The 1,134,157-nt window shown below is 31.9% G+C and overlaps 39 protein-coding genes and 2 long non-coding RNA genes across 92 annotated transcripts; 22 read left to right on the top strand and 19 right to left on the bottom strand.

The window, feature by feature from the left end:
* Positions 1–8,863: 8,863 nt before the first annotated feature.
* On the top strand, positions 8,864–12,546 carry LOC139517735 (uncharacterized). The gene is made up of 3 exons (XM_071309110.1): positions 8,864–9,143; positions 10,255–10,343; positions 12,144–12,546. Exons 1-3 carry the CDS (start codon positions 9,006–9,008, stop codon positions 12,334–12,336), a joined length of 420 nt encoding a protein of 139 aa, XP_071165211.1. The 5' UTR covers positions 8,864–9,005; the 3' UTR covers positions 12,337–12,546.
* Positions 12,547–15,006: 2,460 nt separating this feature from the next.
* LOC139517734 (calmodulin-4-like) lies at positions 15,007–19,746 on the top strand. Its single transcript, XM_071309109.1, has 3 exons — positions 15,007–15,532; positions 16,500–16,588; positions 19,102–19,746. Exons 1-3 carry the CDS (start codon positions 15,395–15,397, stop codon positions 19,283–19,285), a joined length of 411 nt encoding a protein of 136 aa, XP_071165210.1. The 5' UTR covers positions 15,007–15,394; the 3' UTR covers positions 19,286–19,746.
* Positions 19,747–52,900: 33,154 nt separating this feature from the next.
* LOC139514670 (xylosyltransferase oxt-like) lies at positions 52,901–69,222 on the bottom strand. The gene is made up of 4 exons (XM_071304127.1): positions 69,168–69,222; positions 63,477–63,569; positions 54,573–54,697; positions 52,901–53,155 (listed from the first exon to the last, which is right to left on the bottom strand). The coding sequence occupies exons 1-4, from the start codon at positions 69,193–69,195 to the stop codon at positions 53,015–53,017; spliced, it is 387 nt and encodes a 128-aa protein (XP_071160228.1). The 5' UTR covers positions 69,196–69,222; the 3' UTR covers positions 52,901–53,014.
* A 47,784-nt stretch (positions 69,223–117,006) lies between these two features.
* Positions 117,007–133,450, bottom strand: LOC139514667 (tetratricopeptide repeat protein 38-like). The gene is made up of 14 exons (XM_071304120.1): positions 133,248–133,450; positions 130,386–130,463; positions 129,794–129,875; positions 128,677–128,848; positions 127,821–127,994; positions 127,128–127,203; positions 125,283–125,402; positions 124,328–124,387; positions 121,655–121,693; positions 121,213–121,294; positions 120,614–120,779; positions 118,946–119,102; positions 118,293–118,366; positions 117,007–117,162 (listed from the first exon to the last, which is right to left on the bottom strand). The coding sequence occupies exons 1-14, from the start codon at positions 133,278–133,280 to the stop codon at positions 117,075–117,077; spliced, it is 1,401 nt and encodes a 466-aa protein (XP_071160221.1). The 5' UTR covers positions 133,281–133,450; the 3' UTR covers positions 117,007–117,074.
* LOC139514669 (histidine N-alpha-methyltransferase-like) lies at positions 133,400–139,611 on the top strand. Of its 4 annotated transcripts, none has more exons than XM_071304125.1 (8): positions 133,400–133,582; positions 134,989–135,221; positions 135,646–135,784; positions 136,562–136,664; positions 137,211–137,314; positions 137,872–137,949; positions 138,484–138,660; positions 139,200–139,611. In XM_071304125.1, the coding sequence occupies exons 2-8, from the start codon at positions 135,051–135,053 to the stop codon at positions 139,382–139,384; spliced, it is 957 nt and encodes a 318-aa protein (XP_071160226.1). In that variant the 5' UTR covers positions 133,400–133,582; positions 134,989–135,050; the 3' UTR covers positions 139,385–139,611. The 4 variants fall into 4 exon arrangements, with proteins under 4 accessions (XP_071160226.1, XP_071160227.1, XP_071160225.1 ...); XM_071304126.1 differs by having other exon boundaries at positions 133,471–133,582; positions 135,013–135,221; XM_071304124.1 differs by having other exon boundaries at positions 133,473–133,605.
* Positions 139,612–151,192: 11,581 nt separating this feature from the next.
* LOC139514668 (monocarboxylate transporter 13-like) lies at positions 151,193–157,843 on the bottom strand. Its single transcript, XM_071304121.1, has 6 exons — positions 157,606–157,843; positions 156,352–156,495; positions 155,358–155,620; positions 152,848–153,226; positions 151,865–151,990; positions 151,193–151,527 (listed from the first exon to the last, which is right to left on the bottom strand). Exons 1-6 carry the CDS (start codon positions 157,817–157,819, stop codon positions 151,295–151,297), a joined length of 1,359 nt encoding a protein of 452 aa, XP_071160222.1. The 5' UTR covers positions 157,820–157,843; the 3' UTR covers positions 151,193–151,294.
* A 6,944-nt stretch (positions 157,844–164,787) lies between these two features.
* On the bottom strand, positions 164,788–178,102 carry LOC139514666 (monocarboxylate transporter 13-like). Its single transcript, XM_071304119.1, has 7 exons — positions 177,897–178,102; positions 171,760–171,990; positions 169,023–169,166; positions 167,539–167,801; positions 166,493–166,871; positions 166,188–166,313; positions 164,788–165,017 (listed from the first exon to the last, which is right to left on the bottom strand). Exons 1-7 carry the CDS (start codon positions 177,994–177,996, stop codon positions 164,839–164,841), a joined length of 1,422 nt encoding a protein of 473 aa, XP_071160220.1. The 5' UTR covers positions 177,997–178,102; the 3' UTR covers positions 164,788–164,838.
* Positions 178,103–182,713: 4,611 nt separating this feature from the next.
* On the bottom strand, positions 182,714–234,874 carry LOC139514663 (uncharacterized). Its single transcript, XM_071304118.1, has 9 exons — positions 234,605–234,874; positions 194,861–195,021; positions 193,834–193,979; positions 192,202–192,329; positions 190,523–190,579; positions 190,001–190,057; positions 188,686–188,961; positions 185,613–185,921; positions 182,714–183,487 (listed from the first exon to the last, which is right to left on the bottom strand). The coding sequence occupies exons 1-9, from the start codon at positions 234,669–234,671 to the stop codon at positions 183,159–183,161; spliced, it is 1,530 nt and encodes a 509-aa protein (XP_071160219.1). The 5' UTR covers positions 234,672–234,874; the 3' UTR covers positions 182,714–183,158.
* Positions 234,875–294,235: 59,361 nt separating this feature from the next.
* On the top strand, positions 294,236–312,741 carry LOC139517733 (transmembrane 9 superfamily member 2-like). Its single transcript, XM_071309108.1, has 18 exons — positions 294,236–294,452; positions 296,926–296,993; positions 297,461–297,554; positions 297,852–297,979; positions 298,824–298,953; positions 299,842–299,987; positions 300,564–300,672; positions 301,153–301,232; positions 301,912–302,020; positions 302,789–302,921; positions 303,671–303,732; positions 304,538–304,595; positions 304,812–304,869; positions 306,055–306,214; positions 308,249–308,400; positions 308,856–308,967; positions 309,636–309,807; positions 310,300–312,741. The coding sequence occupies exons 1-18, from the start codon at positions 294,321–294,323 to the stop codon at positions 310,365–310,367; spliced, it is 1,971 nt and encodes a 656-aa protein (XP_071165209.1). The 5' UTR covers positions 294,236–294,320; the 3' UTR covers positions 310,368–312,741.
* A 7,196-nt stretch (positions 312,742–319,937) lies between these two features.
* Positions 319,938–322,935, top strand: LOC139517732 (extracellular tyrosine-protein kinase PKDCC-like). Its single transcript, XM_071309106.1, has one exon. The coding sequence runs from the start codon at positions 321,061–321,063 to the stop codon at positions 322,318–322,320; it is 1,260 nt and encodes a 419-aa protein (XP_071165207.1). The 5' UTR covers positions 319,938–321,060; the 3' UTR covers positions 322,321–322,935.
* Positions 322,936–345,004: 22,069 nt separating this feature from the next.
* Positions 345,005–363,547, top strand: LOC139517731 (coiled-coil domain-containing protein 39-like). The gene is made up of 21 exons (XM_071309105.1): positions 345,005–345,191; positions 346,804–346,923; positions 347,591–347,737; positions 348,117–348,275; positions 348,759–348,980; positions 349,338–349,529; positions 349,874–349,977; positions 350,925–351,162; positions 351,548–351,802; positions 352,134–352,271; positions 352,811–352,927; positions 355,554–355,693; positions 356,337–356,412; positions 357,979–358,138; positions 358,406–358,512; positions 358,883–358,954; positions 359,564–359,632; positions 360,093–360,155; positions 360,680–360,796; positions 361,433–361,583; positions 362,749–363,547. The coding sequence occupies exons 1-21, from the start codon at positions 345,093–345,095 to the stop codon at positions 362,829–362,831; spliced, it is 2,829 nt and encodes a 942-aa protein (XP_071165206.1). The 5' UTR covers positions 345,005–345,092; the 3' UTR covers positions 362,832–363,547.
* A 7,552-nt stretch (positions 363,548–371,099) lies between these two features.
* LOC139515489 (putative uncharacterized protein DDB_G0282129) lies at positions 371,100–372,455 on the top strand. The gene is made up of 2 exons (XM_071305064.1): positions 371,100–371,495; positions 371,898–372,455. Exons 1-2 carry the CDS (start codon positions 371,100–371,102, stop codon positions 372,453–372,455), a joined length of 954 nt encoding a protein of 317 aa, XP_071161165.1.
* A 13,827-nt stretch (positions 372,456–386,282) lies between these two features.
* On the top strand, positions 386,283–464,319 carry LOC139517728 (protocadherin alpha-10-like). 11 transcript variants are annotated; one of them, XR_011663192.1, is made up of 22 exons: positions 386,660–386,798; positions 391,364–391,908; positions 408,517–408,592; positions 415,073–415,105; positions 417,405–417,476; positions 418,351–418,544; positions 420,681–420,770; positions 421,554–421,664; positions 421,955–422,056; positions 422,407–422,538; positions 422,844–422,928; positions 423,205–423,299; positions 424,323–424,511; positions 424,842–424,900; positions 425,987–426,071; positions 426,512–426,634; positions 427,010–427,065; positions 427,555–427,833; positions 430,021–430,513; positions 430,990–431,528; positions 463,690–463,830; positions 464,123–464,319. XR_011663192.1 is itself a non-coding variant. In XM_071309094.1 (20 exons), the coding sequence occupies exons 3-20, from the start codon at positions 408,523–408,525 to the stop codon at positions 431,056–431,058; spliced, it is 2,337 nt and encodes a 778-aa protein (XP_071165195.1). In that variant the 5' UTR covers positions 386,631–386,798; positions 391,364–391,908; positions 408,517–408,522; the 3' UTR covers positions 431,059–432,295. The 11 variants fall into 11 exon arrangements, 8 of the variants coding, with proteins under 8 accessions (XP_071165199.1, XP_071165201.1, XP_071165195.1 ...); XR_011663194.1 differs by lacking the exon at positions 415,073–415,105 and having other exon boundaries at positions 386,548–386,798; positions 391,364–391,547; XR_011663193.1 differs by lacking the exon at positions 415,073–415,105 and having other exon boundaries at positions 386,566–386,798.
* Positions 432,517–437,901, bottom strand: LOC139517729 (uncharacterized). The gene is made up of 2 exons (XM_071309103.1): positions 437,797–437,901; positions 432,517–435,853 (listed from the first exon to the last, which is right to left on the bottom strand). The coding sequence occupies exons 1-2, from the start codon at positions 437,797–437,799 to the stop codon at positions 434,939–434,941; spliced, it is 918 nt and encodes a 305-aa protein (XP_071165204.1). The 5' UTR covers positions 437,800–437,901; the 3' UTR covers positions 432,517–434,938.
* LOC139517730 (TATA-binding protein-associated factor 2N-like) lies at positions 446,440–454,876 on the top strand. Its single transcript, XM_071309104.1, has 6 exons — positions 446,440–446,548; positions 447,626–447,708; positions 448,349–448,474; positions 449,027–449,119; positions 450,844–450,951; positions 454,611–454,876. Exons 2-6 carry the CDS (start codon positions 447,636–447,638, stop codon positions 454,760–454,762), a joined length of 552 nt encoding a protein of 183 aa, XP_071165205.1. The 5' UTR covers positions 446,440–446,548; positions 447,626–447,635; the 3' UTR covers positions 454,763–454,876.
* A 17,806-nt stretch (positions 464,320–482,125) lies between the features above and the next one.
* On the top strand, positions 482,126–518,804 carry LOC139517727 (protein timeless-like). 2 transcript variants are annotated; one of them, XM_071309093.1, is made up of 26 exons: positions 482,126–482,238; positions 488,533–488,606; positions 489,037–489,074; positions 489,637–489,787; positions 492,206–492,300; positions 492,581–492,642; positions 493,501–493,675; positions 500,785–500,906; positions 501,617–501,677; positions 502,546–502,599; positions 502,950–503,266; positions 503,750–503,819; positions 505,079–505,191; positions 506,041–506,154; positions 506,578–506,687; positions 509,277–509,469; positions 510,498–510,696; positions 511,048–511,160; positions 512,517–512,658; positions 513,935–513,994; positions 514,575–514,734; positions 515,076–515,132; positions 516,538–516,738; positions 517,216–517,324; positions 517,840–517,945; positions 518,501–518,804. In XM_071309093.1, the coding sequence occupies exons 4-25, from the start codon at positions 489,673–489,675 to the stop codon at positions 517,940–517,942; spliced, it is 2,745 nt and encodes a 914-aa protein (XP_071165194.1). In that variant the 5' UTR covers positions 482,126–482,238; positions 488,533–488,606; positions 489,037–489,074; positions 489,637–489,672; the 3' UTR covers positions 517,943–517,945; positions 518,501–518,804. The 2 variants fall into 2 exon arrangements, with proteins under 2 accessions (XP_071165194.1, XP_071165193.1); XM_071309092.1 differs by lacking the exon at positions 489,037–489,074.
* A 21,228-nt stretch (positions 518,805–540,032) lies between these two features.
* Positions 540,033–562,755, bottom strand: LOC139517726 (tetratricopeptide repeat protein 14 homolog). Of its 3 annotated transcripts, none has more exons than XM_071309088.1 (15): positions 562,634–562,755; positions 553,305–553,448; positions 552,673–552,785; positions 552,383–552,459; positions 551,906–552,028; positions 551,524–551,608; positions 550,721–550,812; positions 550,397–550,434; positions 548,530–548,670; positions 546,262–546,333; positions 545,752–545,871; positions 545,353–545,475; positions 544,948–545,062; positions 544,480–544,613; positions 540,033–543,234 (listed from the first exon to the last, which is right to left on the bottom strand). In XM_071309088.1, the coding sequence occupies exons 2-15, from the start codon at positions 553,442–553,444 to the stop codon at positions 540,123–540,125; spliced, it is 4,485 nt and encodes a 1,494-aa protein (XP_071165189.1). In that variant the 5' UTR covers positions 553,445–553,448; positions 562,634–562,755; the 3' UTR covers positions 540,033–540,122. The 3 variants fall into 3 exon arrangements, with proteins under 3 accessions (XP_071165189.1, XP_071165190.1, XP_071165192.1); XM_071309089.1 differs by lacking the exon at positions 562,634–562,755 and adding an exon at positions 556,244–557,532 and having other exon boundaries at positions 553,305–555,341; XM_071309091.1 differs by lacking the exons at positions 550,397–550,434; positions 550,721–550,812; positions 551,524–551,608; ... (3 more) ...; positions 553,305–553,448; positions 562,634–562,755 and adding an exon at positions 549,334–549,469.
* Positions 562,756–565,031: 2,276 nt separating this feature from the next.
* Positions 565,032–566,499, top strand: LOC139517725 (rhodopsin, GQ-coupled-like). Its single transcript, XM_071309087.1, has one exon. The coding sequence runs from the start codon at positions 565,337–565,339 to the stop codon at positions 566,438–566,440; it is 1,104 nt and encodes a 367-aa protein (XP_071165188.1). The 5' UTR covers positions 565,032–565,336; the 3' UTR covers positions 566,441–566,499.
* Positions 566,500–575,466: 8,967 nt separating this feature from the next.
* Positions 575,467–588,788, bottom strand: LOC139514661 (uncharacterized). Its single transcript, XM_071304116.1, has 7 exons — positions 588,287–588,788; positions 585,996–586,313; positions 583,037–583,238; positions 581,257–581,396; positions 579,852–580,019; positions 577,803–577,931; positions 575,467–576,352 (listed from the first exon to the last, which is right to left on the bottom strand). The coding sequence occupies exons 1-7, from the start codon at positions 588,366–588,368 to the stop codon at positions 575,916–575,918; spliced, it is 1,476 nt and encodes a 491-aa protein (XP_071160217.1). The 5' UTR covers positions 588,369–588,788; the 3' UTR covers positions 575,467–575,915.
* Positions 588,789–599,868: 11,080 nt separating this feature from the next.
* LOC139514636 (uncharacterized) lies at positions 599,869–621,667 on the bottom strand. The gene is made up of 7 exons (XM_071304087.1): positions 621,506–621,667; positions 619,375–619,665; positions 609,415–609,625; positions 605,532–605,671; positions 603,662–603,829; positions 602,428–602,556; positions 599,869–600,634 (listed from the first exon to the last, which is right to left on the bottom strand). Exons 1-7 carry the CDS (start codon positions 621,588–621,590, stop codon positions 600,201–600,203), a joined length of 1,458 nt encoding a protein of 485 aa, XP_071160188.1. The 5' UTR covers positions 621,591–621,667; the 3' UTR covers positions 599,869–600,200.
* Positions 616,870–986,158, top strand: LOC139514647 (uncharacterized). The gene is made up of 2 exons (XM_071304099.1): positions 616,870–617,391; positions 984,897–986,158. The coding sequence occupies exon 2, from the start codon at positions 985,001–985,003 to the stop codon at positions 985,961–985,963; it is 963 nt and encodes a 320-aa protein (XP_071160200.1). The 5' UTR covers positions 616,870–617,391; positions 984,897–985,000; the 3' UTR covers positions 985,964–986,158.
* Positions 625,587–638,456, bottom strand: LOC139514638 (uncharacterized). Its single transcript, XM_071304090.1, has 8 exons — positions 638,274–638,456; positions 637,895–638,009; positions 634,087–634,401; positions 632,966–633,155; positions 632,427–632,560; positions 628,291–628,473; positions 626,601–626,735; positions 625,587–626,299 (listed from the first exon to the last, which is right to left on the bottom strand). Exons 2-8 carry the CDS (start codon positions 637,983–637,985, stop codon positions 625,920–625,922), a joined length of 1,428 nt encoding a protein of 475 aa, XP_071160191.1. The 5' UTR covers positions 637,986–638,009; positions 638,274–638,456; the 3' UTR covers positions 625,587–625,919.
* LOC139514653 (dynactin subunit 1-like) lies at positions 650,841–664,648 on the top strand. 2 transcript variants are annotated; one of them, XM_071304107.1, is made up of 7 exons: positions 650,841–650,916; positions 652,315–652,464; positions 654,820–654,840; positions 656,310–656,418; positions 657,086–657,156; positions 658,905–658,973; positions 661,557–664,648. In XM_071304107.1, exons 2-7 carry the CDS (start codon positions 652,323–652,325, stop codon positions 661,856–661,858), a joined length of 714 nt encoding a protein of 237 aa, XP_071160208.1. In that variant the 5' UTR covers positions 650,841–650,916; positions 652,315–652,322; the 3' UTR covers positions 661,859–664,648. The 2 variants fall into 2 exon arrangements, with proteins under 2 accessions (XP_071160208.1, XP_071160209.1); XM_071304108.1 differs by lacking the exon at positions 654,820–654,840.
* Positions 667,205–675,629, top strand: LOC139514640 (hatching enzyme 1.2-like). Its single transcript, XM_071304092.1, has 12 exons — positions 667,205–667,352; positions 667,778–667,796; positions 668,063–668,095; positions 668,544–668,578; positions 669,086–669,170; positions 669,861–669,999; positions 670,146–670,321; positions 670,594–670,818; positions 671,373–671,405; positions 672,415–672,567; positions 673,055–673,299; positions 675,474–675,629. The coding sequence occupies exons 1-12, from the start codon at positions 667,281–667,283 to the stop codon at positions 675,558–675,560; spliced, it is 1,302 nt and encodes a 433-aa protein (XP_071160193.1). The 5' UTR covers positions 667,205–667,280; the 3' UTR covers positions 675,561–675,629.
* On the bottom strand, positions 684,649–713,316 carry LOC139514633 (uncharacterized). Of its 2 annotated transcripts, none has more exons than XM_071304082.1 (14): positions 713,219–713,316; positions 705,558–705,713; positions 704,840–704,945; positions 702,435–702,525; positions 701,886–702,031; positions 699,404–699,542; positions 698,175–698,360; positions 697,265–697,465; positions 695,500–695,589; positions 695,087–695,194; positions 694,499–694,615; positions 693,847–693,960; positions 689,141–689,239; positions 684,649–684,934 (listed from the first exon to the last, which is right to left on the bottom strand). In XM_071304082.1, the coding sequence occupies exons 2-14, from the start codon at positions 705,667–705,669 to the stop codon at positions 684,713–684,715; spliced, it is 1,731 nt and encodes a 576-aa protein (XP_071160183.1). In that variant the 5' UTR covers positions 705,670–705,713; positions 713,219–713,316; the 3' UTR covers positions 684,649–684,712. The 2 variants fall into 2 exon arrangements, with proteins under 2 accessions (XP_071160183.1, XP_071160184.1); XM_071304083.1 differs by lacking the exon at positions 713,219–713,316 and adding an exon at positions 711,791–711,897.
* LOC139514628 (uncharacterized) lies at positions 747,087–774,456 on the top strand. The gene is made up of 9 exons (XM_071304077.1): positions 747,087–747,581; positions 757,337–757,498; positions 757,725–757,844; positions 758,261–758,453; positions 760,153–760,415; positions 761,027–761,362; positions 766,453–766,575; positions 767,625–767,862; positions 773,685–774,456. The coding sequence occupies exons 1-9, from the start codon at positions 747,410–747,412 to the stop codon at positions 774,115–774,117; spliced, it is 2,040 nt and encodes a 679-aa protein (XP_071160178.1). The 5' UTR covers positions 747,087–747,409; the 3' UTR covers positions 774,118–774,456.
* LOC139517724 (uncharacterized) lies at positions 788,804–791,339 on the top strand. Its single transcript, XR_011663191.1, has 3 exons — positions 788,804–789,903; positions 790,463–790,531; positions 791,073–791,339. It is a non-coding gene; the product is annotated as an uncharacterized lncRNA (long non-coding RNA).
* On the top strand, positions 800,795–809,291 carry LOC139515488 (uncharacterized). Its single transcript, XM_071305063.1, has 8 exons — positions 800,795–800,807; positions 801,276–801,437; positions 804,901–805,040; positions 806,102–806,354; positions 806,801–806,992; positions 807,815–807,937; positions 808,125–808,362; positions 808,753–809,291. The coding sequence occupies exons 1-8, from the start codon at positions 800,795–800,797 to the stop codon at positions 809,183–809,185; spliced, it is 1,554 nt and encodes a 517-aa protein (XP_071161164.1). The 3' UTR covers positions 809,186–809,291.
* On the bottom strand, positions 814,261–817,170 carry LOC139514650 (uncharacterized). Its single transcript, XM_071304104.1, has 4 exons — positions 816,941–817,170; positions 816,414–816,536; positions 815,431–815,668; positions 814,261–814,756 (listed from the first exon to the last, which is right to left on the bottom strand). The coding sequence occupies exons 1-4, from the start codon at positions 817,026–817,028 to the stop codon at positions 814,450–814,452; spliced, it is 756 nt and encodes a 251-aa protein (XP_071160205.1). The 5' UTR covers positions 817,029–817,170; the 3' UTR covers positions 814,261–814,449.
* LOC139515487 (uncharacterized) lies at positions 817,700–835,562 on the bottom strand. The gene is made up of 7 exons (XM_071305062.1): positions 835,526–835,562; positions 834,704–834,730; positions 833,892–833,927; positions 831,666–831,812; positions 829,243–829,359; positions 818,075–818,267; positions 817,700–817,951 (listed from the first exon to the last, which is right to left on the bottom strand). Exons 1-7 carry the CDS (start codon positions 835,560–835,562, stop codon positions 817,837–817,839), a joined length of 672 nt encoding a protein of 223 aa, XP_071161163.1. The 3' UTR covers positions 817,700–817,836.
* LOC139514978 (uncharacterized) lies at positions 835,701–839,256 on the bottom strand. The gene is made up of 3 exons (XR_011662780.1): positions 839,044–839,256; positions 836,140–836,265; positions 835,701–835,789 (listed from the first exon to the last, which is right to left on the bottom strand). It is a non-coding gene; the product is annotated as an uncharacterized lncRNA (long non-coding RNA).
* Positions 841,680–868,349, bottom strand: LOC139514639 (lysosomal dipeptide transporter MFSD1-like). Its single transcript, XM_071304091.1, has 14 exons — positions 868,041–868,349; positions 861,530–861,738; positions 860,703–860,770; positions 859,670–859,778; positions 858,288–858,387; positions 857,702–857,800; positions 856,916–857,027; positions 856,004–856,060; positions 855,537–855,693; positions 854,847–854,944; positions 850,609–850,721; positions 848,587–848,634; positions 847,731–847,806; positions 841,680–843,765 (listed from the first exon to the last, which is right to left on the bottom strand). Exons 1-14 carry the CDS (start codon positions 868,186–868,188, stop codon positions 843,750–843,752), a joined length of 1,410 nt encoding a protein of 469 aa, XP_071160192.1. The 5' UTR covers positions 868,189–868,349; the 3' UTR covers positions 841,680–843,749.
* On the top strand, positions 868,374–881,820 carry LOC139514656 (BPTF-associated chromatin complex component 1-like). Of its 3 annotated transcripts, none has more exons than XR_011662656.1 (7): positions 868,374–868,486; positions 870,478–870,572; positions 874,151–874,252; positions 877,160–877,320; positions 878,519–878,546; positions 880,578–880,667; positions 881,145–881,276. XR_011662656.1 is itself a non-coding variant. In XM_071304110.1 (7 exons), the coding sequence occupies exons 1-7, from the start codon at positions 868,469–868,471 to the stop codon at positions 881,165–881,167; spliced, it is 513 nt and encodes a 170-aa protein (XP_071160211.1). In that variant the 5' UTR covers positions 868,374–868,468; the 3' UTR covers positions 881,168–881,820. The 3 variants fall into 3 exon arrangements, 2 of the variants coding, with proteins under 2 accessions (XP_071160211.1, XP_071160212.1); XM_071304110.1 differs by having other exon boundaries at positions 878,523–878,546; positions 881,145–881,820; XM_071304111.1 differs by lacking the exon at positions 878,519–878,546 and having other exon boundaries at positions 881,145–881,820.
* Positions 889,753–895,700, bottom strand: LOC139514648 (tropomyosin alpha-1 chain-like). The gene is made up of 3 exons (XM_071304101.1): positions 895,572–895,700; positions 892,007–892,275; positions 889,753–890,560 (listed from the first exon to the last, which is right to left on the bottom strand). Exons 2-3 carry the CDS (start codon positions 892,266–892,268, stop codon positions 889,863–889,865), a joined length of 960 nt encoding a protein of 319 aa, XP_071160202.1. The 5' UTR covers positions 892,269–892,275; positions 895,572–895,700; the 3' UTR covers positions 889,753–889,862.
* LOC139514634 (glycogenin-1-like) lies at positions 895,667–923,447 on the top strand. Of its 3 annotated transcripts, XM_071304084.1 has the most exons (11): positions 895,667–895,773; positions 897,639–897,780; positions 902,916–903,090; positions 907,299–907,461; positions 908,034–908,160; positions 908,784–908,964; positions 909,679–909,705; positions 912,186–912,206; positions 915,502–916,002; positions 918,594–918,872; positions 920,896–923,447. In XM_071304084.1, exons 1-11 carry the CDS (start codon positions 895,761–895,763, stop codon positions 920,902–920,904), a joined length of 1,638 nt encoding a protein of 545 aa, XP_071160185.1. In that variant the 5' UTR covers positions 895,667–895,760; the 3' UTR covers positions 920,905–923,447. The 3 variants fall into 3 exon arrangements, with proteins under 3 accessions (XP_071160185.1, XP_071160186.1, XP_071160187.1); XM_071304085.1 differs by lacking the exon at positions 909,679–909,705; XM_071304086.1 differs by lacking the exon at positions 915,502–916,002.
* On the top strand, positions 918,890–919,934 carry LOC139514652 (proteoglycan 4-like). The gene is made up of 2 exons (XM_071304106.1): positions 918,890–919,326; positions 919,363–919,934. Exons 1-2 carry the CDS (start codon positions 919,035–919,037, stop codon positions 919,797–919,799), a joined length of 729 nt encoding a protein of 242 aa, XP_071160207.1. The 5' UTR covers positions 918,890–919,034; the 3' UTR covers positions 919,800–919,934.
* Positions 931,861–971,213, bottom strand: LOC139514626 (gamma-tubulin complex component 3 homolog). Its single transcript, XM_071304072.1, has 26 exons — positions 971,059–971,213; positions 966,832–966,877; positions 963,160–963,221; positions 962,961–963,028; positions 962,243–962,329; positions 961,370–961,593; positions 960,185–960,264; positions 959,534–959,611; positions 957,884–958,002; positions 957,057–957,182; positions 956,262–956,330; positions 955,572–955,701; positions 954,716–954,810; positions 951,681–951,752; positions 951,188–951,298; positions 949,588–949,690; positions 948,734–948,861; positions 948,158–948,222; positions 947,445–947,580; positions 942,735–942,803; positions 941,975–942,110; positions 939,393–939,481; positions 938,556–938,687; positions 937,622–937,762; positions 937,228–937,347; positions 931,861–933,675 (listed from the first exon to the last, which is right to left on the bottom strand). Exons 1-26 carry the CDS (start codon positions 971,204–971,206, stop codon positions 933,520–933,522), a joined length of 2,790 nt encoding a protein of 929 aa, XP_071160173.1. The 5' UTR covers positions 971,207–971,213; the 3' UTR covers positions 931,861–933,519.
* On the top strand, positions 973,882–1,030,526 carry LOC139514621 (phospholipid-transporting ATPase IF-like). Of its 30 annotated transcripts, none has more exons than XR_011662645.1 (31): positions 975,089–975,247; positions 978,103–978,231; positions 983,213–983,302; positions 984,102–984,182; positions 987,697–987,804; positions 995,115–995,243; positions 995,781–995,997; positions 996,374–996,455; positions 997,111–997,258; positions 999,441–999,522; positions 999,953–1,000,068; positions 1,001,231–1,001,389; positions 1,001,737–1,001,754; positions 1,002,791–1,002,960; positions 1,003,776–1,003,918; positions 1,004,487–1,004,590; positions 1,005,519–1,005,755; positions 1,005,995–1,006,143; positions 1,006,303–1,006,462; positions 1,007,492–1,007,594; positions 1,007,912–1,008,057; positions 1,008,879–1,008,938; positions 1,009,684–1,009,811; positions 1,010,467–1,010,525; positions 1,012,907–1,012,986; positions 1,014,025–1,014,090; positions 1,014,693–1,014,799; positions 1,015,993–1,016,158; positions 1,016,801–1,016,841; positions 1,018,297–1,018,327; positions 1,027,530–1,030,526. XR_011662645.1 is itself a non-coding variant. In XM_071304053.1 (31 exons), exons 1-29 carry the CDS (start codon positions 975,233–975,235, stop codon positions 1,016,821–1,016,823), a joined length of 3,279 nt encoding a protein of 1,092 aa, XP_071160154.1. In that variant the 5' UTR covers positions 975,089–975,232; the 3' UTR covers positions 1,016,824–1,016,841; positions 1,018,297–1,018,327; positions 1,027,530–1,030,526. The 30 variants fall into 30 exon arrangements, 22 of the variants coding, with proteins under 22 accessions (XP_071160150.1, XP_071160146.1, XP_071160152.1 ...); XR_011662647.1 differs by having other exon boundaries at positions 1,016,785–1,016,841; XR_011662646.1 differs by lacking the exon at positions 1,016,801–1,016,841 and adding an exon at positions 1,016,488–1,016,549 and having other exon boundaries at positions 1,027,530–1,029,483.
* A 7,088-nt stretch (positions 1,030,527–1,037,614) lies between these two features.
* Positions 1,037,615–1,042,546, bottom strand: LOC139517723 (protein toll-like). The gene has a single exon (XM_071309086.1). It carries the CDS (start codon positions 1,042,226–1,042,228, stop codon positions 1,038,317–1,038,319), a length of 3,912 nt encoding a protein of 1,303 aa, XP_071165187.1. The 5' UTR covers positions 1,042,229–1,042,546; the 3' UTR covers positions 1,037,615–1,038,316.
* A 31,273-nt stretch (positions 1,042,547–1,073,819) lies between these two features.
* Positions 1,073,820–1,083,973, top strand: LOC139517722 (uncharacterized). The gene is made up of 4 exons (XM_071309085.1): positions 1,073,820–1,073,968; positions 1,076,446–1,076,629; positions 1,080,889–1,080,975; positions 1,083,132–1,083,973. The coding sequence occupies exons 2-4, from the start codon at positions 1,076,464–1,076,466 to the stop codon at positions 1,083,758–1,083,760; spliced, it is 882 nt and encodes a 293-aa protein (XP_071165186.1). The 5' UTR covers positions 1,073,820–1,073,968; positions 1,076,446–1,076,463; the 3' UTR covers positions 1,083,761–1,083,973.
* Positions 1,083,974–1,090,154: 6,181 nt separating this feature from the next.
* LOC139517721 (uncharacterized) lies at positions 1,090,155–1,113,542 on the bottom strand. Its single transcript, XM_071309084.1, has 5 exons — positions 1,113,332–1,113,542; positions 1,102,845–1,103,014; positions 1,095,501–1,095,600; positions 1,092,115–1,092,238; positions 1,090,155–1,090,442 (listed from the first exon to the last, which is right to left on the bottom strand). Exons 1-5 carry the CDS (start codon positions 1,113,404–1,113,406, stop codon positions 1,090,378–1,090,380), a joined length of 534 nt encoding a protein of 177 aa, XP_071165185.1. The 5' UTR covers positions 1,113,407–1,113,542; the 3' UTR covers positions 1,090,155–1,090,377.
* Between the last annotated feature and the right edge of the window lie 20,615 nt (positions 1,113,543–1,134,157).

The following is a 1,134,157-nucleotide window of genomic DNA, read 5'->3' as shown; positions in this document are numbered from 1 at the left end:
GCCAGAGTCCTATAATTGAATTTCATATAACATTGTAATACTTTATTGTTGCAATGTTTCATTAATAATTACTTTTTGAACTTGAACGGTCCTCCAAATTATTAAAGTTTTATATAAAGTAAAACAGTAAAAAAAAAAACTCAAAGAAAAACGGGAAGTCCTTTATCGAATAACAAAATCAAAAGCACAAGTACAGCAAACGAATAGAAAACAAAAGACAATACATAGATAGTGCGAGACAAAACATGGGCTCGGTAATTTGATTCAATTATAACAATTGGTAACTCAATTGCCATGAAAATTGAATTATTTATTACGATTCTGTTTTCTTTGCTATTCAAATTACAATTTGTTATATAAAAAAAACCTATTCATTCAACACGTTTCATGAAATTGCTTAGTATATGCGCACTACTAGTATTTTCTCAACAGCATTTTTTTTTCTTTCTTTCGAAATTCGTGATATTTCCCTTGTAAATCGGTTGCTGTTTAGAGGCAACAACACGTTCTGCTGGAACTGTTATCACATGTTAAAATAAATACATTATTAAATGGAACCATTTTTCTCGGTTTGATTTTATAAATTTACAAAGGAGACGAGAAAATGTGCTTCGAATTTTTTTTTTTGAAATTTAGGATCCTCGATGCACTTCAACTTCGTATGTTATTTGATGTTATTAACGTTTTAAGCATCACTTATGACTAATTTGTAGACGAAACACGCAGCTGGAGCACACAATTTTAACCTTGATATCTATATGAAAAAAGTAGAATCACAAAAATCCTGAACTCAGAGGAAAATTCAAATCGAAAAGTCAATAATCACTTGGCAAAATATTAGCCTCAAACACCTCAAAAGAATGGATAACAACTGACATATTCCTGACTTGGTATGGCATTTTCCTAATATAGAAAATAGTGGATGGGACCTGGTTTTATAACTAGCTAAACCTCTTACTTGTATGACAGTCACATCAAATTTCATTATTATGCTGACAACGATGCGTTAACAAAACAAACAGATACTATAGGTAAAAGTGAAAAAAAAGGGTAAAGCAGTCAACATTGTGTTATTTTCTTAATAACAATAAAAACAAACAAATATTTTACAAAAGAAGCACACAAAGGCATATATCAAATTTAATAACCTCCTTCATTGCTTTCTTATTTTTGTATCTTATTTATGTATGTTAAATCCACACATAAAGAATTGAAAGATTTAAGTACTGGGACCGCATGGTTAGCTTAACATTACCTCTGAAGTTAATTCGCGCGTTCGACGTCAGAATGTAAACGTCACACAGGTAAAGATATAAAATAATTTTGTCGTTCAAACTATGAAAAGAATATAGTCTATAGTATTCCTAGGCATAAAAAATCCTCTGCAGAATGAATATTAAAACCTTAACTTGTCCTTTTTGAAGATAGTCTATATGCTTATTATATATATTTGAAATAAGAGACACCTCGTATGTATCAAAGAAACACAAAACACATTAGCAAATATGATAGACAAGAATACACAAATAATAATAGAACAATAACACAATGGCGGATTTTTTTTAGTACAGATCCACGTCATATGAATAAAATTGAGAATGGAAATGAGGAATGTGTTAGTTGGCCTTTTTAACATTTTTTTTATTCGAGCGTGACTGATGAGTCTTTTGTAGACGGAACGTGCGTCTGGAGTAAATATAAATTTTCAATCCTGGTATCTTTGATGAGTTTATTTACAATCACTGGGTCGATGCTACTGCTGGTGGAGTTTAAATTCTCCGAGGGAATCACCATCCAAGTAGTCAACACTTCTGTGTTGATTAGAGTTATCATTGATATGTTCAAAATTTAAAAATTAACTGTAAACAAAACTTTGAATTTTTGAAATACAAAGTCTTTTCTACCTCAGGAATAGATAACCTTAGTTATATTTGGCAAAATTTTAATGAACTGTTGGTCCTCAATGCTCTTCAACTTCGTACTTTATTTTGCCTATTTAAATTTTTTTTATTCGAGCGTCACTTTTGTAGACGAAACGCGCGTCTTGTGTAAATATAAAATTCCAATCCTGGTATATATGAAAGTGACAGCAACTCGATCGACCGAAGAGCTGAGTTTATTTATCATCGGTACAAGGACATTTTTGCGTAAATATAAATCAACATGTAGACATCTTATACGTTCAGATTTTTCACATCCAATCATTCTTTGTAATATTCTTTAGAGAAAACAAAAATGTCGGCATTCACCTCAAAAGCAAACAAAACTTTTATGCAGACTTATTCGGAAGGGATATAGTTACGATACTATTGTCAGGTCATTAAGGATGGCATAGTTTGGCTTTGATATTGATTCACCAATTGGGTCTTTCCATCGAACATAAAACATTTATTCTAAAACATATTGTTGATATGATACGGGTTATGATCTTCTCATACATTTTATGATGGTAGGATACTAATCCTCTAACGGTCGAGTTTGTACTTAATTTTCATATGATGAAGACATAATCTTGCTATAAGTTAAATTAAGGTCTGTAGCTGTCATGTCAGCAAATGCTAGTTTCCTTTGTTATTTCGTGTATCATTGTCATTTTATTTTGTTTCTTGTGTTACCTATCCTGACATTGGACTCAGACTTTTTTTAAACTGAGTTTTACTGTGCGTATTTCTATGTGTTTCTTTATTCTGCTAGAAGTATAGGAGAATTGGTGAGATCTCACAAAATATTTTTAATCTACCGCATCTTTAGGCCTGTTCAAAGTCAGGAGCCTCTATCCTTTGTTAGTTTTGTATTTTTTTTAAATTTTAGTTTGTTTATATGTTTTGGAGTTTAGTGTGACGTCTGTTTTGACTTAAATAGTACACACTTTTATCTAGGGGCCAGCTGAGGACCACTTCAAGGTGTGGATTTTCTCGCTTCGTTGGAAACCCATTGGTGGCATCGGCAGTCATCTGCTCTTTGCATGGTCGGGTGTTTTCTCTTTGGCTCTTTTCCTCATTACCATTCTCAGTTTTAATTAATGATGGCGTAAATAGTACCTGTAGGTACTCCTTTCTAGATGTCATCTGAAATGCTCAGATTTGTTGTTTTCTGTTAGAAAGATATGAATGTAAGATATATACTGAATGTGCAGATAAACCATAAGCTCGTCATTTGTGCAGTAAAATATCCTTAGGATAACAGTCATAAGCCTTTGAAAGGTCCATATGTACAATTCAGCTACAATGAAAAAGCTTTTATCTAAAGCATGACGTCAGTCTTCTAGTAATCTGGACAGTGTAGTCCGACATCTTCTGCAAGCACATAAATATGGATTAAATATCGAAAAAGGACGGGTTTAATCAGAAAGATTTTGAAAGCAGAGAAAACAGTGCACCTTATGATCAACATGTCTAAACTATATCATAATATGAATACTAACATACCAAGCTAAAAATAAGGTGTACATGTAGGTACTTTAATTCTGTCACAGACTTGCGATGTCGCGGGTTTGGTCTAGTTGACAGTATTTAATTTGTGTGCTCTATAAACAACATCGCTGTAAAATGTACAATTTGTTATACGATTTCTACAAGGAAATAAACTCATCAAAGATACCAGGATTTAATTTTGTATTTACGACAGACGCGTTTCGTCTACAAAAGACTCATCAGTGACGCTCGAATCCAAAAAAAGTTAAAAAGGCCAAATTAAGTACGAAGTTGAAGAGCATTGATAAGCCAACTTTCAAACTTATCTTTGTATCTAACAAAGAACTGGATATAGTCAGGTTTTAATTGTTTCAATATGCTCTACTTGACTTAACTTTGCATTAACCAATTTTTTTAAGCGTATAGATGACGTGAAACGTTAACATACTAGTTGTCATGCGTCTTGCTTATTGTGCTGTTTTCGTTTTGTATGAGAATTTACCACACATGATATTTATGGTCTTCAACACGAAGCTTTGGCTCACACCGAACAGCAAGATACAAAGGGGCCCAAAAAAAAATCGTTCAAACTGGAAAACTTACGGTCTAATCTATATAAAAAACGAGGAACAAGAAACACTTCTGAACCATATAAAAAAAGACAACTTCTGAACATCCGATTGCTTACATGTGCAAACAAATGCAGCGGGTTTAAATACATGTGTGCATTCCTATCTACCCTGTGAGATACTATTTTGACTTAGTATATATTATAACAGCTTGTGTGATCTTTCTCATTTAACAATTTTAAAAATATTCTTTACTTTAGGGGTATAATAGTATACGGATATGGATAGCATACTGTACATTAATAATAAACGTAAATTTTAGCAGGTGCGATAATGTAAAAATAATAAATTAAAAAAGTGCGATGGTTGAAAATCTTTTACAGTAACCCCCGTAATCATATTTGTTAGCGCTCCAGGAAAACTTGTTTTTGAACCGTTGGACATTTTACGCCAAGGTAATTAGACAAATAAATCAATTCGACCATATGTCAACTTTTCTTATGTCAAAGCAAGTTTAAGAAAAACAAAAGAACACTGTATAGATATTAAAATAAAGAATTAGAATTAAGTTTAAACTGTCAAAGCAAGAAGGTTTATAGTGAACATATAACAAAATTGTACATACTTTAGTAAAAATGGTATGGCAGGAAAAATATGGAAGACATGCAAAGAAAGTGTCTTTTTGGTGTTTGGATATACAAGTACCCGGCCACGTCCACTCTGTGTTTTTGTAAGATATGTTTCTATTTGTATCCATCTGATGAGTTGAACCTTTTTCCACTGTGTTTTATAGTTCGTTCTTATGTTGTACTGTTACATCACTGTCCCAGGTTATGGGGGAGTTGCCTGGAATCCCGCTAATATGTTTAACCCTGCAACATTCTGTATGTAGGTGCCTGTCCTAAGTCAGGAGCCTGTAATTTAGTAGTTGTAGTTTGTGGATGTGATACATATTTGTTTTTCGTTCATTTTTTGTACATAAATTACGCCGTCAGTTTTTTTCGTTTGAATTCACGGTTTAACATTTGTCATTTCGGGGCCTTTTATAGCTGACGATGACTTTGCTCAATGTTGAAGGCCGTTGACCTATAGTTGTTAATTTCTGTGTCATTTGGTCTCTTGTAGAGAGTTGTCTGATTGGTTATCATAACACATCTTATTTTGTATATGCAAAGAAAGCTTATTATTATGTTTAGGAACAATAAAAATTATAAACAACATAAGTAAAAACGATTGTTCACACTATCGAGATGTGGTATAATAGGGAATGAGACAGCTTTCCACCATAGTTCAAATGATGTGGATACAAGTATTTATACTTCACTGTACGGCTTCAACTTGAAAAAACCCATGCCGTATATATTAAGATCCCTACAAATATCAAACAAACTAAACAGCCTAATTTATAACAATACTTTGTAAGACAAACAACATAAATGACAGACACAAACCAACGACAATCAATGATGGACAGACTCTTGACAAGCACATAAAAAATTGGCGGTAATTATTTAATTTTAAAGATTAACCAAAATTTCAAAAAACATGATGTAAAAAGAAGTAGTTACTGGCTTATATCAAAATAACTGTCCGCAAAAAGAATTTGTCACAAAATCTATTGGAACATTTGAAAATAGTCCAAACATCGAGACATTAGACTGATCATTTCTGATGACTCAGATTCACAGAAAATGTAAAAATAAATCGAGCTTAAATAAACAAGAAGAAAAAGGAATCAAGGCAGAAAATTAAGTTCAAATTTAAGTCACATTAAACGTGAAGATGGACATTTTTTTTTATTAATTAATCACATAGTCGATGTTCGAACAGGAATGTTTCAAAGTTTCATTTACTGCTGTAAGGGGACAACCACTTGATATTCTGGTGGTGGTTGGGGGGGGGGGGGGGGGCAGGAGGATTTGTTTTTGGTTATTAATTTAATTTTTGTAAACGAAGAGGACAGATTATTCATTTTCTGCACTATTGAAGCAAGATTTTTCATTTTCATTAAAGCAAGGGACTGATTATTCATTTTCAAACTATATTTATGATATTCGAAAACATAAATTTTTTAAATGATTTGTTTATTATAAATAATACATGTATAATCAAGTCATTGTGTACCATTTAATCAAAATTAATCATCATCCTCTGCAGAAATTAATCTTTTATGTTCCCAACTGCATGTACATGTATTGCATACCTATTTAGTATTAAAGTTTGGTTGTAACTAGCTTCTTTAAAAGTATTGGCAAACATATTTCGCCCAGCAGAGCGAGGCAAAATTTTTTTTGAAGGATTTTTGATCCACTGAAGGCCCAAGAAGCTATAGAACAATTGATGCAAAATCATGCACTTTTAATAGGTGTTTCCCATACCCTTTCTGAATCTGAAAATGCAAGTTTTGTTTTAATAATTTTAACTTAAGTTTCTAGGGACAACATCAAAAGACCAATGTGCATGATAAAGCAAATATGGATTTCACATAGTTAAGTCTGTGGCTGCTGGTTTTTTTAACTCATGATCAAGTTCATAACAAAATTACTAGATCACAAAAGTAATGCAACACTAACAGAACACAGAAGGGCAATCAATGAACAAAAGACAAATAATGAAGAAACATTGATCCCAAAAATCAGGCCTACGTCTGAGGCAAAACAGAACTTGCTTCTAGCAAGGCGCTCGCCGTGAACACAATTTGATATGGAGACAAGCGTTTGGTCTTTTCCTACATTAGGCCTCAATGTAGTCACGGCCCTGTTAAAAATAAAAGTGAGGTAAGGTTTCCCGAGAAAATATACCTCAAGTTAAATGAAACGAATTTTCATACATTTCAAGTATATTTAAATAATATCTATACTTTAATTATTAAAAAAATTTGGGAAGTGTTTCCTGATTTTTTTTTGGGGAAAAAGATGAATTTATGAAGAAATCTGGTGCCATCTCATCCTTTCGATTAGACCTGCTGAGTTATTTATGTTCAATACATTGCAAGTCAGGTAATTTATTTTCAAACTACCACAGAACAAACCATTTATTTTTGTGATTATCAAGGCCGAGTTTATTTTCAAAATCCTCCTGAACGGTTAAAAGTGAGTTTGGTTCCACAAAAATGAGTTCAGTTTAACATTTGTAGCATACTACAAATTTAAAATTTTGTCATACAAAATTATCTTTCAGTGGATAAAAGCTACTTTTGTCATGACAAAATTCATTTTTGTAACACAGACTTTACTTTTTTTTACCCAATTTGAAAATTGGGCGACAAAAGTCAATTTTGTATGCAAATTAGTTTAGTTTGGATTCTGTGAACTAATTTGCATACAAAATCGACTTTTGTAAGACAAAATTGACTTTTGTAACAAAAGTAAATTTTGTTTCACAAAAGTAAATTTTGTCTCACAAAAGTAAATTTTGTCTCACAAAAGTAAATTTTGTCTCACAAAAGTAAATTTTGTCTCACTAAAGTCAATTTTGTGTGACTTTTGTGTTTTATTTTCCATATCAGGTAACAAAAGTAAATTTTGTATGCAAATAAGTTTATATTTGCATACCTTTTTGACAAAATTGACTTTTGTCATGTCAAAAATGAATTTTGTCTACAATAATGAATTTTATCATCACAGAACTGGAGTTCTCATAAAAGAAGTGTGTATCACATAGTTGTGTAAGACAAAAATGATTTTGTTATGACAGAATTGAATTTTGTACAAAACCACAAGAGTCCCATTCGGCGACCCCGTACATTATAATTGTTCATGGTATTATCTTTCTTATAATAAGGTCATCTCAATTTTCTTTTTACTTTTTTCAAGGCTTGACATACACGTATCTGTTAACTTAAGTTTAATAAATTCGTGGGTTGAAAGATGAATTAAAATGGAAGTCTGACTTGTAACATGGATGAATGCGGGTGGGATAAAATTAACGTGAATGTATAAAATCTTATGAACATAATATTTTCTTTACAAAATTACTATGCGTTTAGATTAATACTAATCGTACATATTCATGCAAGACCGGGACATTTTAGAACATAACATCTACCTTTAGTTTAATGATGAATTCATTATGTTGTATTTGTTACAGTGAATCATTATAATAATCAAGAGGATACACCAATTTACAATTACTCATAATAATTTATCTTTTTTTTATTAAGAAAGATTTAATGCATATACGCCCATAAGATATCAACCAAACGATAAAACACTCATACATCAACCCCCCTGCACCTCCCTTAAAAAAAAAAAAAAACACAAAAAAACAAACCGATAGAAAAATGTAATAAAAACCCAAGAAACATACATACAAAAGACATCCATATGACAATTAACAGTATTCAACAATTGACAATTTTCTCGACAATACATGATATCAAGCTTGTAAATTTACCAAAGATTATTCAAAACCAGCCAATAACCGGAACTTGATGTTATAGCCCATGCTATTATCTTATAGAAAAAGTTTGCTTCTGTTGCTTAAGTTATTTTCGGTATTTTTTTTGTGAATTATCATTTTTTTCAAACTTTCGTCCCTTTGTCAAGATGTTCCCTAACTCCTTCTTTTATCTTTGCCTTTCCATACTTTTTACCTCCATTTGTAACTTCTCAATTTATTCACAATGATCATTCGTCAGTATGTTCAAATATCCACTATGACAGTAAATATTTTTTCGTCTATTAACTCCTATCCGCCATCGCTGTCTCATAGTGGCATCATCGTCTCGTGCGTTTGATTCCCGACCAAGTCAACCAGTCATCGATCAATCCAGCCATCCAAAACTGTTTTGTGACTAATAAACTGAGTTTTATCTAGGCATGAATTAATAAATTTGTATGTTTGAACTTGTTGCGTAGGAAAAGGTAAACACTTTTATTCATTCGTAATTTACCTATAAATAGTGCACACCTGTATAAGCGTAGGAAGAACGCTAATTTATAATATTAAAAACCCGAGTATCGTTCGAAATTTATCAGTCGCATAATTTTTTAGAGTAAAGATTACATAAACTATTGCAAACATGTCTCACGGAAAGGAAGATATGAGACAATTTTTCCAAAGACTTGATACTAGTGGCGAAGGCCAGGTCCAGGTGACAGAACTTAAGGCGGGAATAAAAAGAGAATTTTGTCAGGACCTAAATGATGCAGCAGTTGTCGTAAGTTCATTATATACATATTTCATTTGGTATAATTCTTATCTACATTCATTGTGTAAGCTTATGTTGATTGGTTAGTTAGTGTTTAACGCCAGTGCCACTCTCAGCAATACGAGCTTATCGTGGCCGTAAGTTTTAATTGGTGGAGTAAGTCGAAGTGTGTCCGGAGAGAACCACCAACCTTTACCTACATGGCAATTCCTGTCAATAAACATTTAAGTGGAACGCATTTGCCACGTATGAGTTTCGAACTCACAACCTCGGTGTTGACAAGCTTGTGATTTAAAAGATGAACGATTTTTTTTAAAATTCTGTATTTACGTAAAATAAACAACTTAGAGCAACCGGCCGGCAAGTCCCCACCTTTCCTTCCAATTTTATGTATCATGTCTCCGCGTAAGCTGTATAAAGGTCAAATCACATGGTAATTGTTTTAAAGTAAATGAAAAAGAAATGTCAAATACAAGGAAGGTAACTTGACAGACATTAAATCATCGTCAAACATTCAATAAATACACAGGAACAAACTGTAAAAATGAGATGAAGTGTAAGATAAACAAGTCATACTATTGATATCGTCATTCGGAGATATAGTCAATATAACAGAAATCTTCAAAATAAGTTTTCGTGCCCATGCACACATGACAATGTAAACCTTTTCTATATTGTATACCCTTTCCTTAACTCTAGTGTGGGGACTATATTGCATTCATCTTGTCAATCTATCATGGATCCGTAGGGGGGTAGTAGTTATCCGTATAACGAATTTATCGGACGCTGGACTTTTTTTATGCGTTTTGTTGAAAAATAAACAATGAAACACAACAACATTAATAGATGATGTCACCATTAACGCGTGATGAACCCCCTATGAAACTTACTAACCCCCTACGGTCTCATAGGGGGTCACCACGTGACGGCGTTCAACCAATCACAACGTGATAATTTATCTGTGGTCCGATAAGAGCTGATAAGATGGCAATAGCATTGCTTCAGCAAAACCGGACAGCCATCCAATGAATGAAGAGAACATGCAAACGATAGTTTTTTAAATGATTTAAACGAAGATAATTGAATATACTTAATTATGATATTATTTTACTTTTTTCAGAATATGTTCATGGGTCTTGATATGGACGGTGACAATATGATTTCAGAAGACGAATTTCTTACACAGATGTGTGATAAAATTGATAGAAAGTAAGCATCTAAATGGTTAACTAATTTATACGTAGGATATGTACACTTGCTACGGTGTATTAACGACATCCTTTTAGATATACATGAAGTGTCATTTGTTGATATGTTCACATTCTGATTCATGGAAGATAACATGTAGATAAATTAAGCCTATGGCGTTCACGCTGAAGCAGACTTGCATGTAAATAAAATTAACTTAAGAAGTTCACTGTAAATTAAGATAGTGGGCTGATTCTAGAAAGTAGACACACGTAAGCCTATGGCGTTCACGCTGATGCAGATTTGTATGTAGATAAAATTAACTTAAGAATTCATTGTAAATTAAGACAGTGAGCTGATTCTAGAAAGTAGACACACGTAAGACTACGGCGTTCGCGCTGAAGCAGATTTGTAAATAAGTTTCAGAAGTTCACACTTAAACGGTTGGCTGATGATAGACAGTAGATATGCGTAATAAGTATGAAACATTACATGACATTAAATGAAATATTGGTTGATCTGGAGAAATTGTAGTTAATTTTTTGGCTTTCGTAAAACAAGAAAATGGATTTATAAATCCAGCTTTAACTGAAGTCTCCTATATAGAATGAAATTCAAAACAGTGTAGCTGTGGCCATTGATTGACACATTAAAATCATCCATTGACTGGGACAATTTACGTGAACGTTTGTCTGTAACGACCACTGTTCACGACGTACCTACGATAGACATTTAAACTGTGGGGTCACCAAAGGTTTCTTAACGCCTTTAATTATAAAATAATTCGAAAAATTAATCAGGAATATTAACCTTTGTGTTTTGATTTATATAATTGATATAAATCAAAATATCGTGTTATTTCTGATTAATTTTTCGAATTACTTTATTTAGGTGTTGAGAACCTTTGGTGACCCCATAGTTTAAGTGTCTTTAAAAAGTACATAGTGAGCATTGGTCGTTACATACAAACGTTCACCTAAATTGTTCCAGTCAATGGATGATTTCAATGTGTCAATCAATGGCCACAGCTACACTGTTTTGAATTTCATTCTAAAACTTCCCGAGATTGATTTTGGATGCAAGCAATTTCCTCAATAAGTTAAGTTTTAACTATGTACATATACAGCCTATAGTCGTCCCTAAAGTAATTGTCTTGCTGTCGGATGGTCATGTACATAAAATCGAAACAGTGTTTTGTTCTAGTATTCCTCGCACGAGGTTTATACATCGACAGTAGTTTGTTGTGCTTATACTAAACGTGTAAATACATGGTTTACATTTATTTCTTTAGTTTGCTCATTGGTCGGGTTGTTGTCTCTTTGACATTTTCCCTATTTCCATTCTCAATTTTATTTGTATTATTTTTTTCCAATGTTACGACGACGACTTACTGTTCCCATCCTAATGCAATCGTTTATTGGATTGTTTGTGTATATCTTTCAGACTTGCCTTCAGTTTATTGGATTCTGTATGTATATCTTTTAGACTTGCCTTCAGTTTATTGGATTATTTATGTATATCTTTTAGACTTGCCTTCATTTTATTGGATTCTGTATGTATATCTTTTAGACTTGCCTTCAGTTTATTGGATTATTTATGTATATCTTTTAGACTTGCCTTCAGTTTATTGGATTCTGTATGTATATCTTTTAGACTTGCCTTCAGTTTATTGGATTATTTATGTATATCTTTTAGACTTGCCTTCAGTTTATTGGATTCTGTATGTATATCTTTCAGACTTGCCTTCAGTTTATTGGATTATTTATGTATATCTTTTAGACTTGCCTTCAGTTTATTGGATTCTGTATTTATATCTTTCAGACTTGCCTTCACAGAGAAATTTAAACAGATGGATGCTGATGGTAGTGGATTTTTATCAAAGGACGAAATAAAGACAGCTTTACAAGAAATATACCAAGGTGACGAAGATGGTATTGATTCAATGTGTAACGATTGTGACAGTAACAATGATGGAAAAATATCATGTGAAGAATTCCTCAGACATATGAAGTAAACACCACTCGTTTCGTTAAAGCTGAACTGTGTATGGAAAATTCACCTTGCTACATGGCAAATCACGCCACTGAAAGCACAAAGGAAAATTCCATATGCAGTCAGATCGTTCTAAATAGTTAACTATAACTTTTATATGTTTTATAGACAAGGACTATTAAAAACAATGCAAGGCATTTTAATTATTAAAAATAAAATATATATTTCTATAGTCTATGAGTTTCGTTTTGTTTTGTAAAATTGTTAGAAATCCAGAATCGACCAATAGAAAATATGGTTGCTACACTTAGCCTTGATGAAAACTTAAGGTTACGGCGAGAGACCGAGTGGACATTTGTTGCTAATTGAGTCAATAAGTCTTACAAGATGACCTGATATGGTAGAGAAGCTGTCAAAGAGCAACCGTCATTGATTATCTTGTAAAAAGTTTCATACACAAAGATTTAAGAATATATCATTTTCAATTGTAAGTAACTTTAAAATAGTATATCAACAGCAAATAAAGCCATCTTTTATTTACAGTAATGAAATATCAAACTAATACGATATATTTCTTTACCCGTGTTCATTCTTTAAAGTTCCGTCTGTATACATGTATGTTATTGGGGGAAAACAAAATATAATGATAAAAGCAACCTAAATGCGGAATAATCAGACAGTTGGTTGGTATGTTGATGTGTTGTCTAGTCGTTTCTTATATGCAAGTTTTTTTCATGAAGTTATTCTTCCGTTTGCTTTTCCTGTGACGTTTTATATTCTGTTTATTTGTTCTGTCAATTTCCAAGGTAAAAAGGGAATGTTGAGTGCTCTTAAAACCCAAGCAACATGTATTGTGCATATGTTGCAAGTCATACGCGTTTTTAATTGTTTTATTATTATTTTTATCCATTTACCGCTCTTTTGAATTGTTTAATAACTTGTCAAACTAGGCGCGTTGTTGATTTATTTTCAAGGTTGTATATATACATGTAGGACTCAAATCTATGACGTGTTCCCAATCTATGGCAGATTCCTAATCTATGGCAAATATGACGTTACAAACGTCAAATCTATGGTAGGTTTTTGTTTTCTCCTAATCTATGGCAGATTTATGAATTACGTAATTTTCCGGGAAAAAGAGTAAAATATAACGTCACATTAAAATAACGCCATTTATAAGTCGTCGCCGACTTCAGCAAGTCCTGTGTTTAAAAATTTCCCTCTAAAACAATTTTCCGATAATTTAAAGAAATATGTGATCTTTTATCTATAGGACTGGTAATAATTATTTGATATACAGTCCGAATCCCGCGATAAAGAAAGGCACAGCTGTTTTAGTAGTGGATATTTTGGGAATAGAGTTATAGTTAATATTTTAGCGTCTACGGCTAGCAAAGTATTTAAAGTGAGAAAATGAAATTACAGGATACCACCAAGATGAATCAAATCGTCACCAATTAAAAAACATTGATTAACGCTAAAATAAATATTATGTGAAAAGTCAAACTGTTTAATTTTTTTTTTAATAAAAACTGCTTTCTTGTTTGTTAATGGACTTTTTTTTCTAGTTGTTTCAATTAATGGATTAAACTGGTACAATGCACAGATTAAGAAATGCTTATTTTTCCAGATCATTTAATCCTAATTTCGGTATTATGGCATATCACTTTTACACTTTTTTATGTTTGACATCACGATTTGGTTGACCATTATGGAATTTTTATTTCACAAATGATTTAGACATGATCCCGTTGTCGTACATGTCAACTTATTTAAGACAAGTTAGTGATCGTATATGTACTGCCTTGTTCTACATTTGCACAAAATCTGCCATAGATTTGGAAACAACAAAAAAACGCAATAGATTAGGAAATTACAAAACTTGCCATAGATTATAATTGTAAAAAGTCTGCCATAGATTTGGGATGACATGACGTCACATTTACCATAGATTAGGAATCTGCCATAGATTTGGAACCCACCATAGATTTGAGTCCTACATATGTATATATATAGCTTTTCATCCTTTTAATAAGCTTTCGATTTTCAAATGTTTTGGCCTGGAGCGTCACTAAGAGACATTAGTTGTCGAAATGCGCATCTGGTGCAGAAAAAATGGTACCGTTTATGTTATAACCACCTAACTTCTATGTTTTTTCATATGCATAATAAGATGTGGTATGAGTGCCAATGAGACAACTCTCCATCCAAGTCTTAATGTATAAAAAGTGAACAATTATATGTCAAAGTACAGCCTTCTACATGGAGTCTTCAAAGTTGGCTCACACCGAACAGCAAACTATAAAGGGCCCCAAAATGACTATATATTGTAGAACAATTTTAAACAGGAAAAGCAACGGTCTAATCTGTATTAAAAAAAGAGAAACGTTAAGATAATATTAGAGATTCCTTATTCCGTGTGTATTAGGTAATGAAATCGAAAGGAATCGACATTCTCTATCTTTTATATAGTCATCAGAGGTTTATGACTATCCAATAAAAAGTATATCTCGCCATCACACGAATTAGTATTTTCCTATCTGTTGAGTTAACAATACTTATGTATAATTTGTGTGCAAATCAATATATTGAATGATGTATATAGTAGTAATTCCCACCAGCAATTACTTGTCTGCTTATGTTTTTATATTATAACCTTTTACAATTGTAATGAGGAGGATACAATAAGGGAGTCGTTAGAGTTTAGACCTTCATTAAAAGTTTTAGAAGTGTTACATGTGATTCAATTTACCGCTTGACTTGATGACTTGCCCTCATTACTTATTTCTACAAGTTATTGTTAGATAATGTAGGGTATGGTAAACTTTCTCTTTATAGCTGAAGGTTGGATATTTTATGAATGAATGGTCTAAATACGTTTTACACCTATAGTAAAATCATTGTTAAAATATTTATCACGTGACGTGAACAATAGCCCCAGGACACAGTAAAAGTTAAATCATTTATCGTGGGATAAGTATTTGAATATATTAAAGAAACCGGTTGTCATCAGCTAACGCAGTCAGACAATATATTTATTTCATACAAGTTGGAAGGGGACGTCTGCTAAAGTTAACAAAATGTCTCACAGCGTAGAAGATATGACCGCACTCTATGATGAATACGACAAAAATGGAGATGGAAAAGTTTCTGTTCACGAATTGAAAGCTGGAATAAAAGCCAAATTTTGCGCAGATGTTGACGACAAGAAAGTAGTGGTAAGTTTTTTGGCCTATTTACTTTTATCTTAAAAAACGTGGAAATAAAAAAAAAAACACATTGTTTTCTGTTTCATTCGTGTAAGAATGAATTTTGATCGCGCTAGGTAAACTTGTTTTCTGGATGAATAATTATGCTAAACGTTCACAAATGACTTAGAACTGTAATCATATATTCAAACAAAATTGGGGCAATACAGATTTTATTTTGGCAAATTATAATTTAAGTCCATTGAATATAAGAAAGTTTTTTTAAGAACAAGAGCAAAACAATGCCTTAAACTTAAAAAACAAATGACAGAAATTAGTTTCAGACCCTTTTGGGAATCACATTATGTGTTTTGTGTACCATTGTTTGTCTGTTGTAACAAACTGCTATGCGTTTGTATCACGCAGTTACTGCGGCTGAGCTCAATTTTGACATCTAAATGTAACCGATATTTTGTGACTTTTGTCTTGAGCAATCTTTACTTCATATTAAGTTGTTAAATAGAGCATTACGAATATGTGGGTGTTTAAAAGGTTACATATACCATTGAATAACTCCGATGGTCAATAGAAATTACATTGTTTATTTTGGACAGGAGTTTAAACCCCTTTGAACCTGGTGATATGAAATCTAGTACTAAATTCGCAATGTAAAAAGTCCTATAAACATCTTAATTTTGAAATAATTGAATTTATAAATGAAGAAGAAACGTTTAATCTTTGTCAAAGGATTTAAGAAGATTTGTATCGTTTATTTAGGAAAAGAGTAACACGTCTTGCGAAATGAATGTTAATCCATATTTTTAGATATGAAAAAGATATTAAGAAAAAAACAATGGACATCCATTTCACATTTTTCTGTAAAAACAAAAATAGTTGTAAGCCGTTGACGATTTGTATCTTGTATATTGATGCTTTTGATTTTTGGAGATGTTTCTGTTTATTGGTTTATATTTAGATATTGCCAATCTATTTGTAGGCTATATTTCAAGGATTAGACATGGATGGTGACAACTGTATAACAAAAAATGAATTCCTTGATCAGATGTGTAGTAAAATTTCCCGGAGGTAAGACCGACATGTCCAACATTAAGATTTTATCTTTATCATTAATCTTGACAAATTTTCGTGATTCAAAATAGCATCTTTCCTTTGTAGTTTGACAACGATTTACGTGTCGAAAATATGTATCTTTCATCGGGTAAATTGTTGCAAAGGTTTTTTGAATAAGAGTCACTGTAAAGGTAGAAAAGCATTACAAATTAAAAAAACAAACCCAAACAATCAAACAAAACAGGAACAGAACAGAAAAAAACCCCACCAAATGCACCAGGGATTATCAACCCCCAGTTTTAGAACAGTTATACAATTTAATGTTTAAATAAAGAGAAAAAATTAAGCCAGTACCAGATTTCACATATTATTTTTCGTTATTTCCTTTCACATTATTTGTTTTACCTGACCAGAGTGAAGCTGCGTTCGATGCTCTGCTGATGTGGTAATTTACAAAAAAAAAAACAAAAAAAAAAAAAACGCCGAAAGTTGTGCTAAAATAATTTCTAGTGGTTTGTTACGTGTATAAGACGATTTGTATCCATTTAAGGGTTCATTTCTTTCTAACACAAACGGTACAAACAAACGGCTTAGCGCGCACATGTTTTGATCATTTCTTTCAAACATACGTTTGCGAAACTTACATAAGCTTTGACAAACTATGTGCACACGCTAAAAATGCGTACTGCAGTTTGTCGTTTGTACTACATTTGTTTCTAACTTCAACCTGATAAAACGATGTATTTGTTTCTACGTTTGTAAAAAGTCTGTTCACCAACAACATCTGTCTGCATTATTGAAAATTCAAACACGGTCAGTAAAGACTTATTAAATTTGTAGCGTTTAGAAAACAACAAACTCGACACAACGTTTACAAAATTTTGGTTAGAAAGAAATGCACTCTAAATGTCAACACTTCTCTCTATACGTATAGAAAGATCAAAGATAAAGTAATGAGTGTTCAAACAGGATATCGAAAACTCGCCGTTGTAACTTTGTATAACAGGAAATCTAAAAAGCTACACTGGTTTTAAACCGTTCAAATGATACTGGCAATATGTGCAATGCAATCATTTAACTTAATTGGCGATGAACGGATAAGAAAAAATGTCATTACTTTTTATAAGTACTACATATAGATACCAAATATAGAATGATCCTATTAAGAAACTAGTTGAGATAAAAAAAAATTAAAGTGAAAGGAATTGCCATTTATTTTAGCCCTTGTAAAATTAACCTGGGTAATCAATGTTAGTAACCAAGAATGAGAAGACAATAGAATTATTTATTAACCAACTTACTACAATATGTATAGAAATGCCCATGCTTTATAAAAGGAAAATTTCGACATCTGGTCATTATGAACGGAGAAATTGCTACAGCCAGTCATTACGAGATCTCAGTCATGCATTACGAAATCTCAGTCATGCATTACGAAACCACACCCGTGCATTACGAAATCACAGTCATGCAGTATGAACAGTTGAAACGGGATATCGATTAAAACAAAATGTCGTTTATTTCTGTAAATAAGTGTGACATTTTTTTATTCTTTTTTAAACTTAATATCATAAAAATAAGTTTAATAAATGATGTTCATTTACATTGTTTTGTAACGACTTGAAACGGAAATATTTCACAGCCTTTTTCGAGAACGATTTTCGATTATTATCACTGTTTCATTTCCGTTGTTCAATCCTCAGAATGCATTATGCAGACTTTACTGTCTGATTAATTCTTCCCAGCTACTTTTTATTTGCTAGATGAAATGAATTTTAATAGCATAAAATTAAGTACTTGGATGAGAAATCAGAAATTACATCTGACAGTCACAATGTTGACTAAAATTCCATGCGAAATTGAATGCGAAAAGACAAGTTGAAGTTCAGCTATGAAATTCCTGTATCTTCTTCACGGTAAGTTTTTTACTCTTTGTTTAATCGAAGAATAAAACCATTTAATAAAAATTTTATGAAACGGGCTTTTCTGTATTGGTCCTGTTGTAGTTTGTGGATAGCTGTATAATTTTGGATCCGAGACTCGAAGACTGTTCTTGAATGAAGTTGCCTTTATAGTTGGTTAATAAAAGTATCAATATATGGACTTTTTCATATTGGCCCTGTAACATGCCCTTGATATTAATAATGGCCTCGGACAGTTGTAATGGCCCTCGGCGTTGCCTCAGGGCCATTACAACCATCCTTGGCCATTATTAACACCTTGGGCATGTTACAGGGCCAATATGAAAAAGTCCATACATTAATACTATAGTAATAATCATTCATAAACTTTTGGTTTTAACATTTATCTACTAAGAACTCACAGTCGGTGCCGTAATTTTACGTTATATGCACTCGAGGTTTATCGATCCGCCCTAATTGGGATTTATATATTAAAAGAAAACAAATGACTAAAAGTATAAGTTTCTGATTAGTATATATCTGATTTGATGCAATCTTGTAAAACCCAAAATATATCCTTTTACGTGCAACAATCTTTCAGTATAACAATTCGACCTGTTATTTCAGAGTTGGATTCAGCAAGCAGTTTAAACAGCTAGATACAGACAACAGCGGATACCTCACAGTTCAGGAGGTTAAACCATTGTTACAAAATGATTACGACGATGGACAAATTGACCAAATGTTCAAAGATGTTGATGCTGATAGCAATGGCAAAGTCTCATGTGAAGAATTCCTTAAACTTATGTAAACTTTTGATTGAACAATATGACTTTTTTTTTACACATATATGTATTTCATCTTGCCATGTTAGATGTCATTTTTACTTTTCGAAATGTTTTTTTTCTTCATTTTCTTAGTATTATCGAAAGATTATCCTTTGTAGACAACACTGGATGATTAATTTAGACTCTTTTTTTTTATAGACTTTTGTAATCTTTATAATATCTTTAACTTTAAGGTGGCTTGCTGAAATAAGCTTAACTTTTATATGTGATGAATTTACCTGTTAATTTTGAGAAAACATAGACATATGCGGTTAAATTGTTTTGAAAAATTAATTTCAACTACAAATAAATACTAAGAATCTTTCATTGTGATAAATACTCTAAAATACTTTCTACATCAATGCAATATGAGCTTTTATAGTATTCACAATTTATATTATATTATATTATATATTACATTTTATTAAACTAACAAAATATGAAACATTTCTAGTTTGCTGAGTGTATACAAATAAATGGCACGTTCTAAGTGGAAATAATAGAATTGTTAAAAAAAAGAGTCCAGCTTTAAAACAACTGGTAAAGTCTATAATGTTTCAGGAGAATAAATCATGAAAATTATTAGTTAGAAGATAATTATGTTTACAAGGTCGAATAGTAACCCAACAACAGAAAGCGAGATGAGTATACCTAATGAGCTTTAATCTGTTGGTCGCATGAAAAGGTGTCCACACAAATTGTAATTGTTAGATATAAGATGATGTGGTAAGAATCCCAATGAGACAACTCCCCGTCCAAGTCACAATTTGTAAACGTAAACTATTATAGGTCAAATATTTAAAATAAGATGTGGTATGATTGCTAATGAGACAACTCTCCACAAGAGACCAAATGACACAGAAATTAACAACCATAGGTCACCGTACGGCCTTCAACAATGAGCAAAGCCCATACCGCATAGTAAGTTATAAAAAGCCCCGAAATGACAATTGTAAAACAATTCAAACGTGAAAACTAACGACCTTATTTATGTACATTTTTTTTTAACGAAAAACCTACAACCTCCTGACTCGGGAAAGGCACATACAAATGTACATACATATAGTATTTTTTAATAAAACTGAGAAAAAAATGAAATATTTTACAAAATTGTAAATTAATTGTGCGTAATATGCAGTATATTTAAAACAATTACACAAACATTATAAAAATTTCTTAACATAATTCATGAACTTGCAGTTTACAGACCAACGCCTTCATAAAAAACGAACTAGATTATAGTTTTACATTTTGCTATTCAACGTGAATATGAGAACTTTAATATAGAGATGAAACACGAAGTTTAAATTCATATCTTCCCACGATCATAGCCTGTACCGTCAAAGAACAGGAATTGTTATTTGAAAACGACATATAATAATATCCATCAAGGTTTAAAAATAAATTAGGTATGACTTTGTACTCCTTGATTAAACAAGCGTGGTGTTTTCCAGTTTATACCAAATGACACTGAATATATTGAAGTTAATACGACAGTGAACACATTTTCAGTCAGTGACCTTCATATTCATATTGAATGGTAGAATGAATTTCAAATCAAATTATAAAATGTAGTTCGTTCATGAACTTATTTGTACGAAGATAAAGAGAAAAGCATCCGCCTAATATGAAAACGTTTCTTTTCAGCTAAAGTCCCAAATTGTAAGTTGACGAAGAAAAATCATTCTATAGGCACTTCAGCTTTATTCTTAATCTGTAATAAAATCAAATCTAAAGCTTTAAAATAAAAATAATATTTTAGTTCTATCTTCCTCTAGGTTATTATCATTAAAAAAACCTTACCCGATTCATCCAATCGTTTCTTAATCAGATGGTGGATTCAAGTATTGAGGTTAGTGATAGTGACCCTACAAATTTCGCCGAACGCCATGTATGCTTCGAAAAAAAGCACAAAAGTAAAATTACCGAACTCCCAAAGAAAATTCAAAACGAAAAGTCCTTAAAAGGTTATTTAAAGGCAAAATCAAATGATCAAACAAATCAAACGAATGGAAAACAACAGTCGTATTCCTGAATTTGTACAGGCATTTCCATGTGTAGAAAATGGTGGATTGAACCTGGTTTTATAGCTATCTAAACTTCTCATTTGTATGACAGTCGCATTATATTGACAACAATGTGTGAGCAAAATAAACGGACATAATAGGCAAAAGTGTAAAAAAAAATCTCATGTGCATTCACCAATTCCCGTCCCCAAATATATGAACTGATTCGTTATCATGTTAAAAGAAACAAAGAAATAACGCGCAATTAGTTTGGAAGTATATGTTTTCCATGTGATTGGAAGTTATGGGATATTTATCCAGGATAAAGTGATTCATAGTTCTGTTGCATTTCCGACAGACCATATGCTCTATACTTATTGAATCCGTCTGCCCTTTTAATCACCCAATTCAACTCTAATGTGCATTGACAAGTTATTGTACTTCAATTATGTCGATTATGTCCTTCGAATTAATTTCCCTTGTTGCTATAAGTAATGTGTTTATAATAACAAATGCCATTGTCAGTATTTGTAGGAACGTCTCACGATGTATGTGTAGGAACATCTCACAATGTATTTATGTTGTTCATAGATAAATTCTTATGTTAACCTTCAGGATTATGTAAAGTTGTTGTAGGTTAATACGAAATAACCATGATAAGTTCAATCACTAAAATAAAGAACTCCGAGGAAAATTCAAAACGGAAAGTCCCTAACCAAATGACAAAATTAAAAGCTCAAACACATTAAACGAATTGAAAACAACTTTCATATTTGCATAACAATGTGTTCCCCAAGATAAGGAAAAGCGACAAAACACAAACCCTTCCATCAATTGCTTACAGTGTTTTTTTATATTTTGTTCCTTTCCCATCCATCACATTTCCCTCATCCCAAACAGGTAGATTCAGTTTCGGAACCACTTTATTAGCTTTGTTACATCCGATCATTAAAATAGAATAGCGAATAGAAACGGGGAAATGTGTCAAAGAAGAAACAACCCGATAAACAGCTCAATGCCACCCAATAGGTCTCCAACGCAGCGAAAAGATCAGAAAATTTCAGCTGGTCCCAAAACAGATATGTATTATAGTTCAGCGAAATGGACGCCATACTCACTCCGAAACATACCAATGAAGCACATATTTAAAAATCCACAATGCTAAGAAAGGCTAGAGGTTCTAACGTTGGACAGGCGCAATCATGCAAATATGTTTTGTGATATCTCAAGCCCTATACACTCAGCAAAATTCAGTTCAGTTGTAAAATGAAAACCACAGAAGAGGATGTTAGTTATTCTTAAAGATAAAAGAGGGGCGAAAGATACCAGAGGTACAGTCAAACTCATAAATCGAAAATAAACTGACAACGTCATAGCTAAGAATGAAAAGGACAAACAGACAAACAATAGTAAACATGACACAACATAGAAAACTAAAGAATAAACAACACGAACCCCACCAAAAAACTAGGGGTGATCTCAGGTGCTCCGGATATAAAATGGATTATAATTCTAAGTAGATGTCAGTTTATAATCTTTTTTATATAGTTAGATATACTTGTCATTGCTCTACATTTGTCGTTGGACACTATGCATTGTGGAAGGCCGTACGGTGGTCTATAGTTGTTAATGTCTGTGTCATTTTGGTCTCCTGTGGACAGTTGTCTCATTGGCAATCATACCACATCTTCTTTTTTATATTATCAATTTGTTATGAGAAAAGTCCTAACTTTGTTTAAAATCTCATTTTGTACAGATCAGCTGAAGTACATGATGAGATAAAGCAATTAGATTATACAAAATCAACTCTTTTGGAGCTACAATGCAAAAAAAATTGACTCTAAGAAAGATTTAGGAGTTAAAGTTCCTTCTAAATCGTGTTGAAACCCAATATAAATTCCTTCTCGTCATCTTCTCTCTAAAACTATATGGCTACCAAACTAGGTACGAATGATCTATGGGAGTCCGTCTACAAATGATCTTCGTTTTTATTCCCATCGGAAGAAAAACAAAAACGTCCACCAAATGCAGAATAAGTAGGATCGGTCATTTTAAAAAAAAGTGTATGCTGTAAAACAATTTGTTTTAACTTAAATGGGATTCTGATTTTGATACCATTTACAAACAAACTTAAGCTAAAGATAATTGATAATTATGGAAAAGGCAACCATTAACCACTTTTTATACATCTAATAAGTATCGAAAGATGAAACATGTTTAATAACATGGTGTCCACAATTATATTTATAAAATATTCATAAAGTATGACATATTCTTTTACAAGTATTTATCAAATATGCGTTTTATAATTGCAATTTACACTATGTATCCTTTCCTTGGAATGCACTTAGGGTCTGTTAGTTAATCAATTAAATCAGTGTTTCATTTCTCTTAAGTGATAACAAAAGCGAATGGACTTTCCTGCACTAAATAGACACGTCTATGAAAAAACAAGACAACATGTCAAGGACATGCCTGCGGCTAAGCAAAAAGATTTTCGATTTTTTCGTATAATTTATAAATATAACACTCAGCTGTTGAACATTTAAATTTTCGAGAATGCAGGTTGAACAACTAGTTATACAAATGTTACGTCTTTACCCAAACCCTAAAGTTTCTTTTTTATATTGATAGTTATAGAGTTGCATGTCAATAGTTTGTCATATTTGCAACTGATTTCAGAACAAAGAAGTGTGGTTAATTTTCCTAATTTCATTTCGCACTTTGAAACATTTTTCAACACGTGTATGCACATGTACTTTAATTCAAAGTATCACAGACCGTTTGTGTGAACTTTAAGGTTCTAACGACTTGATGGCTACCAAAATCATAAGCTCCTAAGGTTAGCAAAGATTTTGTCAATTTATGGAATTTAGAGTATTTATAAAAAATGTTCTCTAATGGCTTCACTTATCAAAACCTAAATTAGAAGTAAAGCTGTACATTGTCTTTGGATTTATATACACTTATTTATTTTGATTAGTGACGTATGGACGATTCACTTTTCAGTCATGTTAGAGTCTTCAACAATAATAATATAGACTATCACGCTAAGACTTATACTAAATTGACTGAAAGATAAAAATGGATACTTTTCATTTGGGGCAAACTCGACCCCAAATTAAATTTATTTAGAATTTTCATCACATGTGAAATATCTGTTGAACCGTTGTATTTTAAAGATATCTATTACAAAGATGTACATTGACAGTAAAGTGATAAAATTACACAAACTATTGACAACTTGATTCACATTGGCGGATAAATTATACACATAACAATTATGTTCACTTTCGAAAGATTTATCTGACAATCTATCCTAAAGCATAGGATTTATAATAGTATGTGCTAAGGTATTTTCACGACTTTTTAGTTTTTATATGATAATGTTTTTTTCGAAGAATTTATTTTAGTAAACATTTAATAAACGATAGTGGGAAATGTAACATACAGTTTATATCATTTGAGGCATGCATATGTATTTATAAGATTTTTCGAAATGTAACAAAGGGAAATTGAATATAAAAAATTGGATATTGTGGTTCATGAAACGTATCTAACAAAACATACTTAAAACTAGTATCTCAATTGTTTGTAAAACAATTGAAAGGTCTTTCCAGTAAAAGTGATGTTTTTGTTATGTACTTTGAACGACCTTTCGTTTGATATACGACAAGCATACCTTCTGAAACTTTTCGCTTTTTACACTTAATGACCTCATCAGCCTACATTTTTGAGACCGGAAGTATGATATATGTAACACAGGGTAGATGAGCTTTCATTTGATATGCGACAACGCCATGTTCTAGAAAGTTTGATTTTTGCACTTAATAACCCCATCCAACTAATTTTTGGAGGTCGGGAATTTGATATTTCAAGCGACACATTTCATTTGATACACAACAACCCTATCGTAAAAGAAAATTTATTTTTTGCACTCAATGACCCCATCCAACCAATTTTTGGGGAACGTCAATTTGAAATTTGAAATGTACGCTTTATGTTCTTTCATTTGATATGCGACAACCTTACCATCTGAGAAATTTGAATTTTTGCACTAAATGACCCCACCCTTCCACCTGGGATGAAAAAGAGGTTTTAATTTTTCATTTTTTAAGTAGAATTTATTGAGACCTACAATTTGATATATCAGATGACCCCATTTGACAAAGTGCCAAAAATGATGCAATATCAACGATATAAATAGAAGTTATGAAACTTACAAAGTCAATGCAAAACATGAAAATTTCAAAATGATTTTTTGGTGTTTTTTTCAATGGAATGTTTTTGGTATTTGGTCAAACATATAACTATAATAACCTCTTCAATTTCTTAAACATTTTAAGTGGTAAGCTGTTGTTGATTCAGAAATACATGCCGCTGCTCGCAAAATTTCAAACTGCATTATCTCTTAAACGACAATTAATATCTCAAATCTGTTAAATGGTAAATGATCTACAGTTAAAAGACAACATTATAGAAAAAGAATTGGGACAATTTCAAAGTTCACCAAGGTCACAATTAATCATCAAATATATGATGCAATACCAAACTTGAGAACCGGAAGTCGTAGAGACATGGGACTATCACCATTCAACACAAGACCACTTGACCTTTCAAATATCACAAGGTCAAGGTCATAGTATTATGTGAAGGTCAAGGTGAAATTTCATCATGACCTGACATTGACCTCAAATTGAAGGTCTTGACTTACTGATCATCTTTGCAGTTTATAGTAGGTTGATATCTGTTACCTTTAAAAAGATATACGCAAAATACTATACTTTTAAGAATCATCCCGTAGTAACTTTTGAACAGACGGTCGGACATTTTTGGGCTTATTATATAAAATGTAGAGCTCGTCGAGAGGAACATTTTATACGCTGTATGTATGCAGCAAAGTCTTATCGTTTTCCTAATATGTAAGCTTGAAATTGCAGCGTAAATTTTTTTTTGCACTCGGTGACCTTTGACCTTGGTGCAAATTGAAGGTCACATGAACTTAAGACTATTAGAGTAGGTCCCAAGTCTTTACGACTTCCGGTTCTCGAGATACAATTTTTCAAAAATTGTGTTTATTTTTTCAAGGGAAATAACTCATTATAAGGGTTAACAACAAAATGATTGTATATGTTTATGAGCAATGCCTTCTCGTCTTGTACATGCTGCCGTTTTCAAATCGATTCTATCTTTAATACTTTTTGAGAAAAATACAAAAGAAAAAAATTGCTTCAAGGGGACATAACTCTCATATTGGATGATGAAATCCTTAGCAGCCTCATATGGTAACACATCATGATGAGATCTACCTATTGTCAAAATAAAGTCATGATATCTTTTAAAATATTTATGGGGGGCAATGTTGAAAAAAATCAATATAAGGGAGATAACTTCTAAAGGGGATGATGAAATCCTACAAAAGTTCATCTGGTATAAGTTCATGATGAGGTCTATCGATGGTTAAAATTTGGTATTGATAACTCTTATAGACGCGGTAGGAGGGTGTGCCAAAACAATGCTGGAAGAAAAAAAAGAAAAAAATATACAACAACCCTACCTTAAAAGAACATTTATTTTTTGCACTCAATGACCCCATCCAACCCATTTTTGGGAGACGTCAATTTGAAATTTGAAATGTACGCTTTATGTTCTTTCATTTGATATGCGACAACCTTACCATCTGAGAAATTTGAATGTTTGCACTAAATGACCCCACCCGTCCCCCTGGGATGAAAAGGGGGTTTAAAATTTTCATTTTTAAGTAGAGTTTATTAAGACCTTCAATTTGATATATCAGATGACCCCATTTGACAAAGTGCAAATAATGATGCAATATCAATTATATAAATAGAAGTTATGAAACTTACAAAGTCAATGCAAAACTTGAAAATTTCAAATTGATTTTTTGGTGTTTTTTTCCATGGAATGTTTTTGGTATTTGGTCAAACATATAACTATGTCAACCTCTTCAATTTCTAAAACATTTTAAGTGGTAAACTCTTGATAATTCAGAAATACATGCCTCCGCTCGAAAAACTTCAAACTGCATTATCTCTAAAACGACAATAGATATCTCAAATCTGTTAAATGATAAATGATCTACAGTTGAAGGACAACATTATAGAAAAAGAATTGGGACAATTTCAAAGTTCACCAAGGTCACAATTAATCATCAAATATATGATGCAATACAAAACTTGAGAACCGGAAGTCGTAGAGACATGGGACTATCACCATTCAACTCAGGACCACTTGACCTTTCAAATATCACAAGGTAAAGGTCATAGTAAAATGTGAAGGTCAAGGTGAAATTTCATCATGACCTGACATTGACTTCAAATTGAAGGTCTTGAACTACTGATCATCTTTGCAGTTTATAGTAGGTTGATATCTGTTACCTTTAAAAAGATATACACACAATACTATACTTTTAAGAATCATCCCGTCGTAACTTTTGAACAGACAGTCGGACTCTTTTGAGGTCAGTGTATAAAATGTAGAGCTCGTCGAGAGGAACATTTTATACGCTGTAAGTATGCAGCAAACTCTTATCGTTTTCTTAATATGAAAGCTTGAAATTGCAGCGTAATTTTTTTTTGCACTCGGTGACCTTTGACCTTGGGTGCAAATTAAAGGTCACATGAACTTAAGATTATTGGTGTAAGTCCCAAGTCTTTACGACTTCCGGTTCTTGAGATACAATTTTTCAAAAATTGTTTATATTTTTTCAAGGGAAATAACGCCTTATAAGGGTTAACAACAAAATGATTGTATATGTTAATTAACATTGCCATCTGGTCTTGTACATGTTGCCGTTTTCAAATGGATTCTATCTTGAATACTTTTTGAGAAAAAAGTAAAAGAAAGAAATTGCTTCAAGGGAACATAACTCTCATAGGGAATGATGAAATCCTTAGCAGCCTCATATGGTAACACATCATGATGAGATCTAACTATTGTCCAAATAAGGTCATGATATCTTCAAAAACAACGAGGGGGGGCCATGTCGAAAAAAAACAATAAAAGGGAGATAACTTCTAAAGGGGATGATGAAATCCTACACAGCCTCATCTGGTAATACTTCATGATGAGGTCTACTGATGGTCCATATTTGGTCTTGATAACTCCAATAGAAACAAGGGGAGGCCATGTTAAACAAATGCTGGATGAAAAAAAAAAAAAAAAACAGGAGAAAAACAATAAGGTCTTTCCTCGCGGAGAGGAAAGACCTTAAAAACATTAGAAAAACAATAAGGTCTTTCCTCGCGGAGAGGAAAGACCTTAAATACAGATTTAAAAATGAAATAGTAAAGCTGTCTTAATTATTGAAAAAACTAATTAAACGAAATTGCTGCAACACAGATCAGAATTTGTCCGATTATTGTTTATCATATTATACATATTATATATTTTGAAGTTTTAATCTTCTCTTTTATGTCTCTCTTTTGTTCTGTTAGAAAAGAAAGATAAACAACTATTTGCGATAAACATTTCAAGTATTTACAAGACATAAAATATTGATCATTAAAATCCGTCAAGTTTTTCATCCTGTCTAAAGGTGTGGCAAGGAATCCATAGGTAAAAATTCGATGGCTGATTAATCTCTTAAAATGAAATACATTTCTTATCTTGATACATATATTTCACCTGAGGTTAGATGAAATATTTCTACTTGTTTGTCATGCAACTCTGTATTACCTGTATTTGTGGTAACTGCCAAAACAGGGATGCAGTACGCCTACTGTCTGGTGACTTGTATGTTTGATTTCTTTATTGACGTTGGAGGACATATATAAATTGTTATCTTGTCATTCATAAGTTGTAATATTCAACCTCGGTTTACCAAATTTCCTTTATAAAAACTCAATAAATTAAACCCATTACCTGTACACATATAATGTATTATACAAAGTAGTATGTAAAGTTTAAAGTCATATACAAAGTGTATGAATCAGATTTGGTTTATTTATCAGTATGATCAGATTTATTCATCTTCTTAAAAACAGTTCAACTCTATTTTGATCTTAAATCTAACTTGCAAATTTGAAATCAGGATGATTGTTTGATTGTTTACTTAATACTCAATATTCATATGCATATTCTTGAAAAAAATTAACCACAATACAGAAATAAAGAACAAGATCTACGATAGACCCTATAAAAATTCCACTGTCAAGAAAGTGACTTTTGCTGCTACAGCACTCTCCAATTTTAGGGGACAATTGAGCTTATCAAAAATGTTTAGCACCTCCACACTCTTCATGTGCCTGTCCCATAATACGAATTTGTAATAGTCAGTTGCTTAAAATAAATTCATTCGGTGTATGGTGTATAGACCGGTGTATAGTTGCCTCGTGAGCAATTATTCCACACCTTTAATTTTAATATTTGTGTCTCTGTTGTGTCGTACTTCTCTTATATTTGATTCGTTTCCCTCAGTTTTAGTTTGTAACCCGGATTTGTTTTTTTCTCTATCAATTTATGAATTTTGAACAGCGGTATACTACTGTTGCCTTAATTCATATCAATACTTCATTACGAAAACTGGAATTTATATGTTATGATTTGATAAAGATTTTTACTAGATATGTTATCACAAATATAGAATATTCTATAAATTGTCAAAAAGTGATAGTTCAAAACCAGATTTTTTACAATTATAACATTTATGAAGAAAGCACGATTATAAGTATTATTAATCTTTTTTTCTTATTTGCTTGATTAACTTTTAATTATCTTATTTTGGATGTAACGCGTCTTCTGATTAACTGACAGCATTTTGTTTATCATAGACATAATTTTGTCAAGTGACCATGACGTCATCCACGTTTTATCATGATTTATTCCGGCTGAAAATGGAATTTAGAAATATAAGAAATGTCTGAAATATATTTTCTGCCTATTCGAATAACATTTCGATTGATTGAAAAACCAATACAAGCTAATATACCTATTCCATACAAGAATCGAGGTCATTGGATGGCTTTGTAACTCGGATCCATGATGAATGTAACGATTTCAGCTCTCCCATTTCAACCGTCTATTTTCCAGCTTTAACAAACCCAAACAGTAAAACAACAAAAATAAAGAACTCTACGTAAAACTTAAAACAGAAATTCTATTACCAAATGTTGAAATTAAAAACTCCAACACACCAAGCGAATAGAAAACAACTGTATATTCCTTATATACGCGTTTGCATGTTCACATCAATTTGAATTGCTTCAGTAGGATAACAATGCATAATGATTGAAATCGACAATTTAAAATAATCATCATCACCATCAAGAATAATTGGTTGACCATTACGATGTGTCTGTGTATCAACTCAAGACATGCAGGTTTTCGCGTGTTGTGTTTATAGATACTATACCAAAAATTATATTATAAATTGATTAAGTTTGAAATATCATGGTGGGTGTTACATGCATGTTAGGAGACGCTTACTGTCGAAGTACCCGGTCTCTTTGATTCCTTGAAAGTGAAATTATAATTTGGTGGTTTTTTTTTTATCTTGATCTGTGTATTTTTGTTTTATTCACGAGAGTTCAACCTCAGTTGAATATCGGCAAAATACTACTGCATATAGTTTAACTTTATTTGCTAGTCCATGTGTCAAATAGTTCACAGTTTCCAAATTAACTGTTGGCAAACCAATATGTCAACATAGTACTACTTACAGAAAAGCTTTAGTAAATTTAATGTTATATAATACTGATTAGATTTGACCAAAGCAGCTATTTTTGACTACTTTATATAGGTGTGCAGAAAATATTTTCCAATCATTGAGGCACAAATTAATATGTCAACAACATAGTCTTGTTGTCAATGAAATCATTATATAATCGAGAAAAACAAGGAATCTATTTAAACTTTCAGTGTATGTTTGTACAACACAATTGGATTTACATGTACATGTACATGAGTATTCAACTAAGGATAAACTCATCATAGATACCAAACAATTGTACGCCAGATGCGCGTTTCGTCTACAAAAGACTAATTTCTGTGTTATTCTGTGGTTTACATGTTATATACGGTCTGTTTCTATGTATTGTGGCGTTTGTTTTTATGTAGTTCAGTGATTCTAAAAGTTGATGTGTTTCCCTCGGTTTCAGTTTGTTACCATGATTGTTTTTGCTTAATCGAATTATGACTATTGAACAGTTGTGTACGACTGCTGCCTTTCTCTATCAGTGACGCTCGATCAAAAAAGTAAAGAGGCCAAATAAAGTACGAAGTTAAAGAGCTTTGAGGACCTTAAATCTCGAACAGTTTTGCCAAAAATAGCTAATTAAAAGTATTTTATTCCTGGGGTAGAAAGTGCCGACTATTTCGAAAAACTCAATGTTTTGTAATTAATTGAGGATGTTAATGCTTTGCAAGTATTTACATATTATTCAGGTGTTAGTAGGAAATATTTCAAATACCATTGATATTGTTATTCATGTTGACAAGCTATGACAAGCATGTAAAAACTAAATTTACATACCATCTTTGGTAGATAATACTGTATCTGTATTATATGACACTCTGTATTCAACATATTAACGTGGTTTTATTATGTAAATGTTTTATCAATGATCGTTTAGCTTGATTGTCAAACGTCTTTTGTATACGGCATTTATGAATTTTTATATACGTAAATCTTTCAGACTTATTTCAAGAGCCCGGATAGTTTAACAAACTCACGATCATTTGCCTCAACGCCTAGCAGTCCGAGAGGTATAAGACATTGGACGGAGTGCACTCGAAAATGCGACGTTGTCACAGCAGAATATGGTTCAAAACTAGATAGGAGAAGACATCACTTTGATGTGTTTTATGCACTAGTGTTTGTTTGTCTTTTTTTTCTATAGCGTTGTTATTTTATTTTCGAATTAAGAGACTTGATGCCCTTCTGGTATGTTTCGCTTCTCATTTCTTCCGAAAAGTTACAGATCTAAAGTTGCTCGGATAAATTTCTTTCAAAACAAAATGTGGGATGGTTTTCGCAGTCAAACCTTCGATTGTCAAAGAAAAAAAGGAGGGCAAGTATGAATTTCCTCCTGCTAGATCTTATGTTGAGATGTCCTTCCTTTATAAAGACCGTATGTTGAGATTCCCTTTCTCATTAACGACCGTATGTTGAGATTCCCTTTCTCATTAACGACCGTATGTTGAGATACGTTTCTTCATTTAAGATCATAAATTGAGATGCCTTTCCTCCTTAAAGACCGTATGTTGAAATGCCTTTCCTCCTTATAGTCTGGCGTGCTAAATTATAATCCTGGTACCTTTAATAACTATTATAAGATTCCCTTCCTCATTAAAGCAAGTATGCTGAGATGCCTTTCCTCCTTAATTATATACCTTATGCTGAGATACCTTTCCTCATTATAGGCCGTATGTTGAGATGCCTTTCCTCCTTATAAGCCGTATGCTGAGATGCCTTTCCTCCTTTAAAAACCTATGTTTAGATCCCTTCCTCCTTATAGTCTGGCGTACTTAATTATAACCCTGATACCTTTGATAACTATTATAGACCGAATGATAAGATACCTTTCCTCCTTATAGACCGTATGTTGAAATGCCTTTCCTCCTTATAAACCGTATGCTGAGATATCTTTCCTTCTTATAGACCGTATATTGAGATGCCCTTCATCATTAAAGACCTATGTTGAGATGCCTTTCCTCCTTATAGACCGTATGCTGAGATGCCCTTCCTCATTAACGACCGTATGTTGAGATTCATTTCCTCCTTAAAGATCATATGCTGAGATACCTTTCCTCATTATAGACCGTATGTTGAGATGCCTTTCCTCCTTATAGACCGTATGCTGAGATACCTTTCCTCCTTATAGACCGTATGCTGAGATACCTTTCCTCCTTATAGACCGTATGTTGAGATACCCTTCCTCATTAAAGACCGTATGTTGAGAGTCTTTCCTCCTTATAGACCGTATGCTGAGATAGTCTTCCTCATCAAAGACCGTATGTTGATATGCCTTTCCTCCTTATAGACCGTATGGTGAGATTCATTTCCTCCTTTTATACCTTATGTTGAGATTCCCTTCCTCATTAAAGACCGTATATTTAGATACCTTTCATCATTAAAAATCATATGTTGAGACGCCTTTCCTCCTTAAAGACCGTATGTTTAAATGCCCTTTCTCCTTAAAGACCGTATGCTGCGATGTCTTTCCTCCTTATAGTCTGGCGTACTAAATTATAATCCTGGTACCTTTGATAACTATTATAAACCTTATGTTTAGATGCCTTTCCTCCTTAAATACCGTATGTTGAGATGTCATTTCTCCTTAAAGACCGTTTGGTGAGATGCCATTCCTCCTTATAGACCGTATTTTGAGATGTGTTTTGTATATTTTTTTATATCCTTTGAGTTTTATTTGTGTCTTACGAGAAGCTGTCTTGCATATCTTTACAAAATTTGAATTTTCTTATTTATTTTAAATATATAAAGTCGTACGATCTTTACTGTATTTATATTAAGTTGAGATTTTTTTCACCGATAAAGATCTTACTGTGCATTCCTGTCTTTATTTTCCATAGTTATTACTTTATTGTACTATTGTGAGAGGTTTTCAATTTTTTATATTGATCGCCATAGCTCCACGAACAGCGTATAAAAGAATTTGTAATACCTCGCACAAAAAGTATGATTAAAACTCGATATACTTCTATCATTCTTGTAATGAAAAACCAAGTATGTATCAACAGATTGATCCACAGCTTAACGAGGAATAATTGCGTTCACACTTAATGAAAGATTAAAAAAACATGTGACATTGTCTTTTTGAAGAATTATATTCAGAAAAACATTCCTCTGGATGAGTAAATTGTAATCTAGTTTTAGCGCAGGCCCCTGCATAATGATGTATACTTATACAGTTATTGTGTATTTGCGTGAACAACTTCTTCTCTCTTATAATACTACAAATATTTAATTTTCATTTAAAATTTCCTTTTACGTTATTTAAAATGTATCTCTATGTATTGGTATCGATAAGGGGCTAAAATTGTCAATTATTAGTAACTGTTAATTAATTGCTTTTCTTTAGTTTTCTATGTTATGTCTTGTGTACTATTATTTGACTGTTTTTATTTTTATTTTTTAGCCATGGCATTGTCAGTTTATTTTCAATCTATGAGTTTGACTGTCCCTCTGGTATCTTTCGACCCCCTTGTACACGAAATCTTGAAAGGCGAAATCGCAGACTTCAAATTGTCCTACACACTATGTGTATAATATATGAATTTATAATATGTATGTTGTCAATGTAACGTGATGGTAACCAAAAAAATGATCTTCGTTATTTGAGTATCACAAATATTGCATAAAATATAGAAAAAGGATACAGACATAAGTTTTTGAACACAACAAGTGATATCTGTTTTCTTGGATTTTTTAAAAGAAAGTATTGCCTTGAAAACGGAGGGAAGGAGTCATATTTCTGTATTGTGACATGTAATGTAATTACGTTACCAATTTTTTTTCTGTTTAATATCTTATTACCACTCACATAAGTAATAAAACACATTTATTTATTAGCTATGTCGTTTCTCATTATAACCTTTCATCTCACGCTCAGGAGTTTTGACTTTAAATATTAAAATATGTAAATAATATGCAACACATTTTACTGTAGTTGGTCATATGTAGATGATAGTGAATTTTAACTGCTATTAAATAAGTCATAAAAATAATAGTACTTCCACCTTAAAATTTACACTCAAATGAGTATTTATCAAGTTTTTCTATACATAAAAAAAGTTTTAAAAAGGTATTACAGGGAAATATCGTATCTTATCATATGCCTCTGTTATAAATCACATTGTCATTGCTGTTATTTTTACATTTGAGTGCTTCTCCTCGTCGTGGTTTACTAGTAAGTCAAAGCAGGAACTATAAACCAAAACATTTGGCCCCTTAGAAATTTGGCATCAAAAATCCAAAGTCGAAAAAGGAAAAAATAATACCATTGCCAACAAGGAGAAAATCAGAAAAAAATGACCAACCACATTTCACGAAATGCCGCTCAGAAAATGAGAAATTAAACATGATTTACGTGAAGGTACATCGAGATAGAGCGTATCACCTTGTGTGCATGAGTCACGTATGTCATCAGAATGAACAAAGTTCACCTTAGATTGATTTGGTTAATTTGTTAAGTCCTATTTGGTAATAAAGCTATAAACGTGTTTATGTCTGTACATTTGTGATAAATAGTTTTGTTTGAGCGTTACTGATAACGAAAATGCAATTTAAGGGGGCTCGCGGGTCTAAATATTTTTTTTTATTTAATATAGGATTTCTCTATATTTTTCTATAAATGAACTTCATCTAAAAATATACTTAATAGAAAAATGAAATAAAAAAAAAATGGGGTCACCGTTCAGTGACGCTCACAATCTTCCTTCGAAAGAAGCATCCATTTTTGTTAATGTCCTTTTTTTCTGTTGAACTAATAGGAGAAATAGCGGTAATATCGAAATAAAAAAGAACTAAATTACAGAAATCGCTTAAATTTTACAATTATTTAGTTGATGTACAGCTTTTTCGAAAACAACAATAAAACATATAGGTCACCGATGAGTTAAAATAGATATTTCAATTTTAATGCAAAAAAATGGCATTTTTGCACCAAAGGGAGATAATTTGGAGCTTTTTCAATGATATCTACATTTTAAAAGTCACCTGGGGCCAACACGAATTGATTTTTTGGAATGATTTTTGTACCATATGATAAAGTAACAACTACTAAAGAAAATAAATAAAATTTGTAATGAAAAACTAATGTTTATTTTTTTTTCTGAAAATCTTATACCCGCGGGCCTCCTTAATTCTTAAAATGGGTTGTACCAAGACAGAAAAATTTAAGTTGTTATCTGATAGTTCGTTTCTGTATGTGTTACACTGTTGTTTAGTTTTTGTTGCACTTAGTTTTTTTGCTGTTTTTTTTTTGTTTTCCTCTTATAGGTGATGTGTTTCCCTCGATTTAAGTTTGTAATCCGGATTTGTTTTTATCGCAATCGATTTATGACTTTTCAAACATCGGTATACTACTGTTGCCTTTATTTCGGACAACAACACAAATAAAAGTGATATTTACATTTTGTAAAACGCAAACAATGATGATAACAACAAACCCAGTGGAACATATATCTACATTATAAATTTTTGACCGCGGGACTAAAATAATATAAGAAAAACACAAAGTTTATATATTCCCTATTAAAGATGTACTTGAAGACACAAAAGACGCCGATTAATTCACTGCTAAAATAATTGTTACATCTTTTGTTAATTGTCTGTCATTATGAATTATGAATAGAGTATCATAGAATTGAATGATTGATTGAAAACACTATAGCCCATTTTATTAAATTTTTGTTGATGGGTGGAAGAACCATCGACATTCGGCAACAAATTCCCTACACTCCACGATGATCATCTTACATGTGCATGAACTCCAAAGTTACATTCTAATAAAGAATTTCTTATAAAAGTTATAAATACAATATTTAATATGACCACGTTTAAGATGTTAACAGATCTGCGGTATTCAATTATTTATCGTCCAAAGCGCGATAACAAAAACAAAATAGGTAATATTTTTTTGACACAGAGTTACTACTCTTGGATAATATTTTATAATAGCAATACAAGTGTGTCAAATGCATATTATAACTTATGATAAATAAAATAAAAATAATGAAATTAACATGAATAACAGTGGCTTCATTTCTGTATCCCGTAATATATGTTTCAGACTATATGGTATGAAAACATATACATTGCTTCCCTATATTTATAAGCACCATCTCCATTACGGGTTGTGTTACATGGAAATGTCGGAACTGCACTATTTATACTGCTTTCCAAGAAACGTCAATTATTACGATTGTAAAACAGTCAGGTATAATACATATTGTCTATAGGTATCATAATAAGATATGTTAGTTAATTAGCTTTTGATTTTCAAATAATTTGACTTAAAAATCTCTAAAGAGTTATTTATTTTCTAAATGCGCATCTGATGCATGAAAAATTGGTTCCATCAATGGTCTTGATTAAGAGTAAACTCTTTTTTTTTTTATATCCTGAATTAGAAATGATTTTAAATCGTATCATTGCAAATATTTTATAAAAGCGACTCATTTAGATATGTTGAATACTTGTTTGAACGTTACATACTTCAGATAATGTATCAATGGTATATAAGTATATGGACAGTAAACGACTTTATTATCATATTGTAGTATCGTGATACATATATATGTCCCGGGACGTTAAGCAAAAGACAATTATCAATAACTCCTGATTTTAGTTTTATTTACGAATATTAGTACAAGCATTAATTAGGATGACATTTGTTAGTCAATGCGTATAATATTTGCAACGTTTCATTCAAATATTTATAACAGTAAAGTAATAACCAACTACTATGCATTTTTCAGATCTACAGAAATAGAAACCACGTTAAATGCCTAAATAATCCGATGAAAATGTGTTTTTACGAAGAATATTTTAAATAAACTCATTAATGCTCACTCTGACAATAACATCCAGTATAGTTTAGGGTACTTTTAAATATATCGTTGACACAGTTACCATTGATTCTACATAAATTGTACTGTACATTTCATTGCTGGATATAAAACTGAAATGATGACTAACAATGTAATTGTCCAATAGTTTTTAACTTTAAAACAAAACCAAATTGAAATATAAACGGAAGTTTTGTGTGTTTGTTTTAAGCTTACAGTCGATATGTATAAATAATAGAAAATACCAAAAACATTATTTTTGCTACTATCCTGGTGCAGTAAAAAACAAAACCAACAAATCTTGGTAAAATTTACATTTGTCTGACACTACAACGGTATTGTTAAAATGAAATTTGAAGGACTCAGTTACCATGGTCATTCGACAAAAGATACAACAGAAACATGTTTGTGTGTAGTATGCCTTGACTCATATCTTGAAATTGAAAATAAAGGTCAGCTGAAAATTGTTCTTTAAAATGAAGTCGAGATGAATTTAGCTTCCCAACTGTGAACTTTCAATTTCGGCATGTATGTAGTGACGTTGAGACGCTTGTACGGATTATATAGTTAAAAGTTCTACGATGTTCCATAACTTGTTTTTCGTGTCTTGATTTCCTTGTGAGAGAGTTTCTGCTTACCAGGAAGCTTTCACACCAAGAATTCACAGTGACGAAGTTTAAATCATATTTTCAAAAACTTTACAGTCGAAATCAACGACTGGTTGACTGTTATAGAATATATGTTTTGAAGAAGACGAAGGAAATGTTCCAATTGTCGTACATTACCGTCCTCTTTTTATATTCTTTCCGAAAAGTCACTGTAGGGAAAACGGTAGTATTTAATTTTCCCAGCATTAGGTTGGCCTTTTGTGTACCCAAGGCAGGCGAAGGAAGTCAAATTAGGAGCGCTGTGATTGGATGTAAGGGTACAATATATTTTTTATTTATCTATGAATAACTGCAGTGTGTATATTTACAATATAAATTTTAAAAACTATTGAAATATTTTCTAGAGAATTATTCGAAAAGACTTGCAAAATTTCATAAATTTGGTGCAAAATGACGGTGGGCATGGATAACATAAACAAGCTCCGTTGGAAGTTGGTCATGATACTATTCGGCTTTAATTTTCAAAACAGAATAATAAAGTACTAACACAACATATAACTGTTTTATCCAGGTTTTTATCTTAAAAAGTGGTAAATTTAGAAAATGTTAACATTGTCGCCTATGGCAGAATACATAGTACCGTTTTCCCTATACTGAAGATAGCAAGGGAAATCAAAGTCACTCAAACTTCAATTCTTTTATACTATTTTGAAGCTTTTGATTAGTACATTTGATTTGTATCACAAAGAATAGAAATTTTTCACTGAGAACAATACTGTGTTGAGAAAAGTGCTGAGTCATCATGATAGGTCAAATTGATTGGTAATGATATAAAACTTTATTCTAGGATGTCAATATTAACTATATTGTGTAAAATGCACCATATTATTGTTCTTTTGTATTTGATTTCACCTTTCGCAATGATTTTTTCAATTGGAAACACCAGAATTCAAGTCGCGACAAATATGTTTTACTGAAATGTTTGCCTTTTTTGCTGCGTAATTCCCTAAATGTATAACTTGGGTATTTCTGTAAACATAATCTATTAAAATGGGAAATTATCTGGTTTAGTTTGTACTGTTTATGGAATTAGGCAATATTTGGTCGCATTGAAAGCATTTTCAGTGTTAGAATTGTTCATCTAAGAAAAAAAGAGGCCCACTTGAGGCTAAATTTACATAGAATTTATACTCTCCTGTGTAAAGAATTGTTCACATTCTTGATAATTCATGCAGCAAATATTTCAAAAGTGCTTCATTTTGTAGTTTCTTTCTTTTATTATATCAGACATAAATAATTTTTCATTTCCTACTGTTTGAAAGGACTTTTGTTGGAAATTAATACTCCCAAGGGACATAATTCAGCTTATTCATTGATTAATACAGGCACCAAAGGCAACTTTACAGCTGAGTAGTTTGCATATTTAATGTTTAAAGTGTCTAATATCTTTGTTTTCATCATCTCAAGACAGAATAATAGATTTTATAACAAGCTCTGAAATTTTTAACCACAATATGGCATATACTAAAGCATGGAATGGAGATTAGTATAAAAAATCTTGAATTTGTGCATTTGTTGTAAATTTTTGATAAAATGAATACAAATTGAATGGAACTGTCCATTTTATCTGTTTAAATGGAACTATTTATCATTCTTTTTTAAATAAGATAAGATATGATTGAATACATGTTGTTTATTAAGGCTTTTCTGAAAGAAGTAGAGAATGAGATAAACCAGCATGTGGGGGTGGGGACATAAACTGATCTATGTTTCTTTAAGTAATGGGGACATACAAGTATTTATTATAGCCAAGGTTTATCACAATAGCCCAGTATTGCATTAATAATGTCATAAGAATTCTTTATATCTTTATGTCACAGTATAGGGAAAACGGTAGTATTTAATTTTCCCAGCATTAGGTTGGCCTTTTGTGTACCCAAGGCAGGTGAAGGAAGTCAAATTAGGAGCGCTGTGATTGGATGTAAGGGTACAATATATTTTTTTATTTATCTATGAATAACTGCAGTGTGTATATTTACAATATAAATTTTAAAAACTATTGAAATATTTTCTAGAGAATTATTCGAAAGCTCCGTTGGAAGTTGGTCATGATACTATTTGGCTTTAATTTTCAAAACAGAATAATAAAGTACTAACAAAACATATCACTGTTTTATCCAGGTTTTTATCTTAAAAAGTGGTAAATTTAGAAAATGTTAACATTGTCGCCTATGGCAGAATAAATAGTACCGTTTTCCCTATTGTACATACATGAGAAACACGACGGATGCCACATCCGGAGAAAGATCTTTCTATGTTGTGTTTGTTTGCTGTTTGTCTTTTGATCATGTTTTGGTTTTGCCAAGTTATTGCCAGCTCGTTTTCGATTTATGATTATGCCTTTGGTTATTTTCGCTTTTCGTTCAAAGAAATGGAGCAATCTTATCCTGATTGATATCAAATTTAGGTTTACCATTACCATCGGAGAAAGAATTCAATCAGTTCAGAAAACAAAAGATGATATGAATATGCAACCCTCTTTGACCTGGACCGACACACAGAACATGTTAGTTTATAGAATGTTTTGACTTCAAGATGTCTGCCCAATCTTTTGTGTGTATTCTTGTTAATAAAGTCAATGAAATAGATCAAGATCGTGTCTGTAGGATAAATGTATTTTAAAAGACATGTATATACGTTTGTAAAAGCCGTACACCATTTATATCATACATGTATATACTACATCGGGGATATCGACTAAAACAGAGAGATTATATATGCAGACAGATAGTGTCAATGTTCAACTTATTATGTCTTATTTTACATTTGGGTTGGCAAGCACCCACTCTACCACCCTTACAATTTAATGATTCAATCCGTTTTTGTACTTTACTTATCGTACACATGTCCTGATTCTTTCTGTATTAATCTTTTAAAAGAAGGAAACAGTTGGAACCTACGATAGATGACATGATGTCAAAGCAGTATGAATACAATTTTCATTTTTTTGTATTGGATCCTACAACTTGACAATATCAGCGTTGTTGTTTATCATAACTCTTCATCGTATTCATTATGTCTTACTAACTGTTCTGATTTCAAAGCCATGGATGTATCTCATGAAGACGCATTGCACGTCTGGTATATATATCAATGTTTCGCGTTCTTTGTTTGACGAGTTCAATGCTAGGATTGTGAAATCAAACTAAGGCTAGAAATAAAAAAGAAACCTGAAACAAAATTGATGATTTGATAATATGCTGACTCATCATCCTGCTGTAATACCGATTGTGAAAGGGAGTGTAACGGACTTTTGCAGACCTTAACCTTATGTTATTTGAGTATATTTAATTTTTAGGGTCCAAGTGGAAATATTTAAGAAGGTGATAAAAACAATCATTTAATCATTTATACAAACATTGTGTTTCTTGTATTTTTATCTCAATTTCCAGCAACCTTGGTGACCAGTTTTATTTATGGATGTAGACAGGGTAACAAGAAAGAACCGCTAAAAATTAGCAGTTAAAAATTGACGTGTTTGACAATTAAGACAGAAGTCGTATGAACCTCGCTACGATCAGGGTCCGAACACACAGCTTCAGAAATGAAAGACTAGTTATCACTGTAAATACTAATACATACACTATTCCGCCAAACAAAACGTAGACGATGGACGAGATAGCGAAAGGTTTTTTGAGAAATATGGCAACATTTGAAGACTAAATTAAATAAAAACTCATCAAAGACACCAGGCCTTGCGGTAATAAATCTTTGCTCAGTATTCGGAGTACAAAATATGTTCTCCAAATTCAAATTCGTGCTCGAAAATTGTGTACTCCAAATTTCATGCGGTCATAAAACTTTGGAGTACGAGAATCGTGCTCTAGACTGTTTAGTTTACTCAAAAAAAATATGAATGGCAGGCACCTGTCTCGAATCTTTTGTATTTGCGCAAGACGCGCGTTTCCTTGTAGAGCATTGAGGGTGAAAAATTCATAAAGATTCTGTCAATCACACAAATGACCATATCAATGATAAATCGTGTCAACACAGAAGTGCTGACTACTGGGCTGGTTATACCATCGGGGAATAAATACACCACCAGCAGTGGTATCGACACAGTGGTTGAAGATAAACTCTTCATAAATACAAGGATTGAAATTTTATATTAACTCACACTTATCTTTTCAACCTACTAATAACTATTCACAATGTGAAAGGAGGGCGGTGCTCTTTCTTCAGGTGACTGTTTATAAAATTGACACACACACACACTATTACGGTTCTTATTAAAGTGAGGACGAGGTATGCATACTTCTACATCTAATTGACCAGCCACAGGGAACCCTTTTTTGTTTACTCCAGTGTTAAGAATTGGACTGAATCGAAACCAATGCTTAAATTTAGTATCCTAATAATGCAGTATTCTATGGCCTTGAAAAGTTATATTTTACTAACAATTTTACTCTTGATTCAAAAGATTCCTTTGACGTTACATTTATCTGTTTTGTTAAAACACAGGCCTTTATATATTGTCACAAAGGATTGCTTTCGATATGATCAATCTTCCAACAGTTTAGATGATAACCTCTACGAATAACCAACTTGTCTAATCAAAGTGCTGTAAGCACTGTAGGCAGTTAACCAAAAACCAAGGCAAACATAATTATGAAAACTGTGGCAATGTTGCTTCAATTTTTTTTTAAGATTTAAAAGAACAAACATTAAACATTCATATATAATTGTACATTTATGTTCATTTAATGAATTAATCATTAAGGCAAATAATTCATATTTTATCAAGGTTTTCAATAGCAACATATAAATCAAGGATATTTTTTTCATGGTCTCGAGTCGGCAGTGGTACAAATTCGCAATGATTGCAGTTCTTCTAGTTGATCGTAATTGTTCGTATTAGTTGACTGTTAGTATTTCAAGTTGACTTTAGTACGAGCTTGTAAAAGTATGAATGGACTTGCTTCCCTGGAAAGAAAACTGAGTTTGTGTTCTACAGTACAAAAGTTATGAGACACAAATCAGACAAATGTTTACTACTACAGGGATCAATAGTGAGGTCTGACTGACCTGTCCATAGTAAATGTAAATGACTCCCACTTTCAACCCAAGTCCATGATGTCTAAGTTTGGAATAAAATGACAGGTGTTAGGTCTAGCAAAGTGATATGCATATGTGACGCCTATGAGATTGACCTTGTATGTCATTCAATCTTTTTGAAATGACAAACAGGAATGAATATGGTTTAGGAGTTGGTATCTCAATCTTTTACAAGTTCTCAAAACACACACAAGAGGGTGTGAGTGACCCTAGGGACTACCCTATTTTTCATTTGATTTTTTATATTGTCCCATACATGAATATATATGGTTTAGGGTTGGGGGACCCCAGTGACTTCCCCTATATTTCATTTGATTTGTTATATTGTCCAATACATGAATATATATATGGTTGAGGGGTGGGGATTTCATCTGTTTCCAAGTTATCAAACAGGATTGGGTATGTTGACCCTTAGGACTCTCCCTTTATTTCATTTGATTTGTTCTTTTGTCCCATACATGAAAATATATGGTTTAATTTAAGGTTAGGATCTCGACTGTTTCCAAGTTCTCAAACAACAGGAGGGGGGGGATGACCGCATGGACTTCCCCTATACTTTATTTGATTTGTTATTTAGTCCCATACATGAGTATATATGGTTACGTGGTGAGGATCTCGACTGTTTCCAAGTTCTCAAACATGAGGGTGCAGTGACCCTAGGGACTTCCCCTATAATTCATTTGATTTGTTATATTGTCCAATACATGAATATATATGGTTTATGGAGGGGATCTCAACCGTTTTCAAATTCTCAAACAGGAAAAAGTAAAATCACAAAAATACTGAACTCAGAGGAAAATCAATTAATCACATGGCAAAATCAAATAACAAAACGCATCAAAAATGAATGGACAAGAACTGTCATATTCCTGACTTGGTACAGGCATTTTCAAATGTAGAAAATGGGTAGAGTGGCCCCACGAGCTCCACCTATATTTCATATGATTTGTTATATTGTCCCATACATGAATATATATGGTTTAGGGGTGGGGATCTCGACCGTTTCCGAGTTCTCAAACAGGAGGGGTGGGATGACCCACAGGGACTCCCCCTATATTTCATTTGATTTATTATATTGTCCCATACATGAATATATATGGTTTAGGGGTGGGGATCTCGACTGTTTCAAAGTTCCCAAACAGGAGTGGTGGGTGGCCCCAGGGACTCCCCCTGTATTTCATTTGATTGGTTATATTGTCCCATACATGAATAAATATGGTTGAGGGGTGAGGATCTCGACTGTTTCCAAGTTCTGAAGCAGGAGGTGGTGGATGACCATAGGGACTTCACCTATATTTCATTTGATTAGTTATATAGTCCCATAAATGAATGTATATAGTTGAGAGGTGGGGATCTCATCCGTTTAAAAGTTATCAAACAGGAGGGGGTAGAGTGCCCCAAAAGACTCCACATACATATAATTTGCTTACATTCAGGTATCATATAATCTAGTTGCACTATATGTGTAAAATAAGAAACTTCCAGCTATTTTAACTGACCCATCAAAATTGAGAAAAAAAATACCCATTTAGTAATATGTTTACACTTTAAAAGCATCTAACTTGCTTTACCAACATTTATTACTGATAAAGAAAATTTATACTGTCACCAGGACCATATATATTGTTAGATATACTGTTCCCAGCTGTCACAAAGACTCACATTGTATTGGATTTTGACATTATAATTTGTCAAAAAGTAATTTGTTATATTGTCCAATACATGAATATATATGGTTTATGGAGGGGATCTCAACCGTTTTCAAATTCTCAAACAGGAAGGGGTAGAGTGGCCCCACGAGCTGCACCTATATTACTTTTTGACAAATTTTAATGTCAAAATCCAATACAATGTGAGTCTTTGTGACAGCTGGGAACAGTATATCTAACAATATATATGGTCCTGGTGACAGTATAAATTTTCTTTATCAGTAATAAATGTTGGTAAAGCAAGTTAGATGACAAAAAGATGATTGAGTTTCCTAGGGATACCTATAGATCTTCAGAACGGTGGCACTGTTGCACCATTATATTCTGCTCTTCTTCATCATCATTGTATTTAATTGTACGTTTCTCACATTTTCAGTACAAAATATTTTCTTTTTTTTTCATTCTTTTACATATATCTTTTGGTTTTCAATTCTAGTGTTTATATTTATTTACTATGCAAAGATGTATTTTGTCATTTGTCTGATTTTTTTAAAAGTTGAAAGATCGCCAAAACCCGGAATTACCCATATCCGCTTCCGGAATCGGATCCGATATTAGAATTTTCTTCTCATGTCAGCCATTTTGTTTTCAATGTTGTTTTTGTCAGATACGATTTTACTCGAATTTACACATTATTTGTCGGCGATTTTCTGTATAAAGCTAGCGGTTGAAAAAATGAACATCGCTGTCATGAATAATAATGCTAAAAACAAGTTTTGTGATCGTTTATTAGGAGACTTTGGTAAAAAGGTTTGCAAAATTATTTTTGTATTTCCTCTCAAGTCGTGCATGTCGAGCGTGGAAGTGGAAGTTCGCAGACCTCAGACAACCGCTAATTGAACCCCTGCCTCCAAATTGAAAAAAATACAAAAATTTCGTCTTATAATTTAAAATTGCCGCATAAACAGCATAAACAGTGGAATTTATTTTAAGACTACTGACGTAGTTGACTACGTATTGACGACAAATAATATTCCTACGACTTTTGCCATTTGGGAAATCTAAACTTCTTGTCTTTAGAAATTTTCGGCGATTAAACATTTCATACATTTGTTCTTTGACAGCTTAGCCAAAATCTCAGGGGATAATAAACTACTTCAAGATTCCTAATGTACCCTACTTCCTATGTGCAACTTCAAAACTTTTGGATAAATCGACGATCATTTAAGGTTTTTCTGATCATATTTTTTGTAATCAAGAATTAAAAGTATGAAGAAAAAAAACTGTCCAATTAGTTATGAATAACACAACATCCAGCTAGATAATAACAATGGCACATATTTCAACATTTATTGGGTAGAACACAAATCTAGGGTGCTCGCATAAGGCAGCTTAACTGCCTAAAAATACTCTTGACTTGACCCAATTGAGACCTTGAGTTCTCGTATAGAGAATTGTCTGTTGGTGAAAGCCTTGTCCTGACCTCATGAGTTCATGTAACTCAAAGTTGATGCGGTTTTATTAGAACTGTGTTTCTTAACATGATAGAATGCTCCTGCGTATCATGAGACTATGGAATCGATTATGATGATGTACACAGTCCCCTCCCCTCGGTGTCTCTATTATACTGATGAATTGTTTGTCATACCGACTTGCGTAAAACGATCGTAGAGAGAACATAAAATTATTCATGAAGACCTCTGGTTTTGTAGTTTCTTTGTAGAGCTACAACATCTGATTTGTCAATGTCATTGATTAGAATGAGTGTTGGAAACATAACTTCATAAGAGTACCCGGAAAAACAAAGTATCTTACATATGTGTATATAGACTAATGTTTCACAAAGACTAAAATTAAGTCCGTGTGTTTATGAAAGGATCTAACAGATTGCAGGATATTTCCTTAGTATTCAATTTTGAAATATAAGGTCATGGTACCACATTTTAGTCTATATCTGATATCTTGGAGAGATCAGATGTCAGTACTTTAAATTTGTGTTGTGATAAAGTATGACTGATTTGTTTGTTTTCTTTAAATTTACTGTTGATAAAATGTTGAATTATTTGAAAATCTGATTGTTTTCTACTCTCAAATTTTTTAGTCGCATTTTGTAAAAGTTCGGTTTTTAATGCTGTTGGTTTTTTTTCTAGGCGCCACTGATGATTCTTGTGTGACCGAAATTCGGGCCAAAAGTACCAAATGTTAGCACGGTATCTTGATAAGGTTTAACGTTAAAAAAATCAATTTAAAATTTAGTGTTTAAACGAAGTAATAAGAGAACAAGAAATGATCATCTTTCTTTTGAAACAAAACAAAACAAAAAAAAAAAAAAACAACGAAAAAGAATTTTGTTTTACCTTGAATTGTTTATTTTAATGTGATTTTCGAGATTTGAATATCGGTAAAGTGAAATTGCCTCTAATGGAGTTATATGATTTTTCTAGGGAAATCAAAGTTGACTGGCAGATTATTCTCAGATTATTCCTTGATAGATATTTTCACAACAGTTGAAATCTCAGAGATTTTAACCTTGAAAATGAAAGTTGAATTATCGAATTAGACTTTAGATTTTTGTGTTGTTGGGCTGATGTCTCTTTGACATAAAATATGCCACACCATGTATGTCTTGTTATCATACGTGTTGTGCGATCTGAAGTCTTTAAGTTTCATTTTATTTGCTGATGCATTATATATCTCTTTTCATTCGTAAAAACATTGCCAAATCGAAGAAAAAAGAAGCAGATGCAAGTTTAGACAGTATTATCTATTGATTTGGATTGCTTTAAAAGTTGTGTCTAAAAAATCAAGAGCATTTCAGTATAAAGTTATTCTTGTTGTCATAATGTTATAAAAAAATGTGTTTCGTTTAATATCTTCTTGCAATACACATGGGCATTAAAAGTATTTAACTTAGTGAAAATGTCGTTTTTATTTTTTTTCTCTCTCTCATTAAAGACTTTATATACTGAAATAAATGGAATCAGATGGGTATATAACATATATTTTGACTGTATGTAGATGCATATAATAGGGAAATTTTACAGCTTTTCAATAAGTAATGAAACTAATATTACTCCTACTTCGAACTTCCTCACCTCGATGAGTATTATATCAAGAGGGGCGAAAGACACAAGAGGAACAGTCAAACTCATAAATCGAAAATAAACTGACAACGCCATAGCTAAAAATGAAAAAAAGACAAATAATAGTACACAAAAATTTACATAGAAAACTAAACAATGAGCAACACGAACCCCACCAAAAACTGGGGTTGATGTCAGATGCTCCGGAAGGGTAAGAATATCCTGCTCCACATGTGGCACCCGTCTATTACAAACCCGGTAAATAGTATAATTCGGTAGGTCACATTCATGAAAAGGCAAGGGGTTGTAGTTACGACGTAAGGAACATATCCGATATCATCTGTGAAACGGTTATTCTATAACGGTCAACCAACTCGTGATGTCATCCGTAAAATGTACGAAGGGATGATTTCAACTTTACCATTTAGAACTCTTGGGTCACATTCATGAAAAGTGAAGGGGATTGTAATTACAACGTAAGATAACCTTCTATTATGTTTTTCGTTGAGTAACATTGACAAAGCACGCATCTCCTTAAACTAATGAAACCCAATAAAAGGATATACATCTTCAAAGGACTGTCCATTAGTTGACAATCAGTCTCGATAACTCTCCACTAATTAGTAGATAAGGTTGTTGATATTACATGAATGATTTTATTATAAAATTAATCAAAAACTAGGTTTGAAAGCATAAAAACATTAATGCTGACTGCACCTATATTTTTTTCTACAGGATTGAAAAGTAGTGAGGTCAGCGTATGAATTGAGTGCGTTAGTAAACAACGCCATTTGGGTTTTGTTTTTATTGTTGAGTTGTTTGTTTTTGTTGACAAATCTGGAGCGACATGTACTAAAAAGTTTAACATAAGAAAGTTTATGTTTCTTATTGTAAAGTAGGTATAAATTTAGTTAAAAAAAGTTTTTTATTGAAGTCAATTGGAGATTTTGACTGAATTTGCTACAGCAAATGAACAAACGTGTGCATGAATTGTACACCGTGGAATACTTTGCCTCTGGTATTGAAAGGCATACACATAGTTAGATCAATTCACTAACAGGTGTTACCCGTAAAACAAATAAATCATCTGATGTTAACAACAACCTAACGGAACATATAACCATCTTATGGTAACCAAAACACAAGTAGGAATAGACAGATATCAAAACACATAAAAACAATTCACAATTTGTTTATTAATTTGTTTAAAGACAAAAATATGTTGCACCTGCATTTAAAGTAAATACGAAATAAATGTGTAAAAATTGCATAACTGATAGTTATCAAAGGTACCAGGGTTATAATTTAATACGCCAGACGCGCGTTTCGTCAACATGAGACTTATCAGTGACGCTAATATCAAAATAGTTATAAAGCCAAACAAGTACAAAGTTGAAGAGCATTAAGGACCCAAAATTCGAAAAAAGTTGTGCCGAATACGGCTAAGGTAATCTATTCCTGGGATAAGAAAATCCTTAGTTTTTCGATAAGTTCAAAGTTTTATAACAGGAAATTTATAAAAATGACCATATGATTAATATTCATGTCAACACCGAAGTGCTGACTATTGGGCTGGTGATACCGTCGGGGACGAAACGTCTACCAGCTGTGGCATCGACCCAATGGTGTAAATAGTTATCAAAGGTACCAGGATTATAATTTAATACGCCAGACGCGCGTTTCGTCTATATAAGACCCATCAGTGACGCTCATATCAAAATAGTTATAAAGCCAAACAAGTACAAAGTTGAAGAGCATTGAGGACCCAAAATTCGAAAAAGTCATAAGTTGTGCCAAATACGGCTACGGTAATCTATTCCTGGGATAAGAAAATCCTTAATTTTTCGATAAGGTCAAAGTTTTGTAACAGGAAGTTTATAAAAATGACCATATAATTGATATTCATGTCAACACCGAAGTGCTGACTACTGGGCTGGTGATACCCGCGGGGACGAAACGTCCACCAGCAGTTTTATCGACCCAGCGGTATAAATAGTTATCAAAGGTACCAGGATTATAATTTAATACTCCAGACTTCGAGATCTAGAATTTTGATGAGTCTTTTGAAGACGAAACACGCGTCTAAATGTTAGACGTGGTATTTATTATGTATTCATTAATAACCACTTATAACCACTGGGTCGATAAAACTGCTGGTGGAGGCCTCCTCCCATAGAAAATCATCGACCCAGCAGCCAGGACATTCATATGACATGCATTATCAGATATGTTGATATTACTAAACTTTGAACTATTTAAAATTCTATGGATTTTCTTCCCCAGTTATATATAATCTTAGCTGTATTTGGCACACCTTCTGGAACTTTTGGTTTCCATTGCTTGCGAAATTTGTACTTTATTTGCCCGTTTTAACTTTTATGATTTAAATATCACTGATAAGTCTCTTGTTTTCGAATCGCGCCTCTGTTGCACAAAGTTTTAAGTCTGCTATCTATAATGAATTTATTTCGTAGAAATACAACTTAAAAAACTACAGTGTTATTTCGATAAATAACTAGGGATCTCAGTATCCAGTCATCTATCGTCCAAAGCAAGATAACAAAAAATGTGTTATTATTGACACTGATATACTAATGACATCAATCAATCATACAAGCGGCTTACTTTTAACATATTTTATTTAAAAAATCATGAACATGAGTACATGGAACATACATATAAATACAGTAATACATTAATACTAAGGGGGTAACAAGGATTCCCTTATATTAATCCGTTTTCATGTCAAACAAGATAAAGGGAAATAACTGCGATTGATTTTTGTCTGATCTTTCCTATATATATATATATATATGTATCAATGACGGTGCGTGTTCCAGGACTTTGTCAAGACTGTCTACTCAAATCATGATCCTAAACATGAAAAACGCTTTATGCAAAATCGCTTTGAATCTTCTTAAAATTGTCGTTTAAACACGAGTAGATTTTCCTCTTGACTGAGTTATTGGTGCCAAACAGGAGAGTGTTTATATTGTATGGGAACGAAATTGTTTCTATTGTACGTTTTCGAACAAGGGAGTAATTTATACACTCGAGAAGAAAATGATAACTGCTCTTGATTCTACCGTAAGTACAGTTTTTACTTTCTACATGACTTCTCTTAAATAAAAGTTCGTTTAGATTACTGCAATCCATCCGGAGTCTGGCATGAAGTATTTGTCCCTTCCTGTCTCCATAGAAATAATTTTTTTTTTACTTACATTTTGATTAAGGGAACGTTAACTGATATCGTCGGGAATAACATTCCAGGATCGAATAACTGATGGAAAAAATGATTTCTGGTAAAATTCTGTTCTACACTTTATATATTGCATTGTCATTCGTTCGTCTTGTGTTATAGTTATGAATATTAAACAATTATTGAGGGACAATATCGCTTAAATAATCAGGGGTCTTATTGTGAAACATTTCATGACTTTTTGGATTTTGTGTTTTTCACGTCTTTCTGATAGTAACTTCCATCCTGTTTAGTCGTATACTATGTTGATGGATGATAACTTAGTACCATTAGTAACTATCCTAGCCGCTTCCACCTGCATATTTTCTAGTTTATTACTTTTAAAAATAAGTTAGGAGTATTGCCCAACATAATATTTGGATATTCAAATAAAGGTAGGATAAAACTTGAATATATAGCTTGTAAACACTTTCTTTTCAGTTTGAATTTTAAAGCACGACATAAAATTTTATCTGGGTGTTATCTTTTGAATTATTCTATTGACATGAGAATGCCACGAACCATACTCATGAAAAATTAAACCGAGGTGAAATTATATCATGATTTAAAATATAAACAGGGTGTGCTTGGATTTTACTGATTTCTTGGAAATTGTCATAGCTTCAGTCTTGTTTGCATCAAAGTTTACTACCCATCGGACTGACCAATTTTTGATGGGCTCTATATCAGAATTAAGTTTGATCGCTGCTGCATTTTCATCTTCACCTACTTTGAAAAGGGAAGTATCGTCAGCATCAAATTTTATATTAGAGTCTATGTCGCTTACAATGTCATTTATATACTAAGAAAAGTAAGGGGCCTAGTATTGATCCTCGATGGACGCCAGCATATAATCAAAAAGTATCCGAGGATTTACCAGAGATAACAACTTTTTGTTTCCGGTTTGATAAATAGCTCATAAAACATTTTAATAGGTTTCATCTTATACCAATATTTCTAAGTTCATAAATTTAGTCCTTTATACCAGACTCAATCGAAAGCACGAGAAAAAAAGAAAAAAAACACATATCTCTTTTCCTGCGTCAAGAGCTTTGCCAAATAAATCTGTTATGTGTAAAAGTTGGTTAATTGTGAATTTCCAGGCATGAAACCTGACTTGGCACTTGTTATTATATTATGTTTTTGTCAAAATGGTTAAAAAAAAATGCTTTAAAACACAACGTTCCATACCCTTACCAATGATAGACAAAAGTGATATAGGCCTATAGTTTGACACCCATTCTCTATCACCACTTTTGAAAACTGGTATACAAGCGGCTTACTATTAATATACTATGAAGTCAATATATAACTTCGATCAAAATTCTAATCTATTCAATACTCTATAATACAGGTATCATTTTATTCAAGTCTAGCTAAATCTTTATATTCATCAATATGTGTTCAAACTATATGGTATACAGACATTGCTATTGATCCTCCACATTTTTACATGTATGTGTTTATACTATATGGTAAATAGACATTGCCTGTGCTCCTCCACATTTATAAGCACTATCTCCATTACAGTCGACGTCACATGCAGACATTGCAGCCTGAAATGGGTCAGATATATTGGTTCCACACTTACACCTATAACCAATCTAAAATATTAAAAATCGAAATATCAAAATAGCATACATTTTCAGTATGTGGCAGTATTGGATTTAATTATGTACAAATTAAAAGTAGATATTATGTTTTATTCCCTAATTAATAACTTATTCTAAATTAATTCGATTAGAATACTTGATGATATCTTTGAATTATTCGACTACTATTTCAATCAATAATTTCCAATTTTTTAAATTATGAAAAGTAAGGAAATAGTCAGTTCTCCTCATAGGTATCTAAGCACTATGTTTTGATTTGGCACGCAGTAATCTAAATCAGTTATTTCAGATCATTTTTTCACGGTACCTTGGAAATACAAGAACATAAAATCACTCAACTATGCATTTGCTTTGACCCCAACCAAACACAAAAATAAATTAGATAAAAAAAAAAGAGTACAGATGAATTATTTGGCTGTTATGACGTGTGCAGGTATAAATGGATTAATACAATCGTCCAACTGGGCATGAAAGACTTTTGTCGTTATCATCGGGCATGCAAAATTTTGTTTAAATAAACCCAAAGCATTTGTGCTGACACCAATTGGCAAATTGCTGCATACATCTTATTACATGATTTATTGAAAAAAAATCATTGAAATTCTAGTGAACAGTTTTAAAATTTCTTGCATTATTATGCACATATTTAACTATTTGCATAATTATACAATCATTTAGTTCAAGTGCACAGTTATACAATACTTTCATTATTCTGCTATTAATTAATCCAAGTACACAGTTTTATAATTATTTTCATAATTCTGCCAAGATGTTTTTCACGTTTACAGTTTTACAATTATTTGTATAATTTTATGATGAATATTTCTGCAATAACTAAAATCAAGTTCAAAGTTTTGCGAGTATTGGCATATTCATGCAACAATTTTATTCAAGTGCACAGTTATGTAATTATTATTCATATAATTCTGAAAGTTTTCTGAAATTTTAAATATTGAAGCACAATTTTACAGAATCATCTTTTTTTTTTTAAATTCAAACACCATTGTCATGTGTGGAAATTTCAATGATTTATATTAAACCTACAAACTGATCAAAAATTTTACATCAAATTGAGGACTAAAAATTGTGCATCCATATAGTAAAAAAAAATGGATTATTTTTTTTTCATCACGGAACAAACCTATATTATCAGAAGGAGACACAAATGCCTGATTAACCAAGCAATTTCAATCGATATTTAAGTTGGTAACGTATCCAAATCATACAGAAACCTTAGGAACAGTACTATATTAATATATGCAGGCATGTTTTTCTGTAATGGTTTACTTTTATAAATTGTTACTTGGATGGAGAGTTGTCTCATTGGTACTCATACCACATCTTCCTATATCTATGTATAATGTATAATATACATAATGTATGTATTTTAAATCACAGTACTCATTACCCTAAGTCCAGCGTATTCATAAGACCCTTTGATGCATGCGTCCACACAAATCTGTGGAGTGATAAGAGGGATGATGAGTTCAACAGGTAAATCATTCCAGTAACATCCACTGAGTGAATACGCTTCTGTAAACAATAAATGTACATATTTTTGATAAATCTAGTAACATTTATAATGATGTATTAATATGTTTTTTTTTAAATGTACAAATGTCTATTGTTACCACTATACGTATAAACAACGGCATTGGAATGTTTGTCCTGATATTTTGTAGAATGATGTAAGGTGTATATAGACAATGGGATGCTCTTCGTCATGGTGCTTTGGTAAAGAAATATTATATTTTGTTTTCCTGCATTTCGTTAGAACCTAAAATTGATCGCAAACATTAAAACTGAGTATTCCCTGGCCAAAATTATATTCGTTAAGAAAGCGTTGTGAGTCGTTTACCACGCATTCCTTAATTATTCCTTCAGATTTGAAATAAGATCGACGCATATTTAGTGCTGAACTTGTCAAACCATCAATATTATAATCGTATCAATATGCATGTCCAAATTGTCGGATTATACCAAAGTTTAGGACGGTATCGAATTCGGAAAAAAATAAATATCCCGGTTCCTGCTACTAGTTGTATGCCAATGATTGACTAAAATCACGACCGACCGACCCTTTTTCATAATGGACGATGAAAGAAAGCAATAAAATGATTTTTCAATTTGCCCAAAGGATACCTTTAGTTTTTGAAATGAGGTGGCGCAGAAGTAGCATTGCCGCAAATGAGTCCATTTTTGGCGCAAAAAGATATCGCCCGTAAAACGCATATTATATATAAATTATATATAAATATACTAAATAAATAAATGATTTGGAAAATACATTGAAGGTATAAAAAGTCATGAGAATTCCGAATGCAATTAGGTTATATCCGGGCACTCTGGTTTTAAACCTTGGTTCCATCTGGGTTTTCTGGTTCTGAACCTTACATGGTTCTTTGGTTCGAAACCATGGTAACTGGTTCAACATCCGGGTTGTTTGGTTAAGGCAACCCAACTTCTTGGTTCCATCTGGGTTATATTCTAGATCATTCTAATGTTCCCGTTGAATATAACAGAAGATAACCGCAAGTCTCCGAATAACAAGGTAAAGTAGGTCAAAAACGCTAAAATTATTTTATAACATTTAACATTTTAGCATCGACGGTAAAGGAAGCTATAAGGTATTTATCTTTTCATTTTAATTATTTTGATAAGGAAACTACATAAAAATAAAGCATCGTATAGATTTTTAAAACAAACCGAAGTATACAGCTAGTACATCGAACATCCTTTTATTTATTTCAGTCGTTTTGTTTCATTTTTGTTCCTTTACTCATGCATCCCTTATTTACGTAAATATGTCTAGACAGTGGTGGATCCAGAGGTTTTCCTAAGGGGGCCCGCTCCAGTCATGCTTCAATGATTCCCTATATAATCAACCAATTCCCCCCCCCCCCCACGAAACGGGAGGGGGGGCACTGGATCCGCCTATGCTAGCAGTTTTAAAACCACCCAATTCAATTAGGACATGTTGTTTATATGGCTAACGATATGTGCATCTAGTTACTTGACCAGTTGACGACTTGCATATATATTTGATTGCACATTTATTTTCAAGTTCGACTGAATTTTATTTAATGGCTTTTTAATAATGTCAGATTTGAAAGAAATACATGTGAAGTATATGTAACAAATCTTTTTGTTCAAAACAAAATGTTAAACGACATAATAAAGGAAAGTGATGATCAATAAGTTGGTAAGCTTTAATTAGTTGGAAAAAAAGTTATAAAATATAATTAAATGTATAATTATGTACAATAAATTTGTCAAATTTGATACTCATTCAGTCATTGTGATGGGCATGCAAATAATCATTCGGCCAAAAATAAAGAAATCAAAATTAAGATTGAATATTTTTATAATAAAATTATGTGTACATGAATTAATGTCAGTGCTAGTGGGATGTGTATCACCAGCATAATAGTCAGAACTTCTGTGTTGGCGCCATGATTTAGGGGCATAAAGACCGAACGTCCCATAAAAAGTGTTCCGCTCTCTTACTTTAGTTTGCCTCAACCAAATACTACAAAAAATTATACACAATATATAAAAGAAGCTGGTGCATGAGTGCCAATGAGAACTCTCCACAAGAGACTAAATGACACAGAAATTAACAACTATACAATGTATCCTAGGTCACAACACGGTCTTCAACAATGAGCAAGGTTCATATCGCAAAGTCAGCTATTAAAGGCACCAACATGACAATGTAAAACAATTCAAACGAGAAAACAAACGGTCTTATTTATGTACAAAAAATAAACGAAAAACAAGATAGGCACGTACATATAAAATAAGGCGGGGTTAAACATGTTAGCGGGATCCCAACCCTCCACCTTATGTGGCATGAGTGCCAATGAGAACTCTCCACAAAAGACCAAATGACACAAACACTCACAACTATAGGTCATATACAGCTTTCAACAATGAGCAAAGTCAATACCGCATATAGTCAGCAATAAAAATCACTGAAATGACATTGTAAAACAATATTAAACGAGAAAATAAACGAACAAATTCATGTATAAAAAATGAACGAAAAACAAATATGTAACACATAAAAAACGACAACCATTGAATTACAGGCTCCTGACTTACCACAGGCACATACATACCGAATAAGGCGGGGTTGAACATGTAAGCGGGATCCCCACATCAACACAAAATTAAATTTGAAATTTTTAAGTGTCACTTTTACCGTTCAAGAGTTATCATGTCCCTTTAAAAACATAAGAAGTGCTGACTCTTTCGTTTCCTTTCTCTTAAATAAGTCTGACTCAATCAAATGTGCGATTCACATTACCCCATGACACAGATCTATTAAGTTCGATATTGGGTCCCGATGGCATCACTGTTCATGAGTTTTTAGATGTAAAAAGTTGTGGTACGAGTACCAATGGTACAAATGTCAACCGGAGCTTTGAGATAGGAAAACTGCTAAATCTGTTGTTTCCGTTCTTTAACTTTAATTTGCCTCAACCAAATGTTTTGAAACTTATTTACAATGCTTATGGTCACAAAACGGTCAAAATTACGCGAATCCTGCATCTATATGTGTTTACTCATTTTTTCAACAAGCAGGGGCATCTGTGGTTAATAGACATATTCTTCATTTATTTCAGTAATCAGCTTATTTACTTCCAATGAATTCTTCTTTTAATAGACTTAACTTAAACATTTGTTTTCAGGATCTCGGTGCAGTTTGGTATTAACAAACAGTGATATTTCAAGTTAAATGTGACCACCTTAACAAAGTGTTTCACTAGATTGAGCTCTCTGTCTAAGTGTACTTTAAAGGTTCTTAGCATTGAGTTCAGTTTATTGATATGCGTATACCTTCTGTGTGAATTTTTAAGATGTAAAAGCAGACTATCCATACCTACATGTCAATGAAATGAAATCTAAGGTAAAATGATTGAAACATTTTGCATTATCTATCACAACTGGCTGCACATGATGCTACTGAAGCAGTAAATTCTCTTACTTGATATTCACGGAAATTAAAGGATTAAGTTTCATTTGAACCAAACGTTCTTAAAAATTGAGAATGGAAATATGGAATGTGTAAAAGAGACAGTAACCATGTCAAAAGAGCAGAAAGCAGTCAAAGGCCACTAATGGGTCTTCAACAAAGCGAGAAAATCCCTCGCCCAGAGGCGGGCTTCAGATGGCCCTTAACAAAATGTGTACCAGTTCAAACTTCAAATTATAAAATAAACTTACAACTAAAAACATACAAGACTAACAAAAACCAGAGACTCCTGACTTGACGTCAAGGTAATCATACCAAGAGACACATCCAATATGCAAAGGTCAAGAGTCAAAAAGTCATAGTCTGGTCAAGAGATTCTTGTGAATAAAAAGGGATTTTGATAAAAGGGTCATTGTGGTACACAAAACTAACAATATATCTTATGTATCTAATATATCTTAGAAGATTTGGTACGAATGCCAATCATACAGTTAATTCTCCATTTAATTCAAACAAAATATACAAGTTTTACATTGAGGGCAAAGGTCAAGCTCACATGAAGTTTCTCGTGCCAATAGACTCATCATCTTATGACAATACATCTACATGCCACAAATTCAGAAGCAAGGTCAATTGAAAATTATATTTTGAGGTCAAGGTAATATACCGAAGAACACAATGCAACATGATAACACACCCATTGTGCATACATGTAGGTCAGGAGTCAAAAAGTCAAAGTCTGATCAAATGTTCCATGTAAAAAATACACTTGTAGCAGTCTTGCACGAAAGCTCATCATGGTACACGTAACGTCTTATGTCATGATGCACTAAACATGCAAAATATAGAAAACCTAGGGCAGAGACAGAAACACAAGACATATAACTAAACTCAATTGAATGGGACTTGTATTGCAGGTCACTACAATTGCCTTCAACAAAGAATATAAACTCTCGCAACAAAGCAAGATTAACCCCGTCTTTCACTAAATTTTGAGCAGCATTCTTTGTAACGAGTATCTTAAGGTAACACGATACCGAATGGCATATCTCCCGATTTCCAAATTTTTTGGCATACGTGTACTTTGAATCGAGTTACATCGGAATATGTAATAAAAAATGGGGGTCACCATTTTTGTTTTTTTTGTAATTATCATAGGAAAACGTCAATTTTTGCGACAAATTTACTTAGGTATATAGGGGAAATGCCTTTTTTTCGGCTTACCTTTTTAGATTTTCGAATGGATGGCTATTTTCTTATATACGGAGAAAAACAAAAAACTAACATAATATCCAGGATTGCATAGTGAATCCATACACGTATAGAAACTCATATGTCACCATCCTTGTTTTTGAAATAAATGGCTTCAAAGTTGGTCGATAGGCCTAGAATTTGACCAAATACGTGTGACGTTATGGTGTACGGAATATAACGTTATATTCCTTCTCAGAGAAATGGAGAAAAAAATATGTGTCGGGATCTGAATGAGTATTATTTTATTTTCATTTCCCCTGTCGACTGTCGTAAAGTTCCTAGTAATGCAATATAAAATTCTACTGAATCAGATATAATTTTATTTCGTCCTGCACATGGAATTTCACTCATATGAATTAATATTAATATCGTCTGATTTTCACATCTAACGAGCACATACTTGAAACTTGCGTGAACAGGTTCCATGTGAATCTTATGATAATAGTTCATGCATAAATCATCGGAATTGTGTACACTTTAAATTCACGTAATTTTTGAAATAAAATTATTTAAATAATATCTTTGTTCTAAAATTTGATTAAAACCATAAAAAATACCTTCAGATTTTTGTTAAGTTTACGTGAAAATTAAATGAAACATTTCACGTGAGATTCATCCGAATTACTGATTTTTAACTGCATCATATTAGACAATGGTGGTATCATCACTGCATCCCGTGATGCAGAAATATAGTATTTTAAGAAATTTGATTCATTTAACAGTTTTTTAATTGCTCGGTTTGATGGTTGTTTAACGTTCAGTGGCAAATAGTTCATGCATGATCGGGACGATACAATACAATGCTTATATAAGACACATTTGATGCATCAGTCAAAAAAGATTAAACATTCTGTTATTTGTGAAAATTATGAGGAAAAATAATGATCCTGATAAAATACACATTCCAAAAAATAAAATAACAAAACTCCAAGAAAAATTCAAAACGAAAAAATCCCTTATCAGATGACGAAATCAAACGCTGAAAAACACCAAAAGAATGATAAACAGCTGTCATGTTCTTGACTTTGTACATACAATACATGTAGTATAGTGTACTCTGCGTGGTGTAAATTTAATGTGTTACTTGTTTGCTCAGCAAGTCGGACAAACCTTGCAAATTGTTAACCCGAATAATTCAGTCGTTATATTCCGCTTACTACATTAAGTAAGTAGGAGAGATTGATTACGGGGAGGGACTGAATTATTCGGGTTAGGAAACTGTATGCAAAATTTCACAAATTTCAACATTCTGTCATTTGTGAAAAATTATTTACATAACAAAGCTTGAGATCATATATGCATTCTTTATATAAGTAAAACAACTTCGAAATTTAAAAGTTCCAGCTTGAAATTCAACCTGTATCAGATGTAAGCCAGAGTCTGTACTCCGTGTGCCTTTGTATTTTATCAAAATGCCTAATCCAGCAACCTGTCGTGAAACAAAAAATAAAATCCAGACGATATGCGCACCTATAATATGAGTAGTAACACCAGGTACATAGTTTTAAAGCTGAAGCAAAACAACTGTAGTCCTAAATAATTAGCCGAATTAACCCTATATATACTAAGTGTGGGATTAACGGTCGAACGGACAAATGTTAAACAATATGATGACGCGTGCTCTATAAGTAATTTGGTGACAATGCATATTTTTGAATATGCAGTTCAAATAATGGAATGATAATTTGGAGATCTGAAATGTAGTAGCAATGTAAGAAGGCTAGCATTTCCGTCATTTCGTCTTTGGTGGAAAGTTGATTAATTGGAAATTTTACCGCATCTCCTTATATTTCATTATGGTTTGAATTTTCCAGAGAAGAGCAAAGTTTTAAGACTTAAACTAATATTTACCAAGAGACTGAAATGTTACTGTGACAATTATACTACACATACTCAAAATTTTCCAACGTTTACTAAAACTACAAATAAGAAGTGTAAAGATGCTATTCCAATTAGCATTAGTCACGATTTTCTTGATGTCTTCAAGGTGTTGATGTTGTTTAATTAATGCCCAGCTGCAAAACCCTGAATTTTTTTAAAGGCATTATACAAAATGACTGAAAATATAAATAATAATGAAATGTACACACAAAATAGAACAACTGGAAATATCACACAGATCAGTTTATTTGATAAGGGAATAGCATGCAAATTTTAACAGTTAAAGTTATTAAAATTGAATTTACGAGTTAACACAAGCACTGAGATAAAAGTGAGTGCAAAAAAAATCAAAAAAATCGTGTTAATGCATTGTCGATTGATTGTGTCACGCTAAACGCCAAGTCACAAATATTTCATGAATATTCAGTACGGTCTATGCAGGGACATACCAAGAGATTCGCTATGCAAGATTATACAAAAGTTGTAAACGAATTCGTTATGTGTAATATGATTTATAATTATTTGACTTGACCTTTTTCTTAAAAATACTTCTCGAGTGCATCTGATTTTTATTTTGCATATTTTGCCAGGTGAGCGATTCAGTGTGCCCTTCTGTCATTGAAAAGAGAAGGTAATTAAGATACGGAGTTCTAGGTAGTTATAGACAATAAAACTATCAAAACCTCAATATTTACATTTATCAAAAGAATAATCTGTATTTTACCCAAACTTTCTTTGCATTACAAACTATTTTAATCATCTAGTTTTGTATTTCATATCTACACAATTTGCTTACTGAAAAAGGCAATTTGTTGTATTTCATGACTTTACGAAAACGACTAGATTTTTTTAGGCATTTGATAAAACGCTCTTAATATTAAGCATCTTTTGAGAAATGCCTAAAATTCAGTTATTTTACACAATGATTAAATTTAGAAAATAACTGTAACATTTATAACAACACACAAATATGTAAAGGTATATAATCTTTGTAACATCAAATTTCTAGCAGTAAAATATTGACCTTTGTTATACATTTCTCAGATCTATAACAAACATATGTCACTATGTGAAACATTAACCGAATAGGAATCCTCTATACAGAAATGTACATTGACTCTTGATTATACTTTTATACTTACTCTGAAAATAATCTCCAGCATAGTTCGGTGTACATTGACATGTGTCGTTAACACAGTCGCCATGATACTTACTCTGACACTAATCGTTTGGCATTGACATATCGTTAAAACAGTCGCCATGATATTTACTCTGACAATAATCGTTTGGCATTGACATGTATCGTTAACACAATCGCCATGATACTTACTCTGACAATAATCGTTTGGCATTGACATGTATCGTTAACACAATCGCCATGATACTTACTCTGACAATAATCGTTTGGCATTGACATATCGTTAAAACAGTCGCCATGATACTTACTCTGACAATAATCGTTTGGCATTGACATGTATCGTTAACACAATCGCCATGATACTTACTCTGACAATAATCGTTTGGCATTGACATGTATCGTTAACACAATCGCCATGATACTTACTCTGACAATAATCGTTTGGCATTGACATGTATCGTTAACACAATCGCCATGATACTTACTCTGACAATAATCACCAACATAGTTCGGTGTACATTGACATATATCGTAAACACAGTCGCTATGATACTTACTCTGACAATAATCACCAGCATGGTTCGGTTTACATTGACGTGTGTCGTTAACACAGTCGCTATGATACTTACTCTGACAATAATCTCCAGCATAGTTCGGTTTACATTGACATATATCGTTAACACAGTTTCCATGATACTTACTCTGACAATAATCACCAGCATAGTTCGGTTAATATTGACATGTATCGTTAACACAATCGCCATGATACTTACTCTGACAATAATCACCAGCATAGTTCGGTGTACATTGACATATATCGAAAACACAGTCGCTATGATACTTACTCTGACAATAATCACCAGCATAGTTCGGTTAACATTGACATGTGTCGTTAACACCGTCGCCATGATACTTACTCTGACAATAATCTCCAGCATAGTTCGTTTGACATTGACATGTATCGTTAACACCGTCGCCATGATATTTACTCTGACAATAATCTCCAACATAGTTCGGTGTACATTGACATGTATAGTTAACACAGTCACCATGATACTTACTCTGACAATAATCACCAGCATAGTTCGGTGTACATTGACATGAATCGTTAACACAGTTTCCATTTTGGCATGTCTTGATAAGACACGACACTGCTGAAAATAAAACAGATATAATGACTAACGACGTACAATGGTAAAACTTTATTCTTCAACAAAACCTAATTGAACAGGGTTAGTAAGTTTTGTAAACTCTCAAACAATATGTATAAACAGTAGAGAGTAACAAGTTACTAAAACAATTATAGTCAGGAGTTTGCTGTTCATTGGTTATCACTTTAGGATAAATCCTACCATGCAACAATGATATACAATAGGATTAAGGCCCTGCAGGGTCCGTATGCATAAAACATCTTAACTTAAGTATTCCTTAAACTTAGATTTAAGTCAAATTCTTAAATGGTATGCATAAACTTACTTAAGTCTTCACTTAACTAAGGAATACTTGAATCAGAACCTTTCTCTAGTTACCGTATGATAAATATTATAGTCCATCACATGTACTCATCAGTGTAAAAGTTTGTTATGATTATCTAAATTTATTGACCAATGCATGCTTTTATTTTAAAGAACTGGGGTTAAATTGATATAGGTATGTAAAACAATTCAATAGAACATAACATAGTTTAATGATGAACAATTGGCGCATATAAGACAACGTTTTTTATGGTTGATGTTTTGACGGATGAGCATTGAAAGATTTATATTATGGTGATCCAAAACTTTCCATGCTACTTAATCTTTAAATATCTTTCATGGGTGTAATATTTTTAGGAGACAGCAATATGTTTTAAACCCTAACAAAACATGATCAAGGTTAAATCAATGGCGTAGCACAAGACTGAGAACAGCATTGTAAGCATGCATGTGCTAACAAATAATTTTACAAAACACTTTTTTTCAATAAAGTGTTTACTAATCGTTAAGCTTATTATGCGCTGCCATCTCCCTTTCTAGACACATTGCTTACATTTGCTCATTTGCTTATGGTTTAAAAAATTTATTTTGATGTGAAATTAACATTTTTATCACTTCCCTTTTACACCAAAAAAGGGGGAGGTTAGATTTTTTTCCAGAAATCCATATACAAACTAGCGTATTTTTCCAAAGTCCTACAATCTTTACTAAAACAAATTATTACAGTAAGTATATTCTCCACATCTTAACGTACTTAGCAATATTTTCGAAACCGCAATATGTATCACTGAATATATAAGGTAATATGAAACAAATAATTTAATACTAGTAAGGTATCATAAATACCTTATATATCCGACGAATTCCATGGGTACTCCTGACTGCCGTAACAGTGAACCAAAATGGAGGTCCATGCTTCCCCCTTATGAAAGAAATCCAGCTCTGGGCAGGTCTTAAAACTTTTCGATTTTTCCCTGTAAGCGATTTTTTTTAGGGTATGCCCTACATCTTAAAAATAAAACTGAATTGAAAATTCAAATGACGCAACGCCCCCCCCCCCCCACCCCACACACACACACATATATAAAATGTGGTTTTGCATGTTTTCTTCATTCCTTGATTCGGTTTTAACTAACGGTTATCAATTGATTACGCGCGGTGTACTTTAACAATTTAAAAAAACGTGTACGTACAGAGAAAACAAATGTGTTTAAAAACTGAGTACTTTTCGGTAAACATGACAACGAGATCAAGAAGTAGTATATATAGCTACCCACTGTTATCTCTTGATATGTTGATTATACGTGATTTGAAGAGAATAACGATGATCTTTAATATAATATACTTATTATTTAGCAATAAATAAACGAATAATTAGTTCTTTATTACTGATATATATATTAGTCAATCAAATTGTAGGTAACATATTAATGTTCTACCAAAAACGCAAACTTTCTACTGATTTTTAACTATTTTTGAAAATTTAAGGTAGCTTTATAGGTACCTTAGACTTAAGTGTTATCTTAGTCGTTTCCTTAGTATAAAGAGTTTTATGCATACCACTTAAGTTTTGTGGGCGTGACTTAAAACAACTAAGATTTTACTTAAGCCCCAGTCCCACTAGACCTAGATCGCACCACGCTCACCGCGATCTAAAATAAGTTTAGATCGTGGTGAGGTCGCGGTATGAGCGGCATGAAAATGTTAATTTTCGTTGCTTTCACGATGCTACTACGTCCTAATTACGCTTCTACAACGATCCCGCTACGAGTAAACCACGTTCTCACCGCGCTTATTCTGCGACCTCACTACGCTTATAAAGATCTTTCTACGCTCTTCACGTTCTCACTACGACCTTACCACGAGTTATCCGATTGCAACACGATCTTACTGCGATTATAGCACGTTCTTACCACGATAATACTACGTTCATACCACGATCTTACTACGTTCTCAGCAATACCGTCAATATCGTGTTTCATATCAATATAGTTCCATTCCTTCTATTTCTGATTAAAACGGAGATTTCTCGGAAACAATACAGTCATGCCACCAAAATATACTAGAACACGTGGGCGTGGTGATAGGGGTTGATGTAGAGGCAGAGGGAGCAAAGTATGAACGCCATACTAAACTCCAAATAGTACACAAGAAACTAAAATTAAAAATAGTACAAGACTAACAAAGGCCAGAGGCTCCTGACTTGGGACAGGCGCAAAAACAGTGGGGTTAAACATGTTTGTGATATCTCAACCCTCCCCCTATACCTCTAGCCAATGAAGAAAAGTAAACGCATAACAATACGCACATTAAAATTCAGTTCAAGAGAAGTCCGAGTCTGATGACAGAAAATGTGACTAAAGAAAATAAACAAAATGACAATAATACTTCAATAACAACAGACTACTAGCAGTTAACTGACATGCTAGCTCCAGACTTAAATTAAACTGATACTATACACATAAGTAGTATAATACTTGTCATCAAGAGATGTCGGATCGACCAATCAAACCATCTAAATTACAACCTATTGCTGGTCCATAAAGCTCAAATGACGATATTTTAGTGAACGATAGCAGAGATGACACAGATGTGTCAATATATATAGGAAGATGTGGTATGAGTGCCAATGAGACAACTCTCCATCAACGTAAAAATCTATAAAAGTAAACCATTATAGGCCAAGGTACGGCCTTCAATACGGAGCCTCGGATCACACCGAACAGCACGCTATAAAGGGCCCAAAAAATAATAATGTTAAACCATTTAAACGGGAAAAACCAACGGTCTAATCTATATAAAAACGAGAAGCATGGTTGAGCCGTTAGAGCAAATGGGTAAATACATTCAGATAAACAAAATCTAGGGAGTTTTTCTTATATATTTTATGTGAAAATGACAATAAAAATGTTGGTCGTAGTGTGAACGTAGTAAGGTCGTGAAAAGAGCGTGATGAGGACGGCAAGGGCGTGCTAGAATCGTACTATGGTCGTGAACAGCGTGGTAAAGTCGTAATGGAAGCGTAGTTGGGTCGCGGTGAGAACGTGATGATCGTAGTAAGGTCGTGATAACGTCGCTGTGAGATCGTAGAGCAATCTCTCCGAATAGAATCACGCTTTCGCTACGCTCTCGCTACGATTGTACAGCGACCTTTGCGATCTTACTACGATCTTAGTGCGCTCTCACTACGCTTCTACTACGACCTAATTTCGCCACGACCGCACCACGATTGTTTTGAACATGTTCAAAGTTGGCCACGCTCTTCACGATCTTGAAGACCTCAGCACGACCGTGGTACGACCTTACTGCGACCTACACGATCGTACCACGATCATCAAAATTTGCATTTTTTTCACAGATCGTAGTGCGATCGTGGCCTAGTGGGACTGGGGTATTAGGAAATACTTAGTTTAAGATTTTTTTATGCATACCACTTAGATAAAAAGGGCGGAGTTTCCTTAACTTAAGTGTTTATTAAGGAAAATCTTAACTTAAGTAGCTTTATGCACACGGGTCCTGATGGCTTATTTAAAGATCCTGTCTATCTCTTCGGTTTTACTTGTTTAAAGTTTCAATCTTTTACATTTTTCAAGATCATAAACAACTCAAGAATGCAAAATATTGGGGAAAATCTAAGGGCAATAACTTTGATATGAGTTGACTAGTGATTGGTTGTGTCGACTAATTTGAAAATCTTGTCTTTTTGATCAATTTTGGTCATTAATTAAGTACCTCTATTTTACTTTTTTCTATATAATGTTTAAAACTAAAATAACGAGGAGAATCAACACCACAGGGCAATGCCTTCAATAAGAGATCGACTATTCTAATATGACGACCTATTATCGTCAACCAGTATAATCACAATATATCTACATTCAGCTCAAACGCAGTAATACACAAAAAACGGCTGTTCCGCGTTACGACCAACTTATCAAAACTGCCAGATATTCACAATTTTCGACATTAAAATCCCAAGTTTACGAAGGCCAAGATTCATATACAACATATTTAACTCTATTCTACAGCAAAATAAACAAATCAGTCCATTTCAATTTATTTTTCATGGTAATTGTCTTGGCAGGGCAACGAAACAAGGTGACGTCACAAATATGTTTCCATAAGTACCAGGCGAGCTTCTTGTTAGCCTCATAACGAATCAAATTACATTGGAAGAAAAAGTAAAAAATGCGATTAAAAAAAAATTTGAATTATATAATATTACTTATATTATCAAAATTGGGTAAAATGGAACAGCCAAAACAGTATCGTATGTATAGGGCTTTCACGGTTAACAAAATAACCGAATTGTCCCATTAGTATCGAAATAGTTCATGGCAGCCGTAGATTTATCTTCATTTAACCATGGATTGGGCATTTGTATTCGATTATTTTACCCTTAAACGATTTGGGGCATTTGTTCTATTTTTAACCATGTCGGCCATGTTTGTTGGTAGATGAGGTCATCAGTCACATTTTTAGATTGTATTCTGTATTGATGATTGTATCCAAATTAGTATTAAAGTATGACAAAACTACGTTCAAACCTCTTGGTAAATTAAAAAAAGTCAATAAAGACTGACAAAAAACACACATCATCAACAAATGGAACGAGTAAAACAACAGTTATTTCTTGACTTGTACAGTTGAGTGCAAAACAAGCATTACACACATTAAACGAACTTTAACTACGAATGCACATATTTCGTTAGTTAAATTAAATATTAACGTTTATTAGAGAACGAGCGTATACTGTAATTACGTTAACACGGTATAACTGGAAATTTATAATGCGCGTTTACTCTGTGCCCGTTTAGTCAGCAATAAAACGATTGTTTACTTCAAATTACACAAGTGTATTTTTACGTGCATTTGAAAATAAACGCGCGTTTACTTTTTATGAAAATAGAAGACGCTCCCTTTTTTCACGGTAACGTGGAAGTAAACGCGAAAGCAAACGCCCGTTTACTCTTAACAAAATAAGAAGACATGCCATGCCGTTTTCGCATTGACGAGGAAGTGAACGCGGAAGTAGACGCCTGTTTACTTTTTATGTCCACTAACATTTTAGATTTAATGCACGGTTTACATAAATCACACGAGTAAACATCGCATTAACTTTGTTCATCCGTCTTCATGTAATTCTAGGTCTGCACCCAACTGTAGTGGTAAATGTTAAAGGACGACACGAACAACAACAACGGCAATAATAGCCATTCTGGCCATGAGAACCAAAAAAAAAAAACTGTACACAAAGTACAAATTATACTTCAGTACCTGCAGTAGGGGATACGTCAGGGTTCATTGTTGTTATTTGGTTTGTGATTGTTGGTCCTGAAAGTAAATAAAATAAATCTTCAAAGTACATGTGTTATATATCACACCCGGTCAATTGTGAAAAGGACAATATTTGATTTTTGTTGTTGTTGAATCTGTATGATTAAGCATATACAACTATGTCTTGCTGTACACTATATTTCATTATCTCATTGTTCGATACTCCTCCAGATATAAATATGTTCATAGTATGAGTGTTTTTGTTTTTTATCCTGTGAATTGGTTCTCAATATTATGATAAGTGTAGGTTTTGAATTAAAAAAAGCAGTGTATTTTATTGCAAATGATTTTAAAACTTTTAAAATGATAATCCTGACAAAATGCACATCAAACGAAAGTTTTAAAACACTCAATTGTGATTATAGGTCCTGAAACAAAAAAAAATTCTTCGGGAATGTATACTATCTTAATAAAGGCAACAGAATTATGTGAGATTAAAAAAAACCAGACATATTAGGCAAAATGCCAAAAAAGTGGATACAGTAGCCAAATTTTTTTTTAAATCTCACCCACATAAAGTATTTCAACTTAGAAAAAAGAAATGGCATATAGATTAAACATATAAGCAAACATAAAAGACGAAAATACAAAAAAAATACAATAGCACAATAAGGTAATGACAAGGTTTACAACTGAACCACGCCATAAAACATGATACAAAATGGAGTACACAGTAAAGGTTTAAGAAACGTCGCACGATACTGGTTATCAATAATCAACGACAAATAAATGAAAGCTACATAACAAACAATGCCAGTACCTATAATATATACATGAACACTAACATGACGACTGTGCTATTTGTCTTTTGTTTCTTTCGATAAACGTTAAAGAAAAAGAAAAAAGAAACCCGATTTTTTACATAACCCTGGATCTTTAACTTTCTGCTAAGACGCTGTTTTGATGAAATAATACACCAGTGTAAAAACCACATTTGGCTGCTATGCTGGTGTAGCAATATTTTTTATATTAAATTTAACATTTGTAATGGAACACAATGCAACCTTTTAAAAATAAATACGAAGGCTTCAGGGACAACCGTTCTTTCAATATGGACATGCACTTAGTCTGCTAAAGCAAGATACTCAAAATGCAAATTCTTAATTTACGTCTACAAAAGTGTCACAAATAGAACAAAACCATGCCTGGTACAATAACCCCGGTTAATTATTTAAAACAACAAATTAAAAACAAGTGGCTCTTAAGAGCTTGAATCGCTCACCTGTTTTGTTTTGCTTAAATCTTTCACCAATGATTATTTTTGCTTTTTAATATATATTAATGAGTGGCTTAAAAATGCCATTTAAATGTTCATTGTATCTGTCATATTTTCTTCAAAAGTAAATAAATGTATTTTACACATATAGTCCATTTTAGCCATAGTGTCTATGTTTCTTAACACACATTGAAATAAAATACAAAATTTATACTAGATTCATTTGAGAAGATTTTTAAAGATAAAAAACATAAACAACTTGTGTAAATTTTTTCTTAAAGTGCAATAACTCCTTAAAGGGCCAATTGACGATTTTGGTCATATAAACTTTTTGGTACATCTTACTTTGTTGAATATTTTGTCTGTTTACAGTTTATCGTTATCTTCAATAATATTTAAGATAATAAAAAAAAACTGCAAAATTTCCTTAAAATAACACATTTGGTGGCAGCAACCCAAAAATGGGTTGTTTGGTTTGTCTGACAATTTCAGGGCTGATAAATTTTGACCTTTTGAACCATTTACCCCATGTCAGATTTGCTCTTCATGCTTTAGTTTCTAAGATATAAGTCAAAAGCTGCCAGAGCGGCCATGTTTGTTGATGGATCAAAAATTCGGATACAATTCATAAACTAAATTCCTAAAGGAACATTCATTTAAAGGTTAGAAGTATTAGGTACAAAAGTTTCAGAAGAGAATATTTTTATATGAATAACAGGAATGGCCAGCTGCATATAATCAATATTTAACATCATTATTATCACTATAAAGAATGATTTTCATTTGTATTTTATACTATGAAATTAGCTAGAACTGTAATTATGCAATACAATACATGTTCCAAAAAAGACCAAGACCATACCCTTCCCGAAAATAGACTGTCCCACCTGATTTTTGAGTTTTATGGAATTGAAAATATTAACATAAACTTAAAAGTGGTTAAATTGCCTAAAACTCCCAACAGAAGACAGATTCAGAGACACATTCTTCTTGTTTGTAGTAAAAACATTAAAAGTGTAAAGTTTGTCAGAGGCTTTCAAAGATACTTTCACCCTCTTATCCTTATATATATATATAGTTTTGTTCATTTGGTTAGATTTTTTCCCTTTAGATTTTCTCCTTTTTAATAATTTTTCCCTTTTCTCTGTTTACTTCAAAGTTATATAAATTACTTTTGTTGCAATACACTTGATACAATGTGATAAGACCACACTATTTATCTTGTGGTCAGTGTCAGATTAAGAGCTGGACACTGGCATCAACAGATGATTAACATATAAGCCCCTCCTTGATGCCTATATATTTAGATTGACTACCATGTGCTTAAAAACTTCCATTTGTTGTGCTTTTATTTACATAAGGCAGCAACCATTTGATTTTCGGGGTGGGGGGGGGGGGGGGGCTTTGGATTTTTTCCCAGGACAAACTTTTTTTTGGCGGCAAGTCGAAAGCAATTTTTTTCTTTCTATTTTAGCATTACATATAGTGGCAGCTGAGGGTGAAACAAACAATTTTTTTTTCTCAGGGTCAAAAACAAATTATTTTTTTCTCCAAAATCTGGAAACAATTTTTTTTTCTCCAAAAAATCCATAGACCCCCCCCCCCCCCCCTCCCCGAAAATCAAATGGTTGCTGCCTAAGTTCATTATCAATTTACTCCCTGTTGTGATATGACAATGATGTTTGGATTTTTACAAACTGTGCAGAATAATACTTACTTCAAAATTATGTGATAAAATAAACATCTTAAAAAATCACTGTTAGACTATAGTGCTACCTTAAGGGGTCAAATGACAATTTTGGTCATATTTTTTTTTTGTGTAGATCTTACTTTGCTGAACATTACTGCTGTTTATCTATAATGATATTCAAGATAATTACAAAAAAACTGCAAAATATCCTTAAACTACCTATTTAGTGGCTACAACCCAACAATGGGTTGTGTAATTCGTCTGAAAATTTCAGGGCTGAAAGATCTTGACCAATTGAACTATTCATGTCAGATTTGTCTTAAAAGCTATAGTTTTTGTGAAATAAGCCACACACTGCATTTTACCCCTTTGTTCTATTTTTAGCCATGGCGGCCATGTTTGTCGATGGATCAAAACGTTGGAAACAATTCATAAACTAGATACCCTATGTATTTTTTGGCGGCCATGTTGGTTCATGGATAAAAACTTCGGATGCAATTTATAAACTATATACAATAAGGAACATTTAGTTAAAGTTTGAAGGTATTTGGCCCAGTAGTTTCAGAGGAGAAGATTTTTTGAATAGTTTACGACGAGAGACGACGACGACAGACGACAAACGACGATAGACGCCGAGTGATGTGATGAACTCACATGGAGCCCTTTGGGTCCAGGTGAGCTAAAAAAGTTTATCAAACAATGAAAATGCTACTCGTGTAAAGCAAGTGTAAATATCAATCCCAAGATAAAAAAAAAATGCCAGGTTTAAAAACAAGCACACAATCTATACAATTTTCTTGAGCATATAAATACATTGTATGATACGAATTAAAGACTCCAAAGAGCTTGTGTCGCTCATCTGCATATTCAAAAACTTCAAATTCTTAATAAAATTAATCATTGACGGGGAATAAATATAGTAACAGTTAACGGGTCATTTTAGTCATAATGACGTTTTTGTAGATCTTATCCTGGTGAACATTTTTTTTCCTTTTTAAAGAAAGTTCTATCATTAATTAATAGTTTTCAAGATAGTAAGTAAAAACGCAAAATTAATATAAATTATCATTATAGGGCAATAATTCCCAGGGGCGTAGCTTACGTTGAGGCAACCAACCGAGGCAGTTGCCTCGAACTGCCTCGGTAAAAAAAACCAAAAAAAATATTTTCCTTCACTGTATTTTCTTTTAAATGATTATTACAGAAAACTGGCTACTAAACAATAATATAGCAACTTGTTATGTCTTGTTGGCGCGGTTATTGATTCATACCCTTAACGAATTATTCAAGACTTATGGGAACATTTGAATTAATTTTTCCTCCTCTACTTGGAAAAACCCTTTACGGTAGTTTTCTGTAATTCAAGTTTGTCAGAGTAAAAGGAAATCGACAACAGCTTTATTTTGTCCTACCCCATTGCAAGCGAAAACAGTGAGTAGAATATATGAGGATCCAACTCACGAGTCACCCGATCAAATCACTTTACCATTGAATTAGGTAAATTATTTAATTTTGTGTCAGAATAATTTCTAGTATATCGTATATGAGTGCCTGGGTGAGGTTTAAAGAAAACAGAAAAATCGGCCCTGAAATTAATTTAAATTTAAAAGAATATGGATTTAAAATGGTGCTTAATTATAAAATAAAGGAAAATCAAATTATGGGCGACAATGATTAAAAAATAAATATTTGATAATCCCATTCTAAGCATTCAAACCCTCATTTATAACCATTGACATGTTTCCCTACGACTATGTTCATTGACTCTGGTACCAAACAAAACAAAATATGCATCTATATATCATAGTGCACAGAAAATAATTCATATGTTGTGGTTCTCAAGTTTTATTCTCGCTATTTTAAATTCATAGTACGTTTTCACAATCAGGGAATTTAAAATATTTAAAGGAATCACTAATTCCAGAGAAATATGTCTGTTAGTTTAATACATAATGTCAGTTTATATATAAAAAAAATCAACCAAATACTGTTCCTTTATAATGAAGACTTCAGAATAAAGTAAATGTTAGTTATTCGGCGGTTGTCATGTTCATCGTGAATGAAAAAAAAGTTAAAAATCATTCAATATATAATTTCAAGACCTTCGAAGGAATACACCACTAAAACAAGTGCCGTGCTACACTTTACATGTAGCATATGTTTTTCTCCTAGTTTATTCTGAAATTCGTTTGTTCAATCCAGCTGTCATGTTTAGTGATTATCTATAATTCGTTGATTCGTGACCTACGACCAAATAAATGATCATCACAAAACTTATTACAAATAAACCAATATTTGCGTTTTTTTCTTTCTGTATTGAACATTTTGTACAGGTTTTTTCTATCCACCGAGCAAGGTCATGATTTTTTGTGATATGACGTTAACCAATGTCACAGTGAGGTACAGCCCACTATATTAGAGTGTACTACGGCATATAAATATATTGGGAGCCATTAGGCATTTGAGCTGGCTTTCTGCTGGGAACAGTATGTCAATATATATGTTCCTGCTTTCTGTAACTGCTAGCAAGTCAGGAAACTGACTTGTCATTGGTTGTCTAATGTGATACCTTCACGTATTTTGTTATTTTTATAGCTTTGAGTATAGATAGTAAGGCATATAATTAACATTATTATGATGAAATAACATTGAACAGCAACTATTTTTAACGATTCTTTCTTGTTCAAATTGTAAGAACCTCGATAGCTTAAGGGGGCTGCGCCCCCCCCCCTGACCCCCTGCCTCGGTATAAACAGAAGGCAAGCTACGCCATTTCCAATAAGGAGATAAATGAGGATTAAGGCCATAATGGCTTATTTAAGGTGGTACATAACACTACAGGGAGCATTATTTAAGAAATGACTGTAATATTTTTTCTGTCTATGAAGAAATAACATAAAAAATTTGGTGCACACTGAATAACGCGCGTAGCGGGTTATTAAACAGTAAGTGTGCACCACATTTTTTATGTTATTTCGAATAGACAGAAAAAATATTACAGTCATTTCTTATAATTTAATGCTAAATTCCATTTTAAACCGTAGAAAACCATGAAAAAACGTAGATGACGTCACGGTCACATGACTAAATTATGTCTATGGGCTGATAACAAAATAACGTCAGCCAATCAGAAGAAGCTTTACATCAAAAACTAAATTATAGGGCAAGAACTTTGAAAAGGAGTCGACTAACGATTTCGGTTGTGTCCACTTATTTGAAAATCTTGTCTTTTTTTATTATATTTGGTTATACATGTTTTATCTCTCTTTTATAGTTACCAATATAATGTGTACAACTGTAAAAGAATGAGGAGAATCAACAACAAAGGGCAATACTTCAATAAGAGGTCGACTAACGGTTTTTAGCATTTAACATGATTGTGGACCGTGTCTTTCTGATGATTTATGTTATCTTAATTTTTAATCTATATTTCAAATTTTCAGCATTAAAGGCAAAAATTAAAAAAAACTGGGGAAAATCGTCATCAAAGGGTCACCACTTAAATAAGGTGCTGATTGAGGATTTCCGTCATCATTACTTATTTGTATCTATAATACTAAAATTACGAGGTCCAATTTGTCAGCCGTCATCACGTAAAAACGACGAATCACAGAATTCAACTTTATATATAACTAATATAGTACAAAGGTGTAGATTAAAAATTACACCACTGCAGGCCCTTTTGTTTTCCACGTAATTAATATTGCCAATAATTAAGAAGTTCCGGGTCGAATTCGCTACCGATACCAATAGTTTATTCACCTGTTACCTTATCTGTACGTTCCGCATCTGACAGGCGCACCACCAAACGTTGTATTCAGGATTAATATGCTATATTACGGGTCATAACCACAGGGTTGACACTACTAAATTGTCAAATTGTTACCTATTGAAGTATTTTGAACAGTAAGACTTTCTAAGATAACAATACGAATACTAAAAATCTGGACTAAAAATAAGGCGTATAGGTACAGTTTTCAATTTGTTAGTGGGCATGACGTAAAACAGCGAAGCAAAGAATTCAACTTTATTTATAACTTATATAGGACAATGCTGTTGATTAAAAAATACTCCATTCCAGGACCTTTTGTTTTCCAAATAATTAATATTATTGTTTCAGTTCGACGGGTTCAAACAGAAAGACTTGAAAGGAGAGAAAAACTGTATCTTATAATGGGCATGACTTTATCAGATGACAATACTAATACTAAAATGAGGCTTGCTCATAGTTATATACTTTAATTCAGTCACGGACCCGTGATATCACGGGTGTGTACCGATACCAATAGTATATTCACCTGTTAGCTATTACCTTATCTGTACGTTCCGCATTTGACAGGCGCACCACCAAACGGTGTATTTAGGATTTTGCTATATACACGGGTCACAATCAAAGGGCTGACACTACTAAATTCAATCATTGTCAAATTGTTCCCTATTGTAGCTTTATTCAGCAATCAGCAAGACTTTCTAAGATAACTAATATAGGACAATGCTGTTGATTAAAAAATACCCCATTCCTGGATAGCCTGGACCTTTTGTTTTCAAAATAATTAATATTTCCAATAATTGATAAGTTCCAGGTCGACGGGTTCAAACAGAAAGATTTGAAAGCAGAGAAAGCTGTGTATCTTATAATCGACATGACTTCATCAGATGACAATACCAATTACTAAAATAAGGCTTAGGCATATACTTTAATTCAGTCACGGACCCGCGATATCACGGGCGTGTACTTGTATCTTATATTACTGACCATTTGTGGTTGATTGTTGGTGTTTAAACCCACTTTTAAGCTCCACTTTTGAGCTTTTTCGTGGCGGCAAGTTTTCATTAGTGAAGGAAGCCGTAGTGACTGGAGAAAACCACCGGACCTTTGATAGGACGCATGACAATCCTATAAGAATTAGATTAAAGTCGAGTGCAACTGCATGAGCGGGGTTTGAACTCACAACCTCAGTGTTGAAAGCAGTAGAACTACTTAGAACACTTGGGCATCGAGGCCCCTGATTGTTTGTGAAAGTTTCCGTTTATCTAATATTTATTTCAAAATATAAAAAAAAATGAAGAAAACACGGTAAAACTCGTCGTTTCAAGGCAATAACTATTATTAAAAAGCAAAATCACAAAAATACCGAACGCTGATAAACTCTAAACTGACACATTTTATGTCAATAATCAAAAGGTAGGATATACTGAGTGCCAATGGAGACGCAACACTATGTTTTTTAAAAATTACATTTTTATACAAACATAAAGTTTTCTTTACAGCAATTGTTTATGACAGTTTATAGGTTTATCTTATTATGATAAAAGTTAAACAAAAGATGTTCAATGCCACGATTCAAATGCAATGCGTTCATGCAACACACCGCTACAATTCACTAACTCACAGTCTCAATAACGAATGTGTCCATCGCGTGCTGCAACGTAATCTCTACAACTACGTGGCGTTGACCTGACAAGACGTCGGATACGGTGTTGTGGAATGTTTGTCCATTCTTCCCGCAATGAAATTTCAAGTTGGCGCAGCGTAACTGGTGGTGGCTGTCTTCGTCCAATTCGATCTCATAAGTGTTCAATTGGACTCAAATCCGGCAAAAAGGCTGGCCATGGTAATGTATGAACATGGTTGTTATTGATGAACGCAGTTGTGAGTCTTGTGGAGTGTGCACGAGCGTTATTTTGTTGCAAATGATTTACATCTTGATGCCTATCCATGTAAAAACAGTATAATGGTCGGCCTTAAAACTTCATTAATGTAGCGTTGGGCGTTTAAATTGCCATTGATAGTGATAGGTGGAGTTTTATGGTTGAACGATATTCCTCCCTATACCAATACACTACCACCATCTCAACGATCTGTCTCTTGGATACCCGAATCTGCATACCGTTCTCCTCTTCGTCTCCACAAACGAGTTTGTCCATCACCCCTGCGAAGATTGAACCTTGATTCGTCCGTCTATTGAAGGTAGCAATACACAGTTAGTAGTTTAGTTTCGCATTTTGGCCCCTGTGGATTTTTCAAATAGGAACGTTATTGGGTAATAAAATTCATTTTTAGACAGATGAGTGTTAATTTAGCCTGCAAAGACGGTTTATAAGAGCATCAAGATTATTTTTTACATGTTTGATGGGCTGTTTTCTGTTTGACAACAGTTAGTAGTTTAGTTTCGCATTTTGGCCCCTGTGGATTTTTCAAATAGGAAAGTTATTGTGTAATAAAATTCATTTTCAGACAGATGAGTGCTAATTTAGCCTGCAAAGATGGTTTAGAAGAGCATCAAGATTATTTTTTACATGTTTTATGGGCTGTTTTCTGTTTGACAATCCGTATTTTCACAGCTAGACCGGCCATCGGTCCAGAAATTAATGTACTGTTTCGGAAGAAGGGATCCCGTAGACCTACTTTGTGGTAAGGTTTACAAACACTTTTTTTCTACACGAAGTTTTTGACGCAATTTTACAAAAAAATGAGATGAAAGACATATGATTTTCATTGGATTTGCTGAATGATATATGTACAAAGTTTCAGAAAAGGTATTACTTCAAGTGATTGAAATTCTACTTTTAGCCAAATTTTGGGGAAACATGTGACATCTCCCCCCCCCCCCCCCCCTTTGCAATATTTTATAACAAATGAATGCAGATTGTTGCCATGGATACACCAAAAAGAAATTATATTTTATCATTTTATATACTGGATATAAAATCTATGGAAGATTCTGATTATAAACATATGCCCATATATGAAACAAACAGTAAGCTTGATATTGCAAGAAAGCAATGAAAAGGGGATGGTAAAATTCATAAGGGCAAATTTTAGTATTTTTTCCTAACTGTTTATTGCTACCTAAGACAGTTGTCCATTGCCTGTATGACCATTTCTGGCGCTATTGTGTTCATCTAAAGCGATTTTGGCGTCGTACTGCTGTCAGCATGTTACCAGTTACGCACTCGACTCTCTCCCTTTTCTTTTATCAAGCACATAACTTTTTTTTCTCAAATTATTCAAGCGTAAAGTTGTCCTAATATAAGAAGTCTGACAAATCATTTCAAACCGATATAGGTAATCATTTTTTTTTTAAATTATTTTTTGGTTTAAATATTTCATATTTACAAGTGTTGCCTTTTCTTTGGCACTCATCTCATCTTTCTTAACATTTTAGCCCCTGTCATATTTTTTCTACATAAAGAGGTTTAAAAATCAATGACAAAAAAACCCAACATTTTACCCCATATGTTCTATTTCTATCCATGTCGGCCATGTTTGTTGGTAGACAAGGTCATCAGACACATTTTTAAATTGGATTCTGTATTGATGATTGTAACCAAATTAGTATTAAAGTATGACAAAAATACGTTCAAACCTCTTGGTAAATTAGAAAAAAGTCAACAAAGACTGACAAAAAAAAACCACATCATCAACAAATGGAACGAGTAAAACAACAGTTATTTCTTGACTTGGTACATGCGTTTTCAGAAGAAAATGACCAAGTACAGTTGGGTGCAAAACGAGCATTACACAAATTAAACGAACTTTAACTACGCGTGCACATATTTCGTTAGTTAAATTCCATTTTCGCGTTTATTAGAAAACGCGCGTGTACTTTAATTACGTTAACGCGGTAAAATGGAAATTTATAATGCGCGCTCAATCTGTGCCCATTTAGTAAGCAATAAACGGTTGTTGACTGCAAATTGCACAAGTGTTTTTACGTGCCCTTGAAAATAAAAGCGCGTTTACTTTTTATAAAAATAAAATACATTCCCTTTTTTCACGGTAACGCGGAATTAAACGCGAAAGGAAACGCCCGTTTACTCTTAACAAGATTAGCAGACGTGCCGTTTTCGTGTTGACGAGGAAGTAAACGCGAAAGTAGACGCCTGTTTACTTTTTCTGTCAACTGAAATTTTAGATTTAACTTATTGTTTACATAAAGTGCACGAGTAAACACCGCTTTAACTTGGTCCGTCCGTCTTCATGAAATGCTAGGTCAGCACCCAATTGTAGTGGTAAGAAAGACGGATTTATATCAGTTTTACCTGTTTCCGAATCCCAGTATTTTTATTATATAATTGTATTTCGTGCACTTTGAAAACAATTATATTGTTTAAACTAACTGAAGTGGTAAATCGTAAAGGACGACGGACGATATTAGACGCCAGCATTAGGCATTCAGGCCATGTGAACCAAACAGAACTGTACACAAAGTACAAATTATATTTCAGTACCTGTAGTAGAGGATCCGTCAACTTTTATTGTTGTTATTCGGTTTGTGATAGTTGGTCCTGAAAGTAAATAAAATAAATCTTCAAGGTATATATCACATTAGGTCAATAGTGAAATAGACAATATTTGATTTTTTTTGTTGTTGAATCTGTATGATTAAGCATATACAACTATGTCTTGCTGTACACTATATTTCATTATCGCATTGTTTGATACTCCTCTAGTTATAGATATGTTTATAGTGTGAGTGTTTGTTTTTTTTTCTTCCCTCGCCGGGACGTGAACTCATGCTACTGAGATAGATATCGTGACACCAAATCGCCTGCAATGTATCCGACGCGCTAGACCACTGGACCACCTTGGCTTCACAAAAATAAAGCTATCGGTGGTCGTGTGTTACCTTTCCTTCTCAGTTTTAATCTAGCGTCGTAATAGAGTATACGATATATAAGGCATGAAGATGGTATTGTTACAGATCAGCTAAAGTATCTACTGTAAAGGATCCTACAAATTAATGCAAGAAACAGTCACAGAAATAATTATATTAATAAGTATGTCTGAACCAGTGACAAGTCTACAACAGATTTATCCATCAGATCACATATATATAGATATATATATGTATATGATTGAGTCATTGTTAGTACCTTATGGGTTTTCGATGTGAAATTTCAGTCCTGCTAAATCAAAATAAAGTTTACTTTTGTGACGATAACAAGTAAGTTTACAAATAAAGGGATAATTATGTTTGAATATGACAGGGAACTTATACATCCCCAAAACAAATAAATTGCAAACTGTTTTTTTTTTTAAATAAAATGCTTGGACGTTTTACTCAAAATCCAAAAACAATAAGTCTGTGTGCATAAATTTCATAAAATGATTAATGTATCTAAGACTAAAACATTAATCAGCACACATCCGACATCCAATAGATTTAATGAAAACGCTATTAACAGTCAGCGAAAAACATGACCGTGCGCAATGTCAAACAACAGGTATCGAAAGATTGTAGAGCCGTGAATGTGTATATAAATATAAGAACAATATTTAAAATTGAGAAAGGAAATGGGGAATGTGTCAAAGCGACAACAACCCGACCATAGAGCATACAACAACCGAAGGCCACCAATAGGTCTTCAATGTAGCGAGAAACTCCCGCACCCGGAGGCGTCCTTCAGGTGGCCCCTTAAAAATGTGTATACTAGTTCAGTGATAATGGACGTCATACTAAAGTTCGAATTATACACAAGAAACTAAAATAAAAATCACACAAGACTAACAAAGTCCAGAGGCTCTTGACCTGGGACATGCGCAAAATTGCGGCAGGGTTAAACATGTTTATAAGATCTCAACCCTCCCGCTATACCTCTAGCTGATGTAGAAAAGTAAACGCATAACAATACGCACATTAAAATTTAGTCCAAGAGAGGTCAAGGTCCGATGTCAGAAGATGTAACAAAGAAAATAAACAAAATGACAATAATACATAGATAACAACAGACTACTAGCAGTTAACTGACATGCCAGCTCCAGACCTCAATTAAACTGATTGAAAGATTATGTCTTCATCATATGAATATCAGGCACAATCACTCCCGTTACGGGTTTAGTATCATATTATCATAAAATATATGAGAAGAACATAACCCGTGTCATGCCAACAACTGTTTTTTTTTTAAATAAATGTGTTTAGTTCCGATGCAAAGACCCTATAAATGAATCATCATTAAAGCCAAAATATGCAATCTTTAATGACCCGACAACAGTATCGTAACTATATCCCTTCTTTTAGTCTGTTTAAAGGTTTTGTAAGCTTTTGATATGAATGCTGACATTGTTGTGCATTGTAAAGAATATTACCATTAAAGAGTAGAGTTTAAAAGTGTTCAACTGAAATATCTAAATCTAGGAAAGGACAGTTATTACCGTTCATATATAGGCCATATTTAGAAATTTCTTGATTATTTAACGATAAGTGTTGTTGCTTTTATCAATTAAGTGCAATGTATACGGGTCTTGACTGAGTTTGGCCATAACAGTGATTAATAACAGTACAAGAACAAGTCTGTTATTAAAAGCAGCTTTGTTTCAATCCATTGTAGGGTCCTGGAGTTTACATGCGGCTGATTTAATTTCGGAATATTTTAGATATAGTAATGACCTTACGCATAATTAAATAATAATAAGTAGTGATCTTCCTCCATATGTGATCATGCATCAAAGAAACCTTGCATTTTTTAAATTAAAGCATTTGCTTCATAGTATGTAAACTTCAAATTACGTACAGCAGGATGTGCACAAGAGTTCCCTAGACGAACATGTATACAAATGATAAATCATAGCGTCTTCGTAGCTGTGGGTACTTTTATGTTTCGCGGTCATCTTCGGTCGGAAGATGTTAATTTCAGAGTGTTTCATCAACTCTCGAACAGTATTCAGTGTTTCAGTTCTGACAAGAGTTTTATGTAATGTTGTCATTTTAATATTATATTTAACCCACCATTTTTTCATAAAAAGTCCTGTACCAAGTCAGGAAACTGGCCATTGTTATATTATAATAGTTCATGTCTGTTGTTTCGTTGTTCTCCTCCTATACTTGATGTGTTTCCCTCGGTTTTAGTTTGTAATCCGGATTTGTTTTATCTCAATCGATTTATGAGTTTCGAACAGCGCTATACTACTGTCGCCTTTATTTATGCTGTTTTGTTAAATTTTTGTTTGTTTTTGTTCTGATTGAAATTGTGACACGGTGATGGTTGATGTATCTCTATTTGGACAATTTTACCTATTATGTCTGTTTTGTTCACGCATTGTCAGAAATATAATGGATTATGATGCGACTTTCATACAAGTGAGAGGTTTAGCGCTATAAAACCAGGTTAAATCCACCATTTTCTACATTTGAAAATGCCTGTACCAAGTCAGGAATATGACAGTTGTTGTCCATTCGTTTGAAGTGTTTTATCGTTTGATAAGGGACTTTCCGTTTTGAATTTTCCTCGGAGTTTTTTTGTGATTTTACTTTTCATTAGATCTATTAAAGACAGTATTAATAAATCAAGGTTCTCACTACATCTGGCAAAGTTAAACTTAGATTAATTTGCCTATTTTCATGTCCCTTTAGCTTAAATAGATTTTCAATTGTTTTTGTCTTAAAAATTCTTCGCTTTCAAAAGGATGTTTAAAAATCTTCTCATAGATACCAGGCTCGTTTCGTCTTCAAAATAATCATCAGTTACTATCGAATCAAAATAGTTAAAAAGGCCAAAACATAAAAAGTACGTAGTTCAAGTCCATCAAGAACTCACAAATTTCCAAAATGTTTTACTAACTACTCTAACAGATGTCCCTCTAGTATCTGTTGTCTCTCTTTTATTATGTAATACTGAACACACCCACGAAATCGCGGGCATTTATAGCTTGGTTAAAAGTATGTAAACAGTTGTAGGATGTTCTGTCTGGAGAAAGTCAGAAAAGGTATTAGAAGCCATATGTACTTGGAGGCAGGATAATTATTTTAAGCCCTCTCCATTTTTCAAAAGTCAGTTATTATTTTGTTTTGTGTTCAATTCCATGTTAATCGCGTTTCTGCATACTATGAACATACGTATATTATAAATAAAGTGTATTTGCTATTTCCTCTCCACGGCGATCACTGTTATATCATATAGAGGCTCTATATATAATAGGAGTATAATTATAGTATTCATGCAGAATACACGAAAATAATTGTCATGTCCCAGAGTAATTATGAAAACTATGTTTAACAGTTTAAAAGCAGACGTTTTGGCTAAGACTTGAAAGTCGGTCTGCTGACGGAAACAATATCCGGATGCCTTTTATTCTGTTTTTCTCTCTAACTAACTCAAACTTAATAATCATAAGAATGGATGATAAATGCTACTGTGCAAGGTACCTGTAGGACACAGAGGCATGATGATTGATGTATTGCGGAAGGAAGAGAAGCGACACACAAAATGAGGTTCTCGTTTGTTAGTATAGATATTCATGGTTTCGAACGTTCCTGGTGTAAGTAGATGGAGGAAGTTGTTTCGGACGCAGTAGTTTATTTACACGAAATTTTCATGTTGTGAGCGTTATTAGAAGACAACTCTATGTGGTTTTTTTATACAATGTATACGTAATGATAATGAAATTTGCTCTTGAAACGGAAGAATTGTGAATATATACTAGGCTATAAGTCAATCTGGCCCTTCCATATCCTTTGATATAGTCACCTCTTACATAATTCCTTTGTCAACTACTGGAAATAAGATCGTGTTAATTATAACTTACCAGCTGACACTGTAGGTAGTGCAGAACTTATTGCTGGAACAGTAGACCCTGCTAAAGTAGAAATATATACAGTGATTATAGTAGTTAGGAGTATGTAACATCTATAGAAGAAGAAATGAGAACAGAGATAATCAAAGTTTTGGAGTACTGAACATCGGCTGACATCAAGTTTTTGTGGATGGTCACAAGCACTGCTTTCAGAAAAAAATCACATCTGTATAACTGAAAGTTAGGTTTAGGTACATAAAAAAAATCTGAGACAAGTTTCTGTTTGGATGATGAATAAATGACAGGGAAGTAAACCTCACGGTAATACATGTAACTATTATATTGTAATGATAGAATAAATTGTTATTAGTTAACTCTGGTTTGTTGTTACATATTATATTAATATTTGTATAACAGTTATATGTTATTTTCATTCATTTGTATATCATTCTGTTTAACCATTCTATTGATAGTGGAATGCAACTGCAGGTTGAACACTCTTCTGTAATAATTCGTTTTTCAATAGATCGGATTCGAGTAGGCATTTTCCCGCGTTTGTTGCAAAACGTTCTTGAGAAATTTTTCATCATGCATTATTACAAATTTTCGAATTATTTGTTATTGATATATATAAATATATTTCTCACGACAAAACTTTTTCATATCATTTCTCTTGATGAAATTACTATATAACAAGGGACAAGGAATGCTATTTTGCACTCGATACTATCCGCGTAATTATACGAAATACGTTCGGTTATCAGTCAAAAACGCAAGTCACGTGGGTAGAAATGGCTTTAGCAACATTACATTTCTTTGGAGGTTCTGGATAACAGAAATAAATAACGTTCAATCAAATCGAAATGATTTGATACATATTTGCACTACGTTTTGACATTTTGGAATCTATAACTGCACATATACGTCAATACTGTAATGAGTTCTGTTTTGTTTTACAAATGTTTTATGAGGTGCATGATTTTAAGAGAGTTTTAAATCATAGTTTATAAAGTGTACCTGTACTAGCGAGTAATTACTACTAACTTATATCAGTATCGTTGGACCGTGTTATATACGATATAATAATACATTTATGAAAAAGGCGTTTTAGACTCTTTTCTGATAACTTTTTCATTTGCTAATGAAATTTTAGTTTTCAACGTTTTGAAGGCGTATATATATATGAATTCGACAAACCAGAGAATACCGGAAGTTCTTTAAATCTGAAAGTGATATGGAGCGTTTTCAGATCCTAGTAAGCAAAGCTAGTATTTTAATCAGATTCGGTTGATGGTAAACATGTCGTCCCAAACAATTTGAAACATGACACTAAATATATTGGAATCTTTACAAAAATAAACAAAGCAAAGATCTCAAGATACTGAAAATTGATTGAATGTACCAGTTTCAATTAGTTAAATGTTTTTAATGCTGGAAGTTATGTCAACACAAATTAAATATTCAGCTAGAATGATCGTGTCCATTGCTATGTATTCAAGATTAGACATATTGATATTATGATCTTTGAAAATAATTATTAACAATTTTTTTTATTAGCGGCAATTTAATTATCTGTTTGAAGACACCTGGCTTTTTTGTAGAATATTTGATTTTCAAATCATGATGTCTTCTACATACTTTTTGTTGCTGGATTGTTGTCTACTCTTTTTCTTTTAATACAGAAAGATTTAAACGAGTGTAATCCAATACTCAAATAAAAATGAACAATCCTTACATATACGACATTCTAATACATGTATTCTTTGCACAAAAAGGGTAAGCGTTTATAAGCATACACCATTGAAAAATCAGGAGCTTATATATTTATATATCATTCAGGTTTTCGTTGGAATTTAGTCATACAAGCGAGAGGTTTAGCTAACTATTAAACCAGGTAAAATTCATCATTTTCTACACACAAAAAAATGCCTGTACAAGGTCAGGAATATGACAGATGTTATCCATTTAATTGATGTGTTTGATCTTGTGATTTTGCTATTTGTCTATGAACTTTCCGTTTAGAATTTTCTTCCGAGTTCCGTATTTTGTTGTTTTACTTTTTTCTTACTGTCTTATTTGTTTTTCGTGTGTGCTTAATTCTCTTATTAACTTCATATTTTAGCATACCGGGGCCTTTTAATCTTATTATCTTACTATACGGTATGGGTTGCTCATCGTACGCTTATAGTTTTTTTATAGTAATTTCCTCGCCCTTGGTATAACATGTCTAGAACATTATGTGGTCATTAACTTACCTTTCTCGTAGTACCTAACTCCCGGTTTACTTATACCTCCCGATGTATATCTAACTGAGTTGAGTAGACAGGATTGATCTGCTGATGAGTAAAACATTGAATGACACGATATGTATTGTGAACATTGTCTGACACAGTCTATTGATGTTAAAGTGTTGACTGAAGCCAATACATTGTCAGTAGAGTAAAAGTCATCAAGCATACTATTCACAGTAAATAATACCGGATCTGAAAATAGAATACAAATAAGGCTTTACAGTTTCTCTATTAATCATTTCTACACAGTAGTATACCGCTGCCGAAATTCACAAATCAATTTAGGAAAAAAAAAATCCGGGCTACAAACTAAAACTGAGGGAAACACATCAAATATAAGAAGAGAACAACGACACAACAGAAAAACACACCACTAAAATGCAACACGCACAGAAACGAACTATATAGCAATGGCCATTTTCCTGACTTAGTAAAGAAAACAATGGTGGCTTGTACCTCGGCTAGCCAAATCATGCATTAGAATTAACCATCTTTGCCACGGTAATTTTTATGTGTGACTCTCTGATACAGAGCAAAACGGACGCAGATATTAACAAGTATATTTCATCGTACGGTCTTCAACAATGGGCAACACATATACCGCTCGTCAGCTTTAAAAGGCTCCTAATGACAAATGTGAAACAATTAAAATGAGAAAAATTAACGGCTAGATTCGTGTTCAAAACAATAAATGAAAACAAATATCATGATCTACAGCAACACACGACAATCACTGATTTTCATGGTCTTGACATGGGTAAAGCACATACAGAATTTGGCGGGATTGAAATATTTGCTAGAGCTAATCCATATTCTTAACCGGGGATAGTGGAGTAACAGTACAACATCAGATGAAAGTTTAACTATCTTGAAAAGGGCTTTACTCGTGATTAAACCACCCGAAACATTTATTCATTCAACAACTATATTTTCGTTTATATTATCTTAAAAGAAATTATAAAACATTTTAGTCTGGTAATCGATATTCCCCCCCCCCCCCTTAAAGAACAGTTATTTCGGCATAAAATATACAAATATATTAAGGAAATCGTAAGCGCCGTATTCCTTATCTAAGCCAGTAATAGTCAGACCAGTCTAACTTGATACCTCCAACTTATTTTGGAGATCGTTTAGATAAAAGGGAAATTAGTCAATTAGACAAGCAACGATTTCGTATGGAAAAACACTAATATCTAATGTTTAGGAATTATACGTAATTTTATATACTTATGTATGTTCTGAATAATTTAACATTTTCTGTGTTTTCTATTATTCGAGTCTTTCTCTCTTTCGTTCAAATTGACTCTCGTAACCACTCTTAGTGATTAAATTGTTTGACCGAAACGACCAATCGACAAACGTTAGCGGCCGTGATAGGTTTATTTAATTGATTGTATGCGTACCTGGGATCCACAATTATCTACCTCTCATGGTATTAAAAAACTCTTTTAAGAAGAAAGATGTTATAAGACTTTTTTTTTACATACACATGTTTTCATCATTTTTAGCAAATAAGTAAGTAGACTATATAATCACACATAGATTTACATACCTGCAAGAATGAAGCCAAAGAGTTTCGCAAAAAATACAATCTGTGATAGGTCCGACATCTTTGAACCACTTTTAAGGAAAAAGGCAATAGCTCACATTTCAAAAGTTTTTATATCGAAATCAACACTCATTTGAGTAAACATAAGAGCATTAAAAGGTCACCTTGTGGTTATTGGAATGTTGGTATAAAAATGTAAAACTTGTTTTATAAAGATGATATTAAAATCAATTGTGATGACAGGAAATTGGAATCTATTGTCAATGATTAATGGATACCATAAAATAAGCAAAAATTGATTGGTGTTAGATAAACATTTGGTAAATATATCGAATGATTTTACTAAAGTAATAATTAACATCAAAATAAATAAGCGGAAATAAATAGAAAGGTAACCATGTATAATCAGGTTATAAAAACAAAGAACAATCAAGCTGAATTTATTTAAGAAAGAGTAATAATTATAGGCCATTAATATGTTATTGTAAAACTACAAAACAAAATCTACAAAAGGTTGAAGAGTGATGCGCAAACAATTGTTTTTAGGGAAGAACCAAATGAATCATGAAGTTGAAGAACATTGTGGACCTTAAAATCCAAAAAGTTTTGCCTCTCACAGCTATGGTAATAAGGAGGGTAGAAAGTTTCTACTGCACCAGTTTCTGTCGCTTCTCGTACGAGGAGAATCTGCTAAAGTTTCTTTCTTCTTCCTGTTTAAAATATCGTTCGGGGTCTTCTGGTATTGTCTTAATATGATAAACATTCTCAGAATTTCAAAAGCTAAACTTTCATTGGCCGATGTAATCCATTCCGAAACAGGGAGAAAACGGAATGTTTTCAGATCCTTGTCAGGTGCTAGACCACCAAATTAAAAATTTTAATCAAATTTTGCAATTTTCACAGCTTTCTAAATATTCTATCTATAGTTTAACTTCATAAAACCCTGGTATACCCTAAATTGTACATGTATCAGCTTTCTACATGCCAATTTTCAACATACCTTCAAGGACGTATAACTAACACATACGTCCTTGAAACCTTTAAAGCCTTCTAGGAAAAAACTGTCCTTCGAGTAAAGGTACTCCAAAAAAAACAACACCTGGTTTTCTGGATATTTTTAATTGTCATACTATGGAGCGCATTAATCCTCATTTTTTAATGCTTACTCATTGATAAGTAAATTTTGGCTAAAATGGTCTAAATATATTTGTCTTTCATCAAAAGTTTCATTTCTGCAAAATTGATGCTTAGTTAAAAAGTGAAAAGGGACATTAAAAGCAATATGTTGTGTCAGTGTAGGGCTACTTTAACATAAGTTCTAAATTGGAGGGAGTAATTGGTAGTGTGGCACCTGTCAGCTTTATTAGAATTATAAATGACAAACTGGATTCTCTCTGATGTTAACCTGTCGGCTATACTAATCATACCGTTGTGAAAAACTCATATTTAATGCTTCCTCAACTAATGTACATATATGCAATGCAATGTAAACTAATGTGTTTTTCTGTATACCTTTGTCCAACGTAGGTGATACCAGAATAAAATGATATATAGCTAATCGTCGACAGAGTAACAGTACTTTAATCAAATCGCTTTTTTTTGTCATTTCAAGCTCCACAATACAAATTTAACTCGTACATAAGTATTTTGATAAATACCTTTTAATGGTTGATACATATTCGAGAATTAAATAAATATATTGTTCATATATAGAGGAAACGACTAAATGTCTCTTTGAAATGAGTCAATTATATAACTGATATCATTATGGAACTACATCGATTTTATACAACCAATGTATTGACACGAGTGAGAATTTTAGAAAGGCATGTATCAACATTGACCAAATTAAACACATTTGTACCATTATCCTTTTCCTTTGTTTTTTTCTTACTGTAGAATTGTATTAAAGTCAATATCCAAATTTTTTCAGGGAAAAACACAGCATACAAAATTGAACATTTTAACAAATTCAGTATTGGCAAAACGTTGATTACGACATATTTTTCAAGTAATGGCATTTAGTTAGACTTCATTCAATATATGCAAAGATCACACGATGTAAAGCTACCTATAATAGAGGTTTATAAGACCAATTGTGATGAGAATGCACAAAGGCTCCATGATCCTCATTGTTAAATACTTTTTATGAACAAAGATATTCATTAACAAGTTTTTTGTTGAGTTTACAATTTCAGTATGGACTTTATTTGTGTATTTACGATTTCTTGTTTCTTATAAATGAATAGTTTGTAATGACAAATAATAGAAAGCTACCAGTTTCCCTATTTTAAAGTAGTGGATCTGATGTATTCCTACAACTCTGCGTTCTCTACAGTTAATATGTTGGGTTAATCTCCTCCAAAGTGTTTGGGTGTTATGGTATATATAGGTCCTTGTTTGGTTGTTATAGTATAAATATGTCCTTATTTGGTTGTTATGATATATATAGGTCCTTGTTTAGTTGTTATGGTATATATAGGGTTAGGGTTAGGTTCTACTTCCGGTTCCTGGTGAAAATGGTATGGCAATTTTTCACGGAGCATGATAAGATCAAATGTATTTACACCACTTACAACCATATTAATATAACATTTTCAAGGCTCACCGCTTGTTTAGTACATAACCGTAGACGTAGGAGAGTTGCAGACGACCATCAACAACATGCCGCCCCCCAGATCAAATATCGAATTTTATAGTGTGGCGAACGGGACAATAACTGGCATATTCACAAAGTGGAGTGCCTGTGAATTGAACATTCATAAATACCCCAATGCCGTTTTTAAAGGCTTTAAAGCAATAGATGAGTCTTTCTATTTCCTCCTCTCGGGCAACGCATATTACTCATGCCAAAATATCCCAGTGTATGAAAAGAATGAAACAAAAACACCTAGTAGCTATAATCTTGTCTTTGAAGGAACATGCACAGAGATGAACAAAATCAATGCAAACACTGAAAACACTGACACTATCAGTACCTTAGATGAGCATGAAGAGTATACATTATGTGAGACTGACAAAGATGAAGATACAAATGTAAAAGAAATTGACTCTATACCAGCACAAGGTGACCCAAATAATTATAAAACTCAAGGTGACCCAAATAATAATAAAACTCAAGGTGACCAAAATAATGATAAAACTCAAACAGTTGACAGTTCACAAGATCAAGTACTCCACGATGACAGCAAAAAACTACACAATAACATTAAAAACAAAATTGACAGTACCAGACAAGAATGGAAACTGCACTGCTATGTGCTCTATTCCTTTTGATAAATTCATGATAATGTGTAACAGTTGCAAATCTTGGACTCATTAAATATGCACAGAATTGCCAATGTATCAGTTGTACAAGCTAACAAGTACAAGCAGAAAGTACACATTCTCTAAATGCACAGTAATCCCAGATGAATTCAGAGAACAGTGGAAGCTAAATTTACTCCCCTCATTAGACAAACAAAAACCTGAAAATATAAATAAAGGCGATGAACACATCAAAACCTAATTACAAACTTGGAGGAAAATTTTACTGCGGCAATAAGTAATGTACACAAGCCAAGCTACGATAAAGATATTCTACATCTTAAAACTGAGTTGAATGAAGAGAAATCTAAATCGGAAAAACTCGGTCATACTAATGCAAATCTCACTGAGAAAAATATTGAATTGCGAAAACAATGCAAAATTTTCTACCTATCTTGAATCCTTAAATCATAAAGTTGATGCTATAAGTAACACAGAGGCAAACACCAAGAAAGTGTTAGGTCTCATTGGTGAACAAAGCAAAGTTCTTGCTGAAGAAGTAAAGGAATCTATAAATATGATTGTGAACACAGTGGGAACAATTAAACAAAACCCTCAAACAACACTGCCACATAATGCAGACTCGATAAAAAATATTGACCTGCAATCGTCACAATTGAACAAGATATACATTCACTTAAGGGCAATTCCTTAAATGATTCTCTTCATTCCATTAAGAACCAATTAGTGACAATATCTGTCAAATTTAAAGAGGCCACCAAGGCAACTTTCCACAAAGACACAACAAGAAACCTATAAATACAATGTACCAACTGCAAATAGATTTGAAGTGCTACAAATAGATAACTCACATGAACAATCATCTCAACTCCGTAATAAGGATAAAAAAGATTTAGTAGCGCCGATTAACCAAGTTCTAATGATAGGAAATTCCTACTTCCAGAGAATTTAAACGCCACATTTAAGTTTTGTTGATAAATGTAAAGGCACAAAAAAGCAGCTCATAACATAGAAGAGGCAACAAAAGTCATTTTAGATTTACAACAGGAGATGCAATTTGCAGTTATTCAGTCATTCTCAAAAGACATCCATGCTGAGACAAAAGTCAACTACATGGATTAATTTACAAGTCTTTTTGACAAAATACGAGCAAAATGGCCGAATTACAAAATAATCATTTCCACAGCACTATTCAGAGGAATGTCTCCATCTTACAATGAGAAAGCTAATGCAGCCAACATTGAAGTTCTGCACACATTTTTCAAGGATCATCATATTTTCGTATGTGACAACTCAGGACTTAGTTCAAGAGGTCAGCCAACACGTCATTTCTTGGCCAGGGACAATGTACATCTTTCATATGCAGGAACAAAATATTTGCTACAAATTTGCGAAGTTCATATCAGGGATTGCTTACAAATCCCATACCAGCCTCCATTCGCAGAAAACCAACAATAATGCACGGAAATTTGACTATCATCAGCAGAAAAAGAACAATAATTCGTGGAACAACGGCCAACATGAGCGGAAAACCAATGATAATTGGTGGAACAACGACTATTATCAACAGAATTCCAACAATAATGCATGGCAAAATGACTTTTATCATCACAGAAACAACCAATACGCAACTTCCTCAAATGATGACTGGGGACATTATGATTATGAATAAAGAAGAATTTAAGATAACAGTTATCTTTTTTTGTATTATTTTGAGAACATATATTGTGTATATTATGGTAAATAAGGTTCAGATAGAACATTTTTCTACTTATTACAAATTGAAATGACTGACAATAAGTTTTCAGTCTTGTAAAGAATCTGATTTTGTATATATAAAAAAAACAAGCAAATATGCAACTCATTCTGCTGTTATATTTCTTTACAGCTTCTCTTTCCTACACAAACAAGTCGTAAAATAAAAAAAAAATAAAAAAATACAACAAGAAAACGATAAAAACATCTTGGCATTTAAATTTTTTTTCAATTCATGTGCAGATGTGTCACACACTTATTTACATTGATCTTTATTTATTTTTTTGTGTGTGTATATGACGAAATACATGCTTGTAAATTGATAACAGTGTCTATTGTTGAAATCAAAGAGCAATTTGAAATTAACTTCGTCTATTAGAATAAAGTGCTTGTAATATTCAAAGAAAGATAACTCTCAACATTTTATATTTTTACTTTTCTTTTTTACAAACCAAATAGGAAGATTTTTAAGTTGTTGTATAATTTTTCTGTCTGATTACCTTAATGTATATTGGTTCTAGGAGCATTTTTATCTGTCAATACTCTTAGAAAAATAATCATCTTTCTGATGGAAAAGAAAAATTTATTAATTTCTAGCTGGAACATTCAAGGACATACCAGCAAGGGACATGATAAGTTCACCGACCTAGAATTTATTAAAAATATTAAAAATAGTGATACTATATGACTTATGGAAACTTATAGTGGGCCTGAAGACAATTTAGAAATTCCAGATTTTAAGCTATCAATTTAGTAAGACCAAAATCTAAAAAGTCTAAGAAAAGATTTGGGGGCAACTCAGTATATGTGAAATCATGTTTACAGAGAGGAATTAAATTCTTGAAACATCAAACAAATAATTACATTTGGTTACAGTTATGCAGGAGTTTTTTTGGCCTAAAAAAAAGATATATTTATCTGCTATATGTACAACCCCCTTTCAGATTCTACTTATACTAAGTCTCTTGATCTAGATTACTTTGATATTCTTGAAAAAGAAATATCCCTTTTTTCAGAACAAGGACAAATTATCCTAGGGGAGATTTAAATGGAAGAACTGGTATAGGCCTTGATTTTATAAAAGAAGAAAATGGGGCCCATCTTCCCCTATTTGATGGATATTGTCCAGACAATAAAATTAGTCAACGTCAAATTCTGGATAAAATAGTTACATCAAGAGGCAGACAATTAAATGATTTATGTATCCAATTTGGGCTACGCATTTTAAATAGCCGTATTTTTGGAGATTCACTGGGTCAGTATACCTCATACCAGTATGCTGATAATAGTGTAATAGACTACTTTATCGTTTCTGAGCAATTGTTAGAATATATCCTTTTTTAAGGTACATACATTTGATGGTCTAATGTCTGATCATTATAAAATGTCATTGATGATAAATGTAAATTGTTTTTTACATGTTGTTAATCCAAAGTTGACTGGTCTACTTAATACATATAAATGGGATGATAACTCTGAAACCAACTTTAAACTGGCATTAGAATCCAATACAGTCAAAGAATTAGTCAAAGAATTTTAAAACTCAATATCTAATAACTTTTCCATAGAGAAAAATAAAATTGAAAATATTGTTATCAATTTCAATAAAATCATCTATGATGCAGCTGATCAATGCCTCAAAAAGAAAGGGGGAGCCCTAAGAACATAAATACTGCATGCCGAAAGGCTAAACCAAGTAACTCCTCTTTTAAGTGGTATGATATGTCATTGATAAACCTAAAAAAACATCTTGACAATACACTCAATAACTTTCTTAAATATGGTAGTGACCCAAATGTTAGATCTTTATATTTTAGTACACTTAAACAATATAGGAAACTTAGAAAACTAAAGTCTCGCAAATACCGCCAAGAGATTATAAATAGACTCGGCACTTTGTACAATACAAATCCAAAATAATACTGGAAACTGCTTGATCAGCTCAAATCAAAACATAAATTTAAAACTGATGAAGAAAGTAATGTATCTGAAACTGGTTGGTATGATTATTTCAGAAAATTGAACAAAGAGACATACTCAAATACAGAAATGGATATCCTTTTAGAAAAGTTAGAGAAAAACAAAATTTTTAAAGAATTAGATTACATTATATCTGAAAATGAAGTACATAAAGCTATAAAAGAGCTAAAGAATAATAAAGCAGCAGGCTTTGATGTAGACAGTGGACAGTTGTCTCATTGACAATCATACCACAACTTCTTTTTATACTTGATGTAATAATAAATGAGATGCTTAAATGTGGCCAGTCAGTTTTTGGTAAAACCACTTAATAAACTATTTAATACTATATTCTCATCAGGGGGTATAAATAAAGGCAACAGTAGTATACCGCTGTTCAAAACTAGTAAATCTATGGACAAAAAACAAAATTGGAGCAACCAACTAAAACTGAGGGAAACGCATCAAACACAAGAGGAGAACAACGACACAACATCAACATTTAACACACACAGAAACGGACCAAGCACCAGACAAAACCCGATAAGATCAACAAACACAACACCAAAACCAAACACATGAACCCGGGATAGAAAAGCACCGCGACACGATCTACAGCAATGCGAATTCACACTCAAATATTAGAGAAAACAAACGATACAACGGAAACACAACGTTAAAATGTCACACACACAGAAACGAACCACAACACAACAACGCCCTCCCCACCCCCCCCCCCCCCCCCCGACTCGGCACAGAACACCCTCAAAGACAAAAACTGTGGGCCGAACCCGGCTTGCGGCACGCCAAACCTCGCACTTTAATGACAATGTTAAATATAACATTGAAATGACAACATAATATTACAGGACTACAATACAAATAAATAGCAGAACGTATTGACAAAGAAACACATGATTAATAGATAACAAAAGGCATCAGGTTTAAAATTCAATACGCAAAAAAACGCGCCTCGTCCACATCCAACCCAATGGAGTCAGGGTACATTTATCCTATTCATAAAAATGGAGTTAAAAATGATCCATCTAATTATAGAGGTATTGTTATTTATAGCTGTGTTGGAAAATTATTGACAAAAGTCCTCAATTTACGATTAGATAAATTTCTTTTAAAAACAATGTTATACCCCATGAACAAATAGGATTTACAAAGAAAAAACGTACTGTGGATCACATGTTTGTTCTAAGATCCCTTATTGAAAAGATACAAAAAAAGGGAGTAAACCTTTGTATGCATGCTTTATTGATTTTAAAAAAGCTTTTGATTCAGTTTGGCTTCAGTGGCTTTTCTATAAACTGAGACAAATAAGTGTAAGTGATAAATGTTATCATATATTGAAAAACATGTATGCCAATACTAAATTATGTGTCAAATCAGTTCATAATTTGACTGATTTTTTCAATCTGATGTTGACCAGGGAGACCAAATATGGGGTGCTGGCAGTCCCTCGAAACTCAAGGATTCATCTTCTTTTTATAAACTATGTAATGATTTTATACTTGAAAAATTGGATGTAAAAAGTTATAAATATATACTTGGTGTGAACAGAAAGAGCACAAATAATGGTGGTATGGCAGAAGTGGGACATTTACCAATACAATTGTCTATTTCATAAGGCATCCTTAAATATTGGATAACTTTAGAAAAATCTGAAGACATTTTACTAAAAGAAGCTCTGGCACTATCTAAAAGCAGACATGAAAAAGGTCACACTTCATGGTATAGTTATATTATTAAAGTTTTGGAGCTTCTGGACTCACTCCCAACAGTTTACTTCATAAGAGTAAATATTGTATTTAAAAAATAGTCATGGGAAAACTTAAAGGATCATATATAAAAAAAAATGGAAAATTTACATTTTTAATGATGTAAGAAGTATTAATAACCAACAAAATAAACTTCGTACATTTCGTTTATTCAAAGCAAATTTCAATTTTGAACCCTATTTAAACCTGCTAAACTCTAAACAAAGGCAACCAGACTCAAGCTGGCAGCCACTTTTATCGGCCAATCAAGATAGCAGCCACTTTTTTCCAGCAGCCAATTTTGACGATATGTCTAAAAACCAAAAAACTGCGTGAGGCTCAAACGTTCCAAAAATCGCTAAATCTTAGTTAAATGCAATCTAACAGCAGAAATCGACAATTTCACGGTTTCTGCTAATTTCTAAAGCATTTCATTCCGTTTTAAATATGTATGTAAGCGGTCTGTCCTTTATTTTACATTCGATAATTGATATTCAATATCCAACCGACTGCTAGCCGTCGGTTCAATATTTAAATTTAGTTGAAAATCACTATAAAGCCTGAGGGAAAATATACCATTTTATGACCCCTTCAAGCTGTTATAAATTTTCGTTGTCCTCGAATATAAACCCTGATACAAGTTGTATATTTGTCTTTGTGTTATATAGATTTTTATCAATAAAACATTACAGAGGATTCACCAAAGATGTAATTTAATATATAAAATATGAAACAAAATCCAATTACTCCAGAAACATATAGAAATATACATAGAAATACTTATTCTCTGAAACCGATATTATCAAGATGCTTGATTTCTTGATTGACAACATATTTGTAACGTTCGGAGGACGTGTTTTTCAACAGACTGTCGGCATCCCAATGGGAACAAACTGTGCCCCTCTACTTGCCGACTTGTTTCTTTATTATTATGAGGCTGACTTCATGCAGGAACTTCTTAGGAAGAAAGATAAGAAGTTAGCAATATCCTTTAACTCTACTTTCCGCTATATAGATGACGTTCTTTCACTAAACAATTCAAAATTTGGTGACTATGTGGAACGCATCTATCCCATCGAATTGGAGATAAAGGATACTACAGATACAGTTAAGTCGGCTTCATATCTTGACTTACATCTAGAAATTGACAATGAGGGTCGGTTGAAAACAAAACTTTACGACAAAAGAGATGATTTCAGCTTTCCAATTGTGAACTTTCCATTTTTAAGTAGCAACATTCCAGCAGCACCTGCATACGGGGTATATATCTCCCAATTGATACGATATTCCCGTGCTTGCGTTTCCTATCATGATTTTCTTGATAGAGGGTTACTGCTCACAAGGAAGCTATTAAACCAAGAGTTCCAAATGGTGAAGTTGAAATCATCCCTTCGTAAATTTTACGGACGCCATCACGAGTTGGTTGACCGTTATGGAATAACCGTTTCACAAATGATATCGGATATGTTCCTTACGTCGTAACTACAATTCCCTTCCCTTTCATGAATGTGACCTACCGAATTAGACTATTTACCGGATTTGTAATCACATAAGCAACACGACGGGTGCCACATGTGGAGCAGGATCTGCTTACCCTTCCGGAGCACCTGAGATCACCCCTAGTTTTTGGTGGGGTTCGTGTTGTTTATTCTTTAGTTTTCTATGTTGTGTCATGTGTACTATTGTTTTTCTGTTTGTCTTTTTCATTTTTAGCCATGGCGTTGTCAGTTTGTTTTAGATTTATGAGTTTGACTGTCCCTTTGGTATCTTTCGTCCCTCTTTTATGGAAAGCCAAAAAAGAAAAGAAATTAATAGTGAACACCTACCAGAGACTGCTTAAATGACGGTGACCACCCAAAGACGAATTTGGACCTCTGTGGTGGCCAGACGGGCCCGGATCCCAGAAAAATATTTAAGTGGGGAATAGCTTGGGTCAATACCTTTAAAATGAGCTAGGTCCGGTTCGGAACTTTGCCGTTGGTATATGCCGAAAAGTACCGAATGTATGCATATGGTTAATACGGAAAATAACGTTAAGGGGCACCTTTGAACCTCTGTGGTGGCCAGACGGGCCCGGATCCCAGAAAAATATTTAAGTGGGGAATAGCTTGGATCAATACCTTTAAAATGAGCTAGGTCCGGTTCGGAACTTTGCCGTTGGTATATGCCGAAAAGTACCGAATGTATGCATATGGTTAATACGGAAAATAACGTTAAGGGGCACCTTTGAACCTCTGTGGTGGCCAGACGGGCCCGGATCCCAGAAAAATATTTAAGTGGGGAATAGCTTGGGTCAATACCTTTAAAATGAGCTAGGTCCGGTTCGGAACTTTGCCGTTGGTATATGCCGAAAAGTACCGAATGTATGCATATGGTTAATACGGAAAAAAACGTTAAGGGGCACCTTTGAACCTCTGTGGTGGCCAGACGGGCCCGGATCCCAGAAAAATATTTAAGTGGGGAATAGCTTGGGTCAATACCTTTAAAATGAGCTAGGTCCGGTTCGGAACTTTGCCGTTGGCATATGCCGAAAAGTACCGAATGTATGCATATGGTTAATACGGAAAATAACGTTAAGGGGCACCTTTGAACCTCTGTGGTGGCCAGACGGGCCCGGATCCCAGAAAAATATTTAAGTGGGGAATAGCTTGGGTCAATACCTTTAAAATGAGCTAGGTCCGGTTCGGAACTTTGCCGTTGGTATATGCCGAAAAGTACCGAATGTATGCATATGGTTAATACGGAAAAAAACGTTAAGGGGCACCTTTGAACCTCTGTGGTGGCTAGACGGGCCCGGATCCCAGAAAAATATTTAAGTGGGGAATAGCTTGGGTCAATACCTTTAAAATGAGCTAGGTCCGGTTCGGAACTTTGCCGTTGGTATATGCCGAAAAGTACCGAATGTATGCATATGGTTAATACGGAAAATAACGTTAAGGGGCACCTTTGAACCTCTGTGGTGGCCAGACGGGCCCGGATCCCAGAAAAATATTTAAGTGGGGAATAGCTTGGGTCAATACCTTTAAAATGAGCTAGGTCCGGTTCGGAACTTTGCCGTTGGTATATGCCGAAAAGTACCGAATGTATGCATATGGTTAATACGGAAAATAACGTTAAGGGGCACCTTTGAACCTCTGTGGTGGCCAGACGGGCCCGGATCCCAGAAAAATATTTAAGTGGGGAATAGCTTGGGTCAATACCTTTAAAATGAGCTAGGTCCGGTTCGGAACTTTGCCGTTGGTATATGCCGAAAAGTACCGAATGTATGCATATGGTTAATACGGAAAATAACGTTAAGGGGCACCTTTGAACCTCTGTGGTGGCCAGACGGGCCCGGATCCCAGAAAAATATTTAAGTGGGGAATAGCTTGGGTCAATACCTTTAAAATGAGCTAGGTCCGGTTCGGAACTTTGCCGTTGGTATATGCCGAAAAGTACCGAATGTATGCATATGGTTAATACGGAAAAACGTTAAGGGGCACCTTTGAACCTCTGTGGTGGCCAGACGGGCCCGGATCCCAGAAAAATATTTATGTGGGGAATAGCTTGGGTCAATACCTTTAAAATGAGCTAGGTCCGGTTCGGAACTTTGCCGTTGGTATATGCCGAAAAGTACCGAATGTATGCATATGGTTAATACGGAAAATAACGTTAAGGGGCACCTTTGAACCTCTGTGGTGGCCAGACGGGCCCGGATCCCAGAAAAATATTTAAGTGGGGAATAGCTTGGGTCAATACCTTTAAAATGAGCTAGGTCCGGTTCGGAACTTTGCCGTTGGTATATGCCGAAAAGTACCGAATGTATGCATATGGTTAATACGGAAAATAACGTTAAGGGGCACCTTTGAACCTCTGTGGTGGCCAGACGGGCCCGGATCCCAGAAAAATATTTAAGTGGGGAATAGCTTGGGTCAATACCTTTAAAATGAGCTAGGTCCGGTTCGGAACTTTGCCGTTGGTATATGCCGAAAAGTACAGAATGTATGCATATGGTTAATACGGAAAATAACGTTAAGGGGCACCTTTGAACCTCTGTGGTGGCCAGACGGGCCCGGATCCCAGAAAAATATTTAAGTGGGGAATAGCTTGGGTCAATACCTTTAAAATGAGCTAGGTCCGGTTCGGAACTTTGCCGTTGGTATATGCCGAAAAGTACCGAATGTATGCATATGGTTAATACGGAAAATAACGTTAAGGGGCACCTTTGAACCTCTGTGGTGGCCAGACGGGCCCGGATCCCAGAAAAATATTTAAGTGGCAAATAGCTTGGATCAATACCTTTGAAATGAGCTAGGTCCGGTTCGGAACTTTGCCGTTGGTATATGTCGAGGAGTACCGAATGTGTGGTTGATATGGAAAATACGTAAATTGGCAACTTTGAACCTCTGTGGTGGCCAGACGGGCCCGGATCCCAGAAAAATATTTTAGTGGGGAATAGCTTGGGTCAATACCTTTAAAATGAGCTAGGTCCGGTTCGGAACTTTGCCGTTGGTATATGCCGAAAAGAACCGAATGTATGCATATGGTTAATACGGAAAATTACGTTAAGGGGCAACTTTGAACCTCTGTGGTGGCCAGACGGGCCCGGATCCCAGAAAATATTTAAGTTGGTAATAGCCTTGGTCAGTACCTTGAAAATCAGCCAGGTCCGGTACGGAACTTTGCCGTAGGGATATGTCGAGGAATACCGAATGTTTTGTTGATATAGAAAATACATGTACGTAAATGGACAATTTTGAACCTCTGTGGTGGCCAGACAGTGCCGGTTCCCAGAAAAATTTTGAAGTGGCGAATAGCTCGGTCAATACCTTTAAAATGAGATAGGTCTGGTTCGGAACTTTGCCGTAGAGATAAGCCTAGGATTTCCGAAAGCATGTGTGGTAAATATGAAAAGTACGTTAAGGCACACCTTTGAATCCCTATAATGGCCAATATCTTTCATTAGTACAACACCTCCAAATATAGATAAATTAAGATGGCTTCTTATAATGCTAGTAAAAAGGAACACGAATATAAAGTGTATGGAACTTGTTTGGTAACCTTTTTTCATTGAAACAGGTTAAATTTAAAGTAGGGGACGGACACAGTTTTAAACTTTAAAGAAAAGAATGTTTAAAAAGGTGGACCGAGAAAAGTCTTAACTGGTGTCCCAAGTGTTAAACACTTAAGCCCAAAGGTATCGCATCAAGGATTTTACTGACGAAAAAGTACAAAGTTCTTTTTATGAACCTTAACTTAAAAGACGGTTCCGGATTTGAACCGCATCGGAAAGGTCTTGCGAAAACAAAACAGGTGTGGGTGAAAGAGATCTTTGTTCCATGAAAAGGGTAACCTAAGTCCTTAAACTCTTGATTCAAACAATAAGATTTGCAGTACCAACCTTTTAGCAAGTATAGGCTTTGACAATTTGCCCAAGATTATAAAGGATACTTTCGTTATGCGAGTATTAATGTGGTGAAGGCTTAAACATCTGGACTACGTCTTTACCAAATAATAAACCACTAACGGATTTTAATCTCCCACCAGCATGTTTCGATAGAATACACATCCTCAGACTCTCTAGATTTTCCTTGTTTTGGTCTTAAGCTTCTATTGACAACTAAAGTTTCAAGAGTTCATCAATGTTTTATGTGTCGAGTTTTTAATCTGATTTACCTCGAGTTCTTGGTGCAGAGTGGTCTTAAACTCATCTACTTTTTTCTCGAGTTCTTTAATGACTGTATCATATCCTTTCTCTAGTCGTTTTATATCTCTCTTTATCTGGTTACACGCGGATTGTAATTTTAATTCTAACGGTTTCGTATAATGTTTCAATTGACGCATGACTCGTCGTTTTGTTGCAGCATCCGTATTATTATTCTAAGATTTAATGTTAGTGATACAATTGTTGTTCATGTTCAATTCTTCAAGCAATTGACTCCTATTTTTTTCTCAATTTCCATAAAGTCCAAATTTGTCTGTCTTGGAAACGCAACTTCATCAAGGTTTTCCTTCAGACAACAATTGTGACAAATACAAACAAAAGTGTCCACAGACCACTGGTGCTCTTATCTGAAGTTCATCGGTGATGTAGTAGATCTTAAGTTTCAAGAATTTACCATTACGTAAGGGGGAATTAAAGTCCGTAAGAATCAAAATACACTTTGCTTGTTGTCGTCGTAAACTAACACGTCCAATGGGTTCCAGGTCTCATAATGGAAGGGTTAAAAGGTCATCAAACACGTCTTGCAATCGTTAAATGTAATGTTCTGTCAATTGACTTGTTTCTTCGTTCCTTTAGCTTTCCTGGTGTGTTGACCATCACCCATTCGATATTATCACATCTTGTAAGAATCCATACAAAGTTAGCCATCATTTGACCACCACATGCATACCAATCATTTTTTTGTTGTTGACGTTGGTCGGAATTCGAAAACGGGTTGTCCATACAATAGTTTGATGTGTCAATCTTGTACTGAATGTGAGATATGTCTTTGTAAAAGTCGTCGGTTTAAATTTAATAGGCTTAACTATCAATGTCGGTAAACAATTGTCGAACTTTGTTCCCGTTGGTTTACGCACAAAGTCCAAATGAATGTCGTACATTTAAAATCTTTGAAATGTCTAAGATAATTGCTCCTTAGTACACAGGCTTGTTAAACTTTAGTTTGGTTTTCTTTATGTTTACTACTACCATGGACTCGTTATACACCACGAATTGGTCACAGTTGGGTGTAGCTATTAGTTTCAACGGTAGCTTATCAGTAGTCATTAATATTATATTCACCCGTTAACGTGTGTTTTCCATGGTATTTTCAAACATTGAGTTGTTCATCAGTTTAAAGGAATACTTTTCAAATACGATGCTGGCTATGATTCTAAGGTTAGTGTTCAGGTCAATGAAAATTTTAAGCTAAATTGATTGTTAAAGTTTTGACACACGATGCACTTTGGTTAATACCAACCATTGGAAACAACACTGTTTCAAATTTAAAAAAAAATATAGTAAACACATGTAGTACATGAACATAGTCAGCCACACTAATGTGTTTATTATTAAGTCGGTCAGCAGATAGTAGTTGTGTTTTCGTCATGTCGTAATGACCCTTCATGAAATCGTAAGATAAACATTTTATTTTTAATCATTTATCATAAATTCATTATTCTACCTAAATCACGACTTTCATACTTTAAATTGGTTCAACTTTAAATTCTAAGCTAAATATATAAGGTGTCGGACGAATTTAACATAAACTTACACGAATCAATGAAAAGCATTTCTTACCGGTAATTGACAGTCTAAGTTACATTTTTTTATGTGCTGCACCACGATACTTACCTGTCGAACGCTCGTGATCACGCACTTTGTCTTCACCTAATTCATCATCGCACATGTGACAATCTTAACTCGCTGTTAAACATTGGGATCTTCTTCAGTCATCACCAGGTCTTTTATCAATGTAGATGTCTGCAATCGCCTTCATTATCTCTTCCATACAAGCCACAAATCTCTGAACAATGTCTTCCAGTGAGTACACTTTTGTTTCTTTATATTCCCTATGAGCATACTGGACACGGTAGTAAAACCAGAAGGTGTATTTTGTTAGTTAACATCCGTGTAAGCTTTTAGTTTGTCAGGTTGGCAAGTGTCTATCTGTTCTGAGCTACATTGAATGTCAGCATAAATAACATAAGGAAATCGCATTTTACGTTGGTACTATGTTGTAAGATATTGTAATGGTATCTTCTGCTGGAATTTCGATTTTCACTCCATTCATCTTATCACAATACATTAAATGTTCGTCTAAATAGTCCTCACTTTAACAATGATTGAAACATCTTCGACAAAAACACTTTACCATTGTGGGATGACACTTGGGGACTTAACAAATGTGATAATAGTTATCAAAGTACCAGGATTATAATTTTGTACGCCAGACGCGCGTTTCGTCTACATAAGACTCATAAGTGAAGCTCATATCAAAATATTTATAAAGCCAAACAAGTACAAACTTTTTATCCAACAGTAATGATGTTTAGTAGCATTGGTTAAATACAACGTGTTTGTGTGAGTTCTATTCTTTCTGATGTTTTTTGAATTTTTAACGGGTACTTTTTTGTATTTTTTGTATTGACTCACTCGTAAAATGTACTTTTCTGATCCACCTATTCATGATGTGATTGTGAGAATACAGCTCACGTTAATAATGGCCTTCTTCTGTGCTAGTTTTACTGAAAGGCGTAGGTAAGACTCAAACTTCAGGGATACAATTTATTCATATGAAGGTGTACTTCTACAATATGACTAACGTTCACTCACTTCCATCACGCATGCAAGTTGCTATGCTTTCTTTTGCCTTTTCTATCATTACTGTTAGTTCAGTGTCTTAGTTGGTTGATTCAGTAATACTAACTTGCCATGCTTGAGTTGACCTTAAAAGTGGAATCACTGTCACCTGTTGCAAGGTTTTTTTACCAACTGTACTATAAGCACCTTCGATGCCTACTTTAAGTTGTCTTCTGAAATTTTACGAATCAAATGTATGTAAAGCACTTCGACTTGCCTTCAAATGAATTAAAAAATGGTTCAATAAACACTGTAGTTCTTTTCTACCATCTTTCATCTTAATAACAGGTTTCTTAGCTATGTCTTGTTGCAGTCCTTTTTCCTTTATCTTGATCTATATATAAGGTATACCACGTTTCTTTGCTTTTAGTATTAATTCATTTTTAGTGAACACTTCTGTATGGGGTAACACTTGATGCGTTTTGTCTTCAATAAGCTTTACCAACACGTCTTTTGGGTTTATACTATATCCTTTTAACCCCAAATCCTTTGCCATTCGATGTAATTAGTTTACCGTTATTTGTAAATGACCCGTTGGTATTGTCTTTATAAATCTAGCGCAACCTCTTTATTATGCATAGCATGTATATTAACTGACAATCTAGGTGTACCCGGTATGTTTTTGTTTGTTAATGCCATTGTTTATTTAATACTTACACACATATGTCTTTTATGATTATTTTTTCTTCAATTTTACACCCCTAACCACCACTTGTAATTTTTTTAATCTAATGTTTACTAGATGTGAAAAGAAAAATAAGGACACGTACTACTACGCGGTTTTCTGTCTAATAAGGGTATAGGCAGTCGTACTTCTGATGAACGGTCTTTCCAACGTTCTTGTTTCGTAATACAACCCACTACAAGCCCACACCTTACTTGTTACCCGTTTTATTGACTTCAAGATTAGTAGGTAAGTATCACAAATAATTTCATCCCCACTTGTAGTGTCAATAATTTGGTTCACCTCACTTGTTGGCAGGTCCTTCCATTTTTGTTTTTCTTTTGTGTCAAAGGTATTCAGATCAATGAAATAATATTGATTATAAGATGCCTTCATAATCCTAATACTTATAAAAATATTCCTATATTCTGTTTTTTTTTTCAATTTAAAAAACACCACCCCGTACTCCTATTCAAATTCTAACCCTAACACCACTTACCGAAACACACCTTACTCTAAAACCTTAAACACCTTAATGACCACTTTTAAATCAGACTACTTTAACTTTTACACCATGATGCTTATTTACCTGTATAATGTTACGTCATAACTTTTACTTACTAATATGACGTCAATTTTTTCACTGTCACCTTCCTACTTTCACGTTCACTGTTAATTACTAAAATTGAAAGTGTTGCAGCATTCTCTATTCTACACCACTGGTATGAACCCAGGCTATTCATTACTTTTTTTTATATAATCCAGAGCCATCTGCATTACAGTGGTTCTGAAATTCTTATAACGTATTTAACTTACAAACCACATATTCGGAACATCTTAGCATATCCTTACGGCAAAGTTCCGATTTAATATTTTTCTGGGATCATGGCAATCCTGACCACAATTGGGGTTAAAAGTTGTGCCTTAACATATTTTCATAATAATCATGTCAGAAAATACACAAATACAAACATTATGCTATGGTAACGTTGTTACCATAACGCTATAGTGAGTGACGTTATTGTATTATTCATTAGCTATCATGACGATTAAACGTATATAGAACACACAACGCATTTATTGAGATTTTTTAACATTTATGGTGCCGTGACGGACGTTAAAGGCAATACGTGTCGGCAACAGAGCAGCAGTGACGAAGCTATGGATCAAATTCGAGGAGCTGAAAGAGAATCCTGAAAACGTCAAAATGGAGGAATTCAAAGCCATAGAGTATGCCGTAACCCAGAAAAGGAAGATTATTCATGATTTAAACGAGAAGATGAAAGAAATCCAACTGAACAAGAAATTACAGACTCGGATGAGTATATGTTTGATTTAGACAGTAAACTAAGGCAAATATGAAAACTGAAGCAAACAATCAAATCCCCCAACAATAATTCTAATTTAAAAGAAAGTAAACAATGAACGCTAACACTGAATGCTATATACCTACATCAAACGCTATTTATACAAACACATCAGCCGTTTACATGCTAAACACTAGAAAACGAATTCCATCGGAGGAAAATCCTACCGGAAATCAATCAATCAACTTTATTGGTCCGATTTTACAATCATACAATACTCAGGAAGATTGTTCGTATATACAACCACCAGCCCAACTACCAAATGTATTTAGTAATGTAAATCATAGATTATTTTAATTAGATTAGCCACATTTTGACGGGTATGTTTTGCAGTTGAGCACATTTTTGGACTTTTACGAATGTACCATACACTAAAATAGTAGCCTTACACCAATACAGAAATTTAGTTATCTGAAAGCCCAGCTTATAAGAACCGCCGCCCAAACCATAGCAGGATTTGCGCTTACGCACACCAATTATGAGACAGCCGTTTGTTTGCTAAGAGAGAGATTTGGAAACTCACACAATTTTTTAATGCTTACATGAAATCACTCATCAGCTTACCCGCACCGACAAATGATGCATTTAGCTTGAGATCTTACGGAGACAAACTTGAATCATATGTGCGAGGATTAGAGTCACTTTGTCAAACACCTGAGATGTATGGTTCGCTTTATTTTTGGACAAGTTACCGATTGACATGAGAAAATCTATTGCAAGAAAACGCGAGAGATATAACTTGATATTGAAAAATCTACGAATAGCAATAACTAAAGAGATTGAAATACTTAAAGCTGGTGAAGGAGTCATGAATTCAGACATATTGTACGCCACTGCACTTTTTTATGGGTACGCAATCACATTCATACAAGAGCGAATTCAAAGACACACGTAAGATGGTAAATACACATACATGTATATTTTGTTTAGCTGAGCACTATCCGGCGGAGTGCCCTGAAGTAACAGACGTAAACATAAGAAATCAAATTGTAAAACAGAAACAGTTATGCTTTAACTGTAAAGGGTCACACTAAGTAGCCGCATGCCACTCTACTGAACGATGCAAAAAGTGTAACGGAATACATCATACTAGCATATGTAAAGGAAAAGAGGTAATTCCAGGTATGACACCGCAGCCTACAATACAATAGTCAGCAATCAACGTGGTTGAAACACCAAACGAGACTACAGTAATGTATCCATCACATCAGAGTCACGACATTCTCCCGAAAACAACAGCTGCACCAGTTGTAAATAACGACCAAGAACTAGAAAGTAACATCTTATTTGACGAGGGGGCACAGCCTTCTTCAATTTTATAACTCAGAAATTAACTGATAAATTAGAAATAAATCCTACAGAAAAAGTAAGCATTCATCCGTCTGTAATTTGAAATTTATCCCAGAAGGTTCGCAACTTAGACACTGCAACAATACAGTTACAGACCGACACAGGAGAAATAGTCCATATCAACACACTCATTGTTCCAGAGATTGCCGTTCCGATTTAAAACAAGATTTCACAGACTACAAGGAACTTTCCACATTTAAACTTAAGTACAGAACGTTTCGAAATTGACTTACTCATAGGCACCGACTACTACTGGTAAATTATCGAGGACAGAGTTATAAGAGGAAAAGGACCAATCGTTGTACAGTCAAAGTTCGGATGTGTGTTATCAGGACTAATCAATAGAAACATCAACCATCCGACAACATCTATAGCTCTGGTAAACGTCATTGAAGACAAGAACACAGCGAAAAAGGAAAGTCCACGGCAAAGTTGCTATGGAAACATGACCGTTCAGATGATATACCTTCAGGCACGACCGTTGCCAAAAGAAGACCAGAAGACACATCACAATGGCTCGTACAAAGTAGATCGCACATGAACCCACTTAAGGAAAATTTCAAAAAAAGTAACTTGCTACCTAGACGAACGAACACACCCTCAACTGGTAGAGTCAAGAAGCCAAATAGATACAAGAAAGGAACTTACAACGCATAAAGAAAATTACCGCTGAGTGATGCTACAGAAGCGGCAGAAGAAAAATCCATGAATGGACTATGAGATAAACTTTAGTTGTGATCAGTTAAGGTTAAGAAACTAGATTATTTTATTTGAGATGGACATAAATTTAAATTTCTTTTATCTATATTGTGAACTTACATTTGCTTACAATTTTTCGTTACATACTTCGGAAAATACGCAAGGTACAAACATAATGCTATGGTAACGTTGTAACTATAACGCTATAGTAAGTGATGTTATTGTATTATTCATTACCTATCACTACATTTAAACGTATATAGAAAACACATCGCATTTATTGAGATTCTTCAACAATCTTACATTCGGAATTCCTAAGAATATCTTTACGGTAATTTTCGAACCTTTCCAAGCTCATTTCAAAGGTATTGACCCAAGCTATTCCCCACTTAAATATTTTTCTGGGATCCGGGCCCGTCTGGCCACCACAGAGGTTCAAAGGTGCCCCTTAACGTTATTTTCCGTATTAACCATATGCATACATTCGGTACTTTTCGGCATATACCAACGGCAAAGTTCCGAACCGGGCCTAGCTCATTTTAAAGGTATTGACCCAAGCTATTCCCCACTTAAATATTTTTCTGGGATCCGGGCCCGTCTGGCCACCTCCTCGACATATCCCTACGGCAAAGTTCCGAACCGGACCTAGCTCATTTCAAAGGTATTGACCCAAGCTATTCCCCACTTAAATATTTTTCTGGGATCCGGGCCCGTCTGGCCACCACAGAGGTTCAAAGGTGCCCCTTAACGTTATTTTCCGTATTAACCACATGCATACATTCGGTACTTTTCGGCATATACCAACGGCAAAGTTCCGAACCGGACCTAGCTCATTTTAAAGGTATTGATCCAAGCTATTCGCCAGTTAAATATTTTTCTGGGATCCGGGCCCGTCTGGCCACCACAGAGGTTCAAAGGTAGCACTCCACAGTTAGAAAATAAAATTAAAAATGAGCCACAAAATGTTTTATCATCTCCTATTCCTGGATTTCTAATACATTAACCTAACTGTTTGTGTTGTACATGTGCATATGTATGTAATCAGTATATTCCATAGATTTGATTTTCAAAAGTTAAAAGAGTGAAAATAAATTCCTTTTATGTGTATCCATGGCAACATTCTGCATTTATTTACCATAAAATATTGCAAAAAGGGGGGTGGACATGTCACATATTCCCCCAAAATTTGGATCAAACTAGAATTTCAATGCCTTTGAGTAATACCTTTTTAGAAACTGTTTTCATAAATCTTCCTAATGATCAAATAAAAAATGGGTGTCTTTCGCCTCATTTTTTTCGTAAAATCCAATCACAAAGTTCGTGCGATAAAAAGTTGGAAAAAAACATTACAATAATTGTCGGACCAATGTATGGTAGGGACATGCAAATACGGACTGTCATACAGAAAACAGCCTATATTACATACATTACATACTCTTGATGTTCATATAAACCCAATACAAAGGCTATTTTAATACTCAGCTATCCAAAAATGAATTTTATTGCACACTAGCTCTCATATTTGAAAAATCCACAGGGTCCAAAATGCGAAACTACACACCTAACTGTGGAGTGCTACCTTAAGGTGAAATTTTTCCCCTCCTGCCTCAATTTTTATTATATTCGGTACTCCTCGACATATCCCTACGGCAAAGTTCCGAACTGGACCTAGCTCATTTTAAAGGTATTGACCCAAGCTATTCCCCACTTAAATATTTTTCTGGGATCCGGGCCCGTCTGGCCACCACAGAGGTTCAAAGGTGCCCCTTAACGTTATTTTCCGTATTAACCACATGCATACATTCGGTCCTTTTCGGCATATACCAACGGCAAAGTTCGGAACCGGACCTAGCTCATTTTAAAGGTATTGATCCAAGCTATTCGCCAGTTAAATATTTTTCTGGGATCCGGGCCCGTCTGGCCACCACAGAGGTTCAAAGTTGCCCATTTTCGTATTTTCCATGTCAACCACACATTCGGTACTCCTCGACATATCCCTACGGCAAAGTTCCGAACCGGACCTAGCTCATTTTAAAGGTATTGACCCAAGCTATTCCCCACTTAAATATTTTTCTGGGATACGGGCCCGTCTGGCCACCACAGAGGTTCAAAGGTGCCCCTTAACGTTATTTTCCGTATTAACCACATGCATACATTCGGTACTTTTCGGCATATACCAACTGCAAAGTTCCGAACCGGACCTAGCTCATTTTAAAGGTATTGATCCAAGCTATTCGCCAGTTAAATATTTTTCTGGGATCCGGGCCCGTCTGGCCACCACAGAGGTTCAAAGTTGCCCATTTTCGTATTTTCCATGTCAACCACACATTCGGTACTCCTCGACATATCCCTACGGCAAAGTTCCGAACCGGACCTAGCTCATTTTAAAGGTATTGACCCAAGCTATTCCCCACTTAAATATTTTTCTGGGATCCGGGCCCGTCTGGCCACCACAGAGGTTCAAAGGTGCCCCTTAACGTTATTTTCCGTATTAACCTCATGCATACATTCGGTACTTTTCGGCATATACCAACGGCAAAGTTCCGAACCGGACCTAGCTCATTTTAAAGGTATTGATCCAAGCTATTCGCCAGTTAAATATTTTTCTGGGATCCGGGCCCGTCTGGCCACCACAGAGGTTCAAAGTTGCCCATTTTCGTATTTTCCATGTCAACCACACATTCGGTACTCCTCGACATATCCCTACGACAAAGTTCCGAACCAGACCTAGCTCATTTTAAAGGTATTGACCCAAGCTATTCCCCACTTAAATATTTTTCTGGGATCCGGGCCCGTCTGGCCACCACAGAGGTTCAAAGGTGCCCCTTAACGTTATTTTCCGTATTAACCACATGCATACATTCGGTACTTTTCGGCATATACCAACGGCAAAGTTCCGAACCGGACCTAGCTCATTTTAAAGGTATTGATCCAAGCTATTCGCCAGTTAAATATTTTTCTGGGATCCGGGCCCGTCTGGCCACCACAGAGGTTCAAAGTTGCCCATTTTCGTATTTTCCATGTCAACCACACATTCGGTACTCCTCGACATATCCCTACGGCAAAGTTCCGAACCGGACCTAGCTCATTTTAAAGGTATTGACCCAAGCTATTCCCCACTTAAATATTTTTCTGGGATCCGCGCCCGTCTGGCCACCACAGAGGTTCAAAGGTGCCCCTTAACGTTATTTTCCGTATTAACCACATGCATACATTCGGTACTTTTCGGCATATACCAACGGCAAAGTTCCGAACCGGACCTAGCTCATTTTAAAGGTATTGATCCAAGCTATTCGCCAGTTAAATATTTTTCTGGGATCCGGGCCCGTCTGGCCACCACAGAGGTTCAAAGTTGCCCATTTTCGTATTTTCCATGTCAACCACACATTCGGTACTCCTCGACATATCCCTACGGCAAAGTTCCGAACCGGACCTAGCTCATTTTAAAGGTATTGACCCAAGCTATTCCCCACTTATATATTTTTCTGGGATCCGGGCCCGTCTGGCCACCACAGAGGTTCAAAGGTGCCCCTTAACGTTATTTTCCGTATTAACCACATGCATACATTCGGTACTTTTCGGCATATACCAACGGCAAAGTTCCGAACCGGACCTAGCTCATTTTAAAGGTATTGATCCAAGCTATTCGCCAGTTAAATATTTTTCTGGGATCCGGGCCCGTCTGGCCACCACAGAGGTTCAAAGTTGCCCATTTTCGTATTTTCCATGTCAACCACACATTCGGTACTCCTCGACATATCCCTACGGCAAAGTTCCGAACCGGACCTAGCTCATTTTAAAGGTATTGACCCAAGCTATTCCCCACTTAAATATTTTTCTGGGATCCGGGCCCGTCTGGCCACCACAGAGGTTCAAAGGTGCCCCTTAACGTTATTTTCCGTATTAACCACATGCATACATTCGGTACTTTTCGGCATATACCAACGGCAAAGTTCCGAACCGGACCTAGCTCATTTTAAAGGTATTGATCCAAGCTATTCGCCAGTTAAATATTTTTCTGGGATCCGGGCCCGTCTGGCCACCACAGAGGTTCAAAGTTGCCCATTTTCGTATTTTCCATGTCAACCACACATTCGGTACTCCTCGACATATCCCTACGGCAAAGTTCCGAACCGGACCTAGCTCATTTTAAAGGTATTGACCCAAGCTATTCCCCACTTAAATATTTTTCTGGGATCCGGGCCCGTCTGGCCACCACAGAGGTTCAAAGGTGCCCCTTAACGTTATTTTCCGTATTAACCACATGCATACATTCGGTACTTTTCGGCATATACCAACGGCAAAGTTCCGAACCGGACCTAGCTCATTTTAAAGGTATTGATCCAAGCTATTCGCCAGTTAAATATTTTTCTGGGATCTGGGCCCGTCTGGCCACCACAGAGGTTCAAAGTTGCCCATTTTCGTATTTTCCATGTCAACCACACATTCGGTACTCCTCGACATATCCCTACGGCAAAGTTCCGAACCGGACCTAGCTCATTTTAAAGGTATTGACCCAAGCTATTCCCCACTTAAATATTTTTCTGGGATCCGGGCCCGTGTGGCCACCACAGAGGTTCAAAGGTGCACCTTAACGTTATTTTCCGTATTAACCACATGCATACATTCGGTACTTTTCGGCATATACCAACGGCAAAGTTCCGAACCGGACCTAGCTCATTTTAAAGGTATTGATCCAAGCTATTCGCCAGTTAAATATTTTTCTGGGATCCGGGCCCGTCTGGCCACCACAGAGGTTCAAAGTTGCCCATTTTCGTATTTTCCATGTCAACCACACATTCGGTACTCCTCGACATATCCCTACGGCAAAGTTCCGAACCGGACCTAGCTCATTTTAAAGGTATTGACCCAAGCTATTCCCCACTTAAATATTTTTCTGGGATCCGGGCCCGTCTGGCCACCATAGAGGTCCAAATTCGTCTTTGGGTGGTCACCGTCATTTAAGCAGTCTCTGGTAGGTGTTCACTATTAATTTCTTTTCTTTTTTGGCTTTCCATAAGTATTTCTATGTATATTTCTATATGTTTCTCGAGTAATTGGATTTTGTTTCATATTTTATATATTAAATCACATCTTTGGTGAATCCTCTGTAATGTTTTATTGATAAAAATCTATATAACATAAAGACAAATATACAACTTGTATCAGGGTTTAAGGGGTCATAAAATGGTATATTTTCCCTCAGGCTTTATAGTGATTTTCAACTAAATTTAAATATTGAACCGACGGCTAGCAGTCGGTTGGATATTGAATATCAATTATCGAATGTAAAATAAAGGACAGACCGCTTACATACATATTTAAAACGGAATGAAATGCTTTAGAAATTAGCAGAAACCGTGAAATTGTCGATTTCCGCTGTTAGATTGCATTTAACTAAGATTTAGCGATTTTTGGAACGTTTGAGCCTCACGCAGTTTTTTGGTTTTTAGACATATCGTCGAAATTGGCTGCTGGAAAAAAAGTGGCTGCTATCTTGATTGGCCGATAAAAGTGGCTGCCAGCTTGAGTCTGGTACAAAGGCAGGCATTAACAAAACTAAGAATTGGGGACCATCAACTTTCAATTGAAACGGGGAGGCACAAAAACATCCCAGCTCATGAGCGTATTTGTAAACTTTGTGAGGAGGCGATGGAAAATGAGATCCACTTTCTCCTACCATGCAAAAAATTAGAAACATACAGAATAAAATTTATTAAAGAACTTTGTATTTCTTATCCTAATCTAAAGCAATGTAAAAATGAAAATATGTTTATTTGGCTAATGGGTTGTGAGAATCTAGAAGTTCTAAAACACCTATGTAATTTAATAATCAGTCTCTGGACTGAGAGGGATAATTTAATAAAAAATGTAAATGATGCCAATTTGCTGACCGAGTGAATCATTTTAAATAGACAACATTTAAATTTCATGGCACTAATGGTATCTATAAACAGTTGAATAACATTTTTATATGTTGAATATATATAAATATCTGCGGTTTTAATTTTGCTGTTGTGTTTATTTTCTCTATACTATATTTTGTCATTGTATAAATTTTTTTATTACGAATTAAGTAATAATCATTGTAATAAATTGTTTGTAATCATACTGCTCACTTAGGGCGTCCTTGATTGACAATAAAAACATTGTATTGTATTATATATGTCCTTGTTTTCTTGTTATGGTATACATAGGTCCTTGTTTGGTTGTTATGGTATATATAGGTCCTTGTTTGGTTGTTATGGTATTTATAGGTCCTTGTTTGGTTGTTATCGTATATATAGGTCCTTGTTTTCTTGTTGACTTTAAACGAGCAACACGACGGGTACCACATATAGAGTTGATCATTATAATCTTTTTAGAGTATATGTGCCTACAAGAGAGCGGATTTGCTAGCTATAAAACCTGGTTTATTCCATCATTTTTTACATAAGAAAATACCTGTATGTAGTCAGGAATATGACAGTTGTTATAATTTGCTTTATGTGTTTGGGCTTTGGATTTTGCCATTTGATTATGGACTTCCCATTTTTTATTTTCCTCGGAGTTCATCATTTTTGTAATTTTACTTTTTACACTCGGTCCTGGTTGTCTGTTTATCTTTGGTCATGGTGATTTCTAAATTTCTTTGACTTACAACTCTTAGTTTTCCGCTTTGTGTCTATTTTTCATTTTCGATATTATTATAGTTTGGTGTTTATAATGTTATACTGAGGGAGGTGTCTGATTTTATGATTCCCCATTTACTTGGTATATGCTCATTTTTTTTTAAATAAAAACTAAGCCTAAGGTTAATGAAATGAAAATATATTAGAATCATGAGGACACATTGTATTAAATTTTGTTTATGTTATGAAATAATTTAAATACCAAATTTCGTCGATGTCAACAATGCGTTTGTTATAACCATTTGTCAAAGTGCTATATCAAAGGTCCAATCGTAACAGTCTATTAATAAATATTTATTAATAGATTTTCGGGAATATAGATTCTATATCGATAATCTTAAAATATTAATAAAATAACTTTCTAAAGGTTCTCTCTTTGTTCTGGCGTTTAGTTTGTTTAAAGTGTTTTTGGTTTTGATTTTTAATTTTAACGGTTTAGCAATTGCTGTCACTGTCACGTTCCATGCATCGTAAGAGTTACTTTTTTTAAAGGAGCTAGAAATTGGCAAATAATCTTTTCGTTTGCATCTTTATTTTTTTATGCAAATTATTAATAATATTTAAATCTGATGTTTCCATAACGTACACCTACCCGTCCTATCATAGTGCTTTTTAAAACGTTTTCTTATTAAATGTTAAACATTTTCTCGAACTTTTTAAAATAATTATATATAAACTAAAAAAATCTCTCAGACTGAATAATATTTTATTTCTAAGTTAAATAATATATCAACCAACAACAGAGTTTTCGAGGACGTCAATATGACGTATTGTACAGTTTTGCCTTCAGCCTAGAGGTTAGGGGTGAATTTGCCTTCAAACAGTCTCTTTCTGATATCAACATTCTGAAAAAGAAAAAATTGTCGGTGCTGTTATTATTTTTCACATGACGCTATTCCCACGTTTATTATACATATACTTTATAATTATATAAGAAGTAAAAGAATAACTTTAACTCATATATATTGACAAAATGATGTTCATTTTAATTTTGATGTTTTGTTATTAGGTATTTATTATAGATTAATATGTGACCTTTCTTTTCCTGTATCTTCTAGGTTATTTTCGCGAGATTTTCATATCTATTATATCAATATATACTGTTGATATGTGTAATTTTTGTTGTTGTCTTTATTCACGGTTGAATATTAAAGATAGAAACGAAGGCTAGACAAGTTCAGTCAATTTGCATATACAAAGTAAATATACTTTAAAAAATAAAACATCACAAATAATTTATAAATCCAGCTACAATGAGTTAAGGAAACATATTTTAACCTGTTTAGTGAATATGTAAACGATAAAAATGACACAGGATGCCATTTATCAGAAGAAATAATACCAAAACTAATGAACGATAGAATATTCTAACGGACTTGTATATAGAAATAACTGTATGTCCACATGTTTCAAATATTTAATATTTCAAAAATAAAATCACAAAAATACTGAACTCCGTGGGAAATTCAAAAAGAAAAGTCCCTAATCGAATGGTAAAATCAAAAGCTCAAACACATCAAACGAATGGATAACAAAATCATATTACTGACTTGGTACATACATTTTCTTATGTAGAAAATGGTGGATTAAACCTGATTTTAAAGTACCTTAACCTCTCACTTGTATGACATGTCGCATTAAATTCCACTATATTAACAACGATGTGTAAACAAAACAAATATGCATAATCGGTAAAAATGTCAAAATAGGGGTACAGCAGTTAACATTGTGTTTTAATCTTAACTATATAAAAACAAACAAATATATATCAAAGAAAGCATAAAATGGCATATAGATCAAGCATAGTGGCAAAGATTAAAGACAAGAATACACAAATTTACTATAGTACAATATAACACAATGATGGGATGTTTAAGTACAGAGTCACGTCATATATGTTTACTCTAAGCACTCCCGTAACCTGCTGTGTTAAAAAAATTGCACTCAATGACAAAAATATGTACTTATATCCTACCTGGCTAAATTTTGATGTTTCTTGTCATCTGATTTAAGTGAAGCATGAATAATAAATAAATTGAAAACATCTCTCTGAAAATAAATATTTGTGAATGTCACAGTCATTTCTTGTTGACTACACATGAACATTTTTCGGTTGTTATTGCTTACATTGCCTTTTAAATGTTTTGTTTAATTATATTATATATTTTGTTTAGTTTCTTGTTGTCTGATAACATCTGATGAAAAAAGAGGTTTTACTGCCTAAGCCTTCTGTGTTTTATAATAAATTAAATTCACCCATCGTCTATCGTTTTTTACAACAAGAAAAAATTAAACACAGAAATGTGTATGCGTGTCAGATACATGTAATTGAAATTTGCATTCTGAATATTCATGTCACATTTTTCATTAGATGTAAATCGTCCCTTATCAAACTACGAATATTCCTCTGTATTTCAATTAAATATAAAGCTGCGGTCACACATTACAAAATGTACCGGATAGGTCGAACGGACGCCGAACGGGTGAAAAAAAGTTTTCCGTTTACAAAATGATTACATACAACGAAATTGATTTCCTGTACTATAAATTAATATACTAGTAGTTAGTTTTGTCTACGAAGATATAAAATGTACTAATGTTTTAGAAAGTATTAATATCCAATTGTACCTGTGCATTACTTCCCCCAAGTTTGACTATTTGGTATCGTTTAGGATAAATGATGTTAACAGCATCACTGAACTGTTGATTCTCGTAAGCTGTAAACGCTTCACACAGTTCTAGACCAACGGTGTTCATGGCATCACGTGTGTCACCCTTCCCGCATCTGTAAACACAAATTGTTTCAAAATTAATCTCCGAAATGATTAGCAATCTGAAACTTTATGTTTCTTATACTTTAATGTCAGTTATATTTTATGTTTCACTCAAAGTTTTTGTCTCTTGTTTAAATTCCAGATGGATTAACTAGTAATGAACATCAGTTAACTGTTAACTATTTTTGCCTCAATTTATGAATGGATTTGAAGGTCATCATTTGAAAGGCAAAGGCTAACGCTAGCTCAGAGCATTTTATTTTGATACATAACTGGCAAAGAACAAAACATAAAAACACATTTCAATACATGTAATACCGGTAAACTTTCAGCAACTTCGTACTCAAATGATGATAATTGTGTTTAGGACACCCCCCCCCCCCCCCCCCCCCCCCCCCCACACACACCATTTTAGGGGCTTTTAGTTTATTATTTTATTTGATAACACAATCTAATGTTTAATACGAACGTCTCAGTTTATAAGAACGATGAGGATAATGATGATAAAGGCTGCTTGAAGTCCAGTCCAGTGGCAAATTAATATGCATATTCCCGAAGAGTAGACTTCAATGCAACATGTTTATTAACCCTTCTTTGTACTATATAAAAAAAAATAGACCATCATGCAGAGCCGGATTTGAATCGTGCTAGTTCAAAAGGTAACAGACTACATGAAGAAATGTCACTATACCCTGACACATTATTTTGACTCCGAGCCGACCAGTCTTTTCTCTGACTCCCTAATGCCGCGTGATTAGAGCAGAAGCAACAACTAAAAGTTTAAAAGTCTCTGGATTGACCCGGTCGAGTTCGAACTCACGACATCTTGCCCCGAAGCAAACACGCTACTTGTATCACAAGAATCCCGAGGTGGTTTATATAAACGACTATTCAACGAATGATTTAAAACAAATAAACACACTTGGTCTAGATGTTTGGTTGTCAACAAAATTGTGCGATGGCTTATCTTTTAAATAGAATATAATTAAACACAGTATTACTCCTTCTTACTCTGTGCATAGTGTAAGATAGGTACGTTTGAGATCTTCAACCCGGTCGCATTTTTATGCCTGTCCCAAGTCAGGAGCATCTAGCCTTTGTTAGTCTTGACTTTTTTTTAAAGTTCTAATTCATTTATATCTTTTGAGTTTAGTATGACATCCATTTTCCTTGAACTAGTACACATTTTCTCTCAGTGTTGAAGACGTTGGCGTTGGACAGTTATCTGTTCTTTAGTCTGGACGTTGTCTCTTCGACATATTCCCCATTTCCATTAATGCTTTTTGATAATATGTATTCAAACAGGTTGAGATATATGAAACTTGGCTCTTTAGGTTCATTTATTGTGTACTAGAATGTTTTGTTCATCATGACATGTACATTTGTGAATAAAAAGAGATGTTGGGTATATTAAATCAATTAGATGAACCATCAAAACAAAATACAAATGACTTGTAGAGGGCAACAAACATATGCAAATGTTCTATCATGGGAAGATTAATCGTCCTTTCTGTTATATTACCTTATAAATTCTTTAATTGAATCTTTAAAATTCCTGGCAGATTTTGCATCATCAACTCCGAGACAAGCCATCATATAATGTACATCGTTGAAACCCAATACGTGGTCATCTAAATGGTTTTTAAAAACTTCATAGAAGTCGTACAGCTTTTCCTTTACTGGTACTCCTGTATAAAATGAATACATTGACTTGGCAACTTTATATTTTTGCATATTATGTCAAAAAAAACATCTCAAACAACAAAGCACTAAAACAGGTTTTAAAAGATATAAAAGATAGGACTATAATACAATTGTTTTTTTAAATAAGCGATAACGAATTCAATGTTTTTTTTGTGTATATTTTTGTTCTAACGGTGATGACCATTTTCCCATATTTAGTATAAATGTCTTCTCCTTAAAACATTTTTTCCTCGTATGACGCATACATTTTGTGTTTACTTTATAAAAATTACAGAAATATAAACTTAGACGGAATCATCTATCTCCCACTCCCTTGTCAAAAATAAAATGATGAAACAAAACTTCAACAAGAAAAGGCAAAGGCAAAGGAAAACTTATGTGTACTAAATATAAAAACTGAAAAAAAAATCATTTTACCTTCGAATCTGATTCTGTACAAAAATGACACGGAATTAACAATTTCCATTGTTGACTTGGACTGGAGGGATCTTTTGCCTATCTGTATAAATTGATAAAATCTTACAGGTTTTTTTTTTAATACTGGTGATATAAATACAATAGATGTTGTATGATTGCTAATGAAACAACTCTCCACCAGAAATCAAAAAGCAAGTTAAAACAATGATCCGCGGTATAATTATCTCAAATTGACTTACATTAACATTTTTGCATGAACTGTTAGTGTTTAAATGTCATCATTATTGTCACCATCATTGTTTTAAATCCTGTAAAAATGTATATCTCTCAGTTACATTAAACCTTACATTAATCTTTTCATGACAATACTATTACTCAGAAAATGTAAACGTTATATAGGCAATGAGAATGCTTTGTTAGCTCGGCTATTTGTAATATTTACCTCATTTTCGAAAAGTCGAAAAGCATCTTCAAAGTTGCCCTAGGAATAAAATAATTTAGCTTTATTGAAACATGAGCATACAACAAAGTAATCAACATAATTACACATGATTATTAACCTTACATTAAATAAGGTTCAAAGGTGATGTTCAGTAGTTGTCGTTTGTTGATGTGGTTCACAAATGTGTCTCGTTTCTCATTTTATATAGATTAGACTGTTGGTTTTCCCGTTTGAATGGTTTTACACTAGTAATATTTTTGGGCCCTTTATAGCTTTCTGTTCGGTGTGAGCCAAGGCTACGTGTTGAAGGCCGTACTTTGACCTTAAATGGTTTACTTTTATGAATTGTGACTTGGATGGAGAGTTGTCTCATTGGCACACATACCTCATCTTCCTATACATGTATCTATAGATATATAGGATAAGTGCTCTAGGGTGTCAAATATAATATTTAATATATTACCGATGAATGATATACAACTTTAATGATTCTTAATTAGAGAAGGTGCTAGGAGTATACTAGTATGTTATTTGAGTGTGCATAACAATCAGAGATAGTGCTAGTGGTATATATTATTTGAGTATGCTTCCAAATCAGAAAAAAGTACTAGGATATATGCGATAGTAATGTGCTTAACAATCAGCAAAAATGCAAGGGGTATATGCTATTGGATGTGCTTTTTGATCAAAAGCAGTGGTAAGAGTACTATATACAACTCAAGGGTGCTTACCAATATAAGAAAGTCTTAATGTATATGTTGTTTGTGTGTACTTCCGAATCAGCAAAAAATGTCAGGGGTTTATATGATTTGAGTATGCTTTCCAATCAGAGAGAGTGCTAGGGGTTACGTATATGTTATTTGAGTATGCTTCACATTCAGCAAAAGTGTGAGGGGTATACGTTATTTGAATATGTTTGTAAGTAATCGGTTCCTCACCCAACTTTGCATTCCGGCATTTAGTCTCCAATGTAACAATAATATTTTTATTATTGTTACATTTCCATGTAACCGTAGCCAGTGCCTATGTTATTTGAGTGCTTCCCAATCAGAGAAAGTGCTAGGGGTATATATTATATGAGTGATACGTGTATCTTTCCTCTGTTGCTTACATGTTACACAGAAAGTGTCCCTTAAATTTGTTTTTCGTGTACAAATAAACCATATCACTTTGTTCCCGATTAATAAAAAATCAAAATAAAAAAGTTGGTAAAATGGATATTTTCGGCAGTCCACGTTGACAAAAAAGTAATGATTTAAAAGCCTGCATTGAAGTTTAAAAAAGAATAATACTAAATTGAGTATATTCAAATATTAAAACATTCACTTGCTTCCTGTAGGAACTGTGACGCCCGTATATGACACGGAAACCAGGCGTAAAAATCATACTTTATCCTGGCGGCATTGCAGTGTTTACTGAATGCATGTCCAGGCGTCAACCAGGCGTAAACCAGGCGTAAATTAGGCGTAACTAAGGCGTAAACCAGGCGTAAAATTAGGCGTAATATTTAAATGAGTACGTCTGGTTCACAAAAAAATAGGCGTAATATGCAAATGAGTACGCCTGGTCAATAAATAAACCAGGCGTAATATCCTTACATAATACTACACTTATTTTAGTTCAGTGTATTAACCCTAAGCTGTGTACTTTTGTCACAATGTGTATTGATACAAACTTCTGTACTGTTGCTTTTATTTCTTATTGTTTGACAAAAAACTTGAAATATTAACCATTGAAGAAGCTAATATAGAAATAAATACATTTTATGCAGACAATGGCTCAAATAAGTTTAAGTTTAAATCAGAATTATAACAACTATTTTTTCTTGAAATAGCATTTTAACTAAGTTGTTTTTGAAAATTATTGTCTTTTGAACTAATTTATAAATGATAATACTGCAATTTAACTTAAAGTAAAAGATTTTAATGTTATTATCCAAGGATAAAGGTTTTGGGATTTCAAAAATTCTGATAGAACATAATACTTTTAAATAACTTAGTTATACTCACATTATTATTATTTACCATGTATAACTACTTTCCTTTTATTTCACAATTTTCATTTATTTATTAGATTCAGTATTTCCAATTTCAGATTCTTCCAAAAAGCACAAAACAAGCAAATTATCCCTGAATATATGAAGCTGCCATGTGTCCAACCTTTACAAACTAAAACCAAAGAGCCAAATTTTGAAAAAAAAATCCCATGATCCTTTAAACAAAGCATTATGGGTATTTCTATTTACGCCATACCAACAGTTTTACGCCCGTAAGAAAATTTACGTCTTGCCTATTTCAATTTACGCCCGTAAGAAAACTTACGCCTTGCTTATTTCAATTTACGCCAGGTTAACTGCTTTTTTCTACGCCCGTAAGGACTACAAATTTACGTTTCCTGCTCCCTTACGCTTGGATCTAGACACGTAACTACCACTTACGCCTGGTTTACGCCTTATTTCCAGGCGTAATACGCCTTATAATTTCGTACGGGTTTGTTGTCCAATAAAAACAGTTTTATTTAAAAAATCTTTTTGACTGATAACAGTAAACAATCAATAGTATAAACTTGCACATTATTATACGTTTCATAAGTTCTCCCTGTATTATAAGTAATGTTTATCGCCTACCAATGTCTCCCCATATTTTTACACTTAGATGTTACAAAACTGCTTACCTGTTCGATATGATAAAGTCCATAGTGCCAGTAGTTATGACAAGCAGTCAATCCACAAACCTGTCAAGTATTGGAAGAATGTTTTGGGTAAACCACAATTTTCACGACTTTGAATCTGCTTATCAAGTTTAATTTATAATTTGGGATAAACTTAGTTTGATATGTGTAACTAGAAGGTCCCTATTCTAATCAATTTTCATATTGGATGATGTTAATCCTTAAGAATTCAATTTGAAAAATTAATAGATTAATGTAAAAACATCATGTTTTTTCATTCTATGTTTTATATGACGATATATCACGGAATCATGTAGAGATATCCTACGTCAAAAAATATCATTGTTAAAGGCTAATTATAGTTAATTGAGACAAGCTATATTAACGTTAATTTTTGTTTCTACGTCTGTTGATTGAGTTAAGCTTTTCCGATTGATATTTTATAGTGTGTCTTTCTATGTTGTGATGTTACACTATTTTTTTAAGATAAGGGTAAAGGTTTGGTACCGTTAAAACGTTTAAACCCACTGCAATTGCACCTATCCTAAGTCTAGAATCAGATGTTCAGTAGCTGTCGTTCGTTGATGTGGTTCATAAGTGTTTCTCGTTTCTCGTTTTTTTTATACTAGATAAGACCGTTGGTTTTCCAGTTTGAATGTTTTTACACTAGTAATTTTTTTAGCCCTTTATAGCTTTCTGTTCAGTGTAAGCCAAAGCTCCGTGTTGAAGACCTTACTCTGACCTACAATGTATAATGGTTTACTTTTATAAATTGTGACTTGGATGGAGAGCTGTCTCATTGGCACTCATACCACATTTTCCTATATCTATATATTTATATATGCGGAAAGGGAACAGAAAATGCCTAACCTTGCATGTTTTTCCTTTTTCCTTTTACATTTGTAACAAACAGCTTGTTTCATAATATAATAGATTTGTTATGTTAAAGAATGCTTACCTTCCAGTCATTTTCAGTACTTGACATGAAGTCTAATCCTTTAACATGCTGTCCTGTCATTTCATACACGTGTGACAAAGCATGAGTAGCCCAACCATCATGTTTATTTATTTCTAAAGCCTATAATAGAAACAATAGGCGATAAGTGTGTTATATAAGTATTTAAAAACATAATGTAACAAATTAAAGCAGAATAACCTTATCCAACTGTCAAATCTTACATACCCAAACCATTGTACAAACCGGATGTTACCAGATCCAATATATTTTCCATAATAGTGTCCTTTTATATTTAAATGGAACACTATTGTCTCAGGTTATGGTGTAGGTAGGTGCCTATTAAAACGTTTAAACCTGTTGCATTTTTATGCATCTGTCCTAAGTCAGGAGCCTGTAATTTGTTTAATGGTTGCCGTTTGTTGGAGTGGTTGATATGTTGTTCTCGTTTCTCCTTTTTGGTATTTTCCCCCTTTTTTAATTATTAACCGTGAGCATGTCTTCCGCCATACAATCTCAAAGTATACTCAGTAACTAGTGTCCAAGTCAGTTGTCAGTATATCTCACAAGCAGAACTTGAAGATTTTCCCCGTGTATACCTCATTTTAGGTTCTATTGATATGTACATTGTAAATAAATCACACAAACATACAGTAACTTGATTTGAAGATTTTCCCCGTGTATACCTCATTTTAGGTACTATTGATATGTAAATAAATCACACAAACAGAACTTGATTTGAAGATTTTCCCCGTGTATACCTCATTTTAGGTACTATTGATATGTAAATAAATCACACAAACAGAACTTGATTTGAAGATTTTTCCCGTGTATACCTCATTTTAGGTACTATTGATATGTAAATAAATCACACAAACAGAACTTGATTTGAAGATTTTCCCCGTGTATACCTCATTTTAGGTACTATTTATTTTCCCCGTGTATACCTCATTTTAGGTACTATTTATTTTCCCCGTGTATACCTCATTTTAGGTACTATTGATATGTTAATAAATCATTGCAGATCAATTATCAAGTGAGAGAGCATCATCCCATTCTCTCAAATTCAGATAAAAGGACTCAAATAAATGTTCTTGTTCGTCGTGTCTGCTTTATTATGCTTTAAGACTTGTTGGTGATCTTCTGCTGTTGTCTGCTCTATGGGCGGGTTGTTGTCTCTTTGGCACATTCCCCATTTCCTTTCTCAATTTTATGTATAGATTCTGTTTTTTTTATTTCCAATATGAAAATTAGGCGACGTGGTATAATTGTCAACGCCACACGTTTCAATAGACCTCATATGGCGTACAACCCTCCAATGACTTTGGAAAGTGGTGTAACATCACAACCCAAGAACAACTATAAGCCTGTCAGTAAAGGCTGCCGGAAAGTCGCACAATTTGAAACTTTGAATTGTTTAACAATAGTGTTTGGATCTTCTTTTTTACTCGTACTATGCGGTATAATTTTGTGATTAATCGTTGCTAATTCAAAAAGAAAAACTATAAGCCTTTTTTGTTGTAAAATACAAGAGACGAAAACAAACGTGGTTAAATATGCTTGCAGGAGCCAAACCCTCATATGACTTTGGAAAGTGGTGTAACATCACAACCCAAGAACAACTATAAGTCTGTCGATAAGTCGCACAATTTGAAGTACTAGTAACAGTTTTTGACAAGACACTAGTCCATCTGATCACGAACCCCAAAGTTATACGTACTTCAACACTGAAGGATTTTCTTTACAATCCTTTTTATTGTGTATCAAAAAATAATTGACACATATAATCTGAATGCTATTTCTTATAATCATATCATGCATTAAACTAAAAGAGAAAACTTGACTTACCTTTTTAGCCTGCTTTTCAGCTTCATTATACAGATGTGTTTCCTCAAGACCGAAAGCATGCATTCCTAAGAGGTATCTAGAATGAATCATTTGTAAATGTTATTTAAATTTCTGTAAAGCACATGTTCTGTGCGATCACATACATTTATTCTTTTAAAACACGCAAATGAGAATGAAAATTTCGTCCTATTTTGATCATTTTCGCGTTCAGTCGGACCAGCAAGTTAATCGTACAGGCATTACTTCTAGTGTAGTATTTACCCGTATAAAGGTAGTGAAGTTTTCCAGAAAGGAAGCAGTATTATTTCTAGTGTAGTATTTACCCGTATACAGGTAATGAAGTTTTCCAGAAAGGAAGCAGTATTATTTCTAGTGTAGTATTTACCCATATAAAGGTAGTGAAGTTTTCCAGAGAGGAAGCAGTATTATTTCTAGTGTAGTATTTACCCGTATAAAGGTAGTGAAGTTTTCCAGAGAGGAAGCAGTATTATTTTAGTGTAGTATTTACCCGTATAAAGGTAGTGAAGTTTTACAGAAAGGTAGCAGTATTATTTCTAGTGTAGTATTTACCCGTATAAAGGTAGTGAAGTTTTACAGAAAGGTAGCAGTATTATTTCTAGTGTAGTATTTACCCGTATAAAGGTAGTAAAGTTTTCCAGAAAGGTAGCAGTATTATTTTAGTGTAGTATTTACCCGTATAAAGGTAGTGACGTTTTCCAGAAAGGTAAGACACGTGCCACAGAGTCTCTCATTTGTTGATGGGACGACAAACAGAAATAACAATCATGAGCAAATTTCAGCGCCAACATATCAGTAGGTGTCTCAATCAATATGTCCTCCCAAATTTCACATGCCTGTGTTAGTTTTCTGAAAATGATTTAGAAAACACATGAATTTGAAAAAAAAGGTATGAATATAGTATGTATATCAAAAACAATTTAAAAAAGTAATCATTATAATAAAAATTCCGTAATGATGTAGATCGGACGCACATAACACTAAAATAATGTGACTATATAAAATAATGAGAAGTTGTATTATTGCCATTGTGACAACTATCCAACAGACTCCAAATGAGCGGAATTAAGCAACTACGTTTTTACTGTTTATTTTGTTGGTCACAAGCACAGATGTAAAAGTTATTCAAAGTTTGAAACTTGCATCAAGGTAATGTTTATTGATATAGTGTTGTTACTGTAAACAACTGGTTGAATTATCTTTGTTTACTTCAATTTCAGTACACGCAATGACTGAGTATAGTCGTAGAGATCCACCACAAAAATATAAATATCATATGCTATTGTTATTGAAAACATTTGAGATAAATTATTGACAAAGAGCCTATCTAACAGTTAAAAGAAATACATGAACAACACCAACTAAATACTTTCCAGGGCAGGAGCTATTTTCTGTACATGAATTCTAAATACACTATTTGATTAATATTTCTAACATGTCTTGCATAATATCTCTATTAGGAGAAATAATACCTATGAGACAATATCGGTTGACTGGTAAAGATACATTTATTAAGTTTATATTTAAATACCCTTCTGCCCATAAAGCTACAGCAGACACGTGTTTCTTTTCCCTGTCTGAAATTGCTTGTTTCTTTGCTATATCCAGCATGTAGTTAATTGTCTCTCTGAATTCCAAATTTACTTCCATATTTGTTGAAAGGCCTGATAATTTAATACCATTTTTCACAACATGACCTAGAACTGCAAATATATACATTTCTTTATAAGAAACAGTTACATATTTGGATATGACTTAATGTCATCAATTATAATTCCTTATATAAGTCAGAAGATGCAAGTGTTTGTGCTTGTATATTGTATACTTTTCCGGAATCATCTGTTTTATTTATATGAAATAGACGTTACAAATCGTTTATCTTTATTTCATAACTAATTCCTTTGATTACATTTCCTTCTAAAAGGAATATAATAGTTTACACGGAATTAACTTTTTTTAATTTATTTTTTTGTTTTCCACAAAGTCAAACAAACTTTTAGGGAAAACTTCTGTCACAGATGACACAATCCAGTCTTCCTCACCCATTGACTCCCAGTAAATGCTCGTAGATTGTAACTTTTTGCCACGTTGCTATTGGCTAGTCTTCGACTTGACAGTCCCTTTTGCATATTCTTTCTTTTGTTCTTTCTTTATGGAATTTTTATTTTGGCTACTACTGGCACTTGTTATGGTGGTGCAGGAATTGCTTACCCTTCCAGAAAATCTGAGTGTTATCTCCGGGTTTTTCTTTTTTTTAAATAGATAGTATTTTTTGTGTTGTTATTATTTGTTTTATTTTATTTTATAGTCTTGTTGTTTTTATCCTTTGGCTACGAATTTGATTGGCTCTTTGTATAATTTTCATTCTTTGTAAAAAAAAAACACAACTATATTTGTGTGGTTCCAAAATGAAGCAAAAGTGATGAAATAGTTTTGAAAAATTATTAGATAAGTCATATAACTTTTATGATAAACACTAGTTGAAAGACATGATTTTATTTCAGTTAAGAATGATTTTTAATAGCAACGCAAATTGAATTCTGATTGAACGAAGAATGCGTTATGGTGTCTATTCTGCACCTTGAACAGGGTTTAGTGTCGTAAGTGCTATATTAAAGCATATTAAACACAATTCTATAATCCTTTACCAAAGTCTTGATCTGCATCAACCATTTTATTTATACTATTTTCTATTCCTCCTAGTGAACTATCTTCGTACCATCCCACGTACTGAAAGTGAACAATGTTACGAATATATATAGAAAACTTATGCTGCTAATAAATATTCGAGTGTTGATGTCATCGTTGATTGATTGTGACATCAATTTACAACAAACACAGTATTTAGTAGCACGTTCATACCAGTTGAGATGGTAGAACAATGTTAATTTATTGGGTTTTTTTTGTTTCCATTCGGGTCCATTTTTAAAAGTAAACTTTGTCATACATGTTTTTGCAGTCAGAATGAATTAATACTTTACTTTGATTAAACGTTCGTTTACTTTTTTCTCCATCAAAGTGTCCCCTTTTGAGCTTGCGATATGCAATTGTCTAATGCAAAACCAAGACGAATGCATAGTCAGCTAAATTAGCCTCGAAATGACAAATGCAAATCAGTTCAAACGAGTAACTTATAACAGTTTTATCTAAACCTGTAATATATTGGAAAGGATTTTAGAGAAAACATGTGTATCCAATAAAAAGAATAAAGATTTTGAAGTTAATGTTAGCTTCTCTTACTTGAGATAAAACTGCATCGTACATTTTACTCGCTTCATTACTTGTCGTCGTAATTGGAACTCCTTCATTGGCCCATTCCTTTGAATAAATTATACACGTAAATTAGTGCATTAAGTAAATTGCAATAAAGATGTCTCCTCACTCAGCTTAAAAGGTATTTAACATACCCATTGATATATGTAAAATGATTCCGTCTTAAAACAAAGCGGCAACTGAAATATTTGATTGTCCACTTGTCTCAGCTCACAGCTTTAATGTAAACATAAGCAACATAACGGGTACCACATGTGCCGCAGGACCTGCTTAACCTTTCGGAGCACATGTCATCTCACCAGGTTTTGTTTGGGTTCGTATTGTTCAGTATTTAGGTTTTCTTTTATCGACAGGTTTAAGTCGAATTCATTTTTGGTCATGGTATTGTCTGTTTTTCTTCAACTTTATAATTTTGATTGTCCCTTTTGTATCTTTGTAATCATAATATAATCTATCACTTTTATAATGTATTTTTAAATTGTCCAAAAAGCAAACTAGATTTCATCAAAATAAATATCACTAAAGGAGCTAGGAAAATTATTTCAAGTGGCAGTCATCCGCATATGCAACCTTCTTTTTTCCCAACAGAATGGTTTTGGATTTTCTAGCAGCATGCAGTTTTACAGAGAATTGTTTAAAAATAGGGCGGGTGAGACTAAAGAAAGAATCAAAACACAGTAGTCGATGAGAATTCACACAATCATGGTAAAAACGAAAAAAAGAAACAAACAAAAAAATTAAGTCTGCCAATAAAATTATATAAGAAAAACCAACGACTACTGCACAAAACAAACCCCACCAAATACAGGGAGCGACATCAACCTTACGATTCTTATCGCTAAATTGTTTTGGTCATCCGCATATGCCACGCCCCTGAAACCACTATTAATTTGGTTAAGTTTTATAGGAAAATCTTCAGGTGCATATGCTTAAAACCAACCTTTTTTCTCGAATGGTTTATTTTCATACCTTTCGCAATAGAATAAATTACACGAATATAAATCGTCGAAAACTACAAAACTGTGTTCTTCCCTGTTACAAATAGTTCACTAGAATATATAGATTCCTAAAATAAATTTGCTGCAAAGTCGGCTACAAAGGGCAAAACGAAAAATAAAGTATAGGCAGAAATAAGTATGTTTACACTCTTGTGCCTAATTATATAGTAAATGAAAGGACGATGTTATAAATGGTATTAGACCATGTATTCCTAAACTGCATCTTCATACGTAATCAAACCGAATGTTATTTTAAACACGTGTTTTCAGATCTTAAAAAATAGGTTACAGCAGAATTTCAATCCTATAAAAAAAAAAAACGTTTTACATTCATAATAATCATATCGTTTTAAAATAGATAAGATAAAATAAATGTTTTAGTATTATTTATGCATGTAATAACTGTTTTAAACTGGAAATGTTTAACGCTGCAGATAATTTAATGAGAACGGAAAGATAACAAAAAAAGGATAACAATTGATTTAATTTCTTAATTTGGAAATGAATAGACTTTGCCATAATTTGCATCATTGAAGAGACATAAATTGTCGAAATGTGCATCTCGTGCAGTTAAACTGATATTGATTATGTTATTGTAGTGGGCCATATATAAACAGGATATCTGATTGTGAAAAGATAACTTGCAATTAACACATTGTTTATATGCTTTCTTAAGGATGGAGAGATATATAAATGGGAAGGTAATAGAAAGATGGGGAAAGATATAGCGGCAAATAAAAAAAATGAGGCGGAAACATATACATGTAGGGTTAAGTTACACTTGGATATTAAAGGAAACGATTGGAACTTGAGCGTTTGTAGATTTTTTAGATACATAATTTGGGAGTTAGATAAATTAAAATGTTAAAATTGAAGAAATGAAAGAGTATATTATACATGGCGAATAACATATCCTGTGTTTTGTGTATTGAAGCAATTTACGAAATCTTTTCAATTAATTAAAAACCTGTCATTTGTGATAACTTTTCCTGTGACAAACATGGAGGAAATAAGATATATGTTTTACTTTCCTGAATATGCAACGGTATGATAGAAAGCCTCAATGAAACAGGAAATCAACAACACTAGTAGCTACGGAGATACAACAACGTGCTTGAACCAACTCGATCTACATCACACATTAGCTTCGATTATCTTGATTCCTCCACTAATAAAAACTGAGCACAATTTTTAAAAAGTGAAAGTGACGTTAAACACCAATCAATTAAAATTATCTTGGTCTAGACACGTTTTGATAACTTATAGACCACAAAATACCTAACAAAACACCAAATTTTGATGAGACACAAATTTAAGATATAGTGACAAGTTCTTCAAATACATCACTCGATTTTTTTTTTATATATTTTTACCTGTAAATCAATCAAATGAAATTATTTTTAATCTGTTTAACATTATAATTGTTGAACGAGGACACTAATTTGGCGGGAAATTGATGATAAATCACGATAAGGAACTAATAAAATAAAAGTAACTGTAAATCCTCAATTGGACTATAAGTTCTAAAAATCTCAACTGCCACCAACAACATGTATTGCTGCTGGTTTGCTTATACTAATGCTTGTTAGCTGAAAAAAGCTAAATTGATCAAGAATAGGTAAACAAGTATAGAAAGAAAAAAAATATTTCAAATTGTTTGCGATTTAGAGTGAACCCACATGCAATTTGTTTCGAATCAATAATCTTGAATTTCATTGATATAAACATAAAAGTGGCAATAACATTAATAAATTTGCCTCTCTAAATTTTGTAGTATTTTGTGTATATCTTTTGGACACACCATATTAATTAATATAACAACAGAACTAACCTGACAGCCACGCCAATTTGTTCTCATCATCATTAATATTTTCAATTATGTTTGACTTGGAAACAATGAGAATTATATTCTTCTACGTTAAAAGTTTTTTTAATATATCTGCTTGATATGTATTTAATCAAACTAAAACCCGCCTAAACGCTGTCTATCAGATATATTATGTTTAACAAATTGTATGCGTCACAAGACGCAATAAACCACAATATGTTAATGCGCATGACAGAAAATTTCATAAGATCATGATCAAAAGTGCAAACCGTAGGAAATTTTGAAGTCATTTTCATGATCCAGGATCTATTCGTGTGTAGGTTGTTCCACGAATTACAGCCTTACTTACATTACAGATTGAGTAAGTACTACATGTTATAATTAAAACGTGTTTTACTATATAAAGTACACAAAATATATGCAAAGATGTGATATAATTAAGAAGAGATTGACTTTTTATGTAGTAATAGTTGCATGTTTGATGATTTTTATTAAAACTGCACACGAGTTATGATCAGCTTTTTTGGTTCATCAACTGATAAACAAAATTCACACAATTAACTGGCTTATATAATCGTAAAAGTTAATGTTGACCACCAAATGTATTGACGTAATTTAATTAATATGTTGTATCATTCGGAAATACTTTCAGATATTAAGTTTTTATCTCAACTAAACATCCTGGTCCCTTTTCAACTAAATTCTATAGGTTTTTTTTTTCATTGTTTAGTACATGAATAAGGCTGTTAGTTTTCTCGTGTTTTAAAGTTTGCTGAAATTGCGTTATGAGTTTTGCTTATTGTTGAAAACGTTGCGGTAACCTATAGTTATTAACTTCTATGTCAGTTTGTCTCTGGTGGAGAGTTGTATGATCATTCACAATCATACTACATCTCACATATGATAACTAATTCTAACATGTACATTTCAGTCAAAATTGCCAAACAAAATTTATAAGCAAACCAAAGAGTAACTATAGTTTGTATTATTAAAGTCCTTAACAGCAATTTGACGATTTTTTACCAGACGACGGTACAGACACAGCTGTAATAAAAACAATATCAACAGTCATATTCATTTTCTTCTACGGATACAAATAGGAACACGTTTTATTTTCTATTTCCGAAATCGATATAGTAGAGCACTAATTTACATCCGAGATCTAGATGTAGTAATTCCGGCTTGGATCTCGATTTGACTTCCGAGATCTCGATTTGTTTGTCATTAATTTTGATTCGTTATCGAGATTTCCGAAAAAGTTAATTGAAGTGTTTCCCTTCAGAGCTTCCGTGAAACTTTATGTTGTTTCTGTAAGTTAATATACTGATTTTTTTATGTCTATCGCACGGAAAGTTAATTTAAAAATAAAAATAATTTTGAAATGATTTATTTGATAGAAATTTAGAATTCTCCAATGACTTTGACAGTATAATGTCCACCCATTCTTTCCTATCACTATTTTCGGAGAGGACACGAGGCCTTGTGGTAGGATTCGCCTCCAGTTATTAATTTCATATCATAGTGTGTAAATAAGAACCGAACACGTAGCAATGCTACAATTATATTAACATTAATTTTATAAAATATATATCAGAATATTCATATATAAGCAGACGACTGCTATGATTGGCGTATCTTTTGCGTTTATCATATATTTGAAAGACAAAAGTTGGTCTCACTTTAAAGTTTTTCTAAATGTTTTTGCAAAGAAAAGGATTTCTAAATAGTACTTGGTATTTTATAGATAAGTATTTATGATTGTTCAAAGGAATCTTCAACGCAGTGTGGTCTGAAAAAAACAACCCGATGGATGTTGTAGAGGAATTAAAACGAGGCTTAAATGGTTCCAAAAAGTTTGTACCTTTTTGGTATAAATTTGACGAAACTGGATGCAATTATTACAATGAAAATATTCAGCATAATGAGTACTACTATCTGCATAAATCTGAAAAACAGCTGATCAGTGAAAATGTTTTGGTAAGTAGTATTTTGTACTATGCAAACTTATCTCAACAATTAAGTCAAATGTATAACGCTATAACTTCGGCCTTGACATTGAAAATCTCAAAAAAACAGAATACATTTCTTGAAATTGACATATTCGTATTAGGGAAGTTCATTTTTAGGTAGAGAAATATTGTCACCAGGTGCCAGTTAAAAAAACTCAATCGTAATGGTGTTTAATTAAACTCCCCTACGTTTCGCTTTAATATAGTCCTGTTTAGAGCTCTATAAAATAGTATTTTTTCATAAATTTATCATGTAATTCATCTTACTCTCCAAAACCTCTATTATTGTATATGCAATGTTGGTTATAACTCCAAATTTTTTAATTTAATCAAAATCTTTTCTTTTTAAATGAATAAAGATGTTGTCTGCATTGTCATCTTACTTATTTTAGGATTTGATGAATACGGTAACACAACCATTTTTACTAGCTGACTTGGGCTGTGGAACTGCAGAGAAAACCAAATACTTCATCGATGAATACTTAACAAAAGAGTCAACACTGACGTACATGCCAGTGGATATATGTAAAGGTTAGTCGTGAAAATTATCGATACAATTGTTTTTATAGTAGCCTACATTTTTTTTGTACATATTGAAATTTTTAGAATTGAAGTGGCATTTCAATTTGAGATAAAGTTCAATTAGAAAGCAATATATTTCTAGATATTTTGTTACTATTCAACTTCTATTTCGTTTTGTAAATGGTACCAACATATTTTTAGGGTAAACACTTTTCATTAGACAATCTAAATGCAATCAACAGTATTTTACCGATGCACCTATATCATATATTGATAAAACAAAATGATGATAATGAAGGATGACAGCAACAGCAGCAAATCAAATGCACATTTAGGACGAGAACATGTTAATCTAATTTTATTAGTATTGCTCTCTACTAGACTGACACGCTGAGTTTTATTTTCAACGTGCTAGTTCACATGGTTATAGTCCGTAGGAAGACTTTTCACTCTTTCACAATTCCGACTCCAAACTGACCAGTCTGTCTCTTACTCCTAAATGATGCGTTCTTAGCGAAGAAGTAGCAACAATCCATTTTAAAGTATTTGTTTTCCTTATAATTGCAAATTACACTCGGAAACTAGACATTCCGCAGTCGTAATATTGAGTAGACTCAGTGGTGTAATACACATGTATTATTTTATTTATTTTAAATCCTATGTTTCACCCTAATGTGCAAGAAAATAAACAATTCATACAACAGGAATCCATATTTACAGTATAGAAGCTTCAGTAACAATAACATAACGTTAACCAATTTAAACAAGCTCCTTGTTTTATTTTAGATTCTGTTGAAACTACAAGCAGAACTCTGTCCGAGACCTATGCCAAACGGTTAATCATTGATGGAATTGTAGGAGATTACCATACAGTCATTCCAAAAGTATTGTGCGTATTAACAAAAATATATGATGCACAAAAACACATACTTTCCACAGGCACTTTTCTCATGTTTTTCTGAGACAAGTGCCTGTGATACCTAAGGAACAACCATTACATTTCAAAGGGGGGAGGGGTGGGTATGTTCTTTTTTTTTTTATATATAAACAAAACATATTCTGGTCCAATAATTGATGAAAACAAATAATCTGGCCAAGCAGAAGACAACAATAATGAATCAATATATCCCCCATAACGTATAGTGTTGAAAAAACTAATTTGATTAATAACGTTGAAAAACTAAACTAAAAACAAACATACCCCTTTGAATTAAATGGCTTCTCCCTAACCCTTATTTTGTTCACATTGTCTTGTTCGTCAGTACACAAGATTGGAGGGGGTAAACATGTTACCATAATAAAAAAAAATAGCCTTGATACAAATATACGTAAAGTTGTTCCATTAAAAAAACAATCATTCTTTAGTTGACTAAAAGATGGATGTAACTACATATTACAACAAACACTAAAATGCTTTAAACTGGTTTTTTTTCAGAAATTACCCCGGACAAAAGTTGATAGTATGGTTGAGTGGTTTATTTAATCTCCCTTATTCAGAGCAAATCGCTCTGCTTGTATTGGCTTCACAGCGTCTTAGTGGTAAGTTTTGTAGATATAAACTGTGAATTTGGTTGTAAACCTGATGACAATGTTCAATAAAGATACATACGAAGTGAAAGTCTTCGAAAGTAGAACCTCGAGGATTTATATATATATATGTATATGTATTTAATTAAATTCATATGCTATGCATTAAAATAGAGATAAGAAGATGTGGTATAAGTGCCAATGAGATAACTCTCCATCCAAGTCACAATTTGTAAAAGTAAACAGTTATAGATCAAAGTAACGTAACGGTTTTCCACACCAAGTCTTGGCTAAAACCGAACAGCAAGCTATAAAGGGACCCACAAATGACTAGCGTAAAACCATTCAAACGGGAAAACCAACGGTCTAATATACATAAAAACGAGAAACATTAATGAACCACAGCAACAAACAACAACTACTGAACATCAGATTCCTGAATTAGGACAGGTGCAAACAAATGCAGAAAGTTTAAACGTTTTTTTCAGCGTATTCTGTATTTTTTATCTTTTCTGGATATTTTTAAATGTTAACTTTTAGGGATGATTTTTGAATATTTTTACCCTTAGATAATGACAGATTATTGGTAACATTTGATATAACACAGGAGAAAGAAACCATAGAAAATGCTTACATTGATCCATCAGGTTTGTAATTTGTTTCAAGAAAACAATAAGACTAGATTCTTAAAAAGGCACATGACGTGTTTATTAAACACCAACGTTACATATACTCATCTATCCAGCTAAATAATATGGTTCATCTAAGGCTGTCGATCGTTTTCCTTTTATTGCAACATTTTTTTTTATGTGGTAAAATAAATGATTTATATTAAGTATTTAATTTTAGAGAGGAGAAAGATATGAGAGGAATATTCAAACTCAAAAACAAATAAAGCCATATTTTCTAGAACTGCCTTATTTTAACCACATTCTAAATGTAACACAAAACTAATCGGTGCAAACATAAAATATTCCTCTGTAAAAGTAAACTGTCAAATAGACATCATTTGGGTTTTTTTCCCATTGACCTAGTCGTAGTTTATGATTAATATGGAGCTCATTGATGTTAGGACTTGTATAATAATAAATAAAAGACATGTATCGAAAGATAAGATTGCGTACCGTTTGTAACTCAATTAAACCAAATGAACTATATTGTATAAATCTTTGCATTTACAGGATTTCTTGCAAAAGTCAATCTGAATGTATTACACAGACTTAACAAGGAGATGGGTGCAAATTTTGACGTTTCGCAATATAAATACGAAGGAGAATTTATACTGGACAAAGACCATACCAAACCAGGAAATATGCATAGATGGTTAAGGTCGCTTTGCAAACAAACATGTTTGATAGGTAAGGATTTATAAGTAAATTTAATATGTAGAATGTTTAAGGCCAATTAAGACATTGACAATTGTGTCTAAACGAAGAAACATGGCTCGAGAAACGTAGTTCACTTGCATATAATAACAAGTTGTATCTAGCTAGATATGCATACTTTAAAAAGAGGTTTACCGTTTATACTATCCTTTACACTTTAATGCCTGAGCCCTCAGTGATGAATGGTGTTTATGGTTATCTTCATCCCTTAACTTTTACCGTGTTAGTAAAAGAATTGACTGTATGGTCTTAAGAATACTATTCTCATTTCCTTCTTTCTTTTATGGTCTTCTGTTGATAGTTAATTACTTGGCGATAAAACAACTCGTACTTTTTAAAAGAAGTAATGTATCACAAATCAAAAATATAGCAGGCATTATGCCTAATCCAGTCTACTTAGTTAACATACCTGTGCAAATTACACATTCAACTGTTTTCATTTACCATATAATAAACAAAAAATATGTTAATGTTAACGTGTTTATTCATTTTAATCTTATGTAATATTATAGATGGTCTAAACATGAAAGTTGAGTTTGAAAAAGGAGAAAAACTTCAGCTGAGTGAGGAAGGTGGAACAAGTTATAAATATACAGAGAATCAATTAAACATTTTATTTCAAAGATCTAATTTGAAAATAGTCAAGCTGTGGAAAAATAAACACTGCGCCATGGTTTTGTTAAAAACCTCATGCTGACCTTTGATGAAAATCGGATTGAATGCTGTACTGCCAATGACAAAATTCATTTATAGTCCGAATTATGGTTGAATCATTAACAGTAATGCATAATGTTTGTCTTCAGTTCACTGCTTCTTTTGTTCGTTGTGTGACATTTTTCAAATAATAATATACCGGTATTTATATTTCCAAATAAAGAAATGACGTACATTGTAGTTCAATGAATAAATGCACAAATGTAAAAATGTTTGTAATGGATCAAGTATTTACTATTATTGCCATATTCTTGATAGTTTGTTTACAACTTATGTGTTTGAAAGTCCCTTTTGGATCTTTCTACTCTATTAAACACTCCGGAGCCTCTTGGTTAATTCTATCATGACAGAGTTTTGTGTATGTCAATATTTTTTTCTATAGTTTTTAGTGAACTAGTGTAGAGTATTGTTTTTCTTTTCATCATTTGTTACACTGTGCTGTTTGTTTTTGTCTTTTAAAGGTAGAGTTTTCCTAAGATAGGTATATTATTCCTTTAAAGTCCGTTTTGGTCATAGAGTTCCTAATGCTTCTAACTTTTCATACATCCCTCGCTTTTATTATATATGTTTGAACGTTACTGTTTTTTTGGAAGGGTTCGTGTTTCTGAAAATTTAATCTCTATGTTGTGTTTGGTGTGCTATTGTTATTTCTGTGGGTCTTTTTCCATTTTAGTTATGACTTTGTCATTTTATTTTCCTCTTATGAGTTTGAATGTCCCTCTGCAAACTCTCGCCTCTCTTTCACTGATGAAGATGAATCCAGAAAAGCGACAAGGACATCGGGAATTTAAAACGTGTCATTCTAATTAATGTGCGGTATACAAAACAACTTTTGTTATTTCCATTATTTCACCATTATTTCAAAGAATACACAATGCATACGATTGTGTTGTATTTTACAGTTGGTAATCGTAATGTCAGTTCAGATATACTATATATAGATGTCAAGTATCGGAATATAATAAGTATTCTATGCTACAATGAATTTATGATAGATTTCTATTATCTGGGAATAAAAACAATAGAAGTTAAAGTAAAAGTACATATCTTAGATTTCTATAAAAAAAAAAAAGCATTTATATACATATTCACTTGCTATAAAAATAAGTAGATGATATAGAGACAACTCTCCACAAGAGACCAAATGACACAGAAATTAACACTTATAGGTCACCGTATGATTTTCAGCAATGAGTAAAACCACTACTGCACAGTCAGCTATATAAGGTCCCGAAATGACAAATGCAAAGCAATTCAAACGAGAAAAATAACAGACTTATTCATGTACAAATAATGAACGAATAACAAATATAGGCTTGATCCACAACATCACCGCAAAATAACGATGCATATTCAGTTTGAAGCCAATTTTTTTCCGGGTACCACACAAGCTTGCAAGCCGAATATTTGTATATATCGAAGAATTTCATAAAGATTAAAGTAACTTGTGGTAAGTAAACCCCTGACTTAAGGATTAAATAGTAATACACAGATTTTAAAACGTCAAGACACGGGCATAGCGAACGAACTGGAATGTATAATCAACGTAAGACGGTATGAAACAGTTAGTCGTTTTCACTATGAGAGTTAACCAAGTATAATTATTTCGACCAATTTCTACATTTTGAATATAAATTTAAAACGCACTTGTCCTACAATCCCCTTTCCCTTTTCACGAATGTGACCTACCGAATTAGACTTTTTACCGAATTTGTAATAATATAAGCAACACGACTGGTGCCACATGTGGAGCAGGATCTGCTTACCCTTTCGGAGCACCTGAGATCACCCCTAGGTTTTGGTGGGGTTCGTGTTGCTTAGTCTTTAGTATTCTATGTTGTGTCTTCTGTACTATTATTTGTCTGTTTTGTCTTTTTATTTTTAGCAATGGTGTTGTCAGTTTATTTTCTATCTATGAGTTTGACTCTCCCTCTGATATATCTCGTCCCTCTTTTTGTCCTACTTTTATTCCAGATATGTAGTTGTCCCCAGGGTAAATCCCCGAACAACCTCGTATTAATTATTCTTTGTAGAACCTACTTTCAAACAAGCAAAATATTCGATAAAATATTTATTACGTTTATTGACTTGTAAATGTTGATCAACAAACAATCAGCATTCCTATGGGAACTAACTATAAACCCCTTCTTGTTCAATTGGTCCTTTATTCATATGAGGGACACCTTATATTGAAGTTTCTCGTCTAGATGAAAAAGAAGTTAGCATTATCCTTTAACTTCCCTTTTCGATACATAGAAGACGTTCCATAACTTAATAATATCAATTTCGTTGACTATGTTGCCCCTTTTTTATAGACCGGTTAGCCTTTTTAATGGTCTCTGGTCTTTGAGTAAGCACATTGCCATGTATTTTCGGTAATGTGAACAATCAGTGTAAACGTATAAATAAATTGAAACACAATTGTTATATCAAAAGTCTTTTATAAAAGTAGATCTCCTTTAGAAGGATTAAGCATTTCAAATACGTACTTCGAATTTAAGTTATCTGTAAATAATTCAAACTGAATAAATCTTTCAAATGAATATATTGAAAAATAGAAAGCATTGGCAAAAGATCCTGATACAAATTTAAAAAAATTAATATTCATAGTGTATTATTTTGTTTTGAAATAAGGAGATGATTTGGAAAATAATTTGAATCAGGAAGTTCGGTTTCGTACTAGACTTGATATATAATCCATTGAATTTTTCGAAAGTAAACATTTTAAATGTAGAAATGATAATTTATAATTTAAAAGTAATAAAAAGCTGAACATTGTTTTCTAGGGTGTTCCCCGTGCTTATCGAAATACAAAACAAAATCAAGGATCCCCATAGTCGAATCATGCAGATATTTCCAAATGTATTATGCATTTACTTGTTTAGTTTAATTATATAGTGATCTATGGCGTCGGGTACAATTCACGGCGATTTGGTGCCACGATATCTCAGTAGCGCGAGTTCGAATCCAGGCAAGGGAAAAACAAAAAATTTGCTTCCGCAAATTTGCAGATCTAACATTGTTGGGCTGATGTCTAGACGAATTATATAAACAGATCACTTGTGATCCGATGGATGACATTTGTCGTAGATTTGTCACTGGTTGAGACGTACTTATAATATAATTATTTCTGTGACGATACTATTAACATGTCGAAATGTCCTATTGTAATGTTTATTTGTGTATGTTTCTGTCCTGAATGTTCTTGCATTTATTTGTACTGTAGTCCTGTCATGTAATGTTGTCATTAAAGTGTTATATTTTACATTCGCACTAAAGTTCGAGGTTTGGCTAGCCGCAAAACCAGGTTCAACCCCCCATTTTTTCTTAAAATGTCCTGTACCAAGTCTGGAAAATGGCAGTTGTCATCTTATAGTTCGTTTCTGTGTGTGTTGCATTGTTGTTTTGGTTTTTAGTTGCACTTCAGTGTTTCTGTTTTTTCTTTGATGTGATGATCTCAGATTTAGTTTGTTACCCGGATATGTTTTCTCTCAATCGATATATGACTTTCGAACAGCTGTATACTACTGTAGCCTTTATTTAATGCATCCTGCATTACTTTGTTATATCCTGTACGCTGGATAATTAAGCTGATCTGTAAGAATTCCATCTTCATATCTTATATATCATGTACTGTATTACTATTCTAGATAAAAACCGACGAGAACTAACAACTACTTCAAAGCCAAAAACAACTAAAATAAAATCATGCATTTTAGACTAAAATAGCAATCAGTACACATCCAACGGATTTAGTGTAAAGACTTCATTACCAGTCATTGAAAAACATGATCTTGTGTAATGCCAAAATATAGGTATCGATAGATTGCAGTACCGTGCAATACGATACTATTAAGTACAGTTTTAATTTACTGATAAAAAAATTAATACTTAAACCAATAAAATCAATATTCTAATATTTTAATTACAGTATTGATTCAGATAACTTTAAGAATAAGTTTATTTAAAAAAAATAAGGAATTAACCCAGTTAGTATCTAGATTTCCGGCTCGGCCAACAACATCACCGTAAAATGTAGGATGTGCTATACCGTTTGAAGTAAGTTTCAACCGAACATAAAGCATTTCTTTTCTATACAAGGCTTAATGACACAAAACACAAATATTCTATGGGATGTAGATTTGCAGCATCCAGTCTTTTAATAATATATTCGGAACATAATAACAACATGTGAACAAAAATTTAGAATGGCAGGTGTTACGCAAAAAACACATTCTCTTCACGAGAAGGATGAACAACAGCCTGAACAATCTACAAAATATAATTTCAAAAATTAGAAACAATTCACAACTGCATGTAAATGAATGAAAAAAAAAATTGAGTAAATACTGTAACTTTGGACAGTGTACATGTGCATCTATTGAATTGTACAATTTTATAAGAATAATCTTATACGTGTGAAAGAAAGTACCTACAGAACAAAAATTGTTTTTAAAACATAACAAAAATAAAAAGTCAAACAGACCTTAACAGCAATTGAATTAAACCTATAGGCTGATTGAATGCAAACCGTCGAATGATTTAATTCCCGCTTAGGTATGCACGGGTGAATCCATCCGTGCAAATTACTACCCATAACGAAATAAACGAAAAGAAATTTATGTATAGACAAACTTGAACACCAAATCTTTGTAACTATGGAAGAATTTAATAAACGTTTGAAGTAAACCATGATAACAAAACCCCTGACTTAATAGTTTAATAGTAATAAATAGATTACGTTCATTCAAAACTAAAACTTCACTGAAAACACACGAGCATAGTGAACGAGCCGGGATATATAATCACCGTGAGATGGTGCCGAAAGACAATAACTTCCAAAAACGGAAAATTAACAACAGAGAAAGAAAAATCATGCCTTTTGTCGAAAATTTCCAAACTTGGGATAGGCACCTGTTGGTGACCTTCTGCTGTTGTTTTTTTTTTCTATGGTCGGGTTGTTGTCTCTTTTGCACATTCCCCATTTCCATTCTCAATTTTACATACATACAGAATGTGGAAGGGATTAAACATGTAAGCGGGGTCTAAATCCTCCCCTAACCTGGTACAGTGGTGTAACAGTACAACATAAGAAGAACTATAAAAAACAGTTGGTTCTTTAACGAGCTTGGGCATACAATGTATTTCAGAATAGTATAGGTAAGTCTGCTATTAAAAGCGGCACACCTGCTGCCCTTAAGAATACATAAAACCTATCGATAAACTATATTACCGAAACGTAAATAAATGATTTCCAGGAGAACAGTTACGGCTTTAATCATTTCTTTGCATCTTCAGTTAGTATATCTAGCATATTTAAGTAAAAGGCTTAATACGAGTTGCAGAAAATAAATTTGCAATCAGATTTATCAAGCGACCAATTAATTAAATAGGAACACGTTTGTTTGATAAGATTGTGTGGAAGTGTGTCCTAAAGAGTGCGAAAGTCGGAACTGTCAACCTATTCAAAAGGATCATGAACAGCATGTTAATATCTAGAAAATTCAAAAGGTTATTTCACTATTTTCATATATTGTTGTACACACGGTAATGATAATAAGTTTTTTCATAAAAGTAAAGGAACTAGTTAGTCGTTTTCACTATGAGTGTTAGCCATTTTGTCTAATATTAATTTAAAAATCACTTTTCCTACTTTCATGACAAATATGTTGTTGTCTACCAGGGCAAATCTTGCTTGTTTCTTTTAAAAGAATGACCCATGTAGAATCAAATATTTAGATTAACGAAATAATAAATCTTATTTTGTAAGAACCTACTTTGAAACAAACAAAAAATATTCCGAGACTGACATTTAATTCATGACGATGCTTGTCTTTTTATTGACAAGATATTTGTTACGTTTGTAAATGTTGATATACAAACAATCAGCATTCCTATGGGAATTAAACAGATTCGTCCTCTTGCCCACTTGTTCAAGATAAGAAAAAAAGGGCTATCTGTTCCGATAAATAGAAGATGTTCCCTAACTAAATAATATTTAGGCCACACCAATTTGATTCCTTGTTCGACGGACCCGCCCGCACCTATTTTTTTCAAAACAGAATTTTTTTATTTTTTTTATATTCCCGCTTCCCGCATCCGGAAATGTAATCATGTCCATTTCCCGCACCGTTTTTTTTGTAAATATTATAAAAAGATATCAACATTTGTTTTAAAATCACAGTCTAGCCTGTATATAACGATTTTAAACATAAAAGCATCCCACCATATAACAGCGAAAACCTGTAAAGAACAAAATATTGGTTACTTACCCCCTTACTTATATTCCCTATCAAAAAATGTTCGTTGTTAGAATAAAGTACAAAGAACTTCTGAAGGATTTGCCTTCAACTGCAGTTATATTGTATGCTGGCGAAACAAAACTATCCATAGCCGCTGCATGTTTATTCACCTGTCCTGATTGATTTAGGGGCCTGTCGTTCAGCAGTTATCGTTTGTTGATGTTGTTCATTGGTATTTTCCCGTTTGGATATACATGATATATAAATTAGATCGTTGGTTTTCCTGTTCGAATTGTGTACGCTAATAATTTTGGGATTCTTTATAGCCTGCTGTTTGATCTGTATCAAAGCCCTGTGTAAAAGGCCGTACTTTGACCTGTGTTTGTTTATATTATCAGGTTGAGAACAACCCTCCCTCAAACAAGGGGTCATTTTACTGATGTAGAAAAGAAAATAGAAATACCAAGAATTTGTATAGTTCTTCTATACAAAACCTTTGAAAACTTAGAATTTTTTACTCAAAAAGAGAAGAGTTGCATCATATTTTAAACGACTTTTTCTAAAAGAGGGGTCCACTTATTTTGAATAATATTAAACTGTTAAAGTAAATGTGTTAACATGGTTAAAGTCCAGGAATATTACAAAATTCTTGGACATGTTTTGACCATTTAATACCAGATAGATATATAGTTCTTTGAGAAAATATGAGCCCTTTTGTACACACAAATCTATTATAACTTATATTGATCCCTCATAAAACATGTAAAAGGGATATTTATAACATAAAGGGGTTGTCCCCAAACTGATTACGACTTGGATGGAGAATTGTCTCATTGTCAGTCACACATACATAGACCAGATTTAATTATTTCTTGGTGAACAGGGGAAAATACTTCAGAAATTAAAGGAATTTCAAAGTATAAGTGATAAATCAAGCTTTAATGTTGTCAAAACCTACTATTTTATGTTTACAAAAAAAAAATTATAATCGCTCGCCTTTACTTTTCAAGCTTCGCCTCAAAAATTTGCAAATTAAATATTTTTTTATTAAAATTTTCAAATCGCTCGCTCGCCCCAAATTTTGGAGTCCAAAAATCCGTAGAACAAGAAATTAAATTGGTGTGGCATAAGTGTGTTAACTATATTGACACTTTGTCTATACATCGGACAGCCTTTGTATGGTTGACGGTATTTAAGTTATCAGATCGCCAGGTATTGTCGGTTTATGCGGACATTCGGATACATGCTCCTTATATTTTGGTAGAAATGAATTTCGTGTACTTGTATAAATAAATAAATTAAAAGTCTTTTAAAAGAGAGTCGAAAGGTACCAGAGGAATATCCAAACTCATATCAGTCGAAATAAACTGACAACGCCATGGCTAAAAATAAAAGGCAAACAGACAAACAATAGTTAACAAAACACAATATAGAAAACTAAAGACTGAGCAACACGAACACCACCAAACCTGTGGTCGATTAAAGTGCTTCATAAGAATGATAAATCACTTCGATTACGTACTTCGAATTTAAGATAAATGTAAATAATTCAAACTGAGTAAATCTTTCAAATGAATATATTGCACAATAGAAAGCAAAACTTCCTGATACACTGTGTCAATTGATAAATTTTGTAAATTTATAATGTTGTATTTTGTTTTGAAGTAGCGAGATTATTCTGAAAATAATTTGAATTAGGAATTTCGGTTACTAACTAAACTTGATATATAATCGATTTAATTTTCGAATGATTTGAAAGTAGCAAAAGGCTGCCCATTTTTTTTCTGGAGCGGGCCTCTTATTTATCTAAAACTCAAGGATCCCCAAAGGCAAATCAAGCAGAAGTTTCCCAATGTATAACTATTCATTTACTTTTAAGTATATATAACAAGTAAATGAATAAGTTTATATATAATTCGCCTAAACATCAGCCCAATAATGTTAGATCTGTTCTTCTGTCGCCGAGATTCGAACTCATGCTACTGAGATGCCGTGGCACCAAATCGCCTGCAACTGTTGCCGACGGGCTAAACCACTGGACCGCCTAGGCTCTTAAAAAAGAGCTTTTTGTGGTCGGGTGTTACCTTATCTCGTCAGTTTTAATCTAGCGTTGTAACACAGTACATGTTATATAAGGCATGACGATGGAATTGTTACAGATAGTTTTCATATACTATGATATAGTAATGACATAAGGTTGTTTGCTATGGTATAACTAGTAATAGCACTTATTCATGGTATGGTATCAATATTTCTGACCTAGAAACAATAGCAACATGTACCTATAATGAGAAAATCGTATAAATATGGTCTAAAGTATACACGTCTTACACATTTCACCCTAACGAAACAGTTAGACTAAGTTAGCATAGATGCATATAGCAACTTCCAAAGAAACCGAAGATTAGAAAACAAATGAATGAAATATTTTTGAATATCCTAACACGGTATTAACAAAATTTTGGTATATAATTCGGAAAGATCCGATTGCCAAAAAAAATAAATAAAAAACTATCTAAATCCAAACCAGATAGTGGTTTAAAAAACAATAAAAGATAGTGGCAACATGATAATTAATCATTAAGCCAAAGGCATTGATTCACAATACCCCACCACATGGCTTTAGTATACAATCATTATACTGTGAAACAGATATAAAAAGACGTGATGCCGTTTTATTTCAAGAGATCACATACATCGGATCCGATTCCGGAAGCAGATATGGGTAATTCCGGATTTTGGCGATCTTTGAACTTTAAAAAAAAATCAGACAGATGACAAAATACATCTTTGCATGGTAAATGGAAAAACGAATGATTCCTGTTATATTCATGTATAGACCCGACATGGTATTTACATAAACCTCTTCAATTGATAAACATGGGGACATTTGTATATTATCAAATAGCTGTTAAAACATACACGACAGTCTACTGTTGAATTCCACAGTATAGCACTGATTACTACTATCTCTGTTAGATCTCGTGTAGATTTATGATAGATTAGATTACGTGAATAAAGACAATAAGTCTTTTCATTATATATATGAATAATTAACCAAAGGTGCTTTTCTACTTGGTCAGTTTCTTTAGTCTGTAAAAAGACTAGCTACAACGTAGACCTATATGCATGTGTAGTAAATTTGAAAAAAACCTGTTAAGAACAAGACACACATCTATCTATGTTACTAATACGAAATAAATATATAAAGGTCGACCTCTGATGAGGATTTACCTGGGATTATTCCCGAAAGAACCCGAAACATTGCATATTAAATTCTAAAGAATTAAGCAATAAAAAGTACGTAGTGTCAGGTCAGAAATATTGATACGATACCATGAATAAGTGGGTTTATGGTCAATTTATAAAACTAAAAGGCTATCTGTTCCGATAAATGGAAGATGTTCCCTTACTAAATAATATTAAGTGTGTTAACTATGTTGACACTTTGTCTATACACCGGACAGCCTTTGTATGGTGGACGGTATTTAAGTTATCAGATCGCCAGGTATTGTCGGTTTATGCGGACATTCGGATACATGCTCCTTATATTTTGGTAGAAATGAATTTCGTGTACTTGTATAAATAAATAAATTAAAAGTCTTTTAAAAGAGAGTCGAAAGGTACCAGAGGAATATCCAAACTCATATCAGTCGAAATAAACTGACAACGCCATGGCTAAAAATAAAAGGCAAACAGACAAACAATAGTACACAAAACACAATATAGAAAACTAAAGACTGAGCAACACGAACACCACCAAACCTGTGGTCGATTAAAGTGCTTCATAAGAATGATAAATCACTTCGATTACGTACTTCGAATTTAAGATAAATGTAAATAATTCAAACTGAGTAAATCTTTCAAGTGAATATATTGCACAATAGAAAGCTTAGACAAAACTTCCTGATACACTGTGTCAATTGATAAATTGTGTAAATTTATAGTGTTGTATTTTGTTTTGAAGTAGCGAGATTATCCTGAAAATAATTTGAATCAGGAAGTTCGGTTACTAACTAAAATTGATATATAATCGATTTAATTTTCGAATGATTTATAATTGAAACAAAAGGCTGCCCATTTTATTTCTGGAGCGTGCCTCGTATTTATCTAAGTACACTAAAACTCAAAGATCCCCAAAGGCGAATCAAGCAGAAGTTTCCCAAAGTATAACTATTCATTTACTTTTAAGTATATATAACAAGTAAATGAATAAGTTTATATATAATTCGTCTAAACATCAGCCCAACAATGTTAGATCTGTTCTGTCGCCGGGATTCGAACTCATGCTACTGAGATGCCGTGGCACCAAATCGCCTGCAACTGTTGCATCGTCATTTTTAATCTAGCGTCGTAACACAGTACATGTTATATAAGGCATGACGATGGAATTGTTACAGATCAGCTCATTTATTTATTGTAAAGGATACTACAAATTAATGTAAGATGCAGTCACAGAAATATTCATATTATAAGTACATCTGAAAAAATTACGACTCTACAGCAGATTTTATCTATAGGACCACCAGAAGTGATACCAGGCTGAAGATACATTCTGTATATATAATTCGTCTAAACGTCAGCTTAACTATGTTAGCTCTGTAAATTTGCTTTCGTATTTTTTTTGTTCTTACCTCGCCAAGAATAAAAAGAAATGAAATACCAAAAACTTTGAGTCAATAATGAAAATTATTTTTAAGTTAAATATGTAAAATTAGTTTAGGAAGACAATATTTGAATATATATCATTCATGTCAACCGTAACAGGTCTTCCCTATAAAGTGAATTTCAAAATTGTCTCAATACTGAAAAGGGACAACAATTGTCATGTTGTTATAAATGTATAAAGAAGACCAATTCAGTTTGGATTTGTGAAAAATAAGTGAATTATGATGCAGTACTTAGAAGTGAATAACATTAAGCTTTATTTGTAATTAACTATAGAAAACAACTTCGTGGTTTTATTCGATAGTTGGACTAATGTTTTAAAAACGCTATTCAATTTAATAATATACAAAATATTTAAGAGCGAGTCTTTATAACGATCAACGATTTTATATGGGGGTGGGGGTGTTTGATTGGGCGTTTATATGTTAGCGTTATCTGCACAGAAAAAACATAACATACACGAAAGGAAGAGACAAATGGAAAAACAAATATGTTGGTAGGATGTGAGTGAAAAAAAGTTCTTTCAACTTATACACATAATTCAAGATATTTGAAAAAATGTCTCCATTACATATATGTCTTAGCTAGCGTGTTACTTCCAGTTATAATTTAATTATAATCAATCTTATCTGGCAACCATTTGAGAAGGTTCTTCAGTACACATACATGTATGATGCAGTGTTCTGGAACAACATGTGCTCGGAATTTTCCTCATGCTTCATGCTATTATAAAATATATTTAAGAACTATAGTTGTTTAATTACTGGATAGCAAATTAAAAAGAACAGTGTAACCATATTAACTGATCATATATTTGCAATAAAAACTACAAAAAACAGTTGTTGATCAAATAAGTCAGAGAAAATATTATTCTTCGAGCATTTATTTAACATGCCATTTAAAATTTACATCAATTATACATGCATGTTTATAATCAAACACGACATTGTTACATTTACATTGCTTCTTACACATTTGTCGTGTTACATGTATGTTGACATTTGCACTTCTGGAAAACATTTAGAACAACCAATTGTACTATCACTCTCAAATACAAACACTTTAGGTTCATTTTGAGTTTTTGACGGCGGAATGAGGCTATCTTTTTTGGGTGATATTGACGCAAATGGAATCATAATGAGAGCACCCAAAACAAACATTCCACATCCAATATAGTATGATATCCCATGTGAACTGAAATGGTCGTTCAGGAACGCTAAAAGTAAAATGTGAACACAATTTTTATTAATTTTCTATAAGATTATATGTTAAAAATAACAGTATAACAGTCGTATACTTCGATTGTCATATGTTCGGAATTGAAAATAAAAGCTTTATACTAATATCAATTATATTTAATACCTGAAGTTAGGAATAAAACAAAATTATCATCGAAGTATCATATATATTTATATATATAAAAATATATATGTGTACAATATCGTTTAAAAGAAACACATTCAAAATGTTATGGTGCTATTTTTAAAATTATATTCTTCCGTAATCCAAATATATCATGATATTGGTGTGAGTGAAATGGTGTATAATTGTACCTGTAAAAGGACTTCCTACTGCCAGTCCAATTCCAGCTACAAAGTAAGCTATACTGATTCCTCTTTCGTAGTATTTAAGGTTGATAAGGTTGAACAGACTAATATTCCATCCAACACTAGATGCTCCTTTAGAAAAGAAAATCAATTAATTGAAAATTATAACCAATACTTGTCGAATTGTTTAAACTTTTCATTAAACTGTGTTCTAAATTACTCTCTCTCTCTCTCTCTCTCTCTCTCTCTCTCTCTCTCTCTCTCTCTCTCGTGATATCCATATGACGTGGCTCTGTACTTATACATCCCTTGATTGTGTTATGGTAATTTTTCGTATTCTTGTCTCCTAACTTTTGCTGGTGTGTTTTGGTATGGTATATATATCTTTTTGTGCTTCTTTGTTAAATATTTGTTTGTTTTTTAATAGTAATTCAGGTTATAAGACAATGTTGACTGCTGTACTTCTATTATTGTCTTTTTTGCCTATTATGTCTGTTTGATTTGTTCACTCATCGTTGTCATTATAATGGAATTGTATGCGACTGTCATACAAGTCAGAGGTTTAGCTAGCTATAAAACCAAGTTTAATTCACCATTTTCTACATAAGTAAATGCCTGTTACAGGTCATACATCTTATAGCTGATATATTATAGTTCGTTTCTCTGTGTGTTACATTTTAATGTTGTGTTTCTGTTATGTCGTAGTTTTCCTCATTCCATTTGATTGATGTGTTAGAGATTTTGATTTTTCCATTTGATTAGGGACTGTTTTAATATTCCTCGGAGTTTGGTATTTTTGTGATATTTTCTTTTCATGATATATATCATTATCATTAAATTGCATCTGAAGAGAAAGTGTATGCAGTAAAACATTCTTATTAATTGTTTGTATCTTTGCTCTACAGTATGATAAAAAGGAATTAGCCCCGAATACATTTCTTTAAAAGTATTTTGTTCACATAACAATTCCTACTTATGAATATATTTACCTTCAAAATATCCATATATAATCATGAAGATCATAAACTCCTCCACTTTTGTTGAAAACGGTACCATTAACATTATTAGTCCACTGCAAGTCAAACAGATTATCCATAACTTAACCACATGGCTCTCATAAAAATGTGACAGAACGCCAAATGAGATTCGACCACACATATTTCCAATTCCACTTACTGCTATTGCAAGTGAAATATCCTTGACACTTATGCCAATTGACACAGCATGTTTTGGAATCTGAGTTGTTGGAATATACAATGCAGCCATGAAGAGAAAATTTGTAAATATATAAGCTATGTAAGGTGGTTGCACACAAAAGGAAAAGTCAACAGTCTGTTTATTACAACATGCTGCCTGTTTATCCCCATCCTATGCAAAAACAATGGAATAGAACATAAAAGATGTTAATACATGACATAACACTACACACACTTGACAAATCCAAACCATAAAGCTATTCTACATCTCAAATTTAAATTTCTTTTTTCTTTTTAAAATATGAATAAATAGTGAGAATGGATATTTATAAAACTCTTGAAATAATGCCTCAGTATCTTTTTCTATTTACCTTGGTTTTTCTACCTCAGGCATAGATAACCTTAGCTGTATTTGGCAAATCTTTTAGGAATTTTGGTCCTCAATGCTCTTCAACTTCGTACTCTATTTGGCCTTTCTAGCTTTTTTGGATTCGAGCGTCACTGATGAATCATTTGTAGACGAAACGCGAATTTGGCGTGTATACAAAATTTAGTCCTGGTATGTATGATGAGTTTATTTATGGCCTGATTTGTTATTTTATTCATAAATAATGTTATTTGAAAAGAAAAAAGGTCCGTAATAAAATCACACGTGAGAGCAATTCTAGATGTTAGATTTATACATCTAATTAGACATCAAAATTAACCACAAAGATAGGCCGAGTGTATTTATTTTTTAAATTCTATCTCTAGGTCGGTTTTTTTTCTGAAAATTTCATTTGTATTGCCTTTACAATAAAAGTAATAGTTGTTCAGATAAACAGTACATAACGTTATCTTTTAACAGCCGTTAATATGTTAGCGTTGTCTGCGCATAACTGCAAGAACTTCGATTTACTCAATGACTGAAAAACACCTACAGCACTATTAATTCTAATGCAACAATGTTTGTAACGTTCATTTTGATTGGATAACGTCACTTTCTTACATGGCATCAATTGACAATTGATGCTATGGGACGTACGCGCAAGCGCAGACGGCATATGACAGATTTTAAATACATGTTTTAACGTTGTTTTCTGTCAGTTTCATTAGAATGCAGATAACAATATTGTATTTTAAGCTCCGACGGCATCAATTTGGGATTTGATGGTCGCAAATACCCGTTTACTGTCTCCGCTAACGCGTCGCCAGTAAACTTAATTTGCGACCATCAAATCCCCAATTGATGCCGTCGGAGCTTAAAATACAATACAGTTATCTCCTAATTCTACATTACCCTAGGTGAAATCTATGTAGAGAAAAAATGCAAAATTGTAAAGACTGAAATCGTGCAAAAAAGCAACATTTGTCTGATCGGTCTATGACTTGGTTTCAAATATTTTGCTGGGTTTTCAACTGATATGATCTCAAGAAAACGAAAATGAACCTGATATTTCTGATTTAATAAAGAAGTAGACCCTTTGTGTCCCCAAAATATAGGAGTTTTATAAAATTGATAAAATGTAAACTTTTAGTTATTCATTGGAAAGTAGAATGCTTCTGCTACATAAATATGGGATGTTTTTGACAATACAATGCACATATATCATTAAATCAATTACTGAAATCTTCACATTTTTAGCATTTTAGTCAAACTTTAGATGGTTTCCGTCTTAATTGAAAGAGGACGCATAATATTGACATGTAAGTTGTATTTGATGTTCATACATAACATATATAAAGGTTGAGGATTTACACGGATGCGGCCACGTTAATTTTTGACAAAAAACATCTAAAAAAAGACATTTTTGGGCATACTTGATAGATTTTTCATATTTAAGCTTGAATCGGAGCGTTTTTAATTACTAAACAGTTGAAATCTTTCACATAAACTAATTGAATCAACTGCAATAGACACTTAAGTTTTTAAAAAGTGTCCAAAGTCTTTCGTCAGATGAACCTGAAATTTGAGGCCAAAATCGGCCCTTACCGTACCTACTCCTTCAAAATAAACCAGATTTGCAGTACCTCAACATCAACATAAATGTGTCAAAGCTTCTAGCAATCTAATTGCATTTTATATGAAATAATTAGTTCTTATATATATATTCCAATCTTATTTAACTTTCGAATTTCGCTAGAATTGCTTGCACTTTATCACATCATTCTTACACAAATTTGAAATTATATCTACTTGATAATAAACGATGGTAAACATATTTACTATTCATATACAACTTAAAATGAAAATGGAAACGCGTAATGTGTCAACAAGATAACAATCCAACCAAATAGTAGATATATTTCAGTTATATACTTACACCCTTTTCTTCAACAAGTTGTTTACTTTGTGTTGGGAATAATGCTGCTCCACACGCTACTAAATTGAAACTCAAACCAGCATGAATAAGCAATGCACCGTTCAATCCATATGATTCTGCTAGAGACCTTATTAAAAGTGGAAACGATAGCATACCAACAGAAGCGCCAACTACTCCAAATGATACGGAAAGCATTTTAGCTTTTTGGAAATATCTGTTAACTGCAATTACTATACTGACCCTTGAAAATGATATTCCAAGACCTGAAATAAATGTTTCTATTTCAGTGGAGACAGAAAGACAGTTTCTTGGACAAAGTTGGGTTGAAACAACATAATTATGACAGCAAATGATGTCTTTTTGACTTTCAATACGGTATGGTTTTATGCATGTTATGTAGCATGTAACATTTTATGACTCCAATGGCAGTTAAATTAAGAGGTGGATCAGAAAAGCCCAATTCCTCCAAATGTCTTCTGACAAAAGTAAAATGCTTCTTCGATCTTACCAAACCTATCTCATTACATGGATATTAGAATGTAAATGATATCACCTAAATTGTTTCCCTGCGCATGAATATAAAACAATATATGGCAAGTGAATTAATGTCAATATACTAGCCTGTTATCACATAGATTTACGGCGCGCCCTTTTTCATGCTTGTATGCCTGTCATTACCATAACTTTGGATCATATTTGGTTGTTTATTTACATATCAAGCAAACTCTAGAAATCCCCTATATCAACAACTAAAACAACAACATAAGACAACTGTTAAACGAACTCAAGACACACTCTTGTGATACTGCAAAGATCTTTAACTTAAAAATAGCTCGCACGATTTGCAGTCTTGTATAATTTATTATATTGAAATTCAATGTAAGGTTTTGATGGTTGAGTGTTTGTGTGTTCTTCAAGTTTTATAGCCATTTCTTTTGTTTTAATCTACTATTTGCCAAATTAAAAAAGGGAATCAGCTTTACTTGATATTTACCTGGAATTATACCCATTGTTGTATATAGTAAAGGGAATGATGTCACAAATATAGACACACTGTAACCAATTAGATTTAAAACTCCTCCAAGGATCATGACCGGTCGCTCGCCAAATTTTTCAACAAATGGCATTGCAATGATGGCTGAAATAGACAATTAATATGTTTATTGACAAATGAAAACATAAAATTCGGTACAAAACCAATATTGCTAGGGAAAGATCGAACGAAAACTTATATTGGCTTTGCATCGCGGTGTGGAGCTGATAGTTCAGTCGACATACTCGCCATCTTGAAATAATTACTTATCACAAAAAGATTCTGATTGGTTGCTATATGATGCGGCTGTAATACAGTAACAGCTATTGGCTTAAATCAGATACAGAATTACAGACCTTTCTCGTCTTAGGATAAAACATTTTAAATGCCGGAAACTAACTATGTGTATTACAATTCCGATCAACTGTCATTGTTTCATGTTCGTTTTACTGTGCATATATTGCACACTGAAATTCAATATTGACATATCAGTTATTAAAACATGTTTATTTGATTTGTTAATCTGCAATATGCACCATTTATTTTTCTAAACATGCATTATCTGTATTTTATAACTTATGTCAATCTAGGCACATCTCCAATCAAATAATTCCAGTTTTAAATTACTATTAACTATGCATTCAATGAATTCGGTAGTTTTACAATATTCGATGGTTTCCTTTATAACAGCATCAATATTTATATACATGTTTGTACGTGAAAATATACAGATCAATCAAACATTCGATCATGTGTAGTTTGTATGTATCGATATCTGGTTACAATCAATCAACTTATTGTTCGACTTATCAAACATTTAATCATTTGACATATTCGTGTATCGATATGTAGCATCGATGATTTTGGCATTCAATCTAACTATAGGTAATCAGTCACAATTATTTTTCTTTTGACGTAAGCTTGTATGTATATCGTTCAATTTGCCACTCGTGCACTAGTGTTTTATGATGATAGTATTAATTGGCCCGAGTTATGATCGTGTTTGAAAAAAACACGTTTTTAACAGAAAAAAACATGAGTTGGCAAGTTCATCTAACATTTTCGGCTTCAATAGCATAAAAAGATATTACAATACTGTCGACACACCTGGTCTTGAATCTGATTTTGACTATTTTAGGATGTACGTTGTTGATTAAAACATTCTACTTTACATCATAATTAATTTTTCAAATCAATAAATATAAAGTAGCTTACCTCCGGAATGTCCTAGTGCTGTATTCAACGCTCCTATAACTGTTGCTGATGTTAGGTTCACTTCAAACTTGTCCATTATATAGATATAATATATTCCCATTGCACTCGTTGAACCCACTGACAGAAATGTTAATACAAAATAGGCACCAACTATAACTAGTCCCCAATGACAACATGATGCTACTTGAATCAATTTCTCAAAATACTTGTTCATTTCGTTTCAATTTCAGTTCAACTGTCTGAAAAATATGATATAGAATAAAGTAATTTTGTAATACCTATAATTCAAATGTAATTTTTTTCTTATTTGCATGCATTTGTTTTTCTTTTCTTCCTTCACCATCTCTTGGATGAAGTGGACAACATAAGTAGTATCGTATCCTTCGTGATAATTATTTTTACAGCAATTTCGTCTGGATTTTATGTCTGTCCTTAACATATTTTTATAAAGTTGTTGCATTCCGTAGTTAAGCATAACGAAAGAGATACACTCTCAAGAGGTCAACACTCGTCTTCGATACTAGATCAAATGTTAAATATGTCAAAATGTTAATAAAGGCAACAGTAGTATACCGCTGTTCAAAACTCATAAATCCATGGACAAAAAACAAAATCGGGATAACAAACTAAAACCGAGGGAAACGCATTAAATATAAGAGGAGAACAACGACATAACACTAAAATTTAACACACATAGACAAAATCCCACGAGAATAACAAATATAACATATATATATAACATCAAAACCAAATACATGAATTTGGGATAGACAAATATAATAACGTGGTCTTGAGAATGGTGTTTATTTTAACACAGACTGTTGAAGATCGGCTACTAGCTTTTTATAAGAATACCAATATTCCAAGCTAGCTCAATACAATAACGCATTAGGTTCCTGATCTTTGTAAGACACTTGAACATGCTTGCTAATAAATAAGGATTGAAATAACATTGCATTAATTAGAAATAACATAAAGAAAATGGGTTTATTCATTTTTTTAATTCTAAAAATTATACAGTACTTTTAAATGCATAGTTTGTATAACAAAGGGTATTAAAACCTCATAAAAAAGAATCCTCATTACAGGGACTTGCACTTAGAAGAAAAAACAGGATATTAATATTGAGAAAGTGTATTTTCAATAAATAACATAAAACATACTAATTATTAGAACAAATGATAATTTTTCTTCCAGTTTCACACTATATAAGTATACATAAATTGATAACACGTTTTTAAGACATTTTTGTCTTGTAATATGAGAAAGTAAATACACGGATCTTCCACGTCCTTATTTAATATGATTAATATTGCTGAACAAAGAACTTAGTTTTTTTTATATCATTCTTAACACTACTTCATTTACTAACCAATTGAATGATACTTGAAATTTACCGGAAACCTATAGCTAAAATCGTAACAAAGATACATGTTTTTAAATTCATAAACGTCAATCACTTTCACATTAAAAATGAATATGTTAAGGATAAATTTCTTGGAATTTATATGAATTGCTCTCCTACGTTACGTTTGCCCGTGTTTGATACGATGTTTATATGATTTAAATTCGTCACCATGAATTAATACACGATTTATAATAATTAAATTTCATCACGGATAATCTTTCATTATAAATTAGGAAGAAAGTGGTGAAACGTAAAACCAGTTTATCGCACATAGGGTATCACTAGGTGACGACGTGACACAATCATAACGTCATAATTAATCTTATGTGCGAAAAAGATCTACTAGACCTCTAGTATTCTTTTGGACTTTTTATTTAGTTGTCCTTTAGTATTTGGTTATAGTTCGTCTTTGATCTGTGTGTCCTTATCTCTTGTGGTTTGAGTTTTTTTTTTTTTGTCTAACTTTTTTTTAATGAAACTGTGTAATGTGACGGTATTTTGAAAATATTTTTTTTGGGGGGACTATATATATAAAAAAAGAAGATGTGGTATGATTGCCATTGAGAAAACTCTCCACAAGAGACCAAATGTCACAGAAATTAACAACTATATGTCACCGTACGGCCTTCCACAATGAGCAAAGCCCATACCACGTAGCGTTGAATCTCACAACTCCTATTATTTATATTATAATCAGTACAATAATAATTTAAAAACTTGAAATTATCAATTATAAAATTTACAAGGTTATTATCCATTACGCTAGTAGCGTCAATCAACTGTGTGAAGCACTGGCTTCTTGTCAGATAGTAGCATATGTTAAGACATCCTGGTTTATCAAAGACTGATTCTAAAACATACTTACTCGAAGGAAAAAAGTCCGCTTAATGCATACACACATTTTAATGTCACTTTCATTAACTTGTTTCATTAATTTATAATCTAGTTATGATACGTTATAAAATATAAATGTGACTGGTGTACCCAAAAATAAACAATACGCGTAACGAATACACTTAATATATAATAAATCCACCTTATGCAAGTAAACGTACTTGTAACATATAACATGTATAAGACTTTTGAAACGTTCAAATACACAAGGAAAGATGAATTTTGATCTATTTAGTAGGATTCCTCAAATCAACACAGTTTTCAAAAAGTAACAGACTTTGCATGGAGATTTTTTCCTCTCGAAATGAGTAAAAAGATGTATTGATATTCATTTGCATATGGTCGATCTCTATCCAACGCAGCTCATATGTAAGATATATAACATTTCTGTAGGATAATTCAATATCTCTCTCCGATATGACTTATGTATTTTATCAACAATAATATATATTACATATTATCCTGTAAGTGTTTACTTAATTATCCTACTTCCTAAAGTTTTACAATGGTATCCGCGCAGATGCAGTGAAAAGTAAAATAACAAAAATACAGAACTACCGAGGAAAATTCGAAACGGAAAGTCCGTAATCAAAATGGCAAAACCAAAAGCTTGATTGATTTAATCGAGTATATTTCTAAATCATTAATCAGTTGAATTATAAACTTGCACTTTCTGTAGTAATAGGTTGACATTAGAGTTGGAAAAGAGAGGAGACGGATACTAAAGGGACATTCAAACTCATTAGCTCAAAATAAACTGAAAATGAACTGTACATAAAACACAACATAGAAAACTATAGATAAAGCAACTTAAATTTGTAGTATTTATCTGTTGATCTGAGAAATAATCTTTTTTTTTAACTTTGAATTAGAACTTGCAGTAATGGTAATATTTTCAGTACCAAACTGATGATTCAAGTACATTTTAACTTATATATTTAGGAGACAAAGCAAATATTGATTGACAAAGTGAAATGTGTTCGATAATGATTTTTAAATTTTTTTATTTAAATGACATTTTAAACTCATGGAAATGACATTTTTATATGGAAGATGTCCTTAATCCCATTTTTTTTTATGTAATGCAATTAGCATTTAACAGTTACTTTTGAACAAAGTTTTCTTTTAGTTTATGTTTGAAATTGCACTCAACTTGAATTCTATTTTTTTCTACAGTTATGATATGGTAGCACTTGGAAAAGTTTGAAATACACAACCCTACAAAATTGGTCATTAACCTAATTTCGGTTTATAACATTTGAAAATAGGTAGAATACTGTTGACTAAAATAATAGAACTCGTACTTTTTTTTATATATAAGTAAGGGGTGACAATAAAATTGTAGATTGAGTAAATAATGTGTATATAAAATATTGTAAAGTCGTGTATATAATTTGTTTAAATCCGGCATCTTTAGCCTTTCATACGACATTGTCATATTAAATATTTTGAATCCGGCATATTTGACCTTTTATACGACATTGTCGTCCGTCAACTTTTGTTGCATGTCCCTTTGTAGTGATTTATTAAAATTTAAAAACAGAAACATTAGAAGGTGTACTGATTGAATTTAATCTGGGAAAACCTAGTTTGCCAAATTGCGGTTAGGATTACTTTTAATCCAGTACTTTTTGATGGGTACTGTGTGAAGTTAGTCTTTTTGCTATACGTTATTTTAATTTTTGCAATTTGTTTTATTAGGTGTTGTAGCTACCTTTTCCGATATTAGCCATCTAACATCTGGTGTAATTCACAATTTTCGGAAAATGCCACAAAAAACACGAAGAATGTGACGATTGTTAAATCAATTAGTTCCGTTCGTTGATTACGTCTGACGTTTAATTTTGTAATTTTTTATGGAGTTCCCACTTTTTTGTGTTTAACCTGTAGTTCGGTATTATTGTTAAAACGTTTATCTCATGATAACGGTGATGGTTGAGCCGTGATGGTTCACAAACCAGTGAAACACAGCCAAGCGTTGGTTATTGTCTTACATATTCATTTGTTGAAATAGTTATGTCTTTTTGCATGTATGCTAGTGTTTTCAGCAACCTTTACTTTGTGATGGCGGTCATATTTCTGTAGTTAGGAAAACATGAGTACAAGGTGAGAACTATTGAATGTATTGACGTTTTGTGGGGACTATTATAGGTAAGGTATGTTTTTTGCTCATCGTTTGGAGATGACGATGACCTTTTCTCATTCATACCTTTTTTAATTGGTGTCATGTTTATTTACTTTATTGGCAATCCTAACAAATCTCCTCATTTTTTATATTTTGAGACATGTTTATAATAAAAGGTTAGCGATAGTTATTTTCTTTACTTTTAAGCGATTCCATTTATTTAATATTAAGTCATCGATCAACCGTAACCAAGGGTGGATTTCAGCAAAGAGTTGGTAATAACATGATAAAATAGTTTGCTTAATAACAGACATAATCGTTGCCTATTGGTCAGATGGAAGTCGATAGCCTAGTAAAGCAATCCGTCTGAGAGAAACAACTGGTTATTGGTCAGATGGGAGTCTATAGCTTAGTAAAGCCATCCGCCTAAGAGAAACAACTCTGATACCAACCAGGGTAGATATGGGCTCGTTAGTTTTAGTTGGCTACTAATAATTTTAGTAAATGCCGTTTATAGCTCGCCAATTTATGAAGGAGTGGCAAACTTTCTTAAACATTTTCTATTTACCAAGTTTGACCTGTGGTGTAATTTAAACAGTGCAAATGACTGATTATATAGTATGAATTAAAGGATATGGTTACACATTGTTTACTTATACTGTTATCTTGTGGTCACCTTTTGGATTTCGATAGACTTAAGGTGAAATATAGTATTACGTGTGGTGGTGTAAAAAAATAAATTGTATAATGTCTGCTGATATAGTTTCACAAAAAGCGTCAAAATCCGGCCTCGCCTTCCATTAATTTTATGTTTATGTCTTTTGAAGTGATTAATTAGAGCAATTATGTTACGTTGGAAAAGTAATATAATCGTTATTATGTCGTTGATAAAAAAAAATATATTCAAGCATATTTTTTCAAATTTGTTGAACTCTTCAAAAATTAAAACTATCTTGATACACGCTGGTAATTGACAAGATATTATAAATAGTAATTACATCTTATTTAACTGATTTTAACAATTAAGATTAGAGAAATCTGGAATAACGTAAAACAAAATGAAAATTCAGTAGCATATTTGTCTTCATGGATCGAAAGGGGTGTAAATTTTCAAGCATTATTCTTTTAACATTCTTGTGATACTAATGCATAGATTCCCGTGCGTTGTTAACGGTCATTGATTCTAGTGTTTGTTATAACCGGTAAGTATTATATGGCAGAATAGAGGGTATATCTTTTAATGATTATTATTCTTAAACTTGTTAAAATCTTTAATGGTGGGTTTATTTTTATTATTCTATAAACATAAACGTGTAGAAAGGTACATTTTACAAGTGTATTGTTGTTTGGTTTTCTACACCTTTGTTACTAAAACATTAACAAAACATGTTTATTTATTTTAGTGATTGGTTTTGCATATTTTTATTGTTTAAATGTTAGATAATGATTTTTATCCGTGTTTGATAAACAAAAAATCAAAAGTTCTTCGACAATACATGTTCATAAATGAACGATGTAATTCATACATTTCTCCTTCAATTATCAACATAACATTAAATTTATCTAGAAATAATCTCCAAATGATTTTCAGAAAAAAAATTAATTTGAAACTGAAATGAAAATAAATCGTCTGTTTAGTATGACGTCCGTTATCACTGAACTAGTATACATATTTGTTTAGGGGCCAGTTAAAGGACGCCTCCTGGTGCAGGAGTTTCTCGCTACATTGGAGACCCAATGGTGGCCTGAGGCTGTTGTCTGCTCTACGGGTTGTTGTCGCGTTAACACATTCTCCATTTCCATTCTCAATTTTATGTTCCTCATTTTAGTAATGTATTCCATTACTTGATGTGTTTTGATGAGTATATGTTACATATGTAGATATCCAAATCTAAAACGATGCGCAACAACGAAGTTTCATATATATTTATAGTGTAGCTTGTTGAATTTAGCTGCCAATTATTCACGATTTGTCTAAATCAACATCTTAACCTTTCTTATTATTCCCTTTTGATCTTAAATGTATGTAAACGTGTCTTTTTCATATGGGTCTATTAAAAAGTGTTGAATTTTCAGTACACTTATGAGCAAATGTGTATTATAGTGTGATAAGCAGATGCAAGTTTAAATGAAAGTTTTAAGGATTTACGAGCCTTAACATCAATAATAGACCCCCCAAATAAACACAATATAGATTTTTTTTAATTGAAACTTATCTAAGTCAGATCTTTGCGTAATATATTGCGAGTACAATGTAAGAGGGGCACATTATTTCCTTATTTTTGTTATTACGATCTGCAAAATGAAATATTGGTGGACTTCAGCTCTTTTGTAGGATTGTTGTCTCTTCGGCACATTCCCAATTTCTATACTTAATTTTATTTTAGAATATATATGATAACTTTAATGAAATGTTATACTTGTAAAGTGCAATCATGTTTTACAAACTAAGTCCACATAAAAACACATTATTCATGCATACAATATAATAGTTATTTCCCAACAGCACTCATAATATTGACATGCTATCAATTTACTAAATAACTATAGAAATTCTTTCTCTTGATAAATCTAAATGGTCATGTCACATAAGCTTCAAGTTGAATCAAGATTTTATTTTAAAGCCGTAATTCCGTTTACACAGGAGAACAAGAGGAGAGACCGAATAAGGCACCACTTCCCAAAAAAATGTTTCCATATATTCTTGTATTCTTAACAAGGCATTGTTTTTTTTATTTAAGTATTAAAAGAGTGGTTTAAATGAGTGACTTTATTTACTTCTGCAATTTCAAAATTCGATATTTATTCAACATGAACCATATACAGTTGAGTTAGATTCATTTTGTATTTTAGGCTGTGTCAACACGTTATCTGTTTTGGCTGATATTGACGCAAATGGAATCATGATGAAGGCACCTACAACAAACATTCCACATCCAATATAGTATGATATCCCATGTGAACTGAACTCCTCGCTCAGGAACGCTACAAAAAATGAGAACACACTTTAAATTAATTTCTTTATAGTTCTTTCTTATGTTGAACTGTAACACCACTGTCCTAGGTTAGGGGATGGTTGAGTGACCAAAAAAATGTTATATCCCGTCACATTCTTTATATTTCTGTCCTAATTCAGAAGCCTGTACTTCAGTGGTTTTCGTTTGTCCATGTCTGTGATTTTTGTCTTTCGTAAATTGTTTTGTTATAAATTAAGCCATTAGTTTTTTTCTCCATTTAATTTTCATTCTTTTCATATCGAGGCATTAATAAGCCGAACATATGGTTTGTCTCATTATTGAACTCTGTATGGTTGCCTATAATTTCTTAAATTAACTTCATTTGAACTTTTTCGGATATTTGTCTAATTGGCAATCATACCACATCTCCTTATTTTCATATACAAATTTGTCTAACAAAAAAGGTGTAGTAAATAGCAATAACTCTTCATATATGCCAAGACATCAATGTTAACGCCTGACCTGCGCATCGTCTACAAAAGACTCACCAGGAATGTGAATTAAACAATGAAGTCACCAACCAGGAATGTCAAATAGTCAAACAAAACGATGACGGGATACAATAATACCTAGTCAATAATATCATAAGACAAAACAACCCATTATAGTTTGAAGACAAATAACAGATAAACTCAGGTAAAATCAAAGGATAAACGGCTTTAGCACCTATTACCTTAACTCGAGACTATGTTGTGTGATTTGTGGAGTTGACACTGACTGATAGGTCTTAGTATTTTCTGGTAAAAAAAGACGAGACGTTCTTCTACAAAACCCTGTTTTTATGACGTTATAAAAGTCTGAGTACAATGTAGTAGCTTCAAGCAGTTGCATATCGTATGAGAAACATATACCCGATGGGCGATTGACGTTGTAATTCAGAAACTCATTATCAGTTAAATAAAGGCAACAGTAGTATACCGCTGTTCAAACTCATAAATCCATGGACAAAAAACAAAATCGGGGTAACAAACTAAAACTGAGGGAAACGCATTAAATATAAGAGGAGAACAACGAAACAACACTACAATGTAACATAAACAGAAACGGACCAAGCAACAGACAAAATCCCACGAGAATAACGAATATAACATCAAAACTAAAAAGACCAAATAAGTTCGAAGTTAGTTTATCATTTTACCTGTAAAAGGACTTCCTACTGCCAGTCCTATTCCAGCTACAAAGTAAGCCATGCTAATTCCTCTTTCGTAGTACTTAAGGTTGATCAAGTTGAACAGACTAATATTCCATCCAACACTAGATGCTCCTTTTGAAAAACAGATCAATTGATTACAGACTAACCATAGAATAGTAAATGTATATAGTACACAATCCCTACTAAGAGTTTGCTTTACGAAAACAAAAAAAAATAATCACAAATCAAAATCTTTTCAATAGCATTTCGTAAACACAGCATTATCCGTTCCTTCTTATGAATATATTTACCTTCAAAATATCCATATATAATCATGAAGATCGTAAACTCTTCCACTTTTGTTGAAAAGGGTACCATTAACATTATAAGCCCACTGCAAGTCAAACAGATTATCCATAACTTTACCACATGGCTCTCATAAAGATGTGACAGAACGCCAAAAGATATTCGGCCAAACATATTTCCAATTCCACTAACTGCTATCGCAAGTGAAATATCCTTGACACTTATTCCGATTGACACAGCATGTTTTGGAATCTGAGTTGTTGGAATATACAATGCAGCCATGAAGAGAAAATTTGTAAACATGTAAGCTATGAAAGGTGGTTGCACACAAAAGGAAAAGCCTACAGTCTCTTTATTACCACATGTTAACGGTTTGTCTTCATCCTTTATGAAAACAATAGAATAGAAAATAAAGAAAATTTAATAATATCGTCAACTTCAATACGCACTTGTCAACAACCAACGCATAAAGCTGTTCTTCGTGTCAAATTGAGGATTGTAAAACGACACAGAAGCTTACACCTCACTGCAAAACATGTACTTTTTTCTTAGATATTAATGGATTTTTACAAGCGATATATATCTAAATGTCTACATACACTCTTTTTCTTTCAAAGGTTAAAAATAGGGTTGTGCAGCAGAATATAAACATTAATATTCCTCGAAGCGCTAGGAGTTTAAATGTATATAAAAATTGTGTACTATTCCTCCCTTTATCTTAAATCTACCTGACATTCCCAATTTATGTCTGTAAGAAATAAAACATGGAGATTATATCTTTGAAGCAGTAATTAAACAACACAAACTATCTATGGATATTTTAGTATCTCCCTAAACGAGGCTTGGTTTGAGAATCAGCTGTATCTACACGATGCAACCTAAAATTCTTCAAATAATACTTCAAGATTGTGATTTCGTTTAACTTTCTAATCTCAATAGAATTGCCTTCACTTTTCCGCATTATTTTTCAACGATCGAAAATATTATGTTTTTATTGTAAACAAACGAAGGTCAACACTTTAACAATGTCTACATCAGCTTACATACTTACACTCTGTCTTTTTTTATGTTGCTTCCGTTTAGATGGAAATATTGTTGCCCCACACGCTACTATATTGAAACACAAACCAGCATGAATAAGCAATGTACCATTCAATCCATATAGTTCTGCAAGGAACCTAATTAAAAGTGGAAACGAGAGCATACCAACAGAAGCGCCAACTACTCCAAATGATACGGAAAGCATTTTAGCTTTTTGGAAATATCTGTTAACTGCTATTACTATACTGACCCTTGAAAATGATATTCCAAGACCTGAAAATACTTGATAATTGAAATGGTGACATGCATTTTATATAGTAATGACGATTTCTAACACAAATGAGTTGAAGCAAATGGATATCGTATGGAATAAATATAAAAGCAGATCGAAACATTTTGCCTTTTGATGGCTTTATATATCATTGTACAAACATTATGAAGGTCGTGGAATCCGGAGCAGAAAAATAAATTTGCTACAGGTTTCTTCACACGAAAGTTATAATTCTTTACCGATCTATTCAACCCTTATGGAAAATATATTCCGCTATTAATGGATGTGTTTCCAGCTGAAATAGATCGTCATTAATAAATTAATTACAGTTGTTATCCATTCGTTTAATGTGTTTGTACTTTTGATTTCGCCATTTGCTTAGTTTTTTTCCGTTTAGATTTTTTTTTCGGAGTTCAGCATTTTTGTTATTTTAAGGTTTACATTAATAATGTGAAAAACTCTGTTCAAATCACATTATCGATAGAGCTATCAAAATGAGGGATCCATCACCGAAGTTTAAATTTTGTTAAACAGGAAATAAAGGTTTTTGTGAGGCATATAAAATTCGAAACAATTTATTGAGCTGATCATTTGTTGTTTATTTTGTATTTAGTAATTCCTAGTATCTCCGTTGTTGCTTACAAATACGTTTATCTGAATCTTACACTTTTGTAGATTTTACATAACAATGCTATGTGCACATATTAATTTTTGGTAAAATAGTATTAGAAAAACTATTAACAAGTCTTAAAACAACAGAAAAATTATATCGTAAGTGCTATTATCTGATGTATATTTTGTTGCATGAATGTGAAATTGGTGTAAAACAATGTTCAAATACTGCAATCAAAAGACTTTACGGAGCAACATGTCTTTTCAATATACGTCTGATCTTGTACGACTGTGTATTAACACGTCAAGCAACCCAGAGAAAGTTTCTATTTACCTACAGACCAAACTTGCAATCTTTTAACGAACCAAAACTGACTAGACGAAAAATAACCTTTAATCTTTTAACTGCAATACGAATCTTTTGTTGAGTTTCCAGCCATGAGAAGAATAGTATTGAAATACGACCTTAAGGCGTGGATAATGAGTATGTTTTTTTTCAATTGTTTAGCCTTTCAAATTTTATTCCGATTCTTGTGTCAATAAACTGCTATTTTCAAAATAAAAACAACATAGATGTCGAACATTTTAAATCAGCTTTACTTGATATGTACCTGGTATAATACCCATTGTTACATATAATAAAGGAAATGACGTCACAAATGTAGACACACTGTATCCAATTAGATTTAAAACTCCTCCAAGGATCATAACAGGTCGCTCTCCAATCCTTTCAACAAAGGGCATTGCAATGATGGCTGGAATAGACAAGTGATGTGTGCAATTTAAAAGAAAACATGAGACTCGAGACATACTGATCTTGATCGTTTGACTGAAATTACTCTTAGTTACATAGTTTACTGTACTAATCAATTGTTAATATATGGCCGTTTTTCAATAAAAAAACGTATTTTCTTGTCCCAGCCACTTTTAAAAAAATGTGTTTGATCTTTACAAGAAATTTTTTGTGCAGCCAGTACATTGAATTAGATTTAACATTTTTAAGCAAAGAAACAGTCTATTATTTAGAGGGATTGATATGATATTGATTCCTGAATGATAAAAAAAAAAACAAAATGGCATGTCCCTAGACCGCCTGTTCAACATTCATACTCTAAAATATCGTAAAAAAATGTAGAAATAAATGTTATTTTTACTTAATATAAGTTCTTTAATAATTCAAAAGTATGTTTAGAGCCAACTTATTTTCATAAACAGCTTTAAACATAGGATTTTTAATTTTAGAAGGTGTGTCCATGACAAAATGTCCACTACGAAACGAAGTCATTAAAATTTGCATTAATAAAATCAATGTAATTTTGTTTGCAAGAGATATAATATTAGGGTCTAACAAAAGAAGTGATGCTTTTGTAACGGCAGTTACATTGTTGGTAAGAAAAATTGAGCACATCAAATGGACCAGAGTGATACCGTATTTTTGTTAATGTCCACTAAGAAACGGGTCAAATCTCCTTCAGTATCTGGTTTTAAAAATATGAAAAAATATCAGTGTACAGCTTAATACATGCTTTGATGAATACAATCAGTCTTGTTACTATTGTACTAAAGGGATTGTGGAGAAAAAATAAAACATGTGAATATGTCCCCTACGAAACGGTCACCTACGAAACTAGTATGGGAGAAAAACGCTCCGTAGTGGACACTACCACTACCATGCAGTCTTTTTTTACTCTTTTTTCAATTATATTCGTGAAAAACAAATAACAAGGGTTAGTTTCATGTAATTTTTAGTATGTTTTTATTAACAAAGAATAGGGTTGATGTCAACTACGAAACTTTTTGTCCACTACGAAATGGTTTTGTCAACTACGAAACGCATCAAAATGTCCACTACGTAACATGAGTTGTACCTTCATATGTGAAGTACTGTCTAATCTTTATCGATAAAAAATGGTTCTTCAATTCAGAAAAAAATGAGATCTTTCTAGTATATATAGTATACAGGAGACGTTTAAAATTGCAATAAGATGTATGTTTAGAAGCAGTTTCGTAGTGGACAAATGTACACAAATTATGAAAATAATATCATTTTAAAGAGTATTTAAGATTGAACTTTTTGTTTACAAACAGGTCTATAATAGAGGTATTCAAAATAACTCTTGAAATAAAATTTTAGGCAAGTTGATTTTCCAATTTTTTAGGTCTGAAAGTCACGCTTTTATTGAAAAACGCCCATATGTGGGAATGTTCCCGTTGTTTGAAGCTATAATTTCCCTCCAGGACAGTGCACTGGAGAATCCTACAATATATTTTTCAACTTATAAGCATTAACTACATTATTCTTATATCGTATCAGAAATAATTGATAAATAAAGGAAACAGTTAAACTCTACAAAACAGATTGTACATAAATTTAGAAAATACATATGTTTTATGTTATCATTGTCTTCCTTGCACATTGGCAAATCATAAGTTACTTGTTATTGATTTAATTCTGATACTGTTTTATTGGTGTATCTCATGATACATGTTTGAACTTGTAGATATACATGCACAGAAATCTCATATTTTGATCTTTTGACGCATATATGTATCGATATATGATATTGATCAATCAACTTATTCTTCAATCAGTTTAATCATCTTTCCATAAATCTTATTATTCGTCGACCAATTAAAAGTGATAATAGTTTGATATATCGATATCTAACATTTCTCAATTAAGCATTCATTCTATACAACTTTGTTTCAATCGAACAGTCGCTGGGTTGGCGTATGCATGTATCTTTACTAGTATTCCATTCGATCAGCCTATCCTAATTTCAATCAATCGAACATTTAATCTTTTGACTATTTTTGTATCGATATCTGATATCGACTATTCTACCATGCAATCTTTTTATCTTTCTATCAATCCAAAAATAGATTTTTTTTTCACGTTACCAATCGAATCGAATCGATTAATATTCAAGACAACTTGCATATACTTAGATCATCTGATTATTTCACGTATACAATGTATCGATATTCGATATAACATGCTCTACCATTCAGTTTATTATATCGTTTGACATATTTACGTATTGACACCTTTTCTTTTTTTTTTCTTATTGTGGAAGGAAACTGTAACTTCTCTCATAGTGATTTTGTATTAACACCTAAATAGACAGCAACCAATCTACGCAAAAATAAGCAGTTTACACTAAACGATCGTCAACGTCAAAGTTCCAAAATCTTCATATTTTTATGGTTTTTAACAGACAGAAAACAAATAAACAATATCATACGACATTCCCGACCTTAGATGAATATTGCCTGACATGATGGCAATCCTGTTAACACAACTGGTCTTAATTCCGATTTCAATTCACTAATAACACGGTACCTTACCCCCTGAGTGTCCTACTGCCGTATTCAATGCTCCTATAACTGTTGCTGATGTTAGGTTAACTTTAAACTTCTCCATTATATAGATATAATATATTCCCATCGCACATGTTGATCCCACTGACAAAAACGTAAGTACAAAATAGGCACCAACTATAACTAATCCCCAATGACAACATGCTGCTACGTTGGTCAATTTCTCAAAATACTTATTCATTTTGTAAGTTAAACTGTCTGAAAAAAAAGATATAGAATCAAGTGATTTTGTTATAGTTATAATTCATGTTGATATCCTTTCTTCCATGTATATCAAAAATAAAAAACTCCACGGGAAATTATAACGGAAAGATTGTTTATAAAATGACAAAATCAAATACTTTAATACATCTAACGAATGGAAAACAAATGTCATATTCCTGAATTGGGACCGGCATCTCCTTATGTAGAAAATGGTGATTGAAATCATGTTTTTATAGCTATCTAAATCTTTCACTTCTATGACAGTTGCACCGAATTCCATTACATTGACAACAATGTGTAAGTGTAAGCCAGACAAAACAAAATAATAGGACATAATGTCGATAAGGTTACAGCAGATTGGCTATAATTTATCTTAAAACATATTTTAATGTTTAGAAAATGGCATCACAGAAGAAGTCTAAAAAAGCAGTTACGTCTACCTCTTATCTTGTCTAACATCAATAAATAAGTTGACAATGAGTGTCGGTTATAACAAAAGATTGATTATAGCTTCCAAGTTATAAACTTCCCATTTCTATTTAGCAACTATTTAGCAGCGCCTGCATATGGATTATAGACAGAACGCGCGACTGGCGTAAATATTAAATTTTAATACAGGTATCTATAATGAGTTTATTCATATATCCCTTAGTTGATTCGATTTTCTAGAGTTTGCATTTCCTATTATGATTTCCTTTGAAGAAGGTTGCTGCTCGCAAGAAGGCTATTAAAACAAATGTTTAAGTGAAGTTGAAATCATCCCTTTAAAAAAGTTTTGCCAATACGAATTGTTTGACCGCTATGTAATATCTGTTTCATTGATGACGACAAATACGTTCCAATTTTCGTTCCCTCAATTCCGTCTTCCTTTCGTCAAATGTGACCCACGGAAGTAAAAATATCAGCGAGTGTTCACTTAAATGAGAAACGCAACGTGTTCAACACGTGGATCAGAATCTGCTCACACTTCCCGGGCACGCGAGATCAACCTTTTTTCGTGGGGTTCGTGTATCCTGTTATATGTCTATGTTATTATTGGTGTAGTTTTTTTTTTTTTTTTTTTGCCGTGGCATTGTGAGTTTGTCACTCAGGATTTTGATTATCCAATTGGTATCTGTTTTAATACACGACTTACACACGTGTTACAATGGATATAACCACACCAACTACACGGTAGTAATTCCAGTATCAGTTTTGGGATAAATCACTGTACACCATTAACAAGACAACGAGACTGCTAGAAAATATAATGGCAGAAAAGAAAACTGAAATTTATAATGCTTAAACATATAAAGAGTCAACCTTTGAGTGGTCAATTTTATATGTTAAGTTATTTGACCGGTCGTCGCCTTTTGTTGTTGATTGATTGATGCATCTGTCCTTTTGAGTATGCGCCATCACAGAAACAGAGAGGGATAGAAAAGAATAGGTTAAACTCTGGTTACACTTTCTATTGAATTACAAGGATACTCTCGTGTATGAGACGGAGGGGCGAAAGATACCAGAGAGACATTCAGACTCAATTAACGAAAATAAACTGACAACGCCATGGCTAAAAAAGAAAAGTATATTCCAATCTCGCTAAACACTGCATTTTCGATAGGACCAAAATGACACAGAAATTAACAACTATAGGTCACCGTACGGTCTTCAACAATGAGTAAAGCCCGTACCACATAGTCAGCTATAAAAGGCCTCGAAATGACAATTTAAATAATTCAAACGAGAAAACTAACAGCCTAGTTTATGTACAAAAAATGGACGAAAAACAAATGTGTAACGCATAAACAAACGTATGTTATAAATTGAGCTACATTTGTATTATACGCTTTTTCTCGCTGCGTTGAAAACCCATTGGTGGCCTTCGGCTGTTATCCGCTCTTTGGTCGGGTTGTTGTGTCTTTGACATATTCCCTTTTTCCATTCTCAGTTTTATACTTCAAGAATATATCAAAAGTCGGAGGGTTTTTCTTGTTACTTAGCATGACTTGCAATTAAAGTAAAATGACGATTAAGGCAGTGGACGAATCAAATTTTATACAGCTGAAAATTAAGTAAGTCTTTCAAAAAAGACATTGCAAAATTCAAACTATATAGTTATAGGAAGATGTGGTATGAGTGTCAATAAGACAGCTCTCCATACAAGTAACAATTTATAAAAGTAAACCATTATAGGTTAAGATGCGGCCTTCAACACGGAGCCTTGGCTCACACCGAATAGCAAGCTATAAAGGGCCCTAAAAGTGCTAAACCATTCAAACGGGAAAACCAACGGTCTTATCTATATAAAAAAAAAAACGAGAATCATGTATGAACTACATACACAGACGAAAACTAGTCCGTTTTTTGTTTTTTTTTCTTAAATAAACATGAGGCCGTCAATCTATTTTATTTTTTTGGGATTTCAGCGTCACGGTTGAGTCTTGTGTAGACAAAACGCGCGTCTGGCGTAAATATAAAATTCAATCCTGGTTTCTATGATGAGTTTATTTAAAGAGTTCATCTGATGTCTTGAATTCGTGCCAAACTTTGAAATGACATACTGAACGAGGTGTGAGATCAGACATCCTATTGAACTAACTTGAACCCGGCACAAGGACATGACGGTTGTGTTATTTGTTTAAACTGAAGTACGATACATGTTGGTACGGATAACAATCCCCTCGCTACCCATCCTGTAGGATGTAGTTATTGTAAAAGTAACACATCACCTAATTCATTTCATTGTTTAGTTTCAGAGTAGTTGTTGTTAATTACCAATTTCCCCTACTTTAGTAGCATTAAACCAACTTCCCCTGCGTATGGGATATATATATCGGTATTCAAGTGCATGCAATAACTAATCAGATTTTGTGAAACGTCACCAATACCTTTTTGTATTTCTTTCTTAAAAAGACGTGGCTCTGTGCTTATACATCCCGTCGTTGTGTTATTGTGTCATGGTAAATGTTTGTTTATATATTAGTTTGTTTTATAGTGATTAAGATAATAACACAATGTTGACTGCTGTTTCCTTATTTTTGACATTTTTATCTGTTTACACATCGTGGTCAACATAATGGAATTGTATACGACTGTCATACAATTAGAAGTTTAGCTAGCTATAATACCAAGTTTAATCCATTATTTTCTAGATAAGAAAAATGCCTGTACAAAGTCAGGAATTTGACAGTTGTTGTACATTCATTTGATGAGCTTGGGTACAAATACACAGTTAGGAGCTTAGTTTCGCATTTTGGCCCCGGTGGATTTTTCAAATAGGAAAGTTATTGTGTAATAAAATTCAATTTTAGACAGCTGAGTGCTAATTTAGCCTTCAAAGATGGTTTATAAGAGCATCAAGATTATTTTTTACACATTTTATGGGCTGTTTTCCGTTTGACAATCCATGTTTTCATAGGTAGACCGGCCATCGGTCCAGAAATTAATGTAATGTTTACAAACACTACACGAAGTTTTTGACGCAATTTTACAAAAAAAAAAGAGATGAAAGACATATGATTTTCATTGGATTTGCTGAATGATATATGTACACAGTTTCACAAAACATATTAATTCCAGCGATTGAAATTCTACTTTTAGCCAAATTTTGGGGAAATATGTGACATCTTTTCCCCCCTTTATGCAATATTTTATAACAAATAAATGCAGATTGTTGCCATGGATACACCAAAAAGAAATTATATTTTACCATTTTATATACTGGATATAAAATCTATGGAAGATTCTGATTACATACATATGCCCATATATGACACAAACAGTAAGCTTGATATTGCAAGAAAACAATGAAAAGGGGATGGTAAAATTTATAAGGGCAAATTATAATATTTTTTACTAACTGTTTATTGCTAGCTTGAGCTTTTAATTTTGCATTTTGGTTGGGGACTTTTCGTTTTGAATTTTCCTCGGAGGTCAGTATTTTCGTGATTTTATTATTTTCTATGACATGATGACATCTTGTGACTATCCCTGTGTCATGTATCAGACTCATACTCCCCTTTATGACCGTAAACATACATTCCGTACGAACGCTGCTGCTTTAATATTGACCGTTTGATAGCAACAGATGAGAACTTTTTATCAGAAATATTGTAAATACGCATATTGCCTTTTGTCATTATTTTTTCTCACTCAATAGAACCATATTACGCTTTGAACTCACATTCCAAAAGCTTCAAAAATAAATTGTAATTTTTTAGTTTACAAACAAAACAAGTTGAAAAGTACTTCTATATTTATAGCCATTATTGAGATATGTCCATTGGGCTAATTTGTGATCCTCAATGGTAATTTTCTATGATGACCTTCATTTGTTGTTGTTCTCTTTCCATTTTGTCATGGCGTTGTCAGGTTTTCTTCTACGTATGAGATGTAAATGTCTCATTAGTATCTTCCATCCCATTTACTAATTCTAAAGATTATAATAAACTCGTTTGTTTTTGGACAAAAGATAGGTTTACTGCTTCGACTATCCTGTAAGAACGTAGTTATTTTTTTTTTCGTTATGTTTTTCTGCCATTACTCATCTATTGCAAATCTAAATATTTGAAAGCCATGAATTCGACCAGATTGAATATTTTGTCCCATTTTAATGCATTCACTAGAATTGCCCTCAGAATACAATTGAAGGTAAAAATCAACAACCAAAACACATGCCTTCAAAATTAGCATATAGACATTTATTTCTTGGCTTGTAAATTCAGGTTTTAATGTTTCACAGTATAACAGTAAATTTACGAAAGATGTAGCGGAAATATGTCGGATATTTCATATCATCTACGGATATATTAAATTCAAACATATGTAAAAACAATGTAATTTTCAAATCCTTTATTGAGTAACTTTTAAAATACAACTACAAATTTATCTATTGAATATTTAAAAAAGAAAGAAAAAAACATAAACTGATTAATTACTCAACACTTGCCAATTCCAAAAGGAAAGGCTTTAATTGTTCTTCTATTCAAAATGACTGTAAGTTTGTGTTAATATTCTTTGGCAATATTTTCATATATTTCAATTTAAGGTTAATTTAAGTTTTTTGTCATATTTTAACATTTTATTAGCTTTAATTTGACTATTTACTGTATTAAAACAATTAAGATTCCAGTTTGTTAATTTTTAAATTTCTTTGAAATAAATTGAACACCAAACAAAGTCAGTCTTGACTGTTTTTTAAAAGGAATTAATTTATATATTTTTCGAGTTTAGTGTGACGTCCATTTCCAACGAATTAGTACACAATTTTATTTAGAGGCCAACTGAGGACCACCTCCGGGTGCTGGATTTTCTCGCTGCGTTGAAGACCTATTGATAGCCTTCGAATGTTGTCTGCCACTTGTATATGTAAAGTAGTTTGTCAAAGCTTTATGGTCGTTTTGCTATGTGGGTTTGTTGTTCCACATCCGATATGACTGGCCTGAAACCCTTATTGTAACGATATCCCGGCTTGTTCGTGCTGCACGTAACATTATGACTTCAGATCTTAGTGGCATTCAGTTGGAATAAAACTGAAACTACTGTCAATATCATTGTTGATACATTAGTTCACTTTATTACGGTGAGGTATTGTTCCAACCGTATATATAAATACTTAAAAATTTGATTGCAAGCATTTGTTAATGTAATTTTATTCATGTAGAATGATAAACGTTCTTGAAAGCATATTTTATGAATTAATATACTCTTTGAGCTTGGAAAAAGATAGTCCTGTTACATTTGGGGCTTGTCCGTCAAAAACGTTAGAGGATTTTTTTAAACTAGGAGCAAACTGCTTCATTACAAGGGAACAGAAAATCGAAAATCGAAAAGAAATTCGATGAAACAGTAAGGAACGGTAGTCTCTTCCATGTGTCATTCAAGAAAATATTGAAATAAAAATAAACAAATTGACTTACCACAATCTGAATGAAAAATAAAAACACAGATATAAAATCCATGTACAGTAAGTACACACAATCGGGATGTTTGTACACATTTGTAACACGAACAAAACATTGTTCCTCATTTTAGTCGTTCGTCATATTAGTAAAATTAAAATTAATAAATAAGACAGAAATTCTCCTTCTATATGTATTCTTGAATGTTTTACTTCGCGAGATCCAGATATGATTGCAAGTAAGGTAAATTAAATACTTTCTATAAACAATACCAACAGCACACCGTCAATTATGAAATATTTCTCAACACCTTTTTTCGCATAACATTTATAAGGTTCTATGTGAAAGATAAAGAACCCATAGTTTTACTAAATTTTCGTGATTGCAGACAAGTTGTAAATAAATTCTAATGTTGTCAACATAGTGGAATTCTATGTGAATGTTCTTACAAGTGAAATATTTGCTAGCTCTAAAACAAAAATTAAATCCCCATTCTATATCTACATCAGGAAATGCCTGTCCATAGTCAGGAATATGACAGCTGATTACAATTCGTTTGGTGTGCCTTTTTATCAAAGACTTTTCGTTGTGATTTTCCCTTGGCCATCCGTGTTTTTGTTATTTTACGTTTTCTAAGAGGCAATAAGACTAAACAAACTTTACAAAACACAATATAAAGAAACAAAATATTTGAATGATAACGACCACCACTGACAGGTTTTGGGCATTTTCATGTGACCAATATTTGTCACCTTCCGATATTGTATAACAGTACCACAACTAAATAAAAACCAGGAGATTCAAGAAAATTTTTACTAATAATTGAGTTTGTTTTAAAGTTTTTATTTTGATTTGCCATTGTTTAAAATTGTGTCTGATTTCGTTTATGTATTAGAATCCAATTCAAAAATGTTGAATTAAAATTCCGGGCTCATAGTTTTTCAACATTTTGATTAAAACACACCACCAAAACATGTAAATTAAATGCTTGGTATTAGAAACCTCTTATCGGCATCGACTACACCATCCTCCCTTTTATGCTTCTGACTGAATCTCAACCAAGTGGGAAATCAAATGACAAAATATTACGTCCTCAGTAAACGCTGAAAACTCTTTACTATTTGTTCCGTTTTTGTAAGGACTCTCTAAGTTATAAATTCACGACAAATGCTCTGGTAAATATAAATAAAAGTTCAAATAAAACCGAAACTTCAATTTTATGTTTCCCTTCATAAATAGGAAACGATAGGTAAAGCCACCTATAGGAGCTTGATTGTAAATCATTTTTAAATTTTGCTTTGCGAATAAATTCATAAAGTATCAACTTCAATTTGTTTTTCTACTGGTTGTTTACATCTCTGGAATATGCTTGTTATAAGTAAACATATGCAGAAAGATCAGGGAAGATCAGAAAAAAATCCAAACGAATCGATTTATATGCAGCAACGATTAACACTTTTGAAAAAAGTTACTAAACAAACTTAAAAGGGCCTTATCCCGATGTACATGTAAACATTGAATGTGTATACACCAAGATGACTGCCAACAAAGGTACAAAAATCAAGACGACCTATTCTGAAATAGAACCAAAAAAGTCAAATGCCTACTTTATAAAAAAAAAATCTCTAATGTTTTAACCTTCACCGACAGATTTTACACTTGTTACATTCCCGAAAAGAAAATATTCCTATATTAAATGTTTACGTGACCAGAACAGATCGGTTTACTCGAAAATTTAAATGTGGTAATTGTAACATACATTTAACTTTCTGGAACACCCCTGAAAATCGTCGACCGGAATGGACTTAAGATCTCGTAATCTATTTAAATGATGTTTTTCCATTTTCCTTTTTGTTAATATGCAGCAAAGCTTAAATCTTTTTATTTGTTTATGTCACAGTTCTCTATCAACTATCTCGATAAATACTGAATATAGACATCATGTATATGTGTGTATAATTTTTATAGCACTGTTTAAGAAATAATTTGTTTAAATGTTACAAATGTTGTTTAGATATAATTTTTGGTACGTATCGTCACTGGCATTGTTTTATTCTTGATTTTCTCCACTTTTTCAGAAGGAGAGTGAATTTTGCTCCTAACTTTATTCACTATATTTTTAACTGATCCGTCATATTATGTAAAGATACAGCTAAACGATACTTTACAATTTGTAGGATTACTAGACACATAACACATGATTTCAAATTAGCTGTTGTGTGGGCTTTACTCATTGTTTTATATGAGGCCGTATAGTGATACATAGCTGTTGGTTTCTGTATCATTAGTTCTCTTGTTAGAAGAGTTGTCTCATTGGGAATTACACCCCATTTTTTATATTAACTGAAGTTCTTACTCATGACGTTTTCTTTGATAGTACCTGACAATTCCATACGACAAGGTGTTGATAAACTATAAATAAAATCTTATACTTCGAACATACAATAGTTTGATTAATAACTTTTTTTTATATATAAAAAAATTTAAAACAGCAAGGAAGGTATATAATAAAATTAAAAACAAGAAGGTATGATCAACGTCAGTGACTCAGATACCCATTTTCATAACAGTGAGAAGACGGCTTATTATAATCTATATTCAAAATTATGGTTCACTGAATAACTTCCTTGTCAATATGCATTCAAAACATGATTAGATTAAATCAATGTGTTATGCGTGCTCAAATACAAAACTTCCGTGCGCATGTGTGTTTACTAATGACGGTGCTCGAACATTGTAAGGCTTATTAGTGATATCTGTATTTTTGAGTTTATGTAAGTAAAATGACAAAAATAACTAGCTCCAAGGAAAATTCCAAAATAAAAGTCCCGTATCAAATGGTAAAATCAAAAGCTCAAACTCAACAAATGAATGAACAACTGTAATATTCCGGACGTGGTACTGACTATATTACTGTTGCCTTCATTTGGTACAGTCATGTCCCTATGTAGACAACCGGGATATCAATAGTTAACAGATATTGACTTATTCTGCATGATTACTTCATTGTAATAATCACTAAAAATACTTTGTAATTGTATTCCCATCACATAAAATTTGTTTTTTTTTAAATTTGTTCAAATAGTAATCAGATTTCTAGTTGACAGCTATGTGTATGTGTGCATGATATCAGCGATGCTCATTTTGGTTAAACTGAACAAACGTCCACAAAATGACCAACACTAGATATAGACAAACCATAATTCAATTAGAAAGTAGTCAATACTTCGTTCATTTACCACAAAATACTCGAACCTTGATGAAATAGCAAGGTATTTGTATCACACTAATATATTCTGGTCTTCATATGCATGTTGAACTATTAATTATTTTATTTAATCAATGTGTTGTTCATAAGATCGCAGTTTTTGTATGGTCAAAATTTGATTATAACGTCAAATTTTCCTTTTTCTGATAGAAAGATTAAATTTGTTTGCGACTCGTCTAAAACCATTACAGCAGATTCATACAACCAGCTAGCTGCTACGCAAACCATTCACTACGACATGGGAGGTTAAACTGTTGTCCTGGCATTAGTAGTGGACGATATTGTTTTGGTGCGCAATATGAATTCGAGCAACCACACCATTCATGCTGTTAATGCCCGATATTACTATTTTTTTTTGGAATACTAGTTACTAGCTCATAGTAAAAATCATGATGCTTCATAATTAATGTCAATAAATATCTAAAAAAAAAAATCATCGTTATCTGTAAGCAAGAAATTAAAAAGTCGACGTTATTCTGACAGCATTTTATTTCGTTAAAGTATAACTGATAAACAGAATGCACTTTAAATTAAACAACCCCTGTTACCTTTCAAAGGGTGCTTCACATTTTTTCCCCTCCTAGACAGAAAAACATATTACATTCATTCCTGAATTATCAGAGATTACATCAATTCCAATAAACAATAACTTCTATAAAACATAAAACTGCCTATTAACAATTTCACTTTTGTATAATCATTCAAGCTTGTAAAACAACTTAAGTCTTCGACATAAAGAAAAAAGCAGATCTTGGCAAGCATATCATAACAATATGTTGGGGTTTTTTTTTTAAAGAAATATAAACTTGTCATTATCAGATAGAATATGAAAATGTACATTCATTCTTGAAACTTTGCAAATAATAAAGGATAAGGCAAATCTACATATAAAGAACAGTCTAATAAAATATGTTTCTCAGATTCAATTTGAGTACAACATAAATATCAAATTCAACTTTAAGAAGCGTTGTTTCTTTGCCTTTTGTGTGTTTCTTGCTGTGTCGATTTTGTGTCATGGATGGATACCCATATTCTTTGTGGGTTTTTTTATAATTACAGGTAGTTTATTTACAGCGACCTCTTTCTATCCAAAAGTGCGACACCACATCTAAATTAGGCAAATGCACTTGTGTATAGACTTTTTAAAAATGTTCGTACTCAAATTCATCTACTTTGTTTCAAAAACAAATAAAACTCATAAGTCCATAATGCATTTCCAACACTTTGTGACAGAAAAAATAAGCACACGATAAGATTTTGCAACCATATAAAACTCTCAAAAGAATCATTCAATTTCTAAAATTACGGTGTTATATTACAACTATTGAACAAAAAATCAACAACAGCACTAATGGAATCAGTTATAAATGCGACATGCATAATGAATATTTGGGTGCATTTGCTTATAAATCAATCATATTAAAGGATAAAACCACCGATGTAAGTCATTGTCATTCTAGCCTAACATTGATATTTCCGCATGTCATCAGAACATAATGTCTCACATAACTCTTGCATTAGAACCATTAGTAACATATCACTTACATGTAACTTATATCAAAACACATTTGTTGCATCTATTTTATTCATTTCAATACAATACTGTTGGATATATACAGTCTGGAATCGTTTGATGCAGTGTTAATTTGAAATACGAGGCGAAGCCGTTAAAGTTACTATCAAATTCTATAAACACTCATTTCAAACTATGTAATCTGGTGCATAGTTACATTTTTATACATGTAAAATTGTACTATAGTTCATGTGATTGTCGCTAATGATAACTAGTAAGGTAATCATGGAATACAACTAAACGCATGTCTGAAGGCGCAAATTATAAGGTTTTATGAAATAGTCAATATTTTTTGTGGAGCCAATATACATTGTTGGGACGATAAGTACTTTGTGTGAATTGGTGATTAATTTCAAACCCAGTGAGATTAATGAAGTACGACACAATGTAATTGAGCAAGATGGAACCAAAACAATTATGATATACATTAGTCTCATGGTCACTTTTTTACTCCCCATAATCGTTTAATATTTTGTGTATGTCTTGTGATCGATGATACATCGATTGACAATATCAAAACAAAAACAACGGACAATATAACAATCCCGATATATCCGATACTTCTGGCTGATGGACGATCGTCTTTCATACTTATTCGTTTGTTAATTATAGATGATAGGTTGGATTTATCAACTGTCAAAGTCTTCTCCAATTCTTTAATTTTTGGCTGCAACCAGACAACTATTTCATCGTATGTCATATTGGTAACATTGTGTGATGCCCAGTAGTCTACTTTAGATCGGTATTCACACGAACATGGACATAAATCTGTAAATATTTGGAAGCATTTTTTTACAAATGCATTATGACACATTCCCCATTTAATTCTCAATTTTATCTCTATATAATTTTAGTATGTACATTTTGTAAATAGGTCTTATATTTTGACTGTGTTGACACGCTCTAAAATTGTCTGTCCACTCATTATTATTTGTTGATAGCCTTATTAGAACACATGTTTCATTGGTCTATTGTTCGTTTTGCATGACCTGTTTTTCCAACTCTCTTCGGCCTAAATTCATTGTAAGAAACAGACTTCATTATACCATTTTTTCAATTTCTTTCAATACAATTTCTCAGTATTTTACTGTTGCACATCATGCGTAACATTTGAATAAAAAACTAACACTTTTTTAACTGTTTTATCATGACCTTCGAACTGTCACTAACGAAAAACGTGTCCATTTATAAACCTATTTTCTTTTTATTCGCTTGATAGAATGAATTGCATTAGCATATGAAAGGCACATTACCGGAAAATCAGAAATGTCAAGAACATCCACATTTCTTTATCTATTTACAAATAAATAATGTTTTGGTATTAATACGCATCGGACGATACATCGAGTGTACAGTGGTCATTTCTTTTATTTTAATTCATTTATATAAAACGCGACCGCTTCCAGCAAAAATGTCAGGTCAATACGTGATATTGTGATGTGTATTTTTAGGTGGATACATGCAGATATCAAAATAAATAGCCGATGAAGAAAATATAAAACAAGGGTAAAAAATCAAAACATCTATTACACAGACCACGTCAGATGTTAAAATTGCAACAATCAGTTTGAAAAGCAACTGCACTGGTGAAAAAATAAACTTCACCCTAAATCAACTGTCTCAAATTTACATACTTAAAGTTAAGTTAATATGTTTCTCCATTTTGTTTAAATGATGCTTGTTAGATTTCGATGAAACGCATCGCCTCACATTGAATTTTGTACCATTCTTTAGCCCTTCTTTATCATTTCGTCCGTACGTGATTGTTTAAGTCTGTCTTTCAGGGGAAAGACATAAACTAATTTTTTACTCTCTAATCAATGAGGAAAACGTTTTAGTCCCAATGAGAGACACCATTTTGTATAGGTAGACGCGAACAAATAAAGATCAGTCCCTTTATGCTCTTATTTGTGGACATAAATTGAGAAACAAGATCGGTTCCACTAATGATGCATGATCTGCTTTCCCTTCCGGAGCAGCTTATGTCAAACTCCGTTTTTGATAGGGGTTTTAATTGAGTTTTCTTAATAGTATTCTGAAACGTAATGTCTTTTCACCGTTATTCGGTTTTTTTGTGATAACGTTTTCAGCTTCTCTTTGACTTATTAATTTTGAATGTCTCTTTGATAGCACCTTTTTTCACAGAAATCTTCGATTGGTGATGCACAGAACTGCAGGCATAAAAACAAGTTACGCCTTTGACCTTTAAACTATCGTTCATATTATATCGGTTTATTTGAATGACGTACGAAAAGTGTAGCGTCGTAATCCACAAAATCAAAATCTCACCGGAAGTTAAAGAAAGCACTTCTGGTGGTATCTTCGACCGAACGTGATACCGCATTAGTAAAATTAAATAAAGGCAACAGTAGTATACCGCTGTTCAAAACTCATAAATCCATGGGTAACAAACTAAAACCGAGGGAAACGCATTAAATATAAGAGGCGAACAATGACACAACACTAAAATGCAACACACACAGAAACGGACCAAGCATCAGACAAAATCCCACGAGAATAACAAATATAACATCAAAACCAAATACATGAATTTGGGATAGACAAGTACCGTGACACGTCTTATCGCAATGTTATTGCATAATTAAAAATAATTGATGAAAAGAATAAACTGGTCTTTAACTGCGTTTGCTATCCCATCTGTAACTCAATCTTGCATTGTCATATAACGGCAAATTATCGTTTCTTTTAAATCCATTACGATGTTTAAAAAGAGGAATATCCCTCATTCCAACGTTTATAAAATAACTATACTTATTTTTCTTAATTGAAAAGGTATAATGATAATATTTGAATTATTTGCCATCAATGATTCAAATAATATCGTTATCCCTTTACAATTAAGATAATTGAAGCTTTTGAGTCTCATACGAACCTGTATTTTGTGAAATAACAGTTAATGTTATCCCTGTACTTGTACCTTCTCCAATTGCATTTGACGCAACACAAAAATATTCTCCAGCATCAGCTTCTTGTAGATTTGTGACAGTCAAGGAAGGTGCTGTCAATCCTGCTATAGTAAATCTACTGTCTGTTGTTGAAATTACTGAATCTACTCCGCTAACTCGTTTCCTCCAATAAAATTTGGTAACACTAGGCGAAGCTGTGACAGAACAATCGAAGGTAACTGACTCACTTGTATTCCGAGTTGTTGATAATGAAGTCGTGGTCACTTGTGGAATACCTTTTTTGCAAAAGACACAAGAGAACAATCAATGGCTTTATATTATTATGATATGTCGTAGTCTGCTTTTGTAAATTTCTTTCTGAAATGTTTCATAGATTAATATGCGCACGATTAAATAAATGCATCTTGTGGTCATACATATTATATTTTGCTTATTTGAACTAACTAAATATCTTGAAACTTGCTAATCCTAGAAAAAAATATGTCAGTTCTATGTTCATTGGAATTTCAAACAAAGATGAAGAACTGGATCGTCAATCACTGTATTGGATACCTAAACTACGTAAGTGTCCTTGGTGGGTTTTCTTAGTGCACCACGAAACTTCTTTCTAAATTATTTACATCTATTTTAACATCAAGAAAAGCCGTGCTTTGAAGTTATTGTGAAACTGCCTATTCTAGAGGAGGCGTGAATCAGATGTAGATACTAAAATAATACAAAGATCTTTTAGAGCACATACAATCTAAGACTCTTTCATCTTGCAATAGTATTAAAACATTTGACTTTTCTACACTTTACACAAGTATTCCCTATTCCAAAGTAAAAGACAAATTGAAAGCGTTGGTTTTGCTTTGTTTAATAAAAAAGAATGGCCAATGTAGATACAAGTATTTTGTCTTAGGGAGAGAAACATCCTACTTTGTTAAGGATCACACTGATTCAAACAAAAAGTTCTGACATTATCAAGATGCTCAATTTTTTTATTGACAACATATTTGTTACGTTTGGAGGAAGTGTTTTTCAACAGACTGTCGCCATTTAAATGGGAACCAAGTGTGCCCCTCTCCTTGCAGACTTTTTTCTTTATTATTATGAGGCTGACCTCATACAGGTACTTCTTAGGATGAAAAATAAGAAATTAGCAGTATCTTTTAACTTTACTTTCCGCTATATAGATGATGTTCTCTCACTAAATAATTCAAAATCTGGTGACTGGTTGAAAACAAAACTTTACGACAAACGAGATGATTTCAGCTTTCTTATTGTGAACTTTCCATTTCTATGCAGCAAAGATTCAGCAGCGCTTGCATACGGAGTGTATATCTCTAAATTAATACGATACATCCGGGCTTGTATTTCCTATCATTATTTCCTTGATAGAGGGTTGCTGCTCACAAGGATGCTTGTAAACCAAAAGTTCCATATGGTTAAGTTGAAATCATCCGTTCGTAAATTTACGATCGCCTGCACGAGCTGGCTGATGGTTATGGAATAACAGTTTCACAGCTGATATCGGATATGTTTCTTATGACGTAACTACAATCCCCTTCCCTTTTCATGAATGTTACCTACCGAATTAGACTATTTACCAGATTTGTCATAACATGAGCAACACGACGGGTGCCACATTTGGAGCAGGATTTTCTCACCCTTTCGGTGCACCCGAGACCCCCCCCCCCCCAGTTTTTGGTGGGGTTCGTGTTGCTCAGACTTTTTATTTCTATGTTGTTTCATGTGTACTAATATTTGTCTGTTTGTCTTTTTCATTTTTAGCCATGGCGTTGTCAGTTTATTTTCGATTTATGAGTTTGACTGTTCCTTTGGTATCTAAAGCCCACTTGCTACTTAAAATAATTTAGTATTGTTAGCACAGTAACATAATATTGCCTTTTGTACCTTCTTAATCCGATTGGACTTAATGTGCATCCATAGACTAAGTAGGTTTTATTTTAAACATATTTTATTGTTGAATATGACAAATGGAGCAGACACAAGTTTAACCTTAGTAACTTAGTAACGTCTTTTACTAGCAAGTATAACTAGTGACAATCATAATCTTTCTTCTGGTACCCGCCGATAGACACATTAGTGGTGTCACGAACAAATTAACAACTTATTGACTATGGTACTAAAACTTTCTAAAATTTAGAAAGTAGACACCTTCAATTCTTCAATAAAAATCCCAAAGTATATTAATTTTTTTTGAAGAGATCTACCCTCTGTTTCATAATTATACATCGTGTTTTGTTAAATAAGTTTTTGTTAAAATTTATTTCTGGCTAACTTTTGTACGTTCATGTTTGATATTTATTATCATCGTCGTTTTTTTTTTTTTAATAACATATTTAATTATGATCTGTTCATTTTAAAGGGACACTAGCTGTCAAATTCATGGTCACCGATTTGACTCAAAATCTCATATTTGATTTATAACAATGTAAAACATTTATCCAAACTATCAAAAGTCTGAAATAAACGGTTTACAGAGCATGGGGTAGATCATTTATAGGTTCGTTTCGTGTGTATTTTAGTCCAGACGCCATCTAATTAACTATTGATTTGACCTCAGATGACCATATAAGCGATGTACATAAATAAAGATATGAATAGATTAAACCAACACGTGCAATTGGATTTTTATAGGTCTGTTTGATTTTATTCTATAGATTAAAAATAGATGTTTCTCATTGTTTTTAACCGTATAAGAATGATTTTATGTGCATCGCATTAGTAATCAAATGATTTACCGTAGTTTCACTTTCATTATTTACATTCTTGTTCTTTAAATAACCAGTACACGTACAGTGCATACGAGAGGTTGACTCATTCACTTGCAAGTGAATAGCTAATTATCAATGTTTCTTAGTGTAATTTTACAAAATTGAACCTTTTTGGCTGCAAAAAGCGAATTGTTATTTCACTATTTCACTTTCATTATTGATTGAACAGAAAAAAAATCAAACTTTAGATTTTTTATATATCTCGTAGCTAGTGCCCCTTTAATAAAACAAAACGATTTATTTCTCTGTAGCATCCTACCTCCTGTCACGTTTACCAGTATTTGATCGCATTCTTTGAAATGAAGCTTGTTGGCAACACAACATCTGTAAATTCCTGTATGAGCAAATGTTACACTTTCATGATTTGAAGTCATATCCATGGTACTACTGATAACAACATCAATCTGTCCTTGTGTTACAGTGTTCCAGAATGATTCAATAATTGGAATAACACTGTTAACGGTACACTGTAAAGTGATGTTATCATGGTATACGGCTTCAATATAAGATAAACTGGCAGTGACTGTAGGTGGCTCTGAAAGAAAATTATAAGATGTTAATTTTGATAAATTACCATATTGTTTTTTCCATTTACTCTTTCGTTGTCATTATAGGTATATCAATCATAAAATATTTTGAAATAAATGTTCTTGAAGTTGTTTATCAGAAGAGACGATATTGGAGAAAAGCAATCAAATTGGCCAAGAGCAAAATAATATTCACGGAAGCAATCTTCAATGCATTCGCCTTAGGCGAACAATGCTAGGTTAAAATCAAACTTATATGTTAATATTTACGGATATTTTCGTTTAACTGTCCTGGGTCGTTACCAATGCTGGTGAACTGTTTTTCATCGAGATTATCATAAGCATACATTATTGTTCCTTTGATAAATTTATAAAAAAAAAAGATTTCTTATTCCTCCGGAAAAAAAAGACTCCAGATGAGTTTGGCTTTTCTTTTTCGGTTCTTTTTTACCATGTTACTCCTAACGTAATCAAGAACTTATACATCCTTGGCTTTTAAAATTATAGTTTTGAGCGTTCCTGGTGTAGATGTATTTTTCAAAAATTTGACCCGTTCCCCATCTTAAAAGCGGTCTATTTTGTATGTGCCCTAACACATTTGCATATAAATTATAAGAGATCCTAAAACAAATTAGAAAAAACAAATATTTTTGAAGTATGACTTAATAACATCTATTTGGTATACATTTATTGACGGCACTTTGCGGAAGATCACGGATTTTCCAATTCTTGTACTCAGTTTTCATTGACCTTTGATGACGTTAAAATTGTGTTGCATATAAAATATCAGATTTGTTTAAGTTTTTAAATGCTCTACCTAGAGGCATTATGTTTTTTGGTCCGCCCGTTGATTATCTAAAATAAGCAAGCTTTGCGCTTTAAATATTAAAATTTTAAATCTAACTGCTTAGAGTGAAGAAATATCGTAACACACGCGTTTAAGTGGTGGAATCATGCAGTTATGGAGTCTGTTTATCTTAAATTAGTAAGATCCATACCAAGAAAAAGATCGGAAAATACTGATATAATTTCGAAAACAATACTGACCGTTACAGGTGGCGACATCTACTGGTGATTCCAAAGTTACCTCATTACAACTTTCATCTACAATATATAAACAAAATGTCCACTTTTATTATTATCTGAAAACATCTAAACACGTTTAACCCCGTCGCATTTTTGCGACTGTCCCAAGTAAGGAAAATCTGGCCTCCATTAGGCTTTTATGTTTTTGGATAACTCTGGTTCATTTTAATCTTCCGGAGATTAGTGTGACGCACATTATAGCTGAACTTGTATACTTTTTTGTTTAGTTCGAGCTGAATCCCGACTTCAGGTGCAGGATTTCCCCGCTGTGTTGAAGACAAATGTGTGGCTTTGCGCTGTGTTGTCTGCTCTTTGGTCGGGTTGTTTTCAATATATAACATAATAATTTTGCCTTGAATAATGAATAAATTGATGAATGTATGCATGTTGTTAATTTTCAATAATTCATATATAACCCCCAAAAAGTGGTTTTAAATTCCCATGGAGCTCTTTTTCTATAAGCAGTTTATTGGTATTACTAACTCCAAAACGAGGCTATTATTTCCACCTTTACAATGTCCGTAGTCAGTGGCAATCCATCTGTTAAAAAAGAAAATCAAATAGCATTGACTTCATAATTTGACTTTTTTTTAAATCCAATTACAAGTAGGTATTTTATCAAGAATTTATTTGGTTTATATTACTATGCGATACATTTCATGTGTGCTGATGTTTTTAAAATATCGTAGGTTATAAAAAAGAAAAAATATATATATTGAAAAAACTCTGGATTTAGCTCAAAATGACGAGGACAAAATGAGCAGTTAAAAATGTGATTATATCATTCTGGTTTTTTTTATATAGAAAAGAACGTCATTTGGTAACAAGATTTATAATGTAGAATAAGTTCAAAATTTTGCTTTTTGTTACACTGAGTCTACGCATTGTTTTATGAAACAAAGGAAGGGAAATAGTACATCGCATATATATGACGCAAGATAAAAATAATCACCACATCGTCACAAAAATATTAATAGCTTAAATGTGAATTATCAGGAAAATTTACAGCGGAACATGTTTATCTTTAAAGTTCCATAAACTACATGTAGATCGAATTCACTAGCTTGATGGATATGTTCACAACAATTGTGTGCTTAGTTTTTCAAATATGTGATTAGATTATATAATGTGTAAAACTGTTTTTTCTTTCAAGGCTAATGCTAAAACTATTGTATTGAGACGGTTTTCTTTCAGAGTTGTCAAGTTCATACTGTTTAACTTTGAATAAAGTTCTTCGTACAACAATACAAAAATACTTTCAACATGATATTTGATGACATAAATTTGTAACAAAACTATATTATTGGTAAAAAGATCGTATTTAAGAGCAAGCAAGAATTAATTTCTCAAAGAAATTAACAGAAATGATAATGTGAACTGATTCCTGATAATGGCAACAAATCTGACTGACTTATATACGGACAAATAGTTCCGGTTGAATGTAATTGAGATTTTAAAATCCGTCATTACATAATTTATTCATAAACATAAAACATTTTGTTGGTAAAACAGACCAAGTTTACTGGATCGACGAGTAGGCAAGATTGACAGAGTCGATAAGTTGACAGGTTGGCAAAATCATCATGTTATGACTTTTGAACAACAGTTTACTACTGTTGCCTTTATTTATTTGGTGGATAGGTTGTTCTTGTTGGAAGGGTCGTTAAGTTCGACAATCGAAATTAGCACAAAAACTACAGCTGTGATATATGCGCAGTCAAATTGAATAAAACGTTTAGTCATTTGTGATAAACAGTCACTGACCGTACATCGAATTGTTTATGACGTTGACAATCAATTTCGGTAGAGTTTTCTTTATGACGCGGAAGTTGCTCCACATTAAATATTTCATTTCGAACAGTTATAGGAGATGCAGTATATAAAGAATAAATATGATTTTGTACAAGGCTGAGAAACAGTTTTTTTCGAGCATTAGTCTATCCTGATTTGAGCTGACTACAAATAAAATTTATATTTTGAGACCATGTATTGTTATTCTAAATATATGTATATACTACTTGATCGAAACACGCTTTGACATAAGACTTTGTATCTTATAAAACAAACGATGTCGCAACCAAGATCGACTTACGAGTAAAGTTTATTTAAATTACAATTACATAGAACATTTGTCAATCAGTGAAAGTATAAAGTTATCTTACTTGTTAGGTCGTAACCTGTATTATTGGTATAATATACCACTTCAGTATTGTTTGAAGGTTTTAAAATACCAAAATACAAGTATCTGCCAGTAGGATCGGCTAATTTAAATTCAAAACCATCCGCAGTGCTGAAAGAAAACAGGAATTGAAACTACATGTACTGAGTAACTTTGCATTAGAAATTTTGATATTAATATGAAGTATTTTACCTTTCATCACTTTCAAATTATTGGAAGCACTTAGATGTAATTTTTGTTGTAGCAAGTCAAAATAGAATAATCGTGTTTATAAATATTATTTAATGAAATATTTTGGAAATTCGAAAACTATCATACTTACTTAAACAAACAAAAATGTTTCGATTTTAACAAAATACATTGTAATAATGAAACCGCTTTAATTAATATTCCTTGCATATATTAAAACTTATCTGCATAACATTTCCGCGCAAATATCATTTTTGCTTCGCTTTTGATTACACTTTGCTTACATTATTTCACAGGAAAACTCAGGTAAATACAGGTAGATTATATATATATATATTTATTGATATGCATTATTAAAAATATTTATGAAATGAAACAAATATAATGATGCTGAAATGTCCTCTCGAAACGAAATCCTTCAAATGATAACCAATGAAGGGGCTTCCGTGTTTTCTATAGGGTAATCTTAACGCGTCTCTTGACTAGATTTAAAAATCAAGAAATTAAGAGTTTGCATCCATATTAAGAAATTAAAAGTGGATATGGCGAATTTTAGTTACACATATAGATACAATTTTACTTATTTCTAAGGTGATGCTTTACTGCAGCTTTCAATGCATCCTTGGTATGTATTGATTTAATGTTATTTAAAGGCGAATTCCAATCTTTATTTACATTAGAAAGAAAATTGACAATATTTACTTTAAATAAACTTAACTCCTGTTAAAGTTGATGTTCAGTTTGAACTTTTTGGAGTGATTTAACATTATTGGATTATATTCCCAATTCCATGAATTTTCAATGTTCTCTCATATTGTTTTAAATTACGAGTAAGGTGAATAAATTCCATTTACTTCTATCGCTAGTATCAGGGGTTGTAATTCCGAACAATTCGCTTATTTGGGAAATGAACATTCATATAATTAGGAGATAACTGTATTATATTTTAAGCTTGGCCTTCGTAAAACGTAGATTTTACTGTCGCAAATTGAGTTTATATAGTGAAGCAAAAAAAACTGACCAAATTACGGCAAACATGAAATCAGATAAAAAGACGGTCTACATAGACTGTGTAGCACAAACCAACCTTTTTTTCTACGCATAATTTCAATATTAACACATGTGTTTGCATTGAGATCATTAACGCTCAGTTGACATTGATAAAATAGACTGCTGCACACCTGTTTTGAAATGACATAATATAATGCAAAACTGTCTGTATTTAGATCACATACTATACATATGTTTAATTTGGGAATCATATACTGTACACCGGTTTGCATCGAGATCATATTCTGCCCACCTTGTTGCATGGGGATAAGAATATTTGTTTCTACTCATATTTGTTTTGTGTTGGAGTCATATAGTGTACACTTGTTTATATTAAGATATATATTTGTCATGTTTTTTTCAAATAAATACATACTGAACTGATGATACATGCGGAGTTGGAAAGGTCCCTGGTGCGTCGAATATGGAACCACCTTCTAAAGTCTTCTCCAATGTTACATTTGTCAAATATTTTGTCGATTTCTTCCTTGTTCCATCTGCTGTATTCATTGTCAAAAATAACTGAAATAAAACTTTTGTCTGTATTAGCATGTCTTTTAAGTATCACAACCTTCTAGCCAATATCGAATGTTATATTTATGACGAGAAAAGTTTGCATGCATAATTAATCAAGACACATTTCATCCTTTCAAAACCTGTCTGCTCATCTGATTTGATCTAAAATTGTTTAGAAGGGTACTATGGTCGAATTATATTCATTAGGATATGTCTTCTTTTTTACCAATATGCAAAACCATTAGAATAGATTGGCGCTCTATTTATATCTAGAGTGAACAACAGATGTAAAAAGTAAAATCACAAAAATACTGAATTCCGAGGACAATTCAATGAGAAAGTCCCTAATCACCTGGCAAAATCAAATGATAAAACACATCAAAGCAATGGACAACAACTGTCATATTTCTGACTTGGTACAGGCATTTTCAAATGTAGAAAATGGTGGTTTGAACCTGGTTTTAAAGCGCTAAACCTCTCACTTTGACGCCAGTCTCATCAAATTCCGTTATATTTACAACGATGCGTGAACAAAACAGACATACTAAATAAAATAGTCCAAATACGGGTACAGCAGTCATCACTGTGTTCCAATCTTAAAACAAACAATTTTACAAAAAAGCACACAGCATATATCAAATTAAAAACACATCCATTGCTTCGCGAGTCTGACGTCAAAAATTTATATACGTCAAATAGGAAGAAATTTTTTCGTTCAATGTTTACACAAAACAATTTTATAATTTCACATGTGGAATGTTGGCGTACAGGGTTCAAAAATCAAAAATAGGTAAGAATATTGTACTGTATATTATTTAAAGATAGTACTTACATATATTGAATCCAATTGAAGTAAAAAAAAATTCAGTAAATAAAAATATTATTACCTGATAAGGGCAGCTGATATCTGGTCGAAATCTATCAATGATATCACTGCGGAAAAAATCATCATTTACAGTTCCACAAGAAACATTTGACAAATGCCATAGGTTGAATAATCCTATTCCTGTTCCGTTGGAGATTGCTAGTACTATTCTAGTACACTGGACTGAAATGTATATGTGCATATTTTAATGTTGCAAAAAAACATTCACATACGTATTTTAATCTATAGACTGATATTGTTAAGGCATTGGCCATGGTATTGATTAATGTGTATATCATTGGCTCTAGAACCTACAGCTAAGATAAAGTTTAGAAAAAGTCCAGACTCTGATATAATAGCAGTAATAACCATTTGTAGTTTATGCATAAAAAGTGGCGAAAAGTATTAAAGGGATATTCAAACTGACAAAGCCTTAAATATCCAAAAGGATTATGTATGCAAACTAAATCTATATATAAGGATCAACATTTTTTTTTTATATATATCATTTTCTAATTACTGGTCCAAATGTTACAATAATTTACTTAAAAGGGTAAATTCAGTTTTTGTCTTAAATCTCAAAAACTTATCAGAAATTCTTAGTATATCTACAATGACGTTGTTAGAGACAATCCACATTGAACGTATTGCACCTAATATGTCAATTGCTCATATGTTAAACACTAAAACAATCACAGCAAGACTCTTGCTTATGGTTAAAATTATAACCATGTCAAGGTAAATGTCCTTTAGAATTTACCGAAACCCGTTATTGCCTTTGAATTGTATTTATTTCAAATTTGAACTTGTTTTTGGTAATAATCTAAAAAAGTAATACAAATAGAGAGAAAAACTTTGAACATTATATGTCCAGATCATTAAGGTATACAAGTAAGCCTATAGCATAAATCGTGAATTGACCCCTTATATGAGTAATTGCTTTTGAATTATGATGGTTACCCCTTTGCATTTTTTGCGGAAACTATAGTAGTGATGAGAATCTTGCTATTGTCAAATTGAACAAGCATAATAAGATCTACAAATAAGTTAAATCGACGAAATGGTCAATTTACTTCCTTAAGAGATTCATCATAAAATAAAGATATGTCGTATGATTGCGAGTGAGACAAGTATCATCAAAGTTAAAATGAAGTACATGTAAGCAATTGTAGGCAGCCGTACGGTTATAGATGGATTAGATACAAAAAATATAAAAACAATTTTTTTGATGAAAACTAACGTTCTAATTTATAACAAAACCTTTTACGAAAAACGCAAATGAAAAACAAATCCAATAAACTTTAGTGAGAACAGGAAGACCGAAAAACTTTTTTTCTATATTCAATGAATATTCGAATTGTAATGATGTTGAGATATAGCATTTAATGCTTGGATTACATGACTGTGGTTTAATTACTCATACTTAAAATGTTAGATTGTTTATGCCTCGCATTTATTTGAGTAATCCGATTGTATTTGTTTGAGTTACTTGCCCAATTTGGTCAATATAATTGAACCAATAACAATTATTTTGTAGAGGCTTCGTCAGCTATGAAACTATGTTTTACCCATATTTTTGATCTGTAAATTCATGTAACAAGTCAGAAATGTAACAGTTGTTTCCGTCCGTCCCGTTGGGTGATATCACGTGGTTGATATAGTTTAAAATGTTATGATTTTGTCAAGTTTTCTGGACTTTCCTTTTACTTTGATATATGTACACGTGTTAATACAGTTTTGTTTGATGTATACACCCAATTGGATGAATGGCTATACTCTTATATGTTTATTTCACGAGTACCCAACAGACATTCAATGTTTATACTGTTTTTCGTTCCACATGTCTGACAAATCATTCATATGGAATTCGACTTGTTATAACTTTCGTAATCTTTCCTTTAAACAATAGTTAATTACATTGTTTAATAATTTGTTTAAACAACTTCATGTAAATGGCTGAAAATATTTGTTTTTATCTTATGGAGATTTTCTCAAAAAGGAAATATTTGTTTGAATCTTTTCAATCCTAAAAAGGAAGCATCACTCGTAAATATTCCGTTCGTGGTTTATTACATTACATAATGAAGCCGACGTTAATACAAATGACTTTTAAAATTATTTCTATTGTCTCCATTTCTTAACGGACTTTCTTTTTTGATTTTTCATTGGAGCTCGGTATTTTTGTTATTTAACAGCTAATAGATATAAGGAGATGTGGTATGAGTGCAAATGAGACAACTCGCCATCCAAGTCACAAATTGTAAAGTAAACCATTATAGATCATAGTACGGTCTTACATTTTATTAAAATTAAGTATGTCAATAAAGGCTTTGATTTTGTAAATATTGCCGGTATATTTAACGACCATTCTGTTAAAGAACAAATTCCTGGATATTTTGACAATACTGAGCTACCTCTTATTTGTTATATTTACAAGAAATCTACCCGGAAATTTGTGTTTAATTATAGTCAATTGTGTAAAGATGTTAATATCAGTGAAAATACACCTACTTCATGTAATTGCAGTAATTCCGAATATATTTATGGACCAATTTCCCATGTTATAACAGGAGATCTTAACATCGTTCAAGACAGAGAGTTAAAATCATTCCTCAGTAAAGGACCTAAATATCGTCCCCCGTCAATTATTAATTGGAATGAGTGTCGTAATATCATCCACGACTCACTCCATACTTACTGTATGAAATGGATAAAACGGGAAAAAGCTGACAAAAAATCTCTGGACTCTTTTTTTAATTCAGTAATGAAGATAGTTGATATACGTATTCAACATTTTAAAGAACATTTTACTATAAACAATAACAACAATAAACCTATTTCTCGTATCAAACATAAACTAAAAGAACTAGCCAAGGAATTTGTTTTTGTCCCGGCAGATAAAGCTGCTAATAATATTATTATTGTTTGACGTAAATTTTACATTGAGGTTCTGAAAAAGGAAATCACCAATTCACCAACATTCCAACTTACTCCATTTTCAGAAAACGAAATCTGTAACAAACATAAACTTTTAGGCACCGCTTTACAAACAGAGCCAAATACAATGAAAGTCCCAACTATGTATTGGCTTCCGAAGCTACACAAAACCCCTTACAAATATAGATTTATTTCGTCTTCAAGCCATTGTTCAACTACTAAATTGTCTATTCTTCTTACCAGCACACTTGGTACAATTAAAAACCTGATAATAAATTGTTCAAATAAGGCCTTCGAAAATAGTGGAATAAATTACTTTTGGAGTGTCAAGAACTCGTTGAAAGTACTTGATAAATTGCATGCTTATATTGGTGATTTTGAATCTGTTCAAAGTTTTGATTTTTCTACCCTGTATACCACATTGCCTCACATTCTCATTAAGAAAAAATTCACACACCTAATTAAATGGGCATTCAAAAAATCAGAATGTGAATATATATGTTCAAACTCTTTTAGGTCATTTTTTAGTAGCAATAAACAAAAAAAACTATGTTAATTGGACATGCTTTGATACTATATATGCCCTTGAATTTTTACTAGATAACATTTTTGTTCGCTTTGGGGATTCCGTATATCGTCAGATTATCGGAATTCCAATGGGGACTAACTGTGCACCACTTATTGCGGACCTGTTTTTGTATTGTTATGAGTTACAATTTATGACAAAAATAAGCAAAGACCCATCGAAACAACATCTGATAAACAAATTTAATAATACTTTTAGATATTTGGATGATATTTTGGCTCTCAATAATGACGACTTCAGTATGTATATTAATGAAATTTATCCTGTTGAACTTACTTTAAATAAAGCTAATACTAACAATGACCACTGCCCTTTTCTCGATCTTGATATCTATATCACTAATGGAAAGCTGAATACTAAAATTTATGATAAAAGGGATGATTTTTCATTTCCTATCGTTAATTATCCGTTTTTAGATGGTGACGTTCCCTTGTCACCATCTTACGGTGTTTATATATCTCAACTTGTACGATTCGCTCGTGTATGTAACAATGTTTTAGATTTTAACGAGAGAAATTTATGTATTACTGAAAAATTATTACACCAGGGTTTTCGATATCACAAACTAGTCAAAACATTTACTAAATTTTATCATCGGTATAAAGACATCATTCGTAAATATAGCTCAACATGCAGACTTCTAATACGTTCAGGTATTTCATATCCAATTTTTTATGGTAATATTCTTTATAAAGCACAAAGGTGTCAGTATTCACCTCAGAAACTTACAAAACCTTTGAATAGACTTATTAAGAAGGGATATAATTACGATACTGTTGTCAAGTCATTAAAGATTGCATATTTTGGCGTTAATATTGAGTCACTGATAAGGTTTTTGCATCGGAACTAAACACATTTATTCTAAAAACAGTTGTTGGCATAGAACGGGTTATGTTCTTCTCATATATGTTATGATGGTATTATACTAAACCCCTAACGGGAAGGATTGTGCCTGATGTTCATATGATGAAATCATAATCTTTCAGTCAGTTTAGTTGAAGTCTGGAGCTGGCATGTCAGTTAACTGCTAGTAGTCTGTTGTTATTTATGTATTATTGTCATTTTGTTTATTTTCTTTGGTTACATCTTCTGACATCAGACTCGGATTTCTCTTGAACTGAATTTTAATGTGCGTATTGTTATGCGTTTACTTTACTACATTGGTTAGAGGTATAGGGGGAGGGTTGAGATCTCACAAACATGTTTAACCCCGCCGCATTTTTGCGCCTGTCCCAAGTCAGGAGCCTCTGGCCTTTGTTAGTCTTGTATTATTTTAATTTTAGTTTCTTGTGTACAATTTGGAAATTAGTATGGCGTTCATTATCACTGGACTAGTATATATTTGTTTAGGGGCCAGCTGAAGGACGCCTCCGGGTGCGGGAATTTCTCGCTACATTGAAGACCTGTTGGTGACCCTCTGCTGTTGTTTTTTATTTGGGCGGGTTGTTGTCTCTTTGACACATTCCCCATTTCCATTCTCAATTTTATTCAACACAGAGCCTTGGCTCACACCGAACAGCAAGCTATAAAGGGCTCCAAAATATTACTATTGTAAAACCATTTAAACGGGAAACTTTTATATTTATATATGGTTTGTAACTAATTAATACTTCATTAAAGAAAAGTAATCATTTTGTAGCTACTCGAGATTTGGTTTTGTGATTTATTTGCATGGTTGTATTATTTTATGGTTAAAAATTAGTATAGCGGTTCAACTTTCCAAAATAAAATGTGCATGGAATACAAAGGCATTTTACCGACTATTAATCTTCATTTAAATTAGCACTGAATATAATAACTCGTACTAACGAAGCATAGTGCCTTTTGTAACACATAAACACCATGGTATTACAAAGGAACGATGGATAAATATAAGAAATATGACAAGAATGATACATTGTTTTATAAAGGTGGTAACGTATTCATTTATATTTTGTCAGTTTAAGTTTTTCAAATATGTGTGCTAAGTAATACGGTTTCCTACTCTACTAAACTATAAACGTGTCGAGATCGTATGTTTATATACAACAGCTGATTAACCTAAAAAAAAACTAAATAAAATTAATGAAAGGTCTAAAATTTACTGTACTTTCAGCACGTATATAAACCAGTTGCAATTATTAAATCAGATAACAAAATACACAATAAATTTGGTATAGGACACCAACAGGAAATATAAAACGAAACACGTGAGATGGCGAAAAAGACAAAAAAAGTCTACCAAAAAGTACAATCAAAACTAAACAACTGAGCAACAAGAAACCTTGAACAAACTTTTGGTATTAATAGATGTTGCGCAATGGTTAGCAGAACAATGCTCTAGTTGTGGCAGTATACATTCTACGAAAACAGTAAAATCACAAAAATACTGAGCTCAGAGGAAAATTCAATCGGAAAGTCCCTAATCACATGGCAAAATCAAATGACAAATCACATGCAACGAATGGACAACACCTGTCATATTCCTGACTTGGTACAGGCATTTTGAAATGTAGAACATGGTGGTTTGAACCTGGTTTTACAGCGATAAACCTCTCACTTGTACGACAGTCGCGTCAAATTTGATAATATTGATAATGATGCGTGAACAAAACAAACAGACACAACCGGTAAATTTTTTAAAAATAAAGGTAAAAAGTCTAATTCGGTAGCTCAAATTCGTGAAAAGGGAACGGAATTGTAGTTACGAAAAGAGGATTGGATTGTAGTTGCAACAACGAAACATAATCGTTTTTTTATGACACAGCTATTCCATACAAAAGTAAACATTAGGTGTTAAAGCTCATTTTGATCTTAACATCGTTTGAAACGTCTGAATCTCGAAACGTTCAGACTCATTAAGTTACTTTTCAGATATCTTTTTGTGGTAAATTATGACATATGCTTGCTGTCTCATTGACGTTAGCGTTATTACATTTTATTAATTTGATATGATATTGTTCAAATTCCATTTAACATCAGTATGATAGTTACAAGATATGATTACTGACGAAATCAATTGATGCTGTATTCACGAAATACTATTCATTGGTGAATATGTCTCAGACTAGAAATCAATATTGAGATAAGTCAAAGAATCATTATTATTCATGATATCAATTATACTGGTTTTTAAAGTGCTCACCACTGTCTACCATCTTGATATCAATGATTTTTCTGGAAAATGTAAAGTATACACCACAACTATGGCGATGTATTGTTTTAACTTTTGGGGATAATTGTCTCCTATTAATGTGTAGATACTACAGATTAAAAATATCTTTCTCATAAATTAGCAGATGAATAAACTGTTATAATCCAATGGGGTGTAGAAATATAATAGTGTAGGACTGACAAAAACTAAGAGAATTCCGCATAAAAAATGTATTTGTAGATTGACCATTGCACTTGGAATCAAATTGATGTACATCAGTTTGTACATGTGGAGTAACTCTTTGTTTGATAGGTTCTTTTTTAATATACAAGATAATAAAAGCATCCCCAGGAAATAGGAAAGTTCACTCCAAACAATGTTGTATTAGATATTTGTCCCTATATTTCTATATGAGAATCACTATGATTTTATTTAACTCTATACTATCCACAATTATTGACTGTTTGGTTTGATAAGAATGCTCATAGAAAACGTTTAAGAGATGTAAACAATTTAAGCATAATTCACTCCTCTAAACTATATAACCAGATGGATAAGACAATGGAAATGTGGAGATAATACCAAGTAGTTTTGACAAAAACTTATTAGGGGTGTAGAAATCTTGAATTATAATTTTAAAGAGAGATATCAAAAACATCTTCATTTAAGATAAAGTGGACATATATTAATACGGGATTCAGGGGACGAAGTTTAGGGACGAATTGTTTTGTGCATATGAAACAACATGAGGATATGACAACGAATTAGGTATAGACAATTCACTTGGAAACTCAACATATACCCTCACGACACTTACCAAAGAAGAAATCCTGGATAATCATAGGTCTGTTCTTTGTTCCTTTGGTATTTCAACCAAGATGAAGAACTGGATCTTCCATCACTGTATTGGATATCTAAACTACATAAGTGTCCTTACAAACAACGGTATATTGCTGGGTCTTCCAAGTGCTCCACGAAACCTCTTTCTAAATTATTAACATCTATTTTATCAGCAATCAAAGACGGGCTTCAAAGTTATTGTGAAACTGCCTATTCTAGAGGTGGCGTGAATCAGATCGGGATACTTAAAAATTCCAAAGATCTTTTAGAGTACATACAATCTAACTCTCTTTCATCTTGTAACAGTATTAAAACATTTGACTTTTCTACTCTTTACACGAGTATTCCACATTCCAAACTAAAAGACAAATGAAAGAATTGGTATTACTTTGCTTCATAAAAAAGAATGGCCAACGTAGCTACAAGTATCTTGTCTTAAGGAGGGATAAATCATACTTTGTAAAGAATCACTCTGATTCAAACAAAAGATTCTCTGAAACCGATATTATCAAGATGCTTGATTTCTTGATTGACAACATATTTGTAACGCTCGGAGGACGTGTTTTTCAACAGACTGTCGTCATCCCAATGGGAACAAACTTAGCCCCTCTACTTGCTGGCTTGTTTCTTTATTATTATGAGGCTGACTTCATGCAGGAACTTCTTAGGAAAAAAGATAAGAATTTATTCATGTTTTATATTATGTAATATATGTTGTTAATTTTGCCATAGCATGTCTATGCTTCTGCAATAAAGATTCATTCATTCATTCATTCAATTTAGAAATATCCTTTAACTCTACTTTCCGCTATATAGATGACGTTCTTTCACTAAACAATTCCAAATTTGGTGACTATGTGGAACGCACCTATCCCATCGAATTGGAGATAAAGGATACTACAGATACAGTTAAGTCGGCTTCATATCTTGACTTACATCTAGAAATTGACAATGAGGGACGGTTGAAAACAAAACTTTACGACAAAAGAGATTATTTCAGCTTTTCAATTGTGAACTTTCCATTTCTAAGTAGAAACATTCCAGCAGCACCTGCATACGGGGTATTTATCTCCCAATTGATACGATATTCCCGTGCTTGCATTTCCTATCATGATTTTTTTTATAGAGGGTTACTGCTCACAAGGAAGGTATTAAACCAAGAGTTCCAAATGGTGAAGTTGAAATCATCCCTTCGTAAATTTTACGGACGCCATCACGAGTTGGTTGACCGTTATGGAATAACCGTTTCACAAATGATATCGGATATGTTCCTTACGTCGTAACTACAATCCCCTTCCCTTTCATGAATGTGACATACCGAATTAGACTATTTACCGGATTTGTAATCACATAAGCAACACGACGGGTGCCACATGTGGAGCAGGATCTGCTTACCCTTCCGGAGCACCTGAGATCACCCCTAGTTTTTGGTGGGGTTCGTGTTGTTTATTCTTTAGTTTTCTATGTTGTGCCATGTGTACTGTTGTTTTTCTGTTTGTCTTTTTCATTTTAAGCCATGGCGTTGTCAGTTTGTTTTAGATTTATGAGTTTGACTGTCCCTTTGGTATCTTTCGTCCCTCTTTTGTCTATGACACAATTATTCAATCACTACACATCGGTGTACCACCTTCAAAAAATGAATACCCATGTATTATATGCTGACAACTATAGATCAAACAATAATATTTGATGCTGCACGATCAGGTATAACAAATATAGTAGAGGGTTTCCGAAAACCTTACAAACCCTTTCCTAGAAGAAAGGAAAAGTTTAAATAAAGATGAAAAGCAGCATAAATTATATGTTTTTTTTTTATATTTTACGAAATTCTAAGGATTTGTTTATCCTTAAGAATATATATCCTTTTATAATTAGTTGTATTTGGCAAAACTTTTAGGTATTAGGGTCCTCAATCCTCTTCAACTTAATACCTTATATTGCCTTTTTATTTGTATCGATTTGATTGCCACTAACAAATCTTTTGTAGACAAAACACGACAAGTCTGGCGTACTGAATTTAAATCCTGGTTTCTATGATGAGTGCATTTGGACAATTCTCAGCAATAAATACGTTATGCCATAGAGCTTGTTTTTTTTTAAGTTATTTGTTAAGGTTCCCTTTTGATATCATCTTCTACTTTATTGGCCACGAGCATCACTGAAGAGACATGTATTGTCGAAATGCGCATCTGGTGCAAGAAAATTGATACCGTTAATTTTATTATTGAGTTTGGGACAGAACAATATTATGCCTCTTCATTTCAAAATAACAGCTAAGATTTCGATTACGAAATATGACAAGTGCTATTCTCATGGAATCGTTGCAACATCTGAACACTTGCTATTGACACATAGTTGGTATAATCGGTATTATATTAAAAAGATAAATTATCAAAATATACCCCAGATTTATTTTTTTGTTTATTCTACTTAATACCAAACCTATCGAGTAAACTGTAATTATAGAGTGAAATTTGAAACTGGGTTGATGTTTTCCTGTCTATAATGTAAAATATATTCAATAATTGTCAATTATTGTCTATTCCCGTTAGAATTCTTCGATTGAATGATAACTGTTGATATTTACCCATGTTATAGAACAAATATAATAAAGGTATTTTAAAACTATAATACAATAAAAGTGCATCAGCTACTGTTAATTTGCGTATTCAGTAAACAGACAATAAGCAATCATTGTTGTTAATATTGTATTGCCGTGACCTTTAGATCATTATAAAAAAACTTGTAAAGTAAAATCAAATTTATTTAGTTTTTTGGCTAAAACTGAGCTTTTGTTTCCTTAAACCACTTCGTTATCAATATATCAACCGTAGAACAAATATAATCTTCACACTAATCCGACTCTATTATTTAAGAAATAATTCATGAGGGATGAAATATATCTTGATTTTACCACGGGTTTATGACAAAATATTTTATTTTATAAAATATCGGCATAAAGGGACAACCCGTGGTAAAATCACGATATGTTCAAGCCCCCATGAATTATATCGATTCGAATAGGGCAAATACGGCTATTGTTTTGGATCGAAGCGCTCTAGATGGAGGCAAATACTTGCCGTTCCCATAAATAAACGCACTATTAAATTGGCGTAAAAGAACGGAGCAAACAGAATTAGTGACATGCCTTAAGTTTTTACAATAACGAATTTAGATAGTTTTAGGCGAATTTAAATTATAATTTTCTTAAAATGTCTTATATGTTTTAAAAAAATCGGCTTATACCACATTTAGCATCGTTTGTTTACGTTTCCTTGTTGTGGTGATTTTTGTTTTGGCAAGCGTGTATTTTCCCGTAAAATGGTCATATTCTTACGTCATCGTTCTATGACGTCCGGAATATCATTCATAAAAAAGCATATGACGTGGGAATACGATTGGAACAGCCTGACAATATATTCATATTTTACCAAGGGTGTGTACTCAGAGCGTTTGAAGGACGTCATGTTATAATTGGTAATATCCACCCGATTAATACGAAGCACACAAAGAAATAACAAAGGACTGAAGACACTTAGTACCTACTTGTAGCAGTTACTGTTACAAATTCAAACCCAATGACAATTTATTAATTTATCATGTACTCCAGTACTTAAATATCAATCACATCCAATTGGTTTAATCGTTTAATTTCTAATGGACCGTATTGCTTTATGTGACGTTTAAAATGATTTTAAATTATTTCAATAGTTGTATTTGCTAGTTTTTCTATGTGCCTTTTCCATTTTATTGTTGAAAAAGTACCGAAATCATAAAATACCTGAAATTTAACGCGTTTGATAATTACTGTACCAGGAACGGTTCAATCATGAACAATATTACTAAAAGCTATACAATTAATTTCAATAAATGTTTGAATAATATCTGAAATAAATCATTGTCAAATATTTACATTAAATTGAAATGCAGATGTCACCAAACACAATTGTTTACACATATGATCTTGCATGCATTTGTTTCCCAATTTATATACAACCCAGTAGTCAGCACTTGGGTGTTGACATGGATATCAATTATATGGTTATTTTATTTTAATTTACTGTTTACAAAAGTATGAATTATTTGAAATACTAAGGATTTTGCATAGATTACCTTACCCGAATTGGAATATTTATTTTGGATTTTGGGCTCCTTATGCTCTTCAACTTTATATTTGTTTGTCTTTCTAACTATTTTGATCTGATCGTCACTGATAGTTCTTATGTAGACGCAGCGCGCGTCTGATGTATCACATAAAAAGTCAGAAGTCGGTTTCACGAAAAAAAACTTAGGACAAGATGGACGTAAGTATACTGAACTGTTCATGACTTAAGAACAATCTTTTTTACAGCCGTAGTTTTTTGTGTGAAACCGACTCCTGGTACCTTTGATAACTATTATTTGGTTTCGGGAGTCGGTCGTTAAAAAAAACACAAATACACAATGCTTATTTGCAATATCTTCTTGATTAAAAGTACGTGGAAGTAATTTGTAAATTTACTTTCAACAAGGTATTACATAAATCTTGAAATCAACATCAAGTTTAGAAAACCTGCATAACTTCTTATCGCTTAAATTTATGATGTTAGTAGATTATTTTTTTTATTTGATGTAACTATCTTTTTTTCTTCTTCTTAGTTGACTCTTTCATATTCAACCTATTTATTAGGATTCAAAGATACATATAGTGCATTCTAACTTACCTGAAGAAATAAATTGGTAACACTTGATAATATTACTAAACCTTTTCGTATTATGTAAACATGAAAACTTGAATACTAAGCTAATTCAATGCATGCATGGACGAAGACGAAAAAAAAAGTAAAATCACAAAAAATACTGAATAATATAAAGGAATTTTATTCGACTGTCATACAGGTGAGAGATTAAGCTAGGTATAAAACCAGGATTAATCCACCATTTTGTACATAGGGACATGCCTGTACCAAGTCAGGAATAATATGACAGTTGTTTTCCATTCGTTTGATGTGTCTAAGTTTTAGTTTTTGACAATTAATATTATTTTTATTTTCCATGGAGTTTTTTTGCTATCTTACTTTTTGCTATGTTTACGCTTTATTTAAATACCAAATGCTGATCTGAGCGTCACTGATGAATCTTAAGTAGACGAATCGCGTATCAAATAATAAGCCTGGTGCCAGTTATAAAAGAGAGACGAAAGATACCAGAGGGAGAGTCAACTTCATAAATCGAAAAGAAACTAACAACTAAAAATAAAAAGACAAACAGACAAATAATAGTACAAAAGACACAACATAGAAAACAACTAAAGACTAAGCAACACGAACCCCACCAAAAACTGGGGGTGTCTCAGGTGCTCCGGAAGGGTAAGCAGATCCTGCTCCCCATGTGGCACCCGTCGTGTTGCTTATATTATTACAAATCCGGTAAATAGTCTTATTCGATAACTTGCTATTGATAATTAAGTATAAAACAAAACAACGATTAAAATCCTGCATCATTCGATAAACATTGGATAGGTCACATAATATTCGAAAACATTTAGGCAGTAGAAATAAAGTCACAATGCTGTCAAGAACAGTTTTGATAAATTATGGTGTGAGGTTTTGCTAGCTATAAAACAAGGTTAAATACACCATTTTAAACAAAGGGATTCCTTGTACCAAGTCAAGAATATGACAGTTGTTTTGAACATCTTTTTATTATTTTCAACGTGTTTCAGGTAAACTCGCTGAGTCGAGCTAGTTTTCTGTTTTGATTACCTGTTATTCATGTTGTTTAAGGTTGTGAGAGAGTTAAGCGATCGAGAATATGTTTAACACCTAACCATTTATCTGTCCAAGGTCAAGAACCTATTATTAAGAGGTTTTTGTTTGTTGATGTCTGCACAACATCCAGTTAGTGACTTTTGCATTTGAAATGTGTCACATTTTGTCATGTTGGAGCCTTTTATGGTTTTTATAAGCTCATTGTTATCACTTAAATGGTATAGATGTGTGCATCCAAATATTTTTGTCTCTGTTAGATGGTTTGTCTAATTGGCAATTATATCACAACTGCTTATTTCTTTATTAATCTTGGTTTTTTTTTCAAGCTTACTGCTGTGTAAAAATTAAATATATTTTGTTAGACGTCTACAAGGGAAAACAGCTATTGATAGCTGCATTTTTAAACAGTTATAACATATCGTGTACACCTTCATTACCGAGCCTTTATACAAATAATTTACATTTCCGTATTATTTTGATTATTCCAGTCTACTTTTTCTATTGATCATCTGAGTGTCTAATTGCAGTTATAACATGCAACTCACATTTGGTTATTTATACTAATGATTTTTTAAGACAGTTGACTATAACATACATTAAATAGTTAATTAATCAACACATTGGTCGAAATTAAATGTCCAGTCATTCATGAATATTATAGATTAATTAATGTTAAGTAAGATAAGAATCTCTCTTAATTAGTTTAAATTCCCTTTGCAACCTTGGTTCATCAATTATTTGTTAAAGTACTTTCTTCTATTCCAATGACTTTACGAGACTCAAATAAATAGTTTTAATTGTGTTATTTTTTTAAATTCATCAGCAGTTTCATCAATTTGAATTTTCCCCTCGGATTTGAATAATTTCAAAAGCATGTATCAATTGTTATGATAATAATGTTAGTTATATTCTTTGATTTATTTTTATTCGTTCAATACACGAATATTGAATACTTTGAATTATTTATGGTGCTGTAAACAAAGTAAGACACGAAGTCTAGAAAGAGTAATCATTACCAACTATTATACTTCCGGTTTTTTATAAACTTTGAGTTTTTGCACGAATTTGACATTTACATCATTTGCATTGTTACTGTTTTTGATAACCATGCTTTAAAATATAGAGCAACACGATTCCATAGAAACAGGTCATGTATTACAAATTTGAGTAATACGTAACCTGGAAAATTCTTATAAAACAAATTTTACAAGCAAACATAATTATCTTTTAATTAAACCAAACTACCATGTGACGCATACATTTTTTTTTATCGATAAACCACTATCTACATCAATAGTTCTTTTTCAAACTGTTCATTTGGGGAAATACTGAGAGAATTTATGAAAATATCAAGTGGTGTTTTACATTAACTTACAAGGATCATTTATATGTAGATACTTTGAGAAGTACGGACGAGTATTTCTAACATACGCATTCATTTGTGTAAAATATAAGTCTTTGGTAAAAAGTTGATGAGCCATAATTCTGAAACACAATTTAACATGAAATCCAAACTTTTCTGATTGGGTACAGTTAATGTTCTTCGGAACTGGATATAAAAGAAACCACTCAAATAGCTTTCTCTGGTTAATCTTATGACATTTACATCACATTTGACAAGAATCTTTGACAAACGACACGATTTTAATTTTGTAATTATAAGTTTTCCTCACCTTAGCAGTAAAATAATAATTTCATCAGTGTATGGATTATATATTTCTTAATTTATACAATATTCACGAAATTGCAGCTGCTACTTAGACTTTGTTTAAACTCATAAGTGTCTGAGCAAAAAATATGAGACAGGGTTTTGTCAAGGAACGTCTCGTCCTTATTCTCGATAACATTTACGGTACCAATTTTTCTACACCAGATACGCATTTCGACAATACATGTCTCTTCAGTGATGCTCTTGGCCAAAATATTTGAAATCCAAAGCTTATATAAAAGACGAAGAGCTATAATCCAAATGGTGCAAAAAGTATAGCAAAATCCGTGACAGGAATCAGAGCTTTGCATGAGGGAGATACATTCCTTAATTTATATTGATTTCTAACATTTTGTAACAGCAAATTTTAATAACACAAAAAATCCGTATTTTCAAGCCAGTACCGAAGTACTGGCTACTGGGCTGGTGATACCTTCGGGGACTAACAGTCCACCAACAGAGGCATCGACCAAGTGGTAGTAATAACATTAACGGTACCAATTTTCCTGCACCAGATGCGCATTTCGACAATACATGTCTCTTCAGTGATGCTCGTGGCCAAAATAAAGCGTTCATCGGAAAGTACCAAGACTTTACAGTTGAATATTCAGAGTATACTTCACAAATAATACAATAATCATAAGTCCCGAGACAATAGATTGAAGGTGCTGAAGTTGTTAATAATTTATTTACTATAAATTTTCCCTTGATTGTCTTCGTTCCATTATATGTCTTTTCGTAGTATGTCTTTTGAGGTGACTCGGTATTTTTGTATTCCGCTATAGAATATGTTAAATATGGGCGTTCGTTGTGCAAGTGGGGTCTGATGTGAGATTCGTACGCAGGAGTTTTTTTCAGTGATTGTACAAAATGCCTACCTAAAGCCTGGTTTCTGAGGGAAAAAAGAATGGAATTTCATGGGACGTATGGACAGAGTAAACACAGTACACTTCCACTGGTTAATATTTTCTTCCATCAACATGAATAAAAAACAAAATCCGAGGAAAGTTCAAACAAGAAATTCACTAAAAGCTCAATCACACCAAACGAATGGATAACAACTGTCATATTCCTGACTTAAAACAGGCATTTTTTTATGTAGGAAATGGTAGATTGAACCAGTTTTATAGCTAGCTAAACCTCTCACTTGTATGACAGTCGCATTTAATTCCATTATATTGACAACGATGTGTGAACAAAACAAACAGACATAATAGGTGAAAATGTAAAAATAGGGACACAGCAGTCAACACTATGCTATAAATTTAATCTCTTTAAAATCAAACACAAATGTAAGAAAGGTGCACAAAAAGCATATAGACAAAGCACATTAGCTATACTTAAAGACAAGAATATTCAATTTTACAATAGCGAAATAACACAATGACGGGATTTAGAAGTATTGAGTCACGTAATATGTATCAAAGAAACACAAAAAGGCATATAGTCAAAGCACATTAACAAATATAAAAGACGAGAATAAAAAAAATTATCATTGAACAATAACACAATGACGAGATTTATAAGTACAGAGCCACGTCATAACTATTAAAGAAACACAAACAAAGCACATAAGCAAACATGAAAGACAAGAATACACGATCCAGATAGGGATATGACAAAAAAAGACTTAACATTAAAAGTTATATTTATAACGATAAATAAAAGAAAAACCATAACACGTTAATAAGACAATTACCAACACCAGTACCCATAATCTATACTTCACGAACATCGTGTATTATTTGTGAAGTTGAGGTTTTGGTACCTCCGATGAACTTTAAAAAAAAAAAAAAGGACGATATTTTCTCTGACATGCCCCTAGTTCATCGACTTTCTGTTCTGACACTGGTGACTTTAAACAAAGTCTGAGTAGCTGCTGAAAAAATCTGAAATACCGAATAAATTTGGAAATGTATATCCCATATGCAGGTAAAGTTGGTATATGACCTAGTAGTCAGCACTTATGTGTTGACATCAGGGTTTCCGCTGGCGGTCGCCATTTTCGCAATTTGCGAAAAAATAATAATTGTGGCGATAAAAATTCGTCATTTGCGAAAGAATTTGGCGAAAGAAATATATAAACCGATTTATTTTCCTCCATCTTGTTTATTTACTTTTTTCGAGTTTCTCGGACTTTACCCGGTCAGACAATACTCAGAATTCACCTTGACCTCATTAAGATTTAGACAGAAAATCAATAATCAGCTGATTGCATTTCATAGCTATCGACAACAAAGGACTAATTAATAAAGGTGTTGATTGAATTGTTTCACAAAATGATATGGTCAAATGGCTTCCGCTATAAATGTCACATACAGAATTTATTTACATCTTTGCGACGCACGTGTTTGAAGAAAACTTTTGACATCTCTCCCTTTAAAGATAGTTTTGAAAAGAAAACTGTTGTTGTGACGAAAATTGTTCAAAAGCAAGAAAAATCTCCGATTTAAAACTTTAATTCTTTTATCCTTTGACTTTAATAAAGTCGTTTGAGTGACACATGCACGTGTTTCAAGCATAGTTGTACGTCTCAACTTTTTCATTTACGATGGTCAAGAAAAGAAAACTGTCGTTATGAAAAAATCTATCCAAAAGGCTGGGAACAACCCCTCGAATGAGAGTAACCCTTCAATGTAATGACTACACATGAAATGAGGGATCAATTTCATGTGATAAAAGCTTTTGTTTTGTTGTAAAAATTACTTCTTAGTACAAAAGGGCACAACAGGAAAAATATATTTATGTTACTTGGCGAAAAAAATAATAAAGTGGCGAAAAATATATTGTTTTGGCGAAAGAGGTGGCGAAAAAAATAATTGACCCAGGGGAAACCCTGGTTGACATGCACTATCATTAATATAGTTATCATTATAAATTAACTGATAACAAAACTTTGAATTTTTAAAATACTAATGCTGTTTACCTCCGAATAGGTTACCTTAGCTGGAAAAAACTTTAAGGAATCCTAAATGCTCTTCAACTTCGTACTTTATTTGGCCTTTTTTTATTTTTTTATTCGAGCGTCACTGATAAGTCTTTCGTAGACGAAACGAACGTCAGACGCAATTGCAAGCTTTTCTTCTGTGATATAAGTTTATTTGCTACTAAGGTTGGGCAAATTGATCATTTCAAAATTAAATCGTCTCGTTTGTCATACATTCTGGTAAGTGTGAATGTCAAATTTAGTACAAGACTTTGTTTAATCAAAAGAGATGATTTCAGCTTCCCAATAGTGAAGCATTAGGAAGCTGAAATCATCACTTCCTAAATTTTACGGACGCCATCACGAGTTGGTTGACCGTAATGGAATATCTGTTATATAGATGATATGGGATGTGTTCCTTATGTCGTAACAACAATCCCGTTCTGTTTTCACATATGTGACCTACCGAATTAGACTTTTTACCATTATTTGTGACATTTTTACCTATTGTGTAAGTTTTGTTCACGCATCATTATCTATATTATGGAATTTGATGCGACTGTCATAAAAGTGAGAGGTTTAGCGCTATAAAACCAGGTTTAATCCACCATTTTCTACATTTGAAAATGCCTGTACCAAGTCAGGAATATGACAGTTCTTGTCCATTCGTTTTTTATGTGTTTTGTCATTTGATTTTACCATGTGATTATGGACTTTCCGATTGGATTTTACTCTGAGTTCAGTATTTTTGTGATTTTACTTTTTAGATACCTCAATATCTATTTTAGAAATCACGATCAGTTGACGCAAATCGTAGGCTTTTACTATGTAGACATAAACTACCCGCCATGCGAATTCACATTTTTTCAAAATGTCACAATTATTTAAGTCTATGACAGCATGGTGCTAGTGAGTTGAGACAAAAACGCATCAATGGTCAGCTAATTCGTATTGATGTCTACGCATCGTTTGATCGGCTAATTCGTATTGATGACTACGCATCGTTTGGTCGGCTAATTCGTATTGATGACTACGCATCGTTTGGTCGGCTAATTCGTATTGATGACTAAGTATCGTTTGGTCGGCTAATTCGTATTGATGACTACGCATCGTTTGGTCGGCTAATTCGTATTGATGACTACGCATCGTTTGGTCGGCTAATTCGTATTGATGACTACGCATCGTTTGGTCGGCTAATTCGTATTGATGACTACGCATCGTTTGGTCGGCTAATTCGTATTGATGACTACGCATCGTTTGGTCGGCTAATTCGTATTGATGACTACGCATCGTTTGGTCGGCTAATTCGTATTGATGACTACGCATCGTTTGGTCGGCTAATTAGTATTGATGACTACGCATCGTTTGGTCGGCTAATTCGTATTGATGACTGTAATTGTTAATTTTAGTCGTTCTGCTACATAACTCACGTGGAGCAGCTTGTGTGGAAGGAACACATTCCTGTTAACGAAGTCCGAATAGTGAGATTTTTCATAAGCGTTAAGTTTTAATTCAGATATGTAAACGTAATTTGATTGCCAGAGGTCAGGTTACTGCTGAGTCTATTTATCAGTTAAAGTTACAGATATGGAGCAAACCTTCTAAATTGACTCACTCTGATAAATAAGACGAAAGTACTCACTGGATGTGGGTTATTAAGTGACTGGACATCATCAATTATACCTTCAGTTAACATTATGACATTAGCGAGCGGGTTTATTTCTTTTATGTTCTCCTTGATAATGTTTTCTGTCATATTTGTTTCATACCAGTAAAACAAACAAATTGGGTAGTAGTGTTAAACTATTAGTGAACATTAGAATACCGACTGTGATGTCGTATCTTCTAACAAGTTCAACAAAAGATACAGAACTTAGATGGCATCATCTTTGGTGTAATTGTTGTTTGAATCAGTTTGGTTCTCAGCAAAGTAAGAATTTAAATTGCCTCAACTGAGGATGTGTTTCCACAAATTCAATATTTTAGAAAACGCGCTGTTAAATAAGACAGTGCTGTTTATCTTTCAGTTAAAAAATTATGTTTTGTTGGTAGAAATTGCAGCCTGAATATATGCTTGGCCTTAAAATGAATTGAAATAATACAGGGTTTAGAAGTTAAATGAAGGTGCATAATTTAGGACGTTGTGTAACCTATATACTTGTTTAAGATGGTATGGGAGTCTAAAATAAAAATGATAGAATTTGTTCATACTTTGCCAAAACGTAGTATCTATTGATATATGTTGAAAAATGTTATAAAAATGATAGGTCACCACGCATTTTCTGAAGCTACATGGCGTGACAAAATGACACATTTTGTATGGATTATACAGGAAAAAACACAATTTTGTGATTAGAAACTAAACAAAATGATAGAATTGTTAAATACTTGAGGAAAAGATAGCTTTCAGACAATGCTTTGAGAATATCAAAAGAAAAGATAGAGTCACCGTACGTTTTTTCCGGCTAAAATACAAAATAGGAAAATTCTATGTAGAATCCTTCAGAAAATGCCCTGTTTTAGAGTTACCTCCCCTTAAAATGCCAATTTAATTTATTTTTAAGAACAACCAAAAATAATCAGTATTTGCAAAAATATCAATATTTATAAGTTATATTCTTCTAAATTGATTCTTTTAAATGAAAATTCACATTAAATATCTGCATTCCTGCATCAAATTTTGCTAACTTGATAGAAAATCTGGACCTTTGGTTCTCTGTTTTTTACAATCCAAGATGGAGGAAGACACCCATACCACCTTAAACTTAAATCATAGCATGGAACTTTGAAATTTTTGTTAAAATTTAAATTTAAAACACATTTTCACATTGTCACAAAACTGTCGATTATGTATATGGTAGGTGCAAATACATATGGAATCATCAAATCCGACCGGAAAAAAAACACGGAAAGATTATTTTAAGCTTAAGCCTATTTAAATATTTGAACTTTGGTCAGACGAAACAAAGATTCGGAAATATACCTTTTGGTACACTATTAACTGTTATTAAACTATTTCCACTTTCATTTGTAGTTATTACTTAAATCACGCGCAAAGTTGCGTGTTATTTGTTAAAACAAAATTACAGGAAACAGATTACACAACTTAATTTACGAAGTAGGAGATGGTCATCAATATTTGATTGTTTGATGTTGACAATGTAATGATATATATGGTGATTAAAATGTATGATTTGAGATTACTCGATATAATTACGTCAATTTCAAGTTGATTAGCTGTTGTTACTTAATAATTGGTATATTGTATTGACATAAATTCTCAAAAACATTCAGGTCTAATAAACGATAAATATCATTCATGTGTGAAAACAAATATATGAGCTTCATTCTAATAATAGGTTATAAAAAAATTCAAATGTACTAGGATTATAATTTAGTACGCCAGACGCGCATTTCGTCTACATAAGTCTCATTAGTGACGCTCAGATCAAAATACTTATAAAGCCAAACAAGTACAATGAAGAACATTGAGGACCTAAATGCCAATAAGTTGTGCCAAATACAGCTAAAGTAATCTATTTCTGGGATAAGAAAAATAAAAATAATAAAAGATGCACTGGTTGTAGATTTTGTTAAATGACAACATCAGTAACGCGCCTGGTTGCTCGAACAGCTTCATTGTTAAAGGACGTTCCAATGCCTAATTACTGTCGTCTCGATTTGGTACTGACAAGTCGGTCCAAGGGTCATCATACAAAACTCGTTAAACTAGATTATACTCGTGAAATCTCGTATGTCTACTCATTCAATAAACCCCTTACACTTAAAAAAAAATGAAAAACTCAATTAATCGGTACGTGTTCTTCTAAAAACGCATTATGTAGCTATTGTTTCAGAAAATTTATACTGAAAAACAGTTCTCCAAACGTTTCTTGTACAGGTAATGGAATATTGGACAACTAAAGTCGATAGTGTGTGTTTCGTTTGTTTTTTTAATCACAATTGAACCATTTGACCGTTCGCCAATCTACAGTTATCTTTATAGAAATGTGAACCTACAAAAACAACCTAATTTTCTCTCAACTTATTTTTAAAATATCTCGTTTGTTGCAAATCGCAAGTGGTTCCATAATAGATGGCAGCTGCTTGAATAAAAGCTACTGATATGTTGCAGTATCATGATTGTTTGTGCTGTTATGCTGTTAGAAGGTTTTTTTTCTTCTTTTAATTCTACGGGATCTTTTTCGGATTGCTCTAGATTTAATTGTTTTATTCATGATTTCTGTTGTAGTTTTTTTTTTAACTGAAGTTACTATTAACCTTCATATACTAGCTCGTTGATATGTACGAACGTACGACAAGCAGGAACAAAATTAATGTGCTTGATCCTTATTATCAAAGGTAACTTTAAATTATATATCTATATCTATAAATATGTTAAACAATTTATTACAACTTTTAAAAAAGTCGGACAATTATGATCAGTACTAAGTAATTGTAGACAATGACCACTAATTTTCTAATCATGTAGATACAACAGCAGGCGAGTATACTAAAACAAGGTATAATGAATTGAAATCATACTAATTGAAGATTTCGAAGATAACAAAAACAAGTGTATAAATTACACAGGCATTCTATGAAATTTTTGTATTTGTTAGTTTTCATAATTAAAAATTTAGGTTAACATTTAAAATAAATGAATTAAATATCAATATCAAAACAAACGCATCACTGATAACAGTTTTATCAATTGGTTACGCCAAAAATGCGTTTCATTTGCATAAGACTTATCAATGACGCAGGTATCGTAGGCTGAACACTTAAAAAACGCACAATTTCATGTTAAAAACAGATCCCCAATTAAATATAAAATATATTTGGCGTGGTAATAATTAAAGAATTGTGCAAATAGCTGTGTATCAGAAAATAATTCGTCACGTACTAATCTATTTGCCAATTCTGGTTATAAACCATGTTATAAGAAATCCATTTTTAGTTGTCTCCCTCAAAAGAGACATGATTTTTTTAATAACAATGAAGAGCTAGCAGAAAGAACAAATTTAGATGTGAGTAATGTGTGTAACCTTTCAGATTTTCAAATATTTTGATTATATTTAATTTGTTGCTATCTTAAAATTTTGAAACCAGAAGTTACTTTTCGCTAAAAAGAAATAGTTAAACGCCAATATTTCACTTTCAACTTACCATGATTTGCGAGGGTAAAGGCCATTTTTTCCGGTATACAATCTATATATAATTTACAAAGGGAAACAATTTCTATAATAAGTGTGTAATCAAATCAGTAATCGGTAATTGGCAAATGAACTATTGGTTTTCTATTATTCAGACATATGAAAAGGACTTTGATGATCTCATTCTATATTCAAGTTCTATCTCATTGAAGTGTAATTTAAGAATTAATGTCATTAAAAATTATACAATTCAGTAAAATATTGAAATAAAGGTTCAAATAGATTTTGTTTAAAACATCGAGTTTGATTCCTGTTTATTGACATGACTGTCATATTCTTTTTGTACAAATTTCATAATAATGTAAAGCACTTGAAATCGTATCTTTATATTAAAAAAAATACCACATTAACAGTATATAACCTCAACTTGAAAAAAAATCATAATTGACTTTAATCTGAATAATTCTAATGTTTCAACTGATCATCACAAAAGAATAAATGCTATTTCCGAGCATTTTAACTATAGAAAAAATCAATCTATCTACTTTTATATCGTCACCAACTGAAATTATACCTCTAACTATTCACGAATATTTTATTGGCTCTCTTTCTGGTCCCCGGGTTTATCATCAGCTCAGAAGTCAGCGGGATTTTTTTCGACATATTTCATAACATTTTATTTTTTTTATTATCTGTGTTAATGTAAAAATAGATTAAACACTAAGGGTCTAACTATGACAGGCATAGTTGTTCTTAATCGGCTGAAAACTAAATTTCATAACAAAAGAGATGATTTTAGTTACCCAATCGAGAGTTCTATGAAACAATATTCCTTACCGAATTACAATTATCACTTAGTTTGTAATTACATTAGCTACGAACCTGATATTAACCCGAATTTATGGTGAGTTCAGTTTATTAAGTCTTTAGGTTTTTTATGTTTTGTTGTGTAAACTGTTGTTTGTTACTTGGTTTGGGTTTTTACTGTATTAGCAGTGGTGTTGTTAATTTGTCAGTGAAAGTTTATTTATCCCTGTTTTATCTTCTGTTTCTTTTTTCTATAATCTTGTTATGTTGCTTTGATCATATAACTCATTAAGTATCCAGGTATTTTCTAGTTTGATCGTTCTTGGTAAAGGAAAATCTAAAAAAAAACAATTCGGACACTCTTCATTTATAAAGATTTCTAGACCTAGTTCGGTATTGCTGGATATTACTCAAATGAGAAGTCGGTGCTTTATGACACTTTTTATATACATTCTTCTTACTAGTATTTTGAATTTAGAAATTGTTTTTACTCACATTTATGTTCAATTGTTTTAGTGTCGTACATACCACGTGTTCATTTGTGTAAATCATAAAAGGATAACCGGTGTTGTTCTTGGAGTTCATACATTTAAATGAATGTGGCGTGGAACCGGGAAATTCAGATGATTCTCCTACAAACCCATTGTGGGGTTGATTTTTTTGCCAAAATGCTTGTACAAAGTCAGGAACATGACAGTTGTTTTTCACTTGATTTGTTAGTTGATAACGTTTGGTTTTGTCACCTTGTGTTGCATTTGATGTTGAAGTATATAATATCATTCAATGTGGAGTTCATGTGTTTCTAATTGTTTTCCACACATAAATGATTTGTATATTTCTGTTTTCGAAATTGAACTTTTGAAATCAAATACAGTTGTATATTAGATCACTTTTGGTTTTTGTTTTCTAATAAGTGTAATGTGACCAAGCTTGTCGTTTGTTTGTTGTTTTTTAGTTTTTTTGGTTTTTTTTTTTTAATTGGTTGGAGTTTTTTTCTTTGGGGATGGTTCCCGTTCCGTTGTTCATTGTGGTAGACATTTGGGTTTGAATGTTCTTTTTGGTAATTTCCGCTGCTGATTAATACCTCTCCTTGTTAGAAGTTAACTGAACCTCGTATTTCATTTTTTATGATTAAGCTGATGAGAAAATGTGTGTACTATCATTATATTTCTAAATCCATTGTTTTATGCACCATTTAAATTTGTTCTGAGTACATTTATGTCAAAATACAAACCTATACCTGTATCTTCTGAATCTCGAACTCATCAGTTTTTGATTTTATTTAGTTGTATTTTTTTACCTTGACATTTTATTCTAGATATGTCGTTACAAAGCAAACATTTAAATGTTTATTTATGGGAAAATGTTCGTGAAATCTTCTTTCCTAATCATTTATTTTCAGAATGTCATCCTTTGTTGAGTTGGTATTGATTCACCTATATTTTGTGTAATGATTTTTGACTTAAGTTGTTTGTCTTTTCGTAGTAACATTTTTTCTAGTGTCAATTTTTATTAGACTTAAGATTTCTGAATAAATCTTGATATAATCCTTCTATCTCTACAGTTGTATAAATAAGATGTGTAATTTATTCTGAAAAATGGCCTTCTATTGTAGAAATCCAAATATGGTTTACAAATAAAGTAAAATCACAAAAATACTGCATCACAAACTATTTCTTTATTTGAAACAAAGATAAATTCCGCACATTTTTTTTTTAAAGTGCAAATTTAACAAAGACTAATAGGGGAAAATCAATTGTGGTTTACACCTAAAATGATTGTTCAAATAGCTGTTTAAATTTTTTGGTCTTTTCGAAAATGGGCTTTATTTAGACGCCTCTAGCAAGAATTTTGTTTTGCATGCACAAGAATAGAAATTGCGCTTTTAATCCAACGCAATCAAATATTTGGACGTTGTTTTCAATTTAGATTTGTTTATATTAACATACATGGTATTGATATAATGTTATATATTCGTAAATGTAGAGCCTTATTGAACTTTGATATAAAAATGATATAAGCCTAACATTTCATTTCATATACTAATTGAGCTTAGTCAACCTTTCATCGCGGATAGCTACATGGCACCTTGTAAGTTGTAGTTTAATTACACTCGACTTTTATTTGTTTTTTATATCCTCAACTCTATCTTTTGTGATAAAATATTATAGGCAAAACATTCATAGAAACGAATTAATAGTCGATACATTTGTTTGAGTTCCATTAAATTTGTATGAAATAACCACTTGTTCAATATAAAGAAAATAAAGTCAGTATATAATTATATAGAGTAATTCTAAGACGGTGGAAGATTAACATCAAGGCAATAACAACGTAGAGGAAATAACAAATGTAATATAGTCTTACATAGAAATCACCATTTAATTTACTCATAATATTATACTGTACTGTGCGACACATAGAACAAATTAATTTCACTCTATTGACTTTGTAAAGGCATTTTAAAAAGAATTTCACGTAGAAATGAATTTCATTTGAGATCGCATGTAGAAATTCGATCATTCTACACAAATATCTTGAAAAAAGGAATCAATGCAGCCCATGCAATTCAAGGATGGCAGTGTTTTCTCTGAAGCAATGTATCTCTTTACAATGATCTTTCGTGTAGACAGTACTCCGGACTCTATGAAAACTAATGAACTAAAACAAATCTTGTGAAAAATATCATGATGTCTAGCAGCTTATGTCTCTGGTATATGATACAGACAAAAGTTGGTAACATTCTTTGTCAGATTCTTTAAAGGCAAATTCGAAAAAAACCAAATCCTTTTTTTCTCTATACCAAACTCTCTATCTCTCTCTGGTGACTATGATTAACAAATTATGATAACTACTTATTACTGGACTAGATTTCTGCTGTGAATTGAACAGTTAAACAGCATTGACATCTACCTATTAGTTGTATAAGCTCATTAAAGAACCTAGGCTTATATGCTTTAAATTATAATCCTGGTACCTTTGATAACTATTTACAAACGATTTCCGTTTCGAATGCATAACACTCATTAGTTGAATACTAGAATAAAACAAGTTAGGGGCCAAACGAACCACAAACTTTTAGATCCTGACAACATAAAGTTATCAAAAGTTAGGCAAAATACGACTACGACCATCTTTGCCAGTGAGTTGAAACACCTCGTGTAAAATATGTTTGAATCAATACTATACTTGAAAAACTACTTGACTATGTAATAGCTCCTGCGATGAAATGTCCAAAGACATAGATACATTAGTTGTAAAAGATCATCAAAGATACAATGTCAATATTCTTATATGTTTCAATAGGGACAATATTTCTATATTATTCCTTTACAATTGCACCTTTTCTTGCCGTGGTTGTTTATATCTAAATAAGTTATTCTGAAACTGCAATTTTGCAATTAATATTTTTATCGCTAGTGTCTTACGTGGTTTTTTTTTTCTATCTCCACCAATATTGATGCAATTATTATTTACATGTATTGAATACATCTGTATATTTGACTTCTGCTTTGAATTCAGTACTAAGTAAAACGCAAATAAAAAAATAATCCTTAGGATTTCAACCATTTCTTTTTTTTTTCTAGAAAATAAAGCTTGCATGTCAGTCTTATGCATATGTATCCTACTTGCACTGATGGCAAATAAAGGCAACAGTATTATAATGCTGTTCAAAAGTCTTAAATCGATTTAGTGAAACCAAATCCGAGTTACAAACTAAATCCGTAACACATTAAAACAGATACCGACAATAACAACTGAATATCAAAGAAATACTACAAATTGAGTATTTCAAATAAACCACGCTAACTGACCGTGTATTGATGATATAACACGACCACTGACCTACTACTAAATATACACTCGTTCACGTGCTCGCTTTTAGCCAATGCTTTTAGCAGGTAAGATAAAAATGCATGTTTTCAGTTAAGTCCATATATTTGATTTTGAATAGGACATGTTCTGGTAAAAATATTCCTATCGTGTGCATGAATTTCGGCATCATAACTTTATTTTACGTAAATACGGGGAATAACACAATTAGTAAGGAACTTTGGTCTACATTAGAACAGATAATACACAGTTAGAAATGATTTAGCCAATCTTAATAATCTTTCAAACTCATTTTGAAAGTGTTTCATTTTTATGTTCTCACAATATTACTGGTATTACACTTATTTTCACCGTGCTCAATATGCTCAAGTATTGGAACCTTTATAGCAACACATTTCTACAGTTCCTACTGAGTAAAATTTGTGGTGGGAAAAATTGAAAAAACAATTCAGTTACCGTACAGATCAACAAAACGACAAGACCATGATAATTGTAAATAATAATCAAAAAGCTCTGTTAAGTTTTTTTCATTTTTCTCTTTGTAGACTTTTCTTGCTTAAGTTTCAATATTCTTTTTGTATCTGCATTTACGTCGATGACCTACTTTTTACTTTCCAAGAGCAGTCCTGGATCATTCATCATCGCCTAAAACTTATGTTATTAAAATTGCCTTGATTATATGCTATCGCTTGTGTGTTTGTAATTTGTCTGATATTTTGTTTGACAATTATAATTGGTCAATCGTTGTAACAAATGATTCCTCTCAAAAAATAATCGACAGTTATCCCTAAAATATATGTAGAAGAGCTAATTTGGATACCGCGTGTTGCGAATTATGAAATAAATATCACAATAATTCACTTTTAAAATTGATCACAATAGTGATTTATCAAATATTGGCAAATATGCCAACAGAATATAAAATCGTTCTTGATAAATTAATGTTTGAATTTCCTCTTTTATTTTTAATTCACAGTTGGTTCAAAATGAAAGAAGATAAATAATGTCCTGGAAATAGCAACAACATTAGTTTTATCAATATTATAATCTTTGTCCAAGTTCTGTATTCATAATTACTTTGGTTATTGTACAAGACTTTTGCATGACGTAAATATTCATCAAAATATGAAATAACAAAGGCGAACACTGATCGACATAAAAATGGAGAGGATTAAGCGCTCAGAAATGTGTCTAGTTTTATTTTATGTCATCGTTTTACTAGAAATTCTTGTCTTTTTTGACCGTATAATCCATAGAAAAGAAATATTTAGTATAAAAATAATTTATTGAATTGCATTACACATCGATTCTTTCTGTTATTCCACGAATTTGAGAAATTTCGAAATTAATTAGAGATTATGGCCAATTCTAAACACACACAACCGCTTCCCTTTTACGAACCGAACATATAGTACTTACCTAATTTACATTTAGTAGTGATGATATTTATTTTTTATGTATTAGATAGGGTAAATATTCTTTATTAATCTATTTTCAAATACCTGTCATATTCTTTACTTGGTACAGGCATTTTCTTATGTAGAAAATGGTGAATTAAACATGGTTTTATAACTAGCTAAACCTCTCACTTGTAGTACAGTCGCATGCAATTCCATAATATTGACAACAATGCGTGAACAAACAAACATATATCATAGGTAAAAATATCAAATATAAGAGTACAGCATTCAACTTTGTGATATAATCTTAATCACTATAAAAGAAAATGTAACAAAGAAACACAAAAAGCATAACTCTCGATAATCCGTATATATCTGTTTGAATGGAAGCGGACCCTTTTATAGGATTCAGCAAATATTCTTATTCATTCAAAGTTACAACAACAAATCTTAAACTGAAAGTATTATCTATTCAGGCAATATCCGAAATATATAGAATAGTTTTGAAGCAATTTTTGTTTACTCTTTTTATTTTAGTAGATTAATCATTCATGCGTTATTTCATTAGTAAGTGATATACCTGTGTAGATACAAAACAAAACGTTATGCGCATGGACGTGGTATATCTCATGCATTTGAAAATACATAAAAATGCACCCAATAATTATCACGAGCCAAGTCAGTAGTCAACACTTTTGTGCTAACATGAATTATCTTTGATATGGTCATATTTATATATTTAATGTTTGCAAAACTTTTGAATTTTTGAAATACTAAGTGTTTTCTACCTCAGGAAAATATTACCTTAGCTATATTTTGCAAAACATTTAGGAATTTTGGTCCTCAATGCTCTTCAACTTCGTACATTATTTGGCCTTTTTAACTTTTTTACACTTCGAGTGTAACTGATGAGTCTTTTGTAGACAAAACGCGCGTCTGGCGTAAATACAAAATTTAATCTTGGTATCTAAGAGGAATTTATTTAAAGATTGGTCATGGTGTTGCCATAAACATTGAATAACAAAAATAACGTTAAGGAAAAATCCACAACGGAAAGTCCCTTATTAAATAGCAAATTGAAAACCTCAGACTCTTTAAACTAGTGGAAAACAACTGCCATATTTCTGACTTCGTACAGGCATTTCTGCATGTAGAAAACGGTTTATTAGGGTAGCACAATACAAATATTTGTTACTTCCAATCTCATACCTTTAAAATGCTGTAACATTCTTAAGACTGCATATAAATTAATAAAAGAGGTATATATAGATAGATAAAAGATTAATCTTTTTTATGATATAGGCGTCACTGATGAGTCTTATGTAGACGAAACGCGCGTCTGGCGTACCTAATTATAATCCTGGTACCTTTGATAACTATTCAATGAATGCAATTACTTTGTTATGAAGTAATTATGTAATCAATTATTATGCAATTAATGTCAAAATCTTGGTTAGTTCATTTAAATGAATTTAGCTCTATCATCTCTATAACTATACAGTATCTTTTTACGAAATCTTAATCAACACAGCAGGAGCTACAAAAGGGTGTCTCAAATTATCCCTACCGTTTTCCATTCTCTCATAAATTTGTACTTCGTGTAAACAACCTGACCACTTAATGTTTGATTAGGTGTAAAATTTGATCTATTAATTCTATCCAAAATCTGAGACACTTTTTGTATATAATGGCTCTAGGAACAACATATAATAAAATCAACCCTCTCAGGGTATCCATAAAGAAGCTAATTTTAATTGAAAGTGGAAATTTCTTGCAACATTTTGTAGACTCAGTTAAAATTATAATTGATTACAAAGTTGTTGTGTAAAACTAACATTGCATTAATTTGAAATAGTATTCTGTTAGCTATCCATAAATATTCCTTAAAAAAAATTCAAGCATTATAAAGAAAGTTACAGCATTTTAAAACTGGGGAATTGGAGGTATAAAATCTTTGTATTGTGCTACCTTAAATCTGGTGTTTATCTAGCTAAACCTCTCAATTATATGACAGTCGCAACAATTCCATTATATTGACAAAAATGTGTGAACAAAATAAATAGACTTAGGCTCCGTGTTGAAGACCGTGCTTTGACCTATAATGGTTTACTTTTACATATTGTGACTTGGATGTAGAGTTGTCTCGTTGGCACTTATACCACATCCTCGTATACCTATATACTATTTTAAATGGCATTTGTGAGTAAAACTACATTTTGTGTTTCTAAATGTCGCTTTTTATTTTGGATTTACCTTCATCAGGGACGCTTAAACCAAAAAAGTAAAATACAAAGATGTTTAAGTATTTGCTAACGTGAGCAGATCATTGGTGAACTTTACTGAGAAAGTTATAACCATAGTTTCTTAACATTTTCTCAATTTATGAACGAAACATTTGTTAAGAAGAGTACGTTTTAAACCATGTCAGGACCGAATCACTGACTTCTGAAATTATGGTGCCCTTGGAGAGTCATAATTAACCGACAAAGGCATCGAATCATTGCTTGGAAAAAATACAAACGCTTCGTACATGAGTGGCAAATACCAACGTTTTTTTTTTAGATCAAACTGGGACGCTCACAACCAAAAATTAAAAGCCAAGCGTATAAATCTTCCATAAATGTTTTAAAACTTATTCCATAATGATTGGCAGAATGTCATAAATGAAATTATAATTGAATACGGGACCATTGTATTCAGAAAACAAAGCTATTACACTAAATACCAAATTGACGTCCCACAACTTTTTATCAAAGATGTTTTGAGTTCAATTAAATGTTCTTTCCCCAATAAAAAGGTTGATTATACCTTCAAGAAAACACCAATTCTAATTCTTGTATTAAAACAGTTATTGATTGCCATATTGTCAATATATTCCAACAAAAGCCTTGTTCAGCTTGTGTGAAATCATTTATAAACGACTAAATAAACTTTAATTCATTACATAGTTTTTATTAATCATTTCTTTTAAAATTAAAATAAACAAAACGGAAGGAAAATGCATTTGTTTGTATATTAGGTATTTTTTTGTTGGAAATTTGATACTAACAATGATAAACAATTTAATATCTTTAGCTAAAGATTCTGTATTTAATATCTTAGTATAGTAAGTATCAAAATAATGTGATGATATACTAAAATACGATGGGCCGTGCTAATTTCCACAATATTCATGCATTTATTCAAATGACAATTAATTGACCTTATACAATTTCTTCCATTTATATCACTGTTGTGATAGTTGAAAGAGCCTTTAATGAGAGAGAGGCAGACGATACAGAAATGTTTTTCAAACCCATATATTGATGTTTACAAAATATGTTTACAAAACTTTGAATTTTTCGAATAACTAAGGATTTTCTTATCCCAGGCATGGATTACCTTAGCCGTATTTGACACAACTTCTTGGAATTTTGGGTCCTCAATGCTCTTGAACTTTGTACTTGTTTGGCTTTATAAATATTTTGATTTGAGCGTCACTGGTTAGTCTTATGTAGACGAAACGCGCGTCTGGAGTACTAAATTATAATCCTGGTACCTTTGATAACTATTGATGAAAAACTGACAACGCCATCGCAAAAAAATGATAACCGACAGAAGGAAATACAACAGTATAACATATTAAACTTAGACAGATCAACACGAATCCAACAAAAACAAGGGTTTAATAACCTGACGACACTATTTCCAACATATTCCCGATGGAATAAAGATTATAACCTCTATATCATGAACTATGTTGAGTTCCAATGTAATGAAATAGTCGTTTAGATCATATCTAAACTTGTATATTTCAGTTTCGTGTTAAAGGAGCATTATTCTCTATACAGACATTTAATGTAACTTATGTATACTATGAAATTAACCTTCTACTAAGTTTTAAAATGTATTTATCTATTAGAAACGAATCAATATAAGTATGATCAGAACCATTAAAACAATATCAAAAGAATTTACCTAAAAAATATGTAAGAATTCCTTTATTCAAAAGGGTAATATGTTGTTTTCGGTAAAACTATTAGGATTTTTGGTCCTCAATGCTCTTCAACTTCTTACTTTATTTGGAGTTTTTAACTTTTTTAGATTCGAACGTCACTGGTGATTTTTTTGTAGGGTGTTCTGCTATGCATGCATCACAATAAATGTGAATATGCAATCGGTCAAAATGTAACAATCAGAAGTAGGACAAACAGTCTAAAATCAAAAGATATGTTAAATCGTATTTCTTCTCTGTTGGAGCAGTTTTGTGTCAGAAACATCGCTCTTTAAATAGTATTCATTTTCTTTTCAAATGATTCATCTTCATGTGAAATTTAAATATTAACTTGCTGCGAGAAGGTTGACTTCATGCAAACGTGCTCACCCTGTCGCATTCTAATGTTCCTTGTTCCAAGTTAGGAGCCTGTTTTTCAGTAGTTGGTGTTGGTTGTAGTCATGTTTGTTTTTCTTTTAATTATTTAGTACGGATCAAAATGTTAGATATTTTTTATTAATTCAAATCAGATGAGTCCTGGGCCTTTCATAGCTTTCTTAATGTATTGGTTTGCACATTGTAACAGTGACCTATATTGTTTGTATCCACGTCCTTTTGGTCTCTTATTGAGAACATAACACAGTTTTGACATAACTTCACAAGTGTAATGATTGAGATTGGAGATTTTGAAGTAGACCTTGAAAATGATTGTGATTGAAGATTTTGAAGTGGACTTTGGAAATGTTTATGTTTTATGTTTTAAGTACAGCTATTTGTAAAAAAACAGGCACATCTTAAAAAAAGTGATTCATCCGATATTCCAATTCTCAGATTATTGTGTATAAATACCTTCACTATAGTATTAAAGATAAGAATATACAAAAAAATGTCAACAACAAATAGTGATACAAATAAAAATAATGATATTAAATCACTAGTTGTTCCTATCATTCCTTTGTAAATGGCACACTATTCAAAGATGCTTATTTAGATGAACAACTGAGAACCCAGTATAATTATACTCCAAATTGAAGTTTTGTAATTCCTCTATGTTTATCATGTAAAAAAAGGTTTGGGTTTTTATACTAAAAGTGTAGGAAACTAAATTTACAAATTTGTTAGTTTGCCTGAAATTATCTCCCTTTCCCCGTATAGTTATGGAGCTCTCTATCTAGAAAACCATAAAAGGTGTATTGTTTATATTCCATATCAACAACCATGTCAGCAGACGGTGAGATGAAATGTCGTTTTTCATGCTTAGGTACTGTTAAATGTTCCATTTCTAACGTTTCTCCCTCTAAAAATGCTGTGATTTTGATCAAAAAATGTACAAAGGACCCGCGAAATCATTTGAAAATCTAAAAATGTACATGAGTACAATGACGGGCATTTGCCATGCTTTGATTTGTTATCAGGCTGGCATATTTTCTATCATGGGATAATATTATGTGTCCTAATCACTTCTCTTGGTATCAAGTGGAGGAGGAATGGCATTCTATGTGGACATCCTGATCACCTGGTAAAATACTAACCAGAATCCGACCAGACTGTCACACCTCCTTTTTCGGGACCAGAGAAGTTGTGCTACCAAAAGGACCAGGTCATAATCTTATATTTGAAGGTAAACAAGCATGCTGTTTGATAATTTGGTAATATTTCAGCACCCAAGCTTTTAACTTGCAGTGTGTTGGTAAAACATGTTCAGTTAAGGGGGGAGGGGGGTAAATGATTACAGGTTTCAGACATTTACTCAAAATTACAGTATCGTTTATTTGAAACCTTCCATTTTTGTACCGACATCTGTAGAAGTCTATAAATATATGAGAAACTAAGGATGATTTTTTCTGATATTGAATAGGCAACATTTTTTACATTTACATGTACATGTATCAGTTCTCCAGCTGCTAAAAATTGAAAGGGGTAATTGTGCGAGTGGAGGTATTGGCACTTTTAAGGATAGTAAAAGGTACTGACAACCTTTTTACAAAAGAAGTACAACTTTTTTTGTTTAATTATGTTAATTGTAAATTAATATACAGTATACAATTTTTTATGAGTTTTACAATTTTTTGTTGCCATGGTAACAAAAAAGACAAAAAAAACCAGATGGTTTTTTTTAGGTTTTCAATAATTCAATATATAAACTTTAAGCTGCAATCATAGTTTATAATAATTTAAGCTATTTTTAGAAAATGTGAAAATACAGATTTATGAAACTTTTTGAATACAATTTTAGCCTTATTATATATACATATATATAAAAACAATTTACAACCTGAACATCAAAATATAAACTTCAAATAATGTAAAAATATGTGTTGAAATTATTGTTCTCCTGTTATTCTTATTATCATAAAATTGCTGCAACAAAAAAGCAGACATTTTTCGATTTTCATGTCCAATTTCATCATAAATTCCTGAAAAAAATGGCTGCATGTTTCCATAGCAACCGTTCAACTAAATGAAAAAATTTAGCCTGCAACCTTCATTTCTGTCTGAGTTGTCTATTATATAAATGAATAAAGCAATTTTGAGATATACATGAATCACCCCTTCATGGATCTTACAAATAGCTGTACTTAAGAACCATAACTTGTGTACGTAAAGTTTATCCTTGACCTATTTTGTTGTGCGGCATAGATATTTTTTGTGTTTTGTTTCCCCAACATTGGTTTCGAGTGTAAATTTTAACTGATGAAACATCAAAAACACTTGTGATCTGTAATTATTTTTGATTAAAACATATTTGGCAAAAAACATTAAATAAATGTATTTGTAACTGTATTCTCTTTGTAAACAGTAATCATACGACGTTTAATCAGAATTTTCTAAATATTTATTCACTACAAAATAAAAGTTGGTAAAAAAAATAAAATTAACTGTTGTTTTTTTTTGTCTGTGCAACTAAAGATAACAATAACGTAGCTATGATTATGGAATATACATTCCTTATTTAAATTTGATTTTTTTTTTTGTCAAATGAAATTGAAAAGTTGATGTCACTAATATTCTAAAAACTTTTGAAAATGACAACTATGTCTGAACAGATTCAATCAATCTAGCTAACGTTCAATAGTTGAGTCCATGAAAATAGAAATCCATAAACGATGACCAATGATAGTTTATGCGTGTTTGGGTTTGTATTTCATCTTTTGAATTGATTCACATTTTTTCATGTTTTGGACTCTTATAGCTTACTTTACGGTCTCGGATAATCTTATTGTAAAATAACGTACTGTGATATATAGTTCCTTATATCTTCTTCATCTCTAGAGCATTGTTTTCTCATTCGCAATCAAGTTACATCTTTTTATATTAGTATTAAAATCATTATTTAAAATTCAGACTAGAAATGACGACATCCGCCATTACTTAATATGTTAGTTATATTTTAGCAGAGCGGTCAGGTTTCATTTATTGCTCTTTTACGTATTCAAAATTAATGATAATGTGTGTATATATTCAATATTGTTATGGTACATGGTTGTTTTCTCTACTGTTCTTACTTTTCAACCGAATTACATATCCCTAAGTATATTAATTACATACAATGAATCTGAAAATGAAAATTTTCAATGCAAATGAACTATTTCAGAAGTTTCATATATAAATATATTTGATGAAAACCGTTCTGTAATACCACATCTTTGGTACAAGCAGGTCGTCAGAGAATAAAGGTAAAGAAACTTTCTATTTGACACAGACCGTAACTTTTCATAGATACCAGAATCAATTTACAATGATTAAAGACATTTTAATTGAAATCTGCTATCGCAGAAACCTATTCTATTAGTATAAAACGCTGCAATAGATAATGAAAAAGCTAGTTATGCGTATCTGTCTAATCAATTTCAGTGCAAAAAAATGCAACTTATTTAAAAATTGTTTTTTTAATACTAGTCCTTTATTTCTTGATCATTTACACATTCATTTTACATCTTTTATAAAGATAACTTAGTAACTGAATTTGCAAATATTGACTGTTCGTTTATATAGATATAAATCTTTCATTAGCATTAGAAGTACTTAATTATTTGCCATGGGAATTAGTACCACACCATAATACAATTATCATTAAGTGCCGTAGATCTTTTTAATTTAAACGATTGTTTTAAATTAGTAAGCTACATATGTGTTAAAAGTGGGAAGTCTAGTGAAAGAAACTAAATAGACAATTTATTCTTATTCTGGAAATATCGCGAAATATCAATAATAAAACAATGCCGGTGACGATACTGGTCAAAAATTATTTCTAAACAACAATTGTACATTTAGAGGAAATTGTTTGTAAAAATGTGCAATAAGAAAGATACATCCAAAAACACGATGTTTTATGTTCGGTATTTATTGAGATAATTGAATATGAAACTGGAATCTAAAAGACATGTAATTCTTTTCTGCATAATAACTAAACAAATGGGGGGAAATCATGTACATATCAAATGTAAAGATCTTTTAGGTCACAAATTTTCCGAGTGTTCAACAAATTCCTTAGTACGTTACAATTAAAAAAAATAACTCTACTTTTCACATTTAATGTTTCGAGTACATCGGTCTGCGATTGACACGTGAACAAATACGAGACGATTTTTATTTTGAAATTATCTATAATCCCCCACCATAGTTACAATATAACAACTTCACTTGCATAGGGTATATACATTTCCCAACTCATACGGTATTCAAACTTAAATCACAAAATTACTGAACTCAGAGGAAAATCTAATCGGAAAGTCCATAATCACATGGCAAAATCAATTGACAAAACACATCAAAAACTGGACAAGAGCTTGCAGCTGCTACCCAGACATTTAAGCATTGCACCAAAGTCTGAGTAAAAAGTTGATGAACCAGTGTTATGTCAAAGAACGCCTCGTCCTTTTTCAAAATTAGTTCATCGGAAAATATTAAGAACTTCAAATATGATTCACGATGGTCTTGAAGTACATATTCTAGGTACTGCTTTTCATTCCTTCTATGAAGCACCTGTTGTAAGTCTCATATGAATAAATGAACAAGATGGCAAGAAGAGGAACACAGTTGGAACCGTGGAAATGGTGATTGTTTGTTGAAAAATCACGACCTCCAAACTTAACACATATGTTGTCAATAGTGTAATCAAATACTTGATAATGTCAGTCTTAGAATCAGACTGTTTTGTTTAGAAAGAAAGATTTGTCACTCCCTAAGACAACATACTTGACTGTATCAGCGTTGGCTATTCTCTTTGTGGAACAAAGCAGGACCGATTGTTCAGTTTGGTTTTTAATTTGGAATAGGGAATACTTGCATAAAGGGAAGAAAAGTAATACGGTTGAATACTGTTACAAGAGAAAAGAGACTAATGTACTGTAAAAGATGTTCCAAATCTTAAGTATCTACATCTGATTCATGCCGTCATTAGATAATTTGGTTTTACAATACCTCTGAAGCTTGTCTTCAATTTCTAGTACAATTGATGTTAATGATCTAAAAAGAGGTTCCATGGGTCACTTGGAAGACCAGCAATATAACGAATGTATATTGGGTATCCAATAGAGTGAAGGAAGATCCAGTTTTTCATTCCAAAGCAACATAGAACAGATCTATGATTTTTAAAGATTTCCTCCTTGATAAGTGGTGTTAGGTATGTGTTGTGTGCCTATCGTATGTGCTGTGAAAATTTTAAAAAGCAAAAAAAACTCCAAGGAATTCAAAACGGAATGTCCCTTAACAAATATCAAAAGCTAAAATACATTTAATGAATGGGAAACAATATACTCCTGACCTGGTTCAAATATAACCTTATGTAGAAAAGGTGGATTAAACTAACGATTAAAAAAGGACAACGATCACTGACAACAACTGATTTAGTCCAAGTATGATTAGATCAACAGTATTTGTTTTACGTTTGCAATATAGCAGATTCTTACAAATAAAATGTCGTTTATATATTTGCATGAAATGTAAACAATATTTCTAAAATGCAGTCGACTAGGGACTCTGTTACATTTTTGTCATTAACTGCCATTCATAATGGTAAAGAAACAAGTTCCGAAGACGCGATCAAACTACCAATCACTTGTATATGTATAAAAAAAACACATATTACTTGCTTTAATTTTTTCTGTTCATGTCAAACCGACATCGTTACGATTACAATATGTATAATCACGTTTACGGTTTTATCAAAATATTTATTATGATAAGAAATCATCTGTTTTATAATATTATGTGGTACAAATTAATATTTTGATAAAATCTCTATGTCAAATGCTAGTCGCAATACAACAAAGGGCCCATTTAGCAATACAAGTGTTTATAACATTGTCATCGCATCGTTACATTCTTCGATACTCATTACAAAAAAACTTTGATGTTGTTAAAAAAAAGGTTTAGAGTAATGACATAGTATGCTAAATAAGTCTTTTTATTTGTATTTATCTTGATCAACTTCATAAAGTTTCACTCGTACGTAGCGGATGAAAATTAGAAAATGAAAAAAATAAAACCAATTATGGATCACAAAAAAAAACAAAATAACACACACCTCCGCAAAACAGTATAACCCTGCACGCTTGAAGGTTTGAAAATACGTTTTCGCATTATTAAACTTTTTTTTTAAATATGAATTTCTCAATCATTTTTTCAATTATTTTTTTTTAAATTCACAAGTAAAGACAATGTCAAGCTACTAACACAGATATAATAAAATAAAACCAACAAATTTGACTTACCTTCTGTCGGTATGAATACTGATTTTAAGAATATGAGGAAAGCCAGTACTGTTCCAAAATCATTCATAGTCACTTGAAAAGTTTTTCACAACGGAATAATACTTTGTCGAAAAAAAATATTTTTTGAATTTCTTGAAATAAAATTATGACTTCTATGGCTCATGTTACTCCTATAGTCAATGGTATGAACACATTGTCTTTAACTCAGATTTTAAACGATCTATGTTGAGATACGTGGTAATAATCATTCTCATTGATTACCGGTAGACTGTTCCATCTCGGGTTTGAAAGCTGCTTTGGCATTCTGTGTGTACATGTTTAAGTTTTTAATAGATAAATAATTGGTGTGGCCAATCTACCGAATCAATATGTTTAAAAAACAGATTGGAAAACATTTCATTAAATTGAACTTTCATCGTATATGTCATAACTTCTGTTTAAATCCTGGTCATTCACTTCTTCCTGAGTATATATCCATAAATTGTATCAGGAAACTGTATAACTTATATTGGCTGATACTTTAGCCAGATAAAAACAGGCCATTACCTTTAAAAATACTTAATTATCTTTCATGGGAATTGTACCACGAAATATTACAATTACTGATAAATGATCAATTAGTTTTACCAGAATTGAAATGAATAATAAAACAAATATATAGAAAAGCTTCAAAGAGTGAGGTAAATGGAAACCAGTTTCATACGAGCTGTTTTGTTTTAGCATCACTGAAGAGACATTGATTGTCGAAATGCACATCTGGTGCAGAACAATTGGTACCGTTTATGTAATTGCAAACTTTAAAAATTTCAGTGTTCCTTTCAAGGGTAAATTTCAGTAAAAACATATATGCACATGATAAATTGATGATATCAGGGTGACCTTCATTGAGAAAACTATCCGCAAAAGACCAAAGATCAACTATTTAAAACAACGTGTACAGCAATATATAAATACAACCTTTTTACTACTCGTAGTAAACGGACAACACTTTAAGCAGATGGTAAGTAATGAAAGATTCATGACATGGTACAGGCAAAACACATTAGGATAACGTTAACGCAACTTGTTGCTGATGCCTCAACTCCTCGCGTATAAACTTGCAATAGTGGTGTAACGGAACGACATAAGAACAAGGTGTAAAGACGGTTGTCATTGATTGGTTTTATCGACTCGGTACTCAATACTTCAGTACTGACATGATTTATAACAAACATCTTTGAAATGTCGGTTTATGAATTTAGAAATTATTTAGAACAGGAGGCATTAACTCCATCAGTAAAAGTTGACCTGAGATAGATTTCGCTTTTATTTTTGGCCTTTTTTCTTTCATACATCTATTCAAAAGATTAGTATCTTTTTTGACAGTGACTTTCAAATATTCGGCTTTGATCGTTTATGATAGAAGTAAATCCCAAAAAGCACTACCGACTCGTGAAACTTATAACGTGTTAATATCATTACTTTAAACATGCATAATCATCTTTGACTTTCTATTATTGTCATTTTGCTTAGATTTTCTGTTACCTATTGGCCGCGGATTTGGATTTTTTTGCGCGTATTGATGTTAATTAGTGTTTTCCCCATTGACTAGAGGTGTAAGGGGTTTGATATCTCACAAAACATGTTCGACACCGCCGCAGTTGGTGGCTGTACCACGTCAGGACGCTCGTGTGTGTTGTTATTAAGTTTTGGTTCCTTTGTATGTTTCGGTGTTAAGTGTGGTGTCCATTTCACTGGACAAATAAACAACATTGTTAAGAGGCTAGCTTAAATCCGCTGAGTATACGGGATTTTCTTGCTGCGTTGAAGACACATTGGTTGCCTTGGACACTGAATAAAAACTTTAAACAAACATACAAATAAAACTATACAAATAAATTACAATTACAAGTCATATACAAACATTTTTGTATAAATTACTGTTTGAAGGTTTTTTAATATATTCAAAACTGTAATGGTGACACGAAATGTAGAATTATAAAACTCGTAATGCTTGACGAGTGTAACAAGTTTAAAGAAAGTATAGACGTTAACTTGGCTGTTCATTTAAGATTATAAAATAACGTCTTATTCACCAAGTTGTGGAATAGTTGATTGCATAATATTTGAAACGACAGGATGTCAATCTATAACTCTTTAGTTCGTTAATTGATTTTAATTTCATTCAAAATTTAAAGTTAAATTCATTAAGTATCGACAATAAATTTATTAATTAAAGAGTTATGTTTTCAAGGCCTAGATATGCGTTCATTTGATATGAATGTCGATCAATAAAAATTCTTAACTTAAATGTGAATAGTCAAGTGCGTTTAATGCATCTTTCATTGAATATTTATTAAATAAAACAGTACTTTTACGGAACAATTATAAATAGTGAAAATGTGTGTTTCAAAAATAACTGAACTTTATGGGTAAACTAGTATATGTGAAAAATATGGATTTTCAGCTTTGGATTCTAAATGCAAAGGATTATATAATATATAATGAAAAGGGTATACATATATCTTTTCTTTATGACAACCATGAAACAAAACAAACATGGAATAAAACTATAATCATAATAAACTTTATTTAAATCAAACAAAAGAATCTTTATCTTAATGAGGTATATTTAGTATCATCTACGTAAGAAACCTCATCAAATTAGTAATACATATTTGATTTTATTGTATTTTTTCTAAAAACACAGCATTCTCTATTGTACCTATTGGTAGCTTTTATTTGTCTAGACAACAGTTCGAGCAATACTGTATTCCGGTCGAATTGATCTTTTCTTGCTGTATTATGGCTTTCAATAGTCGACAATTCGTGCATTCCCGCTGTTTTTTTTATAATTTTTAATGTGGTTATTTAGACATTACAGAAAAATATACCACAGCAATACAAACAAATTTACAAAGTTTTACGACAAACAACCATTTACACATCAATATTTATAGACTTCATTATACTGTATAACATTTAGATATTTTTGCTATTGAGGCATCTATTTAAGCAATCTATTCGCATATACTTAACACTTTAATCTTTTCCGAAATATTAGCAAAGTTTTAAAAACCCTGCTACAAAAAAATTAAAGCACGGTGGATGTTATAATCCAGCAATTTTGTAGCTAGTCTGACATTTTTTCTGGCCATACTTTCAATATTTCTTTTGTTATTTTCACTTCCATAATCTCACTGCAAATTGTCTATTATATTGCCTAGGGTTGGAGAATTTTGCAATTTTGATGCAAATTATTTTATTATTTCAATTGAAGACTGATTTATTTTTACATCTTCTTTTTGAAAACCATTTGCAGTTCAATGATTTTGTTAAGAATAACAAGGGAAATCTTTAAATGTTTTAATAGTTATCAAAGGTACCAGGATTATAATTTAGTACGCCAGACGCGCGTTTCGTCTACATAAGACTCATCAGTGACGCTCATATCAAAATATTTATAAAGCCAAACAAGTTCAAAGTTGAAGAGCATTAAGGATCCAAAATTCCAAAAAGTTGTGCCAAATACGGCTAAGGTAATCTATGCCTGGGATAAGAAAATCCTTAGTATTTCGTAAAATTCAATGTTTTGTAAACAGGAAATTTATAAAAATGACTACATTATTGATATTCATGTCAACACCGAAATGTTGACTACTGGGCTGGTGATACCCTCGGGGACGAAACGTCTACCAGCAGTGTCATCGACCCAGTGGTGTAAATAGCATATAATTAAATGTTAATAAAATTACAATCAGCTTTTAAAATAATTGCCCGAAAGAGGCATTCCACAATATAAATAACTATTGTTTTTATCAAAATTGGCGTTTATTCTTCAATAAGAAAAATACATTTCCTGTTTCCATATAGATATAGGAAGATGTGGTGTGAGTGCCAATGAGACAACTCTCCATACAAATAACAATTTAAAAAGTAAACCATTATAGGTTAAAGTACGGCCTTCAACACGGAGCCTTAGCTCACACCGAACAACAAGCTATAAAGGGCCCCAAAATTACTAGTGTAAAACCATTCAAACGGGAAAACCAACGGTCTAATCTATATAAACAAAACGAGAAACGAGAAACACGTATATATTACATAAACAAACGACAACTACTGTACATCAGATTCCTGACTTAGGACAGGTGCAAACATTTGCAGCGGGATTAAACGTTTTAATGGATCCAAACCTTCTCCCTTTTTCTGAAACAATAGCATAACATCACAACAAAGAAAAACATACGATAAAATATCAATTGGCAGACTTAACTCAATCAAAAAACGTATGATTAAACAATGAACGAATAAATTTGATCTGCGATATCTGAATACAAATGCACAGTTAATTAAATATTAGAGACAAACATTCATGACCAAAAAGCTAACAAACAAATTCAAAAACAGGACATGACTGAGAAATATTTAACCAATCAATGTTCACTTTAGAAAAAAAACGTTTTTTTTGTAATCTTGAAGTTTATACAAATGTTGTAAGAACCACAGGGACTCGGTTAGCAGATTAAAATTTTGTAAATCAATGTTTTTAATTTATTTTTTATTATTTCCTGTCTATTTGCATTACTATATTAACGTATTTAAAGTTGCCATCACTATTTCTTTGTTTTCTGGCAATGTGCAGTTTACTATCCATATCCATATACTGAAAAAACCTAAAGGGATCTAAGTCGCCATCTTGAATTGCCTTCCCTACTTTAGATAAAAAATAATTAAAAATATGAATATATTACTATATACCTTACAACAGCCCTCATTTTCTTCCGAAATGATTCTTCTATAACATGCATATTTTGATTTGTGGATTAACAGAACCCTTATGAAGTTTCAGTTGCATTCGTGTCAGAATATTCAAATTTCCCGGCGAAAGCAACGTATCATTCGGAAACTCCCGGGTTGATGCGTTTACTACAACGATAAATCCTTATAAACAGACGAGTGCTGTCCCTTGATTTATTATTACATATCGAGCGCAAAGTTAACGAATAGAACCTTTCTTCAAACGGGGTAACATAAATCATTGACTTTTTCGAAGACACATCAATATAATAAAGAGGTTACTAAAAATATTGACACGTTCAATGGGATTTATAAGGTTTACTAACAGTACCAGGATATAAAAAAGGGGGAGGGCCGGTTGGTAGGTCAACTTGGAGTAATACTTTGAAAAAGTATATTAACTTATCATGCATGCATGTATGAAGTTCAATCGGAAGGCCCCTTTTCCATATACATACATACTCTTCTGATTATATAAGTGTAAGTGTTGTACTACATAAATCCATGATTTGAAAAATATCAGGATGTCAGAAATACAACCCGATAGTTTGGGACAATCATTTGATATTTTCAATGGGCGGAAGGATAGGAGGATAATCTGATATTGAAACAATACATGCACTAACTGTTCAAAGACATTTTTGTTTGATATTTAATTTATATGAAGGATATCTTGGTGTGGCGTAGGTATGAAGTTAGGGGACAGCACTCGTCTGTTTATAAGGATTTATCGTTGTAGTAAACGCATCAACCCGGGAGTTTCCGAATGATACGTTGCTTTCGCCGGGAAATTTGAATATTCTGACACGAATGCAACTGAAACTTCATAAGGGTTCTGTTAATCCACAAATCAAAATATGCATGTTATAGAAGAATCATTTCGGAAGAAAATGAGGGCTGTTGTAAGGTATATAGTAATATATTCATATTTTTAATTATTTTTTATCTAAAGTAGGGAAGGCAATTCAAGATGGCGACTTAGATCCCTTTAGGTTTTTTCAGTATATGGATATGGATAGTAAACTGCACATTGCCAGAAAACAAAGAAATAGTGATGGCAACTTTAAATACGTTAATATAGTAATGCAAATAGACAGGAAATAATAAAAAATAAATTAAAAACATTGATTTACAAAATTTTAATCTGCTAACCGAGTCCCTGTGGTAAGAACAAGTGAAAAATTGAAGATATTACAAATAATCAAAGCTTGTGTACAGACAAGATCCATATAAATAAAAAATAACAAAAAAGCATTATAAACAGTATCAACAGGTCGAATTAACAAGAAAATACGATTTGAGAGTACTCGCAGTTACTGACAGCTAGTTAAAAGCCAAAACCAATTAAGTACCGGTCTTTGTAAGAATCATGCAGGTTCCTGTTGATGGGCGATTCATGACCCCTCTTCAAATGTCTTTATATTTTGTTTATGATGAAGGTATGGTATGAAAATAAGTTTTCTGTATTAATTTTTTCTTTTCAACTTTGGTTGCCATGGAAACCATCCTTACAAAATTTCGCCTAAATACGTCCATAAGAAGCCTTTGAAAATTGAAATATAATGGATTTTAAAGAACCATAGAAATAAAGTTAATCAATACAAACAATATGTATATTTACAGTATTGACAAACACAACCCCAAACTATACAAAAACGTTAAAATTTTGAATTTAATAAATGGTTTGTTTCCATAGCAACCATTTAAAAATGTGTTAAAATTCGAAAATGAAAAATTTCAAAAACTTTAAAATTTTAAATCTGTTTATCTCCCAAGACCAACAATACCATGACATGTCATTGACAAATTTTGAAAGACCACATTCTATATATTCAGAAAATAAAAAGAAAGTCGTGTGTTTTTTTTTCTTTAAAAAAATAATTTTAGTCAAAAATTGTCAATTTTCACCAAAATTCAGATTACCAAACAGATGAATACTGAAACATTTTGAACTTAAAAAGCTAAAACATTCCATTTATGCGTGCATTCCTGACACAAATTTGGTAATTATAAATGAGAAAATATGATTGATAGAGATATTTTTGTAGAGAAGGACATTTTTTCTTTCTGGGCATGGTGCCCCCCCTTTTTTTTCAAAATTCAAAAAATTATTAATAAATTTAAAAGATGGAATTCAATTGTGAACATTTTGAGCATTAAAACATGAAATTTCTTCAAAGGGTGAGGGCAATAATAGAACCCCATACACCATTTTTATATATTAGATTTTTTTTTAGAAATGGGGAATGTGTCAAAGAGAGAACAACCCAAACAGAAATTAAAAATCTTTAGATTCTATTTCATGGTCTTTAAAATTGACTCTAAAGAACCTGAATCGATCACCTGTAATTTTTGGTTAAATCTTGCATCAATGATTATTTGTCCCTTCAATATATATCAATGAGTGGCTTAACAATTCCATTTAAATGTTCTTTGTATCTGTCGTTTTTTCTTCAAAAGCAAAAAATGAATATTACCCCTATGTTCCATTTTAGCCATAGTGGCTAAGTTTCATGAAGTACAAGGAAATAAAAAACTAAATTTATACAAGATTATAACTCCCAAGTTGGGCTGAAATTGATTAAGCATATTCGATATCAAAAGAAGATTTTTTTTTAAAGGAAGCAAACTAGATGAACAAATTGTGAAAAATTTCTTTAAAGGGCTATAACTCCATACGGATTCAATTGACAATTCTGGTCATATAAGCTTATTTGTAGATCCTACTTTGCTGAAAGTTGTGCTGTTTACAGTTTATCTTTGTCATTAATAATATTCAAGATAATAACCAAAACTGCAAAATTTCCGTACAATTAACAATTAAGTGGCAGCAACCCAACAATGGGTTGTTAGATTCATCTGAAAATTTGCTCTTAAAAGGCTTTAGTGTTTGAGATATGAGCTACACACTGCATTTTACCCCTATGTTCTTATTTTACCCATGGCGGCCATGTTTTTTTACAAAATAGAAAATAGAACACAAACTTATTTCTAGATATCCTAAGGATCATTCAGTTTATAACTTTTACTGGAATTGGTTAAGTAGTTTCAGTGGAAATGTTTCAAATATTTTACACCGGACAGACGACAACGGAAGCAAAGTGATGGCAAAATTCACAGTTCCTTTGAAACGGTGACCTAAAAAAAACTACGTCCGTTCTATCAGAAATAAACTGAAAATAAAAAATAAAAAATTTGTACCATCCAGAGCGCCAACAAGGCAACTTTCCATAAATTTTGATATTTTTAAGGGTCATAACTCTTTTAAAAAAGTCAATTGTCCATGATTATAGAACTCATCCGAGATATTGTTGATATTAATCTAGTGTACAAGTTTTATTAAAAATCTGGCAAGAATTGTAACTGTGGGAGCGTTAAAGGGGCTATTTTCCATAAATTTGTTATTTTCAAGGGTTCTAAATGTTTTTATTAAAGTCGATTGACCACCAATAACTTGTTCGAGATATTGCTTATAATAACCTAAAGTATTAGTTTCTTAAAAATCTGACATAATTTGTACATGTGCGAGCGCTGCAAGGACAGCCAGATGGACACAAGGACGGATGGCAATCAAAATTTTAAGCAGACCATGTTTAAACGAAAAAAATTAAGTTCTAATTTCGATTTTTATTAATTGAAAATTTTTTGGTTGCATATTGGTATCACGTTGGCGTCGTCGTCGTCCGAAGACATTTGGTTTTCGCACTCTAACTTTAGTAAAAGTAAATTGAAATCTATGAAATTTAAACACATGGTTTATGACCATAAAAGAAAGGTTGACATTGATTCTTGGTGTTTTGGTCCCAACAGTTTAGGAATTAGGGGCAAAAAAGGGCCCAAATAAGCGTTTTTCTTGGTTTCCGCACAATAACTTTAGTATTAGTAAAAAGAAATCTATAAAATTTTAACATAAGGTCTCTATGACCACAACAGGAAGGTTGGGATTGATTTTGGGAGTTTAAGTCCCAACAGTTTAGAAATTAGGGGCCAAAAACAGGTCCCAAATAAGCATTTTTCTTGGTTTTTTGCATAATAACTTAAGCATAAGTTATTAGAAATCTATGAAATTTTAACACAAGGTTTATAACCACAAAAGAAAGGTTTGGATTGATTTTGGGAGTATTGGTCCCAACGAATTAGGGGCCAAAAGGGTCCAAAATTAAACTTTGTTTGATTTCATCAAAAAATTAATTATTGGGGTTCTTTGATATGCCAAATCTAACCGTGTATTCAGATTCTTAATTTTTGGTCCTGTTTTCAAATTGGTCTACATTAAGATCAAAAGGGTCCAAAATTAAACTTAGCTTGATTTTAACAAAAAAAGAATTCTTGGGGTTCTTTGATATGCTGAATCTAAACATGGTCATAGATTTTTGATTATGGGCCCAGTTTTCAAGTTGGTCCAAATCGGGGTCCAAAATTATTATGTTAAGTATTGTGCAATACCTCTGCGGTCGTATAAAGCTGCGCCCTGTCGTATAAAGCTGCGCCCTGCGGAGCATCTGGTTTATTTATAAAAACACTATTTTTGATATAACAAAAAAATATTTTTTTTGTCTTAAATCAGTGGTTTTGATAAGATAATAACACTCTATAAAGATTAGACAAATGGGACAGTTTTAATCTTGGTACAGTGTTTCCAATTTCATTATCTATGGAAAATACATTGCCTTGCATCGTTTCTTTTGTGGACTAGTATACTATTGCACAGAGTCAGATTATGTACACATAATGGCTGTTACTATTTACCTCCCATGTAAATCGACATGTATCGAAACCTTTATGCAAACACTTATTTGTCACTATGTCGATTTAACTGTGCTAAAATTGAAATTGAAGAAGAACTACACAACCTTTCTTTTTATTCTAATATATAATAATCTAACTTATCTAAAAGATTTGAAATAAATTCGGAATGTGTCCATTGGACACAGATGATGCTCCCGCTTCCATATCATAAAAGTCATAAACGGACATGACTGAAGACACTTACCAATTGTGTACTAACTTTTATGGTGATAAGAATTGTGTAAAAGTTTCGTAACATTTGGTTGAGGCAAACTAAAGAAAGAAATACAAAACAAAAAATTCAGCAACTTTTTCCCTCTATAAAGAGGCATTGCATAGAACAGTGAAAGTTACACCACCAAAAGTCAAAGTTGATCTGCATTTGGTGGTTTTAAGCATTGTGTATAATTTTAATAACATCTGGTAAAGACAAACTAAAGTTAGAGAACAGAAACAGAAATTCAGCAATATTTCTATTTGTAAAGGGGCATAACTCTTGGACGGTTTAAGTGACATCACCAAACTTAGACTTGTTTTATGGTAATAAGCAATGTGATTAGGTTTCATATTATTTGGTTGAGGCAAACTAAAGATAGAGAACAGAAACCAACGTTGGGACATACTGACGGACGGACAAGGGTTAACCTTAATGCCCCCTCCGCCACTGCGGGGGCATAAAAATATGCAAATATAACAATTGATTAAATTAGGCAAAATTCAAGAATGGCCATTGCACATGGTTGTCATAAAGGTTTGAGAATCAAAACAGTGTACAATAGTTCGGACCAGCAAATTTTCCTCAGGGCCACAAGGATAATATTTTTGAGAACCATAAAAAAACGCGATTATTCTGCGGTATACAAATAATAATTCAGTTAGGTTTTAAAAAATATAATAGACAAGCTGTCCTTTTCCACCATATACAATAGAAACATTGACAAATTCTTGCACAATTAATGTAGATCGTTGGTATATATTTCCTCAGATAGAACATGTAGAATTTGTATGCCCCCACTGTAGCAAAGGGGGCATTAAGTTGTACCCTTGTCTGTAAGTACGTCCGTTCCAGAGTTATACCCTTATACAAATGGAAAAAAAATGCTGACTTTTTTGTTTCCATTCTCTAACTTAAGTTTGCCACAACCAAATGTTTTGAAACTTATACACAATGCTTATTTCCATAAAATTCAGAACAGTTAGAATGTTATTGGTGTAACAGGTACTGTCAATAAGTTATGCCCCTTTAAAAATGGAAAAAATGCTGAATTTTCCGTTTCCGTTCTCTTTTTTTCGTCTGTCTGACATAGTTCATCTTACCCTGACCTCATTTTCTTAGAACATTGATAATGTTAAGTTAATATGATACTTGTATTAAAATCTTTACATAACACTTACAGAGTTTCAAAAGTAATTCAATTATAAATAAAACCAACCAGACATTTCAGGGTGAGTCTTCTTGTTTAGCAAATCTTAGTCTAGGATTAAAGTTTTTAAAGCATCTATCTGTTTCAAAAACCAACAATGAGTTGCATTAAATTGTTACTGTAACTTCTTTATAACCATTTTGAAAGAGAAAGTATCCTGAGGTATTTTTTTTTTAAATGTTCATTAAGATTTGTTTTATAGATAATCATGTTATGCTCATTGTTGAAGGATATACGGTGATCTGTGGTTGTTTATTTCTATGTCTTTGCTCTCTCTGGTTGAGAGTTAATTGTCTCATTGACAATTACAACACATCCTCTTATCTTTATACATAGACTTACTAGTAATTAAGTTTTGGATTCAACTTTATTCTTTTTCACTGACAGCATCAGTCTTAGACACGACAACGGGTTATGCGTATTACCATTTTTTTTTTAAACTTCTAAAAAATCTTACATATAAGATTGAAGGGAGGGGGTACATATGCTGCCCTCAACTTTAGAAGTTGTGTTATGCTTAAATTCTTAAAATACTTAGTTCACAAGTAAACACAATGAGATACCACATTTCTTTCAACAAATTTTATAATTTTGAAAAAAAAAAAAAAAAATCGAAAAAAAGGGGGGTGCACCATACCCAGAGTGATGATTTTTCATTTTGTACAAGTAAATCTTCATTTATCATATATTCTCCTTTAAAATTAACAAATGTGTGTCAGAATTGCACATATAAATGGAATGTTTTAGCTTTTTAAGTTCAAAATTTTTGATTATTCATCTGATTGTTAATCTGAATTTTGGTGAAAATTGACAATTTTTGACTAAATTTTTTTTTTTAAAGAAAAAAAAACACACGACTTTCTTTTTATTTTCTGAATATATAGAATGTGGTCTTTCAAAATTTGTCAATGACATGTCATGGTATTGTTGGTCTTGGGAGATAAACAGATTTAAAATTTTAAAGTTTTTGAAATTTTTCATTTTCGAATTTTAACACATTTTTAAATGGTTGCTATGGAAACAAACTATTTAGTAAATTCACAATTTTAACGTTTTTATATAGTTTGGGGTTTTGTTTGTCAATACTGTAAATATACATATCCTTTGTATTGATTAACTTTATTTCTATGGGACTTTAAATTCCCTTATTTTATATTTTCAAAAAGGGTCTTTTTTCACATATTCAGGCAAAATGTTGATTTGATGGTTACCATGGCAACGGGCATAATACAGGGAAAATAAAGACAGAATTTTGACCATCTACCAAAGTTCTTATGATATAGGGCAAAAAAAATTACTTCTGTGACATGCCATGAATCACCTTCTGCATGATTTTTACAAAGACCGGTACTTAATAATAAAAAATCATGCATCAGAGACTAAAATCGACTAAAACACATCACAGGGATTTAGTATTTTAACGTCATTAATAGTCAAAGAAGACATGACTTGTGCAATGCCAAAAATAAATGTATCGACAGGTAGTAGTATAGTGAAGAGCGACTTCTATAGAAATAAAAGTTAACGTGTCTGTGTCTCTATACATCTCGCCTCAAAAGATAATGAAATTTAGTTATGTTTTAATTTGCTAATGACAATATCAATATTAGTGCCAATGTGAACTATATTCAGAGATCTTATTACAATATTGGTACGATAACCCTTACTTATAAGTTTGTTTAAAGGTTCGATGAGTTTACAAGGATCACATAGTGATTTCCTCGCTTTAAGTACAATATTACCATAAAATTTAGGATGTGAAATACCATTTTTAATAAGCTTTCTACAGGTATAGCCAAATTTACTAATCAAATCTTTGTATCTATGAAAGAATTTAGTAAAAGTTTTAAGTAATTTATGGTATCGAAATCCCTGACACAACAATTTACCAGTGATGCATTGATTACGTTCGTTAAAATCTATGACATCAGAACACACACGGGCAAACCGAACGAGTTGCGATATATAAACACCGTATGATGGAGCCAAAGGCACATCGCCGTCTAAAAAAGGAAAATTAACAATAGGAAATGAAAAATCGTCTCTTTTGTCGTAAATTTTAGTGTGAAGTTTCCCGTTTGAAATTGAAATGTCTAAATCTAGAAAAGGACAACTGCTGCTGTTTATGTTGGATTTAGTTAAAGTAAGTTCGTTTGGGTAAATTTCTGAAGTATATTTAGAGAACTCTGGATTATTCAACGAAAAAATATCATCCAGATAACGGTAGGTATTTTTGAATGTATCAACCAAATGTAACAATGATGGGTCTTTACTGAGTTTGGTCATAAACTGAGATTCATAGCAATATAGAAATAAATCTGCTATTAAAGGGGCACAGTTGGTGCCCATAGGAATACCTACTACCTGACGATACACTTTATCGCCGAAACGTACATAAATGTTATCAAGCAGAAAGTTTAAAGCTTCAATCATATCCTCATATTTCCAGTAAGTGTATCTAGCATACTTTCCTTTTTCGTTACAGAAAAAGGCCTTAAACGAGTTACAGCAGATAAAATTACAATGAGATTTTTCGAAAGACCATTTTATCAAATACAAAAACTTTTTCTTTATAAGATTGTGTGGAAGTGTAGTGTACAGAGTAGAAAAATCATAACTGTCAACAGAATTGTAAGGACCATTGAAAGCATGTATTTTATCTAAAACCTCTAAAGAATTTTTAACACTCCAAAAATAATTAATACCATTATTTTCATAAGCTTTATTACAAAAGTTAATAACCAGTTCTTTGATAGTAGTAAGGGAGGTGGTTAGAAGCACTGATAGATTAGTAGTAGAACACTTACTGGAAGCGGAGATGAAACGGAATTTAAATGGTTTTTTGTGTAATTTCGGTAACCAGTACATGGTAGGGACTTTCAAATGTTCGGAAGATGCTTTAAGCTGGGCAGTGGCAGTGGCATGCTTGTTAACGATTTGACTCTCTGTGGTGCGCACTGACCTGAATGTAGAGGAATTGATAATTTCGTTTTGAAGAACTTTCGTGTAGTATATGCGTCACACCACCACTACATTATTTGCTGCCTTGTCTGCCGGTACGAACACAAACCGCTCTGCGAGTACCTTCAGTTTGTTTTTTATTCTAGAAATGGGTATATCATGGTTCCTATTATTAATTTCAGAATTGTTTTCTAAATGAGATATTCGAATATCAACCGTATTCATAATTTTATTCAAATAACTGTCTAAAGATTTTTTATCGGATTTTTCACGTTTGCACCAATTTTTACAATAGGCAGACAGAGCGTCTTTAATGACCTGACGACACTGTTTCCAATCTATTGTAGATGGAGGACGTTGGAAATACCTTAAGCTGAGATAGTTCAAATTACTGTTAAAAAGCAATATAATGGGGAATATTCAAATCAATTATATTGCAGAAAATTCTCAGGTAAAAGTTTTGCAATTTTGTTTATTATTACAACCAAATTACTGATAATTCTGACTTTAAAAATCTTGATTATAAACTTATGTCAGATGAATTCGCATGGCTTCCTTTGTCATGTTAATTCACACGCAATCAAACCGGCACATATGGAAATAGACACAAGCAGTAAATAGCTAATGAGACAAATTAGACGAACACGTTTGTTTCTAGACCAAAGACTTCAAAAACATGTCCCCAGTGAGTTGAAATACTAACGTATCGGGCTATCAACTCGTAATGCGGTCTCTAAAACTTATATAGTGTCTAAAATCGTTCTTCATCATACCTCTGATCATGCTGTGTTTGTGTAAAGAGTACATTCATGTTATGACGTCCCTATATGCACGAGCGAAGCATACAATCTGATATATGTAGTCGCCATACGATGGCGCAGACGGTATGTTACCAATAAAAAGTATAAAAGTTTTAATCAACACTTTTTACATAGATTCTAGTTTGATTTCTTACCATTCCGAAACACCGGAGAACATATAGTTTGGAATACAGAAGTACATGAACAGTATTTGTCAGGTTATGTAACTGTATCAAGGATTTAACTTGACTAGCCACGATTAAGGCATCAGATTAAGACGATTCAAGCGCTCCTTGTGCTAGGGTAAAAACTAAGAAAGTATTTAAGACTTCATAATCGAAATCAGTATTACATAAAATAAAATGGTCACAACGACAAAATCATGCTAGCGTCCGTATGACTTTCAAAGAGATTATTTCAACTTAACCATTAAAAACACATTTTTTAATAACTTCCTTGTATACATCTACCCTCTTTCAAGTTACCCATAATAGGAAACTCTTCCCATGGTAAATTGCATGGACTATGATACTACCAGCATATTAACAAAACGATACAATAGAAATTAAGATGTAATTTCCGCATATTATACATAATATATGAATGAATATCATTTTAGTAGTTTCTTTATTATAGTCACATACTTTTTTCTTTCTATGGAATCAAGTGTAGTGTTAAGGCATAAAAATGAATCAATATGCAATGATAGGTTTATCGCCATATATTAAAAAAATAGCATTGACTTTAGTGCTTTAAACGTCTTAAATTCAGTCCAAAACAGCAAAAACAAAACTTATCGGTGACGTTCGATTTGTTTTGTCTCTATTGTTACGGCCAGAAATCGCCTTTAAATTGTAGCCAACAAAAGACACAAATCAATAGTAAAATTTAACAATATTTAATATACAAAAGTTTACAAAAGGTATTACACAAATATTACTGTTAACTTAACTGTCAAAATATGAGTCCAATCTGTTATCTTTATCTGTATCCGGAAATCTTTCGGAATCCAATTTGAATATTACGTTCACTACTAATGTCACAATCCAGTATGATGTTGTTTGTAGAATAAAAGTGTCAATCCAAATGCTGTGAATACTAATGTCTATCAATGTCTATGTCCAAGTTTAATTATGAGAGTTTAACTTTAGTGTCTGTATATATAGTGTTGTCATGGAAAATTCTAGAACACTCTATAATGGAACATTGTGGAAAATCCTGGAAAGTTACAACGGAAGTTTCTGGAATAACGTAGAAGTTTAAATTACGCATCTTTTATAAGGATCATTCTAGAAAGTTCCAATCATTCTGTGATTGTTCCAGTGTTTCCTAAACTGCACAATTATAAGATTATTTGGTAAACAACTATCAGGCCATACAACACAAATTAGGCCAACATAAATAAACATAATAATTACAATATCATAACACCTCCCCCCTTAAAAGAAGTTTTAGTGTAACAAAAACTTATCATGAATAATATGAACAAAAATACATAATGTATCCAAAGTGATTTAATAAGCTCTAGCTAAAGCATCAGCTATTACATTATCTTTACCCTTAATATGTTTTACAATTACATCATATTCCTGTAACAATAAACTCCACCTAGTCAACCTCTGATTCTTGTTTCTCATTTTATGCATGAAGGTGAGAGGATTATGATCAGTATAAACAAGAATAGGATATACAGTGGGATTCAAATATACATCAAAATGTTGAAGTGCTGACAACATTGCAAAACACTCTTTTTCAATAGTTGAATAATTTTTCTGATGTTTATCTAATTTCTTAGAAAAATATGATATAGGTTTTTCAACATTATCATCTGTCTCTTGATATAAAACAGCTCCAATTCCTACATCGCTTGCATCAACGGCAAGTTTAAATTGTTTTTCAAAGTCTGGAGTAATCAGAACTGGACTATTAATTAAAAGTGATTTGCTATTTTCAAAAGCTTTTTGACAATTTTCACTCCAGATAAATTTAGAATCTTTTCGTAAAAGATGAGTCAATGGTTGAACAACAGTAGCAAAATTTGAACAGAATTTCCTGTAAAATCCTATCATGCCTAAATATCTCATAAGTTGTTTTCTATTTGTAGGAGGTGGAAATTTGGAAATAGCTTCCACTTTAGCCATAATAGGTTTTACTTGACCTTGGCCAACTGTATGCCCTAAATAATCAACAGTGGCCTGACAAAATTCACTTTTACCAAGGTTTACAGTCATATTTGAATGTGACAATCTATCAAAAGTATCATACAAATGTGTTAAATGCTGTTCCCAGCTATCACTACATACAATAAGATCATCAATATAAGCATAACAACAGTCTAAATCTTTTATAACATTATTGATCATTCTTTGAAATGTAGCTGGAGCACTTTTCATGCCAAATGGCATTACAGTATATTGAAATAAGCCATCTGGTGTAACAAAAGCTGATATATATTTCACGAGCTCTCTGTGTCAATGGAACTTGCCAATAACCTTTCAATAAATCAAATTTGCTCACAAATTTTGCTTGACCAATATTGTCAATACAATCGTCTATCCTTGGAATCGGATAGGAATCAGATTTTGAGACTGAATTTACTTTTCTGAAATCAGTCACGAAACGAAAAGTTTTATCTGGTTTTGGCACAAGGAGACATGGAGAGCTCCATTCACTGTTACTCGGCTCAATAATATCATTGTCAAGCATATATTTAATTTCTTTTCTCATAACTTCAAGTTTGAGTGGATTGAGCCTGTAAGGATGTTGCTTAATTGGAGAAGCATCTCCTACATCAACACCATGACAAACAGCAGTGGTTTTGTTTGGCACATCTGGAAAAAGATTTTCAAAAGAAAATATCAAAGTTTTTATTTCTTCTCTATGATCAAAAGACAGATGTGCAAGTTTTGAGTCTAAATTTGACAAAATTTCTGATTTTTTCAATCTAACTGTCTCTTCCAAAGTTTTAGAACTAAAAGGTGGTTCAATTACATCTGGTTTGTCATGATTGTTCTCAAATTTAACCATGCCTAAAGTGGCAACTGGTTTACTATCACATAGAACATTAGTACGCTCAAAATATGGTTTTAACATATTAATATGACACACTCTATTTTGTTTGCGCCGACCTGGAGTTTTTACAATATAATTCAAATCATTAATTTTACTCTCTATTGTATAAGGACCACAATATTTAGCCTGTAAAGGATGTCCATGGACTGGCAAAAATACAAGTACCTTATCACCAGGCTCAAAAACTCTATCCCTGGCATCTTTATCATACCAAATTTTCATCTTGTTCTGTACATTTTTTAAGTTTTTCTGAGCAATTTGACAAGCAGTATACAATTTTTCTTTAAATCTAGATACATAGTCTAAAAGATTCAAGTCAGTATGTTCAGTAAGCCACTTTTCCTTAATCAATTTTAACGGTCCCCTTACAGTATGACCAAATACCAACTCAAAGGGACTAAATCCAGGGGATTCTTGAACAGCCTCTCGAACCGCAAAAAGTAGAAAGTGAACTCCATCATCCCAGTCTCTGTCAAATTGAAGACAAAAAGTTCTAATCATGTTCTTCAATGTTTGATGAAAACGTTCTAAGGCACCTTGAGATTCTGGATGATAAGCACTTGATCTGTACTGAGCAATCCCTAACTGGTATACGACTTGCTGAAATAAACCTGACATGAAATTTGATCCCTGGTCGGACTGTATAGACTTAGGAAGTCCTACTAATGTGAAAAATTTGATCAAAGCTTTGACGATAGTAGGTGTCTTGATATTTCTGAGCGGAATAGCTTCAGGAAAGCGGGTAGATGTACACATGATTGTCAATAAATATGCATTTCCAGTCTTGGTCTTTGGTAAAGGTCCAACGCAGTCAATTAGAATTCTGCTGAAAGGTTCGTCAAAGGCTGGAATAGGCAGAAGTGGTGCTGGTGGTATTTTCTGGTTAGGCTTACCAACAACCTGGCATATATGGCATGATTTGCAGTATTCTGCGACATCATTTCGAAGTCTGGGCCAGTAGAAATGCTGCAAGATCTTAAGGCAAGTCTTCCTTATACCTAAGTGTCCAGCCAAGGGGGTGTCATGGGCAAGACCAATAATTTCTTGCCTATAAACTTTAGGCACCACCACTTGGTACACCACTCTCCATTCCTCCTCTGGGGTAGCATCAGGAGGCCTCCACTTCCTCATTAAAATGCCGTCCTGATGGTAAAAGCATTCGGCCACTTTGTCTGCTTCCTCCTGTGGTTGAGCCCGCTGGTTGAGCTGAAGAACCTCAGGGTCTTTATGTTGTTCTTCGAGTAAATTATTTCGGTCTAATGAATGGCTGTTTACATCTGACCATGGCATAATAACATTTTTGTTAACACTAGGTGGTTTTATAATAGCCTTTTCTGAGTTACCAGGATCTTCAATATCAGCTATAAAAGTGTCAGAAAGGTCCATGTAATCAAACTTGTCTTCTTGCCAATTCTCATTTTGTTGTTTTCTAGCCATCGCCCTAGTAACAACACAAGCTGGATACAATTCAGCATCATCTTCAGGTGATTTAAAATCCACCACCGGTTCACTGGTAACAATTGGTTCAGCAACCACTTTGTTCCTAGCTAGATCATTTCCTAGCAATAAGGTAACACCCTCAACAGGGAGATTAGGACGAACACCTACAACAACTGGTCCAGTTATCAAATCTGACTTCAGATAAATACGATGGAGAGGAACATCTATACAACCTAACTCTACACCTTGTAACAAAACGGAGGCACCAATAGAAGTCTTCTCGGACAAAGGCAACACACCTTCTAACAATAAAGACTGAGAAGCTCCAGTGTCCCGTAAAATCTTAATAGGCTGAAGAGTGGTATCATCAACAATAGAAACAAACCCATCAGACATAAAGGGTTTGTATTCCTCCATGTAATCACAAAATTTGGACTTAAAAGCCTGACGCGCAGGGCATTCCAATGTACTGGTAATATAAGGTGTCGTACAAGCACTGGTCTTCGGCTTATTATCTCGTTCATTCTTCTTCTGGAGTCTAAAACAATCAGCCATCAGGTGACCAATCTTCTTACAATAAGCACAAGTCAGTGACTTCTTCTCAAAAGTATCAAATTTTGGACTAGACATATTATAACTGGACTGACTCTTATTCTGTGGAACAGGCTTACTATCAGTATGCTCAGTGCTTTGATTTTTGTAATTTCCACTGGAAGTATTAACATTTTGACCCTTGAAACTTCTTTTATGTGAAAGAGTATAATTATCTGAAATAACAGCTGCATCATGTATTGACTCAACAGTTTTGTCGTCTAAATGTGTTTTTAAGTCTAAATGAACACATTGTTTGAACTCTTCTAATAACATCAATTGTCTTAGGTTATCAAAATTGTTATCTGTTTTCTTTGACGTAAGCCATTTATCAAATAGATCTTCTTTTTCCCGAGCAAATTCCACATAGGTTTGCGAATCAAACTTTTTATAAGATCTAAATTTCTGTCTATATGCTTCTGGTACTAGCTCATAAGCTTTCAAAACTTCCTGTTTCACCGTGTCATAGTCAGAACTTTTTTCTGATGGAAGTGCAGAGTATATTTTAGCGGCCTTACCCTCAAAAACACTTTGTAGCATTGTAGTCCAATATGGCTTTGGCCATTTCAAATTATTAGCAATTTTCTCAAACTGTGGAAAATATTTATCGACTGTTTTTTCACAAAATTTGGGAACCAAACATATATTTTTTGCTGCATCAAAATATTCTGGTTTTGACTGGACTTTAGTGTTGCTTTCTTCTTTGACCATTTCAAGTTTTAGTTTCTCCATCTCTAGTCTTTCCCTCATTTCAAGTTCTGCCTGTTTTAACTTTAATTCATCTTGTTTCAATTTAAATTCATCTTCTTTTTCTTTTTTATCCATTTCCAATCTTTCCTTCATTTCTAGTTCTTTTAATTTAAGTTCATGTTCTAATTCAAGCTGTTTTAATTTAAAGGCGTCAACATTTTCGACCTTGAGTTCAAGAGCCTCTTCACCTAAAATTTCTGCGTCCACTAATTTGTCTATAACCAAATTTTTTATAATTTGTTTTCTCATAGATACTCTAAAATCTAATTTCAGATGTTTAGCAAGCAACACTAATTCCTCTTTCTTTAAATTATCAAACCCCTCCAGGTCAGGCGTTTTCAAAAATTTACCGGCATCAAATGCCATTTTGTAGAATTTTGTTGGCTAGTTATAATAAAAATTACTAAACAAATTTTGAATAAGATAATTCAGTCTCCCGGACGAGCCCCCAATTTCTGTTACGGCCAGAAATCGCCTTTAAATTGTAGTCAACAAAAGACACAAATCAATAGTAAAATTTAACAATATTTAATATACAAAAGTTTACAAAAGGTATTACACAAATATTACTGTTAACTTAACTGTCAAAATATGAGTCCAATCTGTTATCTTTATCTGTATCCGGAAATCTTTCGGAATCCAATTTGAATATTACGTTCACTACTAATGTCACAATCCAGTATGATGTTGTTTGTAGAATAAAAGTGTCAATCCAAATGCTGTGAATACTAATGTCTATCAATGTCTATGTCCAAGTTTAATTATGAGAGTTTAACTTTAGTGTCTGTATATATAGTGTTGTCATGGAAAATTCTAGAACACTCTATAATGGAACATTGTGGAAAATCCTGGAAAGTTACAACGGAAGTTTCTGGAATAACGTAGAAGTTTAAATTACGCATCTTTTATAAGGATCATTCTAGAAAGTTCCAATCATTCTGTGATTGTTCCAGTGTTTCCTAAACTGCACAATTATAAGATTATTTGGTAAACAACTATCAGGCCATACAACACAAATTAGGCCAACATAAATAAACATAATAATTACAATATCATAACACTATCGATTTATGAATTTCGAACAGTGGTATGCTACTGTTGCCTTTATCAAAACAAAAACGTTGAAAAGTACAAACAAAGTAAGGAGTTGAAGAACATTGAGAACTCAAAATACAGTTAAGGAAATCTCTTCATCTATGTAATTTCGAATATACGACAATATTACACAATGAAAAAGCGTTGAGGTCATCAATGCTATTCAACTTCGTACTTTATTTGTCATTTCTTATATCCACTTTCCGGCTAACTATCAATTGTCTCACATAATAAAGAACTAAATGTATTTTAATATATGGAAAAATGGAAACCCTTAATTCAAGTATTGTTTTATTTCAATTAAATATGATAGCTTCACCTGCATATGTGTTATGCTTTATTGATGGTAACTGGCGCTTTTTCATAAATCCCAACATCAGTGCCATAATATATTTTTTTAAATATACTATATTCATGTTTAACTCCATTTGGTTGAAGACGTTTCGTCTCCGATGATATCACTAGCTCAGTGCTCAGTACTTTTGTGATGACATTGATACGTTCAATTTTCTGTAAAAGAGGGACGAAAGATACCAGAGGGATAGTCAAACTCATAGACTGTAAGTTTACTGTCATAAAATGGGGAATAATTAATGGTTTTTTTCTACCCCCATGCATTACATGGCTTCACCCTATTCGGAACTTTGATGTTTTAATAACTCATGTTCGTATTTGATTTAGCAGTACGACTATTTTACTGATGAGTCTAAGGAAGATGAAAATCACGTCTCACGTGCCAAATTTTAGTCTGTTATTTAATGTTTGGTCCACTTACTCACAATTGCTTCACTTCGAATTTAGAACGTCCCCTTTTTCTTTTATAAAGGACTTTAAAAAAAAAATGTCTGTTAATGATTTCTTGCGTCTCCATTTACAGACGAGCAGATGATCTTTTATCATAAAGATTTATAAGACAGCAGATTCTTAGTTATAGGGTTTTACAAATTTTCCCGGGTTCTTTTAAGAGATTTTAGAAAGAAATTCCGACTTCATCCAATAAGTGTCGCACGCTAAAGCCTTTTACAAACCTATAAATTACAAAAAAAGAATCGTTTAATTCTTAAATAATATGTTTATGCTTCACGTTAAATCAAGCTTTCTGGTACGCTTTAAATTAGATTGTAGTGTAAACTGGTGACCTTATGCTATCGTATATTTGGGCTAAATGGCTTTCAAAACTTTCGAGCCTTCGGATTACATAAAGAATACTGGTATATAGCTGGTGCTTTTTCTGATTAAAGAAATATTCACTTTTATTAATGTGATATTTACATTGTTAACAAATATTTCTATGAATACTCCGTGACAATAAAATCATAATCTTATTTAAGATGGTCTCTGTTTGTCAGTACATTTTTAAAAATATATATAAATTTTGGCTTTTGGCGTAGACAAACGGCGTCGAAAAATTCTAATTTCGATTAACACATTATTTATTTAGTCGACGAATTAAAGAAACTGAAAATCTATATAAGAAACATTTTGTTCATTATTGAAATGAAAATAAATATATGTTTGAACAAGTCAAATCTGTGTCAATCGATTTGTTTTAACAACCCCCGGCAATGTTTTGTGCTTATAATATAAGTTTCTATTCTTTTTGTCAAATTTAATTTTTCTATTACAAAAAGCTGAAAAATGGGGGTAAATGTGTTGCAATATTGTTATACAAATAACCAAATGAAAAAAATTCACGATGATCTTCATAACTTTGTCTCTGGGAAAATTTCATTTTAAAAAGTGAGTGGACCAGATAACGGTTAATCCAGGGAAGCTCTATTGGCGTGCTACATTTGTAAAGTATATAAAAAAAAATGAGGTATGATAGCTAATGAGACAAATATCTACAATATACCAAATAAAAGAGATATGAACAGAAATAAACAACTGTAGGTAACCGTACGGCCTTCAACAATTAGTAAAGTAAAACCCATACACGATAATCAGCTAAAAAAGGCCCCGAAATGATAAATGCAAAACAAATCAAATGAGATTATTATCGGCCAGGAAGGTATACAAAATAATTAATGGAACAGAAATATGATATACAGCAACAAACAAAAAATACTGAATTACAGGATCCAGATTGAGACAGGCAGGGTAAATCAATTTAAAGGCGGCTACCCTCCGTCTTACCATGGGCAGTGATATAACAATACAACATAAGAACAAATTATAAAAATAAGTTGAAATGGGCCAAAGTCATCATACATACAAAGCAGAAATACATCTTACATAAACGCTGAGTGGACGTGGCAGGGTACCAATACATTCCCACAATAAACAGACACTAAGTGCAAAGCCAATAACAACTAATGAAAAAATCATGCATCTATGACAGAAATATCATTCACTTCACATACGACATGACATTGGTGCAATGCCAAGAAACAGGTATCATCAGATTGTAGATCAATGAATGTGCATATGTATATAAAAAAAAGTATTTAGTTTAATTTTAATTTACTGATAGCCAAATTAATGTTAATACTTATAAAAGCAATTTTCAAAGATCTAATAAAAGTGTTGATTTAGTAATCTTTTAGAACAAGTTTATTTAAAAAACGATAAGTTGGACTGTTTACCCGGATCGTATATATGGCTCGAAAAAGAACGTCTCCGTATAAACAATAGGATGTGCTACTGCAATTAAAATAGGTTTTCTACATGTACAGTCAAACTTCCAAACCAAATCTGTTTATCTATGGAACAATTCAGTAAAGGTTTTTTTTATTAATTTGAGATAAAGAAATCCCTGATTAAAATCATTTACCTATTAATACATAGATTACGTTCATTGAAATACAAATGACAAATAGATATGGGCATAGCGTATGATGTTATGAAAGTAACATGACCGTCCTAAAATGAAAATTGGCAAAAGGGAAAGAAAAACGTCCTTTTTGTCGTTTATTTTAGTGTAGAGTTTCGCGTGTTTAATTGAAATTTATAAAAATTGAAAAAGACATTTTTCATCTTTTATATTTGATTAATTTAAAGTATTCTTTTTTTAGCAATGTGTCGCTACCGCTGCTGATGGACTGTAAGTCCCCTTCTGTCAAATTTGAACGTCGAAGAATTTTGATATTCTCTGTATGTCCTTATACAGACATCTCACTAATTATATAAAAACCAACATTTATCCAGCACAAATACGTGTAGTTCCTCTCATGAAGGTTTTGATGGGATCTTCTTATGTCATATAGTGCAATTTACTTTTTTTTTATTGATTATATTAATGTTAATCTTGGGGATAAAAGTAAGATCTTCTTTTTCCGACATTTGTCTGTTTTTAATAAATTAATGTTTTGTTTCAATGTTTTTTTCCCGTTTCCAAATAAATCCGCGTAATAATCATCGTGTCAGGCTGATACGCACACTTTTAAAATAATAATTTCAAACTTTTGTATCTGGGCGTCACTGTTGGATCTTGTGTGGATAAAATGCACTTCTGACGTATTTAAATTTTCAACTTGTTGCCTTTTGTTGGCTGTTGTTCGTGTGTTTCTTTGTCAATTGTATTCTCCAATTTATTTATATTGTAGTCCTGTGGTGTTGAGTTGTCATTTTAATGTTATATTTCACATGGCTATGAAAGGGGAGGTTTGGCATGCCACAAAACCAGGTTCAACCCGCCATTTTTTTCTTTAAAAATATCCTGTACTAAGTCAGGAATATGGCCATTGTTATATTATAGTTCGTTTCTGTGTGTGTTACATTTTAACGTTGCGTCGTATGTTTTCTCTTAATTTTGAGTGTAAATTCACATTGCGATAAGACGTGTCACGATACTTGTCTATCCCAAATTCATGTTTTTGGTTTTGATGTTATATTTGTTTTTCTCGTTGGATTTTGTCTGATGCTTGGTCCGTTTCTGTGTGTGTTACATTGTAGTGTTGTGTCGTTGTACTCCTCTTATATTTAATGCGTTTCCCTCAGTTTTAGTTTGTTACCCCGATTTTGTTTTTTGTCCATGGATTTATGAGTTTGAACAGCGGTATACTGCTGTTGCCTTTATTTATCTATTTATAATTACAAAACGAGAGCAAAGAAAGAAAAAAGTCATATGTATTTACTAAATTCATATGATAAATTGTCTGGTGCAATTATTGATATTGTATTAAGGAAGTGGGATATTTTCATCAGGTTCAATTTCTTTATTGCGTTTATCATGAAATCAACTTTGTTTATTTAAAAACACGTTAATTTGGATTGAAAGACATTGTGGTTTGTTTTTGTTTAGATGTGTAATTGAATTTTAAATATATTTTAACAGCCTGTTTCCTTACATTGTAAAACGGAATAAATCAAAATTATGAATAAATCAATGTGCGGCAAACGTCACATGAATTAGACAGCAACCCAAATAGAAAACACCTCAGTCATCTAGAAGGTAGCATGCACTCCTTACAGTAGACATTTAAGACTGATGTATGTACAAAAACTCCAAATGTCCCATAGTCTATCAAAGTTGGTAATAAATTTACTTAAAATTGCAAAAAATCTTGATGCTTTTTGTCGACACTTGTGAACTATTCAGGACTATTCAAGTCAGTTTATCTTTTGTCTTTTTGTGTCTTTTGGGTTGCTGTCTCGTATACGTAACCGAAAGGATGTAGTGTATCCATTTATAACCATATCACTCAGCCTACACGAATTTTCGTCTTGGAGGATAACACGTTATCTGTAATATTTGTCTCATTTTTACATTATTATTATGAATTCCGGTCTCCTTTGAGGAAATTTAGGTCATCTATGTCCCACTGATAAGACGCTAGGCTCCATTATAGTACTCCAAGCTCCAATAGTAGGGATCCATGTCAGTATAACTGTGAAATACGTCTTATTACCCAAGCATCTCAAACGTGCGATATACACAGCCACATCCCTACTGATAGAAATGTGTACACAGTTAATATATATATGGGATCATCATAGTCCAACTCTTTCACCGCACACACCCTTTTCCGGTACCCTTACTTAAAAATTGAAAACAACACGTTTAATAATTCTATTCGTGTGAAGTGCTTTTCTTGATTTACCTTCATTAGGAACGCTCTAAGCCAAAATTTGACTATGGGATTACCAAATACACATGACACTTTCTTCAGGATACATAAATGCCTAGGTATTCTCGTGGTTTCAATAAATACCGTTCGGTCAATCAAACCGTGATTGATCAATTCGTTTTTGCTACATCTAAATCATGCGGCATTTAGGAGTTCACGCAATATTGGACTTTAATTTATTAGAATATACCTTGATGTTGATTACACTTGTCATTACTTAAGGTCAAGTAACAGTAAATGAACGCCGCCTAGCGGATTCCGCGAAATATCGCGACATTTTGTACGAATTACGTCCCTTTGACCAGATTTTGCAATGTTTAAATTCCGACTTTTCGATGGGACAACGTCAACGATTAATTTGACGGAAAGTATGTTACTTCTAGGAGAATGAACTTAGGCCTATTTTCTAAAATTAAAATTGAAAATTAATATGAAAACAGTCATGAAGACGATCTTCAAAATGAAAATCAGGTGTTTTACTGGCGTCAGGGACGTAGGGTGGTAGAGTTTGTATATCTACCGACCAGTTAAAACAAGTGTGAAAACTGTTGCTCACTACTATTTCTACATAATTGTGATGAGAAAAAACAGTATGATCTCGGAAGTATTCTATATGTAGTATGTCAAAACTGTCCTTACAAAAACCCTATATTCACTGGGAAAAGACATCGTGGAGCAGAAAATAAGCAGAAGGGGGTGCAAGTTTGGAACATTAATACTAAAGTTAAAACTTAGTATTGAACGGTAAGATTATATATATCCCATATTTTGAAAATTATCACACCAGTCGGAATAACTAAAAATATTTACGGTAAGACTCATCTTCGCTAGGGTTACGATCCACTCCCGCTCTCCACTCCCGCTCTCCAGAGAGCGAGAGTGGATCATAACCCTTGGCTAGCGAAGATGGGTAAGACTATATATCCCATATTTTGAAAATTATCACACCAGTCGGAACAAGTAAAAATAATTTCAAATAAGAGAAAAGAAAATGAACCACATAAACTAATACTGGTTATAAATTCGCTGCTGCTGTCAGTCAGTCATAGCTAGGCCTAGATGGCACTAAACTATGATAATACACTTAAATTAATTAACCTTGTTCACGGTTGGAACAACAGTCGAATATTTATACACAGTTTTTAGACTATTACAAATTAAAAACAAACAAAAATGATGTTCCATCGCTGATCATCGCTACATTTTGTATTCTAACGTTGTTGGTTTTTTTTGTAATGGTGTTTTCTTTCACGTCCGTTATTTCGATATCAAAAATAGAACACAAATCTTTAAATAGATACATGTATAAACAGTATATGTTTTGAAGATTTATACATGGCTTAGTATCCTAAAAGTATTGATTCGTATGGTTGTCTCCTCAAAGGAAATTGTTATATACATTTGTATATATATATGGGTAAAAATTAACCGAATAATAAAAATGTACCCTAGCTGAAAGTAGCATCTCAAATATAAAATAGAACTGTTTTCAATTCTATTTCACTCATAAAACTTGAAGGTTAAGAATGAGATTATATCGATCATCTCTATATCATACTACTACTACTACTATATATACCTACTGAAAAATATGAACACTGTCACATACTTTCAGTTACTTAAAGTAAAATGTAAATCCCGTAAGTAGTTAGTACTTCAATAAGACAGCAACCAGACATCAACACAAGGCCAAAAGAAAATAAAAAAGGAAAAGACATCTTATGATAAGCATTTGTAGCGCGGGGGTGGGGGTGGTAGGGGTGTCAGGGATCCTGATCTCGAATCCCGGACTTTAAAACATCGAATCCCGAGGTCCCGAATTTATAGAAATATAAATCATGCCATCCAGAATGGATCAATCCCGACATCCTGTGCTTAATAACACCCGATCCCGGAGTCCCTTTAACCCACCCATATAAAATCGTTGGATTATCTCGGTGTTGCTGTCAGTAATGAATAAAAAACCGCTGGTCAATTTAAAGGTTGTGGTAAGTGATGCAATATATTCTTATTTTCCTGTTCCCCTTATGTACATGTAACTTCCAGTTTTATTGAAGTTTATATCCATCAAAGCCTTGGTTAGTTTAATTTAGTTTCCTATTATTACTACCCCCTCTTTATTTGTCGCATGTTGTGTTACTGATTCTATATATCTTCATATACATATGTACACTTATGAAACAATAATTATTTAGTAAACTTTTTAAAACTTTTTTGTAGACTTGTATACAATAAATTTTATACAGAACAAAAAAGATATTAACAAAGATGTCAGTTTGTCTGCGTGTTTTACTTGTTAACTTGCAGATGTGTAAATAACCACACTCTTTCAAGAATTTGTAGGATCATTGATATAATGTTTGTTTATATATGCGATGTTAAGCAGTTCTGTTGTGATATAGTACCAAAACACAAGCTATTACATGTTCCGCTGCTAAAGAAACCGTTTTGTTTTCAAAAGTGGCCAAAGCATATATCGGAACGGAGAAAAAGTGTAAACAGATGACTTACAAGATAGTCTAAGAGATTAATGAATTGTTAACCCAAAAATGACAAAGTTTAGCTAGCTCTCATTAGAGCAAATATTAATAAAGATCAAAACTTTGACCACATGCAAACAGACAGCAAAGTGAAAACGTTCTAGGATTCAAACTGTAGATGTTTTGCGGAATAACTATAAAGGGGGACGGGCAGCCAGACGAAAGGACGGGCGGCCAGACGCAATGACGGGCGGACAGACGTACAGGGGTAGTTGAGGGGGGCATAAAAAATATAGCTTCATTTACATCTTTTATTGCGTCAACTTGTAGACAGTAACCCTTATGTTTTCTGTTTTTATGTTTTTAAATTTTTGCGTTCATGTACTTACAACGTATTTTTGTCTGAATTAGTAATTGTTTAAGATATGTATATTGATTGTGAACATAGATGTATCATATTTTTTATAACGTATAATTTCTTTTTAAAATGTTCCATAAAAGAGGGTCTGATTGGGGTTTACGGAATACAGAATAATGGACAAAAATTGCAGAATAAAATGCAAAAAAGAAAGAAAAGAAAAAAAGTATAATGGGGTGCTAAAATATAAAGAATAAAGAATATTGGTAATGCTAATAAAAATTAATGATAATTATCCAGACTCTTATGATAAAAGGAATCTATCAATACGAAACACATAATCACCGTGCAGAATCAACACGAAGAACGTTGGAAATTATTAGCATGATAACTTAACGTTATGTAACAAAAATTACGACGTCACGAATTTTGATGGGTTTTTTTTGCCAAAATGTTGGGTTTGCGTCGCTTCTACAGGGAAAACGAAGTCGGTGACCATATTTTTTTATGATATCATCTAATTCGTAAGACAAAACGGAAGAACATATTAATTTTTAAAAAAAATCTATGGAGCGGTTCACGTGATTTATACCGGAAACCGAAAATTGTAGAAGAAACATATAGATTTCCCCTATATATTCAATGTAATTTAGTACCCTCTCGGACCATTTTAAAAATGGATTTTTCTTGAAAACGAAGTCGGTGACATATACTTTTTTTACATTTTCTGATGTATATTTTCAATATCTAGTTGAGTTCTAAATTTTTTTTAAATCTATGGACTAGTTCATTTACTGATCCTTGACCTTAAGTTATTCAACTGATATGCAAATGCTGGTATTTTATCACGAATTTTTAGTTGAGCCAAGCAATGCCTTTTTTCCATCAAACGTATCCTTACATGAACTGATTATCAAACGTGCTACGATTATTGCTTTGCTTCAGTATCAAAAATAGATCTTTTGTTGTGGTACTTAATTGGTCAAACGGTTATGAAAGGATAAATATAGTTGATGATCTTTCGACCGTTAAATTACAAAGATGGTATCATGGGTTTTTTCCTTCTTAGTTAAAGAAAAATAAATACTTATTCCATCATGTTCATAGATTATACGGCGATCAATTCTTGTATTTGGTGCTATGTGGGAGAAGGATTAGTAGCTCGAAGACACACGAAAAGTCATAACGAATTGAAACTTTATCATAAGTATCTAGATAACATATGAAAAATAATGACAAAATCTTTAAATTGATCCCTATAGTGGTTATTTATTTAACCTCCGCTTCCAATGAAAAGATGTTGAAAATTCTGTCCGCTCTTCTGTCCGTAATCTGCAATGGGAAATTTTCGTTTTGTTTTTTCTCAGTAACTTTTAATCTTAACTCAAAGAAAGAGACAGTCTAACATATCATGTATTTGGTAAACTTTAAGAATAGTTGATTTAACGGATCGATAAGTTTACCCGGAACGTATCTTAATGTTTGACTCCGTAATTAACGCCTCCGTAAAGATTATTATGTGGTATCCCGTTTCAAATGAGTTTTCTTCAGGTACAGCCAAACTTCCACACCTTCTGATATTTTGAAAGAATTTAATAATGGTTTAAGTAATTTGTTGTAAAGAAATGGCTGACTAAATAATTTACCAGTAATAAGATGTAAGAATATATGGTATGAGTGCTAATGAGACAACTCTCCATCCAAGTCCTACTTTGTAAAAGTAAACCATTATTGTACAAAGTACGGTCTTCAACACGGGGCCTTTCCTCACTAAGAACACATAGATTACGTTCATTGAAATACAAAAAGTCGCTAAAGACATGTGAATATCGTAAGATGGTATGAAAAAAAGTAAAATCACAAAATGACTGAACTCCGATGAAAATTCAAAACGGAAATTCCCTAATCAAATGACATCACCTCCAAGAAAAAAATGGCAATAGGGAAGAAATCGTGTAGTGTAGAGTTTTCCATGTTAAACTGAAATATCTAAAACTATATTCATTTTCTAGCAGTGGATCGCTACCGCTGCTTTTGGATTGTAAGTCCCCTAAATTATGATTCGCTAAGTAGTCAGTATTTCGGTAATGGAATAATATAAGAAACTATATTTAAATTCTCCGTTGCTCAATTAAAAAATTCTTTATGAAATTAAGATTACAAGTCACTCCGTCGAAGAATTTGGATAATCTCTGTATGTCCTTAAACAGACATCACACTCACGATACAAAGACCAACATTTATCCAGCACAAATACGTTTAGTTCCTCTCATACAGGTTTTGATATGATCTTCTTATGTCATATAATGAAATCTACTTATATTTTTAATTGATAAGATTAACGTTAATCTTTGGTATAAAAGTAAAATCTTCTTATTCCAACATTCGTGTGTTTTGAACGATTTAATGTTTCATTTAAATGTCTTTTACGTCTCCAATTGAAACCGCGTAATAATCATCGTGTCAGGCTGATAAACACTTTTAAAATAATAAATTAGTTCATTAAATCCTTTCCTGCAACTACTAAATTTGAAAGCTGTAGCAAAGGTATTAATATATACAAATGTATAAGATGCAATTGAAAACGGGCCTTGCTTCGCTTTGTTAGTTGATTACATTCGTAAACCAATATGTTTTAAGAACTTCATTCCATGTAACAATTGTCTGAAATATAATACAATTTATATAGACCAGGAAATCTTTTTTTATCCCTTTAATCTCGATTTATGGAATTGTTGATATCGAAGTAAAAAAAAAAGGAGAGAATTTTCCAAGGAATAAATTTGACTTGCAGAGGCAGGTTGAAATAAATGACGCTTAGTAAAGGAACTATAATATAAAAAAATACATAAATTAGGCCGTTAGTTTTCTCGTTTCAATTGTTTTACATTGTCATTTCGGGGCCTTTTATAGCTGACTTAGCAGTATGGGTTTGCTCATTATTGACGGCCGTACGGTGACATATATAGTTATCAAAGGTACCAGGATTATAATTTAGTACGCCAGATTCGTGTTTCGTCTACATAAGACTCATCAGTGACGCTCATATCAAAATATTTATTAAGCCAAACAAGTACAAAGTTGAAGAGCATTGAGGATTCAAAATTCCTAAAAGTTGTGCCAAATACGGCTAAGGTAATCTAGGTGTTAATTTCTGTGTCTTTTTGGTCTCTTGTTGAGAGTTGTCTCATTGGTAATCATACCACATCTTCTTTTTTATAAAGTTATTAAATAATATTTCTTTTGCTTTTTTAAAAATCCAAAACGGCGTCCTTTATTGTATTAATCTTAATATTCATGTGATAAAATGATAAATTGCATGAAGAAGCTTACTATTTTAATCAAGTTCGATGTCTTTGTTCTTTTTATCAAGAAATAAATTTTGCTTATTTAAATACACGTTTATTTGGATTGAAGGACATTATGGTTAGTTTTTGTTTAGATGTGCATTTGGATTTTAATCATGCATTAACTGTCTCTTTCATTACATTGGCAAAACGGAATATTATAGGCATAAATTAAAATTGAATGAATTAACATGCGTTGCATACGTAACTAGAATGAGACAGAAGTTCAAAGAAAATACTGCATGACTTCTTGAAGATAGAATGCAGTCTTCAACAGTAGACATGTAAGACAGATATCTGTACTATAGGCCAAACTCTAAATTTCCCCGAGTCTTTCAAAGTTGTAAATAGATTTACAAAAGAAACTTAACAAATATTGATGTTTGACACTTCAAGATGTTATATCTTTTGGCTTTTTGTGTCGTTTGGGTTGCTGTATCGTAAACGTATATCCTCCTGTATGAGAACTAAAGGTTGTGGTATATCCATTCATGACACCATATTACTAAGCTTAATCAAATCTTCGTCTTTGAGGATAACACTTTCTTTGTATTAGCTGCTGCATCCTGATATTTTTGTTATGAATTTTGGGCTCCTTTGGGGAATTTTTTTGGACCTAAAGATCCCACTGACAGGACGCTAGACTCCAGTTATAGGGCTCCAAACTCCAATAGTAGGGATCCGGTCTCCTCAGTAACTGTGGAATACGTCTTATTACCCAAAATTCTCATACGTTCGTAAATATATAGGCAGCCACATCCAAACTCATAAAGATGTGTAAACAGTTAATATAAATGAGGGATCATCATAGGCTAACTCTTTCAACGCACAAACCGGATAAAACGCTAAAATTGGACTGATGTCTTATCATATACATTTAGGTTGAGAACCATTGTCATTACTTAAGTTATTCAACTTTTATGAATGTGCTGTAAGGTTATCACGAATCTTTAGTTGAGCCATGTAATGCCTGTAAACGTAGACTTACAAAAAGAACTGTTTATCAAACGTGCGACGATTATTGCTTTGCTTCAGTGTCAAATATAAATCTTTCGTTGTGGTACATATAAAAAAAGAAGATATGATTATCAATGAGACAACTCTCCACAAGAGACCAAAACGACACAGAAATCAACAACTACAGGTCACCGAACGGCCTTCATTAATGAACAAAGCTCATTCCGCATAGTCAGATATAAAAGGCCCCGAAATCATAATGTAAAACATTTCAAACTAGAAAACTAACGGCCTTATTTTTTTTTTTAAATGAACGAAAAACAAATATGTAACACATAAACAAACGACAACCACTGAATGATATGCTCCTTCGATAAGGAAACACATTGGTCTAACGATTATGAAAGGATAAATATAGTTGAAGATTTTTCGACCGTTAAATTACAAAGATGGTATCATGATTTTGTTCTTCTTTGTTAAAGGAAAACTAAAACCTTATTCCATCGTGTTCATAGATAAATACCGCGATCAATTGTTATATTTGGTGCCATGTGGGAGAGGTGTTAGTAGTTTGATCACACAAGAAACGTCATAACGAATTGAAACTTAATCATATGTATTCACATAGCATGTGAACAATAATGACTAAATCGTTTAATTGATTCCCATATTGGTTATTCATTTAACCTTTGCTTCAAATAAAAAGATATACATGTTAATTTCTGTCCGTCAGTCTGCAATGTGAAATTTCGTTGAGATTTTCTCATGAACTTGTGTTCTTAACTCGAAGAAAGAGACTCCTGTATTTGGTAACCTTTTAAAATAAGTTTATTTAAAGGATCGATCAGTTTCCGGATCGTATTTACATTTCTGGGCTCAGTAAATAATGCCTCCGTAAAAATTATAATGTGCTTTCCCGTTTGAAATAAGTTTTCTACAAGTATAGCCAAACTTCAAAACCTTTTTATATATTTTTGGAATAGTTTAATAAAGGTTTAGGTAATCTACTGTAAAGAAATCCCTGTATAAATAATTTACCAATAATACATAGAGTACATTCATTGAAATACAAAACGTCACTATAGACAAGGGCATAGAGAACGAGTGGTGATGTATAAAAAATGGTAGATTGTACCAAAGAAACATCAACCTCCAAAAAAGAATGATGAACAATACGGAACGTCAAATTCGTCCCTATTGTCAAACATTTTTTCATGTGTGACGTCATGCTGTTTCTAAATTTCATAAATTCTAATGTGGCATAACGTTTGCCTTTTCGCCATCGTATGTGACGTCATATTTTTTTTAATTGCGTTGACGCCTGGACTGATTCGGGTGTGTCTATGCTGTATTGAACTTGGCATCATGTATTCGGGTTTAGTTTTCTGTAATAAGTTAATACTTCAGTTTCATTATGAATATATCTTTCACATTCATTTGTTAAAATTTACTGTTTGCAATAGCATGAATCGTTCTATATAAGTGTTCTTATCCCGGGCATAAAAACAATGGCGTATTTGGCAAAACCTTTTCAACTTTTGATCTTCAGTGCTGTACAACTTTGTACTTTTTTCACTTTCGATCTTTTATATCTGGGCGTTATGTATTCGGGTTTAGTTTTCTGTAATTAGTTAATACTTTAGTTTCATTATGCATGTTTGCCATAGCATGAATTGTTCTATATAATAAGAATGTTCTTATCCCGGGCATACAAACAATGCCGTATTTGGCAAAACCTTTTCAACTTTTGATCTTCAGTGCTGTACAACTTTGGACTTTTTTCACTTTCGATCTTTTATATCTGGGCGTCACTAGTGAGTCAAGACGCGTTTTTGGCGTATTGGATTTTAAATCTGATGCTTTTTGTTATCTATTAATCATGCTTTTCTTTGTCTAATATGGTCTCCTTTTTATTTGTATTGTAGTCCTGTAATATTGTGTTGTCATTTCAATGTTATATTTAACTTTGCCATTAAAGTGCGAGGTTTGGCATGCCATAAAACCAGGTTCAACCCACCACTTTTATTCCCCTTTAAAAGTGTCCTGTACCAAGTCAGGAAGATGGCCATTGTTATAATATTGTTCGTTTCTGTGTGTGTTGCATTTTAACGTTGAGTCGTTTGTGTTTTCTCTTATTTTTGAGATAAGACGTGGCACGGTACTTGTCTATCCCAAGTTCATGTATTTGGTTTTGATGTTATATTTGTTATTCTCGTGGTGTTTTGTCTGTTGCTTGGTCCGTTTCTGTGTTGTGTCGTTGTACTCCTCTTATATTTAATGCGTTTCCCTCGGTTTTAGTTTGTTACCCCGATTTTGTTTTTTGTCCATGGATTTATGAGTTTTGAACAGCGGTATACTACTGTTGCCTTTATTTAAGTTTAGAGTTTTCCGTGTAGAACTGAAATATCTAAAACTAGAAAGAAAAAAAATAGTCATTACAGTTTTTATTTATTACTGCAACGATTGATTATTGGCGTTATTGGCTAATTGAGTTCATAAAACAATATTATTTTAAAGAATTTAATTCCATATAATAAATGACTGGAATATCATACACCTCGATATAGACCAGGAAATCATTGTTATCCATTTAATCTCGATTACTGATATTGATGAACAAACGGAGAGAGAATGTTTCTCGGATTAAGTTCCCCCTAGTTAGTTTAAACATATTTATTTATAGTGGATTGGGAAACAAGTTTTTTGCAACTTACATTAATCCCTTTCCACTTTACGGGTGCGAGTGCAGCCTACTCTTTTTCGAAAACTACAAGGGTGTCTTTAACGTGCAAGAGATATATGCAGTTTACAAAATAAACCTTAACCAGAAATAACGCTTAAAAAAAGAACTCTGGTATTATTGGATAAAAGTAATTAAATAATACTTCTATGTCATATTAAATCTAAAACGACCTCTGTTATTGTGTTTATATGTTGGAGGGATTTATATTTTTAACATGACAATCTTTTTACTACCACAACCATTTTGTTTTATCTTATTTTTAATTACAAAAGCGAGCATGGAACATAGATTGTCATGTTTATTTACTGAATTAATAGGAATAACTAGCAAATTGCATGTTGCAAATATTAGTATTGTAAGTAGGAAGGGGATTATTTTCATCTAATTCAATTTCTTTATTGCTATTATCATGAAATCAAATTTGCTTAATTACACGTAAATTTAGATTGAAGAACATGCATTGTGGTTTGTTTTGCTTTTAGTTTTTTGTTGAGATGTGTAATTTAATTTTTAATTTGCATTAACTGTCGTCTGTTTCCTTACATTGTAAAACGGAATTTCATTAACATAAATCAACATGTGTGATATACGTCACTAGAATGAGACAGAAACCCTAGGACAAAATATGCTGACATACATCTGTAGTCATCAACATTATATAATTTAAACAGATGTATATACAATATGTCAAACACACAATTAACCCTAGTCTTTCAAAGTGGTAAATAGATTTACAAAAAAGTATCGAAAGTCTTGACCATTCAAGCCGATATATATGTACTACTCAAAGACAGTGTATCTTTTGATTTTTTTGTGTCTTTTGGGTCTCCGGGCTCCTTTGAGGTATTTTATGGTGCGCCAGGTCCCTTAATTTGACAGGACGCTAGGCTCAACTACTGGGGCTCTAAACTCCAATAGTAGGGATCCGGGTTCTTAAGTAACGGTGGAACCAGTCTTATTACCCGAACATCTCAAATGTGCGATGGATATATACGCAGCCCCATCCTAATTAATTGAGATGTGTAAACAGTTAACATATATATGGAAGCGTCATAATCTTAATCTTTCAACGAACGAACTCTTTGCAGGTAATTAGAAGTATTACCGTATTAACAAATACACATCACACTATCTCCGATATACATAACAGCCTAGGTGTTCTCGTGATTTCAATATAATTTTTCGGTAAATTAAACCGTGATTTTTCAATTTGTTTTCGCTACATTTACATAAATCATGCAAAATTGGACTCTGATACATTAGTTTACACCTTTATGTTTAGATATTTTAAAGTTATTCCACTGTTATGCAAGTGCTGGTATGTTATTATGAATCTTTCGTTGAACCATGCATTGCCTTTCTTCCTTTAAATATAGACTTACCAAAAGAACTGTTAATCAAACGTGCTAAGATTATTGCTTTGCTTTAAGTTAATTTTTTTATTGAGAAGATTAACGTTAGTCTTGGGGATAAAAGTAAAATCTTCTTATTCCAACATTCGTGTGTTTTGAACAAATTAATGTTTTATTGCAATGCCTTTTCCGTCTCTAAATAAATTCGCGTAATAACCATCGTGTCAGTCTTTTAAAATAATAACTTAGTTCATTTAATCTTATTTTAAAATAATAACTTAGTTCATTTAATCCTTTCCTGCAACTACTAAATCTTACAGCTTACTGTTGCAAAGGTACTTATATCTTTAAATTGTGTAAGATGCAATTGAAAATTGGCTTGGCTTTGTTAGTGGATTACATTAAGAACTTCATTCCATGAATGAATTGTCTGAAATTTTGTACAATTGATATGGACCAGGAAATCTTTTGTTATCCGTTTAATTTCGATTAATGAAATTGTTGATATTGAGAAAAAAAGGCGGGATAATTTTCCAAAGAAAAAATTTGACTTGCAGAGGCAATTTTTGAAACAAATGATGCTTAGTAAAGACCTCTAATATAAATGAATTAAAATTAATAAATGGTAATTCTATTACTTTGTATAAATGCAACACGACCTCCTTTATTGTGTTTATTTTTGGGGAATTTATTATTCGATATTCCAAACGTTTAACACCCACAACCATAACAACATTTTGTTTTATCTGTTTTTAATTACGAAACTTGAGCATGGAAAAAAGATTGTCATATTTATAAACTGAATGCATATGATAAAGTGATAAATTGCGTATTGCAATTATTAGTGTTGCAAGGATGAAGCGGACTATTTTCATCAAGTTCAGTTTCTTTGTTGCTATAATCATGAAATCAATTTTGCTTATTTCAATACACTTTTATTTGGATTTAAGGACATTATTGTTTTGTTTTTGTTTAGACGTGCAATTGATTTAAATCATACATTAACTGTCTCTTTCATTACATTGGTTAAACGGAATTGTATGGGCATAAATCAAAATTAAATGAATGAACATGCGTGGCTTACGTCACTAGAATGAGACAGCAATTTAAAGAAAATGCTGAAAGACTTCTAGAAGATAGAATGCAGTCTTCACCAGTAGACATGAAAGACAGATGTCTGTACTATAGGTCAAACTCTTATTTGTCTCTTGTCTTTCAAAGTTGTAAAAAAATTACAAAAAAACATCAAAAAATGTTGATGCTTGTGTACACTTCCAGACGGTATATCTTTTGGCTTTTTGTGTCGTTTGGGTTGCCGTCTCGTAAACGTATGTCCTCCTATATGGAAATTAAATGATGTGGTTATTTATTCATGACACCATATCACTAAGCTTACACGAATCATCGTCTATGAGGATAACACACTCTCTGTGATATGGGCTTCATTCTTAAATTTTTGTTATGAATTACGGGCTCCTTTGGGTGAAGCTTTATATATTCCAGATCCCACTGACAGGTCACTAGGCTCTACTTATATGTTCCTCGTGTCGTAACTACAACCCCCTTCCCTTCACACGAACATGATCTACCGGTTTTTTATAACATGAGCAAAACGACGGGTGCCACATGTGGAGCAGGATCTGCCTATCCTTCAGGGGCACCTTAGATCACTCAGTTGTTGCTTAATCTTTAGTTTTCTATATTGTGCGTTGTGTTCTGGCGTTATCAGTTTATTTTCTATCCATGAGTTTGACTGTCCCTCTGGTATATTCTGCCTTCTTTTATAAGGCTCAAAGTTCCAATAGTAGAGATCCGAGCTCCTAAGTGACTTTAAAACAAGTCTTTCTACCCTAACATATCAAACGTGAGATTGATATATACGAAGCCACATCCTACTTGATAAAGATGTGTACACAATTAATATGTATATGTGAGATCATCATAGGCCCACTCTTTCAACGCACAAACCCTTTACCTTTACAGATATCCTTACTTAGTAGCGAAATTTTAATTGTATTGGATTATCAAACGCATATCTCCAAGATTCATAACTGCCTATGTGTTTCATTATGTTCTTGCTACATTTACAAAAATCATGCAGCATTTAGGAGTAAACGCAAAATTGAACTCTTAGCATATACATTGACTAACAATGAGGTTAACATATTTGTCATTACATAAGATATTCAACTGATATGCAAGTGCTGGTAGGTTATCACAAATCGTTAGTTGAGCCATGCAATGCCATTCTTCCTTAAAACGTAGACTTACAAATAGAACTGTTTATCAAACATACTACGATTTTTGATTCGTTCAGTTTCAAATACAAGTATAGATATTTCGTTCTGTTATATAGTTCGATCAGGAAACACATTGGTCAACCGATTATGAAATGATGATTATAGTTGATGATTTTTCGACCGTTAAATTACAAAGATGGAATTATGATTTTTTTTCTTCTTTGTTAAAAAAAAATTAAACTATTCCAGCATGTTCATATTTAAATACCGCGATCAATTGTTGTCTGTCAGTCTGTCCGCTAGTCTGCGATGCATGTGAAATTATCGTTGCGTTTTTCTCAAGAACTTTTGATTTTCTCTCCAAGAAAAAAAAATCTAACATATCCTATATTTCGTAATCTTTTAGAAGAAGTTTATTTAAAGGATCTATAAGTTTATCAGGATAGTATCTACATGACTGGGCTCCGTAAATAACGCCTCCGTATAAATTGTAATGTGCTATCACATTTGAAAAAGCTTCCTACGGGTATAGCGAATATTCTAAAGCCATTTATGTATTTTTTTGGAAAAATTTAGTAAATTTTGAGTAATAAATTGTAAAAAATCCCTGACTGAATAATTAACCAGTAATACATTGATTACATTCATTGAAATACAAAACGTAACAACACTCAAGGGCATAGAGAACGAGTTGTGATATATAAACACTGTTAGATGGTACCAAATGAACAACACCTTCCAAAAACGGACAATTAACACTGGGAAAATTCGTCCTTCTTGTAAAACACTTCATTGTAGAGTTTTCCGTCTGAAACTGTAATATCTAACGCTAGAAAAAAATAGTTATTAAGGTATATATATTGGAATGATTTAAGGTAAATTCTTGTTATTTTCACTATCTAGCAGTGGCCAGCTGCTGATGGATTGTAAGTCCCCTCAACTATCATCCGCTCAGTATTCAGTAATTCCGTACTGACGTGATATAAAACACACTTTTCTTAAATTATACGTTGATCAATTTAGATATCGTTAATAAAATGAGGTTCCAAATCAATCCGACACTCACCATCGATGACTTTTGCTAATCCCTGTTATGTCCTTAAACAGAGACGGCACCCTTACAATGCAAAGACCTACATGTATCCAGAAGTAAACACACTATTAATGTCATAAATTGCAATATATTAATAAATAACAATTATTCGACTGACGTTTCTCTTGGTGATAAATATAAGATTACCGCATTCCACTTTTATTGATATGTGTGTGTTTTGAATAGATTAATTATTTATTTCAATTTCTTTTCCGTCTTCAAATGAATCCGCGTAATAAACATCTTGTCAGGCTTATACACATTTGATAATAAATTAATTTCATTGATAAATCCTTTACTGCAACGATTGAATTTTACAGCAACCTTTAGCAAAGGTATTAATATCAAAGAAATATATAAGATGCAATTGAAAATAGGCTTGGCGTTATTGGCTAATTGAGTTCATAAAACAATATTGTTTTAAAGAATTTTATTCTATATAATAATTGATTGGACTATCATACACCTCGATATAGACCAGGAAATCATTTTTATCCATTTAATCTCGATTATTGATATTGATGAACAAACGGAGAGAGAGAATGTTTCCCGGATTAAATTCCCCGAGTAAGTTTAAACATATTATTTATAGTGGATTGGGAAACAGGTTTTTGCAACTTATATCAATCCCTTTGCACTTTACGGTGCGAGTGCTGCCTTGTAGCGGCATTAGCCTGCTCCTTTTTGAAATCTACAAGGGTGTCTTTAATGTGCAAGAGATATAGGCAGTGTAGAAAATAAACCTTAACAAAACTCTGATATCATTGGATGAAACGACCTTCGTTATTGTGTGTGGTTTTTATTTGGGGGGGGGGATTTGTTTTCTTTTTGGGGGGGGGTAACTTTAACATGACAAACTTTTAAATACCACAACTACTTTTTTTTATCTTATCTATAATTACAGAATGCGAGCATGGAACGCAGATTGTCATGTTTATTTACTGAATTCATATTATAAACTGGCAAACTGCATGTTTCATGTATTAGTATTGTAAGGAGGAAACGGACTATTTTCATCTAATTCAATTTCTTTATTCCTATTATCATGAAATCAAATTTGCTTAATTACACGTTAATTTGGATTGAAAGACATGCATGTGGTTTGTTTTTGTTTCTGTTTAGATGTGTAATTTAATTTTAAGCATGCATTAACTGTCTGTTTCCCGACATTATAAAATGGAATTTTATTGACACAAATCAAAATTATGAATACATCAACATGTGTGGTATACGTCACTAGAATGAGACAGCAACCCTAGGACAAAATATGCTGACATACATCTGAAGGTAGCATGCAGTCATCAACAGTAGATATTTAAAATAAATATATATATACAATATGTCAAACACACAATTGTCCCTAGTCAATCGAAGTGGTCAATAAATTTACCAAAAACTATCAAAAGTCTTGATCATTCACGTCGACACTTGTGTACTACTCAAAGACAGTGTATCCTTTGAATTTTGTGTCGTTTGGGTCTCCGGGCTCCTTTGTTAAATTTTATTGTGCTCCATGTCCCTTTAATATGACGCTTGTCTCAGCTAATAGGGCTCCAAACTCCATAAGTAGGGATCCGGGCTCTTAAGCAACAATGGAACCCGTCGAATTGCCCAAACACCTCAAATGTGCAATGGATATATACACAGCCACATTATAATTAATTGAGATGCGTCAACAAATAACGTATATATGAGAGCGTCATAATCTTACTCTTTCAACGAACGAACTCTATACAGGCACCCTTACTCAGTAGCGTAAGTTTGATTATACCGTATTAACAAATACACATCACACTATCTCCGAGATTTTTCGACCGTCACATTACAAAGAAGGAAACATGATGTTTTTCTTCTTTATTAAAGGAAAACTTAAAGTTAACGTTATTCCATCATGTTCCTAGATAAATACCGCGATCAATTATTACATTTGGAGCTATGTGTGAGTGGTGTTAGTAGTTCGTATACACGTGAAAGGTCATAACTGAATTGAAACTTCATCATCCATGTATCCAAATAGCATGTGAAAAATAATGACGCAATCGTTAAATTGATTCCATATGAAAAGATATACCTGTTGGGTTCTGTCCGTCCTTCTTTCCGTTACTCTGCGATGTGACCTTTTCGTTGCGTTTTTCGCAGGAACTTCTGATCTTATCTCCAAGAAAGAGAAAGTCTAGTATGTCTATATTTGGTAACCTTTTAGAATAAGTTTATTTAAAGAATCGATAAGTTTACCGGAACTGATGTACATGTCTGTGCTTAGTAAACAATGCCTCCGTATAAAGTATAATGATGTATCCCGTTTGAATTAAGTTTACTACAGATATAGCCAAACTTCAAAACCTTTTTTTATATTTTTTGGAAGAATTTAGAAAAGGTTTCAGTATATATTTTGTAAAGAAATCCCTGACTAAATAATTTACCAGTAAAACATAGATTACATTCATTGAAATGCACAACGTCACAACAGGCAAGGACATAGAGAACCAGATGTGATATATAAACACTGTTAGATGGTTCCAAAAGGAACATCACCCTCCAAAAAAGGAAAATTCACAATAGGGAACGACAAATTCGTACTTTTAGTGTAGAGTTTCTGTGAAAAATTTAAATATCTAAAACAAGAAAAAGAAAAAATAATAATTACACTTTATTGTATTTTTGAATAATTTAAAGTAATTTCCTATTGTTTTAACTTTCTATCAGTGGGTCGATACCTCTGCTAATATAGTATCATCAGCTCAGTAATTTGGTACTGACGTGACATATAACACGACATTCTCATTCTATAAGACTGACGTTAGTTTTGGGGATAAATGTAAGATCCTCGTATTCCAATTTTATTATTATTTCTGTGTTGTGAATACATTTGATTTATTTCAATTTCTTTTCTGTCTTCAAATGAATCCGCGTAATAGAAATCGTGTCAGAATTATGCACACATCATAATAACTTAAGTTCATTACATCTTTTACTGCAACTTAAAGCAAAGATTATAAGATGCAATTGAAAATGAGCTTGGTGTTATTTTTTAATCGGGTTCATAAAACAATATTGTTTTAAAGAACTTCATTCCATATAAGAATTGACTGGAATACCATACACCTTGATAAAGACCAGGAAATCATTTTTATTTATCTAATTTTGATTATTGATATTTAAGAACTGAAGGAGAGAGAATTTCCACCGAATAAAGAATAGATTTGACTTGCAGAGGCAGATTTGAAAATATTCCTTAACAAAAAAATACGCTTAATAATGGAACTGTAAGATAATAGATGAAACTTATTAGATAGTGTTTCTATTTCTTTTTGAAATCTAAAACGACCTCCATTTTTGTGTTTATTATTGGGGGAAAAGTAAATTTATTTGGATTGAAGGACATTATGGTTTGTTTTTGTTTAGATGTGCATTTGAATTGAATTGGGCATTAACTGTCTCTTTTATAACATTATTTTCTGGGCATAAATAATCAAAATTATGAATGAATGAACATGCGTGGTAGACGTCACAATAATGAGACAGCAACCAAAAGAGAAAAAATACTGAAAGACATTCAGAAGGTAGCATGCAGTATTCAACAGTAGACCTTTAATAGGATTCCAAAATCAAATAGTAGAGATCCGGACTTCTAACTAACTGTGGAACACGTCTTATTACCCAAACATCTCAAACGTGCGACGGAAATATACACAGCCAAATCCATACGGATTCAAATGTGTTAACCGTTTATATATATATGCGAAAGCAAATTTACAGATCTAACATAAGTGTCTAAGAATGTAACTTTAACACACTAATGAGTGTTATAAAATTAGTTGTTATATTTTATATATTATTCACGCAATATATATATAAAGATCACTATAATAAATGTTCTTGTGTATAGAAATATATATAGATTACGAAAAAATTCAACATTTCCGGTATGAATAGTTTTAATTCACTAGTACTTTCATGTTTAAATAACAATCTTTTTAGTAATCTGTATATATATATATATATATAAAAGTCTATGAAAACGACCAGCCAGCAAATTTACTATGTACCGGATCGTCTAGAATAGGCGATACTATGCAGATAAGGAAAAAATTATATCAGTCTAAAGATTTGCACAACGGTACTGATATAAGATGTTATAATACGAAAATGTTGTTATTAAATCGTATTTAATAACAACATTTTCGTATTATAACATCTTATATCAGTACCGTTGTGCAAATCTTTAGACTGATATATATATATATATATATATATATATATATATATATATATATATGTAGGATTATCATTAAATTTTAGTTTCTTGTGTATAATTCGGAGTTTAGTATGACGTCCATTATCACTGTACTATTATGCATATTTTAGGGGCCAGCTGAAGGACACCTACGGGTGCGGGAATTCTCGCTACATTGAAGACCCATTGGTTGCCTTCGGCTGTTGTTTGCTCTATGGTCGGGTGGTTGTCGCTTTGACATATTCACCATTTCCTTTCTCAATTTTATATATGTAGGATTATCATAGACTTGCTCTTTCAACGTCCAAATCCTTTGCAGGTACCCTTACTTATTAGCGTAAGTTTGACTACGGGATTAACAAATATACATGACACTATCTCCAAGAAACGTAACTGCCACCTACATAAATCATGAGGCATTTAGGAGTAAACACAAAATTGGATTCTGATTTCTTGGCATAATCCTTGAGGTTAATACATTTGTCATCACTTAAGTTATTCAACTGTTATGCAAGTGCTGTTATGTTATCGTGAACCTTTAGTTGAGCGTTACAATGCCTTTCTTTCATGACACATAGAATTAGAAAACGAACTGTTTATCGAACGTACTACGATTTTTGCTTTGCTTCAGTATCAAATATAGATCTTTCGTTGTGGTACATAGCTTGATTAGGAAACACATTGGTCAACTGATTATGAAGTGATAAATATAGTTGATGATTTTTCGAACGTTAAATTACAAAGATGGTATCATATTTTTTTCTTCTCTGTTAAAGAAAAACAAAAAACTTATTCAAACATGTACATTGATAAATACAGCGATCAATTGTTATATTTGGTGTTATGTGTGTGAGGTGTTAGTAGTTCGATCACACAAGAAAAGTCATAACAAATAGAAACGTTATGGTAAGTCTCCAGAAAACATGTGATTAAATTGACTAACTCTTTAAATTGATTCCCATAGTGGTAATTCAATTAACCTCAACTTCCTGCATGTTGATTTCTGTTCGTCAGTCTGAGTTGTGAAATTTTCGTTGCGTTTTTTTTTCTCAGGAACGTTTAATTTTATTTCCTTTTAAAATGAAATTATTTAAAGTATCGATAAGTTAACGCGGATCGAATCTAATTGTTTGCGCTCAGTAAATAACGCCTCCATGAAAATTATAATGTGCTATCCAGTTTGAAATCAGTTTTCTACAGGAACAGACAAACTACAAACCTTTTATATACTTTTGGAAGAATCCAGTACAGGTTTAGGTAATTTATTGTAAAGAAATCCCTAATTAAATAATTTACAAGTAATAATCATTTTACAGAGTTTACATTCATTGAAATATAAAACGTCACAACTGATACGGGCATAGAATGTGATATATAAACACAGAAAGATGGTGCCAAAGAAACATAGCCATCAAAAAATGAAATTAACAATAGGGAACGTCAAATTCGTCCCTTTTCTCGTAAAGGAGTAGGTCCGGTAAGGACCGATTTTGGCCTCAAATTTCAAGCTCATCTGACAAAAGATTTTGACCACTTTTTAAACACTTTTGTGTCTGTTTCATTTGAATCAATTAGTGTATGTGAAAGATTTTAACTGATTTAGTCATTAAAAACGATCCAATTCAAGCTCAAATGTGAAAAATCTACCAACTATGCAGAAAAATGTCACTTTTCGGATGGTTTTTGTCAAAAATGAAAGGGGCCGCATCCGTATTCATCCTCAACCTTTATATATGTTATGTATTATCATAAAATACAACTTACATTTCAATATTATGGATGAACACGACTGCGGCCACTTTCGTTTTACACGAAAACCGTCTAAAATTTAACTAAAATGATAGAATTGTGAAGATTTCAGTAATTTAGCATGACTTAATGGTGCTAGTACCCGATACATGTGCATTGTATTGTCAAAAACAGCCCAAATTTATGTAGCAGAAGCATACTACTGTCCAATAAATAACTAAAAGTTTACATTTTAACCATTTTATAAAACTGCTATATTTTGGGGCCAAAAAGGGGTCTTACTGGACCTACTCCTTTTAGTGTAGAGTTTTCCGTATAACACTGAAATGTCTAAAACTGGAAAACAAATACTTATTACAGTTTATATTCGAATAATTTAAAATAAATTCCTGTTTTTTCATTATCAGCGCATCGATAACACTGCTGATGGTCTGTAAGTCTTCTGAAGTATCGTCAGTTGAGTAGTCAGTAATTCTATAATGGATTGATATACAACACGTGCACACTACTCTTAAATTGTCTAAGAAAAAAAGCCTCTATATCAGGTCCATATCACTCCGTCAAAGATGACCGTCGAAACATTTTGCTAATCTCATTATGTCCACAAGGAGACGACACCCTAACGGTACAAAGTAATGTATCAAGAGGTAAACACATATTCGTTTAGTTTCCTCTCATCAAGGTTCTCATAGGATCTGTTTATGTCATCTTCGAGCATTATTTACAACCACTGGGTCAATGCCACTGGTGGAGTTTTAATTCCCGAGGATATCACCAGCCCAGTAGTCAGCATTTCTCTGTTGACATTAATTATCATTGATATGGTCATATTTATAAATTAACTGTTTACCAGAACGTTTGATTTTTTTACATACTAAGGCTGTTTATGCCTCAGGAATAATTACCTTGGCTATATTTGGCAAACAAAATCGGAATTTTGGTCCTCAATGCTCTTCAACTTCGTACTTTATTTAGCCTTTTAAACTTTTTTGGATTCGAGAGTCACTGACGAGTCTTTAGTAAACGAAACGCGCGTCAGGGATTAATACAAAATTAAATCCTGGTGTCTATGATGCGTTTATTTATGTCATATAGTGCAATATACTACTGATAATCATTTATTATACTGACGTTAGTTTTGGGGATAAATGTAAGATCATCTCATTGCAATTTTATTATTATTAGTATGTTTTAAATAGATTTAGTTTATTTCATTTTCTTTCCCGTCTTCAAATGAATCCGCGTAATAATCATCGTGTCAGGTTTATAATGAAAACATTAAATATAGTTCATTAAATCCTTTACTGCAACTATTGAATTTTACAGCAAACTGTAGCAAAGATATTAATATCGAAGAAACTTATAAGATGCAATTGAAAGTTGGCTTGGCGTTATTAGTTAATTGTGTTGATAAAACAATATGGTTTACAGAATTTCATTTAAGAATTGACTGGATCATCATACACCAGGATATCATTTTTATTAATCTCGAATGTTGATATTGAAGGACAGAAGGAGAGAGAATTTCCCCGGAATTAAGTTTAACTTGCAGAGGCAGTTTTTTTTAAACAAACCTTAACAAAAATGACGTTTAAATAATAACGGAACTCTTATAAAAATCGATGAAAGTTATTAAATAGTATTTCTATTTCTATTAAAATCCAAACGACCTCCGTTTTGTGTTTATACTTTGGGGAAAAAGTAAAATTTCAAAAATACTGAACTCCGAGGAAAATTCAAAACGGAAAGTCCCTTATCAATGGATAAATCAAAAGCTCAAACACATCAAAAGAATTGTTGACAACTTCGGGAATTGATATTATCCAATATTCCAAACGTATAACTATCAAGACCATAACGAACTTTTATTTTACATGTTTTTAATTACAAAACGCGAGCATGGAAAGAAAATTGTCATATTTATTTAATGAATTCATATGATAGACTGATAAATTGCATGTTGCAATTAGTAGTGTTCTCAGGAGGATTCGGAGTATTTTCATCATGTTCTATTTGTTTATTGCGTTTATCATGAAATCAATGGTGCTTATCTAATACACGTTTGTTTGGATTAAAGGCCATTGTGTTTTGTTTTTGTTTAGATGTGTAATTGAATTTTAATCATGCATCAATGTCTGTTTACTTACATACTTAAAACGGAATTTTATTGTCATAAATATCAAAATTAAGAATAAATTGACATGTATCCTATATGTCACCTGAATGAGACAGCAACCCAAAGAGAAAATATGCTAAAAGACTTATAGAAGGCATCATGCAATCATTAACAGTAGACATTGAAGACAGATTTCTGTAAAATATGTCAAGCCAATATTGTTCATAGTCTATCATAGTTGTAGATTTACTAAATAAATGTCAAACCTACTTTTTTTCGTAAAATTTCCTGTAACAAGTTAGAATTATGGCAGTGGTTCTCAAATAATTAGTTTCTATGTATGTTGGCATTTGTATTTGTTGCCATTCAATGTTCCTGTTGTTCCTTTGTTTTTTTTCATATAGTTGTATAGTTGGTGTGTTTCCCTCAGTTTTAGTTTGTAACACAGATTTGTTTTCTCTCAATAGAATAGTGACTTCTAAACATCGGAACACCACTGTTGCCTTTACTTAATCTTTGCGTCGACACTTGTGTACTATTCAAGATAGTTTATCTTTTGGGTTGTTTTGTCGTTCGGATTATTGTCTCGTAGATGGTGGACGAAACACACCTTTGACGTATTAAATTTTAAACATGGTACCTTTTGTTAGCTATTATTCGTTAGTCTCTCTGTCCTATATGTTCTCCCATTTATTTGTATTGTAGTCCTGCCATGTAATGTTGTCATTTTCATGTTATATTTAACATTGCCATAAAAGCGGGAGGTTTGGCTAGCCAAAAAAACTAGGTTCAACCTACCATTTTTTTTCTTAAAATGTTCTGTACCAAGTCAGGAAAATGGCCATTGTTATATTATAGTTCGTTTCTGCGTGTGTTACTTTTTAATGTTGTGTTTCAGTTTTGTCGTAGTTCTCTTATATTTGATGTGTTTCCCTCAGTTTTAGTTTGCAACCCGGATTTGATTTTTTCTCAATCGATTTATAAATTTCAACAGCGGTATACTTCTGTTGCCTTTATTGCCCTGCTTTTATTCATATAAAAAAGGCTGTGGTGTTTTCATTCATCACTAATCATAAACGAATATTCGACTTTGAGGATAACATGAGCAATATGATATGGGTAGGCTCCATCCTAATACACGGCCAACACTCGGCTAACCGAGAGATTGGTTGGTTAATCTATATTGAGTATGCGGCTATATCGGCGGTTGGTCTGTTAATCGGGTTGGCTAAAGTCTGTTAATCAGATGTTCTCGAGAAAATCATTGAAAGTTCAGCATGTTTCATTGTATAACTTTCTAAATATATTCTCATCATAAAAAGTATTCATGTCTAACAAAACAATTCAATGTACTGAATTCAGTGGTGAGATTATTATTTTTCTAGCTTCAATGTACGATCTATAAAATGAAAAGGCGGATTACTCATCAATAAATTTATACACATTTTACACACATAAAATGTACACAAAATGACACATTGGTTAAATTTACTTGCATTCAATATTTTGAACATCGAAAAAAGAAAGGCATTATGTTTGTTAACCATATTGATATCATTGTGTGAAAAATCTACACTAAAATCTGTATTTTGGTGACATAAACCAATCTTTATTTAAAACCTGGTCTGTTAATGGGTCGGATGTATAAAACCCGGTCTGTTAATTGGTCTGTTAAGAGTTATGAATGGTAATAAAAGTATAATTTTATTGCTATATGGGGTGTTATCGGATCAAATGAGTAGGCTCAAGACGAGCGGCTAAAATATACGAAAACAACACATGAGCAATGAAACATAACATATACGGAAACAACACATGAAATTTAAAATTGATAAAAATGGTTTCAAAAAGTGTAATATTAAAGTAATATTAATTTCTTCCAAGAATGATCGCATATATCATGTTGATTCTGTTTAATTGTCATGAATGACACACATTTGTCATCGGTAACCAGTATATAAATCAGAAATAAACGTCGTAATGTAACTAAACATCAGTAAGTAAAATATATTGGGATGACAAAATATGAAAAATAAAGAAAGAATAATGAGTAAGATAAATAAAATGTAGACTTGAAAAAATGACATAACCATTTAAAGAATACAGAAATAAACAATACGTCCAATCCGGACCCTCATGGTATACACGAGAATCTGGATGGAAACGAAGAATATAGAATAATATATAAGGACAGTAGAGAGTGATACATTGCTAAAAAATAAATTCTAGACGTTTACATGCAGACAACTATGGTGGCAGGTTAATGCCATTTTGCGTTTTAGCGCTTTAGCGTTTTCGCCTTACATATTCTATATGGCGAAAACTCGAAATTGCGAAGTCGAAAACGCGAAAACGCGAAACCGATTTCTCGTTTTCGACTTTGCGTTTTCGCGTTTTCGACTTCGCGATTTCGCGTTTTCGCCCTATAGAATATAAAAGGCGAAATCGCGAAAACGCGAAATGGACTTCACCGGCCACCATAGACAACTGTAGTTCTCCTCTGCACTTATGTAGAAAGGAACTAAACTGAATAAAATTAATTGAAACTTAAAATAACCAAATGTAGCTGCATTTGCTTCTTTCCGTTTACTTTTTTAGAGTGATTTGTAAACAACATATGATTAAGTAATAGAAGAAAAGAACCAATTGGATGATGCTGACGAATTAGGGTTTAACGCCCAGTGACAAAAATCATGTTCATATGTCAACGAGAACACGTTATATGTACCCTGTGTTGTATTAGAAAGACACTTTCAGTCGGAATTGAGAACGTGCTACTTCGAACAGACACACAAATTAAGGCTGATTGAAAACGTCAATAAAAAATTCATGCATATTCCAGAGGCCAATCCATATCACGCTATATTGAAGTGACACACCCTTTAATAAAATGCAAAGAAAGTCAAAATAAAAATGCTCTTTCTAGGATACTGTGGCACCGTATTGTCATGTTTGTTTACTCAGGAACATCTCATTCTTCAATTTTTCAAGGGGAAAATATAAAGGTAGCATAATTATTGTAGTGGCTAAATAACTCTTAACTGACACAATTTCAATTGTCCAACCCATTAACAGACTTTATTCCCATACTTTTCAATAAAACGTGGTATTATTCACGTTATTTTACAATTATGAAATATTTACTAATGTCAATTTTTTTTTAGAACCACAGTACCATTTTTTGTCCTTTGAATGATATATAAATTTGTTTGTTTCGCCTTTTATTAAAAAATTGCTATGCGTATAAGCATAAATACTACATACTTGCGCGACGCCTTTTAGTTTTACTGAAAATTGCGCAGACTAAGAAATGTTTTTACAAGTGCAAAATGTTCTATGATAGCTATCATTTTGTTAGACACTTTTCTTTTTTTTTTATTTGGTTCTTATAACATGCCAAAAATCTGTATATTTAATATAGTTTAACATTAAATTAAGCGTTTTACTCTTAACAGACGTATAACCAACCCGATTAACAGACCAAATCGCCCATATAGCCGCATACTCAATATAGATTAACCGATCAATCTCTCGGTTAGCCGAGTGTCGGCCGTGTAATATTATCTTTTGGCCCAACACTAAAAGAATTGTAGTCTGCAATATCTATTAAGGTAGCCGGACGTTAAAATCCAACATCAGTCAGTCAGTCAATCAGCTGTTTCAGATGTGTAAACGTTGAATGTATAAAAGAGGGACAAAAGATTTGAATGTATAAAAGAGGGACAAAAGATACCAGAGGGACAGTCAAACTCATAAATCGAAAATAAACTGACAACGCCATGGCTAAAATGAAAAAGACAAACAGACATACAATAGTACACATGACACAACATAGAAAACTAAAGAATAAGCAACACGAACCCCACCAAAAACTAGGGGTGATCTCAGGTGCACTGGAAGGGTAAGCAGATCCTGCTCCACATGTGGCACCCGTCGTGTGTTGCTTATGTGATAACAAATCCGGTAAAATGTCTAATTCGGTAGATCACATTCATGAAAGGGAAGGGGATTGTCGTTACGACGTAAGGAACATATCCGATATGATTTGTGAAACGGTTATTCCAGGCCGACTTAACTGTATCTGTAGTATCTTTTATCTCTAGTTCCATAGGATAGATGCGTTCAACATAGTCACCAAATTTTGAATTATTTAGTGAAAGAACATCATTTATATAACGGAAAGTAGAGTTAAAGGATATTGCTAACTTCTTATCTTTCTTCCTAAGAAGTTCATAAGTTGTATCATCATATTCTTTCCCTTTCAACACACAAAACTTTTGCAGTTGCCCTTACTCAGTAGCGCGTAAGTTGGCATTATGTCATAATGTGATTAACAAATACACAAACTCTAAGATACATAACTGCCTAGGTGATATCGTGGTTATAATACATACATCTCGGTCAATTAAACTTAGATTTATCTCTTTTTTTGCTGATTTTGTATAAAGCATGTGGCATTTAGGCGTAAACGCAAAATTGTGCGGCTCAGATTGAGCATAATGTGTCTGATCAGGGCGACATTCCTGTCTTCAAACTGTTACCTGTGAACCAGCATGTTTAAAATCAGGCTAAGTGTTGTTGGTCTAGTACAAAGCAGGGTTCATAATAAAATCACATGTACATGTTCCCGTTTAGATGTTCACATAATATTTGCGCAAAACATAGACTGACACTAAGAACTATTTATCAAACGTGCTACGATTATTGCTTTGCTTCAGTATCAAATATAAATCTTTAGTTGTGGTAAATAGTTCGACAAGATTGGTCAAACGGTTATGAAATGCTAAATATAGTTGATGACATTTCGACCGTTAAATTACAAAGATGGTATCGTAATTCTTTCCTTCTTTATTAAAGAAAAAAATAAACACTTATTCCATCATGTTCATAGATAAATACTGAGATCAATTGTTCTATTTTGTGCTATGTGGGAGAGATATTAGTAGCTCAGTCACACAAGAAAAGTCATAACCACTTGAAACGTTATCATAAGTATCCAGATAAAACAAAACAAAAACAAACGGCAATCATTGAATAACAGCCTTGTGCATTTTAAATTTAATACTCAAAAGGCAAGATCTGTCAAAATTGTGGTTTTGGTCTTCAGGCGCTAATAATTATATTAAGAAATAAGCCATACTATTGTTAGAACTGCACAGCCAAAATACGTTGCTGTAATACTGAAGGCTTAAGAAAAAAGTGAAAGACTGTGTAAATTGCCATTGTGTTTAATCAATTCAATGTAAATCGGCTCTACCTGTTTGATGACAAACTTCATAAGACCTGTGATGGTTTATTTGAATGATGCGCTTTCATCGAATTTTTCATTGAAAAGATGAATTATAACTTCCTCAAAATTTTGTTTCCAGCTTCATTTGAGCATGCTTTTCTGTGTAATTCATTTCCAAAGCCATTGCTCTTCAATTTCCTGTTTAACAAAGGCTTACATTATAACGATGGTATCACTTGAGTAATATCTCACAGTTTATCTCCAATTAGTCGTATGTCACCGTTTGCACTTGTGGTTCTTAAATCTTGTTTGTAAATAACAAATATGATTCCTGCAATTATCTGTATAGCGTACTTTTTTCGCAGGCTCGTGTCGTATACAAAAAATAACATTGAATTATCCCTTCGTAAAATAAAATTGCAGAGGATATATTGTAGCCAAACCACACTCGGAAACTGAAGAGCTTGTTCTCATACAATCTTCATCACACTTGTTGGACACATTCAATTTAGGTAGATTTATTAACTTGAAAGGTCAAAAGGCAAGGTGACAACGCTTACTAATATTTAGTTTCAGATACTCTGCTTTGTGGCATCGTTTCAAATAATTAAACAATCTGAATTTCTACCTTTAAAAAATAATAATACAGAACTCCCAGGAAAATTCAAAATGGAAAGTCTCTAATCAAATAACAAAATCAAAAGCTCAAACGAATGGATAACAACTGTCATATTCCTGACTTGGTACAGGCATTTTCTGATGTAGAAAATTGTGGATTGAACCTAATTTTATAGCTAGCTAAACCTCTTACTTGTACGATATGCACTGATCTTTTTTTTTTTATTTTTTGGAAACATGTTATACATTATAGGTCAAGGTACGGCCTTCAACAAGGAGCCTTGGCTCACACCGAACAGCAAGCTATAAAGGGCCCCAAAAATTACTGATTTTAAACCATTTAAACGGGAAAACCAACGGTCTAATCTACATAAAAACGAAAAACGAGAAACACGTATGATCTACATAAACAGACGGCAACTACTGTACATCAGATCCCTGACATAGGAGAGGTGCAAACATTTGTAGCGGGATTAAACGTTTTAATGGTACCAAACCTTCTCCCTTTTCTGAAACAATAGTATAACATCACAACATAGAAATACACACTAAAAATTATCAATTGGAAGGCTTAACTCAATCAAAAAATGCAAATTAACGCACAATGAACGAATAAATTTGATCTTCGATACCTGAATGCAAATGAAAAGTTAATAAAATTTATAAGGGATACATAAGTAAGGTCAAAACTAAATAAACAGGTTTAAACCAAGTTAAAGTAAGATACCTTTTTAATAATGACTTTTTGATTAGGTTCTTTTAAGGCTGTTCTCTTACATCATTGTACCAGATTAGGGAGAGGATTGATCGTTCAGAAATATTGTTAACCCCAGAAAATTATTGGTGTGTCTGATCAAAGTAGGTCGAGTAATGATTTTTCGCTAATGATACTAGGCTAGGTTCAAATCAGGCCATTCGTATTCTCATTTGGATTTTTTTCATTCTGGAGTCTTTTATAACTTACTTAAATCAAGCATCAAATTCCCAATTCGTTATATCTAAGCATGCATAGAACGGTTGATATTCAGTATTTGGAATGACTATACTAGTTGGAAAAACAGTACAAAGAGGAATAAATCTAATGTGCATCTCCTTTTAACAAGTCTGACTGTCGTTCAGACAAAATAATTCTTTAAAATCGTAATTTGTATTTATCATAATACAAATTCATACATTCTCAATTCTTCAAATTAGTACTTGATATAAGATTTTAATATTTGTTCATTCTAGCGACACTGGTGATTCGTTTGTAGATGGAACGCGTGTCTAGCGTACACAATTGTAAGATTGATATCTTTGATAAGCTCTTGTCTAAATTCATGTCTTCCAGAATTTTTCAAAATGAATGTCTTGCACCACTTCATATTGATTTTATACCTTGAAGATATTAGGTAATGTGATCAAATATCAATGTACATGTTCTGATCGGGCATGTTACGTTACATGTTTACATGGAACGAGGGTATGGAGGATCACGTTGAATTCAATTTCATTTGAAGATTTAATTTATCATTCAATATTGATGATCTTATTGAAATTACCATTAGTACATATATAGCTTGAATAAACTTTTGTCCGATATTTTGTTATGAATATACGAAAGCGGAAAAAAAATATATCAAACATTGCGATTTGTGTACTGAATCGTATAAACAATTTAAATTAGAAAACCTGCATCGTTCGAACGAAAAAAGACTTTAGAAGTTACGATGCTTCATGTAACATATTTGTCAAAACAGATGTACTTACGTTGCAGGCACACTTTATTTGCTGAAAAGATATATAAAAGCATTTCAACTATACCTTCTGAAAATGCCTTTAATACAAGTGGATTGCATCAACATATGCATGACATGCATATCCCGCATTTATTTAGTGAGAGATTAAGAGAGCTATACAATCGGTTTAATCCACCATTTTGTACAAGATGCCTGTACCAAGTAAGGAGTATGACATTTGTTTTTCGATTCATTCCGTTGGTTGATATACCGGTAATCTAAAGTTAGATTTCGTCAGGTTTTGTCGACTAATTTGCCACTTTTTAGCTCACCTTGCCCAAAGGGCCAAGTGAGCTTTTCTCATCACTTGGCGTCCGTCGTCCGTCGTCGTCGTCGTCGTCGTTAACTTTTACAAAAATCTTCTCCTCTTAAACTACTGGGCCAAATTAAACCAAACTTGGCCACAATCATCATTGGGGTATCTAGTTTAAAAATGTGTCCGGTGACCCGGCCAACCAACCAAGATGGCCGCCATGGCTAAAAATAGAACATAGGGGTAAAATGTAGATTTTGACTTATAACTCTGAAACCAAAGCATTTAGAGCAAATCTGACATAGGGGTAAAATTGTTCATCAAGTCAATATCAATCTGCCCTGAAATTTTCAGATGAATTGGACAACCGGTTGTTGGGTTGCTGCCCCCCAATTGGTAATTTTTCAAGAAATTTTGCCATTTTTTGTTATTATCTTGAATATTATTATAGATAGAGATAAACTGTGAACAGCAATAATGTTCAGCAAAGTAAGATCTACAAATAAGTCAACATGACCAAAATGGTCAGATGACCCCTTAAGGAGTTATTGCCCTTTATTGTCAATTTTTAACAATGTTCATTTATTTGGTAATTTTTTGTAAATTTTTACAAAATAATTTCCTCTTTTACTAATAGGCAAAGATCATTATAAAAAGAGATAATTGTAAGTAGCAAAAACGTTCAGTAAAGTAAGAACTTCAAACACATCACCATCACCAAAACACAATTTTGTCATGAATCCATCTGTGCCCTTTGTTTAATATGCACATAGACCAATGTGAGCGACACCGGCTCTTAAGAGCCTCTAGTTTAATGGGTTTGGTATTTTTGTTAATACTTTGTTAGTGGCAACGGGGCAAAGGGTATCCAATAACACCAAAACATCAAATCGATTTTTTTTCTAAAAACATATAACAGGGAATTGAAAGGGGATAAAAACAGATAACAGTAAATTAAGAATTTTTAAATTTAATATTTACGTATTGGGCAACATGGAACATAAACCCCATACGTATAATTCAAAGTCAAACATTTTTTATAATAAATATAATTACAAACAGGGATAATTGACGACGACAGGCCTATGTCCATACGTCCTAACCAAAATACCTTTTATATAATAAGGAACAGACTCTCGGTTCTGTGATTCTTTTCTTAGAATCATACACTATTTAAACTAGGAAGTTGTACAAATATTATGACACATCCTTTGATGTTGGTTAATATACATGTCAGGAATAAAGTATGAATTTATAAAATCATAGATATAGAGCGGACACAATTTATTACGGACAGACAGATGGACAGACGGACAGACTGACTGATTCCACGGACCGTGACAGACGGACGGACAGCCGGGCTGGTCCTTATAGGGCGACCCGCTACTAGGCGGGCACTTGTGAGTTTTTTTAAAAACCTCACAAATAAATGCTGATAAAGTATTCCATAACATAAAATCATTATCAACATTGAAAAAACTATTTGTTACTGCTAGTAGTGATTTCGTAGGAATTTACATACCTTTTTGAGCATTAAATTGTTTTTGACTTGGTTAGAAACAAATATGATTTGGTTTAATTGCATGCAGTTGGGGGGAAAAGAGAAGCTTGCAATTTCAAATTAACTCTGGAAAAACACGTCACCTCCTCTTAAAAGTATATCGTGTATCTTTTTTTTTGCATCCTTCATGTTGCAAATATATATATGTTTTATAAATGCTAAAAAAATTCTCCAAGTATTATTCAATACACAGAAGAAACATTTGATAAAATCTTGAAATTCATAGATTAAACTATCAAATATTGAAATGTCGTTTTAAATTGCATTCAAAATTTCCCCTAAGAAATCTTTGTAAATGATAAAAATCAATGCAGATATTTAAGTATACTGAATTTATAGGTAAAATAGAGGGCCATTTTAGGGTCTTATCGAACCTACTCCTTTGTGATTTCATTTTTTATTTTTTATTTTTCTTTAACTCTTTAACTATTTTTTATTTTTATTTATGAGAAAAGAAAGTCCGTGACAATCTACTGTTGTTTAATAATTCGGAATAATTTATGAAAAGCAATTCTCACATTGAATGTTAACAATTTACGAAGAAGAAAAAACTTAAAGTAATTTTTTGAAAGGTTATTCTCTTATAAGATCTTATAACATCTAGCTTTGGCGGTTTTCAATTTTGAATCCATGATAATCTGTAGATCTAGTTGTTAACATCCTTGTCATATGGTCTTTGATGGATGCATGTTGTCTCTTGGCAATCACATTTTCAGGAAATACACGGGACTGTGATACGTGTTTTAAATACTTGATAAATGTAATGCGCCTGCGCATTTAGCCGGATGACGTGTTAGCCATCTTGACAACTCGAAAAGTTATAAACGTCCCAAAAATGTATTTGGTCCTCCAACGACTCCTTTGTCTTCTGACAACTGTAGTTATGATATGCGAGGGCTTCTATTTACCAGGCCTGGCACCTGTAGTTTATTGTGACAAGTCACTCAACGACCATAAAAATTGCAAGGTATTCTAAACTACTCTATCCATATAGACTGACTACGTATACAACCGGATACCGAGTCTAGCCCAGCAAATCAAAATTATTGTTACAAATACCCGTTAGCTAACCAAATTATAAACGTAATGTTAAATATTGTGACACTCATCTGCAGAACCATACCTCAACAGTCCGTGTATTTTTTTTCAATACTCAACTATATATTAGGGTTCACGCTACCAGGCGACTTGGGCGAAGAAGTCGCTTTCCTGTTCGTCACTTCACTTTCCCCCACCCCCAAAAGTGAAAACAAGTCGCCTGTTGTTTACTATACTCGCTTTCAGTCGCTTTTGCATCGGGCATTTTCAATTTTTACCAAGTTGATGAAACATCATTTTTTTATTGATAATTAAAGAAATTCAGACATAAACGATTCATTTTTCTTACGAAAAGACGTTGAAGCATTGTCTTTGCAGTGTGAAGCAGGTTATTTAATGTAAAAATACAACTTTTTATCACTTTGTGCACTTCCGCAAGTTCCGGTGCTTGCCACTCGAAAACGTACATTCAGCTATGACCAACATCCGTATTTTTACAATAATTAAACATCAACCTAACTTTCGGCTGCAAAATAAGTTTGTTACTTCATTTAAACGTGATAAAAGTTGCCTCCAGTAATTGTTTAATCCATTTATTGCAATAAAAACTGTTATGTTCCTTTTCCAAATAACTTGTTAGACATCGTTTATTTTTGTAACTTTTCTTGCATTCGTCCGCCATTGACCATTTTCTAAAGTACAAATCGGAACCAAACCAGCTATGACCAACATCCGTATTTTTACAATAATTACTAGGGACGCATGGATGGAAAAGCTGACAGAAGAATATCGATCCCAAAAGGAAAAATTACACATTCCACACGCATTAACAGACTTTTGGTTACAGCTAATTGATTGGTGTATATAATTCCCTATAATTTATATTGATTGTTTCAAAATCATGATTAAAGTTGCTTAATTCTGAGACTATTAATATACTAATATCATTATATTATGGCCCAGCTTAACTTTGTATATCTTTAGATAAGAAACACTGAATTTCATACACAAGATAGTTTTTAATGTAATTGATATATTATATATTGTAATTTCTTAAACTTTTTTAAAATAATAAAATATTTTTTTATTGCTAGATATTTAGTTGTTAGTTTCTCACAAGAACCTTAGTAAAACTTAAACAACTTTTAATTTGAAATGTTACTTTAATTATTTACTCAGATATGAAAAGAACAATATAAAAAGAACATTATTTACATATGACCCTTTATACTATAGTAAAATCCAAACGTTGTAGCGCACCGCACTAATGAGCACTTATTTGTTATATTTTTATTTTGTTACAAGTCAATCAATTGTACTATTTGGTAGGGTAAGGGTAGGAATTGACAGAAGATTATTTCTATATATTGAAAATTAAAATTGAGGCAGATGTACATTGTACATGAGATTAATAATAATGATAATACTAGGCAAACAACAAATTGTATATACACAAACTTGATTTCATTTGTCAGCACAAATGGTTTGAATGAATAAATAACAACTACTATGGATTACTTTATTTTTGTGGATTAAGGAAAACTTGCATATTTGTGGATATATAATTTTGTGGTTTTGCTGAAATCTGCATACAAACTTATAGAAGATTTATCATTCGTTGAACAATAAATTTCGTGGTTTTACAATACCCACGAAATCCACGAAAATTGGTATCCAACGAATAATGATGAATCCACAGTATATTATATAAACTTTTTTATTAAAAATATTCAATTTATTGGCTTAAAGGAATAATTAACTGGAACCCAATTTCGCTGTGATTTTGAAATGATGTAACCCTGTATTACATTTTAGTCATGAAGTTTATTGGAGACTTTGATTTATAAATCATCATTGTCAATGTTTTTTAGGGGTCATCCATAATTGTCAACCATTTTCCAAAGTGTACAAAACGTACACTTGGGGGGAGGGGGTTAGAAAATCAACATTTTTACCGTACGCTTTTTTGTTTATTTCCGGATTTTTTTTCATTTCCGCATTATTACAGCAATGAAGCCATTTATCATCTAAGCGTTTGAAAATAACGTGAAATTGTACATTATCAAAACAACAAAATGGTATCTTTATACTCTTTATTCTGACGAAACACAGGCATCACAGATAGATGTCATCAAATAAAACAGTCAGATACATCTATGTTTCAGTTTATTTTCAATGCAAATTTCTATATTAAACTAAACTGTAATAGACAGGATATCTTCTTTTTTTATTAAGAAAATTGATTCTTGTCTTGAAATCTGAAATGGTTGATGTACACTTTTTGAGGGAGGGTGGGGGGTCTGAAAAAGTGTACGTTTTGTACACTTTGGAAAATGGTTGACAATTATGGATGACCCCTTAGATATTGAGTTTTTTTAATGACTTTTATATTTCTTTTTTAGACTGATTTGAAAATTTTTGTGAATCGTCTCAACAGTGTTGAAACAGTAGTACCATATGAATATCATAAGTAAGTACAGGCACAGGTTAACTTATAGACTGAATAATTTGGGTCAACACCATATTATTCATAAAGTAATGTGACATGTTTTTCCACAAATCTCAAAGCTAGTTTAGAGAAGTAGTGTAAACACTCCCATCTTCATGTACAGCATCTTCATTATCTTACATTTTGTAATTAGATTCTTAAGTTATAACTATGGAAAGGTAACTTTGCTTGTAAAGTATACTAAAAATACATAAAGATCCATAGTCTCTCTAAAATATTGCAGTTTGTTTTAAATTAAAAAAAAGATTAAGGATAAGAAAAAACAATTACCCAGTCATTTATTAAAAGAAATTGCACAATGGCCTTTCATAGTCCCTGCAATATAAAGTTTACTCTGGGGTGAATTCGTTACTTCCCCATAGGTTTTATCCAATTCTGTCTCTGACACAGTCAAATTACACAATGACATGTTAAAACTTTTTTTTCAGGTTTGACTTCTGTGTTGTTGATGAAGATAACTCTCCAACAGAAAATTTGGGTCAGGTTGTTTTTGGAGAAAGAATAAGACCATCTCCTTACAAGGTATTGTTTATTATATACTTTTATCTGTCAATATGTTGGACGGTGTTCATTCTAAATTTCTTTTGCATACATATTTATAACGATAACTTTTTAATATACATGTATGTCACTCACCCATGTATTATGTTTTCTGTTAGTAGTAGTTGATTAAGCCTTCCTGTGAATGATAAATCTGCATATGTTCATTGATTGTTGTATTATATTTTGGTCAAAAATTGATACATTTAAAGAAAGATGACATTATATTAAAGCATTTACTTTAAGTTGCAACTTTATAATTTTTTTTTTTTTTTTCAGATGACATTTAAACAGCAAATAACATGTCAAAGTGTGTGCAAGAAGGAATATGCTCATGGTGACAAGGAAAAAGTTAGCAAATTAAAATTTCTGAAGAATGGAATTGCTTTGAACTATAATCATCACTGGTAAGATAACAGTTGTATGTCATAGAACTATCAGAACTCTCTGACTTACATTTGCCTCAACCAAAACAAAATCTTACACACATTCATATAATAACAAACCACCGATCAAGTTTGAATTTTGGTGGCGTCATTTTTATCTCTTTACAGTAATGCCCCTTTACAAATGGAAAATTGCCGCGATATAGCCTTTTTGTGCTAATGCGGCGTGAAGCAACCAACAATCAACAAATGAAAAAAATTGCAAATTTTTGTTTCTCTTCTCTAACTTTAGTTTGCCTCATTCAAATGTTATGAAACTTATACTCTCTGCTTATTACCCCAAAACCCAGAATAAGTTTTAGTTTGGGTGGCAATACTTTGACCTTTCTAGAGCAACAATTCTTTACAAATGGAAAAAATTGTGGAATTTTCCATTACCATTCTTTAACTTAAGTTTGCCTCCCAAATGTAAAGAAACTTATACAGAACTGCTTACTACCATAAAACTCGGATAACTAGTACAAATTTGTGTAGCTATATTATTCCTGTGTCTTTAGTAATGTCCCTTTATTAAGTTATATGCAAGTGGGTATCATTTGTGTCCCATAGACACATTCCCCAATTTTCACTAAACTTGGCTTGAAATGTGCCTGGATTACAACAAAATACTGTTTTTTTCTCATCAGCAGTTTGAAGGATAAGGTGATAGTGCTTATCTGTAATCTGAAATGTTTTTACTAAATGTTCATTGCTGGTTAATATCTTTTTTTAAGTCATAAATAATTTAAAAAAATTACTGACATTTGACAATTTTTAAAAGTCATCACCGCAAAAAACAAATTTGAATGAATGCATCTGTTTGTAGGATAATAGATAACATGCCTATTACATGGTGTTATGATGTAGAAAATGGACAGAAATATTGCTCTACAGGCTTCCCTATTGGCTGTTTAGTTGACAAAGATGGTAAACAAAAGGATGCATGTGTTATAAGTGTAAGTAAAAGTAAAACAAACATTCATACACAGAAAAAGTATTACATGTAACTAACAGGAATTAACGAAAAATCATTGACAACCAAAAAAAAACAACACCAGCACCATGCTTCGTAGAAAAAATGAATGTACATTAAAAACATCAAGGAATAACTCATGGTGTAAATAAGACTTAGTAGAGACCCAATATGTCAAAATGTATGTGGTTGGTTTTTAATCTATTTAATGTCACATAAACCAGCTCAGACCAGCTATCTGTAAGGTGACAACTAACTTGAAGATGTGGAAAAAATGGACGTAATTCAGAAGTAGACTAAAAATGTACTTACTGCTACAGGAAGCTGGCTAAGGTAGCCACAGGTGATGCTAAAAAAACAATAAAATCAGAAACAGCACTCATAACCACGAACATAGACATGATAGAGTAAATTTTATTGCTGTATTTATGATTTTTATGTGTTACTCATTTTCCAGAATTGGTTATTGGCCATGAATTCTTATATATTTGTTTCCTCACTTTTTGCAAAATCTTATGCATCAGTAGAGTTGAAAACATTCATCGGAAAATTACATCATGGAATCATATTTGTACCTTCTTTTCTGTTTGATTGATGAATATGAAGAATTAAAAAAAAACAGAATCTAGATAACCCATGATAAGCAACTCTGTCAACTTTCGGGGCTTAGAGAGTATATACAATTTTGGCGAAACACAATTCCATTATCTCAATGAAATGATGACTACTCCTTGAAAATAATTAAATCAACAAATCTAATGGCTTCTTAACAAATGCTTAGTACTCTGAACTTTGGCAATTGTTAATGGAATAGTTTGAGATTTTTGTTTTGTTTTAAGAGTTTATAATTTACTTTTAATATTTTTTGTAGAATAAATACAGTGAAAAGAATACTTACTATGTGTTCAACCATATAGATGTAACTATCACTTACCACAGTGGTACAAACACTGACTGGGGACAAGAATTTGGATGGGATGGTGGTAGAATTGTAGCTGCAAAATTAGAACCTAGAAGGTAGTCAATTAATAACAGTTAGGTTTTTTTTTATAAAATTGTGACCTTTTAAACTTATTTCAGTTATACAGTAGTTTATTTGCAAAAACTTTTAAAAAGAAAACATAGCATCAGAATAATCTTGAGAAATTAAGATACATATAAAAATGATGGACAGTAAACATTTTTTATGAACAAATTCAATATATTATCCATTCATAGTGTATGTATGAGGTAAGTATTTCTTGATCTATGGTTGTACACAAATTTACCTTATGGGGTTTACTTAAGCAAAGAAAGATTTACAGAAATTTTGAAGATTATTTTACCATACAATGAACCCCATTGTGCACCACCTATTTTGATTTATTATCAGAATTATATTGAGTTTCCCTGAGCAAACCATTGACCCTGCCTTTTTATGGGGCAACAATTTCATTTTAGTGACCTTTGCTTGCAGTACTTGTTATAAAATTAAAGTGATAAGAAAGTTAATGTTAACTGATTGACTATTGATACACTGTGTCAGTACTAAAAGACTATATCAAGGTGATAATGCTAAATGTTATGACTATTAAATTATCCTTGTAATTTCAGTATAAAACACAGTAAGGCAGGTGATTGTAGTCCAGGATTACCTGCCCTTGGTATTGGTGCTGATACCACTGATATATCATTTAACTATACTTACAGTGTCACATGGGAGGTAATATTACTTACTAGATTTTATATGACATTTTATACATTTTATACATTTTATACATTTTATACATTTTATACATTTTATACATTTTATGCAATGCTAATACAAATTTATATGTATTCTTTTTCATAATAGCTAACAGCAGCGTCTCTGGTTTTAATAGTTCTTGTATCTTAGTTCACAGGGATTTACTGAAAAAATCAACATTCCAGAAAGAAAGTTAATTTATTGGTGATTGAACAAATCATTATATTTCTTTTTCATTTGGAATAAATTGTTAAGATATGTAGGTTGGGGGTATTTAAGATAGTAATTTCAAAGTCCAAAATGCATCTAGTATTTAGCAGTTGTGCTTATTTATCGATAGAATATATGTATAAAGTTAGGGGCTCTTCGTTTGATCAATTAATTCTGAGTTAGTAATCTAGCTTTAATAGCATATTGATCTAGAACAATACTAAAAAAAATGTTTTTTTATTGTAGACAAATGATGACATCAAATGGTCATCAAGATGGGATTATATTCTGAAATCAATGCCAAACACAAACATTCAATGGTTTAGGTGAGTATAATAATTTCTATATTATGTTCTTAGGAAACTTGCTGATTTATGCTGTAGCAACATGAGCAAGGATTTCCTGACAAAGTAGATATAAAACTGCCCTTCATTAGCTTTATAAAACTGCCCTTCATTAGCTTCACCAGTTTGGTAAAGTGTTATCTTACTGTGCTATAGGAACTGAATTTTGATTGGAAAATCATTCTTTACTATTAAAGTATTACGGTCTCAATAGTTATTTGAGCCAAAGGCAGTCAGGTAGTTGTACAAGTAAAAATGAGAGATTTATTCATTCATAAAAGAGTTTATTGTTGTGTTTATTATGAAGTTAATATAACATTCTTATAAAAGCTTCAAATCTGAAAAAAAATACACAATCTTTAAACTTAAAAGTTTTGGATATACAGGTTGAAAAAATATTTGAGTGAATTATAATAGTTTTTATTGTGTTTATATTTAGAGTACAATTATATATTACATCCTGTTAAAAATACTGCTGTTGTGAACATTAACAAAATTGCATTCATTTTAATTATTATGTAAAATTTTTGATTAAAATTAAATTAAGTAGATGTTTATATTTGAAAATGTCATATATTATAGGTCATGCAAGAAATGCTATAAATAGTAAAAAAAAACTGCATAAATAAGTTTCTTTATGCTAACTTGATTTTTGTTTCAGTATAATGAATTCCTTGGTGATAGTGTTGTTCCTGTCTGGTATGGTAGCCATGATTATGTTGAGAACACTTCACAAAGATATTGCCAGATATAACCAGATGGATAACTCAGTATGTATATCTAACAATTATAATCAATAAAAAGTATACATGTTTTAGATTTTCAGCCAGTATGGTCTACAATAAATTCATGACTTGCCTCCCTTTGACTGTTTTATGACACCTTGTATTCTGCTCTCTATTGATTATTAAATAAGTCCTATCCCTAGCATATATTGGTAGCTACACATTGATTTGTTAGACTAACAGCTTTGTTGAGACAAAATATCATTATTTTTTGCATTTGGGATACTAGACCAGATACTAAAGACAGTATACACACATAATGTATGTGACTAGCCAGGTGCATCATAACTATATATTGAAATGAATTGCTTTTAAATATTAAAATCATCTACCTTGCATGAACATGAACCCCTTTGCATTGCACTGAAGAAAAATGCAGGCAAATGTATAAACTGAATTATTTTTATGCCCCATTTATAGGCATTATGTTTTCTGGTCTGTGCGTCCCTCCGTTTGTCCGTCTGTCCTGCTTCAGGTTAAAGTTTTTGTTCTAGGTAATTTTTGATGAAGTTAAAGTCCAATCAACTTGAAACTTTGTACACATGTTCCCTATGATATGATCTTTCTAATTTAATGCCAAATTAGAGATTTTCCCCCATTTTCACAGTCCACTGAACATAGAAAATGATGGTGCAGATTGGGCATCTATGTACTGGGGACACATTCTTGTTTTGTATTGAAGTAAATTAAATTAGTATTTGTTGACCAGATTTACGTTGCATCTGTTTAATCACTATTTTATTTGAAATTTAGGAGGACGCTCAAGAAGAGTTTGGTTGGAAGTTAGTTCATGGAGATGTTTTCCGTCCACCAAGGAAGGGAATGATGCTCGCAGTCCTCAATGGAAATGGAGTACAAATATTCTGCATGACTTTGATTACTTTAGGTAAGACAAAAAATCACAACTTTATTGTATTAAATGGGAAGTAAATAGCTGGCATGTCTTTAAGTTCTTCACCAGTCTTTTTAACAAAAGTGAATAGTTTATTACATTTACATTATAAATGGACAAAACGTGCATTTATTAGATAAGTCTGGTTGTCATGTAAATATAAAAATAAGAAGATTTGTAATGATTGCCAATGAGACAACTCTTGAAATATGACCAAATTACACAGAAATTAATAACTATAGGTCACCATATGGCATTCAACAATAAGAAATAAGTTTGAAAGTGAATTCACCTTGTCCGTCCTGCCATGTTCAACAACTATTTCAGTCACATTTTTCTCAGGTACTACATATACTGAACAGAATGACTTTGATCAATAGTTTGATAGTGATCAGTTGTTACTTGTTAGCACTTTGTTGATCTATTTATCGCCAACTCCTGTTTGACGATACTTTAAATTTTTCAATGTGTAGAAAGAATTTTTTTTTTAAATTGTCACACATTTCTCAAGTACTATTGAATAGAATGACTGATCTAGTCAGCAGGGCAATAGTAGTGAGTGGTAACGAGTGTGTGACTATTGGACATGTATTTTTCCTTTCTTATTTCTAATACATTGAATAGGAGTGATGGTATCCTTAAATGCATTCTTGTTTTGTAAGTTTTTGAAAAATGTTGATTACTTTATTAATTGACTTGCTAAGTAAAGGATTTTAATTTTATCTACTATTATTTTATTACAGTATTTGCCTGTCTTGGATTTCTTTCACCAGCCAATAGAGGAGCATTGATGACCTGTTCATTGGTAAGTCAACTTTAAGTTTAAATGTATATTTCCATGTACACATGGTAAATGTTTACCTTACCTTTCTCTGATATGACAAAACCAATGTAGATTGGACTAACTTTAAATTGAAATATATATTTTTAAGGAAAACATATTTTAAAGACCATTACTACTATCAAAAATCGTTACTGTAATTCCTTTCAATGCAAGCTACCTAAATGAAGAGGATGATGTAATCTGGACTTTGTTACTAATATGTTGAAAATGACATGCTAAATCTGATATACCCAGTTTTCTCATCTTTGCTTTTTGTCCCCTTTTGGAATATTAGTTGAACAATTTATTCATTCATTAAAATATCAATGAATTAACTCTAAAAAGATATCATACTTTATTTATGATATTGGATCTTTTATAGGACCCTTTATAGTTGTTGAGAGAACATGTTTACAGTATCAAGACCCTGTATCTTAGTTGCATTTTTAAAGATCCATGTTTGTTAAACAACTTAAGTTAATGATGGCTACCAAATGTGCATTATACACTTCTATGATCAAATAACTATTGTAACATGTGTTAACGATATCAATTATTCAAGGTCTACTTTCTGTGAATAACAAAATAACAAATGTCTATGAAAATATCATACTTGATTTTATGTTGAAACTGAATAATTTGACTCTGAAATTATTAACTACATAATATTGAAATTCTCAAAGATTTTTTTTAACAGGAATAAATCACAAATTCATTAAAAGATGTCTTATTTGTTTCTTACTCAACAAATAACTCAGGGTTTCTAATTATTGGTACTATTTTGTAGGTATTGTATGTGTGTCTTGGAACCCCTGCTGGATATGTCTCAGCTAGACTATATAAAAGTAAGTTACTGGTTTACCTTGGTCTACTTGTACATTTATCTATACACATAGTCACAAAGTGAACAAAATTGAGATTAGGTATATTTAATGAGTATATCTTATTAAAATTTTGGTCAGATAGAAAAACATAAGCATCACAATGCAAAAAAAAGAATTTCCAAGCATTATCATTATAGGTTAAAAATTACATAACTAAAAAACTTTTGTTCATTGCAGTGTTTGGAGGTGAAAAATGGAAATCTAATGTTATACTGACAGCTTTCTCATGTTCTGGGTATGTATATATAAGATGAGAGAATGAAAGATTTTACTTTGTATCCCAAAATTTGGTATTCTATACTCCTGACAAACAATATTCTTTCATTATTATAAATGCTTAATATGTGTTATGTTTTATCATACTCTGTTGTACTGTTATATGGGTATACTTACTTATATGATTATTTGACTAATTGTTTAAAGGTAAATCACTGATGTAATTCAATATTTGTAATATTTATATTCTATAAGTTGTATTGCTTACGAATAACAGATTATTATTATTGATCCTTGCTATTCCAAACATTTACACCTTTCTTCTATCTTCAATAATATTATTTTGTTAAAATCTAAATTCATCAAGAATTCACATCACTTATAAAAATGTTGATATCATTATTTTAATTATTTTTTATGCCCCACCTACGATAGCAGAGGGGCATTGTGTTTTCTGGTCTGTGCCTCTGTCCGTCTGTTCATTCGTTCCTCTGTCCGTTCGTCCCGCTTCAGGTTAAAGTTTTTGGTCAAGGTAGTTTTTGATGAAGCTGAAGTCCAATCAATACGACACTTAGTACACATGTTCCTTATGATATGATCTTTCTAATTTCAAAGCCAAATTAGACTTTTGACCCCAATTTCAGGGTCCAATGAACATAGAAAATGAAGGTGCAAGTTTCAGGTTAAATTTTTTGGTCAAGGTAGTTTTTGATGAAGCTGAAGTCCAATCAACTTGAAACTTAGTACACATGTTCCTTATGATATGATCTTTCTAATTTTAAAGCCAAATTAGACTTTTGACCCCAATTCCACGGTCCATTGAATATAGAAAATAAAAGTGCGAGTTTCAGGTTAAAGTTTTTGGTCTAGGTAGTTTTTGATGAAGTTAAAGTCTAATCAACTTGAAACTTAGTACACAAATGATAATGAGAGTGGGGCATCTGTGTACTTTGAACACATTCTTGTTTCAAATCAAATTTGAATAAATGTGAAAGCCAAATGATTGAAACAAGCTGTTGAGAGAAACTAAATGGTTAATTGTAAATCAATCTTGTCAAAATGAATATAATTAATTTTCATGTAATGGTATGTTTCATGTCTAGAAACCAATGAAAATAGGTCATTTTAAATCTATCGCTGTGAAAATATCTTCTTGTTACTTCTTGTTATTTGAATGATGAATTTTTTGTTTGTATTATTTTAGGATTGTGTTTGGAGTGTTTTTCTTGTTGAACTTGGTACTGTGGGCCAAGGGAAGTAGTGCAGCCATACCATTTAGTACACTGATAGCTTTGTTAGCTTTATGGTTTGGTATTTCTGTACCTCTGGTATTTATTGGTGCATACTTTGGATACAAGAAGAGGGTTAGTATATATAGAAAATAAAGATAAGGAGATGTGGTATGATTGACAATGAGGCAACAGTTAGTATATATATATATATAGAAAATAAAGATAAGGAGATGTGGTATGATTGACAATGAGGCAACAGTTAGTATATATATATATAGAAAATAAAGATAAGGAGATGTGGTATGATTGCCAATGAGGCAACAGTTAGTATATACAAGTACACACCCGTGATATCGCGGGTCCGTGACTGAATTAAAGTATATAACTATGCCTAAGCCTTATTTTAGTAATTGGTATTGTCATCTGATAAGTCATGTCGATTATAAGATACACAGTTTTCTCTGCTTTCAAATCTTTCTGTTTGAACCCGTCGACCTGTAACTTATCAGTTATTGGAAATATTAATTATTTGAAAAACAAAAGGTCCTGGCTATCCAGGAATGGAGTATTTTTTAATCAACAGCATTGTCCTATATTAGTTATCTTAGAAAGTCTTGCTGATTGCTGAATAAAACTACAATAGGGAACAATTTGACAATGATTGAATTTAGTAGTGTCAGTCCTTTGATTATGACCCGTGTATATAGCAAAATCCTAAATACACCGTTTGGTGGTGCGCCTGTCAAATGCGGAACGTACAGATAAGGTAATAGCTGAATATACTATTTGTATCGGTATCGGATTCGGATTTGACCCGGAACTTGTTAATTATTGGCAATATTAATTATGCTGAAAACAAAAGGGTCTGGAGTGGTGTAATTTTTAATCTACACCATTGTCCTATATTAGTTATATATAGAGTTGAATTCTTTGATTTGTCGTTTTTACCCGATGACGGCTGACAAATAGGACCTCGTAACTTTAGTATTATAGATATATATAGAAAATAAAGATAAGGAGATGTGGTATGATTGCCAATGAGGCAACAGTTAGTATATATATATATAGAAAATAAAGATAAGGAGATGTGGTATGATTACCAATCAGGCAACAGTTAGTATATATATATATAGAAAATAAAGATAAGGAGATGTGGTATGATTACCAATGAGGCAACAGTTAGTATATATATATATAGAAAATAAAGATAAGGAGATGTGGTATGATTACCAATGAGGCAACAGTTAGTATATATATATATAGAAAATAAAGATAAGGAGATGTGGTATGATTACCAATCAGGCAACAGTTAGTATATATATATATAGAAAATAAAGATAAGGAGATGTGGTATGATTACCAATGAGGCAACAGTTAGTATATATATATATATAGAAAATAAAGATAAGGAGATGTGGTATGATTACCAATGAGGCAACAGTTAGTATATATATATATAGAAAATAAAGATAAGGAGATGTGGTATGATTACCAATGAGGCAACTAGTCATCAAAGTTCAAATGAAGTGGATGTAAGCAATTAAAGGCAACTATATGACTTTCAACAATGAGAAAAACTCATACTTTCTGGTTTGCTGTAAAAGGCCCTAATTTCCCAACATGAATAATATGAGACAATTCAATTAAAAAAAACTAACAGCCTGATTTACAACAAAACAATTTACGAAAATCAAATATGACAGACAGGAACCAAAGACAACCACTGAACTATCATGACTTGGGAAAGACACATGAAGAATCTGATGATGTTAAACATGAGCTCTCAACCCTCTGCCTAAAGTCTTGTTATATACAAATACATTAGTTTGAAACAGCTTACAACAAAAATAAATTCTTCATTCAATTCTAAGGAAGTTTTGTCCAGCAATATGGTAAAAAAAATTGCACAATACTTGAACTGTCTCAAGGTCGCATGCTGTAATGAAACTTAATAGGCTGAAAATAAAACCCTATAATTTGATGACTGTATCTAACAGATAACAGTGTAAAAGCACAATGTTTTGCCAACAGTAGCTGTTAAACTTCCACATGTTGTTGTAACATATTTTGCTGAACATACCCCTAAACCGGTGTAACTTATTTCTTGTATAATTGCTTTATATAACAAATGCCAGTTTCAATATATGTTTTTTCTTCCCCATTCAGGCAATAGAGCATCCAGTGAGAACAAACCAGATCCCCAGACAAATCCCAGATCAATCTATGTACACCAAACCTATTCCAGGAATTATTATGGGAGGTGTACTACCATTTGGATGTATCTTTATTCAACTTTTCTTTATTTTAAATAGCATTTGGTAAGTTTTTATTGTTTTATTAACATTTCTTAACACAATTTTATTGCAAGGAAAATCATGTAGAATCACATTATCTTTGATATATATATATATATATATATATATATATGCTTTTTTACTACAAAGGTTTCTTACATAAGGACAAGACAACATCCCAAGATGACAATGAAACTAGTGTAGCCACACAAATGAGGAATGTATCATTTTGTATTGTTCTTCTTCTTAGAATGGTGCAAAAAAACATCCACTCACCACAAATGATGTTGTCAATTTGGAATCATGATTGTGGCATTTCTTTGAATACAATACTTTGAAAATCATGAAAATGCACTACATACTTTTTACAGCTCTAATCAGACTGCCGACATGCTTAGATATTATCAATACTGTTGTATATGTTTTACAAATCCCTTCAGATGTCTGATATTCATAGATTTATATTCCTTTTTTTACAGGTCCCATCAGACTTACTACATGTTTGGATTTTTATTCCTTGTATTCACTATACTCATCATTACCTGTTCAGAAGCTACCATTTTACTCTGCTATTTCCATCTGTGTGCAGAGGTAGGTACACCTTAAATGTATAACCAAATCTAGATTTCAAATAGCTTTTAATGAAAGAGTTGCAGAGGATATGTCAGTGAGACGCCAACTCACCAACACAGTCATACAAACTCAATGTAACAAGGTCTATATCATTCTTAGTCTAGATACACTCAGTATGACAAGCTCAATACCTTATCACAATCGATTAATGATTAGTTTAAACAACTTTTTAACCATAACAATTTAATTAGGGGGAGGAGAGATTTTATCTTAAATGATACCTCCTAGACAGCTAGTGCTGTGGTAATTTAGTTGTAACTGAATTTGATGACTTTTCAGAATTAATTATTTAGTATTTTGAAAAAAACAAAAAAAGATTTAAAAATCAATGTTATAAAACTTTAAATAGTTAAAAAAAAGTCTTTTTGAAATTGAATCTTGATCTAATATAGAATAGGGGAAGGAGAAATAATGTCTTTTAAATAGATTGCTATGCTGACTACAACAAGAATGACCATTATTTTATTTTATTTTATTGCACATGGGCTTTTTTTACAATTGTAATGGCAGTAGTTGGCACTTTTGAAAGCTTGACCTCTCTACTTATGAGAAAAGAAATTGGAGTTTTTTATTTAATCGTATTGATTTATTTGATGATTTGTAATATGAACTTATTTTGTTTTAAGGACTACCATTGGTGGTGGAGATCGTTCCTGACCAGTGGATTTACAGCTATCTATCTATTTATATATTGTATACATTACTTGGTGTCTAAGCTGGAAATCCATGGATCTGCTAGTTATTTCCTGTATTTGGGATATACATTTATTATGGTCTTTTTGTTTTTCTTATTAACAGGTAAGTCAAATGTAATGTAGTTACTCTTTAATGAAAAAATAAAAAACAAAATAATTAGAAGACAGCAACAAAAAAATACAAGACAAAGAAATTTGTCATAAAAAACAGTATTTGAATAAGAAATAACCAACTTCAAAACAACAGGAACAGAAACTTAATTGTAAAAACTACCAACTGTTACAGGGCTCTTACCTGATATACCTTTTTTTTCATTGATAGTCCTAATTTCACACATTGCTTAAACTTTACCCAATGATGCTTAACAATTTGTTCATTTAGTTTGCATCCTGAAATTTGTTTTTGAAATATCTGCCTTCAAGGCAACAACATACATTACCAACCAGTTAGTAAGAGTAGAAAGAGTGTAATTGAAGTTAATTTAAAACAGTAATTTTGTATATTTGTAATTGAAAACTGTAATTTTGTATATTTGTAATTGAAAACTGTAATTTTGTATATTTGTAATTGAAAACTAATTTTGTATATTTGTAGGTTCTATTGGTTTCTTCTCCTGTTTCTGGTTTGTAACAAAGATATACAGCGTTGTGAAAGTGGATTAAAATGGACATTACACTTACCAGAGGGATACTATTACTGATAAATGGATGTAAACTAATGGGAAAGCAACCTAAGTTGTTTGATTTCATGGGTCAGAATTTGTTGTTTAAAATAGTGATGAAATTACTATATCATGCCATGTAGAAACTTGTTTTATTTATGCTTTGTGTTGGTTAGTAGTGGAACATTATCTCCCTTCTTTTTCAAGGTTGAGATTTTAAAAGATGAAGAAAAACAACTTTATATTTTCAGTTGTGCCACACTTATACCTACCATTGTTAATTACACAATAAAAACTAAACATAAGTGAACTATTTACATGACTGTTATCCTTTGTATGTAGAGAAGCTGTAACCAGTTTTCTTGTAATGAGTTAACATACAGCAAAATGTGAAGAATAAATGTGAAGCATGAGTGTCAGATAATTTCACATTATAACTGTAGATAATGTTACACTGTTCTCATACTCTTTGATTGTTATAAGTCAAGAAAATGATGTTAGTTAATCGAATTCTATTCATTTTACATGTTTCAAATCAAATCATGATTTTTTACAAGTTAAATAACTATTTTGGATTATATTTTTAATTTGCAGTTAGATATTATTATTTTTTTTAAAGTTATGGATTGAAATTATTTACTGAATTTGTTATGGGGATTCCAGGAAAAAGTTAAATTGGAGAGTTAGACACCACCTGACATTTATGTCTGTGAGCATTAGGGATGAAATTCAAATATGTTCGAAATGAAAATTATGGGTGGTATTGTATAAAGGTATAGTTATCTGACATTAATTTCTTGCTCTTTTTATATGTTTATTTTTTTATATGAGGTTTCGTACATATTTATGATTTTGTTAGTATAGTTATCAATTCTTTGTTAGTGTGTATTTGTTGTAACATTGTTTTTATTTGTCAAAAGGTCCCTTTTTGTTTCTTGAATAGTCATGTTTTGGCATACATTTGCAGTGGAAACTATACTTACCGAATGAATTGGTTGCATTTTATAATAAAATTTTCAAATTGTTAAAAAAAACACACTGATGATTTAATAAGAGTATAACAGACTAGGTATTCGGTTACTGTAACATGGTATCGCTTCATATATATAATATAGTCTGACAATTTAAAAAAAAAATCCAATTCCCTTGATGATTATTTTAGCAGAGTATGCATTAATAGTTTTATACAAAATATTCCAGACCAAGATGTATTCTTTTTACTTCACTTTGTGTGTTGTCAGTTACTAACAGTAGATAGTCACCTCTAGAATAATTGGTTTAATGTGGTATTTATTAACTCGTTATGTATATGATCTTGTGCCTTTCATTGAACAAATGTCATAGAAAACCATGTGTGTAAAAGTTGTAAACCTTTCATCAGATTATTTTATCTGATTCTCATAATTAGCCATTCTGTATGTAACATTCTGTATGTAAGGGAAAACATTATTGAAAATGTATACAATTTATAATATATTATGCTGATGTTATGGAAGACAAGTGTAAACGTAATATTTATATTTCAGAGTTGAAAAATTTTAAAAGTGTAAAAATGTAAACAATTTATGTAAGGTATTAAAACAGTTGGGTTTGATCACTGATATATGCAATGGTGTAAATACTCATTTTGTATAAGCACATTTTAAAATATCCATTTAATATATAGAAAATGATAAAAGTAGATTTGAGTAAACGATAACAAAAACAAGACTAATTCTTTAATGAATAACTGGTGTTAGAGTATTTTAAGTGATTTTAAGTAATTTTCAAATAGCATTGTGGATGACTTCATTGATTATTTGTATAATGAGCGTTCCAGTTGGTTTAAGAACCTATTGTAAGATGAGGAAACTCACTCAATTGATTTAGTTATCCTGTGCCTTCCTTTTTTACCAGAAAAAAAATCCTGCATGATTCATATCTGAGCTTGGCTTTGATTTTACATATTAGGTTAATATAGTGCAAAAAAGATGTCTTGTATATAAAAGGAACAGAAGATTGTATTTTATTTAAGATTAAAATTATTTGAGAGTCTTTATCAAGTGTTGAAACAACTTAAATAATTTTCTTTCATTAAGTCAAGTGTTTGAACCCAACCAGTAGAGAAATTGAAGCCTGTGGTAAAAAGGGCTGTAGAAACACACAGTGTTATAAACTTTATCTAGAATTAACCTTAATAAGGAAATATTGTTTTCTATTATTCTATTTACTTTATAATCTGTTGTTTAATAAGTTGCACAGTTTTACACAATTTTCTGTTTATAAGGAATTCTATAACAGTATATGTATATAGTGGGTACATTTTTATGTGATATTTATGACTGTTGGTGTTCTCATGAAGAATAATGCTTAAATTAAATAAAATTATATAAATATTGTGTCTTTATAATTTTAAGGGTTTAAGGTGAATGAAGGCTTTCCTTTTGATTACATTCTGGTCTCATGTTCAAAAGTAATAGGACCTTTAAGACATATTTTAAACAAAATTTATATGTATATTGCATTAGGATATCCTGAAGTTACTTTTTCTTTAGGGTAAATTGACTGAACATCCTCATGTAACAACTAAACAAAGGGAAAAGACATACGAGATTTAAACAAAGTCTTCGTACCAAAAGGACAATAAAGAAATGATGAGATAATCATTAATCTTGATATAGCAGGGTAACACTACCATCAAATCTGTCATGTAGCGATTAATCCAAATACCCCTTGTCGTAACAATATCTGACTTGGTCTCATAAGAGATTATATGGACATGAATTTTTTCCCACTGAAAACTTTATCCAATCAACCTAGTTTAACCAAGTAATTCCATAATTTTACAGTTTTGTTGTACATTTTGTTGCCTTTTGTCTTGCCTACACCAAAAGTTACAGATGTGAGACATAGGGATTACATTCCTGCTTTATGTTACAAAGTTTCCATCATTTTAATGGTCAGTGACTGCTTTAAAGTCATGTGAATTTCTCACTTATGAGTAATAGGATAAATAGATTTAGTATATGGGTTACTTCCAAGGTATACATCTCCTTCAGGCAGGTTTCACCTGACTTTGACCTCATTTCATGGATCAGTGATCAAGGTGAAGTTTAAATACTAAATTACTATTATCAGAAATAACTTTTTTCGGTGTATGGAATGATTTTAAGGTGTACATGTCTGACTGACCACATTTTCATGGTTAACTGGTCAATATTAAGTTTTATACTGATTTGGTCTCTTTGTCCAATACCTTTGGACAAAAAGTCAAACTATATTTGGTGTATAGAATGATTGTAAGATACAGTACATATGTCAGTTATTGTCTGGCAGGCAGCGTTTTTTGACCTTGACATCATTGGTTAATCATACATTATTATGACGGTTGCGTGTCTTACAGGCAGGATTCATCTGGCCTTGACCTCATTTTCATTGTCTTCAAATTTCTTAATTGGACTTGTTTCTCTGAAAAATAAGCAATAGGTTAATTGTATTTGGTGTATGGTATCACTGTAAAAGAGCAGCGAAATATGAACTCGTAAGTCAATTTTGAGTTTTCATGGGTATGTATGTTTTTTGTAATATTGCAATCAATTAGTGTATGGAATGATTGCAAAATGCACATGTCTCTGATAATGGAAGTTTTAAACGAAATTGACTGGCTATTCATCCCTTGCACGGTCCATACATGTGGATTGTTCTCTGGAATGGTTCATATGACCTTGACCTCATCTTCGTAATTCATTTTTATACGACCGCAAAAATTTAAAAAATTTTGGTCGTATATTGGTATCACGTTGGCGTCGTTGTCTGCGTCGTCGTCATCGTCCGAATACTTTTAGTTTTCGCACTCTAACTTTAGTAAAAGTGAATAGAAATCTATTTAGGTTTATGACCACAAAAGGAAGGTTGGGATTGATTTTGGGAGTTTTGGTCCCAACATTTTAGGAATTAGGGGCCAAAAAGGGCCCAAATAAGCATTTTCTTGGTTTTCACACCATAACTTTTGTTTAAGTATATAGAAATCTATGAAATTTTGACACAAGGTTTATGACCACAAAAGGAAGGTTGGGATTGATTTTGGGAGTTTTAGTTCAAACAGTTTAGGAATTAGGGGCCAAAAAAGGGCCCAAATAAGCATTCTTGGTTTTCACACCATAACTTTTGTTTAAGTATATAGAAATCTATGAAATTTTGACACAAGGTTTATGACCACAAAAGGAAGGTTGAGATTGATTTTGGGAGTTTTAGTTCAAACAGTTTAGGAATTAGGGGCCAAAAAAGGGCCCAAATAAGCATTCTTGGTTTGCATAACAACTTTAGTATAAGTAAATAGAAATCAATGAAATTCAAACACAAGGTTTATGACCACAAAAGGAAGGTTGGGATTGATTTTGGGAGTTGAGGTCTGAACAGTTGAGGAATTAAGGGCCAAAAAGGGGCCCAAGTAAGCATTATTCTTGGTTTTCGCACCATAATTTTAGTAAAAGTAAATAGAAATCTATGAAATTTAAACACAAGGTTTATGATCACTAAAGGAAGGTTGGGTTTGATTTTGGGAGTTTTGGTCCCAACAGTTTAGGAATAAGGGGCCCAAAGGGTCCAAAATTGAACTTTGTTTCATTTCATCATAAATTGAATAATTGGGGTTCTTTGATATGCCGAATCTAACTGTGTATGTAGATTCTTAATTTTTGGTCCTGTTTTCAAATTGGTCTACATTAAGGTCCAAAGGGTCCAAAATTAAACTTAGTTTAATTTTAACAAAAATTGAATCCTTGGGGTTCTTTGATATGCTGAATCTAAAAATGTACTTAGATTTTTTATTATTGGCCTAATTTTTAAGTTGGTCCAAATTGGGGTCCAAAATTAAACTTTGTTTGATTTCATCAAAAATTGAATAATTGGGGTTCTTTGATATGCCAAATCTAACTGTGTATGTAGATTCTTAATTTTTAGTCCCGTTTTCAAATTGGTCTACATTAAAGTCCAAAGGGTCCAAAATTAAACTTAGTTTGATTTTAAGAAAAATTATTATATTAAGTATTGTGCAATAGCAAGAAATTTTCAATTGCACAGTATGCAGCAATAGCAAGAAATCTTCAATTGCACAGTATTGTGCAATATCAAATATTTTCAATAGCACTATATTGCACAATAGCAAGAAATATCTAATTGCACAATATTGTGCAATAACAAGAAATTTTCAATTGATTGGAGTTATCTTTCTTTGTCCAGAATAGTAGTTGAATCAACTTAAATCATTGTTTTATACAATAAACAATGTATATTCACTTTTACTACTAACTGATAAATTAAAACAATCTTTACCATTCAGTGATAACAAGCACCTTTTGTTACATTTTAATATTTTATGATGTATTTAAATAAGTAGTTATTGTTGCAAACTCCATTAGAAATTTGAATTTAGATCAGTTTTGGAAAAAGGGAAAGGGGGTTAAATTTTTCTCATCTCAGATTTCTTAAATAAAAAGAAAATTTCTGCAAACATTTTTTGAGAGATTAATATTCAACAGCATAGTGAATTGCTCAAAGGCAAAAAAAATATTTTAAGTTCATTAGACCACATTCATTCTGTGTCCGAAACCTATGCTGTGTCAACTATTTAATCACAATCCAAATTTAGAGCTGAATCCAGCTTGAATATTGTGTCCATACTTGCCCCAACCGTTCAGGGTTCAACCTCTGCGGTCGTATAAAGCTGCGCCCTGCGGAGCATCTGGTTTAAAGTAAAATTAAAAACCAATAGTTCAAAACAAATGAAGGTCTTTCCACTTCTTATGATTTATTTTGATATGAAAAGAATAAAATTTGGTTTTTTATTTCATTTCCAGTGTTAAATGAAAGCCTATTGATTCTAACAACATGGTTTCTGTACAATTTGTATGAAATAAGGAAGGTAATTTTTTACTTCAGGTTGGAAAAATGTCAGTTCTGGTATTATTTGATAGTTTACTTGTCACTGTTTACAAAAATATATTGTTTCATATACTTTTACATGAAATAAGTGTAAAAAAATAGCCACTCCCGGTTTATATAACCTTACTTCCAGTTTGCTTTTTCAAGGTCACATGGCTTGTAACCTAATACACATCCTATGGCTTTATGATGTATACATGAGAAATTTAAAGCAAAGGTCATAATCTAGAACGTCAAATTTACCTATGACCTTGACCTCAATTTCAAGGTCATAAACTAAAGTCATTAAATCAAATGACCCTAAGTCTCTAATATGTTTGATACCAGGACCCAATCAAAATAAAAAAACAGAACCTAAATACCATAAAGGTTCAGGGCAGTAAGTGGACTATGTCACAGCTTTCGGTAACAATTTGCATACAATTTAATCTTGTGAAACTATCACTGGAAATTGAAAAAAATGCTGTATTTATCCTTTTTCTCTGAAATATAACTGAATGAAATCTTGTAACGTAGGTTAAAGTCAAAAGAAACCTCAAATTAAAAAAAATAGTGCATATGTTTTTTTATAACTCAATGGATAGTTTTCATTATAAAACTTACGTACATATACTTTTTTTCTGAAGAAAATTCTTTAATTTGTTCATATTTAGAAGAAATTTACTTTATTTTAATTGCTTCCTTCCAGCAATTCCCTGACATATTTTCCGTATGCAAAGTGACCTCAGTGTGACCCATCTCGTAAAAATCTGGTGATCGCAATACGCAAAGATGTCCTTAAAATAAACTATTTTCTGATTTTATCGCTATTTTGTGCATTTTTCCTGTGATCTTTTTTATGATAATTTTTGTATCATGCTACATGCTTGAGATGGAAAAATATCGCTAGAAACTAAGGAGCCACGTGGCGTTGCTAATGAAATTGACGACATAGTCATAGGTAAAATAGCGATAAACAGATTATCATAGTTCAACTCAACTCGATTGCTTTTCTCGCTTTCGCCGTGACCGGCTCAAGCGAGAAAATCAATCTCATTGAGATAACCAACGATAATCTATAAGTACAATACTTGTTTTTAATTGTTGACAAACAGGTGACAATCATTAAACTTCGGCTTCAAAACACGAACTTTAATTACCTGTTATATTTTCACAACAACACTGACCGATTGAAAAAAAAATTGACGATTATACGAAATTTATGCGAAAAAAAAATGATAAAATCGTGCACAGAAGACTAAGTTTATGATGTTTGCATGCATTGGTTCAAGAATTGGTATAACATTATTTTTCACCGGTCACTCGTTTCATATGACTTTAACATTTGAATAGGGAGATCATACGATCTCCGATTAATGTTTTGTGGTATTATTTCACAAAGTACACCACTTTGAATGAAGCATACCGTAAAAAACCCATTGACTATTTCACAAGTATTGTGAAAAGGGTCCATATTATATCGAATTTATGTAATAAGCTGCAAACATGCATTTATCCACTTATGCTACATGTATTCCCGCAACCCATCAACACAATTTTGTTTAAACTATTTTTTTTTGTTGCTGTAAAAAATAATCATTCGTGAATTTTAAATGATTGTGATATTTAAAGATGTACTCATCATTATGTAATTCCTTACTTTGTCACAGAGAATTAATATCCAATTATCAATTATCCTCCGTCTATTTACTTAGATGATTGCTATGACATAAAAAGCTTAGCCAAAAAAAGTGATGAATGGCCAAATGGTCTTAGGTTACGGCCAACAGGTATATAAGTAGTCTTTATTAATGATTTAACTGTCATACCTAAGTAAGTTGTTCAACCGAGACTGGGAAACGCAATATCGATTTGTCATTTTATGAATGAGGGATGGGTTGTTCTCATATAATCTCCCTTTAATATAATAATATTATTAATATTAATATAATATCTTCCTCAACTTCAATGAAATACACAGCATTCTTTAGTTAGAATAGCCGTTCTCTAAAATTCTATTTTGTTTTCAATATAAAAAAGAAGATGTGGTATGATTGACAATGAGACAAGTCTCTACAAGTGAGCAAATGACACAGAAATTGACAACTATGGGTCATCGTAAGGCTTTCAACAATGAGCAAAGCCCATACCGCATAGTCAACTATTAAAGGCCCCGAAATAAGAAACGAGAAAACTATAACGGCCTAATTTATGTACAAAAAAATGAAAGAACAAGAATGTGATCATAGTACACGGATACCCCATCCGCACTATCATTTTCTATGTTCAGTGAAAAGGGGATAAAAACTCTAATTTGGCATTAAAATTAGAAAGAGCATAGCATAGGGAACATGTGTACTAAGTTTCAAGTCTTCATAAAAAAACCACCTCGACCAAAGATTTTAACCTGAAGCGGGACAGACGGACGAACGAACGGACGAAAAGACACACAGACTAAAAAATATAATGCTCATAAATGGGACTTAAAACAAATATGTTACATAGCAACAAACGACGACCACTGATTTACAGGCTCCTGACTTGGGACAGACACATACGTACAGAATGTGACGGGGTTAAACATGTTAGCGGATCCTAACCCTCCCCTTAACCTGAGACAGTGGTTATACAGTACAACATAAGAACGAACTATAAAAATCAGTCAAAAAGGCTTAACTCATCAGATGGGTGAATCTGCTTAGCTTTGTAGATAGATTTATAACAGTGTTATGATTCCTCGCAAAACAAGAAGCATAACTCTAATAGGAGCGACACATTATTTCGGTCATTTGTCATTGATAGTAAAACTCTTTATTTCATTCTGTATTTTCAAAATTTAACTTATCAAACTAAGAGTATAGCAGATCATTGCTGGAACAAGATGGGGGGTGTTTTAAAGTATGAAACCCGAAAGTCTCCAAAAGAAAAATGTGCAGAAACGAGCGGAAAAGATAGGCGGCGGTTAAATCAGAATCAAAATTACACAATAAGAAAAAGTACAATAGACATACAAAAAATACCGTAGATTTAAAACCAGAACCTTTGTTTTGGCAGTGTTCCTGGCGAAATGCTAATATCAATTTAGTTTGCGTTAGTTTTTGACCAGCAAATAACTTGAGTGAAGAGTGTTCACTCAATATTCGCTGTACCATAATACTTTGAGATGAAAAATTCTATACTGTTAAAAAAATTATGGTACTTTATGTGTTTCTCGTGAATTTTTTTCTTTTGCAAATTATCTTGAAAACTATAATAAAAAGAGAGAAACTCAAAGAAGCAAAAATGACTAGCATGACACGATCTTACATAAGTTTGCATGGCCAAAATTGTCAGACGAGCTCTTATTGGATATCATCCCTGTAAATCATCGGTAAAAATTACCAGAGAAAACGATATACAAAAAAGAGATTTTTATCATAGATTATATTCTTAAAATCTTACAGGAACATGTGTTGCATCCATTATACAAAATACTCAAATATTATATCGATCAAAATAAAACATTTCAAAACCGTTAGCTATTATAGGCAAACTATAAATATTGTCTTACACTTCAACTATTTAGTACTTTAGTTCTATACAATGACAAATCTACAATTAAGCACAACAGCTCCCACGAAATTATCAGCTGTATCATCATGTCATGGATAGCAGTTGTTTTAAATTGTGCCTAATAGCTTAGAAACAAGACACAAAGTTGTCAAAGCACCGTGACTGTCAGTCCTAATCAACACCTTTTATTTCCAGGGAAGAAAATCGAAGATATTCATCAACAGACATAAAGATAATACGATACAATTGGATATAAATTGAAATTTATGGCATAAAGTGTTGGAAAATAATAGACTCCGAGAATACCGAACATTAGATCCATTAATGTATAGTATAATTGTTTTACATAGTTTTAGGAAAAGAAATGGGCATATTTTTCCTCTTTATTAATTTTATCATTCCCACATCTGGGAGACAATTTGCTTTCCGGACATACTGGAAATTGATTAACAAAGTCAAGTCGTAATAAGAGAAGTTCGAGATCGATTGATAACACGGGGGAAATTTATAATAATACTAGAGTGCCGCATGTCTTCTTCTATTTGGGATTACAATAACTTCATTATTATAAACAACAGGTGACGAAGAAATAACATCTTTACCAATGTTCCATAGATAAATGTGATTTTCCTCTTCTTTAAGGAATATTCATCTTGGCATTATTGAATTGGTATTGCCATCAATATGGTCTAAAACAAATCATCAACTATCTTAGTGACAAAAGAAGATAAAAACTAATTTGTTCAGACAACAGTTCTCAATCATTAATGACGGAGCTATAGAAAGTCTAAATAATTATAAGAAATTGGCGTTTACTTTGGGGTAATTGGACATTATGTGCCATGTACTTCATTCGGCCATATTATCTTTTTTAATGAATCGTCTACGGACGCATTATCGAAAGACTCTGGACGAAAGTATAGTACTTAAAACGACTTTGAAAGGAAATAGACAAATGTGTATAGTAGATTTTTTATAATCACTTATTTGGAATATTGGAATCAAATTTAATCGCCATTAGCTCTTAGCTGACTGGGATTTTTTTTACCAAACAAAACAGTGTTGCATTCTTTTTGAATTTGAAAGCATACAACTGATACTGATGATGATTTGCTCAAATCGTTACAGAAATAGAATGGTTATAAATTTAATTTAAAACATAAAAGGATTTATTTACCATTGATATTAGGATATCTTCATCACTCAAATAAATTCCTTAGTGAGAACAGAGTGTAACAAAGATGGATAGACGTTACATGAAGTTGTCTCTGATTTTTGTGCCTATGATAGTATACCTGTCCATCATGTTCCGTGTTATTGATAACTTCTGCGAAGACACAGACATATCAACAAGTGAAACCGTATATTCGACAGCCGTACTGAAAAATACCAAACCTGATACAAACATGTCACGGTACTTACAATCATTGGTTAAAAAATATGACGAACTGGAACAGGAGAAAGTCTATTTACTTTCCCTCATCAAAAGTTTATTGGACCGAAATACAGTATTTCAAGATAAAAATAATTTCATGAACGAATTGGATAAAATAGTGCATCCAAAAAAAATAAAAGCGCAAAAACCTAAATTTGACCGCTCATCTATCGAAACAAATATAGTGAAACCAAAATATCTTTTCAACTGTTCAAATATAAATAAGATTTCATTAAAACAAAAGATCGGACACGGAGTATCAAAACAAGCTTTTTTAGGTCATTACCACGGCCAAGAGATTGCGGTAAAAATGGTAACTAGACATCAAAAGGACGTTAGAAACTGTTTTCAAAAATTGTCAGATGAAGATATAGTCAAAAGACACGAATGCTTCATGTTTCCCAACATGAAGTTGATGAAGGAAATTCTATTGCTAGAACAAATGGATCACCCGGGATTCATAAAACTGTTAGGATATTGTGTTAGGAGCGAAGAAACTGATAGTACCGACCTATCTGAACACGGCGTCACCGCAGTGTATGAATATGGAAAGCGATTAAACGTAGCTAATTTACAGTTTAACACTTTCGGTAGTAGACTTCAGCACGCAATCGATCTTGCAGACTTTTTATCTTATTTGGACAATTCCCCTTTGGGATCTTTAAGAGTTAGAGACTTCAAAGAAACCCATTTTCTTCTAGTAAACAGTTCAATCAAGATGATCGATTTAGATGATGTTGATAATCTAGAACCTTCCTGTGACATTTATTATGATACTCAAGACACCGAATACGGTAATGAAACCAAAGCCAGGAGTACCACATGTGAATTTGATCTTCCATGCTATATGGGATTGTGCATTGGATCGAATGCAAAAAATAACTTGAAAATGATGAATAAGCTATTTCTAAGCCGATTATTGCACCCTAAATTATTTCCTAGTAGTGTAAGCGAAAAAGTAAGTGATTTATTAGCTCGAATTGACACGTCAAATATTTCTGCTGCTGTTCTTGTACAACAATTATCTAACATACAGAAAATTTTATTTTCAGTGTATGGTCATTAGCTCAAATGTATTTTGATATTATTTGTAACATGTATAACACATATAAAAACAATAAAAATGACACAAATCAAAGTACATATAACATACGAACTACAACACTATATAAGTGTCTGAACAATATGCCAAACTTTAAACTCTTAAAATGTTGATAAATTTAATAGAGAATATCAAAGACAAACACAATTTAAACGTTTGAATTGTTTTACATTTGTGATTTCGGGGCCTTTTATAGATGACTATGCGATATGATTTCTGTTCAATTTTGAAGCCTTAGGTGACCCATAGTTGTTAATTTCTGTGTCAGTTGGTCTCTTGTGAAGAGTTGTCTCATTTGCAATCATATCACATCTTTTTTTTTTTTATGTATAAAAGGATATATGGTATATGTCAATAGGAACGTTACCAAACGACACAAAAAAAAAAGAACATACAGACAGCTAAAGGTCAAAGTAGGTATTCAACGATATACATCTCCCAGTGTCTATACTAAATACTAAATATTAAGCTCTAAATATAATAAATAAAAACAGAAACAATATGTGTGTGTGTGTGTTATTTATTTCATCAGAGGGACTTGTATTATTATGGATGTTCGTGAGAATTATGAATTTAGAAATGACTTTTTGTTTATTTTCTTTGGTTACATCTTCTGACATCAGACTCGGACTTCTCTTGAACTGAATTTTAATGTGCGTATTGTTATGCGTTTACTTTTCTACATTGGTTAGAGGTATAGGGGGAGGGTTGAGATCTCACAAACATGTTTAACCCCGCCGCATTTTTGCGCCTGTCCAAAGTCAGGAGCCTCTGGCCTTTGTTAGTCTTGTATTATTTTAATTTTAGTTTCTTGTGTACAATTTGGAAATTAGCATGGCGTTCATTATCACTGGACTAGTATATATTTGTTTAGGGGCCAGCTGAAGGACGCCTCCGGGTGCGGGAATTTCTCGCTACATTGAAGACCTGTTGGTGACCCTCTGCTGTTGTTTTTTATTTGGTCGGGTTGTTGTCTCTTTGACACATTCCCCATTTCCATTCTCAATTTTATTAGTTCAAAGATTCCAATTGTATTTAATGCTTCCATTCATTTATTGTGTATACCATAATTGCACTCAAACGGTATTAAATGTAAAGCATGGTTATAATTAATTGTTGTATGCAGTATGAAATTAATTTCGCCATTTCAAAAATAAATGTACTCCTGAATGCTACAAAGACGAGTTACAGATAAAGTAGATCAGACATTGATACTGTCATGTTGCATTTCAGGAAAGAAGAATGTTTTGTGTTTATTTAATTATGCACCTCATGTTAAAATAAATTAGGTTTTCTGTTTGTCGTTGCTTTAATACTATCTGTCTACATCTCCTGCTTACTGTGCTGATGGAGATACGATTTTATAATTCAATAAAAATACCGAGACTTTCTACAAGTAATTTAATTATTCAAACTAAATTTTCAATTGAATAATATCTACCCTTGTTTGCTCTGAGTACATAGAGCAACGAACATGTGCTGATTCTATTATATAGTCTTCCACTGCAGTTCGGATTCATACAAATTTGCATTGTAACTCTAAATTAGTTATAAAATGTAATGTAATTTAAAGAAATTTCAGACATTGCATTTTTTATATTGTTGATATAACAAATTGTAATTTTATTTTGCTAATTTTCGAGAGTGCTAGTTTGTAGAAATAACAATACGTCTTAGATTTCCATTAGATTAATACAAATGTCTTCCAATGTTTTTAAAATGATGCATGCATACGGTATCTTTTAAAACAAAACTTTATCCTTATTGTCTTTACCATACATTAAAGGGAAATGTTCCTTAATTCTATCAGTATTAAAAATCTTGGTAATGGTTGAGCTTAATTGCAATACTTGAGGTGTGTCAATGAGGGATCACGTGATTTTTTGGGGTGTTCAAATAGAACAAGGAAATCTACATTAGAATATCGAAAACTTTATATCACTTTATCAAACAATCTGTATTACTTCATGTCACGAGAAAAACATTTAGAGTTGTCTCATTGGCAATCATACCACATCTTCTTTTTTAATATTTACTTAAGGTGTATGATCTTATATTCGCAACTTATTTAAAAACTTAATCGGGATTGGGTTGTAAATGGTAATAATTGATTCTTCATAGAACAAATTAAATACATAAAATCATTTTACAAGTTTTAAGTTAAAATAAAATTAACAAATGGGAACGCATGAAAAAGTAAGAAAATATATATATACCATGACTCTATCAATACGCTAAGTGCACAATAGGCTCTATGATGATTGTGTATCAACCACGAGTTATCAATGTCACGATCCGCAAAACTTCAACAACAAACTCAAATGAAATATTATTTGTCGCTTATACATTATAGATTCGATATTAAAGTTTAAAAAAGTGCATACCGGACTTAGTCAGTTTAGTATATATAGATATAAGAAGATCTGGTATAGTGCCAATGAGACAACTTTCCATCAAAGTCACAATTTGTAAAAGTAAACCATTATATGTCACAGTACGGTCTTCAACACGGAGCATGGGCTCACACAGAACAACAAGCTATAAAGGACACCAAAAAGACTAGCGTAAAACCATTCAAACGGGGAAATCAACGGTCTAATCTATATAAAAAACGAGAAACACTTATGAACGCCATCAACAAACTACAACAACTGAACAGCAGGTTCCTGACTTAGGACAAGTGCAAACCGGCAAATGGGGCGGGTTTAACTGTTTTGATAGGTATCACCCTCCATCCTAACCTGAAACAATAGTGTAACATCACAACATAGAAAGACACAACATAAAATATTAATTGAAATGACTTACTGTAAGGTAGATCATAAGTATATATTTTTTTAAATAGAATTTTCTTATACTTTGCCAAAATGAAGATTTTACTATGCTTTTTAAAAAAAATATGATAAAAAGTATGATTGCCAATGAGACAACTCTAAAATTTTATTTTATTTTTTATTTAGCCATTTATTTCTTTTGCTTAAATGCATTACCTTTGCTATAGCTGCATGCAGTCTTTTGTTTGTGCTTAAAGTGTTTAAGTTTGCATGTGCTACTCTTATATAAATACTATGTGCTACTATATATGTGCTGATATTAGACATTTGTTTTAATATATCTTGCTTAGCTTTTATTCTGCATGTGCTATCTATGTATTAATATATATATATGTGATGTCTGTATGTTTGTGTTGTATGTGTATCTTATGTTATTACATGTATGTTTTGTTTATTAATATCAGTCGGTTAAAGAGCTCTTAAGAGCTCATGTTCTTTGTTATTATGTATATATGCAACCCGACTTTAAATAAAGATCACTTTACTTTACTTTACGACTTCAAATAAAGATTACTATGGGTCACCGTGCTATTTTTCAAGCTACGAGTAGTTGAAAAGTGCCAAAATTTGGTTAGATTGTTCATAAAAAAAAACGTTTGGGTGTATACAAAAATTCTATGAGATAGAATTTTGAAATAAATTGTGCGAAGATAGGTATTTAAATATTTTTTGAGAAATTAATAAAAAAAAAATGGTGTCACCGAACTTGTTTCTTGCTACAAGTAAAAATAAAAAATTTCCCCATCAGTCCAGCATAAGTTCTTGACTCTTAAATGACTCATTTGAAAAAAATGATTCTAAAAAAAAATGATATTTGTTTAAATATTTTGAATCATATAATAAATTTTAATAAGTTTTCTCTATATAAATAAACAGTCTAACCATTAAATTGCAAATCGAGATTTGCAATTTAAGCAAATAACTAGACTGATTTTTTACTGCGATTGTACAATCCAAGATGGCGGTATACCATTCATCTAACTTAACTCAATCAAAAGACATATTAACACAAACAAAATATACACTGAACGAATACATTTGATCTATGACAAAATATAAATACAAAATCAGTAAAATGAGGGGTGAGATGTTAAACTATTTCATAAAGACAACCATAACTTGAACGAAATGCCGCAAAAATAGAAAAATGTACATAGGTAAATGAAAATTATTTTGTTGTAAGGTATACATAATGGAGAACGGATTTTTTTTTACAAAACAAATAATTTTGTTGTTGATAAATAGTTCGAGAACAGAAGTGAAAATGTATAGCAATACCAAACATTAAATTTGATTTAAGCTGGTATATATATTTGCATGAATTGGTTCAATAATTTCGATAACATTATAATTTCTACGAACTCGTTTCATACGACTTCAAGGTGGTTCCGATATTGTACTTTCATAGTTTAGACTGTGTATTTAGCCTAGATTTTGTGGAAATTTAATAGAAGTTGGTGTGATTTCTTTTCAATTGAATTGAGAATTTATTAATGATCTCAATATCTTTCAAGTGTAATCATGGTAATGTTTTCTTTCGTATTCTACTTATTTCCCGTTTTATCATGTCGCTTATTCTATGACAAATTGAATTTTAAATTTGCGCAACATTTTTTACAAAAACAGTTTGAACAGAAGTAATATAATCTTATCTTTCTCGAATGCATCGTACACGGCAATTAAATTAAGATCTTAGAAGAATTAACATCGTTGTGAGATTTGTCACCATAAAGAGTAATTAAGCCGGTAGTACTATCATTTCTGTTGCGGATTATAAATCTCAATGTTGCTGTTAAACGTATTGAACTTTAAATGTTTAATATGAAATGTTTTTCCCAGCTGACAACGAGAAGACGATCACTACAAAATGTAGCTATTGCTTTCATTGATTTGGTTATAAGATAATAAAGACAAAAGTCACATTTCAAATGAGTTGAGGAAATTGTTTGAACAGATTAAATTTAAACTCATTTTCTCCAAAGAAAGAATACAGAATCTATTCTTTGTTTTGATATAATGAGTTTTGAAACAATTTTCTTGACATTTTGTTATATAATTCAGTTACATAGCTTAGAATTGTCAAGTTCAAAATTAGTTCTTTTAGCTTATCTTGTATCTATATAAGTATTTGCATCTGAGGAACACTTCGCGTGTTGTAATTTCAGTATGCTTGGGTTTTATTTTTCATTACTAGGTCTATATAACAGTCATACAAACTAGAAATCCTAATGAACACAATCTACCATATTTATGTATATTTTACTATTCTTTTTATGCCTACGATAGTAGAGGGGCATTAAGTTTTCTGGTATATGTGTCCGTTCATTCGTCCGTTCGTTCGTCCGTGCGTCCGTTCGTCCCGCTTCAGGTTAAAGTTTTTGGTCAAGGTAGTTTTTGATGAAGTTGAAGTCCAATCAACTTGAAACTTAGTACACATGTTCCCCATGATATGGTCTTTCTAATATTAAGGTCAAATTAAAGTATTGACCCCAATTTCACGGTCCATTGAACATGTAAAATGATAGTGCGAGTGGGGCATCCGTGTACTATGGACACATTCTTGTTTTATAACTATCTCGTTAAGAATATTGTACTTATTATTTTGATATTTCTAAAGTATTAAAATACCTCCTTCAAAATATCTAAATATATGATATACGTATATTATATGACTGTTTGTTGATTTTGAACTGTGCATTTTGTAAATATTGTCCTGTTTGTCTTGGTAGCATCCAATATTTGGATTGTACAATGAATAAATTAACTTGATCTTGTCGCAAAGTACTGCGGATTCATTTAGTTTCATGGGTACCAATTCTCGTGGATTGAGGAAAACTTGCATTTTCGTGGATATTTGATTTCATGGTTAAAAAGATTCTGCATACATTCCTATAAAAATCTTAAATTCGTTGATCATTAAAATTCGTGGTTCCCCTTTACCTACGAAATTCACGAAAATTAGTATCCGGCGAATAATAATGAATCCATAATGCGGAAAAGCATTTGGTCGTTTCAGTCTTCTGGTAGTTGTCCAGGAATGATCAGATAAGTTCCAAGTTTCAAGTGTTTAGGCACCGCCATGATCACGTAAATATTTTCATAAACACTCCGTGCATCAGTATGATTCATTTTCACTGATTATGACTTCTGGTCTCGACGTGAGTTCGATAGTTCTTTCATGCTAACGTGTCAATAGCGTGTAGGTGCGCCTTTATGAAGATAAATACAGATCCATTGACATTTTCTGTAAACACGTTAATCATAGAAAAAATCATTGAGTTTTAGATACCTCATTCAACATAATACACGTAAAATTGAATTTATTTTTAGATGAAGACAAATAACTGCATTAAATCATTTAAAATTTTGCAGTCTCAAATCTTACTCAAACTAATAACATGTTATAACCTTAGTAAAATATAATTTGTTTTTAAAATTCAGTCTTTAAATGTGTGAAATTTATAATGAATTATAGTTCTACAACGAAAGCAATCTATCATTTTGACATCGGATGTTACCTTGAGAGGGCATACCGGTGTTATGTTGCCGCAGAGACTTTTGTACACATCCCTTGCGCTTTTGACTGATAACCGAACGAGGAACGCAATTCATATAAATATGCCTATATTATCGACTGCAAAATAACACAGACCTAGAAAAATCCAATCGCACGTGTTCCCTATCTATTTACATTTATATCTATATTAATATTTATATCGGGTTATGTGACCGTTGGCAGTCTTCGGGGGTCACCGCGATGATTAATGTATATAAATCAAATAATCAGAATTTGAGTCATTACAGAATTCAAATTTGATACCTAATGGCCCTTTAAAAAACCTTTTTAATTGAGGTACGGAAATTTTAAGAAATGTTGTGTTCTTGATGGTTGCCGTGTCAGTTGTCTGAACTTGATTGAAATGTATACCCATTAGTTGCCCGGGGAATAGGAAATGTATATTTGTTTTTTTATTTATATGTTGGTCTGCAAGAGAAGAGGCACTCATTAGTTAAAACACCAAACAAATACATATAAACACGTACGTATGCCTGTCAATACATTTCACATGCATGTTTATCTTAAGTTACAATGTCAATGTAAATCTGACCCATTGAAACTACGGCAATGGAGGAAATAAATGACACAACAGAAAAAAAAAGTAACTGTTTTCAATATACTAGTAGTGCAGTTAAAGAATTAAAGAAATTGCAATTTTAATCTGAGAGACGGAAATGTAAATTAGATCTAAAAGCATGTGCGACCTTCTTTGCCTATACAACATGCCCCTTAATGATGGCCATACTTTCAAAGAGACAATAAATACGTATTGTGTATGCAAAAAGTGCTTTAATATCTCAACAGGATATCGACTTTCCCATTGTAGACTCTATAATTTTATTACAAAAAACGAAGTAGTCAATCGAAAGGGAAATATTGGAATTTAGTGCGTACATGCATATATGGTCTATATAAAATGATTCTATAAAATAATGTTAGTTGTATCTATTTCATTCAAATGCTGCCGAGTGGAATGATTTACACTGTAACTGATCTCTTAAAGAGTTACGTCTGGAAACACTTATTTTTATTTTCTGATTTTTTTTTTATATGCAAAGACGCTTTTATTTATATTTTGTAAAAGGTTAAAGGTCTATACTCAAAATGGGCAGATTTCATTTTCTAAAAGTATGACATAAAAGATATTAAAAGCGAAACTAGTCAGTTGTACTTACAGATATAACAATCATATCGAAATACCACAAAGTCTTAAAAGACAAAAACTTGGGATATATACATGAATAAATAAATTTGGTGTATTTACTGTCTTCTGATTGGTTAAAATTATTAGTTTTATTTTCAATGTTGTCAATTTTGAAGACGACACGCCCACTCTGACGTTGTGTATTCATACGCCGACATATGTGTACCTTGTTATTGTTAATATTGTAACGGATTTCGGCCTCGTTGTTCAACAGTTTGAGTCCCCTCCCCCTTTTCACTTTTTATCAGATTAAATCTCTGTTTAACCGTATTGGATACTTATAAATTTTTTAATATGTTTCTTTTTATTAGAATAAGTTATCTTGGATATTTATTATGAACAGTAACTTGAGCAAAGATAAATATAACGTCAAGTCCTCCCTGAAACTGAGTCGCCTTTCTATTTATTTTTGTACAGTGTAAATACAGAATTTTCTTATACTGGACCTACCTTTATATATTTGTTGATGATTGTATTATGTTGTTTTAATCTCTATATATATTTATATTGAGTGAATTAGTTAACCTGGTCAAGTTTCTAGAGACTCAGAGTCTCTCTTTTTCCTTGTAATGTCCGCCATGTTTACTTGAGTCGCTTTACCGTAAACCGTCAAAGTGCACTGTCGTGAACGGCAATATTACGTTGAAATAGAGTCTTTCGAGTCGCTTTTGACGTCAATATGAAGTCTTTCAAGTCTTTTTTGTTGTATATATACTGCACTACCATTGAACGCGTTAGTCGTGATCGGACTACCGTGGCAAAAGGTTGCTTACAATCACAAGCCTAATAATAAATCCTTTCTGCACTGTAACTTACAATTTGAGTCTTGCACTTTAAAAGGTTAGGAAATATTTTGTCAGAGTTTTACTTTATGTAAAACATAGCTTTATAAATTTATATTATAAGGGACTCTAGAGATTAGAGATCATTAGACGTACAAAAAGTTATATACTGAAAAGTACAGAAAAGTCAGAAAATATAAAATATTCCATATTTTATACAGAGACTCACCGACGCGGTCTCGAGTCTTAAGGTCGCTTTTAATAAGACGTCAATAGAGTTTTTCTTCAGAGAAAGTAACAGTTAAAGTTATTCTTGTATTATTTACTCGATATACCAACAGTATAGAAACTGCAATTATTAACGATTCTTTACATATATAGAATTCGAATATTCACAAAAAGTACAGTAAAACCCGGAGTCGCAACTTATACATTTGAGAAGTCGGCATCACTTATATAATTATAGAGATTTCTATAATTATTTGTTAATAAGATTGTTTATTTAATACATGTGTATATAGAACTTGACCAGAGTACTCACTAGCTTGCATACTATTTAAGTGTTATTTATTGTGTTGATCTAATGTAAAAAGATATACAATATTGAAATTGTTTGAATGACATATATATATAACTGATCATAGTAACACTTCATTAAATCATTAACTTGAAACGAATTATTTATTTCTGTCTTCTGAAACAACGCATCTTTAAATATACCTATTGGATTACAGGGTTGAGTTAACCCAAGGGAGCAGTCATTTGAAACAGTATTTATTGTGGAGAATTAGTTTGTCTGGCTAATTGTCTAGTTTTGTCAGTGGGTCAGAGTTTCACTTCAGGGTAACGAAAACGCTATAGCAACACCGAGCGAAAACGTTACATTTGGTGGCCAATGTGGGGAGTCCCAAATTCTAAGGGGCTCTACGAACTAAGCTGAAGTGAAATTCCTATAAATATTTAAATAAATATAATTAATTCCGTTTAATAAATAAATATGTCAAAAACAAATATCAGACAACCCAGTTTTGTTGTTATTGAAGAAGAGGAAAATAGTGCAAGTCCGTTTGGGGTTCGATCACGGCTCCCCGCAATGTCCGTGAACCTGGACTCAGATATGAACAGGAGTCTTATTGATTTGACACCATCAGGGGAGGTTCCAATGCGGGTAAATAGGGAAAAGCATGATGAATTCACTAGTCCACAAGCTCAAGCGGGAGCTACTGAAAAGTCTATGCAGACTTCAACAGAAAATATAGATGTACCTAAACTTAAACAAGAGTTAAATGAAATAAGGGAGAGGGAAAGCATGTTAATGGGTTTATTGGAGAGTCATTCAGGCGACGAGTGTCGCAAATCACGGGAATCCTATGGAGGGGGAGATAGTTTTCGTAATAAGGTTTTCCCTGGTCTCCTAAATGACAGGAGGCGGCAACAGGCAGATCTCCGCGGTCTAAGTAGTGACCAGTGCTATGGGCCCAGCACTAACTCTCTATGGCAGGCACCTCACAACATAACTGATGAGGGGTGCAGTACTGTCCGAGTGGACAGAAACGGGTGTGTAGACACCATGACTCCTCCTGTAAGAAGGGCTACTAATGCAGTAGCAGGGAATGGAAATTATAGTGAGAACTCCTATCCAACTTTTAATATAAATGATAACACAGTCAATAATTGTGTACCTCAAATAAATGAACCTTCAGTTCATTTCAAAAATAAGAAAACAATTACGTTTGACGGAACAGGTAGTTGGCAAGACTTTTTAGTTCAATTTGAACTAATATCTACTGTGAATAAGTGGGATAACGGCATGAAAGCTTATGAACTTGCAACTAGTTTACGTGGAGTTGCACAAGGAATAGTGACTGATATTGAGCCTGCTAAAAGGTTAAATTATGACTATCTTGTATCTGCTTTGACATCTCGTTTTGAGCCTGCAAATCAAGTAAATATGTACAAAGTACAAATGAATTCTATTTATAGAAAACCTAGTCAAACTTTGCCAGAAATGGCACAAGAAATTCGTAGGGTAACTAGACAAGCTTATCCGACTGCACCTATTGAAATAAGGGATCAACTAGCCAAAGACTGTTTTGTTCGTGCAATTAATGATCCAAAAATACAATTATCAATATTTCAAAGAGAACCAAAAACAATTGATGATTGTGTAAGGTTTGGTCTTGAATATGAAGCTTTCACTGTTGATCAAAAGAGATTAAATAATGTCAAACCGGCAACACGCATGTTGTCCGAAAATGATGATTCTGCCGAATATGATGTAGTTACTCGCTTGGCAAAGATAAGTGAACAAATGGAGAAATTGACAAATAAAGAGGGTCAAAATTTTAGTAGGATGACGTGTTTTTATTGTGGGAATAAGGGTCACATTAAGAAAGAATGCAGAAAATTTGAATGGGACAAAAGACACAATTGTGTCAAAAGTAACAAATTTGTTCCAAATTTTAATAATCAAAATTCACAATCTAACAATACAAATAACAGTTTTCAAAGACAGGGAAACTGGTAAATGCTGGGGATAAGGACCGTTCACCAGCAGTTGAAGAAGGGGACTCGAGGTCCATTAGTTTAATTAAGTCAAATAAACAAGACAGTTTGTTTGTTAAATGTTTTATTGTTGATGTTGTTGTTAATTGTTTAATTGATACAGGGTCCACAATTTGTGTAATACACCCTAGAAAGTTTGAAAAACTTTCAAATGAGTTTAAACCGGAAATTCAAAGAAATAACCAGCGGCTTTGTTTGGCCGATGGTAGTTTTGTAAATACAATGGGTCATGTAGATTTACCTATTACAATAGGAAATTATACCATTATTCAAAAATTTACTGTTGCAGAGATTGACGTGCCAGCAGTAACTGGTTACGATTTTTTACATAAAAATAACTGTACCATAGACATGGGCAAGGGTGTACTATTATTGAAGGACTCAAAAATAGATTGTATAAAAGAGAGTCAAATGAGTTCAACTTTTAAAATAAAACTTAGTGACAAACTCACTATTCCACCCAATACAGAAGTTATCATATCAGGAATTGTTGAAGGTGATTCTAGTAGTATAATGAATGCTATAGTTGAACCAATACCATCAAAACATACTGATACTTTACTAGTTGCTAAAGCACTAGTGGACCCCAGTTGTGGTCAAGTACCTATACGAATGGTTAACTTAAGTAAATATGAACAAATAATGCAGCCTTTCACACATGTTGCCACATGTGAACTTATTGACACAGGTTCAGTTTTCAATGAACAAAGGTCAGAAAAACTCAAGCGGTTGAGTTCATCATCATGTGACGAAGTAAATGAATTACCTAGTCTTTTGCAAGATTTGAAATTAAGGAGCAGTGAACTTTTGAATGAGGGTCAAATTGATCAGTTAGAGTCTCTTTTAAAAAGACACATTCAAACATTTTCTAAAAATAAAGATGATTTAGGAAGGGCTACTGCCATTAAACATAAAATTGACACTGGTAATGCCAAACCAGTTAAGCAACCCCCTAGGCGTTTACCTCTAACAAAAAGGGATGAAGTCGATAAAGAAATTCAACGTCTTTTGGACGGTAAAATAATTGAGCCTTCAAAAAGTCCCTGGGCATCTTGTATAGTGCCTGTGACTAAGAAAGATGGCTCCACGAGAATTTGTATAGATTTTAGACCCATAAATAGCCTTACAATTAAGGACTCGTACCCTTTATGCCGCATAGACGACTCTCTGGATGCTCTGAGAGGTTCTAAATGGCTGAGTGTACTTGATCTTTCAAGTGGATATTGGCAAGTTGAGATGGACGAAAATGATAAGGAGAAAACAGCTTTTACCAGCACAAAAGGGCTATTTCATTTTAACGTAATGCCTATGGGTCTGTGTAATGGGGTTGCCACTTTTCAACGCCTAATGGAGTATACTTTGGCTGGCCTTAATTGGCAGACATGTCTGATTTATATTGATGATATAATAGTGTTTTCAGATTCATTTGAATCTCATTTATCAAGACTAAGTGATGTATTAGATAGAATAGCACTACAAGGACTAAAAGTCTCACCTAAAAAATGTAGTTTGTTTCAGAAACAAGTTTCTTTCCTTGGACATATTGTCTCAAGTGAGGGTATAGCAACAGACCCTGATAAAATTGCTAGTGTAAAAACATGGCCATTGCCAAAATCAATGACAGATGTTCGAAGTTTTCTAGGAACATGTTCGTATTACCGCAAATTTATTAAAAGTTTTGCTGAAATTGCAAGACCACTTCATAAATTAACAGAGAAAAATTGTACTTTTGATTGGACCAATGAATGTAATGAAGCTTTTGAGAAACTCCAAATGACTTTAATGTCTGCACCAATTTTTAGGCTACCCTGATATGACAAAACAATTCATACTAGATACGGATGCTAGTGGTTTCGGAATTGGTGCAGTCCTTTCTCAAATTCATGAAGGCAAAGAGGTTGTAGTAGCATATTACAGTAAATCCCTCAGTAAAGCGCAACGACAATACTGTGTAACAAGACGAGAACTTCTGGCTGTAATATTAAGCATTAAACATTTTCATCACTATCTCTATGGTACACATTTTAAAGTACGAACAGATCATGGAGCTTTAACCTGGCTTCTCAGGTTCAAAAATCCTGAAGGTCAAATGGCCAGATGGCTTGAGACTTTAAACACATATAATTTTGAAATTCGTCACCGCCCTGGTAAACAACATGGTAATGCAGACGGTTTGTCTCGCAGACAATGTTTTCCTTGTGATCATTGTTCAAAACAGGATCAAAAAGAAATTGATAATTCTGATGAAACTTTTGAAACGGTTGACTTTTTAAGAATGGCAAAAGTGCAGGACTCTCAAGAGGCCTCTTGTTCAAATAAAACAGACTCAGCTATGTGGTATGAGCATAAAACAAATGAAGAAATGTTTGAAGCTCAAAAGAGCGACAATGTGTTGTTCAATTTATTCTGTCTCAAGTCTGATAATGATAACAGACCTGAATGGGCCGATGTGGCTTTACACGATGTAAAACTTAAGAAATACTGGTCTCAGTGGGATCGCATTGTACTAATAAACAATGTGTTGTACCGAAAGTGGATAAACAGTACCACTGAAGAAAGTAATTTACAATTCGTAGTCCCTGAAATCTGGAAAGAAAATATTATGAAAATGTTACATGATGACATACAAGTTGGCCATTTTGGCATACACAAAACTGTGGCACGAGCACAGAATAGATTTTATTGGGTTAATCATAAAGATGAAATAACCAAATGGGTGCAAAACTGTATTGTTTGCAATTCACGCAAACAGCCCCCCAGAAAAGCTAAAAGCAAAATGAAACAATACAATGTGGGTGCTCCCATGGAAAGAGTTGCCTTGGATATAATAGGACCCTTACCGATTTCATATAAAAATAACAAATATGCTTTGATTGTAACAGATTATTTTACTAAATGGGTAGAAGGTTTTCCCATGCCAGATATGGAAACTACTACCATAGTTGATAACTTAGTTAACCATTTCTTCTGTAGATTTGGAATACCTTGTCAAATGCACTCAGATCAAGGGAGACAATTTGAGTCTGGTTTATTTAAGGAACTGTGTGCTAAGTTAAAAATTGACAAAACAAGGACTACATCATTTAGGCCACAAAGTAATGGTCTTGTGGAGCGTTACAATAGAACTCTTGAAAATACCATTAGTAAATACATCAGCAAAAATCAAAGGGATTGGGATGAGCAACTTCCCTGGGCTTTAATGGCTTACAACTCATCAGAACATGAAACGACTAAGTTTAGTCCTAGTATGCTTATGCTAGGCAGAGAACTACAATTGCCAGTTGATTTAATATATGGTCCCCACCCCCAAGAAATTGAATATCCCAACGAAACAGTATCACACAATGATTATGTTAAAAGTATGCAGGAAAGCATATGGAAAGTGTCTGCTAAAGCACGACAAAATATTTCTAAAAATAGTGATAAACAAAAACGTCAGTATGATGTTAAGGCACATGAGAACACATACAAGACAGGCGATGTAGTATGGCTTTATACTTTTAATCGAAAGCCAAAACTGAGTCCAAAGTTACAAAGGAATTGGGATGGGCCGTACTTTGTTATAGAAGTTATATCGGATTTGATATATAAAATTAAAAAGACAGCAACGTCTAAAATGCAAATTGTGCATCATGATAGGCTTAAACCATTCTTTGGTGATGTTCAAAACTGGGTCAACGAACAAGAAAATCAAAGAACTGACAATACTGTTAACACTGTGGTTGCCTCTGGAATCTGAAAAATAAATAAAATGTGTTTCAAATTCGTATTTGAAATTTGAAAGCTAGTAAATGTGTTTGAATAAATGAAGAACGCATTTTGTGTGTTCATATATATATATTAATCATAGCGAGGTTTATTGCTGTGTGTTAATAAAAAGTAATGTGTTTCATTTTTTTTTAAATAAAATGAAAAACAGAAATTTAAGTATAAATACTTACCAAAGTATGCAAGCAAAATTATGGGTACTGGTCAACTGTGCTGTATGTTGAAATTGAATATATTCTCAAAACAGTATTTTTATACTTCAGATGGTTTTCTTTTGCTTTCACTGTGGTGCTCAGTACAACCTAAGAAGCCAATTAACAAGACATGTAAGGGACAAACATCCTAAGAAGATGCTTCAGTGCAGATTTTGCACTTACATGGTACCAACAAGTAAGAGGTTCCGCCTGAATGAGCATGAAAAGAATGTCCATAGACATATTCTGAATCCAAGAACCAACAACAGAGAACTTATTATCCCAGAAACTCCAACAAGAAAACCAGTGACAACCTCTAATTTTAATACAAGACAAAGTTGCACAGTCACTAGACCAAGAGAAGTAACACCACCAACAACACCTATATTAACAAGGTCTATTAAACCCATTTCTCCATTGTCAGAAATATCTCCTTGTAGCATTTCCTTGGGAATTGAGGATTACAGCTCCGTGTCACCTGTCAAGAAGAACTTAGTAGATCTTTTTGACTCTCCTACAAGACAGGCTGTGGAAGAGCCCAGAGAAGAAACTACTATTGTACCTGAGAAACCAACACCAGAACCCTCCATAGTTACTACTTTGAGGGATAGTAGGCATTTGGCTTTGCCAGCTATTGGAGATGAAGTCTGTCCTGAAGACAGATTTCAGGCTCCACCCTCCCGCTTCCAGTGTTCATATGAAGCTTCAAAGTGCATGCTAGTGGCCGAAAAGGCAAAGAAGACAGGGAAATATACAGGCAGTGTATTGCCAGTAGGTTATGGATGTGTGATGAAGGAAGAAATATGTATTCTGCCAGATGGGACAGTTTACAAACTGTTTGCAACATGGGTACCAGATCCATCTTTCCAAATTTTGAAGTCAGAAGACACACAGACAGAAGAGCGTCAAGTTCAACAAACCAGTACGCAAACAGATGATAAGCGTGTTGTGCTTACAACAACAGCCACACAGACGAGGAGAGTTATTAAGAAAGAGAGTGAGGTCCAAACAGAAGATTGTAGAGTGGTAATGGAAAAAGACACAGAAGAAGAACTAGAGCTGGACATAGAGGAAGAATACATGGATTTTGACTTTTATCATTAGAACAGTTTTATATTCGGACAATTATAGGCTTTTAGAAATTAGTTATTATGTAAAAATTTATATTTAAGGTAGAGTAATTAGGAAAATTTTTGGGTTGGGTAAAAGTTTTTGATAGTTTGGGAAGGGATTGGTTATTTAGAACAAATATTAATGAAACTTGGATGTTTCATTCCAGTTTAGAGTGTTGTGTGTTGAGAATATGCAAAGTTGTATATAAATGCATTTATTTATTGTATTTATTTGATTCAATTTTGAAGAAATGTGTATTATAAAGGTATTATATTTATTAATGCTAAAAAAAAATATTTTAGTAAATCAACTTGTCCGAGGTCGGACAATTTTTTAAAGAAGGGGGCAATGTAACGGATTTCGGCCTCGTTGTTCAACAGTTTGAGTCCCCTCCCCCTTTTCACTTTTTATCAGATTAAATCTCTGTTTAACCGTATTGGATACTTATAAATTTTTAAATATGTTTCTTTTTATTAGAATAAGTTATCTTGGATATTTATTATGAACAGTAACTTGAGCAAAGATAAATATAACGTCAAGTCCTCCCTGAAACTGAGTCGCCTTTCTATTTATTTTTGTACAGTGTAAATACAGAATTTTCTTATACTGGACCTACCTTTATATATTTGTTGATGATTGTATTATGTTGTTTTAATCTCTATATATATTTATATTGAGTGAATTAGTTAACCTGGTCAAGTTTCTAGAGACTCAGAGTCTCTCTTTTTCCTTGTAATGTCCGCCATGTTTACTTGAGTCGCTTTACCGTAAACCGTCAAAGTGCACTGTCGTGAACGGCAATATTACGTTGAAATAGAGTCTTTCGAGTCGCTTTTGACGTCAATATGAAGTCTTTCAAGTCTTTTTTGTTGTATATATACTGCACTACCATTGAACGCGTTAGTCGTGATCGGACTACCGTGGCAAAAGGTTGCTTACAATCACAAGCCTAATAATAAATCCTTTCTGCACTGTAACTTACAATTTGAGTCTTGCACTTTAAAAGGTTAGGAAATATTTTGTCAGAGTTTTACTTTATGTAAAACATAGCTTTATAAATTTATATTATAAGGGACTCTAGAGATTAGAGATCATTAGACGTACAAAAAGTTATATACTGAAAAGTACAGAAAAGTCAGAAAATATAAAATATTCCATATTTTATACAGAGACTCACCGACGCGGTCTCGAGTCTTAAGGTCGCTTTTAATAAGACGTCAATAGAGTTTTTCTTCAGAGAAAGTAACAGTTAAAGTTATTCTTGTATTATTTACTCGATATACCAACAGTATAGAAACTGCAATTATTAACGATTCTTTACATATATAGAATTCGAATATTCACAAAAAGTACAGTAAAACCCGGAGTCGCAACTTATACATTTGAGAAGTCGGCATCACTTATATAATTATAGAGATTTCTATAATTATTTGTTAATAAGATTGTTTATTTAATACATGTGTATATAGAACTTGACCAGAGTACTCACTAGCTTGCATACTATTTAAGTGTTATTTATTGTGTTGATCTAATGTAAAAAGATATACAATATTGAAATTGTTTGAATGACATATATATATAACTGATCATAGTAACACTTCATTAAATCATTAACTTGAAACGAATTATTTATTTCTGTCTTCTGAAACAACGCATCTTTAAATATACCTATTGGATTACAGGGTTGAGTTAACCCAAGGGAGCAGTCATTTGAAACAGTATTTATTGTGGAGAATTAGTTTGTCTGGCTAATTGTCTAGTTTTGTCAGTGGGTCAGAGTTTCACTTCAGGGTAACGAAAACGCTATAGCAACACCGAGCGAAAACGTTACAATATATATAATATAAAAAGTTCTTTGGGCCTTATTTTTTATAGAAATTTATTTATAATGAATGGCAATAATTTATTTTGATTTTATTGAACCATAAAACTAATTTTTGACTCTTCACATTTTACATAATCCGCTTCGCGGATTATTCAATGTGAAGAGTCAAAAATTAGTTTTATGGTTCAATGAATTCAAAATAAATAATAGCCATTCATTAAATATGTTGTTGGGTTGAAGAAAGTTATAAATGATCCGGTTAATAAATAAGTACAACAGAACAGTTAGACAAGACTCACCAGTATAGACAGTTGTGATACAAATTCAGGAAATAAAAAAAGAAAACATCTTTAACATTGTGTCAAATCTGTATAAGGTCACCTATATATGGGGATCTAACTATAATGTTTTGAAATGAAATATTAAAATTGAGAATAAAAACGGGGAATATGGCAAAGAGACAACAAACCCGACTATAAAGAGTGGACAACAGCCGAAAGCCACAAATGGGTCTATAACACAGCGAGAAAATCTCGCACCCGTAGGTGGTCCTCAGCTGGCCTTCTATGAACAGAAATGACCGCTACAATGAAATTTCATGTTGGCATTTAAGTCTTGAAAATATTGAGATGATTGTTCCTTCAGTTATATACACGAAATTGCATCGACCAATGCAGTGGTTGTAAAGACTTAACAACAATATCATGCTTATAATTAAGTCGGACGGACACGCGTTTCTTCTTAGCAAAGCTCGTCATTGATGCTCGAACCAAAACAGATAGTAAATCAAATCAGTGTCGAAGTTAAGGGACATTGATAAACAAAACAAAAAGTATGTCAAATGTCGGTATGACCATCTGCACATAGTATAAACATTAAATGTACCGAAGTTTATTGGATATCAATCCACCCGCCGTATTATCCCAATCGATGGATCAACAACATAAAACAAATTACAATAAAAAAAAATGCTTTTATGTAAACTACGAAAAAAATAAGTAACATGATATATCTATAAATAACCGGAAACAGGAGTATGAACTATACCGTTTAAGAGAATGATCGCAGTTTCTGAAAGTAAGCTGTACTTCATGGAAAATTTCATACACCAATTTACCAGTTTATGAGGACACGATCTTGTACAATGCCCAGAATAAACTGTCCAAAAATGACACAAGTCTTCAGTAGAAAGTGTTGGTATGAATTTTCTGCAATTTTGATTTCATTCTCTATATCATATAATTATTTCAGTACAGTATATCATCAAGCAACGACAATGTTGTCCCCTGATTGTCAGCATGTGCAAACACAAAGCACATTCCGCCGGGGTATATTTCGTTGGTTTGAAACATGTTGTTATTTTCAAGGCACACACTGAATATGGAGTATCTATTTTCCAGTTTTACTGATATACCAGATCTTGCTTTTCTAATTAAATTGTGTGATAGAGATTTTATGTTCTCATTGGGGTTGCCGAACCATGAGTTCATAAGTTTGTATTCATCACCTTATATTAATGACGCCATCTGTAATGTAGAGGAAATGCCAAAAATATAACATAGAAAGAAAAATAAAACATGACACATCTTTATCTTGTGTGAAACTGACGACAATGGGTGGATTAGATTATGAAAATGTGACAACCCTTCCAGCAGTAAACATATGTCGAATGCTGGAGTCTGCTTGAATGTAATGAATGTAATTATAAACACACAAATACTTGGGATTTCATTGGGGACCTACCTACTGGATTTATTGTTAATTCGTTCTATTATTGAATATGCACGGGATGTTTGCTGCCTGACGACAAGCAAACTTAACAATCGTCATTATTCTTCTATATGTGCTGAACATTCTTTAGGGGCGCGGGTTTGCTCTTGAATCACCGCTGCCAGAGCCGCTTAAAGCACTGATGCCATGTCCTCCTTTGCATCACTAGACATAAGGGTCAAGCTAAACAACTTAATCCCTTCTAGATGAAAGTTAATTATATACAGAGGGTTGACGATATGTTGATCCTATCCTTTAAAATTTCTGAACCCGTCGATGTTTGACAATGTTAAGGTCTTCTATACACAAGAATAATATCATAACCTCGAATTTTCACAGTTTCAAGAACTATGAATTGACGTCATTAAAAAATGCATTCTAGTAAAACAATATATGTTTATACTGGGATGTTTGTAACTGTAAGGTAGAAAAGGTAATTTCTGTATTAATAGAGTCAGGCAGCCCATTTATTAACATTACAACTGTGTATAGTATGTGTCTAGCTGAATCAGGGAAGTAATCTCGAAAGTATCGGAATAAAATGTTCTCAACAAAATGGCTTGTTGTTACTAAAATAAGTTGATATAACATTGATAACATATTAATTATTAATTCAAAACACTAGTTCTGAAATAGTCGCAAATTGTAGCACAAACATTGCAACGAATTTGTCTGTGATTTCTGGTGACAGTAAAACGATGAATTTCATAATTTTTCAATTGATAATTCTTATATATAATAATGATTTTAAGGAATAAGCTTTTAGAATATTAATGGCATTGGACATAATCAGTGCTCAGTTGATCCACCGTACATCTAGAAATATTTGTACAACATATGATGAATACATGCTATTTAATAGATTGGAATTATACCTCCAAAATTAAACAAATATTCAACAACTGTGCTTACTTTTGACCTTTTTATAAAAGAAACAGTATTTTGTCACGTGTTTTTGTCTCTTTCTAGTGGAAGTGTTTTATCTTTTTGGTTGTTCGATAGGACAAGGAACAGCTTTACAGTACATGGGCGATGTGATAGATTTTAATTCAACAGCTACTGATTGACATGATGAACTTTTCTTAAAATGAAAATAAAATTATTTGATTAAATTCTTAAAATAGATGCACATCTTTGTATACAAGATAGTGAAATCGATGAAAAAAATACTAAAATTTACCTTTTAATTTTCATTTCACTACAATACGCACATATATTTTCTTTAAATTAGATACGCTGTTGCAAAAAAAGTAATCATAGGTACTAAACATTTCTGTTTGGTGCATTTATAATTATTTAAAGTGGACATGGTGGAGTTGTAACTGTATGAATTTCCAAAACATCCAAATTTACGGTTTTTTTTTTTTAATATTTTTTTTATGACCATAATTATTGAATGTTTATGTAGTATGACTGTCAATGAAACATCTATCCACCAGATTCCCGAATTGCGTGCAATATTTATACCTATAGATAAAACATTTTTTGTCACAGATGCCAATCTTTTCTACTACATTTTTTTTAACAATGTACTACTGCAACATTTAATAGCTTCGCAGACCTAACCGTAACTTAGAACACTTTGTAACACCTACTCATACATCATCCCCAATACACAAATAAAAATTGAAACCATTAAGGCAGAATAGAAACAAAGTAAAGTCCAACCTCTTCGAGTACTCACTATTAATTTCAATCCAGAACTTGATAAGATAATATACTGATGCAAACCTGATGTAATCTATGGTAATGAAACCTGGCTTTCAAGTGATACACCAGCATATGAATATATTTCACCCTCTAGACTAAATAACAGGAAAGATGGCTATGGAGGTGTACTACTCCAACACAATCACTAACACACTGACTACATCAAATGTGCTTGAACTAGACACAGATTGTAAATCAATAAAAAATAACCACCTATCTTGGAGCTTGCCATCAGACGAAGAGGAATCACTAGAACACCTTAGTACCTCACTAAATAGGATATTCAACATAGCCAGTGCAAATATCATACTCAGTGGCGATTTAGATTTAGGCAATATTGAATGGTCAGATTCATCAGTAATACCATGCAAAGCAGATCCATCTCTTCATCAACACCTATTAGACATATTACAAGATCACAATCTCACACAGGTAGAAGACAAACGAACAAGAAATGACCGCACACTTAATCTACTGTGCATGGCAAATCCATCCCTAGTAAACAGAGTAGATATATTACCACCAATAGGAGACCATGACATAATTTTCAGTGAATTAATAATCCTTTCTCTTTCGAAAGCCACGCAGTCACCACACAAGGTATGCAATTACAAGAAAGCAGACTGGGAAAAATTGGAAAAGATTTAAAAGAAACATACACTCATATGGGAGAACTTGAAAAAAGTAATAAATGAAATAAAAAAAAATATATACAAAGAACAAACATGATGGTTATCATATTAAAAATTAAACAAATCAAAACACAAGTTACAGAAAGAAATGAGAAATGCCTACTGGGAAAATATTGAAAACATGATATATGACTTTGAAATACAATAACCTGGGAATCAGAGATTCAACAAACACCTAGCTAAAAAAACGACTTTTCATACATAAAGGCGAATTTCAAAATAATGAAAAAAACTGGTAATTTGTATTTGCTATTCCAAAGTTTACTATCCACAGTGGTCACTGATATAAACATGACATATCATTTGGGGAAAATGGGAGTGCTAAAAAAAATCCTATCCCAAAGAACTTATCAATCTGGTTAGATAAACGCTCTCATTAAATCTTTGTTGAAAAAGTGTGCTAAATGTGCTCCATTTCACCATTAAGCATGGTGGTGTTCCAATTTAGGAGGAAGATATAGAGCGTACATCCATTATCATGTTTATTTTGCGAGGCACTAAATATCTTTGTTGTTTTATAAAAAAATTATAAATATTCTATACGAACACTGAATATATTCTGACAAATCATACACTTTCGAGGACTTTCAAGTCGGTTTATTTATTTTAATATTTTCGAAGCCAGTTATCTCCCCTTTTATTTACATCCGGGAAACTTGTCTCCAAGCAATCTGAAACATTCCAGCATTTCGGCGGAGTTTTTCTGCCTCTTGCATCAAAATGAGTCGAGGGACGAACAGTATATTAAGTGAAATAGAATGGGATGAAGGGCTTAGTATGCCAGTCGCTAATGCCGACAATAAGGCATTAGAAGACAAGGTAATTGCTTGTGTTCACTATGTTTTCGAAAAAAAGGGGGAGGTATTTTCGTTCTATTTGTTCGTATATCCTTCCAATTAAGACCATTCAAGTAATTTACAAATTAAATACTGTACCTATACATGTAATTCTGTGTCTTTTTATAAGCACAAACTATAAAGGCAGTGAATTAACTTCACAGTAACGATCTGTCATTAAAAAAAGTCGACTATTAAATTGAATTATCCCAAAACCAAAACATTTAGATATGACAGAAGCAATGCAAAGTGTCATTTGTGAAAATTATGTTGATAGTTGATTTTTGTTTAATGTCTGTCAATAATTTTCTCAAATTAAACCGTGAAAAAACAAAACATGGTATTGTCGATTGATTTTTTTCTCGTTGTTAAAGGCTGTATGGTTGCCTATAATGGCTTACATCCACTTTTGTTAACTTTGGCAGATAGATGTCTCATTGGCAATTGGCCTTTTCATATGCTTTTTTGTTTATGTTGTGTGAAACTTCTTGTTCAACTACATGACAATACAGGAGCCCAATTACAGGCGATCAGTCTTCAATCTTCAATCTTTGTCGTGATGACAGAGTAATCTCTCTTGTAAATTATCCTCTCTTGTAAAATAATTATCACAAATGTAGTTTCTCCTTTGTACTTATATATTGTAGGTGGCGCTTTAAAAATATTATAGAATTATTGTATGAAGTGAAATAAATTTAAAAAATGGTTTATTAGGTTATTGAAATGGCATGAAAAATTAAAAATATAAAAAATTTAAAGAAATTTGTATCAAATTATCCACTAAAACGGTTTGTTTCCTGTATGTACTCCGCTAATAGTTGATTGATATAATCATACTGGCGATCAGGGATGATTGTTTCAATATAAAAAGTATTGAAATATCTTGATGATATGAATAAAATTTTCCTATGCATTGATCATGTCTCTCTGAAAGTAAAATAAAGCAAATATTATGACTCCAATTGATTTCCCTTGAAAAATAATGGCCCTTATTTCTATTTTGTCATTGCCCTGCAGATGCCTTTAGTAAAACAGATGACATGAATTTTAGTAAACCTTTTAAACTTATACCACAGAAAGTAAACTAGTACCAGGTCCACTTCAAACTTATATATATATAACTGGTAAACTGGGTCTTATCATAGATGTTTCAAATTTTTACATCAATTGTCCAATACATGAGAAAAAAATGGACACTTCTTATTAAATAACTGAGAGATAGCTTTCTGTATGCATAATCATGATAATCATGATCATGATGATATACATGTATAATATAAAATTATTCTGTAATTTTTTTTTAAATGATGAAAATTATTCAATAAATATGAAATATGTTTATTCCCCATTTAATTATCTTTTAAAGAGAATAAGGTTCATGTATTTTTATATTCCAATGCAGGAAATCCTTTCTTTAAATTTCAGTTCATTTCAACCCTATTTTCAAGGGTGAAGGAGCCGTGGCATGTTTATTGCTTGTCAATTTAAGCAGTCTGCTCTATGAAATAAAAGATTTATAATCAGAAATGGCACTAGTTGTTTTGCCTAAAAAAGGACCAATTAATATTTATACTACATCCATTACTTTATTTTAGGTACAAGTCAAGCAGAGAAATATTGTAGCCTTCACAAATGAACTTGAAGAAATTGAGGATCGTGTGCATGCTATGTCTGAACATCTCAAAAATGTTAGACAAGAGCTTACACATACACAGGTTTGTAATACATTCTACATGTAAACTTACTTCATATATGTTCATTTGAAGAAATTGCACTCAATTGGACATTCTATACATGTAATATTTGCATCCTTAGATATGTAATAAACATGTACAAAACATGTGAATTAATTTGGTCTAAAGGTGAACATTCAAGCCAATAATTTTATTTGTTTGTTGTTTCTTTGAATTTTGTACATGATCAAAATAAGATTTATTGATTTGCACATACTCAAAAGAGAGGATTGAATTCATTCATGACTATTTAACAGTCTGCACCAAAAACTTTTTCAACTACTACATGTAGTCCGAAGACCAATATTCTGACATTTTTCTTATTGGTCCAAACAAAATTTTGCAAAAACTCACTAGTCCGAATGAAATTTACTAGTCTGGGGCATCAGACTAATGGCTAACCGTGCAGACTGCTATTATAGTTTTTTTTCTGTGAAATATACTTCCTTTTTCTTTCTTTTCTTACAAATTCTCTAGTCGTTTAGGTTCTTTGAAATGTTGAGTTCCCATTAAAATATTGTTTAATTGTCTGACAGATTGAGAATAAAATTTTATACTTGATTTATGAAATTAAAAAAATGTATTCTACAACAGGAATGGCATCAAAATAAGAAGATGATGTAATCATACTGACTATTGTATATTTAAGGGTCTCGTTGGTGCCAGAAAGAAAGAGATTGAAACTGAAGATCATCTCCTGAAAATTGCTGAGCGTGAAGAAGGTAGACTGAAACAGGAAATACAGAAACTTAGTAAAGAAGTGGAAGAATTGAAGGAAAAGAAAAATATGTTTGAGGTGATTTACATAATATTTTGCATCATAGAAAAAATGTGAAAATTCAGATACTGTCTTATTTCTGTACTATGAAACATCACCAGGCGCTGTTAATTATATGTATAAACATATATACTATATTTTTATGCTTTACTTTTCCCCCTGCTGATACACATAATTAATATGGCTTATACTAACGAAAGTTCCATTTGGAGCTTATGTGTTTAGAGACATCTCATGTCAGTACACCTTTCCTATATTGTCTTATCTGTCAAAGCCTACATGATCACATCTTGATTTGCTACAAATTTGAAGAGAAGTAATCCATGAACATGTTGAAGAATTTAAACTGTAAATAAAAAGTGACTTCTTTTTTATGTGTTTTTTTCTTTTCTTTTAGAACAACATCTTCAAACAAACACAGAAGTTAGAAGAGATGAAATCCCAGATGAACTGGGACCAACAAGCGTTGGAGGCATGGCTAGAAGAATCTGCTCGTAAAGATGAGGATTCCATGGCCATACAGAAATATACCAGACATGATGAGAGTAAGATTAAGGTAACTTACAGGACTCTGTTTTGTTTAAAGTTGTATTTGATAGAAATTGATATCAAACACTTGTAATTTTATTTTAAATAACAAATACTGAATATTTTTATTTTAGTTTGAAAAGATTTAAAAGATCATTGGATAGAGTTTAGTTTTTAACTACTTTTGAAATAAATTACTATTGAAACTAAAAGCTTTGTGTCTCCAGTACTAATGCTACCATCTTAATTTATTGTTAATACTGTAAATTTATTTTTAAATGCTATTCCAGAAATAAATGAATTTTAATGAGAAGCTCTATAAATGCTTTCCTGAAATGTATAATATTCTAATAAATAACTTCATGTAATTAAACCAAAACACTATTGAAATGACCAAAACAGCCACAAAGGATATACATTTGGTTATCTTTATTGTGTACATGGAAAAAAAAGATTAGTTACAAGGAAATAACTGATTTGTATGTTTATTGAGGATGATTCATTTTTGTAGGAGCTCTCATTAAGAATGGAAAGATTAACAGATGAAAATCACAGCAAAAGAAAGGTTCTAGACCATGAGACAACACAAACACTTACTGCCCAGATAGAACTAGACAAAACAGCCGAGGACTTTAGGACAGCTCACCAGGAAAGACAAGAAATTATTCAGCAATGGGAAAATACCTTAGAACAGATGCAAAGACGTGACAAAGAAATGGATTTATTAGCAGCTGTAAATATTAGCTTAGATAACCTCATTATGATTAGCAGTTATATTTTTCCTAGCCAGGACAATGGTTACAACAGACTTTAAAAAATTATTACCATTTATACCTCATTTTGACAAGAATTTTTTTTATTGTTTAGGAAAATACAGTGTACACATGCTTTACATTATCATGATTATACAGATATTATTTTAACTATTTTTTTCTAATTTGTAATTCTTAAATCTATAATAAGTTTTTTTTTTAATTTTAACGGAAAAGCAAAAAATGCTGTCTCTGCTCTCATAAAAATTTAAATATCTACAAGATTTTTTTCAATGTTATTTGTACTTTTTTTTAAAGATTTTAACATATTCTTTCAGCAACTAGCCAGAGTTAAAGGTGAAGTTAGAAAGAGGGAGGAAGCAATAAAAGAAAAACAACAATTTCTTGAGAATGAATTAGAAAATAATAGAGAACAAGAGAAGAAGATCTCTATAGCTGAGAGAATAGCCGCTAAGACAAGGATAGATCTACAGGAGGCTGAGACACAGAGAATACAGTTTAGTGATGAGGTATATATAGAATCAAAGTATTATATATAAAAAAAATAAGGTGAAAAGTTCTGACTGATTTATGACAAATTGAAACATTTGTTTCATGATTGTTTTATGTTTACATGTGTGTCCACAAGTCATTTATATTCAATTTAAGCAGTTCAAAAAAATAATTATATGGTCATTGTTAAATATAACTAACTAATTTAAATGTGTTTTTTCTTTTTCTCCTTATATGGTTTAATTTTTCAATTATGCAAGCCAAATTAATAGATATTTCAGTTATTATTATATTTTGGCTTATATTGAAGTCAAAAAATGTATTTAACACTAAATGATACAAATTTATTATGTGTTTATAGTTAGATGCATTGAAGAGAACAGTTGATCGTACTGCCACTGATCTTGAGGTTACAAGGTCACAGGTATCTCAGTTAAAGAAAGATGTAGGCGACAAAACTGTCAAGTAAGTATTTTTAACTTTTTTTATACACCTTAACCCTTTCACCGATTGCTGCCCAGACAGAAGCTACTCTGAGACGATGGCGTCCCTGGCTACTATTACTCAAGTTGGAAATATTCATAATAAATGTCAAAAAAAACTTGTTTATAGTTATTTGTGTATTTATTTTATTCACTAAGACCATGTTCACAGTTTTGTTCATGTTTTGACAATTTTTTCTTCATAAAATATCAAAATTTTCAAATTTTCGTCATTATCAAGGTGAAATTCTCAAAATTCGACTCTTTCACCCCAAATCGTAATTTTTTAACCCAAAACGGCAAAATTTTGAAAAATTTTATGAGGCTGTACAAATTCCTCACACTGATCGATGTCCATTCCAACTGTTTTGTACATAAAACGACATTTTATGTCAAAAAAGTATACTAGTTTGGCTTCAATTCTTCCATATTCTTTCAAAAAAAATGTTCCCTCATTTCAAATTCTCGTAAATTCCGTAAATTTCCTCTGATTTTGACACGGTTTTCAACAAACGGAACCGCAATGTTTACACTTTCATCCGGGTTATCCATCAAAGAAAGATAACCCACGTTTGCACTGTTTGAGCTGGAAACATAAAAGAGGTATTCCGATCCCAGTAAAACGGGACTCATCGTCAGCTGTCTGAAGCGTGAATCCCGGTAAACCGGGACTCGTCGGCGAAAGGGTTAAAATCATAGTTTTATCTATGTCACATGTAAAAAAAAAATTACATGGTCAGAGATGCAAGGCTCAATGAAAACAATAGAACATTTTTGAAATGATTACAAAAACTTGACAAAGTGAAATTGAAATATTTAAATAGTAATTTGTGTGTTAATATCTGAATTTTTTATATATTTAAAAAGAAAATCAAAATAGTAGGATTTTGTTGTTCTGGAAGAATTTAATGATCACTTGATATATTTTAGGCTACAACAAGCCAAAGAATTAAGAGAAACACTTATAGAAAAATTAAAAATAGCTACTGAATCAACCCTGAGTGCTGAAGAAAGAGCTGCTCGTATGGATGAGATGTTACAAGAGGAAGAAAAAAGACAGCATGCCATCGATGCTGAATTAAAACATTTACGTGATCTTCAGTTTAGAAAAACAGAGGAACTTCATTCTTGTAAAGTGAAAGAAAGAAACACAGAAGCTGAAATTCAGGTATAAAATAGAAATCTATATAAATATTGACAGAAGAGCGACAGTTTTAAACAAAATGTTGTTTGATCACATTTTTTTCTTAAAATAAAACCAAATGCAAGCTATAATGCTATTGTGTTAAAGATAAGTGAGTTGTTTATGAAATTTAATATTCAAAAGGTCATTAATTTTATGTATTCTTTATTCTGTTAAAAAAATTACACAATCCACTTATTTGCACACTCATTACATTGCAAATTACCCCTATGTAGAATTCAAGATTTACCAGGTTGAATAATATTTTATAACACTGTTTTAGTTCTAATGGACAATAATTGTTATATATAAATATGATTTTTTTTTTAAATATATGTTTTACTTCAATTCCGTTTCTGTTCATTTGCAGGGAAGTCAAGCAGCTGTCAAAAACCTCAACAGTAAAGTAGGCAAGCTAGACACAGATTCATTGAAACAACAAGAAATCATTTACAATCAAGATTTTGCTATACAGCAATTAGAAAGACGAATTAATAGGTTGAAAGGGGAGAGAAGTAATGAAGAAAAAGTGGCATTAGAACAGAAAATTAAAGAATTTACAGAAGACCTAGAACAAAAACAAAATACTCACACGCTCTTAACTCTGCAGCTCAAAAGACTACAGGTGAGGAAATATGCATTCAGATAGGACAACATTTTCATATGTTTGTCTCAGTAATTTATTTTAGGAAAATATATCTATTAACCAAATTTCAGACAAAATATTGGACATATTCAAACCTCTGCATAGATAAAGAAATACCAAAGTCAAAAGTACAAAGTACAAAATTTCGCATCCTAAAATCTTTTTACAAGAGGCATTAGTTTTTGTTTGCTTATTATACATTTGTAGTTTGAATGTTTTTAACCTTATGGTGAATATAATAATGACAATACTATACAATTACAGAGAAACAGTAAAGAATTATATTAATGAATGTTTGACTATATTTCAGGATGACATTAGGAGAGTGAGAAGGGAACTTGAGAAAAGTGGAGCAGAAAAAGGAGACCTGACCAGTAAGATTGAAGAATTAAACTTGTACAATGATAGCTCAGAGAGGGAACTGAAAACTATAATTCATGATAAACAGGTAAATCTACCTTACTGAAAAATACTGCTATATAAATACAATTTTCATGGTAACACTTCATCACTGAACATGTTCAAAATACATGAGAATTTAAATCATGAATCAATTACTTCAGTATTGTGAAAAATTAGTTTGAAGCTCATTCTGTTTAAATTTTGTTTGTATGCATATTTTTTTTAGTAAGAACTACTATTCTTTGAACAAAAATGATCTAAAAGAATGATGTTATTCCAATGAAATAAAATCCAGATTTATATTGAATCCATAACTGAAACTTGCCAACATTTACTTCATTTTGTATTATTAAACATACTGTTAACTCTAATCAATTCATTTGACTAGAATTGACATGCAGTAATGCCTCCCCTGCTAAACTTAAATCAAATAATACATTATTTGTGAAGTCAAGGTCAACTACACATAATTATACAACTTACAAAACAACATTGCAATTATATACATGTACGAAGATAATTACTAATGACACAGTATATAAAATGGATTGTTTCTCTGATTGTGTATTATCTCTCTTTTTTCAGGATTTGATGGTTGACCAAAACATTCTTAAACTTGAATTGAAAAGAATCAGGGAAAATCTCAATGACAGATCTGATGATGTCCTTAGTCAAGAGAAACGTAGACTCCAGCTTGGAACTGTAAGTACTTACCAAAAAGTAAAATAACATAAATACCTAACTCGGAGGAAAATCCAAAATTGAAAGTCAATAATCAAATGGCAAAACCAAAAGCTTAAACACATCAAACGAATAGATAACAACTGTCATACTCCTGACTTTGAACAGGCATTTTCTTATGTAGAAAATGGTAGATAAACCTGGTTTGATAGCTGGCTAAACCTCTCACTTGTATGAGACAATATATCTGTACTTTTCTTCCTTGTTTGGATGAACTTGTAAGGGCCATTTTTTAAAGGGTCTATTTGCTCATTTGATTTATAGAATAAGATTGACATGTTATTAAAATCAAATATAAATTCTATAACTGCATTCATTTAATGCTTGAAAATTCAAAATTTTAAAGGTTACTTAGTAATGTTAGAGTTTTTGAATAAGATAAACATTTTCAGACAAATTGCTATTAGGGCTATTCCAGTAAAATTTACCTAGGAGGGGCGGAACGCCGACGATATTTTTTTCCATAGGTGGGGGGTTATCAACATAATTGTATTCTGGAGGGTGGTGGTCCTGATTTAAATTCATTTCTGTTGGTGGGGGGTTTCTGAATGACAGGTTAAACATATTGTTCCCCCTGTTATGAAGGAAGATTCTCCTGAAAAGGTCATCCGACTGCAAATAAAGTTGGCAGACCACTAATTTTAAGCGTCCGTTTGTGTTCTTGTCAAACCAGTGATCGGGAAGGACGTGCCCCCTGCGCCTATAGCGCATATTGACAAGAAATGGCGCATACAGTGACAAATGTAAGCGGCCACGTGGCGCACGATACTTTTCACTTCGTTTCGAAACATTTTAATAGATATCGTCAAATGAATTTCCGATCGTGTTCCATGCCGCCATGTGTGTGTACACAACTGTGTAATGTTCCTCCAATAATAGGAGCACCTATATATTTTTGGGACGTCTCGGATGTTTACCTATGATAATAGAACCATGCGATTTCACGTCTCGGGTGTTTTCCTATTTAAATAATAAAACCATGCGGTCTAACTGATAACCCGAAAAACGTAATTAACCATCATTCATGATATATATTTTTTTTATAAACATCTTTAAATTTGTTAAATTTGGCTAGTACAGACGAGATTTAGCCCTTATAATAATCTCATTTAGTTTAGCTTGCTATTATTTCGATTGAAGAACCCCAAAGACTTTTTAGGAATATAGTTTTTGTCTCCATAAAAGACGCTTAACTGTCCTTGTCATTTTTTGGTCTTTGGCTCATTTTGACATTTTGTAAACATGACTTCTTCAGCAATTTGTTGTTTTGTTCTATGAATTAATGGTACTCTATACTGTTATTCTTGTCACCGTGATGAAGATATAATGATACAAGAAGTGCAGAGGAATTGCCTGAAATGTCCTCTGATACGGAACGTCTGGAATAAGTATGGTATCGACGAAGACCCAAATTTAATGTAAAAAAAAACAACATGAACATGAACAAGGCAACAGTACCAGTTTAAACATTGTAAATAAAGGTTAACTTAAATATTGTTGCGGTTGGAAGAAGTAATTGTATATTCATTGAAATTGAAATGGCAGAATTTGCTGTACTTAAATCTCTTTCCTTGCAAAGAATATGTCCTTAATAAGGTGGACTGGCCAATTCTTTGCAATTTTAATAATATTTTATTGCATACAGTTAATAACAACTTCAAGTACCCTCTCCCTTGTATACCGTCTCCCCACAAAAAAATATGTGTGGGTGACATCCAAACTATGCGGTCCATAAAAAAATATTTATATTTGGCACAGACAATTAGATTTTTATTGCGCATGTTGCGTGGGTGGTATTGAAGGAAAAAAATGGCCTAATTTTTGCGGAAAAATATGGCCTTGTTACACCGGAGAGTATATCATCTTCCTCAACATTTGCCTATTGAAAAAAAAAATGTATATAAGAAATACAAAAAATAAAAAAAGAATTACATTGTGCCTACCAAAAATATTTTATGGCTCAAACTAAACTCTGAAACATCAAATGGTTGGTGCCAACCAGTTTCCCCACCTGAAGAATATGTCGTACCTGAAAATGTTATTGACAGTTTTAAAAATAAAATGGGCCATAATTAAAATCGCACCCCCCTTTTTCGGTCACTGTGAGCTATTGCCGTCATGTTGCATCTGTCGTCTGCTGCTCCATAACATTGTTACATGTTTCATTTTATATTTTAATAGCAACATAGCTAGTATAAAAAAGAAGATGTGGTATGATTGCCATTGAGACCAGAGGCAGATTTAGGAGGGGCCAGGGGGCCCCCCTTTTTGGATGCACTGAAATAGATAAACCAACAAATTTTACATTTATTTGACAGGATGTAACATTTTTGTATACTTTAAAAAACTAGCTAACTTTTATTTTTTTTTCTCTAGGTAGGGGGTCTTGGAAGAAAATACATGTTCTAGGTGGGGTGTATTTTTTTAATCTTTTCCATAGGTGGGGGGTCAAAAAATAAGTGGCGTTCCACCCCCCCTGGATAATTTTTACTGGAATAGCCCTTATAATTCATTTGATAAAACAGCAAATATTTTTACATCAGACCCTCAAAATAGGCCATAAATCTACTTGTTGTTTCCATTGTAGGCCATGAAAGAGAGAAGACAAGAAATAACTATTCACAAAGAAATGTTACAAGCTCAGTACAAAGCTGCCGATGAAGAAAGACAACAAATCAGTGCTGAGTTACATGAAAGGATCTCTAAAATTGATAAACTTAGGAAAAGGTAAAAATCATCAGAAATATTTCTGTTTAATGGGTGCTTGCTTTCAAATACAATGTTTGTTGTGTCCACAAAGCTCAAAACAGTTATAGGTTGTGATGCAAAAGAAAGCTTATCATCATGTCATATGAAGATAAAATTTGGAAGATTTATGAACTACAGGGATATATATAAATGTCCTTTTGATCAAATTGTTGTGGTTAAGTGTAGTAATTTTTTTTTATTTTTAATTTTAGTCTTTTTTTTTTTTTTATCAGAAACCATTTTAACCTTTTAATTCCTCCTATATCAAAGTTCTATATTGCTTCACTGTGACATATACATATCCTGCTTTAGTGATCATAGCAAATGTGTGTATCTACTCTAAGTCTCAAGTGAGAACTTTTGTTTGTCAAGCAAATATGTTTTACATCTAAAACTGCTTCATTCTTAGTTCAATCATTTCATAGAGGCTGACTGTGATTATGTGTTACATTTTGTTCTGGAGATAATTGTTTTACTTGGTAGAATGATGTATAAGAGTATAATTTTTGATTTGATATTTAGGGTAAGAATACAATACTAAGATGGATTTTATTTTATTTATTATGAGATTTAGGGTTAATTAGTATACAAAACTCAGATAGATGTAACTTTACTTTTACAGATATGAAATATTGATGATATCCATGGCTCCACCAGAAGGGGAAGAGGAAAGATCTCAGGCTTATTATGTCATAAAGGTAAAGAGTTACACATTTTCTAATAATCTACAGATTCAGACATTTAACATCAAATTAAAACTCAGATGGACTTATAAACATTATGTTATAGTAACTAACCTTTTGGAAAATTTCCTTATTTATTATTCAAGAGTTGGGCTTAAGGTAGCACAATACAAAGATTTTTCATCCCCAATCAGACATCTTTAAACTGATGTAATTCCACTCATCTTTCTTTAAATTTTAAAAATGAGGTACCAAAAGAAAGAAGAAGGATTAATCTTTCAAATTGTGATAATTTCGTTATGACATAATTATTACATAATTAATTGTTATGTAATTAGTTGCCATATTTTGATGTCCATACTTGAATGAATTTAGTTTCTTTGTTATTCATAGCATCCCTAAATATTTTATAGATTCTTGCACAGCACAGTTTGACCTCCAAAACCATGTCTCAGATTTTTCCTATTGTATTTCATTCTCTCATAAATCTTCAATGAAGTTTGCAACATCAATTCATAAGAGACCACTTAATTCAATTGGGTATAAAAGGAGAAGATTCAGTAAGACCCCTTTTAGGCCCCAAAATTAAGCAGTTTTGCAAAATTGTGAAAATGTACTCTTTTAGCTATGTTTTGGAAAGTAGAATGCTTCTGCTACGTAAATATGTGCTGTTTTTGACAATACAATGCACATATGGTATACTAGCATCATAAAGTCATGCTAATTAAATTACTGAAATCTTCACAATTATCATTTTAGTTAAATTTTAGACGGTTTCCGTCTGAAATGAAAGTGGCCGCATTCGTGTTCATTCATAATATTAAAATGAAAGTTGTATTTGATTAAAATACATAACATATATAAAGGTTAAGGATGAACACGGATGCGGCCACTTTCATTTTTGACAAAAACCATCTGAAAAGTGACATTTTTTGATAGATTTTTCATATTTAAGCTTCAATTGGAATGTTTTTAAATATTGAATCAGTTAAAATCTTTCACGTAAACTAATTGAATCAATTGAAATAGACACTTAAGTGTTTTAAAAGTGTCCTAAATATCTCGTTAGATGAAACTGAAATTTGGGGCCAAAATCTGCACTTACCGGACCTACTCCTTTGTTCTATTGATGTTTTTGGAAATCTGAGACAAAGTTTTGGAGGTCAAGCTGTGTTGTACAAGAATCTATATATAATATTTTGGGATGCTATGAAGAACAAAGACGCTAAATTCATTCAAGTGTCACAAGACATCACAATATAGCAACTAATTACATAATAATCAATTATGTAATAATTATGTCATAATGAAATTATCACAATTTGAAAGATTAATCTTTCTTCTTTCTTTTGGTACCACATTTATAAAATATAAAGAAGGATGAAATGAATTACATCACTTTAAAGTTGTCTGATTGGGAGTGAAAAAATCTTTGTATTGTGCTACCTTAAACAATCAGATTGAATGAAGGCAACATTTAACATACTTGCTTCTAATTAATGTATGCATGGATGGATGTACTTTAAACATTAAAGTAGTGAACCTCCTTTGGAATTTATTTAAATTTTGTATTATTATCAGGCTGCTCAAGAAAAGGAAGAATTACAAAGAGAAGGTGATGATTTAGATGCTAGAATCAGGAAGGCTGAGCAGGAGATCAGAGCACTGGAGAATACACTCAAATTGATGAATAAAAGAAATGAAACGTACAGAAAAAGCTTTAACAAAGTTACAGAAACAAGTAAGTACTTTTATCGTTATTTTAACATACCATTGAACTAAACGAAAAATTATATCTGAAAATTTAAAGAAAAAATATGTTGTTCTTACTTAGTCATTAACATTCATAAATGTACATGCCTATTGTGAACAGACAGCTTACCATATAATGGAAATAAGAAATAAGATCAGATTTTAATAATTTATATGCAAAGAATTTTCAATGTAAAACTTGCATATAATAATATAAATAATGAGTACATGTAATAACATGTATGTATATTTAAAGGTGATGAAATGGAGGAGAAACAACAATTAGAAGAACAGATGAGGGCTGTTATGGATAAATACAAATATAAACGACGACAAATCAGAGAACTCCAGGAAGATCTTAAGGTAATTATATTTACATGTTATAACATCAATCTTGGTATTATTCATGATCATGATTCTTTAGAACAGAATATTTAAGTTATCATCTAATGCAATCTTCCAAATTGGTTGTTGCGACAAAGAATTCATCAGTTGCATATTAATTAAAATTCTCATAACTTTGATGATCAATGAAGATTTTCACCAATAACTGAACTACTGGTTGTTGCTCATTTTCTACATCAATTTTTACAATTTGATACATTTTGCCATTTAACCCAGGGTATGCACTTTCCTTTCTATTTTTAATTCATCTCTGAGAACAGTTAAAAAATTGAGCCTTATTCCAACTTTACAGTGTATATGAAACATAAACTTGTATCATTTATTTCAGACAATGAGTAATACATTAGACAATCTATGCAGAGACCAGGATGCTTATGAAGATATGATTGATGAAAAGAGAGTAAGTAAAACCAAAACATCTAATAGATCTTGATTCTTCCCTTATCTTATCACAACATCAATTTTGACAATTTGATACATTTTGCCATTTAACCCAGGGTATGCACTTTCCTTTCTATTTTTAATTCAACTCTGAGAACAGTTAAAAAATTGAAGAAATAACATCAATAATGTGGTGCACACTCAATAACCCATGTAGCGGTTTATTATTAAGTGTGCACAACATTTTTATGTTATTTTGAATAGACAGAAAAAATATTACAGTCATTTCTTATAACTTAAAACTAAATTTGATTTTAAATCGGTGTAAATCATGAAAAAACTTTGATGACGTCACGGTCACATGACAGAATTGTGTATATGGGCTGATAAACAAAACGACATCAGCCAATCAGAAGACGCGTTACATCCAAAATTAAATTATTCAACATGGATAAGAATTTATACATTTATATTGTCTTATGAAAATTAAAAAAAAATACATATTTTATGAAGGGACATTTTGTCTTCATTTTTAGTTTAGCTTTATTTAGCTGTATTGTTTATAATAATAGAAACTGAAGGAAAATCTTTGTCTGACAATTATACTGAATTGAAATAATTATTTTAGAATAAAGTTGCACAGCTTGAGAAAGAAATGGAAGACCAAAGAGGTAAACTGGAGAGAGTAGCAAAATCTGTAAGTACTTAGTATGTTAAATGTTAAGAGCCTGTAATAAAATATGTTGACTTTCGTTCAGAGAAGCATCTCACTTAACTGTTACAGAACTTTTGATAACTTTTCAGAGAAAAAATCTTTTATTCTTTTTTTTCCCTTTTGAAACTTATGCTAAATTATTTCCAGCTACCTCAATAATTAAAAACTTTTTATTTTTATTAAATGCTAGTATTTATTAATTCTTAATATAACTTGTGTAAACATCACATGAAATGGTTTGGCATTTCACATAATTATGATTGGGAAGTTCTACTAAATTTTATAAAAATCATAGCAATTTGTCTTGCAATATTGTTGGTAGTTTTATCACACCTTGTACCCACATCACACTTATTGACCTGGTAATATGGTTGTTTTACATGAATTCCAGTGATTAATGCAGACATGTATGAATTTAATTTTTTTCTGCTTCTATTACTAGAACTCCAGATATGCCAGAGAATTGAGATCTGCAAAGAAATCAAAAGGAGAAACCCCTGAAGAGGTTTGTATAATTTGTATTCAACAAGTTGTGACCAGACCATAATCTAAACAGAAGTATATTTTGCACTCAATAGTGCACCTAATTTTTTTTATCAGAGACTGTAGAAGGCCCAAATCCAGAAATGAACATAAGGAGAATATACCCATTCTAGCTTTATATTGCTCCAAATATATGTTTAAACACATTTTTTTTTATGGCAGATGGATCACAAGATGAAATGATAGAAATCATCATATTACAAGTAAAGATGCGACTCTGCTAAATACTGGAATATATCATACATCTAAAAAAATACTTGTTTGTTTAAGATAGCTACTGTAGAAATCATATCCTCTCGAGACAGTAACACATATCTTAAAAAAGGTAATAAAAATAAGTGATTATACACAAATTTGTCATAATGTTTGATATTTTAGTGTTGATTCTTTACTATGGCAAAAAAAAAGACAACTGTTTAAGCTTAAAACAAATTGAAATATGAAACTAAATAAAATGAATTCTGATAGCTGGAATTTATATTACAGAAAGATTTCAATGTACGAGAGATGAGAGAATTCAATAAAAACATAATGTCCCAAGTTGGTTCAGTGGTATCACAACATCCAGATATTGCAGAGGCTGTCAACATGTATTTTTCACAGGTAAATTTAAAAAGTGATCAGTTGCTTCATATGAAAACTTTGATCATCTGATTTATCCAAGCATGTGATGGAAGGTAACACTTTTAAATAACTACAGAATATTATCATTAGCATATCAATTTTGGTTGTTTTTTTTTATCCCTGGCACAGTGTAGCCTTCAACAGTGAGAAAAGCCCATACCGTGTATTCTGCTATTAAAGACCAAAACATGAAAAATATGAAACAATTCAAACAGGAAAAGTAACAACATGATTTATGACAGTGAAATTAAAAAAAACCAACAAATATGACAGATTGAACAGCAACCATTGAATTTCAGGCTTTTGACTTGGGAAAGACACATTGAAGATTTGGCGGGTTAAACATATTGTTTGTTATTCAAAACTCTTGTTTGAATGTTTACATTGGTAAACATTAAATTATTACAATAAAAAAGATTTAACGCACAAATAATTGAAAAAGATATTTTAGTTATTTTATAAGGTTGTTTGTTTTTTAATGGCAGTAAATCTTATCATGATAGTTCTCTCCGTCTCTTACCAATCTTATATGACAGCCACAATGGATGAGGATGTAAGGAAAACGTAGATCCTATGTTTTTCATTTTGTGTTAAAAGAATATTGTATCATTTTAGGCTAACTTACCTCCCCCTACACCAAGTGGTGGCCGAGCCCTTGGTAGTTCAAGAAGCAGCTTGGGATCTGGTCGTAGCAGTGTAGGAAGTATTAAGACACCACCAAGTGTCAGTGGCAGACCAACACCTGTCCAGATTGGTGCTGACTTTGGTAAGTCAATATTTCATAAGTACAAACAGTGTGGTCTATTTAAAGATTTAAAAATTTAAAAAACAACCTACTAAACAGTCAAAAAGTGAAATATATGTATAGTTCTTGGCCGTACTTACCCCAAAAAATATACAAAATGATATTTGGCTATAGCTAATTGTACACTTTTTCCTGGCAATAATTGATATCTTTTGTAAAAATTAATTGTTTAAATTTAACTGTTTATTAAACCCCATATATAATAAAAAAAAAGATTATTATTGCTAGATTAAGGTTCCAGTTAAAATTAGAAGGTTTGATGTTGTGCCCCAGAATCCCTCATGTGAAATAAACCCATTTTTGTCCCATGAAAATTTAAGTCTTGTTCTCAATTGAGGAAATTATACTAATCTGTGCATAAATGCTGTTTAAAATTCTATTAATGTCTTTGATATATCAAGATAAAGGAAAACTTCAATTTCTAAAATGTTCAACCAAGAAGCCTTGTCCCTTAATTCCACAAAACACTGTACTTGCTTTTATATGCACATCATAAATCTTATAAACAAATTTACAATTACTTCTGAACCTTAATCATTGTACTTAAAAGACAAAAAAATGGTGATTTTAATAACTGCTTATACCTCTACATATGCTCCTTGATACTGTAAAAGACAAAGGAATTTTGGTACTGAAATATGTTAGCAGTTAAACAGGAAACATTAGATTAGTTGATCCATATTACCCTTAGCTCACTTCATGCCAATGAGCCATTGTGACAACTCTTTCAGTAATTCTTAGGTGACCAATGGACCAAATGCTTGATTCTATAGTGTCCAACAAACACCACTTTCTCAAGTTGCAGTTTGATTTCCATTGTGATTTTAAATACTTTCCTCTGATTCTTACCCAATTTAATACTTATCCTGACGAGTTGATTACTATTTAAATAATTTTGTAATCTGAGTTCTGCATAGGTAAAAATTCAATTAAAACAACAAATTGTTTTGCTTTTGTTCTGATTTACCTATTGTAACGTCATGGAAAATGTGACTGAACCTGATGACGCACGATAGAAAGAACAGCCATTTTTGCAGGTCACTGAATAAAGATATAAAGTTTTTGACCACTGTTTCTCATGCCATCAGATATTTTTACATATTTATCTTTTAATTTTCTTTTCTAGGCGGAGTTCGTTCCCCAGCTAGTTCTCGTAGCTCTAGCTCTATGAGCAGTGTAAGAAGTGGTCAAGGAAGATCTGGACGCTAGTCATGTCCAGTTGTGACTGGTCTGTTTCCGTCCTCGAGTGTGTCTTTCAGCTGTGATAAAACATTTATGAATTTTGATAGTTTTATTATAAAACTTCACAATAAGATAGAACATATTGAAACATTAAGTAGAAATTGCTTACTGAATTGCATAGAACTTGAGAATGTTTTCTATGTGTTTTTAAGATACTGCGCTAAACACTACAGTATTTATCAGGTAAAAATAGAATGCTGGTTGTAAGTTATTATTATGTTTTGATCTTTCTAACTATAAGATGATTTTTCCAGGGACATAGGATTTATGTATGAAATTTTAACTGTCTCAATAGAAGCAGGATCTTTTGAATTTCAACCTTGATACAAATTATAATGGAAGTATTCATGTTATATCTTCTAGTGTTATAATCAAAGTTTATTTATTGGTATGAATTAAGATCAAAACTGTGATAACGTTCAACTTTACATAGGGAATACATGAATACATTGATCAGTTAATTGACTAATTCCCCTGTATCAATTATCTTATTATTTTTGACAGTTTCTGTAGTGAATGTATCACTTTTTTTCTCTGCAAGAACTTAACATTCCATGTTTTTTTAATTTATTTATACTTTCACAATTACTTTATTGTACATACTCTATAATTATATATATATATACAAATACTTTACATGAAATATTTGAAGTAAAATTGATTAAAATGAACATGAAAATATATTCCTGTTGTTTTATGCCCCATTTATGGGCAGTATGCTTTATTGTCCATTCGTTCGTCTGTCCCGCTTCAGGTTAAAGTTTTTGGTCGAGGTAGTTTTTGATGAAGTTGAAGTTCAATCAGCTTGAAACTTAGTACACATGTTCCCTATGTTATGATCTTTCTAATTTTAATGCCAAATTAGAGATTTTTCCCCATTATTATGGTCAACTGAACATAGAAAATGATAGTGCGGATGGAGCATCTGTGTACTGGGGACACATTCTTGTTTTTCATATGCAATTATTGATACCGACAGATTAGGAAATATTGACCTTCGGGAGCCAAGTCCACCAAAAGTTATTGTAGGATTGCCCTGAGCATTTTTATCATACTTCTATTTTATATTTTCTAATGAACTATAGGGTATCTTCCACCCATAAAATGATTTAGCATTAACTGTGATTTCAAATCTATAACAGTCCACAAAATGCTAACAAAAACTGAAGACTTAGCCAAAAAAACAAACTGCTAAACTCTGGATATAATTTGGGAGTTTCAAGAGGTTAAGCAGTTCATATACCATGAGTGGCATATATTGTGCTGAGCAGTTCTTATAAAAGTTCAGTGAAAAGTTATTGTTGTAGTCAACGAAGGAGACAACAACAGAGGTATTATATCATTGGTCATCATTGGTCAGCTATTAAACCAAGAGTCCAAAATGATGAATTTGAAATCATCCCTTCATAAATTTTACAGACACCATAATGAGTTGGTTGGATTATAGAGAATATGTTCTAAATGTCCTATCTACAATCCCTTCCGCTTTTCACAGAATGTGACCTTCTGAATTAGAACTATATTGGATTTGTAGTAATATGTGCAACACAACAGGTGCCACATTTGGAGCAGAATCTGATTAATCTTCCAAAACACGTTAGATCACCCGAATGTTTGGTGGTTGTCCTGTTGATCAGTCCTTTTTAATACTCCATTTATGGGCATTATGTTTTCTGGTCTGTGCATCTGTTTATCCGTCTGTCTCGCTTCAGGTTAAAACTTTTGGTCGCGGTATTTTTTGATGAAGTTCAATCAACTTCAAATTTAGTACACATATTCCCTATGATAAGGTCTTTCTAATTCAAATACCAAATTAGTAGATTTTTGACCCCAATCTCACAGACCACTGAGCATAGCAAATGATAGTGCAAGTTTCAGGTTAAAGTTTTTTGGTCAAGGTAGTTTTTGATGAAGTTGGAGTCCAATCAACTTGAAATTTAGTACACATATTCGGTTCCCTATGATAAGATCTTTCTAGTTTAAATGCTAAATTAGATTGTTGACCACAATTTCACGATCGACTGAACATAGCAAATGATAGTGCAAGTTTCAGGTTAAAGTTTTTTAGTCAAGGTAGTTTTTGATGAAGTTGAAGTCCTATCAACTTGAAACTTAGCACACATGTTCCCTATGATATGATCTTTCTAATTTTAATGCCAAGTTATAGATTTTCCCCCAGTTTCACGGTCCACTGAACATAGAAAATGATAGTGTGGATGGGACATCCGTGTACTGGGGACACATTCTTGTTGACCATATTTTCACGGTTAACTGAACATAGAATATGATAGTGTGAGTGGAGCATCCGTGTTCTATGGACACATTCTTGCTTTCTGATGGTACATTTGTAAATATTTATATCTAGTGTCTCCCCAGGTTTTACCAATATAGTTTAATTATTCTGTTTATTCCACTGGTATCATTTTTGAATTTGTATGATTGACGACTAGTAACTTCTTAGTTTTGATATGTTTACTTAATTTTAATCCAATTTTGATAATAAAAGAAGAGATAAGCATGATTAAGTAGCTTTTATCTTAATTAGTTATCAAAAGTACCAAGATTATCATTTAGTACGCCAGACGCGCGTTTCGTCTACATAAGACTCATCAGTGACTCTCATATCAAAATATAAATAAAGCCAAACAAATATTATTGAGAATCCAAAATTCCAAAATGTTGTGCCAAATACGACTAATGTAATCTATACCTGGGATAAGAAAATCATTAGTTTTTCCAAAAATTCAAAGTTTTGTAATCAGAAAATTTATAAAAATGACCACATTATTGACATTCATGTCAACACCGAAGTATTGGGCTGGTGACACCCTCGGGGACGAAACGTCCACCAGCAGTGGCATCGACCCAGTGGTGTAAATGGTTATCAAAGGTACCAGGATTATAATTAAGTACAGACACCAAGCAGCCAACATACTGTCTACAACAACAGACATCAAACAGCCAACATACTGTCTACAACAAACAGACACCAAACAGCCAACATACGGTCTACATCAATAGATATTAAGTAGCCAACATACTGTCTACAACAACAGACATCAAACAGCCAACATACTGTCTACAACAAACAGACATCAAACAGCCGACATACGGTCTACATCAATAGATATTAAGTAGCCAACATACTGTCTACAACAAACATACATCAAACAGCCAACATACTGTCTACAACAGACATACACCAAACAGCCGACATACGGTCTACATCAATAGATATTAAGCAGCCAACATACTGTCTACAACAACAGACATCAAACAGCCAACATACTGTCTACAACAAACAGACATCAAACAGCCGACATACGGTCTACATCAATAGATATTAAGTAGCCAACATACTGTCTACAACAAACATACATCAAACAGCCAACATACTGTCTACAACAGACATACACCAAACAGCCGACATACGGTCTACATCAATAGATATTAAGTAGCCAACATATTGTCTATAACAAACAGACACCAAACAGCCAACATATTGTCTATAACAAACAGACATCAAACAGCCAACATACTGTCTACAACAAACAGACATCAAACAGCCAACATATTGTCTATAACAAACAGACATCAAACAGCCAACATATTGTCTACAACAAACAGACATCAAGCAGCCAACATACGGTCTACATCAATAGATATTAAGTAGCCAACATACTGTCTACAACAAACAGACATCAAACAGCCAACATACTGTCTACAACAGACATACACCAAACAGCCAACATATTGTCTATAACAAACAGACATCAAACAGCCAACATACTGTTTACAACAAACAGACATCAAATAGACAACATACGGTCTACATCAATAGATATTAAGTAGCCAACATACTGTCTACAACAAACAGACATCAAATAGACAACATATTGTCTATAACAAACAGACATAAAGCAACCAACATACGGTCTACATCAATAGATATTAAGCAGCCAACATACTGTCTACAACAAACAGACATCAAACAGCCAACATACGGTCTACATCAATAGATATTAAGCAGCCAACATACTGTCTACAACAAACAGACATCAAATAGCCAACATACTGTCTACAACAGACATACACCAAACAGCCAACATACGGTCTACATCAATAGATATTAAGCAGCCAACATACTGTCTACAACAAACAGACATCAAACAGCCAACATACGGTCTACATCAATAGATATTAAGCAGCAAACATACTGTCTACAACAAACAGACATCAAACAGCCAACATACGGTCTACATCAATAGATATTAAGCAGCCAACATATTGTCTACAACAAACAGACATCAAACAGCCAACATACTGTCTACAACAAACAGACACCAAACAGCCAACATATTGTCTATAACAAACAGACATCAAACAGCCAACATATTGTCTACAACAAAGAGACATCAAGCAGCCAACATACGGTCTACATCAATAGATATTAAGCAGTCAACATACTGTCTACAACAAACAGACATCAAACAGCCAACCTATTGTCTATAACAAACAGACATCAAGCAGCCAACATACGGTCTACATCAATAGATTTTAAGTAGCCAACATACTGTCTACAACAGACAGACATCAAACAGCCGACATACGGTCTACATCAGACATACACCAAACAGCCAACACACTGTCTACAACAACAGATATCAAACAGCCAACATACTGTCTACAACAAACAGATATCAAACAGCCAACATACTGTCTATAACAAACAGACATCAAACAGCAACATATTGTCTATAACAAACAGACATCAAACAGCCAACATATTGTCTACAACAAACAGACATCAAGCAGCCAACATACGGTCTATATCAATTGATATTAAGTAGCCAACATACTGTCTACAATAAAACAGACATCAAACAGCCAACATATTGTCTATAACAAACAGACATCAAGCAGCCAACATACGGTCTACATCAATAGATATTAAGTAGCCAACATACTGTCTACAACAACAGACATCAAACAGCCAACATACTGTCTACAACAAACAGACATCAAACAGCCAACATACTGTCTATAACAAACAGACATCAAACAGCCAACATATTGTCTATAACAAACAGACATCAAACAGCCAACATATTGTCTACAACAAAGAGACATCAAGGAGCCAACATACTGTCTAAATCAATAGATATTAAGTAGCCAACATACGGTCTACAACAAACAGACATCAAACAGCCGACATACGTTCTACATGAGACATACACCAAACAGCCAACATACTGTCTACAACAACAGATATCAAACAGCCAACATACTGTCTATAACAAACAGACATCAAACAGCCAACATATTGTCTATAACAAACAGACACCAAACAGCCAACATATTGTCTACAACAAAGAGACATCAAGCAGCCAACATACGGTCTACATCAATTGATATTAAATAGCCAACATACTGTCTACAATAAAACAGACATCAAACAGCCAACATATTGTCTATAACAAACAGACATCAAGCAGCCAACATACGGTCTACATCAATAGATATTAAGTAGCCAACATACTGTCTACAACAACAGACATCTAACAGCCAACAAACTGTCTACAACAAACAGACATCAAACAGCCAACATACTGTCTATAACAAACAGACATCAAACAGCCAACATATTGTCTATAACAAACAGACATCAAACAGCCAACATATTGTCTACAACAAAGAGACATCAAGCAGCAAACATACTGTCTACATCAATAGATATTAAGCAGCCAACATACTGTCTACAACAAACAGACATCAAACAGCCAACATACTGTCTACAACAGACATACACCAAACAGCCAACATATTGTCTACAATAAAACAGACATCAAACAGCCAACATATTGTCTATAACAAACAGACATCAAGCAGCCAACATACGGTCTACATCAATAGATATTAAGTAGCCAACATACTGTCTACAACAACAGACATCTAACAGCCAACAAACTGTCTACAACAAACAGACATCAAACAGCCAACATATTGTCTATAACAAACAGACATCAAACAGCCAACATATTGTCTACAACAAAGAGACATCAAGCAGCCAACATACTATATACATCAATAGATATTAAACAGCCAACATACGGTCTACAACAACAGGCAATAATCAGCCAACATAGGTCTACAACAAAAGACACCAAACAGCCGACATACGGTATAGTACAAACAGACATCAAGCAGCCAACATACTGTCTACAACAACAACACATCAAACAGCCAACATACTGTCTACAACAACAGACATAAAGCAGCCAACATCGATCTAAAACAAACAGACATCAAGCAGCAAGCGTAAGATCTACAACAACAGACACCAAAAAGCCAACCTACATTCTACAACAAACAGACATCAAGCAGCCAACATACGGTCTACAACAACAGACATCAAACAGCCAACATAAGTCTACAACATACAGACACCAAACATCCAACATACGGTATACAACAACAGACATTAAGCAGCCAACATACAGTCTACAACATACAGACACCAAGCAGCCAACAAACGGTATACAACAACAGACATTAAGCAGCCAACATACGGTCTACAAAAACAGACATCAAGCATTCAAAATACGGTCTACAACAAAAGACATCAAGCAGGTAACATACGGTCAACAACAAACAGACATCAAGCAGCAAACATACTGTCTACAAGAACAGACATCAAGAAGCCAACATACGGTCTAAAACAACAGACACTAAACAGCCAACATACGGTCTACAACAACAAAAAATCAAACAGCCAACATACGGTCTACAACAAACAGACATCAAACAGGTCTACAACAAAAAATACCAAACAGCCGACATACGGTATACAACAAACAGACATCAAGCAGCCAACATACTGTCTACAACAACAAGACATCAAACAGCCAACATACTGTCTACAACAACAGACATAATCAGCCAACATCAATCTACAACAACAGACATCAAGCAGCCAACATACGGTCTACAACAAACAGACATCTAAAAGCCAACATACTGTCTACAACAAAACATCAAACAGCCAACATACTGTCTACAACATACAGACATAAATCAGCCAACATCAATCTACAACAACAGACATCAAGCAGCCAACATACGGTCTACAACAAACAGACATCTAAAAGCCAACATACTGTCTACAACAACAGACATAATCATCCAACATCAATCTACAACAACAGACATCAAACAGCCAACATACGTCTACAACAAACGGACATCTAAAAGCCAACATACTGTCTACAACAAAACATTAAACAGCCAACATACTGTCTACAACATACAGACATAAATCAGCCAACATCAATCTACAACAACAGACATCAAGCAGCCAACATACGGTCTACAACACACAGACATCTAGCAGCCATTATACTGTCTACAACAACAAGATATCAAACAGCCAACATACTGTCTACAACAACAGACACCAAGCATTCAACATACTGTATACAACAAACAGACACCGAACAGCCAGCATACTGTCTACAACATACAGACATCAAACAGCCAACATACATTCTACAACAAACAGACATCAAGTAGCCAACATACTGTCTACAACAACAGACATCAAACAGCCAACATACAGTCTACAACATACAGACATCAAGCAGCCAACAAACGGTAAACAACAACAGACATTAAGCAGCCAACATACTGTCTACAAAAACAGACATCAAGCATTCAAAATACGGTCTACAACAACATACATTCAGCAGGTAACATACGGTCAACAACAAACAGACATCAAGCAGCCAACATACTGTCTACAACAACAGACATCAAGAAGCCAACATACGGTCTAAAACAAACAGACATCAAACAGCCAACATACAGTCTACAACAAAACAAAATCAAGCAGCCAACATGCGATCTACAACAAACAGACATTAAACAGGTCTACAACAAAAAATACCAAACAGCCGACTTACGGTATACAACAAACAGACATCAAGCAGCCAACATACTGTCTACAACAACAAGACATCAAACAGCCAACATACTGTCTACAACAACAGACATAAATCAGCCAACATTAATCTACAACAACAGACATAAATCAGCACACATTAATCTACAACAACAGACATCAAGCAGCCAACATACGTCTTCAACAAACGGACATCTAGCAGCCAACATACTGTCTACAACAACAAGACATCAAACAGCCAACATACTGACTACAACAACAGACATAAATCAGCCAACATGAATCTACAACTACAGACATCAAGCAGCCAACAAACGGTCTACAACAAACAGACATCTAGCAGCCAACATACAGTCTACAACAACAAGATATCAAACAGCCAACATACTGTCTACAACAACAAGATATCAAACAGCCAACATACTGTCTACAACAACAGACACCAAGCATTCAACATACTGTATACAACAACAGACACCGAACATCCAATATACTCTCTACAACATACAGACATCAAACATCCAACATACAGTCTACAACAAACAGACATCAATCAGCCAACATACTGTCTACAACAAACAGACATCAAACAGACAACATATTGTCTACAACAAACAGACATCAAGCAGCCAACATACTGTCTACAACAACAGACATTTAGCAGCCAACATACGGTCTACAACAGCAGACATCAAGCAGTCAACATACGGTCTACAACAACAGACACCAAACAGCCAAAATAGGGTCTAAAACAAACAGACACCAAGCAGCCAACATACTGTCTACAACAAACAGACATCAAGCAGCCAACATACGGTCTACAACAACAGACATCAATCAGCCAACATACGGTCTACAACAAAAAGACATCTAGCAGCCAAAATACGGTCTACAACAAACAGACATCAAACATCCAACATACTGTCTACAACAAACAGACATCAAGCAGCCAACATACCGACTACAACAACAGACATTAAGCAGCCAACATACGGTCTACAACAACAGACTTCAAGCAGCCAACATACGGTCTAGATCAAACAGACATCAAACAGCCAACATTCTGTCTACAACAGACATACACCAAAGAGCCAACATCCTGTCTACAACAACAGACATTAAGCAGCCAACATACGGTCTACAACAACAGACATCAATCAGCCAACATAAGGTCTACAACAAACAGACACCAAACAGTCAAAATACGGTCTACAACAACAAGACATCAAGCAGCCAACATACTTTCTACAACAACAAAACATGAAGCAGCCAACATACGATCTACAACAACAGACACCAAACAATCAATATACTGTCGTCTACAACAAACAGACATCAAGCAGCCAACATACTGTCGTCTACAACAAACAGACATCAAGCAGCCAACATACCGTCTACAACAAACAGACATCGAGCAGCCAACATACGGTCTACAACAAACAGACATCAAGCAGCCAACATACTATCTACAACAAACAGACATCAAACAGCCAACATACTGTCTACAACAACAAACATTAAGCAGCAAACATACTGTCTACAACAACAGACATCAAGAAGCCAACATACGGTCTACAACAACAGACATCAATACGCCTACATACGGTTCACATATTATATCAAGAAGTCAATAGACAGTCTACAACACCAGACATCAATAAGCAAACATACTGTCTACAGAACATATATATGGAAGCCAACAGATGGACTACAACATCATTCCGGAGGCAAACATACGATCTGAAACAACAGACATCATAAAGCCAACATACAGTTTAAACACAAGACATTCCGGTTTCGACATAAGATCCACAGCAACAAGAAGCCTTAAGGTTACGTACATTATAGCAACAAACAGTCTACAACCTATAAAATATGCTGTACCCATATTCTTATATCGGTTATCAGAGAACATCACAACAACATCATATACATTGCAGAAGAAGCATATTCTGGTCCAATACTTAGATCAAATTTGTTTGAAGTGTCAATACATATACAGAGAAGGAAATTGATTAAAGATTTCGTACTATTTTAAATTTAAACTTCGTACTTGTTTGGCTTTATAAATATTTTGACATGAGCGCCACTGACGAGTCTTATGTAGACGAAACGCGCGTCTGGCGTACTAAAATATAATCCTGGTACCTTTGATAACTATTAAAACACATGACTCGGTATTAAACCCTAAATTATTATTGTAGCATGATTTTAACCTTTATCAGAACATCTGATAAGTTAAAAGGTTAATCACTGATGTTGTACCTTTGACAATTTTTAATAAGCTGTTCTGTATAGTTCCTTTAGTTTGTATCTTTCTGGATTTCCAAACTTTTGATCTCGATTATACTTGATGAAAGTTATTTCTGAAGCAATGGTTTTGTGCACAGACATTTTTTGATACGACTAATGTCAATATACAGCTCAAGAGCCTCTTGTTCTGAGTATCGTGTGTCAATATATATACTAGTATGTGAACCTGACAACAAACTGCCTATGTTAAAATCTTCAGCTACCAATATATGGTTGTCTTGTCAATCATAGAGGCACGACAGTATGGAATGGATCGGTTTTGGGTACTGACATTGCCGCTATTCGATTTTGCATTCGCACAAATTTGTTTCTGATAATAATCATGTATTGAGAATAGAACTTGAATATGGATAAAAATCTTGCCTGATGATTTATAATTAAAAGTGTGTTAATCATGAATGGCATTAATGGAACAAGCCTTGCATACAATGCATATGCCAAGTCCTTTACCACGGCCAGCTATTTCCTTTTGTTCTCCTACATAATGCCAACTTTCAAGCATGCGGTCTATGATTAAATAGAATATGGAATAGCATGAATCAGTTCTTTGATATTAATTTTTTATAGCTCGTAAGCAGTGTACTATTATACTCTGATGAATAAATGACATGATTTGTGTATGGATGACAACAAGTTGACCGGCAGACGACACTTTCCTATTCGGATTCAAATTCACGTGATTCTAATACGACATTTACTGATTTATAGATAAATCTGAGGTTCTTTACAGACAATATTGTTCCTGAAGAGTTAATCCGTCAAATGTTGACATGGCGGAAATCTATACATGTCTAAAAACGGGAAAAAGGACACAGGGACCTAATAATCACAATGAACTTTGACCTTGATGCCTGTCTTTCTACTTCCTCACTGGTCAGCGTAGACAATTAACGATAAAGCTTATATTGATTTGGTCTCTAATCGCCTTATTTCATATAAAATCTTTTTTCATTTAGATATAATCTGCGAAAGGTTGTAGATAATCTGAAAACAATCTTAGGCCGCCATTGTCATTAATATTTTAGTGTTTTCGTCCGGTTTTCTCATTGTTTTAATTATTTGATAGATATAATGCCATTGTATTCTCTAATACTTTTTTCTTAGCACGTTGAGCAATACGTTCTGATTTTCATATGATTGTTATTTAAAGGGACACGAGCTGTCAAATTGATATTCACCGATTTGACTCAAATTCTCATATTTGATTTTAGCCATGGAAAAATCTTTCCAAATTATGAAAAAGTATTAAATAAATAATAAGCCAGGCATGGGCTCGATGATATGTAGTTTCGTTTCTTGTGACGCCATCTAATTTAACCCGAAGACCTCCGATTGTCATATAAGCGATATAAATATAAATAAAGATATAAATACTTTTTAAATAGATAGCAAATTCGTGCATTTGGATTTTCATAGGTCTTCTTAATTTCATATTATAGATTAAAAACATATGTTAATCATCGTTTTTACCTGTATAAGAATGATTTTTGTGGATCGAATCAGTCAATCGAATGCTTTACCTTGGTTTCACTAGCTTTAAATGTTGACATTCTTTTCCTATAAATAATTGAACACGCACAATGCATGTGGTATCCATCTCTAGCCAAGGGGTTAAATTGAAGTATACATGAATACGGATATAATGAGGTCGAATTATTCGCTTTCAAGTTTTCTTAGCTCATTTTGGCAAAATCGAACCATACTGGATGCTAAAAGCGATACATTATTTCACTGTTTCTGAAACTTTCACTTTCATTAATGATTGAACAAAAAAAATCATATTTTATATGTTTTATATATCTCGTAGCTAGTGCCCCTTTAAAGCTAATGTATATATACTAGGCACTCTTTGGGTTTGCGCCATACGCTGTTCTATTTTGTACTTATTGTAGATATCCCATACGATACATTGACTTGGTTAATAATTAAAAACTCCATGAGATAATGATGAGATTACTTACATAAATTGTTTGATTCTATTGTGGAAAAAAAATGTTTCAGAAAGGAGCTCAAAAGAAACACAAATGCATACAGCGATTTTTTCCACAAGAGATGATTTCTTATTATTTAATAAAGGTCAAATATATTAAAGTATTCAACTATAGATCGTGACTTATTGACATAAAGTCGTACTCAACGCATTTACATATTTTTATGATCCATCCGTGTGTTGATTTCCACTTTACTTATCATTTGTTTATCTTAATTGTACTATATGGCAAGGAATTTTCTCGGTAAAATACGAAAGAGCTAACAAACCCATGTCACCACAAGAGATTATATATAATGATGATTGGCTTTGATAGAGATTAATCTGTTCTTGACTTATAAATATTAAATTTTGGTTGACCATGAACGTAAAAGGTTTGTGCTTATTTCATTTCTTTATTTGTTGATGAATAAATTTATAATATATCAATAATTTTAAAAATTTATCACATCATCAAATTATTCACTTTAAGAATGTCAACGAACGCACGGTCAGAAATTAAAACTATCTGTGGCGGATTAACAGGTTGGCAAAGAGAACATGTTTCTTTAATCGGAAAAATAATGTATTTTGCTTGGATCCGCTCCTCATTATACTTGTTATTTTGATACACATTTGCTATTCTAATTTTGTTTTAAGAGAAGCAATGATAATGTTCCGACTGCCAAAAACACGAAAACCGATTTACACACAATCCATTGCGGCTGACTTAATTAACATGAGCAACACGAATTTCATAAAAAGCAGTTTTGTCAAAAAGAATGATAAAATGGGGATAGTTATAATAGGTAGTTCGAAATGCGTTTTATTTAACTTTAAGTACTTGGATTGAGAGTTTATTTCCCATTGACATTCATACCACATCTTCTTATTTCTAAGAAACAAAATCTGGAAGAACCGCCTCGTTGGTACGATTATAACGTGCTAGTTTCGAGGTACTGACTAAGCTTGAAAGCACGCTAAAACTATGCTGAATTGTGCCAAACTGATACGATTTATATAAAATTAATTGAAATGTAATTGCATATATTTTGTATGAAATATTTGGTACTTGATTATCTTTTAAAAGCATCCACTAATCGATTAAAATCGGAATTTAAAGATGCCGCTAATGTTGGTTTGATTCAGTGGACGAACACGTCAGCAATGCACAAAATAAAAACATTTCTCTCGGGTTGGTTTGACACAATAGACGAACACATCAGCCTTAAACACAATCAAACATTTCTTTCGGAATGGTTCGACTCAATAGACGAGCACAGCAGCCTTAAACACAATCAAACATTTCTCTCGGGTTGGTTTGACGCAATAGACGAGCACAGCAGCCTTAAACACAATCAAACATTTCTCTCGGGTTGGTTTGACACAATAGACGAACACATCAGCCTTAAGCACAATCAAACATTTCTCTCGGGTTGGTTTGACGCAATAGACAAGCACAGCAGTCTTAAACACAATCAAACATTTCTCTCGGGTTGGTTCGACTCAATAGACGAGCACAGCAGCCTTAAACACAATCAAACATTTCTCTCGGGTTGGTTTGACGCAATAGACAAGCACAGCAGCCTTAAACATAATAAAACATTTCTCTCGGGTTGGTTTGACGCAATAGACGAGCACAGCAGCCTTAAACATAATAAAACATTTCTCACGGGTTGGTTTGACGCAATAGACGAGCACAGCAGCCTTAAACATAATCAAACATTTCTCTCGGGTTGGTTTGACGCAATAGACGAGCACAGCAGCCTTAAACACAATCAAACATTTATCTCCGGTTGGTTTGACGCAATAGACGAGCACAGCAGCCTAAAACATAATAAAACATTTCTCTCGGGTTGGTTTGACGCAATAGACGAGCACAGTAGCCTTAAACACAATAAAACATTTCTCTCGGGATGGTTTGACGCAATAGACAAGCACAGCAGCCTTAAACACAATAAAACATTTCTCTCGGGTTGGTTTGACGCAATAGACGAGCACAGCAGCCTTAAACACAATAAAACATTTCTCTCGGGATGGTTTGACGCAATAGACAAGCACAGCAGCCTTAAACACAATAAAACATTTCTCTCGGGTTGGTTTGACGCAATAGACGAGCACAGCAGCCTTAAACACAATCAAACATTTCTCTTGTGTTGGTTCGACTCAGTAGACCAAACCCATCAGCCTTACACACTAGAAAATATAGTGTAAACCTACATATATCTGTGGATACGCTTTGTTTTTAACGTTATCATGGTTATAGCCTTTCTTGTCGATGCGATTTATCTTAGCGATTTACTTCTCTTGACAGTATTTTCGTATACGGCGATTTTATCTAGACATGTTTGTGATGATTTATATCATTTTCTATCTATGATAGTGTTTCATGAAAGGGCGATTTAAGTTAGACATATTTGTGTCTTATTTTTATACAAGAGTTAATATAACAGCTAGTATATAGTATATCTTTAATGTTAATACAGCACCGTCGAAAACCACCAAGCTACCTCGATCATCCAAAAACAGTACAACATTTTAAAACATTAATGACTTTAAATTTCGAATGATACATCAGCAATAAGAACATAAAATGCTCTCCCTTAGTTCCGTTTGTGAAGCGTGTAAATGTACCGTCATTGTTTTTCATTACACATAACGAAAACGAAAAGGATGCTTAGTCAGGATTCTCAGACAAAAGCTTAAGATGTCGAATTCTAATGGTCTATGATGAGGCTGGACAACTGTTCCATTAAAGATTGATGGTATCATTTACCATAAGAAGATTGTGTGGTATTTATTGTAATTACTATGACGATTCATTTTATCGAAAAAAAAGTTTACCGATGACTCGGTTATGCACGTGCGTATTAGGAAATCAACTTAAGTACTTCCTTTCTAAAAATATATCGGTCCAATATTCGTATTTTCTTTCATGAACAGGAAATGACCAATTTATCACACAAAATACAAATGTTTCAAACAAAAACAGACACTTTGTTTAAATTATCATTTTCGATTTATCCCATTATGTTTGTAACAAATGAAAAGATTAACCCGAACTATTATCAAGATTATGTTTCCTTGATTTCATAAATGATGACTTTTGTTCATGTCAAATCAAATATACAGATCACGTTTTACAGATGAAAGGGGTTTTACTTTCCCTATTGTTTTATATATGCCATCTTCTTTAAATGGATCTTCAACGTGATCGTAAATTAATCAGTAGGACGATGGATGTCACGATTTAGCGTACATCTACCGTTCATGGACACAGTATATTACATCCTCACTTTTTAAATTACTGCTGTTGGTCTTATTAATGATTAAGTAAAAATTATTTAATTTACGGAGAAGTACGCTTTTAAAAGAACTTGAGTTTGAATGAAAAGGGCATAAACAGAATAGACGAAACTGTCTATGCTAGGTAGTCCTTGCAAGAAATGGAAAGGACATAAACAGAATAGTTTAAACTGTCTAAGTTTAACTTTTTCTGAAATAAAAAGCTTAAACAGAATAGCCGAAAACGTCGAAGGTTAACTTTGTGTGAAATAATAAGGGTCTAAGCAGAATAGTTGAAAACATCTTAGATGATCATTGCCTGAAATGAAAATGCCTAAACAGAATATTCGAAACCGTCTCAAGTTAAACTAACTTTGTCTAAAATGATAAGGTCTAATCAGAATAGTTGAAACTGTCTAAGGTTAAATTTGCCTGAAACGAAAAGGATATAAACAGGGCCGTCTAAACTATCTAAGGTTAACTTTGCTTGAAATGTAAAATGACTAAACAGGCATTTCGAAACCGTTAATGTTTACTTTCCATAAAATGAAAAGGGCAACTGTAATAGCCGAAACTGTCGAAGTTTTGAAATGAAAAGTACTGGATCTATATTGCTTGTAATAATACCGGTATTTACATTGTGACGACGAGGCGGGGTTTAACGACTATCTATGAGGGTATATCACGGTCGGTCATTGCTATTCAATTTGTTTCGATAAATTCATCAACATACTTGTCGATCGATTATATTTTTACCGATTCATTGTATAGTGCTCGCCTCTGATGCTTCTAAGAGAATGAGATCGATTCCCACAAGGATAAAAGCCAAAGGTTTTGACATCGATTTTGCTGTTCCTCCGCAAAGCCAGCGACATTAAGGAGTACAGTCAAAGATTTCAGTAGTATGTTTTGGGCATGGACATTTTTCTCTATAATGTTCGCAATCATGTTTAGAAAATATTAAAGATGATTTGAAAGATTAAATGGAATAGCAAATATATCCAATTTGAAGGTTGATTTTTTTTTTATCACAGAAACAACCATGGTAACATATGTTGTATTTTATGATTTTATTTAAGTTGTGACCTCGTCCACAACATTCATAAAATCACAAAAATGCCACTACAACTTATTAAAATGAATTAACTCCCCTTAAGCAGCCATCCATCAGAAATATTTTACTTTATTTCAATATTCGTATTGACTGCCAGTATTAAAGAAAGAAAGTGCAAATGTAAACAATATATATAATACAAATTATATAATTTTCTGACGATACTCTGTTTATTTTTTCTCCATGCCAATACTGATACAATATTGTTTAATATTTGTTTGTTTTGAGATTGTGACACAGTGATGACTGCTGTACCCATATTTAGACTATTTTACCTATTATGTCTGTTTTGTTCACGCATCGTTGTAAATATAATGGAATTTGATGCAGCTTTCATACAAGTGAGAGGTTTAGCGCTATGAAACCAGGTTCAATCCACCATTTTCTACATTTAAAAATGCCTGCACCAAGTCAGGAATATGACTGTTGTTGTCCGTTCGTTTGATGTGTTTTATCATTTGATTTTGCCATTTGATTAGGGACTTTCCGTTTAGAATTTTCCTCGGAGTTCAGTACTTTTGTGATTTAATTTTTATACACACTGTATGAAATAACTTGAATACCCGTCTGTATACCCGTCAGCGTTTCTTGCGTCGTTAACTCCTCTTCCAGCTTAGAAGTCACTTACTGTAATTCTGTATAGTATGATAAAAAAAAGTGAAAATTAACATTTGAAAAAAAAGTAGTGAAATTAATCAAAACTCAATTATCAGTATTATAATCAATATATTGGGGAAAAGAAAGGGTAGAATTTTGTTCTTTTGTAGAATTGTTTTGGTATCCGCAGATCAGAGCTTTTTTTTTTTTAATCGGATAAGGACTTAAAAGGACGCCTCCGGGTGCGGGAGTTTCTCGCTACATTGAAGACTCATTGGTGGCCTTCGGCTGTTGTCTGCTCTATGGTCGGGTTGCTGTCGCTATGTCGCTTTGACACATTCCCCATTTCCTTTCTCAATTTTATTTAAAATATCGTTTGCTTTCAATTCTAATTTGAACGATTTTGAACGATTTTCATTTGTTGTGATTTGATAAGAAAGGTTCCAACTTTTCAAACAAAGTAAAAACTTTAAACGGTTTGATTTAATATTTGAACATCCAAAAAATGTTATATATTTTGAAAATATTACCTGCGAAAAACAGAAATTTAACAAAATCCCAATTATTCTCCTTAAAAATCCTCTGTTCAATCAAATTAATTATATTAATTTACATATAATTCGGATTAATGAGATTAGTATTGCTGATGCCTTTTCTATGATGGCATATCAATGAATTCAATTTATTTTATGTTAAACCAGTTACATATCTAACATCTACTTCATTCGGTCTCTGGTGTATAGTTCCCTCATCGGCAATCATATCACATTTCCTTATTTCATATTGTTGTCAAGTGAAAGACTTTTTTTTATTAATTTGAAAATATAGGATATTAACAGCTTTATAAATCAAAAGCAGGCGTTATGAACACATTGGCTATGAGGATGTCGTATCAAAGTTTAATGTTGCCAGACTACAGAATGACATTATAACATTTAATCCCGATTAGTGGAACAACAACAAAAAAAGAATCAGCTTTTTTTATGGTAATACTATTTTTAGTGAAATTTTATATTTATGTCCTTCAAATGTTCTCCTTGGCTTTATAGCATTATTGATAAAAGTTTCTATTATACTGCTGTAACATATCATTGAGTCTAGTATCAATAAAAAAAAATCGCCGTTTTAAGGAAACATTACTTATATATATATTTCCATTTATTTTCTGTTTTGTTCTGATATTTGTTGTATTTTGCACAATACTGTCTAATTTACTGTCAGTTTACCCTTTACATGGTGTATCTGTATATAATTACTTTTGAATGTAACATGTCTTCTGATTGGCTGACATTGTTTTGTCTATCAGTTCATACACGCTTATTTTTGTCATATGCAGTGACGTCATCAACGTTTTTCCATGATTTGATTTACTCCGGCTTGAAATGAAATTTAGAATTTTGAAAATTATAAGAAAGACTGATAATATTTTTTTATGTCTATTCGACAACTGTGTTGCACACTCAAAAATAACCTGCGTTATTCAGTCAATTTCAGTGTGCACCACATTTTTGATGTTTTTCTTCATAGACAGAAACATTATTACAGTCATTCCTTAAATGTATAAAATCTTTTCCGAGGTAGACCGTCTGATACTATAGATCACTATAGTACATGTATACATATGGTAGAATTTTGATTGCATCAGATCAAGTACGTTGAACTTGCTTTTTGTAACAACAAGCGTTATAATAGGGTAGAATATAGTTCGTTCTATCTGGGATTATGGCTTTGAAATCTATAATATTTTTATGTTTATACATCGAAGAGGAGATATGTTTTCTATATAATTAAAAGCATTGCATACGTTCAATAATGGATTATTATTTTGCAACTGAATTTCAACAGTTTCAGAAAAAAATATGATAATAATGATGGATTCTACCGATTTTCAGTATACATACCACTATAATTTGTTAATGTGACAATACGTCTGTTACGATGAGTGTCTAAAATACCAAGATCTTCAGCGAAGACAACTTGATGTAACAATTTCCTAATCGGAATTCAATACATTCAATGAAACAAATTATAAGTTCCTTCACACTTTCATGTCTGTATACGTATATAGAATAGGGCGATAATGGATATGCATGTAATCATTGATTTTTTTACATGTTTGCACTTATTTGACAGCCAGTCGTCTGTTCTTGTTTGCACCTAATTCAATTGGTTTTTTCTTCTTCTTTGCTTTGGTGCTGTGTGAACAACACATTTGAACATCTCTTTAAACCCATTATTGTTTTTAATTTTAGTCGCTTACTTCTCAAGCCACGGATAGCAATACAAATGCAATTATTTCCGTGTAATGAAATGGTTTTTATTTTACTACGGTAATGGATTTATTTCCCCTGTATTTACAGTACTGCATTTCAGTGTAATATTACTGCTGAGTTTGATGTAATATAAAGGATATTTGCTTCGGTAATCACAAGAGAATACAGAAACACAATATTATACAATAGGCACTTCTGAAAACCAATTACAACAGAAAATTTACATAGATGATATGCAAATATTTATATTTGGTTAAAATTGCTCTTCAAAGTCAAATATTGAATTAAAGACTTTGTTGCCTTTTAAAAACTGAAAAGTAGCTTTTCATTGATAAAATTGGATGTTGATTGTTGCCGTTATGTTTTTAAGAGATAAAATTGCAAAGAACCAATACCTCAAAATGTTATCACTTTCATAACAATGACAAATCCAATCATGTTTAGAAGGAAATTGTATTTTCTTTGTTGCAAAATAGTATCGTCTCAATCTAAACATATAAAGTTTGCTCCATATATACTGATCGCATCGTAATCTCGTAAAACGTATCGTGTTCGTGTCTGGGAGACCTAGCCTGATAGTGGTTAAAATAAAGACTTTATTACTGGCGATTGCTGCTTTGCACACGCAGCATTTAGGAATAAGGACGCAAACAATAAAGAAATAAGGAGGTATTGGTGATATGATTGCATCACAGTTCAAATAAACTTAAAGGAGTAGGTTCAGTACGACCCCTTTTTGGCCCCAAAATATAGCAGTTTTAAAAAATTGTTAAAATGTATACTTTTAGTTATTTATTGGACAGTAGAATGCTTCTGCTAAATAAATATGGGCTGTGTTTGACAATACAATGCACATATATCGGGTACTAGCATCATTAAGTCATGCTAAATTACTGAAATCTTCAAAATTTTAGCATTTTAGTTATATTTTAGACGGTTTCTGTCTTCAATGAAAGTGACCGCATTCGTGTTCATTCTTAATATTGAAATGTAAGTTGTATTTGATGATAATACATAGCATATATAAAGGTAGAGGATGAACACGGATGCGGCCACTTTCATTTTTGACAAAAAAACATCTGAAAAGTGACAATTTTTGGCATATTTGACAGATTTTTCATATATAAGCTAGAATAGGAGCGTTTTTAACGAGTAAATCAGTTAAAATATTTTACATATACTTATTGAATCAACTAAAATAGACACTTAAGTGTTTAAAAAGTGTATAAAATCTTTCGTCAGATGAACTTGAAATTTGAGGCCAAAATCGACCCTTACCGGACCTACTCCTTTAAAGAAATAGAACAAACTATAATAGTAAAGATATGAGAGTCGGTTAACACCATAATTTAGAGTTTTGATCTGAGTAAAACAGGTTCTTCCGTATTCTTAAAACTTCAATATGTTATACACGTGAACTATTACGTAGCATTTGACACTTCAACAAAACATTAAATTGAAGTAACTTTCCATTATCGAATTAAAATTCGATTCCATGCATATCGTGCATGGACTGGAGACTAGGACGGTTAAATTTTGATTTCATGCATGTATGCGACATTCGTTTTAAAGAAGTGAAAATTTATGTATTAAAAGATTGAACAGAAATTAACTGATAGTGGCTTCCTTAAAAAATAAACTACAGTCAGAAAAATAGACTGACGTAAAACGTAAAGATAAGAGTTAAAAGGTGCATTCGTGCACCAGAGTTATAATTTACAGATTTACTAACATGCGTAGTCCGAGGCTATTCGACATATGCTTTTCTTTACCGTGAAGCAAACATATTCTTTGGAATTCACTTTTCCACCAGTATGGAACAGTCAATACTAGAAAAAAAACACATCTTAATTGAACGGAATAGTACATCCTAATTTTTTACGGAACGATGTTGTTTACCGAGCCCGGAAATTTAAAAATGACCTGGGTAAACCTATCAATCCTTAGGTTACCAATTTCACGCTGAATTAGATCTTTGAATATTATTTTTACTTGTATGAATATTGACTTTGTTATCTGTAAATTAAACCCATACTTAATATTTTTTTAGACACATATGTATACATTCACGGATCTCCAACCTGTCGATAACTATACTTTGTCATTGCACACGGTCATGTTATTCTCTGTACACCAAATCCAGTGGATGTTGGATGTGTACTGATTAATGTTTTAGTCTTAGATACATGATTGTTGTCATTGGCTTTGAATTAGTTGTCATTAACTTTAAGTACTCTCAGATCTGTAATTTGTGTCTATTTTTAGGGAAATATAAATACCCTACCACGTCCAGTTTGTGGTTTTTGTTAGATGCTTTTTACTGATTTGTATCAGTCTGATGAGTTCATCACTTTTCAACTGATGTTTTATAGTTTGTTTTTATGTTGTGCCTTTACACCAATGTCCCAGGTTAAAGGAGGATTGGCACCTCAAACATGTTTAACCCCACAACATTATGTATGTGCCTGTCCTAAGCCAGGAGTCTGTATTTCATTGATTGTCGTTGCCGGGTTCATGTCTGTCATAATTGTTTTGTTATACATTAGGACGTTAAATTTTCTCAAATGAATTTTTTCATACTTTTCATGTCAGGCCCTTTGATAGCCGACTCATACAGTATGGGTTTTTCTCCTGCATTGCCGAACGCCGTAAGGTTGCCTATAATTGCTTACACTCATTTGAACTTTGGTGGATAGTCGTCTCATTAGCATCATACCACATCTCCTGATCTTTATTCATGTGTTTTAAAAGATTGTTAATTAAATTTTTAGAGAAGTAAATAAGTAATTTAAATTGTACCCATATGAGTACCCAATACTTGACGTCAATATATCAATTAACAGCTGAAATCGAGATTGCTCTGTTTTTATTTTTAATCAAAGTAGCATATATATAACTATGGCTATGACGAGATTATACGAATGGTCTCGGATTTTTATGTATGAAACCGAAATCTTATGAACAATTAACTTATTTTTTCCCTTAAGTAGCTGTGTTCTATACTGCAGAAATAATATCTGTCTGGCTAAAACAATTTATCTTCATTACGACTGACACCAAAGCTGCTACTTGTCTACGGGTATAGGAACAAATCCATTTGCTCGTTAAAAACCACTTTATTGTACGATTGGATTGTCTGTATATTATAATGTCTTATGTTCCAAGGTGTATGTTCAGTGATGTTTCCACCAACTTAGGCAACGGTGCAATAAAAGTGCACTTCGCACGTACTGTGTTCATAGTCGAATAGAACTTGTCTTGTTTCATAATTGATATTTTATATTCCAAATAAATCATATGCAGGCAAGTGTCCATGCAACCTCAGTTTTTTCCAATAGAACGAACGTTTTTTTGTGGGGCATAATGATTTTCGGTCTGTGCGTCCGTTCGTCCTTCCGTCTGTTCGTCCGTTCATCTGTCCTGTTTCAGGTTAAAGATTTTGGTTTGCAAAGAAAAGTGTTTTTGCGCTTTATAAGAAGAAAAACTTTGTCCTCATAATGCAAATTTCCTAGTTATTTTATTTGTAATTATAATTGTCTACTTAAAATTGTTGTCCACATTAAAAATCATGAATATGTGAATGGTATTGATAACATTGCTTCGGAAAGGTTTATTTTAACGTATTTTTTCTTCAAAAGTCATTCAAAACGGTTGAAACGTTATTTTGATGGCACGAATGACATTAATTTTAAAACTGTTCCTAAGTCATTCAACAGATGTTTTAAATGACTTTAAATGTCCGTTTTGTTCAAATTTCTATGGGATATCAGCTTTGTTTGAAAATTATCATTGTGTATGTCTTATATTATTAACTATTGAATTTAGAATGGCACAATTACAATAGAAATTCGAGATATAACAACAAACTTTATGCATGTAAGTCTTAATTCTATACATAAGAATAAGATGCAGTTTAGAACGCAACACTAAAACATTCAAATGAAATTTTAACACTATCGACTGTAAGATCCTGTAATGGAGATTTTAATCAACATTTAATTGTACCCTAGATCTGTTTAAAGGAGGAGATCAAGTCCAGTGATTTGCATAAGCATATTTACTTTCTTTTCAAATAAAACTTTAAAATCATGTTTACAAGTATTTTTGGACAGTTATGTTCACGCATGAATACTCTACTATTAACAATTCACGCGTCATTTCATTGGATGGGATTTCATCGTCTGCTGTCTCATAAAATAAATCAAAATAATAAAATAACCCCGTTTTACCTGTTTTCTCACCTGAAAACAAAATATCAAATTTTGACAATTGTCCGCGAAGTTGTGTCTTTCACACTACTTTATACTATTGATTTGCGCTGGTGTCGATTTTCTTGGACATTTTAATACGAACACCAAAGTTCATAGATATGTTATGAAATATAAGTTTGGACATCTAATTTATAATGTCTACATACAGGTATGAAGTAAGTACATTTAAACATATAATGTGTGAAAACATTTGTACATTAAACATCATTTTAATTTTATACATGTAGTATGACAGGTTTAAAAAAAAATTCAATGACGTTTTGACTGAACTTGTACAACTAACTGTTTCAAGTTACACTTTTGTGTTATATTGTGACGTTTTGCATATTCTGTTTGTCGCAAACTTTTTATGTTCAATCTTCCCGAGTCTGAAAAGTTGAGAGAATACATTTGCATACAACTGTTATAGAAATATCCAACACGATTGATTTAGGTACATTATATGTATGTATTACTAGTGAAATGCTATTCTTCAAATGGTTATCACATAAAGACTTTAAAATTAAAGAGATATCTGGTGTGGCCGATTTCCCCTCGATTTAATTCACATCGGGGCCATTTTTATTTTAAAATGTATTTCAATCAATAAAAGAATTAACATCTACTTGGTGTATTTTGAGTTTATTTTTTATAACGTTACTTGGCGTATTTCAAAACATGGAACGCAATTATCAATGTCTTAAAGACGAACTAATCATTGTCAGAAGACGGCGCAAAACTGCAACTTTGATTGGTTTTTGGAAAATGTTCTTGTATTTTTCTTTTAAATGAATAGGAAAGACATTCTTAATCAAAACTAAAATGATATCGGAAGTAAAACTATGTATTGTTTCCGTTTGGTTAAAGATGTCCTTCAATGCAATATGTTTTCTTTAAAAAAAAACCTGCACACTTGCAATGTTGTATCAAAAGTCTCCAACAACAATGGTTAGCATTGAATTCATTATTATGCTTTAATATTAATAAAACCATTGAAATAGTTGCAAAGCAGATGAGTATTGGGGAAATTAGTAAAATTCCAACAGATTTTTCAACAACTTTCTAATTTCGAACATGAGAGTAAACAACTTCAGGAGAAAATTTTCCTTTTCTGTAAAACTTCATCATATTGAGAATTCACCACTCATGTTTAACGCACTTAAACTAAAACAGTAATTTGACACTCTTTTTGTAAAGGTGCATGCTTATATTTATCTATATTTTCATACTTAGAAATAATTTTACTGCAATCCCGACACTATGTGTCATATATTACAAATTATTATCTAAATGTCATAAAAGAGATAGATATTTATATGAAACAAATGTTTGTATTCAATATGGTGGTTCTTATCATTCAGACATTTCAATTTCAAATGATCACTTGTTTGCTTATTTCAATATTACGTCAAGATGAAATATTGTTATACATAAAGATCAGTCAAGGATAGCAAATCAATCTGCAACGATGCAATGTAAACAAAGTGGCTAAAACAGTTATGAAAAATGTGTTTAAAAGGAGATCGTAATGAGGAACTTACTAATCGATTGATCGATACTGTTGTACTTACTGCAATGCTTACTATGGGAAAAAAAACAATATTGGTTTGAGGGGGAAAAGATAATGCTAGCGCTTTCCTATCAAATTAGAATCTGGACAACTAAAAACGTTTTATGGTCCGCCATCAATTTAAAATGGAAATGCTTAAATTTTTCTATTTTATTAAATTTTTAATAAAATATATTATATATAATTTTTGTTGTTTTTTGTTTTACCTAAAAGTTTATTTTTAATCTGATTTTCAATTAAGTGATCTATAGACGTATATAACATTGCTATTTCAAATACTTTAAAAGTTTACACTACTTGAAAGACGGTCGTATAAAATCAGTGCAACCCGGACAACCTTTCAATGCTGATGACTTCATCGAATGCAACTTATGGAAGGTTCCCTTTTTATGAACATCACGACAGATGCATATACGTATGTTATGAAAAAAGGCTAACAGAAGTATAAACGACAGATGCATATACGTATGTTATGAAAAAAGGCTAACAGAAGTATAATAAGAATTACATGTACATGGTCCTACACAATTGTTCGATCCTTTCAAAGTTTTATTGATATATGACGATGTTCTGTCTTTATGATTTATGGTGAACTTGGTATTTATCCCATGTCTTTATATATACAGCTGCGTATGGTTAATTTTTGGTCAAAAATGGTTAATGGGGATGATAACAGGATTGCTAAAATACTATACAAATACGTGTTCTTGAAAAATTCGGACAACCAATTTAGGTCAGATTGGTTGAAATGCATTAAAGATATATTAGATAAATGTGGATACAGCAATATATGGTTGTCACAAGGAAATTTTAATTCTAAGTGGTTTGGTATTAGTTTAAAACAAAAGTTATTTGATCAGTTTCAACAGAAATGGAGAGCTGATATTGACTGTTCGCCAAAAGGTTTGGCCTACAAATTGTATAAACAAAATTTTGAATTTGAGGAATATCTGAATATTTTAAATGATAAAGATAGAATAACATATTGTAGATTTCGTACGGGTAACCATAAGTTACCCATCGAAACTGGTAGATGGAATAATTGAGCGAAACCTTAGATATTGTAACTTATGTCATTGTAACGAGATTGGTGATGAATTTCATTACACTTTGCAGTGTAGTTCTTTGGCAAATTTTCGAGCACAATATTTGGATACTTTTTTCTTGCACAGATGTAACATACTAAAATTTGAAAAACTATTTCAGTTAAAAATTAAAAATAAGTTGAAAAAGCTGTGCAAATTTATCAGGGTTATAACTTTTCAAGTGAGTCTTCCTGGTTAATCACCATTCTTCTTTACTATACTGTTTATCATGTATTATTTGATATTTTCATCTCATCTTGTCATGTGTGTTTGTGTTATGTTATATGACTTTTGATGAACTTCTTTGTACCATTGTATCTTTATGGTGTTTAAGAAATAAAGAATCTTGAATCTTGAATCTTGTCAATTCAGAAATTTGATTGTTATGCTTTGTGAAAATAACACCTCGTTGGGTCATTTTTGTGTTGAAAACTGTCATTTGTGATGTCAACGTTATCTAAAAGTTGACAAATGTAAGCCACTTTCTTAAATACTACAAGAAGTATGACGGAGTTAAGCAAATGCATAAGAAAAATAACAAAAAATAGCTATTTACAGTAACTTTTGACAAATTTTTATCTTTTAATCATTGTAAGGAAGATAAATTATCTGTAATGAATTAATTTTTTGAATTCAATGGCAAAAATACGGCTTCATGTTCATTCTTTACATACCACAACAGCAAAAGAACAGACTCCTGATACACATGACTTACAGTACAACATCAGCAGTACCATATAAGTGGTTGTTAAAAAGTAGGAACCGATTTCGTCCACGTTTTTAAAATTGCCTTTTGACTAAAAAAAAATATCGGAATTTTCTACAATTTTCTTCCTGTTTTTGTTAAAGCGAAAAGCTTGATATACAGTCACTCATTACATGGATTGATAAGCTAAAACTGAGATTTTCTCCCTTGCACTTTCTTTTAATTTTCATACGTTTTTCTTATATTCAGAAAAATAGCAGGACTTTATAGTTTATTGTTCAGTCTTTTATGAGCATTTCAATTCAAAATACCTGTTTCTGTTCAAATTGGTTTACTAGAAAATCCTGTCACCTTATAGCCAGTGTTACCCTGAGATTGCAATGAGTCCGAAAGTTTAAGCTTCAATGTTGCATCATCATACATATAGTAAATACTAGTACATTTATCTGTTCTAAGTAACCCTTATATCACCGCCTATATACGATACAGTGGGATTTATGGTAATTCAAATAAAAGGTTGTTAGTTTAACGAAATTTGAAGAATTTGAACCATTTTAACCATTACAAAGTTAAACTTTTTTTCTTTTATCGTAAACGGAATTCTTGATCAATTCAAATGCGTGAAATGCTACGAGTCTGCAGCAATCTGTCTTACAGTTAACTAGGGAAATATTTTGATTGATTGAATGTTTCTTGAAGGGAACATAATCTTAAAATTGAAATCCATACATCTGTATTTCAATCATTGTTGTCCGGTTTAAATGAGATATCGCTTCATCTTGTCTATTTCAATCAATTTCTGCCTGTAACAGTTACAAAAATTAGATTTCATAAGTATTGCATAATGTTTCGGCACCTACGATTTAAAGTTATTTCATGATGTTTCGATTAACTTGTCGTGATGTCCACTTGGGATAGTTTGATAGATATGACCTATTGTAGAAATTTAATTAGTTTATAAACATTTGTACTATTTCGTAAACATTGTGTAACTTGACTTTGCGGACAATTTTGCCCTCGGTGTAGATTGATAGATAGTAAATGAATGACACAGCAATTATGGAAAGCTTTTAGTAACACCAAACTGACTCACCTGACCAAAAGGTTTAGATACAAATTCGATAAAATTCAAATGAAATGTACAAAATGTGCCGCTAGTGAACATAATAACAAGTTTTAATTCCGTTTAGATAAAACTGTAATGATGTTTACTTTGTGTTAATAGATTGTGTTTTATGTCTAGATTTACTGCAAAAAGAGAACATTATTGACTTCAAACAATGAAACTTTTAATTATTTTTTGTCAATTTTGTATAATTAAGACGGCATAGTGTTGGATGTTTATTACAAATCAATAGTATATAGTTGTATTCTTTTCAGATTGCCTGACACAGAGTACTTTCTTAACTTCTGGACTGACTTATTGTGGACACAAACTGAGTACGTTACAGTTTTCTTTTGTGATATATATAAAACCTAAGCTCGAAGTGTAAACCTGTTAATTATTTAGGAACCAATTCACTGAGAGGAACTCTGGAAAACCGTTTATTTATCAAAGTCAGAGGTAATTAATTTCATACGTAGTTTTTTATTCTCTGCTGGAGTTATACTATTTTTCTTTTTCACTAAACAACAAAAGCGCCGAGTAGAAAACGTTGTAATAAGAAATCGTGTTCAGTGTTGGCCGAGCGACCTTTACTAGGTCTACTTCACTTTTGTGAACTTTATGTGGAATTAATTTACATATGACTGAGAAAAAGAAAAATCGGTTATTTACTAATTATGCAAATTTAACAGCCAGTTGACTTGACCAAAATATTAAAAAGAGACTAATTGCAGTACGAGATATCTATATCACATATTAACAGAGGAAAGGTGGAATTAGCGTGTCATCACTGAAGTTGAAATTAACCTACGTTTTACAGGTAAGACAATTTCCCACGGTGGTTTTATTTTTGCCAGGTAATACCTTGTATCTTGTGACAAAAGTGTATGTAGTTTAATTTCATAAAAACTTTGCTTTAGACAGGCTGATTGCTGCTATTAAAAATTCATTTGTATTAAAATTCCTTGAGGCAGTAAGACAGTAAAATACCAACATGAAGTTAAAGAATTAAAACATTTAATCTACCAAATGTCACGAAAATCACTGAGGATTAATAGTTAAGAAACATTTTTTATAGCATTGTATCAGAATATTTCATTTGTGTTAAAGAAACGCGTAAAATTTTATTACATACATGTAACTCATGAAATCAGACCTATTTGTCGAGTTGTTTTTTTCCTTAATACTTAGCACTGTCATCTAAAATCTATTTTTTTAGCACAATCGTAACTATGCTTAATTTCTTATATATCTTTTTTATGATATAGTATCCATAGCGAATGCAAAGGTTGTCAGTAATACAAGTCAAAATTGGTAAAGAGGGAGAAATAAAAAGGATATATTTATATTATTTATAGTTTCATATGCTTATATAATTGATTTGAAATTCCTTATTGGATTAACATCTTAAATCATACTGAAGCCACTGGTATTTGTCGTCTGCTGAGCTTCGACCTGTCAAACAAGCATGGGAATTGTCACTCAGTCAAATGAAAGATACGTTAAAATAATGAATTGACGAGATTTTGATTATCTGTTTTTTACTGCAATTTGCATAATAATAGCTAGTGTCGGACAGCAACGCAACGAAATTAACCCAATTATCACAAGCATTTATGTGTTGAAGACTAGTCTTTGATGACAACCTCCCCAACAATTAATAGTAGTTAGTGATCTAACAATATGTTACCAACTCAGGATATGATTCATCTTGCTCTAAGATAATAGCTAGCTAAATATAATTGCTCATTAACTCTGCTGTCGTCCGTTCCCCGAGTAACAGTGATTTAGATGCTGTCGTATGTTTTACGTCAAAAATCTCGAAAATATTTCGAAACTCGAACCATTGGTTCAGTAAGCTACAATGTCAAATACTTGCATCTGTAAATATGTGTTTGTAAAACATTTTTTTTAAAAATATATATCAACTGTTAGTTATACAACTCGGGTCGTGTAAATGAATGTAAATCTATTTACAGATATAATGGTAAAAAACGTTGGATAATAATAACACCTTCGTTTTAAACGATATCGATTTAATAGGCATCTGAACAATTCCAAATTTCTAGACAAAAACTGGATAAAGTATTGATGCTAAGCTAAAGCCAGAGCAAACTAAGATTTGTGTATTGTGTAACCTTTTTTTATTGTGTAGGGTATTTAAGTCGGAATTGTTCCATTCAGTACAGAATTTCAATGAAAAGGAAATACAGAATCTTTAAGCAACAATATGAATAAAACAGTTGTTGGGTGAACGTCAATGAGACAGCACCCCATAAAATACACAATGGAAACAGCATACGGTCTTTAACAATAGACAGATATCTTACTTCACTAGAGTCATGAATAAATAAATTTATCAGAGTATATCAAAGATCTGCCATTGAAACAAACTTCAACCAATGCTCGAAAACTCACAAACCAGTACATTGCAATTGCTTTAAAAAATGGTGGCTGGCTGAGAAACAATGGGGATAAGATGACGACAAAAAGGCAACCTAAGCTTCCAGCTTTATTGTGAACCATCTGGTTTGTCTGTTTGTAGACGGCAACCTAAGCTTCCAGCTTTATTGTAAATCATCTGGTTTGTCTGTTTGTAGACTTAAATTTACATAAAACAAAATATCAATATAAAAAATAAAAGTAAAATTTGAAAATGCAGAATTCGTCATTACTGGTGACACTTTCTTTTTCATTGTCATATATGATTTGCGCTTATGTGATACTGTATTAATTTGCCTTTTTTATATTACATATTCACGATTTTTATACCTTCATAATCCTCGGTTTTTTGTACTCTTCTTTTTTATAGTCGACTTTGAAATTTGGTTCTATTAGACATGTTTTTGAAAAGGTTTTTTAAAAAATTATTTTAATGACATAAAAGTGGTCTGGAAAAAAAGTATTTCACATACCGTAATTTTACGTGTTTTACAAAATGGAGATTAGCTGTCAATTTCGTGTACAGTATTACACAGTTTTTCATTACGTTAATCAAATGAAGTGTACTTGGTTTACCTAAATTCTGATACATATTCATTCACTCGAACATACTCAGAATGTTCATTTTTGCGTGAAACAGGATTTTATATTAAATTTGTTACATTCACGGATCACGTATTTCAACATATCATATTGCGTAAAACAACCGAATAGTATTTGTTTGTGTGTGGTAACGACACTATATATTTGATGAAATCGTTTCAGAGGTATTTCTGCAATACAAGAGATTTATTGAAACGTGACGAAAATATGTGAATCTCATCTAGTCTGATTGTCCAATGTTTCTAACAGTTATAACATCAGAATATCATCGATAGGGTTTGTAGCTAGGTGCTGTGTTGATCAGCCAATTCTGGTTTTAGTTTTTAGCAAATATAGCAGTAAATAATGTTCGACTGTTAATGACGTCTTTACACTAAATCCATAGGATGTTGGATGTGTACTGTTGATAATTTGGTCTTAGATTCATGATTTTTTTTCGGCTTTGAACTAATGTAGTATTTTCAGATCTGTATTTCGTGTCTTTTTGTTGTTGAGATGTACAAGTACCCGGCCACGTCCACTCTGTGTTTTTGTTAGATGAACTTCTTTTTGTTTCCATCTGATGAGTTCAGCATTTTTCCACTTATTTTTCTAGCTTGTTCTTATGATGTACTGTATCATTACTGTCCCAGGTACGGTGACCTATAGTTGTTAATTCCTGTGTCATTTATAGTCTCTTGTGAAGAGTTGTCTCACCGGAAATCATTCGGCATCTTGTTTTTCTCACGGTTCATCCGCATATCCTACCCTGCCAATTGATGTACATTAACACATACTAGGCCTAAATATGTAGGTTATTTGTAATATTGTCCAATGCTGATGATGCTAAAATGCAATCGACAATGCAACAGTGTGTTTCAGGTTAGATTGTATAGCTTTCCCCATTGTATACAGTTTAATCCATATGATGGTTTAAGTATTGCTGTGGTCATCTACCTTTATTTGACGAAACTTGTCACTCACTCATTGAAGGCAGCCTTTACACTTATTAATCTATAGGACCTAATCTGTAAGAAATGTAAGAACATGTAAAGTGTTTTATTGTTGTTTTTTTGTTGTTGTTGTTGTTGTTTTTTATTTACTTTTTAACCTTTTTAGTGCAAAGCTAACAAAGTAAAAATAAAATGAAACATAGTGTGACGTGATTTTTTTCTATTTCAAAACAAAATGCTTCAAGTTACATCTCCTGCCAACCCAATTAAGGAAGGATCCGCTTCAGGTATCAAAGTACATTCTATGAGGTTTAAACAGATACCGCTTATGGGTTTTTTCTGCAAGAACGGATGGTATTTTAGCTAATTTTGTGGAAAATGTCCCCAAGACGATTCGAATTAGAGAATGCATTGACCATTTCTGTAGAAAGTTGTTACTCACCTTGTTAAATAACAAAACTCGCAACGATAATGAAGTCATAAGACGTCGTATAATAACATATAATTAGGAATAATTACTAATCATGTTTAAATATGCTTTTCGTTATTAAATTATTGATAATAAACATCCTTGATTCAGGATAAATATCATGCAAAATGGTAAAAACAAGGGGAAATATAATAATACTTTCAATGAAATCGTTTGCACATTTTTTTTTCAATATAAAAAAATGTGCAAGCATCATAATAAATTAAGTCAGGAGCCTGTAATTCATTGGTTGTCGTTTGTTGCCAACATATTTGCTTTATGTAATTTTTGTCTATTACTTAATACTAGAAATTATGACTAGTGAATCAATATATGCAAGTGAAACAAAATTTGACAACCAGCATGAACTTGTATAGATTACAATGCTTACCAGGATCGTTACAACAAACAACAAGGCTTAAAAGGTCAATGGATTCAACAATCTGTAATCAATACAAAACAAATACACCAAAAAAACAGGTACCAACGATTAAGAAGGGGTCCTCATTGGGATGACATGCAAACACGGTAAACCTGATACTTTCAGAACTTATGTATCTCATTATCAGACCGCATAATAGTTACTAGACATAAAATATGAAAATGCAATCATTGCAATCTTCTTCATAAGCAATGAAATTATACTCGCTTTTATGAGCAATATCTTTTTTTACACCCTTTTATTTTATATGGAAATTTACATCTAATTCTATAAGGTATAACCAAATAGGAAACTCGATTACGTCCGTTTAATAGCCATATATCTCTTCATCGAGTATTTACGAGTGGGATATTTTGTCTGTGGTTTAATCAGGGGATACAAATTATTATTGAATGACATTATATGAAAACTATCTCTGAGATTCTAATCGAACGTACTAATGAAATACGATGACAATACTATACAACCGTGAAACACTGTTAAGGGGTTCTCAGTACTTGTTTCAAGAGACAAGTTATATTGATAGAAATACCAGGTCGTTATGTTTCTCAGACAAGGAACATCTTTTTTTTACACCATTGCAATTCCTTTTAGCACCCAGAAAACAGTCTTTAGTCTTTAAAAAGAAACGGTTTAGTCTTAGATACATGAACATTATTAGTTATTATTGGCCTGGACCTAGCTGCCTGTAACTGAAAGTGCTCGCAGATCTGATCTGCACTTTTGTGTCTTTCTTTGTTATTAGGGATGTATCAATACCCTGCCACTTCCGGTCTGTGTTTTTTGTTAGATGTATTTTTCTGTTTTGTATTGGACGGATTTTAGGGCCTTTTCCATTGACTTTTATGGTATTTTATTGTGTTGGTACTCTTACAGAGTGCATGTTTAACCCTGTCATATTATATATGTGCCTGTCCAAAGTCCTCCAAAGTCAGGATACTATAGTTCAGTGGTTGTCGTTGGTTCAAGTCTTTCATATTTGTGTTTGTAAATTGTTTTGTTCTAAATTAGATATAAAATTAGGTTATTAGTTTTCTTAATGAATTGTTTCATATATTGCATATCGTGGCCTTTAATTGCCCCTCCTGGTTGAAGGCCGTACAATTTCCTAAAAACTTGCTTACATCCACTTAATTTGAACTTTGTGGATAGTTGTCTCATGGTAACAATACTACAACTCCTTATATTTATATTTCGGTAACTATTTAAGGTTGTCTTATCCATTGAAATCTGCATATATTCCACTGTTTAGATTAAATCAAATGTACAAAATGTAAGCAGAGTAAACGAACATCTCAGATTATGAAAGAATAAGTGAAACCTTGAACAACACAAATGAAAATAAATAACAATATACATGAATTAGGTGATATACTGTCGATTGCTGCCTACTACGAACTTTAAGTGTGAGCCGAGAATTGAATTATTGATTCCTGTTGCAATAAAGATATGACTTGGAACAGGAATCAATTAATATCTCTACTTGCACTTGTTGAAAAGTTGTTACTCGGCATCTTTGTTCAAATCTTGTAAATATAGAAAACCGAATGTCCAAACATAAAAACACATTAAATTTTAGTTTTTCTCTTTTGAATTGTTTCACGTTTTTTGTCGTGTCGTGAAAGTGGAATTCCCTGTTTTCTATAAGACACACCATGAGGTTATATCGAAATTCACTGTTTTTGAAAGACATTTTCTTCCAGATAGCAGAATTTGCTAATTCTTAAAGACATCTTCTCTGAGCTGCTAGCGAAATTCCTTGCTTATTCTTTGTTTCTTCTAATGTGGGAATTCCCAGTCTTCTGAAGGACATCTTTCGTGAGGTGATCGTAAAATTCCTGTTTTCTTCTGATGAGATAACACAATGCCCTGTCTTCTCTTGTTCCTCTTTTCTGGACATCAAACTGATGTAGTAGTGGAATTCCCTGTCTTATATATACATAAATTCAGTATAATTTCCAATTAGACAAATATTAACCAAAGATAAAATGTAGTCTTGTATTGTTTTAATTTTAGTTTCTTGTGTACAATTTGGAAATTAGTATGGCGTTCATTATCACTGAACTAGTATATATTTGTTTAGGGGCCAGTTGAAGGACGCCTCCGGGTGCGGGTATTTCTCGCTACATTGAAGACCTGTTGGTGACCTTCTGCTGTTGTTTTTTCTATGGTCGGGTTGTTGTCTCTTTGGCACATTCCCCATTTCCATTTTCAATTTTAGATTTAATGAACATGTGTGTTCGTCAGTTAATATTGTACCTGGCTACCTATTTAATGTGACAAAAATAAAATATGAAAATCGCTCCACTAGTTAAAGGGGGAAGTATTAGTTTACAAAAATCACTTTGTCATGAAAAAGAAATATGTTTCTTGCCAAATTCGTCTGGAACTAGAAATTTGATATGCACGATGTTGAATTAAATTTTAGATCATTTTTTCATATTGTCTTATCAACTTTATTTTAGCTGTTGCTTTTCTAAGAAAGGAATAAATGAATTAGTATAAAGTTCAGATAATTGTCAAAGTTTCTATTTAAATTAAGTTGCATATACCAGAACGAAAAATATTGCATGTCCAAGAACTTAATTTGATTAAATTAGTATGCCTAATATTTATTCTTCGTATCCATTTAGGTCACTAAATTAAAATAAGTGTTTTGCATGTTTCACCTACTGTCTGGTAACTTTTAAATATACAAATATACCAAGTTCCTTGAATGAGATGACCAGTACCTTCAACCTATTTCTGTTGACATACTGTTGATAATGTTAATAGAAAACCACCACACCGAACTACTCGGACTTTCCCAAGGCATATTATCAATTCAAATTAAAAAGAAAACAGCCCCAATGTTTAAAGTTACCGACTCTAATAACAAAGTATTGATCAACTATATGGATTTTGTTATTCAAATGACCCAAGCAAGATTTCTCAAAGATAAATAGGAAACAATCATGGGCTGGTGAAGAAAACGAAATGAAAAGCCAGCAGACATGCGACCATTATGGATATGACCACTTCATCAATTAGAGATTCACACACCATTAACCCTCACCAATAAATCACAAAACATTTTTTCTAAGGACTACCAAACTCAATGGTTTTGCTGTAATAACGAACCTCAAATTACGTTCCGTTGCGAACTAACTTGATAATTTCTTAACTATGTAATTGAGATTCAATTAAAATGCCTTCCATTCTATATATCCATGAACGATTACGGAAAGTAGTTTGGCTGACAATAAAATTGTGCTATTGTTGAGGTTCCCGAGCCTATAAAATATCCTTCCTCATTCTACTGCAGTATTGGAAAATAAGCTTTCTTTAAATATAGATATATTAGATGGAATATATTGAATTATATTTTTATATTAAAATTGATTAGATTGAGATACAGTTATAAAAACAGGCAGAATTTTAAAGCAGTAGTAGCTTACAGAAAGGAATCTGAAAGGTATGACAACAGTTTGTTCATTCTATACTTTTTGTATTTTCATTTTCTTCTAGTCGTACAAAATACTTCTTTACAGTACTTAATGTATTTGGCGTGAAGAAAGGAACTACATTATCCTTAATGTTTTATCTGTAAACCCTCATTACCAACCAAAAACTTCTAGCATGTGGCGCCGTTGTTGTAGAAACGTACAAATATTTCTCACAGCAAGTAGTACGGTCACGTTATAAATTTTGAATCTTATTTTTTGCATGGTATGATTGACATGCTTATCAACAATTAATCACTTTGCATGCTCTAACATTTGTTCTTGCTATTTTACACCTCATTACACCAGACAATTAGCAGTTTCAGTAGTTTTCTTGAGATGAAAACGCCAGTCCGGTCATTATTACATTACGTTTAAATTGGATTCATGACATCTCATAACTTCTCGTAAGGTTTTATTGATAAACCAGATGAAAACTAATTTTGTGTTCTCTCCGTGACATAACTTTAAGGTTTCGAATATTTTCCTGTAAAAATAAACAACTCTGGAAAATTTGAAAGAATAATTAAAAAAAGTTCAGAAAAGAAGCGTTATTTAGCAGAAGTTTCTAATAGGTCAACAATACAGAAACTCCAGCGTCATCATTCTTTCACACAAAAAAAGCCAAGAACAACGTACCGTTCTTTCCAAATTCCTCCTCATACACATGCCTGGAACCTGAATTTCAGTGGCTGTCATTGCTTGTTTAATGCTGACTGTCATATTTGTTTCTCGTTAATTGTTTTGTCATAAAACAGGCCTTTGTCTATGTGTGGTTTTTTTCGTCGTTGAAGGCCGTATGATGACACCTAGTAGCTTAAATCCGCATCATTTGAACTCTGTTGGATAGTTGTCTCATTTGCAATCATACCACATCGTATTTATTTGTTTTAATTTTCTGAATGTACTTTAAAACTAAGATACATTAAAAGCCTTTCTACGTATCTTTCAAAACGAATTTCAAATGTTTATGATACCTCTCTCAACGTTCGCGTTTTTTGCCTGATTATAAATTAATCAGAAATATGATGACAAAAACAAAACAAGTAGTTAGGCATATTTTCTTATATGGTAAAGTCTTTGAAAAGTTCGTTTGAAACGCTTATCTCCAACACCAAACTGTTTGAAATATTTTGTTCGAACATGCTGTCGTCATAATGTGACTTGTGGTAATATACCAGTATCATTTCATCTCTCCGGAGTACATATTATTTATATCTGATCAATTATTCGTCACTTTACACCAAAGCAGGTGTTAGAAGTTTACCCTCTAGTCACTGTTGGTTATGATCGGTCCATGATGACCTCCTAATGACATCCTCTGTATTGAACGCTAATGTGATAGGATCGTTATGATATAGGATGTGTATTAGTTTAGTTAAATGGTAAAGATGTCTCATTGTAATCGTTAATAAAATTTTCTACTTTGAACTTCCCCATTAAACGACTTCTTTTCAAATTACATTAAAATGAAATATTTGAAATTTCATTTGAAATTTCATAATTTTTGTGTAAAGAAAAAAATTAGAAGTTGACTTGAACTAGCTAAGTTCATAATCTTATCGATATTTACAAAAAATGAAAGACTAATCTATAATATACAGTGATATATTATTCCCCGATGCATTCATTCCACAGATTTGAAACGTGATTTAGTTGTGATAGATTTTGAAAACGAGAAATTGATGTATTTTGAATAAGAACAAAATATGTATATCACTGTATTTTAAATTGAATTTGATTTCCTTCAAATAACCGTTGTTAAAGACCACCGGAAATAAGTAAGATGGGATATTAAAGGCAACCATATAACTGGAAAATACATACTAGTAGATAAGTCAACAAAATGTTAACTTTTGTGATTAGATTAAACCGAGATTTATCAACAATATGCAACCAGTAACAAATCCTTTTAAGTGCCAAAACATTTAAGATGTAACTACAGACAACCACTAGCGAAAATTCTGACTATTGACAGGCACATGAAAATAAAATCTTTTCTGTTGAAAAAGTTAGACAAACAAGAATGTGTCCTAAGTTCACGGATGCCCCACTCGCACTATCATTTTCCATGTTCAATGGACCGTGAAAATGGGTAAAAAATATAATTAGGCATTAAAATTAAAAAGATCATATCATAGGAAACATTTGTACTAAGTTTCAAGTTGATTGGACTTCAACTTCATCAAAAACTACCTTGACCAAAAACTTTAACCTGAAACTCGCACTTTCATTTTCTATGTTCAGTGGACCGTGAAATAGGGGTCAAAAGTTTAATTTGTCTTTAAAATTAGAAAGATCATATCATAAGGAACATATGTACTAAGTTTCAAGTTGATTGGACTTCAGCTTCATCAAAAACTATCTTGACCAAAAACTTTAACCTGAAGCGGGACAGACGGACGAACGAACGGACGAACGGACGGACGAACGGACGCACAGACCAGAAAACATAATGCCCCTCTACTATCGTAGGTGGGGCATAAAAATTTTTAACTATTTCTTAGCAATTAACTATTGTTGATGTTTATATACTTATTAAAAAGAGCTTCATCCTTTTAGTACAATTATGGAAGTATGATAATACTTTCATGGTACGATTGACTAGAATTTATAAAAGCAGTAACGACACCTTTTCATTCATATTACAATGATGTTTACTGCTGGATTTTGTCCAAGGTCTTCCCGTTCTTGACAAGAAAATAAGGTTCATCTATTTCCGAAACGTTCATTTTATTACATACCATATTCAATTTGGTGTTTTTTGTGCTTCGATATGGTATATCAGGTATATGTAAATTTTCCATTTTCATCGTTGCTGATTAAATGAGGTTAATGGAGATATGTCTGAAAGAAGCAAGGCAAACAAATCATGAATTTTCTGACAGTAAAATTGCAACAATAAGATCAAGGTTAAAAGTAAAAGTAAAAGTAAAAAATGTTAAACCAAATTTCCTGCAATTTAAAAAAAACAGTCAACTACATTTTTTAAGCAATGTCATTACATTTTCTTTAAATTGAGTTAGAGTAATCTCAGTTTATGTTTTGGTTTCACAATGCATGATTATTTGTTGTTGTTAGTTTGATCCGTATCTTTGCACTATCAGAAAAAATAAAGAAAAATAAATTAGCATGAACCTATTACTGCAAAACTACTTAACAGATTATCATATCGCCATATTAATTCAAGCTTAAAGTGCAAAGATTTTTCCAACATGTTTTTTTTATTGTGAAGGCAGTTCGAACTGTAATCAAATAAAACAACAGGAACACAATGAAGATTTACTTCCTTAATTTTCCTGAGATAGAAGTTTATTTCTCTGTAAACCGGAAGATCTTAGACAATGACCCCGTCTTCTCCAATGCTGAAAATAGACAGAAATGCAACAATTAATATCACTTAAAACGCTCTAGTTCTCAACACAAGGATATATAAAAACTGTCAATAAACCATTCAATATTTACTGGGCTTATTATCCCAGCTGAGATGTTAATTTTCTCTTAATGAAATTTGAGATCAATAGAAATCGAATAAGTTGAACCTGTATGATATATTTAAGTATCTATTTAACCACATATTCCATTAAATAACTTTATATATCAATATTTCGTTAGGATAAACAGGTATTCCTATATATACGACTTATTCATTATCAGTTATATTGATCTGTCAATCTTTTGACAAAAAAAAACGTGGAGATTTCACAATTAATTCAAGAAGGAGGGTTAAGTTTAGTACTCAAATTGGACCTGCGAGAAACAATATCTGGACTAGACTCAGTCTTGCTGCAAAACTAACCAGCATTATCGAAAATATCAATACCTTAGTGAAGATAATTGGTACACGCAAACCTCAACTATATCATTCTACCATATTATGGATCAACTCAAAATCACTTTTGACAGCTGATAACTAATTTTGATCAATGTTACAGTTTTACGCATTTTTGTTTCGGACATCAAACTGTGGATTATGAAATTGGACATCTCCATCGAGTTATGTAAGTCGTTTTCTTTTCCTACGAGACTGTAACTATTCTCTTGCGATAAAACGTTACGGTTTTACGAGAATTGCAATGATTTTGTTTCTTTGTTTGACATGTTACGTTATTTTATCTTTAAAAAATGGAACATAAACCATACGATATCGAGAACTTCAAAGAATTTAATTATAACTTGTAAAGGTCTTTTTACACCCAAAAACATTTTCCCTTTTTGTAAAACATTTCAAGTGTGAGAAAAAAATCCTATAAACGGAATATTTTTTTATTGACTTGTGAATGTTCTAGATATCATTTTACTGTCAATATAATATAGAGATGTCAATGACGTGTTTAAAGTTAGTTTGCTGTTAAGTGTCAGAATGATTGAAACAAGAACACTAAAGAGGTCGCAACTAAGATCTCAAAAATTAAATCTTAGGATTTGGTAGACTTTTTTAACGTTTGAGAATTGCTGTTTCATTGGCAACCATACACATCTTCTTATTTTCACAATATATTTAATTTCATTTGTGTATTCAAATGTGTTACGACTAACTGTTCTATTTAGAAAGTAACTCCAATTACACATTCTACCTGTGATTTGACTTTTATCCTTATATAAGCTTCATAATGGAATAACATTATCGGTACCAATTTTTCTGGAAGCTGATATTTAAATAGAACACTTTAATATAACAGCACGATGCTGTAATACGAACTTTGATTTTTTGTAATCGGATATATGGTTACATTGCTTTCAATCTTTCGATCCTATGATTCCAAACCATACTTCCTATCAACAAAAGTAATTAATTATTTTATTAATAGTGGGAATATAGGAGATCAAATAGCTAATCCTAATATTGGAAAATACAGAGTGTCACTGACTGGAAAAACTGCATGTGATAATCGCTTACGAGCGATAAAGCAACAGGATCTCTTTTCGCTTATCTAAATGTTTGGTTTTATATGTGAAAAATCTCTTATACGTTTGCATTAATATTGATACGTATTCGATTGGTTAAAATTTCATTACGATCAAAAGACAGAAAAATCCGTTTGCAAATGATGAAATTGCGATAGTAAAGCTCAAAGTCGTTCTACCAAATGTCATAAATACTATTGGGAACCAAGTGGGTGGCGTACAACCTTTTCCAATTTATTCTTTTTCATAGAGAAGGATTATATAATTGATTACATAAAGCAGCAGAAATTGAAATTAACACTAAAGAGAAGAAAGGGTTATTTGAATCGATTGATTGGTCTATAATTACGCAACTTTCAGTTATGATTAGTTGCGCCTCGCTTTAATGTTTTGTGAGTTAGCAGATCTACATTGTGTATTTAAACAATGATTTTATTATTGGTCCTGGTTCCATTTGTACTACCTGGTCTATTTCTAGCATTGTCATCTATGACGGACAAATTATTTTAAGTTGACATGAAATAATTATAAGAATTTGTAAATGCAAACTGAAACTAGAGGCTCTAAAGAGCCTGTGTCGCTCACCTTGGTCTATGTGACTATTAAACAAAGGAAGCAGATGGATTCATGACAAAATTGTATTTTGGTGATGGTGATGTGTTTGTACATCTTACTTTACTGAACATCCTTGCTGCTTACAATTATCTCTATCTATAATGAACTTGGCCCAGTAGTTTCAGTGGAAAATGTTAGTAAAAATTTACAAATTTTATAAAAATTGTTGAAAATTGACTATAAAGGACAATAACTCCTTCCATTTCGGTCATGTTGACTTATTTGTAAATCTTACTTTGCTGAACATTATTGCTGTTTACAGTTTATTTCTATCTATAATAATTGTCAAGATAATAACCAAAAATAGTAAAATTTCCTTAAAATTACCAATTCAGGGGCAGGAACCCAACAACGGGTTGTCCGATTTATCTGAAAATTTCAGGGCAGATAGATCTTGACATGATAAACAATTTAACCCCATGTCAGATTTGCTCTAAACGCTTTGGTTTTTGAGTTATAAGCCAAAAACTGCATTTTACCCCTATGTTCTATTTTTAGCCATGGCGGCCATCTTGGTTGGTTGGCCGGGTCATCGGACACATTTTTTAAACTAGCTACCCCAAAGATGATTGTGGATAAGTATGGTTTAATTTGGCCCAGTGGTTTCAGAGGAGAAGAGTTTTGTAAAAGATAACTAAGATTTACGAAAAATTGTTAAAAATGGAATATAAAGGGCAATAACTCCTAAAGGGGTCAACTGACCATTTCGGTCATGTTGACTTATTTGTAAATCTTACTTTGCTGAACATTATTGCAGTTTACAGTTTATCTCTATCTATAATAATATTCAAGATAATAACCAAAAACAGCAGTTTCCTTAAAATTATCAATTCAGGGGCAGCAACCCAACAACGGGTTGGCCGCTTCAACTGAAAATTTCAGGGCAGATAGATCTTGACCTGATATACAATTTTACTCCCGTCAGATTTGCTCTAAATGCTTTGGTTTTTGAGTTATAAGCCAAAAACTGCATTTTACCCCTATGTTCTATTTTTAGCCATGGCGGCCATCTTGGTTGGTTGGCCGGGTCACGCCACACATTTTTTAAACTTGATACCCTAATAATGATTATGGCCAAGTTTGGTTTAATTTGGCTCAGTAGTTTCAGAGGAGAAGATTTTTGTAAAAGTTAACAGACGACGCCGGACGACGACGGACGACGGACGCCAAGTGATGAGAAAAGCTCACTTGGCCCTTTGGGTCAGGTGAGCTAAAGAGTGTTCGGTGTTGTGAACACACGTCATATGAAACTACATAGATTCAGATTCAGGTTAAATAGTTTATATCGCTATGTCCACTTAAAGAAATTTGCGTGGCAAATAATGGTGTCAAATAATCGGCATGAAAATAACTTATAATTTACCCTGATTGGCAAAGAAATATTAGAAAGATAAAATGGAACTAAATACTGAATAAATGCAGTCACATGTCGTTTAGAAGAAACTACTAAAGCTTGTTTCCATCAGTATGACTACTGGACTATACAGAAACAGAACATCGAAAACACCTCGCGTTAGTTTTAAATTAATTGGGTGCACAGTGACATTTTTTGTACGAATATTTATTCAAACCTTTTTCTAGTGGTAAGAAGTTGTTTGGAATCCAGTGACAAATAGTTGATGTATGTTTACCAGTAAATACCTAAGGTAGGTCCTGCAAAGTAATCAACCAATCGACATGAAGGACGTGGAACTTGGAATGACACTACAGACTCCTTTAAGAGTTGTTGCAAGGGTAGTTCAACGTGAAACGTTGAGGAAAGATTGACATCTCACTATCTATGCATTAGATTAATACTGTCGGGACTTCGCTGTGTCCATCTCGCACAGCCAAACAGACACTCTACTATGTGAAAGGTTTTGCTGTCGGATTGAAGAAAACAAACGAATGACGACATTGTATACTGATATCTATAGAGCAGTCAATCATTGGGGTATCCATTCTTGAAAAAAAAAATCATTAAAGAAAGAACAGGAGTATTCGAATTATTTTTCTCGCGTCGTTCCCTGTCCAAGCAGTTGAAGTTATTAATTTGAGACGTTTGCGACACGAAAGAGATTTAAGTGATAGAATAAAGACATATTTAGACTTTTTACCGTTTTACTAGGCGCCAGACAAGAATGTAATAAACGTATAAAAATTATGGTATAGCCATTTAAGGAAATAAAACATTACACTTTATTTTATTTAACCATTACTGGACAAGCAGATCTAATAATTTAATGTGTATAAAACGAACATTAAATGACATAGCCAAAAGCTACTCCGGGTAGATAGTATAATCATTATCAACTCGTAAAACAAATATCTTTTAAGTGATTGGGAATGTATTTACGAAGTAAAAGGTTTAAAAGGAGTTGCGTCAAATGCATTATAAAATATCAGAAACAATTTTTATCAAATTGATGAATTTGCACATTTCTATTTATTGTTAGAGTTCAAACTGGGCGTGTTATCAATTCAAATGCAGATTGATGAAACATTATTACACAAGTATTGCGCCAAAATTCAGTGTATTGAGCTAAAGTTGAAAACTATAGTTACAATTGTTATAACGAAAGTTATGCAATATCATTGCCTAATTAACCGTAATCATATTTCTTCTAACGACTGGAGCTATTATTGTTTTTTCTGGTGCTGTATTCTAATTTTCATGCACGCTTTAGATATGCCATGAGAAAGGCATATCCCTGCAATAAAGTAATTGATTTTCCAATGTTATCATTCTCTACCATTAGTGAGAGTTTTTTAGCTTTGAAATCGACAATTAACCTTTCTTGTCAAATAGCTGGTCTCCCGATTCCTAATTCCGTGCTCTATCGCCAACACATCAATTTTATTGAAAAATAATTTGCTGATGCAGTTTAAAGATTAAAATTAATTACACTGATTGTTGCTAATATGATCGATTTGACATCACTTGTTATACTGTCGCGGAAAAAGATATGTTTGTAATACACACTCCTGTAGGTTTCCACTGAAGCGTACAAGTTGCGATTGTATTGTGTCATTTTGCATCTGTATTAAATCAAGTAAAGTTACAAAGTACATATGATATATTAATAGTTTGTCTTATCAATTCACAATTTTAATTTCACTAACTTCAGTCGATTCAATCCACTTAGTTTTCACCCGAATAAAGCCTTTAATATTAAGTAAAATACCATAACGTTCCAGTATTATCCATCCCCATGGCATACTAAGCTCGTTTATTTAAGAAACGTTCAATGTCCAACTATTTGACGGAACATTTGTGATGAAGAAGCCAGTTAGGATATTGGATTGATTGGACCAGGGTAGCATGTGTGTATTAATTAAGGTTTCGGAATAAGTTGTTGGCAGCGGAGATGTTATTCAGACAGAACAATTAGCCTTTCGACCAAATTGGTTTGTTTATGCTGCTCTATGTATATTCAACTTCCAGGGAAATTGAATTAGTGGATTTTAATTGGCTTTTATAATGTGCTTAAATTTTACAAGTCGTTCAAATTTGATAAAAATTATGAGACATGACAATTTTTTATTTATTTTTCAGTGAGCTATGAGGATTAAGAAAGGAAATTTGTTTTGTCTCTGTTTAATTAGATTTGTTATTCAGATAGGAGCAACGGGTAAGTCAAATTATTTTAATTTCGTTTAAGAACTCAGTCCAAACTTAAATTGTGAATGATGTGCGATCTTTTGTGTAGAAAATTTAAAACAAATGTGATAAAATTGAGAATGGAAATGGGGAATGTGTCAAAGAGACAACAACCCGACCATAGAGCAGACAAAAGCCGAAGGCCACCAATGAAGCATTCTGATATATCAACTTTATGCATCGGGCATCATTTCTGCTATATAAATGCTACGATTGTTTGTTTTCAAAATGATTAGCACATGCATCGTCTTTTTTTGGCAATATTTTAACTTCAAACTTTTATAAAGAGTAAACATTTATATATAATTGCAGTTTTACAAACCCATGTCATTATTCAATTGAAATGGCTCGACCAAGGCTAAATTGTTTTTTTGAAGGATATATACAGATTGATAACAAATACACGCATTATTTTGATATAATGTAGCGTTTTGTACGGCATTATTTTCTTTTGTATAGTAGTTTTGATATAATCTGTACAATTTGTGTATATTATGTGAACATTCCCGATCAGATTACAAACGTATTTAAGATAGAAAAGTAATTCAAATATTTTTAAAAAGTCCAAATAAACAAAATTAAATAACCAGTTTACTTGTTCAGTCAATAATTGTGATTTAAAAATTGGTCTCAACACGATAGCTAATATTTATATTGTCCCAATGCATATAAATACATTGGCAAGCAATGTTGACTGGACTATAACCTTAACATTCAGCTGAGAACAAATTTTTAATGCAATTGAATTCTGTGAAAGAAAGAAAGAAAACAAAATACAAACCCCTTCGGTTGTTTTGAATAGAAATCGTTGGTAATGCTACAGACTCGATATTCATAATAGATTCTAACATGCAAGAAAGTCATCCAATATATACGCTTAAGGAAATAGTTATAAAATATTAATTGTAAATCAAATCTGTTGTGTGAAGGGTCAAATCTTACATTATTATAACAACCTTTCAGGAAATAATCCAGAAATGGTGGATTTTTTTTTTATCAATTTATATCATTTGACGGGGCATTTTTTCTGTTGATCGTTGTATGCAATACTTACTTCAAGATTATATCAAACTGACTAGTAGAAAGAATTCTCGACTTAAGCCATCACTTTTTGGGGGATTTTGATCTGCACTGGTCTTTAAAGACTGAACATTGATTTCATACATCATGTCTTTTCCCCCCAGACATATCTACAATAACAATAAATTCAGTACTGTTAAGTTCCTTCGGTCATTGTAAATTAATTTCAGCTCAGTCTATTTTTATCTTTCCAAGTAGCTGTTAATTTATCGACTCAAATCAATAAGTAAGTAATGAACAGTACTGGATTGACTGCAAGCATTATGCTTGGATGTACCGCATCGGTGCCAGATATGTTTGAAAATATACTCAGACTTAATAGGACTTGCTTGGTATTTGAAAATAAGTTTGATCAAAACTCGATGTTATATTTAAACTGTTGTAATACATTGAAACAACTTACTGTATTGAAACATTCTATCTGTGATTACAAAACGTCAAAATACGATACATTCGTGTTAAAGGAAAGTGGATTCAATTTCACACTGGATGGTCATTTTGGTGATTTTGATATTTGTTGTTGGGCTAGGTGATTTTTTTTAAGAAGAAAAACATGTGTAACCATGCTATTTAGAAGAAAATGAGACTAAACTTTCGAAATTTTCGTAGTTTCGTTGCAATGTTTATACTTTATCTGGAGATTGTAAGTTGCCTATAAAAATCAAATTTGTTTATTAAGTTTTATGAAGCTTTTTGCCGAGAAAACACGATCAACGAGACCAATGAGCTTCATTATGTGTCGAGTAGGTGGTCTTCGTTATCTATCTAAACACGTTATTTTAACAATTAGCATACAACAATAATAATTGACATCAGACCTGGAACAGACACTTGAAGAATGTCTTGCATACAACGCGATTTAATTCTTTTTAAATGGTTTATCGAATTCATTATTTCGATTTCATATGTGTCTTTTACTAAAAGACTGGCACTCTGGTAATCATTGCATGATGAAAATGTTCAAATCCATCTGTATCTGAATACATAAATCATGATCAGTTATGTTTAGACAAAACAAGAAACATTTTTGTACATAATTGATTGTATGTTATACTTTCTTATTCCGATAGGTGTCAGATCATTTGGAAATTGTTAAAATATGTATTAGAAACAATTTAAAACGCAACAAAAGACGTTATTTCAAACCCTGTTGAGAATTGTTGATTAAGCAAACATTGTGTCAGCATATTCACAGACGACTCATTGGGAGTAGGTTATATTGCACAAGATACACTAAACAATTTAAATTATACACAACCTTTAACCATTGACATTACCCGAATGTGGTATGCGAGTGTGTTTCGGATATTCTAATTTATTTAAAGAAAAGACTAGTTAGTATATATCAGTTTCGCACGGGTAACTTCACACAAATACAACATAAGAGAACATTTTTCACCCCCTTCCTATTTTGAACAATGCGGTTCATTTATCACCTTCGTTCAGTGTATTTATTTTAAATTTCATCCGCTATATCTGTGTCTGTAGTGATGATTTCAATGTATGAACATAACAACAAATTACCAAAAAACAACTTTATTCTTTCATAGATAAACATTTTTGGTTCATAGTTTGGCTGTACATGTAGAAATCTTATAACAAACCGGATTTAACATCCAAATTCTAACGTTGGGGTCGTTTAAAGAGCCCGTAAATTTAGAAACGACCCATGTATGGCTTATGTATTGATTCTTAGAATAAACTTACTCAAAAGATGAGTAAACTATATTGTTATACAGCTATGAAAATGTTGGTCCTACATCCTGTCTATACCTATGTTTTAGGATTGAACTAGGTCCTGCTATTTAAGAATGTTTAAGTCTTTACACTAAATTCGTAGGATGTGTACTGATTAATATTCAGGTATTTGTTGAAATCTACTTTGAACTATAGCTGTTTGTTAATGTGAGCATAATTAGATCGGTAATTTGTGTTTTATCTTGTGTTCAAGTGCTTCGAGTGCCGATCCTATGAGTAAAGCAGAGTTGAGGACTCATAAAACATGTTTTACCCCGCCATATTTTACCAAGTCAGAACCCTTTGTATTAGTGGTTGTCGTTGTTTCTGTCTACTATATATCTTTTACGCTTATTTATTATTTTTAACAAAATTAAGGCTGTAAGTTTTTCCCATTTAAACGTTTTTACAGTTTTTAACCGTGGCTTTTCGAAGTCTACTTTATGGTATTGGTTTTGCTCATTGTTCAAGCTATGGCTAGGTATGCTTGAATCTCTACAGAACGCACACAGCTGTCTATAAAGAATGAAGTTGAATGACACCAATCCGAATAATTGACATTTTGGAATGCTGTTAATATATATCTACTCTTGACAAATAAGCATTTATATTCGGTATTTAGTTTCTATTTTGACTGTTTCTACTTGTTAGAGAACCAAATTATGGCGTCAAACAGTTGTGTTCTAGCAACACCAAATTATGTAAACTGTCATGGCATGACAGTGAGGCGATGTAATTAATTTCACTCTCTAATTTGATGTTTAACTACTAAAGTCTATTTCGGTTTACTATTTTACCAACGTGAGTGAATATTCTTGTTTGGGAGTGTCTGACAGGTGAGGAAATTGGTTAATTATATATACTTGCATATGTATATTTTATTTTTTTGAATACATACACTAAATTGAATGGGTCATTTGAGAAAGGGAAACACTCGCAGTGTTTATAGAAACCCTTGCAACAACCCAAAGGATCTGTTTGTGGCATGCTGAAATATCACAGGCTGTGGCATGCTGAAATGTCACAGGCACTTGTTTTACCTATATACCTTTATATTACGAAATGTAAGGGCAATTTTATCTTCAGAATCTTGTTTGTGAAATACTCCCAAAATCATTTATATTTGAACACTTTCTCATATAAACATTTTAAAACCATGATGATTCTATATTGTCCAAAAGTGTAATCAACATCTTTGCGAGTATATTCTTATAAGTAAACAGAACCCGTCATTTTGATGAGATGAAATGATTGCTCGCGTTAAGAGAATATACAGTGATTGATGATAAGGAGATACACTACTGAATTACACAATAAGCCCCTTACTAAGTAATTCTTAAATGACCGTAGGCGTTACTTTTAGTGACCAAAATGCTGTTTTAATATTTTATGATGCTAATAGAAAATTACGGTAGGCTGCAAATGTTTGTACCTGTCCTAAGTCAGGAATCTGATGTACAGTATAGTTGTCGTCTGTTTATGTAGTTCATACGTGTTTCTCGTTTCTCGTTTTTATATAGATTATACTTTTGTTTTTTTCTTTCCTGTTTGAATGGTTTTACACTAGTATTTTTTGGGGACCTTTATAGCTTGCTGTTCGGTGTGAGCCAAGGCTCCGTGATTAAGGCCGTACCTTGACCTATAATGGTTTACTTTTATAAATTGTTATTTGGATGGAGAGTTGTCTCATTGGCATTCATACCACCTCTTCCTTCTGATGTCATCACGAGGAGATGTGGGGACATGCAAATGAAACATAAGGCATACAATAAGAAAAGAAAAATACTTAAATAAAAGAAACTAAAAAACCTCAGGATCTTACATACTGTACCGTTCTAGTTTATTAGAGTGAAAAGCTATATATTAAAGGAAATGTGTCTAAAATCTTCTTCGTGATACGCACAAGTACAAAACAAACTAGCAAGCAAAAACAGTTGATAGATTTCTAGTATATATTTGTTTAGGGGCCAGCTGAAGGACGCCTCCGGGTACGGGAATTTCTCGCTACATTGAAGACCTGTTGGTGACCCTCTGCTGTTGTTTTTTATTTGGTCGGGTCGTTGTCTCTTTGACACATTCCCCATTTCCATTCTCAATTTTATTCATAATATAAATCTTGTTAATATTATGTAAAATATTATGTAAAATATACATCATTGTTAATGCCCGCGTCACACTGTCCCGATTTTTATATACGATTGACACCCGAATGCGAAAATTGTAAGTTCGTACGAAGTTGGTCCCGATCTCGTTAAAATACCAAAAAATGACCGAAGCAAGTACGATGAATAACGAAGTCTATACGATGGTGCCGAAATTATATACGATAGCAAAAGATGGACATACGAAGGTTAACCGAAGACGGGTATTTAAGCTTCATATCTCAGCCGAAGCCTACACGATGGATCACGAAGGCTACACGATGGATTACGAAGGCTATACGATGGATTACGAAGGCTACACGATGGATTACGACGATTGCGCGATGGCCATACGATGTCTGAAAGACGTCGTGTACAGCTTGTTTGAACTGTAAAATGTGTGCACTAGTCTGAATAATCACCCATAATTATGCCCATGTTTACTGATCTATCTTAAAGGTAAGGTAATGGGTTCGTTGATCCCTTTTATTCAAAAAGAGCTCTTTCCAGGAGAATATCATAATATAGACAAAAGGAAGGATGTGGGGAAAGCAACAAATGCCGCAAAATATGATATATAGAAAACAAAACGGTTATGGAGTCGTGTTGCTATCGTAAGACCTTTGGGTAGCTTCGTGATTCATTCGTGTAGTCATCGTAATGTCAAAACTGCCCGATGGAAACGATGGAAACACGAATGCAATACGATGTTCAAAGATGCATTCCCGGTGACATTACGATGGTGAGGATGGTGATACGAACTAAATACGAACCCTCAACATCGGACGCACCTTCGGGGATTTTTTAACATGTTAAAAAATTTAGAACCCTTCCCGAAGTTGTCCCCGAAGGCTAGAAAAAGTGGCCGATGGTTCTTCTAAGGTTAGAGATGGCACTACGAATAGCCCGATCTGGATACGATCAGTCCCGATTTTGAAAATTTCCATAATCGTGTTGCCATCGGCGTAAAAATCGGGACAGTGTGACACGGGCATAATGGGAGGTCTTTAATTGTTTCTGATAAATTATACAGATTTTTACCAAATCTGTATAATTAAGAACTTGACATATCATTTAAACACATGTCTTTTAATGAAAATTGTGTGTTTCCCTCTGTACGCGTGTTTTATATATTTGTCGTTTGGTTGCTGTCTCACTGACGTTTACTTACCCACATCTCTTCATTTTCTTCATTATTATTGTTCTATTTTTAGAATAAGTCAAAGACAAATATAAAGTCACAAATCAATGTTCGATACATTTATCATTATTTATAAATGACATTTCCATCTAATTGACATCAAGACACTTAACTATCATTAAGAGAATGAATTCCCATCAATCAGTAATGGATACATCAACATTATTTACACCTTTTTGTGATTCCATTGAAGCTATTATATAATGTCATGTTCAGCTTTCATAATGGTGCCTATTGGGAAAAGTTTAACAGAATATCTAACAATTTCTGTTGTTATACAATTATTTTCCAGACACGACAATTTGTATCAACTGTCCATCCCCATGTAAGTTCCGAATGTTACAACCCTATAATCATCAGTACCTGTATGCTGTAATCACACTAACAGCACATTAATTTATACTTATTTTGTAATTATATGCTTTGGAAAAACTTTGTATGGCTTAAACAGTAACATATCAGAAAGTTATATTCTAAAATGGAAGTATTGTTAAACGAGCAAGCTATTACAATGGTCCTATTAAAACGTATTTTCTGTTTAGGTTATTACCATTTGTAGTTGTTAAGAATTTATTTACACAACTTTGAATTTGTAAGAAGTCAATCCACAACAAATGATTGATTACTTAAATAATGGTGGATTAATGTCCCATCAGTTAACGTGGGCAATGTCACGGCGGCGAGATATATAAAAGTGTTTGTCATTGCTTTTTGAATAAAATATTGTATAACTAGTAAAGAATGTTGTTATGAAGTCAACTCATACCCAGAATCTCTGTATGTGCTGTATATGTACACAGAAATAATATATATACCAATTGGGTGCCACATCTGGAGCAGGATCTGCCTTATACTCCCGGAGCACCTGAGATCACTCCAAGTTTTTGGTGGGGTTCGCCTTTAGTTTTCTATGACGTGCTTTGTAAACTTGTTTAACTGTTGGTCTTTTTTTTGTTAGCAATGGCGTTGTCGGTTTATTAACACTTATGAGTTTGAATGTCCCTCTGGTATCTTTCACCTCTCTTATACGAATCAGATGTTTTGACGCTCATTTGGAGCAAATATATACAGAAAAGCATATTTTAAACCCTTATAGGAAATAAGTGGGCACTATATTTAATTATACATTGAGTTACGGAACACCTTGTCTTACTATAAGCATGACATGCGAAAATATAGTGATGATTTTAGGGGGATTCAGCTGCATAATGTAAATTTTTCCTATTCACGAGGTCATCTCGTTTGCCTAAATATAGTTGATCAGTCCTCATCCAAATCATTGTTGTTCTGATAGACTTCTTTATAACTTGCAAGTTTAATGACAAAACAAAAGTTTGGTTGTGTAGAAATGGAAAGCATTGCTTATGTTAGCATGTGCATGTTTTTGAGAATAGGTAAAATAGAGCGCATGACCTTAGCTTGTTAAGATACATTTCTTGGAATGAATATTTGATTAAAATTTTGTTTGGAAGACGACAGAGATTAGTGTATTGATATATTATTGACGGGGCCGTATGAGTATCAGATGTAAGATGACATAAAAATTGATAAAAATAACCATGAAAAACCTATATTGCTAGCAAAGAACTGTGGCTAAATTCTACATTCTGTCAATACTTATTGAAAACATTGAAACAACTGTATTATTGTTACTAGAATGAATTATTGCTTATATATCATTATTTACTACGTAATTCACAGTATAGAGTCTAATGATAATACCATCTTTTATTTGATTTGATTTTCCCCGTAGGATTCGTTGTATATCGGATTTTTTGTATGATAAGATATTACTTCAAACAAAAACCAAACAATGGATTTTGATATGTTGATAGACAAAAGTTCTATAATGAGAGGTAGAATCAAAAGTTGAATAGTCTGAGATAGAAATCAGAACATCTTTACAATATTATAGAATTTTGCAAGTAAAAAGAAAATCTTGAAATGAAACAGCAACTTTGAATAAACAAAGTTAAAATGCAGTACAGTTTTAATGTGAAGTGGAAATCATTTTGAAATATCGGTCCACTCAAAGAAATTTATTATATTGTGTTCATATTTTACCGAAAATAAAACTCTTCACAATCGTTCATGTTAGATTCACATTTAGAATGGCATTACAGCAAAGTTAAGACCTTTCTCATATATGCTGTATCTAAAAAAATTTATATATATCTTTGATGGTGAAAAAAGGGACTCCAACACAATTTTCAGTCCCTCTAAAGTCAAAATTCATTTCATATTATATATATTTGAAAAGTATACATGTTATAAAGACAATGTTACAGAAACACATGTACAAAACAAAAGTCCTTTACATATTAACATACTGCAATATTGTAATATACAAATAAATATTCAAACAGCTTGTCCGGTGTGAGCCAAGGCTCCGTGTTGAAGGCCGTACTTTAACCTATAATGGTTTACTTTTTAAATTGTTATTTGTATGGAGAGTTGTCTCATTGGCACTCACACCACATCTTCCTATATCTAGCTAAAAGTTTAAGCTATTATAAAATCTTGCTGTCAATAGTAAACACACAGAAAGCAAATTTGTATTATTGTACAAAGATTGTGTAAAATTTCATTTTGAACATATTTAAAATCATAATTCTTATTTACAGATCCCTGTACCACAATATCTTTTGGTAGCTATGAAACTTTTATACGGAACATTCCAGAAGATACTCCAGTTGGTGAGTAAAATGTTTGTAAATTGTATTTAAAATGGAAACATATTTGATACATCCTGACTTATCTTTAACATGAAGTTTCTTTTACTATAAGAAAAACTCAGTGGCTTGTCAGGTATAAAATATAAGTTCTCTTAGTAGACATTTTATCAGGTGCTGATATAAATACTGTGTTGACTACAAATAGTTTTTAGTAAACATCCTTTAAAGACATAGTTAAATCTTCAATGGTTTTTAATTTGTCTACGAGAGTCTAGGATGCGTGTATAAGAAAAGCGATGCCTAATATTGTTTAGTGTCCATTAGTATCATGATTATTATGTTGTGTTTTATATCAGCGTCCATTGTCCGTCTTTATTACAATTCTTTGTTTTATTACCGTAATGTCTGAATTCCTTTCTATCGTTGGTTAAGACAAATTATTCAATATACTGGAAAAGCCTGATAAATGTTTATGTCAGACGTGACTTATCTGGCTTGATAGACTTATATGTCAAACATCATTCTTTGTCTGATCGTTGATATTTCAACAAGTCTATATACGAGGAACGAAAATGAAATATGCATTAATTTAATTGAATTTGAAAACTTTAACATCTTCCTTAATGAAATTTAATTCTTTAGCGGTTTTATTGAACCCCAATTACTCGCTTAATGTTTTGCCATTGTGCAATAACCATATAATGTTAAAACTTCAGTTTATGTTGTCATAGAACCGGAGATCATAAAATGAAACATGTTTTGTTATATTCATCTTTTCTCTTATTACTATATATGTCGTTTACGATTGAAGATATCGAACGCTGTACACTAGAGGCACACAAGTGTCTATTGTCTGTTCAACAGAAATTGTTATTTTGATTCTATGTCTTAATAGGTTCTGTGATAGGTATATTGGATACTTATGGCACTGAGAACGAGATCACTTTACAACCAATCAACAATGCTAACCTTCGGCTAGAACTACCATCAAGGAACATCACATTACAACAACAACTAGACACAGACAAAGGCTCAAGCTCCCTATCACTGCGTATTCGATGTACTCCAAAAACAGAGCCTTCTTCTACGGTAAATTATCACGTTTTTAAGAAGTATATTGATAGTTTTGTTTTACTTCGTGAATCAAATTTGTTGATTTGCAAACATTACATTGGCACACCAGAAATATAGAATTTATTCAAATCTCTCTTGGATGAATGACTTCTGAACAGCGGTATAATACAGTTGCCTTTATTTTGAACTATTATTGGATGCCATTTCTTCAGAGTAGGTGGACAAAAGTTACGATACATTTTAAAAGAAAATAACTTGTCACTTGTTTTCCAATCCATGTATTTTATTTATGTATGTATTTATTTATCTGTTTCTGAATAAATTATTGTTAACACTAAAAGAAATAATAGTTATCAAAGTTACCAGGATTATAATTTATTACGCCAGACGCGCGTTTCGTCTACATAAGACTCATCAGTGACGCTCAGATCAAAATAGTTGTAAAGCCAAACAAGTACAAAGTTGAAGAGCATTGAGGACCCAAAATTTCAAAAAGTTGTGCCAAATACGGCTAAGGTAATCTATTCCTGGGATAAGAAAATCCTTATTTTTTTTTTTTTTTAAACTTCAAAGTTTTGTAACAGAAAATTTATAAAAATGATCACATAATTGATATTCATGTCAACACCGAAGTGCTGACTACTGGGCTGGTGATACCCTCGGGGACGAAACGTCCACCAGCAGTGGCATCGACCCAGTGGTGTTAATAGTTATCAAAGTTACCAGGATTATAATTTATTACGCCAGACGCGCGTTTCGTCTACATAAGACTCATCAGTGACGCTCAGATCAAAATAGTTGTAAAGCCAAACAAGTACAAAGTTGAAGAGCATTGAGGACCCAAAATTTCAAAAAGTTGTGCCAAATACGGCTAAGGTAATCTATTCCTGGGATAAGAAAATCCTTATTTTTTTTTTTAAACTTCAAAGTTTTGTAACAGAAAATTTATAAAAATGATCACATAATTGATATTCATGTCAACACCAAAGTGCTGACTACTGGGCTGGTGATACCCTCGGGGACGAAACGTCCACCAGCAGTGGCATCGACCCAGTGGTGTAAATAGTTATCAAAGTTACCAGGATTATAATTTATTACGCTAGACGCGCGTTTCGTCTACATAAGACTCATCAGTGACGCTCAGATCAAAATAGTTGTAAAGCCAAACAAGTACAAAGTTGAAGAGCATTGAGGACCCAAAATTTCAAAAAGTTGTGCCAAATACGGCTAAGGTAATCTATTCCTGGGATAAGAAAATCCTTATTTTTTTTTTTAAACTTCAAAGTTTTGTAACAGAAAATTTATAAAAATGATCACATAATTGATATTCATGTCAACACCGAAGTGCTGACTACTGGGCTGGTGATACCCTCGGGGACGAAACGTCCACCAGCAGTGGCATCGACCCAGTGGTGTTAATAGTTATCAAAGTTACCAGGATTATAATTTATTACGCCAGACGCGCGTTTCGTCTACATAAGACTCATCGGTGACGCTCAGATCAAAATAGTTGTAAAGCCAAACAAGTACAAAGTTGAAGAGCATTGAGGACCCAAAATTTCAAAAAGTTGTGCCAAATACGGCTAAGGTAATCTATTCCTGGGATGAGAAAATCCTTATTTTTTTTTTAAACTTCAAAGTTTTGTAACAGAAAATTTATAAAAATGATCACATAATTGATATTCATGTCAACACAGAAGTGCTGACTACTGGGCTGGTGATTTGAATAAATATTATTTTTATATTTATTTAATTTGTTTGTTTTCGGCAGATGTTGCGAAATATTCTTAGTACATGTCCTTTTTGTTTCTTTAAAGAAACACCTACATAACAAATTGTAATGAACTTGTATGACGATCAAATCACTTCTAGTTCTTTTTTTTATTAGTGTCCATCACGGTATTTATCATATTAATAGCTGAAATATGATAGAGTAGCTATACACAAATAATCATAGCTTGCTTTGTGATATTGTGTGAAAAACACCAATTGTGTAAAAATTAGGTTTTATGATGGAAAATGAAAAAACATATCTGATACCCTGATGTTTATTAGGCGGATAATTGAGCAGTCTATTTACCAATTTGTTTACCTTGAAATGTAGAACATGCTTTGTCATTACTTACTTACGATACTTAATCCTCCTTGTAGGTGACTGTAACAATAAGAGTACTCCTGGTTGATGTCAATGACCATGCGCCGACCTTCTCACAAGATCAGTATACGGTAAACATAAGTGAAGTAAGTACATGTATCTGGCAGGCTTCAAAATAGAAAAAAAATGTTTACTATATATAGAATATACAATACAAAAAAAAACCTATTTAAAATTGTTTATATCCCTGCGATTGCACTGACCGAATATCTTCCATAAAACCGTAACTAGCCTGAAACAACAGACTGTCACAATGTATTTTGTTGTTGTGTTTTTATTTGTCTGATTAAAATGGTCTTTCCCAGTGCAAGGATGAATAATAATATGTATAAATATAATCTTCATATTCCTAAGATTTACTAATGAAAGTGTTATCATAATCATTCAATTCTTGTCCTCGTGAACATAATTTTTCACTATTACAAAGTTACAAAGATACCAATCAAACGAGACTAGCAAGTCATGGAAAAGAAATTCCTTTATATTTTAATTCCAAAGGGAAGAAATTGTATGAATTTCAATTGGAAGAAATAAAACAGTATTTGTTCCTGACGGAATAAAGTGTAGAGAATATTATAACATTGTTTTATACAAAAAAATTTCACAGGAAAGTCTGTTATTAGGAACAAACATATATCAATCAACCACAGTCTAAAGACAAAAAATATTAAAACACAGTCTGTGTTTTATAGAAGGCACCTTCATAAAAAACAAATACTTACTATTACAGCATGAGGAGATATGAGATTCTGATGTAAATTTCAATTGATACCGTTTTGTCCTTTACTGTCTGATTATGAATGAAGGAAAAACTTGTTAATTAATATCAACAAATAATTTATTGTTTAATGTTACTTGTATTTTTGCAGGATGCAGCCCCTGGTACGACAATATTTAGAGATGCAAAAGCTCATGACGATGACAAATCTGGAGACGGCAATGATTTGTTTTCATACAGTATATTACCTGGTCCTTTCTCGGTAGGAATAATATGTTATCAGCACGAGTTAGATGTTAAGATACACAATCAGTTTAGTGACATTGATAGTTATTGATTAAAAATCTAAGACGCAATCGTTTTCCTTTTTATTTTCAATCTCGGGAACTTTTTTCAGTTTCGTTCATGTTAAGTCAAATAATGCAAGTTGTTATCAATGTTGTAATACGTAGTTCTGTTGTTTTCGTCCTAGAATTGTCTTACCTCTCAAAAAATAAATGCCAGTTGCGGAGAATTCACATTGATTCACCACTCACTCAATATTTTTTTCAGGATTATTTTGAATATGAATATCCATTATACCCAGATATAACACTGAAAAAGAATTTAGATTTTGAACAGACAACTTACATGGAAATAGAAATCATGGCAAAGGTTTGTACCATTATTCATATGAACCTCTAAATCAAATGTCAAAAAATATTATTAAACTCCACCTCAAGTGCTATTCTGTCTGTTCTGTTGAATTCATCAACCACTTTGCTACATCAAGATATGTTGAACGTAATAAATGTTAATTGTATGGACCCTGAAACGTTATTGAAAAATGGATACTGATATATGTATGCCTTTTTTGATGGTTGTGTGTTTGGTTGTTCTCTTATAAACGTTTGCACAAAATCTTCCTTTAATGAATAATGCTGTTAATATTACAGTAATATTCAACTATAAACACATGGAGTTTACAACATATTATCTAACACTTATTAATATATGCTTTGTAGGATACTCCAGTGCGTGGAAGCAGTTTAAATTCTACCGTCAAATTACGGATTAATGTTGGCGATGCTGATGATTTGAACCCTAAATTTGTGTTCGACCAGTATTTCGGAACTGTTAGTGGCAATTCAGTCCCGGTAAGTTGTTTTTTTATGTTAAGTTATAAATCATTTCTTCCGACTTATATTCATACAGTTTCGTATCATCTATGTTATTTTACAAAATCTTGTCGAATATATCTTTTTTATGTTAAGTTATAAATCATTTCTTTCGACTTATATTGATACAGTTTCGTATCATCTATGTTATTTTACAAAATCTTGTCGAATATATCTTGATATAAAAGTTAAATTTTAATGACAATAAGATGTGAAAATTGTATTAACAGTTAAAGTAGAAAGAAGTATGGAAATTGTAATTGATTTTTGTTTTTAATCAACAGGGAACATTGGTAACAGTTTCACCATCAGCAGTTTCAGCTTTTGATCAGGACACACTAAATGCTGCCGTGAAGTATGAGTTAACAGGTAATATTTTGACATATGTTTTGTAACTGACATGTTGTGTCTTTGAAAGTTTTTGCTTATAAAGATAGTATTTTGTTTTCTTTTTTCACTGTCATCCCTCGGTTCTCATATTCTCATATGCATGTACATACTAAAACACTGCTTATTTCAAGAAGCCAAAATGTACTGACATTGTACTGAAGATATCTATAGGAATCTTATATTCCAGTCTTATGTAATTAAAATATGTCTATTTGTTCTGTTGAATGATTGGGATATTTATCAATTTATTTTCAGATCCTAAAGGAAAGTTTACTATCAATGATCAGACTGGTATTGTAAGTGTTAATGGACCGCTAGGGAGTGATGCTAACGACATAGTCATCCTGAAGGTAAATATGTCTGATGAAAGTTAATCCATTAATGTGCATCGGAAGCATGAAATTATTTATCGTGTTGATTTTCACTTTTTTTTTGTACCTGATCTAACCAATATATGATACTTATATACTAAATTAACCAAACTATACCAACTCATTAATTTGACAATGATACTGCCTGGTAAATTGACTTCAGCATACATTACCATCTGTTTCTATGTTTTCATAATTAACCAATGATAGCTGATATAGCAGTGCAAACTTAGTCGGTTGTGATGATTAGAAATAACCAACCATATCTAAATTAAATTTTTATTACGTTTTGTTTTCATAAATTATCGGAAATATTTTAGTCACTTATTTTATAATCAATGTGATTTAATTTGAGTAGGAAATGGAAAATTCCAAATAACAAAACAGGATGGTAGAAAATTTAAATTAGAATTAAATACTGAATATGGTAAGTTAAACATGCATCCCTTCGAATTAAAACTGCACTTAGTACAAAGAACCAGTTTATGGAATTTCACAGAGATGATAATTTTTGTTAACTGTTGACGATCTAATAGAGTATACATTTCATTGGCACTGATGTTGTGCACTGACGAAAAGTATGAGTCTATCTCTCGTTCGTTAGTAATTAAAAAATAACAAGTCAGTATCACTAGAGAGATCTACTGTGTCATGTTTAAAACAGTTTCTACATCAAATTTCAATATTTAAACTTCTTAGCAACCAAAAAATGCATATATTGTTTATATCACAAATATAGACTTGAAAAATATGCATTGAAATGTACTCTAATTTTCTGAGCTTTGTTATATTTCGCGGTCTGTTCTATAACTGAAATAATCATTAACTCAGTTTAGCTTTTTTTAATCGTTATAAAACTGTAAAAAGATATTTTAGAAGTATTTGCCCTATACAGCGAAGATGGATTTTTAAACACTAAATATGATTGATTTAAAGATGAAAGAGTATTTTCAGATGCTAAAGTTAACACAATGTGTAATTTTTACATGTTCCTTTCTTCAGGCAATACAGACAGATAACCCATTTCGCTGGTGTATATCAACACTAGCTATTGATATAACTGGAGTACTGCCACCACCAACCCAAAATGAAACACTTCGATTTCAGTTTCAGCGGTATAATGTTACATTATCTGAAAGTACTCCAGTTAGTACTATTGTCAAGTCCTTGCATCCCACTGGACAAAAGAAGGTATTTATACATATTGTCATTTGATTTCAAAATAATCATTAACATTTCCATATATCTTTCACAGAGAATACAGTTATTAAAAATGTGTTAATGCATTTTATCAATATAACTTATTTTAAATGACATATTAAACAGAGAAAGTTTTAAAACACTTAAGGGTCTCTTTATTACATTATCCTCGAGTTCTTTTGTTCTTTTTTAATATAACGATCTTCAATATAACCGTCGATTTTAGATCTTAATTTCGATTATATGGTCTAGAACCTGTAAATACTTTGATGGTGAAACTTTTTGAATGCAAACAGATAATGTTATTTTGTTTTATTTTAGGACAGTACTTTATCATACAGAATAATGGAAAATCAGAATATTTTTATCATACAATCAAGGTTGGGATTTTAGTGATTTCAAAACAATACTCACAAAAGCACCACAATCCCGTAATTAAAGTAGAGGAAGAAATGTTTACTTAACAAATATACCGAACTCATAAAGGGGAAATCCATAAAAAAACTGACATAACAATATCAATCTACGGAACAAGTGAACAACAACAACATGCTATATTTTTTACTTGGTACAGCCATGCATTTCCAGAATTAAATTTTAAACCTGAATATATTGTCAACTGCCGAGTGGCGCGGATATATACCCGACGTGGCATAGGTATTTTACATTCAACCGTTCAACTGGCTAGTGACACTCATATTGATGACAATACATTAGCAATTTCAAAGGACACAGTTGTTACACTTATCTCCTAGAGAATCTCCGTTAAACTTCTGCTCACAGAAGTTAACAACCAATCAAAGATACCAGACTTTTATGTTTGTACACCAGGCGCGTTTTATTCCTTATATTCAATACTAATACGTGTTGATTGGTAGCTAGTATACATAAATACATAACTATGAGTAGTGTAAATGTAAAATTTTGCTGGTATGAGTATATCTCTTAGATATGAAACTAACATAACACATATCATCGACTCGTCATTCTGTTGTATTATATTTCATGGACGGATTAAGCAATTATAATTCGAAGTAGTAAAAACCTATTTATTATCAGTCCAGAAAGTAAAATTGTATTTAAACATTCAAATGACCAGCTCATATATAGTTTTTACAAAGTAAAATCACAAAAAACTGAACTCCGAGGAAAATTCAAAACGGAAAGTATCCTAATCAAAAAGCTCAAACACATCAAACGAATGGATAACAACTGGCATATTCCTAACTTGGTAACGGCATTTTCGTATGTGGGAAATGGTGGATTGAACCTCGTTTTATCGCTAGCTCAACCTCTTACTTGCATGACAGTCGCATCAAATTACATAATATTAACACCGATGCGTGAACCACACAAACAGACATAATAGGTAAAAATGTCAAAAATATGGGTACAGCAGTCAACATTGTGTTATAATCTTAATCACAATAAAACAATCATAATTGTTAGAAATTGTTTGTTTGTAGTGGCGACATTGTACTTGGAAAAGCTTTGGACTATGAACAGCTTCAGTACTATAAGATCACTGTTACTGTTACTGATGGACAAGATGTAAGTACGAGGGTGCGCACATTATTAGGGGACGGATAATTATATTATTTATAACGACTTTCTGTATCATTAATAATCTTTCAAACCAAAAATGTATCAATACATTGGACATTATTACATTTATACTAGTATATTAAAGAGTATGTTTAAATATGAATGATAATCGTTAAAAATAAAGCATATTGCATATACCAAAGTATCAATCAGAAAGTAAACGTAAAGACGAAAGACTCAAGTCTTCAAAGCACTACATGGAAAACAAAGATTTTGAGTAACATAAACCCATCCGGAAAACTGGTCATAGTAAGTGTAAAATTCGGTGATGTATGGAATGAATCGAGGGAAAGATGACGGGATCAATGATAAAATCGCAACATGAAATTAGATTTTTCATACCTTTATTACTTCTTTAAAGTTCAAAATGTTCAATTCATTTACAGACAGCCATTTCAACAATCAACTTTTATGTTGTGGATGTTAACGATAACAGTCCTGTTATAGGAACACCAACTGTTAGTCTGTCTGCAGAACGTGTTAAAGGGACGGTTTTAACTATTATTGAGGTATGTGTTTTATTACTATAGTAGTTTGATATCAAACTGAGCATGCTATAGTCTTACTATAGCCGTTTGGATTGACACTTAAAATGATTTTTTGTTAATAATTCATATAATAGTCGTTTGGTTTTGTAGTCATAATACACACTTTGTATTTAATTTCGTAAAAACAAACCTTGTTTTGAAAAAAATAACGAATAAGATATATGCATAATATAGCATAATCATTTTTTCTTAAACTTTGGTAATTTGTTGTATAATAAGATGGTAAAATTTATTCAACGTTGCTGTAATAGATGAATTGAAATAATCGCGATTCATGAATCTGCATTTAAAATTAATTAACCAGGTGGACAAATCAAATGGTCAATTATATTGTAGGTTACAGACAAAGACGCCAATTCTCAGTTTACATTCCAGTTGTTAAGTCATACAAGGTAAGGTTATTTGAAATCGACGTTGCTTATTGTTTTTAACTATAACATATATTGGTTTGTCACTTTTTTGTACTTCGTTGACCATGAAGATAAAATTATGCATTTTCTGTAGATAATTTTAACTGCTTATTTTACCAATAAAACAGCAACGTTAATAACAGATAATTGCTCTCTTTTGTAATCAATGCATGTAATGTATCCGGGTGCTGGATTTTCTCGCTATGTTGAAGACCCATTGGTGGTCAGTGGCTATTTTTGGCTCTTTGTTTGAGATGTTGTCTCTTTGCCACATTCCCTGTTTTCATTCTAAATTTTATTAAAAATTTTTTTTTAGAATATCCTTTTGGTAGATGTGACTTCATTTATTTATAATTCATAATCATCTATACAGACGAGACATTATAGCGTTTTAGGTTTTGTTTTGTCAAACATCTTCAGCCTGTTGATAATTTCGTTTTCTAAATTAAAACATTACTTAATTATTTTTAGTTTATTTGCTGTCGACTTGATTGGACAAGTTTCTATAACTGGTTTACCAGAGGAGTTAATCGAAGACAAATATATTTTGACTGTATCTGTGAAAGATAATGGAGCACCTGTTCGTGAAAGTATTGCCCTGGTAATTGTAAATTTTCCAGCATCTTCACAACCAGTAGCCAAGGCAGCAATTATGACTGAGAGCAGTGATATTTTAGCAATAGGTTTAGGTGCTGCAGCGGCGGTTTTATTCATAATTGTTATTATACTTATTGTATACATCATAAGGAGGTAAGTTGGTGTAACATGTCATAGCTTAAAAAAGTAAAATAAAAACAATACCGACTTCAAGGCAAATTCAAAACGCAATGTCCTTTAAAACAGCTCAAACATTCAACTAACATATTTCTGATTGGTGCAGACATTTCCTTATGTAGAACATATAACTGTACCCTTACAGACCACGCAATGGGTGTGTATTCTACTAACATTTTCCATTTATAGGTTGTAGTCCCTCTAGCCTTAGTCCTCAGTAAATTTTAAAATTCATCTTGAAAGAAATAAGAATTCATTTTATTTCTACTATATTTTTAACTCGGTTTGATATTCATTCCAGTCAATTTGTATTCTCTTCAAATGCTTGTTTTAAAAACACAAAAAAACAAGTGCATTCGTATCTTCATTTTAAAATTGTAACCTATACATCTTTACTTGAAAAAACAAATTATAATTGAAAATGTTATTATTCTTACACTTTGCTACAATTATCCTCAAATCATTATTCAGCTCATGATTTGTATTATTCAACTTCTATTAAATTTTTCACAAAACAATCCCAGACGCTTCGGCTCAATTTATCTCTTTATAGATTATAAGTATACTTCAAACGAAAGCTTAGAAATTTGTTGAAGTATTTTGAATTTGAAAATACACAAATTAATCTGATATAAGTTGCATTATTATTTTGTTTTAGTACAAATTCTTTGAAATTCTCGGAATACTAGACAGGCCTGTTTGTGCCAATATTAGATCGTAGTTATTAACCCAAAAAAACGAAAATATAAAAAAACACTTTTTTCATTCAATGAAGTGTTTTGATAAATATTGATATCATTTTTTCAATTCTAGTCATAATAATTTTGTTATTCACTTATAAAACTAACATTGAAATATTAAATATGTTCACCCTTAAATGATTTTAAAATCTCATTATTTTGTATTTTTTTTTAATACCTGTTCTTTTTGGCAGACCATATATGGCAACGTTTGAGCAATTCCGATAGGGACAAATTGTGCTTCCCTTGTAAAAGATTTTGTGTCGTCACAATGATAAAGCTATCATTATTTGAGATTCTTTAAGTAGTATCAGATAACAAATAATAACTTCCATTTGTCGTATTCTTTATTGTGTCTTAATTGTGAAATAACTGGAGGTTACCTATTTATCATTTGTACAACCACCGACGGTTGCCACTAGTTGAACAAACAGGGAGCTGCTAACATTTCATAAGCACGAGTTCGAATCCTTTTTTATTAGTGTGTGTTTTTTTATTCAATCTTTTGTTGTGTATTGGTTTAATGCTGGCTGTGTTATGGTTAGTTTCTGTTATGGTAATGTCAGTCTAGTAAACACTTAATATTTGTTTTAATTATCTCGTTTGTATCTATATATTACTTTGTCATACAACTGAGCGGTTTCGCTGGATATAAAACCAGGTTTAATCCAATATTTTGTACATGTCTGTACCAATTCTGGAATATGAAAGGTGTTATTCATTCGTTTGATGAGTTTCAGCTTTTGATGAAGGACTTTCTGTTTTGAATTTTCCTCGGAGTTCAGTATTTTTTTTATTTTACCTTTTGAATGTTAGTTCATTTTTTAACTGATCAGAACTTAATGAAATATCATTTACTATACTCTTTTGAGATATCTTTAAATTGTAGAAAAGATGCATATATTGTATCTTAAAACATTTATTTTGAATATTCTGATTAATTTACATGCATTATCTTTATATACACAGCTTTCATTATGTGTCTTTAGATATTCATTTTTTTTTCACAAAATACATAAAAAGTCAAGTTCGCGTTAATTTTAAAATGAAATACAAAAACTCGCACACGAGCGTCAATTTAAAAAACCCTACTTTTAAAAGTTAGTTTGTTTAAATAGATTTTTAATCTTTTCAATATATTAAAATTGACTATAAAGGGACTGTTCCTTGTCCTTCAACTGACTTTTTTTTTGCTTCTACCTTTTTTAGTTTACTTAACACCGATTTAGATTTATTTTATAGTCATAAGCGGAGCACATCTGTTCAAAATTTGATTTCTTTAAAACAATAATATTCATTCAGAAGAAGAAGAAATCAGCGAGTCCGTTTACTTAGGCAAAATACAAAAATTGCAAATTGAAGTTTCATATTATCTCCGACTGTTTTGAAATTCATCTACTTTAGATAACTGATTTTCTTGCAGACGTTTATATGCTGCTGAACAACTAGACCGAGTGAAACATCAAAGAGGAATAAATCCACGTGGTTTAACATATAGACCTGGAGATCCTTCACCAGTGCCGTCACATTTTGATTTAAAGTTCAATGGTGACCTGGAAGAAACTTCTGAAATAGATGGATCCACAACCATTCAAGACAATCCACTGTCAGATAGTCGTTATCGATATGGTTATCCCAATTTAAATGGTGACGTGGATTTGGATGCTGGTGATGAAGAGATCCATATTGACACTGCGGTTGTACCCTTTGAAAGAGAAGACTATTTCAGGGGAAGTGGACGAATGAAAACATTCGGTGGTGGTCACGAGGAATGCAATAGTAGTGATAATAGTTACGCTAGCGATAGCACTGGGGATAGTAACAAAGGACTAATGAAAAACCTGAAGAAACAGGCATTAGCAAATGGGTCAGATAAAATAGGAAACACAAACAGAATACCTTCGTATATGTCGGACGTAAGTGTTCTTTATTAAGGGTTTTGAACAATGTTACTGTACCGTTCATGATCATTGAATCTGCAATTTATGTGTTTTTTTCATAGCAGAAAAAAACATTCTTTGAGTTTACAAAATCACAAATTGGAGTGTTTGTGGTAAAGCTAAATCTAGAAAAAGCGATTTGGACGTACAGAATTCAACAAAAGTCTTATTTTAATTCATGTAGACAAAGCATGTACAAAACAGTATTTGACATGCTCTGAAGATTATTTCGATAAATTTGGCAGCTTATTTAAATTTGTTTCTTTTCGAAAACACGCAACATACATACACCCACACAAATAACGAATGCAAATTAATATGACCGACCAAAAACAATTCATTATTAACGGTTTGCTTTCTGTGTGACACAAATTCAATTCTGAAATGTTTATTAACAAAGGAGTTTTAGAATTGTCTTTTTTTTTTATTCAAATATCAGTTTTCCCTTACAGAGTGTGTTAGAAAGTAGACTGGGACAGAAATCATCGAAAGAAAAACCAGAAATAACAGTTTACTTCTGATACATATTTGGAAACGACATGTGCAATAATTTCATTCCTATGTAGGACATAAATATTTTCATAAATTAAGTCAGTTCAATTACATTAATGAATATTTATAGTCACGTCTACCTAAATCCAGGTGCTAAATATTGTGATTTGTTTACATTATATCAGCATATATTTAAGTTTGTTTCATTGATGTAAATGATATTATGCTCCTTTGCCGATCATGTATACATTGTAATTTGTAATTTACTTTGATCTTTTAACTAACATATATAACAGTTAAATTTGTGATATTTTTGTACTACAATTTATGAATATTAATCTTATTTTTCTATATAATATCCTTCAGTTTGATATATAAATTTACAGGAATTTAAACAATTGTTCTCATAGTAAGGTCTTTTGAAAAAAATGTTTGTTTCTCATGTTTTCTTTTTAAGTATGGTAGATGCTGGCATTTGCCATATGCACTGACAAAATCGGTCTATCGAACATATGTCTTGTTTGTTAGGAATGTTCTACTTTCACATCATTCAAGTAGTAAGCAAGAGTTGGTTCTGTTTTTTTCAAATGTTTCCAATGTATGTGAAAATTGAAGTAATATAGGTTTTGCTTGTTGCAATCAGCTCGAAAAACTTGGTTTTCGAACTTTCTGTTAATTACTGTGTTAATACAGTTAGCTGTGTTTATTGCATTTGTTACCCAATGAAATTGTTGACTTATGCTATAGCGCACCGCCCTATATACGACTGTCTCTTATATTGCATAACCTTCTTGTCTTCATATTATAATAATTTTTTTTTTTTTTTTGTACATGAATTTACTCTATAGTTTAAGAACCACTTTTTATTCGAGAAAAAAAACCAAGATTGTTTTTACGTCTTATTCGTTTTATCTTTGTTTAGAAAGTCTAATTTTGTTACATGTGTGTTTAAAAGTTATTTATGGTTTCTACCCCTTTTACATGTTATATGATTATAGCAGACATTAAATGAATCATAACAAAACGTATTGATTTTATTTAGATGACCAAATTTAAAACTTATAGTATATTTTTCTAGGACAGATTTAAAGGGGATTGATGATCTTTCAAAGCATTGTGATTGACTGTGCATTATGTGAATGCTCTGTTACTATTTGACATCTTTTATCCTAACTGAACGATCAATTCCACCCCACCCCAATAAACAATTCCTGAAAATAATAATCTTACTTCATTTGCTGGTTTACAGAATAAAGTTAAATTGTTTAATTGTCTTTTTTTTTCAAGCAATCAGTAATATACTACAATTATTGAAACAAGTAACCTGTATACACATAAAAAGTAGTTTTTATATATTTGTATATATCTATGTATTTTACGGAAATCTTATGACTTCCAAGTTTTGAAGATATGTGAAGGTTTCATAGAATTCCTACTTTGATTCCTGAAACAGTTTCCGTTTTTATTTTATATGTTTAACGGAAATAAAAGTGTGCAGAAACGTTTTTTTCTGACATTCCCACAGTTACTGAAATTTATAGTTGTTTTTGTTTACTTTTGACGGAATGGGTCAAAAGATATAGTATTATATATTTTATTTCATGTAAGATGGTTGATTAATTAAACAGACTATTAAATTGTTGACCAAGATATATGTCTTGCCTCGATTGTATGTAGTAATAGTAAAGTGCAAATGTTGTATTTAAAAAAATGACAAGACTTTAAACTTCAAGTATACAATACAACATACTAGTAATTTTAATGGAAATGAAATATATGCCAATGCTTATACAACTGCATGCCAATTATCATTGACTTATCATTAATTAATGTCTCTTTAGTTGCACTTATCAATGCTATCATGTCAAATGTACAAAAAGTTTCAAAGTCAATAGAATATGACTAAAGGGAGAAGGCAACATAGAATACATGGCACTAAGGTATGCACATATTAAAACAAACTACATACTAAATATCATTGACTTTTTTTTAAATGTTCTATTTACAAACTTTAATAAATTGTTGACGGTGTCTTCGGAATGGTCATACCAAAAGCATGCCTTCGCAACTTTGTCGGTCCGAGATTTCCATCTGTAAAAAGACAGAATGAATAATTGTTCTAATTGAAGTTTGATCCATCTGGTTATTCTAAGAATGGCCAACATCATACCACTGACTATAAAAGAGGCAGGAGATACCAGGAAACATAAACAACTCAAAAGACATGTAGAAAAACAACAAAACTATGGGCTATTTCATGTACCCTAGAAAAGAACACAGATTCCTATCTACATGTGTCACACTTTTTGTGGTGTTTTCGACAACTACACGACAATATGAAAGAAATCAATTTGTATTACCAAAATCTACATTAAAATAAATAACGATTAACTGGAATACATAATCTACAAAAATATAAAATGGAGGGCTGATGTGTTAATCTATAATTTAGCGATTTGATACTCATTTACGGAATTTCCATATTGATATAAATGTCCATAAACTTAAAGATACCCGGTCTACAACAAGACTTCAGTGATCCATAGACAGCATTATTTGATCAACAAGTTAGAAGGTAATATATCAAACACACACCAAACTACAGTCGGGTTACAAATATACATTCATTGCACTCGTATAAACTCAAATAAAGTTTTGATAATAAAGTTGTCCATTCTACTATGCTTACAGTTACTATAAGCAAAGCAAAATAAAGCAAAAGTTATTTACCTATGTCCAACTCTCATAAATCAATGAAGAAGATAAGATAAACACAATAACCATTGGATAATCATAAGTTCCAGAAGGAGAGAGACCAGGAGTCAGTTTCACAAAAATAAACCTGACCTGACGACTAAGATTTATTGTAAGTGTACTGTATTGTTCATAAGCTTACGGCCAATCTTAATTGTACGTTTTTTATGAGACTATCCCATTTAACAAACTATGTATTTAAAGCTAACATATTCCGTTCATATGTACAAACATAGTATAAATTAACTCATCATAGATTCCAGGCTTTTGTATGATTTTCTATGTTGTGATGTTTCACTATTGTTTCAGATAAGGGTGAAGGTTGGTACATGTACCTATTAAAACATTTAAACCTGCTGCAATTGTTTGAACCTGCCCTTAGTCAGGAATCTGATGTTCTGTAGTTGTCGTTTGTTGGTGTGGTTTATTAATGTTTCTCGTTTTGTAAATAGATTAGAACGTTGGTTTTCCCGTTTGAATGGTTTTACACTAGTCACTTTTGGTGCCCTTTAAAGCTTGCTGTTTGGTGTGAGCCACGGCATCGTGTTGAATACCGTACTTTGACCTATAATGGTTTATTTTTACAAATTGTGACTTTGATGGAGAGTTGTCTTATTGGCACTCATATCACATCTTCTTATATCTATTAACATTTTGTACCCTAGACGGGCATTTCGTCTTAAAAAGACTCATCAGTGATGCTCGAATAAAAAAAGGACAGAAAGGTACAAAGTTAAAGAGCATTTAGGACCCAAATTCTGAAAGGTTTTGAGAAATATAGCTTAGGCGCTCTATTCCTTTGGTTGTAAAACCCTTAGTATTTCGAAAAATTCACATATCTTTTAACAGTTATTTATAGTGGATAATTCATTTCAACACAGAAGTATATATCACGAAACGTGCACGTAACTATATAATTTGTATTTAATACATTCTTTGTATTTTACCTAGCTTAACAAACTGTTTATTATTGACAACTGATAACATCACACTTAAGAAAATATATAGATTAAGATCTTAATATTATTATTTTTAAAAACTTAGTTAATTTGAATCAACTTGGTGGATGATTCCGGCTACAAATTGTCTGCAAACATGTGACATCAAAAACAAAACCTCTGTTTTTTTCTATTCGACATTTAACAAAACATTATTTTAGTTTACACCCTCGTTACTTTCTTGAGTAAGTAATCTTGAGTACTGGTGAAATCTGTGTCTTTTTCTTGGTAACGGTACAAGATGGCGTTCTAGTGTTTTAATATTCTCAACGTCACTGTTGTAAGGATAATTCTGCAATGAGTTTTCGACCCTACTAGAAGCGTGATACGTTTTATGAGTTTTCGCTTTGCCTTCATTTAATGATCCCAACAGTCTGGAAATGTCTTCTTTTGTGATGGTATTCCCTTGAAATATTGGCAAGGGTAACCTTTGAGAAGTTTTCAACGATTTCATGTAGTTTAATTTTTCAAGAATTTGTAGGTTCAGTTGAAACAACAGCATATAATCAGCAGTTTTTGTATCTAATGCTTGTAGGCTTGTTTGCACTAATTCGTTCATTTCCCTAACATTTTTCCTGCAAGTATCTATTTCACTCGTCATCCTACGTGATGCTTCACTTTTCAACTGTTTTAATTTTTCCCTCATTTCAAGATGAACTTGGTCAATGTCAGATTTCATTTTAGTGACCCTTTCGTCAATAATATGGCCAATGTCATCGATGTTTTCTTTATATGCATGTTTTTCAATATGTAAGTCTCGAACAAGTCTGCTCAACTTGCCAAATCCTTCCTCGCGGATTATGTTGAGGTTTGCGGTGAGCTGATTCAATGAAAGATCTTTTTCGTTTTTACTTCCTGAAATTAATGGAGATGTTGTGTGTTCATGTTCATTAAAGTTATAGTTCGATGTAGTATTCCTCAAACATCCTGTGCCAAAAACGGATAAATTTGAACAATGATGATCAAAAACCTTTGTAACAGACGCTCCGGTGTCTCCTTCGTTCGTAATTTCTTTTATCCTGGCTGTCTTTTTAAACAAAAGTGTGTTTATGCCTGGTATTTTCTCTTCCATCTGTGAACAAAATTTAAAAAATGGTTGAACAAAATAAAAAAATAAGATCAGAGATCTAATTGGCCGAAATGCACGAATGTTTCGTAAACAATGAAGATTATTCATTTTTTTTTTATCATATATAAAGGAGAAACGATTAAAAACGATAAAACAATTCCAATTAAACAATCACAGAAGGCTAATTCTTGAATAAAAATACAATCATCTTTTGTCTTTTGTTTCGCGGTTTCAAAGGTATGCGACGTTTTACCTTTCAATTTTTGTAATTTTCTGGTGTTTGCTTGCTGCTGATTTGCGCTTTGCTAAAAACCAAACACTGTCTCGCACTATTTTTTTTTTGGGGGGGAGGGAACATATATGAATAAAAGAAGTGAGGTAACCACAACGAATGATAACCTAACAAGAAACATTAATAGACATCTACAAGGTCGCAATCAGTCTTCAATGAAAGACAGTTGGCCAACTATAAATCTATAAGTCTATAATCTAAAAGAATAAATTTAGCGAAATAAAATGTCAGATTTATCATCGAAATAAAATCCTCGAAATAACGCGAAGAAATATATGACGTACGACAACTACTAACGAGACTTCTGGTGTTTTCTTTAGTTTCATATTCAAGCTATCCGTCCGTTGACATTTGTCGCATAACCATTAATGGATGCTTGTTTACACGAGTTGTTGATGTATATTTACGTTACATCAAGGTTTTTGGTGTAGATTTGTTTGCACGAGGTCCACAAATAGTACTCAATAAACTGGATGATCAGTGTAAGCCAAGTGTTCAGCAAATTTTTAAAAAGCAAATTAACAAAATTCTAAACATTTTGCAATGATTGTGTACTTGACATTTAGAAATTATTATTCAAATAAAACTATTGCTTTTGTGTTGTTCTCGATATCAGTGACTGGAAACAAATAGAGCATTGGCTTTTGTTGTGGGATCTGTAGACACGCTGCCACGCCCGACCGGCGTTTTCGGCAATCTGATGTATTAAGCACTTTTCAACTGCTTTTTATATTTTTTTCTTACGTCGTTATACTTTTAAACATTGTCTCAGGTTATTGGCAGGGTTTGGCACCAGCAAACTAGTTTAGCCCGATTGATGTGTTTTTTATATTTTTCATGTCGGAGCCTTTTATAGCCGACTATACGGTATGAGTTGTTACTCGTTGTTCGAAGATGTACGGTTGTCTATAATTACTTACACCCGCTTCATTTGAACTTAGGTGGACAGTTGTTTCATTGGCATACCACATGACTTGTGAATAGAGATATGGTCACTACATGTCTTCTTCCGATCGGCAGTGAAATCCTTTGTGAAAGAGTCGAGTCTGTTTGGTTATGCGGGATTAACGAGTACACAGCCACTCCGATCAGAATGGAGGCGATAAATCTGATGCCTCGATTTCCAGTGGTAGTCAAAATGTAACCGTCCTTCAATCCGCACGACCTTTATTACATGACCTACCTATTGTATTATTGGTACTTTAACCCTCTCCTGAAAATGCATGAAATATGTACCACTGGACGTTAAGCAACCATACAATGTATCGATATAAATAACTGTAACGGCAGGCAAAGACGAGTCGAACGCCTTCATTCAAAAATTGACACAAGGAACTTTGACATGAACTCAATTGAAGTGATGTCAATAAGTTTTACCTAACTATTTACTAGAAGATTTTTTCCGTTTTGAAAAACCTTGTCAACAAAGTATAACTTCAGTTCTTCAATATTCGACCGTATCGTAATATACGCACGTCTCAACATAAATATTGCTATAAAATTACTAGTATTCGGAAACATTTTGGTTAAACAGAACTTTTAAGTTATATTTTATTATTACATTATTTTAATACTAGTATTTCAACAGAAAATTAAACTAAGAACATAATTCACTGTTTGAACATGTTTAAAGCACATAACATATAAAACTCACCATCTGAAATGAACAGTAAATATACTGAAGTTTTATCTATCTTAGTTCTCTCATACCTCAAATGAAAATAACTTTGTATATAATCTTGTTCAGATGTCATTCAAGTAAATATGTATTATTGATAACTTCATAATCTTGTTTAAAGGGCATTAAATTTATTCAATACACATCTATACAGTATTTATAAAGAATTTACAATTGATTTTTGAACAATAACCAAGTTTTAAACTTAGCAGACCATAACTTAGTTTACTTAATGAAGGATTAATACAGTTTTAAAACAGAATCTCAATAAAATATAAAGACGCTAAAAGCATAATTATTCGAGGGATTTAGCTTCCTCAATGCGATTTTAAAAACATTTTCTTTTAATTATTGAATCTTTGTATACCATAGCTTATTTTTACACAGGAATTAACATGCTAAAATCTTTCATTTGTGGTGTTTTTGTTTTCTTCACTTTGTAATACGTGACCACTCGCTTCATTCATTCCAATTAAATTAACCGTTATTTTCAATATTGCTTTTTTTTATAAAACGACACTATTTCATTAAAAGGTATTTGGTATTAATTTTTGGAAACGGTAGATTGTACCCGAATGAAACTTCTCGCTAAAGTCGATCATGCTATAATAATTTCAACAAATTATAACAATTCAACAAGAAGTCCCTTATCAATTCGTTTAACATACATGTAAGGTGATTTAGAGCTTAGGCATTGTTGAGGACCGCATGTTTATCTCTATGTGTTCTTTATTTTTTTTATTTTGCTATGGTCTCAAACATAAATAGTTGTCATTAATAAGTGAATGGTGTAAGAGCTAGTTATACTATTAAACTAGTGGATTAGCAAAGGGTTCTTAAAAATATATACAATAAAAATATGCACAGAAAAGGAAATGCACTCTAAAAAAAACGGTTTAACGTCATATACTACACTACCGAAAATTTCCCCACGTTATTTTGGTACATTTCTACCCTCTTACATATCAGTAGTGTTATACTGTTAGGAAAGACTAAAAAACTTATTATAATACTATATAATGGAATTTTATTCGACTTTCACGCAAGTGAAAGATTTTGCTAGCTATAACACCAGCTTCAACTCCAAGTCAGTAATATGACGTTTGTTATCCATTCGTTTGATGTGTGCTTTTAATTTTGCTATTTGATAAGAGACTTTCCAATTCGAATATTCCTTAGGGTTCGGTAATTTTCTTATTATACTTTTTGCTTGATAAGATTTCAGTCAGCAGCGTTATAAAAAGTTTTGAAACATGACATTGTGCAAAGATGAATATAATTAATGTAAGAGTATAACTCATGGAATGCCTACAATTTATTGAATTATGTACTATACAATCAATGGATGTTGCCCAAGAATAAAAGTCATAAATAAGGAAGACTAAAGTCTTTTAGAAACTTAAGATAGATACAAATTTCAAGAAAAAAAATCATAAAATAAAAATGAAATGTGTTGCATTGGATGTTTTTAAAACAAATTAGCGAATTGAAGGTTAAGAATGTTGTATGTTTTAAAGTAAAAAAATGTATAAAAGAAATATAATAGTAACAAACAGCAAACTGTTTAGTCTTTAAATGTACGTTATTTTTTGTAAGTGATGACAATTTTCTTTAATCTCTTTACTGTATATTTACTGTAAATAAATACTCGAAATAATTAAATTCTAAAAATTTATGGTAGAAAGTAAGTAAGTAGTATTTATGAATAACTGCCAACACACTCTTGTCTACTCGAAGAACGGACTCGCATCCGAATACTTAAATTAACACAATTTCAGATCACGAAAAGAGAAATAGCCGTTTAACCAAAAAACACCACTAAAAAATATATCAACTTAATGAAATTAATTTTAAATCACTGGTTAGCAAAGGTATCTATTAATTCGGAACAATGTGTAATATTTTCGTGATTGTACATAATCCTGTATAAATACATGGCAATTACAACTAAAGTTCAGTTTAAATCGTATAAAGTATCTGGCTGGATAACATAACAATGAGATACTTAATACAATCAAATGAAACTTTGACATATTTCAACAACACTATCAAGTGAGAGGCGTCATATCAAAACTGTGGTAATGCAGTACATTTTATGGCACACATATTTTATGAACGACAGTTTTTTTTCTGGTAAAAGGATGACAACTCTTGTGTCTTTTTCTAGCTGCTTTTAATTGTACTAGTGTGTATACACGTTGTGTTCGTAAATACACTTTGGTCTATATGTCATTTTGTGCTTCTTTGTTACACATTTGTATGTTTATTTTAGTGATTAAGATTATAAAATAATGTTGACTACTGTATTTTTTTACATTTATACCTATTATTCGTGTTTGTTTTGTTCACGCATCGTTGTCAAAATAGTGGAATTTGATGGGACTGACATACGAGTGAGAGTTTTAGCTAGCTATAAAACCAGGTTCAATCCCCCATTTTCTACATAAGAAAATACCTATACCAAGTGAGGAATATGACAGTTGTTATCCATTTGTTTAATGTTTGAGAATTTGATTTTGCCATTTGATTAGGTAGTTATCAAAGGTACCAGGATTATAATTTAGTACGCCAGACGCGCGTTTCGTCTACATAAGACTCATCAGTAATGCTCATATCAAAATATTTATAAAGCCAAACAAGTAAGAAGTTGAAGAGCATTGAGGATCCAAAATTCCAAAAAGTTGTGCCAAATACGGCTAAGGTAATCTATGATAGGGATAAGAAAATCCTTAGTTTTTCGAAAAATTCAAACTTTTGTAAACAGGAAATTTATAAAAATGACCAAATTATTGATATTCATGTCAACACCGAAGTGTTGACTACTGGGCTGGTGATACCCTCGGGGACGAAACGTCCACCAGCAGTGGCATCGACCCAGTGGTGTAAATAGTTATCAAAGGTACCAGGATTATAATTTAGTACGCCAGACGCGCGTTTCGTCTACATAAGACTCATCAGTGACGCTCATATCAAAATATTTATAAAGCCAAACAAGTACAAAGTTGAAGAGCATTGAGGATCCAAAATTCCAAAAAGTTGTGCCAAATACGGCTAAGGTAATCTATGCTAGGGATAAGAAACTCCTTAGTTTTTCGAAAAATTCAAACTTTTGTAAACAGGAAATTTATAAAAATGACCAAATTATTGATATTCATGTCAACACCGAAGTGTTGACTACTGGGCTGGTGATACCCTCGGTGACGAAACGTCCACCAGCAGTGGCATCGACCCATCAAAGGTACCAGGATTATAATTTAGTACGCCAGACGCGCGTTTCGTCTACATAAGACTCATCAGTGACGCTCATATCAAAATATTTATAAAGCCAAACAAGTACAAAGTTGAAGAGCATTGAGGATCCAAAATTCCAAAAAGTTGTGCCAAATACGGCTAAGGTAATCTATGCTAGGGATAAGAAACTCCTTAGTTTTTCGAAAAATTCAAACTTTTGTAAACAGGAAATTTATAAAAATGACCAAATTATTGATATTCATGTCAACACCGAAGTGTTGACTACTGGGCTGGTGATACCCTCGGTGACGAAACGTCCACCAGCAGTGGCATCGACCCATCAAAGGTACCAGGATTATAATTTAGTACGCCAGACGCGCGTTTCGTCTACATAAGACTCATCAGTGACGCTCATATCAAAATATTTATAAAGCCAAACAAGTACAAAGTTGAAGAGCATTGAGGATCCAAAATTCCAAAAAGTTGTGCCAAATACGGCTAAGGTAATCTATGCTAGGGATAAGAAACTCCTTAGTTTTTCGAAAAATTCAAACTTTTGTAAACAGGAAATTTATAAAAATGACCAAATTATTGATATTCATGTCAACACCGAAGTGTTGACTACTGGGCTGGTGATACCCTCGGGGACGAAACGTCCACCAGCAGTGGCATCGACCCAGTGGTGTAAATAGTTATCAAAGGTACCAGGATTATTATTTAGTACGCCAGACGCGCGTTTCGTCTACATAAGACTCATCAGTGACGCTCATATCAAAATATTTATAAAGCCAAACAAGTACAAAGTTGAAGAGCATTGAGGATCCAAAATTCCAAAAAGTTGTGCCAAATACGGCTAAGGTAATCTATGCTAGGGATAAGAAACTCCTTAGTTTTTCGAAAAATTCAAACTTTTGTAAACAGGAAATTTATAAAAATGACCAAATTATTGATATTCATGTCAACACCGAAGTGTTGACTACTGGGCTGGTGATACCCTCGGGGACGAAACGTCCACCAGCAGTGGCATCGACCCAGTGATGTAAATAGTTATCAAAGGTACCAGGATTATAATTTAGTACGCCAGACGCGCGTTTCGTCTACATAAGACTCATCAGTGACGCTCATATCAAAATATTTATAAAGCCAAACAAGTACAAAGTTGAAGAGCATTGAGGACCCAAAATTCTAAAAAGTTGTGCCAAATACGGCTAAGGTAATCTATGCTAGGGACTTTCCTTTTTTGAATTTTCATCGGAGTTCAGTATTTTTATGATATTAATTTTTAAAACACAACACATATATTCTGAATACTTTGTAACCAAGCTGTTTTGTAAAACTGTCATTCATGACAACATTAATCGCTCATCTAGATATCAGTAAATGCGACTAATTACCAAATTGTCTTCCTATTAGTCCACTTATCGAACATAACATGTTTACCCGTTTGGAGACCTTAAGATTACCTCAAGTTTAAAGGAGTTCGCTTCTCAGTTTCAAAGTAATTAACTTTTCAAAACACTAGTTTATATTGATAGGGAATTAATAAAGGAATCCACAGAGCAAAACAAATATATAGGTCACCGTGCTTGTTTTCGAGATATAAGCCATTGAAATTTTGGCGGGAAAATATTCTCTCTTGATTGTTCTTAGCTTTATCATTGACAGGTTGAAGTTCTCAAAAACTGGTAAAAAAGTAATTAAAATTTTGTAAGACTTTAACAGAAGGCTTATCATTATACATGTAAAAGATTTACAAAAAGAAAAACGGGGGTCACCGGGCAAATTTATTCAAGGCATTCAAATGGATAAAACCAGAGTGTTTTGAAAATCTGACAAAAAATCCAAAACATGACAAGCCAGCTTCCTTAAGTGGGTTCGTATTCCTCAATCTGTATTTTTCTGTGTAATTATTTGTATACAGTTATTTGTCTTTTCGTAAAAAAAATTATGATATTGTCTGTTTTCATTGATTTAACTGCTTTTTTTATTGTCCCCATGGTATCATCTGTCGATTTTGTCTCTCTTTCTCTCTCGGTTGGTATATTCAAACAAATTTGCGAGGTTAGAACATATGAAATTACTGTTGCTTTTTATTCGGCGTTTTTGTTTTCTTCAAATAAATCAGTATTGAAGTTAAGCTTTTGATTCCAAACTGGAAACCTATTAAACACGAAAAGCTGAACAATTATACACCTTTTTTTGCATATTACCGGTATTTTTTAATTACGCTGTTTAAGTGCCCTTTTTCAATAGCATTCGCCCATTTAATATTTAATTCTTATATATAACAGATGACAAATTAAGTATCATTTTGTCAATATGTGCTGTTCCTAATCTGTATAGAACGTAAATCTATTGACTGTCATGAAGTTATGGAATAAGATAAGCTGTTGTATGAAAATGATATGATTCGTTGACAAAATACACCTCCTTTAAGTGTGATAATATTAAGTTACTAAAAATCACTAGGGATATTGATTCACGTTTGTAATGCGTGAACAAGATTGCTGTACACAGAATATTATGAAACATTTATATAAGCAGCTTTTGAATCACGTTTTGCTTAAGTCAGAGGACATTATCTGTATTTATTTATAGTATGTTGTTTTGTAACTTTTGATTTACAAACTCTATAAAAGCGAACTTACAAAATTCACAATGGAGCATATTTTGTCTAGTTATAACAAGATATGCTCGTGGAATTATTTTGCTTAACTTTTAAGAAAAATTGATGATGGAAATTTGTGTGTAAATTCTCCCTATTATTACTAGACATATAGCGTCATGGAAGAATTATTCCTCTTTCAACAAAATGATGCAATACTGAGACGGTGGCGATAATATTATATCATACGTTCAAACGTAAGCACATCATCAGTTTGCTGGCTCAATTTATCATTAATTTGTTATTAGGGGGACAATCATTTGATATTCCGGGGAGGTGTATTTGTTTTGGATCGATTATTTATTTTCGTTTTCAGTAAAACAAGGGACTGATTATTTATTTTCACAGTATTATTATAATATATGAAAACACAAAATTTTTAAATTATTATTTTTATTCTTAAATGAATAAAACATGCATAGTCAAGTATACCATTTAGTCAGAATTGATCATCATCCTCTGGAAGTGAATTTTCTGAATTTCCAACTGCATATATTGCATACATACAAGGTATTAAAGTTTGTCTATAACTAGCCTCTTTTGAATGTTATGTCAAATATGTGAACAAAAATCGGTGTAGGTTTTAGGGGCCAATCAAGGCCCAAATAAGCTATAGAAAAAATGACGCAAAATCTTGCATTCTGTGCGTTTCCCACATTCCTTAATTTCTTCACCTGAAACGCATGTTCTGTTTTAATTTTATTTTTTTTCAACAATATTTGGGTCTTAAAGCAAAAAATATAAATTCAGTGTAAGACTTTTAGTTTTTAGGAACAACTTCAAAAGCCCAAATATCGGATAAAGCACAGTCAAGTATGTGGCTGCTGGTTTTTTTGTGTGTTTCAGCTTGCAGAAAACCTGTCAATTAGGTGTATTTTTCATATTGAATTAAGAGGAGGCTGATTATCAATGATATAATTATGTCAAGTAAGTTTTTATAACACATTTCAATTACAACTTGATGTAGTTCGGAACCTGGATATAATTTAAAGTAGTTTGTAAAAATATTAGATAAAAAGTCCTTAAATTAATTAAAGTTCTTGATTAAAACAAAATGACTAAATTATAAATGTAATGCAACACTAGAGAAGATAAAGAAGGGCAATAAATTAACAAAAGACAAACCCAGGAACAGATAAAGCACACAACGACGAACAATAGACAAATAACACTGAAAACTAAAAATTAATGAGAAACATGGATCCGTAAAAATTAGGGCTACATCAGAGAAACCATAAACCCAACACCTAATTTTTACATGTATATGTAGATGCTGTTGCTGTCACCGAGGGTAACAAAAGCTCATTATCATCAAATGTTCAAGCGGCATGTTATCGGTGTTAAGTCTCTCTACCGTTCATCTAGTCTACAAAGTTAAAATTATATTAGTTATAGATTAATAAAATATTCATTGGTTGACGTTCTTTATTTGTCTATTTTATACATATCATCACGACTACATTACTTGAATGCGGAAGACAAATGACGATCCCTATTTATAAAGTGTCCTTGAAGAAATTGCCTTTCTTTTAAGAGCGTATGATATCTTCCTTGTAATTACTGTATTTTTAAAGTGGTAACTACTTCGGGCATCTTAAAATTGATCTTAACAAATGTTATATTATAATATGAGAGTCATTAAAACACGCTCACATTTTCATATATCACTACTTATCGTAGATATGAAACAATGTCTGTAAAGGCTTGACTAATTGAAAGTGATCAAAAGAGAGTCGAAAAACACAAAAACAAACATTAAAACTCATAAGTCGAACATTGTGTGAACGAATTTAAGACTATAATACTAGAGCAAATGTTTTTCTACCGCAATCACCAAGTCTCCCGATGCAGTAAAAAATAAAATCACAAAAATATTGAACTCCAAGGAAATTTCATAACAAAAAGCCCCTAATCAAATGGCAAAATCAAAAGCTCAAACACATCAAACGTGTGGATAACAACTGTCATATTCCTTAGTACATGCATTTTCTTATGAGAAAATGGTGAATTGAGTCTGGTTTCATAGCTAGCTAAACCTCTCACTTGTAGGACAATCGCATCAAATTCCATTATATTGATAACGATGCGTGAACAAAACAAACAGACATATTAGGTTAAAATGTAAAATAAACAGCAGTCAACATTGTGTTATAATCTTAATCACTAAAAAACAAACAAATATGTAACAAAAGAAGCACAAAATGGCATGTAGACCAAGCATATTAAAGTAAAAGGCTAAAAATATGAATCTTGACTTAGCAAATTTTTCATCTCCATTTGAAATACCAACGTGAGAGTGTGCAATTATGCCAATACCTTCATAGAGTGTCGAAAAATAAAAGTAAATGAGCCTTTGAAATCTTATTTTATTCAAAATGTGTATATTTTTTCCATTAGGACTCACAAAAGCAAATCGCTTATTTCTGTATGCCAACTTTGACCAATGAATCAATAGTATTTAACGTTCAGCATCGTGTATGACACCAAAATACCATAATGATTTATAACTTTATTATAACATGTACTAGTATTTTATATTTTAATTAGCAAAATAAACGTGCATCAATAATGTTTGTATAAATATGTCTTTATATGCATTAGGAAGTTATCACTTTATCAATAAAATGCATATCTACATAGTATCTATTTTGTGTAACGTGTTGATTTCTAAAAACCATAAGAAGGAAGCGCTGTGCCCGTGCGATTATGCCTATCCTAATGAGATGTTTTTGATTGGCCATTTAATCGAGTATACCACTTAACATGAGGGGTATATAACAACAGGGCAAAACAAAGAAAACATAAGACCACGCAGCAACAATACCGAATTAAGTAAGTCTACATCTGTTTTTATGTTAATAATATGTGCTAATATTGAACGATTGAAATTTGTTGCGTTTCCCACAACATTGCTTTAACGAGGTATTTACATAAGTATATGATGAATATGACAGAAAACAATTATATTATACAGAGATAACTCATTATAACACATTCATTTGTATACCATACTTACTAAGAGTTCTATATACGGGACAAATCAACAGAAAATTATAGTCATCTTCAACATTGTGCATATTGCAACATCTACAAATACTAAAAATATTGTAATACTAAAAATATTGTCTAATCGACCTGTTGCTGAATTGAATTTGGCAAGTATGATGGTATTAACTTCATATATAAATATAATATACTAGTCAAGTCGAAAAACAGATATTTTCTCCACGTTGGTACATTTTATACCTTACTTTACGATATGAGTTTTGTGCATTGTTGAAAGCCATACGCTGATATATACTATAGCAACTAACATCCACTTATCATTAGGACTAGTGTTGATAGTTTTCTCATTGCAAATTAAACCAGATCTTATTTTTATATTTATTATCTATATGAACTATTAATTGCATACGGTGCAGTGACCACAATGTCTTCTGAACCATTCTATAAGAACAAAACATATATAGATATAGGAAGATATGGTATGAGTGCCAATGAGACAACTCTCCATCCAAGTCACAATTTATAAAAGTAAACATATTGACCGATAAGAATGTTCATTCTGAATAAATGTATAAATGCTATCTTTGTTCTTATTATTCAGTATGGATAGTATGAATATTGCTTATAGTGCGCTTTGATTTGCTCGCCCAATGTTGTCAATATAACGGATCAATTGACAATTGTCAGACAAGTGGGAGCTTTAGTTAGCTTTAAAACGTTGTTAAACTTCAAACTTTTCTTTAGAAAATGCCTGTTACAAGTTTGGAATATGAAATTTGTTCCGTTGGTTGAAATAGTCAAAATTTGACTTGTAAGGTTATTATGAGCTTCCCGCTTTTTTAATTTACCTTGGACGATAATCCTGTCAATTATTGTCGGTTTTCAATTATCAATATCTTTTAGGTAAGCCAATATGTCAATACTTTCCATTCTGTGCATTGTTTTCGTACTCTGTTTTCAAGGATCTTCGTCACAGACACCGAGCTGTAAGTTAACTTATAAAGATCTGAATTTATACACTTATAGCTTATATCTGAAGCAAGTGCTTGTATGAAGTTAAGTTTTAGGGCAGAGATAATATATGAAGTTCAATAATTTTCAAGTTATTATCTTTCTATCTTCAACAATATAATAGATGGTAGAAACTACAAATAGCAAAAATGATGAGCAATACATGTTATCCATAAAATGCCAATATGTCCGAATCCATTGAATGGCTCCATATATGTGCTCTTGTCCTTGAATGGCAATTTTTGACTAATTTACAAGTGTTTGCCTATTTATTACAGATATAAGTAGAAATTGTGAACATCAAAAAACTATCAGCTAAAAGATCTTCAAAATCACAAATATAACAATAACTATCAGACAGTTCCTTACAAAATTTGTTGCACTTAAAGACAATGTTTTACTAATTTTCGAGTAATGTTTGCCCTTTATCTTTTTAAACAGCAAACTTGGTCATATATATGTAGTATTTGTTGTTATTACTTTCAGTAGGTCAGTGTTTGTGCTTGTAAACTATCAATAGCGCTCTGGATCGTCTCAATAATAGTATGCTTTTATAAGTCATTCACAATTACTTATATACAATTTATATAACATGTATTACAATTTTGTAAATAGGGTCGAGCATTTTAGAGCATACTGGAGATCTTTCTGGAAATGTAGGTGGCCTGCGTACATGGCCTAGTGGATCAAACCTTGGTGGTTACCTGCACGGTGATTTAAGAAATCCTAATATAATAGACGGTAGGTACAACATGAACCCATTTGAAAAAAAAGAAAAAAGTATTCATTGTCGTTTGTTTCTGTGCTGCTTTTTGGTGTATTTACTGCGAGACAAACACACTCTGGCCATTTTAAGAAAAACTTCTTGAATCTCACCGTTAGTTTCTTTTCTCAACAAGGGACACAATAATACGAAGTTCATAATTAGATGGCTTCTACATGTGGTTAGATCTGAACATGCATGAAATATTTGTCACTGCTTGGACGTTAAGCAACCAACAATCTACATGTGGAGCTAGATTCATATTATTACACATACACATGGTACTAAAATCGATTGTTAATATGCTTTGGTCATTATATATTGTTTGCTGATGTATATTTGTAATGAATAATGCTTATCATTGACTTTATAAAAGTAAATATCGAATTTGATAAGGATAAATGTTCGTGCAATCCTTTGCTAGTTATTGGTTGAAAGATAATAGAATACATTCAAATATAATATAAGGAGAGTTCTATGTAGTTTTCTTTAGAAAAAAAGTATTGATCAACATATTTTATTATGTACAGGAGGCGGAATTCGAGGTAGATACCAAACAGATCGGTTTCATTTCGGTGGAGATGCCAATGTGAGATTTCCTTATGGTCGCCGACCTTCATATGGTAGGTCATACATTTTCATTAAATGTATAATTTTGTATTACTATTGGATCCGTGGCGTTTCCACAAGTACGCTGCTTATATGTGTATGTTGTCCTTTCTGTAATTCGTCATACCTTAGAGACATAAAAAAAAACACAACAAATTCAGACATTTTTACTCTGTATATTGAAGTCTTATTTATAATTACAATTTTGCTTAATGAATATTAAATTTAACAGAGACTGTCAAACCACGAAGGTATAAATAGAAAACCCTTGACAACGTTTCTGACTGAAGAAATGCAAGTTAACACGTGAAGGTGTTCAACTATTTTTACAGTCTGTGTTTTTTTTTTATCGTTGATAAAACAAAACGAACGTAAAAAAACGACAAACAGACAGGTGTAAATATGACAGCACTAAGTAGTACCATATCAAAATATGCTGGCCGTTAAAAAATAAGCCTTTAAAGAACTTCATCTGATATAAATACCACATTCGTTATACTATTTTATACGATCAGCAATTGTACTTCAACCATTACAACAACGTTAACAGTGCAGAAAACCACAATCTCCACGATGATCTCTTGTGCAATTGACCAAAGCAAAGTTTGTATAAAATTTCATTTGATAAAATAGATTGTCATACTATATATGTAAGACTCTAAAGTGCGATGGTACTCTAAAGTGCGATGGTCACGCTAAAGTGCGATGGTCTACGCTAAAGTACGATGGTGTCTAACGCTAAAGTGCGTTGTTCGTTTGTTTGCTAAAGTACGATGGTGTATCACGCTAAAGTGTGATAGTCCAAAGGGTAAGATTCGAAGTATTAAAACATTGAGGTTTAAAAAGTCTTTTTGCAAAAACTATTATGCTATATTATGCTAAGGTATAACATATGTGAAAGGCTTTACAATTTACCGGTAGGCGGAAGTAATTGTTTCTAAATTAACAAGTCCGACCAAGTAATAATTTCCTATAAAGGTAATTTATGTTTTGCTAATATTATATTTCATGTAAAATGAATTTTTAAAAATTCGGAGCGTATTGAATATTTGAATAATTGGTGTAGATTGCCGTTCACTCTAATGTTACAACCTACCTCCTATTACATTTGTCAGAAAATTAAAAATTCCTAATTCGCTCATTGTCGGAATATGTACATAAGCTTAAATTTAAATACGAGAGAAATGCAATGTTCGCCGAGCTTTCTCCTTTTGCATGTTTTTCTACAATACACAGTACGAACTTATGTTTTAGAAGACAATTTATAGTTAACGCATGAAAACATGTATCTCTATTATACCGACGTTATTATCGAACTACGTTTTTACGTCTATATTTTCCCGGACCATCGCACATTAGCGTATGAAACCACGTACTTTAGCGTAGACCATCGCACTTTAGCGTGACCATCGTACTTTAGCGTCCCAATCGCACTTTAGAGTCCTACATATATAAGCGAGTGTAAACACTAAACTTACAAGGCAAGATGGATTTACATTAACTGTACTATGTTGTCAATTCACTTTTAATTAGTTTTCATGCTATCTTATTAGATTGACTTGAATTTGTTCCTTCTTTATATACACTATATTGATTGCGGTCTTGACCTTGTTCTTTTGGTGTATTTTTAGCAAAATATTTTAAGATTGTTTTTTCGCCATTTAATGAATTTTACACATTCTGTTTATTCATACCAGGAATGTATGAACAAAGTTATAAAACACCTTTTTTTAATAAGGAGTAGAAGCATATGGTGGTGTTGATTTCGGGAGAGACAGAAGCTGGAACGTAGGAGGGAGAGGATTTGCACGTGGACAGTTTGGAAGCACACCGAATGATTATGGATGTACGTATATAAAATTCAAAATAGTGTGTAATATAAGCAAATATAAAAAAGAAGATTTTTTGTTATTGACAATGAGACAACAATACACAAGAGACCAAATGAGACAGAAATTAACAATTATAGGTCACCATACGTCCTTCAACAATGACCAAAGCCCATACCGCATAGTCAGCTATAAACGACCCCGAATTGACAAATGTAAAATGTAAAACAAGAAAAACAAGAAAAATAACGGCTTATTTATGTACAGAGTGGACGTGGCAGGGTACTTGTATATCCCAACAACAAAAAGACAATAAAGACTGGTCTGAGAGTACTCGAAGTTACGGACACCTAGTTCAAAGCCACCAACATCTAATAAAAAAAATCAGGCATCTAACATCCAATGGATTTAGTATAAAGACGTCATAAATAGTCAGAGATAAACATGACCTTGCGATACTATAATTGATATATACATATTCACATTCACGATACTGCAATCGATCAAAACCTATATATTAGCATTGCACAAGGTCTTGGTTTGCTCGGACTGTTAATGACGTCCTTACACTAAATCCATTGGATGTTGGATGTGCACTTATTGTTAATTTAGTCTTTGATGCATGATTTTTTTTCATTAGGTGTTAGTGGCTTTGAACTAGCTGTTACTTAGTAACTGCGAGTACTTTAAATCTATACTTTGTGTCTTTTCTGTGTTTAGAAATGTATAAATACCCTGCCACGTCCGGTCAGTGTTTTTATACGCCCGTCTTTTAGACGGGACGTATTATGGTATACCATTGTCCGTCCGTCCGTCGTCCACACTTCGGACAATAACTCAAAAACACTTTCACCAATTTCAATAAAACTTTAGTGAATTGTTTATATCTATTGACGTAAGCTCCCTTTCCTTTTTTTTTAATTTCAGATTTTAAGTTTTGGATTTATGGGGCTTTATTCATAAAAAAGGGGGGATTTTCAACACTTCGGACAATAACTCAAAAAGGCTTTCACCAACGTCCATGAAACTTTGGTGACTTGTTTATATCTATTGATGTAAGCTCCCTTTCAATTTTTATAAATTTCAGATTTTAAGTTTTGGATTTATGGGGCTTTATTAAAAGAAAAAGGGGGATTTTTAACACTTCGGACAATAACTCAAAAAGGCTTTCACCAATGTCCATGAAACTTTGGTGACTTGTTTATATCTATTGATGTAACAAATAATACTTAATAAAATCTGATGAAAACATAAAATTTGTAAAATCTTTAGTTCAATTTAAAACATTAAATTTCTTGTAAAAAAAATAGGTTCCATGAATGTCATACGTTTGTACTATTATTGAATGGTTGCAAGGATGAAAGCACATTAGCAGTCCCTGAGATACTAACTGTTCCCTAAGGCATATATCATTTTATGATAACATTTTTACTATCTAAGCTATGGATAAAAATCAAATACTGTTTTTGCATATAGGATGTTTTACTCTTGTTAAAATTGGTTGCAATTGAAATCACAAATGATACCTTAGCATTGCAGCTTTTTTATAGAGTTCGGTTTCGGTGGAAGGGTTGAGCGCAATAAAAAATATTATAAAACATTACTAGTCTACAATAGCACATAATAAATGAACAAGTGACAACATGAAAATCCTAACATGTGACTATATATTCCTTAAATGTTAAAGGGTGTCATTTTATGAAAAAAATAAGGAAATCAAGTCTCCTAAACATTTATCAATATGATCATCTTGTGAATATTCTAAACAATAAAAAGGTAATAATCATTATCCACCATATTAAGCACCATTTGAACAACTTTTGCATACATCTTTGTATAATTTAGTATGGATTCCTTACTGTGTTCAACAGAATCTAACTATGAGCAATATACCCCAAGAAAATTACCTTCTTTCAAACTACTATAAAATTTGAAAATCAGCCATAGAATTACTAAAACCCATAATCATATAACACTTTCCTTATATTGCATTGAAGACTTCTATGTTATATGCCAATGTTAATGATATTTGTTTTTTTATGCTAAATATTGAAAAGCTGAACTAGGTGTAATCGTCTATGTTATATGCCAATGTTAATGATATTTGTTTTTTATGCTAAATATTGAAAAACTGAACTAGGTGTAATTGTGTCTTCTTCACTGTAATCACTGTCCTCATCATCAGAAAAATCCTCATTTTCATTCTCAGAAGAGGCCTCCTCATCATCAATGAAATCTTTATCTTCATCATCAATGAAATCCTTACTTTCATCACCTACTTCCTCATTTAGATCATAACTTTCAGTAGAGTCACTTTCACCATCTTCACTTTCCCTGTTATCTTCTTGCTGCTCCTCATTGTCATTGTAGTCTTTTTTGCCATTTTTATACGCCCGTCGTCAATGAAATCCTTACTTTCATCACCTACTTCCTCATTTAGATCATAACTTTCAGTAGAGTCACTTTCACCATCTTCACTTTCCCTGTTATCTTCTTGCTGCTCCTCATTGTCATTGTAGTCTTTTTTGCCATTTGTATACGCCTGTCGTCTTTCAAACAACGGGCGTATCATGCGCTAAAGCGCAGCCCTTTATTGTTAGATGCTCTTCTGCTTTTAATTGTCTGTTTCCTTTTTTCCCCCTCTTGTTTACCTGCCTTTTTCCTGTCGTATTATAACTGTCGTATTTTGTGATGTGCGGTGATATTTCTCTGTCGCTGTTGTTCTTCTTCTGTAGACATAAGAAACTTCATTAAACATCATGTTTTCTTGACACAAAACAAACTAATAATGAAATTGATGTTATTGTTTGTAGATTCACCTCCCCCCCTTTCCTTACAACGACATTCACACTCATCATATTAATCTGAATTCCTTTTTTTTCGACTTTGCCCCAATGAAGCAAAACATGTATTTTCTTTAAGCACTTTCTCTTTATCTGCACTTTAAACAGCCCGCCATTATGTTATTGTTCTATTTTAATTTTTGATAACTTTGAACGAAAAATTATTTTATAGCTCTTCCTGTGTGACGTTTACATTCTACATCAGAGTTGATGTTGATCTAGCCATTCGGTAACAGGACTTAAATTATTTCAATCCTTTTGGGATTGATTTTAACATACTTAAATAAAGTACAAAAATAAATAAGCAAAAGTGGTTGTTAAATTTGATATATGCTTTTTTGTGTTTCTTTGTTAAATATTTGTTTGTTTTTGTTCTGATTGAGATTGTGACACGTCGATGTCTGCTGTCCCCCTATTTCGACAATTTTATCTTTTATTTCTGTTTTTGTCACACATCATTGTCAATATTATGGAATTTGATGCGACTGTCATACAAGTGAAAGGTTTAGATAGCTATAAAACAAGGTTCAGTCCACCATTTTCTGGCTGTACCAAGTCAAAAATATAACAGTTGTTGTCCATTCGTTTGATGTGTTAATCTTTTTTTCCATTTAATGTGGAACTTTCCGTTTTGAATTTTCGGTGTTTCAGTATTTTTGTGATTTTACTTTGTTCTATAGTGTCTACCATGTCTAAACGTTTTGACTGTATGTAACTACCATATCAAAATGCAGTGCCTATTGTTAGTACTGTCTAAAATACAATACTGTGTAAAATGACTAAAAAGGATAGAAGCTGGAACTAAGTTCAATATAAATATATTATTTTTGCAGTTGGTGTCACTCTCACTAAGAAGTTTGGCAGACGACGTAGATCTATTTCATGCCTCGTCCTGTGCAGTAAAGTGTGTAGACGATCTGCAAGGTGCCAGAGAAGATGTTTAGGACGTGCATGTGCAAATAAAAAGGATGTTAGAACATTTTAAAAATGTACATTTTTCACCTACATTCCATTCGCTTCAACAATATGAACGGAATGGTACATACGTTTTAGAAATAGTCACAAAATTTATATACAAAATTAAAATTCTACAAAAGTATGAATTACATTTATCTTTAAAAATTTGCAACTTGACGTTTAGAAAACAAGGCTCAATCAATCAATAAATTCCGAGCAACCATATGGATGTCCTCGGCATTGGTTTTACTGCCGAACGGAGAAATGTATTCCAAACCTCAAACGTCATTGGAATTTTTTCATTTTTAGCTTAAATAAGGCCGTTGTTTTTCTGTTTTGAATTGTTAAACATCTTACTTACAGGTGCCTTATAAAGCTCACGGGGGTCATTGACAATCATACCAACAACAGACTGGTATCTATATACATTATTGAATGCCTCAAATAACTATGACAACAAAAAACCCAAGTGTAAATAATGTATGTTTTAACTTCGTTAGCGTTGAACTATCATGGAATTATCTTTGCTATCTTTGTGAATCTGTCATCAGTGTTGAGGAAGCTCTGTGCGTGTTAAAAACCCACTACAAAAGTACTTTTAAAAGTGTCCGTAGATGAGCTGTTGCAGTATTTCTCATTCTGTCCTGCATATCTCGCCCACCTATGGATTTATTGTCATATAACCTAGAATATGCATGAAATAGTTTCTACTGAACATTAAACAAACAATCAATCATATCAATCATCTCCAATCCTAAATCGTCCTAAACACCAACAAGGTAGCATTCATACGAAGCTTCAAATAAAGGCAACAGTAGTATACTGCTGTTCGAGATTCATAAATCGATTGAGAAAAAAACAAAAATTGTCCTGAACGCCAATTTAAAAGGAGAGAGATTGAGTCCTTCGACATAACAAGTGTCTACTGCCATGTATCCTGTAACCGACGAACCTCCCATGTGAACATGTCATGATATGAAATTAATACACAATCCGTAAACTTACAGATAAGACGACTGATGATAACTTAAGATTAAAGACCGCGAAAGATATAACTTGTTAGCTCCGGCATGTCATCGTATAAGTCAAACCAATTCGTGATGGTGGCCGTATGTATAACTTTTGTACTTTCGAAATCGATGGTTCTTCCTCTCAACCCTGTATGTTTTGTTAAGAGTACTGCCCTATTAATGAAGTCCGTATAGAGTGGGCCAGCATGCATGCTTTGTTACAATTGTGCATGGTATGTTAATGTCATACGATGAACCTACGTGTTTGCAACGATGAATGAGGTGACAATGGGAAACTAAAATCGTAATTATTATCATAAATCATACTTTTAAGTCGCCCATCTGTTTCAATTTAGGAAAAAGACCCAGATATGTAGTTAACTTAAGTAGTATCCTAATGGCAGGTTAACTGGGATATGTGAGATTCAAGTAAACTCTGAAATATGTACTATTGTGTGACAGGATATCATTAATATATCTGAACGTGAAGTTAAAGAACCTTTTTGTCTTTGAAGGATGGTTTGTATGTATTCTTCTTCAATTTTAAATACAAAAACAAGTCGGTCTGACAGTGTATAAGAGTCGGAATAATGTATCCTGGTAGAATTACATGACTCAAAAGTAAAAACACAAAAAAACTGAACTCCGAGGAAAATTCAAAAAGGAAAATCCAAAATCAAAAGTCCAAACACATCAAACGAATGGATAAATAAAGGCAACAGTAGTATACCGCTGTTCAAAACTCATAAATCCATGGACAAAAAACAAAATCGGGGTAACAAACTAAAACCGAGGGAAACGCATTAAATATAAGAGGAGAACAACGACATAACACTAAAATGTAACACACATAGACAAAATCCCACGAGAATTACAAATATAACATATATATATAACATCAAAACCAAATACATGAATTTGGGATAGACAAGTACCGTGACACGTCTTATCGCAATGTGAATTTACACTCAAAAATAAGAGAAAACAAACGACACAACGTTATTGTGTATAACAACTGTCATATTCCTGACTTGGTACAGGCATTCTCTAATGTAGAAAATGGTGGATTGAACCTGGTTTTATAGCTAGCTAAACCTCTCACTTGTATGACAGTCGTATCAAATTCCATTACATTGTCAACTGAGAACTGTTTCATTGTGAACTAATACATTGAAATTCAATTCAGCGTGACGGTCTGGTACAATACATATATTAAGCATTTACATGTTCTCGTTTTGATATGCATGCAACAGCAAATAGATCAACGCTCAAAATATTTAATAAAATTGATCTTTAAACTGTTTCGACGATTTGGAATGGTTTCCTTATGAAGGCAAGTTGTTCCATATTTATGCAGTTTTTTAATACATACAATTGGTCTTTGGTTTTGGAAGGTGTAATTTGTATATTGATGTTAATTTTTAACATTTACATATTCAATTTTTCCTTCTAAATAATCAGGTGCTAATTCAATCAAAGATTTGAATACCATAAAAGCCTTCTTATATTTAACCTTCTCAAAATATCAATTCAGTTCAAAAAAGGAAACAGTAATGATGATCTTGTTAAGACAGTAGCTTCTAAAATAGCCCATACTGACCTTTTAACATTTATCTTTAAAAACAATTTCAATTAAAGACAAGAAACAATTTACTACCATATTTTTGCACCGAGTACATTAAAGTTTTCAACGTAAACAATTAGTTGTATATATAGGCAGGTGTAAAGTTGTTTTGTAAATAAAGTTCATTTAAAGATTTGAATAAAATTGAGAATGGAAATGGGGAATGTGCCAAAGAGACAACAACCCGACCATAGAGCAGACAACAGCAGAAGGTCACCAACGCAATGCAACGAGAAATTCCCGCACCCGGAGGCGTCCTTCAGCTGGCCCCTGAACAAATATATACTAGTTAAGTGATAATGAACGCCATACTAAACTCCAAATTGTACACAAGAAACTAAAAGTTAAAATAATACAAGACTAACAAAGGCCAGAGGCTCCTGACAGGGACAGGCGCAGAAATGCGACGGGGTTAGACATGTTTGTGAGATCTCAACCCTCCCCCTATACCTCTAGCCAAAGCAGAAAAGTAAACGCATAACAATACGCACATTACAATTCAGTTTAAGAGAAGTCCGAGTCTGATGTCAGAAGAAACAGTAATGATGATCAATAGCATCATTGCTTTCTAAAATCATAATTCTCTCTCCGTCATGATCATTTTAAAAGCTATTAAATAGTAATGATGATGGTCTTATTATATTATTTAATAAAATAACATAATGGCTTTCTAATATCATAATTCTCTCTCAATGTTGATAATTTTAAAGCTATTAATTCGTAATGATGAATTTATTGATGGTCTTATTATCTCATTTTATAAAATAACCCTTGTTGACCTCTTCAATAATAAGTCCAACTGTAAATCTATCTATACAAAAATCGAAAAAAAAACATTTTCATCATTTTAAAAAGGTTAAGATGTATAAACCTGACGAAGTATAATTATTCTAATATATCTTTACAGATACAGTTACCGAAATGGTAAAGCATTAATGAATTAAGTCGCATTGATTAATGTACTACAGGATGAAAAGTGTACAGCAGGCTCAAATCCTTGTTATATCTATAACCAGGAAGATTTGGACAATTATGACTTAGATATAAATCAAGTTCAGACAATATATTTTAAGTGCTAAAGTGACAATTTGTTAATCCGTCTATCTAACCTTTTATATTTCTTTGTGTTTAATTACAATTCCTTGGTTTGTCGTAATGGAAATCACTCTGACGATGACAAGTTAATCCGTTGGACACTTATCCTTTGATATAGAAACTGTTTTTATATTTAAGAATTGAATGCTTCTTTTTGTAAATTTATTGGGGTGTAAAAGCGTTGACCGAAGTACATTTTGTATGAAGCGCGGAACGCACTGTCAACGCTTTTACAACCCTATAAAGTTACAAAAAGAAGCATTCAATACTTATAATTACATTTTTTAGCTATGATTATGAAAACACGAATTTTATATATTTTATTATTTAATTCACCTGTGCACTTTATTGTTGGAGCACGTGTTATCATGAATGAAAAGTTGTATTGAGCAATGCAACTGCTTACGGAATAACACGTCAGGGGCGGATCCAGCCATTTTAAAAAGGGGGGTTCCTAACCCAGGACCGAAAAGGGGGGGGGGGGGGGTTCCAATTACATGTCCCCATTCAAATGCATTGATCGTCAAAAAAAAAGAGGGGGTTCCAACCCCCGGAACCCCCCCTTTCTGGATCCGCGCCTGCACGTGATGTGCAGTTAGCCAATCAGAATAAAATATTATAATGAAACATACATCTAATGTAATTATATGCTTTTGTATGTTATTTTGTAGTCAGTTTAGGTCTTAGGTCTGGTACTGTCCGGACCTTGCTAATAAAGTTTAAAGTATTTGTATACCGTGTTTGAATTACTATAACTCGGAAAACTCCCGGTTATATACACACTGATAATCCATTATTGTTAATCACATACTGACATCGTATACCACATATGGTGTTCGTTAAAGATTCAATGATGGTGACTATAAGTTTAACACTCGCCAATGAAATATATAACATTTTTAAAATGTTTGCATTTTTCTTGAAGGACGAGAATATTAATCCGGTCACGAAGTTAATTTAAAAATATTGAAACGAGTCTATCCTCTAAAAAATATCATTAAATGATCATAAACATATATAATGATGTACATACTCTTATCACTTTCATTCAAAATGTCTATTGACGTCATTTACATGTTGCAATTGACACATATCAACTTGAATTGCCATTTTGCACGTTCGTTATCGCAATTAGATATGAGTCACGGCCTTGCTAGAAAAAAATAATACATCACGAATTATAAACATCTAACATCTACGCATATAGCATATCAAGGGGGGAATCTACGTCATCACGCAGGGTGTCGGCGATTGAAATTGGACCACCATCTTGTCGCTTCAAGGTAAGAATTTCACTTATTATGCCAGTTATATGAGGGTTATGATTATACAAAATAGTCCACCAAAGACTATATAAAGTAGGAAAATAAATGAGCCATCGCTCAATATTATTGGTTATCTCAATTTTGCAAACACTTCGATACCAGTTTTAGGAATTAGGTCAAACATGCAGGATATCGGCAAAATTTTTCATAACAACATCTTGATTATCAAGAACCGCCTACTTTATCAACAAATGAATACGTCCGAATTCTTTATTGTACTCGGGAAAATACTTGTTACTCACAAATATCCGTCATTATGGCCGAAAAACGTCTTATTTTTAAAAAATGGAAAAAGGATGTCGGCAACACATCGAATATCGAAGGATGTCGTGGACACATCATATACTATTTTTAACACATGTTATTCAAAAAGTGACTAGATCTAACTTCTTATTTTTTCAGATAAAACTAATGGTCATGACAAGACGCAAATCAAACTTAAACTTGTGCAGGCGGAAACGATCGCGAATACAACCTGATGTTTACCAGCCGACCAGATCGCCCACTAAACCGCAATCCGTAAAAAAATCAAAACCATGCAAATCTTCATTTGTCATCAAAATAAAAACGCCTGCCAAAAATATTAAGTTCCAACCATTGTCCATTACTGAAGAAATTTCAACAAAACCGCCAGTAGACTTGCAAAAGTCACGATAAATAACCAACATGGCCATGAATACGATTGTTCAATCCACCATTTTTGTTCTTAAAATGTCTTGTACCAAGTCAGGAATATTGCCATTGTTATATAATAGTTCGTTTCTGTGTTTGTTACATTTTAATGTTGTATTTCTGTTGTGTCGTAGTTGACCTCTTATATTTGATGCGTTTCCCTCAGTCTTAGTTTGTAACCCGGATTTGTTTTTATTTCTCGATTTATGAATTTCGACCAGCGGTATACTACTGTTGCCTTTATTAAACACCCGGTAGATGTAGGGCCATATGAAATGTCATATATATAGCAGTGCAGGCGATTTGGTGTCACGATATCACAGTAGCATGGGTTCGAATCCCGGCGAGGGAAGAACCAAAAATTTGCGAAAGCAAATTTACAGATCTAACATTGTTGGGTTGATGTTTAGACGAGTTGTATATACATTATGTACACAGCCATGTATCACCATCATTGATGGCGATCCGATGGATACATCTGTTGTAGGGTTGTCACTGACTCAGACGTACTTATATATATAGGCGTAAAAAATAATTTTCACATGTGCAGATATATATATTCATTAAATAAAATAATAAAATAAGTAAAAAGTTAACAGTTCCATTCTATCGATTTCATCCTGGAACTGTTAACTTTTTACTTATTTTATTATTTAATTTAATGAATATATATATATATATATATATACAACTCGTCTAAACATCAACCCAACAATGTTAGATCTGTAAATTTGCTTTCGCAAATTTTTGGTTCTTCCCTCGCCGGGATTCGAACCCATGCTACTGTGATATCGTGACACCAAATCGCCTGCACTGCAGCCGTCCCGCTATATATATATATAGTATCAAAAAGACTTGGTCCAATAAATGACCCTGTGGAACCCTGTTTTAACTGAAACGAAATCAGATTTTCACCTTATAAAACTATATTTTTTTTCTCGAATATTTACAAAAATTGATCCTGAAATTGAGTGCATGAAATGGAAGCAAGCAAGGAACACCAATCCTTTTTTTTTTATTATTGTATCTTCATAATGGTTGATAAAATCAAAGGACAATTACATTAATAATTTATTAGCGTGTTCCCGACATCCTTCGATATGCGATGTGTTGCCGACATCCTTTTTCCATTTTTTAAAAATAAGACGTTTATCGGCCATAATGACGGATATTTGTGAGTAACAAGTATATTTTCCCGAGTACAATAAAGAATTCGGACGTGTTCATTTGTTGATAAAGTAGGCGGTTCTTGATAATCAAGATGTTGTTATGAAAAATTTTGCCGATATCCTGCATGTTTGACCTAATTCCTAAAACTGGTATCGAAGTGTTTGCAAAATTGAGATAACCAATAATATTGAGCTATGGCTCATTTATTTTCCTACTTTATATAGTCTTTGGTGGACTATTTTGTATAATCATAACCCTCATATAACTGGCATAATATAAGTGAAATTCTTACCTTGAAGCGACAAGATGGTGGTCCAATTTCAATCGCCGACACCCTGCGTGATGACGTAGATTCCCCCCTTGCATATTGTTGTCCTGATATTCTTTAGAGTAAGACTTACCTTGGCTCCTTTTTTAATATGAAATACAGCTTGCCTCAAAAGGAGGCTATTTTGTTTTAAAATTATATGAAGTTTGAAGCCATGATGCAAAATTTAAAAAAAAAAAAAAAACTTACATTTGGCTGACTTAAGTCTTGTAAACCCGTAGAGAATATTGTGTATAAATGTTAATTACACTTTTGATTTTCAATTTCATGGAGCAAAAACGTGGCCTTATTAGACTTCTTCTTTCGCCTGTAGAAACACATGCCCTTTGAAAATAAACGGTCCATACGGGATCAGAACATAAACTACAATTTATCATTACGTGTGAGAGGGCATCCAGTCATATCTGTATACACGAGCCATGGTACATGATATAAGAGGAAAGAAGATATATAGATGACAATAAAACAGGCGAAAAAGAAATACAGACAACATCATGGTAAGAGATAAAAAGACAAACACAAAAAATTATGTTACGAGATAAAAAGACAAAAAGACAACATCATGGTAAAAGATAAAAAGACATACAAACAACATCATGGCAAGAAGAAGACATACAGACAATATCATGGCAAGAAAAGACATACAGACAGCATCATGGGAAAAGAAAGAAAAGACATACAGACAGCATCATATATAAGAAAAAAGTCATTCAGACAACGTGGTAAAAAAAAAAAGAAAGCATGATGGTAAAAGATTGAAAGACATACCGGTAAAATCATGGTAAAAGAAAAAAAAACAGACATTCAGAAAACATCATGGAGAAAAATAACAAAACAAAAACGGCGGTTAACGCATATGCTTTTTAATGGTTATGAGTGTTAATTTGGCTCTTCAAGTACCATCCGTCATGTTACTCATGATGAGTAAATATCCCGTGATAAGTAATTATTGATTTTTTAAAATAAATCGTTAAAAGCTATAAACGATTAATAAAAATTGTAAAATTTAAGCTGTGTCGAATCTATGTCATCGGCCGGAGTCTATAGCCACATGCACTATTCTTTTTTTTTTCGACAGCCATCAACATTTTTTTTCAAATTTCACCGCAAGATTTGTTTTAATCACAATGAACATTTAATTGAAACTTTAGCACAGGTAATGTCGGAAATGAGCTTTTTCGGAGTTTTTATCGTTTTCAGACGCTTGGACAAATTGGCTACCGTTTTGTAATGTGTGAAAGCATTTTATTCCTTTAAGACCGAAATATGTAGTTCATAAGAAAAGAATCTTGGCATTTTGTACTTTTCGTGTATCTAACTTTTGTTTTGATCAATTATAAATAACTTATTGAAATATCAGTAAAAAATACGCGTTAACTGTTTGAAAAATGAAATATCAACTTGGACAAAATGGCTACCGCTTGAAAAACGACTGTGTAGAGAAGATTTTATAGAATCTGCAATATTTGAACTCACAAACAATGAGGCACATATTTGAACTTTTGGTAGATGTTATTATTGTCTTACTCTTTTCATTGATTTTCTACTATATCTACTTATAAAATTCACTTTCAGTCGTTGAGTTAACGAAAAACGTCGTTGGACATTTTTCTTATTCCAGCTTTGATGATTTGAAAAAGGTTACAAATCAGCATGATTTTATTTCAAATGAAATACCACTTCTTCATTTAGATGAAACTTTTCACCATGCTAAAGTTTTAACATTATCAGTTTCGTTTTATTTACACCATATTTTTACACCTGCCAAAAAAAATTAAAAATGTTAGCAAACACGAACCACTATTAAAACAAATTTATAATGTTTTTAATTATGTATTTATAGGTCTTGATCAAATACTAAGTATGTCAAATGTCCAACGTTACATGTATGAAAAACTGTTTTAACTCTCATGTATAGTGATCCTATTTCTTATTCTCTGATCTTCCTGAAACGTTACAAATCAGCATGATTTTATTTCAAATGAAATACCACTTCTTCATTTAGATGAAACTTTTCACCATGCTAGCCTAAGTTTTAACATTATCAGTTTCGTTTTATTTACAACATATTTTTACACCTGCCAAATTTTTTTTAAAATGTTAGCAAACAGGAACCACTATTAAAACAAATTTATAATATATGTTTTTAATTATGTATTTATAGGTCTTGATCAAATACTAAGTATGTCAAATGTCCAACGTTGCATGTATGAAAAACTGTTTTAACTCTTATGTATAGTGATCCTATTTCTTATTCTCTGATCTTCCTGAAACTTGGCAGGAACAACGACACGTGTTGGTTCTTTGTAGCGTTAAAGCCGTTAGTTTGCCAAATTTCATTTGACTCGGTGACTGCATATTTTCCATTTTATACTATTGGACAGTGATTATGATCTTGTTAACGCATCACCCTCTGAATCAGCTAAAGGTGACCTTTTTGCGTTTATCTTTGAAAACAATTTCAAAGGTAAGGAATCTTGTAATTCCTATTTTTTTGCATCAGAGTACATTAATGATTTCTTTGTAAAATTAAATTTGTTTTGGCAAGTGTAAATTTGTGTTGTAAATAAAACTAAACTGATAATGTGCAACATTAACCTGTTGAAAAGGTCCTTCTAAATGAGGAAGTACCATTCCAAATAATGATTTGAAAAAAGCTTTCGGGTATGTTATTTCTCTCTCTCAATTTTACTCTATTTCTAAAATATGAATTAGTTATAATGAATGTGTTATTTTTATACCGGCTTATAAAATAGTCCTTGCTGACTTCTTTATCAATAAGTTCAACCTTTTAACTATATAAAGACAATGTTCATTATTCTTTAAAAGAGCTGTGACTATATAGACCTGACAAAGTTTGAGTTGGCTAATATATATGTACATAGCATGTTTCCCCCAAAATGGTACAACAGTTATCTTATGTATGTAGGTATGTATGTACTTGTAAATGCCTCCGATATCCGAAGAACCCCTCGAAAGCTGCGAAGGCACAGTGGCACCCATGTACACTCCCTAACGGGATTAATGGAGATGTGTCACTAACGTATATTTATACGACAATTATTTTTACAAGGACAATCAATCCCCACCCAACACAAAGGGAGTGCTAGGACACCGGGAAACCTGTTATTATGGTGGAGGAAGTCGAAGCACTCGGAGAGAACCACCGGGCCACTCGGTGGAAACAGACAAACCAGAGAGATATCAGAAGATTGATCTCCAGGTCAAAGTAGGGGACATCTTTGACCAACCGACGCCCCATAGTACCCATTCTAGTTTAAACTCCGGTCTGGGTACCAGATAGGTACTGATATTTGTAGCACCCCGAGTGAGAATCGAACTCGGGACCTTCAGCACTGTAGTCATCGGTCTTAACCACTTGACCACGAACTCACTATATTGTATTCGTCGATGCTATAAACAAGAATGTAGCTTACACCCTTAAACAATAACCCATAAGTGAAACCATATAATGATAACATGTAATGGTGTCCGTAAAAGTTTCAATATGACGAATATAAACATTATATTCAATAGGTTCTATCAGAAGTCTAGTTTATTACTAGTAGTGGACTTCTTGTTCTATTCAACAGCGAACTTTTTACTTTTTACGAGGCATATAAATGTCTTGCATGAATCAAATTCATTACTAATATTTTATACGTATAATATAAGACCGGACAAAAATCATGTACATATTTGGACTATCATCTTTCAGACTTTATTTATTATATCTTTTATTGTCATTTTTAGCTCCAACTTCCCCACAAAATTATCTTATAGTTTAAAATGTTTCTAATCTGATAATGCACTTCGTATCTACGTGTCATAGACAGTTTTTAGCAGATTATCTTAATAATGGACAATAATTGCTTAACCCGTAGTTACATGTATTTCTTTATTATTCTGATTTATGCCTCTTGGAAATATTTTATATGCAATCTAGGAAAGGTTGTCCATCCGTAAACACAGAACTAAATATTGTAACATCGTTTATGCGTTTATATTCTTGTTGGAATGTTTATTTATTTGTTAAACTTTATACCGACTTGAATCTTCATTTGATAGTCAGCACGTATACCAGTGTTCATTTCAACTTGAGCTCTTAGAGAAAACAATTCCTTTTTGTTTTTGCATTAAAAAAATATATTCATACGTGCGTCATCGACTGAACACCAATGTATTTTCGACCTCATTTGCGTTCAATAATTTCCAACAAGCTATTTAGCGAGTATCATTTTTCAAATAGACTCTCAGCTATCAATTTTAATGTACACACCCACCATACAGCTACATGATACCATTCGAAAGCGGATTATCTTTACTTTCTTTTTTGCCTGGTCGTCTTAACTGAATTTACCTTTCATCAGGCACGACTAAACCTAAACATTTGTACCAAGTGAGGAATATGAAGGTTGTTTCCCATTCGTTTGATATTTTTGGGCTTTTGATTTTGTCATTTGTTAAGGAACTTTCCGATTTGAATTTTCCTTAGAGTTAGGTATTTTTGATATCTAGCTTTTTTGGAAGCAATGATGTGTAAATACGATGCAACATTAAATTAAGGTCAAGAACGAACATTACTTTTTCTTCCCAAATAATTTGTTCTTTCAATTTACTAGTGGTGCAAATAACGCATTATTTTTAACTTGCTATAAGTGTGGTGTCAATTGCCATAATTTAAAAGTTATACATAGATCACAGAGAACTACAGGCACGGGCATTATTAAGCAAGCGACTTGGGAAGAATACGAATGGAAAGAAATAATAGGTAACTAAAATTCGCCACTTTTGTCGTACTAGTATATCTTTTTATAAAGTCTCCCGTTTGAAAGGGAATCATTTCTGGTTGTATTATACTTACTTAAATCCAGTTCACTTGGGTAAAGTCTAGAAATATGGTTTGTAAAAGGTGCACAATTTGCGTAGGAACAGTCTGCACAACTGGCCACTGTATCACTTCTGCTTCAAATTAAAAAGTCTTGTATTTGTTTTTAGTTCAATGGTCTCACCATCAATTGCACATGTACATCAAGTTTGGCTTATCAACTACAATAATATGGTGTTTTTACAGTCAGGATAAGCACATGCAATTTTCTCTCTTACAAAACCATTGTTAAGTATCACATTGAAAGTAGTAATAAGTCCACTAGTCTACATTTCTGTGCCGTCACATTTGGAAAAAGTCATCACTAATAGTTGTTCCTGTTTGCCAGGGAGTCTTATTTTCAATCAGAAAGACTTGGGAGTCCTACATTCAGCACATGTATGATATTATATCTCTTGTATGCTGCACTGTTAGGTAAATTTGATCAACATGTTACATCTTTGTTCTTTTATAACATGCAGGATCCTGTTAAAAAAAACTGTCAGATACTGAATGTAAATATATATAAAATTGTAAATGTCATCAAAGTGGTGGAAATAATGAAAAAAAAAAAAAAATTATACACAAAACCAGTATGTTTTGGGAAAGTAAATCATGTGATGGGTACATTTTTTCTCTAAAGATGGACAAGTTTTATATAAACTGGTGCCATGGACAGAGGTCTGTCTTGATATTGAAGAAAATCAATATGGCCGACAGCTATAATACTGATTTCTTATTGTAAATTACATCAAAGTGAGTGAAAATATGAAAAAAAACTACTTATATACACAAATCCAGTATGTGTATATATATGTCTCTGGTGTTCTACAGACGTCGGTAAATATTTCATAATTGAAAACCGAATGTTCCGGGTAAAAGACGTTTGTATACAAAAATAAGGAAATGGCATATGATTGCCAACGGGACAATTATCAACTTAACCTCAAATGAAGTGGATCATCGGAAACTAATGATATGCAACCGTAATACCTTCAACAATGAGAAAAACTCATACCGTATAATCGGCTAAAAATGGGCCCCGCTTGATGATTATACGTTGTTGTTTCTTAAAAACAAACCAATGAACACATTCTTATCGTCGATTTAAATTACTTTTTAATCATGAAAGAAGGTACAATATCATCAAAAAATTGTGAAAACCTCATCAGATATTTTACAAACTCTAAGTCTTCGCCTTTTTGTACGAACTCAAAATTCAAGGATCACACATTTTTCATCAACTTTCTATACGAAAGTTGCTGCCCTCATAAATATAAGCACCGGCTGTAATCGACGGCAAACCTGACACTAGTAAGTTTGTCGTATGGGTAATTGTGTTTTAACTGTTGTTTCGTTGCTGTCTGGTGGACGAATACCTGAAATCTCCGTGTCAAACACCAAACATATTAATGGCAATATATCGGGTAATTCAAACACTTGTTTCTTCGCATAGAAACAACTCCTCGTTAATCTGAGCATGGAACGAATAATTTATATCACGAACTATAAATGTGGATAATAAAAATAACCAAAGTCATGGAGGTGCACTTATTGCTATTAATAAAGAACTTATAAGCACAGAAGTAAGCGAACTTAAAACTGACTGTGAAATAGTTTGGTCTCAAATAAACATGACTGGTAGTAAGAACTTATTAATAGGTGCATATTACAGACCACCATCAGATAAAGGAACATCTTTACAACAACTAGAACTATCACTTAGTAGAATCAACCAATCATCAAATACTAATATCATGATTGGTGGTGACTTTAACCTAGGTCATATTGACTGGTCTATACCTCAGGTCATACCGGGTAAACCAGATGCTGAACATCACAATAAACTTTTAGAATTACTAGAAAATTTTAACCTCCAACAAATAGTTAATACACCAACTAGAAAAGAAAGAATATTAGACTTAATCCTAGTTAACAATCCAACAACTGTTAACAAAGTAAACACACTTCCACCACTAGGACTAAGTGACCATGACATCGTCTACATACGTAAAGTCAGACAACATCCTAGAAAAATACTTAAATATGACAAAGCGAACTGGGAAAACATAGAAGCAGACCTTCAAAAAACACTTGAAGAGCTTACTGTTATGAATAACCACAACAACAGTACTATAAACGAAATGTGGGATTTATTTAAAAACAACATCACAAAATCAATAGATACAAACATCCCACATAAAATGTTAACATATAAACATCGACTTCCCTGGGTGCACAACAAACTCAGAAAAATGATAAATAAAAAGAATAAATTGTACTCTAAAATGAAAAAGGACAAAAAGCATATACTTAAATATAAAAAACTTAAACAACAAGTCCAACAAGAACAGAGACGTGCCTATTGTACATACATTGGAAAAAGTATCCTTGACCTTCCAACAAATGACCCTGACCAAAAATACAGCAACCAATCAAAACCGAAAAAAACTCTTTTCATATATCAAATCAATCAGACTGACTGACAATAGTGGAGTTGCTCCCCTGAAAAAAGAGGGACAATTAATAACTGACACAAAACAAAAAGCAAACATTTTAAATGAGCAATTCCAATCAGTCTTTACCACCGAAACAGCAAGTAATATGCCTGATAAAGGACCAAGTCCCCATCCAGTCATACCATCACTCACAATTACCACACCTGGCATACAAAAACTCTTACACAACATCAATCCACAAAAAGCCACTGGCCCAGATAACATAAGCGGCAGAGTTCTAAAACAACTCCAAAACATAACGGCACATATCCTCACCATTATTTTCCAGAAATCACTTACATCTGGCTGTATACCATCTGACAGGAAACATGCAAATGTCGCACCAGCATACAAAAAAGGTGAAAATACAACGCAGTTAACTACAGACCAATCTCTCTCACTTGTATCAGTTGAAAACTAATGGAACATGTCATAACAAAACATTTAATTAATCACTTAGAAAAAAACAACTTATTATACGACCTCCAGCACGGCTTCAGACACTCTAGATCATGTGAAACACAACTTCTATCTTTCATACAAGAAATGACTCTTATACAAACTACACTTCTATGGAATACAAAATGAAACACTTAACTGGATCTCTGCCTTTTTATCAAACCGCACACAAACAGTTATCCTGGATGGAGAGTCATCAGACGTTGCTCCAGTTACTTCTGGTGTCCCACAGGGAACAGTTCTGGGTCCAGTTCTATTTCTGGTTTACATAAACGACCTACCAAAATATTTGAAATCCAGTAAACTCAGACTGTTCGCCGACGACAGCATCATTCACAAAAGCATCAAATCTAAAGAAGTTTTTGTGATAGCCTTCAGGAAGATCTTGATGCTGCTGCAAAGTGGGAAGAAGACTGGCTGATGGCTTTCCATCCAGACAAATGTACAGTTCTCACAGCCTCAAATAAGAAAAATAAAATTAAACAAGACTACATCCTTCACAGTCATACTCTAGAATCTGTCTCCGCCGCTAAATATCTTGGTATAACACTGCAATCTGACTTAAAATGGAACCAGCATTCTGGACAATTTTTTTCCGACTGCGGCGAAAAACAATCTATTTTCTTTCGCGACAAGCTAAAAACAATTTTTTTCTTTCAATTTTAGCATTATATATAGTGGCAGCTGAGGGTGAAACAAACAATTTTTTTTTCAGAATCAAAAACAAATTATTTTTTTCTCCAAAAAATGGAAACAAACTTTTTTTCCAAAAATTTTTTTTATAACTTTTTCAAATCTAAAGACTATTACAAATATTCATTGTTTTCCGTTTACTATTACACTTAAGTATTGAATGCTTCTTTTTGTAACTTTATAGCTTCCGCGCTTCATACAAAATGAACTTCGGTCAACGCTTTTACAACCCTATAAAGTTACAAAAAGAAGCATTCAATACTTATAATTACATTTTTTTAGCTAGAATCATGAAAACACGATTTTTTATCAAGTTTTCATTTAATTTACCTGTGCACTTTATTGTGGGACCTCGTGTCATCATGAATGATAAATGTTATTGTCTAATACAATTGTTTCAGGAATAGCACGTGATGTGCAGTTAGCCAATCAGAATAACGTATTATAATGAAACATACATCTAATGTAATTATAATGGAATGTACTACCTCCAATGGTAGTACTTTCTCCGACCTTAAATTTTTTAGAGAACAGTTGACACTTACTGTTCTCTACAATATAGAACAGTAAACCTAGTAGTTATGTAAATAGTTTTAACCACATGTCATGTTAGTATTTGTTTATTTTTGGCACTATTCTTTTGTAAATATTTATTTATTATTATCCTACGCATGCGCAGCAGTTAGTAATCATCAAAAATCTGATGGATAACTGGATACCATAAGAAGAAGAAGAAGAAGAAGAAGAAGAAGAAGAAGAAGAAGAAGAAGAAGAAGAAGAAGAAGAAGAAGAAGAAGAAGAAGAAGAAGAAGAAGAAGAAGAAGAAGAAGAAGAAGAAGAAGGATACATAAAATTAAAAACCAATTCTTTAGAGCACAATTGAAGGTCTTTCCACCTCGATAATAAGAATGAAATTGGAAAAACGATGTTAGAAAATGTCACTCTGTGTTGATGTTGTGTGTTAAATCAAACTGATATTAAAAAAAATATTGGTTTATGCAGAATACTTAATTGTTTTATAATGAACCAGAAAGATTTTTTAGCAAAGGTCAAAATCTAGAACGTCAAATTGACTTGACCTTAACCTCAATTTTGAGGTCGTAGGTCATTGATCTGAAATCAAAAGACCCCAGGTCAATCACTTGTATGGTAAGGTTGTGGAGAAATACTGATTTCAAATACATAAGGGGAGAAACCTCCTATAAGGGTTAACCAAAACACTTCGACTGAAATAAGTTGAAGTTGCATTTTATTGTAAACAGTAATTTGGCAAACACATCATATAATTAACTGTAACATTTTCTTTTGAATAACGATAACAAGCAAAATTTAAAATTTATAACATGACCTTGACCTTTGACCTTGACCTCAATTTCAAGGTCATGGGTCAGTGATCTCAAACCGGAAGGCCCGAGGTCAATCACTTGTATGGTTGTGGAGAAATACTGATTTCAAATACAAAAGGGGAGAAAACTCCTATAAGGGTTAACCAAAATTTAAATAGGTTGAAGTTGCGCCTTTTTGTAAACAGTTATTTGGCAAACACATCATATCAATTACTGTCACAGTTTCTTTGGAATAACGATAACAAGCAAAATTAAAAAAAATATTTCATGACCTTGACCTTTGACCTTGACCTCAATTTCCTTCAAATGGACCAAGGACTTCATATCAAAACACTGCAGGCCTCTACGACTTATAACGTATGAATTTATCCAACAAATCGCCTATCTTAAATTTTTAAAGGGAAATAACTCCAATAAGATGTCTTCCGATCACGCAAGTCAAAATTAACCAAATCATTCTTAAAGAGAAGAAAAACAAAAGGTCTTTCCACGAAAAGTGGAAAGACCTAATGAAAAACTTAGCGAAAATGTTAATCCTGCATTGCACGAAAAAAAAGTGTTGTATTTCAGGAATAGCTCGTTGTCGTTGTAAACACTTAGTAGTCCATCATGTATTGTTACTCATTTAATAGATTGGTCAAAAACCCAGGTAAACATAAATTGCGTCACACGTAAATTAACAGTAACATGTGCGAGGACATAAGCAGTCAGGATTCTACTTCTTCAAAATTATCTCCCCATTACGCCAGTTAATTTTCAGAATGGATGCCATTGTAGGAATGACGCGCTGCCAATTTTGCTCTTGAAAACCGATAAATTTATCCTCATAGCACCATTACGATCATTTATTGTCAGTTGTATTTTAAAAGACAAATGTATCTACTAGTTATTGAGCATCAGTTAATAATCTTGTCTGCATTTATTCAACTTAAAACTATTGTCTAATCGGTTGTCAGGTGGAATTTTTGAAAATTCATAAACATTTAAAAAAATTCTAATTAAATATTTCGTGGAGGGGCAGACTAGATTTTTTTAGTGGTTGAAGACTATAAACCTTAGTTATCACACCCAAAAAATTATTATTTTTCGAAGATATGCATTTTCATCATCCAACTTTAAAGACTGTCGTCAAGTACTTTTAGTAAAAAATAGCTTTTCGAACACACCTACTCTGTTTTTATGATTCATTAGATAGGTATTTCGCTTGACCCATATATTTCATCTTTTAGTACTGTGATTTTTTATGTTATAAAGTCAACCTGTAGCTTTGATATATAAAAATGATAGTATCTGAAGCGAGATGATGTATGAAATATTCTTGCTTTGTACGTTTTCAAGACAAAATATTCAACTCAAACACACCCTTACATAAAAAGGTGCACTCGATTTTCTCTTTTCGATACAATTGTTACCAATTTAAAAAAAAAATTTTGAGTCACATAATGGAAGGACACACGAAAATGACTGAACTAATAGATTGATATGTTCTCCGTCCGTGGTATTTTTAAAAAAAATCGGAGGTTATGCATTTTCTACATCCAACTTTATAGATACCCATGTCGTCGACTTGATATCTAATTGTTCTGCTTTACTATGTAATAGATAAATTGAAACCTTATGCAAATGGTGTTTTTAAAATAGAACACTTCGTAATTGAGAAGAAAATTGTCATTAGGTCTTTAGGTTTTGTTCTGATTATTATTTTTTTTTTCTTTTTTTTTTCGCCTAAATTTTTTCTTGCGTAATACTGATGTTTCAAAAGATTCGCTTAGATATTTGGAATATGACATCATATAGTTTATACGCTTTTAATACTGACAACGGTGTAACCAAATACTTTACGTTGTAAGAGTTATCTCCCCAAACACTACTCCTTTGCAACCGTAAAAGATTACGACAAAATTATTTTACCAAATTGCTCGTTACTTCTTCAGGATTAGGATTTTAATTTTGACATAAGACATAAGACATAAGACATTTTATTTCACTAAAGCCCCCACATGGGGTATCTTAATACAACATTTTTTAACAAACAATAAAAGTGTGAACATATTTACATTAGAACAACATGGTTAACAAAGGTGCAATAATAGTACATATATATATACATTAATACAGATATTTGACAGGAAGTACAAATTATAGTAACATGATTAAGCACATGTATTAAAAGGTTTTAATAACACTTTTGCAAAATTTTGCAATTCCAGTAAGTGTAAATAAATCTGATGTATTCATCAATTCTTTTAATTTTAAAACATTTGGGTTTTTACATATATTTAAAGGTAAAAATTTAGCTCTTACATTGTTGAAAAGGTACAATTGAATAAGTATTGAAACTCATCACCAAGTTCATTAGCATTACAAAGATTACAATGTCTTTCAGATCTATCAATATTTAAAAATCTGCCCGTTTCAAGGGCAATTTATTACTAAGGCAACGGAATTTACATAAATACATTCTGAGATCAGATGGTAACACCGATAAATATTTCTCAAAACAAAAATCAGACTTGTATATTCTGTAATTAAGACATTTTGCAGAATTCATAACATTATTACTCCAGTTCAACATAAATTTATCACTTAAACATTTCTTGACATTCTTACTAATATTATCAGATTTAGCAATTATTTGATCATCCCACATCAAATTAAATCCACATTCATATAAAGTATTTTTAATTTCTAACAACCATTTAGAGTGGTAGATACCCCTTTTACTAAGCTGATACAATATAGAATACAGTGTATATGAAATTTTTTCTCTTTTACCACACACGATACGTTGCCAGAAACCAACCATTCTAGCTTTAATAAGAATATGTAATGGTATTCTACCCAATTCTCCATAAATCATACAATGAGCAGTACTTTTTTTAACCTTCAAAATTATTTTACAAAATTGCATATGCAACTTTTCTATAATATTACAATTTTCAAAAACCCATACTTCTGCACCATATAACAAAATAGGTACAACCATTGTATCAAATAGCTCTAATTGCATGTCAATTGGTAAATTCAACTTCCTAGCCTTTCTTAAACTATAAACATGGCTTTTTTTGCTTGCTGTACAAGATGTGCTTTGGCGTCATTAAATTTACCCTTACATGAAAATATAATACCAAGGTATTGAAAATTTGTAACAATATTAAGGCTTTCACCACTATATTTAAAGTTCATATTATCTGTGTTAAGTCTAGATCTTGAAAATATTACAACTTTTGTCTTAGATATGTTTACTTGCATTTTCCAAGTTTGACAATATAAATACATGGCATTTAATGAGGCTTGTAACTCTGCTGTCGATTCGGCTAAAATTACAGTATCATCTGCATACAATAATAAATATAAACGAAAATATACAGCGACTTCATCAGTATCAAGAAGACGTGCTGCAATACTCATATCAACTAAACCATTATATGAATGTGACATAAATTCGACTAAGTCATTTAAGAAAATGGCAAACAATACAGGAGATAGATTTTCTCCTTGGCGTACACCAACATTGGATTTAAAAAAGTTTGAACAAGAGTTGCCTTGTCTCACACAAGACTTTGCATTGTTATACATACTGTTTATAATCTTAAACATTTTGCCATCGATGGTACATTTTAACAATTTTTGCCATAAATATACTCTTCTTACAGAGTCAAAAGCTTTTCGATAGTCAACAAATACACAATACAATTTTCTACCTCTATGTAAGTATAAATCAATCAAGCATTTCAAATTAAAATATGATCTGTCGTACTATAACCTTTTCTGAACCCTGCTTGTTCTTCACACAATAAACCAGAATTTTCTAAATATGTATGAAGCCTATTATTCAAAATGCAAGTAAATAATTTACCATAACAACTTAAAATAGTATTACCACGATAATTATCCACTTCATTTGGATTACCTTATTCTTAAATATTGGACATATATAACCTTCTGACCTACTATCAGGTATAATACCACTATGAAATACAATATTAAATATTCTTACAAAAACAGGCATCAACTTTACTGTACCATATTTCAAAAATTCATTCAATATAAGAACACCACCACATGCTTTATTATTTTTCAATATATACTTCGTCTTCTGTAATATCTCGATTTAATTCAATATTATAATCAGTAATATTATTAGGTAATACAATATCGTTATCATCTTGCTCATCAAAAGCATTAAGATTTTTGAAATGATCATATAATACATCCATAGCAATTTTATTTACAGCTTTGTTACCTTTTGTATCACATTTGTTCAAAAGAGACCAGTATGCTTTCGAATCAGATTTACGCAAGTTTTTCAATTTGTCTATAACAGACTTCTGATATTCTCTAAACTGCTTGTTAAGCGTACGTTTATACTCTCTACTACTAGCAATGAGATTTTCTTTTGTTTCAGCCCTTTTTAATCTCCAGTGGAGATTTTTACATTTACGATATGCTTTACGTTTTAAATAACAATCTTGATTAAAATAAGGTTTACATTTTTTTGACCTGACACCAGGTCGACTGTTCTTTGGTTTGAATTCTACAGTCATGTCAGCTTTATCAGCAGCATTTTTAATAATTGAATTACAATTCAATATTACATTGTTGACAGTTTCAACATTAATATTATTGATCACATCTAGATTTTCAAGTTTTTCAACTAAATCATGAATATTTTCATCATTCAAATTTTCTAAAAATACATTTGCATTATTATTCTTCCATTTTGATTTGTAAACAACATTTCTATTATCATCATGTGACAGAGTAGTATTGCAGAAGTATCAAAATGTATGACAACTGGACAATGAATATCACTCAAAATTGGATCAAAATTTTCAATATTGAAGTATGAAATACATTTAAATAACATAGGTGACACAATAGCATAATCAATAAGTGTGTTTTTACTTGTTGTAACAGCCCCTACTAATTGATCATTACTAATTCTACCATTAACAATATATAGATCTAAACTTTTACAAAATTCCAATAATTTGTGTCCATAATAATTATATTCGAAATGTCCTTCGAAGAACGCTTAATTGGGATACCCAATTCATACAGAGCATTAATACTGTTCATATATTTTCTGGAATTCTCGTCGATCAGCAGGCTGTCTAGGATTGTATCATTTACAATAACAAAGTCATCATGAGTCCCTGTATGGGCATTAAAGTCCCCAAGTAGGCACACTTGGTAATTTTTATTAACAGTGATATCAATTATTTTTTCTAAAATCTCATCAAATATATCAACTGAACCATAAACACTATTTTCAGGGGGGGATATATACTATCCCAAACAACAAATCACTTGGCAACAAATTCACAATAGAGAACAAATATATACATTGACTAGAGATATCAATAACTTTCACATACTAGTATTAATTTTGTAAATAGAACTTTTTACAAATACTGCTATACCACCAGACTTATGTCTACATTTCTCACGTATTATAGGTGGTAGTAATTCATAACCAGATAAATGAACATCATCATAAGCATCAAGTTTTGATTCAGTAAAACACAATATATCATATGATGAAATAAACTCCACAAAATCGGGGATTTTACTTTTTGAAACCAACCCACACACATTTAACGACAGAACTTTTAGCTGGCCTTTCACATTTTGAATTTCACAATTTTGACGATCACTAGATTCACTTTCACTTATGAATATGGGCAGATTTTCAGATTTTGAATTTATTTCAACACTGCGCTCCTTTTGACTTCCTTCGCACCCCTAAAATTTGACCGAAGCTATCCAGAGACTCCATATGAGAGTTATTCCCCCTTATGTATTTGATATAGGTGATATGGGTTTCTAACTGGTAAACCATAAGTGATAGAGAGCTAGGTTCTCTTAATTTGAGATCCTTGGTCCCAAAAAATGAAAATACGGTCAAGGTCAAAAGTCAAGGTCATATTCTAAAAATTTGATTTTGGCTTATTTTCACTTATTTTCAAATACTGTTTGACATATCGACAAATATTTTTTCCTTAATTGTTAGTTGCGACATGTCCTTACTTGTATATTTTGGTTGAAAGGTTGCGTATACAATAAATGGGAGTTTTTGTCCATCTTACATTTACAATTACGCGTAAAGTGGTATTACTCATTAACCAAACATATTAAAGACCTAGGGTCTTTTGATTTAAGGTCATTGGTTTGTGACCTTGAAATTGAGGTCAAGGTCATAGGTTAATACGACGTTCTAGATTTTGACCTTTGCTTTAAATTCATTCAAATACATCATAAGGGAGCTACCATTTGATTTTTTTGGGGGGGGGGGGGGGGGGGGGGGGGGGCTAGGATGAAAAATTTTGTCCTGCTTTTTTTTTTAGTTGTAATCTCTGTCCTGCCTTTTTATTTTTTACTCTATTCGGTCCTGCCTTTTTTTTTACTAGTTTATCCTGACTTTTTTTACACAAATTGTCATCCTGCCTTTTTTTTTTAACAAGTTTCTCATCCTGCCTTTTTTTTTTACTCAAAACTCCTGTCCAGCCTATTTTTTTCAAATTTCATCCTAGCCCCCCCCCCCATAAAAATCAAATGGTAGCTCCCTAAAGCCATAGGGACTAACATTTTAAACTGATTTTTCATATTTCAATATCAAAATAGATCTTTACTAGTGTAAAGACCTACAATTGTCAATTGGTTTTTAATTTTATTTGTTTCTATTAACTTTTAAAGTGTTTGTTACTAAAGTAAACATTACATTAAGCATTTATCGCCTTCTCTAACAAAGAGCTTCGATTCTTTTGTTCTATTTTGTTCTATTTCAAATACTGAATACCTAGCTACGCCCCTGCTTATAATAACACAAATTATTTGCCGACTTTATATTCTATGACTTTCAGGGGCGTAGCTAGGTTCCAGATCAACTGTAGGCACAAATCGGCAGGGGGTCTGTGGGCCGTTCAAGGCCCCCTGTAGGTCCAGGGCGGAGCCATGGTAGGGGGTTCAGGGGGAGCTTCCTACGGAAAACGGTTTTCAGCATTTTAGTTTCATAATTTTGTGTACAAAAATATCATATTTACTGGTTTTTATCATGATAATATTCATGAAAAAAAGTTCGAAGAATTATGAATAATATTACATTAACACCTGAATTAACGTAGTACAAACAAAAATCTGTAGATCAGATTAGTTTTAGATTAAGGCCCACAGAGGGTCAAAGAAAAAGATTTTCAACTTTTTTGAACGAATCTTATAACTCAAATTTACGGAAGCGTATTAGCGCCACACATTTTTTTTCTTTTTCTTCCTATGTTTGCGTTATAACGCAAACCTTTGCGTTATAACGCAAACATTTGTTTTATCTTATTTCTTATTTAAGATTCAAAGGAAACAGTAGTTTTTAATGGAGGAGGCTGGATATAATAAAATTGATCACCTTTGTAGTAATTTCAAAGTAAACTGCTTGAATAATTAGATCATATCAATGACTAATAATGAGCAGAATAATATAAGAAGATGTGGTATGAGTGCCAATAAGAAAACTCTCCATCTAAGTCACTATTCGTAAAAGTAAACCATCATAGGCCGAATTACGGTCTTCAACATGGAGCATTGGCTCACACTAAACAACAAACTATAAAGGTCCCCAAAAACGATATCCAAGTTACTACTAGTATATATATTACAAAGAAAATTGAGTAAATTGAGGTTATACCTAAGAAAAAAATCAACCCTGCTAATATAGCTATAACCGAATATAAATATACTTCCAAAGTAAGCTCTCGTTTGAGAACTGTGTAAAGTAGGTTACATTCAAACAAGCTACCCTTTGGCAATAAATGTATAGAATGAAGATGTTTTATTAATAAAATTATGTTCTCTCTATTCAAATTGCTACCCAAGCATCTTAAAAATACTTCATTATATTGAAATGAAAATTCAATGACTTTCTATCAAAGAATCTTGATCATATTCTGAGATTTAAAAAAAATGTATCCTTATTAATAATTCATTTTAAAGCAGAAAGATCATTTTGTCTATTTGACTTGGAGGTTTCACAATTGTATGACATTATTTTTGGTCTTTCAATTTTAATATGACTATATACTATATCTATTTTCTTGTTAAATTATATACTTTTCTGATGCACAAATCAGTCTTAATTTATGTATAATTGCACTTCAATTATTCCATTATTCCTATGCATATTTATTATAATGATTTGGCCTTGTATGTATGTTTCTTTTTTTATCTACTAGTAAATCACATCCGAAATGAATGACAGACGGACATATATACAAAACTTAATGAATAATTGAAATAAAGATTTTTGTTCGCTTTGGGGATTCCGTATATCGTCAGATCATCGGAATTCCAATGGGGACTAACTGTGCACCACTTATTGCGGACCTGTTTTTGTATTGTTATGAGTTACAATTTATGAAAAAAAATAAGCAAAGACCCATCGAAACAACATCTGATAAACAAATTTAATAATACTTTTAGATATTTGGATGATATTTTGGCTCTCAATAATGACGACTTCAGTATGTATATTAATGAAATTTATCCTGTTGAACTTACTTTAAATAAAGCTAATACTAACAATGACCACTGCCCTTTTCTCGATCTTGATATCTATATCACTAATGGAAAGCTGAATACTAAAATTTATGATAAAAGGGATGATTTTTCTTTTTCTATCGTTAATTATCCGTTTTTAGATGGTGACGTTCCCTTGTCACCATCTTACGGTGTTTATATATCTCAACTTGTACGATTCGCTCGTGTATGTAACAATGTTTTAGATTTTAACGAGAGAAATTTATGTATTACTGAAAAATTATTACACCAGGGTTTTCGATATCACAAACTAGTCAAAACATTTACTAAATTTTATCATCGGTATAAAGACATCATTCGTAAATATAGCTCAACATGCAGACTTCTATTACGTTCAGGTATTTCACATCCAATTTTTTATGGTAATATTCTTTATAAAGCACAAAGGTGTCAGTATTCACCTCAGAAACTTACAAATCCTTTGAATAGACTTATTAAGAAGGGATATAATTACGATACTGTTGTCAAGTCATTATAAAGATTGCATATTTTGGCGTTAATATTGAGTCACTGATAAGGTCTTTGCATCGGAACTAAACACATTTATTCTAAAAACAGTTGTTGGCATGACACGGGTTATGTTCTTCTCATATATGTTATGATGGTATGATACTAAACCCCTAACGGGAAGGATTGTGCCTGATGTTCATATGATGAAATCATAATCTTTCAGTCAGTTTAATTGAAGTCTGGAGCTGGCATGTCAGTTAACTGCTAGTAGTCTGTTGTTATTTATGTATTATTGTCATTTTGTTTATTTTCTTTGGTTACATCTTCTGACATCAGACTCGGATTTCTCTAGAACTGAATTTTAATGTGCGTATTGTTATGCGTTTACTTTACTACATTGGTTAGAGGTATAGGGGGAGGGTTGAGATCTCACAAACATGTTTAACCCCGCCGCATTTTTGCGCCTGTCCCAAGTCAGGAGCCTCTGGCCTTTGTTAGTCTTGTATTATTTTAATTTTAGTTTCTTGTGTACAATTTGGAAATTAGTATGGCGTTCATTATCACTGGACTAGTATATATTTGTTTAGGGGCCAGCTGAAGGACGCCTCCGGGTGCGGGAATTTCTCGCTACATTGAAGACCTGTTGGTGACCCTCAGTCTGCTGTTGTTTTTTATTTGGTCGGGTTGTTGTCTCTTTGACACATTCCCCATTTCCATTCTCAATTTTATGTTTGCGTTACCCACAGCCGTTTAAGCACAGTGGTTATATGACTTATATCGCAAAGGTTTGCGTTACAACGCAAAGGTTTGCGTTATAACGCAAAGTAGGGGCCTACTTCATGCAGTACTTGTCATCTTATCTATCATATATTCTTTTTATGTTTTACATTATTTCTTAAGAGATAAAACTGCGTTTTAAAGAAGTTTGGTATACGTTTTAGTTTTCAAACTACTATTTTACCATGCACTTACATCACTGAGAAAAAAAATTCTCAGCTGAGAATATTCTCAACGTTGAGAATATTTCTTTATGGAGGATAAAAAAAGTTCTCATTCTTAGCTGAGTAAAATAATTCATTCTGAGAATATTTTTTTACTCAGCAAAAAAAAGTTTTATGGCGCCGGGGCCGGGTTTCCACCTGATAAGTATGCTAATTCATGGTAGAGTTCCCGACCTGTTTAATACATAAATAGCGTGACCTAGAACAGGTATTATATTATATAAAGAAGGTAAAAACGTGAAAATTACACACATGTCATCTTTCGGATCACCTCTAGTTTTATTATAGAGATGAAATGTCCTTGACCTCAGTAATATAATTATTGATATATATGACAATGTTATATCATACCTTTTGAGAGGAAATAATCTAAAGAGGTAACAATTTAACGATATGTATTGCTAAAGTAACATGTTAACAATGTATTTTCTTTTTCTTTTAACTTCAACTTCGGCTCATCATGATATCGTTTATACTATAGTCATAATTATTTTTTTGACAGTTTTGTTTAATACATAATTTCTGTATCTGAATGAATATCGTCGTTAACATTACTGGCATTAAATTAATGCCATTAGCCTTTTGATTTCTGTTCATTACAATGGGGATAATATGGAATCGAGGTACCGATAATCATGCTTTTTGTAGCAATTCAAACAAATAAGCTAGCTACTTTTCTCTTTGAACATATACATTGTCATTAACGTTCAATTTTGATAATTCTTTTGTTTTATTATCATGACATAATACAGTTTCTGTTTCTCTTGTTTTTTATCAAAAGTTTTCTTTGAATTTGCCGGAACTTCAGTTCTCAGCAACTTCTTTGTTATAGGTAATTTTGTTTTACAACATCGACCCATCAATAGTTGAGATGGCGACGGCATGTCACTGTCTAACGGAGTATTTCTGAAATTCAAAATACTCATATATACGGATCTTTTCCTTAATAATCAGCTTTCTTTAGTAGCTGTTTAACGGTTTGCACTGTTCTTTCTAGTAATCCATTGCTTTGTTGGTATCTCGGACTCGACGTAAAATGTTTAAATTCCCACGATTTCGCGAATTCTTGGAATTTTGAACTTGTATAATACCTTGCATTGTCAGATACAAGTACTTCTGGAATGCCATGTCGTGCAAATAACGACTTCATGTTCATAATGACTGTATCACTGGTCAAATTGTTCAGGATACTAACTTAAAAAAAACTTTGAATTAATGAATAATAGTCCACAATTAATAAATACTGTCTGTTTTTAAAATCAAACACGTCTGTGGCTACTTTCTCCCACGGTCGCGATGGTAATTCGGCTTTAATCATTGGTTCCTTTGCATTTGAGTTCTGAAATCGCTTGCATATGTCACACCTTTGGACAATGTCTTCTATTGGTTTTGACATTGCATTGTGGGCCAGAACAAAACATCCCTTGCTCTGTTTTTACATCTTTCTATGTCTTGGTGACCCTCGTGAATTCTCTGCAGAATTTCTTTTCTTAAAGCAAACAGCACTACGATTTTTTCTCCTTTGAACACTAATCCTTGTGCTTCATGAATTTCTTCTCTGTAGTCCCAATATGGTTTAATTTTGTCGTTTATTTCGGACTTGCTCTCGGGCCATCCATCCTTTACAGTTTTCTTTAGCTCTGTTAATGTATCGTCACAGTCTGTTTCTCTTCGGAATTCATCCATTTTCGACTCTGATACAGACACATGTTTTACCAATTAATGTACTTGAGCATCTATGTCCTTGTCACATGAGTTGTCGAACTCATTAAGGTAAGCTCTTGACAAAGTGTCTGATATGTACATCAATTTTCCTGGTTTGTACACTACATTAATGTCATACTTCTGAAGTCGTAGCATAAGTTTTTGTATTCTGGCAGGCGTGTTTACTAGTGGCTTTTTGAATATTGCTTCTAGAGGTTTATGGTCTGTTTTTACCTCAATTGTCCTTCCGTATACATACTGATGAAATCTTTCACACCCGAATACGATGGCGTATAGCTCTTTTTCTATTTGTGCCCAATTTTTCTGCGATGTAGTCAATGCCCTCGATGCATATTCGATTTGCAACTCTTTCTGTAATAGTCAGGCGCGTAGCTCCCTATACGCTGAAACGCAGTTGCGTGCACATCGATTCGGCATGCAAAAAAAAAAAGGCAAAATAAAAAATTATAAACTGAATGTTAGAAGGAAACACATATGTTGTCACTTTTTTAATTGATTAAATATCATTAAATGACGGCATTTGGTTTCGAAATAAAAGCTTTATTGGAGATTATGTCAAAATCGGACAGTAACTTGTATCTTTTACAAGATTTGAATTTGTAATACTCAGTCTATGATATGTAGTTTTGGAGCACATAATACAGGGTACAGTTCATCAGTTTGGAATGATATGTACCAATCGGCATTAGAATTATTAGAATCCTTTGAAATATCGTTGAAAATATGCTGAGGCGATGTGGTCGACAGACTACCGGAGCCAATGACCCTGTAAACACGCCAAAACAGTATTGGAAAGTCTCATTATTTTTTGCGTTCATAGACCATATGATAAGGGAACTGGAGAATGGAGTCCCGTCTAGTATTTTCAAAAAATCGCTTCTTTGCGCTGTATGTGCTTCATCGTATTTGTAGGAAATATAACAAACATACAAATCTCAACATTGTCTGAGACATACGAAACTGATCTGGCATGTAATTTTGACGAATTCAATTGGGAAGTCGCTTGATGCCGAACACGCACGCTGCCAGTATAACATATCGCGAGTGCTACCATGGAGATCTATCAGTGTACTTCGTATGTTGAAAACAAATGTACGATGAACATTGAATGACAGTAGCATTTACGGCAGTAGCATTTGACGCATTTAAGGTATATTAATCTGGATTTCAGTGTGAATATTGACAAAGTAATAGAGAAGTTGGTTTCTGCCTAGACCCGAAGAGCAGATTTTGGACAATTTTGAGTAAATTATGTATCACAAATGATGTGTTGTTTATATATTACTCTATTCAGAAGATTTATTAATAGTTTTACATTCATAATTTTCTTATCCTATCTACATAAAGCTCCTCTTTTAACCGTCCTACGACCGAAAACCGAAAAAAACCCCATTTTTAGCTCACCTGGCCCGAAGGGCCAAGTGAGCTATTCCCATCACTTTGCGTCCGGCGTCGTCGTCGTCCGTCGTCCGTCGTCGTCCGTCGTCGTTAACTTTTACAAAAATCTTCTCCTCTGAAACTACTGGGCCAAATCAAACCAAACTTGGCCACAATCATCATTGGGGTATCTAGTTTAAAAAATGTGTGGCGTGACCCGGTCAACCAACCAAGATGGCCGCCACGGCTAAAAATAGAACATAGGGGTAAAATGCAGTTTTTGGCTTATAACTCAAAATCCAAAGCATTTAGAGCAAATCTGACATGGGGTAAAAATGTTTATCAGGTCAAGATCTATCTGCCCTGAAATTTTCAGATGAATCGGTCAATCGGTTGTTGGGTTGCTGCCCCTGAATTGGTAATTTTGAGGAAATTTTGCTGTTTTTGGTTATTATCTTGAATATTATTATAGATAGAGGTAAACTGTAAACAGCAATAATGTTCAGCAAAGTAAGATCTACAAATAAGTCAACATGACCAAAATGGTCAGTTGACCCGTTTAGGAGTTATTGCCCTTTATAGTCAATTTTTAACCATTTTTCGTTAATTAAAGTAATCTTTTACAAAAATCTTCTCCTCTGAAACTACTGGGCCAAATTAATCCAAACTTGGCCACAATCATCTTTGGGGTATCTAGTTTAAAAAATGTGTGGCATGACCTGGTCAACCAACCAAGATGGCCGCCACGGCTAAAAATAGAACAAAGGGGTAAAATGCAGTTTTTGGCTTATAACTCAAAAACCAAAGCATTTTGAGGAAATCTGACATGGGATAAAAATGTTTATCAGGTCAAGATCTATCTGCCCTGAAATTTTCAGATGAATCGGTCAATCGGTTGTTGGGTTGCTGCCCCTGAATTGGTAATTTTGAGGAAATTTTGCTGTTTTTGGTTATTATCTTGAATATTATTATAGATAGAGATAAACTGTAAACAGCAATAATGTTCAGCAAAGTAAGATCTACAAATAAGTCAACATGACCAAAATGGTCAGTTGACCCCTTAAGGAGTTATTGCCCTTTATAGTAAATTTTTAACAATTTTCATTAATTTGGTAAATTTATGTAAATTTTTACCAAATATAGTTCTCTGTTACTAATGGGCAAAGTTCATTATAGATATAATTGTAAGAAGCAAAATCGTTCAGTAAAGAAAGAACTTCAAACACATCACCATCACCAAAATACAATTTTGTCATGAATCCATTTGTGTCCTTTGTTTAATATGCACATAGACCAAGGTGAGCGACACAGGCTCTTTAGAGCCTCTAGTTCTTCATAAAAGGGTCCCAAAATTTTTTTGCTTGCACATCGTTTCATTCTAGCTAGGCCCCTGGTCATTTGGTCTTTTGTCTTATTGACAATCATGCCTCATATTCTTTTTATTGATTGCATTTGAATAAACTTTTTTCAACTTTAAAAAAAATAGGATAAAAATCCAATGAGTGTACATTTAGAGGCCAATCAGATGGTGCCTCATGTGCAAAGTATGATGAGACTTTAGCATTGATAAAAACTAGAACCTAAGTCCTGTGACACAACTCAATTCAGTTGTTCATGGCTCATATCTTTTAAAAGATTTTCAAAGGATATAAATCAAATTCTGTTCAATTTTTTTTTAATTCATTTTGTTCCTTGAATCAACTTGAAATGCAAAAAAGTGAAACTGCTAGGCCAAATACTTCCAAACTTTAACTGAATGTTCCTTAAGGTATCTAGTTTATAAATTGTATCCGAAGTTTTGATCTATCAACAAACATGGTTGCCATTGCTAAAAATAGAACATACATGTAAACTGTAAACAGCAAAAATGATCAGCAAAGTAAGATCTACAAATAAGTTAATATGACCAAAATTGTCAATTGACCCCTTAAGGGGTTATTGTCCTTTAATGACAATTTTTCACAATTTGTTCATCATATTTGCTAACTTTAAAAAATCTTCTCCTCTAAAACTACTCAACCAAATTCAACCAAACTTCAACTGAATGATCAGTAGGGTGTATAAAATAAAGTTTGTGTTTTATTTTCTATTTCGTCAAAAAACATGGCCGTCATGGCTAAAAATAGAACACAGGGTAAAATGCAGTTTTTGGCTTATATCTCAAAAACTCCAGTATTTAGAGCAAATAAGACAAGAAGTTTATGTTTTCTATATTCATTTATAGTTCCAGAATTATTTTTTTCCTCTTGGGCCAAATAAAAATATATGTGTGGTTCCAGTTACCCTACCTACCCAGCTAAATGAATGAATGGTTTATTATAGTGCAACCTGTATAGATACAATTGCACTAAATATGTAGGAAAAAACACTGGTTCTTATAAAAAAAAAAAAAGGGAAGAGAAAGTATCATATAGCAATAAAAATTAAAATTTAAAAGTTTTTCTTTAACATGTCTATGAAATATATTGGTTCATGGTACTCAATGAATTAGTCCCAGTTGTTTCTTTTTATCAAAATGATACATATTTTTAAAAAAGTTAACAAATAGTCTGTTTATGCTTAGTTTTCTCTTTAGGTATCATTGTTTTCCGTCTACTGTGCCATTTGTGCATATGTAGTTATCATCGTAAAATGCGGATTTTTTCATATCTGGTCTGGTTCCGATCAGTACAAATGTAGTTTACACTAAAATAGTCAATGACCACCGAAAGCAATGAAACATATGAAAAAGAAACAATGTTTGACAAGAGATTGGGAATGAATATGGCTTTTTAATGCATTAAATGGATGAAACATAAACTAAAGCCAATTATGATCACTTTCTAAAGAAAGTACAAAACTTAATTAGCTCAAAATCAAAATTTTAAAGTAATACTAATATTTTGAAATTCATCAAAAGATACGACTCAACCTCTTTTTAAAAAAGAAAAATTGTTTGTTTCTTCGAATTTTCATTTTGCAAACATATATTTCGATTTTTTTTATGATTTTCTGATTACATTTTCTCCTTGCATTGCAGACCATGTGGTATTTATCATGTCTCACAAGTGACGGCTTGGGGTATTTTGAAGGCCTCATGGAAGATTAACATGTAATTGTTAAATGTGTTACCTTCGTTAAATAAAGAATTTTATTATTATTATTATTTATTTATTCTATCCAAACAGTTATCACCCAAAGGGCAATTAACACCTATTTCATCACTCTAAAGGATTGCCTCTATTGTCCGACTTGAGGGGATTACATTTCAAGGTGATACATTTTATTTATGATCACAAGCGGTAGTATTTATAGATGAAAGTTCAAAATTTGGTTTTATTTAGGATAGTTATTGACACAGAAATTAACACTTATCATGCTTATAGGTCACTGCATTGCATTGGTATTGTTTTTCTACATAAAGATCAAACATGATTTGATGATTTTTATTGTAAATAATTTCTGTGCAGTTAGCCAATCAGAATAAAGTATCATAATGAAACATACATCTAATGTAATTATCAGAAGAAATAAACAAATGGAAACAATGTCAAAGCATGACATGTGATTTACACCTTTTTATTTTGCAGAATGGAAACCTCTACATAACAGTAAGATGTGATTATCTTAGCTGAAGCTGAAAATCAATACAGATTTTTCAAAGGTCTGTAGATAATTACGCACAATACAGTTGTTAGCATAAGATTACACCTGATATTAAGTAATTTGATTAGATAGAAAATAGGGAATACAAGTGAAAATAGTTTATTTGTAAAAGTAGTACATTACCAATTTATTTAAAAAAAACTTTCAGGATTTATTTATAAACGTGGATTTATCGTTGACGCATAATATAGTGTTAATTTTGTGTGTATAATTATAAAGGTAGTGAGATTGACGTATTTCTTTATTGTTGACACATTCATAATATCTGGTATTGATAACAACTCAAGAAATGGTTGTTGGAATAAATAAAAGTGCTCAATATGTTTGTCAAGTAAAGTACAATTACATAAATTAACATTATTAATGTTGTTATCTAAACCTGCTCATGTGTCAATAGTCACATTTATATTTTCTTTTTACGATTTAAGCTAATTGCATCCATTCCCAAGATGGCTCTTATTAACAGGTAACCATTCTAATGTGACTTAGAATTTTTTTATTAGATTAATTGTTTGTTGGTTGCTGAACGATCAGTGGTAAATGTTTCAGGTAGATTCCAAAGTAGATATAGCATGTAACATGTATATGTTCCTAAAAAAATATAAATTAAATCAAAGGCATGCGGTTTTCTGAAACTAAACACAGGAACAGTGTAGTCGGGAGATAAATTTGGAAAAGAAAATGCTTTATTAGTTTCTCTTAATTGTGATAACATAAAGACTTTGGTTACTTCTGTCTTATGTACACACTAAGTCACTGGACGAAAGATATGACTAAAAAAGGTATACCCAAATAACAATTAACACACTACAATGTAACCAATAAAAAAATTTAGCCCATAAGTTTACCAAAAACAACAACATTCCACATTCTATAATTAAAATAATGTTAAGGATTTGTGTCAGTATTTCCATTTCCCATGTAAACACATTGTCATTTGATGCAAGATTAAACTAAATACCACGGATATACAGTGTCTAAAATTTTCTGCATGTGACGTTGTTTAATATTGAAATGTTTTGTTTCAGAAAGCATTAAAAGCCAATAATAATCAAACCACCAGCATGGATTGGAACAGAGGAGGATCACATTGTATCATGAATGTTGGGGTCAACAGCATGTGTAGTAACCTTGGTTACTTAGAAGATGGGGAATACATCACATCAGATGATTGTGAAGGTATTTTTGATAAATTTCCTTTTATTAGCTCACCTGGCCGAAAGGCCAAGTGAGCTTTTCTCATCACTTGGCGTCCGTCGTCGTCGTCCGTCGTCGTCCTGCATTAACTTTTACAAAAATCTTCTCCTCTGAAACTACTGGGCCAAATTTAACCAAACTTGGCCACAATCATCATTGAGGTATCTTGTTTAAAAAATGTGTCCGGTGCCCAGCCCAACCAACCAAGATGGCCACCATGGCTAAAAATAGAACATAGGGGTAAAATGCAGTTTTTGGCTTATAACTAAAAAACCAAAGCATTTAGAGCAAATCTGATATGGGGTAATATTGTTCATCAGGTCAAGATCTATCTGCCCTGACATTTTCAGATGAATCGGACATTTCGTTGTTGGGTTGCTGCCCCTGAAATGGTAATTTTAAGGAAATTTTGCTGTTTTTGGTTATTATCTTGAATATTATTATAGATAGAGTTAAACTGTAAACAGCAATAATGTTCAGCAAAGTAAGATCTACAAATAAGTCAACATGACCAAAATGGTCAGTTGACCACTTTAGGAGTTACTGCCCTTTATAGTCAATTTTTAACCATTTTTCGTAAATCTTAGTAATCTTTTAGAAAAATCTTCTCCTCTGAAACTACTGGGCCAAATTTAACCAAACTTGGCCATAATCATCATTCGGGTATCTAGTTTAAAAACTATGTCTGGTAACTCGGCAAACAAACCAAGATGGCCGCCATGGCTAAAAATAGAACATGGGGGTAAAATGCAGTTTTTGGCTTATAACTCGAAAACCAAAGCATTAACCCATTCAAGGGGTATGATGCCTTAAGGCATCACCTGGGTACCACCGTATGATGCCTGAATGCATCACCTTGCTACGGCCGTGTGATGCTTGAATGCATCATGGACAACGAAAAATACTCTGACCTACTTTCAGTTTTTCAATTACGTAAAGCTGTAAAGCGTACGTTACCACAATGTGTTAACAGGTTTCAATTTTTAATATTATGTATAAATTTTGACAATAAAAGTCATTGTTACTCATTTCTTCGTACTTTTGATTTGCGTTCATGATAAAATAATATGCCACAGTTTTTTCAATTTTGTTGACATGTGTAGTCAACTTGATCGCTTGAAAAATGAAAGTTCATTACCTTACACACAAAATATTTAAACCATTTATGTATCACTGTTTTAAAAATTAATAATATTTACTTAGGACTGTTTAATAAAAAAGTTAAGCCAGTAATGGCTGTCTCTTTATGTATCATCTTTGCATGTTGTTGATTTATGCTCTGTTGACGATCGGAAGTTTACAGTTTTTGCCGACAAATAAATTTCACACGATGTGCAGGTGTTCTCCCAAATAAGGAAATCCATATTTTTGTGCAGCCAATCAAATTTTTCTAGGCTAAAAGGCGGTTCCATAGTAAAATAGTTGTGAAAAACGTAGTATTGTCGTCTGGGTGAAAATTTAAAAAAATGTCTGAATCTTTGGATGAAGAGTTTGACGGATTTTCGCAAAATGAAGTTGATGCAGCTGCACAGCGGTACAATGATAGGCTTGCACAAATTGGGATAGGTGATTTAGATGTTGTTGATGGTGAAAATGTAAGTGAAAATGATTTTTCTGATGAAAATGAACACCTTGTTGATGAAGCTGGTGACCGTCCTGCTGAAGCTGATGGGTGGCATGAAAATTTATTGATCTTGTAGGAAATTCCAGAATACAGACTTTTAACTTATAAATTGTTGATGATGCACTTTCATTTAAACTAAAATAAATCTAAAAATATATTCCTTTGATCATGAATTTGGTTACATGAAATGTAAATTGGTTTAATTTGAACAAGTTTCTACTTGATTTTCTATGATATTCGGTTGATTTTTAGGTAAAGATTGCATTTTTTCCAGAAAGATATATTCAAGGCTCAAAATTATTTTACACTTAGTCAAAAAAAATACATAACTTTTGCAAGGTGTAGGAATCTAATGTATGTTCAAAAAATAAAAATTATGTTAATTTATTGTTAAAACTCATCTTAAAAAATTGGAGTTATCTTCCTTTGTCTAGAATAGCTGTTAAGTCAACTACAACCAATGCAATATTCAATTTTACTTCCCACTGATAATTTGAAGCAATCATTACAGTTGAGTGCTTCAAGCACTATGATTATTCTGTTATTCTTTGATATAATTATTCTTTTCCATGCATGCCATGTGAGGGCATGAGGGTGTACATGTAGAATGATTTGACTTTGAATTCCATTACTTGACTATACATGTACATTGAACACTGAGAAGAGAAATGACAATATTGGAATAGCCTACATACAAATCCAGTTTCAAATAAATCATGTCAGAATACATTTTAATGCATTAGAGTAGAATTATAGTATTACTTCTCATATTTCAGATACATTGATAGAACTTTTAAAGAACCTTCAAGAAGAGAACCCCATACAGAGAGCATACAGGAGGCAACTATGTTTCTCCAGAATCATAGAACTGGTAATAACATTACATTGTTACTCAATTCATTATGCTCAAATTATGTATAGGATTTCATATTTCAGCAATAATAGTAATTAAGCCAAATTTTTAAGGTGGGTGATTTTGCCATTTAGATTTGCTGATACCCCCCTCCATTTAATATTTATCATACTACACAAATAATCTTTACTAGTGTAAGTCTGCATTTGGGGTATTTTGAAATACTTATTGCAAATTAGTGCATGTGTATCAAGAATTTTTATTGAATATGTGTTTTAACAGATTGATATATTTACAGGATATCATTCCATTGATAAAGTATGTCAGAGACCAACCAGAGATATTCAGTGCTGCAATAAGGTATTAAAATCGCGTACTATTCATGTGTAGGATTGTATCAGAACTTCACTGTACCGATACAAGCTGTAGTATAATGTTTGTCAAGGACTAATAAGAGATGTACTGGACATTCATTACCATTACAATATGTTTCTATGTTTTGAAGTGGATTAAAAAAAATAAACCCCTCACTTTTGGTGAGCAGTTAGATTCTAGCATATGATAAATAGTTGAAGACCCTATTTTGACCTCTAAAAGATCTTTTTTCTGTTTGGTGGGAGTGCTGCTTCGTTGACATATATACTCTATGTCAAGTATATATTAATTCATAAGTTCAAGAGCCAAGTGGAAGTTATATTGTAATTTTCGTTGTCCTTTTGCAACTTTGATGGCATATATTTAATATTTTTGCTTTAATAGAAAATGCCATAGAGCAATCAAAAACCATGCGAAAAAAAACAAATAGACAACATTATGGTTCAAAGAAAAACAACAAAAAGACAAAAAAATTCATAAAATATTACACAGAAAACACCAGACAACATTATGGCTCGAAGAAAATCAACAAAACAACAACACATTTACACAGAAAGCTAAAAACCAGACAACACTGGATAAAAGAAAAATGTCAAATAAAATAACACTTAACGAAACATTACACAGAAAACTCTAAATATTCAACAGCACAAACTCTTGTAAGATTTTATTTGGTAATTTCTTATTGCTGTCGCATTGACATATATCCCAAGTTTCTACTTTTATTCACACTGATTTTTAAAAAGCCTCCTTCTTTAAATTACAATTCTGTTAAAGTAAATATATATGTGTAATCCTTATTAACCTACTACTAATACATGATATATACATGTACTTCCTCAGGTTGCTCAACTCACTGATCCAACCAGTTGAATGCCTGATATTGGGTATACCTGTTGATGTTACATTGCCATGGGTTCCTGATGTGAAGAGAATGCTATTTACCACAAGAAAACTGTGCAATGATAAAGACTTGATTCAGGCTATTTTCACAGAGATTATGACAGTTATAACGGATGTAAGTGGATACAATGTAGATTCTACTTTGTCACAGAGATAATGACTTTTATAACTGTTGTTAGTGGATAAAATGTAGATTTTACTTTTGTCACAGAGATTTTTACAGTTATAACTGATATAAGTGGATAAAATGTAGATTTTACTATTGTCACAATAATTGTGACAGCTTTAACTGATGTGAGGGGATACAATGTAGATTTTACTTTGGACAGCTGCAATTGAATCAGTGGACATATCTTTATATTATAGATTATCCAACAAGTTGGCATTTTCAAAGTTGACATTTTCTGAGTTGACATTTTAAAAGTTGACATTTTATAAGTTGACATGTTCTAGGTGTGTTGAAAACCCGTAGGTGGCCTACAGCTGTTTTCTGTAATTTGTTCTGATTGTTGTCTTTTTGACACATTTTTAAAGGCAGTGCTTTAAGGCCTGACTTTCAAGTCATGAGGTAAAATTGAGAATGGAAATGGGGAATATGCCAAAGAGACAACAACCCGACCATAGAAAAAAACAACAGCAGTAGGTACATCTTTTCATACGCACCTTCCAACAAATCTATGTAGGGGGTCATTTGGCCAGAAATAGATCCGGAAATGTTCAATTTTCTCCTCTCCTTTTTATGGTACGATATGGTTTTTGTTTCTTTCATTTACATTGGGAAATAAAGAAACGATCAGTGTGTATTGTTACTTGTTATTAATGTGTATTTTGTATTATAAGCAGTCAACCTGATTACAAACTATCATTATTTGTATTCCGTGTGGAAAGAGGTCGGGTCAATTTTGAGTGTTATCTCACATCTAAAAATTTCTTATCAGTTCAGACGTTGATATAACAATGAAAGGTCGACTGAACATGATTAATATTGCATTTTCTATAATTCAAAGTGGAATTCGGTTTATGAATGAGAAACCGTAAGCGTTTTCAATTTCGTTAGTTATGTATGTTGTCTACGTATTATCCTGGTTCCCGCTACTACGTTCCGGGCATAAGCTATATGATATATGTGTAACATTACGATCGGTACCAGTCAATCTACGCGTGTATGTGTATATGACTCAGTTGACAAGAGCAGTACGCTCTACATTGCTGTTGGGAGAATTTTGATTAAACTCTAAATGCTCATAGAATAAGAAATATAATCTAAACTGAATGTACCATACCTCCTTCTGAATAATTTATTACAATATAAATATAAATCCCTTTTGACAAGAGAAATCTGACTTTTGTCAGAAATATTTTTTTCACATGTGCAAAGGTAATCACGTGTGGCGGCCATATTGGTTTGTTTACAAATTTGTGAAGAAGCCTCTAGAACTATGACCTAAACATAAATAGTCTTTCGAAAAAGTAAACTTTATGCAATACTATTTTATCAATCATGATTATTTTCATGAATTTAAATTTGATTATTTAAAGAAATAAAATGATAACAATTACAATTTTAGATTAGAGATTCTACACAGACATGCTTTGATCTATTTATAGCCAAGTTAGTTTACCTGTGTGAAAATGTAAATAATGGATATTAATTTGTTTTATACTAAACAAGTAAAGACAAACTATGGATGGAAGATAATAATTCACATAAATATTTCAGGACATTTGATTTATTTTAATAAATATAGGATTTAAAAACTGCAATTAAGTGCAAACAAATTAATCATTACATAATCAGCTGATAATTATTTACGCAAACATCGTGGTGATGTAACTGATAAAAATCACTCCATCAATCATCCAGCCCTATCACATATTAAGCAATATATCTACTTATTATTGTAGAATATTCAATGAATATACATTCATCTTCTAATTGAATATATCCGGTAATCAGATATTTTTAGCTGACATTTTGGGTATCCGATTGGCAGGAGTCTACTGTACTACCATAAAGATAATAAATAGTATTTTTTTTCACTAATTTATTGACATAATACTTGTTGTAACATATTATATTTTTGTATGCTATTAAATCATTTAAAGGACAATGTGCCCCCCTCCCCCCCCCCCCCCATTATTGAGAGACTGTGCCTAAAACAAGGGGTCATTTTACTGTTGAAAAAAAAAAGAAAATTTTTAAGATTTTTATCTCAAAAGTGGGAAAATTCATTATATTTGGAACAACTTTTCTAAATGAGGGGTCAAATTAATAAAAAAGATATATATAAGTTTAGAAACATCACAAAATTCTTTTGACATGTTTAAATTTTTGACCATTTATGGTGACTTGAATAACACCGGTATCACTCAGATTACAATTCTACCTTGACAGGTAAGTTTGTATTTAGCCTATAAAATACTTATTTAGCCTTGAGAATTGAAAGGTCAGTTTATCCCATGATGTCATATGTCTCTGTATTGATTGTCTTATTTCCTGTTTCTGTTTATTTGCCATGATGTCATATGTCTCTGTATTGATTGTCTTATTTCCTGTTTCTGTTTATTTGCCATGATCGATGTCATATGTCTCTATATTGATTGTCCTATTTCCTGTTTCTGTTTATTTGCCATGATGTCATATGTCTCTATATTGATTGTCTTATTTCCTGTATCTGTTTATTTGCCATGATGTCATATGTCTCTATATTGATTGTCCTATTTCCTGTTTCTGTTTATTTGCCATGATATCATATGTCTCTATATTGATTGTCCTATTTCCTGTTTCTGTTTATTTGCCATGATGTCATATGTCTCTGTATTGATTGTTTATTTGCCATGATGTCATATGTCTCTATATTGATTGTCTTATTTCCTGTTTCTGTTTATTTTCCATGATGTCATATGTCTCTATATTGATTGTCCTATTTCCTGTTTCTGTTTATTTGCCATGATGTCATATGTCTCTGTATTGATTGTCTTATTTCCTGTTTCTGTTTATTTGCCATGATGTCATATGTCTCTGTATTGATTGTCTTATTTCCTGTTTCTGTTTATTTGCCATGATGTCATATGTCTCTGTATTGATTGTCCTATTTCCTGTTTCTGTTTATTTGCCATGATGTCATATGTCTTTATATTGATTGTCTTATTTCCTGTTTCTGTTTATTTGCCATGATGTCATATGTCTCTGTATTGATTGTCTTATTTCCTGTTTCTGTTTATTTGCCATGATGTCATATGTCTCTATATTGATTGTCTTATTTCCTGTTTCTGTTTATTTGCCATGATGTCATATGTCTATATATTGATTGTCTTATTTCCTGTTTCTGTTTATTTGCCATGATGTCATATGTCTCTATATTGATTGTCTTATTTCCTGTTTCTGTTTATTTGCCATGATGTCATATGTCTCTGTATTGATTGTCTTATTTCCTGTTTCTGTTTATTTGCCATGATGTCATATGTCTCTGTATTGATTTTCCTATTTCCTGTTTCTGTTTATTTGCCATGATGTCATATGTCTCTGTATTGATTGTCCTATTTCCTGTTTCTGTTTATTTGCCATGATGTCATATGTCTCTGTATTGATTTTCCTATTTCCTGTTTCTGTTTATTTGCCATGATGTCATATGTCTCTATATTGATTGTCCTATTTCCTGTTTCTGTTTATTTGCCATGATGTCATATGTCTCTATATTGATTGTCTTATTTCCTGTTTCTGTTTATTTGCCATGATGTCATATGTCTCTATATTGATTGTCCTATTTCCTGTTTCTTTTTATTTGCCATGATGTCATATGTCTCTATATTGATTGTCTTATTTCCTGTTTCTGTTTATTTGCCATGATGTCATATGTCTCTGTATTGATTGTCTTATTTCCTGTTTCTGTTTATTTGCCATGATGTCATATGTCTCTGTATTGATTGTCCTATTTCCTGTTTCTGTTTTTTTTGCCATGATGTCATATGTCTCTGTATTGATTGTCTTATTTCCTGTTTCTGTTTATTTGCCATGATGTCATATGTCTCTATATTGATTGTCTTATTTCCTGTTTCTGTTTATTTGCCATGATGTCATATGTCTCTGTATTGATTGTCTTATTTCCTGTTTCTGTTTATTTGCCATGATGTCATATGTCTCTGTATTGATTGTCTTATTTCCTGTTTCTGTTTATTTGCCATGATGTCATATGTCTCTATATTGATTGTCTTATTTCCTGTTTCTGTTTATTTGCCATGATGTCATATGTCTCTGTATTGATTGTTTATTTGCCATGATGTCATATGTCTCTATATTGATTGTCCTATTTCCTGTTTCTGTTTATTTGCCATGATGTCATATGTCTCTATATTGATTGTCCTATTTCCTGTTTCTGTTTATTTGCCATGATGTCATATGTCTCTGTATTGATTGTCTTATTTCCTGTTTCTGTTTATTTGCCATGATGTCATATGTCTCTATATTGATTGTCCTATTTCCTGTTTCTGTTTATTTGCCATGATGTCATATGTCTCTGTATTGATTTTCCTATTTCCTGTTTCTGTTTATTTGCCATGATGTCATATGTCTCTGAATTGATTGTCTTATTTCCTGTTTCTGTTTATTTGCCATGATGTCATATGTCTCTGTATTGATTGTCTTATTTCCTGTTTCTGTTTATTTGCCATGATGTCATATGTCTCTATATTGATTGTCTTATTTCCTGTTTCTGTTTATTTGCCATGATGTCATATGTCTCTATATTGATTGTCCTATTTCCTGTTTCTGTTTATTTGCCATGATGTCATATGTCTCTGTATTGATTGTCCTATTTCCTGTTTCTGTTTATTTGCCATGATGTCATATGTCTCTGTATTGATTGTCTTATTTCCTGTTTCTGTTTATTTGCCATGATGTCATATGTCTCTATATTGATTGTCTTATTTCCTGTTTCTGTTTATTTGCCATGATGTCATATGTCTCTGTATTGATTGTGTTATTTCCTGTTTCTGTTTATTTGCCATGATGTCATATGTCTCTGTATTGATTGTCTTATTTCCTGTTTCTGTTTATTTGCCATGATGTCATATGTCTCTTTATTAATTGTCTTATTTCCTGTTTCTGTTTATTTGCCATGATGTCATATGTCTCTGTATTGATTGTCTTATTTCCTGTTTCTGTTTATTTGCCATGATGTCATATGTCTCTGTATTGATTTTCCTATTTCCTGTTTCTGTTTATTTGCCATGATGTCATATGTCTCTGTATTGATTGTCCTATTTCCTGTTTCTGTTTATTTGCCATGATGTCATATGTCTCTGTATTGATTTTCCTATTTCCTGTTTCTGTTTATTTGCCATGATGTCATATGTCTCTATATTGATTGTCCTATTTCCTGTTTCTGTTTATTTGCCATGATGTCATATGTCTCTATATTGATTGTCTTATTTCCTGTTTCTGTTTATTTGCCATGATGTCATATGTCTCTATATTGATTGTCCTATTTCCTGTTTCTGTTTATTTGCCATGATGTCATATGTCTCTATATTGATTGTCTTATTTCCTGTTTCTGTTTATTTGCCATGATGTCATATGTCTCTGTATTGATTGTCTTATTTCCTGTTTCTGTTTATTTGCCATGATGTCATATGTCTCTGTATTGATTGTCCTATTTCCTGTTTCTGTTTTTTTTTTGCCATGATGTCATATGTCTCTGTATTGATTGTCTTATTTCCTGTTTCTGTTTATTTGCCATGATGTCATATGTCTCTATATTGATTGTCTTATTTCCTGTTTCTGTTTATTTGCCATGATGTCATATGTCTCTGTATTGATTGTCTTATTTCCTGTTTCTGTTTATTTGCCATGATGTCATATGTCTCTATATTGATTGTCCTATTTCCTGTTTTTGTTTATTTGCCATGATGTCATATGTCTCTGTATTGATTGTCTTATTTCCTGTTTCTGTTTATTTGCCATGATGTCATATGTCTCTATATTGATTGTCCTATTTCCTGTTTCTGTTTATTTGCCATGATGTCATATGTCTCTGTATTGATTGTCTTATTTCCTGTTTCTGTTTATTTGCCATGATGTCATATGTCTCTATATTGATTGTCCTATTTCCTGTTTCTGTTTATTTGCCATGATGTCATATGTCTCTGTATTGATTGTCTTATTTACTGTTTCTGTTTATTTGCCATGATGTCATATGTCTCTGTATTGATTTTCCTATTTCCTGTTTCTGTTTATTTGCCATGATGTCATATGTCTCTGTATTGATTTTCCTATTTCCTGTTTCTGTTTATTTGCCATGATGTCATATGTCTCTGTATTGATTTTCCTATTTCCTGTTTCTGTTTATTTGCCATGATGTCATATGTCTCTGTATTGATTGTCCTATTTCCTGTTTCTGTTTATTTGCCATGATGTCATATGTCTCTATATTGATTGTCTTATTTCCTGTTTCTGTTTATTTGCCATGATGTCATATGTCTCTGTATTGATTGTTTATTTGCCATGATGTCATATGTCTCTATATTGATTGTCCCATTTCCTGTTTCTGTTTATTTGCCATGATGTCATATGTCTCTGTATTGATTTTCCTATTTCCTGTTTCTGTTTATTTGCCATGATGTCATATGTCTCTGTATTGATTGTCTTATTTCCTGTTTCTGTTTATTTGCCATGATGTCATATGTCTCTGTATTGATTGTCCTATTTCCTGTTTCTGTTTATTTGCCATGATGTCATATGTCTCTATATTGATTGTCTTATTTCCTGTTTCTGTTTATTTGCCATGATGTCATATGTCTCTATATTGATTGTCCTATTTCCTGTTTCTGTTTATTTGCCATGATGTCATATGTCTCTGTATTGATTGTCCTATTTCCTGTTTCTGTTTATTTGCCATGATGTCATATGTCTCTGTATTGATTGTCTTATTTCCTGTTTCTGTTTATTTGCCATGATGTCATATGTCTCTATATTGATTGTCTTATTTCCTGTTTCTGTTTATTTGCCATGATGTCATATGTCTCTGTATTGATTGTCTTATTTCCTGTTTCTGTTTATTTGCCATGATGTCATATGTCTCTGTATTGATTGTCTTATTTCCTGTTTCTGTTTATTTGCCATGATGTCATATGTCTCTATATTGATTGTCTTATTTCCTGTTTCTGTTTTTTTGCCATGATGTCATATGTCTCTGTATTGATTGTCTTATTTCCTGTTTCTCTTAGCATGATGGTCAGCCAATGCCAGAAGAAATCTGTGACTTTATCAACAAGTGTTTCCTAGTGTTCAGGAATTTGTTATACATACAAAACATCGAAACCAATCCTAACCAGGAGATTATAGTACTGTAAGTAGATCTGTTTTTTTACAACCTGTAGCTTTTTATAATTTTGAAAAAAAGCAAGCTATCATTATCAACTTGGAAACTTAAATACAAATGTGAAACTGTAAACAGAAAAAAAAAAGCTGGTCATAATATTTCCTGAGTCTTAGGTTAGCGGTTCAGGCTCCTTTGGGTCTATTGTTAGTCATTATTTAGAAATAAGAAGATGCTGCATGAGTGCTAATGAGACAACTCTCCATCAAAGTAACAATGCTTAAAAATTCAATTATAGGTTAAAGATGACTTTCAACACAGAGCCTTGGCTCACACTGAACAGCAATCTATAAAGGGCCCCAATTATATAAATTTTCCTATGAAATAAATTATGTATTAATGCATATTTACATTGTATGTAACCAAGGAAGGGAAAGAGTATTTCAGAATTTGTACTAATCATATTGCCTAGATTTATGGCAATGAAATATACTACTGAATTCAGTAATTTTACACAGGATGTATATGAGTTCATTGGTAATAAAGAGGATAAGGAACACTTGTTTTTCTAAGAATTGAATCTTTAGTTCTTTTCTAATAACAAATACATTGTTTAGTTTGTTATTTTGTAGCGATATATAATATATGTATGTCATCTTTAAGATTTAACACTCTCAAAAATAAGAAAGGAACATAATTGATATTCATGTACTCATAACTGAAATACTAATTTTTTTCAGGTATTTGCTTGAGAGCGGTTTAGGTGAACTGATAAATAGAATAGTTACCCTTCCCCAAAGAGTGAGTATGACTTATATGTTCAGTATTGTTATAGAGCTCACAATCTTACAAAAGTTTAATTCATTTTCCCATAGGACCCAAACAACACTTACTTTAAAAAAAAAAGGAAAGAAAAGTAAACATTTCTTCTTTGCATTTAGGGGTATAAAGGATATTGTGGTGCACATGAGATGAAAATCTATTGAAACTTGAAAAAATCTATTGAAACACTAGAAAATCTATTGAAACACTAGAAAATATATTGAAACACTAGAAAATATATTGAAACACAAGAAAATATATTGATACATTAGAAAATATATTGAAGCACTAGAAAATATATTGAAGCACTAGAAAATATATTGAAGCACCAGAAGTAGCCTATCTTTGGAAGGAAGACTACAGTGCTTTCATTGAGATTTGTGTTAGTTTGCTGTTTGTAGTACCTGATGATTTTAGGTGGTACCTCTTTTATTACTTCAATTATCATCCATCTTAGATGGGTGATGTCTTATTTGGAGAATAAACATCAATTCCATTTGTCATGTAAGCTAACAGTTCAAAGTCACAGCAGATATAAAAAAAAACTGATAAGAAAACACTGTTTGTTATTATTGACCTGATTAAGATTTTTTGAACTTCAAAATGCATCATCACATTTGTGCCATTGACAAATTAAATTAACTATACTATAGTCTTCAAAAAACAATTTTATAATAGACAGTATTAACAATACTTAGAAACAGAATTGTCAACCCACTTAATTTTATTTCCAATTCATACAAGCTCTTAAATCACTTGCTCATACTGTGGTATTTCTGTGAGTGGAAAATATCTATACTTGACCTTCAAGAAGTGTTAATTAAATGTGTCTATATAAATATTACAGGAATATTGGTGTTCTTCAATCATACAGTTAGTATCCCTGATGTATACAAGACAGGTAAGGTGTCTTAACAATATCTAAAGTTTTCAGGTTAATAAGAAAATGTTTGTCCCTGCAATACTAGACATAAGTGGGATAATTGGAATATAAGGACATTTTGAGTATTCATCAATTAGACAGCAACCTAATTGCACAAAATATGAGTTTGTATATGAAGCTCAGTATTCACTGTGCCTTATGGAAATTGGTAAAAAGCAAATTGTAAACCAATTCTTTACTTTTGTTTATCATAAAACTGACATTATATTTCCCCCTGGTCTGTGCACATACCAACCTTTTACAACCCTGATAATAGAGACAAAAGGTCTGTCTGTTTGTTCACCTCTAGCATTTTATTTATTTTTCAGACTCTGGATATTCTGAAACCCTGTCTGAACATTGATACATCTGATGAAGAAAGCTTGTCAGATTACGAAGATAGAGAGCATGACTTTTTACCTACAACAGCTATGTGTTACAACGATGAAGATGATAAAACTTCTTACACAGCCACATGTTCATTACCGGGATTATTTGGCAAAGCACTTCATATGGACGAATCAGGTGTGACTGATCTAGATACTGGACAGATAGAGAGTTCAGAGGTTAACAGGGATCAGGAAAACACAGAGGAGGATATGCTTACTGAAGATTTATCTAAGGAAAACAAAATTGAACATTTAAGGTAAAATCACCTTATAAACAGTTTTAAATTTGTGATATTATAAAACAAGAATTTCCAACATTAAGTTCTTTATTTACTTCCTTCTAGCGTAAGTATGTTAGGTTTCCTATGCCTTATAAAAAAAATATCTTTTGACTCTCTTGCCTTATTTCTAAGGTAAATTATTGACCAAATGTGAGAATGAGTTCTCAGAAACAAATGTCTTTCAGTTGGAGAATAACTATTTGGACATCAAATCTTAGAAGACTGAATAAATTTGTGATCTGGATACTGTACATTGTAAAAGACCTGTGCCACCCATTCACCCCACAAGATAAAATTTGGAACAGACGTAAGGTCAATTTGTTCAGAGGTTAACTGTGAATTTGACTCATTTCATATTGTTGTTTCAATGTTTATATGTAAATTAGATAATCTCAAATTTGATTGAATTACCAGTTGATAGGTTTCTATTTGGAATGACAAAAAAACTTTTCATTTCAGGTCACTCCTGTTGCAGTTTACAAATGATTTTATTATTAACTGTTTTGGGTTTTTGGTACACGATTTGAAGGTAAGAAATCCTTTTCTCACAAATCCTCAGGATTATTGATAAGAAGTTTTTTATAATTTGTTAAAACCAAGAAATAATATATCTATGAAAAATTGAAGTTTAAAAGAACTTGCAATTGAAATCAAGTGGCCAACCAGCATACAAGGAAGACTTAATTATGTGGTGTGAAATTATGCAAAAATTGCTTCCAATCTTTTCACAATTGATTTAAATCACTTTGAATTTCTACATGATAATTATTTGAAAGTTTGTTAAATCAAAAACTACATCAGAATGGAACAATGGTTGACAGGATTAATACATGCTGCATATACTTAAGATTCTGTTGTATACTTTTTTGTGATAGATTTTTGGGGATTCCTGTACAAAACTTTGAATTTGTTATCAGATTGATTTTTTAATTGATTTCCATACTAACATGACTAAAGCTCGGACATGATATTTCTTCATATTTGAAAGAGCCTAAAACTATGAGTCACTGGCTATGTTTAAGGTAGCACAATACAAAGATTTTATAACTCCAAGTCCCAAGTTTAAAAATGCTGTAACTTTTTTTATTAATGCTTGAAAATTTATAAAAGCGGTAGTTTTGGATAGCTAACAGATTACTCTTTCAAATTAATGCAATGTTAATATTATGCAACAATTATGTAACCAATTATAATGTTAACTGTGTCTAAAATATTTGTCACCAAATTTCCACTTTCAAATGAAATTAGCTTCTGCATAGGTATCCCTAGAGGGTTGATTTTATTATATGTTGTTCCTATGGCCATTATCTACAAAAGGGTGTCTCAGATTTCAGATAGAATGTATAGAACAAATTTTACACCTAATTAAACATTATCTTCTTTTATGTGGTTAGGATGTTTACACTAATTAGAGATTTATGAGAGAATGGAACACCATGGAGACAATCTGAGACACCCTTTTGAAGCCCATGATGTGTTGATTAAGATTTCGTTTAAATTTTCTGTATAGTTGAAGAGATGATAGAGCTAAATTCATTCGAGTGAACTTACCCAGATTTTGCCGCTAATTATATAATAATTGATTACACAATGATTGCATAATAAAAATATTGCATTCATTTAAAAGATTAATCTTTTATCTATCTATATATACCTCTTTTATTATTTTCTATGCATTCATAAGAAAGTTACAGCATTTCATAGGTTAGTGATTGGAAGTAAAAAAATCTTTGTATTGTGCTACCTTAAAATGAAGTATATTTTGATAAGTAACTTTGTACTTTTCAGAATGTTTTGATCTCAGATGTAAAGGATAATTTAGATGAAACATACTTCCTGTGGGCAATGGCTTTCTTCTTAAAAATAGCTAGAAAAGAAAATTTACCATTTAAAGTCATTAGGTAAATATATATATATCTTTCAATAATTTATTTTGGATGTAATTCGTCTTCTGATTGGCTGACATTATTTTGTTATCAGCCCATAGACATAATTTGGTCATGTGACTGTGACGTCATCAACGTTTTTTCATGGTTTTCTACGGTTTAAAATGGAATTTAGAATTAAATTATAAGAAATGACTGTAATATTTTTTCTGTCTAATCGAAGTAACATAAAAAATTTGGTGCACACTGTTAAATAACCCGCTACGCGCATTATTCAGTGTGCACCAAATTTTTATGTTATTTCTTCACAGACAGAAAAAATATTACAGTCATTCCTTAATTTAATTAATCAAGAATTTAGACAAGCATAATGTTTATTATACTTATATTTGATATTCCATTGTTTTGTCTACTGAATTAATGTCTGATCCTGGACGCAGACAATTTTTTTTTGTAAAATGGCAAGACAATTCAGAGAGATATTTGGGTTGATATAAGCATGTACTAGTTTGGTACTATGATTAACTTTTGTGTCAGAAGAACAAATGGATTAAAATTAAAATTATTCAGTCAAAGTGAAATAAAGTGTTATTTTCAAATACTTAAAAATCCTTAATTCCTGATGTAATATATTTGACTAATCATGCTAAATGCTTAAAACAAAAGAATTCTGTCTTAATGTCATGAAAAAGTCCTTCAACCCGTCAGTAGATCTTTAAGTAAGGATCAGACTGGAGTCACCATTGTTCATTGAAAGATTAAAATGGTTTCTAAAGAACAGAATGGAACAAAAGTTGTAGTTTGGAATAGCTCAATTTTAAAATGTCAACATTTATAATGCTAACATTATTTTGGTTAATGTAGGTTTGTTTTGAAGACAGAGCTGTTTGGTTTTCTGACATATCAAGGAGTAGAATTGACAGAACAACTTCTGATAGCACAGAAAAAGAAAAAGAATCTCACTAACAATATTAGAAGGTAAACATTTAATTTACATATTTTGTATTATATCTACTGGGTGACTTGCAATTAAATCATACAATTTCTTTTGTAAAATACAAAACAGATGGCATGAACAGACATCTTGAGCATGACAATGTCATTTAGTCAAGTGAAATCCAGTTGTCATTTAAAGCTGTCGTAACAGTAAGGTGTAAAAAAAAGTCAATAAGATACAACTAACAAATTAAACACACACAATATTAAAAGCTAAATGTCATTATGAAGTGATAATATTTCTGTTGAAACTTAGGCTATACATTTCTACAGTTTTATTATATTAAATTTCTTAATGAACCTTGATTGACAGTGTCATATTAAATTGATAAGTTATATGATCTGTTCAGGACAGTTTTATTTATGATATAGTTACACTGCTTTTAATGCTTTTTGTGGTTTCAGGCTTCATCTGACTATTACTGCACTTAATGAAATATTGAAGACTTTGTCAAAGTGTTCATCAGATGAAACCTTGGAGGACTATGACAAGGAATATTTAGTGGGATTACAGAGTAAGTATATTAAAAATCAGTGTACATTGATATAGGAAGATGTGGTAGGAGTGCCAATTAGACAACTCTCCATCCAAATCACAATTATAAAAGTAAACCATTAAAGGTCAAGGTACGGTTTTCAAGCCTAGGCTCACACCGACAGAAAGCTATAAAGGGCCCCAAAAAATTACTGGTGTAAAACCAATCAAACGGGAAAACCAATGGTCTTATCTATATAAAAAAATGAGAGACAAGAAACACTTAAGAACAACATAAACAGATGGCAACCACTGAACATCAGATTCCTTGTTCATAAATGTTTGTTTTTTCCAAGAAAGTAATGGAAAGACTTACACTATCTATTAAAAACAACTTTAACCCAGCCACATGAGGAGTTATATAAAGGGGAAATCCAATGTCATAAGTCGAAAATTATAAAGAATACCCTCTGAAAATTTATATCTAAAAATTCTTGTTTTTATGTTGTCTTCTCTCTTTCAAACAAATGTTGTCAGATTATAGTTGCAAATGACAAATCTATGTAACATAAGATATCTTTTTTTTACCCTTGTTCGTCATTCCAAAATTCTGTATTCCAAAATTCCGTAATTCCGAAATTCTGTAATTCCAAAATTCTGTAATTCTGTCAATCCGTCATTCTGCAACAATCCATTATACTGAGTTTTTTTCTAAACACCTTCAGATATTGGGCTGATTTTTGGTATGTGAGTTAACCATGATGGGTTACAGATCAAGGTTAAGTTTCATTCCGCTCCACTAATTGTTGCCGAAATTACGGGCTTTGGACTTTGAAAAATTGTTGAAAATCACAGTTATACAGACTTTTTTTCCAAACGCCTTCAGATATTGGGCTGGTTTTTAATATGTAAGTTAACCATGATGAGTTACAGATCAAGTTTAAGTTTCGTTCCGCTCCACTAATTTATACCGAAATTATTGGCTTTGGACTTTGAGAATTTGTTGATAATCGTTGAAAATCAGAGCTATACAGTCTTTTTTTCTAAACGCCTTCAGATATTGGGCTGATTTTTGATATGTGAGTTAACCATGATAAGTTACAGATCAAGTTAAAGTTTGTTCCGCTCCACTAATTTTTGCGGAAATTACGGGCTTTGCACTTTGAAAAATTGTTGAAAATCACAGTTATACACTTTTTTTCCAAAAGCCTTCAGATATTGGGCTGGTTTTTAATATGTGAGTTAACCATGATGAGTTACAGATCAAGTTTAAGTTTCGTTCGGCTCCACTAATTTATGCCGAAATTACGGGCTTTGGACTTTGAGAATTTGTTGATAATCGTTGAAAAACAGAGTTATACGGTCTTTTTTTCTAAACGCCTTCAGATATTGGGCTGATTTTTGATATGAGAGTTAACCATGATAAGTTACAGATCAAGTTTAAGTTTGTTTCGCTCCACTAATTTTTGCGGAAATTACGGGCTTTGAACTTTGAAAAATTGTTGAAAATCACAGTTATACAGACTTTTTTTCCAAACGCCTTCAGATATTGGGCTGATTTTTAATATGTGAGTTAACCATGATGAGTTACAGATCAAGTTTAAGTTTCATTCTGCTCCACTAATTTTTGCTGAAATTACAGGCTTTTGACTTTGAGAAATTGTTGAAAATCACAGTCATACAGACTTTTTTTCCAAATGCCTTCAGATATTGGGCTGATTTTTGGTATGTGAGTTAACCATGATGAGTTACAGATCAATTTTAAGTTTTGTTTTGCTCCACTAATTTATGCCGAAATTACAGTCTTTGGACTTCAAAAATTTGTTGAAACTCACAGTTATACAGTGTTTTTTTCTAAACGCCTTCAGATATTGGTCTGATTTTTGGTACATTGTAAGTGAGTTAACCATGATGAGTTACAGGTCAAGTTTAAACTTAGTTCTGCTCCGCTATTTTTTGCTGAAATTACGGGCTTTGGACTTTGATAAATTATTGAAAACCACAGTTATACAGATTTTGAGCTGATGTTTGATATGTGAGACTACCATCATGTTTGTGTCCACATGTGTTTATATTGAAATTGCAGATTTTTCACCTTTTTGGGAAAGGGCCATTCGTGTTGCTTTGACACACCTAGTTTTTATTAAAAAACATTAGCAATACATACTCAGGAAGTCTGAAGCATTTACCTCAAATCATTCAGGAACATAATCATGGACCATGTAAACAATAACCTCACATAGACCAGAACTATGAAAACATCAACCTTAAACAGTCTTACCATGGAAAAATTATCACATATAGTCAGGGACCATGTTTACAGTATTCTTACACAGTTCATGATTGATTTAATATGCAATTTATATATATTTGACCTTTTCTATTTAGAGTTGGACATTTATATCGGAAATATAATTTCTGTTATGTTTATTATATGTTTATGTGCCTATCTGAAACCATTTATAGCCGTTTAGGGATAATGATGTCTCTATATTTTAATATAAAACATGATTTAAATGATGTCTCTGTATTAATATAAAACATGATTTAAATGATGCTCTGCTTTTAAGTATGAGAATTTTTTTTAAATTTACATGTATTTTAAGACCAATTTAAATTATTTTTTCAGAGGACCTTGCAAATGTGACGGAACTTAGAATGGTGTTTTTCCTACTTATCAGACATTATCAATCCAAAGATACAAGTTTGTGTTTCCTAGAGGACTTGATCAGTACAAATCATACATATCTATCATTGTTAGATTCATGGGACAGAAAAGGATGGGTTATTGACAGCTTTAACATGAAGGAGCATATTAAATTGTAAGTATATAGATTGGTGGATATTACAAAAGCTCCCTTTTAAAAGTTGTTATGAATCAATGAATTTGATTAATTAAAGTGCGGGTTTAAAGTTATTTCTCAGAAAGGTGTGTAGACATCAACTTGAAACCGGGTAGGCATGTTTAATGTAAGGTGATTACAACAACTACTGGGTTTAACACATATTTAGCACGTCACTATACAAGGGAATGTGGTAGAGAGAGTTTGGAAAGCACGTCACTATACAAGGGAATGTGGTAGAGAGAGTTTGGTAAGCACGTCACTATACAAGGGAATGTGGTAGAGAGAGTTTGGTAAGCACGTCACTATACAAGGGAATGTGGTAGAGAGAGTTTGGTAAGCACGTCACTATACAAGGGAATGTGGTAGAGAGAGTTTGGTAAGCACGTCACTATACAAGGGAATGTGGTAGAGAGAGTTTGGTAAGCACGTCACTATACAAGGGAATGTGGTAGAGAGAGTTTGGTAAGCACGTCACTATACAAGGGAATGTGGTAGAGAGAGTTTGGTAAGCACGTCACTATACAAGGGAATGTGGTAGAGAGAGTTTGGTAAGCACGTCACTATACAAGGGAATGTGGTAGAGAGAGTTTGGTAAGCACGTCACTATACAAGGGAATGTGGTAGAGAGAGTTTGGTAAGCACGTCACTATACAAGGGAATGTGGTAGAGAGAGTTTGGTAAGCACGTCACTATACAAGGGAATGTGGTAGAGAGAGTTTGGTATACTGTTCTTTTGATATTTATTCTTGTTTTTAAGTGATAGGAAGATCATATTTAACTCATACTACTAATGTACTCATTTTCTGAACATGAAAGCCATCACTCATAACCGGTTTCATTCATTTGATATTTTGTGTGACATGCAAGTAGTCAGATGTTTTGGGTATGCAATTGAATTATACAATGTCCTGAAATCAAGTATCCAGGACAATTTTTTTTTTTAAAACTTGAAAATTGACAAATTCAATAAATAATTATATTTATTGTTTACTTCTTGGTTTCAGATATGCAAATCGTAACATCATGCAGTATTATGGTACAATGCTTGAGAACTTTGAGAATAACCGATCTGTGGTAAATTTGTATGTATTTACTATGATGCAACATATAGCTGGAGATTGTGAGAAACCTGAGGTATTGATGCAGATGCCTATTATACAAGCTTTGATGGAAATTGATGGTAGCAAAATCTGTATGACAAAGGTAATGCTTATAAGGTGTACACCCTTTTATTTACTACAAACAGTTAACACTTAACAATTGTGTGTTTTCTGTCTATTATATATAATCAAACACTATAATGATGATCTACACCATTTAAAGTTCTATTTAGCAGTATGATTTTTAAATACAAACTAAAACTGTATAGGAAAGTATACTCTTTCTGTCATCTTTAAAGTAATATTTATTAGTAACTGGCATTTTGTAATTGCCAGATTTTGTATAATTTTGTGAAAGAAATTTGTAGAATGATTTATAGCTATTGATAATCTTACCAAAAGTTGAAATTTTTGATATTTTTATAATAATTAATGTTTTGTTTTTATCTTGTAGGAAATGAAAGACTTGAAGGAGTTTTTGTTGAACAGATTTGACAATCTGACCAAAACTGACCCATATGCAGCTGCTATGGAATTATATGGTATTCAGGAAAATAAAGATCAAATGTAAGTAACATTAGTTCAGGTGTTTTAAATAAAAAGGAATGTCAATCAAGTAACTTGTCTTAATAGTAAAAATATCTTGAATTTTAATATCCAATCAATCTGACAGCACATAAAATTAAGTTAATTTGAATTCCTTGAGTAATTGAGATCTATCATAACAAGGCAAGATTCAAAACAACAAAACTGATAAATTTCAAATGTTTTGTAACATAATACATAATTCAGCTCCAACTTATTATCAAATAATTACATTAGATGTATGTTTCATTATAATATGTTATTCTGATTGGCTAACTGCACATCACATGTTATTCCTTAAGCAGTTGTTTCACACAATAAAACTTATCATTCATGATGACACGAGCATGACAAGGTCCCATAATAAAGTGCACAGGTAAATTAAATAAAAACTTGATGTAAGTCGTGTTTTCATTATCCTAGCTAAAAAATGTAATTATAAGTATTGAATGCTTCTTTTTGTAACTTCATAGGGTTGTAAAAGTGTTGACTGTGCGCACATTTTTAGAATGAAGCGCTTCCGCGCTTCATACAAAATGTACTTTGGTCAACGCTTTTACACCCCAATAAAGTTATAAAAAGAAGCATTCAATTCTTAAATATAATTATGCCCTGTGCACTTTACTTAAATACCACACACACACACCTTTCCTTTTTCATATCTCCTATGAAATAGTTGCCACTGTACATGTATGTAAAGCAATCAACAATCAATCAACATGTCACTTCCTTTCTTGTATCCTTTCTTTGATAGCTATCTCTCAACGTATATTTAAATATATTTTGGTTCAAATAATATTCATATGACGATTAAGTGTACACGTAACACATTGTATTTCAGTATTGAGAAATGTGCCAATGGACTAATGTCACTAGACTAAAAAGTTATGTACTATGGCATTGTTTTACAAATTGGATGAAAGTGTTAATAGACTGATAATTAGAAATTTTGTAATTTGACATCATTATTTTGTATGGAGGAAGGTGCTAACAGACTGATAATTTGAAATTTTGTGATTTGACATTATTATTTTGTATGGAGGAAGGAACAAACTGATAATTTGAAATTTTGTATTATGACATTGTTTTTCAGAATAAATGATAATGTTAATAGATGTCATAACAGGGGGTGTAGGCCTGTAGGGGTATTGGTATTTGCACAGACAAACAGGAAAGAAATAACCATTTCCTAATGAAGGAATGATTAAAACAAATATCTCAAACACTGCTTTTTACCAATTTGCAAAAAACACCGAACACAATACATGAAAAAGCATCAAAATTAAAAATGCAAACATTTTGAAGAATGAAATTTTGTAATATGACTTCCTTTTTCAGTATGGAAGAAAGTGTTGAAGATTCTGCCGAGGTAGATGATATGTTGTTTGCATTATACACAGAATTACAGAACAGCAGAGATGTGGTGGACATAATGGTAGACAGATTTGCTGATATAGGCATCACCATTACAGCACAACAGGTTCGATATTATTTAATTTTAAATAGTATAAAGCACAATTTAAACAAAAACTTTTGTTTTTCTTGGCACTGAGACTGTGACATTTCAAGTAGTATTTTTGTCTGTGTTTAGATAAACACTTCACTTTATTATGTTTAGTAAAAAATGCTTTTGGTTTTTGTTTTTTTTAATTTTAAATGGTGGTTTAATTTTTTTGGTTCCAAATTTATACACCAAAAAAGTCGCAAATTCTTATTTTTATTTTACTAGAAGAAATCACTTGGCATTGTAGGGAAAGTATATAATTTATTTTAAATGTAATACCAATTTGCATGTGAATTATCTAAACGACATGCCACAACACAATAATTATACCCCGCTTTGAAAAAAAGGGGGGTATACTGTTTTGCCTCTGTCTGTCCTTCCGTCAGTCCGTCAGTCCGTCAGTCCGTCCCTCCCATGAATATTTTTCGTCACATTTTTCTCAGGAACTACACTACCAGGATATCTGAAATTTGGTTTCAGGCTTGATATAAGTCAGCTATACTGTGTGATGCGTTTTCAGATTCATCACTTATAACTTCATGTTTACCGAACACTTGTATCATTTTTACACCTGATAGCCAAGTTGAAAATTTTTCGTCACATTTTTCTCAGGAACTGCACTACCAGGATTTCTGATATTTGGTTTCAGACTTGATATAAGTCAGCTATACCGTGTGATGCGTTTTCAGATTCATCACTTGACAACTTCCTTTTTACCGAACACTTGTATTATTTTACACATGATAACCAAGTTGAAAATTTTTGTCACATTTTTCTCAGGAACTACAATACAAGGATTTCTGAAATTTGGTTTCAGGGTTTATATAAGTCTGCAATACTGTGTGATGCATTTTCAGATTCATCACTCGACAACTTCCTGTTAACCCAACACTTGTATGATTTTACATATGATAGCCAAGTTGAAAATTTTCGTCACATTTTTCTCCGGAATTACTATACAAGGATTTCTGAAATTTGGTTTCAGGATTTATACAAGTCAGCTATACCGTGTAATGCGTTTTCAGATTCATCACTCAACAACTTCCTGTTTACCGAACACTTGCATATTTTTACACTATTAAAATTATCCACTTGCGGCGGGGGTTTCATCAGTGAGCAGTAGCTCGCAGTTTCACTTGTTTGAATTGCATAGGACACAATACCTTATTGTTTTGTTGGCCAGAATTCCTGTCTTAGTACAAGTTAAATTAAATGGGTTTATGTATTTAATATATGTGTTATTTATTTTCAGGTTTGGTCCAGGCTTTATGACAATGGATTGATAGACGATACTGAATACTTTGCAAATAAGGTAGAGTCTCAGATTCCTTTTTTAACATATAAAAGTCTTAAAGGATATTGGGTGGAATTAAAATGAACAAAAGCTGCATTTAATAATTGGAAATAAACATAACAACAACAGCATGAATACTGACAGTTTTTGAAAGGTCTTCAACACATTCAACACAAGCTGAAGCACTCACATCACATCAACACAAGGCATCAATATATACTACTTATTAAGCTGAAGATACATATGCAGGAACATTAATTAAAAATCATGTATAAAGAAGGAAAGTCTTTCTGCAAATAGGCTATCATACAACAATGACAAACATACATTTATTGACTACCTGGTGTACCACAGGACAAAAGTAAAAAAAGGAATGAACATTTTATAATCCCTGATAAGATGTATTCACAATATGATAAACCATACCACATTACTTGACAATTTATGTTGATGAGAGTTTGGAGATGAAACAAATTTTGATCTTTAAAGTACTTGATCAGCTTCAACAGTAAAAAAATTTTAAAAAGATATACATGTACTTAAGTAGTTATTGAACAAATTCTTCTCATATTTCAATTCTATAATTGTCTTTTTCCAGAAATTAGTGACTGTTAAAGATTTAATAGAGAGTAAACTGTTGGACAGTGAAGATAAGGATGTGATAGAGTGGTGTGTTAATGCTCTTAAAGAGAAACAACAGGACGAGAATCTCAAATGGATCCAAACATTACTGTGTGAAACTGCATACGTCAGACTTGGTAGGTTCTCTTATCAATAATGTCTCTTAATTTTACACTCCTGATTAAATTCAGCAGCTTTCCATCCAAGGCTCAAAAATGCAGTTTCGTAAACATTAAAAATTTGATAAATGATATACGCTAAAAATAAATAAGAACCTGCAAAATTAAATTAACAAAACAAATTTAATAACTGATGAAAGAAAACATATATGTTTTATTTTAAACAGTAACTGAACGATTTTATTTTTAACAGCAATTTATCATTTATGGAAACGACAACATGCAAATTCCATAAAAGATGCACCAAACTTATGTGCTATTGTAATTTTTCAATGTATTTTTCAAAATTGTTTTTTTAGGGAAACAGTGTGAAAGAAATCTTCAATGTCAGGAACCAGTGACAATGTTTCATGTTGGTAGGTAATTGTTTGAAAATAAGTCTTTGCTAATGCTAAATTTAGAGTATTGCTCATATCATTTGCAGAAATGATTAGACTCAATTTACAAATCTGTCAGAAATTTGTCTACAACTGATAGCAAGTTTACCCTTTAAGCACAAGTTTCATACATAAAAAAATTGAACATGTAAAAGTTGGATTTAACACAAAGATTGGTTGTATAAGGTGAAAATTTCCCTAAAGTATGAAGACTGTCAAGAGGATTGATTGAAATAAGGTACTTTTCTTGTGTAATCAACTCCCACCTAGTTTTGAACCAGGTGCCTTAATTTTCTAGTATGTTTGCATAACATTGAAGAGTTGCACCTCATTTTACATATATTTATATATATACTGCAGATGTGCTATTTGAGCAGTCAAATTGCATTGACTGTATATTCATATGTGATATACAGTCACTGACCATATATCACCTTGTTTATGACTTTGACAATGCGTTTCCGTAGAGTTTTATTTATGACGTCAATAAAATATACAGGTTCGCGGCAATTTTACGTTGTCTGCTCACAATTAAAGAATGACGGTTTTTACCCTAAATACTTCATTTAGAACAGTTATAAGAGTTGCAGTATATAAAGAATAATCATACATTGTCTCAAAATATCAATCTGTTATTTGTACTCGGCTCGAAACAGGTAGAAATGCTCGGCACAGCCTCGCTTTCTACCTGTTTCTAAGCCTTGTACAAATAACATTGATATTTCGAGACAATGTATGGTTATTCTATATATATATATAATGCAGTAGATGCAGATTTCACAACGGATGAAACCAGAGCAATTTTTACTTCCATTCCTGATGGAGCAATAACATTTTGTGTAACTTAAACTTCACCTACAGATTTAACCAAGAGCTTTCAAACTTTCTAAAATGTTTTATATACATTGAGTACATAGACTTTCTATTATGTATAAATTTTTATAATTTTGCAGTAGCATTCTCATTTGGAGGGCATCCATTTGACTTTTATTTTTAGGATATTGTTTAATTAAGCTTATGTGTCCTGCGAGACTAGTTTAAATTTGTAGAAACCAGAAGTTACATGTATCTTCTTTCCATAAAGTGGGAATCATTGGGGTCTAAGCGTGACGCAGGATTGCCGATTGTTTGTAAGCATGACACGTGAAAGTCAAATTATTTGTTCGGTGAAAACGGGAAATGAAGTCTTGCCGGACACAGGAAATTACAAAACAATGAAAATTACTTAAGTACATAGTGTAAGCGGGATCAGAACCCCCCAATGAGACCCCCCATAAGTGATTGGGATAAAACATGTAGTGGATTTAATAGGAAACTTGTTGAATTTAAATTGAAAAAATAGATAAATCAATTAACAAGGTTTTATTTTGTATGTTTATTGCAGTGAAAGGAAGTTCTGTTCCCTTGGTGATATATAAAGAGGAACAAGAGCCAATATTACATGATGAACACTTTACCGTACTCTTACACTACCTTGGATTTCATACACCACAGGATGTTGACATGATATTCCCCAGAATTCCAAGTTTCTGGACATCAGAGCAGCTGATTCAACAAGCAGAAAAACTAGGACCAATTAGTAAAGGTAATACCATGTGAAAATAGAAAACATAGCATGACAGAACTGGATACATGCATAGAGGAAAATAAAAGAAAGAAACCCTTACTTTCTTTAGCTAATTAAAATATGCCACAAAGGTCAATACAAGTACCTGTAACAGATTGACCTTCTCTGTTAAATTGTTTATGATTTACTAGTGTTTGCAGTTCTCAAAACATTTTTAATAATACTAAAATTTTGATATATTTTTAAATGGTTTTTGGACTAGCAAATATAATGCTTATACAGAATGTAAAAGATATGTAGAAGTTTAACGAATTCACAAGAACTCAAACTATTCTGAAATTTTTGAGAGATGATAACAATATGTTTTTATTTTTATTTGGGTTACAAACAAAGATTAATAACTTCCACTCTTCATGTAAACTTGATTGCCAATTGCTTTCATTTCATATTATTGAAAAGCAGCATTCAATTCTATAATAAATATTTATTTTTCAGATATTCTAAAGTTTGATCCAACATCTGTGAAATATGAAGATGAACAGTTTCCATTCTCCACCAGACAGAACGAAACCATATACAGTAATTCCAAAGAGATCTCAGTACAGTATGTACTTTATTTAAGTTTATTTAATGATGGGAAAGGTTCTAAACAAATCATAAAGATTGTACTTTTTAATTGCCTGTAAGACACATTACAAAGACAGCCATTTTGATTTGATGAGTCAAAAGCATTCTAGAAAACCAACCATTTCACAAGTAAAAAAGTGAAGCATGACCTCGAGCGGGCCCCCCTTATGAAAAGTTCTGGATACCCCACTGAATAGCAAAGATTTACTATAAAGACAACCAGCTTGAGCACCTTTATTGTGTAATTTACAATAGATCAATGCAGAAAATGTTTTTGATGATTAAATAATCAATTATTTTGTATACAGTAATATTTATTGACCATACAAAATTCTTTAAATTTGATGTTGTATCTTCGTATACAGTAATATTCATGGACCATAACAAATTCTTGAAATTTGATGTTGTATCTTCAGGAATAATCATTTTGACTTTTCAAGACTTTGACTTGAGTACACATGATAATTTACTACTTTCTATTCTTTATTCCAGACGTCCAATGACAGGTGGTGGAGACAACAACATTTTCTGGCTCAAACAGATTCAACAATACAACCAAACCAAGCAAAGGACAACTTCAAACTATGGCGAATGAGGGGTAATATTTTACTTGTAAACTCATTTTAAATATGTGAATGTTGAAAGATAGGAGATTATACATATAACTTTAAAACCTCGAACTCCAGTATCTAAAAAAAAATTGAAGTAGAAAAAATGACATGGCATTAGATAAAAAACTGTTTATACAGTAGTGGGCAAAATTAATACTTAAACATGCAACTTCAAGATAATGATACACAAGTTAATAAAGGCTACAGAATGTTTATACCACCACACAGAAGGAAGGGGGATACTTGTTTTAACATCTGTCCTTAGCCTGTCAATCCTATAAAATTCTGCTTGTTTTTCTCTCAAGAACATCAGATCAGAGCTTCCTCAAATTTAGCATCAACCTTCATGTTAGTATTTTGTACTGTGTAACACATATATAAATTTCATGACTCATTATCTTCCTGTTATTGGAATGTTTATGTATATTCTTACTCATAAAAAGTTAGCATGTATGAAATTTTGGTCCCATTTTCTCAGTCCGCCCCATTGAAACATTTTGATTTGTGTTATACTAGGTAACTAGAATTAACTTATTTTTCAGATACCACACAACGACTTATTGGAAGCGAACTATATGATGCAACCTTGTTGAACCTAAAGCTGATAACAAAGATCATTTACTAAGTGTTGTGCAATGTGAAATTTTTCTTCTTTTGACAATCCTGGCAATGGAGGCATACCATTTGTATACTCTGACAACAGGAAACACTGTGAAAGGATGTAGGGGCAGTAACAAGTGTTCAATACAAAGAAAATGAAAAATACAATTTGCAAACAAACTGAATCAAATAATTATCATCATGTTGTTAATTTTATTTTTCACTGTAGTGAATTTAGCAGTTAAATGTTACTTTGTTTATTTGTGATGGTTAGACAAAATAATTGCTACTTCAATCTTTCTATGTGTGAATAATTGTGATCATTAGACTGGAACTCAGGATTACAATGTAATTGTTTTAACCATTGATGTTGTTAGGCTAGAATTAACCAGCTATATGTTGTTAAGTGGAGTAATATATATAAAAAAGATTTTAATCAGGAAAATTATAGTACTGGCTAAAATTGCTCAAGTCTTAAATTGAATGTTTTAATTCAAGTAATATAGTTATAAAAGATAAGTTCTTTGTTGTTTGCTTAAAATTTAGCAGCAAAAAATAACATGAATATTGAGGAGGATTTTCAATTAAGCCCATTTACTCTTCACATGATAACATGAGTAGTAAAAATATTGACACATGTGAATGAAATGTGATAAGTAATTTTAAAAACTATATCTATCTCCTCTTGCATATTCTATTCCATCATCAATATGTTTGACATGTTTGATGAGATGATTCTGAGAGAATTGAGAATGGGAAATAGAAAAAAAATGATTAATCTGGTTTGAAACAAAAATAAGATGGGTGAAATTTGCTATGAAATAAGACATTTTCATGACAATAGGAATAATCTTCATTATGTTCATAGAAAAGAAATTGCATTATTAATACTGACGGAATATAGAATAGCCTAAATAAGTTCCTGCATATTTTGTAATTTCTGATCAGAATACAGTAGTCACCTTCGTGATATTTTCATACATTCCTAACATCTTAATCTCTGTTCAGCCTTTTTCCTCCTAGGACATGGTAGAACAGAGGACATAAACATATAGGGATAAATACTTTTAAAAATTTGAGCCAGATTTTTTAGGATGTTTAAACATACTTTTTTGTAATATAACCACATGTTGGGATTTTATTTTTTATACTGTAGAATTTTAAGTTTTTTAAGTTTTTAAATTTTAAGGTGTGAAGATTTCAACAGTGTTGCAACTGATTAATTTTTTTAACCTTACTTGTACTAGTGCAATATTTACATATAAGTAAGTAAGTAAATTATTTATTATAGTGACATGTGTAAATTATGTACAGATTATAAACATATAATATATGATAAATAGTAATACACACGGCCCAATGGACCTATAAGTCACCTCAAATAAAGTAAAACAATTATTAAACAATTATATCACGTTCTAATCTTTTGTTGACGTAAGTAAATTTCAAAAATATATAGACATAAAAATATTTGTAAACAAAAATTTAAGCTTTAAATATGTAAAAAAAAATTAAGTGTTATATAACAACTGACGTCTTATATGAAATGCACGAACTATATATTTTGCTAATTTTCTTATGTGGAAAGACATTAAAAAGTTCAATTTGTCAGCATGATTCAAATCTGTGAAATTTTTCTCAATTAAAAGTTTACCAAAAAAGTTAACTCGACATTCAATATACAATGGACAATCAAACATAAAATGGAACTCAGTTTCAGTTTCTTGATTTTTACAAAATATACATAGTCTTTCTTCTACACTTTCGTTTGAGTATCTACCGGTCGTATCTACCAGTTTCCACTCTTAATGGTAAAATTCCACTTCTACTAAATTGCGCTAAGTGTGACCGCTCAATTTTACTCAAGTTCAAATTCACGTAATTTTCAGTTTCAAAGACTGTTTTAAAGTTCCTATATGTTCGTAATTTTGAAAATATATATATAAAAGGTATTCTTAAGAAAAAAAATCAGGTTTATTCAATTTGAACAATTCATTAAGTTTGCTGTTCAGCTTATTTTTCAAATGAATAATTGTTTTCCAAACAATGAATTTTCTATTGTTTTCTGTAAAGTGGTTAATTTTCAGGGATATTTCTGTAGATGGGACAATAAACCCACATATGGCCCTAAATTTAGTGTAAATATTCAAGTTAGCTTACGTGATGAAATAATAAATTTGCCCTGGCATCACTTTATTATGTTCTGGGATTGAAAACAAATTTCACATACATTGCCATAGCAGTTAACAATTATGAATTAGTATAATTTGTGAAATTTCACTATTTTCCTTCATTTATATGAAATGGGTCTTTTTTGGACGACACAAGTAAGAACTTACCAAAATAATGACCTTTAAAATAACTATTAAAGACACTGATACAATTTTGCTGCGGACAATGATTTCACCAGGAAATATGTATTGACAAGTGCCCGACATCTTCATTTTTGTGAATTATGTGTATATTTTTATGTAACAATGTCATCAAAAGATTGTAAATATTTTCTTATTCATTTATGTATTTCTTATTTCATGGATATCTCTGTATTATGAGAAAATTAGAAGTAAAACTAATATTTCTTGGGCCAAATATGGGCTTAATAGTCTATTTTCAAATTATCTGACATTTAACCCTAGAGTTTATACTTTTTGGACAGGTTACCTTTTCTGTGGTAGGACATCCTGCTAATCGGTCAAGTAAGAGCAACTTAAAGAAATAAAATCAAGAGTACTAATGGCACTATTTTTTTAGGTTTGCTATACACAACAATAATATTCGACGGAAAACAGTAAACCTTCCACCCAAATTGCACCAATTATATTTTTGATTTTCATTTTTTTGGTTACTTTTACTTAACCAAGTACTAGGATGTCTAACCACTTAGTAGGTAACCTGTCGAAATATGAAAATCCTGAGTCTAAAGGTCGATTATTTGAAAATGGTCTAGTCCCCTGCTCCCTTGGTGATATTTATGACCAAAACCAAACCTGTTCACAGGTATTTGTTTTCTTGCTATTTTATAATGTATAACCAAAAAAAGAGAACATAAACCTGTCTTGAAAATTTCCCACTTTACAGCATACCAGAGTTGTTTACTGATGATATTTGTTGTAATTAAAACTAATAAATATATTACTAATAATCTTGTCTTGTGATTTTAAAACAAAGTGCAAGTGGTTGTATAAATAGTTGTTCACTCTTAGGCCAGCTACCCCAAAGGTCCAAGTGAGCAAGTTAACTACGGATCCAAATGAAACCAAACTTGATCACAATCATCGTTAGGACATCTTGTTTAAATAAGTGTGCACACGCTGAAATGTCTCGCCATCTTTACTAATCATTGATATTATGTTGATAGTCCATTACAATTTAAACATAAACTTAACCTTAATCCAGAAAACTAAAAATTTACCACTGAACCATGAAAATGAGGTCAAGGTGAGATGAACCATGCCAGGCACACATGTATAGCTAACAATTCTTCCATACAACAAATATAGTTGACCTATTGCTTAAAGTTTTTTTTTAAACTGGACCAAAACACAAAAACTTTACACTGAGCAATGAACCATGAAAATGAGGTCAAGGTCAAATTCAATCTGACCGACTGACATATAGATCATAAAATATTTCCATACACCAAATATAGTTGACTTATTGCATATAGTATTAGATAAAAAGACCAAAACTCAAAAAGTTAACTTTGACCACTGAACCATGAAAATGAGATCAAGGTCAGATGACACATACCAGCTAGACATGTACACATTACAATCATTCCATACACCAAATTTAGTAGACCTATTGCATACAGTATATGAAAAACAGACAAAAACACAAAAACTTAACTATACCCACTGAACCATGAAAATGAGGTCAAAGTCAGATGACACCTGCCAGTTGGACATGTACACCTTACAGCCCTTCCATACACCGAATATACAAGACCTATTGCTTATAGTATCTGAGATATGAACTTGACCACCAAAACTTAACCTTGTTCACTGATCCAATGAAATGAGGTCGAGATCAAGTGAAAACTGTATGACGGGCATAAGGACTTTGCAAGGTACGCACACCCCAAATATAGTTATCCTATTACTTATAATATGAGAGAATTTCACATACCAAAAAATCTTAACTTTTTTTCAAGTAGTCACTGAACCATGAAAATGAGGGCAAGGACATTGAACATGTGACTGACGGAAACTTGGTAACATGATGCATCTATATTCAAAGTATGAAGCATCCAGGTCTTCCACCTTCTAAAATATAAAGCTTTTAAGAAGTTAGATAACGCCGCCGCCGGAACACTATCCCCATGTCGAGCTTTCTGCAACAAAAGTTGCAAGCTCGACAAAAATGTGTCCTATGACTTTGCCTGCAAACCAAGATGGCTGACTTGCTAAAAATGGGACATGGGGGTAAAATGCAAGTTGTGTCTATTATTTGGACAACTGTTATAAATAGAGAAAACCACGACAGCAGTAAAAATGTTCAGAATGTTGAGCTCAATCAATTGTTCACATTTGTCAAAACTGTCAATGACTTCTTATAGGAGTTATTGCCCATAAATAACTTTTACCATTTTCCCCCCAATTTTGCCTATTATTTTGAGAACTATTTTGTCCAAGGTTATGGTTGTCTTTCTGGTATTGTTTAACATCTCACCCCTTATTTTATTGATTTTGTTTTAACATTGCGTCATATATCAAATTTATTCGTCCAGTGTATATTCACTTCTTCGTGGTTATGTCTTTTCATTTCAATTTATATTTCATAGTGTATATTTCTATGATGTGAGGTTACACTATTGTTTCAGGTTAGGGTGAAGATTGATACCTATTAAAATGTTTAAACCCGCTGCATTTGATTGCACCTGTCCTAAGTCAGGAACCTGATGGTCAGTGGTTGTAGTTTGTTGATGTGATTCATAAGTGTTTCTCGATTCTCTTTTTGTTTTGCAGATTAGACCAATGACACCAATGGTTTTCCTGTTAGAATGGTTTAAATCAGGATCCCGATGTTCAGTGGTTGTAACATGTTTGTTGATGTGCTTCATAAGTGTTTCTCGGTTCTTTCTTATTTTCAGATTTGACCATTGGCTTTCCTGTTAGATTAATTGATTTAACACTAGTAAATTTTTGGGCCATTTTAAGCTTGTTGTTCGGTGTGACCCAAGGCTCCGTGTTTAATAACGGTACTTTGACCTCTAATGGTTGACTTGGATGGAGAGTTGTCACATTGGCACTCATAACACATCTTCTTATATTTATATAATAGATAGAGAGAACTTAAAATTGTAAATATTATCAGCAAGTCAAATTCTACAAAAAAATAGTCAAATAAGGTTGAATTGTCAGTGGATTACTTCTTAGAGTTGTTGCCCTTTGATGATAATTTCTACCACATTTTTTTTGCGTTTTGTCCTCATAATATCATTAAATTTATTAAAGATAGATATCTATATCATTAACGGAAAGCTTAATACTAAAATTTATGATAAAAGAGATGATTTCTCATTTCCTATCGTTAATTATCCATTTTTAGATGGTGACGTTCTCTTGTCACCATCTTACGGTGTTTATATATCTCAACTTGTACGATTCGGTCGTGTATGTAACAATGTTTTAGATTTTAACGAGAGAAATTTATGTATTACTGAAAAATTATTACACCAGGGTTTTCGATATCACAAACTAGTCAAAACATATACTAAATTTTATCATCGGTATAAGGACATCATTCGTAAATATAGCTCAACATGCAGACTTCTTATACGTTCAGGTATTTCACATCCGATATTTTATGGAAATATTCTTTATAAAGCACAAAAATGTTAGTATTCACCTCAGAAGCTAACACAATCTTTAAATAGACTTATTAAGAAGGGATATAGTTACGATACTGTTGTCAGGTCACTAAAGATTGCGTATTTTGGCGTTAATATTGATTCACTTATAGGGTCTTTGCATCGGAACTAAACACATTTATTTAAAAACCAGTTGTTGGCATGACACGGTCTATGTTCTTCTCGTATATGTTATGATGGTATGATACTAAACACCTCACGGGAAGGATTGTGCCTGATATTCATATGATGAAGACATAATCTTTCAATCAGTTTAATTGAATTCTGGAGCTGGCATGTCAGTTAACTGCTAGTAGTCTGATGTTATTTATGTATTATTGTCATTTTGTTTATTTTCTTTGGTTACATCTTCTGACATCAGACTCGGACTTCTCTTTAACTGAATTTTAATGTGCGTATTGTTATGCGTTTACTTTTCTGCATTGGCTAGAGGTATAGGGGAGGGTTGAGATCTCATAAACATGTTTAACCCCGCCGCATTTTTGCGCCTGTTCCAAGTCAGGAGCCTCTGGCCTTTGTTAGTCTTGTATTATTTTTAATTTTAGTTTCTTGTGTACAATTTGGAGTTTAGTACGGCGTTCATTTTCACTGAAGTAGTATATATATTTGTTTAGGGGCCAGCTGAAGGACGCCTCCGGGTGCGGGAATTTCTAGCTGCATTGAAGACCTGTTGGTGACCTTCTGCTGTTGTCTTCTCTATGGTCGGGTTGTTGTCTCTTTAACACATTCCCAATTTCCATTCTCAATGTTATAGACACTTAAATAAACAAAAAGGATCAGTAAAACAAGATATAAAATTAACTCAACATGAAGAAAATTGTTTGATAACCCCTTATTGAAGTTTTTGCCTTTTAAAGAAGATTTTTACCATTTTTTTGTGTTTTGCCTATATCATTGTTTATCTGAGACAACGTGGGGCCAAATGACATACAAATATATAAAGTAAGAAATATTTTATTTGGCAAAAGTACAAAATTGTACGGCCACGGCTTGACAAAGAATGGGACTGCCGAGAAACATAATTGGCAAGTCCCTAGTATATATAATTAAACCTTATAGTCCATTCCTTATTCCTTATTTCCACATTATTGTCCATTCCTTATTCCTTATTTCCACATTATTGTCCATTCCTTATTCCTTATTTCCACATTATTCTTATTCCTTATTTCCACCTTATTGTTATTCCTTATAATGTCATTTCCTTATATATCAATATAATATCCTTATTAACATTATTGCTTCCAAAATATATCGGATGCTGGCCCTGGGAAACAGAAGCTCAGCGGATACATAATTCCATTATAAGAAGCATAATATATTTGTAGATGTTGTGTCGCTATTTTCGCCATTAAATGGTCGGAGTCTTTGTCTGAAGCCGTGACGAAGGATTGGGATTACAATGGTTGGAGTCTTTGTCTGAAGCCATGACAAAGGATTGGGATTACAATGGTCGGAGTCTTTGTCTGAAGCCGTGACGAAGGATTGGGATTACAATCGGAATAAGCTACCAGTCATTTCAACCTGAAAAATAGAACAAAAACAGCAGAAAAACGAACAACATGATATAACATTTAACACATGTATATTAACTACATTTTAGGAGTATGTCTTTAATCTAAGTGGTGGGTGGGTGGGTAACTTTTGAAACAAACATTAGTTAATTCATACGGAACCCAATTTTTTGCGTCTTCCCTCTGCTGTATCGTACGTGGTAAAGAAAGAATGCTGACGTCACAGTTATCAAGGTTAAAATAATTAACGTGACTCATGAGGGAGGGTAGGAGGGGTCCTGATCCCGAAATCCCGGGCTTAAAAACACGACATCCCGAAATCCCGGGCTTAAAAAACACGAAATCCCGAGGTCCCGAAATTCGAAGAAAGAGTTCCCGGATCCCGAAAGGGTCAATCCCGAAATCCCGAGCTTAAAAACACCCGATCCCGGAGTCCCGATAAAGGTCCTATCCCCCCTCACTCATAATACATAACAAGTTCCATCACGTGTTCAAAGCGGGACAACTCCCAAAACGTAAGCCCACTTTCCTCCGATAACCGGATTTATTCTTCATAGGAATAAATCTTAATATGATAAAAATCATAACAGACAACAAGACAATTCAAAATACAAAAAAAAAATAACCAGCAAGAAAAGATCTAAGTAACAAATTAAATTTTTGTGAAATGGATAGTAGACTGTCACTCTATATAGGAGTGATTGCCCTTAAACGAGGATTTGTTTCTACAAGCTTTTGTTTTTTGAGCAACAAACTATCAGGATATATAGAAATAAAACAGACTAAATGATAAGCAATACAAGATAAACAAATCAGAGATTAATGTCATGAATTTACTCTCATCTACAATGTTGAAGAGTGCCCATTGTTGAGTATGCACAGGATCTTTAGAGTGTATAGTTTAATAAGACAGAATAATGAGTTAATGTAGATAAAACAACAATCACATTTAATACTTCTAGAAACTAATGCTTTAAAAATATATGATTTTGAAAACAACGTAGTAATTTTTTATTCTTTCTTCATTTCAGTTGCAGCAAATTTGCTAGTATTTCATCATTATGAAATTTTCAGCTGATTCACACAAACATTATTAGTGTTTATCACAGACAATTGATAGATTATATTATGGAACTTTAATATTTCTGTGCCTGCTTTACTTATGTTTGAATTTAGGTTGAAAGTCTATAATATGAAGGTTTTGCTAAAGTTTCACATAAACTTAACATTATCAATGATCTTTTAAAAAGAGGAAACCGTCAAGAAACCCTGCCATCCAGACATATGACCTTACAATCATTTCAAACACCAAATACAGTTGGCATATTCAATTGCTTATATTACTAGTATCTTAGATACTCACAAAAACATGAACACCTATTATTGCCCAATGAATCATGAATCATGAACACATGGTCAAGGTCATATGAAACCTGCCAGACAGACATGAACATTCATTCCATACTTCATCACATATTCTATTGTTTATAGTATTTGTGAGAGGGGAAAAACAACGATAACTTAATATTGTCTAACGAATCATCTTGGTATGTTATATCTTCTTAGTACTGTAGTTCTACTCTGTTTATTCTGGTTCATTAAACAGTCAGTGATGTGTCATATTACCTTGTCTTCTATTGGTCAAAGTCACTGAGTTTAGTTTTACCGCACTTTTTGAATACCTTTTGAGAGAAAGCTATATATATCGTAGAATACAGCAGCATATTTATAGTAATAGTTATATTGCTATATATTCTAGACACTATAAATTCCATATTGCATGATCATGCAGGACCAGAAGAAATGATGTTATTATGATCTGGTGATGTTTCCGAATAGGAGATATAGACATTTGTACCATACATACATGCCGTATAAATAAACATATTTAAACTTCACGAATCCTTTTATTCTGCCCAAGAACCCTGTTAGATTTGAGACCACAAAAGGTACGGTTAGTGTTTCTTCCAAGCGACTACTCCATGATAAAGCCATCCACTCGGGGAAAGTCAGCAAGCTACAGGCAAATATATATATATCATGATACATGACATGCTTTGGTCGTTTGGAAAGGACTTAAACCACATATGAAGCATATAAACCACTATGAGAAAGAAGCTATCATACATTTGATCATGTCCGTGTAGCCTTGAGGATTGAGAAAGAAACTAATCTTGATGAACTACCAAAGATTAAAGAAACATCAAAACAGGCCATTGCTAATGAGAAAGAGGAGGAATCGGAACTTGCTGCAACACTAAAGCAAACCAACACACGCATTGAACAGATAGAATCTGGACAACCAAATAAGCAACAACAACCAAATCAACAATACAACACACAACCGTACCAACAGGCATTCAGTCAAAATCAGTTTAGAGGTAGAGGTTATAATAGAGGTGAAAGATGTTTTGGTCAGACTCAACATTAGACAACACCACTTATAGAATTTAACCAATTAAATGCAACCGTTGTGTTAGAGACTCGCAAATTGCCAAAGGATGTCGCGCGATCACGGATGTCAATGACATACCTTTAAAATAGATTTCGTCATCGACAAAGGGCAGCCGCTCGACATGAACATACAAATCCGTAAACAGAATTTATGCAAATCAACGATACCATCAGGACTTTGTGGACGACCGACCGAATCAAACATTATCATCAATAGCATTGAAATTTCATCTCTTCTAGATACAGGGTCCATTGTTTCTACATATAGCTAACGAGTTTTATTCTCAGCAATTTGGTGACACACCACTCACATTTTTAGAACAGATTATCAACATGAAAATTCAGTACCGTATCATTGAGGCCAACATTCAACTGATCAGCTTTATCCAACCATGCTACTTGTTGTACCAGAAAGTCCGTATCACTCCAAAGTTCGAGTCCCGTTTGGAACAAATATATTCACAACCATCATTGATGATGATTAAAGATAGATTTGGCAACGGATTTCTTTAAACATCAGATTTAACAACGCCCTGGTATTCTTCATTTAGATGTATACTACTGAGGGAGAAAGAACTTACAAAGTTAACAACAGAATAGCATTGGTTAAATCAGCTGAATACAAAAAGAGTCATTATACCACCGAACAGTCAGATATCTATCAAAGCCATGACAAACAAAGAATTACCAATACCACTTCACATCTGCTATCACTCAATAAACATCTTCATCTATATTACCAAGAGATTTAGATAATGAACCATCATTGGTAGATTATAAGTACTATCACAACGACATGTTTATCATACCAAATGCTATAATTGGAAAACTACAATATGGTTATACTTATCTAAAATTCGTAAGGGTTCCACGGAACCCAGTGTCTCGCCTACTTTTGCTGTTAATCGCAGACTCAACAAAAATGAGGAAAAACATCAATAAAAATTTCCTTCTCGATACTGTCTTTTGATTGAAAGAAGCTTCCAAGTTTGGTAAAAAATCCAGGATAGTTTATGAATCTAATAAATGTTTTATAAACTTTAACTGCAGACTGTATGTAATAGTAACTGAAAGAAAAACTAAGTCCATTTATAAGTAAAATACGGAAAAAGCGAATTTTTTTTTTACAAAATTTACTTCTGAATAATATCTTATGATCAGAAACAAGCTTTTGTCTAAGTTTGGTAGAAATCCAGGATAGTTTAAGAACATTATAAAAATTTTAAAAACTTAAACCACAGAGTGAATGTTTTGTTTCTGGCAAAAAAAACTAAGTCCATTTATAAGTAAAATACGGAAAAGTGGAAATTTATTTTTACAAAATTTCTTCTTGATACTATCTTATGATCATAAACAAGCTTCTGTCCAAGTTTGGTACAAATCAAGGATAGTTTATGAAAGTTATTAAAATTTTAAAAACTTTAACCACAGAGTGAATGTAATGTTTCCTCGCAGAAAAACTAAGTCCATTTATAAGTAAAATACGGAAAAAATGGAATTTTATTTTTACAAAATTTACTTCTGGATACTTTCTTATGATCATAAACAAGCTTCTGTCCAAGTTTGGTAGAAATTCAGTATAGTTTAAGAAAGTTATTAAAATTTCAAAAACTTTAACCACAGAGTGAATATTTGTGGACGCCGCCGACGACGACGGAATGTAGGATCGCTTAGTCTCGCTTTTTCGACTAAAGTCGAAGGCTCGACAAAAATCAAACCGATCAACAAAGAGAAAGAATTTACACCACCGTTTATATTACAAGTAGATATATCCACTGATAATATAACATCACATCATATTCAAGGATTTTATCACATCATACCAAGATATATTTTCCAAAGATGATTATGGTATTGGACATACCAACATAGTACAACACAGGACGATCGACCATTTAAACATCGATATTGCAACATACCTTCTCCGATATATGTAGATGTTAACAGCCATTTTTACCAAATGCTCAGAACAGAATGTATTGGAAAGTATAATAGTTCGTATGCTTCCAAAGTTCTAGTAAAATAGAAGAATGACACACTTAAAATAGGCGTGGACTATAGGAAATCGAATTTAATGACAAATAAAGATTCCTTTGCTTTGCCATGAATGGCAGATACTTTAAACCGGATGGCTGGAAACAAGTACTTCTCAACCGTAATCATGAAGTCAGTATTATCGGATCGAGATACTAGAGGAACATAAGGAGAGGACAGCATTCTTCGTAGGACCTCTTGGACTCTTTGGGTACAACCGGATGCTTTTCGGACTTGTTTGCCTCAGAGTTTAAATGCTTATATTTCATGTTTTCATAGACGACGTTATCGTATTTGCTTAAAACATACGAGGAACACATAAAGCGACTTTAGAGGGTCTTCGGCCGATTTCGACAAGCCGACTTGAAGCTTTCGTCATCGGAATGTTCTTTCTTCCGTCCTAAAGTCAAATCTGACAAGAAAGTAGAAACAGATCCAGAGAAAGTCGAGAAGGTTATGAATTGTCCTACTCCAAAGCTACCTGAAGAAGTTCGTAGATCCATCGGATTTATAGGATATTACCGCAAATTCATCAGTAACTTCAGTCAAAGCAAATTACATCCATCGTGCCAACTTCAAATGTAAAGAAAAGGAAGAAGACTAAGAAACAACAATAATCATTCAGTGGACTGATAGGCAAGAAACAGCTTTCACAACAATAAAACAAGAGGCTCTCAAGAGCCTGAATCGCTCACCTTAATTCTTTTGGTTAAATCTCTCATCAATGATTATTTTAGCTTTTCAATTTATTTAAATGTTTTTTGGATCGTCCTATTTTCTTCAAAAGCCAAAAAAAATAATTATTTTCTCCTATGTTCTATTTTAGCCATAGGAGCTATGTTTCTTGACATACAAGGAAATAAAATATAAAATTTATACTAGATACTCTGAAACTCATTTAGCCTAAGTTTGGCTGAAATTGATACAGCAGTTTCAAAGGAGAAGATTTTTTAAAGTAAGTCAACATGATGAACAAATTGTGAAAAAGTCTTTAAAGGGCAATAACTCCTTAAGTGGTCAATTGACAATTTTGGTCAATTTGACTTAATTGAAGATCTTACTTTGCTGAACATTATTGCTGTTTACAGTTTATTTCTATCGATAATTATTTTCAAGATAATAAACAAAAACAGCAAAATTTCCTTAAAATTATCAATTCAGGGGCAGCAACCCAACAACAGGTTGTCTGATTCATCTAAAAATTTCAGGGCAGATAGATCTTGACCTGATAAACAATATTACCCACGTCAGATTTGCTCTAAATGCTTTGGTTTTTGAGTTATAAGCCAAAAACTGCATTTGACCCCTATGTTCTATTTTTAGCAATGGCGACCATGTTTGTTGATAGATCATAACTTCGGATACAATTTACAAACTAGATACCCTAAGGAACATTCAGTTAAAGTTTGGAAGTATTTGGCCCAGTAGTTTCAGAGGAGAAAATTTTTGTAAAAGATTACTAAGATTTACGAAAAATGGTTAAAAATTTACTATAAAGGGCAATAACTCCTAAAGGGGTCAACTGACCATTTCCGTCATGTTGACTTATTTGTAAATCTTACTTTGCTGAACATTATTCCTGTTTACAGTTTATCTCTATCTATAATAATATTCAAGATAATAACCAAAAACAGCAAAATTTCCTTAAAATTACCAATTCAGGGGCAGCAACCCAACAACGGGTTGTCTGATTCATCTGAAAATTTCAGGGCAGATAGATCTTGACCTGATAAACAATATTACCCATGTCAGATTTGCTCTAAATGCTTTGGTTTTTGAGTTATAAGCCAAAAACTGCATTTGACCCCTATGTTCTATTTTTAGCAATGGCGACCATGTTTGTTGATAGATCAAAACTTCGGATACAATTTATAAATTAGATACCCTAAGGAACATTCAGTTAAAGTTTGAAAGTATTTGGCCCAGTAGTTTCAGAGGAGAAGATTCTTGAAATAGTTTACGACGACAGACGACGACAGACGACGACGGACGACAGACGACGACAGACGACGGACGACGACGGACGCCAAGTGATGGCATAAGCTCACTTGTCCCTTCGGGACAGGTGAGCTAACAACTCTTATCTTCACAAACTATACTTGAATATGTTGATTACTCCAAACCACTCGAACTGTCCGCCAATGCTGCTATATCAGGAGCACGATGAACATCAACGCGTAATCGCTATCCAGCACATAAGATGGAATTTCTTACATTCAAGTGGTCCAGAACTGAAGTTTCATGCAGGACTACCTCTGTGGCCAACATTTATAGTACTCAGACAACAACCCCCTCACATATGTACTCCCGTCTGCAAAACTACATGCTACTAGACACCGTTGGCTCGTTGCATTAGCCGCTTACAATTTCGATATCACATATACCAGGCAAAACCAATGCCAATGCAGATGGATTATCTAGATTGACAACCATGAACCAAGATTCCATCAAAAATATGTTGATGTCTTCTGTGTCATAAATTCCTGATTTACAACTTTCATGGAGGGAAGCTGTGAAAAAAAAACCTTAAAACTGGTGGACAGGGTTATCTCTCTTGTAAATGTAAAGGTGGTTGTAGCAATTCCAAGTGTAATTGCAAAAAGCAGAATATTTGGTGTAATTCGAAATGTCATGGTTCGCTCTCCTCTTCCAACAAATAGAATCATTGTATATTATTGTATAGTATTAATGTGATTCATATTGATTCGTTATTTAAATTTACACTATGCGTTATCATTTGAAAAATTATCCTATGTAAAATATTGTACAAGTTATAAGTGAAATTAAGTCTTATTTTGTACAAATTATAATGTGTGCAGGCACTTTTTACAATTACAATTTGTACAAGGTCAAACTACAAATTATAATTTGTACAATTTTTTGTACATTATAATTTGTACAAAATGATAACTTGTACACAACATATATACTCCGTTGATTGCTTCTTATGGCATATCACTAGATTCCATCGACATCGGTAATTTGGCTATGAATATAGATGCTTCAACTGACACAAACTGGTCGGTACAAGCTATGGGATCCACTGCTTCACCGAGATAATACCATTGACGAAATGATACATAATCAACTCATACTATGTCATCTTCACACACCAAGTTAGTTTAAGAAGCACTGCACGATGAAATGGGTCATCCAGGCAAAGATAGAACTACCAGTCTTATCAGAGAAGGATTTTATTGGTCTGGGATGATCAAAGATATTGAAGAATGGATCAAACATTGCGAAAGGTATATAAAGAAAAAAGAACACAAGAGCACCACTAGATAACATCGCAATATCACAGCCAATGGACCTCAAATGCATTAACTACCTTACTCTAGAACCACCAAAGGGAGGAATTCAAGACATATTGATAACTCCACCACTTTATGCACTGGCTATACCAACACGCAACCAGACTGCAAAGATAACTGCAGAATCATAACTTCATCGTGCATTATGGTTTGCCCGACAGAATTCACTCAGATTAAGGTCCTAGCATCATTCAGGAACTTCGCCGACTAACAAGATGTCAAAAACTATATCATACGATCCGATGGGCAACGGCATGGCTGAGAGATTAAAAAGAACATTACTGTCAATGCTTAGAACTTTACAGCCAAAAGATAAAATCAACTGGATGCCAGATGTCGCTCCGGTAGTTCATGTGTACAACTGCACTCGACACGACGAAACAAACTGGACAATCAAAATACTTTCTTATGTTTAGCCGACAACCAAAGCTTCCCATTGTCTTATCATTTAGACTAGTAAATGAGAAATATAGGAAACAACACACTTAGTACACCCAGAAATTGAAGAACCGACTATTTGATTCGTAAAAGCTTGCTTCAGAATCAGCAAAGAAGGCAGATGAGAAGCAGAAAGAACACTATGACTTTAAAGTAAGAGGAGCAGTCGTATCTAGCCTTATCGCTCAGATATATTTACTGATTCTTTGTAAATCATGTGAAATAAGGTTAAAACATAATCAATAGTATAAGATATTAGATATTATCAGATACTATAATGATATCTAAGATAATAACCAAAAATTTACATAAAATTACCAATTCAGGTATAGAAACCCTAAAACAGGTTGTGGAATTTGTAGCCAGATAGATCTTAATCTGATAAACATTTTTACCCCCTGTCAGATTTGCTCTCAATGCTTTGGTTTCAGAGATACACGTCAAAATCTACATTTTACCCCTATGTTCTATTTTTAGCCATGCCGGTCATCTTGCTTGGTTTGCTAGATCACCGTACACATTTTTTAAAACTAGATACCCCAATGATAATTGTTGCTAAGTTTGGTAAAATTTGGCCTAGAAGTTTCAGAGAAGATTAATTTTTGTAAAAGATTACAAAATCGTATAAAAATTGATTATAAAGGGCAATAACTCCTTACGGGGTCGACTGAAAATTTTGGTCATGTTGACTTATTTGTATATCTTACTTTGCTGAACATTATTATTGTTTACAGTTTATCTCTATCTGCTATAATATTCAAGATAACCAAAAAAGCAAAATTTCTTTAAAATTACCAATTCAGTGGCAGCAACCCAAGAACGGGTTGTTGGATTTGTCTGAAAATTTGTGGGCAGATAGATCTTAATCTGATTAACAATTTTACTCCCTACCATATTTGCTCTAAATGCTTAAGTTTCAGAGATATAAACCAGAAACTGCATTTTACCCTATGTTCTATTTTTACCCATGTCGGTCATCGAACACATTTTTAAAACTAGATATCCTAGTGATGATTGTGGCCAAGATTGGTTAAATTTGATCCAGTAGTTTCAGAGGAGAAGATTTTTGTAAAAGATTACAAAATCGTATAAAAATTGACTATAAAATGCAATGTTCAGCTCCTTAAGGGGTCAACTGACAATTTTGGTAATGTTAACTTATTTGTAGATCTGACTTTGCTGAACATTATTGCCATATACAGTTTATCTCTATCTATAGTTATATTCAAGATAATAACCAAAAAAGGCAAAATTTCCTTAAAATTACCAATTCAGGGACAGCAACCCAACAATGGGTTATCCGATTAATCTGAAATTTGAATATAAAAAAACTTGAAACCAGGTCATGTGCACAGACATGAAGACATGATCCATGCACATTTTACATAATTAAAACTGTATGAAATTTGTAGGTTTTTACCTGGCCTTTCAAAAAAATCTTGTTTCAGGGTACGGTTTCCTGTTCCGAAAAGAGCTACAGTGGCTGCAAATAAGTTTTCAATTTTCACTGCCAAAAAAAACAGGATGTTTACAGTGTTGTCTCCCCTCAAAACATGTAAAGTTAATATAATTTTTAAAATTATTTCAATCATTCAACCTGTTTTAATTGAAAGCTCTAATTTTTACAATCAAATACAAAAACATGATACTTTTTCACCAATTGAGTAAATAAACAGGTGTTCCCTCCATGGTTATTTTTAGTCGGGGAATAACCCCTAGTTTTTTTTTTATACGAAACTGTTTATAGCAACCATAAGCCAAAATCTACTTATTACCCATGGCATATATTTTATTTTTAGCCGTGGCGGCCATCTTGGTTTGTTGGACGGGTCACCGGACGTATTTTTTAAACTAGATACCCCAATGATGATTGTGGGTCAAGTTTGGTTAAATTTGGCCCAGTAGTTTCAGAGGTGAAGATTTTTGTAAAAGTTAACGGACGACGGACGCCAAGTGATGAGAAAAGCTCTCTTGGCCTTTCAGGACAGGTGAGCTAAAAAGGTGATAAAGTACTAGTAAAGAGAGTTTAGTTGCTGATAAACATAAGTTATTCGATAAATGGGAGAATGCTATCTACATTGTACTATAACCGAACAAAGAAAGATATACGGTACAGAAAGACAGTGAGCGGCGTAAGCGAACGTTACATAGGAATCCTTTTATCTATGAGTTTAATAACTGACTGGGGTACATTTCAAGTCAACCACCTTAACGATAAAATATCACTTCCTAGATCGAGTACAAGATTACGCACAAAAGAAATTTCGGTGTTGACATGAATATCAATAATGTGGTCATTTTTATAAATTTCCTGTTTACAAAACTTTGAATTTTTCGAAAAACTAAGGATTTTTTTACCCCGGGCATAGATTACCTTAGCCGTATATCGCAGAACTTTTTGGAATTTTGGATCCTCATTGCTCAACTTTGTACTTGTTTGGCTTTATAAATATTTTGATATGAGCGTCAATGATGAGTCTTAAGTAGACGAAACGCGCGTCCGACGTACTAAATTATAATCCTGGTACCTTTGATAACTAATTAAACACAAACTGTAACACGGAGGAAAGCGAAAGCGATGATTTTGAGATCTAGGAACATCAATGACCAATGGTTCACAAAACTCCTTCTAGTGTTGAGGATGATGAAAAAGAGTCTTGATGGAGACCAAGAAGTAGTATTACCTCCGAAGCCAGATGGGCACGCCGATGTCATAGATGTGCAGGAACTAGATTCTGTAGATGAGGTTGAAGAGCAAGATCGAGATGCCTTTAGAAGACTTTTCAAGATGATACACCAGCAGTTTTGCCTCGTCGATCATATCGTTTTCTTTCGACGTTTATATCGGATGATTTGTTTTACTAAATATTCTATCAATAAAATTCTATCAATGCCGAAATTATTTTAAAAAAAAACCAAACGATAAAAACATCGAAAGCAAACGATATGAACTTACAAAAGGCTTATGTTATAGAAGAGGTGCGAAATATACCCGAGGGACAGTCAAACTCATAGATCCACCTCATGCTGAAAATGATACGCTTCCAGTTTTGCCTCGTCGATCAGGTCGAGAAAGGACACAACCGAAGTGGTTAGTCTGGTGATTTTGTGACAAAGTCTACAGTCCCCCCAAATAATACACCAGTAGTTACACCAGCTGAGTGGAGCCAGAAGGCATATAACCTATCTAGCTGTATTGACAGAAGTTTATTTTCAGGGATAGAGCTAGAAGCAGGGAAGGCTTTATATATTAACCATTTTGACCACAGGCTATTGATGTTTTATATTTAAGCTATACTGAATGATGATACTTTTAATAGTATATTTGATAATATTTCAGTGGATAATCCTAATTTCTACACTGTATATATTAGTGATTACAGTATCAGTACATTGCAGCATCAGATATAATACTATTTCATTTTTTTATTTTTCATAGATATTATGGTGTCATCTAAAATGATGTGGCCATTGAGGCAAAATCTCTAAAAATTAAAAGCCTTTTTAGAGTCATCTTTGCAGTTTACGATTATGCATCAACACCGATTACTTTAAAAATAACTGGCATAACTGTGATATAAACCCTCCTACGATATGATATACCCAGTATCATGAACTCACTTTTGTAGATCTGATTTTTCTGATGATTTTTGTAGTGTAGTTTCTGTCTAGTTTTTGTAGTTTTCAAGATAATATGCACAAGAAATGTAGTGTCAAATTGAGGTTTTCTGTATCATGACAATTTTTGAACTATATAAGAGGTCAAATATATAAAAATTCTTCGTTCTGTCGATGCGGTTTCCTTATATTTTTGCATTATGCAAGGTCATGCGTTTCGCAGTGTGTATGCCGTTTTTCCAAGTACTATGTGTACTGATTGATACTTAAAAAGTAATTAATAAATTATTTTTTTAACTAAAAAGTCAATGCCTAAATTATCAAAATAAATATGATAAAAACGTCGAAAGCAAACGATATGAACGAAAGGATTATGTTATATAAGAGGGGCTAAAGATACCACAGGGACAGTCAAACTCATCGATCGAAAATAAACTGACAACGTCATGACTAAAAAATAAAGACAAACATACAAATAATAGTACGCAAGACACACCATAGAAAACTATTAAGACTATTAGCAACACGAACCCCTCTAATAAACTAGGAGTTCCGATCCGCTTTGATCTGTTTGTTAAACTACAACTTACAAGATCAATGCATCGGTGAATTTGTAACTTAACAGCATATACCTGGGAACGGTATTTCAATAAAGGTCATATCACATCGCGGCTAAAGAGCCGAATTATATTACATCAACTAATCTAGCAAGGAAGATGGTGCAGTAGAGGCAGCCTTTGAGTCTATATTTTTGTTTTATTCCTAGCATATTATACTAGTAATTCATAGTAAAAACTATGTCTATTAAACCTGGGTATAGTATTACCTGGTCGCCGACTGAAGCGCAGTACCAAAATGACACGATAAACGTTACCAGTGTGTTTTTATATAACTTTTCCGCCGCCTAGCTCCGACTATCAAATCATAAAATAACTAGGCAAAACTTAGTATAACAATTGAGATTCCGATTGAACTTTTACTTCTAAACTTTATAAGAGCTTCATGAACCTAAATAAACCTGAGAAACATACATCCTGGCTACGAGGTCTACATGGCCGATTCGAAAACATGGAAAATGTATAAAATTTACGTAGTTTTATCAGACTTTTCATCAGTTCGTTGATAACTGAATGAAATCTTTCTGAAACAGACCAAAATGTCTGGCTTACCATAATGTCGTCCCAGAATAGAATACTTCACTTTTATCTGATACCCTCATTAGCAGTAATTGGGTTTTAATTAGATATTACATTTTTTAGTGTGGTTTTGGCTGATTTTCAACTCTCATGCAGCTTTCTAAAATCAGTTATTAATCCTTTGATGAAGAGTTACCGCAATATTTTGGGCATAACTGACAGGATCTGAGGTTTACATAATGGACTTGTTGAGTAGATGTTTGTTAGTTGCGAGTTCCACCGATTGGACACTGAGCTCAAAAGGTAGCCAGCTCTTGGCTCCAAATGAACTGATGGAGTCAACAAATGTTATACAGTGAATGTTATAACAACAGATTATAGCATTTTAAACAGCATACGACTTGAAATTGGTCATAGTTTCACTTAAATTGAATTTTATGTTACTACAAAGGGTATACTGGTTATATATGAATAAGGATTGCAACAGTTATTTAGGCTGATAGTGAATTTTGGATTGCAACATATTTAAATTGAAATAAGTTTTGGTGACAAAAACGTGCAATTACTCATAAATTGACAATGCTTCTGGATTCTAATACAATAAATAATCATTTAATTTAATTTAATTTTAACCATTATGAATAATGAATGAAATCTGATTTACGACACCACCTTTGTTTGATTATCAAGTGTCTGTAGATCAATGAATTTCTTCTTATACTTGTAATATTTTTTTCACACAATAAATGTTTGTTTTACTGATGTTATTCAGTATGAAATTATTTTGGGAATTGTGAACTATCTTGTACTTGTTATAAAAGGACACTTATCGTTTACCCATTCATATTTCTTAGTGATCCTCCTAAGGCTTTTCATAGTGCTATTGCACTTTGATAAGTTTGTTCCTTTGTTGAGCTTTTACATTACTAGTCCAAGATTGTGGGGAGGATTGAAGGTCGTACTTGAGTCTAAAACTGCTAATATTTTCATCATTTGTACTATGGTGGATAGTTGTCTCATTGCAATTATATCTCATCTACTTATATTAAGTCTTGAAACAGATTATATTGCTTCCATTCTAATGGCACTATTATAAGTTTTGTAGTTTATACAGTATTATTCTAATATATACAATTTACAACCACAACAATTGATTTATAAAATTCCATCATATCCATTGTTCACATTCACTTTGTTTCGGATTGTTTCTTTTTGTTTTCTTTTAATTTATCCAAAAAGTCTTCAAGTTCACCAAATTTTTTACTATCAAATTTACCTTTGTTTTTTTGTTTGTCATCATCTTGGGAATTGGAGCTTTTTTGGTCACGATCTTTTAAATGACCTCCTCTATTATGAGACCTCGATCTTCTTTCACGTGACCTACGACCGCGCGATTTTGAACGAGATCTTGATCTAGACCTGTGAGGTCTGTTTCCTGATGACTTCCAGCTCCCTCTACCTCTATAACTACCTCCTCTACCACGACCTCTATATGAACTGTATGATTTCTGTCTCCTCGGAGATTTAGAGCTAGCTCTCAAACCTGCCACTTTTCTTCCTGGTGAAATAGAGGGTGATTTTGAGTCTGTAAATTTATTCCTACCCATTATTACTGGGCGTGTTTTTGCAAATCCTCTACCAGGTTTTCTCATCGGAGGAGACCTCTTGTAAGATCTTCTTGGAGATCTTGAATTCCGCTTTCTTGATCTTGATCTAGACCTTCGTGAGAGTCTTGACCTAGACCTTCGTGGAGGTCTTGACCTAGACCTGTGTGGGGGTCTTGATCTTGATCTATGTCTTGATCGTTTCCTTGATCTTGACCTTGTTCTAGATCTTGTTCTGTGTCGTGATTTTGGTCTTGATAAGGATCTAGACTTAGATTTTTGAGATGGAGAAAGACTTCTCTTTCTGTAAGACCTTTTATTATCACCTGATGCAATAGGTTTAGGATCTTCTTTTTTTATTTCTTTCTTTTCACTATTAGTTTCAGGTAATTTAATGTTACTTGCACCTTTCGGTTTTGAAGCCTTACTATCTGAATCTGACTTTGTACTTTTACTACTATCAATCACTGGTTGTTCATTAATATGGAACATTTCTACAACACCAACATCTTCTTTCTTTTCAGTCTGTTTTCCAAATTGGTCATTTGTAATGTGAATTCGAATTCCTTCAAACTCCCTTGAATTACTTCTTCTAGTTCTTTCTTTTGCATGATAATCTTGTTTAGAATAGTTAGATGCTTGGTATAAATCTTCTCTAGATTGTTTCACTGATGGTGAATTCCTCATTTCACCGGGACTATCATCCCACTTTGATTTCACAAGCTGATTGACAAACTCATGTTCTTTTCTTTTCTTTGGGCGATTCTTTATTTCTCCACCATCTTTTCTGATTAAAAGGTTACTGTATGGCTGATCATTAGATGACTCCTTGGGAACAACTCTACGAATATCTCCTACAGCTGAGGAGCCACTATAGTCCATTTCAGAGTCTCCTTTCACTATAATTTCTCCTGATGTTTTACCTTGATTGCTTGCTAACTTTTTCTTCACCTTCTTTTTAGTGTCACCAATTTCTTTTCTTTTCTTTTTGGATTTTACTTTTTCATCAGTGCCCCCTTTCTTCTTCTTTCCTGGTTTCATTTTACTTCTATTTTCATTCTTTGATGCATCTTCTGGTAGATTCTGAAGAACTGTTGACTGCTGTACCTTCTTTAATTCAGTGTTTTCTGCCCTATCTTTTGGCTCCCTTTCAAATGATCTTCTTGAAGATATTTCTCTTTCAAAATTTTCATCATTTGGCTGTTCTTTTCTATATTGTTGAATGTCTCTTGGACTCCATGTCTGTAATCTGGTTGAAGTTTCTGCAGGACTCCTTCTTTCAAAATCTCCTGATTCTGATGGACTTCTGTCTGTTCTTACATTCCTGATATCTGTTGGACTTTTGCCACTATTATCAGTGATATTTCTCCTTGAACCTTCAAAGTTGCTAGGACTTCCACTCCACAATGTTTGCCTTTGGTTCATATCGTGTCTTCCCTCCTGATATTCTGATGGCCTTTCATGAGAACTGTTTCTTCTTCTGTACCCAGGACTTTTATCACTTTCATACCGACTATTCCTTCCATCCATTGCATTATTTCCTCCTTGGTAACTTTGATCCTGAAAATACTGAATATTTCTTTCATCTCTTGAATCATTTCTCCTTCTGTTATCAGGACTATTACCATGAATATTTGACATATTTCTTTCATCCCTGGAGTTATTTCTTCTGTTATCAGGACTTCTCTCATGAAGGTTTGACATATTTCTTTCTTCCCTGGAGACATTTCTTCTGTTATCAGGACTTCTCCCTTGAACATTTGACATATTTCTTTCTCCCCTGGAGACATTACTTCTGTTATCAGGACTTCTCCTTCGAACATTTGACATATTTCTTTTGCCACCGGAGACATTTCTTCTGTTATCAGGACTTCTCCCTTGAACATTTGACATATTTCTTTCACCCCTTGAGTTATTTCTTCTGGTATCAGGACTTCTCTCCATGTTAACTGTACTTTCTCTATATTTGGGCAATGGACTTCTTCCTCTCTCGTATTTCAAGCTTCTAGATCTGGACCTTCTTGGACTCATGTCATCTTTTCTCCAATGCTGATTTTTCTCATAACTTGGACTTCTGGATGATCTACGTCTACTACCTTCGAAGCTTCGAGATCTACTTCTTCTGTCACTTCTACTTCTTCCAGATCTTCTACTTGGGCTCCTACTGCTGTTTCCTTGGTGACCACTATAACCCTCCTCTGTCATTGGTTGATTTTGATAATATGTTGGTGGAACTCCTGGGTGCATTTGCTCTTGACTTGTGAACTGGCTGCTATACCTATACATCTGAACTTGTTCTGCTCCAGGGTTACCAATCCAGTTAGGTGGAGGATGACCATACATATGATGATTTGTGCCATACTGCATTGAATTAGGAATTGGTTGTGCTGGTCCCACATCACTCTCCTGGGATGAAGATCTGAACATGTCAGAAAAAGATTGGCCACCTCCTGACAAGAATGAGGACTGTAGGTCAATACCATACTCATGGTGTGGCTGAACCTCTGGTTCATGCACTGGTTCTCTGTTCACATTCCCCTCAGGTGGACTACTGTTTCTGTGAGTCCTGTCTCTTTCTCTGGAATGACCTTTCCTCTTCCTTTCTCTGCTACTTCTGCTTTCTGAAGAATTTGATGAAGAGGTTGATGATGAGGTGGATGATGAAGAACTATCTCTAGATATTCTCCTTTTTTTCCTGAAAATATAAATGAATATTTCAAAAATAACTTTCAGTGAACTACTATTTTCGTACATATATAGTATTAAAAGGTTGTATATTTAATAATAATAATCTTATTTTTAAAACATTTTATTACAATTTTTGAAAAAAGACACTTAATATACATAAAACTACTGCATGAGGTTTTTTTTTTCTTTTGAAATCTCCAACTGATATACTTTTAAAATGATATACAACATATATTCATCATAACATTTATCTTGTCTGGATTGTTCATCAGGTCTCTTGTGTGATGATGAACCTCTTGTTTTTTTGTTATTTTCATCCAAGAAAAATATCCTACTTCAGGCATTTTTGATTTCTTCAAGCTAATTGAAGAACAACCAATGGTAACAATCTAACAAATAATGAGCAGATCATATTGGGTTTAAACAAGATCTCATCATTATAAAAATCATTTATCATCAATAAGACTAATTTTGGTAAAAACAATGTCTGAATTGAAACAAAATTCATTATAGATAGAACTTTAAAACCAAACAAATCATCTTAGAACATGAAATTATTTGAGTTTGACAAAGGAACAGGAAGCATTTAAAATATGACAAATAGTTCAAGGTTTTTTTTGTTTGCTTGTTTAACCGTCTATTCTAAGTGGTAATTTTATTTTGTACAATGTAATGCTGATACATTTGGATCACAATTTTTTATTTAATTGCGAAATGTTGGTTTTGAAAACAAGAAAATTGGTTTAATAATGAATCTTCGTAAGTATTTACAATTCTAAAAACATATATTCTAAGATAATGTATAAGATATAAAACCAAGGTTAATAAAACACAGAAAATTTTAATGCTAAAAAATGATATCAAAATAGCATTTGGATTGTGTGTACATAAACATATTCTTCCAAATTTACTGATAAGAAAAAGTCATTGCACCTGTCAGTTTCCCAGATTTTATCCATTTCTTATCAGCACAATTTGTGATTTATGATTTGTTTTTTTAAGTTAAATCAGTATGTTCTTAATATTTTTGTAGTTTTATTTGGTTAAAAACTGTCAATATAAGATGCCTTGTGATAAAAAAGACAGCAATACAGCCAGTGTGTGTTAGTGATCTGCAAGTAAATAAGACAAGTGAAAGCTTAATTTCAATGATCACCTTTTTTATCTTCTCTCCTTTTGTTTAAAAAATTTCTTACAGTGCTGGTCTTTTCCAAACCACACAATTCTTATACTCATCAGTGAAAATGTTCACCTTTGCCTTTTATCTTCTCCTTTAATCAACTTCTTCAATGTCTTGGCTGTTTGTTCAAAGCCTTCTGGAGACTTGTTCCTTCTTTCATCTTTTGGGCTAGACTTTCTTCTGGTTTCTTTTTGTTTTCTTTGACTCTGAAAAGAAAATTGTAAATGGTGCAATGAGAAACTATCTAACACTTTTAATTTAGTAAGTTGTTTATTAAGTTGTTTAACTTTCTCAAAACTTGCAGTAATTATCAATATTTCTATGTTTAAAAAAAATTTAATACTGTAAATTCAGAAATTATTGCAAAAAATGTGACAGGGTTTTAATCGCAATAACTTAAACTCACATCATTAATTTTTTTTATAAGAATGATGGGGGATAATAATCACATTTTGGTCTTAAATGACAAAATCGCAAAAATAAATGCAACGAATATTTCTAAATTTACAGTGGATTCTATCATCACAAGCAGCAACATACCCTCCTGTAATGTAGAAATCTGAGTGCTTCTCTTGCATCAACAGATGCTTGATCCAAAGACATGGCTTTAGTATATAGTTCCTCTGCCTCTTCATACTTCTCTATGTCCTCATTTCTGAAAAAAAAGAAAAAATGTTATTCTAAATTCAGTAGTGAATTCATGTGAATCTTGATCTTAAAAATCTTTCCTCTTTTACATGTATTTTTATACATGTAATACCATTGACAGAAAAAAAAGACTGGAAAAGTATTCACTTTAAAAAGCTAACCACTTTCTACCATTTCTAATTACTTGCATGTATGTCTTTATTGCCACTGTTATCAGAACCAAATTTTTATTAAGAAACCAAAAGCATGTTTAAAGTAATTTTCAATAACATGGATAAAACCTTAATTACAACTTACGATTTTCCATAGGCTAGTAGAGTATCATGTAAATATTTTCTTGCATTTGCATGTACTGAATTAATCTTCAAGGCAGCTTCAAAGTCATCAATGGCTCTGTTAAAACTTTCATTATTTGCATATCTGAAAGAAACAAAAATAAAAATAGTATTTGCTATTTTTAGGGGGGGCTTTGTATCTATCATATACTTTCTCATAAAAAAATGTCTGTTCCTAAAACTCTAGCTTCAAATGTTTACAAATGCTACATATTGAAATTATGAATGATTTCTAATTTCTGAAAGTTCCAAATTCTTGTAAGATATCTACATAATTTCACTATTACTGTACATTTAATATGTTGAATTCAAATGAAAAAAAGAATTAAAATTTATAAGTTTTAACTACATGCTAACTTACAATGCTCCTCTGGCAACCAATGCTTCAACATTTGTCTTGTCAATATCTAATGCTTTATTAAAACATTGTACAGCTTCAGGCTGTTTCCCAGCTTTAAAGTACGTAATTCCTTGTGCAACACTGTAAATAAAATAAATGTTAAAATATATTTTTCAATCTTAATATAACAAGATTGTCTTCTTGCTGGTTTACAATTGTTTTTCTTTTAAGCTTTGTAGTCTCTTTGTATAAGGGGCCATTTGATAACTTGCCTTTCTCTTAATCTTATTTTGATACTGATTTTGCCATATGCTTCATTGGCATCATAAAATAATCATGTCCTGTTTTTTCTGCATAATTCATATGTTTGATACTTGCTAATGCTAAATACAATAGTCTCCTACCTTCTTATGCATCTTTCTCTTTTTACTTATTGCTTATTTGATATAAGTAGCACCTTTATTAGGATAACATAAGATTAATTACAAATGATATATATTGTATTGTATCTAGATGATTGGCCATTCCTACCTTGTATGAGCCATCTTTTGAGACTGGTATTTTCTTAAGTTTTCTGCCATATCTTTCTCAGGGATATTTATTCTACAAAATTGACATTGATTTGAAATGAATTTACTTATCAAAATTGAACTCAGTGAATAAATAATTGTATAAATGGTTATAATGATTTACATAATGGATCCTTGAATCCCAGCAATTGTTTCATATATCAGTAAATCCTAAACATTACAACCATCACTAAAACACAAGGATATTTAACTATAGTTATTGAAAAAGATTGTAGTTCTTAGCAATGCATTAAATTTGGTCCCTCATTCTTGAAAATAAATTGTTTGAGCAATTCTTTAAAGTGTTTCACATTACCATCTAGATAGACATGATAGATATGCATTTTTTTTTTTATATCTAGATGTTTATATACAAATATCTTTTTTTTTTAATTTCATTGGTGAGATTTCCATGAATATCTGGATTATCTTTATAAGGAACCAAATAAAAACCCAGATGAAAACATTTAGATAAGTATCCAGAACTTGCTTACACTAACCATGCTAACTGTGAGTTTTCATTCAAATTGTCAATCTAATTAAAAACCGATCTCTCATCGCTCCTGTTTCTGATATGTCGCGTGGGAGATCTAATGAAACCGGCTTTGAGGTCACATGTGAGTAAACTAAAAGTTATGAATTTATAAAGATATGCAAATGAGTTGACGACCTATTAATAAGCCAATCAAAAAAGTCTATGAATTATTTTGACTGACGATTTCGTCTTATAAAATGAGTTACATCCCTTTGCCTTACGTTAAACTTCCAAGATCGTGGAAGATTCAATTTCATTGGTCGGAAAAGACACACCTACGAGGTCACTCACATGTGACCTCAAAGCGGGTTTCGTTAGATCTCCCACGCGACATATCAGAAACAGGAGCGATGAGAGAGATCGGTTTTTAATTAGATTGTCAAATTGTATAATATATAATTTTTCATTTGTAAAATTGTGCTATTTTTTTATTTCTACATCTTGTTATTTACCACTTTGTTTTTGTTTCTATTATATAAGTCAATGATATATACCAACTTCTTTTATACGTATTTCAATGTCAACCTTGTTTTTGGTCTACACCTATAGACCAGTCTTATGTACATATTGTTAATTTATAAAACTGTAAACATTCATAGGATTTTACATTAAACTGATTGATCATAAATTTGGCAGTTTCATGTATATTTTCTGTCATTTTCCTGATATATGTCTTAAATAGGGAGAACTCATGCAATTTTTCTTCCTGAAAAATCTGAACATGTCCCTTACAATATTAATCAAAATTCAGTAACTTATTTGTAGCTTGATAGAATTGTCATTGTTGAAGACTCTTATTTGTAGCTTGATAGAATTGTCATTGTTGAAGACTAAGTATGTTGCACTCCACCTTCAAGTACATATTAAAGGCCTAGATTAATATATTGTTTGTTTCCCTAATCCCGACCCTGCTGAGCCAGGTGTGGGTATACGTAGGTAGGTAGGGAAATAATTTTATTTTTCCAAAAAGCTTGAACATTATCGGACGATCCAGCAAGCCTGAAAATCAGAACTGAATAAAATAATATTTGACTTAGTTTTGACAATAAAATTTTATGAGTAGCACCATTTTTGCAGGGTCGGTTGGGATTGGGGAAACAAACAATATTTTATTTTAGGCCTAAGTATTGCTTTCTCAACACTTTTTTTTTGTCAAAAAGCTTCAAATTGTTCCTTCCAGCTGAGAAACTGATTTGTACATCTTTAAAATACAGAGCCCCTTCATCAACAAACATGTCATTATACATGAAATTGATTCATCCTTATATTGCTGTTATATCTGCAAGTCTGCTGAGAAAATATATATTAATCAATTATCAAATGAGTTATTCCTTTCCAAATATGACTTTCATAATGAAAACAGACAACTAAATTGTCAAAGGTCATGATCCTGGTAAAAATCAGTCCATAGAAACAATAATGGATATCTAGGAACTAAATCTAAAGCTTTAATTATTCTTGTTTTCCTGATAACCTTCACTAGCTTCTTACTCCCATATTTGGGATTCACAGATATGAAAAACTCCAAGGAACACATATATATCAAGTGCATCAATTTCAAAATAGGCATTTACCTATCAAAAATTTCTGAATGTCCACATTGATGACCCTTCAATATCATATATAATATAACTAGAATAACAGTTTATTAATTCAGTGCCTCAGATTATGAAGTAAACATACAAATATACAGACCTATTTAGTCCTCTCATTAACGAACATGTTTCTTCCTGGTCAAGTGTTTCCAACATAATACCAATGTTGCCACTATTATTGAACCCCAGAATAGAATGTAGCAGCTCATCAAATGTTAGACCTCTTATATGAAGCTTTCTCCTGAAAATATAAAAAGTTTCAATACTAATACAAATCTTCTGTCACCTTTTAATCTTAAGAAAGGCAAGTTTAAAGACAAACAATTAATCTACACAACATTACTTCTTAAAGCTTTCTACTAAAAGCTAATAATATTGGTACATGCTTGCTATCTGTCCATATTTAGTTACCATGGAGGCTATCATTTGAAAGGTAGGAACCAATGTGAGTTTCATTTTTTTTCAAAAAAAAATTAAAAATGAATAGACATGATAGAGAATCTGCCCATGGGACAAAACTTTCTAGAACTGTAAACGTGATGCTACTTTAAATTCAAACTTGTGTTTTGTGGTAATAAGCATTGTGTAAAAGTTCATACTATTTTTTTGAGGCAAATTAAAGTTAGAGAATGGAAACCTATTTTGAAAAGATCTACCAACAGGGGTTACACTTTATACCCCCTCCTCATTGACAGGGCCATTAAAAAATGTCAAATGGAAGAAATGTCCTTTGGGCTAATGGGGGAATTTTTTTTTAAGTCTTTTCCTTTTAAACCCTATTTTACTCCTTTAAGGAAAAATATGATAACTAATCACAGCTAAATATGTTGAAACTGGAAAAGAATTAACATGTTTTTCAGAAAATGTAATAAAATGAATTTTCAATTATTAGAATAGAACTTGCCTAATACTGATTTCCTCTGTGTATTCTTCATAGTAATGGAACTGATTCATCATAATAAAGTATTTATAAACTAACTTCTTTCTCCAATCCTAGTCTTATTCCTTCATTTATTTTATAATTAACAAAGACAGTTGTGAAGATCTATACTATAAATTGATTTTTGTCTAACAAGACATGCATATGTTGTCTGTTAAAATTGTTTATGTGGTTAATCAATGAAACATCTGGACAAAATATTTGATTTTCAGAAAACAATTGATTCAAATGTCATTGATTCAGATGACAGAAAAAAAAATAAAAGATTTAGATCAAACCCTACTTTTAAAATTGATTATGGGCCTTTTTAATAGTATTTATTGATATTTGTCTAACTTTTTATAGATGACATGCATGAAGACAAGATTAATCCTAGTTGATCAGTATGTAAAACTTTTCTTTGTTAACATTTATAATGACACACAGAGCCTTAAAAGGGTCAAAGTCAAATAAACTTTAGTAACATGTTAAAATTTATAAAGACAAGCTGCTTAAAATTGAGACAAGCTTTGTCTCATTTCATTTTTGCTGCTTTTGAAATGAACAAAATGATTAATTAAGATTGAGCAGGAAGAGAATTATATACATTTTTTTGGTATACTACTTAACCTACTAAGTAGATAATTCTGTGCTTTACATGAAGATAAGAAATGTAAGAACTATTTCCAAAATGTAATTTAATTATAATTGTATGAGAAGACTTTCATGAGAATAAAAAAAATAGCTATTATAAATGAAATATATATTTATGACAGCAACCAGCACTTTCAAACCTTGGGCTCTTTTCCCAAAATTCTTACAAAACTTTATGGTAAATTATATTAAAATGCTCATGACTTAAAGAGTATTTTTCTCGTAACATTTATTTGTGAAATCAGTTGCATTAGTTTTTCTGCTCAGTTAGCAATACCATTATATATCATCCCAAAAAGACTTGTAATGGTTTAAATATCCTAGCCAGCTATTCCCTTATAACACTTGGAATATGACTGTAGGCTGAAAACCCAATTATTTAAGATAAACTTACCTATACTGAACAGGAAACTCATCTTCATTAATCAAAGCCTACAAAAACAAATATGAAATTGTAAAAACAAACTTCCCTGAAACCAAGACCATGAATTGGGTAAGAAATGACACCACTGTAATTTCAATAAAATAAGGCAGAATAAGAGTTTAATTTCAATGATTAATTTTAGTTAATGTGACTGCAATATTTTGTCAGTGGGATCGATCATTCGACATAATTTAAAAACTTAAAATATTGAAGAGACAAAAGTTAGTCCTCTCTATTCTTATTATGATTTATCACTAATAAAAAAAATAGCTTGAATGTTAAAATAATACATACCAATTTAACATCTGAATGATGTTCTGGTAAAGATCTTTCCACCATTGATACTATCAGCTTTTCTGTCTCAGGATTCACACTCAGAACAACAGCTGAAAAAATAAATGAAGAATCTACAGAATTTTTTAACATTTTCCCTAATGATTAACAGTAAAAAAAATTTGGGGTAAGCTATGTCTGTGGGTGGCCATCAACCAGAATTCCTTAAAGTGATCATAAGTGTACCTTTTCTCTAATTTTTTGTTTGTAGTGGTTCATTAGATAAGGGTTCGTTTAAAGGAGTTTTCTTTTATTCCATTTAGACATACATTTTTTTTTTAAACATGAAAGCAATGTCTATGTAATCAACTTAAAGGACCATAAATTTCCCCCAAATTTGTCAGGGTTATGTCCATATGATTCATAATGTATTCCTAATATTATTTAATATAGTGAATTTCCCCTATTTATAATTTAAGAAATATAAAATATGTTTGGATTTTCCAAGTCTTGTTAATGCATATCTTTTCACTAACTATAGATAAGTTTAGTCTTCAAATGGTCTAATATTTGCAAACAATGTTAATGAAGAAAATAATAAACCGACAACAGCTGTGAATCTATGGCAATAGCTCCTGCTAAATAGCTCACTCCATTTTCAATCAAAAAAATAGTCATAAAATTATTTTTTCTTGTTCTATTTTATCTGCAGTATCTATGCAGCTTACAAGAAATGTAATGTACATGCAAAGTCAATATAAAATTTGTGTGATTGTTCCTGAATGGTAAGGACATCCGACAAAAATTCAAAATACATAGCATACCTCTAACTTTATCTCTGACTTGAAATCCTTCTATAGCATCTTGATTTGGAAATAACTTTGGTAATTCTTTTACAGGACAAAAAGCCTAGATTAACAAAATAAACATACAATTTAATACATCAATATACTGTAAATTAAAAAATTATTGCAAAGTTTTTAGTATTGCGGAATTTTTTTTCTCCATACATGTATTGCAAAAATTGAAATCGCATTTATAAATGCACACAATTATTTCTGAAGTCAGGCTAAAACATGTCACAAGATAAAACTAATGTAAACAAATCAGTTCTCTAATAAAATTAAAAAGATATAAAAATCTATCACAGCAACTGCAAGAGCTAAAGCAATAATGTCTATATATAGATATTAATTGCTGACTTACAGATATTCTGAGTTGGTCAATATCCCTGGATTTGCCATTGTCCAGACACAATAAGGTGATGACCAGTCCACTGTCCATTACAGAGGAAACCACACCTATTACTATGTCATGTTTCTCCACACTCTGAAATGACATGAGTTATAAATATAAATAATAAAGATATTAACAACAAAAGTCAAATAAATTGTGAATGGAATTAGGTGTAGTAGTAAATGTGTCATCAAATTGATCAGAATAGAGAGAAAATATTGTCAGAAACATTCAAACTTACAAAAGGTTCATCATGCATGCATGTTTGGTTAGATGTGGTGTAAATCAGGATCAGACTTCAAGAGACATCATTTTCCCTGATTTTGTAGTTAAAGAAAAAAAAGTTCCAACCAATCCTTTTTCTTGAAAGCAGATATATTAAAAATTGTGTTTTTGCCAAAAAAACAACAAAAATGTGTATCAAAATACCTTAACTTAGAAACTTACATTAAAGAAATTCTTCCTGCATTCCATTTCTGGGATACCCATATAAGTCTCCAAAGGTGGCATCTTTGCAAATGTATCTGTGAAAAAATAAAAGGTTGTTTATTTACCAAATTTTACAACTATACAAATTCTTAACCATTACGTACACTGTAACAAAAAAATACAATTAAACAGCAGTCAGAGGCGTTACTTAGACAAGTCTTTTGTTTTAATTACCTACAGATATATATATATAACTCTTAGAATTTGTTTACTCTTACAGCGTATATTCCTATTAAGTAACTTTTTACCTTCATAGTCTGAAGTCTTTCTTTCCTTTTCCTCTTTCTCTGAAGGTGTAATGAAAAGATAATCTGCTTTCTTTGATATAAACCTGCAAATCCTCTCCTTCAGTTCAGGATCCCTAAACATCAAATTTATTTTCATATTAAAATCATATGTTATCCTATTTTCATACATGTTATAAACTTACAATCATACTTTCAAAACATTTAATACCTCTTACTTGATATTTTACTATTGTCTTTTGTGAGGGAGCTAGTATTTTTGCAGGTAACCTAGATTATGTGGATATGCCGTCGCTTCATCTAATTATACTGTCAGATTATCAAAAGTGTTTTCTATATCTGCAGCTGCAGGCCATGATTCCTGCATGTTTTTACAAGATTTGGAACACAGGTGAATATCTCATCAAGGTACAGAATGCTTATAATTGTGGAGATTGATGTTTGTTAGATGCAAAATTACCCATCCATACACAGGATAGCAACAGTTTTACCACACATACAGCAAAGGAGTAGATGAAAGGTGGGAAGTTTTGACTGGACTCCTGTTCTCAAGAGCCATTTCAAATGCAGTGTTTTAATATTGCATTTTTAATACAGTATTCCAATAAATCTTTTTCCTTAATAATTACACTTACTCAAATCCTGGAGGTTTTTCTCTGTATTTTGATATATAATGAACCACATTCTCTGGAAAATGCTGATTTTCTTCTTTCAAATTTCGTATCAATGTCGGACCATTTTTCTGGACTGCATGCCCGAGAAGGAAAGAATCCATCGTTCTGAAGACAAAACAATGCAATCATACTGGTAAAGAGAATTTTTAATATTTGAAATTGCAATATTTATGTATTAAAGACTCATCTCATACAAAAAGAAAGGTGATTTGCTAAATCAACTTATAAATCAGGGCCTTACATCATTCATAAACTTAACTTTCTTTGTGAATATAAATTGAAAAGCTTTTATAAAAGGTAATTCTATATATCTAAATTTAGAGCCCTTTTGGCAAAAATGTGTTTTGCAGATGTTTTAAGAAAATAGCATTGATAGCAAATCTGTATCACTTTGTAATTATTCTACACAATTTTAAAATTGTTAAAATCATTTAAAGCATTTAAGTTGATCAGAACATTTTTTCACTATATAGGTTTCAAAAGGACCTGAAGCTTTTATAGATCAAAGTTTTTATAAAAACATCAATGTTTGGAGGTTTAAATTATTTTCTGGGGTTCCCATTAAGATGATTCCAATAGTCTTGAACTAAATGATTCATCATTTTCCTGACTGGCTACAAACAAATAGAAAAAAATTATAATATGTCAGCTTACTTTGATATTTTACCAGAAAATATTGAAGATCCATAAGGGCATAAGATCATTTACAAAGTCCTGGTCAGTTGCCATGACAAAAATGATGAGTCACCTAGCAAAACTGAAAAAATCTCAGTGAGAACTCTCAATGGATCATTCTACATAATTCCTAGAAAAAAGAAACTTTCAATGCAAAAATGAAATGTTAATAACTTGGGAAACTGCTTCAATATATTATTCCTACAAAGCAGCTACTATTAAAGTGGAAAATATCTGAGAACAATAAATGCAATTTTTGTAAAACAAAAGAAGAAGATTATTTGCATTTCTTTATTACATGTTCATTTTTGAAATTTTTTTGGGAGAAAGTACATTATCTTTTAGCAAAAATGAATTTTCAAAACAAGATATTAGCAAAACATATAGTATTTGGATACAAAATATCAGATCAAGGGTATAACGGTTTTAATTATTTCTTGACAATTATAGGTTTTTGTATTTACAAGTCGTATTATGTATCCGAGCAAAGACTGAAATTTTTAGATGTGTATGCTATGTTTATAAAGGATTTACGAAGGTTTATGAATGAGAACAAAACAGTATCTCAAAATGTATTTTTCATAAAGTTAAAAAGATTAATATAATTGATGGAAAAAAAATAATAATATTTTATTATATTTTATTATATTCTGTGTATTTTCCTGGATACTCAGAAAGTATTTCACAGGGATACTTTATTGAAGCTTGGACAATGAAGTAAAGATGTAACAAGCAATTTGAAGAATAAAGAATATTTATTTGTTGGTAAAAAAGAAAAAAAAACAAACTTGGGGAGTTTTTTGGAATATATCTATATTGTTCTTTACATGTCTTTAAATTGGCATTATACATGTAAAAATAAAGAGCTTCAACAATTTTATTAAACATGATAAACCCAAAGTTCTGTGAATCCCACTTTAAGTTATTTCACTGAAATTCACAATCACAAACTTAGTCTTCTTATACTAGTGTAACATTCCTCCTATATAGATGCTGTTACTTTTGTCGTCATGGGTATATACACTGATATATGGATAAAGTTGTTCTTATAACAATAGCTTTGCTAAAGTCACAGGAATAACATCCAAGAGAACGCTGTAAGACAAAAACAATTCCTTCATATTTTTGTTAATTTACTCAGTAGTAAATATTCCATAAAACATCTTTGCAGAAGTATTCCTTCCACATCTTTTCAATTTAAAACATTTCATCAACTTCTCCTGCTTTGTCTTTAGTTTATCTGCACATTTTCCAAGTCATCCATTTTTGTCAAATCCATAAATGCATCACAAATCTTTTTTCTTTCTTCAGAAATATACACTCCTGAAAAGGTATTAGTTAAACAATAAGACATGTAAAACAACTGTAATTGCCTCTGATAGACTTCTTTTAATAGCTATGATACATTTAATTTGTACTTAAGACTTTCTATTTCAAAGTTTCAGAAATTAAAGCCATTATTGAACAATCTACATGAGAAATAATTTATAATGAAGTGATGCATACAAATAATGATATAAAATGCTAGTTTTTAGATTTCAGTACAATTTTCATTATCATAAATATGATAAAAGCAGAGCAAAAAAATCTGAATGTATTAAAATGTACATTTTTTATAATACTTAGAATAACATTTTTATTATTAAGTTACTTATTTAATATTTTTTTTATAAAACATTTTTCAGTTACATGGCTAGTAAAAACATGCAGAATCTTAGGTTAAATCTATAACACGATAGCAATGTACCAAGCTTTAAAAATTTCAGTTAAATCACAAACAAAGGGCTTTTTGAATTTTCTAGTTCTTTTGTGGTGTAATTAATTTGGTTTTCAAAAAGTGACCACTGAGATTAACAACAATAAATCAGTAAAACATTGGACTCGCTGATGAAAGGGTATAATAATTTCCTTCATTTTCTTTAAATAAAACATAAGGCCTCTATGGATACCTTGATGAGAGGGCATAATTATTCCCTTGATCTTTTTCTAAACTAAAATAAGAAGCTTTTCAATGATAATTCACAATAAAACAACATCTTTAACAAATGCACATGTTGCATGTAAAACAATAGAGCTACCTTGGCAGTTCAAAATAAAACTTCATCAACTGCATTACATGTAGTATGCTTAAATGCATGTTAATTAATAGACCTACCCATAGGTTACCATTTTTAGAGTAGATTATATGAGAACCAGAGATACCTTCAATATTCACAGTCACTTACTTTCTTCACTGTTTCCTTCAGAAATTCATATTCACTGTTTTCTTTGATATAGGTTTACACAGGCTTGGAAATGAAATGATCTGGAAGGAATTTAAATCGGTCCTTTCTAGCCCTTTTCTTGACACTTTAATAATCTTTTATTATATGTACCTAATAACTCTACAAAACAAAATCAGTATGTAACAAAGTTAAAAGTTTTCTGTGAATATTGTCAAGATAATAATGAAGTCTTAATTTTATTCTAGAAAGCTTTCATACTTAAACAAAGAAAATCAATTTCATTTGAAAGTGCATCCAAGTGTTTTCTTATTGTTGTGTGTGATCCATATGGCATAAATATGCAAATGCTCTAATTTCAATATTATTTTTTTCTTTAAAATTAAATTTTTCTAATCACCTGATCACTATTTAAAAAAATATCTGACATGTACAATGCAATGATTCATAAACATTGAACAATAATATCAAAGACAAATTGTTAACAGGAATGCCTCCTTTAAAAACTTACCTTCTTCATTTACTTCTTCAGTTTTTCAATTTCATACAATCATGACAAAGAAGGTATCATAAAATATCTTAAGAAGTAATTGAAATCTCTTGCTGTTGAGTTTACTGTGTCAAGGAAAACAAAAGTTGTTTCTTCAATTGTAAGATGTGTTCAGTCAAAACTGATAATGCCATCATATGTATGGCTCAATATTATTTTTTTTGCTTTTTACTTATATTCTAACATGTACACAATGTTCTTTAAAAAATTGAAAACAACACGTTTAATAAATTCTTGCGTCTGAAGCGTTTTTCTGGATTACTTTCATCAGGAACGCTCAAAGCCAAACATTTGAAATCGGAGCCAAACATTTGAAATCGGAAGATGTATATGTACCGAAACGGTTGACTAGCTATATGGCAAAAATACCTAAAATAAATAGCCAAATTCATTTAAAGCCAACTTTGCCTGAGGGAGTTGAAACCTTAGTTTCTTAATAATTTACAAATTTACAAACAGACAATTTTAGTAAAGTTTGTTAAATCATGTCAGTACCGAAGTACTAACTACTGAGCTGATAATACCCTGGGGGACTGATAGTCCACCAGCAGAGGTAAAACACAAGAAACCTATAAACTACAATAATGCCTAAATGGTTTAAATACTTCCTTTACCTCTGAATTCAATAAATAAAGGAAAATCTGTTCAATGTTAAAATTTCATGTAAATGCCTGCCAAGAACAAAGCATTGCATTCATTTTATTAACTTGAACATAAAACATATTTATTGCACATCCTTTTCAAACTTGCACATGTACAATGTATGTAGATGAGTAATATTGATTTAATTATTGACACATAAAGAAAGCATTTGACTGTCTACCCCATGATCTTCTTTTTAAACTTAGGGAGCTACCATTTGATTTTTATGGGGGGGCTAGGATGAAATTTGAAAAAATAGGCAGGACAGGAGTTTTGAGTAAAAAAAAAAGGCAGGATGAGACACTTGCAAAAAAAAAAAGTCAGGACGACAATTTAGGTAAAAAAAAGTCAGGATAAACTATAAAAAAAAAAGGCAGGACAGAGATTACAGATAAAAAAAATGCAGGACAAAATTTTTCATCTTAGCCCCCCCATAAAAATCAAATGGTAGCTCCCTTAGTAAGATAAGCCTACGTACATTCAAACTAGATCTATTAAAATGTTATCTCACAATAAAACTAAGTGTAATAAAAATAGGACAAAGAACTGTGTTGATGATAAATCTGGCACTCCTCATGCTTCTCTGGAATCAGGTATTAAACCCTTAGGAAAAGTTAGTAAATCCTTTATATCATGGTTCAAATCCAAAGACATTCCAAAGAGTAGTAGGCAAATCTAGAATAATTCCAGCCAAAAAAAAACAACACATTCACATAATACAGCCTTTAAACTAAAGGCATAGGTAATTAGTGTGATGATGAGGGGAACTTCTAGTTGAAACCATAGTCTTTAAACTGTATTGCAATACAAAATGTATCTAATATATTTGTTAAAAATCAGCACAACTAAACATACTAGACTATCTAAACTTACCATTCATCCTTCATTCTTTCATATCTCAGCTACTGTACAATAACATGGCACTAAATCTTTTTTAGAAAAATACAATAAAGAGCATTTAGGTATGGGCTTTGCTCATTGCTGAAGGAGCTATGGTGACCTCTGGCTGTTTATTTCTGTGTCATTTGGTCTCTTGTGGAAAGTTGTCTCATTGACAATCATACCACATCATTTTTTTTTATACTTAAGATTTATTTACAACTACAAAAGCTTTTACAACGTATAAGGTTTTACTCGAACAGTAAAATTGTAAATAAATCCATATGGATTTTTTACATAATTTTATAACCATTAACATAATTAAAGAAAAGGCATATAATTTTAGGAACAAATGCATAGTTGATGTACCTCTACATAAAACAACCAGGTATGGTGAAAAAAGCTTTGATTAAGAGGCAGCAAGACTATAGAATAGGGTAGGTACATCATGTACATGTCAGTATGCATTTTTTAAATATAAAAATCAGGGGGGAAAAATGCCAGTATACTGAGTCAGATTTAGGTATTAGACTTTGATTTTGTGTAACATGAACCTAACATAATATCTTAATTTGGCCTAATATAAGTTATGACATATCATGCTGCTTCAGAGCTAAAAAAAGAGGGATGAAAGATACCAGAGGGACAGTCAAACTTATAAATTGAAAATAAACTGACAATGCCTGGCTAAAAATGAAAAGACAAACATACAAACAATAGAACACATGACACAACATAGAAAACTAAAGAATAAGCAACACGAACCCCACCAAAAACTAGGGGTGATCTGAGGTGCTCAGGAAGAGTAAGCAAATCCTGCTCCACATGTGGTACCCGTCGTGTTGCTTATGTTATAACAAATCCAGGAAATAGTATAATTCGGTAGGTCACATTCATGAAAGGGAAGGGGATTGTAGTTATGACTTAAGGAACATATCCGATATCATTTGTGAAACGTTTATTCCATAAAACTAATCTTTTCCACATGCTTGATTTGGTTCATAAGTGTTTCTTGTTTTTTATATAGATTAGACTTGTTTTTTCCCCGTTTGAATGCTTTTACACTAGTCACTTTTGGGGGCTTTTTAATTAATCTATTTCTTTTCATTTTCAAACCCTATATGGACCATAATTTGGTATTCGGCCTTTGGTTTCTTTTTGTATCCTTTTTTATAAGTTCTAAAACTTTAACTTTTATTCTGTGGGTTGTGTTGGTGTTCAGAATAGTATTAATGGAACAACTGAGTTTTTCAAGAAAAAATTAATACATTTTGATTCACCGTTTACGTGACAGGAAACCAAACAGGAAACCAATCTTTATTTTCTTTTTTTTGCACAATATATTTCAAAAGACATAAATGAACACCATTACTGGTGTAACTTGCTTCATGTTAATATTTAAATCTATTTTCAATGTTAAATTAACGTTTTTTTTAAAAGCGACAGGAAACCATAAGAAACCGAAAGCATTTTTTTAGTTTTATTTTATTGCAAAATCTGCTTAAAATAATCTGAACAGTATACTTTTTCTTAGAATCCATCTTAAATGTAACAGTATTATAAAACTCCTAAATATGTGCTTGTTTTGAAAATAATTAGTACAATTTAATCAGAAATTTCCATATTTTCTTCATTGATACAGGATACCATAATCGTTGTATCTTGATGTTTTAGCCAAAAAAATGTATTTATATTTGGTTTTGAAATTCCAGTTATTTACAATTTATTCCAAATCATTGGCAATGTAAAATTCTTTAAATCCAGTAAAGAAAAAAACTTTTAACTTGTAATTAAAATCTTTAAAATAGACACCATGTGATATTTGATGGTTTCCACATTTTAACCTACTTTAGTGGGCTAAAATCAATAAAGTACTTCCTTTCAAGTCATGCATGGTAAAAGTTTACTTCTCCTTTGACAAGTTTATTGCGTTTCTGAAAAGTGTTTGCAGAACATGAATAAAAAAAAAAAAATTAAAAATTGTGATACCAATTTTGTACATTCCAAGTGTAAAAGGTATGTTAACATGTATTTTTTATTAAATTATTTTTATTCACCTAAAATATCCAGTAATATTTACTGCTGAAGCAAAATCAATCCAACGAGCAATGGCACAATGATAAGAGACATAATGTCGATTGAATTTTCCAAGGACCCTTTACATCGTTATCTGGAAACGAAGTGTGTTATAACGTCTGTCAAATCTGAAATCGATTTTGTCAAGTCATTGGGCATTTATAATATATATTCACACAAGATTGTACGTAACATTATGCACATAGGAAAAATAATAGACCCCCGGCGCAATCTCTTTGAAAATTGTATTTTCCTTTCTTAAACAAGACGAAACAAGTCTACAGATTATGTTTGCTAACATCCCGTTGGAAACAAAAACAATGTTTAGACCTAGTATTTCATATATCCGGTCGTAAGGGCGTGATCACATGTTAGTCACATGTTTCACGTATGACCGGAAATGATTAGAACTTCACGACAAAAACAATTTTAATAAAAAAAAGGAAATAACTGGACTTCTGTTTCGTGTGAAATGTAACGCATAACGATAATGTCATTTTCTAACTTAATTATTACGAAGAACAAAACTAGAATGTAAATCATCTCTGATTTACCTGTTTGAACATCTCGCGAGAGTTCATATTTACATATTGTTATAAAGAATTCTATTACAACAAAGCAGATTACATCATCTAAAATTTACGTTACGAAATTGGAAACCAAAGTAACGCTAGTGTTCTTACACCTGCTACAGAAATACTTATAGTTCTCGGCATTTTCTTCTGACTATTTTTATTGGTTGATGTTCTTTATTATTTGAAAGCAAAAGTTACGAATTTGCCGGTGACGATTATCTATAAATCAGTCAGCGTTATGCACTTCGGAAGCGAAAAGTAACGCGAGAAACGACACAAAAATACAGTCGTATAATCTTTGAAATTTGTTAATTTCAATTTTTTTTCTAGGGAAGAGTAGCATACACTTGTATGTTGATAAAAATAAAGGCATCTTTAGATGTAGTTGCAACTTTTCTTACAGTAATACACATTTTTATCACTTTTCTATCGTTATAGTAAACAAGCCCAATAGCAAATTATGGTCCATATATAATATTTTGCTGTCTTAAGTTATAACTAATAAGTTGTATTATTTTACTTATGCTTGCTTGCTTTTCTACCAGTGCTTTACTTTATTGTTTATTACATACCTGTGTGAAATGTGTTGATATCTATGTTGTATTGCTTGAATATGTTTTGTGATTGAGTATGTACTTTTCTATCTCTTTACATTGCATCTGATTTGTCTGTATTTATGAACATATACAAATGTATTATGCTCTTTTAAGACATGCAAATTAATGCTATGAAATATTCGCGCCAGCAAAAACGGTGTATCACAAATTTTATATAAATTTGTGTTTTTACGTCTGACAGTTTTATTAGAATAGAGATAACAATATTGAATTTTAAGCTTGGAAGGCATCACCATTAAACTTAATTTGTGACTATCAAATCACCAAATGATGCTGTCTGAGCTTAAAATACAATACAGTTGCATTGTATAGATCTCCTAATTCATGTAATTATATATCAGTCAGATCAAGATTTCATGTCCTGTGTTTGATCGTTTATTCAACATGTCTTTAGATAAATTATTTAAAAATTAATTTTTAAACAGAAAATTTTTTAAAAATTTTAGTGCTTCATATATATGTTTTGGTATTTTGCAAGATACATGTATATGCTATTTGCTTAGAGTTAATTTTTGGTGCTGCTTCTTATTATTTATTGCATGCTGCATGCCTTGTTTTATTTGTTATTGCATATGTTTTTATATTCGGTGAAAAGCTCATTAGAGCTTATGTTTGTATTGTTTGTCAATATGCCGAATCCAAATAAAGTTTTACTTACTTACTTACTTACTTATAGACTATTACTTATATTCTTATAACCACTTTGGGTTATAAATTATCTATGACCTGTTAGAGTATAATTGTAACTAATATTGACACAAAGGCAAAACCAAAGGCTTACACGGCTGTCTATAATGCATAATTAGACAAAACAGTCTGCCCATTGTGTTAATACCCTTGTTTAAATTAATCTAAAATAACAGATATGGGAAAATTGACGCAGTTAATAGCTTTCATTCTCCGAAAGATGTACACGAAAAGTCCGAAAACGGAAAAGCCATGCTTCGTGAATTTCGTCGGAGTTGATGGCGATGAAACACTATCGTAAGAACAAAAACGAGTACCAAAATGTGAAGTAAAGGCTTCTCTTTACGAAAACTGTAGTTATGCCTACCAATCGAATTTCTATTTCTGCATATTATTGTATCGCTTATTATATTTTTACAGATTCTCAATCTCCCTTGCCAAAATAAATTATGAGAATGCTACCTCCACACTGGAGAAGCAGGGTCATTGGCTCGCCGAAGTTTCCCGAAGTATTCCGTACACGACCGAATAAGTTATCCTTGTGGATCATGATCGATCATTATACAGGATCACATAGACAGTTTACAAGATAGATCAAGTTCGACTAAATAGAGACATATAAAGTCTCTGGACTAAATAACTTACAAACTTCATTAGTCAATTCTTCTTCTTTTTCTTTTTCTTCTTCTTCTTCTTCTTCTTCTTCTTCTTCTTCTTCTTCTTCTTCTTCTTCTTAGTTTTCTTGATAATTTTCGTGATTAAAATCTAAAAAAAAACCTCATTAACTCATGTTGTTAATTTATTTTAACATGTATTATTATTTTTGTTAAAAATAGAACATATTAATATTTGATTAAAACTATTTCCCTATAACCAAGGATTTGTAAACTATACAAATCCTAATTACATATCTGAGACTACAATAACAGAGTCTCAGCTCATATAAACTTTATATGAAGTATGTCACACGATCTTATTTTTATCAGATTTTTAAAATTAAGGGATATAATTAGGGGAGTGTAGGAGTGGTCCTGATCCCGAAATACCGGACTAAAAAACACGAAATCCCGAGGTCCCGAATTGAAATAAATGACTTCCCGAAATTCAAAAAAAGAATTCCCGGATCCCGAAAGCTAGGGTCAATCCCGAAATCCAGACCTGAAAAAACACCCGATCCAGGAGTCCAGATAAAGGTCATACCCCCCCCCCCCCCATTATAATGGTTGTTACAAGAGCTATAGTGCCTTCTTGTATTCCATTGATAAAACAGTTTGCAAGTCCGCAAATTTTAAAATGATCTGAATATTTATAATGTTTCCCTATTCCTCATAGTTTCTAATGTTTAGAGGCAACATAACTTGACTGTACGCCCCATGTTTAGAATGTGGTGAAACATGTTTGTGAATAAGCGTCTACAACCCTCTGGCTAACTTAATTAGGCCGACATTATGGCGAAGCGCATATCAATAATAAAAAAAAAAGAATACCAATAACAGATTTATCCAAAATTTGCCTTTATGAGCTACATAAAAGAGCAGATTTTTTTTGCCTTTTTTCTTAATTATATCTAGCTATTGATTTTAAGTTGGAAATGTGATCTGAGGTTCGAAAATAAAATGGATTTTATTGAAGATCATTTGTTTATTGAACGTTCATGTTTTTTGTAATACATGAAACCTAGTTTTCGTAGCAAAATATAAAATCAGGTTCACAACGCCATTTAATAGATCCTTAGATTTTCTAAGTTTCAATGCACTGATGCACTGGATTAAGAAACGTTATGGATACAAAGAATACACGGGCGACTGACAACCGAGTACAGATATATCACTCGGATTGAATACGCATATGGATGCATACGAAATAGAGTCAGGAACGGTTCTCAAAAAGCATATAATAACTGATTGAAAGGTTTACCAGGAACTTCAGTGAACTCTACTTTCTATACAGATGGGGAATTTGATTTTAGTAAGTTTCTTTGTCTGGAAATTGAATTTTGAAATTATTATAGAGAATATAGATATCATAGATGTTTTTATGCACAATTTTCTTATACTTTTTATGTACCAACATACAACGTTATAAATTTTATGCGCCTGTTATACAAGTGAGAGGTTTATCTAGCTATAAAACCATAATTTTCTACCCAAGGAAATGCCTGTACCAAGGCAGGGATATGCCAGTTGTTTTCAATTTGTTTGGAGTGTTTGCGCTTTAGATTTTGTCATTTGATTTATAGGGACTTGAGTTCGGTATATATTTTTTGTTATATTTTATTTTGTTTATATATATATATGCCTATCTGGATTGCCCGAGAATAATAATACTTGATAGATCTTCAAAGGCACTCATACATTCTGGATCTCCAATGTCGTAATAAAGGTAAATTAAAAAACACTTTTATAACGCACCTGTATTATAAAGTGTATAACTTTAAAATTATGAGGCATGAATGTTTAAAAGTATAAAACTTTAAGCTCGTGTTGTATAAAGTAATTAAAAGCATCTGCCAGATAAATTGTTTTAATTTAATCAAGCAAACGAAACTAATACTATTCTTAACAAATTAGTTTTAGACAATTTAATCACATCAAGGCATATTGGAAATGTTAAATCCCAAAAATCAGTAATTAATTATTAACATATACAAATCTATGGTGCATAACGAGTTTAGATTTGTTTCTTTTTATAAAAACGTGTATTCAGTAAGAAATACTTATGTAAATATATCAAGGTATATAAAATACTAGTGAATCTTTTCATCTGATCCGTTTGGTGATCGTGTTTGAGCACGAATTTAACACCAGGTATCGCTCCTTGTAGTTTATATACACATTGAATAGACACAGGAGATTATGTGAAATTTATTTGATATATCATACGTATACATTTTATTTAGAGGAGTCTATGTTATGGAAAGTGTAAGAGTACTGTGAATTATGACAACATTTTTATTTTAAAAGTATTTATGTTCGGAAAAGTGTAAAAGTACTAAATACCTGACACAATTTTATTTTAAAGGAATCTATGTTTGGGAAAGTGAAATAGAACTATATATACCTGCCGAACTATGGATACTTCCGTCAAAATTGGTGTTGGGATTAGTTTCACGTTGATTGCAGTTTTAGGATTGTTATTTAACATTTTATATGTTTTCGTTTTCATAAGAAGAAGACAACTTCGCCAACCAACTAAATACTTCTTATTCAGTTTAGCTTTAGTAGACATAATATCCATCACATCCTGGACACTGTTTAGTCTGATATCAGCTTTCCTGGGAGAATGGGGACTACCAACAGAGGTTTGTCAACTTCAAGAATTTACAATGTCTTTTTGTTTGCTGTTGAATATGCATACATTCATGCTGTTGGCATTAGAGAGGGCACTTTTCATATTAAAGCCATCTCGACACAGTGAAATATGCATTAATACGGTAATTGTTATTATTCTAATTGCTATGTGGCTTTTTGATGCAGTTATTTCAATTTTTCCTTTTACCGGATGGGGAGAAACAACCTATTTTGAAAATCAATTCCAGTGTTCTATGGACTATGAAAAAAACACGCGACAAATGAGATTTGCAACAGCCGTTGCCGTAGGAATTCCGTTTTTAGTCATGGTTATAGCTTATGTTATCATATTCATTAAAATGAAAAAGTTACAAAAAGGAGTATCTAACGGAGGTCAGATAATCTTGGAACAAGCTGATTTTGCGAACGGAGACAGCTACTCGGCTAGGCTTAAAAGACAACAGCTGAAATTCCAGAATGCTGGGATGAAACGAAAGAAACCGATTTTAGGAAGAGAAATCGATAAAGACGGATTTGCTCGAGATGAAAGCTCAGATGAGGAAAATAAGACATCAAAGGACACAGAAGGAGTTAAAAACATTTTTTATTTGTATAAAAGTGATGTGACATTGATCAAAACCTATCTCATCATAACGGTAACATATCTGTTGTTATGGATACCGTATATTATCATCACGTATGTTCAAACTTTCGACCGTTACCATGGAATTCCTGATGTTGTGTTTTATATTTTTGTTATTTTCACACATTGCACGGCATTTGCAAAACCAGTGGCTTATGTTATTCATAATGAAAATTTCCGCACCCATTTCAGGAAAGCAGTAACCAAGAAGACCAAATACCGAAACTTTGAAAGAAATTGACCTTATTTATTGTTGATCTTGTTATGTTGACATTGTAGATAAATATTTACATGAAAGAAGATTTTATTTTTAATATATTCTTTGCGTGGGTTGGAATTTTGCCAATTTAGTTTAAATTTAATTTTAAATCGAAATGTCCTTTTAAAAGATCACATAAAGAGAAATTTATTTGAATCTCAAATTTGACACAGAAGTAAGAAATTAACTACCACCACGTGTGGTGATCATGCTTTTGTATTTCACAAGTAATTACGTTTGAAAACGTAAAATAAAGATCGTTATACTAACTTTAACTTTTGCTTTGGAAAAATGATTATTTAAAACACGCACACTTAAAAGGTCCATCTCAGAGATAGGAATGTATGTTTATTTCTTTAATATTTTGTTTTATTTTTCATTAATTTGTCGCTATGAGAATAAGACCATGTGCTATTCCTTTTTTAGTAGTATACTTTGCTTAATTCATGAAGCAAGCATGAGAAAACAATGAACAGTGCTGTAAGGAAATAGTGTGTAAATTCACAACAAAAGTCTTACGCGCATTTCATGTAATCAAAAAGCAACGAAATGTTCAGCCTTTTCTTTGTCGTTTTCCTCATTCCCAATAAGGTGACACTCGCCCACTATGATACAGCTCACACCTCACAACAAGGGCCCCGATCACCGGTTGGAGCGATTTCTTTGATATATGTCGACCTTGCTCCATCTGTAAATTGCAGTATACAGATTTATAGTATTATCAACAAAAATCATACCATACTAAACCCGGCTATTGTTCAAGACTGTATACAATCAGGGAGAAAATTATCAAGGGACAGTTAACCACAAGAAAAAGAAAAACAGATATCACGACCAAAAGAAAACCACAAATCGACAAACCACTACACAGAAAAACTGTTGATAGAGCAAGAACAATTTTAATTTAAGGGCAAATAAGTCTTTTTATTATTCAAAAATAAGAAGAGGAGGTATGATTGCCAATGAGACAACTCTCAACCAGAGACCATGTAAATAACAACCGTAGGTCACCGGATGTCCTTCAACAACGAGCAAAACTCATACCGCAAAGTCATGCATTAAGTAAATTGATGTCTTATTGGCGTAAACTCGAAATCTCTTTTTTATTTTTTTAAAAGAACCCTTTAAATACTGTCATGATTTCGCCGACAATCTCACTAAAGAAAACTAACACTTAGACATCAATGTTACTTTAAAACCACATACATTCATAACTACAGGACGAATACAAATTATGAATAAATCCAACAGATAAGTGGGTCGACTAGGCACGCAGTATTGGAAGTTAAACTTGAACTTACAAGATGGAATGCTCAAGATGCACAAAAAGTTTGCCTTGGAAACAGGACACATGAGTAACTGTTCTCAAAGAACATAGGCTAGGGTTAAATCTCATTTTTGAAAGTTGCCACAATCATTTTAACAGTACATATATATTTTGTTTTCTACTTTTATGTTAGTTCATTGCGTAATCACATGTCAATATCAAGGCACTAATTTATTCTTTGTTGTGCAGAAGACATATTATCAGGCGGGGGTCCGGATACAAAAAAAAATCCAATTACCAGTTATTTAAAATTATTGATAGATTGTTCAGTCATTTGTTTGACATTATTAAAAGCAAGGGCGATCTTGCAGTCCCCTGGTGTGACCCATCTTTTTAGCATTAGAATGCAAAATATGAAAATTGTGAACAAAACCTGCAAAACTTCTAGTACGAAGAACTAGAAATACAACATCCAATTGATTTTGGAAATGTCCATAGATTCGGAAAGAGATGTCTAAATAGAGCACGACCAATATAGTAGCTCGGTTTCTGTATCATCGTGACTTAGAACACGTTCTTAAAAATGCGAACAAGTTACGAGGTAAACCTTTCGGAATACAGGGACAATTCCATGCTGAAATAGAAGAAGAACGAAAAAGGCTTTATCCCGTTATGAAATTGACAAAACAGGAGGGAAAACTTGTCAAAATGTTTCGAGACAAGTTATATATCGATGGGAAACTGTTTATTCCGAGATCAAATATAGAAAACCCCACTCAGCAAAACCAAGAACCAGTACCAACAGAAATACAGCGCGAAGGTAGCGGAGAGAACACTGGATACAGGGACGTTCTGATGACTCCATCCAATGACACACAGAATGGACGATACAAACGACAGCATGAAGGGTCTAGTCCCAAGACACCTCGTTAGAAATGCCAAGGAGAACATACATTTATCAGTGTAGACTAATCAGGAAAAGACAATGATCCATCTGTTTTGTTGTGGAATTAAGAAGAGATTGAACTATGAAGAATTTAAAAAACTAATAAGAAAAAATTACATAATTTGCTTAGTAGAAACCAAAACTGACGATATTGACACAATTAAGCTAACAGGATATGAATTTCATATGAATTTCATATGAATGAATGAATGAATGAATGAATGAATGAATGAATGAATGAATGAATGAATGAATGAATATGAATGAATGAATGAATGAATGAATGAATGAATGAATGAATGAATATGAATGAATGAATGAATGAATGAATGAATGAATGAATGAATGAATGAATGAATGAATGAATGAATGAATGAATGAATGAATGGATGAATGAATGAATGAATGAATGAATGGATGGATGGATGGATGGATGGAAGGATGGATGAATGAATGAATGAATGAATGAATGAATGAATGAATGAATGAATGAATGAATGAATGAATGAATGTGAATGAATGTGAATGAAAATGAATGAATGAATGAATGAATGAATGAATGAATGAATGAATGAATGAATGAATGAATGAATGAATGAATGAATGAATGAATGAATGAATGAATGAATGAATGAATGAATGAATGAATGAATGAATGAATGAATGAATGAATGAATGAATGAATGAATGAATGAATGAATGAATGAATGAATGAATGAATGAATGAATGAATGAATGAATGAATGAATGAATGAATGAATGAATGAATGAATGAATGAATGAATGAATGAATGAATGAATGAATGAATGAATGAATGAATGAATGAATGAATGAATGAATGAATGAATGAATGAATGAATGAATGAATGAATGAATGAATGAATGAATGAATGAATGAATGAATGAATGAATGAATGAATGAATGAATGAATGAATGAATGAATGAATGAATGAATGAATGAATGAATGAATGAATGAATGAATGAATGAATCCTGTCAGTGATTTAGAATGAGCTTGTAGTAAATATCTAACTTGTGCCGATTTGGCCAAGAACAGTAGAATAAAGGTAAAAATTCTATACGCACAGATCTATACGCTGGACATGATAAAACAAAATGATATTCGTCCTCTAAAACATTCATATTGCAACATATACAAATTCTGTTTTCTATTTGAGTATTTAGATAACGACCAACTTCAACATTTAATCTAAGTGTGCCGCTACGCAGTTTTGTTAATATAGATACATTACAATGAAAATCTAAGTATTTTTCAAAACCAAATACTAGTTTATAACGTTTATAAATACAAAGTTGGTTACATTCTTCTAAAGCTGTATTCCAGCTTTGTAAAAAATTATCTTTAATACGTGTTTTATACAATCAAATGATAATTTACTAGTATCTTGTGAAATCCATACATCATAAAATCCAAGGTTAAATAACAATTTTTTTACGTTAGACGCCCAGTTAATTTTAGTATACCATTATTTGCATCTTCTACAATATGAGGTTTATTAGTTACAGTATGAACCCAATATTTCAGGATTTTATATTTTAAAAAATTTGTATGGAATTTTTTTACCAATTTTCAAAATAAATCTACAAAATCTATTATGTAAAGGCTCTATATCACCAGCACGATGAAAACTCCATATTTCAGACCCATAACTTAAAACGGATCCAACCATACTATCGAATAGAAAAAAATGTTGTTCAGTAGTCACATATATTTGTTTCAATGAATTTATTAGTGAAGATAACGCTCTTGATCCTTGTTGAGATAAACGCTTTTGAGTTTGTAAAAACTTTCCATTATAGTGGAGCAACACACCAAGGTATACATATGAGTTCACAATTTCTAATTCTCTGTCGTAAATAAAGACGGTTTACCACAGGCCTCCATCCATTTCGGAAAACAACAATTTTTGTCTTCTCCGTGTTTACCTCTATGATCCATTTATTAACCCAATATAACAGTAATTTATTCAGTAGATGCTGCAACGCATTCGTTGATTTTCCAAAAAGTACAGTATCATCAGCAATTAAGATCAAATATATTAAAAATCCATGTAGAGACACGATGTCATTATCGGTTTCAACGGAAATATCTTGAATAATGTCGTTAATGGGTCATTATAAAATAAAAGTGCAAATTTCGACGAAGTAATATTTTGAAAAACGATGTCACTGTTTAAAATATTTGAATGTAGCCCTCTATTCTATAGTATGGTAGCAACGATATTCAGAAGTATGCAATGGGGAAAATGAAGAGTTCCTTCAATTTTAACAATTTTAGGTCATCCTTTGATAGAATCGTGTCAATGGTGTTACCAATTTAAAACATACATTTAGGTACTAAATATTATTGTTAAACATCAAACAACTGTTCCAATTTGTTGTTTAGGTTAAAATTACGACTTATTGGCATTATTCATATAGCTGTGCATTCTATCCAAACATAAATTTCAGAATACATTGTCGTACAAAAGTTGGCTGTCCTAATTATGGCCGTTGTTAAAAATACACTTAAACTGAATAAATGTAAAATGTATAAGATTAAATGATACTATAATATACTAATCCTTCGTATACGACTTAAAAACACTTTAATTTATGAATAAAATTTTTAAAATGTTGCATTTTTATATAGTAACACCACTGACCCTTCAGTAAATCCAATGACACAAAAGTATCACCATTGACATCACATTTCAAATTTTACTTTTATTAAGTACTGAAGAGCCTGTGTCGCTCACCTTGGTCTATGTGCACATTAAACAAAGGACACAGGTGGATTCATGACAAGATTGTGTTTTGGTGATAGTGATGTGTTTGTAGATCTTACTTTACTGTACATTCTTGCTACTTACAATTTTCTCTATCTATAATAAACTTGGCCCTTTAGATATAGAGGAAAATCTTTTGTAAAAATTTACCAAACTTGTGAAAGTTGTTAAAAATTGACTATAAAGGGCAATAACTCCTTAAGGGGTCAACTGACCGTTTTGGTCATTTGACTTATTTTTATATCTTAATTTGCTGAACATTATTGCTGTTTACAGTTTATCTCTATCTATAAAAGTATTCAAGATAATAACCAAAAACGGCAAAATTTCTTTAAAATTTACCAATTGGGGGCAGCAAGCCAACAACCAGTTGTCTAATTCATCTGAAAATTTCAGGACAGATATATATTGACTTGTTTAACAATTTAAACCCTGTCAGATTTGCTCTTAAAAGCTTTGGTTTCAGAGTTATAAGCCAAAATCTACATTTTACCCCTATGTTCTATTTTTAGCCATGGCGGCCATCTTGGTTGGTTGGCCCGGTCACATGAACACATTTTTTAAACTAGATTCCCTAATAATAATTGTGGCTAAGTTTAGTTAAATTAGGCCCAGTAGTTTCAGAGGAGAAGATTTTTGTAAAAGCTAACGACGACGGACGACGGACGCCAAGTGATCAATGTTTGTATGTATCAAAGATTCAAAATGCAATAATAAGTGATAAATCATAATAACAAATGATATGAATAGTAGTCCTATTTCAAGTCTGAAAGGATTTATAGTACAAAATAACAGTTTATTCTGGCTATCTCCAAGGGTTTAAGAAAACATTAAGGATGTTTTTATAACATTTCATACTATTAACTGTATATTGTGTATCACAAAACATTCATATCTAACATATGCAAGTGTTATTTTGATATATTTTCATGTCTGTGACTTAAAAAGACCCAATAACATAGTTTTGCATGTTTTTTTGATAATGACCCTAATAAAAAACAAAAGCAGCAAAGGTGATAAAGGTTCCCCTAGTTGCACACCGAGAAAATTGTCAAACGCATCTGACAGCACTCCTCCAGATCGTACACGAAGACGCACTGATGAATATAAAGTTTTAACCATAGAAACAAATTTATTACTAATGCCATTATTTAGCAGTTTGTATATTAAGATTCTTCTGTGTAGCTTATCAAAAGGCTTGCGAAAGTCCACGAAGGCACAACAAAGCTGAAGTTTGTGTACTAATACATGTGATATAATTCCATGCAGCGTGAAAATGGCATCTACAGTTGAACGACCAGGACGAAATCCAAATTGATTGTCTATTAATTTCTGTTCGTCTTCAAACCACGAAAGCAAACGTTCCTTAATATGCTAGTAAATATCTTAGAAAGAAAGCTCACAAATACAATCGGCCTGAAATTGTTAGGGTCAGACAAATCACCGCTTTTGGGTACAGGGATAACTATACATTCGGTCAATTTATCTGGATATATTTCATTGTTAAACATAGAGTTGAAAAGAATTTTAAAAATAGGCGCAAAGAAAAGAGGATTCGCAGCTAACATTTCACCAATTATATTATCGTTTACCGAACTTTTGCCTGTTTTAAGTTTGTGTATAGCTTTTTTAATTTCCTCTTCTGTAATTTCGGAATCAAGAATATCAATACTTATATCACCAAAGTCAGTGTATGTAAAGTGCGGAACCTAAAATATCATTTTCACTGTATATGCAAGAAATTTTTGATGTAGAATGGTAAATAAACAGACGACTTTTTTTAGAAAATGAGTTAAAAAGTATATGTTAAGAAACACATAATACTAATAAAACAAAGTAAGAGATGCGAACGGGTTTTTTTCGCGCCTAAATCCAAATAGCTGTGAAATATATACCAAAATAGGTGAATATTTAGGACATTTCACGAACAGATCGTGCAGGTGTTTTATAACTAACAGGTAAGATGTTGTTGCAGAAAAAATATGCATTTCAACACAATTATTAAAGTTGTTTAACGTAGAATAGGTTTTGTCATTCAGTTTCTTCATATTGAACTGAATTCCACTATGATGTTTTCTTTATGCGAGTCATGTTTACTGTCGAATAATGATACTATTCTTTCATTTTCACTGTAGAGCGATTCATTAGTATTGTATATGCGGCGCATTTTCACTGTATGATATATTTATTTTTTTTATCTATTACAGCGTATTTTTTTAAGCATGTAAAGCAAGACTTTAATAAGCTTTGGGTTTTTTTTGTACAATCATTATGATAACACCCAATTTAATTCAAATATAATAATTATATAAATACAGGTTAAACTATGCCGATACATATTGTTTAAAGATGTCAATCTTATTTACAAAGTTTGTATAAACAATTATACAAACTAAGCAATCAAGTCAACCAAAGTTTTGCTTTACATGCATTAGGAAATTAGCTGTAAAGCCTTAATATAGCCAACTTGCTCAAACAATAGATAAAGTAAGAGACGGATTTGATAAAATTTAACTTACGGAGGAAAGTTTGGTTTTAAAACACTCTAAATAAATTCAATAGAAATAACATTTATTTCAAATGTATTCCATTTTTAAAATTTCTTATGAATCGTATAGGGATCTTTATCCTTGTTTTTTATCCATTTCCATATCCTTGTTTTTTTTTATCCATTTCCATGACACTTCACCACTAATTACGTACATCTTGATAAAGATTGAATCGTTGGTTTTCCCGTTTAAAAGGTTTTACACTGGGGCTCTTTATAACTTGCTGTTCGGTGTGAGCCAAGACTCCATGTTGAAGCCCGTATTTTGACGTATAAAGGTATACTTTTATAAATTGTGACTCGTTTTGAGAGTTGTCTCATTGTCACATATGACATCTTATCTATCTGTGGCTCAACCCGAAACGAGACGGGATAAAAAGGGATAAAAAACACACTTTTTTAATATATTTATAATGGGCTTAATATGAGTCAGAAAAGAGTAGAATAGTGGGTCGCGTTGGGGTATAAGCGTGACGCGGAATTGCCGATTGTTTTGTAAGCGTGACACGTGATAGTCAAATGATTGTGTCGTGAAAACGAGAAATAAAGTATAGCGGGACACGGAAAATTTAAAAAAATGAAAACTGCATAGTATAAGCAGGATACGGGAATCTGATAAAGCAGTAAGCGGGATCAGGGATCAGACCCCCCCCCCCCCCCAATGAGACCCCAGAATAAGATATTTTTTTTTATCTTCATCCTATTGTTACAGTCATGCCTTCAATAACAAATGTAATTCATGCATGCATTTTTATAGACAAAAGACCTTATGGATATTTGGGGTTCTTTGACATGCTGAATCTAACCTTGTATCCAGTTTGGAGATTTTTACCAAGTTACCGAAATAGCCCACATAGAGGTCCAAAGGGTCTAAGATCATCAAACATGAATTGTAGCATGCATGTTGTGTACAATTACCCAAATGTGCATTGTTTGACCTCTGTGGTAGTATCCACTCGCGGATCTAGAAATTTTTATAAGTAGGGGTCCAATGGCTACCTAAGAGGGGGCCCGCTCCAGTGATTCCATATAAAAGTAACCAAATGTTTTCCCAAAAAGGGGGCAACCCCCTGTCCCCCTAAATCCTCCTCTGGTATCGAGCTGTTCATTATGGATAATTTTTTTTGTATCAAGGGTGCTCTACTTCACGTACCAATGCAAACAAAAAAGTTCGCCCACACCTTACATTTCATGTTTTAATGACTGTGGATAATTTATGTCACATACCGTTTCACCTTATACAGTTAGAATCATGCAAGCAACAATCGAGTCAAGAACATTTGTTCTACCAAAACTGTCTTTTCAGAATATGGAAATTGAAGCAGTTGATATGATTGCTATGTTTTATAAAAAAAAAAAATACCCTTTTTTTCATTTTGTTTTTAATGAAATATAAAAAAAATCTGAAAACAAATTTTCTTTCAGTATCACAGTCACTGAAATTTAGATATGGGTCATTTTTTTTTTAATTATTTATTTAATGCGTTTCCCTCAGTTTTAGTTTGTTACCCTGATTTTGTTTTTTGTCCATGGATTTATGAGTTTGAACAGCGGTATACTACTGTTGCCTTTATTTATCTCAACCTAATGGCACATAAACAGTTATTCCAGAATATCACTGTAAACCAATTCAAATATTGGTATGTTTATAAATTTCAGATGACTGGAAGACCACGAACATGTTGACACGAAGGCATAGTTACTTCGATGGTATCATTATCATTGTTCAGGTAACTTCATATGGATGTATATGCAAACAAGATAACAAGGCATTTTTTGCGAATCTGTCCTTGCAAACAGAGCATTTTCTTAGAAAACCCAGAAAAACGCCTTCTATACATAAATAATTCTTGTAGAAGATTTATATTTTTGAGGATTGTAACTTAGCAAATCAATTTCCTAGAAACTATACAGGTTGGTTCCTAAGATCAACTTCATTCTGCTGAATGGTACGTACTATAGGTGTGTTCAGTGGTTCTGTATCTTCAGCCCCTTGTTGTGTTTGTCCCGGTTTTGTTGAACAACACCAAACATTTTTCTCGGTCTTTCTTGGCATTCGAAGTTTAAGTTTACAGAAGAAATTTTCCTGCCGATATGTACTACAATTGTGTTTGGGTGGGTATTTGATTCTTACAAATGTTCTGTCAGTTTCAATAAATTCAAGTAGGCCTCCTCTTCTCGAAGTTTTTTCTACAACTGTAACAAGATTTGGACTGAAGTACTGTCTACATGCCACCAAACTTTCAAAAGTGTTATTCGGATTAATTATTGAATATTCCGAAGGATAAATAATTACCAAACTCTTACTATCTTGTGCAAATTCTTGTACCTTCTGCCATATAACTGTAAATAAAGAAAATTAGTTTATTGATTGAATATTAATGTTGTTTTAAGTGCAAAAATACTAAAAAAAAATCATACATAAAGGCAACAGTAGTATACCGCTGTTCTAAATTCATAAATCGATTGAGAAAAAAACAAATCCGGATTACAAACTAAACCTGAGGGAACGTATCAAATATAAGAGATCTACGACAAAACAAAAACACAACATTAAAGTGAAACACACACAGAAACGAACTATAACATAACAATGGTAATTTTCCTGGCTTTTGATCAGGACATTTTAAGAAAAAAATAGCTGATTGATCCTGGTTTTGTAGCATGCCAAACCTCCCGCTTTTATGGCAATGTTAAATATAACGTTAAAATGACAACATTACATGACAGGACTGCAATACAAATACATTTGGAAGTCTATGGGCGTTAGTAATTGTAGAAGAACATTTTTTTTTTATGTAAACAATTTAAAAAGCGACATTCTAGCACTACAAATGTCCAAAAGTCTGAAAAGACCAATCGTTGTCTTGATTTGCATGACCAATAACTCGACATTCTCAAAAAGTATGACTTCGGTCCTCAATTTTTTTTTAACATACAGACACAATTTTTTTAAAGTTTTCAGGTGAATAACAAGAAAAAGTAATCATAAAACCAACTTATGGATACAACAATAAATATCTCAATGTTTGTATAGACATGTAATCAAAAGTTGGAGAATCGGGATGTCACCAAGAAATCTCCAGAACTTTAAGGAATTTTACTAAATCACGTATTTTTCAAATTCACTATACATTTCTTTCTATTTTACGAAATTTACGATCTTATTAACTGATAATTCCTTTCTCAGGAGCCCGGTAGAGTGATATGAACAATCATCGCCAAAAAAGAACAAAAACTAAGGGCGTCAGACACTCAATAAATGTGTTCGTAGATAGTAGATGTTTTTGTGTTCTGTTAAATTGTTCCTTTTAAAATTGTTAAACGATGATGACTGATGTACCCATATTTTGACTATTATATTTATTGTGTCTGTTTATTTAACGCATCAATGTAAAAATATCGGAAATTGATGAGACTGTCATTAAAGTGAGAGGGTTAGCGCTATAGAACCAGGTTTAATCCACCATTTTCTACATTTGAAAATGCCTGCACCAAGTCAGGAATCTGACAGTTTTTGTCCATTCGTTTTTGATGCGTTTTGTTATTTGATTTTGCCATGTGATTATGGACTTTCCCAATTGATCTTCCTCTAAGTTCAGTATTTTTGTGATTTTACTTTTTGCGTTGTCAATGAAACTAACAACGTAGCGGCTCAATCGAGGAAATCAATCTCGTTATAACGACCACCGATAATCTATAAGTAACACATCAAATATTTTCAACAATATAATTCGAAAAGGTTATAGTATGGGAACGAACCCTAAATGTGAATAAATACATTTGATCTTACCAGTTCCACCAGTAATGCTTCCAGATATTTTGACATTATAACCGTCTGATTGTAACTTTCGTTGAATTCCTTCAGCAAGTTGTAAATCCTCGTCTTCATGAAGGATAAAGACATGGTAACTATTTGCACCTAATTTAGATAAAAATATTAATAAAGAACTGCAGCATAATTATAATGACAATTATACAACTCAAAATTATTTTTTATACTAAACCGAAGCAAATTCAATAGATAAAACTATGAAAACACCATCTACTGTCAAATAAATTAGGAGCATCCACAAAATAAAATCGAGGATAATAGACAGGTAAGGAACAATTCAATTGCCATAACAAAAATGTAATTTCAACCGTTTGAAGGAACTGAATTAGATTGAAATTAATTTCTTCTAGTTGTCTGCCCATAGACCGTTATTTGTATTCCCGCGCTTCTTGGGATATAACCATTCAGCACAACAGGGCCTACATCGAAAAGGACGTGTTTCCCAGTTAAATATTTTTATCTTGCTTTGTCGACATGACATTATGTATCATAATGAGCAATTAAAACCAGTACATGGCACTGTCGTGTTGGTATGCAATTTGAACTTTAGTTTGGTTTTAGTAGTTTTATGTGTATAGAGCTGGGTAGTCTATGGGCATTTATTTAGTAATTGTAGAAGAACAATATCTTATTGTGAAAACAATTTTAAAAGCGACATTCTAGCACTCAAATGTCCAAAAGTCTGAAAAGACCAATCGTTGTCTTGATTTGCATGACCAATTACTCGACATTCTCAAAAACTATGACTTTTGTCCGAATTTTTCTCACCTATATTAAATTTGTATGAAACTTACTAGACATGTTCTCGACATTTTGAATACTGTCTTCTTTTTTTTTTGACAATTTCTTGACAAACTCTCGACGTTTAAATATTGTCTGGAAATTTCCCGACCGGTTTTTGACATTCTTTTTTTTTTGCTCAGTATGTCTTGACATCTTCTGAGCAATTTGAATTGTGTCTTGAATTTACTTGTCAATTAAGGGCCTTTTGAATATACTGTTTTTCAAGTTACATTTATAACAACAAAAACAAAATATGGCATGTTATCATTTTTATAGATAAAAATGTTGGAATGTTAAATATTTTATAAATACAAATATGAGTATGAAAATATTAACAAATAAAAATGTGAGTTTTATTATATAAACGAACTAAATGGGGTTTATAAATAAATACAAAAATTGATTTAAAAATATTAATAAATATGCACTAAATGAACGATATAATTCAAACTGTAGACATATTTTTTATGCATACAATTTAATGTTAACATGCTAAATAAACAAGTATATATGTACCAAAATGTTTGTTTTTTATAATAAATAATGTACAATTCTATCATAATTCTTAAGTTTATTTTAGCGAAATAGAAATGAGTATAAAACAGCACAAGAAAGTATTAAGACTGTCAGACACTGTCACAATCGGACGACTTTTATACTGTCGAGATGGAGTCTATACATATAAAAACCTCTTTACGACCGTCAAGAATGTGTCAAGATCTATTCAGATATCTTTAAGACTGTCAAGAATGTGTCAAGACATATTCAGATCACATTAAGAATGTCAAGAATATGTCAAGACTTACAAGAAAAATTTAAGACAGTCGAAAATTGGTAGAGATTGATCAGGACAATCTCCAGACTGTATGGAAAGTGTTGAGAAAGTTTTAGACAATTTAATACTGTCAAGACATTTGTCGCGTAATCTCAAGTAATTACACAAATAGACATATTAGAACCTTATTCAGAATTTGTCAAGAATTTAAAAAATAGAATTCAGACAAAAGGGAAACGTAAAAAAAATAATCATCGAAATTAAAACAAAAGATATCCTTTTCGTATGAAATAAATCTATAAGACCTTGATTGTACATATTTGGTTCTCCCACCACCAAAATCTGATAAAATTACTGGTCAATAAAACCTTTATTGACTCTGGCAGCAGTAAGGTTAATCAAATGTTACATATTGTATAAATCAGAGTTTTTGATAAAATAAGATTTACCTCGGTCCCTTAAATGCCAGTAAGGTATCCGTGAAAGGATAAACAGCTTTATTCTAAAGTAAAACACCGCAGTGAAAACAAATACCAGTGTCAATATAACAACACACGGCGCTACTATTCCCTTTATTTCCTCCGCTGTTATCAAAGTCATTTTCGTTATTTCCACACCTACAAATTACAAATACGAATTTCTTTTTTAACATTCAGGATCTTCTTAAATGAAATAAATAATATTTACAGATTTTATATTTTATTATTATATCAATTCAATGTGGTATTTTTGAACAACGTTGTATAGTAAGACTTCTTTGCAACTTTAACATTGCATACCTTTTTGTAAAACAAACCAAAAAACTTTTTTGTTGTTATGTTTCATAACATTTTGGTATGCTTGATATTAAGAATTGAAATAACAAGTAAGAAGCTACCAAGAGATAAGTGAAATTACGCCCAAAAACTGAAAAAAACAAGTTCAACAAAAAGAAAAAGGCGAAAAAAGAAAAAAAAACCAGTCAATAAACGTCACACAAGAAACCAATAACTGAGCAACACGTTTCCCGCCAAATATGGGGATACATAACTGATTTCCGGAAATCCAGAAGATCCAGCTCCAGAATGGATAAAAGGTCCTTCTTTTCATTACCATTTTCTATATAAGTAAATAAATGCCAGTACCAAGTCAGGAATATGACAAATATTTTCCATTTGTTTCATGTTTGCTGAAGAATTTTTCATGTTCAATTTTCCTTGGACTTTGGTATTTTTGCTATTTCACTTTTTAACCCATGTTGTTGTTTATGGCGTATAGACATCTATGACATAGATGTTCTATTACAGTTAATTTGATTAGGAAGAACATAATACATCGTTTCCCACTTCAAACTCGTTGTGCAATAACTTCCTTGAAAGTAATCATCCTCCACGAAGGATATCCTGATAGGAAACATTAGGGCTGAAATATTGTGTGAAAGCAAGAATTATATGTTGTTTTTATATATTCATAGTTTGCTTTAAATGGTACGAGGCATGATTAACCTGTGAAAAAAGACAAAGTCCGCATTATTTTCGAGATCCTTTTTGTTGATGAGATATATACAAATTTGTGACAGTGTGAATGCGCAAGTGCAATTTTTGAAAAAAAATATATACAATTTTGGTTTTACTGTTTCAAAATTGATTTTGATATTGATTTTTCCCCATTAAAAGATGTTTTCACCCTGACATGTTTTTGCTTAATAAAATTATAAAATTATGATTAAAAAACAGATGTATACTACTATTGCCTTTATTTACGGTTAGGAGGGATCCAAAAACCTTGGTGACAAAGTACACTATAAAACTTATATCAAAACTTTTATGAACTTATTCTAACATAACATAGAGAAAAAATATGTGTATTACTTACTTGCTTCTTTGAGATGGACAGTAAACTTTTTATCTCCCTTTCCATACGCCGAAGATACATAACAGGTAAAATTCTGTTTGAAATCTGTCTGTTCAATAGTTTTTATTACAAAAGTAGATTCTTCAATGGTATGTTTTGACCTTAGAAATACATTTAAATCAAGTAGATTCCAGTTAACATACAATAGGACTAAAATGTTATACAGAAGATTTACATATGCTAGTAGATTTGTAAAATTCTCTACTAAATTTTACCACAAATATATCATGTATTGTGGAAGTTTGTTTCCAACTGCAATGTTTAGATACAAGTGCAAAGTGTTATGTTATTTGTGAAGAAAACAATTTTGAAATTTGTCCTTTAAATTTGTAAACACTCTTAATTAAGGTACTGATTTTTATTATCTTCTTTATATCTTTATTTAAAAAGGAAGGGGTTAAGAATTGAAGTCTAATAAAAGTCTAACCATAGTAAATGTTCAATCGACTGTCCGATGTCAGGGACCTAATCAATTGTTTGCTTATTTCACATGTTTCATGTCTTTTTTTGTGTGGCTATTTTGAGAATTTGACGTTTACGAGAATGCTACTATTTTTCGACTCGAAGCCGTTTGAAACTTGACAATTGCATTACAATTCCATTACAATTCCATTACAATTACAATACAATTACATTACAATTACATTAAAATTACATCACAATTACATTACCATTTTATTAAAATTACATATGAACCTTCTGATATTTTTTTTTATATGCATTTTACTATGAGCGCATTTCTTTTTTTTTTATCACAAACGATGCAAACTGCTAAGCGCGCACATGTTTTGATCATTTGTTTTTAACATACGTTTGCAAAGTTTACGTAAACTTTGACAAATATGCTCTCGTTAAAAATGCGTCTACAGTTTGTCGTTCATCGTTTGTTACATTTGTTTCTAACTTCAACCTTGTATTTTAGTTAAAAAAAAATAAGAAACATTGGAACAATCTGCAAAAAGACAAACAATGCAGTGAAACCTTCTTCCTAGTTCCTATTATATCGTATAAACGTAACAAAATATAAAACAATAACTTGCTAAATCAAGCCAATAGTTTGGAGACTTTTGAAAAGGGGCCCATGCTTTATCAGTATAAGCAAAAAACACCGAAACACTGTTAGTTATAACCTTAATTATAGGCAACAAACTTTCAACATATGATATAGAAAAAAACGGTGTAAAGTCTTGAAATTTATTACTATGTTGGTTGAAGGAACTGCATTTAATTATAACCGCGTAATAAGTTTACCAACAACATGTGCATGCATTATTTAAAGTTCAAACAGGGTCAATAAACACTGATTGAACGATGTTTTTGTTTCTACTTTTGTAGCGTTTAGCATGTTGTATTCATGTCTTTATGAAAACCTAGTGCTGGCTTTTTTCCACGTTAATACATTTTTGGTTAAGAAATTAAAGTGTTATTTGTGAACGTACCGCAGTAATAACACGAGGGTTCCACATGTGGAGCAGGATCTGCTTACTCTTCCGGCGCACTTGATATCACCCCCCCCCCCCCCCCCCCCCCCGATTTTATTGGGGTTCGTGCTGCTTTTCGTAGCCTTTAGTTAGCTATATTGTATATTGTGTGCTATCATTTGTCTGTTTGTCTTTTTCTGTTTCAGCCATGGCGTTGTCAGTTTATATCCGATATACGAGTTTGACTGTCCCTCTGATACTTTCACCCCTCTTGCATATGTGCAAAAATCAAAGTTCAAATAAATTATATATAATAATACCTGTCTACATTTGTTACATTATATCTGGGAAATAATGTGTCATCATCTAACGTGTCATAATTTTCATCATACCATGATACATCATTAGCATCATCAGAAGTGCACCCAAAATCACCAGTACAAGTAAAACTAACGGTTCCACCGACACGTCCATACTGAGTCTTAGGCCCATACGCTTCAGGTTTTACTCTGTCTACACAAGCTATGTTAAAAATGATATTTGTTACTTAAATATCAAATAAATTGACCGATTTTTTTTTAATATAATGTCAATTAATATGCACAGAGGACAACATTATGATAACAAGCAACTTAATTCATGTGTCTTAAATTATGCAATTAATGTTATTCACATTCACCCAGAGTACATCCGACCAGTATTATTTTTTTAAATCCCGGTGAATATGATAATGCACATCTGCATGCTTGAAGAACTTACCAGGAAATTCAATATGTTTTTCATCGGATTTTCTATCTAAAAAGAGTTCCTGAATTGCACCTAGTTAACATATTCATATAATATGGATAGGTGTAACTGTTATATTTAAAAATTCTTTCATTTTGAAAAGAACAAAAATAACACCATTTTTTCCTTAAAGTCATATGAAACGAGTGACTGGTGAAAAATAATGTTTATTAAATTCTTGAACCAATGCATGTATATATCATAAACTCAGTCTTCTGTGCAGAGTTTCATTATTTTTTAGGCAAATATATCCTATAATCGTCATTTTTTTCTCTCTATGTCTGATATGATTTAACAAATACGGCAGCTCATTAAATGCCGTGTTTTGACTCCGAAGTTAACAAATCAACAAAAAAGCATAGATATTGAGCACGTGTTTAACATTTACAATCAGATAATTGTTTATTTCAGTGACAGATCCATGCATATTACGATCACCGGATTTTTACGAGGAGGTTCACGCTAAGGTCACTTTGCAAACGGAAAATATGTCGGCGAATTGCTTCCTGGAAGCAATCAATTAACAAAAAAGCAAACTTCTTCTATATGTGAACAAATTTAAGTATAATCATGAAAACTATACATTTTGTTATAAAAAAACATATGCATCTTTTTTTTTAATTTGAGGTTTCATATGACTTTAAAAGTGATACTATTCTCTTTTTTTTTAAACAGATGTAAGCAAAATCCGTCCTGCTTTTCAAAAGCTAGTGTGGATTTGAACTTAGGTATGCCATTGAAGAAAAATACTTTACCAAAATAATTTTTTCGTTTTATTTAGAAATTTACGAATAACGGGAATAAATCTAGTAGTTTCGTATTTACGGACTATTCATGCTATTACATTGTTGACCACAAATATATTTTTAAAAATATTCAAGTTAGTTAAGTTAGTCTGGAATACTGCATATAACGTCGATGGATTTTTTTTAGTATAATCAGTTTGATCGTCATATCTAATTGTACGTGAGAATTTAAATAACAACTAAAATCATGCGAATTTTAAAACAGCTTTTCTGTATTTTCACAAGATTGTTTATAGATATAAGATTCGCCAATGAGACATCTCTCCATTCAAGTCACAATTTCTTTAAGTAAACCATTAAAGGTCAAAGTACGTATTGTTTGTACTAATCTATTCATTTTACCTCATGTATAGTTTTTTGTCATATTGCTCCTGATATTTCTACGTATTTTTACAATCCCAGCTTTCAAACGTTTGTGGCAAAGCGTTCCAGATTAAGGCATCTTTAAATAACTTTAAATTGGATTTTGTTAATGTTATAAGGATAGTTTGTTATTTGGAGCTGAATGAGAGTGAATGCAAATCATATACTTTTTTATCCTTATTTTTTTGTGTCTATTTGATGAATAGAACCAAGTCAGGTTTCAACTGACTTTTATCACAGTATTTAGATTATTGATCAGCATGAACATTAATAATGAGGGCTAGTAATTCCATACTATGATCACTGCAAGTAATGGTTCACCTATATTTTTACATACCTGCAGAATCATCTTAAGTTTTCACGACATGTTAAATCTTACATTCATAATATTTTACAGTGTGATTTTCAACGTTAAATTACAATCAAATAAATTTCTCAGTTTACTTTAATTTCCAATATGTGAACTACTTTTATCTTTAGACCTTTTGTTAGGTTGACATATTCATCTCGCCAAAATCTCTTGAGATTGATTTCATTTTCTATGACAATTTTAGGTTTTATAATACCGAAGTAGATAAACTCATCATGGATACCAGGACTAAATTTTGTATATACGCCAGACGCGCGTTTCGTCTACAAAAGACTTATCAGTGACGCTCAAATCCAAAAAAGTTAAAAAGACCAAATAAAGTACGAAGTTGAAGAGAATTGAGGACCAAAATTTCTAGCCAAATACAGCTAAGGTAATCTATGCCTGAGGTAGAACCACCAGATCGAAGGATTTAAACATACTAGCCACTCATTATCCAAATAAGAAGTCAGACATTTTAGCTAGGAAACAAGGTTTAATCTACCATTTGTGTGTGCTGAAAATGCCTATATAAAAACAGGAATATAACAATTTTGTTTACCGTCGTTCCGTTGGTAAGAGTAGATTCTTTGATTTTATTTGGTTTCTATAATTCCCTTTTTTTTAATTTACCTTGGAGGTCGATATTTGTTTATTCCATGTTGTTTTAAGTTTTACACTGACTTATGCATTTTGAATGTCCCCTTGGTATCTTCTGTCTCTTTGTTGTATATTTTGTCTGACACTTTAGTATAGTATCATTTGCTTAAAGATTCCTGTATTTACATTCATTCTACGCAGGAAAATGACTATACCAAGTCAGGATTATAACAGTTGTCTTCCATTCGTTAAATATGTTTGAGCTTTTGATTTTCCATTTTATTAAAGACTTTCCGATTTTACTTTTCCTTGGAGTTCGTTTTTTTGTTGTTCTTTTACTTGTTCATGTTAAAACTATTATTTAAGACTACTTACAGTATACTTCTATTTTGGTACTGTGATTACCAATAATATTATTATCACTGGAAAGTGCTGTACACCTGTAAATCCCTTCGTTACTCCAACCAATGTCTATTATCCGAAGGGTCTGGTTTTTATCTTGAAGTGAAGGCTGATTATCCGACATTCTGTTGACATGAAACCAAGGGAATAGTTGCCAATGCAATCCATCCTTTTTCTTGAACTCCCAAATTATTCTATCATAATTTCGAGCGCAGCAATAAATCTTTTTATATTTGCCCACTCTTGCATAATCAAAATCAGCAATTCTGTCTTTCATAAAAATCTCAGACGCTGTAACAATTGCATCATTTTATCAGAAAATACACGTATTTATTGAAGTCTTCAAAAACTTTGCAAAATTAATTTTCTAGCAAATAAAAGTACATAGAAGTGTAGCTACATATATCTACCTAGTTTACTTTCAATGTTTAGAACTTACAATACATATTCACTTTCTTTTATAGATCTTTTCTAAAACAAAGGGTCATATTATGTTTATGTGTGTGTGTAATACGGCTTTCTTATCGAATTTCCATTCATTAAATGTTAAGCCTACCTGCAAATGGTGATCACAGAAATATGCCAATGACTAACACAAACACTTATTTGGTACCTTTTTGTCAGATTGTTAATAATTTTAGTGTGCAACTATATGAAATAAGAAGGTACCACACAGTAATTCATAAATAGTAAATGGTCGCTGGAATGTTCAAGCATCGATCTTATTTATATACCATCGATATACGAAAACTAATATTTGAGACAGCAACCAATGGCCACGTCCATATTACACGTAACTTGCATAAAAATGAGGTTAATTCAAACATTTAAAAAGTTTTGTAAACTTTTAAACCGATCAAAACCTGGCGGTTTCATATGTTCAGATGTTTTCAAGGCAGTAGTCGGTCAAATATAAGAAACAATACTAGTTTTTGTATTTAAAAAAATACCTTACTGATGTATTCATGGCTTCTAAACGTTTGAAAAAAAAGTAAAATCACAAAAATACTGAACTCCGAGGAAAATTCAATCGTAAAGTCCGTAATCAAAAGGCAAAATCAAATGAAAAGGAGCTATACAAAATTCTCCTTTTCAGATATCTCTCCACTAATAACTCTATATACACTTTACCATAAAAAAAAATGGTTTACCCAAAATGTCAGAGATTGTGATATCATTGAAATGTATTCAGCATAGGGCGTTGCTCATTGATGGGTGACAACTGATGTATAGCTATCTATAAACATTCCACTAGTATGATAGTTCTGTTATAGTAATACTGACACAATATGGTGAGTAACCTTATTTACAGATATAATTTGTTAATGAGACAATAATTGTTATCCAGCAGCAAACATCGTGAAAACAAACATCATACAGCATAACTGACAGTAGAATTTGAACAGACATAACAACAAATCTGTCAAAAACAAATACTAAAAGCTGTTGTAGTTGACAGTAAATTCAACAAAGACAGACACAAAAACGTAGCAACGATAAACGTTACAGGGTCATAAATCAAAAAATTCGAAAAGGATGCTTGGTATTTCAGTTAGCAGATTTGATCATCATATAGAATAAGAAAATGTGTTATGTATCTCACAAACATGTTTAACCCCGCCGCATTTTTGCGCCTGTCCAAAGTCAGGAGCCTCTGGCCTTTGTTAGTCTTGTATTATTTTAATTTTAGTTTCTTGTGTACAATTTGGAAATTAGTATGGCGTTCATTATCACTGTACTAGTATATCTTTGTTTAGGGGCCAGCTGAAGGACGCCTCCGGGTGCGGGAATTTCTCGCTACATTGAAGACCTGTTGGTGACCCTCTGCTGTTGTTTTTTATTTGGTCGGGTTGTTGTCTCTTTGACACATTCCCCATTTCCATTCTCAATTTTATGATTGACTATGAGACAACTCATCACAAAAGGCCAACTGCAATATAAATTAATATTTATAATACAGGCCACCGTATGGCCTTCAACAAAAAAGAAAACTCATACCGCATTGTCAGCTATTAAAGTCCCCAAAATGACAAATGTACAACAATTCAAGGATAACGGTCGGATTTAAGTACAAAATAATCACCGAAAACAAATATGACATACAGCAACAACGTCCAAGCTCCTAAATATATATGTATCTACAAAATAAAGATGGTTTCACAAAATTTTACTAGTTTTGCATTTTCATGTGTCAAATAATTGTTATGTTTAAAATAGAAAACAAATTATATTACATACATAAGCATATGATGTAAGCTACTCACTATTATGTGTTGTATTTCCCATCAAAACACATGACGAAAACACGTAATCAATTAAAACAAACAGCAATATGGTGTAAATCATCTTTGCCGCAGTATTCTTCTTTTTAGTGCATTTAGTATATATTTTATATAGAAGTGTGTCAATAACTATATTGTACACGTATCCGTGGTTAAATTCTAAATATAGTACAGTGGTTTTCAAATTTTTCTACTGTTATACATCAACGACTAGTCACCTGTGTGCATTTAAACAAACTGTCAATTTTAAATGCATCGATAACTATATTTATCTTTCGGAAAGACACTTCAACGTACATTTATCAAAGGGGAATTCTATTCAAAATACCGTTCGAGAAGTATTACATTCACAAAAACATATACATAAACATAATCTACATCATTATGCAAGGTATTTTATGAAAATTATAAATAAATATATACACTAGTATCTCAATTGTTTGTAAAAATTAAAAGGTCTTTCCTGTAAAAGTGATGTTTTCGTAATGTACTTTGTACGACCTTTCGTTTGATATACGACAAGCATATCTTCTGAAACTTTTCGCTTTTAACACTTAATGACCCCATTCGCCTACATCTTTGAGATCGGAATTATGATATATGTAACATAGAGTAGATGAGCTTTCATTTGATATGCGACAACGCCTTGTTCTAGAAAGTTTGATTTTTGCACTTAATAACCCTATCCAACTAATTTTTGGAGGTCGGGAATTTGATATTTCTAATGTACACATCATGACCTTTCATTTGATATACAACAACCCTTTCTTAAAAGAAACAAAATTTTTTTGCACTCAATGACCCAATCCAACCCATTTTTTGGAGACGTCAATTTGAAATTTGAAATGTACGCTTTATGTTCTTTCGTTTGATATGCGACAGCCTTACCATCTGAGAAATTTGAATGTTTGCACTAAATGTCCCAACCCGTCCCCCGGGGATGAAAAGGGGGTTTACAATTTTCATTTTTAAGTAGAGTTTATTAAGACCTTCAATTTGATATATCAGATGACCCCATTTGACAAAGTGCAAATAATGATGCAATATCAACTATTAAGGTAGCACAATACAAAGATTTTTTCACTCCCAATCAGACAACTTTAAACTGATGTAATTCAATTCATCCTTCTTAATATTTTATAAATGAGGTACCAAAAGAAAGAAGAATTCATCATGATGAGATCTACCTATTGTCCAGATAAGGTCATAATATCTTTAAAAACAACGAGGGGGGGGGGGGGCATGTCGAAAAAAAAACAATAAAAGAGAGATAACTTCTACAGGGGATGATGAAATCATACACAGCCTCATCTGGTAATACTTCATGATGACATCTACCGATGGTCCATATTTGGTCTTGATAACTCCAATAGAAACGGGCGGAGGCCATGTCAAAAAAGACCTGGAAGTTAAAAAAAAAAAGAAAAAAAGAAGAAAAAAAAACATGAAAAAAACAATAAGGTCTTACCTCGCGTAGAGGAAAGACCTTAAAAACAAAAGATCTGTATAAATAATAAAGATTTGTTTCAATATGATGAGTCTTTTGTAGACGAAACGCCCCTCTGTCGCAACTACAATTTTCAATCCTGATATCTCTAATGATATCAACATTCCTGTATGATTATTTTTCTATGGCAGCCATGGACTTAAGAGTGACACGTAAGAGAAGCATACGTTTATAAAGTTGAAGTTCGAAGTGATATCTCAGTTTCTTTAAGGGCATATCCAAGAGTTTATTTCTGACGGTGAGAATTTTTCTCTTTAACATATATAGGCTATTTTTTTTACCTGCTTAAATCAAATAAGTAATAAAAAATATCTTTAAGTGCTACTTTTTGAGTAAAACGAGGTCGAAATTTCGGATGCATAACTTTTTTGTTTTAAAAGATAAACACAAGCTGTTTATGTTGAATTATTTATAAGTTCTCTGTTATATAAGTATCCTATAAATTTATGAAATATTTTGCTTCGAAATAACTAAAATTTATCAAATGTTCATGAATGTAGAAAAAAAACGTCAATTTTGGCTGTATATTTATCAAATTTGAAAAAAAAACATCTTTGACTTTTTCATGAAATTTGGTACAAATGATCTTCATACGTAATCAAACCAAATGACATTTTAAAAAAAGAGGGGTCGATGAACTCGTTTTCAATTTAAATCAGTTTGAATGATAAAAATCAGTCTTTTCACGATATGTCACAGTTTGACGTCGCTAAAATAGCATTTTGCGTTAGCTCATTATCTCCCCTTGACTGTATCGTATGCCCTTAATACAGATTTCTGAATGACGATATTGGTTCTTATAATAAGACCTTGCATGTGTTACGAAGTAAGACTGATTTTGTTTCCAGTCTTTGCTTTTGAACTGTTTGTTTGAAGAAAATTGAAACCGCTAAATATCACAATGTGCATATTACCAATATGACTGTGCTATTTTCAACAGTGGTTTTAAAATTGTGTTGATTTATTCCGGTAAAGAACATTGGCCGTACGGTGACCTATAGTTGTTAATTTCTGTTACATTTTGGTGTCTTGTGGACAGTGGTATTGGCAATCATACCACATCTTCTTTTTTTATATTGGTACTTGACATAATGATTTTTAGCAATTGAAACGATTGAAAAAGTCAAACGGTGTCAGTTTTTTTTTTAAATTTTAAAATTACAGATATAAGACTTTTTGTTTTAGGAAAAAAGTGATTGTGAAAAATCGACTTCTGAAAATAAACAAAAATGCCTGGAATTATATGACAAACCATATGTTTGATTCAATGAGATTTTCCTGTCGTCATCAATGAATATATAAATAAAGGCAACAGTAGTATACCGTTGTTCAAATGTATAAATTGATTGAGAAAAAACAAATCCGGGTATATAAAAAAAGAATATCTTATGCAAGGGGTCCTTAAATTTAAGTCGAGTAAATATGTATACATATACACATGTACAACCCAAAATAATCTTTCAAAACACTTTTTCTTATATATTTACATCTGGTGATTGAATAAAAATAAACTTTCGATCTTTAGAAATCGTACAACATAAAACTTGTTGGCCTTTTCGTTGACTTTTTCATGATGGTGTTGGCAGTTCCTCCTCGACTTCCGGGATTTTAATGACCTATTGTATCTTCCGCCCTTTTTGATAATACTTAAGGTTTGAAGTACGATAAATGATATACATGTATATACAAATTATCTGTTTTAAATCGTTCTTTTGAATTTGATGTGACCTTCAGTGATAGATATTTTAAAAGTTTTTGAAATACAATGAGTTGGAAATTTGAAACATTTAAAATCTTTATGGTTACAATTTCACCTTTAGCTAAGTAGTAAATTTTTCTTTAAAGTAGAAATAAGTTGGGTTCCGAATTTAAAATACATTTCTATTCAAATCTACAACTAATACAAATTGATATAACTACAGGACCGACAGACATCGTATCAAGTAACATGGATAATTTAAAAAGAAACAAAGACAAAATACTAAACACAGTCATAGTATATAATAATCTATACATTTACTCAAACATGTCAAATAATACACAAAAATAAACATATCAAAATAAATTTGAAAATTTACCAATGCAGAAATATTCAATCCGCGCTACAAGTTAATACATTGGTTCCGTATTTTAAAGATTGATTGAAGAATGTTTCATTGTGGAAATCCCTGCAAATCCTCTCTCGTGACAATAGATTTAAACTTAAGTACAATTTGTTTTGATCAAACACGTTGTCTAATTCTTTGTTAATATGGTAATTCATATTGACAATGCTCCAAATCCTATCAAACTTTACAATACTGTGAATCAATTTATTTCGTTCATGGTTTTACCAAAGTTTGCGTACGTTCCTTTAGAAAGTGTGTATATCGTTAAATATTGAAATCCGTGGTTCTCCTGGACCCAGGGAATCAATGATCAATGATAAATCCACAGTTTCTATGGTGGAGATAATTGAAGTGTATATAAAAGCTATTTCAAAGAAAATTAAAACAAATAAACAAATCGTGTTCTATGAGAGTAAGAAATCAACCAAAATATTTATTAAACAAATTAAGTATGGAGCAAAAATTCAAAACCATAATTTTTTGTGGAATTATTTTTGAAAAGTGTTAAGAAATAACGGTGCGTTTAACTTGGTTTTATGGCTAGCCAAACCTTCGCGCTTTATGAAAATGTTAAATCTACCGATATAACGACATTATTACATGACGGATATACAGTACAAATAAATGCAAGAACATCAAATACAGAGAAATACATAAATATGTAATATAATGGTACATTTTGACAAGTTAACCACAGAATAACAACGTATAACTAAATTTAGTTTAGGATATTACAAAAAAAAACACCCTTAATTTGATTAAGAACTGTGTGTTTGTAACATGAATAGATCAACGCCACAGAAAGTTACGTCACAGGTAAATTTATAAAAATTGAATAGAAATCAAGATTAGGTTTCTAACTATGTTATTTGATTATTTTTTATAACAATTACAAGAATATAAATATATAATTGTGTTAGTAAAAGTGCAAATAACTATGACGGCTTTTGTTTTGGATTACAATAATTCATATTTTGTAAAGAACCGCACTGAATCTACCAGAAAAAAGACTGAAGATGATACTATCAAAATGCTGGACTTTTTGATCGACAATATAGAGTTTTGAGTATTGAGTTTGGAGGATATATATTTCAACAGATAGTCGGTATTCCAATGGATACTAATTGTGCACCCCAACTGGCCGATTGTTTTTGTACTCGTATGAAGCAGAACTCATTCAAAACCTTCTTAACGACAACAAAAAGAAAAAGAACCTTGCGAAATTCTTTAATTTTTCTTTTCGATATATTGATGTCCTATCACTAAATAACCAATATTTCAGCCAAAACTCACATCTCATATATCCCAGTGAACTTGAAATTAAGGATACTACTGATACTAGGAGGACTGCTTCATACCTTCATCTTTTTCTCAATATTGAAATATTGACACGGATGGATGACTTCACACTAAAATCTATGACAAACGGGACGATTTCAACTTCCCTATTATTAATTTCCCATTTCTTAGCAGTAACATACTCTCTGCCCCTTCGTATGGTGTTTACATATCTCAGCTGATACGTTAGTTAAGTTCGTGCATGTTCACACTATACGGACTTCATTTCCAGGAGTGTGATCCGTACGCAGAAACTTCTACAAAGTTATGAGGAGGAACAATTAAAAATGACACTCCTTAAATTTTATGGACACTATCACGAATTGGTTTGTTTAATACGATGTGTCTCTAACTAAATAAGGACATTTTTACCACGTCTTAGATTGTTGGATACCATTATAAGTACCGAACGTGACATATTCCTGAAGTAGACTGTTTTGCTGAGTGTGATTTCACATTACTATAAGACGTATCAGTGTACTTTGCTATCCACAATTAATGTATTTAGTTATGATGTTGTATTTGTAATCCTGATCGGATATTGTTAAATGTGTTGTTCGTAGTTGTGGTTCTAATTTTCTTATATTCTATTAGTATGAAAAAGTAAAGATAATTAATCACCCAGTTTATTTATAAGATTTTAGTTTGTGGCAACTTAACGTATACGATTCATTTGTTTTATAGTTTTATTTATAAAATTAATAGCTAGATAATACAATTAATTGTCTAGTTGCAAACACAATTCTATATTAATTAAATTGTAATTGAACAATATTAAACAATCCGAAAATTATCGTGACGTCACTGTTACCTTTGACTTCATTTTGTAGCATAGCGTTATTCTGTGGGTGACAATGCAGGGTTATTTTGTGCTGTTTTATGTGCTTTCGTTTTTTTTGTTTTACGTGTTTGTTTTTATTCTGTGGTAAGTTACCACTTCGAAGTTGACATGAACATCAGTTATATGGTCGTTTTAAAAATTTACTGTTTGCAAAAGTAAGAAATATTCTAAATACTAAGGATTTTCTTATCCCAGGCATAGATAACCTAAGTCGTATTTTGGCATCACTTTTTTAGAATTTTGGGTCGCCAATGATCTTCAACTTTGTACTTGTTTGGTTTTCTTCACTATTTTGATCAGAGTGTCACTGGTGAGTCTTAAATAGACAAAAGCCAGGTACCTTTAATAATTATTATGTCCAAATGTCCTATTGTTATGTTTATTTGTGTATTTCTTTGTCTTGAATATTCTTGCATTTATTTATAATGTAGTCCTGTCTTGTAATGTTGTCATTTTAATGTTATATTAAACATTGCCATAAAAGCGGGCGGTTTGTCTAGCCGCAAAACCCGATTCAGCCCACCATTTGTTTTCTTAAAATGTCCTGTACCAAGTCAGGAAAATGGCCATGTTATATTATAGTTCGTTTCTGTGTGTGTTACATTTTAGTGTTGCATGTCTATTGTGTCGTAGTTTTACTCTTATATTTGATGTCTTTCCCTCAGTTTTAGTTTGTAACCCTTTTTTCTCAATCGATTTATGAATTTCGAACAGCGGTAAACTACTGTTGGATTTATTTGTCCTCCAAATCAAACTGTGTAAAACAAATAAATGGTAGTTTTTTTATTGTTCCGTTTTACTTACAAAATTGGATGTGCAACCCCAACAAACACCAATTGATGGCATTCGGTTATTTATTGGTCGGGTTATTGTCTCTTTGACGCATTCCAAATTTCCATTCTTTATTTTATGATAGGATAATATGACAATAATTTGGATCTAGTTGCAAACCTGTGTAAAGATTCATTTTGGACATACGACAAAAATCACACAAACAAAACATTTGAAACAAACATACATACAAATAATTCTTACAAATACGCCAACGTTAGACATTTCTGTATGAATGTTAATTAAATGTTTATCAAAATGTGGTAAAAAGTAATATTCGATACAACGAGCTCTCTGTTTTAAAATCAAGTATGTTCATTTCTGCAAAAAGGAAACAAATATTCTAAGTTGTAAACTTGATTACCCTTCAATATGACTACACTTGTATTTCTAAAGTATTTAAAGATTACAATTAATAGCCTACTAACATGAGTTTCTGAGAAAGTATGTGTACTAAATGCTACTTTAGTCTTAGATGAATAATATTTTCAAAAGTTGTAATAGATTTAAACTAGCTGTCAGTAACTTCAAGTATTTATATCTGTGCTAAGTGTTCTAGTTGTTGTTTTGGGGATGTATAAAATCCCTGCCACGACCGGTCTTTGTTTTGTGACGTATCCTTCTGCTTTGTGTCGATCTGACAAATTAATATAACAATAGGAAGATGTGGTATAATTGTCAATCAAACATCTCGCCGCAAGGGAGTAAATAACACATATTAAGACCTTTACAACAGATTTTTATAGTTTGTTCTGAAGTTGCTCTGTTTCACCATTGTCCATCGTTAAGGGGTGCTACCTTCAACTAGTTTAACTTCCCCCTGCCCCATTCTGTACGTTCCTGTCTCAAGTCAGGAGCCTGAGATTAAGTGGCTGACGTTTTCATTAGCTATTTTGTAAAATAAATCAGGCCGATAATTTTCTCGTTTGAATTATTTTACATTTGTCATTTTATATGTCTATGCGATACGGTGAGATAAAGTTTTTAACTTCTATATCATTTTGTTGGGGAGAATTGTCTCCTTGATAATCGTACCACATTTTTTACATACACATAACAATGTTAACCGGTCGTCGTAGTCTGTCATTGTCTATGTTATTAAAGCTTTATTATTAGCTTTATATTCCCAATGCACATCCCTTATGGTATGAAGTTCGCGTCTGGAAGATATTCGTTGTCAACATTTTCATTCAATTTATACGAACTGACTATCTGATTGGTAGAGTTTGCTTTTCCTTTGTCGTAGTTCCATGGTTAAAATTCCCTTTAAGTCAGAAATATGGCCATTGTTAAATTATTGTTCGTTTCTGTGTGTGTTACATTTTAACGTTGCGTCGTTTGTTTTCTCTAATTTTTGAGTGTAATTTCACATTGTGATAAGACGTGTCACGGTACTTGTCTATCCCAAATTCATGTATTTGGTTTTGATGTTATATTTGTTATTCTCATGGGATTTTGGTCCGTTTCTGTGTGTGTTACATTTTAGTGTTGTGTGGTTGTTCTCCTCTTGTATTTAATGCGTTTGCCTCGGTTTTAGTTTGTTACCCCGATTTTGTTTTTTGTCCATGGATTTCTGAGTTTTTAACAGCGGTATACTACTGTTGCCTTTATTTAAGTTATCAACGCTAATAGAATTAAAATTTGTTCATCTTTATATGTTATATCAGATGATTAAAACTTTATCTCCGTTAGGCACGATTGTTCTTGTCTTAACAGCATTTTCATAGTGAATATGTTTATTTCAATCTTCATCCTATAACTGAAGATAATCTGTCAATTACATTTTTGTCTGAAGAATGATCGAGAGGTAAAGAAGGTCATCTGACATGATTCATTGAACCATTTTCGAATGTCATGATTAAATGATTAATGTTAAAAGAAATCATCAAATATACTAGGCTAATAGATCTGTACGACAGACACGTTTTCTCTCTCCAAAACACTCATCAGTGAAGAACGAATCACAAAAGGTAAAATAACAAATAAAGAACGAAACTTAAGAGCATTGAGGACCAAACATCCCGAATGACTTTTTCAAAAATATACTGTTAATACTCAAACCAATCATACTAATTGCGACACACACCAAAAATTGAAGACAAGTGTTACATAATTTTGATATTGACGACCTCAAGTCTAAACTTCCAGAAGCCATTTTTTTTTCTCAAACCCTAAAAAAATTTAAAATGTATTTTCGGAACCTCCCCCTTTTGAACAAGAGTGCACACGCTGAAATGTCTCGCCTTCTTTACTAATTATTGATATTATGTTGATAGTTCTTAATATAAAGCTTTATTACAACTGACACATAAACTGAACATTAACCCCAAAAAAAACTAAACATTGGCCAATGAACCCCATAAAAATGAGGTCAAGGTCAGATGAACCAAGCCAGGCAGACATGTACAGATAACAATTCTTCCATACAACAAATATAGTTGACCTATTGCTTATAGTTTAAGAAAAACAGACCAAAACACAAAAACTTAACACTGAGCAATGAACCGTGAAAATGAGGTCAAGGTCAAATAAAACCTGCGCGACTGACATATAGATCATAAAATATTTCCATATACCAAATACAGTTGATCTATTGCATATAGTAAAAAAGACCAAAACTCAAAAACTTGACTTTGATCACTGAACTATGAAAATGAGGTCAAGGTCATATGACACATGTCAGCTAGACATGTACAACTAACAATCATTCCATACACCAAATATAGTAGACCTATTGCATACAGTATAAGAAAAACAGACCAAAACACAAAAACTTAACTATAACCACTGAACCATGAAAATGAGGTCAAGGTCAGATGAGACCTGCCATTTGGACATGTACACCTTATAGTCCTTCCAAACACCGAATATACTAGACCTATTGGTTATAGTATCTGAGATATGAACTTGAACACCAAAACTTAACCTTGTTCACTGATCCATGAAATGAGGTCGAGGTCAAGTGAAAACTGTCTGACGGGAACGAGGACCTTGCAAGGTGCGCACATACCAAATATAGCTAACCTATTACTTATAATAAGACAGAATTTAACATTACAAACAATCTTAACTTTTTTTTCAAGTAGTCACTGAACCATGAAAATGAGGCCAGGAACATTGGACATGTGACTGACGGAAACTTCGTAACATAAGGCATGCATATACAAAGTATGAAGCATCCAGGTCTCCCAGCTTTTAAAATATAAAGCTTTTAAGAAGTTGGCTAACGCCACCGCCGTAGCCGCCGTCGCCGCCGGATTATTTTCTCTACGTCGAGCTTTCTGCGACAAAAGTCGCAGGCTCGACAAAAACTGTTAAAATGTTTGCAATATCAGCGGGAGGTTTGACTAGCCACAAAACCAGGTTCAACCCACCATTTGTTGTTTAAATGTCCTGTACCAAGTCAGGAAAACGGCTATTGTTATCTTATAGTTCGTTTCTGTGTTTGTTGCATTTTAGTGTTGTGTTTCTGTTGTGTTTTTGTTCTCCTCTTACACTTGATGTGTTTCCGTCAGTATTAGTTTGTAACTCGGATTTGTTTTTTCTCAATCGGTTTATGCATTTCGAATGTGGTACACTACTGTTGTCTATATCTATGTATGTTGGCGTTTGTTTTTGTAGAAGCTCATTGAATCTGTTATTTCGTTGTTCCCCCTTATAGTTAGTATTTCACTCGGTTTTGGTATGTGACCCGGATTGTTTTTTGCTTAATTGAATTGTAACTATTAAGCAGTGTTATACTACTGTTGCTTTTTTTCAGAGAGTTTTTCAGACTATACGTTACTATTTCGAAATCACAGATAGTCAGCTTATTTTATCTGCATAACATGTTCTCTTTACAAATGTTGTATCCGCCTATATAAAACTTTTAAGAACATGTTTAGATATTCGGTACGACATAAGTTTATTAATTTGATATGTCAACAGCATCAGATACCTGATCATTCTTAAACTTGTTGTCGCTATTCTGAAGACTTAATTTAAAGCTCTGTAATAAAGTGAGTTTTTCGAAAGGTACCTGAATGAATTTTTTTAGAATACACTATGCCCACTGATTATCGAATCGAATTTATGTGCACTTTTTGCTACCTTTTCAAATACTACTTCTGGTGGTCTATGTTTGCATTACAAGAGATTTGTTCGTATTTTGAATGAAATGAAAAGATTAGATTTTTAAAAGTATCGGTTCACACAAAAGGGGAAAGGGCAAATTCAAAGATGTTTTACAAAACGTGTTATGTTAAGATTAACAGAATATAGCTTAATGTTTGGGCGGTACAGTGTATCTATTATTCAAAACAAAAGCCAAGAAACCAAAACTTTGTCACAATTGTCATGTTAGGACAATACGATGTCGTTTGACGGTTTTGATAAAAATTATCAAACCAGTAGATCTTCAAATGATACCATCCTTGCTTCATCATTTTTCCTATATTTAAAACGGTTTTCGAAAGTTGTATTTTATCCCTCATGCTGTATTGATATCAAAGGTGGCCTTGTAAGAATCTGTGGTCACATTTCTAAAAAGTTATGCCAACAGAATAATTGTTGGGAAATGTGGTTTCAGAGTATACTATTATTTCTTGATATAAAAAAAACCACAGAACGATCAATAGCGTAGATGGATGACAAACTTTAGCCCAGGCTTAGGAGATGACAATAGATCCCAAATTGCACTTTGGACAAGGCGTTTCATATGTTCATCATGTTCATATAAAATGTACTTTGGTCACCATTTTACAACCAATAAATTTACAAAACTACAAAAAGAAGCATTCAACGTTCAATTCTTAACAATTTGCTATATAGCGTGCTTTAAAACATACCGAGTTCATGATTTTAAATATATCAACAAATGTCTGCAATCAATATCAAGTTTTCTTCATAAAAAAAGCGCCAACTTAATTCGATCAGTCGAGCTTTATGATTAACACAAGCCTCATATGAAAAGTTTTTATTTACTATTTTATGACAATCTATTGTTTTTAATTCTTATTTTGATTAATTTGCTTAATACAAGTGTTTTTACAGTGTATTCGTCACCTAAAAAAATATTGACTATCTGGCTACATGTTTATTAGTTTATAAAACTAATGAAAGACTCACATGCTGACATTGGATACTTCAATAGTCATTTTTAAGGTGAACTATAAACAAATATACTAAAAAAAAACAAGGAAACTCTGTATATGCTGAAGAAACACCATTCACATTTGACGGATGTTCCTATTGTATTTGCAAACTCCATAACAACTATACAATTTGGTTTCTTTAATCTGACCATACTTCTGCAGATGATTCTTGTTCGCTATTTGATAAATTATGCTGTTCATTAAGTAATTCTGTATCTTCAGCACCTCGTTGTGTTTGAATGTTATTTTTTGTACAACACACATTTTTTCCTGTCCTTCTAGCCATCCGAAGTTTAAGTTTACAGTAAAAATTTTCCTGCCGATATGTACTACAATTTTGATTAGGTGGATATTTGATTCTCACTAATGTTTTGTCAGAGTCTATAACCTCCACTTTGTCTCCGGTTCTCCCAGCTTCTTCAACAATTGTTACGAGATTCGGACTGTAGTACTGTCTGACACCCATAAAACTTTGGAAGTTGTTATTCTGACTACTTTCTGAATATTCCGAGGGGTAAATGATAACCAAACTTTTACTATCTTGTGCAAAATCTTGTGCTTTCTGCATCAGATCTGTTACAAAAAGCAAAACTATATTAGCAATTCAGATTTATCTAAACAGGTATACATTGTCTTAGTCGTATTTAGCACTAATTTTCGAAATTTTCGGTTATTAATGCTCTTCACATTTGTTATATTTGATATTTCGTTGAAACGGTTTGGATCCAAATGTCACTGGTAAGTCTTGTGAAGTCGAAACATGCTTTTGGTATACCAAATGGTAATCCTGGTGTCTTTGATTAGATTTTAGATCTAGTCGATACCAATGCTGGCGAAATTTTCTTCCATGAGGTTTTCTACAGAAGGAAATGCTTGTACCAAGTCAGGAATATGACAGTTATTATCAATTCGTTTTGTGTGTTTGGTGTGTTTGAGCTTTTGATTTAGCCTTCACATTTGTTATATTTGATATTTCCTTGAAACGGTTTGGATCCAAATGTCACTGGTAAGTCTTGTGAAGTCGAAAAGAGGGACGAAAGATACCAAAGGGACAGTCAAACTCATAAATCTAAAACAAACTGACAACGCCATGGCTAAAAATGAAAAAGACAAACAGAAAAACAATAGTACACATGACACAACATAGAAAACTAAAGAATAAACAACACGAACCCCACCAAAAACTAGGGGTGATCTCAGGTGCTCCGGAAGGGTAAGCAGATCCTGCTCCACATGCGGCACCCGTCGTGTTGCTTATGTGATAACAAATCCGGTAAATAGTCTAATTCGGTAGGTCACATTCAGGAAAGGGAAGGGGATTGTAGTTACGACGTAAGGAACATATCCGATATCATTTGTGATACGGTTATTCCATAACGGTCAACCAACTCGTGATGGCGTCCGTAAAATTTACGAAGGGATGATTTCAACTTCACCATTTGGAACTCTTGGTTTAATAGCTTCCTTGTGAGCAGCAACCCTCTATCAAGAAAATCATGATAGGAAATGCAAGCACGGGAAAATCGTATCAATTGGGAGATATATACCCCGTATGCAGGTGCTGCTGGAATGTTGCTACTTAGAAATGGAAAGTTCACAATTGGAAAGCTGAAATCATCTCTTTTGTCGTAAAGTTTTGTTTTCAACCGACCCTCATTGTCAATTTCTAGATGTAAGTCAAGATATGAGGCCGACTTAACTATATCTGTAGTATCCTTTATCTCTAGCTCGATTGGATAGATGCGTTCCACATAGTCACCAAATTTTGAATTATTTAGTGAAAGAACATCATCTATATAGCGAAACGTAGAGTTAAAGGATAGTGCTAACTTCTTATCTTTCTTCCTAAGAAGTTCCTGCATGAAGTCAGCCTCATAATAATAAAGAAACAAGTCGGCAAGTAGAGGGGCACAGTTTGTTCCCATTGGAATACAGACAGTCTGTTGAAAAACACGTCCTCCGAACGTGACAAATATGTTGTCAATCAAGAAATCATGCTTTTGGTATACCAAATGGTAATCCTGGTGTCTTTGATTAGATTTTAGAGCTAGTCGATACCAATGCTGGTTCCATCTTGAATTTTCCTCCGAGTTCAGTTTTTGTTTGTTTGTTATTTTACTCTTTCTAACTAAGCCAGTAGTCGACAATTTTGTTCTGACTTGTAAATATGATTGATATTTTTATCTGTTAACTTACACAATATTTTATGTTAGTTTTACATTATTTTTCGTCTGTATCATTTTGTACATTAAAATGCAAAAAACATTTTGAATATGTCATATATATAAATTTCTTTAACATTATATATAAAAAAAGAGTATCAAAACGATACAAAAAATACACGAATCAAAGATAACGGATCTTACCAGTTCCACCTGTAATACTTCCAGATATTTTGACCGTATAATAGTCTGATTGAAGTCTTTGTTGAATTCTTCTTGCTAGCTTTGTATCCTCGTCTTCGTGGAGGATAAACACATGGTATTGTCTATCACCTAATTTCAAGCATATAGAATAATGACTTTACTATATGATTATTACATTATTCTCTATGTTTTCGTATTTTTAACTGAGAAAATTTCTATAGAATTAAATAAAGACAACAGTAGTTTATCATATATCGATTAAGAAAACAAATCCGGTCTAAAAACTCAAGGAAACACGTTAACTATAACAGAAAAACAACGAAACATCAGAAACATCGAAGTGCAACAAAATAAAAACAGCAATGCAACATACCTATTATAAAAAAAATATTAGATAACAACTGTCACATTCTTGACTTGGTACAGGACATTTTAATAAAAAAAAAAAAGGTGGGTTGAACATGGTTTTGTGGCAATCCAACATTTGCGCCTGATGGCAATGTTAGTTCGTGTCTGTGTGTGTTACATTTTAATGTTGTGTCGTTGTTCTCTCTTATATTTAATGCGTTTCCCTCAGGGTTTTTTTCTATCGATTTATGAGTTTCGAACAGCGGTATACTACTGTTGCCTTTATTTAAATATACCGCTAGAATTACTTGACAGGAATACAGTACAAATAAATGCAAGAACTCTCAGAATAGAGAAATACATAAATAAATAATGTCATAGTCCATTTTGACATATTAAAAACAGAATAACAACGAATACCTAAAATTAATTACGGGCAGTACACAAAACATCATAATCGAATTATGTGTTATACGAATGTATCAACGCCACAAAATAAGTAATTGTGCAACTAACTGCAACATCTAACTATGTCGGCCTTTCTTCCAAATTTAATTGTGTAAAACAAATAAATCATGTGTACATAGTTGCTTTAAACTAAAATTAAATTGTCTTTATAATATGGAAATAGAATCCAGAGAAACAACAATAAAAAAGAAAAAGAAATTGAAAGAACTAATGAAAAATTCTTTTGAGAATATAGTAGCTGTGATAAGCCTTACAACTTGTGTTTTTTTAAGTTGTTATTGTCTATAAATATGATTATGACAAGTATTAAAATGTTATAATGATTGATGTCAATTAATCTTGGTTTAACTGTCTTTTACATCATGCTTCAGCATTGCGTAGCAAATTGAATAATCTGTATAAAAAGATGGAAACTTACCTTTGTCTATCAAATGCCAATAAGGTATACGTGAAAGAATAAACAGCTTTATTCTCAAATAAAACACAGCAATAAAAATAATTGCGACTGTTAAAATAATAACCGATGGTACCACTATTGCCGTTACTTCTTCTGCTGTAATCCATGTTATGTTGGTTATTTGGATCCCTAAAATATAAAGTAAATGTATTTTTTTCTTAAAATTCGTGCCAATGAATTTGAGTATAAAATGAGCATGTAGAATTGTCTTCCTATATGTAATTTGCTATTATGTACATAAATGTTAAGAAGCACACATGGAAATGGAATGTGCTTAGTCTTGTTGACCTTAACACAACCCAAATGCGGTAAATAAAGGCAACAGTAGTATATCGCTGTTCAAAACTCATAAATCCATGGACAAAAAACAAAATCGGGGTAACAAACTAAAACTGAGGGAAACGCATTAAATATAAAAGAAGAACAACGACACAACATTAAAATGTAACACACACAGAAACGGACTAAATAATTACTAATTGCATAGTTATTGTCGGATGGGAAGTTGGAATTGTACTACAATATATATAGCCACCTTTTTTACATCTTGGACATCTTTTACAGCGAAAAATTCAATTACTGTATTGTGAGGTAAGAAATATTTGCAATATTACGTATAAAAGCTAATGAGAGTACCATTTTGCTATGTTTTATAAGAAGTTACAACGTGAGGGAAACACATCAACTATAAAAGAAAAACAAAGGGACAACAGGAACACCGAAGTGCAACAACAACAAACGTCAACACACATAGAAACGAATTAATTGATAACAATATCAATTCTTTACACCTGATTATTGGCAGGAAGAGAAAGTTTGAAATGAAAATATTTTGTTCGTGTTTGAATTGATTGACTATCTATTAACAAAACCATATCATATATTAACAGTAATACATTGAGAACTAAGATATCCATATCACGTAATGCACCAAAGATGACGGCAAACATCTTCAACCCTTTTAAAAGCTCTTGGATGAACGTCAGAAGTGTAAGCCAGTCCTGCGTTTTAAGGGGCACTTATTGTGTTGTTCTAGACAACAAAACATCTGGTTAAAAGATTATTCAGGGGATGTCATACACGCGAAAGGATGTGGGAATTTTGGCTACGATATATCCAATATATTGGATATTGTTACAACAAAAAAAAGAAAGAGAAGACCCCAAGGGGTCTATCAAGCGGTTTTGAGTCCTCAATGCTCTTCAACTTTGTACTTGTTTGACTTTATAACTATTTTTATCTAAGCGTAACTGATGAGTTTTATGCAGACGAAACGCGCGTCTGGCGTATTATATTATAATCCTTGTACCTTTGATAACTAGTATGCCCAATAAGAACAAACAACATCCTGGCCAAAGAGACAAAGGGCGAAAAGATAAACAACAGTTACAATACTTTACACCTTAATATTAAGGAACACCAAAGCTACAAACAGGGGATCAATCAGGTTATCCAACAAGTGTATGCAGTTTCTTATCTTCATGTGGCTCTCTTCGCATGAATCATTGTAAATTAACAAAATACTAGTATAGTGATAAGTCGCTTGCGTTAATTTAAAAAGCCGAGGGAAAGTGATGGCATTGTGAAAACGACAAGTGAAGAATAAGTACTGGTACTCCAAATGCAGCAATGTTCATATGAGTACAGGTAGCACATTTGAATTTTTTTTTATGTATTTTTTATATGCCTTTTGGACTTCTTTCAGTTTATTATTTTTGCAATGGCGATGACAGTTTTTTTTGTGACATGAGTTTTGAATGTCTACCTTAAATCATTCACCTTTTTTAGGCATAAATATTGTTCTGACGAAGTTAATATTTATATGACTTACTTGCTTCCTTTAGTTTGACAATAAATATGCGATTTCCTTCCTGATAAGACGATGTTACTAAACAGGTAAAATTCTTTTCGAAATCTCTCCGTTCAATTCTTATAATTTCAAACCTGGATTCTATGATGGTGTGATTCGACCTTTGAAAAATATACAAATTAAGTGAAATTAGTTTCATTTCGTGTTCTCCGGAATATTTTTTGTATTAAATTATTAATAATAAGTCTACTCCAAATTTTACATATTTCTCAGATGGTTCGATAAATTTGCATGCTTACAAAGACGTAACAGATATCCAGTGAAATTAATAATTTTTTTTAACTAAAACGTTAATACATAATATCTGTACCACAAATTACGGTGTTTTTTTTTATTTGCAGTATGTGTCAATGTGTTTGTATGTTCTTTCATTTTTTGCTGGTGTGTTTTGTATATGCGACTTTTGGTGTTTCTTTGGTTCTTTTTTTTTTTTTTTTTTTTAAATATTAAACATATTTTATTAACAATCACCTGTTACATCAGCCCAGGGAAGCAACTAAGGGGGCCCCATTTTTACAGTCTCATTTGTCGGGGAAAAAGCAAATGAGAAAAAAACTCCCACTATAAATTATTAACATCAACCTTTATAAATATTATCTATCCTTGTACAAATGTACCTGCAATCATTATCGATCTATATATCTATACCTCTCACCATATATAATTATTTGAATAAAGTATGTTTTTATCTTTATTTATTTCTCACAAAGGCTACCTGTATTTATTTAGCAGTTGGTTCTTATAAAGTGACACTGTACTTTAAAAGATCCCGTTAGTATGCTATTGTTCTATAATATGTCATTATAATATATTTCTATTATGAATTAGAAAATACGTTGAACCACAAACGTCAGAAGTATTCAATCGCACAGTGGAATGAACTATTTGTGGATTCTTATAAATTCCATAGAACTTTTTGACTATTTTAAATCTCGGTCTATTTCTGAAATTAATTCTTACATACCTTTGATTTTTTAACCCTGTATGCTAACATTGCCCATGTGAAATTTTAAAATTGATCGTATAAACATTGAACGACAAAAATATGTGACGTATAAAATTTTCTGACGTCAGACACGAATCAATGAATGTGTTTGTAGATAGATGTTTTTTTTTGTGTTCTGTTAAATAGTTCCTTTTAAAATTGTTACACGATGATGACTGCTGTACCCATATTTTGACTATTTTATTTATTATGTCTGTCTAGTTCACGCATCATTGTAAATATAACGGAATTTGATGAGACTGTCATCAAAGTGAGAGGTTTAGCGCTATAAAACCAGGTTCAAAAATGCCTGTACCAAGTCAGGAATATGAAATTTCTTGTCCATTCTTTTTTGATGTGTTTTGTCATTTGATTTTGCCATGTGATAATGGACTTTCCGATTAGATTTTACTCTGAGTTCAGTATTTTTTTGATTTTACTTTTTTTCACATTAAGGATGTGGAATTTTTGTCAGATTTTCGGTTTCCTCTGGTTTTATCAATTCGAATGCCTTAAAAATTGTGGTCAATTGACCCCCATTTCTTCTTTTATAATTCTTTCACATGTATAGTTATAAGCCATCTGTAAAAGTTTTATAAAATCATTGTTATGTTTTAATAGTTTTTTGAGAATTAAACTTGTCAATAATTAACTATGAAAAGTCAAGAGAGAACATTTTCCCGCCACAATTTCATTGGCTTATATCTCGAAAACAAGCACATTGCCCTATATATTTTTTATTTGCTATTTTGGTTCCTTTATTGATCCCAATATATACTAGTATTATGAAAAGCTTGTTATTTTGAAACTGAGTAGCGAACTTCCTTGAGTTATCTTATATCAACTCTCTAAATGTTTACGGTTATGCTGTTTATGCAGTTCACAATTCAAAATTATATCGTATTGTCTCATGAATGAGGTAGGTTAAAATTGTACTACTGTTCCCATTTCGTCTTGCCTATAATTTGTTGATTTTAAACAACTTATCTACAAAAGGGGCGATTCAAGGGAATGGAATATTTTACAAATATCTGGTTATGTTTTCAATGTGTGACTTATTTGCCGATTAATTGTCGATAAAAACAAAGATTTTATTTGGAATGCGTGTGGTTGTACGTCGAGTTTAAAGCATGCTGGTTTATAAATGCTAGTAAAACTAATAATACTTGTACAAAATTCGTTTGGAACATGATACAATCATTCAAAATTTCAAGACTACGACAACATTACTATTTATATGAGCATTTAACAACAATAGATATATGATTTATGCATATAACAAATTAACTGTATTGTAGCTGACATAACAGGCGGAAACCCGGTTGAACAAAATAATCGAAGCTCTTTGTTAGAAAATGCGATAAATGCTCACTGTGATGTTTACTATAGTAACAAAAATTTTAAAAGTTAAAATAAAATGACAATTATCTGCTCAATTACGAAGTATTTTATTTTAAAAACACCATTTGCATAAATTGTTCAATGTATACATTACATAGTTAAGCAGAACTAGTCAACGACATGGTTATCTATCAAGTTGGATGTAGAAAATGCATAACCTCCATTTTTTTGAAAAATTTACAACAGACGGAGAACATATCAATCTATTAGTTCAGTAATTTTCGTGTCTGTCCTTTCATTATGTGACTCAAGAAAAAAAATCTCAAAAATGAGTAACAATTGTATCGAAAAGAGAAAATCGAGTGCACCTTTTTATGTTAGGGCGTGTTTGAGTTGAATATTTTGTCTTGAAAACGTATAAAGCAAGAGTATTTGATACACCATCTCGCTGTAGATTCAATACCCTTTTTTATATATCAAGACTACAGGTTGACTTTATAACATAAACAATGCACAGTACTAAAAAAATAAATAAACGGGTCAAGTGAAATACCTTTCTAATGAACCACAAAAACAGAGTAGGTGTGTTCGAATAGCTAATTTTTACTAAAAGCACTTGACAGTCTTTTAAGTTGGATCTTAAAAATGCATATCTTCAAAAAAGAATCATTTTTTTGTCTGTGATGATTAGGGTTTATAGTCTTCAACCACTGAAAATTTTAAGTTTGCTCTTCTACGAAATATTTAATAAGAATTTTTCTAAATGTTTATGAATTTTCGAAAATTCCACCTGACAACCGATCAGACAATGGTTTTAAGTGAACTCAATGCAGACAAGTACATTAACGGATGCTCATTAGCTATTAAATACATTTGTCTTTAAAATACAACTGGCATATACGGATCGTAATGATGCTATATGGATAAATTTATCGATTTTCAAGAGCTAAATTGGCAGCGCGTCATCCCTACAATGGTGTAAATGGCGTAATGGGGAGATAATTTTGACGAAGTAGAATCCTGACTGATAAGATTACATGGGTGGCGGATAAAAATCAAATGCTTAAATTCCCAAACCACTGTTCTAATTACATTTATCAATTTTAAATGCTTAACATAAAATGTTTTAAAAAATAACACAAAGCAATGAAAATATTACAACTGCAACTAAAATTAAGACAGATCGCACGATGTCAAAACTAAAAACTAATGCCAAATCATATTTCATACCTAACACACTCAAGATCAAGCAAAACAAGAGATTTTTTTAAATTTTGTATTCACTGCACCATAAAAGACCTAAAAGTACTAGTGGACTTAGATTATTAAAAATAGCAAAAAAAAAGTAAACGGTCATGATACATATTCAAATTCATTTCTGAATAGTAAAATGAATGTACTTTAGTTAACTGTAAATGTAGATTTTTTTGCAGTATTAGAAAGTGGTAAAAATTCTAAAAAGGCTATCATTATCCCTTATGGGCCAGGAAATACTACCGTGACACCATAAAGTGATACCTTTCTATTGTTGTTACATTATATCTAGGAAATATTGTGTTGTTATCCAATGGTTTCAACTCTATTCCACTTTCATCATACCACGATACATCTCTGGCAGCATCTGGAGTACATCCGAAATCACCTGTGTAAATAAAACTAACTGTTCCGCCAACACTTCCGTACTGTGTCTTAGGCCCATACGCTTCTGGTTTCACTCTGTCTACACAAGCTATGTAAAAACATTTTATTTTTTTACACATATTATGAAAGGTGAATTTATCAAGAAAATTTTGGCAATAAGCAAATGGGTCTATGTTTTTCCCCCACCCTGTTTTGTGAATAAAACGGAAATATAAGCAACATTCATACAAGTGGGAGGTATTGCTAGCTATCAAATGAGAAAGGGAACCACATCAACAAACGACAACTACTGAACATCAGATTCCTGACTTAGGAAAGGTGAAAGGTTACTTTTGTCAGTTATTGTGGACATCCTTTAATTTCTAGATTTTAACTTAGATTTCGTTATTATGTTAATATATTTTTTATACTCTTATAGAATATTTTTTTTGTTTTTTAAATTATACATTCTTTATTGAAATTTTTTCACATTTGTTAGTTTGATACAGAAAGTACTGGTACCTTATCCCGGCCTCGTTAAACATTAGATTGTATATTTAGAAAATTTGTTAGTAATTATTAGTATTCAAAATAATAAAATATATATTTGTGTATCCATTATTTCAATATTGATCAATAAAGAGAGAATTTTATTTAAGAGAGAAAGTGAGAAGAGAAGAGAAAATAATAAATAAATAAAGCACAAATGCAAAACAAAAACCAAAAAAATAAAAACTAGAAAAAAAAAAAAAAAAAAAATAAAAATCCTTGAAATTTTGAATTTGGCAGCAGTATTTTTTTCTTAAGATACAACATCAAATAAATTTGGCAAAGTTGGTTTTCCATTGTAAAAAGTTCATATAAACACATACAGATATTAAATAATGAATATGCTATTTTAGGCACAAAACAAGTACAAAAAACAATAAACTAGATATAACACAGTATATCATATAAAAACATATATGGTGGTGTGTAGAGGGCTAAAAAACAATATACACATTAACATTACATAGGGTAATTCTAAGTTGCTTAAGTGTAAATAATTCTAGTAATGGAAGCCAGGGGTCCCAGTAGAGGTTGGCAATGTGAAGAGGCTTTGTTTTAAAAAATATGTTCTTTTTTAGTATAAGATTTTCTTTTAGATAGTTTTTCAGCCCTGCAAAATTTACTTGATTTTCACACAGTTTTGTTCTATAGATAAAGAATTTTGATAAAAGTATTATAAAGTTTTTTATTTTATTATTTTCTGTTTTTCCTAAATTTCTGAATAAAATTATATCCATGTTAACTGGAGTAATTATTTGTATTTGGTTATAAATCCAGTCCATGATTCTTATCCACAGATCAGCTATTTTATGGCATGTCCGAAATATGTGTTCAATATCTTCAATAACTTCATTGCAGAAAGTATAGTTATCGCTTTGTTTTATTTTTATTTTAGATAAAAATTTATTTGTGCCCAATATTCTGTGTATTATTCTATATTGGAACCAGTGGAGTTTTGAGCATTTTGTGGAGTAAAAAGACATATTATGCAGTTTTTCACTCAAATTTTTTATTGAGTGTTAATGACCATTTTTCTTCACATCTAAGTTTAGTACTGCTTTTTCAAATAAAACATTATACATATCTTTCGAGCCTTTTCTTGATAAAAAAAATATTCTTATATTATTCGGCATAATTGGTCCTAGTGTTTATGGATATATAGTTCTTTAAAGCATTTTTATATGATTTTATTGATGAAATGACCCCATTATACGTAAGAAAGTTTGACTTAATTTTATAAATGTTTTGGAATTGTTGAAAAGTGATTAGTTTAATAAATCATTTATCAAAAAGATCTCTTTGTCTATCCAGTCTTTATAGAAAATAGATGTTGCTTCTATTTTTATTTTTCATTTTTGCAGAGGGAATATGATACAAACTCCTCTTCATCTGCTCAATCTGTCCAAGCTTTAAAAACTTCTTCCTAAATAGGGGTTTTACATCTCTTTGTTCGGCCTAAATGAATGAGTTTTCAATAATATTTTTTTTTCCAGTACTTTCTAATAGCTTATCTAGTTTTGGGTTGTTTTTCAACAGCCGTCTAATCCAAGTTAGTTTTAATCCTTTTATATATTTGTCAATATCTATCTTTTTCAGCCCTCCTAATTTGTGTACAGATCATAATAAAATTTCTCTTTTTATCTTGTCAGGTTTGTTTTCCCAAATAAATGAATACATTTTGTCAGTTATTTGTTTTAAAGTATTTTTGCATGGTGCTTGTAATGTTTAAAACAGATGGTTCAATTTTGAAATAATTATTGCCTTAATGATAGTTATTTTTCCAATTGGTGTTAATGTTTGTTTAGACCAAATTTTTATTATATTTCAATTTCTTTAATTCTTGGACCATAATTCAACAATTCCATTTCATGCAAATTAACAGAAAAGTTTATTCCTAGTAATGTAAACCTACTGGAACCCCATTCCAATCCCCATTTTACACACATGGTGTCTTAACTATATATTTTTTTGCCTATCCACACCACCTTTGTTTTGTCCAAGTTCATATGGAGACCAGACAGTTCAGCATATTTTTGAAGTAAGCGAAGAGATGCATATAGAGATTTGGGTGTACCTTCAAGTATTATTGATGTGTCATCTGCGTATTTGGAGATAAGATTATCTGTGTCATCAATTTTAATTCTTTAAATTTCTTTGTTATTTGTGATTAAGATTCCTAGAATTGCAGCACATAAAAGAAAAATATTAGGTGATAAAGGATCTCCTTGTTTACAGCCTCTTTGAATCTGAAAGAAATCTGATCAAAACAGTTTTGGGATACTGATGAGCTTATATTTGTGTAAAAGGTCTTTATCCAAAGTTTTATAGAGGGCCCAAAATTGAAAAAGTCTAATACTTCATTTATGAATTTCCATGATATGGAATCAAAAGCTTTTTCAAAATCTATGAGAAGGAGAAGACCTAGCAAATCATTTACCTCTGTAGAGAAACATATCATATATGAGATGAGTGTTTTCTCGAATATATCTTCCAGGAATAAAATCTGTCTGATCATTGATAATAATAATGGGTAGAACAGATTTGATACGCTCTGCTATACAACTTGATGCTAGTTTATATGTTGTATTTAAAATACTTATTGGTCCCAATTTTTCATAAACTGTCTGGTTTATCACCTTTTGGTAAACAAGTAATAATACCCTGTTTTTGAGTTATTGATAATTCCCCCCTTTTGTAACCATAAATTATAGATCTGAAAACAATTTTTCCTACATTTGTCCAAAAGAATTTAAAGAATTCATTTGTAAAGCCATCTGACGCTGGACTTCTCTTATTTTTCATTCTACGAAAAGCTGTTGTCAATTCATTATAAGTTATCTCCCCCTCTAAAGATTCTTTTAATGTATCATTTAATTTTTTATTATCAGAATCAGGTATTTCACTATTAAGATATACTTTACTCAAGCTTTCTGTTTTAGTATACAGTTTTTTATAGTAATTTTGGGCCTCTTCTAATATTTTATCTTGTTTACAAATTGTCTCCCCTTTTTCGTTAACTAGTTTGGGGATGGTTTTATTTATAAAATGTTTAGTTTCCATATTAGAAAAAAAACCTAGATGGTTTTTCCCCTTCTTCAATCCATTGCATTTTGACCTGATATAGTATCCTGTCATTTTTTCTTTCCTAATTATTCTAAGATCAGATTCATGGTGTTCAATTTCATTTAATATTTCCTCTGTTAAGATGCTTTCCTCTAATTTCTGAATTTTTTCTGATAATATCTTTTCCTCTTTCTCTCTTTCCTTTTTTTTATAAGATGCATATATAGGAAATAGTTTGTCCTATGATTTCTGTAAGTAATATTTCTAAAAAAAAGTTGGTCATTTATTGTAAAGTGGATGTCTAAATCATTAATTTGTTCTAACGTTTCTCTATTATATACTAATGATGCATATCGGTCTTTTACTTAAAGTATAGTGTCTTTTATAGTTTTGGAGTATTCAATATCATGTAAAAGTTAGTTGTTAATTTTCCAAGTATGAAATCATTCATCTTCAGATTTAATATCATTGAGGAGTGATCTGATCTATAGCTGTTGTGATTTTGTACATCAACTACATTTTGATAAAGGTCTTGGGATATTAAAAAGAAATCTAATCTTGCTTGTTTTATAGGGATTAGCTTTTCTCCATGTGAATTGTTTTAAATCTGGATTTATTTCCCATAAGGGGTATGTTAAATTATAAAGATCTTTTAAGTCTAGAACTTTCTCCTTAGCTTTTGGGTTATTAATATTTTGATAGTTATATGTATCAAGACTTTGGTTTTGTACTTAGTGATAGCCTCCAGTTGTAACAACTGATGGATTGTTGAAGGTTTCTATCATTTCACTAAGTTTTATATAAAAATCTGGTGTATCTTTGTTTGGACCATATAAGGTTATTAGGGTCATTCTCTTTCCTTCGATTTCCACATCGATTCTTAACAAATTTCCTTGATCGTCTTTTTTTTACTTTATGTATTATATACTCAAAGTTTGTGGTCAATACAAATTGCTACCCTTCTTTGATTTGTAGCAAATGGATTAAAAATGCACTCTCCTCCTCATAGATTTTTTATTGATATTTCATCATTTTCTGAAAAATGTTTATCTTGTAAGCAATATATATATTACAGTTTTTTTTATTTAAGATAATCAAACACATCTCTTCGTTTCTCTATTGAATTAAAACCTTGACAGTTGTATGAGAGATATTTTATACTATTATTACTCATTTTCAAGTGATATTTCCATTTAAAAAAACAAAAATATGTATTTTGTTAAATGCATAAAAAAAAAGAACATACAGCTATGTACTAAAATGTGTGAATGTGAAAATATCTTTGAGATGTCTGATCTCACATGCCATGTCTGAGTAGAATTCAAACTGTAACCAGAATACACCAACAATGCTGCATAATATATTATAAAGTACTGTGCCAATAACATGAAGGAGAGAGAAAAGACATACAATTTGTAAAATGTAAAAATAGAAAGAAGAAAAAAATGAGATAATATATAATCAAAAAGAGACAAAGCAAGAAAATCAAATTATTAAAAACAAATTATGTTGTTCAAAAAGTAACATATCCACATTGTTCTACTTCCTTTTTAAATTACAGAAATGCGTGATATCTTTATCATTAAAACTAGAGATGATTATCTCCCTTACATAAATCAATAGAATGATTTGTGAGAGTCATTGATTGATATGATAGTTAACTCAGTCATTTAAATATATATATATTTTTTTCTGATATTAATTCATCCAAATATAAATCCAAATACATTGTAAGGTTTGTTCAAAAAGTTAGAGATAGTGAAAAAAAAATTATTTCTTTTTTTTTATAAAAAATCAGCTATTTATGTATGACTTGTGTGTACACAGATTTCACTCTTTTGCTGTATATGTTTTAGAGAGAAAGAAAAAAAAGTACATGTATGGTACTTTATGCATTTAGGTTCATAGTTTGTTTACCTGGTAGTTAATATTTCTTATCTTAATATTTCTACTTAATACTACATAATCTTCATGTAAGCATTTATGCTATATTGCAATTTAGGATTGAATATTCAAGTCATGGGAGAAGTAATTCTCCACAAAACAATATATAATTTGATCTTGACCAGACTATAAATAGTGCATGTATATATGTAGTCAAGAAACTTGCAAAGTAGTGGCTCTTGTTATGCACATGTTAAACCTAAGTATAACAAAAAAGCACTAAACAGTTAGAGTGAAAGCTAAACATACAGCATAAGGAAGCATTAAATTATGTTAGAGCAATGAATAGCAACTCAAAAATCCTGTTAAAACTAATAATTCTAACAGTATATTTTTGTATATATCAAGGAGAAACATAGTTGGTACATACATTACTATGTAGTCTTAATTTTGATAAAAGGGTGCAGATGCTGATATAAAACAGTACTTAGATCTCTGCATATAGTATACATTGGCACGAATATCGATTTTGTCATTAGCAAATTAAAACATAACTAAATTGTATCTTCTTTTGAGGCGGGATGTATAGAGACACAGGCACGTTAATTTTCTATAGAAGTCGCTCCTCACTATCCTACTACCTGTCGATACATTTATGTTTGGCATTGCACAAGTCATGTCTTCTCTGACTGTTCATGACGTTAAAATACTAAATCCCTGGGATGTGTTTTAGTTGATTTTAGTCTCTGATGCATGATTTTTTTTATTATAAATTGTTTTTGGCTTTTAACTAGCTGTCAGTAACTGCGAGTACTCTCAAATCGTATTTTCTTGTTAATTCGACCTGTTCATAATGTTTATAATGCTTTTTTGTTATTTTATATTTATATGGATCTTGTCTATATACCAGCTTTGTGACTATTTGGAATATCACTTCTTCTTACTACATTTGTATAAATTTCAAGATTTACCTGTATTTTTTAAAACCGGTTTTTTTTTGTTTTTTTTTCTAAAGTGAATATTTTCGAAGGGTTATGGTGACTTGAGTAACACCGGTATCACTCAAATTACAAATCAACCTTGACAGGTAAGTTTGTATTTAGCCTATAAAATACTTGTTTAGCCTTGAGAATTGAAAGGTCAGTTTATCCCATTCATACAATAGAAGTTTACCTATAAGGGTCAGAATGGGGTTTACAGAATAGAGAACACATGTAATAGCAACAAAAAATAGAGAATAGAGAAAATGAACAACAAAATAATGAATAGAGAATAATTTAATGCGGTGCAAATGTATAAAGAATAACTGTGCAAAATAAAAAGGTAACTTAGGTAACTGTAATGCAATACTGATAAAATAATGATCAATGTACAGAATTGATAAATAATCTTGTAACAGAAAGACTAAATAGTAAAATTATTTTCATAAAATTTTTACAGAATGAGAGTTATTTTTAAGGCTATTAAAAGAAAAATGCCCATAAAATTTAAAGAATACAGATATTAAAAAAACCCATGCAGGTCCTCATGTCATTTACATTGTCAAAATATAGGACACATCTAGTCAAACTGGTTTTAAACTAGACATCTAGTCAAACTGGTTTGGTATAACTGACTGTTTCTTGCCCTAGATAGATATAGGAAGATGTGGTGTGAGTGCCAATGAGACAACTCTCTAGATGTCTATTTCACAGTGACCTTATGTGTTTGTGCTAAGAGTACATTGTACTGTCATATTTATTGATTTTCTGTTGGGATATGACCTACATTGTTAACTTGCAAAACAGTGGCTTGAGATTTCAACTGATATTAGTATAATAAATAAATATTTGGAATGTTATATCCTGGTTGATGATGTTTTTTAGAGACCAAGATGTTTTCTTCATTCTTGTTCACATTATGAATATTTTAACCTTCAATGCCGATTAAAGATAGAAAAAAATTCAGCTCTCATTTAAAATATTTTGCAACTAAATAATAATCTGTCAGATTTGGTGTAAACAAAAAACAAGACAGTGTAATATATAACCTGCAAGCATAGTCTATTTGTATAAAGTCAAGCAGATAGAAAAAAAACTACCATGTAAAGAAATATGCAATTAAAAGGCCGAAATAACCCAAAAAATTCAACATTAACAGATTTTTAACAATTTAATCAAGATGCACAAAGTTTTAAGTATTGGTCAGAATATAGGGTTCTTTTGTACTTTAACAATATCACATTAACAATAAAGTGACCTTAATTTTGGACAAGGTAAATGGCATGAAGCCAAATTTATCAACTTCTATTGTATGAATGGCATAAACTGACCTTTCAATTCTCAAGGCTAAATAAGTATTTTATAGGCTAAATACAAACTTACCTGTCAAGGTAGAATTGTATGTTTCTAATATTTTGTTAACTGTGCATTTGCATTCAGATATCGCAGATCAAATTTATTCGTTTAAAGTGTATTAATGTACGTTTTTTTTTATTGAGTTAAGCCTGTCAATTGACATTTTATCGTGTGTTTTTCTATGTTGTGATGTTATGCTATTGTTTCAGGAAAAAGGAAGAAGGTTTGGATCCATTAAAACGTTTAATCCTGCTGCAAATGTTTGTACCTGTCCTAAGTCAGGAATCTGATGAACAGTAGTTGTTGTTTGTTTATGTTATTTATACGTCTTTCTTGTTTCTCGTTTTTTTATTTTTTTATTTTATATAGAATAGACCGTTGATTTTCCCGTTTGAATGGTTTTACACTATTAATTTTTGAGGCCCTTTATAGCTTGTTGTTCGGTGTGAACCAAGGCTCCGTGTTGAAGGTCGTATATTGACCTATAATGGTTTACTTTTTTTTAAATTGTTATTTGGATAGAGAGTTGTCTCATTGGCACTCACACCACATCTTCCTATATCTAGGTAAAGAAAATTTAAAGTTTGTAATATCAACAATTTAGTCCAATGAATATATCCCTTTCAAAGTCCAAAACACTACAGGTTTGACACTATGTGTTTTTTTGACTTATGGCGTGTTGTTGGGTTGTTGTCCCTGTAGTTCAAATCTCACAGGATTGATCATATATGAAAGCACTAAATATTAGAATGCTAAAATATTAAGATCTAAGTTTATTTCTTTACTCATGGATAATTTTTATATCATTTTTTTTCCTTTTTCCTTTTTTAAAACATCTGTTTTTATAATGGACTCATTAAATAAGGCATTTTCTTGAGTAGTCGTGTCTTCCTGTATGTATCAAAGAAAGATGATAAGTAACACATGTATTTATGGTTTAAACTAAAGATAAAAATTGAACCTTAAATAATAAGACTATGAACTAACATGCAGCCTATGTATATATACATTGTGCTCTCCTACCATATCGTTCAAACGACCCTCATCCTTTTGCATGAAATTCGGAGGATAAGTTGATGCACCGTTAAGCATACAGCGCAAGGAAAGAGGTTTTGTTTTTTCAAATTCTATTTTTCACTTACTAAATGAAGTAGGCTATCATATTGTGTAAATAAATAAAATAGTATCGAAATAACTCAACATAATTCATGGTAAAGTACATCCCCAAGTGTTTTTTCTACTTATCCTGATTTCGAACCGAACGTCTATTTATTTCATTCTGCAATCAGCAATGGCGTTTGAACTGTTTGAACAAAATGATATCAATCCTGAGATATCCTGTGTAATTTTCCAAATTGAAATTAACATATAAATATTTAGAGTATAATATTTAACGAAGTACAAATTAATGCTGATCATGCAACTGTAAGGTCAGTTTTCTATTATTGTAGGTGACGGGTGAACAAAATTAATAAATAAATCAGCAGGATAATTTTGTATGAAAATAATACGTAAGACTTTCGTACAACATGAATTGCTTTAGACAAGATATAATTGAGCTTTCACATTATTCAAAATATTACTTGACCGAAACATCTTTTCACTTGTTTTACTGATTAAAGATATCATTATTTTGAGCATAAACGGAATACATAGTATATGCTATTGTTTTCATTATGAAAGTATCAATGTCAAATCTTGGCGATAAGGTAAATTATTCCTTTGGTAGTGTTAAATATTATAATTGTATAAGGCTGTCAATGTCATATCCATCTTCAAAGAATTTCTTGACTTTGACTTCATTTTCAAAGTTCAATAGATAGTTGTATGATATCCGATGTAAATCCTTCATCTCAAAGGTTTTAACATATATACCATCATTCATTCATTATCAAAATCGGAGATGAGTTTTTTTCTGCATTTTAACTCTTGCTTATTTTTCTTACTTTATGATAGTATCATTTCCCAAAGCATTCCCAATCAATTCTTCTAATACAATAATTATTAAAAAAAAAAAGAAGCTTACAGTATACATCTATTTTAGTACTGTGATTTGCAATAACATTATTTTCACTTGAGAAAGCAGTACATCTGTAAATTCCTTCATTATTCCAACCAATTTCTAGTATCTGAAGGGTCTGGTTGTTATCTTGAAGTGAAGAAACCCAAGGTAACGGTTGCCATGTTAATCCATCTTGTTTCTTGAACTTCCAATTTATTCTAGAATAGTTTCGAGCACAGCAATATATCTTTTTATATTTGCCAACTCTTGCATAATCAAAGACTGCATTCCTGTCTCTTATAAAAATCTCAGACGCTGTAAATAAAACATATTGTTTCTATTAGAAACGGATGCATTAATGGAAAAACGCTTTGAATGAACACAGAAGATATCCGACTTGTTGTTATTTTGCACAATTGCAAAGAATTGTATGCTTGTAGTTTGAAAATCCCTCTACATTAAAACATTCTAGGTATGACATAATTTACGATTTTATTATCATTATGATTAATTATTTTTCTCCTAATGCCAATTGATTATCTTTTAATATTTTACTATAGTATACTGATAACTGATACTGATAAGAAGCACCTACCCCCCCCCCCCCCCCCCCCAAAAAAAAAAAATCTCCGAACGAACTCCAGTACCTCTCAATGATTCAATCATATCAATACACCCTATAACGTGTTTATACATCGGACGATACAAAAAATATCATACTGTCTCATTTATAATGTTGTCAAAACTTTTTATAATGGGATTGTCGTTTATATAAAGCTTATTCATTCCATAAGTGTGATCATTTCCGGTAAATGTTTAGAACAAATACCACTCTATTCATCCTAAACAAAATGAACCCTCATCTGGTTCACCTTCAGACATTCCTATATTTGCAGGTACATAATTATGGTTATAAATAAAAATCTATTTATGAAGCCAAAAATCGTACAAAAGAAATACAATTTCGATCCGCTTATGACATCTATAAATAAATACAAGGAAGTGTGACATGATTTCCAATGAGACAATCATTCGTGAGAAATAAAAGTTAAAAACTACAGGTCAACGTTCGTGGCAAATTCCTCAACATGACAGCTATTAAATTACTTCAGATGTTCACTTACATTAGTTAGTAGAAATACATGAATTTTAATCTGTCTAATTGATCTTCTGTACACCTAAAAACGTTTTGCATTCATAAAAAAAAATTATTGTCCCATTTTTAAATCTTCCTACTAATATCTAAATATGCACCTGTTTACCAATGGTAGGTGATGCATGCATACATGACATGATAACCCTGTCGACGCACACTGTTTCACTCCTTTCTTAGTTCTTTAGATTCACTCAGTTTGTGTTTGTTAGCTTGATTTTTCTTAATAATTGGTTTATGAGATTCGAACATCGGTTAACTACTGTTGTCTAACTTTGTCCCCAAAAATTACTTTCAAAACAGTGTTTTATTATTGATTCCGATATGACTGATATATCTCTATGAATAGGACCATTGCGCATTGTTAGCCTTCAGTTGAATTATACAGTTAATAATATTTTTGAAACGGTTCTAATGCATATTTGAAAAACCTATATGGTCCAAATACTCATATTGTCCGGCCCGTTAATAACCAAACGAGTATCTACTTATATTGTCCGATCATATGAGTATACGCATACGGTCATGACCATACGTGTATGGTCCATTTACTCATATGGTTCGGAACATATACAGGTTAATGAAAACAGTTTTTTTTTAAACTCTCTTTTTGCTTAAATTATCTCGTCACATTGTAAGGAAAAGGACGTGTCTGCGTATTAGAAACCATATCATACCTTCCTTTATCAACACATTTTCATTATTGTAAAGAAGGTAAGACATAACTGTTAGAGTTTCAAGGGTCTGATATTTGCTCGAACCAAACGATACCCTTCAAAACTAAACAAAAATGATATAAAATTGAGAATGGAAATGGAGAATGTGTCAAAGAGACAACAACCCGCCCAAATAAAAAACAACAGCAGAGGGTCACCAACAGGTTTTCAATGTAGCGAGAAATTCCCGCACCCGGAGGCGTCCTTCAGCTGGCCCCTAAACAAATATATACTAGTCATATATAACATAACTGATAAATGTATAATTATGATTAAACATTCTTACCGTTATAAGTAGTATTTGGTGTCAAAACACAGGACGAGAACACGTAGTCAATCAAACCAAGCAGCACTGCTGCGTAAATCATCATTCACTCTTCTTCATAAATAATATCGCGGTTTTTCCAAAAACCGACTGTTTAAAGTCAAATTTTACCTGTATGTATTAAAAAACATGCCTTTTAAAAGATAATGAATATCAAGTTCATTCATTAAAACCTGCATTTTTCAAAGTGGACTACCATTTAATCAAATTCCTAGACAAGAAATATTTCTTTAAAAAAGCATGTACACAGAAAAACTACATTAACATTCAAGAAATATTCAGATTATGGATTATTTTGAATACACATATATTGGTATATCTTCCTTACCTAAGTAAGGAAGCTGTTGTATGGTTGCTACAGGACAACTTTAAAAATGCCGTAGAAGTTAGAAACTATGTGTCACAGTACGGTCTTTAGCTATGAGCAAAACACATACTAGAACCACATGGAAGATATTGATATTTTTTTTTTTTTATAATTATTGGAAGTGATTAAGTAAACTTTTCATGTGTAATAAAAATAAAAAGCAATCTAACATCTTAATTATCCAGATGAACAGAAGAACGCAGGTCTCGTCTACAAAACTCATTAGTGACGCTCGAATCATAAAGGTAAAGAAAACAAAAGTTCAAATTTACAGAGCATTAAGGAATTGAAATTCCGAAAGCTTTGACCATATATAGCCAAGGTAATCTCTTCCAAGTGTATAGAAATTCCTTAGCATAACAAACCATTCAAACTTATGTAATCGGTGAATTCATAACATGATCATAATCAATGTGGAGAAATAGAAAACATAAGTGCTGACTACTGGTCTGAATATACCATCGGAGTGGAAACCGTTAAGACAAAGCGGTTGTTGAAAAATTTGCAGCATTTGTTGTTTTTGTCTACCTTAGACATCATATTTCATAATGACCTCTCTTTTTGAATTCCCTATTACGACAACGCCTAAACGACAGAGAGCATATCAATTCACATGCCTCGTGAAAAGAAACTAAGAAAATATACATACTTGACACCTTTCTACTTATATTGTATGATTCTGAAATATACCAAAAATGTCAGGAAAAGACTAAACTTTATTATCCTCAGACACACAGAGAAAAAGGAGGATATATAATACTGATAATATAGATATGTGTCAAATACATAAAGATAAACATAGCAATCTGAATTTGATCAATATTTGTAAAGGCACGACAAAAATGCATTCCAGACTATCAAATTCATACGTACCACTAATTTCAATCACCTATTTGCAGATATCTATAGTCCATCTGTTGTCCAGTTAATCAATACAATGCACTTTATGTATTTCCCTAAAGGAATTTCTCAAACATTTTCCTAACTCAGTTTATAATATGGTACATTCTAGATATGTGGGAACGAGGAAAACAAATCTCAAAATCCAGAAAAGTTTGTAATTTTTTAAACATAAAATGCATTTGAAATTTAGTCATCTAGTTCATTACATACTTTATAACTTATCCATATTCATAGATTTGTCTGTACTTAGATTATTTCTGTCGTGTAAATACGGTGTTATAAAACAATCGGCTATGATGAACCTTAAGGTACCAAAATTAAAAGTAAAATAACAAAAATACCGAGCTCCAAAAGGAAATTCCATATGGAACATCTTTATAAATTGTCAAAATCAAAAGCACAAACACATCAAACGAATGGAAACTAACCGTCGTATTCAGGCATTTCCTAATGTAGAAAAGAATAGATTAACCTGGTTTGATTTTCAGCTAAACCTCTCAGGTGTATAACCAGTGTCAGATTTAGATGTAGCTATAATTGTAATAATATACTAGAACACACCCGTGATATCGCGGGTCCGTGACTGAATTAAGTATATAACTATGCGCAAGCCTTATCTTAGTATTAGTACTGTCATCTGATAAAGTCATGCCGATTATAAGATACACAATTTTCTCTGCTTTCAAATCTTTCTGTTTGAACCCGTCGAACTGGAACTTATCAATTATTGGTAATATTAAATATTTGGAAAACAAAAGGTCTCGGAACGAAGTATTTTTTAATCAACAGCATTGTCCTATATTAGTTATAAATAAAGTTGGATTCTTTGATTCGCTGTTTTACGTCATGCCCGCTAACAAATTGAATCTTATTTTAGTCCAGATTTTTAGTATTCGTATTGTTATCTTAGAAAGTCTTACGTATTATAATACTACAATAGGTAACAATTTGACAATTTAGTAGTGTCAACCCTGTGATTATGACCCGTTTATATAGCATATTAATCCTGAATACACCGTTTGGTGGTGCGCCTGTCAGATGAGGAACGTACAAGTAAGGTAATAGGTAACAGGTGATTATACTATTGGTATCGGTGTCGGACTCGACCCGGAACTTCCTAATTATTGGCGACATTAATTACGTGGAAAACAAAAGGGCCTGGAGTGGTGTAATTTTTAATCTACACCTTTGTACTATATTAGTATCGATCTAACGATTGCTTGAAATTTTTTGCTCTAAAATTAAGATTAGGAAAGAAGTTCTTGAAATCAAATACTGAGCAACACGAATCCTTTAATAAACTTAATTACACTTATTTGCTCTAAAACGATAAGCTGTTTTTGATCCTCAAGTGGAATTTAAAATTCAATTAAAGGTATCAAAATCCAATGTTACTGGGTATTAAATTATTACATAAACGGGAGAAAAGGGGTGGTATTTTGGCTTCAGAAAGTGGCCAAAGGAATGTATACTTGATCATCTGTGAAATAGATATTCAATAACGGTAAAACATTCGTAAAGATAGCCAAACATCATCAATAAGAACACGTGGTTAAATAACTGAATTAAACAATCCGTTATACATACTTTTTCTAATAAATAAGTCTTTTTAATCTATGACTTCTGTAGAATACGGAACGAAACATAACACAAAAATAAACAACTGCATGAACGAAGATATAATATAAACAATGAAACTATGAACTTTACACAAGTTGATTATATGAAATTAAAACAAGTTCTAAAAGTCCTCTAAGAGAATAAGTTGCGTTGACATGGATTATAAGTGTTCATAATCCTCTTCAACTTTATAATTCATTTGATCTTTTAAAACATTTTTATTGGGGCGTCAATGTTGAGTCTTGTGTAGATGAAACGCTCGTCTGATGTAAAAAGAAAATTTAATCCTGGTATTTAAGATGAGTTTATTTATAAATATCTGTTTCGTATAATTTGTTTAAACGTTTGTGTTTTAAATAGGATTGATTTCTGAGTCACTTGGTCTTTTGTGGAGAGTTGTCTCATTGGAATTCATATACATGATATATGCGATATTTCTGTATTGACTTTTCAGTACAAAATATAATGCAAAATAACATGCTAGAATTTAAAAAACAAACGTTTACTAAATCTTTAAATTATGGTATTGTGACCTTCCCGACATTGTTTGTAGCACGGATTTGTTTTCTCTCAATCGATGTATGTCTTTTGAACACCGGTATATTACAGTACTTTTGACTTTATTTATATTGAATGAATGATTGGTTGACTTATTGCTTGTGTAACGTCCAGTGGCATATTTTACTAAGAATGCAATAGATGGGTTTATTAGTTGTTTTTTCTTTTATCTTCCTTTTAGCTTTATGGTCAAGCTACATATGGTTGATGATGCCACATTTTTTAGTAGGATTTTGCATATAATTTTGCTTCAGTTATTTAACTAAAAATCTTTTTTAATGCTTTTTGTGTTTTTCATTCTCTGAAAATTGAGTTAATCCAAACTGTTACAAAAGATGACATATATTTAAACATTTTCCTAATTGTCTACGATTTCATATTATTAAATCTAATCACTGTTGACATCTTGTAATGTTGTTGAACTGGGAGAATGTGAACATTTATGCGCTACTTATTTGTAAAAGTATGTTTTCCTGGTTAAAAGAACGAGGCTTTGAAAGTGTGATTTATTTTTACAAATGTAAAAGAAATATGTTATATATATGAACTGTTATTTTCTCTATTCTATGTACTATTTTTTGAGAATATCAACCATTATAAAAATATATATTTAATTATTTCAAAAATAACAATACAAATATTTCCTGTGTCAATCATGATAGAAAAAAACGAACCTTCTCAATCAAATAACATAAATCAGCAGTTTTCACAATTATATTTGAAAATTTGATATGTTATTAATAGTTGCCTATATTATTTTCACACATTTTGAACTTCAATCATGCTTACAAAAGAAACAACAATATCAACATCCTTTCAGTTGTAAGGATGGATTCCAAATAAGTTGTATCCCTTTAGTAAAAGAAATACTAGGGTAACCACCTTGTGCTGCAAGGAAGTAAGTCGTGATATGAATTATCTTTTAAATTAGAATTTAGTCGAATAACTTTGTTCTGAAATGTGTTCACTATAAGCTGACGTGTTTGACCTACAACATGTGCAACATTTTGTGTTTCGTGAACTCCTTCTCGGCATTCTTAGTTTAAGTTTACTATAGAAATTTGTCTCCTCGAAAAGCGAGAAAACCCCTTTATCCGGCCAAGTTATCTTCTTTAGGCCTCTGTCTTCCAGAGCTTGTACACGATTTTCAATTCCTCTCTGTTTTATGACTGTAATCAGACCTGGTTTGAATTTGTATTGTACAGAAGAAATTTCTGTAGGAAATATTTCACTACAAGCTTTTGTTGGATAAATAATTATCAAACTGGCACTGTTCTGACTGAAATCACCAAGGGCTCCTAAAACATCTGTAAAACAAATATATATTGATAGATTAACAATTTATATGTTTTCAGTGAAATATTGTCCTGTGTACTTGAACATTTATTTCTGCTTTGTCATTCGTTTAACAAAACCACATACATCGCAAAATCGGCAGAATATGATTCAAACTAACAGTCATTGAGAAGACATAACATATAGTCTGACATAGTATTTGATGGCACTCCAAATACCATGTGACAGGAATAGAAAATGTGAAAAGCAGAAAATATCAATTTAAAAGTTCGGAATTCCTGTCGCCATTTTCTTTTTTATCATTATGCCTACCTTGACCTCCTAAAACATGAGAAGACATTTTAACAGAATACGTATCCTTTTTTAGTCTAGTCTTTATTTGTTCTGCTAGTTTTCTATCTTCATATTCGTCTTCGTGTAATATCAAGGCATGGTAATGTTTACTCCCTGTAAATAAGAATTGGGAATTGTGTTAAGATTGGGAGTAAGACAACTATTTTCATAAAAAAAAATGAACAGAGATCTGATTCATAAATATTTTCATAATTTAAAAGTGGTAATGTGAATTACATGAATGACTTATTAAAAAAAACAACGCCCATTTTCGTTTCCTTGGTGTCGATTTCAACTATCTTAAGTACTTTAAACCAGTTGCTGAACAAGCTGAAGCCCCGCAAATCTATTAATTGCTTGAGCTAACATTTATACTAACAACGCAAGCAAGCCAACCAAACCTTTCAACTTTTTAATAGCATTAATAGAAAAGATATAATATGTAGCATAACTGCATACGTTACTAATGTTTTAATTGTATCGATGTTAAACTTGTCTGTAAAAGTATTGAAAAATATTAAAGATTTTTTTTTTTATAGGAATCAACAAAAATACTGGAAAGCACAACATACCACATAAAACATCAACGCTGACTCCTCTGAAAGTAAGCAAACATATAAACTAAGATAAACAACAACGAAAAATACAATAACATAGGTGGCTTAATCTGTTGGTGGAATACTGCAGCCGATGAAAAAATCCAAAACAACACTCCAAGTTTCATGAAGTCTCATCATTACTAACTAAGACTTATATGTTGGACAATTATTGAAGGCTGTTCATTGATCAATAGATATTTGATTATTTTTGTCGTCGAGTTGCTGTATCATTGGCTTATATCTCACTTTCATAAATTCACTTAAAAAATGATGTAGATATATGGGAATCTACAGGAAATGTAAGAACACTTGATGTACATCATACACCACCAGTCTAACATGTGTTCTTTGGTGGGACCTGCTTTATCAGCATAGTTTGCATATAAATGCGAGTATCTTCTCAACTAATCTTTATCATCAAGATCGATGACCACATGATATGTAAAATTTTCAACTTGACTGACCTTATCAGCGAAGTCCACATGGAATGTTGGTAACATTTTCTATTTTACCAATCTTTATCAGCGTTGTGACGTAATGATATGTAATATTTTCTTCTTTCTTATCAGCAAAGTGACCACATTATATGTTCACTTGTCACTAAACTAACCTTTAATAGTGAGGTGACCATATTATATGTTCTACTGTCTACTAAACTAACCTTTAATAGTGAGGTGACCACATGATATGTTCTATTGTCTACTAAACTAACCTTTAACAGTGAGGTGACCATGTTATATGTTCTACTGTCTACTAAACTAACCTTTACAGTGAGATGACCATATTATATGTTCTTTGTCTACTAAACTAACCTTTATCAGTGAGATGACCACAGTATATGTTATATTGTCTACTAAACTAACCTTTAACAGTGAGATGACCATTTAATATGGTCTATTGTCTACTAGACTAACCTTTAACAGTGATGTGACCAAATTATATATGGTATATTGTCTATTAAACTAACCTTTCCCATCGAGGTAACCCCATGATATGCTTTAAATTCTAGTTAACTAACCGTTACCAGCGAGGTGACCAAATGATATGTTTTTATTTTCTACTTAACCTACCTTTATCAGTGAGATGACCATATGGTATGCGAGATAGTATAAACAACATTACTCTCGGACGAAACAAAAGAAGAAGAAGAACAATCACCATGACTATTCCTGAGGCAATTACGGCAACTATAACACCAGCTGGTATGTGCATCTTTTTTGTAGTTGTAGTATTTGTGATTGTAACAATTGTTCCTGTATGAAATAAAGACATTTCTAAATCATTAACTTAATATATACTTAACTAAGTATTACTATAATTAAGGTCTTTTCTTTTACTTTACTTCTTCTTTTATTATTATTCTTTTTCCGCCACTTTTTGGCGACGTTAGCAGCATTTACAGTAAGAACTATTGCTTTCAGGATCACAATTTGTACCGGTGTCACAAATTCCTATTCGGAACTCACCCTCTTAGTCAGATTAATCTGCCCAAATCCTTAAAACCTTGGAATGAACACCATAACAGTTAGAGGTAGAAAAAAAACGAAGGGTGATTTGTGTTCAAGATCAAAACCTGGGTTTTCGTTACATTTGAATCAAATAGTTATCAATGGTACCAGGATTATAATTTAATACGCCAATTGCACGTTTCGTCTACATACGACTCATCGGTGACGCTGGGATAAAAAAAAGTTGTAAAGCCAAACAAGTACAAAGTTGAAGAGCATTAAGGACCCAAAATTCCAAAAACAAAAATACAGCTAGGGTTTTTTTTACCGAATAGATTTGACCTTGGCGTCAGGGCCAAAACTCCCGTTTACGGTTTCTAAAAAGACCAAATTATCTTTTACTATTCAACTAAATTTCCTCGACCAATTGGATATTTTGCAATGACACTGTGGGCTAATGATCTTGACAAATGTCACAAGGTCAAGGTCATGTCCCAGATAGCAAATTATGTGTTTTAAGCTGTTTATTTTTGCCCTTGACCTTACCACTTTTAATGGGATATCTAAAAACCAATATACTTACAGAAGTCTTTTGTTGTTGCATTAAGGCGCAACTTTGTTATGTTTTGACCGAAGATATTTGACCATTGTTTATGGATCGTAACCCCTGTTAGCAGATTCTTCAAAGACCAAATTAGCTTTAACTTCAAGTCCTAGATCCATGGGGTCTTTTATTATTACATAGTTGACCAATTATCTTGAAATTAATCACTAGGTCAAAAATCAAGATAATGTCCCAATTTTTAACTTTTTTGGATTTGATCGCCACTGATGAGTTTTTTGGAGACGAAACGCGTAAATGTAAAATTTAATCCTGGTATCTTTGATGGGTTTATATATAGCAAATGAAGTGTTTTTATCATACTATAAGGGTTAAATGTGTGTTTTAACGCTTTTCAATGCATTATACGCCTATGTTAACATATTTTTCACATTACTAAAAGGGAAGAACTCTCAATTGTTGTAAAAAAATTGGCATTTTAATTTATTCATTGCTTTTTGTACAATTAGGGCAATTGTGAGATCTATATATAGTGTGTAGATAATTTTATTTTGATAATTCTATATACATTTGTAAGTTGTCTGCTGTGTAGATGTCTTAAGCTTTTTTCAACAATCATAAATGAAAGTTTTATTCCAAAATGAATATCCTCAAAACCTCGTATCTAAATTGATATAGAAAACTGTGGGGCTCGAATTTCTGTAACTGAAAAACTGTTTGGATTGACCAGGATTGACCAGCAAAGTATCTAATGTTTGAAAAGTAAATTAGGCTGGCTGCTAGAAAAATGCTGGAAAGATTTATTTTCGGGTTTCTTTAAGTTTCCCTTTTTATGTTTAGTACTATAAAATTGAGAATGGAAATGGGGGATGTGTCAAAGAGACAACAACCGACCAAATAAAAAACAACAGCAAAGGGTCACCAACAGGTCTTCAATGTAGCGAGAAATTCCCGCACCCGGAGGCGTCCTTCAGCTGGCCCCTAAACAAATATATACTAGTCCAGTGATAATAAACTCCGTACCAAATTGTACACAAGAAACTAAAATTAAAATAATACAAGACTAACAAAGGCCAGAGGCTCCTAACTTGGGACAGGCGCAAAAATGCGGCGGGGTTAAACATGTTCGTGAGATCTCAACCCTCCCCCTATACCTTTAACCAATGTAGAAAAGTATACTCATAACAATATGCACATTAAAATTCAGTTCAAGAGAAGTCCGAGTCTGATGTCAGAAGATGTAACCAAAGAAAATAAACAAAATGACAATAATACATAAATAACAACAGACTACTAGCAGTTAACTGACATGCCAGCTCCAGACTTCAATTAAACTGACTGAAAGATTATGATTTCATCATATGAACATCAGGCACAATCCTTCCCGTTAGGGGTTTAGTATCATACCATCATAACATATATGAGAAGAACATAACCCGTGTCATGCCAAAACTGTTTTTAGAATAAATGTGTTTAGTTCCAATGCAAAGACCTTATCAGTGACTCAATATTAACGCCAAAATATGCAATCTTTAATGACTTGACAACAGTATCGTAATTATATCCCTTCTTAATAAGTCTATTCAAAGGTTTTGTAAGTTTCTGAGGTGAATACTGACACCTTTGTGCTTTCTAAAGAATATTTTCATAAAAAATTGGATATGAAATACCTGAACGTATTAGAAGTCTGCATGTTGAGCTATATTTACGAATGATTTCTTTATACCGATGATAAAATTTAGTAAATGTTTTGACTAGTCTGTGATATCGAAACCCCTGTAGTAATTATTTTTCAGTAAAACATAAATTTCTCTCGTTAAAATCTAAAACATTGTTATATACACGAGTGAATCGTACAAGTTGAGATATATAAACAACGTAAGATGGTGACAAGAGAACGTCACCATCTAAAAACGGATAATTAACGATAGGAAATGAAAAATCATCCCTTTTATCATAAATTTTAGTATTCAGCTTTCCATTAGTGATATAGATATCAAGATCGAGAAAAGGGCAGTGGTCATTGTTAGTATTAGCTTTATTTAAAGTAAGTTCAACAGGATAAATTTCATTAATATACATACTTAAGTCGTCATTATTGAGAGCCAAAATATCATCCAAATATCTAAAAGTATTATTAAATTTGTTTATCAGATGTTGTTTCGTTGGGTCTTTGCTTATTTTTGTCATAAATTGTAACTCATAACAATACAAAAACAGGTCCGCAATAAGTGGTGCACAGTTAGTCCCCATTGGAAATCCGATAATCTGACGATATACGGAATCCCCAAAGCGAACAAAAATGTAATCTAGTAAAAATTCAAGGGCATATATAGTATCAAAGCATGTCCAATTAACATAGTTTTTTTGTTTATTGCTACTAAAAAATGACCTAAAAGAGTTTGAACATATATATTCACATTCTGATTTTTTGAATGCCCATTTAATTAGGTGTGTGAATTTTTTCTTAATGAGAATGTGAGGCAATATGGTATACAGGGTAGAAAAATCAAAACTTTGAACAGATTCAAAATCACCAATATAAGCATGCAATTTATCAAGTACTTCCAACGAGTTCTTGACACTCCAAAAGTAATTTATTCCACTGTTTTCGAAGGCCTTATTTGAACAATTTATTATCAGGTTTTTAATTGTACCAAGTGTGCTGGTATTACTAGTTTTGTTCTCTGTTTCATTAGCATTACTAAACGTTTTGCATCGGATGTTTATATATAACAAATTGTAGATGAAAGGAATTATGTAATTATAACAAGAGAACAAATGTACACAAACAAAAGTATTAAGCACAAGTTTTACGACCAGTTTTATGAACACACTTCTTCGTGGTCCCATACGGGGACGATACAGAAAACACATATATATTTAGTGTGTTCAATATGAAAAAAAACATGTTCGCACGAATCAAATACATTGCTTTTAATTTATCATTATACAATAATAGTGTGCGCTCAATATTGATATATTGTGTGTTCAATTTAATAACGGGGCTCCGTAATTACCATTAATCAAGTGGGGATTATAGTTGTTTAGTATGAAAATGAGAGATTTATTCTATAAGCAGTTACAGCCCAGCCAACGACATAATTATTTCTTCCAAACAAATCTTTATCAATAAACAAATTCTGAGCCGAACGGATTCAAGGATGTTAGAAGAACAAAACAATTTGATACTTACGTTTCTTGAAAATATGAACTTCAAAATACTGATAATCAGAAGTGGATGATACAAGACAGATGAATGTTTTGTTAAAATCGCTCTCCCGAGTGTCTGTAATAGTAAGTTTGGCTTCAACGTATGTTTTGCCGTATCTGGAAAAAAAGGTATCAAATACAGCATGTAAGTACAAGAAATCATACTTTGATGACGTTTGCAAGCTTAGGTCGAATATATCCCTATGACTACCGAGAAACAGAAAAAGAAACAATTTTATAACCAAAAAACATTTTTCTTCGAGATAAAGAACATAATATTGACTTGTAGACAGTATAAATATTTGATGATGAAATAAATCTTAATATAAAAAATCATGGTTTCCTTTACAAATTGAGGAATAAAAAAGCGCATACAATACAATTGATTTGAAAGCGGAAAAGATTGATAGAAATATAAAGTCAGAAAGTTTCTCAAAATTTAGTGGGTTTAATTTTATTTCTCCCAAAACAAATCATATTTATAACTTTAAAATAAACATGAATAGTATCAAAACAACTTACTTTTCTGCATAACTGTTGGAGTATCTGGAGTTATTTATAAAATCATAGTTCTCATCATACCATTCCACTTGTCTGAATTTGTCAATTGTACAACCAAAATCTCCAGAACAAGAAAATGTAACAGTGTCACCAATACTAGCATACTTGTCTTGTGGGGCTATATATAGTGGCGTTTGTCTTTCTGTACAAGCTGGAGTTGAAATAGAAAATTAAGATTATTTTATTGGTACATTTAATGCGAAGAGGTCAGACCAAATCTTAAATGAATTTGTTTTACCATCCGACTAATTGACTCCTATATGGTGTGCACTCTCTCTGTTGGTTTGATATGCAAATTTAGCAGTGACGTAGATTTTTATAAATGTGATTTTCATTACTAAAAACTTTTACAAGTTCAGATCTAAATAGTTCGTTGAAGAATGCTATCACCTATATTGGTCCTGACCTTGAGAAATGTCCAATATGTCGACAATAGCCAAATTCTTTTAAAGGTCTTCAAGTTCCTTTAGTTTAGAACAATAAGTTCGCTTTATACTTTTCTAGAAAGATTGAAAAATGATAGGGATAAAGATTTATTTCTGTTAGTGATAAAGTGAGGTCTTAAATTTGGATGAAATTGCTGAAGTCTTATATGTACGAGCATGCCTTCGGTGTGTGACAATTAATTATTTTAACATATTAAAGAGATGCTGAAACCGAAGATCAAACGTGGATTGCATATTAGAAATGGCATCATCACTACAATTCAATGAATCAATACCAAGTTGTGTGTTCCAACTTAACCAAATGAAGTCAGGATAATAATTGTAAAATACAATATATAAATGATTTAAGGATATGATTTTTAATTAGACAACCATTGCCCAAGACCAAAGAACGTAAATAACTAGAGGTCACATCACTAAATTCAATAATGAGCAAAACTAACGACCGGATAAAGGCGCTAACTAAAAAAACAGAAATCAAATATTACAGACAGCAGCCAACGATAACCACTGAATTACAGACTCCTGACTTATAACAGACTCAGTATAGATTTCAAAAAGGTTGTGTTTTCTTTTCTGTTTTTATAGGATTATCTTTATCATATTTGATATAATATTCGCATGCAAAAAACTTACAAAATACTTCTATAGTAGTGTTGTGTTCCGCTATGCTATTGTTTTCAGACATTGCTATGCATCTGTAAATTCCAGAATCTCCATTTCCTGTCTCCATTAGCACTAATGTCTGATTATTATCTTCTAATTTTGGTCGGTTATCACAAATACTGCAGTATGGTTGCCATGGAAATAGCCGCCATTCTGGATATTGTTTGTTCCAGAAATACCATAGTATCCTGCTGACATTATGTGCGCAGCAATCAATTGTCTTTGACTTACTAAATTGGGCATAATCAAAATCTGCTATTTGATTTTCGTCAAATATCTTGAAGTCTACAAAATAAAAAATAATCGATAATGCTTCAATTATGTAGAACTAAATCTAAATAAATAACCATATTTCTTGCCTATAATCCAATGCATTTGTAAAATAAAAAGTTAGATAACTACGGGCTCTGTTTCGAACATATGTTCGTGTGAAAGTTTCCAAGTTATGGCTGTTAATTGAACAAATATTTGGAATGAAGTTATAATCATAGAGTTAATTTTGTTTTATCTTGTACTTTACATGGGAACTTACATATCTTGTCGAACTAACGACTATTATACAACTTAGGCCGTGTTCACATTGACCTAAACTCGGTGTTGTGTAAGTGGAACTCACACATAAACTAAACAAAATTACGTTCCCATTGATAAAATTCAATGTTTACATGTAGTGTAAAACATGTTTTGTCTACATGCAGTCGATACTCGATGTAGGCCTTGTGTAGATTAAGTGTACACAAAACTAGCCATTTAAAACATTAGTTTCACCGTGTATATTTAAGGAAGAAACAATTTTTGAATAAAATTGATATTTATAACAATTATTAATAAAGTTCTTTACAGAAATATTTGTCTAAACTTGATATATTTATTTGGTTTTTTTTTAAACTTAACGTAGCTTTATTAAGCCCTTATCAAGACTCAAAGCAGAATCATTGCCGAACACATAATTCTTTAAAAATTAAGGTCTTTCCGAATCGACTTGACTTGCACAGAAATGTTTGCCACTGGTCTTTACTCAAACAACAATTCACTATAAATGCATTACTTAAAAAGTGTGAGGTAAATGTATTGTTTGTCTAGTACATGTATCTCGGATCCGTTAAATTACCCTTAAAACTAAAATAAAAACATTACCCCCTCCCTTTGCCAAATACTCCTTGGAGAAAAATACCATTTGAAACAAACAGAAAAGATAGGAATATAGTGATCCCTAATATATCATTCCTTCTTCTCCTTCAATCTCTGTACCGATGTAGTGCATTGGCTCGGTGTTATGAGAATAAAAAAAATATATTCTTCGCCTGTAAGCACGCCGGTACAACCTACGTTTTCTAATGCTTAATCGAGACATCTTTATTATTTTTAAACTGCTGCAAATCATCAAAATGGCTTTCATTAAGAAGCAACCACTAAACTTAAAAAAGGGGGGTATTTTGTTAATTTATCTGAGCCAGAAATTTTGCCGCGCAAACGTTTTATTCCGGTTTTTTTTTTTCGATGCTGGTAATCAATTTTTTTTTTTCAACATTTAACACTATAATGTACGGAAGCGTATTAGGGACATAGAAAAATAAAATTGGCAGTGAACTTTCTTTTTCAAAGTCGAAATTTTGACATTCTAAATCTTAAAATTTCGACTTTAACTCGAAATTTTTACTTTTCTTATCTTGACTTTCTAAAATCTTGAAATTTTTACTTTTTCAGAATTCGAAATTTTGACTTTTTTAGAATTCGAAATTTTTTACCTTTATAAAAAGATAATGTATGGGGAAACTGTTGGTTTAGAATATTTTTGTATCATCTGTAGGACCTTTTTTTTTTCTTTTTATCCATCGACACTCCTCCCCCTCCCCCTCCCCCCCCCCCCCCCCCGCCCCACACACCCCTTTCCCCCCGATTTGAAGTCAAATGGTCCGGTCGTTTCCTTATTCCCTTACTGCTAGAAAAGTTGTCCGAAAACTTTCCATTCGGTTCTACTGAACATTTACATGACATAGAGTTTACAAGTGTGAACAAATCTTATGTACAGGTAATTAAACAAGGTTTATAGATGTGAACAAATTTAATGTGAAACCAGTGTCCATTACACTAAACTAATTATAAACATGTTTACTGTACACGGTGTTTGGTGTGAACACGGCCTACTTTACTTTACGTACATAACTAATATTAATATGCTTTTCATTGATAAGTATCGTTGTTTGATATTGGTACAAAATCAAAAATGTTTGTAATTGAATTTTTTTCGGTATAGTAAGTGAACGACAATATATATTTGAGGAGGGTATGTTGGTTTTTTTTATTACATTCATAATTACTTTTTTATTTTTATTTCACCCAAGGATAAAATAAAATCCAAATTTTATATCAAATTAACTCTAAATCAAGATATTTTTCTTTTTCTTAATAAAAAAACCTATGATTTCAAAGTTGGAATTCAGAATTTTTCTTTTACAGAAACTCGATACCCCCTCTATCTCTCCCTCCTCCTCTAGAGATAAATGGTCTTTCCCTGGGCTATGAACGACAACTACGTAGCAATTTGGGAAACAATTGAAACGAGAAAACCCCACGGTCGGATTAAGTGAGAATACATCAATGTAGTTTTGAAAGAGCATAATATATTTACTTCCGACAAATGTGTTGGTTTTGTTTACAATATCCTTCTTAATTATTTTTTTTCAAGACAAAATTTTCAAGTCAATAATAACTGCAGTCTTTAAAATTCTTAAGACGTTAAAATGTTTATGTTATGAATACATCATAATATTCTTTGAACCTCATGGTTCACAAATCAGCGAAATATCAATAGTATATAGTGTTACCAAAATATATACAAAGTGTCCATTATATAAGTTGATGAACTCGAAGATGAATTCCAATAACCATAACCTCGCAACAGTAACTTTCCATCTCAGCGGGTAGCAGCAACTACCGTTGATTTTCTTTTAACACTTTTTCCCTCTTTTTCTTCTTTCTTTTTTTTGGGGGGGGGGGGGGGTAACTATACCCTTTTTCATTTGTATGGTAATGGTTGGCTTTAATACTGAGCAACATTCGTTTCTTATCACTGCATGGGTTCAGTAATATACATTTGTTGTTACTTTCTGAGTAGTATTCACATTGGTCTTTTGGATTTATCGTTCAGATTACACAAGGCGACTTTTTACACGTGACGCTGTCAAACGAACGCATCTTTAAAATGGTTCTTACTACGCAACAACAAAAAAGACCCACAAAACGCTTGAACAGTTCTGTTAGAATATTGACATCAAATTATGAATATGCAATATCTCAGTACAATACGAACCAAGTATTATATATTATGAATTAAAAGTCAAGATACTTTGTACCGTCACCATTGATTTCGGAAATTACAACAAATTATCTATTCAAAGAAGACAAAAAACAAAAACCAGTCATAAATCTCAGCTGTGTAGGAATAATATGTTCACAGCACAGACCAAATGATGGTTGAATAATTTTGTTTAAAAAAAAGTTACTGGACTAAATGAGTACTTCTATCTCTGTTTCCTCAAAGCATCCCTATCGTAACTTTTTGTGTTTTCTATCGGTTTGAATTAAAATTTTCATTAAAATAAAATTGAGAATGGAAATGGGGAATGTGTCAAAGAGACAACAACCCGACCATAGAAAAAACAACAGCAGAAGGTCACTAACAGGTCTTCAATGTAGCGAGACATTCCCGCACCCGGAGGCGTCCTTCAGCTGGCCCCTTAAACATGTTACCCTTTATAGTGCTGTGATTCCATACCTTCCTTGACTGAGTCATTTTTGCTGATGCAGGTACCACCAATAAAATCTGGTAAAACACCAACCACTAATATAACAGCAAACAGCTCCATCACTAAACTGCATACAGATACTCTCTAATAAAAGAGTAGACACAGGTAAAAATTTGTCGCTGGTTGGTTACGCAACAAAATTTGGAAATCGATAAATCTAAAATTCAAGTTAATCAATTGTATTTTGATTTATTTAGAAATTGAAAGGTTATCCAATAATCAGTTAGCATTGTATTATTGTTTTCTTTTAAAAGTGTCCCTCGTCACTATAAAATGAGAGAAAAAAACATTTTCACAAATAAACACTATTAATTCATTACATTTGATTGAGTATAACTATTTACTTACGTTAATAAAGGCACCGGTGAACAATTTAAAATTCACATAATTACAAGGAAGTTTTGTATGTAATACACAACTTTAAAAGAAAAATGGAAATCCTAGTCATTATGGAAATCAACTATCTCCCATTGTTACTCATGTTATATCCTTTAAAATGTGTGTTTTCCTAACAAAATAACTTCCTTGATCATATCTGTATACATTAATTACAGGTATAAATATACAAAAATATGGAATCCGGATTGTTTTATTTTACAAAAGCGATACAGTTTTGTGATTATTTTTTAAGATACAGTATATTGTATAAATTGCTTTTCTGGATAGTGGGTCAGCTATAAGTCAATTTAAACCTTGCGCGAACTCAACCATAAACTATAATATAAAAAACTAATTATAAAATACAGAGGAGGTGAAGACACATTTTTGGTAGGAGTGAAGAAAAGTTGGGATGTGTGATCTTGGGGGAGGGGGGAAATGTAAATATTTCAATAATTATAGTTCGTAAACACTTGTCGGTGGAAATTAAATGTGTGAAATGATGTTTATTTAAACTTTAGTTAAGTTAATCTGTAGCGGTCCGCACTCTACTATACCTTTTATTTTCCTATTGGCTATAAGAATATTGAAATAATAAAGACTTTAGTTTAATTAATAACTGGTAATGCAATATCTACCTTTTGCGATGCAGACTGAAATTATCTCTATAACTTTGGATCTTCAAAACGTAATCATGGTAATAGTTGTGTAACTTTTCTTTTCCGTTTTATCATCTACTTCCATTTACATGTACATTCCTTTTTCTACTTTCTAGACTAAGACATCACTGAAGTCACTATATATGTTTCATTCTAAATTCAGAGGGTGCATGATTCATTTATATAAATGAATTATCATCAGGCTGACCACATCAATTATAACGTCTTCTGCTTAGTTGAAATACGACTATGAGTAGGCTTTCGATAACTGCTTCTATTGTTATATCACCACTTTATTTGTGTTTTTTTTTTCTTCTTTATTTTTGCTAATTGTTGTTGTTTTTACGGCAGATCTTAAGAGTCAATCCCGCTTTCCAACTCTTTTACATCTTAATTATATTGCGATGTAACACCCCTGTCTTTATTTGATAGTGTATGCAGACATGCTCAAACCTATGGCAAGCCGTTCTCGTCAAAACTATGTTTAAACCCTTTTTTCGAAAAGAAAAAAAAAACACACTGAAAATTAAAAACCTAAAATAACACACTGAGAAATCGAAATTACACACTGAGATTTCAAAAAATAAAAAACATACACTGAGAATTCAAAATTACACACTGAGATTTTAAAAAGACACACTGAGATGAAATAAATTGAAAAACACACACTGAGAATTGTTAATTACACACTGAGATTTCAAAAATACGCACTGAGATTAATATGCAAATTACTAATGAATATTCATGAGATGAATAATTCAACAGATTTATATCTTGATCTCAAGAACTCTTGTCATTATAATGAAATGCGATTCCTTCAACCAACATTCGTTATAAGTTTCAAGACTTAACATCGCTCATATTCATAAGTTTGTTGCCTATAATTCAGATCATTACTACCAGTAATTAAACATGTGTCCCTTTTCAAAGTCTTCCAACTGTTTCCCTGATTTCGCTAGTTAATCTTTTATATTTTTGTTACGTTTGTAAATATGCTTTAAAGGGAAACTTCGCAAAAAAATCAAAAATTGATATTATGTCCATTCTGTATAAAAATGCTCAAATTTATAGATATTAAAGTTTTATTCCGCTAAATAAGAGATCACCATCGATTTTAAATTTTGAGTATCAGTTCTCTACTCTCCGCCATCTTGTCATCTTCTCCGATGAAAAATCCCGATATGTCAATAAACCACAAAGGAACAAAACTACAGTAAACGATGTAGTCGTAATTGCGTGTCGATATCTTGTCAATCGTACGGTTGGTTTATCTGACTGACTAACTTGATACGGAAAATGGTCTTATATTTTTAAATAACCATATAGTCTGTTATTTTTAAACTGATAATATTGTAATTAGTTAAAAAGTCAAAGTTCAAATCATAAAATGATAAATAAGTGTTCCGTGGAAATTGTTTTCGAAAATCTAATTCGTTCATAATTCTTTCAAGTAATAAACTTTATTTAAATAAATTCGGATCTTCCCTTATCTGATCACCAGCATGGCTAAAGGTATTACTCCCAAAGGTATTGGAAGGGGTGTAAGGTGACACGTCCAGGTATTCAATCGATTTCCTGTCCGGCGGGCTTGCAAGTTCATGCATCGTTTCACTTCTGTAGGTATTGATCAGTGTACACGACCGTTACTTATAACTTTCCATTTTGAACTATCAGGTGCATGTATAATATACATTTTTGTCTTGCGTGTCCGAAAGTGATATAATATACTAGTCATTACTGAACTCATACGCTTGTTTATAAATAACATTTCTGGTGTAAAGAATATTATTTATAAAAAAAAAAATAATACAAAAAAAAATAATTGAAGAAATACAAATCTATTTACATATTTTTCCAAGGGTTAATTTGGGAAAATGTAATATATACTCGTTGTCAATAGTTTAGGACAGATTGGAACATACCAGAATTATTGATCTAAAAAAATGTGCGCACTTGTCGACGATTCGTGTATAATTACGCCTGGTAGAAAGTTACGGAACTATAGTCAGTAGCGCAATTTAAAATATGTATACATGTATACATTGAACATAAGAAAGAAACATACATTTTGTGTAAATTGTGGTAAAAGTTTTGTAAATAGACTAGTCCATGTATGCCAACAGTATGTAATCAACGAATTCGATAGACTATTGTATACCAAAAGAAGAAGAAGAAAAAAAAGAAACAATTTGATTTAAATACAGGTCAATTTATAACTTGCTTTGGTTCATCGAAGTTAAGAACATAGTAAACTCACAGATTTATATATCAATTAAATTGTTCTCGAATAAAGGACGAAATTCGTCATCATCACAATTGTTCCAACATTCATGTAAAATATATGCAACTGGACGTACACTAATAATCCCCAAGGAATGTGAATATTTTCTAGGAAAACTATTGAGTATCAATTTCGGGATTTATTTTCTTTCTTGAAATTCAATGACAGCAATTTAAAGAATAAACTGCTTGTCGGATATTTGTCCGCTTTAGGGGTATTCTTGCAAGTTGAACAGACTTATAATAACATTCAAAAATAGGGAAAGATAACATTAAATTCGTTGTCTTTTAATTTTAAACATCGTTGATCAAATAGTTATTTAAGTATATATATACGTTGGGAGACGACGATTATTATAGTTGTCTCAGATTTTAATAAGGACGTTCCCCATTATTAATAAATTTGGTTGACGTTTATCACACTTGAAAAGAATATCTATTCGTAATTTTTCGATTCCATTACAAAAATATTTTTTTCTTTATTCGTACATATTATATTCCGCTTCGGTAGAGTTATCTTCAGATAGTTTCATATATTAATTAATACATGGCTTTCAAAAGTCTAAATGTAAGTGTTCTCGTACATTTTTTCGCCTAATAAAGACAAATAAAAATGATTTAGTAAAGCTATTTCTAATTTCTAAGTCCCCCTTTTTTATGAGACATAAATCAAGGACAAGACTTGTATATCATTTCATTCTGACATATGAATTAAGTTTCCCGTCTTTAACCGAAAATTGTGTATTTCTTAGTAAATTAACTTATTTGATTTCAAATAAATAATAGCACCAAATATAATTAAATAATTCCACGGCGACCAATTTTTATTTGTCACCAACTTGAATATGTATTTTTAATGTGTGTTTTAAATGCTACCACTGATCCGAATAGACAGTCACACCTGGCAAGGTGTGCCCTAGAGGCGTGGTTAAATACCGAAGTGCAAATAACAATTTACCTTTCAACAAGCCATCTACGAGTATTGCCACAGAACCGTGAATACACACATCGTATAAACCTAGCCATAGCAGAGATAGTAAAAGGTCAATAATAGTACACCAACATATTGTCTTTACAGATTATTGTACTTTAATTTGTTCACCTTATCAGTCCGAAAATGCATTTATTAAAAATAAATTTATAACTTTTTGTGTTGTCTACAAAAATAATTCGAATATATACGTTTAACATAGATAATTTATCTCACGAATGAGTACAATTGAACGTCTGTGCGTTTTATCTTCTTATTATCGGATGGTTATTAGATAAAGCATAAGTCATCGGCGCGCTTACGATTACGTTAAAATATGATTAAAAACCAAGACTTTTAATGATTGTATTTTAAATCCCGGCATGCAAAAATCAGGAGAAAACGTCACGACCTACAGGAAGTAGTTGATATTTTTTCATTAATTATTGAATTTCTCCTTTATTACTGCACATATAGCGATAAAACTTTGTGAATATATATATTATGTCATAATGAACATATTTAAACCATAAGTAAAAAATCGTGAATTTTCCCTTTCATAGACACTTGAGTAAAAATTTCACTGCATTCTTTTGCAGATTGTTCCAATGTTTTCTTATAATTTTAATAAAGTTTTTCACCATTTGGTTATATTTTGTAATAACTGAGTAAGTAGGTATTTTTCTTGTTCTTGTATTTCTAAAGGTTTTTTTTATTAATAATTTGGAACCAAATCAAGGACTAACGAGTTTTGTCCCCTTGTTGTTTTAGCTTGTAATAGATTCAGATTAAGTATGCTAATTAGATATGTGCGCATAAAAAGTGCGCACAAATCTCAGTGTATAATTTTAAATTCTCAGTGTGTAATTTCAAATTCTCAGTGTGTGTTTTCAGTTTATTTATTCTCAGTGTGTCTTTTTGAAATCTCAGTGTGTAATTTTCAATTATCAGTGTGTAATTTTCAATTCTCAGTGTGCGTTTTTCATTTTTGTAATCTAAGTGCGTCTTTATGAAATCTCAGTGTGTAATTTTTAATTCTCAGTGTGTAATTTTCAATTCTCAGGGTGTAATTCTCAATTCTCAATGTGCGTTTGAAGTTTTTAAATCTCAGTGTGCTTGTTGTAATTCTCAGTGTGTAAATTTTTCGAAAAATGGTTTAAACATAGTTTTGACGAGAACGGCTTGCCATACAAACCCGTCCGTTTCTTTATGCGCATGTCACAAGCCAGCCTGTTATCCAGTGGTTGTCGTTGGTTGTTGTCTGTCACTGTTGTTATGATATATCAAGTCTTCGGTTTCTTTTTGAACTTTTACAATTGTTGTCATCCTGTGGAATTTTATTGGCCGTACGGTGACCAGCTGTGACCTGTCGACAACGTTGTCCTCTGGTCTTTGTCTTTATAAATAGTTTTCCCATTTCCTAGTTTTCACAATTCTATTTTGATAGAGTAACTACTTTTCAGGCTTTTTATTACCACTATCGAATATAGATATCTATATTTAGATGGAAGTATTTTTTTGTAAATTTCCATCTATATCCTTGTTGTTAAAGCCTTTTGGCAATGACATTTTACGTTTTATATAAATCTGCACCGTCATCGTCAAAACGCAATTTCTAAACCAATTTAGAATTATACACTTAATAAAAGGAAATCAACGGAGAATCCTCATAAAAAAGAAAGGTTAAGAATAGAAATAAAGAAGAAGTCTTATTTATCATAGATTTGATGTGTATATTATATATATAAACGAGTCTAAATTGAAAACCACGTTCAAACTGTAACGTGTAACCGGGCGATCAATGGATCCGTATATGAATAAATCAGGATTTCAAGTGTTCAACTCAATTTTTCACCACAACCAGTTGTCCTATTCAAACAATCAACACATCCATAAAAGGATTTACAACGAAAAATATATACACAGCACAATGCACATTAATCAAAATGCCGGGTGAAGTACCCCATTCACAATGCACAGACACAATGTTTCATAACAGAATATATATACACAATGTCACTATGCAATCACTATGCAACATGTATCAGATCGATTTATTTACAATGTCACTAACAGATTATTATGCAACATGCATACGGCCCTTTATTACATCATGTCACCAACAGATTACTTTGCAACATGCATCAAGTAAGTATTACACAAAACGTATGAACACAAAATCACATATAAACAACTTCTATTTACAACGTCCACCAATATGTAGTATCACCTTGTTAGTCTGCAACTAACCACAATAACACAATGACACAATTACACTTGCACAATGTGTCAATTCACAAGGAACATATATATATAACACAGCTGAACTCACGCACTAACTATCCATTTGAGTTCCCACACAATGAATATTATCCAACTGGTAAGGTTTAACACAGTGCACTTATACTGATACACTTCCACAATATAACAACTTGCAACACCAGCAAGTAAACACCTTGTATTCTCACTAATACAAATCTATGAAGTATTCACACTTCCACATAGTACAACTTGCAACACCAGCAAGTATACACCTTGTATTCTCATTAATACAATAACCACTTATATATATATCAGATTCACTTTATACATTGTATCACAATCACTATTGCAATATCCACATATAAATCCGAACACTATTTATATATCCTTTGGAATCACTTAATTCACTCTACTTACCAGTTGGAAAATAATCCCTGATGTTATCACTTCAACGGTCCACATATAACTGACAAAGTTTCTCTGTCTTGAGCTGGTTTATATAACAAAATCATTTAAATGAGCAGTTCTTGCATTAAAGTCACCAAAAACAAAAATATTCGGACATTCATCTGAGTACTTGATGATTTGTGTTTCCAGTTCATAGAATAAGTCCACATCATGTACCTTGAAAAAGGAAGATCTATATGGTGGTAAATATACATTACAAATTATATAGTCATTTTCAGTACCAGTTAGTTCTTTAGATATTTTCATCCATACAAATGTTTCATAAGATATTTCAATTATTTTCACATATGAAGCAATTGATTTTTTAAGCATTACAAAGAGACCACAACCTTGTTTATATTTCTTTTTTGACAATGGGATTGCTTTACAAATAAACTCATCAATTTCCATATCACATGTATTATTTATCCAACATTCTTCTAAAAACACAATATCATAAAGTGCACACAAAATTTTTGAATTTTACATCTTTAATTTTCGCCTCAAACCCACCATTTACATTCCATGATAAACATTTGATATTTGTAACTGAAATTTCCGACGGATCCTATATGCCGTGATCATATCACTATGAATTTCACTACCGGCGGCAACGGTATCGTTTTCAATATTTACAGACTCACTTGTTTGTTTTTTCAATTTCCTCTTTTTAGCGTTTTCAATGGCCACTTCAATTGGCCCACCTGAATAAAAAATACATCTCCAATAACTAATCTATCCCGAATTAACACTGCCTTAACATCAGCCTCTCTAGCTTTTTTTAACAACGGAATAAGGGATTTTCTTTTGTCCACCACTGACTTTGGGTACTGATCCGTAATTGAAATAGTCTCCCCTTTAATTTATAACTATTCTTTCGAATACCATCACGTTTTAGCCTATCGTTAAATTTTACCAGAATTGGCATCGAACAACTGATGTTCTTTAACCCTGCTGACTGCCATTGGTGATTGCCAAATAAAATTGATCACAAGATGTAACAAAATGGATCTTAATATAAATTTAATACTAAACATAAAAAAAATAAACTTATATATATATATTACCACGAGGAATTCTTATAACAAGGAATAGATAGGACATATTATTAATGACGTTACATTGAGCTCCTTGTAGATTTGAGTTGGACAAAGAAAATTTCCGCAGAATTTATTTCACAATAGAGCAGCTCAGCTATTTTTTTCTAAAATTCTTAAATATGTACTCCCAAATTCACAGTTTCATAGATTTGTGTGAGTTCTTTATAATTTCAACAATATTTTGATGAATTTCCAAAAATAATTCCAAATCATATATAGATGTCTTATTGATATAAATATGGTCAACAATTGCAACTTTGAAAGATGCTGACAAAATGTTGGTACTTATCAACGTTTGTAAAAAAAAATAATGGTTAAAAATCTCCTTCAACATGTTCAAGAAAAATTTCGTAAATGCATCTTAAATTTTTTATATTGCATATTGCAGAAGTGAATACAATTAAGATTTTATAGAAGTGTGTGAATTTTTAACATTTGATTATAAACAGAATGTCTTTTTGAATTCCTGTAAGTTCTACTAACTTTCTTTCAAGGTACATGAGTGACGTGACATACAAACATATGAAAAAAAGCACTAAAGTAATCGTTAGAGTATCAGTTTCTTTCGATTTGCGTTAAGAAGCTATTTAGTGAAGTATGTCTCTATAAAATAAAAGAACAAATCAGCAAGCAGATGGGGCACAGTTGTTTCTGATATATAGGGATGTAGATTGTGTTTTTTTTGCTCGAGTCAGTTTGATAGGGATTTTTTAGGCCATTTTCCCGTAGGTTAACTTACATGTACTAGTATTTTATAGTTTGTTCTTCTGTTGTACTGTTACACCACTGTCCCATTCATGCCACATCTTCTTTTTTATATTTATTGACGGTTCTGTTTCTGTCGGATAGTACCTCATTCAACAAACTGAAGATTCTGCTATATATGTTTTTTACAAGTTCCGTTTGCAGGAGAAGACATCCAAGTAAATAATCGTTGTTGTAAAACCGTGGAAATAACTATATACAGTGAACTTTAAATTTAAACTTCAAACTTTAAAAACTGGCTAAAAACAGTAGGCGCCTCCAAGGCTCTGGTCTGTGGTAAGTATGATGTCTTGTGTGCATCAATACGTGAGTGCGGTACTTGGTATGCTTTTGGGTGTATATTTCTCACTATTCGTACTGGATGTGTGAGTCGTCCTTTTTTCGCTATCGCTACCATATTGTTCTCTATTTTATAGAACATCACTAGTCTGGTTTCCTTTCTTCGTTATTGTAGGGATTTCCATTTTTAATTAGGTGGTCTATCATTTCTGTGACACTAGCAGTTGGTGATACTTATTTTTCACATATCTTGCAGCTCTTCTTTGTATCTGTTCTATTTTGTAGATCGACTCTTTTGTTGCTGGGTCCCAAACAGTTGCGACATATTCTAATTGTGGTCTTACTAGTCCAATATAAGCTTGGCTTTTTACTTTGTTGATGAGATTCTGATGTTTCTCCTAAACAATCCGAGTGTTTTATTTGCTTTGTCAGTTTTCTGTTGTATATGTTGATCCCATTTGAGGTTGTTTTGGATGGTTAGACCCAAATATTTGGCTGCCTGCACTTCTTCCAAATTGTGACCATGGAGATGATATGATGTTTGGATTGGTATTTTCTTGTTTGTAACCCTCAAGATGTTGCATTTGCCAGGATGGAATTTCATGCACCATGCTTGTTCCCATTTAGCTAGTTTATTAAGGTCTTCTTGTAATAATGTTTCACTATTTTTTTTTATGTTATTGTCAGATAGGCGATGGTATATACATCTGCAAACAGGGAACAGTAGCATTTAAATCTTCTTGCAAGTAGTTTATGTAGTATAGGAAGAGGCTTGGTCAAAGGACGGAGCCCTGTGGTACTTCTGAGTCTACAGTGACTGATGTTGAATTGTATCCTTCTAATACGACAGTTTGTTTTCTTCCACTCAGCCAGTTCTTTGTCCACCTAGTTGTGTTGCCTTTTGTTCCATAAGTATGTAGTTTGTTTACTAGTTAGCTGTGGTTGACCTTATACCAAAGGCCTTAGCAAAGTCCATTATCAGCACATCTGTTCATGTTGTCCCATATTCATATAATTAGCTAGGACATTTTTGGTAGTCTTCATATGTATGTAACAAAATTTGTTCCGGCGTGACATTTGTTCCGCTCCAGAACTTTTATCACAGAAAATATGTTCCAGCACTGTAAAATTTGATCCGGAACTAAATTTTTGACCAAATATGAAATAAGTTCCGGAACAAATATCATAGCTCCATGAATTTTGTTCCAGTTAATATTAATTTTTTTTAATAAGTTTCTATGATATTAGTTTTAGACCAATATGTACATATTTCAATGAAATCAATGAATAAGTTCTTCTCAACCCTTTTTTCACTGAATTAAGTACCTTTGCAACATACTGCACAGCGAAGCCTTTTCGTGTTAAACTACACTTAAATTATAATGCAAGCTAAATGTTGTACTGAGTGTGCTGGCATGAGATACATGTGCAATTGTAGGCATGACTGTAAAGTTCTACAGGATAAAGCGATGCTAATTTATCATATTTAATTTGTATCTATGTTTTATGTGGTATTTCTCCTTGGTTCTTGTTATCTGTCATGGCCATGTGTTCTAGTCATACATGTACTTGTCATGGGACAGTTTCGAAAGAGTGTGTATTTTGTTTCTTCGTGTCTTTTTGGAATATTTGATCAGTCATGTGTCCTTTTCAAATTAGTTCATATGTTCATCATTAACTATACTTTGATTTTTTCTGATAGATTTTTCTTATTCTACTCTTTTCTGGATCAAAAGTGGGACTCATTTTGATATTTTTTACGTATATAATTAATCATTTGCTATAGTCCACAAGATCCTAATTGGATGATTTACATTTCTTATTTATTATATAATCAATATAATATGCTTATTTTTATAAAAAAAAATATATTTTTATAATGCACTTGAAAGATAACTTTAACCTCACTGATGACAAATGTTCAGTATATAAGATAACCTGTTTAACCAGTGGAACATATTTCACAGACTAGGAACTTATTTTACCAGGTGAGGAACACACAAACCTAGAACTTATTTCACCAGGTAAGGAACAAATCTCATAAACCTGGAACCTATTTCACTAGGTAAGGAACGAATTTAACCAACCCGGTACTTATTTCACCAGGTAAAGAGTGGAACTTATTTATAGAGGTGGAACAAATTATACTGAAATTATCTCCTGTGATATTAGTTCCACTCGAACTTTTTTCACAGGAACAACTTTTGGCTCACACATAGACGATTTGGTCCAAGGATACAGTTAAAAATGATCGTCCCTAGTGTCGATAGAGTATAATTGCATTTTATTTTCATTCACTTTCCATATCAATAAATTTATATTTTATGCATGACATATTAAAGGGAATTTGGCTGTCAAATTCAAGATCACCGATTTGACTAATTTTCTCATATTTGATTTATAACATACTAAAACGTACATCAAATTCTAAAAAGTTTAAATCAAATAAATTACAATGCATTGGTTCGATAATATGTATCCACATTTCGTTCGTATTTTAGTCTAGACGCCTGTAAATTAACCATCGAGGTGACCTCAAAAGACTGTCGACATGCAGTCCTATAACCCGATGATAAACTTACCCGAATAATTAAGTCGTTGTATTCTGCTGATCTACGATTGCTGCCTCTCGTGGGAGAAAATCGGACACGGAGAGTGATTGAATTCGAGTTAGATATAAACATAAAAAAATATAAATAGATAGCGAACTCGTGCAATTGGATTTTTATAGGTTCGTTTAATTGTTTGTTATAGGTTAACATATATATCAATCATCGGTTTTACCTGTATAAGAATGTCAATAAAATGGTTAACTCTTGATTCACTTTCAATGTGGACATTTTTTTTCTTTTGATGAAGTAAAACGCGCATAATTAATGCGTAACCCAACTCAGGGACTTTCTATAATAGTATAGAAAGTCCATGCCCAACTGTGGATAAGGTGTTAAATTGAAGATCACATGAATACGGCTTCAATGAGGTCTAATTATTCACTTGCAAGAGAATGATTCTTTAGAAATGGTGTTGGTTTTTTTTTTTACAAAATTAAAAAAAACTGGCTGCTTATATATAATATTTTGATTATTTTTTTGTTATATATCGTAGCTAATGTCCCTTTAAGTGGTAGAATAACATTTCATGTTAAAAAAATGGGTGAAATTTAAGTTAAGGAAGTTATTTTCAGTTCCAGTTAAAAAAGTTAGGAAAATTATTATGTCTGAATCTGTCAAACTGAATTATAAAAGAGGGACGAAAGATACAAGAGGGACAGTCAAACTCATAAATTGAAAATAACTGAACATGGCTAAAAATGAAAAAGACAAACAGACAAACAATAGTACACATGACACAACATAGAAAACTAAAGAATAAGCAACACGAACCCCACCAAAAACTAGCCTGTGATCTCATGTGCTCTGGAAGGGTAAGCAGATCCTGCTCCACATGTGGCACCCGTCGTGTTGCTCATATTTGACAAATCCGGTAAATAGTCTAATTCGGTAGGTCATATTCATGAAAGCCCCGGGAGGGGAATATATTAAACTGGACCCCTTTTGTGTTGGGCGCGAAGCTATAGATGGAATGCTGGACCAGTTTAACTGAAATATAGACCATTTGTTCCAAAAGAGGATCACTGCAGTGTTCACACAATTTTTAAAGAGTAGGTGCGTTATTTTCAATTTGAATTTGTTGTATGAAAGAAATCCCATAAGAAATATCTGTATTAGGGCCATTTATTTTCGGGCCGAGTTGTCTTCAACAAAGGGCACCTGTTCTTTAAAGCTTTTTTATGATGGAGACCATGCGTAACATTGATTCAGACTTTTCATAGAAACACCAAACAAAATTAGGTAAAAAAATGTTTTATGATTTCTTATTATATATTTGTACATATTTAAGATCGACAACGATTAAATTTTGTTTCTGGTTCCATTATTTAGTGTTTTTTATAAGATTTAGATTGCACCCATGTAAAAATTGTTGACAATGGTTTGTTTAATTTTTGCCTGATCCTGATCCTAAGGCTAAGGTCAATATTTAGTTTGACACAACTGATTGGCTGTTGAATCAGAGTTTTCTCCTATCAATTCTAGTACAATTTCTTTGCTTTGGGCAGTTTGTTCTGCAGTTCTTTTTTTGGAGCTTCCCAATTGACTCATGTAACTTGGCGCTCCTAATAGCACAAAATCTGCTCCTGCCTTGTACATGTTGTATGTGAACTCTGGCTCTACAGGATTAATATCTACTTTTTATGCCCCACCTACGATAGTAGAGGGGCATTATGTTTTCTGGTCTGTGCGTCCGTTCGTCCGTCTGTCCGTTCGTTCGTCCGTCTGTTCGTTCGTCCGTCTGTCCCGCTTCAGGTTAAAGTTTTTGGTCAAGGTAGTTTTTGATGAAGTTGAAGTCCAATCAACTTGAAACTTAGTACACATGTTCCCTATGATATTATCTTTCTAATTTTAATGCCTAATTATATTTTTTATCCAATTTCACGGTCCATTGAACATGGAAAATGATAGTGCGAGTGGGGCATCCGTGTACTTTGGACACATTCTTGTTTTGTTTTTTTTTCATGTCATAAGTGTAATTGTTGGTAAGATACTCCTCCATTTGCTGTTTGATTGGTTTGGCTATGTTTTTTTATTGTATTTTTGGTATTTCTGGGACTGATATTGCTTCCATTTGGAGGTCGATTGGTTGCATATTGGCCTTTACTTCCATTGCTTCTCTTCCTGCCGTTCCTGGTAATTTAAGGCAAACTGATAACCCTTTTCTTTGTATAGCTTCTAGTTTTTTTTGTATTTTCCATTGATGTTATCTGCCAAACTGGGCACCCATATTCAATAATGGATAATAGTGGACAAAAAGAGCTATTTTTTAATATTAAAAATTCATTTTCTAATATTAGAAATTCATTTTCTAATTCATTTTCTAATATTAGAAATTCATTTTCTAATTCATTTTCTAATATTAGAAATTCATTTTCTAATATCAGAAATTCATAATTCTAATTTAAGAAATTCATTTTCTAATAATAAGAAATAGTGTTTTTCTTTTTTAATATTAAAAAATCATTTTCTTATGTTAGAAAACACATTCTAGTCGACTGGCATGTATTTTTGCCCCAAAATCTCTATGATACACGCTCCTGTCACGGTGTGGTTTACTATCCATATCATTTTGCTGTTATTTCTAAAAATTAGTGATCATTTTTGTACAATTCAAATTTAGAATTATTCCTTTTTAAGATTGAAAAATGGTTCTTCATCAAAATGTGAATGTTGGACAAAGAGTAGAAGTGAAAGTTCACAACAGAATATACAGAGGAACAGTCAAATATAAAGGTGCTATTATTCACAAACCAGGAGATTGGGTTGGAGTATCATTAGAAAAACCAGGTAAGTTAAAAATATATGATTGGGGAAATCAAAAACCATAAATAATTTTGCATTCGTAGATGTTAGAATTGAGTCATGAATTTTTTCAAATCATCATGATTCATGATTAAATAAAGAGTATTTCTAAAACCTAAAATGACCTTCTTTAGGGATTACTTCAGTTTTGACCACTTGTTTAAATGTTGCAACTTGGTTATTTTAAATGATTTGAATCAGGAAAAGCTTTCATGTATAACTTAGTATTTTTATGCCCCACCTACGATAGTAGAGGGGCATTATGTTTTCTGGTCTGTGGCTCCGTCCGTCTGTGCGTCCATCCATTCAGGTTAAAGTTTTTGGTCAAGGTAGTTTTTGATGAAGCTGAAGTCCAATCAACTTGAAACTTAGTAGACTTGTTGCTTATGATATGATCTTTCTAATTTTAAAGCCAAATTAGACTTTTGACCCCAATTTCATGGTCCACTGAACATAGAAAATGAAAGTGGGAGTTTCAGGTTAAAGTTTTTGGTCAAGGTAGTTTTTGGTGAAGCTGAAGTCCAATCAACTTGAAACTAAGTAAACTTGTTGATTATGATATAATCTTTTTAATTTTGAAGCCAAATTAGACTTTTGACCCCAATTTCACGGTCCACTAAACATAGAAAATGAAAGTGGGAGTTTCAGGTTAAAGTTTTTGGTCAAGGTAGTTTTTGATAAAAATTGAAGTCAAATCAACTTGAAACTTAGTACATATGTTCCCTATCAGTATAATCTTTCTAATTTTAATACCAAATTAGATTATTACCCAATTTCACGGTCCATGGAACATGGAAAAGGATAGTGCGTGTGGGGCATCCATGTACTTTGGACACATTCTTCATGTTCTTGTTTGTCAGTGTTTAAACATTAGAATGATCTTGAAGATGAAAACATCTTTAGCAGTCAGTTTAACAAGAAGTCTAAAGTAATATGCATGCATATTACATGTATATACATAAAATATGGTCTTGAAAATAGTTGTAATAAAAATCTTTACTCAATCAATAGTTTATGCATCTTAAGAGTTAAATTTTGAGATTCTTTAAATGTCTTATTCGAATCACAGAAAAAGATCTGACAACTGTCAAAAAATAATCAAATAAATTTTACATTCGGGGAGATGTTACGGTTTATTATTTAATAGATGAAGGGTAAAAAGATAAAAGCCTTTTTGTGTTTGTTTATATATATAATTATTTAAGTATGGCATAGTCATGATAGTAAACACTTTCAGATTACAATTATTTCCTTTTATCATAGAGGTTCCTTTTCAACATAGAGCAAACACAGTTTATATATCCAGATATGTTGCAGTAGACAGGAGATTCATTTATAGTGAATTACATTTGAAACCAAAGTTTTACATACATGTACCAATTGTTAATTTAACCATTTGATTAATACTGTTATTATGTTTGAATGCATAGTCTTGACAGCTATATTTAATTTAATAGACTTAACAATAAGTTGACAATCATTGAATTATTTGCCAACATTTTTAATTTTAAGGTTATAGCATGTCTAATAAATTCAATATTTAGATTAGGAATTACTCTACATTGGAATAAATTAATGTGATCTTACAATCTTTGAGAATAACTTGCAGAATAAAAATGTGATTGTGATAGAAAAATTATTTTATTAAAACTATACATGATCATGCATGTGTATGTTGAATAAAATCATGAAAATATTTAAAAATAATCTTCAAAGCAAATACCACTTCAGTAATTGTTCTTTTGTACATCATAATAGCATAAATTAAACTGTATAAAAGTTATCATATCGAATAATGTATGCCTTTTAGAATATTTCCAAATTAGCCTTATATTTACAATTTTTTATCAAGCTGAATGACCAAAGTTTTTATTTATTCAATTTGTTTCAATTTTAAGTTTGTATAATTTGCACTACAAACTGTTCTATTTTCCTTCAAAATAGTATCCAGATTTCATTTTTTTCAACATACATGTATGAATGTTTGCCTTATATTAATGTTTGTAAAAAGGGAAGAACATATTTTGAATTATAATCATTGTATACAGAGTTTTGTATATTATCAACGATAAGTGGTTCAGTGACATTTTTACAACATTGAAAATATGAATAAAAAGGTTGCCTAGTGGGTTTTTCCCCCATTGTGATAAATTACAATAAAAGGGCTAGAAAAGAATTCCAAAAAAAAATAAAAATGTTCCTCAAATTAAGAAACTTCTGTATTTATTAAAAAATTCAAATGATAATAACATCAATTATCTTATCCCCAATGAGTTAAACTATTTAACATGCAAATTGTTATCCATGAATTAAAATGACCTCATAATATATATTTGACAGTTGAAGATTTTATGTTGACAGGTTTGTAATATTTTGTATATATCCTGTTTTCTAAATATTAACCTTTGCTGATCGACCATATATTTCCTTCCAAATCCTAGCTGTATATATGAACCTAATGTTTTCTGTCATGTCAACTACCAGTAGAATCTCTGCTAACCATCAAATAACAGGAAGAATGGTGTAAGGCACTTATCCTTCACTAAATAAAAATAAACAAAATTTTCTTGTATTAACTGGTACAGGATATTTCTAGTGAAAATGATATCACTAAAAAAAGCTTAGTTTGTGTCATGCCTATGCTCAGTGCCTATGATTAGTGTGGTAGTTTAGATATAACATTACTTCCCCACCTTTCCAGGAAGTGATGTTGACATGCTGAATCATTTATCCTTACTCCAAAATCACCGTTTTTCATTTCATAAAAAAACATGTGTTTCCTGCAGCTTTTTAAAAGGATAGGGCAATTTATTTTATCAGATTGCACTCATATGGTGATTGGCTACACTTTAAGGACACCCCTTTCATGGTTAACTTCACCTAAGTTTAAGGGCAACCACCCTTTATACAGATATACAAGCACTGTTATGGATAGGGAATAAGAAAGCATGCAATTCTATTTTCAGTAGATAGCTGACCAGACTCTCAGTCATGTTCATTGACTTTGAAATTATAAATTTCAAATGAGAAGTTTATGCATTTTAAAAGAAGAAGTACTAACACTTATATTTTATTATTTATTATATTCAACATGCTGTTTCATAATTATTAATTATAGTTACTGCAAATTTCAGTTGCAAGTAAAACATGTAGCAAATCTTTTCCTGATAAATGCTACACTCTGTTTTACTCTCCCACTGTTTAAAATTCTTCTGATATTAGGTTTACATTTTTAATGAAGGAGTACTTGTAATGACTGTTCATATGTTAAATTATACAGTTTGAATCTATGCAGCTGTATTTGAATATTTCAAAGACAATTTTCTTCAGAGTTACAACTAGATTGAACTCTGCATATAATATGAAGAATGCTGTCCAGGCTCTGACTCACTAGTTAGACATCAACACAATAACTGATCATATGATTATATATATATATATATAAAATGTAGTTTGATAGATTTATAATAAAAATATTTACAATTAAACATACTACCTCCAAAATATATACCCTTTCATTTTTGTATTGCACCACATCAAAAAATGAAACTAGTCTTCAAACTGCATGTTACATGTATTTATACATGTGGTGCTTACATTTTTTTCTTTGTCAATCCTTTTATATCAATCTTTTCAAACAAATAATTTATAAGCACTTATTCTAAATTGAGTCAAAATGTAATACTAAAATTTCACAAAAACATGTAAAAAATGTTTCTATTTTTTTTAATTTAATTTTGGATTTGAATTTTTTTTCACATTTGAATTATCATTTGAAATCTATACTCCAAAACAACACTTATAGTTATGTTTTGCTTCCATTATTTCAGTTGGAGATAATGACGGAATGTTAATGGGAAGAAGATATTTCCAGTGTAACAATGGACATGGAATCTTTGTCAGAGCCAATTGTATCAGATTTATTCCTCTGACTAGGTGGTATGTAAAGTAATCATGATAAATAATTTTAAATTTATGTTTTTTTTAAATTTAGATAAGTTCAAATTATTTTTTACTCAATCACATTCATGTGGCATATACATGATATACATATAAACAGGATATAGTAATCATGCTACTTGGAAAAATTGAGATAACAAAACTTAGAATGCCCCCCGAATCAGTGAACAAGGTTAATTATCTGATGCACAAACTAGGATACGAACTATTAATTTTAACTTGATGTCAATTATTTTAAAGATGCATCTATCAAATTTTGATTTTTATGCCTCACTTTTTTGTTGTTTTACAAATATTTAAGTCAACCCTTGTAGGTATGATAGAAGAGGGTCTTTCCATCCAGCCGTTAGTCTATCTGTCCCTGTTTGTATGTCCACTACATAGAATTTTTTGGTCAAGGTAGTTAAATCTAAAGTTGAATTAACATCAACTTGAGACCTAGAACATATGTCATTTTGATGTGAACTTCCTTAAAATGTATGCCAAGTTATGGTTTTTACTCCTATTTCATGATTCACTGAACATGGGAATGTGATAATGTGAAACCAGTAAATTCTCAGGTTAAAAGTCTTTAGCATTAGTTACTTGATTGATATCTTCATTTGCATGTATGTATTGCTCAATGTTTCGTTTTCTATAATTCTAGGACCTACAACAAATATCACAAAGTAGCAGACACAGCAGAAGTAGATGAACCATTATTTTATTCATCTCCAAGTAAGTTTATTTTTACTCTCTTCTCTCAATATATCACATTCATACATGTATATGTCCTTTACATATAAAAAAAAAGATGTGGTATGATTGCCAATGAGAAAACTATTCACAAGAGGCCAAATGACATAGAAATTAACAACTATAGGTCACTGTACCACCTTCAACAATGAGCATAGTCATGTTTTGTTTTTGTATCAACTGAGATTAAAGCAGCAAAATACTAGACAAAAAGATGTTAATACTAGGGCAAGCGTAACACAATCTCTATAAAGCTTTGTATTTTAGAAGACAGCAGACCTTGTATACAGATGTCTTACATTACAAAGTTTCCCTCTGTTATATGTTCCTTGTTCTTTGACTAATTTTTTGTCGAGCCTGCGACTTTTGTCGCAGAAAGCTCGACATAGGGATAGTTATCCGGCGGTGGCAGCGGTGTTAGCTCACTTCTTAAAAGCTTTATATTTTAGAAGGTGGAAAACCTGGATGCTTCATACTTTGTACATGGATGCCTCATGTTACGAAGTTTCTGTCAGTCACATGTCCAATGTCCTTGACCTCATTTTCATGGTTCAGTGACTACTTGAAAAAAAGTTAAGATTTTTTGTAATGTTTGATTCTCTCTTATTATAAGTAATAGGATAATAATATTTGGTATGTGAGTACCTTGCAAGGTCCTCATGCCTGTCAGACAGTTTTCACTTGACCTCGACTTCATTTCATGGATCAGTGAACAAGGTTAAGTTTTGGTGGTCAAGTCCATATATATCAGATACTATAAGCAATAGGTCTAGTATATTTGGTGTATGGAAGGACTGTAAGGTGTACATGTCCAACAGGCAGGTGTCATCTGACCTTGACCTCATTTTCATGGTTCAGTGGTTATAGTTAAGTTTTTCTGTTTTTGTCTGTTTTTCTTATACTGTATGCAATAGGTCTACTATATTTGGTGTATGGACCTCATTTTCATGGTTCAGTGGTCAAAATTAGGTTTTTGAGTTTTGGTCTTTTTTTCTAATACTTATATGCAATAGGTCACCTATATTTGGTGTATGGAATTATTTTATGATCTATATGTCAGTTGCACAGGTTTATTTGACCTTGACCTCATTTTCACGGTTAATTGCTCAGGTCAACTTTATTTGTTGTATGTAAGAATTGTTAGCTGAACATGCCTGACTGGCATGGTTCATCTGACCTTGACCTCATTTTCATGGTTCATTGGTCAATGTTTAGTTTACTTGGTTAATGTTAAGTTTATGTGACAGTTGTAATAAAGCTTTATATTTAGGACTATCAACATAATATCAATGATTAGTAAAGAAGGCGAGACATTTCAGCGTGTGCACTTTTGTTATTGTTAAGCAACTGCTTATAAAGAGTAATAAGAAACCTGATATTTGGTAAATGGTATCCTTGCAAGGATACTTTCCCTAACTCATTGAACCCCGCTCATGCAGGTGCACTTGATTCTAATCTTAATTTAATATATAGGATTATCAGTTTTCTGACTGAAAGCTTAAGTCAATAGTTTTCTCCAGGCACTCCAGCTTTCTCCACCCAAAAAGACTGACCGCCAAGAAATAGCCCAAAAGTGACATTTAATAGTGGCTTTAAAAAACCAACAATCAATCCCTAACTCGATCAAGTTCTGGTCATTGAAAACAAACAAAATGTAGGTATACATTAACCCTAACTAAAAAGATCCTTGTATTTTATGGTCTTCAGTGTGGTTCCTTAACATATTTCAGAAGCAGCTGATCCAACAATGATATCTGAGGATATGGAAAGGAGGATGAAGACAGGTGCTTCATTTGGTGGTTAGTATTATATTTTGTAAAGGGATGAAGGAATCATAATCTGTGATCATAGTTGTCATGGTTGTATTAGATTAAATTTTCCAAGTCATTAACAGCTAGTAATTTGTAATCGTTAAAATTTTGTATTACACTTATAAAAAAGGAAAATAGCTAAAAATTTTTTTAAGGGTGATGACTTGAGAAAACATGTACTAAATCAGTTAAAAATTGGATTTTTTGTTTGTTTAGAGTTCTTTTAACACAATCCCATTTCAAATTTGACTGATTTCATATTTTGACTTTGTAGAGTTATTCCCCTTGATAATGTAAGAAATATCTCATCTGAAAGTTCTAGGTGATATATTGAGTCTGTTACCATATCATCAAAAGCAGCTTAAAGAACATGGTTCATGTACTGTAACTACAGTTTATTTTATGTGTTGACTGTACAAAACCAGGCTGCATGATTTTTGTTAAATGTAAAAGTCCCAAACCTTTCTTTCAGAAATGGTCGATATTACTACTCATTCTCTCATCTTACATCATTTTGCTAGGGAGATCTCTTCCCCATGGACCCATTGTCATTTCAGACCAAAACCAGCTCTTTTAATGTTTTAAAAAGTTTCCAAATCCTGTAAGGAAATCAATTTATGAATAACTAAAAGTCATATGAAACCTCAAATTAAAAAAAATGATGCATATGATTTTTATAACTAAATGGATAGTTTTCATTATAAATCTTATGTACATATATTTTTTTCTGAGGAAAATTCTTTAATTTGTCCACATTTAGAAGAAGTTTACCTTATTTAAAAATTGCTTGCTTCCAGGAAGCAATTTGCTGACATATTTCCCTTATGCATGTGACCTAAGCGTGACCCTTCTTGTAAAAATCAGGGGATCGCAATACACATGGATCTGTCATTTAAATAACCTATTTTCTGATTGTATATGTTATACACATGCTCAATATCCATGCTTCTTTATTGATTGTATACTATAAGGTGACAATCGGTAAACTTTGGCTTCAAAACACAGCATTTAATGAGCTGCCATATTTGTTAAGTCATAACCAGCGTTTTACGTTTCCGCAAATTGGCATTACTTTTCCGGAAAAAAAAGATGACGTTTCCGGAAAAAAAAGTTTACGTTTCCGCAAATAAATATCTTACTTTTCCGGAAAAAAAGTAACTATATTTCGGAAAAAATAAATTATTGCTTTTCCGCAAATAATTGTGGAATACCTGTTCATCGAAAGCAAAGCCTTAATATAAAATAAATATTAAGTAAGTCAAAGGTCATCATAACATGCAAGTAAACTTCATAATTTAAATCTATGAAAACGTATGTTCAAAAGTCAGCACTAATCAGAAATATCTTGATATGAGTTCATAAGTCAGTTCTGGCAGAATATTTGTAGCCAACACGCCACACAAAGTCCACAGTAGTACATTCACCATTTACAAATTTTGTATTTTGTTCAAGAACTTAAGGAAGTCCATCTTCTCCTTTTCACATTTCCAAACGGGTGCTTTTACAGTTAGAGTTCTCATTTTTATGTAAGATGTTGTTTGCAGTTTCAATAACACATCGTTAAAAACAAACAAAAAATGTTAGGATGGCTAGCGTAAAACTGCTCGTTCAAGTGGGCATGAAAAGACTCGGCACTATTCGTGTTTTCGTAACAGCAGTATGCATTACACCTTCAAAGTCATTATGAACTACCTCGGGAAGTTATTCTTCGGCTAGTGCACACATCAATAAGCCGATCCAACAGTTTTGTGTAACATTCCTCGGATTTAAGTGGAAGTAACGCAAATACAAGACGAATGTAGTTACCATTTTTACATCCATGTATCGAATAAACTGAGTTGCTAGAAGAATTACGGACAGAATTTAAATGTGCCATCTATGAAAATATCAGTCATTTCATTACATAGACATACCAAGTTGGTGAAACATGAAAGTATAACGATTCCCGAATCAAAATCATTGACTAATTAAAAGTTAAAATAAGTTTCAATTGTGTTAGTGTTCAAATCTATTTGTCTTAATGTCTCGTGAATTTCTAATCTACATTTAGGTAATTTTGGAAACTGCTTTCGCCTGTCTCTGTATAAGGACATAGCAACATTTTTCAAGTCAATATATATTCAATTATTTATAATTTACCAGGTAAATTTCCGGAAAAGTAATAAATACAAATTGCGGAAACGTATACTTTAAATTTGCGGAAACGTAGCATTGGGACTTTGAAAAATTAGCGGAAATGCAATACGCCCGTCATAACAGACAGAGAGAAAAAAAATTGACGATTATAAGATATCTTTGCGTGAAAATTGATAAAGTCGTGCATAGAAGACTAAGTTTATGATATATACATGCATTGGTTCAACAATTGGATAAACATTATATTTCACCAGTCATTCGTTTCATATGACTTTAAAGTCAAAATACACCAGTTGATTATATAGTTAAGACGATCATTACGGTATGTTTGATTAAAAAAATTTGCCTATATAATTATGCATGTAATTAGTTCAATTCATTAAGTAGTAAAGTACTATTTAGATACTTAAAGTTTACTCTTATGTTATATTTCAGATCCTTTCAGTAGAGCAAAGCGATACCCTTTAACACATTCAGTAGGAAATCGTATTCCAGCAGCAACCATGACCAGATCGATGACTTCCTTAAGTTACACTACACGTCCAATACATGCTGAATATGACATTGAAGATGATTTTATATCATACCCCTCAATACCCAGAACTCACATGCCGTACTCTGCACTACGGAATCAAGTAAAACGAGGCTGGGAAGGGGCACACTATGTAAGAGAAATGTCTGTAGGAACTGGTAGAGACTCAATGAAGTTTAGCCAATGGAATGATGTTTCGCCATAATTTTTTTTTTTTGGTTTATATTATACTATGGTGCACATTATTATTTAATTTAAATTGGTTTAAATTTCTTCAGCTCAGAAATGCTAAGCCTATGCTGCATGCATTTAGTAGTAAAATTAATTGATAGTTTAGATCATGGATAAAATTCATTTTAGATTTGTGTATGCATTATCCAGGAAAAAGGTTAAATAGTAAATGTGACAAGATTGCTCTTTTTCTAAATCCTACCAGGCTTGCAAAAAGTAACAATTTTAGAATTTTTTTTAATATAAAAATATTTTTAAACCTATGAAATTTTCATTTACAGAATATCTTCTTCAAATTAATAATTTACCCATATACTCACCTGACTATTCAATTGACTATTTCGATTATGAAAAAATAAATAAATAGAACACAATGTACTTTAAAATCATACACAGTCTTGTTGACACTTATTGAATTTATGAGTCCAAAGTATACTGATGAATAGGTTGACACGTCAGTTTTAATCATAAATAAGCATTAACTTCTTTTAAGAAAATGTTTGCACCATGAAAAACTTCACAGGCAATATCTTGTCATAAAATGAAGAAAAAGTTGAAAATATCAAGTGCAATTTACTGCTATTTCAGTAAATAAATATACATCAAAGGCATTTACAAATTTTTAAAATAAAAATCATGATAAGTGATTAGCTGGACAAAATAAAGATTTAAGGGTAAGTAGATAAATACCCAAATTAAGTGCAATTTTGAATTTATTTGGGTTTTTGAATACTGCAGATGAAGAATTAAACGATTTTGTATATCCATGTAAAATTTTACTTATCAATTTAGCATCAGATTAGTAAAATGATATGAATGATAGAAACATATTAGTTTTCTATGCTTCTCAATTAAAAGACAAGTATTTATAAAAGCTAAACTAATGTATATTCTTTTTAAAAATTGTATAGGTGACACTAAAGGCTCACAGTTTTATATGAACAGTTTGAGATCATATTATTCAAGGTTCACATTTTCATGTGAACACTTTTAGGTGACATTATTCATGGCTCACAGTTTTATATGAACAGTTTGACTTTGATATCATATTATTCAAAACACTTTTAGGTGACATTATTCATGGCTCACAGTTTTATATGAACAGTTTGATATCATATTATTCAAAACACTTTTAGGTGACATTATTCATGGCATCCAGTTTTATATGAAGAGTTTGAGTTCAAGTTATTCAAGGCTCACAATTTGTATGAAGAGTTTTATTTGATGTAATTCAATGCTCACATTTATATACGAACATTTTTAGGTGACATTTTTCGTAGGTCACATTTTTATTGTAATTCTGTTTTATTTCAGTACAATTAGTATTCCTGACAAATTTGTTATGATTTATGTATGAATACATACTGATTACTCTACTGTAAATTTCTGTGAAAACAATCTTTAATAGTAAGGTTTTATACATCATGAATTTCATTATTTCATTATTACTTATGGATCAAATGCTTTGTCAAAAATTCATTTAAAATGACTAAATTGAAGGATCCCAGTTTAATTTTTTTTTTGCACAATTGGTATTGATTGTATACAGATGAGCTTATCAAATTATACATTTTTATTTAAATGTCCATACATCTGAGTCATACAATCCTTAAGCATGTGGATATTTGTTATTGTACTCATCTTATTCTTCATATGGCATTTTCATTTTTTTTGTAATGACGGAAAAGGGATTTTATGTCTTTCAGTTTTATTAATAACTGAGTTTGCAATATTTGTTATTTTGTACTAAGGTGGCAGAAATAAGATGAAACACATTGCTGTGATATATTGTTTTGATTTTCTTTTCTATATTTGTCAAGTACTGTCTTTTAATGTTCAAATTTTCTGTGTTTTTTTTCTCTTTTAGACAAAGAATTTGAATTGGTTAATTTTTACAACAATGTTATATTTCTTATACCCGCTGTAAGTGATTTTTTGACGAATTACACATTTTGTATTAGATTTGTTAATGTGAGTTTTACATGTTTTCTTGTAAATTATATACCCTGATTTGGATAAAATAAGTTTATACCAGCACAACCTCCACAATGTAATTATTGTTCTACCTCAAACAGATCAAAGCTTATCTCCTGTGATCATTTGATGGAATGCCTTTCTGTCAACACAGTTAAAAAATGGCACCATTTACCATGTTACGTACATAAAGAAACACAATGAAAAGAAATGGTAATAAAGATTGTTTATTCAAAAAGTGGGGTATGTGACTTATAAAAGCATGTTGTTATATCCCCACTTGCAAAGTTGGTTGTATACTGGAATGACCTGGTCAGTATGTATTTATACGTATGTTTGTCGGTCAATATTAATAGTTACAATTTTTCAGCTTCTATGTAAAGAAATGTTTGACAATAAGTCTAAAACTTCCTGTTCAATGATTTATTTTTATATTAGATATATTGAGGATGGAATTTTTGTCCATGTCTTAGTAAGAGTTTGTATATATATTTGTCGGATATAATTTGTATGACCTCATCATGGTCATGTACAACTTTTTTCAGACTTTTATCCATGTTAACAGAATTAGAAGATTTTTTACTAAATATTTATGAACATTAGAACTTTTTGTAGAAATTTTATTTTACACATATTTAGTATTTTAGGACACTTGCTTCAATTATTTATTATAAGGAAATAGCATACATTGTTACTGTAGTCATTGTTATATTCTACTGATGTTATTTATTTGTTTATAATATTGCATGTTTAAATGTTCAGAAAAAAATAAACTATGTTTATGCTTTTACCTAATTTTTCAGTCTTAATTTAACATTGAAAATGACAGCTTTGAAGGTCATATTTGATTTCAAAACTTATAACAACTCTTTTTTTAGGTCTTATACACCCTTGGCTTACTTGTATACCATCAAAAGTTGGTTGACCGATGTGGAATATTTGTTATGTATACAGATGATATCGGATATATTCCTTATGTCGTAACTACAGTCCCCTTCCCTTTTCACGAATGTGACCTACCAATTTAGACTATATTCCGGCTTTGTAACAACATGAACAACACGACGGGTGCCACATGTGGAGCAGGATCTGCTTTCCTTTCCAGAGCACCTGAAATTAATACACCTAGTTTTTGGTAGGGTCTGTTTTGTTTTTGTTCCCCTCTTTGTGACATTTTGTTCACGGATCATTGTTAATATAATGGAAATTGATGCGACTGCTGAACAAATGAGAGGTTTAGCGGTTTAAAACCAGGTTCAATCCACAATTTTCTACATTTGAAAATGCCTGTACTAAGTCAGGAATATGACAGTTGTTGTTCATTCCTTTGATGTGTTTTATCATTTGATTTTGCCATTTGATTGGGGACTTTCCGTTTTGAATTTTTCCAGAGTTCAGTATTCTTGTGATTTTACTTTTTTTTGTATACTTAAACATATTTTTACACATCCTGGCACTTTAAATTTTCGGCATTTTACCTCAAACTCTATGGAAAAATATAATATTTAATTACAATTTAAAACCAAACTGTAAAAGATATCACAAAGATTTTTTATTTTTTTTAAGGAGATTTGAAAAATTAATTTTAATGATTCAACAAAAAATAAATTGAGTTGTAAGTTTGTGTACCTATATGTGGTAAAACCCGAGGATTTCTTAGTATGGATAGTGAAATTGGTTATTTTCTCGTGAGTCGTTTGAATCACTCAAAACTAGGGGAGACAAGCACAAGTGTAAATGCTTTAACTTTCACGATTAAAACTATGTAGTTGATTTTTGCCTATCGAACAGAGCACTGCTATAAATACCAGTACATGATTGTATCTCATCCATCAGTGTTAAGCCGAAATGTACCAACATTTTTAGACAAATAGAAATATTTCAAATATAATAGATAGCCATTATCATATAATCCTTAACCCTCCTCTATAAATTTAACTCAATTCTCCTATCTATTTAGTCCATCAAATCAAATAAAAACGTCCTATCATCACTATCCCATTATACCACGGAAAATGATTTGGGAGGATATCAACTTGAATCATTCCGCTCCACACCGACCTATACTTAATTAATAAAAAAAAAAACCATTAAAAATATACAACTTTTGAGAACTCAAAAGCCAGAATGGCATGAACAAAGCAGCCAAAAACTTGTAAACTATTGTAAATTCTGACGGGGAGTTAACAAAATAAGTCCGTGCACGAAAGAAATGATTGAGTAAAATTGTGAATGGAAATGGAGAATGTGTCAAAGAGACAACAACCCTACCAAAGAGCAGAAAACAACCAAAGGCCTCCAATGGGTCTCCAACACAGCGAGAAAATCCCGTACCCGTAGGCGGGCTCCGGCTGATCCCTAAATAAAAATGTGTACAACATCAGTGAAGATGGACGTCATAATAAACTAAAAACATATAAATGAACTAAAATTAAACAATATACTACACTAACAAAGTTAGGAGGCTCCTGATTTGGGACAGGCACAAAAATGCGGCGGGGTTTAACATATTTAGTGAGATCTCAAACCTCCCCAATATATATGAGTGACTACATACGAGAAGCATATATGAATCATAATCAATGTAATTAATTAAGCTCTGAATATGCGGAGTTCACTAATGACAAACTGATAACCTATATATATTACTTAATAATAATGCTTTTAGAAATTATCTCCAGCTGAGTTATCTGTGATTCGGAACTAACTTTCTTTTTAACATATTTTTCTTAAATTCTCCGTTGATAGATATAGAAATTGTTTTGTAAATATCAATATCTATCAAGCAATATTTCGACATTAATTTACGTGCAAGGCTAGTATAACCATTTCAGTTTCAAAAATTCCCCCAAATGAATGTGGCTAGTTCAATCCTTATTAAAATTTGAAGTAATACAAAATCTTGTCCTTTAAAGAAACGTTAACCGTAGATTATCTTTGGGAGTTTATGTTTATATACCTAAATATAACAAGGAAAGGACCTGGTTCTGAAAATGAATTTTGTGAAAAACATGTTATTGTCGATGTTTTTTGTCCAGTACAATAAATTTGCACTCATTATAGGAATACAACAAATAATCAAATTAAGGTCATACACTGTTTTGTCCAATACTCCCATTTTGTCCTAATTATTGAAATGAAACGCATATGAATGAATAAAAGGTCATGCACTGTACTATCTAGGAGGAAGCCATGACATAAATATCAACAACAATCATACTGATAACATCTTGACGTCTACGAATCAAAGGAATCCGGATTTATACACCTTAGTTCTATAGACATTCATACTTCACGAATAAATGATACTTTTATCTATAAATAGTACAAATAGTAACCCCGACCAAGGGAAAAGCCATATGTTTCCTTGATAAGACACACTGAACTTTGAACAATTTCACTTTACGAACAAGAATACCACGATGAGGTCAATAATTTCCATTGTTCTTGGACTGTCCTTATTGGGTCTACTTAGGGCCACACCACTACCAGAGGTATTTTATATTTTCAAATAAGGTTTCTTTTTTACTGTTTTTGGTCATACTTTTGCGTTAGGAAAAAAGATTATACAAAGACATGACATTAGTACAAATGTAGCTATCTTATCATACATAGTCAATTTTAAAATGGGTAAATGCTTCACATTTTTCTTTCATACGATTACGCAATGGAAAATATTCGTAAAAGCGGTTGTGAAAGTTAAATTCTTTAGAAGTACCAATGAAAAGACACAGAGGAAATGCGGAATAGTCGAGGAATCTACAGATATATTATATATATTAATCTATAAACCAAAATGATATACAAGTACCTGACCATCGAATTGAAGAAAATGCATGGTGTATAATTGAATATAAGAACCTAACTATATGCTTATATAAAACGTTCATTAATTACTTATTGTTTGTTCGTCTTTCAGGTTCAAGTGGAACTTCTAGGTAAAGTAGATTTTGCTCTTTAAACACAGAGAAGAAAACGATATAGACACGATCGAATTGACTTGCAAAGTACCTTTTACTTGGAATTTCGGAAATTAATCTATGTCCCGTTATTTAATTGTCATTGATAAATATTGTAGCATATATTTTGATCGTTTATGCAGATTAATTTTCTTGGCTTTTCGTGATTACCACTTTGATTGTGTATATTTTTTACGTTTTGGCAAACATATATTTCGTTTAAAGAATCTATTTTTTTCCCACAGAAACCCCTGTAGACAATCCAGAAGAAACTGAAGGTAAGGCTAATATACGGGTTGAGTTCTAAAACTAACAATTTGAAACTAAGAATATTAATTAAACACTGCTTATTTCAGTACTTTAACAGAAGACGATTTGCCATGATAAAAATAAACCCCTTCTAAGAAATCTTTATTAAGTTAGTGAAGTGCAAAATTCAGTAAATACTTTTTTTTTTATGTATAACAATTTTGTTTTGAAATAAGGCAAGCAAAAGAAGGCAAAAGTAGTATACCGCTGTTCAAAAGTCATAAATTGATTAAGAGAAAACAAATCCGTGCTACAAACTAAAACCGAGGGGAAACATCAACTATAAGAGGAAATAGCGAAACAACAGAAACACCGAAGTGCAATAAAAGCAAACTACCATGCAACATACATAAAATATAGGTACTGTTGCATCATTATTAACACATATATACAATTTGCCTTTATTTTATATTTAAGGTTTCTTTGAAGGTGATATAGAACTAGATGGAGAGGTTGGTAGTTGAACTGTTTAAAAGAAGTTCTTTATATTTTACCTTCGGGACTGGGTCAACTAAAAATGAATAAAGTTTTTGTGCGTGAATCAAACTGTTCAACCGAATTTGTTTATCAAATAAAAAAAACAACGGATAAAAGGAGGCGGGTTAATGAGACATTATATACTTATAAAACAAAAGAGAAAGACATTTAACAATTATACTGTCAAATCATGGGGGAAAACATCATTCCATATAGATGCATGTTTTCATAAATTACATTTTTTTAAAGATTAAATTGATTTATCACATGTAACGATGCAGAATTTTGACTAACCCATTAATCTGTATTTGCTTTTCCGTATGTTTGTTAGACGTTATTTATTTCACTAACAAGAAATTAAAAAAAAAGTACTAATGTTCTGAAATATTTCTGTAACTGTTCATCTTCTTTTCATATTTTTTTTAGATATTTTATCTTTGTCTATATTGTACATTTATACTGCTATTGTTTGACGTTTTCAGACTAGAAATGCAGTTAATACTCATTATTACCGAAGTGCTACATGGCCTAATGGTATTGTTCCATATCAAATTGATTCACACTACTGTAAGTTGCTGATTTGTTTTATTTGTTTTATTCTAAAACCGATGTGAAGGACAAATGTGCCAAAAGGGCATAGTTTAAAGACAACTTTTAAACATAAGTGTTTCTATGCTATGTACAATGTTATGTCGGTAGTGTTTACACATGACACATTTTCTATAAATCTTTCGTCGACTCAGGATATCAACAACTTACAAAGATAGCACAGGATATCAACAACTTACAAAGATAGCACAGGATATCAACAACTTACAAAGATAGCACAGGATATCAACAACTTATAAAGCTGTTCTATTTACAATGATAAAGTGGGTACCAATGAGAAACTTCCAATAAACCTTTCAACGACTCGGGGTACCGACAACTGATATACATATGCGTATCTATTCTATTAACAATGATTTAGTGGGTACACATGCTGCATATTCTAAAACTCTTTGGTCGGCTTGGGTAAATCGACATCTTATAAACACAACCGTACTTATGCTATAATTTACAATATTATACCGGTAGAGGTTACAAATGAAGCATATTCTAGAGATCTTTCGTCAGCTAGGGGTATCGATATTAACGTCAAAACATAAGAATAAAAATATTGTTGTTAATGAAATAGGATTATAACTCCTGAGTTTTTGTATATACGTGAAAATTAAACATCCAATATGGTGAATATTTTTCACTTTATTTGTACAGCAACAGAAGTTAGAAACACATACTTACAAGCCATGAAGGAAATTGAAGAAGATACAAAAGTACATGGAAAAACATGTGTAAAATTTGTGCCAAAAACAAGTCAGCACCATGATTACATATACATTTTACCACAGACTGGGTGAGTAAAAAAGGATATCAATCCTCTTAAAAAAAATGGATAATACCTCATAAAGGTAGTATTAACATTTGCATGAATATTCTTTAATGTTAATTACTAAATTGAATTAGTAAAGACAATTTGTAATTCAAATGTGTATGTTGTAGGTGTCACTCTCCGGTCGGTCATCACACTGGCAGAGGTCTTGTATCTTTAGGACATGGGTGTGAAAGACAAGGAACTGCAATGCACGAATTTTTACATGTTCTGGGATTCTGGCATGAACAAAACCGATATGACAGAGATAAATATGTGACAATCGATTTAAGCAATGTTGTAACAGGTAATTAATTATCTGGGTGCATTATCTAGCATCGCAACATGAAAGAAATACATCAAGTTTTACAATGATGCTTCTATGAAAATATGTTTTTAATTGATTATTTTTCTAACATCACATCCATTTATGTAAGAATGGTATATTATTATTTTTTTTTATCGGTGGCAAATTATGGTTGTAATAATAATAATAATAATTGATATACATGTTTTTTTTCTTCTTTACTTATGTTTGTTTATACATATAGAAGATTCATAAATTGTTTCTATTTTCAGCACAACATAAAGACTTCAGAATCCACACAACACATGATATGACAACTTTCGGTGAACCCTACGATTTCGGATCCATTATGCACTACGGACCATACTCTTTCGCTATCGACAAATCCAAACCAACAATCATACCAAAACACTCACCAGGTGCAATTATGGGTCAGAGGTTAGCTCTTTCAAGAGAAGATGTAGACAAAATACAAAAACTTTACAATTGTGGTCAAGGTAAACATGCATTTTTTTAAAATTAATATAAAAAAAGAAGATGTGGTATGATTGTCAATGAGACAACTCTCCACAAGAGACTAAGATAATATATCTATATTTCACAGGTCAAGTATATAAATCATTTAAAAAAAAGGGGAATTTCATTTAACTATAACGACAACTGAGTACTATCGAGAACTGCAATATCATACCATAAGTGCTCGAAAGACTATGGATTTCTATCCCAGAAATAGATTACTTTAGCTGCATTTTGGCACCTCTCGGAATTTCAGGTCTTCAATGATCTTTAACTTCATATTTTTTTTGGCCTATTTAATTTTATTATAAATTAGAGTGATACTGATGAGACTGCTGAGCGGTGAAACGTGGGTCTAGCGTACAAAATCATAAGCTCTGTATCATCTTTATTGGTGTTTTTTTTTCATAATACAACACAATAGGGAAAAGGCCTGGTACACGCAACTATTGGAATTATCATTTATAAGTCATAACCCAAATCATCAATTGATATCGATGACTTTATTCAATTAACTTTCATCATTATGTTTCAGATCTTACTCATATTGCTACTCCAGTAGAGCCAAGTAAGGAAAACATTTTTTTAAACATTTATATATTTGTATACATTCATACATTAATGAGTGTGTACTTATTTTTTTTTTAATTGTAACTGCTTGGTTATAACTGACTGCGATTATTTGGTAACTTAAACACATTCATAAGAAGCAGAGACAAGTTCAAGGCCAAAGACAAATTGAAAAGGGCGGTGACAAACAGTTCACTAAAAGACAACACAGAAAACCAAATGTAATAACCATACTCAATACCCGACATATATAATGCAAATGATTCAGCAGCTCCAGTTTAATAATTTGCTCGAGTGATATAAAATAAAATTTAGAAACGAATTCAAGACTTTAAAATCAAACAATAGGACCGAAAATATGAGAAAACGGAATATTATTAATTGTTAATGTGATTTATACACTTAAATAAAGGCAACAGTTGTAAACCGTTATTCAATAGTCATATATCGAGTATGCGGATCACAAACCAAAACCAAGGGAACACACAAATGATAAGATTGAAACATCGGAACAACAGAAACATTGAACTGTAACAAAAACAAACACCAACATACATATAAACGGACTGTTTGATAACATAACATTGATTAAATATCACGTATAAAATGTGAGACTGTTGTTTCAGTATAAGCATCAACCATTTTCCGTCAAAATACTGCTGCAAATAGGTTTTCTACTTTCTTTGCAGTAAAAATATCTAGGAAATTTGGGTCATAGCATGTCTAACACTGATGTATACTAGTTTTTTTGCAACTGGTCAGTTTGATTTTAAATCATTAAAGAAGTATAGAAACGGATTTCTACAGATGACTTATGTTCAATATCTCAAATCTTCATGGACAACGTAAGATGTAATTTTTTATAGCTAGCTCTTTATTAGAAATTTATTTTCACACTTTCAATACTTTGGATATTGAAACATTATGGTTATTTAGGTATCCAGTTACTGATTCAGTTCTGTTTTACCCTTTCTGTGTTAATAATTTCATGTTGATTTGGGTTGCAGCTCATCTCGTTGAATGTGACTTTGAACATGGTATTACAAGTGGTAAATGTAATCTCCAACAGTTACATGATGACCAATTCGACTGGACATTGAAGACTGGTCCATCTGGAGTCAGCGGATCTGGTCCTTTGGCTGACCATACTAACGGTGCAGGTAAGTTCAAACGATTATTTCATCTTGTTTACAATTTGTAATATAAATATAGAAAAAAAAAAGACGTGGCATGATTACCAATGAGACAACTGTCCACAAGAAACCATAATGACACAGACATTAACAACTATAATTCACCGTACGGCCTTAAATAATGAGCAAAGCCCATACCGCATAGTCAGATATAATAGGCCCCGATATGACAATGTGAAACAATTCAAACGAGAAAACTAACGGCCTCTGCTGACTGTTGTCTGCTCTATGGTAGGGTTGTTGTCTTTTTGGCACATTCCCCATTTCCATTCTCAATTTTATTATTAATATATGGTTCACATTTTGACCAGCAACTTAAATAGTTCACAGGGAAAAACGCATTTGAGTTAAACATGAATTATCTACATTTGAACTTGTTTGATCTTTTTAATAAGAATTTTGCAACTGTGCACGATTTGGTGTATGAATTTTGTAATCTTTATTTTTCTGTCAGGACACTACCTATTGGCCGATGCTCGCCATCACCATAACAAGAAAACAAGGATTCAAACAACAACACTTCCATCCGGGGTAAACTGCATTGAATTCAGTTATTTTGTTCATGGTAGCCAGATGAAAACCTTTTTGATCCGCGCAGAAGCTCCCAGAATTCATCACACTATTAAGCAATGGAGTGGAAGCCAGACGAATGGCTGGATGACACAAAGAATCAATATGAATGTACCTTTATCTTGGAAGGTAAGTTGTCAGTTTGAATGTAGTTTCTTTAAATTTTAATTCTTCTCCTATCTATGCGAGCGTATTATTTTTCTTGAGCAAAAATAAATTAATTATTTTCAAAAGTTTCCATGCATGGTATTAGGGATTCTTATCCTCTACATCAAATATACAAATTGTCACCTGCAAGAGGTTGTTTACATGTCTCATCATTTTTATGGTCATACCTATAAAATTTACTGTTAAAAATACTTTTGAATTGTTCGAAGTACTAAAGATTATTTATTTCAGCTTTTATTTTTTTTGATTCGAGCATCACTTGTAAGTCTTAGTCGCTGGTTCAAAATTATAATATATAAAAAAAGTAAGATGTAAAATGATTGCCCATGCCAAAGCTCTACAAGAGACCAAATGATAAAGAAGTTAACAACTAAATAACCATTAGGCCTTCAACAACTTAATTGTGTTTAGTTTACAAAGCATTTAAGACCGGTATAGGAATATATAAAAATTTTGACATTTATACAATAAAAGCGACGCTGGTACAATTTTAAAATTTCCAAACATGGCGCAAAGCCAACAAAGATATGCCAAAATAAAAATAGCTATTTGCGATGTGAACTGGCACAACAAATTTCAAGATTTTGATAATGTCTTAATTTGAATATATTGACATGATTCATGTGACATCGTGCTATTACCGAGGAAGGATATCTGTTATCCGAAATATCTAACATATTGTTCGTTTTATTGTGTTTTTTTGTGATGTTGTACTATTTTAGACTTGTTATAAATTATATGGCACAACTTTTTGGAATTTTGGATCCTCAATGCTCTTCAACTTTGTACTTGTTTGGCTTTATAAATATTTTGATATGAGCGTCACCTAAAGTTTTCAGGGATTATGTATAATCACTAGAAAAAACGTCAGGGATTATACATAATAACTGAAATGAAGAATAGTCTATTTATAAAGAAAATGAATAAAAGTCAATTAATTTATGCTATAAAATCATATTAAAACAGCATTACACTGTATAAACATAAATTGTAAAATGTTAAGAACAAAATATCAAAATGATAACCCCAATTTTGAAAATGGATATTAAAATGTTAAACACGTCAATATATTAAAATATAATGCTTCATATCTGTTTTTACCACAATATCCATATTAAAAAAAAACCTTTCCTTCACATATTGAATCAGATATTAAGACCCACCCAAGAGAAATAAAGTGTTCAGTAAAAACATCTGTCGGTACCCCCCAAAAAAGGGAAAAAGCAACCTCGAACTGGTCCGGGCAAGATACCATGTCTTTTTTTTGCCAGGCGATATCCTTTTTCAGACTTTTGGTGAACAATTACCATTATATTTTTTGGGATTCCCTTTCCTTTTTTACCCTGTGGAATTGCTTTCGCTAAAATTTTGTTCTAATTGTCAATCCTTAAATTTTCTATACATTTAGATGTGTAAGTTCTATCTGTTTGAATTTCTTGTTCATTTGAACAAAAACAAAAAACAAAAAAAACAGATGTTCATAATCTTTTTCACCATTTGTTTTACATGTACCACAAATAACATGCTCCTTGGATTTACAATTAGAACATGAATATCTATTTAACGCTGGCTTTTAATAAACAAACACTACATGTAAAGCTATTACTAAAAAGAGGGAATCTTAATATTATTAATTTTGAAGTCTTCAACTTTATCTCGAAACCCTGTGTTGGTTATATCTTTAAGATCATCCTCTGTGTTTAAAAGCAAAATTATTTCATTTGGCAAGGAATATGAAAGTAAAAAATCATAATTTGTCTATGTTTTTTTTTTATCAAACAAAGGATCCTTAAATTATTCATATTCCCTGAAATTATATTAGGGAATTTGTGGAATAATAGGTAAAGTTTTCAGTGATTATGTAAAATCACTGGTCATTTTCAGGGATTATATATAATTACTAATGATTTTAGTGATTCTACATATTCCCTGAAAAATCAGGCATTCTACATAATCCCTGATTAAACAAATTCACTGTAACATATACACACACTATTTAATGAAATTCTCATCTATTGTTAAACTTCCCTACTCTTCAAAGTAATAAGCACAGCCAATTCACAAATTTCAATTTTAATTTAATATACCAATTACATATTTATATAATATATTTACTTATTAATTTTACATTTTAGCTTGTGTTTGAGGCTGATATTGGCAGTGGTGATAGAAGTATGATGGCCATTGACGATTTAAAGGTTTACCATGGTCATTGTGTTTAAAATTAATTTAAATATTTATATGTTAAAACTTTTAGTTTGTTATATATGAGTAAAAAATATTTACATTAACGGTTTTCTTTGTCATGTATCCATATTATCTGTTTTAAAAATAAAAAGATGAAAAAAATCTCATTTTTATAAATGGTTTGTAGAATTAATCCAAGAACCTTTTTTCTTTATCATTTATCAATATTATCTTTTTAAAAAAACAAAAATATGAAAACAATTCTCATTTGATAGATTTTTTGTAGAATTAATCCAAAAACCAAACTCTATGGAGACAGACTTAATCTGTAATTCAGTTTTTAATTCAGTTTGGCTTAAAACAGGAACATATATCACTATATTTTTTCTACTGGCGTTAATAGTTTGTGGGTTATAGAATATTTTATAATTTCCCCAAATGGTTTACAATAAACTGTATTTGATGCTGACAGTCATTTAATTGTTGGTCTGATCATAAAATGTAATGACCTTAATAGTAATGCGTTCTGTCTGTATATAAATTGAGAATGCAAAAAAGCTACAAGTGGGCAGCAAAACAGATATAACAAGAATGTGTCCCAAGTACATGGATGCCCCATCCGCACTATCATTTTCTATGTTCACTGGACCGTGAAAATGGAATAAAATCTCTAATTTGGCATTAAAATGAGAAGGATCATATCATAGGGAACATGTTTACTAAGTTTCAAGTTGATTGGACTTCAACTTCATCAAAAACTTCCTCAACCAAAAACTTTAACCAAAACTTTAACCTGAAATGAGACAGACAAACAGAGGGACGACAAACAGACGAACAAACGGATGCACAGACCAGAAAACATAATGCCCATAAATGGGGCATAAAAACAGAAAGTTCCACAACAGATATGAGCCACAATAGAATATCAAAAAGGACGAAGAGATCACCATTGGGATGTGACTGGACTAAACGTCTACTGATACAAGTCATTCATCATCTTCCCTTGTTTCATTTTTCACAATTGTGTTAGCCTTACATAACTTATCATTTCATGGATCTCTTTGTAGGGAGTACAAACTATTCACTCTACAATTATAACTCATTTCAATTAAAATTAATTATATATAATTGTGTTGCTCTTTTTAGTTTACTTGTGTTATGTTTTATAAACTATTATTTTCTCTTGAATTTTTCTTAAAATAACTTTTTCTTATTGTTCATATATTGTTTCCAACTTTTTTCTGTTATTGAAAAAAAATACACACGAAACTGACCTTCAACTAACTGACTTCAAAATTAATCGGGATCTTCTACCTCAAGCTTATTAGTAATTTTATACCCAAGGAAAATTGCAATTTGACCAAAAAACTATTTGTTTGATTGAGAAACTGGAAACCACTTTTCTGCGCAAGTTTCTGTCAATTTTGCTGTTTCAATAATTTGGACATTAGTTATAAATTAAAGAGCACATCTCCCTCTTGAAGCACCATGATTCCTCCACCAGCTTTGATAATACTTTTTGTCCTTTTTGGTTTAAAAGTTTTTCATTTGTTTTATAAGCTTTGTATGTTGAAATTTTTTCGTCTGGAATTTCATGTAACACTTATTGTCGAATTGTGCATCTGATGTAGAAAAATCAAAAGCCCAAAATCAAAATCTCAAACACATTAAACGAATGGATAACAACTGTCATATTAATGACTTGGCAAAGGCATCTACTTATGTAGAAAATGGTGGATTACAAGTGACTTAAGTAGAACACTAAACCATTATTGATGTGGTCATTGTCATCATCATCAACGTCAACTCAACATGTCTTGTGTTCCGTAACTTTTCTTTTTTAAACTTATCTATAAAAATACGAAATTTATTTAATTCATAATAACTGCTGCCTGAATGGATGTTATGTCTTTGACAAATATTTACTAGTGAATAAACCTTATAGTCCAACACAGATAACAAAAGCTTCTTGTAATTTAGACCACAGATAGAAGTTAATGATGTTAATTTTTTTATTATAAATGTATTACAATATAGTACAATAACAGTTAAAGTTAATGTGCACAGCTTCACTCTCAAATTATTTATACAGAAAATACATTTGGAAAACTCTCTTTCTTATTCTAATCAAACGGAACAGATTTTGTACAAATAAAATGAAGATATATGTCTGAAATTTACCAATCTCATTGAAATGCAGTTCCTGTCACTGCTCTTTGCATAAAATGATCTGAAAATTCTTAGTTCTACCTTCTGCTTTAAAGACATTTCAGGAACCTATGGCACACACCTTAAAAAATTTTGAAGACAGAATTTTATGATATATTTAACAGAAAAAATAGTAGAATAGAGAATGTAAGCAAAGCTTGGACACAGAATCTATATTTAATTATTTTGTGTACCAGTACATTAAATTATCAGTTGACAGTACCAATAATTTCAAACAGAAATGTTTCGACAAAATGAAAAAATAGTATAAATAGGAATAAACTGTAAACATTAAATGAATATTATATATATTTTTCATCTATGGAATACAATAATAGTAATAAAATGTAAAGATTTATAAAAAGCAAACATAAAAATTAACTTATTACAATACATCTAAATATATAACAAAATCAACCATATTTTGGAGTAACAACTACATTTAAATTAAATAATGTAAATGATTATAACATAGATAATTATGAAACACGTCATCTATTTATAGAGTGTATAAAGGGTTATAAAAAGGAATCCAGCTTTAACAACCATAAGTAGTAAATTTTGTAACACATTGGATTTGATTTGATACTAACCTTTGATTGTCAATTATTACATTCATTCTGATGGCTGAAAAGTTATATATTTATAAATTTCATATAAAAATGTTTTTGATATTCATATTTAACAACAAATATTGTTTCAATAATTCCCATTTCACATTAATGTAAAAGAATTAAGGGTTATTGAAAGAGGGTAATTTTTATAAAATAAGACAGAAAACAATCATAAAATGTCAACACTTAATAAGATTCTAAGGTATTCTTGTTTGAACCACATGTTCCCGGTGTGGACAACTGTCATCAAGACAGTTTGCAAGCCTAAACATATCAATCTAAACCAAGTGCTCAGAATCGTCCATTGGCTTTTATACAAGTTTTCCATATAAAAGAATAAATCATAGAAACTGAGTTAAGGGGGCTTGCGGGTATAAATAGTTTTTTTTTTAAATATAGGATTTATCTATATTTTTCTATAAATGAACTTTTTCATACACTTAATATAAAAATGAAATAAAAAATGGGGTCATTGTTTATTTAAGCTCACAATCTCAAAAGAAGCATACGTTTTTGTTAATGTCCTTTTTTTCTGTTGAACTAATAGGAAAAATAGAGGTAATATCGAAATAAAATAAGAGCTAATTTACAGGTATTGCTTAAATTTGACAATTATTTAGTTTATGTACAGCTTATTTGAAAACAATAATAACAAGAGGCTCTCAAGAGCCTGAATCGCTCACCTTAATTCTTTTGGTTAAATCTCTCATCAATGATTATTTTGGCTTTTCAATTTATTTAAATGTTTTTTGGATCGTCCTATTTTCTTCAAAAGCCAAAAAAATAATCATTTTCTCCTATGTTCTATTTTAGCCATAGGAGCTATGTTTCTTGACATACAAGGAAATAAAATATAAAATTTATACTAGATACTCTGAAACTCATTTAGCCTAAGTTTGGCTGAAATTGATACAGCAGTTTCAAAGGAGAAGATTTTTTAAAGTAAGTCAACATGATGAACAAATTGTGAAAAAAGTCTTTAAAGGGCAATAACTCCTTAAGGGGTCAATTGACAATTTTGGTCAAATTGACTTAATTGAAGATCTTACTTTGCTGAACATTATTGCTGTTTACAGTTTATTTCTATCTATAATTATATTCAAGATAATAAACAAAAACAGCAAAATTTCCTTAAAATTATCAATTCAGGGGCAGCAACCCAACAACAGGTTGTCTGATTCATCTGAAAATTTCAGGGCAGATAGATCTTGACCTGATAAACAATATTACCCAACGTCAGATTTGCTCTAAATGCTTTGGTTTTTGAGTTATAAGCTAAAAACTGCATTTGACCCCTATGTTCTATTTTTAGCAATGGCGACCATGTTTGTTGATAGATCATAACTTCGGATACAATTTACAAACTAGATACCCTAAGGAACATTCAGTTAAAGTTTGGAAGTATTTGGCCCAGTAGTTTCAGAGGAGAAGATTTTTGTAAAAGATTACTAAGATTTACGAAAAATGGTTAAAAATTGACTATAAAGGGCAATAACTCCTGAAGGGGTCAACTGACCATTTCCGTTATGTTGACTTATTTGTAAATCTTACTTTGCTGAACATTATTGCTGTTTACAGTTTATCTCTATCTATAATAATATTCAAGATAATAACCAAAAACTGCAAAATTTCTTTAAAATTACCAATTCAGGGGCAGTAACCCAACAACAAGTTGTCTGATTCATCTGAAAATTTCAGGGCAGATAGATCTTGACCTGATAAACAATATTATCCCATGTCAGATTTGCTCTAAATGCTTTGGTTTTTGAGTTATAAGCCAAAAACTGCATTTGACCCCTATGTTCTATTTTTAGCAATGGCGACCATGTTTGTTGATAGATCATAACTTCGGATACAATTTACAAACAAGATACCCTAAGGAACATTCAGTTAAAGTTTGGAAGTATTTGGCCCAGTAGTTTCAGAGGAGAAGATTTTTGTAAAAGATTACTAAGATTTACGAAAAATGGTTAAAAATTGACTATAAAGGGCAATAACTCCTAAAGGGGTCAACTGACCATTTCCGTCATGTTGACTTATTTGTAAATCTTACTTTGCTGAACATTATTCCTGTTTACAGTTTATTTCTATCTATAATAATATTCAAGATAATAACCAAAAACAGCAAAATTTCCTTAAAATTACCAATTCAGGGGCAGCAACCCAACAACAGGTTGTCTGATTCATCTGAAAATTTCAGGGCAGATAGACCTTGACCTGATAAACAATATTACCCCATGTCAGATTTGCTCTAAATGCTTTGGTTTTTGAGTTATAAGCCAAAAACTGCATTTGACCCCTATGTTCTATTTTTAGCAATGGCGACCATGTTTGTTGATAGATCATAACTTCGGATACAATTTACAAACTAGATACCCTAAGGAACATTCAGTTAAAGTTTGGAAGTATTTGGCCCAGTAGTTTCAGAGGAGAAGATTTGTGTAAAAGATTACTAAGATTTACGAAAAATGGTTAAAAATTGACTATAAAGGGCAATAACTCCTAAAGGGGTCAACTGACCATTTCCGTTATGTTGACTTATTTGTAAATCTTACTTTGCTGAACATTATTGCTGTTTACAGTTTATCTCTATCTATAATAATATTCAAGATAATAACCAAAAACAGCAAAATTTCCTTAAAATTACCAATTCAGGGGCAGCAACCCAACAACGGGTTGTCTGATTCATCTGAAAATTTCAGGGCAGATAGATCTTGACCTAATAAACAATATTAACCCATGTCAGATTTGCTCTAAATGCTTTGGTTTTTGAGTTATAAGCCAAAAACTGCATTTGACCCCTATGTTCTATTTTTAGCAATGGCGACCATGTTTGTTGATAGATCATAACTTCGGATACAATTTACAAAATAGATACCCTAAGGAACATTCAGTTAAAGTTTGGAAGTATTTGGCCCAGTAGTTTCAGAGGAGAAGATTTTTGTAAAAGATTACTAAGATTTACGAAAAATGGTTAAAAATTGACTATAAAGGGCAATAACTCCTGAAGGGGTCAACTGACCATTTCCGTTATGTTGACTTATTTGTAAATCTTACTTTGCTGAACATTATTGCTGTTTACAGTTTATCTATATCTATAATAATATTCAAGATAATAACCAAAAACTGCAAAATTTCTTTAAAATTACCAATTCAGGGGCAGTAACCCAACAACAAGTTGTCTGATTCATCTGAAAATTTCAGGGCAGATAGATCTTGACCTGATAAACAATATTATCCCATGTCAGATTTGCTCTAAATGCTTTGGTTTTTGAGTTATAAGCCAAAAACTGCATTTGACCCCTATGTTCTATTTTTAGCAATGGCGACCATGTTTGTTGATAGATCATAACTTCGGATACAATTTACAAACAAGATACCCTAAGGAACATTCAGTTAAAGTTTGGAAGTATTTGGCCCAGTAGTTTCAGAGGAGAAGATTTTTGTAAAAGATTACTAAGATTTACGAAAAATGGTTAAAAATTGACTATAAAGGGCAATAACTCCTAAAGGGGTCAACTGACCATTTCCGTCATGTTGACTTATTTGTAAATCTTACTTTGCTGAACATTATTCCTGTTTACAGTTTATCTCTATCTATAATAATATTCAAGATAATAACCAAAAACAGCAAAATTTCCTTAAAATTACCAATTCAGGGGCAGCAACCCAACAACAGGTTGTCTGATTCATCTGAAAATTTCAGGGCAGATAGACCTTGACCTGATAAACAATATTACCCCATGTCAGATTTGCTCTAAATGCTTTGGTTTTTGAGTTATAAGCCAAAAACTGCATTTGACCCCTATGTTCTATTTTTAGCAATGGCGACCATGTTTGTTGATAGATCATAACTTCAGATACAAGTTACAAACTAGATACCCTAAGGAACATTCAGTTAAAGTTTGGAAGTATTTGGCCCAGTAGTTTCAGAGGAGAAGATTTGTGTAAAAGATTACTAAGATTTACGAAAAATGGTTAAAAATTGACTATAAAGGGCAATAACTCCTAAAGGGGTCAACTGACCATTTCCGTTATGTTGACTTATTTGTAAATCTTACTTTGCTGAACATTATTGCTGTTTACAGTTTATCTCTATCTATAATAATATTCAAGATAATAACCAAAAACAGCAAAATTTCCTTAAAATTACCAATTCAGGGGCAGCAACCCAACAACGGGTTGTCTGATTCATCTGAAAATTTCAGGGCAGATAGATCTTGACCTAATAAACAATATTAACCCATGTCAGATTTGCTCTAAATGCTTTGGTTTTTGAGTTATAAGCCAAAAACTGCATTTGACCCCTATGTTCTATTTTTAGCAATGGCGACCATGTTTGTTGATAGATCATAACTTCGGATACAATTTACAAAATAGATACCCTAAGGAACATTCAGTTAAAGTTTGGAAGTATTTGGCCCAGTAGTTTCAGAGGAGAAGATTTTTGTAAAAGATTACTAAGATTTACGAAAAATGGTTAAAAATTGACTATAAAGGGCAATAACTCCTGAAGGGGTCAACTGACCATTTCCGTTATGTTGACTTATTTGTAAATCTTACTTTGCTGAACATTATTGCTGTTTACAGTTTATCTATATCTATAATAATATTCAAGATAATAACCAAAAACTGCAAAATTTCTTTAAAATTACCAATTCAGGGGCAGTAACCCAACAACAAGTTGTCTGATTCATCTGAAAATTTCAGGGCAGATAGATCTTGACCTGATAAACAATATTATCCCATGTCAGATTTGCTCTAAATGCTTTGGTTTTTGAGTTATAAGCCAAAAACTGCATTTGACCCCTATGTTCTATTTTTAGCAATGGCGACCATGTTTGTTGATAGATCATAACTTCGGATACAATTTACAAACAAGATACCCTAAGGAACATTCAGTTAAAGTTTGGAAGTATTTGGCCCAGTAGTTTCAGAGGAGAAGATTTTTGTAAAAGATTACTAAGATTTACGAAAAATGGTTAAAAATTGACTATAAAGGGCAATAACTCCTAAAGGGGTCAACTGACCATTTCCGTCATGTTGACTTATTTGTAAATCTTACTTTGCTGAACATTATTCCTGTTTACAGTTTATCTCTATCTATAATAATATTCAAGATAATAACCAAAAACAGCAAAATTTCCTTAAAATTACCAATTCAGGGGCAGCAACCCAACAACAGGTTGTCTGATTCATCTGAAAATTTCAGGGCAGATAGACCTTGACCTGATAAACAATATTACCCCATGTCAGATTTGCTCTAAATGCTTTGGTTTTTGAGTTATAAGCCAAAAACTGCATTTGACCCCTATGTTCTATTTTTAGCAATGGCGACCATGTTTGTTGATAGATCATAACTTCAGATACAAGTTACAAACTAGATACCCTAAGGAACATTCAGTTAAAGTTTGGAAGTATTTGGCCCAGTAGTTTCAGAGGAGAAGATTTGTGTAAAAGATTACTAAGATTTACGAAAAATGGTTAAAAATTGACTATAAAGGGCAATAACTCCTAAAGGGGTCAACTGACCATTTCCGTTATGTTGACTTATTTGTAAATCTTACTTTGCTGAACATTATTGCTGTTTACAGTTTATCTCTATCTATAATAATATTCAAGATAATAACCAAAAACAGCAAAATTTCCTTAAAATTACCAATTCAGGGGCAGCAACCCAACAACGGGTTGTCTGATTCATCTGAAAATTTCAGGGCAGATAGATCTTGACCTAATAAACAATATTAACCCATGTCAGATTTGCTCTAAATGCTTTGGTTTTTGAGTTATAAGCCAAAAACTGCATTTGACCCCTATGTTCTATTTTTAGCAATGGCGACCATGTTTGTTGATAGATCAAAACTTCGGATACAATTTATAAATTAGATACCCTAAGGAACATTCAGTTAAAGTTTGAAAGTATTTGGCCCAGTAGTTTCAGAGGAGAAGATTCTTAAAATAGTTTACGACGACGACAGACGACGACAGACGACGGACGACGACGGACGCCAAGTGATGGCATAAGCTCACTTGTCCCTTCGGGACAGGTGAGCTAAAAAATATAGGTCACCGATGAGTTTAAATAGATATATCAATTTAAATGCCCCAAAATGGCATTTTTGCACCAAAGGGAGATAATTTGGGGCTTTTTCAATGATATAAACATTTTAAAAGTCAGCTGTGGCCTAACAGAATCAATTTGTTTGTGTGACTTTTGTACCATATCATAAGGTTATAACTATTAGTTGAATAAATATAAAATTTGTAATGAAAAAAACAAATGTTAAATTTTTTGCTGAAATTTTTGTACCCGTGAGCCTCCTTAATACAAATATTAAATACTATACAGGTACTAATGATAGTTCCTACAACTTGACAATATCCTGTAAGGTGACTGTTTTCAGCTCTTCCAGGATTTGATCAAGTGTTTGTTTTGTTTGTGGGAAACTTCTATTGGCTGACTTCATCATAAGCTGAACTTTGACCTGGTGTAAAATGTCTGTTGACCTTGTAATCAACATATCAGCAGCATGGTGTGACCCTGAACATTTTAAAGTTCTTTTTGAAAGCTTAATGAGACGATGGTCCTGAAAAATAATGAAGATTGTAAAAACATTTGTAGCATAAACCTTAGAAAACCTTGTAAATAGATAGAAGTGTATGTGGCTATGGTGCTTGTCTGTTATATTAATGTTTTTGATAACTAATTCAGGCATGTTTTATATGCATTTTGTTTTAATATGGGATCAAATATCTATCCTGATAAGAACCTTAAAGGGAAAATTCGCGATTTTTTACTTATGGTTTAAATATGTTCATTATAACATGATATATATATTCACAAAGTTTTATCGCTATATGTGCAGTAATAAAGGAGAAATTCAATAATTAGTGAAAAAATATTGACTACTTCCTGTAGGTCGTGACGTTTTCTCCTGGTTTTTGCATGCCGGGATTTAAAATACAATCATTAAAAGTCTTGGTATTTAATCATATTTTAACGTAATCGTAAGCGCGCAGATGACTTATGCTATATCTAATAACCATCCGATAATAAGAGAATAAAACGCACAGACGTGTAGTTGTACACATTCATGGGATAAATTTTCTATATTTACCGTATATATTTCGATTTATTTTTGTAGACAGCACAAGAAATTATTATTATTATTTTTGCTTTAATATATGCTTTTCAAACCGATAAAGTGAATAAATTAAAGTATATAACTTAAACTGGTAAGACAATATATATATAGGTTTACGCTTATTGGCGTTTTACTATCTACGGTGCTATGACTATGGATATGCGATGTGTGTATTATTCTCCGACAATACCTGTGAAAGGCCTGTATAAAGGTGAAATGTCAGATCGGTAATAAGCTTGGCCTCTAGGGCACACCGTGCCAGGTGTGACTGTCTATTCGAACCAGTGAATTATACGACAGGAGGTCGTATTTAATACACAAATTTAAAATACATTTTCAATGTGTTGACAAATACAAGTGAATCGCTGTGGAATTATTTAATTATATTTGGTGCTACTATTTAATTTGAATTTAAATAAGTTTCAAAACTAAGAAGTGAACCGGTTAAAGTCTGCAAATTAAATTTAGTTGTCTGAATGAAATTATTTACACTTCTATCATTTATTTATGTTTTATAAAAAGGGAAAATAAAACTAGTTTGACAAAAGCAATTTAGTTGCCTAAATAGGCAAAATATATACGGGAACACTTAAATTTAGACATTTGAAAGCCATGACCAAATGAAAAAAAATTACCTGTATATCAGTTTTACTTCTGGCGTTTGGCATTAGATTTTAGCTGATACATACGATAAGACATTGTCTCCGATTTTAGGGGATTTTTGAGGTCGGAAGGGTTAATCTTATGAAATAATATAGATTATCTGATATCATTTGGATAATGGGAGGAGCTATACTATAAAAACACATAAATTTATTACCAATACACTCGATATCAAATGTTGTTAATTTTGCTGATTCAGTTAACTTTTACTTACTTATATTTTTTCTCTTTTGATTTGAGCGTACCTGTTTTTATATGACAGTTTTTTTTTCAGTTCTTTTATCTCGTTAGACGAAAGCAAAATTGCGCAGTATATTCTACATTTGTATAGTCCGAAGTTTACTAATTGGTATTCTTATTCCACATGTAAAATAAATGAACTATTATAAAAAAAAAAAAAAAACCGGCATTCATTTTGAAATAGCACTGTTTTCTGAAGTCACATACATGTATCTATGTGAGGGTATAAACGGGACGAACTGATTAAAAAATAACGGGACCGAAAATTGTATATAAAACGGAAGAATAGGTGCTGAAATGTAAATAAAAGTAAAATTGAAATTAGATAACATGGGGATTTGGTCTATACCAGGAACATATATACTGTTCCCAGGTCTCTACCTATTCTTATAACCAATCTTAAATTTTGTTAAATTCTGTACACAGGCTGTATATCACGGACAGTTTTATATTGGTATGGTATATTTTTATAAATTTTACCTGTGCACACCTGGTTCACTCGCGATCACACACGTGATTCATTGACCTTGTTCATTGTGTATTAAATCAAACAAGCCTGCCAGGAAGTCGACCGTTAGAATACCCGAATATGTCACCTTTTACAATACCCCGGTAATTACCGGTATTAAGCCATGATGATTACAAGAGGACAAGTTTTTAAACGTTGGTCAAGTTAGGTAAAAACCCAAAATAAACTAAAAATATACGTTAGAAACAAGCATTTAAAAAAACTTTTTCAAAAGAGATAAATCTCATTTTATAATTCATCCACAATAAGTATCTCCCAACTTTTTTTCACTTTATTAATATTGAGACTACTATAACATTATTATAGCATAATTCCTATACAATATTTGATACTGTATCTCGGTGCCAAAAATGAAAATTTAATGACGAGCTAAAACCAATATACGATCTTATGTCATTTACAGCTTTTTAATCTGACTTCAGCATTGGACGCTGAATATTATTTAACCCTCTAAAAAATTTAAGATGTCTTGTAAAGTATTTTTTGAAATATTCTTATCAATTTCAGTGAAGCATTACTTGATTTGATGATCTTGGAAACTATGTAGACTTCTTCCATTACTTGGTCGGGTAGAAAATCCATCAGCTTGACAAGTCATTTTAACACTGATTAACGGACATGTCATGCTGGGTACTAGGACTTTGTGGTAATTAGATATCCGTGGTCATTAGTTTTCAAGATGGCGTCTTCCCGAGAATTGAGAGTCGATTTTAAAAATCTAATAACTCACACATCTAGACAAATAAACCTTTAATATTTTGGGAATATGCTTATTTATTTAGGATGAACATAATATCAAATTTTTATTTTTTTGCGAATTTTCCCTTTAACAGAAAACTTGATTTTTTGCAAATTAATTACATTTGTGATTTCAGGGCCTTTTATACAGTCGGAAACCTGGTTGAAATAGAACAAAAGAATCGAAGCTCTTTGTTAAGAGAAGGCGATAAATGCTTACTGTAATGTTTACTATAGTGACAAAAAATTTAAAAGTTAATAGAAAGAAACAAAATTACAATTTTCTTCTCAATTATGAAGTGTTTTATTTCAAAAACACCATTTGCATAAGTTTTCAATTTATCTAGTACATAGTTAAGCAAAACAATTAAATATCAAGTCAACGACATGGGTATCTTTCAAGTTGGATGTAGAAAATGCATTACCACGGACGGAAATATATCAATCTATCAGTTCAGTAATTTTCGTGTCTGCCCTTCCATTATGTGACTCAAGAAAAAATTCCAAAAAATGGGTAACAATTGTATCGAAAAGAGAAAATTGAGTGCACCTTTTTATGTTAGGGCGTGTTTGAGTTTAATATTTTGTCTTGATATCGTACAAAGCAAGAATATTTCATACATCGTTTCCCTTCAGATTCTATCATTTTTATATATCAAAGCTACAGGTTGACTTTATAACATAAAAAAATCACAGTACTAAAAGATGAAATATATGGGTCAAGTGAAATACCTATCTAATGAATCACAAAGACAGAGTAGGTGTGTTGGATGATGAAAATGCATATCTTCGAAAAATTATAATTTTTTGTGTGATAACCAGGGTTTCTAGTCTTCAACAACTAATCTAATAATATAAAAATCTAATAAAAAAAAATCTAGTCTGCCCTTCCACGAAATATTTAATTAGAATTTTTTTAAATGTTTATGAATTTTCGAAAATTCCACCTAACAACCAATCAGACAATAGTTTTAAGTTGAATCAATGCAGACAAGATCATTAACTGATGCTCATTAGCTAGTTGATACATTTGTCTTTTAAAATACAACTGACCTATAAGGATCGTAATGGTGCAATGTGGATGAAAATTTATCGGTTACCAAGAGGAAAATTGGCAGCGCGTCATCCCTACAATGTCTTCCATTTCTACGATTGTGAAAATGAACTGGCGTAATGGGGAGATAATTTTAACGAAGTAGAATCCTGACTGTATAGCTGACTGTATGGGCTTTACTCATTGGTGAAGGCTGTAGGGTGACTTATAGTTGTTAATTTCTGTATCATTTGGTCTCTTGTAGAGGATTGTTTCACTATTGGCAATCATACCACATCTACTTTTTTATATTAACACTTTGTGTTCAAAAGTTATGTCTATATTGTGTTTGAGAACAGTCTACACAGACAAGCACAATTTCTGTCTAATCACTTTTCAATTTGTCTGAGTGAATCTAGGGCACCTAATGATTTTAAGAACACACCTTTAGTTGTGACTGTAATAATTCTTGTAGTTGTTCTGAGTGATCCTCTATGTCATCACCATCTTGTTCTATACAATCCAAAGTTTCCTTTTCTACAAACTATAATCAAATATGTCTTTAATTAATTGTCAAATTTTGGTATATTTTCATCATACATAACCACATTTAACTATCTTCTTTTTAATATCAAAACATTCAAATATGTTTGAAAGGGATAGAGCCTTCTGAACTGTTGATAATACAAACGTTAAATTGAATTCAGAAAATAATTGAAGCTAACTGCTTTGTTTTTCAGTGCCTTCTTGTTTATATGAAGATTACTTAAAAATAAAAATAAAAATAATAAACTTTTTGCTGTTAATAATAAACTTTACACTGTTGATTTTTCATTAAATTTGTAAGTACTGCAATTGAAAATTCAATACTAGAAAAATCATAAATGATATGTTTGTTATTATAATATCTGCAGACATTTTATTTTATAGATAAAGAAAGGCAGCAGTAGTATACCACTGTTCAATAACCCTAAATTAATGAAGTGAAAAAAAAATCCGGGTTACAAACTAATACAGAGGGAAACACATCAACTATACAAGGAAAAATACAAACAACAGAAACACTGAACTGCAACAAAAAACAAATATCAACATACAAAGACACACACTATTTGATAGCTCATAGACAAGAAATTCTATTTTTTTTAAAGGGAAATTCCGCGATTTTTTACTCATCATCTAATTATGTTCATCTTACTGTGCCTAACCGATCACCTTTGGGGTATTATAATACCTACAGTGTTACCTGGATAAAAAATTGTCAACACAATTTGTCAATTTAAACTGTACAATAGGTTTTGTGAGAGATTATCAATAGGTGGTCATTTAACTACCTGTAGATTTTACCTGGTTGTTTTTTGCACTAAATTTTTTTTTCAGGTAGTTAAATGACCACCTATTGATAATCTCTCACAAAACCTATTGTACAGTTTAAATGGACAAATTGTGTTGACAATTTTTTATCCAGGTAACACTGTAGGTATTATAATACCCCAAAGGTGATCGGTTAGGCACAGTAACATAAAAAACACATTTGCAAAGTTTTAAATTTATATTCCTTCTAATAACGGAGAAAATCAAGTATTTGTAACTTTTTTGGTTGAATTCTCGAGTGGGTCGTGACGTATTAGCCCGATTTATTGAATTCTGGGAAAAAATAAAATCTGTTTAACTCTTATAGCTTATCGACAATATACGTAATTAAAAGCGCACAGCTGACGAATGGTCGTAGTTATTAACCACAATATAATAATGAACGAAAATGAATATGCATATACCGTTTTGTATTCATTGAATTAAACTCCTATAAAATTATATGTCTCTGTCTCTAGTAAATGTTTTTGAATAAATTTAATTAATTATTGTTGAGATTTTATTCATAAAATATTTATTGAACATTTTTACTATTTACTTGTCTATTTACCGTTATTGTTTTGATAATCATTTCAATGCAACTAATGTGTGAGCAGAGTGTGTATATTATTTTGTAAAGGTCACTGTATATTTCTCGGCTTGAGGTCAATTCGTTTACCTCGTAGCTATTTAGCCGCAGGTGTGAGTTCAAGCGTACACAGGTATAAATGTTGTTATTTGGAAAGGATATACAGAAAGGATTAGAAAGAGTATGATGTCACGATGTTAATACACTAAGATTTAATACACGATGAGAATAAAGATTCAATAATTAAATTGTTTAAATTAATTGAAAATAAAATTCAGATTCGTAAATCCGAAAATGTATAAAAATAAAAGGAAACAATTTTTGATTACTTTCTTAGAGGCAATTGGCGTAAAGATTCAAATATGAAGTAAAAAATAGTAGTTTTAATCTTTAATAAAAACTAAATGCAATATTACCCAATTTGATATACCATTGTACATCTGTTTGATATCATTGACTTTACCGGAATTTCTTAACTTGTATTCAAATCTGGCTGTGTATGCTAATGAAACTATTGCAATTTTAAAGTTTTTAATTGACAAAAAAATACAACATACATGGGTTTTTTTTTAGTTTCTTTTTAACATTTTATTTTTACATAATTAAATTCATTTGACAATCATTTACACGAACTTTTTGTGAAAAAATACCAATTATCTAAGCTAAGGCATTATTTTTTTTTAAGGATTTTTGAGGATTTTTTTTTTAATTCTATGATAATAGTTGTGCAATGTTGAACATGATAGCCGTCATTAATCCAAATAAGTAATACAGTAGTTGTAATAAAAGTTATATTTTAGTCATGCATAACTGATATTGACGAATTTAGAATAGTTCATCCATACATCGTTGTTCTTGAAACAATCATTATTAGTATACATGTAAGTTTCCTGACGTATAAGAGCCATTGAGGATGAGCTCCAGAGAAAGCAGACTAGTAGCGTTTCGTTCGTTTGTTTGTTTGGAAAGGAGAGGAAATGCAACCGCTTGTACAGATAAACAACAGAATTACCATACAAGCATTTATAGTCAACACAATCAGAAACAGTTCCCATCGTTAGACGGGGAATATGAAGGCTTTCAAGAATGAACAAGTGACATGTCTAACTCGAACAGTTAGAAAACGGACTATCGACATCGACCGCTTGTTCTTGATAGTTGAAATTGTATGCATATATACGTATACGTTTATGATAGTGATGAGTTCTTGTGTCTGACAAAAACTAAATTCCTTCATGGTTATATCTTGCCATACATTTATATTGGTTTGTAAGGTGATTACTCAAAATCGTTATTTGAAAATCCTGTTTGTGAGATGTATATTCATTTCAATACAGAAATTTCGTCTATATATTTCACAAGTGTATAACACGGAGAAGCTCTGAAGGTCCATTACTCCCATTTTGTTTGGGTGTGAACCATCGATGTTGACAGCAATATCAAAGAATAAGATGATGATGGTAGAAAGAACTATGGGCGTAATGTGGCAAATATTACATGCATATCGGACAATGAGTTGTCAATCTGTATGAAAAGATTTTCAATACAACCATATTATTGAGAAGGAATGTTTACATGCTATACTCTCGTACTAGTATTACAGGGTTCTTGTGGCGTTCACCTTAGACACACATCTTTTTAACGATGTTTAAAAAAAAGACAGAACCAATTTAATGTCATATTTCCCTATTTTTTTTAAATATAACTAAAAGTCTTTCATCTGACAAGAATACCCCTATTTAGCGGACAAGTAATTTATTCTTTTTTCTGTTATTGAATACCAAGAAAAAAAATAAATCCCGAAATTAATTTGAAACTTTGATACTCAAAAGTTTCCCAGCAAAATATTCACATCCCTTCAGGATAATTAGTGTTCGTCCAGTGGCATATATAACAATTGTGATGACGAATTCCTTCCTTTGTTCGAGAACAATCTTATTGAAATATAAATCTGTGATTTTACTATGTCCACAACTTCAATGTACCAAAGCAAAAGTTATACATCGACCTGTATTTAAATCAAATTGGTTCTCTTCTTCTTCTTCTTCTGGTATACAATAGTCTATCGACATTCGATGATTACATACTGTTGGCATACGTGGACTAGTCTATTTACAACACTTTTACCCCTATTTATTCAAAATATATGTTTTTTTCTTATGTTCAATGTATACATGTATATATTTTAAATTGCGCTATAGTTCCGTAACTTTCTATCCAGTCGTATAAACGAATCGTCGGCAAGTGCGTACATATTTTTAAATCAATATTTCTGGTATGTTCCAATCTGTCCTTCACTTTTGACAATGAGTATATATTACATTTTCCCAAATTCACCCTTGGAAAAAATATTTAAATAGATTTTAATTTCATCAAATCTTATTTTTTGGGTATTATTTATATTTTTATGAATAATATTCTTTACACCAGAAATGTTATTTATAAACAAGCGTAGGAGTTTGGTAATGACAAGTAAGACAGAGTTGTATATTATACATCTGATAGTTCAAAATGGAAAGTTAAATGTTATCAGCCGTGTACACTGATCAATACCTGCAGAAGTGAAACGATGCGTGAACTTGCAAGCCCGACAGGAAATCGCTTGAATACCTGGACGTGTCACCTCACACCCCTCACAATACCTTTGGAAGTAATACCTTTAGCCATGCTGGTGATCAGAAGAGGGAAGATAAAAATTTATTTGAAAACGGTTTATTACTTTAAAGAATTATGAACAAATTAGATTTTCGAAAACAATTTTCACGGAACACTTATTTATGATTTCAACTTTGACTTTTCACCTAATTCCAATATCAAGTTTAAAAACAACAGACCATGGTTAGTTAGTCGGATAAAACAACCGTACGATTGACAAGATATCGACACGCAATTACGACTACATCGGTTACTGTAGTTTTGTTTCTTTGTGGTTTATAGACATATCGTTTCATTAATCGGGAAAGAAGGACAAAATGGCGGAACGCAGAGAATTAATACTCTAAATTTAAAATCGATGGTGATCGCTTATCTAGCGGAATAAAACTTTAATATCTATGAATTTGAGCATTTTTATACAGAATGAACATAATATCAATTTTTGATTTTTTTGCGAAGTTTCCCTTTAATGTTATTTCTTAACATTACAAAATAACCTGAGAATGGTATAATACATATAAGAATGCTCTTCATAGATATAACATGTATTTTACCTCGTCTGTCAGTGTTAATTTCTGTGGTATATTATCTCTCAGCTTGTACTTATCACATATATGTAATGATTCATATGTAAGTTGCCTAATGTACAGTTGTGTGCTCACTATTGCCTGGATGTAAAAAGAAATAACATTTACTATAACTTTTCATCTATAGATAAATAGTTTTATGAATTTAGGAATTAAAGTACACAGGGGAAAAAATGTTTACTAACTGATAAATATGGTGGTCCTTATTCAAATTAAACAAAATCAAATTATAGATCCTCTTTTGCATAACACTACAGTACTTCTATACAATAAGAAAGGAGGCAGATTCCACAAAAAGTGTGTACACTTGTAATACAAATTCAATTAGCCGTTATCAAATTTCAGAAAACATTCCTGCACACACATTTTGTCATGTCTGTATCAACATATAAGCTTGTCAAAAATTCTATTTCTTTATGGGATAGTATCTCCTTACATTATCATGGTCTACAGAACTCACATATTGTTGGTGGGGCACAATCTCCTAATATGATCATGGTCTACAGAATTAGGAGTATTTTTGATCAGGTAGAATCTCCATATATTATCATCACCTACAAAACTTTAGTGTTTTGGTTGAATAGAATCTCCTAATATCATCATGGTCTACAGAACTTACATGTTTATCCACAGTTCTTTGTATACACTCCAGTATTTTTGGTGGGGTAGAATCACCCAATGTTTTCTGTAAACTCTTAAATCGAAATTGATTATCAAAATAAAAGTCACATTTCCCCTGAAAAAAATAAACCAAATTACAGGATAACACATGGAAATGTTTATGTTTACTCAAACAAAATAAAACGAAGTAAACACTATCAGAATCAATTTCCAGGTATCACATCATATAGCCATATTAGGATGTAGAACTGTATCAGAGGGTCTGGATGGGGTTTATAGAATAGAGAATAATGGCCATAAAAATGCAGAATAATGGCCCAAAAAATGCAGAATAATGGCCATGAAATGCAGAATAATGGTCAAAAAAATGCAGAATAATGGCAAAAAAAAAGGAAACAAGAGAAATTGGCAAAAATATAAAGAACATGAATAATGGAGGGCTAGAATATAAATTATAGAAGATAAATGTATGAATTTCATAGTTTTTTTCTTAATTGAATCATTCAAATCAATAATTACTTTTTTTTAAATTATAACTGGTATTGTGTGTATTGGTGTTGTTTCATTAAACATGTTTGTATATTACCTTCAAACAATTCCTAAACAGGATGGCTTGAGTATTTGATTCTGGCGTTAACTTTTTCATTCTTTGAATGTTCAGCACATATTGAGCCAAGTAATCAGCTAAATCTTCCTAAAATGGATACTCAAACAGTGTAAGGTTGGTCAAGTATCATTACAATTTTAATAAAGAAAACAATATTTGGCTATAAAATAAAAGACAATTTCTGATGCACCAATACCTAAATTATATCCTATCATGTATTACATATATAAGGAACAAAATATTAAAAATTGAATTAAATAAGTTGTTTGTAATTTTCCAAAAAATGCTTATAATCATGATAATGATAAATCAAAAGAAAATCAAGAAGTAACCAAAATAACAGAATGACAAAGAAAGAAATGAATGATTTAATATTTTAAATACAAGTTTACCTGTGCTTTGGCCACTGTCTGTATGTTGCTTTTCCCACTACTGTTAAGCTTTCTACTATTATCCTCTAAACTCTCAATGATTATCTGGTACTAAAAAAAAAAAAACCAACCTTTCTATACTTATCAAAGCAGGGAATTTGGAAAGTTTTGAATTTAGCAAATTGGGAAGTTTTCTGTAAGTCTGAGGATCTAATGTTTGTATTAAAACAAAAGGCTTTCAGAGCCTGAATCGCTCACCTTGATTTTTTGGCATTTATCTTTTGTTTAAGAGTATAAGTGTCCAATTTCATCTTAGTTTGTTTTTTTGGTTAGATTCACCATATCAACCAACCTTAAAAATTAAATTTTTGATGAAATCAAAGGTTAATTTTAATTTTTGAAATCTTATTTTGCTGAACATTTTTGTTGTTTACAGTTTATCTTTATCATTATAATATCCAAGATGATAACCCAAAACTGCAAAATTTCCTTAAAATTACCAATTTAGTGGCAGCAACCCAACAATGGGTTGTTACATTCATCTCAAAATTTCAGGGATGATACAACTTGACCTAATGAACACTTTTATCACATGTCAGATTTGCTCTAAATGCTTTGGTTTTTGAGATATAAGCCAAAAACTGCATTTTACCCCTATGTTCTATTTTAGCCATGGGGGCCATGTTTTTATAAAGAAACAGAAAATAAAACACAAACTTTATTCTAGATACCCTAAGGATCATTCAGCTTAAATTTGGTTGGAATTGGTTCGAAAGTTTTAGAGGAGAAGATTTTTAAAAGTTAGACAACCTGATAAACAAATTGCGCAAAATTGTCCTTAAAGGGCAATAACCCTTTAAGGGGTCAATTGACAATTTTGGTCAAATGAACTTATTTGTAGATCTTACTTTGAATTGGTTCGAAAGTTTTAGAGGAGAAGATTTTTAAAAGTTAGAAAACCTGATAAACAAATTGCGCAAAGTTGTCCTTAAAGGGCAATAACCCTTTAAGGGGTCAATTGACAATTTTGGTCAAATGAACTTATTTGTAGATCTTACTTTGCTGAAATATTTGCTGTTTACAGCTTATCTTTATCCTTAATACTATTCAAGATAATAACCAAAAACTGCAAAATTTCCTTAAAATTACCAATTTAGTGGCAGCAACCCAACAATGATTTATTAAATTCATCTGAAAATTTCAGGGCTGATAGAACTTTACCTTATGAACAATTTTAACCCATGTCAGATTTGCTCTTACTGCTTTGAAATATAAGCCAAAAACTGCATTTTACCCCTATGTTCTATTTTAGACATGGTGGCCATGTTTTTTGACGAAACAGAAAATAAAACACGAACTTTCTTCTAGATACCCTAAGAATCATTCAGCTTAAGTTTGGTTGGAATTGGTTCAGTAGTTTCAGAGGAGAAGATGTTTGAAATAGTATAGTTTACACCAGACGGACGATGGACGCCAAGTGATGGCTAAAGCTCACAGTTCCTTTGGAACGGTGAGCTAATAAAAAGGAATACAAAATAAGCAGAAAAATATAATCTGGAAAGTTTAGCTTTTTCGGTGTAGCAATTGTTCAATGTAATATTATGCTTATCTCAAAGAAGGTACAATTTCAGGTTTAAATGGCCTTGAATGAACTGCAATGCATTATCTAACCAGGAAAACATCTTTTAAAAAGAACTAGCAATTCGATCTGAAAAATTAATTGCTAAACATCTCCAAATCCTCCTACTGGGAAAATAACAAAATAGTGTAATATTTGATGAACTACCTCATTTAACTGATCCTCCATCTTAACTTCATTTCTATACATTGTAGAATGTACTTTGAGTAACATTTCTAAAGAGTCGCCTCCCTTGGCTAACATCTTTTCTTCCTTCTCTAACATTTCAAGCTGTCTATTTTTCAACCTTTCTAAACAGGATTCACAAACTCTAACATACAATGCAAGTTCTGGTTCTACAGAAGGACTCTAAAAGGTATAATAAAACATACAAATTGATAATATTAAACTTCCAAGTAAAGTGTTGCAACCATGTTGTAATTTATTCATTTAGTTTAACATAAATTGAACAATTTTATTGCACAAGATAGAACTGTGGAATTTGCTCTGATGGTGTTTAGACAATATGAAGGCAATCTTAATTTTACTTTTTCAAAGATTTGCCAACAGATTCTTGAAAGGCATGAAAACACAATAGCAAAATCAGAGTAAGGCAACACAATTAAACATCATAAATGTATTTAAACCAATGAAGAATTAAGATCAACAAATATCACACATTTATTTTTTTTCTGAATATGCAGAATGATTTATTTTTATAAGTCATATTTCAAATTATTAATAATGACAGAAATGCTCTATCTTGAACCATCTAAAGATTTCATACAGAAAATCATTAAAATATACCTCATTGTTCACGCTTACATTCTGCATCTTAGTATTACTCATAGAAAACATAATGGTGTCGCTCAAACCATTGACAATGTGTATTTAATGTCACATGGCACACAAAAATGATATTGGCTTTGGGAACAATAAAGAATGAAACCTATATTTAACAGCATATAAAGAGGTCAAGTAAAAAAATAAATAAACAATAGTGAAAAGGTTGAAATGGCAATTAAGCCTCATCATCATTAATCACTGTAGCTGTCTTTATCATTACAATATTACTTACCCCTATAACTTTAATAACAGCCAGTCGAGGTTCCTTGGTGTCCTCATCATCAGGTAGATATAATATGATATCTTTGAAAGAACAAGATTTACATACAGCCCTCCCACATAATTTACAGTTATGTTTACTGCGAACCAAGTTAAATTTCTGTTGACATTTTTGGCATTGATTTGCCATGTTTTCTTGCTGAAAAAAAATCATGGTCATCAGAAATTTTTGCAAAAGTTTTATTAACATTTACATTTTAACATAAAGACTAAACACTACTTTATTTGAAAAAGTGTATTGTTTTTTTTGGGGGGTAGCAATTTTATCTCAAAGAAGGTACAATTTGGGGTTTGAATGGCCTTGAATCACATTTTTTTCAACTTACAGAAATAAATGTTGATAGATATAGGAAGATGTGTTTTTAAGTGCCAATGAGACAACTCTCCATCCAAATAACAATTTATAGTATCAAAAAAGTAAACCATTATAGGTCAAGGTACGGCCTTTAACACGAGGCCTTGGCTCACAACGAACAGCAAGCTATAAAGTGCCCCAAAAATTACTAGTGTAAAACCATTCAAACAGGAAAAACAATTTATCTACCAGTAATAAAAACAATTTTGTTTTTGTTTGTTTTTATTTCTACCTATTCATTGATTTATGACGAATGGCATTATTTTGGTAACATGGCAAACTTACACAAAGAATTTACAATTTGTTGCACACATACAGAGTAATAATGTAGAGCATCAACTAGTTTAAAAAAATTAATGGTCTTGTACAAATATTTTCATTTTCAAGTTACAAATTATTACAAATCCTCAAATGTAAATTCTCCTTACATAATTATGAAACAAATATGGATTATATGCTGATGAGACTTAAGGTGGTACCCAACACTTTGACTAAAATTAATTGGCTCGTTTAATTTTCATAAAGTTTTGACAAAGCATTAAAAAAAATTGAACCAACCATTTTATCAGAAAAATTACACTGGTTATATAGCAGTTTGACAAACACTAATTTTGATCATTGAGAAGCTTAATATTCCCTTAACAACACAACGTTATTAAAATGTTTAACTGATTTTAGGGATTTATCTCCCTGTAGTGTTAGGTACCACCTTAAAAAAACATTCTTAAAAACTCTCTCACTTCTGAAAGTTATTGCATTATTGATCAATATAACCATCTATCCTTTCTTAAGTTTGAAATGTTCTTCCTGTACCCATCTATACCTACCAACCAAAAAGTAGATTTCTGCCATGCTGGTGTTGATACAATATTAGTCATTTCATGTATGGTTCTCTTCATTTCTGATGTTCCTATACTTTCTTTGAAGCCATTTAGCAATCTTTTTACTTCTTTTTCTAAATCCAACCTGTAATATCAACTGATTTTCAGTACTTATCTCAGTGGACAAATTTGTTTATCAACATATAGGAGGTCTTTATAAAACTCAAATTAACCAACTCTTGAGAAATGAAAAAGTTCGCTGTCCTTTAAAAAGAATAAAAAATTAATTAGTTTGTATGGCAACAGAAATTCAATCTTTTTATTAGCAAGGAACTAGAAAAAACATGATGATAGTATTAGGGCTCAAATTTGTGCTTTTTGATACTCATTATCTGAATACTGCTGACAAATAGGATAATCATTGCTTACATTATTACAGAGATATGTGTGTATCTATAAATTCTCTCCTACATTTTATATCCTTGACTTTCCAAACTTTTGGTCTTAAAAATACTTTATGAAGGTTATTCTAGAAACATGTATCAGAAATCATTTCATGCATTTTCTACCACTGGATTGGTATAGTATGTCAGTGTTCTTCAAAAAATGTACTATCTGCCCTGAAGTCAGTGTTTGCAAGTATGAGTCAACTGATACATTTAGTCTGTAAGTTTTTACTTCATTTAATTGAGTATTTTTGCTTAAACCTTTCATTAAAATCTTTATTTAATTCTATTGAAATTAATAAAGCAGATTGTAACATATATGTAGGACTCAAATCTATGGTGGGTTTCAAAATTTATCTATGGCAGATTTTTTTAAACCCTAATCTATGGCGAGTTTTGTAATTTCCTAATCTATGGCAGATTTTTTTAAACTCTTATCTATGGCGAGTTTTGTAATTTCCTAATCTATGGCGGATTTTTGTTGTTTCCAAATACATGGAAGATTTTGTGCAAACATAGAACAAGGCAGTACATATACATGTATACAATCATTGACTTGTCTTAAATAACTTCAAATGTACAACAATCGAAGCATGTCTATAAACATTTTTGAAATGAAATTCCAAAAAGTTCAACCAAATCGTGAATTATTTGTCCAACTGTTTTCATACGATGATGAACAGTTATACTGCATTCTTTTGGGCAAGCACATAACAACAGTAAATATGGACATTGGTAATATGCTATAGTTATTGTAAATAGTGTAATATTGTAATATTGTAATATTGTAATATTGTAATATTGTAATATTGTAATATTGTAATATTGTATTGTGTTGCTTGTTTTGTTATAAACTTTTGTAATTTAATTTGTTAACATATATGTTGTTCATTGAATCTCTTGATAGAGGAAATAAAAAAAATGAATGAGTGATATCAACAATTAAAAAAGTATAAAAGACAGGTGATAATACTATATAGCTATAGTACAGAAATCAGGATTAAAGTAATATTCCCAGGAAAAATAAGCATTTCCTAATCTGTACATCATGGTACCTTTTAATCCGTAAATTTAAACAACTAGAAAAAATTGAAGTTCCTTCACAAGTATTAAGAAATCAGTTTTTTTTATAAAAATTTAAACAGTTTGACTTTTCACTGTAATATTTATTTCAGCATTAATCAATCTTTTTTAACTAGTGACGATTTAAGTCAAGGTGGTATCCTGTATTTCATTTTCTAACTTTAAATACTTTGCCAGCCGTAGACGCTAAAATATTGATATAACTTTGTTCCCAAAATATCCACTACAAAAAACAGCTGTGCCTTTCTTCATCACGGGATTTGGATGGTACATCACATTTTGAATGCCCCTTTTATGGATAAAAGAAAACATCTTCCTTTAAACCATGGCCAAATTGTTATAGAAGAAAATGGAAAGTGTCTTCCTGAGTATTTTAAACAGAATTCCAGGAATGTTTAGAGAGCCAACAATTTTGCTGAAGTCGGCGACAACTTGTATGGCGTTATTTTTATTGTGACATTATATTCTACTCTTTTTCCCCGGAAAATTACATAATTCTTAAATCTGCCATAGATTTGGAGAAAAAAAAATCTGTTATAGATTTGGTTTGTTTGACGTTTCCCAAATTCATGTATTTGGTTTTGATGTTATATTGGTTATTCTCATCAGATTTTGTCTAATGCTTAGTCCGTTGCTCTGTGTGTTACATTTTAATGTTGTGTCATTGTTCTCCTCCAATATCTAATGCGTTTCCCTCAGTTTTAGTTTGATACCCCGATTTTGTTTTTTGTCCATAGATTTATGAGTTTTGAACAGTGGTATACTACTGTTGCCTTTATTTGTAACGTCATATTTGCCATAGATAAGGAATCTGCCATAGATTTTGAACCTGCCATAGATTTGAGTCCTACATATATATCCTTCAAATAGGTCTCATAACTCCTTGATTCCAGCAAATGTACATTAAGAATCAAACAAAATAAGACATAAATCTAAATGAAATCAAGTTGAATCTTTACCTATTTCTCCATGTCCCTCGTACCTTTCCATTCTCTGACACAATAGCGTTTTCTTGTGCCCGTCTTCTCAAGGCAAAAAAATATTCTGTCAACCTTCTCTTCTGTCCTTCCGAGTTTTTACCTTCATCAAAACATTTCTTACAAACCTAATTCCAGGAATAAGAATAATTATTATTGCATTAGATTGCTTATACCGATTAAAGCACAAAATAACAGGTAAATACAAACAAAAGTTTCCCCCCAAAACTATGTAAGCTATACGTATGTAAAACATTGAAGATTTCTAATGTATTTAATTAAGTTAAGTCCACATGATATTTTTATAAACAGCAAAAAAACTTCAATTAAAACAGAAGCATAATATGACATACATATTTATATTATTAAGATGTTATTTATCATTTTATATATTTTATTAATAGACTTGTCTATAGAAAAAACTCCACTCTTTTCATATTGCAGTTCATATAGGATATAATATCTATCTACACATATATTCTTTTTTTGTCATACAGTTTTCAGTCCTTTCATAAAAATAACAATAATTACTTTATATGCCTTTCCCTCTGGGTCTGGATGTGCCAATTTATTCAGTCTCCTCAGGTAACTCACACATTCTTTACAGAATATGTCACCGCATCTAAAAAATGATTTTTGTTCATATTGTAAAATAAATCATCTTCTTAGGGAACCACTTTTTAGCTAATTACATGTATTATAACCGAACAATCATATGAAAAGTCAGTTACAATATGACTTTTGATGATTTAAATCAGCATGTTATCATGTTTTCTGCCATAGCAAAAATATTCTGATTACAGCTTGATGTCTAAAACAACATGTAAACATATTATAAAGAACAAAGATTATTAACCTTATTAAACAAACACTCATGAAAGAAGAGTGGATATTTAGTTAATCATTTTTATATTATTCATAATTTTTTATAAATTTGTCTAAAATTGAAAGTTTTTCTGTGATTCTTGGCCAAATTTAGCAACATGTATTTAGCTTCTTTAAATCAAATACTGTAATTGTACCATTTTTCGTTGTGTATTTATTTTCACAAATTTTGTGGTTGGTTTATTATCCCTAAAATAAATACATTCCAATCTAAATCCAACTTTTTAATTGAAAACTTATTGTGCATCGATGACATGATATGTTTACAACCCTGTTAATCTGATTAATAAACAAACTAGATTAATATCAAAAGGTGACAAGTATTGATATTGTGGAACAATTTTGTTATTTAGGTGTATTAATACCCTATAATTGTAAATTTCTTAATACACGGAAACATTGTGCAGAACAAGGTAGAAAAGCTGTGTTCAGTATGAGGAGAACTACATCATCATTATGTTTAAATGTATTTACAATGCTTAGTCTATTTGATACTTATGTTAGTAGTATATTAATGTATGGGTGTGAGATATGGGGAGTACACAAGTCTCCTATGGTAGAAAAGGTCCATTTGGACTACTGCAAAATGTAATTAAGTGTCAAAATAACGACCTCAAATGTGATTTATTTTTATTTGAAATAAGGTAGATTTCCACTGCAGTATGAGCGTAATTATAGAATACTTAAATTTTGGTTCAAAATTTTAATTAGTGACAACTGTATATTATGGGGACAAAGTCCCCAATAACAGTAGAAAAATCAATAAAAAAAAAAAAAAAAAAAAAAAAAAAAAATCGTGAAAATTTTCCCGAAATTTTCATTGTACTACATGTAATGAACTCAAAATCGTTCAATTTTTTTGATGTAAGGTTTTGAATTCCTGCATCTGCGCAAAAATCTATAATGTACTTCCTTTTTCCAGTCTTGTTTGTATGAAACTTTGAGTAAAATATATATTTATCAGTCTAGTATAAAATAGGAAGGAACGCAATACCAATTTCATTTTTAATAATTCCTTGATATGAAAAAACGTTACCTGATGATAGCTATATATAGTGTTTCTTTGTTTACATATGCATATTCTTTCTATCAGGGATGTCTCAAACTTTACCTTCTACAGTGATGTATTCTTTCTATCAGGGATGTCTCAAACTTTACCTTCTACAATGGTTTATTCTTTCTATCAGGGATGTCTCAAACTTTACCTTCTACAATGGTGTATTCTTTCTATCAGGGATGTCTCAAACTTTACCTTCTACCAAGATGTATTCTTTCTATCAGGGATGTCTCAAACTTTACCTTCTACAATGATGTATTCTTTCTATCAGGGATGTCTCAAACTTTACCTTCTACAATGGTTTATTCTTTCTATCAGGAATGTCTCAAACTTTACCTTCTACAATGGTGTATTCTTTCTATCAGGGATGTCTCAAACTTTACCTTCTACCAAGATGTATTCTTTCTATCAGGGATGTCTCAAACTTTACCTTCTACAATGATGTATACTTTCTATCAGGGATGTCTCAAACTTTACCTTCTACAATGATGTATTCTTTCTATCAGGGATGTCTCAAACTTTACCTTCTACAATGGTTTATTCTTTCTATCAGGGATGTCTCAAACTTTACCTTCTACAATGGTGTATTCTTTCTATCAGGGATGTCTCAAACTTTACCTTCTACCAAGATGTATTCTTTCTATCAGGGATGTCTCAAACTTTACCTTCTACAATGATGTATTCTTTCTATCAGGGATGTCTCAAACTTTACCTTCTACAATGGTGTATTCTTTCTATAAGGGATGTCTCAAACTCTACCTACTACAATGATGTATTCTTTCTATCAGGGATGTCTCAAACTTTACCTTCTACAATGATGTATTCTTTCTATCAGGGATGTCTCAAACTTTACCTACTACAATGATGTATTCTTTCTATCAGGGATGTCTCAAACTTTACCTTCTACAATGATGTATTCTTTCTATCAGGAATGTCTCAAATTTTACCTTCTACAATGATGTATTCTTTCTATCAGGGATGTCTCAAACTTTACCTTCTACAATGATGTATTCTTTCTATCAGGGAAAACTTTTTCATACATTGTTTGTTCCTGCAGTTAATAATTCCATCTTGGATTTTCCAATGTTGTCTTGTTATCTCTAAAATAATATCAAATTTAACATCATTTTTTGTATGATGAAATAATTCAGTTCAACTGTTAATGCATCAATAAGTAAAATCCATCAACAAATAGGTTTCATCCTTCAACTTCTTCAACCATTTGACTATTTGCTCTGTAGAACTAAACCTCTGCAGATACCAAATGTAGTCTAGTTTGTTTTATCTATTTGTAGCATGCATGAATTTGTTAATATTTATAGTTGCAAATGATTATACTGAATCCCAAGACACTAAAACTTTCTGGTTCTTGAGTGTCGGCCAAAGTAATTTATGCTTGAAAATGTTAAGAATTTTAAATATTTGATAAAAACTGATGTTTATTAGAGTGAATGATGCATACTTAGAGAGTCAATACTTCGCCAATATTAATATGATGGGCCAAAATAAAGTTATTTTGTGTCAATAGTGATATATAACTATATTTATGTGAAATTTGTAGCATTATGGCCTGATTGGAAAAATATAAAAATCTTAGGGCCAATTTTAACCCTACACATGTATGGAACTTAAGTCCCTTGATACATTGATTTGCAGATATATGTGTATTTTGTATGTATTGATAGCTTTTAATAAATTCTACACTCAGTCACCTGTGTTGATATCAAATTCAGAAGCATTTTGTTCTGCTGTGCTGGCTATTTCAACTTGTCTGGTCCATAATAGTTGTCCTTGTTGTTGAGAATTGTATTGCTGTGCCATCATCTGTTTTCTGTATTATAATGTCTTTATTGTGCAACTAAATTTTCCTGTAGCAAAGAATATAAGGTTTGTTATTTGAACCATTTCTTTAGTCATGTTATAAAGTTTATTGATTCAAAAACATTGCATACAACTTTTTTTAATACAGACCGAGTGATTAAAATCAGTGGTCTCGTTAGCCCAAAATAGAAGGGCGCCGCGCCCTGGGTGCCCTTAGCCGCGCCCTGTGTGCCCTCAGCCGCGCCCTTCTGCCCTGACGCCGTTTTTCGAAAAACCCTTGTGCCGTTTTGGTAAAATTGCCTTTTGTTTCATCGATTTCTTATCAGAAGTTCAATTACATATCTGACACCTGGTGATTGCCCCCAGGTAACGAGGTTAATCATGTCATTACAATCAATTATAGTGGATAAGACATCAAAGGTGTTAATTACTAGGTAATTTAATTTTAAGACAATGTACCTTTGTCATAAATATGATGAATGTGTCGGCATTTTCTTTTCGATCCTCAAGTCACCATGGAAGAGTGTATGAATGAAGACTTTCGTGAATTTAGAATTGAATTGAAGTTATCAAAATAAAACTATGCCTTTACAGAAACATCGCTCATCTCAACTTGTGAGCGACAAGCAGACGTAAACATGGAAATTAATTTTGGAGTTATTTCCCCTGAAAAAGCTTATTACAAAATTGTGCTCCTAAAATATTATCTAGCACTAAAAATAGGAAAAAATAACCAATTGAATACAAAATTATATAAGAATGTTACCTTAAGGATATTAACTGTCTTTGAACATACAAAAAAAAATATATTGCAATTTATTTTTGATAATCATACTTTTGGCAATCCATGTTTTATACATTGTCAAAATAGAAATTTAAAAAGAATTCTTTTAAAGTTCTGAACAGGTGTCCAAGCTATGTACTTTCTAACCTGAAAGTGTGCAGTTTAACTCTCATCACAAATCAACTTGATGAAGCTACACTAAATAATATATTTTTGAACATGAACAATGAAAACAGGTGTTGAGGGTCAAGCTCTAGATGAAATTTTTAAAGTACTCTGTCATGTACATGTATGGTCAACTATGAGATGTTTAGTTTATGACCTTTCTTTTGGAAGGAGAGGGGGTGGGGGAGAAAAGTAAGTTTATTTTGCCTCTTTTGGTTAATAGTATGAATGTGTATTGCCATGTTTTATGAACATGTAGTATGAATGACTTTTCTTATGCAAATTTTATAGAATAAATAATCAAAACAACAACTTATGCATCTTTATTAACAATATATACAGAAAAAAATATATGTGAAATCGTGATACACGCAGGGACGTAGACAAAAAAAAATGAGCAGTGCCTTCTCCTATCATAAAAAAGTGCCCTGCCCTCCACTGGCACCCTGCCCCTTTTGAATTCTAGCTAGAGCACTGAAAATCAATCTGATCTATACAGATCCTGAGACCATGCTTTCCTTACAAGGATGATAACCTATCTCTGTGTCATACTTTCTGTTCTGATATTTACATGAGCAAATGAAATTCCTGCTTTCAAATTATTATTGTAGTGTATTATTACATGTACATTAAAAAAAATAGACAATTTCAGCATGTCTTTTAGGTTCATCTGATGGAATTGAAAAATATGGCTGTTTTTACACAAAAAAAACTACAATGAGTACAGACAAACTGATGCATCTAGGAAACTTATAAGGCATGGCAGGACCTAGGTATATAAAAGTTTTATGAAGTTCATGTTTCAGAAAATTAATAACTTACCTAGATTTTGATGTGCATTTTTTTCCAGTTGGCAGAAGATATTAAAATAAACAAACACACAAGTTTCATTTTATACGGTCTGCTCAGTTACACAGTTTAAAACATCTATTGTTTGCAGGTGTCTATTGTACATCTATTGTCCATTTAAATCTATACTACTCACAATATCGATTGTATGAGGGGAGCTTCTCAAACATTTTCCCAACTTAGTTTATTTTTGCACCTTCTGCAGGAATGAAAAAAAAATGGATAGCGAAATCCAGAAAAGTTTATAATTTTCTGAAACATTAGATGCATTTAAAATTTAATTATTTAGATACAGCCATGCCTTAAAACTTTCACAGGTTCACAGGTTTGTCTGTACTCAAAGTAAAATTGATGGTGTAAATACAGCCATTTTAGCACAGGCACTCGTCTCAGAAAATCAAATTCCTATATACCTTTATTTATAAAGGTATATAGGGGAGAAAAAAATCTGAGACAAGTGCCTGTGCATTTTAGCTAAAAGGTTATGATAAACCTTAAAACAGAAAGTAGAATGAAGCAGTGTCAGATCCCAAAAAGAAAGGTTTTGACATATGATCTTTATTTTTATCAGATTGTATTTGAAATACATTTACATGTATGACACCAAGAAGTCTCTGTGTGTAAATATGTGTGTAACTTAACTTTTGTGATATAATTCTGTATAAAAGTAAGTTAACAACTTAAAACTACATGCAGAGCCAGAAGTCATCGACGATTTAAAAAAAAATGCACCAAAGAGTGCATTTAAATTTAATATATCTAAGTTACGCCAGGGATTTTTATAGTGGAAACACTATGTGGAAACACTATACAAATCCTTGGTCATGCTATGCCTTTAAAAAATCTCAAAGATGCAGAGGTTGTCTGCACCGAATTAGAGTAAATAACTATTTCATGGAAAGATGCATAGCAGGACCTAACAGTAAAGGATTAGGGAGCTACCATTTGATTTTTATGGGGGGGGGGGGGGGGGGGGGGCTAGGATGAAATTTGAAAAAAATAGGCAGGACAGGAGTTTTGAGTAAAAAAAAAAGGCAGGATGAGACACTTGCAAAAAAAAAAAGTCAGGACGACAATTTAGGTAAGAAAAAGTCAGGATAATCTAAAAAAAAAAGGCAGGACCGAAAAGAGTAAAAAATAAAAAGGCAGGACAGAGATTACAGCTAAAAAAAATGCAGAACAAAATTTTTCATCCTAGCCCCCCCATAAAAATCAAATGGTAGCTCCCTTATGGCCAACAATCAAGCCCTTCCTAACAAACAAAGGTTCACATTTTTCAAAAGACCTAATTCTTAGTGAACAAAATAAGATAATTAACAATCAAAATGAAGTTGTGGAATTATTTAATAATATTTTATAAATGTTGCCAAAGAAATCGGCTCAATAGAATGATAGATAGACATTAATAGATGAACATCATCCAAGTATTAAAATTATAAAAGAAAATAAACCAGAAAAAGAAGAACTAAATTTTAGCCCAGTAAATTCAGAGTATGTTAAAAAAAATCAATAAAATTAGCATCAAAAAGGCAACAGGAAAAGATGGAATCTCTTCAAAAATACTAAAATTATCCGAATCTGAAATATCCAATCCAATTTCTAAACTAATAAATAAATCATTTGAATCAGCTGTTTTCCCAGATAAATTATAAGAAGCACAAGTAATACCTCTGCATAAAAAAATAAACACTCTTGATTAAGGAAACTATAGACCTGTAAGTATATTGCCCATGATTTCGAAATTTTTTGATAGGTCTATAGAAAATCAACTTGTGGAATATTTGAATTCATTTTTCCACATTTTTCTGTCAGCTTTTCAAAAAGGATATGGATGCCATACTGCTTTATTAAAAATAATTAAAGATTGGAAAAAGGCTTTAGATCAGAATAAATATGTAGCAGCTATATTAATGGACTTGTCCAAAGCTTTAGACTGCCTACCCCATGACCTCCTCCTACTAAAAATAAAATCCTATGGTGTTTCCGCCTCATTTCTTCAACTTTTGGAAAGCTATTTAACTAAAAGAAAACAGTTTGTTAAAGTAGGTACTAATTCAAGCTATTGGCAAACAATGTTTAAAGGGGTGCCACAAGGGTCAATATTAGGGCTGACATTATTTAATATTTTTTTAAGTGACATTTTCTATTTTATATCATAAAAGTGAACTTTATAATTATGCAGATGACAACATCCTTTCATACGCAGATAAAGATTGAGATAAATTAATTAAAACTTTAGAAGATGAAAGTATAAATACAAGAGTGCACACACTGAAATGTCTCGCCTTCTTTACTAATCATTGATATTATGTTGATAGTCCTAAGTATAAAGCTTGATTACAACTGTCACATAAACTTAACATTAACCAAGAAAGCTAAACAAAGACCAATGAACCATGAAAATGAGGTCAAGGTCAGATGAACCATGCCAGGCAGACATGTACAGCTAACAAAGTTTCCATACAACAAATATAGTTGACCTATTACTTATAGTTTAAGAAAAATAGACCAAAACACAAAAACTTAAAAACTGTGCAATGAACCGTGCAATTGAGGTCATGGTCAAATAAAACCTGCGGGACTGACATATAGATCATACTATATTTCCATACACCAAATATAGTTGACCTTTGGCATATAATATTAGATAAAAAGACCAAAACTTAAAAACTTAACTTTGACCACTGAACCATGAAAATGAGGTCAAGGTCTGCTGACATCTGCCGCTAGACATGGACACCTTACAACCATTCCAGACAACAAATATAGTAGACCTATTGCATAAAGTATGAGAAAAACAGACCAAAACACAAAAACTTAACTATAACCATTGAACCATGAAAATGAGGTCAAGGTCAGATGACACCTGCCAGTTGGACATGTACACCTTCCAGTCCTTCCATACACCAAATATACTAGCCCTATTACTTATAGTATCTGAGATATGGACTTGACCACCAAAACTTAACCTTGTTCACTGATCCATGAAATGAGGTGGAGGTCAAGTGAAAACTGTCTGACGGGCATAACGACCTTGCAAGGTACGCAAATACCAAATATAGTTATCCTATTACTTATAATAAGAGAGAATTCAACATTACAAAAATTTTGAACTTTTTTTTCAAGTGGTCACTGAACCATGAAAATGAGGTCAAGGACATTGGACATGTGACTGACGGAAACTTCGTAACATGAGGCATCTATATACAAAGTATGAAGCATCCAGGTTTTTCACCTTTTAAAATATAAACCTTTTAAGAAGTTAGCTAACGCCGGATCACTATCCCTATGTCGAGCTTTCTGCAACAAAAGTTGCAGGCTCGACAAAAATGAAAGCTTATCCAGAAAAATTTCAAGCAATAGCTGTAAGTAAAAAAACTAAAGATAAAAACATAAATTTTAAATTAGAAGGTAATGAAATAGAATGTGAAGATAACATTAAACTTCTAGGTGTAACAATAGATGTTAACCTAAATTTCAATGAACATGTCTCTATAATATGTAAAAAAGCATCCAAACAATTAAATATATTAATAAGAATAGGTAAACACTTGACTAAACTCAGAAAATGAACGATTTATTATTCTTTAATAATATCCAACTTGAATTACTGCCCACTAGTTTGACACTTTTGTGGGGAGTTAATTACAAAAAAGATTCAATCTAGAACTTGATAAATTGTTGGACTGGCAGCTCATACCAATGGCCTGCAAAACCAGTTAATTTTTTATGTTATTTTTTGTTTTACTTCTTGTTATGTCAGTTTTAAAAGCTCTTCAGAGCTTATGTTTGTAATTGCTATGCTTATACCAACTCTAAATAAAGCTTCATGTCTTAAACATGTATGTCTATGTCTAAAATTGCATTTGTTTCTAACCCAAAATTTTGTCATCGATGACTATCGTTTAGTAAATGTTAAGCTGCTAGAAACAAAAAAAAAACGTTTAATAAACTTTTGACCCTACGTAGTGAGACTTAAATAGATTATATGCACGCACTGTAAACAAACAGGTAAAAGTGTGGGAAATGAATAACCAGGACTTTGCGAAAACAACATGTGCTCATAATCAAGTAAACGACAGAATGCAGAAACAGATTTATCGTTTACACGTCTCAACGATAAACGACTACGTGACTATTTTGCGCGTACATCGTTTATGTGAATAATGTCAACGTTGACCAAAAATGTAAGAAACAAATGGATTAAACGACTATGCGCGTAATCGTTTACATCGTTTAGGTTAGAAACAAATGCGCTCTAATTATAAAAAATAGTAAATTGTGTAGTGTAAACACTGCCATTTAAGCCTTAATGTCCAAGTGAACCTTGTATATGTTTCCAAATCCTTTTATGTAGAGGACACTAAATTATAATTTACTCTATTGGTATAAATCTCTAGTATTCATGATACAATGTAGCGTGACTGACAAATAACTAACTAACTAACTAACTAATTTTATTCAGTATAAAATCCAGTACAAAAGGATCATCGCTGAAACACATAAACACATATAAAAAACATATACAAAACAAAAATAAAACATAACAGAGAACAATTTTGACACTTACAACAAGCAAGAGATAAAACTCACATTTCAATATTATGCAATTATTCCCACTGATGAATGTCTAATCAAAATACATTTGTCTATATATATAAGAAATCTGGTGAGAACATCAGTCTCCGAACAGTTCATTAAATATTTAAATTTATCAAAATTATCTAAATTGCAAAAACATGGTATAATATTAACAATGTCATCATATAACTTTTCCCTCTCCTCGTGATAGAGGTTGCATTCACATATGAAATGAAACTCATCTTCAATTTTGTTATCAATACAATGTGTACATATTCTTTGATCCAAAGGCGTTTTATTATATCTGCCTTTTTCAATGTGTAAATTGTGGTTAGAAATTCTTAATTTACATAATTGTCTAACATATTGTTTTGGGATATTTAACTTTGTATAAGTCTCAGGTTTATATTCCTCTTTTAACTTGTAATATGTGAGGGGGAGGACAGGGGTAAGGGAGACAGGGAGAAAGGGGGTAGGAGAAAGGAGAAAGGGGGTGGGAGAAAGGAGAAAGGGGGTAGGAGAAAGGAGAGGAAGGCTGGGAGAAAGGAGAAAAAGTTGGAGAAAGGAGAAAAAATAAAATATCTCTCCTTTTAAAAATTTTTCTAATATTTCAAGAAAAAATATCTCAAAAGGAGATGTTTTATTCTAATGGAAGATAGGAGAACGGGGGTAGGAGAAAGGAGAAGAGGGGTGGGAGAAGGGAGAAGGGTACCCCCCTGTCCTCCCCCTCATATGTGCGTAGTTTGTTTTGCTTTTCACCTGACAAACATGAGAAAAAATAATTTCCATAACTTTCTTGTAACATCTTTTTCACTGCAGATATGAGTTTTCCTTCTGACATAGTTCCTTTATTATTCCCAACATGGTCAAAATTAATTAATTTTAGAAACTTAAAAATGTGTTTATTGAAGGTACATGGAAAGGTACAATCAACTTCTTCGATTGACTTATATGCTAATTTTGAAAAATTCAAAAGAGGGTCTTTATACAAATATAGCCAGTATTTAAGAGATTGCAAAATAACAAATATAGAGATTGGATAACGACCAAGTTCTGCCATACTGGCAATATTAGGAGCATATTTAGTGGCACCAAGTACATATTTACAATATCGAATGTGAACCTTTTCAGGAGCAAAATTTAAAAAAGTTTTTTCTAAATCATCATTTGAACCTTGTGTTAATCTTTTGTCCAGGTTAAGAATGTACGGACCCCACAATTCACTTCCATAAATATCTGATGGTCACATTTTTTTTGTTTACATTTAAGGAGATTCTAAATACAAAGTAAAACACGGTGATCTACTGAATATATTTCCGGAATAAATATTTGTGCCGTCTACTGAAATATAAGTTATTAAGCTGTGCTGAGAACAACAGATTGATGGTCTTATATGTGTTCCAACTTTTACATACATCGTTTGTTTGTATGTAATAAACTAGGACATAAAAAAATATTATGTTTTTGCCTTAACTCTACTAGTACCTAAACTGTAATAATTGTGTTAAACTATGATCATATCTTCATTTATTTATTGTGAGTATTTCATATCATGGCAGCATCATCCATGGATGCCGTCACTCTATTCTTATTTAAAATGATGTATCATAATTAAACTAATGTATCGTTGCATGATTAAAGAGAAAAATCTTAACACAATCCGGAAAATATAAATAAAAAATAATTTAGACTGACGGAAAGCCGGAGGATTTTTACCCAAGCGCCTCTGCATTATCTATTGGTCCCATTATGAAAAAAAAATCATAATATCATACTTGCTGAAGTTTGAAACATGTGAACCTCCCGACGGGAGTACAAAAATCCCGTTTTCAGAGGTCTCCTCGCGTCCTCCCGTTTAGGAGAAAAAACTCCCGTGTATGAAATATTTCATGAATGAAAATTTTCGGACGCCATATTTGATCATTTCTTACTACTGTACGGGTGTAGTTGACACCTGTGTTAAATTTTACCTTTAAATCAAAGAAGATGTATAATTCTTCTTCTTCTTCTTCTTCCGAATACGGGAGTAGACTCCTAGGTAGGAGTGTAAAACTTCCCGGAACTTGTGTGCTATGTACATATGGACTTAATTTAAAAATAATATGACAAGAAAAATCGTTATCAATAACATATATACATTATGTACAGTGGCTTTAAAGTTTAATAAGTTGCTGTGGATCCTTCAAATGTTAGAGTGGATATGCCACTTTTGAAGGATTCCAGGGTGTCTGACATACCTATTGCTTCAGGTAGTGAGTTCCAGTCCGAAATAGTTCGAGGATAAAATGAAAATTTATAGAAATCTTTATTTGTTGATATTTGCCTAAATTTATGTTTCCCCCTAGTGCGTCTATCAGATATTGTTAAGTTGTCCTTAGGAACTTCAACTAACCCCCAATTTATTTTATACAGCATAGTTAATCTAGCCTTTTTCCTTCTTAATTCTAAATTTTCCCATTCCAACGATTTTATTAAATTTGAAACTGCTCCAGGTGATCTGTCTTTATAATCATTGAAGACAAACCTGGCTGCCTTACGCTGTACCTGCTCAACCTGAGTGATGTGTTGTTTTTTGTACGGATCCCAGACAGGAGAAGAGTATTCGACGACCGGACGGACAAGTGATGTGCACGTAAGGTTTTAACCTTACGTGTGCAGTTTTTTAAGTTCCTACGAAGAAAACCTAAGGTTTTATTTGCCTTACAAGTAATATTGTTTATATGTGTTCCCCAATCAAGATCATGGCTTATAGTTACACCTAAATATTTACTGTCTTTTACTGCTTCTAAAATATGATTATGCAATATATAATCAAAAGTGGAAGGTTTACTTTTTTTAGAAATATGAATAACATAACACTTCTCAGGATTAAAATTCATTTGCCAATCCTCTTCCCATTTTACTAAACTAGACAAATCTTTTTGAAGTAATTGTGCATCAGAACTATTATTTACATTTCTATACAATAAACAGTCATCTGCAAAAAGTCTTGCATTGCAAGTTACATGTTCGGGTAGGTCATTTATAAAGAGTAAAAATAATGTTGGGCCTAAAACTGTTCCCTGAGGGACACCAGAATCAACTGCTAATTTTGAAGATTTTACACCGTTTAGTAGTACTTGCTGTTGCCTGTCAGCTAAAAAGTCATTTATCCAATTTAAATTTTGATTTCTTATACCATAAAATTCTAATTTCTGGGCTAATCTTTTATGGGGGACTTTATCGAAAGCTTTGGAAAAATCTAAAAGTATGACATCTATTTGGTTACCATGCATAACCCAATGATTTAGCAAGGTCTTGTATGCTGATGATAAGTTGGGTCTCACAAGACCTTTTGCTTCTAAACCCATGCTGACTATCATTTAATATGTTATTAATTGCAAGGTGTTTCCTTATGTTGCTTGTTAAAATATGTTCTAAAATTTTGCAACATATTGCAGTTAATGAAACTGGTCTATAATTAATAGCGTTATGCTTGTCACCTTTTTTAAATATAGGTACAACATTAGCCTGCTTCCAATCATTTGGGATTTTACCAGTATCAATAGATTTTTGGAAAAAGAATGTCAAAAATGGAGACAATTCTTCTGCAAAATTATGTAAAAAATATGCTGGCAGATTATCAGGGCCAGTGGCTTTATGTGGATTTAAGTTTTTAAGTAACTTTAATAAGCCATTATTACTAATAAATATGTCTGGCATAGTGGGGTGGGGACTTGTACCTTTATTTGGCATAGAGGATGTATCTTCGGTAGTAAAAGCCTTTTTAAATTGTTCATTTAGGATGTTAGCTTGTGTATTTGGCTCACTATACAATAAACCATCCTTTCCTCTTAATGGTGATACTCCAGATGTTTCTGTTTTTTTTTGCTTTTAATAAATTGCCAGAAAGATTTAGGTTTTTCTTCTAACTGGGGGCTAATTATTTCTTGCATATATGTGCTCTGGGCTCTTCTTATTTCTCTTTGAGCAGTAGCTTTTAACTTTTTATATTTATCTTTATGTTCTTGTATACCAGTTTTTTTAGCTTTGTTGTAAGCTTTACGTTGTTTTTTACATAAATGGTCTATATCCCTATTTGCCCATTGGTTGGTGTACTTAGATTTAGTGATTTTGCTTGGTACATTATCATCTATTATTTTATTACTACCTTCTTTGAATTTATTCCATAATTGGTCAATATTTAAATTTTCATTAGTCTGAGATATAAGTTCAGATATAAAATGAGATGTTACGTCTTTTATCTTTTTAATATCTACCTTTTTCCGTAAATAAATTTTATGTTGTGATTGTTTAGATCTTTGGGGCTTGCAGATTGCATCCACTAAAACAGTATCATGGTCAGATATACCTGGTATAGATTTTATTTTTGTTATTAATGCAGGTAGGTTTGTGCAGAAAAGGTCAAGTATATTATCTTTCCTAGTTGGAAAATCAACCATTTGTTCAATGCCTAAGTTGTTCAGCATATCTATAAATGCTTCATTCAGCTCCTTAGAATACATTGAGCCAGATATATTTTGCTCAGGCCATTTTATGTCTGGAAGGTTAAAAGTCACCACCAAGCCAGAAGGTGGAATTTTTAAATTTTAACTTAAGTTCATTAATTTCAATGATCATTTGTTTGAGATAGTCTATATCATTTTTATTTGGTGGTCTATATGCAGAAATAATAACTAAGGATTTAGTATCAGTTATATTAATTTGGGCAGCAATAAGTTCTACATTTTTGCTTTTATATACTTCTTGGCAAATAATACCTTTTTTAATGGCGATTAATACACCTCCACCTTCTTTTCCGACCCTGTCGTTTCGGAATACATCTTCAAATAGTGTGTTTGGAAAAATTTATATGGCTTCACTTGACAGCTTGGGTGTCAAACATACTGGTAATCAACGATGTTTACCTCTGGCTAACTGCCGTTGTTTAATAAAAACTTTGAGTAATACATTTTTGTTACTTCCCTTTGTTTTATCCTGTTTTCAGTTATTTTGCTTTTAAAAATGTAAATTGTAAAAAGACTATAAATGATTAATATTTTAATCAAATAATCATAAAAGGACGGTAATTAAATGAATTTGAATGTTTTGGGACAAATAAAAAAATATAAATTTATAAATTATTTTAGCAATCTAGACTTCCTTTCAAGGATTAAATTGAAGTTTATATTCTAAATCTGTCTATTTCATATGTTATTAGACTATAAAATATGTACATTTAGACTGAAAAAATATCCTAGTTAGTTTACTTCCTATTAAAACCTTGGGATTGAAAATTTTAGATGTAAGTTTATATAAGATTTTATTGTTTTAGCTTGAGATAGCAAAACATTTGCACTGTTTAAGTTTTTTCAAGTTTTCCAGAAATATGACTTTCATAATGCTTAAAAGCCATGCAGTACTATTGCTTTTTTAATTAATTTATGATGTTGCAAATATACGTGTAGAGCATATTTCTTTCTTATTTGTCTATAAAGTTACCAATGATAAGGAGATGGAGTCATGAATACAAATCTAAACAGATTATGAGGTAAGATAAATAAATATAATGATTTATTTGCAAGCAGTGAACAATCATTTATCAAAAACAATAAAACAAGAAACAGATTCTTAATATTTTATTTCATTCAAAAAGAAAGGCAATAAGGGTACTATGAACATATTACAATTTGATGGAAATTTGAAGAGAAAACACAATTTCTACATCATACGGTTACATTTACGACAAAATTTATGTCGATAAAAAACCTCCTGATCTGAGTCCTAATCTCCTGACCAAAATTTCCAAATCTCCTGATCTGAGTTTCACAGTCCATCACATGTATGAACTGTTTCCGTAATTGAATCAAAATTTATCAAATTAAAATATTAATTATTCGTGTACACAATGTTGCTGATTATTTCCCAAGATATGTCTGTTAAAAAAATATACTTTTCAACATTATATTGTTTACAAAGTAATAATATGTGGCATTAAAGGGCACTAGCTGTCAAATTCATGGTCACCGAAGTTGACTCAAATTCTCATATTTGAAACATTAATCCAAACTATCAAAAGTCTAAAATAAACAGTTTATAGAGCATGGGATAGATAATATGTAGGTTCGTTTCGTGTGTATTTTAGTCCAGTCGCCTTCTTAGTAACTATCGATTTGACCTCAGATGACCATATAAGCGATGTAAACATAAATAAAGATATGAATTAATAGATTTAACCAACACGTGCAATTGGATTTCTATAGGTCTATTTGATTTTATTTTATAGATTAAAAATAGATGTTTCTCATTGATTTTAACCGTATAAGAATGATTTTAAGTGCATCGAATTAGTATCAAATGATTTACCGTAGTTTCGCTTTCATTGTTGACATTCTTTTTCTTTAAAGAACCAGTACGCGTACAATGCATGCGTTGTCAATCTCTAGTTAGGGGTTAAATTGAAGTTCGCATGAATACGGATTTAAAGAGATCGACTCATTAACTTGCAAGTGAATTACTAATTATCAATATTTCTTAGTGTAATTTGACAAAATTGGCCCTTTTTGGCTGCAAAAAGCTAATTGTTATTTCACTATTTCACTTTCATTATTGATTGAACAAAAAAAAAATCAAACTTTAGATTTTTTATGTATCTCGTAGCTAGTGCCCCTTTTTAAAAAAAAGTAAACGAACAATGTGTATACAATTGTAGACAATAGTGTTGATTGAGGGGTGTAATCACAAATTCCCGGAAGGTTACTATTATAAAAAAAAAAGATTAGATGATATTACTCCGGGTCCTCCAACATATATTATAACAAGAAATAGCTTGATATTCGTTTACTGTATCTTGGTTTTCTAACTATTCTTTTCCCTTAGCCTCTCGACACACGAACTACATGTGTGAGAGCTGATGTTGGGATCATATATTATAACATAATATTTAACTCATTACAATCCACGTGAATGGTATATTAATTGTTGGTATATTGTGAAGTTAGCCGTTGTGTTGATTCCCGACAGACTCTCAACAGACGAACTACATCCGTGAGAGCTGGTTCTGGGTATTTACATGATGGGGAAAACTGACTGTGACAATGCCTAGGATGGTGCCTGGCATTGCTGCCGATATAGAGGCAGGCCGGGATCGCAGGACTGACACCTAGAATATCAAGAAACTCGCTATTTATTTAATAAACAAAACATCAAAGTAATTACAATATAATTTCAAAGTACAATTTAAAATAAATTGAAAACAATAATAAAATACTACAAACAATTCAAGTCAAATACCAAATAATAACAATAATAATTACTGTTAGAATAAACCTCTGAATTAAAATATTAGTTACTTATAAACTTTATTTATTTTTTTCAAAATGAAATTAAAAGAAAAATAATTTTAAATCTAAATTATTTTCAAAACCACCTAGAAAGGTGAAACTCGCTATTAATATCATATCTGTTTTATATACTAAGTTTTGAATAACCTAGTCAATTTGGCAACAGCTGGAGCTTATTACACAGATAAGTTCAATAGTTTATAAAAGTACTTATTTGAAATATCCTACGCTTTGAAAATGTATAGAATAATTCTATATAAAACAGTTTACAGAGTAGATCTTGCATACATTAACAATAAACTATATGAAATAAAATAAACTGTATTTTTCTATTACAATATTACTAATAGAAAAATATCTAATATACAATTTATTACATTGTCCGTAAATACTTCATGTTATCCATAGATTAAAGCAGAACTTGTACAAATATATTTACACAAAGGTTTCAATTCATGCAAGAGCTGATCTTTTATGGACTGAAAGACGAATAATTTGATTGCGTCATATGTTTCAAATTTGTATGAAAACAACCCACAATCATAGAAACAAAAGCTCAACCTACCTTTCTTACCAAGATCAATCAACACTATATATTGTTTACAATTTTATACACGTTTTTTTTTTTTCTAGATAACAAATTTTACTATTTTGAAGACATTAGATGTTGAACAAATGACAAAGTGGGTACGTTTCAAATGATAATAATGTGTAAATAGCAATATTTGAAAAGATTTGAAGTAAAACTCCAACACGCACTTGACATAACCCAAGTCGATATGAAGAACTTTTAAAAATTAGATGTAGACAGAGCTGTTATTCTAAACTTTGTAAGAATACGGTTAAGTATTAGTATCCTTATGGTTGAAAAAGGCAAACATAAAAAGATTGATTTAAAAAAAAACAACAGATTATGCCCTTTTTTAACATTAACGTTGAAGATAAATTACACTATACCATAAAATGTACCAAACTCAATGATTTGAGGACTACATTTTTTTCAGAATATTTCAGATACTTCACCATCTTTCAATAATCCTTCAGACATGGAAAAATTCCATCTCATATTTGTAAATAATGAAAATGATGCTAGTAAGAATTACAAAATTTATATATCTCTATATCTTTATTTTTGTTATGTTCTGTATTGATATACAATTGCTTGTTACGATACATGTTTGTTTGTTCGTGTTTGTGTGTTGATGACAGTCCAGATTTTGGATTTTATGTCATTAAACTTTGACTTTGACTTTGACACAAAAAAGCCAACTTGTTCATCAATATAGCACACCCGAGAATCCCTGAACAATCGTATATTCCTAAAGCCACGAAAAAAAGCTTTTGTAAAACAAATAGAAATCTTAAAGGTTTGTCAAATTAACTACACTATGGTTTACATCACTCTACTGTATTACTTAGAGAAAGAAAGGGATACAAAGGGACAATCATCTATCGGCAGTCATTAAGAATACAAAATAGAGACCGATTACCATACCACCAAATTCCAACATATGCATAACTGTTTTTGTGCATACCATCTTACATCAGCCATGGTTCAACCAACACATCAATCTGCCATACCGCATAACTTATATATTGCGTCATCATTAGTTAGTTACCAGTATGGAATCAATCAGCAAAAGAATTGATGTAAAAATCAGCAACAAAACAACAAGAACTGTTACTATTCCACTGAAGTCAGTGAATATTGAATTAAAACCAGTTGATATTCAAAGATCAGCCTTATACATTGTTCAGCATACCATTTTAGAACAAGTAAATATTGATTAAAACTTGTCTTATAATCAGGTTCAAAGAGGAAAGAACTTTATAACATCATACAGCGACATCTTTTCCAATGACAACATTAATGTTGGACAGACGATAAACATATTTGTCTACATAGATAAAGACGCAAACTGCCATCTATGTACAAGAAAACAACAATCCATATTCATCAGTTATTGAGAGCAGTGATTATAAATGAGTGGCACATACCTTTTTCATCCAACGTTATACTGGCCAAGACATAAGAAAACTCTCTACTATTGTGTGTGGACATTCGCCAACTAAATACAAATAAGAAAAAAAGACTTATATGGTTAACCCCGTATAAAACATCCTGGTTCGCTTATCAGGGAATTCGTGTTTTACAGTCATCGATATGATAAGTGATTACCATCAAATATTAGAAGCGAACAAAGAAAAAACAGCATTTACTGTAGGTCCGCTTGGATTGTATAAATGCAACCTTGTACCATTCGGTTTTACAAACAAATCAGCTACTGACCAACGCACACACAATAGTGCCTCAACGACTACCATATGTAAATTTGTTATATCGACAGAATCCGGAAAGCCAACTTGAAGTTATCACCTTGGAAATGCTCTTTCTTATTATCACTAGTAAATCAAGCAGGATGGCCACATAGCATCTTACGATGGTTTTGAAACAGACACGGAGAAAATAAACATAGTGATGTCTTGGCCTATTCCAATTACACCGGAGAAGGTTCGACGGTTTAAAGTATTGCTGGTTACTACTGTAGATTTATAAGGAACTTCAACCAGATAATTTACTACTTTCATGCAAGCAAAAATCAGTAAAACAAAAAGAACAAAAAAAAAGAACAAACCCCTTGGCCTTGGGACAATGCAGAAACAGCTTTAAACTATACAGTTTAGCGTCAGCACCCGTTAAGGTTGATCCAGATTACCATAGACCGTTTGAGCTACGGACAGATGCCAGTGGTTAACGTTTACGAGCGGCGTTGTATCAATAATCAATAATAAAAAGATAAACTCATATTTATTCCATATGCCAGCAGAGGACTGACCAAAGCTGAGAACCACTATCCTGCTTACAAGATGGAGTTTTTCAATTTAAAACGGGTCATTACAAATAAGTTCCACTGCAACAGATGTCTCCAAATAAAAAAAGAGCTCCATTTAACCACAACAGCTTATGATGTGTCTGGACTTTTGACTTAAAAACCATCTAAAGGAGACAAAAGAATATCCTTGTAATAAGGTAATAAGTACAAGGCACACGATATTTTTCAAGCTGTACCAACAGGAAAGCAGAACACCCAATCAACAACGGGTGCTCTGTTTAACAGCTGTTCTAGATTTGACTCAGACCAAGGAACCAATTCAAGAGCAAGGTAATTAAGGAACTCTTTAAGCTTTTTTTGTACCGACATTATCCCAAGTTCAACAGGTCTCTACTTGGCATGTTAGGAACCTAACAGGCACACCAAAAGATAAACCTGAATACTCATGTTGCTCCACTTGTACATACTTGTACCCGCCATGAAGCTACCAAACATTTAACTTATTTGGTGGTGGTTGGTAGAGAACCTAACTTGCCTATAGACATAGCCTTTAGACTAAACACATATATAGTCAGATATATCCAGTCCAAGTATATTAATGAACTATGGGAGAGACTCATCAAAACCTATAAATTGGCATCTGAGACTGCAGACAGAGCCAGAAAGAAGAAGAGGATAGGCTATGATATAAAAGCCGGAGGAGCGACTTCATAGTTTTGAGACAAGGAACGACTTAAGAGTTTTGAGACAAGGAGCGACTTTAGAGTTTTGAGATAGAGTATTCGTGAAAGTTATGGATATGAAGAGAATAATAATATAGGAAGACGATGTTTGTGTCATCACGGATCAACACAACAACAATGTGCATGTTACGCTGTGTAGAAGGAGAACTGAGAGGACCGTAGACGCACACATCAAAGAAATCTATAAGATATGGACATTCAAGTACAGAATGATTACCAAATATAGTGCCAGTGGATATGATTACGATGTTCAAAGCTCCGTTGAAAGCGCTACATGATATCAACAAGACGAGGTTGAGACACAGCGGGACCAGTTGTGATACCATGAACTCCAGTGCATGCGCCTAGACGTTCTACACGTATTCGTCATGAACAAGAGTGGACTGGCTCAGATGAGTTTGTTTACAAGATTGCTGCTCCTATACAGCAACAATGGTACTATTAAAAAGGCTTATATATGATTGTATGCGACTTTGTTTATTTGCAAGATTAGACAGACAAGCAGGCTAGGCACTAATTGCAGTCATTACTATTGATTAGTATTTGTTTGTACTTTCTGAAATATTTGACATGTCTTTATGAAAGATAACTAATAATACATTAGTGTGCTTCATTACAAATCATATGATAATACAAAAATACATTTAGTTGTACATTTAGTGTATAATAATATAATTACTCATATAATTTTAAGTATTGTTATTTATTTTGGATCCCTCTTTGATAAATTTATTTAAATAATTACATTCAATAATCTTTTGTGGATTAAAAAGTTTAGAAACTGAAAAATAATTAGGTTACGAATCTTTTAAAATTAATCGATAATATTGGAATATCTTTTGCCTTATATCTTTATTTAAATGACAAGACAACAAAAACTTCTCTTTTGTATCTAGTTATGTTCAGAATTTGGAAATCTGTTTCCTCTAGAATTTTTGGTTTATTATTTGTACCCCGCTATACATGTATATAGAATGTTTAAAAGCGGCGAGACTCTAATAAATTATTTGTTTGTTGTTGTTGTTGTGAACAATGAGCACTGCTACGTAAATAAGTCATTTTACTTTTTACTTTTTATCTTGGATTCAAGATAAAAGGGAACAAAATGATACTAAAATTCACATTGTTAAGGTTCAAAGACATTGTGTTAGAACATCAAAAGGCCATTCACTATATAAAAGTAAAAGAAGAGGGACGAAAGATACCAAAGGGACAGTCAAACTCATAAATCTAAAACAAACTGACAACGCCATGGCTAAAAATGAAAAAGACAAACAGAAAAACAATAGTACACATGACACAACATAGAAAACTAAAGAATAAACAACACGAACCCCACCAAAAACTAGGGGTGTAACTGTGCCATTTTGTTTTAAAATTTTATTTTATGTATATATAAAATTTGGCCTTAATGAGGGGATCATGTAACACATTTCAATTTATCTTTTGTGAAATACGTACATAAGAAAGTAACAAAACAAACAGGATCTTTTGTAAAATGCTTACATAAGAAAGTAATAAATCAAACAGTATGTTACACAGTAAAAATACTTCGTAACATAGCTAGAATGTAAAAACTGGGTTTGAAAATCCAACAACGACTTTGTATTGCCTTTCTACAAAATTATAACCTTAGACAATCATGTGGTTGTATAATGTAAATAGTATTATTTTCACAATTACAACTGATTCCCTTTTTAAACTAAATACAATACATAGTAATTGACGTTTGTAGTCAGTATACATTTCCTTTTAATGATAGATATACTAAAGACTCAGATTTTTTGATTTTTTTATCAAAAACAATATATTGGTTCATAATTATACTTTTCTCCAAAACCTAAATATGCTAGCTTCCAAGTTGCAATCGATATTTTGTTATCATGTCTGTAAAATTGGAACTAATATTTCTTCGATACTGTATAGCTTTTATCCTGTATTTTCAATGTATTCACAAAGATGTCCATTTGTGCCTAAAAATTTCAAAAGATTTCAAGCAAGTTTTCTTAATGTATTTTATGCGTATTTTTTTTAAACTTCGACGACGTAACACGTAGTTGTTGGAGTGCATTTGTATAATCATGGAATTTGTAAAACCCCTGAAATGTCACGCGTTTAATAAAATTGCAGAACTGGCTATTGATTTTATATAATCCCTAATTTTGAATATGTATTTTAAAATCACTCAAATAATCTAAGATTTTTTTTACAGATTGAAATAGTTAAGGTTTTATTTACAGATTGAAATAATTAAGAAGAAAAAAAGAAAAGGAAACTGTATAAGATATTGTTAAAAAAACATCAGTAAGACAAAACAACTTCATATTAATTGATTGATCAATCTAATGTCTTTCTGTGACAAGTATTGAAGGCATTTCAGGACAAAAGCTGAGAAAAGAGGGGCGAAAAAAAGTCATTCAAACTCAAAGATGAAAAATAAACTGACTACGACATGGCTAAAAAATAGACAAACAGGCATTTGTTGTGATTGTGAGCCTGTTTTGTGTAAGGCGGACAGGCTAAGCCGGAATATTTACATCATAGTTCACATGTTACTATGGAACGCCGTAACTGCCTTATGTTAAAAACTTTCATTATATGATGGTACTTTGACATTATACGATGGTACTTTGACATTATACGATGGTACTTTTACATTATATGATGATACTTTGACATTATACGATGGTACTATGACATTATATGATGGTAATTTGACAATATATGATGGTACTTTGACATTATACGATGGTACTTTGACATTATACGATGGTACTTTGACATTATACGATGGTACTTTGACATTATACGATGGTACTTTGACAATGTTTTTCAAAATATAATGATTTATGTTGCTTTTAATAATAAACATTACCAAATGATATAAAAATGTAAAATATAAATTGCAGAAGACACCCGAGCTACTCGAAATTGACAAAGCAAAGTATAATGTTAAAGTACTATTATATAATGTCAAAGTACCATCGTATAATGTCAAAGTACCATCATATAATGTCATTTTCTACATAGGCTAGAGGTATAGGGGAGGATTGAGATCTCATAAACATGTTTAACCCCACCGAACTTTTGCGCCTGTCCCAAGTCAGGAGTCTGTGGCCTTTGTAAGTCTTGTATCATTTCTAATCTTAGTTTCTTGTGTACAATTTGGAGATTAGTATGGCGTTCATTTTCACTGAACTAATATATATATATATATGTTAAGGGGCCAGCTGAAGGACGCCTCCGGGTGCGGGAGTTTCTCGCTGCATTCATGACCTGTTGGAGACCTTCTGCTTTTGTCTGTTCTATGGTCGGGTTGTTGTCTCTTTGACACATTCCACATTTCCATTCTCAATTTTATTATAAACATATCTGGAACACATGCCGACATCCATGATTGAACCTGTGAATAAACATGACCATATTTGGCTTGTAAGCAATTAACAATAGTGCTTACAATGTTTTGTATTTTTTGTAAAATAATGTTTCAAAACATTTGAAATTGATTTAATTCTGATTCATTTGATAATTTTCAATGAATCTATTTTTTTTAGATTTTTTTAACTATTATTTTTGTTTTTAAAATTGTTCATTTCAATAATATCTGAAATTTCTTTTTGGAAAATTTTCAAAATGTTATTTTTTTTTGGTCTTCTATTCTGAGACATACTATGCTTTATATATTGAAAAGGATATTATTGTAAGTATGTTGTTAAAATCAAAGTATGCTGGGTCTTCAATTTTGTACCATTTTACTAGATTTTCAAGACTTAAGATGTGTTTGTCTATTCTTAGGTTCATTAATTTCATTGCTATTTTTAGAAAGTCTGTATTAAATGAGCAGTTGACATAAAAGTGTTCATATCTATCTTTTTCTTTACAATGCTTACATAAATTTTCCTCCGTAGTTTTCCACTTTTTTAATAGTTCATTGCATGGCAATATAGTGAATAAGTTTCCATCTAAAAATTTCAAAATTTCTTAGTTTCTTTTGAATTTTCCTATCATGACGTCATGAAAAAACGCGACTATGCCTGATATGACGCATTTTTCTGAAGTCTTGGAATCAAGAAGGAAACACATAATTAGAGAAAAACATTCTGACACTATAACTCGTGTATTACGACATTTCTCCTCTCTCTACAGTTCAATTTTAATTATTTAAAAGGGCTCCACAAGACTCGCGCTTTTAATGAAAAAATGTAAATGTCTCGAGTGACGAAATATCGTAACACACTTGTTGCAGTGTAGGAATCTATATTTCTCACACTGATCAAGAAATGTGAAAATATCCAAAAAATTAGAGAAATTGATTTATGCATCTGGTGCAGTAAGATGTCAACGTTACCCTTTTAGCACTTTAAAACTCTGGAGGATAGTAACACTAACATTGTTTTCTTTGACTTTGTATGTGATCATATATGTTGCAAATGGATTACACGTAGATAAGTATTGTCATACTGCTAATGACAAACATATAGAGAGATTTCAATAGAAGAAACATGGTTTTATTTCAGTAGACAAACTTTAAATGTGTATCATAACATGCATAAAACGGTAACATCTTGCGTGACACCATGTACTATATAACTAGCTTAATTAGTTTTTTATATGGAGGGCGCTTAATTATAAAAGTAACAACTTAACTGGTCAAACAGAAATCTTTCAGGAGCATTTTAAAGAAATCTGTCATCATGAAGCGGGAATTGCTTACCCTCCTGCTAATTACTGCTGTGCTAGGTATACTATATTTCGTGCTCTCGCCTGTGTTTTTATTTACCATGATTTCTGTGACAGTATTTTATACAAATAATGAAAGTGGTATGCAGATCCTTTTTCTTGTCTGTTATATTAAATGGATTTAAGATTTGAATAAACATTTGGAAAATGATCTTCAAATCATTGCGTTTTCCAGAGAAAGTACAATTATTTTCCAGAATAAATTCGTATGCTTAGTTGAGAAGTTACCATAGTGATACACATTTAGCATGTAGCTTAAGTATGATTTGATTTGATAGCATGCCTATTGCTTAAGTCGTCATTTTAAGTTAACCGCTTATGTGGTCTCTAAAGTCTTCTTAACACTTCGGCTTTCTGTTTATATATTATTCTACCTTTATCTATTGTATTTCAAAAGGTCGACTGTCAAAGAATTTAAAATTTTATATTGAAGATTATGAAATCGAGATAGTAAATGAATATAAATACTAGTATCTTGGAATTATTTTTTCAAAAAGTGGCTCTTTTTTGAAGACAAGTAAATATTTATATGGAAAAGCTACAAAAGCAATGTATGGATTGTTACAAAAATGTAGAAAGAACATTTGTCTATTGAATGTCAATTAGATATGTTTGACAAAACTATTTTACCGATACTTTTGTATGGATGTGAAATTTGGGGGTTTGAAAATTTAGAGTTACTCGAAAAAGTACATTTGCGATTTTGCAAACTTATATTACATTTGAAACAATCTACTCCAAATTTTATGATTTACGGAGAGCTGGGAAGATATCTCATTTCATTTCACGCAAGAGTTCGTATGGTAAAGTTTTGGTGTCGTCTTTTACATGGAGAAGAATGTAAAGTCTCTTCACTTTTATATAAGCTATTGTTCGTCTAGTCAATAATTATGGTTTGGAGAGTAAATGGTTATGTTTTATAAAAAGCACACTAGACAATTGTGGAATGTCAAATATTTTGAATCAGCAGGGTACTTTTTCTGCTTTGTGGATTTCTAAATGTGAAGAACAAAAACTGAAGGACCAATTTATACAGGAATGGTATGAAAATATGAATTCTACCTCAAAAGGTATATGTTATAGAATATTTAAAAAAGAATTTAAATTTGTAGAATATCTATCTATCTTACCGAAATTTTGTTGGAAAAATCCAAACACCTTGAAATTATGTAATCTGTTTTCCTCAAATAATATTACTGTTTTAGAAAAATTATGTCGATATATTAAAGCTGTTTAAGTCTCTCCTCCTGGTTAATGTTTATCATTTTCCTCATACATGTACTGTATATTATATTGTTGTATATACATATTGTCTCTATAACTATGTCATTAGTTGATGAGAATAAAATTCATTCATTCATTCATTCATTCATTCATTCATTCAGATCATTAGTTTAAATGTTAACAGTATTGATAGCGTTTCTAAATAGATATATTCTAATTCAAATTTGTAAAAATCCGATAAGCAAATAAAGACAACAGCAGTATACCGGTGTTCAAAAAACGCCTTCAGCTTCGCATTTCAACAATCACAAAGATCCTCTAGCTTTTTCTATGTTGAGCTAGCTTAAATATAAAATTAATAATCTAAATAGAATTTACACTTCTAATAAAAGGGTATTTTTTTTTAAAAAGGCCAGTATAGGAATATATTACATTCTAACTCTTTTAGATAATTTTTCAGAAACAACAAACAAAAGAACTATTTTAATTGGAACTGCTTTACTACGATTACTGCTCTTGAATTTACTAGATAACATTGTTGTTCGCTATGGAGATACCGTATATCGTCAACTTTTTGTGTATTTCAATGGGAGCTTACTGTTCACCACTTATTTCGGGCCTGTTTCTGTAATGTTATAAGTTACAATTTTTGACTAAAATGAGCAAAGAACTATCGAAACAACATTTGATAAAAAAAAATAACACTTTCAGATATTTGAATGATACATTGGCTCATAATAATTACCACTACAGAATGGTTACTAAATAGATTGATCCTGATCATCTGACTTTAAACAAAACTAAAACTAATAATAGTCTTTCCTGGATCTTGATATCTATATCTTTAACGGGTTTTTATAAAAGAGAGGATTTTTCATTTGCTGTTGTAAATTATCCATATTTAGATGGCGACATTCCCTTGTCACCATCTCATGGTGTTTATATATCTCAAATTGTGATTTTACACTATTGTTTCAGGTAAGGACGAAGGTTGGTACCTATTAAAACGTTTAAACCCGCTGCATTTGTTTGCATCTGTCCTAAGTCAGGAATCTGATGTTCTGTGGTTGTCGTTTGTTGGTGTGGTTCATAATAGTTTCTCGTTTTTCGTTTTTTTATACAGATTAGACCGTTGGTTTTCCCGTTTAATGGTTTTACACTAGTAATTTTGGGGCCCTTTATAGCTTGCTTCTCGGTGTGAGCCAAAGCTCCGTGTTAAAGACCGCACTTTGACATATAATGGTTTACTTTAACATACTATGACTTTGGAGGAGGGTTGTCTCGTTGGCTCTTATCTTCTCATATCTATCTTCAACATGCAGACTTCTTACACTTCAAGGTATTTTTCATCCAATCTTTTATTGTAATATTCTATAAAAAGCACACAAATGTCGGCATTTACACCAAAGCTCTCCAAAAATTTAAACAGACTTATTCAGAAAGGATATTGTTACGATACTGTTGTCATTGCATTAAAGATAGCATATTTTGGTATTAATACTGATCGCTCATTGTGACTTGGCATCGAAAATAAAATCATTTAATCTATAACCATACAGTTGTTGGCATGATATGGGTTATGTTCTTCTCGTATGTTATATGATGGTATGATGATAAATAACTAACGGGAACGATTGTACTTGATTTTCATTTGATAAGGACATAATCTTTAATCAGTTTAATTGAAATCTGGAGCTGACACGTCAGTAATTGCTAGTAGTCCTATGTTTATATATGTATCATTGTTAGTTTGCTTAGTTTCTTTTGTCATCTATTCTGCCATCGGACTCGGAAATATTTGACCTGTATTTTACTGTGCGTTTTGCTATGTTTTTGTTTATTCTACATTGGCAAGTGATATAAGAGTAGAGTTGAGATTTCAAGAACCTTGTTAAACCCGCCACGGGTCAGAAGCCTCTGGCCTTTGTTAGTCTTTTATGGTTTTTTTTAATTTTTTATAGTTAATTTATATGTTTTTAAGTTTAATGTGACGTCCATTCTTACTGAACTAGTACTAATTTTGTTTAGGGACCAGCGGAAAATTTTGTTTTGTTTATAGCTGAAATATAGTTTACTGTATTTGCAATAAATATGCTAATCGAAAATCTGTATTTGAAGTTCAATTGAGAACATGTAAGTAATTTATTGAACTTTTATGCAAACAATACATTCCCCAAAGCACAATATACAATTTATTACATTGTCCGTAAATACTTTATGTTATCCATAGATTAAAACAGAACTTGTACAAATATATTTACACAAAGGTTTTAATTCATGCAAGAGCTGATCTTTTATGGACTTTTATGGACGAATAATTTGATTGCGTCATATGTTTCAAATTTGTATGAAAACAACCCACAATCATAGAAACTTAAGCTCAACCTACCTTTCTTACCAAGATCAATCAACACTATATATTGTTTACAATTTTATACACGTTGTTTTTTTTTCTAGATAACAAATTTTACTATTTTGAAGACATTAGATGTTGAACAAATGACGAAGTGGGTACGTTTCAAATGATAATAATGTGTAAATAGCAATATTTGAAAAGATTTGAAGTAAAACTCCAACACGCACTTGACATAACCCAAGTCGATATGAAGAACGTTTAAAAATTAGATGTAGACAGAGCTGTTATTCTAAACTTTGTAAGAATACGGATAAGTATTAGTATCCTTATGGTTGAAAAAGGCAAACATAAAAAGATTGATTTAAAAAAAAACAACAGATTATGCCCTTTTTAACATTAACGTTGAAGATAAATTACACTATACCATAAAATGTACCAAACTCAATGATTTGAGGACTACATTTTTTTCAGAATATTTCAGATACTTCACCATCTTTCAATAATCCTTCAGAAATGGAAAAATTCCATCTCATATTTGTAAATAATGAAAATGATGCTAGTAAGAATTACAAAATTTATATATCTCTATATCTTTATTTTTGTTATGTTCTGTATTGATATACAATTGCTTGTTAAGATACATGTTTGTTTGTTCGTGTTTGTGTGTTGATGACAGTCCAGATTTTGGATTTTATGTCATTAAACTTTGACTTTGACTTTGACACATGTGCGCAAAAAAGCCAACTTGTTCATCAATATAGCACACCCGAGAATTCCTGAACAATCGTATATTCCTAAAGCCACGAAACAAAGCTTTTGTAAAACAAATAGAAATCTTAAAGGTTTGTCAAATTAACTACACTATGGTTTACATCACTCTACTGTATTACTTAGAGAAAGAAAGGGATACAAAGGGACAATCATCTATCGGCAGTCATTAAGAATACAAAATAGAGACCGATTGCCATACCACCAAATTCCAACATATGCATAACTGTTTTTGTGCATACCATCTTACATCAGCCATGGTTCAACCAACACATCAATCTGCCATACCGCATAACTTATATATTGCGTCATCATTAGTTAGTTACCAGTATGGAATCAATCAGCAAAAGAATTGATGTAAAAATCAGCAACAAAACAACAAGAACTGTTACTATTCCACTGAAGTCAGTGAATATTGAATTAAAACCAGTTGATATTCAAAGATCAGCCTTATACATTGTTCAGCATACCATTTTAGAACAAGTAAATATTGATTAAAACTTGTCTTATAATCAGGTTCAAAGAGGAAAGAACTTTATAACATCATACAGCGACATCTTTTCCAATGACAACATTAATGTTGGACAGACGATAAACATATTTGTCTACATAGATAAAGACGCAAACTGCCATCTATGTACAAGAAAACAACAATCCATATTCATCAGTTATTGAGAGCAGTGATTATAAATGAGTGGCACATACCTTTTTCATCCAACGTTATACTGGCCAAGACATAAGAAAACTCTCTACTATTGTGTGTGGACATTCGCCAACTAAATACAAATAAGAAAAAAAGACTTATATGGTTAACCCCGTATAAAACATCCTGGTTCGCTTATCAGGGAATTCGTGTTTTACAGTCATCGATATGATAAGTGATTACCATCAAATATTAGAAGCGAACAAAGAAAAAACAGCATTTACTGTAGGTCCGCTTGGATTGTATAAATGCAACCTTGTACCATTCGGTTTTACAAGCAAATCAGCTACTGACCAACGCACACACAATAGTGCCTCAACGACTACCATATGTAAATTTGTTATATCGACAGAATCCGGAAAGCCAACTTGAAGTTATCACCTTGGAAATGCTCTTTCTTATTATCACTAGTAAATCAAGCAGGATGGCCACATAGCATCTTACGATGGTTTTGAAACAGACACGGAGAAAATAAACATAGTGATGTCTTGGCCTATTCCAATTACACCGGAGAAGGTTCGACGGTTTAAAGTATTGCTGGTTACTACTGTAGATTTATAAGGAACTTCAACCAGATAATTTACTACTTTCATGCAAGCAAAAATCAGTAAAAAAAAAAGAACAAAAAAAAGAACAAACCCCTTGGCCTTGGGACAATGCAGAAACAGCTTTAAACTATACAGTTTAGCGTCAGCACCCGTTAAGGTTGATCCAGATTACCATAGACCGTTTGAGCTACGGACAGATGCCAGTGGTTTACGTTTACGAGCGGCGTTGTATCAATAATCAATAATAAAAAGATAAACTCATATTTATTCCATATGCCAGCAGAGGACTGACCAAAGCGGAGAACCACTATCCTGCTTACAAGATGGAGTTTTTCAATTTAAAACGGGTCATTACAAATAAGTTCCACTGCAACAGATGTCTCCAAATAAAAAAAGAGCTCCATTTAACCACAACAGCTTATGATGTGTCTGGACTTTTGACTTAAAAACCATCTAAAGGAGACAAAAGAATATCCTTGTAATAAGGTAATAAGTACCCAAGGCACACGATATTTTTCAAGCTGTACCAACAGGAAAGCAGAACACCCAATCAACAACAGGTGCTCTGTTTAACAGCTGTTCTAGATTTGACTCAGACCAAGGAACCAATTCAAGAGCAAGGTAATTAAGGAACTCTTTAAGCTTTTTTTGTACCGACATTATCCCAAGTTCAACAGGTCTCTACTTGGCATGTTAGGAACCTAACAGGCACACCAAAAGATAAACCTGAATACTCATGTTGCTCCACTTGTACATACTTGTACCCGCCATGAAACTACCAAACATTTAACTTATTTGGTGGTGGTTGGTAGAGAACCTAACTTGCCTATAGACATAGCCTTTAGACTAAACACATATATAGTCAGATATATATATATCCAGTCCAAGTATATTAATGAACTATGGGAGAGACTCATCAAAACCTATAAATTGGCATCTGAGACTGCAGACAGAGCCAGAAAGAAGAAGAGGATAGGCTTTGATATAAAAGCCGGAGGAGCGACTTCATAGTTTTGAGACAAGGAACGACTTAAGAGTTTTGAGACAAGGAGCGACTTTAGAGTTTTGAGATAGAGTATTCGTGAAAGTTATGGATATGAAGAGAATAATAATATAGGAAGACGATGTTTGTGTCATCACCGATCAACACAACAACAATGTGCATGTTACGCTGTGTAGAAGGAGAACTGAGAGGACCGTAGACGCCCACATCAAAGAAATCTATAAGATATGGACATTCAAGTACAGAATGATTACCAAATATAGTGCCAGTGGATATGATTACGATGTTCAAAGCTCCGTTGAAAGCGCTACATGATATCAACAAGACGAGGTGGAGACACAGCGGGACCAGTTGTGATACCATGAACTCCAGTGCATGCGCCTAGACGTTCTACACGTATTCGTCATGAACAAGAGTGGACTGGCTCAGATGAGTTTGTTTACAAGATTGCTGCTCCTATACAGCAACAATGGTACTATTAAAAAAGCTTATATATGATTGTATGCGACTTTGTTTATTTGCAAGATTAGACAGACAAGCAGGCTAGGCACTAATTGCAGTCATTACTATTGATTAGTATTTGTTTGTACTTTCTGAAATATTTGACATGTCTTTATTAAAGATAACTAATAATACATTAGTGTGCTTCATTACAAATCATATGATAATACACAAACACATTTAGTTGTACATTTAGTGTATAATAATACAATTACACATATAATTTTAAGTATTGTTATTTATTTTGGATCCCTCTTTGATAAATTTATTTAAATAATTACATTCAATAATCTTTTGTGGATTAAAAAGTTTAGAAACTGAAAAATAATTAGGTTACGAATCTTTTAAAATTAATCGATAATATTGGAATATCTTTTGCCTTATATCTTTATTTAAATGACAAGACAACAAAAACTTCTCTTTTGTATCTAGTTATGTTCAGAATTTGGAAATCTGTTTCCTCTAGAATTTTTGGTTTATTATTTGTACCCCGCTATACATGTATATAGAATGTTTAAAAGCGGCGAGACTCTAATAAATTATTTGTTTGTTGTTGTTGTTGTGAACAATGAGCACTGCTACGTAAATAAGTCATTTTACTTTTTACTTTTTATCTTGGATTCAAGATAAAAGGGAACAAAATGATACTAAAATTCACATTGTTAAGGTTCAAAGACATTGTGTTAGAACATCAAAAGGCCATTCACTATATAAAAGTAACTGTGCCATTTTGTTTTAAAATTTTATTTTATGTATATATAAAATTTGGCCTTAATGAGGGGATCATGTAACACATTTCAATTTATCTTTTGTGAAATACGTACATAAGAAAGTAACAAAACAAACAGGATCTTTTGTAAAATGCTTACATAAGAAAGTAATAAATCAAACAGTATGTTACACAGTAAAAATACTTCGTAACATAGCTAGAATGTAAGAACTGGGTTTGAAAATCCAACAACGACTTTGTATTGCCTTTCTACAAAATTATAACCTTAGACAATCATGTGGTTGTATAAGGTAAATAGTATTATTTTCACAATTACAACTGATTCCCTTTTTAAACTAAATACAATACATAGTAATTGACGTTTGTAGTCAGTATACATTTCCTTTTAATGATAGATATGCTAAAGACGCAGATTTTTTTTTTTTTTATCAAAAACAATATATTGGTTCATAATTATACTTTTCTCCAAAACCTAAATATGCTAGCTTCCAAGTTGCAATCGATATTTTGTTATCATGTCTGTAAAATTGGAACTAATATTTCTTCGATACTGTATAGCTTTTATCCTGTATTTTCAATGTATTCACAAAGATGTCCATTTGTGCCTAAAAATTTCAAAAGATTTCAAGCAAGTTTTCTTAATGTATTTTATGCGTATTTTTTTTTAACTTCGACGACGTAACACGTAGTTGTTGGAGTGCATTTGTATAATCATGGAATTTGTAAAACCCCTGAAATGTCACGCGTTTAATAAAATTGCAGAACTGGCTATTGATTTTATATAATCCCTAATTTTGAATATGTATTTTAAAATCACTCAAATAATCTAAGATTTTTTTTACAGATTGAAATAGTTAAGGTTTTATTTACAGATTGAAATAATTAAGAAGAAAAAAAGAAAAGGAAACTGTATAAGATATTGTTAAAAAAACATCAGTAAGACAAAACAACTTCATATTAATTGATTGATCAATCTAATGTCTTTCTGTGACAAGTATTGAAGGCATTTCAGGACAAAAGCTGAGAAAAGAGGGGCGAAAAAAAGTCATTCAAACTCAAAGATGAAAAATAAACTGACTACGACATGGCTAAAAAATAGACAAACAGGCATTTGTTGTGATTGTGAGCCTGTTTTGTGTAAGGCGGACAGGCTAAGCCGGAATATTTACATCATAGTTCACATGTTACTATGGAACGCCGTAACTGCCTTATGGTAAAAACTTTCATTATATGATTGTACTTTGACATTATACGATGGTACTTTGACATTATACGATGGTACTTTTACATTATATGATGATACTTTGACATTATACGATGGTACTATGACATTATATGATGGTAATTTGACAATATATGATGGTACTTTGACATTATACGATGGTACTTTGACATTATACGATGGTACTTTGACATTATACGATGGTACTTTGACATTATACGATGGTACTTTGACATTATACGATGGTACTTTGACAATGTTTTTCAAAATATAATGATTTATGTTGCTTTTAATAATAAACATTACCAAATGATATAAAAATGTAAAATATAAATTGCAGAAGACACCCGAGCTACTCGAAATTGACAAAGCAAAGTATAATGTTAAAGTACTATTATATAATGTCAAAGTACCATCGTATAATGTCAAAGTACCATCATATAATGTCATTTTCTACATAGGCTAGAGGTATAAGGGAGGATTGAGATCTCATAAACATGTTTAACCCCACCGAATGTTTGCGCCTGTCCCAAGTCAGGAGTCTGTGGCCTTTGTAAGTCTTGTATCATTTCTAATCTTAGTTTCTTGTGTACAATTTGGAGATTAGTATGGAGTTCATTTTCACTGAACTAATATATATATATATATATATATGTTAAGGGGCCAGCTGAAGGACGCCTCCGGGTGCGGGAGTTTCTCGCTGCATTCATGACCTGTTGGAGACCTTCTGCTTTTGTCTGTTCTATGGTCGGGTTGTTGTCTCTTTGACACATTCCACATTTCCATTCTCAATTTTATTACAAACATATCTGGAACACATGCCGACATCCATGATTGAACCTGTGAATAAACATGACCACATTTGGCTTGTAAGCAATTAACAATAGTGCTTACAATGTTTTGTATTTTTTGTAAAATAATGTTTCAAAACATTTGAAATTGATTTAATTCTGATTCATTTGATAATTTTCAATGAATCTATTTTTTTTAGATTTTTTTAACTATTATTTTTGTTTTTAAAATTGTTCATTTCAATAATATCTGAATTTTCTTTTTGGAAAATTTTCAAAATGTTATTTTTTTTGGTCTTCTATTCTGAGACATACTATGCTTTATATATTGAAAAGGATATTATTGTAAGTATGTTGTTAAAATCAAAGTATGCTGGGTCTTCAATTTTGTACCATTTTACTAGATTTTCAAGACTTAAGATGTGTTTGTCTATTCTTAGGTTCATTAATTTCATTGCTATTTTTAGAAAGTCTGTATTAAATGAGCAGTTGACATAAAAGTGTTCATATCTATCTTTTTCTTTACAATGCTTACATAAATTTTCCTCCGTAGTTTTCCACTTTTTTAATAGTTCATTGCATGGCAATATAGTGAATAAGTTTCCATCTAAAAATTTCAAAATTTCTTAGTTTCTTTTGAATTTTCCTATCATGACGTCATGAAAAAACGCGACTATGCCTGATATGACGCATTTTTCTGAAGTCATGGAATCAAGAAGGAAACACATAATTAGAGAAAAACATTCTGACACTATAACTCGTGTATTACGACATTTCTCCTCTCTCTACAGTTCAATTTTAATTATTTAAAAGGGCTCCACAAGACTCGCGCTTTTAATGAAAAAATGTAAATGTCTCGAGTGACGAAATATCGTAACACACTTGTTGCAGTGTAGGAATCTATATTTCTCACACTGATCAAGAAATGTGAAAATATCCAAAAAATTAGAGAAATTGATATATGCATCTGGTGCAGTAAGATGTCAACGTTACCCTTTTAGCACTTTAAAACTCTGGAGGATAGTAACACTAACATTGTTTTCTTTGACTTTGTATGTGATCATATATGTTGCAAATGGATTACACGTAGATAAGTATTGTCATACTGCTAATGACAAACATATAGAGAGATTTCAATAGAAGAAACATGGTTTTATTTCAGTAGACAAACTTTAAATGTGTATCATAACATGCATAAAACGGTAACATCTTGCGTGACACCATGTACTATATAACTAGCTTAATTAGTTTTTTATATGGAGGGCGCTTAATTATAAAAGTAACAACTTAACTGGTCAAACAGAAATCTTTCAGGAGCATTTTAAAGAAATCTGTCATCATGAAGCGGGAATTGCTTACCCTCCTGCTAATTAATGCTGTGCTAGGTATACTATATTTCGTGCTCTCGCCTGTGTTTTTATTTACCATGATTTCTGTGACAGTATTTAATACAAATAATGAAAGTGGTATGCAGATCCGTTTTCTTGTCTGTTATATTAAATGGATTTAAGATTTGAATAAACATTTGGAAAATGATCTTCAAATCATTGCGTTTTCCAGAGAAAGTACAATTATTTTCCAGAATAAATTCGTATGCTTAGTTGAGAAGTTACCATAGTGATACATATTTAGCATGTAGCTTAAGTATGATTTGATTTGATAGCATGCCTATTGCTTAAGTCGTCATTTTAAGTTAACCGCTTATGTGGTCTCTAAAGTCTTCTTAACACTTCGGCTTTCTGTTTATATATTATTCTACCTTTATCTATTGTATTTCAAAAGGTCGACTGTCAAAGAATTTAAAATTTTATATTGAAGATTATGAAATCGAGATAGTAAATGAATATAAATACTAGTATCTTGGAATTATTTTTTCAAAAAGTGGCTCTTTTTTGGAGACAAGTAAATATTTATATGGAAAAGCTACAAAAGCAATGTATGGATTGTTACAAAAATGTAGAAAGAACAATTTGTCTATTGAATGTCAATTAGATATGTTTGACAAAACTATTTTACCGATACTTTTGTATGGATGTGAAATTTGGGGGTTTGAAAATTTAGAGTTACTCGAAAAAGTACATTTGCGATTTTGCAAACTTATATTACATTTGAAACAATCTACTCCAAATTTTATGATTTACGGAGAGCTGGGAAGAGATCTCATTTCATTTCACGCAAGAGTTCGTATGGTAAAGTTTTGGTGTCGTCTTTTACATGGAGAAGAATGTAAAGTCTCTTCACTTTTATATAAGCTATTGTTCGTCTAGTCAATAATTATGGTTTGGAGAGTAAATGGTTATGTTTTATAAAAAACACACTAGACAATTGTGGAATGTCAAATATTTGGAATCAGCAGGGTACTTTTTCTGCTTTGTGGATTTCTAAATGTGAAGAACAAAAACTGAAGGACCAATTTATACAGGAATGGTATGAAAATATGAATTCTACCTCAAAAGGTATATGTTATAGAATATTTAAAAAAGAATTTAAATTTGTAGAATATCTATCTATCTTACCGAAATTTTGTTGGAAAAATCCAAACACCTTGAAATTTTGTAATCTGTTTTCCTCAAATAATATTACTGTTTTAGAAAAATTATGTCGATATATTAAAGCTGTTTAAGTCTCTCCTCCTGGTTAATGTTTATCATTTTCCTCATACATGTACTGTATATTATATTGTTGTATATACTTATTGTCTCTATAACTATGTCATTAGTTGATGAGAATAAAATTCATTCATTCATTCATTCATTCATTCATTCATTCAGATCATTAGTTTAAATGTTAACAGTATTGATAGCGTTTCTAAATAGATATATTCTAATTCAAATTTGTAAAAATCCAATAAGCAAATAAAGACAACAGCAGTATACCGGTGTTCAAAAAACGCCTTCAGCTTCGCATTTCAACAATCACAAAGATCTTCTAGCTTTTTTCTATGTTGAGCTAGCTTAAATATAAAATTAATAATCTAAATAGAATTTACACTTCTAATAAAAGGGTATTTTTTTAAAAAAAAAGGCCAGTATAGGAATATATTACATTCTAACTCTTTTAGATAATTTTTCAGAAACAACAAACAAAAGAACTATTTTAATTGGAACTGCTTTACTACGATTACTGCTCTTGAATTTACTAGATAACATTGTTGTTCGCTATGGAGATACCGTATATCGTCAACTTTTTGTGTATTTCAATGGGAGCTTACTGTTCACCACTTATTACGGGCCTGTTTCTGTAATGTTATAAGTTACAATTTTTGACTAAAATGAGCAAAGAACTATCGAAACAACATTTGATAAAAAAAATTAACACTTTCAGATATTTGAATAATACATTGGCTCATAATAATTACCACTACAGAATGGTTACTAAATAGATTGATCCTGATCATCTGACTTTAAACAAAACTAAAACTAATAATAGTCTTTCCTGGATCTTGATATCTATATCTTTAACGGGTTTTTATAAAAGAGAGGATTTTTCATTTGCTATTGTAAATTATCCATATTTAGATGGCGACATTCCCTTGTCATCATCTCATGGTGTTTATATATCTCAAATTGTGATTTTACACTATTGTTTCAGGTTATAAGGACGAAGGTTGGTACCTATTAAAACGTTTAAACCCGCTGCATTTGTTTGCACCTGTCCTAAGTCAGGAATCTGATGTTCTGTGGTTGTCGTTTGTTGGTGTGGTTCATAATAGTTTCTCGTTTTTCGTTTTTTTATACAGATTAGACCGTTGGTTTTCCCGTTTAATGGTTTTACACTAGTAACTTTGGGGCCCTTTATAGCTTGCTTCTCGGTGTGAGCCAAAGCTCCGTGTTAAAGACCGCACATATAATGGTTTACTTTAACATACTATGACTTTGGAGGAGGGTTGTCTCGTTGGCACTTATCTTCTCATATCTATCTTCAACATGCAGACTTCTTACACTTCAAGGTATTTCTCATCCAATCTTTTATTGTAATATTCTATAAAAAGCACACAAATGTCGGCATTTACACCAAAGCTCTCCAAAAATTTAAACAGACTTATTCAGAAAGGATATTGTTACGATACTGTTGTCATTGCATTAAAGATGGCATATTTTGGTATTAATACTGATCGCTCATTGTGACTTGGCATCGAAAATAAAATCATTTAATCTATAACCATACAGTTGTTGGCATGATATGGGTTATGTTCTTCTCGTATGTTTTATGATGGTATGATGATAAATAAGTAACGGGAACGATTGTACTTGATTTTCATTTGATAAGGACATAATCTTTAATCAGTTTAATTGAGTTCTGGAGCTGACACGTCAGTAATTGCTAGTAGTCCTATGTTTATATATGTATCATTGTTAGTTTGCTTAGTTTCTTTTGTCATCTATTCTGCCATCGGACTCGGAAATATTTGACCTGTATTTTACTGTGCGTTTTGCTATGTTTTTGTTTATTCTACATTGGCAAGTGATATAAGAGTAGAGTTGAGATTTCAAGAACCTTGTTAAACCCGCCACGGGTCAGAAGCCTCTGGCCTTTGTTAGTCTTTTATGGTTATTTTTTAAAAAATTATAGTTAATTTATATGTTTTTAAGTTTAATGTGACGTCCATTCTCACTGAACTAGTACTAATTTTGTTTAGGGACCAGCGGAAAATTTTGTTTTGTTTATAGCTGAAATATAGTTTACTGTATTTGCAATAAATATGCTAATCGAAAATCTGGATTTGAAGTTCAATTGAGAACATGTAAGTAATTTATTGAACTTTTATGCAAACAATACATTCCCCAAAGCAAAATATACAATTTATTACATTGTCCGTAAATACTTCATGTTATCCATAGATTAAAGCAGAACTTGTACAAATATATTTACACAAAGGTTTCAATTCATGCAAGAGCTGATCTTTTATGGACTGAAAGACGAGTAATTTGATTGCGTCATATGTTTCAAATTTGTATGAAAACAACCCACAATCATAGAAACAAAAGCTCAACCTACCTTTCTTACCAAGATCAATCAACACTATATATTGTTTACAATTCTATACACGTTGTTTTTTTTCTAGATAACAAATTTTACTATTTTGAAGACATTAGATGTTGAACAAATGACGAAGTGGGTACGTTTCAAATGATAATAATGTGTGGATAGCAATATTTGAAAAGATTTGAAGTAAAACTCCAACACGCACTTGACATAACCCAAGTCGATATGAAGAACGTTTAAAAATTAGATGTAGACAGAGCTGTTATTCTAAACTTTGTAAGAATACGGATAAGTATTAGTATCCTTATGGTTGAAAAAGGCAAACATAAAAAGATTGATTAAAAAAAAACCAACAGATTATGCCCTTTTTTTAACATTAACGTTGAAGATAAATTACACTATACCATAAAATGTACCAAACTCAATGATTTGAGGACTACATTTTTTTTCAGAATATTTCAGATATTTCACCATCTTTCAATAATCCTTCAGACATGGAAAAATTCCATTTCATATTTCTAAATAATGAAAATGATGCTAGTAAGAATTACAAAATTTATATATCTCTATTTCTTTATTTTTGTTATGTTTTGTATTGATATACAATTGCTTGTTATGATACATGTTTGTTTGTTCGTGTTTGTGTGTTGATGACAGTCCAGATTTTGGATTTTATGTCATTAAACTTTGACTTTGACTTTGACACAAAAAAGCCAACTTGTTCATCAATATAGCACACCCGAGAATCCCTGAACAATCGTATATTCCTAAAGCCACGAAACAAAGCTTTTGTAAAACAAATAGAAATCTTAAAGGTTTGTCAAATTAACTACACTATGGTTTTCATCACTCTACTGTATTACTTAGAGAAAGAAAGGGATACAAAGGAACAATCATCTATCGGCAGTCATTAAGAATACAAAATAGAGACCGATTACCATACCACCAAATTCCAACATATGCATAACTGTTTTTGTGCATACCATCTAACATCAGCCATGGTTCAACCAACACATCAATCTGCCATACCGCATAACTTATATATTGCGTCATCATTAGTAAGTTACCAGTATGGAATCAATCAGCAAAAGAATTGATGTAAAAATAGGCAACAAAACAACAAGAACTGTTACTATTCCACTGAAGTCAGTGAATATTGAATTAAAACCAGTTGATATTCAAAGATCAGCCTTATACATTGTTCAGCATACCATTTTCGAACAAGTAAATATTGATTAAAACTTGTCTTATAATCAGGTTCAGAGAGGAAAGAACTTTATAACATCATACAGCGACATCTTTTCCAATGACAACATTAATGTTGGACAGACGATAAACATATTTGTCTACATAGATAAAGACGCAAACTGCCATCTATGTACAAGGAAACAACAATCAATATTCATCAGTTATTGAGAGCAGTGATTATAAATGAGTGGCACAGACCTTTTTCAACCAACGTTATACTGGCCAAGACATAAGAAAACTCTCTTGTGTGTGGACATTCGCCAACTAAATACAAATACGAAAAAAGACTTATATGCTTAACCCCGTATAAAACATCCTGGTTCGCTTAGCAGGGAATTCGTGTTTTACAGTCATCGATATGAAAAGTGGTTACCATCAAATATTAGAAGCGAACAAAGAAAAAACAGCATGTACTGTAGGTCCGCTTGGGTTGTATAAATACAACCTTGTACTATTCGGTTTTACAAACTCATCAGCTACTGACCAACGCACACACAAGAGTGCCTCAACGACTACCATATGTAAATTTGTTATATCGACAGAATCCGGAAAGCCAACTTGAAGTTATCACCTTGGAAATTCTCTTTCTTAATATCACTAGTAAATCAAGCAGGATGGCCACATAGCATCCTACGATGGTATTGAAACAGACCCGGAGAAAATAAACATAGTGATGTCTTGGCCTATTCCAATTACACCGGAGAAGGTTCGACGGTTTAAAGTATTGCTGGTTACTACTGTAGATTTATAAGGAACTTCAACCAGATCATTGACTACTTTCATGCAAGCAAAAATCAGTAAAAAAAAAGAAGAAAAAAAAGGAACAAACCACTTGGCCTTGGGACAATGCAGAAACAGCTTTAAACTATACATAACAGAGTTAAGCGTCAGCACCCGTTAAGGTTGATCCAGATTACCATAGAGCTACGGACAGATGCCAGTGGTTTAGGTTTACGAGCGGCGTTGTATCAATAATAAAAAGATAAACGCATATTTATTCCATATGCCAGCAGAGGACTGACCAAAGCTGAGAACAACTATCCTGCTTACAAGATGGAATTTTTCAATTTAAAAGGGGTCATTACAAATAAGTTCCACTGCAACAGATGTCTCCAAATAAAAAAGAGCTCCATTTAACCATAACAGCTTAGGATGTGTCTGGACTTTTGACTTAAATACCATCTAAAGGAGACAAAAGAATATCCTTGTAATAAGGTAATAAGTACCCAAGGCACACGATATTTTTCAAGCTGTACCAACAGGAAAGCAGAACACCCAATCAACAACATGTGCTCTGTTGAACAGCTGTTCTAGATTTTGACTCAGACCAAGGAACCAATTCAAGAGCAAGGTAATTAAGGAACTCTTTAAGCTTCTTTTGTACCGACATTATCCAAGGGGTACAATCAAAATCACGTGATGGATATACACACACCGGAAGTTACAGTCGAACTCGCCGCTTGAAAGGTTAATAGTTGCATTTTCTTGTTTATATCAATTAAATTTTGATTAATAAGTTGGCACACCGAATGTCGGATAATATGTAGTTTTAAAATACACAATTGTTTTTGCTAGAAAGCGTGCAGTTATTGTAAACACTTCGACACAGTTATCTGGTGAAATTTTTGAACTGTGTCTAAGTGTTATCATTAACTGCACGCTTTCCAGCAAGGATAATTGTGTATTTCAAAACTAGATAGTATCCGACATACGGTGCACTACCTTATTTATCAAATTTTATTGATATAAACAAGTAAATACGACTACTTACCTTTCAAGCGGTGTGCTCGACTGTTACTTCCGGTGTGTATATATCCATCACGTGATTTTGATTGTACCCCTTGTTATCCCAAGTTCAACAGGTCTCTACTTGGCATGTTAGGAACCTAACAGGCACACCAAAAGATAAACCTGAATACTCATGTTGCTCCACTTGTACATACTTGTACCCGCCATGAAGCTACCAATCATTTAAGTTATTTGGTGGTGGTTGGTAGAGAACCTAACTTGCCTATAGACATAGCCTTAAGACTAATCACAGATATAGTCAGATATATCCAGTCCAAGTATATTCATGAACTATGGGAGAGACTCGCTAGAACCTATAAATTGGCATCTGAGACTGCAGACAGAGCCAGAAAAAAGAGGATAGGATAGAGTTTTGAGACAGAGTATTCGTGAAAGTTATGGATATGAAGGGAATAATAATATAGGAAGACGATGTTTGTGTCATCACGGATCAACACAACAACAATGTGCATGTTACGCTGTGTAGAAGGAGAACTGAAAGGACCGTAGACGCACACATCGAAGAAATCTATAAGATATGGACATTCCAGTTCAGAATTATTACCAAATATAGTGCCAGTGGATATGATTACGATGTTCAAAGCTCCGTTGAAAGCGCTACATGATATCAACAAGATGAGGTGGAGACACAGTAGGACAAGTTGTGATACCATAAACTCCAGTGCATGCGCCTAGACGTTCTACACGTATTCGTCATGAACAAGAGTGGACTGGCTCAGATGAGTTTGTTTACAAGATTGCTGCTCCTATACAGCAACAATGGTACGATTAAAAAGGCTTATATCTGATTGTATTCGACTTTGTTTATTTGCAAGATTAGACAGACAAGCAGGCTAGGCACTAATTGCTGTCATTACTATTGATTAGTATTTGATTGTACTTTCTGAAATATTTGACATGTCTTTATTAAAGATAACTAATAATACATTAGTGTGATTCATTACAAATCATATGATAATACACAAACACATTTAGTTGTACATTTAGTGTATAATAATACAATTGTACATATAATTTTAAGAATTGTTATTTATTTTGGATTCCTCTTTAATAAATTTATTTAAATAATTACATTCAATAATCTTTTGTGGATTAAAAAGTTTAGAAACAGAAAAATAATTAGGTTGCGAATCTTTCAGAATTAATCGATAATATTGGAATATCTTTTGCCTTATATCTTTAATTAAATGACAAGACATCAAAAACTGCTCTTTTGTATCTAGTTAAGTTCAGAATTTGGAAATATTTTTCCTTTAGAATTTTTGGTTTATTATTTGTACCCCGCTATACATGTATATAGAATGTTTTAAAGCGGTGAGACTTAAATAAATTATTTATTTGTTGTTGTTGTTGTGAACAATCAGCACTGCTACGAAGTTAAGTCATTTTACTTTTTACTTTTTATCATGGATTCAAGATAGAAGGGAACAAAGTCTTACTAAAATTCACATTGTTAAGGTTTAAAGACATTGTGTTAGAACATCAAAAGGCCATTCACTATATAAAAGTTACTGTGCCATTTTGTTTTGGTTAATATATAATTGGTTTCCAAGATGTGCTTTATAACCGCTGAGATTTTAATGCCCTTTGTCTTCATGTATAACTGTTCTCGCGAATTTTTCAGCAATAACGTTCGTGTGTGGAAGGTACTAATCATTCAGAATCATATTTGGAAAGGCTCCCATTTGTCTTTACAAGTTTGTCTACTTAACGTTAATAGTTGTTTTGTAAAACAAATGTCGGAAATCAACATATGATTGGAGTTCCGTTTCTAGTAAGCAAACGGAAAAAGTAAAGGAATTAAACTGGGCTTGTATTTCCGAATGAAAAAACATAATGTTGATCGAATTAATGTCAACCGATTTGTCATTTATCGTATTTGAAAAAACCAATAAAATGCAGAATAACCAATTTCATTCTGATCTAACAGTCAACAACATGTACAGATGTCTATGTTGTCTGTTGACTATTTTATCTGCAAATACTTATGTTTTTGCAATACCTACAGGTAAGACACATTTACTTCTCATTATTTACTTTTAATTCTTATTCAAATTGGAATACAGTTCAACAGAATAGAGGCAGATAATGTCAATTTGTTTTGGATTGGTTTTAGGGAAATCTTGAGCAGATTTAAGGATAAATGATATAAGATATTCTTTGTCAAACTATCTTTATAATTATAAAAACAAACATGCAACATTCGAAGGCTATTAACCAACATTTAAGTTTTCCCATGAAAACAGTAGTTTGCACACGAATCGATGATATGTCTAATGATTATAGCGTTGATTATTTTAAAATCTTTTTTTATGTATATATAAAATTTGGCTTAAATGAGGGGATTAGTTCTCCGAGGATTAGGTAACACATTTCAATTGATCTTTTGTGAAATACGTACATAAGAAAGTAACAAAACAAACAGAATCTTTTGTAAAATGCTCACATAAGAAAGTAATAAAACAAACAGTATGTTATACAGTAAAAATACTTCGTAACATAGCTAGAATGTAAGAACTGGGTTTGAAAATCCAACAACGACTTTGTATTGCCTTTCTACAAAATTATAACCTTAGACAATCATGTGGTTGTATAAGGTAAATAGTATTATTTTCACAATTACAACTGACTCAACTAATATTTCTTCGATACTGTATAGCTCTTATCCTGTATTTTCAATGTATTCACAAAGATGTCCATTTGTGCCTAAAAATATTTAAAAGATTTAAAGCAAGTTTTCTAAATATGTTTTATGCGTATCATTTTTAAACTTCGACGACGTAACAAGTACATGTAATTGTTGGAGTGCATTTGTATAATCATGGAATTTGTAAAATCCCTGAAATGTCACGCGTTTTATAAAATTGCAGAACTGGCTATTGATTTTATATAATCCCTAATTTTGAATATGGATTTTATAAAATCACTCAAATAATCTGAGATTTTATTTACAGATTGAAATAGTTAAGGTTTTATTTACAGATTGAAATAATCAAAATTTTATTTACAGATTGAAATAATCAAAATTTTATTGACAGATTATCTGATCTAATTCAAGGAATTTTTATAATAAGCAATTTTGTAGTTAAAATAATTCATTGAAAAAAAAATACACCAGTAACTCTGAACCAGTTCCTAATAAATGTACGAGGTTAGAAGTGTTCAAATAATTTAGGGAAAATTTAAAATATGATAAATTTAAAAAAAAAAAAAAAAAAAAAAAAAAAAAAAAAAAGGAAACTGTATAATATATTGTTAAAGAACAGCAGTAACACAAAACAACGTCATATTAATTGATTGATCAATCTAATGTCTTTCGTCTTTCTGTGACAAGTATTACAGGCATATCAGGACAAAAGCCGATAAAAGAGGGGCGAAAAAAAGGACAGTCAAACTCATAGATGAAAAATAAACTGACAACGACATGGCTAAAAAAAATAGACAAACAGGCATTTGTTGTGATTGTGAACCTGTTTTTTGTAAGGTGGACAGGCTAAGTCGGAATATTTACATCATAGTTCATATGTTACCCTACCCATGCACATTATGGTGACTAGAGATGTGAAAAATATATTTGTCTGTAAAAAACAGCAATTATGTTACAGCAGATGTCACACAAACGTATTATGCAAAAAATAGTAGACTGTTTTCATTATTTCAGTACATACGTCTTTTATTCGCTTTGAAATACTGTGAATGTTATGTCTATTTAATAAATACATTTAAAAACATAATTATCTATCTATATAAAACAAGACATTTCTGGTATTTATTTTCATTGAGGAATGCTTTTAGGACTGCCTCATCTCACTCTTATTACACAAAGTATAATAGTGCAAGAAAAAATGAAGTTATCTATTTTGATGAGTGGCATCAACAATAAAATTTCATTTCAAATGCACAAACCTTGCATATGGCTGAATCATTATCTTTCGATCTATCATTAATGCATTTTCGTCAAATATATATACGATGCAATATCTGTCAAATCACGATGAACATGATGAAAGGTCAATTTCTAATTGTTAAAGACGTCAATATTTTTGCATATTCTGTCTTCTAAATAATAAGATTATGTATGAAAATGTAAAAAAAAACCTTTAAAACAGAGATAATATGTCAATTGTCCAACACACTTTAATATGTTTAATATTTTAAAAAATGAATTTCATATCGTATTTATGGATGAAATTAAAAGGGACCGGATTTCGGTCCTGACGTACATGTAAGAGTACATTTTTGCATAATGAATTAGCTCTAGTCTTACAGATGAACTGGAGTTGTTCTTTATGGTGATTTTTAGAAATCTGAAAATGACACGAAATATAATTTTCTTTGATTTCTATAAACATGATAAAGTGTCTTTGTTTTCACGGCTTTCAAAAATTCATTACGGTGACTTAAGTAGCTACTGCATCTTGAAGGGACACTAGCTATGAGATATGAAAAAAACTAGAATATGATTTTGTTTGGTTCAATCATTAACATAAGTGAAATGATGAAATAATAATTCGTTTTTAGAAATCAATTTTGGTTCAAATTTGTCAAAATAAGCAAAGAAACATTGTTGTTGGATTACTAAATTGCAATTGAATAATTCGACCTCATTGAACGTGAGTTTAAAAGCACGTGCCCCTTTAAAGTTTTTAAAGTTAAGACTTTTAGTTAATCTTTTTTTGAGAGATCGATAGAGTAGTATATCAAACTGTTTTAACTTGTCCTTTAAAATATAAGAATTTTTAAAACCGTAGTTATATCATAGTCATGTTTATTTAGTGCTTTGAGCGTTCTCGCCAAAACTGCTATTCATTATCTGTTCATTCGTCAAATGTTTCGTTAAACTGTCATATAATAGTATTGTTATATTTTTCGTCAAAAGAATTTAAAATAATGATGAATTTTATTAACTTTTTTCAACCACAGCGAATACTCATTATATAATAAGAAATTATATATTTTCTCAGGGACGAGTTAACATCTACTATGTTAACAATGTGTTTAAATATTTTCTACCGCCTCTTCTTGTAACATATGGCATTTATAAAAAAAAATGTTTTTGGTTTCGTGAAAATTGTATTATGCAATAATGTACTAATTATTCCGACTTATTTGAAATCAACATAAAAAGCTGACAAAAAATCTTTGGACTCTTTTTTTAATTCAGTAATGAAGATAGTTGATATACGTATTCAACATTTTAAAGAACATTTTACTATTAACAATAACCACAATAAACCTATTTCTCGTATCAAACATAAACTAAAAGAACTAGCCAAGGAATTTGTTTTTGTCCCGGCCGATAAAGCTGCTAATAATATTATTATTGTTTGACGTAAATTTTACATTGAGGTTCTGAAAATGGAAATCACCAATTCACCAACATTCCAACTGACTCCATTTTCAGAAAACGAAATCTGTAACAAACATAAACTTTTAGCCACCGCTTTACAAGCAGAGCCAAATACAATGAAAGTCCCAACTATGTATTGGCTTCCGAAGCTACACAAAACCCCTTACAAATATAGATTTATTTCGTCTTCAAGCCATTGTTCAACTACTAAATTGTCTATTCTTCTTACCAGCACTTTTTTTTTTGTAATTTATTTTTATTTCATCTGAAAATACACCAAGTATATATTGTGATACATAATTATATAATTAATTCATAATACATATAATGATATTAAATTTTTCAATAACAGTCTGAAATTAAAAAGTTAGTTATGCTAATTGTTCTAAATTTTCTACTGAGTCATACACATCCTTTATCACTCTGGATTAGAATACCTGAATATGCTGATAAGGTTAATGATTGCATCAGCCTTCTCCTATAGCCACATGTATCACTGCCTATACAGTGATGTAAAACATGAGAGGTACCAGGAGAGGCTACCAGAGATCATTAACAGATAACATGTTGGACAACATGTTGGACAGAGTCACATAATAAATGTCAACCTAAGTCAAGGGGAGATAATTCAAATACAATCAAACAAAAACTAGTATATCAATATATATATATATAATAGCAATAAACATAGATAGTACTTTTAAGATGCACACAAATCACTGTCCAGTTGTGATGTGCATTAACATATTATTAATTCTACATGAACTATTATAAAGCCTTAAGTAAGTACATAAATAGAAAGATCTCTCCTCACATGTAAACTAAGTTTTTAATTAATTCCCATTTACTATCAAATTTCTCTCTTGCTCTAGGGGATCTGTAAAAGGAGGTAGATATTTTTTCTATTTGGTAGGAATTTTTAATCATAGCTATGACACCTTTAAGATTCGGTAATGAAGTATTAAAGTGACATGTATAAATATAATATTTAACCAGAATAGTGAATAAGTTTAGGGAAATATCCCAAGACTCTGACCCAAGAACAATATTTTCCACATTAAGAATAAAAGTTAAATTATTTTCAACTAGAAAAAGTGCTGCAATTTCTAACCACAAATTTCTAACTAGCATACATTCCCAGAAAAGGTGACTTATAGTTTTTTTAGTTTCATTACAGAAACTACATAAGTTAGTTTTTTTTAACCCGTATTTCTGCAATAATGCATTTGTAGCGAGAGTTCTATGTAAAATCTTAAACTGGAACATACTAAATTTGTTGTTTTTAGTGCAACAAAAGGGTAAACTATAAATGAAATCCCAATTTTCTATATGAGTGCCTAGTTCCTTACACATTTTGTCTTCTTGTTTTGTAGGACATTCTGTGTACATTGACAAGATTTTTTTTATAAAAGAACTGACATGACTTTTTATTGTTTTTTATAAATTCAAATTTATCGTTAGATATGTGAGTAATTTTCTCTGAAGTAGTGATTAAATTTTTCCAGTCTTTTGGTATCATATGCAGCAAAGAATGGTATTCCAAGAAATTAATATTAAGATTATATTTTTCGCAGAATTCTTTTAAAGTAAAAAAAATACTGTTTTCATCAAGTAAATCACCTATAAAGACAACTCCTGATTCAACCAACCTCTGGTAAAAGACAGTTTTATTATTAATTTTCAAACTCTTGTTTAGCCATATGGATTGTTTCATAATCCCTTCAGCAGTGCCATTAGTGACAGTGTTTAGGATATTCCAGTTAAGTAAAATATCTTTCCAGAAATTATTAAAATTTGAAGAAATCTTTAGGATACCATCAGGGGTCATCAACCATATTTTGTCTGCTCCTAATCTGTTGTATTGATCTATTAACAATGTTTTCCATGGGGATATATTCAAGGGGGTCTAAAAGTTTATTTATCCATGTCATCTTTAATGAATAACAAAAGGATCTTATATCTGGCATTTTCAACCCCCCATTTTCAAATAACCCTATCATAACTTTTCTTTTAATCTTGTCTGGTTTTCCTGACCACAAGAAACAAAAAAAAATATTTTGAATTTCTTTTATTTTATCATCCGGAGGATTTGGCAAAACTGTCAACGATTGAATTAGAATAGGTAGAGCTAGTGACTTAATGACAGTGATCTTTCCCATATATGTTAAATCTCTATAAACCAAGGAATTTAGCAGGCTCTGTATTTTTTTTATTTTTTCTTCAAAATTTACAAGCGTTTTATTTTCGCTGAACAGATCAAATTTTATTCCTAAAAGTTTAAATTTTCCTGAATGATTCCAGTTCAAATTTCTTGTAGTTGTTAGTTTATCCCTTGAGTGAATCTTTGACCCAATCCATATGGCTTCCGTTTTATCAAAATTAGCCCTAAGTCCCGCACACTCAGAAATTTTTTCTAAAGTATATAAACATTTATCTAAAGATTTCTCATCCTCGTCTAATAAGAGACATGAGTCATCTGCATACTGGCTTAGTAGATACTCAGAATCATTTATTTTCATACCATTTATATCTGGGTTATTTTTAAGTGCAGCACTCATAAGCTCTAAAGATAATATAAAGAGATATGGAGATAGAGGATCACCTTGTCTAACACCCCGACCAATATTAAAAAATTGAGAGCAATGTCCATTATTTATAATACAGCTCTGAGATTCTGAATATAAGGTCTTGACCCATCTACAAAAAATAGGACCAAATCCTAGAAAAGACAAAGCCAAGTCTATAAATGACCATTCAAGAGTATCAAAAGCTTTCTCAAAGTCTAATAAAAGTAAAAGACCTGGTAGATTATCATCTTCTGCCTTTTCCATAATGTCAAAAATAAGCCTGGTACATTCTCCAATATACCTTCCCTTTATGAAACCTTGCTGTGTTTCACTAATTATATCCCCAAGAAAAGGTTTTATTCTATTTGCTAATGCAGCTGATGCAGTTTTTGTATCAACATTTAATAAAGTGATAGGTCTCCAGTTTTTTAATTGAAATTTACCAGCACACTTGGTACAATTAAAAACCTGATAATAAATTGTTCAAATAAGGCCTTCGAAAATAGTGGAATAAATTACTTTTGGAGTGTCAAGAACTCGTTGGAAGTACTTGATAAATTGCATGCTTATATTCGTGATTTTGAATCTGTTCAAAGTTTTGATTTTTCTACCCTGTATACCACATTGCCTCACATTCACATTAAGAAAAAATTCATACACCTAATTAAATGGGCATTCAAAAAATCAGAATGTGAACATATATGTTCAAACTCTATTAGGTCATTTTTTAGTAGCAATAAACAAAAAAACTAAGTTAATTGGACATGCTTTGATACTATATATGCCCTTGAATTTTTACTAGATAACATTTTTGTTCACTTTGGGGATTCCGTATATCGTCAGATTATCGGAATTCCAATGGGCACTAACTGTGCACCACTTATTGCGGACCTGTTTTTGTATTGGTATGAGTTACAATTTATGACAAAAATAAGCAAAGACCCATCGAAACAACATCTGATAAACAAATTTAATAATACTTTTAGATATTTGGATGATATTTTGGCTCTCAATAATGACGAATTCAGTATGTATATTAATGAAATTTATCCTGTTGAACTTACTTTAAATAAAGCTAATACTAACAATGACCACTGCCCTTTTCTCGATCTTGATATATATATATCACTAATGGAAAGCTGAATACTAAAATTTATGATAAAAGGGATGATTTTTCATTTCCTCTTTAATTATCCGTTTTTAGATGGTGACGTTTCCTTGTCACCATCTTACGGTGTTTATATATCTCAAATTGTACGATTCGCTCGTGTATGTAACAATGTTTTAGATTTTAACGAGAGAAATTTATGTATTACTGAAAAATTATTACACCAGGGTTTTCGATATCACAAACTAGTCAAAACATTTACTAAATTGTATCATCGGTATAAAGACATCATTCGTAAATATAGCTCAACATGCAGACTTCTACTATGTTCAGGTATTTCACATCCAATTTTTTATGGAAATATTCTTTATAAAGCACTAAGGTGTCAGTATTCACCTCAGAAACTTACAAAACCTTTGAATAGACTTATTAAGAAGGGATATAATTACGATACTATTGTCAAGTCATTAAAGATTGCATATTTTGGCGTTAATATTGAGTCACTGATAAGGTCTTTGTATCGGAACTAAACACATTTATTCTAAAAACAGTTGTTGGCATGACACGGGTTATGTTCTTCTCATCTATGTTATGATGGTATGATACTAAACCCCTAATGGGAAGGATTGTGCCTGATGTTCATATGATGAAATCATAATCTTTCAGTCAGTTTAATTGAAGTCTGGAGCTGGCATGTCAGTTAACTGCTAGTAGTCTGTTGTTATTTATGTATTATTGTCATTTTGTTTATTTTCTTTTGTTACATCTTCTGACATCAGACTCGGACTTCTCTTGAACTGAATTTTAATGGGCGTATTGTTATGCGTTTACTTTTCTACATTGGTTAGAGATATAGGGGGAGGGTTGAGATCTCACAAAAATGTTTAACCCCGCCGCATTTTTGCGCCTGTTCCAAGTCAGGAGCCTCTGGCCTTTATTAGTCTTGTATTATTTTAATTTTAGTTTCTTGTGTACAATTTGGAAATTAGTATGGCGTTCATTATCACTGGACTAGTATATATTTGTGTAGGGGCCAGCTGAAGGACGCCTCCGGGTGCGGGAATTTCTCGTTACATTGAAGACCTGTTGGTGATCCTCTGCTGTTGTTTTTTATTTGGTCGGGTTGTTGTCTCTTTGACACATTCCCCATTTCAATTCTGAATTTTATTCATCAAAATCGAAATTTAAGTTTTATTTTGAATTTTAGTTTGAGGGGGTATAGTATGAGAAAAATCCAGGACACTCAAGCTGTATTCAAAATAATAATGTTGGCTATCATGTCACTGTTTGGTGTGCGCTTGTTTAAATCATCAAGTTCAAACTTATTTAAGGAAACGTGAATAGTTATCAAAGGTACCAGGATTATAATTTAATACGCCAGACGCCGGGCTCTTTCCTGGTGCTGGTCTTGATAAATGGTATTTAGAAAAAAGTAAACAATGGTATGACTTGATAATGTGTCTAGTGGTATACGTTTTCACCAATATCAATCACAACTGACTCGTTTGAAATTTTGTACAGCAGGGTTAACCTAGCAATCCTTCATCTCGCCTCTCGTGTTGGTCCTTGTAATTGTAGCTGGTATATCATGAATTAATTTGATGATGTGTTGTGATATCTGTCTGTTACATACCTTTTTGACTTTCTTTGAATATTTTTGCGTATAATCGTCTTTTTATAGGTAAGGATGAATATTCAACTGGCGGTTTTACTAGTGCTGTATTTGCCTTTTTCTTGATCTTTCATTTAAGGGATATAGTTGTCCTGTAAGCGTCCTGGCTTATGTTGTTTATATAAGCACCCCAATTTAGGTCAGATGTGTTGGTGTCTTCAAGATTTTTGCTGATGATACATGTTTTAAGTTATGTCCATAAAGCATTTCATTTTGTGAATTGATTCCTTCTTTCTATTGATTGGATGGATTACATATTTATCAGGAGGGGACTGCATCATCAATATTTTTTCCCATCTAGATTGTTGAGATCTTCTTGTAAACTTGTGCTTTCTGATGAGACATATGAGACATATGCATATACAAATAGCCTCACTGTTGACGAAATGTTTTCTGGCATGTCGTTGAAGTAGAAAAAGTAGAAGCTTAGTCCCAGTACTGATCCCCTAGGTTTGGAGGCTTCTAACCCGTTGTGTTGTTAAGATTACATACGATGTTCGATGTTTAATTTGTATGTTGCTCAATTTTTTTGAAAATTAGCATAACTAGAAATGGCATCTTAAACCGGTCTGCTCAATCTGATTATAGATATTTGGAAGCCGAAATTTTTATGAATTTTGTATTTTCGTTTAATATTTTCATCCTTATTTTTGGTACTGGTTCACTTTTTGGATTTTTTTTTAATTTACTGGTTAGGTATCGTTTTTCCTAGGGGGCAATCATTTAACCTCAAGGGGGATTTATGTTTTTTTGTCTGAGTCAGAATTTTTTTCTGTGCAAAGTGTGAACATTTTTATTTATTGTTTTCGACACTATAAGGTTTTAGGAAATCTAGATTCAGAATATTTTTTTAAGTCATAAGCCAGACCACAATATTTTTTCTCCATCATATTGAGGATCAGGATATTTGTTTTTTTGGAGGAAAAAAACATATTCCCCTTTTGATCGTTTATCGTTCCCTAAACGACCAGACACCATATAAAAACAATTGTTGACTACTATCTTGACGTTGCATAAATATAGAAAAATCCAGACATATACTGAATGATGTATATTTTCATTTCAGTTTCTTCCAATTGGTGGCAGTATCCATATCCATATGATGTACTATCAATAGCGTCATCTCAAGCAAAACTTCAACAGGAAAATTTAATTGACAGTTACACAGAGACCACAGAACAATCCTACTATCATAGACGACTAAGATACTGCTTGGATCCAAAGATTGGTATTTTGTTTATAAATATTTTCTGACGAAATGAATTTATACTCCATTGGCACTAATTACCCGTATACTCTGTCTTTTTCAGTTTAGTTTCTTCCATATTTAGGCGTTATATCTATTATTGACTAGAATTTCTCCAATTCCTGTAAATAAATAGAAAAGCTTTGTAGTGTGTTCCTTTGGTTTTTTTTGTAGTACTGACCTTGAAAATAATATTTTATTTCTCCAGGGAAACTAGGAAGAAAAGTTAGATATGGTTGTTCCAAGCGCCGAAATAAATTCAGACGATTGGATGGACTATGTAATGATTTTGAAAATCCAGCAGCGGGTAGTCTTTATTATCGTTTTGGTGAGTGCTTAGTACTGATTCTTATAACTGCAGCAAATATCGTTTTGACACACTTTCTGAACTCCAATCAAGAGGATGAAACGATAAAAAAATTGTTTTTGCTTTTAAGAGTAGATATGCAACTGCGAGTAGATAACAACATATTCCGCTATAATCATAGGTGCAGGCGAGACAATTTGGATCAGAATTTTAATCAGATTGACTTAATTCATTCCTATTGTTCTGTTGACTAGAGTTAGTAAGATTATAAACAGTTATCAGTTGTTTCGTCATTAACGAAAATAATTTTAAAAATAGTGGAATTAAGTCTTTTAAAAATAGAAATGACAATTTCAATGAGTCTTGTCTAATCGGTTGTTTCATTAATGTTTCTACAGTCTCAGAAATATAAACAAACGCTTTTTTTTTAATTTAAGGCAGAAATGTTCCCCTGAATGCCACAGTTAGAGATGAGAATAATTTGTACAACCCTAATCCACGTGACATTAGTCGTACATTAATGGAAAGGAAGACATTTATTCCGGTTACCATTGTTAATATCCTTGTAGCTGGCTGGGTACAATTTATGACCCACGATTGGTTTGACAGTGGCAAAAACGATAGACACAGGTATACATTTTAGAAAACGTTTAATTTTAAATGAAGCGGAAGAAAAGGAAAGTATACCAAAATAGAAATGAGGGGCAAACCTTACAAACGAACAATAATAAATTAAATACAAAAAAATGTATTTTAAGTTTAGTGATTAAGCCGAGCATAAAATATTATTTTTTTACACTGTCTTTAATTCTAGTCAGTCAAAACAGGTTAATGTCTTATTGTACTTTTTTTTCAAAAATGAAACGGCTATTTTAGCGTAACCATTTTTGTTAATCATATATCAGAAGCATTGAAAAATCATTTTAATATTTTCGACAACAGTACAAACCAGATTGAGATGATATTGAAATTACATATCGGCCTACTCTTCAAAAGTATGTCCATTCTGTCAAAATTGAATTTGTATTATTTTAAAAGATATTGTCTTAAGAGTTGTCAAGTGGAATATTTATTATCTTACCTCCTGTAGATGTATAGAAATATGATTGGTTAAAGGACTACACGTAGTGACTATATATTTGATATAGGGTGTCCTAAAAATATAGGGTTAGCAACCATACATGGTTAGTTAAAATATGGGTAAAGTAAGGAGTTACTTCCCTTTCAAAACAAAAAAATATGCCACAACCCTTCATAAAAACAACACGGTGTGGAGGGAAAATCTGAAAGGATTCAACTGACGAAGAAATTGACGATGAAAGGTTGAAATAAGTTCATAAAACATAATTAAAGCTAACAAGTTGTTATTGTTGGCATAACGGAGTTACTCCCTCTTCCAAAACAAAAAAGAAATCTGAAAGGATTCAACAGACGAAGCCATTGATACATGTAATGAACGATTCAAATAAATTCATCAAACAAATTTAAAGCTAAAATGTTGCTATTGTTAGCGTTTGTTTTCTGTATAGACAATTGAAAGTAGGTTTCTTACTACTAAGTATTGAAGACTTCATCAGTTTGGTAGGTCTCTAGTCAAAATACCACATGTGGTGACAGTCGGTAAGATAAATTCGTTACACGGTGTGCTATATATATCATATTAGGTCACTAACACACCATGTAACAAATTTTATATCACCCAGAGAAAATATTCCAAATTCAAATTTAATTTAAGGGTATTACTATTTATTAGTAAGATAAATGTCAATTCTGTCAAATTCAAACAGGTTTATTTTGTAGTTTTATTGTTTTTGAATTTTGTAAGAATCGAAAATATTCTGTCGAGTGGTATGTTAATATTATCCGGAATTTCAAAATATCTACGATAACCTGTATTGTTCATGAAAATGTGTGGTACTTAAGTAATTATGAAAAAGATAATTATTGAGATTTAATCCTATACGTGTCAAAATCAAACTTGACTCTTAACTTATAATTCATTAAATGGATTTGACATCGGGAAAGATTGGGGGTAGTGATACTTAAATAGAAATTCGAAAAATGGATAAAAAATAATCTTCTTTTTAGATATCTTTATGACATGTCTCTTGCCCGATAAATTTCAAATCCGTCTTAATCAAACTATACTTACAAGTAGTTTTCTATGTTGTGTCCTGTGTACTATTGTTTGTCTGTTTGTCCTTTTTATTTTTTGCCATGGCGTTGTCAGTTTATTTTCGATTTATGAGTTTGACTGTCCCTCTTGTATCTTTCGTCCCTCTTTTACAAATTAAGAATCATGACATTAAGTTGCATCGTATCTTTGTAGACATTTAAAGGTTCCTATTCGAGATGACGATCCGGATTTCTGTAAAACAATGGACATACCTATGACCAGACGAGATAGCTGCAGAAATTCTAAAGATTATGATACTTATCAAAATACTGTAACACACTGGTGGGACGCATCACAACTATATGGAATTAACAAACAAATAAATCATCGTATCCGTACAAGAAAAGACGGCAAATTAAAACTAACTTCAAATAAACGTCTACCGATTGATCCATCGACTGGATTGCCTATTACGGGTATGTATTTGTTTACCGTCATTAAATTTAGAACTTACTTCCCAAGGTGTGGTTGGGATTACAGAATGGAGAATAATAGGGGAGAGAAAAATGAGCCACACACATAAATATAACTAACGAAAATCTGGAAAATATGTACACAAAAAATAAGGACAAGGGAATAATGGCATGCTAAAATAGGAAATACAATATGGAAAAATGGTTCAATAACCAAAAAAAAAAGATAATGTCCCATTAAATAAAAGAATTCAGAATAAAGAATGACGCTTAAAACCTCATAAAAACCCATATTGGAAAAAACTTGCTGAAAATCAAATGAAACAAGATTGAATGATAGTTCCTGATCAATCACGGATGTACAATACGTCATGGTTCAAGCTTTACGTATAAAATCCCGATCTATTTTGTTTTCTTCAATTCTGTAATTTAACTTAGACACAATAATCGGCTCAACAACTGAAAAGAAACTTACAAAATGCCACAAAAGATTTGGCAAACATTCACATTTTGAACAATGATTATTAGTCGTATATTTGAACAATTATGTACAACAAATTGACATTCATGAATATCTGAATTTTATAACATGAAACTCATGATCTTTATCTTAGGAAGTTCCTTAAATTGGTGGGTAGGACTAGGTGTTTTTCATGTAATTTGGACGCGAGAGCATAATTACGTATGCGATATGCTTAAAGAACGAAATCCAACTTGGAATGATGAAATTTTGCATAACACGGCTAAGCTCATTATTGCTGCAGTAATTGCCAAAATTCATACGCTAGAATGGACAACTGCTATCCTGCACAATGATGTTGCCAAGTTAGGGTTAAAGTCTAACTGGTATGGAGTAAGTCCTATTGAGATTGCAAGAGGAAATGCAACGTTAGCAGCATGGTTAATCAAACAATATCCACAATTTGCTAATGGCATACCGGGATCTATAGGTAAGCATCTTTGTATGTGAAAAATAACTGAAATTTTATAGAAAAAAAACTACCATTCAAAGAAAAATTTAAACAACAAAGAATGTATATAAAATGCAGGCTCATATCATTTTCTTGCGTATTTTTGACTTATGGAATTTTTAAAGGTTACTGTAAAAAACGAGACATGTTAAGTATGGTTAAACAAACGTTTCCAACTGCACATTGCTAGTAAACATACAAATGTTGGTGCCAACGATAATCATTTGATATAAATAAACAAGAAATAAGAAAAAAATAAAATTCATAAAGAATTACAAAAATTTGTTAAAAATAAATCAAATAAATATCCACTAACTGCGTTTCTGTGGTTTCAAACACTGAAGCAATAATGACTTCATTAGGATTTCATTGACATAATAAAATCTCTCCAAGACAAGATATAAACTGATTGAGATTTTTGAATGTCGTTGTTGTTTTGTCATAAATCAGGCCTTTTGAATCCATCTATGTTCCATGTATCGGGGTTTTGATGTTATGTCTAACTTTAGAATAAACTATAGTTCATAGGCACAATTGTATCACATCTCCTATTTTCATATATAGTAATGTAGACCATTTTTATTCGCCCTTGCTGAAAGGATCGTGACAAGGTAATAATCTTCCTCTATGCCTACATTGCCGTCAAACAAATTCCAACACATCCATTTGTTACTGTCAAAAGTAGAGATGTGACAAAACCAGCGATAATGCCAAACTAACATACGTTGTGTGGACATATGGGATAGTTATACATGTGGATTTGAACTTTTGTTTTTAGTTGAGGGCTTCCCAAGACCATTGCCGTCAGAGGTAATATTTTGGTCAGTTTAAATTATTTCATCTGTAAGAATGAGTTAAACTTAACATGTTGTTGGTTATCACCTGGTGTACATTGCGACCACGAATGTTTCACATGTATATGTTACAGTAAATAGGTGAAATTAGGAATTACATGTAATTACTAAAATTTAGGAATTACATGTAATTCCCGATGCACTTAGTAAATACAATTAATTCCTAAAACGGCCCAGTAATTACCAGTAATTACTAATTTTAACTTGAATTTTTACACCTATTTACTAAATGTTAAAACAATATTGTAATATGGTCAGCTGATCAAAAGTTATTGTAACACAGTTATACTAGCTAGAAAATTAGCAAGTACTCTTAAAAAGGTGATCAGACTAAAAATTTATCTTTTTGTTATAGGTGCATTAGCTACGAGAAATAAGAAAAAACTAAATATGATTTTTTTTATTGTTAAATCATTAATAAAAATGATATAATAGTTAAATAATAATTCACTTTTAGCAGCCAATCTGGTTCTATTTTGTTAAATAAGCTGAGGAACATGGTTAATGAGTTGTGCACTTGCAAGTCAATAATTTAACCTCATTGAATACGTATTCATGACCTTCAATACAACCCCCGCTGGAGATGGGATACCGATGTATTTAGCTAATAAAATTGTAAGGGTTTTACGGAAACCAATGCCTCGCTTACTTTTGCTGTTAGTTGCAGGCTCAACAAAAATGAGAGAAACAAATCCTCTAGATACTATCTGTTTACTAATACTGTAAGAAGTTTCTGTCCAAATTTGGTAAAAATCCAGGAGGGGTTGTGAAATCTTATAAATGTTTTGAAAACTTTAACTGCAGAGTGTATGTAACGTTAACTGAAATAATAGTCTATTTATAAGTTCGAAAAGGTGTTTTTTTTTACAAATTTTAATTCTAAATTGATTATCTTATGATCCTAAACAAGCTTCTGTCCAAGTTTGGTAGAAATCCAGGGTATTTAGAAAAGTCGTTAAAATTTTAAAAACGTTAACCACAGTGTGAATGTAATGTTACCTTGCATAAAAACTCAGTTCATAATTTCATACATAATTATGTAAAATACAGAAAGACTTAATTTTATTTTTTACAAAATTTACTTCTTGAAATTTATCTTATGATCATAAAGGCTTCTGTTCAAGTTTGGTTAGAAATCAAGGATAATTTAGGAAAGTTATCAAAATTTAAAAAACTTCAACCACAGAGTAAAAATTTGTGGACGCCGCTGATGAAGAAATGTAGGTTGGTTGGCTATGTCTCTTTTTTGATTTCTCAATTTTGGATTGTCATTGCCTTGCATGCTAAATAAAATCAACGGTACCAATTTTGTTGCACCAGATGCGCATTTCGACAAAATATGTCTCTTCAGTGATGCTCGTGGCCAAAATATTTGAAATCCAAAGCTTATATAAAAGATGAAGAGCTATAATCCAAAAGGTCCAAAAAGTATAGTCAAATTCGTGAAAGGAATCAGAGCTTTGCATGAGGGAGATACATTCCTTAATTTCTAATAATTTCTAATATTTTGTAACAGCAAATTTAAATAACACAAGAAATCCGTATTTTCATGCCGGTACCGAAGTACTGGCTACTGGGCTGGTGATACCCTCGGGGACTAATAGTCCACCAGCAGAGGCATCGACCCAGTGGTAGTAATAAAATCAACGGTACCAATTTTGTTGCACCAGATGCGCATTTCGACAAAATATGTCTCTTCAGTGATGCTCGTGGCCAAAATATTTGAAATCCAAAGCTTATATAAAAGATGAAGAGCTATAATCCAAAAGGTCCAAAAAGTATAGTCAAATTCGTGAAAGGAATCAAAGCTTTGCATGAGGGAGATACATTCCTTAATTTCTAATAATTTCTAATATTTTGTAACAGCAAATTTAAATAACACAAAAAATCCGTATTTTCATGCCAGTACCGAAGTACTGGCTACTGGGCTGGTGATACCCTCGGGGACTAATAGTCCACCAGCAGAGGCATCGACCCAGTGGTAGTAATAAAATCAACGGTACCAATTTTGTTGCATCAGATGCGCATTTCGACAAAATATGTCTCTTCAGTGATGCTCGTGGCCAAAATATTTGAAATCCAAAGCTTATATAAAAGATGAAGAGCTATAATCCAAAAGGTCCAAAAAGTATAGTCAAATTCGTGAAAGGAATCAGAGCTTTGCATGAGGGAGATACATTCCTTAATTTCTAATAATTTCTAATATTTTGTAACAGCAAATTTAAATAACACAAGAAATCCGTATTTTCATGCCGGTACCGAAGTACTGGCTACTGGGCTGGTGATACCCTCGGGGACTAATAGTCCACCAGCAGAGGCATCGACCCAGTGGTAGTAATAAAATCAACGGTACCAATTTTGTTGCACCAGATGCGCATTTCGACAAAATATGTCTCTTCAGTGATGCTCGTGGCCAAAATATTTGAAATCCAAAGCTTATATAAAAGATGAAGAGCTATAATCCAAAAGGTCCAAAAAGTATAGTCAAATTCGTGAAAGGAATCAAAGCTTTGCATGAGGGAGATACATTCCTTAATTTCTAATAATTTCTAATATTTTGTAACAGCAAATTTAAATAACACAAAAAATCCGTATTTTCATGCCAGTACCGAAGTACTGGCTACTGGGCTGGTGATACCCTCGGGGACTAATAGTCCACCAGCAGAGGCATCGACCCAGTGGTAGTAATAAAATCAACGGTACCAATTTTGTTGCATCAGATGCGCATTTCGACAAAATATGTCTCTTCAGTGATGCTCGTGGCCAAAATATTTGAAATCCAAAGCTTATATAAAAGATGAAGAGCTATAATCCAAAAGGTCCAAAAAGTATAGTCAAATTCGTGAAAGGAATCAGAGCTTTGCATGAGGGAGATACATTCCTTAATTTCTAATAATTTCTAATATTTTGTAACAGCAAATTTAAATAACACAAAAAATCCGTATTTTCATGCCAAATGACCTTTAGGGAGTTTCAAAACTTATATAACAATCATTTTCCAGTTTCAATTCACAAACACTAAAGAGTATACACTTTTGATGTGACTTATATTTCTTAATCCTTAAGTAAGCCCTAAAAAATCCCTACACTTTTACCTTCTTATTTGGTGTCTTGAATTATGTCTTTAATTTTAAAACAAAAATATCAAGTCATTAAATAGCTGTAAAAATGACAAAACAAATCAGTGAATACCAGTAATCACTGAAACAACTAGTAAGTATTTACTATACCAAACTAGATATACCAAACATACTCAATGTTGACTGACCAGTATACCAAATACAAATTGAACTATACTTCAAACTATATAAATCTAAATAATAACTCAACAAATATATATATTGCATTTGCCGTACGGATGAACTAGCCGGCGTTAAATATGATATAATCTGACATTATGTAACGATACATATTTATTACAATACATCAATCCAAAATGATAAATTAGACTAACAGATTTGTCTATTTCATAAACAATATAAAAGATTCTATTCTTTGAATCTTCATCTCCGTCATTAGTGATGAATGCCACCCAGGAAAAACTAACTTAATTCATGGAAACCTGTGACTCGAGGTAATGCCGACACCACTTCCAGAGAAAGCGTCAAGTCCAGCGCTTAAAAAACAAATACAAAAATAAACAGCCACTGCTTATAACATACTTATATATAAATATATACACTTGTAATTTGTGGTTTACTATCGAACGTCCACGGCTAGAATGAAGACCTTAACACGAACAATACATTTGGCGCCAAACCATAAAAAACCTTGACCATTGGTCATTCTGAACACGTGACTACACTTAGTCTTGATGAACCGTGCAATACATTTTTTTTCTACTATACTACGAAACGCAGAAAAATATACATACATGTAATTACTAAATTGGCTAGTAATTACAGGTATTTACTGAAATGTTTAGTAATTACGTGTAATTTATAATTTCACCTATTTACTGTAACATATATATCCTTGATGAAAACATTTGGTAAATAACATGACCACAGTAAAAACTTTGTGATTGTTTTAGTCATTTTTCATTTTTTTTATCTTCATCTCGTAAAAGGTCTATTTACCAAATAGTATGCTTCAAATGGTCATATTGCGGTGAATTTTAATAAAGAAAAAGAAACAGTATGATTTATATTGGCTGTTAGTTGATCTAATACATAGACTTCACAAATGTTATAAAACTTATTTTATCTGATATAGGTAACCCGAAAAACATTAGAGGAGTTCCATATTCTCTTACACAAGATTTCATTGCCGCATACCGATTACATCCACTTTTGCCAGATGAATTTGAAGTAAGAAGTCACCAAACAGATGATTTAGGTAGGAATTGTTTTTTTCAAGAGTCTTAAAGAGGGGCGAAAGATACCAGACGGACAGTCAAACTCATAAATCAAAAATATACAGACAACGCCATGGCTAAAAATGAAAAGGACATACAGACAAATAATAGTACACAAGAAACAACATAAAAAAACTAAAGACTGAGTAACACGAACCCCACTAAAAACTGGGGGTGATCTAAGGTCCTCTTAAAGGGTAAGCATATCCTGCTCCACATGCGGCACCCGTCGTGTTGCTTATGTTATTACAAATCCGGTAAATAGTCTCCAGTAGTTCACATTCATGAAAAAGGAAGAGGATTGTAGTTACGACGTAATAAACATATCCGATATCAAAAAGGTTATTCCATAACGGTCAAACAACTCGTGATCAAAATTTACTAAGGGATGATTTCAACTTCACCATTGGGAACTCTTGGTTTAACAGCAACTCTCTATCAAGGAAATCATGATAGGAAATACATACTCGCAAAAATCGTATCAATTGGAAGATATATACTCCGTATGTAGGCGCTGCAGAAATGTTGCTACATAGAAATGGAAAGTTCACAATTGGGAAGCTGAAATCATTTCGTTTGTCGTAAAGTTTTGTTTTCAACCGACCCTCATCGTCAATTTCTAGATGTAAGTCAAGATATGAGGCTGATTTAACTGTATCTGTTGTATCCTTCATCTCTAGTTCGATGGGATAGATGCGTTCAACATAGTCACCAAATTTTGAATTATTTAGTGAGAGAACATCATCTATATAGCGGCAAGCAAAGTTAAAGCTTAAGAATATTGCTAACTTCTTATTTTTTATACTAAAAAGTTCCTTTATGAAGTCAGCCTCATAATAATAAAGAAACAAGTCGGCAAAAAGAACTTTTTCAATAATAGTTATAAATGCATGTTTTAAATCACTCCATTATCACCTAGCTATGATTTTAGACAGTGGAAACTGAAATAAATCAAGTAATGGAATAAGGAGTACTTATTTATTATTTAAAAAATACTTCAAATATTTATACCCTATTACACATATTGTAGTTAATAGATACAACATGAAAGATACAGTATTTGAGAAGGCGGAGTCAGTGTTTGAGGAAAATTCAATGGAGGACTTACTTTATACGTTTGGCAATGATTATCCTGGTGCAATGACTCTCCACAACTATCCAAATTTCTTGAGAAATCTTGATCTACCCGCTTCAAGTCCTCACGGAAAAGGAAAAGTAGACATGGCTACAATCGATATATTACGTGACCGGGAAAGAGGAATCCCGAGGTGTGTATGCTTAATAGATGTAAATACATGCTGATTGCTTCTATTGAATTTTTAAGAATATGACATATATAATTATAGTTAAACTTATACTTATTGTTTTTCTTTTACGTAATCGGTTTGACATAATCATTTTAAAGATAACTTTTTATTATGCATTCAAGAAAAATGTTTCTGAATTGCATGTACCGGGAACCTTAACATGATCAATGAAATACTCAAAACATTACTTGCCTGTTAAAACACAAATGAACAAAACGGTTGGAAAATGGAATGAAAAGGAGACCGAAGGTGACATTATACATTTATTTCCCGTGCCTTAGGGAGATATGAAGATTTGTTCACCCAAGAAAATTCATATTGCCCGAGGGAAATATGATTTTTCGAGGGTGACAAAATCTTCATATCTCCCAGGTCAATGGAAATGAATGTTGTATTCAACTGCCTATACTTTTTTTTACTTCTGAACATAAGATATTAGTTTACATAACTGTTTTCTTATCCGTTTGGTTTTTTTTTTATAACTAAACACAACATACACAATGATAATACACTGTGTCTAAACCACACCGGCAAAATTTGATCGGACTCGATGGTATCTAACATCCGGCACTATGACGGAACATTAATAGACAGAAGAAAGAAAGGTTTCTCCTTATTTTCTTATTTTTTTTATGATATCGAAGAATATATTTAGATATACAACTATTTTCTATTGTGATATGCAATATTTTCTACAACCGTTCTATATTAACGGAGAAATAAGTAAAAATGCATGTCAAAATGACGAATTGAGTGAACCTTGCCTCGAAATTGTTTAATTTCTCGTTAAATTGTTCACATTGTACGGAAAAAAAGCTACGGGAAGATAGATACTGACATGGAGATTGCAAAACAAGTCATTATGGGCATCTCAATACTTGTATTTCTGTGTATGAAACGAAAGAAATGAGTCATGTCAAATTAAAATACACCGGTTTCGTCATTGTTGTTTCTACACAATCACCCGGTTTCGTCTATATATATCACCCGGTTTTTTATATTTTTTTTACAACCAACAATTTATGAAAAGCAACGTTAACACGGATCTGAACATTGTCTTTCGAAAGAATTTAAATATATATCCATTATAAAGTTAACTTGGCGTTGTTAAATTTATTTACATAGGTAATTATAGTAATACACATTTTCCTAATGAAAGGCGTATCCGTTATTTCACTGATCTTCAAACTAATTTTAAATGGAATATAAATACTCAATAGCAAACGCTGATATCTAATTATTTTTTTAACATTAACATTATGATATTTTTTTATATAGGTTTTGAGATACATCGCGATATGTGATCCCTCCTTTTTTTTTTTTTTTTTACAAAAAAACAACTAAATAACGCTTAATAAACAAAATTCAAAACATCACCAAAAAGTATGCAGAAATTAAGATTTATATTACTAAGAAGTGTGTAAAGTTTGATGCAATTATGATAAATCGTTTTGAGATATGACGCGACATGTTAAAAAAACACACTCCTATTTTACTTACAAAGTCCTGTAACTCAAAAAGATTTAATTTGATTTTCACTAAAAGGTTTACAGATCGTTTGACCATTTTAAGAAATAAGTTTCATGAAAACCTGATTTATATAGCTGTTCTCAAGTTACGGTGCGACATGTTTACGCTGGACAGAAGGATAGACGGATAGATAGACAGACGGACGGACAGACAGAATGACTGATAGATGGAGGAACGGACGGGTGGAAGGAAGGACAGACGGGCGGACGGATGGAAGGAAGGACAGACGGACGGACGGATGTATACATTAATAAGTCCTGTCAAAATTGTGACGGGCGTGTAAAAACGCAATGAAATTGAAAAAAAAACTCTTAATTAAAGGTCAATAAGTTTTATTAGGATATCGGCCAAGTCGATTTATTTGTATATCTTCTTGACTTCCTAAATAAAGGCAACAGTAGTATACCGATGTTCAAACTCATAAATCCATGGACAAAAAACAAAATCGGGGAAACAAACTAAAACTGAGGGAAACGCATTAAATATAAGAGGAGAAAAACGACACAACACTACAATGTAACACACACAGAAACGGACCAAGCAACAGACAAAATCCCACGAGAATAACAAATATAACATCAAAACCAAATACATGAATTTGGGATAGACAAGTACCGTGACACGTCTTATCGCAATGTGAATTTACACTCAAAAATAAGAGAAAACAAACGACGCAACGTTAAAATGTAACACATACAGAAACCAACTATAAGATAACAATGGCCATATTCCTGACTTGGTACAGGACATTTTTAAAGAAAAAAATGGCGGGTTGAACCTGGTTTTGTGGCATGCCAAACCTCCCCTTTTATAGCCATGTGAAATATAACATTAAGATGACAACTCAACACTACAGGACTACAATGTAAATAAATTGGAGAATACAATTGACAAAAAGTCATATTTGCTATATGACTTTTATATATAATTATGTTTGAAAATAATAGATAGGAATTGTCAGATAAAAAGAACTTCAAATTCGTCATTTAAGGGCAATGCAATAACTCCTTTAAAGGGGCACTAGCTGTCAAATTCATTGTAACCGATTTGACTCAAATTCTCATATTTGGTTTATAACAATGTAAAACATTTATCCAAACTATCAAAAGTCTAAAATAAACAGTTTACAGAGCATGGGGTAGATAATATATAGGTTCGTTTCGTGTGTATTTTAGTCCAGACGCCATCTAATTAACTATCATTTGACCTCAGATGACCATATAAGCGATGTAAACAAAAATAAAGATACGAATAGATTAAACCAACACGTGCAATTGCATTTTTATAGGTCTGTTTGATTTTATTTTATAGATTAAAAATAGATGTTTCTCATTGTTTTTAACCATATAAGAATGATTTTATGTGCATCGAATTAGTAATCAAATGATTTACCGTAGTTTCACTTTCATTGTTGACATTCTTTTTCTTTAAATAACCAGTACACGTACAATGCATGCGTTGTCAATCTCTAGCTAGGGGTTAACTTGAAGTTCACATGAATACCGGTTAGAATGATGATGACGTTTTCACTTGCAAGTGAATCAGTCAAAAATTATGTTTAATCGCTTATTTCAACAAAATTAAAGGAAATTGATTGCTAAAAGCAAATTATTATTTCATTATTCCAATTTGATTAATGATTGATCTTAAAAAAATCATACTTTATTTTTTTTATATATATCGTAGCTAGTGCCCCTTTAAGAACTAATATGAGAATTTTATAGTAAATGGACAAATGGTAGAGCTCAACATTTTGAAGATAATCACCTGGCCCTTTCGAATTGTCTATGTCTACGGCTGTGTTTAAATAATTGACATCATACACTTGCATGCCCCCTTTGTTTATTTCTTAGCCATGACGGCCATCCTGGTTGACAAGCGGGGTCACAGTAAACTTTTTAAAACTAGATACCCTAATTATAATTAAAAAAGACATATGATTTTAAATAAGGTTTGTTAAATACAGCCTAGTAATTTTAGATGTGAAAATTTATGTAAAAAATTGTATTGAAAGATAATGAACGACAGTCGACCGCTTTTTGTACTAAGGCAAACTGGGATTAATTTTATATAATTGTTTTGACAGCTAAGGCGAAATGAGAATAAGCCGTGCCAAGTGATGAAAAAAAAACTTTTCCTGTTGGGTCAAGCGAGCTAAAAACAACAAAGATTTCCAAACAAAATTACACCGTTCTTGAATTAAAAAAAAAACGTGTAACAACTGAAAATTTCAAATTTCACAAACCGGATAACTTGATCGGACATAGCAAACAACTTCACTGGCGGTTTCTTTTTCAATAAAAAAAAATTGAGACATATTAATTATTTAAGTGTACGCACTGATATGTCACAAATGCTTAAATGATCGCAATTCAATTTATGATGAAGGTCTGTAAGATAAAAAAAAAATGGTCACAGAAACTTAACCAATTGTTTATGGAACCATTTAAGTCGAGGTCTAATGAATCATGCCAGGCGGACATGAACACATTCTAATTATTATAACATAATTCATATAGAAAACGCATATTTGAGAGCTTTAATTTCAATTTGCGTTATAACCTTCATTCCTATCTATTCTGCTGTTATAAATTTTTGAATGCAAAGTAAAATTAAAATTATTTGTGTTCTATAAGAGTAGGAATTCTAGTGTTTGCTTATTATTTATTTGAATCTGAGACTAATCATATAAAAAGCCGTATGTGAAAGAACTTGTTTTCCAACGACCCCAGTGGCGGATCCAGAACTTTTCCTAAGGTGGGGCCCGCTCCAGTCATGCTTCAGTGATTCCCTATATAATCAACCAAATTTTTCCCACGAAAGGGGGGGGGGCCTGGGCCCCCCAGGGCCCCCCCTGAATCCGCCTATGGACCCGGTCACAAAACTCCTTTTTAACACTGAAGTTAAATTATCAATTATAATGTAATGCGATTATTATTTTTTTTTAGTTGACCAAACCGGGTTATGCATTGTGAAATCTATGACCAAACCGGGTGGTAAACATTGACGAAACCGGCCATTTCCATTTTGACATGACCAATTTCTTTCGTTCCATACTCAGAAATACAAGTATTGAGGTGTTTATAATGACAAGTTTTGCAATCTCCGTGTCAGTATCTATCATCCCGTATCTTTCTTTCCGTACAATGTGAACAATTTAACGAGAAATTAAACAATTTCGAGGCAAGGTTCACTCAATTCGTCATTTTGACGTGCATTTTTACTTATTTCTCCGTTAATATAGAACGGTTGTAGAAAAATATTGCATTTCACAATAGAAAATAGTTGTATATGTATATATCTTTTTCGATATCTTAAAAAAAATAAAAAAATAAGGAGAAACCTATCTTTCTTCTGTCTATTAATGCTCCGTCATTGTGCCGGATGTTAGATACCATCGAGTCCGATCAAATTTTGCCGGTGTGGTTTAGACACAGTGTAATAAGAACCGATTAAAAGTTAATTACTCTGTTTAGATCTGAAATAGTTTTTTAAAAACGAAATTACTTTACTATCTTTATCTTTAAAAACAAAGTGATCAAAAAGTTTAAAAACATTAACTGTGGGTAACGTCGCTCAAGGCAGTCCTGAAGTTCAGTGGGGAATATGATACTCAAAAGGGAATATGAAGTTTTGTTCGACGTCACGTGGAATAGTTTCAACCAATCAGATGTTAATTTTTCTTTCAAAATCAGCTTAAAAGACATCACCTGTCAAATTCATACATATCATGTTCACCGAGTTGACTAAATAATTCATATTCGACTGATAGAAAACTAAAACGTATATCAAGTAAAAAACAAGTCTAAGATAAACAATTTCCATGTTAATCTCGAAAATATTTATCAGCATTTCATGTGTATTTTAGTTTTGACACCATCTAGATTAACCATTGCGGTGACCTTTCGAAGACTGCGGACGGTCATATAAACCTAAGCATTGATATAAATAGATAGCTAAACACGCGTAGTTCTTGCGTTTCCCTTGTGAAGCTTAAGAACTTAATTGAAGTTCACATAAATACGATTTTAATGAAGTCGAGTTATTCGCTTGCAAGTGAATAATTCATTAGCGATCTCTGTATATTTTGAAAGTAAAAAACAAAATAAATTAAAAGCGATTTGTATTTTATTATTTCATTTTCATTAATGATTGGAAATAATAACAGATTAATAGGAAAATAAGCATATGTTTGATGTACCACTGTAAATTGTATTAATGTTTTATGTCTGCCATTGTTATGTTTATTTCAGATATAATGCATTCAGGCGATTGTTCCATATGACACCGATCACCAAATTTGAAGATCTCACAACAAATCCAACTCATGCCGAAGAACTTCGTCATATGTATAATAATGACGTAGAGAAGATTGATTTCTTAATTGGATCACTAGCCGAATCACCGCTTCCTGAAGGTTTTGGGTTTAGCGATACTTTCTTTAGAATTTTTACTATTATGGCTCGAAGAAGAATGGAAGCGGACAGATTTTTTACTGACGACTATACTTCTAAATATTATACACAATGGGGCCTTGACTACATAGATGCTACATACATGAAAGATATATTACTCCGCCACTATCCTTCGCTTGCTTCACAGTTGCAACCAAATGTTACGAACGTGTTTATTCCTTGGAAAAGTCAAACATCTCTTGACAAAAATTTTCCTTATCCTTTATATTAACGTAAAATATCTCTTTGGATGAAGTTCGTTCAATATACTACTCAATTTTGATAAGGATAAGGAAAGCATTTCCTGAAATTTTGGTAACAATGAAAGATATATGCTGCTGCTCATACATACTGTACTACTTGACTGATTTGATGGTAAAAATTATAATGCTAATAGATTCTTTACTTTCAGAAGGTAACACAGTTAACAAAACCGTTAATCCGCCCCTAGGCCTTCTTCATTTACAAGTATCCTTTTGTAATATTCTGTCAATAAAGATGTTTTCCCTTCTTAGAAATTTCGGCAACAAATCATGCAAATTAAGAGGTTTACTTTTAACCATCATAAAAAGTAATAATGTACTCCTGTTTCATCACAGTACTTGAGTCCAATGTCAACACTCCCCCCCCCCCCCCCTATTCAATATTGGTAGATGTGCATTCATTCGTTGCTTTCAGTAAAATTTGGTTATATAGTCAATTGATCCAAATATCGTAAACCTGGACCCATCTGGTGTTAACATAATATGAAGTGATGTTCTGGAATTGAAATAATTCTCTCTACTGACCTTCATTGTACTTCTAAATACTTTTTATTTGTTTTTCTCAGAAATTAAACATAGAAAACTAAAGACTGAGCAACACAAACCCCACCAAAAACTAGGGTTGATCTCAGGTAATCCGGAAGGGAAGGTTTGAATAGAATATTAAAACATAAAATAACCCTGCTTTATTTTCATGGACCTTTCCAAAGTATTGAGACTAGTCTTTTGTTAAATTTGAAATGATGTTTTTCATCTGAGGACTTTGGTGTTGATAGCCGATTTTTGACAGCCTTTGTTAGATTTGTCACTAATGTTTTAGTCGTGAGGCGGTATACAGCTTGACATTGAGTAAACAATTATTTCATTCGAAACTTGCATACTGAGCGTCATTAGTGAGTCTTATGTTGACGAAACGGCATTTTACAAAAAGTCGAAATGTACATTAATTGAATTTTATTTGTAAGTAGATACATTTGTCTTTTCAAATGCAACTGTTATGTTAGAATAATAATGATTGTCCCTAACCAACACAATAGCTATATACTTTGTGTTTTATTAAAGTATATAGGTATTTTTTTTAGAGATATATTATGTGGATAAATATATTGGTTTTCAAGTGCGTAATTGACAAATTGTCATCCTTTCAATTGCTTTCCATCTTGAAATAAACCGTTGGCACAGATATATGTCTCGCCTTTTAGAAATTTTGATAGTATATTCAAATTTTGAAATTCCAATGGCAAAACTTTAACATATAAAACATGAAAAAGAAGTCAAAGTTAAAAAATACTATGACTTAAGATGCAGGCAAAATATTCTCAATAGAAAAGAGAAATGCCAATGCTTATAACACTGCATACCAAATACCATTCACTTATCATATGTGGTTTCCTTTAAACTATAACATAAACACAAACTTTAACATGTAAACTATGCAAAAAGTAAAATCACAAAAATACTGAACTTACAGGAAAATCAATTTGGAAAGTCCATAATCACATGGAAATTTCAAATAACAAAACGCATCAAAAACGAATGGACAAGAACTGTCATATTCCTGACTTGAATCCTCAATGCTCTTCAACTTTGTACTAGTTTGGCTTTATGAATATTTTGATATGAGCGTCACTGATGAGTCTTATGAAGACGAAACGCGCGTCTGGCGTACTAAATTATAATCCTGGTACCTTTGATAACTATTGGTACAGGCATTTTCAAATGTAGAAAATGGTGGATTAAACCTGGTTTTATAGCGCTAACCCTCTCACTTTGGTGACAGTCTCATCAAATTCCGTTATATTTACATTGAAGCGTTAACTAAACAGACACAATAAATAAATAGTCAAAATATGGGTACATCAGTCATCATCGTATAACAATTTTAAAAGGAACAATTTAACAGAACACAAAAACATCATTGATTTGTGTGTCTGACGTCAGAAAATTTTATACGTCACATAAATTTGTCGTTCAATGTGCATGCAAACAAAAAATGGGGTTAAAAAATCAAAAGTATGTAAGAATAAATTTCAGAAATAGACCGAGATTGAAAATAGTCCAAAAGTTATATATAGAATTTATATAAATCCACAAATAGTAAATTCTACTACACGATTGAATGATTTTGACGTTTATGGTTCAACGTATTTTGTAATTCATAATGACATACACAGCTACTTTTGCATAGGTACCATTTCTGTACTAAAAATCTGTTGTACTGGAAATTTACTTTTAATATTCAGTACTATGTTGTTACTTTAAAAAATATTGTAATATTTAGGTACCTGTATTTTACAGTACTTAATTTGTACTTGAAATTTAGATTTTTGGTTTCTATCGTTACATTTTCAGCATTTTGAAAGTTGTTCTATTTCAAAACTCTTAAAATTATGATTTTCAAACATGGAATATTGTACTTTTTCTGAACCAAAATATTTGGTACAAATCAAGTACTGTAAAATACAAGTAGCTAAATATTACAATCATTTTAAAGTAAAGAAATAGTACTAAATATTAAAAGTAAATTTTTAGTACAGAAATAGTACCTATGCAAAAGTAGCTGTGTAAACTAGAACAATATCATACTGACGGAATCTTTTAAAGTACAGAGTCACGTTATAAGAACCAAAGAAATACAAAAAGTCGCATATACAAAGTACGACACCAAACATTAAAAGCCAGTACAAACACATTGACGAGATGCACAAGTACCGAGCCACGTCAAACGGATATCACATAAAAACCATTCAACAGTAAAAGTAATATTAATAATAGAACAAAGACAAATGAAAGAACTATAAACACGTTGTTAAGATGATAAACAACATCAAGTACGCAGAATCTATACACCAAGACCATTGTGTATTATTTGTGAAGTTGATACGGAATATTTATCAACAAGGTCTTGGTACCTTCCGATGAACTTTTTTTAGAAAAAGGACGAGACGTTCTTTGACATACCCCTGGTTCATTAACTTTCTACTCAGACACTTATGACGTTTTACAAAGTCTGAGTAGGAGCTGCAAGCTCTTGAATATCGAATAAGTTGGGGAAATATATATCCCATATGCAGGTGAAGTTGGTATATTGCTACTAAGGTGGGGGAAATTTATAATTTCAAAATTAAGATCGTCTCGTTTGTCATAGATTCTGGTACTGAGATGACTGTGTAAGTCAAATTCGAGATATAAGTCTAAAAATGAGGCGGAGGAAGCCGTGCCTGTTGTTTCTTTAATCTCTAGTTCTGGGGGGTATATTAATGGAACCCAATCAGAAAAGTTCGGAAAGATTCAAAGTCAATGAACTATGATGAGAAAGAAGAGCCATAAAATCTCACTGGGAAACATTTGTAAATGCTAAAACAACTGCGTTCCAAATATCAGTGATTTAACATAAGTTGCATATCCTGAACTGACCTCATCACTTACTTTAATATGTAGGATATGCAAAACATTCAAAGTCATAACACCATCAATGCACGGGCCAGACCGAAATAAAGTCTAGGGAAATGAGGTTTAATGCCAATGCTTTTACATCTACACACTGAATTCCGTTGACATACCACTAGTCGTTCACTTAAACTGTCCTACGTACAAACTAATAAATGTTAACTTAGCTGAAGTTTCAAAGTCAAAAGACTATGACTGAGGGAGCAGGACCACATAATCTTCATTGCAATCAATAAAGGCAACAGTCGTATACCGCTGTTCGAACGTCATAAATCGATTGAGAGAAAAACATCCTGGTTACCAACTAAAACTGGGACGAAAATTTCAGGAACTGAATTTTCGGCTCTCCCTTAACACTATTTGCAAATATGGTCTCGAGGAAAAGATTATAGTTCGTCGGAAGGGGACGATAAATGGCTGACTTGTGTTAAGAGAGAGCCATATCTCTTACACGTTAAAGACACCCTTGTGGATTTCGAAAAAGGGCAGGCTAATGCCGCTACAAGGCAGCACTCGCACCCGCAAAGTGGAAAGGGATTTATATAAGTTGCAAAACTTGTTTCCCAATCCACTATAAATAAATATGTTTAAATTAAACTAAAACTGAGGTAAACACATCAACTATAACAGGAGAACAACGAAACAAAAGAAACACTGAAGTGCAACAATAGAACAAAAGGACAATGCAACACACACAAAGAACCGAACAATAAGATAACAACTGCCATTTTTCTGACTTGGTACAGGACATTTTAAGGAAATATGGTGGGTTGAACCTGGTTTTTGGCTTGCCAAATCTCGCGCTTTTATGACATAGTTAAATATAAAAATAAAATGACAACATCACATGACAGGACTACAGTACAAATAAATACAAGAACATTCCAGATAGAGAAATACACAAATAAACATAAGAATAGGACATTTCGACCTACTATCAAAATTACCAGACTTATAATTAAATACACCATCACTGCGTTTCGTCTACATAAGACTCACCAGTGACGATCAGATCAAAAAAGCAAAGAAAACTCAAAAATACAAAGTTACAGAGCATGTTAAATTTTCCAATGTTTCATTGACTGCATACCAAATGTCATAGACCTAATGCTAGTACTTCTAGCGTAAATTAACCTTATCACACAAACTATAATATTGTTGATGTCACCATCACCAAAAACAAGCCTATATATAACAAGCCTATATATATCATGTACTGTAGTACGCCGCTAGATTAAAACTGACGAGGAAAGGTAACACACGGCAAGCGAAAGCTCTTTTTTGAGAGCCCAGGTGGTCGTGTGGTCTAGCGGGACGGCTGCAGTGCAGGCGATTTGGTGTCACGATATCACAGTAGCATGGGTTCGAATCCCGGCGAGGGAAGAACCAAAAATTTGCGAAAGCAAATTTACAGATCTAACATTGTTAGGTTAATGTTTAGACGAGTTATATATATATATATATATATATATAAGTCTTGTTTTTTTTGGACTTCATGGAATGTTTTATGGATAGTTGTCTAATTGTAGAACAATGAGTATCATATGTCATAGCAACAAAAGAGTTTCTGGGTTTTTAAGGGGATGTTCGCAAAAAAATGGGAAATGAAATAAAAACTACAAATTTAAGCCTATATGGATTGGTCAAAACTGGATCAGCTGTAATGACTTGGTCAGTCGAAATTCCTTGGAAAACATGTGTATTTTCTTTCAAACACCTGTTATCGGTTATGATTCGATTTTAGCTATTTTAAAGTTTGACACCGGTTCTCACCTTTTTAATTCAATTTTATCTGTTTTCAGTGTTCTATTTAATCCGTTTTCCCAGTGTAAAACAACTTTTATTTAGGTATAATCGACATAACTTATGTAGTTAACTTTCACTTTCACTTCAGTCGCCATTACCGGCACAATGATTTTTGTGTATTGATTATGCAAATGAGGTTGACTCTGTGTAACCTCAAGTGAACTTTATGTACCACTAGCGTAAAACAGTGTATGAATACTATAGCGGTTGTAGATCGATTATTATAAGATTATTGTATTAAAACGATATTTATTTTCATCGTAAATTGTACTAAGATAGTTTTTATGTTCCGTAAACATGTTTTTTATGTTTTAATGTACTTAATTCTAGCAATCGGGGATTCTTTTCCGTACTTTTCAGACCCGTTCCCCGTGTGACACAGTCAGTAATGATTAAATATATTTTATTACGTAATTACAAAGTCAAGAAAGATTCTAAAGTTCAAATGTTCGAATGTTCACAAACTGTCTTTAAAGTTGAATTGTTCGAATGTTCAATATCTCACACGGGCACGTGATCGTATAGTATAACTGTTCAGTCCTGATGGAGTACGTTCGGATATTAAGCGCATGAGTTCCAGCCTACCTACGAGGGGGAAGACCTTGACGGAATCTCCGTTACCAATCTGTCCTAATCGAATTCTGGTCTAATCGAATTCTGGTCAAATCGAATTCTGTCCTTGAAGTCCATTCAGAGATCTTATATAGTCCAGTGGTCTATACACACGGTCCATAACTGTAGGCAGGTTACGTATTCGTCTGGTTGTGGAGTAATAAATAGTCTGTGGTTAATTGTCAAACTATGCAATTAACCCCTGACGGGTACATGTTATTTCACAGTAGACATGGTCATTTATTGTCTGCAGGTTATAAGTCTATAATATTCGTACAGATCGTTATTTAGTGTCCAAAGAGTACATTTCATTGAATGTTCGGTTATGCTGTAATTAATTCCATTTTAATGAATTTCCTAATTAATACTCCAGTAATAATAATAACAATTAATGATATGAAACACAATTGTGTTACACCCGTTTCCCGTTCGTTCCCCCGTTAGGAACCGTTCGTTACCCCGAAAGCTACGTCAAGTATATAAAAAGCTTGCACATGTTTGTTAGGGGCTCTTCCTCCTTAGTCAGACCTACATATATATTGCCAGATTTTCGGTCAGTTGATACTGTCGAATATTCAATATTCGCTGAAGTTTAGCATATTTTTATCATGTATTTCATGAGATTTTAAGCAGTTTTACTGCAGCTTAGAATATTTGGACATGTTCTGTTCATTGTAATTCTTTGTATTCTAGGACTTAGATCAGAATCATAAATGGATTTAATATAATTGAACATGTACATATAAATAGCTAGTCTATTTATTTAGGCTAGTTTTCATTTGCTAACCTGCTTCTTTGAGGTAAACGGATAAAAGTTACATGCCTTACCTATTCCCCTTTTCCACTCCCATTTTGTCAAGGACATTTTGTTAAGTATCCTGTTTGCTGAGATTTTCCAGCATTCGGAGAGAATATTTGTAATAGTACGGTGACCAGACCAAATATTTTTTATATTTAATCGTCAAACATACTATATGGCTATATTATATATCATTGGATTCGGAAAAATGAGTACTTTTATAATATCGATGTCGTCAAAAAGAAATGTGGTAACAGTTTTGCATGAAATAAGGTCAAAGATCAAATTCTGTGTTTTCCTTTTTATCTTCCATACTTGTAAAATTTGAATATATATACACCAATTTAAGTTAAATGTCAGATACAGACATGTTTTCAAATCAATTAACAATGAATTATCTCGAAAATATAAAAAAAAAAATGAATTAGGAAATCGATTTATTCTTGTTATTAGCGTTTTTCAAACACTTGATCTATTCAATACAATTTCTGTTAAAGTAACAGTAGTTACCTTGCCGGCTGACATTCAACCTCAGCAATAAAAGATAAATATTATCATTTTACCCGAGGAAACCTTCTACAATGAAGGCGTATTTTGCCTAAGCTCATTCATATAATTCATTAAAACCAAAAAGCACTCAATACCTCGAAAACAGTTACAATTAAAAAATCTAATCAAAGAGATCCACACAACAGAATTATACCAGGAGTATCTTCTTGTTCATCTGTCAAGGAACATGATTTAAAATTTCTACATAATGCTGACCCTTTATAGTAGCAAAGCTCCGGACATGTATGGTTTTGTTGTGAACAAACACCTGACTTTTTTTACATGGAGATTTTCCCATCAATGAAAACACAAGATTCTGCAGGAAATATGCTGACATATGCCCTTTCAAATACACGGGGTGTAATGAATCATAAAACTTTCACCAACCGTATTGTTAAATTGACGGAATAGAGGTTTAGCATATGTAATGCGGTTCAAATTTTTAGTTGGAAACGAAGTACGTGAAACATGCTGTTTCACTGCCTCCTCACAGGGAGGTGACCCGAATCAATTTACATCTTTACTGGTGGCAAGTTTTAAAGAGAGTTTTCTTATCATAGAGCTTTGAAATTAACGTTTATGCCCAAGCAGGGGGTTTATCTTTGTCAATATTATCGAAAATCTAAAAAAAAAAAAACCACTGAAATAGTCGTGCGTGTCCTTCAAAATCTTTTAAACAGTGTGTTTACCTACTCCAAACAGAGACAAAGATGTGTCTCATCTGGTAACTGCATGTACAGCAGTTAATAGTTTTTAACAAATTGTTGGGGAAAACAGACATATAGTTACTGAATAGGTGAAAATCTCCGCCCATCCTTTACACTGCTAATGTTCCCCATCTGCAATCACAACTCGCTTGAATGTGTCATATATTTAATGTAGTGAACACACAGACCAATCACATTTGTATAAGGGGTCCGTATGATTGTTCTTCCGGTCTTTCCTATTTCTCTTAACTTCGTGTCAAAGTTTAAGGCAGTGAGTATCGACCTAGGTCTCCTATTGGGTGCTAAACAAGTTACGACAGCCATTAACAGTATTGGTATCAATGCCTTTGGCAATTTCACATCAGGTGGAATCATAGGGGATATTTTTGCAGTCAGGAATACTTCTCCCCTCAATAATCTAATTCACTTTGGTGGAAGCTTAATATCAATACATTGAACCAATGTCATACCATCTCTAATGAAAGTTGAGAGAGATAGTACAAAGGAAGGTAAGGAAAGTGCACTAGAGACTTCAGATTCTTATTGCTTCAACAAATCAGACTTGCATGATTTTCTCATTGTGCCGTCTTGAAAAAAAGGAAATTCGAATGGGACCTACAGGGTGCGACAGAACATGTTCTACGGTAACATCATCTCTACATTTGGCCAAATGGTCTTTTATGTTGCCATGTCGGGCCATGTACCGTTAAAATGTCCAGGAGTCTGTCTTAAAGCAAAGTAGCCATCTGAAAAATTCTCAGAAAGTTGAAGCATATCTAGTTTGTAAACTGGCATCCACCTTCAGTAATTGGTACGTTTGGTTACACAAATTATAAGGATACATTTGGGATGACGATCTGAAGGAATTGATCATTTCCCTCTCGTTCTGCACTAACATTTGAAAGCAAAATGTCTACTGCTTCAAGGAAAACACCTTAGTATTGGAATGTAAGTGATACAGCATACCCCCATTGCTTATATGTATCTTCAAATAGCTCCGTCATGTGAGCATTATGACTTGTGTCTGGCTTGAATTGCTGAAATATGCGTCTGAGGTAAATGAATTTAATATTATTGATTAATAAAGGTATGAAATATCATATAAATGTTAATTATTTTACATTTTGCGTTAAAAAATAAAGAAGAAATTAAATTGATACATACTCTATTAAATGCATAATATTCGTAGTGGTAATCTTTTACATATAAACTCTTTAATAACGGATTAATTTTGCTAAACTTATTTTAAATCGTTAAAATAAGGTGTAACAACAATGTATATAACAACAGAAATCATAACACGTATGTTCTTTTATAATGTAGACCTCAAAACTTTTCTAAGTTGATTTTTCGTTCAAGTAAACTAACATACTTCAAAGTCCATTTTACGAAAATTGCACCGTACGATTTTTTGACGACAAGTCAAAATGTTAACCTTAACCTTTGAACTACTAATAGTGTGATTTATAGTCATATAGTCCGAATGACAATTAAACTCCTTAAATAAGCGACTTTTCCTTACTCGGTCACCGTACTATAAATCCTGTATATTTGTTAAGCAAAGAATGGTAGGAAGATAGAATAACTAAACTTCACTGTTTAACTACTCTCAATCTCAGCGATTGCTGTTTGTCTTTCTGTATTTACTCCAGGAGGCTGAAGTCTATTAGATAGTATAACAAAGTACTGTGGTTTTCAATGTATAATTTATTAGAAGATAATAGCTATATTTAAAACATAGATATTATATATATAAATTATTAGGTAGTTGGTTGAACACTGTGGCAAAATAACTGGATACATAGTTGGAAATATATTCTGAAAAGTTGTTAAAACTGTAATTTGTTTCTCTGTGATACTTATATAATTATATGAAATGCTTTACGTTTAATAACACAATTATGCTCGTAAATATCTTGTGTATTTGTCAGTAAACTTACACGATAATAGTCCAGTATGGTCTCTGGTTGTTGGTGTCATAACACTGTCTCATGGGAGAATATATCCTCTTACTATGCCTAGACCAGAGACTATTTGATCGTCAGACAGTAATATTATACATATATTTATATGTCAATTATTCAGAGGTTCTGCCTCTAAGTTACAGAGATAATCTGTTTTATAAACTACACGACAGGAGTGTGTTCATTTCCACAGACTAGAGCGTATTTGAATATCCCCTTACAATTTTCATCTCCTCCCCCTATTTATGTATTTATACGTTTGATTCTTGAGATTAAATATAGTGAGGTGTTTTGATCCCTTTAACCTGATTAAAACCCCTATCCCTTCCGAATATAAAGTACACCCGCGTTTAAACCATTCTCTGTTTTAGACTAGCTTATTCTAGTCTATTAAGGTTCCTGTGTACCTGTAAACACAGGTGGTGGTAGCAAAGTAACAAGACACCCGTTTAGCCAGTTATTACATTGGTGGCAGCGGTGGGATACTCCATATCTACAGAGTATCCAGTGATACGAACCCATACCTAAAAATAGTAAAACAAATAAACAGAGATGGTGAAAACAAAATCAACCAGAGACCACAGTGGTGAAGACATTTTCACGGCTTTTAAAATCATGGTTTGACTTTCACAGCTGCTGCACATTTAAGTTTTAAAAATTCAGACTTCTATTTAATATACAATTTTTGAGAGATCAGCAGAGTAGTATACCAAGACTGTTTTACCTGGAAAGTTTTTCTTACTATTGGAAATCTAAGAAAATCGTCATGTTTATTTAGTGTTTTGAATGTTCTCAACAAGGAAGTTGTTCACAAGTCAACACACCATGCTTATTGTATGCGTAACGAGAATTGCTGGGCAACTACGATTTATAGAAACTATATACTGGACATACATTTATCATTTAAATCAAATAGTTACTTACTAGTATATGTGAAACAATTTTAATAAAAGCTTACTGATTATCGTTTATATGAACTCATAAGGCATAACACATTTTCAATAGGGTCAAATTAGCATTTCTTTTGTACAAGGTTTGATGAGCAGTGATGCTTGAACAGTGTAAATGACATTGTCAAAGTTTAGTGACATTGTGTTGGAACATTAAAAGGCTATTTTTTCTTTGCTAAAGTGACTGTTCTATTTTTGGTTTTGATAAGATAACAGTGCTTCGCAACCTTGGAGATAAATTTTAATACTAAATTTCACTAGACAGATGCTCACCTCGTGTGTATTATTCTTTACAAAGTGATAGCTGTAAATTTTAACTCTAGAACTGTTTTACTGCCTTGATTTTACCTATTCACGTTTTCTTGTGAATTTGTAAGCAATAACGTTCCATTGTACCAATGTACCAAAAACTTTTGTTTCCAATTTTGACGGATTTTTCAAGTAATCAAACGTAAGAAGAAAAATTATTAAAATAGATTTATGTTTTTGAATGAAAAATAGAATGAAATTCATAACAGTGTAGCTACAGCCATTCATTGACTGGGGGAAATTAAGTGAACGTTCGTCTGTAATGCCCACTGCTCACGACGTACTTATTATAGAAATTTAAACTGTGAGGTCACCAAAGGTTCTTAACGCCTAAATAAAATAATTAAAAATACTAATCAGGAATAACCTTTGTGATTTGAATATAAATAAAAATGGCATTCAACACGGAGCCTTGGCTCACACCGAAGATACCGAAAAGCAAGCTATAAAGGTTGAAATCAATACTTAAACTTCTTTACTTGATTTTTGTTATGGTTTGACCATCAATTTTCCTAATATGATATCGCACGTTCTTTCAGATTATTTTTTTACTTAATTGGCTTTAAAAGTTACAATGCATGTTGTCGTCTGTTTATGTAGTTCATATGTGTTTTTCGTTTCTCGTTGGTTTTCCCGTTTGAATGGTTTTACACTAGTAGTTTTTGGGGCCCTCTATAGCTTGCTGTTCGGTGTGAGCCAAGGCTCCGTGTTGCAGGTCGTACCTTGACCTATAATGGTTTAATTTTATGAATTATTACTTGGAAGGAGAGTTGTCTCATTGGCAATCATACCACATCTTCCTATATCTATGTGTTGATTGATCATCTTTTTGCGGACGTCAAAGCGATTTAACAACTGCGGTTGTCGAATTAATACATCTTTAAACTTTTATCTGGTCTTAGTTTTATTCAAAAACGAGTGCATAATTCACCTTCAAAAGTTGTGCAAATAGAAAATATAGACAGAATATACTTCTGCCCTATCTGCGTACTTGCAAGTTATTGGAAAGTCAAAAAGCTATTTGGATTAAACTTTGAAATTTGAATTTACGTGAATGTATTGGTAAAATGTTAGACAAATTGTATATAGGAAACTTGAAATTATTTTGTTATTTTTGTGTCATGAATTTTCATTGATGCCATCTCGTATGTTTTTAAATATGAATAAAGAGGTACTCAGTTTGCCTTATACGCAACGAGACACACACAAAAAAAACACGAAAAAAAAAAGGTGCAACATTCATTCTTCAACAAAAGAATACATCACAAGAATATGAGTTTTGTAAGAAACGTGAGAAATTGTACTGGACTTGAAGATAAGGCAAAGTGACAAATATCTGAATGAATGAATCGTTTTATGGTATTAAACAAAGAAATTAAATGATTTTTTAATTATCCAGAACTCTTCACAAACAAAACCCACGTGTATATGCATTGAATAAATAGTAGGCCATTCTTAAATGATCACACCGTAGAAGTAGTTGTGCTCTTAATCAATGAGATATTTTGTGAATTAACCCCATCAACTTAATAGGTTTTTTTTACAATGGATAAACCTATTTTTTTTATTATTATTAAATAATATCATCTCTGAACATTATTATTACACGGTTGTATGTGATGATATAACAAATTTTTAAAACAAATTCCATGAAAGCTTTGTAAAATGAAAGTTTCATTTTATGTATCGAAATGTGTAACAAGTGAATATTTCAATCCCCACTGGAAGGCCTCTGACAGACTGGGTGAGCATAAAATCATAGCCGTTGACAAACGAGTTACAACCTACAAACGTTTTACCATCGACCACACTGTTATGAAATTAATTCTATATAATGTTGATGAAGATATTGTTTATCGATAAGTCATGTATAGTTCAGAAAAAAACCCAATGAAATACAGAATAACAAATTTCATACAGACCAAACAGCGAACAACATGTACAGATATCTGTCTTGTCTTTTGACTATTCTATCTGTAAATAATTTTGCCTTTTCAATACCTACAGGTAAGAAACATATATTTCTCCGTATTCACTTCCGTAACCTATTCAAAATAGAATCACTACAAACTGCTCAGAGTCTGAATTGACCAGTTTTTGTGCTCGACCAGTAAAATCAAACACACATTTTACTCGACCAGTCTCGACATTATCTCGACTGTACTTAACTGTACTTAAGTGTACTCGACCAGGTCTCGACTTTACTTACTTAGTCTGATTCAGTACTTGATGACCTTTGTGAAGTCTGAAATGGACTTGACCAAGGCTGGACCTGTCTCGACCTGTCTTGACTAGTCTCGACCTGTCTCGACCTGTCTTGACTAGTCTCGACCTGTCTCGACTAGTCTCGACTCAGTCTCAATTGCAACCAGTCTCGACCTGTCTCAATTAGTCTTGACCTTCAAATTTAGTTTTTACTGGTGTAAATTAGCTTATCTAACTAAATTAAATATTGATCTTACAAAATTCAAACTAATAAGTTGTTTGATTTATTGCTGTGAAATGAAAAAAAATTTATTTTACAATAGGTAAAAATAAAAAATATTATATAAATTTAGATAGGCATCTTTAATCTTTTTTTATAACTTTTTCAAATCAACTTGGATTTTCATCAAACTATGCAGCTATCTTAGATATATATTAAGCTTACTGAATTCCATGCCATTTAGTTTGTTGTTGTATTGCTGTAAAATTTAAGAATTAAGTAATCTTGGTAAAAAAAAAGCTAGGATTTGCAATTCGCTACGATATAAGAAATATATCTTTCCTCATATATTAAATGATATTAAATTTTTGATTTAACAAAAAAATAGGTGTCTTTTTTAAGATTTCATAATTTTTTCAAATCAGCTTCAACAAAATTAACACTATTTTTTTATGTTATAACAAAAATTATCTTAAAATATTTGTTTTGTCAAATTAAATGACATGGCACTGTACATGGTTTAATTACATCAGTACACGTGAGTTTTACAGGTAAAAAGAAAGCCCTACTTTTCTTACCCTCGTGATTTACTTATCTAGTGAATTAAAAAAAGCCTTGCGATTTAGATTTAACAGGATGTTGCAACTTTGAATAAATGTTATTTAGAATTTAAAACTCTCTGGTAGATGTGATCTTTTAATAAGTTTGCCCCAAGCAGAAGGTATTGCTTTATAAATCACCACAAATCAGAAGAACTATTTTAATCATTTCTTTAATGTTTCATCCCTTTTTGATATATTTATATAATATATATCACAAGGAATAAAACATTAAAAGAATTATAAAACTATTTTATATATACTTTTCCCCAAGTTATAAGGAAAGATACCCGTATGAGAATATTAGGAGGATTCCGCTTAAAAATAGCAGGAACCCAGGCGGAATCCACCTAAAAATTAAGACTTATAGACGGAATTAAGGCGGACATGGAATATTGAAAAAAATCCGCCTGAAGTATCAAAGACCTTAGGCGAAATATTTACTACTTTCCTGTTGAGTTAACAGGATTTCTTTTGTAAAAGAAATATCATAGACGGAGTGCTGGACTTAGTATATTTGTTCAAGTTTGTTAGGAGGAAATTGGACTTAAAAGATTTTGTTCAAATTTATCAGGCGGGAATTGTACTTAGAAATTTTTTCTAACTTTTGAGGCAGAATTGTTCTTTTAATTTTTTTTTCAAATGAAAATGTATCATTACTGATGAGAGAGTGCATGCATGGTGATTATTTGGGCCATAAAGCCAGTATTTGTACCCCCCTGAAATCCAACATATTTAATATTTTTATATTTAAAGAGTCTTAAAGATGGCATATTAAATTCAATTAAATTCAAATTGTGATAGCATTGTTAGGTAATTTATAACTTTATGTTATGTGTTGCTATTTATATACATTTAAACATATAAAAAGTGACTAGAATATATATACTTATTTCACTAACAGTGATAACAATAACTTGTTTTTGAATTTTCCAACATAGGAATTGCAGGTTAAATTAATTTATTTTCAAGTACAATTAATTATTAAGTGTATCTCTATTTAATTAAGTAATAATCATGATAATACACAAATAGTATTTCCATGCAGTCTCTTTCTTATCAGTTAGTGATAGAAATGTTATGTAGGTCCCCCATCTGTTTTCCATTTGCCTCTGTGAAATGGACAGGAAATGATATGTACACACTCAAGAGTTGGGGCCTTATGAAGGAGACCACATTGCTTTGTACATTTCTCTTAAATTGCTACAGTCCAAAATATAAAAATAATAGATAAAAATTGGTGAATATTATTTATTTATTATTATAAATCAAATATTTAAGATTTAGGTAATTAATAGTATAATGATTAGGGAAACATTTCAAGGAATCAAACAACTCCCAAAATAACCCCAACACTCAGGTCAGATTCAAAATTTGAACTAATTGCAGACATTACAAGAAAAGATGTCTTAAATATTTATCTTGACCAAAATATGAATTTTACCATGGATGTAGAGTTGTGGACTAAAAAGAGCCAAAGTAGTCTATTAACATTAAAAAGTGCAGATGTATATATTCTTCTGATGACATGACTGTTGGATTTGTGAAGATTGATGTTTTCATATATTTTGGATTGAATCTTCTGGTAAGTTGAAATTATGAATATAAGTATTTCAACCTTTTTGAATATTATGAAACTGCTATTTCCTTCAAATAACTTGTGACATATATATATATAAGTACCATGTAGGATCAAGAAAATAACTATATAAGACCATTCAATTTTTGCATAATTACATCATGTTCATAATTACTGTGGTATTTGTGTATGACACAAGACTTATATCTTTAAGACAATCTCTTTTATATGATATTATTTGATAGCAAAATTGGAGATCTGTTGTATGACTGTAATAATTAAATATATATAATAGACATCTATTCCGAAAAATCATAAAGTGTTATCTTTTAAAATTTAGTACATATGTACTCAATTATCATGATTATGGATCAAATTTAAGATTTTTAAAATGGCAAGACAAACATTTTGTACATGTAAATGCGGGCCTATGATGTTAAAGTAAAATAAAAGACCAATACTACATGTACTAATCAAAGTAAAGAATAACCTATACACTTCATGCACAGTATATGTAATAATTATTTTGTTTAATTGTAATAAGACAATTTTTTTTATATTTCAGAACTGGTGAAACAAAAGAAAATTGTTTTCTGATAGGACTGAAGAATGGACACATTCAATCAGACTTGGAGTAAGTAGTTTTATATGAAAGAAATCCTTATGAATGCTTTTTAAGTAACTTTTGCACATATTGGACTTTTAACAAATTTGAAAAAAATCAAAAGTTGTAAACCATCTGTAATATTTTTTTGATATAAACATGATATATATCTTTAAAATTAGCAAATTGAAAACAGGGGTTACAGCCCACAGGTCTTATTTTATTGAGAAAATCCCCAAAACAGGTCATAGTAAATTCATTATAATTATCTGCCCTTGATTTTACAAGGATTTTTTTCTTAAAATATAATTACTCTTTAAAACATGCTTAACATCTTATTTTTCATAGTTTAATCTTATAATTTCAAGTTTTAGATGTTTCTGTTGTAATATGTATATTGAATGATATATGGTAAAAATAGTAAATTCAGGTCAATATGTCAAAATGAAGGAAAACCCCACCTACTTAGGCAGCTCACAATTTACCTGTATAACATAGAGAAATTTGTCAAATTCCTTTTAGTTAAACCAATAATGCATGGTAATTTTAATTTATGTCCTCTTTTTTTCAGGTTATGTTACTGCTTGGTGCACAAAACACAACAGATCCATGCAAGATGGTCATATCAATGATGCTGTTACAGAGCAAATCAGTTATGCACGAAATAAATTCAGGAACTTGTGATAATAATTTATATTCAAAGAACACTGAAAAACCCTTAAAAATATGACTAATAACTGAAAATGAAGAAATTGTGAAGAACTAAAAATGTCAAAATTATACATACATGTATAGTAATTTGTAGTTGCTTAAATAAATTCGATCAAGTTTGATAACATTTTTTGCATTTTATTGTATGAAGGCCTAGTTTTTCTTCGCAAGAAGGCATGGCAGTGGTAAAAACCTGAATCTTTGGAATGAAAAAATTCTTTCATTGAAGACAGAATTTTTTCATATTCTTAAGGCGGATTTTTTTTCATATTCTAAGGCGGATTTTTTTTCGAAGGTGGATATATTTTCCGTTTCATTAGGCGGATATATTTTCCGTCTCTTTAGGCGGATATATTTTCCGTCTCTTTAGGCGGATATATTTTTGAGAAAAACATTTTTCCTTTTAATTAGACGGAAATTTTTCCTCCTAAGACAGGCGGATAAATTTGCATATTTCGGCTCTATTCCGCCCGTAACCCGCCTGGAAGAAAGATTCTTCGTGTAAAAGTGGACATTAAACGGATTCCCTCTAAAATATCCGCCTGGAATCCGTGTAAAAGACGCCTGGATTTTTTCGTACAGGCATATTTTTAATATTGTAGCTTTTTGACCTAGATTAATTAAATTCTTAAATTAGACAGAAATACACCAAACTTTATGACAATCTATGATACAGTAAGATCAATATATTGCAAAGATAGTTGTATAGTTTGATGAAAATCTAATATAAAAAAGAAGATGTGGTATGATTGCCAATGAGACAACTATCCACAAAAGACCAAAACAACACAAACATTAACAACTATAGGTTACCGTAAGGCCTTCAACAATGAGCAAATAGCCCATACCGCATAGTGAGCTATAAAAGGCCCCGATTAGACAATGTAAAACAATTCAAACGAGAAAACTAACGGCCTTATTTATGTAAAAAAAAAATGAACGAAAAACAAATATGTAACACATAAACAAACGACAACCACTTAATTACAGGCTCCTGACTTGGGACAGGCACATACATAAATAATGTGGCGGGGTTAAACATGTTAGTTGATTTGAAAAAGTTATTAAAAAAATTAAAGTGTACTATCTCTATTTTGTTCGAACTGCAAATTCTAGCTTTTTTTACCTAGATTAATTCAATTTTTAAATTTAACAACAGTACAACAAAAAACAAAATGACCTGGCATTCAGTAAGCTTAATATGTATCTAAGACAGCTGCATAGTTTGATGAAAATCCAAGTTGATTTGAAAAAGTTATTAAAAAAAATAAAGTGTACTATCTCTATTTTGTTCGAACTGCAAATTCTAGCTTTTTTGACCTAGATTAATTCAATTCTTAAATTTAACAACAGTACAACAAAAAACAAAATGACCTGGCATTCAGTAAGCTTAATATGTATCTAAGACAGCTGCATAGTTTGATGAAAATCCAAGTTGATTTGAAAAAGTTATTAAAAAAAATAAAGTGTACTATCTCTATTTTGGTCGAACTGCAAATTCTAGCTTTTTTGACAGAGATTAATTTGATTCTTGAATTTGACAGCAATACAACAAAAAACAAAGTGACCTGGGATTCAGTAAGCTTAATATATATCTGAGACAGCTGCATAGTTTGATTAAAATCCAAGTTGATGTTAAAAAGTTATTAAAAAAATTAAAGTGTACTATCTCTATTTTGTTCGAACTGCAAATTCTAGCTTTTTTGACAGAGATTAATTTGATTCTTGAATTCGACAGCAATACAACAAAAAACAAAGTGACATGGGATTCAGTAAGCTTAATATATATCTGAGACAGCTGCATAGTTTGATTAAAATCCAAGTTGATTTGAAAAAGGTATGAAAAAATTTAAAGTGTACTATCTCTATTTTGTTCGAACTGCAAATTTCAGCTTTTTTTACCTAGATTAATTTAAATCTTAAATTTGACAGCAGTTCAACAAAAATCAAGATGACCTGAGATTCAGTAAGCTTAATATATATCTAAAATAGCTGCATAAATTGATGAAAATCTAAGTTGATTTGAAAAAGTTTTTAAAAAAATCAAAGTGTACTATGATGAACTCTATTTTGTCCGAAATTGCAAATCCTAGCTTTTTTTTTACCAAGATTACTTTATTTCTTAAATTTTAAAGCAATACAACAAAAAACTGAATGACATGGGATTCAGTAAGCTTAATATATATCTAAGATAGCTGCATAGTTTGATGAAAATTCAAGTTGATTTGAAACAGTTATAAAAAAATTAAAGATGCCTATCTAAATTTTTAAAATAAATTTTATTTTTACTTATTGTAAAATTAAATTCTTTCATTTCACAGCAATAAATCAAACTCCCTAATAAACTTGAATTTTGTAAGATCAATATTTACTTTAGTTAGATGGGCTGATTTACACCAGTCAAAACTAAATTTGAGGGTCAAGACTAGTCAAGACAGGTCGAGACAGGTTGAGACAGGTCGAGCCTTGGTCAAGACCATTTTAGACTACACAAAGATCATCAAGTACTGAATCAGACTAATTAACAAACGTCGAGACCTAGTCGAGTACAGTTAAGTACAGCCGAGACAATGTCAAGACAAGTCGAGTAAAATGTGTGCTCGATTTTACTGTTCGAGCACAAAAACTGGTCAATTCAGACTCTGAGCAGTTTGTAGTGAATAAAAATTCAAGGACAAATAGACCGATGATGATAATATGTTTTTGCATATCGATATATTCACCGGCAGCATATTTAAGAATAAATGAAATAAAAAGTAAAATCACAAAAATACTGAACTCCTAGGAAAATTCAAACGGTCGAAGCCCCTTATCAAATGGCAAAATCAAAAGCCGAAACACATCAAACGAATGGACAACAACTGCAATATTCCTGACTTGAAACAGGCATTTTCTTATACATAATATATTCTATGCTAAACTGTCCTTATTGTATCAGCCAATATTTTAATTCAGCCTTGATAACAAGATTTTTCACACGAATCGATGATGTCTAATGTTTTATTTAGCGTGTACTATAAGAAAATGTAACTATATATATTCAAACTTGCTTAAATAATAGGATAGGAAGGACTGACGCATTTTAATTAACCTTTTATAAAATGCATACATTTGAAATCTGCAAATGTTGCAATTATCCATTTGCAATCATGTTTGTAAAATTTGACTCGTTTAATACTTCTTCGATAGTGAATAGCTCCAATCGTGTATTCTTAATAATATACTTATGTGTCTCCCAAAAAGATCAGGAATATTCTTGCAATATTTGCTTTTTTATCTTAAATTGTTTTAACCGTGTTTTTAAACTTCGATGCATGAAATGTGTATGTTTTTATAATCGGTTTTTCAATTTAAAAGTTTTATGTATTCGCTGATTTTGACTAGAGATTTTACATTCCCTGAAATAATTATGAATCTATTTACAGATTGAAATATTAAGAATTTCATTTATTCGGGGAATTTGTAAAATAGTAATTTTTTTCGTTAAAAAAACTCAATAAAAAAGACAAAAGCCTACAGATGTTACATAAACAAATGTTATCATTTTGTATTTTGCAAGATATGCATTTTGATCTTAAATTTTTGAATTTGTGTTTTTAAACTTCGATGCATGAAATGTGTATTTTTTTATAATCGGGATTAAATTCAGAAGTTTTATAAAATCGCTGATTTTGTCTAGAGATTTTACATTCCCTGAAATAATTATGAATTTATCTACAGTTTGAAATAATAAGAATTTCAGTTAATTCAGGGAATTTGAAAAATAGTAATTTTTTTCGTTTAAAAAACTCAATAAAAAAGACAAAAGCCTGCAGATGTTACATAAACAAATGTTATCATTTTGTATTTTGCAAGATATGCATTTTTATCTTAAATTTTTGAATTCGTGTTTTTAAACTTCGATGCATGAAATATGTATTTTTTTATAATCGGGATTAAATTCAGAAGCTTTACAAAATCGCTGATTTTGACTAGAGATTTTACATTCCCTGAAATGATTATGAATTTATCTACAGTTTGAAATAATAAGAATTTCAGTTAATTCAGGGAATTTGAAAAATAATATTTGTTTTCGTGTAAAAAAATCATTAAAAAAGATAAAAGCCTACAGATGTAACTAATACTAAAACAGGTCCTATTTTATATTAAAAAATAACGCAGTGTTCAAGTGTTAGGGAAAATGAAAATGTAATACATGGAAACATGAAAAATATGAGAAAATTATAGAACATACTGCTAAAGGCCCACATAAATGGCATTATCCTGATTTAGTTTAAGCATGTTTATTCATAGTGGTTTGGAAACAAGTTTTGAAACTTATATTAATCCCTTTCCACTTTTCGTGTGCGAGTGCTGCCTTGTAGCGGCATTAGCCTGTTCTTTTTCGAAATCTGCAAGGGTGTCTTTTACTTGCAAGAGATATGGCTGTCTCTCAACACGAGTCAGCCATTTATCGTCCCCTTCCGACGGACTATCATCGTTTCCTCAAGACCATTCTCGCAAATGGTGTCAAGGGAGAGCCGAAAATTCGATCCCTGAAATTTTCATCTCGGAACGGGAATCGAACCAGGAACCTTTGTGTTAGTAGTCTGATTTAGAGTAATTTCTCTCAATTTGATTGACTGATATAATCCTAATAAATTTCAGTACAATTTTTTATTAGGTCAATTGGAATTATCTCCCTTACACTATTGACCTAATCAATTATTTTGTTTTAGTTGATTTAAAGTCCTAATATTTTTAATTATTTTTCACAGTTTTATGTGGAATATCTAAATATATTTGGTTGACATTGTATTAATAATTAAATTTAAATATAATAAGTAGTTATATAACAACATCAAAATAAATCACACAAACCTATTATGCAAAAAAAAATCATTTTAAAAAATATTGATCTTTTCAGTGTTCAAACTGCAGTGCATACATACATTTTTACAAGACATAAGTGAATGACATGACATGTATGGAAATTTATACTTTTGTTATTATGCTAATAAGTAGGGATTATTGTTTATCGATAAGTCATTTATAGTTCAGAAAAAAAAATCAATGAAATACAAAATAACATTCCTTAATTTATAATAATTTTTCATATTTTGTAACAGCAAATTTAATAACACAAAAAAACCGTATTTTCATGCCAGTACCGGAATACTGGCTACTGGGCTGGTGATACCTTCGTGGACTAACAGTCCACCAGCAGAGGCATCGATCCAGTGGTAGTAATAACATTAACTGTATCAATTTTTCTGCACCAGATGCGCATTTCGACAATACATGTCTCTTCAGTGATGCTCGTAGCCAAAATATGTAAAATCCAAAGCTTATCATGCTTATATAAAAGATGAAGAGCTATAATCCAAAAGTTCCAAAAAAGTATAGCCAAATCCGTGACAGAAATCAGAGCTTTTCATGAGGGAGATACATTCATTAATTTATAATAATTTTTAATATTTTGTAACAGCAAATTTAATAACACAAAAAATCCGTATTTTCATGCCAGTACCGGATTACTGTTTACTGGGCTGGTGATACCCTCGGGGACTAATAGTCCACCAGCAGAGGCAAGAGATATGGCTCTCTCTCAACACGGGTCTGCCATTTATCGTCTGTTTCCGACGGACTATCACCGTTTCCTCAAGACCATACTCGCAAATGGTGTCAAGAGAGAGCCGAAAATTCGATCCCTGAAATTTTCATCTCGGAACGGGAATCGAATCAGGAACCTTTGTGATAGTAGTCCGATTTAGAGTAATTTCTCTCAATTTGATTAATTGATATTATCCTAATAAATTTCAGTACAATTTTTTATTAGCTCAATTGGAATTATCTCCCTTACACTATTGACCTAATCAATTAATTTTTTTTTAGTTGCTTTAAAGTCCTAATATTTTCAATTATTTTTCACAGTTTTATATTAATATCTATATATATTTAGTTGCGATTGTATTAATAATTTAATTTGAATATAATAAGTAGTTATATAACAACATCAGGATAAATCGCCTCACCCAATATGAATTTTATTGACCCGTATTAGGACAATTGCACACTGTAACTTATAAAACAAGCTCATATTATTTGATTGATTAAGGCCATGTCTTCATGTATCAATTATTCAAGTCTTACAAGGACGAGAATTTAGTAATGTGTGGCGAACCCTGAGCAGGAATACTCACTTGCTGGTTCTCATATGTCACGCTACCCATGCACTTTATTCTGACTGGACATGAGAGTATTAGGTTTGACTTTAGCAAAATAGAGCAAAAATGTAATAGCAGATGTCACACCATCCTATTATGCAAAAAAAAAAACAATTTAAAAAATATTTTTTGTGCTCAAACTGCAGTGCATACATACATTTTTACAAGTATGCATAAGTGAATGGCATGACATGTATGGAAATTTATACTTTTGTTATAATGCTAATAAGTAGGGATTATTGTTTATCGATAAGTCATTTATAGTTCAGAAAAAAATTTCATACAGACCAAACAGCGAACAACATGTACAGATATCTGTCTTGTCTTTTAACTATTCTGTCTGTAAATAATTTTGCTTTTTCAATACCTACAGGTAAGAAACATCTATTTCTCTGTATTCACTTCCGTAACCTATTCAAAATAGAATAACAATTCAAGGAAAAATAGACAGGTGATGATAATATGTTTTTGGATAGCGATATATTCACAATTTTCGTTTGCGAGTGCTGCCTAGTAGCGGCATTAGTCTGTTCTTTTTCGAAATCTGCAAGGGTGCCTTAACCTTGCAATAACATTAATGGTACCAATTTTTCTGCACCAGATGCGCATTTCGACAATACATGTCTCTTCAGTGATGCCCGTGGCCAAAATATGTAAAATCCAAAGCTTATATAAATGATGAAGAGCTATAACCCAAAAGTTTCAAAAAGTATAGCCAAATCAGTGAAAGGAATCAGAGCTTTGCATGAGGGAGATACATTCCTTAATTTATAATAATTTTTAATATTTTGTAACAGCAAATTTAATAACACAAAAAATCCGTATTTTTATGCCAGTACCGGAGTACTGGCTACTGGGCTCGTGATACCCTCGGGAACTAACAGTCCACCAGTAGAGGCATCGACCCAGTGGTAGTAATAACATTAACTGTACCAATTTTTCTGATCCAGATGCGCATTTCGACAATACATGTCTCTTCAGTGATGCTCGTAGCCAAAATATGTAAAATCCAAAGCTTGTATATATAATCCAAAAGTTCCAAAAAGTATAGCCAAATCCGTGAAAGGAATCAGAGCTTTGCATTAGGGAGATACATTCCTTAATTTATAATAATTTTTAATATTTTGTAACATCAAATTTAATAACACAAAAAATCCGTATTTTCATGCCAGTACCGAAATACTGGCTACTGGGCTGGTGATACCTTCGGGGACTAACAGTCCACCAGCAGAGGCATCGACCCAGTGGTAGTAATAACATTAACTGTACCAATTTTTCTGCACCAGATGCGCATTTCGACAATACATGTCTCTTCAGAGATGCTCGTGGCCAAAATATGTGAAATCCAAAGCTTATATAAAAGATGAAGAGCTATAATCCAAAAGTTTAAAAAAAGTATAGCCAAATCTGTGAAAGGAATCAGAGCTTTGCATGAGGGAGATACATTCCTTAATTTATATATAGCTTTATAATATAGTTAATTGCTGCCTTAGTTTGCTATTAATTAATATTAAAATGTGCATTGTTATTAAGTGCAATATCAGTATTTAGTTCAAATGTAATCTTTGGTCAGTCCTAGTTCTATCTTATTCATTCAAATGACGTCATTTTTTTTTTTGATGATCTGTTTTACAAATTCAAATGACGTCATCATTTTTTTGTCATTTTTTACAATTTCAAATATGACGTCACTTGGCGTTGTGGTTTAAACATATTCGGATGTGTCTACATATTGTGTTGCAAATGTCTGGCTATGTAATGTATTTCAGTTGTTTCCTGTAATTAGTTAATATTTCAGTTCTATCATGTACAGCTTTTGTTTATTAATTTTATAAATTTACTGTTTGCAAAAGTATAAATTATTCTAAATGATAAGGATGTTCTGGTAACTAGCAGAAAACCCTGGCCGTTTTTGGCACAACTTTTTTAATCTTTTAGTCCTCGATGCTGTTCGACTTTGTGCTTGTTTCGGCTTTCAAACTTTTGTATCTGGGCATCACTAGTAAATCTTGTGTGTATAAAATGCACTTCTGGCGTATTAAAATTTTCAACTTGTTGCCTTTTGTTGGTTGTTGTTCGTGTGTTTCTTTGTCAATTGTATTCTGCAATTTATTTATATTGTAGTCCTGTAGTGTTGAGTTGTCATCTTAATGTTATATTTCACATGGCTATAAAAGGGGAGGTTTGGCATGCCATAAAACCAGGTTCAACCCGCCATTTTTTCTTTAAAAATATCCTGTACCAAGTCAGGAATATGGCCATTGTTATATTATAGTTCGTTTCTGTATGTGTTACATTTTAACGTTGCGTTGTTTGTTTTCTCTTATTTTTTAGTGTAAATTCACTTTGCGATAAGACGTGCCACGGTACTTGTCTATCCCAAATTCATGTATTTGGTTTTGATGTTATATTTGTTATTCTCGTGGGATGTTGTCTGTTGCTTGGTCCGTTTCTGTGTGTGCTACATTGTAGTGGTGTGTCGTTCTCCTCTTATATTTAATGCGTTTCCCTCAGTTTTAGTTTGTTACCCCGATTTTGTTTTTTGTCCATGGATTTATGAGTTTGAACATCGGTATACTACTGCCTTTATTTATAATAATTTTTGATATTTTGTAACAGCAAATTTAATAACACAAATAATCCGTATTTTCATGCCAGTACCGCAGTACTGGCTACTGGGCTGGTGATACCCTCGGGGACTAACAGCACCAGCAGAGGCAAGAGATATGGCTCTCTCTCAACACGGGTCTGCCATTTATCGTCTGTTTCCGACGGACTATCATCGTTTCCTCAAGACCATACTCGCAAATGGTGTCAAGAGAGAGCCGAAAATTCGATCTCTGAAATTTTCATCTCGGAACGGGAATCGAATCAGGAACCTTTGTGATAGTAGTCCGATTTAGAGTAATTTCTCTCAATTTGATTGATTGATATTATCCTAATAAATTTCAGTACAATTTTTTATTACGTCAATTGGAATTATCTCCCTTACACTATAGACCTAATCAATTTTTATTTTTTTTAATTGCTTTAAAGTCCTAATATATTTAATTATTTTTCACAGTTTAATATTGAATATCTAAATATATTTGGTTGACATTGTATTAATAATTTAATTTGAATATAATAAGTAGTTATATAACAACATCAGGATAAATCGCCTCACCCGATATGAATTTTATTGACCCGTATTAGGACAATTAAACACTAATAAAACAAGCTCATATCATTTAATTGATTAAGGCCGTGTCTTCACGTAGATATTATTTAAGTCTTACCAGGACGAGAATTTAGTAATGTGTGGCGAACCCTGAGCAGGAATACTCACTTGCTGGTTCTCATGTCACGCTATCCATGCACTTTATTCTGACTGGACATGGGAGTATTAGGTTTGAATTTAGCAAAATAGAGCAAAAATGTAATAGCAGATGTCACACAAACCTATTCTGCAAAAAAACCCATTTTAATAAATATTGATCTTTTTGATGTTCAAACTGCAGTGCATACATACATTTTTTACAGAGTTATCTTCTGTAGTGTTAGGTACCACCTTAAATTGTATGATTTTCAAGATTTTTGGACATTAGCATAGCTAGTGATGATTTTTTACACCATGCTGCTCATTCTGATGAAGGATACAATATTATCCGAAAGATTTATTGAGTTTTGTATTTTTTGTTTCATACTTTTATCATTGTTATACACTTTTAGACGTTTTTTTTTATTTTATTTACTGTGTACAGTACCTTTCTTCATAGCGATCCGGCAACCACGAAAGAATGTTTGTTGACTACTATATAGACGTTATATATAGAGAAATCTAGGCTCATACTGAATGTTTTACATATTTATTTTAGTGTCTTCTAATTGGTGGCAGTATCCATATCCATATGATATAGTCGCAATAGCGGCATCACAAGAAAAACTCCAAAAGGAGAATTTTATTGACAGCTACACAGAGAGCACAGAACAATCCTACGGTCACATACGACTTAGAAACTGCTTGGATCCAAAGATTGGTATTTTGTTTGTTAACACTTTCTGACGGAATGAATGTATGCTTCATTGACAACATTTACTCGTGTACTCTGTCTTTTCTTTCTTTCATATTGCATTATCTTACCTCCTATACATTTCTAGGGATAAGAAAAATCTAAAACGTTTCAACAACCGAAGATTGTTGACGAACGATTGAAATAAATGCAGAACAAATTAAAGCTATCAAGCTGTTATTGTTGGCATTTGTGTTTGTATAAACCAATGGAATCAGGTTCTTAATATTGAATGTTTGATCCTTCTGATAGGCGACAAGTTTAAATGCCATATGTTAATATAGTTGGTAAGTTAAATTCGTTACACAGTGTGCTTGTGACCAATTACTATATATACAGGGTCAGTTCATTTCATATGGTATTTATTGACCCCAATTATATCGTAGTAGGTCATTACCACATTATGTAATTAATGTTATTTCTATTATTTTCTGGGAATACCCTTATACCTTTTGATAAAAATAGAAAAGACTGACTAAACCTCCATAAAACAGTCCTTCAAAAGATCACACTGAAGCTGTGAACGTTCTAGTGTATTGTACTGTATTGGGAACTTTCGGAATTACTTTTAAGCCATTTTATAGTATAACATTTAAATTAATTTATGCTTAAATCAATGCATTTCACGAAAGATCAAAAGTTGTATTATAATTAAAAAAAAAGGAACGCGTTTTTTAGATAAATATTGTAGACGTTATCGTTAACAAGAAGCATTTCATATGTCAAACCCTTCAGATTTCAGAAGAAGTACAACTATTCATCAAAGATTGTTGTCTGTAGAAAATGTTCCCATTCAGTCATATACAACTTTAAATGTTAGCACCTTTTTTCCTAATGTAAACAAAATATGCCAGACATTACGTTATGAATGCCCCTTCTGCAGACTTTTAGCTCAAATAAACTGAAATTTCAACTGGAACGGAACCGACATTACAAAACAAATTATTCCAAGTACAATTTTCATGCAAAAAAATATTAATCTTAATAGTGACAGTCCTAGGTTCTTCATTTTGCCAAAAGAAGGTTAACTGACACAAACCCAGACTCGATCAGTAAGTCAACCTTTTTTTTATTATACATAAGATAATTATTCTTTTTAATCCCATTTGATTCTTTTTTTTTTAAACTGTATTTCAACAGTGATGGAACTATTCAATTTCTACTGGTATATGATAACTTAATATTTTATTTTGCAAGATCCTAGTATCTGACCCCCAAAAAATAAGTTCAAAGACATATAGTGCATTTCAAGAGAATATGCTTCCATCCCTTTATTTTATGTAATATGTAACGGATGACGAAACGGTACACTGTGTCATAGAATGAATACAATGAAATACTATTTAGTACATGTACATGGCAATATACAAGTCACAGTGAACACTAGGTTCATTTATAGTCTATCCCTTTGTTTTGGTCAAGTACTCGACTTACACCGACATCTTTATTTCTTCAGGAAAATTAGGGAAAAAAGTTAGATATGGTTGTTCCAAGCGCTGCCATAAATTCAGACGATTGGATGGATTATGTAACGATTATGAAAATCCAGCATCGGGAAGTCTTTATTATCGTTTTGGTGAGTGCTTAGTGCAGAATATCATCATGCTTATATTTTAACAACTTTGGTTTTCACCCTTTACAAACTTTTATATCTCCACTAAAATTGATGAATAATTGAAGACATTGTCGCATTGAAATTGACTGTCGGTTTGACGTTTTGCCCTCCGGTTTGCTCGTAATACAAATATATGCCTCCCACTTTTCTCAGGTATATAGCTCTACCTGTTAATGATATTACAGTTAGTGAACCATTTGATTGATTAAAATTTAAACTGCTAAACAGACAGCGAGTCATATTTCATGCACTTATCATGTATTGACAATCTTCCTATCTCCTGCTTAATAATATAGCGAGAAGCCGAGATTTATGTAAGCACGCAAGTTCCTCAAGAGTCAAGACCCTATATATTTGGAGCCCATATCCCTACCTGTTGACTTTGAAGCAGTTTCATTTCACGCACTTTTTCTATTGTTATATATTCATAATATTGCTTACTGGACATATAGCAACCATCAATTAACAATAAAAATCAGTTGTTTCGTCCTTCATGAAATAATTTAAAGTAAAGAGAGGAAGTCTTTTAAAAATAGAAATGTCAATCTCAGAATCTTTTTTCAACGGTTATGATTGGGAAATAGTTCTCTCACTAAATAATTTAGAATTTGGTAACTTTGTTGACCGCATATATCCAATCGAACTAGAGATAACAGATACAACAGATACAGTTAAGTCGGTCTCATATCTTGACTTAAATCTAGAAATTGACAATGAGGGTCGGTTGAAAACAAAACTGTACGACAAAAGAGATGTGTACTTTCCATTTTTAAGTCGCAACAGTCCAGCAGCACCTGCATAAGGCGTAAATATCTCCCAATTGATACGATATTCCCGTGCTTGTACTTCCTATCATGATTTTCTTTAAGAGAGTTGCTGCTTACAAAGAAGCTATTAATCCAAGAGTTCCAAATGGTGAAGTTGAAATCATCCCTTCTTAAATTTTACGGACGCCATCACGAGTTGGTAGACCGTTATCGAATAACCGTTTCATAGATGATATAGGATATGTTCCTTACGTCGTTACTACATTCCCTTTCATAAATGTGACCTACCGAGTTGGGCTATTTACCGGACTTGTTATAACATGAGCAACACGACGGGTGCCAAATGATGAGCAGGATCTGCTTACCCTTCCGGAGCACCTGAGATCACCCCCGGTTTTTGGTTGGGTTTGTGTTACTTATTCTTTAGTTTTATATGTTGTGTCGTGTGTGCTATTGTTTGTCTGTTTGCCTGGTATCTTTTGTCCCTCTTTTCTACTGTTTCAGAAATAACAAGTGAAACTGCGAGCTACTGCTCACTGATGATACCCCCGCCGCAAGTGGATAATATTAATTGTGTAAAAATATGCAAGTGTTCGGTAATCAGGAAGTTGTCGAGTGATGAATCTGAAAACGCATCACACGGTATAGCTGACTTATATTAACCCTTAAACCAAATTTTAGAAATCCTTGTATTGTAGTTCCTGAGAAAAATGTGACGAAAAATTTTCAACTTGGCTATCATGTGTAAAATCAAACAAGTGTTCGGTAAACAGGAAGTTGTTGAGTGATGAATCTGAAAACGCATCACACGGTATAGCTGACTTATATCAAGCCTGAAACCAAATTTCAGAAATCCTGGTAATGTAGTTCCTGAGAAAAATGTGACGAAAAATATTCATGGGACGGACGGACTGACGGACAGACTGACGGACTGACGGACTAATGGACTGACGGACTGACGGAAGGACAGACAGAGGTAAAACAGTTGACCCCCCTTTTTTTCAAAGCGGGGGTATAAAAACAGAAATCGTTTTATTTTTAATTCTAGGCAGAAATGTTCCCCTAAATGCCACAGTTAGAGATGAGAAGAATTTGTACAACCCTAATCCACGTGATATAAGTCGTACATTGATGAAGAGGGAGAAATTTATACCGGTTACAATTGTTAATATCCTTGTAGCCGGATGGGTACAGTTTATGACCCACGATTGGTTTGACAGTGGCAAAAACGATAGGTGCAGGTATACACTTTAAAACACATTTAGTTATCAAACTGATGAAAATGAAAGTATACCAAAAGAGAAGAAAACCCTACAAACTTACATCAATATCGTTAATACCAAGAAATGTGTGTAACTTTCAATGATTGAATTCAAACACATTATTTGATTTTTGTCCATATTTTTCCAACACTTACTGGAACTCTAGTCTGAGAACAAAGTTTAATGCCTTATTGTACTGTTAGCGTAACCTTTTTTGTTAATCAAATGAGAAATATTAATATCGTACACAACAGTACAAACCAGATTGAGGTGATGTAATCTTGTAATTACAATTCCCCCCCCCCCCTCCCCCACTTGCAACATATTCTTAAAAAAACCAGTTCATTCTGTGAAGATTGAACTTGTATATTACGGTTAAAAATAATGATATTGTGTTTTGCATAGTGGAATATTTACTATTACCCAGTAAAAAAATCCAAAATTTAAATTTAAATTTAGGGGCCTTACTTTTGATCAGTAAACGTCAATTTTGCAAAATAAAACTCTCTTGTAATTTATTGTCCTTGACAAAATGTTAGAATTAAAAAGTGGTATTTAAGTATTATCAGGAAATCAAAAAAATATCACTGTTAAAAATAACCTGTATAGATCATGACAATACCTTTATAGATTATGACAATGTGTTAAAACAAAAAGATTCAGCAAAGTCGTCCTGAAGTTAAGGCAAGAAAAAACAATTGCTTAAGACAATTATTAGGGAAAACTTGTGTAAAGTAACTGCCAAAGATGTCAAAATCAATCTTGACTTTTGATTTTATGAATCATGACATTTGTTTTGAAATCGTAAAAGATTTAGGGTCGTATTACTTAAATTATTATCCGACAAAGAAAAATAAATCCATTGTTTAAGATATCTTTATGACATTTCTTTTGCTTGATAAATGCCTAAGGCGTATTAATCAAACTTGACTTACAATTTAGAAATCATGACATTATGTGGCATCGTATATTCGTAGACATTTATAGGTTCCTATTCGAGATGACGATCCGGATTTCTGTAAAACAATGGACATACCTATGACCAGACGAGATAGCTGCAGAAATTCTAAAGATTACGATACCTACCAAAATACTGTAACACACTGGTGGGATGCATCACAGCTATATGGAATAAACAAACAAATAAATCGTCGAATCCGCACAAGAAAAGACGGCAAATTAAAACTAACTTCTAAAGACCGTCTACCGATTGATCCATCGACTGGATTGCCTATTACGGGTAGGTAACTTTTTAATCTAGAAGTTCCTGATCAATCACAGGTATACATTACGTCATGGTCCAAACTGGACGTATAAGGTCCCTATTTTTTTCTACAATTCAGTGATTTCAACTTAGATATAATAATGCTAAAAGCTATTTTTGTAGGGAAATTAATGCAAATGTCAAGAAAGAGATAATAAACATGCACATTTTGAACCTTAATTACCAAACTTGTATTTTAATCATCATCTACAACAAAATTTTAGTATTAAATAACGAACTTTATAACATTGTAAGCATGATCTTAATTTTAGGAAATTCCTTAAACTGGTGGGTAGGACTAGGTATATTTCACGTAATTTGGACACGAGAACATAATTACGTATGCGATATGCTTAAAGAACGAAATCCAACTTGGAATGATAAAATGTTGTATAACACGGCAAGACTCATTATTGCTGCAGTAATTGGTAAAATTCATACACTAGAATGGACAACTGCTATCCTGCACAATGATGTTGCTAAGTTAGGATTAAAGTCTAACTGGTACGGAATAACTCCTATTGAGATCGCAAGGGGCAATGCATCCTTAGCAGCATGGTTAATCAAACGATTTCCACAGTTGTCTAGTGGCTTACCGGGGTCTATAGCTATAGGTAAGCACACGTTTTAATCGTGTATACTAACACTTTTGTATAAATCTATATGTGAAAAATAACCAGTATATATCATTTAAACTACCCACAATAATAATTAAAAACAACAAAACAACAAAATATTATATAAAAAAATGCAGGCTCATATCATTTTCTAGGGTTTTTGTCGTTCAGGATAAGGACATGGATAGTAAACTGCACTTTGATATAATAAACATATAAATCTAAGTGCAAACGATGATTATGTTATACAAATAGACAGGAAATGCGAAAAAGAATTTCTAAGTTCAACACATCTATTTGTAACTGTCGCAAGTATGGATATGTCAAACCCAGTTAAAAGTATAATGCTAACTTGACAACAGTTGTGTGGATATACGGGAGAGTTATGCATGCATACAGACTTTAAACTGTTGCTATTTAGTTGAGAAATTTCCACCATTGTCATTAGAGGCAATGATAGTTTAGATTATTTTTCTCTCTAATTTAGAGTTAAACTTGTTTATTGGGTATCAGCTGCCATACATGACGACCATAAATCATTCACATCATATCTTTAATGAAAACATATTTTTATTCGATCTGGAATATAACATGACCACAGTAAGCACTCTTGAATGGTTTAGACCATTTTTAAGTTTTCTTTTTATTTATTAATATTTTGGAAGATAAAAAAAAACTCGTGTAAAAGCCAACCTGCCAGAGAATATGCTTCAATTGATTAGATTGACATAGAAACAGTATGATTTATATATGCTATTTGAAGCCCTCATACATATATAAGTTTCACATATGTTACAAAACTTATTACATCTGTTTTAGGAAACCCGAAAAACATTAGGGGAGTACCATATTCGCTTACACAAGATTTCATTGCTGCATACCGATTGCATCCACTTTTGCCAGATGAATTTGAAGTCAGAAGTCACCAAACAGATGAATTAGGTAAGAACTGATTCTTTAAGAGTAATACTTTACAATAACAATTATGAATGCATATTTTAAATCAATTCAATATCACCAAGACAAGAAGTTAGACAATGCAAAGATAAAATAAAACACGTTTGTGAATGAGGAGTTCTTATTTTTTTATACACACTTCATTTAATAATTCATACAAAAAATATTCCAGTTAACCGATACAACATGAAAGATACAGTATTTGAGAAGGCGGAGTCAGTTTTTGTGGAAAACTCAATGGAGGACTTACTCTATACGTTTGGCAATGATTATCCTGGTGCAATGACTCTCCACAACTATCCAAATTTCTTGAGAAATCTTGATCTACCCACTACAAGTCCTCATGGAAAAGGAATAGTAGACATGGCTACAATCGATATATTACGTGACAGGGAAAGAGGAATCCCGAGGTGTGTATGCTTAACAGTTTGCAAATATAGACATGCCCGCTGGTCGTTTTCAATGGATTTTTTTTAAATGTTAGAATTAAGTCTCTTAATAAAGTGAACGCCTGTCCCGTTGTCCTTTCATACAGAACTGAAAGGATTTGACATATGCATAGTAAAACTTGCTTTTATTTTTCTTAAGTACTCAAGTGTAATCGGTTGTCATAGCTATTATAAAGATAACATTTTATTATAAATTCAAAATAAGCTATGCCTAGCAAAAACAATATTTTGAAATGCATGTACCTTGAACTTTAACACGATCAAAAACATACTCAAAACATATGCATGGTTCGATGTGCTACAGTAACTTGTAAAAATGTTTAATGTCTGCCATTTTTATCTTTATTTTAGATACAATGCATTCAGGCGGTTGTTCCATTTGACGCCGATCACCAAGTTTGAAGATCTCACCACAAATCCCACTCATGCCGAAGAACTTCGTCATATGTATAATAATGACGTAGAGAAGATTGATTTTTTAATTGGATCACTTGCCGAATCACCGCTTCCGGAAGGTTTTGGGTTTAGCGACACTTTCTTTAGAATTTTTACTATTATGGCTCGAAGAAGAATGGAAGCGGACAGATTTTTTACAGACGACTATACTTCTGAATATTATACGCAATGGGGTCTTGACTACATAGATGCTACATACATGAAAGATATATTACTCCGCCACTATCCTTCGCTTGCTTCACAATTGCAACCAAATGTTACGAACGTCTTTATTCCTTGGAAAAGTCAAACATCTCTTGACAAAAATTTTCCTTATCCTTTATATTAACATAAAATATCTGTTTGGATGAAGTCCGTTCAATATACTACTCAATTTTGATAAGGATAAGGAAAGCATTTCCTGAAATTTTGGTAACAATGAAAGATATATGTTGCTGATCATACATACTTTACTGCTTTGATAGAACATTTATAATGATAAGAGTTTCTTAATTTTCAGAAAGTTTCACAGTTGACAAAACCGTTAATCCGCCTGTGGCCTTCTTCATTTACATACTGATCAAAAGTATCTTCTTTATTCTAATATTCAGTCATTAAAGGTTTATTTTCCTTCTAAGAACAAATAAACCATCATAAAAAAAATATAATTACTTCTTATTCATCACAGTACTTTCCCCTATACAACACTGGTAGATTTGGAATATAGTGTATTAATTCGTTGTTTTCAGTCAAAGATTGTACCGTCAACCGATCCAAATATCGTTAACCTGGATCCATATACTGTTAAAATAGTAAGAAGTTATGATCTAGAGTTCATTCTCTTAACTGATTTTCATTGTACCTCTACGTACCTTTTATTTTTCTCCTCTTTCAAATTTAAAGAAGAGGGTTTAGATAACAACGGATGTTGATTTAACCCCGCCACATTTTCATGGACCTGTCCAAAGTCGTCAATACATATCAAAGGTACCAGATTTATGATTTAATACGTCAGACGCGCGTTTCGTCTTCATAAGACTCATCAGTCACACTCAGCAACTCGTCATTGGTTGTCTTTTGTTGAATTTGAAAGAATCTGTTTTCAACTCAGAATTTGGTGTGGAGGGGAAACTTTTCACGACTGTTTTAGACGTGAGCCGATATAAAGCTTTACATTGAATAAACAAGTGTTTTTTTAATACCATATGTTGAACTCTAGATATATAAATATAGAAATGTTGTATTATTGCCAATGCGCTAACTATCCACTACAGACCAACTTAACGATAATGTAAACAACTAAAATGCAACGGATTTTTACCGTATATAGTAAGCTATAAAATATGTCTTATTATTGCTATATAAGTAATATTCACTAAAAGTTTTTTATCACAATTATTGATGAAGGTAAAAACAGAAAAGGGCTTCGGACGCATAAATGTATGAACTGGGACTTAAAAGGGGAAAAGCTTCAGTTTACATCTAAACCTCTTCTGGTTTAACATACTTTATAGACTTTACAAATGAACGTTTCGGTTGACCTAGTGGCTATTTTCTTTTCATTTTATAATGATTTGTGTTATCATTTTTTTTATTTTTTAGACATGGCGTTGTCAGTTTATTTTCAGCTATGAGTTTGACTGTCCCTCTTGTATCTTTCAACATTCTTTTATAGATCTATATCAGAGTGCCTATTCAAAAGTCAGTGAATCACTACTCATTTGACTTATAATATAACTTTCTTAAATTATCCGTTAATAGATTCAGAAATTATCAATATCCAACTCTCTCAGACAAACATGAATTAAGGTGTATTTGGGTAATCTTTTAGGTTAAGGTGTCATTCTGACTTGTTCCGTTGATTGATTGCGTTTGGTTTTATCACTTAATATGGACTTATCCTTTTATAAATTTGCCTTGGGTATTTTTATATTACTGTTTTAGTCATACAGCATTCCACGTTTAGGACAAACCAAGTATTTGAAATATTATTTCAAGTTGGTCTGTTATTTTTGTCACGTCATTAAGGTCATAAATTTCGGAAATTGAAGGTTTTTTGTCTTGCAGATACTTAGTTCGTTTTACTAAAGATGTCTCTTTGAACTTTTAAAATCAATGAATATATAAAATCTTTTATGATTTGTATTACTTTCATCCAAACAAAAGTATTGGTACAGATTTTAAAACATTTTTTTTTTCATTGAAAGATATGTATGCACTAGAAGATTGATATTTCCTCTATTTGACTATCTAAAGTCAGGAGTCGGGATAACCGGTGATTGCTGTGTGTCACATTTATTTTGTAAATTGGTATGTCATAAATCGTCTGAATTGTCTCACATTTTGTCATGTAGGCTACTTTTATATCTAACTACACGATATTGGTTATGCTCATCGCTATAGGCCGCATACCGTGCCCTATTGGTGTTTATTTTCACTTTATTTAAAGTCCTGTTGATAGTTGTCTCATTTGGTAGTCCCTGTCATTCACTCCATGGAAGGATACTAGTACTCAGAAATTTTACCAGTAAAAAAACAAAAGTTAACAATTTTAAAGCAGTAGTCGTCCAGTTAGTCATATACTTTGTAAGAAAAGTTCCATGGCTTATTATAATATTTAAAAAAGAAGATATGGTACGATTGCCAACGAGCCAACTCTCCAAAAGAGACCAAATGATGCTAATTAACATCTATATGTCAACATATTGCCTTTAACAATGAGCAAACCTATACCACATAGTCAGCTATAAAAGGCCCCGAAATGACAAATGCAAAACAATTCAAACGAGAAAACTAACCGCCTAATTTATGAATAAAAAATGAACGAAAAACAAATATATAAGCCATCAACAAATGACAACATCTGAAATGCAGGCTCCTGACTTGGAACAGGCACATACATACAGATTGTGGCGAGGTTAAACATGTAAGCGGGATCCCAACCCTTCTCTCAACTTGGGATAGTGGTGTCACAGTACAACATAAGAAACGAAATATTAAAATCAGTTAAAAAAGAATTAACTCATCAGATGGATACAAATAGAAATACATATTACAAAATCACAGAGTGGACGTGGCCGTGTATATCCCAACAACAAAAAAACACAAAGTACTGTAAGTATTGTAATAAAGGCGCGGGAATCACTATGTGATCCATGTAAACTCATCGAATCTTTTTAACAAACTTATTAGTAAAGGCTATCTTATTAATGGTGTAATAAGATCTTTGAATATTGTCAACATTGGCACAAATATCGACTTGGTCGTCAACGAATTAAAACGTAACTTAATGTGTATTCTGTTCGAATGTTTTTGGGATGTATAATTACACATCTACGTTCATTATTCTAAATAGAGATTCCTATATCTATATATAACATAACAATATTAATTATATGGTAAAAACCTACCTATCCTACTGCCTGTCGATACCTTTTTTTTTTGGCATTGCACAAGTTATGTCTTCTTTGACTGTTCATGTCATTTAAACGCTAAATCCTAGTCTCTGATGCGTGATTGTTTTTATTTTAAATTGTTTTTGGCTTTTACATCAGTAACTGTGAGTACTCTCAAATCTCACAGTCGAGTTATTTGACCTCTTGACACACTTTTTGATACATTGTTGTTCAATGATTACTTATTCTGTGTTGTATCTCAAAATTTATTCTTTCAGTGAATGTTTACTTGCTTTTGTTTGTATGTCTTTTTGATTTAGTTTAGCCATGTAAATTGATATGTTGGTGTTTTTCGTTTCTCGTTTTTTATATAGATTTATAGAGCGTTAGTTTTCCTATTTGAATTGTTTTACACTAGTCATTTTGGTGCCCTTCATTGCTTGCTGTTCGGTGGGAGCCAATGCTTCGTGTTAAAGGTCGTACATCTATGTTTAATGGTTGTTTTCGACATCATCAATAATTCTCAAAGATGATTCTACATGTATGATTCGCAGAATGAATTTTGGTTGCGATTTTCGTTTTCAGAATAAATAACAAAAATAAAAATTATACATATAAACATAGTTGTTATTTATAGTATGACAATCATTTCGAGATTTGAGAATATCTGACTTATTTTTTTTAAGGATGATATTGTTATTTCGAAAATTTTGGTTCTCAATGCTCTTCGGTTTTGTTCTGTAACTTTTTAGATTCTAGCGTCAATGATAATTCTTTTATAGATGAACGCGCGTCTGGCGTACACAATTTGATATATGTATATGATGTGTTTCTAATTCAAGAAGGGTACAATTTCCCCCAGTAGTTTCAGAGAAGATGTTTGAAAAGGCTTATTAAAAGAGGGACGCAAGATACCAGAGGGACAGACAATGTCATTCGTTGGTAAAACATTTACATAAGGTCCCTTATGGTTTTTTCATAGCATTGAAAGAATAGGACGCTAAAAAAACTTATTCAAATTGAAGCAGCCATGGAAATTATAAAGATTTTAAAGAATTTTCGAATTTAACCAGCCGAGACAAGTTTTATCCGTTTACAAGTGCATTGGTAGTTATTCTGAAAAGACGTTTCTGGGTGACCCTTCGACAAAATGTCATTTGGATTTTTATAGTATTCATATCTGATTTACATCGTCCCTAATATAGATTCTTTCACAGCATAAGGACAATAAGTCCCTCCAGGAGCAGGAGCCGTTTGATAATTTTGTTACCTCTGTATTGGTGTAAGATCTGGACATTATTGGACGATTTTACCCATATATATTTATGAAATTAGACAACTTACATTTTATCCCCATGTTTTGTTTTAGCAACAGCGACAATATAGTTTGGTTGGTGGGGACCACGAATATGTTTTATATATAAAGTAGATATCCTCAGATGTATATTGTGAAATTGCCAAGTGGTTTCTGATGAGATGAAAGAAAATAATAACGACAAACGACGGATGCCTACTGATGACAAAAACTCGGGGCTCAATGAACCAGAAAGGAAAAAATGTTGAATCGACAAAAACAAATGAAATGACACCCACATGCACAAAACTATTCTGTAAAACAGAAAAACATATTTTGTGATACCATATCATGTTGTAGTGTCGTTTGAAATGCTATAATAACCGTCAAAATACACACTGTTCGAAAAAGAAGGGATTTTTTGAAAGACATATTTAAACATTTTTTAACAACAACTACCTCTTGTATGTTTTCTGGTAAAAGACATATTTCAAAACCTTTATCACAGAACTTTCTCTTTAAACTATTTCCTACTTATAAATCGTACCATAACAATTGATACCGTATAACTACCAAGATCAAAGGTGTATGTTTGTAATGCTTTTCAGGATGTTATGGGTATAAACAAGAAGGTACTCGTTTACAACTGTTTCAGTATTTGAAATCCTAAAGATTTTTGGATTTTTCCATTTAACATTATTTATTGCTTCACGGATTAAAATATCATAGTATATGAAATAGTAATATAATATACTTTATTTACACACGTGCGATCATAATCTGGTCTATTGGCTTCTGTCTACCAGTCAGGATAGGGAAATTTTTTGTCAAGTGTTGTTTGACCTTTCCATGGAATGAAGACGTTTGTGACATTTGGTTGTAGCTGAGAACTGAGGGTAGGATAATGCCTCAGTAATATGTCCTTTAGATAGGTTCTATCAATATAATCAAGACCCAATTGGGTGTAAAATTCAGGGGTGTAATAATCCGTAAAGATCTGTCAGCTTCAAGTCTCCTTCTAGCCATGACAAGAAATATTCTAAAGAAAGTATCGCTGAAACCAAAACCTTCAGGAAGGGGCGACTCTGCAAGCGATCCAATCAGAAGGTCAATTTTTTCCACATCATCGTTGTAAACCTGACGCAGTTCTTTAACATGTGCAGTATTTGTGGTCAGGTCTTCGAATGAAGTAATTGGTGTTAAATGTAACTGTCTCCTAAATTCATTGTACCTAAAATCATACAAGGAACATTTTTTCATCATTATTGCCTATTTACTTTTCAGTTTCATAAAGAATGTCATATTAGAAAATATAGCAAAGAATTTAACTGTTTGGTTTCGCAATTGGAATTAAAAGTTCTGTTGTATCTTTTAAGGAATTATACCATATGAATCTTATATTCGAAAGGGAAATACTACCCTAATGAAAAAAAAAGAGTTAAAGTCTTATATCGTGCAGTAGCCTCCATATATGTGTTTGAACATAAAATAAATAATACAAAAAACACAAAATATCAGAAGGATTTTTATAGAGGAACAACACCAGAATAGTGTCAGCTTTACCTAAGATAGTTGGAAGTTTGAGAAGTATAAGTGAAACTAAATTAATCACTTAAATAAAAAATCTTGTTTTACGTTTTGTGAACATTTTAAAATAAAACATATATCATCTCTCATTAAAACCTATTGTATATTTAATATAAATGCGTTCTTCTTCAATATCATTCATATATAATACGTTACTTTATTAAAACTTGTGATATGAATCTTTTAAATGTTATCAAAATGATGGACATTAAATACTTCGTCAAAATCATTCAAGGTGTTTGATACAAAAAAAACCTAAAAATTACCACGTGAATAACCCTTCTAAGTATGTTTTATTAAATCGTCATTATTTCTTACCTTGGTACACCTCTTTCTCTGTCATGTAAGATATCAATTGTAGCTAAATCTATACGCCCAGCTCCGTGTGGATGCGTCGGCGGAAGCGTTAAATTTCTTAAGAAGTTTGGATAATTATGGAGGGTCATTGCTCCTGGATGATCATTGCCGAATGAATAAAATAGGTTTTCCAAGGAGTTTTCTTGGAATACTTTCTCAGTTTTTTCAAACACAACATTCTGCATTTGATATGAGTTTTCTAGAAAAAAAAACCAGTTCTTATAGAAAACGTTTTTTACTTATTTAAGTGAAACATAAATATTAAGTTAATTGTAGTTTAACGATATGTTTTTGGCTAAACGCAATTTAACACACCGTAATAACAATTGACATGTATATTCAGATGTTTTATGTCTAGGCGTGACGTAAACGAGTCCAGATCATTAAACCAAGTAAAGATGAGGACGATTTACCAGAAAAGTTTCAAAGAGTGTCATCTTCACAAAATCAGTCAGTATAACTCTGCATCGATTGCACAGTTTGATTCAATACTTTCAACAGCTAAAGTTTGAGAGTATAAGAAATAAACGATTTGAAAATTCTATAATACGAAACAAAAAACTAGTTTTTGATAATCCTTTACAATATAAACAAGATCTTAGGTTTCGATTGCAGTGACTATATATATTTGCAAATTTTCAGTATTTAAAATTTTGTTTTTTTCCTTTAAATATAGTAAATAAAGGTAACCGTTTACTTAACAATTATATTTACTATTTAGACATTAAAATTCAAAAGTGTTTTCTTCACATCAAACTTAAAATTGAGGAAAGGGTGATGGAAGATATCAAAGCGATTTTCAAAGCTGAAAACACTGACAATGACATAACAAAAAAAACTAAAAGCGACGAAAAGACAAACAGCAGTTCTCAAAACAAAACCCAGAAAACTAAAGTCTGAGCTTTGCCTCCCCCTTAAATAATGTTGTGTTACAATTATCTTACCAATAGCTCCTGTGAGATGATTTCCAATATTGAATGTGTCTGGCATTAATGGATGAAGACGGTATACAGCAATAAAGTCTTGTGTAATCGAATATGGAACGTCTCTCATATTCTTTGGCTTCCCTGTAAAAAGAATACGCTTCATTTTTTATTGCACTTTGATCTTTATCGTATATCATCTGTTGTAATTGTATTGATTTTGATTTCAGGGAAGAGTTTCTATGTAGTGTCTTGGCTTTTGCGGTATGGTCGGAGTTTATTCATGCCTTGTTAACCTACAACTCCCCTTTTGTAGCTCTCAACCCGACTCAACTTGTCATTCGTTTTTGAAACCCGAACAGTTCCAGTTGTTTAAAAATCGTCTTTTGGTCTCGGATGTAAAGTTGTCCGGTAGTAAATAATACAATATTATGGGAAAGGATTTCATTATGTGTATTATTCATTATCATTTATTAATTTAGGTCATATAAGAGTCATGTATAATTATGTCTTGATGTTGATTTTTATCAATTGTATTGTAAACTTACCAACAGACCCTGGTATGCCATTGGCTAAGGTTGGTATTATATCTGTCAGTATTTTCGTTAATGTTGAATTACCCTTAGCAAATTCCATTAATGATACTCAATACCAGTTACTTCTTAAACCAAGGGAAACGAGTTTGTTTTGTAAGATTGCTGGGGTCCATTCAAGTGTATGAATTTTTGCAATGACTCCTCCGATTATAAGTCTAGCTGTGTGGTACAGCTTATCGTCGTCCCATGTTGGATTACGTTGTTTAAGCATATCACATACATAATTGTGTTCCCGGGTCCAAATAATATGAAACATACCAAGTCCCACCCACCAGTCTATTGCTAGTCCTGAAAGTAAGTAACATTACAATAACTGTTTAAGAGACTATAATTAAGTTGGGTTGAAAGGAGACACTGGTATGTTTGTTTTAAAAATGTTTTGTTTTCATTCAATTTATCATGTTGTTGGAATGGTATGGTATGGTAAATAAAGTCATATTCTTGACAAATACATTTTTCTTTCCTAAATTCACGAACTTTAAAAGTCTGAAAGAAATATTAAAGGCACAATTGAAATATGAATATTTGGCAGATTAATATTGTCTTTTGAATATCAGAATGGTGTCTGATGGATTTGTGATACATATCTATTTTCGAATTCAAAGGTACAAAGAATTGTCCTTTTTGTGTTTACCTGTAACTGGCAATCCATAATATATGAATCTATCGGAAGACGATTATCAGCGGTCAGTTGTAATTTTCCGTCCATTTTACTGCGAATACGGTTGTTTGTAGTAGCATCAACTCCATATAACTGAGAAGCGTCCCACCAGTGCGTATTGATATTTTGATGCGTCTCGTAGTCTTTTGCATCTTTGCAAAATTCAAAATCTCGAGGAAAGTTTTTTTCAAATTTTAGTAGTAACTCCTGGTAAACGTGTACAGTTATCTGGTCGAGTTCTGTTAATTTTGATTGCAGTGGTGAAATCTGGATCATCATCTTTTACTGGTACCTCAAAATGTCTGTTTAAAAAGAAAATAAAAATCAGAAATGTGTTTCTGATTTTAACATAACATTATTTGTACTTTTAATTAATGATACATTAATGTAATTTTATATTTGTATTGAGCCAAAGGTGTCTTCACCTGCTTTTATCATTTGGTCCACTACCAAACCAATCATGGATCATGAACTGCACCCATCCAGCAATAAGAATGTTTATACTGGTGGCAGGAATAAATTCTTTTCTCTGCATCAATTTTCGGCTTATATCACGTGGATTGGGGTTGTATAATTTGCAATCATCTTGTACTGTTACATTGAGAGGCACATTTCTTCCTGAAGAAGAAAATGTTAACATAAGGCCACACCAATTTAATTTCTTGTTCTACGAATTTTTGGACTCCAAAATTTGGGGCGAGCGAGCGATTTGAAAATTTTAATAAAAAAATATTTAGTTTGCAATTTTTTCAGGCGAAGCTTGAAAAGTAAAGGCGAGCGATTACAATTTTTTTTGTAAACATAAAATAGTAGGTTTTGACCATATCAAAGCTTGATTTATCACTTGTACTTTGACATTTCTTTAATTTCTGAAGCATTTTTTCCCTGTTCACCAAGAAATAATTAAATCTGGTCTATGTATGTGTGACTGACAATGAGACAATTCTCCATCCAAATCATAATCAGTTTAAGGACAACCCCTCAATGTTATAAATATCCCTTTTACATGTTTTATGAGGAATCAATATAAGTTATAATATATTTGTTTGTGCAAAAGGGCTCATATTTTCTCAAAGAACTATATCTATCTGGTATTAAATGTTCAAAACATGTAATATTCCTGGACTTTAACAATGTTAACACATTTACTTTAACAGTTTAATATTATTCAAAATAAGTGGACCCCTCTTTTAGAAAAAGTTGTTTAAAATATGATGTAACTCTTCTCTTTTTGAGTACAAAATTCTAAGTTTTCAAAGGTTTTGTATAGAAGAACTATACTATTTTCTTCTTTTCTACATCAGGAAAATGACCCCTTGTCTGAGGGAGGCTTGTTCTCAACCTGATAATAACAAACACAGGGCTTTGATACAGACCAAACTGGAGGCTATAAGGCAACAACCATTTTCTTATCTGGGGGGGGCCTGGGATTTTTTTGAAAAAAATATTTTGATGGCCTAGCTGAACGAAAAAAAAAAATTTTTTTCACTGCTGAATTTGAGAATAGTGAAAATAACAACAGTTGAGACAGTGGAACAGTAGATTATAAACATCTGTCCAGTCTACAGATTAAGCTAAGATTTAAAGGAGTAGGTCCGGTAAGGACTCATTTTGGCCTCAAATTTCAGTTTCATCTGACGAAAGATTTTGACCACTTTTTAAACACTTAAAAGTGTCTATTTCACTTGATTCAGTAAGTTTATGTGAAAGATTTTAACTGATTAAGTCATTGAAAACGATCCGATTGAAGCTCAAATATGAAAAATCTCTCAAATATGCCAAAAAACGTCACTTTCAGATTGTTTTTGTCAAAAATGAAAGTGGTCGCATCCCTCAAATCGCATCCGTGTTCATCCACAACCTTTATTTTTTTTTTTTTTAAATTGATACTTGTTTATTCCAAATATTTCCTGTTTACAATTTCCTCAGTTGCCCAGGATGCAAACTGTGGATTCCCGTTTACATTTAAGCCAACTGTCCGGGAAGCAGGAGGTTGAAAAATGTGCACTATATTATCCGAAAAAAATAGTATACATGTAATAATACTTATATTCTTTTATATGACAATGAGTGAAAAAGGAATATCTTTATAGAATGTACTACTAGTGGTAAATAATATAACATTATAAAAAACATAAACGAGTGCACCTATAAACCAGATTCACATAATATTTTAACATAATCGAGTGCATCTTTAAACCATGGATTACCGTAATCAATATAAATTAAAGAGATATAAAAAAAACAGACAACATGACTGCTATCTCCTGCAAGGTATGTACTTATAGTATGAAATTAATTAATGTGTTTATTTTCTCTTTGTCTAATGTATTAATTGATAAGTAACAGGGTACAGATTTCAGATGTGTTACCATATATGATTTCCAAAGATTTAAAATATATGTAGAGGACATTTTTATCCCATCATATTTAATTTTGTTTCTTATTTTCCACACGGACCATTTTGTCAAAATAAAAAATAGATTTACAAGTAAATTTTGGTTCGAGTGACCACTGCTATCTCCCAAAAGCATAAACTGTTTTAAATTATCATCATCTAATTGAATATTCCATAATGTAAAAATATCTTTGATTTTACTAATGATTAATTTTGTTGTATTGCAATCGAAAAATAAATGTTGCAGATTTTCAGTATTATTTACAGTTTGGCAAATATGACATTTTCCGTTTGACAATTGCATTTTTTTAAGTCTACTTTCCGTATATATGATATTGTGAATGCATTTCCATTGAAATTCTTTCATTTTATTGGTGATTTTAACCTTTTTCAAATTGCCCCATACTATTTTCCAATTAATTTCGTGGCCATAAAATTCTTGCCATTTAAGTTGACATTTTGGATATATATTCTTATTAATCATGTCTCGAATATATTTTAGTTTTAATTCTTTTGGTTTGATTGTTTTCCCAGATCTGTCTAATATAACCATTTCATTAGAAAGTTTCAATTCTATGTTTGGTTTCTTATTAATTTCATTATCAATTTCTAATATTTGTAAGAAGTCAATTGGTATTGCACTTTTAATTCTCGAAAATTCCGATATGCAGTTTCTTTTATCTACAAGTTTTTCAAATATAGAACAACAACTGTTAAATTTGTTGGTTTCTACATTCCATATGTCTTTGATATATTTCATGTTACTATTTAGAAAGGAAGAAAAAAACAATGGCTTATTTTGAAATGAAATTTTTGAATTACCAAATAGTCTCATATTAAGTACCTCGTTCTTAGTTTTGGGATTATCTCCAATTTTTAGAAAATTAGACCATGTAAAAATCATTTTCTGATAAAATAAAGGAATATTTTTAATATTTAGTCCTTTAATATTTGAACATTTACATAAAAAATACTGATCATTATACTTGTTGTCAAAGTGTCGAAGCCAATACTTGCCAATCGCATTCCAGCTTTCTAATGGTTCATGGAGAATACGATAAAGAGACTTTATTTGTTTACTTCTAATGAATAAGTCTATACTAATCATGCCCATTCCGCCCTTTGTTATATCAAGACAACAAACCTGTCTTTCTATTTGGTTAACTTTCCCATCCCATATAAAATTCCAAATAATATTGTTTATTTCTTTTGAATATTTTTCAAGAATTCCCCGCATTTCAATTTCATAACTACACATGGGCAATATGAAATTTTTTACAATTAAGGTTTTACCACTAAATGAAAGTTTCCTGCTTTTCCAAACGTGGACACAGTTTTTAATCTTTTCTATTATACTTTGCCATATAGCATCATTATCAATTTCATATCCGTGATTTACTCCGAGGGTTTTTACACTACCTGTGATCCATTTAATTTTATTAAATTTTAGTTTTTTCCTTTTAAGAGATCCTATAAGTAAACCTTTGGTTTTATCAAAATTAATTTTAGATCCCGAAGCTTTTTCGTATAGCGTTAGGACATCAAAAGATTTTTCTACTGATTTCTCATTTTTGTTAAAAAGCTGAGTGTCATCAGCAAACATGCATAATTTAGTTTCTATACTTTTACCCCCCTCACCAGGTATTTGAATCCCTTCAATTTCCTTGTTACCTCGTATTGCACATGCCATTGGTTCTGCTTGCAAAATATATATAAGGGGTGCTATTGGACAGCCCTGTCTGGCCGAACGTGTTATCGAAAAATATTTTGAAACATGTCCATTTGTTTTTATACAAGTAATAGCATCATAGAGTAACATTTTTATCCATTGTCTAAATTTCCCCCCAAAATTAAACTTTTCTAATACAAAATCCACCCATTCCCATTCAACTCTATCAAAAGCTTTTTGTTGATCAAGAAATATTATTATTCCATCTTCATCTTCGTTGTCAATATAGTCTATTATATCTTGAATTAATCTGTTAGCATCACTAATGTTTCTTCCTTTTACAAACCCTTTTTGATCTGAATGTATTATTTTCGGTAAGACTTTTTTCAGTCTCATTGCAAGAAGTTTTGCTATGATTTTATAATCGGTGTTAAGTAATGTAAGAGGTCTCCAATTTTTAATATTTTCCCTTTCACCACCCTTATGTAATAACGTAAGAACCCCTTTATGTTGTGATTTACTTAAGACATTTTTATCAAATATTTCTTGAAGGAGTGTGAAAAAATCATTTTTTATTATATCCCAATACAGTATGTAAAATTCAGATATAATGCCATCCTCACCTGGTGATTTGTTAGTCTTGAGATCTTTGAGCACTTTTTCTAATTCTTCCATATTTATATTACTATCAAGCATCTCCTTATCGTCCGAACTTACCTTATTTTCAATAAATTGGCAAAGCTTTTCACCGCTATTTTTGTCCCACCCTTCAGCCGTAAAAAGTGTGGAATAGAAATTTACTTGTTCTTTTAATATCGAATCAATATCATATTTATACTCACCCGTTTTTGTTTTTATACGATTCCATAACTTGTTTTGGCCATTTTTCTTTTCTAAACTAAAAAAATATTTCGTTGATTTTTCACCTTCTTCTGACCATTTAATTTTTGCCCTAATTTTCGCAGATTCTGTAAAATTTGTATAAATATCCTTAATTTCGCTTTCAATTTCGGTTATTCTAGAATTGGTGATATTTGTTTTTTCCTCTACTAATTTTAATCCTTCGAGTTGTTTTTCAAGTTTTTTAATGTGATTGTTATTATATACTCGATTTAGTGTTTTACTTACATCAATTGTTAGAAATTTTATTTTACTTTTGGTAATATCCCACCATTCTTGTATATCATTATATTTGTCTTTACTATTTTTCCATCCTTCCCAAAAGATTTTAAAAGCATTTGAAAACTGCTCAGATTTAATTGTATTTAAGTTCATAATCCACATACCCGGCCCTCTTTCTATATCATCTAACTTAATTTTTGATGTAACTATTTCGTGATCACTAAATGGGAAATGAGATATACGAGTGTTAAATATTTTACTATTCAAAGATTTGCTGCAGAAAATAAAATCTATACGAGACTTAGAGTTTCCTCTCTGAAACGTATAACGTTTTGTATCTGGAAATCGAGATCTCCATATATCATCTAATTCATATCTCAATAAAAGATTTTTTAATTCAATTGTACCGACGTCATTATTTTGATGTGATGGCATTCTGTCTATTTTTTTGTCTAAAGTACAATTAAAGTCTCCTAATAATACGGTGTAGTGTTCAACGCTATCATCGTCATACACTTTATTTAAGTTGCGCAAATTTTCGTAAAAAGTCTTTCTATCGGAACCGTTGTTCGGTGTATATACATTAATAATATGATATACAGCATTATCTTTTTTTATGTCACACATTTGACATCTTCCGTTTTCATCGTGATTTATAAAAGTTACATTTTCGGAAAAATTCTTTTGCAAAAGGAATCCCACTCCCCTTGAATCAGAAGTTCCGCAATTCCAAACTGATTCCCCTCCCCCAAATTTTTTCCAGTCATTACCCCAGTTATCAATATCAGATTTTGAACAATGTGTTTCTTGAAGACAAATAATATCGAACTTTTTTAAAACTAACCAATTAAAAATCATATCTCGTTTTTTATTGTTTCGTAAACCATTTACGTTTATAGAAGCAATTGACAAAGACATATTAAGATCGAATAGTTTTTTGTTTCTTTCTTTCGTCATTTAAATGTTTCACTTGAATGCTTTGAACCTGATTATATCTATTTGGAACAATAAACTTAACGGATCGTTTATGTGTATACCTTTGTGTAAACAAATCAGGTAAAACTTTAATCATAAAGCGTCGTTTAAAAACCGTATAAGGTGTAATAAACAGATACTCATTCATGTTCTCATCATATAACAATACTAAGCGTCGTTTAAAAACCGTAAAAGGTATAATAAACAGATACTTATTCATCTTCTCAATATTTAACAATACAGTTTGGTATAGCTTAGCAATGTTTGCACTTTTTGCAATATATACATAAAGGCATGTAAACGAATTATTTTTAAATAACATATACATACGAAAAATATGTTTAAAAAAGTGGACATAATATTTACAGTGATACATTTGTGTTTTTTGTTTGTTTTTGTTTGTTTTGTTTTTTTTAAATATTTGTTTTTTAACATTAAAATCAGATTAAGTAGTCTGAGTGTTTATACACATGGGTTTAATCATGATCTATTCCTGTCTCTTTTCTTGATACTTTGGATGTCCGGTCTGCAGATGTTGGAGTAGTTTTGTCACTTCTGTTGCGTTTTCGATCAATCGGAGTGTTTGATACGACGACGTTTGTGTTTGGGCTATTGAGAAACTCACACAGTTTACTGTTAATTCTTTGTGCGCCCTCTGTGCTGACGTGTACCCCACTACTGTCATTTTTATCAAACAACGTTCTGATTACAGCTCCGTGTTTATAAAATTGATCATTTATATCAACAAATGCTACAAATTGTTCTCGAACACAAAGTTTTTTCATGAAACTATTTACGTTTTTGGTTGTTTCATTTATTTTCTGAAACTGAGCGCCGTTGCCTTTTCGCGGTATGATATTGCAAAGGCCTATCTGTGCCTCTGGAAAGCTAGACTTTACACGATTGACAGCGCTTGTTACAAGAAGGTTTATTTGATCAGAGTCACTTTTATTTCTACTTATGTCGTTTGTGCCTAGACAGATAACAACCTTTTCAATATCTTTGTTTTCAGTTTTTTGAAAAGCTAAATCAATGTTTTGTTCAATTTTGTCAAAGGATCCTCCAGATATTGAAGCGTTCACTACCGAATCGTCGATATGACCCAGCCTAATGCAATTAGATGCTCCAAGGAGAACAGACACCGTCTCTCGTTCACAACCTTTATATATGTTATGTATTATCATAAAATACAACTTACATTGCAATATTAAGTATGAACACGAATGCGGCCACTTTCGTTTTACACGGAAACCGTCTAAAATTTAACTAAAATGATAGAATTTTGAAGATTTCAGTAATTACGCACGACTAAATGGTGCTACAACCCGATATATGTGCATTGTATTGTCAAAAACAGCCCATATTTATGTAGCAGAAGCATTCAACTGTCCAATAAATAACTAAAAGTTTACATTTTAACAATTTTGTAAAACTGTTATATATTTGGGCCAAAAAGGGACCTTACCGGACCTTCTCCTTTATACCTTATTACTTTTTGTATTTTCCTGCATTCCAAATCTCCCGCATGTATGCTACTACATTAAGACATACTTAAAACTGCAACTATTATAAACATGATATGGTCATTTTATACAGGGATAGATATGGTATCATATTAAAACAGTCTTTTAAAGTAGCACTGATTGTGTATGACACAGACTTGTATACCGGTAGTATTTTCCTTTGTATCATTCTGTATCATTCTTTATATCTCTTTTTTCAATGGAATGTCAATTATTATAGTTGGAAACAGTGGATGTTTATAATTTGGAGCTACTCACTCTTTGCCATTACATATGGCAATGGTGGCCACTTCAATTGAAGTATTAAAATTCAAGGACTGTGGTACCTGTATGACGGACTCAGAGAATATCATAATGTTGAAAGTGGGCTAAAAAAAAGAACAGAGACAACAGCCAATGCCAGGATACAGACAGAGCCATGCACTTTACATTTTACATCAATTAAAAAATTAAAATGAATTTTATGTAAATTTTATGGTTTTGAGAAAAAAAAATGTATTTCTGTTCCACATTATGGGAAAAAAAATTTTGCTTTCCTTCTCATCAGAAAAAAAAAATTATAGGAGGAAGGTTCTGAAATTTTTTTTATGAACATAATAAAAATCCCAGCCCCCCCCCCCCCCCCCCCCCCCCAGATAAGAAAATGGTTGTTGCCTAAAGGAACCCAAAATTATTAGCGTACACAATTCGAACAGGAAAACCAACGATCTAATTTATATATCATGTATATCCAAACGGGAAAATACCAATAAACAACATCAACAAAGGATAACTGCTGAACCACAGGCCCCTCAATCAATCAGGACAGGTGCATAAACATGCAGCGGCTATGGATAGTTTTGTTTCGCCAGCATACAATATAATTGCAGTTGAAGGCAAATCCTTCAGAAGTTCTTTGTACTTTATTCTAGCAACGAACATGTTTTGATAGGGAATATAAGTAAGGGGGGAAGTAACCATTTATTTGTTCTTTACAGGTATTTCCGCTGTTATAAATATATCGGAGTACTCCCGTTTTGGATAAATAGGTTTCATGCTGAAACAAATATTCTCACAGATATTTACAAAGTGTGATGGGGTGCTTTTATGTTTAAAATCGTTATATACAGGTTAGACTGTGATTTTAAAAACAAATGTTGATATATTTTTCTAATATTTACAAAAAAAAACGGTGCGGGAAATGGACATGATTACATTTCCGAATGCGGGAAGCGGGAATATAAAAAAAAAATAAAAAAAATCTGTTTTGAAAAAAATAGGTACGGGCGGGTCCGTCGAACAAGGAATCAAATTGGTGTGGCCTAACCTGGGACTATTATACTAACGGGACTGGAAACTGATCGATCTGTTAAGCTGGGGTCACACATTCACGATTTTTACTGCCGTCCTTGACAGGACCATTCCCGATTAAAATTTATCAAAAGTCTGATCAAGATCCTATGAATCGTGGATGTAAATTCAAACTTTAAAAATTTAATCACGACAACAATCAGATATTGTTCAGGAAGCGTCGATATTCAACCGTTTCCAAGCGAATTTATCCCGATAATCCCGTGCTAAATCCGCTTCTAATCCGATTTTTATCTTTCGCCAGGTAAAATTCGACCGAGTCTGTCACGACTGCGTCCCGATTCTACCGAATGTAATCCGACAGAGATCAGATAGTGACAAGACAGTGAACCGACGTTGACGGAAGTTATCCGTTCGAACAAATTTCTCCAGATCATTCCCGTTCCACAGGACACTGTCCCGAATACACAGAACATTGCTAGGAATTCGATCCGATACAGCAGAATCTGTCACGACATAGACACGATTGTAATACGACTAGACAAAATCGGCTGAGTTTCCCCGAATGTTACGGGACGCACCTAACTGTCGGGGTGCTTTGCCGAACTATTCGGACCCTTCCCGACCAGTAGGAATCTGTTACGAACTAAAACGAATGCGTTCAGACAATAATAGGACATTCCAGATAATTGAGGATACTAATCCGACTTTTTCACTTTTCGTCTCGTATCGCTGTCTGATCTCAAACGGGAGCAATAATCGGCAATGTGTGAACCCCGCATTAAGATTTCATTGCCCCGATAGCGGATTATTGATTTTTTGTTTTGATTGACATTTTATCGTGTCACGTAGTAAATTAGCATTCGGTACATGTTAACAATTATAGATTTCGGCAAACAAGTCAGCATATATATATATAAAAAAAAAACCAGTTAAAATTGGTGGATTTGAAATAAAGAATAATCATTGGATCAATTAGTTTAAATGCAGAAAATAGATATTGCTTACGAAAAAATATTAATAAGTAGTCAATATATTAGTGTTGAAAATAAACCCGATCTAGTCGAAATGCCGGCACTTTACTCTACCACTAAGGTGTTTGTGAAAAGAATAAATGTGCAATAAAAACAATGTTGACAATCTCAATTCCTAATTAATTCATATAACAAAAGTTACCCTGGTCTCGTGAAAATATAGCCACATAGTTTTGAACTTTTGTAAACTTCGTGTTTAAAACAAAATTTCAATATGGCCGTGCATGGTCAGGTCTACTTTTGTAGTTCTTATTATGGAACCTAGTGTACATATTTTCACGAAGTCATATGCTTAATGCTACCTGAAGACTATAACTAAGCAAAATTAACCCTGATTATAACGAAATATTACACACATAAAAAGGAGTAAGCAATTTTATAGGAACAGTAAAAATTATTTGAGCTGTGCTTGTGGGTACCGGTTGTAATGAGAAAGAGATTTTTTCCCCACTTTTCACTATTAAAAGTGAATAACAATAAAAATAGGCAAATCCAAACTATAACCTATAAATATTATTTTACAACAAACCGAACTTGCTTATATCTTTTCAATCAAAAGTTATAAGAAATTTAATGAATCTTATACTTTTTCCACATTGACGTCCCCACGCCATTTTCATCCTGAAAATTTCATTCTTCATAAGTTATTTTTTAAACTTAATGCGAGATTTAGTGATAAATAACAATTGTCAAAGATAGAAAGGGAGAATACGTAATTTGACGGTCTTTCGAGTTTGATTTTTTTTTTTAAACTTGTTGAACTGCAACTGAAAAAGTGGTTGATCATACTTAGAGATACAACCAATGAAGAATTCGTCAAACAGATCTATAAATGTAAAAAAATGTACAGAAAATGCGGTAAGAAAAATTCACTTGAAATTGCTATTTCTCGACAATCCGTCAAAACCTTTTTTTTAATGATAAATGGATTCACAGGATTCTTTCTTTTTTATGATACAAGGATTCGCAGGATTCTTTTTTTTTTTTATGATACAAGGATTCACAGGATTCTTTTTTTTTTAAACAAGGATTCACAGGATTCTTTTTTTTTATGATACAAAGATTCATAGGATTCTTTATTTTTGTCAGTGGAGTTCAGAAACGTCATGACATATTAAGCATTTTAAGCGTTATTTAGGTTTACATTCACATATAATTAACTATTTACAAAATTTTTAATTTTTGAAATACTAAGGCTTTTCTACTTCAGGAATAGAATACCTTAGCTGTATTTGGCCAAAATTTTAGGAATTTTTGGTCCGCAATGCTCTTTAACTTCGTACTCTATTTGGCCTTTATAACTTTTTTTTATTCGAGCGTCACGGATTAGTCTTTTTTTAGACAAAACGTGCGTCTTGCGTAAATAAAAATTTCAATCCTTGTATCTATCATGAGTTTATTCAAATGATTTAAGCTGCAAAAAAGGAATTACCCAAAATTACGTTCACTTAGGTATATATTTACATATTTATAAAAAAAAACAACTTCAGACCTGCACATGATAAAATAATTAAGCATTACCGCTCAGACCAACGCGACCGAAATTGTTATAAAACATAAGTATTGACTGAAAAGTACTTACCGAAACGATAATTACGACTTCCTGTCCCAACATTCTTAAAATCATTACACGCTCCATCAAGACGCCTTTCTTTGTGAAAATATACTGAACAGTTACTAAGTGGTATTTCATAACGACCTGAAAGAATCAAACTCATTTTTTTATAATCAAGTTTTTCTTTAATTTTTAGAACACAAAGAAAAAACTAAGTGACGCAAATCCATTTCGACTTCTAGTAGATAGGCGAAAGATACACAAGGAAGATAAACTCAAAAGTCGAAAAAAAACCTTATAAAGCCAAGCCAAAAAAATACCAATCGACGTAAAGACAAAAGAATGAACACGAACCTCACCTGAAGCCCGAGGGTTGTGTTAGATGCGAAGGTATGAAGATCCTGTCCTTTTGGTATCCATGGCTAATATGAGTACAAACCCTGTGATGCAGGAAAAGTGAGTTGGTGTGGTTTCAATTGGAAATATTACAATCCGTCGTCATATGTGAAACAGCGATTCTATATCGGTCAACCAACCTGTGATGACGTCCGTAAAATCATAAGTCACTACCTAGAACTTGTGGCTCAATAGCTTCTTTGTAAGCAGCAATTTCTATCAAGGAAATCATGAAAGGAAATACAAGCTCTTGAACAGATATACTCCATAGCAGGTGCTTTGGGGATTTTGCTACATAGAAATTGAAAGTTCACATTTGGAAAGCTATGTAAGGGGAGAACACAGTTTCTTTATAGCAGCATAACGCGAAGTTAAAGAACAATATTTGCTTCTTGTCGTTCTATATAAGATATATCTCTTCAATTTTTCAATTTGTCTTTTGTTTTGAAATAGATAATACTTTTGTTATGGTTTGTTGTTTAAAGAAAACATATTTGATATTGGTATCCTATACTGCGAAGGACGGTCAAGTTATTTTGGATGAAATTCCAAATGAACATAAAGCAGACATATGATTATTCCGGATTTCCTCCTTTGTTATTTGTCATCGGGGTGTTTGTTGATTTTCCAATTCAACTTTCAATGTCTTATTCATTTATAGAGTTACTACTGCATTTTGATTTACACACAAAACGATGTCGTTATCTGCAAAAAACTACATCATATGTGTCATGAAGTTAGGATAGGTGCTTAGCGACATATGGGTGTTTAGATATTTATGTAACATGTGTATTCATAAACCCATTCAGTTTGGGGATTCAATACTCAATTGTGCCATCGACCTCACAACCTTCATTCATTCGAAAAGAGTATCTACATCTTCTTTTTCAGGAAACGAAATTTGTGCCGCATTCCAGCAGCGTCTGCATACGGAGTATATATCTCCCAATTTATACGATATTCCTGGGCTTGTATTTCCTATCATGATTTCATTGATAGAGGATTGCTGCTCACAAGGAAGCTATTGAATCAAGAGTTCCAAAATGGTGAAGTTGAAATCATCCCTTCGTAAATTTAATGGACGCCATCACGAGTTGGTTGACTGTTATGGAATAACCGTTTCACAGATGATATCGGATATGTTCCTTATGTCGTCACTACAATACCCTTCCCTTTTCATGAATGTGACCTACCGAATTAGACTATTTACCGGATTTGTAATAACATAAGTAACACGACGGATGCCACATGTGGAGCAGGATCTGCTTTCCCTTCCGGAGCACCTGCGATCACCCCAGTCTTTTGTTTTCTATGTTGTGTCTTCTGCACTATTATTTGTCTGTTTTTATTTTTATTTTTAGCCATGGCATTGTCAGTTTATTTTTAATCTTTGAGTTTGACTATCCCTCTGATATCTTTCGTCCCTCTTTCGTGATAAAGGAAAATTTTACTCATATAACAAATCTTAAAAATCATTTACCTGTTCAATTCATTCTGCATTATCATAAAATCTAATGATATAAATGTGATCAAGGACAAATTTCGGATGGGTATAAAAAGTTTTTAGCTTCACATTAATGTATCGTCTAGTAAGTATTTATAGATGCTTATCAAATATAGCAACATGTGAATGAGTAACACTCTAATATGGGAAAGCATTAAAAAGATGGATTGTTAATATTGATTTACTCAACTGGAAAATTGTATTTCACCTGACATATATGACGTAGAAACTTTTACTTTTCAAATGGACGTGCATTCATCCCCATTTGTGTTCCGGGTTCATTCTTATTATTAAATAAAATGCAGAAACAATTTCATTTCAATTTGATTGCTTTTAAAAGCTAAAGTATTCCAATGTTTTTATAAAGACTTCTTAATTATATACTTATGAGTAGTTATCAAGGGTATCAGGATTATAATTTAGTACGCCAGACGCGCGTTGCGTCTACATAAGACTCATCAGTGACGCTCATATCAAAATATTTATAAAGCCAAACAAATACAAAGTTGAAAAGAATAGTCATTTAGTAGAAAATCTAAAATCAGCTTACCGTTGTTTGGGTCAAGACAAACCCTTCTTCCGCCGATGAGGTTTTCAGTATAACTGTCTATTAAATTGTTTACTTGTAACTGACTTTGTGATCGTATTAGCTGAATAACATCATAAAGATAATTGTATTGCCACCAGTTGCTTGGAACTTAAAATAAACTCATATGACTAAATTTATAAACCAACAGTAAGCTATTTTCAATTAAGATGCTAACTTGTTTCAAATAATTAGAATACTGATGATTGACAAAATATATAATACTTATATGGATTGATCTGGTATTTTATTTTAAAAAGAAATTCACTGTCAGCTTTATAAAAAAAATCTGTTTCTGATCACCGACTCATTCTAATGTGGATACTTGTCTTGCTTACTATTATACCACATTTCTACAACTTAACATCAAAATAAAATTAACTGGAATCATATATAAGTGCTTTAATGATAATGACTAGCATTTAAAAGGATAAAATGAACGTAGTTTCGATCAATATCTTTTCTCCATTTTGTTACCTTGCTACCTATGGTCGGATTTAAAATGACATCAAAGCGGAAAAAATGACAGTTAAGTATGAACTTAGATCATATTTTTCAAGCATTTATTATTATTTCTATGATGTTAATTTTGGGATCGACAGTGGCATCCAGTTTCGGGGACTACCTTTAATAAACATTCGTGGCCAAATATAACAAGAGGCTCTCAAGAGCCTGAATCGCTCACCTTAATTTTTTTGGTTAAATCTCTCATCAATGATTATTTTGGCTTTTCAATTTATTTAAATGTTCTTTGAATCGTCCTATTTTCTTCAAAAGCAAAAAAAAATCATTTTCTCCTATGTTCTATTTTAGCCATAGGAGCTATGTTTCTGACATACAAGGAAATGAAATATAAAATTTATACTAGATACTCTGAAACTCATTTAGCCTAAGTTTGGCTGAAATTGAAACAGCAGTTTCAAAGGAGAAGATTTTTTAAAGTAAGTCAACATGATGAACAAATTGTGAAAAAAAGTCTTTAAAGGGCAATAACTCCTTAAGGGGTCAATTGACAATTTTGGTCAAATTGACTTATTTGTAGATCTTACTTTGCTTAACATTTTTGCTATTAACAGTTTATCTGTATCTATAATAATATTCAAGATAATAACCAAAAACTGCAAAATTTCTTTAAAATCGTCAATTCAGGGGGATTATACCTGAAAAACCAGTTACCCAATTCGGCTGAAAATTTCAGGACAGGTAGACCTTGACCTAATAAATACTTTAACTTCTTGTCTTATTTGCTCTAAATGCTGGAGTTTTTGAGATATAAGCCAAAAACTGCATTTTACCCTGTGTTCTATTTTTAGCCATGACGGCCATGTTTTTTGACGAAATAAAAAATAAAGCACAAACTTTATTTTATACACCCTACTGATCATGCAGTTGAAGTTTGGTTGAATTTGGTTTAGTAGTTTTAGAGGAGAAGATTTTTTAAAGTTAGCAAATATGATGAACAAATTGTGAAAAATTGTCATTTAAGGACAATAACCCCTTAAGGGGTCAATTGACAATTTTGGTCATATTAACTTATTTGTAGATCTTACTTTGCTGATCATTTTTGCTATTAACAGTTTATCTTTATCTATAATAATATTCAAGATAATGACCAAAAACTGCAAAATTTCCTTAAAATTACCAATTAAGTGGCAGCAACCCACCAATGGTTTGTTTGATTCATCTGAAAATTTCAGGGCTGATAGATCTTGACCTAATGAACATTTTTACCCCATGTCAGATTTGCTCTAAATGCTTTCGTTTTTGAGATATAAGCCAAAAACTGCATTTGACCCCTATGTTCTATTTTAAGTAACGGCGGCCATGTTTTTTGACGGATCAAAAATCATAGCACACACTTTGTGCAGGATAATCTAAGGAACAATCATGCGAAGTTTCATTCAAATCCATTCAGTAGTTTCAGAGGAGAAGATGTTTGAAAAATTGTTAACGACGACAGACGACGACGACGACGACGACGACTTTCGACGACGACGACGACGACGGACGCCAAGTGATGAGAAAAGCTCACATGGCCTTTTAGGCCAGGTGAGCTAATAATTGACTTCACACTATATATCCTTCAAGTCATTTCATCTTCTATAGATCTTTACAGCAAATAATTTAGGATAAATTTCATGTCCATATTTGAATAAAATCGTAAATTCTATCGAGTAATCATTACCTTACCTTTTGGTGTTGTAGTTTGAAGTAAAGGGTTTTTGTCTAAAAAGAATAAACCAGGGTATAGTACTAACATACAATTCATCATGATTACAGTCGTGTAAGCATTATATTGTCAATATAATACTTCCATGATTGGTACAATACAGTGACATTTTAGTAATACGACTATAACACTTTTTATTTGGTATTCCTCATTTTGATTACATTTATTTTTTATAATTCATTTGATTTTAATATCTTTGAATATATTTATATATTCACCATATTTGTTAATACTTTTTTTCAAGTTTGGATTCTTGGCAGTCCTGATGTTGACGCTAAACCCGAGAATTTGCGGCATTTGAACTGTTGACCTCATACCACAATCACTTTCCCTTTGTGGCGTCAGACATTTTCTTGTGTGACATCAAATGTTCACGTGAACGCCTGTTACATGTTATAAACTCTTGATTTGAAAACACTTTCGCTTTAGCCTTCTGGTTAGAGTTTACCAAGAAAGTGATTCAAACGATACAATTGGAGAATCTATAACAACATCAAGGAACAAATAAAATTCTTATTCTTTACATTTGTATGGTATCGTTTTTTTCTGCTTTCTACTTTTTTGTCAGATTAGTTATAAATGCCCGATAGAATTTATTACTAAACATATTGGTTTAAGGGGCCGTCCTGAACTTGCGGGGAAGTAAAAGATTTTGCTTTGTATTGAAGGCTCTCAGTGACTTTAAGATAAGGAACAGTAATAAAATAGCATGTATGTAGTGCTTTTGTGTGAAGATTTGATAATCATATCCTGTCTTTTCCATTATACTTACAATTACATGTTGGTACATCTGGGTTATCTAAGGAAAAACAAAAATGCTTAAAAAACAATATTGATTCAAATAAACAAAACCAATTTTTCAAGAGCTGTACAAAGTATATTTCAGTTATTGTTTTACTTACTTTTGGCTGAGTGAGTGGGCTAAAATCACAAAAATACCGAACCCCGAGAAAAATATCAAGATGTTATTCATTTGATAATCGATCAATTTATTCGTTTTTTCATTTATACTAAAAAGGTCGATAAACATCATAAATTTATCAGTTTTTAGTATATGTTCTGCAATAAAGATAAGTTCGACAAAATCGTTCAGCTAAACGGAAAAAAGGAAAATAAGTTAGAAGAAACTAAGGAACAATTCAATTACGTGGGTCGAAAACAGACAGATGACCAAAAGAAAAAGGCGATTAGACAACTGTTACAAAATATTTTGCAGGAAATGAAGATTTGCAACATGAACATCCTTAAAATGGGCGTTGAGTCAGACGCTCTGAAAGAAAAATAAATTTTTAATCTATAAATCTATAAATCGAGTTAAATTCGGATAATCTTTAATGTAAGAAAAACAAATAAATTGAAATCGCAAACAAGAAAGGTGTATAACTCTTTTTTTTAAAGAAATTTAAATATTATTAGTTATAAATACACATTTCATTTTTCCTATGTATTCCAATGTATCAGCAATGTTCTGTTCTTTTTCTGTATTTTTGTTCTTTTTTTCCCCAAATCATACATGTTTTGTTTGGTGTCTATTATTTTGAGGGTTATATTAAAGAAGTAACATCGAATTTATGACGTAGATGTACCTCTATACCTTCTATTTCGGGAATGCCGGATCGTGTTTTAAACATGCTAGCTCAATTCTGGTAAATATCGAATTTTATCTCCAAATCCAATAACATTGTCAGTGATTGTTTTAAGCTATATTTTACTGTTATATTTTTTATTTATTTTTTTGGTGTATGAATAATTAACTTATCTGTGTTATTTCTGTTATACAATAGTAAACATTGTTGCTTGCACTATTCAGGACAATAATACGATGAATTTACCAGATTCTTCTTTCCATTTCCAAAATCTGAAAATTAAAAAGTGTCTTTTAAATGTTCTGCTGTTTTTCAGGTTCAGCGTGTACTTTGTCGTAAAAGTACTTTAGATTATTGATAAGGTAATAAGTTTAGTAGATATTGACGTCTGATAAAATTGAATTGAACTGTAACAATTGTGTGACAAAAAACCAGAGAATCCACAAATTCAAGAATTGTCTTCAATCAACGATAGTGATAATAAAGCTAACGCACCTGATATTCGATGATGCGTTATGTTAATGAAAATAAATCTTATTCCAATATATCTAGTTGTTATTTTGGATAAGCGCAAACACAAAATTTGACACTCTTAAAATATTGATAAACTGAAAATATATACCTATGAAGTCAACATTGTCATTTCCAGGCGCACTAGATCCTACTGACAAACAACCGAGTCTTTTAGAAAGCTTGTTTATACTGGATCCGTTATCTTCACTTGGACTATCAGTAATGTCTTCTTTTACTGAAAAAATTACCAGAACGAGTTTTACCAGTCTTCCCTATTCCGACATTACAGATAATCCTCTGATTCTCTTCGTTATTTTAGATTTAAAGGAAATTATATATTCATATGGTAACTAAATAATGACGTATGTTGTTTTCTTTATTATTATTTTTTAATCAGAATGCTTTCATGCAAACTTATAACTTATGAAGTGATGCCTAAGAACGTAACATACATTGAATAGTCCAATTATTGAGTGTTTACTAGGGCAATATATTTGCGACTATAGATTTGCTTCTGCGTATTATAATGACGATTGATAGAAACCTATAGATAGAGACAAGTAAATGCCTGTATTTCAAATCGCGACTTACAAAATCATAATAACACACGAATAAAAAAATTACGTAATTTGGATTTTGTTGTCTGTACTAAGAACAGATAGGAGACAATACATATGTCTCATGAACTTATGTTTGCACTTGTTACATCATGCAGATAACCTAGTAGCCAGACAATTTTTAGCACGTAGATAGTAGCCATTTAAAATTTAAAAAAAGATTAAACATATATTTTAAAGTACAAATTATGTAAAATATTGGTGCCTGTAATCTTTTCATGACTCTTGTTCCGAGTCCAAACATCCTGATTGCAACTGAGTCTGTAATAAATCATGAATATTATTATTTAATTCATTCGAAATGTTATTCCCTCAAATGATGAAGGCAAATTTGAATGAAAGGAAAACACTCTGTACCAAGTCAAGAGCATGTCAGTTGTTGTTCATTCGATTGATGTGTGTGAGGTTTTGATTTTGCCAACTGATTAGGGACTTTTCGGTTTTATTAATTTTTACTAAGAGTTCGGTATTTTTGTTGTTTTACTTATTATTCATTTGGTCGCAAGTTATTATTCCTGATATACAAGCTGCACTATCTACACGAACCAAAGGTGCGACGGACATTTTACTTAGAAATGTGATAGTTGTTTTTCACTTGTTTCGTTGATTGAAATCGTTGACTTTGTCAGTTATTATTGACTTTCCCTATTTGAATTTGATTTGAAGATTTGTATTTTTGTTTTAATTTTTTAAACAGTGTACGTCCTTATTTATCTCCTAAAATGTCTTTTAGTTTTCAACAGACTTGCACAAAAAAAACTAAGCCTAATTTAATTATTACACAAAGAAATCTGTAATTTTGTCATCTTGTGAAACAAGTTTTGGATTTTCAAAACTGTTGGCCTCACGCATCACTTTAGTGACATTTATCGTCAAAATGCATCTGGTACATTAAAATTGGTAATGTTGCTGCTATTTCACTTGTAGATATAACTTGTTAATAATTATTTTTGAAAAACGCAAAAGAGTGGACCTATTGGAATGAGTGTCCTTTCAATTAAAATAAGCGACCAACGTATGCTGTTGTTCTTATCAAAAGATAACAAGGCAATCTGCTACGCTTTGACATTTTTGGAAAATGCAAACCATAATAAAGAACATTGAGTCCACATTTGATAGATTCAAATGGCAAGAGAAACTGGGTATCACATGTTTGTGATTTATTATTTAGTCTAGGTATGAATTATGTATGGAATGATCAAGATAACACTAATGTTGCATTTGAATATATAAAATGTCGTATAAATGATCAATACTACCAGAACTGGTTTACTACTTTGAACGGTTGTGAAAAATTGTGTTTATATAGAAAATTGAAAAATGAGTTTTGTTTAGAAGATTACTTAAAGTATGATTTTAATGGTAATATACTGACTAGACTGCGTAGTGGAACATTAAACTAAATATTGAAGTTGGTCGTTTTGACAATATTGTAAGAGAAAATCGTATATGTTTATGCTGTCATATGAATTGTATTGAAAACGAGTACCATTTTGTTTTTGTATGTCCTGCCTTTAGATCATTGAGACTACAGTTTTTACCAAAATATTATTGTTCATGGCCAACTAATAGAAAGCTGTTATTTCTTTTACAGGCTAGCTCAAAGAGTCTAACTAAACAATTGTGTAAATTTCTTAATGCGGCATGGAAGTTAAGATCACAAATAATCACTGCATAGCCGTTGTAATTATGTGCTTATAATGACCATATTGTGTTGTTCTCTGTTTGTTTACTGTCATTATTTTAATTTAATTGTATATTATGTTATTTTGCTATAGCATTATGTTTGCTTCTGCAATAAAATATATTCATTCATTCATTTATAAAGAAAACAATTGCTTTTTACAACCCTTCTAATATCTTTGCAAACTCAAAACTAAAATGCTAAAAAAATCCTGCCATATGACGTGGTAGTAATTTTTTGGTATTCTTAAACAATGGTAGGTTCAATTTTAACAATTGGATTTATTCCAGTTTAATTTGGGAGCATTTCTTAACAGTAAAGATGTTTAATGAAAACCGCTACCAAATTCAAATTCCCAAAAAATGGAAACAACACGTTTAATAATTTATTGCGTCCGAAGCGCTTTTCTGGATTTATCTTCATAAGGAATTTTCGAACGCTCAAAGCCAAACATTTGAAATCCGAAGATGTATAAGTACCGAAAATCGTTGAAGAGCTATATGTCAAAAATACCTAAAATAAACAGACAAATTCATTTAAGACCAACTTTACCTGAGGGAGTTGAAACTTGTTTCTCAATAATTTCAAAATTCATAAACGGATAATTTTAGAAAAGTTTGTTGATGATACCCTCGTGGACTTATAGTCCTCCATCAGAGGTATCAACTCAGTGATATGTAATCTTACTGCTGATATAAAAATAAAGAATTACCTGATTTGCATGCTGCAGTCTTCACTAAGCAGAGATAGAGGAAAATACACACATGTCTCATGATGTTAAGTTTGCACTGGCTACAATATGCAGATAACCTTTAAGGCCAACCTTTAAGCCCATTTTGCGCACGTAGATAGTATTTCATTGAAAATGCAAAAAGGTCAAACCTATATATCTTGAAGTACGAATTACGTCTGATAGATATTGGTGCTTGTTACATTATGACTTCAAGTCTAAACATCCGGGTTGCAATTGTGGGATTTCCACTTTGATATATCTTTCGGGTGGTCATGTTTAAACTAGTGACATGAACATCGTCAACACTTCTGTTCAAAATGTGTTAACCAAGGGAAAAAGCCATAATAAATTATCTTGAGAGACAAGATTCAAATATTTAGCCATGGAATTTGACAGACAATGGACTGAACATGAAAACGAGGACTTAGATACCCTTTTCGAACGGGTTATGGCAGTAATGTCGTTGAAACGAATTAAAATTAAGAAAGCGTAATGGATCTATGAACACTCATGATCTATTTAATAGAAAAAGAATTACCAACTTATAAACACATATCTTTTAAGAAGGGGATAAATCAAAGAAGTCAGCATTATTCTTTAACTTCACACTCCCTAAACACTCCGAATTTTATAGACTGTTATGAACTCATCTGTGCCTTCGAATTAGAAATAAAAGATACCACAGGAACAATTTTCGGTCTAATCTCTTGACTTGCATAAATAAAGGCAACAGTTTTATACCGCTGTTCAAACTCATAAATCCACCTTGGTATTAATGTTTGAGTTCGCACTGTGTCAATACAAGCTTACAGTCAGTTATAAAAGCTTAGTTATTCTTCAAATAACCAACGTTTATACAAACATCTTGTTTCAGGGAGGGATAAATCGTACTTAAAATAAAATAATATTCCGATTTTGTAAAAAAAATAATATATATATGAAACTGGCAATATCAAGATCATATTTGTTACGTTTCGAGGATATATCTATCAACAAACATTCCCATGGGAACCAACAATTACTGTGTCCTCTTTTTGTAGAATTGTTCCATTATTCATATGAGGAAGACTTCATTCATGTTTTTTCTAAAGAAGAATGAAAAAAAGTTAACAATATCCTTTATCTTCATGTTTCGCTATACATATGATGTCCTTTCTCTAATAAATTCAAATTTTGGTGGCTTTGTTGAATGCATGTATATATATCAATCTTAAAATAAAGGATATAAACATATACATTTAAGTCTGCCTCATTTCTTAACTTACATCTAGCAATTGGAAATGAGGGTTGTTTGACAATAACACTTTATGACAAGAGAAATTATTTCAGTTTATGATTGTAAACTGCACAATGTCGACGTAGCGTCATTTCAACAGGTCCATATCCCAGTTGATACGCTATTTAACAGCATGCAACACCAGTAGAAGGTTGATGCTTACAATAAATCTCATAAACCAAAAGTTTAGGTGGTAAAATTGAAGTCATCCCTTTAAAAAAATTATGGACGCCATAATGAGTTGGTTGAAAGTTATGGAATATCTGGTTCATAGTTAATGATGGATATGTACTTATTGTCGTTATCGCAATCCTGATATCTTTCCCTCCAATGTGACAGCAGATTTGTACTAGTATGAGCAACTAATAAGTTGTCGCATGGAAAGCAGGGTCTGGTCACCCTTCTTGAGCAGCTTGCCTCATCCCCCGGTTTCTGATGGGGTTCGTGTTGCTGTCTTTCTTTTTTTATGTTGTGTTTTGTAAAGTATTGTTTGCCTTTGGTTCAACAATTTCCAACTTCACTATGGTATATTCCGCCTCTCTTTCTTTCAGTTGGTTGTATTTGTTTAAGTGTACTTTTAAAATGAGTTTTACTGTGAGTATTGCTGTGTGTTTGTTTTTTTCTACATTGGCTAGAGGTATGGGTGGAGGGTTGTGATCTCACTATACATGTTTTACCCCACCACATTTTTGTGCCTGTCCCTAGTCAGGATCCTGTGGACTTTGTTAGTCTTGTGTTATTTTTAATTTTAGTTCATTTGTATGTTTTGGTGGATTAGTCAGATTTTTGTTTTGAAGTCTGCCTCCAGGTGCAGGATTTTCTCGCTGTGAGGAAGACACCATTGGTGTCCATTGGCTGTTTTCTTGTCTTCGGTCGGGTTGTTGTCTCTTTGACACATCCCCCATTTTCATTCTCAGTTTTACATATTAAATCCAAATAAGATAGAAATGAATATACTGGTAAACAGATGCTACACAAACCGACTAATTTGGGGTAAATCATACTTAGCTTGTATAAAGGTGAGCTATGTATATATTCATTGTCATCCAGACAATAATTCAGAAATTGCTTTATTTTATCTCATTGAAGAGTAACATTTTGCAATATTTATGTCACAGTGATTCCTGTACAACACTTTATTCCCCATTTCCATTCTTGATTTTACTTTAATTCATTCCCACTCCCAATTTAACAAGTTGAATATGGTATGTACTGTAATAAATGTGCATGACACAAAATTTATTCAAGTTATCATAGTTCCTAAAGGTATTGAATTAATATGATCTGAAAAACCACTCACTGAGTATCACACAAATATAAAATTATAGAAAATCACAAAATAATTTAAACTTTATTACAATGTTTGAATTACAAATATACAAAATAAAATACACTGTTGACACAGATATATTTCTCACCATCATGTAATTTTAATAGTTTAATGTAAATTGTTTTAACTAAAGTGGCAAAACTTTAACATGTAAACTATGCAAAACTTTCAAAGTTTATGAACCTTGACTTGGGGTGCATGAGATATGCCAATGATAATACAACTGCATAACAAAATATCATTGACTTATCATCAGTGGTTTCCTTTAAACTGACCTTATCAAACTTTTACATGTAAACTGCAAAAATTTCAAAGTCAACAGAGTGACTGAGGGGGCTGGGTAATATAATCTCTATAGATATTCGATGCTTATACAACTGCATACTAAATATCTTTGTGATGCCATTAGTGGTTTTCCTTAAACTAACTTGTCTAAAATTTAGACTATCAAACTTTCAAAGTCAATAGACCATAACTGACAAGGCAGGGATAAATAATCTCCATGGAAATGAAATGTGCCAATTCTAATACAACCAAATATCAGCCCTTACTATAAGTGGTTCCCCTACAACTGACCTAATCTCAAGTTTTAACAAATCTTGGACACTGCAGTCCAGCAGAAACAGCATGTGTAAGTCTCACCTTTACGACTACTGCAAGGCGAGACAAAAATGCTTCTTCAAACACAATATACAATATTTTTAAGAAAATTTACGCTAATGACCAAATGTTTTTTTTCATATTTTAGGTATAAATTATTGTATGATTACATAATTAAAACCAGATATCACTATTGACAGATGACAGATAGCATAGGGATTTTAAAAATGAGTATGCATATTTTTTTTTTTTTTATAAAAAAATATTTTAAATGTGTATTTTAATTCTTACAATTAATTAACTGAATCAGAATAAGAATCATATTTTTTATCAAATTTATTAAAGAATAAAATTTTTTTATTCTTCAGATTAAACAAATTAAATGAATGTACATACACTACTTCAGAGATTTAATACCTAAGAAAATTTGTTTAAAGAAATTATGAAATTGATTTAATGTTAAATGATTATGAGATTGTAACCTGTAAACTTAGGTCAAAGTAACACCCGTAGAATTGGAAAAAATGCCCAAACCAGTTAGTTAATTGTCAGGGGGAAAAACACTGACACTGCAATTGAAAATTCATTTTGTTTTAAAATTTGTATTAAGTTTTTCTCTAAGTTTTTAAAATGACATACATTGCATAAAAAGCTCTTTTTATTAGCTGGTTCAGAAAAAAGGCTATATATAACCTCATTATAAATATTTCCTACATTTTCGTCTTCTTAATTAAAATTACTTAATCTATGTACTTAATATTTCTTTGAAGTTAAACATTTAAAGGGTTAAGTTTTTACAATCTTTCACACATCAACAACTGTAATGAAAGCTGACAACCTGCTTATGATAAAGGTCTTATGGTAAATGATGCAGTATATTACTATCACAACATGTTGACAAGGAATGTTAATGAAGTGTATTCTCAAATCAGAATTGTGTAGCACAGTGTTAATTGATTCTATAAACCAAGAATAATGTATCCAAGTTTTAAAACAGTCAATATTGTCCAAAATCTTGTTTTAATACTTAATACTTAATTACTTTATCTTAAGAATTTTGCAATAATGAGTTGAAGAGTGTGTTATAGAAATCTATATACTATTTTTTCTTTTATGTAACTGAGAATTTAGACAAAATTGTTTTGATTTTTTAGGATAAAACTGGGCATTGCTTTAGTAAATTTGAACAACACTTTTCTTTACTATTATATATACCCTTGTGTAGCACCTTTAAATATCTGTAAATAGTTACAGCCCCTATTCAGCCCTTCTTGACATATATCATTACCAGTATCAAAATAACGTCAAGAAAAATCAAGGTTTTCTACAAATTTTAAATAATGTCATGTTATCTTATATTGCACACACAAGAGAGATAACTTAAAGATACAGCCTTGTTCTTTAATATTGTAATGTAATTTCAAAATGGTTTTTGGCACATTGGTTTTGATAGTTTCTTTACTTCAACAATTCTTTTCTTTATAAAGGCTTCTTCCTGGAAAGAAAAAAAGTGTATGTTTTTACCATTATGTTGTTTAAGATAAGTCACATCTTTATAGAAAAACAAGAGTGCACACACTGAAATGTCTCACCTTCTTTTCTTATCATTGATATTATGTTGATACTCCTAAATATAAAGCTTTATTACGACTGTCACATAAACTTAACATTAACCATGAAAACTAAACATTGATCAATGAACCATGAAAATGAGGTCAAGGTCAGATGAACCATGCCAGGCAGAAATGTACAGCTAACAATGCTTCCATACAACAAATATAGTTGACATATGTTTATAGTTTCAGAAAAATAGACCAAAACACAACCAGATGCTCCGCAGGGCGTAGCTTTATACGACCGCAGAGGTTGAACCCTGAACAGTTGGGGCAAGTATGGACACAACATTCAAGCTGGATTCAGCTCTAAATTTGGATTGTGATTAAATAGTTGACACAGCATAGGTTTCTGACACAGAATGAATGTGTTCTAATGAACTTAAAATTTTTGTTTTCTCTTAGAGCAATTCACTATGCTGTTGAATATTAATCCTCTCAAAAAAATGTTTGAAGAAATTTTCTTTTTTATTTATGAAATTTCAAATGAGAAAAATTGAACCCAATTTTTTTAATCACATACCCCTTTCCCTTATTCCAAAACTAATCTCAATTAAAATTTCTAATGGAGTTTGCAACAATAACTACTCATTTAAATACATCATAAAATATTAAGATGTAAAAAAACTGCTTGTTATCACTGAATGGTAAAGATTATTTTAATTTATCATTTGGTAGTAAAAAGTGAATATACATTGTATATTGTATATAACAAAGATTTAAGTTGATTCTGGACAAAGAAAGATAACTCCAATTAAAAAAAAATCTTGCTATTGCACAATATTTTGCAATTAGATATTTCTTGCTTACTATTCTGGACAAAGAAAGATAACTCTAATTAAAAAAAAATTTGCTATTTCACAAATTGTGCAATTAGATATTTCTTGCCATTGCGCAATACTGTGCAATTGAAAAGACTTGCTATTGCACAATACTTAATATAATAATTTTGGATCCTGATTTGGACCAACTTGAAAACTGGGCCCATAATAAAAAATCTGAGTACATTTTTGGATTCAGCATATCAAAGAACCCCAAGATTTCAATTTTTGTTAAAATCAGACTAAGTTTAATTTTGGACCCTTTGGACTTTAGTGTAGACCAATTTGAAAACAGGACCAAAAATGAAGAATCTACATACACAGTTAGATTTGGTATATCAAAGAACCCCATTTATTCAATTTTTGATGAAATCAAACAAAGTTTAATTTTGGACCCCGATTTGGACCAACTTGAAAACTGGGCCAATAATCAAGAATCTAAGTACATTTTTAGATTCAGCATATCAAAGAACCTAACTGATTCATTTTTTGTCAAAATCAAAGTAAGTTTAATTTTGGACCCTTTGGACCTTAATGTAGACTAATTTGAAAACGGGACCAAAGGTTAAGAATCTACATACACAGTCATGACAGTTAGATTCGGCATATCAAAGAACCCCAATTATTCAATTTTGATGAAATCAAACAAAGTTTAATTTTGGACCCTTTGGGCCCCTTATTCTGTTGGGACCAAAACTCCCAAAATCAATACCAACCTTCCTTTTATGGTCATAAACCTTGTGTTTAAATTTCATAGATTTCTATTTACTTATACTAACGTTATGGAGCGAAAACCAAGAAAAATGCTTATTTGGGTCCCTTTTTGGCCCCTAATTCCTAAACTGTTGGGACCTAAACTCCCAAAATCAATACCAACCTTCTTTTTGTAGTCATTAACAATGTGTTTAAATTTCATTGATTTCTATTTACTTAAACTAAAGTTATTGTGCGAAAACCAAGAATAATGCTTATTTGGGCCCTTTTTTGGCCCCTTATTCCTAAACTGTTGAAACCAAAACTCCCAAAATCAATCCCAACCGTTCTTTTGTGGTCATAAACCTTGTGTCAAAATTTCATAGATTTCTATTAACTTAAACTAAAGTTATAGTGCGAAAACCAAGAAAATGCTTATTTGGGCCCTTTTTGGCCCCTAATTCCTAAAATGTTGGGACCAAAACTCCCAAAATCAATACCAACCTTCCTTTTGTGGTCATAAACCTTGTGTTAAAATTTCATAGATTTCCATTCACTTTTACTAAAGTTAGAGTGCGAAAACTAAAAGTATTCGGACGCAGGACGACGACGACGACGACGCCGACGCCAACGTGATAGCAATATACGACGAAAAATTTTTCAAATTTTGCGGTCGTATAAAAACTTAACACTGAGCAATGAACCGTGAAAACCAGGTTAAGGTCATAATAAAACCTGCACGACTGACATATAAATCATAAAATATTTCCATACACCAAATATAGTTGACCTATGACATATAGTATTAGATAAAAAGACCAAAACTCAAAAACTTAACTTTGACCACTGAACCATGAAAATGAGGTCAAGGTCAGATGACATCTGCCCGCAAGACATGTACACCTTACAATCATTCCATACAACAAATATAGAAAACCTATTGCATAAAGTATGAGAAAAACAGACCAAAACACAAAAACTTAACTATAACCACTGAACCATGAAAATGAGGTCAAGGTCAGATGACACCTGCCAGCTGGACATGTTCACCTAACAGTCCTTCCATACACCGAATATACTAGACCTATTGCTTATAGTATCTGAGATATGGACTTGACCACCAAAACTTAACCTTGGTTCACTGATCCATGAAATGAGGTTGAGGTCAAGTGAAAACTGTCTGACGGGCATGAGGACCTTGCAAGGTACGCACATACCAAATATAGTTATCCTATTACTTAGAGTAAGACAGAATTCAACATTATAAAAAATCTGAACTTTTTTTTCAATGGTCACTGAACCATGAAAATAAGGTCAAGGACAATGGACATGTGACTGACAGAAACTTCTTAACATGAGGCATCTATATACAAAACATGAAGCATCCAGGTCTTCCACTTTCTAAAATATATAGCTTTTAAGAAGTGAGCTAACACCACCGCTGCCACCGTAGCCGCCACCGGATCACTATCCCTATGTGGAGCTTTCTGCAACAAGAATGTGTCAATAGTATACTGATGCCCAAATCACAATATAGTTGCCTATGTTCAGTGGACCATGAAATTGGGGACAAAACTCTTAACTTGGCAATAAAATTAGAAATATCTTATCATAGGAAATATGTGTACTAAGTTTCAAGTTAATTTCACTGCAACTTCATCAAAATCTACCTTGACCAAAAACTTTAACCTGAAGCAGGACAGATGGATTAACAAACAGTTGCTTAGACAGAAATCATATGGGGCAATTGAAGGTATCAATATATAATACTTTGACAGAAATCTCGGAAATATAAAACTTCTTCAAGATTAACACCATTTTTCTTGAAGGCAGACAGTGTTGAATGAAAATCTTAAAGCTTATATATAATAAAGATACTGGCATATTGTTGATTCTTATATGACATACTTATTTCATTGTGTTCTAATTAGCACAAAATATATTTGATACATGTGCACAAACTTACTTGTTATTTTCCTTCTTTTTTTTTTTAGTAAATAGTACATATTGTAGCTGCTTATATAAAATTCTATTAAAAATTATTATCGAAACATCATATATTTTCCCTACTATTAGTTTTTAAATTTATTAAATGTGAAAATGAAACATTCAAAAATTCATGAGGGGAAATGGGAGCAGCCAAATATTTTTGAGGTATTTCTGTATGTTTCAACCTATAAAAATATAGTATGTGTCCTATTAGAATTGAAATAATTCCTTTATGTCATTTTCTATGCTCATTTTAACATGGGTAGGCATAAAATTTTAACATATTTTAAACCTCGCCAACGCTCAGTGTAAAATAATTTTTTTTTCAATATAAAATTACTTACTCTTCTTTTTCCTTTTCTCTGTCTGCTTCTTCCTTCATTATTTGACGTAGTTTAGCACTCATATTTAATTTTCCACCTGTCAAAAGATTAAAATGTTATTGCATGTGTCTAAACTAGTCAGAATAAATAGTCTAGGCATGTTCAAATTCTGCAATTTCCTAAGTTGATTGCAGTCTATAACGAAAAACTAATGTTTGAAATGTTATTAATTTCCAGATGTATTCTTGTTTTCTGACATATTCTTAATTTGCAAAATTCAGAAAACAGCCTACATTTTCATTTTAACATTTACATGTCTTTTTCTATTTTCCTCTAATTCTTGTTTTAAAAATAAAGACATTATCCATCTCTTTTAAATAAGTCTTGGCCGAACAGTGTGTGTGGTTGTATGGAAGTGATATCTTAATTTTGTTGTTGTCCTTAAGTAAATTCAATTCATAGGAATTTTGATAGTCTCTAATAAATGAATTCACCAATTATTGACACCTTGTATAGACAATTGCACATTGTCGAAGACCTCTAAATGGCTTTTGTTTTATTTCTATAAATGAGTCTCTGTCTTATTGTCGTATACACAATATCACCTTTAATTTGTTACTTGTGTTGACAAATAAATATCAATGTCAACTATAAATTTTATTAAAATAATCGGTTCACATGAGAACAAAAAAAATGGCTGGACTTAAAATTCTTTTCTGTCAGATTCTTAAAATATATGGCAGTAGAAAAGTTGTAGAATGTGAGTGTGTAGAACTTCAGTAATTAAATTTCATTGAGGTTTTTCCTGTTTTACTAAAACCAAAAATCTTAAAAAAAACAAGTTGAGATGTAGATTTTGTAAATTAATGTTTCCTACCTTTTGAAGCATCTAAGAGATATAATAATACAGCCGCTATCAAAGCAACTGAAAATAAAGAAAAGAAGAAGATATTATAAAAGCAATATTTTTAACCCTGAAATTGAAAAAAATATCCAAACATTCAACAACTATGTTAGTTCTTTTAACTCAGGATTATTACAGTGTGATCACTTAAAAGGTAGGTCAGTAGTGGTTTTTCTTTTTGCGATTTATGAATGGAATGTGAAAAACTATATCTCGAGTGAACGCGATTGATAGTTTAGATTATTTTTTCCGATAACCGCTACAAATTTCAGCTGACGGCGACTTTAGTTTTTTTTTTATTCTATTTACTTATAATTTAGCATTGCAAAAGGTCAGGTTTTTCTCTGAGTGTTTATAACTTCTTTTTACTAAATCCATTGGATGGTGGATGTGTACTGATTGATATTTTAGTCTTAAATAAAATGATTGTTTTGTAAGTTGTTATTTGCTTTGAACTAGCTGTCAGTAACTGTGAGTAATCTCAGATCTGTGCTTATGGTCTTTTTTTTAATGGAGGTATATAAATACTCTGCCACTTCTGGTCTAATTTTCTGTTATTTGTTTTTCTGCTTTGAATCTATCTGATGAGTTTAGCCATTTTCAACTGATTTCATAGTTTGTTCATATGTTGTGCTATTACACTACTGTCAATGATAAGGGGAGGGTTGAAAGCCTGCAAACATATTTAACCCCACCACACTTTTGTTTTGGTCTCTTTCAAGTTGGGAGCCTGTTATTCAGTTGTTGTCTGTTACTGTATATCATATTTGTTTTTTGTCAAATGTTTTGTACACAGATTAGGCAGTTGGTTTTCTCATTTGACTTGTTTTACATTTGTCGCTTCAGGGCTTTTACAAGCTGACTGTGCATATGAGTTTTGCTCGGTACAAACTTACCACAGAGACAGACAAGAAAGAAGACTTCTAACACTAGATATCCTTTAGAATCTACTATGGCACCAGCTATAATAGCCACTACTGCTCGGTACAAACTTACCACAGAGACAGACAAGAAAGAAGACTTCTAACACTAGATATCCTTTAGAATCTACTATGGCACCAGCTATAATAGCCACTACTGCTAGGTACAAACTTACCACAGAGACAAACAAGAAAGAAGACTTCTAACACTAGATATCCTTTAGAATCTACTATGGCACCAGCTATAATAGCCACTACTGCTTAGTACAAACTTACCACAGAGACAGACAAGAAAGAAGACTTCTAACACTAGATATCCTTTAGAATCTACTATGGCACCAGCTATAATAGACACTACTGCTCGGTACAAACTTACCACAGAGACAGACAAGAAAGAAGACTTCTAACACTAGATATCCTTTAGAATCTACTATGGCACCAGCTATAATAGCCACTACTGCTAGGTACAAACTTACCACAGAGACAGACAAGAAAGAAGACTTCTAACACTAGATATCCTTTAGAATCTACTATGGCACCAGCTATAATAGCCACTGCTGCTGGTACAAACTTACCACAGAGACAGACAAGAAAGAAGACTTCTAACACTAGATATCCTTTAGAATCTACTATGGCACCAGCTATAATAGCCACTACTGCTCGGTACAAACTTACCACAGAGACAGACAAGAAAGAAGACTTCTAACACTAAATATCCTTTAGAATCTACTATGGCACCAGCTATAATAGCCACTACTGCTCGGTACAAACTTACCACAGAGACAGACAAGAAAGAAGACTTCTAACACTAGATATCCTTTAGAATCTACTATGGCACCAGCTATAATAGCCACTACTGCTCGGTACAAACTTACCACAGAGACAGACAAGAAAAAAGACTTCTAACACTAGATATCCTTTAGAATCTACTATGGCACCAGCTATAATAGCCACTACTGCTCGGTACAAACTTACCACAGAGACAGACAAGAAAGAAGACTTCTAACACTAGATATCCTTTAGAATCTACTATGGCACCAGCTATAATAGCCACTACTGCTAGGTACAAACTTACCACAGAGACAGACAAGAAAGAAGACTTCTAACACTAGATATCCTTTAGAATCTACTATGGCACCAGCTATAATAGCCACTACTGCTAATCCTAAATTCTGTATAGCTTGCATTCTATAATATAAATAAATCATTTTCTTACATTAATCAAACATTTTGTACCTAACCCAAAACTATTTGAACCAAAAAACTAGAGGCTCTAAAGAGCCTGTGTCGCTCACCTTGGTCTATGTGAATATTAAACAAAGGAAGGAGATGGATATGACAAAATTGTGTTTTGGTGATGGTGATGTGTTTGTACATCTTACTTTACTGAACATTCTTGCTACTTACAATTATCTCTATCTATAATGAACTTGGCCCAGTAAGTTTCAGTGGAAAATGTGAGTTAAAATTTATGAAAATTGTTAAAAATTGACTATAAAGGACTATAACTCCTTAGGGGTCAATTGACCATTTCCGTCATGTTGACTTATTTGTAAATCTTACTTTGCTTAACATTATTGATGTTTACAGTTTATCTCTATCTATAATAATATTCAAGATAATAACCAAAAACAGCAAAATTTCCTTAAAATTACAAATTCAGGGGCAGCAACCCAACAACAGGTTGTCAGATTCATCTGAAAATTTCAGGGAAGATAGATCTTGACCTGATAAACAATTTTACCCCTGTCAAATTTGCTCTAAAGGCTGCGGTTTCAGAGTTATAAGCCAAAATCTACATTTCACCCCTATGTTCTAATTTTAGCCATGGCGGCCATCTTGGTTGGTTGGCCAGTTCACCGGACACAATTTTAAAACTTATTACCCCAATGATGATTGTGGCCAAGTTTGGTTTAATTTGGCCCAGTAGGTTCAGAGGAGAAGATTTTTGTAAAAGATAACTAAGATTTACAAAATGCTTAAAAATTGACTATAAAGGGCAATAACTCCTAAAGGGGTCAACAGACCATTTTGGTCTTGTTGACTTATTTGTAGATCTTACTTTGCTGAACATTTTTGCTGTTTACAGTTTATCTTTATCTATAATAATATTCAAGATAATAACCAAAAACAGCAAAATGTCCTTAAAATTACCAATTCAGGGGCAGCAACCTAACAACGGGATATCCAATTCATCTCAAAATTTCAGGGCAGATAGATCTTGACCTGATAAACAATTTTACCTGATGACAAATTTGCTCTAAATGCTTTGGTTTTTGAGTGATAAGCCAAAAACTGCATTTTACCCCTATGTTCTATTTTTAGCCATGGCGGCCATCTTGGTTGGCTGGCCAGGTCACCGGACACATTTTTTTATCTAGATACCCCAATGATGATTGTGGTCAAGTTTGGTTTAATTTGGCCCAGTAGTTTCAGAGGAGAAGATTTTTGTAAAAGATGACTAAGATTTACGAAAAATGGTTAAAAATTGACTATATAGGGCAATAACTCCTAAAGGGGTCAATAGACCATTTTGGTCTTGTTGACTTATTTGTAGATCTTACTTTACTGAACATTTTTGCTTTTTACAGTTTATCTCTATCTATAATAATATTCAAGATAATAACCAAAAACAGCAAAATTTCCATAAAATTACCAATTCAGGGGCAGCAACCTATCAACCAGTTGTCCGATTCATCTCAAAATTTCAGGGCAGATAGATCTTGACCTGATTAACAATTTTACCCCTGTCAGATTTGCTCTAAATGCTTTGGTTTTTGAGTTATAAGCCAAAAACTGCATTTTACCCCTATGTTCTATTTTTAGCCATGGCGGCCATCTTGGTTGGTTGGCCGGGTCACCGGACACAATTTTTAAACTAGATACACTAATAATGATTGTGGCCAAGTTTGGTAAAAATTGGCTCAGTAGTTTCAGAGGAGAAGATTTTTGTAAAAGCTAACGACGGACGACGACGACGACGACGACGGACGACGGACGACGGACGACAGACGACGGACGCCGGACGCCAAGTGATGAGAAAAGCTCACTTGGCCCTTTGGGCCAGGTGAGCTAAAAATGTGTAAATGTTTTGACATTAAATGCTGAATACCCTGTAGGGAAATATAAAAAATATGAAACTGATGTCATTCACATTGCTAGCTATTATTTAAGGAATGAGGTGTAATTTTTTTCTGTCTATGAAGAAATAACATAAATCAAAGAGCTGAATAGCTCTGAGGGGAAAGACGGCCCTTGTTTCTATTTAATTTTTTTTTTTGGAAAAGGGGGGGGGGGTATCTTTTGATAGTCTTCATATAAAGAATGATAAAAGAGAACAGCTAGAACATGCAGAAAGGTTGACAATATTGAAATCAATTGTTGTTTATTAATTCATTTCCTTAGTTTAGGATTCAATTTGGACCAATGGAAGAGATCTGCATCTTCTAAATCTAAACATTTGATTAAAGTTGATAGTTAATTATCTAAAATTCAACTGAATTCTGTCATTTCACAACAACTACAATATTTTTTGAAATCTTGATTGTTTACCACTGAACTGCAGGCTAGGGCCATTTTCCATTTTTCTTAAGAAAGTGTGGACTGAAAAATCTATTCAGTTTTAAATTTCCATTGATAAAGTTCCCAGTTAATTAACTCTCATCACAGGGAAACAGGTACTAATAAAAAACAATATGATTGATATTCACTGTGTGAAGCTTGTTTCCAAATCCTAAATTTGAAATATTTGTAAATTTCCTGAATAAATAGGTTGAAACAACAAAATGCAACATTTTTTTTTTTTTTTTTTTTTTTTACCATTACAATGATTATGTTGGTACACAAAAATTTAGTTTTAATGGAAGACTACTAATCCAATGAAATGTCACATTTTAAGTGTTTAAATACATTAACTTTTATTTTAGTGGATAATTACTCATCAGTTGAGGTGCTCCTGAATTGGAGGAAGATTCTCAAAACAGAATTTTTACAGAAAAATATCAATAAAATTGTTTCTCTCCCCTATCTCATGTAACCCCACGATCTTTGTTTACTTTGAAAGTTGCTGACCTACAAATCAAAGTATTGCATGTTGATGTTTGAATCATTTACAGCAAACAATATTATGTTTAGATTTAGCAAATACCAATTTGTATTAGTGCACGATCTCTGGGAATGATTTAAATAACCAGTGAAGGATATCCCTGCTTCTGCATAGAGTGGCATTCCAAGAATGACGTCACTATAAAATACAATGTAGGTTGGATATATTTAGAATATCTCATCATACTGATTTTTCGGGATTGTAAAAGAAACGTAAATAGTGTAAAGGAGAGCTCAAGATACGATAATTTCGTCAGAAACAGAAGGGAAATGTGTAAAAAAGTGTTTAAAGTCAAACTTCATTTCTGGGTCTCCTTCTCTTCAATCTAAGTAAGATTTGTTGGAGGGTTTTCCACACTATAAAAACAAAATGAATGATGTGAGGGAATGTCACTCTGGTCAACCCCATAGGGGATTGACGGCTTGAAGCCGTCTTTCCCCAAAAATGTGTTGCACACTGAATAACTCGCGTAGCAGGTTATTTAACTATGTGCACCACATTTTTTATGTTATTTTGAATAGACTGACAAAATATTACAGTTATTTCTTATAATTTAATACTAAATTCCATTTTAAACTGGCGTAATTCATGAAAAAACTTAGATGACGTCATGGTCACATGACAAAATTGTGTCTATGATATGATAAACAAAATGACGTCAGCCAATCAGAAGATGTGTCACATTCAAAATTAAACATAACTTATTAATTCTTATTCTAAAATCCATCACTTATTTTTATGTTAATTTCAGTTAATAATTTCCTTTTATCAAGACATTTCTGAACTGAAATGAAAATTAACAGGGATATTAGTTTTACATATATATTCAATAAATTTACAAATTACAAAAAAAAACATCAAGTTCACATTCAATAATTTAACATCACAAATGTCTGAAAGTTACAAGATTTGCAGTCACAAGCCATAAACTTAAAAATAAAATTAAAATTAAAAACAAATCAATCAATCAATGTTCAAATCATAACTGAACTGTGGGAAAATTATCACGATCATATGAACTGCCTTGTAATAATTTAAAAAGGGCAATAAATCAAATAATGACAAAAATAGGAATGTAGCAGTAAACTTTGCCACAAAAAAAAACCTGACAATTGAATTGTTTTACTATGACAACTAGTATTCAATCACCCTGGAATACCTAGTATATGACAAATTGAGACCAATTAACGACATGAAAATTATCTTACATTCCATAAGCTGTTCCTAGTTGATTGTTAGGCACTATCTGTGCTGCTATTGGCCATAAAGCACTGGCTAAGACAGAATAAGAAAATCCCATTGTAATCTGTGAAGAAAATATAAAACAAGTCATGAATTAAAGTTTGAGAGCAGAAATATAACTAAAAGGGGCCTACAGAATTAGACTTATCTCCAGGTTTGAACTTACTGCAGCAATAAGACTGGTGCCACATATGTAGTAGGATTTGTTCACCCTACTGGAGAATCTGAGATTTTTGTTGGGGTTGATTTTGTTCAGCCTTTAGTGTTTTGTTTTGTAAACTAATGTATTTCTTTCAGGGTTTTTTTTTGTTTTTTTGGCCATGGTGTTCAGTTTATTTACAACTTATGAGTTTGAATGTCCCATTTGTATCTTTGACCACTCTTTTATATGACATTATTCTTTATGGATTCTTCAACTTGTACTTTCATTATAATTGATAACTATGGTTGCTCAGGTTACTATATAGTATTTTACAAATTGTTTATTTTATGTTCATCTAATTCATGCATTTCAAATATTCTTTTTTTAAACAAATATATTAAAAAAATATCATATAATATAAGCTTAGTTTCTGATGTTTTTCATCCTCATTGAAAGAAATAATTCTGAACAATTTTTATCCATCCTTTTTTGTAAATGATTAAAAAAAACTTACCATAGCAACATATGGGTTAATAAATGTGAATGCTAATAAAGCATGACAACCAATGGTTACTGTGGTACCAAGAATTACCCAGAATATATTTCTCCCAGTTTTATCTATCAGAAATCCAAACACTGGTGAAGCTACAGCAGATATGATGTATACTAAACTGAAATAGAGCAAACACAGTTATATAGATTTATTACTAATAGTATTAGAAAATTTACTGTAGTTAAAGGAGATAGAGCCTCTGGATTTCAGATATGGATTATCTAGATTTTCTAGTCTGAGATGCAAAGCTTTATACAATTAATTCAAAAGGTTTTCATCACAGGAGTAGGATTTAAATGCTTTGTATTCAGTAAAACTTCATCATAGAAGAGAAAATGACTAACTTGTGAAGGCATTACATAAAAATATTTGATGTTCATAAGAGTAAAGTTAGGCAATAAACATAAATTTACAACAGAGTTACATACCTGTTCACATTATTTGCTAGACTAGGATCAAAATCCCATTTCATTTCAAAAAATACTCTGAAAAATACATTTAATATTTTTCAAATGAAGAATACTTATATCAAGTTGAGAATTGTTTTCATTTTTTTTATTTTGAGATCTTTAGGTTTTTCTTTTTTGTGTTATTCATAAATATAGAATGGTGAAAAACTCATACAATTCAATAAAAAATATTTTAACAACCCATAAAAATATGTGTTTAATAGTAATTGAAGTGTAAAAAAGACACATCCTCCAAAAAAAACAACCCAAATATGGACACAAAGGTAAAACAATAAATCCAGTCTTGTTGACAAAACCAGAAGTGTCTCCCTTTAATAAATTTGAAAATAAATTTCCTTTGGATGAAATTGAACTGTAGAAAATAAAATCTTAAATGTAGCATAACCATGATAAAAACACAACATGAGTAAATAGCACATATAAGTTAAACAATAAACTATCCTCAAATCATGAACTAGAGGCTACTTAGAGCCTGGATCACTAACATGGCACTTATGTGATATTTTGATATTTATTTTATTTTTTTTGTCTACAGTTTTCGAAATAATATGTGTTTACAAAAGAATTGGTTTAAAACCATCATCTAAGAGCATTGACTCATAAAAACTTAAGAATTCAAGAAATTATTTCAGTCATTTTGATATTTTTGTCCATCATGAATTACTGATCATTCATGCTGTTTACAGTTTCTGTTAATATATTCATAATTTCTTAAACTTCCATCAATGTATCAATTATTATATCTTCAATATGGACAATGATGACTATAAACATCTAGTAATGGCAATAACTTATCAGTCTCATTAACCAGATGTGCAAACAAATCCTCAAAAATCACCTACATATAAGGAAAGGTATTGTAATACTTACAAACCCAAGCCTATGAATGGAAATACTGCTACATAGTACATGACACATATAATGCATAACAACCACATAGTAGCAGGAAAATCTTTTACATCTGTAATTCTTATTGTTTCTTCTGTAAATAAAAATCATAATCCAGTATTAATTACAACAATTGTTTGTCCAAAAATTGAGACATATTTACTATATACCTGCCTAAACTAAATAACAGGAGAAATAGGGTAAACATCAGAGAGGCAGAACTCTAAAGATGTCAATATATGGTATTACAAAGTTACTACTGTGGAGTCATTTATTTTCTTAGGTTTCAATTTTCGTGGATTGAGGAAAACTGGCATTTTTCGTGGAAATTTCATTTTGGTTTTTTTTCCCAATCTCTGCATACAAGGCCTATAGAAAATTGTCATTGTTGAACATTTGAATTCGTGGTTCACCTGTACCCATGAAACTTAAGAAAATTGTTATCCAACAAATAATAATGAATCCACAGTATATTGCATTCAAAGCTCTTTAAAATTGCTCTCTATAAAATTTTATAGTGTTCAAAATACAAAATTTCAATGAAGAAAAAAACCTTTAAATACACGTTTCACTTTAAACCAAAAATAAATGAACTGAAATGAATTCTCAATAGTACTGAACACAATAATTTACAATAACTACCTTAACATTGTTTGCTTTATGTATTATATTACCATAAATAAAAAGATGGGTTTGGAATATCAGGTTTTCTAACCTTCCTTCAGGAGAAAATATTTTTTCAGAAATATCTTTTTAAATCTTACTTACCTGATGTAAGCTGTTTTCTTTGTAATATTCTGTCTGCTCTTTTGTCAAAATATCCTAAAGCTAATGCACATATGAGTGATAAGATACAAATGATTCCACCTGAAAAGATAAAAATATATATAGAATGCTGAATTGGTCTCTATCTTTATGTTAGTTACATTTAAGACTAAGTTATGTCATAGTAATCCATGAGCCAGTTATTTAGTGGTTGTCATTGTTTATTGTCTCTCATATTGTTTTATTGTTTGTTTTGTCATATATCAGGCAGTTGGTTTTCTTGTTAGAACTTTTTCATATTTTGTCACTTTGGGGACTTTTATAGTTAATTATATACAGAAGTAACAGAACATACCTTACTCATTGTTCAAGGCCGTAAGGTGACCCATCGTTGCCGACATTTGTATCAGCTGGACTCTAGTGAATAGTTGTCTCATGTGCAATCATACCACATCTCCTTATCTTTATATACATTGTGTATTTAATTTATTTTGCATGTTTTTGTGCAACTCTTCATTTCATTCCTAAATTAATTGCATATAAAATATATATGTACATATAATAAATTCTGTACAATAATTATACATACCTATAAATAAAACAATGCCTAAACATTCATATCCTTTATGTCCACTGTTGCTGACAAACTTATAAATGGGCTGCATGATGTTCATATTCACTGTACTGCCCTGAAAATTTATCAAAAATTCAGAAGCACCATTAATTCAAAAATTGTTTTGGGTCTTAATTGATTTGTAATATCAGTTTTGTTATGTACTGTTTTTTGTGGCATTTGGTTTTTGTAATAAGGTGTAACACCACTAATTCAGGCCCGGCCAGAAAGCACATACCAGAAAGTAGTACATATTTAACACAAAATAGTTCCTACGCATGGACATAACTTTCAATATATATAGAATATTTTATTAATTTTGGTATCAAATGAAAGCTGCATGACTGGTGATCATTGCAGAACAATTTTTGACTAATAAATTTGAATAATAAAAAATGGCATGAAATTTAAAAAGGAGGGTACATTTTGCCTTTTTGTCAGATCGGAAGTACCTGTTTTGGTACATCTGAAGTTCCGGGAACCAGTTCTTTCTTATATGCAATGTAAGGTATGTTGATTTTTTCAGTACAGGACACCAGAAGGTGTTGCTTTGACATGCAATGATTGTCACTTTATTTGAACTTAAGATAAAAGAGCTGTGACCACTCGAAATTGAGGAACTTAACATAGAAAGCAATGGGGCCATTAATTAGTGGTGTAGTGACTCTTTCATAAGGAATGTGAAGTCAGTTTAAAAGTGTAATTTTGTCTAAAGTTACTCCTTTGTTCTTAATATAATTTACTTTTTTCATTACATATATACTTATATCATGTATATAGAGTGGCACAAAAGCAAGTGAGATAAATAAGCCTGTGTTCTCCCCAAGATTTTTTTCAAGTAGCACCATGGACATTAACATAGTACTGGTTTTCCAAATATAGCACCATGGCCCCTATATATTCTATTACAAAATCATCCAACATAACACCATGGTAAATAATATAGCACCACAGTACCACTCTGCTTTCAATGCCATGGGGAGGACAATGGTAGCATAATCCAGCAAAGTTACTCCATTTATCAGCAAAATACAAAATTAAAAAAAAAAAATTCCTTCAAATGCTATACCTTGATCTTGAAGATTAGCTGCTGTCCAAGAAGGCTTACACATTTATTTTGATTACAAATTACATCCCAGACTGTTTGTAAAAGTTATCAATAAAATACTAAGTCAATCTATCAGCACGATGCTCTAGACATTGCATGATACTTCATGCCAATGAGTTCAATCAATCAATCAAGGACAGGATATCTATGATCAGAAATCAGTACCTAGTAAAATACTAAATAACTTAAATGTTATCAAAATTTTTCTCTGAATATGTCTCAGTTTGAATATTGAAAAAAATATACCTACCACACGAGAAAAACTAAGTTGTAATCCAAACACCATGTTAAGTTCTCTCCCTTGAAACCATTTCACTGCATATGTATTTTGTGCAACAGCTAATGATTCACCACCAATTCTATAACCAAATTTGTACTTAATATTTTAATGTGCTAAAACATTCCCTTTAAACTATTTTTTAACTTTTTGAAGCAAAATTAATAAATTTTATCCTAATTAATGAATATTCCAAGTTTCTACATATAATAAACATAATAAATGTGCTAGATACATTGTTGATATATTCTCTCAAATGATCTCCAGAGGCTTCAGGAATTCATCATATCCGTCACTACTAATTCATCAATTGTAAATCAATCAATACCACATTAGTTGATTGCTTAAAACATCTAGCGACAACTTTTTTAACTAATGAAGTTGGACTATAAATAAGGGCAAACATATTTTTACTGGATTTGGAATATAAGATGGGGAAGAGATTTAGCTCCACAATAGGTTACCTTCAAATTCAATTAATTTCTGGTGTATCTTAACATCTGAGACTGTGGAGGCTGCGAGACCGTAGCTCTTATGGTCCTTATAATAATATTTTTGGACAATTTGCAGACCATAATCTATGTCTATAATCCGCAAATTGTCTCTTTTTTGGCAAGGTGTAAAATGTGAAGGTCACTTGCTTGCATTTCATAAAATCTTTCATAACAGCATTAAAGTCTAAAATGGTTATTAAATGTAATTAATATATTCATGTTTTATCATCAAATATATGTTAATAACTGTTAAAACAGAGATATGCCTCGCCTCTGTACAATCACTGTGTAGCATCACCATCACATAAAAGTACATCAGAAGTCAGGTATGGTCAAATACTTTGTATCTTAATTTTAATCTTTGTTTTGCTGATAAGTAAAGTTTTGTTATACTGATGTTTTACTTATAATGTAGATACTATTTTGAACTGATTATGATACTTTTGATTGACTTTCTCTCCATTTAGTATCGCTATTTTGATTTGTCTTGGTGACACAAAAGTTACACATACCCAAAAATAAATCTTCCAACATCCATCAACCATACTTTATTAACTAATGCCCCTAATGCAAACACAACCTAAAACACAAAAATATAATTGTATTGCATATATATATTTCATTTTTTTTATTTTTTTTTCTATTCCTTAATGTGTACATTCCTATACAAAATATATGATTAATCCTGTGTTAGATCATAAGTATCTTCAATTAAACCAGATCACTTAAACTTTCAAGTTGAATGAATCATGTTTGTGACAAGTACTAAAAGGTGATTAATATTCAGCCACACAATTTAGTCAGATTTTACTTCTTTTAAATGGAACTATAAACATGATAAAAAGAAAACCAGTGTAAGTGATGCAACACCCATATTAAAATACATAAACTATAATATACAGGGATATATATTTTCTTTTCTTTATAAACATATTTTGCATGAACTGTCAATTTTCTATCATTGTAATAATTAAACCATTTCAAAGAAGTTTCTGGCCTTCTTCAGTTTCTTTATATAATTATCCATTAGTGATGGTAGACAAGTCACTTTTTCCAATCATCTAGACAAGAAAGAAACAGAAGAAGGCCAGTGCCCAAAACCTCTTATGAATGGCTTAAAAATTACTACAGCAATGGAAATATGTTCCCTATTGGAATTTCTACAAAAGAATTTTATATAAACAGTAAAACAATAGTAATATTGACAATTTTAAAAACTATCTAAAAAAAAAATTGCAATCATTTTTTATAAATTTTCTTTTATAAAAATACAACATCAACACAGGTATTTATGACAATGTTTATTTCCCTATAGATATCATGAACAACCAGTATTTACCTGACCAGCTGTTACAAAGAGACTGAAAATAATTGCTCCAAGTCGTACTCCAAACGTTTTGTCAATTAAGAAACCTCCAAAGAAACAAAGTATTACATTTGGCCATGAGTACCAGGAATAAAATCCCATAAACGCACTTTCAGATATCTTCAGATCTTTTATCATGGTGTCTTGCAAGGCAGCTGGGTTGTCATAGCAAAAGTAGCTGCCTAAAAAGAAATTAAAAGAATATCTCTGCAATTTCAAACAGCAAAGTTAGCACAATTACATTGTACACATATATTGATAGTGTTTTACAGCTTCATTCTACCTACATGTACAATGTATCTATAAAGATGGTTTTATAAATCTTGTAATCATAAAGAACCTACAGTTTCAACTCCCTCAGGCAAATATGGATTTAGCTTTTTTTTAGTACTTTTTCATCATACAGTTCCTTTTAGTACTGCAACCAGAGTTCATTTTTTTAAACTTTAATGGTCCGGAAGAACACACACCTAAATTATATATCGATGGAAAGAGGAAAACGTGTACAATAAGAAAAGTTGGGTCGTAAAAATCCAGAGTGGTCACAATTTTGTGAAATTGAGGTCAAAGGTCAGACCTAAAAATATCAATATTTCAACCACAAGGACAAAAAGGAGAAATATTCTGATATTTATTCAATAGAATGCTACAAAAACGATTCAATCATAAGCATATGCTATAAACGATGTTAAAACGACAATTTGACTACTTATATGAAGAGCTGCCATTACAAAATGGCGTTGATTTGGAACCTTCTGATTTTTTTCCATTTAAGACATAGCAAAAGAAGAAGGGGGGTCTCATTGGGGGGTTCCAATCCCGGATCCCGCTTACCGTTTTGTCAGATTCCCGGATCCCGCTTACACTATGTATGTAAGCAATTCTCATTTTTTTGTCATTTCCCGGGTCCCGCAAGACCTCATTTCCCGTTTTCACGCCACAATAATTTGACTTTCACGTGTCACGCTTACAAAAAATCGGCAATCCCACGTCACGCTTAGACCCCAATGAGACCCACAAGAAGTGGCCTTGACCTTTTCACATCCATAAACTTTCATATTGTGTATAGTATTTCACTATAGTATATTACAGAATTATTTTCTAAAGTTTAAAACACCACTTTATCAAATTATTTCAATATTTTTTCTATCTTTGAAAAAAACAAAGTTCAAGCGCTGAAACAGTGTTTTTAATTTTGCATCTTAAAGGTTGTGTATTTTGTGAAAATTAGTATCTAGTTATAGATAAATACATATTGTGTTTTTGCAAAGTCTGGACTGAGCAGTTATAACACAAAATATACTATAGTCACCCGAGGCGAATGCGAGGTCCCTTTTTTATAAGAACAAGTTAGGCGCAGGACAGAGTTTGTTCAAAGCAAACACAGTTTTTGAGTACAAATGCTATCTGGAGCGTAAATACCGTCATGATTGGGTCAAACTCGTCAGATATAGTCTTACCTTTGCATAGGAAACACAAAAGAAATGTGAGTACCAAGTTTCGATCAATGTTCGTGACCCATATTCCCATATGCATATGCATGATGTATCTGCACTGCTAATCCCAAATGTAATGGGGCGAATGTTGCTGCAGAAACGATTGATTTTATAATAGCCATACGTTTACGAATTTTTGTTATCTTTAGGGACAATATACGGTTCAGAAGCGCCTTTGTGTTATTTTTCATCAATTAACTAACAAATGAATTTTTGAGCCTAGGCTTCGTGTTGAAGACCGGACCGTGAACTTTAATGGTAGCATTGGCACTCATATCACATCTTCCTATATCTATTAACAAGCTATGCGGGCATCATTTCCATAGAAATACCAAAACGAGGACATAGCTCATAAGAGCACTGGTGGCAGTGTGAAGTAATTGTTCTTCTTTTAATGTATCCTTGATATTTTTAGACACACCTTGGTGTAATTCTGAAAGTCTTAACATAGACTTCAATTTTCCTGCAGCAGATATGGCATCCCCTAAATTGAGTTCAGAGCTAAACTCTATATTTCATATCCCTTGGCCCCACTGTGTCTGAATTGTAAGGTGTCATAATATCTAGTTAGTTCTGGAGAATGGCAGTTTGGTAAGCATCAGAGACAATTTTGGATAAAATTGATCGGTATATATAGATGATGTGCTACATGAGAAAGGCTTTTTCTTATGGAAGAACAAATCACATCACTAACAATCGTTATTAATGAACTGACAGCAAGTTCAAATTCTAATTTTTCAGTAACTGTTTTACTTAATTACACAGGTGTTGACTTCAATAAGTACTTGGTTATGCATGGATAAATGATTACTCACATTAATAAGCACAACTTAAAAGACTGTCAACACGTTTAAAGGACTCAGTTTTGCGTAGTTTTCTGGGTTTTTTTTAAAGGTTTTTCTTTTACACAAAAACCCTGTTTTCATATCCAAACTACAAGGAAGAAACTGAGGGCGAGATCGTATAAAAGTGTCCGGTTGTGAGGATACATGTCGATTAGTTTGATCACATATATGGATTTCTGTTGTTTCTAATTTAAAGTTCCCCAAGTGTGACTGGGGAAACGAAATATGGTCACTTGGTCTTCCCCCAACCGGCAGTAAAACGAAGTGGGGCGTCCGTTTGGCTGTGCGGGATGTATCAAGTTCGCAGTCACGTCCGGTCAGAATGGGGACGTTAAATCTGATGCCTCGTGTAAAGGGAGTGTCACGTTCTTTGCACGTTAAAAACCCTTGCATCAACTCTTTGAGGGGTCCGTAGGTGGCATGTTGCAATGGACAATTTCTGTCCCAATCCAATATACCATCATTTTCCATTGGCAGTCTAAATTTTCCCGATCATCATCCCGAATGGCCTCTATTATGACAAAACCTAACTATTGTTTTTATTGTTAACTTGTTCTCATCCTGAACATGCATGCAATATTTGCCACTGGACGTTAAGCAACCAACAATCAATCAATCAATCTAATTTAAAGATGCACACCAAGTTTGCCTTCTGGTGCAAGTCTCATAACATCACTGATGATTCGCCCACGGAAAGCAGAATATCAAGAGAAGTTGGTTTTAGCATCACCTTGTCACACACCAAATCTCTGCGAAACTTCAATAGTACTTTTTCCCCGACCACTTGCATGCATATTAATTGCTCTGAGGTTAAACATTGACATACAATGTATTTTCACACAATGTCAACTATAGTCATTATCCGGAAAAACCTCTTATCCGAAGGATTTGGTTAACTTTTATATAAAGTAAAAATTTTATTAACAAAAGTATAACTTTTTTACAGAAAATACACGAAAGAACTACTACTATATATATTCAAATCACTCAAAAATAAATTAACTTCTCCTGCAAAATCTACATAATCACATCGAAACTATCAAATTGATTGTGAAGGAAAAAATAAATGGTGGAGCTGATTGACGGATAGGAAATTTCCGTAATTAAAAAAGGTACAAATGATGTTTTTATTTTTGAGTTTTTGACAAAATTGTTTGGAATTTGCCCAACAAAATTTGCATGCAGTATCGCAATAATATGTTTTGTCCTCTCAAATGTCAAATACTGTTTTTGAATCATATGTTTTCTCGTTTTCAAAGAAAAACGCGTTAAATTTCTATCTAAAAAATCAGCCAACTTTAAGTTTGAAAGTTTAACTTGGAGATGGTATTATATTTATGTCTTCATCATTCCGATGATCCTTGATGATATGTGCATAGAAAATATTTACGAAAATAGCAGGAAATTTAACCAAAAAATATATTTTTGGATTTTTAGGTAACTACCCAAAAGCGTAAATTGAGGGGTACCCCCATTAAAGGGATAAAATACAAAAATGTGACCATAGAAACTTTTTACGACCCGACGGAAATTAAAATATTGATATTATTCTATCATTTAAAACAATTTGCAGCCGTGTGTTATTCCGGACCATTAAACTAGTTAACTAAGCGTCTTTTTCGATGTCAGTTGCAGTACTATTTACCGGTACTTGTTTTGATGTGTCAGTTTGCAACATAAGGCATCTATATACAAAGTATGAAGCATCCAGGTCGTTTACCTTGAAATACTAAGCTTTTAAGTCAAGAGCTGCCAGATCACAAAGACTTGCTTTAAGCGACAGAAGTTGCATAGGAGACAAAAAATATCAACAGTGACTGGCGTTTGTTGTATAGTTAGTTAACATAACCTCACAGACTTCTTGATGTAAACAAAATATACAGCCATTCAATGAAATTTACAAAAAAATGACACGATAAGACAAAAAAAAACAATTTTTATGAATTTATCCAAATGTATGGTTGAAATGTTTCACCAAACAAGGAAAGTCAGTGGTTCCAAATCAACCAAAGGCTATGAATGATTCTGAAATGACAATAAAGTTGTGAAGGACAGTTGGGAAATGGAGACCTAAACGCAACAACCAGCAGGCAGGTTGCAGTCATTTCTTGAAAAATGTACTCAGTATACCATTTCAACAAAACAGATATTCCATTCACTACCCTCTCTTTAGTCTAAACTCTATAAAAACATTAAGAAACCCAAGAATAGTTATACAAATATCAACAAGAGATTTGACATTGACATCCCCCCCCCCCAAAAAAAAATCAGACTTACATATACTTCATTTTTGTCAAGCCTTCGACTTTAGTCAAAAAAACGAGACTAAGCGATCCTACATTCTGTCGTCATCGGTGTCGGCGGTGTCCACAAATATTCACTCTGTGGTTAAAGTTTTTGAAATTTGAATAACTTTCTCAAAAGATCCTGGATTTCTACCAAACTTGGACAGAAGCTTGTATATGATCAAAAGATAGTATCCAGAAGTAAATTTTGTAAAAATAAAATTCCATTTTTTCTGTATTTTACTTATAAATGGATTTAGTTTTTCTGCTGGGAAATATTACATTCACTCTGTGGTAAAAGTTTTTAAAATTTAATAACTTTCTTAAACTATCCTGGGTTGGTACCAAACTTAGACAGAAGATTGTTTATGATCATAAATAGTATCCAGAAGTAAATTTTGTTAAAAAAAAAATCCATTTTTCTGTATTTTACTTTTAAATGGACTTAGATTTTCTGTCAGGAAACAATACATTCACTCTGTGGTAAAACTTTTTAAAATTTTAATAACTTTCTTATACTATTTTGGATTTGTACCAAACTTGGACAGAAGCTTGTTTATGATCAAAAGCTAGTATCTAGAAGGAAATTTTGTAAAAAAATAAATCTATTTTGTATTTTACTTTTAAAGTGACTTAGATTTGCTGCGAAACAACACATTCACCATGTTCACCATGTTCACTCTGAGGTTTAACTTTTTAAAATTTTAATAACTTTCTTATACTATTTTGTATTTGTACCAAACTTGGAAAGAAGCTTGTTTATGATCAAAAGCTAGTATCTAGAAGGAAATTTTGTTTTCTTCTAGTTTTATAACATTACATTCAGTGTGCAGTTAAATTTTTCAAACATTTATTACATAAACTATCCTGGATTTTTACCAAACTTGGACAGAAGCTTCTTACAATCAAAAGATAGTATCAACAGGAATATTTTATTGATTTGTTTCCTCATTTTTGTTGAGCTTGCCATAAACAGAAAGAGTAGGCGAGACACTGGGTTCCGCGGAACCCTTACAATTTTTTTATACAGTTAATGCTCAATAATTTTGTTGGAAATGTCTTTTCTAAATAAGTGGGCACGATTATTGTTTTCAACCAAGGTACAGCCAGATTTTTTTTAAAGCAAAAACAGGTCCAGAATTTCTCTTCCTTAAAATATCTGACCTCCCCGACAATCAAATGGTCCGTACCTTAGACTTCTATTTATCTAGAGATTACTGAGTGGGGATCATTATTCAGCAATTTTATTATAATAATAATGGGCTGGGCAGTAGGGTTAACATGTTTTTGTTGGTAAATATCATAGCTGTGGAACTTTTTTTCATCATGTAAGTCATTTAAGTGTAAGAAAGTATTACCTTCTTTTGGGTGGAATTGTGAAATAGGAATCAATACATCCTTGCTATATCCTTTGTTGCTTTGAAGGTGTTACATGTTATACTTGTCATCCACAGCCTTAGCAATGTGTTACTATATATAGCTAGTATTTGATTTTCAAAAAGAAACAGTGACGTTTTTACAACGTACTGGTTAACTCCACCGTGGCATATTCACTATGATGTAAATATGAGCTAAATATCTTTATGAGTAACAAATTGTCGCATGAAATATAGGGGCAATGGCAAAGTTAATGCAATCTAGTCTTATGAAAAAAAGTGCAAGTTAAGATCTAGAGGGGCTTACAAACTTCTTCACCCCCCTCTGGCAAATGATTAATGTCTGGATGTGCCACTACTTTCCATTGTTAACTTGCTGTAAGCATCTGAGCAAGAAAAAGAGAAAACATAATATGTGAGCATTGTACTTCAAAACACTTACAAGTTACACAGTAACATAATATAAAAATATATATACAAACCAAAGCTTAAGAAACACATGATAATCAAAATCAGATATCTGTGTAAAAATCTGAACGGATTGCAGCAAAGTGTTTTTCCACATCCTGTAAGTTTCTCTTCTTCTTCGTCAGAAGACCCTAACAGTGGCTTCTTTTCACTCTCTGTCATTTTGGTAACTTTTGTGCTTGTGACAAAGTGACAGAATCACATGATTTTTCAATCTAAAAATAGAAAATAAATAAAAATAGTCTCTAAATTTTTTTACACAAATGAAGAAACCTATAAATTCTTACAAAATTCTGATATTCAAATATTTGATTCAGTGAAACTATAACAATAGCAACAATAAGTACAAAAAAATAATCAAAGATTGTTTGGCAGTTTCCGGTTAAAAGTGTCAACATCCGGTGAATAATTTTAGCGGCGAAAACGACTTGTTGTTTGCAGAATGAGTTCTGCAAGCAAGGTATTGAAAATATTGCATTCAAAATTATATATCTTATAGTAAAATGTGAAACCCCAATCATTCACTGAACAACTTATATCTCCACAAGCGCATTTATTTTATATGCATGTAAACTACGTTCACTACGAGACGTTTCGCCCTACGCCTACGGCTAGTACCACTACCAGAAGCAGTTCTTCAATCTTCCATAGGTCGTTTCGGTCATAGTCGTTAAGGTCACGGCTACCAATTCAACCAAATTCGATTCGGACTTCTTTTAATTTTACCATCAGAATCAATCTCTGATGATCTCTCCATGTCTTAAGACTGGAATACAATTTTTCCAATTTGTGAGATTATTTTTTCAGGTTCATTTATATTTTTCCAATCTTCAAAAATTTGTTTAATAGCTATACATAGGGATAGTGATTTTATATGATTTTATTTTTGCAATTTGTCTTATACCAGCTTCTTCTCATTTTCTGCTGCCATTTTGAATTGAAGTATGTACAAATGTATGTACTTCGAGATTCTGCCAATATAGACGCACCCCTTGATTGACTGCAAGCTTATTACTTACCTGGATTTTGACGTGCATTTTTTTCCAGTCTGCAGAAGATAGCAAAATAAACAAACACATAAGTTTCATTTGATCCATCTATTGTCCATTTAAATCAATACTTCTCACAACATTGATTATATGAGAAAAAAGTAAAATCACAAAAATACTGAACTCTGAGGAAAATTCAAAACAGAAAGTCCTTAATCAAATGGCAAAATCAAAGGATAAAACACATCAAACAAATGGACAACTGTCATATTCCTGACTTGGTACAGGCATTTTCAAATGTAGAAAATGTTGGATTGAACCTGGTTTTATAGTGCTAATCATCTTACTTTTATGTCAGTCGCATCAAATTCCATAATTTTGACAACTATCATGACTATGTGTGAACAAAACAGACATAATCAGTAAAATAGTCAAATTATGGTTACGACAGTCATCACTGTGTTACCATCTCAAGACAAACAAACATGTATATACAAAAAACACAAAAAGCATCTATCAAATTAAAAAACACATTCCTTGTTTCGCATGTTGGGTGTCAGAAAATGCAAACGTCACAAAAAAGAAATTTTGTCGTTCAATGTCTGTATAAAACAATTCTAATTTCACATGGAGAATGGTGGTATGCAGGGTTATAAAATCAAAAGTTATGTTAGAATTAATTACAGAAACTCAAACGTTTTGCCAACTTAGTTTATTTTTGTACCTTCTGTAGGAATGGGAAAAAAAAGAAGAGCAAAATCAAGAAAAGTTTATAATTTTCTGAACCATAAAATGCATTTAAAATTTTATGATCTAGGTTCATCATACCTTAAATTTTTTGCAGGTGCACAGGTTTGTCTGTACTTACAGTAAAATTTGTGGTGTAAACATGGTAATACGGCTATTTTAGCCAAAAGGTTATGATGAACCTGAACAGAAGTTTGTTTTGTAATACGTCATTTCTGGAATCAAGTCTTTAACCGGAAAAGATTGTCAATTTTTCATGCCTTTATGACATCATTTACCAGATTGAAGGCGCGCCTGTATCCCTGCTCTATTAAAAGTTTCCAGCACTTTCATATCATTGTAGGGTAGTATAGACATTATTTATGTTGCATAAGTGATTAATTTCCTGAATATTTTGTGCAGTATAAAATCCTGGAACTGGCCTATGGCTAATGCTTAAAGGAATTTATCTTTACAAAAAAACAATCGTGCAAATTGAGATCCATTGATGTTACATTTGCTGGTACTTCAAAGGTCTGCTAAAGTAAACCTTATTGTTATAAGAACTATCTGTTACCAACAATAAGTTTGCATTAGCTCGAAATCAGCTTGCCATTTTATTGTCCAAATAATTATGACCTCTTGAAAGTTTTTTTTTTTTTTAAATCTTGGTAAAATTTGTCAGACCCTTGATTACCCCATTTTTATGATGTATGTATATTATTTTTTTTAACAGGTTGGAGAAATATTTACAGCAGCAGGAGTTGCATTCAATAAACTTGGTGATTTAACAATGCAGTTACATCCTACCAGTGAACCAAGTCCTACTAGGTGAATTTTTGTCGTGATCTTGACAAGAGTGGCAATATATACACAACAGCCTGAGTGGATTTTTCCTTTTCCACCGGCCCAGCATGGACAGCCCACCCATGCCCACTCCAGCTAAAATCTCCTTTTTTGTAAAAATATTGATTATAAATGCTTATCTGCTTTTTTAATTGATTGTACTTGCAAGTCTTTTGATTAAACAAAATAAATTGCATGCCCACTCCTATGGCATGTATCGTTGGGCAGAGTGGACAAGCTGGAAATTTTGCCAACCCGGTGCCCACTCTCACTGTAGACAAAGCAAAATCCACCAGAGCAGTAGTGTATACGTAAATAAACATGTTTTTGCTATCTTAACAAAATTGAGGGAGATTAATGGAGAACTCACTTTTTGTGTTCACTTGTGTTTAATATAAATAATAAAAAATGAGTTGTGGTTGCCAATGAAACAACTCTCTACAATGATTTGAGGTATTGTTGCCAATGAAACACCTCTCTACAAGAGACCAATACACACAGATATTAAGTATATAGGTCACCGTACGACCTTCCTCTATGACCTACATCATACCCCTAGTCATCTTTTAAACACCCCAAATGACAAATATTAAACAATTTAAACAAGTAAACTAACAGCCTAATTTATGTACAAAATAATTAACGAAAAACAAATATGTTGCACAACCTCTAAACTACAGGCTCCTGGCTTTGGATTTTGGACAGGTACATACAGCATGAAGCAAAGGTGTGAGGTTGCATTAAGAAAATAATATCAGCATGTAAATAAAGGGAGTAAAAAGCCCTGAAATGACAAATATAAAACAAATTAAACAAGAAAACTTACGTCAGTTCTTTTTCACAATAAAGCTAGATCTCACTTCAAAAGCTGTTGAAATTCTTAGGTTAGTACATTGTAGTAGCGAATCAATTTGATCTAGGTGAACTTTAATTTGTTATCTTAGATTTATTGCATTATTTAAAGGTTATTGTCATATAATTTAATATTGGATGTAATGCGTCTTCTGATTGGCTGACGTTATTTTGTTATCAGCCCATAGACATAATTTAGTCATGTGACCGTGATGTGATCAACGTTTTTTCATGGTTTTCTACGGTTTAAAATGGAATTTAGAATTAAATTATAAGATATTTTTCTGTCTATTCGAAATAACATAAAAAATGTGGTGCACACCGCTACATGCGTTATTCAGTGTGCACCAAATTTTTTATATTATTTCTTCATAGACAGTAAAAATATTACAATCATTCCTTAAATAAATTGCTTTTTAGCTCACCTGGCCCGAAGGGCCAAGTGAGCTATTCCCATCACTTTGCGTCCGGCGTCCGTCGTCGTCGTCCGTCGTCGTCCGTCGTCCGTCGTCGTCCGTCGTCCGTCGTCGTTAACTTTTACAAAAATCTTCTCCTCTGAAACTACTGGGCCAAATCAAACCAAACTTGGCCACAATCATCATTGGGGTATCTAGTTTAAAAAATGTGTGGCGTGACCCGGTCAACCAACCAAGATGGCCGCCACGGCTAAAAATAGAACATAGGGGTAAAATGCAGTTTTTGGCTTATAACTCAAAAACCAAAGCATTTAGAGCAAATCTGACATGGGGTAAAAATGTTTATCAGGTCAAGATCTATCTGCCCTGAAATTTTCAGATGAATCGGTCAATCGGTTGTTGGGTTGCTGCCCCTGAATTGGTAATTTTGAGGAAATTTTGCTGTTTTTGGTTATTATCTTGAATATTATTATAGATAGAGGTAAACTGTAAACAGCAATAATGTTCAGCAAAGTAAGATCTACAAATAAGTCAACATGACCAAAATGGTCAGTTGACCCGTTTAGGAGTTATTGCCCTTTATAGTCAATTTTTAACCATTTTTCGTTAATTAAAGTAATCTTTTACAAAAATCTTCTCCTCTGAAACTACTGGGCCAAATTAATCCAAACTTTGCCACAATCATCTTTGGGGTATCTAGTTTAAAAAATGTGTGGCATGACCTGGTCAACCAACCAAGATGGCCGCCACGGCTAAAATTAGAACAAAGGGGTAAAATGCAGTTTTTGGCTTATAACTCAAAAACCAAAGCATTTTGAGGAAATCTGACATGGGATAAAAATGTTTATCAGGTCAAGATCTATCTGCCCTGAAATTTTCAGATGAATCGGTCAATAGGTTGTTGGGTTGCTGCCCCTGAATTGGTAATTTTGAGGAAATTTTGCTGTTTTTGGTTATTATCTTGAATATTATTATAGATAGAGATAAACTGTAAACAGCAATAATGTTCAGCAAAGTAAGATCTACAAATAAGTCAAGATGACCAAAATGGTCAGTTGACCCGTTTAGGAGTTATTGCCCTTTGTAGTCAATTTTTAACCATTTTTCGTAAATTAAAGTAATCTTTTACAAAAATCTTCTCCTCTGAAACTATTGGGCCAAATTAATCCAAACTTGGCCACAATCATCTTTGGGGTATCTAGTTTAAAAAATGTGTGGCATGACCTGGTCAACCAACCAAGATGGCTGCCACCGCTAAAAATAGAACATAGGGGTAAAATGCAGTTTTTGGCTTATAACTCAAAAACCAAAGCATTTTGAGGAAATCTGACATGGGATAAAAATGTTTATCAGGTCAAGATCTATCTGCCCTGAAATTTTCAGATGAATCGGTCAATCGGTTGTTGGGTTGCTGCCCTGAGTTGGTAATTTTGAGGAAATTTTGCTGTTTTTGGTTATTATCTTGAATATTATTATAGATAGAGATAAATTGTAAACAGCAATAATGTTCAGCAAAGTAAGATCTACAAATAAGTCAACATGACCAAAATGGTCAGTTGACCCCTTAAGGAGTTATTGCCCTTTATAGTCAATTTTTAACAATTTTCATTAATTTGGTAAATTTATGTAAATTTTTACCAAATATAGTTCTCTGTTACTAATGGGCAAAGTTCATTATAGATATAATTGTAAGAAGCAAAATCGTTCAGTAAAGAAAGAACTTCAAACACATCACCATCACCAAAATACAATTTTGTCATGAATCCATTTGTGTCCTTTGTTTAATATGCACATAGACCAAGGTGAGCGACACAGGCTCTTTAGAGCCTCTAGTTTTCTTTTGATGTTTTGACAAATGTTGGAAAGATTGTTATAAGGATCTGGTTATTTTTAATGTGTAAATATGATTGATGTACAGAATCTGAAATTTCTAGCTAATAACAAAACTCAAAACAGAGGTATTCAGAGTGAACAGTTCGCCATTTAATACTTCTAGGAAATAACGTTACAAAACTCAAAACAGAGGTATTAAGGAGAACATCTTTTTGAAAATAATGTACCTATATAGTAAACAAGTGGGGAGAATTAAGAAATCATTTAACTGTTCAAATAACCAGGTTTCTATTTTCTTGACAAAGTGTGATCAGCATATATGTGCAGAGTTTTGAGTAATATTAAAAAAAAATACCTTGGTATTATTCTTGCATATTTATAAGTTAAAAGAATTGTCATTTTCTAATTATTATTTATCATTTTAAAACATGTATGTATTTTGTTTTTATTTTTGTGTTTCAGTGGGAAATGGACTCCAAAAGAGATAGAAATGCTTCAGAATTCAGTTAAAAGATTTGGAGATGACTTGGATAAAATTAGTAATATTATCAAAACTAGAACAATGTAAGTAAATTCTTCTTTCATTTGTATGTCCACAGATTTCTGTGAATAAGACCACTTGTACTTCATCTTTTTAAATTTAAACCATTGCCATAGAAAATATAGGATTTTCCTTTTTAGCTCACCTGGCCCAAAGGGCCAAGTGAGCTTTTCTCAGCACTTGGCGTCCGGCGTCCGTCGTCCGTCGTCTGTCGTCCGTCGTCTGGCGTCGTTAACTTTTACAAAAATCTTCTCCTCTGAAACTACTGGGCCAAATTTAACCAAACTTGGCCACAATCATCATTGGGGTATCTAGTTTAAAAAATGTGTCCGGTGACCCGGTCAACCAACCAAGATGGCCGCCATGGCTAAAAATAGAACATAGGGGTAAAATGCAGTTTTTGGCTTATAACTCAAAAACCAAAGCATTTAGAGCAAATCTGACATGGGGTAAAATTGTTCATCAGGTCAAGATCTATCTGCCCTGAAATTTTCAGATGAATCGGACAACCCGTTGTTGGGTTGCTGCCCCTGAATTGGTAATTTTAAGGAAATTTTACTGTTTTTGGTTATTATCTTGAATATTATTATAGATAGAGATAAACTGTAAACAGCAATAATGTTCAGCAAAGTAAGATTTACAAATAAGTCAACCTGACCCAAATGGTCAGTTGACCCCTTTAGGAGTTATTGCCCTTTATAGTCAATTTTTAACCATTTTTCGTAAATCTTAGTAATATTTTACAAAAATCTTCTCCTCTGAAACTACTGGGCCAAATTAATCCAAACTTGGCCACAATCATCTTTTAGGTTAGTAGTTTGAAAAATGTGTCCGGTGACCCGGCCATCCAACCAAGATGGCCGCCATGGCTAAAAATAGAACATGGGGTAAAATGCAGTTTTTGGCTTATAACTCAAAACCCAAAGCATTTAGAGCAAATCTGACATGGGGTAAAATTGTTTATCAGTTCAAGATCTATCTGCCCTGAAATTTTCAGATGAATCGGACAACCCGTTGTTGGGTTGCTGGCCCTGAATTAGTAATTTTAAGGAAATTTTGCTCTTTTTGGTTATTATCTTGAATATTATTATAGATAGAGATAAACTATAAACAGCAATAATGTTCACCAAAGTAAGATTTACAAATAAGTCAACATGACTGAAATGGTCAGTTGACCCCTTTAGGAGTTATTGCCCTTTATAGTCAATTTTTAACCATTTTTCGTAAATCTTAGTAATCTTTTACAAAAATCTTCTCCTCTGAAACTACTTGGCCAAATTAATCCAAACTTGGCCACAATCATCTTTTGGGTTAGTAGTTTGAAAAATGTGTCCGGTGACCCGGCCATCCAACCAAGATGGCCGCCATGGCTAAAAATAGAACATGGGGTAAAATGCAGTTTTTGGCTTATAACTCAAAACCATAAGCATTTAGAGCAAATCTGACATGGAATAAAATTGTTTATCAGTTCAAGATCTATCTGCCCTGAAATTTTCAGATGAATCGGACAACCCGTTGTTGGGTTGCTGGCCCTGAATTAGTAATTTTAAGGAAATTTTGCTCTTTTTGGTTATTATCTTGAATATTATTATAGATAGAGATAAACTATAAACAGCAATAATGTTCACCAAAGTAAGATTTACAAATAAGTCAACATGACTGAAATGGTCAGTTGACCCCTTTAGGAGTTATTGCCCTTTATAGTCAATTTTTAACCATTTTTCGTAAATCTTAGTAATCTTTTACAAAAATCTTCTCCTCTGAAACTACTTGGCCAAATTAATCCAAACTTGGCCACAATCATCTTTTGGGTTAGTAGTTTGAAAAATGTGTCCGGTGACCCGGCCATCCAACCAAGATGGCCGCCATGGCTAAAAATAGAACATGGGGTAAAATGCAGTTTTTGGCTTATAACACAAAACCCAAAGCATTTAGAGCAAATCTGACATGGAGTAAAATTGTTTATCAGGTCAACATTTATCTGCTCTGAAATTTTTAGATGAATCGGACAACCCGTTGTTGGGTTGCTGACCCTGGATTGTTAGTTTTAAGGAAATTTTGCTGTTTTTGGTCATTATCTTGAATATTATTATTGATAGAGATAAACTGTAAACAACAATAATGTTCAGCAAAGTAAGATTTACAAATAAGTCAACATGACCGAAATGGTCAATTGACCCCCTTAGGAGTTATTGTTCTTTATAGTCAATTTTTAACAATTTTCATAAAATTTGTAAATTTTTACTAACATTTTCCACTGAAACTAATGGGCCAAGTTCATTATAGATAGAGATAATTTTAAGCAGCAAGAATGTTCAGTAAAGTAAGATGTACAAACACATCACCATCACCAAAACACAATTTTGTCATGAATCCATCTGCTTCCTTTAATATTCACATAGACCAAGGTGAGCGACACAGGCTCTTTAGAGCCTCTAGTTTATAAGGCCTGAGCAATTTAATTATTTATTGTATTTGGTAAACAAACAAAAAATAATTAAATATCTATACTATTGAATGCAGAGACTGATTTCATTGAGCTGCAACTCCTCTTAAACCATTCAAAGTCGAAAATAATTTGTGATACAGTGTTTAAATGTAGTGTTTTGTATTTCCTTAAATTGTCTTTGAAACAGTCCTTTTTCTACAGCAAACACCAATTATGAGAAAATATCCAAATTGGGAGATAGTTATCTATCTGTGTTTTATAGGTTTTCACACATGCTTAGTCGACATACCGCCCACAGAATTTAATAGATATAATAAGATGTACATGTGGTATGGTCATGAGTGTAATAAGATGTACATGTGGTATGGTCATGAGTGCCAATGAGACAACTAACCATCCAAGTCACAGTAAAAGAAAAGCCGTTTACGGTTATAATGTGATTAAATATTAATTTTGATATAGTTCTTGTCTTTGTTTTCAGATCACAAATAAAAACACAGTTAAAAAGAAAATCTTTTGAAGAAGCAGGTGTGCCTATGCCAACAGAACAATCTCCGAAAAAAGTTGCAGTGCAAAAACAGACAATACCAACCCCAGGTGGTGCAGCACATACGACACATACTAAAAAACAAAAACACAATGGTAATGTTTACATCAAATATTTCAACAAAATTTTAATTAGATAGCTAGTAGAACTATCGGTAGTTAGGTTTAAACAATTACTAGTCCTTTCCAGAATAAATCTACTTATTTTTGTATCAAACATGATGTAGTCTCAATAGAATGTCTTATTTACTGGTAAAATAAAATTATCTTTAAATATACAAATTAAAAATATTGTAATTTGTTTTATTTCACTGCAAACTTAATCAAATTTTTGAATTATGTACATGTATAAAAAAACAAACCTGCATTTTATGGGTCCTTATGGCAATATTATGGTATAAACATTTTTTTCTTTAAGTTGGTGTTCAAGTTTAATCTTGAAATAAATGCAAAAACTACTAATAACAGGCTATTATTTGAACTTGGAATTATTTTTAATTATGGAATTTGCATAATTTCTTGTGCTTGAAATTTTTTAATGAATTCCATGTTTATTCTGCATTATAATGTCCTTTGCGCCGCACAACACTTTCTATTACAAAAAAAATAGCACATTTTCAATAGAACATACTATGCCGCGCACAACACTATCTATACAAAATGCATTGTGTGGAAAATGTTATGCACCGCTCAAAACATAATAATACAGAATAAACATGGAATTTATCAAAAATTTCAAACACAAGAAATTATGCAAATTTCATAATTAAAAATAATTCCAAGTTCAAATAATAGCCTGTTTAATGTAAAATAAATTCTTAGAAATGAACATTTTTCTTTTTGAATAAAAAGAGAAATGTTCAAATGTTTGCTTTATTTTATTTGAAAACATCAAAACTTTTCTTGTTTAACTTATCTGATGAGCCATTTTGCACTATGTTAAATATTTGTATTCCCACAATAAGATTCTAATACTAAGGTGTTCTTTGAAATAAATTGACTACAAGGATACATGGAACACAAATAAATGTTCAGTTATCTCCCATGAAACTAGATTAAATATCCTTTTAAAAAATTAAATTATACCACAAATATGATTGTTTTTCATTTAAAATATACAAAATGTAAGGCAATTATTCTAAAAATTTATGAATTAACATGACGAGTCTTCAGTGTGTTTTAAAATAAAATAAATCAATGTACCGGTACACATGTACTTGTTAGAAAGAAGTCATTTGAATTTTAAATAGCACTTTGTTGTCGAGATTCTTTTTGATTAAGTTTGTATCATTAGACAGATATGACTACGCACGCTACAATGGGTAAAATTATTGTTATAGACTTTTTTTTATGTTATTACACATTAGTTATTTATAAGGTCTTTCCACTTTTCTGTGGAAAGACCTATTGATTTTCTTCTGATTATTATTTTTTCTTCTTCCGCTAAAATTTGTTCTTGCATGTAATTTTTGCTCTGCAACATGTTGCTTACATATTTGGCATATGTTATCGTACAGTTAATTGCTTTTAATTTTGACCTTTATAAACTGAACTTATTTCTTTGTAAGAGTTATCTCCCCAAACACTGTTTTTTATGCCCCACCTACGATAGTAGAGGGGCATTATGTTTTCTGGTCTGTGCCTCCGTTCGTCCGTGCGTCTGTTCGTCCGTCTGTCTGCGTCCGTTTGTCTGTCTGTGCGTCCGTTCGCTTCAGGTTAAAGTTTTTGGTCAAGGTAGTTTTTGAAGAAGTTGAAGTCTAATCAACTTGAAACTTAGTACACATGTTCCCTATGATATGATCTTTCTAATTTTAATTCCAAATTAAAGTTTTGACCCCAATTTCACGGTCCACTGAACATAGAAAATGATAGTGCGAGTGGGGCATCCGTGTACTTGGGACATATTCTTGTCTTGTGTGCAAATCTCCTTCAAAGAAGGTTATCACATAGTCTCAAAAGTAAAGCACAGCTGATTTACATAATTGAAAGACACAGTACTACCATGATATATGTTTGTCTTATTTCTATTACAAAAGATGTTTTGAAAGAAGAATTAAACAGTTAAAAAAACGAAAGAAACAAACAGAAATTTGAATGACTTCTTTTGTACTACAAAAGTGTTTTAAATACTATGCAGAAACTTTTTACTGTAAATTAATTTCTTTATTTTAAAATCTATTGCAAGGTTTTTACACAATAATATCATTAATAATGAATGGAGTTAAGTGTGAGCCAGTTCTTAGATAGATATCCAAAGCTGGTCCCATCTTCAAATCATAAAATCAGTATTTATGAATGCATTATTCTAATGATAAATCTAATAGAAAAAACTATAGGTCAGTAGAACACTCATGTCAGGAAAGAAGAAATCATCAACTCCATGGCTGAATTTAAACCTATTATGATATACTTAAAATTAAATTGATAGAAGTAATAGAGATAATGACACCAGGTGCATGGATTGTCATGTTGATAATTGTTCAGTAATGAACACTCTGTTAGGGGATAATCTTTTGTGAATTTTTCAAGAGTTTGGCATTTCCTCAAATATAATTGCTTCCACATAGGCACTTAGAAGTCAGGTAAACAGGTAGTCACCCTGGGAAATGTTAAACATTGTAAAAATGACCTTCTGCTTTTTTTAGTATAAAGTTAAAACATCATTACTTCTCACTATTTAAGACTCAGGTTTAATTCTTTTACATGTGGATGAAAAATTAAGTAACAAACACATGGACTATAAGCAGCAATTATTTTAACAGCCTTTATGGCTTTGATTTTTTAATGCCCCTAACAGTATCGGAGGGGGCCATTTAGTTTTACCCTTGTCCATCTATACATCCTGAAATTGGTTTCCATTCTCTAATCTCTAGCCTCAATCAAATTTGAATTTATGTGGCGTCACTTTTACTGTTCTAGAGAAATGCCCCTTTATAAATTGAAAAATTGAAGACTTTTTAGGTTGTGTTCTCTAAATTAAATTTGCCTCAACCAAATTTCTGAATCTTATACACAATGCTTATTTTCCAAAAAAAAAGATCATGTACGAATCTGGGCAGACCCACTTTTACCATTCTTGAGTTATGTCCCTTTATAATATTGTATCCAAGCGAGGGCATCATCTATGTCTCATGGACATAGTCCAAATTTATTCCTGTCTATTACTTCCACTACAGACTTGGCATTTTGACCCATATAAATTAGAGTCAAAACAAAAGTATTCCACTTTATTATCAAAACACCACTAAAACATGTGTTTAAAATCTTCATGTTACTTCTATTTGTTTTGAGAGTGGTGTTATTAACTGCTAAAATAATATTAAAGATAAAATTGTAATGTATTATATTTGCAGATGTTACTTTAAGTGCATTAAATGCCCCAGAGAGTGACATAGATATTGAAGGGGATTCATCATCTTCAAAGAAGTTAGAATTTGATTCAGGTAATATATTTAGATAAATCAATGAAAGATGATAACATTAATGTCAAATATTATCTGCCAGGTGGTATTATTTTCTGGGGTTGACATTTCCTATCATGTTTTCCTTGATTAAGAGATTAAGAGGTGCTGCATAAGCAATTAAACCATATGCATGAGTTCCAAGTTGTGAAATTGAAGTTATCCCTTATCTAATGTGACCTACCAATAATATAAAAAGAAGATGGGGTTTGATTGCCAATGAGACAACTCTTCACAAGCTACCAATTGACACAGAAATAAACAAATATAGGTCAATGTTTGGCCTTCAACAATTTGCAAAAACAATAGTCAGCTATAAAAGTTCTAGGAATAACAAATGTAAAACAATTCAAACAAGTAAATTAAACAATAAGACTTATTACAAGCCTCGTTTTTACTTACATAACTTTTTTCTTCTCTAGCATTTTTTACAATCAGCTAATTGATTTATTATTTTAGATGTGGATTCAAGTATGTTGTGACAGAAATCTGGAATTTAATTGGCTGTTTTCTAATACATAGAAGTACACAGAACTGGGCCATTTTGTTTGGTGTAGTTAAGTGCAATTGAAGTTGGATAAACAGATACTGTCAACTTGCTTGTTGATATTTACATTGAAGATAAAGCATTTGGACTGAACTATCTGAAATCATATGTCTGCTTTGATATATTTATTTATTTGTTCAACAGTTGCCATCCAGTTAAGTTTTAGCAATGTGGAAGTTACTATCAGGACTCTCAAAACTTATTACAAAAATGACAATCTTTTAATTGCTGCTAAATTTATTTACCTCATCTTCACTCATTCTTATGTTGTTGATCTTTTCATTCATTTGTCAGGCTTGTTTCCAGATAGTAGTTATTTACACAAATTAAGTCTCAAATTACATGTAAAAATGTTTATTATCATGATTTTTTAACTTCTGGTTGATACTAAAAGTATTGATTGACAAACTACTAAGATAATTTTTGTCATTTTTTACTTGTATAAATGTTGTTTTTAATATTTTTTTAGAGGATACCTTTGTTAGTTTGTTAGAGAATTTGTCATCATGTGTGAAATTAAAAAAGTAAATAAAACATTTGTATATATACATGTATATGGTATCATGAATAAAGGCAATTTTAAACTTATACAGGCTTGATACCGAAACATGCATTTGATTGTTTGAAAGAAAGTTATGTAGTGGTTTATTTCAAGTTTTGGAATGGAATTAGAAATTTTTCGAAACTGTTCTTGTTATATCAGGAATTGCTGGAACATGTTTTTATGACAAAGTATGCTATTTTAATTTCCTATTGTTTAATATTTTCTCTTTTGGAAGGGGATGTTTGTTACTTAAGCCCCTTCTTACAGTGTGCTGATGCCAAACTCATTCAATATGCACCTGTCTGATTAAAGTGAGTTTTATATTTAAATAAACATAATCTATGTTTAAATTGTAAATTATTAAGTCAGGGATTTTGTTACCCTAAAAACTTTTTTTTTCTTAAATTCTTACATTGAAACAGAGATTTGGTGTTGAAGTTTAGGCCTAAATTAATATATTGTTTGTTTCCCTAATCCCGACCCTGCCAAGCCAGGTGTGGGTAGGTAGGTAGGAAAACTAATTTTATTTTTTCCAAAAAGCTGGAATAGTATCGGTCGATCCAGCAACTTGAGCAAGCCTGAAAATTAGAAATGAATAAAATAATATTTGACATAGTTTTGACAATAAAAGTTTGTGAGTAGGACCGATTTTGCAGGGTCAGTCAGCATTGGGGAAACAAACAATATTTTATTTTAGGACTTATCTATGCCAATAGGAATGCCTTTAATCTGTTGATAAACTTTATTTCTGAAATGTACGTATTCAAGCAAAAAAATAAATAACATTAATCATCTGATCAAAGTTCAACTAAGAATATTTAGTATATTTCCCCTTTCATTACAGAAGGCTTTATATGAGATGCAGCAAACCAGATTACATGAATCAGTGATCAGAATAAAGTTTTTTGTGGTCACGTCCATAAGTCAGATGCTTTAAGATCAACTATATTTGGAGTACGAAATGATTATAAAGGGTAAAAAAAAGATTTGGTATGATTGCCAATGAGACAACTCTCCTTTAGAAACCAATGACATGGAAATTAATAACTATAGGTTACTTTATGGCCTTCAACAATGAGTAAAACCCACACTGCATAGTCAGCTATAAAAGGCCTATAAATAACTAGTGTAAAACAATCAAACAATAAATTTAATTGTCTGATTCATGTACAAAATAATTTGATTTACTGTTAGGTTTAATCTGACCTTGACCTCCTTTTCACATCTTATTGGTCAATGTTAAGTTTTGTGTCGCCTGCAATGAGAGTTGCTGTATGGTAGACTGGGGTTTAACTATCCAGGGCCGTAAATTATTTTAATATAACTTTATATTACAGAAGGAAGCAGACATGGATGCTTTATACCTTGTATGCAGATATTTTATGTTGCAAAGTTTCCATTAATCATATGACTACTGTTCTTGACTTCATGTGCATGGTTCAGTGACTGCTTGAAAAAAAAACCTTTTTCCTGTAATGTTAATTTGCCTTTTCAGAATCTAAAGGATTATGGGTAATCTCATTGTTCATACACCAAAATGAAAATAACATTAAGCCATTGGATGGATTTCCATTGTTTAGAACATTAAACCAATCACACCATTTTGGTGTACGCTTTTGAAAATATTACACAGAATGCATTAGATTCTGAAACAGCGAATTTCTCCCTTATTATGAGTAATAGGATAACTGTATTTGGTATATAGGTTAATTTCAAGGTCTACATGTCCATCAGACAAGAGTTCACCTGACCCGACCTCATTTCATGGATTAATGATCAAGGTTAAAGTTACAAGATAACGTCTGTTTCCCAAGTGCTATAAGCAGTGGGTGAACTATATTTGGTTTACAGAATGATTCTAATTGGTACATGCTTGTCTGAAAGGTTTCATGTGGTAGATACTTAGCCCGCTGTAAAAAGTAAAATCACAAAAATACTGATCAAGTCAATAAAGTTACAATAAATAGTATATGAAAAGCTCTTGTCAGTTGCTCACTTCAGAAAGTCTTGCTGTGAGTAAACATTACATACAAAATCTTAGCCTTAAATACAACAATTTCCCAGCAAACCACACAAACTGAACTAATATGGGAAAAGGTTACATTTTTACTTACTAAACTAATATGGGAAAAGGTAACAAGGGTATAAATCTTATTTTTTTAATGTAGGATTTCTCTTTTTTAGCTCACCTGGCACACTGGGCCAAGTGAGCTTTTCTCATCACTTGGCATCCAGCGTCCCTAAACTTTTACAAAAATCTTCTCCTCTGAAACTACTGGGCCAAATTTTACCAAACTTGGCCACAGTCATCATTAGGGTATCTAGTTTTAAAAATGTGTCCAGTGACACGGCCAACCAACCAAGATGGCCACCATGGCTAAAAATAGCACATGGGGGTAAAATGTTGATTTTGGCTTATATCTCTGAAACCAAAGCATTTAGAGCAAATCTGGGTACAAATGTTTATCAGGTCAAGATCTATCTGCCCTGAAATTTTCAGATAAATCGGACAACCTGGTTGCTGCCCCTGAATTAGTAAGGAAATTTTGCCGTATTTGGTTATTATCTTGAATATTATTATAGATAGAGATAAACTGTAAACAGCAATAATGTCCAGCAAAGTAAGTTCTACAAATAAGTCAACTGTTTAAGGAGTTATTGCCCTTTTATTGTCTATTTTTAACAATTTTTCAAAAACTTGTTATCTTTTACAAAAATCCTCTTCTTTGAAACTACTAAGATGAATTTAACCAAAGTTGTTACCAATCATCATTAGGGTATGTAGTTAAAAAATTGTGTCTGGTGACCCTGACTGCAAACCAAGATGGCCAACATGGCTAATAATAGTACATGGGGTAAAATGCAGTTTTTGGCATATATATGTAAATCAAAAGCATTTCAAGCAAATCTTTAAAAAACAAATTGTTCATTAGGTCAAGATCTATCTGCCCTTAAATTTTCAGACAATTCAGGCAACCCATTGTTTGGTTGCTGCCCCTGAATTGGTAATTTTAAGAATTTTTTTCAGCTTTTGGTTATTATCTTGAATATTAATTATTATAAATAGAGATAAACTGTAAACAGCAATAATGTACAGCAAAGTAAGACCTACAAATAAGTCGACATGTTCAAAATGGTCAATTGACCCCATAAGGAGTGATTGCCCTTTATAATCAATTTAAAACAACTTTTATAAATTTTGTAAATTTTTGCAAATATTTTCCACTGAAACTACTTGGCCAAGTTCATTATAGATAGAGATAGTTGTAAGCATCAAGAATGTTCAGTAAAGTAAGATCTACAAACACATATCAATCCCCAAAACACAATTTTGTCATGAATCCATCTGTGTCCTTTGTTTAATATGCACATAGACCAAGGTGAGCGACACAGCTCTAATTTTTTTTTTACAAATTAACCTTATCATATACTTAATAGAAAAATAAAATAAAACTAGAGGCTCTAAAGAGCCTGTGTCGCTCACCTTGGTCTATGTGAATATTCAACAAAGGACTCATATGGATTCATGACAAAATTGTGTTTTGGTGATGGTGATGTGTTTGTAGATCTTACTTTACTGAACATTTTTGCTGTGTACAATTATCCCTATCTGTGATGATTGGCCCAGTAGTTTCAGTGGAAAATGTTAGTAAAAATTTACAAATTGTTAAAAATTGACTATAAAGGGCAATAACTCCTTAGGGGGTCAATTGACCATTTTGGTCATATTGACTTATCTTTAGGTCTTACTTTGCTGTACATTATTGCTGTTTCCAGTTTATCTCTATCTATAATAATATTCAAGATAATAACAAAAAACGGCAAAATTTCCTTAAAATTACCAATTCAGGGGCAGCAACCTAACAACCAGTTGTCCAATTCATCTGACCTGATAAACAATATCAACCCCTATCAGATTTGCTCTAAATTCTTTGGTATTTGAGTTATAAGCCAAAAACTGCATTTTACCCCTATGTTCTATTTTTAGCCATGGTGGCCATCTTGGTTGGTTGGCGAGGTCACCAGACACAATTTTTAAACTAGATACCCCAATGATGATTGTGTCTAAGTTTGATTTTATTTGGCCCAGTAGTTTCAGAGGAGAAGATTTTTGTAAAAGCTAACGACGGACGCCAAGTGATGAGAAAAGCTCACTTGGCCCTTTGGGCCAGGTGAGCTAAAAAAGGGGTCAACGTTCATTTAAGCTCACAATCTGCCTTCGAAAGAAGCATGCGTTTTTGGTAATGTACTTTTTTTTCTGTTGACCTAATAGGAGAAATAGAGGTAATATCGAAATAAAAACAGAACTAAATTACAAAAATAGCTTAAATTTTACAATTGTTTAGTTTAAGTACAGCTTATTTGAAAAACATGTAAGTCACCGATGAGTTATATTTATATTTCAATTTTAATGCATAAAAATGCATTTTTGCACCAATGGGAGATAATTTGAAGCTTTTTCAATGATATTTACATTTTAAAAGTCATCTTGGGCCAAAACAAATCGATGTTTTTGGTTGATTTTTGTACAATATCTTAAGGTAACAACTAATAGTGTAATATCTAAAATTTATAATGAAAAAAAGAATTTTAAAACTTTGGTAAAATGTTTGTACCCGTGAGCCTCCTTAAACCTTTACTCCATGGAATTTTTTTTTTTTTTTTTTTTAACATACTTGATTCGCATAGGTTTTTTTCAATAAAAAAAAATCATCAGGTTTAAAGTATTAAAATGCATTGTTAAAACGAATATTTCATCAATGAAATTCCAGTCAGATATTCTCATGAATAAACTGTTTATATTAGATACAAGTTTTATCAAGTCTGATTCTCATTTGTCTTAGGCAAAACATTTTAACTGAGGCACTACACAGGCCTCCAAAAGCGTCATTATGGAGTAAAGGGGGTGGCGTCAAAAAGCGTCATTATGGAGGAAAGGGTTAAGATCTAAATTTTATGAAAAGAATATTTTGCAGTTTTTGGTCATTATCTTCAATATTATTATAGATAAAATGTAAACAGCAATAGTGGTCAGTAAAATAAGATTGACAAATAAATCAACATGACCTAAATGATCAGTTGACCCCTTAAGGAGTTATTGCCCTTTATAGTCCATTTTTAACAATTTTTTGTAAATTTTTGTTCTTTTACAAAAATCTTCTCCTCTGAAACTACTAAGACATATTCAACCAAACTTGTCCACAATCATCATTAGGGTATCTAGTTTATAAAATGTGTTTGATGACCCGCCAGCGTTTCAAGATGGCCGACATGGCTAAAAATAGTACATAGGGTAAAATGCAGTGTTTGGCTCATATCTCTGAAACCAAAGCATTTAGAGCCAATCGGACAACAATGCAATTGTTCATTAGATCAAAATCTATCTGCCCCTGAAATTTTAAGACCAATCAGGCAACTGTTGTTGGGTTGCTGCCCCTAAATTGGTAATTTTAAGAAATTTTAGATAGAAATAAACTGTAAATAGCAATAATGTACAGCAAAGTAAGACCTACAAATATTAAGTCAACATGACCAAAATAGTCAATTTTTAACATTTTTTCATAAATTTTGTAAATTTTTACAAAATATTTTACACTAACTACTAGACCAAGTTCATTATAGATAGAGATAACTGTAAGCAGCAAGAATGTTCAGTAAAGTGACAAGTTTGTCATGAATCCATCTGTGTCCTTTGTGTAATATGTACATAGACCAAGGTTAGCGACACAGGCTTTTTTTAGAGCCTCTAGTTGTGTTTTGGTCTGTTTTTCTTGAACTATAAGCAATAGGTCAACTATATTTTGTTTGTTTGAAAGGATTGTAAGGTTTATATGTGTGTCTGGCATGATTCATCTGACCTTGACTTCATTTTCATGGTTTATTGGTAGTTTTCTTGGTTAAGTGTTTTGTAGAATGTATTTCGTTTTGGTCTCTGACCTTGACCTAATTTTCTTGGATCATGAAAATACTCATACTAAGTTAAGCTTTATATTTAGGACTATTAACATAAAATCAATGGTAGGTAAAGAAGGTGAGACATTTCAGCATGTGCACTCTTGTTCCCAATTTGGATGGTGATGTTCCTTAATCCCTTTTTGTGTGTTTACTTCACAACTGATTCGCTATGCCTGCAACTGCAGTAGTCTTTTTAGTTTTCAATGAATATAATTTCAACCAACTGTGTTACTAGTAACTGTTATCAGCATTTTTGCATTTGTTGTTAGCTGTCTTTGCCAAAATCAGGGTGTTGTTAACATTTTCATGTAAACGGACCCCCTGAACCCCCCCACTTCTTAAAATTACATAATCAGGAATTTTGTTACGGGTACCAAGAATTCAAATTTTTACCAAATTCTTTCAAAGGAGAAAATTTGTTTCAGAAGATAAGCTGAACTTATAGAATTCTTATCGAAAATAGGATATCACATCCTAATTTTTACAGTGATATTGTTTATAAAGCCCTTAAATTGAAATGCAATCCATGAAAACCAATTGATTCTTTGAAACTTTTCCTTAATAATTATCAATTTAACACAGTTGTAAAAACTTTATATATTGTTTTTAGTGGTACTAACATTTAATTTTGTCGAGTGTTGAAAACGAATGTTGAATGTTGAAAACAAATGTTGAATGTTGAAAACGAATGTTGAATGTTGAAAACGAATAATGAAAGTTGAAAATAGAATGTTGAAAATGTTTTAAAAAATTAAAACAACTCAATATATATTGCTATATATGTTGTGTACAAGATGTAACTTTGTACAAATTATAATTTGTACAGTGTTTTATTACAAGTTATAAGTTTTTTGACACATAACTTTTTGCACCAGGTGATAAAAGTTTATCTTCTAAAATGTATATAACATGTCTTAAATTTCAAATTTATTAAGTTCAACCTAATATTTAGTACTTTTCTCCTTGTCCTCAAACTGTAAGTCAGGACACCTGAATGGTTTAAATTCTATTTTTATTTTTTTCCTCATAACGAAACATACACATAAATAGGCTTTTTGTGTTGTCATAATGTTTTTGTATCTGAGTGCTCATTTTTAGACTGTATTGTGTAGTCGTGGAAATATGACAGAAATATGCGAAACAAATGACTTTGTGCTTGCAACATCCATTTGTGTTAAGCAGTTCATAAAACACTGATAACTTGTACAACAAATTTGTACACAAATTATACTTTGTACAACATTACAATTTGTACACAACATATACATAGTGATAGTATGTACAGTTATGAAAACTCATTATCATACATTCTATCAAAACTTATATTTTGGCACTGAAAAAGGTCATATATGACCTTAATGATGTCTTTACTCAAAATCTATTGGATGTGTATTAATTAATACTTTAGCCTTGAAAAATACACATTTATTTAAATTATGTATTGTAATTGGCTTTCAATTAGCTTTTAGTATTTAACTGCAAGTATTCTAATCTAAGTGTTTTGTGTCTATAATTTTAATAATTGTTGTTGTGCCTTGTATCAATCATTTAAGCTAAGGTAATTACTACTGATTTTTGCAATATGTTGTGATGTGACACCACTGTCCCAGGTAAGGGGAGGGTTGTGTGCTCACACACATTTTAAACCCCAGCCACATTTTTCGTGTCAAGTCTTTAAAGGTGACTTTATAATATGGGTTTTTCTCATTGATGTAGGCCCTCAGGTTACCTTTAATTGCTTGCATCCACTTCATTTGAGTTTTGTTGAATTGTTGTCTCATTGGCAATCATACCATATTTTTCTTGTTTTTATTTAATGAGTTGACAATGTAAATTTTAAAATTTAACATTTTTTTTCATCCCATTTATTTTTGTGGGAATCTTTAATTTCTGATACGAGAAGTTGGTTGTATGTTGAGAAAAAAATCACATCTACATTTACTCTATGGATGTTTCTTCACAGACCAGATGATTTAAAAAGTTGATAAGAAATCATTTTATAAAATTTATAAGACTTCTTCAATAATTTAATTTTATTAATAAGTTGTTAAAAAACAGTAAAAAATGCATTTAATATCATAAATCAACAATTTCTAGATAAATGCTGCCTACTTTTAGAAATATTTATAAATTATGTATAGCTAAATTTGCTTATTTGGTCTGATTTCACTGCATTTGGAGGTATAATATTTGACAAAGGCAAACTAGCAAAATGTTGTCGTAAATGTTCCAATCCTCTTTTTGTTGTGTAATGTAACTTTTTCTCTTTGTTCAATTCATCGGAAAGATCATTTATTCGGCTATGTAGTTTTGAAATCTCTGACTGACATTCCATTTTTATTGTTTGTTCCATTGCCATTTTTTCACATAGAGCTTGCTGTTCTAAAGATTTGAATTGACATTCAATCCTTTCACGGTCCATTCTCTCTTTATCAACTGCTATTTTCATTTCCTGATTTTCTTTGACCATTTTGGACTTTTCCTCATTAATTTCCTTGAATATTTGCTCCATTGCAGTCATTCTTGCTGTTATGTAATCCAAATCATGCTGTAGCTGGTCACTTAAAATCTTAAGTCTTTTATTTGATTTTGAAGCCTCTGTTAGTTCATGATTCTTTTTGTTTAAATGCAGCTTCAAATTGGCAACTTCATTTTCAAGTTCCTCATTTCTCTTCTCCAATTCTGTATTGATTACTTTTAATTTTCTATTATGTTGTTTGATAGTTTTAAAAACTTGACGCAGAGTTGCTAGTTCATTAGTGTCCCAGATACCTGGCTGATCAACATCTACTATTTTTTCTTCCTTTTTACCAGGCTGATCATCTGTGCCTACAAAATATAAAGAAATTTATCTAACCATCAATTAAAACTGTCCTTTTTTTCCTGGTCAAACATTGTACTGATATACTAAACATTAAAGGACTATACTGTACTATATTAGTCAAATACTATATCTGTGTTCAATGTATCAAGGTAAAAAATATAACTAAAATTCTAAGGGGCCTGAATTTGAGAACTTTAGCTAATCAAACTTATTTGTAGATCTTGTCTTGGTGACCTCTTTTGCTGTTTTCAGTTCACATGCAGATTCTCTTTTATATACTATAGATTTTGTCAGAACACAAAAGACATGGTAAAATGGTTATTCAATGGCAAGACTGTAAGTAGTCAACTGATGATTTCAGCAATGTTGTCTTATTTGTAGATTTGTGATGATTATTTTTTCTGTTCAAACTTTCTCTTTATCCAATAAGATAGTTTTCAAGATAAAAGCAAAGAATTGAGAATCTTAATGTCAATCAATTATCATCATTAAAATCAACATAACAATTGATACAAATCGTCTTTTTCACTAAAGTAGTAACAGTATATTAATTCCCATTATATCTGTAGATGGACTAAATATGACTTTTTTAAATAAAAAATAAAAGGGCATCAAAACTAAACACAGACAATGAGACATAAAGGGAGCTTCCCAAAGGAACTGAAAAAAAATTGGTTATAAAAGTCTGATATACAATTTTTACCTGATACTTGATAGGACAAATGCATATGTACCATATATAGATATAGGAAGATGTGGTGTGAGTGCCAATGAGACAACTCTCCATCCAAATAACAATTTAAAAAAGTTAACCATTAGGCAGCAACCATTTGATTTTCTGGGGGGGGGGGGCTATGTTTTTTTTTTCTGAGAATCAAAAACAAATTATTTTTTTCTCTAAAAACTGGAAACAAACTTTTTTTTCCAAAAAAAAACCATAGGCCCCCCCCCCCCCCCCCCCCCCCAGAAAATCAAATGGTTGCTGCCTTATAGGTCAATGTACGGCCTTCAACACAGAGCCTTGGTTGCATATATGGCAGCTTAGTGCAATAGGACATAAAAACATACTAGAGAAGGTTTGAGCACTTAAAAAATGTTCAACCACCCAAACTACATCTTAAGTCTGACAAAAACCTGTACATGCAATTCAGTGGTTGCTGTCTGTCATGAATTTTAGTTGTTTATAATTATTAAGCCTTGTCCTTTTGGTCTTTTGTGAGTATTTGTCTCTTAGACAGTCATACCCTTTCTCCTTATTTTAACATCAATACATTATTAACTTACATATATAAATGCATATCATACATTTGTATATCTTTTACAAAAGTGTGGTATCGAGTTTTAGATGGATTGAGATAGTTTTTACAGTTGGTGTACAGGATTTATTTTTAGTTTTCTAGCAGATTGAGGATACCCTAAATATACTGTTATCATTCTATATAAACCCTGACCTTCTTCTTTTTGAATGCCTTTTGGGGATTCTTGTTTTGCTGCTTTCTTTCTCATTTCTTCAGCTAAAACACATGTCACACGAACTCTTTCAAACGCATCTTTAATTGTGTCTGGATCTAAAGCTGATACCAGTTTGACTTTAGATTTAATTGTTGTTTCTTTATCCTGAGGTCGATCAAGCATGTCTTCAACAGTAACATCATAAGATGGTGTAAACAGTTCACCAATCCAATCATTCCATTCATTATTTTCCTTTGCCATTATTCAGCTGAAATCAAAAGAAAGATTATATATGAGAATACACATACAACTGTATCATGTGTATACACAATATATATGTCATATATGTTTTATGGACATTATGAAAATAAGATGTATACCATTTGTGAAGTACAGTGTAATGTTATCACCAGCATCATATGTCTAAAGTTCACCATTTATAGGCCTCTCAATATTTGCACAATTCATTTCCTTTATTGTAAACTTTAAGAAAGGAATTTTATTTTTTAGAAACAAACAAACATTATGTGTCTTAAGAAAAAGGTTAGGTTACAGTGAGCTCACAGACATACATTGAAGTACAATGTATATTCATGAAGACTTTAGTAATGTCAGAAACTTATATACATGTACTACAAGCTGAAGAATCAGAAATGTTTTAATGTCCATAGCATTGTAAAAAGAAGAAAACAAAAAAATATTTGATATAAGTTTGTTTTTTGTGCTTTCTTAAAACTAATTTGTTGTTGAAACAGCAATGAGACCTCAGAGAAACTTTAAAAAAGGAAAAATTGTTTTTATAAATTCATTTAATAAAGTAATTTTAACAATAGTACAAAGATAAGGGAAATGGAACTTAAAATTTTATTGTTTTATTTACTCAGGAAGGATTACTAAGATATTACAGTCTATATTTATAATTTTGATTACTCTTGTGTCACTCTTAAAAGAGATAGGAAATAAGGATTAAGTGTAATAATCTATTAATTCTTAAAAGAAAATTAACAATGAAATGTTTAAATCATAACAAATTACGCCATAGAAAGAAGAACACTGGACCTTATTTCAGGTATGTTGAACAAATCTAGTAATTTAAAGAGGTTTTTTGGGGGAAAAGGCAGACCCAAAATGTATATATATTGTCAGAACAGTTATTTCATATATATTACAGTAGACTAAAGGAATATCTAATTCCATATCTTCATTCTGCTTCATGCACATGTAAAGAGAGAATACAATAAAGACTCTTGACCTCAAGGATTTCTATAATTTTAGTAGATGTTGTTGGGTTTCAAACATATATCTTTAGTGAATTGCAAATGCCTAATTTCTATATCGTACAGTTATTTAATGTGAACAAGATTTACATAAAATATAATATGTGTGTCATGGATTTTAGAAAGCATCTAACAACAGTTAAGACTTTAGAAGTTTTCATAGACTTTTTATGTTTTTAAATCTTTTTTTTTTGTATTTACAACCTTAAGCTTTCAACAATCACTTTTTTGTGTTTTGTCAGAGAAATGGCATTACATGTATATCTTTTGGCAAAAAAAAAAGATTTTTTTTAATGCATAAATTAAGGGTAACAGTTTTTGCTTCTTAGACTTTAAATATCAAACCCAACTCTATATTTTAGAAATTGTACAGAAATCATACAATTATTTAGTTTCTGTATTTTTAGATCCGTAAATACAATGTATTTAAGGGGGCTCGTGGGTCTAGATCAAATTTTTAGTGAATATAGGATTTCGCAATTTTTTTCTATAAATAAACTTTATCCTATACTTAATGCAAAAATTAAATTAAAATATGGGGTCACTGTTCATTTAAGCTCACAATCTGCCTTTGCATTTTTGTTCAGGTACTTTTTTTTGTTGAACTAATAGGAGAAAAAAAGGTAAAATCGAAATAAAAAAAAGAACTAAATTACAGAAATTGCTTAAATTGAACTATATACATGATATAGTTTAGTTTAAGTACAGTTCATTTGAAAAAAATAGAAAAATAAAAAAGGTCACGGATGAGTTAAAATAGTTATTTAAATTTTATGCAAAAAAATGGCATTTTTTTTTCACGAAAGGGAGATAATTGGAGCTTTTTCAATGATAAAAACATTGTAAAAGTCATCTGGGACCAAAACTAATTGATTTTTTTGGTTGATTTTGTGTACCATATCATAAAATAACAACTAATAGTGTAATAAATAAAATTTATACTGAAAAAACAAATGTTTTCATTTTTGCTGAATTTTTTGTACCCCTGATTAAGGAACAACTTTACTCTTTAGAAATAATATTATTTTTAACTGACTAATATGAAAAAATTCATTGCTGCTGTAACAGTACCATCAGCAATGTTTGCCATGTTTGATACATGTATATATATATAATATATGCAAAATCAAGTGACTTATCACTGTGAACACATGTTAAATTGAGAATGGAAATGGGGAATATATCAAAGAGACAACAACCTGACCAAAGAGAAAACAAATATACTTTAAAATATCAAACCCAACACTATATTTTAGAAATTGTAAAGAAATCATACAATTATTTAGTTATCTGTATTTAGGTCCTTAGTTATCTGTATTAAGGTCCGGGGGTAAGAAGTTTAGAACACACCCTTTTTTTTGGACTATCAATGCATTTGAATGGTGACATGTGGTTGGAACCATCCCCCCTTTTGTCCTGGGTCTGGGTTGAGTATCCCCCTTTTTAAAATGGCTGGATCCGCCCCTGGTACCATCAGCAATGTTTGACATATTTGATAATGGCAAAATCAAGTGACTTATCACTGTGAACACATGTTAAATCGAGAATGGAAATGGGGAATATGTCAAAGAGACAACAACCTGACCAAATAGCAGACAACTGCCGATGGCATCCAATACACTTATTATTCAAGGCTCACCCCAGAATCTGTCCTGCTTGAACTATTGACATCATACAACAATAACTTTTCAATTGTGGCGATAGATATTTTGTATTATGAGGTCAAAATTTTACGGATAGCTGTGGGATGTTCAGTAATAGCGGACAAATAGCGATTAGGTCTATGGCAATGCGTCTTAAAATGTAGTTGTCTCAGATGAAGAATATTTAAGGTCCATGATCATGACCTTGAATCTTTGATATATACTGATGAATTCACATGCACTTGTGTCTACCCACAGGAAAGTTGACTATCAATATGGTTAGTCGACAAATGCTAACAGAACTTTTGTGCTACATGTTTATATACTGATATGAACTCTTGCTTTACATATATGTTTAATTTTGTGTGCATGACTCGATAAAGACGATATGTATATGTTTGTTTTACTTGTTGTTATGTCGGTTTTAAAAGCTCTTCAGAGCTTATGTTTGTAATTGCTATGCTTATACCGACTCAAAATAAAGCTTTATGTCTTATGTCTATGACAAATCATATTGATAGAAACAAGTGCCTGTGATTGTGAATGAACTGGTGACAGCCGAGCGTTCATAGTAACCAGGAAAATTATGCCGATTTTGGCAGTTCCTGCCTTTAAAACTTTGAACATCGGATAAACGATCTTACTTTGAGTACACTGCAAAATTTCAGATTAATTAATCGACAGAAAAAAACAGTTTTAACAATAAAATGATTGCTTTCGAATTGTCAACTTTCATTCCATAGGCGCTGACATCTTAGGTCACGTGATTATCAATCCAGTACACCATTGGTCGATTTAGATATTCCCTTTCCAGGACGTGCAACTGCTGCAGAATGGCTAGTCAAGGTATGTGGCTTTTACTTGCTGTTTTCTCGTTAACAATAATGGCCAAGTAATTTTCAATATCTAGAATGAATTGTTATTGATATGAAAGTTATGTTGTAGTATTTAGAATGTTCAAAAATTGTATAAAACGCAATAAACACCAATAATAATTAGCGGAAGTTGATCAGTATAAAGAAATCGGTTGATGAAGTGAGGCAGGTCATTCTCATGTTTGCTGCATTTCTTATATATATCATTACATTTTACATGTTTTAGACCATATATCTATGAAAAATCGTTAAATTTCTTGCAAGATTAAACTGTTTAAATTGGGAGAAAAGCTTCAAAGAATTTTCAAGTCTAGTTTCATTTTCGTTTTGACCTTGTAATGGGATAGACCTCATTAGTAATGTCAAGGTCATTTGGTCGATTTCTTAAAACTAACACAGGTGATGGTGACTGGTGTTATTCATTTATATATTATGTAGATGTATTAAGCTGAGAAATAGCACATATTCTATATAAATAATAGTAACCGTAGCTTTTCCAAATTATATTCAGTGGCAGATCCAGAATTTTTCATAAGTGGGGACCTAGCTTCTAACTGCCTAAGAGGGGGCTGCTCTGGTCATGCTTCAGTCATTCCCAATATAATCAGCCAAATCTTTCCAGAAAGGGGAGGTGGGCTAGGGTCCCCTGGACCCCCTCCTCACTTAATCCACCTCTGAAATTACAGTACATCTTTTCAACTTGTTTAACTTTTATAGGGGTCCCAATATTGAGGGGGAGGACAGGGGGTACCCTTCTCCCTTCTCCCACCCCTCTTCTCCTTTCTCCTACCCCTGTTCTCCTGTTCTCCTTTCTCCCATTAGAATAAAACATCTCCTTTTGAGATATTTTTTCTTGAAATATTAGAAAAATTTTTAAAAGGAGAGATATTTTATTTTTTCTCCTTTCTCCCAGCCTTCCTCTCCTTTCTCCTACCCCCTTTCTCCTTTCTCCCACCCCCTTTCTCCTTTCTCCTACCCCCTTTTTCCCTGTCTCTCTTACCCCTATCCTCCCCCTCAATATTTATAATAGTTAAATACTGTTTAAGGTTCATCATAACAACTGGACAAAAATGGCTGTATTTACACCTCAAAATTACTCTGAGTACAGACTAACCTGTGCAGTTTGAAAAGTTTGAGGCCTTACATTTGTTTTCGAAAAAGATGGAAATGAAAAAATATTTTGCATACAAGAATGTCAACTTAACAGCATGATAAAATCTGTTGGAAATTATTTTGTGGGCTAAAAACCACATGAAAAATTGTTACTGTACAACTAATACTTTGTAACTAAAGCAATAACTAAAAGAACGAGACAAACAAAAATGTAATTTCAGCATAATAATAAAAGACTTATTTCATACAGAGTGAGGCAAGTTGATCTTAGACCAGAATATCTATCTCCTTCCCATATTCATCTAGATTACTTTTACTGTAATGGTCCAATCTTAGCAAGAGTTATGTACATGTACCTTGGTCAAAACTATTGGCAGTATGGCCAAAATGGGTATCTCAAAATATTTACTTTTTGGCTGACTTCTAGATAACGAGTGTTGACTGTCTTTTACTCCTAAATCATCACACTTTCTAAAAAGTTAAACTGACTTAAATTTATGGTGCTGCCAAGCACTCATTTGGAAAAGTGCTTAGATTTGGATTACCCAGAACTTTGGCAGTTGATTGCAATGGGCTGTTTATTTCAGTATGCACAGCACTAACATTATTTGTTTCAGTCCATAGAAGTGCTATTTTATACTTTGCCTTGAAGCAGGCAAAACATACATTAAATTTAACTGTTTATCTGAACAGTTTAAAAAAAAAACTTAAATATATTTTCAGAAGAGAGAGAGGCATTTGTGACATTAGCTACAAATGATACGTATTCATTAGGATGTTTGGTGTTGGGATCATCATTACGACGTGCAGGAACAACCAGGCAGTTGGCTGTTATGGTGACACCTGGTGTTTCACAGTCATTAAGGTACATTGTAAAATAATTATACTTCATATTAGAACCTCCTTGCTAGCATGTACTAAACAAGGGGTTAATATTACTTGTATAAATGGTAAAATTGATAAGCAGCAAGAGCAGGGCTAGGTAGTCCATTAAGCATTACAGAATATTTATGTTTCAAAGGACAACAGGTTTATCATTTGTCATAACCACAACCTCTAAAATGTTTCAATTTATCTGCCTCCTTAAACCATTGCACTTTTCCTCAAACTTCCCAATATACTCTTAGATTTTTTGTTTAAAAGAATGTATGGTGATCCTTCAGTTTTTCTCTCATGGCCTTTTTATACGTTGGACCGCAAAATTTGTTTGTGATCGTATAATGGTATGATGTGGTCTGCGTCGTACTCCAAAGACACATTTAGTTTCTGGACAATAACTTTAGTTTACATAAGTGGATCTCTTTGAAATTTAGTAAAAAGGTTCAATTACACAAAAGGAAGGTTTGGATTGATTTGGGGATGATGATCCCACCGGTTTAGGAATTGGGGGCCCAAAGGGCCCCAAAACAACCATTTTTCTACTTTCAGGATATTAACTTATGTATAAGTATTTCAATTGATCTGAAATTGTACCACAATATTTAATATCACAAGTAAAAGGCTTGGATTCATTTTGGGGTCTATGATGGCAACAGTTTAGGAATTAGGGACCCAAAAGGGACCAAAAACAAGCATTTTTATAGTTTTTGGACAATAACTTGTGTGTAAGTGTATGGATCTCTCTGACATTGTACCACAAAGTTCAATATCACAGGGGGGGGGGGGGGGGGTCTAAAAGTTTGGGGGGTTCCAATTTTTTTAAGGAGTTTAATTTTTTTTTTCAAAATTTTTCAAAAGTTTCAAGAAGAAATCTTACATTGTATTGTTTTATAGATCTTGACATTTGTTTTGTGTCAGAAACCTATATTAATATATATGTCAAACATGTGATCACAATCCAAATTCAGACAGTATCAAGCTTGAATATTGTGATCATCATCAAATTTGCACAACTGTTCAGGGTTCAACCTCTGCGGTGGTATCAGGCTGCAGTCAGTGAAGCATTTTATTAGTACACAGCATTGCATTTTGCCTTGTACAAATGTACTATTGTTGTAGATTTTCTGGGATTTCAAACGAAATAAATGCCTTTTAAACACCACAAGGGCTATAATAGTGCATTAGCAATGATTCCTCTCTGTGACAGCTGAGTGCACAATATTGAAATAAGAAGCTGGGGTATCATGATTGAAATTGAGACAACTCTCCACAAGCGACCTAATGACTTAGTATTTACATGTCACAACTATAGCCATTATGACAAAGTCTTTCTGTGGAAGTTGTGGTCTGATCATGAGCTGAAACACACAGAATACTTGTTACATTTTAGAATAACTTACAATCAATTTTATTTGTAAGATAATTTGTGAAAAGAGCTTCTGTCTTTTACTTCTCTTGTCCATATAGCCCTTTGTTCTCATTTCAACTATTCTTTATCTTTGTTTGATGACTGTTTTAAGTTTTGCAATTATGGAAACCACATGAAACTAAATTCCTTGTTGCCAAAGAGGTTAACAGATTGCAAGACTGTTTGAAACCTTAGGCAAGTGATCCTGATTTGACAATTAATTGTATTAAATACTATTGCTTTTTTTTTTACTTCCTATATCAGATCTATGCATATGCTGAAATTATGTAGTTTATCCTATTGGCTATACATTTTGTACTTGTACAAAGGCAGTAGCCAGCAAATTTTAAATATTGAAGGGAAAAAACGGCTGATGAGAGGTGACATAAAGCAATTTGATTGTAATTTCACTTATATGTAGATACAATATTAACTATTTGAATAAATTATAATAAAAAAACCAAATTTGTACTAGTTACATGTAGCACAGTTAATTTCAAATTGAATTAATACAATAAAAGATGAATGAAGCGCTTACAATACAAAAAGTAAGTAGGTGGGAAATTAGCGCTTACAATACAAAAAGTAAGTAGGTGGGTAATTAGCGCTTACAATACAAAAAGTAAGTAGGTGGGTAATTAGCGCTTACAATACAAAAAGTAAGTAGGTGGGTAATTAGTTTCATCTTAAGTAACAAGTACACCATTAACTGGAAATAGGTCGAAACAAAGATTTACTTAGTTTAAACATATTTATAATTATTTATAGTGGATTGGGAAACAAGTTTTGCAACTTATATTAATCCCTTTCCACTTTGCGGGTGCGAGTGCTGCCTTGTAGCGGCATTAGCCTGCTCTTTTTCGAAATCTACAAGGGTGTCTTTAACGTGCAAGAGATATGGCTCTCTCTTAACACGGTTCAGCCATTTATCGTCCCCTTCCGACGGACTATCATCGTTTCCTCGAGACCATACTCGTAAATGGTGTCAAGGGAGAGCCGAAAATTCAGTTCCTGAAATTTTCATCCCAGGCGGGAATCGAACCAGGAACCTTAGTTCCACTTGCTATCTGAATATAATATAATGTAATAGTCAAGTATTTTAGGTGTAAATGAACAATTTGTCTGGTAGGGAAAAAAATGTAACAAATATTTCTACTCTCTTAGACCAGACAGATGACATTTGATATTTATATTATGTAGATAAATTGTCCTATCTATTTGTCAGGTACATCAAGTCATCATTTGTAGTACATACTTTTATAAGTGAGCCAACAAATTGTCTTCCCAGTCTTCTGAATTAATTGCCAATATTTATTATGCAATGAAACAGTGACAGACATGACAGAGAAAGAAATGCTGATTGAGTTCCATCATATTTATTATTGCATATTTTACAAGTTAAAGGTCAAATCTTTGTTCTTTAAAATAATATACATGTATTACTAAAATATTATACAAGTACATGTTCCTGATCAGATCTTACCCTTAACATTAGAAAAATACCTTCTTTCCTTCATGAAATTAAGAGGTTTTGTAGGTTGTTTTCTTGAACATTTGTAGAGTGTATGGGTCCTCCTCATTGAAATTATTTTTTCATTTCATTATCATATGACATTGTGAAGCCTTTTTTTTGCTGATGAGACGTAAACCAATCAATCCAATAATGAGTTTAACATAGGACCATATGGGAAATACATACAAATGTCTTCTTTTAGTGAACCACTGAATGGAATGAAACCAAACATAGCATGAATATTCCTAATGAGATACTGACCAAGTGTTGTTACTTTGTTGCCATTCCAACGTACAAGATGGCCACCAGTGGGGGACTTAGTTTAACATAGGACCCTACGGGAAATACATACAAGTTTCTTCTTATAGAGAACCACGGTTTCTAAAGGGGCAATTACATGTACATGTATAACAGTGGATGCCAATCAGAGATATTTATTTAAGAGTCTGAAAAATTTTGTTTGATTCCTATACATGATATAAGCTTATTTTACACTTGCTTATACCCCCGTGGTATGAAAAAATCGTGACAAGAGGTTTTTACATGAAATAAAATTTAATAAAAAAATAAAATTCTCCCACCCGCCCCATTTTTTTCAAAAATTTGGATGAAAATCTACTAACTAATTTTAGTTGGCCTTAGCTGAGCTGCATGTTACTAGAACATTTTTTTTTTCATTTATTCAAATACTGATAGTTGTTCCTGATAGCAACATCATTTCAGTTATAGTTATGGTCTTAGTTTTCATTATTATATAAAATTAAAAAGACTTATCAGGGAAACCAAGAAAAGATATGCTGATAGGGAGACTTGAGAAGAATGTCATATAGATCATATTCTTGAATAATCAGAGAGGAATTTACCATGTTTACCATCTTCCTGATATTTATTTAAAAAATCGTAGTAAATATTTGTTTGTTTCCAATTAGAAAGTCTTGGCACATAGTCACAGTATAATGTCAGATGAGGGTGGTACATGTTGTTAATAGATGCACTAATTGTGTTAATAACAATTTTGTCTGAAAATAAGAACAACACTTCACCTGACATGCCTGAAGAAAGTTACCTGAAGATTGCAAGAAATGTCCTTTTGAATTCTTTGATGGGTTGATATAGAAGTAAAGCTTTTTTTTTACTGGGAATTTGTTTTCTTACAACATTTTAAAATTGAACGTTAGTTACGAAATCTTAATGATTTTTTTTTTGGAGAAATCTCTTTTTCAGTATTTCTTTCCTAGATTTAAAATTTAAGATGAAATTTTTCATCAATATCTCTTCTTAAAGGTTTCTTCTTGATAGCCTCTGTTTTAGTTTATTGACAATTTTTTAGACTTTGAAGTGTTTAGAGCTTGACATATATGTTTTATGTACAGTAATCTTTTACCATGTTAACTGCTATATAAACTTATAATCATTTTATCTTGCAAACCAATGTAAATTTTACAGAAATAGAAAAAAAATATTCCAACCATAACAAGACATGATCTTTAACAATATAATTGACCATAAAGATGTAAAAAAACAAACATAGATGTTTTATGTAGCAGTAATTTATTATCATCCATAAATCTTTCTATAAAAAAGAATATGTGGTATGATTGCCAATGAGACAACTCTCCACAAAAGACCAAATGACACAGAAATAAACAACTATTGGTCAATGTACGGCCTTCAACAATGAACAAAGCCCATACTGCATAAAAGGCCCTGAAACTCAACCCTGAAATGACAATGTTATACAATTCAAACGAGAAAACTAACATCTATGTACAATAAATGAATGAAAAACAAATATGTAGCACATAAACAAACGACAACCACTGAATTACAGGCACATACATACAGATCTATGTCCATACACAATTTATTTTCTAAGAATGCAAAAGAGAATTAAAATATTTGATATGAAAATGTGAACAAATTGATCTTTTATAAAATTTAGAATTACTAAAGGAAGTAGAAATTGTACTATGTCTCCATGTTGTCATTCTAGACTAATATGTGATTTTGATTTTTGCAATATTGAGAAAAATCCTATTAAAGTTGGTATACTAAATTTCAAAAAATCGAGTTTGAATTATTGCCATTTTAACCATGACGCAATTTTCACAATAATAAAAGCATCGCAATAATTTCTGAATTTACAGTAATTGTTAAATCATTAAATATGCTATTGAGATATTAAAATATTCTCTTTCAGAGACCAGTTATCAAGAGTATTTAATTTAGTATATGATGTAGATTTACTAGACAGTCAAGATCCTACAAATCTTCAATTACTAGGCCGTCCAGATCTCAATGTTACATTCACAAAGTTCCATTGTTGGAGACTAACTCAATATGATAAAGCAGTATTCCTAGACGCAGATACTTTGGTAAGTGGAGACTTACTCAATATGATAAAACAGTATTCCTAGACACAGATACTCTGGTAAGTGGAGACTTACTAAATATGATAAAGCAGTATTCCTAGACGCAGATACTCTGGTAAGTGGAGTCTTACCAAATTTTCATCTACTGAACATTAAATGTGATATGTGAGTGTGGCAGGGTTCTCTATGGACTGAGACTGAGAACACATGAAATTTGTTGTACATGTAGTGCATCAACAAAATCATTTCAAGCCACTTTTGTGTTTTTTTTACCATATATACAGAAGGGGATTTAGGGGGGGGGGGGGGGGGGGGGGCATAGTAGATATGTAATTTGATTATATTAGCATAAAATTGTCCCATAAATATTTGGACTCATTCTGCTCAGAGGTACTTGATTATATATTCCATTTTCTTTATTTTACACACTTCTTTTAAAAATTCCTGGATCTGCTCCTGATAAATATTTTACAGCCTAAGACAAAAACAAGGAGGTTGTTTATAATGTAATATGTAAAGAAACAGGTTATGTTTCAATGTGTTAAGGAAGGGCATAACATTTAGGCAGAAAACATTTTTGCCTTTATAAACCAGACAATCATCTTTGAAGTTGAAATGGTTGTTGATAGTACAAAAAGAGCATATGAATTTAATTTAGAACTTTGACCTACCCCCATGTGCTCATTATAGCTGTAATTTGATTTATGACCAGTGCTATTGATTTATTAGTAAAAAAAAATTATAGAAAATTGTCTTTTCATAAAATGTTACTTTTGACAGCAGATGTTTTGATCAGATTGTACATGTGCATGACATCACCTTGTGTCATGGCCAGGTTAAAGTAATAAAGTGTATAGACAGTTAATATCATGTTTTAAATTCCCATGTTCTAACCTAATAGTCTGACCGATTTTCTTTTTTAACCAGATTTAAATGTCCCAATTGTCAGTACACATGACAGATAATACACCTGATAATAGTGATATCATTTGGTAAAACTTAAATTAAATGACCTTTCATTGAGTCAGACCAAATCAGTTCATTCACAGTAAATATGTAAATCAACTGTGCAAAAATGTACTTTAGAACTTTTATTTTTCTTCTTTGGGCTTTTTGAGGTCATACCATGAATGTTATTTTGACGCTCTTTTTGATGAATATTTACTCTTTTTATACGACCGCAAAAAAAATTTGGCGTTGTCGTCGTCGTTGTCCGAAGACACATTGGTTTTTGCACTATAACTTTAGTTTAAGTGAATAGAAATCTATGAAATTTAATCACAAGGTTTATGACCACAAAAGGAAGGTTGGGATTGATTTTGGGAGTTTTGTTCCCAACAGTTTAGGAATGAGGGCCAAAAAGGGGCCCAAATAAGCATTTTTCTTGGTTTTCGCACAATAACTTAAGTATAAGTAAAAAGAAATCTATGGAATTTTAACACAAGGTTTATGAACACAAAAGGAAGGTTGGGATTGATTTGGGAAGTTTTGGTCCCAACAGTTTAGGAAGTAGGGGCCAAAAAGGGGCCTAAATAAGCATTTTTTTTGGTTTTCGCACCATAACTTTAGTATAAGTAAATAGAAATTAAATTTCGCTTGATTTCATCAAAATTTGAATAATTGTGGTTCTTTGATATGCCGAATCTAACTGTGTATGTAGATTTTTAATTTTTGGTCCCGTTTTCAAATTGGTCTACATTAAGGTCCAAAGGGTCCAAAATAAAACTTAGTTAGATTTTAACAAAAATTGAATTCTTGGATTCTTTGATATGCTGAATCTAACCATGTATTTAGATTTTGGATATTGGACCATAATAGGTAAATGTCCAATTTAATATTTTTAAGTTTTTAAGTTTAAGTTCTTAGACCACATTCATTCTGTGTCAGAAACCTATGTTGTGTCAACTATTTAATCACAATCCAAATTCAGAGCTGTATCAAGCTTGAATGTTGTGTCCATACTTGCCCCAACTGTTCAGGGTTCCAACTTTGCGGTCGTAAAAAGCTGCGCCCTGTGGAGCATCTGGTTAGTACATAAAATTTATTTATATTTTGTTTGTCAATCTGGATTTTTATGCCACATTTATGGACATTATGTTTTCTGGTCTGTGTGTGCATTCATTTCGTCTCTCTGTCTGTCCAGCTTCAGTTAAAAGTTTTTGGTAGGGTTAGTTTTTGCTGAAGTTGAAGTCCAATCAACTTGAAACTTAGTACAAATGTGATATGTTCCCTATTATATGATCTTTCTAATATTAATGCCAAATTAGAGTTTTTACCCCAATTTCACAGTCCACTGATAATAGAAAATGATGTTGCTGATGGAACAGCTGTGTACTATGGACACATTCTTGTTTTGTTTTGTAAACTAAGTAAGTAAAGTAGTCTAGAAATTACCTGAAAGTGTGTCTGAATGGTGTATTAATTCTCATGATAAATTCACATAATAAACATTTACAATATTATTGAAGCAAATTTTATAATGCAATTAATAAAATTGAGAATGGAAATGGGGAATGTGCCAAAGAGACAACAACCCGACCATAGAAAAAAACAACAGCAGAAGGTCACCAACAGGTCTTCAATGTATCGAGAAATTCCCGCACCCGGAGGCGTCCTTCAGAATTGTTACTTTATATGAAATAATGATTGATATTTGGGATGCCTTTATGACTACATGGTATAAGTAGTTCCTCTAGAGTTAACTGTATCACAAGACTTGGATTATGACTTTGAATCCCACTCATTTGTTTCTACTCTATTTTTATGCCCCACCTACAATAGTAGAGGGGCATTATGTTTTCTGGTCTGTCCGTCAGTTCGTCCCTCGGTCCCGCTTCAGGTTAAAGTTTTTGGTCAAGGTAGTTTTTGATGAAGCTGCAGTCAAATCAACTTGAAACTTAGTACACATGTTCCTTATGATATGATCTTTCTAATTTTAAAGCCAAAATAGACTTTTGACCCCAATTTCACGGTCAACTAAACATAGAAAATGGAAGTGCCAGTTTCAGGTTAAAGTTTTTGGTCCAGGTAGTTTTTAATGAAGTTGGAAGTCCAATCAACTTGAAACTTAGTTCATATGTTCCTTATGGTATGATCTTTCTAATTTTAATGCCAAATTAGATTTTTTACCTAATTTCACAGTCCATTGAACATGCAAAATGATAGTGCAAGTGGGGCATCTATGTACTTTGGTCACATTCTTGTTTAGTAGAATGATAAGAATTGTATTAATGTTTCTATTACGTTGCTCACTGGCAGAATCTAGATGTTAGATTTTCTAATCTAGCTGTGCTTAATGAATTATAAATATATTTACTACTATATATATATAGTGGATTGATCTAATGTCTTATCAAGCTGTGAAATTGAGAACAAGCATAAGCTTTCAAGTTGACAAAATTGGTTCAAATGCTATGCAACAATCAGTAAAATGGATTAGAAGTTTGATTGATGCAAGGGAAAAGTCAATATTTTACCTACAGATAGATCAAGGTCAATTGACTAGCATTCAGTGTATTGTATGTTGGTTTAAATTATACATCAATCATAATTATTATTGAGAAAAATAATAACTTGTTCAACATAGCACAGTGAAATTGTCAGGTTGACTGTATTGTAAGCCACATCATATAGATACTCGAGTATAGATATAGATAATATAGATATACATTCACATGCATAACCTTTTCTTTTCATTGAAGATTTTGCGTATTATTTACATTTTGAGAATGCTATCTGCAAAGTATTCAGTTGGACGAAATAATGAACTGGGTCATAATTAATTTGTGTGATTTCAAAACTAATATACCTCAAATTTTCGTATTTTAAGATTTTGACCTTGATATCAGCTAGAGTTAGGATGCTCAGCTTCAATATAATAAATTTGCATATTTATTGTTGACAGATTTATATGCCTCAGTACTTATACAAAATGTAAAGACACAAAATGGTATGACATTTTTTCTTGTTATAGCTGATTCTATAGTATGGGTGTTGGGTTTTGTGTAGTTCTGATTAAAAGAATACAAGATATGGGGAAAAACAATTTACTGTAGTAAAATCCATACCTTGTAAATTATTTTTCTTAATAGCACTCAGTACATACCTTTTATATCATGCTTTTAATGTTGTTTTATTTTTTATATCTCCATGTTTTAAGAAGTTGGCAAACACAGACATTGTTTTTTAATGTAAATTCCTTTTAATTTCAGGTCTTACAAAATGTAGATGAATTATTCAACCGAGAAGAATTATCAGCAGCCCCTGATGCTGGATGGCCAGATTGTTTTAATTCAGGTGTATTTGTGTTCAAACCATCAGAACAAACATATAATGCCATTCTGCAGTTTGCTTTAGATCAAGGCAGTTTTGATGGTATGTTTAGAGCTGTGTACAATCAGAAAATGCATGCAAACATCAAATTGATGTTCCAATGACAAATATTTCAGGCATATTTAGGATGTCACATTTAAAATTGAATGGTAGTAAGCAACTAGGGTTTATCAATTTTCACAGAACAGAGTGAATAATGAGCTTCAAGCAAGAATTCCATGTGGAAAAAAAATCCAAACAAATTGCAAGAGAAGAACACTGTTCCACCTACCAAGTAGACTTGTCAAATATGAAAGACAGGGATATTGATTTAATCCTATTAGCAAGATAATCACCTTTCTATACCCAAAAGTCAAACAATTTAGTACAACCTATGAAGCAAAGAAAATGTATGTGGTCAATTTATGAGTTTTACTTAACGACTTCCCATTTAGATGGGTCCACCCCATGTATGAGGATGAAACAACTTATCCCAGAATGATTCAAATCCATTACATCATACAATATATGAATACACAGTAGTAAAAGTATTTTAAGTGATTTATATTGTGTTTAAAAGATTTGTTTTTACATTTTTTGTTTTATTATTATTTAATATGGTCTATTACTTATAGGTGGAGATCAAGGATTACTCAATATGTTTTTTCGTCAATGGGCTACCGAAGACATATCACGGCATCTGCCATTTATATATAATGTTGTGTCACAAGCTTTCTACAGTTATCTTCCAGCTTTCAAACAGTAAGTTGCACAACAGTGATGCACAAATTGTTTGTACATTTTATTTTTAACTTTCACAGAAATTGTATTTTGTGGGTTACAGGTCAGATAAATTAATACAAATGTTCATGTAATGTCTTGAACAAGGCAAAACACATTAATTTTTTTTTCTTGGATATCACTGTAACTTTCCATTGTCCTTGTCCCTGATTTAAAAAAAATCATGAATGATAATACACAGATTATGACAAGAACTGACTTGGATGTATTCATGTGGCTTGTTTCCTTGTAGTTAGGGAGAATGTGGGTTCAATACCCTGCTTGGTCAAACCAAATACTTATTTGCTGCTTTATAACATGTATAAGTACTCTACATTTTAGTCCATCTAGTACAACGCAGGGCTCATATTCAGATCAAACTAAAATTAAAAAATGAAATGGGGAATGTGTCAAAGAGACAACAACTGGACCATAGAGCAGACAACAGCAGAAGGCCATGTTATTTTAAATAAATTATTCAATGAAAAGATAATTTTTCCATTGATAAGTTGACAAGACCATGAAATATGTATAAGTGTTTGATTTAACAATTATATTAGTCAACGATATGTGTTACTAATTATTGATGCTTTTTCTTTTTACAGGTTTAAAAATAATGTAAAAATAGTTCACTTTATTGGTGCTACAAAACCGTGGCATCAGCCATTTAATACCTCATCAGGGGAGGTAACCCCACTACCAGATTCTGGCCACAACGCAGAATTCCTACAGTTATGGTGGACGATATTTATGGAAGATGTACAACAAACGCTTGATCCAAATCTGGTTGGTATTGTGAACTCTTGACATGTATGATCTGTTTGTGTGTTATCCATTTTTGTTCCAGAATGATGCATGAAATTATGAGATTCTTAATTAATATAAAGAAATATTGACTTAATTATGTATAAGACTAACATGAAACTGTATCTCTCTTAAAATGCTCCTGTTGTGATTACTGAGAAAAATCATAAAATTTTGATGAAATACTTGCAAAAATATTGATATGGTAGGCTTTTATATCCACACAATTTACTACCTTATGTTTGAAATGTAGACATTTGACATTTTAATGGAAAAACAAAAACAAACTAAAATACTTGTAGTTGCAATAAGTTTAGTTGTGAGTTTCTAGATTAGTCATATCATTTACAAATATCTGATAATATAGAAATAGTCACATCAAAATGCCTTTATTTATTTTAGAAAACATTTGTAAGCTTACAATTTAGAATTGCACTCTAATACATTTTACAAATAATGCAATTAGATAGACAGTTTGGATAATACTAAATATTTCACTGAGTGTTGGTTTGTGAAGCAATTTAAGATATTTAGATATAAACTTTTGCTGTTATATGTATAATAAGACTATTTTCTGACAGCTTCCTCTCAAATGTTGTTTCATTTGTTTTACTTTTGTGTACATTGCATTGCATGTGTGTGATGTTTTAAAACCTCCTTCTTGTGTGTTGAATCTCTCTATGTAACTATTAACAGAAAACAAACAACCATAAGAATAACAGGGTATAGTAACTTGTTGTTAATATTAAAAGCTTCATTTTAGTTTGTTAAAAAATTTAGGATTTTATTAAATTTTGAATTTTTGTTAATATTTTCTGTTGCTTTCATTAGTTTTTTTCTTTATATAAAAAAGAAGATGTGGTATGATTGCCAATGAGACAGCTCTCCACAAGAGATATTCAGTTTATTAAATTACAGTTATACTATCTTAAATTTTAAATTTTGGCACAATATTTTTTAAGTAAAAATGATTTATCTTCGTTCTTCTGTATGCAATTGTTTGTAAAAACATTGTATCAATTAAGCAGTCATGACAGTATGCCTATCCTACATTGAACTTATGATATGATAATGATCCTTCATGTTGAACTTATGATATGATAATAATTCTTCATGCTAATGGAGAGATAACTTAACTTGTTCAAATAATAATTATACTATACATGTTTATAGTCTCCTATCAATGAGCTAGAGGGATATAAAAAGCAACTTTTCACAGTTGTAGAACACTACCTCAGAATTAGCACAAAGGGACATAATCCATGTCTAAAAGAGGGACGAAAGATACCAAAGGGACAGTCAAACTCATAAATCTAAAACAAACTGACAACGCCATGGCTAAAAATGAAAAAAGACAAACAAACAACAGCACACACGACACAACATAGAAAACTAAAGAATAAACAACACGAACCCCACCAAAAAACTAATATGATACAAGGGAGATAACTAAACCTACTCACCCTAGGCTAATAGTTTCTTGTATAAACAACTTAACAGCTGGTCAAATACTAAATTGGTGATATTTTACAAAGTTGTAGAACACTACCTTAGAATTAGCACAAAGGGACATAATCCATGTCTAATATGATACAAGGGAGATAACTAAACCTACTCGCCCTGATTAATAGTTTCTTGTATACACAACTTATCATCTGGTCAAATACTGAATTGGTGACATTTTACACAGTTGTAGAACACTAAAAGAGGATGTGCATAAAAAAATGGAATTCTTGTCCAACATTTTGATGGGGAAATAATTGAATTGGGGAGGCAGGGTAGGGGGTATCCTTTGGTGAGTTCATTCACAGTTCTGTGTTATATTTTATCTTCAGACACTTTATATATTTTAATTAAACCATCTGTGATTGTTTACTTAGCACTTGATCTGATGGAGTAAATGACCATTTAACATTTTGTATGAATAAACAAAGATATGGGGGTATATTTCAATTAGTCAGTAACCCAACAACACAACATGAAAAGATAGTCAATTTTTTTGTTTTGCTTCAAAATAAAAATTTTCTCACAATGACATGTTTGAATTGAGTGTACTGATGAAGTTTTAGAATAGAAATTCTGATTGTTATCCTTCAAAGATAGCAATATAATGTTTTATATATATATATATATATTATTCCTAAAGGAAATTTAAAACAGGCCTCTGTTGAGGTGCAAATGCAGGATTTTGGTTTAAAGATTTAAAGTTTAAATTGGCACCTCAGATAAGTGAAATTGATTTAGAAAATAACCGACACGTTTGAAATAAACACCATCAACATGTGAATCAGAATATAGAATATAGAGCTAGTGATATTTAATGTTTGAAACTTTCATGCTGCAATGTAAGGTAGCATTTGATCGTATACCAGACACAGGAATGAGCATCACTACATATGGAAGGCACAAAAGGCCATGGTGGTGGAGATTTCTACCTTACAGATGTGCTAAATTTTTCTGTCTTTTTCCTGGGAAGGTAAACCCAATACATGTCCATGCACTGCTTTTGTTCTTGTTAGTTCTGTATTGTCTTGGAATCACTTCATCTTTGTTGTCATCAAAAATGGAATTTCTTATTTAAATATATCGCCTTCCCTGATGTATTAGTTGACATCAAAATTACTGAAGTAGTATTTTGTTTGTTTGTACCCATGACTATAATCTGCTGTTGCATGATAAGTGTTCTTATGTACAATGTTTATCGCTGTCTTTGTCTCTTTGGAATTTCTAGTTTTATTATGATTCTTAAACAATAGTTGATTGCCCAAAATGGGATGAAAATGCACTCTCAACACAAATTTATGCATAGGAGTATTTTTGACTACACAGATGATCATATTTATATATTTAATTTTATTTCCTAATAGATTAGTTAGTATTAATCCATGTTGTAGGTCATTGTATTTATTTTCAGATGATTGTTTTGCTTTTATTTATGAGTTTTCTAATATTGGAAAAATCAAATAAGAAAACACAACTTCAGAAATCTTTCCCTTTGATTAAAAACATAAAATGCCTTTGCATATGATATGAATGGTTGGTTTTGATAATGTGTATTTACTGGAACTGTTTATTTGAATATGCATTAATTGTGTGAAGTTTTAAATATATATACATACATTTTTGATTATTTTTATGACATGAATTATTATGTACTTTATGCATCATGAATTAACCTTTATGTTTTTATTTCCTACTTACAGATGAGCATGCTAACAACTTCGGTAAGAAATATTACTCTTTACGTAAACTGTCTTTAAATTTTATATTTATTTACACATTATCACACTGTGCAACTGGCTTGTATCATTTGTTTAAAACGTGACAGATACAATCCCCCTATGCTGTATACTTTGAAAAGCATGCCAATCAGTCAGTAGGTATTTCATTTTATTTTCTTCTATATAACTAACTGACTGGAGTTTTGTTTTTTCATATTTGATATTTGTGGTGATTTATTTTCTTATTTTGAATCTAAAATCTGAAAGACCTTTTGTAAAAAGAGGTTCTGGGATGTTCTATTTTTAATGAATATAAGCAAATGCAAAACATCTTCCTATATTTTGAGAACCAGTTAAGGTAAACTCTAATAAGTATTCTATTAATAAGCATTTTAATTTTCATGTCCAAAATTGATACTTGATGTTTGTTACCCTTATTTTTTAAAAGCATATAGAGACTAAGGATACATCATGTAAAGTCATATTTACAGATGGTCCATGTTGTCATAGGCATCAAGGTCTACCTCATAAGATTTTGTTCCCAAAACAAAATAGCTTTAATTTTAATCTAGAAAATTAGGGAAATATATTTATTCATTATTTATTTCAATAATATTAATCTGAAACAATTCAAATTCGCAGTACGTTTCATTCAAGAAATGAAGAATTAAAATAAGAATGTTATATTTTACTTCCTTGTTGACAAATCATGGTGCATGGTCCTATCTGTTGGGTTTGAAACAAAACATGATAAGGGTCTGTTGTACAGTGTGGTTATAGTATAGTTCCAGTATAAGAATGTTTTGATGTTAGTGTAGTAAGTTGGATGGTTCAGTTGTAAATTTAATGTTTATAATTATGGAAGATTCCAGACTACTGTAAATTCAGAAATTATTACATGCATTAATTATTGCAATTTTTTTATAAAGATGTGGAACGAATGAAAGATGCAAGATTTTTTATCAAGATACATATGTATCAGATGTCGGAATGCAAGTTCTCATTTTTGTGATGCTTACCAATCACGTTATTTGCCATTAATTAAAACAATAATTTCTGAATATACAGTATTACATGTGCAGAAATTATTTATGTTTAATTCAATTTTATTCAATTTTTAAACTGTTCACTGATATATTCTTTGGTACTGAAGGATAACAAATATAATTAGCAGTCCTAATTTTTTTCCAAGAGATTGTTTAGTAATAAAGACTGAACAATGAAGGTTAAAGGTTATGGTAGCACTGCTTGTACTTACTAACCCATTGTTATTTGCACTGTTATATAGATTAACTGACAATCCTGTTCTCAGACTCATAGCCTTGTAAATTATTATCAGTCTTTCTCACTTCAATAGACCTTCGTCAATGCTCACTGTTATACCTTGCTATACATGTATATTTAATTATTGTACATATGATTACGCTCAAACCAAACAAAGGTCTAGGGGTATATTAATATACTCTTGTCCATCAATCTGTCAGTCTGCATGTACTGTTGTAGGGTACAAAGCTTACCCTAAATATGTACATGTGGGATTGAGTATTAACCTGGTACCTTTAAGTTACAGATCATTTTGGATCGAAGGTTACACCTAAGAATTTTCTAAAGCTTTAGGTCCAAAATGTGCTGAATTTAAAACCTGTATGTAATAAACTATATGAAGAGGGTTGTTTTACCTTGCATTACACTTTTAACATAAAAACAATTATGGCTGTATTGACATTATATGGTAAAGTTAAAAATTTAAGGCCATAGTTTGCCAAACATGAACATTGTCCTTTTGTACTGTCATGGGTAGTTGTTGTATAGGGGGATAATTTTGAGTGTGACATTTTAGTTACAAAGTAGATGTAATTAACCTGTCATGAATGTTAACAATGAATAGTCACACAGATTTCAAAATGACTCTTTGAAATGTAATTTATAAGTAACAGGGCATTGTCAGTACTCTCAGAAGAACATTTATAAAAGAAGGGTACTGCAAAAGCTTATATCAGCATAGTCTTGGAAGAGTTCAGATCAACTATTTTTGCAGGAGTTACACCTCTTGGATATTGAAATCATACAGAACATAACATTGTCAGCATACATGAATATTTATAATAAAGTTAAGAACCAAAGAAACAAATTTAGAGTTATTGTTCTTGAACAGATATAATATGTGCATTGAGTTGGACAATAGAATTCTGTTCTTAAATTATGATTCAAATGAGATTTGAACAGCATGATTTTAGATACCTGGATAGAAAAATATCTCCTTCCAATCAAATTATTCCCAAATTTCAGTTTAATTTATAAACTGTTGCCTGCCCATTAACCCATTTTGACAGTGAATGAATATATATTTTCATAAAAAAAAAAAATTGAGAACTATATTTGTAATGTTTATTATTAGGATAATAGATAACTGACAAGAAAAATGTTCAGACTTAACATTTTATGTGGTAGTAAATTTTGTCAATAGACATTTTACTAGATCACAATAAGCGAGAGTGCTGAAAAGGAATTTAAGGTAAATGAAACCAAGTATCAAAACGCCCCTTCTATTCTAATAAATAGATAACAACTGGTCTAGCCTTTTTTATTTTAACCAAGATTGCAACTTAGAATTGTTATTTCAGTGAAATGAATTCTATTCAAGTGGTCATAAATAAAAAGTTGTAGATTTTATTTAACTTCTGTTAATGAATCATTAGAACATAAATTTTACAAAGGCATTATATCTTGAATGGAAATTCTTGTCTCTTTGTTGTTGGTAAAAACAGCTAGTACAATATTTATATTTAATCAGATTGTCATAGTGATTTTGTAAATGAAACATTGGGCTAAAGTTACTAATAACATGAATGGTGTCATTGTGCTGTAGTAACCCATCTGTAGCATGTCATGCATCCAAGAAAGAGAAATTTCAGTTTATTTAGAAATGAATTATTTTTAATGAATGATAAATTGACAATTTGCAGAACACTACTGGCATTTATATTGGCTTGCAGCTTAAAAATATTAGAATAAAACAATGCTTGAATTTGTTACTGTTTGAATATGAATTTTAAGGTATGAAATGTACTGACATAGCATTACTTGTCAGGCAGAGTAGAAAAAAATATGGAATCTGCTTTCTTGTAACTGTGTGAACTGCACATATATTGCTTATTTGCATGTAGCAGATCTTGATGTTTCAAAAATATATTTTGTTGTTTTGGCATATATGAGCTGCAGAAGTCTGAGATCTAGGATTGTTAGTTTTCAAGCTTGAGTTCTCAAAGACAAACCTAGCATTATATTTTGCTTGCAGCAGCAGAAAAAGCTTTACAATCGTGAAGGTCAACAACACAAACCAAATTTCCAGTCAGTTTTCCCTTTTATACCTCCTACAGTGGAGAATGTATTTTATCAAGAAAATCCTGATGCCCTGTCCGAAAAGGGTAGTAAACCACCTCTAATGGACATTCCAAGGTCATATACGACATTGGAGGGCCACTATGCTGAGGAACCAATGACCACTTTAGACACAAGTTCCCCTTCATCTCATGTATATGATGCCCCAAAGGTTGTGCAAACGTGGACTAATAACAAACACCAAAGTGGGCAGCATAATGAACATATTGACAATCAAAGTGCAAATAGTAGTCATAAAGACTGTTCTGCCCATGTGAAGGACCATAGTGATAATAATGAACAAATAAGTACTGATAATAGGGCAACTCAAGAACAGTTAAATCCAAACAATTGTTCTGGAGAGAATCCAACAGAAAATGTAAATAATATTAACTCTGAGGAGAAAACCACTTTAGAGGTAAGCTTCCAGCACACACAGTCAAAAGGAGAAACGTGGGTTTGTTACCTTAGAGACTTGACAATGCTATTCTAGAGTGTATTATATATATGATAGATTGTTGTCCTTTCTGCTTAAGGTATAACAGTATATGTGCAGTTTCCTAGACTAGGTCTACTTTTACAAAGTGACAGTATTCAGAACTCCTCATATATAGAATGTGATGATGGGCTGTTAATGTCTGCTTCCCTTCAGTGCAGTATATGCTTCAGTTTTGTAAACAGATTTTGACTTTTGTACTTTAAGATGGCATCTTAAGATTTTATAATTGTTGTAAAACTTATTTTTACCCTGGTTTCCGAGTGTTTTAAAACTTCCTTAAAGGGGCACTAGCTACGATATATATAAAAAAATAAAGTATGATTTTTTTTTAGATCAATCATTAATCAAATTGGAATAATGAAATAATAATTTGCTTTTAGCAATCAATTTCCTTTAATTTTGTTGAAATAAGCGATTAAACATAATTTTTGACTGATTCACTTGCAAGTGAAAACGTCATCATCATTCTAACCGGTATTCATGTGAACTTCCAGTTAACCCCTAGCTAGAGATTGACAACGCATGCATTGTACGTGTACTGGTTATTTAAAGAAAAAGAATGTCAACAATGAAAGTGAAACTACAGTAAATCATTTGATTACTAATTCGATGCACATAAAATCATTCTTCTATGGTTAAAAACAATGAGAAGCATCTATTTTTAATCTATAAAATAAAATCAAACAGACCTATAAAAATCCAATTGCACGTGCTGGTTTAATCTATTCGTATCTTTATTTTTGTTTACATCGCTTATATGGTCATCTGAGGTCAAATCGATAGTTAATTAGATGGCGTCTGGACTAAAATACACACGAAACGAACCTATATATTATCTATCCTATGCTCTGTAAACTGTTTATTTTAGACTTTTGATAGTTTGGATAAATGTTTTACATTGTTATAAACCAAATATGAGAATTTGAGTCAAATCGGTTACAATGAATTTGACAGCTAGTGCCCCTTTAACTACTATGTTCTGTAATGTTTTCATCAGTCAATGAAATATAATATTGGCTTAGTTGTAATTTCCAAACATATGTTACCTTTGTGAAATAAAATCAAACCAGATTTTGGTTCAGTTATCTTCTTTTTAATACTCTGCATGTAATTTTTACTGATGCATGATCTACCTTTCAAAATTTGGACACCTACTTTTCTGGCTTTTCCCATTGGAATGCTTATTAATAGTCATAACAAAAATACATTGGAGACTGATTATTATTCATAAATCAACTCCTTGCACCTAAACACGTTATTGAGTAAAAAAAAAATAACTGGAGAGTTCCATATTCAAACTAAATTTCTGATGGAGAATTTAAAAGATATTGTATCAGTTTATTGGCTGATATAGATATAAAGTATAGTTTTATATAGCACCTGGTTGTTGGGTTTGGTTTTTTTTTTTTTTTTTTAACTTTGTGCTAGATTTAAAATATAATTCCCTGTATTTATTATTAAAAAATTTGGAATAAGTATATCTTGAATAATCTTAGGGATGATTTTTTTAAAGCTCTACAATATGTTAACAAAATCTTCAAAGGAGATAATGCCACTTTATAGTTCCAAGTCATTTAAACTCAACAATCTTGCTGTATTATTTTAATGGTTATATATCAAATAATTTTCCGAGATGATCATCTGACTTTGGGTCTATCAGATTATCAGACAAAAGTAGTACAGTGTAATAAATTTTTCCAACTGACTTACTGTACTAAGGCTTTCAATGTTCATGTATTTTACGAGAAAATACGTTTGACTCTATCGTTTGAACAAATTAAGTTAATTTTTTTGTACCAAGTAATAGGTTTTATCTTATATCTTCTAAACATTTTTGTTTTCAATTTATCAAAAAGTAAACAAAGGTTGTATGCTATGTCAAGATAGCGGTAATGTCTGTTGTCACAAATGAAATTTCAAAAACAAATCTAGGAAGAGTTGGGGAAAAAATTACTTTCATACTTGAGTTCATGGAAGTCCAAGAAATAATGTATTAGTATGTGTTGATAACTTTTAAAATATTTGAACATATATTTTTATTGTAATCTCTTATAATTTCATCAACTGAGAATGCTATAAAATCAACTGTTTTTGTTGAATTTATTACATCTAGTTAAGATAATTAAGCAATTCTATTTCCTCAGCAATATAAATATACCATTCTTGAATCTAAATATTTTTATGGAATATCTTTTAGATGAAAAAAATTGTTGTAGTTTTATAAAAGTGTATCTTTAAAATCTTATCCATCAATTGTAATTTGGATTTGTACTTTCACTATTAATTGAAGACTGGGGATTCAGTAAAAAAAATAGGCAAATAAAAAAAAACCATGACAAGAGAAAAATATCTGAATCAAAGTATAACAGTGTGCAGCTCATTGTAAGATGAATATACAATATTTCTATGGTTGTTATTGTGTAATTTGTACATAATTATAATATTCTGATGATTGAATATGTTTGGCACAATTTTTATTTTGTATTTAATTCTCTTTTTGTATTTTCTAGGAGGGATTAATAGGACAGCTTGCAACGTTGAAGATTTCAAGAGACCAAGGACCAGGTTCTGCATCTGCTTTGTCAAGTGGTGAAAGAAAGTTAAACTGGGAAAAGGGTCAGATTGATTACTTAGGTGAAGATTCATTTGTAAACATTCAGAAAAAACTAGAAGAATCCCTAAGTAAACCTGCAGAGCCCCATAAACCAGCTACTAGTCCATTTTCTAGACGTTCTCCTACTGAGGAAACTGCTGAGACTGCTGAGCCTACAAAGGAATCAAAAGAACCTGTAAGTAGTATTGAATCATCTGCCTCCCAGCCTTCTCCTTCTGAAACTATTGTATCTAATGTAGACCCTGATCCTATAACACATGATCAGGTTACTCAGAAAGAGCCAATTCTTGCAATCAAAGCTGCACCGGTAAAGGAATCCATAGAAGCCCCGTTTGCAATGACAACCATAGAATCTATACCCACAAAAGTAACAGAAACCAACCCAGTGAATACTGCAGAACACGCTTCTACAGAAGCAACACCTACAATAGAAGCTAAAGCTGCACCAAAAATTGGCCCAAAGCCTACCTCTCCTACAGCAGCAGCAGCCCCTGCAGTGGCACCAAAAAGTACTTCAATTGTGGAGCCAAAAAGTACCCCAACACCAAAAATAGAACCAAAGAGTATCCCAGCCCAAAAAGAAGAACCAAAGCCTGCTCTAAAAGTAGAGCCAAAGAGTATTGGTAAACCTACTCCAAAAGTAGAGCCAAAGAGTATTGGTAAACCTACTCCAAAAGTAGAGACTAAACCTGCTCAAAAATTTGGTCCAGGAACTGCTCCAAAACCAACTTCTCCAACTAGTTCTGGTTTACCAACAAAAGTGGCACCAACAGCAGCACCAAAGGAGAACCCTAAAATTCCTTCAAAACCAGCTCCGAAGTTAAGTTTTGGTACCAAAGCAAATGAAGAATCCAAAGTTGGTGTTGTGCCGAAACCAGGTCCAGAAACCTTTCCAAAGCCCACATCTCCAACTGGAGTAGGTTCTCTTGGTGCATCAAAATTTGGTCCTAGAGTTTCTGCTAAGCCAAAATCCCCAATATCACCAACAGGGCCAGCCGCATCATCAACAGCACTGGGAGCTACCTCTAAAGAACCTGCCAAACCATCAACTACTCCAACTAAAAAAGTATTTAATCCTTTTGCTGCAAAGTTTGGAAAATAGCAACTATAAAAGTTCTGAGTGTATAGCAGTTTATATATTGGGTGGTGCTGCTTAGAGTTACAATGTTTATTGTCTTGATCTTAATCTTTAATCATGATTCTAACAAAATGACCATTGATGAAAATTATTTTCATAAACTGACTAATGATAGCCTTTTACAAGACAATTATTGAACGGAAATATTGCTTTATAATAACAGAGCTGCTTGTCCTCTGTTTTTTTTGCAGTAAAGCTGGAATTATTACGGAAGAAAAAAGCACCAAATATTAATCAGATGTTAACCGTAGCATGTTATGTTTTTGCTCTTTTCTTTACAAAAGATCTGTTGGAGCTTTTGACAGTCACTAATTTTTTTCCTAAATAATCATGGGAAAATTTTAAAACAATGGCTGGGACAAGAGTAACATTATAAGAGAGTGATATTGACATAACCAGGTATAAAATGTGTTTGCATTTATGTCTATATTGCTTATCTTAAAACACCTTTTGCATTCTTTTTATTCATTTGCATGTTATATTTTATTTAAATGAAGATACCATATATTTAGCTCAAAACTTTCGAAGATAAGCTATTAAAGATTTGTTTATTGCATGAGCTACAATGGGACTTCAACAACTTCAGGTGAACTTTACAAAAAAATCTTTCTAGTCCAAGACTGCTATTGTTGCTGTCACCAACCACTGCATTGCTTTTACAAATTATTATATTTGATTCTAAGTTCAATGACAATGTTACAAAACAAGACAAAGTTCCAAAATAGTCCTTTTCTCTGGGTTTGATATCATCTTACAAAAGCCAGACACATGATTACTTGAACTTCAGATAATTAGGGATTAACATATTGTCTGCATGCAATTTTAACCACCGGAGAGAAATATTGGGCAGATAGAAAATGTCAATGTGATATATAATTAATTCAACTTCCACCTTGAAACATTCACTATCCGGGAACTGTTGTATTAAAAAGGCATGACAAAAAACTACACAAAAGCTTTGAACTAACTGTCATTATTTCATGCAAACTAACCAGTAATATACAGATTGTGTATTGCAGTTGTGTATTTATTTAAGTTATTTTATTTTTATTTTACCCAGTGTGAATAAACAGTATGCATGCAAATCAGCAGAAATCCATGCCAGAGGAAGCTTTGATACCAACTAACAGTCAAGTATATACATTGTTTTAATACATGTAATTTTAGGTACAACTTATATAATTTGTCAGCATTATTTGTTATGTCACTTGTTGCAAACCATGTAACTGTAAGTTGTGCATATGTATTATGTCAGCATATGGTTTTATAAGTGTTTAAATTAAGAGAGATTTATAATTAAACATATTTAAATTTCTGAATTTTTTTTCAGTTAAATCATAAATGAAAAGAAGGTATCAATAATTTAAATTACAGTTTTTCTAATATGTCTTGAATAATTATTTTTATGTAGAATTATGTTAACTATTTATCTGTAGATACTTTGCATGCAACTTTGAAAAAAAATTATGTTGTGAAGAAACCTCAAAATTAATAAATGCATCATTCCATTGTTAACAAGAAATTAGAATATCATTTATTTGTCTAATATGTATCGATAGAAATTTAAAAATTGTACAAGTATGATAGCTAAATCAATGATTTTTAATTATTATAATGGCAACTTCTGTGATAACCATAGGTTTACTTTTGTGTACTTTGAAATTTCAATACTCTAAATTGTGAAAAATAGGATCTTTGAACTGTTTTGATTTCATGAAATAATCAAACATATGTAACAAGAAAAACTAGTAAATCTTTCACATATTTGCAAGGACTTGTAGTATTAAGATTGCGTTAAATGATTTCAGCCTTAAAAATATGATGTAGTACCTACATGTAAATTGAAATTTTGTTTTTGTTATCTTGACCAGTTTTTCTAGACATAATAGTGTTTGCAATTTATTTTAAATTGATCATTTGATTTAAGAAGTTTTGTTTTTTTTTAAATTAAAAACAGTTTGGATAAAGATTTAAAAGACTAGCATATTAAATGTCATTGATAAACTTAGTTCAATGACTTAGCATCAGTATTTTTTTTTATGTTTGTTGTTTTTTGTTTGTTAGTTGACATTGTGTTTTTATGCTGACAATCTTCTATGCTCAGGATTAAAACAATTATTTAGAAATACTTCTGTTTTATAAAAGTAATTAGATGAATGTCAGTTGGACATGATGTTGTATAAACTGTGCCATATAACATCAAATTATGTATGCCCTGTATTATTTGGGAAAATTTGTACTTGTGATTATTGCTAGAACAGTTATAGTTTCTTATGGTATAGATATATTGTAGAAGATGGAATCCAAAATCTGACGATCTGACTCATGTCAATGTATGCTTTAGTTTTATATGGTTCCATATATGTATAAGAGGTTTTTGTATAAAGTAAAATTTAATGAAGTTGTAAACATTTGTATTCAACTAACCATGGCATGGTTCATAGCCATTTGCAATAGATAAACGGCAGCATCCTTGTAACTTATTTCAATTTTCCCCAACACTCAAAAACATACGAGATAATTGATTATTAGTATTTTTTCTTTGGTCAATGTTAGAAGAAGAAAAAAAACAACAGAAAACTCTGCATCAAAGATAACAAATCTGTTTATAGAGGCTCACATTAATTCAGTTCTATCAATGCAACTTAAATGTGCAACATTAATACTTTTTTTTGATATTTTGACAAGACCAGAGAGAAAAAATCAAAGGATAGTCATATGCTGGCTTAGCTTTGTAAAACTTTTTATATTTTGTATGTGTTTGCATGATAGACTATATTTATACTCTATAGTATCTGAATATTAATAAGGATTAATGTGTGAAAATCCAAATGTATTTCTATATATCTCTATAGTTTTTCAAGTCATAAGCAGATTTGATAAAAATGAAAATGTTGTGTATCATATTGTCACTTTGAAAAAATGTTGTACTTTAATTTATGGTAATTTTAATTTTGTGTTTTTCTTACTTTGGAACCTGTTAAAGCCTTTAAAAATTATCATTTAAGATTTAATATACATTATAAGTAATTACTGGAAATTCAATTATTTATATACATAACTGTTTCAAAAAGGCCAAGTAGGTGATAGATATAAAAAAAGCAATAGATATTCTGTAACTTGCTCTTTTTAAATTGGATTAGATTATACCTGAATTAAATGGATTAATCTTTTTTTTCCGCACATTTGAGATTATGAAATCAGGAATAGTGCAACTTCATTGGACTAAAAAAAAAAATAGACAGCCTATTAAACTTTAATATTTTAGCAGGTTCAAATAAAATGTGCATGCTATCTATACCTCCTTCCTAAGCTAGTCTAAATAAGAAATAAATAAATTAATATTTGTCATACCAAATTTGTATCCATTTTATCATTTTAAGGTGTTTTTGGTGCTTGTGAGTTCTGACATATGCATAATTTTATATCAAGGTGGTTGTAGGAGAATAGATGTTTTATTTGCAACAAATAGCTGTAGATCCTTGATTTCTCCTGGAGGCAAAAGATTCCTGCCTTGTTAATTGTTATGGAGGTTTCTATATCTGTTGAACAGGTCTGAAGAAGACCTCCAGGACTGTTATGATATATAAACAATAAATATTGAAATCTTAATAGTTTGTTATTTTGAAAAGTAAATTAACTAAAATAAAGAACTCAAAGGAAAACTCGAAACAAAAAGTCCTTTATCAAATGGATAAATCAAAAGATCAAAAACATCTAATGAATGGAAAACAAGTGTCATATTCCAGACATGGTACAGACATTTTCTTATGCAAGAAAAAGTAGACCAAACCTGCTCCAATAGCTACCTAAACCTCTCACTTCCATGATAGTTGTATATAATTCAATTATATTGACAACAATGTGTGAGACATAATAGGTAACAATGTCAAAAATTGGGGTACAGCAGTCAACACTGTGTTATAATCTTGATCAGAATAAAAACAAATAACTGTTTTAAAAACAATAGTGGCATGTAGACCTTATATTAGACAAAGTACATAAGCAAAAATTAAAGACGAGAATACACAAAAGTTCAATGGGATACAAGATCAAAATGTCTTTTACAAGTGACTAATCTTTATGGCTCACTTGGTTGAGGGCTATTTTGTTTTCTTCTGTCCATCCATAAATCTGTCGAGTATGGGTTAATTACTGGGTTAAGACTTTTAACTAAGAAATTGTAGTTATAATAACTTGAAAGTTAGTACATGAGTTCATTAGGATGTTAATATTTTTAAAACATTGCTGTATTTGGGATTTGATCAATAATTAATGGTTTCACTGAACCTGGAAATGGTTAACTGCAAGCAGGGCATGATGCCCTCGGGACATGTTCTTGTGTTTTGATCTTTTAGTTCCAACTTAGATGAATTTTATTGCATGTAAATACTAAAATTAGATAATTTAAGGAATGTAATCTTCAATGTCAATTTTTGCAACCAGGAGCAATCAATTTTAACTTTGACAGGAAAATTATTGTTCCAAAAAAGAAAAAAAATCTTTCACAGTATATTGAAATCAATACATGTATAACAATAGGTTGAAATCAAGTTAAATACAAAGACATACCTCCTTTTACCCAAGTAAGTTCTAAAGGTGTCAAAAAGAAAAATAGTAAAAATATCAGAACTCAAAAGAAAATTCAAAACGGGTAGTCCTCTGCCAAATAGAACAAGAATGCACACGCTGAAATATCTTCACTTCTTTACTTATCATTGATATTATGTTGATAGTCCTAAATATAAAGCTTTATTTAAACTTAACAAGACAAACACATTATTAGTCTCACCACTTGTTACATATAACATATACAACTTTATAAAACACAAGTTAATAACAAGAGCCACTCTATAAAGAGTTATGAGATTAACCAAGAAAACTAAACATTGACCAATAAACCATGAAAATGAGATCAAAGTCAGATGAACCATACCAGGCAGGCATGTACAGATTATAATTCTTCCATACAACAAATATAGTTGACCTATTGCTTATCGTTTAAGAAACACAAAAAATTAACACTGAGCAATGAACCGTGAAAATGAGGTCAAGGTCAAATAAAAACCTGCACCACTGACAGATCATTTCCATACACCAAATATAGTTGACCTATTGCATATAGTATTAGATAAAAAGATCAAAAACTTAACTTTGACCACTGAACCATGAAAATGAGGTCAAGGTCAGATGACACCTGCCAGCTAGACATGTACACCTTAAAATCATTCCATACACCAAATATAGAAGACCTATTGCATACAGTATAAGAAAAACCGACCAAAACACAAAAACTTAACTATAACCACTAAACCATGAAAATGAGGTCAAGGTCAGATTACACCTGAATATACTAGACCTATTTCTTATAGTATCTGAGATATGGACTTGACCACCAAAACTTAACGTTGTTCACTGATCCATAAAATAAGGTCGAGGTCAAGTGAAAACTGTCTGACATGCATGAGGACCTTATATACCAAATATAGTTATCCTATTCTTATTATAAGAGGGATTTTAACATTACAAAAAATCTTAACTAATTTTTGAAGTAGTCACTGAACCATGAAAATGAGGTCAAGGGCATTGGACATGTGACTGACGGAAACTTCGTAACATGAGGCATCCATATACAAAGTATGAACCATCCAGGTCCTTCACCTTCTAAAATATAAAGCTTTTAAGAAGTTAACTAACACCGCCACCGCCGGATCGCTTTCCCTATGTCGAGCAAGCTTTCTGCGACTTTTGTCCCAGGCTCGACAAAAATCAAAAGCTCAAACACATCAAATGAACGGAAAACAACTTTTATATTCCTGATTTGGAACAGACATATATTTGCATATGTAGAAAATAGTAGATAAAACCTGATTTTATAGCTAGTTTAACGTCTCGATTGTATGACAGTCCTATATAATTCCATTATATTGACAACAATGTGTGAGGAAAACATATAGACATATAATAAAATTGGGAAACTGCAATCGGCAATGTCACATCAGACCTTACCTTTGGGTCATCTTACTAAACAGTTGCTGTTATTTGTTTGTGGAAGTTCTTTCATATCAACAGCAATTTCTTTGGTTGAATATCCACTCTGACCCAATTGCATGGGAGCTCTATTGCATTTCCTTTGATCACCAACTCACATTTTACAATGTATCAACAAACAACAGCGTGTAATCAAGGAATGTTAAACTTTTGGCAGTGGCTATTTGACCGGCACCGGCTAAATAGCAAATTTGCTATTTGACCGGCACCGGCAAAATAGCAAATTTGCTATTTAGCCGGCACTGAATAAAACTTCATTGATGTAATAAGTAGAAAATAAAAAAGCTTAATAATAATTTAAAATCATTTTATCACAATATCAAGCATTAAAAATACAGTACAATAAAAAAATAATAATATTGAAGATGTGTAAAATCTATGGTTTAAATATCCTGCCATGCTATAAAAATAGTGTTATGTAAAACTACACCGTACATCTTAAAAAAGACAATATTAAAAGTTGTTTGCTACGAATTTCAAAAGGACACATGATTTAACATTTGCAATTGTTACAAAACCAATTCTTTGCCTTTGGAAGTTGTTTTAATCTAGCACAAGATAAATGTTGCCACTCCAAACAGGAACTTCACATTACACTGGCTTCCTTTGAATCTGCATCATGTGTGCATATGTTGCATATGTAGGTAGGGTTCTTTTTCTTCTCTTTATAAACGCTCTTAATAGCTTCTCATGCATCTTTTCGACAATAATTAAATCAATGTTTACAACAGCCCATTTGCCAATTACCGATTTGATTCTATTATGACACACTTTTTAAGACTTTTGTTTGTTTGTTTCTCTGTCCTATATTTTCTCCTATTTATCTGTTTATTTATTGTAACCCTGTCGTGTAATGTTGTCATATTAATGTTATAATTAACCACGTAATTAACACTGTCATTAAAGCGGGAGGTTTGGCATGCCACAAAACCAGGTTCAACCCACCATTTTTTCATAAAATGCCCTGATTTCTGTGGAACTTTTCTTATGAAATGGCACACAATTGCTTTTTCGGGTACTCTTTTTTTGAAGACCGATGACAGTTTGGGTCAAACCTTTTGGCTTCCACGTTTCTTCATATTTGGTGGAAGTAATATATGCGAAACACACGATCCACAAAGTTCAACTGGAATCCAATAGGTGTTCTTCTTGTTGAGCAGTATCTCGTTCTTCTTCTTGCGAAACTAGTTTTCGTGATTTTTCGAATATATGAACATTATCAGTATCATTTTCTTTACTGTCTGTTACATTTATATCATCATCATGTAACAGAATTTGTGTCTCCCTGTGTTTTGTGCTTTGAGAAATTTTTCTCACTCTTTTTGGTGTACATATGATAGAGCACACTGATGACTGGCAGTGGCGGATCCAGAAATTTTCATAATTAAGTGGGGCCCACTGACTGACCTAAGAGGGGGCCCGCCCCAGTCACGCTTCAATGATTCCCTATATAAGCAACACATTTTTTTCCCAAAAAGGGGGGAGGCCTGCCCCCCCCCCCCCCTAAATCTGCCTCTGACTGGTATCATCAAATAATCTATGTGATGTCCTGACTGTGTTAATCTTCCAACGATCTGACACTGCTTCAACAAACAAATTTTCGTGATTAACTTCTCTTAGTTTGAGTATATGCCTACACGGGAGAAGCACACTTTGATGAAAGATACAAGAGTAACTTTTTGAATTGACCCTCATTTGGCCTTGGCTTGTTGTAGCTGTCCATATAATCTCTCTTTCTGCTCCAGTTTTACTTCAGACCTGAGTGAAAACTGTTTCAGGATATATGCCCAAGCATATGGTGTCACCAACTCTTGATATCTATATTCAGGTGAATCATTCCGGAGAATGCTGAAACAGTCCTCTTTTGAAATATACCACTTGTCTTGAGGTCTCGTTCTGTTCGCAAAGAATTTAAGGCGATCAGAAAGTGTTCAGCAAAATCTGGTAATGTGGAGTAGTGATGTGTAGTACAGATTTTTTATAAATATTTTTTAGTAAAAAATATATTTAGTAATGTTACATACAAATGTGTTTTCATGCTTTTAATTAATATTATAAAGTTATAAATTATTTATTTATGAACATCTTCAATAATTTTTTTTATTGTACTATATTTTTAATGCTTGATATTATGATAAAATGATTTTAAATTATTATTAATCTTTTTTATTCTCTATTAATCACATCAATGAACAGTTTTATTCAGTGCCGGCTAAATAGCAAATTTGCTATTTTGCCGGTGCCGGTCAAATAGCAAATTTGCTATTTAGCCGGTGCCGGTCAAATAGCCACTGCCTAAACTTTTTGCGCATTCTCTCATTATTCAACATGAGACGTCTGTATCGTCATATGGATTACCTGGTCGATTGACAAGTTCTACACTCACTGATATCCTGAAGCCAGCTGAGCTAAATGACTTTCCGTGTTCTGGAAATGAATGAGCCGTTGAATGGTTCCATAGTTTGTAAGGACAATAATCTTTCTGTATAAAGTTAATTCTACATGTACTCTACATTTTACCACGACCAAAAGTTCATTCTTGGTCACGTCATTTTGTCTATAATCTTTGCTTCCTGGTTAATTGACTGATTAATTAGCATTTGCTTTACGTCGCATCATCATCTTTAGGGGACGACCATTTGATATTCTGGTGGGCAATGTAACCGTAGCCTCAATAATTATTGTTACATTCGTAATTAAACAGGTCCTTACCCAACCATGCATTCCGGCATTTAGTCTCCAATGTAACAATAAGATTTTTATTATTGTTACATTTCCATGTAACCGTAGCCAGTGCCAACTAAATAAGTGGGGGCGTAAACATTCCGAGGATTTTTAGAGTACATACATTCTAAGACTTTTCATCTAGCAAAAGTATTAAAACATTTGACTTTTCTACTCTTTCACAAATATTCCCCATTCCAAACTAGAAGTCGAATTGCAAGAGTTGGTATTGTTATGTTTTATAAAAAAGAATGGCAAACATAGATACAAGTATCTTGTCTACGGGAGGGATAAATCCTACTTTGTAAAAAATCACTTTGATTCAAACATAAAAATTCTTTAAAACTGACATTATCAAGATGCTTGATTTCTTGATGGACAACATATTTGTTAACTTTGGTGGACGTGTTTATCAACAGACTGTCGGCATTCCAATGGGAACCAGTTGTGCCCCTCTACCTCCCGACTTGTTTCTTTGTTGTTATGAGGCTGACTCCATACATGACTTTCTTATGAAGAAAGATAAGAAGTTAGCAATATCCTTTAACTTTTACTTTTTGCAATATAAATGATGTTCTCTCACTAAATAATTCAGGTGACTATGTTGAACGCATCTATCCCATCGAACTAGAGATAAAGGATACACCAGATACAGCCAAGTTTCCCTCATATCTTGACAATGAGGGGCGGTTGAAAACAAAACTTTACGACGAAAGAAATGATTTCAGCTACAAAGTTGTGAACTTTACATTTCTATGTAGCAACATTTCAGCAGCGCCTGTATACGAAGTGCTAGTATATATCCCAATTGATACGATATTCCAAGGATTGTATTTCTTATCATTATTTCCTTGATAGAGGGTTGCTGCTTACAAGGTAGCTAAACAATAAAGAGTTCCAAATGGTGAAGTTGAAATCCTACCTCGTAAATTTAAGGACGCCACCACGAGTTGGTTGAAGGTAATGGAATAACAGTTTCCAAATGATATCAGATATGTTCCTTATATTGTGACAACAATGCCCTTCACTTTCACGAATGTGACCTACCGAAAAAGACTATTTACTGCGTTTGTGATAAAATGAACAAGACAGGTGCCACATGTGGAGCAGGATCTGCTTACCCTTCCGGATCACCTGAGATCATTACAGTTTTTTGTGGGGTTTGTGTTGCGTGTTTTCTTTGTTGTATCTTGTGTAATAATATTATTTTGGCTTTTTCATTTTTAGCCATATGCAGGGCGTTGTTAGTTTATTTTCGATCTGTTAATTTGACTGTCCTTCTGATATCTTTCACCCCTCTATTTAGGTTTTTGTATCATATAACTAGATGTTTTCCCTTAATCGTGTTAATGACAAAATATATAAAGCTAAAATCCCATTGAAGTATAGCAAGCACTGACGAAGTTGGTGCACAATTCAATCAAAATTTCATAGTTTTGAACTGAAACAGTTTATTATTTGCTGCAGAGGCTGCGAGGGTATCACCAACCCAGTAGTCAGCACTTCGGTGTTGACATGAATATTAATTATATGGTCATTTCTATAAATTTCCTGTTACAAAACTTTGAATTTTTGGAAAAGCTAAGGATTTTCTTATCCCAGGAAGAGATTGACTTAGCCGTATTTGGCACAATATTTTGGAATTTTGGGTCTTCAATGCTCTTCAACTTTTTACTTGTTTGGCTTTATAATTATTTTGATTTGAGCGTCACTGATGAGTCTTATCTAGACGAAACGCGCGTATAAATTACAATCCTGGTACATTTGATAACTATTGTAACCATCAGCTCAGTCAAAACACCACTTGCCAATAGCCGCTGCATAAATCAAGGAAGATAAAATAGATATTCACACAGTGTTCTCAGGGACACACGAACTAAACGGCTAAATCACATCCTTATCATCAATGTTCTATTTATTTCACTTCGTAGCCTGCATGACTGTTTGAAAACAGTAAAATCTGCTGTATTCATTTGGTGTTGTATCTATGCTCATAGTATATATAAATAAAATATGGTATGATTGCGAACAATTACTCTCTCCACCAAAGACCAAATGACATGGAAGTTAACAACTATAGATCACCGTACAGCCCTCAGCAATGAGAAAAATAATTACCACATAGCTAGAAAAAAGGCCCAGAAATGATAAATGTAATTATTTAAACATGAAAACTAACAAGACTTATTTGTGTACAAAAAACGACAACGAGTCGACAACCACAGGCTCCAGACTTGGGATGGGTACACACAGAATGTGGCCTGGTTAAACAAGTTTTGTTGTCTTACTTTTTAATAATCTTTTTAACTCTCACAGATGTTTTTTTTTTTTGGTATTAATTGAGATATTGATCTCTCTGGAAATTTGGTAATCTTTTCTCTTGAAGTTCTAAATGTTTTATGCTGTTTTTGATCTGAGGTTGTTACAACTTCATGTAGTTGTCCTATACTTGTCACTTTGTGTAACTGGTACTTCTTGGTGCAAATTCATACGATTGAAAAGAGCTTGATAATAGATTTTATCCGTTTTAAAACAACAAATTAACAATCCTAGTCTAGTTTATTCTCAAACTCTTCATGTTCTTTGACCCCTTGAAGCGGGGAATTGTGTGGCCCTGTGGAAAGTATATTATTTCATTCTGAGGTGGATCACTCATTGTTACAGATGCGTTAATTCTGTAAAAACCGAGAGTATTCACAAATCGCAAAGACTTCACTTTTAAACTTCAGATATATGTCTGCAACACCACAATCATTATCTTTGAGAAATATCTCCCAACAATACCAATAGGACGAAGCATTAATTACAACTTGCATCTAAAAGAAATAAAATGCTCCTCTGAGCGCAGCCTGATACAGCCACATAGGTTGAACCCTGAACAGTTATGGCAAATTTGGACAAAATATTCAAGCTTGATTCGGTCTGAATTTGGAATGTGATCAAAGGAGTAGGTCCGGAAAGGGCTGATTTTAGCCTCAAATTTCAGATTCATCTAACGAAATATTTCGGACACTTTTTAAACACTTAAGTGTCCGTTTTAGTTGATTCAATTAGTTTATGTGAAAGATTTTAACTGATTTAGACAAAAAATGTCACTTTTGTTCATTTTATGAAGGTTGTATGCTGCCTACTATATATATCTCTTATTACCTATGATATTTCTATTGTTATTTTTGTGTACCTGGTTAGTAGCATACTCTACATTTTCTTTTATTCCTATGAAATTGCTAGAATAAAAACAACGCTATCCTCCAATTATTAATGTATTTTTCTTGATTCAAAATAAAATTAAAAAGTATTCTACAAAATGTAATATATAACATATTCATCACAGTTTGAAGTTCACAAAATTATCTTCAACATATCGGATAATCTAATAATCTAATATAGTCTTGTACCGATTCCACTTTAATGTACTTGCTATATCACATTTATTTTGTTATAAATCTTTGTTCATAAAATGAAGGAAAAGTCATATTTATATTGTATTTTCGTGAATAACCAGCTGGAATACATGCAGGATATTACAACTATAACCATTGTGCCTTTGTTCTAGGACACATAATTCCTTTGGATATAATTTTCATATCTTAGAAATATGAGATTCAAGATTTATAAAAAAAAAAAAAAAACAATTTTAAACTTGACAAGATTTTTAAGCAATAAGATCAGATCTAAAGGCACTAGAATTCTTAAGAGGTATAATCTTGACAAATATTAGAAGTACATATGACAGTATCAATATATTAAGGTGCTTCTTCAGGGATCAAATTAAAGTATAACAATGCTACTATAATTGTTCTTAATGTAAAGATTAACTAATTTCTTAACAATTAAAAAAACTAATTAGCATGCAGTTCAAACCAAATGCAATTTCTCAATGTAGTTTTTACATAAAATGAAGTTGATGATACCTCATACCCTATAAGTCAGAGACTTAATTGGTCATTTAGCTTAACATGATTCTTAACCAAGTGATTAGTTATGCTGGTTAAATCTATTTGTTATAAATAGTCAGGCGAGTTATTTATCTCTTCTGATTATGTTGTATACTTACGAGTCTTTTGCAGACAAAAAGTTGTGTCTGGAGTAAACCTTTTAAAATTGTTATGTGATGAGTTTTACTTCAATTACATTTATAAATAAAATATTCAGGGTGAAAAATATGTTATGTTTGTGCTCTTGGAAGTCATCTGTGAATTAATACAGTTTTGGCAGCTATTTCATCTACGATTTAGTGGGTTATTTTTTCTATGATCTTATACCATCATTTAACCATGAAATTGAATTCAGTGGTCATCTATGCCTTACAAATACTTCAGATCATTAGATGCCAATTTACAACAAATGGTTTGCAAAGATTAAAGGGGCAATACATAATATATCATTCTAATTCTTGACAAGTAATGCCTGTCATAAATAAACAATATAACAATCAAAATCTAACAACAAACATAATTGTTATTGGCAACTCAAAGGCACAAAACATAAGACACTCTACATATAATTAGTGGAAAGTCAGAAATATTAAAGCTTGAGAGATTCAGACTTGTTCTTATTAAAATTCTCACATAAATTAAAAGCTTCATTTTATTATCTTTGAAACCCAATATTCATTTCATATTGTAAGAACTGTTTCAATGACATTAACTTTGATAAATATTCCCCAAGAATTCGGTGATTCTTTTTTTATTCAGATCATAAATGTACCTAACTATTAGGCATTTGTCAGTAAGATTACGATTTATTTAACAGGAAAGTCCAGGCATAAAATATCAGGTTGCTTTCAAGATGGAATTATGGCAGTAATACAACTTTTTTTCATAAACACAGTAATTACATATAATGACCAGTTATGTAACAGTGAACAGTACCCAGCACTTAGTATTAAAAATAAATATATATAACGTTATGTGACATGTCTCAAGCCTCTGTACATAAATGGGCTTTGTAGCTTTGGTTCCTTTGATTTGTAATGCTCATTAAAGTCTAAACGGAAACTTAAGAATCGTAAACTGGCATCCTGGTGTGTTGTCACCATCACTAAGAACTGCCTCACCATATCCTAAAATAGAAATTATTCATATTAAAAACATTGTAACCATCATTAAGAACTGCTTCACCATATCCTAAAATAGAAGTCAATCATATTATAAAACATTGTCACCATCACTAAGAACTGCTTCACCATATCCTAAAATAGAAATTATTCATATTAAAAAACATTGTAACCATCATTAAGAACTGCTTCACCATATCCTAACATAGAAGTCAATCATATCATAAAACATTGTCACCATCAGTAAGAACTGCTTCACCATATCCTATAATAGAAATTACTCATATTAAAAAACATTGTCACCATCACTAAGAACTGCTTCACCATATCCTACAATAGAAATTACTCATATTAAAAAAACATTGTCACCATCACTAAGAACTGCTTCACCATATCCTATAATAGAAATTACTCATATTAAAAAACATTGTCACCATCACTAAGAACTGCTTCACCATATCCTATAATAGAAATTACTCATATTTAAAATCATTGTTACCATCACTAAGAACTGCTTCACCATATCCTAAAATAGAAATTACTCATATCATAAAACATTGTAACCATCACTAAGAACTGCTTCACCATATCCTATAATAGAAATTAATCATAATAATTTTTTTTCAAAATGGAATTTATGTTTGACAAATTGTGCTAATGTCTCATATTAAATGGTGTATCATTTTTAGAATTTTGTCTGCCCATTTTATTTGCCATCCTTTAATTTTACTGCTGAATTAATAACAATAATAGTGCTTTCCTCTGATAATTTGCTACTACTGATTAATAGCCAGTTGTTTAACCTTCAGTGGCAAGTATATTATACATAATTAAGAACAAAATTTCTTAGTTACCAATGTAATTACTGTTCAACTTTAATTAGCCTGAATAAAACATGAACAAACTGTTGACACAGAGATGTGTCTTGCCTGTATGTAATTTCTATAATATAATGCAACTGTAAAAATACAAAAAAATAGTTATATCCACGGAAATGAGATGCTCAAATACTTATACAATAGCATAACAAATATGACTGCCATACCATAGAGGTGACCCATATAAATGACCTTATCACACACTTTTACAAGTAAGATATACAAAAGCTTCAAATTTAAATAGACCATGCCTGATGGGGCAGGTCTCCATAGAAATAAAATGGGATTACGCTATTAATAAATACGACTGCAAGCTAAATTAATGATAAAATCAGATATTTTAAAAAATTGTTGACACCAACATCTGAAACAGAACACCTAAATCTTGCCTTCAGAACTTCATCAAAAACTTAAGTGAAAGATAGAAGGAAAGAGACAAAGTCTGTTGATTTTTAGGGCTATAGATCAAAGTCACAGATTTTCCAAGTTTCTAAATATAAGCACTTGAAATAGAAATATTTGAATACTTCTCAGCTCATCTAGGTTACGTACCCCCATAGACCCGACTGGTGTTTGATTAAGAACAACAATGTGTACAAAAACATAAAAATATCCAGTGAACAAAAGTTGATGACCGATGAATTTGAAACAGAATTATAGGGTATAGCATGTTTACATGAAGCTTGCAACAAAATTTTGGGCTCAGATTTGTAGTTCTAGAGGAAAATGTTGAGAGAAGTAGACGAACAGAGGTAATTCAGAGTACTCTCTTCTTTTGAGCATGGTATTTTTTAAAGTGCCCCTTTTATTGCATCACCTCTCACATATATATTTAACAGAATGATAGATACTGGTATATATCCTTCATTACTGAAGAATGCTAAGGTAACACCAGTTTTCAAGGATGGTGACAAGCTTTTAGCAACAAATTACAGACCTATATCTGTTCTTCCAACTTTATCAAAATTAATAGAAAAACATGTTTCTAATAAAATGTACAAATATTTATCTAAACTTAAACTTTTACACCCAACACAATCTGGTTTCAGGCCGCAGCATTCTTGTCAAACTGCACTTATCAATATCATTGACAAATGGTTGCAAGAAATGAATGATGGTAATTTAAATCTAGCAATTTTATTAGATTTTAAAAAAGCTTTTGATTTGGTAGATCATGATATTCTTTGTTTAAAGCTTGAAATTTATGGATTTAGTGAGGCTACTGTTAGTTTTTTTAAGTCATACCTCAATAACAGAAAACAGCAGGTAAACATTTGTAATGTTTATTCTGAACAACAACATATAAAATTTGGTGTCCCCCAAGGTTCTATACTTGGTCCCCTATTGTTTGTACTATTTATAAACGACCTTCCCTTATGTATTGAAAATTGTGAAACAGACCTATATGCTGATGACACCACTCTTCATAAATCTGGGAAAAACATAGAAAACATACATGATGATGTTCAAGAAGATTTATACAGGGTTGAAGAGTGGTGTAAAATGAACAACATGTTCATTAATGCAAATAAAACAAAATGTTTGGTTACTGGAACAAAACAGAAACTATCAATTCAGACTTATCAACCAAACTTGATAATAAATTCAAAAGTCTTACAAAATTCTTCATGTGAAAAATTATTAGGTGTTAAAATTGACAGCACACTTAACTGGAAAAATCAAATTGACCAAGTTTGTGCTAATATATCATCCAGAATATACCTTCTTTCTAAAATAAAGAAGTTTTTAGATATAAATGCAAGGAAAACATATTACAATGGGTATATTCTTCCCTTAATTGACTACTGCTGTATTATTTGGGGTGAATGTAAAAATGAAGGGAAAACAAGAATTTTAAAACTCCAAAAAAGAGCAGCAAGATTAATTCTAGATGCAGATCCTTTATCCCCCTCAGCCCCCTTATTTAAAAAACTTGGGTGGATGACAGTTGACAATAGAATAAATTACCACAAATATTTACTTCTATATAAATGTATGCGTATGGAAGCACCAATGTACCTAGTTCAAAAGTTTAAACTGAAATCAGATAATAATCCTTACTCCTTAAGAGGTGTCACTCAAGGTAATCTGATAGTTCCTAAGCCAAAAGCTGAACTATTTAAGAAATCCTTTCCTTATTCTGGATCAGTATTATGGAATGGACTACCACACAAAATGCGTAAGGCTCAAAACACTTTTACTTTTAAGCAAAGTATCAAGAAGTACCTAACACAATCCTGATAAGAAATATTTGCTACAATCATGACAATGCATTTGTAATGTATATTTTTTTTTTTTATTTTCATTTTATTTTTTTTGACTACATGTATACTTCTTAAACAGCATTATATCTTATGTTAATAACAATACATTGAACTACATGACTGTAAATTAACTATGTGTAAATATCTGTTTTGATTGTATTGTAATTTGTATGTGAGGGCCTCAGGGAAGATTAGTTGATTGTAACTAACTGAGTTTACCCTCTTTAAATAAAGAATTTATTATTATTATTATTATTATTAATTTAATTGATATGAAACTTAAGTAAATACTTGTATTCAAAGTGCTTAGACACACTGCATGTTTTGAAAATCATACGCATTTATTTGACAATACTAGACTCTACTTGAAACTGTTTGCCCAATTTATGCAACTTTTACGTATATATAACCTGTACCTGGTAAGACTGAGACAGTACTGTTAGTCTTGCTCTTGTAGAAGGGATTATTTGTTTTAGAAAGCTAATTCGTCTTAGCTGTTCATCCTCCTCCTCTTCATCAGTCACTTCCCAATTACCCTGCAGGAAAAAACACACAAAGATTATCAAAAGTAATAAAAACAAGTCTAGGATTTTTTAATGACACTTAAAAACTATTTTATATTGAAACATATAACATGCTACAATAAAAACAATGTATCAGTGATGACGAAAACTTATCAGTCATTAAATTCATTTTATGTCATTTTGGAATATCGTTTTTTGGGTGTGGAAATCTTTATCTTCCAGCAATATATGGTACTGAATTTTCTCTCTTGATTCATTAAGAGGTAAATCATATATGATAAATTACCTCTTTTGATCTGCGCTCACGTCTGTGTCCATAACATCTCCTAACATCTAATTCTTGTGTTGCTTCAGAATAAAAATTATCTTGTGCAGCTTGGAACTCAATTACCAGATCAAATATTGTTCGTAATTGAGTGAGTATTTCCTGTAAATGGAAAATAAAACACAACTATTTTTATGTGACTTTGCAACAATTCACATTTAGCCTCAATCATTGACACTCCTGAAGTTGGAATACATAAAAAGATGTAATGGTTTTTATAAAAACAGAAAGAGCCTCATGTTTTAATGATTTAATCTTCAAGTTCAATAAATAAAGAAAAGTTACATTTTGAATATTTCACAACAGAATTCAAAAGGCAAGGTTAATACAGTATCTACATAAAAACAAACTATCTGAGAGTATTTCATAACAAATCATAGTTCCATACTGGTTTAAAATTAATTGTGCTGGAACAAATGCTTATTTGATCTATAACCTGTAATGGTGTAAACTTTATAACAAATATCAAGTCAATATCTTTATTCTTCACCAAAAAAAGTAAAGAAAACGGATTATTGGTATGAGTGGAAAATTGATTAGCCAGATTGACAATGAAAACCTAAATTCCACTTCAACTTTATGCTAAGCAAGCCTCACTTTTAAATTTTGAAAATTAAACCGTCTCGAAACAACTTCAACTGAACAAAACTTATTTACAGATAAATTAAGAGAGATCACTTTCATGTAGATTTGTTGTTTTTTTAAAGCCCAGGAATCTTTTTATAGGAAAACAGGAGATTAGGTCGTTTAGAACTTAACATAAAGTGTAGATCTTGTTTATTGTTAAAAATATATGTTATTCTTTGAATGTGATTTTTGTGTGTAACTTGGTTGTTGTGACAATAATGTATACCATACATTTCCTTTTATTCAGACTATGATAATAAAAGCTAACCCTAGATTGTTCATCCAATAGACATCTGGCAGTGACTGTATCTAAGAATTTCTGGTGAGCTGCTATAATATAATCTAAATCTTCTGCTTCTTTCACTTTGGTTAGTAGTTCATCCCAGGTACACTCTAAAACCTAAAAATAGACAATCATGCATGTAACTGATACTAAAAATAGACAAACATGCATGTAACTGATACTAAAAATAGACAAACATGTATGTAACTGATACTAAAAATAGACAAACATGTATGTAACTGATACTAAAAATAGACAAACATGTATGTAACTGATACTAAAAATAGACAAACATGCATGTAACTGATACTAAAAATAGACAAACATGTATGTAACTGATATTAATACTATTAATATTAATATTGATATCTAAACATAAATTTCATTATCAAAGACTATTTCGAAGTATTAAGACATTTACTATGAGACCGCGTAGTAATCATCTCTACAGATAATTTAACCTATATTCTACATGGCCATTGAACAAATAATAAAGAACATATACATATGTAGACGAAGAAACTTTGATTAAAGATATATACCAACACCTCTTGATATTTCCATTCAGCTTTAAAAGCATTAAAGGCATTCTTATTGACACGATAAACTTCTAACAAGCAACTTTGAATTTCACATTTTTTTAGCTTAATGTACATTTACTGAAAAACAAACCTAATTTATCACACGTTTCTAAAATTTGAAATTGAGGCCATGGAGTTTTATTCAATAACTTGGAAGTGATGTAATTACTGAACAATAAAATTCCAGTTTATATTTAACTTCTTAATTCAGTAAAATTGTTCAGAAATAAAATGTACTTACTTCAAAATTAATATAATACTGTACTTGTTGTATAAAATGGACCATTTCTGCAGCTAAAACATGGCACTGATGCAGAATCCCCGTCAATTCTATAAAAATAAAAAAAGGTGTTGTCCATTAAACAAACAAAATGGTCCTGAATAAACATATTTTTAAGTGAATTTAACTATTGACAGGGCATGAGAGTAGATCTCTGGTTTCTTTTTACAGTTAATCTAAATTTCAATCTTGAATTGTCAATAGATAGTTTATTTTTAACGCATGTTTTTCTTTAAAATAACTATACTATTTTTAACGCATGTTTTTCTTTAAAATAACTATACAACGAAATACCTTAAGCATGAACTTAGGCCACAATTGAACTGCAATCTACTGTGATATTGAATCTTGAAATACAAGTCCAACCATCTTTTTTTGTATAAATTATATGTAATCCTCATATTGTTGCTTTCTTGGATAAATTTTGTAATTATAATTTATTTTACAAATTCTACTATAAATCTGAACTTTAACCAAATGCTTAAAAGTGGTGACTAAATAGTCAAATTAAAGATAATTTCACCCACAAAATATATTGTGCCATGTATAAAGTTAAACTATTAGATTGCATAGTTGACAGCACATCTACTACTTACTGATTATGATTTTATTTATTGTGTGAAGTCTCGAAGATAAATGATAAATACAAGTATCATATAAAGATTTTTATAAAGCAGGTCAAGGTCAGATTGACATGTACACCTTATTATCTATCCATACACAAATTTGTTAAGCATATTGTTAATAGTATAAGAAACAGACATAAGCACATAATTTTTTAATTAATCGATAAACAATGAAATTTAGGTGAAATTCAGACGTTATCTGCTACATAGACTTGTGCACCTTTCAAGCATTCCATTCCCCTAATATAGTTCAACTACTGCTTGAGAAATCTGTGAAACAGGCCTAACCTTGAAACTTGACCCTAATTACTGTGGATTCATTTATTTTCGTGGGTACCAATTTTCGTGGATTGAGGAAAACTTGCATTTTCGTGGACATTAAATTTCGTTGTTTTGGAAAAGACTGCATATATTCCTTTAGAAAATGTGTATTTCGTTGAACATTTAAATTCGTGGTTCCTCTGTTCCCACAAAATCCACGAAAATTGGTATCCAACGAATATTAATGAATCCACAGTAACTGAACCATGAAATGATGCTAAGGTCAAGATAATACTGCCTGACAGATATATTGATAAAGCATTTATACTATTTAACAAAAGGCTGTCACAACGACAGCAAACCGGATTTATTAATATTTATTTGTGTCCTGGCAATATCACAAGAACCATTACTGATGAATGGTGAAAGTGAAAATCGTCAATATCAAATTTGACCTCCATTTTGTCATCAGTATCAACATCTTAAAATTTGAAAAGCTTAGATTGAATGGTTCATGAGTAAATGCAACAACGTGAATGGAAACGCCATTTCACAATCTTTCAAGAACCATAACTCCTGAACAGTAAAAGTCAAAATCGTCACTATTGAACTTGACATCTAATTTGCCATCAGTAACAACATATAAAAATTTCAAAAGCTTTGGTTGAATGGTTCATGAGAAAATGCACGGACACGACTGGAAACACCATTTTTCAATCTTTCAAGAACCATAACTCCTGAACGGTAAAAGTCAAAATGGTCATTATTAAAATTGACCTCTTTTTTGTCATCAGTAACAACATATTAAAATTTGGTAAGCTTTGGTAAAACAGTTCATGCGTAAATGCACGGACACGACTGGAAACACCATTTTTCAATCTTTCAAGAACCATAACTCCTGAACGGTAAAAGTCAAAATTGTCATTATTGAACTTGACGTCCATTTTGTCATCAGTAACAACATATTAAAATTTGGGAAGCTTAGGTAGAACAGTTCATGCGTAAATGCACGGACACGACTGGAAACTCCATTTTTCAATCTTTCAAGAACCATTACTCCTGAACGGTAAAAGTCAAAATCTCCATTCTTGAACTTGACCTTCATTTAGTTGTCAGTAACAACATATTAAAATTTTAAAAGCTTTGGTTGAACGGTTCATGAGTTAATGCACGGACAACATTTGATTACCGCCCGCCCGCCGTACATCCCCAAATCAATAACCGACATTTTTGTCACAAAAATCCGGTTAAAAATGAGAAATATAGATTCCACAACTGCAACAAGTGTATTACGATATTTCTCCACTCAAGACAGTTAAATTTTAATATTTAAAATTTATCTGTTGAGACTGGAGAAATATCGTAAATACACGAGTTACAGTGGTGGAATCTGTTTCTCTTATGATTTTTATCCTTCCTTTTCAAAGATTTGAGGAAAGTTGTGTACTTTTGATGTGATGTCTTCAGGCATGGTTGTCTTTTTCATGACGTTACAATAACGAAAATTCAGAAGGAAACAAGAAAATTGAACGTCACAATTAAATTTCAACCAATCATTTGTGGAGAACAGATTTTTCACTAGTGAGGAGAAATATTTTTCTCACCGGTCATGAAATGTGAAAATAGCACAAAAATTAGAGAATTCATATTATATACCTGGTATGGCCCTAAGCATTCGAGCATTGGATATTTGGTTTTTCCAGATCATGGCAAGAATATATTCCATCCTTTTAGCTCTCCATAGAAAGTTAAACACACGTAAATACATGATGATGCATTCTGGTGTAAAAACCTAAAAAATTGAAAACAGTCACTCGTTTATTTTATCTACAGATCTTTAGGTCTTATCTTTAATAACTACTACAGTTCATCAAATACTAATATTAGCTCTGTATGAAAAAACTTTCTACACATTTTCAGTTCACTACATAATTCATACAATAAATGAACAGCAGAAATTGAACAGGGCACAACATATGTTACATTAAGTACAATGTAAACAGCTTTTAAATTCAATTAATTTCTACTTAAAGTATTGCAGTCATAGTAGAAGCATGCTATTTCTTGCTTAGTTTATAATTGTATTTTAATTCATGTACATGGTATTTTACCAGTTTCTATTATAACTCCTGCTTTATTTCATTTAACTGGGTAATTGCTACTGATTTCTATTTGACTTTGAGCCTTTTTTTTAAGTTAATTTCATGTTAGCAAACAAATTCAAAATCAATGTGTTTCAAATCTGGTGAAATTCACAATTTTTTTATTTATTTCATATCATGATACACACTACAAATAAAATCTCTTTATTAAATTATTCTATTGAAAAATGTCATATAGCTAGAGAATCGACATTATCATAACTAATCTTCAATTCATCAGACTATCAAGTGTCCTCAGTGTACACCTTACTTACAGTTCTAATAGGACCATCTACATGGTAATCTAAACTGAAAACATCCCAGCCTGTATCTCCTGGGGATACCTACAATATTTATCATATAATAATGGAACAAATATTTATACAAATCTTATATTTCATTCTGCTTTTAAACAGCTCTGACTATGCTGTATAGGTTTTTATCAATGTTGAAGGCCTTACAATAACCTATCATTGTTAATTACTTTGTCATTTGATCTTTTATGAGATGTGTCTCATTGGCAATCCTACAATATCTTCCTATCTTGTATTTAGTTCTTTACTGTATATATAGTTTTTTGGAAATACATTCAAATCAATAACCAATTTTTACTTCGCAAATCTTAATAAATCTGCTGTTGAATAACTCAAAAAATGTTTACCTTATGTACTGCAGAAAAGAGTGGAATAACAAACTAGAGGCTCTTAAGAGCCTGTGTCTCTAACCTTGGTCTATGTACATATTAAACAAAGGACACAGATGGATTCATGACTCAATTGTGCTTTGGTGGTGGCGATGTGTTGTTAGATCTTACTTAACTGAACATTCTTGCTACTTACAATTTTCTCTATCAATAATAAACTTGGCCCTTTAGTTACAAAGGAAAATATTTTGTAAAAATTAACAATTATTTACAAAATTTATGAAAATTGTTAAAAATTGACTATAAAGGGCAATAACTCCTTAAGGGGTCAACTGACCATTTTGTTCATGTTGACTTATATGTAGATCTTACTTTGCTGAACATTATTGCAGTTTACAGTTTATTTCTATCTTTAATAGTATTCAAGATAATAACAAAAAATGGCAAAAATGTCTTTAAAAATTACCAATTGGGGACAGCAACCCAACAACCAGTTGTCAAATTCATCTGAAAATTTCAGGGCAGATAGATATTGACTTGATAAACAATGTAGCCCCTATTAAATTTGCTGTACATGCCTTAGTTTCAGAGTAATTAGCCAAAATCTACATTTTACCCCTATGTTTTATTTTTAGCCACAGCAGCCATCTTGGTTGGTTGGCTGGGTCACCGGACACAGTTTTTAAACAAGACACCCTGATAATAATTGTGGCTGAGTATGGTTTCATTTGGCATAGTAGTTCCAGGAGAAGATTTTTGTAAAAGATTACAAAAATTTACAAAAAATTGGTAATCCAGATGCTCCGCAGGGCACAGCTTTATACAAATGCAGAGTTTGAACCCTGAACAGTTGAGGCAAGTATGGACACAACATTCAAGCTTGATACAGCTCTGAATTTGGATTGTGATTAAATAGTTGACACAACATAGGTTTCTGACATAGAATGAATGTGGTCCAAGAACTTAAACTTAAAATTTAAAAATTTTAAATTGGACATTTACCTATTATGGTCCAATATCCAAAATCTAAATACATGGTTACCGTAAAAATCGTTAAATAAGCCGCAGGTTTTTTTCTCTGTCTTTGTCCCTGCGTGTTATACTCGGGTGCGTGTTATGTATGTATTATTTTCTGTTTTCAGGACGACCGTGAAAAAAAAAATATCTGGATTTGTTTTCTGGAGACAGTCAGATTGTCAAGTGCTTGCAGTGACTTGATAAATTGTTAATGTGGCATATTTTGTTATGAATAAATAAATATATTTACTTTATCCGTTTGTTTTTTATTTCATTCAATCATTGTTGGTTTACAGGAAGTTGATAACCATGTGTTAGTGTTCATTTCATAAACAAAGAAAGATAACTGTGTCCATACAGGATAATAATTGTGTATTTATCATAAATACGTAGTTGTTAGTTGATTTAATGTGTTTTAATATAAAATTTTCTAATGAAATAATAAAGAAAGTGATTGTGTGTCTTGACAATATTCCAAGTTTCTTTTAATGACGATGCATGTGCTTAAATCGACACTTTAAAGTGTTTCATAAACAAAGAGAGATAATCGTGTTTGAAAAGAGGTACCATACAGGATATAATATTGAGGAGTAACTGTTTGTCGTTTATTGTGTTTCAAAATGAAATATCTTTACGAAATATTATTGGATGTTTAAATAAAAAAAAAAAGAATACTAATTTTTATAATTTAATCTGTTAAGACATTTATTTATTGCCATCTTTTTTGAATTCCCCTTTTCATGGCTCATATCACTTTCATTTAAAAATAGACAATGACTTGCAAAAAGTAAATGGTTTTGTATGTGGTATTTATCCAAATTAAAATTGAAAAATGTTTGTTACTTTCAGAACTTCAACTTTTATTTTATAGACAACAATAAAATTCTTAAGATTGATTTAATTAATTTTTTTCTGACTTATCAGTACAGTTTTCACACGTGGGTACAGGTAAGTAGGTCATAATCAAGGTAAACAATCGCAGTTTTATGGCTTGGGTGACCTTTCATGCATACATTTTTAAGATTAATTAAAATCCATAATGCCAATTCAAACAATAAAGAAGCAATCAATACCATACTAATTTTAATCAAAACAACAAGGTTCAATGGACACCCAAGCTGTCAACACATGGCCATTGTTGACAAAAAACAACAAACGAAACTGGCATAATTAAAACAATGAGAAAAGTATAATTATTTTATTAAGATTTTATATTTTAATATGACACAAATAAATATATTCAAAAATACTCTCAACTTTCTCACCAATCTGAAAATAAAAATGAAACAAATTACGGTGTGAGTTGCAAAAGGAGGAAATATTCATGACACTATAAGGTCAGTAGAATAAATGTACGTTTTCTTCAGGGTGCGCTTAATATTCAGGTGCGTTTTATGCAAGGACAGAAACAATCTTCCCCCCTAAAAACGGCCGTGCGGCTTATAAAACGATGCGCTTTAAATTCGGGAATATACGGTAGATTCAGCATATCAAAGAACCCCAAGAATTCAATTTTTGATGAAATCAAATAAAGTTCAATTTTGGACCCTTTAGATCTAACCTGGGCCCAAATATCAAGAATCTAAATACATGGTTAGATTCAGCATATATCAAAGAACCCCATATATTCAAATTTTGTTGAAATCAAACAAAGTTTAATTTTGGTACCCGATTTGGACCAACTGGAAAACTGGGCCTATAATCAAAAATCTAAATACATGTTTAGATTCAGCATATCAAAGAACCCCAAGGATTCAATTTTTGCTGATATCAAACAAAGTTTAATTTTGGACCACGATTTGGGCCAACCTGAAAACTGGCCCCATAATCAAAAATCTAACTACATGTTTAGATTCTGCATATCAAAGAACCCCAAGGATTCAATTTTTGTTGAAATCAAACAAAGTTTAATTTTGGACCACGATTTGGACCAACTTGAAAACTGGCCCTATAAGCAAAAATCTTAATACATGTTTAGATTCAGCATATCAAAGAACCCCAAGGATTCAATTTTTGTTGAAATCAAACCTTGAACCCCGATTTGGACCAACTTGAAAACTGGGCCCATAATAAAAAATCTTAGTACATGTTTAGATTCAGCATATCAAAGAACCCCAAGAATTCAATTTTTGTTGAAATCAAACAAATTTTAATTTTGGACCCCAATTTGGACCAACTTGAAAACTGGGCCCATAAACAAAAATCTAAGTACATGTTTAAATTCAGCATATCAAAGAACCCCAAGAGTTCATTTTTTATATAAATCAAACTAAGTTTAATTTTGGACCCTTTGAACCTTAATGTGGACCAATTTGAAAAATTAAGAATCTACATACACAGTTAGATTTGGCATATCAAAGAACCCCAATTATTCAATTTTTGATGAAATCAAACAAAGTTTAATTTTGGACCCTTTTGGCCCCTAATTCTAAAACTGTTGGGACGAAAACTCCCAAAATCAATCCCAACCTTCCTTTTATGGTCATAAACCTTGTGTTTAAATTTCATAGATTTCTATTTACTTATACTAAAGTTATTGTGCGAAAACCAAGTTAAATGCTTTTGTGGTCATAAACCTTGTGTTTAAATTTCATAGATTTCTATTTACTTAAACTAAAGTTATAGTGGGAAAACCAATGTGTATTGGATGACGACGACAACTACCACGACGCCAACATCATACCAATATCATCCGCAAAAATATTTCAGTCGTATAAAAATGACTATAAAGGGCAATAACTCCTTAAGGGGTCAATTGACCATTTTGGTAATGTTGACTTATTTGTAGATCTTATACTTTGCTGAACATTATTGCTGTTTACAGTTTATCTCTATCTATAATAATATTCAAGATAATAACCAAAAACAGCAAAATTTCCTTAAAATTACCAATTCAGGGGCAGCAACCCAACAACTGGTTGTCCGATTCATCAGGACAGATAGATCTTTACTTGCATAACAATTTGACCCCATGTCAGATTTGCTCTAAATGCTTAGCCAAAATCTACATTTTACCCCTATGTTCTATTTTTAGCCATGGTGGCCATCTTGGTCAGTTGGCCGTGTCACTGGACACAATTTTTAAACTAGATACCCCAATGATGATTGTGTCCAAGTTTGGTTAAATTGGGCTCAGTAGTATCAGAGAAGAAGATTTTTGTAAAAGTTAACAACGACGGACGCCAAGTGATGAAAAAAGCTCACTTGGCCACTTGGCCCTTTGGGCCAGGTGAGCAAAAAATACCCAAGTACTGCAATACATGTACATTGATAGTACAAAATGGTAACAATGACACAACCCTCTTTCATATTTATTTTTACAAACCTCCAACAAGCGGACATCCAGTCTCTTCAGAATATCAGAATCATCAAACTGAGCATTTGTGGCTCTGATTGCTGTCTCTAGTATTCCTGTTAAGTTGTGTAGATATAAGTTACCTGCTGGCTTAGCTAAATCTTCTCTGAAAACACAATATCACATGAAAGATGAATGCTTCAAACATAAAACTTAATGTAACATAATAAACTGTCAGGGTTATTTCCAGAAATGGACTGGTTAATCAAAAAACATTAATTAGGCAAAACAAAATTGTTCCAAGTAACCAAAACAATCATCTCATTTCAATTCCATTCCATGTATTTTGTCAAAAATCTGGATTGTAAACATAAATACATCAGTATGTATCAGAAATTTGAAGTGGTTTCAGATATGAAACATATAAATAGGTACCAGGCCACAGAGACCCCTTTAAAAGGATGAATAAGTTTCCAAAGAGTAATAAATAATGGAAATACAGTTATAAAGATCAACTTCCAATCCATTTTTATCATTTAAATTATATAATGCTTGTTCAAATAAAGAATTGTGAAAAAAATATTTGGATAACCCTTACTTCTTTCAGGATATTAACAGGAAATGCAACATATTTTTCTTGACATTGATCTTTGGGAACTTCAAGCTATCTTTGAATTTTCACTTTAAATATTTTATGTTTTTTTCTATGATAATCAGTTATGCTCTATACTTCAAAAACTTACTCTAATAAATCCATTAAATGTCTTATGAAGTCACCTTGGCCAAGAAGAAGGTATCTTCTCATTGCCTAGTTGAAATAGAAAAAAAACATTACATGTATAAAGATGTAAATCATTAAACTACACAATTTACGCAATGACATTGTAAAAATAATTCAATTTTACTTATAAAAATAAATTAAAAATGCCTGTAACAAGTCATAAAATTTGAAGAAAAAACAATTCTGTTTTGTTTTTAAATCTGACATATAATTGGTTAAAACAAGAACAATTACAGGTCTTGAATCTGCGTCACTGCATGCCATTGATTAAAGTATGATGTTTTCTAAAGCTTACCTGATCATTCTCTTTCACTGATGCCAAGAAAACTTGAACAAACAAGTGTTGTAAAGTTTTAAAATATTGGCAAACAGAAAGTGGATACATGGCATTTGTAAAAATTGCTTACTCGCTACAACTCAACATTATAAAGCTGCAGATAACAAAACAACACTTTGTGAATACATTATATATAGGTTTTTCACCAGATAATACAGAATCATAATATGCTAACCAACATCATACAAGCTCTGACCTTACCTTCAAATGATCCAAGAATTTATATTTCTCATGTAAAACATCTAGAAGATGAAGACTAGTATCTTTGTAAGCCTCATCAATTATATTCTGGAATTCTGTGGTTGTATCTTGCATGAACATAACATAGGCTATAAATATATATTTATATTGTAATAATCATTATTCTCTCAAACAGGTTCTGAAGCTGTAAGTCATTACCTCATTCACCACTATACTGTAGTCATTTCTTATTGCTCAAACTATGCTTGTGGTTCTTCCAACATTTAATAACATTTAAAAACTTTTTTCAGGCTAAAATCAATTATCATTTCACTGTTGGGTGAGCTATATAATTAGTTTAAACATATTTATTTATAGTGGATTGGGAAACAAGTTATATTAATCCCTTTCCACTTTGTGGGTGCCAGTTCTGCCTTATAGCAGCATTAGCCTACTCTTTTTTCAAATTTACAAGGGTGTCTTTTACATGCAAGAGAGATCTCTTAATACAAATTAGCCATTTATTGTCCCCTTCCAACGGACTATCTTTGTTTCTCAAGACCATACTCGTAAATGGTGTCAAGGGAGAGCCGAAAATTCAGTCCTTGAAATTTTTTCCTGGGAACAGGGGTGCAACCACGAACCTTTGTGTTAGTAGTCTGATGCAATAACCACTACACTATGGCTCTCCTCATATATAGTTTAACTGGAAAATTAACCACTACAATCAAGCAAAATATGTTTATTATTTTTTCTCTCTTTTTCTGACATACAAATTTTGCTGAGAGTACATTAAAATAAACTAAGTGAACAACCAAATACTCCAAATAATTCAAATCCAAATTAAAAATCATGTCACATATGCAGAACCTTACCATTATTTCTGTCTATTTCAATACTTTTTTCTCTTCCTTTTATAGGAGCTGTGTCTTTACATACTTGGCGTAGATAATTTATTGATTTTCCAGTAAGCAGGATCTGATTGAAAGAAAGAAAGAACTACATTTCAAATATCATTTAATTTACAAAAAAACACTTGTAAATACATAATAGTTTATGTTCTAATTCATAACTATTGAAGTTTTGTTTTCTTTGAACATTAATGACGTTGAAGATAGCTTGACAGTTGGTTTTTGCGTACTCTTATTGTTCAATAACAAACAGTAATGTGATAACTAGATAACCCATATCTGAAGCTTGATCTCTGTTTTTATGGTAATAAGCATTGTAAATAAATTTCATAACATTTGGTTGAGGCAAAGTAAATTTAGAATGTGGAAACTACAAATTTGCCATTTTTTTCATTTGTAAAGGGACATAACTCAAGAACTGAGAAAGAATTTAAAAATCTAAGAAAGTGTAAACAAGCTATGCATTATCAGTGTTCTAGGATTCCCATTACCCGTTACCCGGGGTTAGTGGATTAGGACAACGGGTAAGTCATTTTTTAGCCTTTGTCACCCGGTGGTAAGTCAATTTTCAAGTTCGGGGAAGCCGAAAAACTCTTGAAATTTCCCGGTCCTCTTCAATTTTCCCATATCTGCTTTTTATTTTTATTAAATCATGAGAAAAAACTTTGATAAAAGATCGAAGATTTTGTCAATGTCTATCGGCGCTTTTATTCAAGCACTCGTTTACTAGGTGTAATCAAGTGCAAAAGAGACCACATTCTTCTCCTATCATTCTAAAAGTCGGTCACGGTGTCGGTAAAATCGGAAAATCCGGATTGATAACTGGTGCTTAAATCGGGACATAAACGATTTTTTTTCTTGTCATCGGAGGAAAATAAACTTACAGTTGCATTTATTATAGCTCTTAATAAATGACATAGTAATAACTATAACATATTTGTCAAATTTAGTAAGAAATCGTTTTTTTTAAATTTTGTACAAAATTCAATCGTATCCGAATCCAGCTTTGTTCAGACAAACTTCACAACATATAATTTAAAGCATGTCATAAAAGTTTTTAAATTTAAAATCTATGTGCAACAAATGACTTATCCTTAATCATTAATGTTCAGTGAATCAGCCTGAAAAATATTCAGTATTTTATAAAGAGCATGTCTGATTTTTAAAAAGAGTTGCATGTAAGTCCCTTATTTATTGGTTGGCGGATTTAACTTTTAGATGTGGGTAAGTAATTTTTTTATTGATCTTACCCGTGGTAAGTCAAGGTGCCAAAAAAATCCTAGAACACTGCATTATGGAAAAACTAGATGAAACCTAACTATTGTTATGATTATCAAGAAGATGTGATTTTTAGTTAATGAGAAAATGCAACAGAAATGTATTACATACAATAGAACAGAGGTAAACTTATATTCCCCTTCTTTTGGTTGATAGATTGATTGGTGTTTTTTAAACACCTCTTTCAACACCATTGTGATAGTTCTTAGCCGTCAGTTTTTATTTGTGTAGGAACGTAGAGTCCTCCCTTCTTTTGAAGTTAGTATAAAATTCATAGTGTTCATACCCTCCTGGCTTGATCTGTAGTTACATAGTTAGGAATCATAGATTTCCTCAGACTGTACTTATCATGCCATAGTCTGTCATTCTTCACGGTAGGGTCAGAGGCTACAAAGAACTGGAAAAAAAGTATAACATTCATCAATATACTTGACTGTACTTATCATGCCATAGTCTGTCGTTCTTCACGGTAGGGTCAGAGGCTACAAAGAACTGGAAAAAAAAGTATTACATTCATCAATATACAAGTCAAAGTTTTGTACCTTGTAAGCATTCAAAATATTAAGATAATTTTGATCAGCTCGTAGACAAACATTTTGGTCTACAAATATAATAGTATAGATGTTACAATAAAATCAACATGATGAAAACATTCGTTTTTAACAGCACTCTTTAAAACATGAGAAAGATGTGTTTTGAAACTATAAATTACACAAATTCATAGGGTTGATACATGTATATAAAGATATGTGTATTTTTACAGTTGATAATTAATTTACCTCGTCATGAGTATCTTCTAATTCACCATCATATATCCACCTTACAAGTGTACAGTAAATTGGCTGGGCAACCTACAAATAGAAATATCTCATGAATACCTTCTAATTCACCATCATATATCCACCGTACAAGTGTACAGTAAATTGGCTGGGCAACCTACAAATAGAAATATCTCATGAATATCTTCTAATTCACCATCATATATCCACTGTACAAGTGTACAGTAAATTGGCTGGGCAACCTACAAATATAATTATCAGACAATATTTATACATTACTTAACCATCACTACAGTAGGTGGGGCATGAAAGTACTAAGGGACACACTGGGTGATGTGGGATAAAATAATTAACAATAAATCACCTGGTGCTCTGCAGGGTGCAGCTTTATACAACCGCAGAGGTCAAACCCTGAACAGTAAAGGCAAGTATGGACACAACATTCAAGCTTGATACAGCTCTGAATTTGGACTGTGATCAAATTTTTGACATAATATCAGTTTCTGACCAAAAAAAATGTCAAGATCTTACAAATCTATTGCGCAATATCGTGCAATTAAAGATTTCTTTTCAAACGTTAAAAAAATTTGAAAACTACTACACCCTCCAACCCCCTTTTTTTTACAATTAGTCCAAAACCTGACATTTCTTTATATATAATTAATTTACAAGTTATTTACAAGTAGTGTAAGGGAGGTACATCCTAACATACCCAACATTGTGTTTTAAATGTTTTTGAATTACCTCCCTTTTCAGTGCTTTTAAATTGTCTTAATGGTCAAATGACCAGGAAAAAAATTTTTTTTTAAACTTTTTTTGTCCCGAAAACATTTAGAGCCACAACTTCCCCCCTCCCCCCAAAGTCATTACTAACCATCCCTTCATGGTATGGAAACTTGTGGTATAATTTCAGGGATATTCATACACTTAAACACAAGTTATTGTTTAAAAACTACAAAAATGCTTATTTTAGGCCCCCTTTTTGGCCCCTAATTCCTAAACTATTGAGACTATAACCCCCAAAAACAATCCCAACCTTCCTTTAGTGGTATTGAACATTCTGGTAAAAAGTTAAAGAGATCCATTCACTTTAACTAAAGTTAATGTCCGGACACTAAATTTGTCTTCGGAAGATGACTTCGCAGACAACAAGATACCATCATACGACGCAAAAAAAATTTTGCAGTTATATTAACAAGAGTGCACACGCTGAAATGTCTCGCCTTCTTTACTAATTATTGATATGATGTTGATAGTCCTAAGTATAAAGCTTTATTAAAAACTCACAAAAACTTAGCATTAACCAAGATAACTAAACAAAGACCAATGAACCATGAAAATGAGGTCAAGGTCAGATGAACCATGCCAGGCAGACATGTACAGCTAACAATGATTCCATACAACAAATATAGTTGACCTATTACTTATAGTTTAAGAAAAATAGACCAAAACACAAAAACTTAACACTGATCAATGAACCGTGAAAATGAGGTCGAGGTCAAATAAAACCTGCGGGACTGACATATAGATCATAAAATATTTCCATACACCAAATATAGTTGACCTATGGCATATAGTATTAGATAAAAAGACTAAAACTCAAAAACTTAACTTTGACCACTCAACCATGAAAATGAGGTCAAGGTCAGATGACATCTGCCCGCTAGACATGTACATCTTACAATCATTCCATACAACAAATATAGTAGATCTATTGCATAAAGTATGAGAAAAACAGACCAAAACACAAAAACTTAACTATAACCACTGAACCATGAAAATGAGGTCAAGGTCAGATGACACCTGCCAGTTGGACATGTACACCTTACAGTCCTTCCATACACCGAATATACTAGACCTATTGCTTATAGTATCTGGGATATGGACTTGACCACCAAAACTTAACCTTGTTCACTGATCCATGAAATGAGGTCGAGGTCAAGTGAAAACTGTCTGACGGGCATGAGGACCTTGCAAGGTACGCACATACCAAATATAATTATCCTATTACTAATAATAAGAGAGAATTCAACATTACAAAAAATCTGAACTTTTTTTTCAAGTGGTCACTGAACCATGAAAATGAGGTCAAGGACATTTGACAAGTGACTGACGGAAACTTCGTAACATGAGGCATCTATATACAAAGTATGAAGCATCCAGGTCTTCCACCCTCTAAAATATAAAGCTTTTAAAAAGTTAGCTAACGCCGCCGCCGTAGCCGCCGGATCACTATCCCTATGTCGAGCTTTCTGCAACAAAAGTTGCAGGCTCGACAAAAATGAAGAATACAGCATGGAGATGAAGATTATGATGTCTATATAATGTCCAGAACCAAATCAAATGCATATCAAGGATGAGAAAACGTTAGTGTGACATAACTATAAACCCTGCAGAGTAATAGACCAACAGGATGTGGATAATTTTTAACGAGCTAGAAGTCCACAGAAAAACATGGCACACTTAACGGACACATTATTAGGATTGTAAGTAAACCACTTTTTGCTCTTACTCCTCTTACATGCTGACTGGGTGGGTTTTTTTTTCAAATATCAATGCAGCAAATTTAAAGATCACAAATTTTTAAAGGAAATTAATGGAAGGTCATCATAATGTAAATAATAGGACATAAAAAGTAAGATGACAAACAGTCTTTCAAAGTGTTTACAAGCAAAATAATGATTTCCTGATATGTAAATAAGATCTGCAGACTTTTATTCTTTAAATGTTAACCAATATTTTCCAAGTTGTGTGACAAAATATAATCTATTATGAAAATATATAGGATTCCATTCCAACCAAGCTGATGTCAAATAAAACAGACTTCTTGTGTTCTGATCTTTAAAGATATTTACTTCAAGTACTTCAGGGAAAAGAAGAACAGAAATCTTAATTTAGAATAATAAGAAATCAGTAATAGTTTTGGTAACAACGATGATAGAAACTAACAAATGTGCTAAAATAACATTATCAATGTACACAAGCTATTCAAAATATATACCAACATTAAAAGACAAAAGAAATTTGCCACTTACCATGGTTAGAATATGCTTAATGAGTGATGCAATAAATGGATCTCCATGTAACATATAGGAATAAACTGAAGATGACAAAGCTCCACCTTTTTTACCTGAAAAAATATCCATGAAATTGTACCATAAATCAAATAGCTAACCATCAACCGCAAGATTTTGAAAAATATAACTTATGTCAATATTTTCAGAGCTGTTTCATAAGTCATATATGGGTCCCAGGGGAATCACTTTGAAATCTCAAATATGAATGCGTACCAAGTATAGTGAAAATATAAGTATAATTCTAACTTGACCTCTATAGGTTGTAATCATATTTTGAAAGTGTCATCCCTAGTACCATGTATATTTAATTGGAGTTTTAAGGTTTCTTTTTTTATGTTTGAAAAGTTAAAATACTGACCACATGTCGTAACAGCATGATACTATAGTGAACAAAAACTTATAAGCAATTAAGAGAGAAAATTGTAAAAAATGTTGAAGGAAAATTTTTGGATAATCATAGGTATATAAAACAAATGGAAAATATTGTGAAGAACATCAGAATGATAGATGAATTATACAAAGATAGAGACATCAATCACTTTTTCAGGTATTATACTTCATTTAATGGTTTAGTCACGGTAATCTTGTTTAAACTGAATGATTACTTTAAGGTTTGATTTTTTCAAACCTTCAATTCAGGTTTAATACTTGAAGGTGAATTCATACAGATTTGCATGTCAAAATATGGTGTTATTTTTTCATGGAATGTTGAAAACTACTTCATGTCTCTCTTCAATAACATATTTTGTATTATCAACTATAAATAAATACCACCACACTACTAGTATGACAGAATGTAATATTTCTATTTTACCTTTGCAACCATCCACCACAGTTGCTAGTGTTTTAAGTCGGTGTAAAGGATCAAATGTCCAGACAAACAGCTGTCGTAATGAGAGACCAGTGAAACCAAGACCTATTCCTTGGTCCAATTCTTGGTGTAGCTATAAAACATAATGCAGTAATTATAAGTAGAGATCCAACTATAACTTTGTAATCAATAACTTTTGTTTACAAATAATTAGAAAACCTTAAATCCTTGCTTGAAAAGATAAAGCAGAGGAGCAAATAATTGTTTAACTATTATGTTTATAATGTATTCATAGTTTAATTTCCCCTAATCTATCAAAATTCTCAACTAAAGAACAAACTGACAAACCCAACATTTAAATAAAATAATTTCATTTCCTCAATTTATTTATCATTAATATAACTTATTAAATAGTAGATAGACTTCCATATAGTTTGATACTCAGCTATAATTTAATTTTGGATGTAACGCATCTTCAGCTGATTGGCTGACGTTATTTTGTTATGAGCCCATCATCAACGTTTTTTCATGGTTTTCTACGGTTTAAAATGGAATTTAGAATTAAATTATAAGAAATGACTTATATTTTTTCTCTCTATTCGAAATAACATCAATCTTGGTGTATTTTATATTCCAAACCTTGAGCCCTTTGAATGTAATCCATTTCAGGTTGTATCTGTTAAGAGTACCTACCTGGGATTCTAATACAGCTATCAATCTGTAGTATTCTGTAAGTTCTTGATGTAATGATGCACAAAAACTCTTTAAATGTAAAATACAAAAATTGTGAGTAAACTATTTATGAAAACAAGAGTACACTTGCTTTACTGTCAGATTTTGATTAAATTTGGTGTTAAAAGTTTTTTGGTCAAGGTCTTACTAAATGCATCACATAAAATTAACATTTTCAATGATCCATGTAAAATAAACCCAGGGCAGATTATCTAGGTCAGTTAGACATGTATCTCTTCCAATCATTCTATATATCAAATATAGATAGTGATCTATTACTTACAGTAACCTACCGAAAGAATTCATGTTTCTATATTGATTATGTGATCATGGTTAAAACATTTGAAATGTTCTGGCCTTCAATGATCTCATAGATTGTTTAATCAGAATTAAGATATGTCTTTGCCATTTATAAATTTATTTCCTAATAAATGACTATCAAAATCAAACTTTTAAAATCTAGTGGACTACATGTCTATGGGCTTGTTGACAACATGACATAAATATAATACACATAAAAAGGTGTTAACCAATGTACATGTATCTCCATAGATCTAGTTTCTGCTCTACGTTATAGGTCTCATTGTAAATTTATGATGAAGAACATAAATTGCTGTATTGCTGTACAGCTTGCTTCTGTTTTTGTAAGTTTGAGTAATGATTTTGTGTTAAGAATTAATACACCATATTCTTTCTTTTCCATTATAAAGATTAATCAAACAGGTTTATATGATAAATCAAAATAGCCTAACCTACCTGTCCAACAAGACCAAATGTTTTATCAACCGTTTTGGTCTCCACATAATTTTTAATCTTTTTAAACAACCAACCACATTCTGCTAGTTTACCTACTAACTGTCTAACAGCTTTTGGAATTCCAGCCTGCAAATATAAAATATTATTATAAAAAAAGTTTAATATTTGATTATTTGTTGGGGCTTAAACCCCCTCTTTTGCATTGATGACGACAGCAAATTTCTACTGTGGAGGAACCAAGCTGATTTTTTTTTTTTTTTTTTTTTTAGAGTTTCTCACCATCTTCTACAGTTACCACAACACAATAGAAAATGTTTAATCATCATTTTAACAGTAAGAACTATATATATTGACCCAGTAGTTTTAAGAGAAGTAAAAGTTAACAGATAACGTACAACACAAAGTCATCCAAATTATTCACATGTCCATTTGAGTCAAATATACAGGGAAATCTCTTAACTCGATTTGACCAATTATGACTCCAACTTATCTTGTGAAACAACTTCCATTCAGGTCATCCTACAAATAAATAATACTTACATACCAGAACAAGAATATGTTCAAAGTACATGGATGCCCCATCCGCACTATCATTTTCTATGTTCAATGGACCGTGAAAATGTGGAAAATCTCTAATTTGGCATTAAAATCAGAAAGATCATATCAAAGAGAAAATGTGTTCTAAGTTTCAAGTAGATTGGACTTCAACTTCATCAAAAACTTTAACCTGAAGCGGGACGGACGGATGGACAAACGAATGGACAAATGCAGACAAGAAAACATAATGCCCATAAATGGGACATAAAAATCAGTAATCAGTTGTTTACCTGTGAATCTATTCTGTATGCATCTTTTGATGGATCAAACTTTATCCATTTTCCATCAATGCCTTGGAAGGTATAAACAATATCTTTGATTAACTCTGATTCTGGCAATTCATAAGAGGCTAAAACAAAGAAAGTTTGACTATTATATAGCTAGATAGTAATTTGTTGATATATGATAAATCATAAGACACCATTTTCTATACAGTTCATACATGATATTGTTATTTATCAGCCAATTATGAGTATCTTGATATCATTAGAGAAATGTCTGATATAGCAATGTACAAGTGATTTTTGTATGGCATCAATATTTCATGTGTTGCAAAATCTCTGGTGAAGTGTCACAGATTTCAAAAAAGTGATAAGGTCTCTTGATGTGTGAACTTGATTGAGTAACCCAAAAACTGAATAAAGTCCAAAGGGCTTAATCTAAATCCAAACATTTGTTATTCCCAACCCCCCTCCTACATTTACTCTAGTAACTATGTGTTTTTTGCACAACAATATGTCAGCAAAATTTGCATAGTGTTTATATAAGTTACAAAAGTAGATTCTGCAATAGTCTTTTTAGAATCTAAACAAAGTCAATATTCTAACAAACCAGTCACATTCAAGTATTTGTATAATTTTAAAATTAATTTTATAACTGAACTTAGTTTACATAAGCTAAATAAATTAGTAATTTTCATCATATATTTTTTGTGTGTAAGAAATCAACTACTATATTTTACAGTGCAGTAATTGATTAAGTAAATACATACTATTATCTCCCCTGTTAATAGGTTTCCCTGATTCTATTTTAGTAGACAGTGCAGTAATTGATTCAGAAAATACATGCTATTATCTCCCCTGTTAATAAGTATCCCCTATTATATTTCAGTTGACAGTGCAGTAATTGATTCAGTAAATACATACTATTATCTCCCTTGTTAAAAGGTATCCCTGATTCTATTTCAGGGCTATTCCAGAAAAAAATGTAGGGGGGGGGGGGGGGGGGGGGGGGGGGGGGGGGTTGGAAGGCACATTGTATTAATAATACATGGGTGATGGGTATCAGAGCAACTTTTCACACTATAATGCACTATAATTCTCAATTACAATTGTCTGGGTGGCGGGTGCTGACAAAAACTGCCTTCTAACCCCCCCCCCCCCCCTCATACATTTTTTTCTGGAATAGCCCTCAGCAGACAGTGGTGCAATAATTGATTCAGTAAATACATACTATTATCTCCCCTGTTAAAAGGTATCCCTGATTCTATTTCAGCAGACAGTGCAATAATTGATAAAGTAAATACATACTATTATCTCCCATGTTAATAAGTATCCCTGATTCTATTTCACTAGACAGTCCAATAATTGATTCAGTAAATACATACTATTATCTCCCATGTTAATAGGTATCCCTGATTCTATTTCAGCAGACAGTCCAATACTTGATTCAGTAAATACATACTATTATCTCTCTTGTTAATAGGTATCCCTGATTCTATTATAGTAGACAGTGCAGTAATTGATTCAGTAACTACATACTCTTATCTCCCCTGTTCATAGGTATCCCTGATTCTATTATTTATGATTCAGAAAATACATATTTTTATCCCGGATTCTATTTCAGCAAACAGTGCAAAAATTGATTCAGTAAATACATACTATTATCTCCCCTGTTAATAGGAATCCCTGATTCTATAACTGTTCTAGCACCTCTTGGCATTAAGGATGATTCTGTACCTAAAATAATCATAAACAATATTCTATTGCCTTATAAATTTAATACTTCCTGATATTTTATTTCATTCTTACTCATTCTTTTGATAGGCTCATGAATATCTACTGTCTAGTAACTTTACTTGTATACCTACAGTAGTGACACTTCCACCTCACATTTGTTAAAACACATAACCTTATTGGAAGAATTTAAAAAAAAATAATAAACTTGGTTGGTATCGCATTGAAAAGAGCACAAAAACACTGAACTCGGAGGAAAACTCACAAAGTTTCTAATCAAATGGAAAAATCAAAAGCTGAAACACATCAAACGAATGGACAACAACTGTCATATTCCTAACTTTGTACAGGCATTTTCTCAAGTAGAAATTGGTGGATTAAACCTGGTTTTATAAATAGCTAAACCTCTAGCCTGTATGACAGTCGCATAAAATATTCGTGAAATTAAACAAATATGTCCTTTAAACAATCTTATGTGGTGAATATTAGAACCCTTGTAGTTTGTTTTGAAGTTCATTTCACAAGCTATGTATTTTTCTACAAGCATATTCCTTATACATTATTCTGCTACTTTACCTCTGTCAGTCAGCGTGGAAGCTAATCTCATGCCTGTACTTCTACTATTTCTGTCTTGGTCTACATGGGTGAAAGTTGTCCTGTCAAATACATAGTAATATCATTAGCAGGACAATTTATTCTGTAATTTTAATATTTAACCCTTTCGCCGATGAGTCCAAGTTTACCGGGATTCACGCTTCAGACAGCTGACGATGAGTCCCGTTTTACCGGGATTGGAATACCTCTTTTATGTTTCCCGCTTAAAACAGTGCAAACATGAGTTATCTTTCTTTGATGGATACCCGGATGAAAGTGTAAACATTGCGCTTCCGTTTGTTGAAAACTGTGTCAAAATCAGAGGAAATTTACGGAATTTACGAGAATTTGAAATGAGGGAACATTTTTTTTGAAAGAATATGGAAGAATTGAAGCCAAACTAGTATACTTTTTTGACTTAAAATGTCGTTTTAAGTACAAAACACTTGGAATGGACATCGTTCAGTGTGAGGAATTTGTACAGCCTCATAAAAAATTTCAAAATTTTGCCGTTTTGGGTTAAAAAATTACGATTTGGGGTCAAAGAGCAGAATTTTGAGAATTTCACCTAGAAAATGCCAAAAATTTGAATATTTTAAGAAGAAAAAATTATTAAAACATGAATAAAACTGTGAACATGGTGTTAGTGAATGAAATAAATACACAAATAACTACAAACAAGTTTTTATTGACATTTATTATGAAGATCTCCCACTTGAGTAATAGTAGCCAGGGAAGCCATCGTCTCAGAGTAGCTTCTGTCTGGGCAGCAATCGGTGAAAGGGTTAACAAACATAAAAAAAAAAAAATATAATTTTTTTTCCATATCAGACACAACTTTTTCATTATATATAACATAAATATTTTGAATATTCACCTTTTCAACGGGCCATAATTGTATAATGATAAGGAGTTATCCAATAGAATTGTAAGTAATATACCTAAAGGTATAATAATAATAATTTTTCGCTCCAGTGGAAGTAAATCAACTGATTTTATGTACAAAGATTTTGACATTTTTCTTCATGCATCACTTATAAGTCTTTGGGAAACGAAAAGTGGGTGTAATAAGCCTGATATCCTTTGATGCGTATAGTGTAATGTATAGTGAAAATTCAAAATTCAAAATGAAATGACATTAAGAAACAAAAATAATGTTACACATACACAGGTAAAAATGACTGTGGTACAGGTGTTGGATCGTTACTGTTTATGTCACTGCGTATACTACTAATACCACTGCTACCAGAGGAGTGTGTCATCGACTGCAGTGAAGTGACATCTCTGCTACCTGGAGTAGGGTGCTGCAGGTGACGTAGTGCTGGATTGAACGGTGTTGATGTAGCATGAGAGGGTAGTCCAACTCCAAATACAGAACTTCCCAGTCCACTCTGTTAGAAGTAATATATATAAATATCACAATAACTTAGATAACATTAAAAGTATGCAAAAATATTATTTGCTATTGTATGGTTTTGGTTTACAGCACTTTAAATTTTGACCGTGAGTAAAAATATTTTCATTCTTTATGTTTGGGATTGTCATTTAACTGTCAGATAAAATACTACCAGAATTAGCACCATGTAGAATTAACATGCTATACTCCTAGTGATCAATCTACATCAGTCTTCCTTAAAAAAACTTTTGATTTAATTTGAAATAAAATCAGTTTCCACAAAATGTCCATATACATGTATAAGGCTTGGAACTCCACTTTAAAAAGATTTGTCAGATATTATCATGACTAAAACAAAATGCTGGTTTTCCAGGTAAATTTAAGGATCAATTATTATGAAAGGCATTTGTAAACTATTAACAATGCCGACAGAAAAGCAATAGTTGAGTTAAACCTACCATAGATCAGGAGGTATTAATGTAGAACAAACACAACTTTTATATGAAGTGCTGGGAATGTGATACCAACATTGTGCTACAGCTACCATTGTCTCAGTGGAGACCATCATTACAGTATGATACTATCATTTCTGTATTATCTATATCAATCTATAAAAATAGAACATGTTTCATAGTTAAACTTACCCTGCTGGTTGAATTGTCTGATTTAGGTGCACTGTCAGCTAATGACAGTAATAAATGTAGGATAGACCATCTATTTCTTAACACTCCCTAAAATAGAAATTGAATATATCAATTTAAAATTTGATTCTCAAGGTTTCTTAAAAAGTGATAACTTATTCACAATTTTTTATGGAAATAAGAGGAAAGATGAGGATTTATTACAATTATAATTAAAATAAAATCAAGAATCCAGAATCAATTCTCACTCCTTAACTAATCTAGTAGTACAGCTGGTCGGCTAATAATAAATGTAAATAAAGAAACAAATCAGCTGACTGAGATCAGTGATTACTCAATATCCTCAGACACAACTCATTATCAAAACATAAATTGAACATTTGCTAGGTTCCCTGTTTAAATCAAAGAAGACATAAAGACATTGTTGTATTTATTTGGTTTAATCTTTAACAGTATTAGTCCTAGATCACTTTAAAAATCATGATTTTTCTTGTCACTTACCATTTTTGGTTACCTTTAATTGAAATTCACAAGTTGTCTCCCTTATACTGATCTTGATAGAGACACACTTTGCTGTGAAATCAGTTGGCAAGCAAGTTTTAGTGATTTTCAAAAATCTTTCAGAACTAAATTAGTCATTTTGTTGGCAAAATTATGGACGGATTGCTAACATAACCAATTTTTCCTAACAATTTACTTTGAACAAGTTATTCCTTTTTACCTGTGACTGAAGTTTTCTATGAAGATCTGAGAATACAGCAGCATCACTCTCCCTTCCTCTTCTGACTACTAAAATATATAATAAAACAGATACAGAATATTAACTGAACAATCTCTATTGTTAAAGATTTTATTGATATTTGAAAGAAAGGTAAATTTGCCATTCCAATAATGCTAATACAGTTACAAGTTATACTTACATCTCCTTTTAATTCTTTCTGCAACCTGTATTTCATCATTTTCAACTAATGGATCAACTTTACTGAAATTGTAAGTTAAAACAAATAAACTTTATTAATTGCAAATAATGATATTAAATAAATTCAATACAGTACTCATGTATTCTTTGATATCTATAAAATAACCTCAGGCTCTAAAGAGCTTGTGTTGTTCACTTAGGTCTATGAGCATCTTCAACAATGGAACTTCTCCAACATTGTGGACTAAATCGAAGTCATGACAAAAATCTTGTATTGCTTTTAGTTTTTTCTTTACAGTTCTCTACAGTGAATTCATTAATATTCGTTGGATACCAATTTTCGTGGATTTCATGGGTACCGGGAAACCACGAATTTAAATATTCAACGAATTGCAGATTTTATAAAGGAATATAGGCATACTTTGTCAAAACCACGAAATTAAACATCCACGAATATGCAACTTTTCCTCAAACCACGAACATTGGTACCCACAAAAATAAATTAATCCACAGTATATTCTTTAGTTTCTGTCCAAAACTCAAAAAATGTTACAACCAGGTGCTCCGCAGGGCGCAGCTTTATACGACCGCAGAGGTCGAACCCTGAACAGTTGGGGCAAGTATGGACAAAACATTCAAGCGTGATACAGCTCTGAATTTGGATTGTGATCAAATTTTTGACATTATATGTTTTTTTTTACACAAAACAAATGTCAAGATTTTACAAATCAATTAAAGATTTCTTCAAACTTTTTAAATCTAAAATTAAATAGTTGACACAGCATAGGTTTCTGACACAGAATGAATGTGGTCTAATGAACTTAAAAGTTTTTTTTTTGCCTTTGAGCAATTCACTATGCTGTTGAATATTAATCCTCTCAAAAAAATGTTTGAAGAAATTTTCTTTTTATTTATGAAATCTGAAATGAGAAAAATTTAAACCCCCCCCCCCCCCCTTTTTTTTACATCCCCGTTTCCCTTTTTCCAAAACTGATATCAATTCAAATTTCTAATGGAGTTTGCAACAATAACTACTCTTTTAAATACATCATAAGATATTAAAATGTAAAATAAAGTGCTTGTTATCACTGAATGGTAAAGATTGGTTGGTAGTAAAAGTGAATATACATTGTTTATTGTATAAAACAATAAAAAAAACTTCATCAGCAACATTTTATATTGGCAAATTTCCAATGAAGTTATTTACATAAAGTTATTGGCAAATAAAAATAGAAAATGACATCATAGTCATGTCTGGCAAATGTCCAACATACATTATCTAAAAACATTTTAGATAAGATAAGGAAAAAAAGCTTCATCAGCAACATTTTATATTGGCAAATTTCCAATGAAGTTATTTACATAAAGTTATTGGCAAATAAAAATAGAAAATGACATCATAGTCATGTCTGGTAAATTTCCAACATATATTATCAACTACTATTCTATACAAAGAAAGATAACTCCAATTGAAAATTAATTGCTATTGCACAATATTGTGCAATTAGATATTTCTTGCTATTGTGCAATACTGTGCAATTGAAAATTTCTTGGCTGCTATTGCACAATACTTGATACGGAATCCTGATTTGGACCAACTTGAAAACTGGGCCCATAATCAAAAATCAAAGTACATATTTAGATAAAGCATATCAAATAAGCCCAAGAATTTAATTTTTGTTAAAATCAAACTTAGTTTAATTTTGGACCCTTTGGACGTTAATGTAAACCAATTTGAAAACGGGACCAAAAATTAAGAATCTACATACACAGTTAGATTTGGCATATCAAAGAACCCCAATTATTCAATTTGTGATGAAATCAAACAAAGTTTAATTTTGGACCCCGATTTGGACCAACTTGAAAACTGGGCCAATAATAAAAAATCTAAGTACATTTTTAGATTCAGCATATCAAAGAACCCCAAGGATTCAATTTTTGTTAAAATCAAACTAAGTTTAATTTTGGACCCTTTGGACCTTAATGTAGACCAATTTGAAAACGGGACCAAAAATTAAGAATCTACATACACAGTTAGATTCGGCATATCAAAGAACCCCAATTATTCAATTTTTGATAAAATCAAACAAAGTTTAAATCTGGACCCTTTGGGCCCTTTATTCCTAAACTGTTGGGACCAAAACTCCCAAAATCAATACCAACCTTCCTTTTATGGTCATAAACCTTGTGTTTAAATTTCATAGATTTCTATTTACTTATACTAAAGTTATGGTGCGAAAACAAAAAAAAATGCTTATTTGGGTCCCTTTTTGGCCCCTAATTCCTAAACTGTTGGGACCTAAACTCCCAAAATCGATACCAACCTTCCTTTTGTGGTCATAAACATTTTGTTTAAATTTATTGATTTCTATTTACTTAAACTAAAGTTATTGTGCGAAAACCAAGAATAATGCTTATTTGGGCCCTTTTTGGCCCCTAATTCCTAAACTGTTGGAACCAAAACTCCCAAAATCAATCCCAACCTTTCTTTTGTGGTCATAAACCTTGTCAAAATTTCATAGATTTCTATTTACTTAAACTAAAGTTATAGTGCGAAAACCAAGAAAATGCTTATTTGGGCCCTTTTTGGCCCCTAATTCCTAAAATGTTGGGACTAAAACTCCCAAAATCAATCCCAACCTTCCTTTTGTGGTCATAAACCTTGTGTTAAAATTTCATAGATTTCTATTCACTTTTACTAAAGTTAGAGTGCGAAAACTAAAAGTATTCGGACGCCGACGACGACGACGCCAACGTGATAGCAATATACTACGAAAATTTTTTCAAATTTTGCGGTCGTATAAAAATTATCCATTAAGAAAATCAGTGAATCACTCCTATAAAGAGTAACCAACAATTTCAACATTTTACTTATTTAAAGAACTTGTCTTATAACATCTTTCATGGTTTTCAAGATAGTAGTCAAAGCCATAACATATTTGTAAAAATCATCATAACAGGGCAAGTTTAGAGTCTTCTGACAATTTCAACCACAAGGATTTATTTGTAGGTCTTATCTTGTTAATCAATATTGGTAAAGAAAGTTTCTTTCTATCTTTTATAGTTTTGTAGATCTTATTAGGTAAACAGGAAAAATAAATGGTAGAATTAGTCATTAAAGGGCCATATCTCCTATTGAAAGCCATCCGAGAGTTTTGAAGTAAATAGACAATATATTGACTGCATCTTTAAATTTTTGCCCCCAACTGATTTTCTCATTTCATTGGAGCTATCAAGATAAATGACCAAACTTACATTTTATCCCTACTTTCTTTTTTTATAGCCCTGTCAACCATGAACTAATGATGTTTGTGGGCAAGTTTGGTTACATTTTGGAAGTGCACTTCAGAGATGTATGTAATAGTTAACAATGATGACATACACCAAGTGATTAGAAAAGCCAGGTGAGCTAAAAGTATGAACTAATAAACATTTATATCATAACTTGTTGGTCATGTTGGTAGTGTATTATTTTTGAAATCATAATACAAAACTACCAAATGTGATATTTTCCCAGTTTATTAATAAAATAAATATTATACTCTGACAGATACATGTATGTGCACACAACACATGTTTGTATTAACCTTCATTAGGTACACACATATAAAATATTGGGTATCTAAATACATTAAATGAACTATCAGAACTGGTTGGATTGCATGTATCTTACCTTCCAACTATCCTTAATGCATGCTGAAGAACTGGTAAAATAACATCTACAAAAATAGACAAATACATCATTACCTACGTATTCTAAAGCAAGAAGTAGACTGAATAATACAGAAGTTCCATATTTAACTATGTACATTTTTGTACATGTGTATACACAAACTGTACAGTAAGCAAAAATAAATAAACAAGCCTTTATTCATTTCGAATGCTTGATAACATAATAAAAATGAATATTCCTATACATTGTAATCCATACTAAATGTGCAAGTTTATAATCAATCAGTTCAGAAAATTTCTCAAAAGAAAAGTCAAGAATGTACATGTAAGTACAATAATGTCAACTGTTTGCAAATGGTGATTGTTTGACCCCTGATTTCTTGTTAAATATAAGCCGACTTGGTTTAATTGTCTATCAAATGATAAAAATTAATTCATTTTTACTTTTAAGTATACTTTAAATACCATTTTATTTTACATCCCAAAAACTACTGTTTATTGTCCATGCATTGCTTGTCAATGGGTGAGGATTTGTTCTCAACCTGTTAAATCTGCAGGAAAGAAATTTATTTCTGTTTGAATAAAAAAAAAAGTTTTTTATTCCAAAAGTCACGAAGATAGAATAAAAGACAACATAAACAAACCAACACATGTTTTCCTATAAGAGATATCTTGACATTGACAAGCTATCCGGCTATCAGCAGACGATAAACAATTAATTTTTAAGAAATAAGTGCCACCTAAACCTGGCGTTTTAAAGTTCGAAAAATAAATGGCTCTATAGTCAGCAAATAATAAAATTTCAAGAACCTTAGTGAGCGCGCTCACATACATGTACCCCATGTCCCCACATTGTCACTTGAGAAATAAAATAACTGTTAGAAAAAAATTCACCACCGAACACCATAAAAACCACCAACCGCTAAGAAAAACAGTGATATTGTACAATAAAACGATAAAATAAATTAAATTATGTATGATTTAATCAATTTTTAGATTAAAATGTGCATCTTTTTTGTGTTAAAGTCAATAATCAATTTAATAAATATAAAGACAAATGTCTCCAGATTCATCACTATTTTTTCCGGATTACATCAGTGTGAATGGATTTTTTTTTTATATTTCAAATAAAATTCAAATAAATTCATAATCAGTAATCGATATCTGTTCATCGGTAAGATTTTGATATATTTGTCTCTTTTTTCTTATTATTGGTACAAATATATTATAGAAGAAGAAAAACATATTTGAGGTGTCCAGTGGTGGTTTGCAGAGTTGAGTTGTTATAAAATAGACTCTCCTTTTCTGTTCGATGTAGATATTTGTACTCTTATTTTTAATATTTGTTGAATTAATAACTTAAAAATAATATTTAGGTAACATTTATAATGATACAAGATAAAGAGAAAAAAATCCTGGGGTGTTCAGTGGTGGAAAGACCTACCTTCTACATAGTATGTCCTTATTATCTACAAAGTTTCATGAAATTCTGTTGCATGGTTTCAGAGGAGTTGCGATGACAAACTGTTGCAGTAGTATATTGAAGCAAATAAATTCAAAGGGGCATAACTCCTAGAAAACAATTAATCGTAATTTCCTGTCGATATGCACATCTATATAGTATGTCCTTATTATCTAAAAAGATTTCATGAAATTCTGTTGAGTGGTTTCAGAAGAGTTGCGATGACAAACTGGTGTAGTATATTGAAGCAAATAAGTTCAAAGGGGTGTAACTCCTAGCAAAAAATTGAATCATAATTTCCTGTCAATATGCACATCTACTTATTATGTCCTTATGTAACATAAAATATTGTCCTCCATGATATATTGTCTGTCGGACAAATTTTCATATAAAATATTGTCCACTGACAGTATTTCATAATGAAATATTGTCTTGGACACAATATTTCATTATGAAATAGTGTCCTTATCCATGACATTTTGTCACCTCCTTCGGGACAATATTTCACTATGAAATTCTGTTCATGACAATACTTCACTATGAAATACTGGCTTTGAAAATATTTTTTAATCAAATTATTTCACAATTAGAAATAGTTCACATTGAGCATGCACATTTTTAGATTTATAACCGAAATTGTTTTGTATAGTAGAGAATTTATATGATTGTTAATAGTGAGTTTCAAATTTGCATAGATACATGTACATTACAAATGGTTAATTATAGATTAAAGTATTGTCTAACAAAAGTTTCATTTTATTACATTAAACTGTACAAATATAAGTTATGTACTGACAATCGCTTATTTTGTAAATATAAACACAGGTATGTGTCGCAGAAAAAAATCCTATTTACCTTCTCTAACATAAATATATGTTGATAACCTCCCTTTCATGAGACAAAATTTAATGACAATCTGTCTATGAAATATTGTCTCAATACTCATAAAATATAACCAAAATATATATAACCTCCCATTAACAGGACACAATTTCGTAGTATTTATCTATGAAATATTGTATTAATTCACACATTGATATTGATATGATGGGCTACGCTAATTACTAAATTTTACCTGGGGAAAAGATTATGACTTTGTTTACCACCCCAAGCTAATCAATGGTTACAACTGGTGTCATAATCTGTTGTTATAGGTAATCCGTTTATCGGATGGGTCATTAATGATCATCAAGATTAATTCGTTCAAATAGAATCGGTCAGTCGGCAATTATCTTTGAAGAAATGTGCATACAACAACTTGGGCACAATTTGCGATGTTTACCGTAGTTTCATGGAAGAAACGTAATGACAGAAAGTTGGAAAACCATTATAAACTCGTTGAAGACATTGTTTTACTTGTTTTCTGTAAAATAAACAGAAAATTCAGACGTATTTGTCATTGACTGCCTTCATTTTTGATACGAAAATATCAAAATCGGCCGCCATATTGTGATCATATTTACATCATATTTACGTACTGTTTATAATCCTCCAAAGAAGGAGCACACCCGAATAAAGAAAGATAACTCAATCTGATTTTTTTCCTAGCATTGAGTAACCCATTTACATATTCTAAAATGTGTCTCCATACTTCTTGCTTAAGAATATATATGTTTAGGTATTTATTTTGAGTTATGGGAAAAGTTAAAGAGGGTCTTAGCAGCAGTGTTGGTAGGGTGCCTTGGTCATCTTTTTCTGTATTCTTTATTTTTGATACTATTTTTCACTGTTGCTTTATATCCTTAAATTGTGAATTTACTGAGCACAGCTGTTTTGTGCTGTATTGCCATCAAGCACAGCAGGGGTAGAAAGGTGAAACTGGTCAAATGTGGTAGACCATAGAAACAGTATGAAACAGATCTCCTTTCAAAACATACTGCATATAAAGTTCAACTGTGCCAAGCAATGATAAAAAAAACTTGTGTGACAAGCTGCTTGACAAGTTTTTCAGCCTTAAAAGTAGAAAGATAGAGTTCTATATGGGCTAAAGATGTTGTTCTTGTATAACCTGTGATTCAACGAATAAACACAAATGTTTGATTAACATCTTTTATTAAAATATGCCCTTTTCATATTATGATATCGCGCGTTAAATGCCCTTTTTCAGGATTGGCACCCTGCCCTTTTGAAAACCTAGCTGGAACACTGGATTTCACTATGCAAATTTGTCCTTCTCTGGACATTTTTCCATAGACGAGGACAATATTTCATGATACATAGTTATGAAATATTGTCTTGTACAATATTTCATAGGACAATATTTTGCTTTACACTTACAAATGTATGACATGTATTATCTAAAAAGGTTTCAAGAAATTCTGAATTTCTGATGTGTGGTTTTAGAGGAGTTGCAATGACAAGAAACAGGACTGACAGACCGAGTCGGTGACTGACAGACAGACTGGTCAAAAACATTATACCCTTCACAACTTCGTTGCATGGAGTATGATTATCACAAGGACCTACGAACTGTAGTCTGTACCCTTGCAGATCTATAAAGAGGGTGTTCAGATAAATTCATTATTAATTGAGGGATCAACATACATTTGAATGCATTTTTAATGTTGCAAAAATCACGATCAAATACTAATACTCTTTCACAAATATTAAACACCTGCCTTATATTATCGATATATTTATATCAATACAGTTTCAATAACGACAAAAATGTGGACACACATTCATGCAATAACAAAATATTTGGTGCATGTCTGAGGATGTTTGATGCCAGACCTTTTGAAGATAACACTGAACATGTTTATTTACCCTCAGGAAGGCCTGTTATTTTACAACAAAGTTTCTGTAACAATAATGTCTCAGTTTCATTTGTGCCCCTCCTATCCATAGCACAAAAAGTGCCAGATATTGACCATTTGCAAGAGGATTGTTTTGCCGCGCTACGGGCAATGCGCATGAAATGTAAAGTTATTTTGTATTTTCGAATGAAAAGAAAGAAAAAGGAAAATTTTAATTTCACCAAATTTGTTTAAAATAATCTTTTTAAATGAGCAACGAATCATAGAAAATTGTGAGCAAAATAATGATACGAAACTATCCGAAAAAATTGTGAAGGGGTGGTCTCAAAATACAAAATGAACCGTATTCATATAAAGGAACATTTCTATATGTGAGTTCGTGGTCTAGTGGTTTTAAGACCGATGGCTACAGTGCTGAAGGTCCCGAGTTCGATTCTCACTCGGGGTGCTAAAAATATCAGTACATCAGAAGGGTAATTTTCACCCTCTCACACACATCTCTGGTACCCAGACCGGAGTTTAAACTAGAATGGGTACTTTGGGGGCCTCGGTTGGTCAAAGTTGTTCCCTACTTTGACCTGGAGATCAATCTTCTGATATCTCTCTGGTTTGTCTGTTTCCACCGAGCGGCCCGGTGGTTCTCTCCGAGTACTTCGGCTTCCTCCATCATAATAACAGACTTCCCGGTGTCCTACACGCTCCCTTGGGCGGTGTTGGGTGGGGATTGTTCTGGTGGGATAATATTGTAAAGGACACATCTCCATTAATCCTTAGGGAGTGTACATGGATCCGCTGTACCCTTGCAGTCAATCAAGGGGTGCGTCTTAATTGGCGGAATCTCAGTACATACATACATACATACATACATACATACATACATACATACATACATACATACATACATACATACATACATACATACATACATACATACATACATACATACATACATACATACATACATACATACATACATACATACATACATACATACATACATACATACATACATACATACATACATACATACATACATACATACATACATACATACATACATACATACATACATACATACATACATACATACATACATACATACATACATACATACATACATACATACATACATACATACATACATACATACATACATACATACATACATACATACATACATACATACATACATACATACATACTTTTTGTAGGTTGGGTGAGGTTTCGCGCTTTTAAAAACGTTTAAACCCGCTGAATTTGTTTGTATCTGTCCTAAATCCGATTGCAGGAATCTACATATTGTTCATTGGTAGTCGTTTGTTGATGTGGTACTTACTGTTTCTCGTTTCTTGCTTTTTATATAGATTAGATAGAGGGGGCAATATGGGATCCATTAACATGTTAACTTAGGCGCGGATCCAGGGGGAGGGGTCCGGTGGTTGGAATCCCTTTTTTTTGGACGATCAATGCATTTGATGGGGACATATAGTTGCTGGATCCGCCCCTGTAACAACACCTCGATTTTGAGAAAAACAGTTAACAACAAATGCAAAAGTGCCGATAACAGTTAACACAGTGGGTTGAAAACGCTTAACAGTTTAAATTTATCTCAGATAACAGTTTACAACACAGCCTTGAACAAGAATGTGTCCTCAGTACACGAATGCCCCACTCGCACTATCATTTTCCATGTTCAGTGGACCGTGAAATTGGGGTAAAAACTCTAATTTGGCATTAAAATTAGAAAGATCATATCATAGGGAACATGTGTACTAAGTTTGAAGTCGATTGGACTTCAACTTCATCAAAAACTACCTTGACCAAAAACTTTAACCTGGAGCGGGACAGACGGACGAACGGACGGACGGACGAACGGACGCACAGACCAGAAAACATAATGCCCCTCTACTATCGTAGGTGGGGCATAAAAAGACCAAAACTGGCCAAGTTAACATAAAAAGGAATTGCCCCCCCCCCCCCTTTTCCCCATTCGACCGTGGCCCGGGTTTTTTTTCAGATTGAATTGTTTTGGGAAATAGGTCAAAGAGACCAACAACCGGCCAAATATACACATGCTTCCAACACTCTGGTTTGTCTGTTTCTCAGGAGTTTTAAAAATGCTTTAACTTAGAATATATGCTTATCATTGAAAAAAACGTACTTCGCAAACGTGTCGACAGAAAAGAAATACACACTGTACGAAGGTTCAAGAGGAACATCCCAATAAAAAAAAAGATATCAACAATAGGGAACGAAAAGGGGTCTCTTGTAAAAAGTAAAGTATATGGTTTCACGTGTGAAACTGTAATTTAAATCAAGAAAAAGACAATGACAGTCGTTTCTGTGCATGCATGTGTAGTGTAGTTTTTGTGGTAAATAGTAAGTATATAATTTTTATTCAAAGCAGAAACAATACTTACTAGAAGCCTGTATAAAACGATATTTGACAGTTTTTGTTTTGTTTGTGCTGCCAATACATATTAGGGACCTGGTCTGAAACGTGCAAAAATTAAACGAAAATAAAATATATCAAGCAGTTTTTTTTTCTTTTCTCATTTGCATTGTTCCAGTTTCTTTACTTTTCTATGTAGTGTTTTGTGAACTAGTTTGTCTTTCGACGTCTTTCATTTGTTTTTGTTTATAATTCATATCAAAGTATTGTTAGCTGTTCTTAATTATCAATAAAATTTATTTTTTATGTAGCTCCTCGACGGTCTGAAATTTGTACACATTAAGGTCGTGTCCGGTCTTGATGTTAATATTGATTATATAATGTCACGTCCTCGAAGATGGGAATCACTTATAATTTCTGAGAATAACTTATTAACTGGTTCTAAAATAAAATACAGCTTGACGATGGTATCCGGTCGTGTTATGATACATAATAATTGCATGGGTATATAGTCTTATTTTCGTGGTTGGTTTCTCAGGACTTATCTAACCACCATTCAAATAATCTGATAAAAAGTGCGAGTAACTGAGGATGGTATGTTGTTACAGGTTTCAATAGCTCTTTGTGTGTATGAATATTTGTCTGATTTGAAGTCTTGAGTGTGTCTTGTACAAGTTATATATATTTGTGGTCTCTTGTTGTTGAATTTTCTCTAGTTCTAAAAATAATTGGATACGTCTCTTAATACTTACCGGTAAGGATAGAGCTCAATCATATTTCCTTTCATTTATTTGCTTATTTTGCTATTTTTTATTTTCTATTTTCTGATTTTCTGATTAACTGTAAATATCAATGTTCCGCGTGTCACCCCATTTTCCAAATTAAATGAAAATATCGCAAAAAAAAGTGAGAAACGATGACATGCGATTTCAGTTAAAATTGGTAATTTTATTGTTCGTAATTGCTGTTCATATGTCATTTGTGAAAAAAAATAGTTGTTGTATACTAGCTCTCTCCTTTTGGGCATTTTAGTTCGATTTTTTTTTTATGATAAAATGCTTATATATAGATATAGAAAGATGTGTTCGACTTCTTTTTTATAACCACATAGTATCCCCCCTTTTTTATAAGTTGTTACAATTCAGTATTTAGCCGCAGTTATCCACATATACTCTTTGTTGTTTTATAAGGTATTTTGTTTTTATAATACCGTTCGCGACCTTTTTCTGGAATCAGATTTCACATCTTGTCTGATGACTCACTTTCCTTTCAAACTTATTAAGATGATTCTTTGACATATCTAATAATGAGGGGAGGATGGTTTTGTTGCTTTAATTCTTCCATTTTCCCTATTTTCCTCTGTCATGTAATGGTATCTGGTAGGTTTTTTTGTGTTTTTTTTTGTGTGTACTCATTTCTGATATATCTGGTATGGTTAGGCCTACGGAAACTGGATGGATGGTTTTTAACTGTTATCCAAGATGTTCTCTTACGGGTTTTGCAATTAATAATTTTGAGTATAATTATTTAAAGGAATTGTATATTTAAATATGCAATTCCTGGATGGATACTGCATACTCGGTGTTTTGAAACGGTCCCTAAAGCAGACGTCTCTGTTCGTTCGGAAGTTCTCTAGATATTTCTACCTAATTGTACACGAAGTGAAAGCAAAACAGGACGTAACAAAAATATGTTGTTTACCTTTAGAAGTGGAAAGCCCAAAGTAGGCTAGAGGTGTATTTGAAATTTGGACAGTAAAGTTTTTACATGGGTGCGGGTGTTACGTGAAAGAATGAATGATTGCTTTGTAAGTATCACACTGTTTATATTTATGAACAATTAGAAGTTGGAACAGTTTGAAAATTCACAAAATATGAAAAACTGAAAAACTAAAAAAAAGTCCACCAGATAAGTTATTGCCGGTACATGTATCTCTCAAACATGGGATACTTTTCAGTGTAATATTTTGATTTATATGTTTTGATTTTGAATCCATAGACAATATTGCTAGTTAGTTACGAATCAGGTGGCTTATCCGATCCCTAGTCCTGTTTCGCAATACCATATATAATCAGTTGTTTTGCAAGGATTCCAAATTTTCCTCGGTGGTGCCATGGGAAGATTGACTATCAGTATATTATAGAACTTCCGTGGGCGATATATGGATAGTCAACCTTCCCCTGGATAGAAACAAGTGCCTGTGAAATTACAAATTTATGTATATGATGAGCAATTGGTACATGTATGTGTGTGTATGACATGTTACGTACAGTATAAGGTGTGTTGTGTTACCAAGAGATAATTAATATATATGCTGTTGCTGTGGTTCTGCTAACTTATCAACATGCATCAGTAAATGAGTTAAGTATAGTTATCCTGTACCATAATTGCAAACTTCGCACCAATGTCAACTCATACCACTGAAAGCAAACTCGGACTGCAGTATTAAAATTCATATAATTGCAAACTCATATCAACTTATTTACTGCACTCAAATCATCATTAGTGGTGTTGAATGATGAATATATATATCTTCATTTAATTGAATATCTCACAAATGTCTCAAAAGGGATTAAAAGTATATGATTTGAAAGTCACAATACCCAATTTATAAAATGATTGTTCCTTGGCTTATAATTGAATGAAGAAGAGAAAGTTTGATTTGATATGTTGTTTTTTTTGTGTTGATAACCCACCAAAAGTTTGATTATATCTCGACTAGTTAGGCTTTATATCACAACAAAGTCAAAGAATGAGTTTAATTTTGCCACAATTTCACTAACATACATGTATGAAAAATCAGCAAAATTTGTATATATATATTCAATCATGATGTATATATATCATGCATACAAATGTATTACTGTAATTTTCCCAACACATACACAAGATACTTAATTAACAATTTCATCAACATTTAATTTAGTTTTGGATGTTACTAAAGATACACGTAACACACAATTCAATTTAGTCTATGATTTATGTATTGTTTATTTAAGAATTGAATGCTCCTTTTTGTAACTTTATTGGGGTGTAAAAGCGTTGACCGAAGCACATTTTGTATGAAGCGGGGAAACGCTTCATTCTAAAAATGTGCGCACGGTCAATGCTTTTACAATCCTATGAAGTTACAAAAAGAAGCATTCAATACTTTTAATTACATATTTTAGCTAGGATCATGAAATACATGATTTACATCAAGTTTTTATTTAATTTACCTGTGCACTTTATTATGGGACCTCGTGTCATCATGAATGATAAGTTTTATTGTGTGATACAACTGCTTAAGGAATAACATGTGATGTGCAGTAGCCAATCAGAATAACGTATTATAATGAAACATGCATCTAATGTTATTATAAAGATTTGCAAAAACTATTCATTAAAAATTTGTATGTTCAGTTGTTTATGTTTTTAAGTAAAAGGAATCAGTGGTATCAATTATGTTTTATCAAGATTTGCAAAAACAAGTCATTAAACACATTTAGGCAACAATTAAAAATATTTTGGTTTGCCCAAACCCTACCCAAAGGTTGAGACAGTGGGTAGGTAGGTAGGCATTTTTTTTTTTTTCAAAAAGAGAAATTGAAGTATTGTGTGTTTATTAGTCTTCATGCCTATCTGATTAAAAAAAACTTCTTCAAATCAGGACAATAAAAGAATTTGAGTAGGCAGCTTTTTTCTGGGTAGGCAGCATTTGGGCAAACAAACCTATTCTTTTTTATGGCCTTATATTGTATATTTTTAATGGTACAGTGTACATGTTTGCAGTGGTATGAGTTAACATTTGTACAATTTGACTTTTAGTGATCTATATGCATGTGTCATCATGGTCATGGTGATCCAGTTTTGTATCATGTATGGACAGACCTCTGATTTATGATATCCGTCTTTACCATCTTTACCATAAAGACTCAGATTAATCTTGAACAAAAAAAATGTTATGAAGTCTTTTATCAGAATAAAATTAGAATTTAAGATATCAAAAAAAATAATAGACATGATGGATTAACACCCAAAACAGAATTTGAAAAAATAAAATTAACTGCTCATAAGTCGTCTTTCGCTTTGCTTTCTGAAAGTTTGATGTGCTGTTATTGAAGAAACTGGTTTTAATGATGAAAAGCAATGAAATTGTTTTCCTTTTGATATGATACTTGATTTTTCATTGCATGGATATAATAAATTCATTGATGTTAATGAATATGATGAAAGAGATGAAAGTGATACATACCTCAGTACTGTAAGAAAGAATGTTTGACAAAGATTTTTGTACAAGATGAGCATGTTGAAGAAAAGAATGATTCTATTGCAACATAAATTGATGTCATAAAACCAGAGGTGTTCAAGCAAATGAAAAGATGTCTTACAAACAAAACCTCATTTTAATATGTTTATATAAAAAAGAAGATGTGGTATGATTGCCAATGAGACAACTATCCACAAAAGACCAAAATGACACAGACATTAACAACTATAGGTCACCGTATGGCCTTCAACAATGAGCCAAGCCCATAACGCATAGTCAGCTATAAAAGGCCCCGATAAGAAAATGTAAAACAATTCAAATGAGAAAACTAAAGGTCTTATTTATGTAAAAAAATGAAGTATATAAATAATTAGATATTTTTGGTGTTACAAATTATTCATATTTTGTTGTAGAGTAAATGTAAGAAGAAAGCAATACAAGGTGATAGGACTGTCTACGTAGGAAGCAAACGTCTGCCTGGAGAACATGTAGAAGTAGTCGTTCCTCACAAATATCCTGACAATAGAGTTATATCTTCAAAGGTAATTGTTCCTCACAAATATCCTGACAATAGAGTTATATCTTCAAAGGTAATTGTTCCTCACAAATATCCTGACAATAGAGTTATATCTTCAAAGGTAATTGTTCCTCACAAATATTCTGACAATAGAGTTATATCTTCAAAGGTAATTGTTCCTCACAAATATCCTGACAATAGAGTTATATCTTCAAAGGTAATTGTTCCTGACAAATATCCTGACAATAGAGTTATATCTTCAAAGGTAATTGTTCCTGACAAATATCCTGACAATAGAGTTATATCTTCAAAGGTAATTGTTCCTGACAAATATCCTGACAATAGAGTTATATCTTCAAAGGTAATTGTTCCTGACAAATATCCTGACAATAGAGTTATATCTTCAAAGGTAATTGTTCCTGACAAATATCCTGACAATAGAGTTATATCTTCAAAGGTAATTGTTCCTGACAAATATCCTGACAATAGAGTTATATCTTCAAAGGCAATTGTTCCTGACAAATATCCTGACAATAGAGTTATATCTTCAAAGGTAATTGTTCCTCACAAATATCCTGACAATAGAGTTATATCTTCAAAGGTAATTGTTCCTGACAAATATCCTGACAATAGAGTTATATCTTCAAAGGTAATTGTTCCTCACAAATATCCTGACAATAGAGTTACGTGTGTATATCTTCAAAGGTAATTGTTCCTGACAAATATCCTGACAATAGAGTTATATCTTCAAAGGTAATTGTTCCTGACAAATATCCTGACAATAGAGTTATATCTTCAAAGGTAATTGTTCCTGACAAATATCCTGACAATAGAGTTATATCTTCAAAGGTAATTGTTCCTGACAAATATCCTGACAATAGAGTTATATCTTCAAAGGCAATTGTTCCTCACAAATATCCTGACAATAGAGTTATATCTTCAAAGGTAATTGTTCCTGACAAATATCCTGACAATAGAGTTATATCTTCAAAGGTAATTGTTCCTGACAAATATCCTGACAATAGAGTTATATCTTCAAAGGTAATTGTTCCTGACAAATATCCTGACAATAGAGTTATATCTTTAAAGGTAATTGTTCCTGACAAATATCCTGACAATAGAGTTGTTATATCTTCAAAGGTAATTGTTCCTGACAAATATCCTGACAATAAAGTTATATCTTCAAAGGTAATTGTTCCTGACAAATATCCTGACAATAGAGTTGTTATATCTTCAAAGGTAATTGTTCTTGACAAATATCCTGACAATAGAGTTATATCTTCAAAGGTAATTGTTCCTGACAAATATCCTGACAATAGAGTTATATCTTCAAAGGTAATTGTTCCTCACAAATATCCTGACAATAGAGTTATATCTTCAAAGGTAACACAATTTTTGTTTTATCTACAATATTGTCCATACAGAATATAGATATATTTTAAAGGAAAATGTCATAGAAATTTCTAAATTCCAATTTTGAACCTACATGTCATTTCAACCTCTTATGAGTATTAGAATAAAGTCTTCAGATCAGACAGCACATTAATTTGTTCTCACAGGTTTGTTACTAAAATATTGGCACAGGACCTATATCTTTCTTATAAACCTTATCCACATTCAGTTTTCTCTACTAATCTTCTATACACATCATTACCTAACAGGTAATCGTTCATTGTTTATAATCTTGCGGTTGGGACCATCTAAGTTAAAGAGACTGTTGGATTTATCCCTTGAAGAACCGAACAAGAATAACATGGAACCAAACTTGGCCATAATTATTTTTAAGGTTCATAGTTTTAAAAAAAATATCTGATGACCTTGCTCATCAACCAAGATGGCCATTATTGCAAAAAATAGAACATACTGGTAAATTCCAAGTTAATTAAAAAACACTATGAATAGAGAAAATCTGACATGGCAAAAATATTTAAATTGTTGAGCTCTACATATTATTCATTTAAGTCAAAACTGTTACACGACTTCTTGAAATAGTTATTGGCGTAAAAAAATATTTTGTGTGCATTTAATATATTGAAAAGTATAATAAATAGACAGAAACTTTAAAAAGCAAAAATGATCAGTAAGACAAGATTTACATATAAGTCTCGTGACCAAATCATCTGAATAGAGTTGATGATTTTTACCCATTTTTTGTGTTAGATCTATAGCCAAATATTAGACTTAAGACAATTTTAATAGATAAAAATGTAGATAGAATCATTTAAAAGCAAAAATTAACAGGATCTACAAATATGTCAATATTGCCAAAAAATTTCCTGTTATCTTTAAAACTATTATACAATACATGTAGATAGATAGAAACTTTAAGTAGCACAAATGATCTACAAATAAGCTGAATGGCAGATATCACCAGTTAACTCTTTATTTGAGTTTTTACCGCCCCTAAATTGGATAGTTTTTGACATTTTTTGCATTTTTTTGCCTCCTATCTAGTTACTCTCCAACAAAAAAAAGTGGTCATTGTCGATGATGCAGGTAACACAGGCTCCATAGCTTCTAGTTCTAACCTGTAATTAGATAGCTGCTGATCATGAATTTTGCCCCTAAATCACAATTTTTAAATCTTGATCTTTATAATTTCCATATATATAATTCAGTATTGCTGAAGCCATGAAATAAGTTGGTTTCTTATTTTCATCTTTTCCCTTTCCTTATGAGGTTTCCTGTTTTCATTTATCAATCAGATTTATTTTAACTCTTACCACATCCCTACATTGTTTTTTTCATCCTTGAGTTTCCGTATTTACTTTCCTGTTTGTTCAATTTTCAATGGTATTTGACAAAACTCTAAAACATCTTCAAAGATAAAGATAAAAAAGATGTGGTATGATTGCCAAGAGCCTGTTTCCTTTATATTACAATGCTTTAAATAGGAAATCTCTGTTTCAAGCCCTTTACTACCAGTATGTACATACATGTACATGCTTTTGTTAAATATATTCATTTTCATTTATGTTAACTTTTGTCATATTTTAATTACTTGCAATTCATGATAGGAAATAGAAATGTAAGGCAAATACTTACTAACTCAAATAATTCAGCACCCATTTACGGTAATTGTTCTCCAGATTAAAGGAATGATCGTTGTGAGCAAAATATAACAACTGGATTATTCCTGTTTTGGGTTTTCTATTTTACTTGTATCACATTTTGTCATGTCGGTTAGGGCCTTTAATAGCAGACAATGCATATGGATAATGTTCATTGTTAAAGGATGTATAGTGACCTATATGTGTAGATGCCAAAATTATCCTCATTATGGCTATGGTTGATAGTGGTATGATATTTGCAATCATACATGTACCACATCTCATTATTATTATAGGCAAAAAATGATGAATTAAAAAAAAATGTATAGAATGAATGAAAGAAAGTTGATTGATCTGATGTCAGAAATACTTGATAAACTTTCTTGATTACAGTAGTATTGCCTGACAGTCAAAAACTGTGAATATTTCTAACATAGTGTCTGTGTACATACTTTGTGTCAGCTATTAATATTTACAAGAAAAACACACATTGGTACCTCTTTGTTTTTAAGTTCTTTGACTATATCTCATCAGCATTATCTTAATTATGCTGCTTATAAATCTTTCAACAAAAGTTTGTTTCATTCAAATGTAGAAATACTTGATAATGGTCCAATGAAAGTAGTCATATACTATTGAAAGAAAGTTTTGCAACAATTTCATTGATATTAATGGTGGTTTTAACTAAAAAGCTCCTATCTTTGTAGAAAATTAAAAGTATTTTAAATTGACTAATATGAAAATTAAAACAAATATTAAAATTTGGGGGTGGGAAGAAGTGCATTTCCCAATTTTTTTCTCTCCTTTTTTTAGTTGTGTTTTCAGTTTTTGTTCATATGTAATCAATTATGCCATCTGGTTTACTATTTTGACAATTTTATGCTATGTATACATTTTTAACTAGACCAAGTGCAAAAATTTGTTAAAGTTGTGACGTTCTCAATTTTGGCCCATTCCTTCAAAGTTTGAAAATGGATAAGCTGTCTAAAATTTCCCCAACATAACTAGTACTTTAGAAGATAAAGAAAAAACCATCTTGAAAGATCAATCAAGATTTTATTTTACTTTATTTTCAGTCAGAAGCTGCCGTGTTGCTAAATTTTTAGTAATTGCGATGAAATACAATGTACCACCAGTTGCCAATGGTTGCTGTAATGAGAGTAGAGGTTATCAGTGAGAGAAAAATTGGGCCTCCTCTCTGACCAATCAAATTAATCATGGATTTGTGATTTAAAGATGTTGCTTATTGTTTAAAGAAAAAATGAATAGAAAAAAAGTTTTAATCTGTAGTCATCTTTGTTGGAAAAGTTGTTTTTCTTGTGATGGATTACTCTTTCAGTGATGTTTATTCAACGTATGTTGAATTAGTTCATAATATGATAAAGTAGTAGGAGCCACTGCGTTATGTTTATAAACAAAATATAATACATTTAAGATTATTTGAATGAAGTTCTTAAGTGAAATAATGATTTTGATTAGATTTTGATTCTTTATTATTTATATTGTATTGGCTGACAATCAAGATGTTTACAAGTGGTTATCTTGATTGCATAATGTGCTTTATACTAAATTGATAGTAAGAAGCTAATTGCATAATTGCAGTCAATGGTTCTGGGACATTTTACTATATAGCTAGTATTGCAAAATAAAAAGTAATCAGAGTTCATTGTTAAAAGGGTTGCCACTGTTGTTTGTTTGAATGTCTAGTTTAAACATATTTTTATTTGCTAAAATATGCAAAACAGATGAGACACAAGTTAGTTAAACTTATAAAATCTTTTCCAAAATTATTGACGGTGGCAATGCTTCAAAAACACAATTGTTTATTACAAAAACAATATCTGATTGTAAGAATCTTGGCTCCTTGTAACCCACATCTGATATAAAGGTAAAATTGCTTGAGATAATATAATCATCATGATCATGAATTAAATCATAAATAATTTTATTTTACAGTATACATCATGGAATTTCATACCTAAAAATCTGTTTGAACAGTTTAGAAGATTAGCTAATTTCTATTTCCTTTGTGTAGGATTCATTCAGGTAATTTTCTACATATATATACATATATATCAGCATTCCCGGTAATTTTCTACATATATGTAAGCTGCATATTTGTGACAATCAGAAGAGACTGATAAAGATATGACAGAATTTTAATTACTTTACACTTTCTTTGCCAGAGGGTTTTCACGGTAGAATATTAAATGTGGTGTGATTATCGAGACCAAAAGACACAAAAAATAAGCAACAACAGGTCATTGTACAGCCTTCAACAAGAGAAAAGCTCATACCCAATAGTCAGCTATCAAAGTCCCAGAGATGACAAAAGTAACTTAAAAGAATTCAAACGAGAACACTAACAGCCTAATTTATGTACAAAAAATGGACATCTCACCAATAAAAAGACACAAATCAACGTTAAATGCTGAAGTCAATCTGCATCAATTAAGCAATGGTACATGTAAAAGTAGTGTATTTCATTTTACTTCATATTCTCAATGAAAAATACAGTTAATACAAATTGGATCGCTTGATATTCTTGCTGATATGGTCAGTATAAAAAACAAAAATGCCATTATTCTATACCTTAGTACCCATGTTACAGTCTACTCAAGGTATATATAGTTATGGTGTACCTATATCTTAATACCCATGTTACAGTCTACTCAAGGTATATACAGTTATGGTGTACCTATATCTTAATACCCATGTTACAGTCTACTCAAGGTATATACAGTTATTGTGTACCTATATCTTAATACCCATGTTACAGTCTACTCAAGGTATATACAGTTATTGTGTACCTTAAATGACCTTGTATGTAAATTGTTTATTACAGTTGATTATTGACAGTCCAGTTAGTCCAGCCACTAGTATTACACCACTGGTATTTGTAGTAGTGGTTACAGCGATTAAACAGGTATACACTTTTTAACTAAAAATATTTACTTAGCCAAACTTAGGGTTTCACTTCGTCCTTTTTTCTAGAAAATACAAATGGTTGTCTGCTTTAGCCAATACATTCATACATTTATGATATTTACTTAATGTAGTGAATAAAATAGTAGATACTTTTTTTTATCAAAATTTTCGTCACACCACAAAACTTTTTAAATTAATATTTGAATTATGTACATAAAAATATCTATAATAATATATAACAGAGCGACTGAACCATGGCTTATAAGACAGTGTAATTAAAAACAGAATGTCTTGTAACATAATGATTGACAACAGATTCACTTTTTTTCAAGAAAATATTTAATCATGTGATTCATTACTTTTAACTAGGTAAGTTTTACATACATATTTGTCAATGGAGCAACATCATAGTTATGAATATGAAAATTTAAATTTTGCACTCATAGGTTGCAAGGCTGTGTATTGTCAACAGTAATGTTTAATATATTTATTAATGATTTAATTGATGATATAAAGTTGTTAGACATTGGTATTAATATTGATGGTGAAAAATTATCTATCTTGCTGTATGCCGATGACATAGTTTTATTAGCAGAAAATGCTGAGGATTTACAAAAATTATTAGATGTTTTAAATGTATGGTGTGATCATAATAGTTTAAAAGTAAATTTAAGAAAATCAAATGTTATACATTTTAGAAATCCTTCTGTAGCCAGATCAGATTTTCATTTTAGTTTAAATGATGAAAATATTGAGTATGCTTCAAATTACCAATACTTAGGTTTATTGTTAACGGAATTTTTAGACTACCAATTAATGGCAAAAGCTGTAGCCAGGTCAGCAAGTAGGGCATTGGGTTTACTTATTGTTAAATGTAAAGCACATGGTGGTTTTCAGCACAATATCTACACAAAGCTATTTGACACGATGGTTTGGTCAGTCATAAATTATGGCTCGTCTATTTGGGGCACAAGAGATTTCTCGTGCATCACTGCAGTACAGAATCGCGCCATGCGTTTCTACATGGGTGTGGGTAAATATACCCCAAACGATGCTGTGTCAGGTGACATGGGCTGGAAACCACCATGTGTTAAACAGTGGATAAATATTTTTAGACACTGGTCCAAATGTACAAAAATGGACAATAATAGAATTAATTATAAAGTTTTTAAATGGTCAGTGATGAAAGGTAGTTGTAAATTAAAAAATTGGTGCTACAAAGTTATGGAGATGTTGAAATCATTTGATTTTGAAAGATATTGTAAAATAAATGAAAATTTTCTTGATAGTTATAGTATATCTCAGTTAGAAGAGAAAATGTTTGATAAATATAAAAAAGACTGGTGTACAAGAATTTTTTCATATAGTACCGGTTGTAAATTGAGAACATATAAACTTTTTAAACATACTTATAACACTGAGCAATATTTGCTACAGAAAATGCCACAGCGCCATCATAGTGCTTTTTCAAAGTTTAGATGTGGTGTAGCACCATTAAAAATTGAAACTGGTCGATATGAAAGAAAAAATCTAGACGAAAGAGTCTGTTTTAACTGTAATATTTTAGAGGATGAAAAACATGTACTTTTAAAATGTCCCTTGTATGAAGATCTAAGACATGCACTTTTTATTGATATATTGTGTCATAATGATATGTTTTTAAACTTGTCTGATGAAGAAAAATTTATATATATGTTTAAAAATACCAATATTTGTAATATTGTTGCCAAAACCTGCAATAACATTTTAACAAGGAGAAACAGTATTTTATATCATTAACTACTGTATTTGTAGTATTTTATAAAACGAATAAGTATTATTTGTATTTTAATAGTCTCTCATAATTCTTTTAAGAATGGCACATACATGTATTTAATTGTTTTAACTATGTTTACTGTATAATTAATTTTATAATTGTATCTTGTTTTAATCATGTTGTATGTGGTGAGACTTTAATAAACTATTGAATCTGAATCTGAATCTGCAAAGATATGAAAACAGAACAATTAAAAAAATATCATGAATAATTCTCTGTGATGTCTTCTACCAAATTAAAGTTTTCTTCATACTCATTTTATTAATGAAAATAAAATGTCAACTTAATACATATTATACTTTTAAAAACAGTTTAACTTGATCAAGGGTCTTTTTTTGGTGCTGTATCTGAAAAGAAAACATATGAAAAATAATGGCTTTACAAATCCTCTGAAAATCATGAAAATGTTATTATTAAAGCTAATTTCGTAATGCATGTAGAGAAATACTTTGGTTAGCTTGCTTGCTTTGTTTGTACATTGTACAATTGTAATTGGGATAATGTCCAATCAAATTAAAATATAATACTAGTATATACAGGTTTAACTATGCCTATATATATTGTTCGAAGATGTCAATCTTAATTAAAAAGCTTGATTAAATGTTTATATACAAAAAAAATATGCCAACCAAAGTTTTACCATACAAGCATTAGGAAATTATCTCTAAATAGTATTAGATAGTATGTGTTATACAACATTATATTAACAACGCATAGCTGACAGGATGATAGAGCAGATTGTTACCCTGAGAAAACATTGTCAATAAAGGATAATTCAAGGTTGACAATGTTTTTTTAAGGGGAAACAATCTGCTCTATCACCCTCTCTGCTATGTGTTATTTTATTTATTATAATTCAATATTTTATTTACGTCTCACCTTATGTATAAAATTACACATTACATTTATAAAATACTGTTAAACTGTTTTTTTGTTATTGTCGTTATCATCTTTTGAATTGACTGTATCTTTACTATGATATAATGAAGAGAACAAAGTTACAAACAACAAAGGTAAAGCTATCATTTTAACAGTCTAGGAGAGAGTTCTGAGGGCATAATGTACAACTCTGACATTGTCGCCAAAACTAGGGACAATCCGTTATCATTTCAACAGTCTAGGAGAGAGTTCTGAGGGCATAATGTACAACTCTGACATTGTCGCCAAAACTAGGGACAATCCGTTATCATTTCAACAGTCTAGGAGAGAGTTCTGAGGGCATAATGTACAACTCTGACATTGTCTTCAAAACTAGGGACAATCCGTTATCATTTTCATATATGTCTTCACAATGGTGTGATCTTAAATAAATTGTCTCCTGCTGAGCCATGCCATAGAGTAAATTATCTTCCGCCTATTAGCCAATCAAAATCTGTCATTTTAAGTGAAATACATGTATTAATATAATCTTCGGATTCAAAAAATTTCTATGAGAGGTCATTGAAATTTTTGTTAGATGACAGCATTTTCTCTATACTTGAATGTTTTGAAGTGTGAACTAAAGTAAAGGTTGTAACTGATTGTTGAACTCAGGATATTGTTTGTTTTTTTGTCATTGGGTTGCTTTATCATCTTTTATTGAAAGTAATTGTTTCACAATACCAATGCAATACAAAATATACTGATCAATGAAATGAAGAAAAATCCTTTTAAACATGTCAACCATAAGAGACTTATAAAATTGTATTATTTGTAGGGTTATGAGGATCGGCTGAGACATAAAGCTGACAATGAAGTTAATAACAGAGAGGCATATGTTGTTAGAGATGGCAAGGTGGCACAAGTTAAATCCATGGATATCACGGTAATCAATCAATCAATAGAAAAGAATTTATTTTGGTTGCACATTTAATCTTGTCCTTAGGATAAAACATGTATTTTTAGGTTTGAAATGCCTGGTTTCAAAATATTTCTTGAAAAGGTTATGATCACTGAACAATACAGTACATCTAGTGTAATTTAAAAACTTGTATATTTAAAACGGGAATATTTCAAATTTTCATAACATTTTTCTCAGCCCCTTCAAATAGTTTCCTTCTAAATGACAGTTAAAAAAAAATATAGTGAGAAATAGCCTGTTGTGTTTGTTTTATAGTTTAAAATTGTGTTTAATGGACTATGTAATTGTCTTTTAATTAAATTGGGATGGTTTTTACATGTCATATAATTAAAACACAATTATTTTAAAGTTTATGATTTTATCATTAGGAAATAACCTTAATTTTAATCTAATTTTAAAGTCTTCCTTGTAATTTTAAAGTTTAAACAATATGTAAATTAGGGGAATATTTGTTGTACACTTCATAAAATATTTGCTTACTTATTAAAGATTGGTAATTTTTAGTTAAGTATGATATCTTGACATGTCATGATGCATTTTATTTTTGTGAGACCATAAAAGTTCACGACCTATATCAGGCCTGCCTATCGCCCCTGCTTATATCATTGTCATATCAACCTTTTTAACAAATCACCTGGTTATTAATCTACCTGTAATCTACCTGTGTGGGTTTTACTTATCATATCTGTTATCTTGATACAATTTAAAAGGTACAAATGTCATGTACATATAATTTCTCTGTCGTAACATATTTATTCAGAGGTGGACCCAGAGGGGGCACATGACACCCCCTGAGGTTGACAAAGATGGTGCACAATCTAGAGCATAATTACCAATTTAAACAACTAACAATATACTTATCATTCTATTAATTTCCATCCAATTGATTTATCTTAAAATGGTTTTTTTACAAAATGAAAACAATTTTCTGTGTTTTCTTCCTTTAGTTTTATCTATTTATATTTGAAATATTTAACTGTTATTCCAATTAATTTGTCAATCGTTCTGATTATTATCAAAATTCGTAATCCTGTACCCAAGGCTTCATGCCTGTTCTCACCTTTTTAGCTCACCTGGCCCACAGGGCCAAGTGAGCTTGGGCGTATGACATTTGCGCCGATTTTGAAAATTTACGTTCTTTCATTTGCGCCGATTTCATTTTTTCATTTGCGCCGATTTTGTATTTGCTCCCAATTAGATTTACAGGTAAGTTAAAACTTGTACATGTACTGTGCTATACCATTGGTAAAATCTGGTTATAATTGTTTTTCATCCATGTTCAAGTTAATATTGATTTATATTGTTCTGGAACTTCGTTGTAACTTGATGGTCATATTGAACATTGAAACGGACCTAGAAGTAAATTCTTTAATCATCGAGGGCCATACATATCGGAAGGTCAGTGTTCTCAAACATAACTACATATCTTACTAATGTACCATAAAATCGTGTAAAACCAGAGTTACCACGGATTCTATTGTCAAAACACAGATCGAGCATAACCATGTGGTAAATGTCCGAAAGACAGATGCTAAAGAACTACGGATACGGTCAACAAGGAAAAAAGTCTGGAGATGTATCTTGTAGGCCTTCTTCCACCTCCCAGTGGTGAGCAAGGGACAACAGTTATATACATGTTGTGATTGACAATTCATTACATTTGAACAAGTGGCAAATGGAAGAGGTCTATAATGATAAATGAAAATTAACATGACTTGGATGGAGAGTTCTCTCATTGACACTCACATCTTCTTATATCTATTCACCTGTAATTTACCTGTAATAAAATCGGCGCAAATGAAAACAAAAATTGGCGCAAATGAAAGAAAAAATCGGCGCAAATGAAATGCAAAACGCCAGTGAGCTTTTGTCATCAATTGGTGTTCGGCGTCTGTCGTCCGGCATCGTTAACTTTTACAAAAATTTTCTCCTCTGAAACTAGTTGACCAAATTTAACCAAACTTGGCCACAATCATCATTGGGGTATCTAGTTTAAAAATGTGTCTGCTGACCCAGCCAACCAACCACGATGGCCGTCATGGCTAAAAATAGAACATAGGGGTAAAATGTAGATTTTGGCTTATATCTCTGAAACCAAAGCATTTAGAGCAAATCTGCCAGTGCAAAATTGTTTATCAGGTTTTTCAGATGAATCGGACAACCTGTTATTGGGTTGCTGCCCATAAAGTGGTAATTTTAAGGAAATTTTGCGGTTTTTGGTTATGATCTTGAATATTATTATAGATAGAAATAAAATGTAAATAAGAATAATGTTCAAAAAAGTAAGATCTACAAAAAAGTCAACATGACCAAATTTATCAGTTGACCCCTTAAGGAGTTATTGCCCTTTATAGTCAATTTTTAACAATTTTTTGTAAATTTATGTAATCTTTTACAAAAATTTTCTCCTCTGGCATGGGGTAAAATTGTTCATCAAGTGAAAATCTATCTGCCCTGATACTTTTAAATGAATCGGACAACCGGTTGTTGGGTTGCTGCCACGAAATAAGTAATTTGTAGGAAATTTTGCAGATTTTGGTTATTATCTTGAATATTATTATAGAAAGAGATAAAATGTAAACAGCGATAATGATAGGCAAAGTAAGATCTACAAATAAGTCAACATGACCAAATTTATCAGTTGACCACTAAAGGAGTTATTGCCCTTTATAGTCAATTTTGACCAATTTTTCGTAAAATTTTGTAATCTTTTACAAAAATTTTCTCCTCTGAAACTGCTAGGACAAATTTAACCAATCTTGTCCACAGTCATCATTAGGGTATCTAGTTTTAAAAAAATGTGTCTGATGACCCCAATATGGACTACATGGCTAAAAATAGAACATAGGGTCAAATGTAGTTTTTGGCTCATATCTCTGAAACCAAAGCAATTAGAGCAAATCTAACATGATGAATTGTTAATGTGGTCAAGACCTTTCTGTCATGAAGTTTTCAGACCAATCAGGCAACCCGTTGTTGGGTTGCTGCCCCTGAATTGGTTATTTTAAGAACATTTTGCAGCTTTTGGTTATTATCTTGAATATTATTATAGATAGAGATAAACTGTAACAGCAATAATGTACAGCAAAGTAAGACCTTCAAATTAGTCAACATGATCAAAATGGTCAATTTACCCCTTAAGGAGTTATTGCCCTTTATAGTCAATTTTTAACAATTTTCATAAATTTTGTATATTTTGTAAATTTTTACAAAATATTTTATCTACTGATCCAAGTTCATTATAGATAGAGATAATTGTAAGCAGCAAGAATGTTCAGTAAAGTAAGATCTACAAACACATCACCATCACCAAAACACAATTTTGTCATAAATCCATCTGTGTCCTTCGTTTATGATATGCACATAGACTAAGGGGAGTGGCGCAGGCTCTTTGGAACCTCTATTTTCTGTGGGTTGTGTAAATGTATATCAGTTCAGATTCATACAAATGTCTGTGTCCTTTACAACCCTCTTTATAATTTTCTTCAAATTTTGACCTAATTTGTTTACTTTTTTTGAATTTCCACTTTCCATTTTCTTAAGGAAAACACAAATCAGCCCAGACCTAACTACGAACAAATGGACCTAGCATGTCATGAAAACCTAAAACTGATCTTGATTATAATTAATTGTTTATACAAGCAGGTTTTCTCCAAAGTAAAATTATGGTGTATTTCTGGCAAAATAAAAGAAGTCATCACTGAGAGCATTAAGATATGCAACAAGTTTGATTTTCCCAACAGCCATATCATTCTAGAATTGTCTGCAATTGATATGATAACCATTTGCAAAAGTGGGCATTCAAATAGTGAGCTAATGTTCCTGAAAATGTATTTACATACGTCGATAAGGTGGAAATGACTAAATGGATTATCACTGAAGCATGTGCATTATGATTTACCCCAAGACCTTGTTATGATTGTTTACATTTTTGCCCACAGACATCAAAGACAAATGATGGTGACGATAATAGATGACTGTTGAATGTCCAGTGGCAAATCAAATGCATATTTAGGACTACAACATGTTTATGATATAAATGGAACATCACTTAGAGTCTACTTTTTTGACATGCTAATTCACAATGAAATAGTCTGCTGGAATACATGTCAACCTTACCAATCACATTCCTTTTACAAGCCTTCAAGCTCATACACCTACATTAATGCTACATTCTAAACAAAGAATCAGCAAATTCCAATTTTGCAGTCTTTGCTTTGAGCCACCATGGTAAAACCTTTTATCTCCTGTACTCAGAAGCATGCTACCACAAAACCACCCAGGCTGGCAATTAAACATTGGAATCAAAATTTGTTACAGTTTTCGGATCTGCCCCTGTTATTACCTCTATCAAATCTATTGTTTCTACTGTAATAACTTGGAGTAAGTCAAATGATTCTACCTCTGCAGTCCACTATGAATAAGAAGTTCTCAAACATAATAGCATGTAAAGAGAAAAGTGTGGCGAGACCCTGTCTTGTATTATATCAATAGTTTTAATGAGAAAAATATAAATGAGAAACAAATATGTAAATCTAAATGATTACTGTGTAACATAGCAAACAAATACATTGCACAAATCATGTTGCACAAACCAGCCAGGCAAAAAACTTGAATTGACTTGTTTTGAAAAATATGGTTAGATTTCAGGGAGGACATGTTTCACTGACTTTGAATTAATTAAGATACTTCAATGCTTATTTTGATAGGAACTACTCCTGATAGATTGATTATATTTTGTATGAAGTTATATTACAATCAGTTCATATCAGTTTGATGAATACATTGTATTTTTAGGCTCTGCTCCCTAGGATATGGTCCAGTGACTTTGAATTATTTTTTCATTTTTTTTTAATTAATGGGGAAATACATTTATAGTGGTTGCAAACATACTTTTTGTAACACATATGGCCTATCAAGAAATAATAAACTAGTAAAAATAGCAAATATGCAAATATTTATTTCTTATAATATCATGTCCAATTATTTATATGTTATACTTTACTTATTTTCCCATAATCCAGAGCCAGTTAGGACACATCTGTTTTATGATCAATATATATATATATATATGTAAAGAGAGTCATGAAGGGTCAAGTTTGTTACTGCTGAGATACATTGTATGGGTTATTATGGTTATTAATACTTTTAAATAACTTAAAAATTTTGTACCTTCCTCTGTCTTCACTCATTAGCCTTTCTTCAAAATTATTCGAACAATAATTTCTTGTGAAGTAAAGTTTTTTTTTTTTGTGGGTTAAGTTTTCTCTTATGCTTTAGATACTGGATTGATGGAGTTAATAGCCTAAAATTGTCTCTGCCAAAAACCTAAATGAACCCATGTATTACTTAGTAGATTCTTACCATTAGTTACCACCTTATGTAGAAAAGTTTAACAATAACAGAATATAAGAATGAGCTTAAGGATGCCCATTTTTTTTTAACCTAAACTTGTCCAAAATAAATGAGGGTTGTTTATCATTTGTTAAGCCCTTGAAATCTGTAATAAGTCACCTGTTGTAATAATCTATTTCAGCACAAATCACCTGTTGCTGTAGATTACTATAGACAGGTGTAAATGGTTGCCAAGTACTGAACAAATCTGAAATGATCATCAAACATGATATTTATCTAAAACTGTTTGTTTTATCAATCTTCATGATAGATATCAAGTGTATTGGGTAATCAAGAGTATATGTATCCCTGTTATATATCAATGATAAGAAAATTAAATAACCTAGAGGATTCTTTGATTAATTGATTTCATCATAGATCTTTAGGTTTCACATCTATGATTTGAATCATAGATGATTGGGGCAATTACATGATCAACTGTCAAGAAAGCAAATTATTGCTCATAAACTTTACAGATTTAGGATCTAGAAGTGATTAATGGGTTTTGTTTTGAAATTTGTCTTTTAAGGTAGATAGGGTGTCTTCCTCGATTTTGGATTTTGAAATACCAGAAAACAAGGTCTAGATTTTTGATAAAATGTGCAAATTTTAAGATTAGTAGGTAATTCATGTATAAGATTTTTCATTATGATATAGAAAATGCCATGTTTTATCATATTTAGGGTTGTATTTTACCAAAAAACAAATACTTTTGTTTGATTCATTTTTTTCAAACTTTGCCAAATAAGGGGAGACAACTCAAATGCAAGGGCAGATAATTCAGATAGTGTTACTTTTACAATAGAATGTGTTAGGAATTTACCCATTTTATTATGTAGCAAGAAAACGAGTCCGGTGACCCTATTTTTTCTTCTTCTTATCTGAAAGAATATTATTGGAGCTATCTTCTTATATTTTATCTCAAAATTCTATGGTGTAGTTTTCGTTTATGACCGAAAATTGGGTTTTCCATGCATAATCTATACAAAATCTGACAATTTTGCACAACCTGTAGTGTGAAAATAAGTACGGTGACCCATTCTTTTTATTAATGTTCTTAAACAAGCAGGATATAAACTACATTTTGGCAAATTATTAAGAAATTCGATGGATTATAATTTAGACACCCCATCTACCTTAAAGGTATATTATATAATATCTTTATTATAATTGTAATTTATAGATAGTCATCATTTTGTGAAAAAGGGTACGTTTGTCTGTTTTTATTGAAATGATAAATGATTGTTCCCTTGGTATGTTCTTTATCTTTTTAATCCATCTTTTTTTTCAAATACAATCTAATCTGTAATGATAGTAGATAGTTTCTTTTTTCCCCAGAATATTTTGAGTTGACTAGGAAACTAATATTATAGGCCAAACAGTCCAATTGTGTCCATAGTATAGTCAAGAAGTATCGTTGGATATAATAATGAAAGAGTTAACAAATATTTTTGCAACGCTTATGTTATTTAAAAAAATGATAGTGGTCACTGATAATAACTTGACCAGTCAACTTAAAAGTAACAGTTATATGTTGAATTAGATACATGTAGTTTTAAAAATACACACATTTGATATGTAAGGGACGACATCAATAGATCGATGTAGGATAAAAAACTTAAATCGAATAGTTTGGGGGTGGGGGTCAACATTGCTGCAAGTTTTGTTAATCTAAAATCGATTTTACATATATCCGTATAGGTAAACAATTTTTCCCAAATTAAGTTAAGTAGGGGGTCAGCGAAAAAACTATGTGAATTAAGTTTTTTATCCTACATTGAACTTTTGATGTCGTCCCTAACTTATACAATGTTTTGATATTCCCTTTGTTATAATCACTGTCAAAGGGAAGTAATAGAGATTAGATATTTTTTTTTAAGGTTGGTGATATAGTAAAAGTCAAGTTAAACCACAGCTTTCCATGTGATCTGGTATTGTTATCATCACATGATCCAGAAGGAAAATGTTATGTTACCACAGCAAATCTGGATGGAGAAACCAATCTAAAGGTAGACAACTACCTAACTTGATATTACCAATCAATTTCAGGATGATGTCTAAAAAAATGTACACCGTATTAGACATACCCATTAACATTCTGAAAAGTATATGAAAAACGTACTCTTAAAAAAAAACCAGTATAGTTAGATCTACCCACAGATGTTGAAGGGGTTGTGAATTATTTGCCAACACAACATTATTTCTGACCGTGTCTGTTGCAAATCATAAGCCTATTAATACATATCCAGAAGATTGTCAGTTAACTTCTGTTTTATGCAAATCATGAGTCAAGAGCAACGTTGTGATTATTTAATGTTAAATATTAAGGCCAAAGCATATAATGAATGAAAAGAGAATATTTCCTCCACAACCGCATGTACCGGTATTTGAAGATAAACCTAAAGACTCTTAAAGTGAACACTAAATTCTAACTTCTATGAAAGATGTATAGATTTTATAGGTTTAGTAGATAATGAATTATCTTTAGAATATGAACTATTGATTAGATATTTAAAATTTTAATATTTTCTATATTTTGTATTTAGACTCATTTCAGTATACCAGATACCAAACACTACCAGACGGATGAAGATTTTGGTTCTTTACATGCTATGATAGAATGTCAACAACCCATGCCAGATCTATACAAGTTTGTAGGCAGAATGACAGTACACAAAAATAGTGAAAATGTTATGAAACCACTGGGACCAGAAAATGTGTTACTTAGGGGTGCCAGACTTAAAAATACACCTTATGTTTATGGTGAGAAAACTAATATGTGAAGTATTTTAAGACTGAAATAGTTGTATTATGTAATACATCATTTACGTTGTAATGGTCTTTTTTATCAACATTTTGTAATTCAAATTGTCAGTAATGATAATAAACCATTTCAAATTTGTCATTATGAAATAAAAACTATAATATTTTTAAATCAAATAAGCCTCTGAAGCTATGAAGCAGTTATGGGCAAAAGTCTGTTCATCTACAACCAACTTTAGAAGGCAGTAACATTGAAAATATTTTTTTAGTGACATAAACAAGATCAGAGGCCATTTATACTGATTATTACTTCTTGTAAATGTTGTTCTCATAACAGAAGGGGAGAAGAATAGTGTTTCTAGAGTTTTATTTGCAGGTTGTGCAGTATATACGGGTTCACAGACAAAGATGGCCTTAAATTCTAAAGCTAAATCTACCAAATTCTCTAGAGTTGAAAGGTAAATAAAAATAAAGAGATAACAGAGCAGCATTTGATTATTTTACTGTGACATGGAACTTTTTTTTATTATTGTACGATTCACCTCATAAAAGATGCTAAAATTGCAATGGAGGAAAGGTTGTGCATGCCTAATTATTCCATGTGGTACATTATAAACTAATAAAAAGTAAATTTGACCATTTATTTGTGGCTTATATCAAAAACCATCAGAACTAGATGTGCCTTAAAAATTCTAGCCAATTTAGTGAAAAGAAATTATCATCACTATTTTTGGAATAAATTAACCTTACATTATATCATTTTTGAATGTCTTTGTTGAATACACACCTGATAGGGTGAAACAAATAATAAAAAATAAAATAAAATTGATTTGTTTCATGTTCAAGACTATGATACAGTGAAACCTGATTAAACAGAACCCTGAATAAACTGGAAACCTGTCTAATCCAAACTTGTTCTGAAGACCAATCATATCACATTTTATGCATTGTGAACCTGATGAAAACGAATACCTGCCAAAACTGAGCAAAATCTCAAGTCCCGAAAGGGTTCGGTTTAGTCAGATTTACTGTACTAGAAAACACTCATTCAAATGATGAGCATGTTGCCCTCTATTCACCCCTTATCTAAATATTGTTTTCTTGTTGTTGCAGGGGACTCAACACATTCCTATTGGCTTTCATTGGGATATTATTAACTGAAGCTTTACTATCAACAATTCTGAAGTATTGGTATGTCAGACAGGACTTCATGCAGAACTCATGGTACCTCCCTACTATTAAGGAGGAGAAAAAGTTAACAGTAAGTACATCCAATACTGAATTACCGGGGTGTATTCAGCTATTTTTAAAAGAGGAGGGATCCAACCCCTGATAGAGGGGAGTGGGGGGTCCAACTATATGTCACTATTCAAATACATTGATTGTCCCCAAAAAAGGGGGGATTCCAACCCCAAGAACCCCCACTGGATCTTCCACTGAACAACTTCCAACTAGGGAACCTGACACTATAATATTATGTATTTTTAAGACTTGAACAGTATACAAGGAAATACAAATATGAGTTTTATGTTTATGTGCATGAATAATCTCCAATTCACCTATTTCCAAATCTCTTATTTATTTCTAACTATTTATATTAATCTCATCCTAAAATAGATGAGTTAATTGTAGATGGAAGGAGCTTAAGATTTCATTGTAAGACATACTTATTTTTTGTCAAACTGGTGAAGCAAAAACGATATCTACTATTATAGAATTCAAATTAATAATTAGTGGAATTCTTTTTAAAAAACCCAATATCTTTGTCATTTTAATTACTGTAAATTCAGAAATTATTGCCTGCATTTATTATTGTGATTTTGTCATTTTAGACTAAAAGGGATTTTAATTTTTGCTATATTGAGAAAAATACTGTTTAATTTATATAAGATATTTCAAAATGTGAGTTTAAATTATTGCGATTAAAACCCTGTTGCATTTTACGCAATAATAAAAACATTGCAATAATTTCTGAATTTACAGTTATAGAAACTTTTATTTTATTCTGTACATTGAATATAAACATACCATTCACTTTCCATCTGAATACTCAATAGGAGAAAAAAATAAAACATACTGTAAATTCAGAAATTATTGCTTGCATTTATTATTGTGATTTTTGTCGAGCCTGCAACTTTAGTTATAGAAAGCTTGACATAGGGATATTGATCTGGTGGCGGATTTTTTGTTATGTTCAATTCTCTCTTATTATAAGTAATAGGATAACTATATTTGGTATGTGCGTACCTTTCAAGGTCCTCATGCCCGTCAGACAGTTTTCACTTGACCTCGACCTCATTTCATGGATCAGTGAACAAGGTGAAGTTTTGGTGGTCAAGTCCATATCTCAGATATACTATAAGCAATAGGTCTTGTATATTCAGTGTATGGAAGGACTGTAAGGTGTTCATGTCCAACTGGCAGATGTCATCTGACCTTGAGCTCATTTTCATGGTTCAGTGCACATGGTTATAGTTAAGTTTTTGTGTTTTGGTCTTTTTATGCCCCACCTACTTATGCCCCACCTACGATAGTAGAGGGGCATTATGTTTTCTGGTCTGTGTGTCCGTTCGTCCGTCCGTCCGTCTGTCTGTCCGTTCGTCCGTCTGTCCCGCTTCAGGTTAAAGTTTTTGGTCAAGGTAGTTTTTGATGAAGTTGAAGTCCAATCAACTTCAAACTTAGTACACATGTTCCCTATGATATGATCTTTCTAATTTTAATGCCAAATTAGAGTTTTTATCCTAATGTCACGGTCCACTGAACATAGAAAATGAAAGTGCGAGTGGGGCATTCGTGTACTGAGGACACATTCTTGTTTTCTAATACTATATGCAATAGGTCAACTATATTTTTTTGTGTGGAGGAATTCTTAGCTGTACATATGCCTGCCTGGCAGGGTTCATCTGACATTGACTTTATTTTCATGGTTCATTGGTCAATGTTTAGTTTTCTTGGTTTATGTTAAGTTTATGTGACAGTTGTGATAAAGCTTTATATTTAGGACTATCAATACAATATCAATGATTAGTAAAGAAGGCGAGACATGTCAGTGTGTGCACTCTTGTGTCATTTAAGACTAAAATGAGATTTTAATTTCTGCGAAATTGAGAAAATCCTGTTTAATTCATATAAAAAATTTCAAAATGTGAGTTTAAATTATTGCGATTATAACTCTATCACATTTTTCACAATAATGAAAAAAATATCAATAATTTCTGAATTCCAATATTTGATGTTAGTTTACAGTTAATTAAAATTTTCATCAAAGTAATTATGGAAAAAAACACTGACAAACAAAACTTATGATAAATAAAAACTTGCTGAAACTGAAATGAACTTTTAGCATTATACATATTTGATAAGCTATAATTACTTAAACCATTTTAAATCAAACCTATTTCATATGAGAACAATGTCGTAGCTCCTTCCTTTGTTTATTTCAGGTAAAGTCAGCTTTACAAGATTTCCTGGCTTTTATGGTGCTATATAACTATATCATACCTATATCATTATATGTTACTGTAGGTAAGTTCTGTGTACTTATGAAATACTTACACTATTAGAAAGTCAGAAATTCAGGGGTTGTTGTTGGTCCAGGTCTATCATGGTCTTTTATTTTTGGTAAATAGTTTTGTTTGTTAAATCTCAGCTGTGAAAGTTTCTCAATTGAATTGTAACATATTTTTCATGTCATGACCTTTTATAGCAGACCACACAGAATGTCCATCTGTAACACACCTTTAAGAAATGAAAGACCATGTATCGCCACCAAACTTAAATATTGTGGATTCATTATTGTTTGTGCAATACCAATTTTCAAGGATTTCTTTCAACGAAGTACAAATTTATTATAGGTTACAGAATATTGAAGGTTTATTTTATAGGATCTTATAAAAATGTGCGATGTAGAGTATATTGATGTTTTAAAAGTATTTTTAATTCTTTTGGACTACAGAAGTACAGAAGTTTGTAGGCTCCATGTTTATAGGATGGGACCTTGAGATGTATGACGAGGAGAATGACCAGCCTGCTAAAGCTAATACTTCTGATCTTAATGAAGAACTGGGCCAGGTTAGAACTAAAATATTGAATTGAATTGAATTATTATCACATCTAATGTTGTCCGTGCATTTACCCATGAACCGTTCAGCCAAAGCTTTTAGAATTTTAATATGTTGTTACTGACAACAAAATGGAAGTCAAGTTCAATAATGACGAATTTGACTTCTACCGTTCAGGAGTAATGGTTCTTGAAAGATTGAAAAATGGCATTTCCAGTTGTGTCCATGCATTTACTCATGAACCTTTCAACCAAAGCTTTTAAGACTTTGATATGTTGTTACTGATAGTAAAACGGAGGTCAAGTTCATTAACGTCGATTCTGACTTTTGCCGTTCAGGACACAAATAAAAATTAATAAATACGGTTTGCTGTCGCTTTGACAGCCTCTCGAATTTCATCAAATGCATTTCACTATCAGACTTACAGAAAAGTGAGACATTTCTCTGTATTAACAGTTAAGAAATGTTAGACCAAAATGCCATAGTAAGGTTATTACAGAGGTTTTATGGCTTACTGAATGTTGAAATGTAATGGTGCAAAATTAACACAGTTTTATGATAAAATTTTCAGTTACGTGTTGTTTTTTTTTGCCATGAAATTTTGCTAGCCTTAACTTTAATCTTAGTACACATAGGAACTTTAAATTTAGGACTTATAAGAACTTTGGACTTTAGGCAGAGTAGGGAGTAGGGAGCTTGACTTTGTTTTGGACTTTATTGAGCAGAAATATGCACAAATCTAAACAGATCATTTTTGAGAGTGCAAAATTCAATGCCTTATTTTCGAACTCCTTTATCAATTCAATCCGACAAAAAGACAATAAATAAATAGTGTCATAAAAAGGTTCTTTAAAGGTTATGAGAATTTGTTATATTGGCAAAATATCGCATGAAAGGCATTATTATGATCATCAATTTTTTCTAAACTCTCCTTGTTGGGTCTTCACTTCTCCCTGTTTAGTTGGAAGAAGAAACTACTTCCCTCTATAATTAAGAAGTGTGGTAACCCCTGTTGACTACCTATGCCCATATATATTTATTGGACCAAGTAGTCTTGTCTTTATACATGGATATATGGTACAGCATGTAGTATTGTCCTGTTTTTGTTTATAGTTCGCCCATTAAAGAAAGGTTACTCTTAAACAAATACAAATGATGTAATTTAATTTTAGGTAGAGTATCTGTTTACTGATAAGACTGGTACCTTGACAGAAAACGATATGCAGTTTAGGCAGTGCTCTATACATGGTCAGAAATATGAAGAAGTAGGAGGCATGCTGTGTAAAATGTCTCTTTCGGGAGCACAGAGTATGCCTGTACATAAACTTACAGTAAGGACATAATCAGTTTGGTTTCATTGAAAAAGGTTGATTCAATAGAAGAAACAAAAAGTCATCTTTAAGTTTCTGAGAAAATAGCTAATTTGGATAGTATATATAAATAAAACTCATGGTTATGACTACAACAATGAAATTTAATGAAAATAATTTGCATACAAAATTCTAGATACCGTTGTAGTATGCATAGCACAGTTTGTGAATAGAAGAAGGGTTATAGGTCAAAGAAAATGGATGATAATATTCATACTAAATTTGCTACCATATTAGTAAGACAGACAAGGATTTGACAGCTGATATATGTATGAGAACTTATAAAAATAATGTGTTCTGTATGGTAGGAAAATGGATGCTGGACGGTAATTAATTTCCTTATAGCATCAGCAATCCTAAATAGCTTCAATGCTTTACACATTAAATTTTGACATTGTAAGATGAAAATAATTGATGCAATATTCCTACACACTTCTTTTATTTGTTAGATATCAGTAGGAAGGTAAACAAATGTTGTATTTTGTATTTCAGATCTATAATATATTTCATTGAGTTTCTCAACAACAAAAAATCAATTATAGATTAATATATAATTTATAAAAACTTCATTTTGATTTCTGATTGATTGCTCTAAGCATGCTTTTTTAACAAAATTTGTCTTTGCACATGATTTATTGTCTCTTCTTCAGTTTCTTAAAAGTTAACATAGTAAATAGTCAAATTCAGGTATAATTTTGATATGAATATATGTATATTTGAGTTTAAACATTTCATTATGATCAGTATATTAATGTTATTATCAGAAAATGATCATGTCTGTGGTTGATATTGTTTTAGCAATACTCCCATAATTATTGATGATTTGATTTTCAATATATGTTGTAAATTTAAGTTGAATCAGTTACAGTTACAGTTTTTTTATTTGTTATTTAATGTAAGTTATAAATGAAGTAGTGCGAATACATTGAATATCAAGTACCATTGTAAATCACTCAGAAACATAACATTGACTTGAAATGTGTCCTCACCTCACCTCAACTTCCTATCACCTACTCAGTTATCTCCCTTCACACAGTACATGTCTGCAGCAATTCTTACCTATTTGTTCTGAAAAACAGTTAAAACAGTAGTCCAGAAATAACAGATTTTCCCATTTAATGATATAATGTTTCATGAGATAATAAAAAAGAACAAATCTTTTGAATAATATTTAAAACCTGAATAGGTGTGAGCAATGTTATGAGTAATGGTATCCTATCATTCAAATATTTTCCTACATTTAATCACTTAATAGAATCAAGTGTTTAAATATGATCATGGTAAAGCTATCAATTTAGAATATTGCTGATAATCCTAGCTACCATTTGAAATATGAATGAAATCCATCTATATTTTTGACAGCCAGAAATAGAAGAATTTTTTGCGTTACTTGCCTTATGTCATACAGTACGTGTGGATCACCCTGAGATGCATCAGACAGGGGCAGCCTATGTTTATAGTCACACTGGTATTGAGTATGAGTACCAGTCATCGTCACCTGATGAAAAGGCTTTTGTAGAGGCTTGTAGAAGGTCAGTAGATTTTATTTACCATATGGACTATTTTCCGTGTCGAAAAACAGTACTTTGACCTATAATGGTTTACTTTTACAAATAATGACTTGGATGGAGAGTTGTCTCATTGACACTCATATTACATCTTCTTATATTTATTTGAAAACCAGATATATCTTATAATTTAACTGGATTTTAAGTCTTGGACAATCATTATTTGTTGTAATTTAACATGATAATTCATATTGATTTATAAGGGGAATAGACTTATAATTTTTTCATTTAAACAAAACTGACACATATTTTGTGATCGAATCTGGTTCATATACCATAAGCAGTTGGTACTATTTGAATTGTGCTTATTTTCAAGTGTGTCCTTCTTTGGTTATGTAAATTCAAGGTACTGCAATCAGCTGATTCAATGTGAGATACTTTGATAAAATTTGTTATAGTATAGAATTACTGTGTATAGTAAAAAAACAGATAAGGAAAAGTTTTTCCATGTTCAAATACTGCTAGAATGAGGCCTAGAAAGATGAAACTAATCATCTGTCTGTCCTTGGTCCTTGTTAGCACAACTTTTCCTTTTACAGGAAGACTGACACTGATGAAACTACACTAGTTGTAGAACACCATATGAGGATGTGCATATGGGGTATTATCCTGTTCCAACATGTTAAAGGGGAGATAATAAAATTCACTTACTTCAATATGCTAATAATGCAATACAGATGTACCCCTTTGTAAATTCAATGACAATTTGAGTGTCAATTAGTTTTACTTTTTTGTAATGTACTGTAGTATTAAAAAGTTATGATTTGTTTTTAATACAGGTATGCAATAATATTTCATGGTCTGAAGGATGGCATGCTAGAGATTACATTTAAAGGTAAAATGAAGAGATACCAACAGCTACATGTGCTAGAATTTGACCCTACCAGGAAGAGGATGAGTGTCATTATCAAGAATGAAGAAGGTAGGTTTAAAATGTTTGGTTTAGTTAAACAATTCCTGTCATCCTGGTCAGAGCTTTGAATCAATTGTAAGGGTGGGTGCATTAAGAGCAGAAATCCTTTCAAGCTGAAGATATAGGTGAAAGGTTAAAGGTTTTATTCATATTTTCATGACATAGTGAAATTGATAACATAATGACATTTGATCTCAGGTTTTATATTGATATTAACAGTCTTGAATTAATGTCAAAAGGAAAGTGTGTCCTCTATTAGAGGTGTTAGATGTTATTTAAGGTGCATACAATACAGTTGCAGGGGAGGGTGATAGTTAGCTTGTCTACAAATATTCATAAAAAAAATCACAGTGGGATCAAATCTTTAGCATGTGCACAAGGGTTTTAATGTCAGACAAATACTTTCACTTTTAAAGGCATGTTTATAATTTAAAGTAATTGATCATAAACAAAATTTCAATTCATACATATTAAACAAAAAAAGCACTGGATATTTTTTTGTCATTCCTCCCAGTATAATCTGCAGTGATTTTTGTTATTTTTGATTTAATGTTATTTCCACTATCTTAATTTGTAGGAGAAGTATATTTATTATGTAAGGGTGCTGAGTCAGCTATTTTAGACCGAGTGATTGAAGGAGAGAAACAGATAACTTTACAACATGTCAATGAGTTTGCTACAGTAAGTTAATAAAGTTAGGTGTTATCAGATCTTTTGATTCATATAAACATTTCTTAATAAAACAGAAGAATTATAGATCTGAAGGTCTCACAAAACAGATGGTGCACAACACTTTTTCTTGAATCTTTTAGTTCCAAGAGTACACAGTTGATAAGGGCAGAAGAAATTTTAAATGTGAAAAAGTTGCGTAAGGTATAATGATTTGACACATTTGTCCATCAGTCCATTAGTTTGTATTTCAGTCAGTCAATCAGTCCATCTGTCAGTCCTATTCTTGTCATCGCAACTCCTGTGAAACCACACAACAGAATTCCTTCAAATTTTGTAGATACATGAACATTCTAAGTACATATATTGTCAACCAACTTTTTTTCGAGAGCGAAAAATAACGCAAATATGTAAAATTTGGATTTTTACTAATCTGATTACATCAAGTAAATTTGAACATCGCGAAGTGGGCTAGAAAGAGCAAAAAGCGAAATAAAATATCTGCGAAAAATAAGTTTGTTTATAGTATGTAGATGTGCAAATCGATAGGAAATTATGATTCAGTTTTTTTGCAGGAGCTATGGCTCTTTCAAAATAAGAATTTTACCCAAATACACTATTGCAGCTCCTGTGAAACCACACAGCAATTCGTGAAACATAATATGACACAATATTGAAACATGAGGACATATGTCCTCAAGATTTTTTTATCAGTTGACTTTTGTAGGAGTTATGGGTCTTTTGAACTTAGGAACTTGGAGTCTGTTCACTAAGATTGATGGTAAGTATACTGAATTGTTCATGAATTGCAATCATTCTTATTCGATAGTTTTTTTTTCTTTCATATAACTGATTCCTCATGAGATTTTGTTTGCTCAGTGACGATGAAGGGAATGCAATCTTGCTCACAAAGGTTCTTTCATTTTTATATTTCTTACAGTTTGGATTAAGAACACTAGTACTTGCTCAAAGGAAATTATCAGAGAAAGACATAGCATTATTTGATGATAAGCTACAGGAGGCAAGAACATCCTTACAGAATAGAGAGGAGAAACTAGCTGAGGTGTTTGACTTTATGGAGAATGAACTACATGTCCTAGGTGCAACCGCAATAGAAGACAAACTACAAGAAGATGTTCCTAAGACTATAGAGTCCTTAAGGATGGCTGGTATTAAGGTTAGTTAACATTGATTCAGAGCTTGAGAAGTAGTATAGATAAACTATAATGGCTGGTTTTATATGTGTATGGTTATAAAGCATGGCTTGTAATAATGAACAGTAAGATGCATCTTTTGTTATTTCATTATGTATAAAAATTATTGACCATAAAGCAATTTATATGATGGCAATGTCTATATGGATCAAATTTAAGAAATTCAGTTAGGCATTAAAATTAATTCTTCTTCTTTTTTTAGGTCTGGGTGTTAACAGGAGATAAAGAAGAAACAGCAGTTAATATAAGTCACTCAGCTGGTCATTTTAAACAAGGAATGACCAAGTTTAAACTGACTCAAATAACTGATTCAATAGAATGTGCTGAAGCTGTCAGGAAACACATGATAAGGTAAGGACATACAATTCTAACGTAAATTAGTTAGGGTGGAAAATCTGTAAATGTAAGACTTTTTGGGGATTTTGAAACTTACATTGTTAGTAAATTGCGCAAGTTACATGTCCACTCATTATTTAAAGAAACAGCAACAAATATTATTTTACTTTTCAGTGCAGAGATCAATGTTTCTCAAGGAAAACAGAATGCACTGATCATAGATGGGACCACTTTATCACATGCTCTATATGACCATGGTGATATACTACGTGATCTTTGTCATTTATGTGTAGCTGTGTTGTGTTGTAGAATGTCTCCATTACAGAAAGCTGAGGTAGGTAGACTTACAAATTAAATCTCCTTTAAAACATGTTATAGCTCTAATTATCTCTTATCACCAATTCACTCGATGTTCCGTACCACCATGGAAATGAAGCTATCTTGTGTTGTAGTGATGCTTGTCAAGCTTTTTAAATAATTAAAAATTAACTATTGAAGAGTGGAGAAATATCGTAATACATGAGTTACAGTGGTGGAATCTGTTTCTCTTATGATTTTTATCCTTCCTTTTCATAGATTTGAGGAAAGTTGTGTACTTTTGATGTGACCTCATCAGGCATGGTCGCCTTTTTTCATGACATCACAATAAGAAAATCCAGAAGAAAAGAAGAGGATTTAACGTCACAATTAAATTTCAACCAATCATTTGCCGAGAACATATTTTTCACTAGTGATGAGAAATATTTTTCTCACATCGGTAAGGAAATGCGAAAATAGCCCAAAAATTAGAGAATAAACTATCCATCACATATCCCCATAGTGAGAACTTCAATAAGTTTTCTTAACAGAAAGCAATTGCAAAGATAGACAATCTTCTTTTACAGAACGATAGGTACTTTAGTTTTACAGAATGATAGGTACTTTAGTTTTACAGACATTTATTGATCACGAGTGTCAACATATTTTCCTTCCTTTTTGCTTTTACATAAGAAGTTCTTCTGTTAACTTTGTTATAAACAATGCTATATTATCTGTTTCTGTCAGGAACAAATACTGTTATATTTCTTCTATATAAGGAAAAGGGGTTCGTCATTTCATGCAAAGGTCATTGTTCTTAGCATTGATAGATCAATCTTTGTACTTAAAATATATGAAATGCATATAAATCTTTGTTATGGACATTTTTCAAACATAAAAATACCCCCATCTTGATATGCATCACAAGAAAATCACAAAATTGGCAAAAATGTGTCTACAGCAAATATAGGGCACCCACAATTGTATTACAATTTTGTTGACATATGAACAAATCTTGAGTTGAAACATTTAGTATAAATTGATATTTGGAACCTATATATTACAGGTTGTGAAACTGATAAAGACAGGTAAGGATGCTCCAGTAACAGCTGCAATAGGGGATGGAGCTAATGATGTTAGTATGATACAAGAGGCCCATGTTGGCTTAGGTGAGTATTATAATGTTTTTTTGTGAAATAATCTGAAAGCATTTTTAATAAATCAAACTTTAATTAGATAAGTGTTAATATTGTCTGAATCTTTTAACAAAAATCCTTGTTAAAAAATGTAGTTTTATGATATCCTGTGTTTCTAAATAGAATGGTACAAAATGATTATAGGAATGATTTTTTTTACAGTTTTCAATAAATTTGCACTGCTTATATAAAAACACTGCCTACAAATATACCACTATTAGATATTATACTTACATTGAAACTGACTATCTTCATAAAACTGTAAAGATTAAAACGAATTTATTTTCTAGGCATAATGGGAAAAGAAGGTCGACAAGCAGTGAGGAACAGTGACTATGCATTCTCTAAGTTTAAATTCCTAAATAGAATGCTATTGTTACATGGTCATTTCTTTTACCACAGAATATCTACTCTAGTCAACTATTTCTTTTATAAGGTATGTTCTATAACTGTCATTTCTTTTACATCATAACATCTACTCTTGTTCAATATTTCGTGATGATAAATTTATAATTTTTTATTATTGCTAATAATGTGACAATGTGAGTATTGCAATAGTAAGAACTGGCTTTCAGATATCTGATATATACATCAGTATGGGGATTTCCTTAAATTACAATAGTAAGTCTAATTTTTGTCCATTCTTGGCATTAATAAATGCAAGCACAGTAATTTCTGGATTTACAATATATATAATCTAAATCCTGTCAGAGTATAAGAGTCTATGCAAGGTATTGCCATTTAAGTTCATGTAAGTTTCTTTTATTGGAAATAAACAAGATATGATGTTTTTGGCATTAAAATTTTAGAAATATAAACATGTTTACCTCCTTCCCCTTTTACTTTGGTGTATATTGTCTCATCGGCCATCATACCACATATCCTTGTTTTTATATTGAGAAATTACTAGTATCAAAATTACTGATCTTGATAATGCATGAAACTCAGCATGAATAATTAGTGCAATAGTTCATTTTCATATATTTTTACAATTAAAGGCCTCTGGGTCTAAAGGCTGCCAATTGTTTCAGAACTTAGAATCCAGTGCTATCAAATCCTCTTTAAGAAATGGGTGTGTAAATGTAGATAATATTTGTATGATATAGGAAAGATAACAGCAAAAGTTATACTAATGTTATTTTTCAATATTGTATATAAGTTACAATTTTGTATTTTTTTCAACCAATACTATTTATGTCATTCAAAGTTAGTTTTTTTAGATTGTGTAATTCATGTGTTTTATTTCTTATTTTTCAGAATGTTGCTTTTATCACTGCTCAATTTTTTTACATGTTTTTCTCTGCATTTTCACAACAGGTGAGTAAATTTTTTTGACAAATTTAAAAAACATACTCTTATCTCTATACTTTGCCATATTTTTATTAAAAAAATATATATAAAATCTAATTTCTTGCTAAGAGGTTGATGTAAATCAAGCATAAACGAATTATTGGAAATGTAAAAACTGCTTGTATATACTTAGGTAGAGTGAGATGTTTTTTCCGTCTTTGATAAAATTGAGGATGGAAATGGGGAATGTGTCAAAGAGACAACAGCCTGACCAATAAGCGGAAAACAGCCAAAGGCCACCAATGGGTCTTCAATACAGACAAAATTCCTGCACCCGGAGGCGTGCTACAGGTGGCCTCTAAACAAATGTGTACTTGTTCAGTGATAGTGGACGTCATACTTAACTCAGAAATATATAAGAGAAACTAAAATTAAAAATACTTGTACATTTTAACTCATATTGGTTATTGTTCAAATTCTAATTCTGAATATTCTTGAAACAATAACCACTGGACCAGGCAGTTAACTCTATGCAATGCAGAACTCTTGTATACATTTGCACTCCATAGACATTTGGAAACAGATAAAGGTTTAAGTACCAAGTGTTTGATATCTTACAAAGAACATTGAAATAACTAAAAAAAATCATCCCAGATATTGTGAAAAAATACAGACTGTTCGTAAATGATTTAACTGAAATTAAGAAACAATAAATTTAATTCAATATGTATTTAATGAAGAAATACTATCCTGAAAATATTTTTCTTTTCAGTCGATATTTGATTCATTCTACCTGATGTTTTACAACATTACATTCACATCATTACCAATATTTCTGTATAGTTTGTTTGAGCAGCATACCAAACAGTCAACATTATTAGAGCAGCCACAGCTTTATAAGTACGTAGATTTTACTATATTTCATGTTTTCATGTTTTTTATGTGTTTATTTGTGTGCAGTTGTGTTCTGTCTCATTGTTACCCAAGTGTGGTGTTGTATCTGTAGTAAATGTGCCCTACATGTTGATTAAGTTTTAAGATATAATTTCTTCGTGTTAGGGCTGTTCCAGATTTAAATGCAAGGAGGGATGTGATGCACTATTTTATACCCCCACCACCCATATTATAATTTTTTTACAAAATTCTAAAGAAAATGTAGCCACCCACAAATAACTAGTGTGAGTGCCAACCGTCCCATCAATGCATTTTATTCTGGAACAACTCTAAATTGGAATGCTTTTGAATCAATACAAATAAAACTAATGTAAACAAAATATGCTTTAAAATAGATTTTTTGTAAATGCAGTCAACAGTTTTAAGGCAGCTTCATACATCTAAATTATTAAATTATTTTATGTGAAAAATGTAAATTTACATTAAAATAATGTTAGTGTCAATTGCTCATTAGCAATGTAAAGATTTAAGACTGATGTGAACTGTTTTCTAGTTCCTGCTATACTCCGAATATATATTCACAGTTTATCTACAGTCATTTCAGTTATGTTCTTGTTGTTGTACTTAGGCATTAGAAATGCATGAACCTTTTATCTTTCAGAACAATCACAAGAAATTGCAAATTAAGTAAAAAATATTTCATACAGTGGAATGCTTTAGGTAAGAAGATCATTCATATAATATTAGTCATTTCATTCATCAGAATCTGAATGAGATATCAAAAAATATGTTAGGCAATGAAGTTTTAATATCAAGTTTATGTTAACATGTTAAATGCAAGATTCTTTGTTTTTGTGTTGCCTGAAACAACATTTAAGGGATTACAATCCTCCAGGCTGTAGCTGCAAAAGGAGCTTTTATATTTTAAAAGGTAGAAGACCTGGATGTTTCATACCTGTTTGCATATATACCTCATGTTATTAAGTTTGCATCTGCAATATGTCCATGTCCTAGACCTCAATTTCATGGTTCAGTGACTGCTTTAAAAGTGAAACACTCATTTACTAGTAATAGGATAATATTTTTTTGTTAAGTGAAATACTCATATACTAGTAATAGGATAACTTTATTTGGTATATGGGTTCCTGGTAACATACACATCTTCCTCAGGTAGAGTTCATTGATCAGGGTTAAAGTTATGTGGACAATTCCCTATCTCAGGAAATGTCAGCAATTACAGGTCAAGTATATTTGGTGTATGGAATGATTGTAAGGTGTACATGTCCGTCTGGCAGGTTTCATCTGACCTTGGCCTCAATTTCATTGTTCATTGGACAATGCTTAGGTTTTGTTGTTTGGTCTATTTCTTAGATACTATTAGAAATGTGGTGTATGGAGTGATTGTAAGGTGTACAGGTCTGTCCTGTAGGATTATATAACCTTAACATGATTTTCATGGTTCATATTTCAATGTAGCTATTTTTTGGTTTGATCTGTTTCTCTGGTACTATAAGCAATAGGTCAACTGTATTTAGTGGTGGAAATGATTGTAAGGTGTACATGTCTATCTGACATTGTTCATCTGACTGTGACCTCATTTTCATACAACATTTATAATGTTTATGTGACAATTGTAATAAAATATCAATATTTATTATTTTCCACTTAAATTTAATCATAAGTAAAGCAGGCAACATATTTCAGCAAGAGCACTCTTTTTTTTTCTTTTTTTTTTTTTAAATTCCATGAAAATCAGTCATAACAAAAGCAATATAAAAAAACATGTAATGTTCTTGAACCATAACTCTAAATGCATGCACTTCCAATAGTATCAGCTGATATTTTTTGTAAGATTGTTAGGAAATTTATATTGCAATATTTTTTGTGAGTTTGAAAATCAGTGTGTGCTGATATTTTATTTTAACAGGAGTTATGACCTTTTGAAATGTAATTTATATTGAACATTGCATATATAGTTAACATCCTTGCACCAACTCTTCTTGTCAAATTTTGAAAAGTTTTTATTAAAGGCTGTTATCAACAATGTCTTGGAACCATGCAGACAGAATATTTAACAGGATTTTTGCCCCTTTAAATAGATATATGAAAAAAAAAACATTTTTAGCGATTTTCATGTCTACATTTGTATGGTACTGTTTGAAATATGAAAAGGAACCTTAGATTGGAATTAAAATAAGACATCTTTTACTTCAAATTTAATTCACTGAATCATGTACAGGTCTGTCCTGTAGGATTATATAACCTTAACATGATTTTCATGGTTCATATTTCAATGTAGCTATTTTTTGGTTTGATCTGTTTCTCTGGTACTATAAGCAATAGGTCAACTGTATTTAGTGGTGGAAATGATTGTAAGGTGTACATGTCTATCTGACATTGTTCATCTGACTGTGACCTCATTTTCATACAACATTTATAATGTTTATGTGACAATTGTAATAAAATATCAATATTTATTATTTTCCACTTAAATTTAATCATAAGTAAAGCAGGCAACATATTTCAGCAAGAGCACTCTTTTTTTTTCTTTTTTTTTTTTTAAATTCCATGAAAATCAGTCATAACAAAAGCAATATAAAAAAACATGTAATGTTCTTGAACCATAACTCTAAATGCATGCACTTCCAATAGTATCAGCTGATATTTTTTGTAAGATTGTTAGGAAATTTATATTGCAATATTTTTTGTGAGTTTGAAAATCAGTGTGTGCTGATATTTTATTTTAACAGGAGTTATGACCTTTTGAAATGTAATTTATATTGAACATTGCATATATAGTTAACATCCTTGCACCAACTCTTCTTGTCAAATTTTGAAAAGTTTTTATTAAAGGCTGTTATCAACAATGTCTTGGAACCATGCAGACAGAATATTTAACAGGATTTTTGCCCCTTTAAATAGATATATGAAAAAAAAAACATTTTTAGCAATTTTCATGTCTACATTTGTATGGTACTGTTTGAAATATGAAAAGGAACCTTAGATTGGAATTAAAATAAGACATCTTTTACTTCAAATTTAATTCACTGAATCATACTTATACATTTGTAGTACATTCTATATTTGTTTTTATCTTTCAGGTTTATGGCACGCTGTCATATTTTTCTTTGGTGTGTTTCTGATGTTTGACGGCGACATTACATTTTATAAAAATGGAAAGGTAGGACTATGTAAATGAATGTAAATAAAACAGAGATTGAATATGAATGTTGTTAGCATTATTATCTATTGTTATTGGTTTTTTTTTCATCTATGTAGTTATATTGCTAAGCTGGTTCTCGGCTGACTACTACATGTTGTTCATAGACAGCCGGTGAGACCAGATCTATAGTAGAATCTGATTAGTTGTCCAATAAAATTACGTGTATTATACCGCAGTTCACATATTGTCATCATGAAGTTTTATTTTTAATGCTATTATCCATGAAATTTATCGTAAATCAGAAGGAATATTCTTTTTTTCCTTCCAGCATTTGTATGGAACAATTTTTTTGTTAAAATGTATTGTTGAAACCATAGCCTTCAGTTCAAAAGTTTCCATTTTGTATGACGTCATGTTGATGTGCCAAAATCATGCATGAAGTTTAGCGGAATTGTATTTTATGTCAAGTTGATACCATTTTCGATATTTCCCCCTTTATGTAATGCAATAGATGATTTAAATTATGAATAGGAAATTATTTAACGTATAATTATTGCTTTTCTTTGCCTTAGGAAACAAATTGTTCTGTTTGTTTACATGTTCAGATATTTTACATTGCTATGTAACAAAGTATCGTCCAATCTCGTTAAAATCTCCAGGGCAGAATTTTGCCCTACAAAATTGGGCCATACTGGTTGTTTGAGTGAAGCGAATACAAGCAAATTCCAGTTTATTATATTGCCAAAGGTTTTGCCTTTCAGTTTTTGGAATTATTAGCATTTTTCAAGAAATATCACATCCACTTTGTTGTACTATTCAATAAATGTTTAACAAGTGATCATATTTATTGATCAAACAGTTTTTTAAGGACTAGAGAAAAAGAATATTTTATTTTAATGAAAATTAATGTTCACTGAGAATTTATCCAAGAGTAACTTATGTAACAGAGGGTTAAAAAGTAGTTGAGCAACAGAATTTTAACCATGGTAATGTTACCATTGGTTAAATAATTTGTTTAATTATAAATTTGCTGAAAAAATTGTAAACTATTTTCAGATGATGGACAACTGGATGCTTGGCTCAGTAGTGTATATAACATGTGTATTAGCTGTTAATATAAAGGTAATGAATGCTCATCTTCTGAAAAAGAAATACATGTACTTACAATGTCTGTAAAAATACCATTATTTGAAAAGGTTGAAGGAGAAATTTGAAGGTCCCAGTGAAAAAACTCCTCAGAGAACAATAGCTATTGTATTTATTCAATGGGAGGGTTCAACTTAAATTAGTTTAAATAACCCACAAAGACCAACTGATTCTGGCAAAAGGTTTTATTGTTTTGCCAATTTAATGCCACATCATTGTGAAATGCACAGTATTATATAAATCACTGACATTTATTGAACATTTTTGGTGACAAAAACCATTTATTTATTGAAATCTAGCTTTATGTATGACAGTAGATAATGCATGCTTCTATTAACAGCATCTATTTTTTTCCCTTGAGACTACTCTCAAATTCACACAACTGATATAAGAATTTGGAAACTGCAAATATTGAGCTAATAATTGTTACAAAATATAAATCAAATTTATCCTTTTTAAAATGTTTTCATAATGTAATGGAATTGTTAAACTAAAAAAAACTAGTGTCTAATGGGAATAAATGTTGAACCCTTTATCATAAATGGATCATTTGACAGCTTTACATTTTATCTTTTCAGCTTGGATTAGAAACATATTACTGGAGTGCACCAATTTTCTTCTCTTATATTTTTGCCTTTGTGGGGAATGTTGCAATGACTTCACTTTATACTGGCTTGTTGTGGCCGTAAGTAGACTTGTTACATTAGATTTAGCATTATCTTTCATTTTTAGATGTATTTTTACACGCCTAGGTAGTTGGTTGGATTATTAAAACCAATTCTCTAATTCTATGGAAATATATCCCTTTCCAAACCAATTGTATGTAAAAATTTAATCAACATGTGGCTGCCGGTGATCTCAGAGCATGATTGGCTGAGTCAAAGGGTCATAACCTTTCTCGGCTCCCTGAATTGATCAAAATTTTCTAACAGGTGGAAAGTGGAAGGCACTGGAAGGGGATTTTGGTTTAGAAAAGAAGAAAATTTATCTTTTAATCATAAGAGAAACAGATAATTACATAGTAACGCGTTGATTATCAGATTTATCCAATCTCGATAGTTGAATAATAAATTCCTCGCCAAAGCTTGGACTTTAAAATTGATAATTTAACTATCTCGATTGGATAAATCCGATCATCCACTTGTATCAATGTAATAATCTATATTTATCCAATTATCCATTTCACAAAAATGTTGATGTTGAATGAAATGATTTGTTTCAAATAACAAATGCATTATAAAATTGAGAATGAAAAAGGGGAATATGTGAAAGAGACAATTACCTGACCAATGAGCAGATAACAGCCCAAGACCACCAATGGGTCTTCAATGCAGCAAGAAAATCCCACACCAAGAGGTGGACTTATGTTAAAATTTTGGAAGCTTAGTTGTGAGAAGTCTCAATGTGTCAATCAATCATTGAACAACTCAATGATTTTCAATCATTTAAAAACTTATTAAACAAAAATACTGAACTACAAGGAAAATCCAAAAAGGAAAGTCCATTAGGTTATCCAAAATTGCAAAGCTCAAAGCTCAAACACCTCAAATGCTTGATAAGGAAATACCTGTACAAAGTCAGGAATATGACAGTTGTTTTCTCTTAATCTAAACAATTCTCTGTTTTGTGTAGAAAACAATGAATTAAACCGGTTTAGAAGCTACCTAATCTTCTCGCTTGTGCGACAGTTGCATACAATCAATCAATACATGTAGGATTTCTTAAAACAAAAGGGAGGTAAACAACATTATTACTGTATTTGTGTACAGGGCCTGATGATATAAGTGATTATTAAGTATCTACTTTAACCCTATTATAGGTAAGTTGATGTCTATGTACTTTGAGAGATAATGATTCAAACTATTATTATATTTTCAGAGATTTGATCATTACCCATCAAGACTTTTATCATTTATTTTTTGTGCATGTGTCGTGTGGACCAATATGGTTGTGTATGATCATATTGATTGTGATTGCCTTGTTACCTGATATTCTCATACGGTGTATTACTGATATACAGAGGACAAAGAATGATAGCAGAAGGGTAGGTACCTAAACATATAAATGTAAAGATTTTGTATTGTGCATCCAAAAAATAATTAGATATCTTATATGGGTACATATATATAACTAAGTTACTAAAAGGACTCCTTTGCCATTCAAGTAGTTTCCGCTTTCCTATTTTTCTTATTACATATACATTTTTGTGGTTGAAACTATAAAGTTACATGCAAATGTACTACATGGTATCTAATAGCGAAGACAATAACTGAGAACTCCAATCCTGAAAAGCTTTTAAATGAAATTAATTTTACCATTGACCATTTTTGATAATGGGTATCCAAATGGGTTCATACCTTCCTTTTCTTACAGGATATCACTTCCTGAATGGCAAAGGATTCTGGATGCATTTTGTACTGAATGAAATGTAAAAGGTAATTTGAACACAAAAGTTAAAACATTTCCTTTGCTTGATTTATTTTGGGAATTGACACTTCAAATATTATATAAACTTGTGCATATATCAATTTTAAAATAATATCTCTTGTGAAGTGGCGTTTGCTCATGGCAAAAATAGTGCAATTTTAGAAGCGCCAACCCTATTGAATTATACAAAATAAAAAAATGAAAAAATATTCAAATTTTTTTTGAATGGTATTTTCTTAAAAGTTTGAATTTTAGGTAGATGGTTTTAACAGACTGATATGATTGTCTATAGAATCATATGTAAGTGCTTTTTTTTTTATTTTTTTGCCCTTAACTGCTTAATGCTTTTTAGAAGCAAAATACATTTTGTTTCCCAGTTCCTTGGATAATAGATTAAAACAAGTTCTGCTGAGCATTTGAAAGTTTTAGTTTTGTCAGACATTAGGTCTGACAGAAGATTAATTTTTAGACACTTCAATTTTTGATTGACCCTTTAAGTTTTTTATCAGAAGTAAAAATTTGGCTCGTTGTGTCTGTTATAAGGTTAAACCAGGAACTGCCGGCTTTTACCTCATCTTAATGAAGCACCCGAATGCTATCAAAACATATAAGCCTCCATCCCTGTTATATGTAATCTACCTTACCGATATAAACTGAAATAGCAGACCTTAATGACAGTCACTTACTTTACCATGCACTTGACAAAGTCAGACTTTTTAATTCCTGGCAGAGAGGTCAAATTATTTTTCCTTCCAATCTTTGATTGAGTTATTGATGGCAGTTCACCACCCTCAATTTTTGTTTATAACATGTTGCTAGAATGATGATTTGTTCTACATGACGAGACACCATTAATCAGCAGTTAATGACTCCTTGCCATATAAAATAACAAAGTGTTTCTGACAATTTTTTGTGGGAGATAAGACATTGACAGGGTAAACAATTGCTACTTTACCAGCATAGACAGGGTTTCCTTATCTAATAAACATAAATATTTTTGTGGGTCAGGTAACTAAAGGTAACAGCTTTCAAACTTCTAGTTTAGTAATTGTGCAATTTGCATAATTGCTTGATAGAGAACATTTGGCTTCAATGTTTTGACTTGTTTTTGACAGGAATCTCTAATGCATAATAAAAGCTTTTTTAAAAGTTTATTCATTCCCTTTACTTGTAAGGAATATTTGCAAAGCAAAGAAGCGTATGCAGCACAATTAACAATTAGCTTTTAAGTATATAGTCAACACATTAAATAACTTAAATTTTGAACTTTAATGGACAGGTATGTTTTGCCCTAAAATTGCACTATTTGCTTTTTCTCTTTTTTGTACTATACTTTCTGATTAAATCATATAGACAAGACAAATACAAGTAAAACCCCACCACAGAGAATAGTAAGTCAACATCATTTTGTTATTAGTTGACCTGTTTTTGTGAGGGATGTTTGTTCCTCGTTTTAAAATTATTTTTAGTTTATTTCATGAAGTTAAACCAATTATGTGCAGTGAAGGAGGATTTTAAAGACGGTGGAATATGCATTTTTATCCACATAGTTGTATTCAAAATTTGATGTTGCATATAAGCAGAAACTTTTAAAATCTAAGCTCAATTAGTTTATTTTCTTCTGACAAAAATATAATATTCCTATCTTCTGTATATTTTAAATATAGCCAGCAAAAAACGAATTAATTCGCTAATTAGTTATTGTGTTGCAATTATATTTTCAGAATTTTTTTACAAATATTTTACATTTCATAGATTGATTGCCAAGTATATTGCTATGAAAATGGTAAAGCATTGAATGATTTGAGAGACAACATGTCAGGGTATCAATTCTACGATGAAATACAAAATTATCTGTAAATTATTACCTAAAGAATGAAAAATTGAAACATGGATTACGCCTTTGTGTTTTATGTGATGCATTGTTTTCCAGCATAGAATTGTACCCTGATTTGTTACCTCTGAAATGTTAATGTATTTTGTGTATTTTGTTATTTTTGTCCTGTTTTGCTTGAAGGCTTACCAATCTAATGAAGATAAATATTCGGTTTCATTTACGAAGCGTGCAGGGAAACTTACATTGTCTACCGTTAACATTATGGATAATGAATATTAGGTAACGTGTGTCACTTGTTTGGTTACTAACACAAATAACAAAACTTAGTTCTAGTAGGTTTGTTTGTCATTTACAGTTTTCACACAAAGTGTTTATTTTTATTTTAATCACATGAATTGGGAAACACCAAAGTTTGCAGGTTTTGGACAGTCATCTGTTTAATTCTTAAGTTGACATTAATTATCGCTTTCTAATATTTTCAATATTTTTTTGCTTCCAATATTAATGTTTAGTCAGTTTCTAAACTGGAATTGGACATATGATCATCAGATACAAAAAAATGAATGATTATTTTATAATTTAATTTTTGGTTCTTTACCATTCAATTTTCAATCACAAAAGAGGCTCCTAATCTTTATTGATTGATTGTTGATGTTTAACACAAATTTAGCACTCTTGGCTGTATTGGTTAGCCAGTTTTTATACGACCGCAAAATTTTTTTGCGTCTTATAAAGCTATCATGTTTAAGACGCATTTAGTTTCCAGACAATAACTTAAGTTTTAACTCTATACATTTTTACCAGAAGGTTCAACACCACTGAAGGAAGGTTGGGATTGATTTTTGAGGTTATGGTCCCAATTTTTAAGAAATTCTGGGCCAAAAAGGGTGCACAAAATAAGCATTTTTGCAGTTTTCAAACAATAATTTGTGTTTAAGTGTATGAAGCTCTCTGAAATTATTTCACAAGTTTCCATACCATGAAGGGTTGGTTAGTATTGACTTTGGCAGAGGGGGGGGGGGGGGGTGTGTTATGGCTCAGTATGTTTTGGAATTAAAGGCAAAAAAGGGGGGAAAACTAGGTTTTTCTGGTCAATGGACAATTAAGACAATTTAAAAGCAGTGTAAGGGAGGTAACTCAAAAACATTTAACATACAATGTTCAGATATACCTCCCTTACACTTCTTGTGAATTATGTATAAAGGAATGTCAGGTTTTGGACTTATTGCAAAAAAAGGGGGGTGGAAGTAGTTTTCAAATTTTTTTTTTCCAAATTTTTGAAAAGTTTGAAGAAGAAATCTTTAATTGCACAATATCGGGCAATAGATTTGTAAGATCTTGACATTTGTTTTGTGTCAGAACTCATATTATTTCAAAAATTTGATCACAATCCAAATTCAGAGCTGTATCAAGCTTGAATGTGTGTGTCCATACTTGCCCCAATTGTTCAGGGTTCGACATCTGCCGTCATTTAAAGCTGCACCCTGTGGAGCACCTGGTTATCGTAAGGTAATGATGCTGGTTCTTGCTGATTCACAAGTGTTATTTTTGTTGTTGAAGTATATAAGAGAGACTTTAGCAAGACTTAAGATTGTAAAAATCTGTCATTCTACTCCTCAATGTTGCATGTAAACATTCAAAGTTTAAAATTCAATGATGTAAATAGAATTACAAAAGATTCTATAAAGACACTGTGAAAACTGAACTTGACATTTCCTATTGTCCCAATGGAAACAGAATTGCTTTACAGTTCCACAAATATTGCTTTCAGGTTCAGCTTTTTCTATCGTCAGTTTTTTTGTGTTGTCTGTGTTGAATGTTGTACTTTTCTTTTACATGTTAGAGTTATAAAATTTCTGTATTTCATGTTGAAGTTATGAAATATCTGTATTTCATGTTATGAAATATCTGTATTTCATGTTAAAGTTATGAAATTTCTGTACCGGTATTTCATGTTAAAGTTATGAAATTTCTGTACCGGTATTTCATGTTAAAGTTATGAAATTTCTGTGTTTGAAGTTAAAGTTATGAAATTTCTGTAGTACATTTCGGAGTTGTCAAACATGTTGATTTTGTGTTATTATTAATTCAAAGTTTTCAGTAGTCTGGAATTATGAGATCAGTGAAAGGTAGTAATATAGTTCATATATAAGAGTGTTTTATTACTTTATCTTATAGATAGTAAGTTAGTATACTGATTATGATAGTAGAGTATAACATATTAGGTGAATTAGTTCAATCAATTTTGGAAGCTGTTTCTAATCTTGAAACTTTTTTTCTATTTGAAAACAACCTAAATTGTTGTTGTTGTTGAAAGCTTTTTCTACCATGAGTCATTAGACAAATAATGTATCCAATATCCTTTCTTTATTAATTTTCTTTTCTAGTTGTTAACTTTCCCATCTTTGGAGGGCTGACACCTATAACTAAACCATTTATATACATGTAGCTTTTGAACTTACATAAGATTATGAGTATATATATATACATGTAGCTTTTGAACTTACACAAGATTATGAATATATATATACATATAGCTTTTGAACTAACATAAAATTATGACTATATATTTCTCATTAACATGGTAAACAGGATAACAGGTAAATTTTTAGTGATTTATATCCAGTGTATGTTAACCATATCAATTTTTACCTAATTAACATGCACATGTTCTAGTTATGTAGTATTATATGTATGTTTATATACATGACATATTTATTGTTTGTAATTGGCATGTTTGAATGTCGTTTCATTAGCAATTGTGTATACATGTATTGGTTATGAAGATGTCTTTTTTTTAGCTCACCTGACCTGAAAGGTCAAGTGAGCTTTTCTCATCACTTGGCGTCCGTCGTCTGTAAACTTTTACAAAAATCTTCTCCTCTGAAACTACTGGGCCAAATTCTACCAAACTTGGCCACAATCATCCTTGGGGTATCTAGTTTAAAAAATGTGTGGCGTGACCCATCAAACCAACCAAGATGGCCGCCATGGCTAAAAATAGAACATAGGGGTAAAATGCAGTTTTTGGCTTATAACTCAAAAACCAAAGCATTTAGAGCAAATCTGACATGGGGTAAAATGGTTGATCAGGTGAAGATCTATCTGCCCTGAAATTTTCAGACGAATAGGACAACCTGTTGTTGGGTTGCTGCCTGTGAAATGGTTATTTTAAGGAAATTTTGCAGTTTTTGGTTATTATCTTGAATACTATTATAGATAGAGATAAACTGTAAACAGCAATAATGTTCAGCAAAGTAAGACCTACAAATAAGTCAACATGACCAAAATTGTCAGTTGACCCCTTAAGGAGTTATTGCCCTTTATAGTCAATTTTTAACAACTTTTTGTCATTTTTTGTAACTTTTCTAAAAATCTTCTTCTCCAAAACTACTTTGCCAAATTTAACCAAACTTGGCCACAATTATCATTGTGGTTTATAGTTGTAAAAAATGTGTCCGATGACCCAGCCTACCAAACAAAATGGCCGACATGGCTAAAATTAGAACATAGTGGTAAAATGCAGTTATTGCTTTATATCTTTGAAACTAAGACATTTTGGGCAAATCTTTCAAGATTTAAATGTCCATCAGAATAAGATATATCCCCTCACAAATTTTGAGTTGAATCGGACAACCTGTTGTTTGGTTGCTGCCCTAAAATTGGTGATTTTAAGGAAATTTTGCAGTTTTTGGTTATTATCTTGAATACTATTATAGATAGAGATAAACTGTAAACAGCAATAATGTTCAGCAAAGTAAGATCTACAAATAAGTCAGCATGATCAAAATTGTTAGAGGACCCCTTAAGGAGTTATTGCCCTTTATAGTCAATATTGAACAACTTTTCGTCATTTTTGTAACTTGTATAAAAATCTTTTCTAAAACGACTTGGCCAAATTTAACCAAACTTGGCTACAATCATAATACTAGGGTATCTATTTAAAAAAAAAGTGTCTAATGACCCCGCCTACCAACGAAGATGGCCGACATCAGTAAACACATTAACAGGTGAGCGACACAGGCTCTTGAGAGCCTCTAGTTTTTTCTGCAGATGATTTTAAAATCAATGTTCTATCAATGTTGTTTTTTTTTTTTATCATTTTATGGATGTTTACTGTCATTTTAAATCCAAGTGAAAGGGCAATATATATTAAGCTAAGTTGCAACAAACTCTTTTAATATGTATTATAGGTCATCCCACTGTCTCTATCACTCTGCTTAGGTCTTTATAAAATTGCATATATTGGCTTTGTGACTTCAAATACGTTGAAAACACTTCCAAAAGACCGAAATACATCCTGATAAATCAATTATCAGTTTTCAAAATACCAATATGCAGACAACCTGATAATCGGTAAGAATGCCAGCAATATGTCTGGGAGTCAAGATTCAGTTTTCATGCAAAATCTTATGGGCCATCAAATTTGGTTTTGAGAATTTTCTTTGGAATAAGGAAAAACCTTATTCATTTTGGGATCATTAGGTCTAAGGTTTAGGTCACAGCAGTTATTACAGTGAGTTGACTGTTAGTGTTGCTCTCCACCAATTGCAACTCATTCTAGATTTTGACCAAATTGCAATTTGTTTTATTAAACCAAATTGTTCAACTGGTCAGAATATTGAACAAATTGTTCAGTCAAAATGTGAAAGTGCAAGGTGTTAAATAAAATATACTTACAATCCTATAAGACTTTAACTCCACTTTAATGATGCTGTGACAAAATTAGTTTATCAGTTTGTATAGTTATATTATAGTCATTTCCATGCTGAAGAGGAACTGTTTATTTTGAATTGCTATAAAATTGTCCAAACTAAGCTTTCATATGGTTTTTCTTTAAAATTCTTATAAATATTGAATACTTTTAGAAAGAAAAAACATATTATGAAAAGCTTAGTTTGGACAATTTAATAGCAATTCAAAATAAACAGTTCCCCTTCAGCATGGAAATGAATATGATATAACTATACAAACTGATAAACTAATTTTGTCACAACATCATTAAAGTGGAGTTAAAGTCTTATAGGATTGTAAGTATGTTTTATTTTATCACCTTGCACTTCATGACTTGGCTGTGGTTTTCTTCAGCAGTTGGTTCAAATTTCTGACCAGTTGAACAATTTGATTTTATAAAACAAATTGCAATTTGGTCAAAATTTTGAATGAGTTGCAATTGGTGGAGAGCAACACTAACAGTCAACTCACTGTAATAGACTAAAATTGTGGCCAAATTTGGTTTTCCAAATGTAATCTTTTAAACCATACATGTATTTCCAACAATAACCAAACTTTATGTGATAGTGCCTCATGGAATAAAGAAGACATATATTTATATTGAGGTAAATTACTTAAAAGTCAAGGTCATATAATTAATTGATAGACAGAAATTTAGACAAATTTTGGTTTATTTTTTTAATCTAACATTTAACTCAGCTTGAGGATGCCCAGTATCAATCAATTTAAAAAAAAGAAATGCTATTGGGATTTTACTTATCATTAACAATTTATAGATTTGTAAATTTTCAGCATGCCAAAATGTATAAAGAATCTACATTGAATGATATGCATGTTTAAACATCTGACTGCAACTGAATTTGATTCATATTTATACAGCCAATCACTGATCTTACCACAAGTTCCAATACACAGATATATATCAACATTTATGCATTTTTCATTTTTGAAATGTCAATGCAAGAGGTCTTTACTATACGCTAAATATTATGGTTTGCTACAGATCCATAGGGGATGAGGCAAAAGCGGAATCTCCTATGGATTTCACCAACTTTCTATGAATCTGTAGGGGGTCAGTAGCAAACCATATAACTAATTTATTGCACACAGTAATTTTCCTGCCAAGTTTTGTATGAAGACCAAACTATGAATTACAATAACATTAACTTATGACATCACTGTTAATAGTAGATGTGACATCATGAACTCCATATTAAAGTTTACTGACCCAGTACAGAGCCATAGGGGGTCATCACCAAATGGCATTAAACCAATCACAATGTCACTTATTTAAACAAAGTGGGATATCTGTATATTTGATGCCTTCAACAGGAGATATTTGAAAGTAATAATATTGAAGCCCTGGCATTTACGATGTTCATAAGACATGTAAAAAGTAAAATCACAAAAATACTGAACGCCAAGGAAAATTCAAAACAGAAAGTCCCTAATCAAATGGCAAAGTCAAATGATAAAATCAAATGATAAAACACATCAAATGAATGGACAGTGTGTTGATTGACTGTTAGGAATTTGGGTCCATGCCTTTGTTCTGAAGGTGGTTTATTTTTTTCATGTATAAGAATTTGGAAATGAATTTTTGCAAGATATAATTTTATCATGGTATTTTATGTTTCAAAATTAAAAATTCCATAGAGTAAATGTGGACTCTAAAATAAAAAACCAACAGCCATCAAAATTCAATTACTATTGTAGCTTATTGGTTAAGGATAACTAGGATCTTTAAAAAAAGTATTTCCTCATTACAAATACTGGTTTTTCAATATGTTATTTTTAGCACTACAAAACATTTCTTCACATGGTTTACATTAGGGTTTAGATTTGTAATCTATGTAATATATAGGTGATTGTTACCCTATATGATTAATGATTACATGTGTTTGGTTTAATATATTTAATTTGCATAAACACAAATTAGAACTTTTGAGGTCTTCATTTAACATAATTAAAAACACAATGTATAAGAGCATACATACATTACATAGTTTTAACATTTGTATAAGTTAGACAGAAAATTAAAGTGGTACAAAATAGAAATGAAATGAAATAGACTACAAAAACACAAAAAACAACTTCAAAATAAATTAATAAAAAAACAGCTGAACTCAAGTTATGATGCGTGTGTGGTCATGTTTTTCTATCTAAATATAAAGAAATCTTTTTCACCTTCCATAAAAGTTGAACTCATGTTTGAAGATATTTTTATTTGGTCCTAGGTCAGTAGACAACCACTTAAGGTTAATAGTTCTATATCTAACGGACAGTACATTGTGAGCCAATGGTGAGCCTCGATGAGATCACTTTGGTTTTTTCTGAATATGACATACATATGAAAAAAGGAAGTGATGTAAATCTTTGCGATATATGTGTATATGTCCATGTACATATAAACAGACAATTTCTTATGTAGAACAGTCAGGGGTACTACTTAAACAAGTGAATTTTTCACACAGACTTTTCAAAATCACTGAAACAAGTAATTTGATAAGTTAAAATGTAATCACTTCAATAAGTGTTTATAACATTTTTGGGATATTTTTCCCACAAGCTTGATTTTTTTATTGGTAAAAAGACCAGAATTTCATTGAAAAAACAACCATGTTCATGCAGAAATTGTCATTTGCTTGATAAGCCTGCCAGTTTTTACAGTTTTTAAAATTGAATATGCAAAAACTGGAATAATTTATAGATCAGGGGCCGTGTCAATGAAAGTATCATAGGATATGTCCTAAGATATGTCTTAGGACATTATTTAGGATGGTCTTAGGACGTGTCTGAGACATGTCTTAGGATGTAAAACAAAGCTGTCTTAGGACAGTCCTTACTACGATGGTCATAGGACCATCCTAACACATTTATTTAATTGAAAAAATATGTAGAGATTTCTATGCCATAGATTTAATGGTATTTTAGCATCTTCTCTTATATGGAAACAATTAAAGCAAAATAAAAGTTGAAGTATTAACGTAATACTAATAAATACGTTATTAAATATGATAAAAGATATAGATAAATTTAATACGAAAACAAAAGTAAATAGTCACAAAACTTTGTTAAATGGGATATTCATGCTGCAATTTTAGTACATAAACTAGTTTTGTACTTTGGACCACTCGATTTCATTACAAGTATTAAATTGGGATTAGTTAAAAAAAAGAAGTCAACTTTTCCCCATATTTAAATTAATATTGCACCGTTTTGGTTAGTCAAAAAAAGGTTGCTTATAATTATAGTATTTTTTTAATATTTTCAAAATAAACAGCACAAAATAATTTGATGTAATACAATTGAATCTTTAACAAATATTGAAAAAAAAAAATGATTCATTAATAACAGTATAATAGTTTGATATTGTATTAGTATTTTTAGTATTGAGTTGGTGCTATATTTATTGTTTTTATTAAGTTTAAGGACAATGTAACCTTTAGGACTATCCTAAGACACCTATTTGTATATCCTAATTTTAGGACCAAATTTAGGACATATCTTATTTTAGGAGACTTTTGTTAACCTGACTTAGGACTAAGACGTGTCCTAAGACCAACCTAAGAAAATTGACAGCTTTGTTGACACGGGCCCCAGGACATAACCTTAAAATAAATCAATTTAATTCTAAAGAAAACCAATCATGTCACCTAATATTGTTGACCTTTGTCTGATAGTAAGAGTAGTTAATGAATATTTGAATACAGAACAATTCCCAAGGGTACTTTTAAAAGCATTAGCGCACTGCAGTAACTTACTGCCCAAGTGCACTGGTGAAATTGATATCTAAAGATAAAGGGATAATTGATTTATGTAGGAAAATTATAGAAAAGTTTGTAAAAATATGGAAAATCAATGAAATTAGCATTTGAAGATCAAAAGAAACACCGAAATCACTTAAATAGGTGATAACTGAATTCAAAAATTCACTGAAATAGGTGATAATGAAATCACTTGTTTAAGTAGCACCCCTGACTGTAGAATGGAAGTCACAATAATAGGAATACATATCCAGTAAATGTACAGATTTATACAGACACTATGAATAATGACTATTTAAACACCACTAAAACAGGATAAGGGATACAAACAATCTATACAACTAACAATGTTATAGGGAGAACATGAGGGTTCCTTGAATATTAGTTCTCATATGTCAGTATTGCAGTGTGATGTTTTGGTATCTGTGTTCTCACCAGAATACTGGGAAATTGAAATAAAAAGCTTAGACATTGAACTAGTAGAATGATTAATTTGAATTTGATTTTTTGTTACAGGTGTGTAAGTGCATTTGCATTTTTAGCTTTGTATCATTGATCACATGGGGAAATAAAATCCTGTATAATTTTCTAAACATTCAGAAGTTTGTAATGTTCATTATGATGATATCTTTATTCTCTTTTTTTTTTAGCCACATTCGGAATCGATGATTCCATTGAAGGAGTTATCTCCCCTAGAGACGGAGAAATTTGTCACAAATAGTGGTGATGCTCTACAGTTGAAATCCTTTGTACAGAAAACAAACTTGTGATATAACTTTTATTCATGTTTATAATGTTTATCATATCATTTCATTTAATTTGTTAATGCAGTTTTATTTTTGAAAGATTGTAGAATATTGTATTGTCTTATGCAAAGGTATGTACTTATATGTTTGATAAACCTTTTAAATATCTTTTAAAGTATATTTTTTTTTTATTTTCACTGAAGTTTATTTTTTTTATTATCACTTTAATTAATTTTCTAAACAACGAAAAAAGGATCACTAAGTGATTTAGACCATGCCATATAGTGCTGATGCTTATCATTAAAAACAACATGTTGACTTAACTTGTTTTTTCTGTCATATTGACATTTATCTACCTACCTTAGAGAAAATAGAATATTTCTTTTCCCCTAAAGATCCTTTTTTCCTACCCAATTGTCATATCATTTTTTTTCTATATCTTGAATTACCTCATATCTGATGTTTGTTGTCATGATTTTTTAAAACTTTTATAGAAACAAATCTCAAGAAATTTTAAGAACCATGACTACCAAATTTGTATGAAATCACAATGCTTGGCCACAAAATGAGCTTTAAACAAATGAACTATTAAGGTCAAAGTTCAGGGTTAGAATATCAAATTAGAGTTGTAAGCTTTAAGGCACTGTTGTGCTCAAATCTTGCATCTTAAATCTTCACTGTACATTAAATTGAGTGTAACCATTTATTAAACAATACCTTAATAACACACACACACAAAATAAATACTGATTTACTTTTATTGCCATGGTGTCAAGGTCTTTATAAAAATAGGCTTTTATATTATGAGTTATTGATGACGGAATAACTTCTTGAATTTTCATCATAAAGTGACCTTTTAGCAAATTATATGAACTATTTTTCTTAGAGTTTAATTTGAAAAGAGAGTAAGAAATTTAGAGGTTAGCCAAAATAAAAAAAATCTTGCATATATATAAGAAAAGGGAGTTTCCAGGTTTAACATAGTAAACATGAAACGTTGAAAATAAAAAGGTCTAAGTTAAGATCAACAGATTTTCAAAGCAAAATATAAAAGTCAGTTTAAAGTTGTAAGAGTTGTCTTTCTTCCAAGGCAGCAAGCATTAGAGTAAATTTGTCAACATGTATATGCCTCATTAGATTGTTAAGTTGTAATCTTCTGCTTACCTCAGCTTGTGTGTCAAGACAAAAGTATCATGACAAAAACATTGTTACAAGCTTTGCCTCTATGTATATATGAACTTATATGTTTTGTTGAGTCATTTATTGTTATATTTTGATAAATGTGTTGTTAAATTGTGATGTAAGAAGGTCAGGGATTGTTACATATTTGACTGTATTTTTAGTACTTATACCCCCACTTATTTATGGTGGTGGTGTATAATGTTTTGCTTATTCATTATTTTCATCTCTCTGCCCTTGATAATGATTACTACTTCAAGTCCAGAGACGTTGATAATGAATCCTTTTACACCTACAGTAATTTAATTTTTTTCAAATGATATTTTTTTTATTAATATTGCAAAACATAGAAATTGTCCTATCTTTGAAATAATAAAGTCTTTATTTTTGCCAATAATTCATCTTTGATAACAGTCTATTTGAACAAAAATTATACAGAATCTTCAGAGGAAAAATTCAGTTTCACTTTGTCTATCATTGTGGCATATATGAGATTGACATACACTCAAGTCTGGTAATTTCATTTGTCTGGTAAATAGGTTCATTTCAAAACAGGGGGATGAAAAAAAGGAAATACCAGACAAATGAATCTACTGGCCAGCATGATATATATTGTAAACTATTAAAGCCACTTTTCTATTGTAAATATCGTTACTTCTAAATGTCTTTATTTTATGTTTTATGTTAAAAGATTTCTGTCTGGTTCATTTATCATTCATAATTTATTTTGGTTGGTACAAATGAATTTAACATATCTATTTAACAATGGTAAAACGAGGTATACATTTGTGAGCTTTCTGCAATTCATTTTCTCTGGTGACATGTTGTGAAGAAGCCAGCCATAGAAATACTTTTTGTGAGCAGAGACAGTCTTAAACACCTGGTGTAATGTCTTCTGATGAAATCTATTTCAAAATAAGTACTTTAACTTCTTTAAATGATACATATATATTTGACATTTGGTAAATTGTTGCATACATTAGCGTTATGCATCTTAACTTAAACATATAAATATGAGGTCTTTTCCCTCAGTTCAGATGTTGAGTATTGCAATAATAAGAACTCACATTCTGATATCTGATATATATATATCTGTATGCAGAATAAGTGCACACATTAATTTCTGAATTAACAGTAGTACTGTTTTGACAAAGCAGGCAAGACATATCATTGTGTGTTTACAATATATTCAGAAGTTGTAAATAAATATGGATCCATTTGTTTTTGTTAATCTAAAAGAGAGAAATATAAGTTCATGAAAGTTTTCTTTGCATTCGTATGTAATGCAGAAGATCAAGGTGCCATATCAATATGCATACTTTTTTTGTTTTAGTACTTTTTTCTTCCTTATGTTTTTTATAACATTAAATGTATCTATTTAACTGTGCATACATGCATATTTCCCAAGTAATTGTCTCTAGTGGTGTTTGAGGCCACAATTTAAAAAAAATCCAAGACCTGATACACATTGTAAAGAGCTGAAAAGCTTTTTGATAAATAAAGAATCCAAACCAAAAAAAGGGGTTTAAAATTGATATTGTAAGTTATATTTTTAGTTGTTGAAGTATCTTATTTTATTTGTACATTTTGATTGCATTTTAATTTTTCATGATTTTGCTTATGATTTATTTTCTATTAATATATAATATGTTTATTTTTGTACTAATTAAAACAGCAATGCAACTGAATCTTAACTATGCAAATAAAAAATGAATTATAAAATCTTCTTAATTGATCACTAAAATTATTCCATGTTAATATATGAATAAGAAAATGTAGTATGATTGCCAATGAGACAAATTTCCACCACAGTTCAAATTATGTAGAAATTAGCATTTAAAGGTAACTGTACTGCCTTTAACAATGAAAAGAACTTGTAACTCATAACAAGTTATGAAAGGCACTGATATGACAGCTGTATTTATTCAAAGAAAATTTCATGATTTATGTAAAAAAAACAAACAAATACAATATACAGCAATGAACATCAATCATTGAATTATAGGCTCCTGGATAAGCACATACAGAATGCAACTGGATTTAACATGTTTGCTGTTTCCAATCCCCACAAACATTGGACATTAGTATTACAGCATAACATTAGAATAAATTACAAAGATCGGTTTAAAAAGGCATGATTCATCAGATGAATACGAAATATTCACAAAAACAATTGAATGGACACAAAACACACAAAGTAGCAATCTGAGGGTGCTCACAGTTACTGAAAGCGTGTTCAAAGTCAATAACAACTCAGAAAATAATCAATATATCGAAGACTAACATCAATTTTTTCACATATGATCTTCAAAAACAGAAAAAAAGATCCTGTGCAATGCTAAAATGCACTGACCACGTTAAATATTAGTGTTAAGTTTAATTACCTGAATGCAAGTTAAGTTGGGGTTCTGCCCTTTTGAAATTCATGTTTAACAAGTAAAATCAACCGTGAGGGTCTCGTGTGAAATATATGTCAAAAAGTTAACAATAGCAATATCTCTGAAAGCAGCACTTGGATTTGGAACTACACTTGGTAACAGTTGGTCATTCTTTCTTATTTACCAGAACAAATGTCACATAAATAATTTAAAAAAAAAGAATGACCATTGATGATGAAAAGGATTTTTTGATGATGAACCAAACGTCAGTATCACGTGGTCAGTATGGGTAGTTACAAATTTGAGGGATTTCTATTGATTTTGAAGCGAACTTAAAGGTCAAGGTCAAATTTACTCTTTCAAACGCCAATTACATTTAAACACTACTGTGAATTAGCTTTGGATTAATTTATGATTTAGAGTTTCGATAAATGTATGTTAAACTGTTCTCTTGAACTGAATTTTAATGTGCGTATTGTTATGCGTTTACTTTACTACATTGGTTAGAGGTATAGGGGGAGGGTTGAGATCTCACAAACATGTTTAACCCCGCCGCATTTTTGCGCCTGTCCCAAGTCAGGAGCCTCTGGCCTTTGTTAGTCTTGTATTATTTTAATTTTAGTTCCTTGTGTACAATTTGGAAATTAGTATGGCGTTCAGTATCACTGGACTATTATATATTTGTTTAATGGCCAGCTGAAGGACGCCTTCGGGTGCGGGAATTTATCGCTACATTGAAGACCTGTTGGTGACCCTCTGCTGTTGTTTTTTATTTGGTCGGGTTGTTGTCTCTTTGACACATTCCCCATTTCCATTCTCAATTTTAAAGTTTAAAATTTGTATAACGAACATTAAACTAAAAATGTTAGTATCTGCCTGGGATATAGTTATATGAATGTAATCACACCAGGAAAGTAAGAGCAGTTACAGTATTTCCTTGTCAAATATCATTCTGTGTTTTGTAAAGAACTAATTTATGATGATTGTTGTTCTGTTATTGCAATTGAAACACTTTTGTTTTAAACAAAACAAAACCCGCAAAGTCAAGCTAAGAAGGGGAATACAGATTTTGAGATTTAAATTTTGTATATATATTCAAATTCAATGTAGTAAATGATACCTTAACTACAAGATTTGTCATAGAAAGACTTTGATATGAGTGAAACATATATGTTAAATGAGAGTAAAATGACATCTGTGGTCGAATTTCAAATATGGCATTTTGAAGATATGTTCGAGAGATTTAATTGATTGTACTGTTTTTTGTAATTTTTAAAGGAAAATCTTGTCTAAGTTATCATACTTTCTCTAGTCTTTAGTACTATTTTTCAACAAATGCATTTACGAAATTTTCTATTTACAAAACGAAAAACCTGCTTATGGATCCTTTACTACACTTTATCTGTTGGAGGTGTACAATACTGATTTTAAACATTATGATGTGGGATAAGATGATTTATTTGTGAGTTGAAATTGGGCTTTGAGAACTAGTTACAGTATAGATTAATGCAGATGTGGTACAATTACCATTGAGACAACCGTCCATCAGTGACCAAATGATAGAGATCTGATGTAATTCTTACTTATAGTACTGCAACTGACATCGAAAAAGACGCTTAGTTAACGAGTTTAATGGTCCGGAATAACACACGGCTGCAAATTGTTTTAAATGATAGAATAATATCTATATTTTAATTTCCGTCGGGTCGTAAAAAGTTTCTATGGTCACATTTTTGTATTTTATCCCTTTAATGGGTGTACCCCTCAATTTACGGTTTTGGGTAGTTACCTTAAAATCCAAAAATATATTTTTTGGTTAAATTTCCCGCTATTTTCGTAAATATTTTCTATGCACATAATCATCAAGGATCATCGGAATGATGAAGACATAAATATAATACCATCTCCAAGTAAAACTTTCAAACTTAAAGTTGGCTGTTTTTTAGATAGAAATTTAACGCGTTTTTCTTTGAAAACGAGAAAACATATGATTCAAAAATAGTATTTGACATTTGAGAGGACAAAACATATTATTTCGATACTGCATGCAAATTTTGTTGGGCAAATTCCAAACAATTTTGTCAAAAACTCAAAAATAAAAACATCATTTGTATACCTTTTTTAATTACGGAAATTTCCTATCCGCCAATCAGCTCCCCCATTTATTTTTTCCTTCACCATCAATTTGATAGTTTCGATGTGATTATGTTTGAGGATTATGTAGATTTTGTAGGAGAAGTTAATTTATTTTTGAGTGATTTGAATATATATAGTAGTTCTTTCGTGTATTTTCTGTAAATAAGTTATATTTTTGTTAATAAAATTTTGACTTTATATAAAAGTTAACCAAATCCTTCGGATAAGAGGTTTTCCCGGATAATGACTATAGTTGACATTGTGTGAAAATACATTGTATGTCAATGTTTAACCTCAGAGCAATTAATATGCATGCAAGTGGTCGGGGGAAAAGTACTATTGAAGATTCGAAGAGATTTGGTGTGTGACAAGGTGATGCTAAAACCAACTTCTCTTAATATTCTGCTTTCAGTGGGCGAATCATCAGTGATGTTATGAGACTTGCACCAGCAGGCAAAATTGGTGCGTCTTTAAATTAGATTGATTGATTGATTGTTGGTTGCTTAACGTCCAGTGACAAATATTTCATGCATGTTCAGGACGAGAACAAGTTAACAATAAAAACAATAGGTAGGTTTTGTCATAATAGAGGCCATTCGGGATGATGATCGGGAAAATTTAGACTGCCGCTGGAAAATGATGATATATTGGATTGGGACAGAAATTTTCCATTGCAACATGCCACCTACGGCTTCCTCAAAGATTTGATGCAAGGGTTTTTAATGTGCAAAGAACGTGACACTCCCTTTACACGAGGCATCGGACTTAACGTCGCTATTCTGACCGGACGTGACTGCGAACTTGATACATCCCGCACAGCCAAACGGACGCTCCACTTCGTTTTACTGCCGGTCGGGAGAAGACCAAGTGATCATGTTTCGTTCCCTCAGTCACCCTTGGGGAACTTTAAATTAGAAACAACAGAAATCCATATATGTGATCAAACTGATCGACATGTATCCTCACAACCTGACACTTTTATACGATCTCGCGCTCAGTTTCTTCCTTGTATTTTGGATATGAAAACCGGGTTTTTGTGTAAAAGACAAACCTTTAAAAAAAAACCCAGAAAACTACGCAATTCAGACACAGTGGGGCCAAGGGATATGAAATATAGAGTTTAGCTCTGAACTCAATTTAGGGGATGCCATATCTGCTGCAGGAAAATTGAAGTCTATGTTAAGACTTTCAGAATTACACCAAGGTGTGTCTGAAAACATCAAGGATACATTAAAAGAAGAACAATTACTTCACCCTGCCACCAGTGCTCTTATGAGCTATGTCCTCGTTTTTATATTTCTATGGAAATGATGCCCGCATAGCTTGTTAATAGATATAGGAAGATGTGGTATGAGTGCCAATGAAACAACACACCATCCAAGTCACAATTTATAAAAGTAAACCATTATAGGTCACGGTCCGGTCTTCAACACGGAGCCTAGGCTCAAAAGTTCATTTGTTAGTTAATTGATGAAAAATAACACAAAGGCGCTTCTGAACCGTATATTGTCCTTAAAGATAACAAAAATTCGTAAATGTATGGCTATTACAAAATCAATCGTTTCTGTAGCCACATTCGCCCCATTACATTTGGGATTGGCAGTGCAGATACATCATGCATATGCATATGCATGGGAATATGGGTCACGAACATTGATCGAAACTTTGTACTCCCATTTCTTTAGTATTTCCTATGCAAAGGTAAGACTATATCTGACGAGTTTGACCGAATCATGACGGTATTTACGCTCCAGATAGCATTTGTACTCAAAAACTGTGTTTGCTTTGAACAAACTCTGTCCTGCGCCGAACTTGTTCTTATAAAAAAGGGAAGTGTCTTGTAATGCTAATACGCGTACTGAATCCGCATATGATGACTAAGAGATTGATTCATGTCCCTATTTTATGAAAACTTGAGCTATTGTGTGTCGCTTTTAAAAGTTATATAAGGATCATGACTGATTTTGAATTACAACATTAGAATATTGGTATTGCATTGTATAATTTTTCATCCTTCCCTTAAAAAATTAATGAGTTAACTTTTTTACCAGGATTATCCCACTAAAAAAATGATCATGCACCAATCTGACTGTTTTACACTCATTTTTTTTAAACCTCGCATTCGCTTCGGGTGACTATAGTATATTTTGCGTTATAACTGCTCTGTCCAGACTTTGCAAATACACAATATGTATTTATCTATAACTAGATACTAATTTTCACAAAATACGCAACCTTTAAGATGCAAAATTAACATCGTTTATAGCATATGCTTATGATTGAATCGTTTTTGTAGCATTCTATTGAATAAATATCAGAATATTTCTCCTTTTTGTCCTTGTGGTTGAAATGTTGATATTTTTAAGTCTGACCTTTGACCTCAATTTCACAAAATTGTGACCACTCTGGATTTTTACGACCCAACTTTTCTTATTGTACACATTTTCCTCTTTCCATCGATATATAATTTAGGTGTGTGTTCTTCCGGACCATTAAAGTATAAAAAAATGAACTCTTGTTGCAGTACTATTAATGCTTAGAACCGATCTGATGAGTCAAGATCTTTTTAATTGATGTCTAAATGACCAAATGATGTAGATCTAATGTAATTCTTACTTATTGCTTAGAACCGATCTGATGAGTCAAGATCTTTTCAATTGATGTCTAAATGACCAAATGATGTAGATCTAATGTAATTCTTACTTATTGCTTAGAACCGATCTGATGAGTCTAGATCTTTTCAATTGATGTCTAAATGACCAAATGATGTAGATCTGATGTAATTCTTACTTAATGCTTAGAGCCGATCTGATGAGTCAAGATCTTATTAATTGATGTCTAAATGACCAAATGATGTAGATCTAATGTAATTCTTACTTATTGCTTAGAACCGATCTGATGAGTCAAGATCTTTTTAATTGATGTCTAACTACAGTTTGTTAATCATTCTGTGTAATGACATTAATGTCCTATTCTGACGGTTGAGCGCATATAAACATGTTTAACCACGCCACACTTTTTATGTGCCTGATTCATAAGCAAGTAGCCTGCAATCTGGGTGCTGTCGTTCTTTTTCAATAGTGGATAGATTTACAGTCTGTCATCCCGGTGCCAGTTTATAGCTTACCATACGATATGTATTTTGCCATTGTTGAAGACCGGTTAGTAACCTATATTGTTCACGTCTGTCTTTGTCGTTTAATTTTTAAGAATAGTCTAACACTGACAGCCATATCACACCTTTATTATTTTTTTATAAGATTGAATCTTTTTACTACCTTAAACTACGGGAAAAAAAGTTTTCAAAAGACATTCAAATATGATAAAAGGGTGAATATAAGTATTAGTACCACTTCTACATTAAAATCAGTAAGAGTTGCAATATAAGTTGCATAGTTTCCAATGAGGGTCGGTTGAAAACAAAACTTTACGACAAAAGAGATGATTTCAGCTTTCCAATTGTGAACTTTCCATTTCTAAGTAGCAACATTCCAGCAGCACCTGCATACGGGGTATATATCTCCCAATTAATACGATATTCCCGTGCTTGCATTTCCTATCATGATTTTCTTGATAGAGGGTTGCTGCTCACAAGGAAGCTATTGTAATCACATAAGCAACACGACGGGTGCCACATGTGGAGCAGGATCTGCTTACCCTTCCGGAGCACCTGAGATCACCCCTAGTTTTTGGTGGGGTTCGTGTTGTTTATTCTTTAGTTTTCTATGTTGTGTCATGTGTACTATTGTTTTTCTGTTTGTCTTTTTTCATTTTTAGCCATGGCGTTGTCAGTTTGTTTTAGATTTATGAGTTTGACTGTCCCTTTGGTATCTTTCGTCCCTCTTCCATCCTTATGGAAATAGAAGTAAACATTTTCTTTTTGCATATTCACCAGCTTGATAAAAAGCTTCGTGCTAGAAGCTTATAAAAGTGTACGCGACCGATCATTGCGATCGTTGGGGGTTTATTATTCCTATGCATGAAATCTTACTAAATATTTCTTACATTAAAAGTAAGATAATTAATGTAAATTTTAATCAAATCTGTAGACGAATTAGTTTTTTTTTTTTTTTTTTAAATGTCCTGTACCAAGTCAGAAAAATGGCCATTGTTATATTATAGTTCGTTTCTGTGTGTGTTACATTTTAATGTTGTGTTTCTGTTGTGTCGTAGTTCTTCTCTTATATTTGATGCGTTTCCCTCAGTTTTTTTTTTTTTTTTCTCAATCGATTTATGAATTTCGAACAGCGGTATACTACTGTTGCCGTTATTGGGTATGTTCATTACACAATAACAACTAATTTTCTTCCAAAATTTGTTGATATAAGTTCTCCAAATTTGTTATCCTTTTAATTAGTCCTTATACCTCACATAAGGTTTTGTCTATCTGGGTTACATTTTGATATCGTTTTCTGGATTGATCTGCAGTGCAGAATGTTTTACATGCCGGCTTGAATAGTTGACACATATTAACATGTAAAACGTGTCCTGTTTATGTCCGATACATTTATCTTACTTATTAATAGTTTAATAATTACAATTCAGAAAACTTGTACTTTTGTAGTTTAAACTTCGTTAGAATTTTCTTTGTATTATTAACCGTTCATTAATTCCCTGTTAACCATTGTGTGTTTGCATTGCCTGTGTTTCTTATCATGATTCGAATTTCAGTCAATAATTTAATGATGAAAAGTATACTAGATGGAAGAGTTTTGATTCAAAACAGTGTGTCTAATCTAATGTAACTAAACCGATGTGATAGAGTGAATTCAGTCAACATGTTATTGAAATAAGAAATTTACACTTTCGCCAGGTCTGAGCGTTAAAATATGATCTATAAATTTTAAACATATCTGCTATAATTTTTTATGAATTTACTAAAGCCCAATATAATAATCTTGCGGTGTAAAAAATATCATAAAACATTTTGTCATCATGAATGCTGCTAAACAAGAATGATTTGTCTACAATGTTCATATGAACGTGACATGTTTATAGTTAACACCTTGTTTCTAAGGCGCCATCCTCTTGTTTGTTTTCATTGTTATTTTCTTGGATTTCATTTATATTTTGAAAAGGGAGACAATTCATTATTATATTTCTTCCATTTTCTTCCAATGGTCTATCATGTAAAGAGTTTTGTCGGTATATATTTCTACCATTTTCATCCAATGGTCTATCATCTAAAGAGTTTTGTCGGTTTATTCTTCTTCCATTTTCTTCCAATGGTCTATCATTTACAGAGTTTTGTCTGAATATATTTCTACCATCTAAAGAGTTTTGTCGGTATATATTTCTTCCATTTTCTTCCAATGGTCTATCATCTAAAGAGTTTTGTTGGTATATATTTCTTCCATTTTCTTCCAATGGTCTAACATCTAAAGAGTTTTGTCGGTATATATTTCTTCCATTTTCTTCCAATTGTCTATCATCGACAGAGTTTTGTCGGTAAATTTGATCATTTATTCGGTTATTTAAATTTTCTAGCTGAACCTTATTGTCCTGATTGCTTGGCAATGCCTTTGCCAATTTCTCCCAAAACCAGGGATCAGTAACATGAAGCGTCACATGTGTTTTTATATAATACTTAACTTCTTCGTCCATATATACATCTTCTTGGACATCAATTACTATTACGATCATGTGATTACATTTTTGTCTGATCGACTTTTCGGACGCAGTTCGAAACGTAAATAATGACCATTCATCTTCTAAATAAGGTCCTGATAAAAGGAAAATTGTATGTCTACATATATCGATAGCATTTAAAATATTCTCTTCTTTAGAAGCACCAGGAATAAAATCTCGATCAGGAATATGAAGAATATATCTTTGTTCCTGTAAAATAGGTGTGAGCGTCTTCAATGCAATATTAATATCTCTGTCTGAATAAGATAAAAAAGCATGCACTTCTTCAGTATCTAAACCATCTTCATTCTCGTAAGTTTCAAGAACAATTTTTCTTAGATTTGGAAACCTTCTTTGAATAATGTTAGTGTACTGGGGCATTAGATAAAGAATTTTTTCAAAAAATAATTTGTCGCTTGTATTTATATATCTTCCCCTTTTTATATATCTTTTAAGGTCTTTGTTATCTATCGATTTCATCGATATTTCATGGCAAACTATAATAGCATAATTCGTGCGCATATCTTTTATCTTATCCTGTGCTTCATTCCATGCTATTTTGACAATATCAGAATCGACTAAGAAGTCTTCCGATAGTACTAAAATCATTCTTTTACTTCGCCTTACAATGCTACAGATATTTTCTTGGTATGAAAAACCGACTACAAAATCACGTGACATTTCACAAACTATGTAAGCTTTGTCCTCTGATTCTAACGGAGCAACCACATGTTCCATCACCCATTCCGTTAACGGTTTAGAATGTATAATAATACAATCTATATCTTCATCTTCATCTTTTTCATCTTTGTCAAAGGGATGAAGACCAAAGTATATGAAAATTAAAACTTTCAGTTCTAATCTGAAAACGAAACCACATGCTAACATTACTATAAACAGAAGAACACACACAGATGACGAAACACTCGGTGCAATTACATGCTTAATAGTATCAAAGGCTTCAAGACATATGAACTTGTCATCCTCCACGGATATCAACTGATGTCCTCCTTCATTTCCATAAGCACATGCGACATCCATCCAATCGGACACCATATGATGATGTTTCAAGATCCACGATTTCATCCACAGTGTGTTACAATCACATACAAAAGGATTATCTTTAATGTGAAATTGAACTCCTGATAGTCGTTGTATCAACTTTGGCAAATGTATCAAATAATTAGAATCTAAATAAAGTTTCCTAACAGCGTCTCCAAAATTATTGATAATGTCATCGCTTACATCACTTAAAGAGTTATGACTTAAAATGACATCTCTAGTGCGAGCGAAATAATTCATTGTTTTAATATGTGTTATGTTATTGTTTTGAAACCATAAATCTAAAGTTCCTGCAGGTAGTTTTTCTGGAAAAACTGTCAAACTTTTATTTCGACAGTCAACTATTATAATATCACTAACAGACCACCGAAAACATTTGCATTCAGATGGACAGAATTCTACATCGACTTCGCAGTATGTTTCCTCTTCGGTCACACTGAGCAAAGGTCTCTCTTTTAACCCGATTGGTCGTTTACATTTCCAGTCAGAAAAGAAATATTCATCTCCACTAAACGCACCCATCTCAACTTGCGATTTTATCCATTTCGAAAAAGGAATTATTCTGCAGTCACACAATATGTCATTCTTGTCTAAGATAATGTTAAAATTTTGCAGAATCACTCTAAAATATGTGTCCTTGTCTTTCCTATCATATCCTGTTCTGGTAATATTACTATCCATGTCCTTTTCATCTGGTGTATCGTATCCTATTCCAGTAACATTACTACCAGTAAGGTCTATCATTCTTTTCCTGGTTTTAGTTAATCTATGATTAATGTCGACATTGTTTGTTGCTGTTGATTCAACAGTACTTTCTAATAAAAATGTATAATCGACATTCTCAAGAAGAGCTCTGACATTGTTAAAGTTGATATAGGTGTATCCTAAATTTACTCTCTTCAGCTGACGTAAATAAAAAACGACTATAGGAAATTCAGAAATTGGATTATACTGTAAACCAATCTCTTCAAGATGTAAACTTAGAATAGGAAATGATTCTGATGGAACCGACGTCAGCTTGTTGAATTCAAGATGTAAGCTCTTCAGTTTTTCAAGTCTTGAAAATATATCGTGAGGAAGTGATGTAAGAGCATTCGAAGACAAATCCAGATTAATGAGGTTCCTCTGATCACGGAATGTGTCCTTGTCCAGATTTGATAATGAACAGTTCCTCAAATTTAGATTCCTTAAACCGTTTAATCCGTAGAAAGAACTAGACGGAATTTCTTCTAATAAATTTTCACTTAAATCTAAACTTTGTAAACCAATAAGTTTTGTAAACGTAAATTCGTTTATATATCTTAGGTTGTTATGTTTAATTGATATCATATCTAATCTTCCTGAAAATTCGAAGGTTCGTAAGTCGATGATTTCATTAAAGTTAAGGTTTAAATAGCGTCTGAAAACATTACTAGGAACTTTTAAATGATAAGGTACTGTGTAATGATTATCTTGGTAAACCGATCGAGATAAATTGTAACCTATGATTTCTGGTTCGTCATTCCATGGAAACTCTGGAGGAATTGATAATTTGTTCTTTTCCAATTCCAATTTTTGGATGTTCGGAAACTTTCTTTTGAATTCGTTTGGAAATACTGTTAAACCTTGAGATGATAATGATAATTCTGCAATTCTTGGAAAAACATTAGTGCAGTTAAATATTTCAATCATATTGGATGTTGTGGTATTAGGTGGGGTAGTTAACGCTATAGCTTTTACACGTTCCAGACCCGCACAGCTTGACATATTTCTAGAATAAGATAAACATGGATCCTTTCTAGGATCATACTTATTTTCATGCATGGTAATGACCAACAAAGTCGTAGCACTGGTAAATTGTTGAATGTCATATTGCCCTATTGTACACCTTGTAACCTGTATATAAGTAAGAATATTTGAATATTTTTTGCCCTCATATTCTGTCAGAAATATCGGGTGAACTTGACCACATCGAAAGATGAAAACGACTATATTTTCCGTGTCTTCGCTTAAGTTGAACTCTTTGAAGTATTCTGTTGTGTTAACATAACAACCTTCAATAAGATTGTGTGGAACTTTTATATGATACAGTATTGCTGTCGTAGATAAACTTTTACCTTTTCTATTTAATATATTCATTGGAGGAAGTTGCTTTTTTCGAATGAAGCATTTTGGTTTCTGACAAGCAAATCCTGTTGTTACAATTGTCATTAACAGCATGCAATGGATGATATAGTTCATCTTATTTTTTCAAATACGCCGTTCCATGTTGCAGTTAGAAATCTGTAATTAAAATGAATGTTTCAATACACAGTACAATGTGATGATCAACTCAGATAAAGAAAACGTACCAATTTTTCTACAATGTTTTTTAAACCTTGACTATTTTATTTTGCCTTGAATATTCACTAATAATCATAGTTAGACAATTTCTGTAAACTCTGAGGTTCTATTAACATTATTTATGTGTTATATGTTAGAATAATCCTCAATGCACATTATGTAAGCTGTAGTGCTTTTAAAAAAGTATTTGATGTTATTATATTTATACTTCGTCTAAACTTTATCCACAAAATGTTAGAGTTGAACCTTTGTAACAAAATGCAGTGATAGCTCTTCGAGAACTGTGTCTAGAGATATACAACTATGAGTACATGTGGTAAATACCCACCTGTATTAATAGCAAATAATGAATTGAATTTACATTTATTCGTGTAATTAGGGACTATTTTATATATTTCTATCATATTCAAATGTATTGTGACATTTCTGTTAATGACATCTATCATTTACATGTCAAATAAAAACATAATAAGTGTAGGAGATCCAATGTGCTTTGAGTATCCGTCTATAAGAAATTGAATTGATACGGAAGTCTTAAAATAATCACGATTAGAGTTTTACATTATATAGATTACAACAAGACAAATGTGAATGTCAAACGAACGACAAATTAGGGGATTTTTGTAAACATGTAAAAGAGAAGTAAAACTCGTGAATATTTGTTTATTTATGATTTATAAAATGAAGTATGAACAGTTTTAACGCATGTTTTTTTTTTTTTTTTTTTTATTTGTTTAATATTCCAAAATTTTAACATTTTTGTTGTATGCCTGTAATTGATACTTAAAATGATATACAACCATTTCATTTTAGACTTTTTTCTTATTTGTGTTATTAAACATAAACATTTAAATGTTTTGAAACAACATTATAAGCAGAAAATAGATCTAAAGCGTTGTTTATAATAGAAAAACATCTGACATGAAACTTACAACTCATTGTGTATATGAATGGAAAAAAATAACAATCGGGAAATAAAAAACTTTACAGATTATAAAAAAAAAACCTAATACGATTAGGCGTCAATCTGTCATACTTAATCACTACAAAGACAGTGAGTTATGTTGCTTTCGTCGTGTTTTGGTAATTAATATCTTTGTCACAAGAATTGTACATTATAGTATGGTTGTTGTTTTAACAAAGAAACCTCTCCCTACAAAGATTTTTGTCGTCTCCTAACTATCTACATAAGATGTAAATATAAGTTAATATAAGAATATAACACTTTAAGGTCATGTTATAAAATCATTTGTTTTAGTGTAATCATAACTTATTGTAGAATTAATAATTGCTACAAGTATAAAGACATACTAAAAATACAAGTAAATCAAAAGTTGGAATGAGGAAACAAGAACAGCGCCTTATTATTTGTTTTAATGTTCTGTCTAAAATTGTAAATAAAACTGCAAGACGCACAAATGAACAGCACAATACACAGTTATTACAATGGAAGTATCGTATATATGTATTTCATTCTGCTAACTTATCCTTGATATGAAATTAATCAAAAAGATGTATATTAAAAAAAACTTATCTTAAAATAGCTTTCCCTTTCAAACAGCACGTTCAAATAATATAAAAAAAACCAAGTAAACCAGTTGTTATTCTTCCCTTTAAGTCTAACACTATGAGTTTATATCATTTGCATTATTCCTTTAATACGTCAGCTCACTTATTTTTAAAGATGCTTTTGAGGTTTTAAGTTATTACATTCCAATACTTCATTTTATTCATTTAATGCCTAGAATTGTTTTTAAAAAAGAACAAAATATACGGCAAGGATGTCCATTACTTCGTTTGGTTTAAAATATATTTGTTATTGGAACTTATATAAATGCATTGTATTAGTTGTGTCTGTTTAAATCAATAGTTACATACCTCTTATTGAATATCGCTATTGATTTCCTATCTTTTTATCTTTGAATCAGGTTTTACATGTTGCATTTCCTGTGTTAACCTCACAATTTATTGTTTACATGAAAGTAAACTACCTCATCTCTTGTCATATAAGTTCATGATAAATTGTTTTATGCTTGTATATATGTATATATACAATGTGTGTTATGTACAATAATATGTTATATAAGTTTTTCTAGCACTTCTTAGTTGTAAAAGTTTGTCAGTATTTAAATAAAATAATACTTGTATGTTTGATTAATTAAATTGTCCTTCGATTTTTTTCTTCTTCTGTAATACCGTGTTATTAAATCAGTATTTTAGCTGATAGCAATTTTTAAAGTGGAGACTGTTTCGAGATTACACCAACGAGTTGAATCCAGATTACAAATTGTTTTTGACAAATTGTTTTTCTCTTTTTAGTTAAGAATTATTTTCATAAGATGTGATACATACCTAAATGATGTATTTTCACTTGTTCAAATCGACTAGATAAGCACACAATTCAGGATTCGTGTGAAAGAAAGGAAAATAAATATGGGTATGTTCAGTCAGTAATATTTATATTATATATATATATCAGTCTAAAGAGTTGCACAACGGTACTGATATAAGATGTTATAATACGAAAATGAGCTTTCATATTTTTCGTATTATAACATCTTATATCAGTACCGTTGTGCAAATCTTTAGACTGATATAATTTTTTCCTTACCTGCATAGAATCGCCCATTCTAGACGATCCGATACATAGTAAATTTGCTGGTTGGTCTTTTTTATAGACTTTTATATATATAGATATATATTATAAAGATTGCCTAACAATGTAATTTTAACATACTAAATAGTGTGTTAAAATTACATTGTTAGGCAATCTATAATTTTATTTGTGTAATTGAATTAATCTATGTACTGATTAATCCACACTCTCATAGATTTGTATGTCATGTGCTGCTATTTACAGGCACTTATATTATATATATATATATGACTACAAGACATACCGGGTTACCCACTACCTTCCACCAAACAAGGTCGAGGCTTCATATGTATATACATACTATTATATTTGAGAAAACTGAAAAATAATCACATAAGAACATAGCAAAAATCAATTACTTTAGAAAGGCATTGAGTACATATAGCAATTGTCGCTCCACTACTGTGATCTCATATCAGCCAACTATAATTTAATATCGGTCAACAATAGTAGCTCATAGCTCCATGGTTAACGTCAATGTGCTATTATAATTTATAAATTAAGGAAATAAGAGAAGTCGCTTCAAGATCGTTTCAGCATATCTCTAGAGTTAAATATTTAGTAAAAGTTCTAAGAAGGTCAAAAATGTTTTTAAGGCGAAAGTTATACTATCATATTTTGTATAGTATGTGTAATATTTACAAATGGAAAGATCATTAACAAGAACCATGATTATCTGACCTTGCAATTAACAAACAATTATAATATTTGCACCTGATGTCAACCACAGTCTTAATAGTATTCCCTGTGACGTTTTCGGAAACTTTTTTGTCAATGAAATATGTGTTTTTAAAAGTCCACAATACAGCTATTAATATCTCCAATATAATAAAGAAAAAGGCCCATATTTGTAAACATATTTCCTGTAACATATTCTTAAGGCTGAAAGATAAATTAGATACTTACCTTATTATCTTCACCTTTAACTATGTATGATATTATAAGTAGATAAATCATCTGCGGTCTACTTACTTAAGGTGCTGTGTCAAATGTGAAATCATTAAGCGTAACATCTTTCATATACATATATACATAAAAGCAAAACGTTTCTAGAGAGAGACAAAAAATGTTTTTTTCTTCTACTAGTTTGTTATACAATACTTTTTTTTCTTTAATGTATTTTATGTTTTGGTTATCATCCAATTTTGTAAATATAAAAACAGGATCCTGACTTAGAACAGGTGCAAACAAATGCAAACATTTTTTGTACTTTTATATATATATTGTTTTTTAATTTTGTAATTGATGTTGCTACTGCACCGGCATAAAGTTTTTAGTATTGTTCATAGTTTTTTTTTTTTTTTATCAAATGTCTTGTTTAATGTGTTGTCAAGATCTTACAACTTCCTCTTAGTTTCGTGTCTCTAAAATTGCATTTTCAAAATGTTTTATCAACTTATTTTGAAGAAAGTTGCACTCATCCTAGACTACTTTAAAACACAAGGAGTGTTATAAACAACAAAAAGAGTCAATTGACACTATCTTTTGAATTGCATTATAATTTAATTAGCACTTTTGCAATTGTGTTACCTAGAACACAGTTTTCTCCTTAAAGAAAGTAAAGAAGAACACAAATGCGCTAGTGCGGTGTTATGGTCAGTTTTAAATTATTGTCTTTTATTTTTGCTTATTAACTTTGTCTATATGCCATTTTGTGTTTTATTGTTGAAACAGTTACTTGTTTTATATTGATTTAGAATGTATTACGATTATGACTGTTGTACCCCATTTTTTGACGTTTTTACATACTATGTCTGTTTGTTTTGTTCATTCACTTTTGTCAATATAATGAAATTCAATGTGACTGTTTACCGGTGAGAGGTTTAGCTAGATAAAACCAGGTTTAGTTCAAAATTTTCATCATAAGGTAATGCCTGTACCAAGTCAGGAATATGATAGTTGTTTCGATTCGTGAGATGTTTTTGAGATTTTGATTTTGTCATTTTACAAAGGAATTTCTCTCGGAGTTCGGTATTTGTTATTTTATTTACTTTTTACAGGTACATGACTTTTTGGGACGGGTACATACAGAATGGGGCAGGGTACAACGTGTTTTAGTTATTGAGTGATAGAACTTAAAAAAGGAACATGTGTTTCAAACGCGCATGAGACAACTTTCCATTACAGACCAAAGAACATAGAATTTACCAACTATATTTCACAGTAAGGCATACACCAATTAGCAACATATATTGCACATTGCAAGCGTTATATGACCCATCAAAACATTCAGACAAGAAAACTAACAGACTTATTTATCTAAATAAACAACAAAAACCCATGTCCTCCCATTTACCCGGGACAGTGGGGTAACAGCACAACAAGCTATAAAATCAGTTAAAAAGGGTGCAACTTATTTATAGATTGACACAAAGCACACAACCGGACTTAATTGTGATACAAAACTCCGATCTGAGAGTAATTGAAGTTACAAAAAGCTACTTGAAAGTCAATTACAACTACTAGTAATAGTATAATCATGTATCGAAGACTAGTTTTTCAACAAGTACACATCCAACGAATTTTGTGCGAAGACGTCAGAAACAGTAAAAAAAACACGATCTTAAGCAATGCCAGAATATGAGCAGGTAACGATTATTTCTATTGTCTGTTATTTAGTTTGTAGCCTTTGTTAAAAAAATATGTATTACAGTGAACTCATGGTTACCGAACAACGGTTTGAAGGAATTATAACTTTTACTTGATAATACTCGACCCCGAACTGAACGATACTTGAATCTTTGCAATTGAAATTGCAAAAACTATCCAAACTATTACTTGATCAGTCTGAAACAGTATTAACCTATTCTCGACCTAATTTTTTTTCTCAGTCAGAACCATACTCGACCTTAAGTCTAAATCAAACGCGATCAAAGTCTGAACAATACTCGATCAATCTGAACAATACTTTACCAAATAACCTCTACTTTTTTGTTTGTTAAATTGAAATGCTTACTAATATAAATTCTAAAATACTGCAACTATTTTTAAATTCCGTTACCTCCTATTCATCAAATATTTCACATCTTCAACTGAGATTATAATTATAGACAAAACATTTAATTGTACAAGATGTTTCAACAAAAATACATGTACACGCATGTTATACAAATAAAGATGTCATTTATATTTAGGATTGGAATACAAATTTATACATATATAAAATGATGTATGTTGGTCTACACTATCCTAAAATTCTGAAAAGTTAAATTTTAGCAGAAAATAAACTCATCATAGATACCAGGACTAAATTTTGTATATACGCCAGACGCGCGTTTCGTCTACAAAAGACTCATCAGTGACGCTCGAATCCAAAAAAAGTTTAAAATGCCAAATAAAGAACGAAGTTGAAGAGCATTGAGGCCAAAATTCCTAAAAGTTTTGCCGAATACAGATAAGGTAATCTATGCCTGAGGTAGAACAGCCTTAGTATTTCTAAAATTAAAAATTTTGTAAACAGTTTATTTATAAATATAAACATATCAATGATGATTCATGTCAGTACAAAAGTGCTGACTTCTGGGCTGGTGATACCCTCGGGGAAATAAATCTCCTCCAGCAGTGGCATCGACCAAGTGGTAGTAAATAAACTCATCATAGATACCAGGACTAAATTTTGTATATACGCCAGACGCGCGTTTCGTCTACAAAAGACTCATTAGTGACGCTCAAATAAAAAAAAAAGTTGAAAACGTCAAATAAAGAACGAAGTTGAAGAGCATTGAAGACCAAAATTGGATACATATTCATTATAGTTATTCACACACGCCAGTAAATATATTTTAAAAATTAACAGAATTCCCACATACTGATTTTAAAATCATTTGATGTTTTTAGAATTTGTAGAAAAGGGAAATAACTGTTAAAAATAGTTCATAAATTAATAAAATACAAATATGTCTAGGTTGGTCAAGACTAAGTCGAATATGATTTAGACTAAGTCGAATATGATTTAGACTAGGTCGAGTATGGTTGAAACTAGGTTAGATGTGGTTCAGACTAGGACGAGTATGTTTCTGACACATATAAAATTGTTCTGGCGGAATAAAGTCGAGTACAAGTTCAGACTGTTAAGTATGGTTCAGACTACAGTCGAGAGGTGTCAAGTAAATTTCAGACCAACTCAAACGTACTTATACTTTGAAAGAGTGTAGCATTTAGTTATATTCTTTAAGTAAATAGTGAATAAAATCGGTTGTTTTATCAGAGTGTTATAAAGGAGTATAGCTTTCGTTATTTTCATATAGATGTATTCAAGTGTTAAATCTGATATCTTACAGCGTATAGTTATAGTTATCTCTTCTGTTGAGTTACTTATTAGACACTGTTTCGTATTACAATATCAGTTTTACGGTTGCTTCTGTAAAATTCTATACAATTAAATTGTCACAACAATTTACAAATGGCATACGCCCGCAGCGCTATGTCTGAATTTACATGCATCAGGAACGCTCAAAGCCAAATAAACATGTTATAATAAACAAAACAGCTGCGAAGCTATATAACCAAAAAGGCCTGAAATGGTAACCAAATCCATTTAACGTTAACCTTGCCTTCGGTAGTTGAAACTATGATTTCCTAATTATTTATAATTTTATAATCTGACAATTTGTCATAGGTTTGATATAAATGATGTTAGAACCGAAGTATTGACTACTGATCTGATGATACCCTTGGGGAATTATGGTGTTACTGGCTAGAGATTATTATCTCGTTGAATTGACAGAGCCAGTGAATGTTCCGGGAGTTGGTACTTCAACTCTTTTCGATTTTTATATATTATGTTAATGATTAATGGTGTTCCGGGGGCTGAAACAAACCCCTTTCAAAATGTCTGGTTCACCACTGCGTTGTACTTAAATTATTGAGTTGTTCAATATCACTATATTTATTCAAATCAAGGAAGTAATTGTAATTAATTCATGTCTTATATCATAGTAAGTATAGCAATAAAAAAAGAGCTTCTCGTCTAAATTTTGTCTTTCTCACAAAGCAAAACCTATATGCGATCTTGGAGAGATTGTGGTGGTCTATCAAATTAAACAATTTAAACTCAATTCGTAATCAAGCTCTGTTGATTTTTTCTTAAACTATTACCAATCAAAACTGATATCAAATAAAGGCAACAGTAGTATACCGCTGTTCGAAATTCAAAAACCAAATCCGAGTTACAAACTAAAACTGAGGGAAACGTATCCAATATAAGAGAACTACGACACAACACACAACCTGATACCAAGAATCGTTGTCAACATTTATGGTTTTCCCTAAAATTACTTAAAACAATTTCAATCTTATGACTTATTTTATTTTCGACTATTTGTCCCCAAGGGTATCACAAAATAAAATATAGTTGGCGATTTGGCACTGATACAATTTTTAACAAAGTTTTCATTAATTATTCGCCAATAAATTAGAAATTAATAAAAACTAAGGCTCAAACGTCAAAGTTTATCTTAGATGGATTTGATTATTCCTATTCCCGAATCCCAATAAAGACCAATCCAGAAAAAATACGCGTAAGACGTAACTGTTTTATAAAGTGATATTTTTAATTACAACAACTAGAATATTGAATTTGATTAATGAAACATTTTAATCAAAAGGCAGACATTTCATTTTTAGCCATGGCGTTGTCAGTTTGTTTTAGATTTATGAGTTTGAATGTCCCTTTGGTATCTTTCGTTCCTCTTTTGGACATTAGGGAGAAATATACCTTAAAAAGCAGAGCAAAATTGTCTGCAGGAATAAAAGCTGCCTTGTTCACTTTTGTACGTTTTATAAAATCCATGCCATAGGGTCGTTCATAATTTGGAAAAAAAAAACACGATTGTCTCTCGTTATCCAATTAAACCGAATGTTGTTGAAGTTACCGTGGTCACACATATTGACTAGATATTTATTTCGTGTTTCCATTTCCATACTAAATTTCCACTTGTATTTTTGTCCATCTGATGAGTTAAGCCTTTTCAACTGATTTTTATAGTTCGTTCTAATGTTGTACTGGTATACCACTGTCCCTGGTTAGGGGGAGGGTTGGGATCCTGCTAACATATTTAACTCCGCCACATTATTAATGCTTGTGCCTGTCCCAAGTTAGGAGCCTGTAATTCAGTGGTTGTCGATTGTTTATGTGTTACATATTTGTTTTTCGTTCATTTTTTTAAATATAAATAAGGCCGTTAGTTTTTTCGTTTGATTTGTTTTACATTGTCTTATCGGGGCCTTTTATGGCTGACTATGCGGTATGGGCTTTGCTCATTGTTGAAGGTCGTACGGTGACCTATAGTTGTTAATGTCTGTGTCACTTTGGTCTCTTGTGGACAGTTGTCTCATTGGCAATCATAACACATCTTCTTTTTAATATTTGGTATTTATTATTTTACTTGAGGTTTTACAAACACCAAACATGTTAAAAAAAGGAAACATTCAAGCCTTTTTTCTTATCCTCGATATACATTTTTTTATATTGATAATTTCTAAATCATTGTAATAATTATGTGGTAAATTGACGTCAATCTACCGCTTTCCAAAGTTTCTTTTTACTGGTTAGTTTTAAACCGCATCCAAATGGCATTTTAACGTTGTTTTCAATAGCATTTCATCAATTATGTGATTTTCTGTTTTAACAACTATGTTGCCTTACCTGTCATCTCAACTGGATGTGCAACGCCTGCAACGCCTGCAAATAATTTCGATGGTTTATCTTAGTCAGATTTTATGTTGCTTCCGACCTGATTTCTTTCTTTATTTGAAGATTGAGATTTTGTTAATCGAATTCATTGTGTTCTACGTGATGGTCAGAGTAAGTTATCCTTTCTGGAAAATTGTCCTTAATTTTTTACAACATTATCCAAAATGTTGCCTAGAGAATTGAATACTGAATTCACTTGCTTGTAAGAGTGCTATTAGTATATCAATCAAAGTGTTGAGACCATTATGTCCAATTATTTCGATTTCAGTTTTTGTCTTGTTAGTGTTTTGTGTATTTGCATTTCATTTTTTGTAATCCATTTTTACATTGGAAACATTTTACTGACGTTCTCAATTAAACACTAGGAACTATTAAGTCCAGTTAGTGTGATACCGTTTTTCCAAATCCACGTCAAAAGCGAGGCAACTCTGAAATTTGTAAATAAAGAAACTATTTAGAAACTAAGGTTTCAACTCCCTCAGGCAAAGTTGACCTTAGATGAGTTTGACTATTTTTATATCCTCTTTAGTCGTATAGATCTTTAACTGTTTCGGTTCTTACATATTCTTGGCTTCCAAATATTCGGTTTTGAGCGTTCTTGATCAAGGTTAATCCAGAAAACCGCTTCTGACGCATGATATTTATAACGTGTTGTTTTCATATTTTACAACATTAAATCGATACCTTTGCTGGTGGACTATCATTTTTTACAAATTAAGGTTTGGTTATCAATGCATCTTACTTCTTCAAACTATGATTGCATGCTATATTAGAAAGAAATCGTTTTGTGCCAGGTAGTACAATATAGTGAAGTTGCGTTTTCCTCAGAAAAAAAATCAGGTTATTTAATGAAAAGATGGATTGTATTCACTTTAAACCATGAATGATGGCGAAAGATCAGACAATACATTATTTTGCATGCATAAAAAAATAAGATGATAACGCCACGTGTTGAGCAGGGTTTGCTTACCCTTCCGTAGCACCTGAGATCACCTCCTTTGTTTGATGAGGTTCATGTTGATAAGTCTTTAGTTTTCTGTTGTGTCTTGTGTACTATGTTTTTATGTTTGTCTTTTTCCTTTCAAGCCATGACGTTGTCAATTTTTGTTTTTCTATTAGTTTGAATATCCCTTTTCTTTGATTGTATTTGGAAAATAGATTTACTAATGTTAGTCAATTCTTTTAGACCATAACATAAAAATACAATTGCCTCTAAGTCAGAACCACTAATATCCGGGTAAAGCGATTTGTCTCCTTTAATCTGTGTATACCTTCTGAGCTTGAATGTGAACAATCCCGTTCAATATAACCGTCGGTACACTATTGTGCGGCAATGAGACGTTTTGCCTTAACAAACAATCAACCAAAAATAGTAACGGCGTCTGTCCTTTACAACCTTATATGACAAAATTACCATTATTTTAGTGTAAAACTACTCAGTTTTTAATGCACTGTATTTGTTTATCTGTAAAAGAACAGCAAAATAATCATGATGTGTGCTCTTCAAATTTTATTTTATGCCTCTGCTTGTGGACTGATAGTCGACAAGGGTATCTCTTTCCAACTTGCCAGTACTTCGGTACTGGCATGAAAATACGGACTTTGTGTTATTAAAGGGAGTAGGTTCAGTAAGACCCCTTTTTGCAGTTTTACAAAGTTGTTAAAATGTAAACTGTTAGTTATCTATTGGAAAGTAGAATGCTTTTGCTACATAAAATATGGGCTGTTTTTGACACTACAATGCACATATATCGGGTACTAGCATCATTAACTCATGCTAAATTACTGAAATCTTCACAATTTTAGAATTTTAGTTAAATGGAAGTGGGCGCATTTGTGTTCATTCTTAATATTGAAATTTAAGTTGTATTTGATGATAATACATAACATATATAAAGGTTGAGGATGAACACGGATGCGTCCACTTTCGTTGTTGACAAAAACCATCTGAAAAGTGACAATTTTTGGCATATTTGATAGATTTGTCATATGTAAGCTTGTTTCGGAGCGTTTTTAATGACTAAATCAGTAAAAAATCTTTCACATAAACTAATTGAATCAACTGAAAAAGACACTTAAGTGTTTAAAAAGTGTCCAAAACCTTTTGTCAGATGAACTTGAAATTTGAGGCCATAATCGGCCCTTACCGGACCTACTCCTTTGCTGTTTCAATTTTTTAATTGTGTTTTTTTTTATTGATGAATGCACTCCCTCGTGCAAAGCTCAGATTCCTTGTTACCCGGTTTTGGCTATACTTTATTTACTTTTCCGTTTATAGCAGTTCATCCTTTTAATAAGCTTTGGGTTTTCAAATATTTTAGGCTCAAGCATCACGGAAGAGACATTGATTGACGAAATGTGCATCTGGTGACGAAAAATTTGTATCGTTTATGTTATTTCTGTAAATGAATTAAAATAATATAATATATGTATCAATGTTATTGAGGAATAGTTATCCGCATTGTGTCTATGGTGAATAAATCAAGAATACAAAGATAATTTGCGAGTGAATATGTTGGGTTTTTTGTGTTTATTTTGGGTCGTTTCACAAGATTTCACAAATACAATAAAGAACCCAATTCACTGAAACATTGTAGCCATATCCTCCAACAAAATGAAAAAGAATAAGTCATGTAAGTTATGTCTTAAACTAAAACAATTTTAATTATAAATTGAAAAACAATTACAGAATGAGTGGAACGCTTGCAACGATGACAGTTTCCGGTCAGCGAACAGTTACCGTCACCGGACATTTTTGTATCAGTTTCATGTACGTCGTAAATAGTGTATATTACAGTTTAGACAATATTGTTTTATTATTCGAGAAAAACATCACCATTTCTTTACATATCTATGCGAAAATGGCAAGTTTTCTATTTTGTAAACGCGTCCGTGTAAGTAACACGTGCAGGGACATTACGTTATGACGCTGTCACTTTTATCAAACTTATGTGTTCATATTTGGAAATATTTAAGTGTGCTTTAAGACTAAACATTTAATTATCAAAATGAACAATTGGCCCCATATATTACAACACATCAGGCAGATAATAAAGGGGTGTTGACTATTAAATTCATGTTTATCAATTTGACTCAAATTCTCATATTATATTTATAACATAGTTAACGTGTATCCAAATTATAAAAAGGTCTAAACTAGTCAATGTTCAAGGCATGGGCTCGATTATATGTATCATCGTTTCGTGTGTATTTTCGTTTAGACGCAATCTATTTAACCATCGCGTTTTCCTCCGATCACTGCCGACGATCATATAAGTGATATAAACATAGATAGAGATAGAGAAATCGTGCAATTGGTTTTCCTTGGTCTGTTTAATTGCATATCAAAGGTTAAAAATATATGTTTATCGTCGTTTATATAAATATAAGACTAAGTTTTTGTGGATCGAATCAGTCAATCATTTGATCCACCTTTGTTTCCCTTTTAATGTTGACATTCTTTTTAATTGCTGAACACGCATAATTCATGCGAATCAATCTTTTGCGAAGGGATTAAACTGAAGGTCACATGAAAATAGATTCAATGCGGTAAAATTATTCATTTGCAAGAGTATTTTCATCATCGATGTTTCTTTTGACAAAATTGAACCATGCTGACTGTAAAAGCGAATTATTATTTCACTATTTCACTTTTATCAATGATTGAACAATTTTGTGTATATCGTGCTTCTCTAAGTGAAAACCTGGTAAATGTTTGATCTACTAAATATACAGTTTGAGAGAAAGACGAACAAATTCTGAATGTACGGACAATAACCAGTTTGGTTGTCCGAAAAGTAATTTAACCGATTGTGTCCTATTCCTGACTGTTATATTTTGATTGTGTGTGAATTCGCAGTGAATTTGCATTCCGGTTGATGTGTGAACAGCCACTTAACCTGTCGACGTACTCAATTTTGCTCCGTTTATGAGTATATCGATTACCTGGGTTTTTGTATTTTTCATTTGTGTGTCTCTTCTTAGTTCCGATTTGTACATCGGTGAACTTCTGTCGCCTTAACTTTTTTGTTGTTGTTGTGGTTCATATGAAGCACTCCTCTCTGTTTGCTATACCATAGCAAGATCTGTCATTTAAAAGATTTATCTAGTAAATGTTTGTTTAGGTTATATGTAGAAGGACTGAAGGACTTCCAAGTGACCGTAACTCTTATTCATATCCATAACGTTAAGCAACCAACAATCAATCATAACATATATATATATAGAACTTTCATTATGAAAAATGACAATATTAAACGGCTTTTAGTTCATTCGTTACAGGTTTATAATTTTTAAGTATACAATTATTACATTGTATATCATTAATTTTCTCCTCAATGTTGGGAGATCATATATGTTATCAATTTTGTTTGATATTTATCTATCTTTGTCAAATACTCAACTCAGAACATATGTATGTAGCTACTTTTTTGGCGGTAGTGTACTGTGGTCACTTTTCTTACTATCAGATATTTAGATTGTCCTACGAACATCGAAGCACCCAACAAGGGGATGTAATAACAAGTTGTTGTTTGCCGTTACAAAGACAAATACAAAAAAGCGGCGTGATCAAACGTGCCTTCGTGATCTGAACCCTCCCCAATACCTTCAATCAATGCGGAAAAAATCAAACGCAAATTGCAAAACGATAAGTAAAACATAAGTCCGAGTCCGATGTCAGAAAAGTAAACCGGAGAAACTCAGCAAAATGACATTGATATACATAAATAAATAAAGCTAGCAGTTACTGACTTGCCAGCTCCAGACTACAATTGAACTGTTTGAAATAATTTGTCCTTTTCATATGAAAATTAATCACAAATATTTCATGTTAGGTGTTAAACTCTTGGATCATGAACATCACCCGTACCCTGCCAACAACTGGTGTTGTTGCTATGCAAAATGTCCAATTAGTGAAAAGTAAAATCACAAAATACTGAACTTTGAGGAAAATTCAAAATGGAAAGTCCGTAATAAAATTGCACAATCAAAAACACATCAATAGACAACTGTCATAATCCTGACTTGGTACAAACATTTTCTTGTGTATAAAAATGATGGAGCTAGCTAAACCTCTCACTTGTATGACAGTCGCATAAAATTCAATTATATTGAAATCAATGTGTGAACAAAATAAACAGGCATAATAGGTAGAAATGTCAAAAATAGGGGTACATGGTCAATATTGTGGAATTATCTTAATCCAGACTATTAAAACAAAAATAATATATTAAAAAACATTAACCATGGCACGATACATATTTATTCCAGGAAAAGTGACATCTTTAAAGGGGCACTAGCTACGATATATATAAAAGAATAAAGTATGATTTTTTTTAGATCAATCATTAATCAAATTGAAATAATGAAATAATAATTTGCTTTTAGCAATCAATTTCCTTTAATTTTGTTGAAATAAGCGATTAAACATAATTTTTGACTGATTCACTTGCAAGTGAAAACGTCATCATCATTCTAACCGGTATTCATGTGAACTTCAAGTTAACCCCTAGCTAGAGATTGACAACGCATGCATTGTACGTGTACTGGTTATTTAAAGAAAAAGAATGTCAACAATGAAAGTGAAACTACGGTAAATCATTTGATAACTAATTCGATGCACATAAAATCATTCTTTTATGGTTAAAAACAATGAGAAACATCTATTTTTAATCTATAGAATAAAATCAAACAGACCTATAAAAATGCAATTGCACGTGTTGGTTTAATCTATTTGTATCTTTATTTTTGTTTACATCGCTTATATGGTCATCTGAGGTCAAATCGATAGGTAATTAGATGGCGTCTGGACTAAAATACACACGAAACGAACCTATATATTATCTACCCCATGCTCTGTAAACTGTTTATTTTAGACTTTTGATAGTTTGGATAAATGTTTTACATTGTTATAAACCAAATATGAGAATTTGAGTCAAATCGGTTACAATGAATTTGACAGCCAGTGCCCCTTTAATGACTTGCATTGACAACAGTATCGTAAATGTATCCCCTGTGAATAAATATGTTTAAAGATTTTGAAAGCTTTTAAGGTGAATGATGATATGTTTCATGGTTTTTAGTATAGAATATTACCATAACAAATGTGATTTGAAATACCTGAACGTATAAAATGTCTGTGCGTTGATTTATAATAACGAATGATGTTCTTGTAGCTATCAGAAAGTTTTGGAAATAATTGTAATTTTTCGGTGATACAGGGTTTTTTTCTCCATTAAATTCAAATACTTACATGTAAGCTAAGTTTCACTGTGCGTATTGATGTGTTTGTTTTTCTACATTAGCTAGAGGTGTAGGGGAGGGTTGAGATATCAAAAAACATGTTAAACCTCGCCGCTTTTTAGCTCACCTGACCTGAAATGTCAAGTGTGCTTTTCCCATCACTTGTCGTCCGTCTTCCGTCGTCCGGCTTCCCGCGTCCGTCGTCCGTAAACTTTTACAAAAAATCTTTTTCTCTGAACCGACTGGGCCAAATTTAACCAAACTTGGCTACAATCATCATTGGGGTATCTAGTTTAAAAAATGTGTCCGATGACCCGGCCAACCAACCAAGATGGCCGCCATGGCTAAAAATAGAACATAGTGGGGGAAATGTAGATTTTGGCTTATATCTCTGAAACCAAAGCATTTAGAGCAAATCTGACAAGGTTAAAATTGTTTATTAGGTCAACATCTATCTGCCCTGAAATTTTCAGACAAATCGGAGATCCCGTTGTTTGGTTGCTGCCCCCAAATTATTAATTTTAAGGAAATTTTGCAGTTTTCGGTTATTATCTTGAATATTATTATAGATAGAGATAAACTGTAAACAGCAATAATGTTCAGCAAAGTAAAATCTACAAATAAGTCAACATGACCAAAATTGTCAGTTGACCCCTAAAATTGTCAGTTGACCCATAAATGGTTAAAAATTGACTATAAAGGAGTAATTGCCCTTTATAGTCAATTTTTAACCATTTTCAAAATTTTTTAGTAATTATTTAAAACAATCTTCTCCTCTGAAACTACTGGGCCAAATTTAACCAAACTTAGCCAAAATCATCATTGGGGTATCTAGTTTTAAAAATGTGTCCGTTGACCTGGCCAACCAACCAAGATGGCCGTCATGGCTAAAAATAGTACATAGGGGTAAAATGTAGATTTTGGCTTATATCTCTGAAACCAAAGCATTTAAAGCAAATCTGACAAGGGGCTAAATTGTTTATTAGGGTAAAATCTATCTTCCCTAAAATTTTCAGACAAATCGGACAAACCCATTGTTGTGTTGCTGCCCCTGAATTAGTAATTTTAAGGAAATTTTGCAGATTTGGGTTATTATCTTGAATATTATTATAGATAGAGATAAACTGTAAACAGCAATTGTATTCAGTAAAGTAAGATCTACAAATAAGTCAACATGACCAAAATTGTCAATGACCCACCCCTTAAGGAGTTATTGCCCTTTACAGCTAATGTTTAACAATTTTCATAAATTTTTGTAAATTTTGGTAAAGGAGTAGGTTCAGTAAGACCCCTTTTTGGCCCCAAAATATAGCAGTTTTAGAAAATTGTGAATATGTAATCGTTAAGATATGTATAGAAAAGTAGAATGCTTCTCCTACATAAAGATGGGCTGTTTTTGACAATACAATGCACATATATCGAGCACTAGCATCATTAAGTCATGCTAACTTACTGAAATCTTCATAATTTTTGCATTTTAGTAAAATTTTAGACGGTTTCCGTCTTAAATAAAAGTGGCCGCATTCGTGTTCATCCATAATATTGAAATGTAAGTTGTATTTGATGATATTACACAATATATATAAAGGTTGATGATGAACACGGATGCGGCCACTTTCATTTTTGACAAAAACCATCTGAAAATTGACGATTTTTCGCATATTTGATAGATTTTTCATATTTAAGCTTGAATCGGAGCGTTTTTAATGACTTAATCAGTTAAAACCTTGCACATAAACTAATTGAATCAATTGAATTAGACACTTAAGTGTTTAAAAAATGTCTAAAATCTTTCGTTAGATTAATTTGAAAATTGAGGCCGAAATCAGCCCTTACCGGACCTACTCCTTTTTACAAAATGTTTTCCACTATAGTAACTGGGCCAAGTTAATTATAGATAGAGATAATTGTAGCAACATGAATGTTCAGTAAAGTTAGATCTACAAACACATCACCATCACCTAAACACAATTGGGTCATGAATTTATCTGTGTCCATTATTCAGTATGCACATAGACCAAGGTGAGCGACACAGACTCTTGAGAGCCTCTAGTTTGTGCCTGTTCCTAGTCAGGAGACTCTGGGGCCGTGGCCTTTGTAAGTCATGTATGACTTTAAATTTTGGTTCATTGATATATTTCAGAGTTACGTCTGACGTCCATTATCACTGAACTAGTACACATTTTAGGGGCCAGCTGAAGCACGCCTCCGGGTGCAAGATTTTCCCACTGTGTTGAAGACCTGTTGTTGGCCTTCGGCTTTTTTTTTTTTGTGTATTTCTCTTTGGTCGGGTAGTTGTTTCTTTGACACATTCCTCATTTCCATTCTTAATTTTATTGAAGAAACTCTAATCTAAAATGCAAAATGTTGTTGAATCAATTATATAAACGGATTCATACCTTGAGTTAGTGAGCGAAACTTTCTTATTGTAATGTATTTTAACCGTTAGTGAGAGACAAACTCTGCCGTCAAGAAAATAAGCTTGCTAATAAACCCAGATTTAATTTACCATTTTCATTGGAAAATGCCAGTACCTAGTCAGGAATTGACAGTTGTTTTCCACTCGTTCCGCTAGTTCATAACGTTTCATTTTGTCCGTTTTTATGAACTTCCCTTTTTCAAAATCATCATTATCTCATTCTATTCACAATCAATGAATTATGGTTTGGTGGTCGTGGTGTCAGAGGGTTTGAGTTAACGTATTGCTTTTCTTTCTCTTTGAAAAAAAAAGAAAGCAACTTGTTTAATAAACTTGTATTGTTGGGTTGATGTTTCGTAAATATGTACTTTACACTTATTCACATACAACAAGGAAGTTATAAAAGAACCTACATATTTATAATGAACAATGAGACAAACAAAGAACAATGAGAAATCTTTGACCTTTATTACATGTACCGTTATGTAACTTAAAAGTACCACGATTACGGAAAACTATTGATGATAATACTAAGACATGAACATTCATTACCTCATTATCAGATGACAGAATAACATGTATATTGCATACATACCATGTCACACTGAAACTGCTTGACCTTCCCGTACTATAACTGAGGAATAATCAGTTTACATGTACAAAGGATTTTTTGACTGGAATATATATACAAAATAATCGGCGGCGTTCAGTCGGCAAATAAAAAAACTCAATTTCAATGTGAAGAAACACATGTAGACTAAAAAAAACAATTACTTACTAAAGTCGTATATTGTCTTCAGATCTATTCAGTTTGGGTGTTTGAAAAAAAGTCATGACTTTGGTTGACAATGATTATCTATTGACTGTTTACGCTTTAAATGTTATTCAATGAATTAACTGCAAAATCTAAAATGAAAGATAATCACAAAAATTTGATTTAGAATTTGTATTGTATTCAATGGAGGATATACGATGTGTAGATCATAATACAATCAGAATGTTGTTGATAAAACATTGCATGACGTGTATTTCTAAATGCGCCACGTGCACTGACTACATTAATTTCTAAGATGTTGTATAAGGAGTCTTTATTCTAACTAATTAACAACAATCGACTCCTCCGAAAATGTTTTTAGATCTACAAACGAACAATAACGAACAAAACTGATTCCAGATAGTCCGGTTTGGTATAATCATGCACATAATTGTGATACTAGGTTTGTCTAGTTTGTCTAGTTTATCTAGTTTACGTGCTCATAAACCTATCCCTTTGTCGATCTAGACCAAAACAACGTAGAATTAAATACGCAATTAAAAAACATGCAAATCGATATCACAAACTTGTCAAAACATTTTCTAAATTTTAAACAAGGACATCATTCATGAATATTAATCAATGACGAGACTTCTACAGGTATTTCACATCCCATTTTTCATGGTAATATTATATACAATACACAAAAATGTTTTCATGTGATGGAATATCATAATTTAAAATTAGTATGGATACACTCATAGGGCTTTTGCATCAGAAATACACACATTTATTCTAGTAGTTGCTAGTAATCCTTTGTACATTTATGTTGATCATTGTCATTTTGCTCAGTTCCTTCTATTACCTAATCATGCTAATCTAGCATCGGACTCATACTTCTATAAACTAAGTTGTACTAAGCGTATTGGTGTGTGTTTGATTATTCAAAATTGGCTACATTTTTCTTATGTTTTAAAACACAATATCGTTAAACGCAAAACGTAAAACAGCTTTTGATGATCCGTGTACATGCAAGCCAATTTAAATTGGCCGAAGTTCTGTTTTACGTTTTGCGTTTAACGATATTGTGTTTTAAAACATAAGAAAAATGTATGGTCTTTTGTGACAGCAAATTTTAACATCACAAAATTCGTATGTTCAAGCCAGTGAGCCATTACCAAATTAGTGGCTGCACCAGTACTAGGCCTGTGATATTCTCGCGGAAATAACAGTCCACCAGCAGAGGTATCGAATTGGTGGTAATAATTACGTTAACGGTACCATTTTTTCTGCACCAGATTTTCCCTAAATACGTCGTTTTGCTTCATGAAAGTTGAACTCATGACAATGAAACTTCTAATTTTACTTGATGGAATCAGATTATCCATGAATGGTATAATTTGACATGATTTTCTGAACTACTGTCTGTAGAAATCATTTTAATCCTTTTCTGCATATCCCTCTTTTCTTCATTTTGAATTCGGAGCGTTAGGAAATGACTATCAGTCAGGATTCTACTTCGTCAGAATTATCTACCCATTACGCCAGTTGATTTTCGCAATCGTAGAAATGGAAGCCATTGTAGGGATGACGCGCTACCAATTTTGCTCATGGAAACCGATAAATTCATCCACATTGCACTATTACGATCCTTGTATGTCAGTTGTATTTTAAAAGACAAATGTATCAACTAGCTAATGAGCATCAGTTAATGATCTTGTCTGCATTGATTCAACTTAAAACTATTGTCTGATCGGTTGTCAGGTGGATTTTTCGAAAATTCATAAACGTTTTAAAAAATTCTAATTAAAAATTTCGTGGAAGGGCAGACTAGATTTTTTTAGTGTATAAAGACTATAAACCCTAGTTTTCACACACAAAAAATTATATTTTTTCAAAGATATGCATTTTCATCATCCAACTTGAAAGACTGTCGTCAAGTACTTTCAGTAAAAAATGGCTATTCGAACACACCTTCTCTGTTTTTGTGACTCATTAGATAGGTATTTCACTTGAGCCATATATTTCAGCTTGTAGTACTGTTATTTTTTTGTGTTATAAACTCAATCTGTAGCTTTGATATATAAAAACAATAGAATCTGAAGCGAGACGATACATGAAATAATCTTACTTTGTACGATTTTAAGAAAAAATATTCAACTCAAACACGCCCTAACATAAAAAGGTGCACTCGATTTTCTCTTTTCGATACAATTGTTACCCATTTTTTTTTTTAATATTTTCTTGAGTCACATAATGGAAGAGCAGACACGAACATTTTTGAACTAAAAGATTGATGTTTTCCGTCCGTGGTAATTTTTTCCAAAATATCGGAGGTTATGCATTTTCTTCATCCAACTTGAAAGATACCCATGTCGTCGACTTGAAATCTAATTGTTCTGCTTAACTATGTACTAGATAAATTAAAAACTTATTCAAATGGTGTTTTTAAAATAAAACACCTCATAATTGAGAAGAAAATTGTAATTTTGTTTGTTTCTATTAACTTTTAAAAATTTTGTCACTATAGTAAACAATACAGTACACATTTATCGCCGTCTCTAACAAAGAGCTTCGATTCTTTTGTTCTATTTCAACCGGGTTTCCGACTGACTATGGTAAGTTGTCAGTGGTTATTTGTTAATCGACACGTGATGTCCTTTCAACTACACTCAGTGTAAAACACATGTGTACGCTGCTAACTGTAATAATCATAGTGTCGTATCAACTGAATAAAAAATCATCCGCTTCCGACATTTGTAAATGTTTACTTGTTGAATATACTTTGTCCTTATCTTTTTCTAAAGTATCACTTGTTATTTCGTCCGCTTGTATAAAATTAATATCCAGTTCTTTTTCTTTACCGTTTTCTTCGCTGCTTGAAAACTCACTTCCAAAATTGTTGTAAAATGAATCAAAATAATTTACATGCTTTGCATGATTGAAAGCTTTTGAAGACTGGTGGATTTCACTATAATCATCCTCACTTGCCATTTCAAAACTGTCAAAATCACTGAAAGAATTCTCGTTTTGGGTACCATCACTTTGAATTAAATCGTGATTCTTATATTTTAATTTTGATCTATTTATTTCGTTGATTATATTTGTTGGCGACGGAGTATCCAATAATGGTCTAATCTTGTAAGTGTTTTTGTCATTCCTTATTCTATTACGACTTGAAGGATGATTTTCATCATTAAAAGGTTTCCTGACAAATACATTTTTACGATTCAATAAATTCATATCATCAGCTGTATATTGATTTATGCTGATAGGGTGAGGTCCATTACTACCTAGCATTATTGATACAGATGGCTCCATATGAACTTCTCCATTTTTGTTTGAAATGAACATTTTGCGGTTATCTTTGTACCAGTTTGTTTTCTGTAATGGAGATTTGCCAATAGATATATGCGCTGATTTAATTTTTCCCGCCCTTATTGTTTCTGCTGTCACTGTTTTGGCAAACAAATTATTTGTAGTAAGTTGATTTGTTTGTGTATCGTCTGCTCTCATGATACCATCTGTCTCTCCATTTAAGCGAACATCCGAACGATCAGACAATTGGGCTCGTTTGCCAGCTTTCAGGAACCGACCAGTTTGCGTATGCATTGGTTCTACTTTGAATAGTTGATGCGTGCGCATATCTTTATTTTGAGAGGGCTTTTTTCTTAATTGTACGGGCGTGTTACCAAGTGGTGATAAACTAGTATCTTGAAAGTTCATGGTATTTCTTATCATTGCTGAGTTCTGTAAATCTTTTTGTCCCCCGAGCATGAAATTCTTTTTTCTCAAGTTTTGCCTCATATTCCTCTTCTTTTGTAGATTCGGAACTACTTCACTACGAAATTTTGTATTAATGGGTCGATCCTTTCTCTTAACAAATGATGAATTTCGTGGTTTTATCTTAGATATTTGGTCCTGTTTACTTGAATGGTGTTTTTGTATATACGTATTTTGCAACAGAGAACCCAATGTTGTAGTTGTCTTGATATTATTCATTACGTTTTGTTTCGTATTAAAATAAGATAATTTTTCCGTTTTATGCACGGGATTTCTAACAAATAGACTTTTTTGACTGGCGTATTTTTTCGGTCTTATTGTATCCGAGTTATATCCGTTTATATTAACAGAATCACTATCGTCACGCTTCAGTACGATTGTAACAGAAGTGTCTGTTGGATCGATCCCATTTCTGTTTAAAACATAGGTCTCTCGGTTGTCTGACTTTCTCCGAACTTTCTGGAGCGAGAAAGCTTTGCCAATCGAAATGATGATAGACTTTACATTGTTAGCTTTTACAATATCTGCTGTTACGTGTTTTGAAAACAATTTGTTCGTTTTAATTCGTTCTGCCTGAATATTGTTTGCTTCTATGAAACCCGATATGTCCCTTTTTAAACGAATATTGGAACTGTTATCAAACTGAGAGTCAATTTGAAAGTATAATTTTAAATCGTCATGAAATTCAACAACAGGTTCTAATTCAGTCTTTTCTGTCACAGTAATCCGTTTTAGTGTTTCATTAAGAGCTGTTTTACCTAACCAATTACTTTTCTGTTTCAAATCTAAAAAAGAAATTCTATCAGCAATGAAAAGCTACTTAATTATGCAAAAGTTAAAGTTACTTTTGATATGTAACGACAACTCAGTATGACATTTATATACTTTTTTTTCTTTCTTTATCATTTCATATTGTGTCACTTTTAAGCACATTTGTTTACGTCTGCTAAAACATATATAACGGCAAAATATCTTATAAACTCGAAATGTAAAAGCAGAGAAATAGAATCTATGACACAATTTTTTACACAACACTTGACAAAAGCCAAATGGACAGCGCTTTTATTGATGTTCTGAATCATAGACACCTAAGAAGATTTGGTATACAGCAGAGTAGAGGAAAACCTTGATTCCAAATGTAATGAATGAGGACAACAGTTAAACAATGTGACCAGCTGGATTAAATGTAAATGGTGGAGTTTTCCTGTATATATATACGAAATAAGGAATATGACAGTTGTTATCCATTCATTCGTTTGATGTGTTTGAGCATTTGATTTAGCAATTTGCTAAAGAACTTTCCATTTAGAATTTTCCGTGGAGATCGGTATTTTTGTTATTTTACTTTTTACAGAGCTAAACCATGCACAGTTTGATGCACCAACGAAAAGAAACAACAACGAAAAGTAAAGAAAAGAAGAATGAAGCACCTCCTTCCTTGTTCAAAGAAAACATTAAACCATAATTGATGCTCTATAACACGCAAATAACAGATGAAAAATTAAATATTTCAATAATCTTTTGAATATAACTTTATAGTAAGTTACTTTTACTTTTCCGTTCAAATTAAAAATAAGGATAAATTTAACGTCAATAAGTGCCTTCATTTTCTTCTTTTTTTAAATGCCACTATAACATGCAAATAACAGATAAAAATTAAAATATTTTAAGAATAATTACGGATGAAAAATAAAATATTTTAATCATATTTTGAATAACACTTTACAGTAAGTTGCTTTTACTTTTACATTCAAGTTAAACATCTTTTACCTTCAAACTAAAAACAAGGATTAATTTAACGTCAAAAAAGTGTCTTCATTTTCTTTAAAAAAGAATTACAAATAGTACAATAACAAGACCAATGTTTAAACAGTACAATGACTAGAGAATAGCTATAACTACAAGTAAACTTTTAAAATTTGAGAAAGACCAAACAGAATTTATACTTACGTTGATTTTCACAAACTATGTGTTGCAGCAACTGTAGGATGAATGAAACTATACACCATGAGGGATATATTGTCATAATTTATCTGTAAATTAACCGAATCACACTGAATAATTTCCCCACTTTTTGTTTGTTTTGTATCATAATTCGCATTCCAATTTATTTGTTCTCGACGTTCCTAAATCGTATTCACAATGTATATTTTATAGATCCAGCGAAAGGCAATGATTATTATGAATCGTTTTACATGTAGATATGATTTATTCATGGAGTATTTATGATCCTTGACATTTGACAAGCTAATGTAACAATATTAATAGAATAATAATCAGTCTTTGGCTAACAGTAATTCCTTTCACACATATATGTACACCTAAATACAAGAAAATAGATAAATTAATACATCATATATTTAAATTATTACCTATTTTTTATAAGTTCTTACATTAACAGTATGAATTTTAATTGACAACATTTTTGTCAAGAGAAATTATTTCTTAAAAGTGACAAAAAGTGGTACAATTGAAAAATAGGTAACACTGAACTCGACTAATTTGCGCTTCCGGAATTGGCAAATTTGGCTTTTAACTGAAAAGAGATATTGTAAAAATTCTTTCGACAACAGTAATGGAATGGAATACGGAAAACAAATTTAATATGACACAAAAGATAAAATTAAGTCTTAAATCATTTGTAAAGTACTTTTTGTTTTCTTTTATCAATAAAGTTTGTGTATTTATAATAGCTGACACGACATGATGTCATCAAAATGTTAGGCAAAAAAGAGTATACGCATGGCTTGTGTTACAATGGTGTTCCTTTACTGTAAAATATAGTTAAAATGGATGTAATATTGTAGCAGTTAAATTTCCTCTTTTTCTTACATTTTCCCCGTATTTTGTGTGTTATTTTTTATATTTTCGCAATGAAAACGATGTTTTCCAAGACACGAGAGAAATTTATGTATTACTGAAAAATTATTACACCAGGGGTTTCGATATCACAAACTAGTCAAAACATTTACTAAAGTTTATCATCGGTATAAGGACATCATTCGTAAATATAGCTCAACATGCAGACTTCTTATACGTTCAGGTATTTCACATTCAATTTTTTTAAGGAAATATTCTTTATAAAGCACAAAAATGTCAGAATTCACCTCAGAAACTAACAAAACCTTTAAATAAACCTTTAATTTAAGAAGGGATATAGTTACGATACTGGTGTCAGGTCATTAAAGATCGCATATTTTGGCATTAATATTGATTCACTTATAGGGTCTTTGAATCGGAAACACATTTATTCAAAAACCAGTTGTTGGCATGACACGGGTTATGTTCTTCTCATATATGTTATGATGGTATGATACTAAACCCCTAACGGGAAGGATTGTGCCTGATGTTCATATGATGAAATCATAATATTTCAATCAATTTAATTGAAGTCTGGAGCTGGCATGTCAGTTAACTGCTAGTAGTCTGTTGTTATTTATGTATTATTGTCATTTTGTTTATTTTCTATGGTTTCATCTTCTGACTTCAGACTCAGACTTCTCTTGAACTGAATTTTAAATGTGCGTATTGTTATGCGTTTACTTTTCTACATTGGCTAAAGGTATTTCTGCGCCTGTCCCAAGTCAGAAGCCTCTAGCCTTTGTTAGTCTTGTATTATTTTAATTTTAGTTTCTTGTGTACAATTTGGAAATTAGTATGGCGTTCATTATCACTGAACTAGTATATATTTTTCACGGGCCAGCTGAAGGACGCCTCCGGTTGCGGGAATTTCTCGCTACATTGAAGACCTGTCGTTGACCTTCTGCTGTTGTTTTTTCTATGGTCGGGTTGTTGTCTCTTTGACACATTCCACATTTCCATTCTCAATTTTACGATGAGGTCATAATAGCGGTAGTCACTTCATCCCTATCTAAGCCCATTGTAGAAACATGATCTATATAGCTAATACCTCAACATTTTTTTCTAAATTAGTTACTTAAATGAATTCTGCTTGAGATACCGATATCGACCTGTGAAATAACTCTCATCTAAAAAAAAATTATTTGATTATGTGTATTCACTTTATGCATTTATTGATTCGAAGTAGTTGAAATCGACGATATTGAAGAAATCGATTCAACCATTGTTGTTCCAAATGTTTATGTTATATAGTGATTCATTAAGGCAATTTTGTTTCTCCTGGATTATTTGTTTAAGCTGTCGATATGGACTATATCCATTCGATATCGACACTTTAAGTTGTTTCTTTCTTATTTCATCTAATTAACTTTAGTTTAGAAATTTTTCGATGTAAAGCCTATATTGTACGACTTCGGATAAAACTTTTAAAAACGTTTTAAAAAATGTGTGATTTCAGTGAATTGACTATGACTATTGAAGATATAGACGATATCGAGTCAATATTGACAAATTATGTTCCCAAATGTCCATCTGCTTAAGTGGTCGACATAGACAATTTAGTTCACACTGGTTCATCTGTTAAAGATATGACATCATTGAAATCGAAATCGGAAACTAGTTATGTCATGAAGTTCGTCGATAACAATTCGATATTGCAACCTAAATACCCTTTCCATGATCAAAGTTACATATGTTAACCTAAAATCTAATGCTTTATTTTGCAAATAACGGATAGATTTCTGATACATAATCATTTAAAGGGGAACTAGCTACGAGATATATAAAAAAATATAGAGTATGACTTTTTTTGTTTAAACATTAACAATAGTGAAATAGTGAAATATTAATTCGATTTTATCATCCAGTATAATTCAATTTTGTCAAATTAAGCTAAGCAACATTGATGATGAATAATTCACTTGCAAATGAATAATTCGACCTCATTGAATCCGTATTCATGTGAACTTCGATTTAATCCCTTAACCTGAGATGTATAACGCATGGATAGTGTGTGTTTAGTTATTTAAGAATGGCAGTCAACATTGAAAGTTAAACGCAGATAAATCATTTGATTCACTTGTTCGATCAACAAAATTTCATTCATGATTGACATATATTTTTAATCTATTATATGAAATTAAACCGACCTAGAAAAATCCAACTGCACGAGTTAACATTCTATTTATATCTATATCTATGTTTATATCGCTTATATATATGACCATTGAAGATCTTCGGAGTTCAACTCAAATGTTAATAAGATGGCGTGAACACTAAAATACACACGAAACGAAGCTACTTATTATCGAGCCCATGCCTTGTAAATGGTTTATTTTATAATTTGGATAAATGTTTTACATGATATAAATCAAAAATGAGAACTTGAGTCATATCGGTGTACATAAATTTGACAGCTAGTGCCCCTTTAACGGAAATTAAGTACAGGGTACATGTACTAATAATACTCGCAAGTCACTATATGAATTTGTTTAATAACTTTTGCGAGATTTAAACCTTCTCAATGTAAACAACAAAATCATGTTTTTTGTGAAAAGTGATCTATCAGAAATACTGAACTCCAAAGAAAATTCAAGATGGGAAGTCCCTTATCAAATGGCAAAATCAATTTAAATCTCAAACATACAAAACGAATGGAAAGCAATTGTCATATTCCTGACATGGTACCGGCATTTCCTTATGTATAAAATGGTGGAAATTAATCTTGGTTGTATAGCTAGTTAAATCTCTAACTTGTATTACAGTCGTTGTATGACATTCCATTAATATTGACAACAATGTGTGAACAACACAAACAGACATAATAGGTAAAAATGTAAAAATTGAGTTCAACTTTTTATAAACATAATGATGTGGTTATATTAATATAGAGTAGAAATCTTGATCAATCTTTATCGTGAAAAGACTATACTTTTCGGCCAGACTCAGAAAAGTATCAATTTTGAAATTGATGTCAAATGGTTTGTTCGATACGAATATTCAATTTCATAGTATCCTTCTTCTGAAAGAACCTGGACTTTATATATATGTGTTATCGTACAAAGCTAAATAACTCTATCATCACTTTGAAAGAAATATCCCAAAATTCGTTATACGTGTTGTGCAAAACAAAATTAAATCATGCTCTATCAAATTAAGTTGTTTGTATATTTTACATTCTGAGGAATAAATCTGTAAACATATATTGGTTATTAAATAACTGCCTATTGGAACTATTATTTCCTGTTTCTGTTTCTTTACTTAATGACATTTTCTTAAAATAGACGGTTAACAATTTTCATTCGTTTTTATTAAACAGTGTTTTGAAACTGAGGGCGATAGACAGGTTCATGACACTAATGGAGTAGGTTTAAGCTCACTGTTGTGTATTCAGATAGTTGTATTCTTGTATGTATGTATTTTTATTGTTATTGCTTGCCATTATGGGTGTAATTTCTTAATTTAGTCCTGGTATCTATGATGAGTTTATTTACAACCACTAGGATGATGCCACTGCTGGTGGAGATTTATTTCCCCGAGGGTATCACAAGCCCAGTAGTCAGAACTTTTTGTGCTGACATGAATTATCATTGATATGGTTATATTTATAAATTAACTGTTTAAAAAATTTAGAATTTTTGAAATACTAAGGCTTTTCTACCTCAGGCATAGATTACCTTAGCTGGATTTGGCAAAACTTTTAGGAATTTTGGTCCCCAATGCTCTTCAACTTCGTACTTTATTTGGCCTTTTTAACTTTTTAGGATTCGAGCGTCACTGATGAGTCTTTTGTAGACGAAACGCGCGTCTGGCGTATATACAAAATTAATTAAGTCCTGGTATCTATGATGAGTTTGTTTACAACCACTGGGTCGATGCCACTGCTAGTGGAGATTTATTTCACCGAGGGTATCACAAGCCCAGTAGTCAGCACTTTTTGGGCTGACATGAATTATCATTGATATGGTTATATTTATAAATTAACTGTTTACAAAATTTAGAATTTTTGAAAAACTAAGACTCTTCTACCTCAGGCATAGATTACCTTAGCTGGATTTGGCAAAACTTTTAGGAATTTTGGTCCTCAATGCTCTTCAACTTCGTACTTTATTTGGCCTTTTTAACTTTTTAGGATTCGAGCGTCACTGATGAGTCTTTTGTAGACGAAACGCGCGTCTGGCGTATATACAAAATTAATTAAGTCCTGGTATCTATGATGAGTTTATTTATAACCACTGGGTCGATGCCACTGTTGGTGGAGATTTATTTCACCGAGGGTATCACAAGCCCAGTAGTAGTCAGCACTTTTTGTGCTGACATGAATTATCATTGATATGGTTATATTTATAAATTAACTGCATGTTTACAAATTTTTGAAATACTAAGGCTTTTCTACCTCGCTCAGGCATAGATTACCTTAGCTGGATTTGGCAAAATTTTTAGGAATTTTGGTCCTCAATGCTCTTCAACTTCGTACTTTATTTGGCCTTTTTAACTTTTTAGGATTCGAGCGTCACTGATGAGTCTTTTGTAAACAAAACGCGCGTCTGGCGTATATACAAAAATAATTTAGTCCTGGTATCTATGATGAGTTTATTTACAATAAAGATTTATATTAACATATTTCTAAGTCATATCTGGAATGGTATCCCTCAAATGTTATTTATTTATTTCCTCGGTTTATTCCATTGCATGTGCAAATGATACATCATATTGCATGGAAGGGTTTGAAGAATGAGCTCTTCCAGCATGTCCCCGAAAGAGAGATATGTAACTATAACAGAAACATTTATAAATACATTTGTAACTCAGTGGTTGTCATTTGTTGCTGTATATAATATTTGTTCATCTTTTATTGTTTTTGTACACAAATCATGCCTATTTCTCGTTTGAACTGTTTTAAATTGCCGTTTTGCGATCTTTCATAGCTTGCTATGCTGTATGGGTTTTGTTCATTGTTGAAAACCATACGATGACTTATTGAGTCTGTTGATTAATTCTACGTTATTTTGGTCTCTAGTAGAGCGTTGTCTCATTGTCATTCATACACATCTTCTTATAATTTACACAAATTGATCAACCTAGTTCTATTTCTATGTTGCATAATTATAAACTCATACTAGCTGTTCTAAATAAATTTTGTGATGGCTATAATTATTTTAGACATCATCTATATTGCGGATCGTTAATTTTAAGAATAATGCTAGGTTCTTTTCAATCTTCTCAAGAAGCACATATCCAAAGTATGTCAGATATGAAAACAGGAACAAATCTGGACAAGAAGAACTACAGGATTATGTAAATGCTATTTCAACTGACGAGAACTTGTGCCGTACTGGTGTCGTCTATGATGGTATTTATCGACGGGTCCTGGTTGTCAATAGTTTTTTTGGATAATGGGCAAAATAAAGATATGTTCTGTTTCAACATCCTTTGCTTATTCATGTTTTAAACTTTGAAAGTTCTTCTTGGAGGGTAATTAAAAACAAGTTTTTATATATAGATACGCATGTTATTTCTAATACTGTTCATTGTTTTTAGTCTTTGAATTGATACATATACTGTTCCTGTACACATCTCACAAGGCAGTGGTTGATATCTGTAATGAAATAGTATTTCTAATTCTGGTTAAAACAGTATTTAGAATGTAGTCAATGTTTTGAAAAATAAATATCCATGGAGTTAAATAAAAAGAATACAATCTGGCAGTGTGGGACTATAAATTATGCTGGCTCCCAGGAACAACGAAAAAAATATAATCATTATTATAATGTTAAATGTGTACCGAAATATTTAATTATTGGTATGTAATGGGTAACACCATATTTAATAACAATAACTTATTACTCGGTGACAGTAACGAAATTATAAAAAATATGTGGTGTTAAATAAATTGAAGAAATAGCGTTTTGTCAGTCTAACTAGTATATGCACACATATGTCTATGCGAATATTAATTTTGATAATTAAAAACTATAAGCATCTTGATCTTTGGTTAACACTATAGTATTAAAGAAAATAAATACATGATATTTACCAACAGCACGTATAATTTACCTGTCACAACCAATGTCGATTTACCTGTAGATTGATGAAATGTCTTCTTCGTGTGTATGTTTTTTTGCTACGAACTTTAATCTTGATAGAAGAGTTTTTCTTTGTATTTGAATGTTTACGGAAGTGATATTTAGGTCAATATTTAGTTCGATTTTGATTTCACGTTGTCTATTGTAAGTATACGATTTATAGAAAAGCAATTGCATACAGGAAAGAAAGATTATCGGTCCCATTATGAAATACATGTGCGTTGTATATTGACACGACATATTTAGTGTCACAGAATGATATAGATAGGGAATAATAAATAAAACAGCTGTCAGAATATTGAAAACATACCGTCTTATTTACACTACAGGCTGTATCGGGACCTCAAGTTGTGTAAAGTTCTATAATGTAAACTGATTGAATTAAGTGTAAACAATGTCGTGAACAGCTTTTCTGGGTCAGGCATGGTTAGAATAGGGCCTTGAAATTGAGATTTTTATTTAAATGGTACCCAAAGTCTAAATAGTTTTAGTTTGGGCGGCAATCGCATACATATCGAACCCGGCCTAGTCCAAATAATTATGACGGCATAATTATTTGGACTAATCGAACCCTAGTCCAAATAATTATGACATCTTGAAAGGCTATTATATTTTTTTTCTTTGACGCCTCAAAGCAAAAATTTAAAATAGCCTTCCAAAACGTCATAATTATTTGGACTAATCGAATCCCAGACGAGCATGTCAAACATGTTCACTAGAACGATTCAAACTTAAATATTCTCATCCTAATTAGGTGGAAATTGCACACAACTACACACAAGGTTTTAAGGGTAGACTGAAATTATTTATATTAAAGAAACTATATTCACCTCATGTACTCTTTTTATATGCATTATTATTATTATTATTATTATTATTATACAATATTTATATAGCGCATTATATAATTTGAAAAATTACCCTAAGCGCTTAACATGAATAAACAAAAAATAAGATACATAATATACAATCACATAAATACAATTTCTGAGCAGTGGCGTGTAAAATGAAAACATTGATTGTCGGTTAAATAGAATAATATAAAAGAATGTACAACCTGCATCTAGATAAGCATGCTGATTCGTCTTTAACGGTTCGCAATGGTTCGCAATGGTTCGAATCTGGTCTCAGATAATCTGTGATGTTAATTCGATGCTTCGTGTAAAAAGTGCCACACTCTCTGCACACTAAAGAGCTATCACAACAACACGGTAACCTACCTTACGATTACACTAATTGTTTAAACAGTTTCGTCCTCAATATTCCTGAAGTATTGTTCACTGGACGTAAACATACAACAATCTATTACTAGTAAATTTTTGTACATACTATTTATATCACTTTTGTAACACAGCGCACTTTCGGACAACCCGGATCTTATATTTGATAAATTATTTTCATGTTCTGTGATTGTCTAAATATGTCAAAATGTACGTTGCAAGATACTGGTGTTACTTTAAAAACGTACTCCACCCATTTTTGAACATTTTTCAGTATAAATTAAAACTAGGTACTGCTAATGTGTGATATCTTAAAGGAAATATAAGAAAGAAGATGTGGTATGATTGCCAATGAGTCAACTCCCCACAAGAGACCAAATGACACAGAAATTAACAACTATAGGTAACCATATGGCCTTCAACAATGAGCAAAGCACATACCGCATAGTAAGCTATAAAAGGCCCCAAAATGACAATGTAGAAAAGTACCAACAAGGAAACTAACGGCCTAATTTATGAACGAAAAACAAATATGTAACACATAAACAAACGAAAACCACTGAATTACTGGCTCCTGACTTGGGACAGGCACATACACACAGAATGTGGCGGGTTAAACATGTTAGCAGGATCCTGACCCTCCCCCTAACCGGGTACAGTGGTGTAACAGTACAACAAGAACAACTATAAAAATCAGTTGAAAAAGGCCTTACTCATCAGATGGATAAAAAACAAATACTACAAATACAAGTGGACTGGGAAAAGTATATTTTATTATCTCATTTATTAATATTGCAATGATTATGCAGTCTGATTATATCTAGGAGAAATAATAGTCCAAATATCGTAAAATTGTAATGTGTTTTGTCTAGCGTTGCATTTTGAATGATGCTGTTTGACGTGTAACGAGTGTAGGGGAGTCTTTGTTTCTGCGAAATATATCCATTTTGTTTTCCCCTTCATGGATTTTTGTGCCAAAAACAGCCGCGAAATATTGTTAAATTAATTAGAAATTCGCACCATGGAAAGAACGGCAAACAATGAAGCTAATCTGGTAGATTAACAATGAGAAGTATCAAGTCCTGGTGTATGTCATTTATTTAGTTTACGTGTTTACTGATTTTTCTGTCTTGAATGCAAACTATAAATTGAACGTCATATTTCAAATATCAAACAATTACTTTATTTAGAGAAAGAAAAGTAAAAAAATGTCTTCAGAAAATCTATTCTTCATGCCGTTTATATATGTAGCCGACTATATGGTCTGGGTTTTATTTATTGTTAAAGGCAATATGTTTGCCTATAATTGATTACATCCACTTCATTTGAACTTTGGTGGATAGTCGTATCTTTGGCAATCATACCACATCTCCTTATTTCCTTATTTGTATGTATCTTCAGGTAAATAATACTGCTGCAATGGCCTTTCCAAAGACGGGTGGTAATTTCATGGAAAATTACGTTGAGAAAAGATTAACCACAATTCACAACACTAGTGAACAATCGGTGAAAAACTACAAACAAAAAGTAATAACTTTTTTTGTTGGACTTTTTATTATCGTCACTCTACCTTACATACATTTAGGTAAGTTTTTATATAAAGTGTTGAAGTTAACATACCGTCAAAAAGTTTAAAGTTCAAACTTTTTTTGATAGCTTTTATATTTTTATGTTATTTGCTTACTTTCTCATTGACGTTTACCCACACCTCTTGTATATATCACAGATGAGGGGAAGTGATGCAAAATATATAAATATTAAATAAAGCTAAAACTAACAATGACCACTGCCCTTTCCTCGATCTTGATATCTATATCATTAAATTATTTCTCATTTCATGTTGCTTTGGCATTTTATACCAAATTATGGTTTGCTCATTGTCGAAGGTCGTACAGTACTTTAATAGTTGTGTACATCATATTCCTTTGATTTCTGATGAATAGTTGTTGCATTAACAATCATATCTCATCTCATTTTATAATTCTTATAATCTAAGATTAAATGATCTTAGATTTTCTAAGATCATTGAAATTGTACAATTTAAAGATTGTTTCTCTTTTAATTCAAGATAATTTGTTTTCTATGACAATTTATTGTTCCATGATGCATAACATTTCTTAAAATCTATTGTTACTTTAATGTTTGTTTTCAAATAAAGAATAGTAGTGAACTCACGACGCTCTATAATCAGCAGCGTCAGAGAGAAATTAATACCGTACAAACATGCTTTCACAGCTAAAGTTAGACTTTTAAAATGTCATACAGCATTTCATCAAGTTGTGTAGATTGAATTTGAATTAAACCAATTGCTGCTTTTCAAATTTCGTAAGATATTAAGAATATGACAATTTCAATTTTAGATATTTTTGTTGTTTCATCTTTCAATAATTTGTTTTTATTTGTAGTTGTATTTATAAAGAGACAAACGTGTCTCAAGCACATTGTCTCAAGTTGAAGATATATGAATTATTACATATAGAAACAATTGTTGACCGAGTATCATTTTAACTGTTTTAAGTTCTTATGTCTCTCATGCTTCTATATTCGAAATTTGTTTTTCTGTCTGTCCAGAATACAGATGTAGAAAACTAATAATAAAGTCTTGGGGAAAAGGATTTACTTATAAGTTGTGATTGTCTTTTAACTACCCTTCAGTAACTGCGAGGCCTCTTATGTTGGTTCTCTGTGTCTTTTGTCTTTATATTAGTTTTATTTTGTTTCGTGCCAATCAAATAGTCAAATTTACAATTGATTTTTTCGTTTGTTTTTCTGATTTTTCTGTTGCACCACTATACCAGGTATGGGGAGGGTTGATATAAACACTCCGCCACATTATAAAATATATTCTCATGAACATGAAATTTGAAGAAATTGTGTGGTTAATAATTTTATAAATATTAAGCAATACTTATACCAATAACATATTCTCTATCTTTAAAAAATGATCAACTTCTTTGATGATTGATTATTACTGAACATGATTCGAGTATAAATTTGGTGTTATAAAAATAATAAGGTTTTCACTTTAACTATAAAATACGCAAAACTGACGAAAATATCTTGCTAAGCCTCTATATCTGACTACAATTTATTTTCTTGTGTCAAGATTAAATGACAGACTCTAAATTCTTAAACATGTCTCGCAGACTAACTACATAATACTAGAAATAATGAAATTTAAAAGGAGATGTCGGCAATAAAATGACACTTTTCAATTTCCTTTTTGGAATTTTGACATTCTTTTTTTTTTGCAAAGGAAAGAAATATAAATCTACACTGTCTGATTTCTATCATTACATTACCTTTACTTTGAATCACGTGATCACATTAAGACTGTTAGCTTAGCAAATATTGATACTATTTCATTCTCTGTAATTATTCCAAAAAGTCTTATTCAAAGATTTGAACAAATGTACTTTAAACAAGAAGTAATTGTAACAGGATGCTGTTACGAAGTCTCCCAAACAAAGCTCCAATAACTCCCCATTCATATGGTCCCATGTTCATTTGATTTGATTTTTTGTCCCATACAAGAATATATATGGCTTTACAAGATTATAGCACATTTTCAAATTGAACGGGGTGGGGACAACCCCAGGCACTTCCCTTTAATTTCATTTGATTAGCTTTATTGTCCCATACAATAATATATATGGTTTAGGGGTGGGGATGTTGATCGTTTATAAGTTTTCAAACAAGAGGGGGTGGGGTGACCCCCTAGGGACTTCCCTTTTATTTCATTTCATTTGTTTTATTGTCCCCTACAAGAATATATAAGGTTTAGGGGACGGGATGTTGACTGTTTACAAGTTTTCAAACAAGAGGGGGTGGGGTGACCCCCTCTGGACTTCCCTTTTATTTCATTTCATTTGTTTTATTGTCCCCTACAAGAATATATATGGTTTAGGGGTGGGGATCTGGACCGTTTACAAGATAATAGTAAATTCTCAAATTGAAAGGGGTGGGGTGACCCCCCAGGAACTTCCATTTAATTTCATGTAATTTGTTTTATGGTCCCATAAAAGAATATGTATGGTTTAGGGCTGGGGATGTTGATCGTTTACAAGTTTCAAACAAGAGGGGGTGGGGATCTGGACCGTTTACTAAAAGTTTCAAACAAGAGGGGGTGGGGTGATCCCCTAGGGACTTCCCTTTTATTTTATTTCATTTGTTTTATTGTCCCCTACTAGAATATATATGGTTTAGGGGTGGGGATCTGGACCGTTTACAAGATAATAGCACATTTTCAAATTGAACGGGGTGGGGATGACCCCCCGGGCCTCCTTTTAATTTCATTTGATTTGTTTTATGGTCCCATTCAAGAATATATATGGTTTAGGGGTCGGGATCTGGACCGTTTACAAGATAAAAGCATATTATCAAATTGAAGGGGATGGGGATGACCCCCCCAGGGACTCCCCCTATATTTCATGTGATGTGTTTTATTGTCCTATAATCATTTCTGAAGACTGCATGTATCTATCACTTACAGTTTATAAGTTATATTCATTTGAAAATTTTTGAAAATAAAATCCCATAGGGTTCTATAGTAAACCCCTCCCTCCTTTCTACCCCCCAAAATACCCCTTAAGAGACCCTAATGCACAAACGAAAGATTGATGGCTCACCTAGACATATTAGTCTACCATTTTATGAAATCCTAAGTCATTCTGACAAGCGGTTTTGGAGAAACGCTGCGGACAAGTTCATTTTTTAAAGTGGCGGAAGAAGAAGAAGAAGAAGCGGAAGAATAATAAAAATAAGAAGAACTGAGCAAAAACAATAAGTCTCCAAACTTTGTTTGGGAGACTTAAATGTTGATGGTGAAAAGAAGCTCTTTTTTCATTATCTTGTTTTGATATGCTCATCTGACCCAATCTTGTTTGCCTGTTATCTGTAAAATAACTATAATAGATATAGATAAAAGATGAATTACTATGTTTTATATTACCATTTTTTCTTGTTGCATTTTTACCTGTTATTTAAACTAGCCACCAAAGTTCAAATAAAGTGGATGTAAGAAATCATAGACATGCTTAGGGCATTTAACAATGATATGATATTAGTTGCTATCGAATTTGAACTAGCTTTCAGTTTATGAGTTCCTTACAGAGTCTACATGTTTATCAGACAAGATTCACCTGACCTCGACCTTATTTCATAGATCAGTGAGCAAGGTTAAAGTTAACAAGGTCAAGTCCGTTTCTCAGATAATAGAAGCAATAGATCAACTATATTTGGTGTATGGAATGGGTGAAAGGTCTGACCACATGCCGTATTGGCAGATTGATCTTATCTTGACCTCATTTTCATTTTTCATTTCGGGGCTGTTATAGCTTACTATACGGTATGGATTTTGCTCATTGTTGAAGGCCGCACAATGACATATAGTTGATAATTTATATGTCATTTGGTCTATGATGGAGAGTTCTCTCATTGACAATCATCACAACTTATTCTTATATAAACTTTTTTGTTTCGGAATTTTAAGGGGATCTGTTATCCATTCGTTTGATGTGTTTGAACTTTTGATTTTGCCTTTTGATTTTGGACTTTCCTTTTTGAATTTTCCTCGGAGTTCAGTATTTTTGTGTTTTTACTTTTTACCACAGTATGAGACCAAAATGGTCGTTTAAACTGAATTTCGTTTACTAGTTGAAAGCTTTTATGTTTTGATGTGACCAATCGCTTCTGGTATTAACATGTATTATTTTATAAAAGGTAATTTGGTATTTTTACATTTTTACATTTTTCTTCGTTTTTACATTAAATTAATACAGATACTCATATTTTTTAAACACAAGACAATTCGTAAAGGAAAGTGTTTTTCTTTCTTTGTTGCAGGCGTATTACATCGGCTTATATTTCCAGGAAAGCCTAAGATAGATAGAAGATCTTGTAAAAATTCTTGTTTTGATACAGTTTTTAGAGGTAAGAAAGTTAGTAAGTCTTGTTCTATCTATATTTTACATTTATATGATTGGTGGAAAATAGATAAAATTGAGAATGGAAATCGGGAATGTGTCAAAGACAAACAACCCGACCAAAGGACAGAAAACAACAGAAGTCCACCAATTAGATGTACATTACAATATCTCGGATATAAAAAGATAATACCCAAATGAAGTAAAGCCGACTGTGCGAAGGCTGTAAAGCTGGGGTCACACATTCACGATTTTTACTGCCGTCCTTGACAGGACCATTCCCGATTAAAATTTGTCAAAAGTCTGATCAAGATCCTGTGAATCGTGGATGGAAACATAAATAAAGGCAACAGTAGTATACCGCTGTTCAAAACTTTAATTAAAATTTGTAAAACAAATAATTTAATCAATACATCAATCAGATATTGTTTAGGAAGCGTCGACATTGAACCGTTTCCAAGCGAATTATCCCGATAATCCCGTTCTCAATCCGCTTCTAATCCAATTTGTATATTTCGTCTGGTAAAATCCGACCGAATCTGTCACGACTGCGTCCCGATTGTACCGAATGTAATCCGACATATATCAAACAGTGACCAGACAGTTAACCGACGCTGACGGAAGTTATCCGTTCGAAAACTGTTGGCAAACTCGGGATGATCAGGTACTGTCGGAACGTAATCCTATCACGGTCCGCTCTATCGCATTGCAAACGGCTTTGTCTGGTCTCAGTCGTATTGTATTCTGTAATTGTCGCCGGACTCTGACGTGGGTATCAATGACGAATTTCGTATTAATAACGGGACTGTTCCGGAACGGGTTCGGCAAAAACGGTTCGCAATCGACAAAATCTGGATGCAATCTGGACTCAATCGGCAGAATAACAGCAATAAAAAATTTCTCCAGATCATTCCCGTTCCACAGGACACCGTCCAGAATACACAGAACATGGTTAGGATTTTGATCCGATACAGCAGAATCTGTCACGACATAGGCACGATTGTAATCCGACTAGACAAAATCGGCTGAGTTTCCCCGAATGTTACGGGACACACCTAACTGTCGGGGTGCTTCGCCGAACTATTCGGACCCTTCCCGACCCGTAGGAATCTGTTACGAACTTAAACTGACGACTTCGTTCAAACAATGATAGGACATTCCAGATAATTGAGGATAGTAATCCGACTTTTTAACTTTTCGTGTCGTATCGCTGTCTGATCTCTAACGGGAGCAATAATCGCCAATGTGTGAACCCCGCATTAAGCCAGTCAATATTATCAAGTTCATTCGTTGGGCGTTAAATCGCATCTGAAAACGTTATCAAACAATAATTATCATTTAGTCCAATTTCTAAGATAACGCCTTATTAAAAAAACAGTGAAATTACAAAACACATAAGAGACTACCACTGATAGTTCTGATTTCTTATCTACGGATAGCAGAGACTGCTAAAATCAAATAATGTATAACATGAAGTAATAATTGGATCATTCACACATTAAACCGAAATTGTGTATGAAATTATTTGATTTACCGACAAAAGTTTCCAAAACCTTGATTGGTTCATTTTTGAGTGATGCGCCAACCGATATGTTCCTGATTAAACATTTTGAAGGCGAATTCCCAGTATAATTTCACTTATCCGAGTTATTGAGACTTCATTGTCTATTTCTCAACATAAATATCTTATGTAACCAATATAACAAATGAAACTTGACGTCAGCATATTATCATGTTATAAAACATTGTACTTAGTTTAGTGCAGATCATGTTGCTTGCAAAATAAGTTTCGAATTTATGACCCAATACATGTAGCATTTCACATAAGAAAATGCCTATACCAAGCCAGGAATATGACAGTTGTTAAATAAAGACAACAGTAGTATACCGCTGTTCGAAAGTCATAAATCGATTGAAAGAAAACAAATCCGGTTTCAAACTAAAACTGAGGTTATCCATTTGTTTGATGTGTATGAGCTTTTTTTTATTTATCCATTTGATTAGAGACTTTCTGTTTTGAATTTTCTTCGGAGTTGATATTTTTGTGATTTTACTTTTCACTAAAAATACTCAACCGACAACAACTTTCTTATACATGTTCATGCTTTTTATTGTTTATTCTTAATCAATGTAAAATAACAGAACTATTTTTTTTATTTGTAGGTATTTACGAGAGTCCAGGCAACTCTGGTTATAAACATGTATATTTTAATGTTACATGGCAAACTTATCGAATATGGATATTTACTGTGTTATTTATTCTCATGGCATATGAGAGTTTAAAGTACTTAGTTGGAATCATATCTAACAAGTCTTTGCGAAAATCTATGTTTGTATTGTTTCTTGCGAATGTATATCCTCATTATTACTCTTGGTGGTCATACTTCAGCTATTACAATGAGGACTTTTATGACTACTACAGTCATCACATGTTATTTACAATCACGGAAATTGTAGCAACATGTTTGGTTCTAAACTTATGTGATAACAATAATCCGATTGTGTCCTGGAAGATTTTGGCTATGGTCAGTATAAATACGATGCATATTTGCATTGCTGGAACGGATCAGTTCATTGCACATGTAATAAGAGGAAAAGGAACAGATTTTCAAAATGTCCGAAACATAGCTTTAATGGTTCCGGATTTGCTTCATGTAATTATACCATTGCTGGTGTTGTTTATCCACGCTAAACAAAATAATAAACTCTTACGAGAACTCTGTTTTAAAGAAGAGGTGTTCCTGTGTGTTGTATTTATTTGTATAGGAACTCTGTTTGGGAAAATTCTATAGATATGTCTCGCAACAAATCTGTATAGAAGGATTAGGAATTTTAAATGTTTAGGCAAACAATTCTATCAATGAATGCATTTAGTAACTTATGACATATTTGATTGTGTTCTTTTGTTTTGTTTGTGTTCAATACATTTATTTTTCTGTTAATAAAACATCAGAATGACAATTTATTCGTCGAGTGCAAAATCCTGAATACATAATGGAAATAAATGTATTTCGGTTGTGATTTGCATAAACCTCTAACTGAGTTCAATAGAGACTGTTAATCCGTTGTAAAAATGAAAACACGGCCAGAAATACATTTACCAGAATGAATATGGTGCTGCTCAATTTTCATCTTTTCGAATTAAAATCTGTTCCATTTGACTCGTCAATAAATTATATTTAAAAACAATTGTCTATTTTTTTTTTGTGGACATGACTATGTGTTGTCGAGCAATGCATACGGGTTTTAGATTTATATAGTTGGACATAACTTTACAATTTTCTTTTAAAGGGGCACTAGCTACGAGATGTATAAAAAAAATCTAATATTTTTTTTTTGCTCAATCAATAATGAAATGCAAATAGTGAAATAATTGTTAGCTTTTAGCAGCCAGTATGGTTCAATTTTGACAAAATTAGACAAAAACATTGATTATGAATTTTTCTCTTGCAAGTGAATAATTCGACCTCATTGAATCCGTATTCATGTGAACTTCAATTTAACCCCTTAGCTTGAGATGGAAAATACGTGAATTGTATGTGTAAATTATTTAAAGGAAAAGAATGTCAACATTGAAAGTGAAACAAAGATAAATCATGTGATTGACTGATTAGATTCACAAAGAATTCATTCTTATTCAGGTGAAAACGATGATAAACATTTATTTTACATCTATAAAATGAAATTAGATAGACCTAAAATAAGCCAACATCACGAGTTTGCTTAGTCTATTTATATCTATATTTATGTTTACATCGCTTAAATATGGTCATCATATGACTTCAGAGGTCAACTCGATAATTAATTAGATGGCATCTGGACTCGTGCCCTTTTTATTATTTATTTTAGATTTTAAATAGTTTGGATAAATGTTTTACATTGTTATAAATAAAATATAAGAATTTGATTAAAATCGGTGAACATAAATTTGACAGCTACTGCCCCTTTAAACACAATGATCTAGATAGAATCAACATTTCAATTGAGGAAATAATAAATTAGTCTTTTTCCAAAAATGAAAGGGCAGCATAGTTTTCTTTTAATATTTAATTTTAACTTCCATTGCAAAATATTAAATCGTAAAAACAGTTGTTATTGCTAGAAATTGTCAATGATTTATTTTGCAATGTGTTGAATTTTATTGCTTTTACACAAAACAAACGTAGCATCTATACCATTTGTATTTGGCACTTATATTCTGCATCTCCAGAATTTAAATTTTTCATATCGAGAATAGTCATGGAAATAAACACCGTTATTTATAACAATTTATTGATTATACTTTGGGGTTTCTCATATCGGAGTTGACTATTGGATTATTTTAAAAATAACATAATCTGAACACAAAACTCTTTTCTATAAGATGAAATTGCGTTCCCTTGTTCAAATGGCAGCAGTCCTTTTGCGCCAATTACTGTTTTTCAGGGGTATCATTTGCGCCAAATTTTGTTTTCCAAATGTATCAATTGCGCCATTATTCGGAACTCATTTGCGCCAATTTACCTGTACACATATCTATCATAAATATTAATAGTTAATATATATTTATTCTTATTTTTGGCTTTAAAAGTATCAAAAAGTCGGAGATATTTCACCATGAAGATGAGCATCTGGAGAGAAATGACTTAAAATTCATTAGACAGTCAATGTACAGAGAGAGAATAAAACGTATTACTTTGCTGAATATTTAAAAATGATGTACTAATAAAGAAGAAAAAAGAAGCTTTTGCTGATTATGTTTTAGTCCAAATAATTATGACGTCTGGTAAGGCTATTTTATTTTTTTTCTCGGACGCCTTCCTACAACGTCATAACGCCGAAGCCATTTTTTACGTCTGGAGTTTGAGAGCAAATTTTGGGGGGAACTTTGACACCTAATTTTAAAAAGAAATTGTTATTGCCGGTTAGAAATTTTTACGTAGTTACAAAGTCCTACCTTATTTGTGCTTATTGATATATATATAGAAATATCCAAAAGAAAGGATAAAACAAGATGCGATTCCATTTGAAGTGGGGGAATATTTATTTTGTTTGGAAATGATTTCCCACAATTACCAACGACACGAGACTTCCGGTGAATATAAAATTTAAAATCCGTTAAAATTTGACAGACCCGAATTTCCGGATAATGTAAATCGAACGTTCCGGAAATTCGGATCCATTAAAATTTACCGGATTTTAAATTTTATATTCACCGGAAGTCACGTGTCGTTGGTCATTCTGGGAAATCATTTCCAAACAAAATAAATATTCCCCCACTTCAAATGGAATCGTATCTTGTTTTATCCTTTCTTTTGGATATTTCTGGAAATATTTTACATCAATAAGCACAAAAAAAGGTAGGACTTTGTAAATACGTAAAAATTTCTAACCGGCAATAAAAAATTTCTTGTTAAAATTAGGTGTCAAAGTTCCCCGCAAAATTTGCTCTCAAACTCCAGACGTAAAAAATGGCTTCGGCGTTATGACGTTGTAGGAAGGCGTCCCAGAAAAAAATTTAAATAGCCTTGCCAGACGTCATAATTATTTAGACTAATTATGTTTTAGCCATACATGTTGATGACACAGTGCTTTGTTATTATTAAGAATTATCATGAGCTGTTTTATGCATTGCATCCTTCAATATTTGTGTTTTCGACAATAAAGTGAAGTGATACCATGTTATTTTAAAACATGTGGCGCAAACGTAGCGTTGGAGAAAAAAAGTTGTGGCGCAAAAGGACACATTTTTGGCGCAAACGGATCTCTCCCGTTCAATTTAAATTTTGTATATTGTTTACTTAAGCATAGCTTAATTAATTTACCGATCAAAAATCGATAAAGTTTCACTTTTGAAAAAAACACATTTTGCAATTATAACTGTTTTCTTCAGTAATAAAAAGATAGAATCCCCTTGAAAGACCCCTCCATAGACTAAGGAAGACTTCTGATTGATGCGACACCCTATATAGTTATCAAAGGTACAAGGATTATAATTTAATATGATTGTAATTGTTAACGTACCCGATATCGCTTATTATGGAGTTTATGCGAGGCCTCCTTAATTCTTCGTTGCTTTTATCTTTCTCTTCTGATTTGATTTGCGAGATTTGAGCATCGATTAACTTCTGTCGCCTTTAACATACAACAAATATTTCGACAAAATCTTCATCTACAAACAGGAGTTGCAGAAATTCATTATTGACGACTTTGTGGTACAATTTTCTGATTGAACACAAAGAAGTTCCATATCAATACAATAAACCTTATTATAGTTTTCGATTTTTTTTGTCAACAAAAAGTTAACGTCAAGCAAAACTGAATGATAAGCGACAGCCTCAAGCCGTAAAACCTCTAAACTGGAAACATAAAAAGTTAACAAAACGTGAAAAATAGACATGTGTACCCTTTTCGACGTATAAATTTCGAATGCGAGGTTGTTGATTCAAACTGAAGTAATTAAATACGCTACAGGTGCACGAACACTCATGCTACACTTATCTACAAAAAACAAAAATGTTGGTGGTCTACCTCTATGAAAAATATATATTGTTGTTTCATAAGCAGATAAACCCAAACAATATCGTGTGTGAGGAATTGCATCTTATGAAAAGTTCTTTAAATGTTTCAAGTATTCACAATTCACTTATAAAACCATTATCTCTAACTTACTAAGGAGAAAATCCTTGAAAATTTATAGTATGTTTAATTACGCTATATTTATTGTGTTTGTTGAATTTATATTTCAACAGATATTTCTGTTGGTACTAATTGTGCACCCATACTGACTGACTAGTTTTTGTTACCACACGAAGCAGAATTCATATAGAATCTATTGCTTATTCGTTTATGACTTATGAATATGACGATCCTTTTGGTAACTGTAACCTCTTTTCCCACTGTACGGACTTCATAAACAAGAGTATGTGTGTGTTTGAGCTTTTGATTTAGTCACTTAATAAGGGACTTTCCGTTATGAATTTTCCTCAGAGTTCGGTATTTGTGTGATTTTACTTTTTTTCTCCTTACACAAAAAAATCTCCAACAGATTGATTTAGAAGAACAATTGAAGATTGGACATCTGTGTAAAGCTACTAGCAACATCTGTTTGTTGTCTTAAAAATTTCGATACCAGAATAGTATTCTGATCTCTTATTTAACCGACTCTTTTTTATTCCCGTTTTTTACCTTTTGACAGAACGTGGATTCGATCGACCGGTGGTGTAAGCAAAAGCAGGAGACGCTTATGCTGTCGACGCATCCATTTTGTCATCAAAAAGTCAACTTTATAGATTACTGGGCGAAATAACTAACTGGAAACATTAATATACTGTCGAATTCAGTCGAGTGTTGGCCCAAGACCACAATTAATGACCCCGCTTTTCGTTGTCCACGAATATAGTTCCTTTTAATTAGAGTGTATTTTTCCTTAATTTTTTTTCTTTCCTTTCCTCACTCATTCCTTAAATCTTTTTGGGTGGAAATGAAAGAAGAGAGGTCAAATAAATTTTTGGAGGTTGTATTTTAACTGATTTTGATATGGAATGAGTGATTAGGTCAAGTGCAAAAAGGTGATATTTACAGTTTTCGGAACATCTCTTGACTTGTCAATAGGGGTATGGATGTGTATTGGCTAAATTTGTAAAAGTGATTGCTTCAATCTTTCTGAATTTTGGATATATATTTGGACTAGGACAAAACATTACACACACAAAAAATTGGACAAAAGTGCATGGTGCAATTTTTTAATGATGCAAAAGGTTATAAAGAACTGATAGAGGAATTAATTGTGGTCTGTGGCCTGTTGTGCCAAAAAATAGAAGGGAAAAACGTTAAAGAAAAGACTTATTCAGTTTTTGAATTTCCCATTTGAATAAGGACTTTCCGTTTTGAATTTTCCTCGGATTTCGGTATTTGTGGTTTTACTTGTTTCGTATGGATTATGGTTGTTAACTGGTTTATATAGAAACAAAAGTATCAAGAAATTTAAAGGTCTGTGAAGACTCATGCTACACCTATTTTCAAACACCAAACTATTGATTTTCTATCATCATTTAAAGACAGACAAATACAAACAACTTGATTTTGAGTGTATGTTAGTTTAATGCATCTGATATACAGCTATTGTTAGTTTAATGCATCTGATATACAGCTATTGTTAGTTTAATGCATCTGATATACAGCTATTGTTAGTTTAATGCATCTGATATACAGCTATTGTTAGTTTAATGCATCTGATATACAGCTATTGTTAGTTTAATGCATCTGATATATAGCTATCTAAAAGTTAATAAAGTATAGAAAATTCACTTATAAAACCATTATATATTCTTACGACACTGACTAAGGAGAACATCCTGAACAATTTATAGTGTGTACAATCAGCATGCATGGAATTTAAGGTCTCGATTACGGAAGACATGGCTGACCAATAAGACGTATTTGTTAAAAGATACTCGCTATTTTTATTTTTTTTTGTGTTTTGAGATATTAACTAACCGGAAGAGTACTATGTTGATTAACCGAGTGTGTTCTATTCCCGATTGTGAAATTTTGACTGAATGTGTATTCGGTTGGCGGATGATGTAAGCAATAACGGGTGACGCTTTTCTCTTTTGGAAGATTTTGAGATTTGTTTTGTTTAGTAGCGTGATTGGTATCGTCTTAATCAATTTATGAGACGTGAACATCGATCGACTGCTGTTGCTTAAATTTATGTTCCTCTACAAATTCAATTAAAAATGATGTATTGGTATTCCTTTTCTGTATAGGATACCCAAAATTTCGATAGTGTCCCTGTGAACATAGTAATGTTATTGTGCCTGTCATATTCCAACAAAGTTTGCATCATAATTATTTACCTCTTTCAGCAGCAATCACTACCGTTTATTAGAATCACCGTGATACTAAATACTTTAGGAGTACCTTTTTTCCAGTATAAACATTAAACGAGTTGGAAAAATAAGTTAAACTTTCTTTATTACGTTGAATTGCCAACAAAGAAAGAATTATCTTGTTTTAGGAAGGTACCAATCATATTTGTACCAGTATTATTATATTGAAACAAAAAGTTCTCTCAAATATTGACACCACCAACAACTGCAGGTACTGATGTTTGATTATAATTATCTTTGTTCTTTTAGAATTGAAGGGAATATGACATAAGACTTTTCCAAAGTTGTATGGACCATATAAAATACAGCGGGGAAAACCACAATATTTATTTTAATAAACAAGAAATGTGATCAGATACATTAATTCAGATAAAACAAATGTTTCTGCATGTTGATCATCAAACTATCGGTTACGTATGAGATTTTATTTATAACGTATGGTTTATTTTCAATGAACTTTTAAGAGAAAATTTACGGATTCAGTGAGGTTTTTGGTATGCATTTTATGAGTTGATGTGCTGCAAAGTATATTTCTTTTACTTTTTGTAGAAATAGAACTTCCTAAAACCTCGCCCTTTCCTCTTCTCCATATCAGTGGAACCTGAAAAACAAATGAAAATAATATAGTATCCAAGCAGATTTATCCCATCTTAATGTTTCTTCGGTGTAATATTTATTTCTAAACTTAGCATTTGATGTATTATATCAATCACATATTTTAGATCATGTGATTCAGATACCAATGCGGTGAAAGATACCAGAGGAACATTCAAACTCTATAAGTAAAAAATAATCTGACAACGCCATGGCTAAAAAGAAAAAAAGACTAGTAAGCAACACGAAACCCACTAAAAACTGGGAGTGATCTCAGGTGCTTTGAAAAACTTAGGGTGAGATGTCCTATATATATAAAATTATAAATTAACATTGAATTATTCATAATCATTGCCAGTAGAGGAAGAACTAGAGGCTCTAAAGAGCCTGTGTCGCTCACCTTGGTCTATGCGAATATTAAACAAAGGACACAGATAGATTCATGACAAAATTGTGTTTTTGTGATGGTGATGTGTTTGTTGATCTTACTTTACTAAACATTCTTGCTGCTTACAATTATCTCTATCTATAATGAACTTGGCCCAGTAGTTTCAGTAGAAAATGTTAGTGAAAATTTACAAATTTTATGAAAATTGTTAAAATTTGACTATGAAGGGCAATTATTCCTTAGTGGGTCAATTGACCAATTTGGTCATGTTGACTTGTTTTTAGGCTTACTTTGCTGTACATTATTGCTGTTTACAGTTTATCTCTATCTATAATAATATTCAAGATAATAACAAAAAACGGCAAAATTTCCTTAAAATTACCAATTCAGGGGCAGCAACCTAACAACCGATTATCCAATTCATCGGAAAATTCCAGGGCAGATAGATCTAGACCTGATCAACAAATTTACCTCCTGTCAGATTTGCTCTAAATGCTTTGGTTTTTGAGTTATAAGCCAAAAACTGCATTTTACCCCTATGTTCTATTTTTAGCAATGGCGACCATCTTGGTTGGTTGGCCGGGTCACCGCACACATTTTTTTAAACTAGATACCCCAATGATGATTGCGGCCAAGTTTGATTTAAATTGGCCCAGTAGTTTCAGAGGAGAAGATTTTTGTAAAAGATTACTAAGATTTACAAAAAATGTTTAAAAATTGTTTATAAAGGGAAATAACTCCTATGGGGGTCAACTGACCATTTTGGTCACGTTAACTTATTTGTAAATCTTACTTTGCTGAACATTATTGCTGTTTACAGTTTATCTATATCTATAATAATATTCAAGATAATAACCAAAAACAGCAAAATTTCCTTAAAATTACCAATTCAGGGGCAGCAACCTAACAACGGGTTTTCCGATTCATCTGAAAATTTCAGGACAGGTTGATCTTACCTAACCTGTTAAACAATTTTACACCATGTCAAAATTGCTCTAAATGCTTTGGTTTTTGAGTTATAAGCCAAAAACTGCATTTTACCCCTATATTCCATTTCTAGCCATGGCGGCTATCTTGGTTGGTTGGCCGGTCACCGGACACATTTTTTAAACTAGATACCCCAATGATGATTTTGGCTAAGTTTGGATAAATTTGACCTTGTAGTTTCAGAGGAGAAGATTTTTGTAAAAGTTAACGACGACGGACGACAGTCGACGGACGCCAAGTGATGAGAAAAGCTCACTTGGCATTTTTGGCCAGGTGAGCTAAAATGGTTGTTGATTGTACGTACCACCAGCACCGCACACCAATTCATGGATAGTAAGACCACTCTGTTTGCTTGCACGAACCCATTCGGTTGCTGATTCCCCTCGGTCTAATACTTCCAATTCATGAGCTGGACAAATACAATTGATCTGTAAAAATAGATTTGATACATTTTATATATGCCATGTATGTTTATTGTTAGTAACTTTTCTTAATAACCACATGGAGGATATTTCTGGCAATTTTACTATATTTTTTAATAACTGAACAGGGTATACTATTTTTGCCTTTTTAGAAATCAAAACCAACCCGGCAATTAAAAAGGACGTCATTTCATGCTTGCAATTGATAAAACTATAAATTGTTAACAATTCAACAATTCTTGACAAGCTATATAAAATGTGTTTTTTTTTGTATCCAAAAAAATGAGTTTAAGATTTGGATATTTAATTTCATGTGTATTGCTTATGTCATACAGTCAAATTGCATAACTAACACACATGAAAAAAGTGCGATAGAATCAAGAGACAACATTGCTTGTTTTCTGTGAAATATGGGATAATGACATTCTGTTTTCCGCGAAATGTGATTGAATCTTCATAAAAAATCAAGGTGTTTTCAATTAAATAGCGTTGGAAATTGGATAACAATATCCGATTTGGTTAAAGGGTAAATATACGAATTCTGTATTTGACATTAAGAAACGTGAAAACAAACTCGTGGTTACAAAGCGTGTACGTTGTTCAAAGTAAACTCGTCTTATAGATCGTGTTCACCTATTATTCGGGGTAGTAGCTACATATTTTGTTCATTGTAGTTATATTCAATAACCCCCTAAAGACCTTATATACACAAAAACAAGTCTAAGAACTTGAAGAAATATAGCTATACTCATGAGCAAATTTTCATCAAATATTAATTAAACATCTGTGGCTTTCCCCCAATGAATTTCCTTTACTTTCATCATAAACCAATTAGATATAACACATATGGATCGAAGATTTTACTGCTTTAAATACTTTTAAGCACAATATTCTATATCATTAAAATTAGTTATAATAATTCCTCAGTCTTTTTTGAAAGGTCATTTCTTATTTGGTAAACGATAATATATTCCATAACAAATCATCGCGTGTTAGAAATGCACATGTCACTGAACTCTGTTTTGTTTTCTTGGATTCATAACAAATCTTTTAAGAAAAATTAAAGAAGTTGTATTTAGGCTTCTGATTAAAATATTTTGATTTGAGCAAACTGCCAAAAAAAATTATTAAGTAGAATCTGTATCCAATGACAGAAAAGTTGATAAATCTTGTTAAATCTTAGAATTCGAAAAAGATAATCATGCTCACTGCACAATGTACATTAAAATTCGTAGATTGTTTTGTTTGTATTTCTTATTCTGTTCATGGAAAAGGAAAATAAACAAATTAAACATATCGCAAGATGCAGGTTGTTATTTTAGAAAAAAAACCAACGCAAACAATGATGATACACATTTTTTTTGTGATCATATACTATTGTTTTAAAGGCGTTGGTAGGCAATGGGATAAACGCTAAAAAAAAAGACGTAGATACTCTTTCAGAATAGATTAAGCTGTGAGATCATAATGATGTCTTAGATGGGATAAAACTTTTGGAAGTAAATAGATTTGAATGAAGATTATATGTCGCTGAAACGCCCGATATTCTAAATATTTTCCTTATATGCTCGGCCAAACAATATCTGGCATCAACATCAAACTAGCATGCATTTTAACAGAAGCGCTAATAAAGAAAGATTTTTTGTTATTCCTGTACATGGACTCGCCGTTGCTCTATGATATATATTGTTTGCATCTGCTGTCTTTTATCATTTTATTTCTTCTAAAAAAACTTACACTATGTTGTCGTTGTATGGCATCCAGTTTATATAGAAAATACGGGTACATCATATTTCACGAAGTTTTAAAAATTTATTTCACACTCTCCGACAGTGAAGGATTTTGGAAATTTTGGGAAACAATTTTAAAAAAGAAGTAGATTATAGACATCTCAAATCATAACTTATTTCATCATTACTTTTGGACATTCCTGGACACATTCTTCACCAACAGGTAGAGGCACATTTATTATGATATATCCATAAATATTTCCTTAAAATGTTTGTTTTATTTAAAATAGTTTCTTTTTAGCCCTGGTCACAACGAACCTACGACACATCTATACAGCGCCACGACAGGCAATTTGTTCGAATCGCAGGTCATCGGTGCTCGTCGTACGACAATCGCACGATAGTCGCACGATATTTTGAGCATTGTGGCGCTGTCGTGTGTCGTGGGACGAAAATTGGACATGTACCTATTTTGCTCTACGATTTTTAATCGTGTCACTGTCTTGTGGCTGTCGTGAAAGTGTCTTACAATCGTGGTGTGACTGTCCTGCCATAAACACATTGTCGTGGGTATCAATATAATGCATTTTAATCAAACAATCATCGCACGGCAGTCGTACGACAATCTCATGACTGTCACAAAACACCCGTGATACAGTCGCATGATTGTCTCACGAATACCAAATTTCGTACGATGATCGCACAACATTGGTTGTCTGTCGTACGACAGTGGTACGTTCGTCGTGCATCATATTTTCGTTGTATTTAGAAGACTACAATTCGACGGGAATGAGTTATGAAAAAAAACCCGTCTACTGTTTAAACAGGATGGCTATTTAATTAGAACGATTATGCTTGGCACTGCTGAATAGGAGCCTTGTCGGACTACAACAAGAGCAAAATATGGTCCTGTTAGCGTTGATCAGAGCCCGTTCACAGTATAGGAACCAGCGGAACGCCCGACTTTTGTGGGTTAGGCCATGGATCGAACGGCGCCTGATGTTTTGGCAGTATATTGCACTGATGTAAGAGTTGGAGCGGGAATCTGCCGATGATTTCGTTGGATTCAGGCGGATGGAGCCTGGCATGTTTCAAGAGCATTTTTTGAGAGTCGCAACACAGTGGCACGACAGTCGCACGATAGTGGCACGACAGTCACACGACAGTAGTACGACAGTAACACGCGCTCATACGACATGAAAAACCTGAAAATAGCCCCTAACAACTCACGATTGTCGTACGATTATCGCACGACTGTCACACGACCGACTTGCGACAAACCCACGAAATTCAATTACAATTCTTTTTTTTTCTGTCTTGTTCCCATCGTGGAACCATCGTGGACATGTCGTAGCTGATGTGACCACTCGACACATATTTTTTTGACATTTTGCACGACAGCACCACGACTATTTTAAAGATCTTCCACGATAAAAAAAAATCGTACGATCTGTTGTGATCGGGGCTTTTCTTATAACAAACTATATAAGTGACGACTTTGCAACTTTTGTAAGTCTGCAATATAGTTTCATACAAACCTGTATGTTTGTTTTTCTATCCATATCAACATGTAGTTTTTCTGCTGTTTCTCCTGGTATACAGGGTCTCATTTCGGAAACGGGAGTACACAGCCCATACCTACAAATTATTATTATGTTTTATTATATATAATAATATATAAAAACAATAACACACCAATGAAATATGCGTTATCGATTTAGAATTGTTTTTCACGATTCGTTAAGAGAAAAACGCAACGTCTTACAAGTAAAAGATTAAAAAAGAAACGGATATTCATAATTTCTGTAAAAAGTAACTTAATTAAAACTAATGATTTCGAACATAAAATTGTGGGGACTTGTGTATCAAAGAAAATTCTTCTCTATCCATGACCAAGTATTGACAAGTGCAAAATTTGGCATTCATAAAAACAATATTATAAATGTTCTTTGAGGCCACATTCTTAATCTTATCCATCAATATGTATCACTCATACTGTTGGTACAATAGCATTAATGCAATCGTTGACTTCTTTTGTGGTTATGATTTACATATTCTTGAATATTCCTGTTAAGTAGCATTTTTTGTTTACATGGAATCAATTACCTGAAATATATTAGTTGGTTGATTTGTTTAGCGCATTTAGAATAGGAACAATAATCATTCATGTAAAAGGAAACCAGTTAGATATTCAATCCAATATTAAAACTAGTGAATAGGACATACTTAAAAAAACAATACCTTTAAATCCATTCAAAAAGCTTTTTTCAAAAGTTTCTTAGAAGAATACATGGAAATCATTGTCTAAAGACTGCAGCATGATATGTTTAGAATATTGGTCGTATATCAACTTCCTATATTTAAAAAGGTTTCTGAAATGTCAAACTATATATGTCACTTTTTTGTTGTTATTGTCTCAACCGAATATTCGATGTCAATTTACATGTTACGATAATGTCTGCCTTTAGTCTGTAAATGATGCCACTTTTGTCAACATTAGCATTCATTAATTGTTTTGTGATTCAAAGTCGCCATTATTTTGAATACTGAAGTCGTAACTTGTTTCTTCAAGGCCAAATGTTCTTGCAGCAGTTTTTGATATTAAGATCAAATATATCGACCTTGATAAAATATTTTGGCTCTAGACTAAGATTTTATAGATATTCTAATAGTTCGTCGGGTTTTTTAGTATCTTTATATGATTCACATCTCTTCCATATAATGTAGTTTCAAAACAACTCAAAAGACCGGTTCTCGGTATACTAATTAAATAAAGGCAACAGAAGTTAACCGGTGTACCATCTATATTTATTCCTAATATAAAAGCAAGGTAAAATTTAAAAAAAACCTGAAGGACTACAGACAAACGATATCGACTGCGTCAACAGGTTTAGCGATTTATACTATTCATAGGATTTATAATCTGGAATACTTGGTACAGAAATGTCAGTTTGAATGAACCCACATTGTCAAAAACGCAATTGAATATTGCCATTTTTCAAAATTTGATATGAGCCTAAATCTTACCCAAAAACAAATATCTTAATATCCAAAGATAGTATCCAAACATGTATTGTGGATGTACTTCAAATCCGAATTTAAACATGAAGTCATTATAATGACACTATTTCGGCAATTCAGATTTGTACCTAATGAAACAAGTTTGATGATTTAAAGGAAATATGTAAGACACAATTATTGCTTACAGAATGATATTTTATTAAATTCTAAAAAAAAATTTATATAAGTTTATATTGCATTCTGATTTTCAAAAATAAAAAGAGAATTATCATTTATTCTCTTTCGCAGTTTTATTGTATTATTCTAATCATGTCAGTACTGATGCACTCGTGAACGTTGAACCAACAGTAGTCAATGCGACTGTCATACAAGTGAGAGATTTAGCTAGCTATAAAACCAGGTTTAATTTACCATTTTCTACAAGGGACATGCCTGTATCAAGTCAGGAAAATGACAGTTATTTCCCATTCGTAAGAAGTGTTTCAGCTTTTGATTTTGATATTTTATACAGGTTTGCCGTTTTGAATTTTGAATAGGACTGATATTTCATCTTGAAGATATTAAGCCTAACAAAATAGTAAAATCACAAAAATACTGAACTCCGAGGAAATGCGAGGTGGTTAAGACAATACAGTTTGTAACAAAGTATCCAAAATAGGATAAGTACAGGTTACATACTTATGCTAAACAGCAGCATAAGAATACAACATTAATATCGACATATCAGTGTATTTTTGAAATCCTTCTTCCTCTAGATTTGATATTTAATTATTGCTTGGTTTTTACTAAATCTGATATTTTTTAGAAATATGAATGTTTAATATTTACACAAACAATGTCAATTAGACATAGTTATTTTTTTCAAATTATACAAAACACATAACAAACACATCTCAAATTAACGTGTTTGTCCTAAAATATGCCACCAATTTACAAAAGAAATAAGAGATAACCTTTAAGAAATAATTGGACTGATTCATATGATTTATCAACTCGTACATTAACGCAGTTTTATACAATAATGAAAAGTAAACTTTTCTAAGCGAAAAAAGTCGGTAATAAAAGCTGATAAAATTCTTCTAAAAAAAATCGTCAAATTAATGATAAATGATATCACAATCTCACAATTTACAAATGTAAATCCATTAATTTACCCTAATTGAAGTTGTATAAAATTTCATAAAATTGATAACTTTTATTCAGTACGTAACACAGCACTTAAAATGTTATTGGAATGTTCCCATCAGACCATTTTCCTAGTAAATTAAGGCAACAGTAGTGTACCGGTGTTCAAAAGTCATAAATAGATTGAGAGAAAACAAGTCCGGGTCACAAACTAAAACCGAGGAAAACACATCATTTATAAGAGAAAAACTGAATCGATTTTTATTATAGATACTTTAGTCATGTATATATTTTCTATATCTAATCATATTTTTGACTAAAGCTTTTGTCTGGTGTTGCACGGCGGTCGGATGAGAAGGCGGGCGATTTTGGACTCCAATTGGTTCCATAAAATAACTAAAAAGGACTGCTCAATCAATGCTTTGAACCGCAAAGGTCGATTAAAACAAAGGTGCAGAATACAAACAAACAAAAATCGAAATCATAACGATAAAAGGGACAGTAGAATTGCAAAACACGAATAACTTAGGACCAATAGCAGCCTATATAACACTACTTATCTTTCACCAAAACAAAACTTTGATCTAAAATGCTCAGGAAGTGTAAGCAGACTTTTTTCATTAATGACACCCGTCATGTTGGTCTCTGATGAAAACTTCCTATTCGGTGATATCACAATTTAGGATAAAAAAGGGGACCTTGAACACTTATAATTCATGGTGACATAGATTTTCCATAACAGTCAAACAAATTATGATAATAACGTAAAACTAACGACGAAACGTCTTCCAAATTACCAAAGGAACCCTTGGTTCAATAGTTTTCTTGTAAGCAACAATTTACCAAGGATATCATAAGTAAGCGCAATCCCTGGTACATTATAACAACCGGAACATATACTCTTTATACAGGAAACTACATGTATTTTAATGTCCAAATTTTACTTAGTCGTAAACTATGTTCTTGAGTCTATTTTACGGACGGATTAATTGATTTTAATTACCTTCATGTTTGTAGTGTAGCTACATACAAATTTCAAGTTCTAGATTATAATTCAAGATATGAAGCAGACTTAACTGTATCTTTGTTATCCTTTATTTCAAGCTCCATCGAATATGCGTTCAACACAGTAGCAAAACATAAAATTATTTATTTAGAGGACATCATATGTACAGCGGAACGCGAGTTTAAAAAAGCTAGCATATGTTCTTTCGTCATGAAAAGTGGTATGGGAATCCTATGTCATACGAATAAAGTAACAAGTCGTTAAACATGGAATAAATTAGGTTGCTAAAGGATTGATGTGTTTTTCGAAACATATTTGCATCTTAATCGCCGTTTTTTGTCTGCAGCGGTGTTACATGACGAATGTTTATTAATTATACCAATTTTTCAGTATTGTATCCTCATCTGATTCACACCAATTTATATATTGATAAATATATTAGGTATCGAGAGGTCATCTTTCTGAATTATTAACGTCAATTTTATTAGCTATCAAAACCGAACTTCAAATTCATTATGAAACAACATATTTTAAAGGTGGCGTGAATCAGTTGTGGATACTAATAAATTCCAAAGATCTGTTAGAATTCCAAAGATCTGTTAGAGTGCATGAATCTATTCATCTTGCCATAGTATTATAACATTTGTTTTTTCTATACCTTACACAAGTATTACCCATTTTAAACTTTAGACAAATTGAAAGAGTTGGTCTGCTTTGTTTTCTAAAAAGAATTTCTAACGTAGATATAAATATCTTGTCTTAGGGAGGGTTGAATCATGCTTTAAAAAATAATAACTCTGATTCAAATTGAACATTTTTTTAACCTGACATTATCGAGATGCTTGATTTCTTAATTGACAACATAATTGTAGTGTTTCTGTTGTGTTGTTTTTCTCCTCTTATATTTGATGTGTTCCCTTAGTTTTATTTTGTAACCCGGATTTGTTTTTACTCAATCGATTTATGAATTTCGAACAGCGGTATACTACTGTTGCTTTTATTTACGTTGAGAAGCCTTTTTTTCAACAAACAATCGGCATTCCCATGGAAAACAAATTGCCGCGCGGTGACCTGTAGTTGTTATTTTAGTTTCTTTTGGAGAGGTGTCTCATTTGTAACCATATCACATCTGATTTCTAAATCTTCTCCTTGTCAACTTGTTCCTTTGAATGTATGAGGCTGACTTCATAGAGAAGCTACTTGCAACAGCAGAAGCTAGAATTATGCTTTTTTTACATTCCCCTATATCGATGGTGTCTTCTCACTAAATAGGTCAAAGTTTGGTGAATATTTTGAACCCATCTATCCCATCAAACATGAAATAAAGAGTACAACAGATCTAGTTACAGTTATGTTTGACTCATATTTTGACTCTTATCTAGAAATTGACGATGAAGGTCGGGAAAGAACAAGACTAACAACAAAGACTGATTTCAGCTTCCAGATTGGGAACTTTCCAATTTAATGTAGCACCATTCCAGCAGCACCTACTTATGGAGTATATATCTCTCACTTAATATTTTAGGGCTTTTGTTTCCTACCATGATTTCCTTGATTGAGGATTGTTACTCACATTTGAACAAAATTTACTCATCCTTGCGAAGCACCTAAGAGTCCTATCTTTGATGGGGTTCGTGATCTTCGGTCGCTAGATTTCTGTGTTGTGTGTTGTTTACTGTTGTTTATCTTTTGGTCTTTACCATTTTTGTTCAAGCGTTGTCAATTTATTTTTACACTTATGAGATTGAATGTCCTATTGGCATCTTTCGTCTATCTTTTGTATATTTCAATACGGATAGAGAAAGCTTACACACACTAATGGAAAAATTAAACATTCACTGAACTTTTTAATATCAGGTTTAAGAAATGTCAGTGGTAAACATTATAAAAATATTGTTAAAAAAGAACTGATTCTTCATATACCCTTTTTCAATATAATAGGGTAAAAAAGAAACTTTCAAATACAATTTGAATTATATTTCTGTTGCCTTACTGTTTCACTGACGTTAACCTACATCACATATCTGTTCTTCTAATACGAATTATAACTGTTAAATGTGGTAACTTCTAAACAACAAGAACGAATTTTGAATTTTGGAGTGAAATGCAATTAATTCACAAAAATATTATCACAACGTTTGGACATTCAAATATTTATACAACTTTCTCATAAACGGTGCAAAAGTACAAACAATGGTACACTTGAGAAGATATACGTCTTATATTCACTTACGAGATGCAGATGAGCATTGTGTTTGCGAGATAAAACAATTAGCCATAGCACTTTTTTGCTTGGTACCGACTAATAGAAATATACGTGTTATCAAAGAGAGGAATTATTTGAAAATAATAGTTGGCTGTTGCTTATATTACTAAGAGACACACGTCTATACTAAGCGATTTATAAACATCTAACAAATGTATACATGTGCTTCTTTTACATAAACATACCTTATTGTGATTTCGTTGTTTTTATTTGATATTGTTTTCGAATGTAAGAAATCCGTATAGGTAGCAAGTGTTTTTTTCAAGACTCATCATCACGTACATTTTTTTTAAAACTATTTTGAAAAACTACGCAACTTATATCCGTAAGTAAGGTTTGCATTCATGTAATTGTTTTCTAAATATAATTGATGTATGAAAAAAAATATCAAACAAATGATAAAATTTATATTTGAAATGATGATTTTTTTTCTTTGTGCTTAAAAACTAAGGCTGCAACTATCTAACAAATATAGATTTCCCCACTACAGTTTTAAGTGCAATTTTAATTAATTAGAAACAAAAATGAATATCTATGGTATTCAATTAGTGAAAAAAGTACATTAAATTTTCATTAAATGTCAAAGGGGTGATCCTATTTATTTAAGTGAAAGAGTAGTCTTCTGTTTAGAAAAAAAATACATACTATCAACGTTTCTTGAAATTAATGGACCTCAAAGCTAGAAGACTCTTTCTAAATTATTTTAGTTTGTTAAATAAAGCAGATATAACCATCGACTACGAAAGTCTTCCACGTCATAATTCCTTTCACTTGGCAAAATCAAACCGATTTACTTTGTAGGAATTAGACTTCTGGGAATAAAACGGAATGCTTTTCCTCCAGTTGAACGCTACGAGTTTGAACTTGAGCGACCTTGGGAGGACATAATCTATTAATGATAATGCAATATATAGCAGTTGACAGATTAAATTTGTTAAATGTACATTTCTTTTGTGTTTATAAAACTTTCAACAGATCGGCTAAATACTTTGATAATGGGTGAAAATGACGTCGGACAGATTCGTGATGCTTTAATTTTATAAAAGATGACTAATGATCGACTTGTGAAATACAAATTGAATTTATATTATTGTTTGAATGTCTAAATATGTAGCTAGTAATTTTATTTTCCGTTATTTTTTATTTAATCTTATATCAATCATATGCTAATGGTTAGCATCGTGCACTATGGTTAAATTAACACTTTTATGTTTTTTTGTTTTTTTCTGTATTTTTTTTTTATTTAACTTTCTCGAGTTTGGTGAATACTATACAAGACATTAGTGCTTTTCGTCTTGATTTCGAATTAGGAGACATAAAAAAGACCGTTCAACTTCTTGTAATCGAATCAATGACTTCGTCAAACTTGTCATAATGTCACAGAGAGTTACAACACAACTGTATGAACATTTGCTGCAATAAACAATTTGTAACAATAACCTTTATTCACAATTGAAAACTTACCATAAGCCTTCCTCAACTAGAATCGTTTGTTTCCCTGGAGCTTTTGGACACTTCTGACCGCTTGGACATTGACATGTGACATAACTGAAAAAGTGCCTTTCTTCTGTCAAGTACGATAGTGCATTTATCTTTGAACACACGATATTTTCATCACACATTGGAAGAGGATCCTGAAAATTAATGATAAGATTTAGATCACATTATTAAATCTGATAAAACAATTCAGGCGAATTTTTTAAACGCAGAGAATGTTTCATAACAGAATGTAAATAAGAAAATGTGATATGAGTGTCAATGAGAAAACTCATCATCACAACACTGAGCCAGACTCACTACGAACAGCAAGCTATAAAGGGCTCCAAAATAACTAGTGTAAACAGTTATTAAAGGTACCAGGATTATAATTTGGTACGCCTGACGCGCGTTTCGTCTACATAAGACTCATCAGTGACGCTCATATCAAAATAGTTATTAAGTTAAACAAGTACAAAGTTGAAGAGCATTGAGGATCTTAATCTGCAAAAAGTTGTACCAAATACGGCTAAGGTAATTTATGCCTGGGATAAGAAAATCCTTAGTTTTTCGAAAATTTCAAAGTTTTGTAAACAGGAAATTTATAAAAATGACCACATAATTGATATTGATGTCAACAACGAAGGGCTGACTACTGGGCTGGTGATACCCTCGGGGACCAAACGTCAACCAGCAGTAGCATCGACCAAGTGGTGTAAACAGTTAGCAAAGGTACAACGATTATAATTAAGTAAGCCAGACGCGCGTTTCGTCTACATAAGACTCATCAGTTACGCTCATATCAAAATAGTTATAAAGCCAAACAAGTACAAAGTTGAAGAGCATTGAGGATCCAAAATTGCAAAATGTTGTGTCAAATACGGCTAAGGTAAACTATGCCTGGGATAAGAACATCCTTAGTCTTTCGAAAATTTCAAAGTTTTGTAAACAGGAAATTTATAAAAATGACCACATAATTGATATTCATGTCAACAACGAAGTGCTGACTACTGGGCTAAACAATTCAAATAGTAAAATGAGCGGTCTAATCCATATAGAAAATACGATAATCATATAAGACTGCAGAAGAAATTTCAGAGATAATGAATAGCATCTTATATTCCAAAATGTCACTACGACATCAATGGAACCACAATCCAACGTGTATGCTACCCGGTTCGTACAAAATTAAATGGTCTACCATGCATAATTTCTCGAGTGTTTGAACTGATTTTACCATGAAACTACAGAGATGAAAGTTAAATTTACGAATACGAATCAATAACTGTCTCTATGATTAATCTTTTCAACTAATTCAAGCAATAAGAGGTTTACTCCTTTCGATGCATTTTTTTTTTATAAACTCTTGATCCATTTGGCTGACCGGTATCAGAGAGTTTTGATAAAAGTATGATAATGGTTCAATGTCAATCTATGATACATTATTGTTGTAAATATATGTTACCCGATCAGTAAAAAATAATGCATTATAGGAACAGTGCATTAACGAGTACCATCAGTTTAGACGAAGGGTGTGGTCTTTAAAGAAGATACGGCATGTTCATGCAAACATATCAGGTATTCACCGGAAGTCATTCTGCCTTATTTTGGTGTTCAGTGTTGTCTGTTGTTTGCATGTGCGCATGTATTTCTAATAAATTATCATGATGTTTTTTCTTCATTATTTTTTTCTATTTTTTTATTTTCTCGATCTTGTATTGTGTTTTATGGATTCTAGTTAATTTGATTATTTTTACACTATCTCTTCATTTCTCTTATAAGGTAAACGGCACTATTACATTTTCCCAACATAAGTAGGCCTTTTGTGTACCCAATAGGGGTGAAGGAAGTCCAACTTAGGAGCGTTGTGATTGTATGTAAGAGTACATTATATTTATGTATGTATCGCTGTGTGTATATGTACAATAAAAAATTTAAAACCTTTTGAATTATTTCCTTTAGAATTATTCGAAAAGACTTCCAAAAGTTCATACTAAATTTGGTGTAAAATGACGTTGCGCATTGATAACATTAACAAGCTCCGTTGGAAGTTGATCATGATACTATTTGGCTTCAAATTTTAAAAAGAATAATAAAGTACTATCACCACACATAACTGTTTAATCCAGTTTTTTATTATAAAAAGTGATAAATTTAGAAAATGTTAGTATTGTCGCTTATGGCAGAATAAATAGTACCGTTGTACCTATAACCTCTTCTGATAGACTCATCACGTATTCAATAGTTCCGGCGACTTTCGTCAAGGTTGAGGTTATTCATTTTATGCGTTGTCCTTTTTAAAAGTGAGAATTTTCTTATTGAAAATAGTATTCCCATGTCTCATAGTGTGAAGCATAGACAGTCTAATTACTCCCTTATCTTAACTGTAACTTAATTTTCATTCTTTTATTTTTACAAATAATGCGACTTCCGTGTCTCTTATGGTTTGAATTAATTCGTTGCAATCGTTTATTCTCTTTTCTTGGAGCAATTTTTAGAAAGTTAAGTTACAGTTAGCTAAAGTTAATTCCTACGTTGGGAAATATTTGCGATGAATTTAATACTTAGCTTTCGTGTTGATGCATGTTATAGCAGTCATAAATGCATTCCCTCATTGCCATTCATACTTTAACATTTCGGAAGTTTATACTTATATCGGCTTATACAAGTAATTAATAGATTCTATCATCATTACGTTTTCTAAGAAGTTACACATTTTGTCAATTCACCATTTAATATTAATCTGTGTACTAAACATACTAAATAAATATCTATAAACAGACAAAACAACTCCACGATCCACGATAGGATCAACTGATTTCCGTATTGGGTCTCTCGAAGTCAACATAAATTTGATATGAATTAAACAATCAATTTCAACTGACTATTTGTATGACTGTGTGGGAAACTTCTAAATAGCAACTTTCAATTATTCAAGAGGGAAAAGAGGCGCTTGAAATTTCCGAAACAACGAAAACCAATCTTTACAACATACAGCATTGATCTATTATATATGAACAAGCATAAAGTTTAAAAATAACTCATTTTAAATGACTTAAAGTTTATAATTACATATTTTAATTACAAAAAGTTTATAAAGACTCACTTTGAATGACATAAAATTTATAAAGACTCACTTTGAATGACATAAAGTTTATATAGACTCACTTTGAATAGCATAAAGTTATAAAGACTCACTTTGAATAACAAAAGTTTATCAAGACTCACTTTGAATAACATAAACTTTATACTAACTCATTTCAAATAAAATAAAGTTTATTAATACTCATTTTAGATAACACAAAGTGTTTGTCTCATTGTAAATAACATTATATAGAATGCAGGTTTTAATGAGTAATTTTAAATAAAATAAAGTTTAGCATGACTCATTTTGAATAATATGAGTTTGATAATATCTCATTGTTAATCATTTCAGGTCATTTTAACTATTTTTTATTCGAGCGTCACTGATGAGTCTTTTGTGGACGAACAGCGCGTCTGACGCAAATACAAAATTTCAATCCTGTTATCTATGATGAGTTCATTAAACAGTTAAATAGCATGAAGTTTAAAATAACTCATTTTGAATTACACGAATTTTATAATGATTTTTTAAATAACATGAGATTCATAATGAATTATTTTAGATACTATTTAGTTTGTAATGACCCATTTTAAATGACATAAAGTTTATAATAACTCTTTTTGAATAACATGAAGTTACTATAACTCATTTTGAATAAAAGGAAAATATATAATGACTCATTTTGAAAACATAAAGTTTATAATGATTCATTTTGAATAACAAAAATGTATGTTGACTCATTTTAGATAACATAAATCTATAATGACTCACCTAAAATAATATGAAATTTATTTAAGAATTGAATGCTTCTTTTTGTAAATTTATTGGGGTGTAAAAACGTTGACCGAAGTACATTTTGTATGAAGCGCGGAAGCGCTTCATTCTAAAAATATGTGCACGGTCAACGCTTTTACAACCCTATAAAGTTACAAAAAGAAGCATTCAATACTTATAATTACATTTTTTTTAGCTATGATCATGAAAACACGAATTTTATATATTTTTTTATTTAATTCACCTGTGCACTTTATTGTTCGACCACGTGTTATCATGAATGAAAAGTTGTATTGAGCAATGCAACTGCTTACGGAATAACACGTGATGTGCAGTTGGCCAATCAGAATAAAGTATTATAATGAACATACATTATTATTAGGATTCATTTTAGAAAACGTGCAAGTTTCCTGATTTTAAGATAATGCAGAATTTGGTATAGCATCAAAGTTTATTGTTACTAATTTTAAATAACAGAACTTTAGAATGTCTCATTTTCAATAACACGAAGTTTATAGTTACTCATTTTAAATAACATGAAGTTTATAATGACCTTGAAGTTTATAAAGACTCTTTTCTTATAATGTGAAGTTTAAAATCACTCATTTTAAATAATATGAAGTTTATTCTTACACACTTTAAATAACATTTAAATAACATAAAGTTTATAATTACTAATTTTAAATAACACGAAGTTTACAATGACTCATTTTAGATGTAATTTTCAATTTTTATTTAATGGCAAAACATTGGATATTGTTGATGAATTTAACTACTTAGGAATAGTTCTAACAAGAACAGGCAATTTTAATAAAACAAAACAGTTTAATGTGGAAAAGCTTCCAAGGCTCTTTGCGAAGTATTAAAACTAGGTCGTCTACATAATTTTTCTATATGTAGTCAGCTGGATTTATTTGATAAAATGGTAGTCAATACTACTGTCCGGTTGTGAAGTAAGTATGGGGTATTGGCAATAACTACATGATTGAAAGGGTACATCTAAAATTTTGTAAATTGTTATTTAGTCTGAAAACATCTACACCCTATTATATTATTTATGGGCAGCTTGGGAGATATCCTATAGACTTGGACATAAAAAATAGGTTGGTTTCATTTTGGGGGAAATTAAAATCTGGTAAAGTGACAAAACTATCATATATTTTATATAAATTGTGCTATCACATGTCTATTAATGACAATATGAATTGTTCATGGTTAAACAGAATAAAGACTATTCTGAACGAATATGGTATCCCAAATGTATGGGAGACGCAATCTTTTATTAATTGCAAGTGGTGAGTTTCATTCATCAAACTTAGACTTAAAGATCAGTATGTACAAGTCTGGCATTCTTTACTTGAAAACTCGCCAAAAGCACTAAATTACAATCTTTTTAAAGATTTTTTTGGAAAAGAAGGTTATTTTGAAATTCTTGGGAACAAACTGTCTATAGATTTGTGTAGATTTAGGACCACAAATCAAAAGCTCCCTATTGAACAGGGTAGATGGAACAATATAGTTAGAAACAATAGAATTTGTCTTCTATGTAACAAAAATGATATTGGTGATGAATTGCATTATATATTAGAATGTAAATACTTTGAAGAAAACAGGAAACATTGTCTGTCACATTATTATTTAAAAAATGCAAATATTGTCAAATTCAAACAGACTATGTCTTCAAAAACAAATCAGAATTGATTAAACTATGTAAATTCATAAAGATTATTAACACAGGTGTATGTGCTCTTGGCTAAAATGGACTTCATATATTGTCTTAGCAACTATTTTGTTTGTTCTGTCTTCTTGTAAATATTGTACATAATTGTCTTCTCTATACCTATGTATATGGTTTAATGAGTATACAGATATATATATATATATATATAGATAGATAACATAAATTCGTAATGACTAATTTTTCATAACATAAAGTTTATAATGACTAATTTTAAATCCCTGAAATTATAATAAAGAAATCTTTTTTTGATAACTTGAAGTTTACAATGACTCATTTTAAATAATATAAAGTTTATACTGACTATTTAAATACATTTTAGACATTTTAGATAACATGAAGTTTATAGTTACTCATTACAAAAACCATGACGTGCACAATGACTCATTCTGAATAATATACAGTTTATTAAGACTCGTTTTGAATAACATAAAGTTTATGATGACTCATTGTAAATAACATACAGTTTATAATCACAAATTTATAATAACAGGAAATTGAAAATGACTCATTTTGATTAACAGAAACTTTAAAATGTATCATTCTAAATAACATGAATTTGATAATGACTCATTTTGAATAACTTGAAATTCATATTGACTCTTATTGGATAACTTGAAGACTAAAATTTACTCTTTTTACATAATTTAAAGTTTATACTGATTCATCTAAAATAACAGTTTTAAAATAACATTAAATGTATAATGTCTCATTTTAAATAACATGATGTTTACAATGGCTAGTTTTAGATAACATAAAGTTTATAATAACTTATTTTAAATAACCTTAAGTTCAGAATGACTTTTTGGAATAACATACAGTTACAAAGGCTTACTTTAAAAACGTATGAATTGGGGAAATCATTGATAGGGTTTACTGCCAAGAATCTAATTTTGACCGAAATCTATATATTGCTCCTTGTGTGCATGCTCAACGAATTCAACAGTTAATGCTTTCATGGTATGAGTCTTAATTAAATGCAGGGATTTCAAAGTGGATCTTGTTATCCTTAAAATTCAAATTGTGAAGTCAAGTTATAATAGTAAATAATCCAAACATGTATATTGGCTATAGTATAAAATATGGGGATTGATTTACTACTATCTGTTATCAGTTTATTTCATTGTATGTTAATTTACATCGGTCTTAACTAGAGATTAAATTGGAATATCGACATTCGTGTGGACAATACTTGCTTCTAGAAAAACGACAAACAACCGCGCTCCAGCAGGTCAAAAATATCACACTTTATTAAATGGTAAACTAATATTGCGTCGTTTAAAATGTCTTTATCTAGGAGTGAACTTAAAAGAGGTAGATAATTTGAACATTCTGTAGTGCTTACCAAAGCTTGTGAAACTAGTTAACTTCACCGCAAATACATTTTTAGTTTGTAAGGTTTGCTATCACAGTTTCTCACTGACAATGATGAGTTTGATAGAAATTGTTATTTAGCTATCAGAGGAGTGAGTTTGTTTGGTGCAATCATCTTTGAATGACAATTACATAACGAAACAGAGTCAATTTATATATTTACAAATCAGTGAAGATCTTTATTGAAAGTTTAAGCTTAAAGTTTTGTTAATATTGGTGTAATATTAAAACGAAGTAGATTTCTCCGTTCATTTAATGAAAACGAATGAATTCTGCTGCAGATTATTGTTTGTTTGGAGCATCTAGCGGCAAAAACATTCATCAAACTAGAACATCTAATCAACATATACTTTTTTTAACAGTTTAACTGCGTGGATTGAGTTCGTGGTATGAAAGTATATAATGTTAATAAATCAAACAGTTGGTTTTTCCTTTTTGAATTTTGTCATGCCTTTTATAGCTGACTATACGGTATGGGTGTTGCTTATTACTAACGCTCGAATGGCTATTTATATTTGCTGACATCCACGTCTTATGGTCTTTGGTGGGTAGTTGTCTCATTGGCAATCATACTGCATCTCCTCATTTTTATATTGCAATAAAACTTGTTTAAACAAAATTATTGGTATTAAAGAGTTCCGATATTGCTTCGTAAAGAGCTGAGCTTTCTATAAAATTTAATGTCATTGTCTTCATGACTTATAGAACCAAGCAATCGAAGATTTTGTAGTAAATTAAACACGGTTTCTAAAAGTTCAGATGAAATTTTAATTGATATTAGAAGTGCAAAATATTAACACTTGAGTACAGTAATACAGTCGTAACAAGAGGTTTCTTAAAGCTCCGTGTAATACACTATAAGGGCGACAGTTTTAAATTAGATATTTTTGAACTTTTAAGAACCATTTTGTTCTTGTAATCTCTTAGATTAAAATCCTGTTATGAAAGATAATTATGAAATTGTGTATTTATGTTTTTCTTACAGCTTAATTCAAAAATTATTAGGTGTAATATGACTTTTTGATCTTGATTTGAAACAGACACACAGAGTATGTGCAGGAGTTATAACATTTATGTGAGTGCTGAAACCTCTCATAACAGTACAACGAAAAGACCAAACAGTAAACATTTGTTGCAAAGGTCTGGATATTTTGAGTTATGTTTTCATGTATTAAAAACAAAATTAATGTTAGTACAGACTAACGTGTTATTGAAACATCTCACTTTTGTTAAATTTATAACTAAAAGTAGCCGCTGTTACAAAATATTTTGAATATTCTCAATTGCATACTTTTAGTGGTTAATGAACACTGCGATGATGGTACATTGATCTGTTATATTTGAAACCTGTATATATACATGTGTTACGTAATTATTCGATAACAATGTTTTTTCCTGACCTTGATAAGTACTGTATTTGGAATTTCGATGAACAAGGACATTTTATGATAGGGATATTAAACAACTGAATTGCTACCAAACTGTATGGGTAAATAACCGTATGGTTAAATTCGTCAACTTATTCGTATGAATACATGCGAGTTCTTTAATTTTCCCAAATTAACAATGTATTTATGTCGCTCTATCCTTGAACTAGTCATATTAAAATCTGTATTATAATTTACCGGATGAAAGTTTAAGTTAATTGTGTCTCATACTTTTTGTATATATTTAAGCAAATAAGAAATGTTTCGACTAAAGTATGTAATATGCCAATGAGACAACTCTCCATTCAAATAACAATTTATAAAAGTTTAGTTTATATTTTGTTATGTAGGACCTTTTATAGGCATGGGATTTTCTCATTGTCGAAGGCCGTGTGCGGTGACCTGAAGTTGCTTTTATATTCATCTCATTTGTGCTCTGGTGGGTTGTTGTCTCACATGCAATCAAATCACCACTCATATTCAAACTTACGATTGCTCGTAAAGACAGTCATCATTTAATCCCTTTTAATGTGTATTAATTCATGATTATTAATTCTAGTTTCCTTTTGGTCATATATAGCTATTCACATGTTTCGATTCTTACACATCCTTGCCTTTTAAATGAGCTTTGAGCGTGCCTGTTGAAGGTTAGTCCAGAAAAGAGCTTCGCACACGTGAAATTTATAGTGTTCATTTCATCTTCAAAGAGGGTTTATATAAAAGACATGGTCGAACAAGAATAGCAAGAATCTTGTTAGTCATATTTGCCTTTAACAGTTTAGTATTTTTTTTTAAATCGCAATCTGTAAGACCTGCGTTATTCCGTCGCAACTGAATAGTCTGTGGTCTTTAATTCAGTACTTATTGTTCAAACAGGAAGGTTTGAAAGTTTTAATCAAAGTTTGAACCTGGATCCAAATTGAATGGAACTTATAGCAATATTTTAAATTGAGTTTTGTGTCTGTCGTGATCGCTACATTTCAAATTTTCAGAAACTACAAAAAATAAACAAAAACATCAAAAACCGATGCATACCCTTTATATTGACAGATTGCTACCGAATTGTGTTGTTTAAAATCTGGTTCTAGAAATATAAAAAAAAAACAAATGTTTTTTTAGAAAACTCACGGTGGATTTATTTATTTTCTAGGGTACCAATTTTTTGTGGATTGGAGAACACTTGCATTTTCGTGAATATTTGATTCGTGGGTTCCCGTGTAACCGAGAAATTTACAAAAATTGGTATCAAATAATAATGAATCCTCAGAATAGTAGTGATAGATTGTTTAACCATAGTCCGGAAATATGTAGTTACTGGGTATATAATTAAATTGCAATTAATGAAAATATGATATGGAAATAAGAAGTATAGTGCATTGTAACTGTAATTGTTTACTAGCTTTTGAAACAACTTAAATGTGCAACCAATATTGCTGGGTATAGTAGTTGTAGCTCTTCTATATCTAAAACAGTTAAGGAGAGTTATAAAATTGAGGAGATGTGTTATGATTACCAATAAGATAACTAACAACTAGAAACCAAAGTTATATATGATTTTAAGTGCAGTAGAAAAAAAAAGTAAAATCGAATCGCAAGTACTCGGTTTAATAACTACTTAACCTTGTCTTTTTCATGAAAGGATATGATATTTTATCCCTCCTTCATTATCATGCGAAATATTGCATAAGCTGATTATCAGTGCCTTCATTCACCATGTAACCTAAACGCAGCACACATATACCATATCTATAGTGCTCAAGAAACAAACCTCCACTGAATAGATAGATATGTATTAGATATATAAATATCTATAGATTTGTTAAGTTGAGCTATTTATATTCAAATGTTTGTCATAACTTGAAAAAAAAAAATTATCTTCTTTCTTTTAAAAACAGAATAGGTAAATTAATGTTTTACGAGCATTTTAATAATGATTTTTTTAAATAATGGCATTAAATGTTAAAAGAAAGAAAAAGAAAAAATATCAACATATTCAAATCAATTAAAATTTATAAATTGTCATATCTAAAAAAAAAAAAAAGTAAAACGGGAAAATATAAAGTTATTTATGACTTACCTTAAATCTTGTTATTGTGCTGCATGATACACAGGTAAATATAAGAGCAAAAACAATCCAACTTGTGTTCTCCATAGTTGTTACTGTTCTTAAAGCAAACGTTTCCGGTCAGTAAGGCACTCGTCTGTGCTGTGAGTCGGGGTCTAAATGTCGGATCCTGTTATACGTCTTCTAATTAATTATTCAATATTCTGTCATATTTATATTCAAAAAAGCAGATGGGTTTTAGATGTAGGCATCTTCTGTAAGTTGTAATCAGTTGTAATTAATGTATTTTTGAGTTAGGTGGGAAGTCGAGCAGAATCTGAGAATTTAATGTAATTGGCAATACGATTGGATCACGTGTTTTTCAAGTTAATAATTTCAATATTTTACGATTTTCATTTCAACTGTAAAGTAATAACAGAAGTCAAATTGTACTTTCATTAACTAAAATTGATAATAAATTTGGATGTCAATAAATTTTAGTGTTAAACAGAAAATAATATTGAAATGTCTTTTTGATGTATGGGAACTGAATTGTCATTCCGTAAATAACAATGGAATATTTGAGATATATTGCGAGGGACGGGTATTAAATGCTGGAAAGATCTATCAATTTTGTCGCCATTTTCTGCTTGAATTTCCTGTCAACCATTCATGATTGTTGGGGCACAACTGCAATTTTTCTGTCTGCAGTTGTTAAATTTCAGAGAATATATCAGAGATGGAAGTTTGATTGACAATCCACAAATAGCTAATGACTATGATGAACTGTATGGTATAAAAAAAGTTACTAAACGTTCCTTGACTAGAGGGTAAACGGTACTATTTATTCTGTCATAGGCGATAATATTAACGTTTTCTAAATTTACCACTTTTTATAATAAAAACCTGGATAAAACAGTTATATGTGGTGTTAGAACTTAATTTTTCTGTTTTAAAAATTGAAGCCAAATTGTATCACGACTGCAACTTCCGTGAACGGAGCTCAGTTGTTTGTGTTATCCATGCACACCTTCTTTCTACACCATGAATTTGGGAAGTCTTTTCAAATAATTCTCTAGAAAATATTTTAATATAAAAAAGTTACTAAACGTTCCTTGACTAGAGGGTAAACGGTACTATTTATTCTGTCATAGGCGATAATATTAACGTTTTCTAAATTTACCACTTTTTATAATAAAAACCTGGATAAAACAGTTATATGTGGTGTTAGAACTTAATTTTTCTGTTTTAAAAATTGAAGCCAAATTGTATCACGACTGCAACTTCCGTGAACGGAGCTCAGTTGTTTATGTTATCCATGCACACCTTCTTTCTACACCATGAATTTGGGAAGTCTTTTCAAATAATTCTCTAGAAAATATTTTAATAGGTTTCAAAATTTATATTGTAATTATTTATAAACACAACAGTTATTCATAGATAAATAAAATATATATTGTACCTTTCCATCCAATAACAGCGCTCCTAAGTTGATTTCCTTCACCTGCCTTGGGTACACAAAAGGCCAAACAAATGCTGGAGGAATTAAGAAATAATTGATGCAAGCTATACTTTATTGTAGTTTTTAACAAGGGTAGGCATTATATTCGTGATTATTTTTGCCCGATATTGAGGGCTACAATAACACGAATATAATACCTAACCATGTTAAAACTACAATAAAGTATAGCTTGCATCAATTATTTCGATTCTGATTAGGACAATTAAGGTATTTGTTTATGTCCGATGTGTATAAGTGCATGCAGAGCCATTATGTAGGGTCTTCAATGAACCTCCCTTTTTTGTTTGTAAAGAAGCAAACGACTGGCACTGAGGAGAGGAGTTTTGAACAGCCAGCATGAACGGTTGTCGTATGTAGGTCGAATATGTCAATTTCCAAATGCAACACATTACAGTCATAATAAATGAATTCTTAACAAAGTCTGCATCTTCTAAGAGTTTGGAAGTGTTTTAAGATAATGAAATATATTAAATGCATGTCAATTTGATCAAATTCATTATTCTGCAGTACTGTAGTCAATATACGCATGTGCAAACAAACATTATTGGATTTAAAGCATGGGTTTATTTACAAAGCAAAAGAAGCACGTCATATTAGAATGAAAGATAATGACCAGGTACTGAGATACATTCATAGCGAGATATGTTTGTAACTGGTTCAACTTTTATATTTCCCTATGCCCATGTTTGCATCATTTAAGTCAGACGTTATAAGTTGACATACATTTTTATTATTTAACGATTCTAAAGAGGAATTAAAAAGGGTTAAAATGGTACTTACACTTTCAAAATAGAAATTGCCTTTTCTTTTTTAAAGTGTGACGCATGTTTAACTGACAGAAAGAAAAAGTAAGGTATAAAAGTTCTTGTTCTAAGTTTGATTGCTTGATAAAACAAGATGTAGCCTTTATACCTTATGATTCGTATTCAACACAAGTTTAAACGATATTATAACTCTAATGATTAAGATAATTATTGACATTTCCTCCATCAAAAATGTCTTCATCCGTATATTCTTCAATCTGAAACCGTGTGGTCTTTCACAGGAAAACAGCTATCGTGTGTTTTTTAATCTGAAACTTCTACCTTATTTTCTTCCACCTAAAACATCTTCCATGTGTTCTTACATCTAAAACCTCTCTCGTGTGTTCTTCTATCAGAAACCCCCTCCTTGCGATCTTCCATCTGAAACCTCTTTCGTGTATTCTTCCATCTGAAACCCCCTCCTTGCGATATTCGATCTGAAACCTCTTTCATGTGTTCTTCCATCTGAAACCCCCTCCTTGTGATCTTCATCCATAAACATCTTTCGTGTGTTCTTCCATCTTAAACCCCCTTCTTGTGTTCGTCAACCAGAAACCTCTTGCGTGTGTTCTTCCCTTAGAAATCTCTTTCGTTTGTTCCTCTATTAAAAATCTGTTCCTCATGTTCTTCCATCAGAAACCTCTTCCTTGTAATTGCCGTTAGAAGCATCCTCAATGTGTTCTTCAATGTACTAGTAATGTGTCAATCTTTCAACTGTTGTATTGATCCTACCATCATCTGAAATGTGTGCATACATAAATATATAAGCAATCTAATAGTTTGTTATTAAAATTATCATTGTAGACTAAGTTAATTAAGCACGTTTGAAATAGTTCACTGACAGTTATCAAGTACTAGTATATGTACTTGCTTCTCTGATATCAAGTCCTTAGCATTGCTGTTAAATGATAACTTTTGCTTCGCCAGAAACTAAACAGTATAGGTCTAAATTGATTGCATGCTAGGTGTCTGGACAGCGCTGAATATACCACAGTCGTAATGGATTTGGCTTGAAAATTAATTTATTTTTTCACATCATTTAAAATTTTCATAAATGGATACCTTATTTCGATACAGATTAAAAGGAAAGATTTGTAATTTTCGAATGCCAATATAGATCTTTCCTGTCTAGTTTCTAACTAAACGTTTTTAATTAATTGTGGAAATAAAATAAATGTTGTGAAACCAAACAAGACTTATTTCAAAAGTTTGTGAACGAGTCGCCAGAGTTACATGACACAACTCTTTCAGATATACTTTATTATTATACAGCAAAACGCTGATGTAAAATTTTAAAAGTAATAATAATATTGACCTTCAAATACCCTTCAGGAGACAATCAGATAGCACTATTAAATTTATTTCACAGACATGAAATTGAATTTAAACTCTTGACAAAAATGTCATTCTGTCTGATAGAAAATTTATTGCTTGCATGTCTGTACATTTTTTTCTGGATCGCATGTTAATCCTTAAGAAGTGTAAGTATGATGATTTAACTTCCTGACAGTACCAATTTCCTGTAAAGGTCATTTGTAACATTAAAAAGCAGTTAAAAACGATTTAATATTTGTTTTACCTAAACATAGTTAATTAAGTAAAATTGTGTGTCCTTTTTGCTGTCTGATAAATTTTATAGAACATTACAATTTTGTGTGGTAAATACTATGTCCAAGGCCTAATTGGACGATTAAAACAGTCGAGGACAGTTAATTATGGTTCATTTAAAAATGGAATTAAGTATGGCCACTAGAGACATGCTAATATATAAAATTACAAACCAATTGAAGCTTTAACTATGCTTTAATGGTTGAATAAAAGTTTGCTAGGGCCTATGGTTGAACGGTAGTGTATTATCTAGTCAAGATGGCAAAACATCAATTGATATTTTCATTCTTCGGTTACATAGTTATTCCTATATTATTTTAAGATAAGTATTTACAAAAATCTAGCATAAGTAACGTTATTAGATATACGAAAATGTGGAATGAGTGCCAATGAGACAACTCTACACCTAAGTCACAATTTGTAAAAGTAAACCATTATAGGTCAAAGTACGGTCTTCAACACGGAGCCTTTGCTTGGAAATGTTGGTTCTCAATTGAAGTACATCTCATTTAGATCATTTAGTTCATAGTTGTTTAAATAGTTCTTCGATGGCAACTTTGACTCTCACACAACTCATTATAAGACACAGAATTGAGAATGGAAACGGGAAATGTCTGAAAGAGACAACAACCCGACCACAAAAGCCAAAGGTTATCAATGGGTTTTCAACACAGCGAAACAAAGCTAGCACATAGAAGCAGGCTTCATCAGGCTCCAATACAATCATGTATACTAGTTCAGAGAAATGGACGCCACACTTAACTCTGAAATATATAAATAAAGCAAAATGTATTAAAACATATAACTAACACAGGCCCGATGTTCCTTACTCGGCACAGGTGCAAAATGTCGCGGGGTTAATAAGATCTCAACTCTCCACCAATATATCGCAAGCCAATCTAGAATAAACAGACACACAGTAAAAAGTCCGAGTCCAAAATCGTAAAAATCGCGCAGTTGAAAATATGAAATCGAAAAGAAAAATATTTCGCGTTTCCTCGCTATAGAATTTGAAGTGAGAAAACGCGAAATGGTTTTAACCGGCCACCATGGTTGCCCGTCTTTTCCGAAAAATCATTAAGTTTCGAAGTTTCTGCATGGTGTTGTCCGTCTTATTCGACTTATAATTTCACTGTTTCTGCATGGTGTTGTCCGTCTTATTCGACTTATCAGTTCACAGTTTCTGCAAGGTGTTGTCCGTCTTTTCCGACTTATTAGTTCACAGTTTCTGCATGGTGTTGTCCATCTTTTTCGATTTATTTGTTCACAGTTTCTGCATGGTGTTGTCCGTCTTTTTCGACTTATTAGTTCACAGTTTCTGCATGGTGTTGTCCGTCTTTTCCGACTTATTAGTTTACAGTTTCTGCATGGTGTTGTCCGTCTTTTTCGACTTATTAGTTCACAGTTTCTGCATGATGTTGTCCGTCTTTTTCGACTTATCAGTTCACAGTTTCTGCATGGTGTTGTCCGTCTTTTTCGACTTATTAGTTCACAGTTTCTGCATGATGTTGTCCGTCTTTTTCGACTTATCAGTTCACAGTTTCTGCATGGTGTTGTCCGTCTTTTTCGACTTATTAGTTCACAGTTTCTGCATGATGTTGTCCGTCTTTTTCGACTTATCAGTTCACAGTTTCTGCATGGTGTTGTCCGTCTTTTTCGACTTATTAGTTCACAGTTTCTGCATGGTGTTGTCCGTCTTTTTCGACTTATTAGTTCACAGTTTCTGCATGGTGTTGTCCGTCTTTTTCGACTTATCAGTTCACAGTTTCTGCATGGTGTTGTCCGTCTTTTTCGACTTATTAGTTCACAGTTTCTGCATGATGTTGTCCGTCTTTTTCGACTTATTTTTTCACAGTTTCTGCATGATGTTGTCCGTCTTTTTCGACTTATTTTTTCAGTTTCTGCATGGTGTTGTCCGTCTTTTTCGACTTATTAGTTCACAGTTTCTGCAAGGTGTTGTCCGTCTTTTCCGACTTATTAGTTCACAGTTTCTGCATGGTGTTGTCCGTCTTTTCCGACTTATTAGTTCACAGTTTCTGCATGGTGTTGTCCGTCTTATTCGACTTATTTTTTCACTGTTTCTGCATGGTGCTGTCCGTCTTTTTCGACTTATTAGTTCACAGTTTCTGCAAGGTGTTGTCCGTCTTTTCCGACTTATTAGTTCACAGTTTCTGCATGGTGTTGTCCGTCTTTTCCGACTTATTAGTTCACAGTTTCTGCATGGTGTTGTCCGTCTTTTTCGACTTATAATTTCACTGTTTCTGCATGGTGTTGTCCGTCTTATTCGACTTATTTTTTCACAGTTTCTGCATGATGTTGTCCGTCTTTTTCGACTTATAATTTCACTGTTTCTGCATGATGTTGTCCGTCTTTTTCGACTTATTAGTTCACAGTTTCTGCAAGGTGTTGTCCGTCTTTTCCGACTTATTAGTTCACAGTTTCTGCATGGTGTTGTCCGTCTTTTCCGACTTATTAGTTCACAGTTTCTGCATGGTGTTGTCCGTCTTTTTCGACTTATAATTTCACTGTTTCTGCATGGTGTTGTCCGTCTTATTCGACTTATTTTTTCACAGTTTCTGCATGGTGTTGTCCGTCTTTTCCTACTGAATTGTTCACAGTTTCTGCATGGTGTTGTCCGTCTTTTCCGATTTATTTGTTCACAGTTTCTGCATGGTGTTGTCCGTCTTTTTCTACTATAATTTCACTGTTTCTGCATGGTGTTGTCCGTCTTTTTCGACTTATAATTTCACAGTTTCTGCATGGTGTTGTCCGTCTTTTCCGACTTATTTGTTCACAGTTTCAGCATGGTGTTGTCCGTCTTTTTCGACTTATTAGTTCACAGTTTCTGCATGGTGTTGTCCGACTTATTTGTTCACAGTTTCGGCATGGTGTTGTTCGTCTTTTTTGACTTAAAATTTCACAGTTTCTGCATGGTGCTGTCCGTCTTTTCCTACTTATTTGTTCAGTTTCTGTTGTGTTGTCCGTCTTTTCCGACTTATTTGTTCACAGTTTCTGCATGGTGTTGTCCGTCTTTTCCGACTTATTCTTTAACAGGTATCCGCCTTAATGTTTTCTTTTCTTTTAAATACTTTGTATTTGCTTATCTATTTTTTCTTGTACAAGTGCTGTCTTTTTTTCTTCTTTTTTTAATATGTTTAAATGGAATGATTGATTGATATATGTTTTACCACGATGATATTAATGAGAGTTTGATCTCAAAATGCTACCTTAAAATGGTTTTGAGCATAAAATGAAATTATCATTTGAACTTGAGAATGTAAAACTTATTTTATTTTCATTTTGCTTTATTTAGATTTTAGGCATACATCCCAAAACATATGTTAAAATACATAAACAAAATGTTAAGTTGATATGTTTCAAGACAGTCTGGTATTTATTCCACAGACTGCCATCGGGGATAGCAATATTTCTACTCCGGTCAAAAACACGTCTTTATGAAAAACAATTTGGAAAAGACTACTATTTTTTTCAAAAAAATGTCTTAAATTATACAGAAGTAAATGTCTTGCGACTGTGTATCTTTATGTAAATTTCGCATTTGATTGCAATATTAAAAATAAAAAATATTACTTAAACGCTATCCACTTCAATGAAGACATTTTATTGAGTATTATGTACAAAAAATATGCTCAAATCACATGTTATTGTCGATACATCAGTGTTTTATGTTTAATTTCATGATTTGTCTTTATTGGTAAAATCTTGATTCAATATCTAATTACAATTTTCACAGAACATTTTAGAAAAACTATCACATTTTATTTGGAAATTTCAATTAAACAAGTCACAATACATTCTTAAATCGTATTTACGTGATAAAGATTGATAATTTGTCTTTGTAATTACTTGGGTTGTAATGAAAATATTTCAAATAAAGCGATACCGTAAGTTTAAATGGACTGCTTTTCCTCCACTAAAAAAAGATTTATCAAATCCCCAAACCTCTAATTAATATCAGATTATTACTAATATGCAGGTGATAAAGATTTCATAAGACGTTTGGCATTATAAATATCGTCTAATTAATTGGGTTTCCATCTTTGTGTGGTACTAAAGAGGGATTTGCTGACGTGACTCCATTGTTAAGATGTTATTTCTGAAAATGTTAATAAAAGGGGAAGAGAATGGCAAACACACTTTCGAACTGGTTAGAGACAATATGCACACCTGTTACTTAATACATTTCACAAGATATTAATATGTTAACATTTTAGTAACTGGAATCTTAGGAAGTATATCAATTTTTCGCAGATTCTCGGGTCAAGTATCGCATATTTGAAATTGTCTAAAATGCAGGTTGCAGGTTGCGGGTTGCGGGTTGCGGGTTGCAGGTTGCGGGTTGCAGGTTGCGGGTTGCAGGTTGCCACAAGGGGATAAGCATGGGATGGTGTATTCTACATAATTTTACTTGTTTCACTTGTTATAACAATTTTATGATCAATGTTAAAGGCATGGTATTCAATTACAATACACATCATTCTTGTGTAAATAAACTTACACCTAAAAATAGAAATCTATCAATTTACATTAATTACAATATCTTGATGGGCATCAAGACTTGACACAGTTTTGATTTTAAGTGGTAAATTAAAGACTTTTTACTGGTTTATAAATAGGCTATGAAAGGCATTCTTTTTAGTAACGTGCTGCAGGGAAAATAAAAATACAGAAAGTCTGTTAGTCCTTTCTTCGCCGGTCTATCTGGCTTTTGTTATCGCTCCCACATGTACAACTCTTGCCATTTTTTTTCATAAAACTATTCTATAAATAGGTTATAATGGGTTAATGTCAGTAACATCTATGACAAGTTCTAAAAAGGTTGACGTATTAAAAAGAGGTATGCCCCTAAGAAGTATTATTTATGTTTAGAAAATATTTTGTGAGCTGAACATATACACGTATCTCTGGGTTTTTTTTGTTGCTGTTCTCACGGTGCTGTCCTTGAGTAAAGTTTCAAAGAAACAACGTTTTAGTTTGACTTGAGAGTTGAGAAACTATGATAATTGCAAAAGACAAGCAAAAATTCCGAATCACTGAATATAGACCATCAAACAGAGCTGTCCCTTCTGCCAAAACAAATCTCAATTTTTCGGAAAACATTTGAAATACTCTGTAGAGCCTCCAGGATTTTCTGGATGATTACTTGGACATGTCTTCCCATTTGAAAATTTCTGTATTCGGTCTTGTCTTTCATGTATTGTCAAAATATTAATTTACATGTATATATATAAGAATTGCACTTCCAATTTTCATCAGGACGCAAAAATGAGCCAACTTGACCGTTCTGTGTTGAAGGCCGTATTGTAAAATAATACTGCTTACTTTAACTTCATTGTCTTGGATGGAGAGTTGTCTCATTGGCACTCGTACCACATCTTCTTATTTGTGTACTAGTTTTGTACCCATGTTGTTTTTGTATCAGGGTTATATGTCTACTAACCTCTAGTTTTCAACTTTATTATTATTTATTACAACTGTCACATAAATTTAACATTTACCAAGAAAACTAAACATTGACCAATGCACCTTGCCAGACAGACAGACATGTACAGCTAACAATTCTTCCGTACAACAAATATAATTGACCTATTACTTATAAATTAAGAAAAACAGACCAAAACACAAAAAACCTGACACTGAGCAATACACCGTGAAAATGAGGTCATGGGCAAATAAAACCTGCGCGACTGACATCATATCACGTCACGACATAGATCATAAAATATTTCCATACACCAAATATAGTTGACCTATTGCATATAGTATAAGAAAAAAAGACCAAAACTCAAAAACTTAAGTTTGACCACTGAACCATGAAAATGAGGTCAAGGTTAGACATATAAACTTTACAATTATTCCATATATAAAATATAGCAGTCCTATTGCATACAGTATAAGAAAAATAGACCAAAACACAAAAACTTTACTATAACCACTGAACCATGAAAATGAGGCCAAGGTCAGATGACACCTGCCAGTTGGACATGTACACCTTACAGTCCATCCATAAACCGAATATAACTAGACCTATTGCTTATGGTACCTGAGATATGCAATTGACCACCAAAACTTAACTTTGTTCACTGTTCCATGAAATGAGGTCGAGGTCAAGTGAAAACTGTCTGACCGGCATGAGGACCTTGCAAGGTACTCTACACATATACCGAATATATTATCCTATTACTTATAATAAGAGTAATTAACATACACTATAACAATATATCATTTTATCAGACCACGGTTTGCGGAAGTAGTCAAGAAGACAATATTATGTTTTTCAGGGGTTGACAGGATACACGTGATCGTTGTTAGTTTCAACTTCAATATTATTATGCAAGCAGATGTAATAAACAATGATTTCATACATTATTTTTTTTTGGTTTACACTTCATATAGGGCTTTATTTATGATCTTATTCCAGAGTGCACAATTCTTATTCTACATATTTCACCTTTATCAAAATTAGGAAATCTGTTTGGTCGTCCCATTTTGTTGTAGGGATGTTTAGATTAAGTGTCGAGTTAATATGTATATTATTTTGTGTTGTCTGCGAGAAACAAATCATTTTTCTGATCTAGTAACTAAATTAAAAACCAATATAGATAATGTTAACATATATATTTTATTGAACTGTGTAAATTAATCGGAATGCGAATGACAACATGCACCTACAATTCTTTTGTGTTTCCCGTTTCGGTAACACATGACATTTGCGCGGGAACTTCTTACATAAACATCGTTTTTATACGACCGCAAAATTTGAAAATTTTTTCGTCGTATATTGCTATCACGTTGGCGTCGTCGTTGTCGTCGTCGTCGTCGTCGTCCGAATACTTTTAGTTTTCGCACTCTAACTTTAGTAAAAGTGAATAGAAATCTATGAAATTTTAACATAAGGTTTATGACCACAAAAGGAAGGTTGGGATTGATTTTAGGAGTTTTGGTCCCAACATTTTAGGAAAAAGGGGCCAAAAAGGGCCCAAATAAGCATTTTCTTGGTTTTCGCACTATAACTTTAGTTTAAGTAAATAGAAATCTATGAAATTTTGACACAAGGTTTATGACCACAAAAGAAAGGTTGGGATTGATTTTGGAAGTTTTGGTTCCAACAGTTTAGGAATTAGGGGCAAAAAAAGGGCCCAAATAAGCATTATTCTTGGTTTCGCACAATAACTTTAGTTTAAGTAAATAGAAATCTATGAAATTTAAACACAAGGTTTATGACCATAAAAGGAAGGTTGGTATTGATTTTGGGAGTTTTGGTCCCAACAGTTTAGGAATAAAGGGCCCAAAGGGTCCAAATTAAACTTTGTTTGATTTCATCAAAAATTGAATAATTGGGGTTCTTTGGTATGCCGAATCTAACTGTGTATGCAGATTCTTAATTTTTGGTCCCGTTTTCAAATTGGTCTACATTAAGGTCCAAAGGGTTCAAAATTAAACTTAGTTTGATTTTAACAAAAATTGAATCCTGGCGGTTGTTTGATATGCTGAATTTAGAAATGTACTTAGATTTTTAATTATTGGCCTAGTTTTCAAGTTGGTCCAAATGGGGGTCCAAAATTAAACTTTGTTCATCAAAAATTGAATAAATGGGTTCTTTGATATGCCAAATCTAACTGTGTATGTAGATTCTTAATTTTTGGTCCAGTTTTCAAATGGTCTACATTAAGGTCCAAAGGGTCCAAAATTAAACTAAGTTTGATTTTAACAAAAATTAAATTCTTGGGCTTATTTGATATGCTTTATCTAAATATGTACTTTGATTTTTGATTATGGGCCCAGTTTTCAAGTTGGTCCAAATCAGGATTCCATATCAAGTATTGTGCAATAGCAAGAAATTTTCAATTGCACAGTATTGCACAATAGCAAGAAATATCTAATTGCACAATATTGTGCAATAGCAATTAATTTTCAATTGGAGTTATCTTTCTTTGTATAGAATAGAAGTTGATAATATATGTTGGAAATTTGCCAGACATGACTATGATGTCATTTTCTATTTTTATTTGCCAATAACTTTATGTAAATAACTTCATTGGAAATTTGCCAATATAAAATGTTGCTGATGAAGCTTTTTTTCCTTATCTTATCTAAAATGTTTTTAGATAATGTATGTTGGACATTTGCCAGACATGACTATGATGTCATTTTCTATTTTTATTTGCCAATAACTTTATGTAAATAACTTCATTGGAAATTTGCCAATATAAAATGTTGCTGATGAAGTTTTTTTTTATTGTTTTATACAATAAACAATGTATATTCACTTTTACTACCAACCAATCTTTACCATTCAGTGATAACAAGCACTTTATTTTACATTTTAATATTTATGATGTATTTAAAAGAGTAGTTATTGTTGCAAACTCCATTAGAAATTTGAATTGATATCAGTTTTGGAAAAAGGGAAACGGGGATGTGAAAAAAAAGGGGGGGGTTAAATTTTTCTCAGATTTCATAAATAAAAAGAAAATTTCTTCAAACATTTTTTTGAGAGGATTAATATTCAACAGCATAGTGAATTGCTCAAAGGCAAAAAAAATATTTTAAGTTCATTAGACCACATTCATTCTGTGTCAGAAACCTATGCTGTGTCAACTATTTAATTTTAGATTTAAAAAGTTTGAAGAAGAAATCTTTAATTGATTTGTAAAATCTTGACATTTGTTTTGTGTAAAAAAAAACATGTAATGTCAAAAATTTGATCACAATCCAAATTCAGAGCTGTATCACGCTTGAATGTTTTGTCCATACTTGCCCCAACTGTTCAGGGTTCGACCTCTGCGGTCGTATAAAGCTGCGCCCTGCGGAGCACCTGGTTGGATTATTGAAACATGTGAAATGTACTGTAACAGTTATTGATTTTTGGAGGTAATGTGATATTATTTATTATTCAATAGTACATAATTTTACGTCAGGTTTGTACACATTAAGTCTCTGGTCAGTGGCGATTCAGTGGCGGATCTAGGGGAGGGGGGATAATCCGGAGGTTGAACCTCCCTTTTTTGTTGACGATCAATAGGGATATCAGTTGGAACTGACCCTTTATCCTGGGTTAGGATCCATGTCCCCATTCAAATGCATTGATCACCCCACATAAGGGGCGATTCCAACCGGGAACCCTCCTGCTGGATCCGCCACTGCACACTACTCGGACCTATGTTTAGTGAGTGATGCGAAAAAACTCAATTTACATTAGGTCCCCCTTTTTGAAAAATGACTAAATCCGCCTATGCTTATCCTGGGTGAGGTCCCCCTTTTAAAAAATGGTTGGATCTGTCTCAGTTAATCTAATCTAAACTGAAACACATCAGGGGCGGATCCAGCCATTTTGTGAAAAGGGGGGGTCCAACCATGTGCCCATTCAAATGCACTGATCACCCCAAAAAAGGGAAGTTCCAACTGAAAACCCTCCCCTGGATCAGCCACTGCACATTACTTGGACCTATGTTAGTTCGTTACATGTAATTACTTAAGTGATGCAAAAACAACTCAATTTACTAATAAACTTCCTTATTAAAGAAACTTTATATAAAAGTAAACATGTTCATTATATTTTGCTGTGTGAAATTGCTTATGTGGGAAAGACCCATTACAACCCGACCATAGAGGAGACAACAGCTGAAGGCCACCAATGGGTCTTCAAATTGCAGCGTAAACCTCCCACACCCGGAGGCGTCACAACAAACCCGTTCTAGAAATAATTTGTGAATGAAATTGGTGAATACAGTTATTCTTGATCTTCATACAATTTAAGGGCATTTCCAAATAGTCCTAAATATAATGCTTTATGCATCTGAAAAGGGTTGGAAATAACACTGAAAAATCATCGTTTTTCCTCTAGCATAGTCCAAATAATTATGACGTCTTGAAAGGCTATTATAATTTTTTTCTTTGACGCCTTACTTCGAAGTAAGGCGTCAAAGAAAAAAATATAATAGCCTTTCAAGACGTCATAATTATTTGGACTACCTCTAGCATAGTTTGTACGTGCAGTATAGGTGTATTTTAAAGGCAATAGTGAAGCCGCCGTATAATACTTCAATCGAACCGATATACTTTTTGAAGTTTAATTACTATACTATATATAAAAATATTAATTTTCGCGAACCATTTAGGTCACAGAAATTCCAAAATATGGCACCAGTAAGGAGAGTTGTACAAATAATGTGAATACTAAGAACCCCCATCCAATTCATCTTTAACTAAAAGTAATCATCATTTTCTATTTTATATGTACTAACAATATTCCATTTTTCTATAATTTGGATTAAAATGTGCAAAAATCTGAGTCAGAATAGGTCGAATGCCCCAAATAAATATTCCCCGATTGGTTGAAGCACTGTGGCGTCGATGTAAAGCATATAGCAAGCCAGCACACGCTTCACAGGAATAAAGGAATAATTGAGGAGAGTTTTACAAATAATGTGAATACATCAGACCCTCAATCCAATTTATGTATTGCTAAAAATTATCAAGTGTTCATCATTTTCTGTTTTGATTCTGCTAACAACATTCTATTTTTTCTATAATTCCATTTGAAATATGTGAAACCTTGCAATGAAAATAGATGGCCTCAATGATGTAAAAGCAACCCAAAAAATTTCCGTTAATATGTTAACATCTTGAACTTCGACCCTGGGTTCAAAGGGTTAATAAACCGATTCACAAATAGAGATATCCTTTTGCTCAAGTATACAGGCAACTTCGTTTACAGAAATATATACACACTTTATCAGTAATATATTGTCATTCTTCTGCATATCCACATTTTTTTGTATGCTGAACTTCAGTCAAATTCAATTCTATACAAACTTTATTACGTAAAGCAATAGGAGTGAGAATATTTTTTGCGCCAATTTAACCGTGACCAGCATCATCGTCAGTATCAAAATTGTTTATCGTAATCATTGTGAAATTTCACTGACATAGGGTTTATTAATATAGAGTAGTTTTGGTAAGTATGGCTTATTTATGTTAAAGTTCTCCAGATGTGCTTCTCTAGACATCTTTGACGGTCAGTTTAATTTCATTTATCTCAATATTATCCCCGATGACAGAAATGTCAACCCGACCTATTCGTGTCAAAAGTGAAAATCTAATCTATTTGATGAACTAATTTCTTCTAAAACTGTACATGCATTATTTCTGTATTATTTGATAACCAATCACATTTGCGTTGCATGATAATGGGTACTGTTTGCAGGGGCGGATCCAGCCATTTTAAAAAGGGGGGGGGGGGTTACAGCTATATGCTCCCATTCAAATGCATTGATTGGCCAAAAAAAAGGTGGGGTTCCAACCCCAGAACCCCCCTCTGGATCCGCGCCTGGTTTGAGCGAACTGTCTAGTGTACTTCAAGATCGATGCAAATTGTGACGTCAGTGAGTGATCACGTGACATTATTATTTGTAAACAAACCAGCTCCTCATGTAACACGTGTCTCAGTCTGAACTATACATTCAAAGTGCAATCAATCTTTCAATCGCTATTTTATGATATTTTTGTGTCTGTTTTTTGGTTTGAATATCAGTAGTCGAAGTAAACTCAAGGTTATTATATAAATTTATTTGTCTCTTTTCGTCTGTAGTACATGCGTTTGAGGTCCGGTTTAATTTGTACGCATGAAATCTGTAGTCTTAACAAAAGCTAGTGATAGAACCTTAACCAGATAAGCAACTGTCTAGGGCCAAGTAAGGAAGGTGAAAAAAAAACCAGTATTGGTACTATTACGCAGAACCATAAACAGATGCATAGACAGACCCAGGGGGTGGCAGTGGCGGATCCAGAACTTTTCATAAGGTGGGGCCCGCTCCAGTCATGCTTCAGTGATTCCCTATATAATCAACAAAATTTTTCCAACGAAAAGGGGGGGGGGAGGAGTCTGCCCCCTAGATCCTCCTATTGGTGGGAAAAATTTAGTTGATTATATAGGAAATCATAAAAGCTTGACAGGAGTGGGCAGCCCTTTGGAAAGTCAGAGGACACCCCTTTATGAAAAGGGCTGAATTGCCACTGAGATTTGCAGGTTTTCTTTGTAAAGATACCTTAAAATATCAACAACTCTGACTGAGTACACAATTTGATTCATTTTAGCTCATTAGCTGGGCTCACTCGCTAAAAATATTCATTGCGACTCACTGGCAAATATCTTGCGATACTCATGTGTAGAAAAACTGATAATCTTTACATGTGTGTGAGGGGTAGTTAGCTTAAATATAGCTAAATTTGGAAAATTTGAAAATGACTTGGGGAATGAAGATGTAGTAAAGACCGAATATCAGTTTTGGTCTTATATATGTAGTACTTTAAAATTTTAGTCTTACATGTATATATGTGTACAAATATATCACTGTTTCAGTGGCAATGGTAAATAGACACTGAAAAGTCTTGATAACATTTTATAGTTTTGAATGTTTCTTCATCAGTTGACTTAAATTAGGTGGAGCCAGGAGGTGTGTTCTTATTTCCAACAGAGGAGCACTCAACCTATATCAATTTGTGCATGAAGCAAATTGATAGTTGCTAGATACTGAATGATTATACCACAAGAAAGTTTTAACCTGTGCATATATACTTAAAATACGATAAAAAAAACATGTCTTTTTCAGGACTTCTGATCCAACCATGTAGTATGGCATTTTATTGAGATATGGTTTTGGTCAATGGATGTTCATGAAGAACCTGCAGTACAAAGTATATCACTGGATTTAGCTCTTTGTCTAAGTGTATTATTAAAGTACTTTGCTTTGAGCTCAGTTCATTGTTATGCAATTCATTCTTTGTGAAATAAAGATTTGACAGACAACTCTCATGTACAAGGATTTGCCAAAGTAGTATCACCTCTTTCTTCAATGTAAGTACATGTGTAATAGGGAGATAAAAAGTATATATCGATTTGAACCAAACATTATATGTCCTTTGACCAAATTTTATAAAAAGAACAAATTTACCCGACAATGCTACTCCCGCTACTAGCAATATGATGCTAGGTTGTTTTAATACATCTGTACTGCTTACTGATGACTTGGTCCTGAGTGTAAATGGTCATTCGATTATGTTTTAAAAAAATTATAAGGCCTATCTGGCCTAATTGATTTCTAAAACTATGTTTCATTGTACATGTTCAACATTTTTCATTCAATTGTTTATTTCTAATAAATTTGTGTGAATTAACATTGTAACAGTAAATGTTAATAACTGCACTTTCATACCACAACAAATATTATATTTGTGGTACATGTATCACTTATATTTGTATCTATATAACAAACAAAAATGAAAAGAGAATAATTTTGCAATACCTTTTGAATACTATAACTTTTTAGATATTTAGACATATTAAGACTAATTAAGTAGATGTTGATAATATCCACTTGACATGCTTGAAATTCTATTAGATTACTTTTGGAGCAGTTTTGAGTCTTTGAAGCATGCTCAAAAAAGTTCTTTTGGTGAAATCATTTTCATATTTGTCAATTTTTTTTTGCTTCGACCAGCTTTGGAGGAAATATTATCAAAGAATTGATAAAAATCAGCACAGAAGTTTACTTCCTAGCTCATCTAGCCCCTAGCATCTTGTCAGGCATTGTCATTACTAAAAACCAATAAATGTATTCTAATCTGAGGAACAATTCGACCTTTTAACAATTTTTTTTAATAATGATACTGGTGATCCTCCACAAAGTAATATAAATAGAACCATACAAATATTAAGCAAATACATATAAAAAAAGATGTGGTATGATTGCCAATGAGATAATTCTCCACAAGAGACCAAAATGACACAGAAATTAACAACTACAGGTCACCATAAGGCCATCAACAATGAGCAAAACCAATTCCGCATAATCATCTATAAAAGGCCCTGAAATGACATGTAAAACAATTTAAACGGGAAGACTAACGGCCTTATTTCTGTACAAAAAATAAATGAAAACGAATATGTAACACATCAACAAACGACAACCACTGAATTACAGGCTCCTTATATCATGTTCTCAAATCTAGATATCATCTCCCATTTAGAAAAAAAAACACATCATGAAAAAATGAACCTAGAAAAATGTATTATGTGTTGCTCTCCTAGCTACAAAATGTATCCAAAATCAAAGATGTGGAACATATTCTATCATAATCATTTGGTAACGAATGCAATTAATGTCTCTTCCATGCCTGTCTTGAACATAAAAACTAAATAATAAATGAACAACACTCCTAATGCTCAGATTGTTTGTCATCGTGCAACACAACTAATAACACCATATAGGAAAAACATAGACACTGTCAAACATCCAAACATACTATCCACACTCATATGTGTCCACACTTGTAGTAAAATGGCAAAATAAAATACAAGATAAAGTTTCATCTTTAACTAAAGTTTGCACTGCGCTATACACACTATTTATACCCCCGCTTTAAAAAAGGGGGGTATACTGTTTTACCTCTGTCTGTCAGTCCGTCCGTCAGTCCGTCCATCCATCAGTCCGTCAGTCCGTCAGTCCGTCAGTCAGTCCGTCCCACGAAACTTCGTCACATTTTTCTCAGGAACTACACATCACCCTTTCTGTAATTTGGTATCAACATTTATATATGTCAGCCATACCGTGTGATGCATTTTCAGATTCATCACTTGACAACTTCCTGTTTACCTAACACTTGTATGATTTTACACATGATAGCCAAGTTGAAAATTTTCGTCACATTTTTCTCAGGAACTACAATACAAGGATTTCTGTAATTTGGTTTCAGGATTTATATAAGTCAGCTATACCGTGTGATGCGTTTTCAGATTCATCACGTGACAACTTCCTGTTTACCGAACACTTGTTTAACATTACAAAAAATCTTTACTTTTTTTTCAAGTACTGATCTGTATTCACTGAACCATGAAAATGAGATCAAGGATATTTGACATGTGACTGACGGAAACTTCGTAACATGAGGCATCTATATACAAAGTATGAATCACAAGGAAGCAAGTTATTGTGTTTGCTTCTTGCACTAAATTATGTTCATGCAAGAAAGGGTATATACAATTATTTAAACCTAATAATTTCTTAATATTAGCCTCAAAGATGTTAAATGCCCACTGAAAGGAATTTAATTGTTTATGCAACTAGATTAAGACAGATTAATGTGTTCTATGATAGAACCTGTTCAGCCTATGTAAATAAGTTTTTATTATTTTCACTTTAATTAGAATCAATGTTTAGAACTATTAATAGCAATTGAGCAGTATGATAAGCATCAAACGATACATGTATGTGTACTAAAATTATGATTAGTGAATTTAATTATAATAAAATGACAAAATCAAATACTGACAACTGATAACTGACCAAAACTTCTACCCTACTTTTAAGCTTTATTACTACAGGATGTGTACTGTTAGAAATGATTTTAAATTTATTAGTCATGGGGTAGATTTTATATATGTATTTTCACAATCCAATTAAAAACCTGCATGCAACCTACAACCCGCAACCTGCAACCCGCAACCCGCAACCCGCAAAATAGCACTTCCCTCGCAGATTACCAAAACTCACAAATAGCGATAAGGTACTGCAGCACTAATATATTTACTCAAGAATTTAAATTGAAAAGATAACATTTACAGACAGTACACGTGCTTGCATTCAAGAAAGTGCATAAACGACTTCAAATGGGTTTTTCTCATTGTTGAAGGCCGTACGGTTGCCTATAATGATTTACATCTACTTCATTTTAACTTTGGTGGATAGTTGTTTTATTGGCAATCATACCACGTCTCCTTGTTTTTTTTTTTATATTTGTAATATGGATACGTTGGAAATTCAAGCTACACTTGACTTCATAGTATATTAAATGGTTTAAAGATAACAACACCAATCAATTGTCTAGCTTTTCCAGTCTCCAAAGTGACGATTTCGTCGCTTATTTCTAACTTCAAAGCAGAATCAGTCATGTCAGAACCGATAAAACTGATTATAGCACCTTCAGGAGAATTTGACCTTTCTATGAACAGCTAGTTTTTATAGTAGGTTGTTTGAACACAGTTTTAATGAATACTTGCGAACATAAGACCTTCTAAGTATTTTTGTTATTTATTTGTTAGATGCAGTTCCATTATTTGAATATTTTGATCTTGTGTGTGATGTCATTAATCTATTCATTCCAAAATAACATGTATATTGCGTCATTGACATCGTAGAATTTCTGAGAAGGTATATTACATATTAAAAATTTTCGACCATCACTGAGGAGGACATTTTTGAAGAAAATGAAATAGTTTATAATAAAATATAATAAACATCGACCAAGATAATTCAAATAAATTCATCTACACACAAATCTATAATGTATTCCTCTGATATGTTTGCTGCATTGACTCGGGCATAAACAGTACAACTTTTCACCATTAAAGCTTCGTGTTTACATTTTTAAGATGACTTAATCCGCCTAAAAAGGTGATAAATATCTGCCTAGATAGTTTGGTTTATTCTTTTTATGCGGTTTTAGGTTTTGTTAAATTCAACTAATTGATTTCGAATAACACTGCCGAGATGTAAAATAGATTGTATAAAAAGTCTGCGGTATCGTGTTCCATTGTTATAACACTAAACCCCCCCCCCCCTTCTCCACACACACACACATACACACAACACCACCATCAAAGTAAGTAAATGATTAAAAATGATGTTTTCGTACAGTCAGAAGGAATATATTGAAATACAATTTTGGTTTGAAAATATTGCAAATACGTTCTGTAAATTTTTTTTTTTTTTTACCAGATTGCAATATATGATCATATTTGGCACAGTATATTCCATCTGAACACGTTTTTAAATGCATACAAATGGGGAAAAAATGTTGCATGGGAAATACAAGAATAAAGATTTGGTCAATGGTATAATTACA

This window comes from Mytilus edulis, chromosome 3 (genome assembly GCF_963676685.1).
Source record: "Mytilus edulis chromosome 3, xbMytEdul2.2, whole genome shotgun sequence".
Taxonomy (NCBI): Eukaryota; Metazoa; Mollusca; class Bivalvia; order Mytilida; family Mytilidae; genus Mytilus; species Mytilus edulis.
This window is presented reverse-complemented; position numbering and strand designations above follow the sequence as displayed.

Excerpts from the sequence above, each read along its gene's own strand:
- LOC139517735 (XM_071309110.1), top strand. The coding sequence starts at position 9,006 with ATGTCTCACGGAAAGGAAGATATGAGACAATTTTTCCAAAGACTTGAT. Across the intron at positions 9,144-10,254 it reads TAAATGATGCAGCAGTTGTC|AATATGTTCATGGGTCTTGA; the intron begins GTAAGTTCATTA and ends TACTTTTTTCAG. Across the intron at positions 10,344-12,143 it reads TGTGATAAAATTGATAGAAA|ACTTGCCTTCACAGAGAAAT; the intron begins GTAAGCATCTAA and ends TATATCTTTCAG.
- LOC139517734 (XM_071309109.1), top strand. The coding sequence starts at position 15,395 with ATGTCTCACAGCGTAGAAGATATGACCGCACTCTATGATGAATACGAC. Across the intron at positions 15,533-16,499 it reads TTGACGACAAGAAAGTAGTG|GCTATATTTCAAGGATTAGA; the intron begins GTAAGTTTTTTG and ends ATCTATTTGTAG. Across the intron at positions 16,589-19,101 it reads TGTAGTAAAATTTCCCGGAG|AGTTGGATTCAGCAAGCAGT; the intron begins GTAAGACCGACA and ends CTGTTATTTCAG.
- LOC139514670 (XM_071304127.1), bottom strand. The coding sequence starts at position 69,195 with ATGAACCCTGACGTATCCCCTACTGCAG. Across the intron at positions 54,698-63,476 it reads TGCTGGTGATTATTGTCAGA|AAGCGTATTCACTCAGTGGA; the intron begins GTAAGTATCATG and ends TATTGTTTACAG. Across the intron at positions 53,156-54,572 it reads ATGAATACGCTGGACTTAGG|ATTGGTTATAGGTGTAAGTG; the intron begins GTAATGAGTACT and ends TTAATATTTTAG.
- LOC139514667 (XM_071304120.1), bottom strand. The coding sequence starts at position 133,280 with ATGATGATGAGAACAAATTGGCGTGGCTGTCAG. Across the intron at positions 128,849-129,793 it reads TGATGCAGATCAAGACTTTG|TTCTAGGTCATGTTGTGAAA; the intron begins GTAAAGGATTAT and ends ATATATTTGCAG. Across the intron at positions 124,388-125,282 it reads GTACTGAAAATGACTGGAAG|GTTTGTGGATTGACTGCTTG; the intron begins GTAAGCATTCTT and ends AATACTTGACAG.
- LOC139514669 (XM_071304123.1), top strand. The coding sequence starts at position 133,539 with ATGATCCAGGATCTATTCGTGTGTAGGTTGTTCCACGAATTACAGCCT. Across the intron at positions 136,665-137,210 it reads ACAGTCATTCCAAAAGTATT|AAATTACCCCGGACAAAAGT; the intron begins GTGCGTATTAAC and ends GTTTTTTTTCAG. Across the intron at positions 137,950-138,483 it reads TGCTTACATTGATCCATCAG|GATTTCTTGCAAAAGTCAAT; the intron begins GTTTGTAATTTG and ends TTGCATTTACAG.
- LOC139514668 (XM_071304121.1), bottom strand. The coding sequence starts at position 157,819 with ATGAACAAGTATTTTGAGAAATTGATTCAAGTAGCATCATGTTGTCAT. Across the intron at positions 155,621-156,351 it reads AACAATGGGTATAATTCCAG|GTCTTGGAATATCATTTTCA; the intron begins GTAAATATCAAG and ends CATTTATTTCAG. Across the intron at positions 153,227-155,357 it reads AACTTGTTGAAGAAAAGGGT|GATGGGGATAAACAGGCAGC; the intron begins GTAAGTATATAA and ends GTTTTTGCATAG.
- LOC139514666 (XM_071304119.1), bottom strand. The coding sequence starts at position 177,996 with ATGTTTTGTTCGTGTTACAAATGTGTACAAACATCCCGATTGTGTGTA. Across the intron at positions 167,802-169,022 it reads AACAATGGGTATTATACCAG|GTCTTGGAATATCATTTTCA; the intron begins GTACATATCAAG and ends AAGTATTTTCAG. Across the intron at positions 166,314-166,492 it reads TATATATGGATATTTTGAAG|GAGCATCTAGTGTTGGATGG; the intron begins GTAAATATATTC and ends GTTTTTCAAAAG.
- LOC139514663 (XM_071304118.1), bottom strand. The coding sequence starts at position 234,671 with ATGAATGATTTTGGAACAGTACTGGCTTTCCTCATATTCTTAAAATCA. Across the intron at positions 195,022-234,604 it reads AGTATTCATACCGACAGAAG|TCCAGTGTACTAGAATAGTA; the intron begins GTAAGTCAAATT and ends TATACATTTCAG. Across the intron at positions 190,580-192,201 it reads TACAGGTTACGACCTAACAA|ATGGATTGCCACTGACTACG; the intron begins GTAAGATAACTT and ends CTTTTTTAACAG.
- LOC139517733 (XM_071309108.1), top strand. The coding sequence starts at position 294,321 with ATGTATTTGGTCCTCCAACGACTCCTTTGTCTTCTGACAACTGTAGTT. Across the intron at positions 302,021-302,788 it reads ATAACCAGATGGATAACTCA|GAGGACGCTCAAGAAGAGTT; the intron begins GTATGTATATCT and ends TTTGAAATTTAG. Across the intron at positions 306,215-308,248 it reads ACTTTGGATACAAGAAGAGG|GCAATAGAGCATCCAGTGAG; the intron begins GTTAGTATATAT and ends TTCCCCATTCAG.
- LOC139517732 (XM_071309106.1), top strand. The coding sequence starts at position 321,061 with ATGGATAGACGTTACATGAAGTTGTCTCTGATTTTTGTGCCTATGATA.
- LOC139517731 (XM_071309105.1), top strand. The coding sequence starts at position 345,093 with ATGAGTCGAGGGACGAACAGTATATTAAGTGAAATAGAATGGGATGAA. Across the intron at positions 352,272-352,810 it reads CTATAATTCATGATAAACAG|GATTTGATGGTTGACCAAAA; the intron begins GTAAATCTACCT and ends CTCTTTTTTCAG. Across the intron at positions 352,928-355,553 it reads GTAGACTCCAGCTTGGAACT|GCCATGAAAGAGAGAAGACA; the intron begins GTAAGTACTTAC and ends TTTCCATTGTAG.
- LOC139515489 (XM_071305064.1), top strand. The coding sequence starts at position 371,100 with ATGAATCTACAACTACAGACATCAAGCAGCCAACAAACGGTCTACAAC. Across the intron at positions 371,496-371,897 it reads CATTTAGCAGCCAACATACG|ACATACACCAAAGAGCCAAC; the intron begins GTCTACAACAGC and ends TGTCTACAACAG.
- LOC139517728 (XM_071309094.1), top strand. The coding sequence starts at position 408,523 with ATGAGGATTAAGAAAGGAAATTTGTTTTGTCTCTGTTTAATTAGATTT. Across the intron at positions 420,771-421,553 it reads ATACGGTAAACATAAGTGAA|GATGCAGCCCCTGGTACGAC; the intron begins GTAAGTACATGT and ends GTATTTTTGCAG. Across the intron at positions 427,066-427,554 it reads CAGTTGTTAAGTCATACAAG|TTTATTTGCTGTCGACTTGA; the intron begins GTAAGGTTATTT and ends AATTATTTTTAG.
- LOC139517730 (XM_071309104.1), top strand. The coding sequence starts at position 447,636 with ATGTCAATACTTTCCATTCTGTGCATTGTTTTCGTACTCTGTTTTCAA. Across the intron at positions 447,709-448,348 it reads TTCGTCACAGACACCGAGCT|GGTCGAGCATTTTAGAGCAT; the intron begins GTAAGTTAACTT and ends TTTTGTAAATAG. Across the intron at positions 448,475-449,026 it reads AAATCCTAATATAATAGACG|GAGGCGGAATTCGAGGTAGA; the intron begins GTAGGTACAACA and ends TATTATGTACAG.
- LOC139517727 (XM_071309092.1), top strand. The coding sequence starts at position 489,673 with ATGGATTGGAACAGAGGAGGATCACATTGTATCATGAATGTTGGGGTC. Across the intron at positions 506,155-506,577 it reads CTCACTAACAATATTAGAAG|GCTTCATCTGACTATTACTG; the intron begins GTAAACATTTAA and ends TTGTGGTTTCAG. Across the intron at positions 506,688-509,276 it reads ATATTTAGTGGGATTACAGA|AGGACCTTGCAAATGTGACG; the intron begins GTAAGTATATTA and ends TTATTTTTTCAG.
- LOC139517726 (XM_071309088.1), bottom strand. The coding sequence starts at position 553,444 with ATGGATTCTTTCCTTCTCGGGCATGCAGTCCAGAAAAATGGTCCGACA. Across the intron at positions 551,609-551,905 it reads TTGACCAACTCAGAATATCT|GCTTTTTGTCCTGTAAAAGA; the intron begins GTAAGTCAGCAA and ends TTGTTAATCTAG. Across the intron at positions 550,813-551,523 it reads AGTCAGAGATAAAGTTAGAG|CTGTTGTTCTGAGTGTGAAT; the intron begins GTATGCTATGTA and ends TTATTTTTTCAG.
- LOC139517725 (XM_071309087.1), top strand. The coding sequence starts at position 565,337 with ATGGATACTTCCGTCAAAATTGGTGTTGGGATTAGTTTCACGTTGATT.
- LOC139514661 (XM_071304116.1), bottom strand. The coding sequence starts at position 588,368 with ATGATTTACACCATATTGCTGTTTGTTTTAATTGATTACGTGTTTTCG. Across the intron at positions 581,397-583,036 it reads AATGTAACAAATGTAGACAG|GTCAAAACATACCATTGAAG; the intron begins GTATTATTATAT and ends TGTATTTCTAAG. Across the intron at positions 577,932-579,851 it reads CTGGCATTTAAGGGACCGAG|GTGCAAATAGTTACCATGTC; the intron begins GTAAATCTTATT and ends TATCTAAATTAG.
- LOC139514636 (XM_071304087.1), bottom strand. The coding sequence starts at position 621,590 with ATGATGATTTACGCAGCAGTGCTGCTTGGTTTGATTGACTACGTGTTC. Across the intron at positions 619,666-621,505 it reads ACCAAATACTACTTATAACG|CGTCTGAGATTTTTATAAGA; the intron begins GTAAGAATGTTT and ends TTTTATTTACAG. Across the intron at positions 609,626-619,374 it reads TACTAAAATAGATGTATACT|CTTGTGTAGACAGAGTGAAA; the intron begins GTAAGCTTCTTT and ends GTTTTTACATAG.
- LOC139514638 (XM_071304090.1), bottom strand. The coding sequence starts at position 637,985 with ATGGAGCTGTTTGCTGTTATATTAGTGGTTGGTGTTTTACCAGATTTT. Across the intron at positions 634,402-637,894 it reads AAATGACTCAGTCAAGGAAG|ACTTCAAGATATTTGACGAA; the intron begins GTATGGAATCAC and ends TTTATTTTGTAG. Across the intron at positions 632,561-632,965 it reads TCCAACAGTTATGCAGAAAA|ATACGGCAAAACATACGTTG; the intron begins GTAAGTTGTTTT and ends CTTTTTTTCCAG.
- LOC139514653 (XM_071304107.1), top strand. The coding sequence starts at position 652,323 with ATGGTTCTTCATCAAAATGTGAATGTTGGACAAAGAGTAGAAGTGAAA. Across the intron at positions 654,841-656,309 it reads TGAAGATTTTATGTTGACAG|TTGGAGATAATGACGGAATG; the intron begins GTTTGTAATATT and ends CCATTATTTCAG. Across the intron at positions 657,157-658,904 it reads ATTATTTTATTCATCTCCAA|AAGCAGCTGATCCAACAATG; the intron begins GTAAGTTTATTT and ends AACATATTTCAG.
- LOC139514640 (XM_071304092.1), top strand. The coding sequence starts at position 667,281 with ATGAGGTCAATAATTTCCATTGTTCTTGGACTGTCCTTATTGGGTCTA. Across the intron at positions 670,322-670,593 it reads TTTAAGCAATGTTGTAACAG|CACAACATAAAGACTTCAGA; the intron begins GTAATTAATTAT and ends TTCTATTTTCAG. Across the intron at positions 673,300-675,473 it reads ATGTACCTTTATCTTGGAAG|CTTGTGTTTGAGGCTGATAT; the intron begins GTAAGTTGTCAG and ends TTTACATTTTAG.
- LOC139514633 (XM_071304082.1), bottom strand. The coding sequence starts at position 705,669 with ATGATGGCACAGCAATACAATTCTCAACAACAAGGACAACTATTATGG. Across the intron at positions 702,032-702,434 it reads CAGAGGGAAAGGCATATAAA|GTTTGTAAGAAATGTTTTGA; the intron begins GTAATTATTGTT and ends TCCTGGAATTAG. Across the intron at positions 695,195-695,499 it reads AGACAGTGGCCAAAGCACAG|GAAGATTTAGCTGATTACTT; the intron begins GTAAACTTGTAT and ends TATCCATTTTAG.
- LOC139514628 (XM_071304077.1), top strand. The coding sequence starts at position 747,410 with ATGTTGATCGAATTAATGTCAACCGATTTGTCATTTATCGTATTTGAA. Across the intron at positions 747,582-757,336 it reads TGTTTTTGCAATACCTACAG|TTTCTTCCAATTGGTGGCAG; the intron begins GTAAGACACATT and ends TTTTCATTTCAG. Across the intron at positions 760,416-761,026 it reads GACTGGATTGCCTATTACGG|GAAGTTCCTTAAATTGGTGG; the intron begins GTATGTATTTGT and ends TCTTTATCTTAG.
- LOC139515488 (XM_071305063.1), top strand. Across the intron at positions 807,938-808,124 it reads TCACCAAACAGATGAATTAG|TTAACCGATACAACATGAAA; the intron begins GTAAGAACTGAT and ends AAAATATTCCAG. Across the intron at positions 808,363-808,752 it reads AGGGAAAGAGGAATCCCGAG|ATACAATGCATTCAGGCGGT; the intron begins GTGTGTATGCTT and ends TCTTTATTTTAG.
- LOC139514650 (XM_071304104.1), bottom strand. The coding sequence starts at position 817,028 with ATGGAATTTGCTAAGGGTAATTCAACATTAACGAAAATACTGACAGAT. Across the intron at positions 816,537-816,940 it reads TGGCATACCAGGGTCTGTTG|GGAAGCCAAAGAATATGAGA; the intron begins GTAAGTTTACAA and ends TTCTTTTTACAG. Across the intron at positions 815,669-816,413 it reads TCATCTCACAGGAGCTATTG|AAAACTCATATCAAATGCAG; the intron begins GTAAGATAATTG and ends TTTTTTTTCTAG.
- LOC139515487 (XM_071305062.1), bottom strand. The coding sequence starts at position 835,562 with ATGTTTAAAACACGATCCGGCATTCCCGAAATAGAAG. Across the intron at positions 834,731-835,525 it reads CGGCATTCCCGAAATAGAAG|ATAACCCAGATGTACCAACA; the intron begins GTATAGAGGTAC and ends GTTTTTCCTTAG. Across the intron at positions 833,928-834,703 it reads AGATGTACCAACATGTAATT|ACAAAAACCCTTTACTTCAA; the intron begins GTAAGTATAATG and ends TATTCTTTTTAG.
- LOC139514639 (XM_071304091.1), bottom strand. The coding sequence starts at position 868,188 with ATGACAGAGAGTGAAAAGAAGCCACTGTTAGGGTCTTCTGACGAAGAA. Across the intron at positions 860,771-861,529 it reads TCTTTGTAACAGCTGGTCAG|GTTGTGTTTGCATTAGGGGC; the intron begins GTAAATACTGGT and ends TTTGTGTTTTAG. Across the intron at positions 847,807-848,586 it reads TCTCTTAGATGCTTCAAAAG|GTGGAAAATTAAATATGAGT; the intron begins GTAGGAAACATT and ends ATCTTTTGACAG.
- LOC139514656 (XM_071304110.1), top strand. Across the intron at positions 870,573-874,150 it reads AGTGAACCAAGTCCTACTAG|TGGGAAATGGACTCCAAAAG; the intron begins GTGAATTTTTGT and ends TTTGTGTTTCAG. Across the intron at positions 877,321-878,522 it reads TAAAAAACAAAAACACAATG|ATATGACTACGCACGCTACA; the intron begins GTAATGTTTACA and ends ATCATTAGACAG.
- LOC139514648 (XM_071304101.1), bottom strand. The coding sequence starts at position 892,268 with ATGGCAAAGGAAAATAATGAATGGAATGATTGGATTGGTGAACTGTTT. Across the intron at positions 890,561-892,006 it reads AGGCATTCAAAAAGAAGAAG|GCACAGATGATCAGCCTGGT; the intron begins GTCAGGGTTTAT and ends TATATTTTGTAG.
- LOC139514634 (XM_071304084.1), top strand. Across the intron at positions 908,965-909,678 it reads AAACGCTTGATCCAAATCTG|AAAACAAACAACCATAAGAA; the intron begins GTTGGTATTGTG and ends AACTATTAACAG. Across the intron at positions 912,207-915,501 it reads TGAGCATGCTAACAACTTCG|CAGCAGAAAAAGCTTTACAA; the intron begins GTAAGAAATATT and ends TTTTGCTTGCAG.
- LOC139514652 (XM_071304106.1), top strand. The coding sequence starts at position 919,035 with ATGACAACCATAGAATCTATACCCACAAAAGTAACAGAAACCAACCCA. Across the intron at positions 919,327-919,362 it reads GCCAAAGAGTATTGGTAAAC|CTACTCCAAAAGTAGAGACT; the intron begins CTACTCCAAAAG and ends GTATTGGTAAAC.
- LOC139514626 (XM_071304072.1), bottom strand. The coding sequence starts at position 971,206 with ATGCGCATTGCCCGTAGCGCGGCAAAACAATCCTCTTGCAAATGGTCA. Across the intron at positions 963,029-963,159 it reads AGAAAGAATTAAAAGGAGAT|TAGTCAGAAGAGGAAGGGAG; the intron begins GTAAGTATAACT and ends TATATATTTTAG. Across the intron at positions 948,223-948,733 it reads AATTCTTGGATCATTTGAAG|GCAATGAGAAGATACCTTCT; the intron begins GTAAGGTCAGAG and ends TATTTCAACTAG.
- LOC139514621 (XM_071304044.1), top strand. Across the intron at positions 1,005,756-1,005,994 it reads TAAGGATGGCTGGTATTAAG|GTCTGGGTGTTAACAGGAGA; the intron begins GTTAGTTAACAT and ends TTCTTTTTTTAG. Across the intron at positions 1,009,812-1,010,466 it reads GAGCAGCCACAGCTTTATAA|AACAATCACAAGAAATTGCA; the intron begins GTACGTAGATTT and ends TTTATCTTTCAG.
- LOC139514647 (XM_071304099.1), top strand. The coding sequence starts at position 985,001 with ATGGCAAAAGCTGTAGCCAGGTCAGCAAGTAGGGCATTGGGTTTACTT.
- LOC139517723 (XM_071309086.1), bottom strand. The coding sequence starts at position 1,042,228 with ATGAACTATATCATCCATTGCATGCTGTTAATGACAATTGTAACAACA.
- LOC139517722 (XM_071309085.1), top strand. The coding sequence starts at position 1,076,464 with ATGGCCTTTCCAAAGACGGGTGGTAATTTCATGGAAAATTACGTTGAG. Across the intron at positions 1,076,630-1,080,888 it reads TCTACCTTACATACATTTAG|GCGTATTACATCGGCTTATA; the intron begins GTAAGTTTTTAT and ends TCTTTGTTGCAG. Across the intron at positions 1,080,976-1,083,131 it reads TTTTGATACAGTTTTTAGAG|GTATTTACGAGAGTCCAGGC; the intron begins GTAAGAAAGTTA and ends TTTTATTTGTAG.
- LOC139517721 (XM_071309084.1), bottom strand. The coding sequence starts at position 1,113,406 with ATGGAGAACACAAGTTGGATTGTTTTTGCTCTTATATTTACCTGTGTA. Across the intron at positions 1,103,015-1,113,331 it reads GCACAATAACAAGATTTAAG|GATCCTCTTCCAATGTGTGA; the intron begins GTAAGTCATAAA and ends ATTAATTTTCAG. Across the intron at positions 1,095,601-1,102,844 it reads CTAGTTGAGGAAGGCTTATG|GTATGGGCTGTGTACTCCCG; the intron begins GTAAGTTTTCAA and ends AATAATTTGTAG.